We start from the raw sequence: 1,129,029 nt of genomic DNA, 5'->3' as shown, positions 1-1,129,029 counted from the left end.
AGAAATTGGTTTTTGTTCTCAATATGCCACCTCACTCCCAGTCCCAGCTTCCATTCCTTTACTTTAAGAGCAGGTTACAGTAGCAGCAAAAGCATTGTCTTTTTCCTATGCAACAATGCTTGAAAAGTACCAGGTTCATCTTACTTTGTAAGCAGTCATAGCTGAGATGAAGCACCTACAACTGAAGAGGCCACTTTTTGCAGGACGTTTCAAGGTCATCCTTTACACACAAGAATTTTACAGAGCTTAGCTAACATCCCCCCTCCAGGGGAGGAATAGATCCTAAATGGAGATATAATTCTAGAAGCATCCTGTAGCTGGGCAAGGATGGCAACTTGCTTGTATAAAGAGAGTAGATAAGAAATACTGTATTCCACTAAATATTCTAGACAGCCTGAAAAACATAGAACTGTAGATAATGGCAAGTTTTCAAGTAACCTTATACAGTGACAATCAGTGCTTTTCGAAGCATTCCAGATGTATGAAAGAGGCAAGGTGTTCTAATTACTTTTGCAAAGGGAGTGATGGCCTGGTAGGGAAAGGCTGTATGAAGGAAGTATAATGCTTAAAAACCAGGTTGATAGTTTGGAAGACAGGAAAAAGAAAGGGATAAGTACAACAAATATATCCTTGCCGTGGGCAAGCTGGCCCATCATTCCCTGATATGAAGTTCCAAGGATGAGTATATAAAGGGGTCATGGCCCTTTGTCCTTTGTTTACTTGGGGATGCATTCCCGCAGGTGCTAACAAATCGAGATGATTGCTGCATGTCGGATGTCTCCAGATAGAATCTCTTCTGCTCCCGTGTGGAGAAGGTGTGCTAGGTTCTGAGATGCAGCAGTGAATAAGACAGACATGATATCCCTGCTGTCAAGAAACTTATATTCTGTGGGAGAGTGCATGTAAGAAGTGCAGATGGACAGTAAACAAATGAAAATGCATAAACAATGTCAGATAGTGCTCTCTCTCAAGACACAAGCAAGAACATATCAGATAGTGATAGATGTAGTGAAAATCAGACAGGCTTAATTATTGATTTGAAGTGACGGGGGCAGAGACTCCAGATTTGTTTGCCGGAAGTGGCAGAGGTAGAGGAAATGGGGATAGCTATTGGGAAAATAACTAGAACTTTCCAAAGGTCCAAACATCCTCAAGGAGGAGGCTCTTGGTGGGAATGTTTCTTTGGGTGATACTTAAAGAGAGCTCACTGCTAATATACAAGCTGTGTCTCAACAAAGATCCGAGGCTGCTCTGTCCCTATTCATCAAGTGTCTGTGGGTAGGGACCATCTGCTTCATCCACACAGAGAAGGCTTGAGAGCTCTATAGCCAGGACAGCACTTTCCAAACCCCATAGATGGCTGGAACCTATGCTTATTATACTCTGATCTACTCCTAATAGGTATTTATGCCATCTGTACTTTAACTGGGGCCAGTTTATAGAAATTTTAGTGATAAAGTGCAAAATATTTCTCATGTGGCAAGTTCCTTGCCCAAGGGCAGGAGCCTAATGGGATCAACCATAAGCACTGGTACAGTTGGCAGGATTGACATAATGACAAGTTTGGCCATTAAACACAAGATAAAAATACGAGGTCTGACAATGAAGTTCACGAGCTCATCCTAGAAAAAGTGCTACATACCTCATTGATGAATATCACTATGGTCACCTTTGAAGTACTCCCCTTGGGAAGCTATGCACTGACCCCAGCACCTAGTCTACCCTTTAAAGCAATTCTGGAACTTTTTTCTGGAATGGCCATTAGAGCTGTCATCATATTCTTCTTGATGTCCTGAATGTCACTAGAATGTCTTCCTTTCAATATTTCTTTTATCTTTGGGTAAAGAAAGAAGTCATTGGGGGCCAGATCTGGTGAGTAGGGAGGGTGTTCCAATACAGTTATTTGTTTACTGGCTAAAAACTCCCTCACAGATAGTGCGGTGTGAGCTGGTGCATAGTTGTGATGCAAGAGCCATGAATTGTTGGTGAAAAGTTCAAGTCGTCTAACTTTTGCACGCAGCGTTTTCAGCACTTCCAAATAGTAAACTTGGCTAACTGTTTGTCCAGTTGGTACAAATTCATAATGAATAATCCCTCTAATATATATAAAAAAAAAAAAGGTTAGCAACGTTGTTGCAACAAGTTTGCGGACTTAATTGGCAGACCTTCTATATTGAGTGTTGAGTTAGGCATTGTGATAAACACTTTATAAAGTATGTCACATATTTATATATGTCATATTTAATTCTTAAATCAACCTGTAAGATATGTATTATTCTCGTTATAGAAATGAGAGAACTAAGACTCCGAGAGTCTAATTTCAGGTTATACCAATAGTGTTAGTCCAACTGCAACACCTTACGAATCCTCATCCCTTAGGACGTCATTACCATCAAGCCTTTCAAATTTACAGAGGCCTGTAACATCTTTTCCTTTGTATCTTTCGGTGTTTTCTAAGGGTCCTTCCATTGTTCCTTTCCTATTTCCTTCCTTCCTTTCTTTTATTCAACACATGTCATTTTGTATTGGGGAGATGTGTTATTTAAAACACAAACACAACAACAAAACATGTATAAGAACAAGTTTATCTTTTCTAATTTCAAGGTCTTTCCTGTTTGGAAGTTTTTTGTTTGGTTCAGAGGTTGAACAGACAATACAACATTCCTATTTATTGAATTCTTGAGTGCTGAATTTTTCGCATTCAGCACAAAAACCAATATCTCCCTCCTAGTTATTCTATTTCCCTCACAAATTGGCAACTTACTGGGCCATTTGTACATTCTAGGCCATTTGTAAATGTTTTGTTTACCCAGAAAAAAGCCTAAATATAGAAGACTTCCATATGTGTGTATATTGTCCTGATAAATGTGCTCCTTGTTTACATGTATTCTTTTTAGAAGGTCTTTCTGAGGCTTTTACATTTTTATTAGTGTGGAATGTAAACACTGGTCTGTGAAATCTGGGGTAAATGCAGGGTAAAATAATGGTGTGTAACACAATTCTTTAGCCAAAGATGAATTTCCCTATGCTCTATTTCTTTTCCCCACACTGGCTGAGTGGCTGACCCAGACACATACTGGAGCTCAAAGACCTCTAAGAATTCTTGGGTTAGAGGTAAAAGATTTAGAACTCTCCCGTAATTTCTGAAAGTATTAGGAAAATTTCAAAGTATATAATAATAGATGCTAAGAATAGGTAGGATTTGGTAAATTCTACCTATTTATTTATCTATTCATTAATTAATGCACTCATTGATCAAACAATTATGGAATAACTTTTATGTTCCAGATCCGTGTTTGGAGCTGGGAATACAAAAAGCAAGACTCAAGGGGTTCACTGTCTAGTAGGAAGAGATGGACTTGTAATAATTAAGTACAGATAAATGTAACATGTTAATAATATGATAGAAGCAAGTAAATGGAGTAAAGTTCTTACGGTGGGGAAACAAAGGTACATGACTCATAACAATATGCATATGGTAAAAAAGCACTTACAAAGTTTTAAAAATAGACTTTCTTTCAATGCTTCTTCACCACCCTTAAAAAAAATTATTTGTTTTTAGCTGTTTCCCTTCCAGTTTTTTCCCCCAGACACATAACTTTTCAGAAACACCGTCATGGCTGTAATTACATACATTTCCGTGTTCTACATAGCGACCTTTTAAAATGACTTTGTGAGAGTTCATTGAGAAGCTTTGACATAAGCAACTTAACTGTTTCCTCCTATGGCTGCACATTTTGGTTGCTTCTCCTGTTATGCCACATAAGCGATTCTGATATAAAGAACGTTGTGAATATTTTTTCACATTTTAAATTATTATTCAGAAAAATTTCCAAAAGTGGGATTACTGGATAAAATGGCAAATGCATTTTGTGGTTCTTGATTTGTTTATCAAATTTCCAGAAGGGTCTGATCCACTTACAGTGCCATAAGCAATGTTTTGAATGGTTGAGAGTTTCAGTTTTACTACAGCCTCACTAACAAGGGATTATGTTTTTATCCTTAATTTTACCTTAATAGATTGAAATTACACATTAAAAAAATTCTATCATAACTTAATTCTCACCTACATTGCTAAGTCTTACCTTCTGTCATTTCCCTTCTCATTTGGGTCCTTTTCTTTATAATTCCTTTTTCTTCCATTATTTATTCTTTTGCTGCTCTCCCATGATCATGCCTTTATTTATATCTCTGTTATAGTATTTGCCATATTCTGCCTAGTGAACAGTTATTTGCAAAACTGTCTGTGTCTTTCCATTGGCGATGCAGCACCTTTTAGAAGGGATCTATCTTTGTATCTGCCACAGTGCCCACTGCAGTCTTACATAGGGTGAGGCCTGATGTAGGAGGCACTTTACCACATTGTCTCATTTAATTCACACAATAACTTGAAGTACACATGATTTTACACTTTTAGATAAGAAGAAAATAAAACTGAGTCTCAGATCACACCAGGAATAATTGACTGAAATATATTCACAAAAATCAATTCCAGAGTTTCAGATCTACCTACAAATGCTAAAACCATAAAGCTTTTAGTAGAGAACAGAACATGTTTGTGATCACGGAGTAGACAAGTATTTCTTAAAGATGTCATTAAAGGTGTTTGTACTAAAAGCATAAATTATAAATCAGACTACATTAAGAGTAAGAATTTCTATTCCTCAAAAGATACCATTAAGAAAATGAAAAGGTATTCTGTTGAGTAGGAGGAAATATTTGCCATATATATATCCAATAAAGAATTCAAATATATAAAGAACTTTCACAAATCAATAGGAAAAAGACTATCTAATAGAAACATGGACAAAAGACTTGAGCAAACATTTCACAAATCCAAATTTAAATGGCCATTAAGTGTGTAAAAGGTAATAATTGCATTAGTCATCAGAAAAATGCAAAATAAACAATGTGATACCACTATATATCCACCAGAATAGTTAAGTGGAAAAAAAGACAGTAAATACCAATGTTAATGAGGCTGTGGAATAATCAGAACTCATGTACACTGCTGGGGGAATGTAAAGTTGCATACGCATAACCACTTTGGAAAACTGTTTGGAAATAACTATTAGAGTAGAACATATATATTTTTGTATTCACCAGAAGATATGTATTAGAATCTTCATAGAGGTACTATTCTACATAGCCCCAAACTGGAAACTACTCCAATGTTTACCAAAAGTAGAACACATAAATTGTGTTATAGTCACAAAATGGACTACTATAAGCCAATGAGAAGCAACAGTCTACAGCTACATGTAACAACATGGATGGGTCTCACAAACATAATATTGAAGAAGCCCCAGACACAAAAGATATAAAGTATATGATTGCATTTACATAAAGTACATAAACAAGCAAAACTAATCTGTGCTGTTAGAAATCAGAACAGTGGTTACCCATACGGGAGTGAAGTGACAGAGAGAGTGCTCCAGGTGCGATTGGAGAATCATGTTCAGGTTGATTTGGGTGCAGGTTACTGCGAGTATGCTCATCTTGTGAAAACTCATTCAGCTGTACAAATAGAAAGTGCACTTTTCTGTATGTTATATTTCATATAAAGAGATATATTAAAAAAGTAAAAGGTGGTGAAGTATGGGATTCAAATCCAAGACTATCTCATTCTTAAATTCCATGCCCTCCTAACTGTTCCAGGCTATTTTATCATTTAACAAGCAGATCAAAAGTGAATTTGCAATCCATGGCCCTTTGCTTGTGCCCACATTATTGCACTTAGAGTCAAATTGCTGCTCTAAACACTATGTTGCTTGCTTTTAAGTAATAATTTACTTACAGCTTAGTCTCTCGCTGTGAGGTTCTGAGTTCCTCATAAGCAGGAACTATGCCCTAGAAATCTTTATTTTCCCAGTGCTTTGGTCAATGTCTGGCCTAAAACAGATACACATGAATGTAGGAATGAATTATCTGTATCTGTATCTATAGACTGCTTGGGACTCAGCCAAAGAAATTTAGAAAGATACCCTAGCAGGAAAAAGTAAACTTTCTAATATTTTTAGAACCGAACCTGTTGAAACCTTTCTAAAATGACACCACGCTGACTTGTAAGAGTCAATGGCATTCGGGATTCCTGATTTACCATGTGGGAGTATCTTTAGGGGCTGAGAAAATCTAGTTTAAGCAATGTCTTTATAATGTCTAGAAATATAGCGGTTTATCCATACATGATAGACCACACAAATTACAATCAAAATAGTGCGTTTGAGGATTCATTCAGTCAATTATTTCTTGAGTGCTTACTATGTGCCAGGCATTGCTGGCACCACGATGCTGTCAGGCACAGAGGTGAGTAAAATACATGCATGGAACACATACCTAGGAGGGGAAAATAAACAACACATATCATAATTATGTGTATTATTTATTAGAAAGTGATAAATGCCATAGATAAAGAAAAAGCAGAAGATAGTAAGGAGGACCAGAGCTGGTTACAATTTGAAATAGAGTGGTGAGAGAAGGTGTCTTGGAGAAGATGACATTCCAGCAAAGATTTGAGAAGATGGAAAGTTAACCCTTCCAATACCTGGGGGAGTAGCCAATTCAAATGTCCTAGGGAGGGAGGCAGAGGATGCCTGACATGTTCTCGCAACAGAAAGGAGGGGTACGTGGCTGTAGCAGGCTGAAGGAGGAGACGGGCACAGAGGAATGAGGCCAGACCACATGAACCATGGCAAGTTCTTGGACTTTTACTCAGAAGGAAACCCAAAATTAGTGACAGGTTTTGAGCCAAGACTAACATGATCTGACTTCCATTTTACAAGGAATTTGTCTGCTGTTTTAGGAAGAGGTGAGAGAGGTAACGTGTTTCCCTGAAAATAAGACCTAACCGGAAAATAAGCCCTTGCTTGATTTTTCAGGAGGACCTCCCCTGAACATAAGGCCTCATGAGTCTTTTGGATCAAAACTTAATATAAGACCCGCTCTTATTTTCGGGGAAACACGGTAGGAGCAGGGAAAGCAAGTGGGAGGCTATGTGATTCCACTGAGAGATGAAGTCAGTAGAGGCCATGAAAACTAGTTAGATTCTAGATATATTTTGAAGATACAACATACAGGATTTCTGGACAGTTTGGATGTGGTGTGTGAGAGGAAGAGCAAACATCAAAGATGACTTTATGTTTTTTGGCCTGAGGATAGTAAGAAAATATTAATTAATTGGCCACAAGTAGCTCACTAACTTACAAAGGCAGATACATGAAAACGAACTCTGACTTACTCTGAAGGGGCCAGGCAAGTGGTGAGTTCTCCCTACTACTTGCTGACCACTTTTCTGTTTTCATCCACAACCTTTGGCTTATGGCAATCATCTGAGCTTGTGTTGCACAAAATTGATCTCTTGTACAAGTAGAAGAGAGGAATTGCCTCTTATTTCAGGAATATACTTGGAATTTAAAATTGTAGAATTTTAGTGTCCATTCATGTGCATAAATATTTTACCTACCAATGGAAAATCTGTAATTCCACTGAATTTAATCCTAATTGGTCAACTTAACTTGGCAATGGTACGTAAATATAAGTAAAACAGCAACATAAACTCCAAGAAGCCTCTAAATTTAAAAGCTATAGCTAAAATGCATACAGAAGCGTTTTTATTTTGATTTAAATAAATATTCTGAAATATGCTTTGAAATAAAAGCTTTTCTGAGTCCCATATAAGCCCCAGAGAAAAACAAAATATGACATCAATTTATTTTTTAAATGTGTTTTTGCAGAAAATAACACATTTGAGTTTTTTATTATTCTTTTCTATCATTATTGGCAAATGGTAATTCTGTGAGCCTAAAGGCCTAACATTTCTAAATCACACATGTGTCAAAACCATATGCCCTTTTGAGTCAACATTGTTTATTTTGGTGTTTTCACTGTGTCACATGAACTATCTATTAGTAATACATATACGTAAATCAGCTCAGGATGAGCAAGATATAATCTTTCCATCCAAGAAATGAAATGTGTTGTTTCTCAGCAGTCACAAGGCATTCATGTTGGTGTGCTAGAAATTTTTAAAACTTACCAGGATTTACCATCTGCTACTGTTTTTTAAATATACTCCTTTTAGCCATGTTTCCTCTATTAATTGTTCTCTTGCAATATAGTCGTTAACATTCACACTATTTTTCTAATTAGATAGAATCATAAAACTAAACATCTAGTGGAGATTACATGAGCAGTGATTAATTTAAAGAGGTCTCTTCCCCAAATAAATCAACATTTTAGATTGTGCAAAAGAAAACTATTACTAAAGCATTTCTCCAATCATGTCCCTCTCTTGTGCAAAAATTTTAGAGGCTACCATTTTCTGCATCATCCAGTATGGTACCCACTAGGCACATGCAACCTTTTAAATTTAATACATTAATTATTTAATAATAATTAATAATACGATAAAATTAAAACTACAGTTTCTCAGTTGAACTAGTCACACCCTAAGTATTAACGAGCCATGTGTGGCCAGTGGCCATAATGTTGGATAATGCAGACATAGATCATACTCGTATCTGTCATCACAGAAAGTTCTACTGGAAAGTGCTGGTCTGGAAAGTAAATTGCAATTGTTTTTAGCATAGAGTTCCAAGCCCTGTGTAATTTCATTCTAGTTTACCTTACTAGGTATATCTTCCACCATACTGATCACATGCAAACCATGCTTCTTATGCTTTATTTTATTTCTGAGCCTTTGTTTATTTGATTCCCTTAGCTTATAATTAGTTTCCTTTGTTTTACACTAAATGAAATATTTCCATGTCTACAAGGATCCACTTAACTGCATCTTCTTCATAAAGGCCATCTTTATTTAGCTTGAATGGATTTAAGTATTTCCTTCCTTTGTGCTCTCTGAAATTTTTTTTTTCATTTCTAATTCCATAACTTTTTTTTTTGTCCTATGATGTTTTTTTTGTTTTTATTTATTTATTTATTTATTTTTTAAATTTATTGGGGTGACGATTGTTAGTAAAAGTACATAGATTTCAGGTGTGCAACTCTGTATCACATCATCTATAAATTACATTGTGTGTTCACCATCCAGAGTCAGTTCTCCTTCCATCACCACATATTTGATCCCCCTTACCCTCATCTCCCACCCCCCTGAAACATCTTGTATCTCTATTGTACCTTGTACCTTATTTATGTATGTTTGTTTCTATCCTCTGCTTCAGCCCCCAAAATATGTCTTTCTTTATGGTTGTGCCCCTATGCAGCTTATCACAGTGTTATGTACATAAGAAATACTCTAAAATGATGATTTGAGTAATTAATAATAAATGTAAATTTACTTTTGTGGACATTTGTAGCCCCATTGTTTGATGTGTTTTGAATTTGTAAATTTATTTGCTCCATTATTGTTTAGGTTTATCAGTTTCAAACGCCATCTAAATTGACTAGCGTGGATGCGGGTGGGGTGGTTGTGGTACGAAGTGCATCAAATTGTATAATAGATGAAGGTTTCTCTTTCCGTGACTGTAATTCAGTTCTTGAGCATTTCAATTGCCTTCACTAGTATCTCTCACTCCTGTAGCTAGAAAACAGAATGCAATTTAAATCAAACAAACAAATAGAAAGAGTGTCCACTAATCCCTGATAATTGGCGCTAGGTGTCTTTCCACTCATTTGCCTCTGGTCAATGGTTTTGCAGAATCACAATCATCAGGACAGAAAAAGGTTGTTATGATCTTGTTGATGCCTATATAAAAAACTGTTGGCCATTACTACACTTCCATTATTTAAAACAAAACAAAATCTCTTGTTTATTTTTTGAATTATAAACTCCAAACGGATGCCCAGAGGTCGTCATTCCTCTCATCTTCAGAAAATACAGCACAAGACCATGGCATATTCCTTTCAAGGAAATTTTGATTCGTGTTTCACTTGTTTTCCACAACAATCTCATTTGTAATTTTCAGAAATGCGCAGGTATTCTTTGTGAAGACTATTTTATGATAATGAAATGTTGAAAGTCCCAATGTTGGAACTACCTTTGTGGAAGGAGAAGTTTTTGTATGATATACCTCTGTAACCATGAGTACCCACTTTCAAAAGGTGTTTCCTAACATGGCCCTGTGGCTTCATGGAGACAGTCATACGAATATCTTTGGGCTTGATAGTTACCATTTAATAGGAATGGAAAGAGAAAGTGTTCTTATGCTTATCCAGAAGTCAACGTCATTACACTATCTTTAAATTTATCATAAATACCTTTAAACTCATCTCTCTTATGGCTACACCAATGACCTTTTAGCAGGTGACTTCTACATTGGTTTATCTCCAACATTGGTCTCTCTCCTGTGCTCTAATTCTGCCATGAAAATGGGTTGCTAGATATTCATTCTTTCATTTAGCTAACATTTATCGATCACATACTATATGCCAAGCACTGTGATAGTTTCTTAGGAAAAAAAGATACAGCCAGTGTGGCCAAATGCTCATGGTCTCCATAGAGGAAAAGGGTGCTAAACGAAAGATGGCAGTATAAAGAAGGGACATCACAGGCTGTGGGGTCATAACTCCCAGCCTTGTTCCTTACCCAGCCATCGATGCCTGCGAGTTCTTAACCAGTATTAGCCTCGATTTTCTCTTTTATAGGAATAGGAATATTATTCTCTAACTTGTTCAGATATTATGAGGGTTAATTGAGCTGGTAAGTGCATAGTCGAAAACCTAATTCTCCGCCTTCAAATTTCAGTTTATTGCTTGTTGAATTTCTTGTTCTATTGTTTAAGACTCTGATTCTAATTATCCATTGTTCCCTCTTCCGCATTGGAAGTCCAGATGAAACTGATTTGCTTCCTGTTCCTTGGATACATTTGCCTGATGCCTCCTAACTTTTGATCAGGCTCTTCTTTCTGCCTGGAATACCTCCCCAATTTGGCGTGTCTAAATTCTTCCTGCTTCAACGCTCTTGACATGATCTTCTTCATAAAGCTTTCTTCGGTTTCTGCAGCATGAAGGAAGTAACTGCTTCCTATAAAATCCTGTAGCATTTTGTTCAAACTTTGTAATAAATTCCTGTTTTTATCAGACAAGGTACATCAAGCAGTAGAATGAAAATGATAATATTTTTGCATTGAGATATTGTAACTTCAGCAATAATTTGTTTTTGAGCTCGAGAAAGATATGGGGGCACAATTTTACCTCTGAAAAGAAACTAATGGAGTGCGGAACAGGAATGTTCAACTTTCCCCATGTCCAACCCTAGTTTACTCACTATTCCTACTTCCCCACTTTTATTTTCTTCTCACTGTCTTCAGAAAGCTGCTTCTGTGTTTTAAAGTGAATTAAAAATAGTGGTAATGGACCAGATATAAAAACTGGCTGATATAAGTCCTTATAAACAACTTTGGCGTGGATTTTTTAAATTAGTTCAGGTATACAAAACAATGTGATAGTTATACATATACACCCCTCACAAAGTGATAACCGCCCCCGCCCCCGAAGTGGATATTTTTAAACTTTAGTTCTTACCCGGGTTCTTGGTAAATATGAGTTGACTTATTTTTCCTTGAACCATCTCAAAACTCTTGAATGCTTGAAAAGATGTGAATCTCTAGAGCTTCAAGCTGTTTTAATTATTAAAGAAAAAATGACCAATAAATATGTTAACATTTTGTAAGAAATATTTTCCATAGCAGCAATTTAGTACCTATTGTAAATTTTGAGAATACATAATGAATTAAATTATTCATTGCCAAAGTAACCTCACTTTCTGTGTTTGTAAAAATATCAGTAAAGTTCATAGATCTCTGTTAAATGCCGAGGCTCTCTGACAAATAAATATGATTTGATGGTGAACTGTCACCACTTTCATGACAGTCATCAACAACCAGGCACAGACCAGACAGCACTGGGACAAAACTAGTGGGCAGCCCTGTATAGTTTTACATGTCCACTGATAATTCCAATTGTACCTTCCTTCGCAAGAGTGGCCATTAGCTCCCCTTTTTCATTAATATGAATATGTATGAATTATGATGTCCAATATGAATGTAAATATGAATACAGACAAAGGGTTTTAATGAACTCTGTGAGCAACTCTTTCTTATTAATCCTAATTCACAGATATACTTTCAGCTCCATGCAATGAAGCAAGGAACTTTTTTTGTTTGCTTCCTTATACTGTTTCTGCCTTGGTCATTGCTAGAAACTTGAAAATGCTATTTCTTTAGCCTCTCTTTATATTAAATTTCAAAATCTTGCTCATTTTATCTGTCTCTGTCAGCCAAGCTGCAGACTGCATAGCATAAATACTCCCTCTTCTTTTTTTTTTCTTGAGACTGCCACAGACTTTAAGTTTTTTACTTTCCAAATTCTTCAGACTTTTTTATTTTTGTTAAAAGCAAAAGATTTGTGTATTGAATATCTCTGCTACATATTTCCCACGTTCTCTAAGATTTAACATACTGTTTTTCTTGTTTACCCGATCTCTCTATTTAACAAGAAGTCTGAGTTATTTTATTCTATGCAAAGGCCAATATTATTCCACTGACCCATGGGTAACAGTCTACTGATGGCCACTGCCCACTGCTGAATGTCTATATGAGGAATTTCATGTTGGAATACTTGCTCCATGATAATGTCAGAGACTGGTGATATAATTGTATAAACCTGCTTTCTATTTCAACTATATTCATATCCAACAGCTTCATCTTCACCTTCACCTCAGATGTACTGTTTAGTTGCCAGCCTTGGCACCCTCCTGGAAGAGAGAAGGTAGATCTAATAGATGGGTATGACTGGTGCCACTGGGGAGGGTATTTTCTTCTTCTTAAGTGGCACTTACCACTTTCTCACTAGTGGTTAGGAGAACAGACTCTGGTAATAATTTGTTGAGTGGTTAATATGAGCTAAGAGCACTTCCTTCTTCGTGTGCTCTGACTTCCCATGATGGGAAGTTTGAATGTGAGCACAGGGAGAAGGAATCTCATTTCTTTCCTGTGGTACCCTTCTCATTGGAAAAAAAGAATTTGACTTGACAATTACATAACCTCTCTACTATTGCAGCACCACATGGCAACATCAGAAGGATCCTAAGGAGACTGGGAAATCAATTCTAGGTGTGATTATGAACAAAGTATAGAAAAGATTCCACCAATGTCTTTATGGAACTAGGCAAGCTAGTGCCTTAAATGATTCTGGAAACAGTAAGTTCACAGCTGACTTATAATCATTTCCCTTCATGTGATTTGAACTGTGAGTCATCTGTTCCTTTGAAATTGTGGACACACTGGTGTATTTTTAACTTACTATGAGCCACTCTTCTAGAAGAAAACAGAGCAGAAATGCAGTATGCAATTGCCGAGGGGGAAATGGTGTGCAAGGTCTTGAGTGGAGAGCTAAGTCCTGGATCTCTCAGGAGCAGATGAAGGACTCCAGGGCTGAAGTTCCCCAGCGCTGCTTTCCCAATCAAGGAGAAGAAACAAAACTTCCCAGAGTGAGTCATTCCTTGGAGCTCCTGTATCCCTTTGTTTCTGTACTCGCCTCTTTTCTGGACCTTGTTTTATTCACCTTTGCAGGTTCCAAACCAAACACTGATGTTTAAATCATAGTATAATCTACGTACATATTTGTTGAAGCCATCCATCCATGCATTCATTTCTTTATTTAACAATATATATTAAGGACCTATCATGTGTGAGAGCCTGTGCTAGGCATTGGGGATGCAGCAGAGAACAAAACAGACAGCTCCTACCCTGACAGAGCTTAATTTAGTATGTTAAGGGTGGGGGAAGTCAGACTATACATGAAAAATGACATAAATAATTCCAGTTTCAATATTTATAAGTGCACTAAAGGACTAGGGAGTCCTGACCAAACTCTGCTAATTAGCTAGCAATATAACACTTGTGAAATTACATAATCTCCCTAAGTTTCAGTTTTCTCATTCATAAAATAGGAGATGTGTATGAATTAATGTCTAAAGTCCCTTTTAGGCCTGAACTTTATGATTCTCTGCTTGCTTAATGGTAACATATGTTTTGTGTAAAGAGCAACTGATTAAAATTATTCATTGAATAATAACACCAGTAACAATTATCAGAAGGAGTTCATTTTATAAATTTTCAAACTCGATGTGACTATAATGGGAATTCCACCAAACAGAGAAAATTAAAGTAGGGAACCCACTAAACAAAAAAACAGAACAAAACAAGACAAAAACACAGTTACATTAAGAATTAGAGTAAAATGAATGCAATGTCTTGAATCTTACATACCTTGGCATCATTTTGGATAAGTAATAGGCAATGTGAAGTATTAACTGAGGTCTTTTCTAGCTCTAGAAGATTTCAAATAGTGCAGGGGTAACAAAAGAGATAACACCCTTTTGAGAATAAAATTGCTAAATTCTCCAATGCTGAGTTTTAAAAGGGCATAGTTCTTGGCAAGAGACTTCTTGTTTGTTCCCACATGAAGGGGGAAAACTGAATTGATGACCTTTCAGTGAATCACATAAAAGGAACTGGAAGACTGGGAAGAGTAGAGTGTTTTAGGGGTATCTCCTGCTTTCCCAATGGAGGAAGGAAGAGAAGGACTCAAATGATTCTCTTAACTAGAAGCTAAGGAAAGGTAGCTCAAGAAATTCTCTCCTGAAGTTTGTGGTGATAGAACAGACTGACTTCTCAAAAGCCTGGTGGCTGTCTGCTGACTCATGGTTTGTTGAGCTGCCCCAGGGCTATCAAAGTGAGGGAAAGAACACTTGGGAAAGATGATGTGACTGTCGTAAACCCGGTGGCCTGGGAGCAGGAACTTTTTCTGCAAGTTCACTGCTCTCAAGTGATACAGTACATACCTGTGAGCAGATGGCCCTCACCCGTGCCACAAGGTATCCATGAGATGGGGTTGGGGAAGAGACTGTTGGGGACTGTTGCTGCATGAGGCAAAGAGCACATACATTCCAGGGATGTAGCATGATGCTAAATCGGGATTTTCCAACTGAGCAGACCCAGTCTCACAAGGTACCACCAGTGACCGAGGGGAGTTTTAGGGATCTGAGTACTTCATCATTGGGGTCTGCTGGGTCCCCCACTCACTCACTCCAGACTGAGAGAATAGATTGGAAGCCAGATCAATAGTGATAACCACAGAAAGGGGACAACAACTCTGCCACCACCAAAGTGGATGTGTTCATAAAAGGGAACAGTGGCTACATCCAAGAAAGATGAAATCAATCAAGTATCCCTGAGCAGTCAAGGAAGGAAATAGTTGTCTCTTTCTCTTGCCTGAGATGAGGCTTAGTCAGTCAGGGAGAAGGACTGGCCCCTGACCAAGCCATAGGTTTCAGATCATGAATTATACCAGCAGCAGACTTCAGATTCCAGAGGCCTAAAGTCAAACAGCAGCTGAACAAAGGACAGCATTCAAGGACCAGAGGAAGCAGATACCTGATGGCTGAGGACTTCAACACTTCCCTGGCACCTTCTCACCTAGGCCACACTGTACCCTCATCATATGAAGAGAATCAGGGGAAAGCTGTCTGAACGAGACGCTATGTGTTTATGAGAGATTGAATGCTACCTAAGTGGGTTGTTAAATGACTTTGTGATACTAAGCTTTAAAATATATTGGGTCACGTCATTCTTTGTTCCTACTTACCAGTGGATGAGGGGCTCAAGGGAAATCTAGACTAGCTGTAACTAAAATAAAGAATTTACGTTTACTTTGTACACCTGAGTTTTCAAGTCTGGATTCCTAATCATCCTATATGCTATTACTGAGTTAAACAAATAATTAGATCACAAAAAGTCTGAAAAATTAGGTTCTCTTTTAAAAGTAATGCACTGTAGAATTAATGTTATACAAAAAAAACAAAAAACAAAACACACAAAACCATCTATGACTGAAACTATTTTGATATGAAATAGAGCAGCTTCATTTCCCAGCTCTGCCACTATGTAGGCGTGTGGCCTTAGGTGCATTGCTTAATAATATCTCTGCCTCACTTTTTCCATCTTTAGAGAATGTAAGATAATAGTTATCTTGTTGGATTATTATAAGGTTTAGGAGTAACACATGTAGAGTTCAAGTACAGTCTCAGGCACAAAAATGGTGCTAAGCACAGACAGTTATCATTAGTATGATTACTACATGTTGTGACCCTCTTACTTTTTCTATAACAGGGAAAGTCAGAATTACTGGCCCCTGCTTACTATTTGCTTTAGATGAATAAAGCTTAATAAACCTCTTAGCCACAGTCAATTCTCTTACTGCATATTGTAGACACCCTATGCTTACCAAAACACACAATGGGGGTTACATTTTGTTTGTTGTCGACATTACTTTGTAGAGTTCTTTAAAATTCATATATATTTTCTCAATTAATCATAAGAAAATACATGAGAATAAAATGTGAAAATTAACTTTAGAAATCAATGGAAGTCTCGAGACACATTTTTTAGATAACAGAAATGGAGAGTTAACAAATTTTTATATGATCCACGAGTGTAGCCAATTAAGTTATTTTTGGTCCCCAGTTCTTGCCTTTCCAAACTAGTAGGAACCGTTTTGTCCTGAAACATCAGAAAATTACTTCAATTCCCTTTAAAGAGCTAAATAGGCACCTGTCTAGATGGAAAAGGTATGGAGAAAACCTATTTATGAAAATAATCATAGATAACAAAAAGGTATTCTTAAAATAGAATAATTTACTAGTTCTATAAATACATGAGTAGCAAAAGGTACCAAGATTTTCCATCTCTGATAATGTGTTTTTCTTATTTATCCATACAAAGCATTTCTCCAAACCAAAAAGATGTTTACTAACATGAGTTAGAAAAAAATCAATAACAATGTCTCTCAAGTATCCTAATTCAGAATGACATAAAGTATAAAAACATGACTACAACCACTGAGATGAAAATAGAAAAGTTGTAATGCATTCAGATATTTCCTAAATCTAGATATATTTTATTGTTTAAATCAAGCATTTGTGCTTTTTACTGAATTTCTTAGTTCTCATCACTATGTGCAATCAGGTATGCTCACAATTTCAATATTGCCCCAATGTTTCTGCTGTTTGTTATTGCAATCCCCCTGTACTCCTTTTTAGCATGTTGCAACTACAAAAGTCACGCTACTTCTGGATTTTCTGAAATCCTTGCAAATTCAGATATTCTGTGTCTTTGGTCTCTCACCCCCATTCATCTACGAGCACAAAATACCTCCTGCTTATAGGTTCTGTCTCACCTTGTCTTTGTGCCATACTTGGGAAGATTTATATTATCAACATGTTAATCATACAGAAGTCTAATATTAAAATTAACATGAACTCAGAGGCAGCAGAGCAATACATCCCAGTTTTCCTCCTACCTCATTCATTACTACTTTTTGTTACTTTGTTTGGTTCTTCTTCATCTTCCCAACTGTTAATTGTACAAGGTACTAGAACTCAGCGCTTGGATTTTTTTCTGTCTCTATGGACCCAATCCCTTTATGATCTCAGCCAATCTCGTGGCTTTACATGCCATCAATAGGCTTAGTCTTCCCAAATTTATATGCCCAGCCTAGACCTTTCCTCAGACTACAGAAATTCTTGTATACAATTGCTTACTTGGTGATTCCACTGTAAAGTCTAATTGGCACCTCAAATTCCATATTCCAAAATCAACTTCCCGGTCATCCCCCTGTCCTGCTGGTCCTGTGGAAGTCTTCTTTACCTCAGTAATGGCCACTAAATCTGTCCAGTTGCTCAGGCCAGAGGACTTGTGTCATTCTTGACTCTTCTTTTCTTTCATCTCACATCCTGTTGGCAGTGGTTTCAAAACACTCCTAGAATCCAATCACTCACTTCTCTCTACCTTCGCCACTTCCACCAGCATGGTCCAAGTATCATCATTTCTCAGCTGCATTATCGTAATATCCTCCTGACAGGTCTCTCTCTGTTTCCATGCCCTGCTTCCCCTCTATTTTCAACATAGCAGCTAAAGTGATCTTGCTAAAAATTAAGTCCGATCATGTCATCCTTTGCCCATAATCCTCCAATGGCTTCCCTTCACAGTCAGAGAAAAAGTCAAAATTTTACAGTGGCCAAAAATGCCTTATGCAATCTGCCTTTACACACACACACACACACACACACACACACACACACATACCTCACCTCCAAACCAACCCTTCACTCTGACTTTATGACCTCCTACTGTTCACATTCTCCTTTACTGTCTGATGGTCTTCTTTCAAATAGAAAGTAAATTCTGTGAATGCAGGGTCTTTTTTACCCCTGCACTCCCAGAACCCCATAGTAAGCATTCAATATTTATGAAATGAATAGCTGGATGCATATGAACTTTACATGTATTAATTAATTGAAATCTCATAACAACCCTATGAGACAGAGCCTATCATTATCCTTATTTTACAGATAAGGAAATTGAAGCACAAAGTGAATGAGTATCTGGCCCAAGGTGACACAGCTAGGATCCAGTGGAGGAGAGTTTCCAAACCGGGCATCCTAGATCCAGAGTCTGAGATTTTAACAACTTTGCTATGTTGCCTCTCAGAAAAATTTGCCTCAAGGTTCAATAACTTTAAATAACCAGACATCTGGATAATGGTTTTGCTTTGTCCTTTGCCTCTCTGGTTTATTAAATTAGAAGATCTCAGTGAAACTAGCATGTTCCCAAAACCTTGGTATCAGTTTCAACTCAAACTTGTAAGTGGATAAAGTGAAGAGTAACTGTTTCTCCCTCCTTTGGCATATAAAATTAGGATTGGAGTTTTTTGTGTGACATAGGGCACCAAGATGTCGATGGTCTATTTATAATGTTAAAGGACTAGATCTGATTTCTGAGGTTAAAGGACAAGAATTGTGTCTGTAAGACCTTGCACTCTGATTTTCAGTTTGGGAAATATTGTCATAGAGGCCTGATGGGAACAAATTGGACTTGGTTGGGTTTGAGCATCAACTCTGAAATTTGCAAGCATCATGATGCTGTGAGAAGAAACTTGGTTTCCTCATTTGCAAAATGAGGCTTATTATACACATTTTGCCTACAGCATTGCTGTACAGTATGATTACATGTAAGTCACTATTGTCAATAGATAATACATGTGTCAAATGATTTCCCTAACTGCTAGAAAGATTAGAAATGAAATGGAAACAGGTATAAAGTATAGGTTGTCACCCCCATGCCCAAGAATAATTTGTTTCTTCTAATATCTACACAGTAACAACGAACTATCAGAAAAAAAAATTAAGAAACAATTCCATTTACAATAGCATCAAAAACAACAAAGTACTTAGGAATAAATTTAACCAAGGAGGTGAAAGATCTGTACTGAAAACTGTAAGATGCTGATGAAAGAAATCGAAGAGACACAAATAAATGAAAAGATACTATGTTTCATGGATCATAAATTAATTTTTTAAAAAATTCTCACTACCGAAAGCCATCTATAGATTCAATGCAATCTCCATCAAAATTCCAATGACATTTTTCACAGAAATAGAAAAAACATTCCTAAAATTGACATGGAGCCTCAGAAGACCCCAAATAGCCAAAGAAGAACAAAGCTGGAGGCACCACGCTTTCTAAATTCAAACTATATTCCAAAGATATAGTAATCAAAATGGTATTTTACTGGCATAAAAACATACACATAGACCATAAAACAGAATTGAGAGCCCAGAAATAAACCCATACAAATAAGGTCAACTAATATTTGACAAGGTAGCCAATAATATTCAATGAGGGAAAAGATAGTCTGTTCAATAAATGGTTCTGGGATAACTGGATATTAACATGCGAAAGAATGAAACTGCACCCCTTTCTTACACCATACAAAAATTAATTCAAAATAGATTAAAGAACTAAATGTAAAAACTGAAATAATAAAATTCCTAGAAGAGTACATTGGGAAAAATTGCCTTGACATCGGTCTTGGCAATAATATTTTGGATATGACACAAAAAGTACAAGCAACAAAAGCAAAAATCACTAAGTAGGACTACATCAAACTAAAAAGCTTCTGCATGGCAAAACCAACCAACCAATCAACCAAACAAACAAACAAACAAAACAAACAAACAAAACCAATAAAAATAAATGAAAAAACAACACACAGGATGGGAGAAAATATTTGCAAATTATATGTCTAATAAGGGATTAATACCAAAAAATATAAGGCACTCATATAACTCAATAGCAAAAAAAACAAAAACAAAACAACAAAAAAAAACACAACTTATTTAAAAAATGAGTAGAGGACCTGAATAGTCCTTTTTCCAAAGAAGACATTCTAATGGACAACACGGACATGAAATGGTGCTTCACATGACTAATCATCAGGAAACACAAATGAAAACCACAATGAGATATCATGCCACACCTGTTAGAAAGATCAAAAAGACAAGAAATAGCAAGTGTTGGCAAGGATGTAGAGAAAAGGGAACCACTGTATACTGTTGGTGGCAATGTAAATTGGTATAGCCACTATGGCAAACAGTACAGACATTCCTCAAAAAATTAAAAATGGAACGACTATATTATCCAGAAATCCCACTTCTCAGTACATATTTAAAGGAAATGAAATCACTACCTCAAAGAGGTATGTGTATCCCCAAGTTCATTGCAGCATTCTTCACAATAGACAATACATGGAAACAAATGAATAAAGAAAATGTGGTATATTATAATAGAAAAATATTCAGCCATTAAACAGAATGAAGGAGACCACACGAATGAAGCTTAAGGGCCTTATGCTAAATGAAATAAGTCTGACCGAGAAAGACAAATCCTGTATTATTTCATTTATATGTGGAATCTGAAAAAACTGAACTCATAGAAACGGAGAGTAGACTGGTGGCTGCCAGGGGCTGGAGGAGGGAGGAAATGGGTGAATGTGGTCAAAGGGTACAAACTTCCAGTTATAAGATAAATAAGTTCTGAGGATCTAGTGTACAGCATGGTGACTATAATTAACTGTATTGTATACTTGAAAGTTGTTAAGAGAGTAGATCTTAAATGTTCTCATCACAAAATAAAAAGGTAATAATGTGAAGGGATGGATGTGTTAATTAACCTTATTGTGTAATCATTTTGCAATATATACAAGTATTAAATCATCACATTTCATACCTTAAACTTACACATTATATCGCAATAAGGCTGGGAGAAAACAACAATTAAAGTCTTGACTAAATCTACTGGCAAGTTATTTATTTAATTACAAATCCTGTTTGAATTTCTTGCTTAACATACTAAACACAATCATTATTTTTAAACTAATAATATTATCTCTTAATATCTTTGCAGTTGAGTTAGACATTTCCTGAAAATGAGTATTTTTCTCCCCCGTTATGCTACTAAGTCAATGTTTTCAGATGTGATGAATGATGACATATTCTGTTTCATTTAGGAAACCTGCCTCATCCACCTTGCATACCACCCAAGCCTTTATCAGGGGCTGAACCTTAAGGGAGCTGGCAGGTAGCAACAGGCTTCAGGGTGTCCTGGCTTTTTGAGGAGCTACCCCAGGTCCGGTACGGGTGGCAGCCATCCCCTGTTCACAGTGTGGCCTCTTCGATGTGCCTCCATGTTTAACACAGGCAGCAAACAACTGCGGATTACTTTGTAGCTTCTACAGGTAGTCCCCAGCTGGTCACAGGCAGTGGGTGACCTGGACCTGCACTGGAGCCCCTCCCAAGAGGCTCCAGAGCCAACATACTTGGAGGTCGGCTTCAGACCACAGCAGAGCACTGCCCAATTTGCCACACAATTTGGCACACACAAAGGGTGGTCTCAACAGGCACCAGAGCCCACTGGGGCGAATCCCACTTAGTGAGGTAAGCCCCCCACACAGTAACCCATAAACTGTGGATGTGGCCAAACCTCACAGCCAATCAGCCGAAGGGTCAATCCCACCCACTGATGTGCCAATAGCAATCAAGGCTCAACTATAACAGGAGGGCACACAGAGTTTGGCAAAGGAGAATAGTAGTATGAAAAAAGGTTGGAGAATTAGGCAGAGACCAGTTTGTAGACCTTTAAGTCCTTGGTAAAAATTTTAATATAACCTTGAGTGTAATAAGATGCTCTGAAGGGTTTCAAAGAGAGAAGTAAATTGGTATTGAGAGAAGAGAAAAAGCTGAAGAGCAGGTGAGGATTCTTTCAGAATAGGTGACTAAAAAGATGCTCTTTCTATCACAGATGTTAAATACAGAAAGGGAAGTGAACTAGGATTGTGGGGCTTAATAGTGAGTTCAGTTTGGGACATTTAGAGTTTGAATTACTTACAGAACCTCCAAGCCACAAACATTGGTCTAGACTGAGCTTATTAATAGAACTTCAACTGGCAAAGAAGCTGAGTCTTAATTTCCCTCAAGGTCAAAGTTAAATGCATTTCACAAACTATCTTGATAGATTGACTATCAAATGGTAATAAATCTAATAGTCTCTTAATGTAAACTTTAGACAAGGAGGCTATTTAACCATTATTTTATTTTATTTTTTGTCCAGTGGCTTCAATTTATTAACTTAAGTATTTCATTTGACTGAAGTATTTGAGGGAGGAAGGGGAGGAGAGAGAGAGAGAGAAATGCTTGATCATTAAATTAAATTTGTCTAAATCAAGCAGAGTGAGCAGACCATTTCCAACACTGTTACCAGATATAAAAAGAGGGAGGAATGTTAGTTATCCCTTTAAAAAACATGAAAAATATTCATTATTTATGGTAATAAAAATCATATATGCTCTTTTTAGGAAATTAAGAAAAATTTCTTTCCCATCTCTGGCAAATTCCCATTTGTCCTTTAATTCCAAGCTGAAGTTTCTCAGGAAAACATTCCCTGACTAGTCAGGCTGCCCTAGTACACATTGATGTCACCTGTACTTTTTTTCCGAACTTATCACAATGTAATTAATTAATTTATGCAATTATCTATTTAATATCTGCCTTCTCCATGATGCCTAAATTCCGTGAGGGCAGGGATTCTGTCTATGTTATTCCCATCTGTATTCTCAGCTCCTAGCGTATTCCCTAGCACAGAGGAGACACGCTATGAATAACTGTTGAGTGATGAGTAGATAAATGAAAATGGAACATCAGCAATCTCAATACTGAGAGCTAAAAACTGATAACATGAAAAAAAACACTTGCAGTGATCTAAATGTCCATCAATACGGTACTGGCTTGATCCGTGATGGTACAGTGCGGAGTGGAATGAGGGAAAGTTGACTATGTTAAGTGTGTGCGATGTGCACTTTTCAAAAAGTGAATACTATATGTCAGTATAAACTTTTTTTCTGGGTGGATCGATACATGATAAACCAATGAAGATGGTAACCTTTGGGAAGAGCTACTGTAGATGAGGACTGAGGAGAGCTGCACCTTTCATTTTATATTGTACAGAATTATTTCACTCTTTGCATGATATTGTGTTATTTTATGCTTTAAAAAAACATTAACTAGAGTTATCTGGGTGGTGGCATATTGCTATGTTTGTTTTTGTCACAATACGCTTTGATATTAAGCCAAGTACATGTTTTGTTTTGGTTAAAAAAAACTGATAAAATTTTAGATAGTGTCTTTCTTATTTTAGTCTATTTTTTACATGGTTGAGAAAATACTTCACATACAATTTGCTACACTGTCTTTTCGCTTAGTATTATCTAGTTTTTCTTTTATTGATTTTTTAATTTTTCCTTAATATATAAATCCATGATGAAACAGAAAAGTTGAAGTAATAATGAAGAACGGAGAATAAAATTCTTCTAAGACCCCAGTCTTTATTCTGAGATCTCCAGAGGATAACCACAGCTACCACTATAAGTACTTATAGTAGTTTCCTATTGCTGCTATAACAAATGACCACAAACTCAGTGGCTGAAAACAAACAAATTTGTTATCTTACAGCTATGGAGGTCAGAAGCCCCAAATGGGTGGGTAGAGCTGAGTTTCTTTAGAAGGCGCTAGGGGAGAATCCATTTCCTTGCCTTTTCCAGCTTCTAGAAGCTATTCATATTCCCTGGCCGGTGGCCCTTCATCACTCTGACCACGGCTTCTGGTATCACATCTTTTTCTCTTCACTAACCCTCTTGCCCTCCTCCCCTTATAAAAATTCCTCTGATGACATGGGGCCCACACAGATAATTCAATATAATCTTCCTAACTCAAGATCCTTAATTTCATTGGCAAAGTCCCTTTTGTCATGTTAGATAACATGTCCCACAGGTCCTAGGGATTAAGGTATGTACATCTTTGAGGAGTCATTATTCTGCCTACCACAGTATCCTTCCAGCAATTTTCTGAAAAACACACAACTCCTCCATCCTATCTGTACCATTCAGTGTCTTCCTAAGGGAGGTCTTTCAGGACGTCCCACACGTTAATAAACATGGACTAGTCAAAATATGTATTACATGTCCTTGGGACTTCAGAGAATCTCACAAAATGCTCGACGAATAAAAGCAATGTGCAATTGAATAAAAATCAATTAAATAAAATCAATCGCGCTTGTAGGAAATTCTCAGCTCCTGGAGAACTGCTCTATCAATTAACTTCGTGCTAACAGTGGCTTCTTGATTCACAAGGGAGGATTACACTAGTAACGAGATATCGAGTTTTGCATCACTAAAGCATGCAACTGACTTTCTGTCCAGGTCATAATGGCATTTTAGTGACATCACAAGATTTCCCCAAATCAGACTTTGAAGGGCAGTTGCTCTAGTCTTGCATTGAAGCAATGCTATTATGAGTTAGTTCTGAAGCTAATAAGAAGGTCATGAGATGGAAATTGATTACAGCAGAATAACACACTATTATTAAATGGCTCACTGGAAGGAGGGAAGAAAAATATTTGAGGCCAAATTGAACCATTAAGTGGTCCGATATCAAAATCAGTACTAGGAAATGATACAAATACGTCAGAAAGAAAGCCCTTTTGTTTGTCTCAATTGCTTTTTTTCTATTTGTATTTTATTATTATTTAATTTCCTTTTATCAAATTTTATCTTGCCTAAAGAAACATTTTGACTGTTAGATATGAAATGTTTCCATCAAAAACTTGTGGTGCTGATTGTTGTAGCAAACAGACTTGCCTGCAGCAATTAAACTATTTAGTATATATCACATTGCAAACTCTCTTTCAGGGGCCATGCTCTGAACCAGATTGAATTTATCCTTTCCTCTTATTTTATTTTGTGTTGATATTAATCTAGTATTCTCAAAAGTATTTATAATAATTTTATGGAAATTTGTCTTCCAAATGCTCTGGGTAAATATTTAAACCCGACCTCCCTTGTATATGAATCCTAAACCTGCTTCACTTCCTGTGATTCTTAGATTAAAAAAAAAATTGCATTCAGTTGTACAGATATCCAAAAGTAATCCTTGAAATTGTCCTCTCTCCTTCTTCCCAAATATAATCCATCATCATGGTCTGTTGATTGTAGTCTTCAAATCTTTTTTGGTTTTCTCCATTTTTCATAATTTCCACTCTTACCACTCTGGTCCAGCCTACCATTACCTGGACTGTAGCAATCACCTCCCAAATGCTCTACCTGTGGCCATTCTCATTGGAGCCAGCGTGATCTTTACCATTTGGAGGTTTTCCATGACTTGACTCTCAAGGCTTTGAAGGTAGCTGGCACCTGCTTAGCAATGCACTTTCCTGTGGCATCACTCTCTCTTTTCTTTGAACTGCAAGTACAAAGTCAATGAAAAAGTTTCTTTAATAAGCCAACCTCCCTTCCCTTATAGGTTCTTTGCAAGAGCTGATTTCTTTGCCTTTCTTTCCCTCTCCTCCCTCTTTTTCTCTTTAACTCATCAATTGTAGCTCTGTTCATTTCTTCAGGGAAACCTATTCTGGTTTTTCTAATAAAGTTGGGTCCACCACTAGGAACTCTCCTGTTAGGCTTTTCCATTTGCTCAAATGCTTCTATTATTAATGTCTGTCTCTCCTAGACTGTAAGCTCCATGAAGTCAGGGACTTGCTTAGTTTTTACTCTCTCTTCTATTTCCTGTGACTAACACAATGCCTCGTACATAATTAGTGCTTAAGAAATATCCACGGAGTGAATGAAGAACACAATAGCGGAGAAAGGAAGAGAGAGAAAAAGAGAATGAAAAAGGAGATACAGGATTATGTTAGTGGCGAGAGCAACGATAAACATTGATCCAACATTAGAGTTAATAGAATCAATACACATTATTACTTGATTGAAGAACAATAGTGAAAAGAGCATGGATAGACCTTATGGTGTACTCACTGTGAGAGTCAGGCATAAAAACTTTTACTAGAGAAGCCATGGGTGTGTGTGGATGTTGTGATTTTGATCTGATAGTCAAATGCTTGTTTACTCTTTTAGTTGCTAAGTTAAGTCAATTATTGACTTAATGAATAACTGAATTGAGTTCTAGTCCAGATGCTGACTCTGGTTAGCAACTCTTTCTTTTAAATTGAGATAAAATTGACACATAACATTGTATTAATTTTAGTTGTACAATATAACCATTTGATGTACGTATATATTGCAAAATGATTACCATGATTAGTTAACATCCATTACCATACATAGTTGCATTTTTCTTCTTGTGACGAGAACTTTTATGGTCTATTCTCTTAGTAACTTTCAAATACAGTAGGTCCTTGAATAACGCTGTTTTGTTCAACATCGTTTCCTTTTAACGTTGATGAGTAAAAATGATCCATTCCTGGCTGGGGCCACTGTCTGTGTGAAGTTTGCACGTTTTCCCCATGTCTGCGTGGATTTTTTCTGGGGACTCCAGTTTCCTCCCACATCCCAAAGATGTGCATGTGAGGTGAATTGGTGTGTCTATATTGTTCCAGTCTCTGTGTGTGTGTGTTTGCGTGTGTGTGTGCGCGCGCAAGCGCGTGTGTGTACACCCTGTGATGGAAGGCCAGCCTGGCCAGGGTGGATTCCTGTCTAATGCCCTGAGCTGCCAGGAGAGGCTTTCACCACCTGTCACCCTCAGCTGGAATAAGCAGGTTGGAGAATAATGACCTTATTTGTTCTTATTAATGTTTTTTAAATGAATGTAAAGCTCACATTTATTTCAATGTTTAATATTAGAACTGTTTTAAGTCTTTATTTAGAAGTTGGGTGATGTTTTTTCTGACCAGAAACATACTGTAGAAACTTAACTCTCGTTTATATTAATTAGCCTATGATAAAATTGCTTTCCTCATACATTGTTTCTATCAAAGTCACAGTTTCCAAGAATATATCAATGACATTAAGTGAGGACTTACTGTGCAGTAGTCCCCCTTACCTGAGGGGAATTCATTCCAAGACCCCCAGTAGATGCCTGAAACCACCAATAGTACTGAGCCATATATGTTCTATGTTTTTTCCTATACATACATACGAGGTCAGACAACTAAGTTCGCGAACTCATCCTAGAAAAAAATGCTACATACCTCATTGCTGAATATCACTGTGGTCATCTTTGAAGTACAACCCATGGGAAGCTATGCACTGATACCAGCGCCTAGTCCACCCTTCAAAGCAATTTTGTAACTCTTTTTCTGGAATGGCCATCAGAACTGTTGTTGTATTACCCTTGATGTCCTGAATGTCATCAAAATGTCTTCCTTTCAATATTTCCTTTGTCCTCAGGTAAAGAAAGAAGTCACTGAGGGCCAGATCAGGTGAGTAAGGAGGGTGTTCCAATATAGTTATTTGTTTACTGGCTATAAACTCCCTGGCAGACAGTGCCATGTGAGCTGGTGCATTGTCATGATGCAAGAGCCATGAATTGTTGGCGAAAAATTCAGGTCCTCTAACTTTTTCACGCAGCCTTTTTAGCACTTTGAAATAACAAACTTGGTTAACTATTTGTCTAGTTGGTACAAATTCATAATGAATAATCCCTCTGATATCAAAAAAGGTTAGCAACATCGTTGCAACGAGTTTGTGAACTTAATTGTCAGACTTTCTACATACCTATGATAAAGCTTAATTTATAAATTAGGAATAGTAAGAGATTAATAACAAAAAATAAAATAGAGCAATTGTAACAATTGTAATAAATTGTACTGTAATAAAAGTTATGTGAATGTGGTCTCTCTCTCAAAATATCTTATTATACTGTACTCATCTTTCTTCTTGCAATGATGTGGCATGATACAATGCCTATGTGATGAGATGAAGTGAGGTGAATGACAGGTGATGTAGTATTGTGATGTAGTATTAAGCCCTATAAGGGTAATTTGAAAATAAGGACTGCAATACCTGACAGTTGCTCTGATAACCCAGCTGGCTACTAAGTGACTAACAGGCGGGAGCTTACATAGCATGGGTACCCCAGACAAAGGAGTGGTTCACCTCATGTGTGGGATAGTGTAAAACTTTATCAGACTACACAGAATGGTACCCAACTTAAAATTTATGAATTCTTTATTTCTGGAATTTTCCATTTAATATTTTCGGACTGTGGTTAACTGTAGATAACTGAAACTGTGGGTATAAAAGGAGACTACTGTATACAATACAGTATTGTTAACTATAGATGCCATGCTGTACATTACATTACCTTTTAACTGCCTTCACTTCTTTCATCTACCCCTGTGGCACCCCTGCTGCACCCCTCCACCCCCAGCCCCCTACCTCTGGCAACCACCTGTCTGTTCAATATAGCTATGAGTATGGCTAATAATTCTAACAAAATTTTAAACAATGCTATTTCACATATTAAAAGGTCATTATTTCCCATGTGGAGTCGTGTTTAAAACTGCTCAAGCATTCCTACAATTAGTGTGAAGCTGCCTGTATTTCATACTTGAAAATCAGTGGTTCAATGAAGAAAACAAAGAGAGATAGAAATCTACTTCTTTCACATGACAATGAGTATTTATTATAATCCAAGAGCTAATGATAGACTTAATGGAAAAATGCTAAAACCGTTCCTTTTCAAACAAAAATGAAACAAGCAAATCTTCTTGCTATCAACATTAACAATTAGTATTGAGCCATTAAATAAGCTATAAAAAAGAAATACAGTATTAATACTGGAAAGAAACAGACAAGATAATTTGCAGATAATGTTATTGTATAATTAGAAAAACCCATACAATTTGTCAAACCAAAGTTTTAAATAATTTTCATTATTCAAATAATGAAATTATTCTTATTAAAACAATAAAAGGGCAGTTGGATACAAAATATGACCTGCATATCAGCAATAACTGATAAGAATACATAATATTGTAGATTTTTACCTATTTATAATTATTTGTTTATATATTTCCTACATAATGAAAAAAGAAATCCATTAAGAATAAAAAATGTTAAAAATGCTTAGGAAGTAGCTTAATGTAGATATTTCTGACTTAAAGGGTGACTGACAAGTTTAAAAAAGGAACAACAAATAAATGAGAAACTTCTATATTCTGGATGAGAGACTAAATGTGATAAAGATGTCAGCTTCTCTCAGATTTATAAATAGATTTTGTATAATCATATTAAAATCTAAATAGTATTGATTTCTTATAACTTGAAAAAATTATTATAAAATTCAGTCAAAAAATTACCAGGTGAAATCATCAAAAAATTTTGTGAAAGATGAAGTGTACTGAAATGGTTATCCATAATGATCAAATATTAAAACATATTAAAAGCAACAATAATTAAAATAACATGGTACTGACCCCCAAATACACATGTATTTTAATTGAAGAGAACGAAAAGCCCAGAAATACTGTATACTCATAAAAATTTAATAAAAGTTATCGTAAGTCAATGAGTCAAAATAAGTATTATGTAGAAAATTACGTTGGATCATGGAATACCAATTTTGATAAAAGTAGTGGTAGATTGTTATAGGTAGATTGTTATAGCTACCACAAAGTTCTTTCTCCCTGTTTCTACACCCTTGTTGTGTCTCTGTGTATGTACACGCCACAAAGTTTTGGGTGGTTTGTTATGCAGCAATAACTCACATAACATCTTATAGAATATGCTGACATATATTCCAGATCGTTGAAGAGTTAAATGTGAAATTAAAAGAAAATAAAACTTGATCTGAGACCCGAATGAACCCGTGACATGCAGGCACAAGACATTCTGGTAGTGTGCTAACTTGCTTGGTTTCATAAGGAAAAACCTGAAATTTGACTACCTAACATTAAACATTTCTCAAAGTGCAACAGCAAAGGAAATAATAAAATGGAAAGAGAAATAAGAGACTGGGAAAAGCAATAGCATAAAATATGGCATGAATCAATGTCACTTCTTTATAAAGATCTCATTCAAATCCATATGTAAAACAAAGCTATAAACAAAAATTTACATCAGAGAGCAGATGGTTTATGAATACAAGGAAAGACATCAGATCTTCATAGTAATCAAAGAACTAGAAGTATAACAACCTAGAGCTAACTTTGTACCGAGAAATTTAGAGGGGAAAAATGGTGTAAGTTGGCATTAGGGTATGTATTTTGATGGCACTGTAAGTTTGTACACTTTGGAAAGCAACATCTTTGATAGCCACATACTTTTGTATTTTTTAACTCAAAATTCCTATTACAGAAAAATTATCCAAAGAAAATAATTCAACAAAAAATGTCAAAAGCCAAATGCACAAAGATATTCTTTACAATTTTTTTTTATGATAAAACTTAGAAACTCTGTATTGTCCAATCGAGGAGCAATTACTTTGACTGAGGCATCAATAAGAGATGGAATTCCACGTTACCATTAAATGTTAAAATTATGAACATTATGAAGCAGCATCAACACGTTCATGTTATGCTAAACGAAAAGCAGAATTTCAAATTGGACGCATGTGATGAACATGATAGAAGGAATACTCTTGTACTTATGAAATCCTCAGACTGACTGTCTATGGGATGTTTTAGCTACACAACAAAAGAAACAAAAATTTAACTAATTTCTTCAGGTTGATTCTTTTAATAAGCAATAGACCCCAAACCTGTTGCACCACCTACTCATTCTATTTGCAACTGAGCCAATTAATCATGTTTTGTGCCCCAACACTTGCTTTTCCCATCACGCTTCATATATTAAAACATTGGCCAAAAAAAAAAAAGTTAAGCCAAAAAAAAACAACAAAAAACCAAAACATTGGCAGTACTACGCAAAAAAGGAATTAGCTTCGGAAAGTTTATGGGATCACAAGTTTTTCTTCCTCATCTTTCAAAACTTTTTTTCAACGTTATATCTATTTTATAACGCAAAAATTGAAATTTCAGTTAAAGTATCTACGTCCCGTTTATCTTGCCCCAGCTACGGGGAAACTCCAAGTCGGAGGGAGCGCCTACTTGTAAAGGAAGGGGAGACGCTGGCCTCAAGGAGGTGGGGCTGGCGTCGGAAAAAAAAAAAAAAGCAAAAGACGCCGCGCTGCTTTACGGCACTTGCTCCGCCTCCCTAGGTGCGGGAGGCTGAAGCCGGGCAAGATGGTCGCCACGTCCTTCCTCAGCCAGGGTGTGACTGCAGTGGCCGGGTTGTTGCTTTTGTCCTTCGGCAGCTTGGCCACTAGTCAGATCGAGGTAGGAGTCAGGGCCTCTGAGCCAGAGGGCCCTGGGAGGACAGCTTTGATGTGGCCGTGAGCGCCCCAGCAGATGTCTGATACACCGAAGCTGAGGGAAGCCGCCTGCAGTCATCAGCCACTTACTAGGCTGGACTAGGCTGTGGGGACGGGGTCCCAGGGACGCGCTAGGACAGGGTTGGTCTGTTTCAGCCTTTCAGAGCGATTACTTAAAATAATCAAATTCTGGGAGACGGGAGGTGGGGGGGCCTGATCCTTTGCTCCGACTTGTGTGCTGTCCTTCGCTGGTGACATGTGAGCACAGAGTGCACCAGCTACTTTTCCTACTATTAAACTACAACGCTTCCCTTTGATAGGACTCAGATGGATACTGTATTTTATTTTTGGCTCACAGGACGTTCTGGCCTTTTAATAAAGCTTTCACTATTTCCTGAACTCTGATAATACCTCAGTCCAGTTCTAAAGTCTAGATCTGGACTCATTTTCAGATCCAGCATCATTTTCAGGCAGGCATATCGACCTGCTGAAGGGGACCGTATGGTCAGCAGACATCTGAAAATCTGTGTCCCAAGTTTCATCTTCTGTTTACTCCATCTCCTATGGGGTTACTCCTCGGCTAGAAACTTGAAGTTTTTAAAAATAAACTCCTCTCTGTATCGCACATTTTAATCAAAACAAAATTTTATATTTTTAAACTTTCAAGTTGCTTTTACCTCTCCAGTTCCTCTGGCTTAATGCAAGCCTGGTCATTTCTTGCCTAGACTATTGCAATAACTTTGTCTTGTTTCCCCCAGGCTTCCAAACTCCCTCACTTAGATGCTAGATTAGACTTCATAAAATGTAAACCTGATCAGCTTTTTCCTCTGATTGAATCCTTTCAATGCTTTTGCATTGCATACAGAATAAAGTTAACATGATCTGGTTCCTGCCTTCTTTTCCAGTCTTCATTTTGGAGCCCATTCTCTCCACCACTTTAGTACACTGAGTTTAGATCAGTGGACTCCACCCTTTTTGAATATATATCCCCACCAATTTAAAAAGATAATAGAACATGCACTCTATATTCATGAATTACTGCTAATTTACAGACTCCACATAAAGCACATTTTTTAGATAATATAAATATGAGTAGAAGTTCTGTTTTCCTCTTTTATTCTAGTGGATTGTCTTGTATACTTCATTTTGGATACCATTTCTCTTTTTTGTGACTGTTGCTATTCCCTTTCACATTACTATGTCTTATACCTTGTGTTTCTTCTGTCCATTTACTAAGATGCAGTAAAAGCATAACCTTTGTAGAACCTTCCCCTATAGGCCCTGTCCTTTTTCTTTACTGTTGTAATTTGTATGTTAAGATAGAATAGCACTCATCTATTATAATTCACATATATGCTTTGTACTATCTATTATTTCATCATCTTTTACTTAGAGTGCAATAGCTCTCTAACTAGTCTGTCTCAAGTCATTCTTCCTTGCAGTCTGTTCTCTGACCTGCAGCCAGAGTTATGTTTAAAAATGCAAATCTAATCCTGTCATGCATACACACCTTCATATTGCGTTAGAGATAAAGAACACAGTCTTCATTATGACCCATAAACAATGCCCTGCATACTTTGGCCCCTGCATATACCTCCAGTTCTTTCTCTCTTTAAAACTTTTAGTTATGCTGATCATCTTTCAGTTTCTCAAAACCTTTAAGTCCCCATCTGGCAGCTGGGCCCATGTTTCCTTTGTCTAGAATTACTCCTTTTTCTCTTCATCTCTTGGATCCTAACCCAAAGATCACTTCTCTAGGGAAACCTTCCCTAAATCCCCCTCCCACACCAGCTCCCCTCCCCGCAGGTCATTTCCCCTTTTTATACTCTTTCATGATACTCTGTATCTTACCTTTATAGAATGTATAGGTTGTCTTTTTTTTTTTTATCTTTTTAAAAATTTATTGGGGTGACAATTGTTAGTAAAGTTACATAGATTTCAGGTGTACAATTCTGTATTACATCATCTATAAATCCCATTATGTGTTCACCACCCAGAGTCAGTTCTCCTTCCATCACCATATATTTGATCCCCTTTACCCTCATCTCCCACCCCCCAGCCCCCTTACCCTCTGGTAACCACTACACTATTGTCTGTGTCTATGAGTTTTTGTTTCTCATTTGTTTGTCTTGTTCTTTTGTTGTTTTTGGTTTATATACCACTTGTCAGTGAAATCATATGGTTCTCTGCTTTTTCTGTCTGAGTTATTTCGCTTAGCATCATACTCTCAAGATCCATCCATGTTGTCACAAATGTTCCTATATCATCTTTTCTTACCGCCGAATAGTATTCTATTGTGTATATATACCACAACTTCTTTATCCATTCATCTATCGAAGGACATTTTGGTTTCCATGTCTTGGCCACCATAAACAAAGCTGCAATGAACATTGGAGCACACGTGTCTTTATGTATAAATGTTTTCAGATTTTTTGGGTAGATACCCAGGAGAGGGATTGCTGGGTCATATGGTAATTCTATTCGTAATTTTTTGAGGAACCTCCACACTGCCTTCCATAACTGCTGCACCAGTCTGCATTCCCACCAACAGTGTATGAGGGTTCCTTTTTCTCCACAGCCTCTCCAACACTTGTTACATTTGTCTTGTTGATGATAGCCATTCTGACTGGGGTGAGGTGATATCTCATTGTGGTTTTTATTTGCATTTCTGTGATGATTAGTGATGCTGAGTATTTTTTCATATGTCTATTTGCCATTTGTATGTCCTCTTTGGAGAAATGTCTCTTCAGGTCATCTGCCCATTTTTCAATTGGGTTGTTTGTTTTTTCGTAGTTGAGTTTCATGAGTTCCTTGTATATTTTGGATATTAGCCCCTTATCGGAGGCACTGTTTGCAAAACTCCCATTCAGTTGGTTGCTTCTTTATTTTGTTGATGGTTTCTTTTGCTGTGCAGAAGCTTTTAAGTTTCATATAGTCCCATTCGTTTATTTTAGCTTTACTTCCCTTGCCTTTGGAGTCAAATTCATAAAATGCTCTTTGAACCCAAGGTCCATAAGTTTAGTACCTGTGTTTTCTTCTATGCACTTTATTGTTTCAGGTCTTATGCTTAAGTCTTTGATCCATTTTGAATTAATTTTGGTACATGGTGACAGATAGCAGTCCAGTTTCATTCTTTTGCACGTGGCTATCCAATTCTCCCAGCACCATTTATTGAAGAGGCTGTCTTTTCTCCATTGTATGTTTTTTCTTCTTTGTCAAAAATTATCTGTCCATATTTATGTGGTTTTATTTCTGGGTTCTCAATTCTATTCCATTGGTCTATGTGTCTGTTTTTCTGCCAATACCATGCTGTTTTGATTACTGTAGCCCTGTAGTACAAGCTAAAGTAAGGGAGTGTAATACCTCCAGTATTATTCTTTTTTCTTAAGATTGCTTTGGCTATTCGGGGTCTTTTGTGGTTCCAAACAAATCTTTTTTTTTGTTCTATTTCTTTAGAAAATGCCACTGGGATTTTGATGGGGCTTGCATTAAATCTGTATATTGCTTTGAATAATATGGCCATTTTAACTATGTTGATTCTTCCAATCCATGAGCACGGAATGTCTTTCCATTTCTTTGTGTCTTCTTCAATTTCTTTTAAAAATGTCTTATAGTTTTCAGCATATAGGTCTTTCACATCCTTGGTTAAGTTGATTCCTAGGTATTTTATTCTTTTTGCTGCAATTGCAAAAGGAATCGTTTCTTGTATTTCTTTTTCTGAGATTTCATTGTTAGTATATAGGAATGCAATGGACTTTCGTACGTTGATTTTGTAGCCAGCAATTTTACTATATTAATTGATTGTTTCTAATAGCTTTTTGGTGGAGTCTTTAGGGTTTTCTATATATAGCATCATGTCATCTGCAAAGAGTGACAGTTTAACTTCTTCATTCCCAATTTGGATGCCTTTTATTTCTTTCTCTTGCCTGATTGCTCTGGCAAGTTCTTCAACACTATGTTGAAAAGCAGAGGTGATAGGGGACAGCTCTGTCGTGTTCCTGAACGTAGAGCAAAGGGCTTCAGTTTTTCACCATTAATTATGAGATTAGCTGAGGGTTTGTCATATTTGGCCTTTATTATGTTAAGGTATTTTCCTTCTATACCTATTTTATTAAGCGTTTTAATCATAAATGGATGTTGTATCTTGTCAAATGCTTTTTCTACATCAATTGATATACTCATATAATTTTTGTCCTTTATTTTGTTTATGTGACATATCACATTGATGGATTTGCATATGTTGAACCATCCTTGTGCCCCTGGGATGAAACCTACTTGGTCGTGATGAATAATCTTTTTAATGCATTGTTGTATTCGATTTGCTAGAATTTTGTTTAGGATTTTTGCATCTGTATTCATCAGAGATATTGGTCTGTAGTTTTCTTTTTTTGTGTTGTCCTTACCAGGTTTTGGTATCAGGGTAATGTTGGCCTCATAAAATGAGTTACGGAGTACTCTCTCTTCTTCAATTTTTTGGAAGAGTTTGAGCAGGATTGGTATTAGATCCTCTTTGAAGGTTTGGTGGAATTCACTAGTGAAGCCATCTGGTCCAGGACTTTTGCTGTTGGGAAGGTTTTGGATAACTGATTCAATTTCGTTACTGGTGATCAGTCTGTTTAGATTTTCCAGTTCTTCATGGTTCAGCCTAGGAAGGCTATATGTTTCTAGGAACTTGTCCATTTCTTCTAGGTTATTGAATTTGGTGGCATATAGTCCCTCATAGTATTCTTGGATGATCCTTTGTATTTCTGTGGTGTCCGTGATAACTTCCCCTTTTTCATTTCTGATTTTGTTAATTAGTGTCTTCTCTCTTTTTATCTTAGTGAGTCTAGCCAAGGGTTTGTCAATTTTGTTAATCTTTTCAAAGAACCAGCTCTTTGTCACATTTTTTCTATTTTCTTTTTGTTCCCTATTTCATTTAGTTCTCCTCTGATTTTTGTTATTTCCTTTCTTCTGCTGACCTTGGGTTTCATTTGTTCTTCTTTTTCTAGTTCTTTAAGGTATAACATGAGGTTATTTATTTGGGATTTTTCTTGTTTCTTGAGATAGGCCTGTAATGATATAAATTTCCTCTTAAAACTGCTTTTGCTGCATCCCAAAAATTTTGGTAGGATGTATTTTCATTGTCATTTGTTTCTATGTATCTTTTGATCTCTCCTCTAATTTCTTCTTTGACCCAGTAATTCTTTAAAAGTATGTTGTTTAATCTCCATGTATTTGTGTGTTTTCCTGCTTTCTTTTTGCAGTTGATATCCAATTTCAAAGCCTTGTGATCAGAGAGTATGCTTGGTATGATTTCAATCTTCTTAAATTTGCTGAGGCTGATTTTATGTCCCAATATATGGTCCATCCTTGAGAATGTTCCATGTACACTAGAAAAAAATGTATAGTCTGATGTTTTAGGATGAAGTGCTCTATATATGTCAGTTATGTCCATTTCATCTAATGAAGTGCTCTATATATGTCAGTTATGTCTATTTCATTTAATGTGTCGTTTAGGGCTGCTATTTTGTTATTTATTTTCTGTTTGGATGATCTATCCATAGCTGTCAATGAAGTATTTAAGTCCCCTAGTATAATTGTGTTTTGGTCAATTTCTCCCTTTAATTCTGTTAGTAGTTGCTGGGTATATTTCGGTGCTCCCTGATTGGGGGCATAAATATTGATGACTGTTATGTCTTCTTGTTGTATAGTCCCTTTTACCATTATGAAATGTCCATCTTTGTCTCTTGTTACCTTTTTCACCCTGAAGTCTGTTTCATCTGATATCAGTATGACTACACCTGATTTTCTCTGGATACCATTTGCTTGGAGTGTCAATTTCCACCCTTTCACTTTGAGTCTATGCTTGTCCTTGTAGCTGAGATGTGTCTCTTGGAGACAGCATATGGTTGGGTTTAGTTTTATGATCCAATCTGCTACTCTGTGCCTTTTTATTGGTGAGTTCAGTCCATTTACATTTAGGGTGATTATTGATATGTGAGGATTTCCTGTCATTCTCTCTTTAGTTTTCTGGTAAGGCTGTGTCTCCATTGTTTCTTTGCCTTTTTGTTGTTGTCTGTTATTTCTGTGTGGTGGTATTCTATGATGTTTACCTCTGTTTCTTCTTTTAGTACAGTATGTATTTTAGTTCTTGATTTTTTTTGAGTGGTTACCCTTAAGTTTATGTAAAAGAAAGTTTGATATTTAGAATATTCCATTTTCTTCAGCACACTTACTTTCTCCATTCCCATATTCCGGTTCAGGCTTTTACTCTCCCCATTTTTATGTTTTGGTTGCCACAAATTGTCCCTGTTGATGGTGGTCGAATAGCCTCCTTCAGTATTTCTTGTAGTGCAGGTCGTGTATTAGAAAATTCTCTCAGCTTCTGTATGTCTGGAAAGGCCTTTATTCCTCCTTCATATCTAAAGGATATCTTTGCTGGATATATTATTCTTGGCTCATAATTTCTCTCTTTCAATAGTTTGAATATTTGGTTCCACTCCCTCCTGGCTTGTAGAGTTTCTGCTGAAAAATCTGATGATAATCTAATGGGCTTTCCTTTGTAGGTTACCGTCTTCTTTTCCCTGGCTGCCTTGAGGATTCTTTCTTTGTTCTTGATTTTAGACAGCTTCACTACAATGTGCCTTGGAGAAGGCCTGTTGGGATTGGGGTAATTAGGTGTTCTATTTGCTTCTTGGATTCGAGGATCCAGTTCTGTCTACAAGTTTGGGAAGTTCTCATCGACAATTTGTTTGAATATATTTTCTGTTCCCTTCTCTCTTTCTTCTCCTTCTGGTATGTCCATTATTCTTATATTGCTCTTTCTGATGGAGTCAGAAAGTTCTTGTAGAATTCTTTCATTTCTTTTAAGTCTCAAGTCTCTTTCTTCTTCCATCCATGTCATTTCCAAGTTTCTATCTTTGATGTCACTGATTCTTTCCTCTATCTGGTCAACTCTACTACCTAAGCTGGCTATTTCATTCTTAATTTCTTCTATTGAATTCTTAATCTCCAGAAATTCTATTTGGTTCTTTTTTAAAATTTAAGTCTCTTTCGTAAAATGCTCATGTTATTCTTTGATTGTGTTTCTGAGTTCATTAAACTGCCTTTCTGTGTTTTCTTGCATCTCATTGAGTTTTTTCAGAACTGCAATCTTGAATTCTCTGTCATTTAAGTCACATATTTCCAGATCTTTAAGTTCCTTTTCTGGAGTCTTTTCACTTTCTTTCTGAGCTGTCTTGTTGCCTTGGTTATTCATGGCAATTACTGATTTATTATTTCTCTTCCTAGACATCTACAGGAATGGCTTCTGCAACAGTTTGATAGGAAGAGGTCTTTCTTTTGTTTTCCAGTACTTGTTGGTAGAATGTTTTATTTTCTCTCCTACTGCAGGCTTTTTTTTCTCTCTCACACGGTAGTGCTATATTTTCTTTGCACTATACAAGCTTCTCACACAATGGGGGGATTCCATGGGAGACGGGCTTCTCCTCTGTTAATAGTTTGCCTGGGTCACAGGACACTGTCCATGTGGGTATGCGGAGAGCTTTTGAAGTTCCAAAGCTTTTCCTGCACCAGATTCAGAGCCCGTATGTTTCAGCAGTTCTGCTTACTCCTGCAGCGATCCGCCCAGATAGGTGGGGCCAGGGGCGGGGTGAGTTGTGAGAGGTGGACCAGAGCAATGGCGGCAACCACCACCACAGCTGGTCCTGCTTCCACAGTTCCCTCCCCTTTGCCGGAACTAGTTGGGCTGCGAATCTGTGTCTGCGGTCCCCAGTTCTCAGAAGAGCAAATAGTCTGTTCTTTTGATCTGACACTGCTACTGTTCCACTTCTAGCACCAGGCAGGTGGGGGCGGGGTGAGCTCTGGGAGGGTAGAGAGGGGGCAGCTAGTCTCAGTGCCTAAGGTTTCCATTCTCTGCTTGGCAGTGAGGGCTTAAACCATCAATTTCAGCTTTCTTCCCTCAATCTTTTCTCCGAGGTCTCTGCCATGAGTGTTGGGTTCAGCTGTGTTATATGCTGTCCCCTCAGCCCTGTGGGCCATAAATGGAGTCTTAGCAGTCCGAGTTCTTCCCTCTCCCACAGCTGCAGTAGTTCCGGGATGCAGCAAGCTTGGAGCACTGAACCAGGTCTGCGTCCTGTGCCCACGGAGCTCCGTCTCTGCACTTCTCCCTTCTCTCCTGCCCCACTCGCGTGATTTGCCCACCTTTAGGTGAATTCAGTAGTGGGCCTCTTTGTCTTGCCTGTCTGCTGTGCAGGGAGTCCTTTGTGGAGTTATAGTTGTTCAATTAGTTGTAAATTCCAGGGGAGATTTATAGAGTCTCACCTCACGCTGCCATTTTGATGACGTCTCCCTATAGGTTGTCTTTATCTCTTAATGTATGTCTATCAAATTGGATAGTAACCTCTTTGGAGGCAAATCTGATTGTTTGCCCATCATTGTATTCTGAACACTTGGGACAGTGACTGGCGTATGCTACTCAATGAATGTGATGAATAAATGAATGTTACGTTATAGTGTAATATGTGTTCATGCTTGTCTTTATTGAACTCAGGGATTCTTGAGAAAAGGACCTATGTTTTTCAATGATTTTTGTATCACTTGGCACATAAGTGCTCCACTAACTAGTATATACCGTGTTTCCCCGAAAATAAGACCTAGCCTGAAAATCAGCTCTACTGCATCTTTTGGAGCAAAAATTAACATAAGACCCAGTCTTATTTTACTAGGATGAAATCTTTATAATGTAGTATAATGTAATGTAATGTAATATAAATAATATAATATAATATAATACTGGATCTTATATTAATTTTTGCTCCAAAAGACACATTAGAGCTGATTGTCAGGCTAGGTTTTATTTTTGGGGAAACACAGTACACAGAATGAATGAGTAACTTCGCAGAGCCTGTATTATCTAAACAATCACAAAAGAATTTTGCTATCTCAGAGTTTTCACTAAAGTCTTAATGATGTAAGAATTTTGGAGCTGGAAGGGACATTAGAGATTATTGGGTCAACTTTCATTTTTTTACATGAGGAAAGTCAACTCTAAAGAGCTAAATGACTTACGTGAGCCAGTGAAAGATACGATGTGGGCTAAGACCCACATCTCCAAATTCCTAAACCAGTGCTTTATCCACTGTAGCACATTGCTTTTTTTTTTTTTTTTTTTTTTTTTTAGCATCCAGGCAGCTGTTGAGAAAGGTGAAAAAGAAAAAAATGTGTGTGTGTGTGTGTGTGTGTGTGTGTGTGAGACACCCACACAGTTGAGTGAATTTTTTATGTCATTGTCCTTGAAATTTTCTAGCCAGCTGAAAATTAAAACAGCTAACATTTGTTATGCAATTACTAGGTTCCAGTCACCATTTCTACATTCTTTGAGTCAGGTAGCATTACCATTTTATAGATAGGGAAATGGAGGCACGGAGAAGTTAAGCAGCTTTCCTAAGTTTATAACAGCTAGTAAGTAATAGGGCCCAGATATGAATCCAGGCAGCTTGACTGGTCTAGTAATTAACACTGCTTGGGAGCAGTCTGAGGTCATTATGGTTTATATTCATTATTATTTTAATATATAATAAAAATCATGTTCATTAGATATCTGGATGGTATTGGATGCTGAGATTTTTAATGTTCCATGATGGCAAATATAATTCAGACTTAGTTTAACAGATTAGTGAAATGCTAGAGCCTGCGCTTAATCAAATATATTGGTTTGTTGAAATAAAGTAATTGGAAGTGCCCAGTGCAGCATACAAATGAATATTGAATGAAATTTCACCAGGAATGGTATTAATGGTATGTGTAGAATCAAGATATGAAATAAGTTGTTCACAATTTGAAGACTGAATGGAAAACAAGAATCATAATAAGGAAGAGCTGATTGAGATAAAATGTTTAAAAACAAATAGTCCTTCTCTCAAATAACGCCCCTCAACAAAATAAAGCTTTTTATTTGTCCTTCATAAGATCAAATACTGAAATCTTTATAAATTTACATAATGATTACAGCTGTAAAAACTCCATGAATCTTACCTGTCCTTTATCATTCTTTCTTCTGGGAAATGTGGCTTTCTTCTAATCTTTTTGCTATTATTTGACTCATAGGATCAAGCAGAGCAGTTCTTCAGAAGTGGCCACACAAACAACTGGGCTGTTTTGGTAAGTATAGTCTGTAAAGAAATAGTGTGCTGTTCACATTAGATACATGTCTGAGAAATTTTGTGTGAAATCAAATTTTTGAAAATAAAATTTATTTTCTCATATCTTATAATAGAAATTCTTTATTATGATTTGTTGTATTTTAAATTGACCACATTAACTAGTAACATTCTTTGCCTTCAGTATATCTGTGAAGTGGTGATGTGATAATAACTATAAGAACAAACGAGGGGTGCTATCGTTAAAGGAAGCATTTTATAAAATGTAGTTATTTTAATCATCGGGACTAGTAATTGTATTTCTTATTTATAATATTAGTTAATAGATACTCTCTACCTAGACTATTTTATTTTTATTAAATTGTTTTTTCTCTTTACAAAAATGATCATTATAGAAAATTTGAATTATACAGTAAAGCTCAGAAAAAGACAGATTAATTTTATGTTATGTGAATTTCACCTCAATTTAAAAAAAAAAAAAGACAGGAAAAATGTCTTCAAGTCCCACATATTAGAATCAACATTTTGGTGAACGTTCTTCTAACCTTTTCTCTCTTCATATGTATCGCGTTTCTCTGAAAATAAGACCTAGCCGACCATCAGCTCTAATGTGTCTTTTGGAGCAAAAATTAATATAAGATCTGGTTTTATTTTAAGTAATATAAGACCGGGTATAATATAATGAAGTGTAATATAATGCCAAGTCTTATATTAATTTTTGCTCCAAAAGATGCATGAGATCTGGTGGTCCGGCTAGGTCTTATTTTCAGGGTAACACGGTAAGCATAAAGATACATGATTTTATGTAACTGAGATCATATTATACCTGCTATTTTACAATCCCATAGCAGTATATCATCAGGATATCATGAAGAATCTTTTCCTGCTAGTAGATATAGAGATACATAATATTTTCCAAAGGCTGTATGGTTTTCTCTTTTATGAATGTACCATAATCTGCAGCTCATGGGCATTTTAAATTTTTTATTGTTTTAAATAAGGTTGTGTTGGACATCCTTATACATACGTCTTTGTGAACTTGACTGATTTTTCTCTTTAGGATACATTCGTAGGCATAAGGCTATGAAGTCATGGAACATAATTGCCCTCTAGAAATGCTGTACTTCTTTTTCTAATCCCAAGCCAACTGTGTATTATTGATTTTTATCTTCTTGATTGCTGAGCAACAAATTAAATTTTGTTTTAATCTGTATTGTTTTGATTCTTAGTAAGGTTTGCTTATTGACCCATATTTTTCCCTCTGCCTTTTTTGTTGTTGGTGATATGAATTATCTTTATTTGGATTTATAATTTGGCATTTTTAATTCCCCAAATAGAATACATGTAATCAATTTTATTTTTCTTGTGCTTGGAAAGTATTTGGATAATAGTTTCACTGCTGGGGATTCACTTAATAACATCTACATGATTAGAAGTTACAATAAATTTGACTTAATAAAAAAATGGATAAAAGTGTGAATTGGAAAAAAGGATGAGGAAATAAAGAGGCAAGAAAGGGAGCTGGTTTTTTTGAAAAAGGAAGGAAGCAAAGAATGTATAGCATTTCAAAGCCAGTAACTCTTGTTGAAAAGGAAGAAAATTGGAGAGCATGAATTAAAAGAATATAGTGGGAATATAAAGGAAGTGGGTAGAGGAATTCAACTGAAAGTGTAGAACATACAACTATAGTTAGCTTTACTAAGGCCCAAAGAAGATTGTCTGAATGTTTGAGGCCTTGTATATATGTTTGAGGCCTTGTAATATAATACAAGTTTATTGAGAGTAGTTTTATTAAAATATATAATTATCTACAGGTTGCTAGAAGTAAATAAACAGTGATTGTAGTTACTATACATATTTGTATTCAATATAATTTTATAGTGATTAAATAGAACAGTATAACATGGGTTTATGGCTCGTTTTCTTGTTCTGCAGGACAAAACACCTATATGCTACCCCTCCAAAGAGATTTTATGAAGGAATTGAACAAAAGCTGCTCAAAATAAGGAGACAGATTTTTATTGATGATTAAAAGTGGGGAAAGCTATCAGGAGGCAGGCCATGATGTACAAATTTGAGAGGATAACTTGCTCTACAGGAAACTAAAGGCTCTCCTGATTAGTCTTTCTTTGGGAATTCCTAAAACGGAGTCACTAACTGTATGCAGACCACTAATTGCCAAAAGGCTCATTCTTTAGACTAAGAGCCTATTAGCTTATACTACACACACATTAAAGCCTTCCTTCTCCTGGGAAACCTCTAACCGAGCCCTTCTCTAGTCTCAACCTGGGTTTTACATGAGAAATAGAGGTGAAAAAGAACTATTACTGAGCATTTCACAATAACTGTAGTTTTCGTATTCTGTGCAATATTTTACACATTAACTCAGTATGATGAGACTTCAATAAATTGTACTTAAATGGAAAATTATGAAATTTGACCAGGGTCAGGTTGAAAGTACTAAACATGCATTTCTTTCAATTTATGTAATTCAGATTTTAAAACAATATGCTTTTCCCCTCAGTTTGAATTAATTGGTTTTCAGTCTTGACTAGTGACCAGAGGTAAATGAAATGCTCTTTTGCTCTTGTAATATGATTGAGAAAGCTTTTGCTACCAGAGGGAGGTAGGAGGAAAATTGGATTCTATTTTACACTCAGGATCTACTTTGAATAAAACATTTTTGCCTCTATTTAAAAAAAAAAAAAGTTATAAAAATAATTTATATTCATGGTTAAAAAAAGTACGGTGTGGAAGGGCTCCTCTTTGATCCCCATTTTTATTCTCGCTGATCATTGTCATCAGTTTCTTCTGTATCCTTTTAGAAATTTCCAGTGCATGTAATCACATTTGTGTCTACCCCTCCCTGCTTTTAAAAAGACGAATAGATCATACCACATGTTCTTTTACAACTTGCTTTTTTTTTTGTATGTCATTCAGTGAATATGTGATAATTTAAATTGGTATCTCCTCGTCCCTTCTCTTTTTTCCGTCTTTATGTCCTGTCTTGTAAATTGCTGGTGAAAATGAGGGCAGTTTCTTAGGTTTATTCTCATTAAATACTAGAATAGATGACAAAAGCCTTTTGGGGTAGTAAAATGCACGGAATATACTGGTTTTTATTTTGACTAATTTAAATATAAATTACACTATTTCTGCTCAAGTTAGGGAACCTGTAGATTTTCTTTCTTTTTTTTTTAATAGGTAGTGATTTTGTTTGTAGCTTTTTAGTTTTGATTTTTGCTAATACAGGCAATGTTATAATGAAAATCCTTGACTACATGGTTTTGCATACTTATAGGAGCTAAATCAAAAGATAAGTACATTTTCAAACTTGATGTATGTTGCATATTACCTTCTTAGAAGGTTTATATTGATTTACATTCCCATCAATAGGATATGAGGATTAATTTCCCTGTACTCTTGCCAATACTGTGAATTATCAGACTTTTGAATAGTTACCAACTTGATTTGTGTTTTTTAAATTATGGCAGAAGTTGAGCATCTTTAAGAGTTTTATTATGAAATGCTTGGTCTCGTTCTCTGCCCATTTCTCAGAATTCTTTTGTTCATCTTTTATTGTTAGATTTTTTTCAAGTTTTTCATTTCATGTAGGATTTTATGGCATTTTCATATGTGGAGTTTACATTTTTATATAGTCAGAAATTTTAGTTTCATTGGATTCCAGGTTGAAAATTCATTTTAATAAAAAAATCTCGTAGTTCCTTTCTATTTGCAGGGGTAAGAACATTTATGCTATTTTCAAAACTGTCCTTGTACTTACCTATGAGCAGAGGCTTATGGTAGGAGGTAGGGGGTGCTTCGTGTGTAGGTATGCTACCAACTGACCCCACTTCTGTTTTGGAATAGATTCTAGGAGGGTTGACTTCTGAGCTATGATGTTAGATTTTCCTAGTACCTTTGATATCACTTTTAGGAATGTTTCCTTTTCTTTTTTTTAAATGTCATTTTGTGTCACTGTAGAACTTTTATTTTCTATATCAAATACAGAAAAATAATTGCAAAACGTTCTACTAGTGAGGTTGCTTTCTCGTTAAGTGTAAAACTAGTTTGAATTGTTTCTAGTTTTCTGTTCAGTTCAACAGCTTCTTTATAATGCATTCTCTTATGTACATATAAAAGCGTTTTGTAGGTTATGTTTTAGACTCTATTTTACATTTTTCACAACTGAAATTAGGAAGCAGTCCAGAGTGAAAGGAATATTATATAACCCAAGGTAACTAATTTTGTTTTCTATTCTGTGAAGAGATGATTGGCATTGTCTTTGATTTTAAAGAATTTAATCTTTTAGAAACTGGAATGTTATAGAATCACATAAATTGACAATAACTCAGTTGGTTCAATATTTGATTAAATTCCCCAAGGATTTGTTTTCTCTTAAGCTGTATGGTCTTTTTATTTAATACAATCTCTCTCTAGAGAGATTGGTTTATTGACAATTCTTCATGTGCTTTGCTCTTTCTAAGCCTCACTTACAATAGACTCTTTCTTTAGGCATCTCTATATCCTAGCTAAAGAGAAATAATTCTGTAACTTAGTGGCTTATTTTGATTCACAAAAATAATACATTTGTTTTAATACTTTAGGTGTGTACATCCCGATTCTGGTTTAATTATCGACATGTTGCAAATACTCTTTCTGTTTATAGAAGTGTGAAGAGGCTAGGTATTCCTGACAGGTAAGAAGTCTTCATAAAGCTTAACTGTGAACCTCAATGAAAATCATCCTTAGATGATTATTATTATATTTGTATTTTTGTGCTTTTGTAAAGATAAGAAAACCTGATTTGAAGTTTGTTTTATTGTTGTTAGAAGATACCATCATGTATAAAGTAGCCCTTGCTTAAGACCATAATGGCAAATTATATAAAACATCAATCAATACTAAGGTAAAAAGCTTTGATAAAGTATAATTGTTTAGTATCATTTACTTAATCATTAAATGCCGCAGTCTGGGTTTTTAATTGCTGGCAGCTGAAGACTGATTGAAATAGAAAAGCAATGTTTTTTACAAATTTTTATTAAATTTACTGGGGTGACAATAGTTAGTAAAATTGCAGAGGTTTCAATTGTACATTTTTATAATACATCATCTATATGTTGCATTGTGTGTTCACCAGTTGGTATTTTGATATGGATTGCATTAAATCTGTATATTGCTTTGGGTATTATGGCCATTTTACCTATGTTGATTCTTCCAATCCATGAACACGGAATATCTTTCCATTTCTTTGTGTCTTCTTCAATTTCTTTTAATAATGTCTAGTAGTTTTCAGTGCATAGGTCCTTCACATGCTTTGTTAAATTTATTCCTAGGTATTTTATTCTTTTTGTTGAAATTGCAAAAGGAATTTTTTTTTCATTTCTTAGAAACGGAATTTTTGAAAGCATATTGATTAGTATACCACATTGACGGGAAGGCTGTAGCTTTAAATAGTCAGGAACAAGGAAGGTTTCTTTTTTTGAACAAGGAAGAATGTGTAGCAAAGAAGACATTTCTAAAAACCATGGCGTAAATCTAGTCCAGTGACAGTAATGCTGCTGTGAATTGTTGAAGGCTACACTCAGTAACCGCATAGCTGCTACCGTTGCCTTTGGAAGCTTCATGTTGGTACTGCTGCCTGCTGCCCAAATCCAGCCTTTGCTGTCCCAGCTTCTTAGGGAGGTGGGCTCTGCTTCTATGGAGACTCATATAGTGAGATATTTCCCAATTATGTGAGGGAATGTAGGTACCAGGCAGAACCTCCACACCTTCACCCCCAGATACATGTTCTTTATTGGTTTGCTAGATACAATAGATCTGTTTTTGCTACTACCAGAGCAGTTATGGAAGAAACTGCAGTCAGTTTAGTGTTTAGGTTTGATTTATTTAGTCCTATGGTCCACTCTACCTTTGAGCCAGTGCAGAAAGAGCTTTGCAGTGAAACAGATCTTAGTTTGAAATCTGGGGTTAGTGGTGGTTTTGGTTAAGTCACTTGGCCATATGAAGCCTGTTTCCTCAGCTCTTACATGGTGATAATAGTACCTTCTTTGCAGTATTCAGGTACTTCCATTAAAAAGCAAATAGAGATATGTATAAAGTGTTGCAGGAGCAGAAAGGAAGCAGTGAATGACTCAGGAAATGAAATTATATTCCATGTAAAATGGTTATTTTAGCCTGAGAAGCTGACAAGAACTGTAATTTAATTCCTATACTTCAAATGGAAATTAAGACAACTTGATAATATTACCATTTTAAAAAAGTACATTAAGTCTGAGAAAGGATGCTTTGTTCTATCAAGTATAAAGGTATTGTTGTAATTAGCCAGCTATTATAATTTGTCAGTTGGCTCTCCTCAGATAGGTCTATATGGGTTAATCCTTTGATTTTTACCTGTTGTTGCTTCTTTATCCTATGTGCTCCTCCAGGGAGCTACTATATATGGTTTGGCAGTAGTTTTCACCTTGGTAAATGAATCTTTGGTTGATTTATAAAGTTATTATAGTAAATGTTTAAATGGTTTAAGTAAGATCTGGATGGACTTTTTAGAAATAGTATATAACTACAGGATGTGTTTTATAATTAGTAGGTTTGTCCCTAAGTTTCTGAAGAATGTTCTTTAAAAGCTTAGTCTTGTATCAAGTGATTGCCGGTCTACATCTCTGGTTATAAAATCTTTGTTGGGGAATGAATTGAGGGTTTAAACAGTTGGTGATTTAAACCATTGCTATTTAATAAACAGAAATCAAAGAAAAGATTCTATTTGGCTTTTAGCCTAATATGGTGAATACTCTTATTGGTGACTTGTCCCACTTTACTCCTACCTGGAATTAAGTATAAAAATATAATTATAACTAAATTGTTATTCAGAAAGTAAAAAATTATTATGAAATAACAGTTTAGAAACTTAAAATCATTAAGAATAGTTTTCAGTTTTAAAACTTGTATTTAAAAATACTGTTTGAATTGTTTTATACATTGGTCAGTATATTTAATAACAATTATGAGTAGAGCTCTGGTTTCTTAAAAAAATTTGTTTGCTTTTTTAAAGGAACATTTTACTTTTGTCTTGAAATGAAAAGTATTTGCATTTGGTTCTCCCATATGTTTCAGTAAGAAATCAGTCATGTCACAAATCAGTTACTAAAATACATGTCACTGATTATTGCCTTTTTGGAAGTTCACATAAATTCTGTAGATCCTGTTTGAAATGTCACATTAGTTATGTCACTACTGTCACTACTCTTGTTCTGATTTGATTTACCTCTGATATTCTGTCTGTATTTTACATACTCCAACCACACTGCACTATTCTTTCTGCCTGGAATGGTTGTCTATACTTCTAGTTCAGCGCCACCTAAACCTGGCTGTGATTTGGAATCACTTGTGGTGTACACTGAAAATATTGATTTCTCAGTTTCACCTCTGGAGATTCTAATTCACGAGATCTGAAGTGAGGCCCAGACATCAGCTCTATATGTGGTTCTGATGCACAATCAAGTTTAGGAGGCACAAGTTTAACTTTTACCTGATATTCCAAATTTACGTTGTTCTAATACTTCTTCAAACAAGCATTTCCTGATCCGCCTTTTTGCTTCTATAAGTGTCCTGTGTATACTTTGATTATAACATGATTATGCTAATTTACTATGTCTCCCTTATTAGATTATAAACTCCTTGAAGGGAACAAGGATTATATTTTATTTCACTTTGTACTTCCAGCATCTAGCATAGTGCCTGGCACATAGTAGGTGCCTAGTAGGTACTGGATAAATAAACACGTGACTTGGAAATACTTTATCAGGCAAAGCAAACACAAGTTTGTACTTTAAAAGTAAAAGCATTTCTATCGCAGAAATTGTTTTAATCTACTTTTTAACAATATCAATCTGATATAAAAGATATTTTAATAAACAGGTTGCCATAATTTTATAATACTATTTCAAATATTGATTCAGGGAAAAGGGATTTTTATGGTTATGGGGGAAAATAAAAAGACATGCTCCTAAGATCTTCATAAGATCTCCTAAGATTTTCATGTCCTCCAGCCTGACTGTTACCATTTTATATCTGAGTTTTATGTAGGAAACCTGTCTTGTACTTTGTGACCATACTTTCTGTAGCCTTACCCAACCTCAGAGATTTTGTTTTTATTTGCTTGGTTTTAGTTTCCTGAAACATTTTTCTATCTTTAGGAAATTTTCTGCCCTTAAATAATTGTTTTGGACTAAACCCCTGTTTCGCTACCTCCAATATGCTTAATATACTTAGGATGAGGAAGAGAAGAGGCATTAAGCAGGGGTTAGGTTCTAAAGTCAGTACGTGAAGCAAAAATTGAGCCAAAATTATTCTCAAAAGCTTATTAAATAGCACATAAAGTACAATATGGTATTGTCTTACTTAAACTATTTAAATGTTTCCTAATGACTTATAGATCAAACAAAGATTCATTTACCAAGGTGAAAACTGTTGCCAAATCATACATAGTAGCTCCCTGGAGGAGCACATAGGGTATTGAAGCAACAACAGTTAAAAATCAAAGGATTAACCCATATAGACCTATTGGAAGAGAACCAGCTGACAAATTATAATAATTGGCTAATTACAAGAATAATACCTTTATACTTGATGTAACAAATCATCCTTTCTCAGATTTACGTACTTAATGTTTTCTTTGGTGGAGCACTTGATGAAGTGATTTACTTAGGATTAAGGGACGTGTTATATCAAAATACACATATCTTGAATACTCGAATTGTGATGCCCATGCTGTGAGAGGCCCATGGAAATTCAGGCTGACTGAGGGAATGTAGAATCATAGTTCCCATCTCATGTTTACTTTGGGGAATATACATTGAGTATTAGGATAGGTGAGATCTGTCCCTCCTTCTTCTTTTTTTTAATGGTTTACCTCCACTACCAATTGGGTGGATGTGAGTTTTTGTAATGATCCCTGTCCCATAAAGTGTTTCTATAATTAAACACAGCAGCTTTTTTGACTCTTTTTTTTCCTTACTCTGTATTTGCATCATTATGTGAGATTAATATTGCTATTTTAAACTTTTTATTCTTCATCTCCCCTTATTCATAAACTCTAGTGTATGCAAAATAAAATTCAGATCCTTTATGCTGGTACTCAAGGCTTTTGCAGTCTGGTTCCAAATATGATACTCTGATCATTTAATTTCAATTCAGTAAAGTCTTTGTTGTAAGTCCCTATATTGGCCTCTGTCATTGCCTTACACTGGCCCTTCCACCTGCACTTCTTTCATTCCTCCTTGAGGAATGAAACTTTCTAGTTTTCCTATGCCCGGATTAAGTGCATGCATTCCCTAAAGCGTGGTTCTTCTTACATCAATACTATTTTTACTTCTATCATGACACCTTTTTATGTGTATCAGTCTTATTTCTTCAAGGCTGGTTCTGATACTATGTTTGTATTCCCTACAGTGCATCTTTGGTATATTGTGCAGAGCTGAATGAATGAATAAATAATATACTGAAGTCCCCTAGCTAAGTGGAACCTCCTTGGTCTTGGCTAGAAGGGAAATATTTGTGAATACTGCTAATTTATATTCTCTTTAAATCTTGTTTGTCAAACTGCACTGAGCTAAAGGTGCTCTGTACTTGATTTTATAAACTATTCCCTAATTGCTACTCTAGGGATCCATGAGTGGGGATCTTACCAGAAAACTTTATATTCATTTCTTTTTATCAGATAGAAGTCCATAAAAGTCTCGCATAAGACAAATTAACTTTAACTTTATTTATTTTCTAACTTCCTACTATTTAAGTTCCCTTGGGGTGATCTCTTTTTTTGTCCTTTGTCCCTTTTAACTTCTTTCTCAAGTAATAAATATTAGAATTACAAATGTGAATTCTGGTAATTTTTCTATAAATTAAAACAAGAAAAAATTACTAATTGCTTATTGTCATTTTAAAAATTACATTGGTAATATAGCTTTTGACTATTGCTCTTTTATGGTGACGTGGATTCGATGATGTGGAAAAGAGGACATTTTCTAAAGTTGAGCATTAATCAGATATTGGAGGAATTTTCTTGTATACTTTCTTACTAAAATAATGTAGAGAACGGCCTGGTTATTACAGTTCTTTGAAAATGCTTGTGGCTTTTTCTCCATGAGGTCAGCCAAAATGGACCCTAATATCCGGACTCCTCCTTCACCCGCCCCATTACAAACATTCACTATCCAATATAATTCAGGTACTATGTTAGGGATTTTATGAGTTATTTCATGTATTCTTTGAGGCCTTTATGAGAGATTGTATTTTTCCCATTTTACATATTAGAAATGGTTACTCAGCATGGTTAAATGACCTACTTAAGGTCCATTAAAGGTACCATTAAATAATAGAACCAGAAAATACATAGTTGGAATTGATGTCTTTTGATTTTATGGCTGGAGCATTTCTATTATATCAAAGCTTTCTCCTCCCTAAGCAATTAGAACTGTTACTATTTATGTAGTATTTATAATTAGAGAATTCTTTTGATAATGTCTCATTTTATTCTAATAGCAATCAGAGGTTGGTGTAATTATGCACACTGATCATTTAACACCTTATTAAATTCAAAACTGTATATCTACATGTTGAGTGTAGTGCTGGGATGTTATGAAAATAGTTAATTTAATAAATATGAAGAATGCCACTCCTATGATCCCATTTGCTTATTTTTTCCCATAGTTTTTACTATTGTCTAAGTCTTCATTATTTCATGTTTCATGTACTTCATAATGTTTGTAACTGTAATACATGCTCTGTACTTCAGCGGCTTTGTGGCTGTTTATTCCGTCTCTAGTCTCTTTTCCCCTGCAACTCATCCTACACACAGCTGTTAGAATTATCTTTCTCAGACACTGCTTTCATCTTTTCACTCCCACGATTAAGAACCTGTAGTGACTGTGTTGGCTCTCTAAACAACCCAAAATATACTGCTTTGTTAATTTCAACTTACTATGTTCATTTCTTTTTGTTATGACATCTGCTGCACAATACGTAGTCATTCCCATTTCTTTTTCTTTTTATTCTTTTCTTTTTTCTTTTTTTTTTACCATTTATCTTACCTAGAATACTTGGAATATCCTTTGTGCTCTCCTTTTCTACCCATCTATTTATCTTTCTTGTGTGTTATTATGTAGAACTTTGTACAGGGAGGTCACTGATTGAATTTTTAAAACCATTACAATTAATCTATAAAATTTTCTAGATAAATATATATTTAAAATTTTATTTTATTACTTTTTATTTTATGATTTTGCTTTGTTTTTATGAACAAAAGGACTAGTGCTTTGTAAAAAACTTGCCATATATTATCATAGTTATTGTCAAGATAATATTAATTCATGCCTTTGAATGTTCTGATTCTTGTCTCCTGTCACTTCTCAATAATTTTTTCTCACAGACTCCATAAAAATATAAATAATGCTGTTGAATATGGATTCTGTGTATTCTGAACAAGCTGTCATTCTATTCTCACATTGACAGCTGATCAGTCTGCCATTCCACATGATGTTCCTAATCATTTAATACTACGAATTCATTGTATAACAGCTTGACTAGGGAAACATTTAGAATAGTTATGAAGTTGAAATGTGCTCTAAGAAGGAGAATAGTCACCAAGATAAAAAGAGCATTTTGGCTACAGCCATCTTGTTCTTACGTTTAGATAATAAGTAGGACCCATTTGCAAGACTAAGAATATAATGAATGGTTTTATGGAGCAAAGGGGAAATTTCTCTATTGATTTGTACATAAATAGGAAGGTTTGGGGATGTTGAAAAAGCCAGAGGTTATTCCTTCATCAATACCACAATGTCTTCAGTACTGACACTATCCTCATAGCTGGTAACTTGTTTTCCTTGACTTTGTTAATTTTTAGAATCGTCTTGGCTATTCTTGGTTATTGTTCTTCTATATTAAGTTTAGAATCAGCTTGTCAAGTTCCTAAAACCCTGTTGAGATTTTGATTAGCATCACAACGAGCTTTAAATTATCTTAGAGAGAATGGGTTTCTTTATAGTATTAAATCTTTCAATTTATGAATTATATGCAATGCCATTTAATTATGTGTTTAACAGCTTTCGACTGAGTTTTATAATTTTTAATTTTTCTCCATAACATTTTTAGTAGAAGTTTTAGTTTTTCACCAAGGTGATCCTGAATTAAGCAGTTGCTATAACCTACAGAGAATGAGAAATCATCCAGGTCAGAGGAATCCAGAACAGTCACTGAGGAGAAGGGCCACGTTGTCCCTCAAAGTTCTACCTATTGTTACTTAGGGCAGTTCCTGGTTATGCTTGCTTGTGGGTTATACTTAAATTTTACTTCCTACTGCATCATCAGGCCTTCAGTAAATGTGGAAATGGCCTGAGAATGTCACTGCTGGTTTTTTATTTTATTTTTTTACCTTGGACAATTTATAGAATGTCTCTTAGCTTTAGTGCCCTGATCTGTACGATAGGGAAACCACATCTACATGGGGTGAATCTTGTTGGTTTATCAGTCTGGTTGGGAGTAATTCCCAGCTCCCTTTTCCCTTGCATCATTCCACAATCTCTTGAATCAACCTATCATGTTTTCTGATTACTTTGATTGCATTGGTCTAGCATCAAGTGATTTGGCATTAATTTAATGATTCTAAATGCTAGTTTTATTATTACTGTGACAGTCTTAGTCACCATAAAAAGGGTCATAAAAAGGTAGAGAGGTTTGTAAGTTGAGTCATTTTCAGTCATGAGTTGCCTGTGTACAAACTAGATGGGAGTAATAGGCCTATTAGAAGGAAGAGGAGAAAGGAGCAGATGCTTGCAAAATAGCTGAGTCGTGTTAGTGATAAAACACTGGATTACATAACATCCACAAATTTTTATTGTTGAGATATCTAAAATTACTTTTGAGTTCTAGTCTCTGAAAAGCTTTATGCTTGAATTTCCATAAAATTGTGTGCCTTTTTAATATTCATCCTTTTTATTTGAACTAGCTTTAGTGATTCTTTGAAATTAAGAGAGCTTGACTAGAATAAATATTAAGGTGTAGGTAAAGGCTTAACAAAGCTCTTTCCTTTTACAAAAGAATTGATTTTTTGTTCACTTTGTAATTGTTCCCTTGGATATCTGATAAAGGTAGACAACATTACTTATGGCAAAATGTCCCCTTATTGATTAGATAACTGCAAATGGATTGAGATAAATAAATCATACATACTTGAGGAGAAAGCCATACCTTTAGGCTTCTCTGTGATGATTCTTTTAATTAGGCTTGTTCCTTTAGGGACCCTGAAAACCATGTCTACAGTTATTGCATAAGATATTGACTGCAGTGGGGCATGAGACTTCTAAACCAAAGTAGATGTAGGTCTCATTCCCTCATACCTGAGTTGTCTCACCTGAAGGATCAAAGAGAACAGCTTGAGAGCATCACAGACACACATACATATGCTTATGCCATGCTATCAGTTACAGGCTCTTGGACTTGAAAGAGCAAGTCCAAGACAGTTGCGTGTATTGCTGTGTAGATAGTTGTGAGGGTTCTCCCATGAAACAGAAATGCTTAATGCTGCCTATATTAGTTTCCTATTGGTGCTATAACAAATTTAGTGGCTTCAAATAATAGATATTAGCTCTGGAGATCAGAAATCCAAAGTAGTCGTCGGGACTGCATTCCGTCTGAAGGCTCTAGGGAAAAATCAATTTCCTTGCTTTTCCCAGCGTCTAGAGGTGGCCTGCTTTCCTGGGCTCACAGCCCTATTCTTTATTTTGAAAGCCAGCAGCATAGCATCTTCAGTGACTCTTCTGTTGTCACATCTTCTTCCCCTCTGTTTTTGCTGTCACATTGTCTTATCTGACTCTGACCCTCTTGCTTTCCTCTTATAAGGACCCTTGTGTTTACATTGGGCCCACCCAGATAATTGAGGATAATCTCCCCATCTTCAGATGCTTGGTTTAGTCACATCTGCAAAGTCCCTTTTAACTTTTAAAAGTAACACAGTCACAGGTTCTGGGGATTAGGACATGGATGCCTTTGAGGGCCATCTTCAAGCCCACCACACTGTTTTACTGGCGACCATTGTTTGCTGTTCTGTATCCTTCTAATTGAGTTTGATGCCAAGTGTGGTCATCTTTCGAGTTTGTATGTTTAATGGATCCTATTAAGAAGACATCTGGACGTCATAGGAATGGCGGCAGCGGGGCGCACTTTTTGAGTTCTCCTCCGGATCTCATCACAAACGGGACATCTATAACCCATCAGAGGACTCTCTGCTCATCATGCAGAACAGCTAAGAGACTCATGCAAGGATTACTTGAAGGTGGGCAAATTGGGCAAGCAGGGAAAGAGGGAAGGGAACGTAGTCGAGATGTGGCCTGCACCTTCGGCTGTGGAAATGAGGCCCGCATCTGTGGCTGTGGGGACGCGGCCCGCACCTTTGGCTGTGGAAACGCAGCCCGCATCTGGGGCGGTGGAAACACTGTTGGCATCTGCAGCTGCAGAGACGCAGGGGATCTCAGGATGGAACAGAGAAAGTAGGTGGGCTCTTTCCCTGAGTCCCACAGCTGATTTCTCCCGCCGAGGGGGCAGCATATCCAGCATTTGAGGCAATAACCTCAGCTGAGACCTCCAGTTGGGCTCTACCTCAGACAAAGGACACAAACTCCATACCTGGGCCCCTCCCCCTGCTCTTCCAATCCCCGCCCCCCTGCTCTTGCAGAGATTTAAACTGGCCCCTGAACTGAGGAGGAGTGTCAGATTACAGAGGTGCCTTAGTGCTCAGGCTCTGGGAAGACTGGTGTGCAGCTCTAACCCAGGAAAGAGGCTGGGAAGAGTGTGATTTTTGCTGGGCTGGGAGAGTGGATAAGAAAGCAAAACCCTTGTGTATGCTGTATACAAGAGACTCACCTCAGATTAAAAGACACACACAGGCTGAAAGTGAAGGGTTGGAGTAAGATATTTCATGCAAATGGAAATGAGAAAAAAGCTGGAGTTGCAATACTTGTATCTGACAAAATAGACTTTAAAATGAGGAACATATTAAAAGACAAAGATGGGCTTAAAAGACAAAGATGGGCACTATATAATAATAAAGGGATCGATCCGACAAGAGGACATAACCCTAGTAAACATCTATGCACCCAACATAGGAACACCTAAATATATAAAACAGATATTGATTGACATAAAGACAGAGATCAACAGTAACACTATCATAGTAGGGGACTTCAACAAACCTCTGACAGCAAGGAACAGGTCTTCCAGACAGAAAATCAATATGGAAACAACAGCCTTAAATGACACATTGGACCACTTGGATTTAACCGATATTTTCAGAGCATATCACCCCAAAGCTGAAGAATACACGTTCTTCTCAAGCGCACATGGAACATTTTCCCAGGTAGACCATATGTTAGGCCACAAAACAAGTCTTGATAAATTTAAGAAAATTGAAATCATACCAATTGTCTTCTCTGACCACAGTGCTATGAAATTAGAAATGAACTACAGGAAAAAAACTGGAAGACACACCAATTCATGGAGGCTGAATAACATGTTACTAAATAATGAATGGGTCAACCAGGAGATCAAGGAAGAAATCAAAAGATATCTCGAGACAAACAAAAATGAAAACACGATAATCCAAAATCTATGGGATGCCTCGAAAGCAGGCCTAAGAGGGAAATTCATAGCATTGCCGGCCTACCTAAAGAAACAAGAAACATCACTAATCAACAGTTTATCTTCACACTTAAGGGATCTGGAAAAAGAACAACAAAATAAGTCCAAAGGGAGTACAAGGAAGGAGATAATAAAGATCAGAGCAGAAATAAATGAAATAGAAACCAGAAAAACAATACAAAAGATCAATGAATCCAAGAGTTGGTTCTTAGAGAAGATAAACAAAATTGACAAACCTTTAGCCAGACTCATTAAAAAAAAAGACAGAGAGAACCCAAATTAATAAAATCAGAAATGAAAGAGGAGAAGCGACAACAGACACCGCAGAAATACAAAAAATTTTAAGAAATTACAATGAGCAATTATATGCCAACAAATTTGACAATCTGGAAGAAATGGACAATTTTCTAGAGGTGTACAACCTTCCAAGACTAATTCAAGAAGAAACAGGAAACCTGAATAGACTGATTACCACCAGGGAAATTGAATCAGTAATCAACAGTCTCCCAACAAACAAAAGCCCTGGACCAGATGGCTTTACAGGTGAATTTTACAAAACGTTCAAAAAAGAATTATCACCTATTCTCCTCAAGCTCTTCCAAAAAATCCAGAAGGAGGGAAGGCTCTCAAACACTTTTTACGAAGCCACTATCACCCTGATCCCAAAATCAGACAAAGACACCACAAAAACAGAAAACTACAGGCTGATATCTCTAATGAACATAGATGCAAAAATCCTCAACAAAACATTAGCAAATAGAATTCAGCAATACATTAAAAAGATCATACACCATGATCAAGTGGGATTCATCCCTGGTATGCGAGGGTGGTTAAACATCCGCAAATCAATTAATGTGATACACCACATTAACAAAATGAAAAATAAAAATCACATGATCATATCAATAGATGCAGAAAAAGCATTTGATAAAATCCAGCATTTATGATAAAAACGCTTAAGAAAGTGGGAATAGAGGGATCATATCTCAATATAATAAAGGCCATATATGATAAACCCACAGCTAACATCATACTCAATGGGGAAAAGCTAAAACCATTCCCCTTAAGATCAGGAACAAGACAAGGTTGCCCACTTTCTCGACTTCTAGTCAACATAGTGCTGGAAGGTCTAGCCACAGAAATCAGACAAGAAAAAGAAAGAAAAGGCAATCAAATCGGTAAGGAGGAAGTAAAATTGTCCTTATATGCAGATGACATGATACTATATGTAGAGAACCCTAAAGACTCCACCTAGAAACTATTAGAGCTGATAGATGAATTTAGTAAAGTGGCGGGATACAAAATTAATATTCAGTAATCAGTTGCATTTGTATATACCAATAATAAAACATCAGAAGGAGAAATTTTTTTAAAAATCCCATTTACAATTGCTTCAAAGACTAGAAAATACCTGGGAATAAATTTAACCAAAGAAGTAAAAGATCTGTACTCAGAAAATTATAAGACACTGAAGAAAGGAATGAAAGAAGATACAAATAGATGGAAACATATACCATGTTCATGGATAGGAAGAATTAATATAGTTAAAATGTCCATACTGCCTAAGGCAAAATACATATTCAACGCAATTCCTATCAAACTATCAATGATGTTTTTCACAGAAATAGAACATATAATCCTAAAATTTATATGGGACCATAAAAGACCCTGGATAGCCACAGCAATCTTGAGAAATAAGAACAAAGTGGGAGGTATAACAATAGCCGACATCAAATTATACTACAAGGCTACAGTAATCAAAACAGCATGGTACTGGCATAAAAACAGACACATAGATCAATGGAACAGAATAGAGAGTCCAGAAATAAATCCATGCCTATATGGCCATTTAATCTACGACAATGGAAGCAAGAATGTATGGTGGGGTAAAGACAGTCTATTCAATAAATGGTGCTGGGAAACCTGGACAGACACATGCAAAAAAATGAAGCTGGACCACCTCTTTACACCATAGACAAAAATAAATTCAAAATGGCTTAAAGACTTAAATGTAAGATCTGAAACCATAAAATTCCTGGAAGAAAATATAGGAAGAAACTTCACAGACATTACCCAGAGTAAGATTTTTACTGATATATCCCCTCACGCAAGGGACGTAAGAGAAAAAATAAACATGTGGGATTACATCAAACTAAAAAGTTTTTTCATAGCAAAGGAAACCATCAATAAAACAAAAAAGGACCCTACTGAATGGGAAAAGATATTTGCCAATGATAAATCTAATAAGGGGTTAATATTGCAAATTTATAAAAAACTCACTCAACTCAACTCCAAAAAAACAAACAACCCAATTGAAAAATGGGCAGAGGACATGCAGAGACATTTTTCTAAAAAGGACATACAGATAGCAAACAGACATATGAAAAAATGCTCAAACTCACTAATCATTAGAGAAATGCAAATAAAAACCACAATAAGATACCACCTCACCCCAGTCAAAATGGCTATCATCAATAAATCAATAAACAACAAGTGCTGGCGCAGATGTGGAGAAAAGGGAACCCTTGTGCACTGTTGGTGGGATTGCAGATTGGTGCACCCACTATGGAAAACAGTATGGAAGTATCTCAAAAATCTGAAAATGGAACTAGTTTATGATCCAACAATTCCACTCCTAGGTATCTATCTGGAGAAATCCAAAACTCTAATTAAAAAAACTTTATGCACTTCTATGTTTATTGCAGCACTATACACAATAGCCAAGACATGGAAACAACCGAAATGCCCATCGGTAGATGACTGGATTAAGAAACTGTGGTACATTTATACAATGGAGTATTATGCAGCCATAAAGAAGGAAGAAATCTTACCATTTGCAACAACATGGATGGACCTAGAGAACATTATGTTAAGTGAAATAAGTCAGACAGAGAAAGACAAATACCATATGATCTCACTTATATGTGGAATCTAAAGAAAGAATAAGTGAATGAACTAATCAGAAACAGTTTTGGAGACATAGAGGAAAAACTGAGGGTTGCTAGATGGGGGGGTGGGGAAAAGGGGGAAGGTGAGGGGATTAGAAAACAATCAGTAACCACAAGATGCCCACGGGGTTCTGAAAATTAATTTGGGGAATGTAATCAATAATGTTGTGAAGATTTTGTAGGGTATCCGATGGACCCTTGTCTCATTAGGGAGACCACCTCAGGGATGATGTAGATGCCTGATCACTGCATTGTACACCTGAAGCTGAAGCTGAACAATAATGAATGTCAACTACAAGTTTGTACGTATATATGTATGTATATGTACGTACTTACAAGAAGTGGAATACAGCATTTGGAATAGAGACAGTGGAAATGTAATGGCTCTGTGCGATTTCAGAGGGATAGTGGATGGGGGGAGGGGGGTTTACACAGTGTGAGGGATATAAAAGATAAACGCCTAAGTATTACTTTGTCTTGTGCACCTGACACTAATAAAAAAAAAAAAAGAAGAAGAAGCCATCTTGTGGGTGTGGCAGAGAAGTATTTTGAATACTGGAAAAGTGAGAACTCAAGAGGAGTTTGACAAGGGAATAGCCAACAGTGTTAAGTGTAGAAATGTTGTATAAGAGGTGCACTCAGTTTCTTTTGAATCAGGAGAATAGAATTATGATTACAATACTTTGAAGAGTTAATGGGAAGTGAAGAAGGTAGAAAAAGTGACTGGAGGATGTTGACTGAGAAAGAAAAAGGGAGCACAGACTGTGGGGACTTAGAACCAAAACAGATTTTTGATTTTGAGACAGAAGGAATTTAGAACTTGGGGGAAGATATCAAAAGAGAGGAAGAATTAAAAACTGGAAAAGGGAATAAAATTAATTTGAGGGTTCTTGGTATTTGCATTGATTCCTCTACTTAGGACACTGATTTTTTTTCTAAATTAGGTTGAAAAACATTGGGGAAACCAATAAAACGAGGCTGATGTATTTGAGGTCGTATGACTTAGGATAGGTGCCAGGTTGTTTGGAGAAAAAGGAAGGAAGGCAGACAACTGGTGCTGGTTGGGTGGAAAACATTCATTCACTTCCTTCTTTTCTTCCTCCTTTCTTTTCTCCTTTTCTTATTCCCTCCTTCCCTTTTCTAACCAACAAGTATGTATTGAGAGCCTGTGGTGTTTAGAATATGCTTGGCAATTTGTATAATTTCAACTAAAGTGGGATATAGGGATGAGAAAAGGGCAGGGCGGTAAATATAGCCTGAAGTGCTTTAGTGGTAGCAACCTCAAAATAAGTCAGACTCAACTTGACATTTCACCACGGAAGTGGCGATAGTAGTAAGTATTGCTGAGAAAGTTCTGAGGACTTTCAAATGGAGAATTGATAGAAAAAATGTTGTAATTTTGTCATGTTATATCTGACTCTTTCAGGAATATTAAAAGGGTAAGTGAAATTAACATTTGTGAGTCTAATTTTATTGCTTTGGAGAAAAGATACTTCATGGAGTTTTACATTAATAGTTTCAAAGAATTTGACCTGAGCATGAAGGGAGGTTACTCAATTCAGTAAAAATGTCCCTGACATTAAATCCTTATGCTCACCCATTAACTTGTATATAAGACTGTCTCTCTGTCCAAGGCTTCAAATCATGAAATTCAGATGTTATTTTAGAAAGTAAAATCCACATTAAGCAGAACTTAATTTACCTAAACTGTCAGTTTTTCTTACTATACTGGAAGCAAAGGACAATCAAATAAGATTTTATTAAGAAGCTTATAAATTTACAACTATATTTTAGGATTTATTCTGGGCAAATGAAATCTAATTTAATTTCCTATACTTCATCTAATTCTAAATATTTTTATATGTAATAAAAGTAGATATTCAGATGTTAGCTTTGATATACTGATAAAGATTATTGTTTAGTAGATTATATAATATGTATTCAAGAAAGTAGTTTAGATATCATCTTTATTTTTTTGCATTTCATTATTTACTTAGATGTTTAGCTCTTGCACTAGGTTTTTATAAGCTGGTGAAAACTGACAAATTATTTTTCCCACAGAAGTATAACTGCATATTACAAGACCGTATAAATATATGGTCAAACTAATATTAGTACACATAATCATTTGATCAATTACCTAATAAATTATTAAGTATCCAAATATTGAGTTACACAGCTCAAAGAGCATATAAAAATTAGATATCTGATTGTTTACTAGCAAAAACCCACTTCTTTTTTTTTGCAAGGGAGGTTGAGGAGAGAAGGGAAAAAAACACATTTCAAATAAAAATAATAGCTGGTTAACAACATCTAATAGGTATGGGAAAAGAATGAGAATTTCAAAATTTTTATGATTAAGAATTATTTTAGCTACAATAAGAAAGCATCTCTAACTTTAAAAAGTATTTACTAAATTAAAGAGCATATCCTACATTTTCTGCACAAGACAAAGGCAGTGTTTTACTAGTAATATTTAATGGCCCCCTCCCATTCCTTTGAGGCCCTCCTTGTTAAGTTGCACCTAAAAGTACAAAAAATAAATTAACTGTAAAGCACTTTTTTTTTTTGGCCTGGAAACATTAAAGATGTGCTTCTATATAATGTATATTTTCAAAATGGAGGTTTTCTACAACAGCACAAAGTAAGATTTATGGAAAGACATTAATTACTGTACAACTTGGTAAAAAGATCTAACAAAAATCAGTGGTTGTGCAAACCTGATGCATATTGTTATGAATGTGGGAGATACAAACAAGTGAGTAAACAAATAACTACGTAGGCTCTGCTTTCAATGTTTGTAATGACTGAACGAACAAATCACGTAAGATCTAGAGTGTTCATAGTTCCTACGGTTTTAGTTCTGTGATGCTAAAAATACGCAAGTATCATACTGGATATTTTGATACCTAATCTGTTTAAATTTCTTATGCATAGATAAGATTCTCACATGGGATAGATTTAAAGAAGACTTTTAACTCAATACTGCATGATTTCAGTAAAGGTGAACTGGTACAGATGACAAGCAAATTTTAAATACGGAACAGCAAGATTCTTTTGCTACCGTTTTCCCCTGAACATAAGACCTAACTAGAAAATAAGCCCTAGCATGATTTTTCAGAATGACATCCCCAGAACATAGCCCTAATGCGTCTTTTGAAACAAAACTTAATATAAGACCTGGTCTTATTTTCGGGGAAACACGGTAGGTGTCTAAATAGCTTGATCGTAACCCAAAGATAGAGGTTCTGTCAAGCATCTAACCTGGTAAAACTGCTTCTCAGTGTTTCTGGAAGAGCTTCATCAGACTTATTCACCAAGCTAACCTCTTGGCTAATGTGTACAATATATTAGATTATGTCAGAAGTTCCACTTGCAAGACTGTAGCATCAGACACCTCAGTTTTATTGACCATTGAAGTCTTTGCAGCACAGACGCATTTTAGAATGATACTTCTCTAAATACAAGTTACTTGATGTTAAAAGTTCTGTGCTGCTTTTGTCTTATGATCTCGACCACATCTTCATGTTTCATTCCACCTTCTATTAATGCTAAGCAGCACGCATTGGAGCTCTCTCCCCCAAGGCTGCAGCATAATGGATAGAAGTACAACCACCATATTCTTCACAAAACTTGATGTTTTTACAAGACTTAACCAGTCATCAGCAATCTGTTTGGATGGGGGTGCACCTTCATCAAAGGCCAGTCAAGGACACGGATTCCTTCTTTATCCATAATACCAATGCCATATATTGCTTCACATACTCTTACTGTTATAGTTACTGCATACTTAAGTTTCTCAAATGTTTAAAATCTCGTTGGTTGTATTGTGTATGAAAAGAAATACCGTGTGTTTGTATGTGACTGCATGAGTATTGGGTCGTTCATTCAAGCCATGTTAATTTAGTTTCAAAATATTCGGGTTGTGAAAGAATTTTAAAAATTGAATACAGAAGTGATGTAAAGAAACTTGAACGTACTCCACCAGAAATTCTCCGTGCTTTGAGTAATGGGAAATGAAATGAACCTCCTCACCAGAAGCAAATCTTCAACCAGTAATACTGAGCAATAGAAAGGAAGTGCACTAAGGCTTCCCTCATCTAGGTCAGAACTGGAAAATGCTGTGCATGTTTCAATTCAACACTTCTGTGTCCGGGTTAACTGCTCTCATGTGGCTTCTTGGTGGAATACTAATGAATTTCTACAGTTCTCTTGTCCTCATAAAACTCATGCTGTGCTGAGCAGTAATCTTCATTCTCCTCCCGAAACTCCATAAATGTGTGATGACAAAAAGGAATATGTTTATTCATCGAAAATTTGTGGCTTAATCATTCAATGGGTAACACCGTGGCAGCTACACAGGCGGCGATGGCTGTGGCTGTGACAGAGGGTCCGCAGTGGTCATTTGCAGGGTGGAGGGAGTGCAGGTACAGACAAAGACACCAGGCTGGTTGTCGTGCGGGGGACCCTGCTCGCTGCGCCATTTGTCGTGCGGGGCAGCCTGCGGGGTCTCTGGTCCCGCTCCCCACATAAGAATGCAGGACATGGTGAGGCCAAACAGGAACACCCATGGAGCCATAGATAGGGGAGTCATACCACTATACTCTCACTGGCAGCTGGGTTGGAGACACAGGAAGCAAGAGCCACACCGTTCGCAACCTTCGCTGCTCCGCTTGCAGGCTCAGCCACCATCTTCTTGCTAGCCCCCACTTGCTGCTAGCTTAGCCATGGCAGTTATATTAGTTCCCAATGGTTCACTGGTTACAGCTGACGGCCAGCTAGCCACAGCTGATGGCCATTTGATCGCAGTCGATGGCCATTTACTACCTGAGCCAGCACCTTTCTATGTGAGGCCGAGAGCCTGGAAACTGCACTCCTGGCTCTGTCCCCACACTGGTATTGGGTTTTGAAAAAAGAGTTGAAATCAGAATATTCCATTCCCCAAACATTCTTAGTCAGATTTTATTTTAATTAAAAAAAAGGTTTGGGGAAGATTTTTTTAAATGTAGAAACAAACTCTATAGCTCTAAAATTAAATCATTTTTTAAATTTAAAATTTAATATTTACAATGAAGTTTAAGGCATAAATTTCATTGAACCATGAAAAATGGAAATACTAAGATGAGGTTCTTATGAGGAAAAGTGATATCCCTTTAATATTTGCTGACGTGAGTATAGAAATTATTTAAAAATTTTCTTTTGGCTCTGCTCACTGCTTGGGAGTGGAGTGAAAGGCAATGCATTCTATTGTGCCAAAAAATGTAGTAGTAGATGGAAAGTGTGTGGGCTTTGAAATCAAATCTCAGCTCTGCTTACTAGCCATGCAACTTGGGGCAAGAGATGTGGTCTCACTGAATTTCCTTATCTTTCGAATTGAGATAATAAAAGTCTTCACAGCATTGTTTTAATTTAGTGAGAATTAAGTAAGGACTGGAGCACAGCACCTGTCCCACAGCAAACTCAACAAATATTTGTTTCTACCATTCTGTACCCCACCCCATTATCTCTAGCATACTGTGGCTATGTTTTGAATACTAGTAATCATTTCTATGTTAAAAGTTTCTTGCTCAGTACTCTGCCTGTCCTTTTATTTTAAATTTGCTTGTCTTCTAAAATTCTGTGTTCAGTTACGTTATTGCAAGTTCTACAACATTGTTGGACCTATCTTTTCTGCATTTAAACCAGTTTCCTCTTTTATTCTCTAGAAATGTGTAAGTACAGTGGTTAATTCTATAGTCTTACTTTGTTTCCATTTTTCCATAAATTCTAATCTTTTTTTCCCATAATCTTATTGAAACGTGGGATGTAAATTTGATAATTTGTATAAAATATTACAGTTAAGTGCCTGTGCAATTTAATATGGATTGGTTAAATCAAATTCATGTCAATGAACACAATTATATTGCTTTAAAAGTAAGTCGTTGAATTACATTTGAAATTTATTATTATCTTCCGGTTCATTACTCTTTCATTTTTTCTGTGATAGTCTACATTTGATATTTTCCCCCTTTTTGTCCTCGTTTATTTCTATGATCAAATTGAGGAGCATAGGTGGTGGCAAAATACTCTTTACCACCAGTGGTATGTCTCTGTATTTTATCCTTTGCCAAATAGATTTTTAAATTAAGAGGACTGATTTTCTTGCCATTTGGAAATAGAAATGTATCAGAGAATGCATATTAATAGCGTTTGCATATATTTTTCAGGCAAAATGTGTAATCAGGCATTGTGGTCAAATCCTAGGAATCTACTCACAGCATTCTAAAGAGGTTACGTATAGACTGTTAAAATCTTCTACTGGTGCTAAGCATGATTCCAAGATGCTTGTCATAAAAGTAGTTGAGTTGGGGCGACTGACTAAATCTGTACAGATCATTACTGGAAAAAATTAACCAAAGTAATATTTCTGTTAAACATGAGAATATGTGAAAGATTGCACACAGTGATTTCCATTATGATGGACTATATGTGATCTATCAAGATTAAAAAAATTTTATCCTATGTATTTTGACAAAAATAGATTATACTAGATCAGTGGCATTCATTAATGCAGCATTCTTTAGTTTGACTATTTCTGTGAGCCATCCAAAATGTTCAAGAAATACAGTAACTTGTAATTTTGGTAATGCAAAGATTCGAATTCCAAGCCTTGAGACCGGTGTTCTTTAGTAAGTTAATGAACTCGTTAGTGGAAAGTTGAGCAATAGAAAATAGGAAGAAGGAGATGAAAAACTGGTTTACCTAATATTAATTTTAACTCTTACAGGAAAGGGGAAGGCAGTGGGCTGGACATCTCTGCTGGTTGCTCCCTCAGAGAGTAGTTAATATTGGGGAGTGTCTGAAAGCAGAGATGAAGCAGTGGCGACGTAAGTGTAGGCTACAGGTGCAGGTGCAGATGATTGAGAGTGAAAATGGCCACCTTGGTGGTTGAAAAGAGCTGATGAGACAAGGGCCAGCAGTAGGATGTAGTCCCATGCCTTTCTGTAGAAGAGTCAAGGGCTTTGGGGAATTGGAGACTGGCTAGTTAGCCTCTGTATTTCTTTGAAGTTCTGTTCTCTGAGTTTTGCTTTTAAATGGCCACTTAAAATTTTTAGTTACACCTTACTATGTTTAAAGGAGAACTTACATACTTTAGTGCTATATTTCAATTTGAGAGTTTGCTAAGGTTTCTGGATGATTCCATTTAGAATTTCAAGGGCCCGTTTTGTATGTTACGTGCCATAAATATTAAACAGCAATAATGAGTTATGCATTAAATTTAATCATCTGTGTTGATTAAATTATCAATATGAAACAAAAACACACCATTAAATCCTTTCAGATGCCCGTTCACATAGATTCAGCGTAATGCAGAATTGTTAAAATCATATGTTCATGTCAGACAAATTGGGTTTGAATCTAAACTCCACTCCCTACTAGCTGTGTGACCTGGGACATGTTACTTAACTTCTGTGTGCCTTGGTTTAATAACTTGTAAAATAGGGATGGTACTAATGTATATCTCAGAACTAATGTATGAGATAATGCTTGTAATGTGCTTATTTTATTAGTGCAGTGCTTGAGATATATCAAGTGCTTAATAAATGTTAGTTATCATCTTACCACATTAAACCACGTGTAACTTTAAATATGTGAGCCGATAGCTAGGTAGCTCTACCCTCAGGTAACATGTCTGCTGCTGTTGACTTCCTGTCTCTGCAGTGCAATTTTTTGAGTTTTATTTCTAATAATATAAGTACAAAATACCTGACATCATATAGTCTAGTAATGCCAATTGTTTGACATTTGGCAAGTACTGAAAGTAATTCCGAAAATCTTGATGATTTAGCACCTGTGGCTAGCAGATTTGTTCTTATTAGTTTCATAGTGCATTGGTGCGGAGATTTATTCACTTGGAGATCGCTCAAGACATGGAAGAGAAAGAGAAAGAAAAGCCTAAAAGTGAATTAGTCTGGCATGCAGCTAATGATTATATAACAAAATTTGAATTTGCTTGTTTGAACATTGCTGCAGAAGCAATACTCTGTAGAATATCCTGAATAATTTATGTCAGGGGAAAAAAAGTGACTCCTATGAACAGAAAACATGAGATTTAAGAGCCTCAAAGATTCCTGTGATCCTTAGATCTGCTTCAGCTACTGTTCTAGATTGGATGGTGATATTATTGAATATAAGCCTGGTGACCCTAGCTATGGTAGCTAAAGGTGCTCTAAGGCAGTGTTATCTAATTAGTAGCATGACTGTAGAAATGTATAGCAATTTTAAGTGAACAGTTAGAAACTTTTTGACCAATACAGTAATTTATTTAAATTTCATTCAGGGAAAAATTTTTCTTAAGGTAATATCAGTCTATTATAAATGAAAAATTATGCTTTTTGAAATTTCACATTCTAATGGTCTGTGGTGGTAAAAGATTATTCATCTATTCATTCATTTTTTTTTAACCCACTGGTTACTAGTTCCTGATTGGGCCAAGGAAGAATTTCAGGGAGGGGGTTAAAGGTCCTAGCACTCCGAAAGCAGGGCTTACCTGTTCCTTCAATGTTTGGCAAACATGACAATAGGAAAGTATTTATTTTAGGCCGTTGCCCCCCTCCATATGTTTCTTTTTTGACAAGATTTAAATTTACATTTTTATATTTATGATCTTTAAAATCTATATAAGCATGATCAAGGTATTCTATTCAGATCAGATACTAAAGAGTGGTAAGGGAAGGAAATATTAATACTTTCTTTATGTTTGTTTTTTTTATCTAAAAGAAGTTATGCTTCCTGAGTATTATTATATATATTTAAATTAGCAAATACATCTGACTTAGAAATTAGTAGCTATATATGGGTATGTCCTCACATTTCTTTTTTTTCTTTTTTTATTGGAGTGCATGATTTTAAAAATGTGAAAACTACTAAAAATTGTGAAAACTACTTATATAAATAACCACGGTATTGTTTGGATTCAAACCCAGTTTGAACTTCATACAAATTCAGTGCTCACTTTTCTTTTGGCTTTATTTTAAAAGAAGGCCATATTATCATGTGCTTTGTTGTGCGATGTAGGTTTTGCAGGGGCTCGAATAAAGTGTGAAAGTTGAGTCATCACACGTGGTAGTATAGGATTGCCAAACTGTAAGAATATCTAATTCTTATATCGATTGGATATATTTGAGGGATTTTGTCTTAATTTTAATAAGATACAAAGGAAGTTCCCATCATTATTTATAGGGATTACTAGTATGTCTTCAGTGTAGATTGTTTTGGTCTTAATTCCAGAAGTGATCTGATACCCATTCAGGGAAGACGGAAATAACTGTTGTGGTACTAACCTGATATTCAAATGAAAAAGACACTTTAAGGAGTCAGCAAGTTAGATCTCATAATAACTGGTGTTCAAAGAATGTTTATTGGCAAAGGCTTAGTTAAATATAAGATCTGATTATCCTGAATAGTAAACAGAGCCTGGAAGTCATGAATTGCATTTTTTACAACATATTTTTGTGAACAGACTCTCCATATCATCGAATTATATTATGTGTGAATGTCAAAATACAGAAAAAAATGAAGTGTAGAACCAGGCCTGACATTCTTTCTTTCTCCTGTTAAATATGACAGTAGTCATTTAATTTTAGCAAAATAACATCATTGTTCAAATGGAATGAATGTTTTTAGAGTATTATTAGTTTGGTAGTTTTGTTAGAGTTTAATTTATAATTTTATATTTATTTATGGTTTATAAGAACTATAAGCCTAAGGAATTTACTTTCATGTATACATTTAAATATCATTATATGAATAATTTAACAATTGGACCAAATGACAGTTTTTTTTGTTTTGTTTTGTTTTGTTTTTCCCTCCAGAAAACAGTTCTGAACATTTTTTAAGTTTTAGTAACAGTGAATCAGAATATGCGGTTGGACTTCTAAACCTTTGAAATCCAGCCTGTTTCCTGTCTTGTTTTTCATTTATTATCCACAAATACGGTTTTTAATGATATATTGATTATGTTAACAGAGGGTTATAGTACTTATATTGAGGCTCAAAACGGTCTGTAGTAAAACCTGAAGCTAATATAATATTGTATGTCAACTATAATTGAAAAATAAATTTAAAAAATTACCTGTAGGAAAAATGTTGATTCAATTTATAATTTTAAGCTGAAATTACTACTTCTTTATGATATTGACATTGGGTAGATATTGAAATTAATTTCATGGAGTACAATTAACCTTAACCCAAAAACATGACCTAAAGGAGTACCTTTATTATTATATTGAGATTGGGAGGCCATTTTAATAGTGGCTTATAACAGAAAAAAAATATGATTAATAATAACTTACTGGAAGTTAATCATCTTGTTATTAAAAAGAGAAGATATATTTACCATTTTAAGAGGAATAACTTCCACCATTCTGTGAGTATGAATCACAGCTGAAGATCTGATCTTTGAATGTTGGAATGCTTTCAAAATAGAAATCTAGCCAATTTTCAAGAAAAATCACAATGTTTCAGTTTTGAACTTTAATGCATTTGGAACATATGCAGCAGAACATTTTCTTCTTGCTATTTCCTGCCAATCTAATTACATGTGTCACATTAATTTTCCCGTTATGTTTGGGAAGCTCAAGTATATGGTAGAATCAAGAATTGCCTGATTCGTGTTCAACATGTTTTCATACTTAAGTTTTAATGGTAAGATCAAGATAAGAAGTATTTAAGAGAAATTTTGTAATTTTGTCTCAAAGAAAATATATGCAAAAATGAAAATGTTTCATTCACTCAATGAATATTTATTGAATGCCTACTATATGCCAGGCTCTATTACTAAGCCTGAGTGTGACAGTGGTGAACAGGACAGGTAAAGCCCGTGCCCTCAAGAGAGCTTTTATTCTAATGGGGGTGGTGGTGGGAGATGATGGGGATTTCAGATTCATAAATGATCTATAGAAAATAAAACTGGTAATGAGATGAGAGTAGAGTACCTTAGCTGAGATTGGAATGATAGCATTTTAGGGGAGAGAAGTCTAAATTTGGTCCGTAGCCCTAAAGTGGGAAAGGCTTGGCATGTTCTTAGAACCGAAGGAAGACCAGTGTGGAAGGAACATAGTGAATGTGGGTGGCACAGGCTAAAGTTGGAGGTAGAGACCACATTAATTGAGCTTTTTAGACCATGTAAGGAGTTTTGATTTTCCTCTAATTGTAATGGGGAGTCCTTGAAGGGTTTTAAGTGAGAAAGTTTAATGATTTGACTTATTTAAAGAAGATCACCCTGGTGACTCTAAGGAAAGTGAACTGTAAAAAGGCAAGAATGGAAGCAGAAAGCCAGGTAGGGAGCCATTCTAGCATCTAGTCAAGGGAGGGTAGTGGCTGGTCTTAGGGAGATGGAGTGGAGCCAGTGAAGAGTGATTGGCTTAGAGATGTGTTTATGTGGTGCACTGATTGCACTTGCTGATAGAGTGCATGTTTTCATACTTAAGCGTTTGTGATTCTGAAAGTTAAATTCTTTTGACTATAGTTTCATGTGGACTCCAAAGCGCTGATAATGTCAAACACCACTAATTTAAAGAAAATGTTTGTGTAGGACAGTGTAGCTCCTTCAGTTTTCTTTTGCTATGTGGCATAATGTATACTCTGTTGGGAAAAAACATTTTAAGTTAAAAACCCCAAGTTCTGTAGATAAATTCATACCAGATTGCTCTAATTTCTCTACTTTAAAACTTATATCAGGATATAAAAAAATACAATTCTTTTAAATATGTACTCTAATTATTTTGAGTTATTTTTAATTAAGAAAAGAATGAATATAATTGCTACATGATATAAATAAAATGCGTTTGTTTTTAATTTTTTTGGTTTATTAAAATAATATATTTTCTGGAATTTTTTTTTTTATTTTTTAGTCACATTGTTCTGATGCTTGCAGATGATATGGCATGCAACCCTAGGAATCCCAAACCAGCTACAGTGTTTAGTCACAAGAATATGGAACTAAACGTCTATGGAGATGATGTGGAAGTAGATTATAGGAGTTATGAGGTAAATTGTTTAATTTAGCAACATTTTTGAAATGTAGTTATTGTTACTTTTAAGCTTTAAAATAATGGTAGAATAATATAGTCTTACTCTTTTTCTTTAAACTTTGTACATAATTGTTAAGGAAGCCTTGATAGAATTCTGTCTGTGGAGATCATATTAAAGAAACAATGTGAAAGTAAAACTATCACAACATGAACATTTTTTATATATCTATATATACATCTAGGCTAAAACAATTTTATCTTGGTTTGTATAAGAGTATTTTAATGAGGTTTCATGTATCAGCTTTCTTTTACAGTAAATGAATTAGTTGTTTTTCATATTTGATCTAAAATTTCAAATTTCACATTTTTAGTGAATATATTGTGGAAAAATTAAAATGACTAAGAAAATACCCATATTTCTACTACTTTTAATAGGCTTCTAGTGTTTTTATGTATATATGATTAAAAATAAAAAAGTAAATTTGAAAAATAGCATTATACTATATTTTCTTCCTTTGAAACTTCATTTTTTAAATTAGTAGATTTTGAATATGTTTAAAATTTGAAGTCTTCCTTGATGAAGTCTTCCTCGATAATCCTTCTCCTTTTACCAAGCCTACCAAAAGTAAGGCACAATTTCCTGTGTTCCCAGATTTGTTTAGAAGCAATTTTAAAAGCATATCTATCTCGTCCCAGGCTGTAAGGTCCTTGAGGACATGGCCTATATCTTACGTATCTTATATTTAGCAAGTACCTATAGCATTTGAAGGCATTAAAAAAATGTTTGTTCAACGATTAAAAATGTCGGACTTTATACTTTTTTTATAATTTTTTTATACCAAAAATTTTCCTTCCTTGTTAGACAACAAGAAGTCCTATTAAAACACTTAGCATTTTGCTTTCTTCTGGGAAAAATGAAAACCAAACAGCTTACACACACACACACACACACACACACACACACACACACACACACATCCATATACATTTACATACCCACAATCTAGAGAAAAGTTGAACAAGAAACCTAGAGATTTTCTGCTTTTTAAATTTAGATCTGTATGTATAATTTTAAATTAGCATTATACTCTCTGTAACTTTGAATATACTTTCAAAGAATCCCAGAGGTCCAGAAATTCCAGGTTGGGAAATCTGGTTTAAAGTGTTAGGAATTTTTTACATGTTAGATACCTCTGGTGAAATTTAAGTAACAAAATGCATTAAAAAAAAAATCAAAGTACATAATTGGGGGATTATTTATGGCTCTATCCTTATGGTTTTCTTTTTATGATTTATTATAGACCTATCTTTCATGTTTAATCTAGAATTGACTAAGCAGTGGCACAAATTAACTGCAATAGTTATGTATAATAGCTGAATTTATTAACAAGTTTCTACTAGTATATTTTTTTATTTTCCTAAAGAATTGCCTATGAAGACAGATTTACAATTTTTAAGTTTTTGGCAATACTTTGCATGGTATTTAAAGTTTTAAATTTAGAATTTAACTTTTTTTTCTATTATTTGTTAATTTTTAGTTTCTTTTTTTTTAACTGGAAGCAAAAGTACTTTGAAGTATGTATTTAAATATATTTCGAGTTATACTTCTTATGTTTTATTTTCAGTTTAGATTGAGTAATAATACATAGAGAAGGAAGAAGGAATATTTTTGAAAGTAAAAAAAAAAAAATCAGGTTTTCCAAGGTTCTGTTTTATCTGATTTCTCTCTCTCTCTTTTTTTTTTTTTCCAGGTAACTGTAGAGAATTTTTTACGGGTATTAACTGGGAGGATCCCACCTAGTACTCCTCGGTCAAAACGTCTTCTTTCTGATGATAGGAGCAATATTCTTATTTATATGACAGGTAATTTCAGAATTTAGATATTTAATAATAGAATATATTGTTATTCTTTTCAAAAAGAAATTTGCATGGAAAGAAATTTAAACACCTTAGATGATTTTTGGTTAAAATAGTTTATTTGTTACATAGTTCTCTTATCTCATAATACATAACAACTGAAAAGGATATTTGAAAACAGTACGACAATTTGTGCTGTCCTTTAGTTTCTTACCTATATATTTTTTACTATTACCCTGGTAAAGCATATCACCTTTTACTTAGTATCCTGTTATAGCTTGTTGCCTTTGGTTTTGTCTCCTGTTAATCATCCTACTCAGGTATTTTAATAGAGATTGCAAATCTGTCCCTCCCCTGCTTAAAACTTTACAATGGTTTCCCATTGATGGAGTCTCAGTCTTCAGTATGCATAAAGCTTACCTAAATGCAGATACATAAGCTGGTTCCTAAAATTCTGATTTAGTTTTGGTCCGGCGTGGGGCTCATGAAACTGCACTTAAAATATACTTCCCAGATATGAGCTGCAGTAGTCTTTTGTCTATACTTTGAGGACTATTGGAGATAAAGTCCTCCATAATATAGTTATATTATTTATTTAGTTACACTATAGGTAATATGTAATATGTATTATTTATATTATTGCTTCATTTAATTTTAGTTCTTATACTTTTTCTAATTCTCTTCCACGCATTTGTCTCTGCCCTCGATATATTTGCTTAAGCTCTTGCCTTTGCTTATTGATGTCTTCTCAGTTCCCTTGCCTACCTGATTATTCCTTATCTGTTAAGTGTTAGCTCAACAGTCCCTTCCTTCAGTGATTTTTCTTTCTAAGTCTCGGGTGACCTCTGTTTCCAATTGCCTGGTTTGCACCTGTTGTCCCAATGTAATTTTTAATAGGGCCTCTTTTTTCCCTCAGAAGTGTGCTCGTATGTATAATACATTTTCTAATTGCCCTAAGGCTCTTCTCATCTCCTTGGCTGGTGTAAGCTCTCCTCTTTGCACTCATATATTCATCTGTAGTTTCTATCTTAGCATTTAACTTAGTATTTTTTTGTCTGGTATGTATTGACTTCATTAGATTTTGAACTCCCAGATGTCACTGATAATGTGTTTTTCATCTTTTTATCACCAGTGCCCTGTTTTATAGTAGTATTCAGTAAATATGAATGTTGATCAAATGATATTTAAAATTTTTTTCAGGGGACATTGCATTCAATTGATGATGAAACAGGTACAGAATGATTCTTAGATGTCACACAGCAGGACTATTACTGACCCCTACTTAGTGATTTACTTTCATTTATCTATAATGTATATACAGCTTTTAAAATTCAGTCAATTTATAAACTTGATAAATTCAGCAGCGTTAATGAAGTCAAGAAAATTTTCATTTTAGTTTTTTGACAGTTACAAGAAATTTTCAAGCTTTTGTGGCAAATAGAATGAAGTTTTGTAGCTTAGCTTTATTTGATGTACTAAACTAGGGGTTTTACAACTTTTTTTTTCTTCTGATTTTATTGATATGGAAGAAATTCCAGTAGTCTAAGATAGGATTTAATAAACTATGGTCCATGGAAGGGCTGCTTGTTTTGGAAATAAAGTATTATTAGAACACACATGTATCCACTTATTTTGCATATTGTCTATGGCTGCTTTTACACTACAACAGCAGAGTTTAGTAGCTTCAACAGAGACACTATCGTCCACATGCCTAAAGCATTTACTGTATGGCCCTTTACAGAAAAAGTTTGCCAACCCAGAGAAGAGAATAGGAGGGCTGATAATTATGATAATAAAAATGATAATTTTTATTAGGCTTACTATACCTAAGACAATATTCTAAATCGTTGTGTGTAATTCATTTCATCCTCACAGCAACCTGAAGATTTAGGTGCTTATATTCAGAGTTGTCATATATGGTTGTGTGGTTTGTGCACTGCACATAAGTGTATGTGTAGGGAGATTAGTGGGAGCTGAAATCTAGTACATGTTTACACTTACTACGCTGTGTGACCTGCCATAGAGTTGTCTAATGAGAGGGAGAAATATTTTGTTTCCCCCACAAAGACATAGTCACTCACCACTCTTTGAGCTCATAGGACTGCATCTATTCAAAGAGGGGGCACTGAAATAGACAGATTTTTTCCACTTTGCTAACCAGTGGGCGGTACCTTTGAAAACCTGCACTAAGGAGCTACATAAGCTTGCTAAGGATGGCCTTCCTGACACATTTCTCAATAGCCGAAGAAACTGAGGCATAGAAAGATGATTAATTTGTGTATGATAACAGTCATTGAGTGGAAAAGCTGACATTTGAATCCATTTTAGACTGGCTCTATCATGAATTCTAAATGTCACAATTTTCTAGTCAACTCTTCTAGGATGGTTTGATGGTAGTAAAAACATCATTTTTTAAAGTGAGAACTGCACTTCCTAGTAGTACAGCATGCCAAGTAATCCCTGTGACTAGTCCTGCGTACCACGGTACTAGCTAGTGTCTTCAACTCCTTTCTTACCTAAAATGTTTGCCTGGTATTTGAGAAATTTTTATCTATGGAAATTTATTTCTGATGTAATGGAGCCAGTGAGTAAATATAAATGTGATTTTCTAGAATTGAATGATAGAAAAATTCTTAAAGATGTTATATCTACTATATTTTACACAGTCTACCATTATTCATTCTCTTTCTAATTGGCATAATAGAAAATTAAATTTGTTTCCACAGTATTTTTTACTTCAGAGTATAAAATAACATACGATATTAAAAATTGCCTTGAATGAAGTAAATATATCTGGATGCATGCCATTTGCATTATAAAATGTATCTGTCTGATCTTTTTGACTCTTCCTGCAAGGACATGGTGGAAATGGTTTCTTGAAATTTCAAGATTCTGAAGAAATTACCAACATAGAACTTGCAGATGCTTTTGAACAAATGTGGCAGAAAAGACGGTAATTAGCAAATGACTACTTTTCATAAGATATATTAGTACCTAATTTTTCCATGGTTAGTATATTTGTAGATCTTACAGTATGAGATCTTAACTTACTTGAATCATTTCACCCTTTTAGATTTATGTTTGTTATGTCTACTGAATGGAGTTATTTAAAAAAAAACACCTCAGGATTTTAAAGAGCATGAAAAAAGTTAATCTTTTAGGATCATACGTCTTGTTATTTAGCATCCTTTTTGGAGGAATAAGAGTCTCACTAACCACGTTCCCCATTATTTAGGGGGATTGTGAACATATATGTGTTTTCCAACTTGTACCTATTCTTACTTCTTTGCATCTTATGTGGCCCTCCATGCGATAGCAATGCATTATTTATTCTTTGGGGAAAACATGTCGAAATTATGATTAGTATAAAATTTGTAACTTAGCTCACATGAAGGATGATATATTGTTAGTAATCCAATGGTCAGTACCCCTTTAGTTGAAAGTTGTCATATGAACTTAAGTGAATTTAAAATAGCAGAACTGCTTTTTACTTGATTACCTTCAGTAAACACCTGTGCGTTACCTTCTACACATACGGCACAGAGGGGAATATTATGTGTATTCTGCCTTCAAAGCATTTAAAATGTAGTGGAAAGGAGAAATATGTACACAACTATGCTGCAAAATAAACATTATAAAGACTGAGTTATAAGCGTAAGCAGAAAGAATGGAAGTGTTGAGGATGATTTTACTAGTTACTGGTTTTGTGTTATTCATAGCTTACACTTATTGAATACATAGTAGGTGCTGAGCACTGTGCTTTACATGTATTGTCTCATTTAGTTTTTTTCCCCCCTCACTGAATATTTATTTATTTTTAATTACTGTTTTTCCCCGAAAATAAGACCTAGCCGGACAATCAGCTCTAATGGGTCTTTTGGAGCAAAAATTAATATAAGACCCGGTATTATATTTTTTATATCATCATATATCATACCCGATCTTATAGTAAAGTAAGACCGGGTCTTATATTAATTTTTGCTCCAAAAGACGCATTAGAGCTGATTGTCCGGCTAGGTCTCATCTTCGGGGAAACACGGTAGTATTTATTGGGGTGACAATTTTAGTAAAGTTACATAGATTTCAGGTGTATAATTCTGTAATACATTATCTATATATCACATTGTATGTTCACCCATTTAGTTTTAATAACAATTCCATGGGGTAGGTACTTTTATTATTCCCATTTTTAAAAATGAGAAAACTGAGGTAAACCGATTAAGTAACTTGCCAACCTTTACACAGCCAGAAAGTGCCAGCCCTAGGATTCACGACCAAGGGTTCGATCCCAGAGCTTACTCTCTTAATTGTTTTATTGCACTGCCTCTCATAAATGTAGATGTTTCTGATCCTCACGAGCATGCACAGATTTTTCTCTCAGAACAAATGTGTCATGTTACTTATGCATTCCACCACCTGCTTAGATATTGTGGTTCAAGATTACATGCTTTCTTTTCTAGGTGTAATATTAGCTGTTTACCTAGATCCTCTGACAGAAACCTCTGAGAAAGCTTACCTGCTTCCCGCTTTCACTTTTACCAGCTAGGAAGCTCATTCTAAAACAAAGCTTATTATGTTATTTCCCTTTAAAAAAAAGCCTTTGCTGTCTTCCTCAGACTTATAGGATAAGATCCAGACTTTATTATGGGATACTTGACAGATTGACCCCACCTTACCTTTTTGAAACTAATTTCCCTCCATTTCCCCCAAATTACTCTAAATCCTAGCTACACAGTACTATTCCCCCTTTCCCAAACATTTTTACATACTCACATTTAGGTATCTTGGTACAGGCTTTTTCCTTTGCTGGAATGTGCTATTCCTTTCTTTGATAGATAAAACAACACTCACTCACTCTTCGTTGTCCACGTCAGACATCACCTTTTCCTGACCTGCCTTCCTGTATGGTTCTCTTTGTTCCTTTCTCAGTGCTCTTAGAGCACTTTGACTTTGTTAGACTCTAAACTCTATGAGGGCAGAGACTGTTGTATTCCCAGCTTAGTGTCAGGCAGAGTGGAGGGACTCAATAAATGTTTGTAACATGTAACACACAGTGTATGTGTCTGTCTTCCAGTTAGATTTTAAGCTCTTTGGGTATGGTGACTAAGTCATCATAATATAAAATATATATATATATATATATATATTTGTTTTTTCTCTGAATGTACCTCAGTTTCTAGGACAGCATAAGTACCAAATTTGTGTTTGTTGAATTCAATATTCATTTATATTTGGAAGCATGTGGCATAGATAAGGGAGAGGGAAAGAGTTGGGGCAGCCACTTTGTGGCATAACCACCATTCCCTGTTGAGGTGGTTTTTTAGGGCAGGATTATACCTTTAATATTTCTCATGTCAAATTTGTATTGAGAATTCTGAAAAATCTCAGATTTTTAACTAATGAAGTCATTAAGATATGACCTCAACATCTTATTTCATGGAAGTATTGTAAAAATATTCGTCAATGTATGATTCACAGCATGATTCATGTCAAAGATATTACCACTTTTCTTTCAGCTACAATGAGCTACTGTTTATTATTGATACTTGTCAAGGAGCATCCATGTATGAGCGATTTTATTCCCCCAACATAATGGCTTTAGCTAGTAGCCAAGTGGGAGAAGATTCACTCTCGGTAGGTTCACTTTTCCCATTTGTAAACTGCATTGTCTTTGGAACGCGTGGCTATTTCTCAAATCGTTTATATGCTGTGTGCGTATATCTGTTAGACTTTTGTACTGTTAGACTTTTTAACACCTTAGACGGAAATTTTGATTACATTTAAAACATTTGTTACAATGATGCTATTTTTGCTTTGCTTTTTAAAAAAAATATATTGAGATATAATTGACATACAATATTATATTGCTTTCAGGTATATAACATAACGATTTGATATTTGTATATGTTGTGAAATGATCATCACAGTAAGTCTAGCTAATATCTGTCACCATAGTTACAGAATTTTGTTTTTTTGTGATGAAAACTTAAGATCTACTCTTTTAGCAACTTTCAAATATGCAGTGCAGTATTATTAACTGTTGTTGTTATGCTGTACACTATATCCCTGGGACTTATTTATTTTATAACTGGAAGTTTGTATCTTTTGACTCCCTTCATCCATTTGTCCCCACCCCTACTACCTCTGTCAATCACCAATATGTTCTCTGCATCTACAACCTTGGTTTTGGTTTTTATTTTTTCTGTTTTTTGAGTCCACATATAAATGAGATCATACAGTATTTTTCTTTCTCTGTCTGACTTATTTCACTTAGCATAATGCCCACAATGTCCATCTATGTTGTTTCAAATGGCAAGATTTTGTTCTTTTTTATACTTTGCTTTTTCATAGCATCAACCTGATCCTGCAATTGGAGTTCACCTTATGGATAGATACACATTTTATGTCTTGGAATTTTTGGAAGAAATTAATCCAGCTAGTCAAACTAATATGAATGATCTTGTAAGTACATACTTGATTATAGCACATATGTATGCTAATTTTAACTTGATAAATTAAGTCTATTATTACCCGTACTGCTAGGTACTATGTTATAAGTTGAATGGTGGCTCTTTCAAACTGGTTCGAATTTCCCTTTACAGTGGTATCTCTTTACTACAAGAGGCCTAAAGCTTTAGTGCAGTTAACTTGCTATTATTCCTTAGGGTACTTTTCTATTTTCATTCATTTACTCTGTTTTTTTTCCTACCAGAAATGTACTTTTTTTTTGATATTCACATATTGAAATTCTGCCTATTCTTCAGGAGTCAAATCAGATCTCCTCCAGGAAGTCTTCCCAACCAAGTTCTTTCCTGTTAGAATTTACTTTTCAGAACTTTATTTCTCTTTTGTACCGTTTATCATAGTCTGTCTTTTTTTTTTTTTTTTTGAACTTACTAATTGAGTGTCTTTCTCATTTAATGGGACATTCTTGAGGAGAGGGACCTTCTCTAACATATATCTGTGCACCACACAACTTCTAATACAATGTTTTGCCATGGCTTGTTGAATTGAACTCAACTTTTTTTCCTGACATTTCTGCACTGATGGTATCTTTTTAAATAACTCTACTTTGAAGTTGCTGTTGGAAGTAGGCATAATAAAAAGCTTGAAGCAACAATTCCAGATTGGGTAGTTACTGTGCATCGATGACTTTTTTATCCATTCATGTAGACCTTGTGCATTCATTCACAAATATTTCTTGAGTTATTGCTGTGTCAGGCACTGGCTATACCCTAGTGAAAGAGGCAGACACTCTCCCTGCCATCATGGATCTTCAGAATGAAGGCAGGGGTGCTGAGTAGAAAGGTCACCAGACTCTAGCTCTTCAGCCAAGCAGCTTTGCACTGATCTCTTTTATTATACAGAAACCTTTTAGCTACATTTTTTATTTATTAAAGGGTTCTACAGCAAAATTCTGAAAACCACTGCTATAAACTATCAAATCTGATAAAGTAGAACTACTTACTAATTACATTTTTAACATTGTATATTGTTATGCATGTTAAACCTTAATATGAATTTGAATATTAAAACAAAACTTGTGATAATGCTACTTTAACTATAAGAAAATCATAGTCACCTAAATTCCAGTTACTTTACTTTTAAAGTTTATTCCCATTTTTAGATTATATAATGTATATTTTATGTAACGCATAACATCCTGTCTCAAAATTTCGCAATAAATGCACTTCACACTTTAAATGTCTAATGGATTAAAAAAATACCTCTTCTGTTGGAATTATATAGGAAAGACTGAGGAAACTAATTTTGTTTTTATTGCTTATAATTGCTATTTAGTTTCTTTAAGTATAGTTGGTATACAATGTTATATTAGTTTCAGGTTTACAATGTAGTGACTCGACATTTTTATACCTTACAATGTGATCACCCTACTAATTCTATTAATCATCTATCACTGCAATCTTATCACAGTATTATTGATTATATTCCCCTGTATCATTTTTACCCATCCCCCAACACCCTCCCTCCTGGCAACCATTCCTTGGGTCTCTGTTTCTGTGAGTCTTTGTTTATTTTGTTTGTTCATTTGTTTTGTTGTTTAAGATTCTACATGTAAATGAAACCATACAGTATTTGTCTTTTCTCTGTCTGAGTTATTTCACTTATCATAGTACCCTCTAGATCCATCCATGTTGTTGCAAATGGCAAGATTTCATTATTTTTTATTGCCGGGTAATACTTAGTTTTTAATAAACATTCCTCACTAATAATCTCATTTGGTCTGCCCACCTCCATTTTTTAAATTGAACTTTAATTGAATGATGAGATTTTTAGTCTTGTTCAGTAAGAATAATCCATTTCCTTGAAGTTAAATAGTACAATATCTCTAGATATTGTATAATGATACCTATTTTCTGTTGGATTACGTGTTTGTAGTAAAATTTGCTGAGTATCAGATGTATTCAGAATACAATATTAGGTGCTTCAGGAGCAGAAAAATGAGAAGACTTGGTGTTTAGCCCCTTAAAAATTTCATAGACACATCCAATAGTTTAGTGGTTACCAGAGGGTAAGAGGGGTGGGGGGTGGGAGATGAGGGTAAAGGGGATCAACTATATGGTGATGGAAGGAGAACTGACTCTGGGTGGTGAACACACAATGGGATTTATAGATGATGTAATACAGAATTCTATGTAATTTTACTAACAATTGTCACCCCAATAAATTAAAAAAAAAAGTTTATACTGTCATTGGTAATGGTTGAAGAGCACATTTCTAGAGTATCACCTGTTACATGAAGTCTCAGATCCTTCAGGTAATGTTTGTTCCTCTCTGAACATATAACTCTTGCTATGTAGCTTTATTATGCTTTTAATATTGCTCTGTAATTGTGTATAATTGTCATGTTCTCTTGTATCCTTGAGCTTCTTAAATAAGAGGTATAAGCACCATGCTTTATGCAGCTTACTACCCATAGAACTTAATTATATAGGATTACTTGTTTTACTATTTTATATATATATGTATATATATGTATATATATGTATCTATATATCTATATCTATCTATATATATGTGTATATATACACACACACACACACACACACACACACACACACACACACACACACACATATATATATAGTAATTGTAGATGCTCAGTGAATATTTACTGAATGAATGAAGGACAGACATGACTACAATGCACATTTATATGGTTCCTTTAAATACAGTGGAATTAGTGATTGGAATTTTTTTTTTTTAGTATATGTGCTGCCGAAGTGAGCATTTTTTTGGAAGAGGTGGATTTTCAGGTTTGAAAGAAGAGAAGTTTAGCATACTCTAGGAGAATGGAATACCTGCCAAGGCACAGAAGTTGCAATACTTGTCGTTGATAATAAACATATAACCTAGTTTGAGTGGAGATTCTGTAAGTGAAGATTATTGAAAGTCAAGCTGAGTAATTGCAAGACCTGTGAGTCATTATGTTGCCGATCCTAAGGAGATGAGATCGATATGATAAACATTCTTGAAGGGAGGAATGACTTCATAGAAGGTGAAAGTATGATTGTTTTGGTAGCAAAGAAGGACATAATACGTATTCGGTGTTTCTGTAGCTCATTTGACTATGCTTATCTGTTTTGTTTTTGTTTCTGGTAAGAATCACCATCTTTTGTATTTTTTTTTAAATTAAAGTTTATTAGGGTGACAATGGTTGGTAGTTACATAGGTTTCATGTGTGTAATTCTGTAATACATCATCTGTATATGACGTTGTTTGTTCACCACTCAGAGTACGCTTATTTTGCTTTCTTCTGCGGGTACCTAATAAAGCCCACCAAGTTGCTCATACAGGAAGGCCTTCAGTCTATGTAGGACTTCAATCTTATCTTCATTTATTTTATCTTTTACTTTATTTCTGCAACCTTCCATCTGTTTTGTCCTTCCTGTTCGGCATTTTACTTTCTTGAGCTTCCCTCACCCTTTTTCCCGTCTTAATTTATATTCTGAACTCCTCTTTGTATTTCCTTTTATTGCTTTCCTGAACCAGGAAGGCCACTAGTGTGATGTTAGGCAAATGACTTAATCTCTTTGAACCTTAGTTTGAAGTAGAGATAATGATTTTTATAAACCTCAAAGTTATTGGGAAGCTTACATGAGAATATCTACAAATTGCTTAGCACAGTGCGTGGAACACTGTGTTTCATAAAATATAGCTGCTCTGCCCTTCCCCAGCCTTCTCCTGTCATGTTCATGATTACTTATTCAGATGGGCTTGTCTCCGAAGCTGGCCTAGCGCTGTGGGCCCTGGGCCCTCGCCGGTAGTACGCCTGTAATGGTTTTCTTCACATAGCCTGTGCTTCTGCCAAACAAGGTTATTTGCCTTCCACATCTCTGCAGCTGTTCCTTTATTGGGAATGTGCTTATTTCCCATCTGTAATTTGCCGCTTCCTTCAGAAAACAGCTTAAATCCCACTCCCTCTTTTTTTCTTATCCTCAAACTACAAGAAGTTTATCCTTTTCTGAATTAGAACCTGTCACCTTTTTTTCCTACCTTATGTTTATTCATTGCTTACTAGACTTAAAGCCTTAAGGACAGAAACATGTCTTATCAATTTTTGTTTCTTCTGTGGAAGGTAACAGTATGAAGTATATGTCATAGAAACTTTTTATGATTTCTGAGTGAATTCATTTGTATCTGTTTTTGGTTAATTCACCAATGTGGAGTATCGGATAAGATTAACTTAAAAATTACTGTGCGATATGTGTATGAAGTTATGAGTGATGAAGTCATGTTTTCAGACTGCATTCTTTGGAGCACTGGTGTCTGGAGGTGACTTGGGTTTGTTTTCATCATGGATAAATGAAGAAAGTTATTTGATTTATAGAATGGTTTGCATAGATTCACAGCAGAAGAGGAGATCTAGTGGGGAGGCTGTGCTTCAACTGCCTGTTATCCAGAGCAGCTGTGCTTTAATTTTTTTTTTTACATATTTGCTACTATGTAATATTTTATTTGAATTTAAAGTTTGAATGAAGGGTTATGATTGCAAGCTGTTTTAAAACACCCCTCTGGTAGAACACCTACCTGAGACAGATATAGATACAGAAAAAAAGCAATTATTTTGTCATAGTGTTTACGTGTGAGTTGTAGATTTAAGCGTTCAAAATATACTCTGTAGCATATAATTCAAAAAGGTGAGTGTTTTTTCGCACTGTAGCCAGCTTCCCCTTTTACCACCTGTTCTAATGTTCATAGTGCTCAGAATGTCAAGCACTATGATAGCAGTGAGTCTTTTATCTTTAGAATCTGTAGCTTCTTTAGGCTGGGAGACCTTTAATAATACACTACATTCTGCTATATTGTGTTACTGGATTTAATAAAAGGTGTATATATATGTGGGTGTGTGTGTATTTATTATTATGTATTTTTTTCAGTTTCAGGTATGTCCCAAAAGTCTCTGTGTGTCTACTCCTGGACATCGCACGGATCTTTTTCAGAGGGATCCTAAAAATGTCCTGATAACTGATTTCTTCGGAAGTGTACGGAAAGTGGAAATTACAACAGAGACTATTAGTTTGCAACCAGATTTAGGAATCATGGAAAGCAGGTATTCATCTTAAATTATTTGTTTCTTTCCCTTTTTTTTCTGTTTTTTTTTCTTATTCACATTAAATTATTTGAATAGAATACTTTAATCTCACAATCTGTAAACTTTTATGTAACACAATAGTTTTTAAAAGATGAAAGTTGGTGTTTGTAAATAAAATGACATATTTTTACCCAGTCTTCACTTTATGCAGGCCCTGTGTTTTTCAGATTTATGGGTAAAAACTATAAATAGCAGTGAGAAGCTCAGATCCTGATTAGGATTATGTTATAATTCCAAAATACAATGTAGTAGTGTGACTTAAGACTTCTTAAGGACCAAAACTTTCCCCGTTAACTGGCTCTCTCAGAGCCATGCTTTTCTGGGAAGGACGAGTACATAATGGTTCAGAAGATCTTCATGAAAGAGCAAGTATATGAACATTTCAAACGTTAACACTCTCTAATGAGTGTGTATGCTGTCACCTGTTGCAGTAGAAGGTGTTAAATGATGCGACATTGAACAGGGAAGTTGGCAGCTGAGCATTTAGTGTGTAGTAAGGGTCCTTGGAGTCTGTTAGATACAAGGCAGATGAACATAAAAAGGGGAATGAGGGCCAAATGCATAATTCAAACAAGAACACAATGCTTCCATGTTCAGAATTTTTTTTGGCTCCAGCAATCTGATTAGTTCTTTGAGTGCCATGTATTTTGGTTCCTAGAGTCTGGGTGGTTTATGAGTCCAGTTCAGTTACATTTCTGGCATTTACCTAGTGGTGTGTTCTGTTAATCTGGATCAATTTATCTGGGACTATTGTAATTTTGAAGTTATTCTCTATCAACAGGTGCCAGAGTTTAAGATGTTTTGGGGGCTCTTGGTAATTCATTAGGGAAAGGAATGAGAGAGAGAGATATAAGCCAGGTTACCCCCATCTTGGAGAGTGGATTGTGTGTGAGTGAGTGAGCAGTGAGTGTGCATGCATTCAACATGTGTAGGGTGTGTGTGTGTGTGTGTGTGTGTGTGTGTGTAGAGAGAGATTGAGAAAAATTGGCTGATTTTGGGTATGTGAATTTTAGAAATATTTATAATGTTCCATTTTTTTCTCTAAACATTTTTAAAGGCCAAATATCTTTGGTAGGTTTAAATGGTGTCTCAGTAGCCAATTTCTTGAAATATGTAGCTGATATATTTTAATAGGTATGAATCTTTGTTATTTGTGATTGTCTAATGCTATCTGTTGGAAACTCATACTCCAGAGAACTTTTCTGGGTTGGCAAATAGCAACATAAATTACTCTCAATTTTGAAATATTCAAAGATTTGCCATTGATCTTATGAATGTTTTAGAAATAAATTTAGAAACTAGCCCAAAATACATCTCTTATGAAGATTTAAAACTGATATTATTATTATTTCCTATTCTGGATATTCAAGGCCTTGGAGTTTATCTTTTCCAATTTCCTATATCTATTGGCTTAAAAAAATATTTTCTTAAGACAGCAGATGATATTCTGTAGCAGTACCACTTTTATTTGTTATTTAAATACTTCCTTTCAAATTACGTTTGTACAATAGCTAAACTATATCTTAATACTTAGCAACTAAAATTGGAATTGAGTTGCTGTATATCTTTTACCAGATTCATTTTATAATTTGCCTTGAACTTAAGCCTATAATAAGATACACTTGGTTTTAACCATCTGACCATTGCATTAATTTCCTTTGTAGGCAAGAACTATCTTTATACTTCTTCTGTACTTACTTTCTGTTCTCTCCACCTAAGAAAATATTAAATATGTAGTAATTGTACAATAAAAAATGATTTCAGTGAAATTCTGTTTCATTATATATTCTGGAAGAGTGGAATTTTATCTCATAAATTATCTCCATGTATTATTTCAGATGCAAAAATAGTTGGTACTGAAGAGTATTTAATTTATCTTTAGTTGAGGAGAAAATTATTTTAAGCTACAAAGCCAGATGCCAGACCTGTTGAATTAGAGCACCCTCTAGTGTTTACAAATAAAATTTATTTAGAATATTGCTTACAGATAGTTTCATGTTTACTGGTATAGGTTATCCAATTAATTTTGAAGAATTAAGTTCCCAACATGTTCCAGGAATTTTTACATGGATGCTAGAAATATTATCTCATATATAGGTGCTACTTATATGCAAATGTGAATGACAATCATTTTGTTTTGAGAAAAGTATATTCATGAGAGATCAGATATTACAAAAACTTTTATTAAAGAAATTATAGGCTAGAATGTGTATGTAGCTTTTCAGATCTTAGGTTAAAAATATCAGTACAGTCATTGCTGTTAAAATATACTTTTAAGAATATTACTTTCTACCTTTATTAGGTACAAATGATTTGTTCCTAATTTGTTCTGACTAGGAACAAATAAGAAACAATAGAACTGATTTGTTCATACTGTATTTCATATTTTGTGTATTAGAGTATACTAGACTAAAACCAGATATGATGAAGAACTTTAATACATAAAATTGACTGCAGGACTATATGAAATAATTTTTTTATATGTTTTCTGAAACTTAGATATTGAATAAGGTATAGTCATATAGTTAGTAACAACACTATGTTTCTGCATATGTCTTACTAATTGTGTTATTAATTTATCTGTAAGAACAAATGAGGTAAAATAATGACTGATTGTAATAATCTTGGCTTATACAATTTGACTCTAAACTGCTTCATCTAAGTATACATAGATTGACTTTGATAAGTATGCAGACAAGTAAACAGCATGCCCTCCTGAAAGAGTTCGGCTTTCTAGAATCTAATAGTAAGTCCGTGTCATAATTACTTAGATTACCAGTTTTGTGTATTTACTTATAGGGAAAGTAGCATCCAGCTTATAGATATAAAAATATAGGCATGTTTTAGTGTTAAACAAAGTATAGAAGTCTAAATTCTGTAGGCATTGCCCAAGAAAAAATGGAATCCACTTTTTTATAGATGAGTAAACTGAGGCTGAGAAAGGTTAAGAAACCTGCCTAAAGTCACCCATCTAATAAATAATAGAGCCAAGATAATGAATCTAGGAATGCCTCATAGTTCTAAAAATTATAAATTCTTATAGTATGCTTTCATAATTTACTCCGAGTTACTTGTCTTGTTTTCTTTTAAGAGGATGTGAAATATAAAAGATAGTTCAGTGAATTATCACAAACGAACTTCTCATGTAACCACCAGAAAAAGAAATAGAACAATGTTGGTACACTGGAAGCTCCCGCAATCTATGTGCCCCTTCCCAATTTCTTCCCTTTTATTCCCCCTCAAAGTTAACCACTATCCTAACTTTTATGGAATTTAGTTTCTTACTCTTAGGTGATTTTAGTTATGTCACCTAAGCATGTATCCCTAAACATTATGTTTTGATTCTTTTATTAATATTATGTTTTTGGAATTCATGTATGTTGTGTGCAACTGTAGTTTGTTCAATTTTTTTTGTTTTTAAAAATTGAGGTATAATTTATTTACAATAAAATCACCCTTTTAAGTGTATAGTTTTGAGTTTTGACAAATGCATACACTCAGATAATCACCGTGCCTGTGCATCACCACAAGAAATTTCCTTATGCCCCTTTTTATCCAATTCCTCCCCCATATCCCTAGAAACCACTGATCTGTTTTCTGTCCCCGTGGTTGTCATATAGATGGAATCATACATTCCATACATACCCTTTGGAGTCTGGCTTCTTTTACTGTCATAAGGCATTTCATATTTTTACCTGTTGTCACATGTATCAGGAATTCGTTTCTTTTTATTGCTGGGCATGTGATACAGTTTATCCGTTCATCAATTGAAAGATACTTGTTTTTGCCCCCAGTTTTTGGTGATTATGAATAAAGCCACTATAAACATTTACATACAAATATAAGTTTTCATTTCACTTGAGTTAAATACCTAAGAGTAGGTTTGCGGGGTCAACATTGTAGAAGTACATGTTAAATTTGTAAGAAACTTCAAAACCATTTTTATAGTTATTGTTCCATTTTGCATTTCTACAGATAATTGTTCCACATCTTTAATTACTATGCTATTTTAAGTGACATTTAAAAAAATATTTTCCATTTGTTGTTCAAATATAGAAGTACAATTAATTTTTATATTGACTGTAATCTGTGATCTGGGATTTTACTGATTCTGTTGTTGATCAACTCAATCCCAGTCAGGCCTTTTTTTTTTTTTTTTGGTAGAGATAGACGAATTGATTCCCAAATTTATATGGAAATGTAAAGAACCTACTATAGTATTTATTATATCATTGAACATATGAATTCTAGTCTCTATAATGTTTACTAGGAAATTAAATCAAAATTTAAATGTACATAATCAGTAGAAACATCTGTTTTGGAATTGGGCAAAGTAGATTGTGAGAAACATGAAACATTGTGATCAAACTGTTCATTGAAAGTTGCTCATAGTAAATTGATATGATTATGAAACTTTATGAACCAAAGATTTACCAAAATGGTTCAGACGATAGGTTACAGGATTTCTCTCTTACTGTTCTACTTACTACTCTATTTTTCAAAGTGATTTACTCATCAGTATAATTCTGTATCATCTTAAGTATCTTATTTGGCCATTTATTTTATATTGTGATTTATAACTGTTAGTCACTTCAGTTGTTTAGGATTTCATTAAAATCACTTTCAGAACATAAATTAGATGTGATTATTTGATTTATAAAGACACTAAAACCGAAAAATTATCTATTTTCTCGTTTTACATTGAATAAAGTTCTTAGTGTTATAGTTTCAAAATAATATGTTGATTATTTTGGGGCAGTTTTCTAAAAGCAGTTTATTTCACTACCTACAGTTAACAAAAACATCCATTGGTTGGTTTATGACTTTTAAGAAATCAATGTATATAAATATGATAGCAGAATATAGTACTGTATCTCTTTGCATAAGTAAAACCTCTGAGTATAAATTAGTAAATATTATGTTTACCAGTGGTAGTGATTTCCAACTAGCATATATTAATATTTAAAAATGTGTCAAAGCAAAGTTAATTTTAATTTAAATGCTAAACATATAGAACCTAAAATTTTATATTGTGAGAAATCTAAAAATGATACGGAATTATTTAAGAAATACCAGGGATGCCAAAAAAATGTATACACATGACTTGTATTCACATCTTTTGTTACCGGTGTATATTGAGTATTACAATTTTAACAGTTGTTTTCTTTCTTAAAATGTGTATACAATTTTTTTTGGTACCCTCTGTAGAACATTAGAGGTTAAACCATTAGGATGGTTAGGGAATAAAGTTTTGAATTATATGAAAAAGTAGATTATTGGCCTTTAAAGTCATCTTCACTCTTTGATTCTATGTTTTTTTACTCTCTTGGTCTACTTATTAATTGTTATATTATTGCTCTGCTCCACTAAATTAAGCTTTAATATCCTAAATGAGTTAAATTAATTTCATATCTATTATCTGATGTTATAGAGGATGTTATAGCATAATAATCAAAGTCAAAATCTTTGGAATTAGCAGCTGAATTCAGAGCCTCTGCCATTTACCAGCTTTGTAACCTTGGGCAAACTGGGTGACTTCTTTGATTCTCAGTTTCCTCCTCTCTAAAATGGAAATAATAATGGCACTTCCTAAGTTTATTAAGATAATTAATTTTTTTAAAGCTGTTAGTTTTGCCTTAAATAATAATGTTCTCGATAAATGTTCAACATTATCAAGAGAACATAGCATATGTTCTGGTAAAAATTATTGCTAGAATGCTATTTTTAGTATATTTTTGGCTATTTGGAAAAATTATGTATTCTGCTTTTATTAATCTAGTGTCACAAAGTAGTTATTTCATATTGGGAGGTTTCTCATTTGGAGTAGTATTACGAATTGGGAAATTGTGTTTTACCAGAAGATGGCAGTAGAATTACATGTTTGTACATATGGAGCAATCATTTTTGAATGCTGAAGATTGAAGGTAGAATGTAGCACCAAATCATGATATTTGTTTCTTCAGACCGCTGACAGAGAAAAATACTTCTCATATTGAATTGTTTGTCGAAAAAATTATGGTAAAAATTTCTCTTTGTATATAAGTTGTTTTGCTTTAATATACCTTATAATGTGAAACTTTGGTTATAAAATAGGTAAATCTACAAGACCTTTTTGAATTGCTACTCTGCTGGCATAGTTTTAGAAATAGCTTGCATATTATTAAATACTTAATAAAAAATTGAAGGATCATAAAATCTTATGTTTGTGTGAAGATTGTGATTAATTAGTAATAAAGATAAAGTTGTTATTTATAATTTATTAGTGGGGAAACCTTGATTCAATTTTAAAATTGATTTATATATGACTCTTTAGGACTGTAGCTGTTAGGGAAAGCAAAAGGCAGAAGACATTTATATTAATAATATATATCTGTAATCCCATTTCAGCAATTGTCATTTTTCTGTTGAAATCATGGCATGGCTTTGTAACCAGTTTTTAAGTATGCTAAAGGTGAGGTGTTACCGAATTGTCCCTCCCAGTGCTTGAAGGAAACTTGAAGGCCATTTGATATATTAGAAAGTGTGTAGAAGTAAATGGACTTGTGTTCAAATTTTAATTTAGTTTCTTGCTTTATGTTTTCAGGCATATTACTTAATATTGGTGAAACTCAGATATTTTATCTGTAAAAGCTTGATCTACTCTCTACCTTTACAGTTATTGTGAGGATTGGGGGTAATGAGCATACTTTTTCTGTGCATTTTTAAGAGCATGCCATGTAAAACTCAGCCATACTGGTGTCTCTCCTCCAAGGCACATGGTGCTATGGGAGTGGTACTGTCTTTATCTGGTGGACTGTAGCTCTGTTTCTATAGCTTCATTTGCATTTTTGTCAGCTGTGCCACACATTGTCCCTTCTGACAGGAATTACTGTTAGCCTGGCCTTTCCATACTTACCCGTGTAGTTGATTTTTAAAAACTCTGTTTCAGGACTGGATGCTTATTTCATTGTGTTTTGTCTTACTAATGATTATAAGTGTTAGTTCATTATTGTAACCCATCAATCTTTTATGATACTTATTCTGATTTCATAATGTTAGCATTAAAGTATATAGGTTTTATTGTGGGGGTAAAAATGAACCTGGAAAAATGGCAGGGCCATGAGGGCTTTGCGAGCAACATCCTTCACAATTGATACCAATTTGGGGGCACAGCTGTTAAGTGTATTGGAATACTATGGTTTTTCTCAGGGGTAATCAATAATTTGAAATTTCATAACAAATGATTTTTAATAAAGCCAAACTGTACCTAGAACTGCAAGTAAAGTCATTTATGTGACTTTTTATTAAATTGATATAGTAAATATTATTTACACTGCATTTTTCTGATTGTAATAGACAAATTCCTGCAAGATGGCAGGTAATTAAAAATCCTTATTTCAAAATTAATTTTGTCTTAAAAATTAAGGTAAGTCAGGAGGCTGAAATAAATCATGTTTGATTTTGGGCATGTCTTAGTAATATAAATAGTAATTAAATATTTATGTGAGAAAGGGAACATATTATGTTTCTTCATGAAACATTTATTGAATAATTCTATTATTCTCCATCTTTCTCTGTTTGTAATTGATGTATATAAATTCTTGTCATACTCAGTGATATTCTAGACTCCGTACTTTGTTTAATTTGATGAAATTGGCCATATATTAATCTGATAGTACTTTTACTAAGGGAAGCATGCAGATAATATTGTTATGGAATGTCTTTTTTCAGTGAGATTGATCATCCTCATTTTAACTACAATATTAAGAGTCTTTGTTTGTTCTTCTGATAGGATTAGTTTCTAATGTTAATTAATATTTTCTAGTATGATTTCTCAAAAGTGAGTACAAACTAAAATTAATGAAATGCAAAAATTCAAAGGATATGATCTCAGAATACCTGAATTTGTCACATGATAACTAAGTGTGGATTCTGGTTGAGAATTACTTTGTACCACACTGTGAGTAGTGGTGGATCTAGTTTAATTGCTCTGAATGACATTGCCACTCAGAGATTCAAATACTTGGTGAGAAATTTAAACTGGGTTGTATTAAAATTAGTATACCTAATTTTTAAAATGTTTATTTCTTTATACCATATATATATATATATATATATATATATAATATATATATATGTAGTATATATGTTGAGAGATGGAGTAGGAACATAGTATTTTAGGTTTCTATTAGCTGATTTAAAGATTGCATGCTTTTGGACAGTCCTTTGCATTTTTGCTTTAAGCTACCGAGACAGGTAGTAATGAGCTATATGATGAGACATAAATTATGAGTACAGGCAATCTCTGGCTTAGACATACTACCGTCAATTTCTGCTTCTTACAATAGAAGAAGATGTAATTGCTTTAACTGTTTTGTATAAACATGATGTATATATTTAAAATCTTTTATCTAATGGTAGGGAAAACTCTAACAGCCTTTAAAAATAACTGATGCTCATAATGATTTCTCTTTAGTATGCTAAAACACTGTAATATATATCTTCTAAATCATAGAAAATGATTCAACTATATCTTGTATAACTTTAGTGTTCAGGATAGTTTCTTTTTTTCTTTCTAATTCTTTGAAAATTAGGCACAGTAAAACTTTGAGTATCCAGAAATTAGGTAGCTTCTAGTAATAAAGAAGGCATGAAAGTTGCCAATGAGTTGACTCTGAATATGAGAAATCCCATTTTTACTTTAGACGTAAAAACACAACTTGACTTTAATGGCCTTTGGCATTCATAGTTTAAAATTTCATTAGAAGGAAACACTTCTCAATAAAAGACTACCCTATAATATTCAGAATTAGGTGTAACATTTTACTTTTTCCAGAACAAGAAATTTAAATGAGTTAGAGAGGTGGTTTGAAGTTAATAATAAAGAACAGTCAACTGACTTCACTTTTGTAATTGTTGCTGACTGAATTTTTCTGAAAATCTCTTCTATGATAAAATAACTTCGTGCTCTATAAATTATTTAAAAGGTATTTTTAAATACAAAGCTGAGCTACCAAGAAAGTAGTTGTGTGGAGACAAACAATATTGTTTGATAAATGGTATTTCTGGCTGTCTCCAGATTGAAATAGAAGTGGTGACACGCCATTATTCAATAGAAGGGGCTGCACAAGTTCAACTTCCCACAGTTTCTAGATAGTTGCAGCTGGAGTTCCAAACATGCAGCTTCCCTAAGCAGCTGGCAGTAAACTCAGATTCTTTATCTCTCTTTTAAAGGATTATCTGTGGGTGGGATCCCTCTCCTAGAGCCAACCCATGTGGTGTCAGGAGCACCTTAATTCAAGCATGTCTTTACCGGACCCATGTACTTTATCCGCTGCAGGCCCTTTTATCTGTGAGGCAAGAAGGATTTGTAAGAGCCCATGATTAGGAAGCTGCACTTTCCTTAATAATAGGGAAATCTCTTTGAGAAAGACATATAAGGGACTAAAACCCTAGTGGTGAGTAAACATGGAAAGCAAGGCTCTATAAATGATAATTACTAATTTAGAAATCTAGAGTTTTGAAATAGAATGGTTTTGTGTGAGGGTGAGGACAAATGGCTTTAGGTCCATTTGTGGGTAGTTAGGCTTAAGACAATTAGTGTCAGCTTAAAATTGGTTACCCAGATAAATTACCAATAAAGAATAAGTAAAAAATTAGGACATTTTCAAACATACCAAAGCTGAGAGTATTTTGAATCAGTACACTCTTAACTAAACAACATCTAAAGGGATACACTTCCTAAAGAAGGCCGTGGTAGAGAGGTCTGAGTGCAAGGAAGAATGCTGTGCTCATGAATTAGTAAAAATGTGAGTAAGTTTAAGCAAAAACCGGATCTGTTTTATAATTTTGATGATAATAGTGGTGATGAAGATAATTATTTGGGGAAGTAAGATAAAGTACTACTGTATTTAATGACAGTATTATATAAGGAGAGCACATGTTGGTTTTAAAGTATTTTGAGAGTGTTATTTGTTGTGGGGGAGAGTAGTACGTTTTAATAGCTTTAGGCAGTCTGGAAAGTATGCATTTTATATTTTGAGAATGACCATTAAATGAACAGAAGTAGAGGAAATAAGACGAGAAGCAGTACAGGAGAAAAAGTGGAATTAAAAAAAAAATCAATGAGGCAGAAAAGGAGTGAAGGTGAAAAATAGAAGGAAAACAAACCAGGAGAAATAGAAATTACAAAGTAAGGGGAAAGAAATAATTAAATTATGTTGCTTATAACAATGAATTTAAATAAATTAATCTTAGTTTAAAAGAGATCATCATATTAGGATAAACAGAAATCTAACTACAGATAGGAAACATAATGGCATTAAATAGCTAAAAATAAAAGGGTTACCAGGCAACTGCTAACCAAAAGAAAGCTTATGTAGTTACATTAATATTAGAAAAATAGACTTTAGGAAACGGTGTTAGCAAGCATAAATAGGGCAACTAATGGTAAAAGGTTTTACTCACCAGGAAGATAAAGCATGTTGAACTTTCAATTACCTAATAACATAGCGACAATATATTTTTTAAAATTTACGTACTTAAAAAAAGGTAGACAAATTTACCATTTAGGAGATTTCAATATCCCATTATCAGAAATGGGTTGAAAAAAAAAATTCCCCCAAGTGTTTTTAAATTGAAGATATGAACAACATGATTAACAAGCTTGATCTCATATATTCAACAATTAGAGAATAAACATTCTTTTCAAGCCCAAATGTAATACTTTTAAGAATTGATCCCATAGTGGGTCCCGAAAAAGCTGTAAAGTGTTGGAATCTTATGGAACATTTTTTTTCATGATCACAATATAATTGTTACAATCAGTAGCAAAAAAGAATTGTTTAAAATCTATATGTGTGGATATTTTAAATATATTTTGAGTAATTCTTGGAATAAATAAAAGTATTAATGGGAAATTTAAAAATATTTAGAACTGAGTGAGAATGAAAATATTAAACATCAAAATTAGTAGGATACAGTTTCTGATCCTGGGTTGGATGAAATAATTTGCAACAGACTTATGATCCTACAAAGAACAACTAGAAAAACCAGACAAAAATTACATATTTTTAAAGACATGAGAGAAGTACAGAAGCAATAAGGACTGAGAAGCTAAAAATCCAGATTTGGGAAAACTTCAAAGAGATGAGCTCAAAATCTACAGCCACTTTTCCCTGGGTTGTACTGATTTGGGGACTAAGCCAAAGGTGAGAATCTGGGCAGTGGGTCATTTCTTGTTGGTAGAGAAACTGGGACAATATTTGGTGATGTGTGAGGCTAGTGACACAGTTGTCAATCAATCATAAAACCAGTTTCCCTTTCAAGATGTTTCTCAATCACATGACCAGTTTCCCTTTCGAAATATTTGCCAAATTCTGAAGCTGAAGAAAAGCTAACTACTAAAGCAGAAAACTTCTAAAAACCAGAGCTGAATTTACTAGTCTTACAATTCTGAGGAGACAAAGGTCTTCAGGGTGAAGAACGTAGCAGGTGAGAGTTGACAGTCCTGGAGATGGTGGTGAACTGACACTGACAATTTCCAGCTGCTCTTCCCCTTGGGTGTACTTACTGATTCTGGGTGCAGCAAGAGCAGAGATCAGCGAAACAGGCTCCACGGGCCAAATCTGGCCTGCTGCCTGTTTTTGTACATAAAGTTTTATTGGAAAACAGCCATGTTCATTCCTTCATTTATTTACTTAATGTCTATGGCTGCTTTCATGCTGCAATGACAGAGTTGGGTAGTTCTGACAGAGAATGTATGGCAGAAAGTCTGAAAGAGTTACTGTCTGGTTTTTTACAGAAGAAAGTTGTTCACTTCTATGTTAGAGCAATCTGGCCAGAACTTCCGATACAGGGTCGTTAAGGGGGACAGAGCAACCTTTTAATAGTGTTTTTTCTTTTAACTTTTTATTTATTTTAAGTGTGTTTTTCCATCAGCTCCAAGACAAGTAGTTGTTTCAATTTAGTCGTGGAGGGCGCAGCTCACGGTGGCCCATGTGGGGGTCGAATCGGCAACCTTGCTGTTAAGAACACCATACTCTAACCAACTCAGCAACCTTTTAAAGTACAGTTTTAGGTACTTTAGTACCTAAATTGGGGCTTGAATGCCCAATTCTGAAGCTGCACAGAACAATAGGACAAAAATCTAAGCCAGAAAACCATAGTGAAAGTTACTGTGTTGAGGGAACAAAGACCTGCCAGACTTCAATTTAAAACCTTGAAGAGCCTCACCATGAGAATAGGGGCAAATTACAGGTTGAATGAGTCTTACTAAAATTATTAGGCAGTCTTAATTCAACTCAGTCCCTGATTGACTAGAAGTGGTCAGACTACCACTCTCTAAACTACCCAGCAGAGGAAAAGTGTGGATCTTCTTAGATGGAAAATGGTATTCTTAGTAGTTATTTTTTAAATAATAAATATGCAGTGTTCTATACACACAATCAATTAAAAATTACTAGGTACATAAGGGCACTGTGACCATATACAAAGAGAAAAACAGAAGCAGACCTGGAAGTGATCCAGAACTTGGAGTTAGTAGACAAGAACCTTAAAATAAGTATATTTAATATGTTCAAGAAAATAGGAAAAAAATTCTTGAAAGCAGATGAAAAGATAGGGATTTCACAGAGAATATGAATATATATGAAGCAATGAAATGAACATTCTGGAATTGAAAAATATATCTGACATGAAAAACTCAGTGAAATTGGATCACATTGGATAGCATCAAATTGGATACCTCAGAAAACAGGATATTAGATTCAGTAAAATGGTGTGTTTAATAATGTCTTAAACTAGAGGGCAGATTGAAAATAGAGAAGTAATACTTAATGAGATAATGAGAAAAACTAATGAAGTACCAAACCACAGATTCAGCTAAACTATGCTAACCCCAAGCAGGATGAATACAAAGGAAACTACAACTTGGCATGTCTTAGTCAAAATACTGAAAAATCATAGACAAAGGAGAAAAATTTAAATGCCCAGGAGAGAAGAAAAAGCACATTACCTTTAATACTGACATAAATAATGGAAGTCATAAAACAGTAGAATGACATGTTTAAAGTGTTGAAAGAAAACTTCTAACCTATAATTCTATACATAGCAAAAATATCTTTCAAAAATGATGAAACAAAGATGTTTTCAGACAGACAGAGCAGAGAATTTGTTGCCAGTACACTTGAACTAAAGTAAAAATTAAATGATTCTAAAGAGAAACACAAAAATCAGTAAGAAATGAATGGAACCAGAACAGGTAAATATGTCATTTAAGATAATTGAATATTGATTGGACAAAAAATAAAAATAAGAACAATTTCTTGTTGAGTTAAAAAATATTTGTAGAATTAAAGTATATGACAAAAATAGTACAAAAGGCAGAGGGATAAATGGAATTAAAGTGTTATAAAATACTATTCTTATTGGAGAAATGGTAAATTTGATCAGTTTGATTAGATTAACAAGTCAAAATTGGGTGTTCTAATGTCCAAGATAACCACTATAATAATGGTTAATATATGTATAACTATCATGTTAATAGAGAAAAAAGAATTAATAAAATATTTGGTTACTTCAAAAGAAGAAAGGAAAGAAAAAGGGACAGCAAATAGATGGGAAATACAAAATAGATGGTAGTTATAAATCCAGCTATATCAGTTATTAAAGTAAACATAATTGGACCAAATACCTTTTGAAAGTCTCAGGTGGTCATACCAAATTAAAACAAAACCCCAAATTTTGCTGTTTACATGAGAAACCAATAGAAAGGAGTTGACTAAAGTAATGCTTAGAGGAAATTTAGGAGAAAAGTAATTAAAAGAAATAGTAAGCTGTCAAGTAAAAAAAATACTTGCTATTTTTTTCAGTTAAAAAAAAATATGTATGCTCTCCCAACAAAGAGTGGCTTAGATGCTTTCTACCTGTGATGTTTACTGAATTCATGTGGGGTTGACATAGATGAACAGAATTAAAAAAGAAAGCATGCTACGTAACTCATTTGATGTAGACCTAGTTAATTCTGAAACCAAAACTACACAAAGAGAGTATGAAAAAACTACAGAGCCAACCTCACTTATACTCAGAGATGTACAAATCTTAAAATAAAATTCAAATCCAGTAACGTATAAATAAAAATACTTCAAGACCAAAGAGCAGTTTTCTTAAAATTTCAGGAATCATTTAGTATTAGAAAATATATTAATGTATTTTATCATATCGTTACATTAAATAAGAAATATTTTGTGATTGTTTCAGTAAAGCAGAGACGGCATTTAATAATTAAAATTCATCGATCATTAATGATGAAAAAAAGCAACAGGGCTTAGCCAACTAGAAATAAAAGGGAATTGCCTTGACTTAATCCAGGCCATGTATCTAAAGCCAGTAGCAAACATTATGCTTTCAGGTGAATCTTTAGAAGCACCTCAATGAAAGTCAGAAAAGATAACGATGCTTGCTCTAATTCCATCTATTCATCGAAGTCCCAACTAATGCAAGAAGACAAGGGAAGGAATAGGAGGTATGAGAATCAGAAAGAGGCAAACTTTCCCTGTTTTTTTTTTTAACAGACCATGTAACAGAAAAATCTAAGAGAATCTACCATTTAATGATTATTAAACTTAATAAGAATAGAGGAATAGGAGTAGGAAAAGACGTCAGGCTACCCAAAACATAGCAAATGAAAGATTGAAAAAGTTTACTGAAACTATATTAAAATATCATACATAGCAGAAAAAAAAACACAAACAAAGTTAAGAGAAAGTCTGGGTGAAATTATATGCGACATGTATGTCAAAGAATTTCTGTCGAGATTATATAAGTAACTGCACATTGGTTAAAAAAAAGACAATGCAATAGAAAAGTGATCAAAGGAAATATAGTTTGGAAAAAAGGCAACACTCATGTCCAGTGACCATATAAATATGTTTTTAAAGGGAAATGGAAATTAAAACAGTAAGATTCTGTTTCTTGTAGAAAGTTAAGTGGTGATGATGGACAGAAATGGGAACATATTGTTGGTGGCAGTGTAAATTGATACAGCCCCTTTGGATAGCAATTTGCTAGTTTCTAGCAATAGTTAATATGTGCATAAGTTATGATTCAGCAAGTTCACATCTAAATAATTACTCTAGCTCAGGGGTTGACAAGCTTTTTCTGTAAAAGACCATATAGTAAGTATTTTAGCTTTTGTAGGTAACGGTCTTGGTTGCAAATACTTAGTGCAAAAGCAGTCATAGACAATACATTAACAAATGAATTGCTGCGTTAAATACAAGTTTATTTACAGACACTAAAATTGGATTTTATATAACTTTCATTGATCATGCAATATTATTCCCCTTTTGACTAATTTTTTCAGCCATTAGAAAAAAATATGAAAACCAGTCATAGCTCATACGACCTACAGAAACAGATGACAGGCCAGATTTGGCCTATGGGCTTGAGTTTGCCGCTATTGTGTACATGTAGATGAAGCAGACTGGAAAGATATATAATGCAACATTATTTCTAATAATAAATAATTGGAAGCAGATGTCCATCAATATTGGAAGGTCTAAATAAAATGGAACATTTTCGTATTATATACATATAGCTATTAAGATATTGAACTAGAATTGATAATCATATTGACATGCCTGGATCTCAAAAGCATAATATTAAATGAGAAAAGTTAGTGGCTAAATTATGCATAGAATACAATTTATTTGTGACACAGTTTATGGGCATTCAACCTATTTTTCAGGTAGCTACTATGTATGTGAAAGCAAAATAAAATGACTGGAACAATACACATATAACTCTAGTTATGTGTACCTAGGAGAATGTCTCGGACAGGATAAGTGCTCGATAATTTCGACAGGTTTTTCTCTGACCACCTCCCACCACTGTTATTTTAGAATTGCCTTTGACTCTACAAAGATAATTCCTTATGTGTACAAGTTAGCTGGTACTGTGAACTTCTGGAAAGCCTGCCTACAATTTCTACCAGATAAGAGGTTACTTCTAAAGTCCCTCATTGAGAACGAGAGTTTGGTTTTCTGGGATTTTGTTAAAACTGCTTTACTGAGTTGCTTGGGAGGTATTCTTTTTAAACTAGTATGTGCTTTTTTTATACTACACTAAAATCTGAAAGTATAAATACGATGCATTTCAACAGCTGGGCCATAAATTAATGTAACCTTCGTTCTCTGGGGAGTTAACTTTCTGTTCTCTACCTCGAATTATGTCTCTTTGTCCTGGCTTATCATCTTCCTTGTGCTTCTTCAAAGTAGGTAATAGCCAAGGTTATGTCTTAATGTCTTGTCTCACAAGGTTTTAGTTTCATAATTAGAAGAATGGTGATGCTGTGAGTTTAGGAGGGGGGTCTCCTCTCAAGGAAGATGCTGCGTTAGATTGTCGTCTCATTGCTGTAACTAGCTGCACAAAAATAATCTTCAGTGCCTCTTGAAGTTGTAATAGAATTTTGTGTTTGCCTCTGTTGACCAAGAAAATTGAATTATTTTATCCCTTAGAGTGTCTTTAAACTTTCAGGAATGTCACAGGTCTCCAGGTTTGTCAAGGATAGCTTGCACAACAATATGTGTTGTCACTTATATGAATGCTTACGCATTTTTTAAATGGAGTTTAGGAGTGGAAAGTTTTCCATCCTTTTTTTTTTTTTCCCAACAAGATTGAATTAAATTAACTTCATTTTTCTATGTACTTTTAGTTTCAAGTAATTCTTTTGAGCTATCATGTTTTAGAGGTTGCACTAAACTGACTTACTGTTTTTATTTTTGGTATGTTTAGAGAATTTTTTCTTAGTGGTTTTGGATTACCCTACATGATGTGTCTTGAATTATTTAATGATCTTCTTAATTTTTAGTTTGTATTTGGAATAGCACACTGTCACTCGTTTCCTGTTCTTTTTGTTGGGTATATTTTTAATGTTTGAAAAGATGCTTTGGCCTTCTGTACACAGTAAGCTACGTCATTTTATACATGAATAATCTAATCTCAGTAGAATAAAAGTTCACCTGCTTCTGAGTCAGAGATAGCTTATATATGGGTACAATAAGTAATTTTACAGTGTTATTTCAGGAGTGCTGAGATAGCACAGACAAAAAGATTTTTGAGGACACTGGGCATCTATGAAAGTAAAAGAAAACAAGAGATGAGGATTTATCAAGACTAACTTCATAGGATTCAGAATCTTGATAGCAGTATTCTATTTATTTATGCAGAGGATTTGGACAATATTTCAATTGCATTTTGATTTGAGATGGTAGCATCACTTCATTAGATCCAAAATCCTTTCATAGTATAAACAAATTTCATTTATTATTGTTTTCTTCAAAAATACAGTTTTAAAAAAGAGTAAAGTAAAAAAAAGGAATACATATCTTTTCTCATGCAGAAATTACTTCCTTATTAAATAATTTAAGTAGATCTTTTTAGTGAAGGATCTTGAAAAGAGGTAATAAATACACAAAGTCTTTTCTTTTAGGGACTCAAAATGTGAAAGAAATAATAATGAATGGCTTTAAGAAAGAGAACTTTACCATTTTACTACAGAATATTCCAGGTTCCCTTAGGATGACAGCCATATATAAATTGAAATTAGTTTTTGTAGTTTTCTCAGTTTCTGAATTATACTATAAGCATGGACTACTTGATCCGAGCCACGTGAGAATCTGAGAGATTGGGCTTAGAAACTGTAGGTGACCTTAGGTGACAATCTTGGGAAAGTGCTAATTTTGAGAGCATGAAAGGTACCTTGCAAGGCGGGGAGGGGGTTGTTCCTTGGAGGATTGGTAGTGAAGGGAAAGAAAGAAGGAGCTGAAGATAAGAGTCCAAAGGAAATAAGATAAATGGGGGGAAAAAAGTCAAATTTTGCTACCACAAAAAGTACCATTTATTAAAGAAACTACACTCCAGTGTGGCCACAGAGGAGGGTGCTCTTGAACTGAGAAACCTAATAAGCCAACTTTTTCCCCTTCTTCCCCATTACAAGATAATTTGCTGTTGCTGATCCTGGAAAAAAAAAATCTGTAACAGAAAAAGAAGGAAGCATCCACACAAAGTTATGAGGGAGAGAGACTAAAAGGAAAAATAAAAAGAAAGAAGAAAAACCACAAAACAGGAAAACTGAAATATAACACTAATATGAATAACTGTATTAAACAAGCAATTACGTTATGAAACAACACCATAGATCAGACACTCTAAACAATTAAAATGAACAAACAAACAGGAAGATGTATGAAACAGGAGCTGACTGAACTCTAGAAAGAAATTGATGGAAAAAGACAAAAATCATTCAGAAATGAGAAGTTACAAGATACCCAAAGGAAGATATATATTACGAAAAGTTCAGTAAAAGAGAAGGACGAGAAATGAAAAAGTCAAGAAAATGAAACTGAAATTAAGATTAAAGGATCAGAGAAAACATGATAGAGACGATCCAAAACTTGAACTAGAAAAACAAATGGAATATGAACAGAAATAATATTTCAAATTGTAATAAGAAAACTTTTCAGAAATAAAAGGAGGCCTGAATTTCCATAATTTCTTGATAGTGTCCTTTGAAGCACAAAGCCTTTAAATTTTGATGATATTCAGTATATCTGTTTTCCTTCAGCCCTACAGACTTAGACTAGTGTTGTTTACTTATTTGTCAAGATAATTTAAGGTTTTGATTTTTAAAATTTAATCTTTAAATTGATAAATTGATGTGTAATTTACAGAAAAAAAAGATAAAGAAGTTTCAATATATTTGGATCTTATTTTTTTGAGATATAATGTTTATTTGGTATTTTGAAAAAGGATCAATAATTTTTTAAAAACCTTTTTTGTAGTTCTTGTCATTTGGGGAGATTTTATTTTGATTCCTGTTCTGCACTTTACTGTTTTATACTGTAATAAGAATGTATTATGTCAACTCTGCATCTCATTGTAAATGTAGATATTAAAGAAAGTATGTTCCACATAAAATAACCTCTGAGAAAATGATTGCTGTGTTCATTTTATTCATATATTCATTCAGCAAATGTTTATTGAGTCATTATTATATGGTAAACATTGGATATACAGAGAAGACATAGTTTTTGTCTTCCTGGAGGTAAAAAAATGTTCCTAGATGGGTCTAAATAAATTGTTATATTTGAAAGAAGAGTAAACAGGGAATTGGTGGTTGGTCCAAACAGAAAACAGAATGGAGCAAATCATAGTTACAGAGTTGCAGGGCCCATTGGCGCAAGACCGGTAGTAGTTAGAGATGGCTGGACAACAGACTGGTGCATAGAGAAGGAATTGCTAGGGACGAATCTTGAATGTGTTTGGAGCACAGGCTTTGAAGACCTTTAAATACTATGATAAATAGCGCACCCTATGAACAGGATATTCTTAAACATTTTTAAGCCTTAGAGTGAAAGACATAACCTGCGAATACTAAGTGATGTTAGCTAATTTTATACATAGTAATTAAATGCAATCTGAATGCATTTATAGTTATGTCATTGAAAAATTATTATTAGGTGTTTTTTCATAGATTATTGATAAATACTGATTATTTTAAGAACATTAAATACATACTTTCATATATTTTATATTTGGCATATTTAAATATTTGCCATGCTTAAAAATAGTATTTACCTTAGCTTTGTATTTTTTAATTCCTTTTTTTCAGCTATAAGGAAGACCGGATGGATGAGGATCTAATAGAACCCCTGAAATATGCCGAACAACTTCCTGTAGCTCAGATAATACACCAGGTTTGCTGTCTATTTTATTCTTTTGAAAGAAACAAGATTTTTAATCTCTGTAAACTAATTGCTTTTGTTAGAATTTTCAGAATCAATGTGCTGTAGCTGAAAGGCATTCCAGGTCGTTTATCCCCGTTTGGACTCCACCTATTACAGTTGGAAGTCTCATTCAAATCACAATATTATAAGGCTACTTGCTGTGTAGTAGTCGAATTCTGACTTACTCATATATTAAATCCAGGGTAAAATCAGAATTATCTTCTGTGTGTTACTTAACAAGAAGACTTAATTTCAGAAAACTTTCATTTGAACCATTGTACATAGTACTTGTTAGTGACAAGGAAAAAGCTGATAAAATATCATTTGGTGTAATTTTTTGAGTAGCTAAAATGAGAAAACAGCCTTTCCCTACTTCTTCCACCCCACCCCATTATTAACTCTTGTAAAGTGTAATTCTAAATGTCATGTAGGCAGTTTTTTCATTTCCAATTATAATGACTCTTATCATTCATTGTACATAACTATAATCTTAGAGAAGGCAGTGTGGTAAGTATTTAAACTTCGATTTTATACTGTGATTTTGACAGCGTATAAAGTCTGCCCTGCTAGGCCAAAATGAAAGAATTTTAAATAATCTGTTGACAAGAATTATGGCCTTTAGACCTACCAGATTTTTCAGAATCTGTAGATTATGGGAAATATTAAAATTCTTAGAGGTCAGAATTTCTCAGAATTTTAATGAATTATAGTTATTGTTATGAATCTTTCTATATGTCTTTGTCAATCAAAATAATTTTTTTTTTAAAGATTTTGTTGGGGAAGGGGAACAGGACTTTATTGGGGAACAGTGTGTACTTCCAGGCCTTTTTTCCAAGTCAAGTTGTTGTCCTTTCAATCTTAGTTGTGGAGGGTGCCGTTCAGCTTCAAGGTGTTGTCCTTTCAGTCTTAATTGTGGAGGGTGCAGCTCAGCTCCAGGTCCAGTTGCCGTTGCTAGTTACTGGGGGCGCAGCCCACCATCCCTTGCGGGAGTCAAGGAATCGAACTGGCAACTTTGTGGTTGAGAGGATGCACTCCAACTAACAACTGAGCCATCCGGGAGGCAGCTCAGCTCAAGGTTCTGTGTTCAATCTTAGTTGCAGGGGGTGGAGCCCACCATCCCTTGCGGGACTCGAGAAATTGAACTGGCAACCTTGTGGTTGAGAGGACGCGCTCCAACCAACTGAGCCCTGTGGGAGCTCAGCGGCAGCTCAGCTCAAGGTGCCGTGTTCAATCTTAGTTGCAGGGGGCGGAGCCCACCATCCCTTGCGGGACTCAAGGAATTGAACTGGCAACCTTGTGGTTAAGAGCCCACTGACCCATGTGGGAATCAAACCAGCAGCCTTCGGAGTTAGGAGCATGGAACTCTAACCGCCTGAGCCACCGGGCCGGCCCCTCAAAAGAATTTTATTTAGCCGATACAGGTTGATTAGAATAAGTGCCAGTTTACGCTTATTAAAAGAAACAGGCTATTACTTTAAAATGTTGGCTACATAGATCTTTTCATTGACATTAAAATTTAATACTAAAATTCTATGAGAAATTACAAAAAAAAAAATGGTCAGAAATTTGCCCCTTTTGGAAGCTTATCTGTGCTTGGTAATCAGGTCTAGTTTATATGTCAGGAATTCCCTTGTGTTGTCAGAGCCTAAATGACCTAATAGCCTGCAAATGTCACATTTAAAATTCTGTCTTCATGCCTGACTCTCAGCATAAATGAATTAAACAGCAGAGCAGGCAGCAAGTCAATATGTTCTTAACAGTAAGAGTGAGCAATGAAACAGTTTGTGGTTTGTTCAGCATAGGTAAAGAGAATCTGCCCAGAACAGTTCACCTAGAATAAAATCTGAAACAGGAAACCAGAATTAACCTTTAAGATGGTTGACCAGATGAAATGTCAGTCATATTTTTATAGCAGGAACGATCCAATAAACTCCGGTTTATGTAACAGCTGCATTTTGCTATTATACACTATATGAATTCAAAGATGAATATTTTTAACCTTGGTGAAAATTTTTATTATGATATTTTTGGCAGAATAAAAATCGGTATTAATTTAAACACTGAATTATGACCATTATAATTAACATTCTGTAGTACCTGAATTTATAAAATTTTAAGAAATTTGCGGGATAGGCATTTTTTAATTTTTTATTGAATAATATTAATTCTGTTCTCAAGGGGTGATCAGGAAGGTCATTGTTAAACCAGACTCTTATCTGTACCTCTTGTTACTTCCCTTTACTGACAGTGCCATAACTTTGGGACTGTACCGTTGTCTGTCCACAGTGGTCGTTAAGAAACATGAATTATGCTGCTAGAAGTTAGCTAATAAGTGGATTATTTGAATGCAATTTTTTTCCTTAAAAGAATAATAATACATGTGATAAATAGGTTCAGACAATCCCACAAAAGCCTTTTAGTCTGTAATATATCTGAATTACAATATCATTGTAGTACATATTTAACCTCCACTTATAACTATTTTTATACTATGAGTAACTATTTTTCCTCTAACCTTGAATCATGTTTTATCTGTGACTGTTTTGGAGCATGTACCATTTCTATTCGAAATAATGTTATTTATTCACATCTTATATTTCCTATTTGATTGTGTACCTGGATATTCTTGATTTCTTGATACTCCTTTCAGCATCTTGTCTTATGCCATCTATGCATATATCTGAGTGGCTGGATGTGTATCTTTAATGGTATAGAGAGCCAGGAGTACCTCTATTCCTACTACCCAGATGTCAGAAGCCAGTGCCTCTTACTGGTAGCAAAGTTTAGAAGCTGCAGGAGAGGAGGAGCAGGGACAGGGGCTACTTGAGAAATAGAAGCGAGAAGCAGTCATTTGAGTGATTAATTTCTTATGTGTGTTATGCTGCCTTTTATAATCAGAAGCTAGGCAAGATTCTCAGTATTGCCATTTTATATTGCCAAATTATTTACTATTTTTTAGGGGTCCTAGCAAATATGATGGTACATCTAGGAAACCCAAGAGACTCAAGTTACAAATAATAGAATTAATAAATTATATTATTTATTAATAATAATAGAATAATTCTAGAATTATCTCTGGTGAGATAGCCAGATATAAGATAAGTAAAACTGGTAGCTTCTTTGTATTTGCAGTAAGCATACAGAATGGAAATGGGAAAACTTTTCTTTCAAACAGTGAAAAGAACTAAACAATACTTAGGAATAAATTTAACAGATAGCCCATAGGACCTATATAATAAGAATCATGGGAACATACCATGTTTCATAAACAGAAAGACATACCAGATATTCAATGCATAGGGAACTTAATATCATGAAAATATACATTTTCCTAAATTAGCAATTCTAATTAGAATGGAAGCAGGGTTTTTTTGTTGTTGTTGTTTTTTAATAATAGGGGAAAATGACCACATATCCAAATATCCAATAATAGCCAAAGAAAGTATGTAAAAGAGAGATTCCCTTGCCTGACCAGATATCAGAACACAGCTGTAATAATTAGTAAATATGGTATTTAGTAAATATGGGCAAAGGAATAGACCAGTGGATTAATGGATCACAATGGAAGAGTGGATTTCAAATTTTACTTACTATAATTCACAATGAGAAGTACATTTTACATACGTAATGATGCATGATGTATGTGTTGAAAACAGAAATAAAAGTTTCATGATATATTTATCCTCATTGCATATACACACTGATATATTTTTTCTACTTTATATTTTTTAAAATCCTACTAAATTGATTTCAAAAGCAACATAGTCCTGACCTGTGGCTTACAATACATTAGAATAGAGAATCCAGAAAAAAAAATACTGTATTTGGTCAAATATGATCAATTGTTATATTTGATCATATGTGATCAAATTTGATTAAAATCTGATTTAGAAGATATTTCAGTAGGAAAAGGGTTAAACTCCCATTTCATACTATATATGAAGTAAATTTTTTATAGATTAAAGACTTAAAGTAAAATAAGTAAATAAAAATTTTAGAAGAAAACTTTGGCAACTGCATTTATAATTTGGAAGTAGGGAAGAACTTAATGAACACAAAAACCAATAAGATATGGTTAGCTCCATAAAAATGGAATATTTTATATGACACAAGATACAATAATAAAAGACTAATGTTAGAATAAAGATAAAATATTTACAAAGAAAATGACAATAAATTGGTTAATATCTAAAATACACAGAGAACTCTTGGAAGTTTATAAAAGGCAAACAAAACAACTAAGTGGAAAAAAAGACAAAAGAAATGAAAAGCAGTTTAGTGAAAAAACAAATGTAAATAGTCAATAAATGAAAGAAAAGAGCCTTAAACTCAGTAAGGAAGTGCATGTTACAAATTCAGTGAGATTATTTTATACCCATCAAACTGGCAAAAGTAAGAACTACACTTTGGAAAACAGTTTGGCAGTTCCTCAAAAGGTGAAACATATAGATTTCATCTAGGTATATAAACACATGCATTACACTAAAACCTGTACATGAATGATAATATCAGCATTCATAATAGCCAATAATTGGAAACAACCCAAGTGTGCATCAACTCAGGAACGGATAAATAATATATAGTATATCCATCCGGTGGAATATTATTTGGTGATAAAAGGGAATGAAGCACTGATACATGCTACAACATGGATGACCTTGAAAACAGTATGTTAAATAAAAGAAGTCAGTCAAGAAAGACCACATTCATATGAAATGTCCAACACAGACAAAACTATAGAGATAGAAAGTAGATTAGTGGTTGCCTACGACTGAGATGAATGGGGCAATGGGACTGACTTCTAAAGGGCACAGTGTTTCTTTTTTTGGAGTAATAAAAATGTTCTCAACTTAGATAGTGGTGATCATTGCATAGCTCTGTGAATATACTGAAATCATTGAATTGTACACTTTAAAGGGTGAATTTTATGGTATAGGAATTATATCTCAATAAAGATATTTTAAAAATTAAAATGATCTATTTCTGGTAGAGGTGTTAATAAGTTACTTGTATACCTGGTTGGTAGATATCTGAATTATTTTTACCTTTTTAGAATGCCATCTTGCAACATCTCTTCAATATTTAATTTATGTATCTATAGACACACACACACATACATACATACATACATATTATACATACATACATTCACATACACACATTTCAACCCAGTGATTCTACTCATGGGCCTCTAGCATGTACAACTAATATATAAATAGAAGTACTTATATATAAGAATCTGAATACAAGGATATTTCCGTGTATATTAGCCTTATTTGTGACTACAACTAGTTGGAAACAATGTGAATGGCCCTCAGCATAGTTGATATGGTGTGTATGATTTTTTAGAAACCACAATTCAGTAGAGCAAATATGTGTTTTTCAATATTTCATACAATTGGATTTGTTTTCTTGCCAACTAACTTTTTTCCTCTCCTGTTTCTGCCAAATGGTAGAAAATTTAATCAAGTAACTCACACCCAGGATTTTCTCTCTCTCCCACTCCTTCCTAGGATGGTGGAGTCATAGCTTAGGTAATAAGGGATAGTTGAGGTGGCTTCGTAGCACTCAGAGATTCAAGAGTTTCCCTACTGAAATACATTGTTATATTGTATGGTTTTGGATAGGCATCTGCCTCTTCTGGTAATTACTGAACTAGCTGGTGTACAGAGCACACCTGTTAATACTTAACATATCATCTCTCCACATGATTGCACAGCTTGAGCAACATTAGAGGAAGAGAACAGAGTGGGTAATGGGAAAGACTGGCTCCTCATTTTGTTGTCATTCCGTCTCTATTTTCTCCCTCTTCTGTCTGCTGATTTTCTCACTTTTCTTTCTTGCCCCATTCCCCCCATTGCCTTCTGTTTCATTCCTGTAAGCTAAAGTTATGTGAATTCTTCCCAAATGTTGGTGAATTTGTTAGTGTTTTCATTGGAAAGTGAATTAAGTTCAGTGTGTGATACATTGTGGATAAGTATAGGCATCATTGATTATTGAAGGTAGAGGTCTTTGACAAACTGACTAAGAAGGGAAGAGAGTTAAGAGATCTCCAAAGTTCACAAAGAGCTTGTTGACAAACCTATTTATGATACTCAGCTTCCTTCATAGCCAACAATGATAGTGTTGATTAAACATTTCTGATTAGGTATGTAAATTAGAGGATTCATTATATTGACATTTTAGGCAATCTAGTGGTTCTGCAACAAATAGAGTACAAATCATGGGAAAGTATAAAATGCAATTACTAATGTGAGGGGCATTGTTAAATATGAAGTACAACTAATTCTTTTAAGGGTTTGGGGAGTTTGTTAGGATTTAGAATGTAATGAAGAAATAGAAAAATATATACAAAGAAAGTAGTTTGGTTAACCTAGCGTGCTTATGTTGGTAATTTCTCTTTAAAGGTGATTATTTTTTCTTTTCATCTGCTTATTAGGAAGGCAGGTACAGTTACAGGTACAGGCAGGTATTTTACTGAGACACCAGTATCGAGAGAAGTGGATAAGTTTTCCTTATAAGTAATTTTACATTTACTTCGTGTTAATTTTAAAATTAAACCACTTTTTAAAAATAGCTTAAGTTTAGGATTAAGATTTGACATATGTAACTAAACTATAGTACTTTTATGGAAACTTGTTTTTTTTCTTCTTTGTGTAAAGAATTGCATACAGGTGGGTCAGATAACTTTTTTTAAGACAGTAGGTTCATTTCAATGTAATTTGTAAACTTAAAAGGTTGATGAGCACCATGTAGAGTTTATTAAATTATAATATAATGATAACTAGGGATTTAAAAAATAATTAGACACAAAAGTCTTCTAAAAAGAGAAGTTTGTGTGTAGATTGGAATATATATTAAGAATTGTATCAAATAGAGATGTTACCTTCTTTTGAAGTTAAATATTTTAGAAATGTACTGAAGAATGAACAGGTCAGTAATGAATGAATATGTATAATTTAGCTGTTATTAACATAACACTTTTTCTTTGGTCTCATCTAGCTGGGCATGTGTGTTTTTTTTTAAATTTTATGTCAAGCTCTGACAGGTATTAAAATATTTCAACCTGTACTGTTTAGGTATACCAAGTGGCACTGATACAAAAATGTAGGTCTTATGTGCAGAATAGATGTGAGCAGATTAGATAGATTACTTAGCTAGCCTAGAAACCCCAGTATGTATATGGATTATATAAATGATAAAGGTCACCTCACAGATCAGTAGGAAATTAAAGGATTATTCACCAAATGATGCTAGGACAATTGATTAAGTACTTGGGGGCAAAGAATAGATTCTTGCTTTATAATATATAGAAAAAGTAAATTCTAATTGGATTATAGATCAGTGTAAAACATGGAAAATATCAAAACAATTAGAAAAGTATATTGGTAAATATTTGTGTGTAAGGACTTTCTAAGCATGAAAATAGTGGCAGAAACTGCAAAAGAAAACTGATACATTTGAGTTTGTAAAAAATGCAAAACTTATGTACATCAAAATAAAAAGGCAATATCAAAGCGGAATAATATTTTCCTTCCAGAATTAACATCTTTATGTAAAAAGAGCTTTCACAAAATGATAAGGAAAAAAACCCTAACACTCCAATGGAAAGAAGCAAAGAACTTATACAGAGATGCCTTAAAAGTTAAAATAAAAATAAACTTATGAAAACTGATGATAATAAACTGATGCAAACATGTTAATATTCATTAACAATCTAAGAGTAGTTCATTTCAACCACAGAGTATCAATTAAAAACATCTCTTAGATTAGCAAAGATATAAAAACTAGTAATACTCAGTAATGACAAAGCACCCAGACTATTAGAGAGGAATGTAAATTGTACAAATTGAGGACAATACAGTAATTTGTACCAAAATTTGTAAATAAGTTTATGAGCTATTTAAACATGGATGATTGAATGCACATATTCTCTTTCCTGAAAAACCCCACTAAAAGGACAATAAAGACATAACAACATACAAACCCCAAAAGTCAAAGAAAATGGAAGAAGAGAGGATAGCAAATGAGAGGCAACAAAAATTGGAAGAGGAAAAGTAGTTGAACAATGGTAACCAACTTAGAGTGGAAAGGCTGAACCCTGACTTCCATCATGGGGGAGTCCTGTAAGAATGAGCCAGTTTTTACTGAGGAACCCTGGGAAAGCAGGCACCAGGCACCAGGCATTTCAAAGGTTATATGCAAAGAGGGACTCCCAGTGCCTCCTCCTGTTTAATTCTCAGACCACTGTCATTCAGGCTTATACTACCAGGCAGATGATTGGAGAATTCCTCCCTGAAGATATTAGCCTAATAGACAAAATAATGCACATTTTGAAATTTGCAGGATCCCAGGTTAATAGCCAAGTCTCAGTCTGTTCACTCCACTGGGAAGTCCACTGATTGTTAAGTGCTACTAGTACATAAAGATCTTATGATCGGTGCTTTATTTCCTCAATGTTAACTGTGGAGACACAACCAAGGATAATCAGACTTGTAGAGATTGTCTTCATTATGAAAGACAAAGATCAAAATAAGCCAATGGAAAAAGGGAACTTAGCAAATACAGGTAATGCCAGGAACAGAAGAAAACATCATCATCACCACCACCACTACCACCACCACCACCACCACCACCACCAACAACAACCGTCACCACCTCAGAAAGAAATGAGAAAATACCTTTTTTATGAAACAGGATGCTATACAAAAAAAGGAATGTTTAGAAAACAAGAGCTCTTGGGAATTAAAATTAAGAAAATAGAAACAAAAATTTCAGTAGAAAGTTTTGAAAACCAAGTTGAGGAAATTTCTCAAAAGGTGGGACAAAAAAGATAAAGAAAAGGAATATTGGAGAAATGACTTTGTGGAACATTCTAGAGTCTCTCATAATTCTAAAATTGCATCTTATGAGCAGGGGCACTGACAGGCTTTTGTTCTGGATTATTTTGTCAAAGATGTTTGTATAGTGAACAGCCTTGGAAGATAGAGGTAGTGACTCCCTCAGGAACAAAGGGCAGGTTTGCTTGTTGTCCAGTGTAATAAAGATAATGTCTTCTTTTTTCAAGGCAAAGATTGGACAGATTTGTTGCAGCCTCTTATAAAAGATTTGGGATTTCCTAATCTGAGGATTCCCGTCTGGTACATAAACCTAGTCTGTGCATACATCTACCTAGGTCTGCCACTGTATTGTCCTCGTGGTACTTGGGGGGCAAGGAGAACTGGCATAGACATGAAGCTCATGCTGCCATGAGTAATAAAGTTCTTTGTCTCTGACCCAGGAGTCTCCTGTCTTCTGCCAGTATCTATGACACTGTTCCAGGTCAACTTGTTACCTGTGTAAATTTTCAGATCCTTCACAGTTTTAGGCAATAACTGATGAGGTCCAACATTTGACTAATAAAAGTACTAGACTAATAAAAGTACTAGAAAAAGAGGACAGAAAAAAAAGAAGGGGAGGATTTATTAAATAATACCAGAGAAAGTTTCCAGAGCTCAGTGGTTTACTAAATTCTCAATATTTAATTGAGATATTTAATATTTAATATAAATTCTTGTTTCAATATTATGAAACAAATAGATCCCTTACCAAGAAACGTCATTTTGAAATTTTAGAACAGTAAAAAATAAAAAAGAAGACCCCAAAAAATTCCAGAATGAAAAAAAAAAGCCACCATGAAAAGAACAAGAATCAGAATGTCAACACACTTCTCAATAGCAGTACTTAAGCACAGAAGTGATGTGTTTAAAATTGTGTGAGAAAATAATTTCCAGTTTAAGATTCTATTCATTGCTAAATTATCCTTCAAATATTGTGATACAGGAAAGATACACAAAGCCTCAATAAATATTTTTTCCCACTCATTCTTTCTCAAGAAGTTTCTAGAGTTACGATTTATTGAATGAAAGAATAAACCAAGAAACCTGAAAGCGTATTTTCCAGGCACAAGAGATTGATTCATCAAGGTGAGATGCTAGTGAAATTCCCAGATTGATGGTGGAGGGCAGTCTTGGAGGGACAGCTACGTAGAAGCTTAAAGAGGAAAGACTGTTCAGTAATATCTCAATAAAACCAGGGTAAGAAAGTACAAACTCGTGTTTACTTTAAAAATCTTCAACTTACTCAAGTGTTGTATATCAGGCACTACTTTGCCGTGATAGAAATATATTGTCCACTTTTTTTTTCATTGTGTTCTTATCCATGTTCCAGCCTTTCTCTGGATCCCCTATTTCAATTATAAGGTTTCTCGTGAATCCTTTTGTATTTTTATAAGATTAGTAGATTGCAATATGTCTTTTTCTGAATGCATCCCTGCACAGTATACATGATGATGGTACAGTGTAACCTTACTGTTCTCTTTCATTCAGACAAGCTGCTGACAAGATTACTTTAGAGCTATGTATCCATTCAAGATTTAATTTACTGGAGAAAAGTACTAGAGGATGTCCCATCAGGCACTGGTTTAAAACATAGAAGATTATCTTGCAAAATGTAGTTTCATCTATGCTTTTTTTTTTTTTAATCCAAGAGATAATTGTTTTCCAGTATAACCAGTCCATATAGTTTTCTTTGGGGGCACTCTTCGCATTTGAGTGGGACCGTTCTTTCATTGTGCAAGACCGGTCTGTGCATCACAGGATGTTGGGCATCACTGGTGTTACCAAATGATGCCCTCACCTTTTCTGGACTCCTCCCTTCCCCTGGAGGGCCTCCTGTTGAGGACCACTGCAGGTAATTGCTTATAGTGTGTGCCCACAGACCCTTTATGTGTATAGTCCAGTCTCTTAATGTTATAATTGTGACATTTGAAACTAAGTATACAGATGTTCCTAGACTTACAGTGGGGTTAGGTCCTGATAGACCCATCGTAAGTCAAAAATGCATTTCATGCACCTCACCTGCCAAACATCCTCGTAGCTTAGCCCAGCCTATCAGAAACGTGCTCGGAACACTTACATGAGCCTACATTTAAGCAAAATCGTTTTGCTGCTGCCGCCCAGCACCCCAAGAGTATCATACCACATATCAGTACCCTGGGAAAAAGATCAAAATTCCAAATTTGAAATACAGTTTTTACTGAACGCATGTCACCTTTGCACCTATCATAAAGTCGAAAAAATCTCAAGTTGAACTATCGTAATTGAGAATCTCTTCTCACTTTTCCATATTCTGAGATGTTATCTTGGACGCTGCAGTTCTAGCTCTGTCGTGATTTGACATGGATTTGGATACTTTTTCAGTTCTTCTGTCCTTGTTTCTAACTCTTCATCATGTTTCACTGTAGCTATTTTGGCATTTTAATGTTTTCTCTATCCCTCGTGATAGTTAAAGGTTGACTGAAATGTCTATCAAGTAGAAAATCTCTGACACCTTCTTTTTCAAAATGTGCCTATTGAATTACCAATATCTGGAAACTCATCAAAAGGTTGCTGAATCCATATCGCTCTCCTGCCTAGGGACTAAGATTGCTTTAAAATCTTACAGCTCTTTTCGTAATCATAGTATCTTTAAAACTGAAGTCTAGTGAAAAATAATATTACTGTTCATTTATTTTCATTCCAATTATAATGCAAGTAATTAAAATTAAACTACTTAAAAGTCATGTTCTATTCTTTTACTATTAACTGAGATCTGATTTTAAATTTATATAAATTAACCTCCGCTTTCATATTATAAATTATGACAGTTCCTTACAAAAATGCCACTTTTTAGGGAATACATATAACTGTAAAGCTGTTTGAAAATAGTGATCAATATTTCAGTGCTGATATTACATCAACTTCATGTAAGTTTGAAAAATTTTGTTCATCTATAAATTTGTCATCATAGTTTCTGACGTTAAATTTCTATATTGGAAATGAAAAATGTGAGCCTCAGTAGTCATTAACTATTCCAAAATAAAAATAAACACATACTAGTTTTCACCAAATTTTTAAAGATTTAAAAATGAGAACAGTTGATGGTGAAGAGTCAGTGAGGTGGGCACGCTCCGAAATTGCTGATGGGAATACACGTTAAACAACCATTCTTAAGCGTGGATTGTTAGTGTGTGTGTATTCATAAATAATAATAATAATTCTACCTCTAAGATTTCATTCAGAAGCAGGAAGTTGATTAGGATAGAAAGACTTATGTGGAAAACTGATGTTTATTATAGCACTTCTTAGGAAACTGCATGATCCTAATATAATACAGCGAACCCAAGCTTTGCCATTTAATGACTCTCTGGTTTGGGGCAGGTCTCTTAGTCTTTCTTTTGCAAGTCATACGTTGGGAATATGACAGTGACACCGATGGCAACAGTGAGAGCAGTGAAGACAGTGAGAGCTTCATCTGAATAAATCTAATCAGGTCCCTTTCCAATTTTCCACAGCACATGTTCCAAATAGTTGCTACAGTTTCATGCAGCTACCTCACTTCTATCCCCTTTCATGCTCAGCTTATGACTGAGCCTCCTAAGTGTGGAACAAAATGAGGTCATTAAGCAAAAACACCTTCAGTACACCTTCCGTGTACCTTCAAACTAATTTGGATCTTTCTGAGTTTTTATCTTTTCTGTCCATCTCAAAGGAAGAAGCGTGTGAATTGTATCAGAGATAACCTTACTTACATAGTCAGGAACATTGCTTTTCTGTCATCTTGACACTCTCCACTGCTGACTTAGGTATTTTTGTCCTTAAAAAAGTCTTCCTCAATCTTGTTTTCCCTTCTAGCTTCACTCTTTCATCCTTTCTCTCTTGTTTATGTTTTAAAAATAAACCAGCTCCACAGCGGAAAAAAAAACCCAATTAAAACATGAGCAAAGGACTCGAGTAGACATTTCTCCAAAGAAGACATGCAGATGGCCGATACACACATGAAAAGATGCTCAACATCACTCATCACTAGGGAAATGCAAATCAGAAGCACAATGAGATACCTCTTCACATCCACTGGGATGGCTGTTATTAAAAAACAAAGGAACAAAATAATGAGGATGTGAAGGAATTGGAGCCCTTGTGCACTGCTAGTAGAAATGTACAATCGTGCAGCCACTGTGGAAGACAGCGTTGTGGTTCCTCAGAAAATTAGAACAGAATTACTATAGGATCCAGCAATTCCACTTCTGAGTATATACCCAAATAATTCAAAGCAGGGATTCGAACAGATATTTCTACCCCCCGTGTTCACTGCAGCATTATTCACAATAGCAAAATTGTAGAAACAACCCAAATGTCCATCAGTGAATAAATGGATAAACAAAATGTGGCATATACATTCAAGGGAATGTTATTCAGCTTTAAAAAGGAACTCCTGACATGTGCTGGAACCTTAAAGATGCTATGCTAAGTGAAATAAGCCAGACACAAAAGTACAAATATTGTAGGATTCCACCTCGATGGTCTAATTCATAGACGGCAAATAGAATGGTGATTGAAGAGTTGGGTGAGAAAGGCCTACGGAGTTACTGTTTAGTGGGGACAGAATTTCAGCTTGGGAAGATGAAAAATTTCTGGAGATGGATGGTGGTGGTGGATGCACAACACTGTGAATGTACTTAATGCCACTGAACTGTATACTTAAAAATGATTAATAGGGTAAATTTTATTTTATGTATATTTTTACCACAATAAAAAAAGTAAACTAGCTCTCTTCATTTCTTTACTCTCACTTCCCCCCCAATCTACCTTATTCTAGTTTGTATTCCAGCTGTTGCTCTGTAACTGTTTTTGCAAAGTTTACTAAAATTTTTCAATTTTTGCAACATCCTAATTTTTGACTTCTTTGTGGTGCTGAGCTCTGTTAATTCATCTCTCGGAAACCTATTTTTCTTTGCTCATGGACTATCACCGTATACTGGTTTTCCTCCTAGCTCTCTGATCACTTCTTTGAAAATCTTTTGCTGATTTCTTCCTAGACCTATCTTTAGGATTCTGTCTCTTTTACAAAGTCCTATTGAACATGCATTCCCTATTGTTGAATCTGCATAATGGTTTTCAAATGTCACATATGCCAGTGACCCCCAAGTATTCTCATCTTCTTACTGAGTTGAATAACAGTATTTTATTGCCTGTAAAACAGCTCCACCTCTGATCTCCAACACATCATCTAAAGCAGAATTTACCCCTTTCCTAAATGGTTCTTCTATTATGTTTTATATCTGAGTGCTACTATTCCCTCAATAATATTGGTTCAGATTCTTGGACTTTTTTTATTTTTCTCTCTCTCTTCTCTCCTTTTTATTCCTCCTTCTCTCCTTCCCTCTCTTCATCCCTTCCTCCCCCTCTCAAGATATTCATATATAATTGGTTTTTAAATTTTTTTTTATTCTAGCCCTTAAATGTTTCTCACATTTGTCCTTTCATATTTCACAGGTAATCATAATCATTATCAGAAAATAATTAGTACCATTGAAAAAGTTATCGCTCCCATTTTATGCCTGGATAAACTGAGGTTCAGAATTGCCTAAGATCTTCCGTCCTTTAAGTGGCAAAGCCTAGGTCTAATTTCAAAGCCCTACCTCTTAACTGCTATGCTGTAGTTCTTCCTATGAACATTGTAAAGTTTTTATGAAGGAACTTGCCCCCAGGAAATTGGATGAATAAGATATCAACAGATACAATACATATTATGGTTAATTGCAACCATATTTTAGAACTAAATATCAGCAGAGTTAGTTCAATATTCAGCACGTGAGTCTCCATTTATTTAGAGACTGGCTTAAAGTTAGTCACCCTTTTTACAGTTCTAATCCTGATTTCCTTCTCCATCCCAATTGTCCTTGGCTCTCCAATGAGGGATTAAGACAATGTAGAGATCTGAAGAGATAGGGGCAGAAAAGTGATAGGACAGGGTGCCAAAGGTTAGCTTTACTTATTTAAAATTTTACCAATAGTTGACTCACTTGAATCAAGAGAAAAGTTTCCTCTATGTGGTCTCCTAATCTGAAGATCCATACTTAGTTCAGATCATCAACATTAAGGATTTAATAGGCTTTTGTGAATGATTCTGATAATCTGACAACCATTTGTAACATGATTTCAAAAGCATCTTTTCTGATTTCCATAAAACTGATGATAAATAGCGTATTTGGAATATAACTCATTCACTGTTTGCCTGTACTAATTCTTAATCTGCTCTCTACTACTGAGGGCAGCCTAATTGATAGTGATTTGTTGAAAGTTGTAAGATAAATGAGTGTCAGAGAGCCCTGATGATCTCTAACTTGTATGAATGGACCTTGAATACTTGAGAATTAACTACACATGACCAAAATAAACAATCAGTAATTAAAAGCAACTAGACAAATACACATTTCTTTCACAAGTCAAAGTAATTTAGAGTTCATCACATTTAGAAAGCGAATGTCCCTAATGAATATTAGACATTTGACCCTTTGTGTTACTTTGAATATTAAGATCTTGGTAGTAATTAACTTTACTCCCTTTCTATTATAGCTTCATCATCTTAGTTACTTAGACAACAGGCTTCCAGAAAAGTTTTTGGTACTTCTTCATGGAATATACATTATAAAATTTTTCTTTTTATTTTAATATATTTTGTATAAATAGTAAACACTTGTTAAAATATATTTTGTAATGGATTTTCATTTTATTGACAGATACCATGATATACTCATAATGGCAGTTGAGTTTTGGTCTTTTAAAATTCATTGTAATTTTGTAAATGTGCAAAATATAAAGGATGTTTTTATTTTCTGTATTCCATTATATCAACATGTATAACATAGCTTCTGATGTATTTTTAGGTTTTCTAACTATATTTGCTTTAAGGGTTAAGTGTAGACCATAATATTAGCGACATAAGTGTGCTTTGATGGAGGATTATTTTGGTGTTTAAATAAATGTGGACTTTGGGAGTTGACACAAGCAATACTGGAAATGAAGAAATGGCCTCTTTTCCAGATCCTGGAAATGGAAAAGTGATGTGCTCCTTGGCTGGTTCCCTAGCTATATATTTGTACCTACTTTTAAGATCAGAATCTGTAAAAGGAAGAAAAAGCACATTATACAGGGAAGAAAAGTGAACCAGATCATGCATGCCCAATGCATTCTGTGCTTCTGGTAGGAAGGTTTTAATTTACAGTGCAGTAAGATAAGTTTCCATTTTAAAGAAAATAAGTGAGGGCAATACAGTGTTGCTTTTATCAGTTGGCTGTCATTGTTACATGACTATTCTAATAAACTTGACAGCAGTTAAGCCCAGGGATTCACCAAAAGCAGTATTAGAAGTATCATGGGGGAAGAAAAAGAAAACGAAAGCCGAAAGGATCTCTTCTCATACAGATCCAGGACTGGCTGTTTAGATATAGACATATTAAAGTACTTCAGCTTCATGCTATATATTTGGCAGTAGTTAGATACTAACAACAGATCGAAATAGTGCAACTAGGAGTTAATTTGTCATCTAAATTGACCTGAAATCACCTTAATGTGCTTCCCGATAAGAGTTGAAATTATCATTCACTCCAAACGGATATATACATGTTAGAAAAGTCATATTTCATGGTAAAGGAATCAGTATCTTTAGTTGTATTCTTAACATTCAGGATTAACTTTCATTTTATTGTACCAATCACGTTTGGTGGGTAATTAGTGCAATATTTCACTTATAACTTTTAATAACTTTTAGATAAGCACAGATTTCTTTCAAAGATTATTTTTACTTTGATCTACATTCAGATATAGTTATCAGTGTCTCATCAAGGTACTTAATTGTTTGATTTTTGTTTGTGTATCTTTTTTATTTACCATTTTTATCTCCAAGGTTACTAATATTAATACCTTGTGAAAACAGAATAATATCCATGTTACCTAATTTTCATCAATTAAGAGATTCCTAGTTTAAAATATGCCAGTAGACATCTTACTCTTGTGGAATAAACATGCTTCCTTTTAGGTAGTATTATTAAATCTATAACCTTGCTGGAGAGGTGTAATAATTATAAATGGAAATGTTAGCACTAATTAATTTTCTTCCTGCTGAATAGCTGTATCTACTATACCTAAAATTGTTCAAGTTTGCAATAGAGTAGATTTACCTGACATTTTTAACAAATATTTTTAAAGAGTTTTCAGACTTATTATTTTATTTCTTTCCTAGTACATCTCATTTCGCTGTTTCTGTCAAAAATAAAATAGTAATTGTAATAGACTAAACCGTAGCCTGCTGTCTTCAACTAGTATAGACGTAAAAAAGGGCTGTAGCAGAGCGTTGTCATTGATTAAACCACATAGAGGGCCTTTTCCATGGGAAAGATCATTGCAAGTAGAGTATGGGAAAAATAATTGTATAAGATTTGTTTTTGTTGTGCAAATATGTTAAACATTTTTAAATGACTGTCATCACTAAAAGTGACTACTTTTATTAAAATACATTGTCAAATGTGAGATAATTTATTTCAAAAGAAATTTAGTTTATTATCTTTTTAGATACAAGCAGTGGTTTTCAAAAAAATTAATTGGACTGAAATTAACTTGTGTCTCTGAAGAATGGCTTCAGTTAAGCCCAGAGGGGAGGCTTCCTCATTTGTTCTTCAGACTATACATTGCAAGAGAGAAGATGACAATCTTCAGACTTTTAGCTCTTAAAAGCATTGTGATGATTCTCTTGGGAGACCCACAGTAATGAAGTTACAAAAATTCTGCTTAAAAACAAGGAGTTAGAATTAAAATTTTTTTAAACAGGAAAGTAACAAAAGTTCATTATATAATAGTAATTTTTAATGTTTTTCTTAACAATTTACCAATTTAGAAGTAGTTGTATAACTGGAGACAGCAATATTGATTATTGGTATAGTAGTGGGGTTTTTGTTTGTTAGAGTTTTTTTTAGTATAGCATGAAATGCAATTTAAGTGTATTTTTTGGATTTTCAGGTGGAGTAAGTTGTAATGATTAAGTAGTTGACATTTTTCATATCAGAGTGAGAAAATTTTCCTAATGGTTTGAAATGGTAAAATAATGTTAAGTGTATACTGATTTCTCACTGCTTTCCTAGAATCATATTATCTTAATTTTGGGTCTTCTAGACTTTAAAAATCCATCCAATTCTTGCATCTCTTAGATGTCATCCCACCAAAAGGTTGTCCTGTGAGGAAGAGCTTAAGAGAAGTCTAAGTGATGTACAAGTCCTCTCATACCCCTCAGAGCAACTCAGTATTTCCTTGAACTGCTCTTTGGACAATTTTCTTATATCATATTGAAGACAATCTCTCATACTTTCCACTCTTTCATTTTAGTTCTAGCACTAAGGGCTACATAAGACAAGTCTAATCCTGGTTCCATCTCACTGTCATTAGAAATTTGAAAGATTATTACTTTTCTCCTCAGCTTTCTAAAGTTCTGTCTTAAGGAAGACATTATGGTATAGTGGAAAGACCATGGTCTTTGGAATGAGTCGGGACTAGGCTCGAAGAAATTAACAATTTTGTTACCTTGAGCAATTGACTTCTTTTAGTCTAGTTTTTCATATATAAAATGGGGTTAATAATACCTTCAATGAAGTGTTACAAGATAATGTATATAGAACACCAGGCACATTCTTGATACTCGACAAATGTTGGTTCTTGACAAATGTTGACTCTCTTCCTCTTCTTCCTCTCCCCTTCCCACCACCCGCCCCCTCCATATTTAGGAGAATGTATGTAAGAGCACAGTTATTGGGGCAGAGAATGAGTTAAAATAAGGAAATAACAGGAATCAATTAGTTATTGACTAATGGAAGGAAAGAATAGGTCAACATTTAACACCTTTTCCTATATCCATTAAGTTTGTATGAGTCAACCATTGATTCATGTAACTGATTGGTAAAACTGGGTATATACATGGAGAAATTTTTTTTTTAACAAGAACATAACTAGTTGGTATACATATGAGTAAATAATCAGAAAATTTTGTAGTGTGCACCTGTTTCATTCTGTTTATGTCAAAGATACAAATGACAAGCAAACAAGCCGATAAAAGGAATCTATGTACAAAATACCCAATTTCTTATATATATTATATTTCTACTATACAATTTAAATTCATATTTATATTTGTAGCCATGGGATTTACATTGCTTAACTCTGAGATTTCTATAGTATATTTCTGAAGTACTAGTTCTGCAGGATGTTAATAAGATAATAGGTAAAAAAGGGTTTATAGTATAAGTTAGTAAAATGCCTTCGGCAAAAATTGTGTTTCTTTACTGTAGGACTTGTGATTATCTTCAATAAACTATATGCTGTGAAGGTAGTAGAGATTTAAAACATTTTATCTTCTTTTGAATATATGCTTTATTCTTATTTTTTTTTTGTCAATATAAATAATATAAAAACAGACTAAAAATCACTATACAGTTAAGGGAGGAAAATCTTCCTTCTACTCTCTTAGGTTCTGTGTCTGGGCCTGAGAATTAAAATGGCATAAGACAGATTAATAGGAGAAAAACACACGTTTAATATTTTTATGTGCACATGGGAGTCTTCATAAGGCAAATGAAGACCCAAAGGAGTGGTTAAGACTGAGAGCTTATATACCATAATGAAGAAACAGTAAGTTGGTGGAGAAATGACAAGATAAAAGGGCTTCGGCTAGGGGCAGTAAACTGTGGAAAAATGACTAGAAAATATATGGGGGAAACTAATGGAAAATGAGGGTTATTTTAGTAGGTTAGTTTGTATAAGATTCATTTTGGTGTTGAGTCCTAGTCTCTGGTGATAAGAATGTCCTTCTCTTCCTGGTCCAGGGAGGGCACCTATCTCATAGGAAATTTTATGATTTGCTTTTAGGTAAAAAAAGGCAGAGGTCAGAGAGCTCTTCCTATATCTGCTGTTTCTCAAATGTCTTTAGTTCAAAATAATCAATATGCCAAAATGGCGTTGGGGTGGCATATTCTGAACTCATTCAATAGCAACTCTTTAGAGCATGGGTTGGCAAACCATGACCCATGAATTAAATCCAGCCTGCCACCTGTTTTTGCAAATCAAGTTTTATTGGAACATGGCCAAGCCCATTCGTTTACGTATTGTCTAAAGCTAGTTATGTACTACAAAGCAAAGTTGAGGGGCCAGAGTTGAGTACTTGCTACAGCAATTGTATGGCGAGCAAAGCCTAAAATATTTACTATCTAGCTCTTTGCAGAGAAAGGAAAAAAGACCCCTGCTCTAAAACCTTGAAATAATTTCTTTCTTAGTATCATCAATATTTATGAACATGATTAATTTATAAAACTATTACCTATACCTTAATTTTACTGAAGTAGTAAGGATTTGTCTACTTTTCTGTACAAATGTAAATGAGAATTGTCTTTTCCGTGACCTACAAATATAAATACAAAGGAAACCATGTTCATATACATTATTACATTTCCAAGAAAGAATAACCATATTTATAAGCCTCTTAATTCAAATGGCTTGTACATAGTAGGCATTCAGGAACTATTTCCTGAATTTATTATTGATGAAAAATGTAAGAAAAAGAATACAGTACAACGGGATTCTTCTAGCTTTAAAATAAAACAGCATTTCTGAATTTTGAAAGCATCTGTCAACCTATTAGGAAAACATGTTTTATGTACTTCTTGCATGTGTGGGAAGTAGATATATACACATTAAAGATGTAGAAAATGATGAGATAGTATCTTTATATCTGTTATTATGCATTTAAATTCTCCTTTGCTACATGGATTACAAAAAAAGGTAAATCCTAGTTTTTAAGGTAACCATTTATATGTAGACATAAAAATTAGAGTGTCTGTGTGTGGAACTATTTCTTACTTTAAATGATCAAATTTGCATAGGATTGTGCAAAGACCTCTCCCCTGCAGGCAGTGGTGCCTGTCTCTGTGTGCCAGAGTGAAGTGGAGATTGAAGCATTTAAAGATGCATTCATCTGTGCTGTATTTGCTACTTAACCCTTGACGCAGCATCTCTGAGCACGGTGCCTCATACTCCCTTAGCCCCTTCTCTTGCTGATACACCAAAGCTTTCTTCTTCAGTTCTGCCCACAAATCGTAACACCAACTATATCTGATATATGCTCTATAGCTCCTGGGTCTTGTGTTTATTTCAGTTGTCCCATAATATCTGTGAGGTTGACGGAGTTGCTTGGAGCAGGAGAGCTCTGGACGTGTTCCCACAGAGGATTCAGCAGCGTAGTGGCATTATGTAGTGGTTAAGAGCACTGCCTGGGAAATCACACTAACCTCTTCTCAGTCCTAGCAAAACCATTTACTACAGCGTCTAGTTTGTGACTAGTCAGGTCACCCAATCAGTTTTCTCATATTTAAAATAAGATAATAATTATCTCACCATGTTGTGGTAAGGATTAAATTAGATAACGTATATGAAGGTCTTACTGTAGGTGGCACTTTTGGTCAGTAGTCCATAAATGATAACCATGATTATGGGTCGTGGTGGTAGTGTTTGTAACAATTGTTAATTTTTGCCGTCTGTAAAACAGATGGCGAATACTATTAGCTATCTTAAAGGCAACGTGTTAACACATTTAAAAATTTTAAAATAATGCATGGCATAGGATAAACATTTAAAAAGGCATTATTATCTGCAATTTCTGCTTGCCTCTTGGATTCTTCCTTAGGCATTCTTACCAGTACAGATCCCTTTTGCTTTGCACTCGAACTCTAAATCCCTTTCCTCTTTCTAGATTGAGTCTTTCCTGCTTTCCCGATCTATTAGGGATGTGGACTTTTTTGTAGACTACAGAAATATGTGGGGGTTTTTTTGACTCTCTGGTTTAAAATTGGGTAAAATGGTGGTATGTCTTTTTCTGGGAATAAATTATAAAATTTATTGCCGTAAAGTTATCTTTGTATTCTCTTATTATCTTTTGAGTGTCTGTGTAATCTATAGTGATGTTCCCTCTTTCATTTTTCTCACTTTTATAAAGCAAAAAAAATCAATTTTGCCAGTTTATCAATTTTATTGAACTTTGAAAGAAGTGGGTTTTGGTAATTGATGTTTTCTTTTTCCTTTTATTGAATTGCACTCTTATTTTCTTTTTTCTGCTTACTTTGGGTTTCATTTGCTCTTTTTCTAGGTTTTTCTTTTTCAAGTGGAATCTTAGATTACTGATTTTAGAAATTTTTTCTTTTCTAATACAACTATTTCAAGGTATACATATCTCTATAAGTATGTTTTATGTGTATTCCACATATTTTGAAATATATTTTCATTTTCATTCCATTCAGAATATTTTCTAATTTCCCTTGTGATTTCTTCTTGGGTTATTTAGAAATATATTGCTTAATTTCCAAGTATTTGAAGGTTTTGTAAAGTATCCTTTCTGTTACTGAGTTCTAGTTTAATTCCATTGTGTGGAATATTCTTTGTGATTTCAGTCTTTTTAAATGTGTTGAGACTTGTGTTATAGACCACAATTTTGTCTATCATGGTGTACTTGTAAAGAATTTGTATTGTGTTATCATTGGGTGGAATGAAATACATCTCAACTACATCAAATTGGCTAATGTTCAAGTTCTCTATATTCTTTTTACTTATTTATTAATTCTGAGACTGTGCTAAAATACACAAGTATACTTTTTCCTTTCAGTTCAGTGTTTGCTTTGTGTATTTGAAGCTCTAAGTACTACACATTTAGAATTGTCATTTTGATGAATCGATCCCCTTTGTAAGTATGAGAAGTTCCTTTTTATCCTTATAATATTCTTTGTTCTAAAGTCTACTTTGTTCTGAAATTAATGTAGGCTGCCCAGTTTCTTTTTCCATGGTGGTACGTCTTTTTCCATTTGTTTACTTTTAATCCATCTGTGTCTTACATTGAAAGTAGGTTTCTTATAGACAGAATATCATTGAGTTTTATGTTTTTATTCAACCTGACAATCTCTGTGTTATAATTGAAGTGTTAAAATCTTTTCACTTAATGTAATTGTCAGTGTTTGAATTGGATTTAAATCTGCCATATTGCTATTTGTTTTCTATTTGCTCCATGTTTTTAGTTCCTTTTCCTGCCTTCTTTTGTGTTGAATATTTAGTATGTTCCTGTTTTATGTCCACTTTTGGTTTATTAGTGAGTCTACTTTGTTGCTGTACATAAATAGTCTACTTTAAGTAATATTCTATTATTTCATGTATAACTTAGAACTTATAGTGATATATTCCCCATTCCTCCCTTCATTTCTTTGTGCTGTTGTCGTTAGATGTTTTGATTCTACATATATTACAAATCCCACAATACATTAATCATTTTTGCTTTAAACAGTGAATTATAATATCTTGTAAAGAAATTTTAAAATGAGGAAAAATTTTTTATATTTATATACCTATTTACCATTGATCTCTCCTCATTTATTTGTGTAAGTCTGCATTTCTATCTGCTGTAATTTTCATTCTGCCTGAAGTACTTCTCTTAACATTTCTGTGATATGGGTCTGTCATAGGTATACCTTGTAGTATACGTATTTGGTATATACTACCTTGTAGTATAGATCTGCTGTAGGATAGGTGTGTTGAATTCACAAAGCTTTTGTTTTGTTGAGAAATGTTTTATTTCACCTTCATCCTTGAATGATTTTTTTCACTTGGTACATTTTCCCTAGAATTCTAGTTAACAGTTAGTTGTTTTCTATCAGTACTTTAAAGATGTCTTTTCATTGTCTTCTGTCCTACATGGTTTCTGACAGTGCATCTTCAATCATTCATTCTTATCTTTGTTCCTCTCGAGCAGGGATCCACGTACTTTTTGTTAAAGGGCTGGATAGTAAATATTTTATGGGGTTGTGGGTCATCTGTTCTTTGTTGCAACTACTCAACTTTGGTGTAGTGTGAAAGTGGCGATAGACAGTATGTAAATGATTGAGTTGGCTGTGTTCTTGAAAACGTTTATATGTTCAGCCACATATAAAACGTTATGTGGCTGCCTGGTTTGTGCTGTAGTTTGCTGAACAATGGTCTGTAAGAAGAAATCTCTTTTTACCTTACTGCTTTTAAGATAATCTCTATTATTGTTTTTCAGCTTTTTGGTTGTGATATTCCTTTGTATGGTTTTCTCTGTTTCTCTTGTTTGGTGTTGAGCTTTGTGGATTTGGTGGTTTATAGTTTTTATGAAATTTGGAAAAATTTCAGTCATTATCTTTTTAAGATATTTTTCTCTCTCCCTATTTGGGACTCCAGTTGCACAAATGCTCCTGCTTGGTATTGTGCCATAGCTTACTTAGGCTCTGTTTATTCTTTTCCCTGCTCTTTTTCTTTCTGTGCTTCATTTTGAATAATTTCAATTGTCATCTTAATAGTTCTCTGCTAATTCTTCTGTAGAGTCTAATCTGCTGTGTTAATTCCATTCAGTGTATTTTTCATCTCATATATCATCTTTTTTGTCCCTAGAAATCCTACATGGGCTTACTTATATATTCTGTTTCTCTCCTCATATGTTCATGTTTTCCTTTATTTCCAGTATATAATAGCTGTCTTTAGAGCCCTATCTGCTAAGTCCATCATCTCTTTCATTTATGGGTCTCTTTCAATTGATTGATTTTTCTCCTGGCAATGGATCATGTTTTCCTTCTTCTTTCCGTGCCTTTATTTTTTTTTGATTGGGTGCCATGTATTTTAATTTCGTTGATGTTATTGGCTGCTAGATTTTGTATTTTTGCTTTATTCATGTAGCAATTGTTGGATTTTGTTCCAGGATCAGTTTGTTCCCTTTAGGATTCATGTTGTTTTAGGCTAATCCAGAGCAGTTTTTTGTTTTTGAGATACCCCACTATAAACTGCGACCTCATGCTCTGCAAATTATGAGTACTGAGAGTTGTTTGGCCTGTTGCTTTTGGTGTTTTGTTTTGTTTTGTTTTGTTCCTCTACCAGCTTCTTGTTATGCACATATTAGAACTTCGCCAAAGATTCAAGGACACCTGCAGATCTCTGGAGTTCTGTCTTTGTGTAGCTCCCTCCTTTCCAGTAGTCTACCCTGCAAATTCTAGCCTCCTAAACCTTCTGGACTTCTAATCTGTGTCTCCACAATTCAGCCAGACTGTCAGGCTGTTTGGGTCTCCCTCCCTGTGCTGAAGTTTGGAAAGTGCCCCAGGCAATAAGCTTGGCAAGTGAAGGACTCATCTTATTTGTTTCCATTCTTTCAGGGACCAGAAAACTGCTGCAAATTGTCCAATATCTGAAAACCATTGTTTCGTACCTTTTGTATGAGTTTCTAGTTTTCAGAATGGACAGATAATTCCTGTTGCATTAATCTTACATTGGCAGAAGCAGAACTCTGATTACCTCCTAACAGACACAAATAGATACTATTTATAAATTTACCTCTATTATTTATTTGTGGGAACAGTGGGTTATTTCTCTTTGTTAAGAATTAAAAATAGATTCATTTATTTCAAACTTCAAATTGTTTTACATATTTTTAAAAGAATATTTTTTTCACTTCTCACTAGGGATTCTTAAAACAGATTGTGTTATTTGATTGGTGAAATTCTTACTTTTCCCCCTTAAGTCATAAAACCCAGAATATAGACTAGTAAATTAGTATTTAATATTTGTATTTGAATATTTTATATTTCTTATTTTCAAGAGGAAACCAATATATAACTAAGAAAAGTTGATTGTTCTACTGTATTGAAAGCTAATGAGACCTTGATAAGGTTCAGAAATGGATATCACAAACAGACCCAAATGTAGTAGAATGAAACCCATAAATTAACCATAGTGTAAAATATAAATGAAGCATCCTTGCTGCCCCGAGAATAAGAAATTCATTCTTACTGGGGTATGAGAACAGGCTTCACCTGGGGGTGATACTTGAGCAAGTTCTTAGAGAATAAATAGGTACAGAAGAGTACGAGGAATTAGACTAGAATATTTCACTCTTTACTTTTTTAAAAACAGTGAATATCATCATCAGTTATTCTCCCCAAAGAATAGGTATCAGATGTAATGAATTGTTTCATTTCAAATTTTGTTTTTCTATTGCTGTGTAACGAACAAATGTAGTGATTTAAAAGCATTGTTTTATCCCACAGTTTCCGTGACTCAGGAGTCTGGGCTCAGCTTAGCATAGTCCTGTGCTTACGGTCTAACAAGGCTTCAGTCAAGCAAGGTGTCAACTAGACTGCAGTCCCACCTGTGGCACAGGGGTCTCTTGCAAGCTTCCTGGTTAGTGGCAGAATTCAGGTTCTCATGGTTGTAGAACTGACGAGGCCCTCAGCTCCTAGAGGCTGTTTGCCATTCTTTGCCCATGGTCTACTCCACAACATGGCTGTTCGATTTTTCAACACCAATGGCAGAGCATCTCATCTGTTTCTAATGTTTCTGTCTCCGATATCTAGACCCTCTTCTGAAGGACTCACCTGATTAGGTCAGCGCCTCCCTCCAGGATACTCTTCCCTTTTGTTTAACTGAAAGTCAATTGATTAGGGACCTTCATTACATCTTCAAAACCCCTTCATCTTTTCTATATAATGTAACCTAATCATAGCGGTATGTCCCATCATATTCACAAGTTCCGTCCACATTTAAGGGGAACGGATTTTGCAGCGTGTGTCCACCAGGGAGAGAACATCTTGGGGGCGATCTTGTGGAAATCTGCTGACCGCAGTTTGATTTATACTGTTAATATAAATTAATATAATTTAAAGAATACAAATTATATTTTGTAGATAGGATGTACATACGCTGGAAATACTAATATACTATCACTGATTAAACAGTTGAAAATAAACACTTATTTTCTAAAGTAATTATAACTGTAACCTCATTTATAAACTTAAAATATGGTTTAATGGTACTGATAAATATTTTAAGAAAAGAATCCCATTGAAACCTTGGAAATTTTTCATTTGCTTGCCAATAAACATACACAATTATGAAAATCCCAATTTCCTCTTTTTACATAACTTTAATACTTAGATCTGTATTCTATTAACTATTTTAAACTTCTGTGGTGATGTTCTCCTAGCAACATGCAAGGGGAGACTGAATACTGTTCACAGTTGGCAGTGCAGTGTTGCTTAGCTACCTATCTTTTTAATTTGAAATATCAGTCATTTAAATAATATTTAGCTCTTAAGCTTTTAAATGTTTGCTCATGACATATTGCAGTGTTTCGAGCATGCTTTTCACCTTTATATTATAACTGTTATTGTGAAAGTTTAAAAAAAGAGAAGCGTATTTCAAAGCAATCAGTAGAGAACATTAACCACATAAAAATCAGTCATTTTTATCAGAAGTTCTAATATGGACACAAATGAAATGATAAGTTGTACTTTAATATGAACTTACCTCAAATGCAGCTGTACTATAAAATGCAATAATTATGCCAATCTGTTATTTGATTGTAAGTAAAAATCAGTGCAGACTGTCTAAAATATTAGCTATCGTTTTTAAAAAAGCAATATTGTTATACTCCAGGAATATCATTAAATACATACTGAAAAAGCACTTTATTATATTATGTTGCTGTCCTGCTATTCATGTTACTTTTCTTTAAGGAGGATATAGGATATCAAGTACCAAACAGTATTATTTTAGTACTATGTCTCCTAATTTAGAAAAGATGAATATATGAAGATTCTTTTAGGTGGACTATTTTAATACAGCCTTTTCCTGTATATTCCTTTCCTTCCCCTTCAAAAATAGTTAAAAACGTATATGTCCATTATAGAAAACATATTTTCAAAAGCATAGATAAGTGTAGAGAAGAAATTAAAACTACCTCTAATCCTACTTCCCCTAGAGAAACACTATTAAGACTTAAGTATATTTCCTTTTTTAAAATATTGTTACAGAAATAAAGATCATATTTTACACTCAATTTTCATTTTGCTTTTATTTTCTTATTATTTCAGTGTAGGCATCTTTCCAAATCATTAAAATTGTTTGAAAACGTTTTTTATGACTAACGTGGATGTACAATATTTCCCATATTGTTTATATAGATTGTTTCTTGTTATTTTATTATGTAAATAACACCGAGAAGAAAATCTTTGTGTAAAATCTCAGTCAGCATTTCTTAGTTCCTTAATATCGATCCTAGCTAGAAGTGTCAAAGATCCTAGGATTGAAATGAGATGAATATTTTAAAAACCTCTAAACGTATTCATAGATTACTTTATTGAAAAGTAGATCATCCTTCTTAATGTTTACTAGTTTAATTTTTAAAAGAGGAAGAAATAGTAAATATATTATTTTCAGTTTATTTTTATGGTGAAGAAAATTGAACTTTCAAATGTTAATTAACTATTTGTAATTATTTTGTGAAAATTTTCATTTTTCCTGTCCCATTTATTGATAAATCCTTGTTGTCTTTTTGATTTTTGGGGGAGATCTTCATATACTGAATTCATCGCCTTTTCTGTCATATTTTCCCGTTTATTTGCCTTTTAATTTGATTTATACACTTTGCAAAATACAGATCTTTCAAAATGTTTTTAAAAATCTCTCCACCTTTCCTTTCTCATTTTCATTCATTGGACTTTATAAATCTCTTCCTTATGCAGATCCAACATTTTCTCTCATTTTATCTCATTCACTTGTGACTGGGTGTTGGCTCCAGCTCTCAGAGGCTTCTCATTGTCTCAAATCCCAACACGCAGCTGGATACTCACAGAATGACTCTCACTGTCCCTGATGTTTGCTGCTCCCAAACTTGCTACCTCTTTCAATAGGGTTTCCTAAGCGCCAGGGTCCTGTGGGTTCTGTAGTCAACAGAGGAGTTGCAAGTGGAGTTTCCCTCTCCCTTCTCTGCCTCCACCGAGACTGGGGCATCACCCTTTCCCTAGTGCCTGGCTTTTCTCAGCGCTGTGACTTGCTCCATGTGCCACTACCTGGGTGCCATCCCCTCCTGTCCACCAATCCAATGACAGCTTGTTCAAGGGTCAGCTCTCCCAAGTCCTTCCTGAGTAGCTACCCACCTGACAGTCCCCTCAGCTTGCTGGTCCTTGGACTTACGTGTTCTACACTCCACACAAGTTCCCTTGTAAGTGCTTCCCCCCCGACTATCATTAAGATAGCTGCCATTAAGATGTATCCCTAGGTACCATCTTCCAAAAGTAATTGTTTTTCCATGTAATATTTTTACATCTAATTCTAAGTCATGTAAGGTGTATTTCGGTTTATGTGATGGGTGAGTAACAAAACTGATCTTTATTCAAATCCTAAACCATTGTTAGAGCACCCGTAAGAATTTTCTCTTGCCCATCGAATAGTTTTTATTGTATACTAAGTTCTTGGTACTGGGCTGATTGCCTACTTTCTATTCTGTTTCACTGATCTATTTTGCATCAGAAAAACATTGTAGATTAGCTTTATCATGTTCTTTTTGATATTCTGGACAATTTACCCCTCTATATAAAATAATATAAATTGTTTACATCTCATGCTACTGGTATCCCTATTTTATATTTTTTATTGCTATTGTGAATGTAATTTTTTTTAATTCTACTTTCCGACTTGTTTTTATTGGCATATTGGAAGGGTATTGTTGTTATTTTTTCTATAGTTACATCAAATCTGAGCTCTTTATTCTGAATAATTGTAAGTTGATTTTATAGTTTGTTGATATCTAATCATACTATCTGCAAATGATGAAAATTTACTTTTCTTTCCTAAATGTTATGTCGGGATTGCCCGGAAATTCTAGAGTGATATTAACTAATGTTAACCGTGGGTATTCTTGTCACAGATAAAATAAATCATGATTAATGAAGAAGTACGGTCAACTTTCTATTAAAAACAAAATCATTGTTAAAAACAATTCATTTTTAATTATCCTAGATTAGATTAATTGCTTTGCAAATTTAGCATGGCTAAGGTGCTTCAAGATCCTGAGAGATGTTTATTTCTCCAGGAGGTAACGTCTGATTAACTTCAAAAGAAAGGAACTAGACTTCAGATCTAGATTACAGTTGGGAGGGAGGCTAGAGGGAAGCTAACTAAGGCAGTTAGTCTCTAGATTCCTTAGCTGCATTTCCTTGAGAGCAATTCCTGGCATGGTGACAGGTGGAGTCGGTCTGTTTCCAGGAAGACTATAAGAGCTAGAAGTGAGCTTCACCACAGCTCGCTTAAAGTGAGGGGGTGGGTGGCAAGGAACATTTATGAAATTTTTCTCTAGGAGACAATATAGCAGGTATTTTTCCTGGGCAGCTTTATCAGAGTCTAGATGTACATACTGGTCAGGTGCAGCAGGTGATTTTTGAAGTCCCTACTTTGTGATATTTAGCTCAGATGAGTTAATGGGGCTGGATTTCTCATTCTAGCAGGATTAGGGGGGATTATCTTGACAGATGCTCTAACCTCCACCAAATTCATGGTGGGCCAGCATCTGATTAGCTGCCCTTCATGTGGTTCTTATTTATACCATTGTTGCAGAAACCCAATGCTGCAAGTATATAGATGGGAACTTTATTATCTTACGATAATAAAGTTTCAGGGTTTTTCCTTTCACATCGTCATTTCAGTGGATGTATTTCATAGCTTTTGATGCATAACAAACTACTCTAAAACTTAGTGGCTTAAAACATCAATTATTCATTTAGCTTATAATGCTGCAGGTTGGCAATTTAGGCCGAGTTTAACTGAGTAATTCTGTTCTCAGTTCTTGGGAACGTGTTCTGACCTCATGAGTGTATGGTCAACCCTGGGGTTGGTTAGGTGGTTCTACTTCTGGGAATTGGCTGGTTGTTGGCCAAGGGACCTGAATTATTCTTCACATGGTGTCTTTTCCTCCAGAAGTCTTGCTGAGGTTTTTTTCCTCCTGGTGGTAGCAGAGGTCTGAGAGAGACCAGAAACAAGTAAAGCCTCTTGGAACTAGGACACTGTTGCTTGTGTGTGTTCTTTTGGCCAAAAGAAGCCACAAGATCAGCGGATATCAAGGAGTAAGGATATAGATAGGTTCCATCTCTTATTGAGAGCTGCTATAAAGCAATGTCTTGCAAAGGATACAGACAGGGAAGTATGGATAATTGGGGGCATTTGTTGCCATCAACCTACCACAGTTAATGGAGGTGAATGGAGGACTCAGAGATGTGCTTCAGACACTATTGTTTTCGTCAATGTACATTTTTAATTTTGCTATTACAAAATTATGTTACCTAGCTCCCTTATTGTCTCAGTCTGTTGCCTTTTTATCTTGTATTATTTTTCTCTTTCTACCGTTCTTTTATTTTTGGCTTCTTACAAATCTTTTTTCAAGTCCATGCCAAATAAAATTTTTCTAAATTAATCTTTTGGTTCCCTATTAAATCTCATTCAGAGATATGTTCTCTGAATTTCCAGGGTATTTCTTTCTCATATGTGGGAGTGTTTTTGCTCACGGATCTTCTCTTTTTTAGAACACTGTTGGTATTTGCCAACAGCGTGGGGAAGCTCTCACTGTTTACGTAGATGTGAATGCCTTCTCAGCTCTGCATCGGAAGACTAGGTTGTCATTTCCCAGTGACTGGCAGGCAGATCGGCATCAAATGCTGGTTTGCTAAACTAAACCAGGATTATCTGCTACCATGCCACTTATGTTTGGGGGCGCTTTAGAAAGATGAGCCATATGAAAAAATATTTCTTAACATGCACTGCTAAAAGGATTTTTCCTGTATTTTGCTTTCTCTGCAGAGCTTCTCATGTGGCTATTTAAACTTCATAGATGTAGTGAACCATTGTCAGTGCTCATGTAACTTCTGACATGCTTTTTACTGGGAATTGTGTTTAAATGGAGGATGGGAATGAGTTACACTACTCCGGCTACCGCAAAGCCAGCCTTCTAACTACATAAACACTGTTTCTCTTAAACAGCAGGGAGAAAGAGGGAGAGAGCTAAAGTCCCTTTCTCAGCTGACAGAATTACTGTGTTTCACAGAGCAAAGCAATGCTTTGCCTCTTGTGTACTAATTGGAAAAATGGGCCACCGTGAATTTGTTTCTGGGATGCTCAGATAGTGAAATTGCCTGAGATGTCTCATTAGAGGTTAAACTAATTTTAGTAGTGAGAACTGTCATCTTTTTCTGTGCCTTTGCATTTTCCTGAGAAGATGGGAGAGGTTGCACCTGAGGATTCTCCTTGACTGTCATGTTAAGCTAAGACCTCAAACAGTATTTAATTAATAATTCATTTTCCATTTTTTGTTAATCAAAAATGTGTAATGCATATGTAATAAAAATGTAGCAACTGCAAATACCAGTTTGCAATGGCAGAGGTTTGTTGCTTTTGTTAGCTTGTGCAAGTTATGACATCAATAAATATACCATTCCATCATAATTTTGGCGTTATTACATATACTTAGTCCTCCATTATGACTTTCAAAGTTTGCTGTTGGGGAACCAAAGCTCTACCACTTTGCTTTTCTCACTGGTCCTCTCCTGGGCACCAGTGGTGTAAATATGAGGCGCCTCTAGTTGAAGGACCAGGAAGCAATGTTCCCAGAATTCTCTGAGCCCCTCTTTGGAATAACAGATCAAAATAGCTGCCAGAGCCAATGTTTGGGGATGTTTACTTCCAAAGAAGCTATAGTAGTCTTTCTTATCTCTGGCAACTGTTTTTGGCTACTCAGTTTAAGATCTAATGGTAAAATTACAACATCAGGGAATTCATCTCATTGAAAAGAAACTAGAATTTCTACAGCTGCAGAAATATGATTTCTTTTTATTAGTTCGATAAATAGTTTTTGAAATTTATTATTATTTTAATAATCTCTAATGAATCATAGAGCTTAAATGATGTCCACCATTGTTTTTTAACGTGACTTGGTTTAAATACCACCTGGAAGTTACAGTGCTCTTAAACACTTGAAAGTTCACACCTCCTGAACTCTCTTAGCACTGAAATTCATTAAATTGGTTTATGGAACAACTGTTTATATTATAACCTATTCTTCTACAGTTAAGAGCTTACTTTAATGCCAGACTTTGACAATATGTATTTAAGTAGTAACGTGTGTGTGTGTGTGTGTGTGTGTGTGTGTGTGTGTGTGTGTGTTTTCAAATACCATATACCATATATATCAGAGACTCCTGTTTTTTGGGTAAAATCTGAATCTTGTCACCCCAACTCTTACACAGGAATCCCAGGGAACATCTTCAGACTGTTGTATAAAGGATGTGCTTCCACTAATAATGAATAATGGTAATCTTTTCTCAGTTTGTGGAAAACTAACTTTTGGTCTTAAGCTCTTCCAATGCTTTGGCATGAATTATTTACCAATTGTTTGAGTAGTAGAAGATACACAGGACAAAAACTAAGAAGTAGTCAATCATGGTTAATTTACTTGCTTGTTTTTTCCTTGTCACATGCTTGTGATATTTACATTACTTATCTTTAGTAGAACTGTGCTTTATATTAATTATTCTATATTTTCTACTGGAAGTAAGACTTTCACACTGTTGTACCAAGAGCATTGTGACTTCCAAGAGATCTGCCATGTGAAATGGTTTGAGAACCACTGAATTTATCATCTTGCAAGATACTAGAGGGAAAGGACTTTTTTTGTCATCATCATCACACATGATCAGAAGCCACGGCAGACTTCTGAGTAGAAAGGAACATAAGGAAAAATTTGACTTAATATTTTGGGGAGTTTGAGGAGTTTTCTGGAAGGAGTAGTGGAAGGTGAGAGTAGACGTGGGAGTGAAAGTGGAATGTAACCACTGTAAACAATGTTGTCAGTTCAGTTCAGATTAAGCATTTCATTAAAAACTCCTAAAACTCTAGCTTATGATCCAGATGAAAACATTAAGGTGGGATTTCTTTCGTGTTAGTTTGACAAGTTAATTTTGAATTGATGAAAGCTGTACAAATTAAAATAAAGTCAGATTTTTTTTTTTAACATCATTCCTCATAACTGGCAAACACAAATGAAAGTCATCTGAAAAGTACTTTGAGTTTCATATCATCACTTTTCTAGGTAGGAATGAGTAGTTATAGACTACCTTTTCAAAAAATACATCATTGCACTAATTGTGCATTCATTCATTCCTCGGAGATATGAGTTACTGTGCCCCTTTTATAGGTTCAGAAATTCAGAGTGGACAACTGGCGTGGCAGGGAACGTGGGCTTTAAGTATTAAATCTAATGTTTGCCAAGGCACTTGCTTCTAAATACTATGCTCTTTGAATTAATCATACCATACCCTGGTTTTTAAATTATTTAATTTTTTAAATTACAAAAGGAAGGTAAATAATACAATATCTACTATATTTCAGGGAGATTGTGTGTGTGTGTGTGTGTGTGTGTGTATCAAATAAATATATTTGTATATTAGAAAAATGAGTCTAGCACTAATATGGTAAATAGATGGAAAAGAGAGGGTACCTTGGAGGAGACTGTTTCTGTAATCCTGACAAGAAATGATAAGAGCTGGAATTAAGATAGTGGCAATGACAATAGAAAACGTATAAAGAACAGCTATAATGGGGAGAAAACCTATAAGAATTAGTAACCCATTGAAATGAGGTCTGAGAGATGGGGGAACTGAGAATGACCTCCAGGTTTTTCACTTGGGCGACGTGGTGATGGAGAGATGGAGAACAGGGAAGGAAGAGCAGAATCAGGTAGTGAGGGCAGGGATGAGTTGAGTGTAGGCAGTAGTAAAGTGTGTGACGCTTTGGACTATCCAAGTAGAGCTGTCTGTTAATTGTACATGAAAATCGGGTTTAGTGTAGAGTTCCAGATTACGGTTATAAATTTGGGAGTCATAAGCCTATTGACAGAGGTTGAATCTAGAGTGCAGGTGTCACCCAGAGATGTTATAAAGGGAGAGAGGAAATGGCTGAAAGCAGAGCTCTAGAGAACACTAGCATTAATGGAGCAAAGAAGACTAAAAAAGAATGGCTAGAGAAGTGGAGTAAAAAGCTGTCAAAGGAACACTAAAGCTAAGGGAGGAGAGCTTTAGAGGAGAAGGAAAAAGTTGCAGAAAGATCACCTAATTGAAAATCTGGCATTTCTGTACATAACTTCTTCATTTATAAAATTAAAAGAAAATAGAATTTCATGTATCAAAATAGTCTTTGGAATTTTGTTAGTGGGTTTATAATGTATACGTTAGGTAACTATCAGATATTTTAAAGCATTGATAATAAATGTTAAGTGTCTATAGAATGTGGCAGTGAATGTATACTGTTGGCATGGCCCTTACTGAGGAAGTCTGGTTGATTTGACTTGATTTGTTTTATTTTGAGCCTCCCTCCGTCCCTCCTTCCCTTCCTTATTTCCTTCCTTCCCCCCCCCCCCCTCTCTCTCTGGAATGTGGTGAGTTGAGGGTTGAGTGAAGAGCATTAGGGGTCCTGGTTATATAAGGGAAAACCAAGTTATAATGCGTAGATTCATCTAAGAGATTTATGAATTTCTTGCATCTAGTTTACATGATGACTAACACAAATTTTAGAGTACAGTTTCTCTTTAGTCTACTCTAAAATATTCTCTCTATAAAGACAGAGAATCTTGGCTAGTAATTCAGGAAGTAGAACTCATACAGAGATCATAGTCACAGGCCTCCAGTTTCAGGGCCATACCGTAGCCTATGAAATGACAACTAAATGGGGAGGACTAGTCTGCCTTTCCTTGCTGGGCAAAGAACCATACAAGACACTTGGCTGAGAGCTGAGGGGTGGGGATTGGAGAATAGCGTGTAAAATGGACTCAGCCAGATTTTGCCCCTTGGAAGTTTGCAGGGAGATAAGCAATAAGATAAGTGTAATCGTAGATAGGAGCAAAAGTAGAAACAACTACAGATTCAAAGAAAAGAAGATATATCAGCTGGGAGAATCTGCAGGAGATTGCATTTGAGTTAGGGAGCTTTAGATAGGCAGAGTGGAGTGTGGAGCACTGTACCTCAAGGAAATAACATAACCGAAGGCACTGGCCCCTAAACAAGTACTTGTTGAATATGTGAATAAGTGGAATTGGCTAGCTTTTGTTTTCCCACTGATTGACTCAGTATAGTTAATGTAGGTGTGTCTCCTGTGTGCCCGCCGCTGCGCAGGTAGGTGCTGGGAGTATAATAAGATGACCCTCATTGAGCTGTAGGCTAATTGAGATAGATAAGAGCAACTATGTCAATTCAAAAGGAGGACTGTTAGGCTACTGAATAACTTGAATGAAGAGAGCTGGTTGGGTAGTGAAGTCAGGGAAGGCCCCTTTGAGGGAACAAAATGTCGTTTGAAACTGACCTTTGTAAGGATCACTTTGAGATACCTTGTTTGAACTCTTTACCTTCGTTGCTATCCCAGTACATTCAATTTGGCTAAATTACTCCCCCTTAAAACACAATTGTGAAATTTCTATTTTCCATCAGTATTGGCCTTACTACCCATTGTTGAATTATTCACCTATTGTTAAATTTACCATGTCATCCTTGTTTTGCAGAAACCAAAGCCGAAAGATTGGCATCCTCCTGGGGGTTTTATTCTGGGACTGTGGGCACTCATCATCATGGTTTTCTTCAAAACTTATGGAATCAAGCATATGAAGTTCATTTTCTAGATGTGATGGTATATAAAGAAGACTGCATGGAAGACTACCATCTTGGATAAAAATTTATGTCATCATATCTTTTTTAAAAATACAGTGCTCTTGTATGCATTGGCAAAAGTATAAAGAAACTGTAAATTTGATGGACTGTTATTTTATAACTTAAAAATAATTGTTAATGCAAGTGCTAAATGGTACTAGATAGATTTCAGTTTTTCCTTTTGTGTGTTATTTAAAAAGATGGGACAAAGAGACCAGAATATACTCTTTTTGTATATTGTCAGACCTCATTGACTCTTTTTGAAAATAAGAATTTCCCCTTATCCGTCTTTCATTTGGAAAAGAAAAAAATGTGAAGACATTGAATTCTCACTAGAAGAGGTAACTTCTGTTAGTATTTTTGTGTATGTTCTTCCAGTCTTTTTTTCTGTGTACATATTTTTTTCTAAAGTAGAGATTATATACTTATACCATTTTGTAACCTAGCTTTTCATTTTACAATATGTCATCAACCCTTTCTCTCTCCTTGGATATTCTTCAAGAACATGTTGGGAATGTCTGCAGAGTACCCATTTTATGAATGTGCCGGAATTTATTTAACAATTTTCTACTGTCGGACCACTAACTTTGTTCCGAAAATGTTCCTTTGGTTCATTCATTAATGTGTGAAAATTGTACTGTCAGTCACTCAGGGACCATATGGAAAACTCACCCTTATGGCCCTGCCTTCACGATGACTGATGTATCACATAAGTCAATAAATAAGCCCCTTTTCTGAAGGTCCCTGACAAGATGCAAAAGCTCATGTCGCCATCACTGATATTTTAGCTTACCAGCCATCTTTGTACCTTTCTCGTAACTGGAAATACTGTTGAGATTGTGCTTTGCTATCAGCCTCAGTTCTTGTTTTTTCACATACGGGGGCGGGGGGAACCTGAGAGTTGAGTATTCATTGTCCCACAGGATATCTTTTTGTATTTCATCTGTTTTATCCAAGAATTTATGTGTTAATCTTTATTCACTATAAAGACCTGTTGTGTAATTGTAGGTAACATTAAGAAGACAACTCTTCCTCCACAATAAATCTCCTAAAATTCATATACCTTAGGATTTGTTTTCCTTTTAGCACTGAATTATTACCCTTTAATTACATGCCAAATGGTCAGGCTTTTCACAGGCAAAGGATTAACTGTGTTAACTCCCAGGTTAGAACAAATAATACTGAGGCTTTTTGCCAGCTCTGAATCTTCATTTTAATTGATCTTTTTATTGGTGCAGTAGATTAAAGGAAAATTTTTATCTGACTATATGGAGAAGGATCCTTTTGTATCTAGAAAGGGAGAAAAACAAACTTCAATTTGAAGAGCTGGATTACAGGAGTGCTCAGACCAAAAATGATTACCAAAAATGTCACCGTCAAACACTTATACGAGGTCGGAACACCGTGGTGGGGCAGAGCTGCTCAGAGCGGTAGCGGAGATATAACTGTTCTTGATAATTTAGTTTGAATATAATGAAACATACCCTGATGGTAAAGGCTGCTGGAAGGTAAAAGGATTCCTCTTCAGAGGTTGTACAAAGGTGCCCTTCTTAGTTAAAACCAAACTGGGAAAAGCAGTGCTGGATATAATATACAGGATTAATTTTGCCCAGGCAGAGTTTCAAAGGGCAGTTGTATCTCTTTCAGAATATAGTTAAAGCAAAAAGCTTAAAATATGTTAAATGTTTAGCTCAAAACTGCAATCTTCTTACATAAAGTATATTCTCCCTTTAATAATAAGTACATCCACTGCTTATGGTAAGTGGGTAATATTGTAGGTGCAGTTAAATGGCCCAGGCTTTAAATGACAACATAAAAGCACATCCTTAAATATTAGGTTGTTGCAAAATATAATTGTAGTTTTTGCAATTATTTGTAACCTTTTAAACCGCGATTACTTTTATACCAACCTAATATATTCTATTTGCGTCAAAGAGCTGAGCAACAAAAAGGGTTGGATTTTTTTTTTTTTTTTTGTCTTTTTCACAGCATTGTTGTGAGGATCAGATGAGATAATGTTATGACAAAACTTTGGAAATTGTAAATATATGGTGATGTCCTTCAGGGAGGAAAGGAATATAGATAAATGGATTCAAGCAGACATGTCCTGACCTTTTAGGGGAGGGACAGGGTGTAATAATGCCATTCTGCAAAGGTAGCCTGCATGAGAAAAAGAAACCAAGTGATACAGATTTTAAAATTACGAAAGACATTCATTTGCAGTTTATGAAAGGCAAATGTAGTTTGGATGCAAAGCTGATTAAATTGGATCAAGAAAAATTCAAATTAAATACATAAAATAATGCACGCATTTATGTTTTCAATTTTTATATATCCTCAGCTAGTTGAAAATGATAATTCCCACAACAAGCATAACTCAGCCTTTTCTGCTTACCGAGTATTTTCTACCATGGTATACACGGATAACATTTTTTCCATTATGTATGTGGTATTGCAGAATTACAGTTACTGTGGGAATCATAATTTGAATTTTTGACTCATGTGTTTCTATAATCTTTACAACAAATGTTGCATTAGCATAGAACTTTTTTTCATTGGTTTTACCAAAATCAAATCCATCTGTAGCAGATACTGTTTTTACTTGTGAAAGAAATATTTAATAAACATACCACAAGGTATGGCTATAAAATAATGAGGCTAGTATCCATTTTTGCTGTATAGAACCAGCCTCATTACTTCATTGTCACAGCTACCCGAAGGCATTTATCACAAAGGAAGTGTCTCCCTCATCGCTGTTCTGTTGCTGGCTGCCCAATCTGCGTGTGTACCTGCCGTATAAATACGAGTCCTTCAACACATGGGCAGCACACGTTGGTAGTAACCGGTCTTTTTCCTTTTATTTTCTTTTGGTGCACAAAGTTGACCCTTTTGGAAATGAACTACAAAATATTTGGTTTACTTTAACTGTGTGGACCCTTGAATAATGGGATCGATACAGATGAAGGTGTGACCAAAAAAAACAGTTATTAAAAATTCACTTACTTCAAACAAGGAGAGGATGTCATTGTTTCATTTGGGCTGCTTGCAGACACTTCAGAGGAATTTCAGATTTGCCCGAGGAGTACTCAGTCACTGGCTCTTCCAGGTGAGGTTCATGTGATAGGATTCATGTTCACATGACCCTCTTCTGACCGTGGAAGTACCAGCTCTGACTGTGCTGGACTTGCAGGGACAGCTGGCAGGAGTGATGCGGAACACTTTCTTAGTGTTTGTAAGGTTAAATTAGGTTATAAATGTGTCACGCGGGGTGTCCGGTGGGGTCTCTGGTCCCGCTCCCCACACAAGAACGCAGGACATGGCTAGGCCAAAAAGGAACACCCACGGAGCCATAGGTAGGGGAGTCACACCACTATGGTCTCACTGGGTTTACACGACGTGCGACCTGCTGTCTGCTTTGCTGCCAACCGACCGACTCTCCTCCACTCTCCTCCACTCTCCTCCACTCTCCTCTTCTCTCCTCCTCTCTCCTCCTCTCTCCTCAACTTCCCTCCGTAGCCGCAGCAGTTATATTAGTGGCCAATGGCTCAATGGCTACAGCTGACGGCCAACCAGCCACAGCTGATGGCCATTTACTACCTGAGCCAGCACCTTTCCACATGAGGCCGAGAGCCTGGAAACTGCTTTCTGGGGCTCTGTCCCCACAAAATGTAAAGCACATCATATGCCTGGCATATAGGAAAAGGTCATCCTTTTCCTCTGTGCTGGGCAGAACTCTACCTAGCTCTTCTTTCAAACCTCCACTCAGGCCCTGGGATCTCTCTTTAAAGAACATTAGCCTTGGGACTCCTAGACTGTCCTGTTCGCTTCTGTTTTTAGCAGACTTTGTTTTGGGACAACAGTTTCTTTTCACTTTCTTTCAACACTGTCCAACAATTTAAATCACTCTCTTGCCTCTCTTTTCTCTCCCTCTACCTCTACCCCCATTTTAGATAGGTTGAGGCTTTTCTCCGTCTTCCCTTAACCTCTGTTTTGTATTGTCTTCTCTCTCCGTGGCCTGTCCACTTTGTTGGAAACACACCTTTAGTGTGACTTAATGGACAGTCCATCCTCATTGCAGGTCCTGGACGTCTGGATAATAATCCAGTCTGAATTTCTTTATTCCTCCATCACTGTGGGTACTGCACTTCCAGAAGACACTCTCTTCTCTCCCATCCCACATTAGAATTTTTTTAAGTGTCAAGTGATAGAAACTCAACTAGAACAAATTTAGGCCAAGAGTGGAATTTGCTGGAGGGATATTAAGATATCTCACATAACATCATATGCCTGGCATATAGGAAAAGGTCATCCTATATGACCTTCATATAGGAAAGGGTCTGAGCTTCACCAGGGACCGAATGTTATTTGGATTCTCTTCACTGCATGTTTCCTGTATTCCTCCTGGAGATTGGCTTTCTCACATGGCTGGTAACTCCAGAATCTCATTCATATCCTATGCTTCACCACAAGAAGGAGGAATGTTACTCTTTTCCTTTATTTCAAGTTCTAAATGTCTGGTGTAAAACTGATCAACCTTGTTCACGTCAAGGGTTCACCTGGCCAGAGGGTCAAGGTCCTTTCCTGTAAGCACGTAAAGACCTCTGGTGGCATACCCCTGTCTGCTCGGGTCCCTCCAGAGCAGGGAGAGATCACAGGAGCCAGGAAGTCACCCTTACTAATGCTTTCTACTAACTTTGCTGTTCGGTGGGTGTTCATGGAACTGCAGCGTCACCCTGGAGCTGGCTAGAAATGCAGAATGTCAGGCCCCACCTCAGAACTCCTCAACTAGAGTCTGCACTTGAACAAGATCCCCAGGTAACTCACATACACAGGACAATAGGAGAAGGACTCTTCTACTACACTTTCCTAAACAGCTCAATTTATCTTTTAAAAGCAGGTTGCAAAAGATTGCAAATAAATGTAAAACAAGCAGCCATGGGTAGCATGTTTCTAACATTCTAACATGATTCCAGCATTATTACCAACTTTTATTTAGGCCTTTTATGGCTGTGTACCACTCTCATTCCCCCCCACTTCTGAGGCTTTTTCAAAATGATGAATGCTTAAATGGGCATCTAATTAGTATATAGTATCTGCAAGTCTTTGACACTCCTCTCATCAAGAGGTGGAGTCTAAACTCCCCTCCCTTGAATATGAGCTGGCCTTAGTGACTTAATTCTAATAAACAGAATGTGGCAGAATAATACTGCATGATTTCTGAGGTGGCACAAAAGGGTGATGTAGCATCTACCTGGCTCTCTTTTCTCAGGGCACTTGCTCTTGGATGCCAGCCACCATCCCCTGGGGAAGCCCAAGCCACAGGGAGAAGCCATGTATGTGTGTTCTGGCTGACAGCCCCCACTGGAACCTCCAGAGATGGGAAGGAGGGAGCCCCCAGGGGTGTCCTGGCTACAACCCAGGAGATAACCATCTGGTTGATCCCCAGAATGGTGATGGGGTGAGATAATTTTTTGAAAATTGTTATTTTTACCCCACTAAGTTTAGGATGGTTTATTGTACAGGGATAGTTACTAAAATACTATGTGAAACAAGGTGATATATAGATGGTGTATCACAGAATTGTACACTTGAAACCTATGTAACTTTACTAACCATTGTCACCCCAATAAACTTTAATTAAAAAAAAATACTGTGTTAATATGTTACCCAGTCTATTAGGTGCTATGATGGATTCAAAGAAACAGGATTCTTTTTTAAAGAATTACAAATTCTTGAAAGACATACATAAAAAGATGAAACAACTACTAACAGAAAACGTCAAGTGCCATCTACGAACTATAGAATAGGGGTTTTAAAAAGAACTTGTATTTTTGTTTAATTAAATTTATTGGGATAGTTAGTAAAATTACATAGATCTGTAGTGTACAATTCTATAACACGTCATCTATATATCACATCGTGTGCTCATCACACAGAGTCAGTTCTTCCATCACCATACATTTGACTCCCTTTTCCCTCTTCTAACATTTTTAATTGCTAGATAAATATGTCATTAATATTGTATTTACTCTCAGGGGAAGGGGCAGAGAAGACTTCGAGAAGAAAGAGAAATTTTACTGAATGATCAGGTTAGATTTCTCTGGGCTATTTCCTCTCCATTTCTCACTATTGTGCTTTCAAAATTGTAAATTGTTTTCAAGCCTGTCACACCCACTTCGACTTTCCTGTCATCAGAAGAGTTTGCTTTGTGATCTGAAAGTTAATTCGGGAGAAGGTAACCAGCTCAACGTTCTTCTCTACCTCCAACAAAGTGACCTCTTTTCCCCCATCTGTTGTTCCTGCCCCAACCCATTTGGTGTTAGAGATGGAGCTACTGACCCCACCCCTGCTTCTGATTTACTGCTTACTAATAAACTCGCCTCTCTTCCTGTCCTGCAACCTCCATTTGCATAGAAGTGCTTTCTCTTTCATTTTGTAAACCAGTCAAGCTTTCTCATCTTACCAACTCCTTGAAATCCTATGTCCCCTATTAAATGCTAATATACAAATGCCATATAGAGCTTTCTTCTACTTCATTTCCTAGCCTATTCTTTGGAATGAATGGGCAGCATTCACTGACGTGGCTTTCCTGCCTTGTATTCATTTGTGAACCTTATCATCGTGCATCTGGCTACTGCTCTCACTCCTCCCTTGAAACAATTTTCATTACGAGTATCAGTGATCTACTTGCCAAATCCAATGGAATTTTTCTGTATCTTTCTTATCTCCCCTTAATACGTAATGATTGTTGATTACTCCCACTTTTGGAAACGTTTCCTTCTCTGCCTTCATGCACAGCTCTCGTCCCAGGTTTTCTTCCCTAGTCTCCTTTTCATTCTCCTCCAAGTGTTTCTCTTTGACAGCCCACTCCAGTTCTGTCCTCAAACTCATCCCTATCTCTAAATACTGTCACTCTCATCTGTGGTTTTCACCTCTACATCATTGGCAGCCAAATTTCTATATCTCAGTATCTCTTTCAAGTTTCAGAAGCGCCCCTTTTTGCTTGAAAGCCCCATGGGAATCTCAAACTCAGCCTAACTGAACTTACCTTTCATTATCACCTCAGTACCCAGCTCTTCTCTATTTTTTTTCTTATTTTATATTCTGAATTCTCGCTGAATGGGCACAGACTATGAAGAGCTATGTCTCATGTAAATGCTCACCATAGCATTTACTGCAGAGGAGGCTCTTAACAGTCAGGTGGGCAAAATGGCATACTCTGTGGATGTCAGTTAGCCTCTGTTCCCAGCCATCCCAGTGCTCGCTCAATGGATCCATGAAAAATAGTGGTTTTGGCGGCAGGAATGCAGACTACAAGGTCTGACAATTAAGTTCACAAAATTATTGCAATGATGTTGCTAACCTTTTTTCGATATCAGAGGGATTATTCATTATGAATTTGTACCAACTGGATAAGTTGACTATTTGGAAGTGCCAAAAAGGCTGCATGAAAAAGTTACACAACCTGAACTTTTTGCCACCAATTCATGGCTCTTGCGTCATGACAATGCACCAGCTCACACAGCACTGTCTGTGAGGGAGTTTTTAGCTAGTTAACAAATAACTGTATTGGAACACCTTCCCTACTCACCTGATCTGGCCCCCAATGACTTCTTTCTTTACCCGAAGATAAAGGAAATATTGAAAGGAAGACATTTTGATGACATTCAGGACATCAAAGGTAATGCGATGACAGCTCTGATGGCCATTCCAGAAAGAGTTCCAAAATTGCATCAGTGCATAGCTTCCCAAGGGGAGTACTTGGAAAGTGTCCGTTGTGATATTCTGCAGTGAGGTATGTAGCACTTTTTCTAGGATGAATTCGCGAACTTCATTGCCAGATCTCGAATGTCCTGCCCGACAGGTTGGGTTTCTCCTTACCACAGCTGATCTGGCTAGCGTTATTGCTGAGTGCATAGCTTATCAACAGCAGAGACCTACACCAACACTCAGCTACTCCCCAGGGACCAGTCAGCTAACTGGTCGTAGGTTGATTATATTGACTATCATAGAGTGGGTAGAAATTCATTTGCACTGTAATAGACATATTCTGGGTATGGATTTGATTCCCTGCTCTTAAAGCCTCTGCCAGCACTGCCTTCTATGAATTCACAGAAACCCTTACCCACTATCATGGTGTTCTGCACAGCACTGAATCTGGTCATGGAACTCATTTCACAGCGAAGGAAGAGTAGCAACCGTGTTTCCCTGAAAATAAGACCTAGCCGAATCATCAGCTCTAATGCGTCTTTTGGAGCAAAAATTAATGTAAGACCTCTTATTATTATATTATACTATAATATACCCAGACTTATATTATATTAAAATAAGACCTGTTTTTATATTAATTTTTGCTCCATAAGAGGCTTTAGAGCTGATGGTTCAACTAGGTCTTATTTTTGGGGAAACACAGAATGAGCTTAGGCCCACGGAATCAATCAAACTTACCACGTACCCCAGAACCTGGAAGTGGCTAGCCTAACTGAAAATGGAGTGGTTTACAGAAAACTCAGTTATGCCTCCATCGGGGAGACAGCACGCTGAAAAGAGGGAATTCTGTTTGGCAGGATGCAGTATAGGCTTTGAATCAGACCATTAAATAGTGTTATTTCCTCCATAGGCAGAGGGCACAGATCTGGGAATGATGAGTACAAATGGGAGTGGCTCCTCTCAGCATTACATCTAACAACCCACTCTCAGAATCTTCCAGTCCTGGCAACTTTAAGCTTTGCTAGAATGGAGAGGAATGCTTTCGTCAGGGGAACCAGCAGGGGTGCTGTTGGATTTGGGAAAAAAGGTCGCCATGTGGCCATTTGGAGCTCTGTATCCCTGAGCCAACATGCCCAAAAACATGGAGTCACTCTGCTGGCTGGCGTGATTGATGCTAATTATCAAAGGGAAATTGAGTAGCTGCTACATGTTGAAGGCTAGGAGAACCATGTGGCAAGGGGATTCTCGGGGTGTCCCTTACTAGTTCCATGACCAATAGCACAGGTTGATGGAAAGCTATAACAACCCACAGAAGGCAGGATGTCTGAAGGTTTGGGTCACTCCATAGAACTGACCAATTCAGCTTCTGACTGAGCAAGGGACATGTGCAGTAGGTAGAGGGAGCTAGGAAGCCATGTGTGGCCCATGGCCAACTACTGAAATGAGGACTGACAGCTCCGTGTACTTGCTCTTTGTCTGTTATATGTTTCAGTGTGTTTGCTATTTCCCTCTCTCTCTTTCCACTTTATTTTATGCAAGTTGGTGGTGCTTAAGCTTCCCATAAGCCTTTAGGTAAGAAAATATTCAGTGGGACCATGATGGAATTTGAGGAATAAGTAATATAGAAGGCATACTGTAGCAGTTGGGACTGTACAGCTCTTTATTTTGGTGAAGAATGAGAATTTCTTCACTTGTGAGAGGAATAGCAACATCTGATTAGATGGAAATACAGAGTTGTGGCATTGTAGTGCCGGGCTTAAATGTGTCTAGAAGAGTGAATATGGAAGCTGAGTAGCCAAAGGGGTGTACTGTTCCAACTATCAAGTCATTGTCTTTTAGTCCCAAATGCACTCATCACTGATCTGTGATAATGGAGTTGAAGCCTTTTAAGAATTTCTCCTCCATATAGTGCACATGATGTTAAGCTTTGTCAATAGAGGCTGCTGGGAGAACATAGCAGGAAGAAGGAGCTTCTCGTCATGTTTCTGGTGTGGTCCTCTCATATCTCCTGCTGTGTGTGTGTGTGTGTGTGTGTGTGTGTGTGTGTGTGTGTGTGTGTGTATACCTGTCTGCATACACACCAGTGTGCCCGTGTTTTCTGTAGCGACAGTGGCTGGCAGAAGACAGAACCCTTCTGTGGGCAGTTTCCGAGCAGAGGGTTGCCAGCAAAGCACCTCCTTGTGAATGGCTGCCCAGACCACCTGCCTCCAGCAGCCCTGCAGGGCAGTACATATGGAGGACACCTTCCCCCTGAACCCTTCCTTGGGCATCTCCAGCATTGGGTGCTGCTGGCAGGGAACCTCCCTGTGGACAACTTTCCCCACTCCCTTTCAGAGGGCTTCTTAGTGAGTGCTGAGGCACGGCTCCTCCCTGAGGATGGTTTTCCCTAGCATTCCAGAGAGCAGCTTTCCAGCAATTTCCACCAAACCAGTGCCTCATGAACTCCTCTGTCATCCAGTGAGCCCTGCCACACTCTCTCCAACAATGTGGAGACCTCAGCACTGGGAGGGGTGGCTTGTTCCTTGTGTCCGCTGACTCAGCCTGCCGTTCCTCTTTTCTTTAAGAGTTCTTTCTCACTAGCAAATTCCCCCTTACTCTAATTCCTTTTTCAAATTACTACGTGCTGTCTCCTGACTGGACTTTGACTGATTCAATGACCACCATCATTTAAATTGTTCAGAATACGCCTCTGGGTCCAGGGCAAAGTCCTCTTCCCTCCCAGACAGAAGGACAAAGGACTGGAGCCCCTTCTCACCCCCGCCCCTAATTCTGAAAGCTTCCTTAGCAGACTTCCATTGAAGGTTAAGAAATGGAGGGAGTACCACCTCTGACACAGACTGTCCAGAGCTGGCCCAGGCAGTATGTAGACCTGGAAGCCATCCACCAAGATCGTGACGATTTTTAAAATCCCTGGATTCTTACCCTCTGGTAACCACTAAACTATTGTCTATGTCTATGAGTTTTTGTGTCTTCATTTGTTTGTCTTGTTCTTTTGTTGTTTTCAGTTTTATATGGGTAAACAGGGTCAAATATATGGTGATGGAAGGAGAACTGACTGGGTGGTGAACACATAATGTGAGATATAGATGATGTATTACAGAATTGTACACCTGAAATCTATGTAACTTTACTAACAATTGTCACCCCGATAAGTTTTAATTAAAAAAAAAAAATCCCTGGATTCTTCTGGCTTTAGGCAGGTTCTCCTTGTTCCTTGTAACGAGTACAAAGAAATGGAAAGATTCAGGCAACAGGATTTCTTGTGACCCTGCCAAGAATGGAGATGGATCAAAAGAGAAAAAAACCACGTTAGAGGCAGACGGATGTAGGAAATATTCTTGTTTGATGAATTACGAAAGTGCTTACAGATTAAGAAGGCTGAATAGAACAGTGGTTAAGAACATGAGCTTCGTATTTTTGTTGCTTGTCAGCTTGATAACTACACATTATACAAAAGAATGGGATAATTAAAATTACAAATAAGAAAATATGCTTAAAAACCAATAAAACCAAAGGTCAGAGAGAAAAATTAAGGCTGAAATAACGGAAACCAAATAAGGAATAAAAATAATACATTGAACAGGTAAAAAAAAAACCCAGAAGCTCAGAAATTACAAACTATAACTAGGGAATATGAGATAAAAGGATTAAAATTTTAGGTATTAAAATCAGAAGCTTAGAATTTCAAGTATTTAGTTGTGACTAAGCTGAAGTAGAAAAAGGGAACAAAATGTTTTAAAGTGAAAGCAATGGAAGGGAATACTAAATGGAATATGAAGAGTAAGCCAGGTACCTGAAACAATTCATTTTAAAGGAAGATTAAAATAAAGCTGAAACTAGTAAAAGGAATATAACATTCTCTAAGTGCTAAACATTTAGAAAGGGAAACAAATAAATACAGAAGACAAGAGATGAACAATTTATAACAAGAGAAGAGCAAACATTTTTGTAGTTGTTTTTAATAGCAAACTACCTACTTTTTAAAAAGACACCTGAGTTTTGTTATTGTTATTCTCCAGATATTCAAGCAGCCACAAATTCCAGTAGATTATCTCTGTAACTTTGGTTCTCAAGGTCAGGTTCTTTGCAAATCTTGCTTTGGGATTCCTTTAGGCCAAAAGCTAAAGGTAGCAAGCAGTTCAGAATGTTGAGGTTCATGGCTCCTGTGTCTGCATGGCTTTTAATTCAATACCTCACAGACTTGGGCATGGAAGAAGAATGGAAGAAGGATGCACACCCAGCTTGGCCCAGCCCTGTTGTCTGCTTCGGCTCTATGAGCAGTCTTGTGTCTGTGCCCTTCACCCATTGCCTAGAAGCCCAGCCATCTTTCCTCAAATATATTTGCCTGATATAAGGGCTGAGGTGATTTATGGCCCTTTTCCTTCTCTTCACGTTGTTGGCTGCAGCTCAGACAGTCATACTATTTTGGAATACCCTGGTTCCCTGAAAATAAGACCTAGCCGGACAATCTAATGCGTCTTTTGGAGCAAAAATTAATATAAGACCCGGTCTTATTTAACTATAATATAAGTTAATTACTTACTTATAGTAAAATAAGTAAAATAAGTAAAATAAAATATAGTAAAATAAGTAAAAAAAAATATAATTACTTACTTATAGTAAAATAAGACCAGGTCTTTAATATAATGTAATATAATATAATATAATATAATATAATATAATATAATATAATATATATTATAATATGTCTTATATAATATATATATTATAATATATCTTGTATAATATATATATTATATTATATAAGACCCGGTCTTATATTAATTTTTGCTCCAAAAGACGCATGAGAGCTGATTGTCCGGCTAGGTCTTATTTTTGGGGAAACACAGTATCACACTGCTTGAATCCAAGTGGAGGTGCTTGGGAAAGGGAGCGACAGAGAGAAATTATTCAGTAAACACGAAGGGGTTTCTGTCCTGCTCATAACCTAATGGGTGATAAAGGTGTACATAGGTTATGCTGATACATAACAGCTGGACTCAAGGTTCTGTGGGATAGGGAGGAGAGGAATTCTGACTAGAGTGCCCCAGGGAGGCCTCTGGAGCTTATCTGATAATTTAGAAATGTCTTTATTCCATCTTGTTTACTGCAAAGTAACTTAACCATTTGATGGGATAGACCTGTATGAGTTTCATAATAATTGGCTTATTTTTTTTCCTCAACAGTTAGTATCTTCCCTTTTGAAATAAAGCTTTCAGGAATTATTTGGTCTTTGTTGGAAGCTGTCATGTGGGGTCTCAGCTCCCGCTCCCCACACAAGAATGCAGGATATGGTGAGGCCAAAAAGGAACACCCACAGAGCCATAGATAGGGGAGTCAAACCACTATATTCTCGCTGGTGGCTGGGTTGGAGACAAAGAGAGCAAACATCCAGTACCCCAACAAAGGGTCTTGCTGCACCCCAGTCTCGCTGGAGGCTGGGCGAGATACCCGAAGTAGGATCCACACGATCCACAATACGCCGTCTGTTTTTCTGCCTGCAAACCAACCAACCAACCAACCAATGCAGCCACAGCAGTTATATCAGTGGCTAATTGGCTAACTGGTTACAGCTGATGGCCACTTAGCCAAAGCTGATGGCCATCTAGTACCCCAGCCAGCACCTTTCCACATGAGGCTGAGAGCCTAGAAACTGCTCTCTGGGACTCTGTCCCCACAGAAGCCAATTAAATATTAAAATATTTCTCCCTCCTTTGCATAAGTCAACAGAATTGAAAGTTCATTTCACAGGGTTATGAGATACAGAAGCACAGAGCTTTTGCATCAATTCTTCTCCTCTCCATGTGTCGTGCAGGGGATCCTGCCGACTTCGCCATGTGTCATGCAGGGACGGCCTGCAGGGTCTCTGGTCCCGCTCCCACAAGAACACAGGATATGGCTAGGCCAAAAAGGAACACCCACGGAGCCATAGGTAGGGGAGTCACACCACTATACTCTCACTGGCGGCTGGGTTGGAGACACAGGAAACAGGAGCCACACAATTCTCAACCCTCACTGCGCCGCTTGCAGGCTCAGCCACCATCTTCTTGCTAGCTCCCATTTTCTGCTAGCCTAGCCACGGCAGTTATATTAGTGTCCAATGGCTCACCGGTTACAGCTGACGGCCAACTAGCCACAGCTGATGGCCATTTGATCACAGTCGACGGCCATTTACTACCTGAGCCAGCACCTTTCTATGTGAGGCCAAGAGCCTGGAAACTGCTTTCTGGGGCTCTGTCCCCACACCATGCTTAATGCTTCCCCTTTTGGCATGCATTTTACTCTTGCCTGGACTACCATGGTCTTACAAGATTTCGTTTCTCCTATTCATTCTGTTACCAATGCAAAATGAGTCTCCTAAAGTATAGTTGACCCTTTAACAACGTAGGGGTTGGTGGTGCCAACTTCCCATGCAGCCGAAAATCCATGTATAACTTTTGACTCTCCCAAAACTTAACTAGTAATAGCCTACTGTTGACTAGAAGCCTTACTGATAACAAAACCAGTAGATTTTGTATGTTATATGTATTATATACTGTAGTCTTACAATAAAGTAAGCTTCAGAAAAGAAAATGTTATAAAGAAAATCATAAGGAAGAGAAAATACATTTAGTGTATTTATTGAAAAAAAAAATCCATGTACAAGTGGACCTGTGTAGTTCAAACCCATGTTGTTCAAAGGTCAACAGTACTACTTTCGCCTGGAACCTTTCTCTGAATTCTGACTAATTACTAGATTTCCTCCTCATTTCCTAGCCTGTATTCAGAACCCACGGTCTCTGTTATTAGTTCTAGTCTCATCTCTCAGCTCCTCTCCGTGTGTCTTAAAGCTCTGGCTCCATCAGGGGATCTCTGCTGGCTCCAGGCTTCACTCATGCTGCTCCGTGCACCTCAAGTGCTACCCCTGCCCCTTCACAAGTTTTATTTTCCTGTCTCCAAACTGCCTTTCAGGCTCAGAGGAGTAAACGCTTGCCACTGGAAGCCCAGCATCCACTTTCCTACTTTTCCCACTGTTCCTCATATTTTCTTAGGAAAATCAATCCCTTCCACTCTTAACCATGTGGTTTATGGGAGCTTAGCTCTATACACAGCTCCAGGTGTAGGTCCTGACCGGCTTAAACTTACAGCATACCCTGTTCCCCAGCAGGGATGGGAGCATAACCTTATGCCCACATACAAACTCTTCCCCCAAGCTCATGGTGCTTTAGAGAGAATAGGAACTTAGCCCTTCTCTCAGAGGAGGTGTATTTGATCATCTGAATCATGGCCTCAGTGGAATCCACGGTATATTTCTGAAATGAGGTTTCTCCTGCATGAGGGCAAATATTTGGGTCTGTTATAAATAGGTCCGTATGTGTTTAAGTAATACTGTCTTAATTCTAACCGAATTTCAGCTTTTTTCCTCCTCTTTTACCTAAGATTCATTTAGCTTCCAAATCAATATTTTTAATCTTTGAGGGGGGTTTTGATCTCAAAATGAGGTTATGTCCTTTCATTTAAATGCAATTCAAATAGACCAGTAATAGAGAGAATTTCAGAAAACAAAGGTAATCTGTCTTAAGAGGGGTTGTTTGGGATCTGATACACATATCTAGTAGTAGTAACCTAAGGATTCCAAGACAGCACATACACATTTCTCTTTTGGGTACAATACTACGTGTTTTGCTTTCATTTATTTTTTTTTTACATTTAACCTGGCTCTGCGACTCGGTTTTTTGTTTGTTTGTTTGTTTTTTCTTTTTGTTTGTTTGTTTGTTGAAATATTGGGGGAACACTGTGTTTCTCCAGGGTCCATCAGCTCCAAGTCGTTGCCCTTCAATCTAGTTGTGGAGGGCGCAGCTCAGCTCCAAGTCCAGTCGCTATTTTCCATCTTTAGTTGCAGGGGGCACAGCCCACCATCCCATGTGGGAATTGAACCGGCAACCTTGTTGTTGAGAGCTCGCTCTAACCAACTGAGTCATCTGGCTGCCCCTCTGGCAGCTCGTTGTCTTCAATCTAGTTGTGGAGGGCGCAGCTCACTGGCCCATGTGGGAATCGAACCAGCAACCCTGCTGTTCAGAGCTCGTGCTCTAACCAACTGAGCCATCCGGCTGCCCCGCTTTCATTTATTTTTGAAGCAAAGCTCTAACTCTGAAATCTTAGGAAGTTTCTGTATCGTGTGGTTTCATGTCTAGCTCTTAGGAGCACATGCCAGGGTTAGTCACACACAGGGACTTAGTTACCAAACACCCATTAACTGTAGTGGAAACCACACAGCGAAGTCCCCACATGGCACACTGAATAGCTACCTCCTAATGTTCTTTTAATGTACGCTTTCTTGGGTGAATATTTACTGTAGAATATTAAATGTAGGACTCCTCTTTTATGGGCCATTTGAAGTGATGGTTTTGTTTGTGAATTCCTGTATCTTTGCCCATAATGGCTATCTATTGTAATGGCCTCTGCCAAGTGTTCTTGCATTGAAATAACAGACACCATGTATCGTCCAGCTGTGGCCCTGTATTACTGTGGTCTTCAAGAAAGGAGGAAGCTGATGACACAGCTGGAGAGAGAAGAAAAAGGTCTGTAACATAACGAGTATGACTTAGGCTTCAGACACAATCAGATATTGAAATCACTGGGGTTTGTAAACACGGTTTTGTAGTCACCTTTTATATCAGAGTTGATGTTTGATGGCGTTGAGTGGTGTTGAGACTGATAGTTATGCAATAGTGGCAATGTAAGAATTCAATTGCCCGTAACCAGGTCCATCAGCACAATCTATCAGAATCCTAGGCATTTTCTTTAAATGCTGTAATAAAACCACTGCCTAAGTGACAATTTCTTACATTTATTTATCCAATGTTTTAAAAAATATAAACTTACACATTCACATATCCTAGCTACATGTATATTTAAAATATTAATATTTCCCGGTGAAGCCAGAAATTTCAGAATTTGGTTGCTTTTCGCTCTTTTGAGTAGTTGAGAGGGGAAGTTACAAAAAAGAAGGTGCTATCAGAAGGTCTTTTAAAAACGAGCAAACAAACTCTAAAACTTGAAGATAACACAGACATTTGAGATATCATTAGACTAGGTAATACGACTACCTCTTTGCATTTCCCAAGTATGCCTTCTCAATATTCCAGAAAAATGAAAGCGTTAAAGGAGCTACCCACATCTGAACACATAATCTCTTCAAGTGACAGTAAGGGTAGCCTATAAATCAATTATATAAAATTCGCACGCTTTTCATACATTCGTAAAGTATTGTGTATTCAGAGTCCATGCTGCAGAAGAGATTATACTGGAATAAAATTCCCTTTATAAACTATGAGAAAATGAAAAGAACACATTCCAGTATATTGTGGACAGACATTTCAATTGTACTGGCTTTTACCGTCTCAAGCCACAGCACAACAATACCAACTTCGTTTTTGCTACATAAATATGTAGACTGTGCTTGCCTCTCAACAAGCACTCCATATAATTAGTAGTACCAGTTGATGCAAAAGGATGGAATCTTAGTACTAATTAAGGACAGGGGAAAGAAGTGGTAACGTGAGAAAACCTCTTTAATCACAAGCCAGGTCACGTTCTGTAAAACAATTCAGTCTCCATATGTAATATTTGCTGGTGCCTTCAAATTTGGCATTAGAAAAACTAATGCCTCCTAAGCCATGTGTAAAGAAAACAACTGCTGTGTTTTTAAAAGACTATTTTTGAACAGCACTATGTGCTTAAATGAAAATCTTTCATAGCAACTGATCTCGGCTCTGAATAAAATAAGTCCTTCATACTCCTCCAGACCAGGGAATGGCAATGAATATAATGTAAAATTTGCAGGGAGTGGATCTGAATAGTTCATAGGATAAATGAGTCATATGATAGGAAATCTTCTTGTATTCTCTTCTCACAGACTCACAGAAGGGCAGTTTCTTGCTCTTGTAGCCAGGCAACCCCATGGAAGTCCTCTCTCTCTCTCTCTTTCTCTCTCCCTCCCTTCCTCCCTCCCTCCCTCCCTCCCCCACCCCCTCCCCCCCAAGTGCAAGAAGCACCAGAAAAGCAAGGAGTAGATTTCAGCTAATGGGGACCACAGAGAAAGTATGTTTTTTACCACAAGAGGGAGATAGGCCATAGGGGAATATAAAAATCCCCCTAAAAAAGGCTCCTGCTCCTGTGGGAGCCCCATCATTCCAAGTGCGAAGTCCTCAGATGGGTCAAGGAGAGGCTCGATGAGAGAATTTTGGATTTGCAATGAAACTTAAGAGGTCGTCTGGTATAGTGACATCATTTTGCAGAAGAGGAAACTACAGCTTAAATGAAATGACCTACATCAATTATTAGTAAAGAAAACTATCTTTAAGTTGCTCTTGTTAGTATTTTTTTGAATTAATGACACAGTTTTTGGTTTTTGGTTTTGTCATTTGGAGCATTCCTGTCCCTTGGAAAATGTCATAGCTATTCTCGAAGGCTATGGGTTCAAAAAATGCGAGACAACCTTTTCAAGCCAAATACCAATTGCATGCTAGCAGTGAGCATGTGAACACAATAACTCATCAACCCAATTATAGGCATTTTCCAACTATCGTTCAGGATTCAAGACTTAGGATAAATTACCTAAATAAATATAAGGATAAATTACCACATCAGAATCTATAAAAATACTGGCCTAGAGTACACTACAAAACTCTCAATAAATAAATACCGGGCATTTGCTTTATGAAAGTCAGTGGAGATGTGCTCTTTAGAAACCATGTCCATACTTTCAGGCTGCTTTTTTACAAATCACACACACACTGAGTCCCACAGATGACAAAGGGTATACGTCAGGTTAGGATACAACTTGATACAAAAATGTCTGTTGACATGGCATTTCTATAAAGAAATAAAACTAATACTGTTTGTTGAGTTGCTCATGTTTTGGTTTCGAAGGCAAAACTTGAAGAGACCCCAAATGTTTTTAGCCATGGCAGCATCACTGAAATGAGTGTTCAGCTCCAAAGGTAACGCCTTTGGAAAGAGACAACATTCATTAGGATGTATCAGTTCTGGAATTGTTCCTTCTAAGCCAACTGCAATGCTTGTCGTCACATCTTGTAGGCATCTGTACATAGTACTTCTTGAGGAGTGAAGCTGTTTCCTACTACCAGTTCTTTTCCTTTTTTGAGTCCGGTGTCTCAGGAAGTTCAGCGTTCGGGGGTCTGATATGGTGGGTACTTGGGATTTCGGTCTGGCGCTCTCATTCCTCAGAACGCAGGTTTATTCTCAGGATGATTTATAGCAAGTGATTCTGGTTTCCAGTCTGGTTGGAAAAAGTGAATATTGAATGTCCGTGCCCAGTTCTTAAAGACTCGTTTCTCTGTGATAAAGCGGTGATGACTGCCCTTCCGTCCTCGCTCATGGGAGAGGTACATTGTACATTCATCTGGTCCAAAAGGTTCATAATAATGATAAGGTACTGAAGAGTGATTGGGATCCCTGCAGGAGGAAAAATGAGATAACTGATTAAAGCGGAAAAAAAGAAAACTCCTTTGACTGATAAGGTAAGATGTTATCTTTAATAAGCTGATAAGTACAAATAATATTTTCAAGTTAAATGAACTTCAACAAATGTGTTTTTTTTCTTCCTTTCTTTCTGATGTTTAAGCAATAAGCAAGTGGAGAGGTTTTGAGGTTGTGAAATAAATGCAGTGACTGTCATGATCAAACAGAGAGATTAAAAGTGTGCTGTAGGACATTCAGGCTTTTGGGATTCAACAATTGCATATTACCAAGGCCAACTAGGGTTCTTATTTCTACTCTTGCCCCCGTAAAGTCTATTTACCACAAGCAGCGGTATTTACAAAACAGAAGTAGATCATTCTCCTTCCCCATTCCAACTCTCAAGTCCTTCAGACTCCCATATTCTAAGAGCATATAGGCCTGTAGGGTGTTACGTGATCTCACTCCTCTCCAGAGCCTTCTCCTAACTCACTCGGCCTTGTTCGCTATGCTACCCTCCAGCCTTACTGGCTTGTCCGGTTGTCACCCCGTCCAAGCTTGTCCCTACCCTGAGGCCTCTGCACTTGAAGGCAGTCATGTGGTTGGAACACTCGCTCATCAGTTCACTCCTCTTACCTTTGGGAATCTACTCACATGTACCCTCCTCAGAGAGGTTTGAGCTGATGCCTGCCTCCTTTACTCCCTCTCACTTGGATTTATTTTCTTTACAGCATCAAACACTCTCTGAAACTGCTGGTGTTGTTTCTTTCCTTATTGTCTGTTCATGAGGGCAGGCCTTTGTCTCGTTCCTAGTAGGTGCTCAATAAATAATTTTTGACTTTCTGTTGTTGAAAGAAATTTCTATGGAGTCAGCAGCTACACAGCAAGCCTCTCAAGATAATTTCTCCCTCAGGTATGGAAAGTTGATGACCCCAGTTTGATTCCATCCATGAGAGAGAGAAAGAAGTTCGTCGGCATGATGCCACCCGTTTTTGCTTGTTGTTCTAGCCAGATAAGGTTCTCAAATCTAGTCTCTAAATCCAGAAATTCCAAACCCTTAATCTGTGCTGTGTAGCCTGACAGTGCCCCAATTTTCAGTTCTCTCTATCCCTGTCTCCACCTCACATGAGAAACACCGGCTCATTTCTTCAAGGTAGTGTGCCTAGGATTAATGTGTGTGTGTGTACAGGGGCGGTGCCCTTGTTGAAGGGTTACTAAAATAGTTAATATCTAAAACCCAAAGAACCCTGGTGTCAGACCGGTTTCCATTCTAGGCCAGTCCACCGCCCTCTTCTGTCTTGAAGTCTAGATGATAAGCTTAGTTAAGATAGCCCAACAGATAAACCTTCCTACTTTGAGCTATGCTCACTAACAGGCCTTGTGGCAGAGACTGTGCTCTTCTTAGCAATTCTCTTAAAAGGCCCAGGTGTCCTGGCAAACCACCTTTCAGTGCCTGATGTCCTGGGGTCCCCTCTCCAGTAACAAGGGCTCTACGCTAAGTACAGTAACTTGGTTTCCTAAAGATGCCCATCCTGCTAGACACCTATTCGTTTTCTTCAGAGGAGATCAATACATAAATGGCTTTTAGAGTAGCAACTTTACCAGGGTCAGGGATCGAAGTCTTTTATCAAGAGGGGTGTCGAGTTTGTGGCTCTGACAACAATAAACCTTTGAGCTGCTTCTCCTCTAAAGTTAAAGTTCTTCCAGGAAAAGAGATTTATTTTTGTCATGCAGCATTTAAACCTACCTCATCCTGGGTTGGAGGCTGTGCTGAATTAATACTTTGCATCTTTATTATGCCTGTCTCAATTGTATCTCTACGTTCTACAGTGAAACATCAGAAACTGTGCTGCTTAGTTATTATAGATATCACTCATTTAATTACCCCGGAAATTGGAATCCTCTTAACAGTTTAATAGAAGGTGTTTTCAATACAGAAAATGCATGCTAGAAAAAATTTAAGTTGAAACTGACCACTAGAAGAAAAAAATAAAAAGAAATACAAACTTGTGAGACAGATCTCCCCAGTTTCATAGGGGCATAATTTGTGGAACCATGCCAAATTTATGTGACCCTGGTATACTTGGGGTTAAGCTTTTATTCCAGTATGGATCAGGTTTTAAATCTGATTCGTCTAAGTTTTGGATGTATCTTTGGCATCAATCTGACTAAAGAAACAATTAGGTTTCTAAAAATAATCATGACATTGATTTGGCACCTAGGAATACAGAGAAATTGTAAACCAGCTAAAGGATGCTATCGGATCAATTTCCTTATTCAGGATGACCATCTCTTTGAATGAAAACTTATCTGGCTCCATATTGATCACCTAAAGGGAGAATTAAGGTTACATATTCGATAAATTTAATTCCTGATTTCAAAGGTGTCTAAATAAGTGGGGGTTGTTTCCATCCTTTAAAACACCGTCCAAATGGCAGAAACAAGTTTTGTGAGACTGCGAAGGCAGAGCCCCAGCAAATGCAGGTACAGCTCTCTGGCTGTGAGCCCGCCATCAGCCATAATTCACTGTTGCATTCAGAAAGCCCTTCCCCCATTAGGGTCATAATTCCCTAGGTCTTTCCTCAAACCTGATTTTGTAAAAGCTGCCACAGCCTTTTCTTTCTTTACCTGATCCCAGTGAAAGGAACAATAGGTATCAGCAGAATATTAACATCAGGAGGCTACTATTGAAAAGGGAGGACTCTGGCACTAGGTTCTCGTTTTGGGCCAGGGGACGCTGAAGGAGTAAAGGCGAGGGCAGGGGTGGGTATGGTAATCACAGAGCCCGTTACCCAGTGGCTGCAGGCTGTCATCAGCACGCCAACAGCCAGTGTGGGAACAAAGTCTGCAGAATAATGTGAAGAAGGATTTTTTTTCCTTGTGAAGGAGACAGGTGGCTCCGGAGAGTAAAAGAACTAACATTGAGTGCATAGAGGGAGCTTTAATGAAATACCGTTGCCTGTGTTCCACCTCCATTGATTCTGGTTTAATTGACTTGGAGACGGGCCCAAGCATGGGTATTTTAAAAAGTGCCTTAAGTTTGAGTATCAAAATAACTAATGGCAGTGTTGGATTATAAAACCCATAAAATAAAATAAATGAGTCCATGATGGTGTCAATAAGCAACTGAGTAATTAAATGAGGGAGAAGAAACAGCATTTTCTGACAGAAAAATTCCAATTACTAAATCTAGAAAGAACGAAGGAATAGAAAATCACCATGGGAAAAGCACGGTCATTGTCGCAGGCAAGATACACCGATGAATAGAGACCATTAGTGGGGACAAAGATGAGGCAAAATAGGTTATTTGCATACAGGATCTCCCCCAAGATACTTATTAATGACAAAGGGAAAATAGCAACTTTACAATGAATACCTCAACCAAGGGATAAAGGTTAACGTGGCCAGTAATAAGACATTTTGACATCTTGTCCCTCTTGATATGAGATGCTGAGAAGGGCTTATCGCTTCTGTGGTATCCGTTCTAGTAACGCACAGCCTCAATCTAATCATGAGAAAGTATCACAGAAATCCAAAGTGAGCGACATACATCCTACAAAAATGACCCGAATTCTTCAAAAGCATCAAAGTCACGAAAGATAAGGGAAGACTGAGGAACTGTCACAGATTGAAGGCGACTAAGGAGACACCGTAAGTAAATGCAAAGCGATCCTGGATTGGGTCCTGGAGGAGAGAAAGGACAGCAATAAGGAAACTGCTGAAATCTGAATGAAGGCTGTAGTTTAGTTAAGAGTACTGCACTGGTGTTAATTGCTTACTTTTGATATTTGGGCTATAATTATGCAAAATGTTGACATTAGTGGAAGCCGGGTGAAGGGTATACAGGAATGCTCTGAACCATTTTTGCAACTTTGAAGTCTAAAACTGTTTCAAAACAAACAAAAAATTAATATAATAATGTTGAAAAGTTCCTCTTAGGAGATTCTATAATAATATACCGCCAGGTTTCCGATGGCTGATTAAGTTAAATGACCACTAAGGCTTGGTGCTTAACTTACATTATCTCCTTTACTTCCCCATCAGGCATCTGAGGTAAGTATCACCGCTCCATGTGCTAAGTGAGTTATCAGCGCCTGGGGGTGCCTGGCTTTAGGCACACAGCCTCACTTATGGACCATCCAAGCTGTCACACTTGACCCTTTCAGCCCCAAACCCAGTGCTCAGCATTCCATATAGACTAACCTATTTAATCCTCACAGTGCCCCAGTGAGAGAGGTACTGTAATTGCTCTTGTTTTACAGATGACGTAACTGGTGCATAGAGAAACTGAAGAAGTTTCAGGGCCCAGTTTTGGTCCAAAGCTGTCCTCTTAAGGGTGAGGCTCTGTGTCTTGCAAAAACTCCTGTCCCACCATGTGTGTTTCTGTACTAATGGCACCCCAGGTTCGCACTGGGGTTGGCAGCACATGGTTGGCAGCAGCTTTGTCCTTGCTGCCTTTCCCCAAGCATCTATCTATAGAGGTGCCCCATGCTTGGCGGACACTGTGCAGCTGGTCAGGGCATGAAGCAGAGGCCTCATGCTCACTGACAATCCTGCCTACTAATGGTGATGGCAGCAGGAGTTTTTAGTGTCCCATGTTTGAGTCTTCGAGAGCTCAGCTGTGCAACTGGAAAGAAACATCCTAATACCGACCAGAAAGGCAGGATCCTTCCATATCCAGGTATTATCTAGGTTAACCCTGCTCTCTGAGTTTGGAGCTGGACTATCTATAAGAATGATGCCTTTGTCTCTTTCTAGAGCTCTCAGACACTCTCTCTAAACACGCTTCTTTCTATTCTTGGTGTGGTACCTGGCATAGAGTAAGCAGTAGGAAATGTTTGAGGAATAGAGTTGAATCAATAGCTGTCAAGTGTCTACGTTGTTCTGAAATTGGCTTGCATGGGGGGCCTGTGGGAACACTATACAGCATTCAGATGAACATGTTCTTACAGCAGGCTTTCCTAAACATCTGCCTCAGGCCTATGAGACCCGCTGAGCCACCTTTATTCTGCTGCCTGATTTCTTGCTCTTGTGTATTTGGAGCACACTGAGCACCAAGGGCCTACAGCTGTTTATCCTTCACAGGGCAAAGAGCCCATGTGAGTCACCTGAACCCACGCCTTACAGCCCAGGTGCCTCAGGTGGTGCCATAGCCTTTCCTACTATGCCAATGGTACCCACAGGAGGGAGAAGGAAGGTAATGAAAACTCTCGGTGACTGGTCAAATTATGGTAAAGAAAGAAGAAACAATAAGCATCTGGGAAGAAATACAGCAATATATTTTAAGTCTGCTTCATAAATTGTGAACCACGTAGGTGCATTACTACTCCATACCCGTCCTATATAAGCATCTGATTCTACACCGGGCACTGTTGCCAGGTAGGAACTTTCCCTGTTACACTGGCTGCTTTATTAATGTTCACTAGCTAATAATTTTAGCAGAATCAATTCTGATATTCATGATACCTTTGAGATGTCCTTCACATTATGGATGAGATATTAATTTAGTTCCATGACAGTGATCACTCTGAGTCATTACTCGTCTAATTAATACTCAAGACATAATGGGTAACTGAGAGTTGTAAACTTGGTAATGTGTTAAGTATGACCGGAAATAAGATTATTAGATAGAATTTAAATGCTTAGCCCATTATTATTGCAAATAATTTACAACAGAAAATGAGATTAAAAATACTCAGGGTAACTTAGTTTGGAAAGCAATGATAACAGATCTTTCCATTGCAATTTATAATCTTCGTAGAGAGAATGGCTTCCTGTATGGATATGGCAGGATTTAAGGGTCTATTGTCCACATAATAATATATATATTTTGATGCTGTGTAGGATGCAACATGGGATTAATTTTCTCCAGCTTTTTGAACACTGATGAGTCTGGCGATGAAGGCAGGATGGAGATCGATGCCCCTCTTTGACGACCCAGTGCTGGCCCTGGTTGAAAATGAAACACGTGGCCACCACTGACTTCTGAGCATCCTTGAAATCTGAATTTGCCCTTTGCTGCTTTCTCTTTTCATTCACCTGACACTTTTGGTCTTGAGATAAGTTTAGAATCAGTCTCTAAAACACGGCTAAGGAAAGCAAGGCTTTTTAAAATTTATTCACTGAGCCAATCAATACTGAATACATACTTTGTGCCAGACACAGTGTCAAGTGGGAAAGACACAAATGTTGATTGAGACACAACCCTTCCTTTTAAGGAGCCTACAGGCAAGTGACAAATCAATCAGTGAGGTGGGACAGGGGTGGAGGTGGTGGAGCGCCCACGGGGCACAGGTGGCATCTGACTCAGACAGGAGGTCAGAGGAAGTGTGGAGGAGGCCTTGGGCATCTGAAACAGTGAAGTGAAGGGTTAGCAGCTTTAGCTCTTGAGTCTCGCAGATTTTAATTCAAACCCTAGCTCAGCCATTATCTGCCGTACTACCCTGGTCAGCTGCCTCATGTCTTTAAGCTTCCTGTATAAAGTGATGATAATAATAACATTTACCTCATGGGATTATCATAAATGTTCAGTGAAAGGGCACATGCATTCATACTAACTGCAGGGCTGGCAGATGGTCTGTGCAGAAAAAAAAATCAGCCTTTAATATTCATAGTAAAGAACAAGTGGTAACAAGGAAGGGATGGTCATTCCCAGCTGAAGGCAAAGGGGCTGGTATCAGCAGGGTGAGATCCTTTGTAAGGTTCTCAGTGTGGCTAAAATAAGTCTGTGTGAGCAGAAGATGGGTCCTGAAGGGCTTGTGTGCTGCGCGAGGGTGAGTTCACACTGCTTAAAAGCTTTGGGAAGCAACTTAGGGGTTTAAGTGACAGAGTCAGATTTGTGACACTCAGGTGACTGAAGGCAAAGACCCCGTCTCATTTTTCTTTGATTCATTCAAGCCCAACACAAAACTACTTGAATGAATGACTCTCTGATTAATTTAGTAAATGACTTCTTTTGAGGGTACGAATCGTGCTGAAGTTCCAAAATGGTTCATTTACCAAAAAGGCACAGTTGGCGCTCTTTTTGTTTGTAGAAGTATTGCCATGTGACTATCTCTTCATTCCCGTGAGAAACTGGGCACCTGAAGGAAGCCACGGAGAGGGTCGCTCCACTGTGAGCCGCCTCATGGGATATCCTGCAAGCAGCCGGAGGCCACATAAAGCCAGTTCTCCACAGTGAAGAGAAATGGGATCCAGTTCACATAGGAGGCCATGCATGTCCTTCCCTTTCCAGCAACCAGGCCTCCTCACCACTGAGCACCATTCCTTAATGCTCTCTGGACATCTCCTTAAAATGTGCTAATGGGTATCCACACTTGCAGATTTGTGAGTCCCTTCACCTGGTAGACTTATGCATGCTTCACTTACACCAGAGCTGTGCCAGGCACTCCTCATCCATTACTTGGTAGAACTATCATCTAAACCCTAGAGGTAAGGACTGTTGTCACCATCTTACAGATATGGAAGCTCAGGCTGCTGAGACGGTCATTAAGTAATTTACCCAAAGTCACTAAGGCTCAGTGAGGTCAAATAACTTTCTCAAGGTCAACAGCTTCTGAGAGGCAGAAACGGTTCTCTTCACCCACAGCAACCCCCTCTTACCACAGCACTAAAGAGAGAGTAGATGACAGGGCCATTCATTCACTTGATATTTATGGAGCATCTGCTAGAGGCCAGCATGGAAATATCTACTGTCCTTGCACGAGGGCTCCCACAGTGTACCAAACACATAAAAATCTCTGTCCTTGGGGAGTTTACATTCTGGAAGGCTCAACCAGATTGAGCTCTGCAACCTCACAAAAGCTTCCTGTACCACTTTTGGCCCTGTTGCTATCTTACTTCCTTAAGTCCAAGAACTCATGACACATGTACCCTGTTTGGCCCCTTACAGTTCTCAGCTTCTTCCAAATAAAGACAAAGGAGGGAGTGCTGGGCGGTCAGGCTGCCTGACTGGCTCATTTGGGTGTCAGGATTGCCTACCCTGGGCAGAGAGTCCCCTCTTCTCCTGCTTCCCACAATCAGAGCACGCCTCCCGGGGACCTAGGGACCTCCAGCTCTGCTTACTTAGAGAAGACATGGCCCCCCAGCACTTGAGCCCTGGGTGTCCCTGCCTGCTCCTCTGTTGCTGGAGGACAGTCGGCTTGAGCAGCTGGGAGAAGCAGGCAAAAAACAAAACAAAAACTCAAAACAAAATAAGTGGAGGTGGGAATGGTCAGACTAGTGGCTTACAAGTTGCTTTTTCACTATTTGGTGGCAGATACTGTGTGCAAGAGTTATTTGACTCTAAGAGGCTTTGCTGTGTTCATTTTTTTTTTTTTTTTTTTGGTGTGGGTAAGGCTTATTGTGAGCCTGAAGGACACAAAGCTGTGTCATATTCTGTACCAAATTCTTGGTACCTTTCAGGACAAATCTCAAGTACTTTGAATAATGATAATAATAATAATAATTTCATATATCTTACAGTATACTATCAATGTATTAGCAATAATAATGATCTTTTCTGAGCACTAATTGTGTGTTGGTCACTGTATTAGATGCTCTACATCCATGATTTCATGTAACCCTCACCATGACTTGCTTGCTTTTATTTTCTTACCCCCATTTTGCAGATGAAGAAAACAAGGCTCAAGGTCACCCAGTTAGGAACTGGGTGCCTGATGGTTCAGCCAACATGTCCTGGAATAAATATTAAAGGAAATTGAGCTTCAGTCTGTGCTGCTCCTGGTTCTTCCCGTCTCACCCTTCATAAACAGGCATCACGATTTTGCAGAATGCTCTTTCTAGCCTAAGCATCTTCTCCAAATGACACCCAGCACAATTCTCCACTTTCTCTGATAGGACGCTGGGCATAGGGATCCCTTTGAAGAGTTCTTGCTGAAAGTATCTTGTGAGAACAACTATCAAACCTTTTAGTTGGTGGCTGAGGAACAGAAACCCAGAACCAGTGGCAACATGTTTGTATGGTGCATTGACAGTCTCTTAACTTACTTGTTAGTGTCATTCAATAAATTGTTTCCATCCTACATATAAGACGTCTTGATGAACTATTTCTGAGTAAGAGAAATGAGAAGTTAACTTGCCTTTCATTTATTTTCCATAATAAATGGAATATTTCCTTGAACACTCTAAGTCATTAACATTTCAATTTATTCATGTGCTTTCTCTCTGGCATCCTAATGGCAATATTACATAATTATATCTGCCATATAACCATCGACTTTGACAGCACTTTGTATGCCCCTAAGTGCCACTCCCACTGCTTTTGTTAGCCTGTTGGTTTTAGGAGGCAGTTTGCTTTCTTATACCTACTTACTTTTTGCACACAGATTGTTAAACAGGGAAACAAGGCCAGTGAATTAAGTGATGAGGAACTGGGTGAGAATCCAAGCTAACTCTTGACATGTACGAGGCCCTGTTCCAAGCACTTTACATGTATTAACTTATTTAATCCACCCACAACTCTATGAGGCAGAGTCTATTATTATCATCACTTCTATTGTTGACGATGCTGAGACACACAGAGCGTGAGCAGCAAGTTCAGGTCATGCTAGGTTAGTAAGTGGGCAGGCTGGGCTTTGAAGCTGGGCAGTCCGGCTCCAGACTCGACATCCTTCCTTACTATGTTATGTCACCCCTGGGGACAAGTAGTCCAGGCATATATAAAAGGCTTGCTTTGTCCACACCTTTCCTTCTCCTCTGTGACTTGACTCTTACATATAAACTATTACTGCTACCGTGTTGGGCCTTTGGGTTTAAACGGGCGGGAGAAAAGTGGTCAAGTGGTAACAGCATGATTAATCTTTTCTCATCCCCACTTCAAAACTCAAAGTTGTAGATTTTGCCTAAAGACCCAATGGCCTTTGAGAAATTGTTCGGTTTAAAACACATGGAGCAAGCATAAATTATTTTGTTTTTAATTTTTATTGGGGAATGTTGGGGAATAGTGTGTTTCTCCAGGGACCATCAGGCTCAAGTCGTTGTCCTTCAATCTAGTTGTGAAGGGCGCAGCTCAGCTCCAAGTCCAGTCACCGTTTTTAGTTGCAGGGGGCGCAGCCCACCATCCCATGCGGGAATTGAACCTGCAGCCTTGTTGTTGAGAGCTCGCTCTAACCAACTGAGCCATCTGGCCGCCCCTCCAGCAGCTCATTGTCTTCAATCTAGTTGTGGAGGGTGCAGCTCACTGGCCCATGTGGGAATCGAACCAGCAACCCTGCTGTTCAGAGCTCGCGCTCTAACCAACTGAGCCATCTAGCCGCCTGCAAGCATAAATTTTAATGAGCAAGTTTAAAATACCCCTCCACCCCAGGTTTTACCATTTGAAGGCCAGGACTGAAGCCATGTGTGGGCCAGCAGGCATTCCTGAACATAAGGCACTCTCTGAATTTATAGGTATCATGACTTTAAATTACAGGTGAGTTTTCAGTCGGGCTTCCCAAATCAGTACATTTGTGAGTTCACACGAAACTCTGCCGGGGCACATGCTAGGAGGTGACTTAAAGTAGCAATGGAGATGTGTATCTTCCCTTTAAAGAGATACATCAAAATAATTATGCTCGTGTTTTGGCCTTAGAAGCAAAAACCGAGGCTGCTGATGTGGTGGGAGAAAGAGCCTCAAAGGAATATTTTAATTTTTGCAAACAGGCATTACAGTCAAAGAAATTACCCTCTTTAATACATTAAAAATTACCACACTCCTTTCAAATGAGAATAAAACTAATATTTCTTAATGCTTGTTCATCATTAATATTATGCCAATTATTGCATTACTTTTGGTTGATAAATATTCAGAGGATAAATAAAGCCCACAAGATGGATTACTTCTCCAGCAGTACAGACAAAATTTTCAATATTTTATAGCACATAATTAAATACTGTTTGTTGTTTCCAGAACCAGAACTTGGGACATGTTAATTAATTGCTTCAAGAAGACAGACGTGTTTTGTGGTTGATATTTGGAATCAGATATTTATAAACCCTGCACAACACTACTGATGAATTACATTTGTAGAATAAATCGTACCTGCAGAAGTCTGGGGGTACCATGCCATAAACATCGATCCTGTCACAGAGCTCCAGCGCAATCGTCATCGTGAACCAGCCAGTGCTGAGCCAAGTATTGGAGATCTTCCTGGAAGGAACAATAATTAAGTCTGCAAGCGAGTAAAATAAATCATTATACCACTACCATCATAAATGCTTTCTGGAGCAAGGCTGATTGTAACCCCTCCCCTCACCCCCATTTGGTAAATAGATGGAACTTCACCAGATAGATATCTCTTACCAATAGCACCACCGTATTGCATGGTACAATGACAAATGATGTTGATGCGCCACCATGATGGATCTGTGACACTAAAGGATGCTCAAGGGACTTCTACATCATCAAAAATGATGATCAATGTTCAGTGTTTAAGTGCATATTACCACAACTCAATTTCTTGTAAGATGATAATCTCCTTGGGTCAACTCCTTATTAACCAGAATACTTCACTAACTAGAAGTATTCCTTGTCCCCCAAGCAAGGTGGATACTAAAGAGCTTATTAAATATGAATAAACACAGATGTGTCTGACTATGTATCAGTTGAACCATCATCGATCAAATGATCTTAGGCTGAAAGCTTGCCTTCCACTAAACTAAAACCAACATCTTGATTGAATGTCTTGCCTCAGGAGTATAGTAAGTCCTCACTTAACGTTGTTGATAGGTTCTTGGAAACTGCCACTTCAAGCAAAACGGCTTATATATAACAAAACCAATTTTACCATAGGCTAATTAATATAAACAAGAGTTAAGTCCCTGAGGCATACTTCTGGTAATAAAAATATCACCAAACTTTTAAATAAAGACCCAAAACATTTCTAATATTAAACATTAAAATAAATGTGAGCTATACATACATTTAAGAAAGATTAATAAAAAGTAAGATTATTTTCTAACCCATTTAGTCCAGTTCAGAATAACAAGTGGCCGGAGCCTATCCTGGCAGCTCAGGGCACAAGGCAGGACGAACCCTGGACAGCACGTCCTTCTATTGCAGGGACACTCACACGTACTGAGACTGGGACCATCGAGACACACCAATTCACCTCAGGTGCACATTTTTGGGATGTGGGAGGAAACTGGGGTACCTGGAGAAAACCCACGCAGACACGGGGAGAATGTGCAAACTCCAACAGACAGTAGTCCCAGCTGGGAATCAATGTTTTTTCCTCCTCAACATTATAAAAAGGTGATGTTGAACAAAATGATGTGATTTGAAGACCTGCTTACATTCATTTGAGAAGGGGCTAATGACCACAGGAAAAGGACCACAGGAATGCTGATTTTAAATGAGCATTGGCTTTATTTTACCTCAGAACATTTAGAGCCCTCTGAAAAATTTTATTAGAAGACCAAAAATCGACAAAATTTAAAGACTGAATCTGTGCATGCCAACATTTATAAGTGTGCCCATTCAAACATCAGTGTTAAGCTCCAACCACATGACAAGCCTGGGGAGAACTGTGGAGATACATCATTAAGGTCTAACTTGACTCTGTGAGAATGACTGTCTACCAAGCTATGCTGCTGTGGATATCAATTCAATTCTTTGGGGTAAAGTGCTTTTACTTTTTTTTTTTTTTTTTGTTTTGTTTTGTTTTTTTCTCCCCCAGTGCTTCCAGATGCCTCATTAGCCAGTTTCAAACACCTATCCCCAAGGTCAGACCATCTGACTCTGCCCAGACATGGCACCATATGTGATGTGAATGACAGGACTGCAGAAAAGCTACCCTGCTTGCACTGTGTAGCACCCTTCTTTGAGAAGGAAGCATTTTTGTTAAGCAGTTTGCACTATTTCCATTTCACATAAGGAACAACAACAACAACAATAAAGGCATTTTAAGAAGCCCTTTGTTTTGTCAAGAACCTGAGAGGAATAAGTGATTTAGTCATTCTTGAGTTCATAGTTTTACTCATTTTTGTTTTCCATTCCATTGTATCCTGACCCAGTAATAGCTCAGAAAGTACATATAAAAGTTCCTAAAGATGGGAATACCATGGGTTTGTATCTTAACAGTTTCTATCACTAACCAGCTGAATGACGTGAGGCAGGTTTTTAACTGGTCTTTGAGCCTTGATTTCTTACCTATAAAGTAGGCTTGGGAAGCTCCATCTTCCTGGGCTTCTTTGAGAACTAAACGAGAGAACACCATAGAGAGTGTCTAGTCTGGGGTGCTGATACATGAAGACCCCTTCTTCCTCTCTTGGTTGCTAGGTTGGAGCAAATGAAGTCAATAATTCAGCCATTCCTCTCAGGGCTTTTTAGGACCCACAAAGAGTCTGACATCCTTTCAACACTCTGCTACTGGCTCTTGTGTAGGAGCCATCCTCAGTAGTCAGGGAAGTAATTACAAACCTCTGGAACCTCCAGCCTATATAGGTAGTAACCACCTCCTTTTCCTCTCACGGGGGCTACATATTCATAAGAACTTTGGAAATGCAGGAGGTGGGATGGAGCAGAAATGACTGAATGGGGAAGGGGAAGGGAAAGAAGTGCCTTGCCTCAAATTAGAGTCTGTCTTTACCTATGTGACTGTGACAAAGCAATGGCCAGTTCCAGACTTTAAACAGAGTGAGTGAATAATTGGGTATTGGTTGTATGTAGAGCCCAGGAAGCGAATGACAGCTCACTTACATCCTCAGGTTCCTGACCTGGGAACCACACCTGTGTCCCTCCCTATGCTTTTAGAGTTGCCTGGTTGGAACACTCCAAGAAAAACACCAAGAGGACTTTTCCCAGTAGCAGAAACTCCCCCATGATTTTGGCTTTTTTGTGTGTGATGTAGGAGAGATCACATGCCATAGCCTGAAATACAGAAGGATGTGGCGCTACAGAAAAAAGGTTTCATGGGTAAAAATGAGAACACAAAGCGGAGGACTAAAGAAACTAAAGTGAAGAGTTCTTTAAGTGCCACTTAAAATTCCCCCGACTTTCTAAATAATAGCCTTTTGACATCATATGCTATAGACATGCAACTGCTTTGTGCTGTCTTTCTTAAAAAGATTTTGAATTCTTTTTCCAACAAAGGCATATCCACTGTTTTTATACTTAATCAACTATAATAAAGGAATATGAAGAGCTGTCATGTGCTTATTAGGGAAAATTATCAGATATTCTTTTATATGATGAAGTAACACACTGAGCTGATAATTCTATAGTGCACACTAAATTACAATTAAAGGCCTTTCTGCTCCACCAGAATCTCATTTATAATCTCTATGGAAATATTCTTCCTGCAGTTATTTCATTTATGCTTCTTTTATCTGATTACTATAATATTGGTTCTGAATCATATTTTCCTAATGTACCCTTATTCAATTATAAAGTTATTTTCAAGTACAGTTACTTTCTAATGTCAAAGAACACCACTTGGCCATCTATGTCATTTGTCACGCTTCTTAATTGCAGATTGTTCCTGAGCCATTTTTTCCCCCTCCACTTTTAAGCAGGGTGAAACTTCTATAAATCAGAACCTATTGAATTATCCTATTTCTTCAAAATAGTAGTCTGAAATGAATGTCCTGATCATGAAATGTACAAAATTAGATATTCCACCCTTTGTGTATCTCCGATGCATGCTACATTTTAGTTGGGTTTTGAGAAAAGCACACATAGAGGAAATACTGCTGGATCCTAAAGAAGAGCTGTTTCTACTTGGTTCTTTTAGCTTGGAGTGGGTTGCAGGTTATGAATATGGACACTTGACAATATTGAGTCAATACAATATTAGCTTCTTTAAAGTAGTTTTCTAGAGGTAAGAGGCACAAAGACTCTGGAAGTGACAATGTACTCTGGCACTCTACAAATCCACAAGTGTGATTCCCCTGTATAGGGACACTCATAGATGGATGTCTGCACATGAGAGGCCCAGTAGCCAATCCACAAAGATTTGGTTCCCTCCTTATCAGCTGGGCTCACCAAAGGGACAGACCTATTAAACAAAGGGTATCCACTGGTCAGAATTTAATGAATTTAGTGAGTGGGATATGTCTTGATGTGAGATTGTTTCCTAAAGTTCTCAGTGAACAAAGGGTGGAACGACTAGTCTCCAAGCTTCCAACTTAAAATAATTTCTTAAGACGATCCAGGGGAATGGGTAATTATTCTAAATAGCTAACACTGCACCAGTGTTTCAGGAACACTTAAAAATTTAGCAAACAACCATTTAACTAAAAAGAGAGAAGTATTTTCTATTAAAGAGAGTGTTTCTACTTATTTTGAGTTTTCTAACCAGTCAAAGATGAAACTGTAAATAACTCCCTTATTCTTCTTCTCTTATAAAAGGCTCTCTTGGTTAAATAACTCATTCAAATGAGTGACAGTCTCTCTTATTTGTGGGTTTTAAAAGGCAATAAATGACTGGATTTTGTGGCAGCTTGTGATGAAGACCAGGATCCCCTGTGTGATCTGCTGGCTGGACTGACCATGGGGTCCCCTGGGCCTCCAGGGAAGGATGCCACAACAGCCAGCTCCCCCTTTCCTCTCTTTACCAGATGCCATGTCCACTTTTGCCTGGACCATAAGGTTTCCAGGATTTTTTTTTTAAAAAAAAGCTCTTGCAAGCAAAGAATTTGGAGACACTGGGCTTTGATCGTTTCTTTAAGACTGCATTCTCCAATAATGAGCTGCTTAAACTTGCCAAACAATGGATTTAGTGCTTTGTGTTCTTTATTTTAATTATCATATCTCTTTAGTTTTTAGATAAGAAATCGACCCACCGACAGTTGTTTTAAGGGAAGGAGGTAAATTACATCATTAAATGTATATTAACTATAAAAGTACACATTTTAGAATTAAGGAAACAAGGAAATTTAATTATTAGATCAGTCCTATGAAGCCTGGTCACTAGGCCTTTTCGTGTGACGTCACGGAAAGGTTAGATAACATGTCCAAGGCCACACAACTAGTGAGGGAAAGGGTCAGAATTCCAACCTAGAGCTGTGTATTTGGATCACACTGCACTGCCCCTTTTGATATCTATATTCGGCCAATTCATGAGCCTGCATCTCTGCTTCATCTTAGGCCACTCCCCTCCACCCTCCTAACTGCAGCCATGGGTGACCTTTCTCCAACCCACTGCACATTCTCCCACCTTTGATCCCTTGTACCCATAAGGAAGTTTCTCTCTCCCCTTCCCACGTTCTTTTGAACCTGAATAAATACTCATTGGCTTAGGTCTCAGATTAAACACACATTTTTGAGAAAGCCTTTCCCTCATTCCCTCATCAACTAGACCAGTGCTTTTCAAAGTATTTCACCCTCTACTGAGAAATACATTTTACATCATGGTTGAGCATACATACACATGTGCATTATTTGTGTGTACGTGTGTGTGTGTGTGTGTGTGTGTGTGTGGCTTTCATTGCATTTTCTCAAGTGTATAATTCACTGGTTTTTACTATACTCACAGGGTTGTACAATCATCAACACTGTCTAATTCCAGAACATTTTCAGCACCTCAGAAAGAACCATATATACATCTCCAAAACAAATATTATTTCGTGAGACGATACTTAGCCATACTATGGGGAATGAATACTGATATTCTCTGTTCTATTCCATTCAGTTCCATTCTATTCCATTCCATCCATTACATTAAAACAAACAAACAAACAATCTTGCAATGACCCACCATGTTGGTTTCGTGTCGCATTACTGACTTGTAATGAAGTTTGGCAAACTTGCGCTAGACTATGGCAGGTTTCCCATCCTGCATGTCATGGCACCACTTTCTTCCCCTCGCTTGATGCTCAGCACACTGGGGCCACTACTTGGCGAATGTTCGCCCACCCGGTAAGCTTTATATTCTCAATCTGTCTGGTTTCTGACTGTATCCCTGGTGCCTGGCACAGTGAAGTAGTAGGTACTCAGTAAATATCAGTTGGCCGAATAGATGTTTGCCTTTGAAAGGGAGAGATGAACTCACGTATGTATTTTTGGTTAGTGCTCACACAAGTGACATAAAATGTAATACAGTTATTACCTTTCCCTTATTACCAGTGGAAGCCAGCAGCTGTGGAGCCTCTTCCTCCCAACTAGGGACCTGGCCCTGAATTATCCATATAGTTGTTTCAGTGCTGCATTTCACTCTGCCTTATATGTTCCGCTTGAGCAGCCCAGTTTCCAGGAGGTATGACAGATGAGCTCTGTCAATGGCATGAGTAGTGGGGCCAAAACAAAACCCCCTTGGCAAAAGCTTGGCTTTTGGTGACTCAGCCAGCCGGGACATGACGTCACCCGCCCCTGTGCCCCTGCCACCCCGCGTCTCTGTACCTGTCTTTGCCAGTCTCCTGCTTGAAGAGCTCATCGAACTGCAGCATCTTGTGGCGCGTGATCATGAAGGCCTTGAGCCGCGGCAGCACCTGGCTCAGGAGCTGCAGGTTGTTGTACACCTGGCCCTTGCCGTCACGCCGCATGTAGCTGCTGGGGCCCCAGAAGATGAACACGGTGCCCTGGCTCACGTTGAGCAGGTCGTGGCGGTTGCGGAGGATCCTCTGAATGCTGGAATGTGCGATGACCCTCAGGCTGGTGCGATTGCCCACGTCGCGCCCGTAGCCACGCGTGGGGGCGTCGTTCATGCGGATGACGCACTCGGTCTGGTCAATCTGGGGGCCTTGCTGGCTGCGCAGCAGGTGACCGGAGCTCGTCACCAGGGCACAGTCCCTGCAGTGCATTCTCAGGGGCTGAAAGGCAGGGGGAGAAGGACGCCGTCAGCGGCAACCGTCCCTTGGCACCAGCCGGTCACTTCCCTGCTTCAGAAGGCTGCACATCTCCCGTTTCCTCCTTCCTATGCCAGATTATATTCCTTCTGCGGTTACCTTATCAACATTCTCTTCCAAATTGGTGACAGGGAGCATTGCACAAGAGGGAAAGAGAGCTAGCCTTGACCTGTCAAATACTGGCTCTGGGCTTTGCTGATGGTAAATAACCAAATCATCACTCAATCCAGCAAGGTTTCTGTTACCTCCATTTTACAGACAGGGATACTCAGGCTTAGAGGTATTAAGAAATGCCCAAGGATGCAGAACTAGCAAATAATGAAGTCATGCTTCCAAGCCCAGGCCTTTCTGAATCCAAAGTCAACCCCCAGTAGGAGAAAAGACGACACTACAAATTGCTGTGACGCTAGCTTTCATGCTCTTAATTCACCATATTGAAAGTTGAGCATTTATCAGTATTCTTGGATGCTATACAAATAGGATTCTCCTAAATAAACGTAATCTAAGAACCACATGGGAAAAGACACGCAAACTGTAACCCTTCAGATGCTATACTTTTGAAATGGCAATCAGGCAGCTTTTCCCATTTTAAGGGGAAAGGGAGAGAGATTGAGTTAGTCCATCATTTAAAATGTAAAGAAACCTTCGCGCTCAGAGCCATAGACTTCATCCAGTGATCACACACGTGCCCTGTAGAAGCCCTGGCCTTGTATTGCCCACCAGGGATAACTGCTATGAAAGCGCTCATTTCAGCACCCTGAACCAATGATTTGCTTTCTGAACACCTTCGTGCTAACAAATTAAGCACTCCCCTGTTCATGTATAATGAGGAACATCTCTGAGTTGCTGTTTGACGATAATGCAATTAGGGCCTGAGGGCAAGGCCAGCAAGTGCACAAGAAAATGACAATCAAGAATGTTATGAAGGAGAGTTGCATTGTTAGATTTTCCCCAGAGCCTCTGCCCTCTTTCCCTGTTTAACTTTGAACAGGACACACGGGCTCCCTACCCAGTCTCAGGAAATCAGATTCAATTTAATGCCGCATATATTCAGTTTTATATTTACTCTGGGAGTTTCCTGAGCCATCGCTCTGTCATCTTCCCTCACTGCACAATGGCCAAGGGGTGGGGATGGCTCACAGGATGGGTCCAGCCTTGTCTCCACCATGTATTTAGTCATGGGACTGTGGCAAGCCACTAACCTCCCCAAGTCTCAGTTGTCTCATATTTAACTGATAAGTAATGCCCATTCTACCTTGGTAAAACTAAACTACACACAGTTTTAGATGGAGCCAATTGAAATTGCCACTATTTGACCTGCCAGAATAGCAACTGCAGGGGGTTGAACCAAATCCTTACCCTAGGACCTGGCATGGTGATCTTTCAATAAATGAGAGCGGCCATTGGGATTATGAGTCAGAGCACGTTGTCGGTACTCACCAAATCAGTACTGATCCCTTTGGGTTGATAATTGTACATGGGCTTATGAAACGGAGATCCTTCCATTGCACACTTTCATCATTCATTTAACATCTAATTATTCTTAGGTGACAGGAACTATGCTGGGTAGTAAGAAGGCAAATGGAATGGAAAAACAGAACTCCCCACAGTTTATACAGTTGCTCCATGAGAAATCTCTACTTATGGAGAAGCCCACTGGAAAGTTCCTACAAAGATGACAGGGGTATCTGCAAATAGCATGTTACTCAACGATGATTAGGGTCAGGCGACCCAGGGTCTACAGAAAACTTTATCACAAATCAGGTACTTAATCTTCTCACTTGTAAAACAACGAGAGTACCAGCTAGATATTTGTGGCCAGATGACATTCATTCGGTCACTCATTTAAAGGACATTTCTCCAGCACTTAATACACCCCTGAGGTACTTGTAACTCAGTACACTTGCTTAATATGGCCACTTTGTAAGATTTCATTCCACTGCACCCTAAGTCCACGGGAACCTGCTTTTTCTCAACCAACTCACCTAATAGTACCATCCTGAATTTTCCAGTTTGATTTATAATTTCAAGACATTGCGGTCAGTGTTACTGGGGAAAACATTCTGAAGAAAGGTCCCAGCATCTCTTTCCCCCGTAATTAATTATTCTGCTGCAATTCTCAGAGCACAGGCTGGTTGATAGGTGAAACATGTGTCACCTTCCGGAGATTCCAAGGCCTTGTGTCTCTTTCTCCTGTGCCCGTGTCAGTCCAGCTGAAGAGCCTTTCAAGGAAGGCCAAGGCTCCTGACAGTGCCATACTGACCCTCTGTAATACTGGGTACCACTAGAACACACTGAGGTCTCCCCAGTTCCAGAAAGCCCTCCCTCACGATGCCTGCCCATCTGCCTTAGCTTCGAGGTATTCATTACCTCAGGCACCAACGCCCACTCTTTGAGTTGTGCAGATGCACCAAACAATGCAAAAAAGACTGAAGCCTGAATTATGCCTTAAGTGTCTTTTGGTAAGTGGTGCCAATAAAATAACAATAGCTGTTTTAAACAGAATGTGACATTTCCCGCAGCTGACAAGAGCATGTACCAAAAGCTGAATCACTTCCAAAGGAGGAAATGAAGTCTGGTGTCTGCATTTGGAGGGACTAATGATGTCTTGGGAGGCAGAATGATTACAAATTACACAAACTGTGACCGTTTCTTGGGATGTGTGACAGGCCTCTGAGAAAGCCACAATCTTTCTCATCACATGCAATTATAATCCTCAGTATTTTAACGATATGGGTGGAAATACTCATGCCTTGGTGAGTTGAGATTCCTTGCAGCATGTACGTGTTCCTCCCTTGAGCAATCAGCTGCTGGGTTGAATCACTCAGTGAAGTACGGGAAGATGAACTTTCCCGCTAGGCGGCCTGGGAGATAAAACTCCTAAGAGGACACAAGAGGGGAGGCGGCTGCCGGTGAACTCACTGCCACAAAGACCTCTCTAGCTTCTTCCTCACAGTATTCAGCTTTCTTGATTCCTGGGGACATTTTCCTTAAAGCTCCATTTGGTGAGATGTTTCATCCTTTGGTAGGAAACATGGGCACCCATATTAGATCACTCCAATCTCGGTAATCTTTCTTGCTTCTGCACTCATAAAAAGCACTCAGTTAATACTAAATAGATAGATGAATCAATACATGAGTGAATGAAACCCAACCTCCTGCCTTCTCTGTCCTCTGAGAAAGCCTTCCTCCTGAGACAGAGAAAGAAGAAATAATGTGGTGCCTTAACCAATAACTTTCCTGCAGACCCCAGCCCTTTGTACTAATGCCATGTATGGAGAGAAGAAGGGGGGAGTGCACCGTGGAAGCCTCTGTCTGCAGAGAAAGAAGCTTCGGCCATTTGCTTCAGGGCAGCCACTCGGCTCAGGGAGCCATAATGGCCAGAGCCTAGGGCACTGCTTGGAATTAATGGCTGGCTGGGAAAATGGCCCAGGACACAGTAAGGGCCATTAAGCCCAGCCAGTTATTAATCCCCAGTAAGAGCTTGATGCCAAGGTCATTAAGAGCTATTGTGAGGTGAATAATGCCCAGGAAAATCTACAGCACACATAGGAGTTACTCATTCTCCAGGAGTTACTCATTCTCCAGGCCGCTGATGCTCAGAGCTGCAGGCCAGACCCTAAGAGCATGAGACACAGGAGCCTGTGGGAGGCAGGGGGGCTGGTTCTCTAAAGGGAGCATACACACGGAGCTTACAATTTTATTTTTGTTGTCACTTTTGTTTTATGATAGTGTGTAAGCAATTGTCATTATCCCAGTACCTAGGATGGTGTCTGCAACTTAGTGGGGGCTCATAAATATTTCAGAATGTTCTAAAAGGCGTGAATGAGTCTCTTCTTCCACCATCCCCCCAAAAAACACCCCAAAATCAGGGAATAGGGGAGCATGACAACTTTCATCACAACTTATTCCTTTGGGCTGTGGTGACAGGAGCAATCCCTGCTTGAGAAAACACGCTTGGGGACTCAAAGTCTTATTTCTGTCACAGCCCACAGAGCAAGAGCAGAAGGAATTCTCCCTGTAACTCAGCTGATGCCTCCGGAGCCTTTCTTAAGAGAACAGATCAGGCGAAGTCAAATTAAACTTGACACCTAAAACATGCAGTGATGTCCTTGCAAACATTTGCAGGATGGCAATCTCCGGCTTCACTTTTCAAAATTCTGATTTATTTGGCAGAGGGAAAGGTACCTCAGAGCATAATGTCCATTAGTTCAGTAATGAGACCAGTTTTGCTCTGGGAGTTGCCTGTTGGTCTGGAGCAAACATAAGATATATTAAATGGCTGCAGGTGTTTAAAAAATCTCTGTACTTTCCAAATATGATGTTTTCTTGTAATTACTGAGCTTATATTAGCTGTCAGTCTTGGTTCACATTGACACTGGGTATAAGCCATTCTGATCATTTAATATGATTCACTAGAAAAAATGTTACTCTTCTAAGTAGCTCCTCTCCTTCTTTTTTTTTTCTTTTTCTTTTTCTTTTTTTTTTTTTAATTGGGGAACAGTGTGTGTCTCCAGGGCCCATCAGTTCCAAGTCATTGTCCTTCAATCTAGTTGTGGAGGGTACAACTCAGCTCCAAGTCCAGTCGCCGTTTTCAATCTTAGTTGCAGGGGGCGCAGCCCACCATCCCATGTGAGAATTGAACCTAGCCACATGGGATGTGGCTAACCAACTGAGCCATCCGGCCACCCCTCCAGCAGCTCGGCCACAGCTCGTTGTCTTCAATCTAGTTGTGGAGGGCGCAGCTCACTGGCCCCTGTGGGAATCGAACCAGTAACCCTGCTGTTAAGAGCTCGCGCTCTAATGAACTGAGCCATCCGGCCACTCCGCTCCTCTCCCTCTTATTTAACGACGAGCCCACGCACCAGACTTCACTGCCAAGAAGTCCTTCTCTCTCCATGCAATGCCACCTTCCATGATTTCCATCTAATGGCTGATAAGTACAAAAGTGCTCCATGGGCAGAAGGCAGTACGGGGCAGTGTTTAAAACACAGCCTTTGGTGCCACTGGCTTTGAACCTGCTTCTTCCATCCCTTAGGTGGATAATTCGAGGCCATGTGATTTAGCTCTTCTGAGCCCCAGTTCTTCCATCTGTCATCTGAATATTGTAAAGCCAATCTCAAAAGGAAGGTTTGCCATCTCAATTAATGGCACACCTTCCACCCAGCTGCTCAAGACAAAATTCAAGGATCATTCTTGATACCTCCCTTTTTCTACCTCCTACCAATCATACAATCCTATTGGATCTATCCTACTATATATATCCCACATGCTATCACTTTTCACCATCACATCCTTGCTGCCTCCACCTTCATCTAAGCCACCATCACCTTTCTTTTGTTCTTGCTGCAAACTCTTTACTTTCTTCATTCTCTCCCTCCTGTCTCCACCAAGCTCCTGGGGTGTCCTTTAATATACAAATCAGATCATGTCACTCACCTGCAAAAATCCCCCAGTGGCTCCCTATTGCACTGGGAATAAGAAACTAAAGACTCCGAATCAAACTCTTCACCATGGTCCTCAACACCTGCTGTTTCTATCCTTTTCTCTCTCTCCAGCATCACCTTGTACAGAACTCTGCATGATTACACTGCCATTTCTCCACTGCCTGCTGTGTGATGTGATTTACACTAGTTATTCTCCCACCCAGGCCACTCTTCTCCTGATCTTTGCATGACTGCTTCTTCACATTTTTCAGGTGTTACCTTCAGACTACCACTTAGGCCTTCCCTGACCCCTTAATCTACACCACCCTTCTTTTCCATTTTTGTCACTCTCTCCATCATCCATATTTATTTTTTAAACTCATGCATCACTACCTAAGTTAACTTTAATTATGGCTGTGTGTTTACATGTTTATTGTCTTCCCCCTTTACCAGAATGTAAGCTCTATGAAAGGAGAGGCTTTGTTTTATTCACATGGTGTCTTCAGCACCAAGGACAGTGCCTAGCACAGCGAAGGAATGCAACAAATATTTTTCAATAAATGATGAATGATAAGGCATGGAGAACTCTCCACAGGGTTCAGCACATCAAGAGGATGAAAGAGATGTGCTTGTTGTATTTAAATATCACTATTCTACTAGTAACCAGTTCCTGATCTTTTCTGTCTGGGTAACTAGGTTGGTATTTTCTAAAGCGCAGTATTTGAATCTCCTGCCTATGTCATAACCACTTTCAGGATAGGTAACCTTCAAAGAGAGGCCCAGGAAATCTCATTAATTTTCTTTTTACTTGTTTAATTGCATTCTATTTTTCCAATATATTTTTAACAACTTTATTGATATATAATTTACATTCCCTAAAATTCAACCATTTTAAATGTAAATTCAATGATTTTCAGTGTATTTACAGAGTTGAGTAACCACCACCACAATCTAATTTTGGAACGTTTCCATCATCTTGAAAGGAAACCTCATGCCCATTTATAGCTACTCTCTATTCTCATGCCCAGCCCTAGGCAACCTCTAATATACTTTTTGTCTCTACAGATTGGCCTTTTCTGGACATTTCACATGAATGGAATCATACAGTCTTTTGTGTCTGACTTTTCATTTAGCATAATAATTCTGAGGTTCATTTATGTGGTAGCATGTCTCAGCACTTCGTTCCTTTTTATTGCTATAATATCCCATTGTATGAATACACCCCATTTTGTTTATCCATTCACCAGTTTTAATGGAAATGTAAGTTTTTTCCATTTTGTGGTTACTATGAATAATGGCATTATTTAAAAAATATTCTCATACAAATATTTATGTGGACATGTGCTTTCATTTCTCTTGGGTAGATACCTAGGAGTGGAATTATTGGATCATATAACGACTTTATGTTTAATACAAATAAATTGTCAAACTGCTTTCCAGAGTGGCAACACCATTTTACACTCCCACCTGCAATGTATAAGGATTTCGAATTCTCTACATCCTTGTCAGCACTTATTATTGTCTCTCTATTTGATTATTACCATTCTATTGGTTGAAAGGAAGTATCTCATTGCGCTTTTAATTTTTCATGTTCCTAATGACTAATGATGTTGAGCATCTTTCCATGAGCTTATCTATGCCATTAGTTTTCAGGTTTCTAATTCCATCTGTTATATCTCACCTCCATACCAAATAAATCACCCCAAAGGTAGGTGATCCTGTCAAACTCTTAGTCAACATTCTGTTGATTTCTGCAGGAGTCTGGTACATGCAGGACCCACTGGCTACAGGAGCATGGGTGGTCTGCACGTACAGAGAATGGAGAGAAAGAGGAGCCATTTAATCAACACCTTTAAGTTAGGAGAGGTAAATCCAAAGTAAGATAAGGTGAGTGATGGTTGGGGCATATTTTTATATTTAAATCAGATTTTCTAAATTTGGTTTACCGTATGATCCAGGAATCCTACTTTTAAATATCTATCTGAAGGAAATGAAATCAGTATTTTGGAGAGGTATCTGAACTCCCATGATAATTGTAGTATTTCCTACAATACAAAAGATATGGAAACAATCTAAGTGCCCATTGATGGGTGAATGGATAAAGAAAAAATTATATATATAAGTTTAAATATATATATATATATAAAATAATATTCAGCCATAAAAAAGAGGGAAATTCTGCAATTTATAACAAGCTAGATGACTCGAGGACATTATGCTAAGTGAAATAAGCCAGCAAGAAAAAGAAAAATACTGTATGATCTCACTTACATGTGGAATCTAAAAAAAAAAAAGTCAAACTCATAGAAAGAGAGAGTAGAATGGTCGATGCCAGGACCGGGGGTGGGGGAAATGGGCAGATGTTTGTCAGAGGGTACAGACCATGATTTGTAAGATAAATAAGGTTTGGGGATCTAATGTACAGCTTGGTGACTACAGTTAATAATACAGTATTGTATACTTGAAATTCGCTAAGATAGTGGATGCGTTCTACACCCAGTAATAATGTGAGGTGGTAAGTATGTTAATTAACTTGATTGTGGTAATCAGTTCACAATGTTTATGTATATCAAGTCATCACATTATACACTTTAAATATATGCGATATTAATTATTAATTATACCTCAATAAAGCTGGAAAAGACGTAAACAGATTTTGATAATTAAAGTTATTCTCATAGAAAATTCTCTTTACCTAGTTATATATATTGAAATCAGTTTCATGGAATTATGGAATAGCATTACTGGCAGAAATCTCAGAGATTATCTCTGCCAATAAGTCTAAGAGTATGGTTCTCAGACCAGCAGCCACAAGAAAGTCTAGGAACTTGCTAGAAATGCAAACTCTCGGGCTCCACCCTAGACCTATTGAATCCCATGTTCTGAGGTGGGTCCCAGAAATCTGTGTTTTAACAAGTCCTTCAGGTGATATTAATGAGAACCCCTGGACCAGGCCAGTACCCTCCTTTTACAAAGGAAGAAGCTGAAACTCAGGAGGTTATGTGATTTACTAAGCTTACATGCTAAGGGCAGTACATGGAATAAACCCCAGGTCTCCTCACTCCTAAACACCTAAGAAAACCCACCTATGTCCATAGACTGTTCAAAGTCACTGGGGTCTCACCAAAAGGGAATCGTGAATTAATAGTGCCCTTAAGATGGAATTTACAAATGAAAGTGGTATAGTGGAGACAGATGAAGAAGAAGGAACATTCTACCCTCAGCAAGGCTGCCTGCCTCTGCACCACTTGCCTGCTGATTTGGAATAGCTGTAGAGCATCGAAACCCCCTGTTACAGGGAAGACACTGAATGCCTCTGGGCATGGCTGAGGGCTGCTCTTCCCTCACAAGTTGGGCTACCAGAGGTGTGGCCAGTCAGAACTCTCCTGACTGGGTTGAATTGTGTCCTCCCTGAAAAGATACGTTGAAGTCCTAAACCCAAGCACCTGTGAATGTGACCTTATTTGGGAGAAGACTTTTGCAGATATAATTAAGATGTAAATCAAGATGAGGTTGTACTGGATTAACATGGGCCCTAAATCCAATCACTGGTGTCCTTATAAACCGAGATTCAGACACAGAGAAACACAGGGAGAGTGCCGTGTGATGATGGAAGCAGAGATTAAAGTGATGTATGTACTGGCCAAGCAACACTGAGATTGCGGGCAACCACCAGACACTGGAAGATGCAAGGTAGGATTCTCCCTTAGCACTTACACAGCGAGCAGGGCCCTGCCAAAACCTTGATTTCAGACTTCTAGCCTCCAGAACTATAAGAGAATAAATTTTTGTTGTTTTAAGACACCCAGTTTGTGGGAATTTGTTCTGGCAGATCTGGGGAATGAATACACTGCCACCCACAGGTCTTCACTTTCCTCCTCCAACCCTCCCACCAGAGCCTCCACCAACCAATGCTTTTCCCTTGTCTCCCAGCTTCGCCCTTGCAGTTTATTCTCTGCACAGCTGCAGAGTGAGATTTTTTAAAGCATAAAGCACGCCATTCCCCTACCCTCCTTGAAGAATAAAATCCAAATTCTTTACCTGGTTGCCTGCTGCATGACCCTCAACTCATTCCATGTTCCATTCTCCAGCCCCTTTCACCACTGATCTCCTTTCTGCCCCTGGGAGAGACCAGGTGTTCCTTCTTTTGTTTCTGGCTTTTGCTTCCCCAGTTATTCACGTGTTTGGACCATTCTCATCTCTCGGGTCTCACATTAAAAGCCTTCTCCTCCAGGAGGCCCTCCCTGACTGCCCTCATCGAAACGGGCCTATGCCACTTATTATAAAAAAGATATCAACCACTAATAACACTGACAAAATGCTCCACGAATGAGCCAGGCACTGTTTGAAGCACAATATGGACGTCATCTAACTTAATCCTAAAAACAGCCTTAAGAGGCAGGTTCTAGCAGTTCCCTTATTTTATCAGATGGGGAAGCTGAGGCACAAATTAATCACCTGTCACGATGCTGTTTATTTCCTTCATACCACAATCTCTAATGATTTACATTTTAAAAGATTTCTTTATTGTCTGTCCCTACCACTAAAATATGAGTGTCATTGGGAGAGGGATCATAATGCATGCATGGCATACAGTAGGTGCTCAAGAGATAAAGAACTCTCTTAATGCCTCACTGCTTTGCTTTTGTGGCAAGCAGTAGATGATTTTTCTCTGTCCAAAGGGGGAGTGGATGAGTTGTCAGTGAGACATGCTGGTTTCTAGAGCCCATTTCTTCTCTGAAATGTTAGTACAATGGTTGATGTTATACACTGGCTCACCTTCCAGCCTTTCAAATAACTCCCTGATGTGATTTCTTGCAAAGGTCACTCTTATGCAGCAATTACCTCTTCTAGTTGGAGATTGGATATAACACCCCCCTGTGCTCATTAAAACAAACAAAAAGATGCATTTTCATTAGAGGGAGGTAGTATTTCATGCTGCCAGACAGGCTTAATTCCATAAAACTGGCTTCTGTTACATTTGAAAGGGCACTAAAATAAACACAGCATGGCCCAAATCTGGGAAGATAACTGAAAATCAATGGACAAAGGCAAGAGAATTATGAGAACTGGGAAGTTCTAAATAGAGCGAATTATATGGGAGGAAAAAAGCTAAGATTTCAGTTAACCAAACGAGAAAGAAAACTAAACTGAACAGAATATTAAATTGATAGTGTTAAAGTGGAAAAAGCACTGTCATGGGAGTCAGACTTGGGTTCATATCTCAGTTCAGTCATTTATTGGTAGGTACTTCCCTATTCTCAGCCTCAGTTGTCTCATCTGTAAAGTGGCCATGATAGACACTCAGTAAATAGTAACAATTACTACTATCATGGCTTAATTATTACAGATACAAAAAGAACCCTCTTGAAGAACTTGCTACCCCTCTTTCCTCATGTTCAGTCACTCACTGAGCCTGCTAACTCAACCTCCTTTTTCTCATTTCTGTCTGTCTGTGCATTGCTCCCCTCTGACTCATCCTTGGTTCAACCTTCCGTCTTCACCCAGTTACTGCCATGCCTCATAACCAGTCCTCTCATATCCATTCATACCAGGCAGAATGGCCTTTCTAAAATGCACATCTAGTTAGGACATGCTTTTGTTTATTATCCCTAAAAGTGGCCCTGTGTTGCTCTGAGGATGAGATGCTTTCAAGTTCTGATTCCTTGCCAAGTCCTTCTTTATGAAACACCCCCTCATGGCTCTCTACACTCCAGTCACACTGACTTTATTTGACTCCGTAGCTCCTTGTGGTGTCAAGAGGCACTATTCATCAGACTTGGCCTCAGGGCCTTTTACATGCTTTCCCTGGAACTTGAGTTTCCTCAATTGTAAACCAGAACAATAATACCTACTTTGCAGAGTTACTTTGTGAGATAATAACATTCAAAGTTTCCCTTCCCTGTCTGCTTTCTCCATCTATGACTTTTGTAACTCCACCGCTCATTCAAAGCCTCATTTCCTGAGAGTACCTTCCCTGAACTCCGAGACTAGCTTTGCATCCTGTTTCTCCCTATTCTCATCCTATCTGCAATCACTGATTCAGTGTCTCTCTTCCTCACAAAAATGGCAAGGTTCTTAAGAACTGGGTTCATGTCTGTGTTTGGTTCAGGTCACCAAAATATCCCTAGGATATAATATATAGAAGATGCTCACGAACTATTTGCTGTACAAGTAACTAAATTAGTTCATGCAGGTAAAGGGACCATTCCAAAACCATAGCCTTTCCCAGGCTTTCTGTTTGAGTTTCCATTTCCATTTGATATACCCAGGTATAGACCAAGAGACAAACTCATCCAAAATAGAATATTCAATTTGGTGCAAATACTCATTCTTCTCATAGAAGACTGAGTAGTACAAACTAAACTGATTACACGGAAACCTTATTTCTGTTCACTTTATTATGTAAGTGTAAAGGAAGTTCCCAAATGAGCCATTATCTGAGATTCTGGACACTGACTACTGCCAAGTAGCAAATAACCAGATTGTGTCAGTGTTGACATTTTGGGCCAAGCTGATGGTTTGTTTATTGAACTGCCTACTTTAGGGGCTCTGAGAATAGAAGAATGACCATCAGCAGCCTAGATAACAACTCAGCACCCCAGCTGGACATACATGAGTAAACAAAATCATAATTTTTTTACTTTGCCAAGCTCAGTAAACACCATTGTGATGAGCTACCAGTGAGGCAGCCATTAGCTAACTAAATAAAGCAGGAGGCTAAGAACCAGATTATCGATGCGAGCACAGTCTCCTCATTTGCTGACCACTGATGGACATGGGCCATGATGTACAGACTGGGGAGGTACTTTGCCACCTGCTTAAATTTTCTAAACATGATGTATCCTCTGGGCTGCAGAGTGACTTACTTTGTATTAGTGAAAAATAGCCTTCTTTTTCTTCTTTCCCCATTTCATTTTCTCAACACATATTATTAAGTACCTACTCTCTGTGTAATGAAACCTCTTGGGTAGGCTGCCTAGTATACAACTGCCTTCGCTCCACCGGCTATACCCAGATTCAGAGAGGGGCTCTAAAATGCAAGGAAGCTGCCTCCTAGCAAGAAGAGACAGGTGTCCCAGCTCCTTTAAGAAGCCTGAGAGTGAATGAAGGCAGATAGAATTGATAGCTTCAGGGTTTAGAAAGGGTTTTGTTTTTGTTTTTGTTTTTTAGAAACTGGGCAGATTTTCACCCAATATTTTTTTCTTGATACTCCTCTTTTGGCTTTATTCATTTATATTAGATTTTTCTTTAGATCATACCCAACCGCATTAGTAGATCCATAACTCCTTAGAGACATTCAGGATCCTGATTCATGCCTTCAGCCATCCACTCCATGGAAATGTCTCTCATATTCTGACTCTTCCTCCTTTGGATCTTGGGTTCCAACTCCCTGGAGTCCTGTGGGTTGTTTTTATTTCTACTGAGGGTGCCAATAAAAACCAAGTTTCATATATGACAAAATGACAATAATAATGGCTACCAATTTTTACAGAAAACCTTTTTATATTATTATTAATATCTTAGTTAACCTAAAGTAAAGCGATAAGGTCTATATTACAAGCTTGGTTTATATTTGAGGAAAGAGAGGTTCAAAGTTAAATCACTCAAGGTCATAAAGTTTCTAAAGGTCATAAAGGTTAAATCACTCAAGGTCACAGAGGCACAGTCTATGTTGAATCCTACTCCCAAGTGTGAGCATGCTCTATCCACCATAAGAGGCACAACACAGTTGAGTGGAAGGATTGCAAAGAAGATTGAAGAGGTAAAGAGGAAAAAAGAAAGCTTACAGAGGGGAGGGACTAGTAGAAAACAAAAATGGCAGGAAAACATAGAAAGCATTGGAAAATACAGAAATTAGAGACATCGAGATGACTCAATGACTGTAAAAATTCTTCAGAGGCCAGAAAAGTGAAAGAGAAAATTTTGCAGAACAGCCTGGAATTCTGGAGGCAGTAAGTGCAGGAACAAACATTTCCACACCACTGGAAGGCCATCGGTATACAACACACTGAATTATAATACATGACATTCATAATGGGGATCCTAAGTCATCAAGAAAAGCTTAAATTAAGTTAAGCTTTGTTCACTTAGGTAGGGAAGTATAAAATCAATTTGGAACCTTCAAAAAAAATTTAGACAAATACGAGTTGGTGCTAAAAGGGACTATGCTTTTATGTTATTTTAAGCCTCATTTGCTCATAAAATTCATTCCTCGACCATGCTTCAAAATGAGGTGCTTGATTACTTTGAAAAGTTATTGCTGAAGGGTAAATAAGCGTTGCTTTCCTCACTTAAGTGTTGATAGACTTTCCACCGAAATTCATGCTTCCCTTCCATAGTCATAGATGGAAGTGGCTGCTCAGAGATTATGTTTCTCATCCCTAGGCCTTTTGGGGGAGCCATGTGCCTCCCAGTAGAATTGGAGCAGAGGTCACTGCAGAATTTAAGAAGCAGGTCCCTTGTCCACTCTCCTTCCCTTTCGGATGCCTTGATATACGTGGTGCAATGAACTTGGAAGCCATGTGTCAACTACGGCACAGCAAAAATGGAAGGAGACCAAGTCCCTGAGTCATTGCTTGGATGAGACATAGGAGGAACTCTCACTTTTTTGACTCTGAGCAAGAACCATTATACATTTTTTTGGATCTGTTTATGAAGCAGAAGGTATAACTGTAATTATTATATTAAGCAGCCAGGAAATTTCCTTTTTTGTTCACTTATTTCAGTAAGTGGCCAGAGTGCAGGAATCATGTTTTCCTTCTAAAGTACAGTTCTGATCATATCAGTCCTGCTCAAAGATCTTCCATAACTCCCTATGAACTACAGAGGGAAAGCTACTAAAAATGACCCTTCCTATCTTACTTTTTTACTGATACATTTTGAGAACCCTAACCTCCCCCAAACTAGACAACCACTCATTTACCCAAATGTGCCAAGTCCTTGTCTTTGCCCAATGAGAAACACTCCTTCTGGAACGCACTCCCAGGCTCACCCAACTCCAGTTACTGAAAACCAACCCACCTTTCAAAGTCCTCTGTAAAGGTCATTTGATCAAAAGAGTTGTGCTTAATTTCATTGCTGGGGTTTAAATTGCATCACTTACCAGCTATTTATCTTGGGCGAGTTACTTAACTTCCCTGTGCCTTAGTTTTCTCATCTATAAAATAATGGCAATGAGAGAACCTACCTCATTAAGATTGTGAGGGTTCAATGAGTTGAACACACAAAGGAACCTCAATCTGCTCTCTGCCCTCCACATATGCCACTTCATACTACAAATTATTCCTTCACCAATCTTGACCATTCTTGTGTCACGAACTTGGGAGGCAGAATGATTTTTCATCTCTGTGTTCCACGCTGTCCCACAAAGTGGCTTAAATACAGAAGATGTATTTGTTGGTTGAATGAATTAATATATGAATTTCTAAAGCTGCAGGAATTGGGTTTCATCTTTGCATTTATTCATGATTTGCTCATAAGACTATGATTTTTACCTCCAGCTTGAATTATAATCAGAAAATGACAAGGCTTTTCAAAAATATCCTGAAGTTCTGAAGAGGCTCTGATCATTTTTCTGACCTTTAATGACAATGTCCACCCCTTGAGCATGGGGATCTAGTTTACTAAGAAGTTTTGTTTCAGCTTTGTAGACATGAGACTGAGTGAGTTGCGCTGGCCAGGTGTCATGCAGGCGGCCTGCGGGGTCTCTGCTCCCGCTCCCCACATAAGAACGCAGGATGTGGTGAGGCCAAAACGGAACACCCATGGAGCCATAGGTAGGGCAGTCATACCACTGTAGTCTCACTGGAGGCTGGGTTCACACGACGTGTGACCTGCTGTCCGCTTTTCTGCCAACTGACCGACTCTCCTCGACTCCCCTCGGCTCCCCTCAACTCCACTCCGCAGCACAGCCACGGCAGTTATATTAATGGCCAATGGCTCAAGGGTTATAGCTGACGGTCGTCTACTACCGTCAGCACCCTTCCACGTGAGGCCGAGAGCCTGGAAACTGCTCTCTGGGGCTCTGTCCCCACACCAGGTTGAGCAGAGGTAGACACTCTCGTCTTTTGTGCTTATTCCTGGCCATGCCTGAGGTGTCTGAGATACCCAGGATTTGTCTGGAGAGGCTATAGGAGGGTTAAATAATTTGAGGCTAGAAGGACTAAATATCCTTCAAAGCTGACAGTGCAGGAGGCCAGGGCAGGGGTCACTGAAGGAAGGCTTGGTAAATATAGAGCCTGACAAACTGTATTCCCCACTGATCTGGTCTGGCTCATTTTCAGCTGCACTCACGGCTGACATGGTGTTTGTTTTAAAAATAAGACTTAGGAGGAATGCCTGGACTATAAATCAGTCTTCAAATGTAGGAAGACATGTCTATATAGAAATTATTAGTTTTTAAAACTATTAAGCAGTGAAACTCTGCCATTCCTTAACTGGTATCTATCTTGGATTAAATTATTCTACTTCCTAATGAGTGTTTCCAGTTGGATGGCACACCCTCAGCACATCTTGCACTGACCTCATCTTCAGTCTCCCTCTTCTGCCACTCTTCCTCTCCTGTAGTGACAGCTCTAGCCGCACCCAGCTACCCAAGCTCAAAACCTGAAAGTCATACTAAACCCCTTCCTTTCCTTCTCTATCTCAGCCAAGAAGGCATTAAGGCTTGTTACCCTTCATCCGCAAATTCTCTCAACTCTGTTCACGTCTCTCCATTCCTACTCTAAACACCTCAGTTTAGCCCTCCACCATCTCTCACCTGAATTACTGCGACTCTTTACAACTGTGGTTTATTTGTCAGGGACCCTTCCTAGACTACAAATACCCGGGAGGTATTGTCTTATCCAGGGAGCTTAGCTCAGTATCTGACACAGAATAAACGCTCAATAAGTGGTCACTCATCTTCAGCTCATGCTTCCAGACATTGGAAGAAGCCAATGGGAAACTGAAGTATAGGAGACGGGGTCATAAACCCCACATACAAGTATGAAGAAATCTGAATACATTTCAATCCATCTTCAGTATAAAGGACTTATTTTTATTGTAAGTGATTAGAGGTCAGGGAATATATCTTTTAGGTTTAATTACATGACAGAACTGTGAAAGGCCCCGTAAGCACTGGGCAGCGGGAGCTGGCACCCTTTTACTCTCCTTCATGTCGTTAACTCTCATTAGCCTTCTGTCTTTGGAGCGGAGGTGAAAGAACTCTTTGTCAGCACCACTCCTCCTCAATTCCTTCCATCACCCGGGAGAACATTCACATTGGAGCAAAAGGTTCTAGGGCAGCTGACGACCCAAACCACTGTATTCCTCCTGGGACCTCTGCCTGCCTTGCTTTTGATCAATTTAGGGGCGGCCTGTGGGGTGAGGGCCAGACTCCAAGAGTGTGTGTTGTAGCATTTCATTCATTCATTCATTCACTCATTCAAAACTCTATTTCTTAGTACTTCACTATGTTCTGAGTGCTGTTCTACCTGCTAAGGATTCAAGAGTGAGCTAATCAGACAATTCTACCAACATGAAGGCTACTATAAACTGAAGAGATGGAGAGTAAACTGATAAAGAAGTAAAGCACATGGAGTGGTTGACACCTGCTGTCCCCTCTGCTGACTTTGGAGAGCCCTGGCCATTATACTGCTCCTTGGCACATTTGTCCTGCCCTGGAGAGTCACTAATGTAAGCCCTCTGAACCCCTCCCAATGACACTTCTGCAAGTCCATTCCAAGGCTGGAATTAGGCCTCTGAGATGAATCAGTCCCAGCTCCACACAAAGACAGTGCAGCGAGGATGCATGCATGTGCCTTTTAGAAAGCAATTTTACATGCAATCGGCCATGCTGTGCCCTTATACGGAGACAGCAGGTTGGCCAGAAGGAGGAGGAAATTAACACAAGAGAAGCTGAGGTTGATCCAAAGGGCCCATGGGGTCTGAGCACAAAGGTCCCCTCCCTTGGCTAAGAGGCCGGGAGTCTTTCCTTAATAACATTTCCCAGGGCGCTTTCCCCCACAAAAATGGCAACAAACAGGCCAAAGGTGGCATGACATTTACATGAAAGAAAGAACAGCCCTGGGAAGTGAAGGAACTTGCCCAAGGTCACATAGGACCTCAGTGCCAACAAGGGGACTAGAATTCTAGTTGAAACGTCCAGCCTAGTTCCCTTCCCATGATGCAATGCTGCCTCTTCATGGAAAGTCTGGGAGATAATATTCTTTCCTGACCATAGTTTGGACAAGTGCAGGCATCCTTATGGAAATGAGCTCCGTGATAGAAGACTAAGCTCATCTGCCTGTATTTACGTGTTTACTATTTAACATCCACTGAGGGGAGTTAGGCCTCTGAGCCAGGACGTCTTGGCAGGTGGAGGCTGTGCAGTTGGAAAGGAGGAGACCTGCCTTTGCGGGGAGGGGCAGCAAGAGGGAGGGAGGCTTTAGGTGGGACAGTGATCTTGACACAAAGGGTAGAGCGGGAACTGGGTGACCATGATAATCGTGTGTCCCCCTCTAACACTCTCTTCCTTGCATCACCTCCATTTGACACACCCATTCCTCACCCTGCCACTTCCTCAGCACATCACCGCCTGCCTCCTGGTCACCCCAGGATCTCATGTGACTACAGAAGAACCCTATGTTCTAGACCTTTCTTAACCACATGTCGTAATCAAAATCTGTCTAGTACAGGACACATTGTTTTATCCAAGACTATTCCGGGCACTCAGAGAAAGCTAATCCTCACAATGTAAATCGTGTCCAGGTATAAGAATGCTTTCATTGTAATCGATTTGATTCCTTCAGCCAAAGGAGTGACTGTGGTGGAATATCAGGCATTTTAGTGTCCTTGGAGTGGGACAGGGACAGGTGTGTGTGTGTGTGTGAGAGAGAGAGAGAGAGAGAGAGAGAGAGAGAGAGAGAGAGAGAGACAAAGAGAGAGAGAGAGAGAGAGAGAGGAAAAAAGAGGGGTTTCAGAATTGATGGGGTTTTTCCGCACCTTTTAATGCCTGTGATATTTACGCCTAGGATAAACAGAATTCATAGGGGGAGGGCTGGGGACCAGGGGTAGATCCAAGAGAAGTTAGAAGGGGCAGAGAGCCCGTGAGATGACATGATCTGTGTTCAGGTGACATGGAAAGGTGGGTCACAGCAGATAGAGTTGGGGAGTAGGAAGCTTTTCTGGCTCACTGTACTGGGCCGCCAGGGATCTGCTGCTCCTTGGACTGTGATGGTTGGTCCTTGTTTGCCCCATCACATCAGGCTCGGAGGCTGCTAAACTGCTGTCTGTGTGACACCTCCTTCTGTCTGCGAGGACCATGGATTTTAAAGACAAAGATCATACCCTGTCCTGGTCTCCACAGGCAGGTCTACTGCCCCATTTTTTTCTCTGCAGAGTTTCTGGGCCTCATGTCTCAACATCTTTTCTGCAATTCCCAGTATCAGTCTGTCACTGAGACCTCCGATGGCCTCTCAGAGGTGCGGTGCTCTCCCAACGCACGTTGATGCACTTGCCATTCGATGCCTCTGAGGGCACAGTCTTCTCAGCTCGCCCCTGAGAGGACACTACTTCCTGTCCTTGACCTTCCATGCCTCCCACAATGTTCTGCACCAGAACTGAGGCTCTGACAGTTTGGGGGCATTGACATGAATCAATTGACTCATCCATTCAACAAGTGTTTCCTGAGTGTCACCTCTCGCCAGGGACCATGTTAGGTACTGGGAATTCAATGGAAAGGAAAACAGTCACCATGTCTGCCTTCGTGAAACATACGGCTTAGTGGGGAAGACAGATGTTAATCCAACAATTGTGATTATGAACTGTCATAAGTGCTAGTAAGGAAAGCACAGGGTGTTAGGAGAATATTTCTGGTGGGGAGCTGACCCCATCTGGTGTGCGGTGTCAGAATCATGACGTGCTCCCCCAAGCCCCAAGTGCACAGGATCCCAGCAGGCCTCTCCTCCAATGGCTTGGGCTGCACTGTAGCTCGTTGCCTGGGCTCACTCTGAACTCTCACCGTGCCAGTGACTCTATCCCAGTGGGCTGTCTTCAGCCAGCATTAGCACAGGACACCCACCTATGGTACCCAATTCCTTCCCCTTTTACAAACTGCCCTAAGCTCTTCTTGTTTTCTCTGCAATGGCCCAGTTCAGCCATACCACCTCGCTCAGCCTCCCACCTCTCTGTCTCTGTTGTGTAAACACATAATAAAAAGTGCAGCAGGTACAGAAAGAAATTTGAACCCTAAATTCTAACTTTGAAGGCTCTTGCCTCCCTCCTAGCCATGATTTCTGAGCCTGCCCCTGATTTCAGGTCTGCTTTTATGAAGTTTCCTCCTAGATCTATTTCATCTCACAATTTAGAATGGCTGTGGATTCCAATACTGGATGCTGTTATGTCAACACAAACCTCTGGCTCCTTTTCATGCCTCTCAGTGTTGGAAGGGCTTAAATGGCATTTGTCAGCACAGAGGCTCTGCCTGGTTCTGGTGGCCCCTGACAAATATTCCTTGATCAAACTCTGGCCAGGCTCCTCAGAGGCTTCTCTATGAGGCTCACGAAACTTGCCTACAAAGACTTGAATAAATTACTGACATAGCTCAAGGCTGCATCCTAAGATGACCCTGGCTCCCCTTAAAGGGCCTGCCAGGGAACACTCAAGGCTGCCAAAAGAATGTACTCTTTGTTTCTACCAACACCTGAAGATAGGCCCCTGGCCTCTCAGCCTCCATGCGGGGATAGGAGCCTGACTTCAATAGGTTAACAAACCCAGATGGGTTTCACAGGCACCCCTCTCCATCCTTCTCGATTTTTATAATTTTTCACTTCCCTGACTCTGCTGAGCCCTGTCTCACTCCCTTTCCTATGCCTTCAATCTCTCTTTAAAACTCCCAATTACCTCTGTGCAAATTGAAGTTGAGTTCAGTTCACATTGGTCTCTTTTCCTCATTCTTCTCTATCGAACCAGTATATTACTGATTAAAATCCATCTTTATCTCTTTAACTAGTGTCCGACTTTGTTTATCTTTGACACCCTGAAATTGAGACCAAGCTACTGTCACCTTGCGCAGAGCTGCACCGAGAAATGTGCAGGGCACTTTTAGTTAGTTAGCCAGAAAAATGAGTTTCTGTTATGTAAGGATAAACTTCCAGCATATTCATTTGCTAAGGCTGCCATAATAAAATATCACGGGCTGGGTGTTTTGAGAACAGAAACTTATTTTCTCACCGCTCTGGAGGCTACAAGTGTAAGGTCAAAGTGTCAGAAGGTTTGGTTTCTCCTGCGGTGTCTCTCCTTGATTTGCAGTGGCCGCCTTCTCGCTGTGTCCTCACCTGGCTGCCTCTTGCTATCTATTGTCTGTGTCCTGATACCTTCTTATAAGGAGGTCAGTCATATTGGATTAAGGCCCACCCTAAAGACCTCATTTTAACTTAATTACCTTTTCAAAGGCCCTATCTTCAATTAGAGTTATAGTCTGAGGTAATGGGGTTAAGACTTCAACATACAAGTTGAGGGGAGGACACAATTCTGCCCACAACACCCAAATGTTCTCAGAATTATTTATTCATAAAGAACACAGATGTTAGAGGAAGAAAAATAGAAAGATTCTGAGCTATCATATCTTCTAAAAGTGCCAATCCAGAGGAGGTGTCCCATTTTCAGATGTGAGAACAACATTGGGAGCGAAATATAACTCTCTAAAAAGCTAGGTTTTTGCATGTTCATTTCCCCCAATACATATAACTGGGTCTGAATTTTTCAGTTAAAAATATCAAACAACTACAATTTTCATAAGTTTGTTTTACTGGTCTACAGTGTGACCATACTGAGGTCAAAGAGACAGAAGCCTCCTTCTTTGAGTTCCATGTAAACTAGTTCACAAATCATGAATCTAGCTTGTGTTGCTTAAAAGCTTTGAGTCCACTAAATACGTCTATTTTCTGGGTGCAAGCATTTGTTTGAAGAACACACTGGATCTACTACTGTTGAAAGCAAATACTGCACTGCATTGGCTTCCTTGGCCTGCATGTTTTAGGGGTACACGCTTCATACGAGGAATCAAAACTTTTCAGAAAACCCTGTCTTGGGTCTGGAAAAATAAAATGTCAACCGAAGCATATGTCAAACAGAGAGGTAGGTAACATGCTGTGTCTGTAAATCTCTCAGGAGCTCAGTTTTCCTAGGAAAGTTGCAGTTATATTACGAAGCAAGGCATCTGCTTCAGTGCGGTATTTGTAACCACCTTCATTTTCTGTTTCTATGGAATTAATGGCAGGTGAAAGTTTTCATTAGAGTAATTAAAATAGCACTCTCTTTAGAAGAGAGAAATGCTGCATGCTGGGCTTCTAGAAACTGGCCATGTCCCAGACAGCGCTAAGCTAAAAATTCAGACCCAGTATTTGTTTGGCTTGGAAAAAAAGAAAAAATCAGAAAAGCAAAAAGACAAACAGGGGCATGGCACAGACTGCTGAATGGCATGACAGCATCTATGTATGAAAGGCATTTCTGTTCTTATTAGGAGGTCTGATTACACAGGTCTCAAATTTCCCCTTAAGCCTCCTGAGAGGAGTGTGAGGTGCAACCTAGTAAATTGTCAGCACACATGAAGCTAAGATTTAGAGAGTGGTTTCCACTGTGCCTCCTATAAAATGTGTCCCACGAGGAAGATTAGTATCAATCACAGGCTTATTGGAGAGGGAGATGGGAGCCAATGATAACCTGGCACTATCAACTAGAGTAATGGTCTAAGAAGAAAAAGCAATCAAAGAAGAGAAAGGAATATCACGAAAGAAAGGGAGAAGTAGAAAATCAGAGTGCAATGTATCATATTGATGAACAGGCGCTGTTATCCAGGACAAAGGCTCCTGTGAACAGTGCATGTTCCCAAACAATGGATAGTGCTCGGCTTAAGGAGAGTGTGAGGCGACTTCAGCATCACATCTAGTATCACTCTGGGCACTGAGCACCAACAAGTGATGAAGTCATTACTACTCAGGAATCTTGCCTGTCCTACCGTGTTTCCCCGAAAATAAGATCTAGCCAGACTATCAGCTCTAATGTGTCTTTTGCAGCAAAAATTAATATAAGACCCGGTCTTATTTTACTATAAAATAAGTCTTATAGTAAAATAAGACCGGGTCTTATATAACGTAATATAAGATTGGGTCTTATTTTACTATAAGACTGGGTCAATATAATACAATATAACATAATTTAATATAATATACCGGTTCTTATATTAATTTTTTTGCTCCAAAAGATGCATTGGAGCTGATGGTCCGGCTAGTTCTTATTTTCAGGAAAACACGGTACTTGAGAATCATTTGCTAATTTCAGAGAATTCTAAGGGAAACTGCCATTCTAGTTTCACAGATAACTTCATTTTGGAAAAGAAAAAAGCAACATTCTCCAGCCCGAGCCCATTTGGTTAGTTGGATGCCGGTAGACTTACTTGAGCTGTTATTCCTCACGATGTGAGTGGACTAGCAAGGGGTGGTGGAAAGGTCTGACTATTTTTAAAAAGGCTGGTTGACTACTTTTTTGAAAGACTGATTTGAAGGTTCTCATCTCTTAGAATTCTTTGACACTCCTCTCATCAAGAGATGCAGTTTATTCCCCTATGGGCTGATCTACTGCCTCACCTCCAGGGAATGGAATGCATTGGAAAGTGTCACTGGGCGACTCCAGAGCTAGATTAGAAATGGTGACATGGCTGCTGCCTGGCTCCCTGTTTTGGGATGAAGGACACTGGAACCCAGTGGTCAGGCTGTGAGGAAGTCCAGGTAACACGAAGAGGCCATTTATAAGTGTCTGACTACCGGCTCCCACTGAGGTCTCAGCCCCAAGACATGTGAGAGTCTTTAATGATTCCAGCCCCAGACGCTGACTGCGACTGTATAAATCATCTGAGAGACCTCAACGGAGATCTGCCCAACTGGATCTACCCGAAAATACGACCTAGCCAGACCATCCATCAGCTCTAATGTGTCTTTTGCAGCAAAAATTAATATAAGGCCCAGTATTATATTATGTTATATTATACCTGGTCTTATTTTAATATTTTATACTAATATTTTATATTTAATATTTCATGTTAAAATTTTATATTAAAATAAGACCGGGTCTTATATTAATTTTTGCTCCAAAAGACGCATTAGAGCTGTTGGTCTGGCTAGGTCTCATTTCCGGAGAAACATGGTACTTACCCCTCAGAACTGAGATAGTAATAAACATTCCTAGGGTTAACACCAAGTTTGGGGTAGTTTGTTCCTGATGCATCTGGTAAGAGGCATGGCATAACCCCATTGTCCCCTCTCTCCCAAACGATAGGACTACAGTGTGAAAGAAGTCGAAAATTCTTTGGGACTGCCTCATGAGAGCAACACCATAGCATTGCAACCACATTCGAGGCACTTTAAAAATGCCAACTAAACATGAGAATCCCCCTCCCACACACACTTGTCATCTTTACATGGATCATAAGGTGACGCCCCAAGTGGTAAAAGCATCCCCAATTTGCAGTTCAGAGTTATTGCTGAAGCCTTTGCTCAATATTATCAGTACAATGAAAGTTTCCTTCATCAGCAAAATAATGCAGGTACTTGGCTCACTTCTTTCCATTGTTTTGACAGTATAAATGCAATCCGTGGGGCTTTCATGGAGAATGCGATCTGGGTCTGTTCCTTAAACTGTTGTGTTTGCCCCATGGCGTGATGTCTGTGGTCTGATTTCAAGGCCTGTTAGTTTTCAGGCCAGTGTCAAGTATAAGACAGGAATCCGAGGAGGGAAAATGAAACATGAGATACACCTACATTCCCATAATTACCAGCAAGATGGCAACGTGAGAAGCGCATTTTTAAAAATGCGTGCCATGGCTACAGGCACATCTAAAGTGGGTTTTCTAGCAACAGGAACGAACCTCCTGAACACTGCAATGAAACTGGGCAAGAACCGTCAGCAAGCCTTCTGCCACTCATATCACCATGAACAAAGGACTCAGGCATGTTTTCCATCAAGTGGGCTCATTAGAAAGTCTGTGCCGAAGTCCCTGCAGGCCGGGTTTCAGAATGAACGTGGACCGGAGAATGGAGATGGTGCTCCAGACAGTGTGGGTGGCTTTCTGCTGGGATTGTCTGCACGCACTGCTCTCACTTTTCTGCTCCCTGTTAGAGACACAGCCACCTCGGGGAGACCTCCTGCGGGTGTGAGCATCGCATGACACTGTATGAAGAGCACAACAGCAAAAGCAGACCTGGCGGGGCCGGTCCTCACTGCCCTGCAGGGCTTTCTCCTGCCACCCAATGTCACCTCTGCTCTGAGGCACTTTGGTGGTGACAACAAAGCTCGCTGTCCCTACTGCTTCACTCAGGGGCCACGAAGAGGACTCCTTCTCCTTTCACGCAGTCCCGTGTAGAGAAAGGGCGTGTTTACCGATGTTTCGTGCCTCTGAGAAGTGGGGAACATTTTGAAACTTCTGCCTCTAACAAATTCCATTTGGGCAGATCCAGGTGTATTCTCCCCTGCCGTGTCATCCAGAGGATGTCATTTCTTTACCATGGAGCAGTTTAAACTGAGATGGCATTGTTTTCCTTCCCAGAAGCTCAAGGGATCTGCCGCGGTTTCATTTCTTCCCAGGGGTTTCAAGGAATCGATGGGTCCAGCTGGTAGAGCCCAAGGGCTGGGTAGAGGGCCCCTCCCCCTTGCCCCCCCAGTCCTGTGACAGCCTCTGGCTCCCTGGGGAAAGGTCAAGTTCATCTATTATGTGATTTCCTTGCTTTCCTTACCTCATAATCACCTCTTTCCATACTGCTGAGCTTTACAAAATCCCAGGTAGGAAACCCGTTCAATAATATACAGTAAAAGATCGCTTTTTCTTCTAGTAATAAAGGATACAAACCAGGGGTTTCAATGTTGCAAAATCAGGAGCTTTCTAATTTAAGAATACAAGAGAAACATGCAAAAACCAAATTGTCACTTCCCTTGAAAACTTAGAGGATCTGGGTAACGGGGTCCCTGTTCCTTCATGATCTCAATCACGTGAACCTGCCACGTAGAGGGCATTGGTCATGTGCCTTTGGCATTCACCAGGCCAGCCGCACACATTTACAACTCCTTCCTGGCTCCTGGAAGCATCTGTACTTGCACCTCCTAAAACTATACCAACTGGACAGCTACCAGCTCTGTTCTCCAGTGGACAGAAAATCACACTGTCTGTCATTTTAATACCTGGTGGAAACAACCCCTATTCTACTTCACTGACATTCTGATGTGGAAGGAAATAGAAATTGGTGTCATGTACTTGAAGAAAGGCTCTCTCACTACAAGTGCTCCCATCCTTTACTGCGTGGGAGGGAGTGGACAGTCCACTCCCAAGTCCACACGACTTGGACAAGGTTTGCTCCCCTCGTGCTCACCGACCCTGAACTATTACAAGACCTAGTCTCCTTTTTTTTGAATGAGCCTACCCAGACTTGTAGCACATAATGTCACGTTCGTGTCACTGCGAATCCTCCTTCCTTTTGAATTGCTTGTGTCAGTCGGAACAAGAGGTCTTAACACTGAGGCTTACCGCATTGTTTTTGAAACCACTATGAGTATGCTACTTTCCCTCAACTAAAAAAGAAACATTTGAGAAGTTGTTGAATATCCTAATTTCAGTGCAATTCCACCCCCTTTTGTGGATGAAGGGCAGTTTTAAAGGCTTGAGAATGGTGTTATGTTCCCCAAGATGAAACATTTAGAAGAGAGATAATAATTTAAAGAGAGAAATCCCAGTGAGTTTCTTTGAGTAAAAAGATGGACATACAAAGAAGTCAAAGAGAGTGTTAAATACTGCTGTAAAAAAAAACTGGACAGGAAGTCTGGCCTGAAATCTTAGCTTCTTCCCGGAAACAGCAGCAGTGACCCTGATCAAATCAAAGAGTGTTTTTTTTCTTTTTTGGCGGGGTGGGGTGGTGGGGGAGAATGTTTGCACCAGCAATCACCGTTGTTTACTTTGAGGAAGAAGCATTACTTCTGCTGTAGCCACTCTAAGAGGTACTTACTGGTGACCAAAAGTCAATCTTCCTCCTGTAGAGGAGGAGGAGGAGGGAAAAGAGGAGGAGGGAGGGGGAGGAAGGGGAGAGAGAGGGGGAGGAGGAAGGGGAGGGAGAGGAGAAGGAGGGGAGAAGGGGCAAGAGGGGGAGGTGCGTGAGGGGGAGGAAGAGGAGGTGGGGGAGGAGGAGAGGGGGGAAGGAGGAGGAAAGGGGAGGCGGGAGGAGGACAGGGAGAAGGAGGAAGGGCAGGAGGATGGGACCAGTGGCCTGGCTCTATGGAGGCGGCCAACTTACGGGATGGTGCCTGAACTGGCCCCGGAGGCTCTCCACACCACCTCTCCCTTTTTCCATCTTGCATTGTAAACTCTAGACATTTGCCTGTTAAGCTTTGTCTTGCCTCTGGGGCTTTGCATATGCTGTTCCCTCTGCCTGAGAAGTCCTTTCAACCTGGCTCACGGTGCTCGTCCTTGAGGCCTTATGCCATTTCCTCAGGAAAGACTTTGCTAGACTCTCCCCATGATTAAAGTAGGTGCCCCTCTTCCATACTCCCCAAACACTTTAGTGATGTCCACATCCTATCATTTTGCTTGCTTGCTGGTGTGTCTCTCTCCCTAGACGGCGAACTCCTTGAGGGTACAAATAGTAAGCACATAGCACATAGTGAATGCTCAATAAATTTTTGTTGAGTGAACAAGAGAATAAAGGATATGTACATGCATGAGAAAATTGCTAAATTGAAATCTGTTGATTGAGGAAATGTGGGTTAGGGAAAAAAGTATCTCGCTATGGACATCTGGAACGGAAACGCAGCTTTGTCCTTACGTAGCTACATGATGTTAGGGAGGTCACTCAAATTTCCAAATCTTCATTTCCTGTGCTGTAAAATAGAGATTGAAAAATTCTACCCTTTTCACTTTACGAATTATTGTGAGAAAAATGTGACTGGTTATGTATACGGCCATGTCTCTCAGGAAATTCCATTCTGGCTATTTCTTGGTGGCTGATATCCAGATCCTAGAGGCCTCCTCTGCCTAAGGAGCCAACAGGTCCCATGGCATAAGGAAGGAGATGAGATGGTTTGGGGGTGCAGTGGGCGTGAGGAAGCATCTATATAAATGTGACCCACTGGCCCACCCAGTAAGGCTCGACCAACCTGCGCCAGCAGTGTGCTTTAGAGGCTGCCCGTCAACGTATTCAAGAATACATTCCATTTTATAACATCTTCTGAGAGGGCAGTGGTTAAAGTCACAAATTTCATTGCTTGGATCCATCCAGGCCTGTTTTTTTTTTGGGAAAAAAGCTGCCTCCCTATATCCTTTATTCATAACTCTCAGAAAAGCTGCACTAAATCTGCCATTGCCTCCTGCTAATTGTCTGTAAATCATCCATGTGTGAAGTTCCACATGCCTGTCCACAGGCTTAATGCTGAAGGGCCCCACACATTCCGAGGCCCTGATGGGGAATCCTGTCATTTGGCTGATGGAATGGTCATAGATGCGGAAGTAAGCGATGCATAATGGATCGTGGGATTTAAAAACCAACCTTCATATCCGAGCTGCCTGACAACGTTAGGGGATTAGATGGCTGCAGCCGCATCAGTTATGAAATAGAAGATACTCTCCCCTCCCCTTGCATCTCAGGAGGTGGTCAACATTTTATATTGGTTTCCTCTGTAAGAGCAAAATACCTGCTTTTATCGATCAGTCTAGGATCTAAGTAACTGGAAGAGAGAGGGAAAGCTGGTCCCAAGAATGACGGGCAATGATCCTTTACTTACGACTTTATCCACAATTTGGCCTGACAATTGATGGGAAATGAAGTATGATCAATTTCAGCTGAGTGTACATTGTTTCCCATTGACTGACCTGCCAAATCTTGATTGAATAATTAGTTAAAGTTCAGTCTGGGCAGCCATATTGCACAGCCTTCTCCAAAATAAGTTCTAATGGCATCCCAGAAAGGTCAGCCTGCTGCCAGGAGCTTCGACATTAATTGTTTACCCTTTCACTTAAGGTGTCAATGTAAATAACGGTAATAGTCCCTAAGATGAATGGCAGGTAGGGGTGGGGCTGTGAGGCAAGTCACTTAGAGAAATACAATGTAGCATCAGGATTTAGGGATGGCTTCTCACAGAAGAAGATGTATCTAAATGCAAATAGAAGCCCAGGAGAAAACGAGTCACATCGCTGATTTAAAAAGGACACTGCTCAGTGATGAATTAAGGCAATCAGCTACAGCTGGGCGAGAAAGTTGCTGGTAAATGCAATTATGTAAAAAGCAAATAACAATACCCCTCCCTACCCCCTCCACACACAAAACCAACACCAAAAACCAAAAAGCACCTAGCCTCATGCCTAGAACATAGCGACTGCTCAAGAAATATTAGTGACTTTCCTCCTGGGCAATTGTGATTTCATAAAAGGGGCTGAATAGATTTTAATATCGTCCATTGTCCAGGTGGTATTAATATGAACTTATGCACAGAATCCCAGAAGAGGCTACAGAAACAGTGAGTCTGACTTCCTACTGAGAAACAGAGCCGGACTTGGGGTTCTTGAGGCTCTAGGACTGGGTTCCCACACTCCATCAAAGAATACAAAGGAATTGGGTGACCAGCTGGCTGGTTCTCACCAATGCACCTGCAGGATTGTGGGGCTGCCTTTGCCCTGTGTTCTCCTGGGCACACACTGCTCCTTCTGTCTGGGAGGCTCTCCACATCAGCTGGCACAAATCTTTCATGCCATAATGCAAGTCTTCCTTTAGAGGGCTTTCTTGGACTTGACTTTCCCACTCCTAAGAGGTCTTAACTGCTCGTGCCTCCTAGATACTACAGTAAGCCTCAAATACGTCTATGGAAATACCTCATGAAGCTGGTGCTGGTTTTCTCGTCTGTCTCTACCACTCAACTGTGAGATTCTTGGGGAAAATGACTATTTTGTCTGTTTCTATATCCCCTTCCACCATATCCCTTTCGGTATCCCCTAAGGTACAGACTGATTTGTCAAAAGCACTTAATAAATGTTTAAATGAATCCTAAGATGTATTAGAAACCTCTCCTACTTTATCCATAATTGTCATGCGGGACGGCCTGTGGGGTCTCTGGTCCTGCCCCTCACATAAGAACGTAGGATGTGGTGAGGCCAAAAAGGAACACCCACGGTGCCATAGATAGGGGAGTCATACCACTATATTCTCGCTGGCGCCTGGGTTCGAGACACAGGAAGGAGGCACTAGCCACACTATCCGCAACCCGCCATTCACTTGTCTCTGCCAAACAATCTCACTTGCTAACAATCCACTTCTTTGCAATCTGCAATCCACACTCCGCTGCTTGCTAGCTTAGCCCCATCTTCTTGCTAGCCCCCCATTTTCTGCTAGCGTAGCCACAGCAGTTATATTAGTGGCCAATGGCTCACTGGTTACAGCTGGCGGCCAACTAGCCACAGCTGATGGCCATCCAATCACAGTCGATGGCCATTTACTGCCTGAGCCAGCACCTTTCTATGTGAGGCCAAGAGCCTGGAAACTGCACTCCTGGCTCTGTCCTTACAATAATCTGGAATTTTAACTAAATCATCTAAGCCAGCTTATTACAAAATTCCGTCACTTGGCTCACAGTGGCCAAGGTCTCACCAACCAAGAGGAGGCCCATTCAATCAATTAGGACTTGTCCTTTTAGCCTTCCTGTCAGAACAGGAGGGTTTCCATGAAACAGAAAATGTAACAAGGCTTTTAATCAAAAATTCAAATTATTTTATCACATTTCGTACTCTGCCACTGTCACTAGTTTTAACTGGCATTCAGAAGCAAGACCTCCTCCCATTACCGGGATGAGTGAAACCTAGGAACTGCTTCAAATCGATGCTTTTCCTTTCATTTCCAGAGCAAGCACTGATCCAGAGCTCTATGCTTTCCATACCCACCTTGACTACTAGTTGCTGGCATTCTGAAAAGTCTATTATTTCTATAGGTCTTGACATTAATCAGCTGAGTATGCTCCCAGCCATAAATAGATGGTCTATGTTTATCTAAGGCTCAAAAAACTCCTAAACATTACTTCCTCGGAGGTGGCCTCTTTCTTTCCCTTCCCACAGATTTTTCTCTCTCTCTACTGCCTGGTGATACAATTCTCTCTAGTCAAATTCCCAAAAGCTTCTGATCACTTTGATCAGTGCAGGATGGTTAGTTAAAAGTCTCACACACCAGAATCACCAGGTCTGGGGTGAATTTCAGCTTCACTACTCGCCAGCTATGGGACCTTGGGAAAATCACTTAGCTTCTCTCATCTGTAAAATGATAAGAATTCCACCTCTCTCAAAAAAAAAAGTGAAGATTAATGGTGAAAACGCCTACAAAGCACTTGGAACACTATCTTGTATGTGATCAGCTGTCCTTACATACACAGTCAACATGTTATCATTATAGTACAAAATAAAAATACAATATAAAGATACTATATACAAAATAATTACATTATGTACTATATATACAAAATATAAAAATAGATTTTATATATAAAATGAAAATAAAATATTATATGTGAAATAAGAATAAAACAAATTCAACTACTAGTCTGAGGTACAACTATATAAACTACCAATGAGGCTTGCTCTCGGGGACAGTTATTCCCAAACTTTAGAATCATTTAGGGTATTTGGTAAAATCCAAAAATAACTAGGCTATATCCCTGGAGAATAATGGTTACTGTCTAATGGTTTTTCTGTCCCCTGATAGTGAATTTGTACTGTTCCTCCAGGGATTAACATGGTGCTGCTTCCAGAGATAATGCTCTAGCATCCCTAAAGTTCCACTCCTGTTTGAATGCGTGGGTGACCTTGCACAGGCCAGACGGATCAAGACACATAGAACAGAAATGTTTCTACGTCTCTTAATTCTGTCTGAGGAGTCAATGTTTCCCATCATAAAAGTTCTCATTGCGCTAATCATTGTTGTCCTGCTGAGTGCCACTCATAAGTTACTGCTTCGGTCATGGAGGACCTTGGGGAAAAGCCAGAGCTTATTCCCAGCAAGGAATCACCTACCACTCAGAACGTGCTCGGGTGTCCTGTGCCTTGATTTAAAGAGGCCAACAGCAGTAACTTCAGACTTCAAGGAAAATCATCAAGGGCTCCTGCTTGCACTGAAACATCAGGAGTGAAGAAATTTCTGCCTCTTGAGGGTCCTCAATAGCTAAGTGACATGTGGATTTCTTTGGGAAGATAGAGGCAGCTCAAGTTGCCTTTCACAAGTCATTTTCAGGAGAACTGGTGGATTGAATCAAGTTGTCCCCAGGTTGCAGTTGCTTTTAGAAATAGTGTAAGAATTTCCATTTCCAAACTCATGAGAATATGATCTTTGACATACTTAAAGATGGGAGTGGACAGGTGTCCAGTCCCAAATGCCCAGGTGTCCTGGAGCCACAGGTTCAGATAACTGTCACATACTGGGTTCCTGGGGTGGTGACCGTGGGCCACACAGTCAGATGGATGGTGTCTCAGGCTGAGGGAGAGAGTTCCAAGGAAGGAGGGAAACACTGCCCAGAGCACAGCTGCCAAAGACCGCTTGTTGGAGGTGTGAAGTCCAATGGTTTCAATTGTCTCTGGCAAGGTTAATTATTTTACATCACAGACTATCTCTCCAATGAGTGCTGAATAAATATTTATTGAGCACTGACTGTGCACCAGGCCCTGGACTTGCGCCTAAATAAGACAGACACATTGGAACGCCACATCTATAGTGCTGTCACTTCACGGATGGTCACTGGTAAAAACGCCCAAGGACTTTGCTTCAAGGTCTCTCAGAGCAAACATTGTAATGCTGTCCATGTGGTTATTGCCAACAGGCTGACAACCCTTTCAATTCAGTTTTTCTAGTTCCACTCTAGAAATTAGAAAGAACAGCACATGGGAAGGGATCAAAGTCACTCCATTAAACACAAGTATTTTACTATTTTTCCATAAAAGAGGAAATGGACAATTTGTCCTCACCTCAGAAAATATTCTAAAACTAGTAAGAAACTTGAAGTCACCTCAATTTCCACCGTGATAGAATTATGATTTCCTTCAGAGGAAAAAAAAGATCACCCTATATAACAAGGTAGGAGGTGAGACAAAAAGTGAGGAGAGAAATACAGCCCCAGAGAGAAATAAACCCAGGTAGGTAGATCAGCTTCCTGTCACCTGGGGGAGGACAGGAAGATAGTATTTTCCTCACACTGCATTACAGTTAATGTTGATCATAAAATTGATCTGAAAAGTTTGCCTTTCACTCTCATTCATTTCCTCTCTGGATCCCTCTCCTACCTCTAATTTCTTTATCTCCCTGCTCTCACCAGCCCAATGACATGTAATCCCTCTGGCTACCAGGAGGTATCACCTGACCTTCTCCTTAGTGTCTCATGTCTATGGTGAAATTGACATGTTCCAGAAAATGCGAGTAGCATGGTTCCTATACCCATGATCCAAAATTTTCTCTCCCTCTCCTCTTACTTTATAAAACTTCTGTTCCCATCCATCAAAGTCAACTCCCAGCCAATCTCACACTGGGACTAGCTGCTATTATACTTTCCACTAGGTCCAAATTGGAAAACATGAGATTGAATAAGTTCACATTTTGGTAATGGGCTCTTCTAGAAAGTCTGGTGGAACACTACCCAGGGGATATTTTGGGGGGTTTCTTTCGAGCAACCCTAAAATCATTTCAGGCAAGGTGCTAGTGTATGAAGTGCTAGTTTGTGATAGTTGGGGAAAGACTGATTTTGGGTTGCTTCTGTGGCAACTCCAAGTCATAGAAAAATTGCTCAAAAAGTGGGCAATAGCCTAAATAGGAATCCCTGACTTGTGATGGATAAACAGCAACATTTAATTTCATAAATGTCTTTGTCTCATTTTGAAATATTGCTAGGGTGGTGCACAGAATATTACCTCCCCTGTAGCTGAGATTCTGTACCAAGAGCTAGCAACTCCCTGTGGTGATAAAAGTTTTATTTATTGAGATAGCAGTCTTTAGCTAATGTTTTAACCAAGTACTTACTAAGGTACTGTGCTAAGATTCCCTATATGCATTCTCTTAAAATTTCCAAATTTCATGGTGTAGATAGTGTTATTATCCCATTTTATAGATAAATAAACTGTGACTCAGAGAGGTTAAGTTATTTGCCCCAGGTCAACACTAATAACTGACACATCTGTCTGACTCTAAAGTACATGCTTTGAGTCTTGCCACATGCGATCTCCTAATTCTCTCCTATTGTGATGTCTGATTACACAGAAATATAAAGCTTGGCTGCCACCCAAAAGAAGCTCTTGTTCATGTAGTGAGTTTTAGTTGGCACAGGTACTTAGTGCTGAATTTCCCAGCATCTCTGAACCACTGACTGGGCGTCCAGCTGATCTCATCTGCAGGTGCTGAAAGACACTTGTAGTCTACAAAAGTCCACTTTTCCAGCAAAGTAGTGTCATTTTAAAAATAGAGAATTCCACTTTACTCCCACAGGACTAAACACACACAACAATAAAAAAAGAAAGAAGTGTCCAAAGAAAATATCTGTCTTAGACATCCATCAGTATTTAACTGTATGTGACTCTTCAGTGCCCTCTGAGCTGTAAAGTTCAGCTGCCCTCCCTCAGGCAGTAGTGGTACCAAAAGTTTTCGCCACAAAACTCTGCAGAAAGCATAAAGGAGGTGAGAAACAAATCCATCAGTCTTGTTAAAAATTGTAAGTTAAAAGTCAATTCTCAAGTTCTTACAGAGCTTTACATCTGCCTTCAGGCATTCAAATATCTGGAAGTTTTTAACTAAGCAAACTACTTTTTTATATTCAAATATTCATAAAAGGTACAGAAAATGGGAAATGAAGAATATTCTCCAGGTTTTTTTTTTTTTTTTTTAAAAAAAACAACTTCCTGGATATGTGTGGGGATCCAAACACATTTATTCTCACTTCCCAAGCCTTTTCACCTACCGTAGAATGTAAGTCCTGAGAGAATAGGAACCAGAAGTATTTTGTTGATGGCTTTGTCCCCAAGGCCTAGAAGACTTCCAGACACAAGTTGATGCAAAATAAGCATTTGTTAAACGAATGAATGAACACACAAATGGAGATCATTTTAGAGCAGCTGGGGCATGTGGTTCTTGAGGCCTGAATGCAACTTCAGAGTCTATTATGTTTTACTTACTCATTTATGATGGCAGGAGAAGATTTCAGATAACCCAGAGTGCATCAGGAAATTGAATCAAGCAGGTAAACTGTGGTGGCGTGATAACAGTAATGGTATCAGCTCTTGTTCTGCTTTTCGATAGTCACACCCTTTGGTAGTGTCCTCTGCACGGACTCTGGGTTTGGCCAGGTGACTTGCTTTGGCCAGTGGGACAAGCATACATAAAGTAAGCAAGGACTTGAAAAGTGTTTGTGCATTGGGGCTGGCCCTCTTGTTATTCTTGGAACCCTGCCATCCTGTGACCAGGCTTGGGCTAGACTACTGGACATTGAGAGATTCTCGGACCCGCCACTTCATTGCCCCAGCCAACAAGACAACCACAACGCATATGACAGAGGCCATAGGGGCCAGCTAGCACTCAGCTGACCATAAAAACATGAACTAGATCAACAGAGATCAGATAAACCCATTCCAGTCCAGACGCGCCAACCAGTAGAATTGTGAGCCGAATGAATGAATATTGTTTTAAGCTATTAATTTTGGGGGCGGTTTGTTTTGCAGGAATATGTAATTGATAAGTCAGTGTTTGAAAATTATCTGATCATAGGACCACCTGCAGTGTTGGTTAAAAACTGTACATTCCTACATTGTTGCAGTTCCTCAAAAAATTAAAGTTACCATGTGATCCAGAAATTCCATTTCTAGATACACACTCAAAAGAATTGAAAGCAGAGACTTGAACAGATATTTGTATCAGAGTCAATAAGAGCATTGTTTTCAATAGCCAAAAAGTCGAAACACCCAAATATCTATTGGCGGATGAATGGATAAACAAAGTATGGTACCTATGTACAATGGAATATATTCAGCTTTAAAAAGGAATGACATTCTAATATGTTACAACGTGAATGAGCCTTGAAAACATGCTCAGTGAAACACTCCAGATACACAAGGACAAATATTGTACGATAGTATGATTCCATTTACGTGAGGCACCTAGAACAGTTCACTTCATGGAGACGGGAAGAACAGTGATTATCAGGGGCTGCGGAAAGGGAGAAGGAGTTATTGTTTAATGGCTACAGAGTTTCAAAAGAGTTCTGGATATGGATAGTCGTGCTGGTTGCACAGCAATGTAGATGTCCTTAATGCCACTGAATTGTGCGTTAAAAAGGGACTAAAATGATGAATTTCATGTTACACAAATTTTACCACAATAATGAAAACAATCCCCTACGCATTCCTGAACCCATCTCACACCTACTAAATCACCATCTCCAGGGCAGGGGCAGGTTTGTACGAGACCATCCCATCTCCCAACTTGTCTTAGTGTATAATTCAAAAGAACATACTTAACACACTGGATCAGAATTAAAGTCTCCTCCTCTTTACGAGCCAGGTCAATCTCTGGAAAAGTCACAAGACATTGGCTTTGTTTGAAGGATTAAGTTCAATCTCTAAATCCTTCATTATTATGGAAATACACCAGATTTCAGATAAAACGCAAGGGAAATCCCTTACTATCCTAGAGCGGAAAACTGGCAAAGCTGCTTGTGTTCCATTTGTTTAAGGATCAAGGGGAAATACCACATTGAATCCAAAAGCTAATTCTCACCTTTTTATTTTCCTATAATATTGGAACAAGAATAAATTGAATTCCTCTGTCTGAAAAGAGGCAGCTGTGTGTTTACTTCCCTTTCATAGTCACTAGATCTAAGTAATAATGAAAAAATACTGCATGAGAATACTTCTAAAATATTTTTCATTCCAGATATGAAAACACTGCTACTTTTCTTTAAGAGATGGACCATTATTTGCTCAAGATAGAATTTCCAAATAGTATCCTCAGGTAGATAATGCACATGGCGGACACTATTCCGTATTCTGCAGTGTATAATTACAAAAGAGGGTTTCATCTTCAAAAATTTCACACATATTAGTCACAGAACTTTTAATGCTTCTGGATTTTTGATGGATTACTCAGTGATAGTTCAAAGTCTCTGGAGAATTTTAAAACTCAACTTTAAAACTTTAAGTTCTAATAATGGGAAAAACCCAATATGCAAGTGGTATGTAAAGGAAACGAGATTTTCTTTTGCTGTGACTAATGCTCTTCACTCTACTCAGCACAAAACAATACATCTTGTCCATAGTTCTTGCAGATCATCATTAGATCTGAAATAAGAATATACTTGGTTCAATTATATAGTGCAATTGTCCTAAACATTTCTTTCCTTTAAAATGTTGTTTAGTGTTTCAGATAAAACATAAGGGAAATCCTTTATTGTACCTATGCTAGGTACAACCCAAGATTGTTAGTTTCAAATGTAACCTGTGTTATAGGTATCTAATTTTATTTCTTGAGTACAAAATGAAAGAAAAGATTGAATCTTGATATCGTACTCACCACAGTATTCAAGGAGTGATAATTTGGTTGTCTGGATCCTATTTAAGAAGGATCAACTAATGAAAGTCATAGAAAAGCTTCAATCTATATGGCAGGGTCTTCCACCATTTCTTGAAACCAGGAATTGTTGCCTGCACAAAACCACACACATTTTGTGTAGCTTCTACATGTGAGAACTAATCCTTTATCGCTTAGTAGTAACTTCCTTAGTTGCTACTTATGAGGTTATTTTTCTCTTTTTGTTTCAAATTCATCTATTGTGAAACAAACAAAAACATAATTTTTTTGTTGTTGCAATTTGCACTGTGCAGGAGTTCTCTTCACCCCTCTCTACTTAACCCAGCACACTCAACCTGCGAGTGAGATAACCCATCAGCCACCTATTCTCTGGAGGCTCATGTGACATTCTTGAAAGTGACCCTTCTGGGAACTCTTCTTGTTAAAATATAACACATCCTAGTGCAAATCTTGGAAGATTACTTTCCCGTCATCTCTGACGATCTCACCTGCTCAAATGTTATAATATGATTTCCATCTCACACCTTTGCAGGTTCATTTCTCACACGGAATTCTGCAGAGACATGAACACTGGAAAATGGAAAAAACAAAAATGCACTTGCTACCCATATTTTCCAGAGCAATTCCTTGACGATGCCATCCTGCTTCCAACTGTACATGCTGAAAGAAGTTCCATAGTTGATTCATAAATTTAACACTTCTGGCCTCAACTCTGCAAATATGTACTATCATGAGGGTCCCTAACACATGTGCAGAGTGGTTAAAATCTTGTTTGAAACCTGAAGCAATCGTCATTAATGTATGTAGCCTGCCACCAAGCCTTGCTTTTCCTCCCATTTAACCTGCAGGCAGGGTAGGGTTTCAACTACAAAAAAATCAACAATATAAATTGAAAATTTGCGTGTTCAAGACACTATGCTAGCATTTGATTCTGAGTGTTTTTGAGGGCAAGGACTGCATCTCATTCAGGTTTGCCCCCTGAAAGCTTTGTGCAATGTCTGGTGCTGAGTAGTCACAAACACTGGAATTGAGTGAGGCATGAGACGTGGTCACGGCCTCCCAGGCTCAGAGTCTATGCACTCTGATAGAGGAGACCCCCTAATGTAGGAGAGGCCACCTGGTATGGGGAACACCCACTGGCCTGGCTTGGGCTTAGAAGACAGGGGTTCAAAGCCTGGTTTTGCCAGGAGTTAGCTGTGCAACTGTGTGCAAGTTGCTTAACCTCTCAAGTCTCAGTCTTATCTGTAAATAGGGTAGGGGCAACCATGCTTGTCACCTTTATGATAGTGACATATTTGTGAAAGCTTTTTGTAAATGATAACAGTACCTACTTACAGCACTGTAACATGATTGAGCTGCATTTACTAAGAGCAGAACTTTCAAAGATAGTGAAATCTAGTGGCCTCTCTCTTCTATTCACTCATTCATTTAATACATACTTACTCTATTCCTTCTGGGTTTACTGCTAGTTACTGAGAATGAAATGGAGAACCAGAAATGACATGGAGGCGACATGACACGACAGTCATATAGTCAATAAACACACATAGAAATGTCAAATGGTGGTGGTGGCGAGCCGTACATACAGGAATTTAACTCTAGGAGAGAGAGAAAGCAGATAAAAGAAGGGGAGGAAGCAGAGAAGGAGAAATAGTAATTTGAAAATTACTGGCAGGTAACTTGGTGGCAGGTAACTTGGCCATCAGCCAGTTTGAGGTAGCGTCTCTGAATCTGCTCTTTCCTTACTCCCTTCTAGTTCCCCCTGCCTCTTAATGCCATGTTGAAGGGGAATCTTAGTATTTAAAGATACTAACTTTTATGTAACTTAGATGTAAATGTAAGCTGACTACAATGGTGGGCGATTTACAAATTGGTGAGTAATTCTGACCACATGTGATTTTCTCCTTCAGGCTGGCTTTAGAACCAACCTCAGTTTTGAGGTGCACTAAAATGTTTGGGGTTTGAGCTGGGCTAGACAGGAAATGAGACTTCTTAGGCCTCTTCTCCAGGCATAAGCCCATATTTCTAGAGTTTGGTTGAAAGGCTAACAAAAAATAAAATGGGACTTTCCTGCCTTTGGCTGATTATTGTCCTGTGTGTGTTTTCCTCTTGACATTGCAAGAAATGACTGCTGTTGTCTGGGACAGAACGGGGATATTCCTGAATCTCCTCCCATCGGTGGTCCATAAAAAGCATCTCAGTATCATTAAAATCTCTAAAATTTAATGTACAAGTTACCCAACATGGCAGTTTTAAGTGTGTGCTCATGGTTTTTAATACATGTTATTCACGTTCTTTTTCTCTTTCATTAAAATGAGAAAAGGTGAACAGCTCATTCAACAGAAGACCGCAATACAAATAGCTTTGAGAAACTTTGGGAAATCTGTTACCTACCCCGGGTCACGTCATTCTGAATTTAGTTGTGAATGTTTTAGTCACAGAAAAATTCTCACCTTACACAGTAAAACAAAGTCGTTTTGGAAAGAGAGCCAATGACCAAATTAATTCTTTTAGGGAGCTGTCCGATTTGATTAAGTTGTTGTACCACATTTTAAAACTCATTAACAGGAGCTATCAAGCCACTTTGTAAGTGATTTTTTCCTAATGTCTTTACATTTCTTGTCCTAAAAGGCTTTTGGTGTCAATCAAAGTAGATGACAATGCTAAATCACTGGCTTCATAACATAATTCAACAGTGGGTGAATTCAGCTGTCTCTGTGAAATATGACCTTGCGAGAGTGGGTGATTTGCCTGTTGCCTTCTTTGATAAGAAAAATGTATTTATAATGACATTGTGGTTGCACGTATTTTTCACAGTGTGTGTTAGTTTATAACAACTTTAACATAAAAGAAATTCCCTCCAATATTAGGCAAAAAAGGGAAAACCTTTAGAAACAAATCCTTTTCAACCAAAGCTTCCTCAAATAGATTCTATGTCAGGAGACTCCAGTGGAGAGAGATTCACAATTGAAAAAAGAAGGAATATAGCTTTACGGGTTGAGATTAGTGAAAGAAAGAGGACACAGTCAGATAAACCTGTGCAAAGGAGGTGAACAATGAACACTTCCCAGACCTGAAAGCTAAACATAACCCAGGAGAGAATTAACTGCTCAGGTACCAGGTGGAAAGCTTGGCAAAGTAAAGCTTTGCAAATTTCTCCAACAATAACGATTTCCTTAAACAGAAATCTCAGGGACTCACCATTGTAGGGAAAGTTATTATTTCCAGTCATATAGGAAAAGTATAAATAGAAATTAAACTCCCATGTGTCCAAAGGATAGTGCAGCAGTATTCCATATTTCTCTCAAAATTCATTAGAGAAAGCTTCAGTGAAGCATAACACTGAGACATAAGAGAGACGGTACTGTTTAATGAGTACTAAGGATGTGCAATAAATTAGGTTAATAAAGTGTTCATTAATTTAACAAACATTGATTGAGCCCTTGCTATTAATATTTTCCAAATTTTGCGACAAAGAAAAACTACAATATAGTCCAAGCCTTTGAGGCTGGTGAAGTAGCTGAGTAAACAGAAATGTAGAAATGTAATTACTGTGCAGCACAGAGATAGACAAAATACTACAAAGTTACAGAGGAAGCAGCAACTAACAGTAGAGAGTTCACAGAGGCATCATGGGGGGGGGGTGATATTTCAGGTGTTTCTTCAAGTATGAGGAGGAACTCCCCAAAGAGAGGGGTGCATGGCACACAGAAAACGTTTTAGGGAACTGTGAAAGGTTGCTGTTCCCATTTCCAAGTGGATGGATGGGTAAGGAGGGAGAGATGAGGCTAAAAAGGCAAGCTGATTTCCAAGCTAAGGAGATGGGACTTTATCCTACAGATAAGAGGCAGCAAATTGGAAGGGAGCTCAGAGGCCATAGGATAACGAGGGAGGGCATGCCTTGCCTAAAAGTATGCAAATCCAAATGTAAAGTATACTGTTGGGCAAACACACGGGAACCATTTGTGGGCCCAGCAAACAAGGGAGAGCTAGTGACAGTCTTTATTTTATTATTTAAAAAAGAGGGTGATGAGACCCGAATTGCACTTTGGAAAGGTAACTGGCTGCAATGAAGAGAAAGAATTGGCAGTGGGGAATATCTGGAGACAGGAAGGACCCTTAGAAGGCTCTGCAGTGTTCTAGGAAAAAGATGATGAGCGTCTGTCAGGTGGTAGCAGCAGGGATAGAGGAGGGAGAGTTAGGAGGGAGAGCTGAAAGACAGGCATTCAGTCATTCACTCAGGATACAGTCATTTCAATGCCAGGCACTGGAGATACAGTTTGGAGTCTCATTAGAAAAGATGTGTTAACTAACATCAAAGAGCTGAATAAAGAGAAAGAGAAGAACTGGGATTCAGGATAAAATGGTAATAAAAGCTTGATGATATTCAGATTATGCTCAGTGGGTGTGTGTTTAAACAATTCTATGCCTTGCTTTTAAGTCTAGATATTTGCTCATTTGCACATAATGATATGAAACTGTACTGAGCCCTAATATTCACCTTTTAATTGACATGAGGCCTTAAATTTATGTTTTCTTTCGAATACTCTTCTATTTTCTTTCTGCAAGCCAACAATCTTCACATGTTTGCTATAGAAAAAGTCCCTTTTGAGTTGTGTTTTATCAATTGGTGGATCCACAGAGTACTGTTTATCTGCTGTCCGCCCCTCCAGAGCCCCCTTCCGCTTTCCTCCCCTGTGCCCTGAGAGACTGATCTTTATGGATTATCAATGGCCTCTATTTGCCATCTGGCTTTTAATTGGGTTTGGCCAATGAGAGTCACTGCAGGAGCTGGGGAGTGAGAGGAAAAAGGTTGGAATTTTCTCTTCATATGCAGTCTACATGCCTCTACTGAAGGCCACAGTTCTTTCAGAAAGCGCCCCCTGTGGGTTCCTGTTCCATTCCCATTCTTGGCCCCTTCAGGCCTAGAGATGGTCAAAAGCTCCCTGCCACTTATAACCCCTCAAGATCCTGCACTACTGCTTGACTGTTCTCCTCAAACTATGGTCGAGGGTTCATAGTCCCACAGAATTAATTAGTAGTTGCTTTATTAAATTCTCAAATCACCCAGTTTAAGCGTGCTGTCTGCTTTGCTGCCAGGAACAGGCCAGTTCATAAAACAATTTGTCATTTATCAGTGATCCGTTTTTCCATTGAGTCCTAGCATAAATGAGGAGTATATCTAAGAAGATCAGGTGGGAGAGGAAGCAGGAATAAATCTGGGAAGGCACCAACCGGTTGTCTTCTTTTAGAGTCTGTTTATCTGCACAGAGCCTTGGCAGCCCCAACACCAAGATTACTCCTGTGGGGTACTTCTACTCAACCACTTCGAAATGAGCACCAGAGATAGCAGAAGGCTGAGAAGGTCCATATTCCACCTTGATGGAATGGACAGATTGGGGGATGAAATCGCATGTGTCTGAATTTAAAGGTAACTGCTGTTTGAGTTCATCCTCAGAAGCATCAATTCTATGGCGGAGAAGTTTCATAAATCAGGTTTCCGTACGATGAACAATGCCTGCAGTTGCAAAGAAGATGTTCTTGTACTATTTTTGACCACTGTACAAAGAAACTAATGTGTCAGGAGAAGGAATCTTCAAAACTATAATAGAATATCCTTTTGGTAGAGTCTGGGGATGGGGTAGAAACTCACAGCATATACGTGTAATAATGCAGCCTTCCACCTTCTCTACCTGCAAACTTCCCTAAAGCAAATGAAGACTGGAAAAGTCAAAACAAAAACTCAGTTTTTAATAAAACTTCAAGACCGATTCTAATACATTTTTTAATATTTTCTAAAAGCAACTGAGTTCTCCTGGGAGGAAGTAGAAAGGGGCTGAAGGAAGAGCACAAGATCTCAGTGGTAGGAGCCCAACCCTGACAGACCTCAGGAAATGCCACAAAAAAAAACACTTACTGAAAGTGAGAGGTATACTTTGAGAGGCAGAAGCTGAACCCTTTGCTGGCAAAAATATGTGCAGGAACAGGTCAGTTTCTACCCCCAATAGAACCATAGGGAGTTCAATGAAAAAGAGGAAGCAAGGCCAAATGAAGGTTCAGACAGACAAGGCACAGTTTTAGGACGCATGGTATCTTTGAGGAAGCTCTAAGAAGAGAACCTTCGCACTGTGAAGCTGTGCTAAGCCTGGACTGCTTCCAGGAAACTCTTAATAACATTCCTGGTCTAGGGAAACAAAAATCATTTAGTGATGAATAATAAAAAATACACGACCACATAATTAATACAAAGGTACTCTAAGACAAAAGCAAAAAGGAGCAAAATTTTTGAACAGAATTCATCCTCTGGTAAAATAGTACCACAGGGAAGATGAAAATCGTGAACAAATGTTTTGTCATGAATTTGGAGGGAATAATAATAATAAAAAACACACAACCCAAAACACTCTAAAATGAAGCAATCACGTGAATGAAAGAAGATAAATAATACAGAAACGGAAGAACTCAGGGAAAATATGGTAGAATAGTAGTAAGAGATACATACAAACTGGCAGAATTTAGGAAAGGTGTACAAGAAGAAAATAGAAGAATTAAAGAAATGAAAGCAAAAAGCAGCACAAGAGTGAATAGATACTATGGAAAACATAGTAGATTCATAAAGGATTGGAATGAGTAAGTTGATGCAATGAAATAGAAACGCAGAAAGACCCAGAAGGACCAATGACACATAGCCCAGTAATGTTACTGGGCTTAGGATAAAAAATCTTTTGGGCAGACAGGTGAAAAGATCAAGCCGATTTTATAGAAAGAAAAAAAAAATCAAGCTATCACATTTTAAAACAGCCTCATATTTTTATATAACACTGAATATCAGAGACAGTATCTGTAAGATTCTCAAAGAAAGAAAGTTTAAGATAAGGATTGTACATATGTACAAGCTCTTTACAAACAACAACTTTAGGGTGCAAAACTGGAAAGATATTATTTTGCTGATCCCTTTTTTGGCAACTAATAAAGGACAAATTGAGTCAATCAAGAAGTTTGGGGAAAAGATTGAAGGAGACTGAATATATTTAACAATACCACCAAAACTAGGACAAATGTGGGTGAGAGTGGCACATATATTACAATTGCAAAATTGGAAAGAGAAGAGGGAAAGAAATCAGAAAGAAGAATAAATGTGTTTACTGTCTCATGCAACAGTTGCAGGTCAAAGGATTTAATTTAAAGTTGACAAATTAAGAAATAAAAACCTGAACATACTTAACTATATCAAGGCAAATATCAAGAAATATAATACTGACTAAAATCAACATCCTGGAGGAAAGATGAGAGGATAAAAGAAGATGAAATACACTAAATATTCAACTGTTCACAGTTATAACTAATTAAGAATAGACAATCACGAAATAGAAGACTAAGAGTAATTTATAATTAAAGGCAACTATAGAAAAAAACCCCCAAAAACCTTCCAATAAGAGCACATACACACACAGAAACTTCACAAAGAAGATGAAGTGATCATAAAGTGAACAATTTCATTTAAAAAAATTAGTAAGTATACATAAGATAAAGTGACAGAACTAACAAAATATATCTAAGTGGGCCAAAATTGCCTATGAAAATGAATTTCAGATGTGATGTTTAGTATACAAGAAATAATACATTTAAAATAAAGTGATTCAGAAAAGTGAAAAAAAATCAAAGACTAGACAGAAGTGCATCAGGTAAAATGTAAACAAAAGGAAAGCAGGAGTTTTGATCTTAGTAGAACTTAGTAAACAATATTTAACCTAACATTTATATAGCACTTACTGGATACCAAGTATTATTTTAAGTGCTTTATGTATATTAACTTACATAATCCTCCCCCAAAAGCAATGAGATAGGTACAATCATTGTGCCCATTTTTTTTTAGATGAAGAAACTGGGGCACAAAGACATATAGCTAGTTTAAGTGTGAAAGTCAGAATTTAAGCCTAGCCAATCCAGAATTTGTGATCTTAGTGACAATATTTCATGCTTACCCAGGCACAAATGCATTGAATGAGAAAATAAGAATGTTAAAGGATACAAATTCACAATGCTTTTATAAACTGTATATGCACCAAAAAAAAAGTAGTGTCAAGATTGACAGAGTAAAACCTAAAATGGATATTTGCCAGGAGAAATAAGCAGAACTGTAGGAAGGGGGACTTTAAATTTTTAATAGCTATACTGAGATATAATTCATATATCATACATTTCCCCCACTTCAAGTTTACAACTCAATGGCTTTTAGTATATTGACAGAGTTGTGCATCCATCACCACATTTCACTACCCCCAAAAGAAACTCTGTACCCATTAGCCATCACTGTGTAGATCTACGTATTATTTTTCTTTCTTTTTTAAAAAACACTAAATTTTTTCATAAAAATTGTATGTATTTAAGGTGTACAACATGATGATTTGATATTCATATACATAGTGAAATGATTACTACAGTCAAGCTAATTAAAATAACTTCTCACAGTTATTATTTTTATATGTGATATGAGCACCGGAAATCTACTCTCTTAGCATATTTCCAATATTCAATCCAATATTATTAACTATAGTCACCATGGGGCATATCACATTAGATCTTCAGATTTACTCATCCTACTACACAATTCCAACTTTGTACCCTTTGACCAACATCTCCCCATTTTCCCTACCCTCTCAGTCCCTGGTAACCACGATTCTACTCTCCATTTCTATGCGTTCAATGTTTTCTTTTCTTTTCTTTTTTTAGATTCCACATATAAATGAGATCATATATATCATATTTTCTTTATCCATTCATCCATCCATTGACACTCTTAGGTTGATTCCATGTCTTGCCTATTATAAATAATACTGCAATAAACATGAGAATGCAGATATCTCTTTGAGATACTGATTTCATTCCATTTGGATATAAACCCAGAAGTAGGATTGCTGGATCATGTGGCAATTCTATTTTTAAGTTTTTGAGGAACTTCCATACTGTTTTCCACAATGGCTGTACCAATTTACATTCCCACCAACAGTGTACAAGGGTTCCCTTTTGACATCCTCACCAATACTTGTATTCCTTTGTCTTTGACAATAAGTCATTCCAACAGGTGTGAGATGATATCTCCTTGTGGTTTTGATTTGCCTTTCCTTGATGATTAATGATGTTGAGCATCTAATCATGTACCTATTGGCCATTTGTATGTCTTATTTTGAGAAATGTCTATTCAGGTCCTTTGTCCATGTTTTAAATGGGTTATTTGTTTTCTTGCTATTGAGTTGTTTGAGTTTCTTATATATTTTGAATATTAACCCTTTATCAGATGTATGGTTTATAAATGTTTTCTCTCATTGTATAGGTTGTCTCTTCACTCTGATTGTTTTCTTGCTGTTCAGAAGCTTTGTAGTTTGATGGAATCCCATCTGTCTATTTTTGCTTTTGTTTCCTACACTTTTGGGGTCATATCAAAAAAAAAAAAATGACTGCCTAGATCAATATCAAGAAGATTTTTCTCTATGTTTTTTTCTAATAGTTTTACAGTTTTGGGTCTTACACTTAAGTCTTTAAAGAACAGTTAACTGGATAGTGATCCTAACACTTTAAGAGCATAGACAAAGAAGGATAATCTCCAATTTATTATTATGTAATCAATAATGAAACAATAAAAGCATGAGAAAACTATAGACATCTCATTTCTGAATAGTGATGCAAAAATCTTAAATAAATGATTAACAAGTAATTAAAAAAACTTTTCATAATCCAATACACACATATGGAAAAAACTGCATTAACTATAAATAGAAAGCTCCATAAATTATTATAAAGCACATTCCTATGCAAATACTACCTAGGTCAAGAATTCAAACATAGCCAGCTCCCTAGCAGCCCCTCAGGTAACTTTGCCCAATCATCCTTTTCTCTCCTTTAAAGGTAACTATTATCCTAACTTGTATGATAATCACTTACTTATTTTTCTTTACATGTTTATCACCTAAGTATGCATTTTTAAATGCTATAGTTTAGTTTTACCCACTTTTGAACTTTCTGTTAATAAAATCATCCAGTATATATATTTTTTGTGTCTGGCTTTTTTTGGGTGGGGGCGGAGGAAGGACACAATGTTGCTTTTGTGAGATTTATTCACCTTGGCCCATATATTTGTAATGTTTAACTTCCATCAGTATACAATATTTCATTCATGAAAGACCCCAATTTGTTTATTATTCTGTTGATGAACTTGTACATTATTTCCAATTTTTGAATGCTATAAATAATGTTGCTGTAAACTTTCTTGCCCTGCAGCATCAAAAATCATTATGACCAAGTGAAATTTATCTCAGGAATGCAAAGATGGTTCAATATTGTGAAATATATAGATAAAATTATCATTTTAATGGGTCCAAAGGGAAATTAATATGAAAATCTCTATAGATACAGAAAAATATTTGGAAGATCCAAATCCATTCTTGATACTCAACAAAACAGTAATCAATGCGGAGTTGCTTAACATGAGATAATGTAGCTATCTCTGTCCCAAAGACCATGTCATCCTTAATGGAGAAACACTAGCAATATCTCCACAGGCAAAGGATACCACGTATTAACATTATCATTTAACAATGTAACAGGTTTATAATCTCATAAAATTACTATGAGAAAAAATGAGAGGTATAAAAATTGAAAAGGTAAGAATAAGATTTTATATATTAAAAACTATATTAGCAATAAAGAAACTCAGTAATGTATTAGCTTATAAAACTAATACACAGAAATCAATAGCCCTCATAAGGACTCTTGTTTACAACAGCAACAAAAATAATAAAATACTTATGAATAAATTTACCAAGAAAACTTGCAGGCTTCTACTAGGGAGGAAAAGCCTCTAAAACAGGCATAAAGAATATGCAACAAGACAAACAATTGAACAGGCATATTACATGTTTTGATATGAAGATTCAAAATCATAAAGATGTCAGTTTTTCCTAATTTATAATTTAACGGAAATCTAATAAAAACACCAACATTTTTTTACCCACTATAACCAGGTAAGCTGATTTTCAACCTTATAAACTAGAATCATCAAGAAACAAAAAAGAGGGGTGAACTAGCTTTACTAAAAATTAAAATGTTCTCTAAAGCTTCAGTGATTAATACGGCCTGGTTTTGGTGCATAACAAGGCAAACGAATTAATGCCATCAGCACATAAAACACTAGAGAAAATTACTAGACAGTTTCAGTCATGACCATAGTTGTTGTAAAAATCCTGAATAAAATATTAGCAAACTGAATCTAGCAAGACATACACACACACACACACACACACACACACACACACACACACCACCCCCACCACCCATGATCAAGTGGGGCTTATTTTAGGAGTACAAGGTTGCTGTAACATTTCAAAGATTAATAAATATAATTTACCTTATTAACAGTATAAAAAAGAAAAATCAATGATATGATTATCTCAGTAGATCAACATGCATCCATGATCAAACACAAGGGCATAAAATAACATAAGTTATTACTTTATATTCTGTAGCTCAGAAGCCGACATAGGTATCATTGGGCTAAAACTGAGGAGTTGGCAGGGCTGTGTTCCATCTTGGATGCTCTAAAAAGAATCAATTTCCTGGTCTTTTCTAGCTTCTAGAGACTACATACATCATTTGGCTCATGGTCCCTGACCTTCAGAAACAGCAATGTTGCATCTCCTTTACCATATTTTTGTAGTCACATCTCCCTTTGACTCTGACTTCAGCTGGGAAAGGTTCTCCCCTTTTAAGGACTCGTATGATTAGGTTGGGTTCACCTGGGTAATATAGGATAATTTCCCCATCTCAAGGTCTCTAACCTTAATCACACCTGTAAAGTCCCTTTGGGTAAAGGAATTCTAAGGTAACCTATTCACAGGTTCTGTGGAGTAGGATACCTATTAGGACATCTTTGTGGGCTTTTACTCTGCCTACCACATAGGTAAATGTGGAAATGGAGAGAAAAGGACATACAGTATTCATTTGCCTTTGAGAAGCAGTCTAAATGCCTCCAGTAGCTTCTACCTACCTACTGAATCAGGTGGCCCACCCATTCTTCAATGTGATAATCATCTAAACTAGGCCATCCTGTAATTAAGACACCCCACTCTTCAATTCAGGCCTGTCCTAAATTTGTTCCTTAGTCTTCATCTTGCTTATGATGCTACTTATTATCTCTTCTCAAGGTCAAAGACCTTCAGACCAACTCACGTCTTTGGGTATGCACAATTCCATGGTGGTTTTGTAGCCGGAACCATACATGCTCTAACAGTAATGGTTGTAAATGCACAACATTTGATTAGCCAGAGCACTAACTGTATGATCGTAGTCTATTATCAATAAATCATTGGCTGGTCATGTTAAAATTGATTTATCTTCTAGCTGGAAAAAAAATGTGTTACTATTTGAGCCTTTAGCCACATTATTTAATGTGATAAGTAATTAGACAAGTTCTAGTTAATGGGAAATATCGCTCTACTTTGGTAAAGTAACGTAAGGAATTCTAAGGTAAGTAACCTATTTGTAGTCCTACCTTAGTTCCTCCGGAGCTCTGTTCCCAGTCATCCTACCAACTCTCTTCTTCTCTATTCTTACCAGATCTTCTAAAAATGTCTCTAACAATCCTATGCACAAATTAGACATAGAATGGAAGAAATATATTTCAAGAACTATGTTTAAAGAAACTAATTCCATCGCTATTACCCATATGAAGTATAACATAAACAATTCTATATAAAAAGTCAATGTTCAGCTATTCCTTCAAAGCCCGTGGTAAATAGTAAGAGATTATAAATCTCACTTCACTTTTGGAGTCAATAGAATGCACTAGTGAGCAGAAAACAGCAGCCATATTTTGTTTCTTTTAACTAAGAAAAAAGAAATTGATTAAAATGCAAGGTGAATATGTAGTATTTTCATTTAAAAGACCAAATTAACACCATCTCTGTGCTGTATTCTTTATTTTTTATACTTTTCTTACAATAAACATGCATACGTGTTTGTATCTGTGTGTGTGTGAGAGAGACAGAGAGACAGAGAGAGAATTTATTCACAGATATAAGAATGCTTTATCCTTAGATATCAATTTCAATACGCAACATTATCATATGCCTTTAGGTCCTTTAGTTGCTATTGATTTAAAAAAACCACTTAATAAATTTGCTTTGAATTTTCTGGACCTCCACTTTCGGATCTGCATTGCATAAACAGATCTTTGTTGAAATGAAAGTAGGCGACATTATCACACACAAAGATTAAGCTTCGGATCTATAATTACATCTCCTTTAAGTCCTCTTGACTTTCCAGTGTAAGTCTCTAAACTTCCTGGGGGCTGCTAGACATTTGATCTGAGATCACCCAGGCTGCCCTTCCCCGGCTCTTCTCTTCACTGTATCTTTAAACTCCTTGAGGCAGTGATGTGACTAGAAATGAACATGGCGCTTTCAGAAACAACCAGAAAGTAGCTCTGAATTTTTTATCACATTTTCTTCAATCTTCTTCCTCAATCTTTTCTCTTAGTTATTCCATCTGACTCTCAGGCTATGAATGTGTTCAGTTGTTTCATCATTATTTTCAGAGATTACCAGATAATGGTTGTTTTTAACCAGCTGACTGTCAATCTGATTAAATGATTGTTCAGTACTGTATTTGTTTCATTTTGAACAGTAATCCCTCACCATTTGCTTTACATTGATTCATTGATTCATTCATTCATGTGTCTAACAAAAATTTTATTTAGCACTTCCCGGGAACAGCCTTTGTTCTAGGCACTTTGTTCTAGGATTCAATGGTGGCAAAAATAAACCTTGTTCCTACATTCATGGAAGTTATAGTCTGGCGGAGGATGAGAACATTGTTCATGAAATGATCTTGCAAAAAATGTAAAATTGTAACTGCAAGAATTACTCTAGAAGTACAAGTTACTATTAGAATGTGTGATGGGACATTCAAGGAAGACTTCTCTGAAGAAGAGATATTTGACCTGAGATGTAAGAGCTGTATAAGCATTGGCTAAGGGAAGAGACAGGATAAACATACTCAAGGCAGCAGGAAAAGCCAGGGAACGGGAACAGTATATGCAAACATCCTCTGGTGGAAAGAAGCATGAAATGTTCAAGAAACTGAAATGAGGCCAGTGTGGTGGGTGCACAGAGAGCAAGGAATTTGGGATGGCAGAGGATGGCGGAGAAGGTATGGGGCAGACAGTGTAGGATCTTATGGGCCAAAGGAAGGTGACATCACTCAATTTTTATTTCCCCCCGTCTTATTTATTTATTTATTTATTTATTTATTTATTTATTTATTTATTTATTTCCCAGGGACATGTGTGTGCTATGAATAACAACTGTAAATAGGATAACTCACAGAACTTTAAGAAAGTATGACGACCTTTCAAATTTGCCATATGGAGATTCTTAATCGAATTCATAATCTAATCCCTCCAAAAGTGCTTTACAGGCAATGCCCAGGCAACTACTTGGGTGGCTGCTGTTGGATATAATACATAATTTAACATATATTTAAATATGTAGTATATATAATATATATTATATTAATATGTAACACATTAATATAATATATAATATATTAATGTAATATATTAATATAACATACAATATTACAATATATAACATATATTTGAAAGGGCGGTATGGATGGTCTTGCTTTTTTACCACTACTTGAGCAAAATCGAGAAGACTTATCATGTTACCGAGTTGGCTTCAGAGAGGCTGCACAGCATACAAGTGCTCCTATACTCATTTCTGTTCAGGTGCCTTTCTTTTCTTATCAGTCTCCAAAGAAAAATAAACTGTTTTTGATGGAACACATTTGTGATCTCAAGGTAGAGGCTTTCAAAGGTGATAGAACAGTCCCTGAGAACTTAGTTCGGGCAAGGCTCCAGAGGGGTGCCCTGGGAGAGAAGAAAGCAGGAGTTGCTCATGAGAAGATTAAATCTTAATGAAGAATTGGGGACATAAATATGTGACTAAGACTGTGACAATCCACAAAGCTGTTCTGAGAACTCTGATGAGCAGCCAATTTTGAAGGGCAGTTGGTCCTCAGAAAACTCAGCAGAAATGAGAGCCCCGAGTGCCAAGAGCCTGGCACTCCACTTCTGTAAGAAATGGACAAGCAAGCCTTCCACGGCTCCTATCTATTTTGTGTTTCAAAAAGCATCAACTACATTTGGACAAGGCCCTAGCTTGCCCTTCATTTTGCTAAGCATTTGTCCATTTCTAAGCAAAGTAGGCCATGATTCCTTACGGTCTACTGTGCCCAAAGGCCTGAACAGAAGGGGTAGATAAGCAAGCCAAAAGCAGGGAATGCTTATGGAAGAACGAAACAGTTAAACATAAAAAACAAACCACACACAAAAAAAGAGAAAAATATGGACAGTATATTATGCTACCATGATAGATTTTAAAATGCAAAATATGTAATTGTATTCATATTAAAACCCCAAGAAAATAAGAATAATGTATTCAGGCTTTAAGTTTCTATACATTGACTAAATAAGGATCTCTCCACATGTGTCCTCCAAGACCTATAGTGATCAACATGGAGAGTAAATAAACCCACCGTAGCCCCTGTCTCCAGCATAACTATAAGACAGAGAACACTACAAATATAAATTTGCACAATGGAAGGGCAGTAAAAATCTGGAATCTGCAGAGCCAGCACTGAAGTCGTCGTTGGAGCTGAGAGCCAGGTGGTGAATGCTTGGGAAAGAGGAGAGGCTGCAGGACCTAGAACTGGCACAAGTGCTGGGGACACAACAGGAAAGGACTTGGCAGTCCACACGTCCCCAGGTGGCAGTTTCAGAAGGGTACCTTTTCTAGGAGAGGAGAGGAGCCTAGGTGGTGGGGCAGGAAAAGGAAGCAAGTGTTTGAGATGAAGGGTCCTTCAGAAAAGGAGAAGACATCCTCCACCACACACACACACACACACACACACACACACACACACACACACCCCATCATCATCATCATTTTAAAGAATGCACACTTCACTATATCAACACAAGACGGTGCTCTTAAACCAAAAAACTGTGAGCTTCCCAAAAGCCTTGCCCCTGTCATACAGAATCACCTGTTATTGCTCGTCTAGGAAAATACAAGATATTTCAAAGGGAAAGCAGCAGACAGGCTTCCCAAAAAGTCACCCTAAAACCTTGGTAAATGAGAATCAAAATACTTCAGTGACTGAAAAGTCTTTACTCTCAAAAACTGTAAAGCAGAAGAAAACTGTAACACAACGCCTAACCCAATTAAATATCCATTAAAAAGCACGAATATATATTTAGACAATACCTCAATGTAATAGGTAAAGGGGTTTAAAATTACCAACTTGCAGCTATAAAATGAAAAAAGTCATGGGGACGTAATGTACAACCTGGTGACGATAGTCAACAATCCTGTATTGTATACTTGAAAGTTGCTAAGAGAGCAGATCTTAAAAGATCTCATCACAAGAAAAAATTTTGTAACACTGTATGGTGATGGATGTTAACTAGACTTATTGTGCGTGTATCTGTGTGTATATATATCTAATCATTATGTTGTATACCTGAAACTAATATGATGTTTTATGTCACTTATATTTAAATAAAAAATACTAACGCATGTGAGCCAAGAAATAGAAATGCTCAGATGCACCCAAGCCCCTGCCTCAGCCTTATACTACCCAGGCAGCAGACACTGGGGCTGGTTGCTTAGTAAGTCAGAAGAGACTTAGCAGGAAACCAATTAAAAAAAAAAAGATCTAACATTGACTTTGGTGAATTATTCTGATGAAAATACAGAAAGTCAAGTAGGAAAGCAGAAGGACATTAACAGCTTTGGATGTTTATTTAATGTGGATTTATGGACTTGATGACAAAAAAACATTGATTAACAATAACTTACTTCCAAACAAAACCCAATGTGTATACTTGAACATAAAATTGGTCAACACCTGAGCAGTCATCTCATTGCCCAGGTTTCAGGATTCTAGCTCCCTAAGTACTTTTTCATAATTTAGTCCACTTCACAAAAGGGCACAATGAACAGGGAGTATGGTAGAAATGTTATTAAAAAATATAAATATATACAGGATCTGACCTAGTGACTGGCACATTGATTGCTAAATTTATCTGAATCTCTATGTAAATGGTCACCGATTGTTAGAGTAGGAGAGGATCCTTAAAGTATATTCAACTCAACTTAACATACAAACTGGACATGACAATATGTAACGTAAATGACAGGTAGTCAGGCCCTCAGATGAGGTCTCCAACCTCTACCTGTGTCACCTGATCTTACACAAATCTGTAATTAAAAAAAAAAAAATGTAGCTACCACTTAGCAACCTCTGTGTGCTAGGAACTGTGCTGGGTTTTTGGTTTGTCAGTTTGAATCATAGTGCCTGCTTCTTTCCCTTTATGCCAGTTATCACAAATGTAATACCATTTTACCAATGTGTCCTTTTGTTCACTGTCCAGCTCTCTACTGGACCATAAGTTCTTTGAGGACCAAGAATATGATGACTTTCCTCATACTGTATCCCCAATCCCTTCTACAAAGCCTGGAACTCATCAAGGACTATTTAAATTAATGAACACAGGTTTTGATTCCTCTCCCCATTTTAACACTATAGGAAACTGAAGGTCAATGGTGTGTTTCCTCAAAGCTGGTAAATGTCAGAACCAAAGTTCAGACCTAGCTTTATTTAGCCACAGAGGCTATGATTGTCCTACCAAGCTTCCTGGTCACCCAATTAACTTGAAGGAAACCTATTAATTAATCAATTTCAAATTAATAGCACGAGTTACATTCAATTCCTGCTCCCTTTCCCCAAAGCTAATAAAGTGTGAGTTTCAAATCGGAATTTTAATTTTCTGCAAGATGGTGCTAATACCACCTCTGGGCCCTGATGCTCTTATAATGTTTTACAATATATATTTCAGTGTTTACACACACTTACCATCTTTAATTATCCCTATGACTTATTTCCACCTTCCTAATCAAAACCATACAGCACAGTTTAAACCAACAGTGTATTGGAGCTAGCCTACACTGGCTCCCAGAACCGATGGTAAAATTTTCAGGGAGTTTATGAGCTGGATGTTAAGCACAGCCTCCATTAAAAATTAAATTTACAATGAGAAATTATATGAGAAACAAAGAAAATATCAATGGAAAAAGGATAGTTTTTTTTTTTTTTAAATAAACGGTACTGGAACAACTGGACATCCATGAGCCAAAAAATGAACCTTGACTTAAAACCTCATACCATATAAAAAATTAATTCAAAATAGATCATGGATTTAAACATAAAATGTAAAACTTTAAAACTTTTATAAGATAACATAGGAGAAAATCTTCAAGATTTAAACCTATGTGAGGTGTTCCTAGACGCTAAAGCCATGATCCATAAAAGGAAACACTGATACATTAAGCTTCATCAAAATTTAAAATTTTTATGCTACCAAAGACCCTTTTAAGAGGATGAAAAGACAAGTTATAGACTGGGAGAAGAAACTTTCAAACCACATATCTGACAAAGTTCTTATTCTAGAAAGTATAAAGAACTCTTAAAACTCAACAGCAAAGAAACAAACAATCCAATTAGTAAATGGGAGTTAGATATAAAGAGACATTTCACCAAAGAGATGATATGGGTGACAAATAAGCACATGAAAAGATATCCACTGTCATTTCCCATTAAGTAATGCAAATTAAAATCACAGATATCAGTATTCAACTATTAGCTAAATAAAAAATAGTAACAATACATAATGCTGGCAAGGATGCAGAGAAGCTTGATCTCTCATACACGCTGGTGAGATAGTAAAATGAGCAGACACCTTGGATAATAATTTGGAAGTTTCTTGCACTTATCATATGACCCAACAATCATACTGTTGGGCACTTTTCCCAGAAAAGTGAAAAATTACATTCACACAAAAGCCTACACATTAATGTTTATGGTAGCTCTGTCCAAAATATGTCACAAAAATCTGGAATGACCTAAATATGCATCAGTGGGTGAATGGTTAAACAAACTGGGACATCCACAGAATGGAACACTCCTCAGTAAGAACAAGGAACGATACACACAATGTGCAAAAACTTTAGGGAATTACGTTTAGTAAAAAAGGTCAGTCTCATGAGTTTACATGCTGTATGGTTATATATTTATAACATTCTGGAAATAAAACTATAGAAATGGAGAACAGATTAATGGTTATCAGGGAACAAGGGGGGAGTGGTGACAATATAAAGAGAAAGCTCAACAGAGTTTCTTTGTTGTGACTGGACATTTCTGTATCCTGAACGTGCTGTTGGTTACACAAATCTATACATGGGATAAAACTGCACACTACACTCACAGACACACACACACACACACACACACACACACACCACAAATGAGTGTATATAAAAATGGTTATAATTGATTAAAGTCTGCAAGCTAGCAGTGTCACACCAGTCTCAATTACCTGTTTGTGATATTGTACTACAGTTACATAAGACATCAGTGCTGGGGAAATTGGGTGAAGGGTATGTGGAACTTTGTACTGTTTTTGCAACTTCTTACATGTTTATAATTATTTCAAAATAAAAGTATACAAAACAAAACCAGAAAAAACAAATACTCAAAACTCATCATTTCCTAATCGTTCTACTACATTTTATTATCAATCATTTCACGAGGTTACTTACATTATTTATATGTTGGATATATTAGTTTGCTCAGGCTGCCATAATAAAATACCACAGGCTAAGTGGCTTAGACAGCAGACATTTATTTCTCCTAGTTCTGGAGGCTGGGAAGTCCAAGATCAAGGTGCTGGCTGATTTGGTCCCTGGTAAGAGCTCTTTTCCTGGCTTGTAGGTGACAGTCATCTAGCTGTGGCTGTGTCCTCACATGGTGGAAAGGGAGTAAGCTTTGGTCAGTTTTCTTTTAAGGACACTAATACAATCATGGGGGGCTTATCCTCACAACCTTATTTAAACCTAATTATCTTCCAAAGGCTCCACCTCCCAATACCATCACGTTGGGGATTAGGGCTTCAACATATGAACTTTAAGGGGATACATAAGCAATCAGTCCACACCAGTGGAAACATTACATAAGGTCTGCTACCGTGGCTCTCTTCTCCACTCTGCACTCAGTGGTATCTCGTTCGTAGCTGGAAACCAGTCAAATGGGAGTATTTCTGTTACAGAAATAAGCAAACTCTACAAGTCAGAATTTGGTTTATTATACTGTTGATTGTTAAGAAAATAATGGAAAAATGTTAATATTATAGATTAACTTTGAAAGTGTGTCATGTCTGTAGCCATTATATCATGAATAGCATAAAATTGAAAAATAGTCTTTTATTATTTGAAAATTATTGTTTTATTCAGCAGAGAAGTCACTCATGTTATTGAAGAGTGAGTAAATTGCAAACATAGGTCTTTTTTGTTTGACTTTCATCTTATTCATACTAAAAATATCAACCACATTCATGGTGGAACTACACTCATTCATTCATTGCAACCATAGGTTGGCTACAGACACAAGAATTTTGCAAAAATCAATGAAAGCATACTGCGAGAACCAATAGGCCGTATGGAATTTACAACAGAGTATTGTGTATTTTATCATTATTTGTAAATTGTGTGCTACCTTTATATTAGTAAAATCAAGAATAAACTTCAGCATGTCTAAATGAATATTTTTAAAGAGAGCCAGTGTTTAAACATTTACCAGGACAGCACTGGTTTAAACCCAGTCTTCTCTTTTGGTTTTTACTTCAGTGGAGACAAATCACTCAAAGTGGTGATGAGGATTATCGTGTGGTAACAGGCTTTCTTACCTTTTGCAGATGCCCTGCTTCTGGGAGACTGATTTGACCCATAATAACTTCAGAATCGTGGATATATAGAGTCAACGACCTGTTACAACTGTAAAGCCCATTGACTTTCCAAGAAAATGCTCCAACTTCTCCCATGAAAAGAAGCTCACAATGGGCTGGGTCGGTTCCACTTTGGTTTTACTTTAGACACCAAGTTTTTAAGTTTTCTAATGGCTTTTTCTTTTTTCCTTCTTTTCTTTTTTTTGGTATAACAAAATCCAAAAGCAAAATTTCTTTATAGCAGGCAGTTAATGAGATTAGTCACATTGGGTCTTTACTTACCAAATGTTTTACCCTCATTGTCCCTTTGTTGTGGCCATGAACTAGTCAGAGATCAAACTTTCCAACTGATTATATCTTACATAGAGCTAAGGTATAGAGCTAAGAATATACATAGAGCTAAGGTATATAAAATGATTAGCACAGTGTCTGGCTAATGTTGACTGCTCAGTAAATGGATTCTGCATAATACATAGGATACACATTTAATATAAATACGTGGCATAAAGTGTGACCGATAATGGAACTACATTATCATATTACTATTCTTGATACCATATTCAGGTTCTCGTAAGTATGTCTCTGAATTCTCTAGCACAGCATGGTGTAAGAGCATGGGCCTGTGAGTCAGGAATCAGAAGATACAAGTTTGCATTTCAGTTGTGCCTACTCTTCATGATCTTGGGTTAGTCAACCTCTCTGAGCTTCAGTTCCCACATCTGCAAAGTATGTGTGAACATGGAGAGAAGGCTGAGCCTCTCTGAAGCTCCAGCAGTCAATAATTCCACAATGCTATGTGACAAGTCCCCTTGGGTTGAGCTGGGCTCCCAGTGACAGGCAGCACTTTACCTTTTATGACGTCCTCTGTCTAAACCCATGGACTCTCTCAGCAGTGGGCTAAGTCCCCTTTGGCAAGGCTGTCTCAGTGATGTATTAGTGGGTGCAAAGACACCCAGACATTCATTCCACTTTGTGACTTTACTAGCTAGAGAAGGATTATTTGCTTCTACAGTTTGTGACCATAGTGAGCACGTGGAAGCTGTACCGGTAGGAAAATAAAATCAATGCCAAAGAATTCCAGAGGTGATATGTCTAATGGTTTTCTCTTGGCAAGGCTCTGTGGGAGGGCTGCCTCTAGAGTTGATCAACTTGATGACACTACTTCAATATATCCGCCCTGCAGACCCTGTATGACACAGGGCTGGTGACTTCAATTACAGAGGCAGGAGCACAGATGTCCAAAATAACAGGGTGTCACAGCTGGGAGAAGCTTGTCTAGTCCAAGCATTCGATTTTACATATGAGGAAACGAGCACAGAGGGGCAAAAGACTCCTCCAAGGTTACAGAGCTACTTAACGGAAGACGTGGGTCTAGGAAGGACACTTCCTGGAGTTCTGGCTCACCACTTCTGCTCCCACTCCAGCCCCACCCACCCCGGGCAAGGAACATCTCTGATGGCAAAAGTCAGCCCAATCAGGCAATGTTCAGATCATTGTCCTCTCCTTTCCCCCACAATTCTCAAAAAAAGTCTGATAGACTGTCGAAGAGAGTAGAAGTTGGCTTTGGGAAAACCTAATTCCAATTCTCTGAACTTCCAGGAGAATAGCAAATATGTTGTCTTTAGTACATGTGCCACACCATTCTAAATGAGATTATTCAGGAGCAGTAAGAAATTGATGCTTCAGAGGCCCTTTTCTTTTTAAGGCTTAGCACAGACTCAGTGACACACCTCAGGGCACGGGTTACAAAGAACAAGGGTCCTGTTCTCAGGAATGTATCTGCCCACATTCAGAAGGCAGCAGCTGGGCTGCGAGCTCCTCGAGAGCCTTTGGATCAAGCTGGGACACGCCTAGCACTTGAAAGACATTCAAAATGTTGGTTGGATGAGTCCAGAAAGTGTCACTCATGCTGATGACCATAGGGTTACAGAATATCCCGCAGACTATGAAATAGCTCCGTAATAGCTGCCCTTTAAGAAACGAAGATAAGGTTGATACTGAGTAGCGTAAGCTTAAGGTAGTTTAAGGTTCTTGATATGTTTTTGGAGTAAGGAAATTAGACATATAATGTATCATACTCACTACAGTGGGAGTAGTTATATGGGAGGAAGGGAAGTAGAGTGAGAAGTATATCTTATTTATAGTCTTACATATTTCAATAGTTCTCTTTCAATCTTTAAGGAAATGACGTGCAGAGTGACCTGCAGTATCTAACACTGAAATATGGTATAATACGATTCTGGAATTCCATGCTCCTGGGGAGGGTTTTGAGAGCTAATGCTCTCATTCCATCTTTCTCTCCTTTCTGTCTTTGGAGGGACTTTGGTTCTGAGGAGAGAACACAGGGAGCTGACTGCTACGGTGGAATGAGCTTAAGGGAGTTAGAAAGTCTCTCATGGCAGAGACAGTGTAAGTCCCAGTTCATCTCTTTTGGTGGCCTCACACTGCCCGACTTCCCTTGCATGAGTTTGGGATAAGTAGCTGACTTATGATCAAATGAAATGTGGGAGGAAGTGTCATGAGGTACTTCTACCTTTCAGACACTTGGAGCAAACTTTTAATTCTCTCTTTTCTTGACAGAGCAACCTTGCAGGCTACAAGATGGAAGAGGGTCGTCTGATTCACTTTGCACTTTGAAGTGAGTGCAAAATAAATCCTTCAGTGTGTTAAACAATTTTCTCTTTGGGTTTTTCGTTGTTGCTGTTGTGACTGAAGCATAGCCTACCTACCCTGACTTTTGTTCAGATTTATCAAGCCTGTTTCAACTGAAGATGACACAGGGTGGGGGGTGGGGTGCAGAAACCAGGACAGGAAACTTCTGTAGGATTAAAAATTGTGCATTTTTTGGGAGATCCTCTCCTGTTCTCTTGCTTAGGAATAAGGATGTATTGGCACAGGAGAGAGAGATTTGAGAATGTATACACATGCCCAAATTTACTCTTCTGCTTGAACACATTTTCAAAGTCCTACTTTTCCCTAATTGTTCCTTTTTCGTTTCAATGTGTACTGAAAAAAAAAAAACCTTTTCAGATACTATTTTTGAGAGAATTAAGTATGTCAGATGGCTTTTGAATGTTTTATAACTTTTAAACAATCATGATCTAATTTAAACTTTAACAACCTATCATTTGAAGTTATTTAGTTCGAAGAGCTTAATTTCTACTTACTTCCTGCTATATGATAGAGAAAACTTAGTATTATAAAATGCTACAAGATATTCCTTTTAGCCAAAATTATTTATATTATCATCAACTTAGATAAATAGGATATATTCGTTCTAAACTTTGGTTAATGTTTAATAATAATAAAAAAGCAAATTCATGAATTCTGGACCTGGTTGCATTTTAGTTTTCAAAGTTAATCTTGCTAATAAATAAATTATTGTTATGAATTTGAATTGTTGGCCATGAAGATTAAAAGCATGGATGACTGAGTAAATAAAAATGTGTATGAGTTTGGATAGGTATGTTTTATAAGCCTAATATTTCACAAGAGGGAACCAGACTCAGCTAGTACTTCCACATACTAAAATTATACAATTCATATCTACTTAAATTAATTTGGTAATCTGGTAGGATGCCAACCTATCCATTCAGGGCTAAGCAAACCCATTTGAAAACAGGTAAGTTACATGTACAGAAAACATATATGTGCTTATTCTTTTATACATAGATGCATCATTAAATTTAGACACAAAAACATAAATCCAAAATGATTTAAACTCCTAGGTAAAGTCATTTAATGCATTAAAACTAAACACTTTAAACCTTTTATCATCTACAAACCATTCTGGCCCACTCTTGCAAAAAAGCTCACAAGGCAATTTGGGTTGGAGGCATTTTTCTTCTCTGACTTTTCCAAATACAGCTTTGTATTAGCATGTTCAATAAAGCAAGTAACACCTTCCACTTGATTGTTTGAAACCATTCTTGACCCTCATTTCATTCCAGTTGGAGGTAATTACTTGCTGCTAATGCAAAGTGCTAAAGACAGCCTTAAATTGTGTTGAATTATTATGTAGATTGGGAATCAGCCCTTGTTTCTTCTCTTAAAACAGCACCATAATTCTAATCACTACTTTGTCAAATTCAAAAGTCAACCAATTTTTCTGAGTGAAAACTTCTTACTTAAATAAGATATTAGTCCTGGACCTGCTGGAAGAAATGGGTGAGTTGCCTTGAGAATGAGGTCAGGAATGAATAAATCAAAAATGGTGGAAGTGAAATATGTATATTCAGGACCTTATATACATCAGAAGTGAGGAACGTAGCTTTTACTCTCTTTTTTCATATTTTGTGCACTGAAAATACAAGCTTTTGTTTAGGCAATCAAAAGAGCAACTCCAAAATTTAGCTACAATCACTGGATAATTTTGTTTTATCTGTGTCTAGATGGAAACTCTGAACATTATCTCCTTTAAATTCAAGTCAATCATTTCTGTACACTAAAAACCCATATCTGGATTAATAGTATTTACGATAAAATGGAGCAGGGTTTTTCTCTTAGCCTCATTCCTGGAATCAATAAAAACAACAGTAAAAGACTATTTTTTTTCTGTGAATACCTAAATGACTTCACAACCATTATTCCACCCAGAGGAAAAAATATTCTTGTATCACAGTGAAGGGGAGAGAATGCATGGCTTCTATTAAGACTAATGGAGTTTGGGATGCAAAGTTCAGTGCTCAGGGAGGAAATTAGTTGCCACAGGCCTGGAGAACTGGAGGGAAATTTACTAATTAGTCTTCCTAAACCAAGGAACTTACTGTTTTATTTCCACTCCTTCATGAGAAAGTAAAGCACAGGGTCCTCACATATCCAGGAAAGGGTAAATGAAATATTTTCCGAAAATTTTAAAAAATGGCAAATATATTAATATAAGCTTAAATACTATATGGGGCTGTGTGTTAGTTATTTTTTCACAAACTTAGAAAATTTCAATCTGCAAATGCAGAAACATCATACTTGAAAAATTGGAAACAGTGGGGGATAATTTATAACCTTTGTTCATCCCAGGAGAACATGCCCCAAGCACATTTTCTCCTACATTTCCACTACTTTCCATTTTCTAACATTATGCTGCTGGTCTAATCAAAACACTACTTTGACACAGCCTTTTTAATCTTCTTTTTTTTTGTCCTCAAAAATCACCTCGGGCATCACAGATCCATTTTATTGGAAACCATAATCAATCTTGTGCGTAAAGAACAACTCAGCATTAAGCCCAGGCCCTCTGGACACCTTTTATCAGGTTAAGTTAGATGAGTCCTAACGTCTTAGAATGGCAGATGGGACTCAGGCCAGTAAGGCCCTTACTACCATGCATGGTCCACCCCGAAGCCATTTTACCCAGTGACTCTGGCCTTGCCCTGGCTTTTTACTGAGTCAGGAGAGAATTCAGAGTCAGTCCCAATTTCCCAGGAGAACCACTCTGCGCTGGGCCCAAGCTACCAAGCATCCCCAAGGCAGCCATGGCAGTCTCTTTTGAGCTTCTAGGCCTTTTCTATTTCAAAAGATAGTCAAATATTCACCCAAGTTGCTTTTACTCAATTTGCTGAGCTTCAAATGTAAGGAAAACATGATTTTTCTTCAGAAGAATTCTGAGGAGAAAAAGCTAGAACTACAGATCCAAAACAAATGTTGGAGAAGAAAAACTGATGGTGCTGGTGGGGGAAGCAGAGAGCAGTTTCCGTAGAAGAGCAACGCCACTAGGCTGGGTGCTAGTAGCATCGCGAGCTCTATCTCATTGTAATCAAGGAAGCTGTTTTATAAGCAATGCACTAGCTTATTTCAACAAATGAATTATTTTGGAAGGATAGTTCTTCAGATTGCAATTTCCTCATTCACTCATTTGCTTATCAACAAATATATATTGAATACCAAGTATATAACAGACTGTGCAAGGCCCGGGGATACTACAATGAGCAAATGGACAAAATTTCCTGCCTTCATGTGGCTCACATTCTTGGGGATAGGCATGGGGTGCAGAATAAATAACGAGGGGAATAAGAAGGGAGATAGAGAGGGGACAATCTAATGTATGCTCGGTGCCCTAAATACCCTTTCATACTCATCGCCCTTGGGCCTGTGATTGAACAAAAATTCTTTACCAAACAGAACTTCCTCTTTTTCATGCTGGATCATAATGAATATTACACTTCTTAGCTCCAGACCATCTTGACCTGTAAACCAGTAGCTGTGGAAGTGATACAATAGCCATCTATTTCTCTCTTTTAAAAAATGAGAGCAACTCCAAAGGAATTGCTGCCAGCATCCTCAGACAGAACCAGGACACCTCTACCTTAAGATTTCTGGCACTGTATATTAGGGGAAGCACTTCTGCGTCTACCAGGATGAAAACTATTGCCTCGGGCGGCCTTAGGGTAAGAAAAGCAGCATTAGGGACACATGGGCCTCCTCTCTTTTGATCCGCCTCCTCTCGGACTCATGCTCCTCAGCACAAGACCACTAAAGAAATTACCTGCTGGGCACGCACAACTCTGTTGCACCCTGCGCGTACAAACCCACATCCTACTTTCGCCAAAGAATGCAATATTCAGGGACTGTTGTACTCCAAAGAAATCTCATGCCATTTGAAATGTGTATGACTAAATCTTTAGGGTAGATATAAGAGAGTTTATAGAACTTATGATGGCTCGTATTAGCCTTTTAGAGGGTCAACAGATTGCTCTGTATCTGTGACAAATCCAGTGCAAATTGGCTGTTCTCGATTTTGAGATGAGTGGTGTTTTGACTTAGGCTGGGGAGAGGTACTCCAGCTGTCCGTGGAGGTGGAGAGTAAGAGGAGATGTCTGCCTAACTCATCATCCCATATTCCCAGAAGCCTTGTGGATGCCCTCATCAATTTCAGAACTCTCTTTTGGGAGTCCAGGTTGCTTGGACTTGGGCTGGAAGACAGAAGTGTCTGAGAGTAAACCAATGAAGTTAGATTCAGAAGGGAACTCAGACAACACCAAGTCCAGAGTCTGCCAAGATCCAGATCTGCCACTGTGCGGAGAGTTCCAGGAGGGCACCACCATGTCCCCTTTGTGCATCTGAGCACTCTGTGCCTAAAACAGTGCCTGGCATAGACAGGGCTTGACAAACACCTCCACAAACCAAATGAAGGAATGCACAAATGTGTGAATGTTAGTAGGCATCCCTCCATTTACTCCCAGTCACTGATATCAGGGAAATCCACTGCTCCAATTATTTTGGAGAGGTATCTGGTGGGTGCAGCTTGACTAGTTCATCTACCCTTCACTGGACTTCCCAACCTAAAACAACATTGACCTGTATCATGTGACAGACGCCTGTGAATCAATGGTAAAGGAAAAATGAATGCTAACTTAAGTAAATAACAAGAATAGTTGAAAACAATTTAAGAAATATTGCTTGCTAAAGTGGCTGGCTCTGAAATCCAAATTGTTCTTATACTACAAGTTAGAATAAAATGGCAAATTTTGGGCATTCTTCCTTCAGATACACAAGAAAGGGAAAACTGGAAGCATGTGTGAGAAAACAAGCAATCTCTTCAGAGGTAAAGCACTGTACAGATGTTAATACTTCCTCCAGAATCTCGGTGTCAGGCCTCTGCATACTTCCATCTCGCTCATTCGAGTTACGACCATGCCTGTCTCATAGGCCCGTCCATTTCTTCACACACATAACTAGTGTTCTTCAGAACTCACTCTGTGACATGCCCCATCCAACACTTCTCATTCAAGGAGCCCTGGATTTGCACTTGGCAAATGTATTAGTTTCCTGGGGCTGCCCTAACAAATTAACTACCAACTTGATGGCTTAAAACAAGAGAAATTTATTCTCTCATAGTTCTGGAGGCTAAAAGCCTGAAATCACCTTATCAGCCGGGCAGCGCTCTGTCCAGACTCTAGGGAGAGAATCATGTCTTGCTTCTTCCAGCTTCCGGTGGCTCCAGGCATTCTTGGTTTGTGGCTGCATCACTTCCATCTCGGCCTCTGTCTTCACCTGGTCTTCTGCTGTTCTCTGCCTGTGTCTTCTCCTCTTCTGTATCTTATAAAGACACCTGTCATTGGATTTTGGGCTCATCCATGTAATTCAGCATGTTCTCATCTCAAAATCCTTAGTTACATCTGCAATAATCCTTTTTCCTAATAAGGTCACAGTCACAGATTCCAGATGAGGAAGTGGACATATCTTTTTGGCAGCCACCGTTCAACCCACTATGGCAAGTAAAGATAGCAACTAGTTCTTTGCATTCAAATGGTGGGGAGTAAGCAGAACTCTGTGCATTACTTCACATGAAAAGTCAATGATGACAATGCCTATTACGTGGACAATGATGTGAACTTCTCAGCATGGGAAATTACATGATACAAAGATAAATCCAGGTTCCCTTTAGCAGGAGTCGCTGACTAACTTTCCGGAATGCTCCCTGTTCAGTGCAAACAGTTGAGCACAGCACTGGATATTTAAGAATGCACAAAGATATTGTTTAAGAGGCCTGTGTGATAATAAACTACAAAACGTCTGACCCATTACTCAAGCTTACAGAGTTGTCATTCCTGACATCTGGACACAACAGCCACATTGTCTATATATTGTCTCCCTCCGCTACTTAACTAGAGCTGTGCCCCGTAAGTGACAACTTTTATTTAGTACCCACAATTAAAATGCTAATTTTTTGAGGCTGCAAACAAAAGTTTTCATTGCATCTGTATGAGCATAACTAAGCCACGGCCATCCAGTGAAACCATCCAGTGAAGTCAGTCCTACCATGTTTGTGTTTGAGTTTTATTTTCATTATGAACCTGGAAAGACAGGTGGCAGAAAAGTGAGGAGCCAGAGAAGGCAAAATTGGTATAATCCAAAGCTTGTAACTAAGCTTGGCGTGAAAGGAAAGATGTTTGCAATCTGCCATTGTGGCGTGGATGGTACCTACCATCATTGTCATTGGATACAAGATGAAATGGTTAGAAGAGAGGCAGTGTGGGGTATAGCAGACATTTTCCAGCTGGGGCAGAGACCAGATTTGAGTTCCCAGTTTTACCACTCACTATGTGACTTGGGCAAGTGATGTTACTTCTCCAATCTCAAGTTTCATCATCCTGAGGGAGCCAGATCACATCATTTCTCAGGTCCCTTCCATTTCACACATGCTTGAAATAGTCTGCCATAAAAATGCAGACATTTGTGTGTGTGTGCGCGTGCACACGTGCGCATGCTAACTTTTATTACTGATATGTACAAGCACCACATTGGTGCTCCATTATGTCAGTCTTATTTACTTAGGAAGGCCTCAGGGCCTAATAATCATAATAACACCACCAACAACTAGCATCTATTGCGCACTCATTTCATGCCAGGTAATACACTAATGGCAGGACCCATTACTCAAACCCAGAAATCCGTCTTCTCTAACATCTGGTCACTATAGCGACATCTTCTGTATCTCGTCTCCAACTTCTACTTAAATTAGAGCTGTGCCCAGTAATAAAATTTTTAATGTAATATTCATAATTAAAATGATAATTTTGTTAAATGTCTCAAATACAAGTTTTAATGAAACTATACAGGCGTAACTAAACTACAACAACCCAGTGAAGCCAGCTATAAAAATCTTACGATTTCTGAGTTTTACACATAAATGATAAAATAATCATCCCAACTACCATATGAAGGAGGTACTCTGATTATTCCCATTTTATAGAAAAGGAAATTGAGGCCCGGAAAGGTTAATTAACTTATCCAAACTCATTCAGCTAGTAGGTGGCAGTCATCACTCAAATCTTGGAGTCTTACATTCCCTGGAACATAAGATCCATGAAGGTAGTAACCACATCTGTCTTGTTTGCTTTTGTCTCTCTGGTACCTAATATAGTGCCTGGCGTATAGCAGGTGATCAGTAAATACTTGTTGAATGAACGAATGAAGCTCTAATCATATCCCTTACTCTTAACCACTATGTTGTATACATGACGTAATCAACCCTCCCAGTGGTCTTACAAATGGTGACAAGGGAGACCCCACAAGTGAGCATAGGTAGCTTAGCATAATTCCCTCTTTCCACTCCTGGGAAACCAACAGAAAGCAGTTCACATTTCGTTGAACATGGGCCTCTCCTTCTGCACAAAGGATAATGGAGCTGTGGGGTATTTGTGTCAGGGATGCCAGTGTGAATAAGCCTGTTTCCCTTGGCCTTTGTGAGAGAAATGACATTCCCATTGACAGTGAGTCCTGATTTTGCTTGGGGAAAGCTGGCTGGCTGATCAGTTGTGTGAGGGACCACGTCTTGTGGGAGCTAGGATTAGTTTTCATCACGCCTCTGTCTTTTGACCACAAATAAGGTTGTTTTGCTCTCCTATCACCAGAACCGGCTCCTTGTTAATGCGTTTCTGACCCTACAGAAGAGAAATGAGAAGGGAGATGGCATGAGTGTCCCAACGGCACTCAACCTGCTAACACTAATGCCGAGCAGGGCAATCCATCCCATTAGAGTTGACAGAGCATCCCTGAGACAAAAAGGATGCCGCAGCTGCAGCCATAAGTGCCCCGAGTGCAGTCATCTCCAGAACACTAGTGTGCAAAGGAGGCCTCCTGGAGGAAAGATTTGCTGCAAATTGAAAACATTTAGCTCTGTAGACTCCAAGAGGGTTGATTGTTTAGTAAATATTTCATTGAGAACATTAGCTGTGGAATTTGGATGCTTAAGTAATGCAGATAATTAAATGTAAATAATTAAAATTAATAATGTTTGAAATGCCAAACATAATGAGACAGGCAATATATCAGTAATGCAGGGAGTCCACTTACCCTGAATATCTGCTCACTACCTCCCAGGCTGTGTCATAGCAGAAATGGCCTGCATCAACTCCTAGTGTTCGAGGGAGTCAACCCTTCATTCCAGCTTGGCAAAAAGCACTGTCATCAGATGTCTCCTGGTAGAAACTACCGTAGGTCAGGTATTTTTACAGAGGAACAACAGTGATCAGTTACTGGGGTTGTGTTAAGGGGTTGGAGGCAGGGAAGATTCTGTGAATATAGTACCAGAAATCACGCTTCCGGTCAGAAGGAGATAGAGATGACACAAAGATGAATTCACATTTGTTTTGTGAATTATGGAATGGAAATAAGCTCTCTAGTGTTTTCTCTTGATCTTGTTCTCTCATCTTCAATCATTTCCCTTTTTCGTCCTAGCAGCTACTTCTCTTCGGTCTGAAAATAATACGTTCAAGTATTCTCTGTGCGACCTCCTCTCCCTGGTGTGGCAGCCTGGCTCTGCCCCATCACACTGTGCAAAACCTGTTCTTAGCAAAGTTATCTATGCTGGACTACTGGATAAATCCCGTGATCTCTTAGGACCTCTTCCACAGCATCTTATACATGTGATTCTATTTTTCTGAAACCTAAAAGACTTTCTTAATCCCACTTCCCTTTAAAACTGGATATGAGGCCTCTTTCTTCTAAATCCTAAATGACATAGGAATTCAAACAATAATTGTTTCAATAAGGTATATTACATGGGCCTTGGTTTCAGCTCTAAAATTTTCTCCAGTTGCTCTGTCTACCTCGCTGATGATGAGGTTTTACCATGTTTCCCCAAAAATAAGACCTAGCCGGACAAGCAGCTCTAATGCGTCTTTTGGAGCAAAAATTAATTTAAGACCTGGTCTTATTTTACTATAAGACCAGATATAATATAATGTAATGTAATATAATACCAGGTCTTGTATTAATTTTTGCTCCAAAAGACGCATTAGAGCTGATTGTCTGGCTACGTATTATTTTGGGGGAAACACAGTAGTTCCTGGTCTGCCCTTAAATGTGAGCTCTTGCCCTATGTTCTTTTGTTCTCTACTCAAGGGCCTGCAAATCAAAATCCAATAGAGACAAGGCAAGAATCATAAATTTATGATATAGATGGGAGAGCAGGGGGTGTAAGACAATAGGAAGTGGTGGAGCCTGTGGCAAATGGATATTGAATACCCTAGTCCTACCGGTATTCAAATGGGAATATAGTCAGTTTGATCTCTTGGGGGGCCTTACTGAGAGCAATGAATTATAAGCATAAATATTATTCGTCAGGTAGATCAGAGGAGAAAAAAAATGCACGTTTCTTTTTTGTGCCTCTCTGGTCACGATGGGACTGGCATCAGGATCCGGTAGACGTTCATGATGGTTTTCCTATCATCTTAATGTCTTGCACCAACAAGTAACAACAGCTGAGCAAAGGTGCACCAGCCAGCTGAATGCATCCATTCCCTGTTCTTCCTTCAAGTTTGCACGTACTTGGTATTGGAAGTGCCTCTTGGATGTTTGCTTAATGCATTTTGCTCTTTCCTCTACAACAAAGCAGACTCAACCCTTCCTGACCCCACCTTCCATCAAGCTATAAATCATTTTCTTTTTAAAAAATTTTATTGGGACTCTAACATGATTTTGTGTTGATAATTTAATAAGATTATTGTGATTTTTGTTAATGTTCTGGCTACAAATATATGGGTTTTGAGTGATCCGCCTCATTCCTACTTCCCCCATAAGTCTTTTAGTGCATGCTTTTGCAAAACTTAGGTCTTTCAGGAAAAAAGCTGGGTAGTCAAACATCAAAAATAACAATCAAAAAGAAATGACAAGCCAAAAACAAAAACCACTTGCAGGGCCAGTTTAGGACCTCTGTTCTGCAGCCCTTCCTGGAATGATCCCAGACCCATATTCTCTAGCCCAGACCACCCTCCTGAGAGGTAGATGAAATTTAATTATCTACAAAACATCTCAATGTGGCATCTCCAAGGAATGGGCCCAAAACGAGACTCTTACAGCTACCCTTTCCATACCACCACCACCACCACCACACACACACACACACACACACACACACACACACACACACACACACAGGCACGCACACACACACAGGCATGCACGCACGCCCTGTTTCTCATCCTGTGTCCTAATTTGAATTTTGACTTCAGAGTCAATTTTGTGTCTCTACTCTCTCACCTCCCACCTTCAGTGGGTCACAAAATCCTGTTGATTCTCACTCTGAATAGTAGCTTTTACAACTGACCTTTCTGCATTTAATTCTGTTGTCATATCCCTCATCGAAGACCTCATCTTTTGACTGAAGAAATCCCCCAACCTTGAACTGTTTCTCCGACATAATTTTTTCTTTATGCCAATGTATCTTGCACAGTGAGGTTTCAGAGAGACTTGAGAAATAGACAGTAAGGTGAATGGATGAGAGATGAAATTGGCTGTTCTCCAACTTCTATTGTGGTCAGAATCAGCCTTAGCTCTCCAGAGGGAATGAGTTATGTGGACAAATGTTATTGGTCAGCTAGATCAGAGGAGAAAAATAGTCAGACCATGCGGGGAATCATTTAAATTCATTCTATCTGATGACTATCAATAGTGGATGAGCTGACTTTCTAAGCATCTGACATTTAGAAGTTGATTGGTAGATACTTACTGAATGAAGGATGGAACACACTTCGCTGGTGCTTTAGGAACCTGGGAACTCCCTGCCAGCTTCGCCCATACCACTCTGATTTCGGATTCTGTCTCAAAATCCTTCCATCAACAAAGAGAAAGGAGGAGCTATCTGGTATTTAGTCAGAAGATGTTTATTCTCCTTTCCGGGAAAATAAACACAATATTGAATTTGGGGGATCTCTGTTTCTTGGAGGTGCCAGGGAACTGATGATGGAGTATGGAATGACTTTGTAAACATAAGGGAACACTCTCTTTTCTAGTCCTTTGCCTTTTCCTTTAGTTGTACCTTCTGATTCTACTTAAAGGAAACTCAATCTGAAAGTGTTCAAGCTTTAATTATTCTTATAAATAAGTTATAAATTATTGTCTACTTCTATGATTTGCAAATCTCCATTTTACATGGTTATCTAGAGCAAATTTATCTACTTCAAATTCATTCAGTGACTTCCAATTACCTGACTGGTTAAGAATAAGCTCCTCACCTGGCATTTAAGATTTCATAGTAGGGCCTGTCCACCTGTCCATCTTCAGCCGTCAGTTCACTACGTAAAAATTGGCCTGAGCCTGCTCAGTCCTACACTGCTTTCCAAACATCTCCTATTTATGCCCTTCTCCTGCTTTGGCTTAGTTTTTTCCCGTCTATCTGGAATGTCTTCAACTTTGGTTTCTCCCATCATCCTTTTAGGCCCAGATGAATTATTTCCTCCTTCAAGACTTTCCTGATCCCCCTTCCCTTTAAAACTGGATGTAAGATCTCTTTCTTCTAAATTCTAAATTACATAGGAATTCAAACGATAAGTATATCAATAAGGTATATGACATGGACCTTCTAATACCTTGATTATTGTGTTAGTTTGCCTACAGGTCTTTTTTAGAAGTTTATTTATTATCTGTTAATTTTTTGACACTGACTATAATGTCTTAATCAATTCTGCATCTCTTGGGACAATCAAATGTCATCTCCAATTCTTGGGCACGGTGCTCCATCTCCTTTTCCAGTTTCTTTTCTATAGTACAATTATATATTGGATCGCTTCAGAGTTCCATCCTGACTTCTTCTAACTCATGTGTTTTTTATGTTGGCTATTTCCATGGCTTTAAATAATATTTGTCTACTAACAACTTTCAAATGTGTACCTTCAGTTATAATTTTACATTTGGACTTGAAACCCATAGAGCTGAGAGCCCACTCAGATATCTCAGACTGAACATGTACAATTGAATTCTTGAACTTCTCTAAATCTGGGAAGGAGAAGAAAAAAAGAGAAATTATAACAAAGAGGAAAATACTCCCTATTTAAAAAGAGAAAGACTTTACTAATGGTCCTAGAATTGCACACTCCTACAGGGATCATGGAATCTTCCAGTCCATGTCCTCTTTTGTAGGTAAAAACCCACATCTTCTGGTACAAAGTTCACTGTTCTTTCCCTTGCGTCACCACAAAACCTCTGCCATGGACCTTAGAAAAACCTTTAGTATCTACAATTCATTATCAGTAGTGCAATAATTAATGCAACTTCAAAAGAAAAGTGATTATAAACTGAAAATAAATTTCCCAGATTTATTCCATTTGGGCAACCTCACAAATACTATTTTAATTACTTTATAATAATGTTCCCTAAATTAAGGGTTGACCTCACAAAAGAAACTGCTCCACAGAAAGGATTCCTTCTCTCTCAGACTTCAATAGCACATGAACATAATGTCTCAAAGAAAGAACATCCTTCAATGGAACTTGCCCATGAACTTTTCTCCAAGGGGAAAGGCTCATTCACAAGAAGAAATGAGCCATCATTTTTGGAGCATACCTTTCCCTTACTGTATTTTAGATTATGAACAACCAAATAAACTGAAAGTTTGGTTTCTACTTCAATCTCAAGATAGATCTGTTGCTTCAAATAAAAGACAATGAATCACACATTTGCTTTAAGATCTGTGTAGCAAGAAAATAAAGTGATAGACATAGTTGTATTTATAGCAAAAAGAAATAATACCTTAATTATATAATGAGCTTCAAATGAATGTAAAAATACTAAGGCCCCTGGAAAATAGTCAAAGAACAAGGGACAAAAAGAAATAATACAATGAGCAGACAAATATATGCAAAATTTTCAACCGATCTAGAGGTGTCTTTATTGCCTGTTATTTTGCCTTGGAAAAATTCAGAATTTTTTTTCTTTATCTCTGCAGAAGATAACCTTTCTGCTGCTCTAGAGGAAAGCTCAGAGTGCTTGGAGAGTCAGACAGGAGCGAATTCCTGGTTCTTGGCCATACTAATAAATGACTGCTCATAGTCTCAACTTCATTTGGTGAGAAATTGGCACAATACCTTAAAGAGTTATTGGCAATTCTACCTGAGATGTCATACACAGGGTCTGGCACAGAATCCATACCTATTAAGTGTAAGCTCACAAGCGCAGAATTTAATTTTGTCCATGGCTCTACTCTCAGGGGCTGGCTAGAAAGTGTCTGGACTTTTCAGGCATTTAATAACAATAATTCTTGAATTAGATTACATCAAAATGATTTGAATTACCACCCGGTTATAGGTCTTTTATACAAACCCCAAATGTATGACTATAAAGGTTAGAGACAAAAGTCTTTAGCTTTGTATTAACTTTACAATTGAATTATTTACCACCTGGGCAATTTCCCCTTACAAAAAACAAAACAAAACAAAACCCAATTAACCAGGGAATTTAAATCATAATAACCAACTAACGCAAAACCAATTTCATTCCCAAATTATTAACATTACTTCTAATTATTTAGTACTTCACACTAGAATTCATTTGCCAACCTTCACCTTTATATATACATATTTATTTAATTCAACAAGAGTATGCAATGCTATATTCACTGAATATTGCCACTAGTGATCATTCGTGCCTAAACAATAACTCCTGAACAGAGCTCCCTGTTTTATGGGTCGTTAGTGAAATTTTGAAAAAATGAATTCTGTGTAAGAGATGACATTAAAAAGGGAAAAACCCATAATATGAGTTTTCCCCCTATCTGGACTGGTATTAGTTTCCTTTTATTAATCTAAGCAATAAAATCACTCTGACATACTACTGTTATTCATTATTTATTTCCCACATATTTCCAGAAAAGGATTTATAGTAGTGCCTTTTAGCATGCTGCGAGTGTCTTCAATAGGTGGTTCCCTGGAAGCAACTGTAACATTGAATATATACAGCTAGTCAGGATAACATCCTATAGAAACAATTATTCCTGTGACAAATAAATCAAAGTGTTTTACTACGTGCCCACATACTTATTATGCTGAAGGGATTTCTATTAAATCCACAATTAAGCAAAGTAAAATCTGACTTAGGAAACAACTGATAGCAGAATGAAATGAAAGTTATTAGTTTAATTTGTGACTACTGTATATAACCTTCAACTATTACCTACAAATTCATGATATAATTGATTAGCTCAAAATTGAAAAAAAAAATGACTGAAGACCCCCAGAGCCTCTCTAAAGGGGGTTATCTTTCTTTCCTTTTTAATTTTTTTCCTTCAGGATTGTTTCAGAAGAACTGACTAGCAAAGGCTTCCCTTTATTTAGCCTGTTAATAACTACCAAGGTATACACAGTATTCCCTGGGCTTTCACCATCTTCAGAATTTAGCATGCAGGCCTATTCTCAACTCAATTACCTGGATATAAAGCAGAAACTTTGCAGCTGTCACAAAATACCTATACCATTTTAGAAAGCATTGCTATCAATAACCAAAAATGGGAATTTTATCGCAGACAATATGTGCAATTGTACCTCACTGACAAAACCGTTGCAGAACCCGGGTGATAATATTATTATAGTAATTACCATATGTCTTACATCAAATGCAACTCCACTTTTATTATCATTCAAGTTTTCTAGAAGAAGATAGGAGGGAGCTGTCACAGTTAGACAGATAGCATGTCCTCTATTCAGCTGCCAGCTCCCTTCTGGAAAACAGGCTTTCCATTCTACTAAAGGAAATACAATTATAACTCCATTTGCATTGGCAACAAGAGAAGCCCCACGTTAATTACAGGTAAGGTTCTGTTTACATTCCCTAGGGCTAGCCACTGCCAGATTCCATTTCTGAGGTGAAAAGAGCTGCTGGAGTTTGAACTAAATCCACATTTTTTATTCTACTCTTGAAACTCTGTGTGGCCAAAGGGAGCCTGTCACTCAAAGACCTTTCAAACGTAACCTCAGAAACCTCCATTTTCCAGAGTCTGAATGTAGTTAAAGTAAGTTCAGAACTCAAAGCCTAAACAAAAGGAAAGAAAGATGATGGTTTGAGGCTATGCATATGAAGATTGGGAAAAGAGGGGGTGGCAATATGCTTATTATTAGTGTTATACAATCAATTGAGTAACTATACAAGATAGAGTAATAACCACAGAAAGCCCAAACCAATACACTAAGAGGACTATTTACTGACAAGAGACTGCACTTTTAAAAAGAATTATTTTCCTCATCTGTAAGGCTCCCTGGCCTCTTCCTTTCTGGCTTATGAGGCTTTTTTTTTTTTGGCTGAGGAAAGGATGGACTGGATGTATTATCCTTAGCTGATGTCAGGGATGCATCTCCTGAGTTCACAGAAGAAAGTTATTTCTCCCGATTTAGATTCAGTTTTCAAAAATATGGACACAGCAGGTCTTAAGCCATTTATGTTCTTGCCCAGGTAATCATAGACTGTTTAGCTGTCTGATCGCCACCTGATAATCTTTTGAATTCTGTGTATTCTAGATGTCTAAAGCCAGCATTATCCATTATATCTTCATATTTCACTGTGCTCAAACTTCTCACTTACCACTATCTGATGTATCCTTTTTTTACATGTTTTATTGTTTATTTTCAGTTCACTGTCCCTCTCCGCCCCATCACATGTGCATAAGAATGCTAGCTCCCTGAAAGCAGGGGTCCTTATTTGGAGCCTAGAATAGCATCACACCTGTAACAGGTACTTAATCCTTATGTTAAATGAAATAATAAACTCCTATAATAATTTCAGAAGCTCTGAATGCTGGCTTTGGCAGTAGCATAGCCATTGCCGGAGCTCCATCTATGCACAGATGATCTAAATATGGAGGATGTTTTATTTATAAACTATTTTATTTATAGACTATTTCTCTAGGAGCAAAATTTTAAGACTCAATTTAAGAAAAAAAAGGAAACAATTCCAGTTTTATGGTCTTAGATTCTCTTAAGAAAAAACCAGTTACCTCTGAAGGGTTGAAATGCATGCACAGTGTCCAGAAGAAATAGTCATAGAGAAAAATGAGGGATGACTTTGACCTGGTTTCACTTAATCAGGGGTAAAAATAGGTATGGACTGAAGACAGTTCCAATGGGAAGGAGGAAGTGAAGTAGTATCACCTCTTCCAGCTAGGAAGACGAACATGCCACCCGGGCCAAGGACATGTCCTACAAATGCAATGCCTTACTTTCAACCTGAAGACCTAATTTTTTTCTTTGGTGATTACACTAAATTAAAAAACAAAACAAAAGTCTAGTTTGTCTGCCAAGAGACATGAGAATAGTTCATAGTGAAAGAGAAACAGCCTTGGCAAGAGCCTTAGAGTCTGGGATGGAAGGCATTTTCCAAGTGCATTCTACTGTAGACAGACCAAAATCCCTTCACCTTCAACTCCAAGGGAGATTTATTTCATCATGATCCTACTTTCAGCTTTGGTGAGATCCTCAGCTGCTCTTAGAAACTCAGCTCTGCTCCGCAAGACTATTATTTGTGTTGAGTGAATTTCCCCCCTGATTTCCATCAGCAGTTGTAACCCATTTATCCACGTCCCTAAAGCCCCTACTCAACCTTACCCCACTTATTTTCAGCAGATAGAAAAACTGAAGTCATATAAATTCCGTGACTTCTCACCCCACACCTATGAATGTTTCTCCTTCCACACATAGGCTAATTTCTTTCCTTCTTGCATGAGAGAAAGTTGTTCTTCCCCATATAAGGCTAACTCTTCATGCTGTCCACTCCACTCCTGTCCTCTTATGAACACTGGAATTTGCTTTAACAATGATGCCCTTCCTTTCCCATAACTGAGAACCTATCTTCTAGTAACTCTTCATGGCCAACAGACATAAGAGTCTCTTCCATCATTTAAGAAAAAGTCTTTCCTTGATTCAATGTTCCTCTTTAGTTGTCACTTAAATGAGTCTTTTCCTCTCCTCCCTCATTGTAAGCTATCCAGTGGGTCATTGACATCCAACGTCAATCCCACCTCACTAAAGTTGACAATCACTTCCTATTTCCTAAATCCAATTAACTCAAGTTTCATTTTACTTTTTTTTTTTTTTTTTTTTTTTTTGGTACTCTCTTCATTTTGAAACTCTTGGCATCTCTGACACCACTCTCCTAAATCTCTGCTTACCTTCCTGCCTTGGTTTTCCTTTTGCCAATTCTTCTTCTTTACGTCCCTTAATTGTTGTTTCTCTCCTGGGCTTTGTCCTTAGTCTTGTTTACCTTCTACAGATAATGAAATGATTTAAGCCATGTCAGTACCTCCAATTACCATCTGGAAGATGCTAATGATTTGAAAAAAAATCTCTCTCTGGTCCGTATCTCTCTTTGAAACCCTGGATACACGAGTCTGATACATTCCCAACCACAGAATTATGTCAAACCAACATACGAGAAACTTCATCATCATCTACCAACTGAAAGTCTATTACATGTAAACTTCAAAATTCTATAAAATATTGTAAATATGACAACTGATTTATTACTAAATATCAACACACCTAAATCCCTCAGCCAGGTTTGCTAAGATGGCAGAAACTACAAAGATGAAGAAAAGGAATGAGTTCCAATAATTGCAAAGAATATATCTCGCTTTACTTACAAGATGTGCTTAGAGGTTAAAAATTCACATAAGTCAAAGTATCAGCGCATTAGTTATCTATTGCTGAATAACAATATTACTACAAATGAGCAGCTTAAAATAACACATTTATTGTCACAGTTTCTATGAGGCAGGAGTCTGAGCAGGACTTTGCTGGACCGTCGGCTTAGGATCTGACAAGGCGGCAATCAAGGTGTTGGCAGGGGTTATGGTCTCATCAGAGGCTCAACTGGTGGAGGATCCACTTTTACACTCAATCTGGTTGTTGGCAGAACTTAGATGGTAAGATTGCTTTCATGCAATTGAATTCATCAGATATCACCTGGTGCTAGAGCCCAAGCTAGGCACCAAGCCCTGAGGATATACAGGCCTGAATTTTGTCCTTAAGATGCACACAGGGAGACAGATACTTTAACAACATAGTATGGGTATAGACAGGGCACAGAACCCTAACACCCTTGGGAGGGCAAGGGGTGGAGATAAGGGTGTGGGGATGGCAAGAGGTTTGCTACTCAAGAACCCAGGCGATAACTTCTGAGGTTGGGTATAAGTAGACATGCACATTTCCAAAATAAGACACCTTTCACACGTATAGCTATCCAATTATGCACTTGGCCCTTACTAGGTAGGGTAGACTTACCCTTCTGATTTAGTTAGGTGAAATGCCAAGCAAAACTCTCAATGGTTCAAAACAACTCGAAAACCTAGGTAAGGCAATGGAACGAATGTGCTGTATTTATTGCTATGAAATTGGAAAAAAATGCCCCAACTGAATTACAGTATATTAAGGACTTGATGTGACACAGTTGATATGGCACAAATATTCACAAGCATTTCCTTTTATTAAATGTCACACTTCCAAAAGCATAATTTTGGTGCAGCACACTGTAATGAATATGGCTATAATACATCACATTACGTTAAAAATCAATGAAGGATGAAAATACAAGTACAGTACTAAAACAATTCAGATTAGGATAAAGCTGTCGACCTTTATGTTCTATTTCCTGGTTTTAGTGAAGAAAAGAGAGAGAGAAACAACAGAGTTGATAGTAAAATGTGAGACTATATTTCACCCTCTTTGGCGCTAGAAGTCCCACAGTATAAATTGTTGAATAGCAGCCAAGTAATACGAGGTCTATCTGGGGGCTCTTTTCCAACTGTGTGCTCCCAGATTTTACCCATCAAGTTTCATTTTCCTCCAATAAATCACACATTGAAAAGATCACCATTTTCCACTTTGAACCCCAAATTAGGCCTACAACATATGGTTAATCTTCAGGAAAGCAGCATTAATGCTGGCATACACAATTATCCCGGAATCACAAATAAATGGCTTTAACAGATTTACAAACAACCTTTATGGATAAACTCATCAATCAAATTTAAATGCTTGAATAATGCAATCATATCACTTATTAGACAACCCTAAAGAAAATGGACACATTTTATTGTTACCAGAGTAACAAAATATGATGGACAGCACGAGGGACACTACAGTTAAGGGAAAAAAGACCTCATGTGCCATCAAAACAAATGGGACAAGTGCAAAGAAAACAATTTGAAGCTCAGTAAAAATCATAAGTCTACTAAAACTCATAAATTTAAAGTGCTACTCTCCGCTATTTATTTTTCCTTGGGACTATTTTTTTTCTTAAATGCATCTTATTTTTTTTTTTTAAGGTATAACAATTGGGCTTTTGCTAAATCCTTGTCCCTTTCCCAATAGTGATAAAAGAAACATAGTCTCACGTCACTTTCAATTTGTCCTGTTAATAAAATTTTGAAGATCACAGCTACTTTATTTTTCCATCAGCTTATCACCTCACTACCCTCCCATACAGCATTATTTATAGTAGTGAGAAACTGGAACAATATGAACACATCCAACAGTAAAGAAACAGATATATGACGGTACAATCCTAAAATGTATTTTATACATTCATTAAACTATTTTATGAGAATTTTTTGTAATAAGGGAAAGTAAAGGCTAAACAATGTTAAAAGGTTAAAAGCCAGATATAAAATTATGTTCCAGGTGTTATGTGAGTGTATTAAAATGTATACCCAATTTTAAAACTTCATAAACAAAAGACAATGACAAATTGGGAAATATTTACAATACACGATAGACATGAAGCATGTATTTATAATATAAAACTTTACAAAGCAATTAAAAATAAGACAGAAATCCCAATTTGAAAATGGGTGGGTCACAAAAGAAATAACATGGTCAATAAATATATGAAAAGATGTTTGACTGTCCTATTAATTAAAAACTACTAGTAAAAATAACATCATTTTTACCTAATGAATGGAGTAAATATTTTATTTTCTCCTAGCAAATTAGGAAATATTAGTAATACTGATAAGGGTATGAGAAATCCACCATCCTTATACATTAATATGAGCATAAATTCTCATAAACTTTCTTTTGGCAATCCTAAAACAGATATCAAAATTCACCCAGTAATTCCTCTTCTAGAAATTGGTCTCAACTAGCTATTAAATGAAGTACAAGAATACACATACAAACAGCTTCACTGAAGCATTATTTTGGATAACAGAAAACTAGAAACAACCTGCACATCTATAAATAAGGAATTGGCTGCATAATTTCTAAAACATCCATCCATTTAGAAGAATTATCTGCATCCATTAAAAACATCTTTCCTGAAATGGAAATGAATAAAAAAAGCCAGATGCAGGGCATGATACAAAGAATGACCCGTTACATAAATTACAGTGATGATTACGGGTGCGGGTGTGAATAGAAAGGACTGAGTATTCACTGGTATATTAACAAAGGTTGCCTCTATGCGATGGGATACATTTTTTTCTATATTGCTTGAATTTTCTAAATAAACATGCTACTTTAATTTTAGGAAAAATATTTACACCCAAAGATAAAAGTGATTATCAATCGATAGCAGGGTTATTCTCCTTTAGAGCTTTTGATCTTTTCTAAGTTTTCTATTACTTGCTTTCTTTCCATAACAAGAAAACAAAAAAAAAAGAAAGAAAGAAAAGAGCCATGGAGTTGTTGGTGCCTACTTCCCCAGATCCTACCAGGCAGGCTCATGTGCTCAGTTTTCCCACAAATGGGTCAGCTGCAGGGGGAGATGCAGAGCTGTCAGGGTTCTGCTGACCTGGCCCTGTTTCAGTAGCCAGGTGGCCCACAACAGCTGCATGTAGGTTGGAAGTCCTGGTTTGGGCATTGCCGGCTTATGAATTAAAATGTGTCAGTCCCAGCATCTCTTCTAGAGAGTTTTATCCCTAGCTATCTTTTAAAACATTGTCTCTCTAAAGTTCACAAAAACAACCCATGCGGAGTTTTTTGAAATGGCAATTTGTATCTCCCACAGGTAAAGGAATAGAAGAAATGAGAACATTTATTACTGAAACTCCAGGAAAAAAACCCATATTTTTATCTCTGGGTTTTTATTTTTATATTTGTTTTCAAAACATACATGGGGGAAAGTTTGTGCACTTAATTGTCCGACCTTTGTGTAACTAATGATGGACTGTATCACGTAGGACGCACAGACCTCCTTATTGATTTTCTTCTTTAGGTAACACATATTTGGCTTGTCACTAGAACGGAGGCTTTAAACCTTTTGAATGCATCTCCATGAGAGGCTCTGTCACTTGAAATTTTAAAGCCAATGACAAACTGTTGTAATTCTGAATTAATGTGAGTACAGTATTGACGGAAGCCAGAAAAAATGGACTCTGGTCTGTTCAGCCCTATGGTCTTCAATTATAAGTTACTCTGATGACAAAGATAAACATGTCTTTGAATTGGCAAATTCACATAGATTGCTGGAATCTTTAATGAAATCAGGCTAACCAGAATTACTTAACTCTTTTCAGTTTCAAAAATGGGGGGAACAAGTCTAATTTCTACTCATGGGTCTGTACTGGTCAGAAATGTTTGGACCCAAAAGACCACATATTTCTTAACCCTTCAAAGTCTCTTGGAAACTTTTGGTTCCCTTAGCTGAAATTGCCCTTGGTCTGAAACTCCGGCTGTTTCAGCTAATAGAGCTGTGGATGTTCCAGTCATGGTTGAACACCAGGGTAGGGTAGAAAGGAACTTTGGTATGTATGTGACAGCACGTGAGGAAGCTAAAAAAAACAGGTTTGAACTAGTCCATCGGTAAAGTTGACATTGCAGAGAAAAGGAGACATGTGAAAATTTTGGTTATAAACATTTTAGGAAACGAATATCGTATCAACTACTCTGCTATCCTCCATAAAGTCCAATAAACTGGTCAAAACAAATTTTGATCTCAATAATATGTATGGACACATGCAACCAATCAACAAATACTTGTGTCCCCACATAAAAGTAACTTTGGTTGAAGTATCAAGACCTACGAGATGGGCCTGTCATCAAGAAATGTGATTTGAATGAACTTCTATAAGTAGAAACAATGTCCCTAGATACTTAGACAGTAGGGTTTTGGCAACGGAGCACCCTTCCATATTCTGCCTTTCACTTCTCACAGTTGGAAGTGGAGTGGAAGGGTTAAGTGGAGTATAAAAGCCATGCCACTGAAGAGACCCTACTTGGGAGGCTTTGAAGATACGATTTCTTTTATCTGGAAGAAAAGGTCTTTAATTCAGGACTCAAGTCATCCACACTTACATAGTTACACACACACACACACACACACACACACACACTCATCTATACTTACACATTTACACACACACACACACACACACACACACACAGCAGAAATCTCTCTCTCTCTTACTCTTTGGTGTCACAGCAATGCTGATTTTCCCCTACCCAGCTCTAATGTTCATTTTGATTCCATCATGCTGTGTTTATTTGACCATGTTTTCAACAGGACGTTCGTTTGATGCATTTGCAAAGCCCAGGAGTACAGCATGCAGTATCTTTTCATTGGAATGGCGCATTAATTTTTGAAGTGTTGAGCTGATACATTATAGTGTTTGTGAATATCTGCATGGTATTTACTACATGTGATGTGGGGAGGTCATATCTTGGGATCATGATTTTCCAAACACACTTAATTGTGTCAATAGTTCTGCTGCAAATCCATAAAATCTAACCTCTGTGGGGCTGGTAATAGAACTGGATAATCCTTTTATGCGTTTCTAATTGACAAACAAATGTTTTCCACACGAGCTGTTCCAAATCCTATCCTATGGCTACAGGTCTCCAATCTCCATTCCCTCGTTCATTTTTTCATTATTTTAGTATTATTCAACTTTAAAAAATAAACTTTATATTTTGAAATAATTGTAGATTTGCATAGTTATATGAAATCACACAAAAAGATCTTTTATGTCTTTTATCTAATATCCCCAAATTGTAACATTTTACAAAACTATAGTACAATATCGCAACCAAAGGATTGACATTGATACAGTCAACGTCCAAAACATTTGTTGGACCACAAGGATTCCTCATGTTGCCCTTTTCTAGCCACACTGACTTCCCTTCCCCTCTTCCCTATCTCTTCTCCTTTACCTCCTGGAAGTCACTAACCTCCATTTTTAAAATTTTGTCATTTCAAGAATGTTACATAAATGGAATATTCCGGTAGGCTACCTTTGAAGATTGACTTTTTTCACCCGGCATAATTTCCTGTAGATTCCCTACAAGTTGTTGTATCAACAGTTTGTTCTCTTTATTGCTGAGTAGTATCCCACGGCATGGATATACCACCGTTTGTTTATCTATTCACCTGTTGAAGCACATCTGGATTGTTTCCAATAGTTGGCTATTACGAATAAAGCTGCTATGGACCTTTCTGACAGATTTTTGTGTAAACATAAGTTTTCATTTCACGGGATACATTACCAAGAGTTTTATTGCTGGGTGATAGAACCAGCTTTACGAGGAATTGGTAACCTCTTTGCTGTGGCAAACACAGCGAAGTGACTCTATCATTTTACATCCCTACTGGCACTGAGCCAGTCACTTGGTTTCTCTGTATCTTTGCTGACATTTGGTCTGTCACTAATTTTCATTACATCATCTGGCAGGTGTCACTAATTTTCATTACATCATCTGGCAGGTATGCAGTGATATCTCATTGTGGCTTTCGTTTGCATATAGCTAATGAATAATAATGTTAAACATCTTGTTTTTTTCTTATTTGCCACATGTATATCTTCTTCAGTAAAATGTCTGTTCACGTTTTTACCCATTTCCTAAGTGAAGAGTTTGTTTTTCTGTTTTAGTGCTGAATTTTGAGAATTCTTTATATATTCTAGATACTAATTCTTTGTTGGATATGTGGTTTGCAAATAGTCTTCCAAATCATATCTTATTTTCTTTTTCTTATCACAGGGCCTTTGTTGAGCAAAAGTTTTAAATTTTGATGAGAAACAATTTATCAGTTTTTGCTTTTATGGATCATGCTTTTGTCAAGTCTAAGAAGTCTGCCTAGTCCTAGATCTTGAAGATTTTCGTCAAACGATCTGTTCTAGAAGTTTTAAAAGTTTTACATTTTACTTCAAGTCGATGCATTTTGAGTTACTGATTTATAATGTGTGAAGGTTAAGTCAAAGTTCACTTCTTTTGTCTATGGATGTCCAATTGCTCCGGCACCATCTGTTGAAAATACTACCCTCTTCCTTTGAATAGCTTTTACAACTTTGTCAAAAATGAGTTAGGCATTATTTGTGAGGGTCAATTTCTGAGTTCTCTATTCTATTCCAGTGATCTCTGTGCCTATTCCTCCAGCAATACCATACCGTCTTGTTTACTGTAACTAAATAGTTGGCTTCAATATCAGTAGAGTGATTACTTTCACTTTATTCTTCTTTTTCAAGACAACTTCAGCTATTCTAGGGCCTATATAAATCCATATAAATTTTAGAATAAGTTTGTCTATGGCTACAACAAACCTTGCTTGGATTTGACAGGAATTACATTAAATCTACAGATCAATTTGGGGAAAGTTGACATCTTTACTATGTTGAGTCTTCCAATCTACGAATACAGTATTTCTTTCTATTTATTTAGGTCTTCCTTGATTTCTTTTGCCAATATTTTATGGTTTTCAGCATACGGAGTCTGCACGTTTTTGTTAACTCTATACTATTTCATTTACTTTGGAGTGACTATAAATGGTTTGGAGTTTTTAATTTCTATTTCTACATGTTCACTGTGAGCATACACGAGTAGAAATGCAACTGATTTTTACACGTTAATCTTCTATCCTGTGGCCACACTGAATTCACTTATTAGTTCTAGAAGTTGTTTTGTAGATTCTTTGTAATTTCCTATTACTTAGCCAAAGAATCGTGTCATCTGCAAATAGAGATAGTCGTATTTCTTCCTTTCCAATACATATGCTTTTAAAATGTCTTTTGCTTGCCTTATTTCAGTGGCTAGAGCTTCCAGTACAATGCTTCACAAGAGTGGTGCCAAACACCTTTTCCTTGTTCCCCGTCTTAGGGAAAAAACATTCAGTCTTTCACTGTTATATATGATGTTAGCTATAAGTTTTTTGTAGCTATCTTTATTAAGTTAAGTTGCCCTCTATTTTCAGTTTGCAGAGAGCCTTGATAGTGAATGGATTTTGTCAGATGCTTTTCTGTGCCAATTGATATGCTCGTGTCTTTCTCTTTTACCTTGTTGATATGGTAGATTACATTGTTGATTTTCAAATGGTGAATTAATTTTACACACCTTAAGATTTCCTTTTCTGGAGCTTTTAAATTACAAATTCAATTTCATTAATGGTTATAGGGCTATTCAGGTTGAGGCTTTGTAGTTTATGGTTTTCAAAGGTCTGCTTCCTTTTTTTGAACTTGTTGAATTTATGAATGTAAAGTTGCTCATAGTATTCCATTAGTATCATTTTAATGGATGCAGAATTTATAGTGATACCCCTATTTTATTATGATATTGGTAATTTATCTTTTCTCTTTATATCTTCGTCAGTCATGCTGGAGATTTATCAATGTTATTGACTTTTTTTTGAAGAAGAAGAAGAACCATTTTTTTGTTTCACTGACTTTCTCAGTTGTTTTCTTTTTTCAACTTCTCATGTTTCTCTATACTGAAGATCAAGTCTCCAAGATACGAAAAGAAGAACTCTTGTTCTCTCTTAATTTTCTTTTGACTTCTTGGTGTCCTTGACCTCCCTCCTTGTTTCCTTTATTTCTTCTGTGTCAGAGGAAGTCTTATTTTTTTCTTTCTCCTTTCAAAGGCTAAGCACCCTCTCCCCAGTTTTGTTTCAGTTTTCTCCTCTGGGGTCATACCATATTCAGTAACTTTGTTTTCTTTTTCATCTTCAAGCCTCTCCTTACTCTGGACGTTTGTTCCCACCTGCATTCCACTGTAAATAAAGTTCCTCAGGCACAATTCACACTAAACAATTGCTTCCCTTCACCATCAAACTTCTCAAGCAGGTAGTGTACATTGTCTGCCACTAGCGCTTGGTTTTCCATTTGTTCTGGCTGCTCCCTATCCTTGTGACTTCACCTTAACCATGTCTCACTTTGCTTCTGATTCTGCTTGTTGGCTTTGACTCCTCCTAACCTCACACTGAATGACAGTTTTTACTGCCCTACACAACTCTGCCTCTCTATTCTTCTTTCCACCTATGTCTTCTGTTTTCTTGTGGCTTCTGCCTACTGCTGCCTGGGTGTCTGTGGATTTTGACATCACTGTTATCCATGTTTCTGCATTCAAACTCTTTAAGACAGTATCTGATTGGTTAACCAGTCACTCTCCAGTACAAATTGCCTGATTGGCCACATCTATTTTGTAAGATTAGCTTGTAGGCTGACTTTGGGCTAGCCGCTGTTCCCTGATCCGATCAGCTGTGACCAGCACTGCAAAGTAGTGTGGGTACAAAGCATGGCAACTATGCACGAGAAACTTGTCAGAAAGAGCTGGGGATCGGGGTCTATGAAGCCCTCAGAGTAAACCAGAATTTAAAATTCCAGATTGGGTATATTTGTGTTGTTTTGGGGTTGTGGCCATTTTTAGTAAAAGAGATAAGTGGACTGTTCAATGGATGACATTATATCTGAACTGTCAGGTTTTTAAATGAAGCCTAAATATCAGTACTTTTAAAGTTCTTCAAAGTTTCTATGGCACATGAGCCTGAAATTCACCAAAGACGATCAGTCATATGGCTGTTTTCCTTTTCGATGTCAAAGAATAATGACAGTGATTCATAGATAGTCACTGAATATACAGCCACTGAGATTTTTAAATTTCTAAGTTTTGTTATTTCTTTGTAGAAGGCAAGATTAAAAAAATTCACCAAGTGACGTCATAGGAATGGCGGCAGCAGGGCGCACTATCTGAGTTCTCCTCCAGATCTTGTTGCAAACGGGAACTATAACCCATCGAGGAAATTTTCGCTCACCACACAATATTGTGGAGAGATTCGTGGATTGCTTGAAGCTAAGAAATTCTTGGGGGTAAGCTAACTGGACGGAGCAAGGAGAGGAGGAGGAGAAGCGGCGTGGGAGCGCCCGGCCGGCAGCGGCGGGAGAGCCCAGCCCCCAGCGGAGCCTCAGCTGGCGGGGGCGAAAACCGAAAACCACGGAGCCGGGCAAGCACGGGATCCCAGGCGGAGCGGAGAGCGCAGAGACCGGGGGTAGGCCCTTTCCCTGCGTCCCACGGCTGATTTCTCCCGCAGGGAAGGCGGCGCGCCCTGCGGTGGACGGGGGGCGCAGTCTCCATACCTGGGCCCCTCCCCCCCTGCTCTCCCAATCCTACCCCGCCCTTCCAGAGACTGGGACTGGAAACCGCGGTGCAGCCCCGCTGTGCCGGGCGCGCAGAGCGCAGAGACCGGGAGGCGGGCGCTTTCCCTGCGTCCCGCGGCTGATTTCTCCCGCCGGGAAGGCGGCGCGCCCTGCGGCGGACGGGGGGCGCAGTCTCCATACCTGGGCCCCTCCCCCCGCCCTGCCCTCCCAATCCTACCCCGCCCTTCCAGAGGCTGGGACTGGAAACCGTGGTGCAGCCCTGCTGTGCCGGGCGCGCAGAGCGCAGAGACCGGGAGGCGGGCGCTTTCCCTGCGTCCCGCGGCTGATTTCTCCCGCCGGGAAGGCGGCGCGCCCTGCGGCGGACGGAGGGCGCAGTCTCCATACCTGGGCCCCTCCCCCCCCCGCCCTGCCCTCCCAATCTTACCCCGCCCTTCCAGAGACTTAAACCGGCCCCTGAACTGAGAAGTGGTATCTAACGCTCACGCTTTGGGAAGCCTGACGGGCAGCCCTGACCCAGGCAGACTGGGCAGTGTGCGTGATTTTGGCTGCGCTAGGAGAGAAGAGACGCCTCCACCCCCAGCCACCACCTTTTCTGGCCTGCGGGAAGAGGGCGACGCACGGCTGGGCTGGGAGAGTGAAGACCCCTCCATCTCCAGCCCCCACCCTTCCTGGCTTGCCTAGGGTGGGGTGGGTGCAGCGGCCGAGACACACCCGGAGATCAGCAGTGAGGCAGGCGCAGCTCTGGGCTTTCAGCAGATCAGAAATCTTCTGCCCGCACTCACACACACACACTGAAGAGGTGCCTTAAGACTCAAGAGTTTTGGTCACATATCTGGTGGTGCCACTCTCAGTGTGCATTTGTGCAGGCAAGGGCAGAAACTGCACTGATATTGTAAAAACTATCATCCAGACCCCTCAGGCCCACGCTTTTAAGTCTGCAGTCCCAAAGTCTCTCTGGGCACCAGGTGACCGGCTCTGCCTGCGCAATAAGCAGGGGGCTCCTTGGTACAGCAGAGAACAACCTGGACATTGCTTGGTGGGCTTAGGCCGAGACTGTCGCTGCTTTTTGTATTGCTTTGTTTTGTCTTGTTTTGCTTTGTCTTTATATCTTTGATATCTTTGCCTCTGTCGAGTGGGGTTATCAGGTGGTTTTTGCATGTGAACGTATTTGATATTTTTCTTTGTTGTTGTTGTTGTTGTTGTGCTTGGTGATTTGCTTTGTTCTGAAACTGCCCTGCCAGGGCCCAGCTTGTGAGGCACGGTCAGCAGATCAGAAATCTCCCGCCCGCACCCATACACACACACTGAAGGAGTGCCCTAGGACTCACGAGCTCTGGACAAAGGACTGGTGGTGCTCCTCTCGGTGTGCATACGTGCGGACAAGGGCAGAAGCTGCACTGACTTTGTGGAGACTATCATCCAGACCCCTCAGGCCCACGCTTTTAAGTCTGCAGTCCCAAAGTCTCTCTGAGCACCAGGTGAACGGCTCTGCCTGCGCAATAAGCAGGGGGCTCTTTGGTACAGCAGAGGACAACCTGGTCATTGCTTGATGGGCTCAGGCCGAGACGGTCGCTGCTTTTTGTTTTGCTTTGTTTTGCTTTGCTTGGTTTTGTTTTGCTTTATCTTGTATCTTTGATATCTTTGCCTGTGTTGAGCGGGGGTTATCGGCTGTTTTTTTTTTTTTTTTTTCTTTTCTTCTTCTTTGCTGTTGTCGTTGCTGCTGTGCTTGGTGATTTGCCTTGTTCTGGGACTTCCCTGCCGGGGCCCAGCTTGGGTGGCACGGGACTCGGCATATCTGGGGGCCAACTCCAGACCAAATCGGAGTGCAGCCGGGGTTGACCTACAGGTCACATACCTAGAGGGGGTTCTCGGCAGGCTCTGGAGCCCATAGAGGCCAAATCACATTGGGGTGGTCAACCCTCACGCAGCAGAGTGCCCTGCGGGGGCAGAGCCAAGTCTCACGGCAGGTCAGCCCAGGAGTTGACCCCACCTGCTCATTAGCGGGAAGCAATTAAAGATCTTCTTGAACGGGACAGTGTACACAACACAAGACTCACCTTTGGAGCACACGCAGAGGAGGACGACGTGGTGCGAGTCAAATATAAAGGACACATACTACACAAGATAACCTAGCAAGAACTAAGAACTCTAGGGGATCTACCTAATATATCAAAATAAACACAGTCAGCCAGAATGGGGAAACAAAGATACACGTCCCAAATAAAAGAACAGAAGAAGCTTCCACAACTGGAACCAAATGAAGCAGACGTAACCAACCTCTCAGAGACTGAGTTCAGAACACTGGTGATAAGAATGTTTAAGGAGCTTAGAGAAGACATAAAGAAGGATGTAGAAATCATAACAAACGAGCTTAGAGAAAACATAAAGAAGGATGTAGAAATCATAACGAAAAACCAGTTGGAACTAAAGAACACAATTACCGAAATTAAGAACTCACTTGAAGGAATTACCAGCAGGCTAGATGAAGCAGAGGATCGAATCAGCGACTTAGAAGACAAGGTAGCAGAGATCACCCAAACGGAACAACAAAAAGAAAAAAGAATAAAAAACAATGAAGATGGCCTAAGAGACCTCTGGGATAACATCAAGCGCAACAACATGCGCATCATAGGAATACCAGAAGGTGAAGAGAGCAAGCAAGGGATTGAGAACATATTTGAAGTAATAATGTCTGAAAACTTCCCCAACCTGATGAAGGAAACCAACATACAAGTCCAGGAAGTGCAGAGAGTTCCAACCAGGATTAACCCAAACAGGTCCACACCAAGACACATTATAGTTAAAATGGCAAAGCTTAAAGACAAAGAGAGAATCCTAAAAGCAGCAAGAGAAAGACGGAGGGTTACATACAAGGGAACTCCCATAAGACTATCAAATGATTTTTCTACAGAAACATTGAAGGCCAGGAGGGAGTGGCAGGAGATACTTAAAGTGATGGAAAACAAAGGCCTACAACCTAGATTGCTTTATCCAGCAAGGCTATCATTTAAAGTTGATGGAGAGATAAAGAGCTTTCCAGAAAAAAATAAGCTAAAGGAATTTATTACCACCAAGCCAGCATTGCAAGAAATACTAAAAGGTCTTCTGTAAATAGGAGAAAGATCAAAACAACCTAACTACAAATTTAAAAATGGCAATATCTATGTACCTATCAATAATCACTTTAAATGTAAATGGATTAAATGCTCCAATCAAAAGACATAGGGTGGCTGACTGGATAAGACAGCAAGACCCTTGTATATGCTGTATACAAGAGACTCACCTCAGAACAAAAGACACACACAGGCTGAAAGTGAAGGGTTGGAGTAAGATATTTCATGCAAATGGAAACGAGAAAAAAGCTGGAGTTGCAATACTTATTTCTGACAAAATAGACTTTAAAATGAAGAACATACTAAAAGATAAAGATGGGCACTATATAATAATAAAGGGATCGATCCGACAAGAGGACATAACCCTAGTAAACATCTATGCACCCAACATAGGAGCACCTAAATATATAAAACAGGTACTGACTGACATAAAGGCAGAGATCAACAGTAACACTATTATAGTCGGGGACTTCAACACACCTCTGACCACAAGGGACAGGTCTTCCAGACAGAAAATCAATATGGAAACAACAGCCTTAAATGATACATTGGACCACTTGGATTTAATCGATATTTTCAGAACATTTCACCCCAATGCTGCAAAATACACCTTCTTCTCAAGCGCACATGGAACATTTTCCAAGATAGATCATATGTTAGGCCACAAAACAAGTCTTGATAAATTTAAGAAAATTGAAATCATACCAATTGTCTTCTCTGATCACAATGCTATGAAATTAGAAATGAACTACAGGAAAAAAACGGGAAGACACACCAATTCATGGAGGCTGAATAACTTATTACTAAATAATGAATGGGTCAAGCAGGAGATCAAGGAAGAAATCAAAAGATATTTCGAGATAAATGAAAATGAAAACACGACGACCCAAAATCTTTGGGATGCCGCGAAAGCAGTCCTAAGAGGGAAATTCATAGCTTTGCAGGCCTACCTAAAGAAACAAGAAACATCACTAATCAACAGTTTATCTTCACATTTAAGGGATCTGGAAAAAGAACAGCAAAATAAGCCCAAAGGGAACACAAGGAAGGAGATAATAAAGATCAGAGCAGAATTAAATGAAATAGAAACCAGAAAAACAATACAAAAGATCAATGAATCCAAGAGTTGGTTCTTAGAGAAGATAAACAAAATCGACAAACCATTAGCCAGACTCATTAAAAAAAAGAGAGAGAGGACCCAAATTAATAAAATCAGAAACGAAAGAGGAGAAGTGACAACGGACACTGCAGAAATACAAAGAGTTTTAAGAAGTTACTATGAGCAACTATATGCCAACAAATTTGACAATTTGGAAGAAATGGACAATTTTCTAGAGGCGTACAACCTTCCAAGGCTAACTCAAGAAGAAACAGAAAACCTGAATAGACTGATTACCACCACGGAAATTGAATCAGTAATCAACAGTCTCCCAACAAACAAAAGCCCTGGACCAGATGGCTTTACAGGTGAATTTTACAAAGCGTTCAAAAAAGAATTATCACCAATTCTCCTCAAGCTCTTCCAAAAAATCCAGAAGGAGGGAAGACTCCCAAACACTTTTTACGAAGCCACTATCACCCTGATCCCAAAATTAGACAAAGACACCACAAAAAAAGAAAACTACAGGCCGATATCTTTAATGAACATAGATGCAAAAATCCTCAACAAAATATTAGCAAACAGAATTCAGCAATACATTAAAAAGATCATTCACCACGATCAAGTGGGATTCATTCCTGGTATGCAGGGGTGGTTCAACATCCGCAAATCTATTAATGTGATACACCACATTAACAAAATGAAAAATAAAAATCACATGATCATATCAATAGATGCAGAAAAAGCATTTGATAAAATTCAACAGCCATTTATGATAAAAACCCTTAAGAAAGTGGGAATAGAGGGATCTTATCTCAACATAATAAAGGCCATATATGACAAACCCACAGCTAACATCATACTCAATGGGGAAAAGCTAAAACCATTCCCCCTAAGATCAGGAACAAGGCAAGGATGCCCATTATCTCCGCTTCTATTCAACATAGTTCTGGAAGTTCTTGCCACAGCAATTAGACAAGAAAAAGAAATAAAAGGCATCCAGATTGGTAAGGAGGAAGTAAAGTTATCATTGTATGCAGATGATATGATACTATATATAGAGAACCCTAAAGACTCCACCAAGAAGCTATTAGAGCTGATAGATGAATTTAGTAAAGTGGCAGGATACAAAATTAATATTCAGAAATCAGTTGCATTTGTATATACCAATAATAAAACATCAGAAGGAGAAATTAAAAAAACAATCCCATTTACAATCGCTCCAAAGACTATAAAATACCTGGGAATAAATTTAACCAAAGAAGTAAAAGATCTATACTCAGAAAATTATAAGACACTGATGAAAGGAATGAAGGAAGATATAAATAGATGGAAACACATATCATGTTCATGGATAGGAAGAATTAATATAATTAAAATGTCCATACTGCCTAAGGCAATATACATATTCAATGCAATTCCTATCAAACTGCCAACGTCGTTTTTCACAGAAATAGAACATATAATCCTAAAATTTATATGGGACCATAAAAGACCCCGAATAGCAAAGGCAATCTTGAGAAATAAGAACAAAGTGGGAGGTATAACAATACCTGACTTCAAATTATACTACAAGGCTACAGTAATCAAAACAGCATGGTACTGGCATAAAAACAGACACATAGATCAATGGAACAGAATAGAGAGTCCAGAAATAAATCCACGCCTATATGGCCATTTAATCTACGATAATGGAAGCAAGAATGTACGATGGAGTAATGACAGTCTATTCAATAAATGGTGCTGGGAAACCTGGACAGACACATGCAAAAAAATGAAGTTGGACCACCTCCTTACACCATATACAAAAATAAATTCAAAATGGCTTAAAGACTTAAATGTAAGGTCTGAAACCATAAAATACCTAGAAGAAAATATAGGAAGAAACTTCTCAGACATTACCCGGAGTAAGATTTTTACTGATATACACCCTCGCGCGAGGGAACTAAGAGAAAGAATAAACATGTGGGATTATATCAAACTAAAAAGTTTTTTCACAGCAAAGGAAACCATCAATAAAACAAGAAGGGATCCTACTGAATGGGAAAAGATATTTGCCAGTGATATATCTGATAAGGGATTAATATCACAAATCTATGGAAAACTTACTCAACCCAACTCCAAAAAAACAAACGATCCAATTAAAAAATGGGCAGAGGACTTGAAGAGACATTTTTCTGAAAAGGACATACAGATGGCAAACAGACATATGAAGAAATGCTCAACCTCACTAACCATCAGAGAAATGCAAATAAAAACCACAATGAGATACCACCTCACCCCAGTCAGAATGGCTATCATCAATAAATCAACAAACAACAAGTGCTGGCGCGGATGTGGAGAAAAGGGAACGCTTGTGCACTGTTGGTGGGATTGCAGACTGGTGCAGCCGCTATGGAAAACAGTATGGAGGTATCTCAAAATTCTGAAAATGGAACTACCTTATGATCCAGTAATTCCACTCCTAGGTATCTATCCGGAGAAATCCAGAACTTCAATTCAAAAATCTCTATGCACTCCTATGTTTATTGCAGCACTATACACAATAGCTAAGACATGGAAACAACCAAAATGCCCATCGGTAGATGATTGGATTAAGAAACTGTGGTACATTTATACAATGGAGTATTATGCAGCCATAAGGAAGAAAGAAATCTTACCATTTGCAACAACATGGATGGATCTAGAGAACATTATGTTAAGTGAAATAAGTCAGACAGAGAAAGATAAGTTCCATATGATCTCACTTATTTGCGGATTCTAAAGAAAAGAATAAGTGAATGAACTAATCAGAAACTGGGAGACAATGAGGAAAAACTGAGGGTTGCTAGATGGGCGGGGGGAGTGGGGGGTGGGGGGGAGGGTGAGGGGATTGGAGGGCAGTCGGTGACCACAGGATGGCCACGGGGTTTGAAAATTAATCTGGGGAACGTAATTTGGTGGTTACCAGAGCGTAAGGGGGTTGGGGGGTGGGGGATGAGGGTGAGGGGGATCAAATGTACGGTGATGGAAGGGGAGCTGTCTCTGGGTGGTGAACACACAGTGTGATTTATGGATGATGTGATTCAGAATTGCACAACTGAAATCTATGTAATTCTACTAACAATTGTCACCCCAATAAATTAAAAAAAAAAAAAAAAAAAAAAAAAAAAAAAAAATTCACCAATACTTCAAAAGGTCAGATATATAGAGCTGACTCGAGAAGTTACTCTAAGATACTTGATTCTCCTTTCCTGGACATGACATGCATACAGTTTCCTTTTTCTTTTTGTTTTTCTAATTTACATGTGAAAAACAGTCATCACCAGAACGATGAATACAGCATGTCAAAACACGATACAGAAAATTATTTTTCACTGCCGTATTTTTCCACAAATATTTCCATCTCCAAGCTTCAGAACCGCTTTCCACCTTATTTAACACCATATTTATGATGTTTTCTCTGATTTTTATTAGCAGTCCTCAGTGAAACTCATTATGGCTCTTTTCTATTATTTCTTGCACAATGCTAAAAAAATTCATCTTTAACACTACAGTTCTCATTCTCACTCTAGCTTCAACTCTTTGATTACAAAGTTATTTTAGGGTAACGGTATTCTGAGTTTGCCAAATAATGAAAAAAAGCTTGGAACTCTGTTTTTTTTGTTTTTTTTTTTTAAAGTAACTAAGAGCTCTTGGCTTCATCTTTGGGAATTTAGCTTAGTTTGGCCCCTGTTTACTCAGTGCACTGGGATGGTTTCTGTTTACTGTTAGGCACCGGGATGTTAAGATGATAAATACAGGTTCTAAAATCAAAGACTTTATAGCCTAGCAGATGATACAGCTGGCTGTAAGGTTCATTTATACTCAATGTGACTACTGATAAATTTCCTCTGGATGACATAAGAAAAGCACCTTGTCCTCTTGTGGGGACAGAGAGAGGGTGTCAGAGAAAACGTTTCAGACAAGATGACTGAGCTATGCCTTGAAAAATTAACAGAAACTCATTAAAGGGAGAAGATGAGGATTTGTGAGATGCGGGGTGGGGTGTTGTCTAGGAGTGGAAATAAATCTTGTGAACAATTGGTGCATGGGAAAAAACAAGCTGTTTAGTACCGGAGAATAGTATGGCTGGCTGGGAGTACAGGAATGGAGAGGTAAGCAGGGTGAGATGGGATGGCCTGTCCAAGCCATGCTTACTGAGCTTTCACTCAATCCCCAGGGCACAGAGGTAGCTCAGAAGCTATATGAATTGGGAGTGCTGTGGTCATACTTATTCTTTAGAAGTTCTACTCTGTTAGCTGCATGGAAGATGAATTTGAAGTGGTGAAACCAGAAGGCAAACCAGTTCAGAAAGTTCTGTACTCAATTATTGAAGAGAAAGGTAATGAAGGCCTGAGAGCCAAGGCATAGGTAAAAGGAGTAGAGAGGTATTTACCTGAGGAAACAAAAAGGTAGGATTGTAATGCTATTTTACAATACCCTAATGACAGTCCAGTAAACCCAACTTAGAATACAAAGAAATGGACAGGAAAATAAGAAGGGAGCAGAATAGAACCCTTATGATTCTTCAGTTATAGAGGCCACTTCATATCAATAAACCTCATTTTACATCTATGTGTGTAATAGATACAGTTTACTTAACACAGTTATTTGTGTTGCTCTCTATGGTCCAAAGTACCAAACTTTCAACAAAGCTAAAGCAGTGAGAAGGACAAGCAGTGTCCAGCGAATGGCATGGGTCTCATTTTTCTCACTTCCTCTCCAACCCTGATTCTGTGGTAAAAGTGACCCCATATTTAGAAATGTCTTATTGAGATCTTTTCTTTTCCTCATTTTTCAAACTTTATCAGAAGCCAGAAAAGAGATTTCAGGCGTACCATCCACTTAACTCTTATCTATGTCTCTATCTTTTTAAACAAGATGATGATTTCTATACAACTGATTTAATGTCTTTTTAAAAATAAGTTTTCATATGTTACCTGGATAATACATTATCTACTAAAGCATAAGAAACCAAAATTTTAAATTATTTATAAACCCACTAATCAGAGGCAACAAGAATGAGTGTGTGTATGTGTGTGTGTGTGTGTGTCTGTGTGGTGCACTCGCGTGTGTGTAGGTTGGCAGTTTAATTAAATCATACTGTACATATTTGTTAGTGATCTTAGCTCAATAATAGATCATAAACAAATTAGAAGACATCTGATTCTACTGTTACTACTTAGCCAAATTTGTCCTAGCTTGATTTTTAGTAATGTTCAATGTTAGAAGCAAGTCAGTTTTTGTCTATCACAAATTTTACTCTATGCATTTCTTTAGATTTTTTAAGCTTTGTTTTGTGTTGATTGTTTATACCAATAGAATTAATTATAAATTAAAGGGAAAAAAAATCCCTCTTTCTTTCTATGTATATGCAAAGAGCAATGGTAAAGCACATGCATAATGTCTTGGCTATAGGCAGGGTCAAATCGTGAAGTCAAATTTCCTTTTCCAAATCAAAACTTGTATAGTTGAAGGAAGTAGAACTCAGTGCCTTGCCCACCTGACTTTCCACTCACCCTGAAGAGGTTCCTGAGGAGACTCCACAATTAATCTATGAGGAATCAATTCTAGAGAAGTACAGCAGCAATTCTATTTAGGATTAAAGATACTGTTTTTTAGTTTGTTCATTATAATTATTTATCAATGTACTTTATTAATATCCAGACTAAATTTTAGTGGCATTCAACACAACAAAGTTTAATTTACAGGGAAACTATGCTAACATTTTAGTTTAACCAAACATAAGGAAAAACTTATTATTTGGATCATGAAGCTGTAGCCAATGTAACATTAAGGTATAATCCCAAATGAAAGTAAAATACCTAAAAGGAATGACAAAGCCTCACATTTTACATTGACAAACATAATCCTATTTTTTACAAAGTCAATAACATACCAGCTAGATTTTAACTGGAGCATTAAAAGAGATATATGGAAAAGTTTCTTCAAGCCTTGGTTTCTCTTTCTGAGCACTGAAGATTGCTTCAAAACCCCATCCTTTAATAATTTCAGTCATTTTCCAGTGGTTACCAAAATCTTGCTGTTTAAAGAAACTTTGCTTTTTCCATTCAGTGAAAAATAAAAATTTAGATCAAGATCAAAACTGGAACACAAAATTTCTGAATCATGAAGTTTTTAGTTCCAGCCCCTAAGCCCCAGCGTATGACATTTGAATATTGCATAAAGAGGTTTTTGTTTTTTTTGAAAGGCGATAAAGAGATAACGAAAAGATTGGGAGTCTCTCTGGCAACACATGACTGTTCTGAAGATGCTGAACAAAGAATAGGCTGTTAGAGACAACATGAAGCATCTTTGTGAGGCAGCTGAGTCACTTCTCTCCTTGATGTGTCATCTGTCCCAGCCTCCCTGAAATCTGTGTTGCAGAATCACTTACTTAGAACACAGGTATGCTATAAGAAACTTTGTTTTCAATCTAAATTTGGATTCTCTTCTTGGTTCAAAGGCAAAAGATACTTTTGTCTTAAAAACCAGGAATGCAGACAATCAATGGGAGATCTACTCTACATGAATGCTTGAGAGAAAATTTTAATGTAAATAACTAGATCAAACTTGCCTTTACTTTGGTAGAAAACATGATGTCTGTTCACTTTCCAAATTCTCAAATACACAAAATGATTCTCATTGCCTCCAAGGAATTTTTATAAACATGTTAAAATCTCAACTAACATCTGTACCAGCCTCAAGACTTGCCTGAATGTGCTTATTTGCTTACTTGCTGGTTCCTCAACTTCTAATAGCAAAGGCAATTCTTTACTTAAAAATGAATGGAACTCAAAGGACTCTGTTTCTCGGTGCACAGGGAATCTTATAGCTAATGGGGTTAGCTTTTTTAAAGCCTGGTTTTAATCATCTAGGATTCCAATGGGTGCTGAATTTGAATTATGCTATTTTGTGTGTTTTTTTTGCCCTTGACTACTTATTTAAATATACTATTTACCTAATGTAATCAGAGAAACAAATTTTATAGTCACAGGGATTCCGAAAGGCACATAAATCACCATTATCTTTATTTTTGTCTACATCAACATAAACGTCTTTAATTTTTATAGATATAGCTGTCAATATTGATAACACACATGCAAGTCTAGGTATTAAATGCACCTTCGAAGTTATTAATACATTGATAACAAGCTGTAGGAAAGATGTCTTTAGGAGCATATGATCCTCAGTGTCTTATACTTTAAAGTTAATATTGAAACTTTCTTCATAAATATTTCACCAGGTATCAAACTGGTTATTTAAAACTAAGATGCCCAAATCTCTCTGCTGTAAGCACAGGCAAAAACAAAATTTATCTATGTCTAAATAAAAATGTTTGGTTGACTTCTTTGGGCAACCAATTTAGACAGCTAAAATGCTCTCCCCTGAAATTACTATATTTACTTAGCTTTTTCCCCCCAAAGATTAAAAAAAAAATTACACATCTTTAACCATTGCAATTGTGATATTGCATATCACCACCCACATGTTCCATGATTGCATATATTTACCAAATTATATAATAGGATGCAATTACAATAATTATAGAGGAATAAGCAACAATTGTAAAAATTACAAATTCCCACTAAAATAACACTAAATGATATGAAAATAATGTGATAAACCAATACAAGGAAATAATTTAAAGATAAATAAAATAATACTTCACAAACAACCCAGCAAAATGCCTCAGTCTTAGCAAATGGAAACATGTTATGCTGGGAAATTTGAGGCTTAAGGTTTAAGGGTCAAGTTTTTTTTTCCTTTAAATTTATTTCCCAGTCCTATAATGTGAATGTTTAAAATCCTGACTTTCCTAAACACATTATGACTAGAGAACCTTTATCCTTGGCGGTTTCTTACTGGGATTTCAAAGAAAAGAGGAAGAATAAATAGTAAAGACTAAGAAATAAAATACAAATAAAAATAAGAAAGACCAAATAAGTAATAAAGACTAAAATAATAAAACATGAACATACAACAGACAACTGTGGAATTTTAGTTAGGAAAAAGCAAGTCCTGTTATGATTTTCTTGTCTTTTTTTTTTTTTTTTATAAGCTGTCTGCAAGTGTACATCTCATTTTCAAGGATTTAGAGTCTGAGAATATTGCTTGTGCAATTCATTTTCCTTTTGAAAAGAATATTCATAAGACAAATCATGCAACTGATACAGTTGAGAGCTCTATAAATTGTCCTATAGTGTATTTTATTAATATTTGCATCCTAACATCTCACTTTGTTTTCGTTTCTGACAAATATCCTTAACATAAAAATTGGGAAGTTTGCTTCTTTGGCTTCCTTTGTAAAGATGTTATTAGATCTGAGATCGTGTCTTGCCAGCCTATGACAGTGAAAAATTTGCATTCTGACATACTGGCAGTCTTCACAAAAGAGCTTAGATTTATCTTTCAATCTAGCTTGTACGTAATTTCTGTATGTTCCAGGCACTCTTCACATTATATTTTATGTAATATTTCACAACAACCCTGCAAGATGATCTTCTATACTAGTCAAATCTCCATTTTCAAACTGAGGCTTTGAATGCTTAAGTACAGTGATAGGTGCCAGAGATAGAAAGTAGTTAAGTCAAGATTGAATTCTGGCCTGTCTTAAGCGTTTATATAAACACTTGGGGATTGCTGATACTGCCCTAGATACAAAACTGAGAGGAGAGAAAGATGAATACAACATGGTGACTGCCCTTGAGGCACTTAATGTTTTACAGGTTACAGAGACACAAACATGAACAATTTCAATATAAAATGGAAAATGCTGAGAGGCCTCAAGAGTTTTTACTACGGAACAGTCTTCTTAAGGCAGTATTAGATAGATGCCTCATGCGTTTTACATTATGACAGCATGGCTTTAATAAACACAGTGGTGATGATTTAAAGAAGAGAGAAACCTGATTCTTTAAGAAATGAAATGAACGTGTAATTTCAGACAATAAATATTTTTAGAGCACCAGAGACTTGCAAAACATTATAAATTCATTGATTCACTGATTAAATGATTAATGGAATGATCTATTTATTCATTCATTCAGAAATGATCAGTAAGCATTTGCTCAGGGCTAGGCTCTGCCACTGGCTTCAAGGATGCAAGGATGAACAAGTCAGACAAGAATCCTGCCATTACAGAGCTTACGGACTTTCAAACCAGCCCCACAGAGTATGTTGGGGGCCACATAAAGGGGAGGGGAAGGTGCTATGGCAGCACACAGGAAACCTCTAACCCAGATGTTCGGGAGGAGATAAGGTCTCAAATGAGATCAGAAAGTCCAGGCAAAGAGAAGGGATCAAATTCCAGTGATCCAGAGGCACTCTGTAGTGTAAACGCCTTAAGAAGAAGGAGAACATGGCAAAAGTCAGAACCTGAGCTTTTAGTTGGCTTGGAGTCATGGTTGTGACGGGAAAATGATGAGATATGAATAATAGGTAGTATCATCAGAAGAGAAAAATTCCCTTGCATTAAAATAGGGTTTTAGGTTAATCACGAGTATGCGAAAGGAACCGTTCTACAGGATCTGCAGATGGTCTTGCATGCTGGAAATACCTTGTGTGTTACCCTAATAGAAATATAATGCACTGAATTAAGGTTTTTAGTGTTCCTAGTTAATATGATATATGAACGTAACAACAAAATACAAAGGAAGGGACCAGGACCACCTTGGAACTAAAACTAAGGTGAGCTGAGGGTATCCACTTAGCTGGAATCCACTACATAAAGCAGAGTCAGAGGCCAAGTTCAAATATCTGTCCTGATGGTCCCAATTAGGACATCTCTCTTCCCACGCATAGCAAGGAGCAAACCCTCATTGAATAAAGCACATCGTAACCAAGAACAGGGTACAGTAAAGTTGCTTCTTAGGAGCAGCGGAAGGATTGGAGTTCAGGACAAAGAGTAAGATCATCTGGCAAAGCATTTGGATGGTAAATAAAGGGGGCTGCACAGAGCCTGTGATATAAGAAAGTGTGGAGAAGTGGTTTCTCTCACCAGTATACTTGCAGCTAGTGAAAAGCAACTAAATGTCTTGTTACCATCACCCCACGGAAAGGACCTTGTCTTAGACTTGGTTGCTTTTATGAGTTGGTCTGTGCTACTAGCAAATCCGACATCCTGCTGCCTCAGTTGATCTTTCTGTCCCTTGCTACCACCAAAGATAGTTGATTATTCTCAGAGACAAAAGGGATGGGTAGGTCACAGAGACGAGAGTAGTAAGCACAGTCAAGATCATAACTGACTCCTATAAGCCACATTAAGGATTTTATTCTAAGAACAACAAAAACCCAATGAACGGGTAGAAAATACATAAGAGTTGAGTTTCAGAAAAATTCCTCTGGTGGTAATGGAATAACGAGGGCAAAAGAATGGGCGACCACAGCAAGACTGGTTGGGATAATGTTGAGGGAGTCAGTGAAGGAATGATGGTGTCCTCTTCTAAATGGGCAAGAGTGGGGACGCAGAAAATGCTTGGCTTCAAAATATATACCATGTTTCGCCGAAAATAAGACCTCGCCAGACAATCAGCTCTAATGCGTTTTGTGGAGCAAAAATTAATATAAGACCTTGTATTATATTATAAAGACTCGGTCTTATATTATAGTAAAATAAGACTAGGTCTTATATTAATTTTTGCTCCAAAAGAAGCATTAGAGCTGTTTGTCCGGCTAGGTCTTATTTTTGGGGAAACAGGGTATGAGAAGTGATTGATTGATGTGTGTAGCATTTGAGATGGTAGAATCCAGGGATGGTTCTTAAACGTATGATTTTGGAACCGGTTTAATCAATGAATAACAGAAAATAGAAATAGGAAACACTACTAAAGGCCCAATTCTGGGGGGGATGGGAGCAGGAGAAGTTTGAGATGATGAGTGTTTTTTTGAATGTGTTGAATTAGGGTAACTTTGGGGCATTCAAGGTAATGTATCTAGTAAAAAAGTCTAGTACAAAAAATCAAGTAAAAAAATGTATCTAAAAAATTGGATGTACAGATCTGCAGCTCAGGAGGGAGACCTGGGGTAGAAAAACAGACAGACGTCTTGCATTAATCTGCACACTTCTAAGCAAAAAGAGGCAAGCTTAACTTCCAAACACATACACCTTACTGCTGTAGAGAACTTTCTGTTTATACTCCATCTTATCAATCAGAAGTATCTCCCTAAGATTTTTGTCATGCCTGTACTCAACAATCAAACACTCATGGGAGAAGTACTATCTTTAATGACAGCATTCCTTTAAAATTCAACACTTTAAGTGGCATTAATTCTCTTTCCCATCATGTTCTGTACAAGAATAACTGTCTGATCAGGAAGTTCAAAAGTTCAGATATTATTTAAACTGCATTTCTCAATTTAAATTCTTACTTCGCCTTTTGCACAGTCATGAACAACCCCATTAGGGTTTTGCCACCACGGAGCAAGTGACTCCTGAGAAGTGCTGCCCTCAAAAACCAGTGTGAGAAACCTTAATGAGAGTGGCTTTACTCTGGAAGCTCTTGGAAAGCCCACTTTGGTGAGGGAGTGTGTCACTTTTCTTGTCATATTCTCCATCTCCAAAGGGCTTTTAACTTGGCTATATTACAGCCCAGTAGAGAGGAATTTTGGCAGGCAATTTTTTCTTTACACTCGCATGGAATTTTGTGTCACTAGGTAATAGCTTAAATATCATTTGCGGCTGTTTGGTTAGGAAAAAGAGAAAGAAAGGACTCATTATGGCTCTTCCTCCCTTAAAATGATGAATACATTTAAGACAAGAGCATTTTGCTTCCTTTCAAGCAGTTAGGTCACGATAACTTTCAGTATGCTTATGAGAATAATAAGGTAGTTCTGCCACACTACAAATGTGCTTTTCTCCATCTTACCACCAGGTAAAACTCACTGTGCTCTAAAGAAAGATTACAGTAAATGAAAGAGGCGAACGTATCACTCACCTCTCACATACATCAAACAAACTGAAACATGCCCTAGTACATTTATTGGGAAGATTTTCTTGATAATCCACATACAAACACAATTTTGCAAAATCAAATTTGCAAAAAAATCACATCAATTTGCAAAAAAAGTGACTTAAGAAATGAAGGTTTTATTCTATGAGAAACAACATTTCAATGCAGAATAGAAGGTTTGTCCCTGGAAAAGTGTTTTTATTCATTATCAAAGCACAGAACTCAAAGGAAGATCCCTTCCTCCAATCCGTTTGAAGAAAAATTAACAATTACATTTCTTGATGAAAGAATGAGCATGATTTCTAATTTGGACACAAGCCCACTGTAGAGAAATACTGTGCCTGCTCCATCTGCCCCCTGCTCCCATTTACACCATCTATCTCTGTGTAAATCTGGCAGGAAGGAAGTCAGAGCAGCCTGACTAATGAGGCAAGGGACGACCACCACCTCTGCTAACCTGACATGAGGAAAAACTGCTGGACTGATTGGATCAAGACAATAAAATGAAATGGCTAAGCTGAAAGGGGCCTGTATATTTCTTCCATGCTCAGGAAATCCCCCCAAATTCTGATTCCTGCAAGTGATTATCCCTCTACTCCAGCCTTGGGGGAAATCGCTACCCCTGCACATGAGATTACCAAGCAAAGATGAATAAATAATAAGCGGACAGCTCAATGGATTTTCACAAAGTGAACACACCCATGCAACCAGCAGCCAGACCAAGAAATAGAACATTATCAGCACCCCAGAAGCCCTTGCTCTGCTTTCAGTCACAGACTCCCCCTTCCCGCCAAGGATAAACATGGTCTCCTTAAAGCACAGATGCAGCCTATTTTTGAACTTTATTTAAATGGAATCATATAGTTTGCATCTTCATGAATGGCTCTTTTCATTCAATGTTAGGCTTGTGAGATTCATCCATATTGTGTGCTTTTGTAGTTTATCCATTCTTGCTGCCGTACGGTATTCCATTTGGGATATACCACAATTAATTTGCTCAAATACGGATGGGTATTGGGATTATCATAAATTACATTGCTTTGAACATTCTTGAACACCAAATAGCTGTGAATTTGAATTGCTTGCTTCTTTTCTTCCCCACCAAGACTCTAATATAACCCTCCTTTTGTAAAGACCAGCTCTCTTAATGACTTCAATGACATGTGTAGCAAACTTGCTCTTTTTACCATGTGGCATTTATTCCTCCTTCTAGGAAAATTACCCTCTGCCTATTTATAACTCATGTATTTGGGTGGGACTCTTCTCCTGGAATAGGCAAGGAGCATATGGTCCCAGCCCAAGCCAATCAGAGAACGGCATTCCTGTTTTATTTTTATAACAGCTTTATAATTCACATGCTATACACATTTATCTGTCTCTATTGCACCATTCAATGGTTTTTAGTATATTTAAAGATATGTGAGACCATCACCATAATCCATTTTAGAACATTTTCATCACCTCAAAAAGAAATCCCATGTCACTTAGCTATCACCCTCCTGACTCTGTTTCATTTAGTGGATTCCAGTTAAGTGGATACCCTTAGCTCACCTTAGTTTTAGTCCAAAGATGGTCCCAGTCCCCTTCTTTATATTTCATTGTTATTTGCATATATCATATTAAATAGGGACACTAAAAACCTTAATTTTGTGCATTATATTAGGGTAACACATGAGGTATTTCCAGCATGCGAGACCATCTGCAGAGCCTGTGGAAGGGTTCCTTTCACATACTCATGATTAACCTAAAACCGTATTTTAATGCAAGAGAATATTTTCTTCTGATGATACTGCCTATTACTCATATGTCACCATTTTCCCTTCACACCCATAGCTCCAAGCAAACTAAACGCTCAGGTTCTGATTTTTCTCATGTTCTCTTTCTTCCCAAGGTCTTTAGAGTACATAATGACAACGAAGAAGGAACAAGGTAATCTCAAAGCATCATCTACAATTTTCTGCGTATGTGAAGATAACATTCTCTGACCCTGAGAGATGTTCTGCAGAGGAATTCAGGGGAGAAGGGATACATTCTGATTTTTCCATTGTACAATTTAGCTGGAAAATAAACATGTGTAACATGTCTCAATTAGAAATAGGTTATTGCATTTTATATGGCCACCTCATGAACATACTGAAGAGAAAGTAAAAATCAACTATATATTAAAGTGATAAAGCAAAATTTAATTTGATACACTATGAAAGTTCCTAAAAGAATAAATATGATTTAACTTGCTACACTAGGCAAAAGATCAGGAAAATGTTAGCCAGTTCAGAAGACCAATGCAATGGAGTTTCTCTGCAAGTAGCAAATCCATTTATAGCCAGCACAGAACATTTCTCATTCAATAGGTCTTATATTCCCAAAGTATCCCGTTCTCTTGTTTCTTGTTATTTCTCAGCAGTTTCTGAATGTACCATAATTTATCCTCATGTTTCCCAGATACAGTGTTTGATGACTTGTAATAAAAGAACTAAAATGATACTGTAGTCGACTATAAGAACATATATCATCACAGCCTGGCCTGAATTCTCCCACATAAAAAAACTAGGTTTTATCTGTACTTACAACGAGGAACACTGCCCTACTGTAAAACGAAGTATGCTAAGTGAAATAAGTCAGACAGAAAAAGCCGAGAAGCATATGATTTCACTGATATGTCGGATATAAAACTGAAAGCAGCAAAAGAACAAGGCAAACAAATGAAAAACCAAAAACTCATAGTCACAGACTCTAGTCTAGTGGTTACCAGAGGGTAAGGAGGGAGGCGGGTGGTAGATGTGGGTAAAAGGGATCAAATATATGGTGATGGAAGGAGAACTGACTCTGGGTGGTGAACGCACAATATGATATATAGATGACGTATTACAGAATTGTGCACCTGAAATCTATGTAACTTTACCAACAACTGCCACCCCAATAAACTTTAATTAAAAAAAAAAAAGTAAACACAGTCCTGGGATGAGGCAATGTCTGTGCTGCCCCCTTGTGGCAGATGCTGAGAGGACCTAGGTAGGTGTTGGCAGCAGGAGCAACCAGGCTCCTTTCAACCCTAACTGGGAAAGCTCCTAAAAGGTTGACCAGTACTCTGTGATATACAGTAAGACCTTTAGTTCTACCAAAAGGGCATTGAGAACTAAGGAAGTAAGATGTATCATATGAATATACAATTCTTTATGTCCTTGAAGTATTTCATCGCCCTGTTGTTGACGTGTATAAATATACCAATTACTTATTTTCCTCAGAAGAGGATCTTGGAATTAATGTACCAAGAACACTTATTGCAACCATTCCATTTTCTCAACCCCTATGTTCTAAAGCAAAACATTTTCTCATTCAAGACTACCGAGGAACATTACAAAACATTTATTTGAGAACTACACTGACATCTAATGAGGCTAATAATGTGCCAACTACAAACATCATGTTATTTTCTAATACCAATGTTCTGAGCAAATATTAATCCATAAGCTGTTCACAATTCATTATCTGAATTCATTATGTATTCAGATAATTCTCAATAAACCAGTGTTATAAAACTAAGGGAAATATTCATTAGTAATAAATGTATCCAAATGTGATTTTTTTAATCGCTAAAGAAACAAGAAACATATATTTAAGAAAAATTATTCCTACTTGCAAAGCCTAAAAAATGAAGTATTTGAAATGATAATTACTTTTATCAGTTGGTTCACTTTTGAAATTAGACTGATCACTTTCTCATTTTCATTTTGTTGATCGTCAGCATGTTCAACTGCTTTGACTAGGTATTAAGGAAATTTATTAAAATTCAAGAAAAAACACAAATAATTGGCTTCTCCTTATGGCAGTTTTAATAAACATTTTCTTTTGCAAAAATACATTCTAATTCTGGGCTAACACCAACTATTTCTTTGATAAATAAACATTCCCACTATATTGTGACCTACAAAATCTTCCATAATCGTAGTGAGGAATAAATATAAAATGCTGGGTATTATTATGATTGTGGTGCACACACCGAACAATAATCACATAATTTCACAAATACTTATCCCATTCCAACCCACTTTTATCACATATCTACCACCTGCAAAGTATTTAGTAGCATTTTGTTTTATTTATTTGATGACTGAGGTTTTTTTAAAAAATTGAGATAAAATTGACATATAACACTAGGTAAGTTTAAATTAAGTGTACATGTTTACTTGATACATTTATGTATTGTAATATGATTACCATTGTAACATTTGCTAACATCTCCACCACATCACATAGTTGTAATTTCTTTTTTGTGGTGACAACATTTTAGATCTCTTAGCATCTTTGAAGTATATAATGCGTTATTGTTGAGTATAATCATAACGTGGTATGTTAGATCTCCAGAACTACATCTAGCTGCAAGTTTGTGTCCTTTGACCAACATTTCCTCAATTCCCTCACCCTCTGCCCCTGGTAATGACCATTCTTCTCTGTTTCTACGAGTTCAGCTTTTTTAGAGTTCAAATATAAGTGATATCGTACAGTATTTGTCTTTCTCTGTCTGATCTACCTCATTTAGCCTAGTGCCCTCAAGCTTCATCCACATTGTTACAAATGGCAAGATTTCCTTCTTTCTCATGGCTAATATTCCATTATATATATACACACACACACACACACATATATATATATATATTTATATATGTGTATGTTGTGTATAAAATATATATTGTACATCTGTTTTATATATATATATATATATATATATATATATATATATATATATATATACACACATATATATGTCTTTTTTATTCATTCATCTGCTGATGGACACTTAGGTTGTGTACATATCTTGGCTGTTGTGAATAATGCAGCAATGAACATAGGAGTGCAGCTATCTTTTTTATGTCCTGTCGTCATTTCCTTTGGATATATACCCTGAAATGGGATTGCTGGATCATATGGTAGTTCTATTTTTAATATTTTGAGAAATCTCTATAATGTTTATCACAGTGGCTGAACCGATTTACATTCCCACCAACAGTATACAAGGGTTCCCTTTTCTCCACATCCTTGCTGACACTTGTGATTTCTTGTCTTGTTGATAATGACCATTCTAACAGGTGTGAGGTGATATCTCATTGTGGCTTTGATTTGAATTTCCCTGATGATTAGTGATGTTGAGCATCTTTTCATGTACCTATTGGTCATTTGTATGTCCTCTTTGGAAAAATGTTTGTTCAGGTCCTCTTCCTATTTTTAAATTGGATTTTTTGTTGTTGTTGCTATAAGCTGTATGAGTTTTTTATATATTTTGGATATTAACTTTTTATCAGATATATGGTTTGAAAAGATTTCTCCCATTCTACTGGTTTTCTTTTCAGTTTGTTGATTTGTTTTATTGTTGTGCAGATTCTTTTTAGTTTGATATAGTCCCACTTGTTGATTTTTGCTTTTGTTGCTTGTGTTATATCCAAAAAATTGTTGCCAAGACCAACATCAAGAATATTTTTCTCTGTTTTCTCTAAGGAACTTTATGGTTTCAGGTCTTATGTTTAAATCTTTAATAAATTTTGAGTTCATTTTTGTGAGTGGTGTAAACTAGGGGTCCAATTTCATTTTTCCGCCTGTGGTTATCCAGTTTTTCCAACATCATTTATTGAAGAGACTATCCTTCCCCTAGCAAGTATTTTGGTCCCTTGTCAAATATTAGTTGACTGTATACTTGTACTCATATGTAGGGGTTTATTTCTGGACTGTATTCTATTTCATTGGTCTATGCGTCTATGTTTATACCAGTGCCACATTGTTTTGATTATTATAGCTTGGTAATATAGTTTGAAGTCAGGAACTGTGATGCCTCCAGTTTTGTTTTCTCAGGATTGCTTTGGCTGTTCTGGATCTTATGATTCCACATAAATTTTAGGATTTTCCTACTTTTGTGAAAAATGCCATTGGAATTTTGATAGGAATTGCACAGAATCTTTAGATAGCTTTGGCTTATATGGCTATTTGAACAATATTAATTCTTCTGATCCATGAATACTAGATATATTTCCATTTGTGTGTACCTTCTTCAATTTCTTTCATCAAAGCCTTATAGTTTTCATTGTACAGACCTTTCACTTCCTTAAATTTATTCCTAAGTATTTTAATATTTTTGATGCTACTGTGATGTGACTGGTTTCTTTATTTTTTTTCAGATATTTCTTTGTTAGTGTACAGAAACACAACAGACTTAATATGTTGGTTTTTATGTCCTGCAACTTAACTGAATCTGTTGATTAAATACAACATTTTAAAGAGTTTGGATTAACTATTGGAACATCATCATTCACTCATGAATCACATTGCTTAGAAATAACATTGTGAAAGGTAAGGGTTTTTTTTTTTCATTTTCAGTATGGCCTTAATCACTGAATGACAAGTGACAGCAGGGTGTCCCCAAAGTCCCTAAGAAAGGTGCATTGGGCACAGCTGGATAAAAGTTTCTTTGCCTCAAGTCCCCCCTGCCTCTTGTGTGCTCCAAACTGCCATGTCACCGGATATCACTACCTGCACTTGGTTGATTTTGTATAACCCACAGGAAACGCCTTAGGATCCCAAACACTGCTGCCACAGGAGTGGTAGCCAGGTGGGGATTCTGTGCTCTGTGCCCGGGACAGTTTGACAGAAGGTCAGTTATTTGGAGACCTCATTCAGGTGGCTCCAAAGTGGATTCAAAGCAAACTTCAAAAAGTTTTATGATGATTCAGTTTTTGATTCAGCTTCTAGGAAGGTCAAGGGGAAATCTTTGGGGATACGACAGATTTTAGAAACACGAGTATTACAAAAAATGATAGTTTCTCACATAGAACTTTCCATGACAGCATTGTCTTGAACCTATTTCAAAGGTGAGGAAAAAATGTAAAAGCATACCATCTATGACTGATTGAAAATGTTTACATTGTGTGTCATGGACACATTTTAGGGTTAAAGAAAACCTTAATATGACTAGCATTTTCTATTAATGGCTAAAAATTCCTGAGTGCTTCCTATATACTGGGTATTTATTGCACTAAAGGAGTAACATTTACTATCTTATTATATTACTAAATCCTCCCAATAATCCAATGAGTTAGATACTGTTACTCCTCACATTATATAGAGGGAACTGAGGCTCAAAAACAACTAAGTGACAGACAATGAATGGGAGATGCAAGATTGAAATCCAGTCTCTTTTGTCTCTCAAGATGGTGCCCTTAAGCATTATGCTGTAATTTTCTTTTTCTGGTGGCTCTGCTTTCCTTTAGCTCATCTCTCCTTGCCTTTACACTACTTTATGTCTCAATGTGCCATTTTGAGATTTCATCTTTATTTGGTATGAGGGTTGGAATCCAAGACAGTCCATCCATCTGTCTGTCTGTCCATCCCTCCTGCCCTCCTTTCCTTCGTCTTTCCTTCTCTATTAACAAACTTTTACTAAATACTCTATGCTAAGCTGTTTCCTGAGTGCTAGATCTTCAAAGCTCACACAATCCTTAAGGATAAGACCTACATTTTTTCATTGTGTTATTCCCTTTGTTTGTCAAGACTACAAGTATAAATTAAAAATGAATACATTAATGATATTTAGAACAAAATCCTGGTCTCTAGTAATCTATGCTTGGGACTACAGCCATGGATCTGGACCTTCCAGCAAATGATACTTATTGGTGAGAATAAACAAGTTATGGTGGATGAGGAATGTGTTGATTCAGGAAGCAGCTAGAGCCACCCACTCATTGCATATTTCATCCTCCTCCCTTTCTTTGCACAACTGAACAGATTGAGGTGCAAAAACTTAAAATGAGAGGTTGAATTATGTGTGCTCTGGTTACCATGTGTACGTTATGTTGGTTCATTTGTTTGTTGCTTAAGGGATTCCAGATATAGGCAAGTTGATTTTTTGTTGTCTTTCCTAAATTTCCTCTGTATCAATTTTAAGTGACGCTGCTACTTTAAAAAAATATGTAATTGTGTGCTATTGCTTAAAGGTCTTCTGTTTCCCACCTCAGACATTCAATGTTTTATTTAAGATTGAGATTAATTTGAGTGAAATATTTAAAACACATTCCGATGTCTCTAGAATTGAAGGGAAAGTTGAAAATGCTTTTTCTGTATTCATAAAGATGAGTAAAAGAAACCACATTTATCTTCACTGCTTACAAGTAATGGTGACTGCCTTCCAGGGTAAATGGAAAATCACTGTGACTAAATAAAACAAAATTCCTAAACATGGCTTTCTCTACTTAAGATTACCTCCTCGTTTGGCTGCTTAATGCAAAATGCAATCTTTTGCAACAACAGTAAGAAGCAAAGAAGCCCTAAATAACAATAGCAGCAATAAAAGAGGCACAATCTTTTTCTCTGTCCATAGTAGCACTCTCATGGGAGTACTTTAATTTGAGACTGTCATGTCAGAGTTGTGAAATCAAGCTTCCTACAAGTGTGAGCTCTGAGAGACCTGTGAAATTTTACAACTTTTAAACTACTTACTCAACCGGGTACAAAGCAGGACCTATTCTTAGTCTATATAAACCAAACAAAGTCTTAGCTGTACAGGCATCTTCACAGGACCTTTTGAAATAAAAGATCATGGTTCTTTTCCATGACAATTTATAATCATTGTCCAATGTCAGTCTTAAGCACATAAGAATACGTGATTCCTGGTATGGTTAGGGACTACATGTTTAAAATAATTGATGGGATAGACTTGAGAGTCCACAAATAAACCTTTATATTTGTGGTCAATTTATTTTTGATAGGGGTGACAGGGCAATTGAATGGGGGAAAGAATAATCTTTTCTTGCAGAATAAAGGGTACTGAGAGAACCAGATATCCACATTTAAGAGATGAAGTTGGACCTCTATGTTCCATTATATACACAATTAATACAAATTGGACCACAAACCTAAATGTAAAAGATAAAACTAGAAAACTCTTAGGAAAAACCGTAGAAGCAAATCTTCATGATCTTTGATTAGGCAATGGTTTCTTAAATATGACACCAAAAACACAAATAATGAAAAAAAATAGACAGGTTAGTATCATCAACATAAAAAATTATGTCTCATTAAGTTAATGCAAATGAAAAACACAATGAGATACTACTTTGCACCTACTAGCATGGCTATAACAAAAAAAAGAAAGACGACAACAAATGTTGGCAAAGATGCGGATAAATTTGAACCCTCATAAATCACTGGTGGGACTGTAAAGTGGTACAATCTCTTTGAAAAACCATCTGGCAGTTTCTCAAAAGGTTAAACTTCAGATTATCATATGACCCAGCAATTCTACTCCTAGGTGAAATATACCCAGAAAAGATGAAAACGTGTTCACACAAAAGCTTGTACTCAAATGTTCATTATTCATTATTTTTAATGTTCCAAAATGGGAAAACCCCAAATATCAATCAACTGATGAATAAACAAAATGTGATGTATTCAGACAGGGAATATTAGACAATAAAGAAGTTCTGATACATGAATGAAGCTTTAAAAATTATGCTAAGTGAAAGAGGCCAGTCATAGAAGGCTAAATATTGAATGATTTCATTTATATGAAATATCCAAAATAGATAATCCATAGAGATAGAAAATAGATTGCGGTTTCCAGACACAGGTGGAGAGAAGAATGAGAAGGAACTGCTAATGAGTACGGGGTTTCTTTTAAGAGTGATGAAAATGTTCTCAAATTAGATTGTTGTGAAGATGGAACAACTAACTCTGTGAATATGCTAAAAACCAATGAATTATATACTTTAAAAGGGTGAATTATATGTGAATAAAACATAAAAATCTAATCAGGTCAAAAAGCATTTATTGAACATTTGCTTTATTGTCTACTTTTTCTAGCTCTAAGTTAGAGTTCTGTTGTATCCCCCAATATACTTAGCTAAAAGTTCAGAAATAAAACCTTTGTCACACAAGAATTTTTTGACGGCCAAATTGAAAGCATCTAAGGAATATCAGCTAGGCAAGGAATCAGAAAGCCCATTCACCAATCTATTCCTACTGAAAAAGTGATCTGTATGTGTACTCCAGCCAAGTGAGATAAAGGAAAATTCACACACTAAGAAGAAAGCTGGAGTAAAAACAAAAGGGAATCTTCCCTTATCTGATTGATAGGCTGATTGATTGATTTAATTTTTCTACAGCTTCATTCCCCACCCTCACTCCCTTCCCCTTGGCCACCATTAGCTTGTTCTCTGTATCTATGAAGTCTGTTTCTATTTTGTTTTGTTTATTCATTTATTTTGTTTTTTTCTTAGATTCCACATATAAATGAGATCATACCTTATTTGTCTTTCTCTGTCTCACTTATTTCACTTAGCATAATATCCTCTAGATCCATCCATGCTTTCACAAATAGGAAGACCTCATTCTTTTTTATGGCTAAGTAATATTTCATTTTGTGTGTGCGTGTGTGTATGTATATATATATATAATACTCATATATATGAGTATATAATACATATATATAATATAATCATAGACATATGATAACATATATATATATAGATATATATATATATACACACACATATATATGACATGTATATATCTCATTTTTTAAATCCATTCATCTATTTATGGACATCTAGGCTGCTCTCAACTTGGCTATTACTAGCAATGCTGCAATGAACTTAGAAGTGCATATATCTTTTCAAATTAGTGTCTTTGTTTCCTTCAGATAAGTATCCAGACGTGGAATTGCTGGATTCCATTATATGATTTAAATCCAAAGTCAGAAATCAAATTATGGATTGCATTTTCTTGTGGGTTCTTTGGTTTGAGGGTAAGGTTGCCCTTAAGTTCTTCCTCAGTTGTTCCACTTAAAATTTTCATTTCACAGTGGAATACTATTCTGTCATAAGAAAACATGAAATAGTGCCATTTGCGACAACATGGATGGATCGTGACATTATTATGCTAAGTGAAATAAATCAAACAGAAAAAAGTTGAGAACCAGGACTTCACTGATATGTGGGATATAAAACTGAAGGCAACAAAGGAACAAGACAAACAAATAAACAAAAACTCATAGACACAGACAATATTTCAGTGGTTACCAGAGGGTAAGGGGGGAAGAGTGTGGGAGAAGAGTGTAAACAAGGTTAAATATATGGTATTGTGAGGAGAACTGACTCTGGGTGGTGAACACACAATGTGATCTATTACAAACTTATATACTTGAAATCTAGTAATTTACTAACCATTGTCACCCCAATAAACTTTAATTAAAAAAAAATTCATTTCATTCACAGGACTAGATCTTTTATTATTACTTTTAACTTTATGCTTCAGATGAAATCTCTTGCTATGTTTGATAATCATTTAAATTACTGATACTGTTCTATTCCAACACTTGCTAAAAATGGCTATTTTTAAATATGGTTGGGAAACTGTGCTAAAAGAATTACTAAATGAAAATATTTTTGTCTTCCACAAATAGAACTCTGCATAATGGAGATCTTTATTGTTAAAAATATACAGATTAGTTATATTTTTAAAACTTATATTGGATGACATGAGAATTGAGATTTTTATTTGGAAAGACTTGATATTATTTGTTGTCACCCTTTCTATATGATCCTCCACTTTCTCACTTTTGAATATCTTTTAATTATGCTTATATTCATACATATGGTGTGATATCTATGTAAAAATAATGTTCATAGAATAAAGACCTTAAGAAAACATTCCAAAAATTTTACAATGATTAGGCTAAGTTTAGGTTATAAAATTCCTAGAGATTTTTATTTTGTTCTTCTACTTTTCTGTATTTCTAAAATAACCATAAAACCATCTGTATATAAATTTAAAATAATATTTTAAAGTTTGCTATGGATACAAGCACTTCAGATAAAATTCCTTCAAAAGCTGGATAAAATGTTTCAAAAATTTTTCAAGACAATTAACAATAAAATAAGGGAAATACACAGTGGTTGAAAAGAGAATAAATATAGCATGTTGAGATTTCAACATCCATGTCAAAAGTCAGGAGTCACATTGAGCCTGAGCAAGTAAGGGAGACCTTGAAAAGCCAATAACCCTGAAGGAGAGAATAAACTAGAAAAAGAAAATCTACATAGCACAAGGAAAGTATGAGAAAACTTGTCAATTTTGTCCTTTGCTCTGGGTAAAGGATTAAAAAGTCTTGAGAATTCATAAAAATCATAAAAATGTGGTTTACATTCACACAATTGGCATGTATACAGAGGTCAAGCTTATTTTAGAGTGGTAGTTCTTGGATGATACGGCCCCCAGAAGCTTAGCAGAAACAAATGCAAGCTTTCTTTGGAAGAATGCATTTTTAACAGAGCTCTATGGATTTCTGCAAACATAGTTCAGATGAACGTGGAGTCATGATAAACACCTATACAAACACAAGCAATACACATAAATGAATAAGTTGCTTTGAATAAAATCAGAACCCCCTCTCCCACCGTACTTAGACCTCCAATGTTTTAAGATACTGGAGTTATCAGATACAGAAATGAAATGTGTGTAAGGAAGAAGACCCTATAATATAATAAAAGATCAGAACAATTTGGGGAAAAACATCTAAAAATGACTTGGGAAAAAATACTTGGTGAATGAATTAAGTAACTTATTAGACATAGATGAATAGAGAATTAGCAAACTGAAAAATCAGAAGAAACTACCCAGAACGCAGCAGTTAGACAAATAATAAAACATGATGAAGAGATAGAATAAGGGAAAGACAATGTATTTAAAGAGATAATGGTTTAGATTAACTAAAAAGTAGTGACAATTTGCCTGATGCCAAACAGCTCAGTATCAACAACGAGAAGGAGAAAACACAAGAATTAAGTCTTCAAAATATTGAGAAAGAAAATAATTGGTGATCTTGAATGGTATTCTCTTTCAAGAATGTAGACAAAATAAAGATATTTTCAGGTAAACTGAAACTGTGTTTACCACCAACAAAACTTCATCAGCAGAACTAAAAAATTTATTTCAGGAAGAATAATAATGGAAATCAAAGTTATAAGAAGGAATGATGAGCAAAGGAATTGGTAATATGCAGGTAAATCTATATAAACATCGACTATCTGAAACAACAATAATAATGCTAATATCCAATTTGTTGGTCTTTTTTTAAAAAAATAACTAAAATACTTCAATAGAGGAATCATTTAAAATTAGTGTTAGGGTTGACTGGAGTTAAGGTATTCTAAGGACCTTGAATTATCTAGAAGGAGGGTAAAGATATTAATGAACTTAAGACTTTGGTAAGTGTATGCATGTTAAAAATTCAAGAATGATATTAAAAGAATAGAAATCAAGAGTATAATTTCCATGCCAGTATAGGTTAAAAAAATGGAAAAAGGGTGACCAAAAAAAAAAGAAAGAAAGGAAGAAAACAAAAAACCAAAAACTTCACAAAACTACACCAATCCAGAGAAGGGGGAAAAGGAGTGGGGGGAAAAAGCATAGCATAAGAGATAAGTACAAAGCCAATGTTTAAATGAGAAAAACAAACAAACATAAAACCCTCCAATATATCAGTAATGTATAGCAAAAATCACAATAAATATAAATGAACTAAACTTAACACTTAAAAGACAACAATTGGAAGTTTAGATTGAAAATAAATTCCAGTTATATGCTATTCATTTGGACAAACACATTATTACCTATAATGTCAGATGAGAAGCCCCCTGACCTGGGCCTTATGCCTCAGAGTCATGCCACTCAAACTATAGTTCCTGGACTGTAGCAGCTGCATCACAACGTGCCTGTTAGAAATGCAGATTCTCAGACCCCAACTCAGTCCTAAAGAGTCAGGATCTGCATTTTAGTAAGATCTTTAGGTGACCCATATGCACATTAATGTTTGAGAAGCACGGCTTAAAGGGCACAACATATCACCAACAACACACAAATTACGCTGAAGACCATAAGAGTACCTCCGTCATTCTGTCACAACATCAGTCATTATTGTCACCATCCATTCTTGTGTCTAACACCATCCAGGCCCCAGAAAAAGTGCTTCCCCACATTCCTCGTCCTCTGTCCTTGAAACAAAAGGCTACTGTGTTCAAATGCCATGGAGATCTGTGGGCTGTGCTACTGTTAAGGTAGAGCTGGTCACTGCTTCAGACTGTGTATGGCTAAAAGTGAGTAGAACGAGAAGAATTTTAGATTGTGACAAATTAGAACATATGAAAAGGAACCTGGGGGCCGAGGGGAGCTGAAAAAATAAATAGAAAATCTTCAAAGAGGTAGTCTGCTTATATTTTTTTAAAAACTGGAGATAATTCAAGTGGGTAGACTTCTGTCAAGCATTAGCCACAGTAAAATTTTCAAGCACAATATTACACTTTTTAATTGAATGATTTAATTATTGACCAGACAATAAAATGACCAAGAATATTATTTTGATCACATCCGTAACTGTCATAGATCAAATGAAATCTTTGAAATGTGAAAGTCTTTCCTAAATGAAGACATAATTATTGATTAAAGCAGTTGGGATGTTTGTGGGCCTTCATTTGTACTCTTGTCTCAGACATAGCAAATGTTAGAGGCAGGCCTGGACATACATCAGAGGTAAGTACACTGAAAGACTGAAAATTATAGGATGGAAAAAGATATAAAAGGCAAATCCTAAAGAAAATCTTAATGGCTATTTTTATATTAGCAAAATGGAAACCAAACAGACTTAAAACCATATCACTTTTTTTTGAAAACACAACACGCTTACATTTAGGTTTTAAAAAAATAAAGACTGCCATGCAAACATTTGGCAGAAGTAAATCAAAATTATATCATTATTTACATCAAAGCAGTAGATTATGGGAACATTTTCCCTCTCCTATTTTTCAAAATGTTTAGTTTTAAGCAAAGAAATATAATTAGTGCAATTAATGGCTTCTTGTCTCCTTTTTTATTTTTCACTTTTATTTTTATTTTTTGCATGGAAGTGGGAACAGCTAGGGGTAGGGTGGCATGCACAGACTTGAGGTGAGGGAGCTAAAAACTCAGGTGCTGTCATGGGGATGGAAAAGAAGGGATAAAGGAGGGTAGTACTTCAAAAAATGAATGAGAACGCCAATCTTTATCACTGTATTATTCCCAATGGCCAGAAAGTGGAAACTATGCAAGTGTCCATTAAAATATGAGTGGACAAACAAAATCCATACAACAGACTATTTCTCAACCAAAAAAGGAACAAACTCCTGATACATTCCAAAACACGGGTAAACCTTGAAAACATTGTGAAACAAATTGAACATAAAATGAAAACTACTGAATGACTCCACTTACATGAACTATCGAGAATAGGCAAATTCATAGAGACAGAAAGTGTAATAGACATTACCAGGCGCTGGAGGGATTTGGGAGTTATTACTTAGTGGTTATTGAGTCTCTGTTTGGGGTGATGAAAAATTTTGGATATAAATGGTGGTGATGGTTGACAACACTGTGAATATTGTTAATGCACTGAATTGTATACTTAAAATGTCAAATTTTATGTTACGCATGTGTCACCACAATAAAAACATTTTAAACAATGGATGGAAAGGATTCAGCGATGCTTCAAGTTGGAGGATAATAAAGAAGAGAGCTCAGGTGGCAAAACAAAGGACTGATTTGATAAAGAGCTTGTTGGCAAAGACCTTGTGTTCTCAGACTCATTCCTTTACTTGGAAGCTGCCACCCGAGATATATAAAATATACCCTCTGCCAGTTGGCCGTCATGGGAGAGGCAGGCCCTGATGTCTCTAATGACAGAATTATTCTACTCGTGGACTGGAAGAATAACGGCAGTTCTGAGATTATGCCAAAAATCAAGAAGTAACAGCTAGCACATATTTGAAAAATGTAAGAAATAAAGAGTAGCTCAGAAACATCATTGAGTAGCAATAGAAAAAGAAAAGTTGAGAAGAATGGTCATAGAATTCAGTAAGTTGTAGGTTAAAAGAAGATAAAATGTTTTATAAAACAAGATGAACAAGAAATGCAGAGAATGATGCTAGTTAAGAAGGTGACAATTATTTAAAATTTCTTTTTTGGAAAGACAGTTATGTCAAAGTAAACCTGTACTACTGTGTTTCCCCGAAAAATAAGACCTAACAGGAAAATAAGCCCTAGCATGGTTTTTCAGGATGACATCCCCTGAAGAGAAGCCCTCATGCGTCTTTTGGAGCAAAACTTAATATAAGACCTGGTCTTATATTCGGGGAAACACGGTATATATGGACAGGGAATTAAATCACAGAGTGGAAGCCCGGAAAATAAAGGCAGATGTGAGGCATATATGTGGAAAGGGACAGCTCAGTGACTATGAAGATAGAGACCATCTCCAACTGTGCCGTGGAAGCCGCCAGCGACGCCCCCAAAGCAGCTACCGATGTGTTGGAAGAAATTTAGAGCAAAGTGACAAGAAGGATTAGGGGACAATTAGGAATGATTTTTTTAAAAAAACTAATAAATCCTGGAATACATTCTGTAGCTGAGCAAACAGCAGGGGAATGAAAGGTAGGGATGGAAGCACACAATTTTAACAGTCACAATTAAAAAGCGCTGGAGGGTTGTAAATAGAGAAAGAAAGGCATTTTTAAGCTAGTGGAGGGATGTGGTTAGTATGCATCTTCAGGATGAATAAGTGGGGAGTTCAGCATAGTTATCAAGACACATTTCCTATTTTTTCCAACTCTAATTGGACTATAGGTCCCTCACTGAGTATCTAACCGTATTGCTCATGTCTTTATACCACAGATCACATCTGATTGATAAAACAATATACACGTGGACCCCGCAGAGTCAACATATATGAATAAAAAAACGGGAAGGAAGTACATTGAAATATCACACAGACACACACCTGTTATGTATGAAAAAATCTGTAAGGAAATACATTAAATTATCAGCAGTAATTCTATTTGGGTAGTAGGTTTATGAATAATTATTTATTTTTTGTTCTACCTTGTGCCATTTTGAGATCACTACTACGCATTTACAACTGCATAGGAGTTAAGTTTGTTTTCAGAAAGAGCACCCTAGCTCTCTCTGCTCCCTTCTCTTTTTCAACATGGTATAGGGAGGCTAATGCGGAGGAAATTTTTTCCAGATAAAGGGATTCCATGATCTCAAATATAGTCGACAGGCATAGTTTGCATAAAATAATACTGAGTTTTGGCATTCATAGGTTGGCAGAACACCCTGGAAGATACATAAAGTAAGGTCTGGCCCTTTCCCATACTTCAAAGCTGCTGAAGGCTGAGACACCATCAGGCTGCTCCTTGGGCCCATTAAGAATGGTCCTACCCTTGTCCCATTTGGGAGACCTCCTCAGGGAGGTCTGATCACTGCACTGTACACCTGAAGCTGAAGCTGAACAATAATGAATGTCAACTATAATTATATATATATGTATGTATATATGTATGTATAAACTTACAAGAAGCGGAGTACAGCATTAGGAACAGAGACAGTGGAAATGTAATGGCTCTGTGTGATGTCAGAGGGATAATGGATGGGGGAGGGGGGTTCACAAACTGTGAGGGATATAAGGATAAACGTCTAAGTACTACTTTGTCTTGTGCACCTGAAACTAATAAAAAAAAAACAAAAAAAAGAACGGTCCTTTACTTGGCATATCAGGCAGTACGGAGATTCATAACTACCTGGATCACCTGAGCCCTGAGCCTATTCATCTTCCAGGAGCAGTATGGTGCTCATTCCAGGAAAAAAAAAAAAAAAAGAACTTATTTTTGACTAAGTGATTCCTTTGTTCCTTGATGTCCTGTTCTGTTGTCAAACAACACCTCAAGTTACATCTAAATGTAATAATGTCAAATAACTGACTCCTTTGTTGATACTTCACAGTTCATGATACGCCACCCTTACTTGGCTTTCTAGAACCCAGTCAGCATTTCATGTCGGCATGGCCAGGTACCTCCTCTGATAACAAGGAAGGAGCAACGGATGTTATATCTCACTCTGGTCCTTATTCTTCATCTAGGGTCCAATTATTTCATCTTTACATTTCACCACTGCAGGCTGATTTAGTTGGGATATCCTATTCTCTACAACAGCTTTCTCTGACGTTTATTTCTGAGCTCTGGGATTAAAAACCCATCACATTTCAAACTGAGCCAAAAACCACGCAGAGTCATTAGTAAGAGTAATGGCATAATTCTCCAAGGGATTAGTGACAGCTAGAGCATCAAGGCAAAGCTTCCTCCAGTCTGGCCTGTGCATCGGTGGTGGGGAACACATACAAATTCCTACAGTCCCCTTTCCCTTTCCCATGTTCTGGAATACAAGCAGAATGTTATCATTTCTTGCACTTTGTTCAAAACTTGAAACTAGCGGAATAAAAATGAAATGAACCAGTTTTACGATTTGCAGTACAGAGTGGAAGCAGATATCACTTCTGGTAATTCGAGACAACTTGGAAATCCCTGACAGCAAAGCAGCCTCGAGGGTGTGACATTGCCAAGTAACCCCAAATATGGGCCTCATAAAACCAGAGTTCATTCAGATATATATTTTTTTGCTCCCAATCAAATACATGAATCAGAAATCAGACTGTCTCTTGATAAATTCACGTTAAAATTTCACATTACTTTGTGGCCAGTTTCCTTTTGATACAAGAGAAACAGGAACTTTTCTTAGAAGTGAACAAACTTAAGTGATTTAAAAGAATGATAACTGTTCTCTCTGTAACTTTGGGGAATGAAAGGAGAGGAAACCACTCTCCACCCCATACTTCCAACAGATCTATACCTGGTAAGATTTATTATGCAACAAAGTCTCCTTTAACAAGGTTGTTCTAGAATAAAGTCTCCCCCCGTAGAACTGTTACATAATAGTCTCTTCCAACACATTCATTTCACATCCCACTCACTGGCTCTGCTTCAGGTGGCGGGTTTAATTCCTGCCATAACTAGAGTCTCCACCAACAGCTTGCTTCAGCCTTAACCATAACTCCATTATTTTGCTCGTCAGTATGTGGTATTAAGATGCACAGTGAGGTTCAAAATTAGACAAAGTTGGACTGCCATCTGGGTTCCTCCTCAAACTCTCTTCGTTAACTACTGAGAGGCAATCTTGAGCCACAAACCTTCTGCTGCTTGCGAGCTGCATCCAGACTATCTGCGCCAACACATTGGGTGGGAAACGTTAGGTCACTTATCCTCTGGCCACCAGCATCACTTCTCAATCAACAGTCTGCCAACCGGTCCCTCTTCCTATAACGAGGGGCTGCTCTGACCTGCCACACAGAAGCCACAACGATCCACTGAACTACACATCTGATGGAGTCCTTCCTCTAATTTACTCTTTAAAGACTTCCCCAAAGCTTCCAGGATAAAACCCAATCTCCGTAGCATGTAAATATTTCTATCTAATCCTGCACTGTAATTTTATGTGTTTTATCTGCCTATTTCATAGATGTAAGTTTTGGGAATCAGGGATCACACTCTATTCATTGTTGCCTCCAAGGCCTGGAATACAATGGCAAATACATGGTTGACACAGAATATTACTTGTTAAATGAGGGAATGAATGAATCTAGTTTAAGCTCCTTTTCTACAGGTTAACTCAGGTCGAGTAGCATGACTGGCAAAAACTCACCAGTAAAAACCTTGAGCATGGTTCCCTGCCTCCCATGACACCATACTGTCCTCAAATATGGGGATTCCTATATCTCAACACCTGGTCCACTACTCTGGAGAGGTTGGCAAATGTTACTCTGTATTTAAAGGGGAACCAGAAATTAAAGATGCGTATGTCACATACATGAAGTTCTCCTGTTCTTATCATTTGTGTCGTTGCTATGTTTAGAAAGTCTGTTAGCCAGACTTGTTCAATTCTCTTCCTATTATATATAATTACAACAGGACTCTGCCCACCCAACATTCAACAAAGATTTATTGAGTTTTGACATGTATAAGATATAGTTTTAAGTTCTGGAGGTACCAGGGTGTGTAAGTTATGTTCCCAGCCTCAGGAAAGTACAGTGTAGTCGGGGAGACAAGCATATGGACAAATAATCACAATATTGTATGATTAGAGGCATGTGTAAGACACAGAGAATATTTTAGCACTTATAAAGGTATAGTAACTGTAACATGTATTTTCTCCAGTGTGATTTTCCTGTGGGTAGGGACTAGGTCTTTCCTCTCATTTTCTCCTTTGTGTCTAACACATACCGTATTATAGTAGGTACTCAGTCAATATGTGATTGACTAACTGATACACGGCTAGCATGTGGGATCTATGCTGCATAGGGGCTGCATCTGGGAAAACTTTAGAAAGGAGATGCTTGAGCTAGATCTTAATGAATGATTAGTTCTCTAGCTAGTAGATAAAAGGAGAAAGGGCATTGCTTAATGGAGGTAAGTGTAAAAGAGCAAGATATGTTCCCAGGGTGTGTGGAGCCTACGCAGAGGGGAGCTGTGAGAGGTTAGGTTGGAGAAGCAGGCCAGACAGACGCTGTGGGACTTTGGGAGCCTTCCTATGGAGTCTGAACTTGATCCTCTAGGCAATGGGAAGCCATTGGAGGCCTGGAAGGAACATGAGCAGATCTGTAAATTAGAAACGCAAAAATGGAGTTCAGTCAGCAGAGAGGTCCCATATGTGCAATTAATTTCCAGAATATGCTTCCTTGTAAAAAAATGTTTTAACTCTGCATTTCAGTCTGTCAGAGAGTACCCTCAGAGCCTGAGAGGTTCCCAGGATCACTACAGAGATCTTCTTAGCCATTAAAAAAATATGTAATAAAAAATTTTCCTTTTCATTCTGTGCGACAACTGTCAAGGTGACTTCCCTACCATAGGTAAAATGGTTTCTTATTTGCCGAAAGTAATCCTATCTGACAAAGTAGTACATCTCAGAATTCAGGAGGAGTCAATCGTTACTGGCAGAAGGGCAGTTCTTCCAATCCTGGGTTAACTAAGTCTCCTTATGATGTTTTCTTTCCCACTGTGGAGAATTCCGCTAAATGAGTGGTCTGGTCATGACATTTTCTACAAATAATTGAACATGACAGTCTTCTTTTGGCTTGGTTTACTTTTTAAAGGCAAGATTCATTCCGATTTGCAAATTGTTCCATTCACATGGGTACCAGACATTTCATGCAGCCTTTAGAATATCCATTGCTAAGTCAGTGACTGGTGGAAGGGCTTCTTAACTATCCAGAGGCACAGTCTCATATTCATTTCAGAATAATAAGGTGTTTAAATATTTATTTCTTCCCAATAACTGGGTAGTCCTAGGTTTTTCATTTTAATAAATTCTGTCCAAATAATGTCGAGTCACTTCTTAGAATATACTGGCACTGAATTTCCCTTATGGCAATGATATTCACATCAGAGACCCACATTTTAGCCCCAGCTCTGCCACTAACCCAAGACTTTGGGCAAATCACACGACCACCCGTGCATGCCTTTTGATAATTTTTGTTTTCCTTTTAGCTTTAAAATTCTGAGCATGTTTTAAGAGATCTGATAAGTATAAGAACGTAGAAATGAAACAGTTACAGAACTGTAAATTGTGGCAGGAGAAATAGTTCTTTATGATATGTAGCTATTCCTTTTCAGGAACTCCAAATGGTCAGAAACTCTTCTTTAGAAGAAATTTAAGATCTTTGTATAGATATACTCATTTATTCAACAAGAATTTATTGAAGATCCATTATATTAAACGCTGACACTACAATGACAAAAAAGAGAAAAAAAATATCCCCAGCCTCCAAGAGCTGATTGTCAAGCGGGGAAAGCAGACAATTTTAGACAAGAAATAACAATAAACCAGAGTAAGTATTATCATGGGATCCTGGCTATGAAGACAAAAATATACAGCTCAGATCTAACCTGGGCTACAAGTCAGGAAAGGTTTCCCTGTGGACATGTTGTCTAAACTGAGAAAATACATGCCTGTGATTTTTATTTGGGAAACCATATTGAACAGAGCAAGCAATAAAAATATTTATTTGTCCCAGGCCCAGACAGAGTTTAAGACTAAAAGAGCATGTGGAGAATAATCTGAGTACATCTCATAAATGTCCCCACCCCCAAGTTTTATTAATCATTTGATCATAAATTTACAGACTCCCATGCTGATTCTTCTCTTGAATCAGGTTCCCAAGGCATGAGTAATGACAATATTATTATTTAAGATATAATCATTCCTTTGCTTTCAAAAGAGCCTTCACAACTAACTTACTCAAAGAGTATATAAAAGGTGTATAGGAGGTTTTCAGAATGATTTGTTGATTAATAATGGGTTTTAATTTTTCAGTCTTTTCTCATCTTTAATCTCCCTTTATTCCAGTGTTCACAGGACAGGCATTATGCTGTGCTGCCACGAGACCCTAGAGGTTATAAAAAGTCCCCTCGAAAACAGGTGTCATTGTTCCAGGAGAGATCTGATTGCAAATATTCTGTCTCATAGCCAACACAATTATATTCAAATTCATCATGCCACAAGTATGAGATTTGGTTTGGAAAATAGAGTCACCATATGTTACAAACACAATTGAACAGGATAAGAGGGTTATAGCTCCCTTCAAGAGCCCAGGAGAGCCTATCGAATGCCAAAGAAAAATCATAAAGAGGTTGAATAATTTGATTTAACATCAATCCACTTTGAAGTTGCAAAGTTGCTTTGATATCCAAGTTGTTTACAAATTATTCATAGGATGTCATATACTGTATAATATATATACAAACACATATGCATTAAAAAGGGCTAATAAGTAACGGAATTTTAGTCTGAAAGTTTTATAACTTCTAATAATAGTATTGAACTCATTTTATAGTTGAGAAAGATCACAGAAATTGCCTCCTTTTTAGTGTCAGTGCCTTGATTTATTGATTCCTGGTTTCATATTATTATTCAGAACTGGCTTTATTATTTAACCTTTCTTCCTTCTTTGTCTTCTCTTTTCAATTCGATCAAAGTTTCTTTGAAGGAAGGGCCTGTGTTCTTCATCCCAAATACCTAATTTTGCAACTATTAGGCCTTTAATGAATATTTACTAAGGGCTATGATTAGTTCAAAAACCCAGAAACAAGTTAGCTACAGGACTACACGTTACGATGATTAAAAATGTTTCAAATGATGATTTTCAAAATTTAATGTGCACAAGAATCATAAAGAAGCATGTTGAAATGTAAATTCCCAAACTTCATTCCCTAAGAGTTTTATGTTTTAAATAATTTTTTCCTCTTCCTTCCCCATTATTATTATTGTTATTAAATCAAATTTAGGAAAGATGATATATACCAGGGTCTTGGGACTACACTGATGTTTCCTATAGAGAAAGGACTTGACATAAAGTGAGGTAGCTCTATCCTTCTTGGCACCCTCCTCCCCAACCCCACTCCCTACTTTCTTCTTTCCTTCAATAAATTCCTACTGTGTGCCCACTAAGTGCCAAATACTGATCTAGGGCCTGGGGTTAAACTGTGCAACAAGATGTACAAATGCTTTGCTATCACAGTGCTTAGATTCTACTGGGAGGGAGAGCAGACAATAGACAAGTAAATTTTAAGACTATTTCAGATATTAAGTATTATAGGGAAAACAAAACAGGCTGATATAGTAGAGAATAACTGTTGAGGAGGGCGACGCCAGAATATGACATCTAACCTAAGGACTCAATGACCAGAAGAAACAAATCATGTGAATGTTCTAGGGCGAGAGCTTTTCAGGGAGAGGGAACAGCAAGTGTAAAGGTCCTGAAGCAGAATGAGTATTCAAGGATCAGCAAGAAGATCAGAATGCCTGGAACTTGAAAGCAAGCCAGGTCAGACTCATCCAGCTGGTATGGTCTGGGCTTTGGCATGAAAGTATCTTGGGATTCTTCCTGTGGGAAGCTGGATGAATATTTCTGGCTCTCACAGAATTAAAAAAGGTTATGTATTTTAATAAATGTTAAAGGAACACATTATTGCAACTCCTCACCCATGAAAAATAGTTCATTTCATGATTCCTTTTGGTTGATGCTTTGTGATAACAAGGTTTCATTGTCACTGGCAGATTATATTTTAAAATACCTGAGTACTGACAATTAGCTCACTTTGAAATTGTTTGAGATCCAAATTATTTATAATTTATTGGATGACTCAAATGACATAAATAAGGTCTAATAAATGATGTAAACTTGTATTTGAAAATTTATATGCTTTTCTAAAGGAAGAATACTTATAATTTCAAACTAAGTTACATGGCATGTGCTTTTTTCCCCCCTGGTTTTCAATTATTTTCAACTCTTGCATTGATTTGTCTTATCACTCCAGCTGGACATCTACCAATTAATAGTAATAGTACTATTACCTCTAAGAAGTTTTGTTTTGCCTGAATAACTGAGGGCTTAAAGGAGGAAAGTAGCAAGGACAGCATGTTACAGGTATGTGTAAAATCCATTTCTGGGGGCTACTACTGAAGCGAGGAGATAGCAGCTCAGCTTTAGACCCCATTGATCACTGCTCCTTCATAAGCCATCTCAGAAAAGGGCAGTGTAGGTGACAAGTGGGCCTTCTGTGATAAGAGATCCTGTCCACTGGAAATGAAAATCGACTCAGTTTCATTTTACAGAGTCCACCAGATGGCAAATGACTTTATCTACCCAGACCAGATCCGGACTGGAACTAGAATGGTGTTCCATGCACCCCTTCCAGTCTGCTGGGAGACTTGGAGCTTTCCTCTGAGGGTTGCTTGATAGAGTGTATGTGTGTGCTTCAGTTTGGTTATATATTATGTTGCAGTTTTAAATGCAGATGGTTCCCAAAGCCTTGGAAATTGGCTTCTTTGCTTGTGTCTGGCCGACTGGGTTAGAAATCAACGGCTTGCAAAAACAGGAACCAGGAAAGTTATGGCAAAATACAGATATAGTAGCTATAATGGTAGACGTGTAACAAGATGGAAATGAACACATTTATAGGGAAAGGTCTGGGGGGAAGAGGTTGGGAATGAAGAGAAAGAATCTAAAATGAAATGCCTTCATTATTACATAAAACTCCAAGTAGCCTTCACTTCCTCCTACTGGAATTACAATTCCAGCACACATTGTCTATGAGAGAGGAAGTAGGCAATATGACCATGGAAAGTGATATTTTAAGCTTCAACACATATTGCTCGTCACTGACTTGACTTGAAGCATGTCTTTCAACAAAGGCACACAGTGATTTAATCTCAACAGTAATTTAGTCTGCAGCTATATGAGACAAGACTATCATTGCAGACAGGCTGTAATTTGTGAAATTCAGGTGCTGGGGTTTAAAATCACCCATTGAATTTAATCTTGGAGTTAAAAATGTTAATCCTATCACATAACTGAACAGAAACACTACATATTTATCTGACTTTGGGACCTCTGACCATGGAGATGAGAACATTTTCCTATAATGCTCTCTAGATTCTGTAAATCAACGGCAAATCAAAGTCTGTTGGAATTCTGATTCAATATGCAGCAGCATATGGCTTGGTGGTCATCATATTCAGCACATCCTATAGTTTTTCTAAGGCCTGATATGAGAGTGAAAAAAACAAACAAACAAAAAAAGCAATCAGAGAATCATTTGGCAACATAACAAGAATAGAAAAGCTTTCATTTTTTACCCTTCCGGATGTTAATTGAAAAAAAAAAAAATCCTAGCACTATTCTAACAAATTTCTGCCTAAGCAAGACTATAGGAAGATCCCAAATTTACCTGATTAAACAGCACCTTTTGAAGAGGACACAAACATTTTGCACATGCACTTTCAGATAGACATCAGAAATGGAACCTTGCCTAATTTCTAGGCAGCTAAATAGTAACAGTAACGGAGTCAGTGATTGCATTTTGAACAGAAGTTTACATTTAGTTCAATGGGACAAGTGGGATCATGCCCAGAGAGAAGGAGTAGATTTTAAGATTTGTATTTGTTCCTTTGCTTGCAGTGGTGTAACCCCTGTTGAACCCTTTGGGTAGGGAATTTTGTGAGCTATTGGTTTTCTATGAAAGAATTTCATTGGTATTAATTATCTGTAAAAATTTTCCTGGTCACATTTATAATTCTCTCTGATAACTATTCCAAGGACATTTACACGTACTTATCATTCATATAACACTTCAGTTTATACAACCCTTTTACTAGATTATCTCACTTTCTCATGTAGACTTTGAACATTCCTTCCAAAAAAGAGCTGTTCTTCATTTCAATTAAATAAGGCTCTGATACACTGAAAATGGAATCCTGCATATTTCTGTGAATAAACAGTGAAAACAAACATGAGGGCATCATGTTTTGCCTTAGGCTATCAATATTCTTAGCTGGTGTCTGTCCAGCAAGAAAGCACAAGCAGGAAAGTATTACTAGGATTATCTTCCCAAAGGCCCATGAAGCTTTCAGCAAATTTACCTTTTGACATCCCTATTAATCAAAGATTCACAAGGGCTAGGTAGCCATTTCCCCTAAACAATAGCCATGAAAATCCACTGAGTTCAATATATCCGTCATATACCAGTTACACATAAACACCACATCCATCCACAGAGGCCACTGCCTAAACTTTCCTAGAACTCCAGCTCTTACCAGTTGCTCACACATGCAGATAGAAAGTATGTAATCAATCAACAACTTAGAAAAGTGAAGCAGTAATTGCAAAACTGATGGCCCTTTCTACTTTTGACTTTTAGTCTACCACCAGTCCCTTTCCCTGAAATCAACTTCCTAATGAAATCTCTCCCTCCTTTCTGCTTCTCTGAATTCTTCCCTGTGCATGGTGACCTTTTCAAAGAAACTTCCCTTGATACTTCCAGGACAGTGACCTTGCTCATCTCTCCCCAACAGTACTGTTTGTGTCTTGCATTTTCTATACATTTATACCTATCTGTCTGTTCATCTATCGGTCGGTCTATCTATCTATCCATTAATTTACATTTCATGATATGTTTTTCCCCCCACAGGTATTCCAAGATCCCTAAAGGCTGTGTTCTGCCTTAAATTCTTTTGTACCCTCCAAAACCCTTAGCATTACGCATTGTACAAATTGAGTGGAAATATTTTGATTGCCTCTTTAAAAGAAAGTTTGACTTGTTCATTCAGAGTAAGAGCAATCTTTTCCCACAAAAAGGAGCACTTGCTAAATATTACTTTGGTTCACAACCATAAAATCTAGTAATAAGAAAAGCAGAATAGTTTGGTGGTTTTTAGAAATCCTCTGACTTTATAGAGCAGACAGAGTTGAACTGCGTTTTAATAAAAATATATAGAGGCTTCAAATAATGGGGAATACATTTAAACTGTATTAAAATATCTTTTCAGAACAAGGAAACTTGATTAGGATTCTCTCCGAGCGGCTCCACACACTGAAACCAGATTCATTATTCCAGGGAAAGGAAGCTCAATTTTTAAAAATTCATCTTATTAATTACTAGCCAAGCCATGCAGAGGCTTCCCGGAAGACACAGGAAAACAGGCTCTCAGCGATAAGTTTCAAGCCAATGGAAGATGAGTTTGTGCCTCAAGCCTTCCTCGCTTGCCTGGGCACCGCTCCCCAGGGCTGTGGCAATTCTGCCCAGAGAAATCCCAAGCACAGATCAAAGGGTAACATTTGAGCCTGAGCAGCGGCCGCGGACTGGCTGCTACTCACCCCTGGGTCCGCGGTCCGAGGAACGCTCGGGCTAGTATTCGCGCCATCCCGAGTCTCGTCCCACAAGGGTGCGACTTTGTGGCCAAACCCAAGGGAACCCAGCACCCACCCGCAGCTGCAATTTTAGGGATCAGAGTGTTTTAGTACCAGGGCCCGTTCCTGTTAGGGAATTAAGCTTTGGGGTCCACTCATCCCATCTCCATTCCCAGAAAAACTTTGCATCCTTTTCCAAATAGGAATTCATACCAAATAGGAACGATCCCACCCCCTCAGCAGGTCCACTCCCCCTTCCAGCCTCCGAATGGCACCTACTCACGGTGCCTCACAGTCCCGGGAAGGGGACAGGTTCAGCTGTGCGGGATCCCCAGGCTGGGTAGCGTGCGGGTTGGCGAGCCAGCTGTCACCTTGTGGTCCGCCACGCCAAGATATCCGTCCAGCGGCCGCGGTCCTACGGGGGCCCCGGGGCGCGACGCGGAGCTGCTCTCCGCAGATGGCTGCGCGCTGCCGGTCGCCTGCTGCTGGTGCTGGTGCTGCGGCTGCTGCTGCTGCGGGGGACGCTCCTTCTGGCTGCTGAGGCTGCTGTACAAGAGCAACAAGCTGGTGCACATGGTGGTGAGCGCTAAACACACTGCCAGACCATGGCGCTGCGGGCGGGCGGGAGAGAGCAGAGGAGAGCCGCTGAGAGCCGAACCCGGAGGAGCGCGCCCGGTGGGGACACCGGCAAGACCGTCAGACAGGCAGGGGTGTGTGTGTGTGTGGGGGGGGGGTCCTGCGGCGAGTGGTCCGGGTCCAAGACCCGCCGTGCGCAGCCTGGGCAAAGGCGGCACCGTCCCCGTGCGTACGGCAGGGGATGCTCCCGGCGCGTAGCTGCTCTCGGCCAACGCTACCTCCCAGATCTTTCGGCAGAGGGCAGGTGGTGCACCGCGCCGGGCTACCGGAGGGAGAGCGCTCGGGAGACGCGAAGAGGGGTGGGCTCTCCCTTTGAGGAGGGGGCCCTCTCCTCAACTCGGGTGCTGGAATCTCTAGCCCTTACACTCTGTCCTTTGGGACCCGTGGGGCTTTACCTCCACGATCCTTACAAGTTTGAAATCCAACAAGGAAACCAAGAAAGTCTGAAAAGGTCCCCCCTCCTCGCCCTCTTAGTTTTTGCCAGGCGGTTGCTTTTAGGCATCCACTATCCTCTCAGCAATGCTCCCACCCCGTCCTCCGCTTCTACAGCTTTCTGCTGTCTCCTCGGACCTCCTGCTGGAGATCCAAGAGGCAACCCGAATTCCCATCCCGGCTCTGGGATTCCTAGCCAGGCAGAACCGGGGAACAGGGAGGAGACGCGGAGCAGGTGGAAAGTTATCCCTTTGTAACAGGCGACCGCACGGCGCAGGGTTAGGCGCCCTGGGAGCTCTCCCGAGCGCCCCAGGGACGCTGCGCCTGGGGGTTCTCGCCTCTGCCCAGAGGAGTTACAACAAATGACTCACCATCAGGGTCTTCATTTTGGGCACCTCTTTTGTGCGGAATCCTTAGGCACACGCGTACGGAGCCACTTTTTCTTGGAGGGTTTCCATGGTGGTTGATGGGGCACGGGAGGCTCTGATATTAGCCTGGCGGCCACTCGCAGCTGAGTGGGCAAGGGAGCCGCGGGACCCAGGAAGCGCCGCTGTTGCAGAGATTAGAGACAGAATTAAAACTGAACCGGACCCTCTTAGTCGCTCAGCAATCTACACAACTGCCGCCTGCCGCCGCCTGCTGGGTCCTAAAGACCTCTGTATCGCTCTTTCCCGCCCCCAAATAATATTCTTTTCAGCCTAGTGGAATTTCTGGGGCGAGAGTTAACCATGCCAGTGTACTCACCTCTTGGGCCGAGGGCTTATTTATCTTTTATGAAGTTACAAATAATAAGAGAGAGAAAGGGGGGGGGGGGAGAGAGAGAGAGAGAGAGAGAGAGAGAGAGAGAGAGAGAGAGAGAGAGAGACACGAGAACCCAACCCGATGCTGAACACGATACCCATTTGAAAATTCAAAAACTAAATTTTCTGTTTTATGACCTTGGTAAAAACAAGTCAACGACCTAAATTTCAATAGCCTTATTTATAGATTTTGCATTTATGTTCATAGCATGAAGAAATCTGTCACAAAATAAAATTTCTGAAAAATATTTGTTATTTAGTTTTCCAATTGTAAGCTTTCTAATATTCTCTTCCCTCTTAACTTTTTAAATCCAGTTATTCTCATGTAATCGTTATATCATAATTTTCACCTAAATTATTTAATTCAGTATCTGTTTTAGATATTAGTTTATATTGTTATCAGAACTTTGAGGTTCTTAGTCTTCATCTAAATGATTTTTAAAGTATAAAAACGTCCAGCATATCATATCCACATGATTAACTGTACCTGTAGATTCTTCCTAATATTAATGAAAAATTTCTGGCTCCTAGAGATAAAACTGCTTACTACTTATTTTATAAGACTCTTAAGGCCTTTGATGCTCTCCTTGGGTTGGTCTATTGCACTGACAGTACACAATTTCACATTGAGAACTTTGATTAAAAATTTAAAAAGTTATTTATGTTGGGAAATTCACACCGACAGCCTGTTTAAAAGAGGCTGCCCCCATTCTTCCACCCCCACCCCCGCGTTGAATTACAAATGGCATTTGTTAAATGTCTAATTTAGCTAAAAACATATTTCTTGTAAAATTGCTCAGTGAGAATAGTTGTCTTAATATATTACGTGACACCTCACCTGTAGCAGTGTAATGTTAAAGATTACATTAAGATGGAAATGATCAGCAGGCCAACTGAACCATAGGCATAATAAAAGCTTTCTCAAGGCCAAAAAAGGCATTACAATCCTTTTTTAATCTTCACTAATCCATTGCTGGACTGATGATACAACAGGAACTATTTTTAACTTACAAGACATCCTTCCATGGTTAATATTAAGAAAGTTAAAATGATTGCTGCAACAGTGACTATCAATGCAATGTGTTTGGGGAAATGCAAGAAACACACGGGATTTAGCCTTCCAAGGAAAAACAAAAAATTCCAAACACTGTCCAACATTGCCAGCCTTGAAGCTATTTATTCAATTTGTGCTTTAGGCTTGAAGAGTACCAGTTGTTAGTTAAGGTAGGAAAAGCAGCAGCCAGAGGAGAATCTTATCAGGTCTTGGCAATTCTTTATTGTACGGTTGCACTTGACACTCAAATTAGTGAAACAAAGGACCGACTTGATGAATCATTGCAAGCAGATTATCTGTGTTTCTCCAGGGCTCCTTCTGAGATGCTGCTAGACTCAGCTCCTGCATTTTTCAGGATCATTCCCCTTCCATCTAGCAAGTTGCCCAGTGACCGATAAAATACTTCTAATATATTTTGCCATGCCAAACAGAGCCATCATATTTATGATTTAAGCTCATGGCAGCACATTGGACATCTGTTACACAGTATGTCTGACCAAATTCATTAAGCTTATGCTTTTTTTCCCCTCCTGGGATAGCAGTTAGCTAGTTGTTAAATCTACTTATGAAATGGCCAGGGTAAATTTAAAACTGTAATTCTGAACTTGATTTGAATAATTTCAAGGTCTCTGGCCTTCAAATATTTGATTAGATTGATGCGATGGTTTTAGGCTGTCGGGACTGAGAGCCAAATGCATAAGGTAGGGTGGGGGAAGGGCAGATAAAACAAGTAACAAAAGTTAAAATCCTTGTGCTGTTCAATTAAATGATCATTTAATGATCACCTGGTGGTTCTATAGTCAGGAATGCAGAGATGAATAGGACACAGAGCCTCTTCTCTAAGAGCCCACCATCTCGAATGTGTATGTGAAGTGTGTGACACAAGTCTGGAAGTAGACAAAGAGTACTAGAGATTCAACATATATTTATCAAGTTCCTACCATATTAAGCACTTACTCTAGTGAGCACCTACTGTGTGTCAATAATTAGGGATACCTGATTGAATAGATCACATGCTGGCCGGAAGGAACCCAAAATCTATTCCCGGATAAGTGCTATAAACTTTTATGTTACGCAGATCTAGGAAACAATAAAAATACTGGATTTATTTTTCAACTTCTGAGTGCTCGCTTATTTCAGATCTGATATTTTAAGGGTATCCACCTATGTTTGTGTAACTTTATGCACACCTTTAAGTTAATAATTTGAATAGCCAGAAAGAGCGTAACATAGTCAGCATTCACAGACACTTGATTGACTTGGAGGCAAGTAGACAAGTCAATAAAGCTTTTTTAGTTCATCTAACTTGTCCAGTTCAATACAAAGTGAGTCAGGGAATCACAATTTGTTTCTCAAAATCCAGGTAGCTGAGATGGATTTCTCACCATTTAAAATTTTGCCACATTTCTGCCTCTGGTGCCATCACATCCAATCAAATAGATTTCTACTTAAAAAAAAAAAAAAAGAAATTGAGTGCTCCACAATGTAGGTTATATGATAAACTGAAGGTAAGAATTTATGAAACAAGGCATGTCATAGGATGAGGAGGGAAGAAATGGAATCTGAATCTCAGAGGGAATGTCAGCCTGTGCACACAGCCACAAAGGCACCGCAAAGCTACCAAAGAAGGCAGAAAGACAAACTATCAGAAATCCAGGAGTCTCACCCATGATTCTTAAGTGACCTCTCCATTCAGAAATGCATGTTTCAAACATTTCAAAGATGGATGAAAAGCAGAAAACAGCATAATGTAAAGTGCATTTGAGATACAACTGCTTTTCTCCTAATGATCTTAAAGAACAAAAAGGATTCTCCTATATGCAACAAAAACAAAAAGGCTTATTAATAAGTAGCAGAAAGTCCTGGAACAAATTTGATACTTTACCATTGGTGTTTCACAGTTTACAGAGATCTCTTTACGCCACAGACTGTGCCTTACTGGTAGGCTAGTTGGTTGAGAATAAGTTTCTGGAGTCAGACTGCCAGGATCCAGATTCTGACTTTACCACCTACCAGCTCTGTGACCTTGGGTAAGTTACTTAGTGTGCCCTAGTTTCCTCATCTGTAAAATAGCAATCAGAAGAACACCGACCTCAAAACACTGGTGTGAAAGTTAAATGAGATATTACAAGTGAAGTGTTAAGGAGGAGTACTAACATATTCTTAACTATTTTAATAATATTTTATGATTGTGATTAATAAACTGGGTTTGAAAGCCAAAGACCAGGGTTTGACTTGTGCAACCAAGACCTGCATGACCTTGAGCAAGGTCCTTAAAAAACATTAAGCAATTAAGCAGACTCTTAACTTGCCTCTAAAATACATACAACAAAATCTATCCCACAAATTGTTAGAGGGCTTACTAGGATATTGTTTGTGACTGTTTTGTATACTATAAAGCCCTGCAATAGCTAAGATAATGGTAACTCATTCATTCATCCAACAAGTAGCAATTGGGCAACTACTGTGTGCCAGGCACTGGTCTAGGCCCTCGGGGTGTGCTCAAGACACACGAGGACTCTGTCTGCCCCATGAGGCTTATATTCGAATAGGGCAACAAACCATTATAATAGAATGTCAGGCACTAGGGAAAACACAGGGTAAAGCAGTTAGAGATTGGGATGGAGGTGTAAGTGCTGTTTTAGCTAGGACAGTAACATTTGAGCAGAGATTTAAATAATGTGAAGGAGTGAGCCCTGAGACTATCTGCAGGAAGGGAATTCCAGGTGAAGAGAACAGCATGTGCAAAGACCATGGGTAAGAGCTTGACTGGAATATTGAAGAGAAAGCAGAGGTTAGTGTGGCTGGAATGGAAGGAGTGAGAAGAAGAGTGGTAGGGGAGGAAAGCAGAGAGGTAGTCCAGGGCCAGATCATTTAAGCCCTTGTAAGCCATGAAAATGACAGTGTAAAGGAAACCAATTGGAGTTTAAAGCATTGGAAGGACATGGATCCTTAATGTTTTGAAAAGATCCCTGGCTGCTGTGCTGAGAATAGCTTTTTGGGGAGCAAGAGTGGAAGCAAGGAGACCCCTTAGGAAGTTATTACCGTAGTGTAGGTGGAAGGCGGTCACAGTGCTTTTAGGAGAAGTGATTGGTTCCAGGATTTGCTGATTGTTGGGTGTGAGATATGAGGAAAAGAAAGGAGGCAAACAAACACAAGCCTTTTGCACTGGACAGCTGCGGGAATGGAGCTGCTATCTGGGGTCTGAGAATGGAGAATTTGGATTTAAAAATATTCAGTGCGAGATGTCACAGTCGGTTTCAATTCAGATATGATGTTGCGCTTAGAGACATGAACTGGGCATCATAATTCATAAAAGGATGAGATCACCTAGGCTGAGCCAGGACACAGAAGAAAAGAGGTCACAGGCCTGAGCCCTGGGGACTACAAATTTCAGATGCCGAGAATCAGAAGCATCATTATAATAACGATAACACTGAAAAACATGAAATGGCTCTCCGAACTTGATTTGATTTAGGTGGCTGATTATTGTCCTTTTGAATGGATTTTCCATTCCAAGACAGTAAGTCATTTATGTCCTCAAAGCACTTTTCAAATTATATTATTGTACCAAGCATATTCATCTTTATGTATTTATTGTTCATCCTTCCTTCTAGATCATCAATTTTCTAGAACTGGAACTATGTCCTCTTACTGATTATACCATACAAGCCCGGCACATAACTGAGGGTAATAACATTAATCACTAACATTTATCTAGTCCTATTATATGCCAGCATTAGTCTAAGAGTTTTACTTGTATTAGCTCCTTTAGTGCTCATGCAACCCATGAGGTAGGTAACTATTACTGTCACCGTTTCACAAATGAATGAACTGAGGCACTGAAAGCCACGTGTCAAAGTCATCCAGATAGTAAGTGGTAGCTTTGGGCTAAATAAATACCGGTTAAAACAAATAAATATTTGTTAAAGAATGAATGAATAGAAGCTTTGAAAGAGCTCCCACAACCAAGTCTTTCTTTTCTTTTCTTTCAAATTAAAGTTTATTGGGGTGACAACTGTTACTAAAGTTACATGGGTTTCAGGTGTACAATTCTGTAATACGTCATCTATATATCACATTGTGTGTTCACCACCCAGAGTCAGTTCTCTTTCCGTCACCATATATTTGACCCCGTTTACCCTCTTCTACAACCCCCCTCCAGTTCTTCTACTGAACTCTAAATTGGTCTGATGATAAGAATATAGCTTATATCCAATCTTTAGCGAATACAACCGAAAGCAGTTCTTTATTTTGTGATATACTTTTTTGTTATTTTTATTTTTTCAAGATGTATTTTACATACAGTAAGATACACAATTTAAGTGTACAATTTGATCAGTTTTGACAAAATTATACACCTATCAACCAGTACCGCTATCAAGATATAGATCATTTCCATCATCCCAGAGAATACCTTCATGCTTCCTTTCACTCATACTAACGCCCACCCAACAAGCAAACAGGAAAATATTGTTTGATTTTTATTGGTATAGATTAGGTTTGCCTATTCTAGAACTTAACATAGATGAAAATATGTAGTATATGCATTTAGTCTGATTTCGTTCATTTAGCATATTTTGAGGTGCATCTATCATGTTGTTGAGTGTATTAAGTTTGTTCCTTTTGATTGCCAAATACTATTCTGTTATGTAAAAAAGACACAGTTGTTTTTATCTATTCTCCTGTTAATGAACATTTGGGGCTCTTACAAATAAAGTTACTAAGAATATACTTGTCTTTTTGTTGATGTATGGTTTCATTTTTCTTGAATGAATACCTAGAAGTGGAATGATTAAATCACGTGATAGGTGTATAGTAGACTTTGGAAGAATTGCCAAACTATTTTCCATAATGGTTGAGCCATTTTTTATTCTCACCAGCAATGAATGAGAGTCCCAGCTGTTCCACATTCTTGTCAGTACTTGGGGTGGCCCGTCTTTTTAAGGTCTCTTTGCTTTTGTACACTTTTCAAGATAAAGTTAGAAATCCTTGGTTAGCACCCAGGATCCTTCCTGACTATTTGCCCACTATTCCTTTTTTTTTCCCCCCTGAGGTGAGTCCAGGAACCTGAAACTTTATCAAGTGCTTCAGAATTTCATGTGTTTTATTTTTATTTTTAAAAATTGAGATATAACGGACATATAACCCATCAGTTTCAGGTGTACAACATAACGATTCAATATTTGAATATATTGGGAAATGATCCCCACAATAAGTATAGTTAACACCTATCACCACACATCATCAGAAATGGGTGAAGGGAGTCAAAAGGTACAAACTTCCAGTTATAAAATAATAAAGTCATAGGGCTGTAATGTACAGCCTGCTGACTAGTTGATAATACTATATTGCATATTTGAAAGTTGATAAGAGAGAAGATCTTAAAAGTCCTTGCCACCATTCCCCTTTAATCGCATCTCCTGACTCTCCATACAGGAATGCTTCAAACTGGCCATAAAAACTATTCTCTGGATTTACAGTATTTATGGTCAGTTAGATGAGTCTTTCAAAAAAACCCCTCTATATCCTACTCCTTCTTCACTCTCCTGCCTTGTCCACCAGCATGCCCCCTTTCTGAACCTGCAGTTGGACAGTGAGTCCCCTCCTCTATGCTTCCATGACTCAGATAAAAACACAAGCTTAGAATCACACAGACCAGATTTGTCCCAGCCTCTGACACTTAACTCTCCTGTGACTGAGAGTAAGCCATTGATTGCTCTTCTTGGTTTCCTCATTTGTAACAGGCAGAGAGTAAAACCTTTCTAGCAGAATGATTGTGTGGACAAAATCTACTAATGTATGTAAAGTGTTCACCACCATTCTGATTATACAGATGGATCAAGCACAAGGTATGTTTTTTTCATAGGACACTACTTGTTCAGCATAAAGGGAGACACATTCATCCTTAAATGTTTATTGATCTTATAATAAAAATAATAATCAAGATGAATTGTGTGCCTGCCATCACACATTATGCTAATTATAGGCAGTGGCTTATCTGTAATGATGCCATTCCCCTTTTACCAACAAGGAAACTGACATAGAGATGTGAAGCCATTTGCCCAAGGTCATATGGCTAGACAGTGTCAGAACCAAGATTTGACCAGGTCGGTTTGACTGAAATCTCCACATTCCAACTCCACTGTTTTCTAAATTCTCTGACTCTAGGCCAAGGCTGCCACTAGATTCTAGAGATGGAAAGAGGCATAAGTCACAGCCCTCACTACAGAGGACAACCCATGAACAGATAATTATAACCCAATATGCTAAATGTAGAAGTTGAGTAATAAACAAAGAATCAGAAGGGACACAGAAGGACATAGGGCTATGTGAGAGTGGTTCAGATATGATTTCTAGCAAATGCTCAGTTGGTTTTAAAAGATCATTAGAAACAGGCTAGAAGAAGGCCAGTGTCCCCAAACAGAGAACAACAGAGTAAACAAAGGCATGGAAGCATGGAACCTCATGGTATGTGTTGAGAACAGATAAGGAGTTTGTGGATGAGGCAGGGAGTTGTCAGAATCCCGGTGGTTCTGTACAGTTGTGCAGGTTGTTCAATGCACAAGAATGCACATTAAATGGGCGTCATACATCATCAACATAGCAAATCTGTATATTTATTTTGTTAATTTTTTGGAAGTGACCAGCAAGCATCTTGAGCTACAAATTTCAGAATGTTACAACAATTTTCCATTAGATAGAAGCAAAGTATTATAAGTAACAGAAGCCTTTTAAAATTTACACAATAGTGCTTTTTGGGCTGGGAGTGGTCTGGTCAGAACTACTTTCTAGGTGGATGTCTCTTGGAGACAGCCGGAAGGATGGATTTGTGGGGCAAATGTCTGGAACCAGAGTGAGCAATTAGGAGAGTGTTGTGAAAATCCAGGTGAAAGATAAAAGCTTCAGCTAGAGCAGTGTTGGTCGGATGGATTCTAGAAATTCTTAGGCAGGTAATATGTTATAATGGCTAGGTAGATCAAATCCTAACTATGCAGAACAGAATTTATAAAGACAAAGCAGTAATTTTTCCATGCAAAATAGTGTAAATAATTCTGACCACATTTCAAAATGATATAGAATAATAAAAACAATAAATGGCCTAAATCTTGACTTAGTTGGGGTTCTCTTATATCCTGGGATAAGGATCCATGTGTATTTGTTTGGCAGGTGAAGAAAACCCAGTTGAAGGAAGTAGGGAAGTGACACAGGAGGGGGAGGCAGCCAATAAATGGTGCATTATAAGGCAAGTTATTACTATAGACAACTGGGGCTCAGTCCTGCTGAGAAAATTCTAGCAGCTGGTGTATAACTCAAGCCTCGGTCCGAGGACTGAGGGAGTACCGCTACTCATTTGGTTGAGGGCTGCTCTGGGTGTGGGGCGGTGGGCATTGATTCTTTGGCATGCACCACCTGCCGCACAGGTGGCGAAGCAGGTGGGCTCTGGAGGCACGAACAATCCCTCAGGCAGAGACTCACAGGTGCTGGAGCTTTAAGTCTGCTGTTTGCATTAAAGTGGCAAAGGCAGGGTACCTATAGCATCTGCCACACATGGAAATTGCTCTTTAGAGTTTTCAAAGGGTTCAAATTTCTTTTGAACCTCCCAATAACCTTGTGAGGTTTCCAACTAAGGCTGAGCATCTCTCACTCATGGCCAGTTCCTCCTGTGTCCACAGCTGCTATTATTCCAAAGAGACACATCTCTTGTCAAGGGCCTTCCCCTTTTCCTCACTAATGATTTGTTTAGATGTCTGTCTCCTGATGTAGATTGTGAGCAGCTGAATTTGGAAAGTTTGTATTACTATTCACCTTTGTTTTCCCAGAGCCTCGGAAACAGTAAGTGTTTAGTGAGTGTGATTGAATGGATGGATGAATGATTTTTATCGTCACTCTTTGAACTTTGTTAAAATAGGGACTGAGAGAGCTAACACGACCTATACAAAGTCACATAACCAGTTAGTAGAGACAGGACTTGAACTCAGCTTTTCCACCTTCCTCTCAAAAAATCTTGTTGCCACAACACAGTTCAGCAAGGGTGAACATAGCAAATCTTTGTTGGTGATCCATAAACCCCCAGACTTATGAAGAATGGAGTATATGAGGGCAGGCGAAAAGCTATGAAGGCAGACCAGGAAACTTCAGTAGAGTGATCTTTTCACATTAGGAATTGATTTTTGTTTTGTTATTTCTCATATCTCAAAGTAAAATGGGGAAAGATAAATGCCAGTGGACACTGTGACCCTTTAAAAGACAGCAAGAATTTCCTCCAAATATGAAAGATAAGGGGCCATCCCCGCAGGACCCAACATAGCAATCTGAAAGCTGAGTGAGGACGTGCTGTGAAGCTCCCTGTACTCCTGGCTAACCCAGGAAGTTAAGGGTGTTGCTGGGCCTCCATGGACAAAGGCAGGCTCATTAGTCTTTAAAAGCAGCATCCAACATAAGGGGTAGCAGCTGCAAGGGGGGAAATCAGTTCAAGAGTTTTCAAAATGAATTTAAATGTGCATTCTTGAGTGTCCTTGCAATATTTCTGCCAATGTAAAAGGCATGATTGATCTATACGCAACTTTCTGCTTTTCCTCCCACGAAAATTTATGTCATTCTCTTGTCTTCTTACTTTTGTTTGGAAATGTTGCATATGCCATTCAAAATAGCTGGTTTTATTTAAGCAACATTGAAATATTAAACTTTTAAGAAGTCAACACTTTAAAAAGTCAACTTGAACATTGCCTCCTCATCGAAAGACCTAAATTTGTGATCTTCAAACTTCTTTTTATCTGTAGAACCTCTGAGTGAACTTAGGGGTACAGGCTCCACTGTTAACTAGATTTGTGTTTGAATCCCAGCTCTGCCTTTTGTAGACTGTGCCCTTGAACTAGATACTAAATCTCTCTAAGCCCCAGTTGTCTCATCCATGCCAGGGAGACGATAATACTGCCCTCCTCAGAGGGGCCACTGTAAGGATTAAGTGAGATAATGATGAGGGTACCTAATGTGCACATAGCATTTTCTATCTTAATTCTCATCACAACCCTCTCAGTCATGTATATTACGCTTCTTTTACAGATAAGGAAACTGAGGCATGGTTGCCCAAGATCACATAATTACTAAATGATAGTGTCAATATTTGGACCCTTGCACACCATGAACTTAAAAAAAAATTCTGTCAATTATTATTGTTGTTAAAATAAAATTACTTGGCGGCTCACTCTATGAATTAAAATTGGAGCTGTTCCCATGTACAAATGGGAAGCCCAGATCTCTTCCTCTTCCCTGAGGTGGCCATTGGAGGCTCCTTCTTGGAAAACAAGCATCACTTGGACACCAAGGGCCTTCCTAACGCTGGTAGAGGAAAACAAACAATAAAAGATGAAAACAAGCTGATGGATCCCCATACATGTTCAGTTTTGTTGTGCCTTATATATCCTATTGGATGTTTCAGAAGTGAAAAACTTCTTCTAAGTCATTCCTTAGCTAAACAGCTGCATCTACTAAGATGACAGACAACAGCCATGACAGCAGGTTTTGGGGGGCATGTTTTTATGAGATCCAAACATGGGTATGTCAGCGGCACAACCAGATGACTCTGCATGAAGATTTTTACTTGAATAACAACTTAAACTGTTTGAAAAATATTCATTCGTTAATTCATTCATTCATTCTTCAAGTATTGATAGACTACAAAGTATGTATCAGACATGGTTGTAGTATTTTAAGGATTGCTAGTTGGGCTTAAGATACTGACGAAGAAACCCGGATATACATGCTTACACCTCCTCCCCCTAAGTCATTTCACCTGGCTTTGGGCTGCCGTGGCCTCCGGCTGCCCATTCTCTCCTGTGTGGGGTCTGGATGACCATTTCTTTGTTGCACCATCTCCACCCACACACTGACATCTTTTCCCACATATACTTATATGTGTTGTAATGATTCTACCTTCCCTTCCTGCAGAGGTATGAATTTCTTCTCTATTTTCAGAAAGCTCTTCTCCTTTTGGTTTAGGCCTGCTCTATTTTATTCTCTATTTTCAGACCCTTCCTTTTTCTTCTTTCCAACCAGGGCTAACTACTCATGTGAATTTACTTCCCTTTGCAAGTAGGAGAGAAGGCTGGGATCTCCTTCCATATGATGTCTCTGAAGGGACAGGGCTGCCACAGCACCTTATATGCAAGGTTATCATGAGGCTAAATCTCTGTAATTAACTTAACACTTAGCACATAGTAGGCCTTCAGTTACACGTGATTTCTCCTCTAAGAACACGATAGCTAAAATTATATACTGTGAGATCATTTACAAATTATGCATTGTTATATATCAAGGGCTTAAATATATGGAGGTTATTTCTTCCTTTTGTAAGTTATCATCAAATAGAATTTATGAACCCTTAGATTCATAGTGTTGAGATGAATAGTATAAAATTGAGGCAATAAAGCTCCATTTCATACTTTTGCTCAGAACTTCTTTGTACCTCATAATAATATTTTGCTGTTATAAAACTTATTTTCACCTTGGATATTTGCTACTATGGTTGGCATTTTTTCATGCTTACATTAGTGATATGTAGCAATGAGTTGAGTTTTAATTTCCCATATATAAATTTGATGCCTGGATTTATATATGTCATAGTGGAAAGGCTAATTGAAAAGTGGTGAGATTTGAATCTAAGTGACTTGATATGCAGTGGCTTTTAGGACTAATTAATTAATTAAATGCTTCATCTATCAAGCATTTATTGAGAACCTATGTTGTGACACTCCGTATGCTAGGTGCTAGTAATACAAGAATGAAAGAGCTTCTCAGGAAGTTCATAGGCAATCGGTAGAGAGAGTTCCATAAAGAATTGCAGTGTGTTGTGTGGAAAGTGCAATAACAGCGGCACGTGCAAGGTATGGTGGTAGCAAACTAGCAAGAGCAATCAACACACAACATTTTAAAGTATTGATTTTATTATTATTTAGGTATGATGAGGCCAACAGATCAGAAGACGAGTGCTGTTGAAAGACAGTTTGTTATACTCAGAGATCCCAAGAGGAGGGGGCATGCTATGCCATAGGGGGCCACATGGGAAAGCACTAGGGTTGGTCAGGAGGTGAGAGGAGGTGGCATGTGGGCAACAGCCTTTCTTGTGGTTGAGCAAGGTGAGCTAAGCAAGTTTAGGATTGGATAGTTGAATAATTTCAGTGGGCTCTGGAGCATACGGGCTGTCCTTAGTTTTCTAATACCTTGTGGTGGAATAATTAGGGCAGGTGGATAAGAGCTGATAGAGAAGGCTTGGGATCTGGATTGCTTAGTTTGCATATAAAAAGCATGCTCCTAAACTAGTTGTTTGCTATCTCTAGGAATTGACTAACCCTCAGAGGGGCAGTCCCTCCAGAGTCAGCAAGGCCCCATATATCAAAGCGCCCAAATACGTATACAAAAAAAAAAAAAAAAAATTAATACAACCATTTGGGGCTAGGGCAGCCAGGAGAGCAGGCCTAAACCAAAAGGAGAAGAGCTTTCTGGCCAGAAGTTTCAGCTTATGCAAATGTCCAGGGACATGGAATAACATGTTTGTATCTCAATATATTTGGAGTTTGGAGTGAGGATGCAACATGAGCAGTAGTTCTGGCGAGGGCGGAGGGCGGGGGGTGGTGGGAAGGGGTCGGTTTGGACAGCAGCCAGTTCATGAAGTTTACCTGGCTAAAGAATTTGGACTTTATTTGAAAGGTAGTGAGGAATAACTAAAGGGTTTTACACAGGAGGTGACAAGTGATTTCAGCTTACTTCTGTTCGGTGGAAATCTATGCTACTAAATCTATGCTACTTAAAAATTAATGAGGTTTCACATTTCTTCTTGTAAGATAAACAACATGATATGTTTAGTATTTTCAATGGTTATGTAAGGAATGTTTACTCTTTCTCTCTTATGGGTTATAAATCCTTGCTGTTCTTTCAACACCCCAGAAGGCAGGGAGTATAGCAGAGAGTACAGACAGAGTGATACGGCAGTAATTGGAGCCCCAATTGTCCTGGTTATTCCATTGGTTGAGTTACTTAATTTCTCTAAAGAGACTCAGTGGTTAAGATCAGCCAGTGGATCCGGACAGTGGGTGTGAATCCTGTCTCTGCCACTTACTGTGTGCCCTTGGCAAGTTATTTAACTTCTGCCTCAGTTTCCTCACATGTAAAATGGAAATAATAAAAATCCCTATATCATAGAATTGATAAAAAGGATTTGAATTTGGTTTCCCCACCCATGATGCCTCTGTCAGCACCAATTCTGTGTAAGCCAATGCCTCATCCAGTGTTATGATAGTATATGCAACACGGGAGCAAAGGATAAACATCATAGCAGAAAAAATGGATGATGCTTGTGCAAGTTACTGTCCCTCAACCCCCAGAAGCAGCTACACTTGGACAGTGGAGGAATGAAATATTGAAGACTATTTTCTTGGCTGAAGCCCACATCCTATAAAGTTAGTGCTATCCTATAGATTGCTATAAATCAGAGGTCGACAGGTGTCCTACTCCTCTCTATGACCAAGATACAGACATCTGGGAATGAATAACTAGAGGGGAGTAGTGTGTTGCATTAATACATCTAATGTTTCCTGGCAACATATGTGCTTTCTGTCCTTGTGACTCTCGGTTCTATTTCGACCAAGAGATACAATAATTGTTCCCAATAAATTGGAAGCTGCCAATACTGCTTCTTTCAGGTTCTTCACACCACTAGGAACCACCCCAAAAGAGATTGTATTTCAGCTGGACCGGTTGATCCTGACTAGCAAGGTAAAATAGGGTTGCTGCTACACAGTGAGAGTAGGGGGAAGGATGGAAACAGTAGTTGCCACATAGAATCTTGATGGGAGACTGTCACAACCCCACATAGGCAGATTTGCCAAGGGCTCAAATCCCTCAAGAATGAAAGTCTGCATCAATGAACTGGGCAAAGAACCCCAACAAATGAGTTTGTGATTCAAAGCAAAGGAACACAGAGTGCGTAGCCAAACTGTATTCTAAGGAGATGATGATAGATGGATGAGTGGATAGATCGAGGATAGATGGATAGATAGATGAATGGATGGGTGGATGGATGGATTTAAGGACACATGCACACATACATATATACATACATACTTACATGTGTATGGACATACATAGTAAAACCTCACTATAACATGATAATTGGAGTCTAAATCTTAAAAAAGGGTTTGTGTTCAGATGAGTTTGGTGAAAAACAATATTTAGAATTGGTCTTTCAGTTTCTATGTAAAAGGAAAGGAAATGTTCTCAATTATTAGTTATGTAGGAAATAGACCAAATATTATAGACTATTTCCTATACACAGAACTAGGAAGATCCCAAACAATTACAAGGCAGTCACTCTAATTTAACCTTTCTCCTAGCACCTCTCAAGAAGACAAGATGGAGGTCTTCTCAAGACAAGATGGATGGAGGACAGGAGTCAATCAAATTCACAGTATATTGCAGTGGCCTTTTCTTCCTCTTGTGAGGGAATGTGAGTACAGTTTTGGTTTGATATAGTTTCATTATTTTACCTGATAAATGTGTTGCTTGGGTCAAGTCTTAAAGATTATAGAGGTAAATTTTGTTAAATAGTTTTGTTGCTGCCCATAATCCATTTTTTCCAGTTCTTTTGGGTAAAATTACCTGTCTTCCATTCATGGCACTTAAACGACACTCTCAGTCAAGGATTTCTGCCCTTCTTAGCCAATGAATGAGTTCATGACCCAGCTCACATGTACTAGGCAAATTGGACTTTCCCTCCCTGGACTTGAGAGCTTGAGCAGTGATGCAAAGGTGGAAACCAAATCTGGTTGAATTGGACTCATCCCCATGGTGGCAGCACCTGTGATAGCTACTTCCACGAGAATTTCCAGAGCTGTCCTTGTTCTCATCCTTTCTGAATCTGATCCTTCTAATATTCCTTCCATCTTGTGAATCACCCTATATCCTTCCAACAAATTCATTTTGTCCTGTGTAAATCAGAGACTTGGAATCTAATAGCCCTAACTAAGTCAGAATAGAGAAACTTTTAAAGCAGGTAGGAAGGGGGAAGATAGTTACTCTTGACATAAGGAAGATGTCGGCAAAGTGATGAAGGTCGCAAACAACATGTTGTCTGGGTAACTTCACATAGCTCAGAACAAAGAGTCAGTACAAAACTAATCCAGAAGGGGTTTTTATCCTTGCCCATTAATTCTCAATATGTGGGCTATGAATCTCTAGGGTACTGTATAATCCAAAAAACAAAGTCTATAACAATCCATATATAAGCAAACCTCATCTGCAGATTGAATGAAAGTTCGTGGAATTACTGTTTGTGATATTTTGTGGAAAAAAAACAAAACTAAAATGTGAAAGCTCTTACCACTGAAATGGTAGGGAACAACTGGCCTAAGCCAGCAGTTCTCAGCTATAGAGTGGTTAACACTTGTCTATTGTAGTGTAATTTTATACTAATATTAGTTAAAATATCAAGGTTTGTAGGTGCTGTTTTTCTTTTATAAATTAAAGCAAATTCAAGGCTGTTCTTTCTATACATGCATCTTATCTATTTGCATCTTGCTTTGTTTTCTTGAATAGGAGAGAACAGAGTGGAATTTTAACTGTTGCGCTAAGAAATATACAAATCATCATCTATTTTGTCTCAGTCACAGAGCATGGTGAACCACTTTTACTGATGTAACATTGATAATTATAGAGGTATTGCATTGTTGCAGAGTTTGTGAGTTGTAGTACCATCATTAATTCCTTTTTATCTTTTATTTTACCTATGGGAACATTTATTATTTATTTTGAAAAAAGGTTAAACTCACACAAAAGTTAACAGACTACAAAAAAAAATCCTATATTCCCTTTATCCAGATTTCTCAATTGCTAACATTTCCTACATTTACTCAATCTCCTCTTATCCCTCATTCATATATGTACCAACCTGTGGTATTCTTGCAAAAAATGCATGCCTGAGCTGGTCATGAGGAAATTGGATGGACCCAGACTGTGCATTTAATTGTCTTTTCACTTTAGTCTCCTTCAATCTGGAATACTTCTTCCATATTTCTCTTTCACACCCATGATAGTTTTAAACAGTGCAGGACTTTCATTCCATAGGACCGCATTGCTTAATACATGAACCATATATATATTTAAAATTTTTCTAGTAGACACATTAGTAAAAAGAACCAGGTGAAATTAAGAGTAATAATACACTTATTTAATCCATTGTATTCATGATGTTATTTTATAATATAATCAGTATAAAATTATATACATATATATATTTTTTTCCCATACAAAATCTTTGAAATTCAGTGTATAAACAACATATCTAAATTAGGACTAGTCACATCCCAAGTGGTCAATCATACTGTATATATATATATATATATATATATATATATATATATATATACACACACACGTATGGCCAAGTGGCTATCATACTGGCCAGTGCAGTGTTAGCATGCCCTACAATCTGGGCCCACTTGGTGCTTCCTCTAACCACGCTTACCACACATTCTTTGTGGGAATGAAGCTGTGCTCTTTGCGGTTTATCTCATCAGAAGGCACACAATGTTGGCCTGACTCATCACTGCTAATGGTACCTTGGTCGCTGGGTCATGATGGTATCTTCCATGTTTCTCTACTGCAAAGTTATCCTTGTTCCTTTTGTAATTGGTATTTATCCTGTTCCTCATCAAACCATCACCTATCAGCCTTTATTTCTAAGACAACTTCTGCCTAAATCAATGACCAGTATATTGATTGCCAGATGGTGTTTTCTATTATTAGTTGGCTTTCTATTGTAAAGAAGAATGTTTCCATCTTTCCTTTTGTTCATTCATCTCAGTGTGGACTAATAGATATTTATTTTATTCAGTAATAGATTTGAATCTGTTACTATCAGTATTTACTTTGTTGTTTATAATGTCTCAGATTTGACCAATGGAAGTCTCTTCAAGTTGGCTTCTCTATCCCTTTAAAGTATCTTTGTCATTCTTTGAGGATTCCTTAAATTCTGGTCAATATTCCAGGCTCATCTTGTATTTTACCTATATCACCCTTGGAATTAGCTATTTTATCAAGGATCCCTGGTTCCTTCTAATATAGGATGGTATCCTCTAATGTAAAATTTTGGTGTGTGATGTGATTATTTATATTAGATCACTAGACACATACATACACACATATATATACATGTGTATATATATATATATATGTAAATATATATATATATATCTCCCATGAGTTTACACAGATATCTCCAATTCCAATACAACACCTACAGTTCTTTTTTATCATCCCTTTTCTATAGTTTAAATCCTTTCTCTGACAATGAGAAACCTGGCTTCTATTATTTTGAATACATTTATTTATTTGTTCAATCCTGCTGCATGTCACCAACTTTAGATCATGCCAGCTGTCTCTTTGGTGCTCAGCCCCTTCCTTCTCACCCCTGCCTCCCTGGCTCCTAACCCTGCAGCCACCTCCCTGGCCTTGCTGTCTTTCAGCCCCACCCCTTCTTTACTTCCAGCCATGCTTCTCTCTGTCTCCAAGGGAAAGGAAGAGAAGGGGAGGAGAGGCAAAAGGAAGAAGAAATACTTCTTTTTTTTAAATTAAGAAGTTAAACATAAGCTTTCAGGAGCATTGCAGATTAGATATTTTGAAAAGCTCTTTCATTGACAAACACCCAGTTAATAGCTAAATTAAATCAAACAACAACAACAACAAAGCTTCAAATACATTACTAAACATGCAAAAAAATACCCTGTTTCCCTGAAAATAAGACCCAGCCGGACAATTAGCACTAATGCGTCTTTTGGAGCAAAAGTTAATATAAGACCCAGTATTATATTATATCATATCATATTATATCATATCATATCATATCGTATCATATTATATCATATTATACTGGGTATTATATTATGTATTATATTATATTATACCCGGTCTTATATTATAGTAAAATAAGACCGGGTCTTATATTCATTTTTGCTCCAAAAGACACATTAGAGCTGATTGTCCAGCTAGGTCTTATTTTCAGAGAAACATGGTAAAAGAAAATTTTAAAGGCCAGTAACAGTCAGCAACATAATAAATAAAATTAAATGAAAATGAGAGTAATTAGAGCTGAAAGCAGAATGGTAAGTGAACACAGAAAGCTGGGCTGTCCTGGGTGAGGATGGGGAGGGAAATGCAGTTCCTAGTAAAATAGAGCTTTGAGGACTAATGTCCCATACAAGGAGTGCTAAGTCTGAGGCCTGTGTAATGTAGGCAGATGAACAGGTCATCTTGTACTCGTTTCAGACACTATAAGGTGCCACGCCCTCATAGAGAAGGGAAACTAGAAATTGACAGTGAAACTGGCCCATCTCTGCCCACTGGAAAAACAAAAGTATCTTCTGAGAAAAATTTGCTATGGTAAACCTACTCTCCTGTGGTGTATGGGGTTTACATTTATACTACCTCTGTGGCCAGGCAAATATCAAGCTGAGAGATTAAATTAAATTTGTGCTGGCATCTGAAGCTTTTGCAAATTTAAAGACAGAGAAAGTCATCTTAAACTTAGGCTACTTAAATTTCCCCAGATTAAGTTCAGGCAAATATGAGATCATGATTAAAAAAACAAACAAACTTACCAAACATATGAGAAAACAAGCCACTGTGTTTGGAAATCAGCAGAAATAACCAATCAAAGACATGGACTCAATAAACTACTATAGATATTTGGATTATCTGATATAGAATAGAACGTATCTATATGTGAAATATCAAACAAATGAAAATCAAAAAGCAAAGAACAAGAGCCTGTGAAAACAATCAGAAATATTTAGAAAGAAAATACATAATCGTTGAAATTATAAATAGCTCCAAAGCATCCAGAACTCTCACACACCACTGGGAGGAGTGTAGATTGGTACAAATACTTGGGAAAACTGGTTATGTCTATTAAAAGTAAATGCATAAAAAACCCTGTCAACCCAGCAATCCCACTTCTAAATACAGACCCAGTAGAACTGTGGGTGTATATGCCCCAAAAACATATCCTGGAATGGTCATAGCAGCACTATCTGCAATAGTCCCTACCTGAAAACTACCCACATGGCCATCAACAACACATTCTAATGATAAAAAAAAAAAATGTCATGGTATATTCATACAGTAGAAAACTATATAACGATGAGAATGAATAAACTACAGCTACACACAACAACAGGTATGAATCTCACAAACATATTGTGTGAAAGAAGTATGACCAAAAAAAAAGAGAATATATTTATAATTCCATTTAGATATAGTTCAAAAATAGATAAACCTAATTTATGCTACAGAACTCAAGATAATACAGTAGCTACCTTCGGTGGGGTTTAGTGACTGAAAGGAAGTGTAAGGGGTTTTAGGGTGGTTGGTAACGTGAAGGTTTTTGATCTGGGTGCTTGTTATACAAACGTGTTCCATTTGTAAAACTTAACATGTTGTTGTACATTTAGGATATGTAAGTGTAGTCTTCTTAATGTACATTATACTTTAATAAAAAGTTTGAATATACAAATAATTTTAGCTTAAGTGATAGTGAGTAGTACATCAACATTTGTTCATTCATTCAACAAATACGTGTGCTGTTCTTGTGGTTACTGGGGATATAGAGGTAAACAAGAAGGATCTTGCCCTTAACGAGCTTATATTTTCCTAGTGGGGAGAGAAAAATAAATTTAAAAACAATATAAAAACAAGAAGTACATTATAAAATCTCATGAAGTGATAAATGCAATGAAAAAGAAATTAAGAAAATGCAATGAAGAGCATAAAGGAATAGAAAACGTTGACCAGGGGCCAGCCTAGAAGTCCTCCCTAAGGAGGTTGCAACAGAGCAGAAGCTGGAAGAAGTGAGAGCAAACCATGTGAAGATTTGGGAGGATACCAAGGCGCTGAAGTAGAAAGAGCTTTAAGGTTCTGGTAGGAAAAGTAAAAAATCCCTGTAAAAATAAAGATCGGCAGACTTTAGCTATTTTTTGTTTTCCTTATGAAACGAGATGTTTAGCTGGTTACATGTTCATAAGAGTCCTCTGACAAGTATTTGTGTTAGTGTTTGCTATGCTTCTTTATAAAATGTGGGGAGTAGGGTTTTGTCAGTAATGGGTGAGTTCCTGCATCTAAATGACATTTGTCTTGTGTGTTGCAGTAGGGAAGCCATTGAGAGCCACTGTCCTTGGCCATGAGAAGTCACTAAAGGGAATTAAGAAGGGGAGTGACATGATGAGACTTGTATTTTAAAAAGATTATTCTAGCCACAACATGGATGAAAGAGAAACATAGCCTGAGAATGTGTGACATAAGGTGAGTTCATGAGGGAGAACCATTTTAGAATTGACATCACAGAGCAAAAACAGACAACAACCTAAAGTAGTATAAGTAAAAGTACACTGCAAATGTAGCTTGTAGGTTAAGCTGTTAGAGGTGTCTTTCCATCAGACTATGACCTGCTACGTAATGAGAGAGTGTGCTGACGAATCTAGGCTCCCGACTTAGTTTTTATTTAGTTAGGCGTGTTTTCACTGAACACACATAAATACTCATGGAAATCTTGTCATTTTTTTAAACTTTTATTTGAATTGCTCTTGAGATCCAAGGCAATTTAGTAATTCATTTCCAAAAAGTCTTAGAAATGTCGAATACAATGTTAGTTGGCACCCTTGTAACTGTATCCCCTGCATCAAGCAAGAAAATATGTTGCTGAATTATTTAGATAATTCGTTAAGAAGACAGACCCTTCTTAACCATCTATTGTTTCTCTTCTTTATTCTAAAATGACATGTGACCAGAAAAGAAAGATTCCACAACCCCCTTCCTATTCTCATAGTGTCTTCCCATGAGCAGGTTCCTGCAGAATGAAAGGGAAAATAAACCCCACCTTCTGCATCACCCTTCCCGCTGCCAACACTGGCTTTTCATCTACAGTAATGCAGTGAGAAAGAAATGCCTATTACCCTTGAATGACAGTGATACTGACTTCTCTCCACTAAATCCAGTTGGCCAGGTACACAAAAAAATTTTCATTTCTATGTGGACATCAGCTCTGAACCTCTTCGTAAACCTACCAAGGAAACTCACAGGTGCTGTTGTAGTCACTTCACATATAAAGAGAAAGCACTATTTTATCCCACCAGATTAATTAAGAAGAACTTGTTGAGGCCTTATACATGTATTTGTCAGGCTTTTTAAGGAACTGACTCATCCAGATTACCTTTGATATTTGGATTTATTGCAAGGAAGCACAGGACAGTGGATCATCATATTTTCAGTCTGCGAAAGAGACAACTACCTGCCTCCCAGTATTTTTTTTCTCCTTTCTGTAGTTATAAAGCCCACACTCAACCCCACTAACTTTTAACAGGGCATATAGTTAGAGGTAACCCAGCCAAAGGCAACATTTCCCAGCTCCCCTTGCAGCTCTGTATGGTCATATGACCGAGTTCTCTCAGAAGACGATGAATAGAAGGGAAGTGTGTAACTTTCATGCCACTTTTTTAAAGCAACTTGGCTTGCCTTCCACATGTTCTCTTTCTGCTTTCCCACAGGCTAGAAATGGGCACTGTGCTGCAGAGATAGCTTTGATTACATGACCAGGACCACTCCCAAGGGGATGGCAGAACCCCTATAGTTCAGAAGGCAGGGAGTTTGACGTGTATTGTTTCCCATAAAGTTGATTTAACTGTGGATCCACACTCTAGCATGACATAATACATTCAACAATATAAAAAGTATGAATCATTGCCAGGCTTCCAAAGCATTTTTTTTTGCAATACATTGAGAAGCATCAGTAATATCTTCCTGAAGGCTCCTGATTTTCCCACTCCTTCATTTCAGAGGGGAAGCCACTGTCAAAATACTCAGCCAGGGCTGTCCTAACACACAGGTAGACAAGGTGGTGATGATAGAAGAGTCCACTGCTTAAAAAATATTTCTTAACCTATTGCTAATGTCTGAAATTCTTCATTAGAAATTCATCCCTTGGTTTAAGGGAATGTTTTCTGACCCAAAATGAAAATATCTCTGGAATGTCAATAACTATGAGGTTTTATTCACTTGCAAGCTAACAAGTTAGGTTGCCACAGTTTCATGGGTGCTGGCAGGATATACGAGACCCCTGGGTCAGAGACAAAGGACTTTTGTTACCGAGGGCTTAGCAGGCTGCATCAGTTGCATATCCACAATGGCTCAGCTTGCCCCCTAGTCCCACAGGGGACCTAGGTGATGTGCACACAGTAGGTTTGCATCACAGCTGAAAGATAAGTTTGCATTTATCATTAAAAGGGTATTGCTGGTAAACCTCTGCTCAAACTTGGGATAATGTCTGGAGGGAAATATTATCTTTATCACCCTGCATCAGGAAACAAATATGCTTTCTGTCCTGGAGGGAGATACTATGTTTATTTTCAAAGACTGTTATAGAAACATTCTCAAAATAGTCTAGAACAAAAGTTGTTACAAGACATGCCGAAACACCATGATGAATTGTCAACCAACATATGACAGAAAGAATATTAAGCCCTTAACACTTTACACACATGACCAAGTATATCTAAGGACACTCTCTAAAGCTGGCCATCTGAAGTGGGTCCCCAACCAAAGAAAGGCAAGAGCGATAGGTAGCTTCCAGAGTCCCAGCAGTCTGGTACTCATGAGTGACAGATCTGGATAAAATACTCAACTAGAAACCGTGGAAGAGGAATAAAGATGTCTCCTTCACGTACTTAACTTAGTTCCCTTGGCACTTTCTGCCTAGAACACTATTACTTCCTCCTTTACAAATATAATTCTTTTGCCTTTTCCTTCAAGGCTCTGCTGAGGCATCTGTTCTTCTGCAAAACCTGCCCTGAGTGCTTGTCTCCAACTGAGATAGGTATCTTACCCCTGTGCTCCCATAGCGCCCCATGCTTACTTTCCTCTGCAATAGCATTTATTGCACTACATCAAAACTTTATTCATGATGACATTTCCTTTAATCAATTGTAACTTCTTGAGGATCAATATTGCATATAGCTCTGTCTCTCTGGTTTGCAATAAATGTTTGAAGAACTGAACTCAATTGGGAAGAATGTCAGTACCTAGATTTGACCTTACATCTTCACTTTTAAAAAATTCAATGTAAATTCTATACCAGATTATAATTTCCTGCAGGCTTTTGAATTCTTTGATAATTCCCTAAGAGTGACAGTTTATAATAGGAGGAAAACAAATTAGATTAGATCCTCTGTTTTGGTAGTTACAAAGACTAAGTGAGTAAGAAGTCACTCAAGGTTAGATAATTGTTCTGGCCTCTAAGAAGTCTACTACATAATTCAATCATGGAAGCAGAATTATTTTATAGTTGTGTGTTACTCAAGGTATAAGCTAAACTGCTGTAACAAAGATATCCCAAAATATACTAACAAAATAAAATGGAAGTTTATCTTTCATGTGATAATCCAGAGTTATATGGATATATGTTCCAGGGTGAGTAGGCAGTTCTGTTGCAAAGACCAAGGTTCTTTTTAGTTTATCAATTAAAGTTATGTTTACATCTCATATCTTACTGTCTGGGGTCTGGAAGCTGTCAGTTTCTCTGGTATTGCAAGACCATACATTTCTAGACTCTCTACCCACTTAATTTCTGCTTGAAAGTGCCCATTTTTTTTCCTGAAGTATTACTTGTCTTGTAATATTGCCAAACACAGCAAATAATGGCAAACAGAAAATTAAATTTCAGTTTTCCTTCCTCTCCCTCTAAAGATGCCTGCCTAATAGACACATGATCTGCCTCCCACGTTACCTCAGGAGATGGTTTCACTACATATATTACATGGATCTCCATCAGTCCAATTTCAGATAGCACCCTTACCAACATTTCACTGCTGCACCAAAGTCACACATTATAGTTTTTGTTTGTTTTTGCTTTGTTATTTGGTGACAGCTTAGCCAGGGTGAGGTAATATGGTGGACTGTATTCTCCTTCCCGATTATTTGCTGCCACTCCCTATGCAGGGATTATAGTGCTCTGCCCCACTGTAGTAAGGCTTGGCCATGTGACTTGCTCTAAGCAATGAAATGGGAACAAAAATGTTGTGTGCCACTTCTGCACAGGAGGTTTAAAAGTCGTCATGTGGTTCCACCAGCTTGAAATGCCTCTGCCATGAGAACAACAGCACACCAAAGAAGGATGCTTCTTCACCCTCAATTCCAGAATTAAGACCCATGAAGCAGAGACACAGTCGATACATAACAACATCTAATAGTGTTCTGTGCCACTAATATTTTGTGGTTGTTTTCTTTGACAAGATAATTTAGTGAAAGGTAACTGAAACAGCTCGACCATACTGCAGTAATAAAGAAATCCAAAAGTTTTAGTGGCTTAACATAAAAAAGTTTAATTCTCTCATTCAGGGTGGGGTGGTAGTAGCTCCATTTTCTTTGGGATGCAGCCTCCTTTTAGACTTTGCTAAATAAATTGTCATGAACAACCATGACTTTGATCTAATGTGATCAATTTCTCTTTGTACCACATAGAACAAAATCCACTGGGATGGAACTTCATAAAAAGTCTGAATATTTATTTTTATTTTCTTGTACTACAGATCCTCTTAGCTTCTTTATATGGTTTGACTCTTGCCATTTTGAGATTTGTTTTGATCTTAGATGAACCATGTTTTTAAGCATTAAAGAGGGATTAATTTGGGTAGTTCCAAAATGACTTCCATTCTATTTTCCAAATTCAATACTCTTTTGAACTTATTCCAGAAACTGCAAAGTGGTGGTGCTGGTCTCATGATATAGAGAGCTATTTAGGCCTGTGTAATCTTTGTGTGAGACTCAGTATTCCACCTCCTTGTTCTCAATCTCAAACCTCACATAGAATTTCTAAATGTACCAAAGTGACCTGCTTATTTCTCTCTTACCTAAAGATGGTGATTAAAATTAACTCAGTGATGAAGCTCTAAATACCTTTGAACAGATTTCAGCTGCTCAGTCTATCTTTGATTAGGGTATGTTCACTTAGGTGCTCCAACTCTTTTAAAAACTCTTCAGTAAATTTCCAAGCCTCTTGTCTAACACAACTGACCGATTGCCTTTCCAACTCCCAGCCCTAAAGGAGTCTAAAATCATTTCTCTGACATTCTCATCGACTAATTGGACTTTGATTGGTGTCAGCTGCTGCCAACTGTGATAAAACTGTTTTCAGTAAGCCTTGACATTCTGGAGGTGACATTAGGTCACTGCCTCACACTTACAAACAGGAGAGTTTTAGAATTGAGAGGGGAGTTGATGCTATGTATAGTCTTTCATTCAACAAACCTAAATTAAGAACTGACTTCGTGCCAAGTATAGTGGAATGGGGTAAAAACTTACTCCCTCCTCCAAATTCCCACTGTGAAGAGCAAGTTAATGTAATTGGAAAGGATGATGAGTCCAGGGAAGTGCTGTCCAGCTTTGAAATTGCTGTGTGGGGAGGAAGAACCCATGTGTGGGTAAAGATGAGGAGACACAGTAGAAGTCCGTAACAACCCCTAACACAGCCTGCAGGGGCATGCGAGGTGACAGGTGTGTGTGTGTGTGTGTGTGTGTGTGTGTGTGACCTTGAAGGAAGTACTAGCTAGCATCCCCACTATGAGGGGGAAACTAGCCCCCTCATAGTACTCATTAAGGATTCCTAATTGGCTCAGATGATGAGTTAAGTTGTACAGGCTCCTAATAAAGGCAATTGTGACCATTGGAGAGGGGAAGGAGGAGTGCCAGTTAACTTTCTGGCTGCCAACACATGCACGAAAAAGAATCAGTGACACAGGGATGAGGTTTCCTAACGTGACTGCCCCAGGTCCCAGCTTCCTCCAGTTTTGCCAGGGGCAGGTAGACTTCTAATATCATAAACTAAAATTACTGTAAATCTAAATTTTCTTCTTTTCTATTTGTCTTGATACTGAAATATTTCATCAGGGACCTATATTCTCTGTGGCAGAATCTGCCTGAATGCTCAGTGCTGGGCAAACACAGCTGTCCCTCTGCAGAATGGGCAAATGGAGGAAAATCACTGGATATAGGAGAAGTAGTAGCAGCAGCTGAAAAGACGGCAGGCACGCTAATAAATCAGCCAAATGTTGCCCTTAAAGTCACGGGAAAAAGGAGAACTATCAGATAATATCTCACTTGTATTTTCAGTAAGAGTATATTATATTAATGATGCGAAAACAGGCAGTCTTGAAAGGGAAGAGCCTGAAAGCCAGAAATATTTCTTGGAAATGAAAAACATGAACTCTGAGAAAGAGAGATCCAAGATGGAGGAGTAGTTAAAGAGTGTGTCTGCTTCCTTCTGTGAACACATTAAAATTACAACTAAATTATGGGACAATCAACCTGGAGGACCATCTGAAGTCTGGTTCAACAGAAGTTTTATAACTAAGGATATAATAAAGAAGCCACATCGAGACTGGTAGGAGGGTTAGAGATGCAAAATGGTCTCCAGACCTCTGTGTGGCAGTTGAAAACTGGGAGGGATATCCTGGCTATGGAGGTTCCCCCTGAAGAAGCAAGGGAACCCAGCTCCACCTCCCCAGCCTAGAGTACTGGTGCTGGGAAGAGGAGCCCCCATATATGGCTGTGAAAAACAGTGGGGATTCCAACCATCTGTGTGAGACGGAAGGTTACGGGGAAACTCAGCCGTCCTCTTAAATGGCCTGAGAACTTACTCAATCCACAGGTACTCACCTTGGGCTTCAGTGGAGAGACAGTGACTCAGGGTGCATTGGAGGCATACGGGGAGCAGCCTAAGGTGTGTGGTTTCAAGGAGAGGGCTGGAAGACAGTCAGCATTTTTCCTGTGGTGGAGGTCCACCTCTTGTGCAGCCTGGCAGGCAGACGCCATTTTTCCTGGGTTGAGTCCACCCCCACATGGCTAAATCTGAATCTGATTGGCTTGGTGAGCTCCACTGCTCCACCCTGCCTACTCACTGAGTTCCTGCCCCACCCAACTCGCTTGACACCAGAGGCACTTTCTCTGAGAGCAGCCAGCCCCACCGGCATTGTACTCTTTCTTGAAAATCTATTGGAGTCTGCAGAGCCCAGGTGGGCAGCATCTGGCCTCAGTTTGCTATGAGAATTTTGCTGAGTAGCTCCAGGCTCAGCACGGGCACCAAACCAGAGTCTACATTAACCTGTTGACCACAAATCTTCCCACTCTAGTGACTCACTGAGACTTGCCTCACTCAACTCATGTACCACACAAGGCTTTATCAGGGGTTGAATGTTAAGGGAGCTGGCAGGTGGCAGCAGGTCTCAGGGTGTCCTCGGTTTTTGAGGAGGTACCACAGGCCTGGTACTGGTGGCAGCCATCCTCAGTTTACAATGTGGCATCTCCCATGTGCCCTAGGATTAGCAAAGTCAGCAAACAACTTTGGATCACTTTGTAACTCCTACCAGGTAGTCCCCAGCTGGTCACAGGCAATGGGTGTCCTGGATCTAAACCAGAGTCCCTCCTAAGAGGCCTCAGAATGAACACACTTGGAGAAGAGCTTCAGACCACAGCAGAACACCACCCAATTAACCCACCAAGGGGAACATCCAAAGGGTGGTCTCAATAATCACTAGAGCCCACTGGGGCAAATCCCAGTCAGTGGGGTAAGCCCCCCACACAGCAGCCTGTGAGCTGTGGGCATGGCCAAACACCACAGCCAATCAGCCTGAGGATCAATCCTAACCACTAACATACCAACAGCAATCAAATCTCAACTATAACAGGAGGGTACACACAACTCACACAAGGGACACTCCTGGAGCATCTGGAGCAGGTGACTAGGGAGACTGTGCCAGGATCTCACAGGGCACCTAGTACATAAGGCCACCTGGGCAAGACTGGGAGACATAGCAGATCTACCTAATATGTAGAAAGAAACACAGAGAGGCAGCCAAAATGAGGAAACAAAGAAATATGTCCTAAATAAAAGAACAGGAGAAAACTCCAGAAACAGAACTAAACAAAATGAAGGCGTGCTACTTACCAGATAGAGTTCAAAACAATGGTTATAAGAATACTCAAGGAACTTAGTGAGAACTTCAACAAAGAGATTGCAAGCATAAAAAAGGGCATAGAAACCATAAAAAATAACCATTCAAAAATGAAGAATACAATAACTGAAATGGAGAATGCACTAGAAGGAATCACCAGCAGACTAGATGAAGCAGAGGACTCATTTACTCTGAGTTCCAGTGCTGACAAAGACAAAGTAGCAGAAAACACCCAGTCAGAACAGGTAAATAAATAAATAAAATAAATAAATAAATAAATAAATAAAAGATGAGGATAGTTTAAGAGACCTCTGGGACAACATCAAGTATGACAACGTTTGTATCATAGGGGTATGAGAAGAAGAGAGACAATTAACTAGAAGTGGGATTACTGGGTTCTTCTTTGTCACTTGTTATAGCTTTTGTTTTGAAGTCTATTTTGTCTGATATATGTATTGCTATCACAGCTTGTTTGTTTCCATTTTCATAAAATATCTTTTTGCCATCTCGTTATTTTCAGTCTGTGTATGTCTTTTGATCTGAAGTGATCTTTGTAGGCAGCATATGTAAAGGTCTTGTTTTCTTATCCATTCAGCCACCCTGTCTTTTGATTTAATTCAAGCATTTAATTCATTTACATTTAAAGTAATTTTTGATAGATATGTAATCATTGCCATTTTATCTTTCTTCCTTCTTTCCTTCCTTCCTTCCTTCTTTTTTTCTTTCCTTCCTTCCTTCCTTCCTTCCTTCCTTCCTTCCTTCCTTCCTTCCTTCCTTCCTTCCTTCCTTCTTTCCTTTCTTTCTTTTTTCTTTCTTTTGTCTTAGGTACCTCTAAAATTCCTTGTAATACTGTTTTGGTGGTGAGGAATACTGATTTGGTGGTGAGCTTTCTCTTGTCTAGGAAGCTCTTTATTTGTCCCTTGATTCTAAATTATAGCTTTTCTGGGTAGAGTAATTTTGGTTGTAGGCCCTTGCTTTCATCACATAGAATATTTGTGCCAATACCTTCCGCAAACTTTCTGTTGTGAAATTAGCTGATAGTCTTATGAGAGATGCCTTGTAGGTAAGTAATTGCTTTTCTCTTGCTGATTTTAAGATTCTCTTTGTCTTTAACCTTTGCCATTCTAATTATAATGTATCTTGGTGTGGGCCTGCTTGGGTTCATCTTGTTTGGGACTCTCTGCACTTCCTGGGCTTCTATGTCTATTTCCTTTGCCAGGTTAGGGAAGTTTTCAGTCATTATTTCTTCAAATAGGTTTTCAATTCCTTTGTTCTCTCTCTTCCCCTTCTGGTACCCGTATAATGTGAATGTTGGTATGCTTGATGTTGTCCCAGAAGTCCATAAATTCTCCTCCTTTTTTTAGATTTTTTTTTTTCTGTTCTGATTGGGTGTTTTCTGTTACCTTATCTTCTGATTTGATCTTTTGTTTCATCTAATCTACTGATAGTTCCCTGTAACACATGCTTCATTTCAGTTATTGTAGTCTTTATTTCCAACTGGTTCTTTTTTATGTTTTCTATCCCCATGTTTATGTTTCCTATCTCTTTGTTAAAGTTCTCCCTAAGATCATTGAGCATCCTTATAACCAGTGTTTGGAACTCTACATTTGGTAGATTGCTTGTCACCATTTTGTTTAGTTGTTTTTCTGAAGCTTTGTTCTGTTCATTTACTTGGGACATCTTACTTTGTCTCTCCATTTTGGCTGCCGCCATGTGTTTGTTTCTATGAAGAACACACACAGTGCCCTTCATAGTCTAGTCTTTGTAGAGTGGCCTTATGCTTTTCCGTCTTCATAGAGTGGCCTTATGCAGTAGGTGTCCTGTGGAACCCAGTTGTGTATTCTTCGTGGTCTCCAGAGCCAAGTGCTCCAGGTGTGACCCTTATGTGGGTTGTGTGTGCCCTCCTGTTGCAGTTGAGGCTTGATTGCTGTTTGCATGTCAGTGGGAGGGATTGACCCTCAGGCTGATTGGTTATGAGGACTGGCTGTGACTACAGTGGAGGAGCTGTTGTTCTGCGGCTGGCCCTACAAAGCAGGGTTTGCTTTAGCAGGGCTCTCATGCCTCCCCGATGTGTCTTTTGGGTGTATTATCCTTGGGGGTGGCCAGATGATACTCCAGCCCAGGCCAAAGCTAGCCACTGGGCATGCCAGCTCTGGGGCCTCCTGGTAGGGGACCTGCTGCAGGCCAAGTTCAGCTGAAGGCTGTGCCCTGCCCAGGGCCACCAGAATGAGCCACAAAGCAATCCAGAGATGGCCACTGGACTTGGAAGTGCCTTGAGATTCCAAGCTGTGAACCAGGGCCAGCTGTCACTAGTGCCAGGCCTAGGGTTACTCATTCAGAGGTACAGTACATGCTGAAGCCAGATGCTGCTTCTTTTGGTTTTGTGAATCTTTGAGAGATGTTAGGAAAGTCTGCAGCATGAGCCAAGGCAGGCTGTTTATATAGAAAAGCCAACTACTGGGTATGCCCAGAAGTAGGGTGGGGTGTGGTCTCAGGATATCATTAGAGTGGGGCAGACAAAAGGTGATAGTCAGTCTTCTGGAGACTCAGATATGGCATCTGCCTGCTGCTGTATGCAGAGAGGGGAAGAGCTCAACAAAGAAACAATGGCTTCTGCCAGCTCCTCCATCCCGGAGAATGCTGCCCCTGCAGCCCTCACCATGAAACTAGACAATTCAGTTTATCTCTGTATGTCCATGGCACCTTTTGAGCTGCTGTCCCAGCACTGGAGCTCAGAGAGAGTGAGTCTATCGTGAGTAAATTTGTACACAGTCCCTTTAAGAGGAGTGCCTGGGAGGGCAGCTGTCATCTGTCTCACTCACCTACAATCTCTGCCAATTTTTCTCAGCCAGAAGTTATGGGACTTCTCTCCCTGGCATTGGAACCCTGGACTGAGGAGGTGCGGGGACCTCTCGCTTTTCTGAGGTGGACCGCCACAGCTGACATATCCCTCCTGATTCTTAATGGCACATGCAGGTGTTGCACCAGCCCATTCTGTGTTGCTGCCCCTTCTACCAGTCTCGAGGTGGCTTCTTTTGTATGTCCTTTGTTGTAGGGCTTTGGTTCAGCTAGACTTCAGGTGATTCTAAATAACGGTTGTTCTGTGGTTCAGTTGTGATTGATGTGGTCCTCAGAGGAAGTGAGCCCAGTGTTTACTTACTTCACCATCTTGACTGGAAATATCAAAAGAAAAATATTTTTAAGTGGAAGAAAAACTTGGATTTTAGAGTTAAAATAATTAAAATGACTAGATACATCAGGGCAAAGTTTTTTAATTCAATGATTTCTCATTGCAACAAAAGAGATTTATTATAGAGGAAAATAATCTAGTTGACATCAGAATTCTTCTCTTTAAAATAAACACTGGCGGAAACCAATGGGATATTGTCCATATAATTTCATGGGGCAAAATATTGTGTTCTCAGAATTGTAACCCCAGCCACATTAGCTTTCATATGGGAAGACAGAGGAAAAACAATCTCCAATGCACAAGGCTTCAGAAAGCATACTGTTAGTGTACCTTCCTTGAAAAATTATTGAATAAGTGCTCCAGTGAACCAAGAAATTAATCATAAGAAAGAATTTAGAAATCAGGAAGATTTCTAAAAGAAAATATAGTAAAAGATGGAACCAATGAAATAGCATTAAATTTAGATTACTATTGCTAATGTAGTTATGAAATTTACTGCAAATGTCAAAAATAAAGGGAAAGAGAAGATACACAGTATCAAAATGTTTTAAAAAGATTGAAATCTAAAATCCTAGACCATTTCAACAAAACCTGGGTGGCAAAGAGGAAGGGGGTGAAATTTTACCTTTTTCAGGATAGAGTATACTATTTCAAGCTTGATATTGATAGAAATATATATCTTCACATACATTTTCAAAAAGTTTTAAAGATGAACACCAATTTGTTGGAAACATTTTTTTTTAGCAGTTGAAATCCTTTCCTTTCTCCATACACACACCCACACACATGAATATAAAAGGTATCAGTGAAGACTGCTCTGGTTGAGACAGAGACGCAAATCCAGAGCTCTAACCTTTCACCCATGTGAGGCCTCTGAGTCCATGTAACAAAATTCTGGTGCTCATAGAACAAAATTTGAAAACCACTGAACTAGTAGAATGAAATGAATGACACTTGCATTTCATGTGAATGGCGAGACATGAGATGATCTCCTCTGACTGAGGTGGCTGGGCAGGCCTGTGGCTGCTGGAGTTCCACAGCCTTTGACTTGGAGCTGCATCATCCAGGGCTTCTTGAAGGGTGGAGAGGTCTCATAGTGTTCCCCTTAGTCCACACAGGCTGGCATTTTGTCATCCCTCATTTGTACTCTGTTCCACCATGCTGTGTAGACTGCAGGCAAGGAAGTACTCATACCATTTGGATATATCTTTTCAGCAGCCAATGTTACTAAGATATTGTCAGGGGAATACTGCACTGGCTCCAGGTGAGGTTAGTCCAGTGTGGGAGCTTCTGGGTTTTCCTATGCAGCTCCCTGTTTTCCTATGTATGGGAAACTTTTGTCCATTTGTGGCAGAGTACCCTTTTTAGTGACAATTTAGCTAGCTTCAGGATGGCCTCTCCAAGAATGTATGCTCATTCTGAAACTTAGAACATTATATATATAGATATAGATATAGATATATATTAGCTTGGTGCAAAAGTAATTGCAGTTTTTGCAATTGTTTTTAATCTTTTAACTGCAGTTACCTTTGCACCAACCTAATATATATATGTATGTGTATATATATATATATATGTGTGTGTATGTATATATATAAATATATATATGTATTTCAAAATTATATGTATATAATTTTGAAATACTTTCAATGGATTCAAAATCCATTCACATCATCACAAGAAATGTCAGTATTATATTAATAGGTAAAAAGAAAAGGAAGAGCTTTTGGTTCCTTTAAATATTATTTAAGTGTGTACATTTTTGAATAATTATAAAAATGCTTTACATTTTTTTTATCACCAACCTGTGCAAAGTTTCTCATTGATGGTACCTATAAAGAATTTGAAAATACCCTCATGACAAATTTTTCATTAGGAATTTTGTGTAGTTATTTCAAGCATAAAAACTAATATAAATAAGAGTGGGAGCAAACTCAAAGTTTTTATTAAAGCTTGAGAATATTTTATTTGAAAGCTTTATACAAATTCAATAATTAATGTGTTCCTCAATTTTACTTTTTTACTGTTTTACATTTTAATCATAACTTTAGAATACAAATACATTTTTCACCAACTTCTATATAGATGCCCTCATATTTCTTCCAGTTTACTGAGTGTGCAACAAAAGTGTTATTTTCCATGTGTGGGCCGTAATGTAAAAGAGATCGGAAAACATTGTATTAGGGAAACAAACATACAGAGAAAATTTGATCAATTACAAAAATAAAGGGAGAATAACAGAAACTCATCTGAAGATTAGCCAACAGCTATTAAGTGAGGCGGAGAATTATAAAACAACATGCATGGTTTATTTTACTTTTACAAAATAAAAATACTCCTAGTGGATATCCATGGCTGTCTGGCCAGCTAAGCGATTCCTATCTTCACGTTACTGTCCCTCTTCAACTCAAATATGGGTTACAGTGGAAGCAGCCATGTTTATATAACATAAGCATGCCCCTCTCCTTGGCAGGTTGGATCAGGATGGGTTCTTTACAAAATCTTGATTCCCTTCCCAGAGAGGTTTGGGATTATGACCTAGAGGGTCCAGGATCAGATTGGCTGCTCACTTGAATAGAGGAGATTTAAAATAACGAGATGTTCGTACTTGCCGTTTTCTGCCACAGGATGAGGAAACAGAGATGACGGATGGGGGGAAGAGGTTTTCTCAATCCCCCTGCAGTGTTTTACTGTGTTTCTAAGACCTGGTTTCATTCCTTTCTGTGAATTCTGGGAGATATCCTACTATCCTTATTGAAAATTGCCCTTTTTTGCATTAATTTCTTCAATTAAGTTTCTTTTGCTCACATCCACTGAGTACATCACCTACATGTTAATTTATAGGGAAAGACAAAAGGCAAGGACATCTGCCTTAAAACATTAGTAGAGCTTAACTCTGGATGGCTGGTAGACTGTGGGTGAATTTTACTTTGTTTTTATCAAAATTTTTTCAAGAAACCTGTATTACTCTTATAATAAGAAAACAAACTGAAGAATATATTTATTTAGGGGATAAGAAATTGTGTCATAATTTTTAAGTCTAATTTTTATATTTAAGCTCATAATTTTTAGTGTTATTATACATGACATAAAATGGAAGACTTGACAAATAATTCTTAAAAGTCTGGCCTATATAAAATAAAAATCCAGGATATACTCTTTAAATACATATAAAAGTAATTATATTTTTAATTTGCTTGCTAAGGGAGGAACTTACAAACTTTTTATTGGTGTGTAAGTCGCACTTCGTTTAGGGAAATATTTTACATAGAGAAGGATATTTGCCCTCAATTAAAAAAAAAAATTCAGGTCAAGTGAGCCATCGGAAAGCTAATAGATTCCCAATCCTGACCCTCATAGTGGTCTTCCACAACTCTGAAATGTCTGTAACATTAACTAAGTGAGATTTCAATGAAATTTAACCAATATTGTCCTACAGGGATTGGGGAAGACGAGGAGGCATATTTGATTTTGGAAGCTGCTGCCTGGTTAGTGGATTAATAGGACACACATGTTTATAATGAAGCACAAGAAGGAAAAAAGGGTGGAAAGTCTCTAACTCCAGATTGCTTTCAAAATGTCAGAAAAACTGAGCCATCAAAACTCTAGATTTAAATTTAAGATTTTAAGGGGGCGTGAGTGAGAACATCCTTCTGAATTGTCTCTTTTGAAAGAAAGTAAAAACACCCAACACATTAATAATTTGGCAAAATTGGCCACCTGACTCAAAAGACTTAAACCCTGAAATAACTCATCTTGAAGACTGTATGCCTTTTATGCTCAGCACAGATGGGTTCACCTTTGTGAATTTCAGCTCTTATTTTATGTTGTTTTTAAGATGAGAAGTGGAAGGTTGACATTTCCTGAGCATTTTCACTGGCAAGTCTTGAGCAGAAATAATCACTAGCATGATTTGTCTGGTGACAGTACAATGGGGTAAAATGAATGATGATGGCCCTTGACATCTGTACTTTGTGTTAGAAAGAAAAAGAGTTTGCTTTGGTAGAGAGAAGAGATCTTTGATTAAAATAAAAAGCTATTGGTAGGCATTGTTCACATGTGTGGATAACTCTGTTTTCCTCCTCGATACTTAGCCCTAAAGTTTGCTTAGATCTTGTTTTTGAGTGTCACAGACCTCGGCCAGTACCAAACGGAAGGATGCAGTGGCTTTGAATTGGAGTGTCAGTGCTTTCTGAGCCCAATCAAAAATCATTTAGGGCTGACACTAATTCATTTCTCAGGTTGCCTCATCTGGGTGGGTCCAGGCTTTGGATTCACGTGACCTAGTTTGAATCGTGGTTCCTAGATGTGAGACTTTGAAAAGTAACTTAATTTCACTGAATATTGGTTTTCTTTTTTGTAGAACGGGCTAACAATACTCATTTCCCAGGTAGTTGTGGAGATTAAATATGATGAAAATATCTGTTGCATTCCCTGACATAATACACGCTCTTGCAAAATATGCGTATTTCTGTCCTTTATCTCTACTATACCTAGAGGTTTAATTTCAGCTCTACCTTGTCGGCCTTGAAAAACTTCTACTACATAGCCTCCTTTTCTTTTATTGCACGTACATTCACATTTCTTCAGAACCACTTAGATATTTGAAGATTTTCTAGAATATTCTTCCTGGGATTTATTCCTTTGCCCAAAGACTGAAATGTCATTAGTTGTTAGGATCTGGGGATTCTCAGGTCAGTACTTGGAGATACGATTTGCCTCTGAGACTTAAACTATCACAAAGTGCGGATTGGTTGTCTTTGCCTCATATGTTTATTGTGAGAACTCAATGAGATGTCTGAAGCCCTTAGCATGATGCCCAAGGATGGTTATGAGAGTGATGTTGACTGTTCGATAGTCCTGAGTGTGCAAACCAGAATAATAACTTATAAGTGTTAATTATGTTGTAGATTCTTTTCCAACCAAGGATTAGAGTATTGCTATAGGAGAGAGATTGCAAATTGGGTTTCACTCCCTTGCCCACATATTATCTGGAATGCTGGTTTAAGAAGGATTCTGAAGTTGCATCTTAGTTAGCTCAGTGGGAAAAAGTGCCATGACCATTAGAGATGTCAGCTGTGAGAGCAAACGGGAGAGGTGACATTTATTTAGCATTCTTCTTCTAGGTTTGTTTTTCTTTCTTTCTTTCTTTTTTTTCCTTCCTTCCTTCTTTCCTTCTTTCCTTCCTTCCTTCCTTCCTTCCTTCCTTCCTCTTCTTTCCTGCTTAGGTGGAGCAAAAGATTCCTTGATTCATCTATTTTTACTATTCTCAATATTCTAGTTTAAAACAAATCAGTAACAAAAAATTGGAGTAGAAGAAAATCATGAAAACTATACTCAAACTCTTCCATGTTAGTTACCCAAAAGTCATTACCAATTTTAGAGTTATTAACCCATAAAAAATTGAAGTAAAAATAATGACGCTAAAGTAATAGTAATTAAAAAGCAAGCATAGCACCTGATCAATCAAGACAACACTAATTATTTTCTAATAACAAGCTATCTTCCCATACACAGTAGAAATTTTAACTACGTGTGCATGTCCATGCAGGAGAAGGTTTCTAGTGGTTCCAAGCCTGGAAGAGTGATCAGACTTAATAGAATCATAAATTAGAGGCTTCTATAAATTCTGGTTACATGCTAATTTTAGTTTAACATGACATAGATTATTAATGGCCCCCAGTATTCCTGAATGGACACTGGACATAATTTTTATATATTCATAGGTTTGTTAAGTGAGACACTAAATGGTGTAACACCGAGGACACTGGCTGGCACATAGCACAAGCATGCAAAATATTAGTTTTTAATTAGTTCATGCAATTTTAGGAATTCTATTGAGATGTTACTAACTCCTTAAACTCTTTTCTATCTTTTTATGTGAGCCCGATTATACCACTTGAATGTACTTCCTTTCATTTAAGGTTGTGATCCATATGTCTTTTTTTAACTAAAGTTTATTGGGGTGTCTATTGTTAGTAAAGTTACATAGATTTCAGATGTACAATTCTATAATCCATCATCTCTATATATCACAAATTGTGTTCACCACCCAGCGTCTGTTCTCCTTCCATCACCACATATTTGATCCCCTTTACCCTCATCTACCACGCGCCTCCCCCTCTACCCACTGGTAAACACTAAACAATTGTCTGTGTCTATGAGTTTTTGCTTCTTTGTTTGTTTGTCTTGTTGCTTTGTTGCTTTCAGTGTTATATTCCACATATCAGTGAAATCATATGGTTCTCGACTTTTTCTGTCTGACTTTTTGCTCCGATGTTCATTGCAGCTTTATTTACGGTGGCCAAGACATGGAAACAACCAAAGTGCCCTTTGACAGATGACTGGATAAAGAAAATGTGATATATGGAATACTATTCTGCCATAAGAAAAGTGATCCATATTTTTAAAAAAGCATATTGCCTTGGGAACAATGATATGTTATTTCTTTATGTGCTTAGCATATGTATAAGTGTCTTAAATGAGCTAGACACCATGGAATGTTCCGTGTGGGAGAGGGAGTCACTAAAACGAATATCATGATCCTTGACTCCAAGGAACTCTCAGGTTTTTGAGGATGTGTGTGTCTTCTTGAATTAATCTGATAACTTCTGTGATCCGGACCACCCTACCTTTCCAAATGAACTTCCTATCACAGTATGTTATGCTGTGTCCACATTGAACCACCATGTTTCCTAAGCAATCTTTATGCTTTCCTAACTCTGTGTCTTGCCACATTCTATTCTTTCGAACTTGGAAAGATTCCCATCCTCACTTTTAGAAGAAATAGGTCAACTGTAGTGTTACCTGTGAAATCTTCTTTTATTATCACAGTCGGAAAGCAAGGCTCCCTTTTTTAAATAGCTGTAGAAGTATATATCTTGGTGAATGAATCAAAGTGTGGTTGAGTAAATAAGTTTGTGTCTTACTATAGTCATGGAGCATGGGTAAAAGCATGTCTTAGGCACACTGGGTGAGTGCAGGTAAGGTGGCAAGAGATTCTGAAAGCAAGCATCAGAAGCTTGGCGCTTAATTCATACATACAACAAAGCATATTACTTACTGGAATATTTAAGGGCATCAGCAATGGAATAAAATCTCAGCTCTATCACTATATTATGAGCTCAAGCAAGTTACTCAGTTTTCTCATCTGTAAAGTGGAGATAACAATATACTTATATCACACGGGCATGAATATTAAATTAGATAATAACTATTAAGCTCCTAACCTGATAGTAACTTGGCACGTGGTAGGAATTCAATACATGTTGGTTTTTATTTTCATTTGCTATTTTGTGAGCGTCTCAAGACTAGACTCTGTTCTAGCCTTGAATCTAGCTCTTTAGATCCATCTTTCTTGGCAGATAAACATTTTAATTTCTTATGCAAATATAAAACTCAGATCATCAGGATACTATTTGGATTATCAGGAAATGTAGTTTGTGGAATTTACATTATGTGTTTCAGATAAGCCAGTTCTTCCGGGGATGCAGTCCCTATTCCACTCTCTTTCAAGTTCATATCTACTGTACTTGACGGTCGTCTCTCTTGTTAGTTGCAATAGTTAAAACCAATTAAAATGCAATTGATAACTGATAATTCTAGTTGGCTTGTGGCAGAGGTGTTTGGAGATGAGCCGCCTGTCAGGCCTGCCCGGTTGGCAGAATAAGCTGGAAACCCGTTTAAATGTTCTTTGAAAACAACTGAAATGCTTTTCTCTGAATATCACCAATAAAGCACAAGAAGCATACCAAAGAGCATCTTCGTGTGGTGCTATTTACAGCAAATTTCCCTGATCAAGGACAAATACACCGTTTATGTTACATTTTATGTGTATAAATGTGTTAAGTAATGTGTGCCATCCACTTTAAGAGGAAATTTTGATAATGTAATTTGGAAGGAAAAGTACAGATAAGAAAATTAGAGCCTTATTTTCTGCAACAGCACAAAGGATGGGAAACACAGCGTTTGAGGTCAATCAGAGGTTCTTTCAAATGACTTTTCATGAGGTACTTCAGCTACACCTCATTTGTGGTTTCACAGTTTCCAAGTGGTAGGTTGGCTGAATCCCTCACAAAATAGAACTGAAAACTATTTGAATCAGTGATGAAACATGACAGAAGAAACACTGTGAGGGAAAGGAGCTAGAGAAAGAAATGGCATTTGTGAAAGCATAGCTGGAGTGGTTGTATAGTACCCTGTTTTTTTCAGGAAGAGTCCCAGTTTACACCTGTGTTCAGGCATTTTATCTACTCATCACCCTTTTCCACTCTCAGTGTCTCACTTTTTGCAATAAATTATGTATCCACTGGAGTTAAAACTGAAATGCTAAATTTCACTCTCATAAGCTAGAAAAAAGTAATATGGACCAAAGCTGCCACTGACTGTGGAAATTCCAATTTGTCTAATAAGGATTTAGAAGGAAAGGCAAGAGACTGCATGCAGAAAAGCCTAAGAGCATTCACTTGGTTATGGAGATAATAAAGATGATACATCTTGGGCTGGCAATATAATCAAGTGTATTATTACCAATGCAAATTTGGTCCTCTGGAGGTTGATAATTCTTTTGCCTGGGATGTCTTTCTGCTCACCTTGTGGCAGAAATGTTGCCTCACTTTTCAAGGTAGTTGAAGTAAGAGAATATAGACAAAAGGCATGGCTGCTTATGAGATAAAAATTTTATTCAACGAGGTGGGCTAGAGGGAGATATAGTCAAAGGGGTGATTCTAGTCCAAGGGCTGGTGTTGTTGCTCTGGAAGAAGTCTCTCCCTTCTCAGAAGGCAGATCTTACCCATGCAATCATCTTCTCAGGTCCCTGCATATCCACCTAGGAGAGGCCAACTGCTACCTGCGACAGCAAAGTTTACCTATCTCTCCCTTTGGCAGCATGTAAACTAACAATGGAACGAGTCCAAGAATATTAGCATAGCTCCTGTGCAAGAAGGTCATTGAAATATTCTAATTTTTGGAAGCCAAGTGGTATGACTTTTATCCAACATTGTACTGGAGGCTCTAGTCATTGGAGTAAGGCAAGAAGAAGAAATAAAAGTTGACATGATTGGGAAGAAATAAACAAAACTGATTATTCAGAGATGACATGAAAATTGTCCAAGTAGAAGACTTCATTTACATACATGTATACACACACACACACTAAGAGAATTCAATAAGATTATCAGATATGAGATCAATTTTTTAACTCAATTGCATAGTCAGTCATACTATAGCAACCAATAATTATAAAGTGTTAATTTTAAATAAAATTTTAAAATAGCAGCCAAAAATATAATCTGAGGAATAAATTTAACAAATGATGTCTAAGTATTTTATGTAGAAAAGTACAGAATTTTACTGAGAGACATTAAAGAAGACCTAAATAAATGGAGATATAACCTGTTCCTAGATAAGAAGATCAGGTCTCCCATAATTGGTCTATTAAAATGGTAATTGAATTATTGATGAAACTTGATAGATAGCATTGAACATGTATATGAAAGAGGAAAGGGCAAACAAACAGCCAAGAAAAGCTTAAAAAAAGAAAGTGTTGGGGAACTTGACCTACCACCTATAAAGATTTGTCATAAAGCCTTATGTTAGCTTGATGTATGAGTACATAAAGAGATCACCTAAACAAATCCAGTAACAAATCCACCCATATATAGGAGCCTGACATATACAGAGCTCGCCTTGCAAACCAAGGGGGTGGGAAATGGACTATGCAATTGGTGGTGTTAGGACAACTGGCTATCCCTGTGGAAACAGGTAAAATTGGGTCTCTGCCTCATATTCTAAACAAATCTATTTCAGGTGAATTAAAAGTTTAAATATGAAAATAAATCTTTGCAATTTCTAAAAAAGAATATAGGATAAAATCTTTACTTCACATAGGTATCTAATTTTAAACAAATGATTCACACAAAATATAAACCATAAATGAAAAAGTAATAAATTTGACCATATTAACAAACATTGAACGTTTTTCAGAAGACAGGTAAATAAAAAGAAAACTGTAAAGGAAAATGACTAAAAGACATGAAAAAGACATTTCACAGAACAAGAAATGTTAATGCTAATAACTACATGAAAAAAAAAATTCAACGTAATTCATGACCCGAGAAATCCAGATTAAAACTACAATAAATTTGTTCCTTACACCTATCAGACTGGCAAAGTTGGACAATACTAGTCTTGATGAGAGTGTGAGACTCATAGACCTTGTGAGAGTGTAAATCAGTATTACCACTTTGGTAAATTATTTGCCATTATTTTTTAAGTTTGAAAAACTATAATATCACCACGCAATTTCATTCTTAGGTATATAATGTAGAGAAATTCTTGCTCATGTGCATAATGTATAAAAATATTCATACTGTGTTTATACAAATGTCCATTGATAGGAGAATGGATCAATAAGTTGCATATTATACAGTAGTGAAGATGATTGAATGCAACTCTGCTTCAACATGAATGGAATCAAAAACATAATGTGGAGTGAAGAAAGCAAATCACAAAAGAATGTAAAGAACGTGGCTTCACTTAATAAGATTCAAATGTACAAAGATGAGTAGCACATATTTCTAGGTTACATGCTCATGTTATAAAATGATTTTTAAAACCCAAAATCTTTGGTGGGGAGGGAAGGAAATAAAATTAAAAAAAAAATTAATGGGGAAGAATATCAGGGGCTTTGCCAGAATTAGGAATTTTTTATTTATTAAGCTGGCTCTGGGCACATAGACATTCTCTTAAGCATTCTTTATACCTTAGCCATTCACTAGACATACTTTTATGAATGCACACAATATTTTGTGATAAATAAATTTTTTAAAAGTTTCCAGCTGGCCAGAAATTCTCATTAACTGAGGCAGAGCAGTCCAATTATTTCCTTATTTACATCTGGATTTACACTTTTAACTTTAGCTCATCCCTGAACAAATTCACTAAACATGGTCTAGTGATCAGATTAGCAGCCCTCCATAATGTTTTAGCCAATCCCAACCTCAGCGTATGCTTAATACAATTTTAATGACCTAGAACAACATATTTAGTCATCTAGTAGAGGCAGTTTCCCCATTAGCAATTGCATCAGAAATCCCCCAGTATGTAATTTCTATTAGTGGCTTTATTATAAAGTTCCATCGCTGCCTGGTGGGGGCTATACCAGGAGTCAGATTTGATGATCCCGACAAATGTCACTTCCTTTGTGAAGCCTTTTCCAATGCTTGAAGGCAGCATTTGTTACTCTCATCTGCTCCCCCCAATAGCATTTCTTTGCTTGCAAAACGGAGAGTGCTGACTTATACCTGCTAGGTTGCCACGAGGAATAAAAGAGAGAATGCATTTAGAGCTCACAGGAAGCACTCAGCAAATATTAGCTATTCTTATAATTTGTGTTTGTTTTTGTATTTGTATTTACATTCTTGTTCTTCTTCTTCTTCTTATGCTTTTATTGGAATGCCTGGCACAGTGTGACAAGCATCAGCTAATTAGGTATACAGTGGGACATTGGTTTTCGAACGTAATCCACAAGTTCTGAAACGTTCGAAAACAGCCGACTGCTAGGCCTCATGTCAGCGGAAGCCGTGTGACATGTTCGACTTCTGAGTCATGTTCGAAAACCGAAGCATTTACTTCTGGGTTTACAGCATTCATAAATCAAAATGTTAGTCAACGGGGACGTTTGAAAACTGAGGTACCACTGTAATTCTATCTCCCTCCATAGTCTACAAATCCACTGAGGCTGGGAAGTGTCTTCTGATCTATGTGTCCCTGGTGTGTAGTCAGCACTCAATACAAATTTCTTGAATTTAGTTAAAATAGAATTATTTTTTATGCTTTCAAATTCTTTTAAAAGATTTCCAGACTTATTCCTGGTCCCAGTTCCTGGAAAGCCCCTGTAATCTGTGTCCCAACTCTGTGCCTAGGGGATGCCAGTGGTATTTGCACTGGTCTCTTGCTGGCTGCACTAAACAGTTTGGTGGGATGATAGCAGAGCTCTCATCAACGCTTCCTGAGGAAAATGAGAAATCACTACCGATGGTTGGGCAGTTTGCTATTCTGGTAAAAAAAAAAAAAAAATCTTAAAATGCTATTGATTACTTCCTGGCTTGGTCAGAAAATGTAGGAACCAAACATGAACAAAACCCTCTTTTCCTAAGTTAATTTGACTCCTTGAAAATATCTATTTAGGAAGAAGGCAGAGAACTCAGCATTATTGGTCATACGGCTATAATATTGTTTTCTTAGGAGAATATAATTTGCTGCTGAATATGATCCAATGAACATTTAGAGCTGGGGCCTGATTCACTGGCTGTAGACATCGCTATTCCATATGGATCAAGCTGAGAATCAAGTGAGAGCTGATACGCTGCATGGCAGGGTGAGGACCAAAGAATATATATTTAAGACATACAATTAGTCTATTTCTCCCAAGGCATTGCATTTTAATCTTGATCTGTAACTAATTCTTGTTGTATAGTCATATGTTAAAAGTGTTTAAGAATTTCTCAGTTTGATAGGCAAAATTGTGTGATATGATGTGTAATACACATCAGTATGAAATTTTATTGGGAATTTTATTAGTTTAATTAATAAGCATATAAAATGTATTTGGTTAGAGGATTTATAAAGCTATAATTATGTGGTTACATATGCTTAGGAATAATTTGTGTTATATTACTAGAAATATAATGTACTTAAATCAGTGGGTTTGGGGGAACAGATTTTTAGATAGTGAGCTATTTGAAGGCGCTGTCAAGATGGAGAGGAGGAGGGTGTGAGAATGTACGTAATGGTGAGAACCAAGGGTAGCAACCAGAGTCTCACTAAATGGGGCAGAAATCTTAAAGAATGGACTCTGCAAGCATCATTCTTGGTGGTCTAGGTACTGAGTCCCTCCTTATCGCAAGATACTAGGATGAGCAAAAATCTTTGCAAAGGAAATAAGCAGTCGTTGAGGAGGAGCACAAGATAGTCTACTCAGTTGGCCCTTGGAGTAGGGTTTGGAGTGAAGGAATAGTTGGAGTAAATGGGAAAGTGTGAGACCAAATGCAGAACGGTTTTCATAATAAATAAAAGAGATGTACCAGGCTTTCATCCTCAAAAGCCCAGGATGCACTGCTCTTACCATTTAGTCCATTACAGTGGCCATAATATGGGTCAATAAACCAAGGTTCAGAAACCCATGTTAACACTCTGGTACCGTCTCACTAGTGGCAGGGAAGGAAACCCTAGAAGCAGCAGGTACAAAGCCCACATAATAAAAAGAGGGAGACTTTGGAGTCAGGCAGGGCTTTCTTTGAAGTCCAATCTCTGCCCCTCACAGGACATGAGATCTTTTATTAGTTACTTAATATTTATGAGCCCAATTCCTATTTTTCATAAAATGGATTTGAATAGGTTCTTTTTAAGTATGGTACATTTGCAGGTGCTTCAAGTTCTCCTTTACTAACAAACACTTATTTATTTTTTAAAGATTTTTGGGGAAGGGGAAACAGGACTTTATTGAGGAACAGTGTGTATGTCCAGGCCTTTTTTCCAAGTCAAGTTGTTATCCTTTCAATCTTAGTTGTGGAGGGCGCAGCTCAGCTCCAGGTCCAGTTGCCATTTCTAATTGCAGGGGGCACAGCCCACCGTCCCTTGCAGGAGTCGAACCAGCAACCTTGTGGTTGAGAGCCCATGCTCCAACCAACTGAGCCATCCTGGAGCTCAGCGGCAGCTCAGCTCAAGGTGCTGTGTTCAATCTTAGTTGCAGGGGGCGCTGCCCACCATCCCTTGCGGGACTCAAGGAGTTGAACTGGCAACCTTGTGGTTGAGAGCCTACTGGCCCATGTGGGAATCGAACCGGCAGCCTTCGGAGTTAGGAGCATGGAGCTCTAACTGCCTGAGCCACCAGGCCGGCCCAACAAACACTTATTGAGTGTAACTCTAGTCAGGCCCTCCTAGAATCTGCGAAAGAAAGATGAATGAGACACTGTTTTGTTGTTTTCTTCTTCAAGGAACTTACTATCTGCTTGCAAAAACAGGTAAACAAGTGTGGTAACCATTTTACAAGGAATAGAAGAAACTGCTAGATGCCTTCTAGTATCTATCTCTTCTTCTTTCATACAAATAAGAAGCCCAAATTGTGTTGGAAACATGGCCCTTCAGCTAAATACTATTTACCAAATTCCACTTCACAGGTAGGTGTGTCCTTGCAATTAAGTTATAGCCAATGGGAGACAAATAGAAGTTCTGTGTTCAACATCTAGGCTGTTTCCTAAAGGTAAAAGGATATTCCTTTGTTGCTTCCTTTTCTTTTTCTGCTATCTGGAATGTGGTAGCTAGAGTCCGAGCAGCCAGTTTGGACCTGAAGTGAAAGTCATGCAGGCAGAGAATGCAGCAACAAAAGCAGATTTACCACTATGCCTAGCCTTGGTGACCATGAGGCCAGCGTCTAGCTTTGGGCTTCTTACCTTAAAATTTCATTTACATGAGAGAAAAATAAGCATAATTTTTGTTTAAGCCATTGTTCTTTAGAGTTTTCAACAACTGTAGCCTAACAATTGAATTGCAATAGGATACAGTGAGGGACACAGAAAAGGGACTGGTGACCTTTTAATGTGGGGACTGGGAAGGGCTTCCCAGAGGAGGTGATAGTAAGCAGGTTGAGGTGAATGAGTAGGGGGGCTGCCCCCTGACATGGTGGTGCTTCCTGTGCCCAGATGTCAGGAGTTTGATATTGTATCTATGGGTACTGTTGTAATTACCTAGACAAGCTTGGTTTTGAAGGAGGGTTTGAGAGCTCTTATATAAATTTATCTATCATTTCCCAAATAAGAGAGGGCTGGAGATTTTCATTGAGAGGCTGAAATAGCTGGATTGGTATTTTTTTAATTTGCTCATTTGTGTGTGTGTGTGTGTGTGTGTGTGTGTGTGTGTGTATGTATGTGTGTGCGAGCGCACATGCTATAATGTTTTGGAAATGCTGATAACTGTTTTCCTCCTCATATTTCCTCATATCCCTTCACCTTCTTCCCATGTTTGACCAACTAAGTCTGTGTTCACTGGCTCAGAAGAAGAAAGTGGCTAGCTACGTAGCGCAGAGAAAAGGGAATTGTTGTCCTGGCTTTTGAATTTGAAAAGCACAGCCTCTGAGAAGATTCTCAAACTTTCCAATGAAGACTGGAAAAGTTTTCTGTCACTAAAGAGAGGAGACAGTCAGACAAGAACTGATGAATCTCTAAGAAAGAAGATCTGTGTGTCCTGTTCTCTGGGCCCAGTCCCTGGCTAATGTCCATGGGCCTACTGGAAAGCCCAGATGAGTCTATGGGATCGAAAACAGAGAACCTCTGAGCCTTCTTCTACAGAGTCCAGGGTAAGTGACAAGACTCCAGAAGAGAAATGCCTGTGTTGTGTCCAGGTAGAATGGACCTTAGATACTCAATTCTCCTGAATCCTAGTGTGGAGTAGGAGCTGCAAAAGGATTCCTGTGTGCCCATGAGTGGTTCAGAAGGACTGGAGAGAAGGAGCCACAAAATCCAAAGAAGTCTGGAGGAGTAGGAAGGATGACTCAGAGGCAACCAGAGAGGATATTTCTGTGGGTGTTGGCATGGAAAGATGACGGTGAGGATGTGTGCCCACCCTCCTTGGTACTGTGTAAGGCCTCAGACCTTAGGTGTCATGGATGACTCCACCACAGAAAAATGGAACTGAGTCACACACTGCTAATTGGGTGAAGAGCAGCTTACATCAGTTATAGAAACACAAAGAAAATGATTATTCTTGGAGACCTGAGAATGAGGACAGAGGTTAGGATCTATTGCACATTTGTTCATTTATTCAGCGGTAATTTACTCAGTGCCTGTGGAGAGGCTGGCACTCTTCTAGGCATCTGGGACACTGCAGTGAACAAAACAAATGAAATTCCTGCCTTGGTATAGCTTACTAGTTAGGGAGACAGACAATATATAGAAAACATACAAATGTTGTTGCATTAATAAGTCAGTTTGTGATAAAATCTAGGTAGGATCTTATCACAAACGCAGGGTAAAGAATAACTTAGCTATACTAGGAGGTGAATGTTCTTACATTCATGATGAATCTGAATAGGACCCCTTGAAATTAGGATCTTGTTGTGTGTCATATTGATATTGTGTAACTGATGAAAACCCACAATCATTGATCACTTTTGAGGTGGGGTTGCCAGAAATGATGATGAAGTACTGTTTATTAGACCTTCCAAAGATCAAGGCCAAAATTGAAGCCCACTACCAGATTTTGGCTAAACCCCAGGACTTCAATGCAAGCCTCATATATTCCCTCTTTAACCCTTCATCCACTCCATTGCATAAATATCTGTATTGTTTATACATGAGCGTACTGACCCTCAGAGAAAGTTAGTGAATTGGTCCAAGGTTACCTCAGGATTCAGACCTAGGACTGAATTCAAGACCCTCTCTCTGACTAAACTGGGTAAAATACTCCAGCAGGCTTCGAGAGGCATGCCTGGACTATCTCTAGCTTTGCAGCCAATTTAGGGGTTTCAAACAGAAGGACAGGCCTGAGAAATCCTCTGGCAACCCAGAGGACCCTTTCTTGGCCAGGTAAGTCTCAGACATAGTACTGCCATTAGGGATAGAGGGTCTAGTAGGGGCAGAAATGTTTTTCAGTGAGACACAGAAGTCTAGATTATTCTGCAGCAAACCTCTATGTATTACATTTATCTGTTATCAGTCCATGGACCATGGCAGAGAATAAATTGCAGTTGTAAACCAGAGGATTAGAAAGTATGAAGGCACCTTGGGGATTATCCTAATCTATGAATTTCCTCAATAGGATTTCTGACTTGGAAATATCTCACTTCCTTTTCTCCCCGTCATCTCTTGTTTTAATAAAGAAATTCTAATCTGACTGAGCAAAATGCCTGTGTTCTAAAAGGTTTTTCTTTTCCAGAGGTGAGCAAAGGGTAATGACCAGATACTAGCCCTGGGTTTTCTGAAAGGGATATCAAAGAGCAAAACTCCAGGTTTTTTGTCTAAATTCCAGTGTACCCACTGATATTGGTAAAAGAAGAAAATTGGGGTTGATTCCATCGTAGTGGTGGCCATGGACCTCAATTTCATGGCCTTCCTCAATATAGATATTAACAATTTGGTAAAGTTATTGGCCAATTGACTCACAGAATAAGCATTCATAAAAGAATTCAACCTGAACAATGAGCTGTTTTATGCCTAGTACATGTAGGCTCACCTGTATGAATTTACTGTTCTTATTTAATATCCTCTTTAAGATGAAAAATGATGTCTGCTCAGTGTTAATAACATCTTTTGATGTGTTCCTGTGGATTGAATGGCAGTCGCTCCTGTCTTAGGCAGAGATTGAAAACTTTATCTTGAATGTCTGGCACTGGTGATGGTGTCCTTTGCGCATGTTAGCACCAGAGTACATACTGATCAAACTGCGTTGCCATAGGCACTGCGACTTTGTGGGTTCACCAGGCAAGTATATCCTCTTTCAGAGAGCCTTTGTCACTTGCCATCAAGCTAGTGTAAAAGAAACTGCTAACTAATACATATTTCAATCTACAGGTTAGTTCTTGTGGTACACTCCATCACAAGGCATAGTTTGCTTTTTCATTATTCTATATCTTACTGTCTCTTTGAGTCTTAAAATCCTATCATCAGGAAAAATGATAGATTTATGGAGACACTCTGGGTATGAAATTATTCCAAGTTCCCTTAGCGATCCCGAGAGTGAAGGGAAAAATTCTATGGAAATACTTCAGGAAATATGAGGAGCACAAGATATTGATCTTAACTGGTGCTCATTTCTTGTCTAGAAAATCAGGGACAGTCTGAAAATATCTTCTATCCCTATTATGCCAAAAGTCCATAATTTCTCCCCTGCTTTTAGGAACAGATTCTTAGAAAAGTCTTCCTATTCAGGCGCACAGCATGTTATTTCTCATTATTTTCTATATAAGATAATGTAAATTGGGCAGAAAATAATATTGGATTAGGACTCAGGAAGCAGATTATCTCTTTGGTCAAAGAAAGCTGTATGGCTTTAAGTAAATCATTTAACTGCCCTTAATCTTAGTTCATTCACTTATAAAATGAATGCACTGCGTTACAGCCTAGGATTATTTTTTGTCTTAAGAACTGTAGGTTTTGTAGGCCATTGGGATTTTGTAACATGTAATAAGTTATAAAAACAATAATATATAATTATTTTGACTTCTTTCTAAGGTCAGATTCCTTTAAATAGACAAAGAGTTAAGCCATGGCATGGGGTACTTATGTTGGGGAGTGGGGATGGAATACTAGGTAAACCAATGTCTTCACACTGGTATTCATGGACTCCTAGAGGCCATAATGTATTTTTAGAGTTTTCAAATTCCTGTCGGAGAAACACTGGTGTACATACACCAAGCCAAGCAGAACCTAGAATTGGAAGTGGATGGGTGGGAAGTTTGGTGTAGGAGGGTGTATCAGTCAGGGCCTTGGCAATAAATAGAAGGTCATTTAAACTGAATAATTTGAGGAGACTTTAGTATTTACAACATTGCACGAAGTAAAGGAAAACCATAAAGGGAAATATAGTGCCCAGACACAATTAATACCCCTATGTTAGCAAGAGTGGAAGAAGTAATTCCCAGAATAGAAACAGAAAAGAAGCTGTGACCTTCAGCTGAGAGACACAGCCAACCCATGCCCTTTTTCCCCTCTCCATTCTCCTGTGAGGCTCTGCATTCACTGAAATCCACCAAGGCAAGGGAGGCTGCTGACGTAGCCAGCCAGGTCTGCCTCAAGAGGGCAGAGAACAAGAGGGCAAAGCAGGCAGATGGATCCGTAAAAGCAAAAGGAAGATATCCAGCACAGGGGGATAAAGAAAAAGAGAAGGTTAAATCCTTTTAAAAGGGTAGCTCAGATGTTCAGCATCCCTATATTGAAGGTAAGCTTTGCTTAATGTGATTATTTCATTAAGTCCTGTAAACTAACACAAGCTGCATTTCTTCTCTCCTTGCACCAAATGTATCTCATTGCACACATGAGAAGCTCAATAAATATGTGTTGATGTGATGGGATGGATACTTATTAATGCTTTAAATTAGGAGATAAAATCTAGAGGAATGGTATAGTTCCTCAAAATTCACACTTTCCCCTACAAATTGAAAAAAGAGGGAAAAAATAATCTAGATTTGGGGTTGGGAGGAAATGAAATATAAAACAAAAGATGCCAAGACTTTATTGTAATTATTAGCTATTATTAATGATGCCAATGCCATTTCAAGGTTGCTCTTTTATCTGGTCTTTAAAACAACAAATATATGGTGATGGAAGGAGAACTGACTCTGGGTGGTGAACACACAATGGGATTTATAGATGATGTAATACAGAATTGTACACCTGAAATCTATGTAACTTTACTAACAATTGTCACCCAATAAACTTTAATTTAAAAAAACCAAAACTTTGAGGTGCTTCCCCCCCACACTTTAGTGAGGAAGATAATGAGGCCCTAGGAGGTTGAGCAATTTGCCCAAGGTCACACTGTTAAGGAATAGAGCTGATTTCAATGTTGATTCCACCACACTGCTCATTACTTTAAAAAGACTTAATGCAGAATTCCCTGAGGGAGGATGCTAGACTACTAATTTATTCATATCCTACCTTTTCTTTTTGTAAGTGGAAAATATGACAATTTTATTTGCAATCTAATAGACTATTTTTTTTCTTTTTTGTTTTTTTTTTTAGAATTGAATTTAAATGATATCATCGACCACCTAGCCAGATGACGTATGGCTTCAGGAACCAAAATGAAAAGAGTTAAAGCAATTAAACATATACTTTATTTCTCTTTTGCATTTTTAACTGAACCAGAATGCAGTGCACTCACCAACACCTGTTTATTTGCAAAATACTATATTTAACTTGTTATTTATTTGAGCAAGTTGCATGTCAAATTCAGATTCTGCAGAAAGATTATTTAGGAGAAAAAAGTCAAATTTCTTGTTCACCCATCTAATTTCCTTTTGACCTCAGAGAATTTCCCAACACTAAAGAAACTACTAGGTACGGAGATGAAGAGAATCCTGCTGCTATCAGGTGGTTTTCTTTCTCTTTATGTATTTTTATGATATCTATTTCGCAATTACTAAATGGTGGTCTCAGGGATATACATCTGTCATGCCTAATTAGGAACAATAAATGGATCCTCAGCAAATATATCATTAAAAATGAGATTTCCAAGTAATAGAAAAATATTATACCCAAGCTATAATGGCAAGTACCTTACAAAAATATCACAGAGAATTAGGGGGAAAATGAATAATATACTATATTATCCCAATTTTAATTAGACTCAGAATGTTAACATGAGAAGATAGCTCAGAGAGAAAGTGGCTGGGAGGTAGAGAACTAAACATCCATTTAAATAAATTTGCTTCATTTAATATGAAGTATCACTAGAAAGTTGGGATAATTATTGTCATTTTACGTATAAGGAAATGGGCTCAGAGAAGCTTTGCAATTTGCTCAGTATCACAGAGCTAGGAAATCAGTTGCCCAAACTCACACAATGAGTCAGTGACATTTATAAGACCAGAAGCCAGATTTTCTGACTCATAGCTCAGTGCCCTTCCAACTCACTATGATGCCTCCAAGCACGGTGGACGCGGACCCTGAGAAAAAAAGCCTGAAGCTTTGACTGTTTTTTATTCTCCTAGTATTTCTTCCACATCCTTACAACATCATATATATGAACATTTATTAATATTTATGTTTAATGTAATCCATTGAACATGTAGCAAGAAAGAAGAGCTAAGGAGATATCCACATCTATTCTCTCTTTCTTATTACAATTAACTTACATTTCTTATCAAGGATTGTAGTGGTTTAGCAAATACTGTATAAAGCCATGAATCTGAATGGGTATCCTTGGATTTGGGAGCTCGAAGATTTGTTAGAGATGATGTTATCTTTCCTCCTACATTACCATATGGATATTAAGTCCCAGAGGGCATCAAAGACTGATCCAAAGTTATCCATTTTATACCCTGTTTCCCCCAAAATAAGACCTAGCTGGAAAATCATCTCTAATGCATCTTTTAGAGCAAGAATTAATATAAGACCCAGTCTTATTTTACTATAAGACCGGTTCTTTAATATAATATAACATAACATAACATAACATAACATAGCATAACATAACATAACACAACACAATACCCAGTCTTATTTCCTATAATATAAGACCGGGTATAATATAATATAATATAATATAATATAATATAATATAATATAATGTAATAATATAATACCCGGTCTTATATTAATTTTTGTCCCAAAAGACCCATTAGAGCTGATTGTCTGGCTAGGTCTTATTTTCGGGGAAACACTGTATCAAGTTTTAGAACCCAGGTCTTCTGATCTCCAGGAAAGTGTGTTATACCCTCACTCAGTTTGTTCCAGAAACAACAACAACAACAAGATATAAAAGTAAATAACCCTAATGCATGGTCTGCTGAAGCAACCAGCCTCAAGAAAAACAAAACAAAAAAAGAGCCCTATTGATAACTAGATAGAAAACACAAATGATATTCAAGAAGGAAAAATCAGATTAGCCTCAAAGTTAGGTGATATTAGAGCAATATCTTTAGTGGTCTGAGAGGAGAGAATAAAGGGTAAACCACTATTTGTTTCAAGCCAAGTTGTTTATTAACAAAAACAAGAGAAATATATTCTCAAACATTTGAGCTATAGATGATGAAGAAATCAAGCCAACCATGAGAATCAAAGGAAGAGCTCTGGCATTAGAAAGCCATAGCAAGAAAGAAGAGACTAATAAATTATGAGAATTATGGTTGCAGACCAAAATGTTGTTATACTTGACAAAGTGAAGTAAGAATACAATTGACAAACTCCCAGATGTCAGTTGGTAGGGTTCTGGAGAGGAAGGAGGAGAGATATATGTGCACTAATGTCTTCAACTTTCATATTGGAGACTTTTGTGCATTTTCTACAGTTACGAATGTAACACCAGAAGAACTAAATGCAGATCAGAAATGAAAATTTACGAAACAAATTAAAACCAAAATGCAGACCATCTAGCAAAAGATCGAAAAGATGGATAATTGTATGATGAAAACTTGGATAATTTTATGATGTCATTTATATAAAACTCAATGCATATAAAATATTCATACGCTTCCATTCTAGCACACACACATTACCTGTTCATAATAATGACACATGGTTTGAAATGGGAAGGTAAGGACAGAACTATAACTTTTTACCTTTGGCATTTTTAAGTTTTATTCAATTTATTGGGGCAACATTGGTTAGTAAAATTATACAGGTTTCAAGTGTACATTCAGAGTGAAGTCAAAGCATGTTTATAGTGCATAAGTATTAGTTTTATAATCTAGCAAACATGATTACATACTTTAAAAATTAAACAAATACCTAAAATACGAACCAGCAATAGAGATTACCTTAAAATCATTGGAGATTTAGAACGAAAAAAAAATACCGGGACATATGAATTACAACCTACCATCTATGATTGACTATTAAAATGCTGTCACCTCAACGTCCCAAACAATGAAGTCGTACATTAGAATACCAAGTTCGGGTTCACTGCTGCTGCCACCACAGCCTTTGGACACTTTGAAAGTCACTAGCTCTTTCCTAGCCTCGGCTGGGTCAACACACAAGGTCCTGTTACGTTGTGTGAGAACTCAAACTTCATATTCAATACAAGTGTTTGGGGCCATCTAGTACATGGCAAATTATCTTGATAAAAATTAGAACGTTCATTATCCCACAACTTACCATTCTTTCTTTCTTTTAGGAAAGTGGAATATGAGAGTACGTTAGGAAGAGAATCTAACAAAAAGCAGGTAGTTAATTTCACACATTTTAGAAAGAATTCTATTATATGTGACATTTAATCTCACCAAGAACAGTTTTCAAGCTCCCTTTCGGTTTTTTTCTTGGTATATGACCTTGAAACTCACACTACATATATTTGAACACACTTTTTGTTTCTATTACTTTGAATATTTGAAAACAAATTGTTTTTAGAGTACTTTAATGATGCATTGCATTTAAGCCTCCATGAAAATTTTAAGCCAGGAATACTGAATGACAAGTAACTTATTTTTTTTTTGTAATTAAAAAACCTAATTCTTTATGAAATGCTATTTTTCTCTAAGACAATTTACTGAGAATATTCATGAACTACTCTTTGATGATATTGTTGTGTTATCGATGATTTAAAAAATTTTAATATACATTCTACCTGTCCAAAATGTGTTTTGGTATGTCTATTTGATTGAGGGTGTGCATGCGTGCGTGTGTGTGTGTGTGTGTGTTAGCAGTTGTAATAATTTGGGCCTGAAAAAACTTAGCAAAGATGACCCTCGTACCCTTACCATTTTATGTCCTCAGGCTACTGAAACCACATTAGAGTCAAGAAGGCAAGAATTTACATGAGGATATAGAGCTTAGAAATAGTTCTGTGGTGGACCTTATCTAATCAGCCTCTTTGGGGTTCAATCAATTATTCAAAAAATATTTATTAAGAACCTAATATATGTCAGGCAAAACTAGGCACTGGGGATACAACAGAGAACAAAGTTATAATTTCAATGTTTTAAATAAGTTTTGCAGGTTGGTTTCACCAGGAAGCAGACTCGAGCTGGAGACTTATTAGCTTGTATTCTTGGGTTTAACATGTGGGGAAGGAAAGGACAAGCAAAAGAATTAGATAGAGGGAGTGTGAGCTGCACTATAATCTCAATGGATTGTAATCATTTTTGCTCGCGACCCAAATCCCTCTTCCTTAGAACTCCTTGTTCCTGAGATTCCTATCTTTCCCCCTTCCCATCCTACGCTACCAAGCTAAGCTATTTGCCCATGTGTCCACTTATACTCTTAACTTACACACTTCTCTTTTGACACAAATTGGGTGGAGCAGTAACTTGCCCAAAGCTCTACTCATAGGGAGGATTGCCACTCATTACTGTCTGTTAGGGACACCTCTGAGTGAGGTAGTATTGCTGCCATCATTCATTTTCAACTTTCACTCGTATATCAAACTGACCAACCCAAAAACCAATCTTGGGAGGTCTTTTCCTCATCCATTAGGGAGTCCTAAGGGATCTCCCAGGGGGCACTAGGTGTTGAAGTGCAAGTGAAGGAGAAGTGCTGACACAAAACAGTGGTGGGTGAAAAGTGGACTTGTCCTACCTCCGCTGGAAGCTTGTTGGTGCACTCCAGAATTGCCTGTGCTCAGTCCTGGCTGTACCACTTCTAATTTAAAATAGACGGCTGCTGGGCCCATCCAATTTTATGACTTGGTGAGTCTGACAGAATTCAGGTCATGATGGACAGTTCTGGTCATATGGTCATTTGATGCCCTATGGTCTGTCTCTTCTTAAAAGCCCTAGGGCAATACTGCAAATATATATTCTGTCTGTTCAAGTGAGTGCAACTATATATGATCCTCTTTTCTGATAGGGATGGAAAAGAATTCATTTGCCAGATAAATAGCTTCATAGCATGTATCTGAGGTTGTGTTAATCTGCTCTAGCATAGGAAACACATAGCAGCTTTAATGGGGGCTCCCACTTTTTTTTGACAATAGCATGCTGTCATCCTCCAGGATCCATCCATTTCATTATGGGACCCAGACTTATGAATTCCATGCTGTTATGATGGGAATCACCCTTCGTTCCTCATTTAGGTCTAATAGTGGCACTAACTCCTGCCATTCTTCCTGAGATGTGACATTATTTTGTAACATTGACTTCCCATGTTAGCTTAGAGTGTAAAGCCATTTCAGAGGCTTCCACTTGGCCTTCTTCACTATCATAGCTCTTGCCTCACAGGCCAAGCTCTCTCTGTGTCAGTTATGCCAACTACTAGGTGTCTTCAGACTAATTATACATTTGGGAACTTGGGAAATAAATACTGGGTAGGTCCATGGACTCAGTGGGCCCACTGTGACCTAAACCTAGTCTAAGGTACATTTATTGCCTGGATTTTCTATGTCTTCATATGAATGGGAAACTATGATGCCACCCTGAGTCTCCAGGTGTCAATGTCAACTCAGACCCTGTGCCAAGGGTTCTCTCAATATTTGGGTAATCTCCTTTCTTCACTGTACAGCAACACAGGAAGCTGTAGGTCACTTTGGGGGAATTGTTATTATGTACTCTTGTATGACACTAGAAGGCTCTTCTTCCTGGGGCCTGCCCTCTCTTTTAGTCAATGGATCTAGGTCTGAAACCTAGACTAGGCTCAAGCCTGGAAACTAGGCAAGGGATTGTGAGTTTATATTGGGGTGACTATCTTCTTCGATTCTCATCTTTGTGAGGTATTATTTAATTTATCTTTGATATTTTTTTGATTATATGTGTTGACTGGTATGATATTTTAACTGAGTCTTGGAGAAAGAAAAGAAGCAAGTTTCAAGTTCAATGAGTCATTTGCAATGCTACGCTCTTCTGCATGCCACATAACCGAGGTCTACTGCTTTGATTTTCTAAACAGCTCATAAAACACCCAACTTCCTTCCAGTTCCCCTGCAAGTTCTTGCATTGAGAACATCATGCTTTCTTGCCCTAATTACTGCATATGCAACCTACCCACTGCCATGGCCAACTGTCATGGTCTTTCTCCATTCCAGCCTCCATAAAAGGACACAAATTTGATCATGTTATTGCCCTCCCTAAAATCTGACAGTAGCTTCTCTTTTCCTTCAGTATAAAACTCAAGCTTTCTGGCATGGAAATACTAGATATTCCGACCTTGGATCCAACCCAGTCTTTCTAGACTCCCTCCCAAAGTGCCTTGTGTACATCTGTCTTCTAGCCACTGAGTTGCTTGCAGTTCCCGTGCTGTCTCATGCCCACACCTCCCTCCATTCCATGTATGGTTGTCTTTCCTGGAACACATGATCACTTCCCCTGAAGCATAGGACAGGCCTGATGCTGTGAGGATTGTGCCTGACTTACTTCCTCACAATCTTTCCTTGAGAATTGTCAGCTGTACCCCGCCTAATGGCACCTTTCTATGTCACATTTGCTGTCTTCCATCGAATGAAGTGGTTTTATTTATTTACTTTTCTCTTGCACGCATCTTAAAACACTCTTGGTCAGGTTCTTGAGTCTTCTTGCAAATATATATTTTCCCAGATTTGTGATACGTATTTTATATCTTGCTAGAAGTGGCATCCAACAGCTAAATCCGATTCATCTAACATGCTGTCTAGAGCTATTTGACTTGATGTGCTCCTTTCTCTTACAAAGAGAAAAATTTTATTGTGGGAAGGAGTTAAATTTTCGTGTACACTTCCAAATCCTCCTATTTTCTAGCTAGAACTTTCAACTCCCCAGGGATATAATCCAGGTTTCTTTTGATTGCATCATTGGCTTCCGGGGTCTTCTCATTACATTCAGTATTTATTCATTCATTCAAGCATCATGTTTTGAACACCTTAGTGGTTCGGAGCACAGCTATGAAATCAAATATATGTTGGTTCCATCCCATTCCACGACTTACCAACTCTTGGGCAAGTTATCTACACTCTCTGAACACCAGTGTCTATCTGGAAAGTGGGAATCAAAAGTCATTCTTGTTACAATGATAATAATAAAAACAATATTTATCCATTTACTGAGTAAATATTTTGTGCCAACTTACGCTAAATGTGTTGCATATCTTGTCACTAATTTTCAGTTATTCTGCAAGTGGGTATTCTAAACCCCTGTTTTACATATGAGGAGGCTGAGGCGCTGAGATTCAGGGATTTTTCTAAGATTATTTAGCAAAAGAGTGGTGGTTTAGGTCTAGGTCTGAGTTACTCCAAATCGTGAACTTTGAGGTGGTGCTTTGGCAACTGAAAGAGAATTTATCACTTAATACACGTCTCCCTTCTTTGGTGTTAGAAGTGATGCTACTTTCAAATTTTCACTCCGTACAGTCACATATACTTATTATAGTTCTAGTGGGATTATTTTCCTTACTTTCATTTTGTTAAATTTGTTGAACTTGCCAATAGTCCAGGCTAGTTTTTGATAGCATTATCATTATATCTGTATATAAAGTAGTACATACTTACTGGAAAAAAAAAAGTTTTAAAAAAAGTGTAGGGATGGAAATAAAGAATACACTAATTCTCACCTTGCAGGTCATTATTAATGTTTGATTTTTATTTCTTTCTCCACATTTGTAATATTTTTTACTGCTCAACTCCTGGATAATTTATCTTGTCTTGTCTGGGAGCCCATCATCCCAGCAATATAAAGCAACATATAAGGCATTCTGTCTTTTCGTCTTAATTTGATTACCTGCTGATCAGTTTGCATTTTTAACACCCATAATCTCTCACCACCTAGAGAGAAAATAAAATAAAATTCTTACCTTGAAGGCAAATACTGTAATTCCCTTGAGGTCATTAGACTCTTGGAACTCCCCTCTCCTCCTAAAAATGCCTGCTTTATTGGAGCCCTGGTTATATAAATATCACTGGCTATAGATATAAATTTTAAGCTTGCTTGTTAGTCTTCTCAATCTTTATGATCTCTTTGCCCATCTTCTAAAATATTAGTAGTAACTTGAACTGAAGCCAGTTGAATTGCCAGACACTACTGATTTCAGGAAAAACAGCTACTTATAGACCTTAAGCTCATGAAGATATGTACATCCTTAATATGTAAGGAACTTGCATAAATCTTTTCTAAAAATGAGCACAGGCCAATAGAAAAATGGGTATGTAAACATTTTAATAAAAGAAGAAATATAAACAACACATAAAATATTCTAATTGACTTCCATTAGTAATTAAAAAAATATAAAGTAAGACTATTATTACTTATTGGAATATTAAATAATTTTTAAATCGTTAATACTCGAAGCTGATGAATATATGGTGAAATGAACTTATGTGGGCAGTGGAAAGCAATTTGGAAAAATGTATGAAAATCTTATTCTTCAGATCCTTTGATGCAAAAATCTCCCCTTCAGAATCTAGTCTAAGGAAATCATGATATATACAAACAAAAATTTAGCAACAAAAATGTTCATTATAGTATTATACAAGAAAAGGGACAAAAAGAAAATATCTTCAATTAGAAATAGGGCTAAGTAAAACGTGTATCTTTATAATGAAATGCTATGTTGGCTAGTAAAATTATGTTTATGAAGAATTTATAATGACATGGTAAGATGATAATACTATAATACCTTATAAAGAGAATACAAAATCATATATTTAGATTGTTAACAGCTGTGTGAAAATAGTAACATAAACTACTGGAAGTAAATATGTCTGATCAAAAATGAGCAGTGGTTATTTCAGGGTGGCGGCGGCATTGTTGGCTGAGTTTTAATTGATTTCTTTCTACTTCTTACATTAGCCTTTCTTTCAAATCCTCAATAGCAAAATAATGTTATTATTTTAAAAAAACCAATATACCAGAGCATTATTCATACTATTTATCACTGTGCATGAGTTAGTTTGGTCATGTTGAGTAGGTTGGAAAAACTGTCCTGATTTTGTTTCCTGTCTGTCCTCATTTGAAATAAAGGTCTGGAGTAGATAGTCATCAGTAAGCCATGACATTTGTTTTAATGATGTCATTTTATTTCATTGTATTTATTTTTTTATTACTTTTAGGTGTATAAAACAACATAGTGATTGGACATTTACACACCTCACAAAGTGATAACTTCAACAAGTGATAACTTTAACCCATCTGACACTGTACATAGTTATTATAATACCATTCACTATATTCTCTATGCTGTACTTTACATCCCAGGACTATATATTTTAATATATATATATGTAATTTATGACCATATAATTTAAAATACATTTAATATATATATTAAATGTATATATTATATACTATATTTAATATATAGTAATATAAATATTAAATGTATTTTAAATTATAATTGACATTAAATATTTTCTTATATTAGTTTCAGGTGTACAGCATAGTGGTTAGGCATTTACATAATTTATGAAGGGATCCCCCAATAAATCTAGTACCCATCTGACACTATACATAGCTTTTATAATAGCATTGACTATGAAGTCTGACACATACTCGAACTTGCCACCATATGCTTACATTGGTAGCACTGTGCAAACAGCTCGGTAAGGTTTCGTAACCTTGGTATATCAGTGTCTCACAGCTGTGTTCGTGTTGACATTTGGTGGTGTATTGCTGAGTGGTGTTCATTATTTTTGTTGCGTGTTTTTGTGTGCCGTCACAAGAATGTCTGAGCTTAAATTAGAGCAACAAACAAACATTAAATTTCTTGTTAAACTTTGCAAGAGTGGAAGTGAAATCAGGGCCATGTTAGTCCAAGTTTATGGGGATAATGCCATGAAGAAAACGGCAGTGTACAAATGGATTAAATGTTTTTCTGAGAGGAAAGAATGTATCACTGATGAAGAGAGGTCAGGACAGTCAGTAATGAGCAGAACTGATGAAAACATTGCAAAAGTTCATTGAATTGTGCATCAAAATCATCAGCTGACTATGAGGTGCATAGCAGACCAAGTAAAAATCAATAGAGAAACAGAAAATTTTAACTGAAAATCTTGGCATGAGCAAGGTGTGCGGAAAAATGGTCCCGAAGGAGCTCACCGATGAACAAAAGCAAAGGGAGTTTTTTAGCCAGTAAACAAATAACTGTATTGGAACACCCTCCCTACTCACCCGATCTGGCCCCCAATGACTTTTCTTTACCCAAAGATAAAGGAAATATTGAAAGGAAGACATTTGGATGACATTCAGGACATCAAGGGTAAGAAGACAACAGCTCTGATGGCCATTCCAGAAAGAGTTCCAAAACTGCTTTGAAGGGTGGGTGGTCTAGGCACTGGCATTGGTGCATAGCTTCCCAAGGGGAGTACTTCAAAGGCGACCATAGTGATATTCAGCAATGAGGTATGGAGCACTTTTTCTAGGATGAGTTTGCGAACTTAATCGTCAGACCTCCTATGTTCCCCATACTGTGTTTCACGTTCCCATGACTATTTTGTAACTACCAATTTGTGCTTCCTAATCCAGTCACCTTTCTCACCCATCCCTCAGCCCCCCTCTCATCTAGCAACCATCTGTTTGTTCTCTGTATCTATGAGTCTATTTCTGTTTTGTTTATTTATTCTGTTCTTTAGCTTCCACATGACATTTATAGTCCTCAGAGTTCCTGTTCTTCCTGCTCTTAAAATGTTCCCTAAGTCCCAGTCTGCTTTTGTTATTTCCCTCAGGACTGGGGTCCTCTCGAGACCCTAAGAACTACGTGCTTTCCCTCTTTCAACTCTGCTAAGTAGAAGGAACAGATCATGTGTCCACCTGGAAGCTACCAACTCCCAGCTACAAATCAAAGTAATTGGCTGGCGTGGGTCAGAAATACAGGGAGGGCACATTCCTCAGAGATAAGAAATGATGAGTTCGCTTCATCTGTACCCATCTTCCTCCCTTTTGTTCTTTGTCTCTAGCATTACATCCTTGATGACTTATGAGTTTCTAAGATGGGGAGAGTTGAATAAAGTCTTAGTTTTATCTGGTTCAGATCAGAGGACTATATTTATTATAGAAATATTCAAGAGACATTAATAATCAAGATGAATTGTGCTTCTGAGTGGTTGTTATCACAAGGCACCTAACAAAATACTAAATTGCTGAGACTGCCAACCAAACCAAAATGCAAGGGATGCCGACATTGTGTTGCTGTCCAAACAGGGTATGCTAGATATTTCCCTTTATCATTTGGTATTTTATATTGATGGTGGGCAGCATCACTGCCCTTTGTCATTCTCCCAGCCTAGATGATAATGATAAAAATACCCAACACCCAGTAATATTTCTTACAAAGTGTTCTCACATACACAGTCTCATTTAAAAGAGGAATTCAGCATGGTGAAATGGAAAGAATTCAGGCTTTGGATTCAGACAGTCCCACCTTTGCCACTTACTGCTTGTGGAACCTGTCTGCAAATTTGGAACTACTACTTTGCAGTTTTGATATGAATATTATCAGTTACATATGCAACTACCTGGTTTGTTCATTCTTTTACTCACTACTCCAAAGTCACTGTGCTTGTTCAATCTCAGTAATCAAAGAAATATAAATTAAAACAATATGTAATAGATAGAGAACCAAATCAGATATTGTTCCTCTTTATGTAGAACTTATGGTCTAGTGGGTTTGAACAAGCATTAATCAAATAATAACAAATAAATTAGAATTGCCAGTGTGACGAATACGATAAAGGATAGTTTCATGATCCGAGTCAAGTAGAAAGTTGGACTACAGCTGAAATCTGAAGGATATGTAAGAGTTCCCCAGGGAAATTATGTAATTTATGAAGGGATCCCCCTGATAAATCTAGTAACCATCTGACACTGTACATAGTTTTTACATTATTGACTATATTCCCCGTACTGTACTTCACATCCCTGTGACTACTTTGTAACTACCAATTTGTCCTTCCTAATCCCTTCACCTTTCTCACCCAGCCCCTCAACACCCCTCCCATTTAGCAACCATCTGTTTGTTCTCAGTATCTACGAGTCTATTTGTGTTTTGCTTGTTCATTTATTCTGTTCTTTAGATTCCACATGATATTTATAGTCTTCAGAGCTTCTGCTCCTCCTGCTCTTAAAATGGGGAGCATCCTGGAAGAGGAATTGGCACGTGCAATGGCTGGGGCGTGTGACAAATAGGCAGGACAGAGAACAAGGGACAGAATGACAAATGTGCTTAGAAAGGTACACAAAGGCCAGACTGTGCAGAGATGTCTGAATGAATTAATGAGTGTGTTAATCCACAATATTTTGTGTTGAAAATTATATAAACTAGATTAAGGAGGACCCAGAGACTTTGCAGTTAGATCAATTAAGAGACTCCTTTAGTAGTTCAGAAGAGAGATGCTAGTAGCTTTGGCCAGGACTGTGATAGTGGAAATGGGGAAAAACAGATGCAATTCAGAGGTATATACGTAGGTGGCAGAACAGAACTTGATTATGGAGTGAATGTGAGTGGACCATCTACAAAGCCTACTAAATTTCCAGATTGCATAACCCCAAACCATGAAAACAAGGCTGAATGGCAAATATCAGGAGTTCCTTCTCTGAACATGTGGAACATGGGGTATCTTTGAGATGTCCAAAAGGAGGGTTAAGTAGGTAGCTGTCACACAGTCAGCTTTTAATAAAACGGTGTGTTATCATTCATCATACTATGTACACATTTTATATTCATCACAGTATAGAAAGCTGCCTATACACTGTCCCCTAGGATAGTACTTCCTATACCGGTCAAGGTCTTTAGTTATAAACAACTGAATCCACTCTAGCTACTTGTAGCAGGATAGTATTTATTGAAGAAAACTGGTTAAGTGAAAAAAATCTGTGAGAGAGCCAGTGGATGAGCTTTGGATACCACATAGCCATGACCAACACAGCCAGGTGGCAACACAATCGGGACAAATACCCAGCCATACCCTTAGACTGTTTGGCACCTATTAAGCTTAAGGACAGGACCCCAGAAATCTGGCAGGACCAGGAGAACAGACATCTCTGTTAACTGCTTGCCAGAAAAGCTGACATGAGTATTGATATGCCACCATGCATTGCTCACTTCTGCATCCCAAATTTGGGAGGCTTTGCATGATGGGTGTAAACTGGATAATATGCTAGCATCCTAGCTGCAAGCAAATCTAGGAATCAAAATCTAGGAATCCAGTTCAGGAAAGCAAGTTAGAAAAGGGCTGACTGGCTTTTGAGTGAACCAACTTATAGTATCGCTTCCTTTTCCATGAATTTCTTTTTCATTAAGTATCATTAAACTTATAAGCAATGGCATGCTTCAGCCTAACATAGCGCAGCTATCCCTCATACAAGCAAATCGTGCTCGCCCTCCCTTCAAGAGATGAAAAGTGGTGGATAGGAGCAGAGGAAGCTTCTTGCCTATCAAATATCCATTTTTCTCTTCTTCTTTTTTAAGCCTGATTTTGTCTGGGCTGGTAACAGACACGTTGACAAAACAAAACAAAACAAAACAAAACAACGTATCTCAGGCTCTCTTGCAGAGAGGTTTGGCCATGTGACACATTTCTGAGTAGTGAAATGTGAGTAAAAGTTGTTGGGTGGAATTCTGGCAAAATGTTTTCTAAGGGGTGGGGACAGATGCTGACATGTTCCATTTTTGCCTTAGAGCTTCCTTTTTCTTCCTGCCTGGAATGTGAAGGTACTGGCAGATGCCTTAGTGGCCATCTTGTAACCACCCCATGAGGGAAAAGCCCAGAAGCCTCTGCCCCAGCCCTGGGTTGCTCTTCCAAGCTTCCTCATGTGTGAGAGGAGAGTCGGCTCCTAGCTTTTTATAAGCCTTTATTCTCTGGATTTTTCTATTATAAGCAACCAAACCCAAATTTCTAACCAAGAAGTCTTCTAATTGGGCTCTCATATTCCTTTCTGCCCTTTCAAATCCTCCACCAACAGTTGGTGTTCCTACACCAACAGACAAATGATCTTTTAAAATGAATATGATTACATAATTCTCCTTTTGAAAACCTTTCAATGACTTCCCTTTACTCGCAGATGTAATTCAGCAATCTCTAGCTTGACCAATAAGTCACACCATGGTCTGGCCTCAGCCTATCTCTCCAGTCCCATCTCAAGAGACTTACCTCCTCCTTCACCAGGCTCTGGACACTCCAACTTTCCTGTCAAAAGGCATTCTCAAATATCCACCCTTGGCAGAATGGTCTCCCTTTGTCCTCACCTCCTATACATTCATTAGGTCTTAACTTTAAATATCCCTTTCCCACAGTAGGCCTGTGGGGGAAAAAAAAAACTCAAAATGAGCAAATATGACTCGTTTACTTCTCTGACCCCATAATTTAAAGTAAGCCTCCCCTGTTAATCTCTTTTGCTGCTCCATGTTCTTTTTTCCCTTGTAGCTCTTATCTCAGATCATATTTACTTATTTTTTTGCTTTGTTTCTGTGATTAGATCATAAACTCCATAAAGGCAAGACCTTTATCTTCATGGTTGGTACTTTGAGTACAGATCCTTGCACACAGTAAATGTTTAATAAATATTGGTTGAAAGTTAAATGAATTAATAAATCAGACTCTGCCAACAGCAGACATGTTTGAGCAATCAAATCTTATGTGTACTCATAGACAGAGTCAAATCGAGTTATAGGATTTTATTGTGATAAAGGACTTTAGTTATCAATAGCCAAACACAAAACTGGAAAAGATCATGGAAATTAAACAAATTTTTCAAGGATCACAGCACCCCCTTACCCAGAAACCTAAAAAGTTCTAGAATTAGATAACTCACTTGTTGAGCAACTTTTACTCTTTGTCATTTAACAAACATTAACTAAGCATTTACTATATGCCAGGAACTATGATAGAAAGGAGGTATTAGAGATGAAAGACCTATCTTACCCTCAAAGAGTACATATGCAGATTGATGTGGAGACAAATGTTTCTGTAGAAGTAAGGGTAACTTCCTCTGAGACCACAAAGTTGGGGCACCTGGCCCAGCCAAGCAGTGTTAGAGAAGGCTTCAAGGAAAAGATGACATGTGTGTGTGTCTTGAAGATAAATAGGAGTCTACAGGCTGATGGGCACGGAGGTAAGTATTTCAGCTGGCAGGAACATATATGAAGACATGGAAATTGAAAGAGAAAAGCCAGAGCAAGGTGAGGCATTTATGAGAGATTCAGTCCACTCTTGACATTCCCTGGGGACTCGGCTCAGCCATCACAGTGCTGAGGATCTCTCTAGATCTGGTTTGCCAGACTTCTCCCTATTATGGTTTATACCCGGCTGTTTTATGATTGCTCATTTACTTCTCTATCCCTCACACTAGACTGCACATAGAGGTATGTAATGAATATGTGCTAAATGGACATTTCAATTTGGGCAAGGCATGCGCAAGTGAGTGATGTGACTGGAATTTTATTTTTGATAGATTACCACGGTCTTGGGCACTGGGGGAGGGCTGATTTAGAAGTGTTAAAAATGAAGGCAGGGCAAGGGCTAGAAGGGTATTGGAATAGAGAAACAGATTTACAGATCTGTCTTACAGTTAAAGTAAAACCTCACATGGTAAACACCTTACAAATAATTATCATTAAAAAAGAAAGAAAAAAAAACTTGAAATGAGCAAATATGACCCACCTCTATCCCATACTTCTTATATAATGTCAATCCAACTCATAAGGCCTTTAGTATGATTTTATAGTTTAATAAGTAACATGGCTCTCTTACGGTTCACCTTTGAGTCCTAGTCTATCTCCCATCTTTCTCTCCTCTTCATGAGCAAATTTCTAGATAAAAAGTCATCTGATTTCTAACCTCAGCCATTTCTCAAACAATGGCAAATGTGCTTTCACTACTTTTCTAAAAATTCTCACATTGTCTGAATAGTTTGTTATATTGATAGCTCTTGGGCTTTTAATATGTGTTTTTTCTCTTCCCGCTCCCAGCCTCATCCACACTCAACAGTTGACCTAATATACCAAGCTGCATTTTAAATGTTAAAATTCTCTTCCTTACTTTTCCCAGTCGACCTAGAAAAATGTTAGCGTCACTCACCTCCCAAGCTTCAAGTATAACCAGTGCATCTGACTTTCAAATCAATATTCCCTAGCCTCCATGTCTTCAAATGAATGTATCATAGACACCTCAAACTCAATATTCCCAAATGTGAATGCAGCATTTCCCTCCTCATCATAAAGCCTTTTCCTTCTCCCATATTCTTTATCTCAGTTAAGGAAGTCATCATAAACTCAACTAACGAAGGTATAAACCTCAGAGTAGTTCTTGACTCGTCTTTCCCTGTTTCAGACACTCCCCAAAATCCAATTAATCACCAATTCTGATTAATTCTATCTGTACAATAAAAGTTTTACATTGTGGTATAATGAGCAGAATTGTCTAAAAAAGACACTGGAAGCTCACCCTCATTGTTTGAACAAAGAGCTAGCTGGAGCTAGGGATTCTTCTTCTCTCAGGTCCACTTCCCATGTGTCAAGAGGTTTCCTTCCTCCAGTTAGGTCACCTGTTTCATTTTATGAGCTCAAGCTTTCTAGGTTCTGAAGAGTTAGAATTCCTTGTCAATTCCCAAATTGCTGGCACCGCAAATTCAGACAGTCTCGTACTAGGCAGACTATGTATTCCTCCAGTCGCAAGGCTTGTTTTCTCAAGCTTGTCCTGTACAGAGAGTAATCCATGGCTGAGTCGGGGGCATATTTCCATTGGAACATAGATCCAAAATTCACGTCCGTGAGAGCTGCAGCTCCAGCATGCCCCTCTGTGGAATACTGTGAAGATCCAGACACCCCCACCTTTTCTTGACTTCTTGATCCAGCTTAGAAGTTATCCTCTTCCCCCATAACCCTTGCCATGTTCCTTTGTACAAGATATCCCAAACTATTGTGCGTAACTGGAAATAAGTCACAGGGATCCACTTGGCATGTCACAGGTCCTCTCCATCCTAAAGCAGTATCTTTTGTTGAAATCCTCATTATCTCTCCACTAGATTATTACTTCCTCACTGAACTCCTGCTTGAGGTCTTGCCCCTTTTTATTCTAGCCTTCACACACTGTCTGAGGGTACATTTAAAGTGAAAATTTGATCACCTACTCCCTTTTTAAAATCTCTCAGTAGCAACGTAGGATCTATAACTGTGTTTTTGTTTTAAAGTAAAAGTTTTCTTTTAGACTCGTGCTGACTTAAATTATTTCTTATAATATTAAAATCTACAGATGCATAAGACTAGGTATGACAACTTTTCCTCAGAGATAATGTACAAATCTAAATCCATAAATAAATATATATAATTAAATATAAATAAAACTATAAAATAATGAAATTCTAATGAACAATATTAATGTGAAAGATAAATAGTAGAAAGATAAAGTAAAATCTTTCTATGTTTTATCTTTAATGTCTTTCTGTATCTTAAATTTAAAAGTAGAAAGAAGGGAATGCTGTTTCCTTAAGGATATTGTCCATAAGGGTATTAAGTAGCATCACAGTTTTCGTTAGTATTTTAGGATAGTCACACCACCTACTTATCCTAATTCTGTCTGTGGAATGATCATCAATTGCCAGTTGTAAGGAGCTGACCCTTGATCCCTATGGGGCTATCTTGGTAACTTGAAGATAAGGTTATCATTATGGCATATTTCAATCTGCATTAAATGATTACCCAATCCAATTATTACTGGACTTATGCATTAGAAAATAATATTTGGTGTTAGTTTTTATGTCTTGTAGGTGAAAAAATATTCATGTCTCTAGCATAGAGCCAGAAAAAGATGTCAGCAAATGCTGGAAGTGACTCATTCAGACCATTTTGAAACGACCATAAATCAAGTTTGCTCTCATTGTTTCCATTTTGTCTGAATTTGGAAGAAAACCTATTCAAACTACAGCAAATATCCTTTGTACAATGCCCCATAATGTTATTTGGACTTTATTTGACATAAACAAAGCATTTACTTAATAAATCTCTCTGATCATTTGTTATAAACCAGAAACCCTTAAAGGGGAAATCACTCTCCTGTGCAATGTTGTTTTCATGATCTCACATCAGTCTCAGTTTATTGTCTAACTTAAGAAACAAATGTTATATTCTAGAAAAACATGTTGTATTTCAATTATCAATGAGAAACATTTTTTTTCATAATAACTGGTAAAATAATTCAACATGGATATAATGAATTTAGTGTAGGACTACGTATTGTCATTTTGCCACTATATAGATGTAACACATATAAGTAAAATCAAATACACTTACTAACATGTTAAAAGTTGAAAACAGTCACTTTAGGTTAGTGACCACAACACTGCATAGAGTCATTTCTTTTAAAATAAGACAGACATTTCTTTAAATGAGGCATATAATTAATCTCTAATGTACAATGGTCCTACCATTCTTGTGTTTTAGCCAGCATGATCATTTATTTGCAAAATGGAATCTATTGAGTATGTAACTCCTACCTTGGATCTAAGCTGACAATGTATAGGCAAACAAATATGGTGGTAATCCAAATGATCCAGAATATATCTGTATTCATTTTAGGGATTTTGTTTGTTTTGTTTTGCTTAGATTCTCATGAAATGAGAAAAGAAAGGTTTTCTGGGAAAGCTTTCGCATCTGAAGAGTGTGCCCTCACTTCTACCCCCAAGGGTCCATGGACTCCAGTTTCAGGAATACTGGCCTATAGGATCAGACCAAATTCCTTAAAGGAGTGTTCATTCCATTTTAGTGCCATCTTAACTGTTCAGCAGACCTCCCCTCTTCTCCTATCATATACTCTTTCAGCACAGGAATTGCTTCTTTCCCTAAGCATTCCACGAATGTCAATGTCTTGGTAGCTGCACACCTTTTCTTCCTTCTGCCTAGAATGCCCTCTTCACATTACTAGTCTAACAAACTCCCACTCTTCCCTCAAGATTCTTTGTGACCCAGTTGAAGTGTCAGCTCCTTGGCAAAGGCTTTCCAAACTCCCTAGGGCCCAGATAGTTGTTTCTTGTCCTATGCTTCCCTTAGCACTATTTAAACAAACAAACAAACAAATACTTCATTGTAGGACTTGCCACTGCAATGAGCTCTTTTTGAGACCCTCACTAAGTCCTTTATTTCTTTCTATAAGCAATGGGGAGCAGAATCATCACTTCTGATGATAAGCAATACTACAAAATTTTTGCAAGACAAACACAGATGATAAGAGTAAATGACAGGAAAGACGGGTTAATGTCAAACAATAAAGAAGGCTGGGATAAAGAGATCCAAGACTCTTCCAAACACAAGGAAAGAGCATACAATTTGAAGTTATAAGCCTTGAGTTTAATTTTCCATTCTGGAAAACTACCTGCCAGTATCAGTCAGTGGGAAACTGATTAAGTGTGTGTTAGACAATGTCACAGTATCTTTTATATATTTTACCTTTTCTGTACTCTGTATTTTGTTTCTTTGTGCTATGTTCTGCACAATATCTTCTGTTCTATCTTCCGTTCACCAATTCTATCTCCAGCTGGGTTTAACATGGTTTAAATACAACTTTGTTTTTAATTTGTTATTGTAATTTAAGTTCTAGAAGTTCTAGTTGGTTCTTATTCAAGTCTTCTATATAACTTTTTATAGTTTCTTATTATTTATAGATATTTTATAGTATGCTTTTAATTTTTTGTAAGACATAGTGAGCAAAATGTGTTACTTTATTGACTATGTCTGATAATTCAACCATATCAAGTCTTTGAGAGTAGAGAAGATACTCATGTTGACTCATGTCTCCATGCTCTCTGGTTATATTTATGTACTTGACATTATATTTTTTAAAAATTGGAGGCCTAAGATAATGATACTTTTCTGGGGCTAGAGTTGATATTCATCTCGGACAACATTAATCAAAGATGAAGCTTTGAGATTCCCTGAACCCTCTGGTTGCCATTAACATAGGCCGAGAGTTCAGCAACAGTTGGTTTATTTCTGGTTCACTCTTGAAACTATACCCCTTTGGAGTCTCACCTTGATGTGGAAGGGTTGCTGTACTCACTAGATCTGGAGATTTATTTCCCCCACCACTCTGTTTTCAAGGTCACCAGGACCAGAACTGTGTCTTCCAAATAGACAAGTGTACTCAGGGCAAAAGCAGCTTTAAGTGCTGGGTTTAATTCACTGGATCCTCAGCTCTTAGACTGTGGCTGAGTCATTCTTGGGTTCTTGTTAGTTCTTAGGTGCTTTTAAGAAGATGGGATATATATATATATATATATATATATATATATATATATATACAGACAGACTCACTTATTACAGACTCACTTACTAGTATATATGTATATATATACATATATATATATACATATATATATATATGTTTCTTTCTTTTGTTGTCTTCAGTCTTGGTTGATTAAAATGATCTAGATTGCCATCATTAGAAGAAGTTTCTAGGTAGTGGCCTCACTACAAAATTCTGAGCCATAAGTTTGATTACTCCCAGCACACAGAACAGTACAAGGCATGCAGCTGGCGCTCAACAAATGTTTGCTGTTAAAAGAATCTGTAGAACAAGGATAGCAACATCTAACTTAAATAAAAATGATTAAGAAAAAATGAGATAACCACACGTAAAAAAAAAATTCAAGGTGATGTTGGATGGGTCCAGAGAGGTGTAGTGACATGTTGAAGGTCCCAAAGCCAAGTGGGGAAGAGGCAGAAATGGAAATTAGAATCCTGATTCCCACCCAGGGTTCTATGAGAAGTAATGTTCCAACGAATACCGTGTTTGTGGTCTTAGAAAGGCAAATTTTTCTGGGAGTGTTGGAGCTCAATGCTAATGGCTTCCTGTCAGGACAAAACTGTTTCAGTGCAACATGTCTGCTTTCTAGGATCTCTCTGGTTGCACATAAATTGACTGTCTCAACTCACAGTCTGCATTGCATGCAATTCAGTGAAGCGACAAACCAAACAAATGGAGCATGTATAGCACTGTTACAAAGGCAAAAATGGACAAGAGCCTGGGAGAAAGGCAGCTTTCCCTGGCCACTGATTCTGCCTTAAATTGAACCTAGATCTGTGTTGAATCTGGCTGGGATTACCTAGTGGAATATGATAACAGGTTGTGGTAGTTTGAACTTTTAATCCATCCATCTTGTGCTTCACTCATTAAGCATAGCCAACATCCATTTAGTTTAGCTCACCTCAAAATGCTTGTACTGAGGGAAATGACACATGCCCTGTGCTGGGGGGCCAGCCAGGAGTTAGGAATATTCGTAGACATACACAGCCTTCCTTCAAGAGGCTATAATAATTTAGAGGGCGTAGAGAGACACAGGAGCACAGTAATTATATCCCAAATCATTTCATTATTGGTGTCCCCGAAGAATTACTTGTTTGGGATCAGAGTGTGGGAGCATTTCTGCAGGCAATTTTCTCCAACAGTTTTGGTCATAGATTACATGTTAGAGCCTCAGTCCAATGAAAGTTAACACCAGAGTAGACACTGATTTCTGTATTAGGTTGAAGCTGGACTCAAATGGCAGTGACTACAGACTCACTTACTCGTATTTCTAAGAGCACAGGTGTTTCCTTCAGTAGTGTGTCCTGCAATTGTGAGTCCATTCCATTTCCTTGGACCTGAATTTCTCCAACTGCCAGAAGGGAGTGTTTCTTAGTTGAAAATTCAGCCCTAAAGAGAAGCTGGAGACCATTCAAATCTTCTTGAGAAATCTGTTTCTCACCAAATTATTCATTCACTTTTACAATTCAAAAGCTGGGATAAGTTTCAGGGAAAAAGAAAAGAAGAAGAAATCTGATCAGATAAGCTTTCATGCTTCCTAGCTTTGGGGTACTAATTCACTCTGAACTGATTCAGCTTTCACCATCTAATATTTCCACACATCTCTAAAGGGTATAAAGAATAGACGGTTCTTTAATTTACTGGTTAGGTAATGACGGTGTGTGTGTGTGTGTGTATGTGTGTGTGTGTGTGTGTGTGTGTGTGTGTGTGTGTGTGTTCAGGCTTATGGGAAAGACAGTGGGAATAAAACATTACCTTGAATAATATAGTGCATGTCCAAAGTAGATCTGGCATTGACACTGAGCAGGATGAATTTTCTGCACTGTATTTGATATAAATGGGAAAAGGGAAGGAGGGGGATGGTGCTGTGTCAGCATATGGATTGCAAATGCAATAAAAATGGTATCTGAAACTAAGAAGGGGAAATAGGAAACAGTTTAAAATACTCTGAGTAGAAAAAGGGAAAGTAGGTATAGTTGTTTAAATGGAGGAAAATAAAATGTGAATCAGAAAAGGAAGGGAGGGAGTGGGAAGGGAAGGATAAAAAAAGGAGACAGAGAGAGAAAGGGGGGCAAGAAATATAGTATAGAAATTAATTGTAGAAGCCTTTGGTCCATTTCTTAAAACAATGAAAAAGTAAAGATCAGGCTCTTTGAGAACACTTCCCCCTGCCTTTATTCTTAAAGCTTTTCCTTCTATGTCCATACTCTTCATTTACTCTGTCACCCAGTCCCTTCTATTATAGGATATTCAGTTTTCCTGTCAAGAAGGGAAGTTATAACTTACTCCAATTGAAATGTTAAAATGAATTTCTGTTTTATAGAGAACGTGGTGAAAATCAATTGCTGATAGTAGAAATGTGAGAACCATAGTAGAGACAATTTTTAGAATGAGGAAACTTCAGACACAGCTCCCAAGTAATCAAGGATGATCCCACATCAACGGCCAGGTCTAAACAGGACAGAAAAAAAGGTTCAGAGAAGTGGAGAGAAATACTAAGAGAGAGGCTATCAGAAGTAGGTACAAGTGCTAAAATATTCACTTATGGAAGGACATTTTTCAGAAAGTCAAGAGGTTAGTCTTGAGCTACTATTGTAATGATCAGATCTGGCGAGAAAGAAAACAGGTACCCATTACCCATTAGGTGCCAACTCTTTCAAAACAGATAGTTTTAATTCTAACAATAGCCATATGAGGTACCTTCCACTGTACCCATTTTACAAATGAGAAATCAAGGCCTGGAAAGATTTAAAAATTTGCTTAAAGTAAAACTAACATCTAATTGCTACTGATATTAATAAAAAAAGGAAAAATTTTAAAAAAACCACTTATCAGTTATTGAGAGCTTACTAGGTGCCAGGCACTGAGTAGAGCACTTTGCAAGTATTATCCAGTTTAATCTTCATAACGAGCTTTTCAAACAGGTATTAATGAACCCAAATTACAGAAGGAAAGACCACACAACCAGTAAGTGGCAAAGAATGGACTTAACACTGGTCTGTCTGATTCCAGACCCCACGTGTTTTTGTCATCGTGGGCTCCTACACTGCTGTCCTCACCGAATGCTTCCACAGTCGGGGTGCTTTCCTTGCAGTCACTAATTCCCAGGCTTCAACTCTTTATAGTGTACTCCTAGACTTCCTTTAACTCTTTACTCAATGCCTCTAAACCTTGACCTTGACCCGCCCAAATAAAGGAAGAGTAAGACACGCTTTGCTGTGGGCACTATTCTGTATACATCAAATCTTTAAAACAACTCTGGAAAGTACCCATTATTATCTCTATTTTGTAGGTGAGGAAACTGAGGCTCAGCTAACTTGCCCAAGGTCACAGAGGTAAAAAAAAAAAAAAAAAAAAAAAGATGTAGCTGGAATTTTCAACTAAATCTGTCTATCTCTAGGGACTGTGTCCCTCCACTTCCCTGTAGAGCCCCTGCAATGTATTCTGGGGAGGTAATCTCAAGCTCACAGTGGGACAGCGGATTAAAGTTCTGAATAAAGTGCTTTCTAATCATTTTACTGTCAGAGGGCCTCCACTTTACTTAGTACCAACTCCATTTTTGTTTCCAGTGTGAAAGAAAGCCTTTGCAAAATAGAACAAGTGCTTTCATTCCAGAGAAAGCCCTAGAAATAAAATAAAAAAAAATTCAAAAGAAAAGCAATGGGGGAGATAGCTAATACTACTAGTTTCATTCTCATAAGGGGAAAAAAAAAAGAGACATTTTAGAAAAGATCTATTGTGTGAACTTGAAAACAAGAAGTAGGGTCAGAAGTGCTGCAGTGGCAGGTCCAGGCAGGAAGTAGCCACTAGAATAATAGCCTTGATTGCAGCCAGTGTTCATTTGGCTCGTGGGCCTGAAATGAGCAAACAAGATTGAGCATTAACCGTCAGTTCGCACATGAAGGTTTTTTGTAATATGAAAAAGTTATTTAATTTTCCTTTCACGTTGTTCTTTTGAATCATCACATTAATAAAATTGCTTTCAGTGGAAATACCAGCAGCAAAAAATGTAAAATACTAATAGCAAGAATTTTTTAAAAATGTCCACAAGAAGTTGCTAGGAAATTGACACCTGACTGCCGGGCAAGATTTACAGCTTTGCTCTTTACCACGGACCAGAGATGATTCTAATTATGGACAATGTAAAAGTTTCTGGATGCATCATGCTGAAGATAGGAAGATAGTGATACCTACCTCACAGGACTATTAGAAAAACTATATGATTTAATATTTGTTATAATAATGTCTGGTACCTATGGAAACACAATAAACTTTTGCTATTATAATTATTCTCCACAGCTGTATCCCCAGTATATAGCTAGTATAGTGCTTACATAGAATATATTTTTTTTTTTACGAATGAATGGATAAGTAAGTGAAACAAAAATTTAATTCATTTTCCTCCTGAAAGAAATGGGTTTTTTTGCTAAATGAAAAAGTCCAAATATGCCAATTCCAAACTACCTACATTTTGTTCCAAATGCTAGAACAAAGTCAACATTAGGATAAATGCCCAAAGTGGTACAGTGATATTTTTTGTTCACATACCCACACTTCTAATGATTCTAGTAATATACGTACTTCTGTTTCATGATTGCTTCAAGGCAATCATACCCGTGAAAAGGCAATTCACATCCACTCTTGAAAGTATCTGGTTTTTGCTGAACCTGTTTTGGCTTTAACTCCAAACGGAATCAAGGTGGACCCACTGGGAATTCTGTAGAACAAAGAGCTTCCCTGTTTAGCACTTCCCTTTGAAGCCAGTTCATTATGCCTATTGTGAATTTTAATGTCTTTATTCTTTTTGCCTTTTCCTCTTTCCTTGAAGTTACATTCCAAAACACCTGTTATGGAGGATACATCTGACCGAGGAACAAACGATTCTTCTCTGACAGTAGCATAGATGGCTGAGTTGAGACCGGGGTTTACTCAGGAAAGTGGCACCATCATTTAACAATTCATGTAATTTGAGATGAAGCTGACAAATTGGAACATTTTATTTCTTTGCTCTTTCAGGATGGGCCCTAACAGCCCCAAATTTATTTCTTTGCTCTTTCAGGATGGGCCCTAACAGCCCCAAATAACCTTAAAACTCTTTGTCAGGTGATTTTGTGTTGGATGAACATTTTAAAAGAATTTTCTCTTCACCTACATTGAGTCATTCTGAGGAGATGAAACCATGTCGTCCAGAGGTTCTGCCTGATATTCGTAACCTCTCTGGATTATAAATAATATAAACATTCTTGGGTACCTGTGGCACCAACGTCACCTCCATTGTGTATATTCTGGAATGTGACTTCTTGATTTTTTGCAAGGGTGTTGTCAAATAGCCTGTGACAGGAAAGTGTTTTGAAGGGTAAGACCTAATAATAATGAAATAATAACAAAACAATAAAGAAAATCATGAATAGTGTGTAAATATATAGGCCCAGGCACAACCTCAAGTCCCTCTTGCGTGAGAATAGGATTCACTTTAATATTTTAATTATTGTTAATGTAGTATTTGGCTTTCTTTATTACCTTACATGATTGATGTTAAACTTTAAATGTGCCCTTTATTAATTTTTTTGAATGAACTTTTTATTTGGAAATAATTATAGACTCACATGCAGTTATAAGAAATAATATAGAGAGACCCTGTGTATCCTTGACCAGTTTCCCCCAATGAGCAACTATTAAAACTATAGTACAATATCATAACCAGGCTATGGATAGTGACAGTCAAGACACAGGTCCACTACAAAGCTCCACCACGTGTCACTTCCTGTCATAGCTTCACCTACTTCTCTCTCTCCGCTTTATCTCTAACCCCTGGCAATCACTAATCTGTTCTCCATTTCTATAATTTTTTTATTTCAAAAAAACATTGTATGACTAGAATCGTATCCTTTATTTTTATCTTTAGGAGAAAGAACACTATGGCTAAGGATGGGCGCATAAAAGTTAAAAATTAAGGTACTGGCCTGGTGCTGCTCCTAACTAATGCTGCGACCCAGGAAAGTCATCTAACTCATCTGTCAAATGAGTTACATCTGATCTCAAAGGTGCCCTCCAATTCAAAACTGGTATGATTCCGTGACTGAGACGCTATCACATCTGAACTGAAACCATAGGGGGCAGAGCTGAGGCTTTGGCAATGAGGAGGGTCACTCTCCAGGCTCCTGTCTGAGGATGTTCCCAGCGATGTTCTCATCCTTTCTAGTAGAGGGTCACTGGGTACTCTACTGCCATGTAAAATCTCTCTTCTTTTGCAGTTACAGGAAGCAGTAGATATTCAGGGATTGTTCTCCCTGCCCTTTCAGTAAGTGAGGTTAGAGAGGCTTAGGGAAATGCACCTAAATAGGAAGAGCATAAAACCCTTATTTGAAACTCGACCTCCTATTATTCTCCCCGAATCCTACGGCAAAGACACTGGGGTGAACCACCATATAGGGACACCCCTTGTAATGAGGAGTCCACAGGCCAGCAGACTTCCGGGCCGAAACTGATGGGATGATAGGCTGTTTGACTGCTTTTGATCCAAAAGCAAGTTGTGACAGTGTCAGGGCTGGCTTCCCAATGTCCAACCGATGCAGTCGCACAGGCGCCCATGGCCAGAAGTGGTTTGTCTGTTGTCACTGTCCTGAATTTCTTTAATAATGTATCTTTTAAGTTAAATTTTGTAAGTCAAGTCCAAGGGGATAATAGAGTAGGTGTGTGAACTGAGGTATAGGCAATATGCAAGTTCACTGCTGTTCTTTGCCACTTCATTTGCATATAGCCTTTCCATTGCTCCATGAGCACAGATACACAATGTGTGGGAGCTCAGTGAAACACAAAGCCAGAATGAGGTAACTGCGGTACATCTACAAGTGAGTAAACAGGGTAATGACGGCCCCAAGGGACTGTTTTCTATTCTAAGCAGAACCTGCTTTGAATGGAGACAGGCAATGTCATCTAAGAAACATAAATGGAAACTTATCATATCCTTTCTCACTTGTGCTGCTTCCCTGAAACTTATGTTGAACATGATGACAAAAAGGGAAGATTCCTGTAATTCCTATTCCTTTGGGTCCTTAATTACTCATCAGTAAGTCAAACGTGGAATGTGCATGTACCGAGAAGTAAAAGTAAAAGCAGTTGAGTTAGTTTTGTGCAGTGTTCCCACTGTTCTAGTGAGAATGAACTACTTGTGTGTGTGTGTGTGTGTGTGTGTGTGTGTGTGTGTATGAATATATATGTATGTGTGTGTGTGTATAATATATATATATGAATAATTAAAAGTGGAATAGGACATAGGCTTAGAGAAGAAGCTGGAGTAGGGCCCCCACCTAAGGGAAACACAGGGAGGGGTAAGGAGTCAGCAACAAAAGGTCACTGACCCCCAGTGCAATGGGGCCTCACAGAAGCTGGACCAATCCTGCAGACCATCCACCAGCATTCTGGGAGGCATCATCCATCATCTGAGCTAGGAACCCACATTAACTCTTCATGATGTCCTTAATGCCTGGTGGGGTCCTGTTAGTAACACCTGTCATTACTAGGTTATTCACTTCTAACACCAGAAGAAGTGAGGCTTTGCTGAGCACCATATGAACTATCCTGAGTGGACAGTCTTCATTTTTCAATCCCTCTAGGATACTCACAGCCTCCTTAATCCAATGATGAAATTATGTGATGTTTATAGGCATGTTGGCAGTGTGGAAGGGAAGAAGGGTGGGTTGCATAGTGGAGAAACCCATCCCAGGTATGTAGGGAATGCATCGCTGTCTTACTTTGCTTGAATCTGAAGCTCTGTCTCCTTATAGTCTGAATGCTTTGGGCCTGCTTTCTATGTTTTGCCACCCCAATTATGCTACTGTGTAGGAGACACTGTTTTGAACTTTTTTGGTAGAAAACTAGCTTTCTGATTTTCTCTTTTTTTGGCAGAAATACGGCTCCAAGCATTAATATTAGATCTTCACCTCTGGTTGCAATAATCAAGAGGATACTCCCAACTTTCAGTACCAATACTGATAATCTCGATAGCTCATTCAACTCAGTTTAATCGATTTCACCAAGAATGTGTTGAATGCCAACTTGAAATCAAGCACTGTGCTACTCGTACTTACTCGTGACACAAAGTTGAATAAGACGTGGTTATTGATGCTCATGGTCTGGATACAGCTTAGTTCTCTGTAACTCCTTAAACATGATGCTGTTCGTTTAACATAAGCCTGTTGCCAGTATGCGGCAACTGGTAGACATAGAAACATTTCAATAAATAAGTCTGGCTTTTCTTCTTTCTTGGCTGCAAACTATTACTGACTCATTCAATAGTGACTAACGTGGCCCTTAAAAAGATTAAAAAAGGTATTTAAATGGTGGTTCTGCCTAGTCTAGTTATTTTGATAGTTCTCGTCTTTGTCATTTAAACTTCTCAGTCCTGCAACCCTTCCCCACTCCCATGACTACGTCAGTGTCCTACCTCCCTGTCTCCAGGATAGGCTCCTGTGTGCTCCCAAAGCTGAATTCTTATTGGTTCAGTTGTTCTCGTTTAGCTCTTCAAGACAGATGCTTGAGGGTGGCTGAGTCAGTAGCTGGAGCCTGTCCAGCTCCATTTGTCTTGTGCTAATAGTTTAGAAGGTTTTGTTTCTCCTTCTGGAATTAAAAAATGGAAATGTATCTGTTGAGTGGGATGGAAAGGTAGCAGGTAGGCGAGGCTGGAAGAATGGAACTGCGTGCATCATTCTCAACCTGTTAGGCTAAGAAATTCATTCCTTTCTCTTTTGTTCTTTGTTCCCCACCATCTGCCAAGCTATATTAGACAGGTCTTTGGTTACAAGTCACAGGAACTAATTTGACCTCACTTAAGTAAAGGGGACATTTATTTTAAGGAACATAGATTTTGCACAGAACCCAAGGACAGGTGGCCCTCAGGAAGGATATGGAAAGAGTACCTGGAAAGTCTTTGGCTCTCTCCATTGTTTATCCCTTCTCTCTCTCTCTCTTTCTCTCAACCCTCTTTTTAGTTTTTTTGTCCAACACGTGCAATGTGCCCACCTCATAGCAGTCAAATTCAGAAGTTATATTTGCATTCAGTTGCAGAGACTGACTAGACTTCTCAGTCCCTGTTGCACATCTGCATCTGATTGGTAAGTTTTGATCTTGTAATTATCCCTGGCCAATCAACAATGAGGAGAAGGATGGGGACACATAGTATAAACTTTATAGAAAGAGCCACTTCTGTGGACCAGGAAACAGTTCCCAAATAAAGGGAGATAATTGGAATACAGGCAGACTGGCTATGTGCCCTTATCTCCAGAGATGTTCTATATTATATTTTATTCCTCTCTAGATCTTTCCAGTTCATTATTTATATGTTTTTCCCACTCCCACAAGGAAGATGTGATCACTGTAATTCTTCAAGGCTACCCACCTAATATAGGCCAGAGTAATATGGTGGCAGGCACTGCAACTCCAGTGGGTATCAATCTCCACATATTAACGTCTTGGTCTCTAAATTCTCAAATAGTGGGTTTGCCATTAAAGATGCAGAGACCTGTTAATGTCTGAGTGTTTCTGCCTAATTAACTGTTGAGTATCCAATGACAAGAAGAAAGAAGCAATAGCTCTTTGGATTTCTGGGGCCCTCAATTCTTCTACTCACCAAGAAAGGGGAATGAAATATTTGGAAGGTCAGAGTACTTGAGTTAAAGCCATGACTCTGCTTATCATCCATACAATAATGTGATCATAACCTTGTTTTCCTTATCTGCACCTCAGTTGTCTCATCTCCATATATCACAATAATGTCCACCTCATTCATTAATTCAGGGACTCGTTAGATGCCTATTATGTGCCAAGCATTGTGCTAGGTTTGTGATACAGAGGTTCTTACCTCATATATTTTACAACTTGAAGACTTACGTTAAGGAGAAAAAATGTTTAATTCTCATAAAATATATATTTTATAAGTATTCACAAAATATTTTAGACATAAAATGAACTGTAAAGAATAATGGCGTGAACGCTTGTGTATTCATGATCAACTTAAGAAACAAAATATTCCCATGATACAAGGAGTGATCAAAAACTATGGTGAATGTTTAAATAAAAAATATATTACAGTAAAAGATACATTGCCATTAATCCCCCTCAAAGTACTCCCTCTTGCTTCAAACACACTTATCCCATCATTCTTGCCACTTTCTGAAGCAGTTCTGGAAGTTCTCTTTCATGAGTGTCTTTAGTAGCACTGTTGTCCTTAATTGATTCAAACGTTTACCTTTCATGGTCATTTTGACTTTGGAGAAGAACCAGAAGTCTCATGGTGCCATACCCCATGAATAAAGTGGATGAGAACACACCATAATATTTTTATTTGACAGAAATTGCTGTACCAGAAGCAATGGGTGACATGGAGCCTTTCTGTTCTGATCAGGAGAAATGGTGAATGCTGCTGCTGAGTACCATCCAATGGAAAGGCAGGGCTCTTCGATACTGGAAGCGGCCCATTGAGCCTTAGTAACAGTGTGTGTGACAAGTTTCAACTTGTTTGGTACAGTCAGTCAGGTGTGAGCTACGGTTGAGAGAAGGTGTGTTTTAAAGTGTGCTATAAATCATCCTCCACCATGACAACACTCGGTGTCACAATCACTTGGGGCAATTTCTGTCAAATGAAAACATTACTGTTGTGTGCTCATCCACCTTATTCATTGGATCTGGCACCATGCAGCTTCTGGCTCTTTCCCAAAGTCAAAATGATTTAGGACATCGAGGCAGCCATGACAGCAAAACTAAAACAAGAAAGAGAACTTCCCCAACTGCTTCAGAAAGTGGCAAGAATGATGGGATAAGTGTGTTCAAAGAGACAGGGAGTACTCTGAGGGGGATTAATGGCAAGGTGTCTTTTACTAATAAATTTTTTTAAACATTCATGGTATTGTTTGATCACACCTCATACTTAAAGTTTCTGTTAACTCATTCTTCACATATCCTTTTTCCCCGGAAGTAACCATTTGCCTTAATTTAGCATTTATCATTATTATTCATTTCTTTATATATTTATGCTATGGATTGAATTGTGTCCCCCTAAATTTGTGTAAGTTCTAACCCCCAGTATCTGTGAATGTGAGCTTATTTTGGAAATAAGGTCTTTGCAAATTATCAAATTAAGAATAGATCATCAAGGTGGGCCCTAATCCAATATAACTGGATCCTTGTAAAAAGGGGAAATTTGGGGACAGAGACATATGCCACACAGGAAGAACGCCACGTGAAGATGATGGCAGAGATCAGGATGATGCATCTAGAAGCCAAGAAATACTAAAGATTGCCTGCAAACTGCCAGAAGCTAGGAGAGAGGCGTGGAACAGACTCTCTCTCACAGCTCTCAGAAGGAACTAACTTGGCTGATACCTTGATCTTAGATTTATTTCCTTTAGTAGTGTGAGACAAATTGCTGTTGTTTAAGCCATCCAATTTGTGGTACTCTGTTACAGCAGCTGGAGCAAACTAGTACAATTTAGTATATGTTCCCTAAACAAGTTATAATTTTGTTTAGATATTTTAAAACTTTATATAAATTTTATCATGCTGCAGGTGGTCTCCTATGACTGGAATTTTTCTCTTAGAATTATGTTTATGAGATTTATCCATTAGTATGTGTAGCTTTAATATCTTCATTTCTATTGTTGCATAAGGGTCGATTTTATGAATATACTTTAGTAAATACAATTTAATTATCCATTTTCCTGATGATATACATTACAAACAACATTGCTTGGTACATTTTCAGCAGTATCTCCTTGCACACATGTTAATGGTTTCTCTGGGACTTATACCTAGGAGTTAAATTTCTGTGTTATTACATATTGTGTGGATTTTCACTCCCACTAGCAGTGGTAAAAAATTCATGTTGCCTCACAACCTCACTACATACAATATCATCTGACAATAAATCTTTTCCAATCTGGTTCATGTACCTAGAGCAGATAATTAAAATTACAAAGGTTTCAATGAACGAGTAAATACAGGGTGCTATGGGAATGCATAACAGAGGTCCAAACTAACTTGGGTGGTGTGGTAGCAAAGGCTCCCTAAGGAAGTTTTCACCTCACCTGAGATGTGAGCCAGGTGAAGGAAGAGTGGGAAGGGTGTCGGGGTAAAGGGAGCAGCTTGATCAAAAGTGTAAAAGTGAGAAGAATACAACACAGTTGAGTCAGGGGCCAGAGAATGCAATGCACTAGTGGTAATATAGCCCTTCTACGATACATCAGGTGGGGGCAGCAATAAACAATATCTTTTTGAGCTCAATTATGACTACTATTGACTCTAAGGCTAGGATATACGCTTTGAAGACTGAATGAAGAAATATTCTTTTCTCAGTATGGATTTAAACCAGAGTTAATAAACAAACAAACAAACAAACAAACTGGGACCAATGGGATGACTTAAATCCTCCAATGTATTTTACTTGGATGTCACAGTAAATTTTATAATTTTCATAGTCTGTGTCTTTAGTATTTGTCATGATTAATTTTATATGTCACTTGACCGGCCATGGGGTTGTCCAGATTAAACGTAATTTCTGGGAGTGTCTCTGAGGGTGTATCTGGTTGACATTAGCATTTGGATTAATGGACTCAGTAAAGTAAATTGCCCTCCTCAGTGTGGGTGGGCATCATCCAATTCACTGATGACCTGTATAGGACAAAAGGCAGAAGGAGGAGAAATTCACCACTCTTTGCTTCCTTCCTTCCAGCTTGAGCTGGGACACCTCATCTCATCTTCTCCAGTCCTTGGACTGGGATTTATACCATTGGCAACCCTGTGCCCATGCCTTTCAACTTGGACTGAATTACACCACTGACTTTTGGGTTCCAGCTTGCAGATGGAAGATTGTGGAAATTTTCAGCCTCCATAAACATGTAAACTAATTCCTCATAATAAATTTACATATATATACATATATGTACATATAAGTATATATACTTATTAATTTTATATACACACATATATATGTGGAAATATATATTACACAAATATGTGGAAATATATATATATATATTTATATCCTACTGGTTCTGTTTCTCTGGAGAACATTGACTAATGCAACATGGAATAGTATTAAATGAATTAAGTCATCAACCTTCTCTACTGTCTTATACTCATGTGTCTCCTAGATTTCTGAAGTGACTTAAATTTGAGATAACTAGCTAAGACTTTACTGGTGTGGTGTGTGTGTGTGTGTGTGTGTGTGTGTGTGTAGGGAGTGGAAGGGACAAAAAACCCACTCAAGGGTTACGTGCCTAAATACATTATAAAAGGCTATAGCTGAAGTCACGACTACAGCTCTAGCAGTGAGCTACAGGAAAGAATCCTGAATTGGAGGATCCAGGACCACCCTTGCCTCCAGGACTGGAACCACATTTCTCCCCTGGTAAGTTGAGAAGCCTCTGAAGGCTGATAGCATCACTGCCCATGTAGTTTATACATATGGCTGCTTCTCAAGACTGCTGAAATCCAATTTGGAATATGGTGTATGGGGGGAGGATCTGGGAATCGGATGGGGTGGAATTTTCCTGGTGAAGGTAGAGATTATATGATGCCAAATTCCACTTCTGGGTATTTATCCAAAGAACTAATTTGAAAAGACATATGCCACCCTATGTTCATTGCAGCATGATTTACAATAGCCAAGATATGGAAGCAACCTAGGTGTCCATTGATAGATGATGGAAAAAAAAAAGATGTCACACACACCACACACACACACACACAGAATGGCGTATTACACAGCAATAGAATATGAAATCTTGCCGACAACATGGATGGACCCCAGAGGGTATTATGCGAAGTGAAATAAATCTACTGTGAGCCTTTATTAAGGTCTTTGGCAGAGGAGCTTGTGACCTATGAAGGCAAGGACCCCTGGTAAATAGTGGGGAAACTACCCATGAGGGTAGTTCCTTCTGAGGCTCAAGAAAGTCCATGTTAGTAGATTCCCCTGTTCCTTTGTAGACTTGTAACCCCTTTTTGAATTGCCCTAACCTTTCCGTTAAATTTTCAATCTGTCTGATGCAGCATGGTGGACTGAATCTGGGAAAACTGAATCTGTATATTTATGTGTACTGAATCTCAGGCAATTGAGAGGCCATGTAGTAGGGAAAGGGGGGCTGTTCTAATTCTTTTATTAGGCTCTGCCAGAAAAGGGCCTCACACCCATCACTATGCTACAACTCTGACTTACAATGTCAGTGGTGGTTCAGGAAAGAGGCCCGTGGGGAATCCTGGAAGGACAGGGAAGAAATAGGATGTTAGAAAAAAAGATTTGAAAAACAATAAAACCGAATGCTATAGGTTAGTTTCACATTAGTTCTCAGCCACAGCTGCAAATTAGAATTACGTGGGAGCTTAAGAGAAATCCTGGTGCCATGCTGCAGCCCAGACCTATTATAAATCAGAATCTCTGGGGAAGGAAGATCCAGGCATCAGTATTTTTAAAGAAAACTACCAAGGTAATAGCAGTGTTCAGCCAAGATGGAGAACACTGAGTTCTCAATGTTCAGAGGATACTGCCCTCTGAAAGGGATCAGAGGGGCCATGGGACACCGGTCTTAACTTTAGTCTCAATGACAAAAGATAGTGCATTTGAATAGAAACTCACTATCTCAGGGCTTTTACACTTTTCTTAACTGATTTATTAGTGGAAACAACAAAAAACGGATGGTATTGGGGTGAGAAAGAGAAATGCTGTTAGAAATAAAATGCTTTGATTTTTTTTTTTTTTGCTTGTGAAAATTTGGCAAAATACCACAAACTTGACCAGAATAAAGTTGGATTCCCACCATATTTTATCTCTTGTAGCAATTCTAATTCCTAGCATCAAAATGCCCTCTTGCACCACCCCCTGGTTCATAGATCCCTAAGAGTTTCCGTATTCTGTCTCAGAAATTCATTCTTCTTTGAATTTACAATGTGCTTTCACTCTGAGGGCATTTAGAAGGAATTGCTTAAAAAAAGCCCTGCAGGGAGCCTGTCGTAATGATGCAGCTTTAAAGAATACCCCAGATCTCTTGTGGGGGATCACTAACTACCCTCCTGTGTTTCTGTTTCTTTCCTGATCTTCGGGCTTTCTTCAGTCCTTCGCTTTGGTTTTCAAGGCAGAATTTACGATATGTTGCTGACCGGAGAACAATTGAATATTATCCAACAGTCTTGTTGGGTTTCAATTTCTCACCAGGAGAGCCAAGTAATATTTTCCCACAGTTTTCCCCAATATGTTCATTTTTATTGTGTTCCATGTCCCAAAGATGAAATGGAGAGGGGAGTATGTCCTTGGTAAGCAGGTCACAAGTGCAGATGTTTCTGCTCCTTTTTCTAAATGGGGAGGCAGAAACTCTAGTTGTGTTTGTGTGTGTATGTATGTGTGTGTCTGTGTATGTGTGAGTGTGTGTTGTTCTTGAATCCTTTGGGGTATGGGAATAGGGAGGGCAATCGATCATCTTCTATGGCTTCAAATAATGGCCAAATGGGAGCTCGGGCTTATTTTACTGGCACTGTTTGCTTGAGTTTCATGACACTCACATAGCTTTGGTATCTCAATCTCTGATCATACGCTTCAGCTAATCATTTCACCCGTAATCTGTTGTTTCATGTGGATAAGGGCCTGTGTTTGGAATTTAGAGGATATAATAGAAAGTCCCACAAACTAGCTTTCAAAGCCTCATTTTTAACTGGAAGATGCCAATTGTCTTTTATTACTAGATCACATTGCCTTTTACGTGAACTCAGTTGAGTGGGTTTTCTTAAAAAAAAAAAAAAAAAAAGACTTCGTGTTCTTCCCCTATCTGTTTTCAAATGTTTTATTCAATATTTGTTTCTCATCAAAATTCAGGTATCAACTTCCCACATCTTCACATACCTGAGTCTAGTTTGCTTTCCAATTAAATGCTCCTGGTGGCTGTCTTATTCCTCTCTGCACTACAACTGTTCATTTTTTTCCCTTTCCACATCTGGCTTTAAAAAGATTTCCACAGGTTTTTGTCATGCTTAGCATATTTTTCTTTCAGCTCTGAATGAATATGGTGTCTCTACAGTGTCTGATATGGGTCTCCGGGCTAAATCAATAATGAGCCTGTGGAGACAAATAGGCCAGCAGTTGTTCTAGCCAGGCCAAGGAGGCGAGCAAAATGCCAATTGCGGACCCAGTGGTGAACCAGCTGTGGAGAGCAGAGGCAGCACTGGATTAATAAAATCACAGGGCTCAGCTTGCACCGGGAACTGTAAGCAGCTTTGGGAAAGACATATGGCAAAATCAAGCCAAAGTTAATCGCAAAGTCAGGCATCCAATAAAGCAGCATCTGCTTGAAAAGGAAAGCGCCTCAGCCCCTGCACAGTGACTTCTCTCGTGCTCCCGTCAAGCAGGGGAATGTGCAGAGTGGGATTAGCAGGGCCAACGAGCCTCGAGCCCGGCGCTGCGGCTGGGGCCCCCAGTCTTGCTGAGTGCTTGCCCAAGGCAGCCAGCTGTGGAGCTGATCACCGGCAGCCAAAGTGCAGCCCCCGTGCTCACCCCCACGCTTTCCTTCCCACTCATAAAACAGCTGCCACTATGCTCCACTGTTTACCACCAGTTCTTCCTGCACTGCCCGTTTATCAGCAATAGTCTGCGCACTCACGTGCATGACCTCATTTAAAGAGCTTTGGCCGAATGTCAGCATTCTGGCTTCCCCTCCTCCTTTTGGCCCCTTGATTCTGAATCTGTGCTAATTGCCACGAAAAGCTCCAATGGTCCAGGATGGTAACATTCCTACTCTTCTCCCAAAGGGACAAGAAGAGGCCAGACGGTTATGGGCTATCCTAGGCTTGCTGCTTTGCCTGGAATTTGTTTTCACTGTGGTGATGGACAATGGCCACGGCGTTACCCTCGGGCTGCTTGTCTTGCTGAAAATCTGACTGCGTTTTCTGAGGGGTATTTCATGGAATAATAGTGGTGTAAATGAATGTCACTTAAGAAAATAGATTCCCAAGTCACCTCAATTTGAGAAACAAATCGAGTTTTATAAAGGTTTCCTATCATACATAGTTTCTTTATTGTAATTGAGAGCCTCAATACTTTCAAGATGCTGATGTGCCTCACGGATGTGGATAGTGTATGGAGTTGGCAAACTTGCCCATGTTTTTTAGCCTTAGAACTATTTTATGTAAGAGTATTTGTTATGGGTTGAATTGTATCTCCCACCCCCTGATTCAAATATTGAAGCCCTGTTCTAGTTCAAATGCTGTAACGAGGAATACCATAGACTGGATGGTTAAACAAGATTTATTTCTCACAGTTCTAGAAGCTGGGAATCCAAGATCAGGGCACTGGCAGATATGGTGTCTGGTGGGGTCCTTCTTCCTACTTCGTAGACAGTCATCTTTGCACTGTGTCCTCACCATGGTTCAAATCTCTTTTATATGAGCACCGATCCCATTCATGAAGTTTCCACTATCATGACCTAATCACGTCCCAAAGGCCCCACCTCCAAATACCACCACACTGGAGATTAGGTTTCAACCTATGAATTTTGGAAGGACACAAACTCTAGCAACCTCAGAATGTGACCTAATTTGGAAACAGGGCTACTGCAGATGTAATTAGTTTAAGATGAGGTCACACTGGAGTAGGCTGGAACCCTAATCCAATATGACTGGTCTTTAAAAAGGGGAAAATTTGGACACAGAGACAGACATACACACAGGGAGAATTCCATGTGATTATCGGAGTTGTGCAGCCACAAGCCAACAAACTACCAGACGCTAAGAAAAAGGCCGGGAACAAATTTTCCCCTAGTGCCTTCAGAGCAAGCGTGGTGCCCTGATGACACCTCCGTCTCAGACTCCTGGCCTCCAGAATTGTGAGAGAATAAATATCTGCTGTCTAAACCACTCAGTTTGTGGTACCATCGTATGGTAGCCCAGGAAACTAACATAATATATAGGCAAATACTGTTTTGAAGAACTTACTTTGAGAAATGCTGTTTAACAGACATCCCAGAATAATTACAGTAGCCTCAGAATATATTTGCAGAAGTCTAAAATTTTAAAAAGTGTAAAGTTCAATTTAATAGTTTCTTTATATATGTGGGTAGAGCTAGTCCTGACTACAGTGATGTTATTTCATATTTAAACGAAGTCTTGCGTCCACTACATGAGATATTTTGTAAAGCAAATGGACACGCTGCCCGCTTACATGTCCAAAGGCTCAAATTATAAAAACTAGTTTCACTACTCAAGCTGATGTAATCTTTCTGCCTTGCCTGAATAACTGCTGCACCCTTTAATTAGATGGGTTGGCAAAAGTGTCCCAGGAGTTACATGAGCTGTCTTTATTGTATTCCTTTATCCTGCTTGCTGGAATTAAAATGGAAGGTCCTACAATTCGTGGCTGCACTTAAGCCAGTAGTGCAGCTATTTTATTGAGGAAATTCCCAAGTGTGTCTAGTGATAGCCAAATTTGGGGGTTTCGTGGACCAATACGTTTCAAAAATTAACTTGGGGACTGACCTAGGTTTGTAACCTTTTTGTTAAGTCAAGTCAGGATATTAAAACAACGGCAAATGACAAAATGAAAAAGAATTAACAACCATCGTGTGCCAGTGATATCTTTTGAACTTAATTTTGCCAAGTAACAATATTAAAACAACAACTAAACATACCAAAAAATAAATAAAAAAACAACATCTATAACAGCCATGTACTAGTGATACTATTTATAAAGAAAGGCTATTTCCCAAACCAAGAAGGTAGAAAGAACAAAACATCATGATGTTACTAGTGGGTTATAGGTTTTGAGCTCTGTGCCAGGCATATTTTAAATGCATGAACTCAGTCTCTCTCTCTCTCTCCCTCTCTCTCTCTCTGTCTCTCACACACACACACACACACACACACACACATACACACAAGGTTGAAACTACTACCTTCATTTTATAAGTGGGTTTAAAAGCTGCCTGTGTCACCCTGTGGTAGGTGGTGGAGCTGGGAGTTGAATCCCCAAGGCTGGCACTAGAGTATGTGATGTTGTGATCTTGAATATGGTATGATCTTGCATCTCTAACAATTCTTTCCAAAAAACAAACCTCAGCAAATTGAGTGTGTGTGGATGTTTTTATTCTATTTTTCCCCACATTGATGCAGTCCAGTGATAACATTGTCACAGAACAATCTTGACTGGCATTTGGGGAGCCCTAGACGGCTGCTGAAGGCTGTGTACTAGTAGGGGACCCAGAATGGAAATAACTGTGCTGTTTATGGAGGGAATTCCTAAGGTAGATAGGGCAAATGGCACATTTTTCTTTAATCAGTCATCTATGTTTTGTGGTAGGGCTTGAGCAATCTTATAAAAGGTGAGTACAAATCAATCATTTCAGCTGACATTTAAACAATACTCCAGGGTGGCAGAAAGTTAATGTATCAAATGTCATTAAAGGTTTAAAACAACCAAACCAAAACTAATATACCTTAAACTTAAATCTGGGTTGTGATTCAGTGCTGAGGTTGGGGGTTGTGTGTGTGTGATATGATTTGGATTCCATAGTTGAGATGCACGTGAAAACAGATGCCATAAGCCACTCAAAAGGGAAGAGCATCAAGTACATAAATGGCTTTCTCCACCTGGAAATTACCACACACATGCAACCTTTACAAGTGAAAACCTTCACAGTGTAGCATGACTTAGTAAAAGGGGCACATGCTTTGGGAGCAGATAAACACAGGTTCAAATCCTAGCTCCTATTCTTCCTTGCTGTGTGATCTTGGAAAAGTCACTTAACCCTCCTGAGCTTATTTCATTTGTAAAACAGGAACAATAAAACCTACCTTACAGTTTTTAAATGAGGATTAGGCTAATTCATGTTCAATGGTTAGCATTATTACTGACCCAAAGAGAATTTTATTTTAAAACAAATACTTATACAGTGTTCATATTGCCAGACCCTGTTCTAAGTGATGTATACATATTCATAATAATCCTGTGAGGGTAGGTATTATTATGATTTCCATTTTACAGTCAAGAAGAATGAGGCAGAGAGAGGTTAAAGAACTTGCCTGAGGTTACAGAGCTGATAAGCATCATGAGAGTGGTGCAAACACAGGGTGTCTGGTGCCAGAGACAACACTTAGTCTCTATTCTGTAACATCCTGATAACTTACATTGACATACTTCCAGTTTTAAGTATTTATCAGTCAATCATATTTGAAAGATGTGCTTTCCCCGAACTTCAGAAACAAAGAAATAGAGGGATATGGACAGATTGTGTATGGATTTAATAAACTGTAAATATACACTGCTAAATGCACATATATTGTATAGTGTGGATTTTCTTGTCACTTGCTTTGCACTGGGGGGTTGGCACTAGCCTGTGGTCTCATCCCTTCCCGTTTACCCTCTGGCCTGACTCACCTCCCTCAGCCCCCCAAGGTTCTCATTGGATACAGGGGTTCTCAAACTCATGGACTTCCTGCCTTTGTCAATGTCTTCAGTGTGGGCTGTCACTCCCCCAACCCCTTTTCTGATTCCCGGCCATTTTCTCTCTGGATCTTCTTTCCCATCTTGCTCAGGCTGCCATTTGTACGCAGTCCTCTTACTGTCGTCAGCACAGAAATTTGCCTCCTCATTCTCAAGAAACAGAGGCCAGTGCACACGTGCTCCTAAGCTCCTCTTGTCCCCATTACAATGACACACACACAGTAATATGCAGAGGTCCTTCCTCCCCTCCAAAAGCTTCACTGCACTCGTGTTCCTGATCTCATTCTCTCATCTATGGGGCCTTTCTTTGGTCTTGAGTCTCCCTCTTTTTCTCCTGCATTTTCTTTTTTGTCATATTTCTCCATCTGAAGACAAATATGGTCTCAACCCTGCAATAGCATCAGGCTCCTGCCCTTTCTCCTTTCCTTCTTTGACACACGTCTTGAAAGAGTTTGTACTAGCTATCTCTCCTTTCTCTTGTGCAATCCACTCTTCAACTCCTGCAGCCTATTTGGCTTCTTTCCACAACACTTGATTGAATTGCTCCCCTGGTGGTTATCAATGATTTGTTAATTGTTGACTCCAATAGCATCTTCTTAGTCATCGCACTTGACCTCTCAGCAAGACCCTGCATGGTTTGGCCCAAGGCCAACTCTCTTGCCTCATTTCCTGTTGCCACATCCCCTTTACTCACCACACCACAGCTATACTGGCCTTCCTACTGTACTACAAATAAGCAAGCAATGTTATTTTATGGCCTTTGCATTTGCTGATGCCTTTCCTTCTAGAACATTATTCTCCCAGATATCTGAATGGCTCTCTTCCCCTTTACATTTGGATCTCTGTGTAAATAAAAGCCATCCCTGAACAGTGTTATCTGAAATGACATCCCCTTCCCTTATCATTTCCAATCCCTTTATCTGCTTCAGATATTTTCATAAAATGTATCAGTACCTACCTGTTCCTCATCTGTCTCCCCTAAAATATAGTTCCATGAGGGCAGGGATTATAACTTTTTCTGCAGGTATATTTTCAGCACCTGTAGTAGTGCCTGGCCTATAGTAAATATTCTACCAATGTTGGGTCAAATGAATAAATTTAAATGTCCCTCCTTTCTCAGCTTATGTGGCATCACACTTTCTGGTTCTATTGTCTTCCTGACCATTCCTTCTTGCACTTGCCACTTGATCGTCTTCATTGACCTTTGACATTAGAGTTTTGTCCTTGGTTCTTTTTCTTCACTGCTGTATATCTTGCTGTTGGGCAATCTCATTCATTTTGGTGACTTTGGCACTTACTTACATGGTAATGTCTCCGAGGTCTTTATCTCTTGGACCTTTCTACCAAGAGGCAATTTCATATTTCCAACAGCCTCCTGTATACCTCCACCCAGAGATCCCTCCATCTTAATGTGGTCAAATAGAGGGCTCCTTATCCTTCCTTCAGATGTCTTTATTCCCTGTCTCAACTAGCGGTATTGCCATCCACCACATTGTCTAAGCCAAAAACTTGCTACCTTTTCCTTCCACATCCAGGTTGTGGTGTGTTGACTTCAGAAGAAGTCCATTTCGTCTGCCATGCTTCAGGCCAGGCCCTCATCATCTCTTGCCTAGACTATTCCAGTCGTGTACTGTATTGTCTTCCTGCCTCCAACTTCTCCTACCGCCAATCCAATATATCTGTATAAACTGCTGCCACAACTATTTTTCTCAAATGGAAATTTGATCATCATTTTCCTCCTTCAAGACTCTTAGTGGATACCCATTGCCTTGGGATTAAAATCCAAACGTCCTAGTATGACCCACAGTCTGTCATGATTGGTCCTGAGGAACTTTGAATCAGCTTTGAGAAGAACAAGGATTTAATGTGAGTTGTAGGATGGGAGCACCTTTCTTCTCAGACAGCAAGAAGAGTACCCAGGTGTTGGTGTGTCTCATACCACAGCCAAGTGCAGGTGGGACAGGAACAGCCAAGGGCTCCTCAGTGTAAGGTGGGGATGGGGTGGAATAATTAAGCTGAGGAGCAAATCCCACACCAGGCCCACTGGCAAAATGTCCTTCTTGCCAAAGACATGGAACTTTTTCTGAGGAAGATTAATGAAATTAATGAATATCTTTTTGAAGTGTACTTACTTCATAGGTAATAATGATAATATTGATCATTTACTATATATTAGCATTATTTAAACACTATATATTAATTCATTTAATCATTAGGTAGATAATAGTATCTACCTCATTTTACAGATGAAGAAACTGAGGAGTAGAGAGTTGCATAATTCTCTAAAGTTCTTACGGATAGAGGTAAAACTGGGATTCAAGTTCAGGTAAAGTGACTTCAGTATTAGTAATGAAGTCAGGGGGCCTGCTGGTCTCATTGATAAGGAGATAAAATTGGAATTTGGGAATCCATCTTTCCTCCTTTTTTCTCTGGGGCTCTCAATGACTGGGGTAGAGAGAGTGCCATGAATAACTGAGGCAGAAACATACAGAAAGGGGTTTTATGAAGAGAAGTTTAGTTTTCTTGAACAATCATTTGGGTTATTGAGCAGAGATATGAAGGGGTGATGTGGAGAAGAAAAGATGGGGGTGGGGAGAGAGAGAGAGAATGAGAGAATGAGACGCCTTTGTGGCCTTCCTGTGAGGCACTTAGAGTCTGGAAAATCAGCATTTCATCAAAGGATGCAGCTCAATTGATTAAAATGTGCGCTTTCATTCCTTCCTTCCTGGCCTCTGCTATCCCTCCAACAAGCCACAAGTCACTGCATCTTTCAGAGCATTTGTTCAGCTACAAGTGGACAGACAGAGTAGGCCAAAAGAAGGACTGATTTAACTCCCTTTTGTGCCATTTTGGTGAAGAAGGGGCTAAAGGTATTGGTCTCTTAAATGAATAAAATTGGATCCTGGAGAGACCAGTAATCAAGAAGTCACCTCAGATGATCCCACGATCCAGAGGTAATAGGTCTCAACTTATTGCCACAGGTTGGTGTCCTAGGACAAAGCAAGGACCTGTCACAACCAGAGACACATGCTACAGCCACCTCAAAAGGCTCATTGCTGACTCATCAACTAGAACCTCTCTGTAACCAGAAGAAGTGTCTGTCAGTGTGCTCTTCTGTCTCAAATGACCTTCCTTTCCCCACCCTTTCCCTCCTATTCTTGTCACTCCCTTCAGTTCCTTCCCTGTGGTGGAGGTCTTACAGGTCTCAAAGGATGTACAGATTTCTATTATCATATAAGGCACATTAACTTACCATTTTCTCACTAAACTGTGAGCTCCTTTAAGAGTGCACTTTGAATTCTATTCTTGGTATTCCCAGCAAGAAGCACGGAGCACATGTTAGGTGCTTAATAAATGTTTGATGAATACATAAATGAATGAATACCTGTAAAACATTTAATGGTGCTGCAGCTGTTGCTGCTGTCACTCCTCATGCATCTCAGTGGATTTTTTTTTTTTTTTTTTTTTTTTTGCATTGACACGCTGCTCCCACTGAGAAGTAAACAACCCCATTTCCCCTTGGGAGATTCCAAGGGTATCATTTGTTACATGGCACTTCGTATAGCATGCAAATAATCCTCTATTCATTGTCCTTTCTGTTTCTTAATTTTAAACAGGGAGCCTGCTTTGTATTTGAATCTTCCTCTGATGGAAAACATACATGAAAGAGACTTTAATTCTTGATAATGATTATGGAAAATTTCACAGAAGGATTTACTGTATGCTGACTACTGTGCTGGACACTTTCAACACATTTTCTCATTTAATTCCTAGAGTAATAATCTCCATTTGAAATGAAAATACAGAGGCTTAGAGAGGTTGAGTGACTTGCGCAAGACCATCTTACTAATAAGTGGAGAAGTCAGAATTAAAAACTAGATTCATCTGAATGCAAAAATCCATGCAGGGAGGAGCCATGATGAGATTCAAGTGTCAGAAGTCCCTTCTGACTGCTGCATGGAGGATGGTTCTGAGGGCAACAGGTCCAGAGCTGGAGAGGCAGGTATGAGTACATGGCTTGATTCTTGCGAGACATGATTAGCACTGCAGCTGGGGTGATAGTCACAAGGATAGAGAGAAGTAGACAGATTGAGAACATATTTAGGATGTAAAATTTGAGGAATATTGTAATGGCTTAGATGTAGGAAGTTAGGCAGCGGAAACCTTGCTGGTGACGTTCTAGTTCCTAGTTGGTTGTCTGGGCGTGTGGAGGCATCATTCACTGAGTAGGAAACATTAGAATAGCAACAGGGATTGGTGAGAAGATAATATCATTTAGTTGGGGGGGGGTGTGTTTGTTATGTATTAGGGGGTACCAAGTAGACTTCTAGTAGACATTTATATATATAAATCTGAAATTCAGAGGGAATGCCTTTGCACTGTGTGTTCATTTGATTTAAAGTTCCTTTTAGTTACCAAAAGTGTCCCACTTAATGGTCAGAGGAAATCAAGGGAGTGTCTATTAGTGAATCAGAGCCCCTTAAGGAAACCTGTTCCATATTATCCTGTTAAATGCTTGGGTGAGATTTTCCCCTTTATTGTATTTTTCCATTGCCTGAAATTATTCTGCATTCTTAAATTTATTATATTGAATATTGCTCATTGTCAGGAAACAAATAACTGATTGTGTCACTTCTGCATTTACATCTCAAACTTCTTTTGGCTGTCAGATGAACTAGCCACCCCTAAGAGTTATCTCCAACTGTCTCTTTGAAAATACATGTTATAATGATATCTATTTTTCTTTCACACCATCATCTAATTTAGAAGAATTACTATTTTTCCTTTTAATTAAGCATTTGGCCCTTCAATATAGTCTTATTGATAATCCTGGGCACAAATGAAAAATACCACAATTAGATAAATCCTAGCAGTCCCAGCTCAGACTATCTCATCAAAGAGACTGCAAAATGCTGTAAGATAAAAGGGAATACAGGATGGTAGCAAGTGATAAAAAGCATTATCTCACTGCACAAAGGAAAGAGGACATGCAAGCCCCAAATGGGCTGATTTTAGATCCCCCCCACCTTAAACTGTGTGTCCAGTATAGCTTGTTTGATTAGTAGACTGTTGCAATGAATTTTGACCTCCCAGCCTCTGAAGACTCTTCGTGTTTGTGAACCACTCCCCACCCTATCACATTATAAAGAGCTGAATCTGACTTGAGAAATTGAAAACATCACAATTGTTTTCCCATATCCTTGAATTTATGGCATAGGAACATTACCAAGCCCCTGGCGATGAGAGCCATTCCAGGCTTGCAGCTGGATGCTGGTGACATGGAGAGACATGTGTGGACTCCACTCTGATAAGAGTGGCAGTAGCACCGTCGTTTTCAGAGACTGCAGAATGTGGTTCTGGGGCCAGAATGCTGTGTTCACTGTCCAAGGGTGGGTAGTACAGGTTGTGGAATCTGAGTCCAACTCTTGTGGCAGTTGTGTCATCATCAGACCAGCTCTATGCTATGTGGTTTTGTACACTGGTTTTGTCTGTGACGACTTTGTGCCTGGCCCTCCTAGAGATTTTTGTAAACTACCCCAAACCCTTTTATTAAATCCATTTTTTTTGCTCAGTTAGCCAGGGCTACTGTCTGTTGCTTTCAACTGATGGATGCATCCAAATCTATGTGATACACTAAATTTTAAGGATTTCCAACATTCTGTCCTTCTTTAGCTTCTGTCTTGGAATGTCTTTAGAATAGATTTCACTTTGCCTTGTATTGTAGTTACATTTTTTTAAAAATCAGATTTTTGAGAACAGAGACTATATCTTATTCATCTTTGTATGCTTCTGCTAATTCCTCATCCCAAATGCCTTGCACATTGTAAAGACTATTTATAAAATTGACTTGAGCAGGCTGTAAATACACCAGAACTTTATAGCTGAAAGAAAACAGCATGAGCTAAGCCCACTCATAACAGTGGAATATGGAACTCTGAAACAAACCCTGGGGAAAACAGTCAAAGGGTGTCATCCTCTCACAGTCAAGACTTAGGCAGTGAGGGGCTCCCTATAAGGCTTTGCCTGTCAATAGGCCCAGGCCACTGGTCAGTGACAGCCAGAGCAGTGACAATAATCCCTCTTTCTAAGAATCTCTCATCAGAGTCTATTCACTGAGCAATAAAAGTCTACTGGGTGAGTAGCTGTCTGGTGAGTTATTGTAGTGGACCTAATGCAACTCCTCTTTTCAGCAGGGTGGAGAAAAGCTTCTTTCCCCATGGGGAAAAAATAGTAGTCCCTAGAATCACCAGCATGTGCTCTATATTATCGTCTTTATTTTTCAGGATCTCACTCTCCTTTTACAGGTACGAAAGAAAACCCTTTGTGAGCTTGCATCCATTTCTTGCATACACATGACTACTGCCTAATATTTTCATAACGCCATTAGACACACACATAATATGGTACCTGCAGTCACACTTCACTGCCATTTGGCAGGAGCCTAGTGTGCAAACCTTTACTAAGTTGCGCTCATCAAACCTGAAATTGACCATAATCTAGTTCATTTTAGCTTGAAAGTGAATTAAACTCCTTTTACCCCGTATGTGTGAAGTTAATTATTGGTGTTATCATATATTTGCTTTACGGTTTCAGTTGTGGTCTTGATCCCTTCCCTACACTCTGGTCTTAAGAGACACGTGAATTCCAATTCTCCTCCTCCCCTTACCTATAGAGCATGACTTACCAAAGGGAATTATATGTGTCTAATACACTTACGCTATACTCTAAAGAGGATACCCCTTCTTTGGGTGGAGAGAGGTCCTTCAAAGGATTCTCAGAGTAGAATAACTTCTAAGCCACACAATCACATTTATCCTAAAACACTAATGTACAACATGATGACTATAGCTAACAATGGAGAATGATATACAGGAAAGTTATTAAGAAAACACATCCTAAGAGTTCACCTCACAAGTAGAAATCTTTTTTCCTTTTTTCTTTTCTTCTTTCTTTTCTTTCAATTGTATCTATATGAGAAGATGGAGGTCAGCTGCACTTATTGAAATCATTTCACAAACATGTAAATCAAATCATCATGCTGTAAGCTTTAAACTTATGCAGGGGTGTATGTTAATTATTTCTCAATAAAAGTGGAAAAAATTCATATTCATTAACGACAGAAAAGTAACAGGTGAATTTGTTAAATATTTAAGTGGCAAGTGATGCATTCAGGAAAAACATATATATAAGCCTTTATTTTCCAAAAGTACAGCTAATGTTTCATGTGATACGAAAATCACGCCTTCTTCCTCGCTCCTACCGCTTTCATCTATTGCTCACCACTGCTCTTGCTCATGTGATGTAAATTCACAAAACCGTCATGAAATGTTGATCCCCTCAATCTACAGATTCAGCAGCTCCAGTCCTGCACTAGCTGTACCATAATGCAAAAGAATACATTATTTCAATGAATTAAATAAATTGTACATGCTCATGCTAAATAAAACCAAGAAAACAAAAAAATTTCTAGCCCCTCTCTCCCTTACTGTCCAGATATGAAGTGTGAATTTGCCTATAGTTAGGGTCTTCATCACCTTCAGTGATGAAGAGTACGATATATAGTGTAGTAATTAAAGTTATAACTTCTGGTATCACCCGTCCGGGGATCAAATCCCAGCTCTTTCATTAATGGTTTTGCACTATTAAAATAACCATACCTCGACTCTGCATTTATAAAATGAGCATAATAACATACCTCAGTGTTGTTATAATGGAAAAGTTAATTTTTACATGTGGAGACTTACAGCATGGTTTTTAATAAGAGTTCAATAAATGTTAGCTATCATTATCATCCAATTTTCCTTTTATTTATCTCATTTGAAACTACAAAGACAAGGCCATTCCTTAGGTCTTCTAAAACTACAAACACTGGAATTCAAAAGGAACCAAAAAGGAATCACAGCATTTCAAACATTTTAGACATAGATATCAGATGTTCTCATTATCTACTTCAGAAGGACTCCATCACCCAAGGTCTCACAATATCTAGGGATTTCAAGCCCAGTAAGGCCCCTATTTTGAATAGCCATAGGACTACCTGGAAGACAGTTTGCTTTTCTCTGATGTAAGATTCTATTAATTTGGAGGACACACACAAGTACAAAACTTTAGTCTACAAGGAAGCAGTATGTAGAAACAGATAAAATTAGACTGTTATTCAAAATAATTCTTAAGAAGTAAAATACATATATAAGGGAATGAATTAAATGTTTATATAACTGGAATTAAATGTTTATATAGGTAACTAACACTTTATTTTCTTAGATCTTACTGGAGTGATTTGACAATCTTAGATTTTCTCTTGTCTTGCCAACCAACACTGTATTAGTCAATTCTCCTAGTAGCTTTTTGAGGGATTTGGGGGAGTGGTTTGCTAACATAATCCTCTACAACATTAACATTTAATAATACTATGGTTATGATGTGATGAATACACAAAGCCTTTTAGAAATCTACAAAGGACTTCTTCTTTATTTCAGTTTCATTTTAAAGTAGTAAAAATTATTCATGTCTTATGGAGTTTCTTGAGGATTAAGAAATGTGCATCAAGCACAATGACTGGGATAGAGTATACTCAGAAAAATGTATTTCCCACCCCTCTTTCCTAGACACACATGTATTCCCCCTTTCCCAGCAGGCCATTGCAATTCATGCAGAAGAATAAGAGCATCAGTAACGTGAAGTGAGTTTAGTGCCCCCCAATTTCTTAAAGCCAATTATCAACTGGAAATAAATATTTCTTTGAAAAAAATGTTGCATTCCTTTTTTAACTAACACTTTAATCTTAAGAATTTATTAATCTGGTCATTTAGGTCTCAGGTTAAATGTTACCTCCTAAGAGAGGCTTTCTTTAACCATGCCAACTAAAGAGTCTCTTCCCCCAGTCACTCTCTCCCCTTATCCTTCCTATTTTCTTCATAGTTTGTACTTTTTTTTCATTGTCTCCCTCTCTCACCCTAGAATGTACATTCCATGAGGGTGTATGATATCTCGTTTAATATTGAATCTCTGTGTACCAGAGCCATGCCTGGTACATAGGTTTCTCAGTAAAACTACATTTGTTTGATTGAATAAATAAATAAATGAAGGCCTTGAAAAAGAAGTTTGATTTTATTCTGAATGCATAATAAGGGAAGTCAAAGAATTTTGTGCAGCAGAGGTATATGACCAGATTTACGTATTAGAAAGACACGCTGGTGGCATTGCGTACTTACCATTAGCAACCAGGAAAGCAAATTTATTTTTTTAACTTAAATTGAGAATTCTAGCAAATGTCATTTAGGACAAAGAAAGCCATGAGACTGAAAGAAATTGGAGATTAGAAGAAGAAGAAGAAAAATAAAGGAATGAAGGAAAAGAGAAAGGAAGGAAAGAAGAAAGGAAGGGAAGGAGGGAGGGAGAGAGGGAGGGAGGGAGGGAAGGAGGGAGGGAGGAAGGAAAAGAGAAAACATAAAAAGAAAAATTTTGTGTAAACAACTAACTGCCTAGGAATATAAACTCCAGACATCTGAACAGGTACATCTCAGTGACAGGGAGAGAACTGGGGAAGCAGCGAAACTTAAACAGACTAAAATAATTCCCTGGTAAGAGCTTTGGGTTATGAAATGCTCTACCTCTAGAGATTAATTTGAGCCCTTACAGTGTTATTTTCAGAGCTGTGCTACCATCTTTCACCTAACGTTTTCATGAAATTTTGTACTGATACATGGACTCAGTGATCCCGGAAGTTGCCTGTAACTGGGGAATTCTATTTAGCCCTCCTGGGTTGTATATACACACAGAGAAAGCTGCTGGTGGGACTGGGGGTGGGGCTGCTGCTGATCCGAGGTGACTTTCTCTCTCTGTTTCAATATAGTAACGATGGCTCTCCACCACAGCAAAGAGAAGCAGGGCCTCTTAGAATGCTGGATTCAATTCCAGAATCTCAGGTGGTGAAAAGAAGAGGTCACATAATTAACTCGGAGTTAATGGAAGGAGAGCAATGTCATGAGTCACACCAAACAGTAGATCTTTATAAAATTGCATATAAAACTGAGCTTTAGAATGCACTGGATGACTTCTTCAGCAGAGGATTTACGTCTTATTTGCTTTGCTTAAGCTAATAGTAAAATTAGTTTGTATTCTATTTGCATTTGAAAGACATTTGGCAGCAGGTAGATTGGTTGGAAGGAGAGTGGGAGGAAAGGAAAGAAATGTAAAGGAGGAGAAAAGCAACTGGAAAGTGTGCTGGCTGGCAGGGAATCTCAGACTAGGGCAAAAACTTGCCACATGGACCTGCATGGTGCAAAACCTTTCTGTGCACAATGAGGAATGAACTATGTAATCAACTGATATAATTAAAAGCACAAGGCCAATAAAATCAGTATGTAATAAATATTCGTTGAATGAATGAAAAGAATTTTTCTCTGATTTTGAAGTAATGACTCCTTATTCCATTGGAAATCGGCAAAAGGTTTATTCAATGCTCTTTAATTTTTACTAAGTGCTGTCTTGGTATGAAGATACAGAGATCCTCTTCCTTTTTTATTTTCTTTTCTCATCAGACTGACCTCTGGGAGATTTGAAAAAGGTTATTAGGTCTTGGTTACATAACTAGCTGTTGCAACTAGAACTTAATACTTCTTTTTGAACTTCAGTACCAGTACTATTTTTGAAAAGCAATGTGTGATTGGCTTTTAGGTATATGGTTTTTAAAAGGCTAGAGAATTAGCCACTTTTGTCTGAGATCTCCAGCTCTTCAATCTCTGGCCACTTTGGATGGTCAGTACAACATGCATATAACTGGTTACTCCTGATGAAACTCAAAGCCCAAACTCTGCGTGCCCTGCTACTTCTGACTAGGGTCAGGGTTTCTCTTAGCTGGGCCTACCAGAGGGGCGGTGCTATGGCCAGCTCTCCAGGATAGCCTGAGGTATGGGACACTCAACCAGTTCACTCTGCTGCCCTCATACTAGTTGGGCCCCCCGCCCAAAGAATCCATCCAGATCTCAGAGGATCTGTGGTTATTAGAACAAGTGGTGAGCAATTGGAATCCTTAATTCCTTCATTGGTAGGGATCCTCCATTATGTTTTTCACTGGATCTCAGTAGAACCAAGACATTAAAGCTTGTTTGTGTTCATATCCAGATATTGTGAATCTATAACTCCATGTGAAAACGCTAGTCTTGGAGAAAATGAGTTTTGCATCTTCATCATCGGACTACATAGACATCTGTTCTGAAATACTGTGTCTCTCTCTAATGTCTCATATACATCTGCTGTATGGATGTATACAAACTCCGTGTGTCATGGCAGTAGAATATCACACAAAGAGAGTGAAGGCAAACAGGGAACAATTCTGACCAGGCACCATCCAACCACCTAGGGATGTCTACACTATTCTTAAAATTGTCCTCTAGCAGCTATAGCAATAGAAAATTTTAAAACTCAGTTAAGAACACTTATTGTCATAGATTATTCTTATTTATTGCTTCCAAATCACTAACACAATCCAGAAAGAAAACCAAAATCCAGAATGCTCTATGACATTTGTCAATGCTCTTTTATGTCAAAGAATGCTGGTTGGTGTCCCTCATTGCTAATAAAACAAGGGCTACATATATATTGCTAATTGCTTTTGGCTGCATATAACAGAAATTTGACCTCAGTGGTTTAACAGAATAGGGTTTTATTTTTCTTGCATACTAAAGTTTGGAGGTAGACAGCCTAGTGCTGTAGATTGGCTCTATGATGCCATCAAGGACTCAGGCTTCGCCTACTTTTCTGCTGTGACATTGTACTGCTTAACTTTTTTGTCTGGGCATCACATCCAATTCCAGGAAGAAACAGGGATGGCGTGGTACACAGGAGGGTATCTAAAGGGCAAAAGAAATATGCCAGCTGAGTCTGTCCCTTTTTATTAGGAAAACAATAATTTTCCTAAAACCTTAACTGAGTAGATTTCTGCTTCCATATTTTTTATCAGAACAGGACGAAATAGCCATTAGCAGCAAAAGCAGTAGGAAAATTTGAGAATTTTTTTTTTCCTGTTTCAGACAAATTCAGGGTTTTATCGGTAAGAAATATGGGGAACATTTTATCAGTAGATATATTGGTTAGACAACTTGTGTTTGCCTCAAGCTATAGCATGAGAAATAATTTGTTTCTAAATTCATTAAAATTTTTTGATACTCTAAAATAATTCATCAGAGAGGCTATTCTAAGCTTTTAATATATGAAGCAAACAGATAACCAGATTCTGATAAACTTTTGGTGGAGCAGTGATTGATGTGGAAATTAGATCTAATCTCAAAGGCCTTATTTATTTTTCTCCTTTACTAGGCAGTGACTGGTGAGTGAGATCCGGTGACTGGTGGAGAAGGCAGTAGGGGAGTGCAGGGCATATATTTTTCATCTTCACTGCTTTTGCCCCCAAGCATCAACTGCATCACATCTATGAAGTGCTTAAAAGAACACGTTTAATGAGTGAATGCATGAGTAGGTCCAGGATTTGGCACCATCACCAATGGGTTATGGGGTCTTAAGATGTGACTTGACCATTTCATGTCTGCTTTTTCCCGTCTCTGATGTGGTGATGTTACATGTACAAAATGTGCCTCATGGGTCTGTAGAGAGGTCAAATAAGATAACGTGGTAAACATTTCTTAAGCAGTGTAGGTATTTACACTGTTAAGTGCTTTCAGTTCTATTGTTCCTCTTTGCCTAGTCCTGCTAATCACAACAGCTCTGCCCCTCACCTGTGACCGAGTGAGGCACTACACCTACTTTTGACAGATTAAGAAACTATGGCTAGCATAGTTTGTAACTGATCTAAGCTCAGATGAATTATAAGTGGCAAAGCTTGAGGTCTGGGCTTGAAAAAAATAGTACGCAATAAGCCTTCTTTATTTACAACCTGCTTTTTCCCCCGAAAAGGATTTGAGAAAGTGGGGGATTGTTGTTTCTTTAATCTGGTTACTCTGAAAATACATACATTCAGTAGCTTACAGATAGCTTAATAGGTAAGGTACCATTTGAGCTACTGAAGAAAAGATTGACAGCGCTCATGAGGCATTTCTAAGGATATAGAACAAAAGGAGTTGAAGCGCAATAAAATTAGGCTAAGTATTGTTAAAATAGTGAGAGTTTCAAAACTCTAAAATGGGCTAATAAGGGTTTTTTTCTCTAGGGGTTTTTAAAAATAAGACAGATTCTCATCTGTGGGAGGTGGTTTAAATGCGGCACACTAGGAACAGACCATGTGGTCTGCCTCCTTAAGTGTGCCTTTGAGCTTTATAATCTTTAAACTCTTAGAATTCATTATCACTTCTGCTTATTTACTTCAAAATAACAACTGACGCTGCAATTTACAAAGTGCTTTCACACATAGGCCCTCATTTAATTCTCACAACAACCTTCTAATATATTATGCATATTTTCCAGAAGTAAATAACAAAACTGAAATTTGAACCAAGTTCTTAATCTAAATTCAATGCTCTTTTCTGAACATCTCATCTACTTCTCACTCCCATGTGGTCATGCTGTGGTTGAAGAACTGGTGAATTCTGCTTCAAACTGTCTTTTGCTTCAAACCTGCTGTTTCTCCTACAGTCCTGGTCTTGGTTGATGAAACCACTTTTTACCCAGTTGCATTAGCCAGAGACCTACCGTGTTTCCTCGAAAATAACACCTAGCCGGACCATCAGCTCTAATGCATCTTTTGGAACAAAAATTAATATAAGACCAGGTATAGTATAATATAATATAATACCTAATATAATATAATATAATATAATATAATATAATATAATATAAATATACCGGGTCTTATATTAATTTTTGCTCCAAAAGATGCATTAGAGCTGATTATGGTCTGGCTAGGTCTTATTTTCGGGGAAACACAGTCGGAGTCAAACTAGACTATTTACTCTTTTTTTCCCCCATGTCTGCTCAATCATCAAGTACTGTCAATTTTTTAGCTCCTAAGAATACAATATTTCAAAAAATTGCCTTCTCTACCCCATCACTGCCTTTTCAGATTTATGTCTTCACCACCATTTATTTGGATTAGGAAAACAATTTTCTTTCTATACGTTCTCCTTTTATCATTGCTTCCTTAACTCCAACCTGGGACCAAAGGGAAGAGCTTCAAGAAGGAAAGTAAAATAAGGATATTCCCATGGAAATGCCTGGCCCGAAACCCTTCAACAGTTCCCTGTCTTCTACTCAGTGCTTCCTAGATTTAAACCATTTTCATAGTCTTTTCATATTGTCACTGTCGTCTTATACCACTGAAGGTGATCCTCGGTGTACTGCGGAAAAGACTACATTGATACCCAGTATATTCAATATAGGAGGAGCCATATCATGTGTCCTTTCTAACCTTCCAAAGAGTTGTGAGAGACGGTTCAGTTGCCCAAGGTCTGAAACATTCCTGCCAGAACACTGGGCCTGAATATCCTGCCTGGGTCCAGGAAGAATGATCACTGGAATAGTCACTATTTTAGTCCATCCAAGACAGTAATATCCATGAAATCATGAGTTTGATGCGCTAGCTATGTTTTACCCAAATATACATTAAAGTACATATACAACTAATAACATTTTTTAAAGTTTGTTTGTGTATTACCTAAAATCATGTCATTATACCTGTGGTAAACCTAGCATATTGTTGGAAACTTCTCAGTATGACATAAAGACTCTTTATAATTTGGCCTCTATCTCATTCTGTAACCTCATCTGCAGGGTGATAGTAGGGTTGCCTTATAAATTATCACCAAAACCAGGATATTTTTTAGGAATTTTCACACTCAACTTAGTTGGAAAACCAGGTTTGGAACTGCCATTCAGGAAAATCTGGGTGTATGCTTACCTTATTCATCTGCTCAATCTCTAATTCCTACTTTATACAGTGGAGCAATACTTAAGTATTTTCAGGTTTTTTGTATCGACTATTTGATTTCAGTCCTCTGAGTTTTTGTATGTTCTGTTCCTTTAGCCTGAAAACCCTTTCTTACTTTTCTTCTGATACCTCACTTCCAGCTCTGGTTTCTTCACGAAGTCTTGCCAGACTCCAGACTGGACAAAATAACAGTTAGTAGTATTTCCCGAGAATTCTAAACCTATCTTTATCTCTTTTTTATATTAAGGCACTCTCCAGAGCAGGCACCCTCTCTTACTGATTTTGTTCCCTACAGCATGTACATATATGTTCATGGCATACGTAAGTGACATCTATATGACTTACTATGACCAACCCAGTTCAGGAATCCATGCTGTTCTGTAGATAAGACCAAAGTTAACCTGAGCCTGACTGATGATGCTAGCACCACCTTAAAGTATTAGTCTGGAAACAATCATTTGTCTTCCCTCTCTTTTGTATATTTCAGTCCATCCAAGGCAATAATATCCATGAAATCATGAGTTTGATCACAGCTTCACCTGTGGTGCAGAAGCAGAATATCATGGTGCTTAAGATATTGCTTAGAGATTAGACAGAACTGGTTTAGATTCCTACTTGGCACTTACTAGCTTTGTGACCTTTGGCAAATTATTCAACTTTCATAAAACTCAGTTTCCTTGTCTGTAAAATCTGGATAATAAAACCTTCCTCATGGGAATGTTATGATGATTAAGTATATCTAAATGGATGACTGCTGTGCCTGGTGTGCAGTGTGTGCTTGATAAATGTTTTAGAAAAGAGCCATGGGTGGACACGGTGAGATTATAAAGAAAGTAATATCTTTCTTCTGCTGGCTTATTAAGGAACTTTGAATTTTCAAGGCCACTTGGCTAGAAAGAGTCCAGGCAAGAAGTACCATCCACAGGGCTCTGAAGACACATAGAATAAATGCAGAGAATTAAGACTTTACTTCTACGTACACCTAGCACATATTTCTTGATGTACAGAAACGAAGTGTTTTGAAAACATTTATTAGAAAGATATATGTACCCCTATGTTCATTGCAGCATTATTCATGGTGGCCAAGACATGGAAACAACAAAAGGGTCCTTCAATAGATGATTGGATAAAGAAGACGTAGTACATATATACAATGGAATATTACTCTGGCATAAGATAAGATGAAATACTGCCATTTGTGACAACATGGATGGATCATGAGATTATCATGCGAAGTGAAGTAAGTCAGACAGAAAAAATCAAGAAGCATATGACTTCACTTCTATGTGGGATATAAAACTGAAAGCAACAAAGGAACAAGACAAACAAACCAAAACTCATATATATAGACAACAGTTTAGTGGTTACCAGGGGATAAGGAGGGAGAGGAAGTGGTAGAAAAGGGTAAAGATGGTCAAATATACAGTGATGAAAGAACTGACTCTGAGTGGTGAACACATAATGTAATATACAGATGATGTATTATACAAATGTACACTTGAAACCTATTTAATTTTACTAAACAATGTCATCCCAATAAAGTTAATTAAAAAATTTAAAATTTAAAAATGTTTAAAAAGCAAACAAAGATTTAATAAAAAAGGTTTCTTTAAAAATTTTCAAAAAAAAAAGACTGATGTTTTTCTCCCATAATAGGCACTGAGATCATCAGCTGCTTGAGTTCTATTTGGAACTCTTGATGCCACATCTGTGTACCAAAAAAAGTAGGTTTTTAAGTCCCTAATGCCATCTCCTCAAGCCCCATGCACAACTTGGTTGATTAATAAATCATGCAATAATTAATTAATTGGTTAACCTGAGAGTTATTGCATGCCTATTGCATAATAGTTGCTTGTCTATGTTCCCATTGTGTGTTAGACATTGTAATATGTACCAGAGATAAAATGATGTAAAGTATGTGGTGTTGGGAGTTTTAGTGAGTCAGACAAAGTTTTAATTACATAAGCTCCTTAAATGTGGAGGTCAGGTCCCTCACAAAGCTGTGCCTAGGTGCTCAGGGAGCATAGGGGAGTGGTATTTAACCTCTCATGGGGGCTGGGAATGGCATGCCAGGAAAGGCTTCTGTTCTGTTTCATAAAGTTTTTATTCAATGGGGATTACTTGACATGGATGATCTGATCATTCAATAATAAATGTCACAGGGCAAGAGTAAGGGTCTTTTTCATTGGGTCCTCTTATCTTACAATTTTAATGAGGCTGTGGGAGTATTAGGCAATTGCTACACAGCCCTTCTCTCTGCAACACACTCCTCCCCCAGTCTTTGGTCCTTAACTCAGGGAATGGAGAGAATTGGGTACAGCAGGCAGGGAGGTAATTTAATTAGGTGATTTCTGCAATGCTAGAAAAAAAAATACTTGTAGGAACCAATGAAATGGAAGAAATCTGAGCCATTAAGAGGCAACAGGAGGCAGAGAGAGTTAAGTTCTGATGACGCCAAGGTTTCAGCCTGGGTGACCTGATGATGGTGAATAGTATTAAGAGTTAGGGAGTCACAGAAGGAAGAGGAGAAAGCTACAATGGGAGCTTAACCTATTTTTTTATACAACATAATTTTTAGCAAGAACTAGTCTTTCTGACTATAAATGGAAATTGCCTTCTACCCAGTGTTTTCACATTTCGTTCAGGTTCCAAACAAAATGAATTCTGTCAAGCATGTCCTAGTACTACCTAAACACACTTGGTACAGAGTAAATTTAAACAATGATTAGAAAGACAGTACAATTCCAATCTGTGCACAGCTCCAGTCAAGCTCTGTCAATTGTTAGCTAATGACTTCCAACAATTCATCAGTCAGTTTTTTGTCTCTACAGACATGTGTTTAAAAAATGACAAAGACTGAAAGGGAACCAACATGGCAGGGTAGATAAACACTCTGCCGGCATCCTTCCCTGAACACATTAAAATTACAACTAAATTATAGAACAATCAACATGGAGAACCATCTGAAGCCTAGCCAAACAGAAGTCCTATAACTGAAAATATAAAGAAGCCACGTTGAGATTGATAGGAGGGGCAGAGACTCAAAACAAGCCCAAACCTCCGGGTGGCAGATGAGAATCAGGAGGGATATCTTGGCCACTGAGGTTCCCGCAGGAGGAGCGAGGGACCCCAGTCCCCCACACCAGGCTCCCCAGGCCAGAGTACTGGTGCTGGGAAGAGAAGCCCCCACAACATCTGGCTATGAAAAACATTGGGGATTGTGACCATTCAGGTGGGATAGAAGGCTGTGGGAAACCTGTCGTCCTCTTAAAAGGCCAGTGCACAGACTCACTCGCTCACAGGCACTCACCTTGGGCTCCAGGGTGACTTGAGGTGACTTGAGGGTCCTCAAAGACGTGGGGGCGGGGGCAGATTGAGCTGTGTGGCTGCAGGGGAAGGACTGGAGGATAGCCAGCATTTTCCCTGTAGAGATACTCCTCTTGTGCAGCTAGCAGGCAGGCGCCATCTTTTCTATGTTGAGCCCGCCTCCACAGGCCAAATTTGAATTTGATTGGACTGGTGAGCTCCACTGCTCCTCCCTGCTGACTCAGCTGGGACCTTGCCCCATTCAAATCACAAACGGCCTCAGGCACTTACTCCCTGAGCAGCAGCCCCTCCCATGTTGCCTCTTTCTTGGAAAACTATCAATGTTCATGGGCTGCAGGTGGATGGCAACTGGCCTTGCTCTTCTCTGAGACTTTTGATTTTTTGTTCCAAGCTCAGCACTGGCTCCAAATGAGTGTCTACATTAACTTGGTGACTACAACACTTCCCACTCTAGTGACCCCCTGAGACTGCCTCACCCAACTTACATACCTCACAAGGCTTTATCAGTGGCTGAACCTTAACGGAGACAGCAAGTGGCAGCAAGCCTTGGGGTGTCCTGGATTTTTGTGGAGTTACTCCAGGCCCAGTACTAGTGGCAGCTGTCCTCGGTTTACAGCATGGCCTTTCCCACACTCCTCCAGATTTAGTACAGGGAGTGAACAACCTTGGATCACTTTGTAGGCTACCAGGTGGCCCCTGGCCAGTCATAAGCAGTGGCTGACCTGGGATTACACCAGAGCCTCTACCAAGAGGCCCCAGAACCAACATACTTGGAGGTTGGCTTCAGACCACAGTAGAGCACTGTGCAATTAGCCCCACAAGCGGCACACATTCAAAGGGTAGTCTCACCAGGCAGCACAGCCTATTGGGATGAATCCCACACAGTGCAGTAAGCCTCCTGCACAGTAGCCCATAGGGTGTGGACATGGCCAAACCCCACAACAAGTCAGCCTGAGGATCAGTCCTACCCACTGATGTGTAAATAGCAATCAAGGCTCAACTATAACAGGAGAGCACACACAACTCACACTAGGGACACTCCTGGAGTACATCGCTTACGTGACAGTGAGACTGTGCCACTGGTCCCCACAGAGCACAGGCTACATGAGGCCACCAGGACAAGACTGGGAGACATAGCAGATCTACCTAATACATAGGAACAAACAGAGAGGCAGCCAAAATGTGGAAAGAAAGAAATGCATCCCAAATGAAAGAACAGGAGAAAAATCTGGGGGGGGGGGGGGAACAACTAAACAAAATAGAGGCAAGTGACTTACCAAAGACAGAATTCAAAAAAATGGTTACAAGGAGGAAAAAGAAACTTATTGAGAACTTCAAGAAAGAGATAGCAAGCATAAAAAAGCACATAGAAACTATAAAAAGAACCAGTCAGAAGTGAAGAATATAATAACTGAAATGAAGAATGCACTAGAAGGAATCACCAGCAGACTAGATGGAGCAGAGGATCAAATCAGCAATTTGGAAAACAAGGTAGAAGAAAACACCCAATTGGAACAGCAGAAAGAAAAAAAGAATCCCCCAAAAAATGAGGATAGTTTAAGAGACCTGTGGAATAGCATCAAATGTAACACCATTTGCATCATAGAGGTACCAGAAAGGGAAGAGAGAAAGCAAGAGATTGAGAACCTATTTGACGAAATAATGACTGAAGACTTTCCTAACCTGGAGAAGAAAATAGACATACAGGTTCAGGAAGCGCAGAGAGTCCTAAACAAGATGAACCTAAACAGGCCCACACCAAGACACATTATAATTAGAATAGCAAAGCTTAAAGACAAAGACAGTATCCTAAAAGCATCAAGAGAAAGACAACTAGTAACTTGTAAGGGAGCCCCAGAAGATTGTCAGCTGATTTCTCAACAGAAACTTTGCAAGCCAGAAGGGATTGGTACAAAATATTCAACATGAAGAAAAAGAAGGAGCTACAGCCAAGATTGCTCTACCCAACAAAGCTATCATTAGAATCGAAGGACAGATAAAGAGCTTCCCAGACAAGAAAAAGCTACAAGAGTTCATCAGCACCAAACCAATATTATAAGGAATGTTAGAGGGACCTCTTTTTTAAGATGGAAAAAAAAATCAAAATTATGAATAAAATGGCAATAGCTACATATCTATCAACAATTACTTTCAAAGTAAATGGATTAAATGATCCAATCAAAAGACAAAGGAGAGCTGAATAGATAAGAAAAAAAAACCCTTACATATGCTGCCTACAAAAGACTCATTTCAGATTGAAAGACACACACAGGTGGAAAGTAAAGGGATGGAAAAAGATATGTCATGAAAAATAAAAACAAACAAACAAAAAAAAAGGCAAAAAAACTGTGATAGCAATACTTATACCAGACAAAATAGACTTTAAAGCAAAGGCTATAATGATAGAGAAAGAAGGACCCAGTAATCCCACTTCTGGGTATTTATTTGAAGAAACCCAAAAAGACTACTTTGAGGTGATCATCCATATATTCATTGCAGCATTGTTTACAATGGCGAAAATGTGGAGGCAGCCTGGGTGTTTATTGATGAATAAAGAATGGGTTCTTGTTATCTGCGGTGGCATGGATGGACCTAGAGTATATTGTGTTGAGAGAAATGTCAGACAGAGAAAGACAGATGCCGTGTGATATTACTTATATGTGGGATCTATAGAACAAAATTAACAAACAAAACAGAAACAAACTCATAGATACAGAAGACATTTTGATGGTTGCCAGATGGGTGGGATGTTGGGAGTGTGGGTGAAAAAAGGGGAAGGGATTAAGAAGTACAAATGGTTGTTACAAAGTAGTTATGGGGATGCAGGTATAGCATAAGGAATATAGTCAATGATATGATAATAACTATGTATGGTGTCAGATGGGTACTAGATTTGTTGGGTTGATAGATGAGTGGGGGTTGGGGAGCAGGATGAAATAAGTGAAGGGATTAAGAAGTACAAATTTGTAGTTACAAAATAGTTAAAAGGACGTAAAGTAAAGCATAGAAAATATAGTCAATAATATGGTAACAACTATGCATAGTGCTAGGTGGATGCTAGACTACTCAGGGGGATCGCTTCTGAAATTACATAAATGTCTAACCACTATGCTGTACACCTGAAATTAATATAAAATAATATTGACTGTCAACTATAATTGATACATTTTAAAAGTGGGGGAAGGCAAATAGGAGATCCAAATTCCAGGTATAAAACAAATAAGTCATGGGGATGTAATGTACAGCATAATGAATATAGTCAGTTATATTGTGATAGCATGGTACGGTATAAGATGGTTGCTGGACTTGTCATGGTGATCACTTCTTTACGTATATAGAAGTGAATGTTGAATAACTATGGTGTACCCCTGAACTAATATAATATTGTTTGTTAGCTATGTTTTTAATAAAAATCTTTTTTAAAATGACAAAAATTAAAACTGTTGTGGCTGCTAAAATGTTTGGCCTGCTATCCTTGACCATCTTGGTGGAATATGCATCCTTGAAACGTTTTGTTTTTGTTTGTTTTTTAAAACTCCAGTGTCAGTTATGTAAAATAAACCTTGTCACATTGGTTTACAGTGCAAAGATCGAGTCTAATAAAACTCTTCCAGTTTGGGATAATTAGTCAAATGTCTGAATTGTGGGTTCTTTTAAAATATTTATAAACATTACTATGGTCACTCTGTGTTGTGTCAGAAATCATGCCAAACAACGTGTTGCTGGACAGCTACCCTGCCCTAACACACATATTAAAATATATATGTGTGTGTGTGTGTGTGTGTGTGTGTGTGTGTGTATTTGTAGCTATTGAAGCGAAGTATCAGCATAAGCATTTAGATGATCACAAAGCTTGTATGAAAATGGGTGCTTCTAATATATTTGAGAGCTTTGTTTCTATGACACAGCCAAACATCCTCCTTAAAATCTTGTTTATACATTTCGTTGTTCTGGAAGCACATCACTTTCATCTTTATTAAGGACAAAAATTAAATTGCAGGTCATTTCTCAATTTAATTTTATTGATTTCATCTTCAACAAATACCTATTGAGAATTTGCTTTACATTCAGTCCTGTGCTGTCTAAGAGATAAAGCATGAACTCCCAAGTTCCTGACTTCATGGAGCTTTCATTTATTTTGGCGGGTGGGATGGTGAGATAGAAGATTTATTGTAAGTACACATTTTTATAGCACTAAGTACCACACACACACCAATAAGGAGTTGCAAGAGGGAGTGCCTACGGGAAGGAGGGCTACTGCAGATAGAGTGTCAGGGAACATCTCTGTGTTTATGTTATTTGATGTAAAATCACAATGATGACAGGAAGACAGTCAAACTAATAAGTGGGAGTAAGAGGACTCCAGGCATAGGGGAGAGCAGTGCAAAGAACTTGAAACATAATAGAAAATTATGTGTTCACGGAACAGAAAGGGAGCTTGTGTGGCTAGAATATATTAAGAGAGAGAGAGACTGAGAGAGAGAGACAGAGAAATAGATGAGGTCAGCAGGAGATTAAACCTTCCCTAATGCATTTACAATAGAAAGACAGTGGTGGGTGATGTGATTTAATGTAAGCTTTGAGATCACTTAGCTGTAGTGTGGAGCGTGGATGTTGGAAAACAAAACGGAAACAGGAAAACAATTAGGAGATGATACATTCGTCTAAGCAAGAGCTAACTGAAGCTTTAAAAGTTGGAGACGGCGAGAAGTGGTTATGTTGACAGTTGGGTTGACTTTACTTGCTAAAGGACTAAATGACGGATATAATAAAAAGAGAAAAATTGAAGATGGTAATTTCAGGGTTTTAGTTTGAATAACTTCCTGAATGGTGGTGCCATTTACTGAGATGGGGAAGACTGAGAAAATAACAAGTTTGGGATACGTATAAAAATCAAGAGCTCAGTTTAAGACATTAAGTTTGAGGTAGCTTTTTAGATATCCAAATAGAGATGTCTCACAGTTTGTCATAAATGTATGTCTGTAGCTCATAGCAGGATTAAGGACTGGAGATGTAGATTTGGAAATCACGAGGATAATGAAATGGTGGGAGCGGGCAGTAGATTCACTACCCAAATAGGGGCAAAGGAGAGCTGGATTTGAAAGATCAGAGTAAGAGAGCTAGAAGAGAACAAGGAGTGTTTAGAGGGTAGGATGAATTGAGAAGTTGTATTTGTTACTGATGAAAATGATGGCGAAATTAGGACATGGGAATGAGATGCTGAAGTGGAGGGTGAAGGGAATAGTGATTGGTCCTCCTGGGGATGTTTAAGTCACTTAGAATGACTACAGAAACCTAGAGTGAATACTGGGCGAGGATCAAGGACAAAGGGCAGTGTGAGGACAGGGGAGTGGGAAAGAAGCTCTGACTGAGGAGCCCAGGGAGAGCCACCTGAAGGCAGATGGAAGGAGTCCGGCTCACAGGTGAGGCAGGACAGTGGCAGGAGGACAGATGGGAGGCACATTTGCAGTGTAGGGGAGGCAGCATAAACAGTGTCACAGCAGTGCCAAAAAGCAAGGCATTCCAGGAAGGGAAGAAAGTATCAAAAACAAAGTGCTCCCAAACTCAGAAAACTTCAAATAAGTGACAATGGACTTAACGAGGCCTTATTGCACTAAGCTGTTGCTGAGATGATCACTTACTCCCTTGGCAAACAAATTAAAGCTGAAGTGGCACAAATGTTGAAGGATAAAGAATTTGAGTCACGTGGCTTCTTGGTACTTCATTGACACGTTTGTAGAAATAATCTTACATTTCCCATCTGCTTTTCAATTTCACTTCATGAATCTGGATCGTTTGTTTACAGATCCACTTCCTTTTTCCCACAGGCAGAGTTGTGCTTAATTATACTGAACATGAGTAGAAAACATGTGATTGTGATTCTAACTTCAGCCGTAAGATTGTTCATTTTGTTATCGTACACAACACTTTTAAGTAAGACTATGGGAATGAGACATTACAGGGAACTTTCAGAAATTGTGAAGCTCACAAGACCATGCATCATTTTCTTTGCTCATGTCCACATGGAAACCCTTTTGGTGCGAGAATCACCAGGATCACACTGTGTCAGGCACGCTTAGGTCGACAGGGTAGATTTCTAGGTGCCTGTGAGAGGAGATCTTCCTCTCCTCTGTGTAGATTTCCTTCTCCTTTTTTTGCGTTCAATTGATCATAACGGCTGCAGTAAAACCCACTTCACCTTAATAAAAGCAAATCAGAGCATCTCATTCTCTATATTCCAATCTCACTTGTGCAAGTGCTGATTATTGATCTAAAAATATGCTATGCCATAGCCTGGTCATGCTTAGCTTCATTTCTCGCATTCAAGTTTCAGTAACAGCCACCATGGCCTGCAATGGAATTGCCCTAGCACAACGATATGATGGCCGTCAGGTTAGAAAATCTATCTTGGGTCAACAATTTGTCATAATGAAAATTTCAGAGGCCCAAGTGTGTTCACTGAATTGTTAGCAACTCATGCTTTTCTCCCTGATATATCATATGCATCGGACTTGCTGACTCTCATCGATAAATTCAATTTCTTCAGAATAGCTGATAATTATCCTATTGAACAACTGATTTTGCATAACCACATAACCGAAGCTGATTTGACTGTCATTGATGAGAAAAAGAAACTGACAGTGGTTGCCGCTGAATGCCATGTGCCCCTAAAGAACTGGTTAAAGGAAGCAAAGATCAAAAGCATCTAATTCTTTTTTTTTCCCAGATGAGCCATTTTGCCAGCTCCTTATTGTGAAGTGAGAAGTAAATATCTTGGAAATGACAGCAAAATGATACCAAGGTCATGGTTGTCTTCACTTTCCCTTTCTGATTTCCATCCTCTTCAAATCACAGTTTACAGGTTGGTAGTCATTTTGCCAAGAGCAAGAACCCCAGAGCTGTTCTGAGATGGAAACATCCAGCTGTGTGGTCTGCCTCTTACTATATTATAAACAATAAATCCTGTAATAGTCCATTCTATTCAATAGGGGTTTATGGAGTGTCCACGCATCTCAAGCTTTCTTCCAGGGGCTGCAGTTTTGTGTGATTTGTATGCACCTTTTTTCCGTTTGTGTTTGAAAGTGCCACGGGGGTGTTTCTAGGGTAAGCATTTCATTATCAGCTAGATTTCTACTCAACTCCATGGCTCTCATGGTGTGTTATTGTGTCACTTATGCTGTCACACAAACCACAGACTGAAGGGAACAACTTAGTTGAGATTCCAGGTGCCATAACCTGCAAATGGAGGAGGTGTTACTCGACTATATGCAGGGCTGGGCTAGCCCTCCATTTACACTGCTGGGCAAACTCAGTAAAAATATCAGGGAGTAAGATCTTGCCTGCTAATCCCATGCAAATGCATAATAATTGAAGAACATTTAGAAATTGTAGACATTACACAAGAGAAGAAAAGATAAAACTATTCATAATAACCTAGAGATAACCATTGTTACTATTTTTGCTACTTTTATATTTGCTTTGTACACACACATACTCACACTCATAAAAATGTAGATGTACTATTTCTTAGACTATTTTTTCCCATTAAAAAGATACTGTGACTATCCATAGATTTACTCCACTTTTTCTTTTTTATTAAATTTTAAATAAAGCACCTATTATGTGCCAGGCACTGTTCTGGGCATGAAGATTTGTGATAAAAGAGGCAAATTCCAGATTTCATAGAGGACTCATTTTAGTGGGTGTGTAAAGAGAACAGAAAATATAGAAATAAACAAGAAAATATAATGGAATTATAACAGGCTGATGTGACAGATGGAACTTGGGGGGGATGCTTTTATTTGAATAGGCAGAGGTAGCCTCCTTCAGAAAATGATGTTAAAGGGTGAATTGAATGACAAAAGGACCTGGCCATGGGAAGAGTTCAGGAAGAGCATAGAGAGATCAATTAGTGCAAGGACTTAAAGAGGGACCCAGTTGGCAGGCTGTAGGGACAAAGCGAAGAAGGCCCTTGTAGCTGGAGTCAATGAGGGAGGGGAAGATGAACATGACAGAGGATAGAGAGAGAGGCTGGGACCAGCTCTTTTCTACACAGTTTTTTTGTTTGTTCGGTTGGTTTTTTTATAATGTATGATCAAAGTCATTGAAGGGTTTTAAACAAGGGAGTGACATGAGTGATGGATTTCTATTAGAAAACAAAACAACAACAGCAATGACAACAACAACAAAATACACGCTCTAGCTGCTGCGTAAGAATGGATTGCAGGGGTGGAGACTGTAACTAGGGTCATTATAATGGTTCCAAGGAAAGGTGATAATGGATTGAACCAGACAGTTCAAGCCATTACCCTAGAAAAAGTTTATTCATATCATCTAGAGGTATTAAGTTATTCCAAAGATAAGTGATATATGGTCACAATCTAGCAGTAGGCTCTTGGGAAGAAGAAAACACATGTGAATCTTTGGATCTTTTTTCAGGGATGAGAAAACTCTATCCTTGAGTGCCACCAGCAGGGTTGATGTCAGAAAAAGAGAAGGTGAGATGACAAGTGAGCAGAAAACAAGAAAGAGAAAGAAAGGAAAGTAAGTGCCAAGGGAAGAAATTAGAAAAACAGGGATCAAGTGGTTGTGAGTGGTAATGCCATTCAAAATTTCTACTCACAGACCTCGTGACAAAAATCACCTACCTCCTCCAGTATTGCGTCATTAGTAAAATTAGTTAATTGATAGGAAATTATAAAGAAGGATGGAATCTAGTGGGTTATTCACAGTTACGAGGACTCTATTGTTTGAATTGTGGTGGAATCTCATTAAAATATGAAAATAAGCAGCCCAGGGTCTCAGGCAGGAGCAGATGTGTAGAGTAATAAGATGTCATCTCAAAATCACTTTCCTGATCATTATACATAAAGGCCTTGATCTAGCCTGTCTTTCATGCACTTAATTCCGAATTGAAGCCAATTACAAGTAGGGAAACTTACTTTCATGCTTTCTTATAGTTTATTTTCACATCCATTCTTCTAATCACTGCCTTTATCTGTTCTATTCTCATATGTTTTGTTGGCTAGTATCCATCTCCAGAGTGTGTGTGTGGGGGAAGGGGGAGAGAGAGAGAGAGATTTAGAATCTAAATAACTTCCTCTTCACTCAAATTGTCTTTTAAGTGAGCGATGTGTGCAACTCTTGTTTTGCCTGAAATATCTGGGCAGTAATTGGGAAGGTTCTATATTCACAGAACAATTGCTCAGTGTAAGGAAAAGCAGGAGTTATGGAAAGAGCAGGCACTTTGGGCCAGATTGATAATGATTTGAATCCTGGGTCTGACATTCTGCTCTGTGACCTTGTCAATTTATGTAACCTCACATAGGGACTTGGTTTTGTCATCTGCAGAATAGAGGCAGGATTACCTATTTTACAGAGCCGTTGTGAAGAATAGATATGATCATTGTGAAAAGTTCCTTACCACCCAACAAAGTCATTTCTTCTCTCCATTGCTATGCATCTATTGGGTTATACAACCACTTTAGCACTCCTTCCCTGAAGCCAGTTTCTACGTGGATGCCTCTACATATGTATAGACCAAAACATTTTATTGCCTTTCTCTTGGTTGTTACTTGTCCTCCTGTCCACTAGATCCTGTTGCCACTCTTTGGTGGATGAAGCTTTCAGATTTTAAGCTGTCAGCTCATTGGGCCACAGTTTGGATCTGTCAACTTGGTTCCAGGCCATGTAGTATGTAAATAATGACACCTCTTAAAATATTTTTAATCCTTCATCTTGATGGATGCTTTTGTGTTTCATATTTGTCCTTTGAGGAAAGAGAAGGAAACTAATAGCTCCTCTGGGTGACAGGGTAATTACACACAAAGGACAACATTAGAACCGAGAACTATGCTAAGATGTCTTGCTCAGAGACAGAGTTGTTCAAAATCCCAATCCTATTCCTAGTGGTGCTAAGAGAAGGTAGGTGCACCTTTAATTACACTTAAACACTGGATCATCAGGGAAGTGCAACGCTTTTGCTGACTTAGCCAGTTTCAAAATTTCTCAGAAATGGAGTCAGGAGAAAATGCCTTGGCCTCAGCAGCAGGCTAAGCAAAGCCAGTTTGATCGGCATTTGAAGATGAACTCATGCACCATATGCCCAGGAAGTCACTTAGCTAGAGGAGGATATTTGGTTCATGGTATTGGTTCTGTTTTGTTTCTTCTTAGTGTAATCTGATTTCAGTGAAATGATTTTTAGCCTGCTCCACAGTTGCTAAGAAGCAGGTTGGGTGTAAAACACCCCACAATAAGGATCCATCCAGCTTAACCTGATAAAGTATTGTAATGTAATAATGGGTCACATTTATTGAGTACTTAGTATACACCAAGCACTTCACATGCATGAATTCTCTCAACAACCCTGTGAGGGAGGCAGTCTTTGTTTCTCCATTATATAGATAAGTAAACTGATGCACCAAATGATTAAATAACTTCTCCAAGCTTTCGTAGGGGCTGACTTGAAATTGAACCTCGGCAGACTAACCCCAAAGCCTGTGCCATTAGCCACAATGTCATGTTGCCTAGCAAAGACTCACACAGTGGAAGCCCAATAGATTCCGAGTCAGGAGATATGGGCTTGAGTGCTGCCATGTGTTTGCTGTGTGCCCCCAGGCAAATCCCTTACATCCTGCAATGTTTAGTTATAAAGATGATAATATTGCTTTCCCAATCTCAGAGGACAGATAACTCTATAATTTATTAAGGATATATTATATTCCACATGTTTTATATACAGTTTAAATATTCCTTTCAAGTACCTGAAAGGTAGGAAAAATTGTCCCCAGTGTGTAGCTAGAATTTTTAAATAACATGCCCAAGACCTGTTGGATCCAAAGCTATCTGGATGTAAAGTCTACACTTTTTCTAGGGTGCGCAAATTTCAAGTATAAAGCCAAATAAAAGACCCTGAAACTGAGAGGGTCACACTAGTCTGACCCACTTGACCAGCCCACCAGCTGTTCTGTCTCTGTCTCACCATTGCCATTCCTTCTCCTTGCCTCTTCTTTTATGCCATTTAGTGATTACTTACTACATGCCAGCAACTATGCGATGTGATGTCCCTCCTTTAGTTATCACAATAACTCTATAAAGTAGGATCTTAGGGCTCTTTTCTAGGTTGTTTTCTTGTGAATATGGAAAGGAAAGAACAACTACAGCAAGAAGTAACATTTTATTGAACACTTACTATGTGCCAGGCAGTATCCTAAGAATTTTATGTAGGTATTTCTATTCTTCTCTTTTCATGGATGAGAAAATGGAGGCACAGGGAGATTAATGCCAAGCCCAAGTCAGGCAGTCTGACTCCGGATTCAACAGTGTTAGCCACATTTCATTCTCACTGTGCCTCTTCGAGGTAGATCATTTCATTCTCTTTTGCCGATGAAGAAACTGAAGCTCAGAGAAATTGACTTAGGACACACATCTATTATGTTTCAGAGCTGTGATTCAAACTGAGTTTCCCTGATTTCTAAAGGCCATAATTTTTATATGTGTACCATGTCGTTTCACTTACTTGTCTTTCAGTCACTGAGGCCTGTATTACTTCCAGAATTTCGGCTTGAAAGGCACTCTGAGACTCTGAAGCCACATGTAAGTAAATCCTCTGGATGTGGACCTAAAAGCCAGATGACGTTCCTTTGCCTTTGACACCACCATCAACTCTCTAATTTTGGAGACAAAGGAAGCTGAAGGATACAGCAGTCCAGTGGGTCTCAGGCTGAGAGTAAGCAGTGTGATGCTTATGGTCCCTTAGACCTGCGGTTATGCCTTAAATGAGACCTGATAACCAGTGAGTGTGTGACAGGTGCTATAGCACATCCCTAAACAGAACTTTGCTTGCTGCTTAGGATGAGTTGCCTCATCCTATGATGCCTCAAACAAAATAACTTTCCAAATCAGTCATGTACCCCAAAAGAAAGAGGCAATGATTTTGTTTAGCTCACAGTTCTATTGATAATTTGGATAGGATTCAGCTTGGTGGTCTTCTGGTCTGCGTGGGGCTTGCTCATTTTACGTGGTCCCTTCAAACGTCCAGGGCCACATCTGGGAGGGCTGGAGCCACTGCAAAGCAGCTTTAGCACTGGACCCAGCGATAAGGACAAGACCTTTGAGCCTGTCTTCCATGAAGCCACCAGATAAGTCAGGACAAATAATTTCAAGTCTTTGTAAGTGAGTTACCTCTGCTCCCTCTGGAATGGGGAATGAGGACTGTTATTTTCAGGGCTTCTGCTGAGCTGAGAAGCAGGGGATGGAACTGGGGTCACTTAAAATGCCCAAAGTCCTCTGTTCTTACTGAGAATCAGCCATTTTTCTTTAATAAGTGTTATCTAGATTGCTGCAAGTCTTTCGTTGATTTCCAGATTTCTGAAAAAGTTGATTCCGAATGTTTGTGCCCGATTTTCATTGCTTTCATGGAAGGATGGAATTTGGATTTCTTGACTCTGACATTTTTGCTGATGTAAGTCGTCTAATTGATTTTTCTCTTGCTGAAGAGTTGTGTTTTCCTGATTCTTCCTATGCTTCATAATTTTCTATTAAAGCTTAGACATTGTGAATTTTATAATAGTGCTGGATTTTGCTGTATTTCTTTTAACGTTGTTGGGTTTTGTTCTGGGATGTAGTTAAATTAGTTAGGATAAGTTTGACTTTTCCAAGGCTTACTTGTAAGCTTTGTGAAGGCGGGTCCAGAGCAGTCTTTAATCAGGGGCTAATTTGGCTGCCCTGTTAGTGTAGTACCCTCTGAGGCCTCTACCTAGTGCCCTGTGTATTAGGTGGGGTTTCCACTCTGGCTGGTTGGAACAGAGACTATTCCCAACCCTGTGGGAGCTCCAAGGATTATTTCCATCTACACCCTTCCAGTGCCTCTTCTCCAGATTTGGACTTTTTTTTTCTCACGCATGTGCAGATCTAACAATAATTTGAGGGGACCCTTCGGTAGATCTCTAGAGTTGTGTCTTTGTGTCGCTCCCTCAGCTTTCCATAGTCTGTCCCACAAATTCTTGCCATTTGCCATCTCTGAATCATGAAATGTGTCTCCTCGGTTGAGCAAATCTGTTGAGATATTTGGCTTCTCACTCCCTCTCCTGCACTAAGACTTGGAAACTCACTGCAGTCACTATACTGGGAAGATTGTAGGACTCACCTTATTCTTGTTTTTAACTTTCAGGCAGCACTGTGCTATGCTGCCTGTTGTGCAATGACTGAAACCAATGTTTCATCGTTTTTATCTGGTTCACAAGTTGTTTATAGTAGGATTGTTAATCCAGGCCCTGACCCTCCATCATGGCCAGAAGTTAAAGCATTCATAATAACACCATAATTAGCATAGATGTAAACAGCTCTTCATCTTACTGGTCCTTTGGTCACTTTTGGTCACATTTGGTCTTTTGGTCATTTATTCTTATATTCCATGCTTTCTTTCTGCTTGGATTTATTTTTATTTGGCAGAAGTATATCCTGGCAGAAAGATTCTTGGGTGGTATACCTTCTGAACTTTTGTATGTCTAGAACGTTATTCCTTCATTTGTTGGTCTGGCAAACAAATCTATGTTCAAAATAGACATAGCTTAAAGACATTGCTTTATTGTTTTCCATAATCCAGTGTTTCATACACGATTTCTAATACCAATTGGTTGGTAGTCTGTTTTTATCTTTTTACAGGCACTTACAATTTTCTGTTTTTTGTTGTTTTTTTTTTAGAATTCAGAAATATATGCTTCATGGAACAAGACTCAATTGCTGTGATGGGAGGAGAATGCAGGAAAATATTTTTTAAATCTAGCATTATGGAAAGAAAAAAATACCTGTGGAAAATGTGTTTCCCTCAAAGATCTCTATGAATCCCACATAGTCTATCTCTGATGCCTCAGGCCTGTTTTTGTCCCCAGTATTCCTGTCTGCGGCCTCCTTCATACTTTGAACTTCCTCATCCACTTTGCCAATGGCTCTTGCCTACTTTTTTTTATTTAACCATAATTGGTATACAATATTATATTAGATATATTAGTTTCAGGTGTACAATATCGTGATTCAACATTTTTATACCTTACAGTGTGATCATCCCACTAATTCTAGTAATCATCTCTCACCATGCAAACTATCACAGCATTATTGACTATATTTTGGCCTACTTTTGTAGGATGCTTTGTGAACCAGGCTTGTGTTACTTCCTTAGTTAACAGCAATTGTTGCTGTGCATAGAAACATAATCTGAAAGTTTTATTCTCCTTATAAAAAATTAAGTCTGAGAGTTATATGCTATAACATATAGGCTTTTACAGTTCAGTGTACAACTGTTCTACAATTAGATATATCAACTTTGCAGCTAGTTCTAAAGGACAAATGGTTCGAGTAGAAACCCAAGTTCCAATATAGTGATGACATATATTTACTGGTAAATGTTATTGCCTAGGAAAATTAATTCGAGGTTTAAATAGGCACAAACAATGATATTAGAGGTGATAACGTGTTAAAGGGTGCATTGCAATGCCCATTTTCATTTTGTGAATTGTTTTCAGATTACATAATGTCATTAAAATTGAAGGCAGCCTATGGAAGGACACTGCCATTGACTAAAAGCAGCTGAAACAGCTTTGCCTTTGTGTGTGTGTTTTTATCTTCCTAGTCTGCTGTTATACAACATAGAAATGGCTATTCCCTTCCCAAACATTCAGCAAAAAAGAGGAAAATAAGATAGGATATAATCTGGGGTAGATGCTTTTTGTAAGAATATGGTTTCTAAAATGCAAGTTTTAATATCATTCTACTCTAAATATTCTGACAGATGTTTGATAGATACCAGGAAGATAAAAAGAGAGTAAGTTACTTCCTCTTGGGATTTCACATTGTGTACAATGAAGTATTCATTTAAATATTTGATCAACAGTATTTGTTGGTATTCCTCTCTATGGCTGTAGAACAAACTATTTTCAGTGCCAAGTATGTATCTTTATAGCTGAAATTAATTTATTGTTTATTAGGGGTTTTGTTTCCTTAGGGGCTCTGGACAAGTTGTGGAGTTCAAGTGTACACTCTGGAAGGGGAAAAAATACTGAAAGTTGTTGGAAGAATAAAATAAAAGAAGAAAATATGTGAGAATACACATTTAGGAGTTAACCTTAGAAAACAGGCTAAAATTGTCTCCAAATTTCTGGTGTCAATTTTCACGTCTTCTCTAAGCTCTTCCAGCAGATATGTGGACTCCCCTATGGGGTGTTTTGGATGGACCCAGGAATAGTGGGTTGATGTCACTGGAATGCTGGTAGATGGGGCTCCCACTGGAACAAAGAAGCTAAGGCCTGGGATTACTCGATGCATAACTGTTCTGGCCGCTAATATTCTTGTGCTTCAAAATGAGGATGGCAGAAAGTGACAGTGGCAGGATGTTAGTTTAAGTCCTCCCCTGCCCATGTTGAAATACTGGTAGAAAAGAAGAGCTCTTTTGAAAAGGAATGCTTTAAAAACATTTTTGTAAAGGTTAAAATAGAAACAGTATATGCTGAAGGTACAGAAAGAAGGTAAATTTCCAAGATTTAGACAGAAGAAAAAAGTGTTATCCAAAGTAGAAAGTCCACTTGGGAATTAAGATCTTGAAAATATCTTGGGCAAGGCAGGAATCCTATACAACACGGATGCCTTGTAACAAATGCCTGGTTATAGCCAGTATGAGCTCCTGCCACAGTAGAAACAGCATGTGGTAGAGATGAAGAGAGCCTGCACGGTTTTGGTCCAAATCCAAATTGTTGTGGCGATCAATCAAGTTGGTGAAGAAACTTTGGACAGGCTGGATTCAAGGGAGTTTTAATTTTTCGAAGAGGGAGAAAAGCAATTTGAAAAATTTCCATCTTGAGAGAAAGAATTTAGGATAGCAGAAATAATTACTCCCACAAATGCCACTGGTTACATTCAAATGGGCACTTTTGGACATTGCTGGTGACAATTATAAACTTGCATGATCCTCTTGAAAGCAATATGGCAACACAAGCAAGAACTGTAGAGATAGTCATAGCCCTTAAGCCAGGAATTTCACCCTGGGGAATATGTTCTAAGGAAATAATTCCACAGAAGCAAAATATCTATCTACCTCGTACATGCAAGAAAATGTTCATTATAACAAGTTTATAATAGCAACTACAAAAATGTTTTTGAGAAACAAGTATATGTATAAAACCGCTGTGAAATCGTTTAGTGAATTATAGAACATTAAATCCACTGAACATTATTCAGCCATTAAAATTATAATTATGAAGACCATGAATAACAAGGAAAAATATTTATACTATGGCGTTTAAAAAAAGTGGAATTACTATGTATATTAGCATTACAGCTGTTTAAACGTTTGTGAGAGAAAGGAAATGTGCAGAACTTACTATAGTTATTGTAGTTTGGTGGACTCATGGATAATTTATTCCCTTTTAAAAATTGTGTTTAATAAATGATAAATATATTTTAATAGAATGCAGTGGAAACAGAACTGGTCAAGGGGATAAAAACAGTAAATAATAGAGTAAAACTGGAAAGAAGAATATATAAGGCAATGCTATGTGATGCCTGTGGAAACTTTGTTGTCTTAGTTTAGCAGAGGAAAATCACTGTAAGTATGTGTAATATAAATTACTTTTTATAAAAAAAGTGTTATACAGGTGATGGAAGTTCAGTGAAGCTGTTTTAAACCTTGGTGTGAAGTGTACAGTCTTCTTTCCACGACTATCAATTACAGAGATAGAGTGTAAGCAGAACTGACAAAACCACTAGCTTGTTAAAAATGGATTTGCTAACAACTTAGTACCATCCCCAGTGACTACCACCATAATCCACTTCCACCAAAACTTACCTCCATGTGTTTACTATATACAATTAAATATGTAATGTATATATGTATCTGTGTATCTGTTTGTGTGTCTCTGTGTGTTTACTTTTACCTTTTAAAAATTATGGGCTCTTTTCTATATACAGAAAAATGTACAAAACCTACAAATTCAGTTTACCAATAACTATGAATTGAACACTGTAGAACTACCATTTAGATTAGGAACTGGAATGTTACTAATACCTTAGAGGCTCCCAATCATGGCCCCTTCTGTCACCCAGGATGGTAGCCATGATCAGATGCATGACCCTGATTTTCTGGAATAATCATTTCCTGATTTTGCTTGCTTTTTCTATGGGACCCAGGTGTACAGAATTGTATTAGCCATAATTCTTGGTTCATGGCACACTGTTATAATTGATCAACAATGGACTATTTTCATTCCATTTCATAACAATATGATGAAAATTATGACTTCATCACCTCATCCAAGAACTAAGATGTTACCACTTACTTATAGCTTCCTAAGTATTCCTCAACTATTTAATTGCACTGTCTCCTTCCCGGTGGTAGGCAGGATCCCATATTGTGTATTAATCATTTCTTGCTCTTTTTAGAAATAGTTTTAATATCTGCATCTCTATCTGCAGACAATATGTTTAATTTTATCTGGTTTTGAGTTTACGTGGGTTGAATTATACCACATAGATTCTTCAATGACTTGATTCTTTCACTAAAATTATGTTTGTAAGATTCATCCCTGTTCATGTGTCTATCTCTAGTTTGTTTATTTTCACTTCTAAATAGTATGTGATTGCATAAACATACTGTAATTTATTTATTCAATTTAATGTTGATAGACATTTGTATTTCCAGTTTTTAAAATTTATGAACAGTACTGCTATGAACAATTTTGAATACTTCTCTGGATGCACACATACAGGAGTTTCTTTAGGTTTATTCTAGAGGTACATTAAATGTACCTTTCAGCAGGTTATTGAAATTAATATTCAACCAAAGCTGAGGCCAAACATAAATGCCATTCCAATAGAATAAATTCTATTTTGTAAGAATAAAATCTAAAAATTTCCATAAAAATGTAGTTATTATAATTTAAATATTAAACTTTTTAGTGATCACATTTTAAACACTTGAAATGGTATACTAATTTCTCAATGCTGTTGATTGTATCAGTTTTGTTGATGATACTATAGCCAGCATATTTCATTTTTATACTAGACATTTACTTTGAATTAAGGTCAGTTGACAAACAAGGTATCATTTCACCCGGTCTGTCAGTATAGGAGCAAGCTCTCCGACAGGAATATTGGCACCAGTTGTTATCACGCATTCCTTTATTTCTAATGGTAAAGGCCTACTGTAAAGACATGGCTTCACTTTGACTCATGAACTTAAATACTTGGTCGATGGTAATGATGCAATTTTATTGAACTAAACTGAAGCTTTGGGTATTGCTTGAAGAAGATTGTGTCTGACTCTTTTCTGAAGTAGATTTAAGGTCAATGTCCTCACATATGTTTTTTATTTAAAATATTTTTGCCTTTAATTTTTCCTATACCCATCAAATTGATAAAAATAAAGTTTCTAAACCTTGAGTTTAGAGATAAGTCAATGCAGCAATGTGATTAGCAATTTTTTAAAAAAAGTGATATGGAAATTCCCATCTGCATCTCAGCTTTCACTGCATGCACAATTTCAGATTCTTATTTTGAGAAGAATGATTGAAGAATTTTTTCAGCAAGTGTCAAGTAAGAAATACTTGCATGCATTTTCAAGACACATGAGTTTGGATTCTTCTTCAGCAGTTATAGGAAATAAATTAGTTCACTGTGTTCTAGCGCATCCTGCTTTATTGATATTGTTCACTGCAGTGTATAGTATTGAAGTTCTTGTTTCTATTATTAACACATAGGAGCCTCTTTTCTGAGTTTTAAAAAACATCTTGTGTAAGTATAATACAAGAGTGTTTCAAAATCTCTTGTGTGGTGTGTAGGTTGACTTTAGTGGGAGAAGAAAAATGGAAGAGGTCCAACATTATTCCATTTATCACCAGTAATTCTGGAACATTAATGTTGAAGATTGAACACACTACTGGAGGGTGTGAGCAAAATGTCATATGTGCACGATTGCTAAACTACTTGTAGCTATATGGTTTTGTTATTAGTGACAATTGCATTACACTTATGTTCATTAATGTCTTCCTGGAGTTAAGCAATATGATTAGCAAAACTCATGCAATGGACATACATAGAACATTATGTCCAACAACTACAAGAAACACATTCTATTTAAACACATGCCAAATTTGAACATTTTCTGGTTAGTATAGCAAATCTCAACAAGCATCTAAGGATGGGAATCATATAGACACATCTTTTGACCACAATGCAATTAACCTAGTAGTGAATAATTTTAAAATTATATATTTTGAAATTTAAAATACACATTTATAAACTAAATCAATGAATCAAAAAAGAAATTATACTGCAAATTAAAAAACATTTTGAACTGATAAAAATGAGAAGCCACATACAAACATTGAGGAATTTAACAAAAATCAGAGGGAAATATATAGCCATATTGCATAAAAATGCTTACATTTGAAAAGAAGGAAAACAACAACAAAAATCAACAAGCTGGTCATCTAAATTAGAATTGGAAAACAACAGTGAATAAGTTCAAAGAACCAAAAAGAAATAGATAAATAAATATATAAACAGGTAGGTAGTAATTAATGAATACAATTAAAATGTACAACATAAGTTGTCCTTTGAAAAGACTAATATAATTGACAAACCTGTGGGTGAGTGATGCAAAAAGAAAAAATGACACAGACTATCTTTAGAATGTAAAAGTGTAGAAGCTACAGACATTAAAGACAATAAAATATTAATTTACAGGCTGTTTAATGAAAATAAATAAAAAATGCATATAAAATAGCATGTATTCTATTAAAATATAAGGTACAATATAAAAATATAAATAGATTATGTTCTATAACATATTATATTCACTATTCCAACTTCAAAAAAGAAACAGAAAACCTTATAAAAGTATAAACATTAAAGAAATTTTACTAGTAGTCAAAATTTTTCCCACATAGTAATGTCAAGGACCAGATGGTTTCACTGGCAAGTTTCACAAAGCATTCAAAGAAAAGGTACTTCCAAACCTCAGCAAGTGATTCAAGAAGTATGGAAAAGAAGGAATGCTCCCAAACTCACTTTATGAGACTAGATTAATCTTGATACTAAGAACTGAAAAGAATTATTTAAAAAGGAAAAAGACAGGTCACTTATAAACATAGAAGCAAAAACTCTAAAGAAAATATTAAATTGAATCCAACAATGTACAAGAATGATAATAATGCATTATGGCCATTGGGTTTAATCCAGGAATTCAAGATTGATTTACATTAGACAAGTTAATGAGCATAATTTTCACATCAACAGATGAAAGGGAAATATATGATTAGCTCCATAAATGCAGATAAACTGCTTGACAAAACTTAACATCTATTTATGATTAAAACTCTAAGCAAACTAAGGAAATTTCCTACCTCATAGAAGTATTTATGACAATTTTTACTAAACTGCATATTTAAAGTAAAATGTTGAAAGCTTTCCCTTTGAAACCACTAAAACACAATAGGTTCATCTCCCCTTCTTTTAGTATTTGTTGGAGATCCCAGCCAGCACAATAAGGCAGGAAAAATAAATTGAAGTATTATAAAGAAAATCAGCTGTCATTTATTCAACTATGATCATGACTATTATTAAAATTCATATTATTTAATGTTGAGTCTAGAGTTGTTTTATCAGTTGTTAAGACACATCATTATTGAGAGAGAGAGATCCAAGATGGCGGAGTAGATAAGCACTGTGCCTACTTCCTTCCATAAACAATTAAAATTACAACTAAGTTATAAAAAAAAATCAACCTGGAGAACCATCAAAAGTCTGGCTGAACGACAGCTTTACAACTAAGGATATAAAGAAGAAGCTGTGTTGAGACTGGTAGGAGGGGTGGAGACCCAAAACCTCCATGTGGCGGTTGAGAACTGGGAGGGATATCTCAGCCATGGAGGTTCCCCTGAGAGGAATGAGAAACCCCAGCCCCACACTGACCTCCCCAGCCAGAATGCTGGTGCCAGGAAGAGAAGCCCCCACAACATCTGGCTGTGAAAAACAGTGAGGATTCCAATAATCTGGGTAGGACAGAAGACTATGGGAAACCCAGCTGTCCTCTTAAAGGCCTGTGCACAGATTCACTGGTTCACAAGCACTCACCTTGATCTCCAGTGGAGGGACAGTGACTCGGGTGTCTTGGAGGCATTTGGGGGGCAGATTGAGGTGTGTGGCCTCAGGGGGAGGATTGGAGGACAGTTGCCATTTTTCCTGTGTGGGGTCCTTCTCCTGTACAGCTATAAGGTGGGAGCCATGTTTTCTGGGTTGAGCTCACCCCCAAATCTGAATCTGATTAGCCTGGTGAGCTCCAATGCTCCACCCTGCTGACTCACTGAGACTACACCCCACCCAGCCTCCCCAACACCACAGGCACTTTCTCCAAGAGCAGCCAGCTCTGCTGGCATTGAACTCTTTCTCAAAAAGTTACCAAAGTCTGCAGAACTCATGCAGGCAACTAGCCTTGGTGTGATCTGAGACTTTTGCTGAGTAGTTACAGGCTTAGCACCCACACAAAACTAAAATCTATATTAACCTGGTGACCACGTCTTCCCACTCTAGTGACTCCCTAAGACCCTGCCTCACTCAAATCGTGTACCACATGAGGCTTTATCAGTGGCTGAACCTTGAGGGAGCAGGCAGGTGATAGCAGGCCTCCGGGTGTCCTGGCTTTATTTGGAGCTAAGCCAGGCCCAGTACTGGTGTCGGCCATCCTCAATTTGCAGCATGGCCTCTCTCATGTGCTGCCAACTTTAGCATAACTTTGTAGCTTCTACAAGGTAGTCCCTGGTCAGTCACAGGCAGTGGGTGACATGGGACTGCACCGCAGCCCCTCCCGAGATGTCCCAGAATGAACACACTTGGAGTTGGCTTCTGGCCACAGCAGAGCACTGACCAATTAGCCCCACAACGGGTGGCACATCCAGAGGGTGGGCTCAACAGATACCAGAGCCTGCTGGGGCAAATCCCACTCAGTGGGGTAAGCTCCCTCCACCTCACACACAGCAGCCTATAAGATGTGGATGTGGCCAAACTCCACAGCCAATCAGCCTGAGGGTCTATCTCACCTACTGATGTTCCAATAGCAATCGAGGCTCAACTATAATAGGAGGACCCACACAAGAGACACTCCTGGAGTGCCTGAAGGAGATGACAAGGGAGACTGTGCCACCTACTACATGAGGCCATCAGGTCAAGACTGGGAGACATAGTAGATCTACCTAATACATAGAAACAAACATGGAGGCAGTCAAAATGAGGAAACAAAAAAATGTGTCTCAAATGAAAGAAAAGGAGAAAAATCGAGAGAAAAAACTAAACAAAATGGAGGCTAGCAGCCTACCAGATACACAGCCCAAAACAATCGTTATATGGATCCTCAAGGAACTTATTGAAAATTTCAACAAAGAGATAACAAGTATAAAAAAGCACATAGAAACCATAAAGAAGAACCAGTCAGAAGTGAAGAATAAAATAACTGAAATGAAGAATGTACTAGAAGGAATCACCAGCAGACTACATAAAGCAGAGGATTGAATCAGCAATTTGGAGACAAAGCACCAGAAAACACCCAAACAGAACAGCAAAATGAAATAAGAACCCCGCAAAATGACGACAGTTTAAGAGATCTCTGGGACAACATCAAGCATAACAACATTTGCATCATAGGAGTACCAGAAGGAGAAGAGAGAAAGCAAGGGATTGAGAACCTATTTGAAGAAATAATGACTGAAAACTTTCCTAACCTGGAGAAGGAAATAGACATACAGGTTCAGGAAGTGCAGAGAGTCCCAAACAGACCCACACCAAGATACATTATAATTAGAATAGCAAAGGTTAAAGACAAAGGGAGAATCCTAAAAGCATCAAGAGAAAGGCACTAGTAACTTATAAGGGAGACCCCATAAGATTGTCAGCTGATTTCTCAACAGAAACTTTGCAGGCCATAAGGGATTGGCATGAAACATTCAATGTGGTGAAAAGTAAAGACCTACAGACAAGATTGCTCTACCCAATAAAGCTATCATTAGAATCGAAGGACAGATAAAGAGCTTCCCAGACAAGAAAAAGCTAAAGGAGTTCATCAGCACCAAACCAGTATTATAAGAAATATTAGAGGGACCTCTTTAAGAAGGAAAAAACAAAATCAAAATCTTTAATAAAATGGCTATAGCTACATGTCTATCAACAATTGCTTTCAATGTAAATGAATTAAATGCTATGATAAAAAAACAGGGTAGCTGAATGGATAAGAAAACAAAACCCTTACATATGATGGCTACAAGAGACTCACTTCAGATCAAAAGAAACACACAGATGGAAAGTAAAGGGATAGAAAAATTTATTTCATGAAAATGGAAATGAAACAAAACAAAACAAAACAAAAAACAAGAAAAAGTGGTGCAGCAATACTTATACCAGACAAACTAGACTTTAAAACAAAGGCTCTACCAAGTGACAAAGAAGGACCCAGTAATCCCACTTCTGGATGTTTATCTGAAGAAACCCAAATGTTACTTGGAAGGGACCTGTACATCCATATGTTCATTGCAGCATTATTTACAATGGCCAAGATGTGGAGGCAGCTTGGGTGTCTGTCGATAAAAGAATAAATAAAGAGGAGGTGGTACATATATACAATGAAATATTGCTTGGCCATAGAAGTGAATGGGTTCTTGTCATCTGGGTGGCATGGATGGTCCTGGAGGGTATTGTCCTGAGTGGAGTGTGTCAAACAGAGAAAGACAGATGCAATGTGATTTCCCTTATAAGTGGAATCTAAAGAACAAAATAAAAGAGAAACAAACTCAGATACAGAGAACATATTGATGGTGCCCAGATGGGAGGGGTGTGTTGGAGGTGAGTGAAAAAGGGGAAGAGATTAAGAAGTAGAAATTGGTTGTTACACAGTAATTATAGGGATGTAGGGTATGTAGCACAAGGAATATAGTCAATAATATTGTAATAACTATGTAGGGTGCCAGATGGGTACTAGATTTGTTGGGATCATAGATGGGAGGTGGTTTGGGGGCCAGGGTGAAAAAAGTGAAGGGATTAAGAAGTACAAACTGGTAGTTTCAAAATAAACATGGGGATGTAAAATAAAGCACAGGGAACATAGTCAATAATATGGTAATAACTACGTATAGTGCCAGGTGGGTACTAGACCACTCAGGGGGATCACTTATTAAATTATATAAATGTTCAACCACTATGCTGTACACCTGAAATTAATATAAAATAATATTGAATGTCAACTATATTGTAAAATTTAAAATGGGGGGGGGGAAGATGAAGATGAATAAGAGGTCCAAATTCCAGGTTAAAAAACAAATAAGTCATGGGATGTAATGTACAACCTAAGGAATATAGTCAGTAATATAGTGATACTGTGGTACTGTGCCCGATGGTTGCTGGACTTACCATGGAGATCTCTTCTTTAGGTGTATAAATGAGGAATAACTACAGTGTACACCTGAAATTAATAAAGCATTGTATGTTTGCATTGTATGTAATTGTATGTAATAAAAATCTTAAAATGAAATAAAAAGACATCATTATTTTCTACTAAGAAAAAAAATGATGACAATTAAATTCTGACACTGCCTTAACGATAGTGCTGCATACTGCTTGAATTAGTCTTTATTTGTACAGAGTGATTTGTCAGTTTCTCCAGTTTTTCCAGAGTTCAGGGAAGTTCTGCCCTAACTTTTATTGCTTGCTGTGTGGTAGATAATTATTTTGCACTCCTTACAGTAACAAACTGTAAGACATCTTTATCTACTTACGGACTTTTTCCTTTATTTTCTTTCTGTATAGCACTCGGTTATTGTTTTGCAAGTCAATATGATATTTTGATTATTCATCCCCTAATGAATATTTACTACATTAATATCTAATGTGAGCTCTGATGCTCTGTTTCTGTGCCTTTTTGTGCATTCAATAACTTTTCTTTCTAAAACAATAATAGTGTAATTATTTTAAATATATTTTAATTTCAGTTACACTCAGAACATGTAGTACTTACCATATACACTTGAATTCGATTGAAGTAATAACAATAGATATGACCAAGTTCACTCATTCCCTGGTGATGATGACTGCTACCTAGAAAACAATGATTATAAATTAGATTTTAAGATTCATTTCAATTTCAGAGATGTTAAAATGTATAAAAAATACACTTTGGAATCACTTAAATGTAAAACAGTTTAGCAGATTTGAGGGACACAAGATCAATATAGAAGACAGATTGCATTGCTTTACCAGCAATAGACAGAGCTTCCAATTAGTTGAGTTGGAGCTGCTGAGTTTTTGCCTTACTTAGGATAACGTAAGATGGAGGACAGTGCAATACAAGAAAAATTTCCCCCATTTCCCTATTCCTCTTCCACTCTAGGTGCTTTTCCACCCCCTTTCTTTCCCAACATACATACTGGCAGCCAACTACCTTCTGTTTCTCCAGGGGTTCCTCATATTCTTTTTGCAATGTTTTGGCATCATGAATCTTTCTATGGTTTCTGGACCTCTCCAGTGTTGGTCTTGTAGAACGGAATCACATCTAGGTAAGTTTTCCATCTAATTCATTTTAGACTTTTCTAAATGTCCAAATCTCTCATATTTCACATATGTGTATTTTTTTTCTTTTAAGAAACAAGGTTATGAAAGGAGTTTAAGCCATTATTTTTCTATAGAACAGGAAAAAAAATCACCATATTAACCCTTTCTCTGTTTTACCATTTGTAATCTTCATATGTATATATCTGAAATAAGTACTTTTTACCTAACCTTCTCACTTAGAATAGTTCATTTAAATGAGCACAGTTTGTTATTAGAGCTAACTCTCAGTGATCTGATAAAAGCTTTTGAATATATTAAGTACTGAAAATGATGGATCTTGCATGTATTTTCTTCAGTTGTGTCAATCCTTTGTGACATCCCAAATCAAAAGAAAATTTGAACAGAAAAGACAACCTTTTCTTTAACTACTTTATACTCAATTATTTCAAAAAACTTCCAAAAGTTGATCAGCCAATTTTATCTTGCACTAAATTAATTCTAATGATAGTCACTTTATGATTGGCAAATTTTATACAACATCTATTTTTGGTAGCTGACCATTTTCTAAAGCAAGGAACCACCGAAAGATTACCTATCTAATGAGACAAGTAAGAAACATGTTTTCAGACATAAAGATGCTTATCTTTTTACTTCCTCTCCAATTATTTCTGCAACCATTCTCCCTGGGTGACGCCTTTGACTTCATCAGGTAATATGCCTCTTTTTGTTAATCACACAATATGGCTTTCTTATCGACATTCCCTATGCTGTGCTCTTTCTTTTTCCATCTTGGCCATTGTGTTGTGAGTAAATGAGCAAAATAAGATACATTTACTGTATTGCTTTGGAGAAAGTGATTGTCAAAATAATACCATTCTACTCCATATATCTCTTCCCCAAGTGACACAGCTGACTGCTTTATTGACAACAACAAATGTTCAGTTTTGGGCTTGTTGCAAAGCCAATATAGCCAGGGAAGAGAAAAAGAAGTGTCATTTTTTTTTTCTTCAGCAATCAAATCATATCTAAAGTCTTACTAAAAATATATATATTACTGATATATAAAAGACAATAAAAGCTGGACATTTTGATAGCGTTTTTTTTGGGATGGATACAACTATGTTAAATATGTTAAATCTATTTTTTCTTTATAGAAAGTTATTGGGACTAATAAACTATAAACCACTCTCAGGTTAGTTTTACTGTTATTTCCTTTGGTCAATTTTGTGAGCAGGCTTATTGTGGAGGAAAACTGACAATGGAAGAATTTTGTCCTGGATATTCATTTTGCCCTGTAACTTTTGGCAAGTTATTTCCAATATGTTTGCCTAGGAAGGTGGCAGCATTCTCAAGAGTTATTTAACATTTGCTGCTTCATGAATACATTTAAGTTCCTTTCACTATTTATAGCAGTATTTCCTCTATAACAATGTCATATAGAAGTTAAGAGTACGGCCTCTGGATTCAGTTATCAACTATAACTGTGCAAGTTACTTAAACTATTTGAGTCTCAGTATCCTTATCTGTAAAGTGGGAATAATAAATGTACTCACTTCACAGGGATTAAATGAGAAAATATATATAACCATGTAGTACAGGGACAGGACAACAGTAAATGCTCAAAAAAAGGTTAGCTATTATTGTTAATTAACATCAGGGCAAATGAGCAGAAGAAGTGACTGTATGGAAAAAAACGGTTATGGTGTAAGGAGTATAACTTGATTTATATCACATGATACCTTGACCATGTTATTAAAAGGGCTTCTATTGTTCTTACCAGAAACAAATTCTACTCTAAATCGTAGAAGATTCCCAAAAGAACAAAGACCTGAAATGAGTAAGACTACATTACAATGCTAACCCATTGGTGGTAAAAATTATTTTTCAGCTTCAGAAGGAAATAAAAGCTAATGTAATAAATGGAAGTGACATAAAATAACCTGGAAAGTAATGATTAACTGATGAATAGATGATTAGAAAACTCTTTAAAAATGAAATGTGATCTAGATCAAAGCTTTTGGCTAAGATTTGAGTACTTGAAAAATACTAACTGTCTTACACAAGATCTTTCAGCCCTATACGGAGATCCCAAAACAAACAGACATACAAACAAACCAAACCAATCATGAGATGCTCAACTGTACACAGTGAGCGAGTTAAAATCTCTTACCATTTGCCTAGCCATCTTCATCTGTATAATCTCCTACAGTAATACAGTCTACTGTATCAGACAGAATAGGTAAACCCAGACCCAAAGATGTGACAAATCCAGAAATGTCAACCAATAATGGGAAGGCATTGGCTGTAATACCAGGAGCATCGCAGATCGGAGGTTAACAATCCCATAACCTTGGACTGATGTATCTTAGATTTGATGAAAAAGCCCCACAAATTTAACATGATAAAGATAAATCAGAGCTCTTGAAAAAACCATTAAGTCTTAAGTGTTAATTTCCTTAGTGAAATCTTCACTTTATCTCCTTGAATCATATATGAATCATGACATTAAAGTGAGAAAGCAGTGCTCAGAGACATTAAGGGCTCAGCTTTATGTCTCCCAGCCTAGGTCAGGTCCTTAAACTTCTAGTAAAATCTACCAATTTGTAAGAGCCTATTTAGAAGATCTAAAAAAGGGAAGAGAAACTTGGAGGGGGAGGGTATCTGAACAAATGAAAAATGAAGACATATTTCATGGGGATCTTATTGACTGTTAGAAATACTTTGAACAACAGCCATGGCCACTGGGGTGCTGTAATGACATGCCCCATTATAAAGTGTAACACTAAGTAAACGTAGGAGTGGAAATTTAACAATTGAACATTTAATGGCTGCAATTATGGCAAAAGAATAATGAACCTATTAGACAGGAGAACTGGCAATTACTCTACAGCTTATTGGAATACAGCTGTGAAAAAGTAATACAGCAGAATACTTAAGAATGGTTATTAAAAGAGGATAATGCATTCTGTTTACACTGACAGAAGCAATTTTTCTTTTGAAATGAAATGGGGCTTTTTGGCTATCAGACATATAAACTCAGATATGATGAATCCTACTATTTAAAGGTAATGCATTTTCAGATATGCTTCTCTAGCTGTAAATGATGTCTCCACTAAGACCATAAGGATGAGATTTTTTTTGGGTGGAAGAAATGGAAGAAGATGTCAAAATGGACTTATAAACACTAAATAAATCACCTAGAAAAAAGTAGGCTAAATTTTAAATGATCCAAATAGCTGCAATAAATGAAACAGCTACAAGTTCAAAGATGAGCGTTGTCAAAAGAAGGTGTTCAGAACAATCACATGATCTATGAAATCATCATTTTGGTGTCCAGGAGTGATGGATGTATCCCATTAAATTTTCAAATGTGTGCACTTCTAAGTACAATTTATATGGCTTTCTCCATTTCCACATATACCCTTCCAAATGTAGTTATCAGAACCCTGGGAGTCAGCCAAACACCAGGCGGGCTGAAAACAATAATCTAGACAAAGGGTCAGGCACTGAAGCACAGTTGAAGTGTAAGAAAAGTGTGCTACTTAAGTGCATTTGACACAATGGACAGAGGGGTTGGCCCCTCAATTCCTAGACACCCACCCAGAGACTGGTTTTGGAAAGGAAGGTACATTCTTGCAAGAAGGTATCATTTCTGACCATTTTCAAGGTAGATTAGTGGAAGATAAAACAGAAGTTTAAACTTCAAGGAATGCTGGGAATTCAGAGATCCTTGGGGAAGTCCTCTGGTCCATCCCACTGCTCTATAGCAGGACCACATTCAAGCTGTTCAAAACAGACAGAGAGAATCCCCCACTTGGCCTTTCACTGAGGAAGACTTGGTCTATAAGATAATGAGAACAATTGCATACCTCCCTCTGGTTGGGAAAGTCTGCTTGGAACTCAAGCTTGGGTCCCTTTTTCTATTCCTCTCCTATAATTTTATAGGACAGGATTGAAGCATGGTGATCAGGACTTGAACCTCAATTGCCCTGCAAAACTGTGGACAGAAGCCCCTCCCACCTCAGTATGCATTTTGCAACAATCCTGTCACACGCCTGGAGCTTCAAGCCAGCTGTGCTCAGTATGCCTTAGGTAACAAGCTAATGTGGCAAGCGTATATTCTGTCTGGTCTAGAACCATTTTGATGTCTAATACATACATGTAAAAAGAACAAAGGAAATTATCTTTTGACCCAGAAAGGAGTTGCTTTGGGCAGGGAATGATTGTGAGGTTATAAAACAACAACATATTTTTATAGTTTTAGGGTCACAGATCTGTTTTGAGGATCTAATGGAATCTGTAGACAACCAATCCAGAAAAGTGCATATACATACATGTTTTACATGAAATTTCAGGGCTATAAACCTAGTAGGAAGTTTGTATTCCCAGATTAGGTTTACATATAAGAAATGGCCACTCTCAACTTTTGCAGTCCCTTATGCAGGTAAAGTTTGTGCAACTGCCAGTTCTCAAATTTCGATTTAATGAGGCCACTGACAGTGGTGAAATAAAATCCATGTAATTTAAAAGAATAATTATAGCTAAATGGTTTTCCCATATTCCTACCAAGGCAGATTCTAACTGGTTTGGGTTTTACCCTCTCTTTCTTCCCATGTTTATTTATGGTACAGGAGCAATGGAGAACAAATGTCTAGTGTATAGAAAAAAAAAGAGGATTTTTAGATGACCAGCTCCTATTTAATGAAAGCTGACTATCAGTCTTGAGATAGGGAAGAGATGAAAGATTAGAGGATGGTTTTGTTCATATTTTTCCATCAACTCTGTCCTCGCCTCCGAACCAAACTTTTCCCCTCCAAGTTCAAGATGATGGGAAGGAATGAGAGAACCTCTTCCGTCAGAGGGGCCAATAAAAATTAAAATGTGGGATTTCCACAGTGTACTGCAGTGTCTCACTGGCTCTGACCTAATTTTAGTAGCTGCCCTCCTCTCCCCACACACCTTGACCCTTTATTCATGTTTCTCCTTGAACTTTGGATTTGGTCTCAAAATCAAAATAATGCTTACTATATCTACTTTCGACTTGGTTTGCTCTTAGATTTTGTTCCCTCAAAACACTTGAGTGAACTCCCTTTTTTGGTTTGCCCAACTGGTCTTCACTTCTCAGACTTTGAAACCCAGTGAGAGGGCCCGAAAGTGGCCCTGATCTTGTGCTTCCTGAAACACTGTGCTCTATCCCTGTGAGTACAGGCAATGGAAGAAAGGGAGAGATGGTAGGAGGAAGGGAAGGAGAGGAGGGCACTTGGTTGAGATGTACATAAAAGTCCTCATATTTAAACATCTGGCATGTGGCTTCTGATCACACAGACAGGCTTGAAAGAGGTTAGAGAAACAGGTTAGAAAGAGCATTCTTTCTACAATTTTAGGCTTGTGCACCATTTCAGATCATAATGCCTATTGTGCAGTGAAATTTTTCTTTAAAAATATCATAATTATCTTATGAATAGCACAGTTATATTGTTTCATGTGTGTATTAGAAGTGTCAGTTTGTTAAATAAAAATATTTAATATATGTATCCTGATTTGTCATTATTTTCATATACTTGAACCTTAAAAAAAAAAAAAAACTTTTTGAAAAGGGAAAATATCTTAGACCTCTTTCTATTTCTGAAATATCCCAGACTTCTATATATTTCCGAGAAGCCCTGGGGAATGGAAGGTGAGGAGAAGGAAGGGGAAAGAAAAACTGGAAAAGAGAAAATAAAAAGAGGACAGGATTTCCAGTTTAGATGCAGAGGAGATTTAATCTATTTTTCCTCATGATCCCTTTGCTATGCCCCCCAACTCTCCCCACAAAGACTGAAATGTTCTTACCCTTTTGCTTTTTTTTGACGAATTTCGTACTGATGAATATATGCAAATTAAAATGTGTAGAGGACATATGCGGCTTCCATGAGAATATCCTAAAGGTTTTCATTAGATGCTAAAATACAAAGTGCCAAAATGTCCTGATTCTGTGACTTCACACAATAGAGTCTCCCTAAATATTTGTTATATTGAATTGAAGTGAGTGAATTTTGAGAGTGGTGCATTTTCAAGTTCCTTTCCAAATGTCTGTAGCAAATCAATGAATAGATCTGCCTATAGACATCCCCATGGATCATTTGGGTACTACATTGGCTTCCATTCACTCATAATTTATCTGGTCGACCCTCTGCATTGTATGCACAAAAGATCATTTGTTATTTGAAAGATATGTATTTCTAACCCAGCTTTATCTGGGTTACACAGCTGTGTGATCTTGAGTAAGTCACTTGACCCTTCTGAGCTCTGTTTCCATCTCTGAAAATAAGAGCATTACACTGTGACAGTATGAGAGATGTTTTCCAGATCTAAATGTTTGTGATTCTGTGATTTTAATTATTTTTCTATATGATGCTGTTTATGCTATATGACACAAAATCTCATTCCCACATAGTTTCTTGTCTGAGTAGAGTGTATCAACATTTCTAAAGTAAATAAATACTTTAATCTATGTATACAACTATGAAGCCCTTGTTTTTCTGAATACATCAGCAACTTATTTTCACTTGGCATTGTCAACACAGGGGTAACGGAAACTTGGTCTGAGGTACCATTGAAGAAATAAGGCTTATGATTTTTAAAGAATTTATGCAAATTTCTCAACAGAACTCAGTCCCTTCCTAGAGTGCCATGATGAGATTTTTAAAAGTCTGACACCAGCCCTAGCCTACCTTTGGAGATTATGATTACATGTTTAGACACATTTTAGCATAGCACAGTGGGAGCTGGTTGAAAGCAACAACCAACTGTGCCTTCTTGCACTAGAATTTCCAGCCATACAGTAATGGTATGAGCTGTTTTCTTTAGGAAGTGCATTTTGCTGATTATAAAATACAGAAGTAAAGCTGAAGTCTGGCGAACAAGGAGCTCAGAAAGATGATTAATAAGAAAGAGGAAAGTGTGCTGCAACAATATGTCTTTAGGAATGTGTACTCCCTGTAGCTAATATCTGAGGCAAATATTTTGGATTTCCAATTGACTTATAAGTGCAGCTATCAATAGAATGATAGTAGTATAATTCTTAGAGAATGCATATGTTCTTAAAGAATAAACATAGCTCTTCACTAATAAGCTGTGAAGCTTTGTTGGTTATTGACAGAAATATTTTAAAAAACAGCAAGGAAAAATTTTCAGAAGATACTCTTTCAGCTAAGGACACTCTAGGTAAACTGTGTTTTATAGAAAAGAGCACAGAAACTTGTTTTATTATTATGCAGCATCATCTTTTCAATATTTTCTTTGATAGCATTCAGTGTTCTTGGTGAAGAAAGTAGCTGTTTACATCCAATATAAACTTTTCTTGGCTTCCTTCATGATTAGCAGACTTTGAGAAAATAACCCATTTCTTCTATAAATACAATATAAAAATTCCTGCACTAGGGAATAGCTCTACCCTCTCAAATCTAACAAATTGATGCAATTTGGTTTTTTTTCTCATTTATTCTCTCTATAGTATAACTCTGCATATATCACTGCTGGTGTACTAATAATATTTAATGATAATTATGTTAGCAACATTAATAAAGTATTTTAATTCTCTTTCCCAATTAAATCAATTCCCTTGTGCTAAAAAGAAATCATTAGTAATTCCATGTTGACTCACAAAAATTTCCAATTATTTTAATATTAAATTTCAGACTTTCACAGAGATATGGTAACTTTTTGTGACTGTATGGCATTTTTGTGATCAGTCATAAGGAAAGGCAGAGCAAGTTCTGAGGTGTTAGAAGAGGATGAGAATTTCAACAAGAGCCTTCTTCAGTAAAATACAAATAGGACTGAGATTATACTTTTCCCTTTAGTTTCTTTTCTAATATTTTCATAAACCCTGTTCATCTTTTACCATTCTTTTAATATCCAGACTCTGGTCTGGAAAAGAGAAAGAACATCTGTGGAAAAGACACATGCAACTCTTTCCTGCCTCAGCTTAGAAGGGGTGCATACTTCTTTTAATTTTCTACCAGTAGAAATTAGTCACATTTGTGCACTTAGATACATGAGGACAAAATAATACAGTGAAGCACATGGATATTTGTTGCGTACCAACACTCTCAGCCATATTTTAAGAAAAATTAGAATTATTTACATTGGGAAGGGAGAAAAACAAAATTCAAAGTGTAGCGCAGTCAACACAGATGAAATAGACATGGTATTTGTAAGCTGCATATTAATTCCCAGAAAACATAAGATACTTATGCTAACAGGACTTAGAAATTTTACTCACACTATACACAGATACATATTTTATCTATTAGCTATTCACTCTTTTTTACAAGCTGCCACCCGCTGGGTAATGGAAAAGAAAAGAAACTAGATTTTAGTTCAACTGAGTGATACAACACCATAGAAGCCTTATCTAATACTGTCATTATCAATATTTCATTGGTGATTTGAAAAAGCTTAGTAAGGCAGGACATCATAAAAATAGATTTGTAAATACATTAAGGATTTTAACTTAAAACATAAACACATGTTGCTTGGCCTAGCTTTTAATATAAATGCAGATCTTTGTTTGTGTATGGATGTATTGATTAAAGTGCACTTTATCTTTCTTGCATGAACTATATCCACTATGTGTTTTCTATAATTTTCACCTTCAATTTTCTTAAAAAGGAGCAAATTTCCAACTTTCTCTATCTTTTAAATTTGTCTCTCCCACACCTAATTTGAAAGTCATTTTTTAAAATGACTTTTTTTTACCAAGGTTTTCTACGACATTCATATTCATTTTTTTCTTTTCTGGTAACATGCATCAAATAAAAATACATATGTCTGCAATTAAAAAAATAGACCTACTACTCAGCTTTAGAAATAGAATATTACTTGTGCAGTAGAAGACCCACTCTGTTCCCCTCAACACACTACCCATTCTTCTCCTACTTCTGAGGTAAATTGTATCTTGAATTTTATCTTAATCATTTCCTTTTCTTCTTTTATAGTTTTACTAGATATTCCTAAAAATATATATTGTTTTATTTTGCTGTTTTCTGCATTTTATATACATATAATCATACAGCATATCAATGATTTTGCTTAATTCAAAATTATTCTTTTGGAAACCATCTATGTTAATGTATATTTCTGTTCTCCCCTTATTTTAACTATTATATATTATTCCATATTTTGAATGTCACAGAATTTATCCATTCTACTGTTGATGGAGAGTGGGTCTCTAGGTTTTGCTACTATCGACGTTTGTGTAATATGTAAATAAAAGGAGGACTGTACCATGATCATGGATAAGAGAACTCAATATCATAAAGTTGCCTGTTTTTCACAGAGGGAAATTAGAGAAAGTTTCCCTATGAGATATATTTTTTTTTAATTTATTGGGGTGACAATTGTTAATAAAATTACATAGACTTCAGGTGTACAATTCTGTATTACATCATCTATAAATCCCATTGTGTGTTCACCACCCAGAGTCAGTTCTCCTTCCATCAACATATATTTGATCCCCCTTACCCTCATCTCCCACCCCCCAGGCCCTTTACCCTCTGGTAACCACTAAACTATTGTCTGTGTCTATGAGTTTTTGTTTCTCATTTGTTTGTCTTGTTCTTTTGTTGTTTTTGGTTTATATACCACATATCAGTGAAATCATATGGTTCTCTGCTTTTTCTGTCTGACTTATTTCGCTTAGCGTTATACTCTCAAGATCCATCCATGTTGTCACAAATGTTCCTGTATCGTCTTTTCTTACCACCGAATAGTATTCCATTGTGTATATATACCACAACTTCTTTATCCATTCATCTATCGAAGGACATTTTGGTTGTCCTACGACATATTTTTAAAAATTATAAAGCTACAGCAATTATCACCTTTGTATTTGCTCAGGGGTAGATAAATAACCCAATAGAATAATAAGAGCCTAGAAATAACCTCATTTACTATGGAAACATGATATATGAGAAAAATGGCACTGCAGATTAGTGTGGCAATGACAGATTATTTAATAAAAGGCACTGGGACAACTGGTTCTTCTGGAACAAAAAAAAAAAAAAGAAAAGAAAAAAGAAAAGAAATTGGACCTTGATCTCATTCCAGAAACAAAAATTGATTCCAGATAGTTTAAATACTTAAATGTGAAAGAAAAGTCCTAAAGCTTTTAAAACAATATACAAGAATTCCTTTGTGACCTTGAGATAGCAAGGATTTCTTAAACAAGACATACAAACTCAATTTACAAACTAAAACATGACACATTTTGTTACATAGAAGTCCAAATACACAACTTTGAATACATAACACATTTTGTCACATATATATATGTGTGTGTTATTATATATATATTCTATATATACATATTCTTTGAAATTTTATATATATATATATATATATATATATATATATATATATATATATAAAAGACAATGAAGAGAAGCATGAAAATCCAAAAGCTGGCAAAAAGATTCTTACTATATTTATATAATAATGAATTGTTAACAGTATCCCAAATAAATGGTAGGAAAATATCAAGTGTTGATGACCATGTGGCCCAATGAGAACTCTCATATATAGCTGGTGGGATTGTACATTGGTACAGCCTGTTTGGAAAACTATTTGATGTTACATAGTGAATTTGAATATTCCCATTACCTATCACCCAGTATTTCTACTCCTAGATGTAGCCAAAGGAAATTTTGTATATGTATATAAGCATTTAAGGTTATAAATTCTCCTCTAAGTAATGCATTAACTGCATATCACAAGTTTTGATAAATAATGTTTAAAAAAATTGTTCAGTCACAAATATTTCTGAATTGCCACTGGGATTTTTTTTCATCCATGAGTTGTTTTGAAATATGATTTTAAATTTCCAAACATTTATGATATTTTAGTTTTTTGTTATTAATTTCTATTATCTGCATTGTGATAAATTATGATGGTATCAATTCTTTGAAATTTAATGAGGCTCTCTTTATGGGTCTAGCACATCATTGATTTTCATGAATATTCCATGTGTGCCTTGAGAAGAATGTGTCTCCCGGAGTTTTGGGGTACAATGTTATTACTAGTCCTTAATCATTCATTGTGCTATTTAAATTTCATCTATATTTATTCACTTTTGACGCTTTGTCTATCAATTATTGAGAATATTATGTTTAAGAACCCCATTATGATAGTGGATTATTAGTATCCAATTTTATTTTAATGATAGAATTTCAAATATACTGTTGAGTAAGCAGATGGATATATGAATCTGGAGTTCAGAGGGGTGGTCCAGTGTGGAAATGCCTATCTAGAAATTCTTACATATAGATGATTTTTCAGGCCAAGAGACTGGATGAGATCACAAAGTGTGAAAACAGGGGGAAAAAGACATAGAAGTCTGAAGACTAAGCCATGAGACATGCCAGGGTTTATAGGCTAGGGAGATGGGGAGGAACAGAACAAAAAGACCAAAGAAGAAAGAGGAGAAGGAGGTGGAGGAAGAGAAGAAGCAGAAGCAGAAACAAAAGAAGACGACGAAGAAAAAGAAGAAGGAGGAGGAGGAAGAGGAGAAGGAGGAGGAGGAGGAGGAAGAGGAGGAGGAGGAGGAGGAAGAAAAAGATAAACTCAGAGAGAATACTATCCTGAAAACGAAATGAAGAAAGTTTTCCAAGGAGTAGAGACATTAACTATGTCAAATGTTGCTGAATGGTCAAGTAAGATGAGGACTAAGAATTGAACAACAAACCTAAATTCTCTTGTAGCCATACATCTCAATCTACAGGAACAGAAATCTGTGTATGGGAGGTGCCATTCACACAGCTATGTATTACTAGTTGCCAGCATTCAGGGTGCTGGGGTCCTATCTTTGCCATCAAGGAGCCAAGGGGAAGGGAAGTCTGATAAGATCACTTAGGCTCTTCCTCTCTGCTAACCTCGCTGGCCATCTACTTTTACTTTGATGGGGCTGCCCCCTCTGTGGTTTGCACAGCCTCCTCCAGATGTCTGTAAAAAGAGTGAGGCAAGAGTCCTTGATCCCTCAGAGTTCTGGTTCATAATCCAAAACCCTTCCGCTACCTGCCAGGATGAAGCTCACAATAGTCTCTCACAGCCAACTACCCAGCCCCCTTCCTCCTGATGGACTCCTGCCTGCTCTTCCGTGTGGTCAGAAGGGCTGGGTCTTTTTGCTTTCCCTATACTGTATTTTTTTTACTCCTTTTCTAGCCTCAATGGCAAAACAGATGTATTCTTCTCTACAGTGGCGGAGAAGTACATGTGAAATATGAACTAAAGATGTTTGGAAAACGGTTTAATGTTGATAATTAATAATCTACCATGTTTGGCCTGTAAGAAAGGTGAGTTCTCCATTTCACTCTTCCCTCCCACACAAGTTCATATGCACACACAAACTGACTGTTGACTCTGGCTTGGAGGAGAATGGCTACAATAGACTGTCCTTTAAGGGGAGATTAAACCCTAACTATTGAATTAAGTCATCATCTAATCAGAAGCTTTGGGAATATCCAGCATAAAAAGTCCTCAGTTCTAACCATCCACATAAAGAACTCAATATAACACAACCAGCATAAGGTGAGGTAAGGGAAGTGCTGCCCATAGATGTGGTTAAGAGAGTCCCCTGTCCTGTATCCTGCACTTTAGGGGACCCGACGGTGGCACTTCCTCTGTCCATGGCCCTCCTAACTGGGGTAGAAGTGGCAGTGGCAAAGGAACATGACCACCAGGAATTGCATCTCTCCCCACCCTGACTTTTAGACCACATTCTGGGTACCCATAATCCATGGCTCAAAGTCCATTACTAAGGTTTATGCAGAATTCTTCCCTGAATCTGTTCTCCCAAGAGTGGACCATATCTCAAATGAACATCCCTCTAGGCCCTGGGTTTGGCCAGTGGGTGGTTGTTTGTGGTGGTGGTATGGGGCTTTGATGGAGCTTGACAAGTGGAGAGAAGTTCCAGATATGTTATAATACCCCACAGTGTGGGAAGAGTGGGCAGTGGGCTATTTCATGCAGGGTCTCTGATCCCACTCCCCGCACAAGAACGCAGGATATGGTCAGGCCAAAAAGGAACACCAATGGAGCCATAGATAGGGGGTTCATACCACTGTATTCTCGCTGGTGGCTGGGTTGGAGATAGAGGAAGCAAACATCTGCCAGTACCCCAACGAGGGGCCTTCCTCCACCCCAGTGTCGCTGGCAGCTGGGCGACACACAGGAAGTAGGATCAACATGATCTATGGTCCGCAGTCTGCTTTTCTGCCAACCAACCAACCAATCCCCTAGCCTAGCCACGGCAGTTTTATTAGTGGCCAATGGCTAACTGGCCACAGCTGATGGCCAACTAGTCACAGCTGATGGCTATCTACTTCCAGAGCCAGCACTTTTCCATGGGAGGTGGAGAGCCTGGAAACTGCTCTCCTGGCTCTGTCCCCACAGGCTATTAGTGAGATTTCCCCAAACCACCACATTCTACAATGGAACTTGCAAGATACTAAAAACTCTTCAGTTCAAAACTCATCTTCCAGGTTATTATGAAGGTATATTTGTCAAGGCAGGATGACAAAACAGTTTTCATTTAACATTTTGTTAGATTTATTTGTAAATCGTAAATATTTAAACATATTGTATGTCTTGCTCTGGGTCCTATAAATGTTAAAGATGGAATGCAGGGGGTAGAAGGACTCTATTAAGGCTGGTGTGTGTATAAAATAATGTCATAAAACAATGCATGTTTATGTAAAATAAAAATCATAAAAGCAAATGCTTTAGGTATCTAAAGGCATCTTGCTGCATTTCTTCCCAGCACAAGGCCCTAGCAACACCCTAACTGCCATATTCACAAGGTGCCCCTGTAAATCAGGCTGACTTCCTCACTTCTCTCTAATCCCCCTCCAAATAAAAAACCACTTTCCTCCCCAGGCTGTGTGCCTTACCACCCTCTTGTATTTCTCTTGTGTTGCTGAGCTGAATTGTGTTATCTCACCAGCTTCCTTCTGCTCTGCATTTAGTAAAATCCTACTTGTCTTTCCAGGCCTAACACAAAGCCCAACCGTGGTGATTTCTGATTATCTGTTTGTTTCTGTCTCTCCCAGCAGCATTGAGTCCCTGAGGTCAGGGAGCATATCTGATTTATCTTTGTTTCTCCAGGTCTCCTCCAGAATACTCCAGATAGAGGCATTCACTTAATGTCTTTAGGATAAATAAATAAATTCTCTGATTCTTATAGCATATGTATCTAACATGATGGCTTTAGTCCTGGAAGATATATTGAATATATCAGCAGGAAGGCTGTTTCCCCTCTGTATAGTCTGTCTTACCAACTGATTTAAAATTCTAAAAGTGGTACTGTGTGAATCTTTCTATGAATCTTTCAGAGTAAATAGCATAGTTAAAGATCATAGTTGGTTTCTAATAATACCGTGTTAAGTTGATTGGAAATGAAAGGATGTGAAGAAAATTATTTAGGATCAAAACGGAGATGGTACTTCTAAAATGAAGGTAAAGAATATCCTGTGTCCACAGATGTATTTTGGTAACGGGGACGGGAGATAACAACTAAAGATTAGAAATTATCTCAAGATCCTGCAGAGAAAATTCTATTTCTATTTTTTCTTTCCTATTACTGTCCTTATTTTTAGGATTCAAAGTGATCTCTGAGGTGATCTCCACTATCACTACACTCTTCCTTCTCAGCACAGGCTGTCATACTGCTTGACAGTTGCATATTTCTATCTAGTTTATACAACTTGCAAATATCTTCCTAATATCTTCTTGTCTAGAAAAAATATCTTCTTGTCTAGAAAAAATAATGCTGGCAGTTTTAACTCTGTGTCATCCCAGAGACCAAGAATAGAGCTTTAAAAAACCCTCCTACCAATTCATATTAGTCTTTGGAATAATTTTTTCTGAACATTAGCACAGTGGTGAATTAATTTCATTATGACTTTAAGTTTTTTTTTTAAAAAAACGTAATCACAGATAATACAGTTTGGATGGCTGAAAAGAGTCAGCATTAAGCCAAAACCTACACTATGATTAGGCAATATGTCAGGACAACACCTTTCCTCACAATTCAAGTCAAATGAAAATGAAGAATAGAGAGTGAGGTGGCTCCTAAAACAAGGAAATCCTCCGCAGCCATGCCCCTTTCACATTAGTGGGGAGGGCCAGAGATGGAGCCTGAAGCAAAGCAGAAACAGACATAGTGAAAAGCAGACCTGGCTGCAAGAATAAGCAATTGGATTTGCATGCATTTCAAGTTCAAGAGAAATCCTGCAAATTCCGCTTACTAAAACTTTGGGCAACTTAACCTCTCTGAGCCTTGATTTCTTCATGTTTTATTAAATGATATGTGAAACTAGAACCAATGGGCAATATTTGGGGATAGCAGTAGATCACAATAGGTTACAGCAAATAGGCTCAATATTGAATGAAATTTAATAAGGAAATATAAAGTTCTATTCTATGATTAACAAAATACAACATCATCAAACACACAAATGCAGTAGTAATGACACACACAGAGAAATTGTAAAAGGAAAAAAATATACTAATTTTTAACTGTCAAACACAAAAAATCTTGCAGAGAAATGACTTATGAATTAAGTCTTGGAGGGCAAATTTGAATTCCCAGGAAAAGATTTTTGGCAATATACGGATTCAACATTCTTATTACTCCAGAGGGTTCAATGGGTAGAAATATTAGAGAAGACTTTAGATCATTGGAACATATGTCTAACCACCAGAATAAACAAGAATGAAGTAGGCTGTTTCTGGGACTAGTGAACTTCCCGTTCCTGGAAGTAGTCAAGCAAAACCTTCACTGAAGGCAGTATAGCATAATGGGTAAGCACACATTCTGGAGACAGATTGCCTGTGTTCAAATCCCAGCTCTGCCTCTTACAAACTATGCTTTTTTTTGTGCTTCAGTGTAAAATGATGATAAAAGCAATTCCTGCATAATATGGTTGTTGTGAGGATTAAATAATTAACAAATGTAAAGCACATTAGTGCTATGTAAGTTTTAGACATTTTTTAGTGGTGATATTTTTTGGAGGGGATGTTGTAGAAGGAATTCATGCTTTGGATGAGTTTGGTTGGATAATAAATAATAGATCTGCTTCTTCTGAGATCCTATGTTTCTATATTTCCTTCCTTTGAGGAATTAAAATTGCCAATCAATTCAGCACTGGCTGAGGCATTTTTGAAAAGCAAAACAAAACAACAAAAACCCACACTTCTCAAAAAAATATTTTTCGACCATCCTTTTTCGGATAGTAATGAATAGCTTATTTGAATAATTATTCTTATGATCATTTTTTGATCCCCCCCCCAAAAAAAGAAAATAGCTCCCCACAAACCAGCACTTGGGTACCCAGCAGCAGTCTATCGGTGGCAAGGAGAGGGAGATGGGAATCAAAATTAAATTAATTTCAGAAGAAACCAGTCTATAAAACGACTTTAGTATGATGTATACAAAATGAAGGATGATTGCTTTTGATGATGGTGAATATATCCCTTTGCTTTGAATATTTTTGAATATTGAGCTTTGTCAGGGGACAAGATGGCAGCCCTAATGGGTGTGCCCACCTTTAGGCAATGCAATGATTCCCTATGCAAACAACTTCCTCACTATTCCCACTACCTTAGTCTTCCCTGTCTCCATTCCATTTGTGTACTACTGCCCGAGTGTTCCTCCTGAAATACCAATTCGTCTCTGCCTTACACCTCTCAAGGGGTTCCCACATGTCTACTGTATGCCAAGTAAATTCTTTGTCTAATGACTCATCATCAACCATGGTGAATTCGCGATACCTTACACCTGTTTTCCAAATGAGGCAGGGGACCATCCATGATGTTTGTTAAAATGTAGCTCCCTGGGCTCCACCCATATACACTAAATCAGTCTCTGCAGCTGGACCCAGAGGTTAAGAAACTCAACCCAACTATTCCGTCCACATTTAGTCTGACTGCCATGACGGGGGTGGGGTGGGGGGGTGGGGTGGTCTTTTTTCATTGAGATTTAAATGGAATGATGTTGGACCTCAGCCCTCACATCTAAATTCCTATCAACAACAGCAGTAAGCACTTAACAAAGCCCTGATTGAGGCCAATAACCAAAGACAGCTTAGTCCTTTTCTCTAGCACTGTGTCTTCCAGCTGAACTGGACATATAATTCACAGCAGCAAACCTGAAACTGCAGTTTTTGACAGATTAATTCCATAACAAAAATCAATCATGGCACTTGTTGCTGGCATACATAATATTTTGAGTTTTCTGCCTAGCACCACTGAGAAGCAGACCTCCTTGACCTTGACGATATTAAACAAATGCTCTGATACATTAATGTAATCAGCTGATCATCCAGAGCTGCATAATGGTGATCAGCACTGAGCTCTTCTTTCCTTCGGCACCTCCTAACTCAACCAAACTGCCATCCTTGTTAGCAGAAAGAATGTCTCTTCTAGCTGAAAATAGTACTTATAGCAACGTTCTGAGAAGGTTTTATTTTCTGACTGGTCACTTCAGGCAATATGTCAGCTGATTTGCCTGCTTGCTAGCTTTTCCCTGAGCAAATATCTGCTAGCCAAGAGGAAAAAAGGAAAAAAAGAAAAAAGAAAAAAAACAAAAAACTCACACTGGAAATCCCAGTTTGACCATAGATAAAATTCTCTCTTCTTCAGAAAATACCCTTGTTCATAATGAGGGCTAAAGAGGCTAAACAGGAAAAGAAACATGGACAGGCAGCTGGCTGAGCACATCACGTATATAATGAGCAAACTGCAAAGGTTGGAGTCATGGGGTGTGAGATGGATGAAGTGGAGAGAAGAAAAATGACTTTAAAATTAGAGAAGTGGAGGGACTGGATTATACAGTGAGAACTGTGTCTGGGGCAGAAGAACCATCTGGAAAAGGACTGTTGACTCTTCCATTGGATTGCTCACCACAGTATACTCAACATGGGAGAATTTTTGCGGTCGATGTCATCTGAGAGACAAAGCTTCTAAGTAGCCTACAGTGAACTTTACTGGAAGTATTTTCCCAGAAACCAGGACTACGCTTGCTGATTTGCCCCCAGATAAAACAAGTGATATTTGGGCTGCTCAGGAAGGAGACATGATGTGGCCACCATCCCCAGCAACCAATGCCTATACAGAAGCCTTGTGTCTCCTGTCTGTCCAGAAGCACTGGTACATGAACATTTCAGTTAGACAAAGACGGCGAAGGGACACACCCGGACTTAGAGACGTACACGCCAATGGAGATGTCTCATTTTCAAAGCTCTTAATTTACCATTTTATAAAACGATCCTATGGCAAAAGGAAAAGTGCTAATTAATCATTTTATTATCTGACTGATATAACAAAGCACAAAGTGACAGTAAAAAAAAAAAAAAACCCCAGCATTGTAAAACATCTGTTCCATTCTAATGCTGAGAACTTCACTGCTTAGCTCAACAGCTGCAGATGTTTTTAAAAATTGAAATAGAGGAATCTTCAAATAGCATGTTATAGAAATACCTCCAGGGAATAAACTCCAGGTAAAGTTTACTCTTCAAACCTGTACATAGAATTTACTGTTCTTAGAAATAATAGTGGACCCTCTGTACAAAGGAAATCATGTTCAAGTTGGCAGTGATTTAAGGAATGCAAGGAAATTATACTGGAATTAAACATGTATTGTCTCGCTCATGCTCAAGGCTTTCCAAATTGTCTTACTAACAAGTATTTAAAATACCAAGACCAGGGATTGGGCAATGGTGAAATGTCTGCTCTTATACCAGTCATCTACAAATTGTGGATTGCTGATGTCATAGCTGTCCCTAGAGTTGTTTGAACAGGCAATGAGATCTGGGAATTGAAGAGAGACCCCATTTGTAGCCTATTCCATGAATACTGTGGAAAACCAGTAGGCACATAGGACTATGCATTTATCCTAAAAATGTGCGGCCCAAAGATAGATCACTCAGAAACACTTAAAAAAATAAAAGCATTCAGCTTAACTATATTTATTATAAAATTAATAGAGGATTAGGATTGAAACACAGAAAATATGGATAATCATAAAGAAGAAATAAAAACTATTTATAATCTTATCCCAGGGAGAGTTAACTGGTAAAATGCCTGGTACATAGTAGGTACTTCAGAAAAATTTGTTAAATCAATGTTTCCTTTCAGTCTTTTTATATGCAAATATATAGTTTAAACAAAAATTGGGTCATATAGTACCTACTCTTCTGAAACCCGATTTTAGCATTAGATTGTAAATAGCTTTCCAAGTCATTAAAAATTCGAACAGTTTACATGACTGCTTAGTATTACATTTTGGGACACATCTGGAATAAGTTAGATAGCATTTAATAACATATTCTCATTCTTTCATCCAGCCAATAAATATTTTTTGAACACTTACTATGTGCAAGACTCTATTCTAGACACTTGGGTTTCATTAGGAAACAGACAAAATTCTTGCTTTTAAAGAACTTAAATCGTAGTTGGGGGAGAGAGACCACAAATTAAGCATAATAACTAAATGTTTGAAGATGAAAAGCACAGTGGAAGAGAAATAAGTTGGATTACGGGCATAGAGCATATCAGGGAAGTAGGGAAGAGTAATAGTCGTTTTAAAAGATGAAATTTAAATAAAGTCTTGAAGAAAGAAGGATTTAGTCACATAAGTATTTAGGGGAAAGTGTTTCTGGCAAAAGGAACATCCAATGCAGAGACCCTAAAGTTTGAATATAATTGGAACAGCAAGATGGCTGGAGCATGTACAGTAGAAAGAGAGTAGTAGGAAATGGTCAGAGAAGCAAAGAGAAAAGACCAAGAGTTTTGGCTTTTTTTCTGAGGGAAATGGGGAAACCCTGGAGTGTTTTGAGCAGAGGAGTGACACAGTTTCCACAGGATCTGTCTGAGTGCTCTGTCAAGAATAGAATGCATAAAACAAAGGTGGGAGAGGAGATCAGTTAGGAGGCTACTGCAGTGAAGCAAGCAACAGTGATGGTGGCTCAAACCACGGTAGGGCAGCGAAGGCAGGAAGCAGTTCAACTGTAGATGGATTTTGAAGGCAGTGCTAATGGTATATGTTGATGGATGGGATGTAGTATGCAAGTCAAAGAGACATGTGAAAAGTAACTCAAGGTGTTTAGGCTGAGCACCTGCAAGGGTAGAGTTGCCTGGTATTAAGATGAGAAGACTATGGGTGGAACAGATTTTAGGAGGCAGAAATCAGGATTCACTTGTGCACATATTAAGTTTGAGGTGTCTATTCAACTTCCAAGTGGAGATATTGAGAATGCAGTTGGATTTAAAGCTTTGCATTCAGGGAGAGCCCAGGAAATATAAGTCTGGGCTGGATATATACTTTTGGGAGTCATGGACATAGAGATAGCATTATAGTTGATGGATTGGATGAGATCATGTAAGTATAGTGTGGAAAAAAAGGAAATAAAATCTAATGTGCTGAGGCATTCCAACATTACTAGCTCACCAAGAGGAGATGACAAACTAGGAAAAGAGACTGACCGGAGCAAACAGTGAGCTGGAAGGAAAACCAAGTGTGTGGGTCCTAGAAACCAGGTAAAGCAAGTGTATTAAGGAGAACGGTGTGATTAACTAGGTCAACTGCTGCTGACAGGTTCACTGCTACTAGTCAAGATAGTGCTTTGTGTGACGTAGAAAAAGGCACCCTCTCTGGGGAGACGTGCCCCTGCAAACCCGCAGCTCAGCCAAGTGCAGTGTGAACGAGATTTCACCACCTGCCCCCATCCCCTTTTCCAGGCATCTTGTGCAGACACAACCTGCACAACTGTACCTGGTCACCCTCACTGCTGATGGGTAAGATAAAGGACCAAGAATGGATCACTGAATAAAGCAACATGGATGCCATGCACGACCCTGACAGGAGGAGTTTCGGAGGAGTAGTGGCACCAAAACATGAATGTGAAAGGTTGAAGAGCGAATGAGAGCAGAGGAATTGGACACCGTGAATATAGACAGCTCTTTGGAGGACACTTGTGGCGAAGAGGAGCAGAGAAGTCAGGCAGTAGCTGGTGGGGGCGATGGGGTCAAGAGAAAGGGAAGAAATAGCAGTATATTTGTGTACTAGTGGGATGTGTGCAAAGCACAGCATCATCCTCTATTGCCTCGACAACTGCAGCGGCCTTCTCACTGTTTTCTTACATTCACCCTTGCATTCCATATATCTTTTTTCCAAATATCCCCTGAGAGGGGCCCCCTTAAATCATAAACCAAATAATGTCATGCTTTCTTCCCATCACACTTAAAATAAAATCCAAAGGACTTACCATGGCCTGTACAATCCTGCCTGGCTAAACTCTCCTCCCATATTTCCTACCACTCATTCTCTCAAATATGCAACTCCAGCCACACTCGCCTCCTGTGTTGCTTCCTCCAACACGCCAAACATTCTCCTAGGTGGGCTTTGCACATGCTGTTCCTTCTACCTGGAACTGTCCCCCTATTTTTGTATTCCTTACTTCTGTACCTCACTCGGGTTTCTACCCAAACATCACTTCCTCCGTCCTTTACTGACCACCTCAGAATCTCCTTGTCACTCTCTATTCCTTTGCTGTGCTCTTTTTCTTTTTACAGCACTAATTTGTATATAACTTTATTTAATTCCTTATTGCTGTCTATCTCTGCTCCAGAAAGCAAGTTCCATGAAGATCGGAACTTTGTCTCATTACCCCGAGCTGGTAAAACCATGTTTGCCTCATAGTGGGTACTCAGTGAGTATATTTTAAATGAATAATTGAAAGAACACAATTAACACTATGAGCACATTAATGCTTTTTAACATATTGGCAGTAAAATGTCATTAGTTTGAGTTCTGTTAGCCTTTACAGATGAGTAGAGAGGCGCTTCAGTGTGTATTCTTCTTTTCAGCATACACATGTGCCCTGAAGATATTCTAGCAAAGAACTTTTGATTCAATCTAATCATATGTGTAGGAGTTTAATTTAATGGGAAAACTTTGGTAAAAAAATCAGAGATGTCCTCTGTTGTGGTGGGAAAGACACTAGATATGCCTCAGAAGGCGTGGATTCAAGTCTCTGCTCTGCTACTTGTCAGTGCTGTGTGACTTTCTGTTAAGTCACTATATCTTTCTATGCCTTGGGTCCCTCTTTAAATTTGTGAGAAACAATTCCTCATATGCTTCCATCACCTCATTGCTTGAGGGCCACGTGAGATATTTGGAATAGTGGTAAACAAGGACACATAAATATTTTCTCTGGATGAAAAGAAAGAGTTTGAAGCTAACCTATGGGGGCGGAGGAGAGAACAGAGAGTTCTGCTGCAGCATACATACCATCTGGCTCTTTAAAATGTGTCCCTCAGGAAGAAAAATGAGATTGTTGTGGAGACTGTACTAAGGAATCATTTCAAAAGTGATATTTTCCAACTCTAATAAGTCTGTGATCAAACAACCAGTTTCTGGGGCAAAGGTCACTACTTTCACGAACTGACCTGGAAACATGTACCATATATTTAATGTCAGTGGTGTGCAAGCATAGCAGTTTCTGCCTGTGAAGAATAGAAAACAAAATCATGGAGTGTAAGCAACTAGACACCCCCATTTAGCTGGGAACTGAAAGAGAAACATGCCTTCAGACCTCCCAGATGTTCCACCTGGTAAATGCCAGCCGGCCAGTCCCTGGAGTGACCAGAGGTGGTGTGTTAAATACATTTGTGTGTGTTCGTTGCAAGAACAGAGGAGCTGCCTGAAAGGATGTGCAAGCCAGGAACATCCTGGTAGGGGAGTAGGGAGAGCTCACAGCTCTCTTTTATTTTCTCTCTCTCCGGGCGGCATTTTCTTGCTGCTCTTACCTGCTCCAGTCTCCTCTCCCATCATCACCTTCCTCAGCTTACTCATGTTTCTGTTCCCTAAACCTACGTCATTCTGTTTGCAGTGGCCCAGATAAAATGCCTCTTAGTTTCCCATTTCCATGTATTTACAGAGAAATCTTACCCAAACATTTGGAGCCTGGCCACTATAAATCATGTGTTACCGGTCTCTATTTTGGACTGCCCTTGAGAGAGATGCCCACCCCTGGATGACAGTGATAGCCAGAGTGAGGTCAGGCAGTGCAGGACATGGCTGGGCCCACTGACAGAGACCGTGTGCTTGGGCAGATTCCCTGAGAAGAGGTTGGGTGGCATAAACATTGTAGAAGATATTTTGCTGAGGTGAGAGCATGTTGTGTGTGTGGGTTACCCCCATAATCTCTTCAAAAATCACCGTTTATTCAAAAAGTACAAGTTTATTACTCAAAGAGACTGGTTCAGCAGGTCACCAAATCTCTCACTTGAAATTATTAATTTTCAAGGCTAACAAACTGGTTTCTAGTGTGCCAAAAAAAGGCCTAGACACTAAGTCGCATTAAGTTGTGAGAGCTGTTTCACTCTACACACTTTCACTACAGGAGGCTTAGGCTGCCCAATGTATAACCCCCACAGTATGGCTATACAACCTGGAATTCTACTACACAACACCCTTTCTCTGATACTCACCCACCCAACTCTGCTTCAGTTCTCCAATAGGCTCTTCTTAGTTTCTAGCAATGAGACCTGGACATCAGACCATGACCTCATATCCCTAGCAACACGCTTTTGGCAGTACAAACTCAAGGAAGCATTCAATACAACTGAGGAAATGCGACAAGCTTTACACGTGCCAGATTGAAAATAGCGGCTTCATTGACCAGGTGGAGGAGATCAGGGCTCTCTGCTCGAACCGTCAATGCTTCTGATACCATTATTCTGGCAAATAAATTTTTGTGTCATTGGCGTAAAGATGGAAACTGAAAACTGCTCTTTCTCTTGACACATGGCTACCAGCATTGCCTAAGTCTGCAACTGGTCCCTAGGGCTTGGACAATTATGTGGCCTCCTAAGGGATTTTCTCTGAATGAGAGTGGTCTGAGAACTCTAATATCAGCTTCATCTCAGAATGTAAAGTACAGTGAAGCTCTTATGCCCATCCCACGTCCTACCTCCCCTGCCCCCATTACAGCCAGAGAGCTGAGTCCTTTGGGACTCTCTTGAAATGGGGGCTCCAATGGCTTTCTTTATCATGCCCAGGACTAGCCCAGTTGCCATTTATTAGAAAGAATAATGAGGAGCTCTGGCTGTGCTCAATAAATGGGGACAAGTGTGTAAGGCCGCTATGACTCCCCTTCAGTCCTAAATTTCTGGGCTGGTTCAGGGAGGCATTCACAGAGATAGACTTCTAGTGGGCAGACAGTCTTCCCATGTTTGAAAGCGCCATCAGTGAAAGATGGAGTTTCACACCTCACACAGGCAACTAAGCAAGTTTTACATATACATAGACCGGTTAGCCTTTCTGGCTAACTTTTAAAAGGGGGACTATTGACCTAGACTCTAGATATTTAGGGGCTAAAAAGGTTCCACCTCTCTTTCCATATTGAACCACCCTCTGTTTGTCTATAGTATGTATTATGGGGAGGAGGGATTGGAAGAGAGAATTAATAGCAGGAATTGCTCTAGAGTGTTGACCTGGGCCTATATTTACTTCTCAGACAAGGGGCAATGGCAAAAGAACACACACATCTTTGCAGGGAGGTTGGTACTGGGGGTTCTGAGATTGGGCTGCCATGTACAGTTGGGCAGTTTGGCACTGCAAAAAGGACCTGGCCTAAATGAACTGTGGAAATATTAAATAAGATACCCAGGTAAGTGACAACTCCTAGCAGAGTGCCTGAAAAAAACAGTAGGCCATCAGTAAATAGTTATTGAATGCATGTAAGACAGAATCCAAATCCAACTTTCCATTCTGAGGCCAATGTGGTTTCTAGTGGGACAGTCTACTTTCATTTTAAAGGTCTCTCATTAAAAGGAGCACAGAGAGAAAAGGCATTCTTCATTTGACATGTGATGTCTGAAACAGAAATGCAATGTTTTGATATTGAATAATCACATCAGAGCAATGGTGGTATGAAGATGGCTGGGACTTAGTCATTCTGACCACCTCCCTTGTCATGAATAAAGAGCAGACCACAGTCAGTCTGGAATTCTCTTTGTGATTGGCAATGGAATACTAAGTGAATCTAAAATTAGTTTCAGTGAATACTAGAGGAAAGAATCCCACTTAGATGATTGTGTTGCCGTGAACATGATATACGAACCAACGTGTCGTCTCCTCTCTGAGAAGAGCAGCATGATCAGATAGGGATACACAGGGATTCAGACCTGAGTGGGACCATTCCTGAGAATCATCAGGAAAGCTAATCCAAGATTGGGGAACTATCACTATGAAAGGCACCCTGCCACTGTTTAGAACTAGACATAAAGTTAAATAACCTATCCAGGCATGAACCAGCATAAAAGAACTCGTCCACTAGTAAGGCAGTCCCATAGCTTGGGTGGAGACAGCACTGTAAGAGCACTCCACTTACTATGTAAGAGGGGGAAAATGACTCAATAAATGGCTTGGATTTAAAAATCTGAGAAATTCCACTTAATATATAAAAGGGGAAAAATGACTTAACAAGGGTCTTAGATTTAAAAATCTGAGAAATTCCGCCCCCCCCCCTTTCTTTCCCAGTGAAATCTGTAAACTCCACAAAATTTCTTACCCACTATAACTGTGTTAATCAAGTTTTCTCTAACACAACTCTTGGTGCAAGAAATGGAGTCATTGTGCCCAGTGTAAACCTTATAAAATAACTTCTCCCTGGATTGCTGTAGTAACCATCTCTTTCCTCATCATCCCATTAAACAACAGGACAAATTTTACTTATTTTTTTATGAATACAAGCAAATACTTTGCTACATGCTCATCTTCTGACCTGCCTGTGGGTGCTGGAAATTGAGGTGGGGAAAACTCTGGCCGAGGGAATGTAGGTGGGCAGGGCACGGGGTGTCAGAGACGTGGCTGGGATGTATGTTTCTGTGTCCTGGGCCAGAACTGATTCATCAAACCGTGTGGTTTGCAAGAGGCCATCACACCTTTAAAGTGAATGTTTGTCCTTGAGGGTGAGGGAAGGGTTCACTCCTATTCCACTTCTCATTTCATCTTCCTTTTGCTCTGGTATCACATAACCAACAGTAGCCAGTACATGGGTGGGGACTGGGAGCCAGAGATGCACCATCCACTGTAGGCCGCTATCCATGAAGGAACTCATCACAGAGGGCCAGTGGTCTGGCCCAGACTGGAATCGGGAGATTTTCAACTTCTCAGGCCTCAGCATTCCTCTTTTTCAAAATGGAGAAATTGGTCTAAAACGTAAAATGATCCTCAAGGTCTTTCTAGCTCTGCAGAAACTTATTGAGCCTGGAGTATGATTTCAATTATTCTGTTCACGTTGTCCCATCACCAGCACATCACCTCTGGTTTCCCCTTGGATATATTTATTGTATTAAAGCCCCCCCCCCCGCCAAGTTTTAGCAACTTAAAATGGAATAAGCGTTGTTCCACATTTGAGTGGTGTCTGTGTCATACAAAAGCACTCAGTTCTCTCAAAAGAATAGGATGTAAAATAATTCCTTAATTCATTTAGATTGTGGCTGTACGTGGGAGCTGTGAAGAGGGTGAACAGAGATAGAGGATGAGAAGTGTTATAAAAAATTCTTAATTTAAGCAGAAAAAAAAATGTTTCTGGGAGGGGTCTTAGGTAATAAGATTGTCACTTTTTTAGCAGTTTAGTAAATTTCATAAAATGTGGACTCCACAATGATGATTCAATAGCCCGGTTCAGGTAGTCTTCTTTGGTAAATGAACGTGGGGGCTGGGTGATGACTAGATTCCCCATGGAACCAGGCAGAAGTACCCCTATTAACCCCACAGCTTGTGGGCCATGAATTGTCAACCATGTCCCAGGTTAATAGGTCACATGGAAAAAATATCTTAGTTAGAGCCAGTTGCATAGTCTAAACAACAAATACTGCAGCGCAGAGATCACCCTGGGGCTTAAGTTCAGTGAATAGAATACCAATCTATAGAACCTTACAAATCTGGAGAAAATTACCTTCAGCTGCATGAAAAGCATGATAAATTTCAAGAAATGCCATTCTTATTTTTAGAATTCAATGACTAACAACCTACTTAACCTTGAGATTCTGATATTACAGGAGCCACAATGTGGTCCAGCACTGGCATTTATAATGGTAAATCTGCTTTGTCAGAGAAAAATTTATGTGAGGGCTATTATGTTATTCTGACATTAAGATTAAAAAAGAAAAATATATGTAGGTGGGTAAGCAAGCCAGCTTTGTATTTTGATCTGAGAGAGATTGAAAGACATTTTCTATGGCAAAGAATTTTTCTCAGTTCCTTTTGTTTGAAAAAATTTTCTTCCTCCTACACTTCTGAAGGCTATTTTGGGTGCTGATTATAAGTTTAAGAAAACTTGTAGTGCCATGGTTTTTACTTGATAAGACTGACTTCTGCAATCTTCTTTTCCCCCTTTGGTTTTGGCTTCTGAGACACGGGTATCACCTCTCAGCTTAGGTTTTACAAACTTTTAAAATAAAGCTTTGTGTTGGAAATACAAGAAGGCATGCCACCTCCAGCTGAGAGTGAGTGGGTCTCTGGCCTTGCCCAGGATGGCAGTACAAATTTAGAACTCACAATTGGAGTCAGTGTTGGGAGTGCCCTCACATAGTACGGAGACCATCAACAAAGGTATTAGAGTTGGAAATTACTTAGTCGAGCCTGTGGTAACTTGGACTTTTAGGCTGTTACAATCAGTAGGTGCTTATACCTCTTCTTCTCCTGCCCATAAATGAGGGACACAAAAACTGGCACCACATCTACTACACACATGGAATTCCTTGTGAATTTTCCCCGGTGCTTTAAAAATACATCTTCTCTCCCATTCTAGCTTTTCCCAGGTCCTCAATATCAGAGCAAAGAAATCAGAAAGAAATCAGGGTCATTTCTAAGTACAGAAAATGTGAATATCCAGGAGGATAAAGGAGACCAAAAGGGAAAGAGTGTAGACACAAGCAGACAGTGGAAAAAACCAGACTTAAGCACAGGCTGGCTTAAAGCATGAGGAAGTGGAACATTTAGACATGAAAATGGAAAGAAATCTCTAATAGAATTCTTATATTAGAGACAGTCTTTAGATGCACAGCCCATGTTTTTGGTGAAAATTGCATTACATCATCATTACGCCCCAGAACTCTTACCAGAAATCTTTAGGACATTAATCACTGCTTTTACATAATTGCCACTTATTTAATCTTTTGTTGTTTTGGTGGTGGTAAGACATATATAATATAAAGTATGACATTTTAATCATTCTTAAGGTACAATTCAATTCAGTGGCATTAATTATATGCACAATGGTGTATAACAATCACCACTGTCTATTTCCAAATCTTTTTCATCATCCTAAACAGACTCTCTGTAACTATTAAGCAATAACTCACCATCCTCTCTCCTCCCGGACTCCAGTCCCTGGTAACCTCTAATCTACTTTCTGTCTCTGTGAATTTGCCTATTCTGGACATTTCATGTAAGTAAAATTATACAGTATCTGCTAGGGTTTCACTAGTTGGTGAGTTTGGGAGAAGGAGGAGGGCAGGCATGACTTGGCACTTCCTGTTTCTCTTTGGGAGCTGGCTGCCGTCAGGAAGTACACAATCTACTCTGTTCCTCTGAGTTCATAGTTTTGCAGGGGCCCAATGGAAGAGTAAGAGCCTTTAGTATTCAGAGCAGCACACGATTCCTTGTGACTTTAATCTTTGAACTTCAGTTACTCCTTGGGCATTTCATAAGGGAAGATGGCTTACCTTCAAATATGCCACCGTTTTTCTTGTTGCTGGAGAGTCTTTATGTTGTCATGTAATCTCATTGCAGAACTGCGGATGAGCTAAATAAGACATTGTGACTGGACATGATTTAGGTTGGGAAACTAAGTGGCAGAGTGAATGTTTAGCCTTGAGTATAGAATGATCTTGTCCGGTCCTATCCTGTACTGTTCTAACTTCAGAGTCTTCTGGGGACAAAATCTAAATTGCCCACCAGTGGTTAGTAAAGGGTGATTTCTTTCCTCGAGGGAATAACCACATCTTTGATCATGTTCAGGTTAGGGAATATCTGGGGGAGAAACTCATTTCTCCAGCTTCGTGTTTCCAAATGAAACAACCTCAACTAATCGATGCATTTGGAAACATTATTGAGTTCACAAGGTTCAATTCCTTCCTCTCTCTGGGATCTTTGGAAAGACTTTGTGCTGACAGAAAGTATAAATGAGGCTCTGCTCTGCCCTTCCAGGGGAAGCCTATGGCTCTTCCGCACTTCCAATGATTGCAGATGGGTAAGTCTGTTTAAATCAGGGCAAAGTAGTACTAGGCCCACTTGGCCCGTACACTTAAGTCACCAGGTTCCATTATCCGCTTTCATCAATAATCTGCCTGACTTTTTAGGTCTCTCTTTATTGATTTTGAACTTGGGTGGAGAAGGGAGAGGGGTATTAAGTATTAACCCTATCAAACCCTTCCACATGCAAGTCGGGAGGCTCTTCTTCACTCCGTTAGTTCATGCTGTATCATATGCTGCACAAATGAGGGTACCAATGCAACACCCTGTGTGGCTGACTCTGTCCCGGATGCAGCCCTCCAGAGGGAAGCAGGCCAGGCTGGTGTTGTCATCGACTGCGGAAGGGCTTGAGTACTGCATTTGCTTTCCAATCGGATTATTAGGAAAACTGATTTTTTAAGTGATATCCCGATAAATTCCAATGTTTTACATAATTCATTTCCCCATATTGTCTCAGATAAGGAAACACAATTCAGCAACAGAAAAAATAAGTAAAAAGTTCTGTCGTCCCAATTTTTACTTGCATCTCCCGAAAGGATCTAATTCAAAATACGGATCTTATTCAAAAATCATGTTTGTCCCTGCACAATTTTTTACAACTCAGTTGCTTCCTGAGCCTTGTCCTCAAAACTTTCTGGAATCTCCTCACTACTATCCTAACTGCTTTTTTGTTTTCTTTTCCCTGACCCATTCTTGTTTCTTTACATAAAAATTGACTCAATTTTTTCCTACCCTATCTTATTCTCCAGAAAAGTGAGACACGGGTGTCAATATGAAATACTTAATATCCAAGGGTAGCTTTTGAGCATAGAAAATAATTGGTTTTATTTATAGTGACCTGAGTTTTAAATTAACTTTAATTTATTAAAATCAGTCATAATTTTAAAACCTGATTTTCTTTAAGTTAAGCCTTTCAGTTTAACTATAAAGTCTTAGTAATCTATTTATGAATTTAGTAATTTTGGCATGAAATAAAATAATTTATTAATGTCCATTAACTCAAGTTAACAGACTAAACTCTCTCTAACTATTGTCAGTTGGACCACCCCACCCTTCATTACCTGCCCTTCAAAAATTGAACCCTTGAAATATCTTTTTCCTTGCTCTCTGGCATGATGTTAAGCTTTGTTAGTGGTAGGTGCTAAGAGACACTACAGCAGGAAGTGGCTTTTCTTCCTGGTTCCAATGCGTTCCTCTTAGAAGACTCCTGCAACATGTACAGCTTCTCCAAATGCTCCATCTACTATGGTGTGAGTGGCTTCTCCAGAGTCTAGAGATTTCAGTGCAGATGGCTTGTCTACCTCCCGACTCCTGCAGTGTGGGCAGTTTCTCCAGCACCTGCCACCTGCAGTATACAGCAGTTAGTAGCACTTGGCAGCCAGCAGCTTTCCCCAGCACCCCTTTAAAAGGTTTTGTAGCAGCATGCTTCTGGCAAGACACTCCATAAACAGCTTTCTCTGGCATCTTAGTGAATGGATTTTTGGAAAGTTCCAGAGGGTGAGTTTCCAGAAAGTTCCACCAACACAAGAGACTTAGAGACTTCTTTGCCATCCAATGAGCTTTCTCCAGGAAGGTCTGGATTTCAACACTGGGTAGACCTCTTTCTGTGTGCTCTATCTCACCATAAAGGTAAAACTACTTATATCTGATATTCCTATATTGTTTATAGTTCTCTTCACTTGTTACTAGACAATCCCTTATTAGTCCAACCCCTTGTTATAAGTAATAACTCTTTATATTAAACTTTCCCTATGATAATTGCTGTATGACTTCTATTTCTGTCTCTTGATGGGACCCTGACTGATACATCCCCTTTAAACAAGCAGTCCATTTATAGACCTAATTTATTAAACATGCTTAGGCTTTTAAACTTCACATATGTACTTAATACATATAACTTCCTCATTAGTCATTTGAAATGTCTAAAAGGGAATATTTAAAATCCTAACAAGCAAAATCTTCCCAAATATTTCAGTAATCCTTATCCATCTAATACGTTAAACTTATAAGTATAGGAAATTTCAAATTCACAGGAGCATTCTGATTGGTTTACAGTCAAATTCTTATAGAGATTTCCGTTTAAATCATAAATCCAAAATCAATTACTGATTTAAATTTGGCATCAGAAGGCTAATCTTTCAGAGTCAATATGGCAAGGTATCTTAAACAGTGTACTCAATTTAAGTAAAGAATATGGATTAGCTCAAATTTAACACAACAGTATTTAAGCTATAGATTTGAGTTGCTTATTCATTTCTGTATTTATTTCCAAACTTTCCCAGGGTTGAAAAGATACCCAGTTTCATGCAGGGTGGCATGAGGGGTCTCTGGTCCTGCTCCCCACACAAGAACAGAGGACATGGTGAGGTTAAAAAGGAAACCCCGCGGAGCCATAGGTAGGGAAGTCATACCACTGTGGTCTCACTGGAGGCTGGGTTTACACGACGTGCGGCCTGCTGTCCGCTTTGCTGCCAACCGACCGACTCTCCTCCACTCTCTACTCTCCTCGACTTCCCTCCGTAACTGCGGCAGTTATGTTAGTGGCCAATGGCTCAATGGTTACAGCTGACGGCCAACCAGCCACAGCTGATGGCCATCTACTACCTGAGCCAGCACCTTTCCACATGAGGCTGAGAGCCTGGAAACTGCTCTCTGGGGCTCTGTCCCCACACCCAGCTATGGGACAGGATTTTCTCTGGTTAGGTAAGGTTACTGGGTCGGTAATTCACACTCATGTTACACTCACCATCTTGAACAAGCTACCATAATGGTGTTACTTATTGGTCAAGATTTTGAGACTACAGGGGAGATATAGGAAATATATTCATTCAAGCCATTCTTTCCGAGGCATACATGGATATGTTCAGTCTTTTTAAAAAAATTAGTCTCTATGTCAATAGAGGACTCAAAGGTCACACCTTTCCTAATTCTTTCATGTGATTTGGGTAATAGGAATCCTCTATTTTCATTCAGGTTAAGACCTGAACTTCTTTAGCAGCTGGTCAAAGTTTTGAAGTCATTTCAATGCCATTTGACTAGATAGTGGAATTCGACTCATATTTTTTTCTGGTTCTTGGGGCATCAATTCTAAAGAACTGTTAATGACACCTTGAAGCTGAAACAGAAAGCTGGAATCCTTCCAGCTGAGAAAAACTTAGTGGGAGTGTGAGGTAAGGTAGAGTGTGTGAAAACGTTTTCTTCCATTTCCACCACATTTGTGATTCTGAAACCAGGGTGTGGGACACAGTGAACGGCTAGACATACTAAGTGAAAACTGAGGGCTCAGATTTGGTCATTACTGCCTTTGAAGCTACCTAATCTGTTCTCTGGACTTGGTTTCCTAGGTCACACTAATCTTGGGGGAAATTAAAAGATTCTGTATTTGGCTTGGAGCACCTCAGATATGTTACTAGTACTCCAAACCTGGCCTCAGCCTTTCCCACAGGCTTGGAGTAACTTACGCTCTTTACTTTTTAAAACTGCCATTTATTGAGTATTCTATTTTCCAGGCTCTGTGATAGATAATTACATTATGGAAATTGTCTCACTTAACTCTCATCGTGACACAGGTATTTTTCACCATAATTTTTATAGACGAAGAAACTCTATATATGTACGTATGCATCTACCTACCTCTCTCTTTCTCTATGACTGTCTCTCTCTCTCTCTCTCTCTTTCACACACACACACACACACACACACACACACACACACACACACACAATGCCTACATTGTGTCAGGTACTCTGCTAGGTGCTAGGGTTTGAATAGTAAGCAAACAGCGGTCCCTGCCCTCTTGGAGTTTACAGTCAAATTTGTGGAGGGGTAAAAATATTTTATATATATATACAGCCCATATATATATAATATTTTTATATTACATATTGACCAAGGACTAGGGGGAAAGGAAGGCTTCCCTGAGGAGGGCATATTTTAACTCAATCCCAGTATGTTTGACAGCAAAGCCCTTTAAAACCCCAATTCGTTGAGAACTGTTGAAAGCATGTGACTCTTAGGTTCCAACAGACCTGGATTCAAATCCCCGCTCCATTTTTTACTATCTGTGTAACTATCTGTATTTTACTATCTGTATCTAAGTTTCAGTTTCCAAATTTATAAATGGCCAATAATGATAATGATGATGGACACCTCACAAGATAAGGATTACATGAGATTATATATGTAAGCATTTAGCACAGCGTCTGGCGTCTAGATTTTAGTTTCTTTTCTGTTCTTCTTGCCCTTGTCCAATTTTTGTCCTTCATCTTCATCAAGCAGCCTTAATTCTGATTCCTAAGGGCCTGGTCATTCATTTCAAAGGCCCCTTCCTTTTGGAAAAAGCATATGACCTGCATGCAAATAAGATTCCTAGAGGCATGTTCTCATACCCAAACTCTCTAAAGTGGATATGCAGATAAAGTGCCCGCCTCGCAAACAAAAGATTCATTCCGTATGAGAAAAAAAAACCACATAATGAGCCGAAGATTAAAAACAACCAACCAGCCAAACAAACAGAAAAGCTTAGCTTCTACAGTATCCTTGCCAGTTCGCCAACTTTTTCTGAGCCCTGATTCCACGAGTGCTGCCTTTCTGAGGGACATTAGAGCCCTCTGCTCATTGTCATTGGTTATGTAGCTCCCTCTGCTTGCTGTGCAGGTCATGGCAACCTTGCTGAGCCTGCTAGCCCAGGCGGGACGCAATTACTGCTACAGCCATTGGGATATTTTGTGTGAGAGAATGCCCTGTTACAGAACACACAGAGGGAAGCAAACACTGATTATTTAATTTGCATTATTTTCCCATGAATCTAAAGAAACTCTCTTCTGCAAGGAGCACAGAGACAAAATGATTAAGACAGAACAGTCAAAATAGAATAAAATAAACCCAGTTGCTTAAAAAAGGGGAGGGGGAATCTCAAGAAAGCAGAAGCAGTAATAAAAAAAATGTTATTTAAATAATACTATATCTCTCCTGCCTTATCATTCTGATTACATTCAACTAATCTACAAAATTGAAAGGTAATGAGCAGTATTTCCTTAAAGCACATTAAATAATAGTGTCAAAATGCAAATTTATTCATTAAGTATAGATGAGTGTGTTAAATATTCATGAGTTGTTGCTCATAGTATATAATTAATCCCATGGTTTTTCTGTCCAAAGCATTGAGAAGATAAAGGGTTGTACCACCACTGTTATAGGTGATACAATTCCCCAAAATACCCCTCACCGCAAAGGTCACTCACCTAGCAGACCCCAAACTGGACCTTCATTTTATCCATACATTATGTTGCATTTTAATAGGAATATGGCTATCTGATGACACAAGATTTATTTTCCCAGCTCCTGCTTCCTTACAATCTCGGTGGGAAATAAATATTTCAGGCTTGAAAAAGCTCTTCGTTGTCCTGAATATACTAGATTCTCTTTTGTTTTTGGTTTTGACCTTGGGCAAAAGGAAGCATTTTATAAAAGTCCCCTTGTTATGCAGAAAATGTCATGTTTCTACCTCCTTCTCTGCTTGTTTTCTTTTCTCTCTCTCTCTCTCTCTCTCTCTTTTTTAGAACAACTCTTTCATTTGGGGTGAAGCACCTTGGTTTTAGAATCTCTTGAAAATACAGCCCATTTTTGCTACATGGCCCATCTTATCTAGGGCCATATGGAATTTGAAAATCATTTCTCTCCTTTATAGGCTAATATATTTTTATAGTTCTGAAAAGTTAAAGGCATCCACTCATAGTATTCCTTATTTACTTTCTAGGTTACTTGCATCACTGTTTACTTTGAGTCACAAATATTGTTGTTGATTTCTAGGGAAACTCACAAGTGCAAAGTAGCAAATGAAAAAAATTCAGATTTTCAGCAGAAGTCAAAGAAGCTGTAAATGTTATTCCTCCTCTTATATCTCAGCTTATTAATAAACTTTTTGATGTTTGGAAGTTTTAAAGCCAGGAACCAGGTTCTTCCAATTCTGTGATTTGGAATGAATTAGACACACATGATGACTTTTCTGTAAAATTCTATAAATATATCTTTATGTCTCTGTGTAGATTGGGTTCTTGTTGTCAATTCTTTTCTCTCCATAAGTTATAATTTTACAACCCTACCTTTTGCCATGTAATTTTTGCAATACATCCCCCAAGAGTGGCCGAAGTATATCTCTCTGCTCCTTTGATATGGGACTTAGACACAGCTTGTTTTGTCCAATGAAATGTTGGCAGAAGTGAAAATGGGCCAGATCAAAGCCAAGACTTTAAAAGGCATCATGTGCTTACACTCATTCTCTTATTCATCTGTCATTCACCATGAGAAGAACATGCCGCAGGGAGCTGTTAATCCAGGGGTTATGAAAAGAAATATGGAGCTGACCTGATTCCAGCCCTCAGGCTGAAGCCAAGCTCAGCCTACATCAGCTGAATTTCAGAAAAACTCTAGCCTACCTGCAGACCTGTAAGGTGAACACAGATATTTTAAAAGGGTATTGGGTTTTGAAATGTGTGGGTTTATTGCGGTAAATATACACAACATAAAATTTACCATTTTAACCGTTTTTATGTGTACGATACTGTCATTAAGAACATTCACATTGTTGAGCAACCATCACCACCGTCCATCTCCAGAACTTGAGCATCTTCCCCAACTGACACTCTGTATCTGTTAAACAGTTACTCCCCATTTCCTGCTCCTGCCAGCCACTGGAAACTACCATTCTACTTCCTTTCTCTATGAATTTGACTACTCTAAGTACCTCATACAAGAGGATTCATACATTGTTTGACCTCTTATAGTTGGCTTGTTTCACTTAGCAGACTGTCTTCAAGATTGATCCATCTTGTAGGATGTGTCAAAATGTCCTTCCTTTTTAAGGCTGAACAATATTCCATTGTATGTATGCACCACATTTTGATTATCAATTTGTCTTTTAATGGACACTTGGATTGTTTCCAACTTTTGACTGTTGTGAATAATGCTTCTACGAACATGAGTGTAGAAAACTCTACTTGAGTCCCTTCTTCCTTTGTTCATTTCCTTTTTGGTATGTACCCAGTAGTGGAATTTCTGGATCATATGATAATTCTATGTTTAATTTTTTGAGGAATCTCCAGACTGTTTCCCAAAGCGGTCATACCATTTTACATTCCCACTAGTAAATGCACAAGAGTTCCAATTTTTCCACATCCTCATCAAAATGTATTACTTTTTTTCTTTCTTCCTTTTCTTTCTTTCTTTCTTTCTTTCTTTCTTTCTTTCTTTCTTTCTTTCTTTCTTTCTTTCTTTCTTTCTTTCTTTCTTTCTCTCTTTCTCTCTTTCTCTCTTTCTCTCTTTCTCTCTTTCTCTCTTTCTCTCTTTCTCTCTTTCTCTCTTTCTCTCTTTCTCTCTTTCTCTCTTTCTCTCTTTCTCTCTTTCTCTCTTTCTCTCTTTCTCTCTTTCTCTCTTTCTCTCTTTCTTTCTTTCCAGTAGTCATCCTACTGAATGTAAAATGGTATTTCACTTTGATTTTGATTTGCATTTCCCTGCTGCATTTCCCTAATGACCAGTGAGGTTGAGTATCTTCTCAGGTACTTATTGGCCATTTGCATGTATATCTTCTTGAAGAAATGTCTATTCAAGTGTTTTGTAATGCGGCAATAACTGTTTAATACAATATATATTAACACCAGAAAATATGCATAAAAATGGCATAGTAGTTGTTACTTGTAGAAATTCCATTAAGTTTTGTTTTTTCTTTTATATTTATTTATATTATTTAAATATTTTTTACAATGATTATATATTTTTGTTTTTTGTTTTGGCTTCTTCAAAACATTATAATTTTAGTTCTTACATTTAAGTATATGATTAATAAAAAGGAAAAAAAGGAACCACAGAATAGGAGAAAACATTTGCAAACTGTACATCCGACAATGGTCCTGCATCTAGAACATATAAAAACTCCCACAACTTAGTCATAAGTATACACACAAAAAATAGTTAATGACCCAAATATTTGAATAGATATTGCATCAGATAAAATATATGAATGGTTAGTAAAAACATAAAATGATGATCAACATCATTCATCATCAGGGATTTTTGCAAATCAAAACCCACAATGAGATACCACCACACACACAACAGAGTGGTTATAACCAACGATACAGACAATATCAAATGTCAGAGAAGATGAGGAAATACCAGAACCCTTATTCATTTTTGGTCAGAATGCAAACTGAAGCAGCCACCTGCGAGACAATTGGCAGTTCTCCAGATAAGTAAACACAAACTCACTATATTCCTTCAGAATTCCACTCCTAGAAGCTTCCCCAAGAGGAATTAAATCGCATGTCCACACATTGAGTTGTGTGTGAATGTTCATAGCCCCACCAATCATCCCAGCCCTAAATTAAAAAAAGAAATCCAAATGTCCATCAACTGATCATGAGCAACAAAATATGGTTTGTTCATGCAAAGCAATACTACTTTGTAATAGATAGAAACAGAGTATTGTTACATAATACAGCACGAGTGACTACCCAGAATATTTGCTAAGGAAAAGAAAACAGACACAAAAGACTACATATCACATGACAATTTATATGAAATGTCCAGAAAAGGCAAATCTATAGATGCAGAACATGGATCACTGGTTGTCTGGGACTGGGCATGAGAGCAGAAATTGACATCAAACTGACAATGGAGATACTTGATGGAAATGTTCTAAAACTAGACTGTGGTGATACACAACTTGTTAATTTACTAAAACTCAGTGAACTATACACTTAAAATGAGTGAATTTTATAGTATACAAATAATATCTAAATCCAGTTGTCAAAAATAACCAGAAAATGTAGAGGTATTGAGGTACAGTAAAACAAGTTTGACAATACATTGATAATGTTGAAGTTTGGTGATGGGTGATGCGGATATTATCCAATTCCTTCTACTTTGTGTATATTTTTCACAGTACGAAATTTTTATAAAGATTGTTCTATGTGCTGTGTAGGATAAAAGAAAACTACAATAAAACAAGGCCGGTTTTGCTCTCAGGTAAATGACAATTTCATAGAAAAGATGAGACAGATGCAAAAATGACTCTAGGACAAGGTATAGAAGCCTAGAAAGGAGTTGGAAAACTGGAGAGTGAATGAAAACAGGCTTCATGGTGGAGACAACATTTGAGTTACGTCGTGGTTAGAGGATAGCTCAGCTGCCAGCCTGGGCTTGGTGTGACGTAAGCGAGGGAGCAATGTGAAGGCACAAGTGAGGGCTGCAGAGTAAATATTAATTGCGTAGTGTGATGTTTAGAGATACTGAGAGAGATTATGCATTCACTCTCTATGTATTTCCGTTTGCATTTTAAAATATTTTCCCACTTTAGTGAGGTATAATTGACAAATAAAAATGTATTAAGGTACACAATGTGATGAGTCGATATGCCTATACACTGTGACATGATTACAATCAAGTAATCAACACATGCATTACCTCGTATAGTTACTTTTCATTTTATCTATTTGTTTTGTGTGTGTGTGTGTGTGTGTGTGTGTGTGTGCTGAGAACACTTGAGATTTACTCTCTTAGAAAATTTCATTCATTCACCATGTATTTCTTTTTTCTCCCAGCTTTATTTAGGTGTAATTGAAAAATAATAACTATATGTACTTAAGATATGCAACCTGATGTTTTGATATATGTATGCATTTTGAAATGATTACCGTAATCATGTTAATTAACATATTCATCAGCTCACATAGCTATTTGTATGTGCACGTGTGTGGTGAGAATACTTAAGATCTACTCTCTTAGCAAATTTCAAGTATACAGTACATTATTATTAACAGTAGACATCATGTTGTACCTTAGGGCTTTGGAACACATTCATTTTATAACTGAAAGTGTGCACCTTTTGACCAATATTTCCTCATTTTACCCATCTCCATCCCCTCATAGCCACTCTTATACTCTCTGTTTCCAGGAGTTTTACCTTTTAAGATTCCATATATAAGTGAGATCATGCAATATTTGTCTTTTTGTGTCTGACCTATTTCACCTAGCATAATGTCCTTTATGTTCATCCTTGTTGTCACAAATGGCAGGACTTCCTTCTTTTTAAGGCTCAAAAATATTCCTTATTCCTTTGTATATATATTTCACATTCTTTTTATCCATTCATCCATGAAGGGACACTTACATTGACTCCACATCCTGCTATTGTGAATAATGCAAATACCTTTTTAGGATAGTGATTTTACTCCTTCTGGATCTATATCCAGAAGCAGGATTACTACTGTAGTAGCTCTACTTTTCATTTGTTTTCAGGAAACACCATGCTATCTCTCATAACGGCTATACCAATTACCAATTTACATTCCCACCAACAGTGCATACGGGTTCCCCTTCATCCACATCCTCACCAACACCTGTCATCTTTTGACGTTTTGAAAATACCATCCCAGCAGGTATGGGGTAACATCTCATGATGGTTTTGATTTGTACTTTCACGACAATCAGTGATGCCAAGCACCCCTTCATATACCTATTGACCATTTGTGTGTCTTTGAAAACAAATGCCTATTCAGGTCTTTTGCCCATTTTTTAATTGGGTTATTTTTTACTTCAGTTACATAAATTTCCTACACATCCCAGATACTAACTTCCCATCAAATATATGGTTTGCAAATACAACTCAACCCGGACCCCACATACACTCTATAGGTTGCCTCTTCATTTTGTCAACTGTTTCCTTTGCTGTGCAGAAACTTTTTAGTTTGATGTAGTCCACTTATTTATTTTAGCTTTTGTTACCTGTGTTTTTGGTGTCATATCCAAAAATATTATTGCTAAAACTAATGTCATAGAGTTTTCCCTTATGTTTTCTTCTCTGAGTTTTATGTATCAGTCTTATGTTTAAGTCTTTAATCCATTTTGAGTGATTTTTGTATATGATGTAATATAAGTCTCCAACTTCGTTTTTTCCATGTGGTTATCCAGTTTTCCCAACATCATTTATTGGAGACACTATTCTTTCTCACCTGTGTATTCTTGGGGCCTTTGTTAAATGTTAGTTGACTGGATATATGTGTCATTTTTATAATCAAAGAAAACAATAAATTTATATTCATGTAAACTGATTAATTAATTACCTAGACCAGAGATGCCAAACACATGGTTCTAAGTCTATATTTGGGATCATAGTCATTGTTGGAATGGCTCAAATTGAAATTTTAAAAATAAAGACATATCATAAATAATTTATAAACAAGGAAATTTCATAAGTTTCTGGTTTCTCTGGAGAAAACTTATGAAGAAGCTCTAGCAACACAGGGCCTACCTACCGTCATGGCAATATTAAGGCAGGGCTGAAACTGGCTGCTGACCTGTCTTCTCCCCCACCCACATCATATATCATGGTAGCTCCATTTGAATTTGTGACTGCTGGGCAAAACAGTGACATGTGGGAGCTTGGAACATTTAAATTCCTCAAGTCCCCAAATTCCATGTGTGGCAATATGGCATAATGGGAAGTGTCTAAGATTTGAAGTCAGAGAAAGCTGAGGTCAAATCATACCTCTATCTTGGTCTCTTGATGACGTTCCTTAGATATTTCAACTCCTCAAAGTCTCTGCTCTCTTATTTGTAAAATTGGGTTCCCCATATTACTCAGTTATTGTGAGGATTACATGAGGTAATATATACAAAAACGCCAAGATGAGGGCCTGGTAAAAGGGACCCTCTATATATATGAGTTACCTTACCTTTCCTCTGTCCCTGACTTTCCAAGTTTAAGAGGACAACAACAACAGCAGCAGCAGTGGTAATTTTCATCTTTTGAGTGCTTATTAAATGCTAAATACTACATTAAGTACTTTACAATTACTCTCCCTGGATCTGTCATTTCCAGTAATGCCTGTGGTACCCTTGCTTTGCCTATTCATGTGGCTATGTCTCTGTCTCCTTCAAATTTTTGCTTCAACGTCACTTTCTCAGTGAGACCTATTCTGAGCATACTTTTAACTATTCATTCTCTCTATGTTTCATTTTGAAAAGCTTCTACTGCTATGTCTTCAAGTTCACTAGTTTTTTTCTTCCTTAATCATCTGATGTTATTTTAATCCAGTGTATTTTTAATCCCATACATTGCAATTTTCATGTCTAGAAATTTGATGAGTCTTTTATATACCTTTTCATGTCGTCTTTGAACATATGGACAACAGCTGTAATAATTGTTTTACTATCTTTGTCTGCTAATTCTAACATCTGTGTCAACTCTGGATTTGCTTTGCTTGATTTTTTCTTCATATTTTCTCTGCTTTTTTACTTTCCTAGTACTTTTTTATTGAATGCCACATATGATAAATTTTATTTTGTTGGGAAATGGACATGTTTGTATTCCTATAAATATTCGTGAACTTTAAGACATGGCTATATTACTAGGATTCATTTTAATCCTTTCAGATCTTGCTCTTAAGGTTTTTTATGGATGACGAGAGTGGTATTAAGGCTAATTATTCCTCACTATTCTGTCAATAACTTTCTAAGTAGTCTACTCAATGCTGTATAAATCATGAGATTTTCCATTTTTGCTAATGAGAATAGGAACTATCCATGATCATTTGTGAACTCTGGTAATTGTTTCTCTATTTCTTCTAGGTAGTCAATTACCTGGTCTCAAATCCATGTCCTGACACCCATCTGAAGACTGTAGGGGGATCTTCTGCAAATCTTTGAAGTTCTTTCTCTACATCTTTCTCATTTCTCGTACTCTATCCTGCCAACTCTGGTCACCTTGGTTTCCTTAGAATCCCAGTTTCCTTTTCTCTACTCAAAGTACCCACCAGACTACTTGGGTTCCCCTTCCTTGAGACATGGCCTGGAAACTCTTTCAAGTAGTATGCTGGGGCAATTATAAAACTTGCCTCATTGTTTTCCCATTTCTCAGAGATTATTGTTCTTTCTTGCTTAATGTTCAGTATTTAGAAAACCAGGATTTTGTATACTTAATTTACTTTTGGGGTTGTTTCAGGCAAAAAGGTAAATCCAGAGTTTCCATGTTATGGTCAGAAAAGGAAGTCTTTAATTTTTTTCTTTAATTATCATACATATATTCTTATGTATATATCACAAGAAAGGTCAGAGTGCTTGATTTTATTTTTGTCATTTATTGAATTGGAAAAGCCACTTTTAGCATGTGTGCTGGCCAACAGTGTTTGATTTTTTGATAATAAATTTAAGAATTTGAAACCAGAAACCACATGAAAACATGGAACTAAGCATCTTCTCTATAAATAGCATACCATCAGCAACAAAAAGTAAACAAAAGAAAGCTTTTGTTTTCCCTGTGAGTGTCTGGAGGTGGAGAGGGCAGGAAAACATCTGGACATAATTGGAATTACCAGAAAGCAGGACCACTGACAGGCAAGCTGAATTTTAGGGCATCTTTTATCATTGTCAGTCAAATTATTAATGAGACAAAATAATACTCTGCATAAGGCATTAGAATAAGATAGTGTCATTGTGAAGGACATCTCTTTGATGTGTTATAATAGATGGAAATGAATAGTGACTGCATTTAGTCTTCTCTCCAGAGTTGGGAGATCGTAGATGTCCAGAGTGATAAACAAAAGGCTTCACTAAGCAAGGGTATCTGCATTTGCGTGGTCTTTGATGGGGAAGTTGATGTTGGGTTGCTTGAAATAACATAGTATAGATTACAAAATGGTCTGAGGACTGTGGCACCTGGAATTTCCTCAAGTAGCTGGGTGTGGTGATGAGGGTGAGAAAACAGGTCAGAAGGGCCATCTGTCTGCCTCATTATCACTAGGTGATCCTGGGATATTTCTGGTAGTTTTAAAGTGACCCCAGATTATTTGCTCATCTTCAACCTGACACATAATCCCACAGGTTTATATCTTGGATTCTGTTTTCATAATGCAAATTGTAGTGGATAATGTCAGCTATCACCAAAATAAAGACTTTAATCTGAATAATACAATTTGGTTGTATTTCTTGGATCTAATTGACCAGGTAATTTTTTTTTTGGTTTCTTCATATCATATTTATATATGATATGTAGTGGAGGTAATAATAATAGCATTAGCAGACAAAACTTATTTGGCTCATGATAAGTCAAGTTCTTTATATGCATCAACTCATTTAATTATGTCAATCACTTAGGAATTAGATTTGTTAGCATTTGTAGAGAGGCTTAGAAAGATTAAGTAACTTGCCCAAAGTCTTACCTTTTATGAATAGTGAATCTGAAAAGCCTTAGATTCCTCATCTGACCTCATGGTTATCTATTGTATTCCCTTGAGTTGTTGATAGTGCTAAATGAGATAATGTGTGAAAACATCTTGGCTACAGTGCCTAGCACAGAGTAAGCACCCAATGCATTATAGACAGGGACTGTCTTCATTATCATTTGTGTATAACTCAAGGCCACACACTTAGTAAATTGGAGCCAGGAGTTGAAAATCATGTGTTCTGATTCCAGAGCTTAAGCTTTTAATCACTGATCTCCTACCTTTTATTTAAAAAGTATTATAATCCTGGAGTGACCTCAGGTTCAGTGCTGGGGCCAAAACTAAAATTACATTAATCTGGTGAACACCACTCGCCCCACCTCGGTGACTCCCTGAGACCCTGCCCTGCCCAACTCATATAGCACCATGGGAGGCACTTTCAGCACCCATGCAACCCACCCTACCCTGTACACTGAAGGAGGCTTTTTCAGCAACAAACAGCCAACCTCAGCTTGTGCGCTACTTGAAGCAATCTCAGTGGTGGGAAATCAGTCCCAACCTGGGCTGCAGTCTTTCTTGGACAAGTCTCGGGGATCTGCCAGCCTGAGGCTGGTGGCAGCTGGCCTTGGTGAGCTCTGGGCTTTTTGCAGAGTGGCCCCAGGCTCCACAATGGAGCTAAACCTGAATATGCATTAACTTGGTGAACACTCGCAAAATCCTGGTGACTACCTGGGACACTGCCTCACTCAACTCACCTTCCGACAGAGCCTCTTTTAGCAGCTGAGCGTTATGGGCAATCGGCAGGTGGTGTTAGTCCTCACAGTGACCTGAGAATTTTGCTAAGCTGCGTTAGGCCCAGTACTGGCCGTGGTGTCACCTGGCCACCTGGCCTTTGTTCTCACCGTGGCCTCTCCCACATGCCTCCAGGTCCAATACAGGCAGTGACAAAACAACAGATAGCTTTGTACCTCCTATCAGGTAGTTCCTGGCCTTCAAAAGCAGTGGCCGGAGCCCATCCCAAGAGGCCCCAGAACCAACACAATGGGAGGCCAGCTTTAGACCACAATAGAGTACTACGCCATTAGTCCCACAAGCAGCAAACCCAAAGTGTGGTTTCAACATACACATGAAACCCTCAGGGGTGAAACCTCCTCTGTAAGGTCAGCCCCCACACAGCAGCTCTTACACTGTGGGCATGAGCAATCCTCACAGCCAGTGAGCCTGAGAGTCAATTCCACCCACTGACGATTCAAAAGCCATCAAGGCTCAACTACAAGAAGAGGGCACACACAACCCATACAAAGGACACTCCTGCAGCACACAGAGCAAGTGATCAGGGAGCCTGCATCATTGGGACATGAAGGACACCTACTACATTACAAAATCTGGAAAAGACTGAGAGACATAGAAAATTTACCTAATACATAGAAGTAAATACAGAGAGGCAGCCAAAATGACGGAAAAAAGAAACATGTCCCAAATGAAAGAAGAGGAGAAAATGCTAGGAAAAAAACTAAATGAAATGGAGACAAACATCTTACAAGAGACAGAGTTCAAAACACTGGTTATTAGGATACTCAAGCAACTTAGTGAGGATTTTAAAAAAGAGTTAAGCATAAAAAAGGACATAGAAACCATAAAAAAGAACCAGTCAGAAATAAAGAACACAATAACTGAAATGAAGAATTCACTAGAAGGAATCAATAGCTGATTAGATAAAGCAGAGGATCAAATCAGTGATTTGGTAGACAAGGTAACAGAAAACCCCAATTAGAATAATGATAAAAAGTAAATTAAAATAAATGAAGATAGTTTAAGAGGCCTCTGGGACTACATCAAGTGTAACATCTGTATCATAGGAGTACTGGAAAGAGAAGAGTGAAGCAAGGAATTGAAAACCTATTTGAAGAAATAATGACTGAAAACTTTCCTAATCTTGTAAAGGAAATAGACATACAAGCCCAGGAAGCACAGAGAATCCCAAATAAGATGAACCTAAATAGGCCCACACAAAGACACATCATAATTAAAATGCCAAAGGTTAAAAACAAAGAGAGAATCTTAAAAGCAGCAAAAGAAAGGCAGTTAGTTACCTACAAGGGAACTTTCATAAGATTGTCAGCTGATTTCTCAACAGAAAATTTGCAGGCCAGAAGGGATTGGCACGAAATATTCATAGTGATGAAAAACAAGGACCTACAACCAAGACTGCTCTACCCAGCAAAGCTATCATTTAGAATCAAAGGAGAGATAAAGAACTTCCCAGACAAGAAAAAGCTAAAGGTGTTCATCAACATCAAACCAGTATTACAAGAAATGTAAGAGGGACTTCTTTAAGATGAAAAAAAATTTTAAAAATATGAATAATAAAATGGCAATAACTACATAGCTATCAACAACTACTTTCAAAGTAAATGGATTAAATGTTCCAATGAAAAGATAGGATGGCTGAATGGATAAGGAAACAAGACTCTTAACATGTTACCTACAAGAGACTCACTTCAGATCAAAAGACACACAGACTGAAAGTAAAAAGATAAAAAAAGATATTTCATGAAAATGGATATAAAAAAAGTTGGAGTATCAATACTTATATTAGAGAAAATAGATTTTAAAACAAAGACTATAATAAAAGATAAAAAAGACATTACATAATTATAAAGGCATCGATCCAACAAGAGGATATAACCCTAGTAAATATCTATGCACCCAATATAGAAGCACCTAAATATATAAAGTAAGCATTGACCAATGTAAAAGGAGAGATTGACAGTAATACAGTCATTGTAGGGGATTTTAACACTCCATTGACACCATGAACAGATCTTCCAGACAGAAAATCAACAAGGAAACAGTGACCTTAAATGACACTCTTGACCAGATGGATTTAATTGATATTTTTAGAACATTCCACCCTAAAGCAGAGGAATATACATTCTTTTCAAGTCCACATGGAACGTTTTCCAAGATGCTATTGAAAAGTTATTGTGATAAATGAATATAGACTCAGAAAAGTGAGCCAGCTGAACTACATCAAAGTTTTAAAATAATGTCAGAAAAGTCAGACACAGAAATTCTGAAAACCTTTAACTCCCCAGGATTTATTCATTCTACACGAAATCTGTGTTCTGCTACTGACACTTTGATCCAACATCCTCGTATTGTCAGAGTTCAGAAGCCTTACGGCCTCAAAGTGCTCTTCTGATTTTGATCCAAAACCATCGTCAGGTTTTGATCTATTGCAGAAAAGAGGTCTAATCTCTAGAGTCCAGCAGCAGCTATGGCACCAGAAGAACCATAAATGCATAGACCAAAGGCCCAGTGAGCGGCAAACGACTGATAAATATGTTGCTGAAAATGTCTGTCCACTTCTTTCTTCCCTTTCTTCGATTATATACCATAACAATATTTATTCCTTCTAGTCTGGTCTTTTGAATTACAGTTTTTGTTATTTATTAAATAAATAGTTTTGTGTTTACCATGGGTTAAATACCATGCAAATACAAGGACGGGGGCGGGGATGGAGAGGGGGTGCAGATAGGGACATGAAAAGTATTAAATAGACTCTTTGCCCACAAAATAAGGGAGACAGGTGTGTGTGTGTGTGTGTGTGTATGTGGTGATATATATGATGAAGAAAGCAGACAGCCTAGACAGAATAAAATCAGAGTCAGCTTCCAAATTCCATGTTAAGGACTTACTATGAAAAGTATATATTTATTGAATGAACAAATGGATTTCAAGAAAATTGGTGAACTGTAGGTTCTGATTGCTGCAGAAACTGCTTAGGTCTGAGGTGCTTACAGCTTAATTCACAGGAAGATGGTAAATTAAGTTCACAGGATTTGGCAAAAGTTATTTCGGAATAAAAGCACCTCTGAAATTTTGCCTATTTTCGTCAATGTGAAAGGGGATTCTAAGATTACAACAGACAGGAGTGTTTGGGAACTCACATTCTCTAAAACAGAAGTTTTAATTTAAGTTGGTCAGTCCAGAAAAATGTGGGCATGGGTTATCTATAGTCAGAGTCCTGAAAATCTGAGCCAGGAGAGAGTCTAACTGCTTTAGATTGAATAATTTGCTTTAGATTGAATAATCCAGTCGAATGGATTATTTTGGTATGGTAGATCCACAGATACAATACCTGACTTACCCCAGGGCAGGCTCAACCAAATCCTTCATTTCACCAGGGGAGAATGACAATGGTAAATATTTATTTTTCAACTCATTAGTGAGATGGTTCTAACAATATTTAATAGCTAGCCAAACTGGGGAACATAACATTTGATAATTAACACTTAACATTTAATTAAATTAACCTTTATTTGTCCAGTAGTTATTTATTGAATTCATACACATTACTAGATTCTTGGGGGATCATAAATGAAAGATACCATCTAGAATAGTTTTTTAGAATAGTGTGACTGCTATTTACAGAAAACCTCCAAATAATAAGTATTATAGGACTAGTATATTGCCTATTTCTAGTTAATTTCCACTACCCATGTTGCTACGATCCAATTTAGCTTTCATGTTCCCAGACTAGAAGGGACAAAAGATGGGTATCAGATATCTAGCTCTGAAAGAACTTCAATTATTATTATTTTAGTTTACATACAAAATTCACTTTTTTGTGTACCATTTTGAGTTTTAATGCATATATAGATTTGTGTAACCACAAATAGGATACAGAACAATTCTATCAGCTCCCAGAATTCCATCATGGTCAACTCCCTCTTTTCAGTCAACTCTCTCTTCAAATGCAACCCCTGGCAACCACTGACCTATCCCTATAGTTTTGCTTTCTATAGAATGTCATATGAATGGAATCATACAATATGTAACTTTTTAGTTTTGGCTTTTTTTACACGGCACAATGAATGTAAAATTCACACATATTGGTCGAACACATCTTTCTGTTGCTCTGAAGATATGTTTTAGATAAAACATTTAAATCAGTGGTCTTTGAATAAAGCAGATTATCCTCTATTATGTGGGTGGACCTCATCCAATCAGTGGAAGGACTTAAGGAAAAGGACTGACCTCCCCTAGAACTCTGACTAATACACTGTCCAATTCTTTTGCCCATTTTTATATCAAGTTGTTTGGTTTATCATTATTGAATTTTGAGACGTCTTTATATATCTTTATGGATTGAATGTTTGTGTCCCCAAATTCATATGTTAAAGTACTAACCCAATCTGGTGGTATTAGGAGGTGGAGCCTTTGGGAAGTAATTAGATTTGGATGAGATCATAAAGGTGGGGGTCTCCCTGATTAGATTAGTGCCTAATCTAATAGATCAGTGCCTAATCTAATTTAGGAAGAAACCAGGAAACACTCTTTATTTCTCCCTTTACCTTTCTTCCTCTACCATGTGAGGCCATAGCAAGAAGACAGTAATCTGCAAACCAGAGGGGATCCTCATCAAGAACTGAATTGGCTGGTACCTTTATTTTGGATTCCAGCCTTCAGAACTCTGAGAAATAAATGTCTGTTGTGTAAGTCAAACAATTTATGCTATTTTGTTATAGCAGCCCTAGTCAACTTAAATGATTCTAAATAAAAATCCTTTGTTATCTATGTGATATTCAAATATTTTTCCCAAGCTGTGGCTCATTTTCTTTAAATTCTCTTAAGAGTTTCTTTCTCATAGCAAAAATTTTCAGTATTTATGAAATAGAGTCTTTCAACTGTGTGTGTGTGTGTGTGTGTGTGTGTGTGTGTGTGTATGTGTATTGGACCTTTGGTGTTATATATAAGAACAATGTGCTCAACCTAATATCATGAAAATTTTCTCCTAAGAGTTTTATTGGTTTAAGTTTATGATACATTTTGAATTAAATTTTGTTTTGGTTTGAGAAATAGATCTAGGTTCTTTGTTTTGTTTTACATAGTGATGTCCAATGGTTCCAGCACCATTTGTTGAAGTGACTATCCTTTATTTTCCTTTATTAAGTTATCTTTCTACCTTTGACAAAATTCATTTGAATATATTTGTATGGGTTCATTTTTACAATTTTGTTCTGTCTTTTAAAATAATTTTGGTTATTTTAATTCCATTGTCTTTCCATGAAATGTTAGAATCAGCTGGTCTACATCTACAAAAAATATTGCTGGAATTTTTAATTTATGTTTCTTTAAATATATAAATGTTCTCAAAAGGATAGTTTGGAACAAAGATCACCCAGTGCCTTGCTTGCAAGACATACAGGAATGTGAAACTCATGAAAAACTGTCTCCCCAAAATGTATAGCTAAGTATTTCTCTCTTATTTTTATAGCTATTGTAAATTTGTAAATGATCTTTTTTAAGTTTCCAGTTGTTCATTGTCAATATATATAAGTACAATTGGGTTTTGTATATTAACCTTTCCTGCAATGTTGCTAAAATCCCTAATTAATGTTAGAAAGGTTTTTTTGGTTTTGTTTTATTTGTTTGTTCATAGATTTGTTGGGATTTTCTATGTAAACAATCCTGTCAACTAGGAATAGGGAAAGTTTTATTTACATCTTATCTTTTTATGTCTTTTTCTTGGCTAGTATTACCAGTACAATGACAAATACGAATGGCGAAAGCAGACATTTTTTTCCTGTTACCTAACATAGGAGAATAGCATCCAGTCTTCAACCACTCAATGTGATGTTAGGTTGTAGTCTTTTGTACATAGATGCCATTTTTCATACACAGATTAAAGGATCCCTTTCTCACCACTTTCCCGTCTTTGATTTCTCCCACATACTCTCACTCTCAGAGGCACCATTTTCTGGTGCTCTGTCTACCAGGCCTTTAACCTCCATGGTTCCCCTGCATTTTCCCCAACTGAGTCCAACTTGAAGGACAGAATTCAGAGAAAAGGGCCTTTAGTACCACTCCTGCTACCATCACTGATGTAGGGAAGTACCTTTATTACTATAGCTCCATCCTGCTACAGCCTCTCTCCCTCTGGTTAGGGATAAAATTTTTCATGGGGATATTTTGTCCATGTATGATATATTTTTCTAGGGTTGGAGCTACCTAGAGTGTAATCTGGTACATATAAGAGGGAAAAAACAAACAGGGAATTCAGTGCTATATGGGATGTTTTTCAAATTTTTCCCCCAGTCTGACTGCTATTCTTTACTTTGCAGAGTTCTCAGATTGTTCCTTTATGTGTTTTGACTAGGCATTTTTCGCTGTAATCAGCGTGAGAAAGGGTAAATTATGCTCACTCCTTAAATGGAATCAAAAGTCTGTCAGCTATTTCTTAAGACATTTCTAACCTCAAGTTTACACAACATCCAGGCTTACAGTTTACATGTCATTAACCAGAACTTAATAATATGACCATACCTACCTGGAAAGTCCATGACCACATTCTGAGCCAAAAAGTGGAGGTTCTGACACCACAGGAGAATGGAAAAATAGATATTAGGGAAAATCTAGCATTTTCTGCACCACTTTCCTTATCTTCAAAAATCAGAAGGTCTAACAGGTGAGATAGCCAGGTAAACCACATGTTACATTATTATATTGTAAGTGCTATAAGGAGATTTGTCTGCGTGAGCATAGTTTCCACGCTGAAGTCTCTAGAATCTAAGACACACTGAGAATAGTCATGTAAGTCCAAAACCTTTGTAATATTTTGAAAAACTTCACAGAAGTCATGTGTATACCTTTGATTAGTTTCTAAAAGTTAGCAAAGCATTACACTCTTTCATTTGGTTGGATTTCTGTCATCTCAAATAGTAATTTTAGTTTCCTCATCCTGATTAAAAATTTAGAATAGATGAAAATTTCTCAGTTATTAAAAATGTAAAACAAATTATTTTTTACTTAATAAGTGCAATATAGTAGACAATGTCTTTCAAAACATGGAGTCTTTATGTTGCTGGCAGGTTTTACTAGTCTAGATTTTTTTTTTTTTTTTTTTTTTTGGTCAGTAAATAACAAAATAGCAAAAGTCCAATTCAGTCTTTAGAGTTTGTCTGAAACTAAAGAGAAAAGGGGGTATTGGCTCATGTAATAGGAAAGCCACACTGGAATAGGAATCATTCATGATTTTTTGAGGGTTCAAAAGTATCACTAACCATCTAGCTTTTTATCTCTCCACTTCTAAGTAGCATGGACATTTTTGCCATTGAAGGGAAGATAGCTATTCGTCAGATAGGCTGTTAACGTACATTTGTAGCAACATCACTGGGAAGAGTCAGTCTCTTTCTCCCAGGATCTATACATCAATTATAGAAAAGAGACCTGACTGTCCTTGCTGTTGACAGATTCCCATTTCAAACCAGTCACCATGGCCAAGATGATATGGTACAAGGTTTGGCCCATCCTAGGTTACAGGCCTACTTATATGAGCATAGCTTGTTACTGGATCAAGAGACAGGGGAAAGAAAAGAATGTATGTCGGGAAAAGAAAAATAACAGCTATCCAAAATTAATGTGGCATGCAATAAAAGAACTAATATTACACCTGAGGTAATTTTTTTCTTTTGGTTGGGTGTCTTATTTTTTCTTCAATTCCATACCTATATTATCCACCAAGTTTTTCCTTTGAGAAAGATTACAATCAGAGAAGTTTCTAAAAATATTACTTAAAGTATATTCTAAACTTGAGTTTCTTCTTTCTACCCAGAGTTCTGAATTGTCACTTTGTGTCCCCATGTCAGGAATATTTTCTATCATTAGAGCCAAAAAGGAAATCTCAACTTCATTTTAGCCATAGGTGGTATAGATCTGAAAGTTCTTTATTTTAGTTTTTCTCTACCCCTTTGCCACATTCCAGCTGTGACATAGATAACCTAGCACCAGGCTTGAGTATTAATTTGAAGTATTATAGTTTCTTACTTTAAAAAATGTCCCAAACTATTTCACTTAAACTTTTTAACTGTTTCAGTATTTGTTAAATACATTACAAATGAATAACCTGATGAATATCACTCATTCAGAATATCAAATATCAAGATATTTTTTGTCTTTTATTTTTGAGAACTTGCAATTTCTCCCTCTATCTGCTTAACATTTTTGATGCATGTTTTACCCTAATTTTAAAATGTGATTTCAGCTTTTCTTTTTTTCTAGCCTATGGCTCATGAATTTCTGGAACGGAGTATTTCTGACTTCATACCAATTTTAAAAACTTGAATGCATTTCTCACTGTTTTGTCCTTTTCCCATCATCTCAGAACTTATCCAGTGCTAATGTGTCTGGAATTCTCAATCCCAATGTGTGTGTCCCCTTTTGGGAAGCCAAATCATTGATAACACATATCTAACAATAATTCTTAGAAAAAGATTTTATTCCCTTATCTTTTGACAATGACTGAATTAACACTCCTTCATTCATACCAACTCATTCTGTTATGCTTCGTTTTGCCAATATGACCTCCACTCTAAATACGTAATATTTTTTCTCCATTCGTTTGTACATTTGTAAACAGGATAACTTCTTACAGTCTTTTTTTCCCCTTTGATTTTGGTTTTCCTTGAAAAGGCAACGTCATGGGTTTATTCCTTGCTGGATTCATTCTCTCAAACTTTATACCAGATTTATTACAACTTTGTCAATTTTTTCCATGATCAATCTTGACATAGAAAAATATAAAAGGTTTGCTAATTAACATCAGAATAGAAAATTGAGGCATCATTAGTTTGTGTCTCCTTTTGACTATTTAGAATTTACATAACTTCCCTCAGATTTGTGTGTCACTTTTATGTGAAAACTTTTTTACCTCTACTAGATAGAGACGGAGAGGCAGGTAATTTATGGGGACCCACAATGATCCTGCCTTTTGGTATTCATGGCTTTGTGTAATCCCCTTCCCTTGAGGAACTTGCTTCTAACCACTAGAATACCTCCCTGTTGAGGTGGATACTATATTCATGATTAGATTACATGAGATTTTAACTTTCATCTGGCTAACAGACTCTTTCCTTTGGTGACTTTGATGAAGCAAGCTGCTGTGTTGTGAGCTGCCTCATGGAGAGGCCCACATGGCAAGGAACCAAGAGCAGCCTCCAGCTTACAGCCAATAAGGAACTGATTGTAGTCAACAACCACAGAAGCTTAGAAGTGGATCCTTCCCCAGCTACGTTTTCAGATGAGATGTCAGCTCTGGTTGACACCTTGATTGCAGCTTTGTGAAAGACGGTAAGAAGAGGACCCAGATAAGTCATGCTTGTATTCCTCCCCCACAGAAATTGTGCTAATATAATAAATGTGTGTTTTATAAAGCAATTGAGTGTGGAAATTTGTGACACAGCAATACATAACATAGAAATGATCTTTGTACTTTTAAGATATTCTGTACATATTTCTGTCATAGCACTTATCTTATCCTATTCTCTATTTTACAGATGACTCCCAAATTTATATCCTTAGACTAGATCGCTCTCCTGACCTTCATATGTAAAACTTCACTTCAATGTCCTAGACAGACCTCAAACTGGCCATGTCTGAAACTTAATTTATCTCCAATTCCTTCTTCTACTGTATTTCCTATTATAAATAATAGCGTCAATGTCTACCCAATTGTTCAAGCTCAAAACTTGTGAATTATCTTTGTGATCCCTCTCTGTGATCCTTTTAAACAGCAAGTTACACTCCTTTGTTTAAAACCTTTCTACACTTTTCATACATTGCTCTTACAATAAAGTTTAAATTCCTTCTGACAGCCAGTAAGACTCATGTGATTTGACTGCTGATTAAATTGCTTGTTTCTCTCTTACCACAACCTTGTACCGCTCACCCCTGTGGTTTTCCTCTAAGCAGTCATAGTAAACTTTTTTTTGGATTCTTGAACTTGTCAGGCTTTCTATCGTCATCATAACTTCCTGCATTATATTGTTTCTTGCCCATGTTTATATTCTTCATACCTCCTTTGCTCAATCTGCTTTCACTCAACTTTCTTATCTCAGGTTAAATTTACTTTCACCAGGAAGTCTGCCTTGATAATCCCTTTGCCCAAACTCTTGTCTGTGTTATGATCGCCTCTGTCATTGTCTCCAAAACACCTACATATTTCCTATCTCAGCATTTATCCCATTCTTTATGAATGCCTGTTAACTTGTCTGTATCTTTCATTATACTGTAAACTCCATAAAGGCAGGAAATATGTTGAATTTTTTTCACCAATGAGTCTCTTGTGTTTAGTATTCAGTTTTAATTTATATTTTCTGTTTATTGTGATGTTGAGCATCTTTTTATGTGCTTATTGGACATTTTGTATATTTTTCTTCATGAAGCATACATTCAAATTGTTTGCCCATTTTAAATTAAGATGTTTGGTCTTTTTATTATTGAGCTATAAGAATTCTTTATATATTCAGGATACAGGTCCTTTGTCAGCTATGTGTGTTGCAAATATTTTCTCCTGTCTGTGGCTTGTAATTTATTTTCTTAATAGTGTCCTTGAAAAAGAGTTTTGCTTTTTGTATCCCAGGAAATCTTTGTCTAACCCAAAGTCATGAAGAGTTTATACTTTGTATTATTCTAAAAATTTGTATTGTTTTATCTCTTACAATGAGATTAACCATCCATTTCAGGTTAATTTTTCTGTATGCTGTGAGGTAAGAACTGAGATCCATTTTTTTTTCCCATATAGACGTCTAATTGTTTCAGCACCATATGTTGAAAAGACTATTCTTTTTCTATAAATTATTTTGGCATCTCTATGAAAATCAATTGACCAAATATATGTAGATCTCTTTCTGAACTAAATTACCATAGCTCATGAGATCATCTGGGTAGCCTTTCTGGCTGGATATATAATGTAAAACAAGAACCATTAGGAAAGAATATAAGATTTCAACAGTGGTTGAGAAGAGACATGGAAGAGTATTAATATACCATCTTCCAACTAGATATCTCCTTTCTCTTTACCCTTATTGTCCAACCAGAGTAACTTACCTACCACACAGGACAGTAATTTTTCCTGGAATAGGTCACTTCCAGGAAGACATAAGTAGGTTATATAGGTCATCAAAGCCACTTAATCACATAAAAGAGTGTGACTCCTCTATTAGATTTTCTTTGGAAGTTGTAGACAACAGGTTAAAAGTCGGGACAGGTGTATATTATGATTTTTGCTTTCCCAGTCTGTTTCTTAGTCTCGCTTAAGTCTCCAATTAGATGCATGTAACTATCATTACATTAGAAAATTTTCATTCCAGCTCAGTATATAAGTATAGATGAAACTGTCATAAGAAAAAGCATAATCAGGGTAATTCACATTCATGGTAACTCCTAAAGCTGAGAGTGAATGCATATCAAGAATAATAACACAAGACTAATTGATCTACATGGGTAAAAGGGATAAAACAGACCCATATTTACACCTACAATTAGTTCCACATCCTATGCTATTTGAATTCACAGCTAACTTTAAATGTCTTTGGAAGGTACTGTTTGTTCAGTGAACACATTTCACAATAGTACCATAGTCTTGACCAAACCCTGGTGTCCCCTGGCAGATTCCAGTTAAGACAGAAAGTTATTAGCATTTCACTGTTCCACGGACATTTTCATTTAATTTTTCAGAAATAACCCCTACATTTTTCAAATGAACATTGCTTTTCTTCTACAAGACGCTGCTGTCAGGAAGCCTCATCTTATGTTGGATGAAAGCATCTTTACGTCTTGGTGGCTCTCTCCTGTTTAGCCATTTCTATAATACATTGCTAATAGAACCTTGAGATGAACTTCCTGAGACCTACCACATGCTGTGTGTTTCTGAGAATTTGAATCACCCTATATTTGAACACTACTTGAACATATAATGTAATGTCAATTTTTATATTTGAATCATTATTTCCTTATACTTCTTATACTTCTATATAACACATGACATTTTTATTTGCATTATTCTTGTGGCCATTACTTTGTTCTGGGTCACCTTGTATTTATTTGGAATTTTGATTTATTTATCTAACTCTGGTAAACTCCATAAAGAAAGGAAGATACCATGAATTTGGTTACATTCAATGTTTATTTGTTGAAATAATATTTTTGTATAGATATTAATAAAAACCAGGACTACTTTCATGGTTATATACTAATCATATTATCAAGGCTTTCACTTCAGTTACATTGCCAGGAACACAATTAAGCTCATGGCCTATCCAATTCTCAGTAAGGAGAAGACAGTTTTGACAGCATGGGATGATTAAAATGCTTAATGTTCAATTAGCCTTCTTGGATTAAGTCTAGTAAAGGAAAAGGCAGGTAATTTAAAGTTGCATTATGGAGACTATTATTTTACAAAAACCTTAAGAGGGCAATTTGAAAGGGGTATTGATTGTTCAAAACTTAAAATATCCTAGGCATCATTTCGAAACTACAAAGACTAGATAAAAGGATTATAAATATACTGAAAGTGAGAGGTACAGACTAGAAAACTGAAAAATGCAGCAAAATTCAATATGAAGAATTTATTTAATCTAGAAGAAATAGGAAAAGGTGGACAATATAAATGACTTCTAAATCTACAGTGACATCCATTATCATAAATTACCAACATGAGGAATGCTATAATACTAAATGTAATTTTCTTGAGTCATTACATTTCAAAGACATAATGCAATAGCAAGTATATAAAAATATGGTATATAAAATGTGAACTAATTTCCCCACTGAAACAAAGGAAGTTATATCTCCTTGTGAAGCCTTATGAGAATAAAGTCACTGATAGATGGTGGTAGAGTAGGGGCTCCTGGTGGTGGTGGTAAGTGTGTACATACCAGCAATGGAATGTACCCCCAGAATTTGGGAACCAATTCTGAATGTGAATTTGGTGAGATTTGCCATCAACAGAAATAACTTGTTTTAAGAGCTGGCATCTGAATATGCTGCTGCTAAGGCCAGGGGCTCCCAAATTTCAACCATTCTAGGCATCTGTTTTTTCAGAGTTTCAGTATCAAATCTTGCTTTCCCACATAGAGTTGCATCTCATTTCACAGGACGTTTGCTTTGCAGGGGACCTGGGGGACCACTGAGTCCAACATTCTATCTAAGTGCATGAAACACTGAACAAGTGGGTGGTCTGACCTATCTGGAACCATATCACACAAATTAACTTATTGTAAAAACGTATATTCTAATTTTGGACTCTTCTGAACGCCCTTTTGAGATACAATCTAAAATTTCATCCATTGGCTCTAGTTCCATCCAATGGAGCCACAGAGTTTAAAACTAATTTTGTATCTGAATTAATGCCTTTTAAATGTTTGAATTTAGTTCTCCCTAACACATTCTATCAAGCTAGCTAAATGTTTCTAATCCCTGGTGCAAAAGACTTCCAGTTCCTTCATGATTGTGGTTGCTCCTAACCTGTTCCCTTCCTTTTGAATGAATTCTCATTTGCTTGTATCTTTAAAGTACTGTGACTCCCACTGAAATAAAAAATAGACAAAATATTGGAAATGCTAATTCATAAAAGAAGTAATATAAATTGCCAATAAATATGAGAAAAATGTTTAATTTCTGTAGTCATAAGTTAAATGCTAATTAAAGCAAAATAACGTTTTTAGCATATGTAAAATTGGCAAAGATAGAAAAAATAACAAAATTTTTGGCAAGGATGCAGGGAAGCAGGCACCACTGTATGTTGATATGATGAAAGTGAAATATCAGGGAAGTGTTCAACAATGTATAACCAAATCTCTCTATCATACGAGCATAGAGAAAAGTGACAATGTGGGAAACGTTAAATAGATTATGGCACGCTGAAGCTATTGAAAATGTTTTATGATAAGTTAGTAACATTAGGAAAATGCTTGCAATTTCTTACTAAGGAGAAAAAGCAGGTTATAAAATAGCATTATATATATATATTATATATATAATATATATATATATTATATATATATATTATATATATATTATATATATAGTTTTATTAATATCTTTAGAAAAGTACTGGATGAATACTGGCCAGTGTAATAATGGGTATCATACCTTTCTGGCTTTTCATTTGGAAAAGTCAAAAACTTTTCCAATGTTTTTGACAATGGACATATATCCTGTGTGTCTAATCAGAAATTGAGGAAAAACAAGTTTTAAAAATGCTTCCAGAAGAGGTCTCATCAGTCCTGAACTTTGCTTCTTATTCTTAAACTCTTTTATGCATCTTACGTCATAATGACTGTTTAAATTGCTATGTCTCATATTAGAGTGTCCTACAACCTCCAAATGTTTTATAAGCACTGCTGTTAAGTCACGCTCCTGTCTTTGGTGAACTTAAGTGCCCAGCTTTACATTCGCTCCTGTCAAATTTCGTTTGGTTTCATTGAACTCAAGTTGTACTGTGGAACGCTTCCCCCCCTTTTTCTATTGTTTCGTAGCAGTGAACAGCCTCTCATAGCTCTGCGTGATCCACAGATCCATTTGCATGACGTGAATGTCCTCATCCAATATTAATGTCCTTTGATCCATCCAAGATTGTAGAGTACACCTGTTTTACTAGAGATGAAACTCATTATAATCAGCAGCATCAAAAGAGGTGTTGGACAAGCCATTTTAATGTGAAATAAAACTGCCACTGAAGATGGAAGACTATTTTGAGTAAATTTCACTGTATGTATTATACTTCTGGGAAAATTTAAGCATATGGAAGAAAATTATTTTGGAAGATTATCTGGATTTTTCAGTAATTTTGTAAGCATAGAAAATTATCTGTTTGAAAAGTTTTACCAATGATAGATGCAAGAACTCTTAACAATGCATGGTGTAAGATGCTGCTGGTAGACACTCAATACATATTTGTGTTATTCAAAAATTTTAGCCATGGGTTTAAGGATAATGAGAACCTTAATTTAATACTGTAAAGCAATGTAAGGTATTCTTATTAACAGTTACAACTCCTAAAAAAAAAAAAATTCAAACCTATGTCATTTTATCAACCAAGTGCTATATTTTCCTGTTCTTAAAAGGAATTTCACATTGATCTGGAAGAAGGTAAACATTGGCAGATTCCCTTCTCTAATTGTTTTGCTTTTAGAGTCTCAACTAATCTCTCTCCATGGACAAATTAAGAAGATTTATATGCTAACATGCAAAGCATTTAACACCAAGACACAAATAGTTTCCTATCAGGTGAGAAAGAACTTTAAGATGTGAAATCTATTAACAATAAGAGAAAAGGATTTCTAGATATCTTAAAGAAAATAATGTCAAAAACTTGAAAGTATTGGGAAGGGAAGAAAAATGTTCAGAGCTGAAGAGAAATAAAGCATGAAGGGCCTTTCTCTATAGGAATATGCCCTGTGATATTTTGGTGATGGACAACTCTTTTTATGGCGTATTAGGACCTTTTTGCTTGAGCAAGTTCATATGCTAATGTGAACAGAGAAAGGATAAGGGGTACAAGAAAGATATTTGTAATTTTAAGATATGAGAACCAGCAGTTTCTTTTTCTTTTCTTTTTTTTTTTTACTTTAGAAAACCGTCGCAGCCATTGCCTAGACTTGACAATCAAAGGAAAGTTGAAAGTGACATTTTGAAAGTAAATAAGCACACAAACAATGGGTTGATCAGAATTGAGGATAGATCTATCTTACTTTAAGCAAAGATCAATAAGACATTAAAAATCATATTACTTCTACTGTTGGTAGAATTAAGTCATTTCAAAGTGTTTATAGAAATCATACCTCTCTTCTTGGCATAATAGGATGTAGAACAATATTTTGTTCCCTAGTTTATTTTGTTTGAGTTGTGGGGACAGACATCCACGTAAAGATAAAATGCTTTGTGTTCCTAATAAGGATTATCAACATAAACAAATCATCAAAAAAGTTGCACAACACTGAATGAATTTTTAAAGACTATATGCCATCATGACTAAGAATAATATAACAGAGACTACTACACGTTCATCAAACCCTGTTCCTTTTCCACTTCCTTCAACAACATTGCCAACTCACTACCAGGCCATGTGATTGAGCCTGGTCAATGGAATGTGGATAGAATGGCGCACACTGCTTTGGCCGTGCCCATAAAAACTCTCCAGCACAGGGTCACCCATACTGTTTCCCCATTAGCAGGTCAAAGAGAGAAGACTCCGAGGAAGCAGAGGAGGGCAGAGCCAGTCGATCAGAGGTGCCTGCTCTATGAGTCATCCTTAGAAACAAGGTGTTTGGAGAGGAGCATCTACAAAGAACTCATGTTTTAGAGAGAAACCAACCTGATTCTGTTAAGCCAATGAAATTTTGGAGTTGGGTATATCTATTAGCCTGCCCCCACTAAATATTGATTCTGGGTCAAATTGCCTGGGTTAAAAATTTCAGCCCATTACTAGCTGTGCAACCTTGGGCAAACTACTTAAATTCTCTGTGATTCGGTTTCCTTGTTTGTGGAATGGGGACAGTACCATTGCATACCTCAGAGAGTATTTGAGAGGATGGAATGAGGCATAAAGCCCTTTAATAAACCTGGTATACAAGTATAAGTTACTATTTTATTCCTAAATATACCCTCATTTTAAGATCATATCTAAATAGGGATCTCTTATAGTTTGGTAGAGTGCTGTAAGCTGATTTGTAAAATGAGAAACTATTCACTTATGATGTTCAACTGAAAGAGTGCTGAGCTTTCTAGAAAGAAAATAAGGGAGAAAAGGAGGACTAGTAAGAAGAAAGAAGGGAAGTAATGAAGGAAGGAGAGAGGAAAAAACGAAGGCTTTCCTTCGTTCACCATTTGAAGAACAGTTCACCATTTTAAGCAGTTTATGTACTAACTGAACTTTGCTAACAAATCTGACACAGCAAGAAAATAAATATTCCTCAGCACCAGACAGTTACTGTGGACAGCATTTACTCTTGTCATTGTCTGCAGTAGTTTCCTAGACATCTTTCTGCCTTGGATATCGAGTATATTGAATCCACCCCCTACCCTGCTGCCCCTGCTGCTCCACTTTTTTCCCCGACTCAATGACAAATACTCTCTGGCTTTGTTTACATTTCCTCAGTTGTCTTGTAAAGGTGAACCAAACTAAAATATACCAGTAGCCCTTTGCCACTTAGTAAGCTTTCTTCTAAGGCATGGTACCTATAAATAAAGTAATATGATGCCAGAAAAAAACAACTCACCGAACACACAACTGTGCATTTACAGTCTGTTCTATAAATAAATGAAGATTACAGGTTTTTAAAGTGAATGAGAGACTATAGCAAAAATTGTCTGAACTCAGAAAAATGAGTGAAGCATAAAATATACTGTATATAATAGAAATGCGTATTTACTCAGTAGCAATGACAACAAAGTTAAACACGAGGAAATTAGTATTTTATGGTTTCGGTTAAAAGGAACCATGAAATGCCCTGGTTTTGGTCCCTTTGGAGTTTCTTAGATGAAACTGCTCCTTTTACAGGCAAATATATGAATTTAGCAGTTGGCTATTTATTCACCAAGATATTCTTCACTTCTATGAAAGCAAGCTTCTATTTTTCTGAAGTCCCCAAAACATGGACAAAAGAAGACATATCTGTGCTGAAAGAGGAGTTGTTACTCCCTAAACAACTTGTGCCTACTCTAAAAAGAAAAAAAAAAGGTAGAGAACTTTAAAAAAAAGGAAATGAGGTTTTCTGCAATGTTACAATGCCCAAGGACAGTTCTGATTTGATGCTTTAGCAATTTACATGGAATTTTACTCTAGTGGTTTCTCTAAGGTTTAGCAAAAACAAGCAACAGAACAATATACTCTCTCTGAGCCACAGGAAACATTTTCAGAGCCTAGCACACATAGTTTCAAAAATTTCCTCTTCTAACAGTATCATATAAGTGGACTGTGAAGAAAAAACCCTTTCAACCTTACATGGTAATTGAGTCTAGTGGGTATTTGTGGCTTTGGTTTACCTTCCAGAGGACTATGTGGGCTCAATGATCATGTGCAGTGCAGAGATGAGTGTAAAACCAAAGGGTAACATTTCACCAGCCAGTTCACATGGATGATTTCACTATCCCAGGCAGCTGAACTGGTTAAAGAATACAGATACTTAGGCTCTGGGGATAATTCAACAGCAAGGCCTGCCAGTTACACCACGCAACCTCTGTACTCTGCAGCTCTTAGTAGTATCAATGGTTTCATCTTCCTCAAAAACAACAACAAAACCTAAGAAACTCACTTTTACATTGCTTAAAGTAGTGCTCAAATTACACGATAATGGAACATGTCCAAGTCTTAGCAACAAACATAAATAATAAATATTGCCAAGTACTAGTATAGTTATATGAATATTTCTACATTTCAGTGTGGGGATTTCTCTGATCATTAGTATCAACATTAATTGGAAACCTTGGCTTCTAGGAATAGACTCTTCCAGCATAGTCACTTATACATTTTTCCAGCTACTATTCTGTGCAAGAAAGAAAAAAAAAAAGAAGTATTGAAAAAAGAGAGAAAAAACATGAGTCTCAGTACTGTCATTAGTCTGTTCTACAGCCATGGACAAGTCATTTGACCTCTGTCACACAGGGTGTCATGTGGGGTCTTAGCTCCTGCTCTCCTCACAAGAACACAGGATATGGTGAGGCCAAAAAGGAACACGAACCGAGTCATGGATAGGGGAGTCATACCACTACATTCTCACTGGCGGCTGCGTTGGAGACACAGGAAACAGGAGCCACATGATCCACAATCTGCTATCCGCTTCTCTGCCAACCCACCAACACCCCTTGCTAACTGCAATCCACCATGCTAACTGCAATCCGCCGTGCTAACAGCAATCCCTGCTTGACAGCCACCATTTGCTGCTAATGTAGCCACTGCTGTTATATTAGTGGCGAATGGTTCACTGGTTACAGCTGACGGCCAACTAGCCACAGCTGATGGCCATCCGATCACAGTTGATGGCCATTTACTACCCGAGCCAGCACCTTTCCACGTGAGGCCCAGAGCCTGGAAACTGCACTCCTGGCTCTGTCCCCACACATAGTTCAACTTTTTCAACTCCAAGGTTCAGGGGTTGTATTGGCTGGTTTCTGAAGCCTTTTAAGCTCCAAAAATCTAGATTACTTACAAAGTCTAGTACTGGCTCCTTCAGTCATTAGATCTATGTGTACTATTAAAATGATGAGGTCTTGCCTTTTAAGAATGCAGTTAAGGGACAGAAAGATGCAAGATATGAAGTAGATAGACAGTGTGCCTGTGAACACATTAAAATTACAACTAAATTATAGAACACTCAACCTGGAGAACCATCTGAAGTCTAGCCAAACAGAAGTGTTATAACTAAAAACATACAGAAGTAGACATATCGAGACTGGTAGCAGGGGCAGAGATGCAGAATGGGCCACTAACCTCTGTGTGGCCACTGAGAATCAGGAAAAAAATCTTGGAGCGAGGGACCCCTGTCCCACACCATATGCTCCAGCCCAGAGTACTGGTGCTAGGAATAGGAGCCCCCTATTCCTACAACATCTGGCTGTGAAAAACAGCGGGGATTCCAACCATCCAGGTGGGATAGAAGGCTGTGGGAAATCGAGCCATCCTCTTAAATAGCCCATGTACAGATTCACTCACTCACAGGCACTCACCTTGGACTCCAGTAGAGGGAGGATGACTGGGGAGGGGGGCTGTCGAAGGTATATGGGGGCAGACTGAGGTGTATGGCTTGTAGCGAGGGCTAGAAGAGACAGTTGGCATTTTCTCTGTGAGGGGTCCTTCTCCTGTGCAGCCAGCAGGTGGGTACCATATTTCCTATGTTGAGATCACCCCCAAAGGCCAAATCTGAATCAGAATTGGGAGTCTGCTGCTCCACCCTGCTGACTCCCTCCCTCCCACCCAACTCCCCCAACACCAGAGGCGCTTACTCCAAGAACAGCCAGCCACGTTTGCATTGCATTCTTTCTTGGATAACTTTTGGAATCTGGCTGATCCCAGGCAGGTAGTGACTGGCCTCAGGGTGCTCTGAGACTTTTGCTGAGTAGTTCCAAGCTCAACACTGGAACCAAACCAGAACTTACACTAACCAGGTGATCACAACTCTTTCCACCCTAGTGATCCCTGAGACCTTGCCTCACCCACTTGCGTACACATGAGGCTCTATCAGCGGCTCAATTTTAAGGGAGCTGAAAGGTGGCAGCAGGCCTTGGGATGTCCTGGCTTTTGGGGGAACTATCCCAGGCCTAGTACTTGGAGCAGATGTGCAGATGTCCCAGGTTTCAAGTGTGGCGTCTCCCACTCACCTCCAGGTTTAACAAAGGCAGTGAACAACTGCAGATCCCTTTGTAGCTCCTACCATGTAGCCTCTGGCCAGTCACAGTCAGTGAGTGACCTGAGCCTGCACCAGAACCTATCCCAAGTAGCCCCAGTTCCAATATACTTTGAGGTTCACTTCAGACCAAAGCAGAGTACCACCCAATTAGCACCATAAGTAGCACACAGTCTCAACAGGCATCAGAGCCCTCTGGGATGAATCCCACTCAGTGGGGTAAGCCCCTTGCATAGCAGCTCATGAGCTATGGATATGGGCAAACTCCACAGCCAATCAGCCTGAGGGTCAATCCCATCCACTGAGGTGCCAATTGCAGTCAAGGCTCAACTATAACAGGAGGGCACAACACAACCCACACAAGGGATACTCTTGGAGCCCCCAGCACAGGTGACCAGGGAGAGTGTCACTGGGCCGCACAGGACACCTACTATATAAGGCCAACCAGCCAAAACTGGGAGATATAGCAGATCTACCTAATGCATAGAAACAAACACAGCAATGCAGCCAAAATGAGGAAACAAAGAAATGCATCCCAAATGAAGAAAAGGAGAAAACACCAAAAAACAAAACAAAACAAAAAAAACCAAAAACAAAATAACAAAAAATGAACCAAAAAACCAACAGAAAAACAAAAACCGAAATGGAGGCAAGCAACCTACCAGAGACAGGGTTCAAAACAATGACTATAAGGATGCTCAAGGATCTCAGTGAGAACTTCAACAAAGAGATAGCAAGCATAAAAAAAGGACATAGGAACCATAAAAAAGAACGAGTCAGAAGTGAAGAGTACAATAACTGAAATGAAGAATACACTAGAAGGACTCACCAGCAGATTAGATGAAGCAGAGGATCAAATAAGCGATTTGGAAGACTAGGTAGCAGAAAACACCCAATGGAACAGCAAAAAGAAAAAAGAATCCAAAAGAAAAAATGAGGATAGTTTAACAGACCTCTGGGACAATATCAGGCCTACCAGTTGCATCATAGCAGTACCAGAAGGAGAAGAGAGAAAGCAAGGGATTGAGCACCTATGTGAAGAAATAATGACTGAAAATTTTCCTAACCTGGTGAAGGAAATGGGCATCTAATTCCAGGAACTGCGGAGTCCCAAACAGGATGAACCCAAACAGGCCCAAACAAAACACATTATAATTAGAAAGGCAAAGGTTAAATACAAAGAGAATCCCAAAAGCAGCAAGAGAAAGTCAACTAATAACTCCAAGGGAGCTCCTGTAGAACTGTCAGCTGATTTCTCAACAAAAACTTTGCAGGCTAGAAGGGATTGGCACAAAATACTCAATGTGATGAAAAGCAGGGACCTAGAAGCAAGACTACTCTCCCCAGCAAGGCTATCATTTAAATTTGAAGGACAGATAAAGAGCTTCCCAGACAAGAAAAAGCTAAAGGAGTTCATCACCACCAAACCATTATTACAGGGAACACTAGAGGAACTTCTTTAAGACAGGGAAAAAAAAGAAAAAAGCAAAGTTATGAATAATAAGATGGCAATAGCTACATATCTATCAACAATTACTTCCAATGTAAATGGATTAAATGCTCCAATCAAAAGACACAGGAGGGCTGAATGGATAAGAAAAGAAAACCCTTACAAATGCTGCCTGCAAAAGACTCAAATCACTTCAGATTGAAAGACACATATAGCCCAAAAGTAAAGGGATGGAAATAGTTATTTCATAAAAATGGAAACAAACAAAAAAAATCTGTGGTAGCAATACTTATACCACACAACATAGACTTTAAAGCAAAGGTTATAACAAGAGACAATGAAGTACCCAGAAATCCCACTTCAGGGTTTTTATCCAAAGAAACCCAAAACGCTACTTCAAGGGTACCTGTGGATATATATGTTCATTGCAGCATTGTTTACAATGGCGAAGATATGGAGGCAGCCTGGGTGTCTGTAGATAGAAGAATGAATAAAGAGGAGGTGGTACATGTATACAATGGAATATTGCTCGGTTAGGGAAGCGAATGGTTTCTCACCATATTCGGCAGCATCGATGGACTTGGAGGGTATTGTACTGAGTGGAGTGTGTCAGACAGAGAAAACCAGATGCAGTGTGATTTTACTTATGTGTGGAATCTAAAGAACAAAATTAACAAACAAAACGCAACAAACTCATAGAGAAAACATTTTGATGGTTGCCAGATGGGATGGGGGTTGGAGGTGTGGGTAATAAAGGGAGAAGGAACTAAGAAGTACAAATTGGTTATTACAAAGTAGTTATGGAAATGTAGGGTATAGCATAAGGAATATAGTCAATAATATTGTAATAACTATGTATGGTGTCAGATGGGTACTAGATTTGTTGGGGCGATAGATGAGAGGGAATTGGGGGGCTGGGTGAAAAAGATGAAGGGATTACGAAGTACAAATTAGTAGTTACAAAGCCACCATGGGGATGTAAAGCATAGGGAATATAGTCAATAATACGGTAATAACTATGTATAGGGCCAGGTGGGTACTGGACTAGCCAGGGGATCACTTCTTAAATTATATAAAAGTCTAACTACTATGTTGTACTCCTGAAATTAATATAAAATAATACAGAATGTCAACCGTAATTGAAAAACTAAAAGAAAAGGGGGGGAAGGTGAAGGGGAATAAGAGGTCCAAATTTCCAGGTGTCCAACAAGTAAGTCACGTGTTGTAATATACAGCATAGGGAATATAGTCAATAATATTGTGATAGCATGGTACGGTGTCAGATGGTTGCTGGACTTACCATGGCAGTCACTTCTCTAAGTATATAAATGTTGAATAACTATATTGTACACCTGAAACTAACATAATATTGTATGTTAGCTATATTTTATTAAAAATCTTAAAGAAATAAAAATAAAAATAAATAAAAACACAGTTAAAGGGAAAGTTGTTTTTCCCCTTACAACCCTAGGACAATAAATCATCTATTGTGCTAAGACATGTCAACAACTGACACTGGCAACATAGTTTCATCTTTGCATTTGACATGCCACATTAAGCCACCCGATAGGTATGTTGTTAAAAAGAAAGAAAGCTACCTTGTTATATTTCTTGCTTACTAAACTTAAACTGAGCTTATAATTAACATCCAATTAACACCACCAAGTGAAGTACTTTATAGTTGTCTTTTTTCTAAAGAAATAATGAGTGATTCTCTTTTGATGGCTTTTTACTTCTGGAAAGGTCAGCAAAGTCCCCCAATTCAGACTTTTGCTCCTATATCAGCTGCTTCATTGAAAATCCTCAAATAGCAATCTACTTATACTATTTTATTTTTTCACAATGGTCACAGTTCTCTAGCGATAAAATAGAAATCATGCAAAAATCTGAGTTTGCTTACGCTAAAAACAGGCTTATTTGAATAGGGGGACCAATTTTCATTCATGTCAGTGTGAATGAAGCTTGATTCAATGTTTTTCAATGTGGCTTCAGCTGAGCTGCAATCGGCAGAGCCTCTGGTACAGACTTCTATACTCACAGGTCTGATCTGTGACAACCGTGGCATCTAATTGTGTTCTCAGTTCTAGATTTAGCAGCTTCTCTAGCTTTATTCTTCTGGCCAGCCATTGAAAATAATTTTATGAATTCTTACCAATGAATTGATTAAATATGGATTTTTGCTTTCTTTTTTCTTTTTTACACCAGGATTCAAAATGTAACCCAACAAATTTCAGATGAAGTCTGAAGTAGGTGTTTTGTGACTCATACACACCAGTGAAAAATATAGGATTGCATGTATGCCTTTACACACACACACACATACACACACACACAAACACACACACAAATGGACTTTATGTACATATAAACAAACGTTCCTCCATGTTGGTTTTTCTTTGACAGGTTTGATAACAATATAAAGACATATATTCTAAAAGGTTTCTTATTCATATTATCATCATAACAATATAAATCATTACTACTTATCACTAGGCTAACTTAGAAAGGATTCAAGCGTTCATTTTAAAACCCTTTTTAAATTCCCTTGCTTTTTTCTAGGATTCTGCGGAATTAAAAATAATATGTATTATTTTTAGCTTGCATGTTTTTATGCTCATCTCAGCAAATTGTGGCCATTTTCCATAGTCCATTTGCCTAGAGACTTGGGTGGTATTGAAATCGTTTTTATTTTTTTACAGATGTTAATTAACTTCTGAGATACAAACACATCAATGATAAGTGAGTTCAGTTAGACTTTCAAGTGTTTTGATGCTGGATGAATTTTCTTTTAGTCCACAAGAATCTGTGGAATTGACTAGAAATTTGCATGACAAAGTACTCTCTTGAATTTCTCCTTTACCCATTATTTTCTCTATCAGTAAATCTTGGATTTCTCCTCAACATGGGAGAAACTAGACTTTGTATTCCACTAGAATTGGGAAGCTGAGGTTAAAGAACAGCAGGAAATGGAAGCAGAGAACATTAAGACTGCGGAGAAAAATAAGTCATGCGATTCTATCAAAATGTTGATTACATGGGAAATCATCCAATTAGATCTTCAAATTGGGAATAATGTGTTTTTTCTTTCCAACTATTAGGGGAAAAGAAGAGACAACAACAATAAAGTGTATAGAGTTGGGGTTCAGTTAAGGAAAAAAGGCAAGGGAGGGGAGGGAAGGGAAAGGAAGCCTTGCTCACCCTTCCAGAAGAAACACTGCCTACTCTACACACACCCATTGCCATAGGTGAGGGAAACAGGACACTGAAAAACTCCCCTTCACCACAGAAAGCACAGTGAGGCAGGAGAGCAAGGAAGTTTTCAAATGTTTCTCATTAGTAAGGTTAAAACAAATGGAGTTGGCCCTCCATTTACCAGAAAACTAAACAAATTATGTCATTCCCTGAAGCATTCTGGTAATCAATGACTCCTTTTTATTTAAAAATGGAACTTTCATATCACAATGGGGGTGGGGGTTGACAGTCTGTATTACAATTTTAACATTTGTACCTGTTTATTTTTCTTGGAGTGGGCATTTCTATCCATCATTAGCTTGAAATAACTAACACACATAGAACTAAAAATCATATAAGGAAACAACAAAAGAATAACAAACAATAACAGTTTCAACAATGGAAGTGGCACTTGGTCATTTTTAAGGATCTGAGTACTAGAGTATCAAAATGGCAGAAGAGAGCAAGAAAGAGGCTTTTGCCCAAGATGGCACATTTTAATTATAACTAATCATGGGACTTAGCATTGGTAAAGACCTGCAAAGTGCTCCTGAGGTGAAATGCATCATTAGTTCTGGCCTCCAAAACATTCTGTAAATTAAGCCTGGCTTTTGTCTTTTGAATCATTTGCAAGGATGTTTTTGGTCTCTCAGCAAATCAACCCTCTGATATTTAATGAGCAATAAATATATGAAGAACAGAATCATCTCAAGACCGGGACAAAAAACTATATTTCTCTGCTCTCATTCCCTCCAATTGTCCCTGCTTCCTCATCTTTTCCACCCAAACAGTCATTCAAAAAAGAAAATTACCTATGTTCTTAGTCTATGGCCAAGACCATCCTTGTGACACTTTTTGCATAATTCTGATATAATATATTGTATTTGGCATTGAAATCAATTGGTTACTAGTCTATATAAATGCTATTCTATAAAAATATTAGCAAGGGAGAACAATATGTCAGAGCAATTGACAAATTATAGATTATCTGCTAAGGAGATGTCAGAATATCTAGGCAATAGACAGTTGGGGTGGTCACGGGCATCTCACGGGACAGCATATGTGAAAGGACTCTAAATGACTGAGCACTTTGGACATTAAGGTCATTATTGTCGTTATTATGATATAACAACTGATACACAGTGGGGAACATAAACCCCACGAAGGCAAAAGCTCTGGTCAGATTTAATATAAGGAATCATTTCCTCTCCATGTCTAACAGTTGGCACTTGGCAATGAAAATGTAATGTGTGGAGAGACACACCTTGGGCCTATAAAATAGAAATTTGAATATACAAATATATATTATGAAGTATGGTAGGATACAAAATGACGTAAAAATATGCTTTGCGTTCCCTGTTCCATGAATTTAAAAAGCATATAATTTTGTGTTGTTGGATGTTGAAGCAAAGTTGGTAAACCCTTTTGGTTATGTTTAAGGAATTTTTTTCACAGTATATGTTATTACAGTGTTGAAATAGTACGTGGTAAATGATCTTCTTAGATAGGATTCAAACAAAAATAACTCAACATTAAAAGGTTATTCTAATAACATGTTTAGTTATATTGTTTAGTGAGACTGGAGTGTTGAGAATGGAAATTCATCAAGATTTGCTACTTGGCCCATTTTAAATTAAGTGTTTGAGATAATCAAGTTATCCTGTAGGTAGGATGTCCATGATATTTAAATTATTAATTAGGAAATGGCTTGAACCTTTAGCTGCAGGAAGTACTGTAGGAAGAGATTCCTTCCTTGCCTTCAGGCTAACTAGTAACTGTGGTAAGATATGTGTACCCCGATAGTATTTCTTAGGTAATCAAACATTCTTCAAGATGGCAGAGCTGCTCAGTTTCAAGAGACCATAGAATATTGACTTAGAATCTTGCCTCATGAGGCCAAATCCCATGGCTTTTGCAAGTTACTCACGATTCAAGAATTCTGGGCAGCTCTCTTGAAGAATAATCTTCTCATTTCTTAGGTCATTGCTGTCATGTGACTGGCCTTCACTTCAATTCCAGTTAAATTATAAAGTGCGATATGTAATGTTGAACCTTCAGGAAGAACATAATGAGCACAACCACCCTCCATGGAATCCCAAGTACAAATTACTGGCAGTCACCATTCATATCTGAGGATGTACAGAAACTTGATCATCATTGTTGTTGCCTTTATCATCATCACCACCTTCATCATAGCATCATTAGTATCGCAGTTGCAGTGTCACGATCATGTCAAGTGGTGTGGCAAGGTCAGAGAAACCAATATCAAGACACTGTCCAGTTTGGGTGTGTAAATGTTATCCTGTGTTTCTTGGCCCATTTAGCAAACACTTTCTTTTCTGTGATAAACCTATGCCCTCCATATGGGGCATGTTCATGAAGAAAATATTCATCACACTCATCTCTTCCTTGTTCATAGTAATGGTAGGGGACTTTTCTATACCCTTCTGTCCTAGAAAAGAAAAAAGGAAAGGAGAGAAAGATTGAGATGAAGAATGAAGCATTCATTGACAAGAATCCATTATGTGCCCAGTAAATACATTTACTTGCAAACCTATGCATGATTCTTGTGCATGGACTCAGTTAAAACTATTTTGTATAAAAGCTTTTAGGAAGATGTAGCAGGTCCTTAGTGCTTTAATAAATCAAATAAAATTTATATGTACTGCCAATTACACTCAAACATATAGCCATCCTTTGAAGGAGGAAATGGTGCATAATGGAAGTAAACTTTGGATAGTCTGATGCTCTTGAAGAGCTTGAAGAAACTTTGTGATATGTGCTTTGTCTGTGCTCTAATATGCTTATACCGTGTTTCCCCCAAAATAAGACCTAGGCGTACAATCAGCTCTAATGCGTCTTTTGGAGCAAAAATTAATATAAGACCGGGTTTTATAGTAAAATAAGACCCGGTCTTATATAATATAATATAATATAATATAATATAATATAATATAATATAATATAATATAAAGACCAGGTCTTATATTAATTTTTGCTCCAAGAGATGCATTAGAGCTGATTGTCCAGCTAGGTCTTATTTTTGGGGAAACACGATAGTTAGGGTAGAAATATTTGATCATGAAGATTGTGGCTTAATTGCCATTTTGACAATATGATTCAAATACTCTCTGGATTATATTGTGCCAATTGTTGGTAGGGAAATGTATTTCACTACCTTGAGGAAGCGTGGAAGGTTTGCTTTATTATCTAATTAGAAACTATCCCACCAGTGGGGATAAATGTGGGTAACGATACCCATTTTAAATAAGGATCTGGCAAATTACTCACTTATTTCCAGGAATTCTTGTTAAGCTATCAGCTTCTCTGAAGCTATAGGACATTTTGTCCTTCATGATCAAATATAACCATTGACTAGATAGCCAAGCCATTAGAGCAGCAGAAATGACAAACTCACTTTGCAAATTAAATAACCACTCAAATTGTTCTGTATTTCTAAGCCACAAGTCCCTGGCCTGTCACTGATTAAGGGGAAAATGTATTTTCTGACATTTGACATTAGCCTGTGGTAAACATTTTTCTTTTTATCACCCCTAAAAGTCATAACTTGATGCACTGACAATAAAATGTCATGTCAGCAAAGAACACCAGGAAATAATTGTTGCTGTATCTGTTTCTCAGATTTATGGTATTAAAATGAATTGTGATATTTTGACAAGATATCAGAATTGGAGATGCATAAAAATAATTTCCTGTGATCTTACTTGCAGTAGGTGTCATTTATCATCCCGTAGACGTGAATGCCATAACAGGCATCCATGGCCAGAATGAAGGTAAACCACCCAGTGCTGAGATAAGAGCCAGACTGGACTCTGTGAGGGGAACAAAAACAACAAACAAAACAGAACAACACAGAAGACATACACAGAGCAACAATAAAGTGTGGTGAGAAACAAGCAGCTTTTTATCAAAAACATAGCACTTGTTATCAGGGAAAAAAAAGCTTTAAGAAACTTGACAATCTGTCAAAGATTCACCCTTATTTTGAGTTATCTCTGAATAATTTATAGGCATGCTCTCATTCTTACTACCTTAAGCCTAGAAGCTATCTTATATGGTAGAGAAGCCATATGGCAAATATCTGAAGTCAAATAATCCTGTCCCTTCAGGTGAAAAATAATTTATCTGATTTTCTGTATGACATAAATTAGTGCTGTATATCAGAAGACAGGTTTTCTAAAAGATGCTTGGAGCCCTGATAGGAACTGAGTGATAACAGTGTTATCTGCTATTCTGGACATCTCACTTTCTCGCAGGTTTGTTGGTCTATGAAAGGATCTGAAAAGTTTTCCTTTGCTGCTTTCCAGGCATGATGAGACAAGACTTTTCCTTTGTAAGGCCCCGCTTATTAATCTTTTCAACATGTTTTTATTGAACACCTACTATATGCCTACCATTATTATAGATACTGGGGATATAGCAGTTATCAAAAACATCCAAAGATTTCGTCTTCATGGGGGCCAGGGAATTGGATTTGGAGACGGCTATATTGTAAAAGTCGGCCACAGAAGGCATTTTCGATCATGGAAGCAAAGATATGACAAAAAGAGGGATGAGGGAATGGGAAAGAGCCATGTGGACCACATTGGGAAAGACAACCTTGTGTGTAGTCCTTTGACCCACTCTTCATCACATAAGAATGGGTTTTGGGCCTGGAACACTTCCTTACTAAATGATAAGGAATTCTCAGAACCTACGCTGGACTTGTGTGGGACTTGTGTGGGAATTTTCTTCCCTGTTTCGTTCTGTTTAAGTATTTGTGTCAAATGGTACCTGGCCAAACTCACTGCTGTATCTGTCCCCCATAAAGAGGGGAGGAACCCTTCATTTTGTGGCAGAGAGTTGCATGCAGGCCAATGGGCCTGCATTAGCTGGTGAGAAGAACCCACAGGCCATGGGGGACCAACGTCCACTCTTAAAATGGATCTTGCTCTGTTTCTTCTCTATGTGAATAAAGTGTTGTTCCATCTACTGTTTGACTGTGTTGTGTTTTCCTTGGCAACTTCAATACTAAGATGCAGTGGGCAGAAGTGTTTGGACTTCTTCTCCTGGTGATATGTCACAGATGCCACTTGCTCAAGAGACAATATGAGAGAAAAGTTTCAAGAAATGAAAACACTAAGGGCAAAATCACAGATATGTAAGTGTGCCTCGTATATTTAATGATGAAATGGGAAAAGTAGTAACTGAAGGGTGAGTGTGACAGATGTAGTTAGATGTAGTGCTGATTGGAGGGGTCTGTCAAGTTCCAATTGGTTCAAGAGAATGTTTGATGAAAAGGCCCGATTTCCATATTTGTCTTTAGCCAAGGTGAGCTAATCCATCCAGAATAGATGCCTATCTCCTGAAATCTCTCCCCATAGGGGCATTTGGGTCACCCGAGATTGTTTGGCATTTATGTAACACCTCTTCTAAAAAAGACTAAATTTAATGCCTTCCATCAAGACTTCTTTGCACATTGGAGCACAGCCAGCTCTTCTCCTATGGACTGCCACTTAGAGACCGATAAGCACTCTCTGGGTACTGCACTCTAGCCAGGAATTGTTCCCCACTGAAGTCCAATACTGTTGATGCAGTTCTCCAGTACCAAGCCATCAATGTGCTATAATTAGACCCTGAATTCTTCAACTCTTTTTTTTTTTTAAAACAGGCATTGCTTAATATCAAATTACTTACAAGATGCAAGCCTTTCAGGAGCAAACCAAACTCACAGTGGGGCTTGATAAACGGATTGTTTAACCTTTATTTTCATTGACTTTGGATGATTTGCAAGGAGAGACAATGCAGTCCACATATGAGGTATGACGAAACAATACAATGAATGTTTAAATGAAAAAAAATATTACAATAAAGGACATATTGCCATTAATCTCTCTCAAAATACTCCCCCTTGCTTCGATCACACTTATCCCATCATTCTTGCCACTTTCTGAAGCAGTTCTGGAAGTCCTCTTTCATGAGTGTCTATAGTTGCGCTGTCATGGCTGCCTCAATGTCCTGAATTATTTTGACTTTGGGGAAAAGCCAGAGTCGCATGAGGCCAAATGTGGTGAATAAGGTGGATGAGGATACACCATAATGTTTTTATGTGACAGAAATTGCCCTATACCAGAAGTGATGTGTGACACGGAGCATTGTCATAATGGAAGATAATTTATGGCACACTTTAAAATACACCTTCTCTCAACCATAGCTCACACGCAGCTGACCGCACTGAACAAGTCGAAACTTGTCACACACTGTTACTAAGGTTCGACATGCTGCTTCCTGTATTGAAGATCCCTGCCTTTCCATTGGATGGCACTGGGCAGCAGCATTCACTGTATCTTTTGATCATAACAGAAAGGCTCCATGTCACCCATCATTTCTGGTATATGGCAATTTTTGTCAAATAAAACATTATGGTGTGTCCTCGTCTACCTTATTCACCGGATCCAGCACCGTGTGACTTCTGGCTCTTCCCCAAAGTCAAAATGACCATGAAAGTAAATGTTTTGAATGGATTCAGGACATCGAGGCAGCCACAACAGTACACCTAAAGACACTCACAGAAGAGGACTTCCAGAACTGCTTCAGAAAGTGGCGAGAACGATGAGATAAGTGTGTTCTAAGTGAGGGGGAGTATTTTAAGGGGGATTAATGGCAATGTATTTTTTACTGTAATAATTTTTTTTTTAAATCTAAACATTCACTGTATTTTTAAAATCACACCTCGTATATGCTTTATCTGTTTGTTGGTCACTGAATTTGAAATGCCACTATGTAAGTACTCTCCTTTGTATCTCCTGGCATGTCTTCTACATGGAAAATGTTCCAGAAACAAGATCACAATGAGTTACGTGCACTTTCCTCTGTAATAGGAATAGTAGTAGCAGCATAAGGTAGGACTGGATGCCAAATGGGTGGGAAGCTGAAATACACTAAAGGGCAACTTTGCTTATTACACAGCTGAACCTGCATTCAACCCTGCGTTCCGGAATCTGAGGAGCAGCAGCAATGACGGGAACTGCTTACAGCATCATCTGCTTCAAGCACCATTTCCTTATTTGAAAATTGGGAGCGATCAGAAAAGGCAAGAGTCTTGACAAAAAGCTCCCAAACTGAACCTAGAAACTTGTTTGTGTACTGAATTTTTCTGATTATTATTCCTACTGAATTGTAACCCACTTCCCCCCTCTGCTTGACTTCCAATACTATTTTTTCTACCTTTCTATTTTCTCTATACTTCTTCATCACTAGATTGACCAAGCACTCATAGGGATCACTAAAAACTATAGCATTGGTTTGTACATTATTAGAAATCCAGGTTTCACTTATTCACCCATTTATTTATTTTTTTCAACAAGCATTTATTGGGATCTTATTCTGTGCCACTGACTAGGCTAGAAGCTGGTAATGAATATTTTCTTAAAGAGCATGGTCTAGTGCGGGAGGCACACCTGTTAAACAAGTAATCACAATATAGTACAACGAAACACAAGTCCATGTGTTTCTAAGTCAGTACCGAGTGCAGTGCAGAATCAAGGGTAAGGACACCTGGTTTCATATTCCAGCTCTGCCATTACCTCAATGTGAGGCTTTGGACAACTTACTCATCCTCTTTGGATCATCTCCGTTTCTTTGTCTCGAAGTAAGGAGGTTGAACTAGGTCATATCTAAGGTTTCTTCAGATTTTGAAATCAAATGATTCTGTGATTGTTACCCTCAATAATCCATCTGTTTTAACCTTTAACCATTCGACAGTACCATGCTCCAAGCATGTTAGATGTGTTATTAAAAAACACACGAATCAGTCACATCACATCTAAAGCCCACTTGTATGATGTGCATGCCACTAATATCTGGAATGAGCATTTTTATATATAGTTTTTACCTTGCAATGGCTATAGTCACTAAATTGTTGGAGGGAGAAGCTCTGTGTTTCCCTCCTTCACACTTCTGCTCATGGAAGGTGCTAAAATGGTAATCCAACACCAATGACACAACGGAACCAAAGTTTTAGGATAAAGCTTACTTTGAGCGTGAGAAAAAAATAAGTCTAAATTAGATAAAATTAGTTTTCTTCTTATGTGTTTTCTAGGAGTCAGTCTGTCCATGGAGTTGTTAAGGATCAAGATAACATTATAGCTCCAAGACAAAAAGGGGATCGTTTATGCAACGTATGGACCATGACTCTGAAAACGAGCTCTCCTGGCTCATTCTGGTCCACGACAGATAGTCATTTCTGAGAGTTCAACAGCAAGCTTTCAGAGCAAACCCTCAAATGATAAATATAGTTATCCAAGGGGTTCCTATGTATATCTATCTTCTTTTTACCAGAGGAAAAGAGGGTCAGGAATTTCAGAGTTTGGCATCTGGTCAAGGATCTTTCCATCTCACCACATAAAAACAAAACAAACAAACAAAAGAACCGCACATATTTCTGATACTTGATTACATGTGAGCCTAACCTAATTTATGTTGTTTCTGGGTAGACAGATCATAATAATTAGCCCAAAAGCTCTTCAGGCAAGCTGTGTTGCATGCGATTCAGCCTGGGGAGGCTCATACTGCCCAAGTGCCCTGTCCTACAAACAGCACTTAATTAGACAGTTGCATTTTTCTTTCCCTAGTGCCTCTGATATATTTGGGACGTGAAATCATGTGAGGTTTTCTACCCACAGTACATGCTGGGGCTAGTAAAGTGGTTTCTTCTGAAATTATTTGGAGCAAATATCCATGTAATGATGGTTGCGGTGGAATAATGGTAACTATTAGATTAATCCAGGAATTCTTCCAAATAAATGCCCTGGTGATCTGGGTTCCTCAGGGAATTCACTGGCCTGGATGTTGCTGGCTCTGGGAATTCTTGTAGATGCACCATTCTCAAACTCTCCTGTGGGGTGGGCATACTAGAAATTATACACAAGTAGACCTTTTGAGGTTCAATAAAAACAACAACAAAAAGACTTGGGCTCCTGTACGTGAAATTGTTTATGCTTTTTAGCTTGAAGAGACCAAGTGATAACTATTAGATGCCTTAAAAAATTCCAAAAGGGTCTCCTCTGGGGCCAAATATTGTCTAGCAATTTGTCACTCATGCATGCGGCACTAACTATGTACCAGCTGGCCATCAGCCATGGCATTTTTTCTACCTTCCACATTTGGGGATCGATAAAAACAATTATTGTCACCTACAAATAAACAATCAAGAGTCCCATGGGGATGATAAGAAAATTTAAGTCCTTAATTCGGTACAATAGAAAAGCTTAAATTAATGCAGCAGAATAATGAGCCATGCAGTTGAAAATAAAGGCAGGAGTGTAAGAGAAGCTATCAATCATTTATTTCCACCGGCCAAGTTTTGCATCCCACTGCTCCTCGGTAATCAAGATACTTACCGCTTGGAAACTACTTAAATTTACTTGCTCATCTCTTGGAAAAATGATGCTGTCAACACCTTGATGTAGCACATGCTTGAAGGCATATCATTTAAAATATACTCTTTCATCCAGTTGATTACCAATAAAATATAAGCTACCTTGCCCCTTGATGTATATACCCCTGTTCCTTGGTGCCTAAAGGCCATGACATGTCCACAGAGATTCACTCTCTGGCAAGCTGTCCTTATTTATACCAATTTCAACATTTCTGGCTATCAGCACCCTTCATTTGCCTGCATCCTTGCTTCTGAGCATGCTCTGCCATCTTCTCATTTCTGGAAACATACTGTGAAGCATATTTCTCCTATTTCCTGGGAAGCAGAAATTTCTACAAGTGACATTTCGCTTTTGGATAATTTCAGAGGAGGAATGAGGATGATTATTCTTCAAAAGAAACCTGAATTACATTGAATTTACTATCTATCTATTCACAGGATGCTGTGCAAATTATTGAACACCATTAACTCAATGACCTGGGTTCAGAACTCAAGAAGCTTACACTTTGATAGGCAAAATAATAGCATTTTCTCTATATCAGGGTTTCTCAATCTCGGCACTACTGACACTTCAGATGAGATAATCTTTGTCCTGGGGGCGGGGGGCTGTTCTATGCAGTAAGTTCCCTTTCACATTTCTCCAGATTCCCTTGTTCCAAGCTCACCTGTTCCCTAAGAGGGCAGTAGATTTCTTGATACCCCAGTGCCTACTCTTGGCTTAGGGTAGTTTGCCTTGATGAAGTCCCTAACCCTAAAAATGCAGGTTCTCCTTATCTACATTTTTCACTCTACCCACTCACTCTCCCACTGGCTTTCCTGATCCAGTCAAGTATCTTGCTTCTTTCTCCTTTACAAGTCTATATGAAGCCATTCAGGTTTGGCCAATACTGAATCATTAACATATATTTTAACACAACCCTAGGAATCAACAAGTTTACTTGGCCTAAAATCAAAGGGCAAGTCCTGGCCTGAAATGAAAAAAGATAAAAAAAAAAAAAGGTGTCAGGTGGGAATAAGAATGAGGAGTCTAGTAGCCTTCGTCTCTATGAGTGTCTCCTCTTCATGGAATTGTTCCTTTGGATCAAACTTTGCAGACTAATTCTACTGTCTCTTCCTCATTTCTCCCATGAATGGATGAAAACAAGGCCGGGAGCACTTTGAGCTAACATTTCAAAGGCATGATAACCACTTATCAAAGTCCAAAGGGAATGAAGACCTTCCCAATAATGGAAGTTTATTGGCCAGCACAATATTGGCAGCACTTTCTGAAATCTGCTATACTTAGGAGTAAAAGGGAATTAAAAAAAATAAAAGATAATCAATGTTTCATGTCATCAATATACTCTACTGGCAGGATAAATAAAAATAGCAAAGTAAGTTCCACATACCCTCCTAAGGAAGAAGGGAATACATGACAGAATACAGATTATTCAATTAAAAACATTTGTTCCCCATTTTTTTCCAAAAGCACATGGATAATGAAAGAATACATTTAAACAAAGAGACTGGGTAAGAAACAGCTGATGATTATCAGGAGCATCTTGGGATTCAATCTAATATTGTGAACCAGTCTAATGGAAACAAAGCTCAAAGTGTGGAAACAATTTCAGCTGTCCCCAAGTCATATATTTTTGTATATGATTTGATTGTTGGGAGCTATGGAAATACTCTGGAGTTTTGCCCATTATATTAGCACTGTATATTTGTACTATCTATCAATAGGACATGACCAGCAAATCTTTAGGCAAAAACAGCTTTCTGCAAATCAGGCAGCGTGATTCTCCATCTTGGCCTGAATCATTTGAAAATGGACGTAAAGTTTTTAAATGGATCAAAACATCATACCGTAGATGGTGCTTCTTAAAAGGCTGTGCTATAATAAATGAAAGGGATCCAGGCCTGGAACATAACAATAAAATAGACCATGGATAAGTGGAGAAAGCAGTAAATCTTAGCAGAAGACTGTATTATCATCCCAAGCAGCTAATGAGAAATGCCTGCCCTAATCAGTAGGCTCTTGGACTGTGAATATAACAAATAGTTTTCCTGCCATAGAATCAACAGGATTCCGACTAGTGATGAATGCAATGAAATCGTACATAAGGAGCATGACTGTGTTCTTTTCAAAATGTACATTTAAAAGTAAAATGCTACAGCTCCCAAAGGTATGATTTATGGCTGCTGTAGAAAGAGAAGATACCAGTCACAAAAATTACTTTGTTCATTCATCTCAGAAATTAAAAGGTTATTTCACTCTTGCCCTTGGGCTTTGAAGTCCCTTCAATTGGAAATGTTGATTTCTGAGATTTTATTCACTTTCTTAAATGAACAATGTAACCTCAGGAATGGCAGGGATGCATGAGAGGGAGGTCTTTGGACCACGTCATTGAGGCAGAACGCGTTCCTTAACCATCCAGTATTGACGGACTTGTACCCTCTCCAAATTCATATGTTTAAGCCCTTAATCCCCACTGTGAGGGTGATCAGAGATGGGGTCTTTGGAAGGTACTTAGCTTTATGTGATGTCATGAGAGTGGGGTCCTCATGAAGGGATTAGCGATCTTCTAAGAAGAGAAAGAGATACTAGAGCTCTCTCTTCCCACCATGTGAGGACACAGCGAGAAGTCAACAAGCCAAGGAAGAGAGTTCTCACTAGAAACCAACCACACTGGCACCCTGATCCCAGACTTCCAGCTTCCAGAATTGTGAGAAACAAATATATGTTATTAAGCCACCCAGTCTATGGTATTTTGTTACGGCAGCCTGAACAGACTAAGACGATGGTTGTCTTTCAAGGCCCTCCGCCCATAAACCTAAACTTTCTTCTGTGTTTTCTAGAACTTCTCTTCCTGAACTCTCTCAGTTAGTGATGTGGGTCCATTTGCTGCTCCTTAAACAAATCTTGTGCATGTCAGCCTCTGTCTTTTGTACTCTCTTGTGTAGACTTTTCATCGTATGGAAGTGCTTTCCCCCATATCCTCTCCAGTTTCTAATCTTATTAAGCTTCCATTTTGTTTCCTCTCATTCATTTAAGAAAAGGTTATTGAGTGCCCTGTAAGTCTGAGGCCCTGTGTTAGGTACTGGAAATACCAAGTTGCTCTTGATCGCAACTCAGGTTCATGTAGGGAACACAGACTCAGTAACTGCTTTCAGAAATAGGACTATAAAGGAGGTAATTCCCCTGCAAATGTTACGGGAATACTGAGGAAAGAGCAACAGGCACCGCTGGAGGGAACTGGGGAAGGTAATTCCTTCCCCAATAGGCAGTAAGAGTTGAGCTGTGGATTAAGGCTAAAGAAAAACAACAGGCAGAAAGAGGAGGAGTAGAGCAATGCAGGCAGAGGGAATGGCTATGCAGTTGTACTGAAGTATAAAAATAATAGGAATACAGAATAGTTCTGGTCTGCTCTCTAATCTGAAATGAACCTCAAAGCATCATCATTGTTTATTTCCATAACAGATTATGGGTTAGTTAGAGACAGGATGCATACGTAACACTGATTTATTTTCCTTCCGTACATTATGTTTTGAAATATTAGAGATATCTTGATGTTCTATGTAGCTAGTTTTTTTAGATGATGGGAATTTATGGATCTGGAGAAGAATATGGAGGGGAAAATTGGCAGAATTATGTTTTTATTTCTCATTAAATTCCTCATTAATTCAAAGCTGAGCAAAATATACACAAATATGACGAAGAATAAAAACAATTGAAAAATGTGTGATGCTAATGGATGCACCGAATAGTGTTCATCTGTGTTGTAAAGGACGTTGTAAGTCATGAGCAAACTCATCCAATTTCCATTACCACCAAGCCAGCTTCCTCAACACATACCTGGAGGCTCTCAACCTGTTCTATTTAAAAGGGAAACAGTTTCTACAAAACCATGCAATTTACTGAGTTTTTTGTTTAATGGAAACGAAAATGGATACCATTGCTGCTTTCAAGGCGTGAACCCTTTGAAATACCTTTCAGGTCTGGAAACGCTGAGCTAAATGACCTCTAAAGCAACATCTCCTCTACCTTATGGAGTTTCCAGAAGGAATGACACTATATCCCTTAACACCCAGTGCCTACCCTAAGTAATTCTGTCGTCTTGCCTGGGTCTCTATTTTGTTTTGTTTTTTTACATGGCCCATAATTCTGAAGACATAAGGTATTATGGACAACCTGTGTGGGTTTTAGTTTCAGACTGTTCGAGCTACCATAGACGCCCTTGTCTTAATGGCCATAAATTTTTCTTTCAACTCTCCTGTGCTAGATTGTATTCTTCGTTGCCTAGCATCACATGGCTTGCTCATGGGTGCAGCAACTTTCCTGCCTCATTGATTCTGAGCTTGGCCAAGTAACTTGCTTCAACTGCTAGAACTGAATCAGTAGGAGTGACTATTCTAACAGCTCCCAGTAGAAACTTTAAGAAGCATCACTTCTCCCCTCCATCATGAGAACAACACATCCCAGGTAGGGGGTGCTCCTTCAGCCTGGGTCCTGGGATGAGGAAACCCATGCAGCAGATATGAGTACAAAGCGGAGCCAGTCCAGGTAAGCATAGCACAGCTACAGCTGATCACAGACCTGCAAGTAGGAAATAATGTTCCTGTAAGCCATTGCATTTTGGGGTTGTTAGATTGCAAAAAGTTCAGTAAATAAATTTTTTTTTGATTAATAATAACTGCTATTATTTATGGAGCATTTATATGTACTAGATATTGTGCCAAGAGCTATGCTTGGCATATCTCATACAATCCTCACAACAACTTCATCCTATGAGGAGGATTATACAAATGAAGGTACACAGAGGTATAAAGAACTTGTCCAAGGACAGTCTGCCATCAGAGAACTCAAGTTCTTAACTAAGTTCTTTCTCGGTCATCATCATTCTCAGTATTGTCCAAAGCACCACATGTCTGATAGAGCTGCCATCAATGACCTCGATTTTTCTCCTGGTTCTGTCTAGGAAACTTTAACTTTCTAGGAAATTTTCTTTTGGGGCCACTTTTTTTTTTTTTTTTTGATGGCAGAATAAGAGGATCGGCCTAGGTAGGTTTAGGATCTTTCATCACCAAAGTTCTGTGATTGCAGTTACAGTAACATAGTCCATGTTAAAGAGATTATAAATGTACAGCTGTACTTTTAGCACAGACTTAACTATCACGATTTTATATAGTTAACATTTATAACTTCACGACTCAAAACGCTTTGTAGAATTTCAGCCAAAGTATGTTAAAATAATAGTTTTATGTCACTGATATGGACATATGCATTGACTTTAAAAGACAGAGGATAAGGTCTGAAATAAAGATCAAGTCCCTGGATCCACTCCGTTCCCCAGGCACGGCTTTCTTACAGCCCTTGGGTTCTATAACCTTTTAATATATTCTCCTCTTTGGCTTATGTTAGCTGAAGGAGGTGTTTGTTCCTTGCAACCAAAGATTTGAAGTTGTATTGGTTGACCTCTCAGATCTCTCCCAAGAAAATGAGTCTATTAAATACTCCAGGTATTTAAGGACTTTGCTTCTCACTAATCTTTAACTCTTATTAACTAACAATCACTGCTTGATCTGATCCTAGTTTTATACATAGGCTTTTAGAAGTTGCTTCTTTCTAACTCACCCTTCAAGTTATCTTGAAATCATGTCCTTCCTAAATTGAAGTGGACCTAAGTATTCTGAATGCTAATCACCTTTCTTTACCTAAGGCATAGGTGCTTGTTCCCCAGCTAACCTGATAAAGGTAATTAATGGAAAGTTTTGGCTTTCTCTCCCAGTTCTCTTATCAGCTATTCCCTCTCCATATACTTTCTTTAAGACTGAAGAAAAGAAAAAAAAAGAAAAAAAGAAACAAGGAAAGATTGTAATCAGGTGGGAGTATATCTAAGTAGATAAGACTTTTTCCTGACACTTTACCTTTTTAAGAAGAGACATGAAATGACTCATATTTCCATAACTTTTTGACTTAATTGAAACTTGAGTTAAACCAAGTTCTTTTCCTTTAGAAATAGTTCTAGCACAGAATCAGAATCAAACTTGCCTCTGACAAAAAGTGCTTCTTGAGCCTGTTTCTATTTTACAATGAAAATTTACATTTAAAAGTAACTCTTAAACAAGTAAGTGTTAACAAGGTTTTAAGACACAGATTTATGATGGTTTCACCTCACTGAAGGAGATTGGGTATCCAAGCTTGTTGCTAAGATCTCTAGTACTACTGGGATCATCATTAAACCAGCCTCAGCCAGAACCTGAGCAATCAACCTTGCAGAAAAATAAAATCAACAACAACAACAACAAAACACAAAGTAGCTCTGACCTTCTTCTGGTTAAGAAAGACTAATTTTGCTGTCACTTCTTACCTATTGAAATCTATTATTGCTTTTCTGAGTTACATGGCTCAATAAGTTCAGAAATAAATTATTTTGGGGAGGATATTTATTTTTAATAGGAAAAGTAAAGCTATACCCCCATTTCCCACATCTATTAAAATTATTTTGTCTGGCTTACTAAAAAAGGATAATTCAATTAGAAAAGATCAAATGCAACAACTGACGTAAGGGTCTTCAGGCACTGAGAATTTTAGTCTCAAACTTAGAGGAGGCTTATTTGTTATTTTTCCAATAGGTTGACATTCATTGACTACTTTATGCATGATGACTTTGCTAAATGATAGGCTATCATCTCTGTAGGCATCAAAGCAGTCACTGATCTAGTTCCTCTTCTCCCACCCCAGCAAAATTCCTAAAAGAGGAGTCTGTCGGCTTCAGCAGAACACCTGAAGTTGGATGACCTGGTGATGGAATCTTCCTTGAAACAATCATAACTAATGGGGTCTCATATTAAACAAGCTGTTTGCCCACTAGTGTGGAATGTTATTCCAATTTATTTTTGCCCAGAGAGAAAACTCCATTTTTCTCTCTATTCTTGAGATTGCATGGGGTTTGAGAGATGAAAATTCTTCCCTTGAAGTCTGTCCAGATTTTCCAATTGAAATAGGTTCTTTGCTTAGTGAAGTGAAGAATTTCTTTCATGGAGGTGGTGTCTTTCTCATAGCATTGCTACACAGCGCAGCTGGAAATCTATGGGAAAAGGACCTATGTGTTTGTTGCGTACAGTAAATCTGGACCTGGAAAGAAGTCCTTCTGTGCACACCCTCCCCATACCAGCAATTCTCCTGTCCCAGAACCACCAGAAACTAGTACAATGAGGGCACCTCTTCCTCTTTTAGCAATAATTTATTCTGCCTGCATCAAGAAAAAAAAATCAGATATTCAAAAATGTAAAGAAGGGAGATTAATTCCAGCACTTTAATTTAAGGATCATTTCTCTGATCAGATAGAAGATAATGGCCATGATTCCTTTCTTCCAATCAGAAGAGTTACCTTCTTTGGTGTGTGTGCTCCATACGTGCTTTATTTGCTTAATCTCAAAATGTCTATTACGGATAATTCTTAGACCACACAGCAGCAATAAAAAATGAAGGCTCCCCAAACACCAAGCAACTCTTCGACCCCCACCTTTGCCTGCTCTGTCTCCTGGTGCCCTGCTATCTCACAGGGGACTCTGTTGGGGACAAGTGTATGGAGATGCTCTCAGTGGCCTTGAAGGCAGAGGGTGACAAGGCCTGAGCTAGGAATGGTTTATTAAGTTTTGCACCTGCCGCAGAAGAGATAACTTTTATGTGTCTTTGGAATTCTTCAAGCCCAGCAATTTTGTTGAACCAGAGTAGTCAAAATGCCATAAAGAGGGAACTAGAACACAGAGCTAAAGCAATATATCCTGGAAAATGCGAGGAGGAGATATAGAATAGAATTTAGGAAATGTCTTTTATTTGACAACATCTGATTGAAATGTGAGAATGTTCTTATCTCCACAGATTTTCCTACATTGCAACAGTCACAGAATATCAGAAATCTCCACACCAAGCTATAAAAATGAGAAGGACACAGGAAAAGAGTTAAGGAGATCCTCCACCCAGCATATTTGCTCTCACCAGTTGGTGATAACACTTTATGCCCATATTTCTGACTAAGGGGGCTGCAAAGAAGTGACTGGAAGAGCTACTGAACTCTGAAAGTTGTTGGATAGCAACAGCAGAATTACTCCTGTTTGGGGAGCCCACTTATTGGATTCTCTCTATTCTTCTTCCTTTCCCCTTACATCGGCTTGGTCTTAAGTGTCCATAATCATGCCAAGAGGATGAAGAAAACTACATATTTGCTTTTTGTAGAGACATAAAATTCTGTGAAAGCTTCACACCAAAATAAGAAAGTAAGCTGAAGGTAGCTGCCTCAGGAACTGGACAAGGGGAACTGGTGTGTGATGCTGACCAGTTGGGTTCTTACCGGCTTCCTCCCCATCACTGCAGCACCCTTGTGCTCCTAGACCTGAATATTCCAGACTCCTCTACGATTTTTCCACTCCAGAAAAACCCTTTACTGTCATCAGAGCCCAAAATCTCTTAAATGTCTCGAGTCCACAATCCAATTCCTTCTCCCAGGGGCATTCTTTCTTCTTCTTTTAGCCGCCAATGTCACAATACACTGGCCCGCCTCCAACCGCTGGAGCCCTGGCCTCCACTTTCCTGTCATAGCCCTGATCCCACTCTCCCAAGAGGCATTGTTTCCACTCCTCTCCTTCCTTTCCTAAGCTCCATTTCCCACCACTGCTACTGAAAATGGGATCTGATTTTATTGTCTTGGGGGTACAGTTTGGGTATTAATATTTATTAAAAAAAATTTCCTAGTTGACTATACTGTAATGTGTGCAACCAGGGTTGAAAATCAGTAGTTAGGCTTCAGGATTCTATTAGAAGTTGTGTTCTACTTCATTATGAATTAAATTAGTTTTTGAGGATTGGCTTGAGAATCTAACCACTATGAATTTTTTTTGCTTTAGGAAAATGTGTCCCAATTTATAAATAGCTGACTTGCAAACTGGAAATTTGCCGGTGAAGGGATGCTGGTTGGCAAAGAAGTCCCATCTTAGGTAACTATGTCTAGCACATAGTAGGCACTCAATTTGTCCAACTTAGTTGAATAATTTTTGGAATGTAGGCTGTTCCTAAGTAGGAAATTGCCAACATTTTTCATCAAGGAATTTTAAACTGTTTGCCAACGTTTTCTAATTGATTCTGTGACAGAGAGACTTACTGATATGTCTAGGTAGACCACATGTCAAGGATACAACCCAACTCACCACTCAAAATTCAGTAAGCCTCACATACACCCATTGTAGCCATTTACCTCCAGAATCAGGTCACCCCTTGCCTTATTGAGCTATTAATACCATGTATAAGTTAAAGGTATACAATGTGATTAGATATACATATATATTGCAAAATGATTGTCACAGTAAAGTTAGTTAACATCTCCATCCCTTCACATTATTACAGTTAGTGTGTATGTGTGTGCTGATAACATTTAAGACTGACTCTCTTAAAACTCCGCAAGTATATAATGCAGTATTGTTAATATAGTCACCATGTTGTGCATTAGATCCCCAGAACTTATTTATCTTACAGCTGGGAAAGAATTAGGTTTTAAACTCCCTTTTTTCAGTCAGTTGACCATAGCTCAGCCAGAATTCTGATTTTATCTATGAAGATTGAAATATGCTCTGTATTTTTTATAAATAACAAATAGTAGCAAAGGGCTGGCAGCAGACGATGTGCCAAAGAAAAGGGAATAAACAAAGATGGGGCTTCAAAACATGGGAAAAATATGTTTTTGTAATTTATTATATCCACAATAGCTATATCAACTTCAAGAGGAGTATTCACGGTTAAGTCTCTGAAACCATGAGGTGAAATATCATTTTAGCTAAATTAATTTTAGTATTTTGAATTTCACGGCAAAGCAAACTCTCAGAAAATTGAGTGCCATTTGTACCTTTCTAAAGTTATAAAGCACATACTTAATTGGATCTCATGGCAATTAATGTCTTAGGTCATTCTACAAACACAAGCAAACCTTTTTCCTCCCTAGTTTCCAGTTTCAAAATCAACAAAAACCAGAAAGTACAAGTTGCATAGCAGCCTCTTACAGGAAAATTTCCCTTGTCTTCCTGTCAGCACAAAGCTCTTTCAATTATGTCCAGTCTCAGAAGTGCCATTTTATTTATCAGATGGCCACTTTCCAGTTTTTAAATGGTTTTGGACCTGTCGCTTTGTGCACCCCTGACTCACAAGAGCCTTGCCATTCACCTTGGGCTGGGCTGTAGCAATCCTACACGACTAGCATGCTGTCGACAAGGCTGCTGTACATATTCAGGATGGTGCTTGGTCCATGCGTTAGTGAGAAGGCTTTGTACAACCCAAGCTTGCAAATTGCAAAGCCAAGCTGCTGATGTGTACCTGGTTAGAAGAACAACTACGTGCTCACAACTGTGGTGTGGTGAATACTGTTTCCTTCCAGTCACGGTTTAGGAATTCAAGGCAGCCAAGGCCTATGTTACAGAGTAGGAGTCTCCAGCTCCTAAATTATTTTATTTTATTAACATTTTTTGGATGGCGGCACCATCATTCTCCAGGATATGTGTGTCATCCTTGACCTTGTTCTCTTCCTCACCCTTCATGTCCCGTTAGTTACTGAGTTGTGTTAGTTCTTTCTTCATGTTGTCTCTGATGTTTCATTCTTTGCATCCCACTACTACTTAAAAAACCCGGGAAATAGGATGGCTTCAGCGTAGGCCTCAGATTAGTATACCTACCCAGTGTGGTACCTCTGTGAAATCTACATTCACCTTTAACAAAAGGTGATGAAGTGGTGGCTGAGTTGGTAGCAACGGTGACAGGAACTCAGCCCCGGACAGCCAGCATCAACACCCAAGATGTCCCTTCACAATCTTGGCTTGTTCTTTAACATATAGGAAGTAGGGAAGGGGGTACATTTTTTTAAAAAAGAAAAATACTCAAGTATTGCTATGGAGAAAGATATGTTTTCCCATCTCCCTAACCAATATTTTTCTCTAGTCACAGGTGACTTTATTGTGGAAACAGCCCCTATGTATTTCCCAGTGAGGTGTTGGAACTGAAAAAGCGCAAGCTAGGTTAGACACAAAATCAATAGTTTTTGATTCAGTCTGAGCGTTTCACTGTGGCACTTCCCCTCATCATCTCTTTCAAGAATGCAGTGTAACAGAAAATCAGATTTTTCTCTAATCACGGTAAGGAATAATTCTTAGCTTTGTTAGAATCAAAGAGTTTCAAAGAACTCTCTGTTGGTTAAAATATTACAGCCATTCAAATCCTGATTTCAGATTACAACATACCACCAAAATCTTCTTTTGATTATTTTTTCCATTGTATGTCACTGTAGAAGCAGGAGTATTTAATAAGCATGTTAAACATAGGTCTGGCACTATTAAGTCAAAGGAAATTTGGGTGGATGAATGGATGAATTAGTTCCTCCCAACAATTCACCTAGACAAACATGCTTCTTTGAAGAGAGGGGTAGAATATGGTAGGGAGGGAACCATTTTTCTATTGATAGCTGTTATTTTCCCTAACATACATGTTTCCTTTTTGGCATTCATCACATTACAGAGAATAACCCAGGGACTTGTAATCTTAGCAGTTTCTTTGTATCTTTAAAGAAATACATCAGGATTTGGTTAAAGAACAGTATCATGTGCAATTTGTATTTCAGACAAAGGCACATTATTTTTGTTTGTAGGCTACCCAGCATGTGAATTCATGCTACAGATAGAAAAAACTGGTAATTTATTAGCTTATTTAGAAAAAAAAATATTTTGAACATTAAGTTCCCTTTAATATGTTGCACTATCTGAGACCCTTATTACAAGTTGAGAATATTGGGATAAAGGGAGAGGAAATTTAAAGTTTCAACGTTAAGAAATACATGAACTAAAGAAGGATAAAAAAATATTTAGCACCTAAAGAGTTATTACATATATTATATACGCATGTATTATATTATATATATATTATATATGGCATAGATTATATATATTATATCATATATTATATAATATATAATTATATAAATTATGTAAAAATATAAATGATAGAAATCATAATTATAAAATATTTTATATAATATAATATATGTATATAATATATGTAATATATATATTTAAAAACCTTGACAAAAAGGATTTATTTTTCTCCATTTAATTTATGCCCCATGTTTTAGGAGCACATCAATTGCAAAAATCGGGGGAAGGCAGCACATGCACTTATGCGAATACACCAAGTACAGCAAAGAGCCTGCTATGATCCTGGACCTGCACAGCTAAGGTATTTTGCTGTTTTAATGTTGCGTAATCCCTGTATTAGAAAAGAAAGCATATAAACATCTTTGTTTGTGTTTATGCCCAAGTCCTTAGAAGATCCGTGAAATATTTTGTGTACAATAAAATGACAATTCTCTGAATAAAGAGTTTTGCAGAGTGGAGAGGAATTGATTTCAAAAGTGGCCTTAACATCTCATATCTCTCCTTACAGGCTGTAAGCGTCCAACCTCTTCACAACACTGCTTCAAAGAAAGTGTTTTAAAAATAGGATCAATACTCCTCGACCCTCTTCTTGGGTTTCTGGCCCCCACTTGGCTCTGATGTCTCCCTCCCTGCAGGCCTTCATTTTTGTCACCTCACTTTGTTCCCAGCATCAGGGTCAACACGCGCAGAGAGAAGTTTGATTTTCCTGTCTGGGATTCTATCATTTCTCGCTCCCCTGACCCGACTTTGATGTGCCCCTGTTCTGGGGTGAACTGGAACAACAAGAGCAAGGCGTTATTTCTTCTAAGCAGAATAGGCTGTCTGAACCGTTAACCTTTTGGAGCAAAGAGCTATCACGTTTACTCCCAATGAGGAAACATGGAGGTACTTGAAGTCTCATCAGTAAAGAAAACACACGTAACTGGAGATTCAATTACAAGCTCACTGACAGCAAGGTAGAACCCGTGTTCGGGTTCACTCTCTTTTGGCTATTTTTATAGAAAATATTTCAAATTAAGAACATAAAATCCTACGATAATTCCCACGCTGCATAACTTGTTCCAGATCCCAGAAAAATATGGACTATCTCCCAAGTTCATACTACCAATTCAGTATTACACTGATACTGAAATCCAGGAAGAGCCAAAAAGAGGTAGGGACAGTATGACAAAAAATGACAGTATGATCTCATTGATAATTACAGACTCAAAATCCTCAATCAAAACCCAACTAACCGATTTTAGCAGTAAAACCCATGCTCTATGACCATGTAGGTTCTATTCTAGGAGGGCAAGAATGGCTTAATATAAAGAAAGCTATTAATATGGCAATTCTTAAGTGTGTCAGATTGCACCCTAAGCCAGTGGGATGCTAATAGGTATTACATGAGGGAAGTGAGGACAGCTAATGCTTGGAAATGGTGGATTTAATGAAGTGAGCTGATTTTCTCTCTTTTTTCCCCCCAGTTTTATTGAAATATAATTGACATATAGCACTGTATATGTTTAAGATGTACAGAATGACTTGACTTACATATTCTATGAAATGATCACCACAAAATGTTTAGTTAACATCCACCATTTCATATAGATACAAAAAAATTAAAAAGTGGTGTTTTCTTGTGATAAGGACTTCTGGGATGTAATATGGATGTATATATATATACGTGTGTTTGTGTGTGTGTGTGTGTGTGTGTATATATATATACACACACACACATATATGTATATATACATTTTTAAAAAATTTAAACTAAATTTCTTGACAGCTGGATTTTTCATCTTTCATATGATAATGAACTTATAGATCTCTAAGAAGAGAATATGCTATGCCAAATTCCCCTAAGTCATTTGACCAGATAATAATTTCTTAGCCTAGCTCATTTTTTTTTTTTTAATGGACTGACCTGTAGAAAAAGTATTTTCTGGGAAACGTTTTTGGTAGCTCCGATATTAATTTAATTATTGCTTCAGTCATTCAAAGAAGAAAGAATTTCATTTCTTCAACACGCCAGAAAGAATTTGATAAAAATCAAAATTCACTCCAAATAAAATTATTTTAACCTATGACTACAGGAAAATCTCCTTAACATAATAAAAAACACCTCTCTTAAACTAAGGGCCAGCATCATAAGCAATGGTAAAATGCTACATGGTATGTATCACTAAAATTAGGAACAAGAAAAATGTTTATGCTGGTTACTTTTTGTCTTTAACATTATTCTGGAAAGTTTTGTGAATGGACTAAGACATGAAATGTTAACAATGAGAAGAAAGAGATTTTTTAAAATCTACATGAAATGTTTAAAATTGTAGAAGAAGCTAAAAACTATTAGAATAAGAGAGTTTAACAAAATGATGGAGGAATGTATACATATATATAATAATTAAAAACTAGCAGCTTTCTCTTATAACCAGAACCAATAGCAAAAATACAAAAAATACTAAAGAACAATCTTAATAAAAATTTGTGGAACTTTCAAGACTAGATTACCAATTTTACTAACTGAGAAGACTAAAGCTGCAAATATGTCCATTCTCCCCAAATTATGTAAGTCTGAATCCAATTCTGATCAAAGTTTCATTGGTGCAAAAATAATCACAGAGGTAAAATGCATTGACAAAGTGGGGGAAAAACATTGGTAACACATATGGGTTTCAAAGGGTTAATGTTTTTATATAAAAACTGTTCTTTAAAAATGATCGTAAAAGGCAAACACTGAGGAAAATGGGCACAGGTGCAGGCACACACACATTTCCAGCTCAGAGACTTTGGCCTTCTCTCTGGCAAATGCTCCTTTTCAGGAAGGTCTCCTCTGACCACCCTGTATGAGTATTAAGTGTGCCCCACTGCCAACCCCCGCTCACCCCTAGTCCTCTCACCCAGCTTCATTTTTCTCCACAGCATTCATCATTATGCGGACATAGTAGAGATTTGTTTATTTGTTGTCTTTCTTCTCCCTTTTATTCCTATAAAGTCCACAAGTGTCATTTGTTTGGTTAATCTGTTTTCCCAGGATTTAGAGTAATAATCGTCATCTAGTAGGGGCTCAATAAATACTTGCTGGCTGAATGCATAAATACCATTTAGTCTCCTTTACTTATTCTAAGTATTTCTTAAATACTTTGGACATTTTGACACACTTAATTTTGAGTGACTATCTTTTTTATTCATATCAGTGTATTTATGCCCTAGATTCATGTATTTAGGATTACCTCATTGGCTTAGGATGGACTTGCCATTTTGTAATGCAATTGTACGTAATTCATATAAAAAAGTGCACTAAAGCTTTGGGTAAAGTCATATTTTAATAGGAATCTGTCATAGGTCTATGAAAATTCCCATTTGTGTTGACTGATTGGCTCATCTGAGTGTATCAGAGGATTCTTATAATGGGAGTAGTTTAAGAGAAATTGTCACTTAGACGCCAAAGATAATTAGGCAAATGCTGTGCTTGGTTGGGGCTGTCATGGGACCACATAAAGTACAAGACTGCAGAGTTAAAATCAGAGCTGTAGGTCGTGCAGTGTAGGTTGTCCCTTATGCAAGGACACAGGGCCAGGAGGCAGGCTGGGGCCGTGGGACCTGAAATCAGCCTTTATTCTGCTTGCCAACACTTATGCCTTGGTTCTGGCTGCATCAGCCCAGAGAAAACGATGTCTTTCAGTAATCCCTCACCCACAGGGGGCATCTTTTTCTATTGTACTAAAGGCTAGTGAGATAATAGCATTGGGCCTGATCATAATGACGACTTACTTAGTAAATTAACCACTAGTTCAGAAGACAGAGGAAAAAAGAAAATCATCAGAGATTCCACAGCTGGAACATTTGTTGTCGGTGAAGGGAAAAAAAAAGAATGGTTGTAGGGAGAGCCACTACTAACTAGCAGTTAGGAGAGCAAAATGCCTCATTTTAATAAATCTCAATACAATAAATAAAACATTTTTATTCTTTTAACAAAGAGATCAAAGTGAGAACAATCCTGGAAGCCTGACCTTAAAAAAGACTCTGAATAAGTTTATGCCCCAAATTAATTTCAGTAAGATTGACCATAAAAGATGTTTAACAACAGAAGTACCATCTATTGTTCATTTCATGAATTCATACATGTGGTGAGATTCTTCCAAGTGCCATCAGGTTATGAAAAATATAAGCAGGGCAAAGTATAGATGAGGAGACAGTACAACGTGTTAGGTGCTACAATGAAGGTCCAGATTTTTTTGTACTTAGAAAAGGAAGTGATTGTCTTTTATTGGGAATGTTGGAGAAGGTGCTCCATAGAAGGTGGTATTCCTGGGTATTGAAGTATGAATAGGAGTTTATCGGAAGAGGGACAGAGCATTCCTGACAGAGGGAACAGTATATTATAAAAGATAGAGAATTTGTCTTTTACATTCAGGGGATGATGAGGCGTTTAATATCACCACAAAGTAAAATGCATGTGATGGAGTGGCAGGAAATGAGACTAAAGAGGCAGATGTTGAAGTCTTGGACTGTAAAAAAGCCTTCTTTGATAAGTTTGTGTTTGCACTGTAACTTTCTTTTTTCTTTTTCTTTTTTTTTTTTTTAAAGATTTTATTGGGGAAGGGGAACAGGACTTTATTGGGGAACAGTGTGTACTTCCAGGCCTTTTTTCCAAGTCAAGTAGTTGTCCTTTCAATCTTAGTTGTGGAGGGTGCCGTTCAGCTTCAAGTTGTTGTCCTTTCAGTCTCAGTTGTGGAGGGCGCAGCTCAGCTCCAGGTCCAGTTGCTGTTTTGTAGTTACAGGGGGCACAGCACACCATCCCTTGCGGGAGTCGAACTGGCAACCTGTGGTTGAGAGGACGCGCTCCAACCAACTTAGCCCTCCGGGAGGCAGCTCAGCTCAAGGTGCCGTGTTCAATGTTAGCTGCAGGGGGCAGAGCCCACCATCCCTGGCGGGACTCAAGGAGTTGAACCGGCAACCTTGTGGTTGAGAGCGCACTAGCCCATGTGGGAATCGAACCGGCAGCCTTGACAGTTAGGAGCATGGAGCTCTAACCACCTGAGCCACCAGGCCGGCCTTGCACTGTATCTTTTAAGTTATGGAGAGCCAGCAGTTTTTTGTTAGGAAATAACATGATTTGATTTTTTTATGATAATAAGTCTATGTGGATTATGAACTGCATCTGGGAACTATTGGTGATAGAATGACAAAGTACGTCTAGTTGAGACGTAGTGAAGATGGATACTAAAGTGTGAAAAAGGATTAGTGAGAAGAGAGGCCAGAGCTGAGGAGTATTCCTGAAGAATAGGAAAATGGGTGCAATAAGCTGCACCAAAGAATCAAACTGAAGTTATTTCTAATTTGAAAACTACTCGTAGATGAAATGATGACACTGTAATGGAAATGGAGAATCCAGAGGCCAAGTTTTTTAGGGCATCAGGTAACAGTTTCGTTTGGATGTGTTAAATTTGAGATGCCCCTGGGACCCCAGCTTAGGAAGTTGCAAGATGAGTTTAGAATACGAATTTGGACAAGTCAGGTCTGAATAGAGAGATCTTGAAATGATCAGATTATCGATTGTAGGAGAGAAATTGAGATCAAGGAGAAAAGAGGAACGAGATTGGGTCTTTAAGGAACTCCAACATTTGATGTGTCAGCAGAGGGAAAGGGGTCAAAGAAAGAGATGGAGAAGATACTGTCAGAGATGTCATTTGATGCATGATTCTTTGAAACTTTGATAGAGATTACACTTATATTCTCTTTCCTTCTCTCATAGAGAATATTTAAATTATGCATACTGTTCTCTTCATTAATTTTTTTAATAGAAAAAAACTAATCTAGCAGCCAGATTAGGTGCTCACTTGTAAATTTCTAAGAGTGGGTATAGTATCCAGCATTTCCAGAACACATTTGTTTATAGAACCCTTAACATCTGATGATTTGTAGAATATATCCTGGGGAATATTATGCTACATACTTTCAGTAATCTTGTGTTATGTACAGAAGTTAAATTGACAGGTTCATTATAATAAAGTACTTCTTACCTATTAAAAATGAAACACTGAATTGATCTGTTCTGTAATTCAAATATTCAACCATTCTTTCAAAGAACTGTTACTTTGCAAGGCCCAGCAAATTCTTCATGTTCAGAGTGAAAGTCACAAAGATTTATACATTTGAACCAAATGTGTATGTCTATAGACTAACACCAAGTTTTCTTCTATATGTTTGACTTTTCAATTTCCATTTAATTTTTGACCAAATTTACATTCGTTATAATTCTGAAGCATTTCATACATACAAAGGATAAGAGATAATGTGTTCATAGATCCATGGAATAATAAACCCATAGAGCTTAAAAAAATAGAGTATTATTAATTCAGACCCTTTGCTACAATCCTATCTCCCCAGCAGGAGTAACTTATTTTAATTTTAGGATTTATTACTCCATTTTGTTTTTCAGTATAGTTCTACTATACTTGTTTGTGTCCATGAACAAGTTATTATTTGGTTTTATGAATTTTCAATTTTATATAAATGGCATTATTTTGTATGTATTCTTCTGTGAGTTGTCTTTTTCATTCAATATTTTGTGAGATTCATCTCTGTTAATGCTCGTGGCTGTAGTTCATTCATTTATTTTTTTACTACCATAATAAAACCCATTTTTAAATACATTACAGTTTACATAACCATTCATTTGTCAGTGGATATTTGAGATGTTTCCAGTTTTCTTTTTCCTCTTGCAAACATTATACATTCTAGCAAACATTCACACACCTGTACTAGTGTTTCTCTAGAGAACTATCTCGGGGTAGAATTTTTAGTAGAAAGGTAAATAAATGTTCAACTACCAGATAATTCCAAATTGTTTTCCAAGGGGCTGGGACCAATTTATACTCCTATCAATAGCATATTAGAGCTCCTGCTGCTCTTCGTCCTCAATAATACTATATATTCCAGACCTTAATATTTTTGCCAATCTGGTGGGTGTAAAATGGTATTTAATTTTGGTTTGAGTTTGCATTGCCCTAATTACTAATGAGGTTGAGAATATTTTCACATGTTTATGAGCTATTCATGTTTCTTCATCTCTGAAATGCCTGTTTAGATTATTGCTTATTTTTTCCCAATGGGTTGTTTATCCTTTTCTTAATGATTTTTTTTAGGAATCGTTTATGTTACTCCCATCTGTATGTGTTATAAGTATCTTCTCCCATTGTAGCTTATCTTTTCCTTTATTTCTTTAAACCTTTTTAACTTAAACTTACAAAAATTTTAAAAATAAAAATCAATACATTAACTAATACATAAAATAAGACTAAGCAAATGCATCAATCTTTCCCTTTACAGTTTGTGCTTCAGGATCTGTTTTTAAGAAATCCATTCCTAACTGGATATCACATTTAATATTCTTTTAAAAGTACATTTTCTTTGCTTGCCTTACAACTTAAAATCACAAACCTATTATTATACTAACTTAGCGTTCTTATTACTAACAACTTAAAAACAAAATGGTTCAGGAGGTCTCAAGTATGCTTCTGTGCCACCTGCTATCCCCCTCCCTGGTCTCTACTCACTCATAATCCTCTCCTACATACACACACACACACACACACACACACACACACACACACACACACGTCTCTCTTCTCTGCCCACATTTATCTCCAGTTCTGCCTCGCCACAGAAGTGGTTTCCAATTGTAACTCAAGTGAACTAGCAGCATCAGATTTTCACACTTAAGCTTTGTTCTTATTGCGCTTGCTAAATACAATCCTTAACTAAGCTGTCTGTAGTTAGGGCTATCTTTCATTTTTCTCCATTCCTTTTTTTCTTGTTTTTTATTTCTTTCACTAGTAGCATTGACTTGTATTCATTCATGCTAAACCACTTAAAATTGTATTCTTTTGTACTTAAATGTTCATTAATGTAAATGGCTGAACAAATTCATTCCAAAGAATATGCAATATGCCAATATAGCCTCATGACAAATTGCACACCAAAACAGTACTTTATTTTGTAAATTTTGACCCATTATTACTCCCATGTTACATATTTTTCAACAGCCAAGTGTACATTTGACAGCTTTTTTTCTCTTTCTAGAAGCTCTATTAACATCCTCCCTCAACACGGTGATCTCACCTCTTACTTTACAAAGCAACTAGAGACTATTTAAAAGTCTCCGAAATTTCTCCTTCACTGTCTTCACTACCTCCTCTGAACTTTTCTGAATTTGGTATCGGTTTTCATTCCCTTGAGCAGAAGAGAGATATCTCCGACAGGGATCCAATGTTTGGATCTTGCCCGCACCAACTTGTAGTTAGACTTCCTCTTACTGCTTTGAAATCTCTCCTTGCTTGGCTTTCTCATAGATTACTAATAGTGTTCTCATCACTCCCTCAACTGTCTTGCAGCCACTCATGTGCTAATCTCTATTCCCACTCCATTTCTTCCTTTTCCAGTGCAAACTGGCTTCTCCCATTCAGTCTCTAGTTCATGGACTCCAAATGGTTTTTCTTAGGATACTTAGGTTTGACTCCTGGCTTGGCCACTGACTGGTTGTTCCCTGCTTAGAAGAAAGACAAGGAATCTGTCTCAGTCACAGTATCCTTGTAAATGGGAATAATGATTCCTACCTCAATTAGGTTGTAGTGAGGATTAAATAAAACATAGTATTTGAAATTGAGCTTCACGCTAGCAGTTCTATGTGTAAATTCTTTCTTCATCTTTTAATTTAATTGCTTCTTCTTTAATCTCCTCTTTCAACTTTGAAAAATAAATTCCTATTGCTTCTAGAGCTAATGATTGCAATACTTTTGCTCCATAATTATCTCTTTTAACCAAAACCCAAAGTCTTAATTCCTTTATTTATTGAAAATAACTATACATTTACCTCAATTACCTTACTCATTTCATTTTATTCTTATTATTTAACTAATTACATTTTAGTGAATACTAGAAAATGAAAAGCAAAAAAGAACTGAAATGAGTGAATTTTAATTCACTGTTTTCCTGAAAGAGGTATTTTAGGCAGTATCTTGGCCTCAAGACCTTTTGTCCATTTTATAGATGACCATTTCCAGGAAATTTTTCATTGAAATAGGATTTGGAAAAATACGTTAGCTAAATGGCTCCTGAAATAGTGTTCTGATCTAATTATTAAAGCCAATCCATATTCATAAATTGAAAGCTGGCAAAAAAATGTTGCTTTGATGCTTTTATTCTATAATAATCTTGACATGCTTTAAAACGTACCAGACAGACATCTTCAAAACACAGCACAGTGTTCTCTCAGTAGAGTGAAATTAGCCACAGAGCTGAAATAGGTTTACATACTGGATGAGGCAGTGACTGGCATACACTCAGACCCAGGGCATTTTGGAGGGAAAGGGGGCACAGAAAAATGGGCAGTGGGTCCTGTCTTATCAGTCTTTATAGCCCTAGCTCCCAGCAGAATGTATGTGCTCAGAGTGGATACTCAGAGAAGGTTGGACTAGATAATGAGGGTAAAGTGGAAATACGACTCTTCATTTGAGAGAGGAGAAGGCAAACCCATTTCTAGTGTGTACCTTTAAAATAACCTTTGTTCTAAAATAGATTTTTAATTCCTATTTCTCTCTTCCCACTAGATTAGTTTTCCAGCTGCAGAGAATAAACACAGCACATAGGCTATCAAAGCATGTGCATTGAAAATTGTGTATTAGTGATCATAATCTCAGTGGTGTGCATTACCCAAAATAATAAAACATGATGAAGAATGGAAGTATTTTTCAATATTTTCTACACAACAGTTCTTTCATCTCACACACACACACACACTCACACACAATCAGCTAAAAAATGGGAGTAATAATCAAACAACCTATTTAATTCATCATTCCTTGGATATCCCAGGTAATCCATGTATCTGGATTTAATTATACTTGACTTTTCATATGTAGACATAGCACTTAGCTCTTCTTCACCATGAAATGTTTACTCTATAATAGTTCCTTTACAATAAACTAATACTCTAAAACTGAAAAAATTATGAACTCTTATATAAACATTTCCATTATGTTATGTATAAGAGAATAAGCAAAAATGACTTATTTTAATTTGAAGAGCTAATGAAAAATAAATGAGAAGTATTAATGGTGTTTCTTTTATCAAATTTGTGGAAATCAACAATCTTGAAAACATCTGTGGAAAAAATAAAGCAATGCAACGAACCTACACCCATGAAAAAAATAAAAGCAAATGATACCAATAAAGGTAGACTACTTTCGAAAAATATTTCAGTACTTGTAAGTTTCAAGTGTTTTTACTTTACATGAAAAACACAGAACTGTAGGGATAATTAGTTAGCTATATTTAGATTTCACATATTTTTGTCAGAAATTTGTTGGTTTGTTTATTTATTTGTATTGAATAGGAACTGGAGCTTTCTGAAGAAAATTGTACTCTGCTTTACTCGGGACATCAGTTCTACCCATCTTCAACAGCTTAAGCTGAGCGAAGTGTCATGTCCACCTCCCGAGTGAAGCTCTGATCATTTTGAATCTTGTCCTTCAAAGTTTAAAACCAGGCATATTTTCTCTCCTTATTGGTATATGTTAGGGAGTCCTTTTGCTCATTGAAAATATGAAGGGAAAGGTAAACAATCTCCCTCATGACCTCCTACCACAAATGATGTCCACCCAGAATGGTCAGAAGGAGCACAGCCAGCTGCAGTATCTGTACTCAGTGACTAGCCCATTCTTCACACGGTACAGAGTTGAACAGTCTTCGAACCTAAGGCACCTGCTTTGCATGGGGAACAGTTTTATCAGCAGCTGTCTCCCCACGCTTCTCAAACCATGCTTGACCACTCCCGAGTTCATGTAGAGTGGGTCTGAATTTCAGAACACAAAATTGAATGTATAAGGCATATAACTTTCTTAATTTGTGTTTTGAATTTCTATTCAGGTTTATACGGTGAAAGTGAGGTAAAACGGTGTGTGTGTGTGTGTGTGTGTGTGTGTGTGTGTGTCCATGTTCTCTGCATGGGAGAACCTTTTGTTACTAGGTGGTTATAGCTTCCCACGAGAAAGGGCAGGAAACTCACCATCATCATCACCACAACCCAGCAAATGGTAAGCAAGCAACTTATATTCATTGAATAAATAAATAGAAGATGAATCAAAATAAACGATTAGTCAAATGTAAACACCTAGATTTCTTCATTAGACCTTCTCCCCACTCATAGATAGTTCTGGGTAGGGGTGTCTTTAGCAGGCCTCCTACTCTGATCAAATGGAAAACTAAGCAGAACACAGACAACAGTTTAATGGTTACCAGAGGATACGTAGGGAGGGGCTGGTAGAAGAAGGAAAAGGGGGTCAAATATATGGTGATGGAAAGAGAACTGACTCTGGGTGGTGAACACACAATGTGATATATAGATGATGTATTATAAAAATGTATGCTTGAAACCTGTATCATTTTACTAACCAATGTCACCCCAATAAATTTAATAAAAATAATAAGAAGAAACACTGCCTAGCATCTCTTTGCATTATGCGTTCAGCTCAAACTAAATGATAGATTTTCTTTATTTTATTAATGTCCCCAGAAATCCTTTAGGCTAGTAAATCTCTCTGAAAATGCAGCAGTAGCTAACAAGAAGGGGTAAAAAAAAGAAACCCTTTAAGCCATCTCTTAAAATGAACTCAGGGATAATTATAAGCTCACAAGTATAAACATATTCAATCAAAATTGGATTTAGGACTAAAGAGACTGAGTAACAGCATCCCATACATCTCTGTGTGTGCAGCCCTGGCCTGTGGCTAGCCAAGCATACAATCCATTGATAGCAACAGATAGCAACATAACACATGTCCTGACGTGTTCCCAGGGGAACGTCCTGGGCTAATGTTATTTCAATTTTGTTATGATTTCATGGAACTAATTATTCACTTGTTAGCCATCCATCCCTACTTTAGTATATGTTGCCTTGTTTTCTAAAATCAATGCTAGGCTAAATTATTTAAATAAAAAATGTGATATTTGCCATATAATCTTATAAATATCAGTAACAATACAAGTACAGATATGTCTATATTGAATTTCTTGGAATTTTAAGTCGGTGTTTGTCCAAGAAGAGTTTTTTCAGTTAATGCTACAGAGTACTTGATGTCTTTTTACAGATTTATGATCACCTGCTCAACCTACGACATTTATTGAGCAACTACTATGTGCTAGGAATTGTGCTAAAAGCTGAGGCTACCTCACATCAACAGCACATGTTTTCTCTCTCAGAGAATGACAATTTAACTGGAGAGACAGACATTGAACACATAATTATAATTTCATGTGATAAGTAAAGTAAAAAAGGCATAAGCTGTTAAGGAGGGAGTAATTAATTCTGCTTGGGTGGCAAACAGGAAACAAAAGTTAAAGCAGGAGGTCCTTGACGAATTTTCCAGGAGTCCTCTAGGCCTCATGTTAATAAACAAGACCCAAATTTCATGAGCTTATCTGAATTAAAAGATAAACTGTATTTTCCAATGCAGTGGTTCTCAGCTTTGGTTATGGATTAGAATCACCTGGGAAACTCTGACAAAATGGGGATGAGGGGACTACACAAATTATAATTCAGAATCCCTGGTGGGGGTGGGTAAGAGATGGAATAGAACTATATATGTGTGTGTGTGTGTGTGTGTGTGTGTGTGATATATATATATATATATATATATATATATATATATCCTTCATTCATATATATATATATATATATATATATATATATGAATGGGAAATATATATATATATATATATATATATATCTCCTTGAAAGGAAAATGTAATAATAATACAAATGGTTAAAATCCACAACTTTACCTAACTGCAGTCAATATAAAAATTCTGTGGCCTACTATATATAAATTATGTTTAACGATAGTTACTGGGCATTGAGAATTACAAATCAGTGTGTGAACCTGAAGACTTTTATATGCTGAACGCTTTGGGGTTATAAGTACTTGAAATGATTCCTGTCTCAATTAAACTATTCTGAGTGTTTTCTGAACATTTTAAGTGTGTGACAGATTAAGCATAGAATATATCACCAATCAAAAGTCTCTCCTTTTTTGAAAAACAGAGGTACTCTAAATAAAATAGGGGTAAAAATTAGTTACTAATAAATAACATAAATATTGGTTCATTAATAGTGACAAATAAAAAACATTAATGTAAGATGCTAATAATAAGGGAAAACTGGATGTGAGTTGTGTGGGAATTCTACTACAATCTTTGCAATACGTAGCAAATCTAAAACTGTTCAAAATTTGTAAAGTTCCTTTTAAAAAAGTCTCTCCATTTTGTTTTATAGCTGAAATACAACCTTCAATGCCAACTTTCTCCTTCTGCATGAGAATTTGATTTTCAGTTAGCTTTCTAGCTTTCTTCCCCTCTAACCTAATAAGATAGAAAAACATCTGTGTTAGTAGGCCAATATTGCTTATGATAAAAATGACACCTAGTTGATAAATTGCACCTGAGCTGGGAGAACCATAAAAACCTGATGGAAAATATAGCTTTAGTCTTACTTCAGGGTGTGGAGTCTTTTAAATTGCATGACCCTTGTGGGAGTCTTGGAAGCTATGCCTTTGGTGTTATAGAAGATACTGGCTCCCGTGAAGCGTGAGGCTTCTAATACCGGTAGGTTTCACACATGCCTGGCATGAGGCTCATTTTCTTACTCTTGAGCTGTCATCCAGATGCCAAGAAAATAGCTTCTGGATGGCTGTATGTATTCTGCAAGGTGTGCTCCAAAGAAGAGAGTTGATACTGCCTTGCTGGCAGGCTGTATTTCTTCTCCTAGAGTTTTCTGAGTGACCAAACTGCCAAGAGTGGCCTATAGGAGACCTAGGAGTCTGTTAGAGAAACAGTGCCTGAAGGATATTGAATACCTATATCGTTACTTCCTTAGAGAAGCTGTAGACAGATGAGAAATGGTGTACTATATTTTCTTTCATACATACAAACATACTTTCATACATTTGAGTAGTCACATACGAGTAAATCAATTCAAGGATCAAAGGTAGCATAGGAACTTGTTTATGCTGATTGTGTGGATAATAGTTAATTCAAAGATGATCAAAGAAAAGAGATAAAGGACACAAAGGAGTGCCTTATCTATCTAACTTGTCTATCTATCTATCTATCTACCTATCCATCATATATCTATCTATCATCTATCTTATCTATCTATCCATTCATCTATTTATTACTATTGAGGTTTTCCTTTATGAGATGACAATATCAGAAAATAGTTAAGAATAATTTAAAGAAAAAACTAGACAAATACAAAATTCGAGTTGTAGATTTTTAACAGACTTCTCTCAATAATTAATTGATAGAATAGGCATATGAAAAAATCAGTTAGGATACGGAAGATTTGAACAACACTGTAAATATACTTCACCTAATCCTTATTTCCATTATGCTACTATAATATGCACTTCCAATGTATAAGCAACATTCACCAGAATAGACTGTATAGCTGGTCCATGAAGCAAGACTCAACAAATTACAAAGGATTGAAATCATGCAGATGGTTGCTGACCACAATAAAATGCAACTAGAAATCAGTAACAAAAAGATAAGAGCAAATCCCCCAAAGATTTTGAAGCTGAACAACACTCTTTTAAATAATCCATGGGTAAAAAAAGAAACCATAGTGGAAATTAGAAAATATTTTGAACTAAATGATGTTGAAAACACACCATATGAAAATTGGAAGATACAATGAAAACATTGTTTCAAGGGAAATGTGTAGCTGTAAGTCTACATACTAGAAAAGAAGGTAAAAAATGAATGATAATAACTTCTATCTGAAGAAAGTAGAAAACCAGCAAATTAATAAATTAATTAATAAACAGGATCAGGAACCTATAATGTACAAATTTATACCAATAAATTTGACATCATAGAATTGACCTATCCCTAAAAATAATAATAATTTATTAAGAGTATAATCTGCTAACACAGGTCTTCTGAAAAACTAGAGGTAGCAAGAGAGTATTAGAGATCTTTGGCAGTTTTAAACATCCTAAAAGTCAAGAAAGATATTGAGGGACAAATATGTTTCTTTCTAAGAGGGCAACACCTTTAAAGAGTTGCGTACTTGTGGTATGTTCTTCTTTTTTGTTTATCTGTAAACAGTATTGCAAATGGAAATCGAGGGTATCTTATTTGTAATACTGACTGATGGGACTGCTAGCCCTCTAATTGAAAACAAATTAGTTCTGGATGTGCTGTAATAGCTTTATTATTTTTTAATAGCTTCAGTTTTATATTAGTATTTTTACGTTCTCTACATTTATCAGAAAAATATATTTATTTCCAAGAGCCACAGCTAAAATCACGTGGCCATATAACTGGATTTTAGCAGCCACTAGAAATTATCCCCCAGGCCACGTCCAGAGCCAATCCAGAAGCGCCCTGTGGAGGAAGTGCAGGGAGCAGAGACGCATGGGGGCTTTCTTCCACCCCAGGTTCTTGTTTACGCTAATTGTGATAGGTTCTGTGTGAATCTGGGTCATTCTTAGAGATTCCACAGAGGAGTGGATGGCTTGTCCCAAATGAGTAAGTCCATCTCTGTTGCCTACGCTGCACAAACAACCTACCACATCAGCACGCACATCATGTTGTGCTGAAACCATGTGTTTACAGGCCTTTGTTTCCCACCAGACTGCTGTGTGAGTGCCTTGGGAACAGACTGGGTTCTATTTATCTTTGATTTTCCAAAAAGTATTACAACTAGTAAGCAGTGGAAGGGAAATAAACTTTTGGGGAAGTAGAGCAAACAGTCTCAGATAAAGAGTCTGGGAGGCGATTTTAAAGCTCTGGACAGGGTTTGGTACATTCTCCACCAAAGAAAGAAAATATAAAAGTAGTTTAGAAAGAGGATTGATCGAATATCTTTCATTCTGCCAAATTCAATTTCTTAGTATTATGTCCTATTCAAGGCCATCAGAGCCTTCTGGGTCTCTTTTCTATCTTGGACACATGTTTATTTTCCAAATGTTCCCCATGCCAAGATTCTGTTATCTAGTGTGGGCACTCAGAACTCTAGGTAGGTGCTAATAACTTTGTCGCTATTAAGGATACCAAATTAAAAATTAACAATGCAATCACATAAAATTCCAGCGATAGCATCTCAATTATTCTGCAAATCAACAGTTCTTTACAGAGTCTTTCTTTGCTTCTACACTGCCTTTTGTCTGATAAGCACTTGCCAACATAGACATCATACTAATTACTATTTGTTATACAAAGGGCAGGACAACTGATAAATGATTCATTGATTATTTTCTTTCAGAAATAATTCTTCCTTTCTTGTCCTTAAGTTACATTTGGATAATAAATGCAGGCTTTAAGTGCTTTCCCAAGGAGTTATTTAGAAGAAATCATATCAATAGTTTTAATTCTCAGCAACTTAGCAATTGTGAGTGGATACCCATTAAGAAAAAAAAAATAGCACAAAACAGATATTTTGTGTTCTTTGTGGGTGGAAATGAATGATCCTTTTAAAAGTAGTTCTGTTCTATAAAATGTTCTTTTGCTCCTCTGGAAGATTCTTGAATCCCCACCATTCCAAGTTGTATAAGGTACAACATCCTCTCCTCTTTATCCCCAGATGGGTGTGCCAGGAGGACAAGATATCTCTTAGCATGTATATCAGTTTTCCTGTCCTTAAAAGGTCAACACATAATAGCTAATTTGCCCAAGGACAATGTCTGAGCAACAGCAGGAATTTGGGCAGAGTGGGATGTGAGCCAGTGCACAAGTTCTTCAGTGACCAGGAAGGAGTTACCAGGAGGTCTGAGATGAAGAAGGCTGGAGGGTGACAGGGCAAGAGTCAGGGCTCCAAGGTTCTCTTTGATGTCTTCTCTTCCCTAGGTAAGTGAGTAAGTAAGTTTATGATCCCCCAGATCTAAACAAGAGGCTTAGTGCTCTCTCCATGGGGATATTGCCCCTACGTGTACATCATGCTTCTCATATACACCATGCCCCAAATTGATCTTTGTGTATTTTCTCAACCTTTTCCCCATTTCTGTATCACCGTCTCACTTACTGGCATTAGCAGTCATGTAGTCCACACATTTCCTCATCATCTCCACCTCTTTGTTCTCCCTCAACTCCACACATTACTACCAGATTTTACTTCATTATATTTCTCAAATTCATTCTCTCTCTCTTCCTTCACTCAGAACATCATCCTCTCTTTCCTGGACAACTATAATCACTTCTGGACTGGTCACTTTGCCTTCTGTCTTCTCCCCCACTTATCCATCTCCCAAACTGCTGCCACAGTGATTTTTCTATAATGTAAATCGGATTATGTCATTCCCTTGGCTTAAAATACTTAATTGCTTTCCACCATCTAGACCAGAGAATAAAATCTAGTATTTTTCACCTTGCATGAAAAACATCTTCACTGTATTACCCCAGCTTCCATTTCTGGCCTCATTTCTGTAATTTGACTCTCTACTTGCATGGTACATTTGAACTATTCAGAAGAACTTGTACAACTCCTTACTGTGCCATTTGTAAACTAAGCAGGTATTTTTGGTTTAGACTCTAGGTGCCACGTACTTTCCTAGGTCCATAGATGTGGCACCGTTGCACATGCTCTTCTGGAATGCCTGTCGTAGCCTTCCTTTAAAATTCCATTTAGACATCACCTCCTCTGTGCAGTCTTCACTGACTCTTCCAGGTAGAGGCAGCCAGGCCATTTTCTATGACCACATAGAATGGCACATTATAAATATGTGCTTCGGTATCTCTTTTCCTCACTAAACTCTAAGAATGCAGTCCTTGAAGACAGGCTGTGCCTCATTCATCTCTGTATCCTTAGTGTTTAAGGTAGTGCATGGCATAATATAGGTGCCTGGTAAATGTTTTCTGAGTGAACAGCAGTAGGTGCTAATCACGTGTGCCCAGGAGAAATCTATTTCATGCACAACATTTACAAAATATAGGCACATCACCAGAGGACCCCTACACACACACGCACACATACACACACACACACACACACACACCTACTGTCAAAGTAATTCCCCACATTTCTGGATCAAAAATTGTTTTGCTAAAAAAAACCCAAACAAATAAATATAACTGGAAGAAAGGTTAACAATTGTTGTCTCAGGGTGGTGGGCTTCCAGGGGCAACCTGGGCATATGTTCTCATTGCCTAAAATGTCTACCCCACCCCCCTCCACACACACACATTCACACATACACTCCCTGCCTAGTTAACGCTTACAAATCCTTCATATCTCAACTCATTTATATTTCTTCAAAAAATCTTTCCCGATCCTCCTGTCGCCCCAGATTAAGTGAAGCCCCCTGTCATTTATTCTTATATCATCAGATATCTTCCTTTTGTAGCCATTATCCAAACTTACAATTATATTTATTTGTGTAATTATTTGATTAATTTCTATTTTCCTTCCAAACCTTCCAAGGACAGCCTCCATTATGCTCAAAACATAGTTGTTGAATAATAAACAAATGATCTAATTTAATCTTCATAACAATTATCCAAGGTAAACACTGTTATCATCTACATTTTCTAGAGAAAAGAGACACTGAATACAATTAAATAACCTGTCCAAGATCCACAGTCAGGGTTGAAATCCTGGGATAGCTACTGGGTTTCTGCCCACTGGCTTCCTTATCACAGAGAATTAATCTAGAGCTATTTTAAAACTTTAAATAAATGATCTCAGCTTTCTTATTCACTGTTGAATGCCTAAGAAAATTATTAATTTTAAACATGAGTTAAAAAATTATGAGTGGATCCACAGAGGGTTTGTCTCTTTTGATCTTTCAGCTCTGATTTGAAATAAGTCAGTGTGAACAGTATTGTCAAAATCTCTGCCATAAAGATCCATGTAGGTTCCTGGAATCTGACAATAGAAAAGGTAAACTTATTTTCTCCTCTAATATATGGTTCTTGTATAATTCCCAGTGTGAGTTTGAAATAATTAAAACAGTAATCAGATATTTGCACTTTAGTGAAACTTACCTAACAACTGGGTATTGAAAAATTTATTGTTGCATCATTTTATAGCCTTCTTAAAAATCCTAATCCTATTCCTCTTACAGAATGGATATATTCTTTCCTATTAAAAGACACTGAAAAGTAATGACAGATGAAAAGTGGTCACATTGAGTAGTTGCACAAAACCTCAATAAAGTATGAGTCTCGAATACACAGAGTTCTATGGACCTCAGTTGATGGGGAGTAGAAACAGACGCACATCTTGAATACAGACATACCACATGGGTTCTCCTATTCTCTGCTATTACTCAAGCAGCCATGCAGTTAGGACTGGAGCTCTGAGGAGTCAGCTCCCCTACCTGACATGCGGCATCATGCTAATGCTAAATTTCAGACATGAATTATTTTAATGGCCCATTTTATAAGCTACTGTCTGAGTTCTCACAAAAAATACAAATTTGATCCTCTAACCTCTTAATAAAATCTCTCTCCAGGTTTTGTCATTCAGAAGGGGATAGTGGAAAGCAAGTCAGGACACATTTGTCCTGTGGACCAGGAAAATTCCTTTACACCAGGGCAATGGGCAGGTCTTCTGAAATGGACTATAAGTCAGGAAGCACAGGATATAGGGAAAATTCAGTTCAGAGCTGTTTTTCTCACCTGGAAAAGTACAGAATTCTTGCAAGCTTCTGTTGAAGTGTTTGATTATCATGTGAAATAATTTAGCCCTAAAGAAAAATCCCCAGAATAACGAACGAGGAGATATTTACAAATAACATGCAATATTAGAGATGAAACCAGTACTTTGTTGTTATGGAATGTCTTGGTGCATTATTCACACATTTTTTTTAATTCATAACTATGTAGATACAAATCTGCTTAAATATATTAACTTTACTGTTCTAACGGAGTCATATCACCATGTGGAGTGTATCAGTCAGGATCGAGGCAAGAAACAGAAACTACTGTCTAGGTACTTCAAATAGAGAAAATTTAATACTGGAATTGGCTACATACCATGATGGAAGACCTGAAAAGCCAGTCATGGGAACATAGGCAACAGCAGGAAGCCACCACCCCTAGGAAGTGGTGTTTCCAGAAACCAATACACTCGGGCTGGAACAAGTACCACTGTAGAGACCGCCTAGCAGAAGCTGGGAAGAGATGTCCAGTGAGAGTGAAGCCAGAGGAGACATAGCTTCTGTTACAAATGACTGTCAAAAACAGAGGGAAAAATACCTTGATTTCTCTCTCCTCTCATCCTTCAGTCTTCTGCCTATACTCCCTGCTGGCCAAAACATCAGGAAGCTTTAAAACGGTGTTTCCTGTGATTGATAGTAAAGCAGAGGGAGGCAGGGAAATAGACTTAAGGACAAACAGGCAGATGGTTAGCCAGCACACCTGTGCTGCCCTCCAGCATCAGATCCTTGGCAAATAGCAAGCACAGTTTTGTGCTATAAGCCCTGCAATTCAGCTGATGTTTCCTTCCTTCCTTCCTTCCTTCCTTCCTTCCTTCCTTTATTTTAAATATATATTTCTTAATGACTTTTACTGACCTATATCTTGTGTCCTGTGCAACAACACATAGATGCTGGAGTTTGCTGTGGAAGAAAAGCAGAGATCAGAAGAGAATGTACCATCAGAGGAGACCAGTGGTGAAGGCATTATACACTTTATTTGGATATGGCTCCACTTAAAGGAAAATCTGGTGGAAGTCTTTATCTATTTATTTATTTATTTATTTATTTATTTATTTATTTGTTTGTTTATTTATTTTAAGGTATGTTTCTTTTGACAGGCAGTACACTAAGTATTCATGACTATTGAGCATTTCCTCGGTCCATCATTCAGTTTTAGGATGGGTTTAGAATCATGCAGAATACAAAGAGTGATTGACTCTAGGCTGAGATCTGTTCTAGCAAGGAGCAGAGTGCCCATGGGTTAAAAAGGGAAAAGGAGCAAAGCATGTTCTATATACCCATCATCCCCGCTTCCTATCTCCATCCACTCTTGGCACACGCCAGGCTCGCCCGGTTTAGCTGGTCCGCTGCCTCATGTTCCCTGAGGCTCAGATAGACCCTCACTGATGGATGCTTTCAGTGAGCTCGCGCTGCCTCAGACAGCAGTGGGATCTGTTCACACCTTTGGATTCCATGAGTCTGCCTCTTGCCAATCCCAGCTTCCAGGCTTTGCCACCCACATGCCATCTCTCTTGTCCCACTGGAACTCATTAGACCTGAATCTCACTGCCCGAGGGCCAGACCCTCTTTATAGCTTTCGTTTATCAAGAGCCCACTATGTGCCTGGAAGTGGACAAAACACCTTGCCTGGATCATTTCATTTAATCCTCATGGCAACGCCCAGTTTACAGATGAAAAGACAGATTCAGAGATTAAATAATTTGCCCAAGGTTTTCCAAACAGTAAGTTATAGAAGTTGGATTTGAACTGGCTTCTGTGTCCAAGAATCTACAGTAGTCCCTTCTTACCTGTGGTTTCACTTTCCTACAGTCAACCATGGTCCAAAAACATTAAATGGAAAACTCCAGAAATAAAGAATTCATAAGTTTTAATTTCACACTGTTCTTAGTAGTGTGATAAAATCTTGCTCTGTCCTTCTTTGCCCTGTCTGGGATGTAAATCACTCCTCTGTCCCGTGTATCCACACTGTGTACTCTACCTGCCCGTTAGTCACTTAGCAGCCCTTTCGGTTATCAGGTCAACTGTGGTGGTACTGCAGTGCTTGTGCTAAAGTGATCTTAATTTTCTTTAATGCCACATTCACATAACTTCCATTACAGTCTATTGTTATGATAATTGTTCTATTTTATTATTAGTTATTGTTGTTAATCTCTTACTGTGCCTAATTTATAAATTAAACTTTATCATAGCTACATACGCATGGGAAAAAACAGTGCACTCATATACATAGGGTTTGGTACTATCTGCGGTTTCAGGCATCAACTGGGGGTCTGGGAATGTATCCCCTGAGAATAAGGGGGGACTACAGTACTCCATGACACTGTCTCAGACAGCCCAGGGTGAATACAGAGCCGCAGTACTGTAGGTGGCTCCTCATTTATACCAGGCTCATTTATACCAGGCTCTCAGTATCTAGAGAACTTTGCTCTTTAACCAGGCATCTCAAAGCCACAGTCACACCTCTGCGCGTGTGCGTGCGCGCGTGTGCACACACACAGAGACAACTGGATGGGCACTTGTGCCTTCTGGGACACTCGGCTGTCCAGCAACAGTGTACCTGCTCACCATGCACTGCCCAGGACTCGTGCAACATGCTCTCCCAGGCCCTGGGCTCCGAGTTAACCTTCTAGCTCACAGAGTGAATCAGTGTCAGGTAATCAAACACATTTCTTTCCTTGTCTCTTCTCATTTATGGGGCTGTATCTACTTCCTACAGCTTATTTTGTACTACTTATCAAGACTAATATAAAATCATTCTAATAATAATCCACCCAAACTAGATTTCAAATCTGGTGCCTGCTGGAATATAACAAAGATCCTTTCATTTCCATTTTAAAGCATTGCAGCATCCAACCAACTGACTGCAAACTGACATACATGCTAACCTAAAGTTTATAGATCAGCAGTTAAATGCAGAAATTCTATTTGTTTTCACACCTGGGGTTTATGCCAGTCATTTTAAGTAAAACCAAAAATCCTATACATCAATAGGAAAAGTACCACGGAAAGATCATTTTTAAAAGCATCCTCTTATCTACCATTACACAAGGGCCAAGAAGGCAGTAGTTTCTAATTATCATGTAGATACTTTTTATTCCTGTTCATTGACTTTGACAAAGTTAGTAAATAGTAACAGATAATAGGTACATTTTGAAGAAATATTAAAATACTGATTAATGTAACATTCAGAAATTAAAATCCCTCCATTAAAGAGAGACAAAAATTAAAATGCCTTTGGTTCTTAATGAAACTGCATCAGGCTTATATAAATCTAAATTCCTTTCCTTAACCTGAGCTTAAAATAATGACAGGGCTTTACAAATCCTAGCAATGAACACAATCATTTATTACCAGAACGAGTGATAATAGGGAGTAGCAGGGAGATATCACATATTGGGAAGTGTCTAAAAGTTTAGCAAGCCAATATTTCTTTTTCACGACACAAAGATAAAACAGTCGTAAAACTGAGAGTTCTTTTCATTCACTTGGAAGAAAAGGGCAGGTGGGTGTTCTGGTTAAACAGATTGCATTCTCCTTTACATTCCTATAGGAATGTAAAAGAGAATGAACAAACACAAGAGGTAATATTCACTTCACAGTGCAAGAAGGTACATGGATTTAAAGTCCATCACAGTAATTAAATTTCAGTGTTGACACAGTACATCTCAACATTCAGAGTTCTAAATATAGTTTATACAGTGCCTGTGAGCAAAATGCAATGCACATGAATATTTATCTCTGTAGTGACAATTCTGCTGCCACATGCTCGGAAAAGGATGGCTGAGATTAGGACAGACCAGAACAGAATCCACACAATTTGATGATGATAATTTCAAATAGTTGAAGTGATCTTGTAGCCTTATCTGAGGCAGTAAAATGTTTTTGGTTGCAGAATGAATGAAATCTAATTAGAAGCCAAATATTTGAAATGGATTGAAGTGGAATCGGTCAGTTGATTTATGGAGAATGGGGGTGGGGGTCAGTGCGTTCCAGACCCCTGACTGCTCAATGCCATCGTAGACTCAGATGCACAACGTAAAACTACTATTTTAACTCATGAATAAATAAAATAAAAATCCATTTGGTATTTGATTGGTTTCAAGGTACTGTAGTGGTTTTAAGGTGCAAACAGATGGTAGAGAGCTATGTATGTCAAAGGAAGGGCTTATGGAATTGGCTGATTATGATAGGGAAGAAGTAATAAGATTAGAAGAAGTTAATGTTATTTACTTTCTGCCACTGTTCAGGAAGATAGCACCTTCTTTCATATTATTCTCAGGCCTTCAACTGTGGGCCAGGTCCTAGCATGGGCTGTGCATCCACTCTGTGTATGCCTCTATCTCTAGTCTGTCCAGCTCTGCCCTCAGACATGGTATCTGCATTCAGAGTCTCCCTTTGCTGGCAGTGGCTGGGACTGCAAGACTGGAAGTGCTGTTCTTCCTTTTATGCCTAATACGTTTCTCCAGCATTAGCTCAGGTTTACTGAAGCATATTCACAGTTTATCAGTTAGCTTAAGTTAAGCATGCTATGGTAACAAATTATTCCAAGTCCTTAGTGTCTTATAACCCCTTATTTCTTGGTACTATTACATTACCATAATGGGTTGGCCAGATGTCTACTTCACTCTGGGACCCAGGCTAATGGAACCCTCTTATTTGGGACATGGCTGGCTTTGTAACAGAGAAAAGGCCATTTGGCAGTATATTCTATAGGGTTTCTGAAAACTTTCTGTTGAAAGTGGCACACGTCAGTTCTGCTCACATGTCATTGGCCAAATGAATCAACTGGCCAAATTTGACATCAAAGAAGGGAGATGTATTATCTTTCCGTAGGGCAGGGCCCATAGGAAAGAGTGGCAATATTTTAGACAGTCTACTACAGCCAGCTAATTGTTCAGTCTCTCCCTCTTCCCAACCATTGAGAAAGCTCAACTCAACAATCTCAGCTTTGTTTCTCTTGTCATATAATTTTAATGGCAGATACCATATTTCTCTAGAGTTGACATGATCCATGCCAATTTCCACTGAGAGCCAAAGCTAGGATTTCTTGTATGTTCCTCTTCTAGAGCTTGTTTTTCCCTTTAGGATTGCCCACTAAATAATTTCATGCCTGAGGCCACTGTTAGATTTTTAAGATATTTGGAAAGCAGATATCTAGCATGTTTTGAACAAAAGGATTCCTCTCACTCAGCGCTGCTGACTTTCTCAGAAAGACCTTTTTATAGACTCCTATAATTATGAAATCATAGCTTTAAAAAATATTTTCGATACAGATTAAGAGTGATAGACATGCTTCGTATCAAGAGGAATTGGGCTTTGTATCATTGATGTTTATTAATGGATTCCTGGATTGATTGACACATAACATATTCATTCATTCATTTGTTTAGCATATACTGTGAACCACGCAAGAACTGTGCCAGATCAAGTCCTGTGCTTACAGAGTTTACAAATATAGCCTAATGAAGGAAGGATAGCTGACATCACAAATGGCATATTCAACATCTGATATAATCCTAACTGCTACACTAATTCCAGCTCTACCATTTACTGACTATGAGACCGACCTAGCTTCTATAGTCCACTCCAAACCAAGATAGAGAGAATATAAGTAACTACCTTATAGGTTTGTTGTCAAGATTTCCTGAGATAATAAAAAACACTTAATTGTGCCTGGGGCATAGCAAGTGCCCAATAAATATTAATCATGGGCCTCATCGCAACCATGACCAGCTTAAATGTTAAAGAAGAGAATGTGGTTTGCAGAATTTCATCTGAAATAGATTTGGAGGACTTCATTGAAGAAGCTTACTATGGGTCAACAATGTAATGTAGCTATTTAAAAAGCTAAATCCAATTCAAGTAATGGATGACAAATGTCATAGTGTAGCAAAATTAATTCTACTTCAGTCTTCCCTGATCAAAACTCACCTAGAATATAGAAATATGCTTTTTGGTGGGGAGCATGTACATCTGAAAATGGAGTACCAACTCTATCTGCATCACAAAGGGTCCTAAGAACATCATCTCTATGAAGATGAGCACTTAGCATTATTGTTAAATCACTCTTCCATTTTTGCCAAATCACTAGAAGTTATGAAAAGCTCTAGCTTTACTTTCTCCTAGGAGTTTTAGTCATTTCTATAGGGATGCTTTATATTGCCCTTCAGAGTGTCAAAAGGACTTAACACCAATCTCTAATTTCCTGCTGATCTTTACCATCTGTTACCTTGACCTTTTCATCAAAGGCCTCTCAAGCTGCTGAAAACCCTGCAGGTTAACACCCAGTATGATACTCTTCCTGTTTCTTTGCCTCAGTCTCAGCACTACCACTTGCATACATTTGCTCTGCCAGTATGGTTTGAAGCAGTTCACCAGAACACAAGTAGCTATGGCAAAAGACACATTGCCGAATGCTTTCAACCCAGTGTGGTGCAGTGGAGTGTTCACTGGCTGAGAATATTTGCCATATGGGTCCCAAATGTTTGCTGCCTGAGAGCATATAGAACAGTCTACCACACCGGCTCTCACTGGCTCAGTGTATGCAGGCAATCTGAGGATCTGAACAATTATGTATTAATAATAAGCCCTAATGATTTATTCTATAAATGCATATATTTTTCTTTTGGGAAACAATTTAATACATAAGTCGTATTGTAACGACTGAGCCAGCAATAGGCAGTATTAAATGGAACACATGTTCCAATTTAGCAGCACTTTAAGAAGGATAAAGATAAACCATTGTTTGCTTGGAAGATAACCAGGTGGTCCAGGATGTAGGAAACCTGGTTAGAGCAACTAGGAATGTGAGCATCCAAAAGAAAACACAGTTCACTTGAAAGCTACTTTCAAGCAAAAAGGGAAGCTGACTTGCTCTGTCCTGTTCCAAAGGGCAGAACGAGGACCAAAACCTGGAATTTATAACAAAGCATATTTTTGTCTAGCTTGAGAAATGATTTTCTATTTCTTGTCCATAAAAGGAATAGTTTATATTCTGTGATAACGAGCTCTATATCACTAGAGGTAGTAACTAGGATGACCATTTGTTAGACACTATATATGAATTCATTAACAGGGTAGTGTAGTGGTTTACGAACAATGGCCACAAATGGACAATTTGACAAATTGACTTTCCTTCCATAGACAGGTGGGGGTCTATATGTCCCCTCTCCTTGAATCTGGGTGGGCTTATAATTGCTTTAATTAATTAAGGATGGTAGCAGAGACACTATGTGACTTCCAAAGCAAGGTCATAAAAGTCTCAACAACATCTGCCTTGTTTTCTTGGAATGCTGACTTTTGAGAGGTTCTCCCTCAGAACCTAGCCACCATGCTGTGAGAAATCCAAGCCATGTAGAAAGATCACATGTGTGAAGAAAATTTCCAATTCAATTTAAACTTCCATTTATATCAACTTTGTCACTTAAAAAATTAGAAATAAATTAAGTTCTACTAAAATTTAATATTCTACTTGACAATGAATGAATTTTCATGCATCCATATGCCAAAGAGTCCACATACTAATCATTCTTTTTCAGCATATTGTGACATATTTTGACTTAGGTGGTTTATACATTTATTATATTATTTGTTTTGTCTTATTAATTAGCCCTCTTAAAATGGCGATTCCTGCAAAAAAAGCCACCACTGACGGAAAAAAAATACTAACAATGAAAACACACGCACATAACAAGAAACCAAGAAACTGGCAGAGCTGGCAATTTCCCCTCCCACGTCAAGCTTCTGATCAGAATGAACAATTCAGAAGTTATCCAGGAGCTTATAGGAAATACAGACTTATATCTACTGTATTAGTGACCCTCACCCTAAGAGTTGTGTCTTGGTATATTAGTGATAAAAGCACATGTGTGTACATTTGTAAATAGTAAATATAAAGAGAAGTTTGAAAAATATGAAATTGCCAGTATTCAAATATTCTTGACCTACAAAATGTCAATTTTACATGGTTCAAACTAATTTACTGAGATTCAATGCTCAAAAATAATTTATCTTTAGAGTGAGTGCAATAAAAAAGTGAATGTAGTCTACTGGCTTGGGGAACAAGACCTGTGGTAAGAATGGATTTAGTAAGTGCACAGGAAACTATTTACCACTGCTCTCCAACTGTGTGCCTCTCGTGTATATGTGAGCACTGACACATGACATATTACAAAGCTATTGCTTTCCTTGTCTGGGGAATAAATAATTTTATTACAACACATGGACCCTTTCCAATTAGAGTGGCTCTTAGCACCCGGATATATTGTGAAGCACTGACTTGAATGACAATGATTATTCTTTGCCTGACTCCATTCTGCAGTGATCTATCTAGAAAATCAACATTCCTTAGGAAGAAACAAGGCTTTAAAAAGAATGATCTTTATGGGAGCTGGTAGTTATAGAGAATTTTAGTGCCAATAAAAAGAAGATGAGGATTACTTGTTCCTTTGAGGCCGTGAGGTAATTAAAAAACAATATTTAATGCCTTTTAGAACACCTATTTCAATGAAACCTTAGCACTAAACAATTCAGGGAAATCAGAACAGATAAATCACCTACACAGATCAGAAGAAATGGATAAAGCAACCATAATTCTATGCCACCTCCACCCCTTTCAGATTCACTAAATTATTTCAACCTCTTGGCACAGAATCCTAACACTCCAAAGCATGTGTCTTGCTCTGGTTCTTGTAAAAATTAGTGTTTGAAAGTCTGCACAGGAATGCTTTTCCATACAAGGGATGGTTTTCTGTTGAAGCCCTCCCCGGAAATAGCTCAGGAAATACACTCTTATCCTGCTCATGCAATATCAACTCTCTCTTATCAGCTCATGTTGTGCTCAGTTTCATAGCACAAAATCTAAAACTGGATTTATTCCTAACATTAAAAGACGATCGTGGGTTTGTTTTTTCCAAAGAACAACGACTTTGTTCTTTCAGTCATTGATTCATTCAACAAGTATTCCAGTGGCTACCATGTGACAGAGACCACCAAAAAATTAGAATTCCAAACTCCAAGTGAATTTGGTTCTCGAATATAAGATGAACATGTGAGAATAAGACAGGTTGTTGAAAATTAATGTGTACTGGCGTTTTTGTGTATCTGACTAATTTACATTTAAAATCTAGCTCTCTGAGAAGCTATCCCAAAGTTCAAATCATATGATGGAACACTTGGAATAAGCAAGAGACAGAAAAGGTAGGCTGAATAAAAGGGAGATGGAGCAGCCCATTTTCAAAGTCTCTGGGATACAATGTCACAAACAGAGGTAAGAGTGGGCATGAATGTGTCCAAGAAACTCAGCCAACTTTGAGAGGCTTTTCCTGGCCAAATAAAATTGTTCCTGGGACAATTTAAGCATCACCAATGATAATAACTACAATGGATTAAAACACTTCAATAGATTTTAAATTCATATGTTCTTATGATATTAAAAAATAATTCCCGTGCTTCCCCGAAAATAAGACCTAGCCGGACCACCAGCTCTAATGTGTCTTTTGGAGCCAAAATTAATAAGACCCGGTATTATATTATATTATATTATATTATATTATATTATATTATATTATATTATATGACCCAGTCGTATAGTAAAATAAGACCGGGTCTTATATTAATTTTTGCTCCAAAAGATGCATTCGAGCTGACGGTCTGACTAGGTCTTATTTTTAGGGAAACATGGTATTGGGTACTGAAGGAGAATGCCAGTGAGCTAAGTCATTATTTTGTAAACTATAAATAAAAAAATCAAGACTTTACCTTCTCTTTTCTATACTAGCAGTCTGACTGTTAGTATAGAAACATTACATCTAATAAATGAAGAATGCATGAGAAAATAAGAATATCATTTTGTATTCTCTAATGAATTAATGAATCTAGGCATTGAACACCAATGATAATATGTCCAAAAGAGACAACTAGATATTCTGTGTTTTCTATTAAGTAGACAATCAGATATATATTCATCTTATCAAAAAAAATCAAATCTGAATGTGACGAAATCTCTAGATCCAACTTCTAATGCGACGAAACAAAAGGACCAAAGAGCGTATTAAACTATACTATGAGGATGCAATCAACAAAAGCTAGACTGTGAGAAGCTACAGGACTAACAGCCAAGTATCTTCAACAAATGAACTGCAAGGAAAATAACAGATGGAGGGGAGCACCTATTTTTAAACTCCTAATGGGAGCACCTATTTTTAAAGTCTTAAAGACACAGCAATCAATTGCAATATATAGACTTTATTTAGATCCTGATTTTTTTAAGTATAAATATTTATGCCACTTATGAGATTATTGGAGATGTTAACACTGACTGGATATTTAATGATATGAAAAAGGATGATTTTTTCTTTTTTAGTGTGATATTGGTATTCTGGTCATATATAAAAACAGTTTTTATCCTTTAGAAGCACATAATGAAATATTTAGAAATGGAATAATATAAATAATGTGATCTTGGATTTGCCTCAAAATAATACAGAGGGTGGGGTTGGGGAAATGTGGGGCAGAGTTGACCAATAAGTTGATGAATATGTGGAGGTTTATTATACTACTCTGTTTATGTTTGTGTATGTTTGGACTTCTTCACAATAAATATCAAAAAGAGAAAAAAATTAGTGGACATATAAACTCATATACCCCACAGACCAGCAGGAACTGGATAATTTAAGCTGTTTCAGGTTTTCCAAGTAAGTTGTCATACATCTAGTGGTCTGGCTTTCTCAGAGCCAAAGTTGTATCAATGTGGAAGCATATGAATATATGTAAACATGATAGGAAGAAAAAGGAACTCTCCCTCTTGGTGTATTTGCATAGAATATAAGTATGTCCACACACACACAAATGTGTGTATGCATAGATATTCCCAGCTGCATCATTTTGATAGTCTCCTTGACACTATTTTTAGCCTTATCTGAGAAGGCTGCGATCACACTGAAAACCAATCTATATTTCAATTCGCAGAAAAACACATTACAGATTATATACCAGACAAATGACCTTGGTGGCATGGGTAGATAACGTATATAAAGTGTGCCCAAGTGAATGAGCATGCAGACACTGTGTCTCAAAGATTAAAAAAATTCTACACTACCAAGTGTTGGGTCTAGGTAGATTTCAGTCTGGAGAACATGCACTAGATCTAGGAATTCACACTTCAGAGCAGCTCCAAGTTTCCTGGCTAATCTTTAAAACTGAATCCATAGAGAATCTTCTCCAAAGCAACAAATCAAGCAATAAAAATATGGTTCACCTACATCACCTACCAAAGGTCAAAGCAGCCATCTTAATTCCACACGGTGAAAAGCTAACACGTAAAACAAATGAAATTAAAATAAAACAACACAAGCAAACAAAACCTTCAACTTCTTGAAAAGTAACAGATTATTATATAATGGCCTCTTGAGTCTGATTGTTCACCACAACTATTTGTTTATACAACATAGAAACCCCTAAGGGCCCCTGCTTTATTAGAACAAATTAGCATGTTTCAAGAAAGTAGTGGATTATTGCAGATGAAAGTGTTTTACCAACAGGGGTTTTATGGTTGGCAAATGTGATTATATATCCATTAGCATCGTCAAGCCAAACAAACAAACATGTGTCATGTACCTCCTGGAAACACCTCAATGTGGATATTCTAATTTCCACCATTTCAAAACAACAAAAGGATTTTTATCCAAGCATAGCCAAAGATAATTTAAAAAAACAAAAAAACAAAAAACAAACAACTGAGTAGTAAACTAGGGCAAATTATTTCTGTAACTTAAATAATTATCAAATCCCCATCTGCTTTCTAAGGCTAAATGACAAAAAGAAGCGTCTGTCATTTTTTGAAACATGGCAAATGTTGACCATCTACTTAATTAGTCTACTGTTTTCACCCACTAAACATATTGAAATTTTATAGAAGAGAAACTTGGGAATAGTGGTAAATAGCCTCTTTTTCCATCTACACAGAATTAAGGTCATTAGAAAATCAGAGCTGCCTTCCCAGCACTGCGTGCTCTGTGAATACAGTTCTGCGGTTCTCTGTCACGGCACTGAGGCTATTTCCATTACCCCCAATGTGAGTAACATGTCTATGGGGAGGAGAGGACTATAGCAAAAGCCAGGCAGTGAGAAACTATAGGACGAACAGCCAAGTGTCTTCAACTAATGAACTGCAAGGAAAAGAAGAGAAGGAGGGGAGCACCTATATTTTAAAGTCTTTGGTGCTTTGAGGGTGTCACTGAAATATTACCCCACTTTACCACAGCTTTATTTTTGACAAGTACTGGTATGCTAGCAGTGAACTTGAAGCAACAGCTGGAGGAAGACATGCCCAGTGTTCAAGCTCTATGGGAAATGAATGTTTTTGTGAGATGATTTATGAATGATATTATACCTATGAAATTTTAATGCTTTAATTTTGGCCCACATGGCATGAATTAGTGAGCCAAGATACCATCAGGCCCGGTTTGCACAAGAGCAATTTCCACTAAAAGATGAAGAGGCCATAGCTCTTGCTAAAGGTTACCTTCCCAGCAGAAGGATGCAGGGGCAATGGAAACCTAGCGTGGCCTTTTCTCAAAACAATTTCCTTGGAGGAATCATAAAGACCTTTATTCCACAGTCTTGTAATCAGAATAATGGGAAGATGAACACGTTTCGCTGGAATAAGATTCAATGAGGACAAATTAGATAACACAAAACAGATTAGAAAAGAGAGAAAACCTTTAAAAATATTTACATAGCACAATTTCTCCTCCTTTTTTTGGTCATGATATCTGGATAATTTTGCATCAAGTCAACAAAGGAAGAAAACTTTGCATAAAGCCACAATTTTGGTCTGTGAACCATAGAAATAAAAATTTGTTTTGTTTTCTTTCTTTTTTCTCCCTTCCTTCCACTCTTCATTCCTCTCTTCCTCCTTCCCTCCCTCCCTCCCTTCCTTCTTTCTCTCCTGCCTTCCTTTCTTTGGGGGGTAGTGGTGGTGTTGGTGTTGGTGGTGACAGGTGCTGTTTGATCAATCAACACTGCATGTGCACCTCTGTACTAGACATCAAGGGCGTGGAGAAGTAATATCAGAACCAGTTTTGGTCACACAGTCTGAGGTGGGGGGTGAATACCTGTTATAGGACAATCTGTCAAAGAGGATGATGATTATATTGTATTATGTCACAGACTAAATAGTTCAGGGAGAAGGGAAATCAAGGACATCTACAGTGATCTGGAAAGGGCTCCATGAAGAAGAGATGAAGAGTTAAGACTCGAATGGGATATGGAAGAGGATAGAATTTTGAGAGCTAATGGGGAGAGGCACTCCTCACAGAGAGTAAGAGATCCTACTGGATCAGTAATGAAACTCCTAGCTTCCAGATGAGGAGTGTGTATGGTAGTTTCAGAAAAATATACATTGTATTATATCACGTATATATCACATTTTATACACACACAGACACACACACACACACACAGAAGTGGGGGCGCTAAAAGAAATTAGTTACACTTGCAAATCTACTCCTTCAGCTATGAAAGCCCTGGTGGAAATGGTTAATCAGGCTCCAGAGCTTATCCTTCTGGCATTTCTTCTAACATGTCATCTGTACATTCCAGCGTTATATACAACTTTTATGAAACTCAGTCTACAAGACAAGCTCTAAGGAAGGTGTGAGTGATGTTTCTTTTGTAAGCCAGAGACATTTGCACAGCTTGCGTCTTGGGAGGCTAATATATCAGCTTTCTTGGGGTGTTATTACCTGTTTGTGTCTAGCTTCCACAGCACTAGACTGCAGATTCCTTGGTTTAACTGCAACCAGGGAAAAGCTGTCATTAATTATGGACTGGGAGCAAACAATTAACTTTGCAGGTAGCAATTCAAATGAGAGCCAGATTTCTTTTTGGACATTGTGTGATATCTAAACTTTGGTTTATTAAGAGATACAAAACCACTGCATTTTCCATAGTGTCTACTGATTCCATTAAGTTCTATCCCTTGGTCTTTGCCTGTGTTGCTGTAAGAATAAAAGCACCATCATGAAGAAAAATATCCATTGCTGAATAGCTAATGATCCTGTTCTCCATTGCATCTGACAGTCTGTATGGGAGAAGCAGAGAAATTCTTCAAGCGAGTTGCCGAAGGTTTCCCTAGTTGGCCTTGACTATACTGGCCACATGTTCTCTAGTCAGAGAAACCGTCCTCCCCCCCAAACCTTCTGTTCCTTGTCTCAGACTAACGATGATATATGGGGTGCTATGTTCCTCCTAATTATGAAAATTGCTTTCCATTGGTTCCAAGGTTTTTTATTTGATATCTTCTCAGATTCTTGGCTAGCCTCTATGCCTTGGAGTCCTTAAGTGAAATTAGATCCTAGAGCCCTCATACGGGGTCTGACATATACCTTTTAATGAGAAGCTCTTATTTAACAAAAAAAGGAAAGTTGATGTTTCAAAGAAAAGATGTCATTTATTTACCGTGTAGTCCACCAAACAAAGACTTGAGGTCTGAAGAAAAGTTCCCGGATTCTGGTGCACGAACACCATCATTGGTGAGCACGTCATTGCTCACCTCCTTTTCCCCAGTGTCTCCTTCACCACTCCCATATGTAGTTACCATCAAACCTCTGTCCTCAATATCTTCTAAGCCAGGCCACTCCAATCCACCCACACTCTACTACTTTATTTTAGGCTCTCATGATTTCTCACTGAGCTTATAGCACATAGGCAGCAATCCATTCTTAGTCCCACCTACCCTTGCTTTAGCCTTATTCCCATTTATTTCTATACACTGTAGTCCAAATGATTGCTCTGAAGTGCATACCTGCTATTATTCGTTTCCTTCAAACCCTTCAGTGGCTCTCTGCTACCGTCAGATGATGCACGAGTCTTTTCTCAACAATGTCTTCTAAGGAACTCTGACTTGTTCTCAGGAACATATCTCATAGACAGATGTATTTCATATCCTGTGCAGTTCTCTATTTGATTTTCTCCATGAGCTCTTTTGGGGGATGGGAGGATGTTCTGTCTGATGGGTCTATGAATCCTCAGCACAATGAAAGTGTCTGACACAGCATAGGTTCTCAATATACGTTAGGTGAATGAATCAATAATACAATTAATGAATAGTCTGTCTTCCTCTGACTGACCACAAAGGGCATAAGAAGACATGACTAGTTTTCAGGTGCTACTGAAAATCACAAGATGGAGAGAAAACTCACTTGTTTTATTTTTAAAATGAAACTGTTAGTGTGACTTCAATGGAGGTTGGAAAGGAACCTAAGAATTATTATCTTTCCATTGGTAATTATAGTGGATTTCCATTTCCTCTGTACACAAAGATAAACTTGTGTTATGGCTTAAACAGAGATTTCATCAGTGGCTTCTCCATGATAGCATACCCTGCATGTTAGAGTCTCTTCATAGCTATCAAAATAGGCTAATAGGTTATTTCAAACTGCAATTTCACATTCAGAGTCTATTAAAATAACTCAGCTATTTAGATACCCTTGACCAAAGAAGAATTCAGAGAGAGCTTAGAATATCAACTTCTGTGCCTTAGCATATGGCTTGAGGCAGGCCACACACGGATCAGTGAGGGAGGAAGATACCACGCCTCCAGCTAGCTAAATTCCATAAAATCAGCCTTGCTAAAGCAGGAGTGACAGATGTGAACGCCAGATCACCTCACCCCTAGTCCTTCCATATACCGATTGTGTTTTCTTATCCACTCTACTATCTTCTTCATTGGTTTAATGGAAGATAGTTTAGCATCTTAGACACTTTCAGGGTTCTTCCTGGCTGGTTGACCTCTGAAGTTTGGGAAAGAAATAAGCTCATGCCTCAACTCCGCTGCCTGAGCCAGTTCCTGAGATTTGCATACTGCTTTCTTTCTTTTTTTTTTTTTTAATTAAAGTTTACTGGGGGTGACAATGGTTAGTAAAATTACATAGGTTTCAGGTGTACAATTCTATAATACATCATCTGTATATCATATTGTGTGTTCACCATCCATACTATTTTCAACAGAAGGATCCAAAAGCTACAACTACTCAACAGAGGGATCTACAAGTTGTGGATTTCAGCTTCATATAAGGATGATTATTTTTAAAATTGGAGCTACTGGCTAGAGAAATGGGCTGCCTCAGGAAGCAGAGAGCTTCCTGTACCTAGAGACTTCAAAAAGAAGTGGATAATTATTGTTTAATATGATGGGAAGAGGATTCAGCCATGGGAAGCAGGAATGTAGAGTATGTAGGAATGGAGAGGGCAGACAACATGATATTCATGTCTCTTTCATCTCTGAGATTCTATGAGCCTAATAGATTTGACTCAAGTGATAATAAATTTTACCTATGTGCAGACTTAAATAATTGTCAAAAGGCTGTAAAATATCATGTAGAAGTAAAACGGATATGACTGTCTCATTTTTATGTAATCCACTATTTTAGACACACAGGTTACATAAAAATTCCTGATCATGAATTTAACACATCATCACTCAGAACTATGCCAAATACCAAGTCCTGTAAATGCTTATTTTGAACAGTTTGGCTACAGATTATTTGTTGGATTTTCAAGTTTTGCACTGGGTTTTTCTACCTCTTTCTTTCTATTTTCCATAGATTATAACCACTACAAATGCATTTTTGCATTATTGATTGCAGTATTTTTAGTATTTAAAACAGTGCTTTGTATATAGTAGGTGTTTCATTGATATTTATTAAATGATGAGCATTTTACCAACAAGATTGGACAAAAATAAAAGATAAAGGTATCTGTCTAGAACATATGTTTTTCTTGGATCCTTCTCTACTGCCCCTGCCACCCACCCATTCCTACTCATAATTGCTCTAAAAGTATTCAAAGAACATGACCAGACCATTCATTACTTCTAGAACTATAAGACCAGAGGATAAATATAAAATGTTAACAGTATTTATACCTAATGGGAAAATTATGAATGTTTTTTCCTTTATGCTTTTTCATTTTTAATAATTTTCCTATCAGGAAGTTTTACTACCAGTATGACACGAAAATAAAAGGAGAGGGAAAGGGAAGAAGATGTCACGTTGGCCATACCTTCATATAAATCTGGCTAATACCTCTATAAACTTGGAGTCCAGGGGATGTTTTTCTTTTTTCTCTGTGTAGGTGAAGCATAAGCAATATAACCTAGGTCACACAGTCACACAAAGACCTGGGCAGAGAACAACCTGAACATTCGACGCCGTGGAGCAGGGGAGGCTCCAGTCTTGAGGGGGGCCCTACTGTGCAATTCAGACACAGAGCCCTCTTTCCTTGGAAATCAGAATACTGCCTCTGAGTGTGAAAATATATGTGATGTCTTTCTCTTTCTGACTTATTTCAACATTTTGGATATATTACATTAGAGTAAATATATTATTAAACTATCAGTAAATAAACAAACAAATGTAATGGATGCTGCTGCATGCCATGATTTGTAGTGTGGAAGGAGGAGGCAGTGACACAATGACCTGGCAGACACTTTATATTGCCTTTGACATTTCAACAAGTAACTAGATGCTTGTGAGAGTACCTGAAAGGCAGTTTCACTCCCAGGACTAGTAATTACTTTAAAAAAGTGCCCGTAGGAATCATGAGATGCCTTCCGTGAACCCTAGATGAGACCTGGTCGAGTGACTTCTGAGGTTTGTTCAGCATTGCCTTCAGCCAGAAGTACAACTAAAATGATGAAGCCTATTTCCCCATGACTCCCCTGGCAACACACTTCTAGTCTAGCCATATCGATCACTGAGAAAAGATTATTCACTTCTACAAAACTTAGTTAACTTTCTGGGTTACGGTCTGAGATCAGCAAAACTTCTCTTAATTGACAGGACAAGCATTTTCATTTTCTTCTCTAGTGAGTTTGAGGCACTAAGTCACTACCCAGAATTGTTCAAAAATGGTATCTTCTTGTCTCTTTGCCAAGCTGCGAGACTAACAATAATTTTGACAAGCTCAAAAATTCCTTAGCTGCCTACTGCCGGCAACAAATTTCCTTCATCAACTAATTCACTAATGTGGGCCTTCTTGAGAACTCAGCTAATTTGTAAGAGCAGGTGGCTCATTCCATAAGTGTTCAATAAAGATTCACACATGATTACACATACAGCATTGCCTTAAAAACAAATGAAGAAATGTGCGCATTTATGGAGAACCTAAAGAGACAGACTAGAGATTATTCAGTAGCTAACCATATGCATCTGGTGGTCTGGAAAACTATTTCAAGAACTGGTGGAGGAGAGGAGTAGAGGCAGGTGACATAAGGCTACAAAGTCCTTGTCACATGGACAATTAACTATTCTTGGGAAACTACCAGGAGGTGATGGAGATGAAAACAAAAAAATAAAAAACTGCTAATCACATCCTCAGTCTTATTTTTTCTTTATTCTTATGTTTACCTGGATTTGAGTTCATTCACTCACGTAACAATTTTTGAGCATTTAATAGCACTTACTGTGTGTCAGGCACTGTTTCAGTCACCAGCAAGTCACATATCTTCTTTTATTATAAAAATAGAAAAAGACATGTTACGTGGCCAAGAAAATACCATTATCTTGTTTTAAAAATAAATGGCATGCTCAGATATTACTGGAATAGGTAAGAAAAAAATAGTTCACATATAAAATTGTAAAGCCAATCAATCCACCAGTTGCTTGAACATAAATAACAAAAAAGAACAAAAAAGAATTGCAGCAACAATTCTGGCTGATGTTTATGTTGGATTTTAAAGGATTATTTTCCAATGAGATAGATACAACTTACTTAGTACAAATACCTAACAAAAGAACAACAGAAAATACAAAGTGAGGTTATCATTATTTTGATTAAAACAGCAATAACTTCTGCTAAGAGAGTTACGACAAAGGAACATTGGCACTTTCTCCTCTTTCACTTAGTAAAAGAATTAAGAAAACCCAGGTGGATGTTGAATAAGTCATTACCTTACAAACCATCACAACTAAATAGTACAAAGCATAGTGAGTGTCACACTGGTTTTGAATTAAGACACATATAAAAAGGTGATAAGGAATTCAGTCACTGTTTATATATGGTAGACAAATATACAAATTCACTCAGGCCTACTAGGAATTCTTTTCTTATGTAAAATTCTAGCTATCCTTTTCTATTCTTTTATCCAGGAAAAAGAAATATTTGCATTTCTAAGATAGTAAATACTTCTAGTGCTTTGAAGGTTTAAAATAGAGGTTAATGGAGGTAAAGAATTCAACATAGTTCCCTAACAAAATATGGTTTTCTGAAAGAAAGAGGATCCAGTTCTCTTTGGCTATGAAAATCCTTCAACTGGTACTAGGATTACTGGCTTTTATAAATGTCTAAGTCACCTCTTTTAAAAATAGGTATAGAGGCAGCCCACAGTTGTTTTGGTCCAAGTGATTGGGGGGGAGGGGCTCAGTCATTTATTCACTTTCATTAATTTGTCCATTTATTCTAAAAACCTGTATTGAATGTCTAACAAGCACTAGGTATCACGATAAGTCCATGGCATATGAGGGCAAACAGAATGTACCTGTAATGACTACAATGCAGTTTAGTAAGTGCCAAGAGAAGGGTAGGTATGTGAACTGGAAAGGAGCTCTAAACCAGATTTTCTAGGAAAGGTGATGATAGATCTAATGTTTGAAGAATAAGTAGGAGATAGCTACAAAAAAAGGGGGTGGGGTGGGATATAAGAAGTTACCCCAGGGCAAAGCAAAGGTACAGAGTGGTGAAAAACAAAAAACATACTGTACTTGTGAAAATAGAAGAAGTTTGGTATAACTGTAGAGATGAGAGGGAGCCGTGTAGGTAGGCAATATGTTCAGGATGGATTCAAGAAAAGTCTCACCTGCTAAACCAGTGTCTGGAATTAGTGGGTATACAACAAGAAAAATGAATGAAAAAGAGTGAGGATAGTTTAAGGGACTTATGGGACAGGATAAGCAGACAAATATACACATTATGGTGTGATGTATAATGTATATATTAGGAGAAGGGAAAGAGAAAGGAACAGAAAGCTCATTCAAATAATTGTTAAAAATTTCCCAAATCTGGGAAGAAAATAGACATTCAGATCCAGGAATCTAAAAGGAACATAAAAATGATGAACTTAAACAAATTCACATCAGGACACATTATCATCAAATGGTCAAAAGTCAAAGACAAAGATAATTTTGAAAGCCGCAAGAGAAAATTGACTTATCATAGACAAGGGAACACCCTACCCTGTAAGACCATCAGCAGAGTTTTCAGCAAAAGCCTTGCATGGTAGATGGGTACATGATGATGTATTCAAAGTGCTAAAAGGGGGGAAAAAGCCCTTCTACCATGAATACTATAGCTGGCAAAACCATCCTTCAAAAATAAAGAAGAGATAAAGATTTTCCTAGACACATAAAAGCTGAGGAAGTTCATCACTACTAGACCTGACTGATAAGAAATGCTAAAGGGAAATCTTCAAGTGAAAATAAAAAGATGCTAAAGAGTAACGGGATAGCATAAGAAGGTTATGAAACTTACCGGTAAAGGTAAATGTGTAAACAAATACAGAATACTGTATTACTGTAATGGATAAATTAATTTTTAATTCTAGTGTAAAAGACAAAAGTATTAAAAATAACTGTAAATTATGTTACTAGACATACAATATAAATAGATATAAAAAATGATATCAATAACAAAATGTGGAGGGGGAGAGGTGAAAGTGTAGTGTTTTTATATACAAGTAAATTTGAGTTGTTATCAACTTAAAACAGATTGCTATAACTATTAATATATGACATTTTATGTAAGTGTCATGGTAACCACAAAGAAAATACCTATAGAAATTACACAATTGAAATAGTGGGTGTGATGGTTAATTTTATATGTCAACTTGACTGGGCTAAGAGATGCTCAGATAGTCATTAAACATAATTTCTGGGTATGTCTGTGAGGGTGTGTCTGGAAGGGATCAGCATTTGAATTGGACTGAGTAAGGCAAATGGTCCTCCCCAATGTGGGTGGGCATTATCCAATCCACTGAGGGATGGAATAGAACAAAAAGGTAGAGGAAGGTTGAATTTACTCTCTGCCTGACAGTTCAAGCTGGGACATCAATCTTATTCTTTCTCAGCACTCTTGGTTCTTAGGCCTTCAGACCCATTTTGGAATCTACACCATTGATTCTCCAGGTCTTAGCCTTCAAACTATACCACCAGTTTTCTTGTGTCCTCAGCATGCAGATGATGCAGATGGCAGATTGTGAGGCTTTTCAGCCTCCGTAATTGTGTGAGCCAATACCTTATGACAAATATATACGTATATATGGAGAGAGAGCCAAAAAAATGTATACACATTTTAAGAAAGTAAAAAACTGTATTAAAATTGTAATACTCAATATACACCAATAACAAAAGATGTATAAAAAAAGTATACACATGACTTGTATTCATCTTTTGTGATTGGTATATATATATACTGTGTTTCCCCGAAAATAAGACCTAGCTGGACAATCAGCTCTAATGCGTCTTTTGGAGCAAAAATTAATATAAGACCCGGTATTACATTACATTGTATATAATGTATACAATACACATATATTGTATTGTATTATATTATATTACAAGCATATTATACATATTATACTAAAATAAGACCAGGTCTTATACTAATTTTTGCTACAAAAGATGGATTAGAGCTGACTGTCCGGCTAGGTCTTATTTTTGGGGAAACACGGTATATACATACATACATATATATATGGGAGGTATATATATATATTTATATATATATGAGGTATATATATATGAGGTATATATATGAGATATATATAGGAGAATATATATAATTTTTCATATAATTCTCATATATATGAGAATAAATATATATATATGTATATATACATATTTTTTCTTTCTCCTATCAGTTCTTCAGTTCTGTTTCTCTGGAAGAACCTTGGCTAATACAGTGGGGGAACCATTGAGAGATTTTAATCAGGGGTATGATTTGATTGGATTTGTATTTTAGAGGAGACCATACCAGAAGTAGAGATAATAATTCAGAAGATGTTTTAATAATTCAGTGGAGAGATGTCAATTAAAACGCTGTGGAAGTGGGGAGAAGTGTACAGATATGAGGTAAAATAGAATAAGTTCTGGTGTAACATTGAATGTGGAAGACAAGAAAAAAGAATCTTAGGTAATTAAGATTCTGGCTTTCATTGCTCATCTTTTAGGAAAATATGTATAGGTCAAGGAGCAATTTTGGGAGAAAAGAGAATGTGGTGTTTTGGACAGTTTTGAGTTTTAGTTGCCTACAAAGGTATTGAATTACCTACTACTAGTAGATAACTGATATCTGGGTGTGGATCTCAGCAGGCATAGGCTGAGAATATGAACATATAAATGGCACCTGAAGCCATGGGTATGGGTGGAGTCACCTAATGATTACACATAGAACGCAAAGAAGAGAACAAAGAAAAAAGTCCTGGAAAGAATGATATTTCTGGATTAAGAAGAAAATCCAAAGAAGGAGATGAGAAACGAACAACCAGAGTGGTATCCCCGTAGGCAAGAGAGCATTTTGATAAAGAGAAACGTGTCAAATGCCCCAGAAAGATAAATAAAAACAAAGAAAATGTCTATATACTTTGGCAGCATAGAATATTATTGCTAAGTTTATTAGTGTGGCAGCATGAAAAAACAGCTGTATGAGTTAGAGAAGTAAGTGAAAATTTAGGGAGAGAGAGATACTAAAAATACACACTTCTTTGAAGTAGCTTAATATGACGTATGGAAGAGTTTTATCACAGTAAACTGAGGAAAATATGGGATTGAGAATATTAAAAATAAGAAAAAATGGATTAAAGTAAGCAGCTGCATGAATGAAAATCAACAGTTCAGAGAAATAATTAAAGGGAAGGAAGGAAGGGAAGGAGGGAGGGGGAAGGAGGGAGGGGGAAGGAGAAAGGCAAAATAAGGACTCTAGGTCTGAGACCAGGGGATCCAAAGCACAGATGAAAATTGCCTATTACTATACAAACATTTTTAATAATATTTCATAAAGTTTTGTATTTTATAAAAATATTTATAAAGACATTTCATAAAGGCTTACATTTCATATTGATTTAAGATGGATATTATTAGCTCAACCAACCTGAGTGTACACTGCTCAAAAATGACTGAATTAACTATCTAAATTAGATCCATCACTTCCATAGTTCAAAGCATGGCCCAACCCTTCTTTAACCTTGCTGCTTCATTACCAAAAATGGATTGCCTTTATATCTAGCCTCAGAAAATGATTGGTGTTTCAGACTACCCAGACATAGATGAAACACTAAGTCACTTGATTCTTGAACAGAACATGTTAGAAACTGATTTCCTTAATTTTATGAACATCAAATCCAAAAACACGAAAGTTTCATGGCTAAAAAACACCTCTGATGCTAATAGTACAAGTGATAAAATATGGGTCTAATCAAAATGACTCAGTATTGAATATTAAGCCCCACAGCACCCAATTACTCAGTGCTGTTTCTGGTGAGAAATATAATATTTGGGGGGAATAGCCTAACCTGTAACCATAAATAATACACAAGGTGAAACGAAGTAGGAAGAAGTTCCCTCAATGCTGTCCTTTTGTATTCTTAACTGTAGTTTTATTAGGAGAGTATTTATTTGGGTTTTTAATTTTTTTTCAAGCAATCAGGTTCAGACTGCAGTTCTCCTAAAGTTGACTTGCTAATAAAGTTGCATTTGCAACTCATATTAACATGATTTTATTTTGAATGTGTCATTTTGATTTGCCTAGGAGTCTTGTTTTGATTTGCCGGGGCTAATTTTGCAGCAGAACAAACACAGAATTTTCTTCAGTTGTCTCAGCTCTCACAAGGTTAATTTGGCAGCCCCTGTACTGGGTTAAATAAGTGACTTGTCATGTTTCTATTAATTTATTTTTATCAGGCTGAAATTCATTTCAGGCTGGAATACTTCCTCTTCCTCGCATATACTGAATTCGTTTTGTACCCATACAACAAAATATATCTTGGAAGGAAAACGTAACTTGAAAATAGAGAAACAGGTCATTTTAAAATTATTTTTTATTGTATTGTTTTTGTTGCCTTCACTTCAAATAAGTATATGTTTGGGCAGCAGAGACAGTAGTATATGGCTCTTCATTCATTTCTCTAGAGAATGGTTTATCAACTGCTGAAAAAGGAGTTGCTTTATTCTGCAAAATGCATATCAGATCCTTTGACAAGCAGTACTCATTAAGTCTCATTTTGAGCGCTGGGATGCTTCCACAGACAAGCCATCCCCTGGGGCAGTTTAACCATTTATTTTTCTCAATTTCCCTCTAGGTTTCCAGCTACAACAGAACAAAATAAATTAAATTAACAAAATCCATTTGGAAAATGAATCTTTTGTAATGGGTTCCAGGAAACGTTTAGTGCAGGAATGAATACTACTGGCATTTCCACTCACACCCAAGATGACTTTGCTTTGATACATGAGCAGAAACACACTTGGCAAACAGGGGATTTGAGGCAAGGGCTCATTAATGCACCTGCACGCTAAGTAATGTACAGTGTGTCAGTGTTTTCACTGTGCCTTTCCACCACCTCCTCTCCGTAGTGGAGATTGTCAGTCTGCTGTGGTTTGGTTGGGTAAAAACTGCCAGTGTAAGTAGGGAATGGTTGTGTGTGTCGAAGTAGGTGTTAATCCATGCATTGGTTCAATGTAGGGAGATCCTGTAGAGATTCCAAATGACAACATGACTGCACAGGGCTTACGGACAACTCTCAGGCTGGGATAGAGATGGTCTCCCAAGAGAGTGCTAGGAAGAAAGCACACACTCCAACGGAAGTAAGCTTGGGCACAAACCTTCCATAATATTTCTGTAGCTAGGCTTTGGTATGTTAAAACAATGGGAAACTTGACATAAATCAGTTCAATTACTGGGGAAAATGAGTGGTTATCCTGGAAGGAGTACTACAGTTAGAAAAGGGCAGGGTTCGAATCATGCCTCTACCCTGTACTTGTCTGACCTTGGGCAAGCCGCTGAATCTTTCTGAGCTTTACAAGTAACACCGCCACAGCAGCGCTTATAGAATGGAATGATATAATACATAAGCCACCCCCTGGTGCCCACAGTGAGTTACCCAGGCATTCTGCCAGGCACTGGGGATATAAAATAGTAAGATGTGAGTCCTGTCTTGAAGTTAAAAGTATGTTTTCCTTTTCTTTAATTTATGAGGCTCCTTCTCCCATTGTCATAGACCTCAAGAAGCAATAATCTTATTTTTACAATACAGATGCAACTACTGAAGCACAGAGATATGCAATTATTTGTTTAGGTCAAATAAAACATATTCAATAGAGAGCCGCTGGCCCTGATATCCAATTGACAGTTTCCAGCTTAGGAAGGCAGGTCTTCCCTTATCATATTCCACAAACTGATTACAAATTTACACACCCACCCTGGACAGGATGGTTTCAAGATAAATAACCGAAATACACCCAGAAAAGACACTGTACCTTCTTAGGACTGCAATATAAGCATCCATTACAGATATCTATTTGCCTTAAGTACGAGTTTGATTTGATTTGGGTTGTTCAAAGGATATCTGAAATATCAAAGGAATTAAAACTGCAATATTATTAAGTACCTTCACATTTGGATATTATTGCATCTGGTGGAGTGTCTGCCTAGTGGTGCAGCTTTAAAATGTTTTATTGTGTAAACAAAAGAAAGAAATGGCATTTTATAACATTGGTTTGTTACTTTTAGTACATCATTGGAAACAGCCTTTCATTTTGCTTGAGTTTTTCTAGTAAAATGTCATAAGTAAATAACAATTGGTACTCTCCTTGTTTCTTTGATTATTGTTCTCTTGTTGGTACCTCACTTTGCCAGTCATATCAAAAGTAAGGTCTTGATTGCTCTCATGAATATGCATAATTATAAAGTCCACACCAGCTTGCATAGTATATTAAATCTGGAATTGAAATTCCAAACAGATGTATTGTGGTACTGTGAAACATCGAAAACATGAATTAGAGGGTCTCACAGCTTTACAAAACATATTTAATTTGATCCAATCACCCCCTGAAAACTGTACAAAGTATCTCTTTTTCTCTCCACATTTATAATAGAGAAATATTAATATCGTTTCCCCCTCTCTCCTTCCTTTTCCTCCCTTTTTTTCCTCCCATTTTTATTAACCACATAGAGATTATGTACTTTACCTGACAGTTTCTAAGTGCTATCAGAATAACAAATTGTCATTTAGAGCAGTAATTGAAATAAAATAAAAATACAACATTGTTCAAAATAGAAACTTTCAAAAGGAAATCCGAAAAAAAAAATATCCTCTTAATAGTCTTACGGCAGAGATAATAATTTTGAATTATGTGAATGTGCTTTATCCTTTGGCATCCTCTTGTGCACAACCCACACTGTTCCAGAGGCATCCATTTGCCCCAGGAAGGATTAGGATTGTTGGGGCAGGATTGCAAAGGGAAAGAAAGTTAGTTGCTATACAGCGTTGGATATCCAGATCTTTGCACAGGCAGCAAGACAATAGTTTTGAACAACGGGTTCTATTGAAAATGAAAAGGATTTTCTCAGCTCTGTTAGCATCCATTAACACATTAAGAACTGGGCCTCAAGCACAAATCAAGCATATTGGTGTTTTTTCTATAATGTAGAGGATACCCTCTCTGTCATTTCAGCTGAGCTGTGAGGCTTAGTGTCCCAGGAACAAGGATATGACTTAGAGGGAGCCCGTTCAAGAGAGAAAGAGGAAATGCAAGGGCCTCCTCTTTCTCTGAGGAATTTGTCAGTGGGAAGAAACAGGGAGAGAGTGGTAGGGAAAGAGACGGGAAAACCTGGGTCCTGATGTCTCCTAGGGGAGGGGCGATGGTTGCACTCTGGGGGGGGAGACTGCAGAGGTGGCTGCACTAAAGTAAAATGGTCTGTTTAGCTCTCCAGAATCTTCCTCAACTCATGTGTGCTGTAGAGGGCATCTAGAGGCTCCCTCCTGTACTCTGGATGACAACAGAAGGAGGATGGCATGTGTGCTAAGTTTTAAAGGGGGTGTGCCCTCCGTTAGAGTCATTTTGTTCCCAGCATGGCAAGGCCCCAGAAAGTTAACCCACTGAGAGCACAGAAAAAAGCCCAGTCCCCATCAATAAGATCAGAGAGGCCTTCTTCCCCGGGATACCAAGACCAAGGGACCCCCTCTACTCACATACACCCAGACACCACACCTTTGGGAACTGAAAGCAGGAAAGGAAGAATTCTGAAAAGGCCAAGTATTTTCTTGGAAAGAAGTATTTTAAATAGAAAGAGAAAGAATAAACACACAGTCAAGTTCAAGTTTTATACTAACCAGGGAGAAGATGAAAACTCATGAAGATTAGGTCAGTTTCAGAAAAAATAAAGATGCCACATTTACGTTGCCTATTTGAATCTGGTATGTTACTTTGTGGTCTCACCAGTGGATTTACCATTAATTTGGCATTTAATCCAAATCCGGCCTTGCTGTTAAGGCTGAAGTCATTTGCTGTAGTATTATTTTGAATTAAATACTCTGCAATGGGTGGATCCAAGTGGTATGAGGCTTAAACCCTATGTGATTGGGGGGAATGAGTAGTGTCTTTAAAAAAAAAAAAATTACAAGTACAAATTAGGTACAGAAGTAAATACTTAGAGTGAAAAAAAAATCATAACAAATTATGGGAGACCTGAAGATTAAGTGTCCTTTCTTCTCATCTTTTTACCTCCCACAGGGTGGGGCGGGGGGTTGGGGGATATAAGTGAGAGGCCCTGATGCTCAGTCTTCATTAGCTTCATGTTAACTCTCTGGTACTCGGCTTATCCCAACAGGTTGTCTTGTTTTCTACAAGAACCTATGCTGTAAGATTAAGTCTATAGTCTAATTAGAGGCAAACTAGCAGACCAGAAGAGAATAGCCTACTTTCTTTCTATGATTGTCCTTTGGGGAGAAAAGGAATGTGGTCAAGTTCATCGCATGCTCACTGCCATACCTTTTGTCTGCTTCTCTTCCCTGGACATGGGATGCTGAATGGATCCTTCTTGCACAAAATGGGAGAAAGTACTACTACGCTCAACTCCTGCTGAAGGTATTGGGAACATTTACTGTTAGCCAAAGTATATAGAGGGACAGAAAGAAGAAAAAACATTGCTGAGTGCTCTCATGGAAGCTGTGCTAGGAACCTCTCGATGGCCTTTATTTCTCTATGGAGAAAAATTTTTGCTTCATTTTTTCATAACAAAATCAAACAAAACATATTGAACAATTACAGAGCACAGTTTTTTCCATTGGGTAAATGAAATAAGACAATACACGTGAAGTGCTTGGTAACTTGACCACACTAAATAAATGTAAAATATTTTTATTATAGTTATTATTATTATTTCTACTATTTTGGGGCATGAAAGTTAAATTGGCTACTAAATAGCCTAGCTTTGTCATTAAGGTGTTGCTGAGACTTGGAAATCCTAGTATTATCTGTCTTTGGGGAATCCCATAGAAAATCCTATGGGTAAAAAGAGAAACATTTTAAAGAAAGTTCTGGAAACAATCAGCGGGGCTTCTGAGATACCTCCTGATTCTCCAGACAAAAAGTGACGTCAGACACCTGCCTCTCCAAGTTTGTCCCTTTGTCAGCATATGGAAAGTGATGCAGATTGTAAAGTAGATGGACCAACAAAGATTTAATTTCATCTCTGGCTCCAGGCCTAACATCCCTTCCTCCCTTTCCGCAGGTCTCCTGCCTGCTGGTTCAGTGAGAGCGTTGCCAAACAAGACTGAAAATGGATAGATTTCCCATTTTGATACAGCTACGTCGCCCATTGTGTTTTTCTTTAGTAGCGTGAGTTAAATATTTAATAGAATCTTAAGAGAAAAATTCTGTCCGGGTAATGCAAACATATTGTTCAGTTGCATGAAAGGGTCACATCTTGGTTAAGCTGAATGTCAGCAGTAGCGATAGGAGTTTCTCAGTATTCTAGAAAGATGCCATTAATAAAGACCACCCTCGCATCGGGGCTGCTATGCCTTTTATGCACAGCCCAAAGGGATTTATGGCGAGAGAGCCAGGCCAACACCATGCGGGGTTTGTGACCTCTTCCTCCGCACATCTGATTAGCAGTCTTGTTTTTCAAAAACAGAATTCTAATTTGAGAATTAATCTCGCTGACCTTTATTGTACAAACATTTATACTTTCTATAATCCACAACAGATCCTGATCATTTACCAAACAAAGTTTTCTGAAGTTATTATAGCAACATGCCTGTTTTGACAAGGCAGAATTAAAGACAGTGGGTAAATGTTGTGGACAAGCAAAATCTGTCTCTCAACAATTAAGTTAATTAAAATGATTTCTCAGCTAGGCCAACTGGAAGATAGGAGATGATGGAAAGAGGTTTCAGCTCTGGGTGATTTTAAGTATAGTGAAGGCTACCACCCATCAGGGATGATGCTGGGAGACCTGCATAGTTACCTCCTTATAATCCTGCGTGGGTTCCTGCTACACCATCCCCATTGCTGCTGTCAGTTCAAGGCCTGCTTTTCACTTCCTCAGATTACATTAACATTTTCTGTGCTTGTTTCCTCATCGAGAATTCCAGCCTCTAACATTCACATTTCTACAGTCACACAATAATCTTCCCTTTTTCCTTTTTAACAGCTTTGCTGTGACATAACTTACATATCATATTATCCATTCATTAGTTCAGTTCAGTGTTTTTTAGTATATTCACTGAGTTGTGTATCATTAGCATAATCTAATTTTAGAACATTTTTTATCAGCCTAAAAAGAAACCCGGTGCCCCTTAGCAGTCACTCCTCATACCTGCCTCAGCCCCAGGAAACAACGAATCAATCTACTTTCTGTCTCTATTGTGTTGCATATTCTGGACATTTCGTATGTGTGGAATTATATAATATTTGACCTTTTGTAACTGGCTTCTTTCACTTAGCATGTTTTCAGTGTTCACCCAAGTTGTGGCATTTATCAGTATTTTTTATTGCCAAATAATATTCTGTATTCTATGGTGTATAGAATATATATATTTCTTTGAGCCCATAGGATGGATGGATGGATATATATATCTATATCTATCTATATATCTATATATCTACACACACATATATATGTATATGTGTATATACATATATATGTATATGTGTGGGTAGATATATATATATATATATATATATATCACATTTTTTATCCATTCATCACTTGATGAGCATTTGGGTTGTTTCCACTTTTTGGCTATTGTGAATAATGCTGCTATGAATATTCATGTACAAGTTTTTGTGTGAACATATGTTTCCATTATCTTAGAGTGAAATTACTGGATCACATACAACTGTATCTTTAACATTTTGAGGAAGTATCAGACTGTTTTCCAGAACAGCTGCACTATTGTGCATCCCCAGCAGCAATGTGTGAGAGTTCCAGTTTCTCCATCTTCGCCAACAATTATTATCTATCTTTTTGATAGCAGTCATCTTAGTGGGTGTGAGTGGTATCACATTGTAGGTTTGATTTTCATTTCTCTGATGCCTAATAATGTTGAACACCTTTTCACAGGCCATTGACCATTCATATATTTTCTTTGGAGAAATGTCTATTCAAATTCTTTGCTCACTTTTTGAGTTATTTGTCTGTTATTGAGTTATGAGAATTCTTTATGTATTCTAGATACAAGTCCTTTATCAAAGACTTTGCAAATATTTTCTCTTATTTTATGGGTTGTCTTTTCACTTTCTTGAAAGTGTTCTTTCAAGCACAAAAATTTAATATTTTGATGAAGTCTAATTTATCTATTTTGTTGTTGTTGTTTATGCTTCTTGTGTTGAATGTAAGAAATCATCATCTAATCCAAGATCTGAAAATTTACTCTTGTTTTCTTCTAGGAGTTTTATAGTTTTATTTCCTACATTTAAGTCTATAATACACTTCATTAATTTTTGTGTATTGTGTGAGGTAAGGGGTCCAACTTTGTTCTTTTTATATGTGGGTACACAGGTCTCCTAACACCATTTGTTGAAATGGTAATCTTTCTTATACAGAAATCTAAAGGTTTCATTTTACTTTACTCTCACCTTCTTTGGATCTGATTAAAATGTCATCTCCAGCAGACCTTTAATGACCATTTTGCTTTGTTCAGTCAGCACTTGTCACTTACTGTGATTTCCACATTGATTTTTTCATATGAGGTCGGACAATTAAGTTCACAAACTCATCCTAGAAAAAGTGCTACATACCTAATTGTTGAATATCACTATGGTCACCTTCGAAGTACTCCCCTTGGGAAGCTATGCACCGATGACAGTGCCTAGTCCACCCTTCAAAGCAATTTTAGAACTCTTTTTCTGGAATGGCCATCAGAGCTGTCATCATATTACCCTTGATGTCCTGAAGATCATCAAAATGTCTCCTTTCAATATTTTCTTTATCTTTAGGTAAAGAAAGAAGTCACTGGGGGACAGATCAGGTGAGTAGGGAGGGTGTTCCAGTACAGTTATTTGTTTACTGGCTAAAAGTTCCCTCACAACAGTGCCAGGTGAGCTGGTGCATTGTCGTGATGCAAGAGCCATGAATTGTTGGCGAAAAGTTCAGGTCATTTTCATCTAACTTTTTCACGCAGCCTTTTCAGCACTTCCAAATAGTAAACTCGGTTAACTGTTTGTCCAGTTGGTACAAATTCATAATGAATTATCCCTCTGATATCAAAAGAAGGTTAACAACATCGTTGCAACAAGTTCGCAAACTTAATTGTCAGACCTCACAGGCACTCATTAGAATCACAGACTTAGGTGTATGAGCAGGAAGAAGCTGTTAAGGGAAGCAGTTGTCCTGCAACCCCATTGTTTTACAGTCCATACAAATGTGGTCCAGAAGAAGTGGAATTCAATTCCAAGTGCTTTCCTACTTTGTATTTGTTGAGATTTTTTTTTTTAATGATTTCAAGTAATTCCTCATGTATTTATTTTATCTGCCTGATTGGATTATAATCTTGAAGTTATGGAGTAATTTCATCTCATGTGAATTTCCTGTGCTTGTTAATAATAATATGTATGCTTATACTAATGAGCTAACATTTCTAGTGTCTTTCTGATTTCTCTTCTTATATTATTCAAGGAAGCTTTTATTTTTAAGGGCATTATGTTATTTTATAAAAGGCCATAGTCAACTAGTGTATTTCCATTTTACAGAAGAGAAAGGATTTAACCTGCTAAAGGAGATGTTTAGGTAACCTTGGCCAAATTACTCAACTTTTCCGAACCTCAGTTCCTAACTGTAAAATGACAGAATACTTAATGTATATGCTTTTCATGAGTATTAAATAAATTAATGCTTATTAAATGTTTAAGGAGTGCTTGCATGTGGTATCTGCTCAGGAAACATTAGTTCCTTTTATCATCATTGTCATTATGCTTATTGGAAGTCTTTCTGGCCTGGAATTAGTCCAGTAGGCCAAAAATTTTTACACAGTTGGAATGTATTTTTGCTTTTGAGCATCATAGTAACTTTTCATTTGCCTGTTTGAATTAATATAGATTCTCAGATAGCTTTCATTTAATAAGTAAAAATGATTAGAAAACTACATGTAACAAAAGTTCAAGGTACTAATTTCCAACTGCCCCTGCATCTAGCCATGTGTCTAAGGTAACTGGCTTTATTAATCAAGTAAACTTTCTGACTCCAGCCTTTAAAGAAGGCAGAGCCTGCATCCCAGAGCACACAGCCTCCATCAAGCAATAACATGCCCCAAGTGAAGTGTCCTCATTAGTTAAGTTCTTCCATCAGTTTTCAAGTTGTTGAAGTTTTGTTTTGAAGCTGAGTAAAGCTGGCTTAATTGGCTTTTTTCCCCTGTAGCAGAAGTTTTGGTGGAAGATGTATATCTTGAAATCTAATTACATATCTTAACTGTAACCCGAGAAACTTAAAATTCACAGATGCACTTTGTCTGTCAAATATGGAGACAGTTGGCAAATGCAGGCCATAAAGGTGGAGATTTAGTACCCAACTGCATGAATTGTTGCTGCTTTCCTATGTTTATTACTTCACAGTTAATCAAGGAGATAACTCCTAGGAGTTCAGTATCTTTCTTCCTTTGTTCTATATGATGAAGAGGGAAAGAAAACAGAATATTTTCTTTGTAGCACATTTCCAATTGGAATAAGGTATTTGGTTCACAAAGCCTTGAATGAAAAACTAACATTAAATATTTTAATCAATTTCTGAAATCTTTTTTAAAGCCAACAGACTAGGGAATCACATTATTGTTACTATATGTATACAGTTCTTTTGGTATAGTAACTTTTCCATAATTGAATGAATGTGTGTATATAATTTGGACAGATATTCAGAAACAGGACTGTTCAACATCCATCAAAACCATATTTCTACACTGACCTGGCATTTTGTCACCAAGAGCAATTATACTGAAATAATTTTATAATATGGAAGATAGAATTATTAAACAGAACAATCTCTTTGCTGACATCAGAACAAAAGGTTTTACAAGTATATGTCTCAAAAATGATGCAGTTACCAAAGATGAATAAAAACAGAGAACAAACAAAAGTGGCTCCAAAAGAGTAAGAGCAGATGCATTTTCCATCACCAGCCATCATTAGTGCTTCTAGGAAAACTAGCCCTTCCAGTTCACAAGCAATACCCAGTTACCTGAAGCAGTTAAGAGTGTTTCCTCAATGATTCTGGATACAGGTGTCACCAGGGTTTTAGACAAATGGCGAGCATGATTCACTTACTCAGCAAATAAGGTAATTATGGCACTGGACCAACTCACCCTAGAAGTCCTTGTCTAGTAGACAGTCCTTCTGTCCTTTTATTTCATGGTCCAAAATAAGGAGAGCTAATACTTACACCCTCCTCATTTCCCACTATTCATATCTTTTGCTACTATTATACAAGTTTCATTTTTAAAAACGTAGACATGCCAAAAAATGAAAGAAATAAAGAAAAAATGAACTAAACATACCAAGATATAAAAACAACAACTTATGTGAAGTCAAATCAAAATAACAATTGCTTAAGAAACTTAAGGTTTCTTGTCCTTTAGGAAAAGTCCCAGGTTATTCTTTGAAACACCAGAGAGTATTATCTTAGGAAGGAAATGATGTTTCAACATTAGAAAATCTATTAATACACTACACAATACAACAAAGTAAAGAATAAACAGTCTATGATAAACTCAATACATGCCAAAAAATATTTAATGAAATTTAACACTCATTTTTGTTTAAACTTTTAGTAAATTAGAAATAACAGGGAACTTCCTAAATTTGATAATTATCTATCAAAAATCTATAGCAAAGATCAAACTTAACAATGAAACTTAACAATGTTACCATTAGAGTCAGAATAAGACAAGGATGCCTGCTATCACTACTCCTCTTTAATGCTGTTAGGAGGTCTCAGTTGACACAATAAGACAAGAAAAATAAAATGAGGTACATATTGGAAAGATAGAAAAAACTGTATTTTTATATAATGGTCAGTCTGTTTATATAAATAACCTATGAGAATCTGCAGACCATTAGAATTAGTACTTGGTCAGCAAGGTGACTAGATGCAGGATCAACATAAAAATAATAATAGGATTTCTACACAGCAGTAATAACTCATTCAAGTATAATAATATAAAGAGTACCTCATTTACAATAACAACAAATTAAAATGTAGCTAAGAATAGATCTAACAAATATATGTCAATCTTTATGGAATAAATTACAAACTTACTTCCTGATTGTAAAACAATTGAATAGACAAAGAGATATACTAAAATTTACGGATAAGAAGACTCAAATTAATGTATCAATGCAATGGCATTTGAATTTTCAACGGGCTTTTTTCATGAGACATTATAAGCCTATCTTGAAATTCATTTGAAAGAGCAAAAGGCCAATAGTGGTGAAGACCATTGTGAAGAAGAAGAAAAGTGTAGAGGTGGCCTAACCTATCAGATATCATAATTAGTAATCATAATACTGATACTACAACTAAAAGTAATAGCATCTAACCAGGCAAAAACTTTTCATTCATTATGAATTTGGTACAATTATTGTCACCATTTTACAGATTAGAAAGAAACTGGGGCACAAAGAGATAGAGGGTCTATTTAAAAGTACCATGGCTAGTCAATGGCAGAGTTAGATTTCAAACCCAAGCAGTGTGGCTCCTGAGCCCCTGCACCTAACCCTATGGATAATTTCTTGGAAGTTATGGTGATACACAAAGTATCATATTGGCACAGGGATAGAAAAACAGACCACTGAAACATAATATGGAACTCAGAAAATGATCCATGCATAAATGAAAACTTGATATCAATTACTGATACCAAATAAATGGAACATTCACTAATGCAACTGAGATTACTAGTTATCCATGTGGAAAAAAATAAAATAAAACTAGATCTCTTTATGTTACATAAAACTAATTCTAGCTAGACTAATTGCGGAAAGCAAAAATCTTTAAAGTATTTACAAGAAAATATAAGAGGATATTTTTAAGATTTTAGAAATAGGGGATTTCTTATCTAACACATAAAAAACCCAAACCACAAAGTCATAGATTGATAAATTTTACTCAATTAAAATTTAATACTCCTATTCACAAAGCAACATTATAAACAACAGGAATAGTCAACAGGAAAAGACATTTGCAATGTGTGTTAACGAGAAAGAATTGCTACCCAGAATATATAAAGAACTTTACATATCAATAAGAAAAAAACAGCTCCCTGTCCCCCTAAAAAGGGCAATGGATATGAATATGCGATTTTCATAAAAGGAAACCTGATTGGCCAACATACCTACAAAAGAGCTTCAACTTTCCCATTGTCAGGGAGATACAAAATAAAACAATGTGATACCATTTCACACCAACAGATTGACAAAAATCAGTGTGATACCCAGTATTAAATACAGAAACAGTTTCTCTCCTCCACTGCTAGTGGGAGTTTCAATTGGTACAACATTTTGTAGGGCACTTTGGCAAAATCAAAGAAAACTGAAGAAATATATCTCCTTCACCCTGCAACTTTATTTCTTGGTTATATACCTTAGACTGAGAAACTCTCACACATGTGATGAAGAAATGTGAAGAAGAATGTTAATTGTGTATAGCATTATTTGTACTAGGAAAAGATTGTCAACAATCAATCAAAATGCTTACCAAGAAAAAAATGGATAATTAAATTGTGACATATTTATACAATGAAACACTACAGAGTCACATGCAAAAATATGGTTAAATAGCAATAACAAGATAGATGAGAAAGATTAGAGAATAATACTTTTTTACTTATGCAATTTGTATAGTAATTATACAAAATATAATATTTATATACAACTTGAAAGCATGCAAAATATAGGTAACAATACAGATTACCATAGTATAAGTATGAATATAGATAGCCATAGTATAAATATAGATAACCATATAGGCATGAATATAATTATAGTATAAAATAGATATGAACATAGAATATAGATAACCATAGTATAAAAACACATAGTCCACTAGTGAACCCAAATTCAGAATAGTGGTTACCTCTTGTGAGAGGAAGGCAAGAGCAGGAATATGGACCCAGGGAAAGGGACACAGGGATTTCATGTGTATTTGGGATGCTTTGTTTCTTAAATTCAACAACGTCAATAGACCTCAAGGGCCTCCAGCAAAAATCCGCAAATTTGATATAGCTGGGTGGTGGGTATTTGAATGTTCATTATTTTACTTCATCTATACACCTTTACATATGAAATAGTTTTCAATAAATAAGAAGGAGCTGTGTGCAAGTCAGATTTTGATAGCCAGAATTCTATTTTCCCAGGAGGTTGTGATTATATAATAATTTCAGGGGTAGCCTCTTTTCTGGCAGCTAACCAGCCTGTGAAGTAAGCAATATTTATTAAGTGTCTGTCATTCGTCAGGCTCAGAGCTAGGTTCTGGTGATACAGTGGTGAGCGAGCCAGCCATGAGTGTGTATATATTCCTGTGGGATTATACATGTATATCTACAAACCATGATAAATGCCATAAAGAGAAGAAGTAGAGAACCATGACAGAGAATAACTGGGGTGGGGTGAGGGAGTATGAGTGGCACACATACCATGGCAGACACTGAGGTCTGGCTCCCTGAAAGTCATTCATCCCCCTCATCCCCCTTTTCCCTTGCTCTCCTCTCCTCTAGAGGTTGGAAAGCTAATCACGATTTTCTAGACTCTCTTACATGTGACACAGTTCTAACTAATTAGATATAGTTAGGAGTCTCTGGGGATGGTGGCCCTTCCTAAATAAAAAACTCCTCCATGCTTTTCTGCCTGAGGCACACTTGTGATACTGGGGGTAAAAGAGACTTCTTGAAATGATGAAGATGGAAGCCAATTGCTGGGGGTGGAGGGTGGGGCAGAGGCTCCTGGGTTCTTGATGACATAGCTGGGCTATGATACCAGCCTCGGACACTTTACTCTGAACACCTTTTTAGCAGGTTATTAATATCTACTGCCTTGGGCTGCTATTAATAAGATTTCCTCTAATTTATAGTCCCAATCATTCCAAACAGATACCTTCTAGAAGAGGTCACATTTAAGTTGAGAGGACAGGAACAAGAAAGAGTCAGCCCTGCAGAAAGCAGGAATGGGTCAAGGAAGTGGGAGGGTAAGTGAAACTAGCAGAGGAAGGAACAGTGTTTTCAGAGGGCCGCCAAGTGTGAGGACCTCAGGGAAGCCTAGTGAGGCTGGAGCTGGATAAAGATAGTGCGAAGTGTGAAGCTGCTTTGCAACTGGCTGGAATCTGAGTACTTGACTCTCTTCCTCAGGTTCCAGGTTAAGAATAGTGTAGTTAATGATCATTAAACAATGATGAATGCAATAGCACCCCAGGGTAGTTGTTGCTTTCAGAGACTCCTTCTATAAAACAAAGAATTAGCCCCGAATCCATCTACTTGAATGTTTGTGTGTTTGATCTTTTAAAAGTGAAGTTCACCAAGTTTACCTTTAGTCCCGAGGGACAGCTTTCTCTATCCCTTCCTCCATTGCCTAGAAAGGGAAAAATTAGCATCATACCAATCCCCTTGACATAAAGTGAATTGCAATGATAGGATTACGGAGCCTAGCCCACTGTGTTTTAGGCATCCCCCATGCTACAAAGGTTTCTATTTTGTTTTGTATTTATCTGAATGGGAAAAGGCAACTTCATTGTTGAAATGAGTTTTGAGTTGAACAATACATCAAAAATCTAGTTCCTTTAATCCTGTCCTCACTGGACACTAAGAAAAGGGTTGGCTGATTTTCTAATGTACTTCCTATCGGTCTATTTCCAGAACCCTGTACTCTTTTGGCAAACGAAGGTTACTTTATAGGGTAGTACTTCCTGAGCACCTGAGTAGGCAGAGTACCTATTCAGGCTTGAAGCCCATGGCTTGGAAGAACATGTCCATTTTCATCTGAAAAGTCTTAATTTGATGAGTTTTCTACAAGTTTCCACTTGGCTATTTTAGAATAGACCTGGATATTTATTATTAGTTTCTGAACCTCTCCTTCCTCTTTCCCTTAGCTTTCTGCAGCTAAACTGCAGCCATCTAATCCTTTTAATCTTTTATCCATGTCCTTTCCTCGGGCTTCTGAATTCATTCATTCTTGTTGCTATTCTCTGTACTCCTTCCAAATTGCTGGAGCTTCCCCAGTAATGAGGTGGTGGGGACGCAATGTGTGGTGCCAGGTGCTGCTCAGTTAGAAATGTCCACAGAGGAACTGTTATTCTGCGCCCTCCTGCACAGGCAGCCTCAACCTGGACTTCCCTTTCATCCTGCCAGAATGCCTGGCTGGCCTGAATTTAATTTGCAGACCACTGTGCCCCCTGGGCCTACTTTGGCATCACTGAGCTCTGGCATCTGCTTCCCAGAGAACAGCTCTGTGTTTGGATTCTCTTCCCCCAGGTGTATTCACTGCCTTGCCTTTTTCAAATGCTCACAAAGTTATTATTCCCAGCCTACATACCTCCAGTCTCAAAGGTCGTTTGCATTTTATTTCTGTTGCCTGAGCTGCTCACAACACTTTCCAAATTGGAATCATTAGTGGATTCCAAAAATGAGCAGCTTCTTTCTTTTTGCCATCCAGGTCATGAATAAGAATGCTTAAATAAGAGTCAGACCCACAGTTGCAAAAACAGCATATTAGGCGGCACGTATGCTTAATCCTCCTTCATTAGTAATCCATCCACCTGCAGAACCACTCAGAACCTTCTGAGTTTACAGGAGTTTTTCAGCCAATTTAAAACCCATACACTCAACTTTCCAAATATTTATTGAGAATTATGCTAGGTACTGTGAGAAATTCCAAATCACGTAAGACACAACCAGTGCCCTTCAAAGGGCTTCTATCACTGTAGAGTTTACGTGACCTTCAACATTTAATAATAGAAGCACCTTAAATGGACCAAGCACCGTTAGATACTGAGGATTCAAGTAGGAAAAATACAAGTATAGAGTCCCACTGAGTTTCCATTATAGCAGCTAATGGCACATAATTAAAACACAACGCAAAAACAATTATGAAGTGCACACCTGCGATGCCAATATCTCAGCCTCAGTTACTTCATCTACAAAATGGCACTAAACTTCTAAGTTGTTTGTAAGGTTTACATAAGATGAGGTATGGACCACACTTAGTTCAGTCCATGACACAAAGTCTAAAGGATGTTATTATTAATCATCGTCATTACAAGTGAATAACAAAATGGTGATTATCGTTAGAAGTAGTTACTACTATTATCTCCCACATTCTATGTGATGGATCAAGGTGGTCTGGAACATTGTGACAGGATCATTCAGAAACCTTTACGAAATCCACTAGAAAAGAATTCTGTGACGGATGCCAATGCTAGAGACGGGTGGGAGAAGGAGACAGCCGCGCCGCACATAATAATTGACCCTGATGCACACAAATAACTACTCTACAATTCGCAATGTAGTCAGTCCTCTGACTTGGGAATGTCACAGTGCACGTAGGAGGTAACTGACTTTGTATTTCAGGATGGGGGGAACCGATGTCATATCGTAGGATCTTGTATTACTCTGCTTCAGTCCTGGACTACTCTGCTCCAGAACTCCCAGATGTGCTTTTAAGCTTGGACAGACAAAGAGGTCAGGTGAAGCTGGGAGTGGATAAGAACTTCTGCTACCAAAATGAGGTCATTCCTGCCCAAGAGAGTGACAAACTCTAGGGCAGTAGTTTGCAACTGCTGCTCTAGGACAAAGTTTCCACTGGTCTGCAGCAAAATGAAAAGGATAAGAACAATGGAGAGAAGATATGGTGCAACTGAATGTCCTTAATTTAAAGGACTGATATTTTGTTCTTTCTATTTTGTGGGTATTAAAATGTTCATCCCTTTTATAGAAAGATGCGCTGAATATTTCTCCCCTTGTGTTGGCCTCAGAATGTTCTAAGTTCCATAATACTCATTTCTGTGAAATCTTATCTACTCCCAGAACTTTAATACCATTGATAGGCTGATATTTCCTAAATCTATATCTAGTAGCAAAATACTCTTCTAAGCTTCTGATTTGTATATCTGCCTGCCTTGGATACCTCACAGGAATCTTAAATTTAACATGCACAAAAAAGGACTCTTGATTCTCCCTTCCTGCCCCAACCTGTCCTTCTCCTGGTCTTTCCATTTCGGTAAACGGCATATTAAATGGCAAGTTGCTCAAGCCAGGAGTATAGGAGTCATCCTGGATACGTCTGTCTTCCTCCCCCATCCCCTTATCGATCAGTGAGTGTCAGCGATTCCAATTTCAAAATATTCTTCAAATCCAACCACTTCCTATCACCATGGCCATCACAGTCATAGCTACACCCCTGAAATTCTGCCCAACCGATCTCACTCCTTCCACTCGTGCTTCCCTCCAATCCATTCTCCAATAGCATCCAGGAGAAACTTTTAGAAACATAAATCTTGTTTGAAATTCTTTAATTACTTTCTATTTTTCTTAGCATCAAGTTAAAAATCCTTACTATGGCCTGTACAGTCTGAGACCTCTTAAGTTCTAGCATCAGTTTTAAAGAGGAAGTGTTCCCTCACCCTCTCTGTCCACACAAAATTGTTACATGCTCTCAGAGGACCATGTTTAATCCTTCATAACACCGATCTCAATGTGAATCTTCTATATATTGTGTAATTGATTAATAACTGTCTACCCACCAGACTATATGATACCGGAGGGCAAGGATTGTATGTACCTTGTTTTTCAGTGCATGCCCAGGACATACTTTAGTAGCCACAGATAGTATGTGCTCAATACATATTCACAAATTAACAAAGGAGTGAAAAGGAAAAAAAAACAAAAACATCTTTACTTGGTAAAATAAAAAGGTGACCACCCTTTCTAGGAATTTAATTAAGAAGAATTCCCCCCCAACTACCCAGGTCTCTAAAATCCAAAGTTCTGAGAATTACTATTCTGTGGTTGAAACAGATGCTTCAGCGTGGGCGTCTGAATATTACAATGGCTTATGCAAATGGCCTTTGAAATCTTCTGGAGGTGCCAGTAGGGACGATCTAATGTTGAACTGGCTCTCCCCTCCGTGGGATGGAGCAGTTTCTTTGGTCTCATTCTGGTTTGAGGCTCTGGATCTCTTAAGCAAGGACCAAAAGATAAAAAGAGTAAAAAAAAAAAAAACCATGGTACCCATTTCAAGTTTAAGCTTTGCATTTTAGAAGAATTTGTTTGTATACTTTATCTGATGTACTGATAATGTCTAAAGATAGAAAAATATATTTATTTATAGTAAAACCTTGTCCATATGCCAATTGGCTATACAGTATCCCAATTCATAACATGTGTAGTATAAATTTAAAAAGCAAGATTCTAAGCCAGCCAATCAGATTTACATTCTCAGTGGCAGCTTGTGTTATAGCACTTGGATTGTTCTAGCAAATAATTTATTGAGATTCAGATGCTCTAATTCCTGATCTTCCCTGAGGGAGTGGCTGTCAGGTACTCTTGTCCAAAAACAAGGCAGTTGAAACTGGACTGTAGGCTCCCACACTTGTCCAGTGATCTCCAAAAAATATGAAGTTGCTTTTGTCTTTGTCAAAATTACATATGAATGGGGTATTTGTTATCTGTATTGTAATTAAAAACTCAAAAGAAATTCTGAAATCATTATCAACTTTTTCAGGCATGAGTTGTTCTACTGAAAAGCAAGCTATTTATAGCTTAGCCTGTTACCAGCATTAAGAAGATGGCTAAATTCAAAATGGACCCAAGGAAAGGATAGGATTTGGACCAAGGTGGAAAGGAGGGCAACAGCAAGGTGTAGATAGTGACATTACCTGGTAGGCAGCAACTCCTCTCATTCTAGCACTTGTGTGTGTAACTGTAATTCTCCAATTAGATGGCACGATTTCATGAGCATGGAGGACCACTGTCCCTAATGAGTCTTTTCAAAATGAGCAAACAGGAGTTAGCTTATCATTATTGCTCTCGTTTATATTGTGCCTATCCACTAGATGAATATTATTGGAAAAAAATTAATTACATTCCAGTGGGTGCCATGAATGTAAGCATGTTTGGTTCTTAAGGAAACGATTACCCTAAGTGGCTGATCATATGAATTGACTACTGAGAGGAGCCATCAGTGATTAGAGTGAAGTAAGTGTGTGCGCATAGCACACGTGTACAAGGAAACTCATCATTTTACAGCCATATAGCTGGGGCTGGATGAGAGAGCAGCCCCAGACTCTGCCTGGAGCCAGTTAAGGCAGTTTCTTAAATCAGAGCATGAATTATTAATAGTAATAATTCAGGAGCAACCTCCATGTACTGAGAACTTACTATGTACTAGCAATGAGGCGAAATCCTTTAAAGTCATGATCACACTTAATCCTCACAACAATTCCATGAGCTATGTCCCACAGTTTGTAAATGGTAATCAGGTAGCAAATCAGATTCGGCAGAGCTCAGAGCCTCTGGGGCATTTTTATTATGACCCCAGTTATACTCTCAGTTTGGGCAGAGCTAGTACCTCTGGGGTCCAGGCATCTAGGTATGATACTGAGCCCAAGGGGCTCCTGTGGGTATTGCTTTCTTCCATTCATTTGGAGATTGGTTAGACATAATGTAAAACGCTATATTATTATTACTATTATTATTATTTATTTTAGGAAAAAATGGCTTAGTCTTTGCTTCCATGATTGTAACATTAACTGGTAAACAGCAATTTGCAAAAGAGTAGTGCTGATTTAAAATTTCCTAACTTTCTATTACGACAGAAGGCGTAAATAGTACTTGTAATCTAACTAAAAACTTCTAAAGAACTGAGGTAAGAATACTGGAATATACTACATCAGAAGCAGCAGCGCCCTTCTTTACAGAGCTGCCTGTAGCATTCCTCTGTCAGGTGTGATGATGGGGATACCTCAGAATATCGTCACTGTACTAATTATTATTCCAACCTCATGATTTTTATGCCGCAGGCTTCACTTCACTTTATGAAAAAGTGTGTGACTAGAACAGAGGGTGCATATGGATGGAGTGTGGGAAGAAAGGTTAAAGAGAAGGGTGAGGTCTAAACCGCAAAGCCCCTGAAAGCCAGGCTGTCCATCTAAAAGGTAACGCTCCTGAAAAGGCGGGGCCAGTAGCTGGGTATCACATATGTATAGCTTTGAATGAAATAGTTTATAGTGTCCTTGCATGCAGACAATCAATGGATATTTTAAGGGGAAGACAGTGTGTATGTGGGCACCGCTGGAGAAAACCTTATGCCTGGAGGTGGGAAAGGAGCAGCACAGAAGCGAGGACTTGGAAGGGGAATGTTTTAAAGGTTGGTGGGAGAGCAGGTGTGAGAAGGATGGTGAGGAACTTCTGAAGATGATTTCACCTGCCAAGTCACTGTGCTTGGTTCGTAGGGAATGACAAACACTAACGACCTTTGTCCTGAAGCCATGAAGCATGACCTCCTTCGCCTCCTTCACTCCCCCATGATGCACTTTCTTCAGTCCATCCAACCTGCAGTTTCAGAGGCTTAAGATTTTAAGTCCTTTCTGCTTCAAGTCACCCTTTCCTATAAATTCCATCCCCTCCTCCTCCCTCTGCCTTTGGGAACATTCTACATCCATTTTTTTCTTGTTGTTTAGTCATATATTTCTACCTTTCCCTACTATTTGTTCCTCCTCTTCTGCCTCTCACCTTACTTAGACTTCTCCATTCTTACAATGCCCTGGTCTTGGTCCTGCATTTCCTCTAGTTGCCATCCTATTCCTTTCCCTCCCATCCAAAATTCTCTGCAAAGACAGACTTTGTTCCCACTCTCCCCAGATTCACTTCCCAACTGATTGCAGTTGCGTTGCTGCTGCCACCCTGCAGTGAGACCGCTCCGATAAAGGCACCTAAAGTCACGGTTTCCTAAATTTAAAGGATTCTTTTTATTACTTACACTGTACTTTATGGCTTTGGTTTCCCTTTTGATCCCACCACTCTCCTGAACCTCTATTTCTCTGGCCTCTGTGACATGACACTGAATTGGGTCCCTTCATACCATGTCACTGTCCCTTCTAGGTGTTTTTCTTGGCTTTCTCCTTGGCCCACCCTCTACACGCTGGCATTCAGGCTTCTGTTTTTGCCTCTCTTCTCTGAGAGTTTTAACCACCACTTATATGCTTATGACTTATAAGTCTGAATTTCCTACCCAGATCTGTTGTTCACAATTCTGGGCCATATATCTAACTGCCTCCTGGACACTTTCATGCAAATGTCTGATAGAAACCTTAAGATAAACATGGACAAAAGAAGTGAACATGTATCTTATGATTCTTATTCAGTATTCTGTATATAAATTGTACTAAAAATCAACCTAATCAGTCAGACTATAAACTTGAGGGTCATTCTCACCAACTCTCATAACATTATTCACTATACATTGCTTTTCTTCACTATTTTTCAGATTTGCCCCTCTGTTCTATCCAACTCTCACCGACTCTATCTTTCTTTCACCTGGACTACAGAAACACCCTCCTTGCTGTTCTACCTGACCCTTAAATCCACCCTCCATATTCCTCCAGAGTGAACACATTATGCCTTGTCATCACGGGGTTTCCATAGCTAGCAGGATAAAATCTGAATATTTAACATAATGAACAGACCTTCTGTAATCTGACCTCTGGAGACTTGTCTTTTGCTAGTCCCTGCTTGAAATTTTAAACTCTAATCATACTGATCCCTTTACTGACTCAGAATATACCATGCTATTTTTTCCTCAAGGCTATATTCATACCACCTTTTCCCCCTGGGACTCCCTTCCTCTCCTCTTCCTCCTCTCACCTACCCTTCCTCTCACCTCCCTGACTCCTAAAACTTAATCAGGAATCCCTTTCTATGCTCCCAAGCACCAAACATATCTCTGTCATTGCACTTATTACGGCAATACGTTGACATTCTCTATTTGTAAGTCTGTTTCCCCAACATAATCATACGTTCTTAAGGGAAAAGTTCAGCATTATTATTTCTCTGAAACTCTGATGCCTAAAGCAGTTCCTGGTACACAGTAGGCACGCCTCTGTTTTTTTCTTGTTTGTTTGTTTTTTTGTTTTGTTTTAGTTTCAGGTGTACAAAACAATGTAATAGAGATTTACACCTCTCACAAAGAGATGACCCCTTCCCCCAAGGCTCCCCTGATTTTCAATGAATGCAATAGTAACAAACAAATATGTGTATAGGACCTTAGATTATTTAGATTGCCTCCCCATATCTTATCTTCTTTCCTTTCCATCGCAATCCTTCCTGGCTATTCAAAATGCATATTTTATTTCAGTTTATACCACATGAAACTTTATACCACAGGCAACTTTAGCTGACAGCTACCTGAGAAACACAACACAGAAAGACGTTATCAGAATACAGCCCATCTTTACTTTAATAGGAAATTATGGTATTGCCCCAAATTAAATGCATGAGCAAAGCAAAACAAACAAAACCACACAAAAAAACCAAGGTTTTTTTTTTTAACCCCATTCATCATGTAAGTCTTACAGTTTACTCCAGTGTCTCTGAGCTCTAAAAATAATGATTCATTTTCCTGTGTTGTTGCTGCTAATTGAACATTTTGTCTACCTATTTCTCCAATCTTTTGAGTAGAAGTTTTAATCCTTCCTTGGACCCCAAATTTCTAGTCCATATGGAGTCCCTAGTTCTCATTTTGTATTTTCATCTGAATTTTTTTTTAACTTTAGGTGGCAGATAAATTACAAATTGGATTTTGTATGTAAAAACATTAAACTGAAATGATGTTTGATTAAGACTTCTTTTGCCCAGTAGAATAGAATAAAATAGTTATCAAATGCCATTTTTGCTCATAAAACCAATATAGTTAAGTTATAAAACCTGTAGCCCATTACCAATGGCATTTTCTGTTTTTTTTTCTTTAAGACAAATAGCTTTACCTCTTGACCTAGAGAAAAAAAAAGCCTTATAGCAACACACAAGCTCATGCTTTAAATGATGTTCAGAATTTTAATAATGGTTTATCCAATATTTGAACTTACTTCCCTAAAGATAAGAGAAAGCAAATTAGACTATTTAGTTACTACATCCCTACTAAAGGGAAAAATATAATCTGCATAAGATATTAATACACTCATATTTTGTTTCCATTTCCATTTCTTAGTGAAAACTCTATAGAAGAAACAGGTGCTTTTTTTTTTTTGATAACAAATATAGAACTTGGGATTCTGGTCCTAATATCTTTATTGGCTGCTGATCCTGAAGGACAATATTTCTTTGTTTCACTTTACAAAAGCCATGAAAATTAGAGCCCTCCTATTACCAGAAAGACAACAGCTTTGTTGTCTTTTTTTTTTTTTAGCTTGGGCCTAAAAAAAAATTCAGACTGTTGTCTGATGATTATTGTCTCATGAAGGAAAACTATGCATTTCAGCAGTGATACTAGAATTCATGGGGCTTTGCTTGCACGTCAGCATGAAGAACAGACTTTCAAATGCCAGACAAGAGCTTGTCACAGAGGCTAGTAGATTTTCTTAACTTTATAAAAATAATAGTAAATACTTATGCGGCACTTATTATGTCCAGACTCTTCTAAGCACTTTACAGATAGTGCTCATTTTGTCCTCTCAATTATTCTGGGAAGCTAAGATTAGAACTCATAGGATACACTCTCATTTCTACTCAGTACTACCTCTTCCATGCTCTACTGCCTTGACTATGATTACTCCATACTCCATGGAGATAATTTTATATTGAAGACATTCTTATTTTCTGTTGAAACTTGTTAGTGGAGTCACAGAAACTTAGCAAATTAAAGTGGACAAAGATCTAAGATATCACTCAGTTTAACCAAGACCTAAAGAAGCTAACTGATATGCCACATGTCACACACCTAGTTGGTGGCAGATTAAAAAGCAGAACTAGTGTCTGGACCCCTGTAATACCCTACTCTTCCGTATTCCTTTTCTTATGTGAAAGGTGAGACACCCATTTGCTTTAAACATATTTCCCAATCACCTACAACACGTCCGGCACCATTTTAGACATTAAAGATAGAGTTAGGAACTACCTTCTTGGAGTCATGCTATTTAGTTCACTAAATAGAAAGGATGTATTGAACACTGATTATGCTCCAAGTTCCAAAGGTCTGCAAATGTGGGGATGGGTGAAGTGGGGGAGGGAAGAGTACAAGAGATGGTCCCTGATCTCCAAGGAGATACGTAAAAAATAAAGGGAAAATATGAAACTCTCATAGGAAAATACAGAACAGCCTATAATTAAGAGCCCATTTGTATGCTAAGTGAATACTACTCATTTTAGAGAAGGGAAGATCCAGAGAGTAGGAGGAATCTGGGTGTGTATATTATAAAGAGTGTAGAGGTACAGGTGATGGTTGCCTACTGTGGAGTATGCAGCATCCAGATTTAGAGACATGGATACATGTCTAAATGATAAAGTAAGAAACAGATGAAATTTAACATTTGTCATTTGTCTAAATCCAAACACATGCACATATAACAATAATTATTTGGCAAAGATGTATGCGATAACAAGATGCACATAGAACAAAACAGAATGCCTGTCTATGCAGAGAGTGGAAAGGGAATAGGCATAAACACAATACATGCATTAATTAATGGATGGATTTAAAAATAAGATTAGGGCCTTCACAGACCAAGGATGAAAATGTGTCATCGCTTGATTACATCAACTTTTAGCCATCAAGTCCAAGAAAACACTCAAGGTGGCTGGGGATAGCCACAATGGAGCTTTGTAGTATGTATTGACTATATTCATGTTGAGAGAAGCATGAAAAGCTGATATGGGTGAGAGGAAGTTATGAAAGGGAAGAGACCATTATGCGAGAGAGGAAGGTGCATGTGGAGGGAATAGAGGAAATATGGGGAAATATATGGCTCGGGTCTCTTAGGGGAACCCTCAGAAGTCAGGCAGAGGCCTGAGAGCTGATGTGATAGAAAACATGGACTGAAGGGGGTTTCCTCAGCAGGTGAGTGAGGCAGAGAAAGAGGAGACAAAGGAAGGGGAGCCTGCCAGCATCCCTGGGAAGAAAGACCCAGATGGTGAAGCATCCAGGAATTCAAGTTGTGAACATTCAAATACGTATGGATGAGGATCGGAATTATTTGTGTCCATGGGAAAGAAGGGGAGGTGAAGAACAGACACAGACTATGAGGAAAAACCACAAAAATGCCACAGGGATGTATTAGTTTGGCTCTTTGTGTAGAACATTTTTGAAAATTTGTTTCAGGGTAGCTGTGGTTCCTGAAAACAGTTAAGTGGGTCACTGCTTAGCTTTCTTTAGTGGTAGATTAATTAGCCAGCTGTAAGTCCCGGATCTCTATTTTTAAATAACGACTTGCAAGAATCTCCGAAGACAAGAACTCGCCACTGGCATACAGCATATTCCGGCAGCTGCAAGTTATTATGCCCAGTGGAAATTAAATATCTTTCAGGGAAATCTTGCAAGATCTTGTGACAAATATGAAATTAACCCCTGTCACCTCTATGCCCAACTCATTTTTTTACTCGCCTGCCATCCTAATAAGCAGAGTCTCTGGGGTTCTGAAATGACAGCAGAATTGGCAATATTTTAAAAAAGCATTATTCGTCTATGAGCATTAGTGGAACATAAGAGCCTTTGTCCCTGGTTGAGCCAGAAGGTCTCGAAATCAAACATGGATAAACACACACAATAGGCCCCTCCTATAAAACTATTACCCCGTGGTCAGATGGAGATACTCATTATTCCAGGGATGTAAACAAACGAATAAGCTATTTTATTTATTTTACACATTTTGTTTCCTCTACTTGATACCCTCTAACCCCCACTTCTCTTTCCTTCTGACTAAATGTGTCCTCATTCTGGTTTTTTATTACTTATTTCTTTTTTACAAGCTCCAAGTTTCAGATAACATGTAACTTTTTACTTTCCCTTTCCACTGCCTACTTTTTATGTTAGGTTTGGGTTCTTGTAGCTTGTAGGAGATATAAAACAGGACTTTCCCAGTCAGAGTGAAAACAGAAGAAAGGACAAAAATAATAAGAGATGGCTATCAGTAACCCTGACAAACCTGCATTAGGAAGGGTCCTGAGGTCTGCAACAGCATTGTGGATTTAGGTGCCATATGTAAATGTGTGTTTAATAAAATGGTAGTCATTTCACTGGCCATAATCATAAAGGGAAGGATTTGATTTGTTTGGCCATTTTCAATAAGGGCAGAAGTCAGACATGGTTTGGCAGTAAACCTGTACCTGCGTGGGTGAAAATGGAATCCTTGTTTCCCAAGTTACTGTAAAGACTCCATAACAAATCCCTGACTTCCCACTTCAGCACCAACAATTGAATCCAGGAAAGAAAAAGAAGTAATGCCTCCATAGAGATAGTACAATTTTGAGTCAGATGCAAAGTAAAGGTGACGTTATCACAGCACCCCTGCTTGGAGAGGCCCATCACTCCAGCCCACTGCCGTGGAGCTGGGCTCTGCTGATCCCTGATCACTCCCTGCCTTGACCCCCCAGGCCTTCCCTTAACTTTCCACATGCTCCAGGCCTTCTCTGTGAGAACAGGGAGGGCTGCAAACCCAATGCTGCGAGGCAGCACTGCTTTTGTCCTTCATCTGTATCCAGACATGGCTGCATCTTGGGCCTTCACCTTGACCTTTTGACCTCCCATGTCAAGAAGTTAATGTAGTTCCTGCCTCCAGCTAATGGTTCCCAACATCACCGGGAGTCTATCTTATCAATGATGTGAACTTCAGCCTTTGGTATAAAGGTCATTATTGTGTTATGCACCTGGAATCACATTGGAATGAGGCACATCACATTCTCTCACAGTCAATGAGGGGGAAAAAAAGCACACAAAACGGAAATTACTCCTAAAATGACCTTGGTAGATTTCTACAGCTGGCTAAGCAGAGCCTGTTTCTATACATCAAGAAACTGATGTGGTAGCTTTGTCATACAAGCAGGCGGCCCAATTCCATGTTAGCAAACATGCTATTATGAAACATATGGCCTACGTCCATTAAGAGCGTGCAGAGTTGATGAACTCTCAGTGTAGGACCCGTGATGTTTACTCATTCACTGCCACTCTGCCCCAGGCTGCTTCCAAACATGTCAGAAAAATAACATGTCAACCTATATTTGCATTCAGAAGTCATTCCCTATTTACACATGCTAATAAAAATAAAAGCTTGGTTTTTAAGAAAGGGGCGAGATCCATAATCAATTTTCTGGGAGGCCCAAGTGTTTGACATGCTCTGCATACGTTGCATCCACTGGAATAGCAACTTGGAAAACATGGGTAGGCTGGCTCTGTGGCTTCTGACCCCTTGCTAGGTAAACAGCAGCTGAGAGCAGACAGCTCCTCAGGAGAGCCAGGGCTGCCTGCAGATCACTCACTTCCTCCACTTAAATGACTTGCTTTAGATTGTTTCTTAGTGGCTGAGCAAATATTTGATGCACCAGTGAATGAATTAGCTCTGTGTATAGCCATGACCGGATGGTGCCCTAAAACTTCTCTGTCCCTTTCATTAATAACTGGCTCCCTCTCCAAGTTCCTCAGCCATGCTCTCTTTACTAGCATATAGCATTTGGGGTCATTAAATAGATCATGAAGCTCTGGCTCTGAAAATCACTGGTAATGAGATTTTCATGAACAAGTCACTGAAACTCTCAGAGCCTCAATTCCCTTATCCATAAAATGGGTGAATTATAACATTTGTCTTGTAAAGACTCTAAGTTTCAAGAGACAGAAAACCAATTCAATCTATTTTAAGAGCAACGCAAAAAATATGTTCATTGGCTCACATGGCTGGAAGGGCTATTATGGGCTATCTGACCAAATCAAAGGATGAAGACCGTGGCCTCAAATGCTAGGATCTAGACTCAAAGCCAACAGAACTCCCTTCCTTCTCTGTCTCACAGCTCAGCTCAGCTCTGCTCGGCTTCATTCTCTCCTACTGCAGTCATACCTTCCTCACTTGGAATGAACTTAGTCACTTTCAACCTTAATTTCGCATTCTTCTCACATCATGAACCCAGAGGCAAAGCTGTTTGTTCTTCATTTTCAAATCAAATCCTTCGTTAGTATGCTAGAGGAGGCCTCAGGTTGGCCATGCTGATTCACATGTTTACCCTGGAATGAGACATCTATGATTGACCAGGCATGGGGTCATGCCCACCCCTGTATCACGGGTGAAATGTAGGGACTAGAGTGAATTACCAGAAGGGGGATCAAATCCTTGCCCAGCAACTCAAGCAAGAATAAAAGGTACTACTCTACTAAGCTATCTCAGCAAGTCGTTGTGAGGATCCAGGCACACAGCAAGTGCTGAACAATTGTAGGTTAATGTTATAAGTAAACGGGCTCCCAAATGTCATGTCTAAGTCCTAGCAAAATAACTACCAATTCAATTTATTATTTCTCTATCCAAAGGTAGAACCTGCTTAAGCCAGTATTAGTGACAATTACGATAAGCGCTGACGTGTTAAGGAGAAATTACTGCATGTCAGGCACTGCTTTTCTGAGCACGTTAGATGTATGAATTATGAAATAGATAATATTATTGTTCCAAGTTTTTACATTAATGAACCAATGCAAAGAGAGGTGAACCAATTTGCCCAAAAGTCACTTAACTATCAGTAGAGTGAGGGTTTGGACCCAGGCAGGCTGGGCCAGAGTTTATACTCACTACTACGAGGCCTCAATATTTCCTGTGCTAGAAGTATGGGGTGTCAGTTGAAAGGCAACTAACATTTTGCAATATGCTCTGTAGCTTTTCCTTAATGCAGTGAAAACTCCACAAGATTGGAAATTGTGTCTATCTTATGCACAGTTGCATAAATATGCCACTTTTAAGGTCTACATGACTGATATGAGAAAAGTAGTGATAATTAGGATTGGGCTAGACTTTGATTTGAGTGCCTGAATATCATTCAAATAATGCTTTTGAAAATGAATGTGTACATCCATTTTTCTGAAATTCAGAAAAGATGCATAATATTCAGGTGCCTAATAACTTGGCTGCTAGTTAATCATGCTTGACACTTATATAGCACTTCACCTTTTAAAATCATTTTAGAATATGTTAGTTCATTAATCCCTGACAACATCCATGTGACACAGGGAAGGTTCCTTAACCAGTTTCTGATCTCCTTACCATCTGGTATCTAAATACTTGGTGGACTTGGGAAGGAAAAAAAGAATTGGATAAACCAAGTGAAGAAACACAGGCAGTCAAGAATAACAGACTTGTGAGCAGTGAATGTGAAAGGAACATCCACTGACTTTATAGAGGTTTGCCCTTGACACATAATTTTACAATATACACTATTCATATAATAATAATATTCACTTCTGATTAGTTAAAATGTAAGAAAACAGCAATCAACCTGCATCTTCAATTTCAAATGCCTGTACATCAATCACTCGATATTACCAGTGGTCATGTCCAGTGATTAAGATGTGCTTCTAGCTGCAAATTTTCATGATATTTCCATGCTTATATTCCAAGTTCTGTTGTCCACCCCAATTTCTATTTTTCTCAGAAAGGGCCTGCCTAACGTTAACATCTAGTATGATTTTGAAATATTCAGTATAGAGTCCTTCATGTTCTCTTGCCATTTGGTTAACCGTTGCTGCAAGGATAAGATGTGACGCTAAGCTAATCCCACCAGTCATCTGAACAAAGATACTCTTGGCCATTGTTTTTTCACTCATTTACTGGGACTACCCCTGCTTCTTCTCAGGCATGGATGCTAATCACCACTGACAAGTCAAAAAATGTAGAGAGAATGATACCTGAACAAGATAATAGGGCTAAAAACACCATTCTATGTTGCTTTGGAGCCACAATCAACACTTTCAAAATCAATGAGAAGACATCTATTAATGCAATGGCATAAAAAAGCAGACCAAATCCAGGTCTGCATACAGAACATATTTCTAGTTAGTAAAGAATCATCTTATTTGTAGCATCCGCTAAAAAAAGCATTAGCTTTCTCAAGGTATTGAGAATTAAAGGGATGGCAGTACAGGGCAAAACTTCTAAGCTCAAATTCTAGAATCAGTAACACCTGAGTTTAAATCGGTTGAACTGATTACTTACTGTGACCTTAGGCAAGTTGCTCAATCTCTCTGAGTATCAGATTCCACAGGATGATGCCAGAACCTATCTCATAGATTTGTTATAAATTAAATAACATATTAACAGATTTAACACATTGCCAGGGATACAGTGAATGCTTAGAAAATAATATTATTAACCGTCTGCAGATTTCTCTGATATTCTTACATTCAATTTCGAGGTATGATATTGAGGCTTCTCTAAAATGATAAACCCAGGAATTCTAGATAATGATTGCCTATGAAAGAAAAAATATGTTGTAGACTCAGTAGATCTAAGCTGGAGGAGTAGAGAAACACTGTGCTTGCTTCCTTCCATGAAAACATTAATATTACAACTAATTTATAGTACACTCAACCCAGCGAACCATCTGAAGTCTAGCTGTACAATAGTTTTATAACTAAGGCTATAAAAAAGAAGCCACGTGAAGATGGAGGGGCAGAGACGTGAAATGGGATAACCCCAAACTTCCATGTGGTGGCTGAAAACCAGAGGAATATTGCAGCCATGGAGGTTCGCCTGAGAGGAGTGAGGGACCACAGCCACAAACCAGTCTCCCCAGCACAGAGTACTGGTGCCAGGAAGAGGAGTCCCCACAACATCTGGCTGTGAAAAACAGTGGGGTTTCCAACCATCCTGGTGGGACAGAAGGTGGTGGGAAACCCAGACAACCATTTAAAGGACCCGCACACAGACTCTTTAACTCACAGGCACTCACCTTGGGCTCTGACACAGGGACAGTAACTTGGGGGATGTTGGAGAAATACAGGGAGCAGACTGAGGTGTGTGGCTTTGTAGGGAGGTCTGGAGGACAATCACCATTTTTCCTGTGTGGGGTCCTTCTCCTGTGTGGACGGTAGGTGGGTACCAAGCTTCCTGTGTTGACCGTGCCCACACAGGCCAAATCTGAATCTGATTGGCCTGGTGAGCTACGCTCGCTCCACAGAACTGACTCACAGGAACCACACCTCACCCAATCTGCCCAACACCAGAGGCATTTTCTCCCTGAGCAGTCAGCCCTGCCCAAATGACACTCTTTCTTGGAAAACTATCAGAGTCCCTGGGTACCAGGTAGGCAGCGACTGACCTCAATGTGTTCTGAGACTTTTGCTGAGTAGGTCCACGTTCAGCACTGGCACCAACCAGAGTCTACATTAACCTGGTGACCACAACTCCTCCCATTCTGGTGACTCTGAGACCTTGCCTCATGCAACTTGTATACAGCATGAGGCTTTATCGGTGGCTGAATCTTAAGGGAACTGCAGATGGCAACAGGCCTTGGGGTGTCCTGGCATTTTATGGAGCTATCCCAGGACGGGTACTGGTGGCAGATGTCCTCAACTTCAGTGTGGCTTCTCCCACCTGCCTGAAGGTTTAGCACAGGCAGCAAATAACTGTGGATTGCTCTGTAGCTCATACCAGATAGTCCCTAGCTGCTCACAGGCGATCTGGGCCTGTACCAGAGCCCCTCCCAAGCGACCCCAGAATCAACATACCGGGAGGTGGGCTTCAGAACACAATAAAGCGCTGCCCAATTAGCCCAACAAGTGGCACACTCAAAGGGTGATCTCAAAAGGCACCAGAGCCCTCTGAGGTGAATATCACCCAGTGGGATAAGCCCCCCCACCCCTGCCCAACAGCATGTAAGCTGTGGATGTGGCCAAATCCCATAGCCAATCAGCATGAGGGTCAATTCCACCCACTGATGTGCCAATAACAATAAAGACTCAACTATAATAGGAAGGCACACACAACCCACACAAAGGACACTCCAGGAGCCCCTGGAGAAGGTGACCAGGGAGACTATGCCACTGGGCCCCGTAAGACACATACTACATAAGGCCACTTGGTAAGACTGGGAGACATAGCAGATTTACCTAATATGTAGAAACAGAGAGGCAGCCAAAATGAGGAAACAAAGAAAAACATCCTAAATGAAAGAACAGGAGAAAACTCAAAAACAAAACAAAACAAAACCTAAATGGAGGCAAGCAAGCAAGCAACCTACCAGAGACAGAGTTCAAAATAATTGTTGTAAGTATGCTCAAGGAATTTAGTGTGAACTTCAACAAAGAGAAAGCAAGCATAAAAACAACATAGAAACCATAAAAAACAACCAGTCAGAAGTGAAAAATACAATAACTGAAAGGAAGAATGCACTAGAAGGAATCACTAGCAGACTGGATAAAGCAGAGGATCAAATGAGCAATTGTAAGACAAAGTAGCAGAAAACACCTAATAGGAACAGCAAAAAGAAAAAAAGAATCCAAAAAGAAAAAGAAAAATGAGGATAGTTTAAGAGACCTCTGGGACAACAAGAAGTATAACAACATTCACATCATAGTGGTACCAGGATAAGTGAGAAAGCAACGGACTGAGAACCTATTTGAAGAAATGACTGATACTTTTTCTAACCTGGTGAAAAAAATAGACATACAAATCCAGGAAGTGCAGAGATTCCCTAACGAGATGAACCCAAGCAGGCCCATACCAAGACACATTATAATCAGAATGGCAAAGGTTAAAGACAAAGAGAGAATTGTAAAAGCATCAAGAGGAAGGCAAGTAGTAACTTATGAGGGAGCCCCCATAAGATTGTCAGCTGATTTCTCTCAACAGAAACTTTGCAAACCAGAAGGAATTGGCACAAAATATTTAATGTGATGTAAAGTAAGGACCTACAACCAAGATTGCTCCACCCAGCAAGGCTGTAATTAGAATCGAAGGACAGATAAAGTGCTTCCTAGACAAGAAAAAGCTAAAGGAGTTCATAACCCCCAAACCAGTATTACAAGGAATGTTAGAGGGTTTCCTTTAAGATGAAAAAAATAAAATAAAAATTATGAATAATAAAATATCAATAGTTACATATCTATCAACAATTATTTTCAATATAAATGAATTAAATGCAGCAACCAAAAGACATAGTAGGGCTAAGAAAACAAATGTCTTACATATGCTGCCTACAAGAGACTCACTTTGGATAGAAAGACACACATTGAGGGAAAGTAAAAAGATAGAAAAAGATATTTCATGAAAATGGAAACAACAGCAAAAACAAGAAACAAAAAATGATCAGGTAGCAAACTTATACCAGACAAAATAGACTTTAAAACAAGGGCTATAACAAGAGACAAAGAAGGACCCAGTAATCCCACTTCTGGGTATTTATCTGAAGAAACCCAAATGCTACTTTGAGGGGACATATTCATGTATATGTTCATTGCAGTATTGTTTACAATGGCCATTGTGGAGGCAGCCTAGGTATCCATCGATGGAAGAATGGAAAAAGAGGAGGTGGTGCATATATACAATGGAACATTGCTCGGCCATGGAAGGGAATGGGTTCTTGTCATCTGTGGTGGCATGGATGGACCTGGGGGGGTATTGTGCTGAGTGGAGTGTAAGATAGAAAAAGACAGATGCAATGGGATTTCGCTTATATGTGAAATCTAAAAAACAAAATAAACAAATGAAACAGAAACAAACTCATAGATATAGAGCACATATTAATGGTTTCCATATGGGAGGTGGGTTGGAGGTGAGTGAAAAAGGGGAAGGGATTAAGAAGTACAAATTGGTTGTTACACAGTAATCATGGGGATGCAGGGTATAGCATAAGGAACATAGTCAATAATATGGTAATAACTATGTATGATGTCATATTGATACTAGATTTATTGGGGGTGATTCATGGGATAGGGTGAAAGAGATGAAGGGATTAAGAAATACAAACAGGTAGTTATGTAATAACCATTGGGATGTAAAGTAAAGCACAGGGAGTATAATCAATAATATGGTAACATCCATGTATAGTGTCAGGTGCATACTAGACTATTCAGGGGAATCATTTCTTAAATTATACAAATGTCTAACCACTATGCTGTATACCTGAAATTAATATAAAATAATATCGAATGTCAACTCTAATTGAAAAATTTTAAAAGGGGGAAAAGGTGAAGGTGAATTAGAGTTCCAAATTTCCAGTTATAAAACCAGTAAGTCATGGGGATGTAATGTACAGCATGGGTAATATAGTCAATAATATTTTGATAGCGTGGTATAATGTCAGATGGTTGCTGGATTTATCATGGTGATCACTTCTTTAGGTATATGAATGTTGAATAACTATGGTGTACACCTGAAAGTAATATATGTTAGCTACATTTTAATAAAAATCTTTTAAAAAATAAATAGATTATAAAGAAAACACTAATGGAAAAGTAGCAGGAGAATTTGCATCATAAACCTTCTAATTGTACATTAAAACTTTAATATTTAAAAAAAAGAAAAAATATGTTGTGATTTATGTTAACACATAATAATCTTTATCTACCCAGGCTAGAAACAGAAATGCTCTAAATCAACCAAATGGTCAGATACTTGCCAGCAGAGTTAGCAGAGTAATATGCAATGATGACTCTTGGCAAAGTCAGGGAATAGAGGATCTATCATGAGCCTGTGTTTTGCCGCTTGTGCCCTCTTCTTTCTTCTAGAGATGTTATCCTTACCCTATTTTATTTGGGGCAATTGAGGCCCTTCAACATGCCTTGGCCATCCCGACAACTAAATGACCTCTTTACCTACTGATGAGTACAACTCTGGCAGCTTAAGACTCTCAAGGTTACTGAAGGTAGCTTTTGTCCATTTCCTACAATCACATTATTAACCGGGAAGATTTTTCAGTTCCTTTCCCTCTCTTCAAACAGCTACAAAGACAATCCATGATGAAGGGAGCTGACAGTCTCTGATTTCCCGTTAGCATGGGACCAGGCAAGGATGTTGGGGGTTGGGGGAGGTGTTATCAAGTTCATGGGTTAATTTGCACTGGTGCAGGGAAATTTCAGCAGACCTTTCTAGAATCAATCCACTGGGGGAAAATATAGAAGCAAGCATTCAAACCATGGTGCTCAAGCAGAATGAACACTTATTTCACAGACACAATTACAACTGCCAGGGGAGAAAATTTTTCCCCAAACTATTTAATCTCTGAAATGGGCAATAAGCTTGTCAGCCTCTTGGGCATTTCAACCTTGGTGCAATGTTTCATAGCAAATCTTCCCATGCCCAATACTCATCAGATTCAAGTGCCTCCATTCTTTCACAATAAAAGTCTTTTAAGTCTCTGAAGATCAGGCAAGCTTTGTGAGTACAATATATGCTCCTCTCTGTCACCAGTGCAAAACCTGGGGATGTGCTAGAGAAAGGAGCCTTGAAAAATGAGGACATTCATCTTGCAAGTGTTTGAGATACTATTTCTAAGGTAATCTCCCCAACAAATCAGGGAGTCGAATTCAATTCAAGTCCAATTCATGCTTGTCTTCCAGAATGTCTAGTAAATCCTCAAAAACATGAACTGTGTACTTGTTTTGTGTCTCACTTTCTACCCATCATCCTCTCAGCCCCTTGAATTCATTATGGCTACGGGAAGTATTAAGATTAAGACTAGAATTAGCAGTCAGAGAATTGGCTGGAACTCACCATTCTTTTCCTATCATGTCTATTAATGATGGCAACATCAAAAACAATAAGGTTTAATTAGGAACTAAAGTGTCTACAGCAATTAAATATGAAGGAAGTATTCAAAAACACAGCAGGAAGGATCATATTTTTAAAGCATTTAAATTGCAAATGATGTTATTGATAGAACTTTTAAAAGAGATTTTGTGTTTGGGAAGAAAAAAGAAGTCTAAAGTGAAGTGTTGACTCCATAGCATTTATAGACAAATAAATATTTAAGATGGATCAGTTTGCAACCATGAACAGATGCTTTAGGAAATACATAAAGCTAATGAGAGCTGTCCTTAATTTCTACCTCACTGAGTCAATGAGAATAAAAAAACAAACAAGGAAAAAAAACAACTTAAAGGATTCCAGAATAATGACACAACTCATTAGTGTTAAGGCCACTTCAAATTAAAGGATTCATCTTCAGTTACTGAGAGAAAAAAATTATTAATGAGCCTCATGCATAAATACTTGGAAAAGGCTGTAGCTCACTCTGCAAAAATTACCCGAAATTGTAAAACAGCACTTTAGGTTTCTGAGGCCAGATTCTAAACAACCTTGCCTCACTTTGGCTCCATAGTCCACTGCTTGATAAACAGTGCTGGGAATGGAAGCTGTGCACCTACTACTGCACTGAAAAGAGCTGGGAGTGTTATGCACCATAGGGACAAGGTAAATAAAGGCTGGGAAGTTCTATCATCAGGGAAAGACAGGCAAAGGAAGACGGAAGATAAAGAGGGGAGATTCCTCTAAGTTTATGCTAAGTACAATACTGGCAACTTCAGAAAACAATGTAAAGATGGAGAAAGGTCAGGCGTCTCTTTCTGAGTGCTCTTTCTGAGTGCTCTGAAGTACCGCAGACCTACTGAATTTGTCATTGGTTTTGGTATTTGCTGTTTAGCTGGAAACTTGACAATTTTCTTCCATATTTAACTCTATCACATAGAGGCCCACTCCAGAGAGGTGTCCATTTGAAGCCTCGGATAATAAGAGCCTGGTGTTTGAAGGAACTGTGCCAAGTAAGTTGTTTCGTTCCTTGCAAACAAATTTTATAAGTAATAGTCTCATGGAAAATGAAATGCTCAGGTGCAAAGTCAAAGGAGAAGTCCGGAACGTGAAGACTAGATGTTTGTGAAGTTTGTAGATAGAGGAGCTACCAGTTATGAAAAAGACATTAGAGTAAGGTTCTTGGGACAGATTTGGAATACTGCCATAACAACTGGTTATTTGTTCATGGGATGACCTATACCTGTAACTCATTTCTGAGTTAGGGAGCAGAAGCTGATCTTTTGGAAATGCCTTTCCAATGGCCAGGAATTGTGTTGATTTTGTTTTCTAGTACGATTATATTTCTTCCCACCCTGTGTTTAAATTACAAAGGAACAGAAGCATGGCATTCTCAGTTGAAGTTCTTCAAGTTGACAGTGTTATAGTCTGATCTATTTTTATTTACTTTTAAACATAAATTTAAAGCCAGAGTTCATAGATGCTTTCACAACAAGCTGGAGGCCTATGGGAAATGTTCCCTGGACCCTGTTTATCTAAAGTTTGGCCTCCTCATTATGATCAATTAATATTTCAGAGAGTTAGTTTTTTCCTGAGATTGGAATAGATGTCACTTTCAGAAAATCGTTTACATTGTCACTTATGTTCTTTTCAGTGCCCTGTTTAGGACTAAAAAATGCATTGATGATTTCATAATGAGAGTATATTATGTAGAAATGAAAATATAATACTTGAAAAGTATGACTTTGTGTGTTAGGTAGTATTGTAATATTCTCTTCAATTTCTTTTTTCACGTATTTTTGTTTTCTTTTCTAAAGGGAAATATAGGTGTTAGGAGAGAACAGAAATATATATTAGGAATTTAAAAAATATATTTCTTGAAGTATTATAAAATCTAAAGGGACCAGATGATTAAAGTTCTTCATTTTTAAAGAATTCTCTTTGAGAAATCCCAGAAGCTGGAGAAATACTGTTTTTATTATTGTTTTTTAAGTTCTATTTAAGAGCATAGACTATTCCAGGTTCTGTCAAGAAACAACATATTTGTTTTTATTTTTCTAATATTCTATACAATATTTTGGATTTTTAAAAGCAGTACTATTCATAATGTGAAAGACACCAATAAAGTTATTGACCACAAATATTGTGAGGTCATTTATTCATTTATTTCACAATTCATTTAAAAAGTAAATCATGAGAACCTATTGTATGTGATTATAATACATACGCTACGTATTGTGGCAAGCATGAATATGAATAATATATGTCTTTACCTTTAAGACATTTATAACATAGAAGTAGAGAGAGACATAATCAGATATTATAATATACGGCAGAAGGTTCAAAATGTATGGGATTTCTAATTTGAGATGGCTTACTGAAGGTACATGTTAACTCGTCTTACCTCTCAAATTAGTACTGATACGAACTTATGACAAATCTTTGTAAAGGCCATGGTAGGACAGGAAAAATGGACATCCTAATGGCAGAGCAGAATACTGATAGGAATTTGGGAAGACATAAATAAGATAAGAACAGATTGACAGGCATTTCTGTTCCATGGAGATTAGTTTTTGGTAGAACAATTCATCTGCTGAGAAGAATTATTTTAAAGAAAAGCAAAATAAACATTAAAATCCTGTGTTTAAAGATATATACAGCTGCAGAAACAATGAGGACTAGTGAGGGGAGACTCTTGAATTTTCAAGACTCTTGAATGATCTTCACTTGCATTTTTCCTGGAAGCTTGTGCTGATTCTTGCCTGGGTAGGCTGGGAATCTGGGCTTTCACCAGGCAGAGGGCCACAGTTGACAGAGAAACAAGTGTGTAATTTGGCACTTAGATAAGATGGAGTCATAAAATTGTATACTTGATTAGCCTCAAGACAGAAATGATTCTCCCTTAAAATAAGTGCCAAGCTCTGAAGGTATACAGGAAAAAAGGCTAAACAGTTAAGCAAAAAACTCTGAGAAGTGAAGTGAAAAATTCTGTACTCTCCTGGTGCTGAGAGTCAATGGTCCTAGTAAACACAGTAAGCTCTTAATTGCAAGCAATGGAGGCCTCTGGACTAAAGACAAAGAAAACCAGTGATAGACTGAGTTTTAGTTTAATAAAAACCTCAATCCAGCCTAAAATTGGCTTACTCCTAAATGATTTACAATAGCATCTTATTCTATCTATCTAGCAGAGAAAAGAATAATCCTTTTCCAGTGCAAGATCACAATACTTGGGGTCTCTTTAATATTTATATTCAGTGCTCTTCATGTACTAAAATCATTCTAGGTGTGGTAAGAGACAGGGTCGTGTGTCCAAAAACCAAGACAGAGAAAAAAAAAAAGGCAACAGAAAGAGATTCTCAGGTGATAGAGATATTGGTGTTATAAGGACTATAGTATTACTACGTAATTACTATGAATGAGAAAAGAAAACTGATAGCGATGAAAAGATGAAATGGAGATTTTTATCAGGTATTTAGAATCTGAATCTGTCCTGTTTATATATTATATATACATTGTATATAATCATATATATATGATATATATATAATCATATATATATGATATATATATATATATATATGATTCATTATAGACATTTATCCTCACACAACCATGAAAATTGGTTAAAATTCACTATGCAGTGGGTGTTTGTGGTTTATACTGGAGCTTCATGCCTAAAAGTTTAAGCATTTGGGAAGGAAGTTAGATATAAAATTCAGCACAGTGAGAATAAACTGGAATCCAAAAGAAGGAGCTACAACACATGTAATGAGGATGGACTAAAACCCATGTCAGTCTCTCACTCCTTCTAAATTTGATGGCAATTGTCATGCACAAGAAATTCTTAACTTTTACCACACAATTGAGCATACATTTGGCTGAGAATTCAGAGAAGCTGAAATAGGAGGAGAAACTGAAGAACTAGCTGTTACCCAAAACCAATGAGATGAACCAACAGATCAGTGACAACGTGTATGAGATGCAATAGCATGACCTTCCAAGTGTAAATCATTATGGTTACTGCCTCAATTCTACCTTCCAAATGTCACATACTGTCTTTTCAGGCCCCATTGAATTCAAACAAGTATGGAAGAGAATTCTTAGAAGTGTAATTTAGCCTAACTTTGCTGACACAATACAAAGCCACCAAAGAACCTATATGAACAATTATGTGGAGGTTCCAGAAATTAAAAGTGTTCTATCATATAATAGGATGTAAATTAATGCATATAACACCAAACTGGACAGAACTGAGGATTAAATTAGTGAACTTGAAGTTAGAAAATGGAAAAGATCAAAATGGAAGCACAGAGAGATAGAAGAATGGGTGGGGGGCAAGAATAGAGGAAAAGAGAAATAGTACAAAACATATATGTAACTGATACATCACAAAGAGGAAAGAATTAGAAAGAAACAGTATTTTAAGAAGTAATGTCAAAAAAATTTAAACTAAAGTAAAACATCAATTCACATGTTCAAAATGCTCAGCAAACTATAAGCAGAATAAATATTTTTAAAAATCATTAAGGCACATGATAGAAAACATGATTTAAAAAGGGATTACTTAGGTACAGCACAGAAAAATGGATTTTAAAAAAGAGATAAGTAAATCTTAGCAGCAATCAGAAGAAAAAAGACAATCATCAAAGGAACAATAAAAAAACTGATGACTTCTCAATAGAAATCGTGTAAGCCAGAGACAATGGAATGATATCTTAAAAGTGTTCAAAATAACTGTCAACCTAGCATTCCGCAACTAGTGAAAATGTACCTCACAAATAAAGAGGAAATAAAAACACGTACAGAAAAATAAAATAAAATAAAACAATTCATTGTCAGTGGGATTGCACTACAGTAAATATTAAAGGAAGTTCTTCAGGCAAAAGGAATATAATCATAGAGCAAAATACAAAAATGGAAGAAGAAATTAGGAACAACACAAAGATAAATATGTAGGCAAATCAACAATGGTACAAATCAACAATGGTTATGTCTGGGGAATTTTAAATATATGTAGAATTAAAATGCATGATAACAATAACACAAAATGCATAATCAAGTTAAAATGTTCTAAGGTTCTACCATTATTATGGAATAGGTAAAAAAATGATCATTTGTATTAGGCTGTAATAAGTCATGAATATTTTGATCTCTTAAACATTAAAAATGTGTTTAAAATGTAAAACTAATAAGACAATACAAAAATTGGACAAAAATCACCTGTTTAATCCCAAAGAAGGCACAAAAACAAAAAACATAAAAAAAAAGCAAGAAAAACTACCATATGGGCCAATAGTAAACAAATAATATGATAATAGATATAACCCAAATATGTAAGTAAGTACATTAATTATAAGTGGACAAAATAGTTCAGTAAAAGATTAATATTTTCAGGCTAGGTTTAAAAAAATTATGTGTGCTTCTAACAGTAAGCTAGTGCCACATACCACATAAATACTAACAAAGAAAACTGGTATAGGTATACGGATATCAGTCCAAACAACTTTAAGGTGAAAAGGATTACTAGAGATAAACGAGTGCATATCATAATAAGGTACCAGTCCACCAGAAAGGTATCATAATTATAAATCTAAATGCATCCAATATAAAAAGAAATAAATATACATCTAAATGCATCCAATATAGCAGATCCCCAGAATCTCTAAGATATGCAGAGAAAAAAGAGAGCCACCAAAATAAGTGTAATTTTCCAGAAAAACCCCAACTAACCACAATATTAGAAATAGTAACAAAGGCCGGAAGTAGTAGACTGTGAGTGGTCAGTCAGGTAATTTTTATCAGTGTGTGTGTGCGTGTGTGTATGTGTTTGTACCATACCAATCCATTGCTCTTATAACAGCCAACTCCAATGTTTGCATATAGGATTAAGCTTTAAGTATAGTTTTATAAAGTGGGGACTCTGAGAAGTACTTCTGGTAACTTCTGGTCTCCTGTGCCAAAATGAGAAGTTTTGAACTATCTTTACAGAGGAGCCCATCTAGTTATTCTCTTTACAGAGGAGTCCATCAAGTTGTGCATCTCTCTGTTTTGCCTAGTCCCTGAAACCATGGCTCTTGTTATTAGAGCCTGTATTTGCTGCTAGGTCAATAGGGATTTTTCATTTGTGCTAAGTAAATAAGATGTCACCATGAATATTTTTCAATCAAGATCCTTGGATACAAATATAAGCAAACATGCATGAATCACTAAACATTTAAGGGAAACTACAGCATGAAAAAAGAGTACTGAGTCAGCAAACAGAAGAAACCACTAAGGAAACCGAAGTTAACAAAGGACACGAGAAAAAAAAAGTGTATATACATATATACACACACATGTACACCCACATATATGCACACACACATACATATATGTGTATATATACGTACATATATACTATTTAAAAAATCTCAAATATTAAAAAAAATATATTATCTATTGAAAAAGCAACTGGCTGCTATGAAAAATAAATAAGCAGAGTACTTGGAAATTAGAAATATAATTACCATAAACTTAATAAATCAGCAGAACAGTTCAAAATTGAATGATGAACTGGAAGATCAAAACAAGGGGTTTTCCTACAAAATAGAACAAAGACAAAGGGTTGAAGAGTATGAAAGAAAAGACGACTCATGGGGAATGAAAGCCCATACTGAGTATGAATAAAGATTAATGAAACAACCAGATGTATCTGCATGACAGCAGAGCTGCACTAATACAATAGTCATTAGCTACATATGGCTATTTAAATTTAAATTAATTAAAAAGCAATTAAGTAAAAAATTCAGTTAATCAATCTACTACCCATATTTCAAAAGCTCAATATCACATGTGACAGGGGGCTACTACTTTGGACGGGGCAGTCAATAAAGATTACTTACAAAGGAACAACTAACTGATGTCATTCTCTTCATCAGAAAAATTTGGATGCACAAATTCTAATTTCTGAGAGAATGTAGATTTTTTTTCAACCGAGAATTTTATATTTAAATTCTCTTGCAAATGTGAAAACTGAGTTGACATTTCCAGACACAAGTTCTCAGAATATATTATCCCATAGATTCTTTTTGGAGGGACTACTTGAGGATATACTCCAGAAAAAAAAAAAAGAATCTAAAAAAGGGTGAGGATGTGAGATAATAAAAGATGGTTAATAATTTAAACAAAAAGCCAGTCGATGGGTCTAACAGTTGGTAATAAAGCTGTGACATTTATGGCAATTTCCAGGAATAACTTCTAGGAAAGTGTTCTTAAAAAACAAACTGAATATATAATTGCTGATCATTTCAACAAAACCTAGGAACATGGAAGGAAGTAAAGTGAAAAGGTACTAAGGGGTTTAGTTCAGGAGAGGTGGTTTTGAAAATTATTTAATGTCAACATGGAATTGGAAACTGTAAGTTTCCACAGAGTATTTAAACATATACTATATGAAAAATAAATGGAATGCAAAATTACTAAAGAAGGAATGAAGAAAACCCAAATAAAACCAACTTAATACAGAAGAGAAAAAAGAAACTGAATATAAAAGACTAAAATATAAAAGACTAAATATTTCAGTTATTGTAATAAATGTGAATTAATTAAAGTATCTTATTAAAATAGAAGCCATATAGAGCACATACAATAATTTTAGCTATATGCTATTTATTAAAGTCAAACCTATATTAAAATAGCACAGAATGGTTGAACATAGTTTCACTAATATATCAAGCAAGGCCCCAGCAATTGTAGATATATGTGAGTTTAAGATGAAAAAAATTTAAATGATTATGTGCTTAACAACATAACTTCAAACATATAATGTAAACTTGTTAAAATTATATAAGGAGAAATAAATTTACAATTATATTTTGACATTAAAAGTATATCTCTCTCAAAAATCAGTGACATGAACTACTCAGAAATAAATAAGAATAGAGATTATTTGATATTCAAAATTAGCCTGTATTTTTAAATATCAAGATCCTTGTATACAAATATGAGTGAACATGCATGAATCACAAACCGTAAAACACAAAGCTAGATCTTTATATCCAATAAACAAAAATGGCTTATTTTAATATCCATTGAACATTTATAAAAACTGACTATATAAGGCCACAAAAATGTCACACATTTTGAAAAACAGAAATTACAGTCTTGAATTTCTAGCTAAACAAAGTAGAAAAACAAGCACCTCTTCTTGCAAAACAAAGAAAGACAACAAGAAGATAACTGCCCAATTTAAATGTAAAGAAAAAACCCTTACTTTTAGTAAGAGGAAATCAAAATTAAAATCTAAATCTGTCTAGAAGTGAATAGAAGTGAATACATATCAAAATGGGCTAACATAAAAATAAAACTTAATGGAAAAATTGTAGCCTTAAAAACAAGAGCAAAAAAAAAAAAAAAGAATCAACTTAATGATACAACAAACAACAAAGGAAAGAAAAGACTAATAAAGGAAGAAATGAACAAAAAAATAGAAAATAAACAGCAATAAATGAAGGCAAACTTTTAAAAAATAGGCTTGATTAATCACAGCAAAAACTGATTCTTTGCAAAAATAAACAAAATGTACAAAAAAACTTGATGTCTAAAGAAAAAGTATATGAGATAAGTTAGCTAAAAATAAAAAATAATTAACCTTTTATATGCCAAAAATGAAACATTAAGAGCATACTTAAAAAGTTATAGTCACTGGGGGGTCCGGATGGCTCAGTTGTTAGAGCGCGAACTCTCAGCAACAAGGTTGCTGGTTCAATTCCCACATAGGATGGTGGGCTGCGCCCTCCACAACTAGATTGAAGGACAACTACTCGGAGCTGATGGGCCCTGGAGAAACACACTGTTCCCAAATATTCCCCAATAAAATTTATTTAAGAAAAAGTTATAGTCACTAAAACAATAAAACCATAAAACACATGGACATAAATCTACCAAAAATGTACAAATAAGACATAAAAGTAGACTTGAATAAATAAAACCATATATCACATTCTTGGTGGGAAGCATTCATATATTAAATGTGTCAATTCTCCCAATATAAATCTACAAAGTTAAAAGTTCAATCAAAATCCCATGATTATGAATCAACTTAAACAGATTATCTTTTAGTTTATATGGAACAATAAAACGATTAAGAATCTCAAAGAAACTTTAAAATTAAACCATATTTAGGATCTGTCTCAGAAGATATCATATTTTAAAATAAAATGATAAAAAAACAGAAAAAATAAAGGAAAGCACTGATTTTATTACATATATGTATATTGAAACTTCTATATTGAAAAAGCTATAATAAGCAAAGTTAAAAGATAACTAAGAGAAAATACCTAAGACATATAATATGCAATGGTTTACTATTCATTTTATACAGAGTACTTTTTAAAAAATTATAGACAAATAAGCCAAAAGAAATATGAACAAAGGATCATTCACAAGAAAAGAAATACACATGGCTAAGAAACTTATTCAACATTCATCAATCTCACTAATATACGAAAATAAAAATTAAAATAAGATAATATATTTGCCCATTAGATTGAGAATGTGAAAAAGATTGATAGTATTTTTGCCCATGTGGTGAAAAGAACAAGCTCAGATACTATCCAAGCACAACTCTTTTTGAAGCTGTCAGTATGTAGCTATCAAAACATAAAATGCACATACTCCCTGACCTAGTAACCTCGCTTCTAGGAATCACTCCTAGCAAAAATCTTCCATTTATAGAAAACTCATATGTAACAATAGCAAAAGTCATATATAGTAATAGCATATATAGTAACAGCAAAAAAAGCAGAGAGGGTTTTTTTTTCAGTTGGCCCATTATAGAAACCCAACTCAAATAGTTTAAGCAAAAACCAAAAAATCGAAAGAAAAAACCATATAAAAGCAAAGAATAAGAGAAAGTACATATATATGTGTGTGTGTGTGGTATGTGTAGACATAAAGATTTTCTATGACATATTATTAGATAACACTTAAAAAATAACTCAGTAGCAGAATAATGCTAAGAGTAGAATTCCATGTAATAATAAGAAGCAGAAAGAACAATGACCACTGAAGTACAGGGTGTGTGTGTGTATGTATATGAATAGAAAAAGGGCTACAACCTTAATAGAGGTTATCTGTGGGAAGCAAGGTTTGAAGGAGAAATAAAGGCAATCTTTCACAGTTTCAAATTTCTATTTTTCATATTATTAAACTTCTCCCCTACATAACCACAATATTCAAATATGAGGTTTTCCATGTGGAAAACAATCATTTAAGAAGAAGAAATGTTATGGTAGCACAAAGGTAGAAGAGACTAATGCCAGGGAATAATTCTGAATTTGGATCCTAAGATACAGACAGCCCTTGCCCTTTAGGAGGTTAAGTGAGATAAACATTTCTCAGATCGCCATGACAAACGCATAGAGGTCTGTAGGAGAAGTAAAAGCAAATTGTAGAAGTTAGGAGAGAGCTATTATTTCAAATACCTTACCTAATAATTCATTTTGTTCTACCACTTAATGTTGAGAGGGAAATTCAATTCATTTGAAATCATTTATTCATATTCCTAAACTGAACAGCTTATTGATTTTGATATTCATTTTCACTTCATTCAAGAGGCTTTCAATGTGGAGCCCTTTCCATTTTTAAGTGTCCTCAAATCACCCACAATTGTACTGCCACTTTTTGAATGTCAAAAAGGCACAGCCACAATTAAAGGGAGATGCTTTCCTGCTTAGTTTAGTTGGATTTAACAAAAATTGGCTGAATGGCATTTATGTGCCAAGGGCTGGAGATGGGAGGATGAAAATTCTATGTCCTTTCTTTGAAGAATCTTCAAATCTACTGGGGAGAACAGAGGCATAAATGCTGGAGTTGTGCTAGGGCACTGAGGGAAAAAAAAGGGAGGAGTACTGTACACAGGTGGGGATGGTGGGGACTGGCAAAGAAATTCTGAGCGGGAGCAGGCATTTAAGATGAAACTTGAACAGCAGGATTCACCTGGGGAATGGAGGTGTGGAGGGCAGGTCCAAGGGCGTGAAACAGCACAGCTGTCTGCAGAGAGATGGAATCCACATTTCAGGATTGTAAATAGTAAGGGTGAGGAAAGAGGGTGGAGGCGAGGTCAAAGAGGTGGACTGGAGGTCAGATTCTTGAAGGCTTTGAATGGAAAGTTAAAGAAGTCATGTTTTATTCTGGGCAGGATTTGAAAGATTTGAAGTGCAGAGTTAGATTTACTTTAAAAATAGCTCACTTTGGTGTAGGATAAGAGAAGAGGACAGGGACACCAGTTGGGAAAGAGTGGCAAAAAAAATATAATGTTCTGAAGTAGAGAGTGGTAACAGCAGGTAGGAGAAGTGGAGATGTGTTTGCGAAACATCTACCATGTTTCCCCGAAAATAAGACCTAGCCGGACCATCAGCTCTACTGTGTCTTTTGGAGCAAACATTAATGTAAGACCCGGTATTATATTATATTATATTATATTATATTATATTATATTATATTATATTATATTATATTATACTATATTATATTATACTATATTATATTATGACCTGGTCTTATATTATATTAAAATAAAACTGGGTCTTATATTAATTTTTTCCCTAAAAGACGCATTAGAGCTGATGGTCTGGCTCGGTCTTATTTTCGGGAAAACACGGTAGGATGTCAATTAACCAGACTTAAATTGCGAGGATTAAATGAGTTTATGTACCATACAAAGACCTCAGACCAGCGGGTGGCAGACAGCACACAACGTGTAACTAGTATTGTTATTCTTGGATCCACTCTCTCTTCTGTTCCTTTAATCTTTGTGCTCCAGCTTCTTGGCCCACCCTTCCTCTAGTGTCCCTCTCTCTGATGCCACGGCTCACTCTTTTGTTCCCATTGTAACACATTCTGACATTATATGTGCTCTCTCTGGCTGCAGGTTGCTAGACTGTAAGGTCTGTCTCATCTGTATTGTCTTCCCAAGTACCCAGCATACTACCTTGCACAAGGCCCTCAAGGTATTTTTGGTGACAGGTAGAAATCGAAGCCCATAATATCTTTCACATACTATTTTTAGCTCAAAATCATGCCTCCAAATGTAAATAAATTAAATTCAATAAGAATACTCATTCTAAACTTTCTGCCCAGAGCTCCTTGTATGAAATCGGTTAAAATCATGTCCTACAAATTTATGCTGTGAACTCTTATTCTAACTCTTATTCTATGCCAATTAAGCCTTTGACTTTATTGTCAGCAGATGACACTTCGGGACAGCCCACCAAATTTTAACTGTGCCCTAAGAAGTCAGGTCCAGCCCTCACAAAACAAACACAACCTCCACCAAGTTCAGGTTGATATTCCAAGGGTTGAGAAATTCCTTCTTCCCTGAGGTAGGTAGACTAATGGCCCCATAAAGATGTCCATATCCTAATTCCTGAAACTTGTGAATATGTTACCTTACATAACAAAGGAAATTATGCCATTGTAATTAAATTAAAGATTTTGAGATGGAGAGATTACCCTGGATTATTCAGGCCCAGTGTAATCACAAAGATCCTTATAAGAGAAAAAAGGAGACAGGAGAGTCAGAAAAGTAGATGTGACAATGGAAGCAGAGGTCAGTGTGATGTAGGACCATGAGCTGAGAAAGGTGGACAGCCTTGCATTCTCTGCTGGAACAGGAAAGGAAACATTCTCCTTAGAAGTTCCACAAGGAACGCAGCCCCGCCTACCTATTTTTGACTTCTAACTTCAAAACTGTAAGAAAATAAATTTGTGTTGCTTTAAGCCACTAAGTCTACGGTAATTTGTTACAGCAGCATTGGGAAACTCATATATCCCTAACTCAAATCTCATTGGTACAAATAACTTCCAGTTTATTTCCTTTGATGTAGTTCCAACATCTCAAGAATTGTTCTTACATTTTCTTTTTTCTTTTAATTGCGGTTTTTGCAATTTTTAACCTTTTAAACCACAATTACTTTTTTTTTTTTTTTAAAGGAGGGTGCATTTCACAGAGGCCCGTGTGGGGAACGAATCGGCATCACCTTGGCATTAGTAGCACCATGCTCTAACCAACTGAGCTAACCAGCCACCCCACTCTTACATTTTCAAGTAGAAGAGTAAGCACAGCTTCTGATTCTTTTTATGATTCTAACCAAGATATTGCTGTAACATTGGCCCAAACAACTCAATACTATAAATTTCCATCTGTTTTTAATATGAAAGTGAACTTGACCCAAGCTAGTTCTCTGAATTCCTGCCAATATTTTTGGAACCATTTTTTAAAATACAAATTGGATAGCAAGTATACTCATTCCTTTTATCTTCCATTTTGTGTACTTCTTTGTTTGCCTTGTGTTTAGTTAGACTGCAGAGAGTGATAAAAGATACTTCCTTAGACCACCAGCATTGAAATAATTTCATATTAACAAAATCTATATCAACAACTAAAGAATAACTCTGTTCATCTTTCCAGAATAAATGACCTCCCATTCCTAATTCTTGATGAGCTTAAAAATGATAAGATGCTCAATCCTTAACTCTTACACTAGAAGCATCTCAGACCTAGAAAATTCTGTCTTACTCAGTAAGATATTTATTCTAAATGTATATTGTCCTTACTAACTTGACACCCGATGTTCACCATCTGTTTTATCCTGGCAATATCAGTATATTTTTATACGACAAAAGAAAAAACACAAAACTTTCTTACTGGTTCTTAAATGAGAAATACGTTCAGTGTTTCAGATATCACCTGGAAATATTCAACTTCTCATTAATGTAAGAATGACACTGTGTTCTGGATCTGTAAAATTTCAGAGCTTAGAATGAAAGCGAACAATGGGGTATGCACTGTCTGATGTTCACCTGGGAATCTGGAGTCCAGTTCAGCGCCTGGCAGGTGCCTGCTATGAAGTCCTCTTCCCTTCCTTCCTACCCTTCCTAAAGCCTCTTCTAGATGCCTTTCTCAGGAATACACGCAGTAGTGGCAGAAGTGTGGATATCATGCTTCAGCAATACTGGGGCCCAGGTGACAAATTTCAAACCTGAGGCAATCTTCCTAAGTCTTTCTGCAGAGACTCTAGAGCAGGGGTATCCAAACTGCGGCCCATGGGCCAACTGGGGCTCGTGATCCATTTTTTATTGGCCCGCAGCAAATTCCAAAAATATGTTTAGTTTACTTAAATAAACCAGGTGAGGCAATACGTACTTCATCTCGAGTGAGTGGCCCAGCTGTTTGTGTATTTTACCGAATATGGCCCTTGGTGAAAAACATTGAAAAAAGTTTGGACACCCCTGCTCTAGAGGTTGTTCTGTCCACAGACATTAGAGTGTGGAGACTTTTCTGCCATTGCTACTCCACTGTGCTGGGCCAAATCTCTAGTTTACTAATCAGGATAAAGAAGTGAAAAGAGTCAATAAGCCCACAAAAATGTTCTCAGAATCATTCGCTATCAGGAAAACCCAAATCAAAACCATAGTGAGATACTAGGATGGCTGTAATAAAAAAGACAAATAATAACAAGTATTGGTGAGAATGTGGAGAAATTGGAACCCTCGTACACTGCTGGCTGGAACGTAAAATGATGCTGCTGCTTTGAAAAGCAGTTTAGCACTTGCTCAAAAGTCTACATATAAAGTTTCCCTATGACCCAGCAATTCCACTCTTAGGCATATGCCTAAAAGAAATGAAAACTCACATCCACAGAAAAACTTGTATATAAATGTTCATAGCAGCATTATTCATAATAGTCAAAAAGGAGAAACAACCCGAATGTCCATTAGCTGATGAACGGATAAATAAAATGTGGTGTAGTCATATAATAGCATATCATTTATTCATAAAAAGGAATGAAATAATGATATTTGCCACAACATGGATAAACCTTGAAAATATTATGCTAAATAAATAAGTCAGTCTCAAAAAGCCACATATTATGACTCCATTGATATGGAATATCCAAAATAGACAAATCTGTAGAAGAGAAAGTTGATCAGTGTTTTCCTAAGGCTAGCAGAGCCTGGAAGTCTGAGGGGTGACAGCTAAGGGGTGTGGGATTTCATTCTTCGGTGACTAAAATGTGCTAAAATTGATTGCAGCAATGATTATACAACTCCAGATATAGTACTGGATGCCACTAAACTGTACCCTTTAAATGAGCAAACTATATGGCATGTGAATTATATATTAATGAAACTGCTTGTTTTTAAAAAGAAAGAAGTGGAATGAATGAATATTTCTAACCACGTTATTTCCTGAGCTGTGTCACTGGTTGCTTAACCCATGTATTCCTCCAGCCTTACCTCCTCTTTACTTGGGACTGACAAGATCAAAACCAGCAGCATCTCGGAGAGGCACAATGCTGGACTGGCCAGAATTTTTTGTGCAGTTTCATTTGTGAAATAATGACTAGCAGGGGCATTTGCTTAATCCTGCTTGCTTCTTCCAGAAAACTACTGTCAGAACCCAGTCACGTGCCATTTTTCATTATTTCCAAAGGGATGTTCACCTTAAATAATTTTTTCTGTTTTCTTCCACTCACACTCCAAGGCTCCACTCCACTATGTCAATATTCACATATATTTCCTTCTGCTGACTTCTAGTCATTTCTCCAAAGCCTGCTCGCCACAGAGTGGTAACAGCTGATTGCCTTTAACAAAATCTGATCCAAGCCCCGCTAGCCTGGTCTCCAGCCTCCTCTTTTCATGAGCTAAGCCACCTCGTTGGACCTGAAACCTCCATTATCAGTCTCTACTTTGGAATAAGACACTGAAGACCTCCTTGAGTTCTAAATGTGCCTTGGAAAGAAAAGCATATTGATAAACTCCCACGTGTGTCCCACAATATAGAGTCAAACACAATAGTTGCTCAACAATGTTTTGTAAAGAATGAGTTGGGAAGGGCATGTGGCACATTGTAGAATGGTTTTCCTATGCTGGGAACCTCAGTACTGGGGAGACCCACAGAGCCATGGAAAGCCTCAGGGCGATGGCAATCTGTTTACATGGGTAACCGAAAGGGAGAACAGAACCATTAAATGAAAGAAGATGAGGTTTTAGTATAAAAGATTTTTCACTTAATTCACAGTTTTTCTTGGGATGGGCCCAGACTCCTTCCTTCCTGGGACAAAAGTCCTTCTTTATTCCATCACAATGTAGTATCACTCTATTTCTATTGAGTCTTTGTTGTCATATTTCAGTGGTAGTGGCAGTGAATGCTCTCTCCCCTTAGGTATAAATCAGCTAATAAAGATTTGCAAGAACCCCAAGATCCAACAGGGTGCAGGGTCCTACCTAATGCAAGCAGAAGACCAGCCTGATCTCAGAGGCTCCATTTCTAAGAGCCTCAGCAACTCTGGAGTTTATTAGCACACGATGTGTCCAACAAAACCCATGTTTCACACACATTATTAAATAAAGATTCTGTCTCAAGGTAGGGGCTGACCATATTTCATTTTTCCCTCTTCTGTTAAATAAGGAGGTTTCCCTCAGTGGCTGTTGACAAGTGCAGTCAAATCAACACTGTGCCTGGTTCTGAAATAAGTGGCACCACTTTCTCCCATGTACGTGCTGCCCCACAAGTCTTTTTAAAAACTATTGCTGATTGTTAAGATTAGCAAAGTTGAAAGATTCATGATAGTGCTGCCTACCTAAGACCCTCCATTCCGCACTCTATTTTGGGTGTTTTTAATATATTAGGTTGGTGCGAAAGTAATTTTTGCAATTATTTTTAACCCTTTAAACCGCAATTACTTTTGCACCAACCTAATACAATGCTGCATTTAAAGCAATGTACAGCCAGAAGGACAAACTCTGCTTCTCCAGGGACGTAGAGGTGATTCTCCTTCTAAACTTATTGACATCCTTGCCTCTTTGGAAATAAAATTATCCCATTAGGCTGTCTGAGTCTTGTCTTTTTGGGCCCCAGTCTAGGTTGAACTTGGATCTATTTATAAAGTGAAGAACAACCACTCCCTGTCGTGTCAATAATTGATGATGTAGGACAAGCTCTAGTTTGATTATATGTCTAAATGTATCTGACATATTACCCTGAGTTTTCCAATAATAGTTTTGGCTGCCCATTTCTTGCCTCAGTATGCTAATCAGCACATCTCTGCTGTAAACAATAATGCTTCTACCAGGTACCAGAAAAAATTTAGCACATTACCTGATAGAGAATTGTTTTCTGTTTAGTAGGATGATGACACCCACCCCCTCGCTGGCTATGTGAAGTTTGATCTATGCAATTACAAGATGGGAGAGAAGGACTAGAAGCTTCTGAGCTCTCTATCATTGAACAAGGCCACACCTGAAGTATGCTAGAAGAAAAAAAAGACAGTGGGCGTGATCCTATTAAAATGCTTCCATATTTCAGAACACCATTCTACAGTCTAAGTGTTTTAAAAATATCAATACTAAAATAATAGATACTAATCATTTAGAGAAGCTCAAGTCACAAATAATATAACTTCAGCAATAGTAAAATCTCATTGAATATGATCATATGATCTATTATGCCACTGGACCACAAGTTACATTCAGTTCATTTAAATCTAACATGCCATAGAGTGAAGGTCCCAAATGCCATGGGGTTACCCTTTAACACAGCTTCTAAATGTTATTCTTTAAGCATCCATTCTGGGGTTTCCTATCTTATCTGTATGTTTGACGTGCATTTGTATTTCTCTATATTTTTAAATACAGATTACTTTCCTGTAATATAAATGCATAATTCTTTATACTAAATATCGAAGCTACATTAAACATTCATTCATTTTTCCCTCCTGACATTTATTCAATACGTCAGAGAGCTGAATTGTGGCACTCCAAAAATACATCCATCCAGAAACTCAGAATGTGATCTGATATGGAGTAAAAGGTCTTTGCAGACGTGACTAAGGTGCCATTGGATGGCTTTTCCTTTGGCAAATTTTGCTTGCTGATAGTGTTTGGTGGGCCAGTTATTCTTTCTGCCCCATTTCCTTGAATTCTTCTGCTGCCTTCATTTAATTTAGTATATAGAGCTTAAAGTTTACTTAACTCTTAGATTCTGTTTCATGTTATCTGATCTAAAACTATATTTTAAACTATATCTACACTGGGATACTGATTCAAATGTTTTAGCTGAAAATGTGTATTTTTTCACATATCCGTATAATATTTCTATATTCTGTCATACACAATAGAAATATCACAATATTGTCCACTCAGTATCTTTTTAATATATTAAATTTTGTCTTCTTGTGTTATGGTGGAAAGAACACCACTTTGTGATAAAACAGACTTAGGTTTGGAGATATTATAGTCTTGGGGCAAGTTAGCTAATCTCTACTAGCTTCAGTTTCTTCTGTTCAATGGTGTTATGGATGGAATTGTGCCTCCTACAATTTGTACGTTGAATAACCTTTCGTATCTCAGAAGTGACCTTATTTAGAGGTAGGATCTTTACAGGGGTAATCAAGTTAAAATGAAGTAATTAGAGTGGGCCCTAACTCAATATAACTAGTGTACTTATAAAAGGGGGGACATTTGGACAGAGATACACATAGAAGAAGGACAATGTGAAGAGACATTGGAAAAACAGCCACCTACAAGCCAAGGAGCAAGACCTGAAATTGCCACTTCACTCACAGTCTTCAGAAAGGAATAAACCCTGCCAACACCTTGATTTTGAACTCCTAGCCTCCAGAACTATGATACAATAAATTTCTATTGTTTAAGTCACCTACTTTGTGGTACGTTGTGGGGCAACCCTAGGAAACTGATACAAATGACAACAATAATACTTTCCTCAGAAGATTATTTAAGAGGAATGAATAATGGAGCAGATATTATCGGTCCCTTTCCTGAAAACCATCACTTTTTCTTACTTGCTAACAGAGCTCCAACTTTTATTTTGGTATCAGGAAGAGATCCCTTGATCTCAAAAACGTGGATGCAGTCTCAAAAATGATCTCAAAAATGTGGTTGGGTGAACATGTGACACAGCATTGGCCAACGAGATGTGAAGGAAACTGCTGGGGGTTCTGAGCAAGATGGTTTTTCCTGATCAGAGAGTCACAAGTCGAGAAATACTTCCAGGCTTGGAAGTGAATTCTGGGAGAATGTGATGCTGCACACTGCAACAGCTTTCTCAGACTCTGGGAACAATGGGGCGGCCAAAGTATCACAGAGATGTTGAACTGATCCACAGCTCTAAATTTATTGATTGACTGAATCAATTCCAGTAACTGCTTTATCCAGACTGGTTGTTATATGAGAAAAAAATTCTATTGTTTAGGTTCTCTTTGCCAGGGATTCTTGTACCAAACTGAAGCAACAAACTGCCTGTTTCATAGTGTGTACTTATCAAACACTGGCTCCCTTTTCTCTCCGCTTTCATGTTGAAGCTTTTGTATCTTTGTTCCTCTTTCTTGCCTTTGAGGCTTATTCATTTAGGCTGCCTTGATATCCTGCTTCTCTACCTTTGGTTTCATTAAAATTTGGAAAAACTGCATTTAGCTTTATTATCAAGCATGTTTTGTTCTTTTCCTTCTCCTTTACTCATCTCTTAAAATTTGCTTCCTTCAGTCTGTTTTCCCCAAACTGATCTCCTTTCCTGCTGTTACAGCTCAAGAAAATGATTTACTCTTCCCTGCTGTTTGTCTCTGTGACTTGGAGTATAATCGCCTGGGATAAGGACCTTGCCTTTTGAATCATCTACCTTGTAAAGCATCCTGCATACATTCAGGGATTTACAAATTACAGATGGAGCATGACCAGGGCTTTGGTGAGTGCCGACAGTAGAGAATGGATGGGAAAGAGGCTAGAGTCTTTGAACAGGCTCTGTCCTTTTCCACCAGGAGATCAGTGGTTTAATTTGGCACAAGGTAATAGCAAGCAAAACTCCAAATGAGAAATTGCTTGTAGAAAGAGGCAAAGGGGAGAGAAGAAAAGGAAAGGAGTGCATTTAAAACTAATTTCCATTTAATACATTCTGTCAACACTGGGACAAGGGTAAAAAAAGACAAAAAAAAGTGTCTTCCTCCTCCTCCTGGGATCTTCCCCCGACCACACTAGGAGTAATCACTATGTATTATTCCAGAAAAAGTTTATGAATGTTTGGTCACCTACAAACACTATAGATAATATTTACTGGTATACAGCCTTTTTATTCAGTACAAATGGTTCACTATAAATATGATTCTGCAACTTGTTCTTTTACTTCAAACTACATATTGGATATTTTTCCACATCTATATAAATTCCATAAATGCCTGAGTAAAAGGTGAAGTTACTTTCCCCCAATTGTCTTTCAGAAAAGAAGGATAACTATCTCTAGGTCCTTGCAAAGTCTCTCAGATTATGAGAAGCTTTCCTCGTGGCTTAATTTTGAACAAAAGATTGTTGTTTGGGAAAGACACAGTAGCCTGAAACCACCTCAGTCAATAGTTCGGGATGCTTGCTGAGGTTACCTGTTAGAATTGATTAAAAGGGGGCAAAGAAGTTTATCACAGCATAGTCTTGTGTTTACTGCTGGTGGTAAGAATCTGATCTCCATTTTGAGATTGTGTAAAGAAACCTTTCAAAGATCATTGAATAAGCAACAAAGTAGTAATTTTGTGAAACCCTACATACACTCCGACAGAATGAATGATAATAAAAAATATTTCTTGATGTTATGCATGGTACTGTGATTTGGGATAAAATTTCTAGTGAAAGCATCTTGTGTGGGCCAACAAATGCTGCATGTCAAGTAACAGATGGAAATAAGTTAACGTATGCTGAAAAATATGTGTGGATGACTTAGAGAGGAGATTCAGTTTGTTAAACTGCTGTTAAATTACATGTGAAATATTTAAAAAATACTAATTCATGCAATGCAAAAAATGGAAATATTTCCAAGCAATATATTATATGTGATCTTATATATGAACGAGTAACTAGATTAATAAATACAAGTAGACATTTGATAATTCCATTTATAATTCTAAAATCATATACACTTAAGTTGGCCAAAGTCTTTTAAAAAATCTCTACATTTAGAGTATGAGATTGATTTATATTCTAGACAACTTTTTATGAGAATACTATGGAAGATCTACCCCATTCTTAAGGGCTGCTAAGTATTCCATAATAGAGGTGCACCATGGTTTATCTGGCCAGTTGTCAATTGATGGCCACTTATATTTTATGTTCTGTAATTACAAACATAGTTGTGATTAAATTCTACAGCTGCATCTTCATGCACTCTTGCAAGTATGTCTACTGAATGAATTCCTCCAAGTATAAATTCTGGGTCAATTTATATTATAGTTAAATGGAATTTTCTATTCTTTCTTTATTTTCTCTTTTGCTTACCAAGAGGGAGGTCTTATTAGTGTACTGCACTTGAGTTACACTACAAGGGGTAGTCAAAATAAGCAAGGAAGATGTTTTACTATCTTACATATTTTCACTCTGAAGTCCTTAAGACCCATTCCCCTCCAGTAAAGCCCAGGACACAATAGGACCCCACCAGGAAAAGACCTAATAAAACTGAGAACCTGGGAGTGGCAAATCTGGGAGAAGACCAGAAAGATCAAAAGACCTGTTAGGAAGAGAAAACCATGGAAAGAGGTGGTGAGAGAGGGTATGGAAAAGGAAGTTAGAGCAGAGGCTCCCTGACTTTGAGTTGGCTTCTGTAGTTTGTTAAGTGACCCGATGGACAGAGCAAACACATCCTCTGGGCTTCATGTACACTTTATTTCTAGTAATGAGATTTTATTTTCACACTCTACCAGATACTATGAGCATTACTAAGAGGTTATAGTAAATATTGCCAAATTGCCCTCCAGAAAAGCTGTTTCAAATTATACTCCCACCAAGAGTTTTCCCATATATCCTCACCAATGTTCCGCATCATCAAACTTTTTAATTATTGTCAATTAGTGAAAAATGATATCTCATTTTAATTATTGTCAATTAGTGAAAAATGGTATCTCAGTGGTATTTCTTTAATTACATATAAGTTTAATCATCTTTTCATGGCCTTGTACCAATTATACTTGCATATCTTCTTCTTTGCCAATTTGTTTTTGGTTATTTATATATTTTTATTGATATATAAAGAGCTTGTCATATATTAAGGAAATTAACCTTTTGTCTGTCAAGTAGGGCAAATTACTCCTCAATTTGTTATTTATCTTTTCATGTTGTTTAATTAATAAATTAATTACTACTGCTATGCAAAAGATTTATATTTTTATGTAATCAAATTTATCAACTGCTTTTCTTAGATGTTCTGTTGTGAAGTGCTGTTAAATTTTAAGCCCAGCTGGTTAATGTATCAGAACACAGAAAATCAGTCAGTCTCATTTTAGCCACTTACCAGCCAAGTGACCTTGGACAAATCACTTAAACTTCAATAAATTTCTTCCTCTACTGAGAGCAAACTATCTTCTGTCTCCCTCTTTTGCTTTCTGCTGTCTTGAGAGTTGAATGAGGTAAAGTTTATCAATAGTTCTTGATCCTACACAGTCTACATGAATGGTAAAGTAGTTTAGATCCACAAATGGACAATAAATGTCAAAGTATTTTTAGAAGATGAAGTCCTTGAAAATAAAACCTTGAATTAGGAAAAAATCATGCAGATTTGTGGGATTGACTAAAAAGACTTCCAGCAAGGACAAAAGAGATTTTGTGAAAGCCTCTTTCTCCTGTTGGTCAAGACTCCCACTGAAGATCCCAGAAACTGTAGTTTATCAAATCATCTTAAGGACCCTCACATTCAGAAAGTTCTTCCATGCATCTTGTCAGTGCCGTGTTTCCCCGAAAATAAGACCTAATTGGAAAATAAGCGCTAGCATGATTTTTCAGGATGACATCCCCGCAACATAAGCCCTAATGCACCTTTGGGAGCAAACCTTAATATAAGACCCAGTCTTATTTTTGGGGAAACACGGTAGTGGAGATCAGTGGTTAGGAAAAAATCCTAATCACTCATGGTTTCTCTCCTAAGGGTTCTAACCAATTGAGGATAGAAAGAACAAGCCAGTTGGTTGTCACAATAAAGCATCAGCTTTATTGATGATAACCAGCACTGGGAAATGTGGAAGGACCTCCTATCACCTTCTGCAGGGACCATAAGCCTCTGACTTGGCCAACAGATGCAAACAGAAATATAGTAACCAAGAGGGCAGAGCCTTAGCTGGGCTGCTAGAAGCAGCTCCTGTGTGGCCTGTTTCTGGGTGAAATCACAGAGGCAATGCCCTCAGAGCAGCACAGACTGGTATATAAGGGGCCAGAGAGAGGTCAGCCATAAGGAGGCCTGAGTGGGCTTGAGCTGTGGTCTCGCCCTTGACCAACATGGTCAAAGACATTCAGGCTCTCCATGTTCTCCTCTTTCAGATATGGCCTTCCCTTGGGGTAAGTGAGGGCACTTAGAGAGAAGAAAAAAGTGTCATTCTTTTCAATATTGCCCGCGTAGAGGTGTTGAATGGAACTCCCTTCACTTCCACTGGAAACATGAAGAAGGAGAGAGAGAGAACTGGATTTACCTCCTAAGAATACAGCTTTGATGCTGATGGTTTGGGCTGAACCTACCAACACTTACTGGGCACTTTTAAGCAAGTTTCTTAAACTATCTGAGACCTAGCTACCTCCTCTCTAAAATGGGACCTGAATACTTACCTGCTTAGGTAGGTGAGAGAATTAAAGAGAGAATACATGTCAGGCACTTAGAGTAACTGGAGAGAAACTTGAACTCAATAAATGTTGGTTTTCTTTCTATATCCCCCTAAATCTTTTCTAAAGACCAAGCTTAGTTTTGTTCCATACTTCAATGAAAGTGAATAGTCACAGATCAACCTTCCATCAATGATTTGACTTCATGTTTTTGAAGCTAAATAATATCACTTATTTTGTCCTCTTCCACCTGGGCCCAATTTCCCAGCCCCAGACTTTACCATGCCTCTTTTCAGAACCATCCTCTACCCTCTTCATTTCTCTTAATTTGTGGAACAACAGATTAGACGGTGTGCTCCGCTCCCCAAGACCAAGAGGATCCAACAGGCATAAGTACAATAGACTTTCTTCCCCTATGCTCCACTGTCTACCCACCCCACCTCCCTCCTCTAACTCCACCCCAGCCAAAAACAAAACTGCCCGCAGTTACGCCTCACTCCCAGCCAAGAACTGGAGAGCTCCTTTCCTTGGATTCATGTGGTGTCAGTGACTCCTCATTTCCCACTATTCCAGATATTATAGCTCCCCCTCCCTCAGAGAATCCCAAATTAGGGATATTAACACTCATGACGAGGTCTCTTGAAGAAAGCAGATACATCTGGCACCTTTGGCAAGGTTCCAAATTACATAATTGTTAAAAACAAATCCTCATAAATTAATTAAAAATATAAGAAGGAATACCAAACTTTTTGGGTTCTTCAACCATCTGGAGAAGACAGACAGCAGAATGGCTCCAGCACTGGAGAAAACTCTCACCCGGGGCCACAAAGCAGTCAGCCTTAGAGGGCAGTGACTTCAGAATGCAGACATATGGAGAGGTCATTTGTTTCTCATTTACCCAACAGATAAGAATATGGAAATAGTCTCAGTCCATTTGTTTGATGGGCCTCCTAAGCCAGAAATAAACAAATCGATACAATTAGTTTTGGCTCATCATCATTAAGGAAACTTCATGCTGGGACACAATTTAATTACACCTCTTGCTCCACAAGAAACCTCTTGAGATGGGTGGCTTCTCTTGAGGTTGTAGCAAAGCTGCAGTGGGTGGGGAGGCTCAGAGGTGGTGTCTGTATGACTCCTTGAGAATACTGTGCACATGGATGGCATAGCAAGGACAGTCTAGGATGGTTTTAACTGCTCCTGCTACCAGTTCTTGGAAATTCATTTGAGCAAATCTGCAAGGTCTATGATGAGTTCAGAAATACATCGATGCTAACAAATGGAAACAATGAATACAAACTCAAATGAGGTTGTCTAATTGAGGACTGAAATCAAACCAGAAGCCAGAAAGCCTGGGGTGGGTCCTCCGTGCCCCTTTGTAATAGTGACAGAGTTCCAGGACTGCCTTTTGCCTCAGCTTTTCCACCTCTGTCTCTGGCATAATATGACTAACAAGCAGCTAATACTCTGTAAATGAGAACTTGAGACCTTAACATTGTTCATGGACTTTTGGACCACTCTTTGGGCCACGGTTGGTGCTCAGTGGACTTACAGTCAGGTGGATTGTTTCATATGAACAGAGGAATCATTTCACATCTTACCACTTCCTTCCCTCATCTCCAAGTATAACTCATCTTTAAACCAAATCTGAAGAGATGATTGTCCAAATGGAGTAACAGCAATTTTCTTTTGGAAGTGATCTTGGAAAAATCAGTGCTGCCAACATCCTAAGTTTCAAATTAGGAAACTAAGGCCCCGTGTAGTTAATTTGCCTAGCTTACCCAGCCTGATGAAGGCCATTGGTACTTGAATCTAAAACTCTATTGGAGTATTCCGTTTGCTATACCAGCCTAACGAGTCCATCATTCCATAGTTCTCTGTTAAGGAAGACTCGCAAATAATAAAATCTTTTGAAAGTTTAATTTGTTATTTCAACTTGTAGTTTTTTTCCACTGGATTCCACAGAAGACCATCCACGGAGAAAAATGATTTGTAGAAGATTATCCAGCTTTTCATTTATAGGAGCCATTAATCAATTAAATACATATTTTTGGAGTTGACTTTGTATCTCCTTTTTCTCAAAGTAAGTGAAATATATTTTGATCTTAGAATCTGCATTTAAACATATGGAAGGATTGTAGAACTGTACATTACAACTTGAAGGTGAGTTACCTAGGAGAGCCTCCTGATCTCTATCAGACTATGATGTGAGAAATAACGTTATGTTTTACTAAACTAGCAAAATTTAGGCATTGATTGCTATTGGACTTAGCATTACTCTCTCTGACTGTCACATCAGACTTTTTACACCATTATTTAAGATTTCAAAGGCAGCCATAACATACCTTTCAAACACAGTAAGAAATCCTCCCTTAAGCGTCTAATTCATATGCAACAATATTATGATACAGATTCTGTTATTTTCAGCAATCTTCTCTAATAATAGTAAAATTAACTCTATTAGTCTATTTTCTAATAATAGTAAAAAATTCTCTTAATGAGTATTGTGTGTGTACCTGGTGCACACATAGTATACACTCTGTGATGGTCAACTTGACTGGGACACAATGTGCCCAGAGATTTGGTGAAACGTTATTCTGAATGTTTCTGTGAGGGCATTTCTGGATGAGATTGGAATTTTAATTGACAGACTAAGTAGAGCAGATTGCCCTCCTCAATTGGGTGTGCTTCATCCAATCAGTTGAAGACCTGAATAGAAACAAACAAACAAAAAGACTGATCCTCCATGAGCAAGAGGAAACTCCTTCTGCCTGACTGCTTTAAGCTGAGACATTTTTCCATTCTTTTGGATTCAGTATCAGCTCTTCTTGGTTCGTGATTCGACAGGCCTGTGGACTGTAACTATACCATCAGCTCACTTGGGTCTTCAGTTTGCTACCTACAGATTTTGGGGTTCATCAGCCTCCATAATCATGTAAGCCAATTATACATATAATCTTATTCGTTCTGTTTCTCTGGAGAACTCTGACTAACACACACTTGTATTATATACAAGTGTATAACTTGAATGTTTGTAAATTAACAAATGGATTAGAAAACAATTCAAGAGCCTTAAGGGACTTGATAAGACCTACATTTTCTCCAAGAAAGAAAAGCAAATTTACCTAAAAACAGAATAATCTCAGTAGAATGTGCAAAATAAGATTGCTAGATATTTAAGGCGGTGTGGATTTTAGAAAGCATAGGATAAGGAAAAGACACCATGTAGCACTCAAAATGGATAAGAAACATATTAGGAAAGTGCCACCAAGCATGTGTTTAGAAATCCTGTAACCAAGATTGAGTCAAGGTTATAATAAGACACCAAGAAATTTTGATAGATATTCTACTATTCAAAAACTTCATAGAGTTGCAGAGATTTACAGACATATGGACATAGCAAAACCCAACTAAGAGTCTGGGAAGAGACGATAAAGGACTCTAATGAGAAAAGGGAACAAATCTGGAGGTGTGGGACACCTACAAGTACCTGCTCATATTCTCTGAGGAAATGGCCCTGAACATATACAACATTTTCAGATTGTGGAGGTTCCTGACAAGTTAATTGCTATCAATTTGAAAAAAATTCTGACTGGCTGAACCCAACAACTCTTCTTCTTAAATACACATGCTGAAATGACAAAGTGAGACAAATAAATTGATACATGTTAAAAATGTTTTGAAATAAGACTAAACTATACAATAAAAATATAGAAATCAAGCCTAATGTTTGCACTGTATTTTATTCTGAATTGCTGAAAACATAAAAGCAGAGAGACCGCCATTCCCTTTGGACAGTCCAGGAAGGCTCACATTCTAAAAAACTAGACGATTTCCAAATAACTGAGTACGTTTTAGAAATAGTTAATCAAAATCAGGAATCGGTACTTTGAGATCACAATGCAAAATTGGGAGCAAAAGGATTACAATTGTAGTTTTGTGTCTTTCTTTCGTACTAAGATCACATTTCTATTTCTGAAATGTATCCCCTAAATTCCCTTGCTTAACAAATCCCACTCCAGAAGTTATTGTGCAGTGTCATTCCCTCATCAGTTTCTCTAGGCTTTGTGTGCCAGTAAGCCGTGTATTTCAAACTTTGCCAACTCTACACAGCAGCATCTACCTGTCCAGCCACTTGAAAACCCTCCAGCACAAGTAGTTTTGTAACAGATATTCTTTACTTCCAAAGACAGCATTCAATTTTGAAGGGTTGAATGATACAAGCAATTGAAAAACAAATTGAAAATTGAACTTGATAGGGAGTAAAATGATATATAAAAGTGGGCCTAGTGGGGATTTCTGGTGAAGATGGTGGAGAATGCAAATTCTGTGCTCACTTCCTCTCAGGAGCACATCAATTACAACTACACCACATAACAACCATTATTGAGAATCATCTTTAGTCCAGCTGAACGGAAGCCCTACAACTACAGATATACTCATACAGAAGGAGCCACCTTGAGACTGGTAAGAGGGGTAGAGATATGGAACAGGGTGGTCCCACACCCACATGTGACCATTAAAAATAGGAAGGGATATCTCGGCTTTGGAAGTACGCCCCTGAGAAGTGAAGGGTTCCAGTCCTCCCCGCCTAGCGTTTCAGTGCTGGGGATAAAGTCCCCATAATTTCTGGCTGTGAAAAGCAGCACAGATTGTAGCTGAGTAAGATGGAAGGCTGCTGCATTCCCAGGCACTCCTCTTAAAGGGCCCATGCATGGACTTACTCATTGATGGATTCACACATTCTGAGCTCCAGCACTGTGGCAGGAACTTGAAAGGTGCCAGGGACATATGGGGAAGAACTGAATTATCTAGCTTCAGGGTGAGGACTGGAGGGAGAGCTTTCTCCCAGATGGAGGAGCTGATGTAGGCCATTGTTTCTTTGTTGAGCCCTCTCCCTCTCTGTGTGCAGATGCAGGCAGACACCACTCTGAGTCTCCATCAAACTGTCTACCACCTTTTGTCTGCCCCACCCTAGTGATCCCCTGACACCACGCCCTACTCAACTTTTGGGCACACCCAAGCTGCTTCCAGTGGCTTTTCCCTATAAACTGCCTGCCTTGGCTCAAGCTACAGACTTCTAAAATCTCTCAAAGGTTCACAAAATCCAAACAAGCAGCACTTGGCTTCAGCATATCCCGTACTTCTAGCTGAGCAACCCGACACTAGCGATAGCAAGCCTTGGTTCACAGCTTGGTCTCTCAAGACACCTCCAAGCATGGGTGGTGCTCATCTCTAAATTGTGTTGTTGCTTATGCCAGGTGGCCCTGGGCAGGACACAGACTGTGGCTGAACTTGGTCTGCAGTGGGTCCCCTCACAGGAGACCCTGGGGCTGGCCCAGTGACCAGCTTTGCCCTGGGTGGGATATCACCAAGTGACCTTGGTGATTAGCCAAAGGTCAGAATGGGCAGGTACCAGAACCCCCCTAAAGTGAACCCTACTTTGTATAGTCAGCCCCTGTACAATAGCTCCTCCACTGTAGTCATAGCCAGTCTTCACAACGATTCAACCTGAGGGTTAATCCCTCTTACTAACGTGAAAATAACAATCAAGTCTCAACTACAACAGGAGGGCACACGCAATCCACACAAGGGACACACCTAGAACACCCAGCTCTGGTGACCAGAGAGACTGTACTACTGGTTACCACAGGACACCTACTACATAAGGTCACTCTAAGACCAGGAGGCAAAGCAGCCCTACCTAATACATAGAAACAAACACAGGGTTGCAGGCAAAATCGGGAGACAAAGAAACATTTCCCAAATAAAAGAACATAACAAAGCTCTAGAAAAAGAACTAAACAAAATGGAGACAAGCAATCTACCAGATGTAGAATTCCAAACACTGGTTATAAGAATGCTCAGTGGTCTCAGGGAGAACTTCAACAGAGAGATAAGACACATAAAAATGGAGATAGAAGACATAAAAAAGAACCAGTCAGAAATAAAGAATACAATAACCGAAATAAAGAATACATTAGAGGAAATCAAGAGTAGATTAGATGAAGCAGAGGATCAAATCAGTGATTTAGAAGATAAGGTAGCAGAAAACACCCAATCAGAACAGCGAAAAGAAAACTGAATCCAAAAAAATAAGGACAGTTTAAGGGGCCTCTGGGACAACATCAAGCGTACCAACATTTGCAGTATAGGGGTACCAGTAGGAGAAGAGAGAGAGCAAGTAATTGAAAACCTATTTGAAGAAATAATGATGGAAAACTTCCCTAACCTGGCCCAGGAAGTGCACAGAGTCCCAAACAAGATAAATCCAAAGAGGCTCACACTAAGACATATCATAATTAAAATGGCAAAGATTAAAGACAAAAAGAGAATCTTAAACACAGCAAAAGAAAGGTAGTTAGTTACCTACATGGGAGCTTTCAGACGACTGTCATGGGATGTAGGGTATAGCATAGAAATATAGTCAATATATTGTAATAACTATGTGTGGTGTCAGATGGGTACAAGATTTATTGGGGTGATGATAGATGGGAGGAGAGTTGGGGGACAGGGTAAAAAACATGAAGGCATTAAGAAGTACAAACTGGTAGTTACAAAATAATCACAAGGATGTAAACTAAAACATAGGGAATATAGCCAATAATATGGCAATAACTATGTATAGTGCCAGGTGGATACCAGACTGACTATTCAGAGGGATCACTTTATAAACTATATAAATGTCTAACCACTATGCTATATACTTGAAATTAATATAAAATAATATTGAATGTCAACTGCAATTGAAAAAATTAAAAAGGGGGAGAAAGCGAAGTGGAATAAGTTCAAATCTCCAGGTACAAAACAAATAAGTCATGGGGATGTAATGTACAGCATAGGAAATATAGTCAATAATATTGTGATAGCGTGGTATGATGTCAGATGGTTGTTGTATTTATCATGGTGATCACTTCTTTAGGTATATGAATGTTGAATAACTATGACGTACGCCTGAAACTAATATAACATCATACGTTAGCTATATTTTAATAAAAATCTTAAAAAATAATAAAACAGTGGGCCTAATGGTGTTTTAAAAATAAGTCAACAAAAGTAAGAAGATGTCAACTCTCTGTTTCATACCCCGCCACCACCTACCCCTGACAGGACCTGCTTTCAGAGTGAAATACGTTTACAGAATTAGAAACAACTTAGACTGCGCCAACCCCAGGACACCAGGGAATGACCATTCCTTTCAGGAGAGTCAGCTAGTTGGTAGAACACGTGATAAAATATGGCTTGCAAATGACATTACCCTATAAAAGATCTGAAGTATTTAAAATCTTCTCAAACTCTTGTTGCTATTAGTCTGACTTATTTATTTAACTCCTCAATGTGGTTTATACTGCACACCGGGCAGTCCTATACCATGGTTTACTTCTGTGCCCAAGTTAGGTTTGTACATCTACTGCCTTGCATCCCCAGGTGTTGTTACAGCCTGAAGGGTGGTTTGGTTTCCCTAGACACCTCACATGGCATAGGTCAAATTCATTGTTGGTGATAACCTACTGCTAATCAGTTTTCTTTCAAGCATGGGAAAATTCCATTTAGCTTGTATTATGAAATAATCACATATTTAGTATTCAATAATAGATGGTGTTTTTTTCTTTTTAATTTGTACTATGCTTATATTTTTAGGTCTACAAGCCTATTTTTCTCTATTAAACCTACTTATTCTAAAGCATCATTAAACCTACTATTTTATTTTACTTACCGTTATGTTGTGTTTTTTTTTTAATTTTATATAAGGATCTCTTGGTAATTCTGTAGGCCTATAGGATGCAAATCAGATTATTTCTGTTCATTAACTCACTAGGCCTCCAGTTCATTCTCAGTAGGGCAATGAGTTAACTCATTGCAGAGAAAGAACAAAGGTCATGGAATAAGAAAACCTAACCATCCACAGTGCAGATTACTTAATTTACCTGAACCTTAGTTTGCTTATCTGTCAAATAGGAATAATAATATATGCTGCAAATGTCATGGAATAGTTGTGTACATGAATTTGTATATTCATATCAGGATGTTAAATTGGAAGTTTTGACTGAATACCCATAGATATTAGCTCTCATAGATATTAGATATCAAAGTGATTTATGAGACAGATCAACCTGTAGGATTTGAAAAGGAGAGTACTAAATCCAATTGCATGGTCTTAAGTCAGACACACAGAATATAAGAGATTTGAAAGAGGAAAGAATTTGAGGGGGTATTTCTTTAGCAAGAGTTATGCTGTGAGGTCTCTTCCCCAAAGAAGTGCTTGCCCCTTTACATCCAATAAAGTGAAATAGACATTGACAGGACCTCTTGGAAATTTGGTAACTCTCCCCAGCAGCTGGGAAGATATAGTGAACTGCCATCTAACTTCCAGTTCAACAATGGCCTGAGAAGTGTCTCTCTGAGTTTCTTGGGACAAAAGTTGTATGAGTGTATGACTTAGACTAGACATAGGCCACATAAGCAGGGGAACTAGCATGAGGTAGTGTTAGCTCCATTCTGTTCAATATCACCTTTGATGTAGGAAAACTCATCAAATAAAAGTTGGAGGTGAGCTCCCCACCTCTCATTCCTCAGGATCATGGAAAGGCTAAGGAACCCATCAGAGGAAAATTCATCATCACCTATATCAAAAGAACTGTATAGTTGAGGTTCCCAGCACTGAGGTTGGGAGAGGGATTCTAAAAACCCCATGAAAGTGTTTCATGAAAGAGTTTTAATATAGGCCAGGTTCAGAGGCCATAAGGCCACCATACAGCAGAACTGGCCACGTACAAGTTTGACTTTCCTCCTTAATGCTTGAAATGGTCCCACTCCAAATGGTCCATAAATAGCAGCTAGCCTGTGCAGAAAGTAGCAAGAAAGGAAAAGAAATGAAATGTACCACATTTCTAGGCTGTAGCCCCACTGGGAGAAGAATCAATTTTGAATGAAGCTGGAAGGTTTGACTATTACATGGGACTTGACATTCAAAATACCGAATTGTGACATGATTCTGTTACTTAAAGTGAACAGAATAGTTTTTATTACTTAAGAGGTATCAGGGAAGCCATGGGAACACACAAATTTTCATCCAAGAGCAGAGGAAAAACTAAATGTTTTAAAGAGAGAGGTGACAAAATAATTTTATCATTATATCCCTCAAGTTATTTGCATCCAACATACTTGAAATATACATACACACAGAGACACACACAATACAAATACATATACTATATAAAGTTATGTTAAAAATAAAGTGTCTACAGAGACCACAACATAAAATTGGTGGTCAACCCATCATGTGCAGATTTTCACTAAAAAGTTCCCGGATCCTAGAATTTAATCCCCATGTTGGGAACGCAAGAGGGTCTGGAGTGTGATGCAAGGGAGAGCAAGGTTAAGGAATTTCATCAGAAAGCTCTTGCTTTACCGAATCTCCACCTTCCCACTTCTACCCCAAATCTGGTGAGGGGATCTTCAAGACGATCACTGGGAGATCTGTGGGCTGTGTTTCCTGGTCAGAAGATGGAGAAGACCAATGTCTAATTAACTCCTGACTAAGCCGCCTACCCTCCCAGAGCCTGTCAGGGCAGGGGTGTGAAAGTTCCCATGGAGCAGATGTGGGTCATATAGGAGAGAGAGGAAATGTGGGATTTTCTTCTGTTGTCCCTAAGAAGTCTGCCTAGACGGCTAAAACTGGGATGTATACCTTCTAGCTCTTAAGGACTGAAAGAACAGCCACAAGAGACCGTCTAAACTAGAATAGAGAAACCTGCTTAGGGTATGCATCCTCAGAAGAAGGGGTCCACTAGGGAACCTCTGAGGGGTCCATGAATACTTCCTTAACTAGGCAGATCAGCTTGAACCGTCTGCCAGGATCGGAGAACCAACTGCCAAGTGAGAACTAGTGAGGATACCTCCTTAACTTTCCTCCCTGTAAGGTGAGCAAAGAGGTGATCAATGGATAGAGAAAGAGCCTAAGACCACGGTGCCCTCCCTGACTGCAGAGCTCCACCTGGCGGAGGGGAAAAGACTTAACTCAAATTCAGAGATTTGATTATTCCATGGAACTGGAAATCACAGTTACTGACTGGAGACTGCCGGTGAGTTCAAGGCATCCTAAAACTGTTTTATCCATGAGTGAGCAGAGGAATTGTAGCGCCTACTAGAATCTTCATCCAGAAGCAGAGAAAGAGAATCCCTCTCCAAAAACCATTTAAAGGGATGGTAGAAAACGAAAGTTGTATTTTGATTGTATAATTGGACAATTATATACTCTAATGCCTAGAATAGCTCTGGCACTTAGTAGGTACTCAATACAATTTATTGAATAAATAATAAATAAGATGCTAGTTTCATACACACACACATCTGAAACTCTGGAAACTATAAAGCTTGCTATGGTAATACTTCCAAATAAGTACTTTATAATAATAGTAATTAATGGTAGTATTCAATTACCTGTAATCTTGATAAGTAACGTTTTCAGTGGAAAGCATTCATTCATTCATCCATCCATTCACTCACTAATTTAGACAACAAATGTTGACTAAACAACTACTTTATTCCAGGTACCATGATGGGTACTGGAGATGTAAAGATGATACAACTCCTATCTTCACAAATCTCACTGTTCGAAGGGGTAAGACAGATAAGCAAATAAACAATTGCTTTCAGAAAGCCTGCATTTTTGATTGTGGAGGAAGAGAAAGAAGAAAGATGATCACAAAAAGTCCATAAATGGGGTTTTCCCTGGGCTTGCTGAGTTCTGGACAGCCAGCAGCCAGCACAAAGGAGAGCACAGGCTTGGGAAATATCAGTACAGGAAAGGACAAGACTGGGCCAAGGATGCCAAATGGGAATTTTGCTCTCTTCACAAATTTGTGCAGCACTGGTTTTGGAAGTGGAAGCCAGGTTGTGTTACAGAATCATGGACAATTGACAGAGGCGAGAATGGGCTAGAATAGATGATTGGGGTGTGTGTCGGGGGAGGGGGGTTTGAAGGGCCAGAATAACCTGTAAATTATCTTACACTGCCATGCATTCATTCATGGAGATATTCATTCAACAAATATTTATTAAATGTTGTCTCTAAGCCAGCTGGTATTGACTCTGGGATGGGTTCTGGAGAACTGTCCATTCGAAGTCCACCTTGGTCTTCCTGCTCCTTAGTTACACCTTTCTGCCATGGCTTCTGTTCTACTCCTCTCTTAGAAAAGACAGTAGTATAATTAAGCAGCTATTAAGAACAGAGGTTTGGAATGAACCCTATCTGGATTTTGTCTGGGTGACTCCAGTCAAGTTATTCAATTTCTCTGAATCTCAGCTTCCTCCTGGGTAAAAATGCTATAGGAAAAGTACCTCCTTGGACGGTTGTCGAGTGGATTAAACAAAACAATGCATGTGAAAAAACTGGCATGTTTCCTTGAACATAGGAAGCCCTGGATAAAGGTTACTTATTCATCATTATTGTTCTCTTCTTTTCCTTGCTTTATTTCCTGGAAAGTTGGGCACTTTACCACCACATATTCTGTGGTGTTTAAAATATTCCTACTTTGTGAAACCATTTAATATTGGTATGTGGAATATCTCCTCTTTTTTTCTCCTCTTAATCAGTGTTACTGTTAACAACTTAGAAGAAACACAGTGATTATAACTCCAAAAAGATCGAAATCTCAGGGGCTCATAACCTTTCAGAAAATGAAAGATCTCTTAGGCTGAAATTCTGAATGCTGGCTCTTACTACAAAGGGGTGTGTGTGTGTGCGTGTGTGTGTGTGTGTGTGTGTGTGTGTGTAAAAAAAATTGATAAAATTCTCTTTGGCACATTTCTGAGTCACTGGAGCATGAAAAAAGGTGCTTCTCATCCCTAGAAAAAATTCTAGGTGCCTTTTTCAGTGCATGAATATCTCAATAAGCAGCTTGATTTTAAAATGTCAAACTTGCCACAGAACTTGTTTCTTGGGTAGGACAAATGCCTTTGATTTGTTTGAAGAAATTTGATTTGGAAATAGCCAAGTGATTAGTTGTTGAGACTAAGGCTTTGAAGTCACAGAGTATGGATTTCTATTATAGGCCCTTGTGGATCTCTAGACATTTGCATGTAAAATATTTCTAGAACTTTTGCATATGCTTAAATAGTAAAATAAGCATGCTTAATGCATTTATATGATCCCATCTGTCACATATACAATACACTTTAAAATGAGAAATATCTTGTTGTTTAACCTTAATCAAATATGAGAATGAACACACAGTAACGATGAATTGTGATTGGTGAAGTCCTAAATGCACAGTTGTATTTAATTCTGTACATTGTGCATTTGGGATACTGTTAAATAATAGCTCTTATGAGATCTCCATTTGAAAGAGACTCAGAAATGTAGAGCTGAACCAAAGAGAGTCAAGAATCATTCAAGCATAAAAATAGAAGTCTAAAAAAGGCCTTGAAAGGTTAAAATATCCAATCTTTAACTAAAGTTACAGACTTGCATGATGTTAGGTCTAGGGGAAACCTAAGGAGATCACCTATTCTAAACCATTCATTTTACAAAATCCAAAAATTGGGGTCCAAATTAAAATCTTAATTGTGCTTTTTTGTTAAAACCTTAATTGTGATATTTTTCCTTCAGATTTTCAGAAGAGAAAATTCTACAACTTCCTCTGGCAACATATTCTCGTGCTTAATCATCAGGAAATGGCAACTACCTTAATTTCCTCCAATTAGGCCAATTTTCTTGATGTGTGTGTATTTAAATTAACAGTATACCATACATCTCTGTTAGTGACTAATGCTAGAACATGACACTATGACACAATGTTAGAAATTGGACATAATTAATCCAGAGATGAGAAAACTCACAGGAAACCTACCCAGAGTTCGTCAATTGATTCACAGTTACACTATGATGAGGATCAGGAGGCTGAGAGTGAGGGTTTGGAGTAGATGTTCTAAATTCTGTCCCTTAAAAACTGTGGAGTTGGCCAAATTATTTATTTTTTTCTAAGTCTCTATTTCTTCATGGTCCATAGCAATGAATCCTAATAGAATAATGGTAAAAGAAAAAGGACTCAGAAGAGTGTCTAACCCATTTAAATACTCAATAGATAGTGTTTTATTTGTGGTTGATATTATTGTTATATATCATATTTGCAGGGCAATAGAAAAGAATAGCGATTACCTGTTATTATCACCTCTATCACACTAACAAACATGTTCATTAGAGACAACTAAAGCTGATTACTGAAGGATCTTTTTCTTCTTTTTCCTGGGAGATCATTAAGTGTAATAGCAGCTAGAGGTACTATATATCCCTTGCAAGGGAATGAATTAGGTGACAGTTTTGTATCTTTCAAACCCACAATTTCCTAACTTTAGTCTAGCCAACATTATTTTTGAATTCCAACTTATTTTCTTGTTTCATAAAGCGTTTATTCGTGTTTACACTTGGAAGAAATTAAGAGAAGACATAGAAAGCCCCAATCTCAAGATCCAGTTATAAGAAATACATATTATTTTAACCTCTTTTCAGAAATGCAGAAGATAGGCTTCAAGTCAAGATGGCAGAGTAAGTAAACACTGTGCTTACCTCCTCCAGACCACATCAAAATTACAAAGAATCTACAGAAGAACCATCATTGATAACCACCTGAAGTCTAGCTGAACAGAAGTCCTATAACTAAGGATATACAGAAGAAGCCACCTGGAGATAGTAGGAGAGATGGAAACCCAGAACAGGCTAGTCCCACATCCACGTGTGGTGGTTAAAAATCCAGGGGGATATTTTGGCTATGGAGGTTCCCCCTGAGGAGTGAGGGGTTCCAGTCCCACACAAGCCTCTCTAGCTTGAGTTTCCAGTGCTGGGTAGAGGGTCCCAATAACTTCTGGCTGTGAAAACAGTAGAGCTTGTGGCTGAGTGAGACAGAGGGTGGCTGAAGACCTGGGGACTCCTTTTAAAGGGTCCATGCACAGACATAGTCGTTGACAGACTCACTCACTCTAAACTCTAGCTCCTCCACTATGGTCATAGCCAGCCCTCACAACCAATCAGTCTGAGAGTCAGTCATTCCCACTGATGTGCCAACAGCAATCCAGGCTCAACTACAACAGGAGGGCACACACAACCCACACAAGGAACACACCTGGAGCACCACACCATGCTCAGGTGACCGAAGAGATTGTACCACTGGGCCCCACAGGACACATACTACATAACACAACTCTACAAAGACCAGGAGACATAGCAGCCCTACCTAATAAATAGAAACACACATAGGGAGGCAACTAAAATGGGGAGACAAAACAAAAAACAAACAAAAAAAACATATCCCAAATGAAAGAACAAAAACAAAACTCCAGAAAAAGAACTAAACAAAATTAAGACAAGACAAGCAATCTACCAGATGCAGAGTTCAAAACACTGGCTACAACGATACTTAATGACCTCAGGGAGAACCTTAACAAAGAGAGAAAACATAAAAATGGAGATAGAAAAACGTAAAAAAAGAACTACTCAGAAATGAAGAATACAATACCTAAAATCAAGAATACATTAGAGGGAATCAAGAGTAGATTAGATGAAACAGAGGATCAAATCAGTGATTTGGATGATAAGATAGCAGAAAACACCCAACCAGAACAGCAAAAAGAAAAAGAGTCCAAAAAAATGAGGACAGTTTAAGCATATTGATACTATGCAGAGGGTATTACAAATTAATGAACTAGAGGAGGAGTTACAGTCACAAATCTGTCTATAGAGAAGACAGTCAACCAGAAAATAAAATCTACAGCCATATGACTAGAAAAAATAATTGTACTGGGTGTATCTCTAATAGAGAACAGGAAAACATGTCATTTTCTGTTATGGTTAATAAAAGCTCATTCTCTGTTTAAATGGGTTAGAGACATTGGGTCTATGAGGTCGGCCAATTAAGTTCGTGAACTCATCCTAGAAAAAGAGCTACACACCTCATTGCTAAATGTCACTATGGTCACCTTTGAAGTACTCCCCTGGGGAAGCTATGCACCAATGCCAGTCCCTAGTCCACCCTTCAAAGCAATTGTAGAACTGTTTTTCTGGAATGGCCATCAGAGCTTTTGTTATATTATACTTGATACCCTGAATGTCATCAAAATGTCTTTCTTTCAATATTTCCTTTATCTTCCGGTAAAAAAAAAAGTCATTGGGGGGCAGATCAGGTGAGTAGGGAGGCTGTTCCAATACAGTTATTTGTTTACTGGCTAAAAACTCACTCACAGAAAGTGCCATGTGAGCTGGTGCATTGTTGTGATACAAGAGCCATGAACTGTTGGTGAAAAGTTCAGGTCTTCTAACTTTTTCACAGTCTTTTCAACATTTCCAAATAGTAAACTTGGTTAACTGTTTGTTCAGATGGTACAGATTCATAATGAATAATCCCTCTGATATCAAAAGAGGTCAGCAATATCATTTCCACAAATTCACAAACTTAACTGTCAGACCTTGTATGTGTCAAGGAAGCTGACCTCACCGAGGAATTGAAATCTCCCTAAAAATTATCTACATTAGATCAATCAGAACAGAAAAGCCAGGATACAGCAAACATAGGACAAGCATTGTTTCAGCCTGGGAGTCAAAAGAATGTTCTCAGAAAATAAACCAGAGAGGACTCCAGAAAACAGAAAAGGATGTTTGCAAAAGCTCAAAACCAGTAGTCTCCATTTAGTAAAGCAACTTCCCTGCCCTAATTAAAATGATCTTTGACTGCTATGATATGTTAAAGATGACACCTATAAAGTGAGTGTGTCAGCCCTAGGCCTACAGGCTAAGACTTAAAGATCATAATGTAGGCCAAAGGGAAATTATCCCAAGACCAGGCCAATAGAGTAGAATCACATGAGGTTAGGAGATGAAACACATGTCTACACACATTTTCAAGACTTAGAGGAAGGTAGGAATGAAAGAACATTATCCACAGTAAGAAACAGGGCCTCTGGCAGAAGTAGCTCACATCTCTCTTTTCACCACTCTTCCCTGTCTGCACTTCCAAAGAGGACTGTGGTACGGATTAGTCTGGTTTAAAGATGTTTTCCTTGGTCACAGGTCCACAGGTTTCAGCATGCTGAACAAAAGTGACCAAAGGCAGGGCTCACAGAATATGTTGCATTAAAAGATAAGAATGTAGTCTGCTCTCGGCATGTCCAGGGATAAATATTTTGGGGTACTTTACACATTTTAAAATTATGTTTTCCTTTTTGTCTCTTTGCAGTCAATGGAAAATAGAAAGGGAGGCAAGACACCAGGGCAAAGAGGGGAAAAAAGACACTCTACCCATGTCTCCAGGGAAGCATCTTGGGACATAAGTTAGAAAAGATCAAAACAATCCTAGGTCATGACTTCCAGGAGAACATTTCTCTCCTGGGTCCACAGAGAGACAGGCACTATAACAGGTGTGGGGTCTGAAAGAGACACTAACACTGGTGAGGATTTCCTCCCCAGTGGGTGACCGGAAAATGTCATACAAACCCCTTATTGTGGAGGGATAGCCAAGCTACTTGTACACAACACACATAGATCTGAGGGGGGCCAACAGTCTGTGGCTGCCCAGCTGTTCATTTTCATAAAGGGCAACACAATTTCCAGTTTAGGATTTTAATGGCAGTTTATGCCTGATGCTATAAAGCCTTGTATCTAAACTGTTTCTCTGAGGAAGAGAAAGAAATTTGTGCAAAGCACAAGGAAATTATTGTTCAGGACTAATGTGCTGAATGGTATATACTCCTCAAAGTCAGACCTACCTAACCTCGTTGCATTCAATGAAAATGGTCCTGTCCCATCAAGGAAAGCGATCAATGGTCTTATTTTAAGCCCAGCATATGTGTGAATCAGAATCAGCATCACTTACACATTATTTACTTAATGTATTTTCTCATTCTCTTTTCTTCAACACTTATTGGCTTTAGTATCCTCGTAATAAACAATACAAATTTACACTAGACAGGGCTCTGAAAATTATAGCTAATGGTCGAGTTCAACCAGTGGCCTTTCTTTTATATAAGCTAAGAATGGTGCATACATTTTAAAAGGGTTGTAAAAACTCAAAAATAAGAATATGAGATAGAGCTTATATGTGACCTGCAAGGCGAAAATATTTACTATCTAGTCCTTCACAGAAAAAGTTTGCTGAATCCCGCATTAGAACATTGTTTATTTTCTTACATTCAAAATTATGAATGACGAAATAAGAAGGGACCACCATGTCAATTTTGGTTTGCTTTAAGATTTACAAAGATTCTGTGAAACAACAGAATTTGTCCCCAGAAGGGAAATTGTGACACTTTTAAATTATAAAATGACCCACTGTTATATATTACATTAAACATTTGTTACATTTAAACCATTGACTAACATGCACTCAGACCTCATTTCCTTATGTTGTAAATATTCCTGAAAAATCATCTCACTGATAGGCCAAATATACGAAAGCCCCAAATTCCCACTGATTCCAACGACTATAGTTACGGTTTATTGTGCTCTTTCCTTCCAGATTAAATGCTTCACGTACTATATCACATTGACTCTTTAAAACAACCCTATGAGGTAGACAGTATTCTCCCCATTTTACCGCTGAGATAATTGAGGCTCAGAGGGGTTAATGGCGTGTTTGAGGCCATAAGGTTAGTTAATAAGTGATGGGACAAGGATTTGAACTCAATTCTAGCTGACCGCAGATCCCGAGCATGTACTCTTTACCCTCCATTGTAGGATCACTACACTATACTTGTCTCCCTCAGAAGACAGACAGTCTATTTTATTTTTCACTCTTTTTACAAATATCACACAACGTGGTGAGTGGGAAGGCGTAACTGCCTGCTAGGTGAAACCTCACCACCTCGGCATGCTCAGCTTCCTCCCTATGCACACACAGACCTCAGCCATCCTGCTCAGAACACAAAATACCCTTTTTGAAGGTTTAAGAATCCACAGAAGGAAAACGTCTCATGTCCTTCCTTGCATTGTGATTTAAAAAGCCGAGGTTAGGGTTTCTTATTTCCATTTGGGCCTATTTCAAGGGAGAACCTTGCAAAAGTGACCATTTTAGTTGAGTGTGTATGTTGTGCTCCTTATTTTAACTTAAGCAGTGCAGGCTTCCACGGGGTGAAACTAAAATAATATGCAATCCCACGGATTCCACCTTTGCCTTTTTCTCTCCGAGTGTGTCCTCTCCCTTCCTTTCTTTCTCCCCTCTACCTTCGCTTGATATCTCCACCTTTGCTACTAAATACAGGATAAAGGAGTTAGGAAATACCCTGTAGACTGGAACAAAAGGGTAAGTGAGCTGGCTGCATCTTTTTGTTTGAAACCTCTAACAGCTCCAGCCTCAGTTTGGCCCTTAGCTTCGGGCCCGTGTCTCCAGCGGCTCAGGGAGCGTTTTTACATAGAAGTCGAGCTGCCGTATCAAAAACTAACTGTAAACTGGATTTACCTTCCTCAAGAATCCAGTTCTTTACCTAGGCATATTGCTGTCCGCAACATTATTTCCCAGACAGAGCTTCGTAATAATCTTTTATTTCGCTTTCTTCTTTGTCCCCCTCCCCATCCAATCACCAGGTCATACTGAACCCTGTCACCTACTTTTCTCCCACATTTTCTCCTATCTCTCTTCCGCACTTGTCAGCTCATCCCCTGACACCTGGATTATGTCCAAGCTCTTTTAATTTGTTTACCTGCCTTGAGATTCTTCCCCTTCAATCTTATTGCAGCATAATAAAGCTCTCAAAATACAGAGGCTTAAAGTGACAACCACCATTTGTTGACCTGCTCCTAATTCTGGGTAGGGTAGGGTGCAGGGGCAATGGTTGTTCTCTACTCCACATGCACTGGCTGAAGCTTGGGGCTCCAGGAATTAAGTGGGTGTTACTGACATGTCTGGGAATTCTGCTGGGGTGGCTGAATAGGCTGGGGCTGCCTGGATCTATCTCTTCCTACGTTCTTTCATTCCCCAGTGACTCTTGTCTACCTGGCCTCTCTCTGCAGCAGGCCAGGGGACTCAGTAACTCAGGATTCTACGAGGGCAAACATCAAAACTGCGATGTTTCTTAAGACTGAGGTACAAAAGTCACATTGTGACACTTTTGCCTCATCCTGTTCAAAGCAATTCACAAGTCAAGTTCAGATTCAAGGGGAGGGGACAGAATCCAATTCTTCACAGGAAAAGCGATAAAATAACATTGCAAAAGGACATGTAGGATAAGACTTTTTCTGTGTGACCACCACAAGAAGATAAAATCCTTATTGTAGCACTTATGTTTCAATATTAATGAAGTCCAGTCTACTCAAAAATAGAATAGTCAGTATTATAAAAGGTGAATTTCCATCAATAAGTATATTCAAAAACAGATTGGGTAGTATAGAGATAGGGTCTAATCCAACCCTAAAAGTCTGCCTTTCGAACAGCATTGCAAATTTGTGAGAAAGAGAATTCAATAAATCAAGAAAAGTATGAATACAAGTCTGACAATTAAGTTTGCGAACTTGTTGCAACGATGTTGCTCACCTTTTTTGATAACAGAGGGATTATTCATTATGAATTTCTACCAAATGGACAAACAGGTAACCGAGTTTACTATTTAGAAGTGCTGAAAAGGCTGCATGAAAAAGTTAGACGACCTGAACTTTTCACCAACAATTCATCATGGCCCTTGCATCATGACAATGCACCAGCTCACACAGCACTGTATTGGAACAGTTTTTGGCCAGTAAACAAATAACTGTATTGGAACACCCTCTCTATTCACCTGATCTGGCCCCCAATGATTTCTTTCTTTACCCAAAGGTAAAGGAAATATTGAAAGGAAGACATTTTGATGACCTTCAGAGCATCCCGGGTAATATGACCATAGCTCTGGTGGGCATTCCAGAAAAAGAGTTCCAAAATTGCTTTGAAGGGTCGACAGGAGCTGGCGCTGGTGCATAGCTTCCCCAGGGGAGTAGTTCGAAGGTGACTGTAGTGATATTCAGCAATGAGATATGTAGCACTTTTTCTATGATGAGTTCATGAACCTAATTGTTGAACCTTGTATAATCAATCATTTAGTTGTGGTAAAGAATCATTTCAAACTCTAACTTCACACTGTAGACCACAAAATTTTTGAAATGGTTCCCCTTAGACTTGTCATTGCCTGGAAGCAAACACCAGTATAAAAGCACATGCATGCTGCCGTACTATGTGCAGAGGGAGATTTGAGAGAAAACACGGACCTACTCTCTTAGGCTTTAAATGTTAGTGCTCGATACATGCGCAAACTGGAGGAACGTTTGTTTGTTTATGAGGTATATGCTGACTGCCTTTACGGATCCCACTTTCAATGAGCTTATGAATTATTGGGGACCAAAGACTAGAACACATAATACAAAGTAGAAAAATATTTAAACACTTAGAACAGCAATAAGCATACGAGGATAGTAAGGACTCGATAAATATTTGTTAAATAAACAGTACATGCTATCACATAGGTTTATGCTAAGTGCAGCAAACATTACAATAAGGAACTCAGGGGAGATATGAAGATAGAGATGCAGACTACCACGATAGGCATGGAGAAAGATGTTCCAGGGCAAAGCCACAGAGGCAGGAAAACCCAACAGATATGTGATCCGTTGCTTTGCTAGGATTGGGACATAAATAGGATGGGAGGACAGGATTATAATTTTGACTTAAGAAGGTGCATTGGCAATGGGATAGTAACAAAGATCGAAGGGTTGAGATTCTGAGAAGGAAGACACTTGTCATGTTTGTCTTTGTATCAACCACCTGCATAAAGCTTGGCTATCAGGAAGAACAGTGAATATCTGTCATCGGCTAACAGCATTGAGTCTCGGCTTTTGGTAAAAGCACCTGAGCAAAATCACCCCTGCCCCACACTCAGCCCAGTTTATGTGGAGTTGATCCTAGCTCCATGGGAGAACAGGTGACCCTGGCAGGGCCATGGCCTCAGTGATGGATTCTTGAGATGGACATGTGACCTAACTTGCAGTAAACAGATCAGGCTTCGAGGTTTTGTCCAAACTCTTGGGGAAGAAAGCCATTGACTTCTTCTTTTCTTATTGGATTTGGGTAAGCATGACAGAAAAACCTGTTTGAAAATACAGACAACATGGGAGAAAGCGTATTTCATGTTTGTGATACAATAACTTCCTTACTTGCTTAAGCCCTTTAGAGCTGGAATTTTCTTCTAACTTGCCAATGAAAAGGATCCTGACTGATACAATAAGAACTTTATTTAATGATTAAATATAAGAATTGTGTGAGTGGTATTATAGACAAAAAATGGAATAGATCTACTGTGAGAAGAGACTAGTCTTTGGTTAGCCAATCCACTATATCATTTCTCATCCCTAGATGTCTACAGTCAACTAGTTTCACTTGAAATCTCTTTCATCCATGATCTATGATTCATTTGCATCCAACAATATTATGATCTATGTTTCTATTGAGTCAATGAGAGAGAATCACAGTACTAGGCACACAGCAGCGACACAATAAATCCTCTTTGATTGATTGGTCGCTGAACCCAGGCTTTAGAGAGAAAACAAGTAATGAAGGATCCTGTTTTTGTTTTGTTTTTTAAGTATAGTTTCACTGCAAGTAAAATGTGATTAGTACTGTAAATGCCATGCAATTGGCCCAGGTAACCTCCACTAGGCAAATGCTAGAGAAGAAAGGCATTTTTTTTTTCTTATATTTGTGCTCACCTGAACCAATGGCTCCATCAAAAAAAAAAAAATCATATACCTGTCAGAACATTTCAAACTTTTTTCATTCTTGGTGCTTACTCCACACTGGTCACAGCCACTCAGTATTCCCATGGTGGCATTACATTACCAAGGCTTTGGCTGTTCTGAAATAAAGTAATTGCTCTCCTCTACCTTACCTATCATTAAATTGGTGGGCTCTATACATCATTTATAAGCATCCTGGTGTGATTTATTGTGAATCTCTCTGGCTCACTCAAGTCACATTTGATCAACATACTGAGAAACAAGTGTTCCAGCCACAAAACAAAAATTTTGTAAGAAGAGAAGTGATTTGAAACATGTTCCGGATTCCACTTACATTCATATCCTTAACTGGATTAGCTGCTAGGGATATGTCTCTTTGTGAATTATTTGATAAATTTGTGACTCTTTACCCCAGGGTTCTGAATTAAATTCATTCAATATTTACTGAGCACCTATGCTGTGCAAGACACTGTGCTAAGTCCTGGGGCAATCTGATGCTTTGTACTATTAGATGTCATCCTTCACATCCATAAGAAAGTAACAAAAATGTAAATGATAAAGCCATGAAGGAGGAAATAGGAGGTGTGTTGTAGTAGAGTAGCAATAAATAGGGGGGAAAAAAGTCTTTCAACAAGACTCTTTTGCTAGAGAAAAAAATCATTTTGGGTTCAGCCCCAGGTTAAATCATTGCAACACATACCCAGAGGAATGTCAAAGAAACAGATGCAATAATTGTCTTCCACATAAATGACATTCTTTTACTGCCTAGCTAATATTGTTCTAATAATCAATAGGTTACCTTTGTGTCAGGCTTTCTTTTTCATACTACGAAGGTAGACAAAACATATACAGTTGTCAGGGGAAGACAGTTACTTTTCTCATACCAGAGTACCTTCCTTCCGTTCTCCCTCCCTCCCTTCCTTTATCTTCCCTCCTCCTTTTCTCTATTTCATAAACATTTACTCAAAACCATTAAAAAGCTAAGGAAAAATTTCCAGTTTTTCTATTGTCAAATTACATTGGTTAGAAACCCCTCCTAATGATTTCTGGCCCATCACACTCTGGACCTGGAATTCCCTAGTCTCTGGACCTCAAATGAGAGGAGTCCAGATGCTCACGTATGACAAGCACAGACAAAACTGTTAGGTAAAACGAATGAGTGACGATCAGGAACAGAACTATAATTAAACTCCTCATTTATCAGTACTTTTAGAGGGGTGAGTGAAGGTAGTAGCCTTGAGTGTTTACAGCATTTTATTAACTGCAGGGCTGGGATAATCAGTGATGAGAAGTTGGCAAATTTGGGGCTAATCACCCACAATATATTCACAACTTTTAACATTGTCCTTTAGCAGTGTGTTCTATTTAGTAAGACTCAAGGCTAAAGGAATTTTTGTTTCTTACTGTATGAAACCAGAAGGCTAACGTCGGTTTCAAACAGTGTGCCTCAAATAGCTATTTAAATCACAGGCACTACAGTGTTTTGGGGTAAAAGCTTTATCTAGTGGCTAACCAGTACTTAAGTGATGGTCTTTGCTGCTTGCCACTTTCATTTTTTCAGGATTTTATGAACCCAAGATCTTTTGCAAATGGGCAGACTGAGCTAAACCCATCCTCAGTCACTCTGTTCACTACTGTAGAATTGAAAGGAAGGAGGATGGAATGAGGGAAAAGAGGGCCAGAAGGAAAGAAGAGAAAAAGGGAAGGAGGAAGAGAGGAAGGAAGAATTGATTGATTGCGGTATATATAATTTTAGCAACAACAACAACAACAAAAAACTCAGAAAAAAAAGAGCTTGCATATACATAAATATTAATATTTGGCATTTCAATGTGAGCTACTTTAAAGTTACATAAAAAGCTAATGACCTTATCTGAACACCGCTGAAGACTTTTAGTCAATTGATGCAATCAAAATTGCATTTTATTTTATTTCACTTTATTCCAATTCATGTTACCTCTTTCCAAAATTATTTCAGGCATCAGTTCAATCATTACATTTGAGTGCCTGTATTAAATTCAATTTAAGAAACAATTTTTACAAACAACTGCCTCCTGATTAAAGGAGAGAAGAAAAAAAACAACTGGAGAATATGGACATGAATAGAGAATCAGTTGCCTGCTATCTCAATGTTCAGATGACCACTATTGACAAATTTACATCTTTTAAATTTCTTTTTTCTTATGAGTGAGAGTGTAAAAATTAGAGTTATGTTCTATGCCTAGTTTTATATCTCACTTTTTCCACATAACTTTATTGTAGATTTTACTCATATGAATATATATTTTTCTACTTTACTTTCAATGCCCATTTAGTACTCCTACGACCTGCTTTATTTAACCAATCCTCTATTGTTGGGTATTTAGGTTATTTCCAATAGGCCTTTATCCATGGATGTATTTAGGTCTGATTCAAGCCAGGCAGGGATATTTTCATATTCTTTTTCTGTCCTTTGTTCTTTGGGAAAGAGCGCCTGCCACAAAGTTTGTTTATCCCACTCAAATAAGGACTTTCAGTCCATGGCCACCAGCTACACTCTTGCAACGTGTTAAAGAAAATGACTTCTGTCTAAATTATCTGAAGAGATCTTTGTACTCCAGGCACCAACATTAAAACCCCCGAAAAAACAAGAATAGGAGGTTTCATCCTTACAGAAAGATGTCTAGCTCTTTTGTTTATATGTTTGGTTTCATTTTTACTTAAATTTAATCATTTAAATGTTAATTTTCCAAATCCTTGACATTTTCAGGCCTCAGCGGTTTACATTTGAACAACTACAATATTCTCAGCAAAGTTTTGAAAAACAAACAAACAAACAAAAAAACCTTTCCATTCATATTCATCTTTATAGTCAAGTAGCTTTTAGATCTTAATTATCAAATGCAAAACAACATGCAAAACTAAAATAAGATTTAAGGGCTCAATCTGATCACATTTTACCAAATTCCACTTTTTATACGTATCCAATAATTTTATATTCTCATAATCAGACTTTTTTCACTGAGCCCTGCATAATAAAATTTCACATGCTACCAATTAGACATCATGTGTATAAACCCACATAGATGTCCACTAACATAAAACATTCTGCAATGAACATCTTAGCTTTTAAAAATTCTTCTAAATGATTTCCTTAGGCTAAATTCCCAGAAGTATAAATGTAGTATCAAAGGATATTGATCCTTTTATGTATTGCCAAAATGCTTTACAAAGCAATTACATTGTTATCAATAGGACATGAGTCCAGCAGTTTCACAAATATTGTACCAGCAGAGATTATTACACTTTAAAATTGATTTATAATTTGACAGACATAAAGTGATAACTGTTCATAGCTTTGAATCTACGTATTTCTATGGATTGTTCTCACAAGAACCCCGGGGAGCTATGTTCAAAACTCTCCCCAGTACTGTATATGAAATGGTAGTCACAATAAACAGATACATAAATAAAATGGGTCACTCCAGAGCAATTTCAGCTCATTGAGACATCGCTCCTCTTCTGCAAAACAAATGATCTAGGGAGTTTATACAAGTTTGCATCTTCCCACAGCTGAGACTATGTCATCATCACAATGATTTAACCCAACTATTAGAAACTGAATGTCCGTTTTTCTGGAGACTAACTATATTCAACGTAGATTTATTTGATATTAGGGCCATTATAAACCATGACAGGGAGAAATGTTTGTTATGACACAATTTATTTTTTATATGATCATCCTTTATACCAAGAGTCATAAAACATTTTACAGTGATATATAAGCTAATGGTCCTTGTAGAATGCTGATTTTTCAATGTTTATTTAACTTGTGATGAAAAATTGGTTGTTTTATTTTCTGGCAGGTAACAGCCGACTTTCCAACAACTATATTAAAGAAAATAATCCCAGAGGTTAAGAAAGACCACAGATCTGGAACATTATGATTTTCGTTTCCCAAATGCCATGCACAGAACAGGAGAAATGCAACTTTGTGGCAGAAACAGAGAAGGAGAGGAAAAGAATTAAGAAAAAACAACAAGGATCCTCACCAACAGGGGAAATCTGTCAACCAAGTAATATTTTTTCTTAAAGAAATGAAAAACACTCTCCTGTCTTTTCCCAGTAAGTGTGCAACTCCTCAGCTTCTCTCTGTGGATGGCTGATATGACATTTCAATGATAAAGTAAGACAATTTGAAGTTCACCATATCAAATACAACAATGGCTCCCCAAGGAACAAGAAAGAAAAATCAATGGCTGTACTGTTGGATGCTTTAGGCCTGTGGTATTATTTTCATAAATTAAATTTATAACCGGCTAGCTTGCTTTCTTTGGCTTTTTCATTGAAGTCAAAACATCATAACTCCCCATCAAGATGATACTGACAGTTTTCAGATAGACTTCTTGGTTCTCTCTCTTTCTCTCTCTTTCTCTCTCTCTCTCTCTCTCTCTCTCTCTCTCTCTTTGTAGCCCCAGTCCCTTATCTTAGTGCAGAAACTCCAGGAAATACTTGCTTCCAAGGGAATAAAGAGTAGGTACAGTTCTTCTCAAACCACATAGAAATGACGGAGCTGGTCAGTGGTAAAGCCTTTTATTCTCCAAGGACACAAGTTCAAACTCAGGAATCAGGAGAAAAATCTCACGGGGCTGTAGGGCAAATGGCTCAATATCTAAAGTGCAGAAAATTCAACGTTTGATTGTTATTCACTTGAGAGTTCCCCAGGTCCTTTGCTAATACACGGTTCATTTATTCTTCCTCATTCTCCCTCAGATTTCATGCTCTCTACTCTTTTACTACCGAAAGGGAAGGAGATTAATCCCAATCCCAATCAGATTTTGTTTTTTACACAATTTATATAATGCCAGATTTTTAAAAAAAGTTTTTGAAGCTTTGAAAAGATCAAACGTGATGATAAATGCAATGTTGGTGGCAAAAACAAAGAGGCTCTTGGGAGATGAAACAGTAAAAATAACTCTTCTGAGTTTGATGGGGCTGAGTTCAATTCTCAGCTCTGAAACTAGTTATGCAATCCTGGATAAGTCACTTACCTTCTTTAATTCCTGGCCTCTCCGTCTATAAAATGGAATTAAGAGCTACATTATAGAGTAATTGCAATGACTAGATGAGATGATAATTTAATGATTCTACTATGCTGTCTGTTCAATACAATGCCTGGCATACAGCAAGCAATGAATAATTGGTTCCCGATTCTGCTGCTGCTCTTGCTGGGGGTTTAAATTATTATCTCATCCTTCTTCATTGTTCCCTGAAAACAGATGGCAATGCTCAAATGGGACCCATGAAGTGAGGGCTGGTGGCAAATTTGTTAGCAACGTGGTGAGTTCTTACTCTTCTGCAGGCCTGTTCCTCCCAGGATATTTTACCACAAAGCCTAGTGAACAAGGTAATTAACAGTAAGGGCTATGACTGTTTCATGGGTCATGATCAACCTCACCTAAAATAACAAACATTTATTGAGCTTTTCAAGTATCCATTGGATGGAGATAAAACATATTTGCAGGAACCAGAGGTTGTGGTTTTAAATACCTAATAAGACGGCTTCTTGGAAACATATATAAATATGAACAAGTCTTTTGAAATTGTTTCAACCACGTACATTGAAAAATTAGCTAAGGCATAAGTCAGGAGAACTGAAAGATCTTAAAGGAAAAGGTTTAAAGTGGTGCTCAAAGTAACCAATGCTGAAAGAATGCTTTAGAAAGATGTGAGTAGGGTGTAGAGAAGCCACAGTGGTGAGTGCTATAATCCAAGCCTGGGACCAGTGGGGGGTGGGAGGGACAAGAGAAGGGGGCGTGGTTACTGGAACACCTAGAGCCAGCCTGGCATGACCTTGCAAGGAAGGATCTGGGAGAATACATCCTTCAATCCCACTCTCCTCCCTCCTTCTGAACTCCTGATAGTGCTTTCACTGTCTAAACCCAATCAAAGGCCAGCAAGCAAGAGAGCCCTTTGCTGCAGTCTATGTAGGTCAACCTCCCAGAGCAGAGAGCAAGGCGAAGGATGGTGAGTGGGCCGGAAAGGGCCCATGGGAGAGTCTTCAGTCTACCCACTGACCCAGGCAAGTTAAATCAACGCCTAAGGGGGGACTCTCCCAGAACAGATGACCCTTTACAGCAGGTTTGCATCCTGCTCACTTTTGTAACCCTACTGTCCAACAATTGTCTAGCTCTGAGTAAGCACTCAACAAATACTTGTTTCGGGAAGAGCAGTATTGTTTCACTTCACTTCAGTATTAGATATTTTTAAGAAGAACGTTTTCAATTTGCCACTAAACTGATCAAAAGCTTGTCTCTGCGGAGTCAAAGAAAAATATGAAAATACACAAAGTGGCAAAAGCTTGGCATGTGAACTCAGAACTGTCTTATCTCCAATGAGCTGTGCAAGGCAGCTCTGCACATGAATGAATTCCACAGCAAATTTTGGCTCTCTCACAGCAAGTTAAAGTTTAAATCCTCTATTAACGCTATTGACTGATGTAAACCCAGCGCCCACAATTTACCTAAAGCAGCAGTGCTCTTAGATTAACATTTGGAGAAGCAAATTTAAAGAAGAGGACAAAAATGAAGCAATCTGCGAATTTCAAAGTTAAGCTTCCACTATCAAATTTTTTTTTAACTTTCTGTTTTTTCCTATTACAATTCTCTGCAGTATTTTTAATTTTGGTTCAGACAATGTTAAAAGAATTGTACTGAGATTAAACTTCCTAAACATTGGCCATAATTTTTACAAAAGCTGACCAAACATAAAACTTTAGGACCTGTCTAAGCAGGACAAGTGACGTCTGACCACAAGTTCCACATTGGAATATCATTTAAGACAGAGTATTTCAAACACTAAGCAATATACTTCACAGAGCAATCTAATATACACACTCAGATTATGTACTGGGTCACAATATAAAATGTTTTTCTTAGTGCACACAGTGTCCAAACATCTTGCAATACACCGCCTTAAATGCCAACGTGGGCATTTGCCCTGCTTAAAATATGTCTTAATATGTGATATTTAATCAGTGCTATTGATATATATGTATCCTCTATTTACCCATCCATCTGAAACAATTACTGTGTCTTACTATTACTGTATCTTTCTACGTGCCATGCATGCTAAATTGTACTCTTTTCTAGTTTGTTTATTTCTTTTTTAAAAAAATGCTGACTGCCACCCACTTAATTAATTTCAAGACTCACTAATGGGTAGACACTTACAGTTTTAAAAGGCTTGATTTGGCTTAGCTCATATATAAGTGTCAGTTGTGGAAAATAAGAAAGCGCATGGCAGCCTAAAAAAGAAATGACGGGGACAGAAGAAACTAAAGAGAAAAATAATGGGGTAATTTATCCAGGGAGCTATGGAGATGGCTGGGCCCATTTTATATTAAGAGTTGGGAGGCAGAGTTTTGTATGAAAGGAGAGAAGGTTAGCACTCCCCTTGACAAGGATGGAAGACGCCCGTGGGCCTAACGATATGCATATGGTTAAGGCATGGTTAAGGCATGCCACCTACTTCTCGGCTTCTAACCATTGTTTCTGGAAAGACTCTCCAAACCCCCTCATCACCTAGAAAGATCAAGAATGCATTGGAGACATCATGTACAGAGGAAGTGAAGGAGATAAGGAAGAGGCTCTTTCTTCCACCAGGAAAAGCAACAGAGGAAAATAGCATGGGTCAGATATCAGGAACAAGCTAACATCCTTCAAAATGATTTTAATGGAAAAGTGATGCAGCTGAGAATTGAAGCCTTGAAGAAGTGCCAGAAGGCCAATGACCTGAAATTATCACTGTACTTACAGCACAATTTTGAGCCAAACCAAGCATTTTTTAATCTTCCTGGGTCCCAAGGTATTATGGACACTACAACTACGGAAGGAGCAAAGACAGGCAAACATGAATCTGATGTGTGAATCCTGGGATCAAAGACCTACACAGAACAGCAAGGAACTAAGAGAAGGCAGTTCGAAGATGTAGGAGGCAGGCTCTTTTTCCTTAGGTCACTCACTGCCAGATGAATCTCTGGAAGATTAGAAGACTTTCACTCCATCTGCTTGGACAGATTTAAAGACTAGACATAGCCCCTTGTGAAAATTAAAATCTCTCAAACCTGAAAAAAATCAACAACAACAACAACAACAAAAAACGAGTTGGGATTGAGAGCAGGAAACTACCTATTAATTCACTTACACGCATACACATTTATTTTTTTCCCCATTAATTCAACCATTCCTTCCACAAACTTTGAGTTCCTACTCTTTGTTGTATCCTGAAGATAGAAAGATATATGACACAGCACCTATGTTCTCCAGAAGTTAACAATCTGGGAAGATGGAGAGAAGTATGCGGATAATTACTACATGGATGATAACAGGGTGCTGAGGAAACAGGCGGCCATGTGGTCAGTCTGACTGAGACAACCATGGACACTGTCCAGAGGACGCCATGCTAAAGACATGCTAGCTACCTCAACAACCTACGCAGCCTGCCTTTTCAAAGCTGCCATCATGGTAATCTAGGTCTAAATCCTTAGTCTGTCTTTTACTGCCTAAGTGGCCTTGAACAACCTTCTGAGCCTCAGTCTTTCCATCTGTAAAATGAAAAGCTAATAACACCCACCTGGTGGGTTTGTGGTAAGGCTTAAACATGATGATGTATAATAAGGAGCTTAGCACAGCACCAGGAGTCCAACACATACTGATGGCTAGAATCATTATCACTGTCAACATCCATACCATCATTCTGTTTCCTCCCTCAATGCTGGTGGCAAAATCTCCCTTTCAAAATGGCATCCTGAATGATTAGACTTTTTGAGGGAGTCCCCCTGAACTCATAACAAGCATGACAGATGCCCGTGCTGACACAGAGGTTTTAGAGAAGAAGGAAGTGGAATAAAAACTCCAGCATGAAGCACCTTGCTCTAGAGTGTTTTTTCCTGAAGTTTTAATACTGTTATCTGAAGTGTTTAATCATATAATTTTAAATATTTTGATGCTTTTGAGACTTAAGGGCACAGGGTATAATTACTTTGAGATGAAATGTAAAATAAGGAATGAAGAGCTATCAAACTCCAAAGTCTGCCATGGGCAACCACCAGGGGAGAAACTACTTAAATATAAAACACAGCTTATTAAAGTTGTATGAAGATTCAAATGATAACTGATCACTGATCACTATGTGTTTTGCATAGAGGATTCTATAGGGGATATGAACTACCAGCAGATTTGGAATATCATAAAGAACAATTTTATAGGTGAGAAGAAAAAAGCAGAATCAGATTAAATAAAACAATGACCAATCTTGACTGCCAGGATTTAATTTCCTAAATTGGATATTTTTGTCCTCTGATCTTACTTCAATAAATAAAACATTTAAATGAAATGATCACAAACATTACTCCTATTCACCTGACTTAAACTCACAGAAGCCTAACTCAATCACAGTAAAATCTGCTACCATTCCTTCTTTTTCTTACCCATTTACCCAAAATGCCCAAACAATGAGACATTCTGATTCCCACCTTGTCACTGGATCTAAAAGGGAATTCATCCACATTATCAGGCTGAATGTTTCCATTGAGAATAACTTCGGTGATGTGAAGAAAAGTAAATGCTCTTTAAGAGACTCCATCGCTCTGTATTAAATCAAATAAATGAAAGACAACAGGATGCTGGTTTGGGTTATAACATTGTTACTGCTTAGAGCCATTGCTAATGCAAATGAAGAATAATGAACTTAGGCCAATTTAGCAACTGTCTTTGATGGCAATGCTGACTCCTGGCTACCCACAGTGATGAAACTTCAGATGCAATAGTGAAACTTGGTTCTGTAGTGTCTCATTTATTTGTTTCTTGACAGATGGAGCCAGAGGACCAATGATCAAAGGGGAAAGACATGAGAAGGGACTTCTTAGTGAAATAGTGCACAATTCACTTAGCAAAATTTATTCTTGAGACTTTTACAAGATGTATGATTTCTAATAAAATGACCAACCAGTAGTTTCCAATTTGTCTCAAGGTTTATGCTTAAGACATCATGTCACAATGAACAACCCAATTTAAAAATGGTCAAATGATATGTCTCCAAAGACAATATATAAATGGCCAACAAGCATATGAAAAGATGTTCAATTTCATTAGTCATTATAGAAATGTAAACCAACACCACAGTGAGATGTCACCTCACGTGGATTAGGTGGCTATTTAAAAAAATAGAAGAAAACTGGCAAGTGTTGGCAAGGATATAGAAAAGTTGGGACTCCCATGTATTGCTAGTAGGAATGTAAAATGGTAGTCACTGCAGAAAACAATTTAGTGGTTCTTAAATAAGATAAACATAAACTCATATGACCCAGCAATTCCAATCCTAGGAATATACTGAATGTACAAAAGAACTGAAAACTTGTGTTCAAATAAAGACTTGTACTAGACTGTTCATAGCAGCACTATTCACAATAGCCAAAAGGTGGAAACAACTCAAATGTCCATCAACTGATGAATAGATAAACAAAATCTGGTGTGTCCATACAATCAACTATTATTCAGTCATATGAAGGAACGAAGTACTGATACATGCCAAAACATCAATGAACCTTGAACTCATCATGCTAACTGAAAGAAACCAGACACAAAAGGCCACAAAATTGCATGATTCCATTTACATGATATATCCAAAATAACTAAATTCATAGACAGAAAGCAGACTAATGAGTGATTGCCAGGGACTGGGGAAGGGAGAATGGAAAGTAACTACTTAATAGGTATGGCTTTTCCTTTTAGGTGATGAAAATAGTCTGAAATTAGATAGTAGCGATACTTGCATATTGTAAATGTACTAAAAACCATGAATTGTACACTTTAAAACGTGAAAATGGCAAATTTTATGTTACATGTATTTTCACACACACACACACACACACACACACACACACACACACACACACACACACCATGGAAGGTTCTGTATAGAATTGAGGGATGTGCTTCAGCATAGTAACATGTTTGAGAGGGGTCTAGAGGCTTTGCTTCAAAAGTGCTTCTGAAGCATGAACATCGTTTTCACTTGGATTGGATATTTACTTAGGAGTAAGGATTGATGGAGACTGAGGAAGGGAAAAAATTATGGAAACTATCCCATAGCACTGACAATGTTAAAACACCTATTAGAAGTAGACGGTTTTTCCATTTTAAAATAATCAATATGGGATATAGCATTCCTTTTAGTGGACACACAGAAAATGAAATAGACTTTGTGTATTCAACAAAGTTCACATTCTGTTATCTGTATTGATTTAAATGAGCATACCCTATAATATCTGCTCCCAATGTCGTCACTTTTCTCCCCTGCAATATGGAAACACTGCTAATTTTCTTCTCTACTCCCCTGGAAATTTTTATTGTTTTGCATAGCAACAGGGAGCAAGCATGTTTACATACTTGTAATAAGCTACTCCCCTCAGCAGCCTACAATCAATTCCATTCTATCCCCATATTTCTCTATCTGTGTTAATTTCTCAGCCCATCTTGAATCTAAATTTAAAAACAAGGAAGTAGAAGGAACAAAATTTCTCAGAAATGATGGTTGAGAGTTTATTTCTATACAACTTAAGCAGAAACATGTGCACTCCCAGGGATATTTACTGACATGTTAGGAGGTATATAAATCCCAGAAATAATACAGTATATCTTCCTGAATTGTCAGTTTCATACCATGATAAGGGATTTAACAACATTATATTTCTATTAAAACAGATACACTATGGAGCAAGATGCAAGATTCACGTGTATTTTTAAGATTATACAAGACTCAAAAGAAATTTCTCACTAGCTTCCAGACTCTGAAGGCGCAAGTTTGTTCTCCACTGCTTTTAGGAATACATAAAAGCACGTTGTAAACTGTAGCTGACCATACTGAATCTGCAGCAATGGGCATACTTCTGGAAAAGTATGAGGGTTCCTTCCAATGCCACACCGAGAAGTCAGTCTTGTTAAAGAATTGTATTGTGCTTTACAGTTAGATCACAAAGTGTTTTTACATATATAATTCATTCAATCCTTATGATGTCCCTGTGAGGCTGGCATTTTATAGAGAAAAGTAAGGAAGCTCTGAAAATTTAAGTGATTTTTATTTATAGGGATAGTAACAGCCAGACTAAGACTCCAAGTTACTCTAAAAGGCAAACCAAAATACTGGGCTAAAGAGGGATGAAGTGTTGGTTCAAAGTCAGTACTTGGAGAATAGTCCTGCAACTCTGATACTCTCTGAGAAAGAGTAATGAAATTGACAGAACAGTGGGCACAATGGAAAGTGTGCATGAAACCCTGTAGCTGAAACCCCAAAAGCTGCACACTGAATGGCAATACCCTCAGCATCCGAGCAGCCAAGGTTATGTCCCCAGCAGATTGTGATGTTTCTTGGAGAAATAAAATGTGTCCCTAGAGTCAAGCCTGCATATATACTAAATTAGGAGTCCTCCAAAAAGCTGGCTCAGAGAGACCAAGCTACAGTGAATACAAACCTTCCACCCAACACATAGCTGTCAGCTAGCCTTTATTCTTAAATGTAAATCAGCAGCAGAAATTGCCATAAATTGGGAAAAGCTTCCAAAGTGAAAGCCAAAAATCAGAACAAACAGACAACAAGGAAATGGTAAAAAAATAATATGCATACATAATATGTGCAGGAAACAGAAGAAAATGTAATAGCATGATGTAAATAAGAAAAGATATTTTACCTAGAAAATAAGGACAAATTCTCATAAAACAGAAGCACTCTGAGAATGCAAAAGAACTCTTGAAACTAAAAAATTTAATAGCTGAATATTAAAAACCTGATGATTGGAATTTAAGTAAATCTGCCAGAAAGAAGAATAAAAGAACAAAGAGATGAATGTTGAAAACGAAAAAAAAAACACCATAAAACTCAGAACAAATCCATATCTAATATAAAACTAAGAGAAGTTCCAAAACAGAACTGAAGAAACTAGATAGGAAGAAATTATCAAAGAAATAATTCCAGAAAATTCCTCATCGCATATAAACAAACAGGAGTCTCCATATTCAAATTGCTCACTAAAGCCTAGCACCATTTGTTTAAAAGCACCCACACATAAGCCTGTCACATTGAAATAGCATTAATCCAGAGATGAAGAAAATTTCTTAATATTTCTAATGAGAAAAAAAATCAGGTCAGGCACAAAGGAGCAAAAAAATCAAAAGTATAAGACTTCCCAACTAGGAAATGATGTAAAAATTTCTTCAAAATTCTTGGGGAAAAGATTTCCCAGCTAATTATATACTAAATCAAATTATCAATACAGCATGAGGGTAGAATAAAGTGTCTTCCAGACAAAAATGCAAAAAACTTATCTTTCTTATCCACCCTTTCTTAGGAAGCTTCTAGAAGATGTAATCCAGCAAAATGAGGCCATTAACCAAGAAATAGGAAGACAAGGATTCAGGAACCACAAGTCTAACAAATGTGATGCAGGGGTCCTGTAATAACAATATAAGAGGCTTGGAGGGCATCCTGTCCAGAAATGACAATATATCTGAATATTAAGGGAAAAGAAATTCACGTGCACATGGCAGTGTTAATGGACTGTTTAGAAAACTGTGAGAGTAAAAATACAAGGCAACTAGCATCACTCAAAAAAAAGTTTTTTCAAGAAAAGAAACAGCATACTTCTTGGCTTTGAATAATGTTTACCCAGTTTTAAACACTGATCTTTTGCATTAACTAAAATATGGGATGACGTTATATTGGAAGAATGGGAAAATAATGGTGTGGGGATATGAGAGAGATAAATTCTCAACTGCCATCATAGGAATTTCATAGAAGATGTCTAAAATTGTGACACCGGAGAAGTATATGTATGTTATTTAGAAACATGGATATAAATAGCATCATCTAAAGGGGTGGGAAATAATTGCCCCTAGAAGTAAGAATGAGGAGTGGGGGTGATGGTGGTTGTGGTGCTGGTGGTGGTGAATGGGCTGCTATCTTTAAACAGGTTTTTAAGTATGTGCATGTGTTATTTTCATAAAAAGTTAATTTATAAAAGAACGTGTTATCAAATAATAGCAAATTAAAGAAATTTTGATATAACCAATATAACATGCTACCCAGCCCTCAAATATCCTATTATAACATATCTGTATCCAAAAGACAGAATGTTCATGATATATTGTTGGAAAGGAGCAAAAGAGGAGCAAACAAAAGCAGGTTACATTTTTGTAAAATACACACACACACACACACGCAGGCACGCATAATGTGACTACCAAAAAAAATGGTCCTTACCCTCAGACAACGTTCAGTCCAGTTTGGAGCATAATATAAGGTGATAATTTTAGTGTAATATGTTTGTCAATAAGACATGGAGTTCTCAAACTCAAGCATGCCTCAGAATCACCTGGAAGGATGGTTTCAACAACGATTGCAGGGCTCCATGTCAGAGTTTCTGATTGACAGGTGTGGGGTGAGGCCCAAGAATTTACATGCTTCTAGGTGATACTGATGCTGCTGGTCCAGGACTCCATTATTAATACCACTGAGATGGTGACATGCAGAGTTCTCTGACACTTGGCTCAGCATGGGCATCAGGGAAGGCTTCCTGGAGGAGATGCTCTCAAGTCACATCCTAAATGGTTCTCAGTAGTCTCTGAAGTTTTCACCAAAGTGGAAAACCATTTTCAACTGCTGACAAAGCTTAATGGAAATTCTGGCTGTATCAACGATAAGGTTCTATATACTAACCACAATCATCACATTTCCTTGCTTTGGGCTAGATAGAGTTCTCTAGCCAGTACTGGTTTATCGGCGGCTCTGCTTAGCATTTTTACATGCCTTTGATTAACAAAAAGAAGAAATTAAAAAGGTATTACTTAAGAATTGCGGTTTGATGACAAAAATCTTCTGAGTTTGACTGAGAGGGATTAGAGTAAGTTTGGGGTCCTTATCATGAGAGGAAGAGAGTCCTGATTCAGTCTATTCACAGAGACACAAGACTTGTCAGCTGGTTAAGAAGAGAGCCAGCACTAGTCCCTGTAGTGACTCTGCTCACTGTCAGATGCTGTTCCCCAGCTCATTTCTCCAGAGAAGAGGGAACAGTGGAAACGCAGAAGGACTAACATTAGTGACTCCCGACCAGAGCCCTGACCCTATGCCATGCATGTGGTACTCCCTGCAAGGTAAGTGCACCCCGAGGTGTTTAGGATGGTAAAGACTCATCAGAAAAACTAATCTCTGCTTCCATGCCAGCCAGTTAGTTTATCCTCATTGATTTCTCACGTTTTTCTTTTTCCCTAAGGACAAAAGTAAAGGGACTTATGATGTAAAATCGAGATAGTATAAACGGCATCACACAGCAAGTCATTTACTGAGCACCGACTACGTTGAAGCCACTGTGGTGAGTATTACCAAGGACAGAGAGACAACTCAGTCATCTCCAGATAATATGAGCATTTGCCCATGAACAAGCAGGTCGTTGGGGGAAATGTCACCACCTGTACTCAAAGTGCCTCAATGGAGCCTGAACGATGAAATATCTTTGATTTAGGAATCCGCAGCCTGAGTTCTGATGGCTGTCTGTTGCTTACTAGCTGTATGACCACGGACGAGTCCCCCTTTCCTTATCTGTAATCGGAAAGAACTTCTGTCCTCACTTCACAGCGTGGACATAGAAATCCAATGGCATCAAAACCGACAAAATACTTTGAAAAATAAAGTTGTATGCAAATGTATGATAACATTGTTGCCATTTTTATCTACCAGGGATTTTCAAAATTGTCATTTTCAAGACCAGAATGATTTACGAGGCTCTATATGAACTGGTTCCTGAAAACTTCTCGAGTTTCATTACAGCGTTTTGTAAGTTTGCCTCTCTCTGACTGGGCTGTGTGCCTAGCATAGTGAAGGGCCCAGAAGTGGTATTGGGTAAAAATTATTAAATAAATGGGTAAACAAAGGGTGGAGAAGTGGTGTAGGAAAATTGAGAAATACATTGAGAGCAAACATGGACTTTTCTTTCCTCCAGCCTCAGAAAAATGGATAGGTTGAGACTCTTCTATTATCCTTTCATCTAACTGTAAGAGTCTACAATTTGATCCAATTTTAGAGAGATGAGTGCTAAAGAAGGAATGCCAGGCCAGTAGCCATCAGTTGACTCACTAGAAAAGGGAAAACTCTGTATGTGGAAATGATGAAGCCTATAATTGGCCAAGTCTATCATAAATTAAAAGCTAACCTTCCCTTTCCAGAAAGGTGGCAACTTCTTTGCTTCTGATACTGTGAGATGCAGGAAGTCAATTCCAGTTACCTTAAACAGTGTTCTCTACTATTCTAATAAAACGACTCTAATGAAAATTTGTGTGGAGAAAAAATTGGAAACAGTATTTTCTATACTTTCACAGTTATTAAGATGCCAAATTGCAACCGTTACAGAGTCTCCTAGAAACAGCGTAAATGGTATTTACGTGAAATACAACTCTCTTGCCATCTATCCTGGGTGAGAGCCTGACCTCTTTGTCATGCATAAGACAACATCATAAGACTACTTTCTATCATACTATCATCAATTTCATATCATTTTCTTTCAAAATCTATAAAGTAATTTTTATAGAGCATCAGACCATGATTTAAAATTTTGACAAGGCCAAGAACGCTAAACCACAGTCTCCCTCACACTTCGGACAAAGCTATTGGAAATAGAAAGGAAGATCCTTTTTGGTGTAGGGATTCTTGGGGGTGGGGTAGAGAAGGGAATGATGCTTGGGAATTACAGAGGGCCATGAGTTTCTTGCCCTGGTGAGCTCTTCTAAGAAGTCCTGCCTTGTATTCTGCAACAGAATCTCGCAGACAGGAGATACAGCCCTCCCAGTTCTAGGCTGAATGAACAGAGCCTTTATTCTCTAAGGCCAAAGTGGATCACACTGCCGTAACCTCCCCCAGAAATCATTTGAATTAACAATGACAGGTCTGCCCTTTGGCTTTGGTTTGGCCAAGACACTTGGATTTTATAATTAAAAAGTATACCAGTACCTGTATGTGAAAGCTTATAAAATGAACATTAGACTGACCAATCTAAATTTGGGGAGCAAATAAAAATTAACATAATATATTTTTTAAAAAAGTATATCAGTAACTGCTGGAATAAAGCTACATTGGTGCTCTCAAGACTTCAGCAATGGAGACTTCAGGGAAGAGCAAGCTTGAGTAATCATAATTGTGACATTATAATTGTCAGGGAGAGATCACAGAAGGAAGTTACAGGAAGCCAGTGATTTAAAGAGAAAAGGGAAAAGATCTTAAACACAGTAGGAGCTCATCAGTCCTACATGTGAAAAAAATGAGAACTGAATTCCCCAGGAGTCTGATGAAAGAGGAATAGCCAAGTTGTTTGCGCTCAATTTTTTGAGTCTTAAATTTCACTAAAGAAATATATATTTGGAGTAGAGGTCATGTTCTGTTGGTGAAAGTCAAAAGAGGGGCCCTAAAAGGGACAGTGCCAAGATGTCCACTAAGTCAGGTGGTATGAGAATAATATCAGGCTGGGTGCAAGTCAGCGTCCGCACCAGATAATAGATCTGTTGTTGGGAACAGATGGAATAAGAATGTGTTCTTGGTTGATTGAGCAAAAAGAAGTACCTAATCTTTTTTTTTTTTTTCCCTAGTTTCCATGATGGTGCCCTAAATCCTGAAATGAATTATATCATAACATGTACAGATTGCCTCTTGGACGTTCGTGGAGTAAAAGCAATCCAGTCAACTCTGAACAAGTCATGCCAATGAAAGCAAAGTGATATGGATACTCCAAAAGAGAGCAAAATCAGAAAATCACTTATTTTGGGTTATAGAATATGCTGTATTATTTGGGAGGTAGCAGATTTACCTTGTTTGTGTTTGTGTTTTGCTCGTGGAAATGTGAAAATTGGTGTGTAGCCTCCTAAATGTGAAATGTGTAGCCTCCTCTAAGCGCACAACAACTGGTGTGGAGACAATCAGGGAGGAGGAATAAATCAGCTTGGGACAGAGTTTTTCTGTAGATACATTCCGGGTGGCAAACTTTAGAGCTAACTAATCATGAGATCGTAAAGGGAAATGGGCAGCAACTCATTTTATGGAGGGAAAACTATAACTGATGCTACCCCATCTAACCCAGGACACACAATTAGAGGTCCCAACCCCTTAACTATGAGGCTGAGGTTCTTCCCACTAGGTCACATGACTTGCTCAATTAGTACTTAATTGGAGTGGACTGGAAGGACAGAAATGCAGCGACAAAAGGCACTAATAAATTGAAGAGTGAGAGATCATGAAAGGGATGTTTAGAGAAATTAAAATGCTCTGAAGATTGAGACTGACATCCAGGAGAGCTCACCCTCCCAAGGTGTATTCTTAGTGACATGGGCCAAAGAAAGAACCATATTTGATGAAGGATCATGGTATTAGTCTCAATGTGAAATTGTTTAGTTTTGAGTGCTCTCCGTATAGGGCATTTATATCTGGATTCAAATCTGGATTCAAATCCTCCCTTGCGCACATTTTCCCCCCTATACTTCCTTGTCCTGCTAGCTTAAGCAAGTAACATACTTTTTCTGAGGCTCAGTTTCCTCCCTTGTACAATAAAGATAATAATTGTACCTGCCTCGTAGGGTTACTGAGATGATCATGAGGACACAGCATATAGTAAGGGTTCAACAAATGATACATATGCCTTTGTTCAACCTTTAGGTGGAGCAAATCTATACTTTTTCATATTTCCTTAAGGATTGTGTCCATATTACTTTTTGTTTCTCTTCCTACTCAGTAGCTCTTGGAAAAAAAAAAAATATATCTTTTATCTTATTTTCTCTGCCTCGCTACTGCCAGACAGAGACTCTCATGATAAAAAACAAGTTTAAAACTTCCATTTACTTTAAATAGTGAGTCATAAAATTAATCAATTATAGTATATGAGGCTATAATGTTCCTGGGTGGTTTGAAGGTAAAAATCTTAAACAGAATTTGATGAAGAGCCATAAGATTTTATCAAATACATTTCTGTTTTCTAGAAAAGGGAAAGGCTACACCTGTAGTTGGTATTTTGCCCTTGGTATAGTCTCTGCTTTCAAATCCTAGTTCTTGTTTGTTACCTTCCCAAAGATAGCATGTCCTCATCTTGGCTCCATCGTCTCTAACTTGGGCTGTTGTCATAACCAGTTAGTAACCCTAACTGGGTTCCTTGTCTGTACCTCTTTTACAAAACATCTTTCTGTTTTGCTTTTTGCCACAAAGTTCACTTTTTGAAAACATAAACATCAAAGTCAGATATTCTTGATCTGGCATACAGCACTCTTTCTGATTTGGTGTCTAACTACATCTGTGGGACGTCTCCTCAGTATTTCCCATTAAAAGAAAGTTCTAGCCACACAGAACTCCTCTAGCACACTTCATACTTCCATGTCTTTGTTCCAACTTAGGCTGTTACCTCCGCCTGGGAAGTCCTTTCTTACCTTTCCTCCTAAAAAGTCCAGAATATCCTTTGTGAAACCAATCACATTTATATTCTATTAAGCACATACTGGTATCAGCAATTGTTCTTAAAGCTTACAACACATAAACTAATTCAATTGTTACTAAATGCTATGAGTTGGTATTGGTACCTCTATTTATAGAAAAGTGAGATAGATAGAGGTTAAGTAATGTGTCTCAATCACACTACTGGTATGTAGATGCTACCTCTGATCAGTCAGAATTAATTTTGGCTTCTTTTCCAGTATAGGATCGTGTTTACAATGCCACTGTGATGCTTGTTACAGTCTGATGTGTTATAAGCTCCCTTTTGCATTTCCCTTTGACATCTCAGTGTCCATCACTATGCTCTACCTGTGGCTGGAACTTAACTAATGGTTACTAACTGCATGGATGCAAATAAGAAATATACAACTCTCTACAGATTTCTCTAACTCCATGTATGCGATCAGGTCTTTAGTTGGTTGAAAAAATGGGTTTAGTGGCAATTGAATAGAAATGAGTGTTGGTAGGTGAGAGAACATAAAAGACTTTCAGAGATGGTATACTTTTGTAAAAGCACATTTTTCAACCTAAAGCAATAACCAAGTGCTTTAAACACTCCTAAATCCTAAGGAGTTACTGACACATATAAGAGGAAATTGAAAACATAAAGTATAGCTTTTCAAAGCTCCAAACCTTTTTAAACAAACTTCCTTTTTTTCATGTCTATACATTAGGTTTTATTTTAAGCTATACATACATATTAGGAAGAGTGAAGAGTCTCTTGAAACAGCTTAGTTTAGTTTTGACCGTAACTCTTTTGCAAAGACTCTTTACTATACCATTTCCCCGCTGTCATGGGAAAACCAATAATATTTGACATTTCATGCCCTCCCTTGGAGATTACTTACCCTGACCAACAGTTTAGGTGAAGAGTTACTATGGAAGAGTTACTAAGTTACTATGGAAAACCTTCCGACATTTCCCGAAACATCTCAATATCCACTTCAGCCTTCAAGAAAGATAAGTAGCAATGAGCAACTGGGTTCTTATTTCAAAGAAGAAAAAGAATTATGAGACTTTAAGCTCATAGTATCACCACTTTTCTGATTTCCAAGTTAGTATTTTTTGAACACAGTGTTCCGGACACAAAAAGAATAAAACTGCCCCTTGTTTAAAAGAAAGCTCATATTGTAGCTGATCAAGAAGACATTTACTCAAATAGCTACTCCATTCTACAATCTGACCAGTATTCAGGAAGTATGAGAGCCCAGGGAAAAGAAGGAACCACGCTGCCTCGCTGTAGGCATAGCAGGGAGGGTTCACCAAGGAGGTACCACTTGTGAGGCTCGAGGACGCCCCTCATTTGGCCCAGTGGAGAGATATGGAAGAGGAAAGATGGGAACCAGAATTATAGGGAGAATAAAAAGCATTTATGAACTTTTGGTTTTCTCTCTTTATGGCAAGAAGGGAAGCTTAAAATGTTGCTTTGTTGGAGCATAGGATACTTAATGATATAAAAGGAGGAGTGAGGGAGGAAGAGAGAGAATAAAAAAATTTTGCCCTACTTCATCTGAGGAAGGCAGGGGTTGTAGCTGTGAATCTCAAACAAGAATGTTAAGAAGAAGAAAAGCAGAGGTCTACAGGAATTAAATGCCATTAAATGATTTATTAGAAAGTCAGAATATGTTGTTTCATAGCATCTCATTAAATGACGTTAGGATTACTTAAGGAAAATCATAAGGTATTCCTAAATGGACCACAAGTCATCAGTATTTGCAAAATTAGTATTAAGACTTGGTTCATAAATTAGGAAGGTAAATTATCATAAGCAAAATTTAGTTTAGATTAAAACTTTGCCCCACTTAGAATATTCAGGTCTTTTTATTTTGACATGAATTTTTAAAATAAGTGCTTATTGAGAACTAATTATTTACCAAGCAAATTCTTAGAATTCATTTTAAGAAATTGAGAAAACACAAAATGAAAGTAAATGAATCATTCTTATTATTAGTGTAAATTTATATGTATTTTTTTCTGTAATAAGCAATTCAGCAAGTTATTTTTTTAAAAAAAGACTTCATTGGACACTAAGAGTAAATTAATGATACATTTATCAGTGAACAAATTCACATTAGAAAGCAAAAAAAACACATCTGACTGTGAGAGCAACCAGACAATAGAAAATCTTACTGAACAGGGTTGCCGAGTGGCAATAAAATGAAACCTAACAGAGCTATTCAAGTTGAGAATCCTATACTCCAGAGGAAGGGCTATGAATCAGTTTTTTGAGAGACCTAGAAAGCTGTACCTAAGAAATCAACTTCTAAGGACATGGTCCTCTCTTCTATTAGGTGGGGCTCTTGCTGTCACCCTTGGACTTGAGTTTATAAAGTATATTTCCTTTGAGGATGTGAAGACTTGACGAAAAAATTAAACAAAGGAATCAAGAAGGTGTCGATCATTTTGTGACACTGCACTATTGCTATGGACACGTAGTCACAAGTATTACGGGTAAAAAGGAGTTGTAAGAACCCTGGATTGATAATAGCAAGAGTAGGTCAGCTAAGTGCAGATCAAAATTTATCCACACCGAACCTTTGGTCAGAGCAAGGGTCCACGTTTCATCACGCCTCCTGGTTGGGGAGTGGAGATAAAAGTTGTAGAATATACAATGATTCGGTTCCTAAAAATGGTGCTGCCATAATCAATAGTTGGGTCAGTTTTCAAAATGGGGAAAATTACCAAAATTAAAAGAAAATCCTCAAATATGCAGCAAATGATCTTAGACAAAATAAACTTGGGTTGTGTGTAGTGTCTCTATGTCTCAATACCCTTATCTGTGTGTTTGTGGAGGGGGAGTAATATTTTTCCTCCTGAAGATATTATAAGGATTAAATGAGACCATATAAGAAACATAATTGGCACAGTGCCTGGTACAAAGCCCAGTTTTCATTAAATGTTTTAAAACAAAAAGTCTCACGTTTATATACCCACTCTGTTTTTGGTAAAGGGCTTCCACCACCCCCATCTCCCAATATTTAAGGCATTAAATAATGGCTGATGCACCACAAACAAGTAAAACAGAAATGTTGACCTAGATTTCTTAAGAATTACATAGTCCTCATTACATAAAAAAATGTGACTCAGGATAGTTCAATAATAACACTGGTTAATTCATTCTAAAAGAAAGCAACATCCCTATAGGCTTAAATTTACAACTCATAGTCTTAATGACCTAAATGTGATATTGTGATGGACTTCCAGGTCCTTCATGAGTTACTGTCATCTTCAATCAATTGTCCTTTAATCTAGTTTGGAACTCAGTCTTATTTGATTATTAGCAGTCTGAGCATCAGCGAGTTTAGAAAATTGCATGTTGACATACAGAAAATTTATACTTTTTACAGACAAATGCTATAATGCAAGAGATGGATTACAAATTTCCTTCAAAGAAGATTTAAAAACAAAGAGAGTGATTTTAGTTTTCACTCTAAAATTTGAGAAATTTTAGAAGGAATAGGTCTGTTGTCAATTGATAATCTATGATTTGTAGATACTTAATCATCAATGGTAAATAATTTACCAATACAACCACGAATATATTGAAACTAATAGTTTGACATTACACTGAAATACTGACTAGAATCCTGTGGGAACTGTTTTTTCAGGAAGAAAAAAACATGAATTTTAGTTGATTTATAGTTAAGGGAAAGTATTATTATTCAGGAAAAGTATTACCAGGGTCTCAGCACAACGCACTTTCCATTTTCAGCCCAGCATTCAGCACAATCATTATCTATGATCTACCAAACACGGGGATGTCAAACCTCTAAAACTTCCTTTAGCTTTTACTCTAGCAACAGAATAAAAATGGTCCTTATTTCTGAAAGAAGAGATACTAGATTTTTCTCACTGTTTGCCAAATGCATACATTTCATAAATCTGCTTTCCATAATATATAATCACTTGTTTTCTCATATATAAGCTAAAACAGTAACACTTATAATATCTTTCATTTTATATATATTTTCAAATTGTTTATAGATTCATAGTCTTGGTATTCTCAATCAACTTTCTGATACATATGTTTGTATATATATATATATATGTATGTATGTATATATTAATATGCCTAACCTATTTTTGAATATTGAATATATGAATTATTAACTCAACTTTACACATAAGGAAAATGAGATATTGAGAAACTAAGTGACTAAGAGCACTAAATATGAATTACCAAAATATAAAATGGCAATAAAAAGTTATTTTCCAGTGACAGCTCATATATGCAGTTGTACATATTTATCAACCAACTTCAGTGAATTTAATACAAAGACAATTTTGTTCACATGACAATAAAAACTGGTTTATTATAACTTTAACTTCTCTCTCTACTGCATCCTGTAAATAGCTACCTCTTCTAACGTACTCTTTTAATAAGCTTGCTTTACATTTATTTGTACACGTCTGCATCTCTCACTAGAAGAAGTGCTTTAAAAGCTTTAAATTTCCATGTTCCTCATTGTTGCAGGGTTTTTAGTACATAATAGATGTTCAACAAATGCTTGTTGCATAAATAAATAAAATGCTGATCTGTTGTACTTTGTGTGTTGATTCCTTGGGATAGAAGCTTATGTTTTGTTAACAGCTGGAAACACCAAAGTGCTTAGAACCTTACAGTTTATAGTCCCAAAATACCATGCCTCTGTTTATGTGTATACAATGAGTGGCAACAATTTCATGGGCAGGCAACAATGAGCCTGCTCTCTGGTCAAAGTTTATTACCTCTGTCTCTGAGTCCTGCCACCTTAGTTTCTGGGTGGCCTGCCAAGGTTTGCTGTTTGAGGTTGTCTGTGAGGAGTGAGCAAGCATCAACACTGGTCATACAACTCAAACCAGTGTGCAGTAATCAATAAAAGCAACCAACAAGAATGCCAAAATAAATGAATGAATAAATAGATAAAATGAAAATTAAAAATGAACCTCTGTAATCGCACTAGGATGCTATCATAATGAATAAGCCTCATCACATCTCACCCTTATCTCCTGTCATCAGCAGCTTCCAAAACTGCAGCCTTAAAATAAAGTTGGTGTCTCATTGGACTTTAAATTGCTACTCTGCAGCTTATTTTATTTTTGTTTAATCAAATAAACAAGAGGGTTTTTCCATGGGGGACAAAAACTGTCATATTGGACTAAGGGTGCTGCTTTTCATAAGGCTGTTGGTGCTATTTCCTCTGTTTCTTCCATTTAGGAACAACTGGCAGCAAGAGCCCAGCCTTGGGGATTCAACAGAAGTGCCCCTTGACTTGCAGGTTTGTGGGCGCTTGCTAACCATTGGATCACTTCCACAGTCCCCGTGGACTGCTCTCCATCTCCAGCTCAGCCAGCCATTGTAGTCATGCTTGGTGGTGAAGACAGACAAGCAAAAGGAGGTCGGATGGAGAGCTAGAAGCAAGGTCTAAAGACAGTGTCGTGCGAGGCGGACTGTGGGGTCTCTGCTCCCCCTCCCCACATAAGAAGGCAAGATATGGCTAGGCCAAAAAGGAACACTCACGGAGCCATAGGTAGGGAAGTCATTCAACTGTAGTCTCACTGGAGGCTGGATTCACACAACCTGCAACCTGCCATCCACTTCTCTGCCTGCCAACCAACCAACTGACCAACCAACGCAGCCGCAGCAGTTATATCAGTAGCCAATTGGCTAATCGGTTACAGCTGATGGCCAACCGATCACAGTTGATGGTCATTTACCACCCGAGCCAGCACCTCCCCACGCGAGGCCGAGAGCCTGGAAACTGCTCTCTGGGACTCTGTCCCCACAGCCAGGCACTCATTATTTTTCCTTGCCAAAATGGAAATAGTTTCATTGCTATTTCATTCTATTTATAGATATTTGTAGATGTGTACCCTGAAGCAATTTCAGAAAATACAGAATAGTATAGTGAAGAAAATAGAAATTAGGCATAACCTCACCACCCACTCTGCTAACTATTCTTTTGGACCTTAAGACATATTGCATACCCAATTTACAAAATGCAACAGAAAGAAATTCCTGGAGTAAGAGGGAGGATAATCTCTTTCTTTTTCTCTCATAGGATTAAAAAGAAAATTAAGAAAAAATGAAATCAAAAGAAGCAGAAAACCTAAAAAGAATGACAGCATTACCAGAAATCTAGAAGATACACAGGACAGAGAACACTTTTAAAGGAATAATGAAAAGACAGTAATCACATCAGCCTGTTTTAAAACACCATGATATGGAAAGGCATACACGTAAGTAGCAGAAGACAGAGATCTGAGCAAAAACAAAGAGAGATACAGAGGCAACAGAGTGCGCAGGTACCAGGAGGAGAGAGAGAGAAAGAGCAGAAGGCAGCAGGGGTGGCACAGGGTGAAAAGCAACATAAGAACGAAGACTCCCCCCCCCATTTCACTTATGAAGATCACTTGTGTAAGTGTGTGAACTGCTCAATTTCTTTGTTTTATTTTCATTAAACAATAAAATATTTTAGATGGTACAAATGAAAGAGAGACTTCCAGATATGTTCAGTGTCTCTAACTCAGAAAATCTAAATCACTCAGCACTATAAAAGAAAAAAAAAATCAATAAAGGCAACCTAGCTACATGTTTCAACCAGATGTTTTTGTGTATAAAATATAACATTCCAAAAAGAAGTCAGTTTTTTATCCTATTCCCATGTCCTATTTCATTGGCAGTTTCTTCCACATAGAAGAGAACCCCTGTGCAAGAAATTTCTGGGAAAAGCTGATTGATGGAGAAGTGTGTGTGTGTGTGTGTGTGTGTGTGTGTGTGTGTGAAAGAGAGAGAGAGAGAGAGAGAGAGAGAGAGAGAGAGAGAGAGAGAGAGACAAAGAGAGAGAGAGACAAAGAGAGAGAGAGAGATTGGAGAAGATAATTTGTGATGCATTTGCCTCTATGAAATGAAGAGCAACAAAAAATCAAGTGGATTTGTCCTGAATTTTATTTTTTTAACTAAAACACAATTTTCATTTTATTTGGAACTATTTAACTCTTCTGATTTTAAAGTTGAGGTTCTTCATTCATTTTAGAGTGGAGGAAATAAAGCCTTGAGACTGTAGGAACTAACTTGTCCAAGCTTATCTAGTTACTTAGTGAGAAAGCTGAGCAAGCATATTCAGTGTTCACCTGCTTTTGTTTCTGGGGTTTGCTAAGTGGCATCAGCTACAGATGATGCAGCACCTGCTCTTTCAGAAAGTAAGTTAAGGGCCCTTCCAAGATGGAAGATTGAGACAGCTGCCCTCAGCAGGAGACGGGGCTGCCAGGGCTGTGATGCTCATCCCTTTGTGTCTGTCCTCTCCCGTAAACTCTCAGCTAAGAGGATACTTCCTCTAGAAGGAGGCCTTTGAATTTAGAGCAGAGGGGATTGTGCTTCATTCTGCCAAGAGGTTTTACAACATTCCTATAAGAAAGAAGCTCAGAAAACATTACTTTTAAGTATGAAATCAGCTCCAGGCAGATTCCAGTAGTTGCAAAAAGGCCTTTGAGTATTGTCTCCAAGTGCTTACAAAATTGACATTCTCATCAACAAATATTTGTTGAGGACCTAAGACATACAGAGTACTCTGCACAGAGACATGTAAGACAGCTGTGAGGGGCTTCCAGTCTTGCTGATCTTGTTGGTCAGCCAGAACCATACATAAAGAATAAGAAACAGTCAAAGCAGCTTGTACAAAGTGCAAGGTACAGGGCAAGAAAATAAATGCCTGAGGAAGTATAGGAAGGAGAGATAAACAGGGCTGTTAGAGACAGCTGCGCGAAAGGGTTACTCCTTGAGCTCTGCCTTAACAGATTTATATGACAGGAATACAAAAGGTAGGGCCTTTCAGCTGAGGAAACAGGGCCAGCAAAGATACAACGTTCAGAGTGTTGGGTTGGGGAGGGGGCGGAAATGAGCAGATTCATTGGGGTAGGCTACAGACTATTTGTAAAGACGAGTTGGGTGCTCGCTTCGGCAGCACATATACTAAAATTGGAACGATACAGAGAAGATTAGCATGGCCCCTGCGCAAGGATGACATGCAAATTCGTGAAGCATTCCATATTTAAAAAAAAAAAAAAGATGAGTTGGTGACAAACTTAGAGAGGAAGTTGGGCAAAATTCTCAGGACAAGAATGTCAGGTGAAAGACACTACAGATGATGAGGAGCCCCATTGAAGATTTGTGGGTAGGTGAATGAGATGCAAAAGTGATTTTGGATGATTAATCTGGTAGAAGTATAAAATGTGAATTGAAGGACAAAAGGTAGGAAGCAGAATAGATGAACAAAATTTTAATAGTGTAGACACGAGATGATGAGATCCTTAAAATAGAAATAAAGCATATAATCATTTAATCAGTATTATGAAGCACGAGATGGTAGTCTTAATAACACAATGACAGTTTGGTTTGGAAAGATGAGCCAAGTTTTAGACAGATTGTTTCACATAGAAAATGTCTAATAGCTGATCTAGTTTCAGAGACCGGTGTTTAGAAGTGATATCAAAGATGGAGATAATATGTAATAGTGATGGTTGATACTATAGGAGTGAACGAATCCTCTCAAAGAGGGAATGTTTTATTTACACTTAACATAAAAGGGGAACAGAAGAAAAATAAAGGCCAGTGTCATATCTTCTTGGAAGTATAGTAGTAAATGACCAAGTCTGCCAAATTCTATCTGGATTTCCTCGAACAGTCTTTGCTTTCTGATGACTCAAGCCTGAGGATAGTAGCCAAGGGTCTGGAAGGAATCCCATAGTCCTAGTCCATTATTCTGAAAGTGAAACCTGAGCAGTTGGAAATCCCGGTGATTTGACCATTGCCTTCCAGACCTCAAGCATGTCAAACCTCTATTCTGGAGAACATGTTGATTACATATTGAGGACCCATATGCTGTTTTCAATATGATACATGTAATGACGTTTTTCAAGGAGGGAAAAAAATCTGAATAATTACCTAAATCATTAAAATATCAGTGCAGGAAAAGTGACAGCTGGGAATTATTGTCAGTATTATAATATGGATGCAAAATAATTCATAAAAACTAATACTTATTAATGCTTACTACATGCCAGGCTCTAGCTATGAAATGTATTAATATTATTTAGTTTAATTATTTAAAAAGTACAGAAGGCAGATATTATTTTAACCTTACTTTACACTTGGGGAAACTGAGGCACAGAGCGTTTTTACACTTGGTCTAAATCACACAGATAGGATGTAGGTTACAGTGATGGGCTATAATCTGTGGCAAAGAACCAGCACCTACTCCCATCCATTATTATAACCCAAATCTGGATGACCTCCTTCTAACTTGGAAGTTTACCATAACAAGTCTATAGCTATAGACAAAACACAGATGAGTCAAACACACACACACAACATTTGTGAGAGGGGAAGGGCTAACGGGTACTTTAACTATATCAATGAAACCATCCAAGAACCCGTTTTTTAATAAAGCTACCCATGGTAAGAACTCACATTTCCAGTTCATTTACCAACAGGCCTGAAATTGCTATTTCTGATAGGACCGATGGTTACATTTCAAATCTCATAATAGAGATGGATCTCGGCCTCACTAATGTCTCCACATGCAGTGTTTTAAGGAAAATATAGTCCGTTTACAAGAAGTGCAGAAATGTTGTTAAACTTAATTAGATGTAATTGTCACGCTTTCATTAGCTATTAACATTATGTAAAGATAAACTAATGCATAATGAGTTCTTTCATTGTCACATAATTTTAATTTTAATGATTACATTATGACCATTATAATACAGTGCATATTTTCAATTTTCCCATTACTGGGTAATTATTTATAAGGTTTTCTATTACAATCTGTCCATAGAGACCATGTTATTAATGCCTTCATTTTCCTATAATGATGACCACAGTGTGGAAATCAATATGATAGCCACAGGGAGAATTACAAAATAACACGGAAAGAACAACAAAACTACAACCATGAAGTCAGTTTATTCAACACATGCCTGAGGACATTTCAAGATGGAGAGAAATAACATATTTATATTCTTATGAGAAGTTCTAGTTTTTAAAGTTTCTTCAAGTATATTTTGCCTCATTTTTGTGGCCTTTAGTCTCTGAGTCTTTCCTGAAACAGTTTCCATCATATGAAATATTCAAAAGCCTAACCTTTGAAAAATGTCTTAAACAGTTTTCACCATTCGGGGAATTAAATTAACATCCCACAAAGCTATTTCTAGGAAATTTTTTTGAATTGTTCAATCTCAAGGTTGTACGTCAGAAAGTAAAATTCTGATGAGCTGTATGATTCACCCTCAAAGATGATGGAGAGTGGGGGATATTTATTAGAACCAAGACAAAGGGTGATATGCTGGGACCGCTGTTATGGGTCCTGAAAACTGATCACAGTAACAATAACATCTACTGAGCTTTTGCTTTGAACCACTACCTCTGAGAACTTGCAGATTCCATTATTATTATTATTATTATTATTATTATTATTATTATTATTATTATTATTATATTTTGAAGACTGAGACTATTTGGTGGACTTGGAAAGATGTCCAGAAGGATGAAAAGAGATTGAGAAATGCAGCCTACTAAACACCCAACTGTAGCTGGTTGTGACCTGATTGTGACCCACTGGGACTTGAGACCTGATATGGAGGCATCACAAATCCTTCAGGGCTTCCTGTAGCCCTCTGAAATCATATATGTCTCCCCCAACTGCACCAGGACTGTCTCAATTATCTTTGAATCCCTACCACCTTGCACTCTACAAGGTTTGTAGAAGAAATTAATAAACTAGTTAGATTTAACCCCCAAGTTTCAAAGTAGTGCATAGCTTGTATTATCTAACTTAATGGTAACTGTAAACATATTTTAACATGGCCCAGTGTTGCTTTCTGATAAAAGTTGTTGGCCAAAGTTCAATAATTATGTATTCATATAATTTGGTGATAAGATTTGGATGTTTGTGTTTTTGTTTCTTTCCATTTAAATTGAAGAGAATCGAGAGTCCTGGCACATAATAGGTGACTGGTCCTCAAACAGTGCTATGTGTAAGACACTCCTGGGGAACTAATTGATGTGCAGAACCCTAGGTTACATTCCTACAGATTCTGAATCCACAGAGCTGAGAGGTTGTTTTTATCAAGACTCTCTGGAAGATTCTATAACAGGTGGTCCACGAAATACATTTGAGAAACACTGCAGCTGGTGTTCAGTTCAATGACGGGGAAGCCATATGGACCAGAAAAGCAAACATGGCACTTATCTTGGATGAAGAAGACCCCGGGATCAAAGTTTTAGTACAATAAGAGGTGTGACTTTGGGAAAATCTAAATCTACTCTGGTCTTAGCTTTTCTCACTCATGAGATGTGTGTTGGGCTCATTTTAGATTTTCCTCACTGAGATCACTGTAAAAGGGTCCATGAAGTCCGACAACAGGGATTCTTGAGCCATATGTGAAATTTCAAAAAGTCAAATAGGAATAATTTATTTATCCAATATCCAAAAGTGTTATTGACACGTCCACTTTTTTAGCTCCTGGCTAGAACTATATCTGATTTTTGATGAATTTATCAGAATTTTTGATGCAGCTATATTTGCTCAGATTTACAAAGATAGAGAAATGAATACTACTTAACAAATGTAGGTTTGTGTTTGTTTTCGTAGATCACATCTTTCAAAGCAGAAAGCCCACAAGGGTAAAACTGCATAAAGGAATATTGATAAGAAAAACGTTGAGACACAATGGGATTCAGATTCTTTAGGTCCAACCCTAAGAGTTCTTGACCAATGTTGCTTCTTAAATTAAGAAACTAACAATTTCAAACAGCCTCAAGTCATCCACCTGAGGAGCTATTCAAAGGGGCAGAGAGGCAGCACTGGGTGAAACGCAGTCCTGCTCTCCTGACACTTACAGTTTAGTGGGGAAGACAGAAGACAGAAGATATATAATGCATCAGTCCTTGACAAGTGACATCAAGGACAGGAGTTTGATAAGCAGTTTGGGGGGCAGGGCAGGTGAGGGTGTTGCTAAAGAAATGTTCTCTCATAAGGCAAAATTTGAATCTAGACCTAAAGAAAATGAGGGGAAAAAAATCATATAGCTATCTGGGGGGACTCAAGACATATTGAGTTCTAGAATATACATTATCTTCTATATTATCATAAACCTTACGTAAGCAAATATATTTATGAGCTCATATGGTGGGCACCGCAGGCTTGTAGAAAAGAAATCCTGGTCATAATTTCTTAACAGGACTTGTGGAGATGACAGGTGAGATCTCTAGTCCACTGATTATCTGACAGAGAGGTAAAGCCTGGACTTTGGCACAATACTTATCTTTGCTGCTTTAAGAACACATCTTGGTTTGCTGCACATCCTTATGGTCAAGATATTTTTAGTTCACTCTGGGACTTTTTTGTCTTGTCAGGGTTTCTCAGATGCTTTCATTTCATACCTACTGACAGCCTGATGAGCATGCTTTATAAATATTAAAAATAGGGTGGTGAGACCAATGCAAAGAACCTGCCAACACATGCCAGGACCTCCGATGAGTTCCCAATAAAACTAGAGAATATGTTTCAAATATCCGTGGATCCCCCACATCTAGGACGATGTCTGACACCTGGTTAGCACCCAGGGAATATGTGCTCAAAGACTGAATGAAATGTTTATAAGAAACTTGAATAATGCTCCACTTCTGTGCTGCCTATCTCAAACTAAAATAAAAGCTCTGCCTAAATAGAGTAGCTTGGTGTGTGTATGTAGATGAGGACGTGTGGGTGTATGTTAGTAAACAGGATGTTTTCTATACTTTATGAGAAAGCATGGCAGCTGCTCCCTGAGCTCCTAATAGAGAAAGCTGCTAGTTTTACATCCTTGAGAGCCCCTATTTGCATAGATCGTATATAGAAGACAGACATTAGAAATGGAAATGGTATATGATCACCAAATCTCACTTGTGCTAGAAAGTTCTGCCTGTGGTTTGTGATTTTTGGAAATGTGGATGTGCTGACAACAAAATTAACTTCTCCAAAGAACTGAGAATTGCCTACTCTCATCATCCCTCTCACTATAATTTACATGACTTGACGAAATTAGACTGTTATTTTCATTGGGGTGATCTGCAAAATCATGAAATGATGTGTATTTTGGGAACGCCTAATTAACTCTCGTTAGTTCCACTGAGGTTTAGCTACTAACATAAGCATTGCAAATATCATGGAGGTGTTCACATCTAGTTTTAGTAACTACAAAGTGATACTCAAAAGACTTGAAAGAAAAATTTCTTTAGAAATCAGGCAATAATGAGGATTCAAATCAAATGGGGAGCCTGTGGGATAGAATCAGATATACACAGATTTGCCAAAATTTGCCTTGAAGCAAATAGCAAGGAATACTTTTATAGTTGAAACCAATATTAAAAATCAAACAGCAGAATTATAGACATATACACACAAAGTCCATCCCTAGTCACAGTTTTTATCGCAAACATTAACTAATATTGATCAAGCTGTTTGTCAAAAAAGTTCACTTTAACATATAATCAGCATCTGAAGTGAGAGCCATGTTTCCCAGACAATTGTCAGCACCTTGTGTCATACTTATAAATAATGGGCTGCTCCTACTGAGTACCATCTGCTTAATATAGAAAAAATCTTCATCTTAGTTAGGAAATTATTATTATTTAGTATTTACTGAACACCCACAATGTGCTTGGCAGCAAAAACACCAGAAACATGTTCCCTGCCCACCAAGAATCCACCTGCTAAGTAAAATATGATGAACCAGTTAAGCAATCATTCCTGTTTTTAGCATATTTTATTTAATTCTTTCCAGGTGACAGAGTTGCCAATGGTTCACTCTTTGGAATGGTGAGCTATCAGATGAGTTATGAGTGAAGTAAAGATAAAAAGGAGATAAAGGGCGAATTAATTATGATCACCATGAAACACAAGTGAAATTTGCTCCATTGATGGAAGAAAATTTAATGCACTCCTAAGTAAACCTAACTGTATTTGTTATGGGACTAACAGGTTAGGACTATACAATATATTAGAAATCTAGAATGTATACGGGGGAAGTCACCTTGAAAGAGCAACCATTCTTTGCTTGCATTTATCATCAAAGCTTTTACGCCTCCACAATGATACAACTTGGCTGTGGGATACTCATTTCATCACAAGGATATTAACATCTTAGTTAATAAAGATTTAATGGTCAAAGACCTACTATCAACTACAAGAATTAAGACAGATTGACAACCTCTCCCAGAAGCCTTCTACTATATCCCCTTCTCTTTTTCCCACACTTCAATCAACAAAAAAAATCAAGAAAACTGGAAATGTTTAATATTGCAGCTGTGTAGAGAGGCATTCTTGGGAAGAATAAATGAACTATTCACATCAAGAGAACTGTTACATATATGCCTGTAATAGTACCTTTGCATGAATTACCTAGCACTAACTTCAATTACACTTTTAGTGAAAACTATAAATGTTTAAAAATGTGTTTTTGCTCCAAGACTTGAATATCTTAAGTATGTTAATTATTATTTTTTCCCAGATCCTGAATTCTAACCCATTCTCCATTTCACATGGGAAAAGTTTCCCCCTCACGTTGCCGGTATCTCATTATTTCAGGTTTTGTTTTGTTTTGTTTTGTTTACACCATTCATTAAATTATATGCTTTCCTCATTCTGCTTTCTTCATAAGGAAAACATAAAATGAATGAAAAAGAATGTGATGACTTTGGTCATAATGTTACTTTTTGTTCCAAAGTTATATTGTTTTTCACAAATCAGCAATACCAACTGCCCCAGTTATCCATTGGGAATATGGTGATTCAGAGAATGGAATATTATCCAGTATCTTAATTTTATGCATATACTTCCTAGATTACCACCTCATCAAGATAATTCAGGCAAAAAAGAAATTACGTATTAGTGGAGGTAATGGTGTGATGATGGCAATTGTCAAACAGTGCCAATATGAACTTTAAACGAATATAATTTGAAAGAAACACATGACAGAGGGATAATGACTAACTCATATATTGTCAGGATAATAAATACCTAATGAGCAAAATTGTAAAGCAAATAGTAGGTTGAACATACACCCAAATGTTGATTCTTGACTCATAGTCAGAGAACAGAATGATTTGTCTCTCTTTCTAGAATGATAAAGCATCACTTTCTCATAAGCTAATGAGCAGCACCATCTGGCATGGTTATAAAGGAGCAGGTCTTAAGAAAGTGAAGAATAAAATGACAGAACTAGAGTAGGATTTTTGTAGGAGGTTAAAAGATTCTTCATCATTAAAAAATAATCATAATAAAAATAATTTTAGATGTTCACATAACACTACACCCATAGTATAAAGATGATAGGGCCAAATGTTTTCAAAACAATTAAATATGTTTCCTGATACCTTCAAATCTTTCTCTACCACAGTGGTTCTCAAAGCATAGTCTCAGGACCAGCAGCAACAGCATTACCTGGGAATTAGTTAGAAATGCAGTCTCTAAGGCCTAGACCCAGAACCAATGCAGAAACTCTGGGAATGGGCCCAGCAAGTTGTGCTTTAAATAACCCTCCAGGTGATTCTGATGTGGGCTCATATTTGGGAACCACTGCTCTACCAAACCATCTAAGAATCAGATTTTTGCTGTTTCTGCTGGGTAGCAAAGAAATTAGTAATTTGGCCAATTCTGTTTTAACAATTGGTCTATGTGCTAATGAATAAAAATCAGTCAGACCAGGTCCTTGAGTGACCTGATGATGTCTTTGAATAAGAGCGCTGTCGTGCTAGTATCCTTTTGTAGAACAACAGCAGAACAAGTTGCCTTAAACTCCTACCTTAACTGCATGGTTTCTGAACATATGTATATTCTTCTTTTTAAGCTACTTTGGTGGACCCCCTGAGACAAGTTTTGCAGCTTTGCCTGAATCCTTTGTTTAATTTTTTTCCATCTCTTAGTCATTAATTCAGCAAATATTAAATATCTACTATATGCCACGCACTATGTATATCAGTGACAAAAACTGACAATGAACCCTGCCCTTAAGGAACGTATATCCTTGTGGAGGAGATAGACAAAAAATAACAAGTGATAAAATCAATAAGCATATTATACAGAATGTCAGAAGGTAAACAATGCTACGGTGGGAAAATAGAACAATAGAACAAGGTAAGGACAATTGGGAATGCTGGTTATGAGAAGTGGGGGTTTCAGTATTAGGTAATATCATGGTAGACTCATTGATTGGATGACAAATGAGCAAAGGTTTGAAGGAGATGATGGAGTGGACCATGTGACATATGGGGAGGAAATGTGATCCAGCAGAAAATAAAGGCCTGCAGGAGGGAGCATTTCCAGAGCGTGAGAGATACAACTAGGAAGTCTGTGTGTCTGGAGCAGCTTGAGCTTGAGAGAAATTTAATAATGAAGGTCAGAGAGGAAACAGAGGGCCAGATCACTCTGGGTGTCATTATAAGTCATTGTAAAAACTCATGCTTTTACTTTAAGGGAAACAAGTGTTTTGAGTAGAAGAGTGACATAATCTGAATGATATCAAAAGACTTTCATTAATTTTCTTTGAAGTCTACGTACAATTTCATCAACCACTTATGTAGTGTGTTAGAAGACACTACTACCATTTTTTTTTTCTTTATGTCCATTATGAAGTTCCATAAAAGTATTTTCACTAAGGAAAGTCACTTTCTTTGTTAACAAAGAAGTGTTTTCTGGGAGACAGTTAGAAGACAGAGTTGGGTAATAACCAGCTCTCCTTTAGTTGGATCTTGTTTTCTGCCTTCTGTTGTGGTCGCTGTATTTGCTTCTTAAGGCTCAAGAGTATAACCTTGGATTTGGGTGCTCAGGTTTGTTTTTTCACTAGGTGACTGACAGCTAAAAGAATTGTGAGTGAAGTCTTAGAACCTGATTTGCCACTGAAGTGAAACTAAAATGGAAACCTGTATTTGAGGAATGGCTCTGTCAGTGACATTAAAAACCCAGTGCCCAGTCATAAAATCCCTACAGAAGGTAATAGATTTGCCAACCTTTCAGTAAGTTAGAGCGAGAGGTGATCTCTCTGAGTGGAACTGTGGAAACTTTTCCATCAAAACCCAATCCTAGAACTTGCCTCATTTGGTGTTACTGTGACCGCTAGTGCTAAAGAAAAGTGTTCTGAAATTCACAAGTATCTCAATGAATGGCAAAGGGACTTATAGACTTCAAACAAATAAACAAACAAACAAAAAACTGTAGGTATTATTTACTTTAGTCATTTATTCATTTATTTACTCATTCATCCATCAAGTGTTTTCTGAATACCTATTAGAGTCAAACGTTATATTAGGCTGATGCAAAAGTAATTGCGGTTTAAAAGGTTAAAAATAATTGCAAAAACCGCAATTACTTTTACACCAACCTAATATTAGGTTCTGGGGAAACAAATATGTAAGAGCTGGCATTGCCTCAAAGAATTTATGGACTACCTGAAGAGACTAGACATAAATGGCAATAAGGCCTGGTAGAGACTACCGATTTCTATTAAAAAAAAGTCCAAACATTATGGATTTTCAGAGAAGGAAATATGAGCTCTAATTAGAGATATTACAAAAGGTTTCGTGGAAGAGGTAACATTTGATTTGGTCCTAAAGGATGCATTTGTGTGCATGGTGATAGGGAGAAGTGCAATTCAGGCAGGGGCGCAATCCCTGCAAAGGCACAGAGACAGGGCTCTATTAGTAGTCACCTACGTGGCAGGCAAAGGGCCAAACTAGAGCAGCAGTAGTAGTCCTGATAGAAGAAAGAAAATGACTCATTGCTGAGGTCATTTCAAGGAAATCTGAAATATCTATAGGCCATTTAGCTGAAAGAAGTAAAGTGTGCAAAACACATTTGCTTGGTGTATTGTTGGCAAACCACCACTATGTTAGGTCTGACAATAAAATGGATATGGGCACAGCCCCTGTCCTTAAGAAGTGTATTATTCAATGAGAGAGATGAACAAATAAACACAATAAGGTCAGATCGATCAGTCCTTTGTTGAATTCTTAAGGACTTCTGGGCCCTATCCTTAAGTGGCCGTGAACAAGGCATAGTTACAACATTGGGACTCAACTACAAGCAGACTACCAAGACTATTTGGGAAACATTTGTTCTTTACTTATGGAATTCTCTGGTGCCAGGAACAGTGAAATGTTGCCTGTCCCTTCATTCAAAGCAATCCAAAATAGAGCAATTCAAAGTGTCCTCTGTAGGTTAGCAGCATTTTCCTGAACTTGGAACTTGTTCAAAAATGCAAATTCGCAGGCTCCACCCCAAATCAATTGTATCGGGTTGCAGTATGCACATTAAAGTCTGAAAACTGCTGTAGTATAAAAAGAAAGATATAGTATAAGATGAAAAGTTTCAGAACAACCAACGCTGTCTTAGAAGTCAAGGCATACAAGAATTAAGGAAAAAAGAAAGAAATTACATGTGTCCTTGCCATCCTTCTATTATTAAAATAGATTCTTCCCTCTTTTTTACTGAATTTCTAATTTCCAGCACATGTGTATTGTAGAGGAGGCCTAATGTAGGTAGGTCACTGGATGCCATCATGAATAATGGGAAAAAGGAAGTCCCTTGTTTCTCAATGCTTGTTAGTGTTTTTCACACAGCCCTGGATGCCTTATTACACTTTTTAACTCAGGAGTCCTATGGGTCTGCCTATGACTGCTATGTGAACTTGTTGTTCCTGCCAAATACATCAGCTGAGTGGGAACTTTAATTCATTTTAACAGAAGTGTGTCAACGTTGCTCTTGAAAAAGTGCTGAGATGCTATATTTGCAAAGAATGGTCCTTTAAAAAAAAAATGCTGTTTTTAATATTGTGTCCTGTTTTTCAATCCAAGAAACTGTGTACTTTGCCTATTTTCTCTTGGTCCAGGTTTTCCTGGGGTTAGTACCTATTATTCTGAGTTAGAAAGAACTAGACATCTTTGTTTTCAGAGTCCAAGTAGAATTATAAAATTTCTTTGGGTGAACTTCGCAAGTTTCTGTGCCTTGTGGTTGACTCAGGCCAGCCCAGTTTTTTTGTTGTGTCCCTCTCCCTTGCTACACTGAATTGGTTAAGACAGCTTGCCAGCCATGTCCCCAACAGAGGGGACAAAGAGAGTTCCCAAATTTTTAGGGGAGAGGCTTGAAATATCTTCCCTTCTACCGTAGAAACTACCAAAGGTTTGCCAACCTAAGGTATGTGAGCTAATTTAATCCCTAAATTTGATCACATAATAGCACAAGAAAGTCAAAATGGCCAAGCTAGCATAGCAAAACCTGGGCTGCATTTAGACCCCACACCAGATGACAGCACTGTCTCCAGCAGAAGGCAGTGAGAAAGGACACATCAGTGATTTCTTTTTCTCCCCTTACGATTCAGTAGGAATGGATGGAACATGCAGGCAAGATCAGCCAGGTAACCGTCTTCATATTTATAAGTTTCCCATTTTGATAATGTTTTCTGAAAGTGACTTTTGTGTATCCTTTTTCCTTAATGATCCTCAAAAGCAACTCTCTCCCTTCTCATCTTCTGCAACTGAGGTAGAAACATCTTGAAACATTGATCTATTTATTTGCTGCTAGCTTTCATTACTTTCCTCCAACCCTGAAGGCAGAGCCACATTGGTGCCAGCTAATTAAGACCTATTTAGGGCAGCTCACGGCCCTTTATCAGCCCTGAATTAGCTTTGCACTTTTAATGGGGACTATAGCTTTCTCAATTATTACTTAATTAAATAATGTGCATACGTTTGCCAACGTATTTCTAAAGCGGGATGCAAACTGCAACTACCTACCTTTCCACAGGTAAGCAGAATATCTCACACTGGCTCTCTGTTGCTTCTCCAGGAAAGTTAACATTTGTTTTGCATCTGTACATGGCCAGACACATAATCACATTCTTTAAATGTTGACTGTGGCTTCATATAATACTGTCAGCCCTATAGCACCTCTAGGGTATTTCAGTCTTAAGATGCATTAATGCAAATGTGTAAATGTCAGCAAGCTAATATTATTTATGCATACCAATCATTCACAGGGGAAAAAGAGTTCCATTTTGTCCCAGATTTTGAATACAAGACTTTTAATTACAAAGGTTTCTGGTTTGTTCAAAGTTGTTTCCCAGAAAAAATATTTGGTAAGTGAAAATATAAAGGTGACCACTGTGCAAAGGACCTAGAATTCCAAAGAAAACTGGGCCCCAGAAGATCAAGAAAGAAAGGACCAGCAGCCTTGTCTTTCTGTTCTCCCAGCCTTTCCAATAAGGTCACCCTTTCTAATTAACTAGCCAAATAATTTTAGTCAGTAACTGATAAGAAAGCAAATTAAATTTCATTTGGATTGAAAAAATATTCCAATATGCTTAAGAGTTGGTCTAAACTCACTCTAAGAAATTTAACAGTACAAATATTTCTTTTACTCTTTCCTGTTTTGCCAAAGAGGAATCTCTTAAGACAAACATAAAAACCACTGGAAAAATTAAAACACCCAACTTAAACAAGGGCGGGGCTTATATTTTTTAAGAAAGGACACGACAATTTGAAAAAGCAAGCTGAGAGGCAAATTTTTCTTGGAGAAACTCAATTTAATCATTTACCTATCATGAATCACTTTAACTAAGGATACAATTTTTTAAAAATTCTATAAATTATGCATCATAATGGTGACATAACCTCTCCATTAAAAACTTGAAGAAAATGAGCACTTGCTAAACACTTACTGGAAATTCAGGCAAATCAAAATAGATGACAATGAATGTTAAATTAAATGGACATCCCTATTGACTTCCTCCCTCAAGCCTGCAATGATGTATATACCATTTAATTTATTTACTTAGGAGAAAAATATTTACAACCTTTGTTAGGATATAACCAACACACACTTTGTGAGCATGAACTCGCATGAACGCTTGCCATTAATATGTCGTGTTTAATGCAAAATCATCTTAAAATATTTACAGTAATAATATTGCTGGTTATGCTGTTATTCTAAGATTGTTGTCTGTAGGCTGTGGGATAAAGCAGATGAGTAATTACACTGGTGTCTCTAGGACCTATGATTGTCAACATTGCAGAAATAATAACCAGATGTAAGATTTATGGGGACAAAATAAAAAACTGGTAGCCCTGGTTTCAGTTTGAACTCATAATGATTTTATCTTTAAACAATATATACAGCACATGTATATAAAGAACAAAGTATATAAAGTATATAAAGAACATACAATATATGCTCTTTATACGCTATCTCTGTCCAATGAAAAGACTAAGAAACAAAGACCAACCCAGTAGCAATGAGTACCTGCAGTACCAAGATTATACTCTCCTAAGTACTAAAAGACCCTAAGTTCTTTGGAAAAATGTATGAATCCAGGTTTGCATCAGATTATGTACAAGAAGAGCTTGCAACATCATATAATACCAGGAAGCAAAGAAGCTACCCAGAACATAAGAAACATCATTTTAATGAACTGAAATATTTCAAATATGTTTAAGTATACAAATCAGTATGTAAATATTGATAATAATAAACTTACTGGTCACTTTTGGATGATGCTAGGGAACCAATGTTTTAAAACTGATGAAGAGAAAGGATCGGTACTCTCTATTTCATGGTAACCCAGTGGTTAATGAGGGCAAGTTTATCTTTATAAAGTACATCAGCAAACAAATGAAAAAGAAATGATGAAACATCACCATTTTGTAACCTCTAATGAATTATTGGATCTAGACAATGATCATTAACAACCGCTAACATATAAAAAGAGAAAACTAGACAGTATTCCAGTATTCCTCCTGATAGAGGTACCACTTAATGGTCTTGGTAAAAAAAACAAAACAAAAACAAACAAACAACCTGAACCCAATAAAGCCTCAATATAGAAATAAGAAATATCAATGTTGAAGAAATATCGTGGGGGTACAATGAGCAAAATCTAGATTGAAGAAAGCTCTATAGGGAAAATGACTAGATTTTTTTTTTCTAATTATCGAGTGAGATAGAGGGATAGAAGAAACTACAGGTTACGAGAAATATAGGTGACATATCAATTCATTGTAATGTATAGACCTCATGCTAATTCTTACTTGAAAAACATGTATGGACCTTAATGGTAACACTGCTTCAAATTAACTATTAAAAATGTTGATGAGATTATTGGAGAAATTTGAAAACAGACTAAATATATAATGTTATTATGGAAGTATTGCTGACTTTTATGTAGGACAATTGCATTGTGTGTTTTTTTAAATAAAAGTTTATTGGTGTTTATTTTTAAGAATGTTTCTCTTTTACAGATACGTGCTAAAATATTTATGAATGAAAAATATAATGTCTGGCCTTTGATTTAAGATAATCCTTGGACAGGTAAAAAGTGTGTAGGGGTATAGATGAAACAAGATTGGCCATGAGTTAACAGTCATTCAATCTGAGCAGTTGGTATGCAAAGGCTCATTACACCATTAATCTCTCTATTTTATGTTTGGCATTTTCCTTCATAAAAAGTTTAAAAATATCCTTATTTGAAATTTGGCAGTGAACATCAGGTCACTACACGAAATCCTTAAACAATAATATCTGCACAACTAAACTTGGGATATAGATTTAAATCATAGTAGAGATAGCAGTTTTGAGGTCATTTTGGTCAACCTTTGTCATCCAACTAGATTTTACCAAAACCATCTATCCTGATCATTTCTTAAACACAAGCATAATTGTCTTCTTTGGTCTGGTTGCAATCGTCAGTGAAGCAACCAAACAGGATTAGACTCACTGAAGAAAACAGCAATAATGCACCAAAAAATTATTTTGACTTTTTTCTCCATACATTATTTTGGTAACTCTACCAATTGAATAATACCTGCAAATTAATTTTACAAAGTAAGCTTTTCCTCACTGCATTCAAAAAGCTTTCCTCATCATAGCCAGTAGGGAAATGTATCTCCTAAGGCTATTCTCTCCGAGTTTTTGTTGCACAATCCACACATGTGTAACAGGGCTGTCTCACTGAAGCTCACAGCAAAAGCCAACATGATATAAACACGTAGAAACATAGGGCATGATAAGTTCTTCTCTGATATCCTAAAATGGTTCTAGGGCTTATAGTATGACTGGGGGATGCCCCAAGGGCTAACTGTGACTAGTGAAAAGCCAAATATATCTAATTAATTGCATTGCTCTGAGCTAGTGAGAGACCAGAAATTTCCAAAGCCCCTTGAGGATGATCATATTTATACAGAATGGGGCTACATGTGAGAGCATTTCTTTGACGCATATACCTACTCCTTTTATCTCTACTGCCTGTCTCTTTGGACAGCTTATGCTACACTGACTCAAATCTGACCATTGAGATTCTTCTTGGTAACTCTAACAGTAAAAGGAGACAGTATTATGACGATTTATATCTTGCATTTTGTTGTATTTCACTAGATGCTGTACATTTTTGGTGCTCAGAAGTAGAAAACACTAAATTCAACCTACCTTGCCAATAGGAGATACGATTTTAAAATAATCATCATTAAAATTATGCCCAGAAATATCAGAAACTTCTCCCCTATAAGCACATACCCTAATATAGGTACAAGTTTAGATTTGATAATACTGAAGACTGAAAGATATACATTTTGAGGAATAACAATGTTAATATTGGAATTATAGCCAATGCTCAACTTAACCATGATAACGTGAATAAGCAAAATTCACTGATAATTTAAAACTTTAGCAATTACTTTTAATATTTTCTTTTAGCAGTTCTTTATTAGAATTAGATACGTGAACTAAGATGTGCTGATTGATAATTCCACTTCTCTCTCATATACTGACTGACTGGTTCGCTTTCTAAAGAGGGAGAAAAAATGGCAGGCAATAGAGTTATATGGGAGATGAGGGAAATGAAGAGGAAGTAGGAGAAGTAAGGAGTAGGAAAAGAATGAAGCAAGCAGGCCTCAAGAAAAGGAAGTGGAAAGGGTAGTTTATAGAACGTGCAGAAAAAAATGGATGCGATGAAAAATGGACACAGATTTTTGGATAACTTAGGGAATGGTATTCATACCTTATTTTCCTTCATGAATCCACTGTTAGTGGTTTTAAGTAACGCACAATTTCAATGTGGTATTCTGCTGAACATGTTAGATACCAGGTTATTGGTGTTCGTGCTCATAGGATCTATTTGCATGCAAGAAGCTATGTAACCTAATTAGAGAATCAATAGCCTGTTGTGTTTTGTGGTCTCAGGTAAATTTTTGCCATAACTTCCAAAGACATTTACTCCTAATGTTCCTTGACATTTTTGTTTTGATACAGAAATACACAAACTTCCTCTTTGGGCTAAAATCCAATTTAATCAATAGCAAATTAAACTAAATAAGAACAAATCTAAAGCTATTCTGGGGAAGCATCCAGTGTTTCTTGGAGCCTCAAGCCAATCAAAATGGAGAGAAAGGAAGGTAATGTAGGTGGAATACATGGGGCCTAACTGCTGGCTCATCAAGTAATTATAATAGTCAAAAACATGTAACAATCAGTTTGAAAAATAACTGTTCATTTGATAGCTGACAAAAAGACTCAGCAAAGATTTAGCATAAAGGACAATAAGGGTGCTTCTCAGGGGACTCACCTGTCTTTCCCGGTTTCCTTCTTAAAAACTCCATCACAGTAACTCATGCGCTTCTCTGTAGTGACATAAATTTGGGCATTTGGATAGATGTCAACCGTCTTTTTCAACATGTTGTACACGATGCCATTGCCATCTTTCCTCATATTGCGGAAAGGGCCCCAAATAACATAAATAGTAGTGTTTGCTTCCTTGAAAAAATAATCAGGGTTTTTCAGCAAAAGAGGAACGCTGGTATGGGACACAACTCGAATCATTGTCATGCGGCCAACATCTTCTTCGTATCCCTTGGTGGGGGCATTGTTCATTCTCCAAATGCAGGAGGACTGATCTATCTCATTCCCAACCTTCTGGCCGACCATCTGACCTGAGTTTGACACTATGGCACAAAGGTCACAGTCGAGTTGCAAAGGCTGAAAAACAGAAACAAGGGGGGGGAGAGAAATATGTAAATTAGTAAGCTTCATTTATACAAATAAGTTTCTCTAGGGAAACAGAAAGTTCAGATAGGTATGTATAAGTGGGAAATGTGGAAATATATATATATATCTCTTAATCCTGCAGTGGTTGCCACAGGTTATCAAGCTAGGGGCATGATTTCATTTAAAAAGTGAATACAGATTGTTAAGAAATAATTTTAATTTCTATCCCCTTGTGTTGCTTTAAAATTAAATAGGAAACTAGTCATTTGTTTTCCACTCTAAATGACTTTTCATTCAAAACCATAACTTTAAATGAAATAAGGCAAATCAAAAAGAGCTGACTCCTTTAATAAGGATGATGTCTAAGAAATGGGAGGGGGGGAGGCAAAAAGAATATATCCAGGCATCAATTCTGTGTTTTATTTACGTGTATGAGTGGTAATGTAGCAATTGATAAAAATATGAAAAAGTCAGCAAATAGCAAAGTTCTGAAAAAGATGTTCAGAACCCAGAACTACTTATGACAAGCCTCAGGCTAGCAAAAAATATTACAAAGACCTTAAAAACTTCCTTTGTGTTCCCTCATGTTGGCTGGCCTTGCATGTATATAGAGGTCTCTAGAGCTACCCTTTTTTTAACCAATGAGGCAACACAGACTCAAAGAAGTCAAGCACCACCTTTTAGGACTTGCACATGATAGGTTCAAGTTGCAGTGGTAGATGCAAATCTAGATCTTCTTACTCTAAATTCACTGCTCTTTCCATTGTTCCCTGATTCTCTCCTCCAACGCTATATAAATCCCCTTTGCCCTTTCCCTCCCACATGAAGAAGTCACCCTGTCTTTTAAAACAGAGATAAAAAAAAAAAAAGCAATGTGCTTTGTTGATACACATCTTTCTCATCTCTCTTCAATGGATTCTCCATTTTGCATCTGATATTTGAGCCTGAATTTTTATTGTGTGTATTGGTCAGTGGCCCTTCTCACACTGGATATTAATGTCACACTTTCATTTACTGTTTAATTTTGTCTGTCTACTAGACAGTAAACTCTGTAAGAGTGGAGTCAATGTCTGTCTTCTTCGTTTTAACACCACTCCACAGAAGTCCCTAAAATATTTTAGGAAATAAATATATAGTGGCTAAGTTAGAAAATGAAAGCAATTGAATCAAAGTAGTTTATCAGGAGCTTAAACACTGAACTTAATATTAAGGAAGAAATGGGCGTTTCCAATTCATCTAGAATTAATTTAGATAAAAAGAGAAAAGCAAAGCAGAAGAACCACATCACCATGCCTATAGGTTCAATCTAGGTGGGTAAATTGATAGGCAAAGTGCCTCAGGCCAGTCACTAGGATAATTATCACACAACTGTAAGAGATAATCTTTCCTATCAATGGTCAGGATTCAGCGTAGTTATTGAGCAACAACTATGTGCCAGGCACTGCTCTAGGGGTTGGGGATTCAGCTGTGAAAATTTTAGACAAATATCCCTTCTCTCATAGAGCTTATATTCAACTTGGCAGAGAAACGCAATGAACAAATCCACATAGTGTATAATATGTTAGATGAAGAAAAGTGCTAATTAGAGAAAATTAAAGCAAGGAAGAGGGTTAGAGTGTGTGTGTGTGTGTGAGTGTGTGTGCGCGTGCACACATTGGAGTGAACAGAAAAGGCCTGGCTGACAGGTGGGGGGTGGGGGGGTGATATTTGAGGAAAGACCTGAATGAAGAGAGCTGGCTAAGGAGATATTTAGTGGAAAACTACTCCTGCAAAGGAAAAGCAAAAGCCAACGCCAACACCCCAAGGTAGGAGAGGAACAATAGAGAGAGCAATGTGGTCTGGCAGAGCACTGAAGCAGGCGAGTGGGTACTGGGGCCAGAGAGATGACCGGGAGACATCACATGGGGTCTTTTACTTAGGAGCCATTGGAGGTCTCTGGGCAAAGGAGTGACTGATCAGAGTTCTATTTTAACCAGCTTTGGCTGCTCTGTGGGAAACTGACACAAAGAAGACAAGGATGGGAACTGAGAGAGCTTGCTACTGTCAGTTATAGCAAGAGAAGATGGTGGCTTAGATGAGCTTGAGTGGCAGAGGAGGCAGCAAGAAGCAGATCACATGTTGGATATATTGGAAGGAAGAGTTTACTGAGTTGACCAGGAAGTAGATGGAATGTGGGATGGGAAAGAAAGAAGAGTTAAGGTAACTTCCAATTTTCGTCTCAGCAACTGGAAGACGGGAGCTGTCTTTAACTGAGAAAGAGAAAGCTTCAGGAGGAGCAGAATCAGGAAAGGTGGACAGGAGCTCATTCCCAGACCTGTTAGATGTGAATTGCCTTGAACAGAGACTCCTGCAGCGAAGGTTATAACAAAACGACTCAAACTGCTTTTAAAAACTGTTTTTCCTGATTGTTAAAATAATAAGGGTTTATTATGGAAAAGTTGAAAAAACAGAATAGATAATTGAATAAAGACACTTCATATTTCCTCCACTCAAAAACCACTACAATATTTTACTGTTTTTTCCTCCTTCTAGATATATTATTATAGATAGGTTGAGAAATACCATTTATATAATTTGGCAACCATTATTTTTCATTTAATTTCACATCATTAAGCTTTCCCATGTCAGTAAATAGTCCTTAGGGATATTTGTAATACCTGCACAACATTCCATTATACAATGTATCTATTTCCCTACTGATTGGCATCAGTTATTATCTGATTTTTTTTCTATTATAAAAAACTGCTTTGATAAACTTGTACTTCCCATTGTATTTTGGATGCTAAGAGTTATGCATTAATTGAACTTTACTTCTTTGATTTAGTTTTCATTGAGCACCAATGAAATACGCTAGACAAAAGCATCTATTTATTTGAGATGTCAAAATTAAGAATTTTGAAAAAACTTGACTTGGAGGTCCCACAATGGTCCATTTTTGAGGTCTCTTAAAACAGCTCTCCAAGGGACTGTCCATCACTCTTGCCACAGTAAGATTTCTGAACTAAGGTAGACAGCAGATGGTCCAGGCGCCAGGTTACAATAAGTCACTCAAGGTAGCTGAGTGTATTAGGACACTTAAAAACGGGGTCTGAAGGTTGATGCCATAGTGAAGACTTCACCAATGGCCAATGGAGGCACAAGGAGATGCCTCTTGGGATCAGCCATTCATGTAAGACCTTTCTCAAGCATCTAGGTGCTGACAGTCTTTTGGGGTGATAAGGAAGAACACAATATTCTTTCTATGAGGCGATTTGCAGCAGGGCCTGACATCCATTACACTCAGCTGAGTCTTCCAAACTCACTTAGAGTCATGCAAATCAATGCCTGATTTAAATTGTGTGTGTCATATGGCACACTCCAACTTATCACCAAGATGCATATGGTGTGGGGAAGTTCCATTCAATTTACTGTTCCAAGAAGTTGCTTCACTGTATAATAAAAGCATTTTTTTTGGGGGGGGTACAGACTCCACCAATTTTTAAAAATCAAAAAGAAAGAAAGAAACATATATTTTTAAAAAGCCTTAGATGCACTCTAATCTACAAAATGCAGCAATTTGCATTGTATTTCCCAGCCATGAGAGTGAATTAGCTGGTTCTGCTGTAACAAGGCTTAATTTAACTAATAAGAATCAGCATACTGGTTTCACTTGACAATTGCAACCCCTGAAAGTGATCAATTGAGACATCACAATCTGTTTCATGACAACTATCAGGATGCCACAGCTGTGCAGATTATGAGGTCAGCAGCTGACTAACAACTTGAGGGCAAACACTGGAACAACAGCCTCTTGTTTAAGTAACAAATATGTTATTGGGCTGAGTGTTATGAATGCAATGGCGTTGGGGGTAGACAATGATTTTTAAAGTGTACCTTTCTTTTATACTATTCACTTGGTCATGTTGTCACCATGGCCAGAGTCTTAGGACACTCCCACATGTCCCCCTACCTCTTGGTCACAGTCCTGACTAGCTGACTTCCTGAATGATGTAGCAGGAGATATGGCTGCATATGGTGTCTGCTCTATTTACCACTTTGATGCAGGAACCATCCTTACATTATGATAGGAGTTCAGCGCTGGATGAGTGAAACATTCTTTATCATAATTGAAGCTTCAGGTAACACAAAGTGCTTGCTAAGGCTCAAGGGACTCATTTATATATTTGAAGGCACCTGCAAACTACAGTAAGCTATGATAAAAAGAAAGAAAGAAATACCTTGTCACAAATGGACGGTTTGACCCAAGAGCTGCTCTTATCTGGTTATCTCGGCTCCTTTTATTAGCTTTATCACTGCATCTTAGTGATCTCAACTTTCTTTGTTAAAATGTACTGCCGTTTCTTGAACTCATTTATACTATTTGATTTACAGCACTTACTTGAAATTTTTTTCCATATGCCTCCACTTGTTCAGTTCTCTCAGTGAGCAGTTTCTTTCTGGATTGAGGCCCTGGATTTTCCAAGACATTCGGAAAAATTTATCAGGTTCCACTTTATCAAGCTCTCTCTTTATTCTGAATTCTTTTTAGTTGACTTGTCCCTATTTTTTATTTTTTTCATTTTTTTCCCATTACAAACAAACTTGACCTCTTCATCTTTTTCTCTTGTACACTCAAAACTTCAGCAAGCCAAATACTTGGTTGGGCTTGGGCTGTGTCTGTAAACTGAGATCACTACAAATAGTATACAGCCACCCTGTCAGGACAACTATGTCCCTGTTAAAAAGAAAGCCCAGGTCAAACACTTCTTTTTATTTGAAGTCTAAAATATTGATTTTTTTTTTATTGGGTATTTTCTCCCTTTGCAAAAGTATAGTAACTCTATACCTGTATATCTGGTTATAAACACTTAGCTTGGGGAAAGTTATGTCACGCAGGGTCTCTGGTCTCGCTCCCCACACAAGAATGCAGGATATGGTGAGGCCAAAAAAGAACAACAAAGGATCCATGGATAAGGGAGTCATACCACTACACGTATTCGGCGGCTGGGTTGGAGACGCAGGAAGCAGGAGCTGCAATCTGCTGTCTGCTTCTCTGCCAACCAACCAATGTAGCCACGGCAGTTATATCAGTGGCTAATGGCTAACCGGTAACAGCTGATGACCAACTAGTCACAGCTGATGGCCTTCTACTACCCGAGCCCGCACCATCCCACGTGAGGCCGAGAGCCTGGAAACTGATCTCTGGGACCCTGTCCCCACAGTTAATAATTTGGTGACATCTACTAAATAACCAAGTGAGTTTTACTCAATACCTATTCTATGTAAGGCACTGTGCTGGGTAAAATAATTTGAGAATTCTAATCAGGGTGAACTTCAACCTCAGGATGATCAACTCGAGTCAATGCATATACTATTTTGAAGACAGAGGGATGGGCTTGAAAAAGAAGTCCTTTCTCTGCCAAAATGAATCTTGACATTTGCCTCCTTACAAGAAAAAAGGACTTGATTCCTATTTGTGCCACATGGGAGGATTAGAGAGGAAGGGAAGCAGCAGTATGACAGAGATGTGAAAGTATAGTGAATTATATTTATTGATATAAACATGATTGAACACCTATTATGGGCCAGTCATCCTACCCAGAACTTTATTACAGTATGCCATAATAAATTCTCAAAATAAATTCTTTGAAAATTTGTTTTTATTTCCCATTATAGAGTCGAGGAAGTTGAGAAGAACATGAACATGACATCCAATGGATACTAGATATCGTTCAGGTTAAAAAGAGGAGTATGTTATCTATCTATATCTATAGCTATCTACATCTATCTATATCTATTTATCTATATCTATATGTATATCTATATCATCTATATTTATATCTGTATCTATCTACATCTATCTATATCTATATCTATATCTATGTCTATATCTATATCATCTATATCGATATCTACTGTGTCCCCGAAAATAAAACTGGGTCTTATACTGTATTTCCCTGAAAATAAGACTGGGTCTTATATTAATTTTGATGCAAAAGATGCATTAGGGCATATTTTCAGGGGATGTCTTATTTTTTCATGTACAACAATCTACATTTCTTCAAATACAGTCATGTCATCTTCTTCTGGAACATCATCATAACATACAAAATGCGTCTGTCTGGCTGACGATCTTAACTGGGGCTTATTTTTGGGGTAGGGCTTATTTTCGGGGAAACACAGTACATTTATATCTATATCGATATCATCTATTAAATGCAAATTTTATTAAGGATTTCAAATTACATATTTCAAATTTCTAGAATGGAACAAAATCATTTTGGAACCAGAGAGATGGCATAGATGAACACTGATATCCCTTGAAAGTCCAACTTTATTAAGAGAACAATTCTTCTGCAAACCACATCACCTTTATATAACAAGATGATACAGTATCTACTCCTTAATTTTGGCAGTAGATATCATGTTTCCCCAAAAATAAGACCTAGCTGGACAATCAGGTTTAATGCCTCTTTAGGAGAAAAATTAATATAAGACCTGTTTTTTTAACTTTACTGTAAGACCCGGTCTTTAATATAATATAATATAACATAACATAACGTAACGTAGGGTCTTATATTAATTTTTGCTTCAAAAGATGCGTTAAAGCTGATTGTCTGCCTAGGTCTTATTTTCGGGGAAACACAGTATTTCCTAAAGGAATGAAAAAAAAGAGTAGTGGTTTTGCTACTTTAAGTTCATTAAAAATGGAATTCTATCTTTATATTAAAAAAATTTCTTTTTAATTTTGGCTGTATTCAAATGAGCTATGGGTATCAAAAAAAAGTATATCAGCACAGAATCTCTAATCAAAGGAACCAAAATCATTTTGAAAATGAAGAGGAAAAACATAAGGTGATTTCATGGCATTTTTTTCCCTATAAACTATAGCAATTGATTATGGATTTCCAGTAGTTAATTAAAATCTCATAAGCAGAATGGATAGGACTATAGAAATAACAAAATGTGTGCATATTCCAAGACCTTAATATAAAATTTTTAAAATGGAAGCTCTATTACCTCTAAAAATGAACCTAATTTAATTTTATTAAATACAGATACTCTAAGTTGTCCTCTAATTACAATCCAATTAGTCCCCTCTCACTGTCAAAGCTTTTAAGTTCACCACAAAAAAATTAATGGTAATTAACTTGAGGTATTTTAAACGTGGCTCTACGGTCTCAAATTTAACGGCATTTCCCCCCCTATAAATGGTCTTACATCTACTTAGTCCCATGATCTCTACAATATGGTCATAACTAACATACCTAAAAACAATCCCTGAAACATTTGAAATAGTTGGTTATCCACCTACTTTTATTCAAATAGGATCCACACAAAGAGTGTCGCCTGACCAGAACCAGAATAAAGTACTTAACTTTTGTTTTCCAGTTTATTTATCAAACCCTGGTATGAATAAAATGCTGAATATCATACTTATGTTATGGTTCAAATAGTTTCAAATTGTTAATCTTTTAATAAGGTTGAAAAACATTTCATAAAATTAATAACATACTTATAGTTCAAGTAATAAGAACTGGAATTACCCATAGAAGCCTGAGGCCCTCCCCAATTCTAACCAAAGGAAATAAAATTTAACTTTTTAATCTTTCTTTTTTAAAAAAAACAATACATCATTTAAGATTTTTCTCTCTCTTTCTCTCTCTCTCTCTTTTTCGCTCTCTTTTTATTTTCTTACTGTGTTTCCCCAAAAATAAGACCTAGCCAGACTATTAGCTCTAATGTGTCTTTTAGAGCAAAAATTAATATATGTATTATATATAACATAATATAATATAATCCTGGGTCTTATATTATATTACAATAAGACTGGGTCTTATATTAATTTTTGCTCAAAGATGCATTAGAGCTGATGGTCCAGCTAGGTCTTATTTTCGGGGAAACACGGTATTAGGAGATACAGTACAACTTTTCTTCAAGATGGTAAACTGGGTACAATACTTAATTCAAGCTACATAGGAGTCTGCTTCTACCTGAATTAGTACAAAATTAAGACATTATCTTGTGAGAACTAAAATTATATTTGACATTTTTATTATAGGCTGTAACAACAAAAACAAGCAAACAAACAACAAAAAACTTGAAATAGGCTTTTCAAATGAGGAAAATTCATCCTTTCCAAGGAAGCAGAAGGTAGACCCTACTACAAAGCAAAGATGCTTAATTAATGGAGGGTAAATTTAAAAGGACAGTTAAAATAGCGGAGTATGTTATCTTTGATGAAATGTACTCACAGCATTATTAAGAAGTGGGAAATATTAAAGAAATATTTATTATTATTTTGCACTATTCCTAATATACATATAGACAAACACCTCAAATCTCACCAAGTATTATATTAAAATTATTTGTATTAAATTATAAATTAATGCTTTTAAACATGCTAGTGGCCAAGAACTTCACCAAAATAGGACAAACTTTCGAAGTTAATGAAAGGCTTCTCAGGAATGTTAGGGTTTGCATGTGAGTGGAATTTACCTCTCCTTTCTGGCAATAGTATTAATACATTGTAAGAAATTATGTATACATTTTTGTCTTAATATTTTCAGTTTGTAATATGGCTGAAATTTCAATCTAAGATAACCTAATCATGAACAGTTTTATTAGCTTTAAAATGGTCCTACACATCTTACTCAATTTGCTTTTCAAATTTTTTAAAACAACAGCAGCGAGTTGTGTTTCTTTATGAAGCATTAAATGATTACAGTCCATGTCTGAAAAAAAAAAAAATGGCCATGGCAGATGATGTTTCCATAAGTGGGTCTCCATGGTTAAAGGGAATACCACCCCCGTGTATGAAAACCTACTTAAGGTAAATTCACTTTAGAAACCCACAATGGCTGCTTTCAGGTCCATGGGACTCAAAATTACCTCAAGACTGTCAAGCACCTCTCTAAGTCATGAACTGTTTATGAAGACTCCAGGGCACTGGCTGACTGGGAAGCTATGTATGCGCATATTATAGGTCATCTTACAGCTATGCCAATTTTTCTTTTTCTTTTACTATTCAGCATTAGTATTTGGCATAAACATGAATTGTTTGCAAAAATGCTTACGAATGTAAGCACAAGAGAATCAAAATGTCCTATATTCTCTGATAATATGGGGGCTGGCGTGAGGAAGATGTGTCTATTCTTGTCTCTTTTTAAGAGACTGTGATGTTTTAATACTTAGCTTTATTTTCCTGTGTTTAAATATTATTTATGTACATTCAAGTAAACTATTTTCCATGACATGCCCAACTGACCCTTGTTCTGCTTTAAAAAAAAAAAAAAGAAAAAAAAGACCAAAACTAACAGGTCATTCACTATGATGTCAGTCTATTCACCTTTCGTTGAGCCACAGTCACTTTTCTCTTCAAATTAATACACATACAGTTAAAGAACTCTTCTGTTTCTCTGCTCTAAATTTACACACACACACACACACACACGCACACGGTTACTCTCATTCTGCGGATGAGATAGCTCACTGTCCTCTCCACTTTTTTCATCCTACTCTTTACCAACCACTCTGGAAAATTCCTCTCCTCTCTTCTACGGGCAAGAATCTGACAAATTGCCCTATCCTTTCTGAATGATATATTGGGACAACTGCAAAGCACTTTACATTTTAATCAGTAAGAAGAATGAAATATTTAACCTTTACTTTTTACACTGTGAATAAGCTTATAGACAATAGAATAGATAATTAAAATCTGTGAATTAAAACTCGCAAAACAGTGTGGTTTCCCTAGCAAAGAGAAATGGCCATATACGAAAGGTCACCTGTCAACTAGTTCTAGTTATTAAATCTCTGCATTTATCACTAAGGTGGCTTTACAGAAAACGAAGGTCAAGACATTAAATTATGAAACAGTCAGGATTAGAAAAGGTCACTAAAAACTCAAGTAAAATTTAACCAAACCTGTTAATTCGACACCCTGGAAGCAAGCAGGAAGAGCCAGAGATGAAACTCAACACTGGATACTGGTAATCTATCTCCACACTTTAGTCCCACACTGAAAACGAATTTCTATTTGTACTGAAGTCTAAAATAAAACTTGCTCATCCCAAATCAAAAAAGGAGCTCCGATAAATATTTCAGAACAAAAATCATGTTTGAATCAAACCAGCTTAAATTATTAAAAACATTGTTTTATACTACCCTAAATGGTTGTTTACGTTTCAACCATAAGAATGCAATTTAAAACACTGGAGATGGAGTACTTTTGGCATCTAAAAGGCTTTACAGGACAATTAACAACTCACCACTCACTAATTTTCTACTTTAATGTAGAAACAAATGAGATCTTTGCTTTTCATCATCCAATTTGGATGAATTTGAACAAAACAGGTTGAGCAAAGCTCCAGAGACACACTCTTCAGTTTGCTGCCGTTTATTCCTCTACTCTTCCTGAATGTCTTTAGAGTTTTAGTTTTAGAGGTTTCAACATGTATAATGATGCCATTGGGGAATAAATTTTGCCTTTATTCTCCTTGATGTTCGTTTGAGGTCTTTCAAGTGAAAGGTACAAAAGAGGCATTAACAATCTGGCATTGTTTTTATTGCTTGACAAAGAAAAAAATGTATTTTAATTTTTCCCCGTGTTTCAGGAATGATTAAGCAAGCTGTTTTCATCTATACCGAGTCACTTTCAGCAGACCTCTAACTGTGAGCAAAGCATTGTGAAGACTGTTCTAGAGAGAAACCAACACAGTTCAACCAAGCCATCCTATAAATGTACTTCTTTGCCCCTCCACAAACCAGCATCTTTCAGCTTTCAAAAAAGTGCGGCTTTCAAAAGCAATGTGTATAAATCACACACTATGAGTAACAGCACATGAAAAGGCAGATTTGATAACCCACAGTTTGGCTCTGACTCTCTGTGAATTTGGAATATAGCATTTACCTTGATTCCTACCTGGTGGCATTATACCCAAGCATAAAACTTAATATGGTGATGCATAAAAATGTTAACGTCAAGAAATAATTCTAAAAGAGGCAACATAAAGCTATGTTTCTCAGTTGCCATAGATGATGTGTTCTCTTTATTGGGAAGTTCCTTGAGAGAAATGGATCTGTATAATCATGTAAGCATGCCTCAATAAAGCACCTTGCTTTCTCTGGACTGGAAGGCAAAACATAACTTTTCTGAAACCAAGATAGTTTTCTCCTGTGGACTAGAATAACAGAAGTCATTCATATTTCACTATCATTATTGAGCCATAATAAAATTTGACTAATTTTGTCTGCTGGATTATTTTTCTCTCTTTTCAGGAAGATGAGCTCGGGACCCAGTGCTAACATATCATCCAGGTGTGTCACACAAAGAAAGAGAGAAAACTGATTCATGCTATGGGGTTAGTGTATTAACATGTCACTCAGCTAGGGGCATGATTCTCAACTGATTGCACATACAATGACCAAGAGACCTTTATAAAAGTATAATGGCTAGACTCCACCCTTGACCAAATGAGTCAGATAACTCTTGAGGAAGTCACCTCCATATACGTTTTTTTGTTTTGTTTTGTTTTGTTTCTTAAGTTCCACACGTGATTACAATGGGCATCTATGTTTGAGAAACATTGTCCTAGAGGAATTAGCAGTAATAAAAGAGGAGATCATAAAGCCTGATTAAAAGGATGAAAAACAATGGTATATTTGGACCTTTGGGGGGCCTAAGTGGGTACGATGCTGGGATAGTAAATCCTTCCAGTTACCCCTCAAATACTACTACATTGGTGAACTGCACTTACTCATTACAGGGGCCCAGAACAGGCTGCCCCCAAATATCCCACAATGGCATATTGATTATTTCAAATTAAAATCACTTGACAAGCAGCAGGATGAGGAGTAGCTCTCAGACCCTCCCATCTCGCTAAATGCAGGAAATAAATCTCCCTGTGAAAGGTGGCCTTCCTGCTGTAAACTTGCTAAGGAGCAATCAGATTAGGAAAGACTCAGCCTTATCCCAGAGATTGAGAATCCAGAGTTGAGAAGCCTATATAAACAATCCCTTGTTAATTTTATTAATTTACCTCCCTAAGCTAGCATTCTACTTAAATTCCTTACTATGTACCCCCGAACTTATGCTCCCTTGTCTTGGCAGATACCCAAATTTATTGTCTCTGTATGTAAAAGATATATAAATGGAATGCCACTCTTCTCACAGAGACTTATTCTTTCAATTCTCATGTACACATAATAAAACAGGTTTTTATTCCTGTTATTCTTCCATGTGCCAATTTTATTAGTAGGCCAGCCCTAAGAACTCATTAAGGGTAGAAAGGGGAATATCTTCTCATCAACAACATGAAATTAGCCCTGGAAGTCAGAGGTTATAAAGAGTAAATGGAGATGATATTAGAAGTTTGCATGTAGTACCAAGCATGATAACTTTTATTCCCCACAAAATCATTATTAATTACATAACATTAGAGATCTTCTTTATGTTCTGGCTAGAATTTGCTTTGGAAGCAAAGAAAATCACGTTACCTTATGAATTCTCTTATTTGTCATGTGGAATTTCTGCCATCATAAAAGGGTAGAGGTAAATTGAAAATTTGCTGACATTCATTCGATGCAGTTGTTTTTCTTTGTTTTGTTTTGTTTCTAATCTTGTTTTATTTTTAGACTTGAGGATGCTTTAGTGGGTCTGTAGTTGGTGGAAATGGAGTGATTGTGAATACAAGAACACGTCCCACTAATGGAGTGAGAACCCAGGGAAGAGAGAAGTCAATAATTTAAGAGTATGGTTGGATAGGTAGCTTTTGAAAAGGTACAGACAGGTCTTCCTCTGACATAGCAAAAGAATTAAGAAACAGATGACCTTAAAAGAGAGAATTACAATTACAGTTCACTCCAGATTCCCTTTCATTTCTATAAAGCAAGTAAGGGTTAATTGTTGAGAGATGGGAGATACTTAGAGGTAGAATTAATAGACTTCAGGAGAGGGATTAAATTTTGAGAAAGAAAATACTGTGAGCAAAAATCAAGAGGATTGCCTGTTATGCCTCAGCTGGAATTTAGAAATTATAGATTTTTGATGAACCTACTACAAGGTTATGAATTCTTTCTAGTACTGTTCAAGAACATGGAGGCAGAGCTGAAGAAAGAGGTCAGCCAGCTTAATCGAGGGCTGGAGATTGTGCTAAGTGGTATTCTGAAAGTTCAAAGTTGAGAAATAATTATGAGCACTAGGAACAAGGATTCTAAGCTGAAAGTGGAAGAAAACTGTGGTAACATGAGCAAATGGTAGAGATAAGGAAGCATGAATGTCTTAGTGGGCTTATATCCATTTTTTGGAGGCTAGGAGAAATGTGTTTGCATTTTATGTCCTCAGACTATGCTTTTTTCCAAAATAAGGAGAAAAATGTAGCTTATGTAGGCTTTCAATTAAGACTCTATGATTCAAGTTGGGACACTTCAAGAAAGAAGATGTACTATAAGTCATTCCTTCTAGTTTGAAAATGCAAAACCAAAATACAGATGATATTCAGAATTATTATTGTTAAAAAGTACCAGCATGAGAATGTCTGCTTCAAAAAAATCAACTTACAAATGCAGAGCAACCTTTCCATGGAAGATAACTAAAAGAGTTGGAAGCAATTTAAGACCATCCAAGAACTAACAAGATAATGAGGAATTGCCATTCTGGAAAAGTCTGGAACTCGGGGAGGTATACCAGCACTAAGGGATGCTCTTGCCCTGCAGGCATTTGTGGCTCTGGAAGCAGTGAAGCTTTGCTTCTGGCAGCCTCTTGGGCCTAGGAGGACAAAAATCAGAGTATAGAGTCCCCAACGAGTAAATCAACATTTACCTTGGACTAGGACTTGCAAGATAGAGTCTAAAAGTAAGTACGAAAGAAACCAATTTGCAAAATCTGTTATCCTTTTTTATGTCAGTTGGTTGGCTCTGGAAATCTCAATTTTGAAAATTGCTTTATCTAGTCCTAAACTTCTAATGATCTTAGACACCTGCAGAAAACAAAGAGAAATCTTCTCAGGGGGGAGATAAAATTATTCTAAGCCTCAAAGTATTGCTACAAATATATTTCCAAATACAATGCCAAACATACAATCTAAAAACCCAGACATATAAAGGAATAAGACACCATTAGAGGAAACCAACAGAAACAGTGGCATAGGAACTGTACATAAGAAATTGCAGGGCACAGACCAAAACAATTATGTTTACTATGTTCAAGGAAATAAAAGCAACCTGAAATTATTGGCAGGGAAATGGAAACTATAAAAACTGATGAAGTGTATGTGAAAAAGAACCATTTTAGAAATTCTGGAAATGATAACTATAATACATGAAATGAAGAACTCAATGAATGTATTTAACAGCAAATTAGACAAAGCTAAAGAGGATTAGTGAACTAGAAGATAGACGCAAATGTTCAGATGAAACAAGATTTTAAAAAGTAGAATAAGAAACAGGAAATACAATGCCATTGCCTAATAAATTCATTTGAAATATCAGAGTAGAAAAGAGGTAGAATGGACAGAAGACAATGGTTGAGAATTTCCCAGAACGTATGAGAATCCATAAATTCAAAAGGCTCAGCTGGTGACTCACTGGCAAAATAAAAAAAAAATAAATCCACATCAAAACATTATCGTAGTGAAACTTCATAAAAACAAAGAGGACATTATACAATTAAAAACTACTATAAAATACCGGTAGCATAAACAGTTGGCCCTTGAACAACACAGATTTGAACTGTATGGGTCCACTTATATGTGGATTTTTTTCAATAAATATACAGTTGGCATCCATGGATTCAACTAACCACTAATTGAAAACAGTACTTTCATTGGTGGTTGGGAATCCATATATGACAAGGTAGACTTAAGTTATAGGTGGATTTTCAACTGAGGGGTGTTGGCGCCCCATCCTCCATACTGTTAAAAGGTCAACTGTAATTTGAGAGGAGGCAAATAGAGTTAAAATATTTTGAAGTTCTTATATTGTCATGGAAAGAGAATAAATGTGCCAAATAACATAATATTTCATAAGTTAGGATGCCAGCTGGTATTTGTAAGGCAGTAGTTCTCAAACTTTTGGTCTTGTCCCATTTACATTTTTAAAATTATTGAGGACTACAAATATCTCTTGTTCATGTGAGTTGAAAATACATCAATATTTACCATATTAGAAACTGAAAATGAGAAAATTTAAAAATATCCATTAATTAATTTAAAAATAATAATATGCCCATTTCATGTTCAAATGAATAAGACTTTTTATAAAAAAGTAACCTTTTCCCCACAAAACAGTGAAAAAAATATGGCATTAATTATAATACATTTTTACAAAATCTCTAATTGGAGATAGCTGGATTTTTATATCTGTTTCTGCTTTCAATCTCTTGCAACATGTTGTTTTGATTGAAGTACGTGAAGAAAATCCAGCTTCACACTGCTATGTAATAGGAAAAGAAAGACAATTGTGTATATTTTCCTTTGAATTTATACCAAAATTTGACTTGTGGAAATTTTTTAAAGTTTATTTGCAATATGAATTCCGAAACCATATCAATAAAATTTTCTACTGTTACATTAGAATCCAGTGGTTTATCTTGTACTTTGCATGGATCTTTAACTCATGTATGATTTTGTAACATCACACATTGATCTTTTGAAAACTATTTGTTGAGTATGATTTTGTAACATCACACATTGATCATTTGAAAAATATTTGTCAAGTGAGTTATGCAGATATTCAAAATATTGGAAGTGTGGATTATATAATATATTTTAAACACATTCATTGATGTTACCACTGATCTGATCAGAAAAGCCTTTAAGTTTTGGGAAAGGAAGCTGCTGGTGACAAAAACAGGTTTTCCAAAATGTAATTTTGACTCGAAAGCTCAATTTTTGTCATCAGTAAAATATGGTGTCTGTTATTTTCTTTAAGTGACAGGCTTACTTTATTTATTTTCAAGAAAATGTCTGCCAAATACTGAAACAATCAATATTCATAGTTTGGCTGTTGGCTGTTATTTCCAGTAAAAATGGTGTTCAATGACCTTGGAACTCATGAAATTTTTCAAACTAAAACAGTTGGGGAGAAAAAAAATATAATTTGCAACATTAACAGTAAACTCATACGATCATCTCAAAAGTAAATATGATCATATGATCATCTCAGTAGATACAGAAAAATTTGATAAAATTCAACATCAACAAATGATTAAAACCTCTTAATTAAGAAAAAGTAACATGGAGCTTCCTTAATCTGACAAAATGTTTTTAAAAAACAAAAATTCTATAGCAAACATTGTAGTACTTCACACTTAATGGTAAAATGTTGGAAACTGTCTCTTTGAAACTGGGAATAAAACAATGATTTTCATTGTCACCACCATATGAAATGCACTGAAATCCTAGCCAGTGCAGCAAGGCGAGAAAAAAAACAAAAGATATAAGGGTTGGAAAAGAAGAAACAAAAATATAATTATTCACAAATGACATGAACGTATAAAATAATCCACATATAATTTGTTATAATTTTTACTAGAGTTAGTAGTATTGTTAGATACAAATCAGAATACAAATCAATTGTATTTTGATGTATCAGCAACAATGGAAATTTAAGTATATCATTTAAAATTGCATCAAAATATAAAACATCTGGGAATATGTTTAATAAAAGATGTGCAAGACCTCTGTGGAGAAAATAAAACTTTATTGGTAAATATTAAAAAAAATTTCTACATAAATGGAGAGATAAGATGTACATGGAACAGAAAACTTAATGATGTAAAGATGTAAACTATCCTCAAATTAAGCTATAAATTTAAAGTACTCTCAATCAAAATCCCAAAATACCATACAATTTCTTTTGTGGAACTTTATAAGCTGATTCTAACATTTATACAAAAAAGCAAAGAACCAAGAAAGCTAGACTCATGATGAAAAACACAGTGGTACTGGCACAAGGGCAGACAACCGACCCATGAAACATAATAAAGAACCCAGTAATTAGTGACGAAAGTGCCAAGCAGAGTACCGGAGGAAAAAAATTAGGTCTTTAAAAAAGTGAAGCTGGAACAACTGGATAATCTCATGGAAAAAAGTAAACCTAGACCCTTACTTATACACAAAAATCCGTTTCAGGTGAATTGAAAAACCTGTATGTAAAAGATGTAACAGTAAGCTTTACAAAGAAAATATAGGAGAAAACTTTCATAACATCAGATTAGGAAAATTTTTTCTTAAATGAGATATAAAAGCACTAACAATAAAGAAAAATATTGATGTTATTTTAAATTGAAGAATGGCAAGAGAATGCTACCCAGCATGGAAAACAAATGAAAAACATGGGTGAATATTAAAACCATTATGTTGAGCAAAAGCCAGATACAAAAGAAAACATAGTAGAAGATTCTACTTACATAACACTCTTTATAAACTAAGAGTAGGATAATTTGTTAACATGATAAGGAGTATCATTCTGAAACCAAAACCAAGATCACAGTTACCAGTGCCCTATTGGAGTGGCAATGATGTATTGCACTGCAAGATGATAGTTAAATATTCTTCAAAAACAGTGTTCTATGGACAAATATGTTAGGAAAAATCCCATTCATTCTCCACATTTTAGGGATTGCCAATGAATACTAAATCCTAAAGGCTATGAAAAGTTATTCACTTATGTCTGTCTCATTTTGTTTAATTCAGAGTTCCAGAAAATTATTTGGAAATTTCACTCTCCCTTTTAAATTTTTTTTTGGAGGAAACTGATTAACATCTTATGGGATAATGGCTTGGAACATAGTCTGGAACTTTGCACTAGATATAGTCTTTTTAGGACTAGGAATAAGACGTGAATACCCACTGATTCCATTATTAGTTCACTGTTGTTCTTGAAGTTCTACTCAATGTAATAATGGGCGCCCAAAGGTGGAGTGGAGGGAGGTATTAATACTGGAACACAGGAGGAAAAAGTCATCATTATTTGCAGATGATATGATAGCCTTTCTTGCAAACACAACAAACCATACAAGAACGATTAAAACTAACGGAAGAATTTAAAAATTGTAGCCAGCTGCAACGTGAATATACAAAATTACCAACAGTACCTCAACAAAAAATGGAACTACAATAGAAAAAAGTCTAATGTAGACTAGCAACCAAAATGCAAAATACCTAGGGGAAAAAAAAAACTGAACAAGAAATTTGTGAACGCTTTGAGAAAAATGTGTACCTTATATAAGAATGAACTGAAATACGTTGTCAGTCCAGGTATTACATTTATAAATGTATTTTTTTTAAGAAAAAAAAATATTTGAATTTCTACATCTACACTAGCTGCTTGCTGAAGTTTACTTAAGGTCTAAGATCTTGTAATCTACTATTGGACAAGCTAAACCATTTGAATTATAGGAATTTGATATTAAGATTTAAATATACAGTAATATTTATACTTGGCTTTGGAGTCTTTCATTTATTGCTATGGTAATTATAGTTTGAAAGCCTTTTCATGTTTGAATAATTATTTTTAAAGTATTTTAAATCTTCTTTCAGATATCATGGGTTATTGACCCAGTAAATGAAATTACCGAGCTCACAGTATTTTAATGCTTTAATGAAGTGGCTTTCTAAAATGCGCAGTCCCTGTGACCATGTAAAGCATAGCAATTAGCTAAAACTGATAATTACCACCCTTCCAGTAACCAATAACCAAGAGTGCAAAACTAGACAAACTAAAGACCCCATTCAGGCCTCAGAAGACCAAAAGACAACAATAAATAAATAATCATTCACAGAATGAATGAACCAAAATGCTTTATTAAAAACTATGGTGCATTTTGGCCTCGGTTTTAAGAGTAGATTTCAGACTTTCTCACTGTCTTCTCCAAAATCGATTTAACTGGACTTTAGAACTCTCAGTTGGGTCATTTTAATAAAGACCACTTTGGGCATCTCTTAATCACTGAACATTGTAGCTGAAAAATAAATAAATAAATAAATAAATAAATAAATAAATAAGGCCCTTAAGTCAAACCACATCGATTGCCATAAAATGTTAAAGCATAGCCTATCAAAAATATAAACAAATTTTTATTTTTGTTTCATTTACAAAATAAGATTACTGACAGGCCATGAAGAGAATGGGTTTCCTTCTTCTCTTAAAGAAGGTAATCTGAACTTTGCGAGAGCCCTGGCCTGTGATGCAGCTGAGACACGGACCCTCATCAGAATTTTCCTGCCTCACACCTGAGCTCAGATTTATAGCCATGTATCTGAAACATAGGGCAGGCTTAACAAGCTAATGAATTATGTATGAATATATTATTGACTGATCTGTCCATAAAAATAAATAACCTTTTGGTACCATATAATTCATTTGGAGGGTAAAGCAGGGATTGGGAACTGTGAAAAGGCAAATAATTTTTGCCTTTTCTACATTTGCCTAGTTCTACTTTTTAGAAAAACATCTTTTGTACGTAACTACTGTAAACAAACAAGTGTTAATTTTAGGCAAAGCATAAATAGGTAACACTTCAAAAAACGGGACTTGTTCCAACTGTTTACTTATTGTTACAGGAGACCGGAAGTTTATCATACCATGGCCATATTGTTTTGGTGACAAAAACATAAATTTGCCCATAAAGCATATTTTCCAATATGGATTAAACAATAAAGACATAATTTAAAATAAAAGCTATTAATACCATGACACTGGAAGATTAATAAACTTTTGTATATTAAAAATATGTACTTGTATAGAGTAATTTCAATATCACCAATCTTCAACATTTCATCATTTTCTATTTCCATCTCATCTGAAAGAACTTAATGTGTTTTGAGAAAATTATAATAGGACCAGTTTCTGGCAGCATAGTATAATAGAATACAAATAAGCATTGGTTTGTCATCAGTCTTGCATTTAAATCTCCCTCTGTCACTTCTAGCTATGTGCTTTTGCATAGATCTCTCAACTTTCTTGACTCTATTTTCTTAACTTCAACAAATCACTTATTAGTTGCCCACGAGCAAGCTCTGCCTTTGGCTCATGGCAAATGTTGAGTGAAATTAAACATACCCCACAGAGCGTTAACAGGCAATGTCAATTTAGCTGATGATGGCTTGGGGATACGCAAGAAGAAGGCTCTCAGCTACAGGGTCTTCATTTCTGCCAAGTGACATACCCTAGACTCTTTATTTCTCTCCATTTCTTTACCAAGCAGTATATTTCTCCTGGTTCCTCCAACCTTATATCCTGGCAAGTATCACTCACTCCGCCCCTTAAAGACTCTAGTTACCAGGATCCACCCCTCTTAAGGGTTAGTAGAAATGTATCAATGACAAATAATATTATGAATAAATAAAAGCACACATTTTACAAGAGGAAATAAAGCCTTTTTATTTCCTGCATTGTATCATATGAGGATTCATTTCAGGACTTGAAAAATTATTGTTCTGGCTTTAGCTCTTTGTTATTTTTCTTAGAAGATGTGAAGATGTTAGTAATACAGTTAAACATGTTTCAGAAGCATCAGATTCCTGCTAACCTTCATATTTTTTTCCACACTATTCTGCTTGGTAGAAAAATGCTACTTAGAATACATCAGGAGGCAAAATGTCAGATGCAGCTTAAGAATACACAGAGCAAAGGCTTCCGTGTAGGTTGGATCATGAATGCAGAGTACGAATTGCGAATAAAAACCATTCCTCCATCTCATGATGAGAATAATTTCTCAGATCTAAGTTCTCCCACTGCCCCACAGAGGAAGTCTAAATAACAATCGTGATCCTTTCTTAAGACTGCAGTGCAAGCTTCAAAAGATGACTGAGGCCAGAAAAATTCGGCTAATGGTTATCTGTCTCCTCTGACAGTAAGACAGTTCCAAATCAAACACAGCATTGGCCTTTGTTTCTTAGAAACAAAAGAATAGATTACACTAAAAATTGTTAAAAGAAAGTTAATTTCAAAATAGATTACCTGGAACACTGTTCTACAAAAACGAAGTGCTATTGGTAGTCTTTTTTGGAAAACTAGGAAGGTGTTATGCATAGTATGGATAATCACAGGTGGCAGTAAAGTATATAATGTATGCAAAGGGGAATGGTTCCAGGCTGATATTTTTCCTCTGGAAAACTTTGTAATACTTGCACATTAATAATGGCCCATTATCTAGAAATAAAAGCTACTAAGTCCAAACACCATAGGACTTGCAATTATGTTTTGAATGTATTCTTGCAATTATCCAGCTACAAGTTAAACGCGGTGTAGCCTGTGGCTTCCCAAGCTGAGTTTTGACTTTTATTTCTAAGCAATTGACCGGTGCTCTGGTTTTTAACTGCAACATTAGATCGATCAACAAAAATATCCTGGATGAATGAAATGACATTGCCACCAGACTCTGAGTCCCAACTCTCAAGCTGGAAGTATAACCTCTAATTTACTCTAGTCCAAGACTGATTAGACCCATTATTTAATGAAGTCTCTCTTGGTTGTCTGTCTATCAAATTATTCGTATTCATGGAAAGAAAGTGATAAGCCAAAATGCTAATTATCCATTTTTCTAAACTGAAAAGTCCATGCTAAGAATAACAATGAGTTATTAAAATAGCACTTTTCATCTGACATAATACATCTTAACAAGCTCCTGAAATCCAGGGATTTTCATTGCTGGACATCTTATCTAATGAAAAGAAAGATGTTTAGTTTCTATCTACTATTGGGCAACAGCTTTTGAATATGAATGCTGTTCGAAATAATGAGATAAGATGGGGAAATTTAGTCTTTAAAAGCAGATTTGAAAAAAAACAAAACCCTACATTTAATACATTGATTTATATCATCATTTGTCCAAGTACTTGGGTGTAAAATAGTGGTTCTCAACTAGAAGTGATTTTGTCCCTTGGGGACATTTGGCACTGTCTGGAGACATTTTGGTTGTTACAGTTGAGTGGGTATTACTGGCATTTAGTGGTTAGAAGAAAAGGACGGTGCTAAAGATTCTTCAATGAACAGCAAAGCCCCCCGTAGCAAGGAATTATCAAGCCCCAAATGTCAACAGTGCTGAGGTTGAGAAACTCAGGTTTAAAAGAAATCAAGAAATTCTAATTAATTAGGCAATAGGTCTATGAAATTAGGCTACATAAGTGCTATAAATTTAACCTTTTCTGTGTTCCAAGTTTTACTGACTTTTTTCACAAAAGTCTAACTTCTTAGAACAATACTAGTTGTACTAAATGTAGGTTAAGTTCTAATTTCATAGGATCCCACATGAATATCTTAGACTTGTGCCAGATTAAGTAGTAATTTTTCCCTCTGATTAAAACTGGACGTAGAAAACTATGTACCAAAGGAACAATAGGAAAGAATAGAAAAAAAAAAAATCCAGGGTAAATAAGAAGATGAAAGTGATTCAAGTCAATTCTGATATTATGGGTCCAAAATATAGAATCCTGCAAAAATTTTGTTAGCCAATGAATTTGTCTTCAATTTATCTTATCAGCGTTACGTACCCACACAACCCACATCCATGCATACATAACCACCCAATTGGAAAAGATCTGTTCCCTGTCACACACTCACAACACCTTTCACACAGAGGCTTTTCACACACAGGGACTGCCTCAGCTCAAGAGCTCAAAAGCCTGTCACTGCGACACAATGACATGAATCACTTAAAAATATTAATAGACATTTTGAAAATTGGGAGTAAAGTGATTTGGGGAGCATGAATAAGACACCATTTAGTTTTCTGTATGAAACTGTAGTATTAAACTTCCAATGCAAATCCTTAGTTATTTTGAAACCAGAGAACAACGTGCAGGTTCAACCTCTTCCAGTCTTCCTAGAGGAAAAGTCAAGAGAAAACAGTTTATTTTATAGACAGGTTTCTGTTTCCTTGGCACACACACTCCTGGCATGAGAGATCGGGGAGGAGCACAGCGGTTCGGGGTTGGCAATCTCTAAGCACTTCAGGTCCCAGCAGCCAGGCTCCTCTGCGGCCTGCCAAAGCCACAAAGCAACACTTAGTTTTCGAAGCCAAAAACCCTGGGGAGGAAACCATCCTCTGTGAATAACTCAATATATGTTCCATTAGCTAAAAGGTTGATTACCAGTAGCAGAATCTTTAACAAACCTTAGCAAAGTTTTGGAATTTTAAAGACACTGGTGTTACAGAAGTTTGATAGTCAATAAAATATCAGTACTGTAGATGCCAGAGAGGGCAGGTGTCTCTACTAGTTAACTCCTAAGTCCCTCTCGTTGTCTCAGGTTTAGTTTAATAAATCCCTTTCAAAAGTAAAACACAAACAAACAGACAAAACCCTTGGAGAGTGAAGATAATAATAGAGGAAGATAGTAGTAGAAAGAATTGTGAACATTTATTTATATGAAGCAACTTATCTAAAATTCATGTATACCCAATGAAGAAATATCTGCTAGTAAATGAGGTGACTTCACCAAAACAAGAAACAGAAATAAAAGTACAATGAAACCAACATAAATAATAAATCACTTCTATAAATAAATGAGCACAGGGAAATCTATCAACACCCATTAAAACAAGAAGCATACACATAACTAAGTGTGTGTGTAAAGGCTGGATGAAAGGTCAGTATGGTAGAATGATGGGAAGTGTTAGCAGATCATTGACAGGGCAGAAATCAAATTTCAAGCTGCTTTAAACTGCTGGCTATTATGAAAAATTAAATTATATGTATTTTTAATAAATGGTACCAAAAAGCTAGGCTGAGTATATAAACAGTATTTTGTAAAAGCAGAATACTAAATGCATTGGGATGTTTGACACTTGAGTGTTATTTTCTCGAAGTATGACCATTTTTTTTCATTTCCTCCTTGACAGATAAATTGTTCCCAATATAAAATCTTTCAGAAGAAAGTCATTAAAATGTTGATATGTGTCATATTCTCTTAATGGAAAACTTTTTTTGAGAAGATGAACTAAAATTGATCTCAAAGTTTAAATTTAATGACGTGTGTCGAAGACACACAGTTACCAATTAAAAACATATGTGTGGTAATTAACTCAACATAAACACAGAGATTGTAAGCTCTGGCATCCACTTCTCAGATTCTCAGAGGGCATAGAGGTCTGTAAAAGTAACTGAATCAAAACACTAACTACACAAAGCAAGACACTGCCCTCGGGCATCTCTTGGGAGAAAAAACTTTGAGGAGACTGCTTTGTTAACTTCTGTTACCCCCAAATCAATAAGGTTTCCACTGCATGAAGAAGAAACTCCAAAGCTTTCATGTGGCTACAGGCACCCTGAAATCTGGCCCTTTCAGTCACAATCAGGCAGTAAACTTAATTTCTTTAAGTTTTATGACCACACCATGTTCATTTTTTGCAGGGACCTTCTCATCATGCAGAATGCAGCTTAAATGTCACCTTCTCAAAGAATTCTTTTCTTGACCACCCACTCACGCTCAAGATAAGTTCTCCCCATTAGGCCCATTCGTAGCACACAGTGCTATACCCTCAGAGACACTTATAATTTTAATTGTGTACTTATTAATCCATACACTCATTTATTTTTAGTCTCTCCCATTAGTCCATAAGCTTCTTGGAGGATGAGTACATGTACATTCCACTTGCCACTATATCAATAACACTAACAAGTTGACTGGCCAAAAGCAGATGTTAACAAATATTTTTGATTGCATAAAAGTAGATTCAGATGCAGGGTAAATATCACATGGTTAAAAGGCTTAACTGTGATGTTTACTGATAGAGTGGTTTTAGCACCATTACCCAACATCAATGTTAAATAGGGTCCTACTTTATTTGCACTGAATCTTATATTTTTCAGAGTGTAAGTCTTAAAATTTTTTAACTTCAGTGAATTCTGAGGACTCTCCAAGAACGTGGAGACCTCTGGTACCAATGGAACATAAAGTTTACCAACTTACTAATGAACTAGGAAACTGCATAGAATATACTCAGTGTAATCAAGGCCTAAACCACAAAAATATGTTGACGTATACATGAGCACATGTGTGTCCATGTATCAAAACACCTATAAGCAGATTCCTAGTCGGGAGCCCTGCTGGACAAACTGTCTGATACAGACAAGTAAGGATTTAGCCCCTGAATTCTTTCTTCTGAAATTTTCAAAAATTGTGCTCTTAACCTACATTTCAATTTAACATCCAAGAGGCCTAATGTGAAATTTCAGAAAAAGTACCATATTGAGTTAGATGGACTGAATCTAAAACATACTTGGATTTGTAATAAAAAGGTTATGAAAGCTGGAGAAGCCAGGATCACAGGATTTGTCTTGTTTAAGCAGGTCAGTCCAAAAGGGTACAACATGAAAATGGAAGAGGGATTTGAAAGCAAGGGAAATAAAGGATAAAAATGCAGTAGAATTACTCATCCACATACAAGATTATAAAATCATGTTAAATTGAGAAGAGAAAAATTTTAGGTGTTATTGGAAAAATGTACAAGGTGTAACTTTCAACTACAATTTTAATGATTATTTAATAATTTGATGGTAAGTTTTACAAAAGCAAGGAAATGTTTTTGTTCCCTGTGTAACTCTGGCATCCAGAATAGTATCTGATATCTAGTAAGCAATCAGTAAATACTTGTTGACTAAATAATAACAATAGTAGCAAATTCTATTAACACAATATCAAATATTGTGTTAAACAGCTCATAGATAACATACCAATTAACCATCACATCAAATATGGGAAGAAGGTTTATCATTAGCATTTTATCAGGAGTTAACAAAATCCAAACAATTTCTCCAGGATCCGTGAGCAGAGCCGACATTCCCTCCAGGAGTAGTTGACTACCGAGGCTACTTTCCTAACCACCACACTATACAGGCTCCTTGGACATGCAGAACGCTATGGACGAGAAATGTGACCACAATTAAAAGGATGTGCAGTAAAAAATAAAACAAAAAAACGAAAATCTGAATGTCAGATGAACTACAGAGTGAGAGAATGGGGCCTATTTCTGTGCAATCAGTTTACTGAAGCTGCAAGTACAGTGCCATAGGATATTATGGAGGTACCTAAAGGCAGGGAAAGGGAGTCCAGGAGAAACAGATAACAAATAAATAAAGAGCTTATTCCTTTCCATAGTAACAACTAGACCTCTAGCCGCAACACTGCCAGTGCTGTCAGAAGGATCTTACAGAAATGAGGCAGACCCTGTTTTTCAAAAGAGTAATAATGAAAAAATAAAGACCTGTGGTGCTTTTCCTCTCTTGGCCCTGCTTATAAATTCATAGCACAGCATGGAGGTTATTAAAATCCCATATGTGAGAACCACACAGAGCACAAAGAGATATGAATTGGCGTTCCATGGAGATAATGCTATCTAATGGGCAAAACAAGTAGTAGGTTTTCATTTGTATTCTGAGTACATTTGAAAAGGGCTCAGCATCCAACTACTGCGCATGGACAGCTGACCATTCAAAGATGTTTCTCCTCTTCCTTCCTACGGATTATAAGTGGGTTATAAAGAGTAGGGTTGTTATCTGCCCAAGTCTGGATATTCCCATGACATCTTTTCTTTGCTTTCAACTGTTTGAAATAGAGTGGATTAAAAGCTTCTCCAGCTGCCTTGGCACAGAAAGGAAGCAGAGCAAACCTCCCCCTGCATCCCACATAGCATCACGCAGGCCCAGAGTCCAAAGGAGATTGTGCTTTCTGGTCCAGAGTCCACCAAAGACCTGCCGATGGCCCAGCACAGGCTGGCTTATACTTCATGGCTGTTGAGTTGGTTTGTTCATGAGTTTCTTGTTTTTGTTTTATTTTTTGGTCACAAAAGGCTGCTGAATGTCCTATGAAGGAAAATCCAATACAACAAATAGTAGCAAATGCTATTCTATATGATCAGGCAATGAAAGTGGAAAATAGCATCTCAGATCAAAAAGTCAAAATTATAAGAATATCCTATGACCTTAATCAACAGGAAACCTTATATCTGAGATTTCCTAAGTAACTTAGTGCTAGAATTTAATTAGAACAGAATAATAGCTATTTTTAATTCATTTACTCCAAGATCCAACCTTCAAAAGCAGGTAAATTCGTGGTAAACACCTGGACAAAGGTATGGGCAGAAAACACTACTTAAAGGAGCCAGGGCCTTTAAAATCCAACTAGAATACAAAGTAATTCAAGCAATCAAAACCCAAACGCATCTAAACAGAATCGAAACCAAAAATATGGAAAAAGGGATAACAAAGGTAAAATGCTAGGGATTTCTGAGTTGGAACATCACCCATTCATTCAGCAAATATGTGATGAGCATCCATCTGTACTGTTCCATACCCTGGGAAATTCCACAGGAAGACAAAGTGCTTGTCCTCAGGCAGCTTACACTCAGTGCTGAGATAGAAAGTAGAACACCTCCTGCAGTCCTGCAGTCACCTTAGTTAAAGAAAATCAAATAGCTTGGCTGTTGACCTAAATTTTCATCAAGGAAACCATGAGTGTCAATGTAAAAACTCATTACTGCTTTGGTGCCTTGAAATGAGCAACAAACTTGGGTGAGATAAACATCTCCAGCCTGGAAGGTAGAGAACCAGAAAAAGCCCACCTAAGAGCAAGAAGGATGCAGTAGGATGTAAGGCCATTCTGGGGAGAGGTTGAAGCTAGCATGACTTCGAGTGTGGGAGAGTGAAAATGTTGGGTCCAGTAGGACGGGGCATCCTTAAACGAAAGTTCAATGTCAAACCTTCAGGTTTCTTAAGAACCTCTATGACCTATGTCAACCATCAAACTAAAACCATCTCATCTGAAAAAAATGAGATATTTTTGTGCATCTTGTTTATGATCATTTACAGTAATACCTCTTCCAGGAATCCCTTCCATATGGTTGATGAATACTCTCTCACTGGTTTTCTGGAGATAAGAATGTAGACAGAGCAGGAAAAAAATAAAAATTTCAAGGCTACCACTGAGGAGGTTTAGGTTCTAGGTTGATTTCTAACACCAATAGTTACGAGATTGTTAAGCAAATCATTTTATCTCTCCATGTTATTAGCTCATAAACCAATTGCAGATAATAGCACCTACCCTGTCTAAGCTCTCAGGGTTGTAAGGAGAATAAAAACAAAATGGGTCTTTAGAAATAAGGAAGGGACACATACAGTTTTGGAAAGTTTACAGCTAATTTTCACAATTCAGTTCAGCCTGGTTTGATCTTCTTGGCTGAGAGAAATTAAAAAAAAAAAAAAAACAAGCACCCATAATAATGGTAATTGCTATGATTTACTTAATACATGTCCCAGGCAAATATCTCATTTAATCCGTACAACAACCCTGTGAAGTTTCTATGATTATCACCTGCATATTACAAATGAGGAAGCTGAGGTCCCGAGAAATTAAATGTTTTGTGAAAATTCACAAATCTGGTAAATCAAACTCAACTCCATCTGACTCCAAAGCTTACAACTTAAACCACCATCCTATTCCAGTTCTTATTCAGCTCTCAAGATTCACTTGAGTTCAAATCAGTATAATTCAATTCAATTCAATCCACAAGATTTTTTTTAATGTGTGTGTGTATGTGTGTGTGTGTGTGTGTGTGTGTTTTCAGAGTTCAAGCAGCTTACACATTTGCAGAGAATTACACACAAACACACACACACGCACATATCCCCTTGCTAAAGTTCCCAACTTACTTAGTCATGAATGAAGAACACAGTGGAAACAAGGTGAATGCACAGGCACGGACTGATGTCACATGTCTTGGCACTCACCATTTGGTTCCTTAGCACAGTGCTAAGCTGTTCTTGACACTTCAGGGTTGTAGGGTCTTGCCAGAATTGAGAAAACAAATTCTTCCTATCTTATTCTTAACACTTACACTAATTTATGCAGCTCTATTTAAGTTTCAAGTTCATGAGCAAAACTTGTCATGAGCATAAGCTCATCCTCATCTATAGAGAAAACAGAGTCAGTTACCAAAATATCTTTGCCTCCAGCTTTCCAGAAATCCCATCTTCCTGATTGCTCAGTACAGTTCTAGGTATTAGAGGGATTTAAAACAAATATAAGGAATGGTTCAATTCCCCTAAGGTAATTTTAGTAACAACCACAAACATTTATAGAGTGCTGACTTTTGTGCCAGACACAATTTTAAGTAATTACTGATGCATTTAATTCTCCAAACAGCACTATGACTTAGGGATTAACGTTACCTTGATTTTACAGTCAGAAAACTAAGACACAAAGAGTTTAAGTGTTTTGTCCAAATGTTAAACTGGAATTTGAATCAAGTGGTCTGTCTCCAGGGTTATGTCTTTAACCACTCCATCATGTTGTCTCACATTCCCTACATGATGAGGGAGGAAAAAAGGGATCTCAGACAATTAACTAGTACTATTAGCCAATGTATTTATTTCCATAATAAACAATAGACAAGATGCCAATGGAGTTTTTGAGTTTACTAGGTGGAAGAAGTTTCGTGGAACACAGAACTGGAACCCAAGAAAATTCCCTGTTGGTAATGTTTGCCCACCTTTTTCACCCAGAAAGCACTTCTGCATTTTTTTTATCTTGAGGTGTGTTTTATTTTAGCACATTTTTAATGAGATACAACATGTACATGGTAAGAAAACAAAATCATTATCCTGACTAGCATCATTATAGTTTAATTTTACCTATTTCAGAATTTATAACTGGAATCACATTGTGCACATTCTGTGTGTCTAGCTTTGTTTGCTCATCATTACATATGCGAGAGTCATCCACTTTGTCGTGTATAAAAGTAGTTCATTCATTATTCCATTATATGAATATAGAACATATAATTTTTTCCATTGCACTGTTGATAGATAAAGTCTTATTTTCAATTTCATGAACATTATTGTATGTTTCCTTTCCTGCCAAGTATACCCATTTGTATTAGGTATCCAGGAATGGAATTCCTGGGGCATAGGACATGGATATATTTTTATCTTTTTGTTATTGATATATAACCTAATTTTACTGTGATGAGAGGAAATATTACATGTGATTTCAAGTCACTGAATTTTTGAAGACTTACTTTACTGACTAGTATGTAATCAATTTGATTAAATGTTTCATGTTTAATTGAAAAGAATGTGTATTCTGCAGTTTTGGGGGGCAGAGTTATAGATAGGTCATGTAGGTCATTCATTAACTGTTATTCAAATCTATTATATCCTTACTCATACTTTTGTCTGCTAATGCTAACAATTAAAGAGGGAGAGCTCTATTAAAATCTTCAACTGTGATTGTCAGATTGTCCATTTCTCTTCTTAGTTTTGTCAGCTTTTTCTTTAACATTTTGTGGTATTAAGTGCATATCTTTTAAGATTATTGAATATTCTGTCAAATTGTACATATTATCATTATTGATATCGTTTCTTTTAATTTTATTATTACTTCCTTCTTTAAAATCTATAATGTCTCTTATCAATACAGCTACATGAGCTTGCTTTTGATTAGTGTTTACATAGTATATCTTTTTCCATTATTTTATTTTCAACCTTTCTGTGTCCTGATATTTGAGCATGCAGGTAGCATAAAATTATTTTTACATAGTTGAGCAATATGTCTTTTAATGGGAATATTTAGACCTATATTTAATATAACTAGGGATATATCTGGAGTTAAATCTACCATGTTCTTGTTTGTTTTCCATTTCCATTTGTTCTGTGCTCCCATATTTTTCTTGTCTTTTAAAAATTAATCCAGAATTGTTTTAATTTTCTACTTCTTTTCTTTTAGTATGTGACTTCTACATTCTGTGTCATTCTTTTTGGTTATTACCCTAGAAATTACATTACTTATCCTTGATTTATTAAAGTACAATATAATTTATTAAATTTACCAATTCCAAGCCATTGCAAGGATCTTACAACACTTTAACACTTTACCCTGCTCCTGCACTTTTGACTATTATTGTCATGGATTTTAATTTCACTAGACATTATTTTTGCTTTGCACAATGTTCACCTATATTTATCTCCATATGAACCCTTTTTCTTGTTCTTCATTCCTTCTCTCATTTCTATACTTCCATTTAGGATCATTTCCTTTTGCTTGAACAGCTCCCTTCAGTATTTTAGTATGAGTCTGCTGTCAACAAATTCTGTTTTGGTATTCCACAAATATATTTATTTCATCTTTACTTTGAAGGGTATTTTTACTTGGTATAGAATTAGGTTCACAGCCTAATTATTATTATTATTTTTTTTTTCCCCCAGCACTTTCAAGATGCCATTCCATTGACTTCTAGATTCTACCATTTTGGTTGAAAAGACAGCTCCAGTCTTACTATTGTTCCTTTGAAGGATTTTTTTTTTCCTGGTAGCCCTCAAGATTTTTTTCTTTGTCTTAGAGTTTCAGCAGCTTCATTCTGTTGTGCTTAGATATGGTTTTATTTGTGTTTATGCTGCTTAGAGTTCATGGAGCTTTATTAAGTTGTACCTTTAGATCTTTACCAATTTTACAAAATCCTTAGCCAATCAAATTTCAAATATTACTTCTGCCACATTCTTTCTCTCCCTGACTTCTGGGACTCCAAGTATACATATGTTATTCCAATGTTTCTCCAACTATATGTGACAATTTTTTTTTTTGTTATAATCCTTTGTAGACTAATTCTGGCATAAAATACATTAAAGATTTTGTGGCAAAGTCAACTGCTATAGATATTCATAAGTATCCTATCGTTATTTACTTATTTTGTCAGGGACCTGTACTAAAAGTGGTCTCAGAATCATACTTCGAGAAACACCATGTTAGATTTTTTCACTGGGTCTCTATAATATAAACCGTGACAATTGGTTGTTGTTTTTTGTAATGTAGAGTTAGGCTTTGATTGGCGAGTCATCCACTTCAGTGATGTCTATTTACAATAATCACATTGCCTGCCATCAAATAAAGAGCCAGACTATCCCTCCCTTGAAGTTTTTTTATTTAAAAATTTTTGGTTGATTTAGATAACTGAGCCTTTGGCCACCTCTTTTTTCTTTTCTTCCCGCCTTTAATTCTCACTCTTATGCTTTAAATTCACCAATAAAGAGTGAACCCAGGAAACCCTATGCCCTACCCTCAACCCCAACAAAAGCAGAACCTCAGGTCCACTCTTTTCTGCTTGCAACCTCACTGTGTGGTCCCAGGTGTGCTGCAGACCCTCCATTACCTGTGAGAAATCTGATGTCTTTCAAAGTGTCCTGATGGTTATTGCTAAGGGTGTCTTGCAATTGTAATAAGAATCACAAGAGCTACAACATTGGTTCCAAAAAGGGAACCCAGGCCCAAGTGAGTGCCTTCAGGCATTTCTAGCCAATAATATCACTGTTAATAGACTGAGCCCAGTACTGAATTGTCTCATACATCTGTTATGGTCTTTTCTTTAACTTTCATCCTATTACTTCCTGTGCTTCTATCAGTTGTGTTTAAATAACATCCTCAACTTTAATAAGCTTCTCTTCTACTCTGTGTAATGTGCTATTAAACATATCTCTTGCATTCCTAATTTACGTTTCTCAATTCTAGGATTTCCATCTGACCCTTGTCTATAGATTCCGGTTGTGAAATAATCAATTTGTACAACTATCTTCTAAAATGTATTAAACATAGTTGTTTTAAAATCTAATAGTCTCAGTATATCAATAACCTGTAGTTTATTTCTATTTTCTCTTGAAATTCAGATATTTGGTCCTGTTTCCTGACACACCTGGTAATTTTCTATTGACTATTGTACGTTTTACATAAGAAAATGTATAAGGTCTGGATGGTATCTTCCAAAGTTGAGGAGTTTTTCTTCGCAAAGATAGAACATAGATACATTATCTTGATCCAGTAGCGAATGCTCTATTTCCAGTTTGCCCTTGTTATCAGAGTTTAGTCTCATTTGAGAATTTGCCATTTTTCACCAGGGCCCTTCCTCTTTCAGGGACGCTGAACCAAAATTCTGCCTCTTCAATTCTATGGGATTGCTGAAATCCCTGCTTAGACTTTCAGCCTCTTTATTGTTGCATTCTTCTTGGATTTCGTGTGCACAGGGTACAAGTCCACAAATGCCTCAGGGAAAGTTGCACGCAGAATGCTGGCTCAGATATTTCTGCTTCCCTTTTCTCTCGGATCTTAGTCCTTCATATCATGGCTGTCTTAGTACTGTGTTTCCCCGAAAATAAGACCTAGCCGGAAAATCAGCTCTAACGCGTCTTTTAGAGCAAAAATTAATATAAGACCCAGTCTTATATTATACGATATGAGACTCGGTCTTATATTATAGTAAAAGACTGGGTCTTATATTAATTTTTGCTCTAAAAGACGCGTTAGAGCTGATTGTCTAGCTAGGTCTTATTTTCGGGGAAACAGGGTATTCCTGAACATGAATTTTTGTCTCCCAATTCCATTGAAGCTCCTGTAAGATCTAGGCTACTACTTTCTGCTTGGCCTCTATACCCCTTTTATGTATTGCAAATCCATCACAGAAATAAACCACAAAGAAGGTCCTGCTCACCTCAATGCATTTCCTTTTCTCAGTTGTCTTGACATCTCAAATTCTATCCCTTTTAGATTCACTCTGATGTATTCAGTGGTACTTTATCCTGTTTCTTAGTGGGAAAGTTAGTTTGATACCAGCTACTCCGTCATGTCTGCAAGCAGTGTGCTCTTGTCAGGATTAAATAATGCATAAAAAATAGCTAACAACTAAATAATGGTAACTATTTAATAAATATTCACTACTATTATTTTTCCTACATATTAGCTAACTTTTAGCTATTCCTGTAATATTTTTAATTTCGTTGTGGTTTTAACTTACCCTGATGAGTAATACAGTTGAGTATATTTTTACTTACTTATCATACATTTCATTATCCTTCTTTGTAAAATGCCTGTTCAATTTTCTTGCCCATTTCAAGAACACTTCTTGAAAAGTCCCTTTCTGCCTTTCTTCTCTCAGGAGGCTTTCCTTCACTCCACCCCAAGTGTCTAATCTGACACATTCCTTGCTCCCTCACCTCCTCTCATTTATTTTGCTTAATATTGAATGAGGTGGCCTAGCTATCATACTTTTCTTCTTATCTCTTTGCTTCTTCCAATACTCAGTTTCTCCCCAACAAAGGAGAGCCTGGGATGCAACCAGCGGAATCCTTCCCCTTCTTCTCTTGCTGTTGCTCTCTACCATCTTCCTGTTACTGCATCGCCAAAAACCTGGGAAACTTCCCTTTAGAAGCATCTTGTAAGTTCTACGAGTTTTTTGTTTTGTTTTTTAATTTCCTTTTCCTGAATGTACTACTCCCCTATGCCATGTTGGGCACCTGGCACAGACTGAATTCTACAGATGGGCTAGGAAGGGAAGGACACACACAAGAGGCCACTCTAAGGTCTCGAATGTCAAATTTGACCATTTGCCAGGAGAAGCCTGTTTTTCTGGGAGATGAGCCACATATTACAAAAAGAATGAGCTGCCTACCAGCTCTCCTAATCCTCCTCCAGGGCAGGCTCATTTCTCAATAACCTCAAACCAAAAGCCATTATTAGATTCTCTGTCTTTCTCCACCATGGAAAACTACTTGGCCACAGTTTGACAGGCACAGATGGTACCACCAGCTGCAAGTTTTTTCAGTTCTTCTTTACTCTAAACTGCCCTTGGTCTTAGTCTCTTTGTAGTTCACGCAGTAGAATGGGAGATGGGTCCAAACTTCTATTCTGGGAATAAAATTCATGGTGGGAGATTTGGTAAGGTCTGGTGAAGGGTGAGATGAAGTTAGGGATATTGGCAAGATGTGCAGGAAAAAAGCCCTAGAAAGAAAATGTATGGATAGTCAAAATGAATTAGAAATTGTTTAAGCAAAGAATCAAGACCCATGAAAGGAAGAGGAGCAAGGAAAGGAAAATATTCTTAGTAACCTAAAATTATGATTCTGATTGGGTAAAGTACCGTCTAACGGACCTGGACAATCTTTAATACCACAAAAACACTAAAACTGCAACTCTAAGAGTCATTTACTCTATTCTGGGTCATGTATAAAATAAATAAATACCATGAATTCCCTGCAAGAGAAACTATCCAACGATCTGTCAACAAGGATGCATGGAAGGCTGGAAAAGAATGATCATGTAACCTTATTGCTAGGGACAATGCTACCAGTTTTGACATCTTCCCCTCAACCTCCTAAAGTAAGAACCTATGACTCCTTACACAACTTTTTTTTTTTTTTTTTACTCTTTGTTTTTCTTATCCAACTACTACCAAATACCAACACTATCAATCTAAGGGTAGGGAAATGAGCCAAAAGGCCTGTGGTAAGATGCTTTTACCCCAAATTTGGTTAAATGATGAAATCTGGCCTTAGTGGAAAAAAGTGGAAGGAAGACGCTATCCATGGAGTAGAAAGAGTGAGCAGTACCAAAAGGTATGCCTGGGGCCACTATCTTTTCATCCTGAGGAACGGCACCATGTCATTGTACACCTGCAACCCTTGGACACAAGTAGTCACTCAGGGGAAAATTCGTTACATAAAGCAATGATTTGTTTGAGTTTTTGCCATGTGCTAAGAATCTGACATACGTTTTCTCAGGAAATCTTCACAACAATTCTATGAGGTTGGTTCCTCTTATTATTAACTTCCTCTTATAGTCGAGCCTTAGAAAATTTAAGGAATGAAACAAGTTCCCCCAGGTGGTAAGTGGCAGGTCTATAAAAACCCAAGGCCAGGATATTCTACAACGTGGCTCTCTCCACTACATGCTTCAGAGGTCTTGGACAAGCTCCTCGTTTTCAATTTTTCAGGCATGACTTGAAACATTTGATTCAGTGTTTTCTTCCTGTTCAAGATTTCTTGGAGCTATTTCTTCTGACAAGCTCTGATCTTCACTTTTCTCCCCATCGACAGTCTGACTGTACTCAGATGAGTTTTTGTTAGTTTCATTTGTTTGAGGTGAGTGTGAATGGGGATGTAATATTGTGATTTATCAGAAATATGTATTTGGTCTTCCTCCAGAGTTCCCGAGGCACAGCCCCCCAAACTCTTGGAACTTCCTACTTATTGAGAGTGACAAAGGCAGCTCTTGTTATGTTAATGAGGTGACTTTTAGATCTCACCTATGGATGGGGGCTGGTTTCCAGGAGAACCAACCATGTGGTTAGAGGGCTGGAACTTTCAGACCTCTGGAGAGACGAGAGAGAGTGGAGATTGAATCAACCCCCAGTGGCTAATGATTTAATCAACCACGACTACTATGTAATGCAGCCTCTATAAAAAAACCGAAAGGATAGGGTTTGGAGAGCTTCTGGGTTGGTGATATTCAGGGAGTGGCACACCACTTTCTGTGAGAGCTCCGTGCTGTTTCCCCATATCCGGCCCTATGCATCTTTTCCATCTGGCTATTTATGAATTATATCTTTTTCTAATAATCCAGTAATCTAATATGTAAAAAGTTCTCCTGAGTTCTGTGAGCCACTCTAGCAAATTAATCCAACCCAACTAGGAGATCATGGGAAGTTATAACCAGTTGGACAGAAGTAATAACAGCCTAGACTTGTGATTAGCATCTAAAGTCCCAGGAACGGGGTCATGGGAACCTCCAATCTAGAGCCAGCAGGTCAAGCACAGGAACTAACCTGGACTTGTGACTGATGTCTGAAAAGCAGATATGGGGATAGTCTTGTAGGACTGAACGCTTAACCTATGGAATGTGATGCTATCTTCAAATAGATAGTGTCTGAATTGAGTTGAATTCTTGGATACCCAGGAGGTGTCGAAGAATTGCTTGGCGCTGTGTGGGAAGCCCCCCACCCCACCCCCACATTGGAATTGGTACCACAACCAATTTAGTGGGGAAGGTGTTTTGGTTTGCCAGTTTTATTTTATTTTTTATATTAACTTGTACATAATAAAAAGTAATCCAAATGTTAAAAAGGAACATAATACTAGTAGACTTTGTTAATTTATATATGTATACCGCAGTACCTAGAGCAACCACTAAGAAAACTATACAATGTGATATACGTACTCAAAAACATTGTAAATAAATAAATATGGAATCCCAAACTATGTTCAAGGAACTCTCAGGAAAATAAGAAAACAAAAACAGAGGGATGAGAAATGGAGGAAATAAACAGAAAACAAATAATAAAATGGCAGACTTAAGCCCTAACAGATCAATAATTCCCTCACATGTAAATGGTCTAGAAACACCAACTAAAAGTCAGAGATGTTTGCACAGTGCATAAAACCACAATCCAACAATATGTTATCTACAAGAATGGATACATATAACTATTTGGATAAATCTCAAGGGAATCAGGCTGAGTTTAAAAAGCCAATCTCAAAAAGTTGAATATATATGATTCCATTTATACGACATTCTTGAAATGACAAAATTATAGAGAACTGATTAGTGGTTGCCAGGGGTACGGTGGGAGAGAAAAGGAGGGAAGTGGATATGGCTATGAAAGGATAGCATAAGAGAGAGACCCTTATGACGAAACTGTTCTTTATCTTGACTATGGTATTGATCATGCAAACTTACTCATGTGATAAAACTGCATAGAACCAACACACACACACACATACACGTGTAAATAAAACCAGTGATATGAATAAGCTCGGTGGATTATATCACTGTCAACTTTCTGGTTGTAATATTAAACTATAGTTCTCCCAATGCAAGATGCTGCCTTTGGAGGAAACTGGGTGAAGGGTATATAGAACCTCTATTATTTCTTACAACTGATATGAATCTACAATTATCTCAAAATAAATTTGTTTGCTTGTTTGTTTTTAAATGGAGGAAGAAATATACAGAGAAGGAAGCCTCCCTTCTACTTACGTCTCCCAAACCTTCCCACTGTCTTACCCAGGAGTAAGCACTGTGGCTATTTTCTTACATATCCATCTACAGATAACCTATAGTCTTCCCACATGTAAATATGTGTGTATGCACACACACATATAGAGATATGTCTTTTTTTTTTTTTTACAAATTTTAACACCATACACACTTTTTCACCACATTGCTTTATCAATTTATCTTTGAGCTTTCAGTAGCGACAGAGATGCTTGTTTTAATAGCTGCACAGTGTTTCATTCTATGAATAATGCCTCATGTATTTAATCCATCCTTTCTTCACAGAAAAACATGATCCAACAAAAAACAGAAATTTAGTTTATTTCCAAGTTGTTTCTTTTTATAAACAATGCTCCAGGGTGAACCAGTGATCACTGAAATGATCTTTTTCCTAATCATTTCTAACCACCCATACCCCATACGCATACCTTGCAAAAACAAGCCTTGTTTCTGGGCTCCTGGGATCCAGGCCTAGACCTTCCAATCACTTCACAGTGTGCTACACTGTGAACTTAGCAAATGATGACCAGATGCTTGTTTATCTTCGTAACCATGCCCTTGGCTTTACATCACTCAGCTTCTCATTGCTAGTTTACTCTAAGGCTGATAACTTTTCCTTAGGAAAAGTGAACTTACTTACAATTTTCTGCAGACACTTTTCTTCTTTATGAACATGTTCCCTCTCAATTCTTTCCCTATATCTAGAATAGCCTCTCTTCTTTATCCACCGCCTGCCATCTCTTCCATGAGCTGTCCTCCTTGAATGAGAAAATAATTTTCCTTACAACCCCATTTTGACAAGCAGCTCAATAAATAGTATAGTTACCCTTTCTCCTTGAGTACAATGGGGATAAGGTGCTCTGATATGGCTTGCAGGTATATAAACATACATAAATAGCATGGTATTTACCCTAAGGAGAAGCAGGCACTCATATTTGGACATCAGATGAGCCCTTTCCCTTTTCTCTTCATATACCACTGAGACAGCATAGAGACTTGGGCCGGGGCCAAAGGAATGCCAGGCAGCCGGGAGGAAGGCCCATAAGCTGACCACAAGAATGCCACCACTGCATCACCCCTTTCACAAAAATGCAGAAATAGCTGATTATCATCTCCCTTCTAACTGTTTACTTCCATACAGATATGGAAACCACGATTCGCATGCTCAGTTGATGAAGGTTTGACCGCTACAGGATGGACCTTCCTGGGGTGGCGATAACGAGCAGTTCGCCCTCTTGCCCCACAGCGCAGGCAGGCGCGAACATGTACCAGGCAACTAACTGGTACAGAAGGCCTGCCGCTTTGAAAAAGCTCAGCTTTCCCCACAAGCCCGCTTTGTCCCCGGCTTATGAAAGCAGCCAAACAAAGCCAGCCCCCTGTCAGTTCTAAGGACCTTCCTTTCCTCTGTGCTGTCTCCCTTGTGCTCAAGCATAAGCTTAATAAAATTTGTCTGAAAAATTTTCTGGGATTTCCTTTCAATTGCTATCTTGTGGAACCCCAGAACCCGAACACCAGCTGAACGCCAGCTGTTAATAACCCCTCCCATCATCTCTGTGAAATTTGCAATCTCGCAAACAGACACTTGAAACAGAATGGCAGGTTCAGATTCATGAATTTTGGTATGAAAACCAAAAAAGAGAACAAGAAAAGCTGGCCACTTTCCAATGCCTCTTGCACAAAACCACAACCAAAAGCATTGTTTAGTTAGTTTGTTTTCACAACCACAGTCATAACTCAGTTTGTGCACTGGTAGATTAGCTTATTTCTGCCAATGGGTCAACAAAGAAAGTGCTGATTGAACTGAGTGTGTGTGTGTGTGTGCACGCGCGCGCGCGTCATTGTTAGTGTCAATTATGGTGCCACAGGTAAATGACGGACCATGACAGATCTACAGCTGCTTTAATACTGTTTCCATGTAATTTTTAAATGTGTCTCCAATGTCTCGTAAGTATTCCATACAGGTTTGTTGGGTGAATTTGAATGAATAAAGGATAAATTCCTGTTCATGTGAATGGTTTTCCATAGAGCAGCTGTGTCTACACGTCAGATGTCTATTTCATTAGTGTTGCATGTGCCTGTGATTATGAAAGTTTAATAAAAGTTAGGTGATGCAGCTTTCCCTCTTTGGGTAAATATTCTGTAGCCCTTGCAATATTCCATTATGTGCAAGCTCTGCCTTATCCCTAACCATTATTACACTGCGCTGCAGGGCTATTTTAACGTCTGATCTATTCCACCAGGTGAAGCAAACAAATTAGACAGAGCACCACAGCTGCTTGATATAGGATGTCCTCATGATTTTGCTCTCTTTTTTAATACACCCAAGCATCCCATTAATTTTTTTCAACAGCTGCTGCACATTGAGCAGACTTCTTAATTAGCTAATGTTTGGAAAGCCCTTTGAAGATAAAAAGCCCAATGTAAGTGCTAAGTGTTATTATTACCTTGACAAAAGAGTTCTTTTTTACCTTGGCTCACTACAAAATGTGTGAGCTTTCCTTCTCTCCAACTACTGGTGATAGTCAAACCATAGGCTACATAAATCACCGGAGAAAGGTCTGAGAAATTCAGCAGTGGCCCCTGAACCACAGGCAATTGAGCACCCTGGAGCGTTCCTTCATTTCAATGTAATCTTCTCTAGAGACCAGAAAAAAGAATACTGCTGATGGAAATGGGAAGGAAACACATTTTTCAGGCTCTAGAATGCTTTGGGGGAAATGAAAACACTTAACAAGACCCTCTTTCTTGAAAGGGCTTTTGGTAGTCAAACCTACATTTGTTTGTCTTAGCTTGATTTTGGAAAACAAAGCAACATTTAGCTATCACAGATTGCGTCTTTGCAAACAGATACCCATGGCCTAGACACAAAAAATGATTTGCCTGTAACAAATAAATGCATGAGCCGCCTTCTCCCCCTCCTATTACCAGGAGGCAGGATACTAAAGAAAATCCACTAAAACAAATAGCAAAAGGCAAAGAAAGCCTCCATAGTTCAGGGTTCACACCTTAGCCCCAGCCCACACACACTCCCCTTTGCTTGTCAACAACACTACCCTCCAAGGATATGTAAGATGCAGCTCCTGTCCTTGAGAGGCTTCCATTTTACTGTTAATAAAACAACAGTAGTAACTTCCAATGGCACCTAGTTACCGAGCCCCATGCTCTGTACCTTACGTATATTATTGTATTTACTCCCCACAACAACCCTGAAAGGTAGTTCTTATTATTATCTCCATCTTACAGGTGAGAAACAGGCCCAGTCATTTCAAATGACATACCCTCGGCTATCAAGAAGGTAGTGGAGTCATAACTTGAGCCCAGGTTTGCCTGGCCACAAATCTGAGCTCTTTCAGCGAACAATAGCACTTCAAAGTCCTACTCATTAGAGCTGAGAGAGTGGTACAACATTAAGTACGGGATCTTTCCTGTTACAGTGTTTTATTATTACAGTGAGGTAGAGGAGGCAAAGAGCCTGTCTGGCTGGTATGATCAGGGAAGTCACTGGGAAAATGACTTTTATCGCTTTTGTGAAGAGGTAGCTTTGCTACATCCAACAAAGTATGAGAACTGACACTCTTAGATCACCAACTCACAGAGGAGCATTTGATATTATTCATATTTCAGAAAGTATTCAAGAGATAGGAGGTGAAGATAATGGAAGAAGATGAACTGAAAGAACGAATACCCATGCTGTGAAAATTAGCTCCGGCCTTCAGTGCTAATTAAATTTTAAAAGGTTTAAGTAAGTAAATTACTCATATTTATTTCAAATAAAATATGTTATTACTAGTTTTTCCTAATGGCACTGAAGTTTCATATCTGAATACGTGGAAAGATAGGACAGTGGTGGCATTAACTGAGAGAGAAGGAACTTAGAGGAAAAGGACTTGGGAATGGAAGAAATGATAAATCTACCAAAACATCTAAAATTGTAATTTTTTCCATTAATACCCCCAAACTGTAAGGCAAGGACTACGCAAGCAGCTTTAGTATTGTCTGCTAAGGCAGAGCTCTTAACCAACCTGCTTCTCATCACTTGAAAGCTGTTGTCTCTGCTTCCTGGAACCAAAGTACCCTTATGGAAAAAGAACACAGTCTCACAAGCCAAGGTCAAAACACTTTTTTGGTGTTCTCCCTAAATGATACTAGGAGTAGAAAATACTATCTGTTACTACACACCTCCATGGCTGAAACACTTTTGAAGGTAGAAACACACATGAACTTCATAGCAATCTCTTGGAACTGAGGACAATTCATAGCTCCCTACTGCAAAGCAGGAGCAGACGTAGTGAAATGTTCAGTAAAATGCTTGTTTGTTATTAATATATTAGATAAATTATTCAAGAGCTTCATCCTTGTGAGCCCTGTAATTACTGCCTAGTGACTGAGTTTGTTGACCTACAAAATGTACATCAAAGACTAAATCTGCATTTCATACAAGATTCCTTCCAGGCTCTAGAAACTGGGTGGCCAAGTTGCGGATTTGAAGCTCAAAATATTGTCACTAGGAAGTTATAATGGAGGAGAGATAAAGGGATGCAGAAATCAGAGAAAAAGAATCTTGGATACACCACCTCCAACAAGTGACATAAAAATTCTCCAGAATTTGACCCAATCATTCTTTCCAAATAGATTTTCCATTACTACCTTCCTGGTCTCCAAGCTTCCTCTAACCTGAAACACTTGCTTTTCCCTCTCCTGTGTATCACATGTTTCCCACAGGCACTAATTACTTCCTACTTTCCCGTTTTTCTAGAATGCCTTTCTACTGTAAGTCCCCATTTCCAAATCATTCCCCTTGCTCAATGTCCATAGATATTTCACTTCCTCAGGGAAGCCTTTCTCTCGGGGAGAAGTTAAATAGTATTTATGCTTCATTCCTCATTTGGAAACAACTACTTTCCTCTGAATAGTGACGCTGTTAAAAGGGTATACTTTGGTAATGACTTTATTATCCTAGAATCTCCTTGAGAGTAAGATTCGTATCTGTTTTATCTTAGATCCTTTTTGGCTCTCCGTCCAGTACTTTCAAAAGCCATACATGCTAAATAAATATTTATCTAATAAAAATTCACTTAACATTCCTCACATTTGTTATTACTTATAGCTAGATACTGTTCTAAGTGCTGGTGATACGCTACGAACAAAGTGGACTAGCATTTGTGACCTAAAATATGGGACAGATAATAAACAAAAAAAGTAAGTTGGAAAGAATAGAGGATTACAAGTGTAAAGAGAAAAATGAAGAAGAAAGATAAAATAGGTCAGGGTGGTTGAAAATTTAGATTGGTTGGATGGATGGATGATTGCGTGGGTAGATGTGTGATGGATGGATGGCTGCCTAGGTAAATGGATTATGTTACACAGGAAAACACTGACTTGATCAGTGGGGGGAAAAACTTTCCCAAAACATTTTCTGTTCTCTCTATAAATAAGTTTCTGGAGTCAAAATTGATGATTCACTTCATTCACAATAATTTTAGAAAAATAAAGAACAGAGAATCTGATTTCTCAGTTTATTGCTAGATCAACTTCAGGTGCTCCCAAACAAGTCATTTTTGATGACCTTGTAAAAAATATTTTAATGTCTATGAGTTTATGAAGAAACAGTTTCTTTGGGTCAGAAAGAGCACGGTTTAGTCTGGGCATACTTCTATAAAAAAAAATAATCTTTCCAAATCAAAATTAACCATTGAAGATTAAAATATGAAAAGACAAACGTTTGGAAGGAAAACTATATTTACATTGAAAAGTGTCCAAGTTATGCTTATGCTAATTTAATCAACTCTGGAATGAAGGCGGTTTTCATATATCCTCAGACCCACATTGGCCAGTTCTTGTGTCACAAGGAAGCTGATTATTACTAATTTATTAATTTTTATTTGCAACATAGACTGGTGAGAATCAATTCATGTGTTATCATTCTAGAGATGAAGTGAGAACCTAGTCAAACAGGGTGGCCACATTTCTCATGCCTGTTTTCTGCCACATCGTCACTGGGAAAAACAGCAACAGGCATTATATTCTCTTCATTATATCACAAATGTATTTCAGTTTTAGAGAAAACATCTATTTGTGTCTAAAACTCTACTTCAGACTCAGTGAAAAGCATTTAATGAATAAGAACATCTTTTCAGTGTTCCAAGCTAGCTCTTTGAAAAGAGAAAGCAGCATAGCCATTCAAGGTCGTTTTCATTTCCCTCATGATTTTCAAGAATCACAATATTCTGGATTTGGAATTCTCTACTTCAGTGTAGAGGTAGCACTGCTTAATATCTAATGTGGTCTCTGAACATTTCCACTCCAGACTCGGCCTCTCCTGTAAGTCATTCACTCTTACCTGTTTCCTGCCCCATCTTCATTCTTATTGCTTGACAGTCTAAGAGAGAAGTGGGTAGAATGGAGCCTGTATATGCTACAGGAAGAGGGCATGGAGAGCGATAGGGGGCAGGGGATGAGTGATCACAACATCAGTGAAATGGTTTAATGTATCGACAGCAGATTGTCCAAGTTCAACTCCCAGCTCCACAATTACTAGCTGTGTGACTTTGGGCAATGTAGCTAATTTCTCTGTGCTGTAGTTGTTTTTCTTTGGTAAAATAAAGATCCTGCAATAAAATTGTCATGAAGGTTAAATGAGGTACTATCTGTAAGTAGCTTATAGATAGCAAATGCCCGCTGCATTATGAGCTCCATGGAAGTATTTGCTATTTGTTGTTCTTCCTGCAAGTGGAAGAAGAAAAAAAGAAATTCTTCTGTGAGCAAAGTGCCAGCTTGCTCTGGGTAGAATTCAAAGTGATATTTAGGTATGTTGAAAAATTGGGGGGCTGGCCACCTGAAGTGTGTACCTATAAGGGATAGAGGGGATTCCTGGAAAATAATTCTTCCCAAGAGCTGAGCCCCACAATTTGGACCCAGTAACAAAGACTTGGGGTTGGTGGAGGGAAGGTTACTCTGATTACATCTGATGTGACTCCAGACTAGTTTTACAAGTCAAGTAGATTTATTTGGTTCTAGGGAGATAATGAGGTATAGTAAAAAAGGAATGAGATGTTTTACTAAAAATTCTGTGAAACACTGGAGAACAGCCAGCATGGTGCTGGGAGCCCCTCTAAAAAGAGTTTAAGCCACTGAGAGACACAGAGGTGCCAGCCTCCACTTCAGCAGAGCAGCAGCTGGGGAGGATGGGCGGAGGACAAGCATTTTAGTGGTCACAAACTGCCCCAAATGGCATTTAGCTAAAGAAGTGTTAAAATTATTGATTTTCACAGCCCTCTGAATGCTCCTGAAACCAAGATATAATTAAACTTTTGCTTTGTTACAATATGGTTACACAAAAGGGTGACATGGCTCATAAACTATGACGCCATAGATAAATTTCACCTGCTAGACTTAGGATTCTAACAAACTCAGGGAAGGGATAAATAATTTCATTCATTAAGTATCAAGCAAATATTTATGAAGCCCCTCCTCTGTCCCAGACACTGTGTGTTAGGTGCAAAGGATAAAAGGGGAGAAAAAGCAAGCAGGTTTCCGCCCTCACGGAGCTCACAGTCTGGAGGAGACTAGAGTGGAGAGAGAAGTCTCCAGGCAATCAGAAATCAGCCAGTGCTCTAGATGGGAAAGTATGCAGTGCTGTGGGAGCACGTGAGTGGCATACAACCTGGATTTCCCACATCAGTGAGGACTTCTTCCTTGAAGGAGTGACCTCTTTGCTGAGAGCTGAAGAATAACTAAAATCTAGCCAGGCAGAGAGAGGGAGGAAGCATTCCAAGCCACAGCAGTAGTATGTGGGAGGGTCCAGACACCGTGCCTTAGAGAACCGTTGTAGTCAGAAAAACACAGCCCGCCGCGGGTCACTGCTTTTGTTTGCAAATCAATTTTTATTGGAACATAGCCACGTTCATGCATTTGCATACTGTCCATAGCTGGTATCATGCTACCATGGCAGAGTTTAATTGTGACAGAGACTGAATGATCTGCAAACCTTAAAATATTTATTATTAGGAACTTTACTGAAAAATGTTTGCCGACCCCTGAACTGGATCACAGAGAGCAACTGGCGCAGTGGTGAGCATTGTCCCAGGGAATCTCTTGGTGTTGGATTGGACAGTAGTACACAGCAAAATGGAACGAGTCAACAGGCACACTTTTCTGTGCACTTTACAAAAGTCCAACACTCAGCATTCACCCCTGTGACACTATGAAAGGAAGAGGTCAAAACTGTGTTTCTAGATTATAGCCTCAAATTTCCAGCAACATGCAGAATAAACACAGTTATCTGACAGGCTATGTGACCAACCTTCCTAAAGGAAATGCTGAATGGTATGTGTATGAGTGGGGGTGGGGTGGAGGGTGGGGAGTACCCAGTCTGGCCACATCATCAGTTCTAGATTGAAATCACAGGTGACATTCATCCAGTTCAGAGAGCTAACTATAATATATAAGCAGAGGAGGACCTTTTCTTTGGGGTTTTCTAATGACAACAAAAGCTTCACTGAACTTCGCTCCATTCAAAACTTATTCCATGCTTCTGCCTGGAACCGTCTCCCCTACCCTCCTATAATCTTACTATCCTTTGTTCTTAGTTACATTTATTTCCTTTGCCCATGAGGATTGGGATAAATATCCCCACTCCCTGTTCCTATAAGTCTCTGTACTTAGCACACAGTACTCTTTCTTGCCTGCTATGGCCTCCATTCCTGTAAGATCCGTGACAGCAAAACTGTGTTCTTTTCACCGTTTTTTAAGTCAGTGTCTGAGACATGTATGGGTCCTCAATATACATTTAGTTAATGTGTAAATGTAAAGGAAAAACTAATAATGACTGGATTACTACTATGGACTGACAATTTTATATATAGTTGACTCTTTAGTTAACAAGCATAATTTTATGAATAATGAGTCATATGTTCCTGATGTCAACCCCCATATCCTTCACACTAAGGAATTAGCCAGGTATCACTGAGAGAATATTCTCTTTTCTGGTGTAGTTTATATCTTGTTCTACCTTTCTTTGTCTAGATTTCACATTCCCACTGATTCTCTGTCTCAGAGTCCTATACTATCATTTTCTAATACTGATCTGCTAGAATAGTCACTTTCTTATGTCAGAATTTTTAATACTTACTATAAAAACTTCTTGATCTCATATAACAGAGGTTTAATTAACTATATTTTTATGGAGTTTTGTTTATTTCAATTTTCCCTGCAAAATGCTGGCTTCCAAATATTATGCATAGCAATAACACTATTTATCAGCTATAGTCTTCAGCACTTATATTTTCTGCCAGACCAGGGAGGTGAAGAGGGGCAGTTTTTCCACAGAAGGAAACATGATCTCTTGATTGATTTCATGTTATCAGGGCACCTGGATGTTTGCTGGATGGAAACTTTCTGTTTAATAATTTTATATTCACAATCACATAGAAGAATCTAAGCCAAATAGGGAAGGACCTAGAAAATCTCAGTGAAGTAAGATGTTCAAAATGGGAGAAAGATCATGATTCATGGCAGTCATTTTGCAACCTTTATCCTTATATTTATTCTTATTTTTATCATTTACCTCTTTTGGTAAGTAGATAATCAATGAGGATAAAACCACACAGGTGATGTTTCGACAAATTCAGGAATCAACTAGAATTGACTATGCACAGTTTTTGCACTTAAGAACTACTTTTAAATGTCTAACAATATAAACAGTAGAAAATTCATGTTAGAAACTAAATTTAAAGTCAGGGATAAAGGATTTTGGAGGGGATCAATCAGGTTAGGATTTTAAAAGAAGATCATGGACTTGAATTCACAAATTTCTTGCCTTCTTTGAAAGAAAAAAAAAGTTTCATTACACAAATTTAAACTGGGTTAAAAACTGAGTATTTCATGCATAGATTGATTTATAAAGAAAACATGGCATAAAGGTAAGGAATTCTGATATGGATAATGAATCAGCTTAGAGAAAAAGAATTCAAGAAGTTAATTCTGAAAATAAAGAAACAACGCGATGTGAAAAGAGAAACGAGAGGGACTCAGTGTAAAGCAGTAAGACAATAGTTTTTTTCTGATGCTGGCAATTCTGTAATCTCATACCTAACATTATGTTTTACCAGGGACTGTGGATAATATAAGAACTTGAGAGAAAAGGAGTGAAAATAGATTATATTTACAGATGCATACATCCAAGCAGTTGACACAAAAATGATAACCGTGAATTAAACTAATGAACCTATTCTTCAGAAAATTAGAGAGAGTGTAAATGGCTCTGTTAGTTTATCAATTTCAGAACATGGACAAATGAAGAGACTATGCTTATCATTATCTTAAAATAATTCTAGGACCTATTTTTACATACATACTCAAAGCTCTTGAGAACTCTTCTTTGAAAAGATCTTAATTATGTGGATGACACATTTTCACTGGCACAAACCTCTGAGCCACAGACTCTTAGGCCCTGGAATTATTTAAGATATCACAGAAGATTGTACTCACTATAGTGTTAAAAAAAATAATAGCTTTATCTTCGGTAACTGTGGAAAGGAATTTAATTTTTAAAACGTTTTTTAAAGGGATGGGTTTGTCATAATAATTCTTTCCAAAGTCTCTTTGATTCCTCAGGAGTTCAAGAGTCATTCATTACCAAATCTATCCACTTCTCTGCCAAAACATCCAACAACTGTTTTTAGAGTTTTAAATATTCCTCACACTGAGGTTTACAATATTGTTCTCCCCAAAGAAGTAATGATGCCATTATTGTCAGAAAATCGCAACCTAGAATAAGGAGGCTGAAGTGACAAATATTTTTGAGAAATTTTCAGATGTGTTCAAGTAGTCTTCCTTGGTTTTTAGAGGGAAAATTAAAAACAGACCTGATCTAAGAACTTTATATGTTCAAATATACTTAGTTTAAAAATATGATAATAGCCAAGAGGTGGAAACAATCCGTATGTCCATTGACAGATGAACAGATAAACAAAATGTGGTATGTGCAGACACTGGAATATTATTCGGGCTTATAAAGGAAAGAAATCCTGTTCCATGCTACAACATAGATGAACATGGAAGACATTACGTTAAGTGAAATAAGCCAGTCACAAAAAACCAATACTGTATGATTCCACTTATATGAGATATCTAAAGTAGTCAAATTCATAGAAACAGAAGGAATGGTGGTTACCAGAGGCTGGGGGAGGGGGCGAGTGGGAAGTTGTTGTTTAGCTGATATGGAGTTTCAGTTTTGCAAAACGAAAAAGTTCTGAGATCTGTTGCACAGTAGTGTGAATGTACGTAACACTACTGAACTGTAAATGCAAAAATGGTTAAAATGGCAAATTTTGTGTTATATATTTTTACCATAATAATAATAAAAAAAAACCCTCAGGTATATTTCTGACTTATTTACATTTAATTCACTCATTTGAAGAGAAATCAGAGGGCCATAAAACCCTTGCCATGAGTCCTTTAATTAGCCTCTAGCTCTTTTTTCTTAGACACAAAAATCTCCTGTTTTGACAGGATTAAATGAACAGAGGTACATGAAAGGAAAGGTTTAAATTTTCCTTGAAACTGAGATGCTGACTCCCAGAAGACCAATGAGGTTCTAAACCTGAAATGTACACTTGACGATCACTATTAATAACTAAGATATACCATCAGGCAAATTCCCCAACCTACTTATTATGTATGAACACATGCAATTATGCCTTTGCAAAACACACATACCATACACTGCAGAGCATGGAATCAAATTAATGTCTAATATAATCAAGCATGGATAATTGATAACAGGAATATTGATTAGCTACCAGAAATATTTCATCTCAACACTTTGTATTTTTATTATTAAGCAAGGAAATAGACAAGTATATTTATTACGAAGCTATTGAAAGAAATAGCTGGCATAGAGAATATTTGAAATCAGGCCCAAACTTGTCCATTCTCAACAGAGTAGCAGTTATTAACTTATAGAACTTAGTGTTAGGCTATAGGTACTGGCAAATTGAAAAAGCAGAGTCTTTGCTCTTAGAGATCTTATTTAAAAAAATGAGGAAGATAGCTAGGTCTCTAATAATTAGAATACAAAGAGAATAATATGAGAGCTATAAACAAAGGCCTATAGGAATGCAAAAGAGAGAAAAAAATAGCCTGAAGTCATAGTCTTCTGGTCATTTAGACCCTGCTTAAAGATTCAGAGGTAAAAATCTACCTTCCAAGAGTATCCATTACATTTTGGGGAGTTCTGGCTGGTTAAAAATTCTTTCTTAGGTAGAATTAAATTAAGCATGCAATTATTTGGAGGAGTAACATATTAAGCCTCTCCTCTTTCATCTTCATGGTAAATCTTATTAGTAGTAATTAATTAATTAATTTAAACATTCATCAAAGTGGCTGTGGAAAATCCAGTGGAGCTGATTTGGCATTTGTATATTAGAATCTGGAAGACTGGAGAGAAGCCTTAGATAAAGATGTTTGGGAGTCATCAACCAATAATTGGGACTTGAAATCCTCCATCAATTCTCATGCCTTTCTTCTTTTCTCTCAACAATTCAAATCCAATCATTCACTTATCTTCGTTGATTCTACTTTCAAATTAGGTCTCTAATCTTTCCCACAGTCACTAGCATCTCTTATATTAATAGCCCCACACTGTCTGCCCATATCTAGTTTTGCACACTTCCAAACCATTCTCTAGAATGAAGCCAGATTTATGTTTATTACATTCGTTAGCTAGGTCTGCTGTAACCAAGTACCCAAAACTGAGTGATGTACACAACATACATTTATTGTCTTTCAGTTCTAGAGGTTGGAAGTCTGAAATCAGGGTGGTGATTTTAAGGTGAGATCAAGCCACTCTCCCTCTGGAGGAGCTAGAGAAGGATCTGTTGAGAGTGTCTCTCCTAACTTCTGGTAGTTCCTTGGCTTGTGGCAGCGTAATGCCAACCTTCGCATGGTGTTCTCCCTGTGTGCATGTCTATCCTTTCACATGGCATTTTTAAAAAGAGAGACACTAGTCCTAGTGGAGTAGGGGCCCGTTCTACTTCAATATGACCTCATCTTAACTAATTACATCTGCAATAACATTATTTTCAAATAAGGTCACATTTGGAAGAAGTGGGTTTAGAACTTTAATATATGAATGGGAGGTGGAGGGACACTATTCAAATCACAGCACGTAAAATGTAAATATGATCCTCTCCTCTTCAAATGATCAGCTCCTCACTGCCTCCAGGATAAAATCCAAAATGTCTTAACAAACTAAATTCTTCATCACCTGGCCCCTAGGGTCTTTTGTTGTATCTCTTGCAACTCTACTTCTCCCATCCCCCTCCCAGATATCACCAATAATAAACGTAAAATTATAATAGCAATATGTGTCTTCATTACATGGTGCTATAAGAGTCCAACAGCATAGCTGACCTAATCAGGGAGATCAGAAGATGTTTCCTCAATGAAGGGATGATTGAGCTGAGAAGTGAAATATCTGAAGGGTAGGTAGGTGAAGAACAGGGAGAAGAGCCTTCCAGATAGAGGGAAGAGTTTGCCCTTTATGCTTAAAGAATGGAGTGAAGGAACGTGAGGGGAGCATAATGGGAGAAGAGGCTGGAGAGGCGGGAGGGCCAGATGAAACAGAGCCCTGTTGGCCACATTCATGAGTTTGGGGGGAAAAACAAGTAACTACTGAGACTCTTATCCAGGGAAATAAGGTTAAAAAAAAAAAAATCTGTATTTCAAAAAAAATCTCCCTGGTGGCTGTAGAGTACCACAGAAAACAGAGTGTAAGAGGCAAATGTAGATGTGAGAAGCCCAGTTAGAGGCTATTGGGGGAGTCCAGGCGAAAGATGATGGTGTCCTCTTGCTTGGAAATAGTCTATCAGTAATTGAATCCTAGATATATATTAGGAGGTAAAAACTGAGAGCTTGTATGTGGACTGGATACGAGGAATAGAGAAGGAGGGGAAGTCAGAGTTGAGTTCTAGAATTGTGGCTTGGGCACCTGGGAGGCCTACAGGGCAATTCATTAAAATTGGAAAGAGTGGAAAAGGTTCATGAGTTCTGCTTTTACGTGCTGGGTCTGGGGAGCCTCGGAGGTATCTTGAAGGAAATGCTGAGTGGGCAGTTGGGGGTTCAGAAGCCTCGTCTGAGGTGGATATATAATTTAATGAATCGCCAGCATGAAGATTGTAATTGAAGCCACAAACACCAATAAGGCAGAATTGAGAAAAGAGTGTCTAAAACTGAGGTTGGATTCCAACTTTAAAGACTAAAGAGGAGAAAAGCCAGCAAAAGAGATGAAAAAGATCATTGCATATCATCGGCAAGGAGGGGAGAAATGTAAAAAAAAAAAAAAAAAAAAGTGGTCAACACTGATGAATATTGTCAGAAGTTCAGTTAAGAAAAAGACTGGGGGGAAGAAAAGAAGAAAAAAGTAGAGGGAGAAGGGGGAGGAGTAAGAAGAGGACCAAAGAAGAGGAAGGAGGAAAAGATGAAGACTGAAAAAGCTTGCCTATTATTACTTTTCTCTTCCCCAAACTCATGTTTTTTACCTTTTAGGGAAAATTTCACATTTTTCCATTTCCAGAACGTTCATCTGGAGGCATTGTAGTACGACAATATTTTTCTTGAATATACCACTGAGCACTTCTGTTAATCATTCCCTCATCTCTGCTGGACACTTACTGGGCGTGGGGAAGGGGAAAAGATCATTCAGAGCAGAAGCTTACTTTCAAAGAGCTTTAAGTCTAATAGAAATATGGAGGCACACTCATGAATTAAGTAAATGTAATCCAAGTGTCCAAAACAAGAGTTTGTTATTACTATTCAGAAGAGGAAGCCATTATTTGTATTTTTATTAAGTTTTATAGAAAAGGAAACATTTGAGCTGAGTGCAGAAGGGTGGGTAGAATTTATACACTGAAGAGATGGTGGAGAAAGATCTTCCAGCTAGAAAACAAACAAACAAACAAATAAACAAAGGCAGCAAGGAAGGAAATCAGAAGACTGGTGTTGGGGAGTGTGAAGAGAAGCACTAGGAATTAAGGTTGGAAAACGAGTTGTTGGAAGGCCATGAATATTAGGATAAAGATTTTAGACTCCTTTGTAGTGGCAGTAAGGGTTCACTAAATATTATTCATGATGCCCACTTGTGTCTCACTCTGGCCACTGGAAGTCCCATCTTGTATCCTTTGAGTTATCTATGTGGTCATTTTCTTTGGATCAACCTTAGCACTTCCTCTCAAACACAATTCCTCCCTTCCTCCCTTCCTTCCTTCTTTCATTTATTGTCAGTACAATTCCTTTATTTAGATTTCAATAAAGTTTCACCAAAAGTACAGACAAGATAGGGATCACTCAGAAAGAGGGACCATAGCTTAGTGGCTATTGTAATAGTCTTTGTTGAATTTCGCTCAGGCATAGATTATTACTCTGGTTTGGCATCAGGACTAGGAGATTGTTCATAGAATTAGAATGCCTTTTGCTGTGTTCTTTAGTTCATGATACTCCTTTAAGTTTTAATTAACTTTCATTATCATCTCCATCACCTACTTTATATCTATACCTTCCTTGTCCACTCCAGCTTTCCCTATTTCTTTCATTTTACTTACTTATGTTATTTTTTGGCTCTCTCCTGTTTCCCAGTAAAATGTAAGCTCCGTGAGGAGTGCTTTTTGTTTCTTTTCTCTATTGTTCACTGCAATATCTCCAGAGCTTAAAAAAGGTGTTGGCCTGAAGCTGAAGCTGAACAATAATGAATGTCAACTACAATTATATATATATATATATATATATATATATATATATATATATATATATATATATATATATATTTACGAGAAGTGGAGTACAGCATTAGGAATAGAGACAGTGGAAATGTAATGGCTGTGTGCGATGTCAGAGGGATAGTGGATGGGGGGAGGGGTTGTCACTGTGTGAGGGATATAAATGATAAAAGTCTAACTACTACACTGTTTTGTGCACCTGAAACTAATATAAAAATGTTTCATAAAAATCACAAATTTAAAAAAAAAGTGTTGGCACATGGCACATGGCACATGGCAGGCACTCAGTGTTATCAAATGCATTACTTAATTGTTTTGCCCTTTATATCTGGATCCCATCAAAATAATTCTAAACAGATCACCTTGCTTCTTAGAAGATAACAGACAACAAGAGTCCAGTAATAAAGTTGAGGAAGGGTAGACTTAAGAAATATCCAGGATGTGGAATCCAAAGAATTTGACAATTCAATAAATGTTTGAAAAAAGGGGAGAAGAGAAAATCAAAGATGATTCAGGTTTTCAGATTGACTGAGAAGGAAAAGTAGGACCTATTGATAAGAGTAGAACCAGGAATACTAGCAAAGGAGCAGGTTTGCAGACTAATCTCATGTTCTAGAAACGGATCAACAGTGTAATTATCATCTCACATAAACTATCACTTTGCTCCATAATATGTTATTTTGAACAAGCAGAGAAATGTGATAAACCTTGCATTCCAAATAACCTTCTTTAAGCCAACAGCATACTCTTACGAGACAATACCATATGGGAAGGCGAGACAGAGAGGCAGAACAAAGAAAGTCTGACTTTGATAGATTAAACCCTTGACTTGATAAATGGTTCATGCAGATCAGTAACGGGAAATCCTACGTGCCAACACAAAGAGCCAAAAATAATCTTGTAGTTTAAAAGAATAAATGAATGATACGGCACTCTGAGTTTGGAAAAGCCTCAGCTGTGATCATGAAATATGTATCAAGAACATGGGCTCTCTGGGTGATATTTCCTCTCTGCCTGTGGTGTAAGATATTTTTTTCTGTTACAGAGTAGGCCAAATTCAGATTCTACATTTTATAATTCTTCTGGCGTAAATTGTTGCAAGCCAAGTGAAATCCAGAATACTCATTTTCTTGGTTGGTGGACAAGGTGGCAGTCTATAAAAGGAAATGAGCCAGCGGCTCATCCTTTTTATCACAAAAGGAAATCACAATGCATATCTCACAGTGGAAGAGAAAAAGATCACCTATCAGAAAAAGGACTGAAAATACACTGTGCTGGAAATTTTCTTTGGAATATGTATAATTTTTATTTTATTTATTTCAAATGGATATATATATATATATATATATATATATATATATATATATATCTCCAATTAGAAAAGAAATAAATAAGTTTTTTTTAAAAGACTGATCACTGATCCAAACATGCTTGACAATAAGTTCATGGGTCATTTATTAAGAAATTCTGACAGCACGGTATCCCTACTGAAAGAAGAAACTAATCAGGGGGATTTTTTTGTATCAACCCAAATCATTCTGAGTGTCAGCAAAAAAGAATCCACATGATCATTTTGGAAACAACCAAAGCATAGGCAATTCTAATCACCCGGATGAGATGCTAAATATATTACATTAAATTCATGTATACTTCTTAAATTCTGTTTTAGTCAATAAAGTCAGCCTCTTCATCCAAAAATCATTTCAATGATTTAATATTTACCTCTTAAGTTTTTCTTTGTCTCAAGAACAGTCGACAAAAGCAGTTTTCTTTTCTTTTGCTCTGCTTTGTTCTAAAGGACCATAATAATGATAATAATAAAAAGAAAAACAGCAGAAAGCAAGGGGTAAATGACCAACCTGATGGGTCCGGATAAATGTAGATTTGTCAGTACTGGCTACACTCCCCAAACCAATATTCATAGAAGTTCTAGAGCAAGCCTGGCAAAGCATAACTAATCATTTGAAAGGAAATAAAAAAGAAGCCTCTCCCCTACATACCCATCGCACAGGCACACACCACACCAAATTCCATAAAATTTCCCATACATAAAACCTGATTTGATTTTAAAACCAACCAACCAACCAAACCAACCAATAAATCAACAAAAACTTCTAAATACAGCACACCCTCAGCATTAATGATTTAAGATTCATCATTTGGATCTATGCGAATCAAGCCAAATGTCCATTACATAAAATATACACACAAATATCTATTGTAGGACAGGTGCTATTCTAGCTATTGAGGATGTGTTGTAAATGGAACAATAAGGTTCCTTCTTTCATGGAACTGACAAGACAGAAGTAGGAGGCCAACAAGAAAGAACCAGCCATACTGGTTCTAAGAGAAACTCTAAGACCACTGTACACAGACAGGTGGCAGCTCAGCAGGTAGGCAGGATGACTGAGGTCTCAGGGCCCCGACTGGAACTGACAGGACCTACAAGCAGCTTGGGATGGTCACACTGGCTTGGTACTCACTGAGGCAGCTCTGCGAGTCTGCAGCAGTGACAGCAGCAGGAGCAGGGCAGCGACTGGAATGAAGAAGAGGGCGGATGCTTGGCAAGACTCATGTTTCAGTGGTGCTTCCAAGCCACGGCCCCTATCACAGTGGGAGATGCCATCCAGACCTTGGTGCTGTTTAAAGTGAGCCTGGGAACAAGGCGAACCTGGCAGAGCTATACAAGTACAAGAAGGGTGCCTCCACCCCAGGATGCCCCAAGATCCACCTGGTGGGGCTTGTGAAGGCTCAGGGGGTCCCAGTCCATGTCTAAGTGCCAGTGTCTTTGTGACTGGGGAGGAGGTATGGGCCCACAATAGGAAAGACAAAGTCCAGCTCCTGGCTGACCCATGGGGGCCTTCGGGAAGGAGACAGATTTATTAGTAGATAAATCTTTGGTGCCAGTCTTTGGAGATTAGTGACTCCAGAGGTTCTCCACGGTGACAGACGAGGGTGAGGGGAAGGCTCTGAAAGTGAAGCGCAAAGGTACAGGCCTCACCGATAACCTGGCCCAAGCATCATCTTGCAGCTCTGAGGCCCACACCCAGCGGCCCTCTTTCAGCCTCTTTTTGTCTCAGCTGCCCAGCCCCAAATTAGATGGGGCCACCCAATTACAACCTTGACCATAATCTGCAATAATCATCCAATTTAAACCAAGTAAGCAAACAAACCAAAACTGGACCTGGAAACATAATAGTTACTATAGGAGAGGGACAGACATTCGTCATAGTGCCAGAAGGGAAGTTCCCTTTGAGGAAGTAACAACTAAGCTGAGATTGTTCAGACAAGAACGGCCAGCCACATGAAGACCAGAGCCTGAAAAATGTCGGAGTAGAGAAAACAGCAAGCAAGTCTATGGCAGAAACATGTGCAGCACATTCTGGGAGTAAAAGGAGGCCAGTGTGGCTAGAGGGGAGAGGTGGGCGGGGTTCCTTATTGGATAGGATACGAAGCTTGGTGTTTCTTCTGACTACAATGAAAGGTCAATAGAGATTTTAAGGAGAGGACTCAAATAATCTGATTTATATTTTTAAGAGCAGCTCTGTGGTGAAAGTTGGTTCGGTCCTGGATTAGAGAGTAACAGGGAAAATCACAAGAAATGGACAGGTTTGGAGATAAAAGTAAATGGCATACTGATGGGCAGGATGTGGAGGAAAGCAGGAAGATAAATCTCCAGGATGCCTTTTAGGGTTTTGGCTTGTGAAACTGAGTAGATGGCTGTGCCATTTACTAAGATGGGGAGGAATAGGTAAAAAAAAAAAAAGTGTGAAGAAACAGCTCTCTTTGGAACGTGCACCTAATTGAGATAACTATTGTACAGCCACATGGAAATGTGAATGGGATATACAAGTTAGGAATTCACAGAAGGCGTCAGGGCTGGAGGTATATAAAGTTATACAAGAGGATTTCAAGCAATGGAATTGGAGATGGTCACCTGAGGAAAAAATAGAGAAGAAAAGAGAACCCAGTCTCAAGCTTTTTACACTTCCATAACCAGAAGTTAGAAGAGGTGGAAAAGCGATCAAACAAGTCTGACAACAGCCAATGAAGTAGAGGCAAAACCACAGAGCGCTTCCCTGTCATCTCACTCAGTCCGATGAGGCTGGTACATTTATGCTATGAGAAGATGTCAGTTAGATCAGATGCTGAGAGGTGAAGTCAGCCAAGGACACAGGCCGAACAGCTGTGCTGACACACCGATGTCATGAATAATGTCAACAAGAACATTTCAATATGGAAAAAAATAACCTATCGTTTAAACAGACACTACTATTTCTCAAATCATAAAACACCTGAATAACTATTAAGTCAAAAAAGGAAATAATAAATTGCAGTATTCAAACAGCTTTATTTTACAATGGTGTTTCTCAACCTTTTTTTTAGTATTACCCCTCTAAGAAGTCTGTTTAAGCAATTTTTTCCTAATTGCACTCCCACCCCCACGAAACTTCAATACCACAGACAGTCTGGGCATTATCTATGTACTGTGGCCCTTTGGATGACCACAAACCTCCTCAGAATCAATTTTCAACCTCCTGTGGATGCAAGGTCTTTCTGGTTGAGAATGCACACATTATAATTATAGGCTGCTGTTAAAGTTGTTTTTAGGGGAAATTGTACAATTCACTCATCATTAGCATGACCACATAATTTATTATCCAACTGACATGTATTTGAGAGGAAAGCGGGTATTGCTGGTTATTGTATTGGAATAATTGGCATATATCAAAATAAATGTCCCAGGCAAACTGGGATGTGTGATCCTCCTACTCACCATGAACTCTGGGGGGAAAAAATTATAAAGACAAAATTGTCAATAAATGAATTCTGAAATGGACAAACAAACAAATCTAAGAGCTGATCAGGAAAATGAATAAAATGGGCAAAAATGGAAAACCTAACAAAGACAGAAAAAGAAATCACAAAGCAAATTAGAAGCTATAAAAATAATATAAAAACAAAGATATTGCTGAGTTAAAATGTGTCATAGAACACTACATGCAGTTTCTACCAAGAAATTTAAAAATCTAGATAAAAGGGAATTTTCTGGGAATGTATGAATGTTTAAATGGACTGAAGAAGGATTTAAAAACAGTATAGATATTCATGAAAGAAATTAAAAATGTTATCAATGAAATATTTCCAAAACAAAATTTAGGCCATACATTCCTTTGGAAAAAAATTTTGGAGAATCTTCAAAAAACACATAACAATATGCTACATAATCTGTTCCCAAGCTGAACAAAAAGATAGAAAGTTATCCAATTCATTCTATAAAGCTAGTAGAAACCTCGACATGTTACATAATGCTAAAACTGGATAGTTAATACACAAAAAAGAAATCTCACCTATGAATATAGACATGCACATCCAAAAGAAATACTAGCAAACTAATATATTATCACAAATTGATTAGTATGTACGATCCAGGACAAAATCTGCCTTACCTCTCAATGTTAACTTACACTCTGAACTTTCATACTACTTAGTTTATCACTTTTCTTAGTCACATGAGCAAGGAATTAGAGAAGAATATAACACTGCAAATCCTTATAACTATAAACGTGAAAAATGTGTCAGAAAATTGAGATGTGGTGTTTAAAATAGTGTGATCATATATCAGAATAATAATGCTTAGGAAAGCTCGAGTAACCTAGTGTTTGCTTCACAACTGTCAGCCCCTATATTAGCATAAGTACTAAAAGACTTTGTGACACTAATATTTCATTTTTAGATGAGATAAAACAATACTTTTAGTCCATTATCATAATTTTAATCCATGTCTCAGAGTTGGTATAATAGAAAGCTTATCTAAGAAGCTGGAAATTTTGTTTATTTTCAACCTGCCCTGGTTTAAAAATCTAAGATATGATTACCACATTTATCCATCTTATTGATGATTCTTTATTAGACTATTAATTGCATTTGAGCTGAAGAAATCTGATTCAAACTAATGCTTTTAAAATGTATCACTCGAAGAACATTCTCTTGTTTTTTTCTTAATCTTATTAACTCTGAGTTGTTATACCTTTAAAAAATTGCAGTCTTGTGAGGGACATGTAAACATTCAATACATTAATCAACTTCAAACTTGTTCAACTTTCTGCGCTTTGAAATGGACTAGTTTTTTTCCTTCAAATTTTTATTTTGAAAAAAATTTAAGTCAACAGAAAAGTTACATCAATAAGAAAATGGACATGTGTATTCTGCACCTAGATTCAGCAGTTGTTAACATCATGTCACATTTATTTTTCTTTCTTCCTTCCTTCCTTTCTTTCTTTCCTTTTCTTTCTTTCTTTCTTTCTTTCTTTCTTTCTTTCTTTCTTTCTTTCTTTCTTTCTTTCTTTCTTTCTTTCTTTCTTCTTTCTTTCTTTCTTCTTTCTTCTTTCATTTTATCTATCTATCTACCTATCTATCACCTATTTATCTATATTTCTACACATACATGTTTAGCTAAACTATCTATATAAACCAATATACATGGTCCTTCAGCATGTATATTGTACATATGATACTACCTTATGTAAGCACAATATAATTACCAAATTCAGGAAATTTAATAGTGAAACAATATTATTTTCTAATATACAGTCCACTTTTAAATTTTGGTAATCAACATTATAATATAAATCCTGCTTATTGACTTTAAACTTTTATAATCAAGCTCTGTATAAAACTTGGAAACTTCAAATATAATTATAGAACAGAACATTAGTAACCTTGATGACATAAAAGAAGAGAGAAAGGAAGGAAGCTAATATTCTCATCTTGGTGGACAGACAAGAAAGGCTCCCTACAGGTGATAAAACAAAAAATAGAAGTCTTAGAATTTAAAGTTAAAAAGAAAACTAACAGAAGAAGCAAAATACTAACATTACCCTTAAACTTTGGGAAGGGAAGGATTAATAAAGGTAGGGAGAAGGAATGAGCTAAATCCCCCTTCTTCATAGAGATGACTCAATAAATAATGGCTAACGTTAAAAAATCAAGGAAAGATAAAATAAGCAAATAAGGCAGGATGGTTCTACCTCAAAATAATCTAGTTGCCTTCTGTGCATTTCCCTTCAGAACTTTTGTCTCATTTGTAACCGAAGAGCTATTTTCCTCCTTCCACACTTATCCCCAGTCCATACGACAGGCGGAAACAAAGATTCAAAGAGCCAAACTAGGGAGTGTGCAGGCCTTTTCTTCTTGAAGAGGCTGAATACAACTGTACGTGGAGAAAAGTGTGAGAGAAGGAAAGGAGTGACACAGTGAAAAGGAAGACATCCTGGAGGAACAGAAAGGAAACCGGTTCCCACAGAAGTCTGGAAAGCAGTCAAAAGGACTTCAGAAGATGAGCTGTCTTTGTGGCTCCCCCATGCCAATTCATCCCCCTGGACAATGGGTCTCTCATTCAACAATTGTGGACACTTAGAAGACCCCCACCTAAAAGAGGGTAAGAGGGAGCCCTGCCCCTGACCAAGGTGAATCTAGACCGACCCAGCAGGGAATATCCCTAAGAGAGTATAGTGGTAGAAGCATCTCCATTGGTACCTACGTTATTTAATGCTATATAGGCTACTGGCAGATAAAACAAACTTTTTAAAAAATCATCAAGGCTCTAGAAAATATGACAGAAGAACAGAAGCCACATGGGATATTGCTGCTTTTTATTTCAATTCTTCTGCACTATTTTATTCTTTACTATGTACATGTGTTACTTTTGTAAGCTTTCTAAAGAGAAAATTAAAACTAATGGCTTTCATTACCCAATACCTACTTTGAATCAAGCACTATGTTAGGTGCTTTAAATATATTCTCTACTTACTCTCAAAGAAAAATTAAGTATTGTATATGTAAAGTTAGAGGCTCAATATTGATTTAATGAATAGATTACTCAATGAATGTATAGTGTATGTCCATAGCTATACTTGAATAAATTAACAAATGTTGCATGAAGTGTTTCAAAAGATTTCAGAACTCCAATGTTGTCCACTAACCACCTCATCACATATATGATCAATCTGCCTGGATTGCAAAAAAGTAGCATCAGCTTTTCCAAAGTTCTTGTTTTTCAGGAAAGAAAAAAAAAAGAAACATTTATCATATAATGATAATTTCAATCTCTGTAGCCTCACTCTTTCTTGGAAGTTCTCAGTCTCCAGTGGTTTGGAGGAGAGGAAGTTTCTTCCTGGCATGGAAAACCTGAAATTAGAGTGAATAAATGGAGACTTGGCATAGTACTTCTGAAAACTTGCCAACCTCTGCTTAGCTGCCTTTTCCACATCAACTCTCATGTGCAAACGAAATCAGAATACAATAGTTCCTGGGAAAGATACTTCCACATTCTGAAATGCACAAAAATCACAGGTGGTATCTCACACTAAATTAGACTTTTAGGGTAAATCAGTAGGGTCAGAAAGTACACAAGATAATAAAACTACAGACTAGACAGTCAGTGCTAAATAGTAAGTTATCCCTGTCTAACACAGTGTAAAAAGTTAGAAAGCAAATAACAGAGGCCATTTTTCAAATGCATTCAGCCTGGGTTGTTTTAATTTGTAAGGTACTCTAAGAATAAAATATTCTTCATGGTAAACACTTTTTTTCAGAGCTTCTAGTTGGTAGGCTTCTAGGAAAAACAGGGAGAGAGTTGTTTTATTATACAATTACTGCCACGGTTTGCAGAGAGAATATTAAAATTAAACATTGCCAATAGATTTGTCAAGTTCCATTTTCTTTACTAAGTTCCTACTGGAAATCAAGCCCAAGTCATAATAACTAGTATTTGTTAAACACCATGTATTTGTTAGACACCATGCTAAGCATTTTATAATTGTTACTTCATTTGCTCTTTAAAATACCTTCTAAGATAAGAGGCATTTGGTTTGTGCAAAAGTAATTGCAGTTTTTGCAATAATTTTTAACCTTTTAAATCATAATTACTTTTGCACCAACCTAATACTAATATGGCTCCATTTGTTAATATGGTTAAGTGACTTGTCCAAGATTACTGTATTAGTCCAGGTTCTCCCAGACTAATACAGAAACAGAGACAATAAAATGGATGGATAGATGATAGATAGATAGATAGATAGATAGATAGATAGATAGATAGATAGATAGATAGATATTGATCTATCTATCTAGATCTAGATAGGTATAGATATATAGAGAGATTTATTACAAGGAATTGGTTCACGCACATGATTATCTTGGCTGAGAAGTTCAAGATGCACAGTCAGTAAGCTAGAGACCCAGGAGAGCAGATGGTATAAGCTACAGTCTCAGTCTATGTCCGAAGGCAGCAGAAGACCAATGTTCCAGCACAACGATAGACAGGTCAAGAGAAAGAATTCTTATCCAGCCTTTTATTCTATTCAGGCCTTCAGCAGATTGGATGAGGCCCACCAACATAGGGGAAGGCAGTCTGTTTTACTCAGTTTATTGATTCAAATGTTTAATCTCAGCCAGAAACACCCTTACAGACACACCCAGAATAGTGTTTAATTATCTGGGCATCTCATAACCCAGTCAAATTCACACAAAATTAACCATCACTATCACAGAGCTAATAAGTGGCAGAGCAAGACCTTGAACCCAGGCAGCCTGACTCTAGAGCTCTGGTTCCTAACCACTATGATATACCCTTTCTCATATCTGGTAAGCAAAAGAACAGCTAACCTTATTATAAGTAGTTGGTCTCATCAGGGCTAGCTGCATAGGAACTAGATAGCTGGTATGGTTCAGCAGGATTTAAATAGCGCAGATACCACCAATTCCTTGCTAGGAGACCATATTATACTACATCATATTCTCATTCTATTCTATTCCGTATATATATATATATATATATATATATATACATATATATATACATATATATGTATATATATATATACACACACACACACACACATATTTCCATATATATATTTCCATATATATATATAATATTTTAAGTTAAAAACATAATTATTCTTATACAGATATTTAAGGGATATGTGTCAACATTATATTAAAGGAACCAGAAAGACAACAAAGCTGATTCAAAAGAGAATATAAAAAACTGACATATTGGTAGTACATAGGTGGGCAGGTGGATGGATGGATAGATGGGAAAAAAGATTTCTGAAATAACATTTCTAAGATATATATCCCAAAATGCTTAATGGTTTAAAAAGCAGTAAAACACTAACATTTAGGGGTTATTTTCTCTGATGTTAGAAATCATTTACTTGTCTATTGGACAGTAGTGATTTTCATCTTCTTAGTTTTCTACATGTTAGGATCAACTTTATAGAGGCTTCACTGAATCAATGGCAAATGTTAAGCTAAACAAAATTAGCTTAAATTTGGGGGGCTTGTTAAGCAATGCTCCAGGATGACAGTGAAAGGTTATGAAGTCATTTTTTGGCCTCATTTCCAATTTTCAGATGCTCTTTCCTAAAACAATAACTTATGAACAGATAACATTTCAATCAAAACTTTCTCTGCATATATGTGGTAAATAAAATCCACATAGTGATTATAATAGTGATTATGATAATAGTAATTTCTTGAGAGCTTACTGAACTCTCACCATGAACCAGGTACTGTGATAATCTTCCCTGTGGGACAGGTGCCCTGACAGTATGGAAATTCTCTGGGAAACCACTTAGCACAGCGGTTAAGAACATTGGCCCTGGACACTGGCAAATGTCTATCTGAAGATGGCTTTACCGCCACCTATCTATGTCCTTAGAGAATTTACTTAGCTTAATTTTTCTCTTTTGTACAACGGGTAATGAAAATGAGCATCCACCTCCTGGAGCTGTTGTGACGATGCAGCACCCGTGAATCTACTACAAATCAAGAAGAAAGCTAACATGGTCCCTGTACTCAATAGTTCAGAGTCAAAAAAAAACAACTGACACAAAATAATAGTATGTGCCAGGTGGTGATAAGTAGTATAAAGAAAATTAAAGCAAGGTGAGGAGGATGGGTAGCAGGAGAAAGAAATGGCGGTGGGGAGCTGACATTTTATACGGGGTTGTCACAGGGAACTTCTGCTTAAGAAGTGATGAAAGAAGAGCCCCAAAGGAAGCAGGGAGAAAGTCGTGAGGTCCTAGGAGATGACAATTCTAGGCAAAATCGGAGCCAGTGCAAAGGCCCTGAGGCAGTACAAGTAGTTTGATCAAGAATAGCAAGGAAGCCAATGTGGATAGAATGAAGGGAACAAGGGAGAGAGTGGGAGCAAATACTTTCAGGGACGAGAGCAGAAAGTAGATCATACTGAGAGGTGGGGGTGGGGAGCAGATCCCATAAGGATATTGGTTTTTACTCTGAGTAAAATGAGACCCATTTGAAGAATTCTGAGCATAGAAATGACAGGATTTGCCTTCAACTGAAAGGAACATGCAGAGAAGATAATCTATGTAAAATTTTTAGCATAGTTTTTAATAAATGCTACTGTGTTATTGTTTTTATCATTAGAAATGTTACTCCAAGGTACAGATAGTACCATACTAGTCTTTTCACAGACCTTGCTGTTAACATCTTCTCTCTGGGTATAAGACATGACAACATTTAACTGGCTTATTTACCCACTGCCTTTATTCTGTTTTGCTCTTTCATTCTTTCTTTTATCTCCTTTCTTCTCCTCTTTCCCCTTCACTCTCTACACTCTATCCTCTCTCTACGCTTCTGATGTCTAGCCATGTTTTCTCCGTTCTTCTGTCCTACAGTAGTCCCTCTCATCCGCAGTTACACTTTCCTCGGTTTCAGTTACCTGCAACCAAGTGCAGTCTGAAAATATTAAGTGAACAATTCCCGAAATAAACAATTCATAAGTTTTAAATTGTGTGCTATTCTGAGCAGCGTGATGAAATCTCATGCTGTCCCCCTCCATCCTACCCAGGATGGGAATAGACCCTTTGTCCTGTGTATCCACACTACATACACTACCCACTTGCCACCTAGTAGCCGTCTCGGTTATCGGTTGGACTGTCGTGGTGTCACAGTGCTTGTGCTACTACAACCCTTACTTAATATTATGCCACAATGCCTACGTCATGCACCTCACTTCATCTCATCATGTAGGCATTATATCATCTCACATCGTCACAAGAAGTGTAACTACAGCACAATAGGAAATTTTGAGAGAGAGACCATATTCACAGAACTTTTATTACAGTATATCATTATCATTGTTCTATTTGTTCTATTTTATGAGTTACTGTTGTTTATCTCCAACTGTGCCTATAAATTAAACTTTAACATAGGTACGTATGTATAGGGAAAAGCATCCTATATATAGGGTTTTGGTACTATCTGCAGTTTCTGACATCTCCTGGGGGTCTGGGAATGGATCCTATGTGGATAAGGGGAACCGTAATTTATTCTTTTGCTTTTACTCTGAGGAAAAGGGATTCAAACAGACTTTTTTGAGATCAGTCAGCAAGCACTGAAATGGGATAGGTAAGGCGGCATGCAGTGACAGTCTCCTCTTCACTGCCTATGGAGGCGGCTGAGCCCAGGCCCGGGGGATGGTGTCTCTGCTTGCTTCACCCACTCTTACCCGCACACAGTAAGGAGGACTGGCCTGCTCCTGCCACAGCGGCAGTCAGCTAGGAGGCAGCATGAATTGGTTGCAGACTTAGCAGCTGTTCCCTTGCTTGTAAACCAAAGGAAAGGATCCTGAGGGCCTAGAATGACAGCCAGGTAGGATTGGATGGAGCATGAAGAAAGGCTAGAGCTGGGTTCAATGTGTGACTGAGAAAGGCACGACTAAAGGGACCCAACAAGGAAGGGGATAAACATTAGACACTACGTTCCCCTACTTCACAATGTTCATAGCTCTCGCCTTCACTGAGCGCATGGAGGAAAAGCAAGATGGGGATGAACAAGAGAATATTTACTCAACCTTGGTGATGCACCAGCATGGGACTCATTTTTTACATGCATGTTCTCATTTCAATCTCACAACAACCCTGTAAAGTAGGGCTGGTTATTCCAGGTCTGGCAGCTTTCAAACTGCTTTATCTTCCTTTCATGCCATACTCCTTTCAGGGACAAAACACATAGCTCAGTGTAGTGAAAATGGTATTCACTGAACACCTAGTTGCTCTGTCCAGCACAGGAGACACAGTCGTCATGAATAAAATGGACAAAATGCAGGTTCTCACAGAGCTCACATTCTGGTGGGGGAGACAGACAATAAGCCAGATAAATAAGCAAACGAGAGAGTATGTCAGATATCGGTAATAGCTAGGGAGAAAAACTAATGCAGGGAAAGGGAATACGAAATGCAGGAGACAGGGGCTGGGTGGGAAGGGGGACCAGGGAAAGTCTCCTTAGAAGCATAAGGGTGACAGGCTCTTCTTAGACCTGTGACTCTATAAATCAAAATTCCCCTTTGTAAATACAGGCTTTCCCATCTTCCCAGAATAGCTAGCATGAAAATTGTTTCCATTTCTGGTCTGTAACAATGCACTTGGCTCCTTTTCATCCCCCAGTCTCAGATGAAGTCTCTGGAAGGCCATCCCTGGCTACTCAAAGTTGTTTCCCTCATCCTTTACCTGCCAGTCATAACTCTCTAGCATGACAGCCTGTCTGTCTCTTTCTTAACGTTTTTTTGTGGGTTGTTTTTTGATAATTTGTAATTTAATTGCATATTTGTGTATTTGTGTTTTTGTGTGTTTCCCCCACCACTTATATTAAGATTTCTGGGAGGCCCAGGATGAGATCTTGTCTCACACCTGCCCCATGTCCAATGCACCACAGGACTTGACACTGAGCAAGCACCCCAACTCTTTAATGAATAAATGAATGAATACGATATGCCACTTGAAGCAATTCTCACAGATGGTTTTAATTCTTCTGCAAAAATTTGCTGTACAATTACTTTTCACTGGCACTCTTATGCAAGGGAAGCCCGCTATTCCATGGCATGAACACGCTACCAAGGCTTTCAGAAAATAAAAGGGAATGAATATCAAAGAGCTTCAAAGATAGAAGGATGTGTTTGGTCCTCATTTCTCCTCTATACTCTGTAGGGTTTGGCTTTAGATGTTGAGGAGAAGAAAGAAGTAAGTCTGGAATTTGTTCTGACCTTGAGGATGGGGAAGCTGCCTGCATATCAGTGGTTGACAGGCCATGGTGTCTCGGAGATTTTCTAGCTGGTCATCCTGGCTGTACGCCTGGTTTCTGCCTGGCGTGGACTCCTTTCTCAAGCTTTCGAGGACACAGATTCAGCTCCCACAGAACTGGGCGCACACACTGATCTTGCCTTCTTTTTATTTTCACTACTCCTGAGTTGGAGCTGCTCCTCTTGCTCAGCTTTGCTTTACCTTTCCTCTTCCAGTCCTTCCAGACGGCAGCACAAATATATCCAAATACAGATTTTATAAAAACTGAAAGAGTGAAAGGGCTGAAGATGTTCACTTTACCTTTGTGACTATGTCTCTAAAAAGAGAAAGCGTCCCCACTCAGATGATAAAGCACACACATTAATCTCTCAGTTCTGAAGCTATTTCATTTATCTGTCAAAAAGCAGGGAAAGACAGCTTACAGAAACTCATTTAGGAAAAAAAAAATCTAACAGGATAATCAAATTAATGACTGAAATGCCTTTCAGCTACAAGTGGATTATTCAGCATAAAAAAAGATGTAATACACACACATCATCTGTGACCTTGCCTTGGTCCTTATGAGATTAGAGATACAAAATGCATGGGGAAAAAAACCACCCTCAAACCAAAGATGTTAAAGGATGGGCACACAGGCCAGCTCTAGATGCTGAGAACCTTCTGGGCGCCTCATACCCTGAGACTCCTCCAATTTCCTACCTACCACCAGAGGCACAGAAAAGTCTTACTCCCAAACACAAAGCCATGTGCAACATTTCAGCATTTTAATTTTCTCAGCCTTTTATAAAAAACAGACCATTTCATCACCTGCCTTGCAAAAGAAGAAGTGTTTGGATTATATTTCAACATAGTTAAAATGGCCATATTACCTAAAGCAATATACAGATTTAATGCAATCCCCATCAAAATCCCAATGGCATTTTTTTCAAGAAATAGAACCAAAAAATCCTCCGATTTACATGCAACCACAAAAGACCCCGAATAGACAAAACAATCCTAGGAGAAAAGAACAACGCTGGAGGTATCACGCTCCCTGACTTCACCTGGTACCACAGAGCCACAATAATCAAAACAGTATGGTACTGGCAGAAAAACAGACACGCAGACCAAATATTTCAATTTCCTTCTTTAGAAGAACTTGATTCCTCCTGGAAATCAAATCTGGCAAGTCTGAGCTGTCACAGTCTATCCTAAGGGCTTCTTTCTAGGCCCTGGCTGGCCAGGCAGGGGCCAAGGTCTGTAAATTCCTCTATGATTTCTCTCCCAGGATGGCATGCACCCTTGTAAGAAACAAGTTGCGTGCTCTAAGTCCCATCCGGCTTGTGGGCCTCCTGCACCACAGAGGTATAAGGCGTCAGGCTGGCCACAGAGCAGTGATTTCCCGTCCATCTGAGCCATCGTGACCATCCCACAAAGGTTTGTCCATCTGAACATCACACATAGAATCACCATCAGCTCCAAGCTGGGAAAAGACTCCTATTTCTGGGCCTCTGTGCACAAATTCCAGGGCTCTGGGCCAACAGATGTTCCTCTTCAAAAAATAAAGGTGACCCTCTGGGTCACTTGGCAGCCCTACAGATATACTCTAAGGGACCACAGCAATGATAATAACTTATGTTTGCCAAGTGCTTGAAAGTTAACCAAGGGGTTTCATGTATGTTGCCCGGAATTCTCACAACAGCCCTGTGCGGTAATTACTATGATTACCCACAATGCCCCCCTCCCTGTACTTTAAGTCCCTAAGGCTCCTAGCTTCTTTCCTTTCCCGTTGCTATGAACGTTCTTCCTTCAGATAGCTACATGATTTTCTCCTTCACTTCTCTAAACACCTCCTAGGAAATAGCCATGGACTCCAGCTCCCTTACTTGCTTTAATTTTCCTCCACAGCACTTATCACTTATACACCATTTATACATCTACACATTTTTTTGTTGTTTATTGGTCTTCTGTAACTATATTAGACTAAAGCTTGGTCTGTGTTTTTCACTGCTGTATCCCAAGTATAGTGCCTGACACATAATAGGCAGTTAATAAATCACTGTGGCATGAATGAATGATTGAGGCCCATTTTACAGGGGGACATCGAGAAGAAAAACATCTGACTCAATATGTTAGTTCCCTATGGCTGTAACAACAAGTCACCACACACTTAGTACTTTAAAGTGACACGGACTCATGACCTTGCCGTTACGGAGGGCAGCAGCCCACAGCGGTTCTCACTGGGCTACAATGGAAGTATCGGCAGGACTTTGTTCCTTCTGGAGGCTCTAGAGGAGACTCTGTTTCCTTGCCTTTTCCAGCTTCTAGAGGTAGGGAGGCCTGTATTCCTTGGCTCATAGTCCCTTCTTCCAACTTTACTTCATTTTCAAAACGAGATGCATAACATCTCTAAATCTCTGACTCTTAACTCTCCTATCTCCGTCTTTCACTTAAAAGGACGCTAGTGATCACATTGGGCCCACTTGGATATTCCAGTGTGATCGCCTCATTGCAAGATCCTTGACTTACTTAATCACATCTGCAAGTCCCCTGCATCATGTAAGGTAATGTATTCATAGGTTCCAAGACATCTGTGGGGGCCATTATCCTGCCTCACACACTCAAGGTCACTCAATTAGCAAATTGCAGAGCTGAGACTGTAGAGCAGGTTAGCCCTTCCAAACTGCACTTCCATCACTGTGATGGCTGATTCATCACAAAGAAGAGAAGGCAAAGGTGAGAATGATACTGATAACAGCATCACTACCAATGACAGACAGGTGGCAGTGGCCTGGGAACCGTTCCAGCCTCTTCTACTGCACGCTCCTCTTGATTCCACCCTAGGTGGATGTCCTGGCAGATAATCCTAGATGACTTCCATTCCCATAGACCTAATTTCTTAATCTGTTGACAAACAGGATAGGGACTTGGTCCTAATTGTTTGGGTCAGAGTCACAGGCAGGAGTGCTCTCCCGTAGTTTCTCAACCTCAGCACTGTTGATACTTTGGGCCAGATAATTCTTTGTTGGGGTGAGAGTGAGAACTATCTTGTGCATTGTAGGATATTTAGCATCAGTTTCATCCCTGGCCTCTGCCTACCCCACCTCCTTCCCAGTTACAACAACCAAAATGTCTCCAGCTATTCATTAATGGCCCGTGGTGGGTAGGGGGGTGGCATAAAATTACCCCAGTTAAGAACCACTGGACTAGAGGAAACAGACCTAAGTGTCACCACCCCAGTGCAGGGGGGCAGGGAAGTCAAGCTTCTGGAGGTGTCACGTGTCCAAGAATCTGGAATTACAGGTGTTTTTGTCTTTACCTGCACTTCAGCTCATCACTCACAATACAGCATTCTGGCTGCAATATATTTGGCTGCCCTAAGCAAAAAGTGCTTCCCCATAATGCTGGCAAAACATAATTAACCAAATGACAATGGCTTTCACATACACATTGATTCCTGCAATTTCAAGCCTCCATTACTAGATAAATCAACAGCAAAATTCTATTTATCAGCAAAAGCCTCCTCTCCTGGCAGACTTTTTGTTAAATGTATTAATCCTAAAAGAGTACTACTTTCCCTCAGCTTTACAAAGCAGTCCACCCATAAAAATGTTAATAGCCACAGCATCATTTCAGTATGCTGCTCCTCCATTAGTCAGACGGCTCCCCCGTGCAGGGCAGCTGTGGGCTTTTCTGACTGTACGGTGCAATGTAGTAAGTAGTTACTCCTTGGAGGACCAGGTGGTCCAAAGACTGCCAGGAGAAAGCCTTGCGGTGCTTGTGCAACTGCAAATTCCTTGTCTGGACATGTACCATTTCACACAGCCTTTTGGAAAAGTCACTCCAGGCCAGAAAAGACAGGATGATAAATATCACCCCATCCACAGGTCCTATTCAATGTGACCAAGTTATACTACAAAACCACAGAGGAAGTGGCACAGCCTCTGAGTCTCTCATATGCCCCTAACATTCTCCCCAGGCTCGAGTATCGTTTAGGTCAGGGCTTCTCCAACATGAAAGTAAACCTTCTGCAGATCTTGTTAAAATACAGACTTTGATGTAGTAGGCCTGGGCTGGGCCCCGGATTCCACATTTCTAGCCCAAACCCAAGTGATGGTGGCCCTCAGGCCACGCTTCAGGTATCAAGGACTAAACCACCTGCCTTTAAACACTTCACCCTTTAGACAGCTCAAAAGGGCTCCATTCCAAGAAGAAAACAGCCCTGATCAGAAGCCACTGGTGCACTGGTTCTCTCCCACACACAAAGACAACTTTGTTTGCTGCCTCAGTTACTCTGGATTCCAAACCCAGTGGGAGAGATAATTTCCCAACTTATTTCTGTACCACTATAATTGCACAGTAGCTCCTGCCATTTATTAGCATGCACATCTGGCAGCCCTGTTGCCTCCAGGCCAGCAGGCTGCAGACTCCAGAGTCCTGCAGAGCCCGGGCGAGCATCCAGTTGCTGACACAGCAGCCAGAGGGTGCTTGGGGACTGAGGGAATTACTATGCTCCAAATCCAAGGGAGTTCAGCCTGGCCTCTGCTTCAGCAACAGGAGGGACAGATCTGTGTGAAAGGGAGTCTGGAGATCAGAGACTGGCCTCTGTGTGGACCTGTCATCCCTCCAGCTGTGAGCAGATTTGAATAATTGGGGCTGAGAGGCAAATGCAGATGTCCTCTTTGGCCTGTGAAGTGAGCCCCGCAAGTCTCCACTCTGGCAGCACATTAGCTCATCTGGAAGAAGGCCTGGCTACTTGCTAATGCAGCTGCTGTTCACAAACACTTAGCAGACAGAGGGGAAGGGGGAATAACTAAGGAATCCATTTAGCACGGCGGGGTGGACTGGGGTGGGGTGGGTTTCTGCTTAGAATCAGGAGATGGCGTTCCACAATCAGCTCTCTCCCTTGCCTTTGATGAGCAAGTCACTTACCTTTCCCCAGCCTCCTATTTTTCTCATTAGGCCCGGGGTGCAGGGCAGTGCAGTGGCTCGAGTCAGGCATGAAGCAGGGGTTAGAATACTGGAGATGTCATCACAGCCCTCACCACTCACTGGCTGTTTTCTTTTGAACAAATCACTTAAGCTTGTAGTGACTTAGTTTCCTCACCTATATAAGGGGGTTATTATCCCAGTGGTGATCTCACACATTTCTAATGGAGATGAAATACGACTGTGTTGTAAACTGCTCAGTGTGCGCAGGTCCATGGTAGACTGTATCCTGATGAACAGGAGCCTCGTTTATACCACAAAGACACACGCCTGTTGTCCTGGGAGATCTCTAAACGACTGCCTTGGGATTCACTTACACAGTAAATGTAAGGGCATCCCATGATGATTATTCGCGGAAAAACAGGAACTATTCTGTGCCGTGCAATGCTAAGAAATACAATACTAAGAGACATATTTTGGGTCAAAGTTCTATTATTGCAACACATAATTGAAATGATGCCCACCCCACCAAAAAGAAAAATTTAAGATAACTGAGCTCTACCTTGCGTCCCTCATGTCAATGCAGTCTGCCCTGTGTTCTTCTTGGTGAGCTAATGGCACTCTGAGAAAATCCACAGTGTGGAACTGCAGCTTCCTCCCAGCCTGCTCAGCCTGCCCTTGCATTTTAATCTTTTCCTCGTGTCAGGCAGGCTTTCAGAGTGTGACCCTGCCCTCCAGACTTGCTTATTATCCTTCTCAAAAATAGGAATCCTTATTAAAATCCATGCAGCCTGTTCAGTTGTGGTACTGCTGGCTGAGCCCAAACTGGAAAAATTGAAAATAGCAAGAGGAAAACAATTTGACATGGCTCTTTTGGATCAATAAAATTAATAATTTTTTCCAGAAAAAATTATTCTTATTCTAGCGTGGTTAGAGATATGTGGTCAGTCAATCAAGCCTGATGCAATATGTGTTTTTTATATTATAAGAGATATTGATTTGATTTAAAAAAACATTCCCTGATCATCTACTATGTGCTAGGCCATGTATGCTCATTAGAAAACATAAATTGGAAAAGGGAGGTGATAAAAGCCTCAAGTAATTACGCGCTTGGTCTTTACCTGCAGGCAGACTTCAGGTAGAGTTCTCCACACAATCTTTTGATGCAAGCAGGTGCAGACATTTTATCAAATAGTAAAAAATAGAGAGTGTTCTGGAACAAACTAATAAAACCAGTAGAGGATTAAATGGTATCAACTCAAGCATTTTGAAAGACTTGGAATAATACTATGAAGATGTGTGACTCCTGGCTGTGCATTAGAACCACTTCTGAAGCTTTCTAAAAATACCTGTGATACTGTGACCCAGCCTAACCTCTAAAAAGTCTAGACTCTCAAAGTATGGTCTCAAGACCAGAAGCATCCGCATTAACTGGGAACATGTTACCAATGCAGACTTTTGAACTGACCTCACATTTACTGAATCTGATTGGGGCCCAGCAATTGGTGTTTTGCCTAATCCTTTGGGTGAATCTGATACATGTCAAAAGTTGAACATTGCTTCTCTAAATTATACTTCCTAGGGACGCAGGTGTGCTTACAGAAGAAGTTAATTTCTCATTGGATTATTGCATACTATTGTGGTTCCCACAAAAGCAAAACATAAATGAAGAATTCTCAGGGGGATAATTAACATAATCGTGGAGATAGAATCACATTCCTATGAGTTCAAACTAAAGATATACAGTTAAATAGCAAGTTCAGAAAATCATAAATGGTATGGATTAGACATACATGGATTTGATTGGCCAATGTCAGACAATCATAAAGCAGTAACAACAAAAAGAAGCTTCAAAGAAGAAATCTTTAGAATAAGTAAAAGCAAGGATTGCCTTGTCCACTGCAAAATAAACACATGTAATTTTACAGAAGAAAACATCTTTGAAGGTAAGGGATAGTATCTTACTAAATTTATTCATCAAGAGTCAGTAATGCTTAATGGTTCTAGCCTCAGACTTTAGATCAGAGTGCTTGGGTTCTTTACCTAGTAGCTCTCTGATCTTGGGCAAGTTAACCTCTGTGCCTCTGTATTCTAATTTATAAAATGGGAAATTAGCACCTACCACAGAACGATGTTGTAACAAATGTGTTCATATGTGTAAAATGCCAGTAAGCACTTGATAAGTGTTACCTACCATAATCATTATCATATCTTTTTTGCATCTCCTACTGCATCTGGCCCATCATTCAAGTATTTGTTGACCTAAATTGAAAGATATTTATAAAGCCTTAGGAATTTTATGATACATATAAAGAGTGGAAGTAAACATAGATAAACAAGGATAGCTGGATTCACTGGGGAATGAAGAAGAAGATAATGCTTTTCATTAACGTTGATTAATAAAAATTTTTAAATAAAGGTTGAAATAAATTAATGGATATCGAATCCACAATTGACAATTATGGAAAATTAATGATATTTGAACTGAATTATAGAGATAAAAATAGAATCTTAAGATCAAAAGTATCTTGGCAAGCACCTATTCCAAACCAATATAAAAATATATATTTAATAACATCCCTGTGAGTCTTGGTATGAATATTTTCAGTCATTGAGAACTCATTATTTGACAAGATAGCACATTCTAGTTTTGAAGAGTTTTAATGAACAGAAAGTTATTACTTATATTGAGCTCAAATCTGCCTTCATACCTTTTAATCATTGGACACCTTTCCTGTGATTTTATGAAATACAAATCTTGCTGAGTAGTCCCACCCATTGAGTATATCATAATTGAGGAGAGTCACATCTCTGGACAAACGAATCTGTTTTTCTGTTAAGACTGAAATAAATACTACACTGAATTTCACACATTGTAAAATATTTTTGGATGCGGTTCTCTCTGTGTAAAGGTACCACTAGTGGCAGGAAGGAAAATGGAAGGGACTTGAGGTATGAAGAGGATCCCACCTTTAAGGAGCCTACATTTATATAGAGCAAGTCAGCTCTGCACACAAGTAATAGAAAGAAATGGTTACAGGTGCTTTAACAGAAATAGATAGAGGCTACACAAGCACACCGATAAAAAGAAGGTAATCATCAAAGGCCTGGAAGGTGTGTAGTTAACCAGGTAAATGAGGGGCAGGCATTTGAAAATTCAGAAAGGAATAAAACATATTGCTATTTTGGAATTCAAAGTTATGCAGCATGGCAAAAGCACTGGGCACCACAGAGAGTGGGTGCAGTGAGAGATTAGCGGACAGACGGACAGACGTCAGAGTCTGTAGACTGAATGGTCTGAAGAACAGTACATGGATTGACTCATCACACAGGTTCTAACCTTGTAACTACTTTCTCCACTACCTCAAAGAATGCCACTATCTCTGAAACACTTAGCACAGCCTACACCTGGTGAAAACGTGACTCATCATGGCCTTATCTCCTTCCCAAGAAGTGGTATTAACTGTGTCCTACACAAGGCAACTTAGAGCTCACTGAAGTTAAATACCTATCTCAGTCTGAACACTATGGGGACCAAGATGGGAAAATTAATCTCACAATTTGCCGAGTCCCAACTTTTCCTAATGTTTTCGTGTCTCTTTCACGAATTAGAAAATGAGAAAAAGGAAATGACTAGATAAAGAAAGTGCACCACAACTCATGGCTCCAGTGAAGAGGAATTGATGGGATGCAGGCTCCAGTTGTCAGCAGATTAGTGATGAAAATCCCAGAAGAGCATTCTCGCAGGCTCAGCTCCCACAAGATGTCTGAACAAAATGCCGTCTTCCCCATGGGGATCCCCAGTGTCGTTAACCAGGGTATGCTCCATTAGAAGCACTGAGTTGGTGAGAGATACACTGCCCACATTAACACACTGCCACAGAATTAACACAGCGTAAGGAAAATTGTGAGTGCAAGGGAACTTATAACACGAATGACTCTAACAAATCTGAGCTGATTAACAAGATGCCTCCAACTAAAATCCTTGTGATCCAACCAACCTTCCAGGAAACTTCGAGAAAGCATACTTGAAGGAAAAAAATCCAGGACATACTCGTGTTCTAGGCAGGTTTCTTCATAAAAAGAGTGGAATGATCAGAAAAGACACAATACACTGACCAGTATGGTGGTTATTGGCTAGTAATTCTTAAGTAACCACTCTTTTTAGTAAATACATGTCTACATTTACATTTATTCCCCATAAAAGGAGTCTTGACATTTTTTTTCAAACGAAGACCCGTCTGGGACAGATGACTCATCAGAGCAAACCCTGCCCTAATCAGTTGGTGGTAGTGGGGACAATAATGTGGTGGGATATTTTCATGCTAGGGCTATTACTGCAATGGGAACCTGCAAGCAATTGGTGAAACACATGATTGGTCAGATGAGGAATTGATGGAAATTTATCCAGTTTTTAAATAGATAAATTGCGGTACACCGGAAATGAAGGTCTGGACAAAAAGTAAGGCATTCACATTTGAACAGGAAAGGCAGAGCAAAGGTTCTACTCAATCATTACATAGAGAGTTGAAGGATTAAGGAAGAATTTGTATGGTTGCATATCCACTGAGTGACTACAAATCAGAACACATCTGGATATAGCTCTCTGGGCATTTGGTGGCCTGATTAATTTTCCATTAAACATAGAATAAACTTCTCATTAAGCTTAGAAAACATCCACCCATTTCTCAGTCCAGTATTCCACTGCTCATTAACAAGCGATCTTTCTTTATGACAACAGTCTGTGCCATTGTTCATCTCCCCCCACATTGGGTGAAACCAATGCAAATTCTCAGTGAGTAAACATTCAATGGCCATCTTATTCAAAAGGAGTGGACAACAGTCTTACATCATTATCCTGATATCATCTGTTGGTACTCAGCATCCATTTTTACCTTCTGTGATCTTTCTTACCCCATCCCATCTAGCAAGGTCTGAAAAACTAACTACACTTCCCAAACTTCCTTTCTGCCAATGGAATATTCCCCTGAAATGTTTGAAGTGCAGAAAAAGATGGAGCTCAATCTTCCTATAGCAATGGTGGCTGAAAGGTGGTTTCTGGCAATTGTGTTTTTGCAGCATTTTCACTTATTAGACTCTGGATTTGTGATATGAAAAGAACTGACAGTCCCGGTAGCTTCCTGCACTTACTAGACCCTGAATAAGTTACTTAACTTCTGCTTCTCTTGGATTACTCATTTGTAAATAGGAGGATAATAATGGTACCTACCGTACAGAGCTGTATTGAAGACTAAGTGATTATCTGGCAAGGAGGTGTTCAGTGCTGCTGCATCTGCTTCTGCTTCTGGTGCATATAAATAACTTAGAAGAAGCCTGACAAGGAGAAGTGCTCAGTAAGGGTTAGCTAAGATGATAATGATAATGAGACCAAAAGGATATATTGGCAAAGGAAATAATTTGATGATAGAAGAGAGGACAGGTATGTGGCACATAACAAATTACTTAAACTCTCTATGCTCCACTTGTTGAACGTTTACAATTTAAAATGGAGGATATAATCAAGTTCACAAGAATATTTATTAAATGGGATAATATATCCATAAACTTTTTAAAGCATAAAGAATTATACCAGTGTTTAGTATTATTAGCTGCCACTAAAAAGTGCTAAAAAAAAGGTTCATTGGAAGGAGCTTTGACTTCTAAGGAGCTCAGGCAAACCACCAAGGAGGAAATGGCCTTTGGACTGCGCTTTGAGAAATGGGTAGATTTTTCTACATACAGAGATGGCAGAGAGAAGTTTGTCAGTTTGAATTAAGGCATGAAGGTGAAAAACTGAAGGGCCAAGATAGAATATATTATTTTTCTTCTAACATCTTTTTCTAGCAGTAATACTACCATAAGTTTTGAGACACTGTTAAGAGAAGGAATCCTAAGTAGAATCTCCTGATTGGCTTTCTGCATACTTAACATCACTTACAGAGTAAACTAGTTATGGGCGCAGGATGCACTGAAAAGAGAAAGCTCCTGGGCATGATTATGTAGCCTGCAGAATTTAAGATGCATTCTTCTATGTTGAAAGCAAAAAAGAAAACTTCCGACTAGCAGGAAAATGTCAAGGTGGCTCAGATGGTGAATATTATTCTGTTGCCATGATTCTTGTGTTTTTGTCAGCATAAGAATTTCTAACACAGGTACACCACTCACTGAAGGGCTGAATGACCTCATATTAGGAGACTCCATTCCCAAGCTCTAAGTGGGGATAATAACAACAGGCTGAGAGTGGGTTATTTAATGAAAAGGAGAATTATAATGATGATGCCAGTTTCGAGAACAAATAAGCAAACTGACCACTGACCCATGAATGAATAAATGAATGAATGAAGAAATACATAAATAAATAATAAATTCTTGAGATGACCACGGCAATTGGAGTCAGATCACATTCGTGCGTCTCCCACAGATATCAAAGACAAATCTGCCTCTTTGAAGTCCATGTTTAAGAAAGGAACGCAAGAGATATTTGACACAGAGCTTTAAAACTTTGCTTCACTTTTATCCTCAGTGGATTTCTGACAAACAATGTAAATTTGCACCTAATTTAAAATCAAGAGAATATCTTACCATACCCCATTAGTTCTTAAATTTGGGGAAGTCAACATTTTCCTTCTGAAAGGCTGTGCTGAACACATCATGTCTGGAACCTCATATTATTTCAGGAATACCGGGTCAAAAGGCCCTGCAGCCAGGGATGAAACACAGTTATCAACCGTACTGCCTTTGAAACGAGGCTTAAGTAACTCATAAGGCAGCTCTGTATCTTTTGAAAAATGTAAAGAGAGAAAAATGAGGTCAATTCATCAGCAAGATAGCAAGAATGGTAGTGCTGTGGTTATTACGCCTATCAGTACAATAAACAGTCAGGGAGAGGCTCACTGTTGCTCTCAGCCCAGATGCGGGCTGCAACAACATAATCAATTTCAAGCAGCTCATACCAGTAAGTAAAATCTCAACTCATATCCGTCATCCAACACAACAAAAGCAGTTAAGATTAAGTCACATTCGAGAGATACAGGCAGTTGAAACCTGAGCAAAGGAAGCAGGGCCAATATGGAGAATAACATGTCAACACATGAGATGCTCTTTTTCTGAACCTGAGCATATGATCAGAACTTGGGGTTCTGCAGTCCGGATTTCAAGACCCATCCCTGCCACTTTGAACAAGTGTGACTTGGAGTGAGTAGTATTACCTGTTGTAGTCTCAATTTCCTCATCTAAAATAGGAAAAAATAATTTTACATAACCCATAGCGTATCTGTGAGAAATTTTCAAGTTCAATGATTCATTAAAAGTCTTATACACTGCTTTGGTTAATTTTATGTGTCAATTTAGCTGGGATATAATGCCCAGTTATTTTGTTAAACACTACTCTGGATGTGTCTGTGAACTTGTTTTCTGGATGCAATTAATATTTAATTTCAGACCTTCAGTAAAAGCAGCTTATTTTTCGTCATGTGGGTGGGCCTCATCTAACCATTTGAAGGCTTAATAGAACAAAAAGAAACCTCCCTCAAGCGAAAAGGAATTTTGACAGCAGACTGCCTTTGGATTCAAATGGCAACTCTTTGAGTCTCAAGCACACCAGCCCATCATATTTTGGACTCTTCAAGACTCTACAATCACATGAGCCAATCCCTTCAAAAGAAATCTCTCTCTCTCTCTCTCTACACACACACACACACACACACACACACACACATCTTGCCGGTACTGCTTCTCTGGAGAAACCTAACTGATACATAAACCATGAAAAACAAATTAATTGTCAAATATAGTTCAAAACAGAAAAGCACCATCTTGATAAGTTTCAAAAGAAAAAATCATAGTTATTTCAAAAGATGCCAACCATCCATTTGATAAAATTCAACACATACAGATACAATTCTTGAAAATCATTTTAAAAGCAATTGGATTCTTCCTTAATATAGTAAAGAAAACCAAGTTAGGTCAACTCTATACTGAGGGATCAAACATAAGTAGCACTCTTTTTAAAAAAGTCTTTAGAAGTTGTTGTTCACAATTGTTGGATAAGCTCTAGTTAATTCAATAAATATTGAAAAAAAAAGTAAGAAAAAGATCACTTTTATTTATTTCTTTTTAAGGAGGGAGCAGCTCACAGTGGCCCATGTGGAGATCGAACCAGCAACCTTCGTGTTATTAGCACCCCACTCTAACCAACTGAGTTAACTGGCTGCCCTAAAAAAGATCGTTTAAAAAATTACGTTTATACACTGAAATAATCCAAAGGAAACTTCTGAAACTTAACTAGAACTCATAAAAGAGTTCAGTACAGCAAACAAATGCAAGACAAATAAGTAAAATTAATAATATTTCTGAATACCAAAAATAAACAGCTATAAGTATGATTTTAAAAGCTAGCACTGAGGATAAGAAAATTAAACAGTTCAGCAAAGATTTCTTGAGCTCCTATGGGGCTCCACAAGTACTTTGCTTAAAATGTATGTACATGCAGTTTTTCAACAAATTACTTAAAAATTGTTTTTATAGATAATATATTCTTACCTAATAGAAAGAGCAATTGTTATAAAACTATCTGTTTTCGTCAAGTTAACATAGTGTAATTCCAATAAATATTTGCTAGCATGGGTAGATAAATTTATTTTTGGCAAATATTCATTCTCTCCACACTCACCTCCATAGGAGGAGTACATTTTCCACTCTGATTTTGGACTTGGCCATAGGACTTACCTTGGATTCATGGTGGGTGAAGTGTATATTCCTGCCCTTTTATTTTGTGCTTGGCTCTGTGACTTATTGTTGGTCAGTGGGTTGTTAGCAGATGTGGAGACAGCAGAAGTTTGCAGTGTGCTTTCAAAGTTGAGCTCAATCTCTTACACTTTTGCCTTCACCGTGAGAAGAATGTGGTCTAGTGGTCATCAGTGAAGAAAGACACATGAAGCTGGGTCCAACTTACAGCTTTGGAGCCAAACCCAGCTGAGTCCGCTGGATGAGCCATATACCAGGTGACCCACAGAAGACTGAGCAAGAATAAATGATTGTTGTTTAAGCCACTGAATTTGGGTGACTTGATACACAGCAATGCTATGCAAATAGTTGTCTGATATGCATACAAGTCACGTTTGACTTCTGCAATTACAAGAAGTGCTTAAAGTGGTTTCCATCAGCGTAATTTTAATACAGTTTTTTTCCTTTCTTAAAATGTGTATACATTTTTGACACCCTCTGTATGTATGCATGTATATATGTATACACACACACACACACACACACACACACACACAGTGTGATCAAAAGATATGGTGAATATTTAAATAAAAAAATTTATTACAGCAAAAGACACATTGCCATTAATCCCTCTCAAAATACTCCCTCTTGCTTCAAACACACTTATTCCATCGTTCTTGTCACTTTCTGAAGCAGTTCTGGAAGTCCTCTTTCATGAGTGTCTTTACTTCATCCTCCATCATGACAATGCTCCATGTCACACATTGCTTCTGGTACAACAATTTCTATCAAATAAAAACATTATACTGTGTCCTCATCCACCTTATTCACTGGATCTGGCACCCTGGGACCTCTGGCTCTTCCCCAAAGTCAAAATGACCATGAAAATGTTTTGAATGGATTGAGGACATTGAGGCAGCCACACAGCGTAACAAAAGACATTCATGTTTATTTAAACATTTACCGTATCTTTTGATCACCATATATATATATATGTATATATATATATATACATATATATATATATATATGTATATATATATATATACACACACACACAATTATGTATATGAAATAGGCTTCCCAAAACAAAGGGAAGGAAAGGATTAATGAATAAATAGTATACCATGTTTCTCCAAAAATAAGACCGGGTCTTATATTAAGGTTTGCTCCAAAAGACACATTAGGGCTTCTGTTCAGGGGATGTCACCCTGAAAAATCATGCTAGGGCTTATTTTCCGGTTAGGTCTTATTTTCAGGAAAACATGGTAATGATATATATAATAATTAGCAATGTAAAAAATATACACAAACTTTTATATATACTACAATTACAAGTTCATAAATATGTCTGCATATAGAGAAAGACTAAATAGGAAACAAATGCATAATAGGATATTTAAATGAAAATATTTCAGTCACAAGGGTTTGGGGAGAAGCAACAAAAAGACAGAAAGAACATAACATAGGTACACAGTACTTCTACATACTAACACTAGGGGTAAATTTATCAAAATGCTTCCGTTAGCATTTGCCCACGTCTGTCATATATAAGAAATGTGGAAGAGGTGTGTGTGTGTGTGTGTGTGTGTGTGTGTGTGTGTGTGTGTAACAGGCATTTTTTGAGAAAGAAAGTAGTCTCCTTCTTTAGCCCCAAGTTTTACAAGTCCTTTCATAGCAGAGATGTGATTTCACTACATAAGTGGTAGCTGTTACTACAAGAGGTAGTATGCGTGGTGGTTAAGAGCAGGGACTCTGGAGTCAAGTACAAATCTCAGCAACTCCACTTAAAGACAATGTAAACTTGGACAAATTATTTAACCTTGCTGTGTCTCTGTTTCCTCATATTCAAAATGGATTGATAAAAATACCTACTTATTAGTGTTAGGAGGTTTAAATAAATTAATATGTGAAAAGCATTGAGAACAGTGCCTGGCACATCGTAAGCACTCTGTGTGTTGGCTCACTGTCATCGTCATCATCATCATTGTCATCATCATCATCGTTACTGTTGTTATTTTTACCAACTTCTGAGGACATGATGAAACCATCATTCTGTGAGCTTTGGGAAAGATACCTAAAGGTTAGCTAATAGTCCTCAATCCAATAAATATTATTAAACGTTATTAGAAAGAGTCATTGGCGACATACAAGATTGTACGGAACCACCAAAAAGTTATTAACTTTGTACCTTTCCTTCCTAGAAATTCCATAAATAAGTTACATTGCCAAAAAGTGGGTTGGTTGCATGACAATGGAAGAAACTTTGGTAGCACATGAGTACAGCTGAGAGAAATTTAAACGCTCACACTGACTTCCACATGTGTTCTTGGGGGAATCTTGGAAGGACTTGCATTTCTTAAGATTTTTTGAGCACAAGGCAGGAATTACTTCTAAAATACTCAATTTTTCCCCAAAAGTATTTATTGTATTCAGTATAAAAAATTAAAACAATGATGTATTCACAAAGCATTTGTCTTATACATTCCTTCCCTATGGAGCTAGAATGGTATATATTTCAAATTATTTTGAACCACTTTATTCTGTGGTCTTCCCTATCTCAGTTAATGGCAATTCCAACCTTCCAGATACACAGGTTGAAAAAACCTAAAGGTATTTTTAAAAATAAACTTTTTATTTTAGGACAGATTTTGACTGATAAAAATATTGAGAGGACAATACAGATAGTTCCCACATATCCCACATCCAGTTTCCTTTATTACCAAAATCTTATGTTTGTATATTTGTTATAACTAAACTTTTTATTTTAGGACAGATTTTGACTGATAAAAATATTGAGAGGACAATACAGATAGTTCCCACATATCCCACATCCAGTTTCCTTTATTACCAAAATCTTATGTTTGTATATTTGTTATAACTAATGAAGCATTATTGGTAAATTATTATTATTAACTAAAGTCCATACCTCATTAATATTTCTTTAGTTTTGACCTAATGTCCTTTTTCTGTTCCAAGATACCATCCAGGATATCACCTTATAGGTAGTAGTCATATTTCCTTAGGATCCTCTGGGCTGTGGCAGTTTCTCAGACTTTCTTTGTTTTTGATGACCTTGACAGGTTTGAGGACTACTGGTCAAGTGTTTTGTAGCATGTACCTCAATTTTGAATTGTCTACTAATTTGTATACGCATTTATTTAAACCTCATAACACCACCAATAAGTAGGTATTTTTACCATCCCAGTTTGAAGATGAGGTGTTTTTCTCATGATTAGACAGGGGTTATGGGTTTGGGGGAAGAAGACTACAGAGGCAAAGTGCCATTTTCATCAAATCATATGAAGGGTACATATACCAACCTGATTTATCGCTATTGAGGTTGACCTTGATGATATGGCTGAGGTAGTGTTTGCCAGGTTTCTCCACTGTAAAATTATTATTTTTTCCTCTTTTCATGTTGTACTCTTTGGGAGGAAATCACTTTAAGCAACCCACACTTAAGGAGTGGGAAAGTACTCACTTTTAAAAGTACTCCAAACAATATAGTCATCTTGACATTCTAAATTCTTTTTTTTTTAAACAATGGAAACAGCTCTAGAGTGTTTCACAGATAGATATTGCTTAAAAAATAAAGTACTTAATTCTAGTAATTTTTTTAGTAATAAACATACTCATTGTAGAAAAACTGGAAAACATGTTTAAGAAAAAGGTCACCTAGTATTAACCACCTACATCCTGAGCTATTGTCTCCAAACCTTCTTTCTATGTCTACATTTCTATGTCTACATTTAAAGATTTGAAGTAATACTCTACATGTACTTACTACTCTATCTCGCTTATTACCATTTAACACAATGAAAAATTGTTCTGTACATTTAGACAAAAAGTGTTTTCTTCTTCACAATTCTGGAGTCACACATAGTGCCTAGCATATAATAGTTTCAACAAATGTGATCCAATGAGCTGTCTGACTTGAACTGACAAAACCTTCATGAAACCTCTTAATGGAACTTGCAGATCAAGGCAATTTTAGTCTCTTCCTTCACTCACAGGAAAACTAAAGTCATCGGCATCGAGTCACCACCGATCTGGGGGGGGGGGGTCTTAGAAAATTAGTTGAATCAGTAAAATAGTATGTAGTTTGTAAGGAATAAAAGAGACAATGACACGTGTAGTTCATAAGCACACAGGTTCATGATCCCCATTCCAAATCCTCTGAACCAGTTACATTTTGGAATTCAGAATTCTTCAACTGAGGAGGACGGCAGAGCAAATGTGCAGTATATTATGAAACACCACCACAACTGGGTATAGGGAAACACACAGTAATCAAACAGTATTTTTTTTTATAACGAAGAATGTAAATAATCAAAGTAAATAGATCTTTTCCTTGTGTTTCGTAATTTTTCATGGTGCATTTTAAGAATTCCTTGTGTCTGGGTTGTGGAACACCCTCCAGAGGGATTTCAGTTCTTTTAGCCTCAATTTATCACTAGCTGGGGACCAAATTTATTTCTCGGCTTGCAGAGTTCCTAGGAAATGCAAATATTAAAATTCGAACTGACCACTAATGTACAGGTCTAGTATTTCTAATTTCCAGGGATAATTTTTTGTCATCCAAAGACCAAAGATATAATACATAAGCTCCTTGTCTGTTCTCGGTGCCAGTGTTCATGGTTTCTTTCCTAGCCTACCCTTTCACTCAAGACCCATGTTTAGGTCTATTGTGGTGGGGGTAAGTATTGAGGGTATCTCATTTTCCACCTTTGCTGAACCCAGGCCTCGCCTTCTGTCCTATAGGGTTGAAATTACCCATCCCCTCAATTATTAATACTGATAAACTCCCAGGAAACCACACCATCAACTTTCATACCTACCTCTCTTTGGATACCTTCTCAGTTTATGGTGCCTGAAAATTTTCCTTCTTTCTGGCAAGGCTAGCTGGACATTAAATAATATACAGGGTGCCAAACAAATGTAAATACATTTTAACAAAGGAAAATTGTATCAAAATTGTAATACTCAATATATACCAATAACAAAAAGCGAATACAAGTCACGTTTGACTTTTGCAATTACAAGAAAGTGGTTACCATCAGCATCTAGACACTTCTTTTTTTTTTTTTAAAAAAAAAGATTTTATTGGGGAAGAAGAACAGGACTTTATTGGGGAACAGTGTGTGCTTCCAGGTCTTTTTTTTTTTTCCCAAGTCAAGTTGTTGTCCTTTCAATCTTAGTTCAGCTTCAAGTTGTTGTCCTTTCAGTCTTAGTTGTGGAGGGCGCAGCTCAGCTCCAGGTCCAGTTGCCATTGCTAGTTGCAGGGGGCACAGCCCACCATCCCTTGCAGGAGTCGAACCGCCAACCTTGTGGTTGAGAGGACGTGCTCTAACCAACTGAGCCATCTGGGAGCTCAGTGGCAGCTCAGCTCAAGGTGCCATGTTCAATCTTTAGTTGCAGGGGGCACTGCCCACCATCCCTTGGATGGTATTTGAGGAATTGAACTGGCAACCTTGTGGTTGAGAGCCCACTGGCCAATGTGGGAATCGAACAGGCAGCCTTTGGAGTCAGGAGCACAGAGCTCTAACCGCCTGGGCCACCGGGCCAGCCCAGACACTTTTGATTATGGCAAACTACTGCTTGAGCAACACTGACCAAAGTGTCCACTTGTATATAGTTTTGGGGCACCCCTGGTACATACTATTTTATCCAGCAGGTCCTGGTGTTACAGCAGAATTGTCAGGTTATCTTAGACCACTATACTGCCAGACCAAAACTCTTAATTTCATTTTCCTTTTAAATCAATAATATATTTATTAAAACTTAAAACATTCCTATAAACCAGATTACTTAACTAATCAGGTATACCATTTCTCAAGCCTTCTGGGATAACATTTGATATAGGAGCTGTATAGCTAATTTTGAGATAAAAATTCTTTAATGAATTTTTCTTTCATAAGTAAGCCTCTATAAGTCTACTCTGGAAAATGAGAAATCACAATTTGATTCCATCTATTTAGTGACAAATTGTCTTCCATATATTGAACACAATTGTTTAATTGAAATTACTTGAATATTCACTATTTTGAACAGCCATAGAATGAATCTGTTATGCTGAAAGATCAATGCCTTGTAGGTGGTATTTTTCCAGCCTACTTGTAACCAAGTCTGTCGCGTTCTCTTCCTTGGTGAATTCCATTTTTAATTTTTCTTCAAAGTGGGATTCATTGTTGATCCTTAGCACATTGTCTGGAACAGAGTAAGTATTTACTAAATATTTGGTGATTGACTTGTATTCATGGTTAATACTAACTGCCACTTATGAATTTTTCCTTCCTTCCTTCCTTCCTTCTTTCCTTCCTTCCTTCCTTCTTTCCTTCCTTCCTTCCTTCCTTCCTTCCTTCCTTCCTTCCTTCCTTCCTTCCGTCCTAGTTACTCTGTCAGACTATTTAGCTGGAACTTGAGAAAAGTTGAACAAAAACTCTTAGCACTGGGAGGCCTCTAGTTCTGTCATCTTTTTCAACTCTCAAATCAGGGTGCTCTTTCATGGGTGCTCTGTTTTGTTTTACTTTGTCACAGATAAGGTAACTTGATATTTGAACTTCTAATAGTCACCTTTCAAATGTGTTAACATGACAGTTGACAAATAGGCATTTTTCTACCTAAGGTTCTGTAAAGAATAAAATCTCCTTATATCTTCCTGGGGAACCAATCACTACATTGAAAACTGTGATCATTGATGTTTTATCAATAACAAATGTAATTTGTAAAGCAAAAATCAATCTGTCTTGACTGGTGATACCTCATAGCATTAGGGAAGATTTCTTCTGAATAATTATAATACGAAGTATGTGATTTATCAGTTGAGTAAGACTAGAAATTGAGTAAGTTATCAGTCTTGTCCAGCCATTTTCTAGCTTTATGACCTCGAAAAATTGTGACCTTTACTTTCCTCCTTCAAAAGATAAGCTAGTTTCCTAAACATGTGTCCCTCAGCAGGAAGAAATACAGCATGCATCTCTGTGGATACCTGAGCTTACTGATGGACTGATATCTTCTCATGCTCGTCCTCCCAGCAGTTTTTAAATCTGAGTTTGGAAAGATATGGAGTGTTATCAAAAAATACGGTGAAGGCTACTGCCGAGTGCCATCCAAAGGAAAGGCAGGGAGTGGCATGACAAACTTTAGTAACAGTGTGTGAAAAGTTTCAACTTGTTCAATGCAGTCAGTCAGATGTGAGCTGCGGTTGAGAGGTGTGTTTTAAAGTGTACCATAAATTATGACAATGTTCCATGTCACACATTGCTTCTGGTATACTACAATTTCCTTAAAATAAAAACATTATGGTGTGCCCTCATACACCTTATTTACCAATATGGCACTGTGCAACTTCTGGCTCAAAATGACCATGAAAGATAAATGTATTGAATTTGAATGGATTCAGGATATTGAGGCAGCCATGACAGCGCAACTAGAGACTCTCATAAAAGAGGACTTCCAGAACTGCTTCAGAAAGTGGAAAGAATGATAGGATAAGTGTGTTTAAAGTAAGGGGGAGAATTTTGAGAGTGATTAATGGCAATGTAATATATATATATTTTTAATTTAAACATTCACTGTACTTTTTTATCACACCTCGTAGCTGCTCTCACCCTCCAGGCAGCACCTTGTTTAAAGATGAGTTTTAGAATGTTTGGTTGTTGCTGTTATAAAGTAACTATACTGTATAACGTATATATATCAGCTAGGACTGTTTTGGTTGCAAGTGACCAAAGCATAGTTCAAAGCAGCAGAAATGAAAAAGAAGGATTTATTCGCTTATATACCCAAACCATAAGGGAAGTGTAGACTGGCTTCAATAATGGCTGGTCTCAGCACTAGAGAAATTGTCCAGGCCCTCACTTTAGTTCTGCAGCTGGTTTCTGCCTCTCTCAATGTCTTGGTCTCATACTTTCCAGGGAACACAGCCACTGACACCCAGATAATCACATCTCAACACTCTACCATCAAAGAAAAGAGGGTCTTTCCCACAGCATTAACCAGAAGAACAACAAAATCTGAGAAGGGTTCAGAATGGCTCATCTTCAGCTATATGTCCGTCTCTTGACCAATCACTTGATTGGCCATTCACTAGCCTGAATTTTCTGCCTATCCCTGTGGTCAGAAGGGAAGACACTGTTTTGTAATAAAGGGGCAGTGGAGAGTAGGCAAGCACAAAAGGCACTATATATACCTAACTGACTAAATGTATATGCACAGAGGGGGCCAAAAAAATGTACACACATTTTAAGAAAGGAAAAAAACTATTAAAATTGTAATACTCAATGTATACCAATAATAAAAGACGGATACAAGTCATATTTGACTTCTGCAATTACAATAGGTGTTCAAAGTGGTTACCATCAGCGTAATTTTTCCTTTCTTAGAATGTGTATATATTTTCTGGCACTGTGTGTGTGTGTGTGTGTGTGTGTATACATATGTATATGTATATATATATATATATATATATATACACACACACACACACACACCAGTTTATTATGTAACATAGGATATATGTATATAGTCTATGTATTTTGTATTTAACAATATATAAATAGTTCTGGGAGCATGTATATATTACATGGATGTATGTATTTTCTGCATATTTCTACATATTGGTTCATGAATATGGATGGATATACATATTATATGTATTACTGTCTTGAAACTATTTGTCTGGTTTTCCCTTTCCATTCACATTTCAAGTTCATAATTACCTAATGAATGCATTTTCTATCCTCTAACCCCCAGAGTAACTTGCATCCCAGCCAGATTGGCCTACTTATTGCCACCACATGGTTCTGATTTCCTTTTCTGGAAAGAGAGAGGATCACGCAGGCCTGCAGCAGTGCCTCAGGAGACCCTTGGGCATGGGGTGCCACGTCCATGTCAGGGCTACACAGAGGGCAGCATTATAAGTGACCACCTATGTAGTTTTGGGGGCAGCAGGACCAAGGTAAGAGCACTCCAAGAATGAATAACCAGTCAAAGTGAGGAGCACAGAGATTAGAACAAAAGGTAATGAAACCTGAGAGAGGTAAGAAATGGACCAACAGAGTGAGGCGGTGGTGATTACCCGTGCAGACAGGAGCTTATTGTGACTTCTGGTGTAGTGCCCTTGGCCTACTAGGAGCAAAGGTAAATTAACAGTGTCCATTCTGAACTTCTGCTTTCGCTCTTTTCCCCAAAGGGTAGCAGAATGTACCACCCTAACATGTGCCTCTTTGGCATGTGGATTCTTCTGAGCTGATTAATTTAAGAAGCTTCTGACTGACCCAGGGGGTGTTTAAAAACAAAGTAGAAGCCCTCCTTTTCTAAGGGAAATTGACATTAGAAAGAGGGCCTGTACCAGGAAGAGAGCTATTATTACCAGAGATAACTTTTCTTTTCAGTTATAGTTTACGTTCAATATTATATTAGTTTCAGGTGTACAGCATAGTGATTAGACATCTATATAACTTACAAAATGATCCCCTTGATAACTTTTGTAACTGCCAGTTAGTCCTTCGTAATCCCTTCATTTTTTTCACCCAGCTCCCTAACCCCCACCCATTTGGCAACCATCAGTTTGTGCTCTGTATCTATGAGTTTGTTTCTGTTTCATTTGTTCATTTATTTTGTTTTTTAGATTCTGCATATAAGTGAGATCATAAGATATTTATCTTTCTCTGTCTGACTTATTTCACTTTGCATAATACTCTTTAAATCCATCCATGTTGCTGCAAGCAAACCAACAAAACAAAAAGACAATCTACTGAATGGGAGAAGATATTCACCAGTGATACATTTGATAAGGGGTTAATATCCAAAATATATAAAGAACTCATACAACTTAACACCAAAAAAACAAATAATCCAATTTAAAAATTGGCAGAGAATCCAAATAGACATTTATCGAAAGAAGACATAGAGATCACCAACGGAAAAATGCTCAACATTCCTAATCATCAGAGAAAAGCAAATTAAAACCACAATGAGATATCAGTTCACACCTGTCAGAATGGTTACCATCAATAAATCCACAAACAATAACTATTGGCGAGGACGTGGAGAAAAAGGAACGCTCATGCATTTTTGGTGGGATTGCAAATTGGTGCAGCCACTATGGAAAACAGTATGGCGTTTCCTCAAAAAATTAAAACTAGAACTCCATATGACCCAGCAATCCCACTCTGGGTATTTATCCAAAGAAATCCAAAACACTTATTTGAAAAGATATATTCATCCCTATGTTCACTGCAGCATTATTTACAATAGCCAAGATACGGAAGTAACTGAAGTGTACATCGATAGACAATTGGATAAAGATGTGGTACATACATACAAGGGCATATTACTCAGCCATAAAAAAATAATGAAAACTTGCCATTTGTGACAACAGAGATAACTTTTTTCATCTGAGAAAATTATCTGCAGGGCAGGGCCAACATTTGTTTACCAAACAGCTGTTCTTATCTTCCTATGAATTGCCTTTTCCCCTCTGAAGCCCAGGACTCTGATCCTTTTCCTTAGCTCAACTGTCTGGCTGCATTTTGAGTCTCTTATCTTTGTAGGGTTCCCATACAAGATCAAATTTATTTTTCTCCTGGTAATCTGTTTTATGTCAATTTAATTATTAGGCCAGCCAAAGACCTAGAAGAATGGAAGAAGGGAAACCTCTCCTACATCCCCAACTCTGTTGTTTCTTCTCTCTCTATCTCATCCAAATCCTTCTACACACATCTCACCTCTCTCACAAAAACTTTTTGGAATTGTTTGAACCCCCAGTGATATCCGTCCCTCCCATTTGGTAGTAGAGTATAAATTGCATTGAGATATGGCCATTGTTTGGGAGTAGCTATTTTACAACCAGAATGACAAATATAATCTCTTCTCCACTCAGCAAATATATGCCTTCATACTTAGGAAAAAGACAAATTATCTTCAAAATGATTAATCCAGTATGCACATGCCAAATAAGTAATCTTTATTATATGTTAATTTAGCTGTTTCCTTTCCTATAACAATTTAACAGTTGAAATTTCTTCTGCTTTACAATCATACAAATGTGAATACTCAGATTTTAATTAACAATTAAATTGATTAGTTTTAAACTTCTGGAACATATATTTGCATATAATTGTTCTCAATATACTTATGCAAAATCCAAAGCCTATATTCCCAAATATAGAAAACCCATTCATGTCAGCTTTAGTTACATGTGGACATTTATTCAAATGTGTGGAACGTGTGCTTTTATTGCCAAGAAAGTCAGCTCTGTTCCTTAATTGTAGCTATAACCACAATTTGGGAAATTCTATTGCAACATCAATATGTCATGCACATCTTTAATTAGGCTAGCACGGCCTGTCTATCACAGCAACTGATCCTAAGTATTCTTATTTAGTCTACTTGAGGCATTAAAATGTTCTCATTTTTTAAAGAGGCCTGTTTTGGCCTCATTAAATTGGTAAGCAAATCAATATGCAGCCCTACAACTTGATTGCTATGTTCTAGAAACCTTGTGCTTCTTCAATTAGCACATCTTTAGGCACCATTTAAAAGTCGCTCTTCTCCAAATATGAGAAAACCTCTGCAGCTCTAGCATGTTAAGGTTCTCTTACCAGAGCTGAGAGAGATATCTATCACCCCCACGGATGACCAGAAAGATCTGGACGTGGCATTCTATTGATTGTCAGAGCTTGATTCTCTTATCTACTGGCTAATGTAAATGAGTGGCAGGTTACTTGCTCTGAGCAAGTGTCTTCACACCAGGTCATCCAACAAAACACAAACATGCAAACACACAAACAACACAGCATGACTGATTCCATGGTCTGGAAACTACAGACAGAATCTAGCCTGAAGTTCTCTTTCTCCTTTTTTCTCAAAATCTGCCATGATCACAACAGGGAGAAACAATGATTATGTTGAACAAAGCCCTGTGGTACCTTAGTAGTTAACACCTTCTCTATTTGCTGTCATTAATTCATTTAAAATGAATATTAAAATTTACATTAAGGAAAAAGCAGAGTTCACAGGATATTGTCAAGCATTGACATCTGTGGGGGTTTTTTTCCAAACACATATATAGATTATGCTTTTTACTATGTCCAAAGTCATTTGATAATATTATAACTGCCCTAATTATATAGATGAGGTCCCCGCAAATTCAGTCCTGTTTAAATGGAGGGTTGTATCCCTAACACAGTAATCACTTGGCATGGCATGTCTGAGCAGCTAGTGGGTCAGGAAATTAAACGGGGTGGGCAGCAAGGGAAGTATAGACCCTTGCTCCAGATCCAGTTGAAGCTTCCTGATCCAGTTGAAGGATCAGCCAATAAAACCATCATCAAAAATGATCATGTTTGCAGATACGCTAGGTCTGGAAATTACTGCTGGCATGTCTACGTGTTTTTAAAAAAAAATCTTGAAATTACGGTGGTTTCTAGAAAGCACACACTTTCTTCTGAGAACTTCTGAGAAAACCTCAAGGATGAACATCTTAAAATAGACAACTTGACTCAGCTCGACCAAGGCTATTGACCTTTCTCCAGATTAGAAGAGCATGAATAGGGACACAGGAGTGTGTGGCTGCCTCTGAAACAAGGTTTGAAGGTCACTATTAGAGCTATTGGCCCCAGAACATCAAATATACCACCTATTATTTCAGCTATGTCATTTTGGCTCTTGAAGCTTTTTTTCTCCTGCGTCTTATTTAATGTAGCTCTCTCTGGGAAGGATCACACCTGAAGTCATTATTTAGTGAAGACCAATGCACAAAGCATTTGGGAGTAAGAGTGGAGCTCAGATACTGGGGAGGTAGGGACGGGGGAAGCGGGGGTGGAATTGTGAGAAGGAAAGATGAAATCAATGAGGGAGGTAGAGAGCCCCCCAGTTTTGCTTTCCTGTCAATTTAGCCTAGAACTGTTTGAGTTTGGAGGAAAATCTTTCATTCTCTCTGGGTGTGATGCTGTTTTTCAACTTCCAGGCAAAATTTTCTGCTCATCACCTGCACTCACGTTACAATATGGAGCCTCTCTTTCTATCATACACAGACTAGAACAATGTTACCCGCATATCTGCTAGTCTTCACATAAAATGAAGTTGCCTATTTCAAATATTTCTAGTTTATTTCAAATAGCTTAATGTCTCATCGCTTCTGTTTCATTATTTCTTGCTGTTAAATTAAATGAAATGCTTTTTTCCTGGTCAATAAATATCCTACTGTGCTCAGAATATATTTTGAATTTTTTATTATAAAACAGACATGCAGAAAAGTACATACAACATAAATGTATACTTAAAACAATATTTAGAATGTGAACTTCCTTGTAACTTCCAACTGGATCGAGAGATAAGATATTGTTGAGATCCCAGAAACCCACACTGATCACAAACCACACATTTTTTTCTCAGAGGTAAACTGCTCTTCTCACTTACATGTTAAAAATTCCCTTACTTTTTTTTTCTTTTTAGTTTTATTTCCTATGTATGTCCCTAAGCAACATTGTTTATTTTTGCCTCTCTTTGTGATCTATTAATAGAATCACATTGTGCATATTCTTTTATTCTTGCATCTTTTGCTTAAAATTATGTTTGTGTAAGATTCACCCATATCATAACATATAGCTGAAGTGTCTTCATTTTTATGGCTGCATGGTATTTCAGTGTATGTAGCACAGTTTGTGTTTGTTGTTTTGTTTGTTTGTTTTAAGATAACCAAGATATGGAGGCATCCTGGGCCTCCATCAATGGATGAATAGATAAAGAAAAGTTGGTACATACATACACTGGAATATTAGTCAGCCATAAAAAATGAAATCATGCCATCTGCAGCATCATGGATGGATATTATGCTGCGTGGAGTGAGTCAGACAAAGACAAATGCCATATGATTTCACTCATATGTGGAATCTGAAAAACAAAATTAACGAACAAAGAAAACAGAAGCAGACTCATAAATACAGAGAACAGTTTGACAGTTGCCAGATGGGAAGGGGTTTGGGGGAATGGGTGACGAAAGGGAAGGGATCAAGAAGTACAAATTGGGTTTGACACACAAATGGTGGTATGAGGGGTGCTTCTTGAAATCTCCTCTGGAAGTTACAACAGATTGAACAGCTATACTTCAACAAAGGACTCCCAGCACATCACACAAGTATGCCTGGAGACTCGCACTGTGCATCACCTAAAGGTGAGCAAATTTGGCTAGCGAGGGGAGGGAAGAGGGAAGTGCAAAGACGCAGGCCACAGGCCTCAGGGCCCCGGATGTAGACCAGAGCTACAGCCTTGGGAGAGGGAAGAATTTGGGCTCGACGTGTATCCCTTGTGACCCACAGTCTTGTCTGAGGGATCAGCATATAAAATGGCTAAATCCAGCATTCAAGGCCTATGTAACACAGTTTTCATCCATTCTCCTACTGATAGATATTTGGGTTGCTTCCAGGTACTAATGATTGTGAACAATGTTGCCATACATGCTGCCCGTGCCTCCTACTCCACGAGTGTCTCTAAGTGAATATATCGATCCCCAGAGATGTTGGAGCATGGGGTATGGAGTATGTAGATCTCCAACTTGACTCGATAACAGGAAGCTATGTTTTCCAAAGTGGTTCTTTCAATTTTTACTCCCTCTACCAGCGTATAAGAGTTCCTACGGTTCCACCTCCTTAGCAACACTTGGGATTGTCATATTCCTAATTTTTTGCCAATCTGGTGTTTAGTGTGTAGTGACACCTCCATGTGATTTTCTTTTTCTTTTCTCATTGTGGTTTTAAGTTACAAAACCCTGATTTTTAATGAGATTGGGAATGCCTTTGTAAGTTTATTGCCCTGAGTCCAGATTCTTTAAAATTTAAATTAAAAGCCTGGTATGCTGGACTTTGGTATTTTGGTGTCATTCATACTGAGCACTTCAAATCATAACTGATAAGTATAGAGTGAGTAAGAGACTCACTTACTGAACATTAGTTTGGAACTGGGCACCTCATGCACTTTGTCTTCTTTAATCCCCATAATTACTTTGCCAGCTGATGTCGTTGTCCCCATTTTTAAGTGTACCTCCAAAGCCTAAAAACTCTTTCCAGTAATCATGTTTCCTCCCAAGAAATAACCTCTGCAGGATCAAAGTAATGATCAATATCCTGTGGTAAAGCCATTGCACTCAAAACTATACCTAAAGAATATCAAAGATAGCCTAGTTAATATGACTAATTCAATAACTGCCTCCCAAGTTAGTTTTTCCCTTCACATTACAAAACCCAATCCATTAATATTTAAACAAATGAAAGGGTCCTTGATTTTTTGGTGGGATTTCTCTCATGAGAGTAATTGTGAAACACTTCAGTCGCATGTTTCACTTTCTGCCTGTGACAGGCACTTGTGAAATGATTTACATGATCCAATAATGCTATAGAATATTAAATGACAGTCAGAAATAAAAGTCATGAAACATAAGAGTGAGACAAACTGTTCTCTTAGACAATCTTTATATAGGTAATCAATTTATTAGGATACGCAACAAATTCAAGCCATGGATACTTTTAAAAAAACTTAATTTAAAACCAATTAAAGGATAAACATCAAGCAAGCCTCCTGAGAATTTATGTGTTATTAATGGTGCCTTTTTTCTTTTTAAATATAAAGGTCTAATAAAAAGCCTGTAAATCCTGCAGATACAGAAACCATTTTCAAAGAATCAAATTAACCAGAAGCAATGACTCAGGTATGATATTGCCTACACAAGGTGATGAACCAAGCCAGTTCTCAACATCCCTCCCTAGATGCTAAGAATAACTCTCAGAACAGGAGTAACATTCAGTGCATAACTCTCCTCTCAAGTATTCTTTACAAAATGACCTTTCAGTGGGATTTGATCCAAAACTCTTCTCAGTGAGGTAGACAAACTGGTGATCTATACCTTTGTCACCAAAAACTTCAAGCAGGCTTGGACTTTGCATCTATGAATATTAACCTCACATGCATCCCACTCCATAGAAATAGTGAAAACAATTTTATGAACAACTTTCATATACTCCACACATTTTGTGAGGTTCATTATTTTTTCCTTCACTCCATGATACAAATCTTTTCTTGCAAAAGTGCTAGCTTAAGTGTACACTTTCTAGTCATCAATGTACCGCCAGCCTCTTCTGTACCACCAATTTAGAGGTTCAGTGATTATAGGATTTAAATGATTTTAACCCCTTTCAATTTGAACACTCTTTAAATCCCATTATCTCTGCAGCCACTGAGAATTTTAAAGTCAGCTTGGCCATTTTTCAGCTCCACATCTAAGGATTATGTGTTTTAAAGAGTATGAATGCTTTTCTGCCATTCTACAAAGAGCTGTCCCCACCCAGCTGACCTCCAGTAAATAAAGCCAGCCAGTTCTCTAGCTGATAACTGCTGATCAGAGTTAATAAATGGGAAGATACGCATGTTATGCCACAAGCCACCAGGAAAACAGGCAATTGCTTCCTCAACTCCACAGGAAGCCAGTGAATCAGAAGATTTGATGCAGGAGGGGCAGCAGACTTGAGACATGTATCAGTAAAATTCTAAGAATGAGAAAGCAGAAAAATGCCAGGGACCCAAAAGAGCTCACTGGGGCAGAGAGAGGAAGTTCAGTGATAGGAAGCCGTCTAGCTCCTAAAGAAAAGCTGTTACCATGGATACCCTTGAATCCCTCTGAGGTCTTACCTCTTGCGTCCTCACATTTATGTATCCATAGTGAGTTCGAAGGGGCCGCCTGTATGTGTAGGAGAATGGTATCCATTTTGCACCAGGTTGTCCAAAGCAGTTTAGTAGCAGTGGAAAATTCACTTCATTTACAAGGCGTACAACCAGCAGGAAGAGAAACGCTGCTATGAAGCTCACTGCAATCACGGACTTTCTCTACAAAACATTCAAAAAAAAAAAGAAAGAAAGAAAGAAAAGAAGAAGAATGAATGAATGACTTTCAACCAAAAGCAGTCACGGAGGGAGGTTTCTTTATTCCTCTCCCTTTTTTCTTCCCCAAAAGTGTCAAAGGACTCTGTCATTTAGTATATTTGTACCTGGAGACAGAAAATAATGCTTTGGGGATCAGGCTGCCTTAGTGTGCTGAGCCTCTGAGGGCAAGCAAGCAGAGCAGCTTTCCTTGGATTACCTTTCCATTTCATTCCTACCCTTCCTTACCTCCCTATCTTCCTTGGCAATTCCTATTCAGTTTTCCAAACTCAAAACACATTCTCAACTATAGAAAGCCTTTCCTAACTGCGCAATTCCCACCCCACTGTCATCTCTTCACCCCCAACCTACCTACCCTACTAGAAGTAAAAAAAAAACCACCACTCCCATATCTTGAAGGCAATTCTATTGTTGTACATTTTCCATTGTATAATTGTTTATATGACTTTTATTCCATGTAATTGTGAATTCCTGGAGAATTGGGATGTACTGTGTCACATTGACCTCTGTACTCCAGGTCCTTGACACAGTCTTTTCTGTAGTATAGGCACCCAATAAACACTTGAGTGAATAAACGAATGTGTGGATTTCTTGCATTCTTGTCGAAGTCTCATTTTCAAGCATTGTTCTGTGTCTTTATCTAGTACCCTCTACATGCAGGACACTTTGTCTGTGCTATAGAATATGCAAAAGTAAGATTCAAAAAGCTAATAATAAGAGTAGGAAGAAAATCCATGCCAAGAGCATAAGAACATCCCCCTAAATGTGTTGCTGTGGAACAAGAGCAGGAACAACTGCATCTAACTGGGGTGGAGAAAGCAGAGATGTATTTGAGACTGAGTTTGACAAAATGTATGAGTTTTAATCAGTACAGATGTGTAAGCAGAGATTTCTAGGTGAAAGGAACAGAGCAAAGAGGCAAGAAAACATGGGGTTATTCATAGCCACATAGCTCTTTGTCTTACTGGGGCATGGAAAAAAAGAAAAAGCTGGAAACACAAATAATAAGTTTATAGACTGCTGAGATACCAAGCTCAGAAGTCTACTGAGTTTTCTAAGTGACAGAAAACCAAAGAAAGCTTTTGCTTGTTAGTTTCTTTGTTTAATATTTTAAAGGTGACTGTTATAAGTTATAATGAAACATCAGTGTTTAAGATGCTAGGAGCAGGGAAAACTATAGATAGGCAGCAACTAGTTAGGAGGGAATTCCAATTGGATAAAATAGAGGTAATGAGGGATGAAACCTAGAGCAGTGGCAGAGGGAATTTAAAAAAGTGGGAAAAGACATGAGAAACTCAATTTTGGTGCAAGGTAGAGAACTTGGCTACTGATTGGGTAGAAGTCAAAGACAGAAAATTCAGAGATCCCTGATATTTTTAGTTTAAGTAGCTGCAATAATACTGGTCATATCAGGGGAAACCAGAGTGGTCAGAGCAAGCACTGCTTTAAGAGAGCAAGAAGATAAAGCCATTAGATAAAGTCCTAGTTGTCACAGACTGGTGGGTCATCTGGATAGAGCTGCCAAGGAGTCAAGTGGAAGGTGAAATCTAGAGCAGAAGGCAGACATCAGAAACAAGTCTGCCTTGAACTCCAGGATGAAGACACAATGAAATGTTTCTCCATGAAGTTGGGTTTGGCCTCTGATTCTTCTTCAAACTTAACGGAAGACAAATAACTTTATGGGAATGACTGAATGTTGTTGTGTTTTCAGCTTACCACTTCCTGATGTAATTAGCTTCCTTTTGCTCTTCACCAAATGTCCCAAAAGGAGAAAAGAAACCCAAAACCGGCCCCTGAATCCTCCCTGGGCCCACGGTTTCAGTCTCTGAAAGAGCAGCAGAATAAGTCCCCTAAAATCAGAGACACCCAAAATCTTTGCTCTTACTCAGCCCCTTTCATGTGTCAAAGCCCATCCCTCTGTCTAGCCAGCCCTGAAAGTCCCTGAGTTTTGCCGACTCAAAACCCCTTGTCTCACCACTAACTACCACAGCATTACCTCATTTAACCTTCTAATCATGAAAAACCGTTTTAATTTGCTCCTCTGTGGAATCATTATGTCCACAACATTGCAATGTGTCAAGGTAACAGCTTAAATGAGGTGATGGATCTTACAAGTTTAAGAACATAGACCAGAACAGATGGCTAAATAAAAGCAAAGAGGCCAGTCACCCATTAAGTAAACAGGTAAAAACCTTTTTATCACCAACTGATAGCTTGTTGCAAAAGAGTAGCTTGCTTTGAAGGAGACCCAGATGGCATTTGTGTCTTTGTCTATTCCAGAGTCCAGCATGGCTCTCTGGTTCTCTTGGTTGCCGCAATGCCCTGCATGGCTGGGGCCTTGGTGACAAAGATAGAGATAGCCTTTCTGAAATATCTGATCACACATAGCAACACATACATAATGAATACATGAAAAGAAAATAAATCAATTATTTTGAGAGAAACTTCAAAATGGTGTAGTTGCAAAAGCCTGCTCCCTAGTAATCCATGTCTGCCTCCCATGTTCTACCAAATGGAAAGAAGTAATGAGCACAGAGAGGATGAGGTGAGCAAATGGGGAGTTGAAAGCCTGACTCTGACTCCTCTGTGCTAGACCTGGAATCATATTCTACAGTGGGCAGAGGTGTTCCTTTTATAGTTCAGGCTTCCAGCCTAATTTCTGCTGTGTTGCCTGGACCTGATTCTTTGCCTTTCTTCATGCTTCCATATACCTGTTTAACATGAAAGCACTCTCAAAGTGCTGATATAAATATCACCCTGCAATATCACTAGAAAAAGTATAATTTCAAGCACATTCTGTGCTCCAGGCGGCAAGGACAACAGGATTTGACATGAATGTGCATTTTTCTAGTAGTCACTTCCGCCAGATCATGAACTTGAGCTTTAGCAATTAAAACAAAAACCATGGATGAGGCTTTTCGAAGTTTACACACACCAGTATGCAGTGAGTGTGTGTGTGTGTGTGTGTGTGTGTGTGTGTGTGTGTGTGATGTGGGAGTTGGGGAAGTAACAAAATACTGATATGCATAGCATAGGAAAGTATTTACTCTTTCAAGTCACAATTGCTCATGAAATCCATACTCTGTAAAGTTTTGGTGAGGTGCTGAAAAACAGAAATAAAACCAAAAACACACACCATGCTTCCAAAGATTCACAAATGGCAAGTAAACAGAAAAGTGTAATACCCCACATCAGATAAGGTAATAGAGGACTGCTCAGCAGTCCAGAGGAAGTGTGTGTGTGGGGGGGGGTCCTGTGATGGACAATTTAGGGAGTGCTTGCCTGAGGAGGTGGTATACAAATGGAGTCATGAAGAATGAGGAGCGAGAAAGTGGAGATGGGAAGGGCATTCCAAGCAGAGGGAACACCATGGCACAGAAGTTCGAAAGGTCTTAATTTGGTCAGAAACCTACAAGTCATTTGGTAAAAGAATACGTAGACTCTATGTAGTGGGATATGATGCTAGGGAAATACAGGTTCAAATCATAAAACAAAAAATAATAAGCCAAATACATTAATTCAGATGCAATTATCTGTTCTATCTATCTTACATTAGGATAATGAAAGGATAAATGTATGAAAGTGCCATGTTTTATAATTCTGACATATTCAGCACTTTCCAACCATGTGACAATATATCAATTACTTCATTTTATCTGAAATTGCCATTTAACACATCACAACGCCCTGCTTCCAATTGTTTGACTTAAGTTGATTCCATCAGTGGCTTGTTTTAGTAACTGTTTTGAGTCCATCAATACTCAGCAAATTTCAAGATGCTACCTGTTTAGACATGTGTTCTATGTCTAACAATTTGTTTATGGAAATGATCGCTGTTGCCTTTCTTGACGAAATCAGAGCATCCCCTAGATTCAACAACCAACAGTCAGGTAAGCAAAACACAACAGTAAGGACGTGTTACGTTTATAATGTAGAAGATTCAGTTCAACAAACTTCTATAGTGCACGAAACTGACACACATTTAATAAGTCATTCCCCTATCAGAATCATGAGCATTCAGTGACACAATGGGTAGAAATTGCAGAGCACAATTCCAGGCACATGGTGAGCACTCAAAAACCAGAAGATGTTACTATTATGATATAACTACTAATTATCAGAGCCTCGGTGGACCTTAGTCAGCTGGTGAGGACTGGCCAGCCCATGTAAATGTACGATAAGAACTCATCGATATTTTTTCTCAAATATTCCAAGCAGCTGCAAACCCTTGAACTACTCAGTGCAACTTATCCGTACAAGCTCTCAGAGAATGTCACTGTGCCCAAATAGATCTGATGAATTGCTTTTGGGAAAGCTTTCTCCTTCTTTGTTCTTCATTTTAGACAAGTCTGAAGGGGCCTTTAACAACTGAGACATTTAGAATTTAGTCCCCTCTGTGTTGCAAAAATATGCATCGAAAATGTGGCATTCCAGTTGCTTGATCTTTAGAGTTGGAATATCATTTATTAGACTTACAGCAGAAATACTTATTTCAAAACAAAACCCACAGAGAATTCATGATTTAGGGAGAAAACAAGTGCAGAAATTTTGACCTAGCGCATTTGGAAGCTATATTTACATTTACATGTTTTTATTTTTTCTACCACAGAGTTAGTTAGTGTTTAACCACAGAATAAAGTCTTAACCTAAAAAAGTAGTTTTTTACCAGGGTAAAATGGTGTACACTTTTGTCCATATACTTTCATTTATTGAATAATAAATATAAAATACAATGTCAATTGTGTTCTTTATATCAGTGCTCAACCACCTGACACACTGATGAGTCCTTACGCATTGCCTATTTGTGATCTTATCAAATACAAATTCTTCTCTCATGTAAAAATTGTGTTATCAGTGTAATTCTACCTTGTGCCATTGGCCAAGCCCAAATCTGGTTCTCCCTAAATGCAATAAAGCTTCTTTCCATTTGTACAAGGATAAATTGGCAAAGCTCAGAGTATATAAATGAAATCTTCATTTGTTTTGTTTTAGCTATTGATGGACCCTGCTTATTGAACTATACTAAACTCTGCAGAAAACCTCACTCATTTGCTTGGGGGAATAAGAATAAAAGGGTAATAAAAAGGTAGACGTTCCTAGATCAGTGGAGTCCAGATAAGAGCAGCATAGGTGGTGACAGAATTATTGAGGTCATCCAGAAAGGAGTAGGGAACTTTGAACAAGGTCAACATGGGAGAATAAGCAGCATTTCAGAACCCATGAGGCTGGTGAAGAAAATACAATAAGATAAACAAAATAGATTTTGAGACTAGGCTTTGAAGAGGGCAGAAGGAGTGGAGCTAGAGAAGCAAGAATGGATCTGATTATAGAAGGTCTTGTATATCCCACCAAAGAGTCTGAACTTACACTGTAGAATCCAAAGAAGTGCTTAAGCATGGGCTATACAGGATCAGACTTGACTTTGGAAAGCTTACTCTGGAAGCGGTCTGGTCAGTGAAGGCGGGAGGTGGAAAAGATCATTTCCAGAAAGACAATGGCAAGAGCAACAATGGAGCATTTCATCAGATATCACTAGTGGGCATTACATTGTTAATATGAAAATTGCAGTTATTACTTTCAGAGATTAGCTTTTCTTCCAGTGGTGGCACTACTAGGAATAGTCCAGATACAGTGTATGTATGAATAATCATCATAGTCTTAACAGAAGATATTTGAGTGTTATCAGTTGGAAAAATACTTCTGTCATCCCCATTTTCCAGACCCACCCCCCCCTCAAAAAAAATAGAGATGTAAAGAGATTGAGTAACTTGCCCAAGTTCACAGAGCAAGGAAATAGTAAATACAGGTACTGACCTCAGGTATTCTGACTCTGAAAACTGTGTTCCAGTGACTGAATTAACTAAGTTGCTAATTGTTACTCATCCCAATGGGAACGCTCTTATAAAACTGGTTCATAAATTTTAAAAACCGGTACTAGCCCTAACTAGATTTTGTAATATAACACATTTTGTCAATAAACAAAACACTTAATTCATATGGAAAATTAAGAGGCTGATCTGAAGCATGGTGATGATATTTGCTTCAAAATCAGTAATTTGTTGGCAAATTTCATTCATTTTGCCTAAATCTGGCTTTATTCCTAGTAGTAAAAAGACATCTACAGGGTATCATTGGTTGGCACTCAGCGAAAATAATGCAGTTATTCTTCCACCTCTGCTAGAAAACGTTAGGTGCCCTTTCTTAATCATAGTGTGGAGCCTTATTGCAGTTTGTAGGAACTCACGTGGCATGTCTTCCTTTCTCAGCTCCCAATTCCATGATCCTTTTAATCAATGAAGGTGCAACTAGTCAGCAAAATGTTGATGGTTTTGTTAAAAAAAAATAGTTAAAGTAGTAGAACACCATCAATATGGTGACCAATGTAAAGAATTTGGAGCCCACATCATGCCACTTTCATATGGGTATAATCCAGCAAGAATTTACAAGTCCAACAAACAAAAACTGAGGCAAGAGTTCTTGGGAGTACAGCTATCATAAATTATGCTGTGCAAAAAGCTAGTCCTAGGGAAAAATTACAGGTACCCAAAGTTTCCTCAGGGATGTTTGTTCCCAAAGGAGACTTCCTACAGCTGCAAACACTATAAAGAAGTTCAAGTTAACATGAGTTTGTCAGATGACCTAAGAGGTCCCACTGAACATTCCAACACTTATTTTGAAACTAATGAAAAATGTCAATGAGTTTTTAATCAGCCTGCATATTTTTTCTTATTTCGTTTGAGGAGGGGATTAGGTTTCCTGGCCAGATTTGACTTTCAAACTACTACAATATCAAATAAAAACGATATGGCTATATTCACTGAGTTTGTTTCATTTTATAAAATTATATAAAACCAGTTATATCTCATTCTGTCTCTTCATCTTTATAGAATTGCTTTAGTATATGTCCTTTCACATAGCAGAAAGAAATCAAAGTTCTTCAGAAACACAAGATTGATATTGGGTATGCAGCATGAAGGACCCAGAAAGCTGTCTCTCAGTGTGGCTGTGCACATACACACAGAAAAATGTCATCAAAATGGCTGGTTCTCATGATGACAACATTAGATATTGGGGCAGATGGTCCTAAAGATTTTTGTGGGTTTTTTTGTTGTTGTTTTATTAAATCTTTTTACTACAGGAAAAAATACGTACCATTCCACTTCTTGGCCTCTTCCCGTGACACCTAGCATGATGTTGAGGGAAGAGAGGTGCTAACTAATCAGGGACAGTGAAGGTCCTGAGGTAATCAGACCAGATGCTTTTATTGTATTCTCAGCCACCTTAGCATCTTCGTTGGCCTGAGTTGGTTTCTGCCAACATCTGCTGGGCATCTTGCCCTCTTAAAGAGGTGAGTTTATGTCTTAAAATCCAATTCTTACTTGTGAGGTGTTCAGAAAAGTGAAGTGGAGCATACGGATAAATTCTGGTCATTTGAGAGTCATAAAGGAAGGATTGACAATGATAAGGAGGATGATCATGACATCAAGTGGGACCTCTTATTTTTCTGTGAATCTACATGGCCTTATGTTGAACAGAATTCATCTTGTTAAGCACATTCACATATATCACCTCACCTGATTTTCCCTCTCACCTGTGAATTAAGAAGGAAAGATTGGGTACTTGAAAGTCTCACCTTTCATCTCTCTTTTCATGCCCTCCATGTTTCAGGCTGGGCTTCTCACCATTTCCCAAAGCCCCTTGGCTATCCAGTTTTTATGACTTTGTCCAGGCTGCTACTCACTCGCACCCTGTTATTTTCTACCATCCCCACCTCCACAAGTTCAGATATAACTCAGCTCAAATGGTGTTTCCTCCCTAAAGCCCTCTCTTCCTACCTTGCTTCCAGTTCATGGATGGGGATGCGGTGGAAAGGGTGGGTGGAGAAGGAAGATGGAGGAAAGAAGTAAGGAGAAGGAGGGAGGAAAAGAAGGATTCCCCTATAAATTTGTCTTTAAAATTTTTCTTGAGGATGTGAACAAAGGCTGAGAAACGTCTCTCCCACAAGCAGCATCAAACACAGTGTCTTGAATTTAGAAGATATTCGGTAAATACTTGTGGAAGAAATGAAAAAATAAAGGAAAGAAAGAAGAAAGGATGGAGGAATTAAAAGTCATTCTCTTCTAAATATACATGATGTGGTAAAGTATCCAAAAAGTTTCAGATTAGGATCATTTTCTGTAAGAGGAAAAACACACAAATTATTTTCCCTTTTCCTCTTAATTCACCTCACTTGGAGATATCTATGTAGATATGACGTGGGTGTGTTGGGGTGTGGGGGAGGAGGAGTTGGATGGGGAATATAAAGTGAAGTGAGAAGAATTGGAGCATTTGTTGAACTGGAATTTTCACTGAGAATTGCTTTGAAGTTCCTGGTAAAACGTGCAGACTTCAGTGGTAGCAAAACTGCTTAAAGCAACATCGTTTCTATGGCATATAAAACAACTTATAAGAATTCATATTGTTTAGAAAACCAACTCTTGTCTCAGGATAACACTTAAAGCTAGAATCCCACATCAGAGGATGAAAAGTGGATAACAAAAGAACACTCTGTCCTTCTCACAAAGACAATGGCTCATTGTCGAGGGGCGGGACTTGCAACAGTGCTGCGTGCTCGGCAAGTTTCAGGTACTGTGCCAAGTACTTTACAGGAATGAAAACGTATCCCACCAGCGGCCTATCTGTAGACTGAGGGTGGTCAAGGTTCACTCAATGAGTCAATATATGTAAACCTGGGCACATTCTTAACCTCTTTGTGCCTCTGTTTTCTTACCTGGAAGTGGGGAAACAAGAGTATCTACACAGTACGACTGTTAAAGGTTTCAATGAGTTACTACATATAAAGAGCCTTAAAGCACTGCCTGGCAAAGGGACTGTCCTCAGTACATGTTAAATTTATTGTTACAATATTTCGTCAAATCTAAGATATCATCAATTTTTAGTCGCACAGTTATTCCAAACACGGTAAGAAAGAAAAAACAAGACGGGGAGTCTAATAGGAGACCTCTGCAAAGAGCTAGGACACCAAAATGCTGCTCTCCCTCAAAGTTAGAATATTCCAGAAATAAAGACTGCATTCAGAAAGGTACAACAAGAAGAAAAAGAAAATAATATCTCCTGAGAATATGAACCATATGCAGGTATTCAAGCAGGTTTTTGTTGCCACGCAGCAGCCAACCCTGTCTTCTCGTACCTGCCCCTAAAGAAAGGAGAGTCTGTGAGATGCATCCTTTCAGGGACTTTGCTTCATCTTTGTGCTTGCACCTTATGTCTCCCTGTTTGGCCTCAAAAGATGGCTGGCTAGTCAATGACGGGTAAGATTCCCCAAGGGGGTGGGTGGGAGGGGACCCAAGACAGACACAGCCGTGTGGGGACCATCTGGGGAACTCCCAGGGTCGATAGAGGTGGGCACAGCCCCCAACCTTCCCCCAACTAAGGAGAATCTCTGCCTCTGTGGCTGCATTCCTTTCCACATCCTGCAGGGGAAGTGATTCAAGGATGTGCTCTCCATCTATTCATATGCATAAAGGTTTTGTCCCTTGGGGAAGTACTTATCCTGAGACTTATGGTTCTGGCCCGATTTGGGGCCCAGTCCTTGAGGCTAGAGTCCCTTGGCCCCGCTTGCACTCTATTCTTGGTTGCTGTCTTTCTTAACCCTCGCCGACCTCCTTGCTCCTCACAACTCTTGGGCGGGACGCGACAGGTTTTGGTATAAGTACACACTACCAGTGCGAGTCAAGAAAAATCTCAGTAATTCAAATTAAAGTAGTCTCAGATTGGCAGTATCCCCCCCCCGGTAACCATCTGAAATAATGCAAATCCAATCTGGAAGAATTTAACTTTCTTCCAGGATGATAGCCACTGCAAAGTAGTATTGAGTATAAGACACACCTCACTTTCAGGTATGTGAAAAAAATTGGAAAACAATTTAAAATCAATGAAATATGGTGGTATGTCATCATCGTCATCATCATCATCTTAGGGAACAAAGAGATTATATCAGGCATGGGGCCTGAACTACTTTCATCTATCTCTCAACTTGTATCCTAAACACAAGTCCATCAAGGAAGGATGACAGAGTCCTGGAGTTGCCCAGGACATTGGAATTCACTAACGTGAAAACCCTTTGGGGTTTTATCTTCTTTTCAAAATTTCACGAGTTAAAAGCAAAAACAAACAAACAAAAAAGCACAACTCCCTCATTTTTTAACATGGTGAGACTACCCTGCACAGGCATACATATTGCACCCTATCCCCGTGGCCAGATATCAACTGTGGCACCTCCCAGCATCTCTCTAAGGAATACAGACTGTCCTCTTGTAGGTCAAACTTGAACCTTGGCAGAGGAATGTATACATATTAAACAGTCTTTTGCTGAACAGAAACAGAGTTTTGCCAGAGCACAGGTCTCATGGTGATAATAAATAGCATTGTGTCAAGAACACTTGAATTTCTAAGTAAGACAGTTTTCCTATCAATTCTGGATTTAATATTGCATTGAAAGTAATTTTAATCATTCATGCAACATAAAGCATATGAGTTTATTACTTATAGTCACCTGTGTTAGAATAGCAAAGGCAGAAAGATCTCCACTCTTAAGCAGAAGCCTAGAAGTGCATGAACGAGGCTTGTACTGTTATCAGCGAGTCTTTAAAATACTTTTTATCATAACCAGATCAGTCAAAGCCATTTTTCTAAGAGCCTACTAGCCACCTCCATGTGGATGTCCCAGAGGCAACTCAAATGTAATAGTGCAAATGTAAACCAATGATACCCTCCCTCCTAGTCCTGTCTTCCTCACCGACACTGTCCTTCTGACTAGTTACCACTAAAGTTACTCTGGAGCCCCAATAATTAAAATCCCAGCTCTACTTAGTAGCTACATTAAGACACTGGGCATCTTAATATTCTTTGTCCCTGTTCCTCATCATAGAGTCATTATGAAAATGGAATAATGAGATAATACGCAAAAGATCTAGCTTAGTGCCCAGCACATAGTAGGTAGGTTATCAGAGATCATTAATTTCCTTCTTATCTCCACATATCAGGTCCTTTGCACAGTTATTCTTCTTTCATGGAATGCCTTCTTCTTCCCTTTCTCTGTCAGGAAAATTGCTGCTTGTTCTTCAAGACCAAGTCCAAATGTCATCTCTTCAATAAAATAGTCCTGACCTGCCAGGAAGGTTTTAGGGCACTTTGTTCTGAAGCAAACGTCACATCACATGATAATTATTTGATTATCAATCAACCTTCATTCATCCAAATTCACACAGAGCACACCATGCCCCCCACCAGTCTCCCCAGACAGACATTGCTAATCAGCCACAGCACCATTACCGCCTGAATCAGGATGCAACTTTAGAATCCTTTCAACCAATACTCCAGGCAGTAGTGATAGTAATCGTTGTGATCTGGTATATTACCTACCTAGCACAAAACAGGTAGCAGCTGGAGGCCAGGGGCTATGCCCTGATAAGTCTATAAATCCACATGGACCACAGGGAAGACTTATCCTCTTTAGGCCTCAATTTCCTCATCTGTAAGATGGAATGTTTTTAGGATTCCAGCTGCCTTTCAGATCTAAGACTCTATATTGATGACCTAGGGACCCTGATTAGCCAGAGCTGGTATGACTACAAAGAAGGCTTGTAGCCCTGCTCTGTACATGGTTCCCACTCTGGGTCCAGGCCCATTTCTTATCCCAGAGTCAGGCATGCCTCAGACACTCACAAATTGAGCCGGGTGTCTACAGACTTGAAATAGAAGTGGGCTGAGAATTCGTGATCTTTCAACTTGGTAGAGAGCAGCTGCCACTTACCAAAACCTACCTGATTACAGCTATTTTGTACCTGCTGAGAAAAACTTTGCAGCAAAAGAGATTATTTCCTTTTTAACCCTTGTCTCAAAGGAAGCATCCATATGTTTTCCACCAGTTATACAGAATGTTATACAGGATCAGTTTCACTCTCCCATAGGTATATGGACACTGGTGGGTTTACACACCTAGCCAATCCACTTCCACCAAGCCCTGGCACTTACAATAAGACTTTCAAATGTCCACTGAGTAGCTTATTGAAGTCCTGGAATAAAAGCAGAGAGTCTGAAATTTTTCATTTCTATGCATATTTCTCAAAATAACAAAAATCTGTTTTTGTATCATATATGTGATGCATAAAGATGAAGATTTCTCTGGAGAATATTTACTCGTTCTATGAGCCAAATATTCAGATTTAACCAGTAAATGGTATCATAAAAATATACACAAAGGTAGTTTCAGGGGAAGAATTACCAATAAATAGTTTGGGGGAAAAAACAAAAGCCATTTCCCCCAATATTAGAAACAGATTCTGTTGATGTAAAAGTAAACTTATGCTGAATCTTAACATTTCAACTAAAATCTCTGCTCTGGTGCCCAAACCCCAGCCTGGGTATTCTTTTGCAAAATTAGGTCCCAATGATTGAACTTTCACAACCTCTAAAAGCCTCACCCTATGAGACACTGTACCTCCCCTGCATGTCTCTTTTCATTGTTGCAATGACTGGCTTAATATCTCTTTCCCGACTAGTCTGGGAGCTCTTGAAAAGTAGAAGCTCTATCTGTCTTGTTCACCAATGCTTCCCCATTGGCAAAAGCAGCCAAGCCAGAAGGAAGCTTCATGTACACAAACCTCAAAAACAAATGAGTAATCTGGGAACAGTTTTGGAACCCTGAGCGAGCGCTGTATGGTTCATCTCCTTTAAATGCATATCCATCGGCCTAGCCCAGCAACAAGGCAAGGTCCACACCCTCATTTATTCTCAAGCACCTAACCACCAATTCATAAAAGGATGCTTAGAAACCCTCTTGACTTAAAAAAAAAAAAATTGCTGAATTTGTGAGGTAATTTTCCAAAGCACGAAGTTGGTCCATAGTCCTAGCATATTTTGACCTTTTCCTTGTATTTTGTTATTTTTAGGCAATATTTTGCAAATAGGGCTTTGCTCCTGATTTTAAAAAGCCTTTTCTTCCTGAGCAAAATAGATGAGCAGTTCAGCAAGACAGGGCAGCTTTTATCTGCAAAAAAAATCTGCTTTTCAGCAGAGCAGACAATACGAGCAAAACGGAGGCAAACACATACAATATTTCCTAAATGTGAATTGTGATTCTTTTCTCCTGTGGGATGTGCAAGTGGCAAGATAGTTTATTCCCATGTGGCACTGATAGCAGGTCCTGAATACTTCTGAATATATCACTTTTATTGCCTTTTATAGTGAATTACTGTGAAAGAAAAAATACTTTTGTGAGAATTCAAAATCAAAATACTTTAGGAGCTTTTAGAATCCACCTTCAGGACATAAAGAAAAGCTTAAGAAAACAAATATTTCTGTACTGCTAAGGGATACCAGATACTACTCCCACTGAGAAAGGGCTCCTTCACAGAAAGGAAGACATTATCAAATATTTATGCTGACTTTCAGGGGAAAACGGTAAGTGTTCTATTTGGGGTTCAGGGCTCTGAGCCCTGTCCCCGTTGCTTTAGAACTTGCCAAGTAATGGACAAAATTTGCCCCAGGGTGCTTTGGCGTATAACATTTCAGCACTGCATGCTCCTTCTGGGACTTGGTTTAAGATACTTCCTAATGGTATGTTTTACCAGGAACCTCACTTCTTCATTGTCCATCAATCATGAAGATTCTTGTTCAATATAGATCATGTCTTGATTTTTCAGATAAATTTTTAGTAGGGTTCTCATTTTTTCCATGCAGTCAAGAACTCCACAAACCAAAATAAGTTGTTTCAACCACTTTAATTTCAGGCTTGTCATTTTCTATTTAGGTGAGAGAAAGTCATCTGTGTGATCAGATAAAGTCCAAGTGGCTTACTATGATATAAAACTCCCTCTATGATCTGACCTCTAACTATTTGCCCAGCTTATCTCTCAGCCTCCCAGAGCTTATACTCCATACTTTAACTGTAGTAGGTGTCTCATGATTCTTGGAAGGCTCCATGCTTTTTTGATGGCTTCATACATTTATACAGTTCCTTCTGCCAAAATTTCAGTTCAGGAAAAAAAAAATCTGTCTTCAGATTTGTCTTGTAAAAACTTCACCCTCTCTCAGATAGTTTCCCGAGCCTTTCTACTGTCTCATCAGGAAATCAGTACCTAGATCCTTGTGGAGTCCATAGCCAGATAGATATATGTGGATAGACAGACAGACAGATACACAGATACATAAATACATAGATAGATGTAAAAGTCATGTTTTAATTCTACTCTCTTTAACTGTGTACCTAATATATGTGTGGAATTGTGCTAGACCCTTTACATGCATTTCCTGTAATATTTACAACTGCCATCCATGTAAATACTCTTATCCCCCATTTTACAGTTGAGGAAACTATTAGTCAACAAGGACAAATGATTTGCCTGGAATAACAGTTAATTAAGTAGTGATATCAAGATTCAAACAAACTGTCTAAAGAGCTAGCGATCTTTCCATTATACCTCAAGGATCACTTATCTCATGACCCTGTATTTATTTAGTTATATATCTGTCTACTCAAATAAATTATAATGCCTTGAAGGAAATGACCACATCTTGTACCCCTAGATGTGTCTGGGAATGAGTCTGGGAAACTCATTCTGTGGCACATAGTAAGTGCTCAAGAAATGTTGACCAATCAATACATTAAATGAATACAATAATTTGCCTCGGGGTTTTCAGTTGAAAAAAGAAACAGTATTGTTAAGTAGAAATGGAGATGCTTGTATATCTCTTGATGTTCTGTTTTAATCACTGTCAAGGGGCAATGTAGTCAAAATAAAAAATGATTTGGAAACAGGGAGATGATATTCTAAACTCAGGGCTACATTGGATACAGTAGTTTCTACCTACAGAGTTCTAAACTGTAAAATGGAGATTATAAGAACCTCTTCCTCACAGATTTATGAAGTTTAACTCTGATGAAACCTATAAAAAGCCCTTCCTTCATAAACACCGAAGTTCCACACAAATGTTGACCAATCATTTCTCTTTCTCATTAGGGTTGACATTCTATAAGGGCAGGAACTATGTCTGTTTTTGTCGACACGACATCAACCTAGAATAATATCTCATACAGGTGGTGTTCAACAAACATTTATTGAATACACATTCATGGTTCATTGTTTACTAAAATACTATCGTGGACATTTTGGGTTTGTAAGATAAAGCATGGTCAGGAAATGGAAAGTGAAAGCAAAGAGAGAAATGAATTTTCTACATATGAAAAGCAACAGGGATTTTCAGGTTGAAAACTGACAATACAAGGAGAAGAGGATAATAAAAGAATTTTAGGGAAGTTCCTAGCAAACCAAGACCTCCGTGGGGTGACCAAAAGACATTTCCTTAAAAAGAAAAGAGAACACTTGAACTTTTACCATCTAGTGATAGTATAGTTCTCAAAGCATTTAGTGCATGAAAATGTATTTTCTACCTTACACACACACACACACACACACACACACACACACACACACACACACTAAGAAACTGGCTTTGAATTGCAGGTTTTATTCTCTTTCCTCTCATTCCTGCTCTCTGCAGCCTACCTTAGAGAACTAACTGTGAACATTAAAGAAACTTGGGTTTGCTCCTAAACAAGTAAACTTTACCTCTATAAACTCCTAATGTGGAAAATGAGTATGGTAACCTACCACACTCCTCATAGTAACAGTGAGGACTGAAAAAAGTAATATACCGGTACATTATATATCAGGCACATAGTGAGTGATCAGTAAATGTCTATTCCATTCCCCATTCCCTACCATCTCTCTGTCAGTCCTGCATCATGGGATACAATTTGTAACTATTGAGATTCAGTTCAGCAGAAGTGGGGATACACATAGACACACACACACATACACACACACTCAAACACCTTACCTTTCACCAAATGCAGTAGTACTGAATGAACCCCAAAGATTAATATACTTGGTAAAACATTCTGAGAGTTTTTAACTACAAAGACCTATGCTAGTAACAACTTGAAATACAACCTTTGGGTCTCTTTAGTTTGAAAAATCTTCAAGAAGCTCTTTGATATCAAAGAACATACCTATTTTCAGTAGCTTTAAACTATAATTACTCAGGCTCCCTGGTGGGAAACAAAAATAAACTCTCATGAAGAAAAAGAAAACATCCCAGTAAAGGCTTCCAGAGGAAAAAAGTCTCTCACTGGTTTGCAAAAACGCTTAACAGAGCTCTTCCTCTTCATAACATGCAATGTGGAAGCTGCCAGGAAGGACTGAATTATAACAAGAAAAAACAAGGACAGAATCACAGTGCCCACAACCAGGTCAGTTTGGGCAAGTTGAACATCTTTCCTTCCTCATCACAAATTATGGAAATTTGACTTATTTTACCTTCCAACAGGTGAACAAAATGTATAAAATAAATAGAGTCTTCCCAGGATATTTCATTTTCCTAGATTAATAGACAAGTGCATTAACTTCACATAAATTATATGCCTAAATACACCAACTAACAACATGCGACCACATACCCATCACTCTGCTTCCCTTAAGTGGGTTGAACTTGACCTTCAAAGCCCTTGAAATGTAAAAAAACTTACTCTTTTCTGACATTTATGAGTGTCTTTTCTGCTTGACTGCCTTTTACCGCTTGGAAATAATAGTGAAAACATTGTAGACGAAACCTGCTATAAACACTGACAAATAACAGGAAAGGCAGACAGTTTTATTCCGGGCAGGTTAAAGCTAATCTAATCAAATCTAATTCTCTCTCTTTCTGTAAGCCTACCACTATGTTCAATTTATTTTTTGATTAGAAGTGCAATATGATAGTCCTTGGTTGGACTGCAGTTAAACAATACTGAGACTTACATTTTCTCTACAAACAGTTCTGATGAAACAACAGATTTTGAAGGTTTTTCTTTTTTTTTTAAAGATAGTATCAGATTAAAGTTAAGTTCTGGTTCTAAAGGAAAATTTTTCTTAGTGTTTTTTAACTTTGATCATTTGTAGATTGGCAGTATTCTAACCAATAATAAAATGCACCTAAGAGAAAAGTGTTCTTTGGTCCTGGGTTTCAGAGATCTGAGAAAAACAGGTCTTTGGAAATGGCAGTAAAAATATTATATTACATGTATTTAAATACTGAATAATAAGGACAATGAGACTTGTGCTGACAAATAGTTAGCATCAGTCAGCAAGGTGCAAAAAGCTATTTTTTTGCCATTGAATAAATGTACAGTTCCCTCATCAAAAATAGAGTTCCCTTGAGGCAGCCACTTAGCTCAGTTGGTTAGAGCATGGTGCTCTTAACAACAAGGTTGAGGGTTCAATCCCCGCATGGGCCACTGTGAGCTGCACCCTCCACAACTAGATGGAAACAACTACTTGACTTGCAGCTGATGGGTCTTGGAAAAACATACAAAAAAATAGAGTCCCCTTAATACAAAGCAAGGCTACATCCTCCACAAATAGTTGTGCAGGACCACAGTTTGCCTTTATGTGAAAAGTTTTTATTTACCAATAAATCATCCTATTTCTCCTGTTCTTTAATTATGCTGTAAAGCAAATGCATCATCACCTACACACACACATACACACACACACACACACACACACACACACACCTCCTTCACATATATATACAAACACATGCTGACTTCCCCCTACAATGTACCAGTTGTTAGGCAACACCAACGTACGATGATTTAAAGTTTCATATTTAGAGATAGAAAGAATTTTATCATGGTCTTAGAGGAAGAAGGAGGAAAAGATCACCACTTTGGTATAACCTGCAAATTAACAATGGCATACAACATTCAAATAAAAGACTAGAAATCTTCCACAGTATGTTGGGATTGCAACAGGACATTTAAAGTTTCTTTTATTAAACTTGAGAATGAAATTAAGAATGATATCTGCAGAAGATAGTTTCATGGTTACTTACAAATATTCTTATCATATGATCCAGCAGTCATGCTCCTCGGTATTTACTCAAAGAGGCTGAGAACTTATGTCCACACAAAACCTGCACATGGATGTTTATTGCGGCTATATTCATAATTGGGAAAACTCGGGAGCAACCAAGATGTCCTTCAGTAGGTGAATGGATAAATAAATTGTGGTCCATTCAGACAATGAAATATTCAGTGCTAAAAAGAAATGAGCTATCAAGTCATAAAAATACATAGAGGAACCTTAAATGCATACTACCAAATAAAAGAAGCCAATCTGAAAAGACTACATACTGTATGATGCCAACTATATAACATTCTGGAAAAGGCAAACCAGTGAAGACAGTAAAAATATCGGTCCCTGCCAGTAGTTAGGGGCAGGTGGAAGGGATAAATGGGAGAAGAATAGAGGATTTTTAGGGCAGTGAAATCACTCTGTATGATACAATAATGGTGGATATATATCATTATAAATTTGTCCAAACCCATAGAATGTACACCACCAAGAGAGAAACCTAATGTAGACGATGGACTCTATGTGGTGAAGATGTGTCAGTGTAGGTTCATCAGTTGTAACAAATGCACCATCCTGGTGAGTGATGTCAACAGTGAGGGAGGATATACATGTGTGGAGCCAGGGAGTGTATGTCTCTGTTCCTTCCACTCAATTTTGCTATGAACTTAAAACTGCTGTAAAAAAAGTTAAATGTATGTTTAAAAAAAAAAAAGAGTGACAGTTGTGATGAAGATGAAAGGACACCTGTCTTGGGTGCCACTTGGCTTCGGTTCTAGTCTGGGTTTTTCTACTACCCAGCCGTGTGGCCATGGGCTCTTTGGGACTTAGTTTCCTTATATGCAAAATTGGTAGAGAGGATGAACAGATTTAATATTTTCTAAAGTCACTTCTAGCACCATGTGGAAATTTGTGTAGGTCTAATGATCACACAAAAGGGGGAAATAAGAGATTAGTGCCACACTAGGAGGAAAAGAGGACCCTAGCGGCATCTCCCAAAGCATCCAGTTTTCTGTTACCAATTTGGCTGATCAAATCTGCAAAGATATAACATGATGGCAACAACATTGGTAGCAAAAATTGGCATTTAAAAAACTCTCAATAATGTAGAAAGATGGGTAAAAACCAATATGATTAAATTTTACAATGATAAATGAGGCAGGTCACAAATTCAGTTTAGAAAAATAAAAGGCCATTGCTCCAATAAAAGATGGTTGGAAATGTTTCCTTGATATTAGTTGAAGGAAAAAAGACCTTAGGTTTTAGCTGACCAGGAAGTTTCAAAATGATTGACAGAGATGCTAAAGAAAAGAAATAATTGAGGCAACTAGGGATTAATCTGGAGCAGAGAAAACTTGAGGAGTAATTAAGCACCAAAACCATCACATGGAAGAAAGAGTTGGTATATTCTTTTCTGAGCAGAAGATAGAACTAGGTCTACCAAGTGGAAGTTCAGGGAGGTGGATTTTGACGTCTTAAAATTATAACTTTCGTTTCATACATCAGAAAGTATTTCCAGGTTGTTTACTATGGCCCAGGCATAATCTAGATGTGGGGCTACAGAGACAGGAACAGACTCATGGTCAGGGAGCTCCTGGTCCAGTAACAAACAGGCTGCTTTGAAAGGAAGTGGACACTCCAAAGGAAAACGTAGTCATGCAAAGGCTTCCTGATAACTTTTGAAGGGAAATCTTGTATTGGGTGATTTGTTAGGTTAAACATCTTTTTTTTTTTAAGTGTCCCTCAATGGATGAATAAAGAAGATCACACACACACACACACACACACACACACACACACACACCGGAATATGATTCAGCCATGTGAAAGAAGGAAATTCTGTCATTTGTGACAACATGGATAAATCTAGAAGACACTATGCTAAGGGAAATAAGTCAGACAGAGAAAGACAAACACTGTATGATCTCACGTATACGTGGAATCTAAAAACAAGAAAAGAAAAGGTCAAACTAAGAAACAAAGAGTAAAACGGTAGTTCCCCGGGGCTGGAGGGTAAGTGAAATGGGGAGATGATGGTCAAAGAATATAAGCTTTCAGTTATAAGATGAATAAGTTCTGGGGATCTAATGTACAGCACAGTGACTATAATTAGTAATACAGGATTGTATACTTGAAATTTGCTAAGAAAATAGATCTTAAGTGTTCTTACCACACACACAAAATTATAACTAGGTGGTGATGGATTTTTTAATTAACCTAACTGTGGTAATCATTTCATGTATAGATATGGCAAATCACGTTGTATACTTTAAACACATACAATTTTATTTGTCAACTATACCTCAATAAAGCTGGGGGGTGGGAGGAGTTCTTTTCAACTTTTACTCCGGGCTACTTACTACTGGTCCAAGATGTAGCAGGGCATTTTCTTTAAAAATCACATTAAATAAGCCAACCTTACTTAATGGTACGTATACACCAAGTTTCAAGGCTTCAGTCACAGGCAGTACTTTAATGAAAAGAGAACTCTTGGTCACCAGTTCATTCATTCTTTCAACAAACATTTCATAAGGGTGTCCTCATACCTGCTCTGTGGAGGGCTGCCCTGGTGGTGTCAAAACTCACTGGTTTTTCATGAGCATTCCTCAGCACCCAGGTCTGTCAGTGCCTATCTCCCACCATTATGAAGCCACCATTACTAACGAAACCATTTTAAATTGGGGCTGAGAATGCTTTAACTTCCCAAGAGATGGGGCACCAATAACTGCCCATTTTCAAGGTTGCCGTCGGAATATTAAGTTCCTGAGAAGGTTCACTACTCATCTAGTTCCGGCATTGTTTTATGACAGGCTACAATGAATACAAATCCCAAGAATTATCGTGGAGGCTTCTCAAAACAGTACTGTAAGATTTCCTCAGTGAGGTTGCTAAGACTTGTGGCTATAAATCTCCCCCAATAACACTGCTTTATTCAATTTAAGGCTGTAAACCCAGAGAGACTGATGAGATGAGTTGTCCACTAGTCAAGAGGAGAACACAAGATCTATCGTATCTTATTTCATCTTCTGGTTTAATCATTATAAGTGTTATGTAATGTGACATTCACACATTATTGAAGACATTCAAGGAACAAATTGCATATCACTAATTAGCAGATCATTTTTCATTTTCACTTCTTGCAGACTCTAAAATTAATGATGCCCTCCCTTTTCTATTAAATCTTTTTTTTAAGTTATATTAAATAAGAAATTGAACACAGGAACAATAAGTATTTCGTGGGTTGTTTTTTCTTTTTCAGTTTCCGTGCTCTTCCCTCAAGCTAATGAACCCCAGCAGTGTTGGGGGGTGGGGGGGAATGGGAGGGGAAGGCTTAAGGAGCAGCAAGTTATTGTGTTTCAGTTTGTTACATCTTTGACAAGCAACCTGCTCCTTCAGGATCCAAAATGTTCTTTTCCCACTTGATTCTTTCATGTCTGTTATTCCTCTTTAACTTGGTGGTTGCAGCACACTTGGATGCTATTTCCAATCTGCTAATTGGGTCCAGGGGAGTGTCCGGATGGACTGGGGCAGTGAAGCCATGATGAACTCACCAGGTTCCGTGCTCTCTGCCAGGATCTGTTCCAGCTGGCATTCTGTCAGGGCTACAGGGGTGCCACCTCGGCTGGGGCAGCTGTTAGAGGAGGCAATCTGGCCCTGGGCACTGCAGTCTCAATCTCCTGGGGAAGAAAGGGATGGTGCAACGATTCTAATCCATAGCTCCTCCAATGATGTATTGGGGGATTTTAATTAAGAAACTTTTTAAATATGCCATTGTAAAATATTGAAATCTCATCAAAAAGAAGCTCGGGGTTCTCTGAAATATAAGTTTTTTAGTAGGCCTCAGGAACCCTTTTTATTTTAAAGTAAGATGGTCAATTAGGACATCCATCTCTTCCTTTCCTGCTCGAAACAAGCCAGTCTCCATAGGTTATGATTCTCCAACTTCTTTAATACAGTACCTTCTTCCTTCGTAATTTACGTGTTACTTCATCCTGACATTCTCAGCCAGAGCTTTCAAATTTCAGCCATGGATAAATAAAACTGCCTGCTTTGGCACAACGGCATGGTAAATAGGTCAGGTCAGGCATTCTGTGCAATCTCCTCCAACCCCATTTTATTCACACACAGCTGTCCACCTCCTGAAAGCCACCTTCCTTCAGGGAACACTCAGCAGCTGATCTATTATCGAAAGTGAGAAAAGCAGCAGCAGTGTTTGGGGTAGGTGTGTTTGTGGCAATGTCACTACAATCATGTGCCCTAGAACAATGTTTTGGTCAACAATGGACCACATATAGTCCCATACGATTATAATGGAACGGAATTTCCAGGAAGAAATTGAAGGATACGTGGTGCAGGGGGATTTTTTTTTTCTCTCTAATAGGAACAATATCTGTGGGGCTTGGTAATAGATTCCCTCTCACTTACCTCCCAGTCAGCCACTGACCTGTTTTAGCACAAAGAAGTCTGTCCCCACAGTGCTACATATTCGGGAAGGATACAGCCCTCTCAGATCTAGTTTGATGGTCTTCAGAGTACATTGCTAAAAATTCTTTGTTGAGGGCCTATGATTCTGTACAAGGACACGGGTTCACAGGAGCGACCTTAAAGTGCCACTGCCACTTTAGTAAAAGATTTCATTGGTAGTGTGGAGCCAGCCTGTCCCTGTACTTCGGAAATATTTTCGAGTTACGATGATGTAAAGCATAGTTATGCTATATTTCTTCCACCAATTCAATGTCAGCGAGAGACAGATGTGCCAGACAGGGTTAATGGAACCAAAAACAAATTTCCAAAGTCAAAATACTGAGTCCTGAGGTCCACACCCTCTCCATGTTAAACATCCTCTTTTTTTCATGAATACCAACCACAAAGTTCCTTAAACCTGACAACTGCTCCAACATTCAACAGCCAAAACCACATCGCCTTGGCAATCCCCTACAATCCTTATGTCTTCATCTTGATTCCTTATTCCTGCTGATCCTCAGGCTACCTTTGTCTCCCTCCACACAATCAGTATAACGGTGATCTGTGCCTCACCTAGCCAGTTCCTCCTCGATATTTCCAATCAGCCCAGCTCACGTCCCAATTCATGAGGAAGCCCTGACAGCTTCGATGTTCTATTTTTATCTCCGTCAGAAGGAAGCGGGGAGAGGGCTTGTGGGACAGCATTTAGAAAGTCCACAGCAGTGTACAGTCATGTCCTAGCCTGCACATTCACTCCCCGCTCACTCACCAGAGCAACTTCCTGTCCTGCCAACTCCATTTGCGGTAAGTGCCCTATACAGGTGTATCACATTTTATCTTTCACACCATATTTTCACTGTACCTTTTCTATGTCTAGCTATGTTTAGATCCCAAATGCTTATCATTGTGTCACAATTGCCTACAGTATCTAGTACAGTAACATGCTACACAGGTTTGTGGCCTGGGAGAAACAGACTACACCATACCGCCTAGGTGTGTAGTGGGCTATCCCATCTAGGTTTGTGTAAATGCACTCTAATGTTCACACAACAATGAAATCACCTAAGAACACATTTCTTAGGACGTATCCCAACCATTAAACTACACATAACTATATTAGAAAATAGGTTACCAAACGCAAATATTCCAGTTCTGGGAGAACGTGAGGTAGCTGTGGAATGAGAGGGGAAGAAAACCCATCAAACTTAGATTTGGAACAAAAAGACCTCGGTTCTGGTCCTGGGCCTGCTACTCACTGCCTCTGTGGGCCTAGGTTTCCTTTGCTGTGAAGTAATATGTGTTTCAAAGAGCTGGAAAAAAAACGGAAATAACGTAAGTATTAACTAGAAGGTGAGAGGACTAAATAAATAATGGGATAGTCATTCCATGGGAATGCAGCAATTTAGAACGCATGATTTAAACTAATCGTTCTTTATTAATATGGACCAAGTACGGCTTAGCATCGTACCTGAATTAACATATTTAATCATCAAAACAGATGGAAATCTGAAGCCCAGAGAAGTTAAGCACTGACCAGAGCTTCCTCTCAGAGAAAATGTGCCCCAAAATGCCTGAGAAAAAATATCTTGCCTCACAGAGAGAGAGATCAATAGAGTTTATCCTGAATGAATCTATCACCTTTCCAACGTGTTCGTAGCAAATAGAGGTTGAGATTAAAGGTAACACACCAGAGTGTAACATAAGGTCCTGTAAACATGGGCTTCAAAAACACAAGTGGAAGGAAAAAACAAACCTGTTTTTATTGGCATTCAGGGCACTTAAAAATATAGCTTCTTGAACAAGATGAGAACAAATAGCATGTTTTCCCGAAAATAAGACCTAGCTGGATCATCAGCTCTAATACGTCTTTTGGAGCAAAACTTAATGTAAGACCCGGTATTATATTATATTATATTATATTATATTATATTATATCATATCATATTATATTATATCATATTATACTGGGTATTATATTATGTATTATATTATATTATACCTGGTCTTATATTATAGTAAAATAAGAACGGGTCTTATATTAATTTTTGCTCCAAAAGACTCATTAGAGCTGATTGTCTGGCTACGTCTTATTTTCAGGGAAATACAGTAGTGACTGATGGGTTGGCATGTTTGGAGGACTGGAGTCTGACATGGTTTGCCGTTTCGAATGTACATATTAAAACAACTATATAGAAGTTTGGGGGAAAGCATTATTTTGGTCACTCTGAAAGCAGAAATTGGCCCACAGGACTTAATATTAAAACATTATCATTGGACATAAGGTTGCAAACGATAAAATAATCAACTTTCAGCTCTGAGTTTCCACAGTGATTTCACACCTTCCTTTTCTCCAAAGTTTCCAGACAACAGTCATAGCTTAGGCCCACAGACTAAAAAGGTTACAGGCAAAAATCCTGGTAAGCAGAAGCGACAGTCCCATCAGTTGAATAATGAGCCAATATCCTCCCAGCAGAGAGCTGGAGATGTGATTTCCCGTGCTAGTTCCGAGGAGGGCAGTGGAATGCAGGCAATAAGAGCAGCAGCTCCCAAGGCAGGTTCATTGCTAATCCCAGCTGTGCTGCTCACAAGTCGAGTGGCCTTGGGTAAGTTACTTAACAACTCTGTGCCTCGGTTTCTTCATCTGTAAAATGGGGCTGATGACAGTATTCCCACCTTAAAGCTTGTAGTTACAATTAAATGTGGCATGCTTAGAAGAGTGTTAGCTATGCTACTGTTTATAAAAGTGCAATCACTTTTTAATTATATTATAAAAAGTGCGTATCATCAGGAAAAAAGAAACTAGTAGATACTCTTTATCTCAGTATAATGTGCAAGAAGAGCAAATGCACCCAAAGCACTCACTTCTAACAGTGCTTAAACTCCTTGGGCACCATTGTGTACATGTCATACAAGACAGTCATAAAGCAGGCTTGCTTTTATAATGCCTGTGATTCCGGCTAGAGATGATGGAGTCACTCTCTAATTAACCTGCTGCTACCAGATGATCCTAAATAAACTATTCACTCTCTAAATAGATGGGCTTCTCACACCTACTAAAATGATTCCAAAGTAACTGCTGTTAGCTTAGGGGGAGGGGTGAGGCCCCAGTTTAATGTGACCATATAACTCCAGGTGCGATGGGATTTATGCACCATCCCATACTCCACTGGTGTCAACCAACAGCAGGAAAATAACCTACAACTGACAAGAAAACAAACATAAATTATACTTTCAATTGCCCTTATTCTCTTAACTGAGCAAATTACCTCCATAACGATGCTGGGCGGCGGCTATGGCCGAATTTATAAACAAACACACGCTGTGATTATTTGTGCAAAAGAAGAAATTACTTCACGCTAAAAACACTTTTCACAACCAAGGACAGAGGAGCAGCTTCTCCTCAAAGCAGGTATGTTTTCCAAAGTACCCAGTGCCTATTGCCTCCCCTCTGGCCCTGAAAGGTGGGAAGACTGGGCTTGTCTGGATTAATACCTTTTCTCTCTCGCTCTCTCTCTTTTTTTTTTCGTATTGATTTTTTCCTACAACCATCTGGCAAGATTCGAAGACCAGAAGTCAGAGCAGACTGAAGTATTATTACCCTTTTTCATGTAAATTATTTCATTTTACTGGGATTTCTTGTAGGATATTTAACACAGTGTATAGCTTGCTGGGTCTTTTATAAACAATCTCCAACCCTATTTTCCAGAGACAATAAAAGGGAAGTGGAACTGTGTGGCTTTCAGTTAAACGACAAGGTCTTCGTCTTCCAGTTGTCCCACTTTCCCAGCACAGTCACAATCAACACAGTAGTCCTAGGGCTCAGGCCGGGCACTTCGGAGCCCCAACCCAATCTTGATTTTGCAATTCCCAGCTGCTTTGGCTTAAGCATGGCCATGAGGTTGGTGGCTTTGTAGCAATGGCCAAGAAAGACACCTATTGGAGGCAGGGAATAATGAACTAATTCACTGCATCTGATTCCACCTGCAAAAAGGAGGACTGTAGCCCAAAGTTAAGGCCAGAGACAGACACACCCTTCCTCTTGGGACGTCCATGTATCCAGGAGCATGGGAACAAAGGAGAGAGGCCTGACTTTATCTTCTCCCTCACCTGATTCTCCATGGCTAGGAATCTGGGAATATGGGAGAGGCCGTAACTCTTCAGACACCTCTGCTTCTAGGAGGCTGAAAAAAATCAGACTAAGCTGATGGCTGCCCCCTTCGAAGAGAACGCTCCCTGAGATACCTTTGTCAGTCTCTCTCGCTCATTCTCTCTCTCTCAGGCTGTGTGTATGTGTGTGCGTGTGTGTGTGCGTGTGTGTGTGCGTGTGTGTGCGTGTGTGTTTGTGCGTGTGTGTGCGTGTGTGTGTGCGCGTGTGTGTGTGCGTGTGTGTGTGCGTGTGCGTGTGTGTGTGTGCGTGTGTGTGCGTGTGTGTATGTGTGTGCGTGTGTGTGTGCGTGTGTGTGTCTGTTTCACTTTCTGGGTATAAGTTCTTTATCTCCCTCTCTCTGTCTCTATCTTTCACTCTACGTGTATCTTCCTGTCACTCTCTCTCTCTCTGTTCTGTCTCTGTCTGCCTCTGTGACTCTCTGCTAGTCTGTTTGTGCCTCTCTCACGGTTGTTCATTCAGTCAGGGCTGCAAAAATTATGCATTATTATTATTATGACTTTTATGAGCCCTAGGCAATTTTATCTTCAGGGGCTCCTTCCTCATTTAAAAGAAATAGATAGATGGATAGTAGATAGATAGATATTCTACGACAGCATTGGCATAGAACCAAATATAATACAGGATGGATCCATTACTATATACCCATTGCTATCATATTCAGGTTGTTGGTCCTGATTCAAAAAATCAAAACATTTTTATGGACCCCTAAGATTATCACGGGCCTGTGCCACTGTGCCTTGTTGTCTCTCTCTCTCTCTCTCTCTCTCTCTCTCTCTCTCTCTCTCTCTCTCTCTCCATACACAGCTGTGCGAGCGCGCATGCACACACACACACACACACACACACACACACATCACACTCTTCCCACCAGGGGACTGGCTGTGGTTTCTTAGCCTAAAAAGTGTAGTCTGGATCGTCTAGTCTACTTCTGCAGTAAGCTTTGGGGCTCATGTTTTGCTGTCCCTGCACATTCTTTTACTTCTCATAGGTTAAGGTGGTAACATTTGTCTTGTCCTTATGCTGCAGTGTTAAGATCTATGCTTCTGGTAAGGGCTTCAGGATAGAAATAAGTTAAATGTGTGTTTCTGCACACTTTAGTTCTAGGTGAAGCACAAGGGGTTCTCCACACGGCCAGGTCTAGTCCACGAGACATTTGCCTTGGGGACGCAGCTAAAGCTCTGGGCAGGACTCAGATGTTCCTCTCCTTGCCCTGTTTCCTGCTTCTCCTACTGGGAGAACTAGATGAATGAAGGCAGCAGGATATGTGGCCTTCCATCTCTCTTTCCACGAACATGTACTGGTACCCTATTGTGACAGGACTAACACCTGCCACCATCTCTCTAAGGATGCCTTGTAATCTCACACATAAGAAAGCTTTATTTGTCTGCTTGGAGATCTAGCAGGACAATGACACATGACGTGGGTCAAAAGCAACTGGATTTGATCACCTTGGCCTATGAAAACTGAGAAACCTTATGTGAAAATCTTTAATGATCATTTGTCTCCAAACCAACCATCATCCACCTTCTATGCCCAAGAGACAGTTTTCAGGTTTGATTTTTGGTTCTTTAACTTGTTTCTATAATAGTCCTAATTAAAAAGTATCCCCCCAAAAAATATTCCTAAGCTTTTTGCTATCTCCTTGGGAAACAGAATAAAATGAAATTGATTTTCTTCTTTATCAGCAAAACTTATAAACTGAAGGCACAAATCCCAGGAAGTCAGCACGTTAAGTTTACCTTAATGCTCCTAATTGGACCAAGAAAAAAAAAAAAAGCCCTTTTTTGCTTGTTAACATTTTAAAAAACAACTAAATCCTTCCTGTTTCAATCATACTCTCCCACCTATTTTGGTTGACCCAGCAAAATAGAAAATATTTCCAATGTGCTCTTTTTAAAAGATTTCTCACCTTTGATGGTATTATTTGACCATTTCTGGCCCCAAACCCTTCCTTTTTTTTCAGTTTTTGCTTACAACAATGTCCTCATCCTATTTGCTTGTATTTGCTAATGGATATCCTTCTCCGATCCTTTGCTGTTACCTACACACATTTACCCTCTAATTTCCTTCTGGTCTCAGAGACCTGTCAACAATTCACCTTACCTAAGACTAGAGGGGAAAAAATGAAAATTATAAATCTAATAATGGTACTACTTTAAAGCATAAATTTCTGCCCTTTCAATATCCTATGCCTACCTAATTCAGTTCTCTGACACTTCCACTGGCTTGAACCACTCACGAAATTCTCATCTTCCAACAAGCAAGGACACAGAAAGGATAAATGACAAAGAGATCAGGTTCCTAATAACATATTCATGAAGGTTCCCTTTTGCACGGTCACATGAAGTCTGTAAGTTAGGCTCAACATGTGAACTTTCCGATTGAAATCCCAACATCTGAAGAAAAGACGCAACCTCTTTATTTATGAGATAACTGATGACACTCATTCTGAGAGGTTCACGTCGGAGGGCACAAACAAAAGAATTGCAATGAACGCAAGAAGGCTGATGCCTGCATTTCTACTTCCTTCCTTCTCCCCATTGAAGAAATATAGGAAACACAGAAAGAATAGAGCTTTGTTGAACAGGAAAAAAATCTGACCGTATAAAATTATGACGAGATGCGGAGAGTTAACATTTCAAACCTATACATATAGCAAAAAAATCAAAAGGGGCAAGACATGGAGAAGGACAGTTGTACTAGCTAAGCCAGATTTTCCTTTCATTCTTGATTTCTAAGAGATAGGGTAGGTCCCGATTGTTTGTGCCTTCCCTAAGTTGATGGGACAAAGGACAGTGAATGGACCTCACTCAATAAGCTCTACCCCAAACTGCCTGAATGTGTTTAAGTATAAGGGATATAGTATCATATATATATGAAAAACTTGTTATTCATTCAGCTGGTAAAATATTGCATCAAACTCAGTGTGAGTTAGAAAAAAGAAAATGGAGTGTCGTCTTTTCAAGGAAGAAAGAAGTTGTCAATACTATGTAACATCAGCAAATGAGAACATCATGGAAAAAAATAAAGCTATTACCTAGCTCTGTGGTCTTACTACAGTGTCCTGGGGTGCTCTGGGGTACCGTGGAGGCTCAGGGATCGCTGCGGGGGAGGGGGAATGGGCAAGAGGGGAACCCAGGGAGGGAAGTGCCACTTCTGCCGGGTTCATGTGGTGGGTCCTCCATAAGACACTGTTACGACATTGATTCTGGTGCTCGAAATTACTTTGAAAATATAGGTAATTCCTCTGACCAAAGAAAACCAAAATAAAGCTTTCCCTGGGAAGTAAGAATTTGTGCCATTTAAAAGGATTTTTTTCTAGATGTCATTGTAGCACTGTTGATAAAGCTAAAAACTGGAAATAACCTAAATATCCAATAATCAAGTGTAGGCATATGCTTAGTATAGCATTTTCTGCAATACTAAAAAATGATATTGTAGTTTTAAACATTTTGACATTAGAAAATGTTCATAATAAACTTGAAAGGTAGTATATAGATAACAAAAGATTAAGTATGGCATAATCTATTTTTATAATTCATATGTATTTATTATGTATGAAATTATATATAAACATAAATACACATACAGACATGACTATGTATATATGTCTGTAAGACTCTTGCTCCCTCCTCCCTTCCCCTTCTCCTGAAATCCATCACAAAAGTTTAATATAACCAGTCTCTCAAGACAGCACAAAAGGAAGGAAAGGAACTAAACAAATGAAGCCAGGCAGAAGTAAAGATGAAAAACTTTTCTAATATAATTTTAGTCTCTTCACACAAAGTGATTATATATTGTTTCTAATCACGTCAGGTGACAGGAGGACATGGATTTTGGACTCAGCAAGACTGAGTTGCATTCTTTTCCAAGCACCCTACTTTCTTTCTGCATTAACACTTTCCTATCTTTTCCATCACTATCTGAAGATATGTCTGCTTCTTTGGTGGCATCAATTAAGGGAACAGGGTCGAAATGTCCACCACAGCACCTGACACTTAGTATGTCCTCAATATAGGTATGTCCCTTCCTCTCTTTCCTTACTGTCAATTGTGCCTAAAAATATACTAATGGTCAACGAATGAATCTAGGCCACATGAATTAACATTTTCCTTGAAAACTCCTAAACAGGCAGCATAATTGAGTAGCAAAGTGAGGTTTGGGGCCTTACCAAAGACCAAACATTTGAAAATGAGAACAAGATGCTGAATAAACCCAAACCACAGCCAGTTTGTAGTCATTACTCTCTGGATCCGGCTCCAGAGTTCTGGTTAAACAGAAAGGTGCTGTCTGTTGGCCAGGTTTTGCTCTCCAACACGTTTCCCAGGGATCTTGGCCCCACTTGAACTCCCATCTGTGTGCCTTTGAACACTGTGCATGCTCTGTGCAGATGAGGAGTGCAGGCCACTGCTGGAGTAGCTGGCACAGACTCCCCAGCAGGCCACAGGCATCCCTGTCTGGCCAGATTCACTACTGAAAAGCGGCTGGGGCTGCAATCCGACGCTTCCCTCAGACTAGCACCGAAGAGAATGTGTTTTACAGCATTCATTCACCCTTTTACAACATTAACACAGAAAACAAACTCCTAATAAAGTGTGCTTCGTTTCATCTTGTATTTTCCTAAGGCCTCTAAGAGAAACAAATGTACAGACTAAAGAGAAAAATCTATATTGATTTCTCAGCAATATCTCAGGGTAATAATATCTTCAATTAAAAAGCAAAGAAGCTCACATTAAGGTGTCTTTACATAAATATCAGTTAGTAGCTCTGCCCTGTGGCAAATCCATGTGGCTTTGGGGAGGTTATTAAACCTCTCTATGCTTCAGTTTCCCTATCTGTAAAATGGGGTAATAACGGTAAGTATTCAAAGGGTTATTATGATATTAAAGAGTGAAATTTCTAAAATGCTTAGGACTGTACATGGCACAAAGTAAGCATTGATTAGTTTTTGATTGATACATACATACATATATACATACTGTTGGGCCCAAGAAATAGACTTAGATGAGAAGGAAGGAATAGTCAGTGAGCATCTATTCTGTGTTAGGTGATTTCACATATTATCTCCTCTGTCTCTATGACCAACTTGTAAATGGGTATTATTGATCCCATTTTACAGAAAAGAAAGCAGGCTCAAATAGAATAAAATGACTTGCCCAAATTTACATAGCTAGCAAGTCTGTGAGCTGGGATTTGAACAGAGGTTGACTTGAGTCCAAATCTTTGTACCATACTATGCACATAATATTAATAACGGTGATGACAGCTACCCCTTATTTCATTCTTAATTCCACGCCCATTATTGCACTTAATTATTATAAGAATCCTTTGTGATAGTGCATAGGACCAGCCCCTGCCACTAACCATAATGCATCCAAATCAATTTTCTGCCTCTGGTGGCAACAATAAGGGTCTTTCCAACAGAAGGTCATGGTCCTGGCCCCAGACTAAAACAGTTATGTAGTTAGCTCCCAAAATGGCAAGTTAGGGATTCATTTACCAAAAATAATAAATGCTGAACAATTTTAATAGAATTAATAATTTAATATAAAGATTAATATAATCCATCAATCAAAACTGGAAAGGATGTAATAGCTCTAGGATGAAAACAGGTATTTGAGAACACCAGTCTCCAATATTTCTTTACTCCATTAGCAATATATTTTAAAGAACATATCCTCAGTTTACTCACACAAAAAGGAGACATATACAACTGATGAAATAAAACAAATATAAAGAAGTGTTCTGAAAAAGTTTTCCAAGTTTCTATTTGGCATCAGTGACTCAGAACGTAACAAATGGTAGGGAGGAGGAAGGGAGAGATGGAAGAGAGGAAAGAAAGAGAAATGGAAGAAAAAGGAGACGTGCAGAGGGAGGAACAGAAAAGGGAATGCCAGGTGAAAGAAGGATGGGGGTGCGGAAGAGAAGAGGTGAGGGAGAGGCAAGAAAGAGAGGAAGGGAGACAGAAAAAAAATTCATTGAGCACCCACTCCCTCAAAAAGCCTTCACGGTAGGAAAGCATTTAGAACTCCTCCGGTTAAATAACCTATGTTTCTACTGTGTTTCTAAAACTACATCTATGAAGAGGATCTCTATTAAGTTTTGGAAACTTTTTTCCTAAGTCTTCATATTTTATTTTTGGACTCTGAGGACACCCCAGAGAGGCTCCCAAGGTAAGCATGCCTGGTGCAGGAGTTACAGTTGTGTTCTGGCTCAAAAAAGGAGGGAGACTGCTGGAGGCAGTGGCCTCTGTGGACTCCACTTCTGCCTCGGACAGCCGCTGGCACACATTATTCAGAGCAACACAGCTGAACCCAGCACTCTCAAGTGCTGTTCTCACTACTTGCCACTGACAAGTCATCAAGAACACCAGTCATCTCTTCCCCACAAGGTACCTCTTTCCTGTTTCTTCTGTAACAATACCCCCAGAGCTCCGGAGCCCTGTTGGATAGTGTGGGTTGATTGATAACAACCGTGTCTTCCAGCAGAAGATTCCACCCGTGAGGATCACAGATGGCGAGATGACTTGTGGTAATTTTCTCACAGAAGAACACTAGGCTAAGGCATCCATGCCATATTCAGCAGAGAATCTTTTCTAGTCGAATCCACAGAGGAGACTTTTCACAGCCATAAGCTTTTACTTGAGTTGTTATCAGAGTTTTCCATCACTGACTGTTTAAGAAAATATTAAAAAGCTCCACACAGACTTCTGCTTTACAATTTCAGTTCCCCAGCCTGGTTATGTGCATTGGAATGCAGTCTAGGGGAATGATGCTGGTGATGTCTGCTGTCTGCTACCTGCTCCCTCAGGTCTGCAAAAACTCTTCTCTTGGGAGCAGTTGGCCTCCTCAGCCACCAGGAGTGACAAGAGGTGCAGGGTAAAGTGCTATCAAACCTCTGCTGACTTTGGGAGGATGGAGTGTGGAAAGAGTTGGGCTACAGAATGGGTTCTCCATTCTGGTCATTGTACTCAGGGCTTAGAAAATTCTGAACATTCTTTTTGCCCAAGGGAAAGCACAGCGTGATGAATAAAACCACGTTGGAGTGGAAACCCACCTAATTTTAAAACCTGGCTTTGCCATAAACACATTAGCTCTGTGACTTTGAGTAAATTAATTGGCTCCTTTAAACCTTGGTTTCCTTGTTATTGAAATAGGAAAAATAATGCCTACCTTGAAAGGTGAGGTTTGATAAGATCATGTTGTGTGGCAGGCAAATTTACTAAAACTCCTTAGAAATTGTATTGTTCTCTTTATGTTTTCCTTCCTTCTCCTTCAAGTAGGTAGGAAAACTCTGTCATTCTTTACCTCAAGGTTTGGGCTGGTCAAAAAGTAAAGGTGACCAGATATCAAAGGCTCTTCTTGTCTTAAGTAGATACCAAAGTCCATTACCAAAACAATGCCCAGAAATAGAGAAAATGTGATATTGAAAGATACCATTTATAGTAGCAACTAATGACACAAAGACCTAAATAAGTAAAGATATGGATAAAGTCATAGATGAAAGACTCACTGTTATAAAAGTATAAAGACATCACTTCTCCCATAAATCTGTAAGTTTAATGTAATTCAATAAAAATATTGGAAATTTCCAAGCGAATTACAAAATTTATGCTGAAGAGCAAAGAGCCCAGAATGGCCAAGACATTCTTGAAGAACAAGGTACAGGGAGGGGTTAGAAGGTGGAAAGAGACTTCCCTAATCATAAAGGTGACTCCCTTATTATAAAGGTGAAGGAGTCAATGACAGTGTGGTGCTGACACAAAGACAGACAAACAGAGCAATGGCACACAACAAAGAGCCCAGAAATGAATCATGCATATACGGAAACTTGATAGACAACAGAGATGTCACTGTGGATCACTGGGAAAAAATAAACAGTGCTGAGAAAATTAATAGCCATATTCAGAAAGTAAATGGAAGAGGACTCCCTCCTTCGTGCCAGGTCAATGAAAAACATTGTGTGTGTGCACGTGTGTCTGTGTGTGTGTAAAATGAAGTTGAAGTAGGAAATAATTTTTATAATAAGACAACAAACTATAAAGCATAAGGAATAGTTTGATAGGTTTAACCATCTTACCTTTTTCAAATTTGTTAAAGACATTATTTTAAAAATAAAAACAAAGTGAAAATATAAATTGCAAATTGGGAGAAGGTATTGCAACATAAATAACTGGCACTGGATTAGCAAGGAGAATATGTAGGAACTTCTACAAATCAATTTAGAAGAGAAAAACAATCCAAAAGCAAAATGGGCAAAAGACATGAACAGATATTTCACAAAAGATGAAATAAAAACACCAATAAACAAATAAAAATCTTCTCAATCTATTTGTCAAAAAAGCAAATTGAACCACAAAATACAATTTGCATAGGCCAATTTGACAACTATTTAAAATTCTGAGAAAATCAAGTATTGGAAAAGATGTGGAACAATAGGATTTCTTATATTCTACTCATCCTGAAAATTTGTTTACTCTATTTTAGAAAATAATTTTGCATTATCTAGTAATGTTAAAAATTGTGCATGCTCTCATTCAGCAACGTCATTATTAAATATATATGCACATTTGGGGACCCCTTCCACTCAGGCACCAGAATGCATGCAGATATTTGGCAGCTTTATTCATGATCGCCTCAAACTGAAACCACCCTAAAGGTCCATCAATAGGAGACAAATGAATAAACTGTGGTTTAATTACACAACAGAATGCTATATCACAGTGAAAATGAATAAATAGATTCATTCATCAACATAGACAAATCTCATAAACCATGTGGAATGAAGAAAAAGCAAGTTGCAGAAGAATACACATAAATGATGATATCATTAACATAAAATTCAAAATCACACAACACTAAACAATATATTGTTTAGGAAGATATCATATGTGGTTAAACTATATAGAAAAGCAAGATATTAATAAACACAAAGACACCATACCTCTGGCTGTGAGGCAGAGCGAGGGAAGCCTGGAAGGGGCCTCCAAGAACTGGTAATACTCTCTTTCTACACTGGGTGGCAGCTCCATGGATTTGCCGTATATCATTCTTTTTCTTTTTCATTAACATTTTTTTTTATTAGTTTCAGGTACACAAAACAATGTAATAGTTAGACATTTATCATTTATATCCCTCACACAGTGACAACCCTCCTCCCCCCACCCACTACCCGTATGACATCGCACACAGCCATTGCATTTCCACTGTATCTATTCCTAGTGCTGGGTGGTACATTTATACAATGGAGTATTACGCAGCCATAAAGAAGAATGAAATCTTACCATTTGCAACAATATGGATGGACCTAGAGAACATTATGTTAAGTAAAATAAGTCAGACAGAGAAAGGAAAATACCATATGATCTCACTTACATGTGGAATCTAAAGAAAAGAATAAATGAATGAACTAATCAGAAACAGTCTCAGAGACATAGAGGAAAAACTGAGGGTTGCTAGATAGGAGGAGGGGTGGGGATAAGGGGGAAGGTGAGGGGATTAGAAAGCACAGTCGGTAACCACAAGATGGCCACGGGGATACGAAAGTCATTTTGGGGACTGTAATCAATAATGTTGTAAAGATTTTGTAGGGTATCCGATGGACACTTGTCTAATTAGGGAGACCACCTCAGGGATGATGTAGATGCCTGATCACTGCACTGTACACCTGAAGCTGAAGCTGAACAATAATGAATGCCAACTACAATTTTATATATATACGGTTCTTGTAACTATATATAATTATATATAGTTATATATAGATATATATAGTATATATATATTATTAACTATATATGTATGTATATATAGTTACAAGAACCGTATATTATTCTTGATATATCTTATATGTTTTATATATATATATATTCTTTTACATGTATAAAATATTTCAGAATAATTTTAATGAAATTGTGGGATCTGATGAAGGCCAATAAGATGTTAAGAGAGGATTGATGGAAGTTATTCTGAGAAAAAAGTGTCTTCAGAGTCTGAGAACGTACCCAAAGCCAGCTGTCCCTCTCTCCTTCTAGAAGATGTGGTATGTAACTATAATGCCTGGAATGACTTTAGCCATGTTCCCCCAGCAAAGGAGTAGATCCTAGAACCAACATCATATCACAGTCAATACACTATAGAAGGATGAAACTGGCACCTTGATGACACTGTTAAACGGCTGAATCAAACCAATCCTGAAGTGTTCACTACCTGTGGACCATTCAGATGTATGTCAGCAAATCCCCTTGCTTCAAATACATAAATACTGGAGGAGGTAATTTTCTCAAATACTAAGAACAGCATCAATTAAGAAGAAAATAAAACAGGAAAATCTAATGCTAGATGTACTCAAGAAGAGGAAGGAAAGAGACTTTGTGGGTAGAGAGAGTCAATGGGGGTAAAAAGAGATTATACCCCAATTTCCAGCAGTGAAGACTCAAGTATTGTCCAGGAAAGACATCAGCATGGTTTCTACACACTATGAGACAAGAGGCAACTGGTTAAGTTGAACAAGGACCAGAACTTTGGCATAAGGCTAATGCGGGGGAACAGAGTCCCAAAAAAGGCCAAGGTTATGCTTGCTGCCACCCGGGAAGAATGGGGACTTTAAAAACAAAATTTAATATTTCCAAAAATAAAAAGCACTATTTCTTGCCTATTTGGAGACCAAGGTTCCAATCTGCCACACTGGCAAAGCCCCAACACAGACTATTGCAAAGTAAGATTTAGAATACACTAGTCTCTATGAAGAAAGGTTTCATGTTCATACAGGTTTAGGAAATGTTGTATGCTATAATGTATTCTTATTGACTCTCAATGCACCTTAGAATATTCAAGTCCTGCAATGAACCTTTTCTTCAGTGCATCTGAGCAATGAACTTCTCGTAGAGAAGCATGTATCACAAGCTGAGAAACTGGAATTATATGAAAAACATTTTGGAAAACGTTGTCTCCATGTGGAATAGAAGGTGAGCCTCTCTGTCTTCAGGGATGCTGCACCATTCTCCTCTCACTCAGTATATAAAGCAGAACTCTAGGTTTCATTTATTGCGGTCTGAGAGAATGACATTTTTCCATCTCCTAGTGAGAAACAATGGCCTTCTGCCAGGTTTGAATTCACCACAAGATAAAGTTTGACATTCCTCAAATTTGAGTGCTTCTGCTGTCACTGTAACAAACTGTTGGTGAAAATCTCTACCAGCAACTGTCAAATCACACGAACTTTTCAAGTAAACAGTAAAAGAGCAGGTGGGGAAAGCATCCCCTTTTCTACCCTCACCCCCTTAAAATGCCGATGTTTGTATTTACTGCTTCCTTCAGAAATCAGAAACCAGACAGAGAGGACTAGGACTAGTATTTTTAAAATAATATCAGAATAATATTAGAATCTAATAACAGCTGACTACAGAATTCCAGACATTCTTTTATTGTTTGAAGAAGTTTGAGCTGCAGAAATAGTATCAATGCATGTTTATCTACTTAAGGTTCTTGAACTGCTTACATGTGGATTCTTGATGTGAAATGATTGAGTAATGGGAGAAGAGGCTGATCGGAGATAAGGTTGAGTAAAGTGAATTATTGGAGGTTGGGAGAAGCTGGGAACAATTCATGAAAGACTGCCCCATGCTTGCTCCAGGCCACTGGTTTCTAAAAGATTTCACCACTGGGTCCTCCAACTTCACTTTGCACAGCAGGTGTGTTTTTAAAAGGCTGTGAGTAAATTAGAATCTTTATAAAAATTTTAAAACTTTAATACGAGGTGGAATAGGTTCAGGGGGTACTATTAAGTTGGAAAATTAGGATAAAATTGCATATGCTACATACATGTAGATATGTGTATATACTATAAGTACACACATATATAATCTAGTCACAGTTTGAAGTTTTTCATTATTGAGTGATGACAACCAGGTAAAATTCCCTCTTACTAAGAGTATGTTTTACAAACTTAAAAAGGAAAATACTGAAATGTTAACTGTGTCTGACTTTGGATTATGGCCGGGTTTTTTTCTAACTTTTAGTTTTATGTGTACTCCAAAGCTTCTGTGATCAATGGAACTCTAACCTCTGAACCATATAACATGTTCCCACTGAAGGAAGCAGTGAGGTACCAATGGCTTTGGAAATGACCCGGTATTTTTAACAATGGCTCTCCATGGTATATAAAGCAGAAGAGTGGTACAATGACTATGTGTGGGGGGAGGTAACCTTCCAGGAACGGCATTCCACTTATCAATATTGGTAGGTCTTCAGTGGATATTTAGATTGTTTTAAATTGTTCCCTGATGTAAATAAGGCTGTGATATAGCTTTTGCTCCAATTTTGCTTTTTCCTTTTTTAAGATAAAGTCCCAAAGGTAAGATTAATGGATCAATGAATATTAATATCTTAAGGCTCTCAATGCATGTTGCATGATCGCTTCATGAGGCTCCAATCCTGATTCTGCCTCTAACGACCTTGGACAAAGTCAATGAACTTCCTAGGACCTGGGATCTCTCATCTGTAAAATGAAGGTCTTGACTATTAGCGGATGCAGTTTGGAAGTTCACAAGCCAATTGCGCCAATATATTTAATTCGGTTCACATGGGGTTTTAATTTTTCTTTTAACGTAATAGGGCATAGCATTCTGTTTCTAAAAGCCCTTACTATCATGAAGCTAGTTTCACTCACTTAGGTTCCCTACCTGGCCTCAGAAGACACCTAAATGATCCCTAAAGTCCCTTTCTATTTTATAAATGTATCCAGTCCATCAGAAATCCACATTAACTATACCTTCAAAATACACTGGAATCGGACCACTTCTCACCACCTGTATTGCCACCACCCTGCTCCAAGCCCCAGGCGTCTCTCACCAACATTATTGCAGTGGCCTCCTAATAGGTCTCCGTGCTTCCACCCTGGCTCCTCTGTACATGCAGAGTAGTCTTATTAAAGCTTAAGTAAAGTCGTCACTCAAATGTCACCTAATCAAGAACACGGACTCTGACCACAATGTTTTAAACAGCAATACTTCTTCCCACGCTCGTGACCAACGCTACCTGGCTCTATTTCACACACAGAATTGTCCCCTTCTCACGTACCATGTAAAGTACTTCTATGTTGTAAATTTTGCTTTGTTTTTGTCTGTTTTGTCCCACTAGAGAATAAGATCACTGAGGACACGCATTTTTATGTGTTTTGCTTAGTGGTTGCCATAGCCACAGTGCCTAGAAGTGAGGGGGTGGGTACTCAATAAATAATTGTGAATAATCATGAATTTATATTTATATTCTTAAGTGCCCACTCAGCCCCCCTAGAATATTTGACTGCCATATTCAGCCTGTACAACACTGGTTTGCACTGTCTCCTTTAAAGTTGATTTGGTAGCTCCCCAGCTATAATAGGATTGACTATCCTTCCATTGCTCTCTCAGTGTAAGGCCACGCATAATTGGTCGGCTGCCAAGTGCCATTTGCTGATCAGCAAAAGCCGTCCCTCTCTTAGAATAAGTTCTTATGGCTCTAAGAAGTAACATCAGTTAAGTGTCCTTTCAAAATTGAGATAGGATCCTGCCTTCTGACTGCTCATGTCATGGCAAATCACTTTACACCTACTCTACAGCATGGAAAATTCTGAGCAAGGAAGGAAGTCGCTGGCCAAAGCAATGAGGGTTGGGGGAGATTTTTCACATTATAAGTAGATCAGTTCTTCATTAAAGACAGGCCACAAAGACATGAGTTCAAACAGGAGGGAGACTTCTTTACCACAGCCATCAAGTAAGGGATCGATATGAGAACAAATTTATAAAACAAACAAGGCAGCCAGTCCCAAAAAAGCAGGCTTGGCAATGCTCATATGAAACAGGTCAAAGTTATAGGATAGAATCCATGTTCTTTGAGCCCATCATCCCTCAGGGCCATTCAGGTCTATTTGCTGAATTCGAACATGCTGACAATAAGATCTTTAGTTTCTCAAGAGTAATACATTCTCTTTCAAAGACTAGGAAAGGTCAACAATGCCCTGCCCCCCGCCACACACACACACACACACACACACACACACACACACACACACACACACAAAACCTGAGCTGCTTGCAGTGGCTTTTGGATAAATCTCTTTCAAGTGCAGATGGAATGAAGACATGTTCCTTCACAAAGGCTACCACTTTCACCCAGAGGGACTACCAGCTCCTCCTGCACCTGGAGCTCCTGGCCCTTCCAGCCCTTCTCTTCCTCTCCCCACCTTTCATTAGCTGAAGGTGTGGCTGAGGTCTGGTCATAGACTTTTCAATTTCACAGACCCACACAATCTAGAAATAAAGAACAGTTCTAAGGTTGCTAACTTTTTACTATGTCAAGCAAATGCACTCCTAAAAAGACATCCTCAGCAAGACATTTTGACACAGGAAATAGTAGGTACATAAGCTCAACATAAGTTTAATAATTTTAACTTATGAAATGCTTGGGGTTTTTTTTGTTTTCTTTTGTTTTTTTCTCATAGTATGAGCTACAGGTCACAGAAATTTTCTCAGGAACCAGCATCTGGGGAGCTCTGATGTTAGTGTCCCTGAATCCCGTATCTGGAATGATAAAACCTGAGAGTGATTGACATTGGGGAGTGTGGTTATGACTCTGACTTAATACTTTACATAAGAGCAAAAGAGAGGAACAAGACCTCGCTGGGTTCCAGGCACCCATACATTTGGGGTCCCACTAAGTCACAGCACTCTAAGAGAAGTTAAGAGTCTGGGAGAGAAGACAGCTCGTTAGCAAGGTCCTGAATTTTGGAGGATGTATTCACAGTGGATATGACACAGGCCAGTGTTGTTACAGAACGAAGCAACCAGCTTTCCGTTTTCTATTCCTTTCAGAATCCTCCAACGGCTTTTGCTGATCAGCAAATGGCACTTGGCAGCCGACCAATTATGCGTGGCCTTACACTGAGAGAGCAATGGAAGGATAGTCAATCCTATTATAGCTGGGGAGCTACCAAATCAACTTTAAAGGAGACAGTGCAAACCAGTGTTGTACAGGCTGAATATGGCAGTCAAATATTCTAGGGGGGCTGAGTGGGCACTTAAGAATATGTACAATCTCTCTCTCTCTCTCTCTCTCTCTCTCTCTCATACACACACACACACACACACACACACACACACACACACACACACACTCTTAGCTACCTATGTTTAAAGATTGTGAAGTTTACTTAAGATTCAGGATTTCTGACTTCTCTTGAAAAATCTAAAAATTTGGCAACAGTGAGCCCTCATTCCAGTGTGGCTACCAGTGCCTAGAGCTGTGCAGACAGGCCCTGCGGTCTTCCCTGGGCTGAGTCATTTTATTACCTGCCTGAAGGCTGCAAGCATCTGTGATGACTCCCTGGCTTAGTGTGTGGAAGGATATTTATACTCTGCCTAATCCTTAAAAGGATTGAAAGAGGCCCAGGAGAGAGAGGCAACAAGGAGAAGGGGCAGAGAGGACAAGACACAATGGGATGAAGCCAGGAATAGGGTCCTGAGCCTACAGTGCCTGCTGCACAACTCTATACACTTAGCTGGAGATCGGCTGCAGATTTGGTTCCAGCTTCTTCACACAGCTAACTGAAACTTAGAATCTGAGACCAAAACAAAGTTAATTTTTCTCCCTTTAATGAAAAATACTCTTTCTATAGTAACAACATTAAATCCCATGAAGCAATTAAACATGAGACAGCAATACAAGGCAACATAAAGAGCCAAAATGTGTGGTATTGGTCACAAAGTCATCTAGGTGGTCCCTGGAGGGAGAGGGGTCTGACAAAGGAGTCCACAGTTGGGCCTTGGAAGGTGTGTGTGTCACAGTTAGGCAGAGCACATCACAGGAAGTATAAAATGAAAACACAATCACATCCAAACAACAGGAGAAAAGAGTGTCCGATTCATTCAGCCATCAGGTAATGCCCTTAGTTTCCAGCAGCTCTACTTTTATACTTGAAATATTTTCTTTATTTTGCGCTGGTGTCAAACTATGGGAAACACTAAGCTAGTTAAAAATGAAATTCCATATGACCCAGCAATACGTCTCCTGGATATCTACCCAAAAACTCTGAAAACATTTATCTGTAAAGATATATGTGCTCCAATGTTCATTGCAGCTTTGTTTACAGTGGCCAAGACATGGAAATAACCAAAGTGTCCTTTGATAGATGAATGGATAAAGAAATTGTGATATATATACACAATGGAATACTATTCTGCCATAAGAAAAGATGAAATAGTGCCATCTGCGACAACATGGATGGATCTTGAGATTATAATGCTGAGCAAAATAAGTCTGACAGAAAAAGTTGAGAACCATGATTTCACTGATATGTGGTACATAAAACTGAAAACAACAAAAAAACAAGACAATCAAATGAAGAAACAAAAACTCATCAACACAGACAATAGTTCAGTGGTTACCAGAGGGTAAGGGGGAAAGGGGGCGGTAGATGAAGGTAAAGGGGATCAATTATATGGTGATGGAAGGAGAACTGACTCTGGGTGGTAAACACAGTGTGATATACAGATGATGTATTACAGAATTGTACACCTGAAATCTGTGTAATTTTACTAACAATTATCACCCCAGTAAACTTTAATTAAAAAAATGAAATGCCTCTTAGAGTTTAGTGCGTAAGTACCTCCACTTTGTGACTTTGGGACCCAATTTATTTCTCTCTCTTCAAATCAGAACACTCATGCATGGTTTTATTGACATGTTTGGTGAGAGGGGCTGAAGGGAAGGCTGAGGGCCACCAGGCTGGGTCAGCAAGGAAAGGGTCCTGCTCAGCGCACTAGTCACCATCCTCTTGGCTCTGGCACCCCAGAGCAATGTATTGCTTTTGCTTTCTCTCTCTCTTAAACCTGCATCAAGCATCATCAAGACAAATTCTGGCAACTATTCGACAATCCCACCATCATTTCTACATGTCTCTGATATAGAGTTTTGTGTGGCCTGAGTGAAATTAATGGCAAATCCATTTGGCAAAAGCAAAACAAATCATGAATTAGCAAACAGCACCACGACCACTTCTCAGTTTATTAGTGGAGAAAGATATATTTCGTGCATTTTCTTCAGTTCAATATCTCATCTGTATCAAAATGAGGAACCATGAGCTCATCACATCAATAATGGAATTTCAAGCAGCCATGGGGATACGATTACAATTTTCTTCCCTACATAAATGGAGATCTACAGTGAGTTCTACAGGGAATGGACACTTTCCAGACAAATCAATTAAAAATTATAAAGCATTTTGGTCACTGAGTCAGATGGACATGAGAACATCACGTACGTCCTTCTCTCCTCTCTATACTGCAGAAGGTAGAAAGTTGAAATCATTTTTCATGAGATATTGACTACATCCTCATATCAAAGCAGCCACAGTCATTACAGAGTCTGCCAGTATTTCTGTAAGAAACCCTATCTGGGGAGGATTTAGAGAATATTGGCTGCTTTCGATTCACAAAGAGCTGATTTTAAAGCCAGGGTCTCAGTTGCCATGAACTCATTTAATTTGCATATCACATATAGTCAGAGCAAAGCCATTTCTTGCGCCTCTGACTGTTAGCAATTTTACAGATGTGATAATTAAGAAATAGTTTACTTTCTTTAGAAAATACGTATTTTCTTTTTAAACCTGAGAATTATGAGGATCAGATGCATACTCAGCCTCAAAATGGACATATTTTCCTTCAGAATTTTTATCTTATTTTCAGTTGGGCTCTGGAGAAAAGGTAGTAAAAGTACAGTGAGGAGAATGTAGGTGTTCTTCTCTGGTACAGAGAAGCAAAGAGGCAAACCGAGAGGGGAAATTACAGGGAGGAATGCGGTTCTGCCTTTTCTGGCTTGGGTAGCAGCAGGACAGAGCTTGGACAGGATGGGAAGGCAGGCAACAGAGCAGGCGAGATAGTAATAGCAAGAGCTAAGTGACACAGACTAGTAACCAAGTCCACAGAGGTTAGTATGAGCTGGAAGGATGAGACAGATAGTTCCATGGATCCATCAAGCAAGGGGTTGGGATCAAGAGATTGGGCCTTGAGGACACATAATCTGAAGAAGATAACTGGGCACAATGGGGCAAGGACCTGATTCGAAGAGGTTGGGATGTAGAAAAAAGATCTTAACACAGGTACTATCTGACACTCTTCCATGGGAGTCCTGGGCTGGAAGGAGACTTGGGATTTTCTGGAGAGACTTGGGTCTCAGCCCAGGTTGGGAAGCTGGCTGGAACAGAAGGATTCAGCTGGAATTGCTGGCTCCCAGCTCAGTTCTCTCACCATACACCATGGTGTCTCTCAGTGAGATCTGAGTATGGCCCTCCATGGGGGCACAGCACAAAGAAAATGCTTCCTGGGCCATTTGTGACTGGTCCGACAGCGCAGCTGAGTCTGAGATTGTGGGTGGTCACAGGAGCTACCACGTGGCTAGAGAGATAAAGGAGATGAGAGGGCAGAGTGTTCCTAGCATTCCAAGTTCTTTCTGCCCTCTGTGGGACAGAAGGAAGCAGAGTTAGTGGCTGGGATACTCACGTGGCGGCCAGAAGCTCAGATAGGTGGCCAGAATGAAGACAGATCAAGGAGATGAGAACTGGAGATGGCACCTACTGAGCCAGTTGTTAGCTAAGGCCCTAAAAGCAACGCAGTCTCGTCCTCTAGGCTTTGGAAGGTCTTGCCTTCAGAGGCAGGAGGCCAAATCGACTGTCCTAGGAGCCTACGCTCCACATCTGATGATAAAAACAATCTGGTCTTAGCCAGGAATGCATATTCTGGTCCCAACAAAGCAGAGGCTTCAGGCTCTACATCCTCTGAGACAATGTCTTTCAAGACTCAAAATCTGGAGTGAATGCAGAAGTTCCGACAGTGGGGACTTGAAAGGATCTACACATGTACTTGATATAGAGCCATCCTGACGCTGAGGAAGAGCTGTCCAGGGAAATAGAGCCCCGGGCTCCAAGGAAAGGGAAGTGTTTATCTAGAGCTCTGCTTCCATGCCTGCCTTGTCTGTCATTGTGTTCCCCACACCTAGGAGAGGGTTTGCTGGAGAGAAGGTGCCCGATAACATATGGTGAAAGAATAAATGAATTCCACAACATCCAATTTTCTACTACTAGCTATTTGCAGTAAGTTAAGTGATCCCTGAAAGTTACAATTTCTTCTCTGAAAAATTGAGGGAATTTGACCATAACCCAGAAAAGTTTGAAGAACTCATTATACAGCCCATTTGCTTAGAACCTCAAGCCTGTTTTTCCAACTCTGATCATCAGACCATCTACCTGTGACACTGTGGGTTCCTGGGCTCTAACCGGACCAACTGCACCAGAATCTTTGAAGTGGAACAGCTGTGAGTGCAAGAATCTGAAGCTTTCATAAGCACTGCAGGTAATACTGAGCACATGATAATTTATCGAAAAATAGTCTATTCTAGGCCGGAGGCTTGAGAGTTCATACACACTTTTATTTAATCCTTATAATTACCTCATGAGGCAAGTATTATCTTCCTCATTTTATAGATAAGGAAACCGACTTGAACAAGATCACACAGCCAGTAAGTCGCTAAGCCAGGATCCATCCCAGGTCCATATCCAAAACCCTCTGTCTGCTCTTACACACTGGAATGAGCTCAATGAATATCAGCCATAGAAACAATAATAAATGGAATGTTCTGTGTCCATTTGCAGCCTTATTTTACTTTAATTTTGATGACATGCTTGTGGTAAAGAAATGGGAGGAAATACATTTCTTGACACATTTTCATAGGCTATCAATGTGAGGAGCAGAAGAAGCAGGAAAAACATAGGAGAAGGGAAATAGTAACATGGAGAAGCTATGCAATGTTTGTGCACTGAAGTGAAATGTTACAATTGAATTTCGTAGTCTTGATTTAAAATAGTTATTATGCTACACCAGGCTTAGAGTACGACACTGTACCGCTATCACCATCCCGCATAAACACTGTGACCTGCCTACAAGTAAACTTGATGGCCAATGCAGCCATCATTCATCTCAAAAAATTGTGGCAAAAAAAAAAAAAAAAGAAAAGAAAGGCTCACTGAAAGCTGCCACATCAATTTTTAATTGTGCTTACTCTAGCCAAAAAGGTTTCTGTTTGTTTGTTTGTTTGTTTTTTCCAAAGCAGCTGTCAAAGTAAAATATCACCTACATAAGCATCGCTGGAGCAAAATGGCACTGAATTTTATCTTTTGCATGTGTAAATGGTCTCTTGATGTTCCTGAAAGAGCTAACTGGCCTCAGAATGAGGAATAGGTAACTTATTTTTTGTAATCCAGAGGGATAAAGGCCACTCCTTAAATGCACCACTGTGTTATCAAGGAAAACACAACTTGAAGTAATATAATCTACTAGAAAAAGCACTAGAGTTACAGTCGAGAGCCGTGAGGCATGGTGTAATCAATAATCAGTCTGGTGTTGTTAGGGCCAAAAAAGACTTCCTCTTGTTTTAACCACCTTACACAATATCTACCACTATTATTTCACAGGATGGATCTATTAATGATAGCTTTATTAATTCAATAAGTATGAACTAGCTTTGAACACCAAGGTTGTTCTTCTAATGCAATGAATTAGGAAGGATCACACCTGAACAAGCTCAGGTTCAGGTTTGGATTCTAGGAGCTCCTGGCTCTCTTCCCCACCTCCTCCTGAGCCACTCCACTGTAAGCTATTCCACATACCACCTCGAAGGACGGATTTAAGTAAGTGATTCCTGCAAAGTACTTTAAGCAACGGACAGAAAGAGACATTTGAAGCACAAATTATTATTTTTATAGAAGATATTACAAGAGTAGGACAGCAGTTACTATAATTACCATTCAGTGAAGAATCTCCTTAAGTGCATATGGCAGACGTGCTTGGTGACCCAAAGTCTTTTCATGGGTCTTAAAAGTTTAAAACTAATAACACCTATCTAGTTACTGAAGATAATTTGATGGTTATAATATATATAGATAGATAGCTTCATTATAACAAATGAATTCAGTGCCGTATGAAGAAAAATTGAAGCTACTACTATTATGCTGATGTAGCTGCCTAGAGCGAGCCCCGACTCCCTCCTGACACATTCTCTGCTTGTTCTAATAGAATTTCAGACGATTACTTAAGTAAATTTCCTCATCTGTTAAATGAGGGGGACAGAAATAATCGCTGTGGTTCCTTCCAGCTCCATGAGTATACAATGGTTTCTGTATGTTATACAAAATAACAATGGTATTGCAATGGTATGCCATTGGGAGATGCCACTCAGGCATAAAAGCTAATCAACAGATAAAAGATTAAAAAAGACTACTTTCCAGTCCCACAAGAAGGGTGGCCCTGACTTTGGTTTAATTAGTGATGCTAACACATCAACAGAAAGAATATGTCAACTGCCAGGGAGATGTAATGCTCACAAGGGCAAAATGTGTTTACCCAGCAGTAATCAAATGAATGAGACACCGGAGCTGAGAAATCTAAGCCAATTCCATCACCAGAAAGGTAACTGCTATTGTGAGGTATGAATATTTTGTCACTTTCTCAGAGCTTCAGTATTCCATGCCTATATGATCTCCTTTCTTTGTTGACTCCGTGCTCACTGCGCTATCTTCTGATGAACAACACAGTTTCCCAGTAACCTCAATGATAGAATGAAGATGGAAGATAGAAGAGATGACGTGACAAGGGGAGTCACATGAAGAGATGACGTGACAAGACAGAGAGTCCTTAAAATAAGGATTTAAGATTTGATTCACCTATGAGAAGGCTATTGCATAAGTTTCCTCTGGTATAAGTCATCATAATATCAGATCAGTCGTGAGAATATCAACATATAATATTTATTGAGATCTTGCTATGTTCCAAGCACAACTGTGCTTTACACACATGGGCCCATTTAATCAACATAGCATCTTACAAGGAAGATCCCATGCTAATTTGAGGACACTGAAGCTGAGAGAGATTAAGTAACTTACCCAAGGATGCACAGTTAAAAGTGACAAACTTGAAGGATCACATCTGATCCTTCTGGATCACATCTGAACAAGATCAGGTTCGGGTTTGGATTTGGATCCATAACCTGTGTATTGTTCTTCCAGTTTAGTTTCATGAGGCACAGACTCAACTGGGTGACCTGAAGATAACCATTTTCAATACTTGGATCTGGAACATGGTGGGTCAGTCAAATGCTGTTCCTGAGAACCCTCACCAGAGGTACCCTTAGCCAATATCCTTGTAGATATGACCTTCAGATGATCATATAACCCTGTGAGCTTCTGATAAAAAGAAATGCTTCCTCATCTGTGACATGACAGACATCACTCTGAGAGCTTGGGGAATACCACCTGTTCATATTCCCTAAAGTTTTAAAAGAGAAATAGGAAATGTTTGGGTGGACCTTTCCAATCTCCAGGGAAAGACAATATCCTGAAGGCTGATGAACCATGCTCCCTGCTCCCTCCTGGAGGAAGGTCCACTTCTGGATGAAGGCACTCCTGGTTGAAGGTCTAATTACTATAGTTTTAAGTCCTACCACAGTGTTTTCCACGTTTGCTAATTTGATTCTCCTACCATCTCTCTCATCCCAAATTTTGTTACCTCGTGCCTAATGATGGCCATAGCCTCTTATCTTGTTTCCTCAATTCCAGCTTTTTACCATCTCTACCACATTCTACACAAAGTAGTCAGATCAGTCTCTTGAATATTACTGTCATTTTACCCCAACTCAGTTAATCCCGATTGATTACAAGTTGATTGCTTAGATGATCCAACTATTAACATCAAAGGATGGGCATCAAATTTGACAAAACCATACTCTCCTCTTTAACGCCCTGTATTTCCATTTTTTATTACCATAAATACTATGGTAAATGTTCCCATATCTTCACAAATACAAATTTTCATATAAATTGAGCTCAATAATACATACTTATAAGCAGCATGGCATGGAATTAGCATGCTGGCTCTGGTGTTAGGTAGAGCTGGGTTACAGTTGTCCTGGTCCCACCAACCAGGACAAATCTAGTATATCTCAGTAAGTCTTAGTTTCCCCAAGTATGAGATAGGGAAAATGAGGGTATATTCCTCACAAGATTGCTGTGATGATTAGGGAATAGTTGGTAAAGGGTGCTAGACACATTTTCCTGGCACACAGTAAGTACTCAATAAATGCTAGCTATTGTCATATCATCATTATTACAGCAATATGGCTTGGTGGTTAAGAGCTCAGAGACTGGAGTCATAAACATATAACTTGGGAAAATAAAAATTGTGAGGCAAGGTCTCTATAAATTTCATCCTGTCTCCTTTCCATATGAAAAACATTTCCTTGGTAAAACTATTTTAACCATTGAAGGCTCTCCATCCCAGTCACTCTTGAAATGTGGTTCAGCAATTGTTAGAATAAAGATATAAGAAAGAAGAGTCAAATATTGCCCAGAACAGTAGTTAAATTTTCAAACCTCTTTGATCAACACATATTTATTGAGTCTCTATTATGTGCCAGGCCAAAGATGAATGAGACAGTTCTGCGCTCAGAGAACTCACCTCCCAGTTCAAGTTAGAGGACGTTTTTGCTGGGTAGTGGCGAGATGGCTGTTCCATTGTGTAGCACCTGCTCCATGCCTGCCTCTGTGCTAAGCTCTCTACACACAATTCCATTGGTCCTCTGGGTTATTTCTTGAGAGTAGCACTATTTTTCTCATTTTTCAAATCAAGAAACTGAGACTTAGAGAGGTTTAGTGGCTTGTCCAAGGTCACACAGCAGGTGAGTGGTAGGGCCAGAACTTGGACCAGGGTCTAGCTGACTCTCCCACTGGCCTTGTGTTTCCTGCTTGTCCAAACATTGCCAATACTCAATTGGTTTCACATAGCAGCTGAGATGCAGACAACAGCAGCTTTCCAATGGGAAATGTACCTAATTGGCAAAAAATGTGGAATAACCTGAATGCCCATCAATAAAACAATGATTCAATAAATTATGGCATATCCAAACCATACTATGCAGCCATTAAAAGACAGACACATATGTGTTAACCTGAATGGATATTCGTGGCATATTGTTAATGTAAAAAAAAAAAAAGAAAGAATGCTAAATTCAAAAATGAGTCCCAGGGGAATAAAAGAGTCTGTACCTAATTTTCTTTACGCCTGCCCTGATTTATCTGCAAACTAAAATGTCCTTTCAACAGAAACTGTACACCATGAAACATACATGAAGAAATATAGAAAAGTGGCTAAGAGCATAAGCTTTGCAGTCAGACAGATCTGGGTTCATATCTCATCTTTGTGACTTGCTACCTGTGATCTTAGGTAAGTTACTTATCTCTAAACCTCAGTTGCCTCACAATGATGATACCACTATCCCACTTCCTGGGGATGCTGTCCTGATTGAATGAGATAATGTAAAGAAAGTACTGTGCACAGTATCTGGCACATAGCAAGTGCCCAATAACTGTTGATTATAACTTTAACTATTATCTAATTGCCTTAGAGATCAGCCTTTGCTAAAAACAGAAATTCTTCTGCAGACTGACATTTAAAAGGCCACCACCACAAAGAATATGCTAAGGCTTCCAGGAAGGTACTTGCAAAAGCGTGGGCTGATGAATAAATGACATTTGATTTTCTGTTCCATCTTTCCTTTTCAACATTTTCTAATTAGGCAGCCACATGGTACTCTCTAGCTGCTTGGCTTCCCTCCCACATTTTAAAACCAGGACTATTTCAAATGGAAAGCATGGTCCCCATGCTTCCGGCTGGCCACGATCACAGATCACCTACGGGTCTCTGTGTTCTAAGGCCCTGAATCAGGTAATTAGCTCAATGAACACAGTCAGTTATCCTCATGTTTCAGCTGGAAAAAGAAAGAAGGAAGCAAAATGAGAGCAAGAGAATGAGAAAGGACAGACAGATCAGTCTCCTTTCACCCTCTGGAGTGCTGCTGTGGGTTCTAGAGCAACCATATGAACGAAGGAGAAACTTTTTAATTTTGCAAAGAGGTTTCTCGATTTTTGGGCAACTCAGCTGCTTTGAAAACCAGAGCAAATAAATACAAGCATATCAACAGTAAAAATGCTACTGCCCAAATTTAATTTAATTCAGCTTCAGAGTGTGTGTACTCAATACTAGCATTTATGTAATAATAGAGAGAGGTGTTACTGTCAGTACTATATAGGTCACGGGAAATATTTCCCTTGCAATTTCTCCACTGTAATCTATAGAATGCTGGTTGCTTTAAAACTATTTAACAGGAGACATTGGTTTTGACTTATGAGCTTATTCAAGACAGAAGGGCTTAATTTTTATTAGAGAAGGGTGTTGGTAATGGTCATGGTGGTGATAACAGCCAGCATTTATTGAGCCCTGACTTGGTGCCAAGTACTACACTGAATGCTTTACCCAACAACACATGTGATACCATGTTTCCCTGAAAATAAGACCAGGTCTTATATTACGTTTTGCTCCAAAAGACGTGTTAGGGCTTATTTTCAGGGGATGTCATCCTGATAAATCATGCTAGGGCTTATTTTCCAGTTAGGTCTTATTTTGGGGGACACACGGTGGTATTATCACATGAAACACACTCGAAGGGGTTAAGGAACCGTTTTCAGGTAGCAATGAGCCAGGATTTGGATCCAGGAAGTCTCTGGTCCGAGCCCATGCTCTTACCACTACCTCACCTTCAATTTAGGTCTCTGAAGTCCTTACCCCTTACTGTCTCTAGCATGTAATTTCTTCTGCTATTTCAAATTTCCATTGCTGCAGCTGCTTCTGATTGTTTTGTAAGGAAATGGTAACCTAGAGCATTTCATTCTAATGCTTCTCACCTACATATTTAATTTTTCCATCTTCTAAAAGAAATCGTGGCCGTTTCAGCTGAGCATCACAATTCTTTATTCTTTCAGAACATGCATTCATCTTCTATTTTCCTGAATGAGGTTTTGTTTATACCATATAAGATAGGAAAACAGGATTGAAACGCAAGGAGAATATAAATCTTCTCATAGAAATAAGACACTCCCATCACATTTGAAATAGTTTAGAGTGTTTTGATACCCTCTCTTCACTAGAAAATTTTGGAGTAAGTAAATTTTGAGGCTCACAGTTATGTCCAAAACAACTTGCCGGTTTTTCTAGGTCTGCTGTATAAGCTGATGATTTCTAGTTCTTCAATCTCATTATGAATCCTGTAGTATATAGTGTCTGAACCCTTCATTTGGGTTCATTGTGTGTTCTTATTGCCAAATTTTTATTTCCAGCCAGATTTGTAAGCCCCTTGTGGGCAGACGCCACATCTTATAATACCATGCACTCCTAGCCCTCCTATACCGTTTCTCCAAAAATAAGACCTAACGAGAAAATAAGCCCTAGCATGATTTTTCAGGAGGACAAACCCTGAACATTAGCCCTAACGTGTCTTTTGGAGCAAACCTTAATATAAGACCCAGTCTTATTTTCGGTGACACATGGTAGTATCTTATATATAGCGGGCACTCAACATATGTTTAATTAAGTCAGAGATCATTTATTTTTTTAAGCAAACTCCAAACCTCTGAAAAGTTGGCACTCTACTCTGCCTTGCTTCATTCCAGGGAAGCCTTCAAACGATAAGAAAATGGATTTCCCTCCCGAGCAACCTCAAGGCCTGATGGCTCTGGAATAATCATCTGGATATAAACCCATCAATCCTAAAGGTGTCCATTTCATCAAAAAGCTAAAGAAGTAAGGACCTGAAGAAGCAATATTTGATGAGACTATTTGGCCTTCTAATTTAAAGATTATGTAATTTTGTGAGGAGCTACACTGTATTTTTTAAACTGAATTGTGTCATACCTAGAAAGTGCTTAATAAACATTTACTAAAAGAATGTCTTCTTTCAAAAAAATTGAACTTAACACCTCATCTTACTTTACAAATGAATTTCACTATAAAAGTTGGAGATAGGTTTATGACGAAAAACACTTTAGTTCACATCTGAATCATTTTAATTAAGAACCAATTCTACTTTGAGAACATGTCAGTTTATACCAGAGGATTTAAACATGAAAAAGCCACTGCAATAACGCTTATTGTCTTTAGGTGGGACACAAAAGCTTAAAGGTCACAGCAGTTTTTAGAATCATGAGAGGGGCCTGGACACCCTTGTCTGAGTCAGAGGGAAGCCAAGTGGGCAGGGCTGCCAGTCAGAGCAGCTCCACATTCACGAGCTTTACAGAGTGGGATTCTGCATAAGATTCAATGCAATGAAAGGAAAGGCACCCAAGAGTACAAAGATACTGGACAGAAAATAAAATAACATTAGGCTTCTATCATACCCCTTTCTTCCACTATCATTCAGCAGAAAACCTGTCATTCTTTCTCAGCTTATATCTGCTGTGAATCTTGGCCCATTTTAGAAGCTCCCGGCTTTTATTAATGAACAGTGGGTGTATGGCAAAAGTACAGGGACAGAGCATGAGCAGAGACTCAAGTGGGGCGAGGAAAGAGCTAAAGGGGGAGAGAGTTACTGGCATGCACGTGGCAGTATGGGGAGCTACTACTGCTGAAGAGTACAGCTGAAGACACTGGAAAATTCCTTCACCTAATCAGGTGCTACCCAAAGCAGTGCTTTTCAAACCTGACTATGGTTCAAAATCGCCTATGGGTGTTGTTGAAAATATAGATGCCTGGATTCCACCCAGATTTACTAAATCATAATCTCCAGGAGTGGGGACGGACCCAGGCCGTCGTGTATTTAACAAGTCCCTCCGAATTATTCTTCTGATGGACATATAGGCTTCAGAACCTCCATTATAAGCCGCGTCGGTGTCACGGTGTAAATTCTTGGCAATGTATTTCCTATGAAATGAATTTCTTTAAATTAAGAAATACCAAGACATTTTCGTTGGTGATAATAAAACCATACTCATGCAATATAGGTATTAAAATAACTTCTAACATCGAAGATAATTAACTGTCACTTTTAAAAATAGGGGGGTTGAAACCATATGCTCCAAAACCTTCTTTACAAACATGACATTATGATGCAATGCCTCCCTCCATAGTTCTATACTTGCAACAGATGAGAAAATTCTCTCTCTCATTCATAATAACTAGCTGCTTTTGACAACTGTCAGATTTTCTCCTGGCTAAAATTTGGAGATTCATCAAAACCAATTGCCAGCCAGACATCTGGTTTTGCAAGATTCTTTAGAAATATAATCAGTAGCCCTGAATATGGACAGGCTATTCAGAGTATTGTGAATGCCTCAGATTACTCTGATTTTAACTTTTGTAACTGGGATATGTTTCCCACTTCTGTGAAATCACTATTCAGTGAGTCCTGTTTATAACTTACACAGCACTTGTTTCCTCAAGTCTCCTGGAGATTTAAAAAAAGAAAGAAAAAATCCCAAGTAGTTTTATGTTTCCAGAATTTCATGATGTACTCCAAACTATTTCATTGGCGATATCTGCTGCCACCCTGTGAACCCATAATAAAACATAATAAATATCAGAAGAGGAGACATTTTAAAATCTTACTTCTAACACACACACACACACACACACCCCTCTAACCTACCCATATGTAATCTCCAAATTCTAATTTTTTAAAAATTGGCTTATATTTTACTTTTTACTTTAAAGCTTTTATTTGGGGAGGGGAACAGGACTTTTTACTTTAAAGCTTTTCTTTGGGGAGGGGAACAGGACTTTATTGGGAAACAGTCAAGTTGTTGTCCTTTCAATCTTAGTTGTGGAGGGTGCCATTCAGCTTCAAGTTGTTGCCCTTTTGGTCTTAGTTGTGGAGGGCGCAACTCAGCTCCAGGTCCAGTTGCCATTGCTAGTTGCAGGGGGCACAGACCACCATCCCTTGTGGGAGTCGAACCGGCAACCTTGTGGTTGAGAGGACGCACTCCAACCAACTGAGCCATCTGGGAGCTCAGCGGCAGCTCAGTTCAAGGTGCCATGTTCAATGTTAGTTGCAGGGGGCTGAGCCCACCATCCCTTGCAGGACTCGAGGAATTGAACTGGCAACCTTGTGGTTGAGAGCCCACTGGCCCATGTGGGATTCGAACCGGCAGCCTGCAGAGTTAGGAGCACGGAGCTCTAATCGCCTGAGCCACGGGGCCAGCCCTATACTTTACTTTTGGTTGATATAATTTAAACTCATGAAAGCAGTACGATGCCACTTATGAAACCAGTTTAACATGCACCTACCTGGTTGGAAAGCAACTTATTTAGGAACTTTTCTTTCTTTCCATTGCTACTCTTTGTACCCATAATGGGGGTCTTTTTCTGCCTCATATATTATTTATTTTATTTCATTTTTTATTATAATTAAGGAATAGTCCAAATATCTGGCCTTCTCTTACATGGAGATTGTCTTTTGAAATTACTACAATTTTAAAAAGTGAATAGACTTGCAATCTATTCAAAAATGGCTGTTCCAAAGAAATAGAATTGGAGATAGTAGGGGAAGACCATTACCTTTTTCTTTTCTTTTTTAAATTACAAAGGTAATTTAACACTTGTTACAACAAGTCAAATGTACATAAAGTAGACAGGTATTTTTAAACTATTTTGAAGTACTGTAATTTTTACCTTTAAAATATTAGTTTCAATTTTGCCAAGTTTTATATGGTAAGTACCTATATTTTTACCAGACGAGTTAAATAAGTTAGACTTGGGAACCCTTTATAGCTATTGCTAACTGCACTTTACCATGGAGTGTTTTGTTTTTTTTAATTCGTTAATTCTATTTTGCCCTATGCTTTGTTTCTTCCATTTCTTTTCTAGAAGTTCTCAGAGAAGTAAATGTATTTGATTTCTATTTTATTTTCCTTATGTCTTTATTTTCCTTTATATATATTACCTTTGCTTTTAAAAAAAATTACTGTTGTCAGAACATTTAACATGAGATCTCCCGGTCGTGATGTTTTAAGTGTACAATACGGTAGGAACAATGCTGTGCAGCAGATTTCTTGAACTTAATCATCTTGTGTAACTGAAACATTGTACCCATGAACATCAGTTCCTCGTTTCCCCCTCCCTGTGATAGCCTTTTGCTATCGTCATTCTTTTCTTTCAACCGTTTTAGTTTCCAATTATAGTTCTGGTGTACATATCTTTTCCTGCCATGTCAGAGAAAAAGAGCAAGTCTTTAGCATAAATACACTCAGCTGGCTAGCGTAGGAACGAGTCTTTTAACCAGAAGTTGCAAAATCAAATTCGTTCAGGGAGCAGGAGGTAATAAAGCAGTGCCTAAGTATGAGACATTAAGGAACAGTGGAGACTATAGCAAACTTCATTGGAAAGCCACTGAATTGCAGTTGAATTTAAATTTGTACCAACCTAACAGTATACATACAGGAGTCAGATTCAGCATTACAAGGTCAGTTTGCAACCTTTGCACGATTTCATATAAATCCCATTTTATCTTTCCCCAGACAGGAAATTCAATGGACTCTGTCTTATTTGCACCAATGGAAAAGTACTACAGCATAGATAAAACAAAAGAGCAGATAATCCAAAATCTACATACAGATGACTTCAGTGTGCACTGCTTTTCCTACAAAATTTATCATTTAACTATAATTTGTTCAAGCTAACCCTGCATTAAAATACTCTGTATTCCTCCCAAGCCCAAACAACTCAGTGGGCATAAGGGGAGAGAAGGGTGATGAAACTGACCCAAGTGATGAAAAATCGACACAAGGATGTAGTCAACATCATAGGGCAAGTACAGCTTAATGCAACATGCAGGATAGTCTGAAGGCTAGAAATTCACAAGCAGATTGTGGCAATAACGAGACTCCCAGTGACTCTGGGACAGTCAATTTAGTCCTTGCAGACGGTGGAACCTGGTAAAATAAAAGCCAACTATAATCTCTCCCCTACTATTTTGCCATTGTGAGGAAGGAATTATTTTTCACTGAAACAGCTTTTGAAATTTTATCCAATGTAAACTCTGTCCACTGCTTACCAAAAATGGAAACAACACAAGAGGAGAATAACTGTCATCGTCTCCTATCAGAAAAGAGAGAGTTCTAACAAACTGAGCAGGATAGAAAAATTAAAAACTCTGCATGGGACAGCTTCGCCATGCTGAGGAAGGGTGAGTCACTAATTCCACAGCAGCTTCCTTAATTGCAGCTAAGCACACCAATATCCAGCTTTAACACTCATTTTCTTCTTAGAGCATTAGAGTGCTATTCTCCTCTGATCCACTTATGCCTAGAAATAGTAACCATCCTTAAAACAGAAAAATCACGTCCTAGATGGTGTATTTTTAGCATCTCTATAGTATTTTATGATTTCTAGGTTTTGTATGACCATTTGCATGATTCCTTCCATCTGCAAAAGCACAGAAATAAAGTCATTTGCCAAGGCCACAGAGAAAATTAACAGAATGAGAATCCAAACGTATCACCCCTTCCAGACCATTACTTCATTCACAAAGGGCTTCTACCTCATTTACCACCATTTCCCTCTTAACTGCTGATTGGCCACGGAGGACGGGCTCTGAGAATCCTTTGAAGGATCCCAAGATCTGTGCTACACACACTGTCTTTCCACAGACTTCTCCCTGGAAGACAGAAGTCACTGCACAGGGAATTGACTGTATCCCAACAACTCATGCCATTTGCTAGAACACTGGAAACTACGAAAGTCAGAATTCTCTGCAAAGTGGGGGCCTGGTCTAAACGGTGCCTGGTCTGCCTGCCTTACAGAGTTTTCAGCCAAGCTTATAAGTAACTATATGTCACCATGGTGATCAGGGTTAATGTAATTGCATCAGTAATTTTCCATGGAGGGTATGCTCTAATTAAGCCCATCTTAAATAAGAAACAGTGAAAGAGTTCTGTAATTTGACCAAATTTGAGGTACGTCCTAGCAGTGTCACGCAATGTACTAAGAAGTTTGATGTTTCACAACATTTTTGAAACCTGGTGTGTTGATATAATCAATCTCTTTCTGTCATGCTCTCAAAAAAGCTTTGATTCTGTGTCAGTTCAGGTTCATGTGAAGCTTTAATAGTGAAAGGCTTCACATTTTAAATGAGCTCCTCTATCTTCCTGCAAGCCAAAAGACATCAATGACAGTATTTGTTGTCCAGGACTTCGGGGAACTCAACGAACACTCATTTCTACTCCTTCTTCTGAAAGGAAATCGGGCATATTCTTTGTTACCAACTTACCGATGGAAGAACAATGCCGAAGAAAATTTAGTTGGAAATAATTCTAAACATAGGAACCCAAGACTCTTGGGATTTTTTTAAAGACAAAATTATACTTTATATGTCTTTCAGATTTTCAGCCTTGGGGGGTGTGTGTGTGTGTGTGTGTGTGTGTGTGTGTGTGTGTGTGTTTACTTTTGTTGCACATGAAAATACTGACTGATAATATTCCAGTACAGTGAGGGCACTCCCAATACTATAAAGTAAGCAGCACAATGTATTAATGGTAAAATTCTATTTTATATCTTCCCTTTCTCTACTTGCCCCCACTAGCATTCTACCATCAGAAAGACAATCTAATCGATTGGATCATGACAGTAGATAGTGATTTAATTTGTGATACACAGCAATAAGGTAGACTTCATCAGCAGTCTTTGATCCATGAGAGATTGCCTTATGATCCTCCAGTCTACAAACCTCATTTAAATTGAATGCTATCACAGAGCCGCTTACCAATTAAATCAAGATGTCATAATATTACAGAAAAGAGATTCTTAAATGCAGTAACAGCATTTCTCAACTGTGTTTACAGCCTTGGACATTGCTATTTCAATACTCCCAAGGATACAAATTCTAGAAAGAATTTCACTTTGCACAATTTCAGTTCACTGGCTTTAACTGCACTTCTCTCTCAGCATCAGTAGTATTCAGGAATGAAAGTCGGGCTCCCGGTCTGAGAATTAAGAAAAGGATTGTGGTCAAAGCAAGTTAGTCCAATGTATTAGAAATATTACCTATATTTTTTCCAGACCAGTTAAATAACACATGCATACCCTTTCAGACATACATATGAAGTAGCTCCTATTTGACAACCACATGCAAGGACTTGGCTAAGCACAGCACACATATATCCTAGTTATTCCTACAGACCCCTTGAGGGGAGTGTTTACTTCATATCACAGTGACAGGCACTGAGGTGCAGCGAGTTAGGCAGATGACCAGGAAGAAAACCCATAAGCCTCAATTCAGATCCCTTCTGACTCTAAAACCGTGTTCACCTTACTACCCTGCAGTGCCACCCGTCTCACAAGCATCTCTATGGGACTACGAGCAGCAGTTACAGAAGCCATTGCACCATGTACAGGACCAGATGAGCCACTCCAGCCTTGGCCCTTGGCCCTCCCCAGCCAATTTAGCATCACTAAATACATCACCTTGCATTTGCTGATGTTTTTTGCCCCACCCCCGTAACTCTCCCCATCATACAAAAAGAAAAGGGGGGCACATGAAAAGCACTTAAAACATACCGTGGACTAATTTGAAATGTGAACATGTTTGCCTTTACATGAGTGAGGAGACTAGTTTTAATCATATTTGGGTCAGTAAATTCATTCATTAGGACCTTTATCAAGCATCTCTTCTGAGTGAGGCATTATGCTAGGTATTCAGACAACACAGTTTCTACTTATCTAGGAGCTGACAGCTGTATAAGGGAAGTTTGGGGATAGAGATTGAGAAAGGGAAAAAGAAGAGCAAGAGATTAGAGAATACATTCGAGGGACCAAGAGTAGGAGATTGGAGGAAGAGAGAAACTTGTAAACAATCACGGAAATATAAGAACTATATCCTAAGTCTATGCAAGATCCCATGGCTCTCAAGGAAGACTTTCTAGAGTTCACTTTGGGTAGGGGAACTTAGAGGGTGAGTAAAAGTTCACCAAGCAGAGAAGAAAGAGAAAGAACACTCCAGGCAGAAGAGACCACGATGTGATGATCAGAAAACAGAGAGGAATGTAGAGCTATGAGAAATAAGACTAGAAAGGAAGGTAGAGACAAGAATTAATTAACAGGTCTACACAAGCTGCACAGAATTTAAACATCATTCTCCAGGCTGTGGGAGTCACTGAAGATGTGTGGACAAAGGACTGGCAGGATGGGTTTCGTGGTTTCGAAAAATAATTTTGTCAGAAATGTACACATAAGGTTAGAAGAGAAATTGGGTGTGGAGTAGCTTTATGTTGCACTATTCAGGAAAGAGATAACCAAAATCTGAACGAAAACAGTAGGACTATAAAGGAAGGTACACAAACAGACTAGAACTGGTGATACGGAGGTGACAATAGAAGAATCTGGTAATTAGGGTAGGTGGTCTTGCCATGACCAAAGGAATAGAACAGGTTGATGAGGGTAAAAGAGGTGAGAAAGAAGGGAGAAAAAAAGTTCAATTTTAGATGTGTGAAACTTGCACTGCCAAGATTTTTATGTAAAAATTTGTGATAGGCATGTGGAAATTCAAGGTGGAGCTCTGAAGAAAGGTCAAGGCTGTAAACACAGATTTAGAATTTCATCAAATTTGAAAACTAGTAGGTTACTGGTCTCTGAGAGAACGATTTGAGAAGAGGAGTTGACTAAGGCCAGAATACACAAAGTTGAAAGTAGATGCAAAGTATCTTACATTGTTAGCGAAATATTCCTGACCCTTTCATATGTGTATTTTCTATTCCTTCCAATGATTAGAAGTTCATTAGATAGGCACCATGACAGACTTTCCTTGTGTGCCTCACAGCCATGTTGCAGGCACTAATAAACACTTGCTGAACTGAAGAATTATGGTTGAGAGCAGTTACATAAGGAGACCTTTGTCCAGACAGCCCTTGAAAGTGTTCTTGGAAGCTCCTGAGATTATGGACAATTGGTCATTCTCTCTCACCTCTGCAAATGAAATTCAGGTTTTCTCCTGGCCGAAGGCCTCTGCTTATTTTCCATGGATTAACGCTTCCAAGTGAGCAGAAATTGACTTGCCAAGTAGTCTAATTCACTTGGCTGGTGTGTCTCACTTAAAAAGCCATTAACAAGTCTGACTAGAGAGGTGAGAAATGTCCAATTAAGGCAATTGCTGCAGTGTCCAAATGCCTAGCAGCTGTGCCCTGTTCACACCACCAGCCTGCTATGAAAATAAGACTTGAACCATTCTTTGATACCACAGACCAAACTTTGTCTGGAAGCCATTGAAGCCTGACAAAGGGAAGGTAGAAATGATAAACCATCATGTTCTGTATATCTCTGTTTTTTAAAGCCCAGAAACTTTTGTGAATTAGGCAATGATTGCTTAGATGTGACACTCAAAGCACAAGCAATAAGATTAAAAATAAAGTGAACTTCATCAAGATAAAACATTTTGTGCTTCAAAGGATACCTTTAAGAAAGTGAAAAGCTAATCTATAGAATGGGAGAAAATACTTGCAAATCATATATCTGATAAGGGTCTTGTATACAGAATATATAAAGGACTCTTACAACTCAATAAAAATACAACTCAATAAAAAACAACTCAATAAAAAGAGAACAGAATATATAGAGGACTCTTACAACTCAATAAAAAATGAGCAAAGGATTCAAATAAACCTTTCTTCAAAGAAGATATTAACAAATGGATACAAATGGATAATAAATACATGAATAGGTACTCAACATTATTAATCACCAGAGAAATGCAAATCAAAATCATGAGATACCATTTCACACTCACCAAGTTAGCTAAAATCCAAAAGATGGGCAATAACAAGTACTGGCAAGGATGTGGAGAAACTGTGTCCCTCCAATATTTCTGGTAGGATTGTAGAATGATGCAGCCACTTATGAAAACAGTTCAGCAGTTCAACATATAGTTACCACATGAGCAACACTTCCACTCGTAGGTATATACCCAAAAGATGTTCACGCAAAAACCTGTACACAAATGTTCATAGCAATGTTATTCATAATAGCCAAAAAGTGAATACAACAAATGAATGGATAAACAAAAGGTGATAAGTTCATAGAATGGAATATATTTGGCAATAAAAAGAAGGAAGTATTGACACAGGCTACAATATGATGTGTCTCAAAAATATTATGCTAAGTGAAAGAAGCCAGACACAAAATGCTTCATACTGCATGGTTTCTTTTATAGAAAATGTTCAGAATAGGTAAATCAGCAGAGACAAGAAGTAGATTAGTAGTTTGCCGGGCCTGAGAGAAGAAAGGATAGGAAATGACTTTAATAAGTACTGTTTTTTGAGGGGGTTGAATTAATGAAGAAATTAGGTAGTGAGGATGCCTATACAACTCTTTGAGCATACTAAAAACCACTGAATTGTACATTATAAAAGAGTAGATTTTATGGTAAGTGAATTATATATCAAAAAAAACTATTTATTATTTTTGGAAGGGAGGGAGGGAGAGAGGGAAAGAGGAAGAGAAAGAAAGGAAAAACAGAGAGAGAGAGAGAGAGAGAGAGAGAGAGAGAGAGAGAGAGAGAGAGAGAGAGAGAAAGAGAGAAAGAGAGAAAGAAAGAAAAAGAAAGAGAGAGAAAGAAAGAAAACTTGTAACCATATACATCTCTCAGGGTCACCCCCTCAAGTGAGAACATAAACAGTTTCTATCCAGGAAGCAAGAAAGGAACAATGGCCTCTAGAGTGTCTTGAGGGCCATATTAATACAAAACAACTCAGTGTTTCCAGACCAAATTTATTAGAGGTGCATCTCAGCGTCTTCTGGTTTCCTAGTGGCCACAAATGGGACATTTTCTCCGTATTCCTAATGTGTCACACTCTCTCCAGCTTTGCTTTTGTGAACAAATAAAGGAGAAGGATGGAAGAGAGAAGGGGAAAAGCAGAGAATGGGGGAGAAAAGGAGAAGGGAAAGAAAGAAAGAGGGTAGAGGGGAAGAGAGGACAAGACAAAGGAGGAAACAAGCATGTGGCTCCAAGAGAGCAGGATAGGAAATCACCTGCTTTGTGTAGACAGTCCAAATTATAGATCGTCAGCCAAAAAAAACAAAGAAAAAGAAAACGCTTCTGGGTTTAGGATAATGGGCATTCAGTTCCACCCCCCTCTTTTAAAAATCAAGGGGCAGTGATTTGATTAAAGAAAAGCATTAGCGAAGCAAAAGTCTTTAAATAGGGATTGCTAGACTTGAAACCCATTTCCGTAATTCCAAGGAAACTAATTGTTTCCAGCTTCCTTAGTAAGATCCAGAGAGAGGTTAGCTGTTATAACTGCATACTTAGGGAGATAATAACATTAAAAAGGCTGTAAAGGAGAGCAAAAAGTCTCAGCTTTGATATTGCTAATACATTTTAGAAGCGTTTTTAAAAGAAGAAACAAAATAATATTTAGCGTAATAAGAAAATTCAATGCCAGTGGGTGATTGTGAAAGCCACTTTTGGATGAAAGGAAAAGGTGGGAGAATAACAAGGGCAACCATTTGGTGAACAACTTTTGTGCACCAGGCACTGTACATGTAAACTCTTTAATCCCCATAATAGTCCTTCAAGATAAGAACCATCATCTCCATTTAAACAACACTGGCTTCCCAATTCCCACTACCCAGGTCCCATATTCAGAGGTATTGGAGGATGTCTGCTTATACTAAATAGTAACACTTCAATGTTTAGAGCAGCTCTGTCCAATAGAAATGTAATGTGAGTCACATATGTAATCTTAAATTTTCTAGTAATCACATTAAAAAATGAAAGAAAGGGAGTTAATTTTAGTAATATATTTTGAAACCAATATATCCCAAATATTATTTCAACATGTTATCAACATTAAAATTTTTGAGCCGTTTGACATTCTTGTTTTTCTATTTTTGTACCAAGTCTGTGAAATCTAGTGCATATTTTACAATTATAAAGTATCTCAATTCAGACTAGCCATATTCCAAGTATTCAATAGCAACATACAGCTCGGGGCTACAATTTTGGACAGTGAAACTCTGTAGGACTCTACAGATTTAAAATTATGACATGCATCATCCTAATTAATATGCACAATAAGTCTGTGACATATTTTGCAGGTAAATAATCTGAGACCCAAGAAGTTAAATGGTCCAACAAAGTCACATAGACTATCATAATTTTTCTTCAATAAGAAGGAAAAGGGTTGAATAAGTAAATAAAAAGATCAGGTAACGGTTAGGTGCAAACCAAGTCTCAAACCCAGTTCTTTTTTTAGGTTCAGTGCTCTTTCTAAAGTACTTTACAGTTTGGTGTTTTCCAGCTATTTCAGTCAAACTTGGAAATATAAGGGGGAAAAACGAGTATTAAGGTTGGCATAATTGCCAACAACAAAAACACCCAAAATTAAATGGCTGAAAGCCAACAATTTATTTCCAAATGTTCCATTTCAGTGTGTGTGTGTGTGTGTGTGTGTGCGCGCGTGCGTGCGTGCATGTGTGTGTGTGTGTGTGTGTGTGTGTGTGTCAGTAGTGGTGGTAAAGAGTTTACCATTCTTAAAAGTTAAAGTTATTCAGGGACTTAGGCTGAGGGCAACTCAGCTGACTGATTTCCAAGGTCACTCTGGACAGCCCCATCCTAGTTGTCTAGAAGGGAAAGACTAGCACAGAAGAGGACTTACAGAAAGTTAATGGCCAACCCTGGAAGTGGTACATATCACTTCATATCATTTCACTGGTGAACAGTAAGTCAGGTGGTCACACTTAACTATAAAGAAGGCTGGAAAATAGAGAGAAGATGGTCAAACAAAGGAAGAACAGGAGAACAAATCTGGGTAGTCAGTCAGTAGTTAGTGCTCAACATGGCTCTCTAGACACTATTCTGCCAGGAACTGAGACTGAATGCTGGCAAAGAGTAGAGTTAGGAACTGTGTATAGGTCTAAAAGAGGAGGAGAGGTTAGCATTTTTAAGCACCTTTTACGTAAAACACCATGCTAAATATTTACGTAAGATCTCTCAATTAATCTGCACAAAAATCCAATGAGGTGGGTATCATGTTCCCAATTTTCCAAATAAAAAACTACAACTAGTCAAGGTTAAATAAGTTTCCCAAGGCCAAACACCTAGCAGTTGTTGGAGAGAGTGCGCTCACAATCTAAAGTTCTTTTCAGTATATCATACCACCACCAATAAAGAACTAACAGTGAAATAAAACTTAGCTGCCATTTATGGAATGCCTGGATTACAAGGCACTATGCGATGTATGATACATATTATTTTATTTAATCTCCCCAGGAAACCTAAAGACGGAAATTTATTTCATGATCTACGTTTAAAAAAACACAGACCCAGAGAGATTCAGTAACTTTCACAAGATCATGTAGCTAAGCTAGTAATGGTTCCAGTATTTGAACCCACGTCTGACTCCAAACAGTTGACCCTTGAACAACATGGGTCTGAACTGCACAGGTCCACTTAGACACTGGTTTTTTTGTGTTTGTTTTTTTTTCTCTCAATATAATCTGCACTCTGTATTCCTGTGTCTCATATCTGCAGATTCAACCTATGACAGACTGAAAAACAGTATCTTTATATTTTCAACTGCAGTTTCCCAACCACAATCGAAAATACTATTTTCCATTCCAGGTTAGTTGAATCCATAGATGCAAATGTCTGACTGTATAGTTAAAAGTTACATGCAAAAATAAACTTAAATAAAATAAAAAAGAATTATGAATAAGTAGCCTGTATTGAGTTAAGGTTAAAAAAAATATACACATAAGACCAACTGACAGACTGATCATAAAAGTCTAACCAGGAAAGACTCTTGACTAAACTGTTTTTCCAAGAACACAGAAACTTTAAACAGATCTGCATTTCCTTAAAAAAAACCACAAAAGTTATATATGGATTTTCAACTGCGTGGGGTTGATGCCCCTAACCCCTATGTTGTTCAAGGATCAACTGTATACTGTCTCCAGAATTAATTTATCAATGGCCACCTTAACACTAGAAAACGGCAGAAATGAGGCAGAGGATAAAACCTTGTCCCTGGGAGGTAGAAATAAAGCAAAGGTAGATAAAAATAAGAAAAATCCAGAAGAAAAAAATGAAGATGCTGATAGAGGAACCTTCCATTAGCACAGTGCCTTATCGGCATCTCACCTCAGCCCTGCATCAGATTTTGTAACAAGTTGTGGATGGAAGTTGATGTTTCCTTCTAGGGGAATTCAAGCCACCTGTTTCCACATGCTCTCCTTCTCCCTCTTGAAAGAAGAATATTGCTATTGACAGGTCAAGTTCAAGGATGTTGATTGGGGCCACATATTTGGAAACTGGGAAGTCAGAAAGAACAGCATCATTGAGGCAAAATTCCTCTTCTTCTATGTGTTCTCTCCATGTGACCAGGGTGATGATAAGGCTGGATCATTCCCTTCAGATTTTTCCTTCCATGGTGCCAACCTGAGAACCCCAGAAGATAGCTGGTGGCTCAGGCCAGCTCTGCCAACACCCTTGGGGATGAGTCTCCTCACTCTTGTACTTACTTCTTGCTTATGGGGCCTTATATTTTCTTAAACAGTAAAAATCCCAAATATCTGAGTGGGAAGGTAAATCTGGTTATCTATACTAACCCAGATTGAGAAAGACTTTAAATGCTTTGATAAAAAATATAGACACAAAAAAAAAATCCCTAGACTTGTCAGTATGTGTAAAATTCAGTCTTGTGCACCTGCTATTTCCTGCCCTTAGAAAACATCCTGTCTTAAACCTATTTCAACTCTTCCACTTGAAAAAAATCCTACCCATCCTTTATAGTTGAACTTCAATGTCATCACTTTAATTAAAGCCTCTTTCCTCACCTCTGCATAGTTGTTTCCTTTCCCCTCTGAGCTCTGAAATCTTTGTTTATCGTCTACAAAGGCAATAGCATTGGGTTACAATTAGCTGTGGCTGCGTCATCCATCTCCTTGGCTAAGTTGTTGAGCTCCTGGATAGAGAATGCCTCTGCATGTCCAATGCCCAGCACCGGGCCTGGGAGGGGACAGACCTTCAACAAATATCTGTGGATGAACCAAGAAATGAAAGCTCCAAAATGCCCCAAGATGGCCTGCTTTGTCTTTGATGTTTCACGAGGCTCCGCTTCTCCTGGCGGAAGGTTGACTCATGCTGTGGGCATCCTCTTGTGCATTTTTCATTTGCGATAATGGCTTCTTCTTATCATGCATTTTATTGATCTGTCTGAGGGCTGAAATTTATTATTTATTAGATTTCTGTAATAGCTTTGCTCCAAAGAGCACAGTGTGATATTGTAGAGAGCTCCAAAGCAACAGCAAAGAAGACAAGAATAACAGAAGCAGAGTGTGGAAAATGGAGAGAAAGGGTGGAAGACGCAAGCTAAGAATGGCAAAGGAAGTCCATCACCCTCAGAAGAGTAGCAGTCAGGCCAGGGTCCTGAGAGCCAGTCCTGGTCTCAGCCCAGCCCCCATCCATATCCATGCTTGTGTGACAGCCAGGCGAGAAAAATAGTACAGGAAAGCACTTCGAAAAGTTAAAAGCATGCTACAAATGAAAAGTGATATTATTCCATTATCATTAATCAACATCAACATAATTCATCCAATAGCAGGAAGTGTTTCGTAGTCAGACAAGTAAGGAGGAAATTTTGAATATCTATCTTCCCCTACTAGACTATACACTCTTCCAAAGAAAGGACCATACCATATTCATTTGTGCACATGGCACAAGACCAAGTATTCCCAAAATAAATAAAACATATTTATTTTGTTAGGAGTCGTGGTGAGTGATTGGGTATTAAATGTCCTCTAAATTACATCCCTCCAGAATCTGACCACAGCTCTCTGAAGACAGGAGAAAAGTTGTATGGGTTTGGAGATTCCTAACACAGTTTGGGGGACTCTGTTCACTGAATGTTACCTAAATCAGGAACCTGTCACTATTAAAAAAAAAAAAAAAAAAATATATATATATATATATATACACACACACATATATGATCAAAATCACTACTTTATATGTTTAATTAACATTATTTATGCAACAGCTGAGCTTCCTATCTAAAAAATTATGGCAGAAACTTGATTATGCAAACTCAATACATTATACGGAAAATTGCATTTACATACAAAAACAAGTAAGGAGTTATAAATTTTTGAAATATCTTCCATTATTCAAAGTGTTGCACAACCAGGTTGAGATTACAGTCTTGTTTACAATCATAAACAAGTTGTGAGGCTTCAATCACATCAAAATCATTTCACCTCTCAAAGCGTCAGTTTACCCGTTTGTAAACTGGGGATACTGGAGAAAAAGGACGTACTTTGAAGATTTCTATGAGGATTAGAAGGAAGTAAAACAGTATACTGCCACATAGTAGGTCCTCAAATAGTGATGATTATTTATATGGTCATTCTTTAAGATGTTTATTTACTAATAATAATTAAAGCAAACCCTCACATAGCACATTATATAGTCATTTAATCCACACAAAACCTTACAAGGTGGTGCTATGGCTTGAACTGTGTTCCCCCCAAAATTCATATTAAAATTCTGAACTCCAGTACTTGAGAATGTGACCTTATTTGGAAATAAGGTCATTGAGGAAGTGTTAGCTAAATTAAGATGAGGTCATGGGCCGCTAATTCAATATAATTTGTGTCCTTACAAAAAGGGACAATTTGGATATAGACAAGCACACAGGGATAACAGCATGTGAAGATGGAGGCAGAGATTGGGAACACTCAAGATTGCCAGCCCTCAGAAGGAACCACCCTACTAACACTTTGATCTAGGCCTTCTAGCCTCTAGACCTGGATGTAATACAATAAGTTTCTGTTTGTTAAGCTACCTACTTTGTAGCATTTTGTTACAGCAGCCCCAGCAAACTAATATAGGTGGGTAGTCTTATGATCCCCATTTTATAGATGAGGAAACTGAGGTATGGGAATTTATTTACTATATCAAGTGAGAGACAACTATTTACTTATTGTTCTAAGAAAATAACCTTGGCTTTCACAGGCATCCATGTTTGGATACTGAAAATGTGAGGGGACGGGTAATCATTCTTCTCTTTTGGACAATGGCTCTGAACAGCTCTTGCTTTTCTCCCGAGAGCCAGAGACCATCACCTGAGGGACTGAGTCTTGGCATCCCCTGCAGAGTGCCCAAGCGTCAGGGCCTGCTACCTCAGGTTTAACCACTAGCATCTCCGTGGAGAAGCTGAAGCCCACTCTTCTGACCAGGTGTCAGCCAGGCATTTGGAGCGGGGATAGGAAGGGAGGGACGTAGGGTGTTAGCATCTGATTGTCTAAATAGGACCCCGAGGGCCCTCGAGGGTGCTCTCCTGAAGGGCGCTTTTAAATGTAAATTCAATTGATTTGCTATTATTCCTTATATTCCTCATCTTCTGTGGGCCCTCTGGGAAAAAGAGAAAGGAATCCACTCTTTCCTGATAAATTGATCCTAGAAACCCTGGTTAAAAAGCCGAGACTGGCTATTCAATTCTTTCAAAGCAACAACCTTTCAAAGCAACAACAAAGTGTTTCTCATGGTTGCCTCTGTTTACTATAAAATGTGTTTTGAAGATTGAATGTTATTGGAATTGCTACACAGAGACACTCAGGTGTAGAGCCTAGTTTATAGAATAACAGCAGGAGATTCTAGTCAAGAGGGTCAGATGAAGATAGGTAGCATACAGGCTTCAGTTAGAGACAGGCGTCTGCCTTCCTGCTATGATATGTGTGGGTCTGCAAAGCACATGCTTCCAAATTACTTCCCACCGGCCTAGGAGAGACCCTGAAATTCCACTGGGAAAGAGCCAGGCCTTTGGGTAATTCCTCAGCATGGCATTAAAATGCAAATACCCATTCCTGAAATCCAGCAGCTGAAATTTCCCTGGAGCACTCCAGGGCTAACAATGAAACCAAGGAGGTGGGGTCGCAGATGCTTAAAAGGGAAACAGAGCAGTTTGGGAGGGTGCAGGCAGCCACAAGGGGAGGATATAGAGGGATTTGGAAGTAAGGAAAGCGGAAAAGCATCTGGAGGGAAGTGGGAGGTCAGATAGCTATTTCCCAACCCTCAGAACAAGCAACAAGAAGGCAGTATGGTGGAGGGAGTCAAATCACATGCTTTGGCACCACACAGACCTGGGTTGGAGTAAGACTCTCCCACCTAATCATTTTGTGTTCTTGGGCAAATATTTAAGCTCTCAACTTACATTTTCACATCTATTTAATAAAAATAATAACACCAGATGGCAGTACTTCTTAGACTTTTAAAACATTACTGCCCCTCCCAAAGGAGACTTTTTAGACGCATTTTTTCCTACTTACTCCCCCATCAAATTTTAATACCACAGATATACTGTATATTTGTGTACATATTGTATGAATATCTGTGCTTTACACATAAACAAAGACTACTGGCTCCCAAGAATTATTTTTGCCCTTGGTGAAGGTATTACCCTGCTATCACATGAATGTTTGTATTCCCCCCACCCCAATTTCATATGTTGAATCCCTACTTTGACGGGATTTGGAGGTGGGGCATTTGGAAGATAATTAGGGAGTGTGAGTGGAGCCCTAATGATGGGATTCGTGTCCTTATAAGAAGAAGACGAGAACTGGCCCTTTTCCTCTGTGCTCTCAGCCATGTGAGGACACTTAGGAAGAGGGTACTCACCAGACACCACATCTTGGACTTCCCTGCCCCCGAAACTGTGAGAAATAAATGTTTGCTGTTTAAACCACCCAGTCTGTGGTCATTTGGTATGGCAGCCCAAGCTGCCCAAGACGTGCCCCATTGATGACGCATGCCATATACGGTTGTTGTTAAAGACTGAATGAAATAGTGTAGATGAAGTTCTCAGCATGACGCCTGGAAGCAGGAGTACTATTCAAAACATTTAACAATAGATTCCACCCTGGTACTAACCCATCAAGCACGGGCACTGCTTAGGACAGAGAAATACCCTAAACAACTGGTCATCCACACCAGTGCATACCTTGTCATAGATTAAACGACAGGTCACAGTTCTTCACTCTCCTGTACACTCACACCTTGCCTTGATCTTACGGTTGGCAGACTCGTTTTCCCACTCCTTGCTTTTGGTCTTGCTTGTGTGCTTGCTTTAACCAATGGATGTTAAATCATACCCAACTAAAATTCTTAAGTCTTATGTATAATATTGCTGCTAATCCACATCTCACGCATACTACAGCTATCTACGACAAGTGATCAAACACTATGGTAAATATTTAAATTAAAAAAAAATGATTGCAGTAAAAGACACATCGCCATTAACCCCCCTCAAGTTACTCCCCCTCGCTGCAAACACGCTTATCTCATCATTCTCGCCATTTTCTGAAGCAGTCCTAAAAGTCCTTTTTCATGAGTGTCTTCAGTTGCACTGTCATGGCTGCCTCGATGTCCTGAATCAATTCAAAACATTCACCTTTCATGGTCATTTTGACTTTGAGGAAGAGCCAGAAGTCACATGGTGCCACATCTGGTGAATAATGTGGATGAGGACACACCATAATGTTTTTATTTGACAGAAATTGCCATACCAGAAGCGATATGTGACACGGAAGCTTTCCATTGTGAACACAAAATACAGTGAATGCTGCTTCCAAGTGCCATCCAATGGAAAGGCAGGGATCTTCAATAAGGGAAGTGGCACGTCGAACCTTAGTAACAATGTGTGACAAGTTTCAACTTGTTCACTGCATTCAGTTGGGTATGAGCTACGGTTGTGAGGTGTGTTTTAAAGTGTGCTACAAATCATCCTTCATCATGACAACGTTCTGTGTCACACATCTCTTCTGGTATATGGCAATTTCTGTCAACTAAAAACATTACGGTCCGTTCTCATCCACCTTATTCACCAGATCTGACACCGTTGGACTTCTGGCTCTTCCCCAAAGTCAAAATGATTCAGGACACCGAGGCAGCCACGATAGCATAACTAAAGATACTCATGAAAGAGGACTTCCAGAACTGCTTCAGAAAGTGGCAAGAATGATGGGATAAGTGTGTTCAAGGCAAGGGAATATTTTGAGGGAGATTAGTGGTAATGTGTCTTTTATAGTAATAATATATATATATATATTTTTAAACATTCACCATACTGTTTGATAACACCTTGTATACAAGTGAATTTTTGGACTCAAAAGTAGGTCTTTATTTACAACACACTTAATTTTAATCATATTTGATAGCACCAAATCTAACTAAACTGGACTCTTTCAGTTCTAACATTGTATGAATTAGTAGACACTAGTAGTGGTTTCAGTTACCATACTTTCAATATGTATATTATTATTTTTGGAAAGGAATTTGGGAGGAAATGAAAGAAGGAAGGAACCAAGAGGGACGGGTTTAGTATAGCAGCAGAAAACATGAACTGAACATTTACTATAAAGTAAGCACAACTCCAGTCCCTTTAGAGACTTTTTGATCCTATAACAATACGATGAGGGAGGCACTGCTAGTGTGCCAGTACATCAGATGTTTGGTGGGGTTAATTAAGTACAGGGTTCAAAATCACACAATTCCTGGGTGGTAAAACCAGGAAGTGTTCTGACTCCAAAGCCCAGGCCTGTAAGTTCCTATAGCAGACAGACTCTGTATTTCATGCTGCTGGGTAGCTCATCTCTATTTGGCTAGTTCCTGTAAACCCCTCAGGCCTTGCATTAATACTCAAGTCAAGAGTTCATCATCGCTCAACCATGGGTCTTATCTGGTTGCTTCCTCCAAGACACAGGTTACTTCAATGGAGGATGGACAACAGTCACCCAGCACTGGGAAGCAGGGACTTGTTGGTGGGGATGGAGGGAACTGTCGGGTAATTTATTCACAGTTCAACTACAGCCCTTCTACCTAGGGAAGTGGGATCTGAGCAGGAAACAAAGAGGACCATAGATAAAGAGCCCCACGGGTCTGATGAACTACCCAGAGAAATCCCTTCTAGGAGAGTCATTTGGGAAAAGGGTCCTTTCTCCCAGATTACTGGGACACAGGTTTGTTCCTAGCTGAGTGGAAGGTCCATTCATGGCCCCTCATGCCGAGTCCATTCATGCCCCTCAGGCATTGACCTTTGCTCAGATCCACCTTGCTCAACAGCACCCTGTGCCCATGGAGCGGGGTGAATGGACTCTCTGCAGATCACCTAGTACCACTCCCATCACCACTAGGTTAAGCTCTGCTGACAACACAGAAATAAGCTCGGAGAAATAAGCCCCACCTGCTGGGGTCTGAATGTTTGTGTTCCTCCAAAATTCCTATGTTGTAATCCTAATGCCCAATATGATGGTATTAGAAGGTGGACCTTTTGGGAGGTAATTTGATTCTGAGAGCAGAGCCCTCATGAATGCAATTGCCTTTATAGAAGAAGTTCCAGAGAGATTCCTTGCCCTTTCCACTACAGGAGAATACAACAAGAAAGCACTGGGTATGAATCAGGAAGATGGCCTCACCAGACTTCCCAGTCTCCAAATTGTGAAAAATAAATTTTTGTTGTTTCTAAGCCACTCAGTCTGTGGCATTTTGTTATAGCAGCCCTAACAGACTAAGAAACTACCAAACGATAGATAAATACTGTCAACTTTGGAAAAGCAGGCTTCCGTGAACTGTGTTAGTCATAGATAGTCTCTTTCCGGTGTTGCTGGTTACTGATGCTGCTCTCTGTCCAGTGTAGACCACTATAGATTAAACAATTCTGAGCATGCTTTTTCGTAAAGTACTACACTGTACTCTATTCAAGAGCTGGATTCTGCTACCAGACTTCCCGAGATTAAATACTGCATGATTTCACTTATATGAGGTCTGTAGAGTAACCAAAATCATAGAAACAGAAAGTAGACTGGTCGTTGCCAGGACCTGATGGGAAAAGGAAATAAGGAGTTGTTGTTTAATGAGTTCCGGCTTTCAGTTTTGCAAGATAAAAAAAAGTTCTGAAGATTGGCTGGATAGCAATATGAACATACTCGTACTTAATACCATTGAACTCTATACTTACAAATGGTTAAGATGGTAAATTTATGTTATGTGTATTTTAAAACAATTAATAATAATAATAATAATTTTAAAACAACCGTTTTCTTGGCTCACAATTCCATGGAACAGCAGTTTGGGCTGGGCCTTGCCTACAGTCATCAGGTTGCTCAGTTCAACCTGGGATGTTCGACATGGCCTCTGTGATGGTTAATTTTATGTGTTGACTTCACTGGGCCATGGAGTGTCTAGATATTTGGTAAACATTATTCTGGGTGTTTCTGCATGAGATTAACATTTGAATAGGCAGGCCTAGTAAAGCAGATTGTACTCCCCAATGTGGGTGGGTCTCATCCAATCCATTGAAGGCCTAAATAAAACAAAAAGGCTGAGTAAGAGAGAATTTGCTCTGACTGTATTTGAACTGGGACATCAGTCTTCTACTACCTGTGGACTAAGACTTGGACTAGAAGTTTACACCACTGGCTCCCCTATTTCTCAGAGCTTTGAACTCAGACTGGAACTGTACCATAGCTCTCCTGGGTGTCCAGCTTGCCAACTGCAGATCTTGGGACTTCTTAGCCTCCATAATTGTATGAGCCAATTCTTTGTAATAAGTACCTTTATAAATCTAAATCTAGATATATGCTATTGGCTCTGTTTCTCTTGAGAACCCAGACTAATATAGCCTCACTCACATATCAAGAGGTTGGTGGAGCTCTTGGTTAGACCTTCCACGTGGTTTTTCACCCTAGCCCTGTGTTCCAAGACGATAAGAGAGCAAGCAGTCGGGCCTGTGGAGGCTCTGGCTTACAAGTTGCAAAACATCAATTCCACCATAGTTATTGGTCAAAGAAAGTCACAAAGATATCCTAGATTCAAAGAATACGAAAATCAACTCTCCTTGTGGAGTGAAGTGAGACGGAATGGACATCAAATTTGCATTGCAAACAGGCATGCATAAGAGATGAGGTAATTAATTATTACAGTGGTCATCACAAAGCAACTATCACTTAAGGGAACTGGAGTAAAGCACTAAAGACAGTGCCAAGCATTGAGTAAGCACTCAATAAAGGGCGATTAATTGTTTTTTTTTTTTGGGGGGGGTGGAGTGTTGTTGTTATTATTAGTACAATTATTTGAATTCCAGAAATGTTTGCCAACTGACAAACCGTGGTTGATTCTGATATCTTTCTAATGTATTTCTCCTGATGAGCAAAAGTCATCAGTTACGAATAGCATGTATATCTCACAGTATTTATATATCTACATTTATAAGATATATATATATATATATATAAAATGTATCTAGATTAAGTATAGATATAGAGAACTTTATATATATATAAAGGTTTTTTAAAAAGGCAAGCCCAAAACTAAAATACGAAATTTAATAATGCTAATCTCATACATTTTCTATAACCTGATATAATCAGTAGATTTACCTAATCATAAATGCATAAAATTAAATTATTTCAAAAACTTACTGGACTCTAGTATATTACCATAGGATGCTAAGAGCTTAACTAATAAAATAAAAGCTAATTTGAAAATAATGTAGATCTTTCACCATGAACAATGTTTAAGTATTTTTGTATCCTTCTTTTCTATCATCTTATTAAAGTCCCATAATTACAATTTTTAAATATAGCAATAACAGGGTGAACATAGATAATGAACTCAATGCAGAAGAAACCAAATATAATAAGAAAATAAGGTGTGCTGTGGTTTCAAACTGTTCTTCGGCAATTGTTTCAACTTTTCATCTTAATACTCATATGTATTCCTTAAGGTTTGAGGAGAGGTCATTGTTGAAATGTCATTGAATTTTCATTAGAAAAAGGAATAACTTGACTTTTGATTCTTAGTCCTGTTATACTGGATCCTATTATCAGTAAGAACAAGGGTAGGAGGAAATTGGAGCTTCTAAGCCAACTCTATACGTCAGTACTAGCCCTTTGGTGACCCAGTAAGCTCAGATCTCCTATTTCCAAATCTTTTGAGGATAATATTTGAAAAGGTTTTCCTTTATACTTTAACATTTTAAAAAGCCATTGGCCATTGATCTCTGTCACAAAGAAGCCCTCTGCTCCTCCCTATTCGATGCCATGAGAAACGGGTATACGGTCAGAGGGCAATACCTAATGCACGCACTGACATTTAGTAATGTGCTTTACTGCTCTGCCCTTTCCACACATGGAATGGCAACTGAGGGCCATGGCCCATCTGTCTCAGGCCAGCCACAGGCCCCTCCAGAGCGAGGAGATGCCAATGCTCCCAAACGAGCAATACCCACGTGGAATCACCCACCAACAGAGATTACAAAGTGTTCCTGGATAATATTCCCTGCCCAACGAGGCCCTGTGCAAATACCTGAAGACCAACCAAATGAGAATGAGCACAGGCTATTTATTCGGAGGTTACTATAGCAAGGGAGTCAGCCACAGTCGTTTGTGTTTTGGCAGAGACTCAGGCAGGCCAAAGAGTGGGAGAGCTTCACAGCGGAAAGAAAGGGAAGACTTCAGATAGGCCCTGATTGGAGTTCTGTAGGCATGGGGAAGCTGGAGGCAGGCTGTCTGGAAATGAGACATCCTATAGGAGTGGTGAGGGGAGCATATTTGGCTTTCTCTGATTAGTCCTAAATTGAAAGTGGGAACAAGAATTAGGGAAGTTGGCAGTCATTCTTCAAGTCCTGGCCATGCGGGGCTGAGTATTGTATATTGCTGCTAAAATGCATTCCAGTAAGTGGGATTTAATTACTGATTATAGGTATGACATAACGACACATTTAAATTTAAATTTAATTTAAAATAAAAGTTGTTTAACTTCTTGGATTGTTACTAGAGATAGCAATCTGAATTCCAAAAGTCTAACTTATAGCAGGTGGGCTGCTTGGGTTATTTATCATAGGTAATGCGGTGGGAGGGGGGTGTGGGGAGATAACCTGGGCAAGTTTCTGCAGGTGATGGGTCAATGTTCTATTTTTATGTATGGCTTGGCACATTGTTGGTATATGTATTCATCCTTTCAGCCCTAAATGAAACCAGAGCAGGTGCAGTGGGCATTAGCCTGGTGAGTCCAGTTTGAATCTGATAAAGGCTCTCTGAAGGCAGCTCCCTTCCCCAAACTGCCTTATTCTCTGCTCAGATGTCTATCAACATTTGTCATTGGAAAATGAGGATCCACACACAGGGCTCTCTGCCTGACCAGTGTGAGATCCTCCAGGCAGAAACCATTGTTCAAGTTGCTTCATTTCAAACTTGCAAACTAACATACAGCAAACCATTTGAATCTAAATTTACCCTCAGCTCAATGTAAAAGGGTTACACATTTTGTTTTCTTACAAGAGGGAGCTCATCTCATTTACAGAGATAACATTTTTCCTGGAAGTAAACCAAGTAGGATGTCTGAGGAATCAATAATTAAAAAATAATTTGCAAGACTGACATAATCGTTCCTCTAGAGTTCTGAGACCCACTGCCTACAGGGTTTTAAAATGTGCTGCTACGGTTTGACCCAAAGCACAGCATAGGAAAGGAAATGGGGTGAATTAAGCTGGACATAAAGTAGAGCAGAAATGAACTGAAAGAAGGCTTCACATGCATTTGCTCCGAACTGACTTCTCTTTCCGAGGTTACCAGGCTACCTAATGAATTATCCTGGTTAATACTGTGTTTAAGGAAAATAACTGGATTTGTGCCATAAACTTCTCAGGTTAATTTAAGAGTGAAGATGTTAGAGTGAGTGTGTGTGAAAAAGCTCCATTTTATCAAAGAACTTGTTCTTAGAAGAATCATGACTTGATTTCATAGTATTATTGAAACCACAAGGCTTTGCTTAAAATTTGGCTCCTAAACTATAATGTTCTTAAAAATTCTTAAGCAGTAGGCAAACCTCTGTGTAATGATCTATTTCCAATGTTTCAATAGGAAAATTCATCCTCCTCTAAAGCAACTGTACTTTGCTACAATAGGAATCTTTCTGTCTTGACATCCTAACCTCAATTCTCCCGGGCCTGGGCCTGAAGCTTAATTGTAGTTCATTGATGTTTACCTCCTGATGTACACTTTGCTAAAAAGTAATGAAATTAGATGTTTCTCCAATGAGTACTTGCAGGTTTTAGATATTTTTTCCCACTGAAGACAGATTCTAGAAACTACATTCCTTACAAGGAGCTCAGCACAATATTTTCCAAGGTTTCTGTATAGTCACAGCTGCAAATCTCTTGCAGCACTCAATATATACATGGTCACATGACAGCAAACAATAATAGAAATACCTTAGCTACTTAGTAGATGCTGATTATTACTGTAATTGAATTTTTTAAAAAAAGAGTAACAAAGAAAAGAAGTTTAGGGATCTTCTTCCCTAGAGATTTTAAAAATATAGGTCAGAAACTCACCCAGTTAGGGTGACCAACTAAATTGCTGCTAAAATATATTCTAGTAAGTGGGATTTAAATACTGATAATGTGTATGACACAATGACACACTTACATTTATATAGAACAAAAATTCTAAATATCCTCTACAATTTTAATTCATTTTGCAAATATTTACTAAGTGCTGTCTCTGGGCTAGGTACCAAGGGATGAAGATATGAAGTGGTGATGAAGATACAAAGATGGGTAAGTACCATCCCTCCCTTCAGGACTTCACTGGCTCGTGATAAATTATTTGTTTAAATAAACAAATAGTTTTAATTTTATGCGATAAGTGCTATGAGAATAATTGATCTTGAAATTCTCAGGCATCCCAAATGGGAAGGCAATTCATTCTTCTGGGAAGAACCAGAGAAGGGTGATACTCAGCCCTGGCACTGTCATCATACCGGTCAGCATCCAATTTGATTGATCAGGGTCATAGCATTCCTGAATGTAGAGCAGGGAAGGAAATAAAGAAGGGCATTCCAGGGTACAGAATTAAGAGAAAATAGGGATACGCTTCCTGAATTTACCTCTCAGTTTGCACCACCAACTGACATTTCCAGTTGCATCTGGTTTTGACTTCTACTGTCAACTCAAATCACTTTGGGAACAACAAAAATAAAAACACACCTGTATTTCTGCATGACGAAGAACTCTCTCTCTTTTTTTTAGTCACAAAAGTCAGTTAAACCCAACCCAGGAACTGGAATTAGTCTCTGGTCTTCCCAGTTGTTGGGATCCCAGTAAAATTCCATTTGCCAACACTAACAAGGTACTTAATAATTATTTGTAATAAAATAATTGTAATTATTGATAAAAAAAATATGGTCATTATTTTTAATTGAATGCAACCCTCTGGAAGAAAAAAGAAGTCATTCCAATGAGACCAAGAGAAGCTACCTAGGCTCCCTCGAGAGTAAATTCCTACACTAGAGATGTCAGTTCTTGGGTTGGCAGTAAGTGTTGGGCCAAACATTAATCACATGTGTACTTCAAGAAACAAAACAAAGTGGATTCGCTTTTTCAGAAGAAACACACAGTATTAAGTCAAATTTCAATATTTTTCACCTTCTACTATCTGCCAGACAAGAAGAAAACCCAGAATGTGGTGTTTTATACCCACAGCCTGAGTGCAATTGATTTACTTTCATTGGAATCATTCATCTATCAGAGCTGAAAACATAAATGTCAAAGCAACCATAATATATTTGCGCCAATAAAGCCATCGGTTATGCTTTCATACCCCATAGAGAGAGAAGACTTTATTAACCTTCATGAGGATTAAATACAAAAATAACATTAAAGGAAAATACTTGGGAGTATTAGGGGTGACTGGCCTATGGGAGGTAGAATAGGGTAGAAGGCAGCAAGTAAGTAATAACTGGGGCCCTAAGATGAGTACAGGATGAGAAAGTGCCTCTTAAAATAAAATGGCTCCTTTCAACGCTTAAATCTTTGGTTCCCATGCAATGCACATTGCCCTCACATCCAAATTTGTCATCATTTTCTCTCCATTGTGCAATTCATAGATGCATGCAACTTATTAGTAAACTATTTACCCCACTTTTCAAAAGCTATTATCTAAGGAATATCATTTCCTTACAAAATGAGAGAGCATTAACTAAGCTCTCTAAATCCAATGAAGCATACGGCAATTTAGAAACTGCCTCCAGAATAAACAGTGACATAGGCAATGCTACCTTTGGTGGCCTTAAGTGCCACCAGTGGGGGAAGGAGGGTTTTTGTTTTTTTTTTCCCTTCTTAAATGAGTCTGTTTATCACCTCATGTCTATACCAGCTCTCTTTGTTGCCTCTATCAATGGCTAATCTCAGGAAAGGAACTTCTGACAGTCTTACTCAGACTAATACACACATCTCTTAAAAACCATAATACATTCTTCACAGGGGACCAAGCCTTAAAGCTAAAGTAAAGAGTTTCTAATTAGGAAATTTTTGGCATCCACAAACAGACATGGGACTAGGGAGGGGTTGTTCTTTGGATGGAAGGCATAAGATTCCAGTATCAGATTAAATCCCATTTCAGCAAATTAAGAGGCCCTTTCAAGTCTTCAGGCATAGTGGCTTTTGATCAGATATACTTTAAAATAAGGAAGACTTTGCCTCAAAGATTAGGAGGTAGGTGCTGTGTTTCTCAGTAGACAGAAACTGAGAAGAAGGCTTCAGAAGAACATCACAAGTATCATATTGGTCACTGCTCGATACAAATTCTTGATGTACAAATCAGGGAGCAGCCATCTGCTGAGGTATCTGGCTCCCTATGCTATGAGGCCAGGTAGATACCTAGGCAGCCTGGACATCCAGATAAGCCATGCTGACCCTCCTGCGTTCTCTGCTGTCCTCCAATGCCCACAATGTCAGCTCAATCTCCAGGACACCACAACTCCAGACTAGAACTCTCTTTTTCATAAGGGATTCACATACCTTCTAAAGTCAGTTGATGAGAAAATAGTGCATTTTCATAGGAGACAAAGGCTATCGTGTCACAGAGAACTTTTTATCAGGCTGATGTGGGGGATACTTTGTATCCACCTAGGCTCTTTGTGCCCTTGGAGATTTACTGAGAAGCTTATAAGTACCAAAATCAATCTCCAGCACCAGAAATCCTTTGTTTCATAAACTTAGAGAAATCCATTATAACCTGCTGTGTTGAACAGAGAATCGATGTACTATTATTTACTATAGGAGACTGAGATACCTCATCCAGAGGACCGGCAACTTGATGTGCAGATTTCATAAACCATTCATGTGCAGGAAGACGACGCTGACTCCAGCACCAGGGCTCTGTAAGTTTATCTTAACTCCATCTAAGGAAAGAATGTGTCCTTTCTCCTTTTGTCCATTTGTTCCACAAATATTTAATAAGCATTTACTTTGGGCCAGCATTGTCCTCCAGGATGGGGATACATAGATGCACAGATCTATTTCTTGTCCTCAGATTTACTGGGGAAATGTGATGAGTATTATAAAGGAGGTAAAAAGACGAGAGAACAACAGTTAGTTCCTGACCAAGGAAATAAAATCCCTTCAGAGACCATAGCCCTAGAACAAAACCTTGAAAGTAAAATGGAAGTTCACCAGATATAGCCAAGAATGAGGAAAGGACATTACAAGCAGAATGACCATCAGGCTCAAAGGCAGGGAGATATGGAAGAACAGTACTCAGAAAAGTTCAATGTCAATGTGAGGGGAACAGCATCTGATGGCTGGAGATTGCATGTAAACTAAACAGGTGTGTTTCTTATTAAAGAGTTAGAATATTCTACAGTGAGTCAAAGATGCCTTGGACCCATTGACTAAAATTCTAGATCTTCTACACATAAAATTTTGCATACAGATTCAGGGAGGTCACCAATTTCCTGACTGTAATTTGTGGACCCATATTTAAGAATTCCTAAAGCTAGAGAGGTTTTAGCCAGAAAGTTGAATCAAATTCTTTTGGGGAAAAAAAAATTATGCTGGCATCAACAAGCAGGACAGAGTGGAAAGGTGAATTAGTAGAGTCAGGAGGATACAGAGCTGTCACAATTTTCCAGAAAACACTACTTTCTGGTTCTTAATAACTGGAAGACAGATTTGTTGCAATATTCCTGAAAATGTCATTACAAAGGGTCTTAACTGTATTGGTCAACTGCAAGATAGTAACATAGATTTATTTATACAAGCTTTGGCCTGGACTGGATACTTCCAAAAGCACATGTCAAAGGTCTAATTGTTAACACTTACAGAAAGTGCTGGAGTCAAAAATAAAAGAAAAACACATGGATAAATAGAAAATTTCAGAATCCTTCTCTTCAAGAGGGTGGCCACGCAGCAACAGAGCAATCATTCCCCTATTCATCACTCACATTAAGGGAACAAAAATGTAAGTTCATTCTTTCAACACAAAGCTTACACCAAGAGCTGGATAATAAAATTTTGCAGGGAGTGTAAAATAGTCGTGATATTCCTTGAGTCAAAGTATTTCTATCTTAATAACTCCTATAACAATAATCTTCCCACGTAAGTTAACTTAAGTGACAAATCTGTCATTCATCACAGGGGACAAAGAAACAAAGCTTATCTTCCCAGAGTTTACATTGAAGTCTGACAAGAAATGCATATCATACTTTATTGTATTGAACTGCTGAGCAAATGAAATTAAAGAAAAGAGGCAGGCAAAATCAGGGTAACAGATCCTTCTTGCTGAATCATTTAGGTAAGGGACTATGACTTGGAACGATGGATGGAAGATGACCTGACGACATAAGACAAAATATATTCCCACAGAGCCCTGGGGGAGGGAAGTTATGAAGCCCAGAAAGCGGCTAGAGCTGGGTGAGAGCCACAGTTGGTCCCACAGTATTTTAATCTATCTAATTGCAAATGGCTGCCATAGGTATACCCATATCTACGTCATGATGGTGGCACATGACAATAAAAGCTTCATTACAAATTATTAAATAATCCGTCCCAGGGCACCTGGTTGGAACTAGAACCCAGTCCCCAAGTCCAGTGTTCTTTGCACCATAAAACATAATTTTACGCTGCAATCTGACTTGAATTTTTAAGGTTTCTCAAATCAAATTATGCTCTACAACTATAATCCATAAGCCTATAAAATTTATTTTCACTGGGGGCCCCAGAACCAACAGAGATTCTTGCTATTTACTCTTCTCTCTCACACCCATCACTTCTATCCTCCCACTAGAAGCAGACCTGGAACCTTCGATTTGGAAGGTCTTCCTGCCTCATCACCAGTAGGATCCTTGGTCCAGCTGTACCAATCTGCACCAATCATGCCAAAGCCAACCTGGACATTGGGTGGGAATAAAATGCTCAATATGTTTCTGCTTCAACGAAGGGCAGGCAACTGCCTATGTGGCAGGTGCTACCTTTGGACATGCACCTGTCAAAATCGGGATGGTGTTCATCAGGTAACCTTCTCAACATTTTTGAAACTGCAAAAGTCACAATCAGAAACAAGCTGAAGTTCTTGCTCTTGTACATAAATATCTCGGAGAAGAAGAAGACCCCAATAACATCATGGCTTACTCTCAGCTCCAGGAGTCTGCATGAGCTATTTCCTTGGTCCAAACCCCTTATCACATCCCAACGGCTTCAGGTTAATTATCACGGTGCCTTCAGGATCTGGCTTTAATCCTACTTCTTCCCAGAGGAAATCCTTCCCACCTCCCTAAAGCCAGAGTAACGTCATCCTATTATGTGTTCCCACAGTGTTTTCCCATAAATCATAATAATCTGATTACTTGTTTATTACACATCCCTCAGTAGATTATAAGATCCATAAAAGGCCGAGTAACCCCCATTACCTGGTATATAGTAGGCACTCAAGTATCAACTAAATCGAATGCATGACCCAATTAATCGTACTTGCAGGCATGAGATACCTCAAAAGCGAACCAAACTGGTACTTCTACTCCATGTAAAATGTATGTATTTAAAGAACGACTATAAAGAATAAGAATTTACTCATGTAATATGCATATCCTCAATCCTAATTTTTTTTTCTGTCTCTAATGTCTCCCCCAAAATTCAAAATTAAGATAGAAAATTCTTCAAGAAATTAATCTATAATCATATTACTCAGTTTCAGGGCAAAAAAAAAATTGAAAAGTTCTATCTTGTCCTCTAACTTCTGACAAAATTTACCAGACTATTAAGTAAGCTCTTATGAAATGTGAACCAAACAAATTCCCCAAGAAATTAAGAGAAAATTATCACAAAAAGCAATTGGGAAAAAAAATGCTTCTACTCTAGCCAAGTTTGCTATTATAGATTTTCAAGCCAAAACAGTGTTTACATATAACAAGAATAAGCCTCATCTTCATTCACTGATAGACATATTCTCTATAACAACCATCATGAGTAACAAGAACGACGCAGGGTCAGGACTCTCAGCAACTGGAGAAACCAGATCGAGATCCAGAGGCACTCTCCGGATTTCTGGAAATCCAACTGTCCAATCCCAACTTGCTTAACACAAGAACTATAACTGGTTAGAGGAGGAAAAACCTATGTGTCCAATGGGTCATTTTTTACTATGGAATTTTATTCAGTTACAGACAAAAATTGTGCATTATCAAACTATGCCACTTTATGTCATCTGACACATTCGCCATATCCAATCCAACAGTTACCTCATGCCACTTACAGCATGCACTTAGCAACATGTGATCACAGCCCAGCCTCCCTCTCACTCTTCAGGACTCCCTGTCACAGGAAAACCCCAACATAGTGTTTCTAGAGAGAACTTATTCTGTGCACGGGGGTGGGGGGTGGGGAAGGCTGCCCTAGGAGACCCACTTGGCCCCCAACACCTGTTTAGCTGCTGAGACAGCCCAAGAGAAAGCATCAGGAAGAGATCTCATCTCTCTGCGCCCAGAGATTTGCATCTGAGCCTGCTCTGCATTTGCCACAGGGTTACATGGGAACTTGAAAACATTTCATGAGTTCTCAGTACTTTGGGCTTCACCGGGCTTTCTGGGGTAATGAAAAGAACAAGGTCCCAAACTTAAGGAGAGGGCTAGGACATAGGTAAGAAGACAGAAGGAAGGAAACAGATTATTCAGTCTTAGACACCTGAAAGCACAACAGGATCAGCCATATACTGTGTGAAACACTCACCATGTTATCATTTGCCAGGAACCAAACTGCAAATGTGAAAGAACTCATCTCATTGAATCATCCCAAGCAACTTACACAGTAGGAATTAGTGTCTCCGTTTTCCAAAGGAGGACTCAATTCTCAGAAAGTTCAAATCACAAAACTAGTTTCAATTCCTTTATTTATTTATTTACTATGTGATCTTGGACAATGTATCATATAAGATCTCAAGGCACAGTTTCCTTAGCCATAAAATGAAAACAATAAAATTATCTACATCATAGAACTGTTGTTAAGGATTGAATGCATGCAGATCCTTTAGTGACTGAAATGGTCAGCGACTAATAAATATAAGTAGCAGAAGTATTAATTATTACCTATATTGAAAACGATAATAACATGATAATGGAAGTAGTGATAACAAATACAGCAATATAACTATAAAATGCAAGGCTAGGATTCAAATATATGTTATTCTGATTGTAAAGCCTTTGCTCTTAATTCTTACATCTGCAATACAGTATTTACCTAATAAGAATCAAGATACATGAATGTATAGACGAAGAGAAGGAAGAGAGGAAGGAGATGGGGAAAGCAAAAGTAAATAAATATTTGATAAATACTGATATATATGATTATATTTTATATATCGAATTTTTTCTGCAAAAAATGGTGGTCAGTTTTTCTTTATCTCGAATAAATAATATGCACATGTGTATTCATTCTTTATGTCAGGTGTTTATGGAATATATTGTTTTCCTAACCACAGTACCTCCAGCACCAAACACAGAATCTGACATGCAAAAGGTAATCAACAAACATTTGTTGACAGAGTTTCCTCTCAATGGACATTTTGATGACAATATAGGTACAACTATTCAAGCCTCCGAGGTCTCTGAACGGGACAGGAGGCCTCCTCTCTCTGGAAAGGCTGCAGTGCTGTTCTGGCTAAAGATGGCCTCCTGGGCCAGGTCAGGCAGTCAGAACCCTATCCAGCCCCAACCTTAGGTCTCTTCAAATTTATGTGTGCAAAGTGAGGACTTCAAGTTACAAGGAAGCTAAGAAGCAGTCACCCTGGATGTCAATGAAGAGGCACTATTTACGCTAAGAATGAAAACTTGAGAAGTTCTACTGCATGTAGGAACAAAGATTTTGCTGGATATAGGACAATAATTTAACCTATCTCACCATGATAGAGATATAATATTTGATTCACAAAGCTTTTTCGACCTCCTTCTGGACTATGATTAAAAGAAAAATCTACTTCTAAAAATGAAAGGGATTTAGGATCACAATTTAATTTCTTCTTCTCCTTGAGAAAAACATCCAAGAACAAAAAACAAAGTAACTGAGGATTTCTTAAAATTGTTCATAAAGAAAGTTTATTTAAAAAGCAGAGAGATTTTTAAGTTTTTCCACAAGGAGGTAAAGGGTACTATTGTGATTTCAAAACTTATATGTTAAAAGACCTTTAAATTGATAGATTTAATCGTGTATGAAATTAAAATGAGGTGTTATCTTAAAAGGCTGAATTTATTTTTGTACAACTCAAGCATTTTAATATATGCCCAAGGCTGACTGTTTATCAGAGTTGGCATTTTTAAAATAACAAGAGATGAAGCTAATACTTTTTTCCTAACAAGATTTGTAATTTATGTAGCAGGAACAACTTAATGGGCTGGTGATTTGTCCTCCTGCATCTGTAATTGATGACAAAGCACTAATTTTTACATATCAAAGAAATGAAACCTAGGCTTCCTGTGCATTATTGACCTTTCTTGTACCCAAAGCGGTTCGGAAGAAACAAATTACACTGCAGCAAACTCTTGCATTTCCTTTCCACATTGGATTTCATTCAATGGTTGCCTGAAATCTGTTAAGCAGTGAATAAAATTTTGTTTTTAGAAGATGCTGTTACCATTTGATGTGGCGGGAGAAAAAAAAAAAGAAAAACAGCTTGAAAGTGGCCATTCTACCCATATATTGTTAAATTTATCCTTCAAAAATGCAGACTAGGTGGCCTCCTTCTCAGGAAGTTTATCCAGGCTGGAGCAGAAAATTTTGAGATACAGTTCTTGAGATTCCATAGAACTACATTAGCCTGGAGATTTATTCAACAGCAGATATTTCTTGAGCGCCTCTGAAAGTCCAGCAAGCACTATTCTGGCACTAAGGATATGTCAGGACACACTTCAGACAAACGTCCTGCACCGTGTGAGGCTTGCAATCTATTACAGGAGGACATACATGTGTGCGTGTGTGCATGTGTGAGTGTGTGTGTGTGTGTGTGTGTGTGTGTGTGTGTGTGTGTGAGAGAGAGAGAGAGAGAGAGAGAGAGAGAGAGAGAGAGAGAGAGAGAGAGATTTCCGATGGTTGTAGAGAAAAAGAAAGAAAGGGGATTAAGTGTTAAGTGAGAAGTGGTAATATAAGTAAAAACCTGAGGGAGGTGAGAATCAATTATGCAGGTATTTGAAGAAAACATCGTTTAGAAAGAAGCAAGAGCAACTGCAAAGACCCTGAGATGGAGAAAGTGCTGGGCTGAGGGGATTGGGGGTGGGAGCTCAAAGAACAGTAATGAGACAAGCTTGGCTAAGTCAGGGGAAGAGACAGCAGGAGGTGAAGCCAGAAATGAAGAAAATTTTCTGGTAGTTAACCAACCCATCAACTAGCCTGTCCACATCCCTGTAAATCCACAATAAAATTTGTGAGGTCTCTACATCTCCAGAGCCTGGCAATCCCACCATCTCCAGAAAGCGCTACTGTCAGCAAGCACTTTTCTAGAAACATCCACGGAAGCTCCCACTTGGTGGATCCCTGTCTACCCTCTTGAGTGCCAAACAGAGGAACAGCATCTAGCTTCCTGAGACAGACCAAGCAAGCAATGTCCAAAACTGTTTACTGCTTCCTATGACTCTCTAAGCAAATGTCTTTGTTTCCTTCAAATTTCCCCTCAGAACGTTACAACTGCCAGTCCACGCACTGTCCTGACACTTCCCTGAATAGATTCCAAGCCTGAGAAGGGCATGCAGAACATTCGCGCAGCATGCATGTTTTCTTGCAAGTAACATTTATAGACTGTGTAAATACAAAGTAAACAGAGCAAGGTAGGACGTCCCTCAATGTAGACCAGTGGTTTCTCAAACTTACCTAATATAAGGATCACCAGGGGGTAGGAGGGTAGTGGGGGAGGGAAGGGACAGATCCCAGTGTCCAACCTGCATCCCGCACGAGTTAAATCAGAATCTCTGTCCATCACCCAGTTATCAGCATTTTTAACTTCCCAGGAATTCAAATGTGCAAATCTGGGTGTCTTATTCCTATTGCTAAAACCTCTAGCAGCCACATCACGTGGTGCATGACACTAATTGTTTTCTTTAAGTCCCCAAGTTTGTTGCACAGTGTTGTTAAGCCACATATCACCTGTCTACTACTGTTGCCATTTTTCTTTGAATCAAATATAAGTCTTTAGAGTTAGCCTATCTTTTCAGTCTACTATGCTCTCTCAGAATTTTGATTCTTACTCCAGCTTTGGTCATCCACAAATTCAGTCAATATATCCTTATTGATGTTAGAGGTATAAATATTGGCTAGGTCAGAATAAAGCCTCATCCCATAAAATTTTACTAGACACCTCCTTCCAGGTTATGTTCATGCTAAACTTTTATGTTGCCATATTTGATACTCACAACAACCCTGTGATGTGGATATTATTATGTCTAACCTGAAAAAGAGGAGTGATTCAAGGGAAGAGAAATGACTGCCTGGGATCACACAGGTTAAGAGAGAGAGCCAAGAACTGAAGTTCGGTCTATATATAATTCCAAGTTTCATGCTCTCTTCATTAGCTGCTACTCAGGGTTAGTTAACTAATTATCAACTCACCCATCTGTCTTATTACCCTGCAATTATTGTTCCAAAGATAACATGAGAATTGGAACTAACTACATCAATCTTATTTTTCTAATAGTCATTCAACCGATATTTATTGAACACCTTCTATGCCACAAGCACTGAAAATACTGAGAACCCTGCAATGAAACTAGATCAAAAGAAAATAGATCAAAAAACTCCTTCTTTCATGAAGCTTAGGTTGTTATGCCTATCATAGAAGGAAATGAAATGAATCTGTCATAACTTAACTTGGGAATCCTTGATAGCTCCTAATTATCACCACTTCCTTTTATGAGTACTCAGAAATTATCCTTTTGTGATATGTTCCAGAACGTGTTCCAGAATTTACATTGCAACAACCTTAAAAACATCTCATGTGCTTTAAAAAAAAACACAACAAAACAAAACAAAACAAAAAAACCCAGCACCATGCTGTTAAAAAAAAATTTAACCAAGTAAATTTTAAAATCGTATTGGCTTTATTCAGTGATTTATGAACTGGGCAGCATCCAATCCAGCAGATAGAAAGGAGCCCCAAAGAACTATACAAGGCAAATGATTTTATAGGCAGAAGGGAACAGACACAAGGAAGTTGAGCAAGGCAAAGAAAGCAGATTGGATATTGCAAGGTTACTTTCTTTTAGGGGATGGCAGGGGGTTTTCAGGCAGATTACCTACCTAATACTGATCAGGTGATTGGTGATGGACTGGTTTAAGATTCCATTTCTGGGAGAGCTAAAACTCTAAGTCTTGGTTTGGTGATGTAGGGCTTAACATAAGTGACTCCATTTGGGGCCCATTGTTTTACTTTGAACAGTGCTTTTAAACATACAAGAAGTGATAAAATCTGGAAACTTTGTTGCATCACAAAAAGATAAAAATATCAAAATTAGCTCTCTAGACCAATGCTATCTAATCAAATTTGCAACAATGATGGAAATGTTCTATAGCTGTGCTATCGAGTATAGTAACCACTCACTAGCCATTGTACACATGAAATGTGGCTGGGACTGAGAAAATAAATTGTTAATCAGTTTAAATTTAAATAGTCACATAGGATTAGTGGCTGCCCTATTAGGCCACACAGTTCTAGAGGAATCCAATTATCAAATGACTACCTCTCAAAAGGGGCATGAGGACATATAAACTCATTCTTTATGGTTACTGGTCTTTGCTTTTTCTTGGGTTTCTTACAAAACAATCCCGAGAGACAAGTAGTCCATTAATACAGTCATAAAAAGTAAGCGTTCACTTACAACCTAAAACAAATTAGGTACCATTTCCCCAAACTGAGGCCTGGCCGGACCATCAGCTCTAATGTGCCTTGTGGAGCAAAAGTTAATGTAAGACCTGGGCTTACATTATATTAAAATAAGACCAGGTATATATTATATTATATTATATTATATTATATTATATTATATTATATTATAATATATTATATTATATTATATTATATTATATTATATTATATTATATTATATTATATTATATTATAATATATTATATTATATTACATTACATTACATTACATTACATTACATTATATTATATTATATTATATTATATTATATTATATTATATTATATTATATTAAAGACCCGGTCTTATATCATACTAAAATAAGACCAGGTCTTATATTAATTTTTGCTCCAAAACACGCATTAGAGCTGATTGTCCGGCTAGGTCTTATTTTCGGGGAAACACGGTAGCGGTCATCGTGAAACTCATGTGCTTTCTCTCCAAACACATCTCGTTTGTGGGGTTTTCACAGTTAAGAACATGTGCCTGAATTGGTGCCTGCCTTCCCTTATTCAGATAGTGGTGGCCACCAGAGGTACATGTTCTCATCTGCTGGGTTATGTTCAAGAAAAGCAGATTCCTAAATAGATTTCAGAGGCAGAATAAACACGTGGCACTATTCATCTCTCTAAAAGATTGTGTGTTTATGTGTTGTTTTAATGCACATGTGACCTCACAATATCTCTGACAAATGCTCCATTGACCAGTGTCTTAGCACCGGTCCCTGTGATTCTACCAGGAATAAGTGAGCAAAAGGCATATGTTTTTAATAGGACAGAAACTGGCATAGGTACATTGAGTGGCAACATTCATTACTTTCAGGTCAAATACTTTCCAGCATAATACTGAGAAATGAATCCAAGGTAAAGCTACATTATAATTAACACAAGATACTGTAACATATAACTTCAAAATCAAATTCTGGTGGCTTAAAACACAATGAAGATTTATTCCTTGCTCAAGTCAAATAACAGTCCATGTGGGGTGATGGAGAGGGAACCTCTGTGTCATACAGTGTTTCAGGGACCGAGCATGTTTCTATCTTACGTCTCCACCAGATTTTTCACTGCATCCTTTGCATCCAGACATTGAATAAGGGAAGAGAGAAAAGGTGGAGGATCACACAGGAAGATTTTTAAGACCCAGGCTTTGAAGTGCTGAATGTCATTCCCACCAAACCCCACTGGCCAGAATTCAACCCCATGGCCCTGCCCAACAACAAGTGAGAGTGAGACATGCAATTTCAGCTATGTGTCCTGGAGGAAAAAGAACAGGGCTTCAGTGGGCGCATAGCATTGTCTCTGCCACTGCCATTTGAATTTGAATTATTTAGAATAGAGTCCAGCCTGAATTAATGGAAGTCGCTCATTTGCTTATTCAGTTATTCATTTCAAGTATAAGCAGTAGATTTAACTATTTTACCAAACATTTCACCACAGAACAAGTCAGACTTTACTATACAAGCCTCAGTTATTTTCCTTCTCCCTTCCTGTATATTAGACCCATCAGTGGTACCCACAGATACTATCTAGTCCAGCAAGTTACCCACAGATACTATCTAGTCCAGCAAGTTACTGATCAAATAGTGGCAACAGAAAACTCACAACCAAAAAAATGTGTCCCTTATTTCACTAGACAGATAAACTTCTATATAACAACTCTGAAATATTTCATGATTAATCCCCCCAAGATTTGTATTTTTTATCATGCTCCTGCATTTCAAAATGGTCTGAAAAAAACACCCTCTTCTCATGGAAATAATTTTTACCCCAGAAAAAAAAAAAATCTAATTGTTGAATTTCTTCAATATTGCATGGTCGATGTGAAAATAAGTCGTGATGTTCCCTAAATATTTGGAGGTTCAGGTGAATAGTCAAATCTTCCTCCTCATTATTATCACAATTGACCACTAATATTACCTACAAAGCAGGTGCTTTTTTTCCTGGGAAACTAAGGCCTCAATCTCCTCTTCATGATCTAACACCCGGGAATCTAAACTCCACAGGAGGTTTCATTTCAAGTGATCAAAAAAGAGAAGCTGCCAAAATAAGGCTCTTGATTAAAAATCAACATGATTACTGCAAGCACAGGCTGGGGGCCCCAGCCTGCTGAGCCCTTCGAGAACACTGCTCACGGGACAAATATGGTCCAGAAAGCACCAATTTAATTTTAACAAAATGAGATTGGCTAGAAGCATTTCACTATATTTAACATAGGGGAGCAATTTCCAAAATGAGGCTTAGATTTGGGGATATAACAATTAGGATGCCATGTGAGGGGCCAGATCCAAAGTATAGTTATTGTAAATGGAGTGTTTTTCTGAGGTTGGAAATGAAGTCTTTCACAGGGCTGCATGAGCCCAAATGGACAGAAAAGCTATTACTGAAATGTTGATGTTTTAATATCTACTGGATATGTTTAAACGAGAAAGTCTAGCAAGTGTGTGTTATTATGGACTGAATTGTGTCTCCCCAAATTCATTTGTTGAAGTCCTAATCTCCACTGTGACTGTATTTCGAAATGGTGCCTTTAATTAAGGTTAAATGAGGTCATAACGGTGATTCCCTAATCCAATAGGACCCTGTCCTTAGAAGAAAAGGAAGAGACTCCAGGATGTACACGCAAAGAAGAGGCCAAGTGAAGAAACAGGGAGAAGGCGGCTATCTGCAAGCCAAAGAGAGTTCTCATGAGAAACAAACCCTGCTGGCCTACTGATCTTAGCCTTCTAGTCTCCAGAATTGCTGGAAATCAACTTCTGTCGTTTAAGTCACCCAGTCTGTGGTATTTTGTTATGGCAGCCCTGATGGACTAATGCAAGAATAAATATAAAAAGCCTGACATCACGTTAGCACAGGTTCCCAGGTGAACAGGTAACAAATTCATTTCAATATAGACAAAGTCCAAGTCATAGACCTCAGAACAAAGGGCGCCATCAGGAAACATTTGTACTATCCCTTCAGCACACTAGTCAGAGGAAGGGTGTTTATGATTCATATGATGAAAAAACCTAAGGTACATGTAGCTCTCAGGTATAACTGAAGCACAGCAAAAACTACCAACTCACTACATTGTTTACTTCCAGAAAATGCAGTCCCAGTTGCACATGGGGCTACTCTGGGCATTGCATGAACTAGGTAGAAGACAGCGCTGGCTTGTGGGAGCCCGTGGGGACAAGGTTATCTTAACATGCGTAGCTGGGCTGCTTGAATATAACTTAGGGGCAGCCATTCTCTAGGGAGAGTCGGACTCGGCAGGATGTTCCAGTGGCCACACAGGCTGTAATCAGCTCTGTAGCTCTCACTGCAAGTTCCCTAAGTAAAGAATAAACTGAGGGAACATAATAAATCATCCTGGGCATGTAAAATGCTAGCAAATGCCAAGCAGTTCTTTAACAGCTTTTAAACTGTTTGTTTTGGCCTCTCATGACTTCCTTTATCTTGAGAAACTTTAAGATTCCAGGTGAATAAGCAGAGTTTGGTTCTCCACAAGAATCACCACCCATCTTCTTCCATCGTCTTCCCTAAAGAGATCTAGCTACGTTAAAGCAGACTGGCTGCTAGTCTACATGACACCTTTGCATGTGTTAGGGAAAGGTTCCTCCCATGGGGATACAGCCAAGAACCAGGTGCAAGGCTTGGCAAGGGAAGTTCAGGCTGGCAGTCAGCCCCCACTTGGCCTCTTGGTCCAGCACGCTTGAGCAGGATGCAATCCGTACAACATATGAGATGTGCTGATACAAAAGACAGAGTTTGGGAAGCCTCGTGAGCCACTGTGCTCACGACAGTAAAACGTCCGTGCTTTTATCACAGCACAAGCTCAAGGGCTGTGAAGAAGCACTAAGTGCCCCAGACACGGGGTAAAAGCAGCCCTTATAATGGGCACAGCGTCACGGACCTACTCTCCAGGCACTGCTACTTCGCAATTTACCAAGTGAACGTTAGAGTAGCAGCCTGGCAAATTCTTTAAAAAAATCTTTGAAAATAGCAGAATCAAATCATAAAATGCCCAAGAAAGCTCCAGCACATAATGAGCCACTAGACACAAAAGCTTTGAGGAGCACAAAAGATAAATTCATCTTTAAAGATGAAGCACAGAAGGTTTCTGGAGAGCAAAGAAACTCCAAACTGGGCCAGGAAGCAGAAGAACACCAAAGAGAGACAGAAAGAGACACTCCATAAAAGTCCTTATCAGCACTAATTGTCTCCAGAGAAACACTGTGTTTCCCCGAAAATAAGACCAGGTCTCATAGTAACTTTTGCTCCAAAAGACACATTAGGGCTTATGTTCAGGGGATGTCTGTCATCCTGAAAAATCATGCTAGGGCTTCTTTTCCGGTTAGGTCATATTTTCAAGGAAACAGAGTATGTATGTGTTGGGGGAGGGAGGATGCTTATAGAATACAGGAAAATACACTGAAAAAGAACATTAAGGTGAAAAACATTTATGATGTTTATTAGTCCAAGCACAATGTGACTATAAAATGGCAGGGGCAGATGTTAAAAAAAAAAATAAAGTAAACCAACAATTACTTCAGAACCTCCATCAGCATAATGGAAAGAGAATCCTGCTACATATAACAGGGGTACTCGGATCCCAGCCAAGGACAAGACTAAGAGACCGATGCAATGACACAGCCTACCTTTCTCAATGTACGGATGATGAACTTGTACTTGGGCCCACACTCAGTCATTGAGTTTAGTCCCTTCCAGGCCCCTCTCAGAAAGTTAGACCGAAAGCCCTCACATTTTATCCAGAGCAGCAATCCCCCTATAAGAGTCAGACTCTGGGAGGCAGAGGCACATGCTGTGAGACTGTTCTGCTTTCAGTAGGTTGTGACCTACTAGACTCTCATTCTTTCGTAGACTAATCCTACAGCCCAGTACCGTAATCATGAGCTTTTGCTGTGCAAGCCGGCATGACATAATAATGGCTAAATTTGTACACTAGCTGCTATGGTTTGTGTTCCACCCCCACGTAACCCCCGCAAATTCATACATTGAAATCCCAAACTCTAAAGATGATGGTATCAGGAGGTGGGGCCTTTGGGAGGTGCTTAAATTATGAGGGTGGAGCCCTCATGAATGGGATTAGTGTTCTTATAAGAGAGTCTCCAAAGAGATCCCTTCTCCTTCCGCCATGTGAGGACACAGTGAGAAGTCTGTGACCTGGAAGAAGGCCTTCATTCAACCATTCTTGTACCCTGATCTTGGACTTTTAGACTTCGGAACTGTGACAAATACACTTCTGTTGTTTACAAGCTATCTAATCTATGGTATTTTGTTATATCAGCCTAAAAAGCCTAACACAGCACCTTATCATTCACAAAGCACTTTGATGTAGAAATCATTTTCTTAATGACCTCAGGATAGACTGCAAGTTACAGCACCATTCCAATAGCCGCCCAGATCTCTCTAGGAAGACAAGGTCAGCCCACAGGAGGATGGACCCAGAGAAATATTCCCAGCAGGACTTGGGATAGGATAAGGGCTGCCTGAGTGGAGAGTTCTGGAGCCCTTGGGCCCTATGGTGTAGAGGGAGTGGTGAGGCTTCTGGGCAAACCTTCTCCTTGGCCCTAAGGAGCCCTTGCTCCATTTATGGAAGGAGCTGAAACTGAGCAAGAGTTTAAGCAGTTCCCGCTGAAGCACAGGAGCAGGGCTCAGGGCCTGGCTCCTCTTGCCCAGGACTAAGGACAAGACAGCTTTTTCATGAAGCAGGTTCCAAGGTCATTTTATATGTTAGGTGCATTTAAGGTGAAAATTTAACAAGCCGGTAAAGAATATGGACTGTGGAAAATCAACATTGGAGAGAAGATAAATTTAGTATCCATTCTTCAGCATCAATTTGAAAAGGGGACAGGTAACTGTAAGGCGTACCATACATTCTCTCAAATGGTGCTAAACCCCATATGCACAGGAGCAGAGACAGCAAAGAGCCAGGTGGCGCAGCCCCAGGCTTGGTGGGTCAGGTAGGAAGGCAGGCGAGCCAGGTACCGCAGAGAGAAGCACGGGCTCTGGAGCAAGACTGCTAGAGTTAAAATCCTACCTTATTACTCACTGGCCAGCTATGCAATTGGAGTTCCTAATTTGTAAAATGGGGCTAAACATCTACCTCACTGAATTGTTAAGAAAGTTAAATGATATTAATGGTGTAAAATACTCACCACAGTGACTCAATAAATATAAGTTGTTGTTACTAGTTACTACTACAATAAGAGAAAGATATAAGAACCAGAAATCAAAAATATTGGATTGACAACTCCCTCCTAATACATGATGGCAGCCACCTGAGGCTTCCTTCTTTCTTTGGGAATTCTTTCTTTGGGAAGAAATGTCAAAGGAATGAAAAATAAACAACACATTACTTCCTCAAGTGAAGCAAGCTTGACTCCATGCTATATTGTCTAATGCATCTAATTTAGGGGAATGAAAAGTACTAAATCTGTCATATAAAGAAAGACAAGTTAACCTGAGCAAGGTGAATAGAGTAATTATTTAAGTATGCTTTTAGTGGACTGACAGAAACATCTTCACTGTTATGATTTGTTCATCACCATTACCACCTACTGAACGCCTTCTAAGTCCAGTACTTTGCTAACTGTGAGCATCAGTGCCACTCCTTACATACCTCTGAAAGGTACATGTATTTAGCTTTTCTCAGAAATATTAAGTCACCTGCCTAAAGCCCTGCAACTGGAAAGTGGCAGGATCAGGATGATTCAAATCCAGAAATAACTCCAATGACCATTCTCCTACCACTCCCACAGCCCTCCGCAGCCTGGAGGAAAATGAAAAGCCAGCAGCCCTCAGCTGTCTCAGACAGACAACAGATGAGGCATGATTATACCCATCCTGAAAGGTGGTGTTCCTGTCTGTGTTGCTCCTCTCATTTCCAAGGATCCTTTCACCGAGGCTTCATAGAACTTCATCACATAAGACCTCGTTGGATTATTTTATGGTCTCATTTTTCTGTTTCTTGATATGTAAGCTACTGGCATCCAAAAACCATGTCTCATTTTATTATATTTTCTCAGTAGCTAGCACCAAGTCATAACATGAAAGAAGCTCAAGAAACATATTTGAATAAGTGAATGATGTTGTAAAGAGAGAAGTAATGTAAGAACCAAATTGGAAGAATATAATGGTGTTGGTTATGGTGAGAAACATCAGGCAACTTCATTCAATTCTAAGATGGAAAATAATACTGACATTTGCTGTTTGGGGATCCATGGTCTAATCTCCTTTAATGTCCCTAGTGCTTAATCTGTCAGTCACTACACACAGATTTAGTACTTACTGCCAGGTATTCATTCTCAATTCTTTGAAGCATAAAATCAGCAGCATTGAAGAATATAGCTGTGGAAATGCTTTTGGTTTCTTTGTGAGAAAAAAATATATGCACTTTCATTATTTCTCAATCCCATTGTAGATTTCCCTTCTCCTTGACAACATAAAAGTAGCAGCAAGGGTCCCATTAATAAATGCACACTAACTTTCCCTCAGAGGATGCCAGATGGGACCAAACAAGACGCTCTGCTGAAAAGGGGCTCTTTTGATGTGTCCACCTGACATCACCAGGATCTCTCACTCTCCCCATCCTTGCTATCACAGCTACGACTCTTTTGGCTCTGCACTCACTTTTCATAGAGCATGATGACTTGGGGACTGACCTGTCCTTTGGGGAACCATGAGCCGGGAGAGAGGTACATAGGGCCTTGTAGTGGACTGTCCACTATTAGGAAGGCACGTGGGAGACTGTGGACCACGGAGTGTATAGCGGGCCATTTCCTCTAAAGCGGTAATTCTCTGCGGTGTTGACATGATGGAGCTCTTCACTCAGGTAGAATACCATCGAAAATCTGACATAACACTTTATAAATAATTACATAAGTGCTTTGGACCAATCAGATGTAAGCTGGCCAGGTCTTGCCTCAGCACACATTTAATGAGGGCTGATTCTCTGCCAAGCATTGTGCTAGGGGATTGGGAATATAAAGACAAGGGAGAGATCTTTCCTGTTGTCAAGGGCCCCACAGCCCAGGAAACAAATGATGTGAGTAACAGCAGTAGTGGGAAAGTTGTAGAACTGCTAACATTTATTGAGGGCTCACTATGTGGCCAGCAGTGTCCTAAGTGCATTTATATATTCTGATTCATCTAAGTCTTCATAAACACCCTATGAGGTAAGGTACTATTATTATATAAGATTCCAAGGCTGTTGGTACTCTGATGGAATAGTACGGAAATCCAGAGAAATGTCCCATACCATCTCTCACCCATCTTCTCAAGAGACGACCAGCAGTGGTTACCAAAGGGCTCAAAGATTATGGGAATAAGACTTAAATTGAGAAAGTTCCATCAAGTAAATCTTCCCACACCCCATAGAAAAATACTGTCATTGCCTGATTTTAGCATTAAGACACATGTCCTGAGATATGGAATATTCTGAATAGTGCAGGTTTGAGAAACGTGCTCCTGGATATCAACGTCAACAACTCTTCCACAAATACCTCTCCTCCCACCTCCACAGTGAAATAAAATGGACTCCTTCCACCATCAGAGCCCTCCCCACAGCACCCAGCTCCACACTACTCACTTCTAGAAACCCTAGGCTTGCTTAGAGACCAGGTTAAATGGGCAGTTCTCAATTCCAATCCTTCCGCTTTAGAATTTAGAGTAATCCTAGCAGGTAAGATGACCAAGTTTTAACCTATAATGTAGAATACCTGGTGAAAACATATGCTGGAAATAAGGATTTCGAAGAATTTCTACACTTGGAAAACACAATTTCCATCTGAATCAACACGCTAAATATAAATCATTTTCATTTATCATTAAATATTTACTATTTATATTCCCTTATCACTCCTCGTCTTTTATTCATTTTTTAACACTCAATCATGGACTTTCTTGTACTTCTCAATGGTTTTACTTATAAGTCATTTTTTCCCCTCATTTGACTCTAATCCTCTGGAAGGTAAGGTGTATACTATTGGTTTTAAATCCTCAATGTGCATTAAATCCTCAATCACCTGGAGAGCCTATAAAACTTACCAACCCAGCCCAATCCTCAGAGTTTTTATTTACTTAATATTGGATAGCTTTTGAGCTCCCCAGGGCTTTGATCCAGTTCTCATACATGGCTGCACATTGGAATCACTTGGGGAGCTTTACAAACTAGTGTTGCATAGGTACACGTCCAGACGCTTGGATTTAATTGATCTGAGCGCTTCTTCATTGATCTGAGAGCCACCTCCATTGATCTAAGTGTAGCTTACGTTGACCTGAGTTTCACCTGGGTCTCAAGATTTTTCTAAAGAGCTCCAAGTGACTCTACTTTCAAACCAAGGCTGAGAACAACCGTACATTTCTTTGGCATGTACGCTCAGACCTAGCCCAATATTTGCACATGGTTTACTGTCATTAAGTTTACTTCAACATGCAATAAAAATTCTCATTTAAAAAATATCCTAAACTCTGATTCTACAACTTCCCATAAATTAATCTGAACCAATAAAGTTTAATTATATGTTAAAAATTACCACACTTGGATACCTATGAAGCTGCAGACCTGCTTATCTCAGGAAGTATTTCCTTCCTTGACAGGCAATTTCTTCATAATTAAGATGAAATGAAGAACATTCACATCTCCATATTTAACACCAACAACCCAAAGGCCACATCAATTTATACCTAATAAATTAATACTTCGAAAATGCAATGCACTCAGGCCACATACAGATGAGTTGCCTGCATTTTTTAAGTCTATAAGCAGATTTTTCACTGAAAAATAAATTGATCTAAATATCTAAGACTGACAGGTTGCATTAGCATAAAATAGGCAGCGTCCAATTGCAGACACTTCGCCCTTTACTCCCCTCTTTTGATGTTGTTTAAGTATCACCTTTACTACCCTTTCCAGCAACTCAACACACATCCATCAGCCACTACGGCAGCGTTTCATGAGAGCCATAACTGGAAGAAGCTGGGGGAGAGGACATGGGGTAGAGGTGGGGCGGTGGGGCGCTCTTCCCTCTCCTTTGAGGCACAGCTTTATAAAAGCAAAACCTAGGGCTTCACCCACATCTGTATCCCTTCCAAGACCTTGCAGAGGCCTTACACAAAAAAGGTTCATAATAAATACTTGTATTGCATTTCTTTAAAGCCTTGGTGCTCACTGTATATGTATGTGCACACACACACACACACACACACACACACACCCTCCTTATATGACTCTTAGAAACATCAGTGGCTTTCCCCCTGTTCTCTGGGTAAAGAACATTGCCTCTGAGTTCAAATCAAAGTCAAAAGTGTGTGCATGGCTTTGTCTCTGTGTGTCATCCTTCTATTGTAGCCAGAAAATGCCCCTGATTTGTCGTCTATGTCCTTCACGGTTATCTCTGCCATCTAGTCACTTTACCCAGAAGGTCTGCTGAGTCAGTTAATTACCTTTCTTTAATGGGGATACCGTCATTTTACCAAGTCAATGCTCCCAGAGCTTGGGTTAAATTTTACTAAGGCATTTGTCAATATATTTTGCACATGCTAAGTGCTGTGTACAGAGGGTTTACTAGTAATTATGAACTGGAAATTGCCACTCTACATCCAAGAACAGATTCTTGCCCCTTTTTATGTCTTCCCATTAGAATTCGAAATGACACTACTCAAAGCACTTTGTTACCTCCTCTCTGCTGAGGCCTATGATTCCCTACCCCCCTTTTACCTTTCATCCCCCTCTTACCCTTTTCATTTAGTTGCTCCACAGAAATATAGTTTATTCTTTTTTGAACAGCTATTTTCTCCCTACATCCTGGCTTCCTAAGCAAAGAAACCACTACTTTTTTCTACACACAAGAGAACTATAAACAATTGTCATCAGTGCTAACCAGCCATACAACCACCTATAAATTCAGTTTCCATCTCAGTGATGAATTCTCTTTTGCTTTCATGTTCTCAGTCTGAACATAAGGATTTAGTATCTGGGTCTTTTTTTTTTTCCTTTTTCTTTTCTTTTTTGCACACTGACATATATTCCAAGGCCACTCTAGCAGGGGTTGAATAAGAGAAGCCTAAAAATTCAAGTATGGATGAAATTTCTGTGGCACTTTCCATGGTCCTGATAATTTCTGGGCCTCAAAATATTTGTTTTCATTAATGGATAACAGCAACCAACATTGTCTGAGTACTTACTGTGTGCCAGCCAGTACTGAGCATCTTACAGGTATGAGTTCCTCATCTTAACCACCTTATGTATTATTAACCCTATTTTAAAACACGCCATCAATTTTCACCCAGACTAGTGATATCATCTCCTTTCCTGTCTGCCCACATTCATGTTCACAACACTGAAGCCAAATGATAATGTGATTTGTCTTATAACACTAAATAGATCACATCACTGTCTCCCTCTCCACTCTATTTCTTTCCCTCTCTCTCTCTTTAGAAACATTAATGCTTTTCCACTGCCCTTTAAATAAAGGACAAAATCCTTAAGATGGCTCTGCACTGGACCTACCTCCCTCCAACTTCATCGCATAACCCCATCTCCCTAGTTTTCAGTACTAGAGCGAAAATGCTCCCTCCTCAAAGACTCTATCTGAAAAACCACCTCTCAGTCTCATTCCTTCTTCACCTACTTATTCCCAACTCTTCCATCATCTCAAGAGTTACTCATTCAGGGAAGCCTTGCCTGACCTCCCAAAGGTCATATGTTCTTTCATAGCACCAGGCCCCTCTCTTGTGTAGCACAGTTGGCACAGTTAGAATTTGACAACTTTGAGTGATGTCTACTGGTACAAGATAAACTGGTGGCCCTCAAAGTGTGGTTCTAGGACCCGCAGTGTCTACATCATCTGGGAACTCTCTAGAAATGCAAATTCTGATCCCCCACCACAGAGCTACTAAGTCAGGAATCTGAGGGTGGGGTGCAATTATCTGTGTTAATAAGCTCTACAGGTGATTCTGATCCATGCTAAAACTGTAGAAGCAATGCTGACTATAAGATCTAAGAGGTATTTTTTGGATCATCATGGTATTCTACCATATCTGATGAATGAATGAATGAATATGACAAACCTAAGACTCTGAAAGGTTAAATAACTTGTCCAAAATCAAAGATCTGGCTAGTAACAAAATCAGGAATTATGACTCTTTATCACCATGTTTGCAAACATTTTTCTTTTTAATGTTCCAAAGAAAAACAAAGAAATACTACTCGCTTATACACCTGGCTCAGATTCTCAGATTTCCCTTCCTCTGATACATTTTTCCATATATGAACCACGTATATGAACACTTATAACAGGATGTTACTTATGAGATGCACAGTAAGCGTACCTAAGAGATCCTAGAAACCTTACTTTGGGATTCTAAAAGTCACATCCAGCATTGACTAAAGTGAGATTGTAAAAGTCACTATAAAAGGTTTTCCTTAAATGAACATAGCTGACATGTAGAAAATAACACATGCTACATAAAGAACAATACGATGTTTCTAAATAATTTGGAAATTACACAGTACTGGAAGTGGACATTTGTAATTTTCACTTATCTAAAGCATGTATATGTGACACATAAAATTTTCCAATTTATTAGAGTTAGAAGTCAAGTGTCAATTTTCCTTATACCTTTACACACACACACACACACACACACACACACGCACACTGTTCTAACAACCTAATTAGTAGCTAATAAAAGCTTAGATAAGCATAACTGTTGATCTCTCATATCTCATTATAATGATTTCAAATCACAAATAAGTAACTTTAAGTTTTCATTTTATAGTAATAAAAATGCATATAAAATTAAATTACATTCTAATGTGATCACTTTAAAAAATTCTAAGGTAAATAAGTGACAGTTTCCTCTCCTGCTCTTTCAACCCTTCCTTCCCAAAAGTAATCACTTTTAACCCTTTGGGGGCTATTTATCACAATATTTTTCTATACATGCAGAGATATCTCAATCTCTACATACAAATGCATGTATGTATGTGTCCTGCATACAAATATTACATATTTGTAAATAGTTTTTTTTTAACATTTTTTAAAACTTTTATTTTATTTTTTATTTATTTTAAGTGTGTTTTTCCAGGACCCATCAGCTCCAAGTCAAGTAGTTGTTTCAATCTAGTTGTGGAGGGCGCAGCTCCCATTGGCCCATGCAGGGATCAAACCGGCAACCCTGGTGTTACAAGCATCGCTCTCTAACCAACTGAGCTAACTGGCCACCACCACAGGCAGTTTTGAATAAAAAAGGGACATATTAGATCATTAGGATACATTTTGGTTTTGCATTACTATCCTATGGACAAAGGAACTTTATGAGGATATTTATCATTAATAATCTTCAAATGTCCAAGATGCAAAAGCAGTCTTTTTCCCAATCATTAAAAACATTGGGTCACTAAAGAGCCTTAGTTAGGCTGGGATCTCAAAGAATTTGTTTCAAGGGACAAAGAGGAATAGAACCAGAAAAAGAGAAACATGGTCTCTTGGGAAAAGAATTGGAAGTGAACTTCCATCCCAAGGGCTCTATGGTCACTACTTCGTACTCTCTTTTCCTTGTCCACAAAACAAACTTTGAAAGGCTTGGATTCCTAGACCTGGAACAAACCATCACTTATACACACACACACACACACACACACACACACACACACACACTTTTCCTTTAAGAATCTAGTTTCACACTTGTGTGCGTTGTTCCATTTCCTATGCTTATTACTGTATTTCTCAGAAAATATCAATAATATTTAAACCAAAGACTAGCTCAACTTAAAGCCATCAAATAATACTCAAGTCATAAAAGAGCTTGTTTTAAGTATATAAACAAAGCATGGTAACAACCATCCAATCAGAAAATAGAAATCTAAGCAATGTTGCCCATTTCATTGCTCTCTTATGCAGGAAACAATGACGTGGTTGATTTATTAAAAGGATACAGAGGTCTGTGAGAGACCCCAAAGTCATGGGTGAGCTGGATCTTGGAATTTACTGGAACAAGAGACTGAGATGCTCCAGGGAAGCCTGGGAGTCCTTCCTCTCTGTTGCTTGTCTCTGCTTTTCTCTCTTCATTCTCTTCATTCTTCTATTCTCGAAGACTTGCCTTCTCAATTTCCCTATTTACATAACAGAAAATGGCCCCACCCAAAAGACACACTGGGAATCAGGTATAACCAATTAGAGAGTCCCAGATGCAGGGGCTTATCAGCCCCTTGGTACAGAAATCCAATCCTGCTCTAATCAGTCACTGCTAAAAAGTTGTGTACACAAAAAACGGTTTCTCCCATAGTCACCACGTGGATTGCTGGGCAACTGGAATTACTAGAAAAGGGTACACTGCACTAAGTTTGGGAGATAACCCACTACAAATTTAGTGCAATTTTTATTTTGTTCAGTCACAGTTTTCCATTTGAATACCTAAACAAGCTCTCAGTTAATTAAGAGTCTTAACACTCCCCATTGTGATGGCTATAAATCTCAACTTCCCAACTCCTTCACAGCAAACGGGACACATAAATTAGAAAAACGGAGATTGCCAGACAGAAAATGTAAAGCTTCTGAGGGTTTTATTTCTAATATGAGCTACCAAGTGCATTCCATATTAAGTGGAAAAAGTTATGAAGCATCTTATTTTAATTAATAGAGCATTAAAACTATTGCTGATTTTGAACCATGAAATCCAAGTATACAACACAGAATTTCCTTCAAGATGAATTACCATATGGCCGCAGGACCCCATTCTGAAATAGTCATGATAAATCACAGCCATTTAGTATGCACTAGATCTTAGTTTCATGTAAATAATACATTAGTACCTTCAAGGGTCAGTATCTGGAGCACACACCACTCAAGAAAAAAATCATACGATACTGTATAACACTGATCTTGGAGACTTAGTTACATGGCATCATAACCCTTCAGTGATAGCTACACAATCTCTAAATTAAAGTTATTATTTTTTCATCAAAACTGGCTTTTACCAAACAGAAACACAGTTCTGCTACTCATCAATTCAAAGAGGATTTTCTTTAAGGAAGTGTCAAGTGATTTCTGGCTGGGGAATTTCATCTCCATTACAAAGCCCTCTACATAGATCAGCAGTCTGGGCTAAAGTCAGTCCTACAGAGGCACAGCATCTGCCTTCACCTAGATGTTATGAGTCAGAGATTCTCCTTGGGTTGTATCAGGGGTAAATGTGGTAATCTCCATAACCAGTCACATCCTTCTGTCTCCCGGGGGGGTTCCAATCACTGTAGAATGACCCTAAGGAGCATGTGGAATCACATGAGGCTTAACTCCATTGAAGGAAAGAAAGGACTTTGAGCCATGGATGCAAAGTTTGCTCCTCTTCACAGAGCTAAGCTCTTCTAACCTTCCCTGGCACCTCCACATTCTGGCTTTCCTCCTTTACATTTCTCCCTTTATCAGCCCTTTCTACTCTTGACAGGACCTGTCCTTAGTTCCCTGCTCTGTACACTCAATGGATTCTCCCTTAGCTTCATCCAGAGTTTCAACTTTCATCTAGTTACTGATTGGCTCACATCTGTCTCCTAAGTTCCAGGACCAAAACTCCACTTACAGATGAAAATCTCCACTTGGCTATCACAATGCACCTCAAATTTCATGCATCTAAATCCAAGTGATTATCTCCTGATCCTCCTAAATAACTCTGTTCCTTCTCCTGTACTCCCTTCATCCGTGAATAGCCCCACCATCTTTTGCAGGGCCCGAGCCAGAAACTTTGAGTCAGCCTTGATTTCTCTCTTTCCTTCTCTGTTCACATGCAGTTAGTCACCAGAGCCTGTCAATTCTATCACCTAAATATATCTCAAATCCATATACTTCTCTCCATCCCTATGGTCACTACCTTAGATCACATGGCTGGTATTTTCCACCCAAACTGCTGCAACAATATCCTAACAGGTGTCCATGTTTCCAGTCTCACCAAATCCCCATCATTCCCCACATTGTTACCATAGGGATTGTCCAAGTGTAAATCTGTTCATATCACGGACATGAATAAAACTCTGTAACTACCCTGCTCTGCTCTTAATATAAAGGCAAAACTCAGTAACAGTGGTTCTCAATGGAGGCAATTTTGCATCTCCCCCCCTCCACCTCCAAGGGACACTGACAATGTCTGGAGATATTTTTGGTTGTCACAATTGGGAGAGGGTGGATTGCCATTGTTATCTGGGACAGAGACCGGGGTTGCTGCTAAACATCCTATAACATCCAGGAGAGCCCTGACCCCCACCCCAAAGAAGAATTATCTGGCCCAAAATGTCAATAGTGCTGAGATTGAGAAACCCAAAAGGCATAGAAGTCTCCAAGTAATCTTTCTATCTTTTCGTGATTTCCTACCTTTTACACTGCCCCCCACCCCAACCCCATAACCTAACCTAAACGAGCCAGTCAAATTAAACTTCTCAAAGACATTGTGTGCTCGTTTTCCTCTAGGTCTCCCTACGTGGTATTTATGCAGCCTGCAATTTCTTTCACACAATTTGCCTCCTTTCTTTACGTGACTAATTCAGTCTCCCTTGAGGTTTCAGCTCCGATAGCACCAACCCTGGGAAACTTCCCTGCCCCTCATGGATTGAGGTGCCCCCTCCACTCAATCAACTCTCCGTCCTCCCCTATTTTATAGTTGCCTATTGACTTATTAGCGACCCAGACTTGTTCATGCCTGTATTATCTTTGTTTGGTTCTCAGCCTCTAGCACAAAGCCTTGCACACATTTGGCACTCTCATATTTGTTCATTGAATGGACAATTTGAAATCAACATCACTGGTAATCATCAAACTTCCAACATTCTTCATGTAGCACTACTTCATCAGTGGCCTTAAAATTAGCAGTCTCAGCTATACTCCTAAGCCCTGAAAAAAAGGAAGTCATGGCAAGTTCAGGAAAGTGGCACAGATGCCCTGGTGACATTAGTCAGTGTGCTTAGAGCAGTTGAAAATTATGCTGGAGAGTAAAAATGTTGGCAATCTAGTGAATTTTTGGAAACCAGGCATCTGGCTTTAATGGCAATTAGGTGCAGGAGTACATTTTTTTTAAAAAGTAAATACTGAATCAGGTTATTGTTCAGAGAAAAAAAAACAAAACACCCAAACATGAGGGAAATTTTCAGTTCTTAGGCAAAGTTAAATGAAAAAGGGAGAGAAAGTAGACATCCCTTTCCATCCAAGGATCTCAAATAAAAGACATTGGCTTGCTGAGTAGCTGGGAAAGAAAAGGACTCTGAGTGAATTCCTCTGATTCAGAGCTTCAGGGAGTGTTGCCACCCAGAAGAGCTGTATCAGTATCGCCCAGGAACTCGTTAGAAATACGGATTCACGGCCCCATATCAGACCTCTGCAATCAGAAACTCCAGAGGCGGGGCCCAGCGATTTGTATTTTAACAAGACCTGCCGTGTATTCTGCCACCTGCTGAAATTTGGGAACAGTTCCCTAACTCATCCTATAACTAGAGCAAAACAACATTTTCACCATAAAACTTACATAGGTCCTACAATGTGCCAGACCCTGTTCTAAAGCGATTCATACATTAGTTCATACAATAATACTATTACATTCCCACTATACAGAAGAGGAAACACACAGACGGTATTATTCTGTCACAACAAATTACAGAAAGTCTGATTTTCCTTGAAGAGATACCCCGCAATCTGAGCTTCTGAGCCTTAAGACTCTTTGCTAAATCTTTTCTTACCAACTTCATTTAAGGGTTGCCCTGTTCCCCACTCCCATGCTCATTTCGGCGTCTCTAATCCTTGAACTTTATACTCAAACCAAGTGCATACCTGTTCCTGGCTTCCCTATAGAACTCATCCCGCAACATGACCCCTCCAGCCCAGCAGTTCTCCAAGTGCAGTCCCCAGATCTTGGGAGACAGAAGTAGTCCCTGCAACCCTAAGGAGGACAACAAGGGGAAAACCGGTTTTGTAATTATACTAGGATGTATTTGTCTTTTTCACTTTCGTGGCATTAGCACCAAAGAAGCCTTGGCATGAATTAAGGCTGGGGCACCAAACTGTACTCGTAGTCATTGAGGTCCTCAAGGCCAGGCACTCAGAAGAAAATAAATAGGGGTTTCAATTAAGAGTCTTCTTAATGGAATAACAAAAATTATGAATTTTATTAAACCTTGAGTACACATCCTTTTCATAGTTTACACGATGAAAGAGGAAAATGTATAAAGCACTTCTGCATATGTAATTACAATGGCTGTCACAAGGAAAACAGCTCATGCAACTGTTTGATTTACAAGCTCAACTAGTTACTTTTTTCATTGAACACAAATTTTACTTGAAAGGAAAAACTGACAAAGTATGATTATTTAGACTTGGCCATTTAGCAGATATTTTCTTGAAAACAAATGAAGTAATCCTATCACTTCAAGAAAACAACTGACAACATTTGATGTCAATGATAAAAATCTAGTTTTCAAATGAAAATGAGGACTTTATAAAACTTGTGTCTGCCACCAGGAACTTGACAGCTTGCCAGTACTTGAAGACTTTTGTGATGAGACATTTGAGTGGTGGAATTTAATTTTTGGCTACTGTGTAATGAAATATGAAATCTTTCAACATTTGAAAGATCTAGGTAACTCAGTGAACTGATATTTCCAAATGACCAACTCAAGATGTTACAAAATCATGCATGGGTAAAAAATCCATTCAAAGTGCAAGCTAGACCAATGGATTTTAACATAACATAATTTGAAAAGTTCATTGATTCGGTTTAAGATTTCACATTGCAACTAACCTTTAAGAACCTACCACTTACAGTTTTGCTGTCGTAACACAGCAGAATGTCTACAATTATCTGAAAAGACTAATTACTTTTACCTTATCCAACACATATCTGTGTAAGGCTGAATTTTCTTCATCTATTCAATCAACACAACATATTACAACAGATTGGATGAAAGGCAGATGTGAGAATTTAGCTGTTTTCTATTAAGACACAGATTAGAGATATTTGCAAAAAACATTAATATTACCATTCTCACTAATTTTTTTTAATTTTGGAAAATATAATTATTTCTTATAAATATACATTATTTGCTGTAACATGCAACAAGTTTATTACTTTTAAATATATTTTTTAAATCTTCCCAGGTTTAATTTCTAATAAAATAAATATCAATGATATAACTCACATAAACAAAAGCTTTCTGAGGTACTAAAAACTTGAAGGTAAAGGAGTCCTGACACACAATGTTTAAGAGTCACTATATTGACCCATAAAAACCTCATCGTTGCATAAAGTTCCTTAAAAATCCTACTCAGTACATCAGATTACTTCTCTTCCAAAAGTCTTTCCTGGTTTACACCAAACCAAATTTATTCATTTTTTATTCTGTAGTTCCTCACTGTACAAGCAACATAATTCAGATCTTTATACGTTTATAAGCCCAGTTTGTACACAAGACCAATGACTCTGACTGGTTAGTTCAGTTACTAGTGCAACTCTGGGAAAGCTCCTTGCTCGAAGCCTCACTGTTCTCATTTGTAAAACAGAGATAACTATAGTTCCTGCTTCATTAGGGTTGTTGGGAGGATGTATGTACCACCCCCCAAATTCATATGTTGAAACCCTAAACCCCAGTGTGGCTGCACTTGGAGTAAAGAATTAAAGTTAAATGAGGTCATAAAGGTGAGGCCCTGATCCAATGGTTTTAGGGCCCTTATAGGAAGAGCCACCAGAGAGCTATTTTTCTCTCTGCCATATGAGTATACAGCAAGAAGGTGGCTGTCTGCAAACCAGGAAGAGGGCCCTAACTAGAAACCAAATCAGCCAGACCTTATCTTGAACTTCTAACCTCCAGAAGGATGAGAAAATACATTTCTGTTGTTTAAACCACCCAATCTATGATATATTATTATGGCAGCCTGAGCAGACTAAGACAAAGGATTTATAAGATAAGATGGCTAAATCATTTAGCACAGTTTCTAGGATATAGTAAGCACAATAAATATTCTCTGCTATTGTTATTATTCATTCAACAAATATTTATTTAGTATTTACTACAGTTACCAAGGCTCCTGCCATCATGGAGCTTATAGTCTGGGGTAGGGTGGGGGCTGAGGAGGGAAATCAAATGTACATTCTTTAATTAAATGTTGTGTAGAAAGTCAAGCGTTAAGAGAAGACAGAAAAGGCAGACCTACTGTACACTGGAAGGGAAGTAGACATTAAGGAAGGTATCTTGGAGAAAGTAACATTTATACTTTCTCCAAAGGATGAGAAGTCTTCCTAGTCTAGACTCCTGAAGAAAAGGGGCCATGTCTTTCCTTTGTCGACCCGGCACAGAGTGGAAGAATCTGCTACTTTCTTCATTAGATTTTTTAAAAATCTAAGTTAAGCTATACTCAGAAGCACAAAGACTTGTTTCTAGTTTCCATGTGACACTTCTAAGCTTAATGTTTATTCTGGCTTTTATATGAATGTCCTAAGCTTAATGTTTACGGAGAATTACTAAGAGAAGCAGAAATGCCTTCTGGGGAAATTGAAAAATGACCTTTACAGGGGAAAAAGCAGGAGATAAAAGGATCAATAAACAAAAGTCCCCAGTTCCCCAAATCACCTGACTAATGTTACTATCAGAAAGAATTTAATTCATAAGGTCAGACTCTTCAGAGAAGTAAAGAGCAGTAGGTGAGAACAAGGAGACAGGGGAGTATATGAAAGCAGATTCCGGTGTCACTGTTAAGTGATTTTTCCTGATCAAAGAGCAAAAGTAGTGAAAGGCTTTGAAACAATGATCTGCAGTGCTAAGAAGTACATAGCCACGAATATGCCAGTTAAGACAGCATATTTTAACCAACTGAACTGAAAAACAAAATCTCTTCTTACCAAACACAGGCTGCAGAAACAAGAAGCCCAACGGAAGCAGCTATGACTTCCTGTTGGCAGAAACAATGAAAGGGACCTCTGAAGTTGAAGTTGAGATAAAATATTCAAGTATGTCTCTCTTTAACTTTTCCTCCAGCATTCCCATGGATGTTCTGTGAGAGATAGGCTCTTTAAAAATTATTTTTCCAAGTTGAATAGAGTGATCATGACATGTAAATAGTCTAGTGGAAGAAACCTCTAGCTGGGAGCCAGCAGAGCCTGGTACCAATCTCAGTTCATGACTACGGGCAAGATTTGTCATGTATCTGTGCCCAAGATTATCCATCTCTCACGTGAGGATAACAGCTTTTGGAAAAAAAAATAGCTCATATATAAAGGCGCTTTGACTTTTTAAAAATAAGAAAGTATTAATATAGCCAATGCAGTTCCACATTTTAGACAGCATTAGTTTCTTGAATTATATAGTGCTTAGCACTGGAATTTAATATACAGAGATCTAGGATAACTCTTCCATTATAGAGATATAGAAAGTGTTTTGAATTGTCCAAAAGAGTGGCCAAAGCAAGCTGTAATTCAGGTCTCCTTATTCTTACCTACTATTTTCCTTCGTCAGTGTGTGTTTCCAAGGTCCTCTGTACTTTTCCTTGAGTAAAGAGGCCTGCCCCTTTACTCTCAGAATATGACCTTACTTTTATCATCAGTGAAAGCAAGCCACTGATTTCAACTACAGTCATATGTCAAATAATGATATTTCAGTCGATGACAGATTGCATATATGATGGTGGTCCCATAAGATTATAATAGAGTTGAAAAATTCCTATCACTAGTGATGCTGTAGCCATCCCTTCCGTGTAGCAAAATGCTTTACTCCCATGTTTGTAATGATTCTGGTGTAAACAAACCTACTGTGCTGCCCGTCAAATGAATATAAAGCGATAGCACATACAATTATGTACAGTACATTATACATGATAATAAATGACTATGGTATTGGTTTGTTTATATATTATACTACACATTTTATCATTATGTTAAGTGTACTCTTTCTACTTATAAAAAAAGGGTGCTGTAAAACGGTATGATGTGTTATGCCGGCAGCTGCCTCCTACATCTCACGTTTACTGCATCCCTTGATTACATCATCTTCTCTTGTGCTGGATTTGATCTTCTGTTGTTTTGTACAGTAACATGCTGTATAGGCTTAGAGCCTAGGAGCAATAGGCTATACCATGCAGCCTAGGGGTGTAATATAGGCTGTACCATCTAGGTTTATGTAAGTGCACTCTATGATGTTTGCACTTACAGAAACCTAGATGGTACAGCCTATATTACAGGATCAAATCCCCTAACGATACATTTCTCATCATCTATCCTGGTCATTAAATGGCATATCACTGCATTCTCAATTTTCCCACTTCCCTCCTTAACCCTTTCTCAACATACAAGCTACTTTATATGCACTTCCTCCCTTTCCTCCCTCCCACCAATCTCAAAAGCACAAGTGTCACTCACCCAATGGAACTTAATCTCCCACCGGTGCTTACCTCTCAGCCCCTCCTGCTTTGCTTACATCTCAGCCCCTCCTGCTTTGCTTACATCTCAGCCCTTCCTGCTTCGTAGGGACCTCAACCACTTCTCTCCTTCCTCTTTAACTTCTTATTCTCAAAAGTCTCCTTCTCTACAAGCGTATACATAATGCCCAAGGCTTGTCCAAATTAAAAAAAAAAAAAAATGCCACGACCTCTAGTTAGCACTTTCTTCCCACCCATGTCCCTTTCTGCACAGCCAAGCTTCTTGAAAGGATAGTACATACCAGTGGTTCTCAAATGTTAATGTGCAAACAGATCAACCAAGGAGCATAGTAAAATACAGATTCTGTTTCTGGAAGACTGGGGAATGGCCAGAGATTCTGAATTTCTCACAAGTTCCCAGGTGATCCAGAAGCTGCTGGTCTACAGACTACACTTTTAGAAGTAAGTTTCTATGCTCAAATTTCACTGCTGCTATTTCTGCTACTACAACCAACATCCATTTTTTAATGGGCTTCTTGGGATGGGAAACTGCCTGACTCCATTCACTTATGTCCTTTGAGTAAGAGGACCTTTCTTCTATGGCTTCAAATACATACAGCACCCTTATTTCATGTTTTTTAATTTGATTCAACATCCTTATTTAATCATTTTATATATACACCCATAAGAACAACGGCAAATGGCAGATCCGTCTCAGGGTTTGTACTGGATTGCTAACAAGCCTTCTCTCATGAAGAGGGGGCCTTTGTGTATAAACAAATTGCTGAATAGCAAATAAAGTTTTTTAACAAATGATGGCACCATTATTTTACAAATCTAATCAACAAGAGAGGGTCAAATTACTGAAGCCCTTGAGGACCACAGGCAAGAAATATTTGGGCACATTCTAGCTGAAATGTGTAAGAAATTACTCTACTAAACAAATTTATTTGTGTTTGCGGAGTTTTTTATGTTGTTTGTTTGCTTGGTTTGTCTTGTTGTATGTTGCAATATATTGTAAGCCAAATCCTTCCAACAGCTGGGCATATGTCCCAAAGCTTGCAAAGAAGGAAAGAGCAACCATTTCAAAGGAGCAAGAAGTCACTACATAGAACACCAAGCTGAAAGCTGAAAGCTTGGTGTTCTGTGTAGTGTTGAAGTAGGTATATTTTTCTGTGAGTCCCCAAATGATGTAGGGGACTTTTGAGTAAGTGAGTGCCAGGATCGCTTCTCATGAGACCAAAGAATGGAAACACGGACCCAGGAGAGGCAGAGTTTTAAAAAGAAGAGAGTTTATTGAAAGCAAAGGGTCAGAGCTCCCAAGTGGGAGGGGGTCCCAGAATAGGGGTACCCAGCGTGGGGCAAAAGCTCCTATTCTTATATCTTCTCTTGTCCGTTTGAAGAAGAGAACTGTTTGAAGAAGGGAACTGGTGCCTTCTAATGAAATTCGTCTACCAGGTTTGTTCTGCTTGCCCATCCTAAAGGAATTAGCAAAAAGAAACCCCACTCTTATCTATCAGATCTGCTCCACTCATCAGGCCAAAAGGAATTTTATGATTAACCTCAAGGCATTGTTACATTACGTCCTGGAGCAAGGAGTGATTTCATAACCTGGAGTTTTAGGATATGGCTGTCTTTGTTTATTCCACTAGGGCCCTCCCTGTCTACCTAACGACATGCTAACTAACCTGTCTCAGTTTTCTAATGAGTTTTCATTGCTCAGTGAAAAATCTTTCCTTCAAGTCTCTGAGCCTGACTCTCAACCTACTCTACCTACTCTACTCTCTAATCAATTAGCACAAACGGCAGATAATACAGTCCTGGAGTCCCAGCACTATCACAGAACACTCCTGGACAAATTACCATAAATTACTACATTGGTGAAATGTCATGGGTATCATATACTACAGTACTTTTATTGCATTAATTACCAATTAGGCACAATGTGTTGTTTCAAAACAAGGATTAAGCTCTACTGCAAAAGTCAGAAGGTTCTCATAAAGAAAAGAGCATCTAGCAGATGAACTTTGCTTTATCTGCCATAACGAGCTCTCAGAATTCACATTCTACTGTAATCCAATGACAAGAAACTCATGCCTCCAGCCAGGCTCGGGGCTGGGTCCTCACATCGTCAGTCCCCATTTAATAGCCCTCAAGGGTCCCTCAAGCCTCCAAGATGATGCTCAAACTCCTTAGTTTGGACCACAAGGTCCTTGGCAAGCTGTAGTGGCACCTGGTCTCCACCTATCTCCACAGCACAGCCCTTTTACCTCCACTTGCACTACTGTACTTCCCTCAAAAGCCTTTCTCTCCCCGACCTCCACATGGGGCGGAGGTAGGGGCAAATCGAATTGGAAATTAAGCTAGCACTCTCATTTATAAGTAAGGAATTCTAAACTTTAGACTATTTTTTGTTGTTGGATTTACTCTGTAGTGGCCTCTGATCTAGTAATAATTTTACACACTGCTCATCATAAGGTGTATTTGTCTCAGATTAAAAAATTCTAAATTCGCTAATCACAATGATCATTGTTTCTCCATATTTCACTCCACTGTCTGTCATCTTGTCAGCTTCAGCCCAGATCAAAGAGGGGACACCAAGAAGCCCAGAATGACTGATATGAAAATGAATACAAAGGAAGTTGAAAGGTCCTATGTGCCCATGGCTGGTCTCTGGGGTCCTGGAAGCTATGGACTTATCACAGGGTGGTGGTGATAGATATAGGCCAAGGATATGTCACATTACTGTAAGAAAAGAATTTAAGAGCTTACTTGCATGAAGATGGGCACACAAAGTGCATTCTCCCCCTAGAGGAACAAATTCCTCTCTATAAGCATAGAGCCTACCAGGGCCAGGATTACCCCTTAAGGAGGCTCCCATTCCCACTCCCCTATGGGGAGAGGAGGTAAGGATTACACCCTCTGGGTCCTATTCAACAACTCTGGGAAGATTCACTCCGGACCTGCTGCCTACCAGAAGCAGTACCTGCTAAGACACCCAGATGGTCTGAGTGTTTAAAAGACTAGACAAATAGAAAATCAATTTCCCACACACAACAATCTCTTAGCAGGTCTCACAATTCTCATCCTATATAAGCGAATTCCTTCCTATTCCCAAATGCACTGTAATAATCACTTTTGCCCTTTCTTACAAAATACATACAGATTATTTCTAAATCTACTGCTGCTATCTACTCATAAATTGTTAATTACTACTCAATTCTAAAATCAAATTAGATCCCCAGTTCCACATTCCCCAAGAGCTATGTCTCAGAGTGATTTTAAGGCAAAAGTGTATATATAACAAAACCCTAAGGTATAGATCTCTATTATCAGAAGCTCAGAAGATGTAGGTCAGCATAGAGCCTTGAGGCAACCCCTGGGATAGACCCAGTGACAGGAAATTAGCCGCTGTAGACCTGTAGACAGTGCTAGGAGAGGGTCTCTGTGAACACACGGCTGCTTGCCACTCTTTTCTGCGAGGAAAGATGTGTGTGCGGGTATGTGTATGTGTAGGGTGGGGAAACTGAGTGAGGACAGAAAGTCTTCAATCAGCATAGCTCAAATGCCTAAGCAGTGTGTCGGCATGTTGACATCATGACGCTGTGTGGCTGCCCCCTGCCTTTCAGCAGGATGACAAAGCACCCCAGAGCACTCTGGAATAAGTACATACTTGGTTGTCTTTTGTAGTAAACATGGCTGCCTGAAATCACTGGTTTATACCATGTCCAAGGATATTTTTAGTCATCAGTAGGTCAACCTATTAAAAAATACTTAGATCCAGTGATTAATTTATCTGGACATTGCAAATTTATTGAATCTATCCGGTCAGTTCACTGGAATGCACATTCATACTGACAGTAAAATATACATATATATCATAGCTTAACCTTTACTTTATGCCCAGGCCTCACAATGGAATACCAAGTAAGCAATTATAGAACTACAGGATGTAAAACAACCAGAGTATTTTGGCTGAAGAAGCTGTGACTCTGAAGTGCAGTACATTCATCCATTGTGTGTTATTATGAAGGCAATAATTTGTTTCAGCGCCATTTAGAATACACTGCTATTCTTCCAAAAAGCATCCAAAACATAGAGAAGAAGATCAGAAGGAAAACTAATTTCTTAGGAACTGGTACTGGAACTAAAACTTTAACAATAGCAGGAGGTTAAAATGGCACATTTTAAGTTTGAAGAAAAAAAAAAATTCAGCCTTGAGGAAGTGGGAGGGATGGAGGGCAGGGATGAGTATGCAGTTGCCTTGGAAACTAAATGCGATATTATTGTAGCAATAAGCCTCAGGAATCATTGTTTAGAAGGCGAAAATACTGCTCATCTGCTTAGAACTGGACAAGGGTAATTTAGAACCTAAATAATTGTGATCTCCACGAGAATCCCTGGAGAACTCTAAAGACGGCTGTAGAGTGGAGGTGCTGTGTAAAAGCTCATAAATCTACAGAGGAACACAAGAAAGGCCCCCCGCCAGGCTGCAGAACGCAGACGACCACGGGAATGAGTTACAGGTACAATTTCCAGGGCAGTGATCTAAATAGGCACCTTGCACCAGGCAACTCACTCTCCAGCGCGTCTCAATCTTTTCTCATGGCCGTGAGATTCCACCACAATCCCACGCAGGCAGGTTTGTGGGGAGACTGAGCTTCACTCCTCATCGCAGCTCTACCTCTTCCTTCCTCTCTGAGCTTGGACACGCCACTAGCCTCACTGAGCCTCCCCTGGAAAAAGAGAGGAAATACCACTTTCTTCTCAGCGTTACTATGTGAATCAAATGAATGAGGAAATGCCCCAAAACATTGCCTGGCACATAGTAGAGAACTCATATATGTAATGATCTTTCTCTGCCCAGTGCTCAGTGGGTTTATTTTGACCTGTCTGCTTCTTTCCACCACAGAAAATCCCATATGGACCAAGAACTAGATTTCACATGAGAATCCATGGCGGGAGGTCTTTATAGAGAAACTCATAAGGTGTGGCATCTGGTCAAGTCAGAATAGGGGTATGTGGGCACTTTCTGCCATTCAGACACTTAGAAATCAATCCTGAAGGTGACACAGGGGTGGTGGGTGGCAGAGGATCCTGTGTGGGTGAGGAGCTGAGTAGAATCTGGATTGACAGCATATAAGAGTACTCCTCCATGGGGGCAGGGACCATGCCTGGTCTATCTAACTTTATGCCCCTAGTGCCAATGCAATACCTGGAAGATAGAATATGCTCCATAAGGCATTTGTGGAATGAATGCTAAGGGCAGCAGGGTGTGCCAGGCGCTTGTGGGCAAAGTCATCCAGTAGTCAGGAGACTGGAGGAGAGTTCAGAGTGAGAGCACAAATGAAAACCATGGACAAAGCAAAAAATGTTTCCCTCCATGACACGGTCATACATGTAATTAACAAATATTCGTTGAGCACCCACTATGTTCCAGGCACTGTTGTAAGTGCTTTGGAGCAAAACAGACAAAGAAAAGGCCTCCTGTCCTACAGCCTGCATTCTAATGATACTCAGTTAGGTTACACTAAAATGATGTGTCTCTCCCACTCCTCTGTGAGCTTTTTCATGCCAAGACCTGTGTCTTAGCTATCTCTGATTCCTCACTGCTGGCCACAGTGCTTGTGCTGCCACAGGAAGGGTGGGCACTGTAGATATTTTTTGAGCTGAATTCAAAGTCAGGCATCAAGAGAAGCAGAAGCACAGAAGAGCATTGGCTTGGATTAGAATGCACTGCCGTCCTAGATTTCAGTCTCAGCTCTACCACTAACTAGCCTGGTGTCCACCTGTTTTTGATCCTGTTTCCTCATCTGCAAAGTGCAGATAATGGTAGTACATCGCTCATGGGATTGTGGTAAAGGTTAAAAGACATGCTGCCTTTAAAGTACTTAATACGGGGGAGGGCACTCAGGGGTCAGGAAATGACAGCCGCTGCTCTCAGACCACGGTCATGGTAACGATGGTTATTGTTCATCTTCAGGGACAGGAGCTTGGCCATACTCAGCTGGAGAGCGTTCTGAGTAGAGAACTGAAGCACATCTTCACCTGCAAAACTCTTAACTCCAAATAAGACCATTTCATACGTAAGAACTCTCCCCCACTGATAACCATGTCTAAAGGAGCCCCACCCCCCAGGCCAACTGTGGGGACAGAGCCAGGAGTGCAGTTTCCAGGGTCTGGACCTCAAGTGGAAAGGTGCTCACTCGGGTAGTAAATGGCCATCAACTGTGATTGGATGGCCATCAGCTGTGGCTAGTTGCCCGTCAGCTGTAACCAGTGAGCCAATGGCCACTAATATAACTGCTGGGGCTACGCTAGCAGCAAATGGGGGCTAGCTAGGGCAGATTATGGATTTCGGATTGCGGAGAGGCAGATGCCGCCAGCGAGAATATAGTGGTATGATTCCCCTACCTATGGCTCCGTGGGTGTTCCTTTTTGGTCTCACCATATCCTGTGTTCTTATATGGGGAGCAGGACCAGAGACCCCACATGACACCCTGCATGACACCAACACAACCTATTTTGTGCGACAAATTAGCCATAATTACTTCCCTAGAGTGAGCCCTGATTTCCAGCCCAATTCTAAATAGCATCAGGTTGCACTGATGGTCCTCATTAGTTGGTTTGCTCCCAGTGACCATTCTGAAAAGGTCAAAACTCGACTTTGTCCCTCTAAGTTTAGTCCTGGGCAAACTCGAAAGCTAGAACCCTCTGGGAAGGCCATACATTTCTTAACTCAATTCTGGTGACTTCGGTAAGCTAACTTATCTGTAATGAAGCAGAAACTATTCTCTCAGAGAAATACTCCTGTGGAGATGCTTTGGTTCACATAAAGGATGATGATACACACAGGTAAATGATCGAAAATGAGTTAAAGGAAGAAAATTATGGAAGAATATATAAATAGTTATTAAAATGGGTTACATGGATGAGCTCAGAGTGGAAAGGGAGAGATGTTTCAAGGAGAAACAAGAAGGACTAAACACACAAACCCATAGGTATAATTTTATATGGATGCATTCATAGGACCGTATATTGATGTATATGTATGTATATTACAATGAACGGAGGTTTCAATAACATACACAACATATTCAATAAAATATATATGTACATATAGTCATTACTTGTCTCCACCCTCCCAAAACATATAACATAAGTGTATATACATATATATAAAATGATATATATGAAGTATATATGTATATATAGTTATTGTCTCTACGCACTTCCCCCCAAAAAAGCCATTTCTGAAATTTAGTACAGGAGTCAACAGAAATAACAACAAAAAGGACAATAAGGCTTGACCTTTTTTTAAAATAAATGTAATAATATATTAGTGAACAAACAAACTGGAGAAATAAAGCTTAAAATAAGTCATACAGAAGTTTCTCCAGACAAGTATAAAATAGTCGAGCTACACCAATACAGCTAAATTCTCCTAAATTCTCCAATGTAACTAAGTCTCCTAAATTCTCATTATATTACCACAAGATTGACATAACTACTACTTCATTGTCATTCCTTTCTATTCTTCTCCATGATCATATATTGAACAGAGCTCCAAATAGATGACATTAGAACTGCATTACACATGACAGCATCTGTAATAGCCCTCATGTCTAGCCTTAGACACCTATAACATAAATATAGACTCCATTTCTCAAATGACAATTTTGCTCATAGGAAAATAAGAGGCAAGTCAAAATTCAAATGACTGCAGTTGTTTTAGATAATTCATTGGTTGTAAAAACTAATGAGAAGTAAAAAAAAAAATTACGAGGCTATTACAACTCTCTCATTAAAATGAAAATCTGTTATAACTTTATGCTCTTCAAACACCATACCAGACTGAAGCATCAAGTAATATATCACGTGTTCTCTTCCTAAAAAATTACTTTGTTTATGTGGAGTGATAACCTTACTTATTAATTTTCAGAAATACTTGCCTACTTATCCTTTTAGACTAGAATCATCTCCAATTCTACATGACCATCAAAGTTTATTTCTAATCAGCAATTCATTTGAGTAACTTAAATGAAAATAATTACCCAAAAGGCCAGAGGATATTTTACACACACACACACACACACACACACACACACACACACTCTCAAACACTTCAAGAGCAACAGGGTAAACTGAAAGCAGATAATAATTTCTCTAAAAAGAAAAAAAACTCTTATGAAGTCATCCTTATGAACAGTTTTATGAATAGCACTGAAGAATTTAGCACATGTATGAGAAATAATCAGCAACAAGACTCAATCAGCCAAATACTAGTTTCATGCTGCAGAAAAGAGTATGTCTAGACTCATTCACAAAAATGGCACCGTTGTTACTTTTCTGTTCTCTACTAAGAGTAGCTGTTCAATGCACAGAGGACATTCTGCATTTGGGTGCTGATTGGACAAATAATTGCCGATAATCAGATGGCATGATTTATCTTTTGAAAAAACATGGAGCAATTCTAAGGAACGCCAATAATGTAAGTGCTAACCATTGTTTGCCATTTCAGTCTTCAAACCCAGGATACAAAGAAAACAAATAGGCAGAGTGAGTTTGATACTGGACTCTCAATTTCTATCAGTAGGATTTCCCTAATAACATAGGGTGATACTTAACTATATCCTAACAGAGATTCACTGACCCTTGCAGGTATAAGAAACAAGCATTCTGATTCGAATTTCTGAGTGTTCATGCCTGTCATAGCACTAAAATAATCATGCAAATCTGCCTCCAGCTGGTCTCTGATTTGCATTCATCTTTTTCTGTTTGAAATGATTTATACATACTTGTAAATTCTAAATTCTAATGTTAACATTCAGTCTTCAAAGAACAGACACTTACAATATTTGAGCTAAATTTATAAAATTAATAGCTAGCAATTATTAACATTACAAGTGTGTAGATGACACCAAACATGGTTAATAAGCAAACTATCTGCATGTGTGTTCTTCACAGAACTGAGCTCTCACCATATATTTTTGGCTAATGTAAAAAAAAAAAAAAAAAAAAAAAAAAGCTGGCTACCATGGATATTACCCTCTTAACATATAGAAAATAAGAACACATAAAACACAAAATATTGCATGTTGATTAAACATAAAAAGACAAGAAATGAATCTTCACCAAACCTATGTAATTGAAAAAACAGAACACTCTCCATTCTGTAGTTGTATTTAATTTTAATCACTTGCTTAAGAACAGTGGGGAAATTTACACTGTGAAAGTCCTTATTTATGCAACTATCATTCAAGCAAAAACCAAGGACAAATAAGCAGGTAGCCCACACTCTTTTAGGAGGAGAGACCAAAACTTCTCGTTCAGACATCACACAGGATTAGAGCCAGTTCCTGGATTCCACTGTCATTGAAATCCAACCCATGCCCGAATTAGTTGAGTCTCAAATCAAAGCCCCATCAATACTAACAAAAACAATAATAATAGCCAGGATATTTGTAGTGCAAACTTGATCTAATCCCTTTGTTAGGAAACTGAAGCATTAGTTCTATTCTGCAAAAGAACCCCATGAAATAGAAGTTATATTCATTTTTAAAAGGAGGAAAACTTGAACTGAATGTCATACAACTAATGAGTGATAACGCTGAATTAAAAATTCAGGTCTACTAATAATACATTCATTCAAGAAATACTTCTGAGCACCTATTATGTGCTGGCTATTGTTCCAGAGACAGGAGATCTGCAGTGAACAAAATATAGGCCCTGACCTCACAGAGCTTTATTAAAGTGCTTATTGCCACACAATAATAAACAAACAAAATAAAATAAGCAGAATGATAGGTGATGAAATGTGCTATTAAGAAAAAAAAAGTAGGATAAGAGTAAAACAGAATGTGAAATGAATGGAGGGGTTCCATTTTTATGTAAACTGATCCAGAACTGACTCTCTAACAAGGCAAAAATTGGTCAGACTTGAAGGAAAGTGAAGGAACCATATAAAAATCTCATTAAAAAATGCTTCAGGCAGAGGAAACAAGGACAGTGGCTCAGAGGCAGAATCGTGCATGGCCAAATGAGAAACAGCAAGGAGGAAATTATGGCCAGAGCAAATAAGTCAGAAATGAGTTGAGAGATTGAGGTGGTGGAAACCACATCACGGAGGGCCACATAGGACGCTAAAAAGTCTTTGGCTTTGACTCTGAGAAAGTAGATTTCTGAGCAAAGAAGAGAGGGATCTGAGTTAAATATTAAAAGATCATTAAGATTCTGTGTTGAGAAAAGACTCAAGAAAAAAGGGCAGAAGCTGTGAGACCAGTTAGGAGACAGTGGCAATGATCCAGGCAACAGGTGATAGTGGCTTGGACCGGATGTTAACAATACAGATGGTGAGCATAGATGGCTTCTTCATATATTTGAAAGGATTCCCTACTTAATTGTGGGGTGTGAAATACAGAAAGGAGTTTAGAATGACTCCAAGGATTTTGACCCTAGCAAATGGAAGGGCATGGAAAGTGGAGGTCCTGGCACCAAGAGAAAGCAGACAGGTGTCGTTAAAAGGCTAACTTGTAAGCCCGCTGAGCCAAGGCAGAAAATGGACAGCAGAACCAGAAGAGATCCCTGAAGGGGCAAAACCACCTCACAAAGAGTTGACACACAGGGATGAAATAGCCAAAAGTGGCCGAAGGTGGCAGTAGGAGACAGGACACAAGGAAATGACCAGCCACCAAAGGCCACTGGGTGAGGGCTAACTCTGCATTGCTCACTCTGCGTGCTCTTCCCTCTGGTCACTCTTGGAATCTAAGAATGGTCTCTGGCCTCCCCTTCAGACAGCACAGGTCTGTTTTGAACAGGTTTACATATTCTTCTTCCTCAGATATTTTAAAAAAGGGTTCCAAAGCTCATTCTCCTTCTTTCTCTCTGTCATGTTCCCTCTGTCCTACTACTCTCTCTGTCATTTTAATTAAAACTACTAACCTCAACCAGTAGTTTTCAAATGAAATCAGGGAATTTCTTAAAAATACAGATTCCTGGGCTTGCATCAGATATCCTAAATAGGAAATCTATAGGGACTAAAGGCATTCAGTCAGGTTTGAAATCCACCTCTACCGAGGTTTTTCAATAAACATCAAGGACACTTAAGACTTGTATCTTGAACATGGTCTTGTTTCCTTTCTTTCCATACCATGAGAGCCCCTCAGATGGTCCAGTATCTGCTGTTTTTCCTTTTTATTTTGATGGACTCAACGGCAAAATACTTCCCCAAGAAATTACTCACACCCTTGAGTCTAGTAAAGCCCTGTTATATCCATCTCCAAACTCCACTACAAAACCTTTATTTCTAAAATGACTTTCCTCAGTGGGAAGGCCAGATGTTTTTCCTCTTCTTTACATTCTTTCTTCCCCGGCGTTGAATACTTTAATGAACGTTTCATCTTCCTGCGTTTGTGCCTTGAGGCAGAGCCTATGAAGGGCACAGAGTTCAGAATCATGGCCTCACTGCACTCCACAGGTTTAACATGAAATAATCCTGACAATTCAAACTGAAGACCAAAAGCCCACTCAGACTGCCAGCAACGTGGGGTCAGTTTGTGCAAGGCTTTCTCGGCCGAGTCTGTGATTTTCTTTTTATTCTCCTACTGTTACACTGGTAGATGACTATTCCTGCTCCCTTCTGTCCAGGGAGGGGACATATTCTGTGAGAAAATTGCTCCGTCACTCAAGAGTGATGAAATCTGTGGAGCAACACTGAGGTAGAAGTGATTACTGAAGGCCCGTTAGGAGACGTCAACAGAGACCCTATATTAACCATGATTCCCTCTGTACGCAATGATCTGATAGAAAAAGGAACGAAGAATTTCAGCTGCGCTGGTATCTTAGGGATTCATCTGACAGCTTATTTATTAAATGCATTTTAATATTAATTCTCCTCTGCCCCATAGCTGACCTTCAAAAAAAAATTACTGAGTCTCAAAATCACAAAGCACAATGGCTGAGGGAAAGCCACGGATGGAAAGAAAAATGCACTTAAACTCGTTTTTCTTCTGTGCAGTTACATACAAGATTGGTTTCATTTAAATCCTACGTTAGGTAGCTGGTTTTTTTTTTTTTCATGTAGAGCCTAAAACACAGATAAATTAAAACCCAGTTAATCAATTAATTGAGATCGAAACTATTTTTCTCTCTGCACATTTAGAAGAATGAAAATCACAGGAATGCACAATAATAAGAAATTTTAAGCTCCTTCTGAAACATGTACTGGTCCAAAACACATTCTGTTTTCCCTAGTGCTATCAAATGAGAAGTGCATGCAGAATAATCACCCTCAAAAAGCAATATACACACAATGATATTTAATCTATATCTACTAAGTCAAAATGTGGATCAAAAAGTTCTCCAAAAGAGGCTCCCATTTACCTCTTTTATAAAATTGTGGTAAAAAATATATAACATAAAATTTACCATCTTAACCATTTTTAAGTATACAGCTCAGTGACTGTTAAGTACATTCATGTTGTTGTGCAGGTGTCACCACCATCCATCTCCGGAACTCTTTTCATCTCATAAAACTGAAACTCTGTACGCATTAAACAATCACTCCCCTCTATTTAATCAGAAAATTATACTCTTAATCAGAAAATTATACTAAACAGAACTCCTCATTCTTGAAATCTTTTGTCTGAGGTTTCATTCTTACACAGAGTAAAATTAGAACTCTATTTTGGGGGGATTTAACTCGTGTTTATACACAGTTTATACGTTATGCTCAGGAAAGATGTGCTATTTGATTCCAGAAAGTCATGTTTAATGCTCAAGTGTCTACATGCTAATGCTGAATGTCTGGTCCTCCAAATATTCATGTGTTGAAATCTAATCTAACCCCCATGTGATGCTGGAGCCCTCATGAATTGGAATAAGACCCTTCTAAAAAGAGGCCAAAGATCTAGCTCACCCTCTTTCCACTATGTGAGGATACAATAAGAAGTAGGCAGTCTGCGCATTGGAAGAAGGTGTCCTCACCAGAGGCTGACCACACTGGCACCCTAGACTTCCAGCCTCCAGGACTGTGAGGAATACATTTCTGTTACTTATAAGCCCCCTGGTCTATGGTACTTTGCTATAGCAGCCTAGATAGACTAAGACAATGGATGACCAATCAATACAGTTAGCCTAAGTTCAATTGGAAGTCAAAGACATCTTTCTTTACTCCCTCTGAATCAGTTTACACCATTACCATGTTTCCCTGAAATTAAGACCTAGGCGAACAATCAGCTCTAGTGCATCTTTTGGAGCAAAAATTAATATAAGACCCAGTCTTATTTTACTATAAGATCGGGTATTATATAATGTAATGTAATGTAATATAATACCGGGTCTTACATTAATTATCGCTCCAAAAGACGCATTACAGCTGATTGTCTGGCTAGGTCTTATTTTCGGGGAAACACGGTAATTAGGATTAGAGAGGTTTTCACAAGGATCTGGGAGAGGATTACCCATAAAACCGCATTTTAATCTCTTTAAAGCATTAGGAAGAATGACTACTAGGACTCCATCAAAAGCACAGCGCTTATGACTTCCCAGAAATGAGCATCTTGTAAGTCAAAGGAAGCCTTTTCGGTGCAATACTGAGCAGGTACAATACTGAGACAGGCTGGTTGTTGGGCCTTAGTCATCACTTAGCAGCAAGGCTGTAGGAGGGCGTGCTTGCTCTCTGGAGCATTTGCAGGTCCAGCATAAGATGAAACTCTGTGTCAGTCTTTCTTGTTCTGAGTCATTAGTTCCAGGGTGGGAAGGCATTAGGAAACTTTTCAAGCCACAAACCACATATCTTAGGGAGATGGCTAATTAAAACTCACCCTAAACTGTGATAGAATTAACAGACATTAAATAATCATTATTTATAATTAGAGAATCAAGTTACCCAAGAGAAAAAAACAAGGTACAGCGCAGATTGCCTTGGTTAATGTTTAAATTGGAAAAATAAAAGGATAAGTAGTTCCCCAAATGACCAATAACTTATGTTTCCAAAGTTAGTAACTTAGGAAGTATTTTTTTCTGGAGATGCAATATTCAAATTATGATTGGGATCTTCCTTCTTAAAAGAGCAAAAGTGATTTAATCCACGGGTCACCGAAGTGTAGGACAATCTGAGTTCTGGAATAGTGGCCAAAGGATAATGCAGCTTACAGAGGAAAAAGAAATTTTTGTCCTTCTTTTCAAGGCAAAGCATAAACCTCTGAGAATATTTTTTTTTTTTAAGTCTTTGCTTTCTTGGTTTCTTCTTTTCTATACCTCTTTCCCATCTTCTAGTACTGTTCTGACAAGGCCCAGGATTCTCTCATACTACCTTAATTTCACTCCTCTCCTAACTGGGTCCCCATCCTGGCCAGGCCAACCCCAAAGTCCTATCCCTCAGGGCAGCTGCCACAAGGGATTCAAAGCAAATGGATCAAACCAAGATACTTCATATTATCTGTTTTTTTTCTTTTCCCTAAAATGTTAGCATTGCAATATTTAGCTCTTAAAAAGTAAAAAAAAAAAAAAAAAAAAAAAAAAAATGCAAATAAACCATGAAAGTATATTCTCATCTGATGGGTTAAAAATGTTAAAAAATAATGAGACTATCCCGTGGGACAGCATACAGAAAAATAAGCACTCCCAAAACACTCCAAGGCAGTGTAAATTGCTTACACCCTCTCTGGAGTGTACTCTGGATATACATGTAGAAAGTCTTAAAAAAAAAATGTAACATTGACACAGTGAAAACACCGCTAAGAACTATACACGAATGAAATACAAAGGAAGTAATCAAAATGTGCACAAAGATGAATGTGCATAAAGATGTTTAAGATGTCACTTTTTACAACAGAGAAGAATCAATAATTTACTGATTAACTTTAATGTCCAATTAGAACAGATTCTTAAGTAAATAATGAGACGTCCATGCAACGAAATACACGAATACTATTAAGTGGTACGTCACAGAAACTTATTTATTTATACAGAAAGAAAACACTTCATAATCTACTGCTAGGAAAAAGAAAATAGACTAGAAAACACATGCAATATATTATATATTATATACAGTTTTATAATTTTATGTTTATATATGTAATTATATATAAATTATATTATATAAATATAAATATAAATATAAAATAAATAGAAAATTATATATTTATATAAAATTACATATAATGTATATGTATATATGTAAAAATAAATTAGAAAGACATTCACAAAAATGTAAACAGGGGTTAGCTCTGGTTTTCTTTTTCTTTGTGCTTGTCTCTGATTTTTAGGATTTGTATACTAATCATAAAATTAACTAGAACATTCTATAATTACTTAGGAAAATTTTGTTTTAATATTTAATGCAGAACACTAAAAATAACATCAGTAGGTCTATTAGAGACATGCAAAGAGGGGGTGAGAGGTAGAAGTTCTCAGTTGCAAATACAGAGAATTTGAAAGTAGGAGATTGTAGTCTGTCTGTCTCTATATGATATTATTATTTGGAATAACACTCTCTGAAACACACAGACACACACACGCACACTCCCCTCAGTGAATACCTGTTGGGCTAAGAACAAACGAATGAAATACTTAGTCCTTGAAAAATACATTCCTACCAATATTCAGTTCCACTATTATACTTTCCCCAAAATATTTAACTGTTCCCTTTACTGTTAGAAATACTGTACTATATCCTGATGCCTTTAGAACACTCAAAAGCATGTAAATTATTCCTGGGGAATGTTTAAAAATTCATATTATTTACTCCTGAGAGACCATGAAAACATCTTTTCAGATTGCACCAGACTATTCTACTGTGAATTGGGGATTTTAATTTCTAAGATGCAATAGCAATGCTTTGTGCTCAGATCAATAAAAGGAAATGAGCTATTGTGGTTTGTCTGCCTTTTACCAGACCTCCTCCAATACTTATTTACCATCCTGAGTCTATCAAAACTCCATTTGTAAATTAAACTAGCTTGTCTGATACAGAAACAAAGCTAAAACGTTGTAGCTTCTAACTTGAGCAACTTGCAAAGTTTGTCTTGGGTCATGGGACTGGTTTTATAGTGTATAGCTACCTTTTAACTGTTAAGGCAACATCATGTAAATACCCGATGAACTGCATACATTATCTCGAATTTTCACAATACTAACAAGTAAAAGTTACTGTATTTCATCAAATCTTAAACTCTCACTGAATGTAAGACACACTATTATTTTATGTACCACCAAGAATGAAAAAAAAAAAAACACTGCCAATTGAATTATCACGTCATTTATTTTAAGACACACCCAAGTTTCAGAAACGCTAAATGTTAATATGTGAAGAAAGGTAAATGAGTCTTGTAGTCTCATTTAATTTTGAATGAACTACATGAACTATAGCAGTAAACTCATTTTCATTCATGAAAACTGAGGCTCAAAAGAGTAAATTGTCTAACGTCACATGCATAGCAAATGGCAGGGTCAGGGTTCAAGCCACCCGTTATGATCCAAAATGCACACCTTCCCAACTTTAACAAGTGGCCTAGGGTCCACTATAAATTACTAGATAGATTACTTATTTCAAACATCAAGCATTACATATTTGTTGATCATTACAGACTCAGCATTATGTTCAGCCCTCAGGAGACCCAGGTCTCCTGATATATTAAATCAGAACTCTTCCCTCAAGGAACTTTCAATCATCTTTCTTGGTAACATAAGAAAGACACATAAACTTTAGGGACAATTTTTTAAAGCATATAATTAAGTGTTGAAACATGTAGACTAAAATGTTAGTTAGAGGTTTTTAAAGTAGAATGGAATCAATTCTGAAGTAGTTAAAGAAAGCTTCATAAAAAGGGGGAAAATGACACTGAAGGAAAGAGTCTCAGTTTTGAGTTTGGATTCAGTAGCCTGAGATGGAATCTAGAATAATAACAACTGTCATTTATTGAGCACCTACTAGGCTCATCCTGGACTTCTCTCAGCTCTTCAGAATGTGCCACATGCTCTCCTGCCTCTGAGTTTAAACATACGCTATTCCCCCAGTCTGGATGACTCTTTGCCGGCTCTGGTTACCTTCTCTGTCCTCACACTGACCTTCAACAACCATGTCCTCTACAAAGACTTAAATGATCCCCAGACCCAGCTGGGTTTCCTGGCTAAATGCTCCCACAACACTTATTTTTCTCTTAATACTCTGTACCTCTGAATTATTTGTAATTATTTACTGGAAAGTTTATAACTGTTATAGTTATACAGTTGACCCTTGAACAACATGGGGATGAGAGGCACTGACCACCCACACACACACATATAGTTCAAAATCTGTGTATAAGTTTTGACTCCCCAAAAATTTAACTACTGTTGGCCCTTCACATCTGTGGATTTCAAACTGTGGATCAAAAATACTGTTTTTGACCCACAGTTAGTTGAATCCGCAGATGTGGAATCCGTGGATACAAAGGGCCAACTGTATCTACTGGGGAAAAAAAATCTGTGTATAAGTGGACTTGCACAGTTCAAATCTGGGTTGTTCAAAGATCAACTATACATCAGTTAGACCTGGCTGTTCCATGACAGCAGGAACTTTCCAGTTTTCTTACCACTTTACCTCCAACATTCACACAATAGAAGCTCAATAAGTTGACTCACAGGTATCTTGACTCAGTTTTCACAAGCTTTATTTCATTTAATCCTTCCTACATTGTAAGATAGGAGCCATTATTTCATCCATTTTACCAAGGGAAGAAACTGAGGCTTGAAGAGGTCAATTAACTTGCCCAGGTCCCACAACATAGAAGTCCGTCTCCCGCCAGATGTGCCTGACACCAAAACACCAAAGAATATTGTTAACCATGAGGCCATGAAACCTCCTGCTCATAAGCAAAAGCATGGAGGCAGGAATAAAGTGGCATTTCATGGGACAGAGAGAGTCATCCGGCTATCACTGATAATGCATGTGCGACAGATTCAAATGAAGCATTTACTGAGAACCTGCCATATGCCAGGCAGGGGGTTCAGCATCTTTCATATGGGTTATTTTATTCTCAGAATCACCCAATGGGTTTGGGTGATTAACTCTACAATGGAGAAACAGCCTGAGAAAGGTTAAGTAACATGCCCACCCACACAACTGGTGAGCAGCAAAGTCAGTGTGCTAAGCTATAAGTTGGACAAAGATGTACCCACAAGGAAATTGAGAGGACTTAGGAGCACACTTTTGGAAGATTGCTTAAATTATGGCCCTGTTCCCCAAGCTGACTGTCTTTGGCCAGTTGACATTGACAAATATCAATTTCCACAACTTTTTCTGAACAACTCTGATCTTTAGTGCAGGGTTTTTGACGAAAGTCTGCTAATATTTACCTGAAACGCTAATGGACACCGCTATCATTAAATAGCATTTCACAAAGGCAAATCAGTGGAAATGCAGGGACTCTGCATTAGGTGCTATGCTAACCTGCCATCGGCACAGACTGTGTCCAAATCAAGAGGTGGCCCTTCAAGGCAAATTATGTGGCTCATTGCTGGGGCAAGCCAGAGTTGGAAGAGCCAAATTACAGATCAGCTCCTCAGTAAAATTGAATTTGACACCTCTTTCCTCTGGAGATTGGGAATTATCTTCCCAACATGCACTTTATAACATCGCTGTCAGCCCATCTGCTATATAAATTTAGATCTCAATACAGTATGTAAAGCGTCTTTCTGCTGTGGTCATTAGCAGAGAGAAAAACCTCCAAAGGTCCCATCATTAAATGAAAACCCACTGCATCTGTTCCACCCTCCAGGGAACCTGTCATTTGTTCTGCACTCCTGGGGAAGGACTGAGGAGAGGGAACGGGAAGCAAGCATGGAAGCCGTGAAACGGAGGGTAAGGAGACCTGGGTCCTGGCCCCCTACTCTGCTGCTACTAGCTATGTGACCTGTGGTCCAACTGAAAATTTTCAGGGTTGCAAAGAATCTTTAAGGTCTGTTAGTTGAGACCCTTTACCAATGTTTGAATCCCTTTAATAGTATCACTGCTGAGTCCTGATTTGGTTTACACTTTACACTCAAGTGACAGAGAAATCATTACTTTCATTCCCTCTCCAGTGCTCTGTAACTTCTGAGAACCTTGGAGAATGCATCGTAACCCAAGCACTGGAGACTGGAGAGAACCCAAGGTCTGTAAGGCAACTAACTCTTAACAATACTGGAGAGCAGGAAGAGGTCATTCGCCCATCTCTACGGAAAGACATCAATTCCTGAGGTTAAGTGGTCATGTAAGGTTGCAAACTATCAAAAGTAAAAGAGGAGTCCTTGACATAAGTGGCTTCCCTGTAGAGCAAAAAGACAAATCTAAAAACATTGAAATTGTGAATCCAAATATCGAAAAGAGAGTCATTAATATCAGGGGGTCCCAAAATGGCATCAGAAAGTCATTAAGGAAGTCAGACTTAGGTATTTCCACACCCAGATGAGGTTTAGACTTTTGAACTTTCGTGCTTGCCATAGCACATTCTGAAACTTGTCCCCTCCTTGTTTCCATGACAATGGCTACCTCAGTTTCATCACCCAGACTTGACCAATCCTATTCGGATTAACTATCACACCATGTTAAGTAGCCAATAGGAAAAGTTTCCTTTGTTCCAGCTTGTGGTTTTTGCTTTTATGAGCTCCAGCTTTCTTTGTCTTCCCCTGAGCACATTTCAAGCCTTCCCCTGAATCTGTGTCTACCAGATTTGAATCCTTGAAGACCCCAAATAAACTTTTAAGTTTTTTAAAGCCTCAGATCTTTATTGGTTGACAAAACTATGTTTTGTGCATGCAAGGTTTGGTCATAGAAAATATATATATATATTTAAAGTATATTGCCTACACATAACAAATAAAATAGATTATGTAGCAAGGCTACTCTAATTGTGGTTGTGGACTGGTGAAGGTCCACAAATTGTTATCAGGCTGAAGGAAATAGGAGCTTGCACTATATACATGAATCAACTTTTTCACTAAGCATACGGTTTTCTTGAGTTGGCTTTGTGTTGGTGTTGGTGTGTGTGTGTGTGTGTGTGTGTGTGTGTGTAGACTTTCTCAATGAAGCAAGCAGTGCACTGATTGACATTCTGGTGCAAACCCCTTATCTTGGCCCAAAGGGTAATAAACCGTTCACAGACTGGTGACTTGGTGTTAGAGAGTAATAAGGGCCAACCCCAGAAACTGCAGTAGCGGACATAGATGAACCTGCTCTCCAGCAGTGCCCCTGTATGCCAAGGGCCCCTCTCTCTGGGTTTCAAATTCTTAGGCTAGAGAAGTTAATTGGCCTGACTCGATCAGTTGCTGTGGCTGGAGAGAAGATCTACCCTGTACAGACATTCCACCACTGCTAAAAAGGGGAATTGCTCAGTAAGCCAGCAAGACATCATGAAGGGGTCTACTGTGTTCCCACTTTACAGGTGAAGGCTCTAACTTGACAACTCATGTTTGCCCAAGGTCTTGTCATTGGTGGAGACAGGTGTCAACCCAAGTCTCTGATATTAAAGCAAGAACTGTGAAACTCCCTGCTCACTGCCTATTTCCCAAGAAAATGGGCCCAGGAAATATTTTCATTAAGTTGTGAAAAACAAACAAGGATCATTCTCTGTAACCACCAGAGGCCCTCTGCTGGGTGGTTATGAACCAGCCTCTGCAACCACACAACAAAGATTTCAATCCTGCCTCCTCCACTTACATGCTCTGACTTCAAACAAGCTGCTTAACTTCTTTGGGTCTCTTTATGGGTTATTGTGAGGATTAAGTGAGTTAATATATGTAAAGGACTTTAAACCAGGCATGGAGCAAAACACCAGAATTGCAAACACAGGACTGATGAACAATTAAGTTGGAAGAATCACACTAACTGATTTCAAAACTTATAATAAAGCTGCAGTAATCAAAACAGCACAGTACTGTAAAAGAAGGGACATATATACAGATCAATGAAGTAGAACAGAGAACACAAACTGATCACACAATCAAGTAACCTTTGACAAGGGAGTAAAGGCAATTCAGTGGAAAAAGGAGGCTTTTCAACAACTGGTGCTGGAACAATTGAATATCCATATGCAAAAGAAAACACAAACAAACAAAAAAGAAGTTAAACACAGATCTTACATCTTTCATAAAAATTACTCAAAATGGATCATGGACCCAAATGTAAAATACAAAACAGTAAAACTTTTAGTAGAGAATAAAGGACAAAATCTAGATGACCTTGGGTTTGGAGATGAGTTTTTAGAGACAACATCAAAAGCACGATCTAAGTTGGACTTTATTAAAATTAAAAACTTCTGCCTGCTGAAGACACTGCTAAAAGAATGAAAAGAAAAGCCACAGAAGTTTGCAGATATTTGCAAATATATATCTGATAAAGGACTTGTATCCAAAGAACTCATGAAACTCAACAATAAGAAAGTCTAATTAAAAATGGACAAAAGCCCAACCTGCATGCAAGTGTTATAGCAGCTTTATTCTTAATTGCTAAAATTCAGAAGCAACCAAGATGTCTTTAAACAGCTGTCTTCCAAATTGGCTGTACCATTTTGCCAAGATCTAAGCAGAAATTTCATCAAAGACATATAGATGGCAAATAAGTATATGAAAAAATGTTTATTTAACACCATTTGTCATCGGGGAATTACAAAATAAAACAACAATGAGATACTACTACATACCTATTAGAATGGCTAAAATCCAAGAAAAGTGGACAGTGCCAATTGCTACTAAAGAAACAGAACAATAGGTACTCTCATTCTTTGCTGGTAGCAATGTAAAATGGTACAGCCAACTTGGAAGACAGTTGGCAATATTTTACAAAGCTAAGTCTAGTCTCAGCATACAATCCAGCAATCACACTCCTAGGTATTTACTCAATTGATTGAGAACTATGTCCGCGTAAAAACCTGCATGCAAATATTACAGCAGTTTTATTTTGAATTGCAACCAAGATGTCCTTAAATAGGTGAGTGAATAAACAAACTGGGGTATATCTATACAGTGAAATATTATTCAATTATAAAAAGAAATGAGCTAAAGGGAAAAAAATGAAAAATAACAAAAAATAAAAGGAAACGAGCTATCAAGTAAAAAAAAAACACCATGAATATATTTTAAGTGCACACTGCTAAGTGAAAGAAACCAATCTTAAAGATGACATACTGTGTTATTCCAACTATATGCCATTCTGGAAAAGAAACAGTTAAAAAATCAGTGATTGTCAGGGATTAGGGGAGGGTTAAATAAGTGAATAGGTGAAGCACAGAGAATTTTTAGGGTGGTGCAGCATTTCTCTTGGACACTGTAACGGTGGACACCATGCATTTGTCAAAGCCCAGTGGAATTGATTGCACAAAAAATGAAACTTAACATACATAAACTTTTAAAAATATCACTTCAAAGGTCAGGGGAATCTCAGGACGAAACGCAGAATGTGACCAAATAATCTACAAATGTATGAAACAACCTCACTAAAGGGGCTGGAGAAAAAAGTTGCTACCAAAGTAGCTTTGGAAATGAGTAGAGTTTGTAAAACTAAAGGCAAAATTAACTATACATAAGCAGTGTGCTCTTGTTGATAAGCAATTTTCCATGGGGTATGGTTTAACAATTTTGATATTGCTATACATGTGTGCTGAAGTTGAACAATTATGGGACTGCATGGTAGATGGTGGGAGCCAAGTTTATCAGTGTTGAAAAGAAAGTTACAGATAAACAAGGAAGGAGGCTATATGATCTATGTGGTAATAGATTACAGTTAGTGATGTTAGTATGAACTCACGTTTAATATAGATACAGGTTGTTACATATAGAGTTGACCCTTGAACAACACAGAGGTTAGGGGCAATGCCCCCCATCCAGTTAAAAATCCACATATAACTTTTGACTTCCCAAAAATTTAGTTGTCCCTTGGTAACCATAGGAGATTGGGTCCAGGATTCCCACAAATACTAAAATCCATGGCTGCTCAAGGCCTCTACATGAAATGGTATAGATCAATGCATAAAGGCAACCCTCTGTATCTGCACACTCCCAACCAAGGATCAAAACAGTATAGGTATTTATGGAAAAAATCCATGTATAAGTGGACCTGTGCAGTTCAAACTTGTGCGGTGCAAGGATCCATTGTAGATATATTTATGGAATAGTATACACACATACATTTCCCTGCTCTATCAGCCAAGAGAGCCTATAAAGAACAGTACCCCTGTAGCAAAAAGCACAGCTAGAGCCCAGATTGTGTTTTCTAATATTATTCTCCAATAAAAGGAATCAGGGAAGGAGATCCAAGATGGCGGAGTAGATAACCGCTGTTCTTGCCTCATCCTGTGAAGACATCAAAATTGCAACTAAATTATAGAACAATTAACAGGAATAACCATCTAAGGTCTAGCTGAACAAGAAGTTTTATAACTAAGCATATAAAGAAGAAGCCACATCGAGACTGGTGGGCAGGGCAGAAAAGTAAAAAACAGGCTGGCCATATACCCACACGTGGCAGTTGAAAATCAGGAGCGATATCTCGGCCACATAGGTTGCCCATGAAGGAGCAAGGGACCCTAGCCTTATACAAGGCTCCTGAGCCTGGAGTACTTGTGCCAAGGAGAGGAGCCTCCACAACTTCTGGCTATGAAACACACTGGGGATTCCAACCATCTGGGTGAGACAGAAGGCTGCAGGAAATCCAGATATCCTCTTATAAACGGCCCACACAGGCACTCACCCTGGGATTCAGTGAAGGGATGGTGACTCTGGGGGCATCCAAGACATAGGAGGAGAGATCGAGTTGTATAACTTCAGGGCAAGGACAGTCTGCATGTTCCTTATGTGGGGCCCTCCTACCGTGCAGCCAACAGGCAGGTGCCATCTTTCTTGTGTTGAGCCCATCCCCACAGATCAAATCAGAATCTGATTGGCCTAGTAAGCTACACTGCTCGACCCTTCTGACTCAATGAGACCCTGCCTCATCCAACTCACATACTGCAGGAGGCTTTATCAGTGGCTAAACCTACAGAAGCCAGCAGGTGGCAGCAGGCCTCAGAGTGCTCTGGCTTTTTGAGGAGCTACCCCAGGCCCATTACTGGTGGCAGCCATCCTCGGTTCACAGAATGGCCTCTCCTACATGCTTCCAGGTACAGCACAGGCAGCAAACCAACCATGGATTGCTTTGTAGCTCTTATCAGGTAGCTACCAGCCAGTCACAGGCAGTGGCTAACCTGGGCCTGCAATGGAGCCCCTCCCAAGAGGCCCCAGATTGAGTATATTTGGAAGTTGGCTTCAGATGACAGCAGAGCACCACCCAATTAGCCCCACAAGTGGCACACACAAAAGGTGGGCTCAACAGGCACCAGAACCTATTGGGGTGAATCCCACTTAGTGAGATAATTAAGCCCCCACTCCTCCGCACAGTAGCCCATAAGCTGTGGATGTGGCCAAACACCACAGCCAATCAGCCTGAGGGTTGAGCCAATCACCACCCGCTTATGTGCCAACAGCAATCAAGGCTCAACTATAACAGGAGGGCACACACAACCCACACAAGGGACACTCCTGGAGCACGTGGAGCAGGTGACCAGAAGACTGCCACTGGGCCCCACAGGGCATCTGGTACATAAAGGTACCAGGCCAAGACTGGGAGACATAACAGATCTACCGAATAATAGAAATAAACACAGGGAGGCAGCCAAAATGAGGAAACAATGAAATATGTGGTAAATGAAAGAACAGGAGAAAACTCCAGAAAAAGAACTAAACAAAATGGAGACAAGCACCTACCAAAGACAGAGTTCAAACAGTGGCGGTGATGGAAGGAGAACTGACTCTGGGTGGTGAACACACAATGTAATTTATAGATGATGTGATATAGAATTGCACACCTGAAATCTATGTAATTTTAATAACAATTGTCACCCCAATAAATTTAAATAAAATAAAAAAAAACAAACAACAGTGGTTATATGAATGCTCAAGGAACTAAGCGAAAACTTCAACAAAGAAATAGCAAGCATAATAAAGAACATAGAAAACCATAAAAAAAAGGTAGTCAGAAGTGAAGAATACAATAACTGAAATAAAGAATGTACTAGAAGGAATCACAAACAAAACAAACAAACAAAACAGAACAAACTAGTAGATACAGAGAACATTTTGATGGTTGCCAGATGGGAGAGGGGTTAAGGGGGTGCGTGAAAAAGGGGGAGGGATTAAGAAGTACAAATTGGTTTTTACAAAGTAGTCATGGGGATGTTGCATATAGCATAAGGATTATTGTCAATAATACTGTAATAACTATGTATGGTGTCAGATGGGTACTAGATTTATTGGGGTGATAAATGGGAGGAGGTTTCGAGGACAGTATGTAAAATGTGAAGAGGTTAAGAAGTACAAATTGGTAGTTACAAAATAGTCATGTCAATGTAAAGTAAAGCATAGGGAACATAGTCAATAATGTGGTATAGCTTGAATAGTGCCAGGTGGGTACTAGACTATGCAGGGGGATCACTTCTTAAATTATATAAATGTCTAACCATATGTTGTACACCTGAAATTAATATAAACTAATATGGAATGTCAACTGTAATTGAAAAATTTTAAAAAGTGGGGAAAATGAAGGGGAATAAGAGGCTCAAATCTCCAGGTATAAAACAAATAAGTCATGGATATGTAATGTACAGCATGGGAAATATAGTCAATAACATTGTGATAGCGTGGTAAGGTGTCAGATGGTTGCTGGACTTATCACGGTGATCACTTCTTTAGATATATAAATGTTGAATAACTATTGAGTATACCTGAAACTAATATAATATTGTAGTTAGCTATATTTTAATAAAAATCATTTAAAAAGGGGGGGGTGGGGACCAGAGCTCCTTGAAGAAATAACTGATTCCAGGACTAGGGCAAGAGACGCACAAGATGAGCAGTCACATTGATGTGGGGAGGAGGAGGGGCCCAAGAGCTAACTGAAAGAGCTCCCAGTGGCAAAGCTGAAACAATCTGAGCAACAAAACAACCAAAGCAGAAATAAACACGAGCTCATACTGACATAAATAAATAACTGAATACATACGTCCGTGAAGGAAAAGAGACAAATTCCCTGTGCAGAAGAATCCCAAAGAATCTGTGTAACTTCTCTGCCCTCAAGAAAGTGGAGCATAGCTCCCCACTCCTTAAATATGACTTCCTTCCAAGACCACAGTATGTCACTTCCTTCCAAGAACACAGTATGGAAACAGACAGTAGTAACTTTATAGAGGAGAAACCTGCCAAACACTACTTCAGCTAGCAGATAAAGGTCAACTTTAACCATGTGAAGTCATGTTGATAGTATGTATATACCATATGATATGATATGATACGATATGATAATGATATGATATGATGACAATGGCATGTTATCACTATGGCTTTCTCTCAGAAATCCACAACCCCACCTAATCATGAGGAAACCTCAGACAAATTCCAACATTGAGACCTTCTACAAAACACCTAAACCTGTTCTCCTCCAACTTGTCAAGGTCATCAAAAACAAGGAAAGTCTGAGAAACTGCCACAGCCCAGAGGCTCTTAGGAAAACACGACACTAACATAATGTGCTATCCTGGATGAGACCCTGGAACAGAAAAAAAGGACATTAAGTCAAAACTCAGGAAATCTGCATAAAATATGGACTTTAACAATAATAATGTTATCAATATTGGTTCACTATTTGTAGCAATTGTTTTATACTAAGATTAATAATAGGGGAAACTGGTTATAGGGTATGTGGGAATTCTATTATGTTCATGGTTTTTCTGTACATCTAAAACCCAAAAGTTTATTGTAACAAATAAACAAACAATAACCATGCCTGGCATGCCTTATATAATTATTAGCTAGCAATGATGGTGGTGGCAATATTCATTGATCCAGGGGAAACACAGATTTGCTAAATGAGTCCTTGTATTCTTCCTATGCAAATTTAAGTTCACAGTCCCAGGAAATAAGCTGTCACTGTGCTAGTCCCCAAGCAACAACCACGCCCAAATTCTGTATCCCCAACAGGAATAGCACCACCAGTAGCTTTATGAATTACCACTGGTGACCTTCTAAGGAGGAGGCAATCCCCCATTAACAAATAAAGGAGCAGTCACCTCACATATCCCCAAGGCAATGATCCCCCCCCAAAAAAAACATGGGTGGGAAAGTAAGATTTTAATAAAGAAATGCTTTGCAATCAGAAGGAACTTCTGACCAACGGTCAAGGAACTGACCCCACACCGTGGCCTGCCAGATGACCTAGAAACTGCAGAAATCAGAATGGTGATTTCGTTAAACAGTAGCTATATCTGATGTATTGAGTGGCTTGTCTTTCCCTTGCTTGAAGTCTTAAATCCTCTCTAAATGGAAAAGCTCCTGTCTGACTGACCCACACCAACCACGGGCACTCTTCAGCGCCCCCCTCATATAAGCAGGATCAACATCGCAGATTGAATCCTCGTCTCATGCCCAACCTCAACACGACTGCTGCAGCCACATTTAAAACAAGTGGGCAAAGGAGAAGAGCAGTAGTACAGTACTTCAAAGATGGATGCTGCTCCTTGTAAGTGGAAAAAAGTCCCAGGGTTACAATCACATTTCATTAATGAAACACAAACAATCAGGGACTGTACTTAATTTACAACAGTAGTTTCCAGATACAATCTTCCCCATGCCTAGCTGGGCCGGAGAGTGTCGTTACAGTTCATAACACACATTGAGAGTGGAAGCTGAGACACAAAGTAGCATCCTAACTGCATGCAGTGAGTTTCTGGGGACTTCAACTAAGAAACCACCAGTTTTTCCCGGGTAGTATTGCTTTAACAGTAACGAGAGTGCCCTCTCGTGGAAGAGACAGAGCCCTGCAGGCAGGGTGTAAACCTGTGCCCAACATCTCCTGAGCCAGTCAGGGCGGGTTGGGTTCATATAATCAGTTCCTGCTCTCGATTTTCTCCTTTTCATAATCTTGGTGGTGTTCCAAGAGAATTGTCCACCCACGTAGCACAAGAAAATTCCTGAGGGACATGCATAGCCACATTTTCAGGTAGACTGGGCCAGGTCTGGGTCACTTCTCTCCTTATCAGCATCTCCCTGGGTTTACAGCTCATTCTGAACATTGAAAATGCCACCCTGATTGCAGACCACAGAGCTGACATGTCCACACCATGAACAAAGAGCAAGCCAGTAGGAAAGGTCTTAAAGAACAAATAGAAAAAGTTGACCATTTCCAAGGGACCCGCCTTTCGACAAACACGAAAAAGCAAAGATTTTCTTTCATATGTTACCCACACCTTTTTCTCATACTCAGCAGCCTAAAGTATCCTCAGAAAGAGGAAAATGAGAAGTGTAGGGGTTCAGAGTCATTGAACTGATAGAGAATATGGCTGTCTCCATCTAAGTCACCTCAATAGAAGGCAAAGGAAGTCACTCAAAGAAAACCATGTTTATTGTTTTAAACAAAATACAGGTTTTGTTTCAAAGTCAGCAACACAGGACAAGCTACAGCAACAACAAAACACAGAAAGGTCTAACTTGAGGAAGTAAAAAGTGAACTCCCTTGTCTGGACTCATTTCTTGTTTTCCTGAAGTGAAGGAAGACTATACCTAACTGAAATCCCCTCCCCGCAAATGGGTTTCTTTGCTGGATGTTGCTATTCCATCTAATTTACATGCACAGGCAAGTGAGGCCCTGAGCTGAGAGCATCACCAGAGGGTGGTCTGTCTCCCCATGAGCTCACTAGTCAGCCCATAGGTATATGGGGACCCTGGAGAAGAAGCAATGGTGTGTCTGGCTTACTGAGGTTATTCTGGTGGCAAAAGGGAAAGGACAAGGGGGGAGAACACTATGGGCAGGCAACTTCCTATGACATGCACAGGCAACAGCCACAAGAAAATATATCACCAATAGTATTCAAAGGAATGCAATCAAAGCAAAAATGTTATCTCATTTTCAGATTGGCAAAATGAAAAAGAATGATACACATGGATTACTGAAGAAGATCTACGGGAAGAGACACCACAATCATTAAGAAGGGGAGTATAAAAATGGTTTCCCAATTTCTGGAGACCAGATACGTGCAACACCTTGAAAAAAGTACATATGTTAAGACCCAGCAATTCCCTTCTGAGAATTCTAAAAGCAGTTGTACAAGCTTTTCCAATATAAAGGTCACTCTCAAACATTTATGAATGACCACATATTGGGACTTACACTATTGACTTCAGAAAAATAAGACAATGAAGATACAATTCAATAGCGAAAATGCACCCAAGAATTAGGGAAAATGTTGATGAAACCTCTGGACCTCTTCATTTTTCTAGTGGATATTCTTTTTGGCTAGTCCATGATTGGAAATCTCTGACCAAAACTCAGAATAATTTGTCCTGTTTCTAGTTATTTTCACGAATTCAGAAACATACACAAGCACTTTCCGTGTTTCCCCGAAAGTAAGACCTAGCCGGACAATCAGCTCTAATGTGTCTTTTGGAGCAAAAATTAATCTAAGATGCAGTCTTATTTTACTATAAGACCAGGTATGATACAATATAATATAATGTAATGTAATGTAATGTAATGTAATGTAATATAATATAATATGATATGACATGACATAATACCGGATCTTATATTAATTTTTGCTACAAAAGATGCATTAGAGCTGATTGTCCGGCTAGGTCTTATTTTCAGGGAAACAGGGTTATGTCTGATGTAAACTGTTTCAATCCGCTGGTGTCTTTTGTTTCTGCCAGAGGCTGCAGTCAGCATCCTTAGTATGTGTCCTCCTTGGCACAGGCTGGTTGAAGCCTCAAGCTCAGCCTTGAGAATCACACAGCTATGTCTCAACGTTACCAAAGGCTTATGGGCATTTCAGAGTCTAAGAAAGAGCCCATCTTCACCTACCACAGTGCTTTATAAACAATCCTGACCCTTTCAGCCAGAGGAGCTCCACAAATGTGTGATACGGTCAAGTTCCAAACCTCATCACACCTGGGGGGACAGGCTTAGAAGCTGCTTTGCTGTGATAAATATTTCCTCCATGTCTTAAATAACCTGGACGGTAATTAGCCATTGTGAAGGCAATGGCTGTCGGGCTCTTCTAGCAAGGATCAGCCGTGTCCTTGGAAAAGCAAAAAGCTAGAAGCCCAAGTAAACACTTAAGACATGACAAACGACAAAAAGACATGAATAATAAATACCTTCAAAAATATGATCTTCCTAGGAGACTTTATTTACACACTCAGCCATTTTTTGCTCATTCTCTGGTTCTCAAAGAAGATTTAATCCCTGTGACAATTTTTCACTCAGAAAAAGAATAACAAATCCACGGTGGGAAGGGAAATATTATTCCATTCATCATGTGCAGTATGCCTCATAAATCATTACAAATTTAAATTTCTGCCTTAAGTAGCCAAGTGGAGAGAGCACTAGAACCAGAGTCAGGAAACCTGGATTCTTGTGACCTTGAACCTCAACAACTGGACCCAGTTCAAGCAGCACTGCTTTCCGTGGCAGGTTGGAAGAAATTGGTACTATCCACAGAAAACCTTAGCTCACAAAGGGAAAGACATAAGGGAGAATATGATAAAACTTCATGGAAATTCCCGGATAGATGATGTGAATGATCAAAAGGAAAACTGCAGTCAGGGGGGAACAGTCTGCCTAGATGGAAAAGCCACGAAACCTCTCCACTCATGGATTTCCATAGACAAAAGAAGTGCTCGCCTGATTCATCACTGAGGGCCTTACTTGGACACCTTTCAAGAAGAGAGTAGCAGGAACAAAAGAGACACGGTAAACAAGGAAAGTTGAGGTCAACCTGAAAGAACTGTGCCTTTCACAGCAAAGCATTCAGTGTAAAAGCCAGCCCACCAGGGCGGTGACTGGTAAAGATGCCCTTATAAGAAACACAAAGAGGCTCTAAAATGGGGACAGAAAATGAGATCTTCAGTGCTGGAAAATCTTACCAATAATCCAGCTCAGTCTCCGCATCCTGCCCAGGAGGAAGTGGAATGTAGAAATGTGCAGGCTTTACCTGCGTCGTACTGAAGAAGCCCCCTTTCTCCTAAGCAGAGCTCTTTCTGGCATGTTGCTGGACAGCATACATTGAGGTCATCCTTGTGCTCCAGGGAAGGTCGCTGTGTTTAAGAACCTCACCATATCTTCCAGGAAATGTCACCCAACGTACCAAGCAACTCCTAAAGGACCCCCTTTGCTGACAAATCCGCTTATAGACCAATGGAAATGCCAGACTCCCAAGGAATATACTCCTGTGTTCTAGAGAGTAACCTTCATACATGAGCTTTTTCTTTTAAATGTCTGAATATGGCAGACTGAGACCAGTCATGATTTGCTCCTCACATAAATTAGTTGAGTGGCTTCTAAAGGCAAAACCCCACATATTTGTCTTTGAAACAAAAGTGATCTGACCAGTGTGTGTCAGGCACACAAGGATAAAAAGATTCAGGCCGTAGACCCTCACATGCCAGAAGAGCAGAGAGCAGAGACCACACGCAATATCTTGGGTCTTTAGAAAGTGATCACCAGCCGTCACACACTGCACTCAAAGTTTTACGTGAATTCTCTGATCTGATTCTTGCCACAACACTGTGAGGCAGGCATTGTTATGCCAATTTCACAGATGAAGAGACTGAGGCTTAGAAAAGTAAACTGACTCAGGTTACACAATTAGTAAGTGGGAGAATCTGGGAATTAAAGTCTGCCTGGTTCCAAGCGTTTGCTACCCTCCCTCCCAGATAAATATATATTTTTATTCATCTGGTTAATCCCTACTTTGGAACAGAACAATTTTAAGGTGGTGATGTATGAATACATGGAAAAGCTCTATTAGAAATGGTCTGGGGGGATTAGGGAGGGTTGATGAGAGAGAGGACAAGTTATGGCTTTGCTGCTTCTGAGCCCCCTGGGGACAGGAGACATGTTGTGGAAGAGAAAGAATGACATTATTTTTGTGGCTTGGTGGAAAGACAGCATCAGCAACCTTAAAACACTCATGGGACCGGGCACTGCCCAAGACAATGTACTTGGCTAAGAAGAGCACCGCCATTTCCCAGCATTTGTTCATAGTACATTGTAGGAGTATCTGAATTCTCTCTGAGGGAAGGGAGGGCAAGAAAATAACAAAGAGAGAAAAAAAAATGTATTAGGAGAAAATTTTTAAATAGATTTCCCCTAAGTTGGGAAACCTGTTTGCTCAAAGGGGGGGAAAAAGAATGAAATGTGGAACATGAAACCCAAAAAGACAATAAACTCGAGCCCCTCACAACCCTCCCGTCTCTCAGTTCTTAGACCATTCTCTCCGACTGTGATGACCAGTTGACATTTTTTTGCAAAACAAGCTTTGTTCCATACCAAAGAAATGCCTTTTAGGAGAAAAAGAAAAGAAAGAAAAGAAAGAAAGAAAAACAGTAAGGAAAGAAGGAAACTTTGGGGAAATAAAAATTCCCATCAACAGCCTCTTGAGGACAGCGAGCATTCATGTCTAGGGCTCGAGTGACGATGCGGAAGCCTAATGCACTGCCGCAGTCCCCTTTGTGTGGCCTCAGACACAATGGGGCTTACTTTCCTGGAAGCACAAGGATGGGTTTGTTCCACTCACTTCTAAATTTACTGGGCATACTCCACAGTGATGTGAGAGACAAACAGGAATATCCCATGATCCTTTTTCAACTTAAAAGTAAGTTCACTACAACAAAGCAGAATGTACTCACAGATAAGGCAGGTATATGAGCAACAATAGTCCAAAGAGAGGGATGCCCGCAATCAGGGAAATCTTGTGATTAGAAAATACTTTGGAAGAAATGGTCCTGAGAGAGTCAGGCTCTGAAGGGTGGAGAGAGAAGATGGCAGATCTGAGGGCTGAAAAAGGAGAGAACAAACAAGGAAGGAGCAGAGAGAGAGTCAACACTGAGCACAGTCAGGAGATCAAACTGAGAATGCTGTCATTCATTCAACCTGTATTTGAAACACTTACTGAGCACCTGTTATACTTGCTAGACATTGTTGCAAGTGCTCCGCATACAGCGTGAACAACACAAACATCCCAGTCTCACGGACTGGCATGGTAGTGGAGGGAAGACAGACAATAAGCAAATCAATAAGCAAATGGCATGGTGTATTTGGAGGTATGAGGACTATAAAGAAAAACCAAGCACAGAGGAGAATGGTGAATGCTGAGAAAAGGGGGAAGTGTGGTTGGAAGTTGTTGGTCCCAGAACACAGGTGGTCTTGAATATCAGGTGAAGCACTTGAACCTGAGGTCAGCAGGGAACTTTTCTGAGAAATGCTGTAAAAAGCTTGGCAGTAAAAGTCAGTGATCAGGTGAAGTTAGCTCTTGGTGAGGTGTAAATTCGGTATGATTTTGAGGACACTACATTTCCAGGCGTCACATGGGATCCTTAGACAAAGCTAGGCTAGAGAGAGGCGTGTAGGAGAGACACCCAAGTAGGGGTCAGAAAGTACATGCCACTTGAACACTGGTTTTGCTAGCTACTTCCCAAGAGGGCTCTCCCAGGGGGAAAGAGAATGGGGAATGAGGCACACAACAACCCAACGCTCAACTGGCAAGCATATTAAAGGTCCTGGCTGGTCCTGTGATTAAACCAACACACAGAACCATGTTTAATTCTGTCTAAATCAGCATTTCACACTCTTTCCCGACCAATTAATTGTTCTTAGGGGTCGAGAAGGAGGCAGAATACCTATTAAAACCTGGCAGGACAACTTTGTGAAATGCGGATCAAGAGGGAAAGTAATACAACCCTGTAAATTTTAAGAAGGAGATGGATTTGCGAAGGAGAGAGAAGCAGGTGAATGACAGGCCCTGGCAACCACTTGATTGGGAGTGGACGGAAGTGCAGGGGAGCAGGCGAAGGGAAGGAGCCATCAAAGTCAGAGCGGACAGGAGGATGCTGAGATGCCACTGACAGAATCCTCCAGAACATCTCAATCGAAGTTGAGCCACCTTCTGGAAAGCGCAATGAATGCTAACTCACTTCTGAAAGCCTCCCATCTGACAGCAATGAAAACAAGGAATTAAGAAAGGGATAATCTTCCTTTATAAAAAGAAAGAAGTTACGGCGTTAGACAGGCAGATCCTAGATCCCCTCTGCAATCAATCCTGAAGGGATGGATGGAGAAGGATAGTTGAATTTTGAAGAAGAAAAGGAGAAAAGCGTTGTTTTAGAATTAAACCTTGTTTAATCAGGCTAGGAATGTAAAGAACATCTTAAATCATTAATCCTGAAAAGCATGTCTTGTCCACTCACACAGACATGTATAATTCAAGCATCTCTTTCTTTGGCTGCTTAGGCAGATTGTCTATATTCATTAAACTGCCTTACATCTTGAGATGACAATAAGTTTTGAAAAGTAACGACCTAGGAAGCCATTTATGTTATTTGCCAGTTGTCTTAGAAGACCAGTGCAGATTAGCAATGTCACCTCCTAATCAGTGAACAAAGTTATAAATTAATCACTTGTAAATCCACAATGGAAAAAAAACAAAACAACAGACTAATATAAATTTCTTTTCTGAGGCCACTATTCAGGAAAAGCCAATGAGAAAGCAGAAGATGATTTACACGTTAAAATTTTAACACCCCTATTAAACTGTCATGTGAAATTCATATTTATCTAATTTTTCAACGCATAAACTTTACTCTCTAGCTCATAAATGTCATCAATTCTGTGATGTCGTTACAAACAGCATTAATGCAGATATACGAGGTGTGATCAAAAACTACAGTGAATATTTAACTTAAAAAAAGTTAATTACAGTAAAAGAAAACATTGCCATCAACCCCCCTCAAAAACCCCCCTCAAATACTCCCCCCTTGCTTCAACATGCTTATCCCATCGTTTTGGCCACTTTTTGAAGCAGTTCTGAAAGTCTTCTTTCGTGAGTGTCTTTAGTTGCACTGTCGTAGCTGCCTTGATGTCCTGAATCAATTCAAAATGTTTACCTTTCATGATTATTTTGACTTTGGGGAAGAGCCCAAAGTCTGACCGTGCCAGATCCGGTGAATAGGGTGGATGAGGACATATACCCTAATGTTTCATTTGACAGAATTGCAGTATACCAGAAGTGGTGTGTGACAGGGAGAGCCATGATGGAGGATGATTTACAGCACACTTTAAAACACACCTTCTCTCAACCATAGCTCACACCTGACTGACTGCAACCGAACCAGGTGAAATTTGTCACACACTGTTCCTGAGGTTCAATGCACCACTTCCCGTATTGAAGAGCCCTGCCTTACTGTGGGATGGCACTTGGCAGCAACATTCACTTTATTTTTTTTATCATACCTCGTCTTATCTATTTAAACAGCTATGCAGTCCTGAATCAGGAGTGAGTTTATGTCACTAATTATTACCACAATTTAAAAAGAACAACACGCCTGAGTAGTATTTTGACCTAGAGGTATTCAGCAGACGGGTGCTTCTCAAACAGCAATGTGGGGAACTTGTTAAGCTGCAGATTCTGATTCAGTAGGTCGGAAGGGGGTGCGGGCTGGGATTCCACATTTCTAACAAACTCCCAGTGAGCCCACGCTGCTGGTACATACCCACCTCTTCGAGTAGCAAGGCAATAGACTATCTTCCGGGACTGAGGCTCAAAGGAGGCAGCATGGTTTGATTAACTGAGCTGGGTGAAAGCAACTGAGTTTTCCTCTCGTTTTGTTTTTGTTTTGCTTTTGTTTATTTTCTTGGTATGCGTGGTGATTCCTGCTGGACTTTCTGGAAAAGCAGTGCGACCCTTGTGTCTGGGAAGACTTGGAGAGCTCAGGTTCTAAAATTACATGTGCAAAATGCAGAAGAACAAATACAAAAGAGAAACATGAAATTGTAAAAACAGTGGAGTGTCGGTGCAAGGCTGTCTACTCTGAGCTGCTAAGAATAATAAAGAGGGGGATTCTTAGCTTAGTCTGGGTTGAGGTTCAGGATTGGATTTTTATAAATACCCCCGCTGATTCTCATGACCACACAAGTTCTAGGCAAGCTCCTGCAAGATAAGCATACTTCTCATTTTGCAATAAAGGAATTGGAAACTCGGAAGATGCCCAAGGCCACCACCCAACTCATAACAGAGCTACGATTCAAACCCAAGAGTTCTTCTAATAGCAATAAAGGAGCTCTTTCCTCTAAATTATACAACTTGCCAAGGAGATGCAAAAACCATTGTTGGTAGCCGATGTTTGAGAAAAATCATCCATGTCAAATTTTCAAGACATAAAGATTTCAGGAACTACAGACGAGTTTGCTTAACAAACTTGAGGTGGGGAAGGGAAAGGAGTGTCGTACTTATTAAAAGAAGTGGCCAGGCTCACTGTCCAGTGTGGCCCCAAATTACTAGGGGCCAAGCTCTGTGGATGTGAAAACAAGATATAGTCCCGGACCACAGGTGGTTCACATCTGTTTTCTTAATTAATCCTTTGGAAATAAGTCATGGTTTGCTTATGACATTTCATCTTCTGATTATTCCTTCCTCCTCCCCTTTCCTTGGCCTCTGAGCAGACATTAGTGACTTCCTCTCCCCATCCGCTCATTCTGTGCCCGGGAGCCTGCTGTGATCGTAGCGAAGTGGGGAAAACAGGGGGTTCTGGAGTTGTAAAAACCAGGTTCACTTACACAGCACTTCCATGGGGTGGACACTGTTCTGAGCACATTAGTGGTGTCAATCATTTAGTTGTCACAGCACCTGTGTGATGTGGCATTCCACCGTTTCACAGATGAGGAGGCTGAGGCCCAGAAAGGCTAGTGACGTGCCTCAGGTCAGCCAGCTAGGAAGTGGTCAAGCAGGCTCAAAACCCGGGCAGTCTCACGAGCCCACTCTCCTCACCACAACTCCAAACGACCTCTCAAAGTGAACGCCTCAGTGACCCCACAGGCCTCGTCACACATCAGATTCACAGCCTTTGTGTTCAGCGCGTGTTTGGCGCCTGCGACCTTAGGGTAATGCTCCCACCTGCCTCAGTCAGAAAGACAGTGTTTTATATCTTCTCAAACAAAAGCTTGATACTGCTATTCAGTCACAATTTTTCTCCCCAAAAGTTCTTTTCTCAACATGGGAATGAGGCAAAGCGTAACTTATTGAATTGTTTGAAAAATGTTTATGGATGCTCCAACATAAAGAAGCAAGGGGGAAAAAATAAAGCCATAGTGGTTGGTATTATAGTCCAAAGGAACTGCTCCATTTATTTATTTTTCACATGTTTTAAGTCCTCTTCCTGGATATAACATTTTATCTGAGGAGAAAGGAGTGTTGTAAGCCTATTATACTGCCATGTCCTCAGCACCTCCATTTCAAATATGCACACAGACACACAGACACACACACACACACACACACACACACACACACAGTGACTTGGTAAGACGTCCAGATTGGGTTCTGGGCAAGTGGCTCTGTGATCACCTAACAAGGCTTTGACAAGTGTGCTGACGGGACTGTCACACAAAGGGAGAGAAACTGCATTTTCTATAAGCACTGTGAAAACCCTCCTCTTTTTTAAGGACAGAAGACAAGCCAGTGCTAAGGAGATTGCTTTTTAAAATACATCTACAGTGAGTTTTAAACCCTTTCCTGCAAAGATCCATTTCATTACGTGCAAAAATAGGCTCCTTCCTAACACCCAGAAAGCCTACCATAAGGGTCAACAGGGTTAAGTTCAATTTTCCTAAAGATTTGTTTAAAAAACAAAACAAAACAAAACAAAAAAAACCTATGGCACTAGCTTAGACTAATTTCCTTGTGATAAGAAAGTAATCCCTAAAAAAAAGAAAAAAGTAATCCTTCCTTCGTGCTCTCCCCACTCTGGCGGCAGACCAGCATTTTCAAATAGAACAAAGCAGAAGAAATACACGACACGGTGTACCCAGACCTAATCCTCCAGGAGAACTGACCCGAGGTGGCCCGCGGCAATGTGGCCCCGAAACAGATGCGAAATTTTGAAGAAAGAGAGCTGGGTATTCAGGACAGTGAAGTGTGGCCTCTGCCAGCAGGATCTGCCCATCACACTCACCAGACAGCCACAGCTGGCTGCTCCCTCACTGCTGGAAAAGGCCTGAAAAATAGTTCTTCAATGAGTTTAGGAAGACTACTACAAGTTCTCTGATAAGGTATTTAAGATCTTTTACCGTTTTCACTCCCATCTTACTTATCTCCTTGTGGCGGAGATGGCTAACCATCTCCCCTTGTTGGTCTTGGAAGCAGATCCTACCACCCCACCCAGCTGTAGGCTACATTATCGATCACCCCTTCTTGCATCTTAATTCTAGGTGCTGCCATGTGACTCAGAGTGCCACATGGAAACTCATGCCTCATCATAAAAAGGAGGCTGACTTCCTTCCCCCACGGGGGCCTGGCTAAGTGCTGGCAGTGGCAAGTCAGCCATGACCATGTGGAGAGGATGGTCAAACCCCTAGGAGATGGCGGGGCACCAAAGAGGCTTGTGTTCCTAGAAGACGTTTTGGAACAGAGCCAACTAAGTACCCTTTCCAGGTACCCAGCTACATCTATACCAGCTTGTGAAACAGAAACAAACTTGTATGTGACTTAAACTACTGTTTTTTCAAATCCCTTTGTTCCAGTATCTTAGCTACTTCCTTAACGAACTCACTCATCCTGAACTCCTGTCCCAACGAAGGTGGAATTTCTCTGCCTTTCCTAATCGTCCCCTTCCATCTTCATTTCCTTGCTTTTGGGTTCCTGCCATTTCCCAGGTGTCCTCTTCCTGGAGAAATATATTCATTCTCCAAGGCCAAGGAGCCCTCCTTCCTCCCCTCTGAAGAATCCTTCTCTAACATATCCCTCTTTCGCAGAGATTCAGTTGCCTTTTTAATCTGAAACTTTGACATTTGATCAGGTACTGACTGGAATAGACGCTGTCTCTTGGGCATACTCCTCCATACCTTCATGGGAGGGGCCGCACTCATGTATTGAAAGACACTGCACTGCCCCTCCCGTGAAGACATGAAGGAATATATCCTTAAAGCATGGTTACTGTGAAGAGAATGAAGCAAATGCTAAAATACCTAGCATAATGAAGATGTTCGAACAATTTTCCTGGTTCCTTTCATTTCCAGACAGGAGGGGCTGTCTGTGTTATTTATTCCCCCAAAAACTTTGTTATAGAACTGGGCATATAACAGGTACTTTAATACATGCTTTAAATTGCAAAAAGCTCCAAGTGTTTTTTTTAGGCGCTTTTTGCAACAAGCAAACATGCTGCTGACCATGGGCATGAAAGGCAAGCTTTAGTCTTTCATATTAAAAAACAAACAACAAACAAAAAACACCTCATGCTGTCTTTTGTTGGATATTAACTCCCCTCCTCTGACCTGGACGCCCTGGGTGTTCAAATGACTTGAGCACAAGCCTCCCAGGCCCATGGAGGACCTAGGACGTGCACTGTGCCTCCAGGGGTGCGTTGGAAGGAATATTACTATACTCTCTCAGTGGCTGGGGCCACCTCTCAGCCTGTCTTGAGGCAGATGCACATCCATACTCACTTCTTCCCTGGGTTACAAACAAGAGGAACTCTCTCTCTCTAATCCAGGAATGGGACAACTCTTAGAATTTGTCTCCACTGCAGAAATCCCTGGCTCCACAAGGTGTCTCAGTACAGCACTATAAAGTAGACTATGCTGGCCAATAAAGATGTGCTTTAGGCTGCCACACAGGCGACTGGCAAGCTCCCCGGTGCCAGCTCAGTAGACGGAGCTGCAAGGGACATCCCAGCAGGGGGCCCTGACACCAACTCTCCAAGCTACAAAAACATGCTCTCCATCCATCCTTGCTTTCACCCAGGTTAACTCAGTCAATAATTATTTCAAAGAAAAATGTATTGAGTACCTGCGAGAGGTGAGTTCCAGGATATACAATAAGAAACAAGGCAAATACTTGAGGATTTTTAAAGTTCTGTAAGAGAGACAGAAATAAACAGGCAATTTCAATATAATCTGATATAAACACTATGCTAAAGGGAGTACAAGGATCTCTGGGAGTGGCTAGAGATGAGGATAGAAAGGTAAACGAGGGATTACCTGTTCCCCAGGGACAGCGGGGATGGACGTAACCCCCATCAGACTCCAGGTAGGTGTTGAAGCCACCCCTTTTTTTGCCCCTTACCTAGCAAAAGAAAAGCTTTCCTTCCTTCAGCAGCACTAGAACAGAGGTCAACAGTAAAAGGACCCTGAAACGCCCATACTGTTGCTGAATTACCCTGCAGATGCCAAACAGGAAGAATGCAAAACTTATCGCTGCTCAAAAGATCTGGATATCTACTTCCACAGAGCGTCAGATTAATCCCTTTCACCATCACAATCAATAAGGGCTGAGACAAGAGACAGGCAGGGGAAGCATTTGCTTCTGCAGTCAGAAAACCAAAATTAGACTAATTATATTGTTCAAGAGCCGAGATTTCATGGTGAGAGGCACCATATGAATAAACCAATGATTGGCAGATACATCTAACATGAGCATTGAGCAAAGCAGTGAGGAAGTAAGAGGTTCTCGTGTTCTGGGATGGCGATTGATCTTATTCGTCCTCAAGACAGGTGGGGATTTAGAGCTTATTCACATGTTATTTCCACCCTACTTTGCTATGTCACTGGGAAAGAGACGTGCATGGAATTCAGAGCTAACATCTTAGAGATCATCGACTGAGTTCCTCATTTTTCAGGTGAAGAATCTGCAGTTCAGAAAAGGTAACTGTCTTCCCTGCTGGTTAGTGATAAAACCAGAATTAGCACTCAGGCCCTGAACTCTCAGGCAAGGGATTGTCCCACTAATCTACTTTGAGCCTAGAAACCTGTCACTAAACAAAGGCTTATTTGGGAAAGAGTATGATTTTTTTAGAGACCTTTTTCCTTTAATAACTCTCTCTCTGAGAATCTGTGTCACCAAAACATGGCTATCAGGACAAAAGCTGTAGCTGTAGAAAAGCTTTCAGCCTGGCTTTCTGTAGGGATGAAGGCCAAGGATCAAATCTGCAAAACGAAGCCACAGTCACCAAATAAGTGTTTCTTCCAAGAAAACAGTATATGTACTTGTGTGTTTATATGTGTGTCTACATGTTTTTATGTGTATATGTGTATGTGAGGGTGCTGTATATGTACACGTGTCTGAGAGTTGTGTGTGTGTGTGTGTGTGTGTGTATGAGAAACATTCTTGCCTGTGGTTTTGTGCGTATATGTCTCGTCCATTAAGGCTGCTGTAACAGAATACCATAGACTGGGTAGCATATAAACAATGAGAATTTATATTTTACAATTCTGGAGGCTGGGAAGTCCAAGATGAAAGTGCCAGCAGATTCACTGTCTGGTGAGACCGCTTCCTAGCTCTTCACTGATGGCTGTCCTCTCACTGTGTCCTCACGTGGTGGAAAGGACAAAGGAGCTCTCTGGGTCTCTTTTATAAAGACACTAATCCCATCCTGGAGAGCTCCACCCTCATGGCCTGACCCCTTCCCAAAGGCTCCATCTCCAAATATCCTCACATTGGGGCTTAGGATTGAACATAAGCTTCCTCGGGGCAATAGTGAATTCAGACCCACAAGCAGCTGACAGCAAAGGAAGCATATTCAAATAGACAGACATGTCCTGCTGGACCAGACAAGCCTTTTAGCTTTGGGAAAGGGATTGCATCCCTTCAACGGATTTCCAGCCCAGAGAATCAGCATCTTGAAACCCATGGTAACCGACAATTTCCTTTGTGGGGGCATGGCCACAACTTAATGAGAAAGGAAGCCAGTAATGCTTTTCCTTAAATTCTGAAGATTACACATAAAGGATGATTAAATAAAATCTTCTGAGCTGATGGAGGAAGAGGGGAGGGAGATTCTGCTCCACTGGAAATTTCTACTTAGAACAAAATGTCCTGAATTTTTCATTGCATTTACTTGGGTCCTATCTCTACCTTTTGTGCTTTTCACCATCATCACTTAAATGGTGGTTAGGGTCATTACCAGAATTTGATGAGAACTACCATTTCTGAGACCCATAGATTTGTAGACATCAGAGGAAAAAAATCTCAACAAACGGTTAATGACAACGACTTCGATTCCAAATCACCTTCGCCAAAGGAGTGAAAAGAAAGAAAATGATTTCTCAAATATTTCAAACCTTTTCTATGCAAAAATAAGTTTCCTGGAATTGGCATGCACAAAAATGTCACATAATTTTGGGGTGAGATGCCTCCCCAACTCTGATGCTTAACCAACTGTGAAAGCTATCTATTACCAGACACCTTCTGAGGCTTGCTTATCTAAAAAGAGTCTTTTACACATTCTCTCTCTCTCTGTGTCTCTCTTTCTGTCTGTCTCTCTCTCTCTGTCTCTCTGTCTCACCACCCCTTGGGGATTTTTGTTTTTCCTCCTGTGAAAAACAAGTATGATAGAATTAGCTTAGGGATCTCTGCATGGAATCACAGAAGACACCACTTAATGAGATTAAAATTGAGTTTGTCAAAGATGACTGGATGATATATTATAGACTGCAAATTTAGCACTAATTTGAAAACCCTCACACATTAGCAAGTCCTATAAATGCATTTATTTGTAAGCCATACATCAAGGAACAAGGAGTCTATTGACAACAAAGCTATTTTGGAGAAAGTTTGCCTCCTGACAGAAATAAATGCATCTCAAACAGCTATTGACCAGGTTCCTGGCATTTAGTAAACCTTTGAATTTGGATTCTGGAAGTGCATTTGTAAATGGCCTGTAGCCTTCTCTTTTTATTAGCTATTTACAATGAAGGGTATAAACTTTAAAAATAAAGCAACTGTATTAAAAATTCTGCCATGAGCCTATCAGGGATGGGTGATGCTGCATCCCAGGCCTCTGCAGCAGATTCCAGAAGACTGCACGTGAGCAAGCACGAAAGACCTGACCTCACACGGGTCCCCATCCCGAGCAGAGGTCTTTAATAGAGCCAGAGCAGAAAAGCCTGGTGTGTACAATTGGTGAATCACAGATGCAGGGGTGCAACTCAGATGGAGCCAAGTCTTTCAAGAGCACTGCTGTGGAGCTCTTTCTCCACACACAGCTGGGGACACATGTGACAGCTGGAATTGATCATGCATTCCCAAGACTAGAGCAGAGCCTCATAGGTGCCGGGTAGGAAAGCTGTTGCCTTCCTACCTTAGGTCTGTGTGCTGGGTTGGGCCTGGAAGACAGAGCTCCCTTGCTGAAAGGAGGAATTCTGTCTCAGGTATCAGGTAGCCCTCACCTGATGTTCAGTCACAATGCGGTACAATTAGATAGGATATTGGCAGCCATTAAAATGCACAGTCAAAAGAATATAGGTTTCTGACATCAACCCCAAATCAGATGAATTTTGACTCTGGCCCTTTTCAGCTATATGATCTGTAAAATTTTCTGAGCCTCCATTTCCTCAGTTGAAAAATAGGGGTAATGTCCACCTCACCAGTGTGCCGCAGTAAATGAGCTACTTTAAACACCCAATTCCTTTCTGTCATATTAGTAGATACTCAATATTGGTTCATTTTTAAAACAACTCATGTGGCAACATAGCAAATACTTATATATTAAGTTTAAAAAAACAAAACATTCACACCAACACAACTGTGCAATTGAGCAAACCAATATATAAAATAGAGTAGGAAGAAATGTACTAGAATTTTAGCCATTCTTCCTTTGCATGGAGGTAAGGTTATGAGTAAATTTTTTTCTCCTTTTCCAAATTTCCTTTTAAGAAGAAAATATTACTTCTATAATGGCAAAATTTTAGTGTTAGAAAAAGTAGTTCTTAAAACTCTAAATTCTTGGGACAGTTTGTCTGAAGATGGGTGGTTTTTATGATATGGTTATGGACGAGAGCCATTCTCAGGGCAGCCAGTGAAACACTATCACAGCAGGAGTCTAGTTACAAGTCCTTGTGGTCAGGGGGATACCAACAGGAGTCAATGGAATATTTCAGAGAAGGTTAAATAGAAGTCATTGTCACTGGCTGCACCCACTAATAAAGAGGAAGCACAGCAGCTACTGGGCCTCTTCAGATGCTGGAGACAGCATGTACGCCACCAGAGTATCCTCTGGCAGCCACCTTCCAATAGGAGCCCTTCTCAACAACAAGCACTGGAAGCTGCCATAGCCCAGCTACTGTCCTAGGGATTGTTAGAGCTTATTAGCCCTTTGGAATCACAGGTGTCCTCAACTTCCAGGCATGCTGACTGGTGCCTATGGCAGCAGGGAACCATACTGGCGTGCACTAACCTCTTGGATTCTGGACATGCAAGCTGCCTGAAACTGCCTCCCAATGTACATCTTTTGAATGGCAGCTTCTCACTGCTCTTGGGTTCTGGTGGAGATGGAATGTCTCACCATTGAAGCACCTTATGTGACCCTGAGGCCTGAGGTGACTATCCTTACCTGAGTCCTACCATTCTACTAATAAAATTGGACAAGCTGAGTAGAGTTCCATCATCAAATGGAAATGGTATATCCAAGATTAAGAGAGTCTGGGACCCCAAGGGGCCAGCGGACTCCATGAGTAGGTGGACACCCTGCCAGAGGGAACAGAGCACCCCATAAGGAATTCCCTGGCCCCTCCTCTAGCCACCTAAATCCACCATTAGAAGAGGTTCTGGCTGAAGGCATGGACTCAGCCATGGTTTACTGATAGTTATATAAAATTAAAAGCTGATGGAGCCCAATCGGCTGCCGTGGCCATCCACCACATGGATGGCTACCTCTTAAAGGGAACCGGAAGAAGACACTCTGCCCAATAGGCTGAACTGCATGTGGTGGCGATGGCTGGGGTGGTGTGCAAGCCACCCCACTTAACACACATTGCTCCATCTTTACTAATCCCTGGGCCATGGCAGATGGTCTAGCTATTTGCTCATGAAACTAGCAACTAAATGACTGGACTACGAAGGGACCCCATGTGGGAACAAGGACTGTGGTAACAGCTTGCCACATGGAATAGGCAACTCTCTGTCACTCATGTGGATGCTCACAGCAAGAGCTTTTCAACAACACAAATGAGTACATCAAAATTACAACTAAACTGGTCAAATATATGGTGATGGAAGGAGAACTTACTCTGGGTGGTGAGCATACAATTTGATATATAGATGATGCTATAGAAATATACACTTGAAACCTATGTAATTTTACTAATCCCAATAAATTTAATTTCAAAAAAATAAATAACTTCAAAAAAATTTACAACTAACCGACAAAATAACCATCATTGAGAATTGCCTAATATCTAGCTGAACCAAAGCCCTATAACTAATGACATACAGAAGAAGCCACCTTGAGACTGGCAGAGATGCAGAATGGGCTGGTCCACACCTGCATGTAACCATTAAAATTATCGAGGGATATATTGGCTGCAGAAGTCCCCCCTGAGGAGTGAAAGGTCCCAGTCCCACACCAGGCTCCCCAGCTCTGGGTCCCATGGCTTGGGAGAGAAGTCCCCATAACCTCTGACTGTGAAAACCAGCAGAGATTATGGCTGAGTGACATGGAAGGTGGCTGCACCTCCAGGCACTGCTCTTAAACGGCCTGCACATGGACTTACTGACAGACTCACTACTCTGAACTTCAGCACTGAGATAGCAGCTCGAAAGTCACCAGGGACATACAGGGGGAAATGAGCTGTCTGGCTTCAAGGCAAATGCTGATGGGGCAGCATTTTCCCTCCCAGGACAGAGGAGCTGGCAGAAGCCATTGTTTTTAGATTGAGACATGGACATGGACAGAACCATATCTGAGTCTCCATCAATCTGACTAACACTGTTTGTTTGCCCCACCCTGGTGATTCCCTGAGACCCCATCCCACCCAACTTTAGGACCCACCAAAGCCACTTCCAGGCTTTTATGTACAAACGGCCTATCTTGGTTCATGCTGCAGACTTTCCTAAAATCTCTCAAAGAGTCACAAAACGCAGACAAGCAGCATCTGGCTTCAGTGAATCCCATACCTCTGGCTGAGCAGCCCTAAACCTGGCACTAGCCACAGCTGGCCTTATTTCACGCCTGGGCCTCTCAAGGCATCTCCAGTCCCAGAGCGGGAGGCAGCCATTTGCAGATGGCTTTGTGGTTAATGCCAGGTGGCCCCAGGCAGGGCACAGGCTGCAGCTGAAATTGGCCTGCAGTGGGGCCACTCCATGGAGGTCCAAGGGCTGGCATGCCCAGTGGCCAGCATCAGACAAAGCTGGAGCATCACCCAGTCACCTGCAAGAATAACACAGCAAAGAGCACACAGGGCAGACACTAGAGCCCTGCTAAAGCAAACCCTGCTCTGTAGGGTCAGCCCCTGCACAACAGCTCGTCCACTGTAGTCATGGCCACTCCTTACAACAATCAGCCTGAGGGTCAATCCCTCCTACTGATGTACAAACAGTAACCAAGGCTCAACTACAACAGGAAGGCACACACAAACTACACAAGGGACATACCTGAAGCACCCAGTTCAGGTGACCAGAGAGACAGTGCAACTGGGCCTCACAGGACACCTGCTACATAAGACAACTCTGCTAAGACCAGGAGGCAAAGCAGCCCTACCTAATACATAGAAACAAATACAGGGAGGCATCCAAAATGGGGAGACAACAAAACATATCCCAAGTAAAAGAACAGAACAAAGCTCCAGTAAAAAAGTAAACAAAATGGAGACAAGTAATCTACAAGATGCAGAGTTCAAAACACTGGTTATGAGGATGCTTAATGATCTCAGGGAGAACTTCAACAAAGAGATGGGAAACATAAACATGGAGATAGAAAACATAAAAAAGAACCAGTCAGCAATAAAGAATATAATAATGGAAATGAAGAATACATTACAGGGAATCAATAGTAGCTTGGATGAAGCAGAGGATCATATCAGCAATTTAGAAGATAACAGAAAACACACAATCAGAACAGCAAACAGAAAAATGAACCCAAAAAAATGAGGATAATTTATGGGGCCTATGAGACAACATCAAGTATACCAACATTGGTATCATAGGGGCACCAGAAGGAGAAGAGAGAAAGCAAGAAATTGAAAACCTATTTGGAGAAATAATGATGGAAATTTTCCCTAACCTGGCAAAAGAAATAGACATACAAGCACAGAGAGTCCCAAACAAGATCAACGCAAAGAAGCCCACACCAAGACATATCATAATTAAAATGGGAAAGGTTAGACAAAGAGAGAATCTTTAAAGCAGCAAGAGAAAAGCAGTTAGTTACCTACAAGGGAGCTCCCATAAATCTCTCAGCTGATTGCTCAACAGAAACTTTGTAGGCCAGAAGGGATTAGCAGCAAATATTCAAAGTGATGAAAAACAAGAACGTACAACCAATATTACTCTACCCAGCAAAGCTATCATTTAGAATCGAAGGACAGATAAACAGCTTCCGAGACAAGAAAAAGCTAAAGGAGTTCATTGCCAGCAAACAAGCATTACAAGGAATCTTAGAGGGACTTCTTTAAGACAACAAAAAAAAAAAAGATAAAAAATATGAATAATAAAATGGCAATAACTACATATCTGTCAACAATTACTTTAAATGTAAATAGAGTCAAAAGATAGGGTGCCTGAATGAATAAGAAAACAAGACCCTTACATATGTTGCCTATAAGAGACTCACTTTAGATCAAAATACACACGCAGACTAAAAGTAAAGGGATGGCAAAGCTATTTCATGAAAATGGAAGGAAAAGAAAAAGAAAAAAAAAAAAAGCTGGGGTAGCAATATTTATACCAGACAAAACAGACTTTAAAACAAAGGCTATAACAAGAGATAAAGAAGGACCCAGTAATCCCACTTCAGGGTATTTATCCAACAAAACCCAAATGCTCCTTTGAGGGCACATGCACATCCATATGTTCATTGCAGCATTATTTACAATGACCAAGATGTGGAGGCAGCCTGGGTGTCCATCAATAGAAGAATGGATAAAGAGGAGGTGGGACATATATACAATGGATATTGCTCGGCCATGGAAGGGAATGGGTTCTTGTCAACTGGGGCAGCATGGATGGACCTGGAGTAGGTATTATGCTGAGAGGAGTATGTCAGACAAAGAAAGACAGATGCAGTGTGATTTCACTTATATGTGGAATCTAAAGAACAAAGTAAACAAACTCACAGGTACAGAGCACATTTTGATGGTTGCCAGATTGGAGGGAGGTTGGGGGAGGTAGGTAAAAAGGGGAAGGGATTAAGAAGTACAGATTGGTTGTTAGACAGTAGTCATGGCAATGTAGGGTATAGCATAAGGAATATAGTTAATAATATTATAATAACTATGTATGGTGTCAGATAAAACTGCAGCTTTATCAGGGTGGTAGATGGAGGGGGGTTGGGTGGCAGGGTGAAAAAAAACACAAGTGAAATTCCTGAGCCCGTAGAGTCTGTGCACAATAGGCTTCAACAGCCTCCTGCTGGGTGCATCGGAGAACCAGTCATGGAAGCCCACCTCAAATGCAGGAACGGGCCATATCCAGGGAGATTAATCCTCAAAGATGCACAAGCTCAGGATACAATGCAACTTTGCCATTCCTGCCAAGAAGGCCAAGCAGTTGCCTCACAGCCCTTGATACCTACTGTGGATATGGAACTGCCATCCCCATAGGACATCCACATGCCAGTACCACAATAGTCACACAGGAGAAAAATCTCTGCCACGTCTTTGGGTACCCTACCAGACTCCAATCAGATCAGGGCACTTCCTTTACAGCACAAGCCACACAACAATGGGCACAGTTTTATGACACATGCTGGACCTTCCAGGCTCCAAACCACCCACAAGTTAAAAGAGCCACTGAATGATGGAATGGAAGCTACTACAACAATTAAAGGACCATAAAAAATGGTTATTAGTGGGACAGTCTCCTTGCCTCACTAGAGCGGTTAGGACACTGAGGGGGACAAAGAGAGAGGTCAGTGCCACACACACACACACACACACACACACACACACACTCCAGAGAAAGGGACACATGGCACTGCGACATATGTTGGGGAATAGAGAGCTTGAATGGGGTGGAGGACCCAGCAGTTGTTTGATAGGCTATACCTGAGGAATCCCAGCTCAGTACATCCAAACACACTTTTTCATTTTTCATTCTGGAATGTTCTGCCCAAGGATGGTTTGTGGTCCACTCAGCAGTAGTGCCGACACAGGTACTCGACCTCCCACTCTAACTTGGGAGTTATGCTGCCCAAGATGCTTAGCTCCTCTGGGACCCCACGGGTAAGGAGGAAGGGATCACAGAATGTCATAATACCAGAATTCCTGATAGTATCAGGAACGCCCAATTCCCCTGTACAAGTGGGTGAGGTTATAGGACATGCAAAATTTGTAAAAGATGTAACCTCATTGCCTGGATTGAATACTGGGGCTGAAAGGATTGTGTGAAACAAGGACAATGTGTTCCTGCAGAGGTAGTGGCCGTGAATTAGGACAGACAGGCTGAATGGCGATCCCTGGACACACCACACCTCAAGTGACAGGACAGGAACATCTCCCACTTCATGAGGTAGGAGGCCATGTGTGGCTGGTGGGGACACTGACCTCTCTCTTCTGCCCACAGGACACATGGTAATGCCTGGATTGACAACAGTCTCATCAAAACCAGAATTCCTGTAGTAATGAGAGATGACCTAAAACAACGCTGGATCTGCCACCCAAGACTGACACTCCTTTTGCCTCAGACCCCCATCTTGGCAGCCTGCCCAATACATAATGACACAGGACTTCCTTAGGCCACCAATAGACCTGCCAGCTTAATGACCCACTAATACAAGTTTAGATGCAGGATCATTCCAGTGTCCTCTGTTTAATGTCACCTATAACGATATTGGAAAGGATCCCCACATGGGGTTAGGCCAAAGCCCCCCACTGGCATTTTGGGAAGAGGCAAATGTATAATTTTTCTCTTCAAGCCACAGCTGGAACAACAGGCAGAGACAAGGTATAACTGGATTAGTCAATGATATAATCACCATACCCTGGTGGGGACCACTGTGCTCCCCTCGGATAAGTGTGTGTGGAACTCAAAGGGAGATGGAATGCCTTTCCCTTGGAGAAGAATCTTGCTGCCTTGGGGTCCTAGGACCTACTGTTCATGTAGATGACCACTTGGCAGGTCGGCGTGTTCCTGCTCTGCTGGCCTACTGCAGGGTGGCAGGTGACACCATACCCAAGGGGCATGCTGACAACTGGTTCCACGCAACTCTCCAAATTTTAATACCAGGATAGCATACTGGCTCTATAAAAGTGATATGCAAACTCTCGCTAACCGTGGCAGAAATGGCCAACTCCACCATCCAGGCAATTCAGGACCAACAACACTCACTGAGGGTGGGAATGGATAACTGGGTCACCCTTGATTACCAGCAACAGAATAGGGCAGAGTCTGTGTAACAGGCAACACCTCTTGCTGTGTGTACATCAACAATTCAGGGAAGGTGAAGAAAGAGCTGGAGAAAATCCACATTCAAGTGGAATGGTCATCATCTGTATACCCACAGTCCCTGTTATACTCATTCTTTGACCTTTGCAGCTGGCTAAACCCCAACACCTTGGGCTCCTATCTGAGAGCCACATTCCAGGAGGTCTGATCATCCTCCTTGGAAGGTCCTGTTAGTGGCCCTGACCATGTACTGCCTCAGTACTGTGAGGCTGGAATCACCAACAGACCACATCAGACATCCTCCGCTTACATATTCAGGGTAGCCATTGGTCCAACTGGGTATGATGTGCTTTGCTTGTTTTTCCTGGTACTCCACTGAGGGTTGGGGTAGACTGTTGGGTAAGCAGCCATCACATGACATGTCACCGCTCCCAGGATTGCCAATGAATGCTCTGGGCCTGGAGCACTTCCTTATTTAGAGTCCAGATGCCAAGCTGCCACTTGGCCCCAGATTCTTTTTACTTATAAGGAGTAATTGTTTCCTGTTCTGGGTAGGCAGTAAACTTCCTTGTATTGCTTAAGCATCTGTGTTATATGGCACCTGGCCAGCCCCACTAGTATATCTGCTCCCTGTCTTCTCCTCGGAGAGAGAATGGGATCTTTGCTTGCAGACAAGTGTATGCAGTCCATTCCCGGGTCAGCTACCAGGAAGAACCAGCTGGCCATGGGAGATGGGTACACACTAGACGCTGATCTTGCTGCTTCACTTCTGAGTAAAACGCTGTTCCAGCCAGCACTTCATGTGCTGAGACCTCCTTGGGGACTAAGAGCCCATAGGAGCTGCAGGAGGCTGACGTCTGTGGGCTCCTCATTCTGGTGGTTGGCATTGTTATGCTCTGAGCCATCCTCCATGCGGTGGGAATCCACACATGGATATTCCCGCTTGACACATAACATAATGCCAGGTAGCAATAACCACTACTGTGTAAATATAAAACAGGATAAGGAAAAAGAGAGACATGGGCAGAACCACAGAAGATGAAGTTGGGTTATATAGAGACTTGAAGATGATATAAGAACGGTAGATGTGTTCTAATGTGAGGAACACAGTGAGAGGGTGGGCACACGGTCACCTCCGTGTGTGGATAGCCTCCAGGGACACATTCCCCAGCTCCTGGCACCAAGGAGAGACTGCCTCCCTGAGCGGAAGGCAGTCAGCCCTTTCATCTGTGTGCCATCTCAGAAGACAGACGTCACCGATACATTACCCAGTGCCCTTGCAGAATTTTTATTCCAAATTTTTGATACTACTGAAAATAACGATAATACCTTCTTTGGCATGATGGTGGAAAATAAATGAGACAATCCATGTAAAATATTGACCACAGTGTACGCCATAAGCACATAATGTTTATTATTTCATCATACAGGAAAATAGAAGAATAGAAAAGCCCATTTAACACACAAAGTTTATTATAAATAAAGACAGAGCCTGGACTTTATTTCCATTTCAAATTTGCAATAAAGTCTACACTTGGAGTAATATAGTTCTTGCCATACTCACTTTAGCTACTGCCTTAGACAGTTCAAGCTGTTATCACAAGAATACCACAGACTGAGTGGTTTAAACAAACATTTAGTTCTCACAGTTCAAGAAGTTGGGAAGTCCAAGATCAAGGTGCTGCGAATGTGTTGTATGACTTGTAGACGCCCACCTTCTCGATGTATCCTCAAATGGCCCCGAGAGACAGAGACACAATAGAGACAAAGAAACAGAAACACAAAGACAGAGACAGAGAGAGACAAAGAAATGGAGATAAAGAAACAGAAATACAGAGAGAGAAATGCAGATGGAAGTAAGCTCTTTCTTGTCTCTCCTTGTAAGGGTACTAATCGCAGCATAAAGGCTCCACCCTCCTGATCTACTTACTTCCCAAAGGCCCCATCTCCAAATACCGGCATATTAGGGATTTAGGGGTTCAACATATTAATTTGGAGGGGACATAAACATGCAGTCATAACAGTTACCATGTACCCCTGCACCACCATCTGTTATAAGAGGAGGAAATTCATGCATTTCAACAGATGCAGATCCAGTATCATTCTGCTGTCAATAAAATATGAGTCATGGCCTGAGGCCCCCAGGTGACTTTTCATGTTGATTAAAAGCCTCAAGCCCCAGGTGCAGTCAGTTGTCCCCATAGCGAGCTGTTTGGACCCATCCATGCTGCTTGGGTTTCTGCGACCCCAGCTTCTGCATTTATACATCCACCCACATCTTTGAGGACATGCACTTCACATAGTGTATCTCAGTGAGCACACAAAAATCTTAAAGACGATTACAGAAATCTATTTCCTACTTCAAAACTTCTCTTTAAAAGCATCACTGCAGAACTGAGAAACTTTGAATTTTATTGTAATCATTTTCTTCTGTGCCTCATAACAGGGTTTTGGAAGTAGAGGATCTAATTTACTGAAGGTTACCTGCCTCCTGGACTCATGAAGGACGAGAGAAGACATTTATCAAAGATCCTGGCTGGAATTGTTTAGAACTACCATTTGAATGTCCCTTAGGTGCTAGGCACTTAACATGAACCTTCTTTTTCAATTCTTAACGTAACATGGCAAGGTAGATATTATTATCCCGTATTACAGACAAGTTAATGGAAATACAGAGCGGTGACATCATTTGCTCAGAACAAAGGTGGAGCTGGGTCTTGGATTCATGTTTCTGACTCCAAGGCCCATACTCCTGCTTTTGTTAGATGCCACTTACCCGCGCTCCAGTCAGAGAACAATATCCTTCATGAGAATAAAGAGATGTTCACTTGACTTAGAATGAAAAAAAAAAAAGTACTTTATCATGGAATGTATTCACTGTGTCTGTAAGAGACATTCATTACTCAGCAAAGGGAGGAAAAGGCAAGAAAGACATTTCCCTTCAGGGCATCACTTACCAAGTTTCATGGTTAGTAATTAATTCCATGTGAAACAGGGGCCTAAGGTTAATGAGTGAGTGAGAAAAAGAGGGAAAGAAATGTAGGGGAGAAGCATAAAAAGGCACTAAAGAGATGGAAGGACATGGGAAGGAAAAGTATTAAGAAAACAGAAGACTTTTTGTGTTCTGTTTCTCTTGAAATATTAGAAGTAACTTCCTTATCAGCAAGACTCTTGAGACAGGCCTCTGAAAACATCTTTCAAGGCAAAGAAATGAGGCCCTATATACTATTGGGGGGTGGTTTATATTAACTTAAGTCTTGCAAATCCAGTAAGATTTCCAGACAGAATCCCAGGGGACCTCATTGTCTCCAACACCAGCAGGAAGATTTACACTAACTGAATATGGCATCTCAGCAGGGCCGGCTCAATTGGCTCCATCTATCTAAATAGGATTCTGACATAGAAACTGGGAATAAAAGTAGGAGATTGGTGTGGTCAGTGTCAGTAAATATCTTAGCATGGACACAAGTGGTATATCCTGAACAGTATTTAACAATGCATCAGGATGAAGTAGAGCTCAGTGTCAAAGAGAAGGCAGAGAAGCAAAAAGGTATCATCCCGAGATCTGCAAAAGCTGAGAAGATGCCAGAAGCAGTCAATAAGATTTTGAACCCAACTACAAAACAGTCTGCTGTCTGCTGATGGAAAACACATGCCTTGTCGGATAGAGAAACTCGCTTCTGATCTTCCGAGTGTATTCTAGGTACTGAAATAAGTTGACAAAGGATGCTTTATGGCTCTTTCCAGACGGACCACAGAGCTTTGTGTTTCAAGTTGAAAGGGGTTCAATGTGCATCTGAGTCCCAAACCACCATTCATATTCTAATCACAAGCTGTCAGTGTTTCATCATTCCACTGTATCTGTAGTACCTAAACATTTTCAAATCCTCAGTTCCTACCAAAGTCATGAACCACTTGGTGGGATGCAGTGCAGACACAGGGCACACACAGCCCAGAAGCACAGTGAGATGCCACCTGTGTCTTCCAGCAGATGCGGCGGCTCGGGGGAAGTAAGCAGATCGGGCTGAACACTAAATGGGTATATCATTTACAGCATACTTCTAAATCACACCTTCAAGAAGACACGGAATACACCATCCAGTGAGAAACAAAACCCATTTCACATGTTTCCCATTGCCAGTGTAACTCTCAGTCTGACACTTGGCCACTGTTCCTTACAATTCTCCGAAAGTTAAATATGTCCTTCCAGGAGTTCCAGGTAAACGTTGCACAGACATATGGATTTTGTCTCGTGAACATTTTGATGATAAGGTGTTGCAAATTTGCCTTTGGGTCTTGAGAAGTCCAGGTAAGAGCAGGTCAGGTAAATAAAAGCCCCAGATACACACACACACACACACACATACATACACACACATACTTCATTTGCATCATTAAATTCGAACTCTTTACCTCACCGGATCTTTCACCAGTATGTGCCAGTTCAGCCATAGTACTGGCGGGTAAATGTCACCAGGACTCTGCACCTCCCTGTGATTCAGGAACTAAACAGTGACTAGCAGTGGAAGTTCATCACCAGGCCAGCCACACTGATGGACACAGTGTTCTCAGTGGCCGTGCTCTTACCCCACCCCCAAGCAAGGAGTCAAGAGGATGTGAGTCCTACTTCCACTTCCTGCCCAATGTTATAACTACCTTTGAAGAGCTGAATTAGTTGTTCATTTACATCACAAAGATTACTGAAGTTCTTTCAGGGTTAGACATTGTGAACGTCCTTGTGATGCACGTGGACAAGAAGGATGCACGTGGACAAGAAGCACGTGGATCAGATTCTCTGATCTCCTGGATTCACAGAATAAAGGACAGGGAGAGACAATCAAACTAGCAAGCACAGCCCAGCGTCAATGTCAGACAGAGGTAGAGGAAGCCTGGAGCACTACGAGAACACCTAAGCTAAACTGAGAAAGAGGTAGGGCTGTCTGGTAAGGTATAAATGGAGTCCGGTTTGGTTAGTGAATAGGGAGCCGGGGCTGGTGGGGAGAAGAGAGATGAAGCTGAAGAACTGGCAGAAGCCAGAAAACATGGGTCCTCATAGGCCAGGTAAAGAATATGCACTTGATCCTAAGACCAAGGATCTTTGTGTTCTAGAAAGATCACATTGGATGAACTGAAGAGCATGGCTTAGAGGAGAGCAACTATAGACGCAATGAGAAAGGAAGTGGGGCAACTGAGTCAGACACAGATGAAGAAATGATGGTGTCCTGAGCTAGGACAGTAGCAGAGAACTGAGTACATTCAAAAGGATTTAGAAGCAGAATAGACAGGGCCTGGATACTGACTAGATGTGGGGGATGCAAGAGAGAGGCATCGAGGATGTTATTGCCTGGGTACCTGATTGGAGAAGAGAATGGATATTAGTACCATTCCGTAAGATTTGAAGATAAAACAAGCCAAAAAAGTATGGGAGGAGGATGAGTCTGAGTCCCATAGAGGATATGCTGAGCTTTGAGGTATCTGCCAGGCAACACAGTGCAGTCATCCAGGAGGAAAGCTGAGTTAACAATGTCATGACAAGGGCTGAGGCAGAAGATATAAATTTGGGGGCCATCAGTCTAAGGATGGTCAATGAAGCCATAAGCATGGATGGGATCATCCAAGAAGAGTGTAAAGTGAGAAGGGGAGGGGAGAGAAGGGAAGGAAGAGGGCTGAGGTCAGAACCGTGAGATCACTCATATTTAGGGCTGGCCCATGGAGACTCCCATGCTGAGAAGTCCCAGAGAAAAGCCACAGGAGGATGAGGATGAGGCAAAGCGCCAATCAGCAGCCTACACAGTCTCAGTGCCTAAAACCTGAACAGGATCTGATTAGTGGGCCCAGGACCACAAAGGCAGGGGTGAGGCGGGCAGGGGAAATCCTGGAGGGAACAAGTAAACTCACTTGACCTTCAGCTCTGAGAATGGATTACAGCAGCTAGAACTTGCTGGCTACTTCCTCATCAAATAAGTTAAGAGGGACTGTCCCAGAAAAATATAATGCAAGCCACAAATGTAAGCCACATTTATAATTTTAAATGTTCTAGTAGTTACATTAAAAATATAAAAATGCACAGGTGAAATTAAATGTAATATTATATTTTATCTAATCTAGCACATCAAAATATTACCATTCACTAAATAATCAATATAAAAAATTATTAATGAGATATTTTACATTTTTGGCATTAAGTCTTTGAAATCTGGTGAGGGTCTTACTCTCACAGCACCTCTCTCGCAGACTGGCCACATTTCAAGTGCTCAGTAGCCTCATGTAGCTGGTGGCTACAGTATGGACAATGCAGGTTTACAGTTTGTATACACACACTTTACCTTTCCCCAAATTTTATTGCAACAAATTAAAATCCTGAAGATGTATTTGACCAACAGGAGCCCTCTGAAAGGTCTAGGTAGCAAACAAGATATCAGATGAAGGAAAACTGGGACAATTAGGGATTTTTTTTTTTTTTTAACACTGTCACAAAAGCAAAAGAAGTTAGGGACAGGCTGACCTCAGGCTCATTGCTGAACAGAACAGCAGATGACAGCTGCTGTGAAATGGAGATCAGAGCTAGCTCCCTGTTAGGAATAAATCAATACAGCTTTTTAATACACAGTAGGTGGAGTGCTGCATGTCACCATGCAGGGATATGCTACATTATGCAAGGTCAGGCTGGGGAGAATTGCAATTTGCAATTTGTGGACACAGGCCCCTTCCTGGCCCAGTCAATGCCATCTAAAAAGATTTCTATCTAGAACTTCTCAAAAATCTGTTAGTCATCTTTTCACATCACCTTGAAAGGCTGTGTGTGATTTCCTCATCATGGGGACGTTAACAGGACATGGCTTTCCAGCTCTCTACCTCCATCTCATCAGCAGCGTGCCGGGCTCCCCAAGGAGGAAGCGCAGACGGGAGATGAATCAAATTGCCCAGCTCAGGATTACCTGGCACTCCAGTAATCATAGTCAGGAGCCCAGCTCAATTTTTCTGGCCTCACTTCAGCTTTTGAGACCTCACAACTGCATCTAAAACCACGAACATTCTTTTTCTCTTCAGATAACCCCAAAAGTTGTCAGTTAGAAACTCTCACCCGTGAGAGAGAAAAATGGTGAAATGTTGACGTAAACCTAGGAAATGGAAGCAGTCTTCTGTCTACCCCTCCAGCCTTACTTCCCACAGGTCCTTGCCCTTTCACCTACTATTTTATAATATAATACCACACAGCTGGCACGCACACACACACACACACACACACACACACACACACACACACACACAGAGGAGAGGCAGAGTAGTGGCTCTGTAGTTGAACGACCAGGCTTTGAGACAAATCCAAATCCCATTGCTGACTTTTGCGGTCTGTGTGGCCTTGGGCTAATGACGTGAACTCTGTGAGTGAGATTCCTGGTCTGCAAGATGGGGAGAAAAATTGTGCCAACCTCACAGAGATGTGTGAGGATTAAAATGAGTTAATGTATTAAACTAAGCATATTAAAAATTAAAATGAGTGGAGCTGGGCCTAAAACACGCTAAGAAGTATGTAAGTGATTGCTATCATTATTATACCACTGTTGGCTGTTCAATAAATGGTAGCTATTATTATTATTATTAAAATCCCTATTCCTTCCTTCAAAGCTTACCTCAGCTGTTACCTCATTCTGCTGGCTTTTCCTGCCAATGCCACTCTCCCGGCCCACTACATGCCACACATAAAAGCTCACTCACACACGCAGATTTGAGTCCCTCCCTGGGCAGCTGGTGTTTCCCACTCTTCCCATTCTTAACTCCATGGTACTGTATATACCGTGTTTCCCTGAAAAGAAGACCCAGCCGGATGATCAGCTCTCATGCGTCTTTTGGAGCAAAAATTAATATAAGACTCGGTCTTATGTTCCAGTAAAAGAAGATCGGGTCTTATATTAATTTTTGCTCCAAAAGACGCATGAGAGCTAATTGTCCGTCTAGGTCTTATTTTCAGGGAAACGTGGTATTAACTATCTGCTTATGTGTTTATCACGTTCCCTACAGCGCTGCTTCTTAAATATTAATGCGCAGATGAGTCAATCATCTGTGGATCTTGTTGATTCAGGAGATCTGGGATGGGGCCTGAGCTTCTGCATTTCAAGTTATGCCGATACAGCTGCTGGACCACACGCCAAGCAGCACTGATGTAGACCACAGACAGGCTCCTCCAGAGCAAGGACGGGAGCAGTTTGCTCTCGGTGTTGCCACGCCTCATCTCAGTCCGTGGCTCATAGCGGATGCTCAGCAAATTCAGGCTGAACAGACTGAAAACGATACTGTCCATCCCGAGAGCTCAGCGCCTCCTTTGTAGCTCACCCACACATCCTGAATGTGCGAGGAGCTTTGGGGTCAAGTGACTATTCCCAAGCATAATCACCCCCATGTTAAACTCATCAGAAAAGCTGTGCTTAGTCACAGAGCAACTCAGGGGTGAGAAAACAGTATAGCCCAGAGTCACCGTCTCTAATGAGAGGGCAACAAAATGTGTGTACATACTTACAAGTGGAGTGGAGGAGGCTCTCAAGGAGACACTCGGTTCACCCTGAGAAATGCTCTGTAAACAGCTCAGTGCTTCCCCACCACCTGTCGGCCTAGCCACCTCCCACCTCCCACAGACACAGGTGACCTATGCTGACTGATATTTGGGAAGGTGGCAGGAAAACAAAGACTTTGTTGATGTTACAAAATCATACCTTTCTTGAACTGCCTATGGAGAGGAAGTATGGGAGAGAAGAAAGCATACCTCACCCAGCTCCAGAAGATCTGGATGTAATGTCCAGCTTTCATTTACATAGTATTAAGTTCTTATTATGTGCAAGGCACCATTCCAGGTTCTGAGAAAATGCAAAATTCTCTGCCCTCGTGGAACTACCCTCTCAACAGAGGAAGGCAGATGATACACTTACAAGCTACACACACACACACACACACACACACACACACACACACACACACACAATGTATTGTCAAGAATGCTAAATGGGAAAATGGGAAAATGAAGCAGGACAAAAGGACAGAGAGTGTGAGGATGGGCAGGGTGACATGGGAGGTGATTCTCAGGAGGCAAAATTTAAGCAGAGATAGGAAAGAAGGGAGGGAGGAAGCCATGCACAGATATCTGAGGGAGGAATGTTCCAGGCATATTTAAGCAGGATGGCATGGTTGAAGCAGAGTGAAGTAGACAGAAGAGAGGAGGTCAGAAACGCAAGGCCAAGGTAGGGCCCATACCCATGGAAGAAGATTTGAATATTATTTTCTGAGTAAGATACAAACCGTCTGGGGGGTGGGGGGCTCATGCGCAGAGGAGTGGTGTGAGCTACCCTCCATTTTAAAAGCCACTCTGGTTGCTGTGTGGAGAACAGTCAGTGGGGAAGTAATGGTGGATGCAGGGAGATGGGAGGTTTAGGTGTCAATGGCCCGGGTGAGGGAAGGTGTGAGCAAAGGGGTGATGACAGAGATCCCAGTCGGACTTTCAGATGGGATGGATGAAAGAACAGAGGCGACGCCTTGGTTTTGGCCCTAGAACTTGGTGTGGTAAGCAGAGTAATGGCCCCTAAAAGTATCCATATGCTAATATCCTAATATCCAAACCTGTGAACATGTTATCTTCCACAGCAAAAGGGGTGTGCAGATGGGATTAAGATAAGAATCCTCAAATGGAGAGATTATCCTGGATTATCTGATTATCCTATAATCGCAAGGATCCTTATAAAAGAAAGATGGAGGCAGAAGGCTCAAAGTCAGAAAACGAGATGTGATGATGAAAGCAGAGGACACAGTGATGCAGGGCCAGGAATCATGGACTATGAGTAGCTTCTAGAAGCTGGAAAAGGCAAGGAAAGGAATTCGCCCCTACGGCCTCACAAAGAGCGCAGCCCTGTCCACCCATTTTAGACTTCTGAGCTCCAGAACTGTGGGGTAATAACATTTGTATTGCTTTAAGTTGGTGGTAATTTGTTACACGAGCAATAGGAAACTAATATACCTGAGTTCACTGTGATGCCTTTTTTTGAAACAGAGAGCACTGGAAAAGAAGCAGGAATCAGGAGCTTGGTTACATCATGCTGGATTTGAGGTACCCACGATTTATCCAAGTGGAGATACCAAGAAAGTAGATGACAACCGAACCTGCAGCTCAGAGGGAGCTTGGAACTTCATGTGACCTTGAGCAAGTCCCTTAATTTCTCTGAGCTTCAGTGTCTTCTGTAAAATAGAAGTTATATCATCTTTTTAGCAACCTCAAGGATCAAAGGAGACATCACATGCAAAGTGCTCAAAGTGTGCCACTAATATAAGGCGTTTGTTATTCCTATTCATTGGCCTTTAATCCAAAGGAAATGGGAATCACTTTTACAGACTTCTTTAAGTCTTCTGTCTCCACAAAACTCATCAGATCCCATCAAGTTCCATAGGATGCAGAGAGCAGCACATGGAGCAATAAATGGCCACAGTTCTCAAAGTGACACCATCAGCCAGGACATTCCCAATTAATAGAGCTGTAAGAAAAAGTCTGCCCTTGGCACTCTCTCCCCAAATCCAACGATGCCACACTACCTGTGACTGGCCCATGTCCATCAGCTGAGTGATAGGGATATGTATTTTATTTCCTGATAAATGATTACTGACTTTTAAATAGTCGTAGAGACCAATCAGAGAAGTCCAAGCTCCCACCGAATGAGGATCCATCCGTTCACTCATTGCATAACCATTTGCTGGACACTGGCTGAAGCCAGGCCCTCTTCTGGGATCACTAGGTGAAGTGGAATGCAGGCAGGCTGATGCTCACAGAACCTACTGCTTCTGCAACCTCTCATCCACCCTGGGAGGGAGGCGTTAGCTCTTCGCCAGGCTCTGGAGTCCTGCGGGCCCACCAATTATGGGTGCCCTTCGCCAATCCCAAACCTACACGAGTCTCAGTTTCTTCATCTATAACATAGAGATTATAATTCCTGTAAAGCATCTAGCATAGTACTTGGTACTCATCAAGGGCCCAATAAGAGGCTGCCTTAATTGCTATAGGTACTGTTGTTCAAACATCACCTAAAATTGTTTTAATAAACAGCCTAGAATATGTCTCCCTGAAATATCCAGTATGATAGAGTGACTGAAATTCCCCCCCACGCTCCTGACAGTCTTAAAATATTTGAAGGCAGGTTTTATTACCTCTCTTCATCTTTCTTCCAGGGAAAATATATCCAATTCCTTTATCATCCCTCACAGAACCCAACTCCAAGAACGCCTTCCCACCCTCAGTGCTTGTTCTCACGTGTATTATGTTTGACTTCAGCCCTTTTAAAATATGGCCCTCAATGGAATACAGTGGTCTGACCAATATCAAGTATAACAGAGCTATGACAGAGTAAATATCTTGCATTAAAGGACTTAACAATCATTGTTTCCATTATTCACGAGCAGCAATGCCAAAGATCGGTGACATGTTCTAGTGTGAAGTTTCCCGAAAGTACAAATTTGGGTCTTCCAGGCGATACAGCTCGTGTTTGGGAGCAGCTATTGAGGTCCCAGGGCCCAGCCCCTGCCTGGCACTAAAAGATTCCCTCCTTGAGCTTAGTTGCAGTAATGCCTGTGACGTGATGACAAACTCAGGTTCCTTGTGAAAACTTGCCATCAAGCAAGAGAAGATAGTTTAGTAAAATTGTATTCACATACAAGGCTTTGCACGAGAAACATATGATTCCTAGTAGGATATATGATTTAGGATAAACAAGGATCCATATAAACATTTCCATATTCACAAGACTGGAAGGTTTCGATGGCCTCTAACTGTATCTTTCACAAATGTCATGTAGCCTCTATAAACATACCAATGTAAATAAAGAATGCTCTAGATCTTCTGCACATAAAATAGGCAGCACAGTGGATGCAGAAATGAATAAAGAGACAGGTCCTTGAGTTCCACACCCAGTTCTGTAAGGCACTGCCTGACCTTGTGAAATTGCCACTCTTGTGGTTAGATTAAGTCAGGATTCTTAACCTACAGTCCAGAAACAGGTAGGTCAGGGCAGATGTTTACCCATTGAAGTTTTCAGGATATGAATATGTACATTTTAGGGTAAAAATTCCATAGCATTTATCAAATCCTAGGCATTGTGGTAACTGCTATACATAACAACATCCATAATAATTGCTAATACGTAAAAACTTACCATGTGCCTCATAACTATTATTTTTACTGAATCATAATATTCCCATGCAATAGGTACTATTATTGTCCTATTTTATTGATAAGAAAGTTGAAATTTAGAAAGGTCAGGTAACTGACTTGAAGTCACCCAGCGTGTGACCAGCTGAGGTGGATTTCCACACAGGTCTGAGTTCATAGGGCCTGTTCTTTTCCACTAGACTACACTGCCTCCCAATCAGCTCAATAACTAGGTAACTGGACTAGTTGGTTATCACACTACAGTGTGGAATTGTCTTTAATTTGCCTATTTTAAGGCTAGCATTCTCTCAATTCTCAGCCACTAGTGGTTGGCAGAGACTTCATTCAAATTAGCAGGCCCAGAGTCCAGACCAGCATGTGTGACCCTGCCATAAGCAAAATTGCTCACTCCAATAGCTGGTAATGCAACAAAGACAGAATAAGGAAAACGCAGTTGGCCATGCCTATAAATAAGCCACATTTTTTATTTATGCTAATACTGTTGCTGTTTGTATCTCGTTCAAAAAGAAAAAAAGAACTGAGTGAGCAGTAAAGACTCAGATGAGAGAATGTTACATGTAAAATTTTATTTCTTATTAAGTTTTTACATACAAATCCATAAATTGTCTTGTTAAAGTGTTTCTGCTTGCACAGCAAAAAGTTCCTTGGATTACATTTTCATTCTTGGGAAATGTTAGATAAACTTAATTTCTCCTATTCCTTTGTATCCTCAAACTGAACTAGAAGATAATTGACTTTTCATGAATTAACATGTTTTGAGGCCCATTTACAATCAGACAATGGCCTAAAGCAGCATTATATGTCTATAAAGATGTGTACACACAGAAAAATAAGTTTACAATAGTAACGAAAACTAACTCTGGCTACTTTAAACAAAAAGTAGGGAGAGGACTTTTTTAGACGAATACTATTATATTATGGAATCCAAGGCTAAGATACATGCTTCAAAGGTCTAGAATCAGGGTCAGGAGCGTAAAAAAGACTCAGGAATATGTTCTTCCTCTCTGATTTCACATTAAATTATCTTTGTGGATTTGCTTCATCCCTCCATGTCGGCACTTCAGACCACTTGACAGGACATAGCCTCCAATATCTCTTCACTTTGCAGATCCTGTGTTTCAGCCACCAGGAGAGAAACTAACTTCTCTTTCTCAGTTCTCATTCCAATACCCCAAATAAGAAAGACCCCTGGATCATTCACCTGTGGCTGAGACACAGAGTAGCCAAATGCAACATGGCTCTCTCCATAATAACCATGGAGATAGAGTAATAGGGAAACAATTTCCAGAACAGGAAGGGATCTAAAGGAGTGGTAGTCAAGCTACAGGCCAGTAAAATAATGTGGCCTCTATACATCCTTTCTGAGGTAGACACTTAAGTGGGCAGAAAATTCCTAGCTCATAAAAAGTCCAAACTCCTCACTCAGTGTGGCGAGGATACCTCATGATCCGGCCCCTGACCTCTATTCCATCCTCTCCAGGACACACTCGCCTTTCTGCTCTGAGCTCATCATTGCATTTTCTTCTCGTCTCTACAATTGTAGAAGCTCCTTCTCACTTCAAGACCTTTCCTAATAAAGCTACCTGTCCTCTCTATCCCTCCCATCTTGCCACACCCCCCCTCAGTCTATCTTCTACTTAGATTTTCTCATGATACCGATACCAGACCAGAGTCCTGATCATGATTGCAATTAAAGGGCTGTGTAGCTTTTCAGTTGATGTTCTTTCTTTCCTATCATACTATAAACTTAATGAGGGCAGAGCCTGACTCTCCTATTCAATTCTAATTTCATAGCGCCTAGTACATACAGTGCCCTGCAATAATAAAGACTCAAAAAATATTGAATGCAGATTTTTGAGTGAACAGAAAGAACAAGTGAACCAAGCCAAATCCTAAACTTTCAAATTTAATGGTCTCCAAAAGGTAGGAGTGGCCTAAAATCAAATAAAGTATTTCTTACACCTCATTTTCCGACTCGGAACACTTACATAGACAGGAACCAATTGGCAGGTGATGGCTGGCAAGGACAACCCCAAAGGCATAAGGGATGCTTTGTTACACCAAGGCAACCCTGAAAACAAAGTCAAACTGTGGTCCACCAAGAAGTAGGATTTCTGCACTCAAAGAAGCCAAGCATACGCTCCCGTCCCCAATGCTGTTCTAAAAACGGGTTATTAGCCACTCATCTGAAAACCAGAAATCTCAAAACATCAAAGTTCTTTTCAACCTAAAATCAAAAGATACGTTACCAAAACAATCATTGTTTAAGACCCACAGCCCCTGTTAAATGTAAATGATTCCTTCTGTGGTTTTAATATAAAGTGTGGCTTTGGAATACTGTTGGCATGTAGTAAATTTAAATTCTTTCCCTTTTAACTGACGTTTAAAAAAAAAATACAACTACCCCAAATCAGTCATGAATCACTGGGGGCACGGGGTAGCAACCCAGTTTACTTAGAGACATACTGAAATATACTGACGTGCAGAAAATATACGAAAACCAAGCCTATGCTCCAAGGGCCAAGTTTCCACCATGAAGTGCCTGGAAACATAATATATCTAATGAGTGATCCTATAGCAGCAGTCTCATTTGTTTTTTTCCTTGAAAAAACAGAACCCAATTCTAAAGGGTACAGAAAAAAAATATGAATTGTGGCATTATTTAAGTGAAGGCCCAAACCTGCTGTATCAATTATCTGCTATTGTGGGAATGGACTCTCCTCGATCTCAGCACACTTAGGACTCTCTTTAGGATAATCTCTTCTACCAATCAGGCTCTTAAAGCCAAGAAAAGAAACCTGCCCCTATATGCACTCCTCAATCTGTTCTGTTCTTTGCTAGTTCGTTCTCTTCTTCAGCTGCACAAATATTGTCTCTTAAAGGTAATATAAAGTACTTAATTATACACTCTCCATTTTAGTGAGAGTTGTATTTTGTAATGAGGATAAAAATATGTTCATTGCAGAACCTATAAAACAAGAGAAAATAAGAAAGGAGAAAATAAGCGACTCTTATTTCATGGCTCAGGGGTTTCGTTTACGCTACTCTGGGCCTGGCACAGGGCAAACAGTTCCTGTTCTAAGAAAGTAATTGATAACCAACCACACAAGTAACGAATTCCAATTTGATAAGTGCTACAAAGAAAAAGTACAGGATAGGAATAGTATGCTATGAAAACTATAATGGGACCCCTTACTCTAATTAACATTTTAGTGCCTATGCTTCCTACATTTTTTCAGAGCAATTGTTAAATATGCGTACATTTTATCCACCTGGAATTGGATAGTGCATACTTTCGAAGATAGGCATTTCATTTGTCATCTCCAAAGCTAAGTTCCACAGACAAAGGAGTTGTTTGTCTCAGAATTTCCCTCAGAAATCCCAGGAAACAAGGAGTGGGCAAGAGAGCTGGCCACAGATGAAACCAAGTAATTATGTTTCCCAGATCTCTCTAAAGTAGTCATATAACCTCTGGCCAAAAGGGGGCCATTGTTGAGAATTGGATGAGGTCACCACATCATCTCAAAGGTACAATTAAAAGTATATAAAAACACATTCCAGGTTCTTCTTCTTCTTACTTCCAGGGTCTTGCACGTTTGTTAAAACTGCTCATCCACCATTATTTCATCAGAGTTCTGGGTTTGCAGGTAAGACCCCATAACAAAGTCATGTGGGAGCTCCTCTATCTGATCTGCCTTTTAAGTTCTAGATAAGATTGGCTTCAACTCCATGCCCGATAGAAATATAATTATCTCACCAAGGTATCTGCAAATTTCTAGGTGAAGCTATGTTCTCAAGGTCAAACTCTACCTACAGGATTTTATTTCTATATCTGCTATCTCTGTTCCACTCCACATTAATCTAGACACAAAATTTCAAAACTTATCTCCATTTTCACAAAATAATAGACTCAAAAACCATTTGAGAATGAAATTAGAGTTACTAAAGATTAGTAGGTCACAAAAACTAAGTAGCAGACAGCAAACTAAATTAAAATCTCATATTAGACATTACAGTTCCTAATACCTCTAGGGTTTTCTTATTGGCCTTTTAGAACGTGTGGCAACCAGTCTTCTGCCATCTTTCCAGATTCTCTCTCTCTTCCTTCTCTTGTCTCTACTCCTCTATTTTTTTCTCCACCTCTGTCCAGGGCTAAACAAAATACAAATTCCTTTTACTTTCTCATATTCAAAAGATTAACCATCTCTATTTGTGGTTTAGGCCCCCATACACTACTGCTTTCAGTGTTTTACCATCTACTCCAAATGACTTTTGATAGTATTTTCCTCAATAAAGGCAGTTCCCTCCCTAAAGGAAAGTCTGATATCACCTACTAAAATTATAACACTTTCTCCTTTTTATATTAGGCTTGTAGGGACCAAACACTGTGACGAGGCAGCCTTATTACTCCAAAACCATCCACTGGTGGACACCTACAACCTGCCTACACAACCTGTTCCTTCAGGACTCAGCTTTAAGTCTTTAGACTCTCAGGTCTATAAGGGCCTTCAGAAATAATTCAATATAATCTTTTCATCGTATAACAGTGCAGTGAGCAGACTTTCCCAAATCCGTCATGAAAATTGGTGGTAAGCATGCATTCTGCCAAGCCCTCATCTCTCCCAAGACAGTATTATTTATAAGGCTTACTCATACGCACTTCTGAGTTTAGAGTCATAGTCTTAATCCAGGCAATTCAAAAATGGCAAAGCACAAATATTTCAAGTTTATTTTTGGAATGTATTTAGGCACTGTTTTCTACCTCCTTTATGAAGGAGGCAAAGTCTTCTAATTCACAATATGTGGTATCATTCAAATTCCCCTGGAAGTATCAATATCTAGGATTACATGCACATTAAGGTGTATAAGGTATACCGTGTTTCCCCAAAACTAAGACCGAGTCTTATATTAAGTTTTGCTCCAAAAGATGCATCGGGGGATGTCCTCCTGAAAAATCATGCTAGGGCTTATTTTCCAGTTAGGTCTTATTTTCAGGGAAATACGGTAGGTAACTGAGATCAGATTTTTGGGGCAAGATTCCAGGGGAGGAGAGGATATGAAGAATATGAAGTTATTAAAAGTGTGAAAAGAAATTATAATTAGCCCCTTGGTGTAGAAGAAAGGTAGAGAAAGAGGACAGAGTATGGCCAGTCCTATTGGTTTCATTCCAGATACACTCAAGCAAATAAATTAATCTTCAATGATAATTCTCAGCTCACTCCCTAATCTTCTCATAATCTGTCTCATAATTTAAAAAATAAATGTGTAATTTAATACATTTTCAAATACTTTCAAATGGCTGTTTTTTGTGTGTTTTTTTGTTTTGTTTTGTTATTCATTCCAGTGGAAATTTACCTTAATAATTTGTTAGCAGAGGAAACCATAGAAGTAAGAGTAATGTGATCCCTTTCTAAACCTGTGTTTGAAAGAACACACTCCCAGCCTTATTCTCAGCTAGGCTTTGCTTAACCTTCTCAGTTAGTTCCTGCATGTCGGGAGAAATTTCCCATCTCAGTTTTCAGGGAAAAATGACTTCACCCAAAGTGTGCCTGAAAGCCCAGGCTCTGCACGGTGCCCTGGCAAACAGGCAGTGCCAGGAGCAAACAATGCCGATGCAGCTTCAGTCTCTCCCTGCTTAGCCTGAGATGGGTTCCGCCAGGCCAGAGAGGAATCTGGGTTCTCCAAATTGCTACTGCAAGACAGTCAGGCACCAAGGGGGACACACTGCCCGGTGGGCAGGAGCCACCAAAGACCTCAGAAAAGGTGACGGCAGGACTTGGCTTCTTCTCCTTTGAACAGAACATTTCAGAATAACTTATAGAAAGCTCATAGATAATGAACCACTTTGACCAGTTATGTCACAGCTCTTAATAACAAATGATAAATTATCAGCCCTTGGATTTCATGCCCTTCCAACCTCAGCTCAGCTTACAGGAGGCTTTGGTTTTCTACATGGAAACACAATGCCACTCTACTTCAAGAATTCTCCTGTTACTCTTAACAGGAAGGGAGCAATGAGAATAAAAACCAGAAAGAAAGTCAGCAAAAAATTTCATTCACTCTTGTAATCGGCCAGCTTCCGTTAACGTCGATGAAAGTCACACATATCAAGACGACAACATAAACCATAACAGCAAATGAGGTCTAGCTACCATTGTTCTCTTCCTGGATTCTAGGACTTCAACTTATGTATGATTCCCCCCAGAAACACCAAAGCTGCACCAGCCCTGTCAGAGAACTGTAAAGCATCTAATTAAATAATACGAAAACAGAGTCAATGAAACCCCTCATAATATAGCAGCTTTCTGACTAGCTGTCATACTGAGATTTTCTTTCTCCTCCTTCCTGGGATCTTTATTTCAAAGAATTTAAATTCCCTATAAAATATTTCAGAGACCCTACATACAAAGACTCAGAAGGCTGACTGGGTGAAGATGGCACCTTTGCTTAGGACCATTTTGATCCTGAGTAATTCTGTATAGTTACTTTGTTTCTTTTTTTAACCATGTTGTAAAGTTTCAGTGAGGAACAAAAAGAATGTGGCTAAACACTGTTCCATCCATGAATCTGGGTTACATTTCTGTCTCTGTTAATAATGGAGAAGGCTTTGATTTGGAGATTAACAATGCGATTAAACAAAAAAGGTGGTGCATCACAGAGCTGGGGTTCCTAGACAGCAGTCCTTAGATGAGTTTTAAAGAGTCCATCAGTCCCCTCAATTGCATGCAAAATTATGTTTTCTGTAGATTTTTATGAAAAAAGAGTCCATTGCTTTCAATAAAAGGGTTGGCAATTCAGTAAAATTTAGGAACTTTGAGAAGTGCAGGCCAGTAACTGTTTACGGAAGGAAGGAAGGAAGGAAGGAAGGAAGGAAGGAAGGAAGGAAGGAAGGAAGGAAGGAAGGAAAGGAAGTCATGGAGAACAGCTTCAGACCACTTCCAGTCCTGACCTTCCATGATCAAATTCTCCTTTGGAAGCACTTTTTAAAAGAAGGTGGAAAGAAAACTGGAGATACTGGGCCATTATCACCATCTAAGAGACAGTTTCAGACTATTTCACTGTCCTGCCACCCGGCTCTTTTATCAAACATCACTCCTCATAATTCTCAAGTCAGAGAGCCCAAAGAGATAACTGAAATCAGACTTTTGAAAATCACTTCAAGTATTAGGGATCTGTAGCCTCGATGCCAGGAGATGTAAATGTCTCCAGACAGAATGCCAGAATGTGAGCTCCGAGGATAGAAGAAAGGTATACTGAACAAATGGAGAAATACAGTCCATTGGGGTGCAGAAAGAAGGTACGGGGGGGCGGGGGACAGCCTAGACCTGCCATAGAAGTTTCCATTCTTCTCCACATTGCATCTTCCTGTGAGCCTGTACATATAGGCTGCCCACTGACAGGACTATATTTGAACATGATGTGGGCTGGGGAGGGGGCAATAGGAAAGACAGGTCAGTCACAAAAAGATGCATACTGATTAATAAGGAAAACAGTGGGAACAGGAACAAGCAGAAAGAAGCCTCTGCCTACCAAGAATAATAAGAAAACAAGGATCATAGTACTTATAAAGATATTTTCAAGGCAAGGAGATAATCACGGTATCAAGAGAAAGTAGTATGGTGGGTAAGAATACATTCTCTAGTGTCAGACCAATCTGGGATTCAGTGCTGGCTGTACCTACTAAGATTGTGTGACCTGGGCAAATTACTGAACCCCTCAAAGCCACATTCTCTCCTCCGTGCAATGAGGCTAAACATAGGAGAGATAGCATTGGATTGTTGATTATTGTGAGATTAAAATGAGAACACATTTAAAAAATAATGTGTTTGATTAATACTTAATTAGCAGTAGCTGTCTTTATTCTCATCAACCATTGCACTCATGGGATTAGTCCGAGAAGTAAGCCAGGAAAGGGGGGGTCAGGCCCACCTGTACTTGAAGAAGTACACGCACGACAGCTGCAAACCAGCAATGAAAATTGCCTCCCTGACCGATTAAACCCTCCCCAGTTGTGGAAGACCTGAAGGAGGCCTGTGTTTCTTTCTGTGAACTCATGACAAGGGCGCATACGATAATTATTCTTGGAAGAGAAAACCAGAAGTTAATAGCTCAGGAAGATAGCAAGGAATTGGCTTTGGGCTCTTTAGAATGTGCAAATCTTGGACAGAGGGAAAGAGGTATGTGTGTCCCCGTTTCAGAGTGAATGCTGCCATGTACCCATTGCGCATGACACTGGCAGTGCGGCTGGGGGAAGAAGTGCCACGGTTTTGTTTATTCATGCGCGTTCGGAAACTAATTTCAGTCCCTACTCTTTGTGCCAGGTTCCTGCGGTTCTTCATGAGTCCACTATCTTCCATCCGGACACTAACGTCACTCTTATTTGAATTATGGACTTTTCCATGGGCTTCCTTTCAAAAAGGGGGCAAGTGGGGAGTCTTTTGCTGCTGTTGCTCGGCCTCACCCTACCAAGTGACATGACTACATCAGCTCATGAGGATCTTGGCTGCCCCATCTGATTCCTGCACAGAGCCCTGCAGGCCATCAACAGAATCAGCTGGAGGGCACAGTCAACCCCAACACAAGGCACACCACTGAGGTCACAGCACAGACCCAGAGTCACTCACCGGGCTCAGCGTCTGCATCTGAGAGTAGGAAGGGAAATAGCAAGGACTTTCTTTCCAAGGTCATTTGATGGACTTAGCAAAACTCTGCTCTCCCTGCTCTCATCAACATTGTTCAGGTCATTTTTTAAGGGCTGAGGGCTGGAGAGGAAACCAAGATCTGCTCTGACAGACAATGATCTGTTAATAAGTACAATATATACAACAGTACGAATATCGATAATAGCAGCAGCTAACACTCATGAAGCATCCACTGTGTGACAAACCCTGTGGCTAAACACTTCACATAAGTCAGCTGAGCCCTTACAGTCCCCAAACAAAGTAGGTACCATTATTATATTTTCAGATGGGGAAAGTGAGGGTTAGAGATGTCACATCACTGGGTGAACCAGAAAGTGACTCATAGCAGACAGGCATACAGAGAAGACCTATGATATCACACATCTAAAATCATGCCATGGCATCTCAAGAGGTTACAGCCCTCAAGAAAGTGGACAACACTGCTTTCTGTCAGGTAGCTTTGCCTTAATAGTTAAACTTTGCTTATGCAATTAATAATGGGGCGGTTCCATCTCTATCAGTGCAAAACCCAAATTACAGAAAATGTACACAAAGCAATTACATCAGTTAGGATAAATTCAAATGCATGAAACAGGAAACTCAACTTAAACTGGCTTAGATAACAAAATAAATGTATTAGTTCATATAACAAAAAGGTACTGCAGTAGGACAGACTTTAGGATGGTTTGATCAGTGCTCCAGCCCAGTCTCTCTGTACTTCTTTCACCTCTGCCCTCTTCCTTATGTCTGCTTCATCCTTAGGCTGGCTTCCCTCATGGGAGCAAAATAGCTCCAGCAGCTCCAGAATGGTGGGTAGCCCAGACCATTCTGAGCTAGAGAAATTTTCTCTTCCTCGAGCCATCAAACAATAAATAGTCCTGGGCTTCACAATGACGCATGTCCAAGGCTGAACTCATCAACGTAGACAGGAAAAATGCTTTGCATTAAATGAGGCCTGGCTGAGGTCTGTCCACCACTCCATATGGACGATGGTTTTCCAAAGATAGGTGCATGCTAATCAGGGCCTACCCCTCCTAAACTAAGTGGCTGCTAGGGAATGAGGTATAAGATAGTTCCCAAAATAATTATCTAGGTGTTATTAGGAAAAGAGGAGGTGGATGCTAAGAAAGCAACAAACAAATGTCTACCACAGCAACTGTATTACTTTGCTAACCAAAAGTGTACCAAGCAGAGAACACTTGAAGGATCTGCAATCATAAACACATTAGAATAATTTGCATGTAATTTTGTATGCAGAGAGGTGGTAAAATGCTTAGGGGGAAAGTTTATTTACTTAAATAGATTCAACACTCCTTTTGTTCATTTGATTCTTTTGCTTAACCATTGCCACCTTCAAAATTAGCACCAGGGTAGAGTTTCAGCCAAACCCTCCATCAGGTTGGTGACAAATTCCAAATTAGCAAGACATATCTGCATTAGCAACATTTTCCTGATCGAATTCTCCCCACTCAATTTGAATTTTCATCAGACATGTTTTCCCACGAGTGAACTCTCTGGCATCACTGTGAACTCAAGTTGTCCTACAGCGAGACACTAGAGCAGAATGGTTAAGGTCACAGGCAGTGGGAAGACTGGGCTTAGTATGAGCTCTTTCTTATTACCTTGGAAATCCCAGACAAACGATTTGACTTCTAAATTTCCTCACCTGTAAGTGAAGATTATAACAGTATTTATCTCATAAAGTGGGGATTAAATGAAACAGTATACCTAAAGCACATAGTACACATCCTGGAACACAGCAAATGTGCAACCCACATTAGCTCTTTTATTAATAAGAATTTAAATTAAAGCTCATGTGAGTGCTCGGAGCCATGTTTTAATCTTAGAAATAAATTGACTAATTAAAAGAAAAAAAATTCCAATCTGAATTCATCATCATCATAACAAAACAGTGATACATGATGTATTGACTGCTTACTCTGCTCAAGGCACTGGGCTAGGTCTTTTACATATATGAATTCTAAGAGACAAGGATTATTGTTGCTATTTGACAGAAAAGGAAGTTAAGGCTCAAAGAGGTGAAGAGACTTGCCTAACGCCACAGAGCTAGAACTCACCAGAGCAGACACCAAAACACAGATCAGTCTGACTCCAATGCTCATACTCTTTCCGAGTTACCTGACAATTCCATTTTCTCTAGCACGTGAAGAATCGCCTTTCATAAAATAAAGCTAATCTTCCCAGTTAAAAAAAAAAGAGAGAAAGAAAATTGTTTAAAATGGTAAAACAATAATTTTAGGAAATGTAATAGCCAGATGATAATAGCACTAGCAATCCAGGATGTATTTTACGGGGCTATTAATATATGCCTTGAGTGGTCAAAGCCTTCACCACTCACTTGAGGCAAGTAGTAATGGCCAATAAAACTTGCCTCTTCGTGTCTTAATGCCATGTTATATCATCACCCTTGTAATGAAATGCTTTTAAACTTCAGTGTTATCAGAAAAGGAAAAGTGATGGTTAAACAAGCTAGCAAAGTGAGAAGGAAGTGTAGAAATGTGGAAAGAGCCCTGAGCTAGGACGTTGGTCTGACTCTGCCATGCACCTGTGTGACCTTCAGCAAACCTCAACTCTCAGGCTCCTGGTCTCCTCATCTATAAACTGGGTTCATTATGACAGGTTAAGAACTCATCTAGCTCCAAACCGTCTATGGTTCCACAGAGAATTTCCTTCCTTCAACAATAGCTCATGGAGTACAAACCAGCTTTACCTTGGGCCAGGGGCTAAGGCCACGGTGATAACCAAGGTAGAAGCTGCACTTCAGAAGTGAAAGGATGGCTAGGGGTTGCAATACAGCCCTGCTTTGTAACTTTCTCAGCTTAGATGTCATGAAAATATCCAAGTAAATGTAATAAAACTTTGATAATGCTTGAATTTGGGTGATGGTGTGTGGGGCAAAGGTTCTTTGTACTCTTCTCTCTCTACTTTTGTGACGTTTGGAATTTTTCATCATAAAAATTTAAGATAGAGAGATGAGAAAAGCGTCAGGGAGACTTCTGCTTCTGATAATATAACCCACTAAGTATGTTAAATAAGCCTTCCCATCAAAGACAAGGAGAAAAAATAGACAAAATATGTATTAAATGCTTAAAAACATCCAAAGCCAACAAAATGGAGGGTCAGGGTGGGGAGAAGAATCAAGTGAGGACGAAGGGAAGGCAGTCTAGATAGCATTTCGGATCCGTTGCCCTCTATGGATGCTTTGAGGAACTAGGGGAAGAGCGATTTGTGTTCAGGGTCTGCTGAGGATGGGGTTAGTGTCTCCAAAGCGGCACCCACGCAGCAAGAACAGGAAGCTAGCTGGCCCTTGCAGAAAACCATGGCTTATCTGCAAATCATCTTAATCTCTGAAACTGAAATAAGGTGCTGCTAGAAAGCTAACGCTCCAAGGGCTTGCCGAAGCAAATGTAAATCCATTCTAGAGCTGGATAACATTGACTTCAAATGTTATCTGTAAACAACTGTGCAAATATTATGTCTCATACACAGGTAAAAATAACAAGCACATGAGGAGAAGATATAAGTAAAAACCAGCAGAAATAACAGAAATAGAAATAGACCCACAGGGCTCCAGATTTGTAATCCCCTGAAATAGACTTTGTTAAGAGTTTTACTACTATGTGTAAGAAGATAAAAGTACAAGGTTGAGAAATTCAGCCTAGAATGGCTCCGTGGGCTGAATTAGTGCTCCCCCCAGTAAAAAAAAAGACAGGTCCCTGTTTGAATCTCTGGGACCCATGAATATCACCCTATGTGGCAAAGGAGTGAATCTTGCCTTACATGGTAAAAGATCTGACTAAATTATGGGTGCTGAAAGGAGGAGTCTATCCTGAATTATCCATGTGAGCCCTAATGCAAGCACGAGTATCCTCAGAAGAGAGTAACAAAGGGAGTCTTAAGACAGGCACAGAAGACAAGGTAAATGCGAATTGGAGCAGAGAGAGATGTTGTCACAAAACGAGGAAACCTGACAGCCACTAGAAGGGGAAGCTGCAAGGAAGGGATTGTTCCCCAGAGCCTCCAAAAACAGTGTGGACCTAAGGACACCTTAATGTCATCAGACTTACAGAATCCAGAATTGTGAAAATACATTTCTATTGTTTTAGGCCGTCTAGTTTTTAGTAATTTAGGAAATTACTACAAATACCCTAGGAAATAAAAATAAATGGAAAACTGAAAAAGAGAGAGAGAGAGAGAGAACCAAATGGAACGTTTAGACCTAAAAATATATTAACTAAAATTAATAACTTAATGAATGAATTTAACTCTAGAAGAACAGATACAACTAAAGCAGAAATTAGAAGTCAGAACAACTAGAATGAAGCACAGAAACATGAAAGAATGGAAAATACAGGGCAAAACACATTATAGGATATAGTGAGAAGTTAATTAAGCCCAAGTGATTAATAAAGTAAATATAAGTAATTATAGCCCAAGGAGGAGAGGAAAGTGAATGGAGCAAAGCAATATGTGACAAGACAATAGCTAAGAACTTCTCAAAACTGAAAAATGATATCGCGTTTCCCCGAAAATAAGACCTCGCTGGACCATCAGCTCTAATGCATCTTTTGGAGGAAAAATTAATATAAGACTCAGTATTATATTATATTATACCCGGTATTATATTACATTATATTATATATTATACCCAGTCTTATATTAAAATAAGACTGGATCTTACATTAATTTTTGCTCCAAAAGACACATTAGAGCTGATGGTCCAGCTAGGTCTTATTTTCCCGGAAACACGGTATTTGGCCTTAAAAGGAACTAAGGTAAGTAGTTCTAGAAACCCCAAGCAGGATAAGTAAAAAGAAAACTTCATCTAGGCATGTTATAAAACTGATGAAAACCACAAAGCGAAAAAGTTAAAATCAGCCAAAGGAAAAAAATGTACAAAAATTGGAGTTTCATCTAACTTTCATCTAACAGAAAAGGGAAGCCAGAAGTAAGAGAATATCTTTAAAGTGTTGAAAGAACATAATTGACAGCCTAGAATTCTATTGCCAAAGAAAATATTCTTAAGAATGATGGTGAAATAAAGACATTTCAGAAAAACAAAAACTGATAGAATTTGTCACTAGCAGACATACGATAAAGGAAACGTTAAAGGGTATTTGTTCTTCAGGCAAAAAGAAAGTGCTCCCAGATGGAAGACCATGATACAAGAATAAACGAGGAGCAAAGAAAAGAATAAATACATTAGTAAATCAAAATAAATAATGGTTGAGTAAAGCAATAATAATATCTTGGGCATTTGAAATGTACAAGGTAAAATACAAAACAATAATGATATAAGTCAAGAGAGACATAAATGGCATTAAAGTGTTCTGAGGCCTAAATCAAGAATGCATACTAAAATCTCCAATATAACCATCAAAATGACAATAAAAGAATGTAAAACTCCCAAGCTAATAAAGAGAAAAAGTGTAATGGTAAGAAAAACAGAAAAAGAACTCAATTCAAAAGAAGGGAGGAAAATTAGGAACATAGAACAAACAGGACTAAAAGAAAGCACTTAATATGATAGTAAATTTCAAACCAATTATGTGTGTGATCACATTAAAAGTAAATGAACTAAATGTTCCAATTAAAAGATGAAAGTTGTCAAACCCAGCAACATGCTGCACACGAGAGACAAATCTACAACATAAGGATATAGAAATGTGGGCACTGGAAAGACTTTAACAAAAAGATATACTAGGCAAATATTACTAACCAAAAGAAAGCTGGTATGGCTTTACTAATACTAAACAAAGTACACTTTATGGTTATTAGGTGTATGGAGGTCACTTTGTAATATCAAAAGGTTCAATTCACCAGGAAGATATAACAACTCCAAATTTCTATGTATTTAATAACACAGTACTAAAATATGTAAAGGTTAAATTGAGAGAAGTATAAGTCTACACAACCATAGTATGGAATTTAAAAACACCACTCTCAGAAACCTATAGGACAAAAAAGACAAAAGAAATCAGTAAGACTATGGAAATTTTAAAGAGCATAAACAGCAAACTTAAGCAAATAAACAACTAGAGAATACACATTATTTTCAAGCACAGAGGAAACATGTACAAAAATGGGCCATATGCTAAGAAACCAAACAAGTCTCAATACATTTTTGAGTACTGAAATTAGAATATGTTGTTTGCTCACAGTGCAATGAAGCTAAAAATCAACAACAAATTGACAGAAAATCCCCAGTAGAAATTAGAAAATACTCTTAACTGAATAATAAAATTATTTCATATATAATTGTGGGATGCAACAAAATAATACTTAAAGGGAAATTTATTATTTAAAAACACATACTACAATAGGACTAAAGCTGAAAATCAGTGAATTAAGCATCCCATTTCAAGAAATTATCTTTAAAAATCAACAAATTTAAACCTAAGAAAGTAGAAGAAAAGGAATGGACAAAAATAAGACCAGAAATAAGTGAAGAAAAACAAACATACAATACAGAGGATCAACCCAGGTAAATGTTGAAAAGAATAGTAAAATTGATGATCCCTTGGAATGACTGATCAGGAAAAACCAATGTCAGAATTTAACAAAGGGGACATCTCTACAGATCATCCAGATATTAAATATATAAGAAGATATTGTGAACAAATTTATGCCAATAACCTTGAAAATTTAGATGACAGAGGCAAAGTTCGAGAAAACATCTCACCAAAACAGACACACAAAAATTTAAAAATCTGAAAATCTGAAGTCTTAAGCTATTGAAAATAATTACAATGTATTCAAAACCTTACCACAAAGAAAACACCAGATCCTAAAAGCTTCACCAAAGAACTCTACCAGAAACTTAAAGAAGTAATGCTGATCATAGTCAAACATCTCCAGAGAATAGAAAAAGAGAAAACATTTCCTAATCACTTTAAGCATAACCTTGATAACCAAAACCTGAGAAGGACTCTGTAAGAAAGGAAAAATGCAGGTCCATTTCACTCATGAACACAGAGGTAAAAATAATAATAATAATAATAAAATAAAAGGCCTAAACAAAATATTAGCAAACCAAATATAGCAATATATATATAATTACTCCATCTTGACTTAGGCTTATTCCAGAAACACAGGTTGTTTAACATTATTTTTTAAATGTTATTCACGACATTAACAGAATTAAGGAGAAACTACCTATAATCATATTAATATACACAAGAATACCTTTGATAAAATTCAATATCCATTGATGATAAAAAAGTCTTTGCAAAGTAGAAATAGAAGAAAAATTCCTTAAAATGTATCTTTAAAATTACTACTAACCTAACACATATTGATGAAACGTTGGTAGCTTCCTCTTTGGAATCAACACCTTATTAAAGGTTCTAGACAGTACAATCAGGTAAGAAAAAGACATAAAAAATGAAATAATTAGAAAAGAAGAAATAAAAGTGGCATTTTTAGCAGATATGATTGAGAATGTAGAAATCCAAAAAAAGTTTTTACAGATAAATGACAACAGGGAGTTTGGCAAGACTGCTGGATAAATAAACAAAGAAAATCACAATAAGCAAACACATGAATTGCATGTTTATATACCAGATATAAACAAAATAAAAAATTGAAAGGTAACTTACATAACATATAAAAAGTACTTAAGGATATCTACAAATAAGTCTAAGAATAATTCTTTAAAAGATATGAAAGATCTCTATGTAGAAAACAAACTACTGATGAGAGAATTTAAAGGCAATAATACTTGGAGCTATATACCACATTCATAGATTGGAAGATTTAATCTGTAAAAATATTAGTTCTTCCCAAACAGATCTAGAGTTAATGATGTCTTTAAAAAAGAGAAAAAAACATTACCAAAGTATAAGATACATACGAGTACAATCAAATACACACATTTTTAAGTTATGGCTTGAGGACCTTTATAATCACCACCCCAGTCAGTACCCATATACCCCTATGAAATTCACCACCCTAATCTCCTCCACCCTCTACTCCAGTCAACCACTGATTTGATATTTATCACTACAGAGTAGTTGTGGTTGTCATAAAACTTCTTATAAATGGAATTGCACAGCATGTATTCTTTTGTGTCTGGCTTCTTTTGCTCAACATAATGTTTTTGAGATTCATTCATGGTGTGGGGTGTATCAATAGTTCATTCCTTTTCATTGCTTAGTAGTTTTACATTGTATACAAATTCTGGTTCTTTCCAGTTTGGAGCAATTATGAATAAAGCACTATAAATATTAATGTTTAACTCTTTGTGGACGTATGTTTTCATTTATCTTGGATAAATACCTAGGAGTGAATTTCTGGGGATTCAATGCAGTCTTTAAAACAACAAATAAAATTCCAGTTTTTGTGAAATTGATGAGCTAATTCTAAAATTCAAAAGGAAATATAAAGAGCTAGAATAGCCTTAAAGAGGAGCAACAGGGTGGAAAAGATTGTTCTACTGGAAATAAAGACTTAATAAAAAACGTATAAAAACACTACAGTGTGGTGTTGGTGTAAAAATAGTCAAACAAATCCATGGGATTTAACAAAATTGAAACAGACCCAAACATATATGAACACTTGGTGTATGACAAACAAGCTTCTGCCAAGAAGAGTACAAGGACAATCTATTTATGAATAGTGCCGGGAAAACTGGATACAATAAAGGAGAGAGGAAAAATTTATACTTTATTTCACATCACACAGAAAAATCTAAATACTTGTTAGATATAAATTCAAAAAGCAGAATAATAGAGTTTCTAGAGTGAATATATTACAAAGTTCTGACAATTAAGTTTGCAAACTCATCCTAGAAAAAGTGCTACATACCTCATTACTGAATATCACTATGGTCACCTTTAAAGTACTCCCCTTGGGAAGTTATGCACTGAAACCAGTGCCTAGTCCACCCTTCAAAGCAATTTTGGAACTCTTTCTGGAATGGCCATCAGAGCTATCGTCATATTACCCTTGATGTCTTGAATGTCATCCAAATGTCTTCCTTTCAATATTTCCTTTACCTTCGGGTAAAGAAAGAAGTCATTGGGGGCCAGATCAGGTGAGTAGGGAGGATGTTCCAATACAGTTATTTGTTTACTGGCTAAAAACTCCCTCACAGACACTGCTGTGTGAACTGGGGCATTGCCCTGATACAAGAGCCATGAATTGTTGACAAGAAATTCAGGTTGTCTAATTTTTCCATGCAGCCTTTTCAGCACTCCCAAATAGTAAACGTGGTTAACTGTTTGTCCAGTTGGCACAAATTCATAATGAATAATCCCTCTGATATCAAAAAAAGGTTAGCAACATCGTTGCAACACGTTCTGGAAATTAATTCTCAGACCTCATATTTTAGAGAAATCAGGGTGGTAAAAGACTTCTTGAGAAATTTTAAAAACCATTAACTATAAAATAATAGTAAAGTAGGCTGTATTAAAATTGTTTTTTCCATCAGAAGACATCAGTAAAAGAATGAAAAGGTAAGCCAAAAAGTGGGAGAAGATCTCTGCAACACATAGTATAATATATTAGTATATAGAACACATATATGAAAAATTCCTATCAATAAAAAAGGAAAAAGACAGCAACCCAATTTTAAAAAATGGAAAAAAAGACTAGAATAGGTAGTAATACACAAGAGGATATTCAAATAACCAATAAACATCTGAACAGATACATACTCAAATTCATTCTTACTCATGAAAATGCAATTTAAAAACACAAAGATGTACCATGTAACACCTACCAAAATGGCCAAAATTAAAAACCTGACAATACCAATTGTTATCAAGGATATAGAGCAACAGAAACTCTGATACACTTCTATTTGGACAGTAATTTGAAACAACCACTTTGGAAAACAGTTTGGTATTATCTACTACCAGGAAAAATAGTGAAAGACTGTGAATAGGGAAGAAAGAAAGAATAGTGAGTATCCAGTCTCAAGAACCCTTCCATGTTATCATGCCTTTCGTTGTCTTTGAGCTATTCTACAACTATTTAAATTGTAGAAAACTGATAATAATACAAATAGTTCTTGTCCATAGACGTGCAAATTAATTGTGTCTGGTGGGATGCAATAGATTATTGTCTTGTGGATAGACTCATTCTGCATCTGCCCATAAATTCATTTCCTATATATGTGTGTGTCTTTCTAGTCTTCTTTGAACAGTTGTAACATCTTATTGGTTCCCTCATTAATTAATGAGTTAAATGAAATCTTTGACACATGTTCATTTTATACTTTTATGACAGTAATGACTTTACTTTTTTTTTTTTAATTATCCTTTAACTCCACTAAAGCTGGAGATAAAGGTCCTATGCTCCAGCAATTCCACTCCTAGGTATACAACCAACAGAAATGTATACCTATGTGCTCAAGAGACATGTACAAGAATGTTCATAACATCAATATGTGAAACAGCTAAAAACCACAAACACTCTAAATATTCATCAATGGTTAAGATGATAAACTGTGGTATATTCAGATAATAAAATACAGCAGGTAAAATAAATGAACGACAGCTATACATCACAACAGGGATGAATCTCAAAAACAACGCTAGTAAAAAAAAAAAGAACATAAAACAATACTTTACTCTATGGCTCCATCTATATGAAATTGCAAAAACTAAACCCCAGTGTCTAGCAATATACTCAGGTGACAAAACTTCTAGCAGTAATTTCTTTGCTTTTCTTTATAAAGTCAAGACAGTGGTGTCCTTGTGGGTAGTGACAGAGATGAGGACTGGGAAAAAGTAGGAGTGCTTCTGGGACACCTGCAATGTTCTGTCTTTATCTTTGTATCAGTAATTACCACAGACATATTCTCTTTATGACAAATCACTGGGCTATTTAATTGTTGCATGTGCTTTTCTCAATGTGCATTATCTTTCACAGTAAAGAAAACGTTTTTAAAATGACTTTAGGGAGTGAAAGACTCAATAGCCAAAAGCTACAGTATTCACTGTATTGTCCAACAAGCAAGTTTTCCACATTAATATTCCAAGTCATTAAAGAAATGGCCTTCAGAGACTATTTTCTAATCCCTCAAAGCAGTAAAATAAATGCAATAAGCTGCTGAAAAGACAAGAAGCCTGACAGTCCGGCGCCAGGACTGTTTTGGTTTATTGTTTTTTTTCCTTAAGAGGCTTGCCAGGTTCACAAACTGAGTATTTTCAGCCAGAATTTATAGTTTAATCTTTATCCTGCTCCTCCAAAAACAGAATACTAACTTCTAGTCAAAAGGAATTAACACGTGCATCTACCTCATTTCAAGAGAACATTGTTTCTTTCCTCTTCCCCCATCACTTGATACACTTCCCCACTCATCAGTTGCAGTGACAACTCCTTTGTCATTGGCATAGGTAAACGTTGCCTAGGTAACCAAACCCTCCACCAGTAGCACCAGCTCCTCCAATCTCTGTCTGGGCTGAGTTCACCAGGCAGAGTTGGCACCATCCCCAACACGTGAGGAGATGAAAAGTTACAAAATTCAACAAATGCCTCTGGGCTGCTGGTGTTGTAATTCATTTGTCAGAGTGTTCGAGGGGCATGTCTGAGGGCCCTATAGCAAAGGCTGCACCAGGTTTACAAGACATCCAATTTCATTCAGCCTTGAGGGAAGACACGGATTGAAGATGCGGGGGTAGGGGAGGAAGGAAGACTGAGAGGAGAGGAAGGAAACTGTATACACCCCGTCTTATGCTCTTTGCCCCACTCCTCTAACACTCGACACTGGAATATTAACTCCTTCCTTTTCTGGAATAAAAATAATAATAGTCATCATTTACTGAACACTTTCTCTGTGCCAAGCACTTTACATCAAATATCTCATTACATCTTCTTCACAATATTCCTTACAAGTAGGCAGCTTTGTCTTCATTTTCTTGGAGGAAACTGAAACTCAGACAGATCAAGTGATATGTCAAAGATCACACCTCATGAGAAGCCTGCCTGGAGAAAACTATCATCCTCCCCACCTCCCATTCTGGCAATGCATTACGCAATCTTCCTAAAAAGTACCTAATTAATCACAGTCTGCTTAGACCTCCCCAACTTTGAAATGATATATAAAGTTGCCAGAATGGTGCAAAAAAAATAAATAAATAAAAGTAAAGTCATAAATAAAATTTCTTACACTAGATTCAATTTAAACAACAAACTTTTTTGTTATACAAAGTATGTAGTCTTACTTCATATTGTCTCTGACAAGAAAGAGCGGAGGAGATATGATTAAGCCCAGTTTAGACACAGGGAAACAAAGGTTCAAAATGGTTGGTGGCCTGCCCCCACATGCCAGGGCTGTAAATGATAGCGTGAGGACCCCCACTGACTCGAGTTTCCATTCATGTCATGGACTGACAGATGATCATTGAGTGTGCACATCATGTCACTCTAACAGGCACATGTGTGAGCAGGGACCACATTAGGATATTTACAACTTATGGAGAAGCTCTCAGTAAATGTTAACTATTCTCATCATCATCCCTGATACTTTGGGCTATACATCTGCACACAAAGGTCATCAGTATTTGGTCCCCACTTACCTCCCCAAAATCATCTCCCACACTTCAGCTGGGCCCAAAACTTGCAGTTTGCCCTGACCAGGATCCTCCTCACCTCCACGCTTTTGTTCTCACTGCTCCCTCTGTTTAGGACACTCTTTCTCACCTCTCCACCTAGATAATCCCCGAGGTTCCTGGACTCCTTTTAACATAGTCAGCTGCTTTCCTAGGGCTCCTGGGGCCGATGCCTGCGCCTGTCAGAGCCCTGGAGGTCCTGTGGTGACTGCACTTCGCCCTTACTCCTTCCACCTCTGAGCTCTGGTGCCTTGCTGGCCTCTGCCTCTTCACAGAAAGTCCGCAGGCAATGCTGAGACAGAACTCAGATAGTCTCCGGTTCTAGTCATACGCCGTGGAGGCACGATTTTTTGCCAGTGTGATGGAAATCGCCTCCTCTCTTTCTGTATGTCCCTTTACAGCAATCCATGAAAGGCTAAAAAGCAGCTTCTCATAAAACAGTCCATAAAACTGTATGTGGTAATTAAGTGTCACCAATCCACAGAGAACCAAATGCAGATAAACAGGGCTGAGGATCTGCCTTCCTTTCATATGCATTGGAGTTTTGTCTTTTTTTCCCCCCCGTAAAGTTGTACAAAACAAATATGTTACAGGACTTCTACTTTATTCTCATTTATTTTTAGGCTATGATTTCTCAGTATGGCAAGGATGTGTAATTCTTGCCACATCTTCAGGTCTTTCCTACTGCTCTCCTGCAACCCTAGTTAGGAAATTGTATATGTCAGACCCTTGGCCCAACAAGCAAAGCTCAAATCCAAAGAATTCAACAAAATAAGTCCAACCACTTGTCTCTAAAGACAGACCCAAAGAAAAAGAAGGTGGAGGAACCTTACTGTAAGAATATGGGATACGGGAAGCCAAAGAATGTAAATGAAAGCATGTAAGTAAGCTTAAGGCCAGGCAGTCTAGGTTTGAATCCTGACTCCATCACTCACCACTGAGTGACCTTGGACAACTCACCTAGGCAGAACCAGCCACATAATTGGCAAGACCCCGTGCAAAATAAAAATGCGGGGCTCCTTACTCAAAATTATGAAGAATTTTTAGACGGCAACTGCAGAACATTAAATCAAGTGTGGGGCCCTTTTAAGCATGGGATCCTGACATCACACATGTCACATGCCATGAAGCCATCCCTTTATCTGGCCAGTCTGCATCTCAGTTTCCTCCTCTATGAAAAGAACACAATAATAATACCCATCCTGCAGGGTTGTTTTGAGAATCAGATGAGAAAGTCCCATAAAAAAATGCTTATAGGAACACCTGGTACATAACAAAAAATGTTAGCTTTTGCCATTATCTGTTTTTGTTGAAGTCAAATTATGAAATAATAATTAAAGCATTAATACTCAATTTCAAAATAATTCTTTTTTTTTTTTTTTTTACTAAGGGATTAGCCACAAGGGCCTTTGAATAGCAAACTTCCTTATTTAACTCCTGCTGAGTTTACAAGAGACTGATGCCTATGCTACTTAATTAAATAATCTATCAGGCAAAACAAAGTATATCTCTAATTGGAGAAATGACCCCAAGACAGAAAGATCTGCTTCAGATAAAATGGCCGGAGAGTCATTTTTATTTAAGGTCTATAGGAAAGGCGATCCCTTTCTCTATTCCTACCTACCATTCTGACCTGTCTATAGGATAGTGCTTTTTTTTTTTATTTTTTATTTTTTTAGTTTCAGGTGCACAAAACAATGTAATAGTTAGACATTTATCATTTATATCCCTCACACAGTGATAACTCCTCTTCCCCCCTAGGATAGTCTTAAGTCTACGATAGGGCTGGGGTTAAGAGCATGGATTTTGGAGTCCGTCAGAACTGAGCTGGACTCCCTGGCCTTAGATCCAGTAACGTTTTGATTTTCTAAACCCTTAACTTCTAAAGCACTTAACTTCTCTAAGCCTGCATTTCCTCGTTAACAATACAAACTCACATGGGACTTACAAAAGAGTCACAGAGTTTTTGAAGCTTTATACATACACGTATATGTGTTCAGCGTGAGGTTTGGAGCCTAGTACCGCTTATTATACAGCTGCCTCAAGGGCAATAATATGGAACCACACCCCAAGTCAGGAATGAGAAACAGCTGGCATTGAATGGGCAATTGGCCAGAAGTACCTCACACCCCCAACTTATGATTTAAGATTATAAACATTAACTGTTCATCCCTATCAGAAAGAACCTGAGCTGTGCTTTGGATGATCTGACGGCTGCTAAACTTAGGAGTGTCCTGACTAAATGAAAATGTCAACACCTGTGTTATCAGCTGTATTTACCAGGAATATTTTATTTTTATTAGCACTTTCCAACAGAGTGATATATTTGCTTATCCAAATTTTGCAGATTTTACAGATGACACTCATTAAAGTGTGGTCACACAGACTGTGGTCTAGGTCAAAACAAGATCCCAACCCAGTCCCTTGACTTCAAGGAACATGTTCCTTAAACGTGACTGACTGCACCACGCACAGGGAGAGAAATGGCATTGCCATGTTTTAAAGTACACAGCCTCCTCATAGAAATTCTGCCGGCGCAATTATTAAGGCTGTCGTCATTGGAACAAGTGATTTCCAAACACAAAGGACAATGACCAGAGTCAATCAAGGACTGACAGTTCTAAAATGTCAATAATACAGCAGGGTATTCTATCCCTATCCTCAGCTCCCTCGGCTCAGTGGCTCCCCTACACTTAGTCTTGGGCTTCAAATGTCTCCACGGTGTTCCATTATCTAAAATGTTGCAAAGGGATTCTTTGGACAGGTCAAGTTTAAACTACTTAGGCTACCTAATTTCCCACCAGCCCCCTCAGTGCAGCCTAAGCTCCAGCCCTACAGAACAACCACCGTTCCCCACAAATGCCCTGTTTCAGGTCCAGGGCCAGAAAAGATCTTAGAGTAGCTAGAACAGAGGCAGTAAGGCTGAGTGCCTGCCTGTGAAGACTGGAGAGGGAGGTAGGAGAAGGTCTCATGCAGGTCAGTGGAGTCATGATAAAAAAAAAAAAATTATAATTTATTCCAAACGAAAGGGAAGTCATTGTCCAGTTAGGCAAGGAAATGAGATCATCTTATATGTATTTTTAACTGAGACACAATTAATATATAACATTATATTAGTTTCAGGGGTATAACACAATGATTCAACATTTATATATATTGTGAAATGATCACAGTAAGTCTAAAATCCATTACCACACAGTTACGTTTTTTTTCTTGTGATGATGAGAACTTTTAGAACTCTCAGCAACTTTCAAATATGCAATACAGTATAATTCACTATAGTCATCATGCTGTATATTGTATCCCCATGACTTATTTATTGATAACTGGAATTTTCTACCTTTTAACCCCCATCACCGTTTTGCTCCCTCTCAAACCCCACCTCCAGCCTCTGGCAACTACCAGTCTGTTCTCTGCATGTATGAGGGTTTGTTTTTGGGTTTGGGATTTTTTAGATTCCACAGATGAGATCATATAATATTTGTCTCTTTCTGAATTTTTCCCTTAGCATAATGCCCTCAAGTGGAAGTGGTAGGATTTCCTTCTTTTTATGGCTGAATAAGATTCCATTATGTACACATACACATTTCCTTTATCTAGTCATTCGTCGATAGACGTTTTGGTCATTTCCACATATTCGCTATTGTAAATAATGCTGCAGTGAACATGGGGGTACAGACATCTTTTGCTTTGGTGTTTTCATTTTCTTTGGATAAATATCCAGAAACAGAATTGTTGAGTCATATAGTTGTTCTATTTTTAATTTTTTAAGGAACCTCTATACTGTTCCCGTAGTGACCACATTAATTTACATTCCCACCAAAAATGCACATGGGTTCCCTTTCCTCCACATCCTTGCCAACATGTGATTTCTTTTTGATGATAGCCATTCTAACAGCTGTGAGGTAGTATCTCACTGTGTTTTGATTTGCATTTCCCTGATGATGTGTGATGTCGAGTACCTTTTGTGTGCCTCTTAGCCATCTGTACGTCCTCTTTGGAAAAATTTCTATTCAGAGCCTCTGCCCATTTTTTAATTGGATAGTGGTTTGTTTGTTTGTTTGTTTGTTTGTTTGAGGGGGATTTGCTATTGAGTTGTACCAGTTCTTTATATGTTTTTGGACATAAACCCCTTATCAGACATATGATTTGCAAATATTTTCTTCCAGAATATGACCAGTTATGCAAGGGAATGGGGTAAGATAACAGAGTGGTAAAAGAAAAGCAAGGCATTTTGAGTCCGACAGATTTGAATTTAGTCCTCTGGCTCCACTACCTACTTTGAGAGAATTATTTAACTTCCCTGAGCCTGTTTCTCCATCTGAAAAAATGGGAATCTATCCACCTCAAACAGATGCTATAAAGTTTCACCCACAATATGTAAGATGATTAGCTCAGTGCCTGCCACACAGTAGGTGCTCAAAGACAGTCAGTATATAATGACCCATAGAGCAGAACCACCTAGAATCCTCCTTAAGAACAAAACTATCAACTGAATATAAAAGCCAGCTCTACCAAACAGAGTGTAGAGTCTGCAATGTGTCACCTAAATGACCAAAGAGATAATGTCCAAATTTAAGATTCCCATCATTAAATGGAAAGTTGAACAATCTGACCAACTAACAACTTATTTGTATAAAATGTTTAGTTTCATGTTATCATTGGCTCATCCCCATTTGATAGATAAAACCTCAAACTCTGCCATAAACAAGCACACTTACATCTCTGGCACATTTTAATGTCCAGTGTTCTATTTGAAAGTCTGTCTGCTTATACAATTCACTGTAGCAAAATCATAAGTGGGACAAGTAATTTCCAAATACAAAGGACAATGACCAGAGTCAATTCAAGGATTCTAAGTACTCTAAATGACAATACAACGCCAGAACGTTCTTCTCTCTGACTGAATACCTCCAGTGCACTTAATAATCTGTTTAATTCCCCTCAGTGTTTCCCCACTTCCAGAGGATAAAGTTCACACTCCTGTTTGGCTGGACCTATATGATCCCTCATGATCTGACTCCTAGTGTATCATCTCCTCCAGCTCCCCAAACCAGTGCAGGGACAGCCACCCACAACTTTCCACTATTGCCCCAAATAACCTGTTGCTTCATGCCACCATGTCTTTCGCACATACTATTCTATTTGTCTGAAATTCATTTGTTCAATCATTCTTTTGTTGATTGCACAACGCTGGATGCTAGGTACACAGTGATGAACAAAATAATCATAATCCCTGCCTTTTGAGTCTTTTCACTGTAAACAAACAAATATGCATGTATTCATATATTAAGAAAGTGCTGTGCATGCAATAAACAGTGAAGCAGAATAGGGAATATCAGGAAGAGCTATACTTCATTGGATTAATCAGCAAACGCCTGTCCATGGCAATACATTTTAATTTGAGGCCTAAAAGGTGGGAAGAAATAACCTCAGAAAGTACTTGGCGGCGAAGTATTGCAGGCAGTCCCAAGGCTTAAAAGCAGAAAGGAGCTTGACCTGGTTCATGAACTTGATGGAACAGAAACGAGCAAGGGACCAAAGAACAGGAGATGATTTCTCAGGAATAAGCAGGAGCAAGATCATGAGAAGTGTCAGTCATGGAAACAAGTTCAGATTTTTGTCCCAAGTGAAATGGAAAGATACCAAAAGGTTTAGACAGGGAATTGCCATAATCTCACTTACTTTTTAAAAGATCGCTCTGCTGCCCACTGGAGTTATCTAGGCGACAAGCAATAACGGGGAGAGCAGGGAGAGCAGTGAAGAGGGAAAACCTCCTGGCATTCCCTACCCCGCAAAATGAACAGCTCATGCTCAAGTACAAACACCATCTCCACCAGGAAATTCATTTCATCAGGTCTGATGACCCAAGAGGCTCTTCCTAAGTGTACCCTGATTCAAAATTCTTCAAAGGCATAAAGAAAAGAAACCCTCAAAGAATTTTTTTTTTTTATTCAGTTTATCTCAAGTCAAAAATCAAGCCACCTTTTTTTACTCACAAGCTCAGGGAAGTGGGTTGATTTCATATCGGAATGGATTTCTATAATCCTAAGTGACTGCCATTGCCTGCACTGGGAGGTAAATCACCAAAGTGGCAAAAAAAAAACACACACAGGGTTTGTGGCCATGCACACGTTTGTTGCATACACAGAAGTCAGAGCCAAACTGCCAGGATTCAAATCTCACCACTGCTAAAAATGGTTTTGTGACCCTAACCACTCTGTGCCTGTTTCCTTATTTGGAAAATAGGAATTAAATAAGTTAACAAGAGTAAAGTGCGGAAAATAGTGCTTAGGCCTTACTGCATACGGTACATGTTAGCTAATAACAATAATTATAAAAATAATATGGTCCCACGAATTTTCTACTCACTAGCCATGGACCTTGGGCAAAGACCTTAAGTTTTCTCTAAGCCTCCGAGTTTCCTCACAGGTAAAACAGATATGATAATAATAGTGTTTTTTCTAATAGGATTATTGATGAAAGGAATTCACGTGTATGCCTTAGATACAGTACCTGCCATAAAGAGTGCCAGAAAATGTTTACGGATGTTAGTTTATCATTAAAGTTAGAATTATTATGGGCAAGTTAGAAATAGGTTTATTTATGTACAGGAATATATTCTATTATGTTTATTTTACTTCAGCTAAACTCCTGGATTCAAACCCTACCCCTCCTTTAATAGTTGTATGACCTTAGGGAGGTCACTTAGCCTCTCAAAGCTTCAATTTCCTCATCTCCATATATATGGGAATTTATAATAGTATCTACTTTATGAGCTGGTAAGGATTGAATGAGATAATGCAAAAAGGTGAAGCCCCAATACAGAATCTATAAGCACTCAATAAATGTAAGCTATTGTTACCATTAATATTATTATTCAGACAGACCCTAATCTCCCTTAATAAGGAATTACGTCTTCGGCGTCCCTTTTCTCTCCACTCCTTCTACCCCCCTCACACCCACAGTAGTTGGATTCTCTCTGTGTTTGATAATAAATACCCTCTTCATAAGTCTCTATTTGCTGAAGTGAAGAGGGAGAAAGGCTAAACACAGACCCCGTTGACCCATACAAATCTAGAAGAATATATAGTGAATTTCAATCGTTCTAATACAGAAATTTAGAGTGGTATATGATTTGCTTGTCATTTCTTTAAATAAGGTTTTAATATCCAGGGTCAAAGATGAGTAAGTGAAAAATAAACCTTACTTTACCAACAAGTTAGAAGTCACATGCAGAAATCTTGGCTCAGCTCAAGCTATCCACCAGACTGCTAGGGTTAAACAGCATGGCAGAATTAAAGAAACATTAAACCAGCCAAGGAACAAATAATTAAGTGATACAAACCAGGGTAGGAGAGAGAGATTCTCTTACTCCCAACTGAAAGAATGAGAGCAAAAATAAATAAGGCAGCAGGCATAAGGTGGCAGTGGTTCAGGTAGATGCTGTTTCTGGGAAATAAATTTTCTCCTAGAAAAGGGAGAAAGAAAGGACGACATGGTTGAGAAGGTCAGCAATAAAAGAGTAAACACAGGCAGCTGTAAAGTCAGCCTCGAAGCAAAGGTTGGGGGATGACATCCATGAGCTGTCATGAAGACCATGCCAGTGGTTTTATACCAGGCATAGAAATGAGTCACATTTCCCAGAGAAGAATTCCTAATGGAATGGCTTATATTTGGGGAGTCTACAAGAGGGCACTCTGTCCTTGGTAATAGAGTTCTATAAGGCTTCTGTTCTACAGGGCTGAGATTAAGGTTCTTCACACACCCTAGGTAACGATCCCTATCACACCTGTACTGGGGGCGGGGCCCAGAGGCCAGAGATGAAAGGGAGAAATCAGAAAAATGGTTGAACAAGAAATACAGGCATGAAAATAGAGAGCCAGGAAAACGTAAAAGGGACAATTTTAGAGAAGTATTTTCTTCTTTATGCTAATATGTGCCTATAAGAAAAGATTAAATTAGCGGTTTCCAATCTTTTTTATTACTTATTAATATCCCAACAAGGCGATGAATCATCAACATGACAAAGAAAAAAAGCTATCTTCTTTCACCAGTCTTCTCTCTCCCCATTCCTAATCCTTAAATAATGACTTTTTAAATATGAGACTGCCTAAGCCAATAATTAAAATAGTGAACTCTGGCACTAACACATTAACTTTCGTGACCCAAGTCAGTATGATTTGAGAAGCTGTTTCTTCTACCCCCAGGTCTCCTTGTGAGCCAGTAGAAAACCGGGGGGCCACAGAGCAATGAACGGTTTCACATACTATGGGCAGGAACCAAATTCCTGGTTTATAAATCATCATCAACTCATTTGGAAACTGATTTGAAAGAAACGGAGTTTCCAGAAATGCATGAGGGAGGCCACTCATGAGGGGTCCATCAGCCCCACCTGGGCGGGAGGCACATGCATTTCAACACTCGTGGTGGCCTGAGCCCCATGACATCAGAAAGCTTGGGGTTCCATGAGAACAATGGAGGCAGAAGTCAAACCATCACAATGCTTAAAGATCTGATTAGAACGCACCTGACGTAAATTTCTAAATGGACTTCAAGTTTCAGACAGTTCTGTTGGGGAGTGCATGAGTTTGGAGCCTTCCCTAACACAGAAACTATTTATGGAGCCGGATCTCCTTTGGCAGGGCTACCCAGCGTGTGCCCCACAGATGGACATCAGCCTCACTGGGGAGCTTGCCAGAAATGCAAATGCGTGGGCCCCACCCCAGACCTAGAGAATCATAAACTCTGGGGGTGGGGTTTTGCAATCTCTGGTGTCACAAGCCCCTGGGGAGTGGGGGTGGGGGTCCTGGGGCAGTTCAAGTTGAGTAGCACTGTAGTCAGTGTATCTGTTAGATGCAACAGACTTAGGGATTGCTTTGTAGTCTGAATTCCATGGTTTTGGGGAGTTCCTTATCCTTCCTAAGCTTCAGTCTCCCATTCCACATAGAGTGCTTGTCTCCCTGCTGAGTAAATATCCCTGATAATCACAGTGTGAGGTCCCAGGGCTAGTGCTGGCCACACATGGGAGAGCCAGCACTGCCCCTGCTCCTGGCTCTCACAGTCCACTGGAGGAACTTGACAGTCTAGCAGAGGGGTTGGCTCACTTCATCTGGAAAGAGACAGATAGTAAATATTTAAGGCTTTGAGGGCCGTACAGTCCACAGGTCCACTTCTCAACTCTGTCACTGTGCCCCAAAAGCAGACATAGACACTAGGAAATGAATAAGCATGGCTATGTTTCAATAAAACCTTATTTATGGACACTGATCTTTGAATTTCATACATTTTCACACATCATGAAATCTTATTCTTTTGATTTTTTTTAACCATTTAATAATGCCCATCCTGAGATCTTATTGTGAGATAATAAATACCTGTAAAATATCTGGCAAGCTGTCTGCCAAAGAGAAGACACTCAGCAAATGGCACCTACTATCATTATTATAATAAAATGTTCATCTCATGAAAAAAAAATGTTAACACTGTATGATCCAGGAAGATAGATAGAGCAGGGCAGGAATACAGTGCAGAAGTGTAGGCAAAACAGAGCTAGCTGCAGGTTTACAACCTGATTTGCTCTATGTATCACTGGACATACATCTATTAGCATATCTCTGAATTTATATACACCCAAATAAGCAGCGAAAAAATAAGCAAACTGTACAAAGGAACTCCAATCACCTTACTCTCTTGACTTAAAAGAAGACATGTGGTTTATTCTGGATGTCTAAATTGCTGCCATATGTGACCGCCCTCCTGGAGCAAAGGAATGACTCAAATAAAAGTGTATAAAGTCTGTCTCTGACCTCAATGCCTCCAGGAGTTCACACTACCACACTGAGACCAAAGCAGCACTCCCTAAGAATTCACAGCTGCTCGACATCTGGGGGGCCAATCTGGCACAGGATATGGAAAAACCTGGGACTCCATCTTGAAAGTTGATGAAAGTTCAAGGGCTCATCAAAGGCTCCAGCGTGTCCGTGGGTCCAGCAGTCATTACTTGCTCGTCATTTGCTTTCCTTTGGCTGCCAAGAGTCTGACCAATAGGGGTGTCTTCCCTTCCATCCCCTACCCAGTAAGCCATCCTTTCTCCTTCGCCCTTACACAGTTTCCATTGTCTCCAAGTGTATCAGTCCTTTCTGACGCTGAGGATGAATACCTGAACAAACAGTTCCGTAGCCACTACCTACATGTGGCCGTTGAGCACTTGAAACATGGCTGGTGTGACTGAGGAACCACATTTTTTAAATTTCATTTTATTTTATTTACACTTAAAAACCGATACTCGATTCAACTCTTGGAAAACTTTTTAAGCATCCTTGGAGCAACTTGGACAGGAGAACTTTTTTCGACTATAAATTTTATAAAATCCAAATAAAGACCACGGATTTCTGATGAAAATTTAGCATCCAAGTTGAGAAAGGCTGTCATGGCAAAATACATACCCTGTACCAGGTTTCGAAGACTTATGAAAAAAAAAGAATGTAAATATCTCATTAATCATTTTTATATGGATTTCATGTTGAAATGAAAATGTTTTGGATATATGGGGTTAAACAAAATATATTACACTAAATTTTTCCTATGGGGTTAAACAAAATATATTACACTAAATTTTTCCTCTTTCTTTTCGCTTTTTTTTATTTTTTAACTGTGGCTCTTACAAAATATAAAATTGCATAAGTGGCCTGGCGTTACAGGCAGCACTGCCACAACCCAATGAATAACGGTATTATTGTCATCCCTTATATTATCACAAAGCCAGAATCAGACTCAGAGTCAATCCAGCTCTGACCTCTGTACCCACAGTCTTCTTCCTGCTCTTGCCCCAGAGAACAGCCCTTCTTTCCTGGTTACCATGTTCCCCGATTGATAAGGAAAACCCTTCACAAATAGAGACTTTCACTTCTCTTCCTTTAGAAACCAGGGCATTGTTGGGGCCAAGAACACTAAACAACGATACCAGGAACGGCGGCCCTGCTCTCTGCAGGTATGTATCCCACTTGATCAAGGAGGGAAATCGTCCCAGGACAGATATTTTGTTCATTCCAGTCCTAAAATCTAAGAGGAGCTCCATGTATATATTTTAATTTCACATCACGACTAATTTCCAACGCAGAACATATACATTTTATTACCAGTTCCCTTGTGATCATGGGTTTCTCAGAGCAAGTCACAAATACAGTTTTCATAACTGACCAAAGATGCTTTCCCTTTGTGCCCGATAAATGCTCAGCTAATAAATTCACTAGGAAACAAAATAGCCTTTGAAATTAGAGAGAAGTCCTTTTCAGAAAAGGATTTTGCATGCAAGAGTTTTGAAATCTGAGAAATATATTAAACTAGGATTGAATGAATGAGGGTACATATTTGTATTTACTGTGTATATGCAGAGACACACTTTTTTTTTTTTTTTTTTACACAAACTCTAGAATGACTCAAACACAAGGATCTCTCTTTTCCTGGCCCCTGAGAAATCTCTTTAGGAGCTAACTTTCCTGTACTCGCCCAAGTACCAGATGTTGTGAGCTCCAACCTCTCCACATCATACAGGAAATGAGAGGCAGGCCTGGAGATGCGGGGTATTGGGCAAAGGGTCCCTCAGAGTGTCACCTACCCTGATGCGGCTATTTATTGAGGCCTCTTAGTGACTTTAAATCAGTTTAAAATCAGAACCAGAGCCTACTCTCAATCCTTCAGCTGAGGAAGAGAGAAAATGTAGTGAAAGTGCAGATAATCCCTTCACCTCATTTGAGCCATTTCCTAGAACTACCTTTCTGATAATAAACCTTGACAGAGCTGCTAAAAAGGAGAGGAATTAACCAATTTGGGGTTTAGCTCCTCTCCCTTTTCGTACTCTGGTGGAGGTGCTAATTGACAGCAAAATGCATGCAAGGTATACCTCAGAACGGGCAGGGAGAGACAGGATCTGGGTAATCCATAAACTGAATAATGAGCCTTTTAACAACCAGGAGCTAACTGCAGCTTTCTGTAGTGGGATCCTGGTAGTACTTGTAAATCTACTCTCTCCAAGTAGAATAAGGCCTTCCTCCACTTTTCCCCAAAGCCGGGAAACAGAAAAGAACTCATCCAACTCCCAGCCCTCAGAAACAAGTATGTGTTAAATTCTCACAAACAGATAAGCATTTTCCTCCTGGGGAACAGATTTAATAACTTTCCCCAGTCATTTACTGGAAAACTTCAGAGGCTCCCTCTGAACCCTTCTTTCTCCCACCAGTCCCCAAGATAGATTCCTGGATTCAAGCTGTTATCTAATTATTAATAACACTAATAATAATTTTGCCATATGTGTGTACAGTGCATTCTGCTTTAAAAGTACATGTGTGAGCATTATCTCTTTTGAACTGCAACACCACTGAAATGGGGATCCAGCTAGGGGAGCCTGAAGCTTATACAACTTGTAGGTCTCTTTAAGAAAATGAATATAAAATTATAAATACAAAAATACCAAGGCCTCTTCCCAGAGCCTTGGAGGGGCCCTGAAGCTTGACCTAGGGTAAATCCAACTCTATACCACCCTTCTCCTGCACTTCCACCCCCAAAGGCACATGTGTGTTTTTCTGGCAAGAGGGATGGGGTCATGTGACTTACCCAGGGTCAAAGGGCTATTCAGTGTTAGAGACAGAATTAGAACCTTCTTATCTTCCCAGTCTCTGTGGCACCTCTATTTCCTCCAGTTCCTCTGTCACAAAGGAAACTTTGAGGAAGGGACAAATAAAAACAACACAGCTAAAAGTAATCCCGGGGCCGGCCTGGTGGCTCAGGCAGTTGGAGCTCCGTGCTCCTAACTCCGAAGGCTGCTGGTTCGATTTCCACGTGGGCCTGTGGGCTCTCAACCACAAGGTTGCCAGTTCAACTCCTCCAGTCCCGCAAGGGACGGTGGGCTGCGCCCCCTGCAACTAACAACAGCAACTGGACCTGGAGCTGAGCTGCCCCCCGCCACAACTAAGACTAAAAGGACAACAACTTGAAGCTGAACAGCACCCTCCACAACTTGACTTGGAAAAAAAGTCCTGGAAGTACACACTGTTCCCCAATAAAGTCCTGTTCCCCTTCCCCAATAAAATCTTAAAAAAAAAAAAAAAAAAAAGTAATCCCCACCAGGCAGGTGTTAGGAAGCTGTCTAGATTGAGTATCGCCTGTATAGATGGTAAAATAAATTCAAAGCCCCTACAATCACTTAATTGGCACTGAAGGTAAAAGACGCACTGCACAACCACACAGAACTGGGGTAAACCTCACCTTCACCACTTGCTAACCTCAGGACCTGAGACAAGTTAGTTAGCTTCTCTGAATCTATAAAAGTTTACATGCAATGACGCATGTAAAGCACCTAGGACCCAGCCTGAACACTCTAGGTGTTCAGTAAGTAGTAACTATTATAGTTTCTGCTGTTATCAATTCATCCAAAGAGAAGTGCTTTTACACAAGCAACCCATTCCCTTAAAGGAAGTTGCAAAAACATCTGCTCAGGCACCATAATACTGAAAATTAGACCAGGCAGCTACTGATATTTCAGCATTCCTTGGGCAGCAGGAAGAAATGTCAAAACAGATTCATTAGACAGAGTGCCTTGTCTGTTCGATTTGCTGGGGTTATCATAGAGTTTTAGATTTATAACCTTTGTACTGTGAAGTCTCGGTGGCTTTCCCATCTCAGTGAAGCCATATTACTTTCAAATGCTTTGAGACCTCATAGTTTGACAACCACAAATGGTGGTTGTGAGTGTTGTTTTCTTTGTTTTGTTTTCTGCTTTTACTTTTTTTGTTTTCTTTCACTTGCGGAACCAAAATGGTCACAACAAAAGATGAGGCATTCTTATACTTTCCTTCTTTCTTCCTTCCAGTCCAGTTCTCTCCTCCCCCTCCATCCAGATTTCAAATTAGCTCCAGATTTTATTTGAGAAGCAGTAAGAGATCTACAAGACAACAAACTGAGAAGGAACCTCAGAAGAAAAGTAACTAATAAATGTTAATCTACTTGTTATATGTTAGAGTGAAAAATCCATGCTACAAGTACATTCATGTAGAATTCAGCCGTTTACAGAGGACAGGTTACACCCATGTCCATAACTCGCATCTCAGAAAAAATTAATAACAACATTTATACAGTCAACAAACATTTAGTCAATACTTCACTGACAGTCAGGCTAGTTCTTATCGATACCAAGTTAAATTAAGACAAGGCCTTTCTTGCCCCTAAGACTGAACTGGGTAACCACCAACAACCCCACCCATAGATTGCCATACTACTCGGTATAACTTTCAAAATACTTTGCATACCTGGAATTACTAGTTTAATTATTTGCCTCCCCATTGAGTCTGTAATCTTACTTAGGGCAAGAACAGTATTCATTTACAGATACTTAGTAAACACTAGCTGATCATCGACCAACTGAAGGCCCTGCCCTTTATGAGTTATAGTCAAACAAAAGAGTTAGCATGTAAACAGCTAACTGACAGTACAGGGTAATACCTGCTGCTACAGAGATAAGAACTACAACCATGGGAGCACACAGAAAGTCTGCTGAAGCAGGGGAAGGCTTGACTGCAGATGTGACACTGAAATGGGAGTTGAAGGATAAGCAGAACTTCTGTCAGTGGAGGAAAAGTGATAGGGAATTCCCTGCAGAGAAAACTGCCTGTACAACAATAGCTAATAGCTAGTAATTATCAAGGACTTATTATATGCCAGTACAGAAATCAGCTCATTATTCCTCATAACCTTAAGAAGTGGGCAGTATTTTTGTTCCCATTTCACAGATGAGGAAACTGAGGCTGAGAGATCTCACTGCTGGAACACACTAGTCTGACATCAGAGCCCAGGCTCTCAATCCCTATGCTATGCTACAAAGGCACAGAACCATGAAAGGAGGTGCTACACGTACAGACTTTAGGATAAGTTTAGATAAGTGTCTGGAGCATAGGTAAGGGAGTAGTATAGCGGGTGGTGAGGCCAGATATGTGGACAGGGCTGGATTCTGAAGGAACGTGAATACCACGCTAAACAGTTGGGTTTACCCACAAGGTCTGGGAAGCCAAGACAAGCCTTTAAGCGTGCAAATGGCACGATCAGCACTGCATTTGATCATCACTGCACAATTCTCTGAGAAAGATGTGGAAGATGGGCAAGATTGTGACGAACCTGAAGGAAAGGAGACTTTTTCAAAAGACTAAATACTAGGTTCTGGACAAGACAGAGGGCGTAAGCATAGAAAGCAATGGGCAGATTTGAGAGATTTTCCTGAAATAGAATTGATGTAATATGATGAAGGACTGTGTCTGGGTCAGGGGGAATAAATGAGAAGACATCAAGTTCATAATTTGATGTCAACATTCATCCAATTTTCCATCAACTAAATGTTATACACGCACAAGTATCTGATAGAGAAGATAACAGTAGCTTAGTCATACACCTACTGTGTTACTGTCTACCTGCTTCATGTTCCTAAGTCTCATCATCCTGGCAAAACCGTAGTCTTCTCCAGAAATGACTCAAGAGTGTCTTGTGTCCACATGTCTATTCAATGTCCACTTCAGTGCCAGATACAAAGGAAAACTGAATACAACTCACCAAATATTTATTAAATATTAAATGTTTACAAGATACTGTGCTCAAAAAGTACCTGCTGATCGAAAAATCACAGAAGAATCACAGAAGAAATTGTGAATGGATTTCATTATACAAAATTTTAAAGTATCTGTGATTTACAAAAGAAAGAAAACAAAAACTAACATAAATTTAAAAGTTTTACTTCACTAGTAATCAAATAAATACAAATTAAATATTTTCTTGTCTATCAAATTTCAAAAACATTTAAAACACCCCATGGAAGGAGACTGGTCCTTGACTTAACTGTTCACCGGGGCACAGTTACCCAGGAGAGCTTCCTAACCAGGAGCATGGCAAGAAATGAACCTACTAGGACTTTGTTTTTTTCTGCAGTATAACTAGCCTATTCTTTCTAATATGCACATATTCTTATCTAACGCCTAGAGTATCCTACTGAGGAATGTATGATCATCTCCATTTTAGAAACTGGGGCAGTGAAATCAAGAAACTTGCTTGTGATTCTACAATTAGTTAGTGGTGGAGCCATAAGTAAAATCCACATAGTTCTGACTTCAAAGCCCATGCAATGTGGAGCAAGTATGAAATCCACAATCAAATGATTATTGAGGTAATCTTCATTCTGTTATGAGAGCCAGCTCTGTGCATAGGCAGGATGGGCCCCCACCATGTACAATACCTTGAAGAGACAGTTCTATAGGCCCCCAAAGACCACCATTAGCTACCATAGCATGGGCTTCTCTTCTAAGTTAGTCAGAGATTCCCACTATCAAGGTCATTACTGGTAGCAATAATGAGACTTTAATCAACTCCTCTGTCTCTCAGTTTTTTCATGTGTAAAAATGGATAATAAAATCTACCTCAAAAATCTCTTGTGAAGATTCGTTTTCACCCATAGAATAAAGCTGACACTGTCTCAAAAGTTATCTTTCTAAAGCACAAGCTCCATCACAGTCAGTACTGTTTGGTCTTTAAAACCCAGATCCAATATGTTAAGTGGGAAGCCTGTCTTGATTACCCAATGAGAGTGTTCGTTGCTCTCTTCCTCCATGCTTCTATTGCGCCTTCCATAGACACTATATCATTCTTCACATTGTAACAAACATTCATTTACTTTTCTCTTACCATACCATAAGCCACTCAAGAATGGAATCAATTGCTTATATATCTTGGGAAGCCAACACCAAATCCAGGACCAGCAAATGGTGGAAAATGTTTCATTAAAAAGAAAGTCCATCATTTTATCCTCATAACACCCTGTAAGGCAATTATGATAATTATCTGCATTCTACAACTCGAACAAATTGAGTTTCCAAGTTGCTGTGATTGTCGAAAATCATAACAAGGAGACAAAGCTTACATTGAATCCAGTTCTCCAGACTCTCTACTCCACCATGCATGGCCTTTCAAAGACAACAAGGGGAAAAGGTCCACCATAGACCATAGAGCACCTAGACCATCATTGCATACAGGTGCTTTGTTTCTCAAAGGTGGTAAGGACTCTGAATGGTTATTAAGACATCTTAGAAAGCTATCACCTGGGAAAGTACAAGGAATACCATTAAAGTATAAGGAACATTGGCAGATCTGGGTCTAAATACCAGCTTACTCTGTCCTTAGCCCTGTTGCCTGGGCAAATCTCTTAAACTCTGGAGACTCATCTTCCTCATCTGTAAAATGGGATTTTAAACAATGATACTCACCTTGCAGGGTCCGATGCAAAAATAAGTGAGTTATATGAAATGGGCTAAGGATATAGTACAGATTAATTAAACTGCAGTTATTATATGTCAGAAAAATGGCACATATTAAATGTCTGTGCCACAAGGTATTTTTCATACCCTCTCTTATTTCATCCCCACAGCAACCCTGTGGAGTAGCTGCTATTTCTTTGATCTTACATTGAGGAAACTGAGACTCAGAGAAGTTTAAGCAATTTGTCCAAGGTCATACAAGTAGCAATTAGCAGAGCCTGAATTCAGACTAAGGTCTCTCTGAGTCCAGAGCCTTTGCTCTTTGCAGATTACTCAGATGAGTTTCAGTGAAGGAAAAAAAAGAAGGATTCAGATATGCCCTACATATCTGAGGTCAGTGTGAGATCCTGGAAAGGAAAGATGGGATCAGATTCGTGTGTAGCTTGGGACGTGTATTAAATATATTAGAAACATGTACAAGATAAAGCAGGGGAGAAACCAAAAGGAAAGGAGACGGCCAACAATAAATACCATGCTCCTGAACCTCCCTTTCAGCTAATGACACAAGAAATAGTAAAAATGATTTATGTCCATATTTCAGTCCTGCTGTTAAGTCTCCAAGGTAAAAACACCATATTGTAATAATGATGTATTATTTGCTCTTGAATATGTTCAAGAAAATGTTCTGAAACCAAACAGGAAGCTCGAAAAGTCACAGGAAATATCCGAGCTCCTTTACTCTAAGAAATGGAAACAAACTCTACTACGTTAGTCTTTTATTTGAGTCATTAATACCAAGGCAGGTTGGGAGAAGATTCAAGTAATTAGTAGAAAAGTAGATAGCTTCAGATCGGCCTACAGAGAAACAACTACTATTTCACAATAACACAACAACAAAAAATTGTTTTCTGGTGTTTTCCTTTGTCACACACACAGCTCCCCCAAGCTTGGAACATGTAGGCCTTTGCATTCTCCAATCAAGGCCCAGGAAACCTTCATTCTGTGAATGTTTTTGATTCATGCATTTAGGAGTCAAGTTAGGCAGGAGTAGAAACAGCAGTGCAGAAAAACGAAAAAACAAAACAAACAAACGCTATCCCTGTGGGATGAAAAGTTCTCAAGTGAGGCAGTCACACCAAGTCCTCCCACCTGATGCCACAAGGCTGAACCCAGAAAGATGCTCAGTCCAAGCTAAGAACCCAGACCTGGAGAAAGAAAACTCAACAAAGAAGGGGTAGCTGTGCGGAGTCTGATAGAAAGTAAAATCATTTTGTTTGTTCAAATTTATGAGCAAAAGGAGAGTCCGAGATTCTCTAATAAATTCACCCACCTGTGAACTTTTCCAAAGTAGAGCTAATGGCACACAGAGCTGGCTGATCTCTTAGAAAACTCATTCCTAAGGGACTACCCGTAAACTCAGAAGTTTCTGTCTTCACATTATCAAATGCTCAGTAGAATCCCCTCTGCTCACTCTCACCCCCATTCAAAATGCTATACCCCTCACCACCTATAGCCTATACCCAGCCATTCATCCTTTCTCTGTGGCCCCTGAAAGGCCTCAGGGAACAGAGACGCAGGACCCGCGGGAGCACCCCTCCCCTCCCTGCCATCCCCATTATTCGGCACACAGCCCTGCTCTCCCCTGGAGCCAACAGTCTGCAGCTCCTTCAATGCAGGCGCGAGCAGACAGGAATGGTGGGAAGAGAGGCTGTGCCAGCTGCATGTTTCGGAATCTCCCTCCATATGCATTTGCCAAAGGAACAAAAAGAAAATCAGTGCCAAGAAAAGACAACTGAGATGAGGATGCGGTGGGACCACGGCTGACTCCGTGCCTCTTAGCAGCAAGAGGCTGGCCAACCACGCGTCCGAGCCACAGATCCTAGTCGTTACCTTCAGGATGCAGGCCATGACGCTCCGCCGGCTCTCCTGCCACCGAGCAGCGGGCGCGCCTAGGTCACAGGCAGTCCGGGCGACAGGCTGGAGGCTGGTACCGCTGCAGGACCGCTCCAGCACACATTCCCGCAGATCCAAATAAGGGGACCGCGGTGCAAGCTGCACGGACACAGGCCCCGCCCCCAGGCCTCGGCCCCGCCCCCGGTCCAGTCCACTGGCTGGCAGCCCGCGAGGCCCCGCCCCCAGGTCACGTGCTGTCCCAGGCGCCGGCGGCCACCCTTAGTACTTGCTACTTTTTCTTTCCTCTTTTTTTTTTTTCTGTAAATGATCTGTCGTTCAACCTATACAAAGCCTGCTCAGCAGCAGGCAGGGATCTGGGTCTCGCTGTGGAGAGAGAGCAGTCTTTTCTTCTCGATTCCGTCTCCTCTAACATCAAGAGAACTCCTTGCAGACATTTCACACTTTTTAAAAAGTTAAATGGGCTTGGAATCACCCCTCTACAGGCATCATCAAAGGATTCTTCAGAAGGTGCAAACGAAATTCTCCCTGAGCTGTCTAAGGATAAAGTCTTTACTGTGCTTAAAAACTGTAATGGGCTTCTCTAAAATTAATAATTTTCCATTTATAAGGGAACACACATACCTATTAAGGAAAGATGCTATGAAACTTGCGTTACGTGTATTTTCTGTCTGTACACACATGCACATATACATATATATGTGTGTATAAATGTACATGTATAAAATGCATTGCTCTTTCACGCTTTAAGCTTGTGTACATATATAGTAAATAGAATATATGCATGTATTTGAACATATAGTATATTCTCATATATATTAATTATATATGTATATAAAGTGTGGGGAGTGGGGGCACATGCATAGACAGGACTTTGTTCTTCCTTGCTACAAGTTCAGAATTTGAATGAACTTTGCTGCAACAAGGTTAGATCTAAACTTTCCTGTTATGGCTGGAAATCCAGACAGGCCATGTTTTCACATCCAACCTGAATTCCCTGATGCTAAAACAAAGGGTGATACACAGCTCTCCCTAACCGGCAGGTGGTGTGTATATGGTATGTATATGTTTTGGGTCCTCTCTGTCCCTCAGCAGGCCATCTCTGAGTGAAAATCAACAAGGAAAGCCCAATTCCCAAGGAAGAACCAGCTAAGAGAAGCAGAGTTATAACTATAAGGAAAATAATGTCACATACATAGCAGAACTTGGGAGAGAACCTTCTGTGTATATACACAGATTTCTACCACTTAGTCTTTCAGAGAAATCTTAATACCAGGCCCAAAATGTTTACCCAACAGAGGTTTCACTTGCTAAAAACCCTGTCTAGTCTACCTACGTGGAGTCAGGAAAAGCACTGTGGGCTGTGGGTGGCTATGACGTCATGAAATTGGCTTATAAACCACAAGGCAGAAACCGGGCTTTCAAGAATTTGGTGTTTTCTTGATGAGAACATTTAAAATCACAAGAGCAGGAGAAATCACAGGAAAAGGGTTGCAAAAGCTGAGGACGCACTGCCTGCTCCCAAAGGAAGCCTCTCTTTTCAGTCATCCTGAAGGAACACACTCTGCTCTCCACGCCTTCCCCAAGCCCCTCCATCCACTTCGGAGATCTATTAATTTTCAATAAGAACTCCTTGATCAGGACTGTATATTTTAAACCGCTGCTTTAGCTCATGGTCTTTTGTGGAACAAGAAAGTTTAATATTTCATTCATTTATTAATTCAACAAAACTTAATTGAGCTACTACTAGAAGAATACATCTTTTTTGAGCTACCTCTAACAGGAGGAAAAAGCCTTTACTGAGGTGAGGTACTACAGGACCTGTCAGGAATGAAAGAATGGTTTTCATGGTCTCTAACATCGTCTCAGGTTCAGTCTGGTGAGAAAAATAGGAGATACATGATAATATAACATAATAGGGTCTTTAACCAAATGGAAGCAAAGCTCTAAGGAAAGAGGGACTGGGCCTGACAGAGTGGCAGGTGGGAAGGCAGGGGTGGACAAAGCACATCAATCTGTCTCCAGAAAGTGTGCAGGTCTGTGAGACAACACAGAGACTTTAGTGAACAAACCTGGCTGAGTACTTCCTTTTTGGGTGACCTTGATCAAGTTTCTTAACCTCTCTTGAATCCTGAGCTTAAATAATAGTATCCATCCCTGTGAGGACTAAATGAGATAATGCTTATAAACCCACTCACCTCAATTCCTGGCACTATGAACACTCTCAAAATGGCAGCTCTTTATCTAAAGAACAAAACCTTCGACTAAAGCTAGCTTGTGGGAGAGGATGAACAGAGCGATTGCCATTCACCTTGGATGTCTCAGAAAGATGAACATTAATGAGGCAAACGCTTAGCATCTTGTGACTTGGGTGAGGGCTTTACTGACCCATCAGTCTTGGGTATGGCTCTCTCAATTAAATTCCCAACCACCTATGTTCACACTTCCCAAAATGTTATTGTTTTATTAGCATCTACAAGTTGTGTCTAAATATACAAGCTATGCCTAAATAGAAATAGAAGCACATTTCTAACAACCTATACACAAAATCAAAAGATTCTAGAATAAGTCTGGACCAGAAGTTTTACAAAAATCAATATTAATAGTCATTGTTTCAGATGGATTTCAGATGGATAGCAGTTGGATGGGAAAAGACAGTTGAACAGGAAAAAAAAAAAAAAATACATGTTCCGAACCTATTAGAGGATGAAGACACAGCCAGATGTGTGGAAGCATGAGTGGGTTGGGAGCGGGGCAGGGGAGAAGGATATAGCCAGAATTTTTTTTTGTTTTACAACTGGCCAAACTACAGAAGCTTAGTCTAGCCCATAGATGTAGCATAATTTTCCAAGTGTCAAGTTATGTGACTTAAAGCCAAAAGTCTGTTTCCAAAAATAATAACAAAATGGAGGTACCTTGCAATTAAATACAATATCCCATTTGATCGTCATAAGATGTTTGTGGATGTTGGCATCCCCAGTTGGTGAGTGGGGGAACAGGGGTTTGTACCTGGTAGTTTGAGTTCTGGGTCTGCCATCTTAACTGCTACGCTGAGCTGGCCAGTATGTTAGGAGCCTAATTGCTATCATTTGGCACCATTCAGATTTAGCCTGTCATCTTAGGTTTGGTAGTCAGACAACCTAGGGCAGGTATGTATCCGCCTTAGGACACATACTAGATAAAAACCTAGAGTAAGTACGTATGTATTTGGAAAACAGATGCACTCTGAGTGTAGAGTATAGGTCCACTCACTCGACACAGGGCCTGCCAGCCCTTGTTTCCCTTCATGGAGAGATCCTTGTGGGCTGGCACTATCCCTGCATCAGCCTCCCTAAGGCTCTTCTGGGCTCCATTTGGTCCATCTTCCCTCTCCGCACAGGCTTTTCTCCAATGAGATCTCAAGATGCCTGAAGACTGAGACCTCATGAGTTATGACAAGTCATGGGCTGAAATGTCCTTTTTAAATTCGGTTTTGCTTCATTGTAAACAGCCCCATTACCAAGTAATTCTCAGAGTTATAACATACAGTTTCCTAATAGAAACAGAATTAAAATGCAGACTCCCATAACTTTTCCAATTTTATACTGCACACACATTAATTTAATATATTTATATTCAACACAGAGTCATTTATTAAGGTTTTAATTAGATCTCAGTTTTTCCCATCTAAAGATTTAAAATGGATTCTAGATATCATAAAACTCTTCTTGTTGTCCACTATATAAATTATACTTCCATAGAAGACTGTGACTGGAAAATCCGTTATACAACGTTATGGGAAAGTCATCTTTTTTACATTCTGTGCCAGAATGGGAAATGAATTTTTTCGTCTAGAAATTATTGCACTGTTAAAATTTTGACCTAGAGACTTTTTTATACCCTAAAGCATGTATCTATCTTTCCATGTCCATGTGTGTGTCTGTATCTCTAACTGTGTCCAAGTACGTCTGTGGCTGTGCCCTTTTAAGTGAATGTTTACGAAAACATATTGACATGTGGGGTTAAGCTTCATTTCCCTCTATTTGGATAGTAGATCAATCCAAAATGTCATCCATTTTGCATTCTCAAAACTTGAGCTTACTGCTTTCTCAAAGCTTTACAAGTTCTAATCCAGAATTCATCATCATTCCTGACAATACTGATACTTATCTGGGATGAATTCCAAGACAAGTTATGAATGATTTAAAATTGCATTTTAAAAATATTATATATTTTCCCATTCTCCCTTCACTACGTCTCAGCTCTACCCTTACTATTGGAAGTTCCCATTTTTTCTTAACAGAATTTTTTTTTTCTTTAAATGAACCAAAAAGGAAGAAAACTAAGATATCTATGTTTAATTAAAAGAGAAAAAAATGTGAAGTTAATATTCTTTACCTAATTTTCATTACCTGGAAGAATGTAGGTTTTAACCGGATATGGTTTTCTTAAAGAATTCCCCAAGACTTTTTAAAAACATAATCAATTGAAAGTAAATATGGATGGAAGCACTGGCATATTGTTTAAATTTGTTTTGTTTTGGATTTCTCCAAGACTAATTGAGTCTGATATTTCCTAACCACGTTTCCCAGAGTATTTCTTCTTATTGTGAGGTTCTAACCACGTGTGTTTCTCTACACTTGTCTTAAATTTCACCTCTGAGGCTTGGTAACATGTTGCCTTAAAATAGTAGAGTGGAAATTTGAAATTCATCCATGGAGGATCTGATGGGAACACCCACAGACGAAGGTTCAAACACTTGGTCTCTTTCTGAAGTTTCTTTTGCCTCAGCTATTTTTTCTCTAATGATCTGGTCCTCACAAACCCTCTGGAAAGAGCTAGGACTTCTTGCTGGTTCTTTGCATCAACACAAACCCTCATTTTTTGTATGTATGTCCAAACTGTTGTAGGAAAGGTAGAAGAAAAACAAGGTCATGCAGTCCAAAGAAGAAAGGTCCAAGGAGGAGTCATGTACATACACTCTTAGAGAAATCCCCAAACACAAGGTATTGTTGTGTGTCTGACAACATGATAATCTGTGAGAGCTGCTCACAGCACACCTGTGTGACGTTAGGATGGACAACATGAGAGAGTGAAGGGGCATGTCTCATACAGAAAACCCATTCATTATTTTCAAAAGCAAATATTTGATGTGTTGATTTAACAAACATTTGCAAGCCCAGGTGACATGTTTAGGAATCAGAGACAGTTGTGAATTGGCTTCCTCCTATATTCAGAACCTTCAATGGCTCTTTATCTCCAAAGCTTGGTATAGTTATAGGCCTGCCAACATTCCTTTCCACCATTTTTGCTCATTATTCTCATTATTGCTCATTATTCTCTTATACCAGCAGTTGGCAAACTTTGTCAGTGAAGGTCTAGATAGTAAATATTTTACACTTTGCGGACCATTTGGCCTGTGTCACAACTACTCAACTCTGCCATTGTAGTACAGGCACAGCCATAGATGTAAACAAGTGGCTGTGTTCCAATAAAACCTTATTTATGAACACTGAAGTTTAAATTTCATATAATTTTCAGTGTTATGAAATATTCTTCTTCTTTGATCCTTTTTTTAACCATGTAAAAATTTACAATCCATTCTTGGTTCTATAGGTCTGCAAGCCAGATTTGGCCCAACAGTGTTTTGCTAACCTTTCTTGGCCTTTACACTCTTCATTCTACCAGATTTCACCATCCTTCAAGCCCAGATCAAGTTCAATTTGGCCCTTGATGCTTTTTAGAACCATCTTAGTCTATTACAGTTTCCCCTATTTGACATCCAGCAATTACTATTCCCAAAATTCTTTGCCAATTAATCACATTGTATCCGGTGGCATTTCTTCTAGCATTAACTTGTCCTACTACCTAAATCTTTATGTTGCCTTTTATTTTTGGCCTTACTTCCTGAATAGATCACGAACTTCCTGGCTTAATTTTTTGTTTTCATCGTTCACCTCTCTTTGCCCCAAGCAAAGAAATACAACTCTGAAGAGGTAACTTGAAATGCCAGGTGAGAAAGTATCAGGAAGCACAAATTTATAGACTTGAAAATCAGATTGTCCTACCAATTTGGACACCACGCAAAGACTTTGAGAAGAGAATTTTACATGTATTATTAATCCCTCCACCACATAGGATATTCACAGATCATATAAGGCATGCATCAGATCACCTTAGTCTTTTTTATTTTTTAGTCACAGAGTGACTACTTGATTTAGATGGATTTTGCAGTCCATGTTTAATGACAAGAGTGACCTGTAATTACCCTTGTGGGTGTTCTCAGTTGATTGAGAAATCAGTGATGCTTTTATTCTAAGTGGAAGCTGCCGTATTTTCATCATGATTTTTTAAAAAATCACTATGTACAGTACTTTTTAATCAGTCATGGTACATTATGTTTATCTGATATTTATTTTCATTAAAAATGACTCACTGACTTTTGGTATGATTGTTTTTCAGTTCATTCCATTTTATTTTATCTTTATTTGCATTAAAATGAAATGAAAAGGATATTATAAATAATCCATTTTGTCTAGTAGATAAAGAGACATGGATTATCAAAGGCATCAAATATATAAATAACTGAGTTTGCAATTTTTACTGTCACCTTTGTAATTAAGAAATAATAAGAAGTTACATACTAAAATAATGGCATTTTCCAAATAGGATTGGTCTTCCCTTGTAAGTGGTGAATTCAGCAGCACTTAGGACAAGCACTGCATAATTTGAACACAAGAAAAATGTAATTTCCTTCATCTTCCATCAGCTTACATTTTAAATGAGTTACAGCTTGCTCCATTTTTGAATTGTAATTAGAATTTGCCATTCAAAACTAAGTGAATAATAGTAAACCACCTCTCTCACAATAAACTGTCCTCTCTATATTTTCAACAAAAGTATGTCCATTAGCACAGCTGTTGAATGAACCCCAAATTTAAAAAAAAAAAAAAAAAAGACTACATTCGTCTACCGGGGGTGTCCAAACTGTGGCCCGCGGGCCAACTGTGGTCTGAAATCCATTTTTTATTGGCCCGCAGCAAATTCCAAAAATGCATTTAGTTTACTTAAATAAACCGGGTGAGGCGATACGTACTCCACCTCGAGTGAGTGGCCCGGCTGTTTGTGTATTTTACCGCATATGGCTCTTGGTGAAAAACGTTGAAAAAAGTTTGGACACCCCTAGAACATTCAAAAATGTTTAGCACCTATGTCCTGCTCTTTTCTTTGATCTGTTTTTCTTGTTTTTTTTCCACTATTTTTGGTATTTCTATTGCCACATTTTACCTCTTCCTTCTTTCACAACATCCTTTACCCCTTTACCCCTGGGAAAGCTTTTCAGTTTAAATTTAACAAAAAAAATTAAAGACCAAGGGAGATATGTTACCTTGATAAAGTACAAGTTTGGCTCAAGTATTTGTCTGAATAAAATGCAAATACTCAAAGCGATTGACAAGATTTTGAAGGGCTTGAAATTTTACCCTATATGCAAACTAAGAAGTAATCTGCACATTTATATGGCTGTTGGCTAAAGCCCAAGACCCTGGGGCCAGAGATATAGGACTACTTATTACTCACAGCAATTTCTCACAGGCAGAATACCAGCATTTGCATCCATTCCGTAAGCCCTGATTCCCTCAACATAACTTGAAGAAAACTACACACCTGAACCCACTGTGTGTTGCAGTTAGTTGAAGAACCCTGAGTTTAGGGAACTCAAATCTTTCATAATGGGCAATAAGCACGCTGGCCTTTTGCTCCTGAGGGAAATGTTCTCTCTCTCTTCTAAGACTGTTAGCTACACAAACATCCTTGAAAAGATAATCCACAACAAAGTTATGCTCTACCTCCATTCGCAAGATATATAGAAATTTCAGTGACCAATTGAGAATTGTGCCCTACTAGTAATCATTATGCATGTCATTATGGATTTTGACTGCACCTATTTTCAACAAATTTAGGCAACTGGAAAAACGTGAGGCATTCAGTAGTGTTCTTTGCATGACTGTGAACTGCCTCAAATAATTTTTTAGTAAGCAGAATTTGTAAAAATAATGATAATAAATAATTTTAAAGTATACACAAGTTCAAAATATTTATTATTTCTCCTACAGTCCCAGATATCATATTCCCTCAAGACATTCTATGCTTTAAAATAAAATAGTTACCCAATGACTTCAAAAATACCTTTTATTTCATTTTCTTTCTGTTTTCTTCTGCTGGCACACTCCTACACATAAACACACACACACACACACACACACACACACACACACACACACACACACACTCCTATTTTTCTCTTGGCCAGAAATTACATAAAATATTACTAAAGTTTTAGCTATGTAGAGAATGGTGACTGAATTACTGACGAATAACTGATGCTCTGTTGAATATTCAAGGTGCTCATATAACCAACTAGGTTTTTTTCCCCTATCTAAATTACACTTTTTTTTTTCTTCTTATTTTTAGCAAACCCAGATACTCACTTGCCAAGCCCAGGAAGGAATTAGAGAAAGTATTATAGGAGGGCCCTCTACTTGCGGAATTGCTCTATTTTTTAATGACATGAAACATTTAACACAGACCAACCTGGCTACTGCACAGATGTTAATAATGTCTTAAGTGGGCATCTGAATTAACCCTCTGTTTTCAGGCAAGATAGTGCTGACTTAATCCGCCTCAGAAAGAAGAAGACCCACTCACTGTATTTGAAAACAAAATTTTACAAACTTCTCCAGGAACCCTCAGCTCCAGGACTTCTAATTTTCCAAAATCCGCCTTTATGTGAAACCTAACATTTCCCTTGCAACAAATTAAATCTCTTTCATTACACACAGGTCTGATCTCCTAGTCTCTTTCTGGTCCCACAGTACACGTGGATTTCCCACACTCTCAGGCGTCCATGTGTGTCTGCGTATTCAGTGCCCTGGACCCATCAGTGTGTGTCTGGCACTGAGCCTCTGATGAAAGACATAAAATAAACACTTTCCATTTCCTTTCAATGGCAAACTTCCTCCTCTTGTCAGACATCTCTTGTCTGCAGCCCGGGAATGGGAGTGACGTCACTAAACTTGTAATGTGTGGAGTGCTCTGGGGTCAGCTGAAGGGTAATTTCTAGAAAACATGCCTATTCAGAAAACAAACCAGTGTTGGCACTGAGCAGAAGCACTTAGCAAAATGATGCATTTGGGATGGCATGTCCGCAGGGGACAGGGTGCCAGTGACTTCATGCCCCAACCCAGCCATGGTAACAGTCAGTGCACTAGTGTGCTTCGGGAGCACCTCAAGTGGCTTCTTTATGGATTCGAAATAGCAAACTAATGAGATTTAGCCAACGATTCATCTTGAATGAAACTGAAGACCTGTTGTCAAATGGGCTACTTCTGAAGTCCTACAGTTTCTTTTAGTTCTGCACCTCTGAGTGAACACGCCCAGGTACAATTTTTGTTCAGGATGCTTTAAGGCTAAACCTAAGCTGACCCTAGCAATAGGCAATGCTCTTTCTCCTAATCCAAACTGTGTGTGTGTGTGTGTGTGTGTGTGTGTGTGTGTGTGTTTTGGAGGAGGCAGGTAAGAACAATATGTGGAAGAATAAAAACACAAACACAAAATCTTTCTGAAGCCATCCACAGAGTCTAAGCATGAGATAAGATATGAGGATAATCTACTAAATGTCCTTATCCAACTCTAAGCGATATTTTATCCCACCTTCCACCTCCCAAACGCCCCACCCCCACACACACACTTTTCTTTCCACGTCTGCATTTTTTTTCACATGTCATTTCTTTACCTGGATGGTCTTCCCTTCTCTTCAGCAGTCAAAATTCAATTCATCTGTAAATGCCTAATTCAAAAGCTGTATGTGATATGCTGACCACCCTAACAGGAAACATTTATTCAACAAATTCATTCCAGTGCCTACTGTATGCAAGGTGTTAGACACGGAGTTCTGAACAAAGCACACACGGTTCCTGGTCCTACAGCACTTGCAGCATTCAATTCCTCTCCCAAACTCCTAAGACCATTATTATTACTATGACTCATTTGGTAGGTGGGATATTCTTTGTGTTGAGCTTTGTTGATGGATCTCTTTGATTGGCCTGTTTAGAGATATTGCCATTCCTAGAGACCCTGAGAAGGATGTCAGGCCACAGAGCACATCTCCAAACACAGCAAAACTTAATTACCTCAACAGTGCGGGTAGAGCAAAATAAGTAAAACTGTGGTTTCAGTAAAACAAATGAAGAATTATATAGAAAACCCTTTTGCCTCAATTCGTATGGTTGGAAAATGTTTCTGAATGTGCTTGTCTACTTTACAAGAGCAAGATTGCAAACAGAATTAATATTTCTTCAAAAGCTGATATTTTCCAGTGTCATTTTTAGCTATAATAGCTTTTCCTAAGTAGAACTATAGATGGAGGTGGGCTAGGAAATTGGACAGAGTATATACTATGAGGCTGACCAGCAGCCACAAATCAACGAAAGGCCCGAAAGGGGGAGTGGGAATGAACAAAGACACTTACACAAATGTTGATGATGCGATCGATCGGTCTCCAGTGATGCTGAAGCACCGGCTTTATTCACCTTCACTACTTATATACCCTAAGAGTACGTGCACAACTACTAGTCAGCAAACAGTGGAATGCATTACATCATTGAACGTAAATTTTTAACTTTAACATTGACACTACAAATCACTAAAAACTCCCCAAACCAATTATCCCATAACAGAGCCTATCAATTATCCTGATAGCCATCAGTGATCTGTTTCCGAGAAACTGGCCATTCTCACCACCTTCCTCAGCAACTTGTAAACATCCACCAGTTGCAGGCAAAGATAACAACTGAGCCAGTTTGCAAGGCTTCAGAATAACAAGAAATTATGGCTCCCCACATCTCCCCCTTTTTTATTTTATTGAAGCAAAATCCATATTACAGGAGATATAAGGTGACGGCGCCTGTCTTAGGCACCCCGGGACCGTCTCATCAATTAACCCGTCTTTGGAACTTGTATTTTTTATTACAAGCCCTGTCTTAGGTGTTGAAGGACCTCCCAGGATTTACCCGTCATTGGCTAACCCGTCCCAATACATACAAGGGGGAGAGAGAGACTTAAGGCCTTGTCTTAAGCTCAAGCTGATGGATGTCAGCTCGCAAGTCTAACATCCTGCTGATGAAACATTTAATGAGGATGGGGAGTAGGCACAGAATCACACAGACACAGATGCCTAGTGTAAGAAACATCATAACAGAATGGGTAATATGAGGCATAGATGGCATAGCATTTCTAAGAGCATCAATAAACTCAGAAGCAGCCTGGGCTGCATCAAATTTCAAGGGTTCAGCTTCTCTCATACTTTGAATTTCATCATGAAGCCGAAACATATCTAAAGACACATTAACATCATGCCAAATTTCTTGAAGATGTGAACGAACCCGACTCCAATTATATTGACTATTATTATATCTTTTAGGAGTAACACATATCCAATGATATTCAGAATGACATTTCAAATGAGATTTAACCTTTATGCTTTGAATGACATCTCCCATATACTGAACTCCTACAAAATGTACATTAATATTTCCAATCAAAAGTGTATATGGGGAAGGAACACAAGCAGATATATTAACAGATTTCTTAGACCAGTCTCTAGTCCCGTCTTGTAAATCAGTCACCTGACTGCAGGGAGTGCCTGATTTACAAAACTTTCCAAATGTTGTTTCATGTGTCCATCAGAAGGCAATCCTAGGGCGTGAGTGTCATTGACATAGACTGGAATCTCAGGACCATCCCATACAGCAGGGTGGAGGATTGGTGGATCAGGTACATAGGCCCAATACGTCTGGTCTTCTTCTGTATTGCTGAGGGTCATCAATGTCATCAGCAGGTAGAGGGTCCACATGTCGCACCAATCGTTCTGGCAGCCACCGAGGGCCTTCTGTATTCTGTGGAAAAACACAAACATGCCCTCGGCCCCATATGAGGACTGGATCTGGGCCTTGCCAAGAGCCCGTAAGTGGGTCTTTCCATTTGACCAAAGCCTGAGTGGCAGTGGAAGGATGCCAAAAGCGCTCCGCAGCACTCTTACCATGGGCATCCAAGGTCAAAAAATTTTTAATAAAGAGAGAATGAGACAGGTAATTATGGGGCGTCAGGGGATATAACTCCCCCTTTTTTATTTTTTGTAAATTGACTTTTAATGTGTCATGAGTGCGTTCAACAATCCCTTGTCCTTGGGGATTGTAAGGAATGCCAGTAACATGATTGATAGAGAATTGCTGGCAAAATAAAAAGAATTTTTTGCTGAATGGCTTTCTCAACCTTAGAGAGAGCCTTTCGTGCAGGCTCAGTAAGAGACCTGGGGGAGGTCGGATCAGAATCTCCTTTTAAAATTTCAAACAGTGGTTTAAGATCTCCAGTAGTTAATCCCAAAGAAGGGCGCAGCCAATTAATATCTCTCAACAACTTTTGAAAATTATTAAGAGATTTAAGATGATCTTTTTTAAGCTCTATTTTTTGTGGAGTGAAATACTGAGCAAACAACTGAAATCCCAAGTAAGAATAAGGCTCACTTCTCTGTACTTTTTCGGGTGCAATAATAAGATCTGAGGCCAGAAGGTTTTCTTTCATATTCACAAAGCAAGCTAACAACACCCCTTCCTTCTTACAGGCCAACAAAATGTCATCCATATAATGAATGATGTAAACAGAAGGAAACTGTTTTCTGGTGTTATCAATTGCTTTACTAACAAACTTTTGACACAAGTTGGGGCTATTTGTCATGTCTTGGGGAAAGACTCGCCACTGATATCTTTTTATAGGCTAGTTTTATTTACTTTTTTAAAATCTTGTAACAATCTCTATTTTCCTGATTTTTTCTTAATTACAAAAATGGGTGAATTTCAGGGTGAAGTAGATTTAATTATATGGCCTTTATCAAACTGTTTTTGTACTAAAAGGTTAACAAGGAGGCCGGGAATCAAACCCAGGGCTCCTGTGTGGCAGGCGAGAATTTTATCACTGAGCCACCAAAGCTTTACTAGACAAAGCATCTAAAATTGTCATTGTAAAAGAGGCAATGGGACCATACTGTGTAAGTTTTTTCTAATTTTTTTACTTGCTTTTACTGAAAAGGTCTCCTTTCTCTAAACACATTTTTTGTCTGGTCAAGCCTGTTAAAGACAGGATATACTCTAAATTGTTTTAAAGACTCTGTCTGCTTATGAGTCTCTTTGCAAGCCAATTGAAGAGGGGAGCGTACAACAGAATCTGATCCTGGCTTAACATATCCTGGCGGGGGGGGTCTTTACCCCGAGGATCCCACTGATTTCTTAAAGAAATCTGGGGACCCAGAGGACAATTTTCTTTACTCACAGCAACTTTAAGCTCTACTAATTGTCTCTGAATCATCTTTATCTGTTCTGCGAGTGTAAACATAGGATCTGCAAGCCGTCTGCTCTCTTGAGCTGCAGCCACCACTAAATCTTTCTGATCTTGAGGGTCTAAATCTTCCCAGTGTTTATCTGGAGGTTTTTGGCTAACAGGCTCTTTATTATGTTTAGCAAGTCCCTCTGCATATCTGACTTCTTCCCCCTCCTCTTTTTTCTCCGGAGAGGCGGCAGATGGAAGAGTTTTCTCAGCATAATCAGCCTCCTCCCTTTCTCCCAGCTCTTCCAGTGAAGCGGCAAACGGAAGGGTTTCTTCATTCCCTGCCTGTTTTACTCTTTCTAACTTACAGCCTTCCCTTTTAAGATCTAAGCAATCTCTAATTAAAGTCCACAATCCAAATGTTTCTACAGGGACCCGCTGAGGTCCTTGGACACTATAATAGCCTTGTAATCGTTCTCCAACCTTTTCCCAAGTCTCCAGGCTGATGGTTCCTTCATCTGGGAACCACGGGCAAACTTCTTTTACAAATTCTAAGAATTTATCTAATTGCTCTTTGCTCACCCTGCTGCCACGGGCGGCAAGAACTTTTTTGAGGCCTTTAACATACAGGTCCTTGCTGCTGGCAAGACCCATTTTTTCTAACGGTCCTAGCTGATAGCGAGACCTACTTCTTTCCAAACGGTCCTTGCTGATAGCGTGACCTACTTCTTTTCAAACGGTCCTTGCTGATAGCGTGACCTATTTCTCTTTTCCCAACTCGGCCCTTCTTTCACACAAATAATTCAATCAGATGCCCGTCTGGCCGTGCCCCTTATGGGACCAAATCTGTTGTGGCTAAGGCGTGACGGTATAATTCCCCGACCAGGCAGAACCGAAGTTCTGATCGCCGTTATGCCATATGACAGAACCGGAACCTCAGATTAGGGCCCAAACAAGCTCCGTAACACGAAGTCGTGGAGCTATCACTCACTCACACACTCATTCGACCGAGGGGATAGTGCCCTACTCACCGTACCATCAGCGCTCTTTAACCGAGCTGGGCCCAAGCTGTACGGTGTTCCTCACTGAATCCCCCGTTTTCGAGCCCCACGTTGGGCGCCAAATGAGGCTGACCAGCAGCCACAAATCAACGAAAGGCCCGAAAGGGGGAGTGGGAATGAACAAAGACACTTACACAAATGTTGATGATGCGATCGATCGGTCTCCAGTGATGCTGAAGCACCGGCTTTATTCACCTTCACTACTTATATACCCTAAGAGTACGTGCACAACTACTAGTCAGCAAACAGTGGAATGCATTACATCATTGAACGTAAATTTTTAACTTTAACATTGACACTACAAATCACTAAAAACTCCCCAAACCAATTATCCCATAACAGAGCCTATCAATTATCCTGATAGCCATCAGTGATCTGTTTCCGAGAAACTGGCCATTCTCACCACCTTCCTCAGCAACTTGTAAACATCCACCAGTTGCAGGCAAAGATAACAACTGAGCCAGTTTGCAAGGCTTCAGAATAACAAGAAATTATGGCTCCCCACAATACTAATCTAAAATTATGCTCAGGAACTCAGTTAAAAAACTGCTCTTATTGGTCACCTTCTTAGCATCGTTTCTTTTTCATCAAACAAAAGTACAAGGGGAAAAATCCCATTATTTGAAGGTTCCAGTTAATTGGGTTCCCATGTAACTTAATCCCATAGTCGTCAGTCTATTGGGCTACAGCTGGGCACACGTCATCTACGGCAAGATGCTCTTGGATCATCTTCCTGTGTTGTGGTGGATCCTCTCTCGTGGCATTCAATCAGTAACTGCAAATTACCCATATTTCAAACAAATGGCATTTAACAATTTAATAAAGGATTCTGTCAACATGAGAGTTAACAACATAATCAAATCAATAATCTATCAAAGAAATACAATTATAACTACGTTATATACGGTTAGGACTCTGTTTCCATACACCTCCTGCTTGGGGAAGTCATAGGCTGCTTCTGGGAAGGGGCTGTCTTTCTTTCTTTGATTTCCTCTGAAAGGCTTAGTATGATACAAGACATGTAATCAAGACTGGATTGAAAATAGTAGGGAATCCCTTTCCTCAATATATAATTCAACATTGAAAACCTCCTAAAATACAAATTATATGTTAAAAAAAAAAAAATGCCAAACAAAGCTCTACCTTGATTATTGAAAATGCTTCTTATAGAAGTTCCGGGCAAAATGGTGGAGTAGGTAAATGCTGTGCTTACCTCCTCTCATGACCACATCAATTACAACTAAACTACAAAACAACCATCATTGCGAATTGCCTGAAATCTTGCTGAACTGAAGCCCTACAACTAAGGATGTGCAGAAGAAGCCACCTCAAGACTGGTAGGAAGGGCAGAGACGCAGAATTGGCTGGCCCCACACCTGCATATGACCATTAAAAATCGTCAGGGATATCTCAGCTGCCAAGATTTCCCCCCACTAAATAGCAAGGCATCCCAGTGCCACACCAGACTCCTCAGTCCACTGTTCCAGTGCCAGGGAGAGAAGTAACCACAATTTCTGGTTGTAAAAACCAGCAGACATTGTGGCTGAGTAAGATGGAAGGTGGCTGGAGTCCCAGACACTCATCTTAAAGGGACCGTGCATGGACTTACCGATGGAATTCACTGGCTCTGAGCTTCAGTGCTGGGGCAGCAGCTGGAGAGGTGACAGGGACATACAGGACTGACTTGTCTGCCTTCACGGTGAGGGCTGAAAGGACAGCTTTCTCCTGGATGGGGAAGCTGGTGGAAGCCATTATTTCTTTGTTGACCCCTCCCCCTTCCTTGCGTGCAGACGCAGGCAGACGTCATATCTTGGTCTTCCTCAGGCCGGCTAACATCATTCATTTCCCACACCCTGGTGATTCTGAAACCCCACCCACCCAACTTTCCAGCATACCCAGCCATTTCCAGTGGCTTTTTCATACAAACCACCTGCCTTAGCTCATGCTGCAGACTTTCCTAGGTTCTCTCAAAGATTCACAAAATCCAAACGAGCAGCCTCTTGCTTCAGTGTGTCCCATATCTCTGGCTTGGTGGCCCTAAGCCTGGTGCTAGAGGCAGCCAGCCTTGGTTCACAGCTTGGCCTCTTGAGGCACTTCTAAGCACAGCATGGTGGTGGCCATCTGTGGATTGCTTCATGGTTCCTGCTGGGTTGGCCCCTGATAGGGCTGAACTTGACCTGCAGCAGGTCTTCTCTCACGTGGCCGTAGGGCTGGTGCACCCAGTGTCCAGTTTGAAACAAGCTGGAGCATCACCCAGACACCTCCAAGGACGACACACCTAAGCAGTGGGTTGGGCAGGCACCAGAGCCCTGCTGAGGCAGATCTTGCTCTGTAGGTTCAGTCCTTGCACAACTCTTCCACTGTAGTCATGGCCAATCCTCACAACCAGTGAACCCAAGGGTCAATACCTCCCGTTCACAGGCAAACAGCAACCAAGGCTCAACTACACCAGCAGAGCACACAACAACCCACACAAGGGACACACCTGAAATGCGTGGCTCAGGTGACCAGGAAGACTGCACCACTGACCCCACCTACTACATAAGGCCACTCTACTAAGACCTGGAGACATGGCAGCCCTGCCTAATACATAGAAACAAACACAGGGAGGCAGCCAAAATGGGAAGACAAAGAAACATGTCCCAAATAAAAGAACAGAACAAAGCTCTAGAAAAAGAATTAAACAAAATGGAGACAAACAGTCTACTAGATACAGAGTTCAAAACACTGGTTATACGAATGCTTAATGATCTCAGGGAGAACTTCAACAAAGAGATACGAAACATAAAAATGGAAATAGAAAACATAAAAAAGAACCAGTCATAAATAAAGAATACAATAATGGAAATAAAGAATACATTAGAGGGAATCAACAATAGATTGGATGAAGCAGAGGATCATATCAGTGATTTAGAAGATAAGGTAGCAGAAAATACCCAATCAGAACAGCAAAAAGAAAAAAAGAATATAAAAAATGAGGAGAGTTTAAGGGGCCTTTGGGGCAACATCAAGCATACCAACATTTGCATTATAGGGGTACCAGAAGGAAAAGAGAGAAAGCAAGGAATTGAAAACCTATCTGAAGAAATAATGACAGAAAACTTCCCTAACCTGGTGGAGGAAATAGACATAAAAGCCCAGGAAGCAGAGAGAGTCCCAAACAAAGAGACCCACACCAAAACACATCATAATTAAAATACCAAAGGTTAAAGACAAAAAGAGAATCTGAAAAGCAGCAAGAGAAAAGCAGTTAGTTACCTACAAGAGAGCTCACATACGAGTAAGACTGTTAGCTGATTTCTCAACAGAAATTTGCAGACTATAAGGCAGGAAGTATTCAAAGCAATGAAAAACAAGGATCTACAACCATGATCACTCTACCCAGCAAAGCAAAAGCAATCATTTAGAATTGAAGGACAGATAAAGAGCTTCCCAATAAAGAAAAAGCTAAAGGAGTTCATCACCATCAAACCAGAAATACAAGGAATCTTAGAGGTACTTCCTTAAGATGAAATATATATATATAAATATATATAAATAAAATGGCAAATAACTACATACCTATTAACAATTATTTTCAATGTAAATGAATTAAATGCTCCAATCAAAAGATAGGATAGCTGAATGAATAAGAAAACAAGATCCTTATATATGTTGCTTATAAGAGACTCACATCAGATTGAAAGACCCACTGACTGAAAGTAATGGAAAAATATATTTCATGAAAATGGAAACAAACAAACAAAAAAATCTGGGGTAGCAGCACTTATGCCAGACAAAATAGACTTTAAAACACAGACTATAACGAGACAAAGAAGGACCTACTAATTCCACTTTTGGATACTTATCCGAAGAAACTCAAATGCTACTTTGAGAGGATGTGCTCCTCATCCATGTGTCCATTGCAGCATTGTTGACAATGGCCAAGATATGAAGGCAACCTAGGTGTCCCTGTATGGATGAATGAATAAAGAAGAGGTGGTACATGTATGCAATGGAATATTACTCGGCTGTAAAAAAAGAATGAAATCTTGCCATCTGTGACAACATGAATGGACCTAGAGGGTATTGTGCTGAGTGTAATAAGTCAGACAGTGAAAGACAAATGTCATATGATTTCACTTATAAGTGGAATCTAAAGAACAAAATAACAAACAAACAAAACAGAAACGGACTTATAGATACAGAGAACATTTTTATGGTTGTCAGATGGGAGGGGTTTTGGGAGTGAGTGACAAAGGGGAAGGGATTAAGAAGTACCAATTGGTTGTTACACAGTAGTCATTGGAATGTGGGTTGTAGCATAAGGAATATAGTCAATAATGTCGTAATAACTATGTATGGTGTCAGATGGGTATTAGATTTGTTGGGGTGATAGATGGGAGAGGGTTTGGGGGCAGGGTGAAAAAGGTGAAGAAATTAAGAAATACAAATTGGTGGTTATAAAATAGTCATGGGGATATAAAGTAAAGCATAGGGAATATAATCAATAATATGGTAATAACTATGTATAGTGCCAGGTGGGTGTTAGACTAGTCAGGGGGATCACTTCGTAAATTATATAAATGTCTAACCACTATGCCGTACACCTGAAACTAATATAAAATAATATTGTCAACTGTAACTGAAAAAAGAAATAATTTTTAAAAAGAAACAAAAATACTTTATATATATATAAAATGCTTTATATATATATATATATATATATATATATATATACACATATATATATGGAAAGAGAGGGAGAGAGAGAGAAAGAGAGCGAGAATACACACACACACACACACACAAAATCAACTCCTTGCTCACCCCAAACTGTTTCTTTTTTGGTGCCCCTACTTAGTTGATGCTTTTAGAATACGTACAGTTTGCCTACTGGGTAATCCAGCATTGCATATTTGGGAAAAATAAACACAACAAAAGGCATTTTATATGCATAAGAGACCTGCACAGAGTCTCAACAATTGGTTCTGACCACTAGGTAACTTCTTGTAAAGCATCAATAGTATCATTAAGGTATCAATATAGTATTATGTACCCACACCAGAGCACTTGCCCTAGAAAATAAGATTTCTTGGATGATGTGATTTTCATCACTAAGATACTTGGAAACAACAAGCCCTCTTACTATCTTGTCCAAGTCAATGAAATTCCTAGAAGTTGAAAAATTATCACAATCTATATCATTTTACTGTTGCATGAATGTACTTAGAATTGAAGATGCCTAAGAAAGAAAAAAAAGCAACTAAGAATCCATTGTCATAAAATTTACTTCAGCTGCCAGAGGAGAATAGTTTCAATTCCATTTTCATATCCAAAGTATTCATGTGTATTATAGCTCCCCTCAAGCCGACATAACTCGTTTACCAGCAAATTTCAAAGTTAGAGTGAACTTTTTACAGCACTCGCATTGCAACTCCTGGTTCTAAAAACCTGTATCACTATTTGTCATATTTTTTAAAGCAAATATCTCCTATCCAAATTCTGATGCATCATCTAAACTGTTTCTCATTGTGTCTGTGTGCAAATACACTGAGTTTAAAAGCAAATATGATTTTGAAAGACATTGTGTTGCTCTAACAAAGGGAACATTGTCCATTTTCCCTGACAACCTCTCTCTAATTAAAGAGGCCCTGGTGCCCTGCAGAATGCCAGGCTCCTTAAATACCCTCCTCCCACCCACTGTTTTCACTGAACAAACAGTGGAGGAAATAATTTGTAGCTTACTGAGGTCTCCTTCCTAGAAGAAAATTTAATAATGTCCCAGAAGGGAGACGAAGCAACATTTCCCGATGCGACATACACTTCTTAGAAAATACCACTGGCTGGGAGATTTGGTTAGAAAAAGGACTTTTACCACCGGCTCTGAGTTAACCATGTGTAGTCAGTCTCGTTTTTGTTTTCGTTTTTGTATTTTTAACAGTCACCTTTCATTTATTTTATGCACACTGATAAGCCATCTTCTTTGACATTCTATTTTCCAAAACCTGGCTCTGCAAAAACACTAAAGCTGAGAGATCATTTCATGACTAGAAATGGCAATGTCGATTTCCTTACTTTCTAAATATCATCTTAAGATGTACATTTTGCACCAACAACCAAAGATGATGTGCTGTTGTGCATCAACCTGTGTCCATTCTGCAGTCACGATGTTCCGCATTAGTGATGACAAAGGGAAGTGTTTCTCTATTTTTCTAAGTCTTTGTTTAGTCAAGCTCATGCCTACAGCACTTGGTACATGCACACGTACATACACCTCGATGAAAAGAATGCAATATAATATCTAACACACCACCACACTGTTTCTAGTAGTTTCTTTCCATTTCTTTATGTGAACTGTTTATTCAATTAGAGATAAATCATACATACTCTAAGTTATGGCAAAAGTAACAGCAATAGCAATAATCTATATTCATGCTTTCAAAGTTCCAAAGTAGCTCATTTCTAGTCTCCCATTTGACCTTCACAGCAAGCCTGTGCATCAAACAGCTGGTTAACGTTAAGGGGTGATGCAAAGTCCAAATGTCATGCTCTAAACTAGAGATTGGCAATATTTTTCTGTAAAGGGCCAGATAGTAAATATTTTAGGCTTTGTGGGCCATATGGTTTCTGTCACTACTAATCAACTCTAAAACCATAGTGCAAAAGGAACCATAGACAACATACTATTGATGAATGAATGTGACTGTATTCCAATAAAACTTTATTTGCAAAAACAGGCAGTGGGCTAGATTTGTCCGGTAGACTATAATTTGCCAACTTCTGCTCTAAATTACTATGTTTTAAAGTCCGGAGAAGGCAGAAGTCGCAAGACAATTTATAGGTTAAAAATATCATTGGTCTTCAAGGGAGGGATTACAGCTTGAGCTATCAAAGCAAGGCTTTATGGAAAAGGAAGCACTCCAGTAGTAGGGCCTGAATGATTGGTCAGCTCTACATATAGGCACATGTAGGCATAGAGGGTTGGGTATTTCATGTGAAAAGAGCAATATGAGCAAAACCCTACCGACAGGAAATGGACTGGGGTATGTACAGGGAGAAGAGGTAGTTCAGTTCGACCGAGGCACAGATATGTACAATGACCAGTGAGATAGAAAAGGTGGGATTTTCCGTAGAAAAAAATATTGAGATAAAGATAAAACCTCATTCCATAAAAATCTGGAAACCATTATATGGTTTGTGAATAGAGCGGTGGCATGAGATCGGAAATAACTATTCATTTTTCCTGTGATGACCAGAGACATTTGCGCCAGAGGTGTTGAGAATTGATCTGGGTTCTAAATAGTGAGGATGTATTTCCAGTGCAATAACTGGAAATAGTGAACTGATCTGACATGGAAGGACCCCAATGGAAGATGGATGTAAAAGACTATACCCACTAAACTAAGATAATTACAAGAGCAATTATAATTGTAAGATAATTATAAGAGCAATCTACCTATACCATGAGTGGGAAAGTCAAGTGTCAGAATCAAAATCCCACGGCTTTGTGGTAGATTCAAATTATCTGTCAGTGATCAGTTAGTCAGGGGTTTAGGTTGAGCTTGGCTGGATGGTCCTTCTGCTCCACTGGAGGCTGGGGTCATTCACTGCCCTTCATTCAGCTGGTGACTAAACGGGGCTGAGTGAGGCTGAAGGGTCCAGCGTCACTCCATTCGCATGTTTGATGGCTTCGGTGTTCCTCCACTCATTCTCTGCCTCTGTATGTAGAGAGCATGGGCTTCTTCATAGCGTAGTGATCTCGAGGTAGTCAGATTCTAACATGATGACTCACCACCAAGAAGAAACATTCCAAATGGTGAAGGTGGAAAACTGGGACTCTCTTAAGGCCCAGTCTTGGAACTCACACGATATCATTTCTGCCAACGCTCCTCTCACGGGCAGCCCAGAATCAAGGAAAGGAAAATAAACTCCACCTCTTGATGGGAGAGTGGGAAGATCACACTGTAAAAGAGCTTGCAGAAGGGGAGATATTGTTTTAGCATTCTTGAGAAACATAATCTACCATAGAAGTTTAACACAAAATTTAGGCCAGAACCAATGAAACCTCCAGGGACCTCACAGAGGAAAAATCAAAACCACTTCCATAACCCAGGCCTTAAGGGACTCACATGGAAAACAAACCAGGCTGAAAATGAACTTGCGATCGAAAATTACAAACCACATAGGAAAACAGGATGTAGGCATAGCAGAGAATTGCTCATTGTGACCTGAGATAATGAAAGAAAATGAAAGCGACTTAGAATAAACACATTTAAAAGGTGCAAAGAGCTCAAGTTAGAAACAGAAAACATAAAGCAAGAACTGAACAGTGTAAAAAATAAATAGGTATGTTTGAAGAGTATTAAATTGAAATTTTAGTGGTGAAAAATATATTCTTTGAAATAAAAACCCTTAATACGTAAAAAAAGAACTCATAAAAAGGAAGGTAGATCTATGGAAATTATTCCAGTACAAGTATAGCAGAAAAAGCTATAAGTATTAAAAATATGAAATATGAAAGGAATATTAAGAAATTAGAAAGTCAAAATAAGAAAGTCGAACACATATCTAATAGGAATACCAGGAGGAAAGACTGGAGGGAAAGAAGAACTGATATCCAAAGAGATAATGGCTGAGAACTTTCCAGAATTTAAGAAAGAAATCATTAGATTTGTGGATTGTACCAAATCTCAAGCAGGAGAGATAAAAAACAAATTCACAACTATACATGTCTTAGTGAAAGAAAATTCACATCGAAAAGCTATTGGAGGAGGAAAACAAGACACATTAGCAATTGAAAAGATTGAGGTCTCTGCAGCAAAAATAGGTAGATAATAGAATATTTAAATTGTGAGGGAAAATGACTATCAACCTTGAAATCTGTGTGGTACTAAACTATATCAAGGCAAGAAAGGTCATGTGATGAAGGACAGAAACCATCAGATCAGATTTTTTATTTTTTTGTTATTCAACTTTATTGCAACATCATTTCATGTACAATAAAGTGCATCCATTTTAAGAGTGTAGTTTGATGAGCTTTGACAAGTAAATACAACCTTGTAACTACAACCACAATCAAGGTACAGAACATTTCCCTCACCAGGAAAGGTTTCCTTGTGCCCCATCTCAGTCAATTCCTCCACCCCACATTTGTCCCCTAGCAACCATCAATCTGTTTTCTGTCACTATACATTAAATTTATTGTTTTCCCTAGAGTTCTGTTCATGGAATTATACTGCATGTAATCTTTGTCTCTGCCTTCTTTCACTTAGCTTCATGTTTTGAAATTCCATCCATGTCATGTATCTCACTAGTTCATTCCTTTTTATTGCTTCATAATATTCCATTCGAAAGAAAATTGATGCTTCAACATGAATGTCCAACAAAAGAAAATTTAAGTCAGAATGTACTATTAGGCTTAAAGAGGGATTTACATATGGATAAGACACAAATTACACCAAGAGAGCAAAATAAGTGTAAATGTCCATGCTTCTCAACAAAATATCCACAAAGCATTTAAAGTAAAAAACGACAAAATTACAAGGAGCTCTTTAAAAATTCAACATCATAATATAATGAAAAAAAACAAAAAAAAACTTCTCAGAAATGGATAAATGAAGCAGTCAAGGGTCAGTACATAGAAGATTGGGGCGGTAAGGTGTTGAAATTTACAATAAGATGGTCTGTGGGGACTACCCTGAGAAGTCAGCCATTAGTTGAAAGGCCTCTCCCCTCTTACATGCCACACAGCAAAGCATGATCACCTAGCTCCACTCTAAGGGGAGCTGACGTGAAGGGGTTAACTCTATTAACTGTGTTGTAGGACATTGGTGAGCATGCCTCTGGGGAAGATTTTAAAACAGAAGTGGGATGCTTTTTCCTTTTCCATAAAATAAAGACCAAAATTACGACAGTAAGAAATAACATTAACTGAGCACTCAGCATGTATTGGGCAATATGCTAAACACCGTGTGTGCATTAGCTCTTTTGTTTCTTGTATCAACCTTTCAGTTCACAGAAGGGGAAACTGAGACTCCACGTGATGGCTAGTGAATAGCAACATCAGGACTCGAATTTGTGTCTAACTTTAGAATAAACACTTAACAATCACTACCAGACCATATTGTGTCAATCCCAAACCAAGAGTTCACAATCTCCCACCGTTATTTGTCTTTTTCTGACAGCATAGAGCATTCCTGACAGGAGTCCTTACTAAACCGCAGGGTAGTTCATTCTTATTCAAGCTGTGGAACAAAGACTCAGCTGGATTGCTTCTCACGTAAAACATTCCATCTGCAGAGAAGCAAGACAGGCTTTTTCTTTTTTTTAAACAGTCTACCTGGGGCTGGCCATGGGCTGGAAGTGAGAGGCAGCAGGGTGCCCCACGGCCCTGGCTGACAAACTTTGGAGATCAGAGCTGGGGAAAGACATGCAGATACAACACATCAAAGCAGTGAAGAGCGGCCTGAAAACGGGCGGCTCAGGGTAGACCCAGCTCCCTGCTGCAAGTGGGACGATGAAGTGGTACTTAGGTAGCCACTGTCTGATTGCCTGTAACCATAATAGCCCATGCTCTGCACTGCATTTGCTTGGATCTTTGCTTCCTGTGACCTCAATTCTTATCTCACCCCTAGGTCATCTTGAAAAAAAAAAATGTTCTTAAGGTAAGAAACACTTGAGGTCTCACGGATTTTAGAAAGCTGTAAAAATGAGAACCTAAATGAATCCCACATGTTTATATGCTACCTAAACTTAGGTTTATGAAACTGACCTTTTTCATAATATGAATTATGTGTTACACAAAAGAAGAGAAAAGAATAACTCATTAGTATTCTGCAGAGAACTTGTGGGTTTCTGCAGAAAGACTGTAAGATAAACCCAAATAAAAAACCCTAAAAGATAAACATTAGCTTTTGCCAAACAGTGTATATGTTGGCCACCTTGTATGAGGTCTGGCATGTGGTTGGTGAGAAATACATGCTTAATGACAACAATGAATAATTATGACACATCAGAGGGCTTACAGCAAAACTATCTGTTGAATGAAGTGAAATGAGTGCTATGATATGTTTACATGAGCAAAATTAAGGGACAGATAAGCACTTGCTCAGTGAATTTAATCAGTCTGGATCATCAACTGCCTAGGTTCATATCCCCATTCTTCGGTGTGACCTTGGGCATATTACTCCACTTCTCTGTGTCTCAGTCTTCTCCTCTGTGAAATGGGAACTATTAGATTATCTCCTCCTAGAGTAGCTATGACAATTACATTATATTATTAATGTAAGCACATGGCACAGTGCCTAGCATGCAGTGAGCATGTGGCTTGGTTATTATCTCTTTAGGCCATTTCCTCTATTGTTTTACCTTTGGGAATAAAATGTAACCATAAAAACTTCAAAGAAACTTTTTTAACTACAGGGTTCTAAGCATTTAAAATCCAAGACTCCACACCGAAGCAGGCTTTTTCACCATGGTTAATATGATGGTTAGTGTGGCCCAGAGTTACATAACCACTGAACTTTTGTTCTTCCTTCTCTTCACAAAACACACTTGTCCTTAACGAAAACAGAAAACTGGTCTCCTAATTAACATTTTCAGAAATATGGTTCTAGTAGTCACCATTTTTAGTCAAAATAGATAAGTATACAAGAAATGTTCCCATAGGCAGTGGGCTAAAAACAGCTTTGGCTTCTGTATTAGAAGGACTAGAGAGTAGGTTTTTATGAGGGAGAAATCTGTGTTCACGGCCACTGTAGTTCAGGTGCTTGGCGTATGCTATGAACTCAATAAGAGAATACGTATGAGAGTGCCAACTTGATTTTTCTCTGTGATACCAACTTGTCTTCTCCAACTTCATCCTTCAAAGGCCATGAGGTATAGTGGAAAGAGCCTACATCGAACAGAACTGGATTCAAATCCCCAATCTTATTACTAGACTGTGATCTTCAGCGAGACAGTCTTTCTAAATTAAGGGACAGTTTTCCATCTGTAAATGGGGCAACCTTTGTAGGATTGTGGTAAGAACTGGAGACAAAAAAAGTAAAAATTTCCTGGACTTAATAAAACTCAATACGGTACTTATTCTTACATAGATTTCTCTCTGGATTTATCATCTATGGAGTCACCTAAAGTTTAGTTGATTTTGTTTAAGTCAGTCAGTACTTCTTATTTCTTACATTTTTCCTTCTTTGTATGTGAATGCAGAATAGTGTAGTGTAATGAGTTTACTACATTCTGGAAACGGACAGATCTGGTTTCAAAACTATCTCTGACACATAGGAAGAAGGTTTACTCCAAGGAAGGCAGAGAGAAAAAAGATCCTGATCTGTCATTCACTAGCTCAGTGACCTTAGGCAAGTAAGGACTTAATGTCTCTACACCTCAATTTCTTAAATAGAGATAAAAATAATAATAACCCTAACCCATAGGATTAAATAATGGCTCAGTTAGAGCTTTGTTTTATCTGATCACCTCCCACAGAGAATCAAGTGTAGTAAGCATCTAGAAAGTAATCAATAATTCATTGACTAATGAATAAATGAAGGAGAAGGAAGGAAAACAGAAAGAGGGAAGGAAAAAGGGAGGAAAGAAAGAGGGAGGGAGGGAGATAGAAAGGAATAGAGGAAGGAAGGAATGGAGAGAAGGAAGGAAGAAGAAAGGAAAGAGAAAGAGAGAAGGGAAAAAGAGAAAAGGATGGAGGAAAAAATGTACCCCACAGATATTTCAGGACAGAAGCACCTTACATTGAGCTTTTGCTTTTAATACATAGGGTAGTGAAATCTTGAAGGCAAATCCTGAAGGAAGCCATTTGTAAAAGTTAGTGCAACTTATATGCCTGTCATCTCATCCTTCCCAGACCTCATTAAGCACCTAGAATACCTTGGAAAAGCATCAAATACCAAATCATGAAAAACGGGAGAAAAAATTCCCAAGGCAAAAGAATTGTTTTATATCTTTCCAAGCATCCATCCCTTCAGACTGAAATATTTCATGCAAAGCATATTTCATGTAATCCAAATAATTAACTGAAACAAATATTAAACAAGTAACAGAAAGTAACAAGTAACAAGTCTCTTCTGATTTCGTTGCCATTGTTCTAAACCTTCAATAAGACATAAACATTCTTGTATGCAAATTGGCAGCAAAATTAAGAATGCATTACCAGTTTTCTTAGAATTATTTGGAAGAAAATACTATTTGAGATTTTTTTTTTAATCATAGGGCAAAACATGCAGTTAGCATTGTTTGTTCTTTAATAAAAATAGCAGGAAATAAAGCTATTGAAATCAAACCTTTTTTATATGAAGGAAACATCCAAAATGCAATGTAAATAGTCTATTTTGAGCAGTCACAGTTTTCATTTTTCCTTAAATGTATCAGACATAGATTTCACAGCTCATAATTAATTCCCAGTATCCACATCACCATTAATTTTTAATCAAAGCCAAGCTGCTGTGAGTGTTACCGCTGTTTCACCAAGGCTAGGAAGGGGCTGTTTCCAGGCTCAGAAACCTTATTTGTTCTGCATAACAGAGACCAATTTCTAAAAGGATGTCCAGATGCACCCTGTTTTCCCAGCTAATGACCTACAGGTGATGAGAACCAAACTCTGTGTTTTGACTTAAAAAAAAAAAAATCTAGTTTCACAGATATTTACACCTTTACACAGACTAGGGATCTGGGGTTTTATATTCTTGGTGGTGTTAGATTTAGAAAGTGTATATTATTGCAAAGTATTTCCTCTATATGTAGGAAGGGAATTCACAATCAATTTACCATCCTTATGCTCATAAATGTATGTTTATAGGAGACCCCAGGTAGTATGGTAACACTGCGCCAGGAAGCAAATGTGATATAAGTTCACAGAACTTTTCTGGCATAAAATCATCAGACGAGGAAATTATTTCAACGTGGGTTTAGGAAGGCCCCAGGCAAGCTATTCTCCAATTCAACATCAAACAACACAAGGCAAAACCAGACGACTAATACTCAATTTCAAACCAGGTAAATATGCTAAGTAAAAACAAATACTATCAACTTAACAGAAACCCCACTGCAAGGAAATTCCTTTTTCTTAGGTTTAATACTTCTGCATAAAAGACATAACTTGGTTATTTCAAACTATATATCAAATTAATTTATTTTTGGAAATAATGCTATGTTTATAAAAACATAATAAAATGTCTAATAAAAAAAGGATAAGTAAGTCTGGCTAACCCAACCAAATATTTTTAAAAAGCCAAACTGTTTTAACATATTTTATGAGATTTATATACATATACACAGACATACCTCTTAAAGATATGCATCCTTCAAAATATTTGTAAAATATATAAAGATATACTGTATATATTTTATATATACCTTATATACCTTAAAGATATATACCTTAAATATCATACATATGTTTTTAAAATAAACATTTTAAACAGCTTAAAACATTTTTAAACAGCTTAGTTTTTATACACACACACAAATATTTTTTCTGGATAAAAGAATTAGTGGTATTAGTCATCATTTACATTTTTTATTATGCTCTGTATTTTCCAAATTCATAAGATGAACATATATTGTTTTTATAATTTAAAAAAAATAAATATTTTCAGCCTTAAAAATGTTAAGCTTATTAACTTCCTTATGTGCCAAATTTGAGATGTGCTATAAAATAAAGGAATCTGGTTCCCAAATTAGCTACATAAGGAAAATTAGTTTCCTCATTTAATCATACCTCCCATTACCAAACCCTCCAAAATGTAGTAGTAAATATTCAATAAATGACTTACAAGTGCTTATACAATGAACACACCTTTCCAGTGACTCCAGGAGGAGATCTAGCTGGGCAATGTTAGCCCAATGAAAACAGCATGGATGAGATTTAATGTGGACCATGCCATGGAATTACATGGTTCTAAATTAAGTTAGAATTCAATGCAGCTTCAATGTAACTGAAACTTTTTAAATAGCATTGATTGCAAAGCCATGAAAATTCAGGGTTTATTAAATGAAATGCACAATTCTTACCTGTCACTCTCAATAGCCCCCTAACACTATTAGCTCCCTACCGTTTCAGATAACTGAGTCACTCTATGCATGGATGTGTAAGCCATTAGATACGGGATCATTGTAAGGGGGGTGGGGGTGGGAGATGAGGGTAAGGGGGATCAAATATATGGTGATGGAAGGAGAACTGACTCCGGGTGGTGAACACACAATGGGATTTATAGATGATGTAATACAGAATTGTACACCTGAAATCTATGTAATTTTACTAACAATTGTCACCCCAATAAATTAAAAAGAAAAAACATCATCTCTACTATCTTGCCATGATGCCTGAATTTCAAGACTTTTAGCCAGAACACTAACACAAGAAAGCAAAGAACAAGGATACTTTAACAGTTGGAAATAAAGGTAGATGAATTCCTAGATTAAGTGAACAAAGTTAACAAACACAGAGAAGTGGGAAAGGAGGGCATATGTCCGGATAGATGGAGTAGTTCCTAAGTGTAGGGGAAAGTGGGGCACATTTAGAAAGATATGCTGTGGAAGACTCTAACAGTGAGTCTAAGGTGACAGATTTTCATTATAGAGGATAACAACTCATTGAAGATTTCTGACCAGAGGATAACATGATCAAAGCAATATTTTAAGTAGAGGATGGATCAGAGCAGAAGAGACTAAAGGTAAGAAGACCCAAAAATGCCAGTTAGTGGTTCAGGAAAGATGTGATTAGGGCATTAACAAAGGTGTAGGTAGAGGGAGTGGAGAGAAGAGAAGCTGGTGGGTGTAGATCAAAGGTAAAGGAGGATTCAGATATGACTTCAGGAAACAAGAAGGTCAAGGAAAGATTTTAGTGAGAAAAGGGATACCTGCATATGCTTTAGGTTATGGGAAAGGAGTTGGTGAAAAGGACGAGATTGAACCAAAGCATGGGGGAATAAGAGGACTGAGAAAAAAGAAAAAATAAATTACAATTTCTGAACATTTACTATATGTGAGACCAAGGTTAGATGGTGTAAATAAATATCAACTCTCTAGAAACAAAATCTGTATCTTTTTCACCGTGGTATTTCCAGTCTTTCACACTTAGTAGGCACTCAGAACCTGTTTGTTGAATGAATGACACAGAAGAAGGAGGAAGGAGTAGCCTTGATAAAAGTACACTTTCTCAGAGGCAGAAGGAGTGAATGAAAGGAGTGCCAAAGGATGGGGAAGCAAACCCTGATGGCTCAGCATAATGAAAGTCAAGGTCATTTGTTTAGATAAAGGACAATGATGTGGGTTGTGGGAGTGTTTTGATTAAGACTCAAAGAATGCAAAAGGGTTTCAACAGCTATTGTAAATAGTGAAATAAGGCTTCTTCTAGACTTGAAATGTCCAAATAGCAGTGAGGGACTAGCGAATGTGAACATGACCCTGTCGGTCCCCATTTTCTTACTTCCATTCCCAAAACAAGGATTAAAAGTAGAGAAAGCCAGATACAGATCATTCAGCTCTTCTGACCCTGTATAATCCCGGTGAATAACATCATCATGGATTTATCACATCGTTTTGAGTTATTTGTTGGTTTGAATCTGTCCCAATACACATATATCTTTTCAAAGATAGGACCTATAGCTGATGCATATCGAGTCCCTAATGTGGTACCCAGACGTCATCGGTACTCAGTTAAAATTGGTGGAACTGTGACCCATGGACTGCACACCAGCCAATGGGAACAATGGAAGTTCAATTGCATTGAACTTGCTGCTGGGATAGCAGACAGCATATCATCCTGAAGCACATGTTAGATAATGTAGGAAATGAAACAGAATGAAGTAAGTAGATTTTAAGAATAGAAAAGGGAGTTGGCTGCAAGGAACATAAGGGCAGGGTAAGAGTGTCTTTAAAAAAATAAGGACATTTAATTAATCACATAACAAGAAGAACAGAAGCAGGGCAGTTCCAGGGTTGGTGCAGTGGCTCACATAGTCTAGGACCCACCATTTTCCATGTTTTTTGCTCAGATTTCAGCACATCACCAGCATTCATTCTTTTGGGTCGCAAAATAGCTACAGCAGTTGCAGGCATTCTATTCAGATGTAACAAGCTCTGACAAAGAAAGAAGAGAGGTATTTTTTGTGTTACTAAGGAAAACCTGTCTAGAGCTCAGGTGCAGAGCTCAAGTGCCATTGGTCACATGAGGGTGATACATCTCTGCCTTAGCAGCGGCATGGGCTGGGAAAGCTTGGGCATCTCCAGGTGATGTATTGGGGGAAATCTGCTCTTCCAAGAGGGAAAAAGAAGTGGTGGTATGGACAGGGGAAATATATTTTCTTATTGTTTAATCTCATCAGAGTGAGGTTTTCCATTACTTGCAGCCTGAAGTAACCCAACTAGTAAAGTGGAAAAGGCAGGAAAACCTAGGTAGGTCTGTCTGTACCACATCTGGCTACCGACACTACAGTCTAGATCTCAACCACAATGCCACATGAGAAGTAAGATAATGGCCAACTGATTTGATGCGCTTAATTGTCAATACCCCACCCAACTGTTCCCTCCAGGCTGTACCAGGGAACGAAGACCAGCCAGTTAGCTGAGGGTCTGAGCTTTCAGGCCCTTTCCTCTCAGGTCTGGATCTTGCTCCATCTCTTTCACTGGCTTTTCCTCTTTGCCGTCTCACTCTTCCCATTTCCTTCCTCATGTTTCCTGTTATCACCTATACCCAAGTCAGGCTTTAGTTTGGAGAAACCTAAAATAAAATTGTCAAGTAATGACAAAAATAATTAAGAGAAATAAAGCAGAGGGATCTGGTAGAAAGGAAGACAGCAAACCATTTCTTCATGTCCTTGGAGAAAATTTGAGGTTTTGATGTCAGTAGGCTACGGTGAGGGAAAAAAAAAGGCATGGGATTGTATTTTATTCAATCCATTCAGCCAATATATATTGAATACTTATTCTATGCCATACATTGTACTAAGCTCTGGGAATACAATAGTGAGCAAAATTGATAGTCTCTGGCTTTTTGGAGCTTGCAGTTCTGTCTGAAAGACAGACATTGATAAAATAATCACACAAATAATAATCATACAAATAAAAATATAACTGCCACAAAGGAGAGGTAGGTGGTGTGCAGTTTAAAAGAGAAGTTATTGAAAGATGCAGTGGGACAATGAGCCCAAAATAACAGGAGATAAAGATGATTTTAATTACTTTGCAAGGGGAAGAGTATTCACATAGTATAACCTGCCTGCTAGAGTACTGTCTAGTGCATCAAACATGTACATATCTAGTACATTAGACATATATTAAAAGAAAAACAATAAATTATAATAAACCAGCCAGATAATCTGATTAGACCCCCATGTTTGCTTATCTGTCGTATGTAAGTACTAAGGAGCTTCTTCCCCATATAGCTAGAAAATACTACAATGAATGGGGACTCTAAAATCTTCTACATTGAAAGTGGGACTCTAGTCCTCACATGGCTGGGAAAATTGTCAGCACTACCATCCAGGAGAAAAATGAGATTTTTATTTTGGGTTTTTTTTTAATGTATAAAAAAATTTCAGACAAAAAATCTGAAATTTATAAAATTTCAGACAAAAAATCTATAAAAAACAATATAGTGCAGACTCATATACTCATTCAACTTAAGAAGTAAAATATTTCTAATATAATTTAAAGTTTAAAGTACCATATGTCTCTCCATCCAATCACATTCCCTTTCCTAATGCCCAGACATAACAATTATTCTACATATGAGTATCATCACCATGAGTGTTTTTAATATTTACTATCTAAATGTATGTATCCTTAAAGAATAGTCTCATTTTATATGCCTCTATGCTTTATATTAATACAATCGTATTGTATATATTCTTCTGCAACCTGCTCTATCTGTTCATTGCTATATATGTATGATCCATTTATGTAAATGTATGTAGATCTTGTTTATTTTCACTGCTGTATAATATATGCGTTCATTCTCCAGCTGATGAAAATCTAACATGTTTCAATTTAAATCATTCTATCCACAAGCATGGTATATTTCTCCTCTTAAAATAAGTTCTTCAAACTTGCTTCAAAAACATTCTATGGATTTTTGCTTGATGTCACAGAATGAACACTCAACTGCTATGTCAAAAACCTAGTACTGAAATTCTATATGCTTAATGTGTTACATATGTGTGAATATTTGGTCCGAGTATAATGGGAATGGATCTGTGGAGTACATCTCTAAAATGATCTTCTCTATAACATCTTCAAATACTTTTTTCTTTGCTACCACTGAAATTACAATAGCACGCAAGCATGATTACTCTGTAGACTCAAGAAAGGAAATGTTAGAAGACTTCATTCCTATGTGGATATAAAGACATGTCAGGAAAGGCTATCGTTATTTGAACTCATGATGTATCTTTCTTCTAAAAGTACTTTAAAACTATATAATTAAATTTATCCTGAAAGCACTCTTGAGAATTCAGTAAGTGACACTGAAGTTTGTTGGATCACCCCAGATCACTCAGACTAGCTTAGATTCTTGCTCAAAATGGCATATACTCAACTTAGCTGTCTCATACAGCTTTCATCTTTGATAGAATAGTTAAAGCCTACATTATTTTAAATGCTGGCACTAGAAAAGCGATTTCAGCAACTGAATCAACCAAGGTTCCAAATCCCCTTGGACAGTTTTATCAGTTATGGTCCATTTGGCTGGCAGTAAAGGGAACACAATGGTGTAACAACAGGGAAATTTATTACCTCATAAAGAAAAAAGGCTAGAGGTAGTTAGTTGATTCAGTGCTTATCATTGCCCTCAAAGACCCAGGTTCTTTCCAACTCTGCTGTGCCTTTCTCAGTATCAGCATTATTCTCAGGCTGGTAGCAAAATGGCTGCCGCTGTTCCAGGCATCACATCCAGATAGGACACTGAGAGGAATAGAGAAATACACCTTCTTATAACTGTCTCTCAGAAATGTTCCTCAGAACCCCTCTCCCACCCTCACCCAGTAGACTTTGCTTCTAGATGCACTGGTCAGAGCTGAGTCACATGGTCACCACTGAACCAAATATTATCAAAGGAAATGAGATTGATATTTCAGCCAATCAGGCCCCACCCCTAGAGCTCAGTTTGGGCTCTATAAACCCACATGACTTCATGGGGTCTCCTGATATATGATTACATGGAGGAGGAGGAGATACCCAAACAAAATCAAGTTCTGATAGAAAGGGAGAAGAGGAAAAGAATCCCAGGTAGGCATCCAACAGTGTCCATCAGAGTTAGTTCTCGTCACCACCACCCCCACTGATACACTCAGGATAGATTTCAAATGCCAAGGAGGTGAATTACAGCTGTGCTTTAGCCACATGAAAGATTTTTACAAGTTCCAGATCCAACCCCCAAAAAACTACCGGACCTCAAGCTCTTAAATCCTGTAGACTCTGAGTCGCAGCCGCTATGGTCTAAATGTTTGTGTCACCGCACTCTTCCTATGTTGAAAACCTAATGTGATGATATAAGGAGATTGGGTATTTGGGAGGTGATTAGTGCCCTCATAAAAGAGGTCCAAGAGAACTCCATAGGCTCTTCACCATGTGAGGACATAGTGAGAAGGCACCATCCATGTAGGTCCTCACCAGCCCCTGGATCTGCAAGCACCTTGATCTTGGAACCCCAGCCTTAAGAACTGTGAGAAATAAATTTTAGTTGTTTATAAGCCACACAGTCTCTGGTATTATGTTATAGCAGCCCAAACAGACTAAGACAACAGCTTTAATCAGCAAATGTGGTCATCAATATTTGGGTATTCATGGTCTAAAATAAAGATGAATCTGGGCCTGGTTATTAGAGTAACACTAAGAATGACTGTTTACAGTGTATCTGCAATCTGATTTGGGGACTTAAGTACATTAAAATCTAATGGGAAATGGCAGACTAATATTCAATAGTTGCTTGAGGAACTGTCTAATGTTCAATGCAAATTTTAAAGTATACGGAATTAAATTAAATTACTATAAAAACTCCCCCTCATTTCCCTTCTCCTTATCCCTCAAGTATGAACTGCTCAGTTTCCAGACCTACTTAGAAAAAAATAAATCATATTTCAAGCAGACATTTTTAGATTAACTTGAACATTAGCTATCTTCTTTTGAGTGAAAGCCATCTATTTGCCAAATGCCATAAATAGAACACATCCAGACACTATGCAAGAAACTTTCTTGATCTGACACTGCATATGTGCTTTTTTTCAAATTCCCATGTTCTTAAAAATAAGTGTATTTTAAAATGCTACCAATCTACCTGAAGATGTGAGTCTAATTTAGACAGAAATTTAAAAGTCTGCCTCCATTTGAGTGAGGAAACTGTCAAAAAAAAAAAAAGAAGGCATTCAGAAAACCTAATGGTGAAGTTCTAGACAGGTACACTGTAAAACCTCTTCAACTGCTTCTAGTGCCAGATTTAGATGCTTGTTAACTAAACTATTAACTCAGTTCTTTAAATTATAAGGAACCTCCAAAATTGCAAATGTTATCCAATAAAAGGAAACTTCTGATGCTTATGTGAGTTTTACACCAATTTCTTCTAAGCCTGTGATAAGCCTCAGATAGAGGCAGCATGCTATCACACTCTTTTCCAGGTTGCAAGAATTCTTCGAAATTTATTTGAAAATATATATGGTCTCCTCACTGTGCTATACCACCAGATCAAAGATAGTTCTGCTTTCATTTAAACTTAAACATGCATTTCTTTCAAATAAAATTTTCTCTCTTTGTAAGAATTCAGAAGTATTTTTGACATGTGCAGGAAGAGGTATCATTGGACTTCAAGAAATGAAGCCCACAGATTTCATCAGCGAACATGAAAATTGTCTGCTTGAAAGCTGTTAGATTGCTTTCTTCTCGAATATTTGGAGAAGTGACTCCTGGTAAGGGAAAGTGCAGCGAAGTTACTAGATTAGGCTCCAGTATATTAAAGGACAATGTTAATTCCCCAAAGCCTGGAATGTGATTGAAAGCCATTTTACAGGTTAATTCCTATGATTCCGTTTGCATTCAACCATTGTTTCTGCATTTTTCTTCCACTACCTCCATTTCCAAAACTAAATCCTGTGCCATCAATAGCAGACAATGGTAAGATAAAGTATACCATAGGGACCTTCACGACAGTTGCCTATGGAAGGGAAAAGCTGGCATACAAGGCATTTAAAGAGATGAGAAAGAAATCATGAGGCAGAGAGGTTGCTGAAATCTGGAATCTCTTCTCTCTCTGTTTTCCACAGCTGTCATTCATGTTTTCATTTTTTATTATCTTCCCCCGCCTCTTTTTTTCCCTCCTCTTCTTTCCCCTTCCTCAGTTTCTAAAACAGAAATACATTTAAGACAAAGAACCACGCCATACAGTTAAAAGAAAAGATGATAAAGTATCTATCACAGGGTTTGCAGTCTGTTCTCCCCTCACCCCACACGCACATCGCCCATGTCCTAAGAAAGCCCTTCTTGGCAGAGAACCTGTTTCTCCCTTCCCATCCCCGTCCCCACCAACTCTGAGAAAGGAGAAGAGCTGTCTATGGGTTGTTAGATTTCATATGTACAGATCAGAGTAGTTGTGAGAACTGGAAAAAGTACAGGATTAAAGATGATATTGAAAGGGAGGAGGAGGCCATGGAAGTCAAGAGTCCTCTCTGGCTGGACTTGGCAGTCAATTTGAGGTTGAGAGTTGAGTGCAAGTGACACAGAGGGGGTCTGGGGGCAAGGGAGATTTACAAGCTCTGTGAGCCCTGGAACCTTGTCCACTCAAGAAGCATGCCTGACACATAGGAGATATTTAGTAACTATTATTGAATTAATTAAGAACCAGAGGAATGATGAACAAATTAAGCATGGAAGTCAGTGACAAATTAGACCTCATTGTGTATTTTTCTAAGCGTCTCCAGTAAAGGTTTGAATTGCTTTTCATTATTTTTGCTTGATGGATTGGAGTTTTCTTTGTGTGAAACTCCTTGCCCTGGTTTTTATTTCAGTTATATACACACGTTGTCATCCAGTTTCGTGAGGCTGATGTCATTACAGTAAACTGCAGAGCTCGGGTTAGAACTAGGTTTGTGACTGTTGTAGATAAGCATCTCAATGACAGGATCAATTTGTAAAAACATCTCCCCAAGAAAACCACGTAATTCTTACCGCTGTAACATATTACTTTAGAGGGGTGATAGTGCTAAATTCTGTTTTCACAGGTGAGCAATGGGATGAAGGTCAAAATGGGTGACATGTATTTATACTTTCAAGAATAGTGGTTGAACATCTGCTGGGTGCCAGACATCTTGCTGGTGCAACATAGCATAAGGAAATGTGGTTAGAGCATAAAAAAAAAACAAAAAAAAAAACCCAGAAATTATGATTTAAATTAAGGGCATGGTAAATGCATGTCTATCCTTATGAAAATGTTAAGGCAAAAATTATATAAGGAAATCCCCTTATAAAATTAGGGACAAGGTGGCTGGAGCTTTTTATTCATTAGCTCACTGAAGTCTCCCAGTATGAGGGTCATGCAACCCTCTTTCTGGGAATGCTAAATCTTTTCTTCTTAGGAACTTCTCTCTCTTTGACTCGACACGTGGAGGATGTAATGAGAACTGCATGTGCTAGGACCCCATTCTTTTGGCCACAGTTGATGAGTCTAAAGAAGAACACGTATCCCATATCAGGCAGGGATGCAACTGGAAGCTTTGTTTCCCACAAAGTAGAGTTAGTCTAAAAAAAAATTGTGTGTGAGAGAACATTTAAGTTCTACTCCCTTCGCAAATCTCTGTTATACAATAAAGTGTTGTCAACTATAGTCACCATGTTATACATTAGGTGCTCAAACCTTATTCATCTTTTAACTGGATGTACCCTTTTGTACCCTTTTGTCAGCCTCTCCCTATTTCTCCCATCTGGTTCCTAGCAATCACTTTTCTACTTCCTGTTTCTGTGAATTTGGCTTTTCCTTCCTTTCTTTCCTTCCTTCATTCCTTCCTACCTTCCTCCCTTTCTTTCTTTTTAGATTCGATAGATAAGTGACACCATGTAGTATTCGTCTTTCTCTGTCTAGCTTATTTCACCTAGAAAATGCCCTCCATACATGGAAAATGCCCTCCATACATCAATGTTGTTGCAAATGATAGGATTTGCCTCTTTTTTTAAAGGCTGAATAATATTCCACTGTATACATACATATACTACATTTTTTCTTCATCCATGCATTCATTCATGGATACTCAGGCTTTTTCGATACCTTAGCTACTGTGAACAATGCTGCAATGAACATGGAAGTGCAGCTATCTCGTCAAGATAATAATTTTGTTTCCTTTGGGTATGTACCCAGAAATGTGATTTATATGGTAGTTCTATTTTTAACTTCTTGAGGAACCTCTACACTCTTTTTCCTAGTGGCTGTACCAGTTTACATTTCCAGCAACAGAGAACAACAGTTCCCTTTTCGCCACATCCTCGCCAGCATTTGTTCTCTGCTGTACGAAGAGAAAAGGCAAGAGATGGGGAGAAAAAGAATCCCTGGTTCAGTGTGCCTGAGCTCAGAGCCCCACTGCTTTCTCCTGTAGACAACTGAGCCAATAGTTTCCCGTCGTAGACTAAACTCGCTTGAGTTGAACTTTTTGTCATAGCAACCAAAATATTTCTAACAATATGCTGAATCAATTTTAAAAGGTTTATATAAATCAGCAAGGAACTTAACGAAACCAAAAGGTTATTTTGTGAATCTTACCGAAACAGGCTTTAGAAACCAAAGACTCTGGTTAAAATCCCAAGTTTACTGCTCACTAGTTTAGTAACCTTGGGTTACTGCCTTTCCACTGTTGCTTCAACACCACCTGGAAAAAGCTATAGTGAGATATAAATCGCACGGTCATTCTGAGGATCAAATAACACTGTGTACATTAAACACTGTAAGTGTAGTCCATTCCATGTGACGAAGCAGAAGTAGAGGAACCAAGAGTTATAGATATACTGGTGCTATCCTGGAAGAATGCAGCCTGGAGTTTTAAGGGCATTGCTCAGTCAGAGGAAGAAAAAATTATGGCTGTGTTAAGTGAGCTCACAGAAATTATTCAGAGCAAAGTCAGCAGAATTTTTTTTATAACAAGATACTGCAGATAAAAGACCTGATAGAGCACATAGATTATCTCCGTATAGAGTTAGTGAGAAATTATTTGGTGGCATGAGAAAGACAGTGAAAGAAATAACACTTCTAGAAGCAATTAACCCTTCTCTGAAAATTCCTGGGCTTCTCCAGTGGCCGCAGCATGTAAACTGGAAGCCTTGATTAGACTCTGTGTAGATTACCAATGTCTACACATAGCCAACAACTAGAGAAGTTGCATCATTAGATCACTGGGGAACTTTACAAATAATCTTAACTACTGATTTATGCAAAGGATTCTGGCAAATTGTCTTAGAAGAATGATCTGGTGCTAAAACTGCATTTGTAATTCTTGGTTGTAACGATCTACTTTTCAAAATTTGCTAAGTGGTTCAGCCATTTGCAGTAGCTATACAGGCATCGTCACAATGTGTAACTAAAGTGTAAAAGATCGCTGGGACATCTCAAATTATTGACAATTGAAAACTGTAAGACTGATCTTAAATGAAACCTTAAAATGACAACTCTTAACTCCCAGAAGTCAAATGCTCCACAGAAGATGGAAAATGAACAAGTAGATCTTTCTCTCACTGCTCATTGCCTGAAACAAAAAGACACCTTCAAAGGCTGGAAAGCATCTATAACCAAACTGCAGTTGTCACCTTTTGTGTGACACTTTCCCTGAGCCTCCACCGCTGCTCTCATCTCCCAGGCATGAAGTCATTTCCTGCATGGAGCTCCTATAGCACATTATTCAACACCTACTAGCATGACCCTTATGTTGTATCACAGCCACTGAAATACGTGTTTGTTTCCCACTCATGACTTCAGGTGAAGTCCTAAACCTTATTTATTCTCGTTCCTTGAGACCTAGGACTCAATAAACAATTGCTGAATATTGGATTTTCCTCCTACAGGACAAATACCTATTCCTTCTGAGAAGTTGACTGTTGAGCCCTGAGTAATTACAAAAGAGTTCCATTTTCATGAACTACCTTCAGAGAACTATCTTTGTCTTCACATATGTCACTGTTGAAGATACCCAATAAGAAGTCAGTGAAGGTTTTAAGATAATTGAGCCCCTCCTGCTATATAGAAGTCAAATTATTTAACTTAAAAAAGGTGAGCCAGTTGAGGTGACAGCCATGGAGGATGGCCCAGGGTGAGGAAAAGACAGCTTGACTGAGGCAAAGTGGAATGTGTCTCACCAAGGCCGTTGGTTATGGAGATGGGGCAGGGCCATAGATTACCACACGTCTGCATTATTGCACTAGGACACTTACCTGATTTAACTCAGCATAGGGAATGGGAATTGTTTATGCAGATCCTATAGTGTTAAGACATTTTTGCAAAACTGAAATTTCTAGATTGTTCTTGAAGGTTCCAGATGTTTCACTATCCTTCAGAGTGTCAAGCACTCCATTAGATAAAGGTTTGAGGTCAGGTTTTCTTTTAAGGTCACAGTAAGATAAAACTGCAATCTGCTTTTGAAGAATTAACAAAAGAAAAAGATTTGCCTTCTATTCTGAAGGACTATTTAGCAATCACAAAGCTTTGATAAAATCAGGATTATCAGAACAGTGGTTCCTAGAGAAACATCAGAATGATCTGAGCCTTACTCCACATCTTTGGAATCAGAATCCTACTTTGAAAGAAGCAGCAGGTGGGGCCTGGGGTTTGAAATCACTCTTCTAAATTAACATTGTACTGGTTTCTTGTTTGGAAAATGTGCAAAAAAAAAACCCCCCAAAAAAAGAAAACTTAAAAAAGAGGCTTGAAGAGCTAATTTCTGTATGTTTTAGGGAACAAGTCTCTAACTTTGGCATCATTTTTGACCCTGATAATGCATATTCCCAGGACCAGCCCAGCCTCAAAAAACTGCATTTTAACAAACCTCTGACATGATCCTGGTCTTATACCACCATTTTAAAAACGTTTCGTATAGACTCATTTTAAAAAGAAGGATGTGGGTCTTGTTAAGCAAAATGCTTAGAAGAATACAGGAGTTGAAGCAATAATATTGAATATATGCAGTATGGTTTCATGTGCTACTTTGTTTCCCTGAAAATAATACCTAGCCGGACAATCAGCTCTAATATGTCTTTTGGAACAAAAATTAATATAATACACAGTATTATATTATATTATATCATGTCATATCATATTATATAAGACCGGGTCTTATAGTAAAATAAGACTGGGTCTTATATTAATTTTTGCTCCAAAAGACGTATTAGAGCTGATGGTCCGGCTAGGTCTTATTTTCAGGGAAACACGGTACCTGTTGATTTACTGATGATGACAAGAAATGTGTCATTCTAGTCAGTCAAATTATCTGTCAGCTATTCACCTTGTGTTCTAGAGTTATGTAACCATGGCTGAAGTACCGCTTTTGGCCTATGAGCTAGTTTCGGGATAAAAAATTAGAAAGTTGTGCCATGTCAGAAAAATTTAGGGGATAATAGGCAGTGCCATTTCTTCACTGACACTCTTCTATTAAATAAAGTAGGTAATTTAATTTGTATGGATATACATGCTTTCCAAGGGACTTGAAGATATTTTAAATTTCCATTTTTAAAGTGGCCCATAAATACTTACTACATCCTAAATGGGTCTTCATGCCCAAAGGTTGCTCACCTCTGGTGAATCTATACTGGACACTGGACACCAAAGGGTCGACAAAGCACAACTACCGCATGCTTACGATATCGCAGGAACTGTAAGAGGTTCTGCACATGTCATTTCATTTCATCTTCATACCAATCTGCTGAATTATAAAATAACATATATATATGTGTATATATATATATATATATATATATATATATATACACACACACAAATAATATCCCTATTTTACGTATAAGAAAAATGAGACAGCGACATTGAGAAACTTGACCACAGTCATGTGGCCAGTAAGTGCTGGAATCAAGATTTGAACTCAGATCTATCAGACTCCAGACTCGTGTGTGTCAAGAACTAAACGTATATCCAGACCTGGCTGGTTCTCTTCAATGGACTAAGAACAGGGAAACAATTATATTTTAATGTATGGTTAAGTTTAAACTACGAAACAGGAAAATGCTGCTTCCCTTCTGCATGGGGAGAGAGTATGAAAGAGCAATTTTCTTCTCTCTGGTTTTAATCTGTGATAGCAACAGTGCTTAGTGGGCAGCAGGTCAGAAGGGCTTTCAAAGTGTGGCCTTCCATCCAAGCACCACCCACTGTGGGCCTTTCCAGAGACCATCATGTGCTTGTCTAATGGACAAGCTCCAACAGAAGTAAAGGGGATCCTTATTTAATTTTTAGTATATTGATCCAACTAGTTTTCTGTAATAACGATTAGGAACAGATCAAATCATCGGCGGGTAACATGGACCTTACAGGTTGAGGAGAGGTGGACATTTGTGACAGTCTCCCAGGCAACCATTGCAAGGCCCTTAACTCTAAGTAAGCGATAGGCAACCCGATGCCATCTCCTGGCACAGCCAGTAACATTTAGACTGTGAAAGCAGAGGACGGGTCAGTTATGAATACAAAGCACTAACTGGCTACGGCACTACCAGAACATAGCCAGAAACTAGAAAACAAAGACAAAACACTTCTGAAAAGGCCAGAGGCTTTCACTTAGATCTTACTGACTCCTATTTTATACACAATTTTAATAAAGTTGGTAATGAGTCATCAGTGGAGAAGATGCTAGTGGCAAGCACATTCATAGTCCCAACAGCAGCCTATAACTCTGCAGAGGAAATTGGGTTTTAATCTATTTTTAAAAATCAAAAAATTGAAAGTTACCACAGGATGAAAACAAAGTGGGTAAGGGTTCAAAGGCCTGTGGTCATAAGGACATCATAGTACTACAGCCCATTAGTTTCTATCGTATTACCAATGGACATATTAGTCATGAGTCTACAAGAAAATTGTTTAATAATATGCCACCTACTGTTTCAAAGGCAGGGAAAGACAATCATTTGAGAAAGAGGCAAGGGTAAGAGGGAGACTTTCTATTTTACGTTTTAATCTTTGAACCGTATTGTGTTAGTCTGCTCAGGCAGCCATACAGAACGCTTAAGCAAAAGAAACTTATTTTCACACAGTTCTGGAGGCTGGAAGTCCAAGATCAAGGTGCTAGCAGGATTGGTTTCTGGTGAGAACTCTCTTGCTGACTTGCAGATGGCTGCCCTCTAGTTGTGTCTTCACCTGGCCTTTCCTTTGTGTGCGTATCTTTTCCTCTTCTTACAAAGACATCTGTCCTGTTGGATAAGGGCACCAGCCTTATAATCTCATTTAACCTTTATCACCTCCTCAAAGGCCCTACCTATGGTCACACTGGGGATTAGAGCTTCAACATACGGTTTTGGAGGGGGAGGGACACAATTCAGTCCATAACACATGTGAATAAAATACGTATTTAAAAAATAAAATAAAATAAAATTTAAAATAAAAAATCAAATATTACCTGCCATCTCCCCTTCCCCAATTACTTGAGCAGCTACTATGTGCTAAGTATGTGGTAATATTCTGGAAGAAGATGAATCACAATACAGGGAACTCACAATACAGCAGAAAAAGGACACCCAAACGTTTGGATACTTAATTTAATTTCCAGGAAAAGCCATAGTCATTTTCTGATGAGGTGTCTAAGATATTGCTGCATACAACTATATCAAATATTTTCCTCTTTCCATCTTTGTTCTCTTCTTCTCTTCTTTTTGTCCCTCTCAGTTCTTCCTCTCCTCTTATTGCTTGCTTATATTTTCAGGGACTTTTTTTTATAAAGATCATTCATTTGATTGTCCCTAATTAGAGTCTTTCATTTAAAAAGTAGCCTGGAGACAATTGGAAGTTTCAATTCAGTATTGCTCACTTAAGAGAATTTGGGGTTCAATAAAAATTCTGCATTTACCTCACTCTCTTGCTTAGGGTGGAAGGTAATAGGGATTTTGGGTTCCAGTTGGGACTTGTTTTCACTTCTTTTCTATTATTATTATTATTATTATTAATAATAATAATAATTAATTTTTCATTAGCTGGCTAAATCTTTAGCCCACTCTTACCTATACAAATATATCCAATAAGGTATGATTTTGTACACGCATTATTCTAGAAAAAGACCTGAGTGATGTCATTCTGATTTAACTCTTCATCATAAAGACAAAAGCAAGGAATCAAGGCAACTGGTAATGACTCTGAAGCCAGTAGTTTCCAAGGGCCCTGTTCCTGACTACACAATTGATCACTTGTCATTCTAATGAGATTCTAATTCCTTGGCAGTGGAGGGCAGTTGTTGAATAGGCCTAGCCACCTCAAGGAAATGTTTAAAAGGAATATTTTTTCATCGTTTGAATTGTGAGTCAAGGTTCCTGCTTTAAATTTATTTTGCCAGACATCTAAAGTACGTCAGGGAGGGTGTAATCTCTGTTTTGCTACAATAAGACAGCCGGTGCACGAGACAACCTGGAATGTGTTATAAATATCCTATAATCTGCTGAAAGTACTGAAGCACAGGCTTTATATCAGGTTTTTCTTCTTCTTCTTCTTTAAACCTCCTGACATTTTTCATATCAAGATTCGACAGCATGCCTGTAGCTCAGCTGCCTATTTATACTACAAGACCGAGAAAACATTTTACTGCTATAGATAACTTTCTAGAAAGTTAGACCTCTACTTAAGGTAGAAAGTTCAAGATATGCCTGCATAAAATTGTCTGTTAAACAGTCACAGTGGAAATGACAGTTACTGAGGGGCAGACAAGGTTGAAATGGGGAGCAGATGCCATCCAATGGCCTTTGAAGTAAATGTTATAATCGGGACGTTGAAATTAATGGCCATAAAATTGACTTGAGCAAGTCTCAGGCCGATGACCGGCTGCCGCGCCAACACACCTCCATGCTGGTCTGCTCCACCCTTCCGATCCTAATGACAGCTCTCACGAGATTTTCAATAATGTCAAAATGTCCTATGCCAATGGGGAGTTCACTGGGATGAAAATAGTCACAAATTAATGTCCTACGCCCCATCTGCACTCTGGCCTCATAATGTTCCCAATCTCTTTACATTTCTGACTGTCTGGCAGAAAGATAAGCTCACCTTTTAAAATAGCCCAATAAACACAATATTCTTGAAAGCTTAACTTTAGTGGTGTGAAAATTTTTGTGGTTTGAAGGATATTTCAGCCAGAGATGCTTATCTTGCAAAATTCCTATGGTTCTCACACACACACTGTGCTGGATACCTCAAGTTTACTGCAGTGGGGGCAGCTGTCCATGTCAACATTGAAATGCTTATTTTGCTACTTTACTATTGCAAGGATAGCATGTGTCTCATCTTAATAGATGGCAGGGGAGGCAGGTGGCATCTTAGAATTGCAGAGCTAAGAGGTCATCTATCTAGTGATTCCAAATCACAGCGTCTCAGCTGGTTCCAGGCTGGCTGCAAAGAGCTTGTTAAAAACACAATGTCATAGGTCCAACTCCTGGGAGACCCTGAGGTGGGCCTAGGAACCTGGAGTTTTTACAGCTCCCTAGGAGATGAGGATGTGCAGGCAGGATTGGGAACCATTGCTGTAAATCCAATCCTTCGTTCCAATAGAGACAATTCTGTTCTATCACCATGTATTCTTCCAAATTACACCCTAAAAGTTCGTGAGCTTATGGGCAATAGAGGCATACCACTGAAAACACATGCAATTTGATACCCAGAGCATTCACAAAAATAGTGACAATGCAAAAACACGAGCATGGTTTCTTAAAGGTTAAATCCTCAAAAAAGTAACTGCAATATAGTAAATACAAGGCTTAAACTTTAAAAAAAAAAAGGTGAAGTTAGTTTGATGGGGAAAAATATCACAAAGATTGGGAAGAACTGTACAACAAGCACTGCTAAGTTGGAATACATCGTCAAAATGAGCCAAAAAGAAGCTGGAGTGCATTCACGTCAGATACTGCACCGCTCCATGGCTTTCTATGTTCAGCAGTGTTAGGGCACTTTGCCACCATTGCTTGGTGGCGCAAAGCATCAAAGGGCTGATGAGAGTCACGAATGAACAACACAAGGCCTATGTCAGACTGACATCATTCCGCTAGTGGCCAACTGAGTATGAGCTAAGTCACATTTAGAAATACGTGTCATGGCAGCACCGGCCATCTTTTAGGCTACATTTCTACCAAGTGTTTATTCTGCTTTTACTTGAACACTTCTGCCTGGGGCAGTTTACTCCATTTCTGAAGAGCTCTAAAATTAAAACCTCTTCTGTGTGTTGAGCTAAAATTTGTCTTTCTGTCGTGCCCACTCATTTATCCAAGTCTAATTTATCTTCCACATCACAGAGCTTTTCAGATATTTGGAAATGGTGATCTTAATTCCCCTTCACCTTCTCTTTACCAGGCTAACTATCCCCGTTTTTCACATGTTCTTCATATAGCAGTGCTTGGAGTTCTCTGACCACTCAGGCTACCCCCTTGAAAATGTTCAGGGTCTTGAGGTCCAGAGTTAACCATAATACTCCAGATTTGGCTGGTCAATGGAGGAGACATAAGTGAGACTATTAGCTCATTTGAGCTTGACACTGTATGTCTATGGATGTGGAGTAAGCTGAATAGCTTTTGCTGGTCAGATCACATCACTGGCTGATATTGTACTTGCCCTTACCCTGAGTACCCTGTACCCCTCAGGACCATACACTTGCCCTTGGCCACGGGAACCTTACACAAGGCCTCTGTGCTGCCTGACTGTGGGCTGAGGCGTTCTGTCTGGCCTCATCTTTCCAGGTACCTCTTCACCCCTCCCTCAGCAGCAGCTATTTTGATTCTGGATTTTCAGGCGAAAAATTATTCTTATCACATCCAATTTTAGACAAGTTATCTGATTTGGGGCAGATATGTCTCTGGAAATACCCACATCTTCCTCACATCCAGGAAGGATGATGCCCCTGCACTGAACTTACACCTCCAAATTACTTCCTACTAGGCCCTGGGGTTCCCATTCTGTCCACAAAAGGAACATGGGTAACCTAAAAGCCCTAAGCATGGGTTTAGCATGAACTTCTGTTAAATGATTTCTCCCTAGGCAGATTTATGCAGGCGGTTTTTAGTACATAAATTTAACTAATACATTTACCCCTGTAAAATTTATGCTGTTAGATTTGTCTATCATGTTGGGGTGCCTGTGATTCTGTACCATTATCCGACATAGTCATTACACCCCTAAATCTGTACCACTTGCCGATATGATTTGCATGGCAGCAATAGTCTTTTCCAAGGCATTAATAAAATTGTTGAAGTGTGAAGACCAATGACAAATCCTTATAGATATGTTCCTAGAAACCTCTATCTATGTGACACTGATCCATTAAACCATACTCTTGGGAATTGTGCTTTAATAAGTTATGAGCCTATATGTCCCTGACTCCAAAATAAACGTACAATTACATAAATTACATTAAAAACAAAGGCCATGGAAAAACAAGGAAAGCCTGAGAAACTGTCACAGACCAGAGGAGACTGAAGAAACATGATAACTAAATGCAGCAAGGTATCCTGAATAGGGACCCTTGGACAGAAAACAGACATTTAGTGTAAACACTGGTGAAATCCAAATAAAGTCCATATGTTACTTAATAGCATTCTGCCAATGTTCATTTCTTAGTTTGGATAAATGTCCCATGGTTATGTGATATGTTAACATGAGAAGCTGGGTGAACGGTATATGGGAATTTTCTGCACTATCTTGCAGCTATTCTGTAAATCAAAAATCATTTCAAAAATAAAAAAGTTTTAAAAGTTTACAGTAAAAGTTTTTTGGAAAAGGCGATAAATCCTCAAAACTTATTACTTCCTAATTTTACTACATTCTGTTACTATCTACGGTCTTGAAATTAGTTGCTTCTATGGTGTCTATGTGACTGCATTGCTTTTTTTTTTTTTTCCCCCAAAGAGCTAGTTGTTAAGCACTTACCAGCATACCATTCTTCTAGCCTTCCTTACTAATTAGAAAAATGGTAATAGTCGTCTCATGCCCCGGACCATGGACACCATTCTTTTCTTAATTGATTACTATGGAAGAATCTGATCCTCTTGGAAACAAAATGATTGCATGATGATGCAGCTTAGATCTCAGCCTAGGTCTACACTGTCTGTGAGTCTGAATTCTTTCTGAAGCAATCAGCGTTTTCTGAAATGTGTAGTAACTTGAGGAGCATTTTAAATACTAATATCAGAAGAATCATTTTCTTCTAATAGTCCAAAATAAAAATGGATTCCCCTATTGTGCAAAAATGTTATACGTACCATTAACCATCTCCCTGGAAACAATCACTCAAGGCTTTATCACCTAACCTCCTGTCCTGTATGCACTGGGTCACAATCCTACCTACCTAATCTCCATATGGTCCGGATGACACTTTCCTTGTTGACAACAGAGTTAACAGGATATACCCTGCAAATGCTTTCCTGAAATCAGATACGTTATATTTATGTTTATAGCAGTCCCTTGACTAACGAGCCTAGTTACCCCCTTTAAAAGAATTAGGCTGATATGATGCCAATTTTTTTCTTGGAAAACTGCATACTTCTATACCACCTCCCTCTAGAAAGTATGTGAGATGACTCCCCTGTTTATTAGTTTAATTGCAAACTGTCTGAGACTGAGACAAATGTAAGAGAACTGCAGGAAATTGCTTCCTAATTGTGAGACTCCCACACTATGTTCAGGAAAATATAACCACAAGCCTTGCTTAAGAACGGCTTCTATTTACCTGCATTTTAAGTGAAAGCAAGTAATTAAGAAATTTTATATCTGGTAGACTTCTAATACGCAGATTTCCATTATCCTTAACCACATAGTGTGAGCTGACTTTTCTTTTCTTAATGAATCCTGAAATGTGGACGTGGCCATGCATTAATCCAACCATGGCTGAGCAGAGCTGAGCCCCATGAAGACAGGACTCAAAGGTCCTCCTCCCTTGATACACAGATTAATATGTGCAGGATGTAGATTCTACGATCAAAGAATTGAAAAGGACAAGAAAAACCACATTTCTCTCTAGCCTAGCCCAGTGGAATAGACATTATTTACATTTTTAATGTAAGTGTGTTCTACTGACAGAGCGGAAAATGTCACAAATTCGAGGGTAATTTGAAGAGTGGATTTTACAAATGATAATAGATGCTACTTATTGCGCCAAACACTCAAGTATGTACTTTAAGTGAATTACTTCATTTAAAATCATGAGGGTAATTATCCCTTTTTCATAGATGAGGAAACTGATATTCAGAGATGTAAACTTGTCCTAGGGTGGTGAGTAGTCAAGCTGGGATTTGAACCCAGGACTCTTGGTGCTAAAGTCTTCATTCTGTCTCTATGCCTCTCTTTGGATCTGTATTCATCTGAACAATAAAAGAACAATTTTTCTGTAGCGAGAGCCATATGAAGTAGTTCTCACATCCCATTAGTAAAATCTTTCTAGAACACACCTCAATACATGAACAGGTATAGATTCATAAAGTATGTACTTGTGGTGCTGCAATAGCACAATACATACATTACAAAAAAAATACAAAAGTAGGAAAATTATAAAATGCAATAAAAATTTTAATATATTCTAATATTTTCTTCTCCTAACCCAAAGGGTCATCTCGTATACCCTTGCAATCTATGCACCCTCGCTCAAATAGAGGTGCTCTTTGCCAAATTTCATTAATTATACATACGCTGTCTTGGTAAAATTCTTAAGCATAACCAGCACTACTATTTTTACACGTGGGTTTATTATTCCTAATATAATTAATTTCAGGCAACACCGGCGACTTTTCAACTCCAGGTGACATGAAAGGAGCATAACTCTTGGAGAGGGTCAAAGGGTAAGAGCCAAGCCGACCTCCAATCCTGTCCCATGCCTGTGACATGGCCTGTCCCCTCACAACAGCTTCCACTGTCGTATTGCACTATCTGTGCAGGAGTTCGAGTAGCATCACTAACCAACAGGGCACCCTGGAGATTAACAAAAGGTTATAAATCACAGTGTTCCTGGTGGCAATAAAAGGGGTTCATTAATATTTTGTCACTCAAATTCATTCATTCACTGTTAGTTTTGTGGACTAACGGTGGAGTTTTGACTAAATGACTGAACTGTGGAGAGTTCAGGCAAAACCTAAAGGATTTTGCAAGTGAAAATTTTGCTTTTCACGATGATCATTTATACTGTTGCTAGGATGCTCTGTTTAGTGAGAACATAACGCAGATTGTGCTTTCCCACCTTAAATTCCCAGCCCAAGGAGGGAGAGCTTTCCAGAAGAATAAGCATACTATTGTGGCATAATTCATCATGGAATAAGGGTACAGTTGGGGCAACTACATTACAGAGGGAACCCTGGATGAATGACTGTCCAGTTAAATATTCCTTTGTCACCTTACTTTAGTGGTTATCAAATTGTATTCAGTAGAAAAGAATGGTGTCTGCCTTGGAGTTGAGGGGTGGAGAGGAAGAAAAGAAGGAGACCAGTAGGGGGTGCTCTGGGCCCCCTTCTCTAATCAGAGCAATTCTCTTCTGATCTGCTTTCTATACTCTGGATGCTTAGAGGATTCAATTTAAACAAAAGGGTGTGTTTTTTTAAAAAAGTTAACCAGTGCCCAAGAATATGTTGAAAATTTGAAAATTTATCTTTACAAGTAAAATATAAAAGTTTCCTGACAACTATTTTTTAAAAGTTGGGGCAAGAATGTAAGGCAAAAATTAGATTTGATGAAATTCCAATGGCAAAAAAATAATGTGAAAAAATTCAGCAAATGAATAATCTTATAGTTTCTACATAAGCTCCAAGTTGAGATACAGCATACTTGGGTCAAAGTTAGGATTTCCAACTGAATCCCTGCTGAGGCGACCTCAATGACAAAGTCACTCAGCCTGGTTCACTTCTGAGAGTCTTTATTCAGTCGTATCTGTTGGATTGATGAGGGATATGCTGAGGTTTCGAACTTCGAATCACCGATTATCAATCTTGGTGGGTGCTTCCGGAGCAAAATCAAGATAGATGAACCGCCTAGCGCGTGGGTGGGGGTAACGGGAATTGATAAGAATTAAAACACACTGGAAGAGCCAGTGTGTCCTTGCTCTGAAGGATTTTTCTGCAAAACATATTGGTAGAGAAGTGTCACTTTCGGTGTAGTGTAACATTTGAGCCTGTCAGTGCTGACAGTCTGCTCAACGCGGGCCTTGTTACCAGTTTGCTATAGGAAAGACAAGGAACGTGCACTCTCAGGGAGCTGTAACAAACCCGTGATTACAAGCACAGACAGACTGCCACACTCTTGGAGAACCAGAGATTGCTTTGCCCTGACTCACTCAGTCTTCCAAATATTTCTAGTGCCTATGATCCAGAGGAAAATCCTTACTTACTTGGTCAACTCAGACCCAGCTGATCCTATGGCAAAATCATCCACACTAGGAAATATATCTTCTGCCAGGCAAGTCCACTGCCAGCTCATCACCAACCCCAAACCTTTGCCCTTTATAAAAATCTTGCTGCTGAATGTCTCTATTCTATCCGGGTCATCTTCATTCTTCAAGAAGTAAATCAGCTCCCTGCCCTTTAAACAGCTCTGCTTTTAGTAATTATTCTCCAAATTCATTCATTCATTCAACAAATATTTATTGAGCACCTACTATGTGTTGGTCACTGTTATAGGTGCTATGGGTACAACAGTGAGCAAGACACACAAGTCCCCACTTTTATTGAGCTTAAAATCCTATTGGAGAAGACCAGAGTGACAAAAAATTGTGTGTGTGTGTTTATTTATACTTATATGACTCCAAGAAATGGTGCTATATATAGTGCTATATATAATATAAAGCAGGATAAGGGAATGTCTAACATTTACAGTCTGTGACTTTCACTTTTGATACAACATGTTGTATTCTGATTTAACTTTTAATCTGTGACCATTTCCTAAGAGTCTTAAAGGAAAGATGTACTATCGTTGTCTCCTCCACAATGCTTCGCTCAGACCTTGCAATAGATGTTCCATAAATTGTTGAATTTCCTCAATAAAATCCACTTGCTGACATCATGGGGAAGGATTATGACGTGATGCTGGCTAATAGACTGGCTCCGGGCCCACCTAAGGACAAGATGCTTTGGGAATGGTACACAACTGTCATAATAACTGAAGCTAATTTAAGTCACAGATAGTTTGTTTTGAAATATGCATAGATACCATCTTGCAATATTTACTGTTATACTGTGATGGTTCTTAAGTATAACATTCCTACTTTCTCCATTTTCTGGAACCGTCTTGAAACCATATATTTTTATTCTTTTCAAAATGAAGTTTGTAGTGATTTAATTACATTGATAGCTTTTTAATTTACACACATTTTAGAATTTTCATATAAGCAAATCCACAAATCATAGGGAAAAAAATAACACTGAGTGAAACAGCATCTGTAGGTGCTCCTTTTCTATAACGCCTTCCATTTTCTTACTTAACCAAAATGTAAAAGGCACATCCTTTGTGTGATTCCTTGTTCTACAACTATGTTTTACAGTAAGTCAGTCTAGTAAATATTTCTGAGTATCCACAGCCATAGTACTGCTCTGGGTAAAGGATTAGAAATACAAGTAAGGATGAAACTCTGCTAACCTTGGAAGGTGGTGACCAGCAAGACACTTAATGGACTAAATTTCTTATCAGTCCCTTTCATTCCTTTCTACCTCATTGTGATTCAGAAAGCAGAACGCCTTTCTACAGTGACCTTCATCTTGTGGTCGTGGTAAACAGAATGTGTGTTCTGGAGACAGACAAATGGAGATTCAAATCCTAATTCTGCCACTCTCTCACCAGGTGACCTGGTCAAGGTGCTCCATCTCCCTAAATCTCAGTGTCCTCATTGTTAAATGGGCATAATGATAATTACCTCTTAAAGTTGTGGTGAGGATTGAATGAGATAAGAGGCATATTAAATACCTTGTGCGTAAGAAGCTCTCCATCGATTGCCACTGTTTTTATCATTACTCCTCACTTGCAATCACTTTCTGCTAAGCATCGAAAGAGAAATATAAACAAGATAACTTCCATGACTTCAAGAAACTCATATTCTAGATTGGGAGAGAGAAACATCAGCAGATAATTCCAGCTAATGAATGAATAGCAAGTAATGGGTGCAATGATGGAGAAATATGCAGGGTAGTGTGGGAGCTTGGAGGAAGAGTATCTGACTCAGGGTGGGAGAAGGCTTCTGAACGACTATCACCTAGGAGGTCTTAAAGGATAAATGGAAGTTCAGCAATGGGAAGAATGGAAGGGTAGTCCCAGTACAGGGAACAGCACCAGTAAAAGCATGGCCGCAAGACATAACAGTGCGTGCAGGGAGCTCTCAGTCATTCAGTGTTGCTCGAGGCAGAGAGAGGTGAATGTGGAGAGAGGAGGCTGGAGAGATAAGCAGGAAGCAGCTCGTGGAGGGGGCGCATGGATGTATGTCATGGTAAGGATCTTGAACTTCACCCTGTAGAAAACTGATAAAAAATGCAACGAGAGCATTTTGATAAATAATTCACACAGTCATATTTGAATAAAATATATTACACTGGTGGCTATGTAGAGAAGAGACTGGATGAAGGTGTTAGGAAGTAGAGAGACACTTACATAAGATCCTGAGCTAGGGCATGTTGTAGAAAAAAATTCAAGAATCCAGAGGTAATTGGGTAGGGCTTGATGCAGGAAGGAAGGAGTCAAGGAGAACTCACAGGGTTCTACCTAGGTGGTTGAAATGGAATGAATTTAGAAGGTCAGGGAAATTGAGAGTCTCCAATAAGGGTTAATTCATCTATCCTCCAGTGTCCTGAAATACCCTACAATTATGACAGGGATTGCGGTGGAGAATAATAGTGAAAGCTAGAGACTTCTGTGAATTAGTCAGAATGACATTCTGGCTCCAGAACCAACAGTCACTAATCCACTTGGCACAGCTTAGTGGTGTCAATCTCCCAAAAGAACTCTGAGTTTTACACAAGGGTAGATGCATGTTTGGGTGAAGTGGCAGTGGGATGCCTGGGGAACAGTAATGCATAATGCAACCCTCCACCTATGGTGTGCACCCTGTGGGAGAGTAGCAGCCAAGACCTAAGGGAAAGCAGCATGCTGTGAAAAGAGCTTAAGGATTATGGGGTTTGTTAGTAGTGGCACAAGATGTTCCCTCACCCCTAGACCTATCAATTCTCACACTACCTTCTGTGGTGCCAATATTAAGTGCTCTCTAATTTATTATCCCTTCCCCTCTTAACAGAGCAGGCTATTAACTATTTTGACCTCTGCAGCCACATGCTCCTCTTCACCGATGCAGTGATCAATGCCCATGATAGATCTTTTTCCTGAGAAGTTTCAAGCACCTCAGAACTCATCACGGCGAATGAGCAATTTAAACTGTTTGCTCCTTGGAGCCTCGATGTGGTTGACATAGCAAGTGTCATGGGTCTGTGGTCACGACTGATTATCCAGAAGGAGCCAGGTGTGCTGGCACCCTCAGGGATACACAGTACTGCTATTTGAAATTACTTAACAGTTGCCTGAAGCGGGGGTTACTCCATGCATCTGACCTCCTTTCACCAAACAAGACCAAACAATCCATTTTTACTGAGGATGTATGTGAATGTTCTGATTTGGCTAATAAAATATTTAGCGGGAGAGACACTTGTAGATAATAACGAGAGGTTACTGATGGGAGAGTTCGTCACACTTTGAATATATGCAGATTCAAAACCAGGAAGACACATCTGTAAAAAGCAGTTTTCTTTATTTTCTTAGGGCTGAAAAATGCTGCCCTTTTTCTGGTCTTCTAACAGGTCAATACTAACCAACATGTCTATGGAAACATGTTACTTGAATCTAGAGGTTACTGAACGCACCAGTGGTACAGGAACTAAAACTAGATTCAGGGTGCTTATTAAACCCTACCATCACCTATACTAGAGGAGCGAATGCATTCACAGTAACACTTTTGAGACAACTCTTTCCAGATAGCACATGAAAAGACAGAGACAAACCCCAAGTTTGGCTGTAGGCTTATCATTCTCAAAAACGAACTCACCATGGTGCTCATTCCTTCTCTCTACCTTCTGTCTCCGTACGTGGTGTTTTAGGAAAATAAAGAATTAACTCTAGATACAAAACAAGAGATCCCTCTGACATGTATTCCGGCATCTGTGAACCTCCCAGGTGGTGAAATTATTTTCACAAAGAGTGGCTTTACCAACCTATTTATGGTACGGCCATGTGAAATTGCAGGAGCAAAGAGATTGCTTGCTTTTTAGGAAGGCTGGGTTGGCTCAGAATACACTTTCCTTGGGTATGTTTTCTGGCTGCTGTCTGGGAATCAATTTTAGGTCAAAAGGTAGGAAATGGAGAAAATCTTATATAACAGCAGTTTCAAGACACAGTCTCTTCTTGGTAGAAAAATAAGAGAAAGGACACTGAAAGCTTATTTAAACAGAAAAACTCAAATTGGGTTCTGTGAACAAGGATTTGACAAAACCTGTGCTAAGCACATTTGCAAACAGGACAAAACTGCTTTCCTTTTTGCTTTTCAAATGTTCCCAGGACCCCTGGTGCCTGAACCCAAGTTTGTGAATGCTCATAACCAATGGAGGATATGTTGACATTTACATTTTATCACATTTGCAAGATTAATTTTGTTTGAGTTTTTTTTTTCAACTGCAGTGTGCGTTGTAAAGAATTTTATAGCTTCCCAGAATTATCATGGTTTTTACAATCTGTAGTGATGTCTAGAGTCTACAGATTCAACATGAACTTTAGCAACCTACAAACCCATTCAGAACTAAGCGCCCATGGCCTTTCAATGTGGGTGTAGAGAAGTGACAAGGAACCAGTGTTCCCACCTTGGCCCGCTAACCATGGCAGAGTTGGAGACGGTAAGTTAACTGGAGATGTTACGTTATAGAATGAAGCATCGGTTTGTTTCCTCTACCTCTCTAGTGTTAAATTTATTTATTATTTTTGATGTTGTAGTCCCACCTTTTAAACCATAAAGGACTGATTGGCCTTTATCTTATTTAATTTTAATTAAACCCAATAACATTTATTAGCTATCTTCTGCATGTTGAGCAAAGTACAAGGTACAAAGCACATGCTAATGACTTAGACCAAAATAATACACGGCTATGATGATCCATAGGACACTGGTAGTGCATGAGAAAGAAACGATGTCTATGGTATTAAAATTAGAACGCCAAGTTATATTTTAGTTCTAAAAAAAATGTTTATGTATGTGTAAGAAAAATAATACGTACAACTTTATAGTTGTTCTCATGATTATGCACGTTCAACCTTTAAGAAATAGTGTCCTGTGCTGGAGAACACCAACGAGTCCTGTCAGAGATCCCCTGCTGCTGGATGCAGGATCTCCACACTTAGGAAGAGGTGGCATTCGCCATCATCTATTCTAAACTGGCGACTGGCTGGTCTCTGTATGCCAGTGATCTTCAAATTTTCTTGCTCACGTGTCCCCTAACATAAGTATGAAAAACTAGATATCCCTTTATATATTCTTAGACCATTATCTAAAGTGTTTCAATTAGTTTAAACAGTTGCAAAGACATAATTTCCAGTGTATTGTACATATTCACATAAGTAACAAGTGTATTTATAAGTATCAAGAGTTTCATTACGTTTGTAAATAAATTAAATGGAATCTAAATACGATAGTGTTGGATACCCACCATCATCTATTTAGAAGATATATGAACACACTATTTATTGGACATTTTACACACTACTTTTTCTCCTTGTGAAGTTTTTCCATTCCACTTTCCTCACATCATTTTATCCTAATGTAATATTATGCTATGCTTGAAAACATATTATTGATCATTTAGAAATATATTTCTAAACTAAAATTTATAAAACAATTCCTTTTGTAAATACGAAGCTCTTAAATTATTTTTCTGAATTATGTTATTCCTAAAATTATTGGTTGTACATGGTTGATTAAAGCATTATAACTATGTTTCCAATTTTGAAAAGTAAGCATGGATGAATATTATTTAATTCTAAAATGAAACATTGGTTCAATCCTATTTATCTCTTAATGCATTTAAGTGCTGAGGAATCATTTGATGGAAATAGATGGAGTTCTGTTATAACAGTTTCACTCGATTTTTAATCTCCTTGAGTTAGGTGCCAAAAATCACATGGTGATCTACCATCAAAATTATTTTTTCATGACCTTTCATCTGACATTTCAAAGGGGCCCTCTTCAATTTTGTGGATAACAAGGAATTGGAAATAGTCTGACTTGTAAAAGTGTAGGTTATTAAGGCATTAGAGTGGTTCACGTTTTAGTTTATTGGGGATTTACCAAGTGATCATCGATTATTAACTAAACTCATTATAGTGTTAGAGCCAACTTGTTTGTGGGTTTAAAATTAGGTGTACCTGGAACTTTTATATTTTAGGCTTTTTATCCCTTGCCAGAGAACAAAGACTTATATCTTCTTGCCAAACTTTCATTTATTAAAACATATTAACACTACTTTACAAGGATATGGCAAACAGAGAAACAGACACTTGATATTCATTTATAGAGATAGATTACTATTTCCATTTCATAGTTGAAGGCTAAGCTCATAACTCTAACTCTGACAGAACTGGAACAGTGTGTCACTATCTGAGAGGGAGACACTGATCCTGTGTAAGTAAAGATGGTTTTCTAAAGTCCAGTGCATTACATGCCTTTGAGGAGCGTTTTATTCTACACTTGGAAATTAACATCAAGAAGTAGTAAGGACTTGGCTTAACAGTGAATATGGGTGTAGTCATGATTGTTGCTAATTATATTCTTTACAATAGAGTCCACACATATCCTAGTTCAATTAATCTATATTGTATAAGGAGATTCTAGAAAAAAAATTGCAGAAAAAATGTTGAAGTATGGAAGTGAGTAGGAGACTTGCTCCCAAGTCAAAATGGAAGGGAGGGAGGGAAAAAGGGAGGGAGGGAAAAAAATACAGATTTATAATATCCAATTATGTTTTCGTAGAATGTCATGAAATTATTTCCCCTACGGTTCTAAACAAATGTTTAAGAAGTATTTGTTTTCACTTTCATGAAGTTGCAGTGTTAATCTGTTGAAAGTAAATGTGGACATTTGTACTTCCCCCTCTTTGAAATCATTCAAAATAGTCAACGAAATAAAAGCACTCACTTGCTCTTTTTTCATTATTGAAAATCGTGAACATGTCAAGAAGATATGCTTCATAATCAATTAGTATTCCCCTGCATCTTTATTACCAATCTTAACTATCTGAATAGAAATTGGTTTGGTGTGTGTATGTCAGGGTGCAGTCAAGAAAACAAAAACCACAGGAGGCATTTCAACATGAGATTTACTGCAGGGAATTGGTTTCCCAGACGGTGGGAGGCTGAATGGTCTAAAGGGGTCACCAAGATAACTCTGATACAGAACAGCAGGAGCAGCTGCTATCCAGAGAAGAGGTTGGAATTATCAGAGCCCAGAAGCTCAGAGAAAGAGTCTCGCAGAGCTGGGGATCAGACCTCTGAGAGGAGCATGACCCAGCTGTTGCTACTGTTCTGAAAACATGCCCGGAGGCTGGTTCAGAAAGTGCCAAAAGAGACCGGAGAGCAGAACCAATTGCTGCTGCCACCATGTTTCGCCGAAAATAAGACCTAGCTGGACCATCAGCTCTAATGCATCTTTTGGAGCAAAAATTAATATAAGACCCGGTCTTATATAATATTATATTATATTAACAGATATTATATTATAGTAAAATAAGACCGGGTCTTATATTAATTTTTGCTCCAAAAGACGCATTAGAGCTGATGGTCCAGCTAGGTCTTATTTTCGGCGAAACACAGTAGATGAAGGCCAATGCTGCATACAGGGAGAAATAACAAGAAAATAGGGAGGAGCAAGTCCCTTCATCTATCATTGCAGTCTCCCTCTGCTGTTCCTATTGGCAGACCCTTTCAGTAAGCCAGCTGGCAAAAGAGAGCTTACAGAGTCCCAGCCTGGCCCCACAGAGTAGTACAGAGAAGCAGAGATGTGCAGCTGAGAAACATGTGCAGCTGAGAGGTAATACCTTCAAAACTGGCTCAGCCTAAGGCTGAGTGAGCACTGAGCTTGTCACCTGGACGATAGTAGCCACCTCTCCGACTAGAAGGTGGGCACTGGTGTTTGCTTTTTCCCCACTCTTGCATCCCAGTGCCTGGAACAGAGTCCAACACATAGTAGGTGCTTAATAAATATTTGTTGAATCAATAAATGAATGAACAGAATTGCAAAGCCCAGAATATTAACTTTTTATTACCCCTACAACATCCACTGCCTTTCAGGGGGAATAATCCAAAGAGAATCTCTTTCCATTTTATAAGTTTGCCCTGAGGTGGTCGTGGCAGCCTATTTTATTAATGTCTCCCATGTTACTAGAGGGAACCAGAAAGCACTGATAAAACATCGGCGGTGACTAATGACTTCCAGTCTGCCTACTTTCGCAACATAGGACAAAATTTTACCTGATGACCAAGTTGACATAAACTCTTACACAGAGACAAGTCCAGGTTTCATTTTGTGCTAAACTAGAACTACAAATAAAAAGAAATGATAATTGTGACAAGAATCTCAGGAATGTTTCAGATGTGTGTTTTTTCCCCCCAAAGAGACTAATCACTTTCTACTAAAACTTATACAAACTTTAATGACCTCAGAGCCAAATAACAAGTTGTAAATGAGTCCTGGACTTCTAAAGCCCATGGATTCACACCTTGCTCTTGAGAATAGTCGCTCTGTCTGCCCTGAGCCATACACCATAGCACCACAGGAAGTCTTTGCTCTTCAAAGCCTGGAGACATCAACTCCATTCTCATTTGCATTTTTTAAAAAAACGAAAGATGAAAAGGAAGCTTTTCAGATAAAAAATGAAACTGAATAATTCCACACGATCCTATCATAATCCATGGGGGTACACCCATTCTAGACACAAGCAGGTAGGCATTTAAGCTTTTTTTTCCATCAGCCCTGATGGACTTAAATAACCTTTCTCAGTGGTGTCAGATACATGGCAGAATACCAAGCCCCATGCTGGCTATAGCAATAAGCTGGTCACAAACACCTCAGGCCGCCTTTCACCCAGCACAGAAGTTTCAAGCTACATTACTTTTAGCAGCTGGGGGTTTGTGTTCCACAAGGCTGAGTGGAACTCAGTAGAACTTCTTTGGAAACTTGTGCCTGGCCTCAAGACCACAACAGGTGTCTCTCACATCACTTTGAAATTCCAGGCCATGTAATGATGTTGCAGATTCATGTGACTCTTAATGGCAAAAGTTGAGCATTAACATGGTTTTGGTTTTGAATGTTCACTGATTCATTGTCTTTTCTGGAAGGGAAAGTTGTTTTTCCCCTGATGCTCAGTTTGGAGGTGGATGAAGGAAGAAGTGTCGCCCTCTCCTCTCACTTGTAGGGTTGTCTAATTATATTCCCTTTCCGATTCAGGCAAATGAGATGCTAGGTTATTTTACATCAGTCACACTCACCTACAGTGGATTTTATAAGTTATGGTAGTAAAGCCAGAGTGTCACTTGGAGAAATGAAGTGTTGGCATCTGGGTTGTAAAAGTTTAGGCAGAGGTGGTTTTTGTGCCCTATTAAGTTTTGTTAGACCAACATATGGCTTTAAACAGGTGGGTGTCTCCTCCTTTGGGCCCCCTCTGTGGGGAAGGTCTCAAGGCACACCATTTGGAACTGGTTGCCAAAGCAAAGTTGACTTGTTAGATCACAATGGGTAATGGGTATCTGGAGCTACTGAGCCAAGCTATTTTATCATTAGTCTCCATTCCCACAACACACGCCCTGTCTCTTTTGTCATTTCTTTCTTCTCATTGGTCTATGGCTGATTCTTTTTTTTACCCCTTTTGTTCTCCTCTGTCTGAATTTTTGCTGTTTCATACTTAACCCCATTAATGTTATCAGGATTTAAAAGGTTGTGGACCCCCAAATTAAGAACAATCTTTAAATTGTGGTCTGGTTTTCTATATACCTCCAATGCTGGTAATTACAGGTGATAAAGGAATTCTACAATGGTTTAATTTATCCAACTCATGGCATTGATGCTAATATCTCTTTTAGACAGAGTTGTAATTTTACTACCAAGATCACTTTCCTTTAGAAAAGCAGTTCTCAAAAGGGCAGCCTAAGGATTCGTGCAGATCACTGAAACACTTTCAGGGAGTCTGTGAGGTTAGCATTTTAAAAATGATAATACTAAGATGTTACTGGCTAATATCCTTGTTCTCTTACAAGAGTACAGTAGAGTTTTCCAGAGGCTACTAATCTGTGATATTGCAATACCTGTGGTAGATTGAATGCAGAAGTAGATATGAGAATCCAGCTGTCTTCTCCAAATGACATTAATTTACAGTACAGCCACTACGGAAAATAGCGTGGAGGGGCCTCAAAAAATTAAGCATAGAATTATCATAAGACCCAGCAATCCCTCTCCTGGGCATCTATCCAAAAAATCTGAAAACATCCATCCATAAAGATATATGTACTCCTATGTTCATTGCAGCTTTATTTACGGTGGCCAAGACATGAAAACAACCAAAGCGTCCTTCGATACATGACTGGATAAAGAAAATGTGGTATATATACACAATGGAATACTATTCTGCTATAAGAAGAGATGAAATAGTGCCATTTGCGACACATGGATGGACCTTGAGATTATTATGCTAAGTGAAATAAGTCAGAAAAAGTCGAGAACCATATGATTTGACTCATATGTGGGACATCAAACTGAAAGCAACAAAGAAACAAGACAAAGAAACAAAAACTCATAGAGACAGACAACAGTTTAGTAGTTACCAGAGAGTAAGGGGGGAGGGGGTGTAGAATAGAGTAAAGGGGGTCAAATATATGGTGATGGGAGGAGAACTGACTCTGGGTGGTGAACACACGATGTGACATATAAATGATGTATTATAGAAATGCACACTTGAAACCTATGCAATTTTACTAACCATTTTCATCCAATAAGTTTAATTTAAAAAAATTTACAAAAATATAAAGCAAACTTTACATTTTATATCATTATACTTTTTGTTGTTGAGAAAATAGTTTTCACACAATAGGTTATTTCTATTAGAATGTGATGAGTTTACTAGGTTTAAATTTCTTATTATTGTTCTTAAATGAAAATATTTACCAATAGAGCTAATCCACGTTAACAAACAAAGAAACAGAAAAGCTCTTTGGGGTCCTTGAAAATTTTTAAGAGTACAAATAGTTTGGAGACCAAAAAGTTTGAAAACCTCTGTGTTAGATTATAACCTGAGCAGACAAGTGTCAGTCTTGATTTTAGAGTAATTCACATAAAGTGCAGACTTTGTGGGAGAGTTTTGATAGGTCAAAATAAATCCTGATAGTTTGAACTCCAAACTGTATTGGGAATCTAACCACAGCTCACCACCCTCATCACCTACTAGAGATATTTTCTCCAAATGTGTTTTATTATATCCATTTGTACCCTACTATAATTCATTCTGGATAGTGCACCCAGGACCTTTAAAAATGCATATCTGATCATGTCTCCCCCTTGCCCAACCTTCCATTGTCTTTCCATCACACCCAGAGTTAACCTTTGCAGGCCTACCAGATCCCACATGATCAGTTCTGCCAATCTCAACCTCTTCTCCAACTACACCTTGCTGGTCACGTTGGCCTTCTTGGGGTTCCTGGGCCTTTGTTCCTGGGCCTGTATTGTTCTTGTTGCAGGGCCTTTGCCCACGTTGTTGATTCTGCTTGAAGTGCTCCTCTCTCAGATACTGAATGGCTTTATTTACTTCTTTGTCATCTCCTCCAAGTTCCCTTAAAACCGTGCCTCATTCTCATCCCACCCCATTCTCTGTATCCCCTTATCCTTCTTTATTTCCTTGTTAGAATTTCAGTGCCGGACATTATAGTATATATTCTTTGTATATTTTACTCCCACTAGTAAAACCTCCACTTTGTGTTACTTATCACAATATACCCAGTGCCTAGAGCAGAACATAGAACAGAGTACATGTCAGTAAATATCTGTTGGATAATTGAGATCTAAATACTCCACAGCTATGTATTAACTCAACATGTGATATGGACTTAGCTCTTTTCCAGATACCAGGATATGGAGATTAATAAAACACAGCCCAGAGCCAATGTGACAAATCAGAATGACCTTGATCTTAGAAGAGAGACACAGGTAAGCTCTACAGGAAAGAAGCACAAAAAAGGAAATGATTCATTAAAACTGGGAGACTTAAGGAAAGCTTCATGATGGAGAGCGTAACTGAAAATGTCTAGCAACACTGATTTCAACTTTATCTTGTTTAAGCTTTGCATAATATTCTTTTCATTTTGCTGTAGTCCTAGCCACAACCATTCAAGTCTTTTGTCTTAAAACCGCAAATCTTTTGGTTCATTCCTACCACCAAAAATCAGCTGTTTCAAAAGGCAACAGAAGTAAAGTAAGGGAGCTTATTTTTACCAAGAATAAGGAGGAGGTAAAGGAGGAAGAGAAGGAGGGAGGATGAAGAGGAGAAAAAAGAACAGGATGAGCACTGCCTACTCTGGCCCCCTGCTATTAAGGTTTCCAGGCCTTTGGCTCCAGGCACTTGGCCCAGATGGTTTTTACCTATAAACAAACAAAAAGTGACTACATTTCACATGCTCTGATCTGGTGTCAGGAAGACCAACTAGATCCAATCGATATCTTATAAAAATTGCATAAAAAGCATCAGATCAATGTGTTGTGAAAATTCCCATGAACATAAAAGAAACGAAAGTTAAATGTCAATGCACATTGTTCACCTCCACATGTTGTTAGAATGAGAACCAATAATTTGAAAGATTAACGAAGAGAAGAACCTGCAGCCAGAGAGAGAACAGGTGAGGGGTGGAGTGGAGATCTCTTCTCAATTGAGAGAGAAGAGAACACAAAGAGTATAGCCTTTATTGAGATTTTCTAGTGTTTGAGAATAGAAGTTTTTGCAAAAATAGCCTCAGATATCACATAAATCCATGCCACTCTGAATATTAGATGGCGTTTGGTATCATTCACCTCAGAACAGAGGCGAAGTGAATCTAATGTCTCAACGGTATTCCACAATGGAGAGGTTTCACTGACTCCCCTTGCCCCAGTTTGTACAGATTTTCCATACTGCATCCAATCTCCTCAAGGCAATCACAGCCTTGATCTTCATTTCCAAGCCTTGTTGAACAGGACATTTTAAAACTAGTAATATGTCATTGGACCTCATACACCACTATCTCTACCACAGTCCCATCCCATAGGGTCTGGTTCCTGGAATATAAATCCCACCACATCAGAAATTAATTATAACCAAATGTTTCTTGCGAGTTGAATACTAGATCATGTTTAAACACTAGGTGACTCATCCAATAGGTACTGCTGTTCTCTCTGAAATCTCACATATTGCAACGTAAAAGTTTTGTTCACTGAGGGGCCATCCCTCGATTGTTGGACTCGCCAGGGAGACCCACAATTTTTCTTGGTCTTTGCCCAAAGGTCTGACAAAATAATGGGTACACCAGGACGCTTTCAACAGCAAGCTTCAGCCATTTAACTCAAACTGAAAACAAAAGGGATGTGTATCAGTCCATATTAGGAGAAGTTCAAAAATAAGTGATGTTTCAGCATTGGATTATCCAGGAACCACAATGATGTCATCAAGGACCCAGGTTCTTGTTTACGTCTCCACTTTCCTGTCTGCAGAGTTAGCTTCGTCCTAAGGCTGGTTCCCCTTGTGGACACAGGATGGCTGGTGATAGAAATCAGTATCCTATGTTGTTTTATTCACATGCAGCAGAAGAGTCATTTCCAGAAGCTGTCTCAAGTGTAAAACATTCTTTTCCAGAAGCCTCTGGAAAATTCTTTATCCAGTGTCAATGCCGTGAATTGGCTTCAGACTACCTAACCCTGAACCTATAACTGGTGGAAATGAGGGTGAGCTCACCCTGACTAGAGGTCAGCTCCTCAACCCTCATGGCTGAAGTACAATGGGGAGAGTAGCATTGGGGTGACAACCACAGTGTCCACAACAGACTAAGAGGTCTTTTGTCTTACAACAGTTCACAGCTATATAGTAACTTCTTTTATAGTCTTGGCTATCTAACTAACTGTAATTCTCTCTGGCTCTGCAAAGCAAAACAACTTTTGACTGGTGAGCACTCATGGTCCAAATCTGTAAAATACCCCTTCCAGCTTATTTGTTTTATTTGTAGCTGTTTGTCTGGATTCATCATTTTGTCATTCACAAAACCCCCTTGTGAAGATATTCTCTAGTCTTGTCTCAGAAAAGAGAGGCCATATTTTCATTCAACCCTAAGGCTGTGTGAAAGAAAGCATTAATTAATGCATGGATGTTGGCCAACTCCTGAAGTGGACCCTGACAGGTGGGAGTGTTGATTCTTCAACCTTCCAGCTGAGGAATCTTCATAGACTGGGGAACATCTGGAGGTGTCAGGAAGTAACTACAGGGGGTTAACACACTTTACTTGCACTTTATTTGATGCTGAAACTGCAGTCATTTTCTTCTGTCACAGGCATGGTTTAAAAAAATGGTAACTCACAATCCATGTTATCCCATTTGTATAGATGTGCACTTCAATAGATGATTTGCCATGTGGATCCATTTAGTTCATCCAAATACTTGAAAGCCCCTGAAGGTACTGAGGAAGAGTTGGACCCCAAAGCATCTCCTGAGATAGCCTAGAAGTATCCTGAGGAATCCTCTGATGAGGCTGAGCTCTCCTTAAGGGGGCTGCCATTCCAAGCACACTTGGGCACCGCCTGGGTGCACACAGATGTTTCCAACAGAAATAAACAAATCCCACACAATTCTCAATGACTTCAGGTCATAAAGAAGACTTCCTCCATGTCTGCTGGAATGCTCCACTTAGGCCTTTGTTGCTCTCTCCTTTTGGTAAAGAATGACCAATTCTTTCTGATCCATATGAACAACCCTCACTCTCACATGGACAGGGAATTTTATAGAAGCTGTTTGTTCTCCTAGTGTCCCTCTTCTAATGCTCGGGACAAGTAGTTTCAATTTCAGTGAAATTTCCCTCTTAAGCTTGCACATTATCAGCATCCTCTTTCACCCAGAAAAAGGGAGAAAATGTTTACTTATATTCCTGGCCATGGCTTTGTCATGAAAAAAAGCTCTTTACAGACATTTTATTCTCATAGGTCTTCACAATACAGATTTTAGAAGGTTTCTTTGTGGACATTTTTTGATCCAAATATTTGTTCAAGACACTGTGAACATCTCATGTGACTGAGTAGCAGACTGTTATTAAACATCAACTGAATTGGCAACGTGAACATCTTTGTGAGATTGCATGTACAGTAATTGGAAATTTCAGGGTCCTGGGTAAGCCAGGATAGAGCCCCAGGGAAGATCCTAAATGATGGCTTTGTACTATATAAAGCTGCAAACTGAAAGAAGTCAAGAAATATTTGCTTGTCATCCAGACCTCCTTCAAAGTTTAACAGGCCAAATTCCATAGAATGCAGCTGCTTGCTTATTTCAAGTTCAAAGCTAATTAATAAAAACAGGAAGAAAAAAAAAAGCCACAAAGCCTTCTCAAGATCTAATTAGGAGTTGTTGAGATTTTTTTTTAGGTGGATGCCACTATCCAAGATGATGGCAGTCATTCAGGATCATTCTATTTGCTTGCAAATTAGTTAAATATGAGATAACCAAAGTTTCTGCACCATCAGCTGAAGTTACCACTTGCAAAACTTAGCCAAAGGAGGATTAAAAGACATGTGCATAAGAGTTGGGATATTTTCCAAGAAGATAGCAAATTCCAAAGACAGGAGCATCACTCAGCGTCTTTGCCCAGCATCAGTTTTATCTGTTGGTGACAGATGTCTGAGTTGGCTTGAAATTGGACAAGCCAGTGTTGTCCAAACTGACTTTGAAAACAGACAACACACTGGGTATATCTTGTTACTAAACACAACCTACCTCCTGTTATCAACCAATCTGAAATATCCCTCCATAATAAAAATTTTAAGATTAGAAGTCTGCCTCTAAATTTGCTATTGGAGCCAAATCTCACCCTTTTACCTGCTTCCCACTAGAACTCTAAGAAAACTTCTGGATATAGTCACATCTTCCTCTGTAACTCAGGGTATTTCGTACCTTCTGAAGACCCTGGGCAGTTTACACACTGGTTAGGGGCACGGAGGAGAGAGCCAACTATAAAGCCCAGCTTCTCTACACAATAGCTATAAGAGCTAGAGAAATTACTTAACCTCTCTATTCCTCAGTTTCTTCATCTGTGAAATGGGAATAATACTACCAATCTCAGAGGGCTGTTGTGAGAATTAAAGTAATTTATACATACATGTAAAGTGCGTAGGATAATGCTTAGCATTTAAAATCAATAAATAATAATAATTATATATATATTCAACAATTCCCATATATATGAAAGACATATTTCAACAATATATAAAAGCTAAATAAAATTAAACAAATTTTATAACAAACAATATGTAAAAATAATAAAAAGCTAAATAAAATTACCATATTCCCTAAAATCACTTGAAAAATTAAGGTATGTTTCAAGCGCTAGAAAATGGATAGAAAAGTAATATACACATGGATTATAAAAGGGATCCCAATGTACAAAGCATATACACCTGAAAAAAAGTCTGATCTAGAACTTATATGCTAGTAGCAGTAAATTTACAAAGAATGTATAAGTAAGAAGAGTTCTTTTTTTAATGTTCTACATCTATCCAATGAAGGGTGAACTGATACTTCCTTTAAAAAAATTTTTTTCAGTATTGAGCACAATTATTAAACTAATTTTATTGACCTCATAACTTAAATAATAGGTACTCAGACAACATTTATCGTTAATAATTATGAGAGTGAGGTTTCTACCAAAAACAAAATAAAACTTCGTTACTAATAACTAACGTTGATTAGGTCTTTACAAAGCACTTCCCACATTTTAATTTGATATAGCCTCACTACTGCTGTATGAGGAGAATAGCACATTTTTTTCTTTTTCTTAGAATAGAAAACCATCTAGGATGGTTGAATGACTTGCCGGAGGTTACATAGCTTGTAAGTAGTAAAGATGACCTTCAATTCAAGTTCACTTTCTCTACACTCTAGAGAAGAAGCTAAGTATGCTCCCAACAACTAAAGTCCGATGGTTATAATTGTTTGCTGAATGTTGGGTCGTGATGACATACATGAAGGCAGGTGAAGCTAGAGCTCCCCCCGCCTCCCAAGACAGTTACCCAATACTTTGTTTTCCCTGTTTCTTCAAAGTTACTAGTGCAGCAGTCTCAATATCAGATCAAAGCAATGCTCAGGGGAGATACACCTATGTGGGCTAAGTCGTTCTTTCCTATACTTCTTTCTGGTCACTACTATACAACGTTGTCTTGTGTGAGTCTGTGGTTATTAAAAACAACAGTAACCAGTATGATTACACATTTTATTTACCAGCCTTAACTCAAAATTACTTTGGACTATTTTTTAAATTACTTTGGACTATTTCATTTCAGAGTAAAAAACTGCTACAAATCAAGGATATTCAATATAGAGGGAAATTCCCAAAAAGGGGTCTAGAAAATTTTGATCAAAGGAACATCGCTAAAATAAGAGCTGAGTTCTGCTTCTGCCTTGTATGCAAAGAACCACCAGAGAATCACTCCCACCCTAATAGTGAGCTGAAGTGGCAGGGCAACAAAGCTGCCTAAATTCCAAATAGAGAAAAGTCCATTCCAGGAGGATGAGACACACACATTGGCTGACCTGTGGCAGAGCATGGGAGAAACAGTCATTGTCCACCATGCAACTAGGTAAGAAGAAATCAAAATTTTAACAAGTTATTGAAAACCAAGTATGGGCTAGGGTGACAGGAAAGAACTCCCAGGAGTCCTTGATACAAGAGGAGTTGGTACTTCTGGCAGACTCATCTTCCCGAACCACAAGGAAGAACAGGGGTAGATGGGACACTGGAGAGAGTAGGCTTCAGCAGTGCAGGTGTGCAGAAGGGGACTGGACCCCTGTGAAGGCAAAATAATCTAATCTGGATCCCTCTCCAGATCCCTTCTCCCACAAGGAACAACAGCCTTAACACACTGAGGAGGACAGCAAACCCTGTTGCCCTCCAACGCACATGTAAATTACCCACTGCTGGTGGAGAAAGATAAAAGAAAAAAAAAAAAAAAGCTTCCACCCCTAGAGAAGAAGCAGGAAGAGCTCCAAGACGACAATCCCTCAGCTACACTATTAAAGTCTTCCACCACTGGGAGAAAGGCAGGGACTCTTCCACCCAGGATATACCATGAATACCAGATAGCTTGGCTGCCAAGAAAAAAGGGGCAGAAGCATTCAAATAGCACCACTCCAGAAGCCCAGGCACACAAGACCTAACTGGGACTGAGCCTAGACAGGACAAGAAAGTAGTGCAAACAGGGAAGCCAGTTAGGAAGTTATTGCAGCAATCCAGAGATGAGACAATGATGATGGCTTGAAGCAAGATTATAGTAGTGCTAATGGTGAGAAATCGGTAAATTTTGGACCAGTTTGGAAGGTACAGCTCATATTTCTTAATGACTTGGATGTGAGGTAGGAGTCGGTGCCACAAATCTGCTTTGTCTTGGACAATCCCGCTTAAAGCCTGTTGTCTGGGAGTACTTGGTAACAGCACTTCCTTTCATTCTGACAATATCCTGATTGTACCATAAATTATATGGACTACATAAGTTTGAAAGACAGAGAGGAGTGACAGATGCCTCCAAGTGTTTGGGCTGAGCAACTGAAAGGATGAAGTTCCCCTGAGATGGGGAAAGTCTTCAGGCGGTACAGTTTTGGGAAGGATGGTCAGGAGCTCAGTTTGGCATGTGTTGAATTTAAGATATCCATTCATGAGACATCCAAGTGGAGATATCAAGTAGGCAATTTGCTGTTCAAGTCTTTAGTCTGAGTGGAAAACTGTGCTGGACAAATAAATTTAGGAGTCATCAACATATAGTTGTTTCTTAAAGCAACTAGACTGAATGAGATCACCACAGGTGTGAATGTATATAGAGAAGAAAATAGGATGATGGGTTGAGGCCTCGACTACTCCAACTCAGTAAAGGAGACTTAGAAGGCTCAACTACTAAGGTAAGAAAGAAAATGAGAGAACGTCATGTTCTGGAAACCAAATGTAGAAAGTCTTTTTTTTTAGTGTTACATACTTCTCATTTTATAGTAGGTCATGTTGACCTTCCTCCAAATTAAGCTGTTAGTGAGATTTACAAAATTTGTAAGTATCTGGAAGAAGTGTTCACCTAATTATATAAAGTCAGAGATGCACTAAGAGATAACATGATGCTTCCTGGGTGTGAAGATATGGGGTTTAGTCCAAATTCTGATGGTAATTTGCTCTGTAACTTCAAGTGGATCATAGTTTAGTTGTATTTCAGTTCCCTCATTGGCCAAGATTTTTTATTCCTCTGACTCGTTCAACAAGTATTTGTTGAGTGCCTACTATATGTCATGCCCAAATGGGATCAATTCCATATCACCTAAATATTAGGACATATTGATAATATAAGTGCTTTGGAAAATATACTATGTAAATATGCTACACGTTATATACGATTTTGCTGACTATTCTTTTCCAAAGACGATTAAAATCTAAGGTATGCTATAATCATGCCCTTTAGGTGCCTTTGATGCAGTCCTATTCAGAATCAGAAGAAAGACCCGGGACCTTCTCTCAACAAGTACTCATCTGTTTTCACATGTTGCGTGTCCACTGGGTGCCAAGTCCTGTACTAGCTCTGGGAATACAAAGATGAATAAGACAATCCTTGCCCTCAAGTAGCTCATAATCTAACAGAAAGACATTCAAGGTTTTCAACAAATATATACATTACAATAGGCTTTCCTAAGATTTTTCTCAGTAATTTCTCTCAACAAAGCAATGGCAGGATCTAGTTAAGAAACCACAGATGGTAAAGCTCTTCATTGTCATTGACAAATTTAAAATAGTTTAATTGCATACTCAAGAAGGAAACTGTCTACTTCCCATCAATCTAGAATAATTTAAAACATTTAAGTTTAAAAAATAAAAATCCTTTAAAAACCTCCTGGAAACAAATTGATTCCCTTACAACAACTATTATTTTAAGTGTTTCTTGACTGAAGGGTGAATCACCACGTCCAGGCAAATAATGCAGAAGAAAGTTGGAAATAAAGTGACAACAAAATTAAGGTATTAAAGCTCCAAAGATTGACTTCCTGACAACTATTTCTAGGAGAATTCACCCCTCTAAGATAGAGCCAAAAATACTACCTTAGAATTTTCATAGGGATTATCTGAAATTCTGCAGACTAGCACTTTCTGCAGTTTGGCCCTCTTTGGTAGCAAATCAATTATTTTGCTGATAGACAATAAGATTCCATCAAAACTGACAACCTCAAGAATGGGAAAGAAAGTGAATAAAAGTTCCCTGGGGGGGAGCGGGGGAGGGGGAATGCATCTTTTCATTGTCTTACTTATCAGCAATTCCTTTGTTATTGAAAAGGAAGATCTCATTAAAATTGAAAAGAGACAAATGTTTGCCTTTCCAAGAGCAAAGGCAAAAGTGTATGAAGTAAGTTTGGGGGGAAAAGAATTAAAACTAAAAGTTCAAAATGAAAAAGAAAAATGACTGCAAAAATATTCAGCTGAATTAAAAACTACACCATTTTTATATTAACCAAAGGGCATATTTTCAGAATTTTTCTATAAAGATAATGACACTTACTATCTTAAAAGAAAGAGATTGTTATTTCTCCAGAACAATAAAATCTCTGTTTCAACAACCACAGAGAGGTTAGTCATGTTTATGACTGTGGCCTTTAAGATAAACAATTTGATGGACTTATTCAAATAAAAATTTATTTAGAGAGATTTCTGATCAAGATGGCAGTGTAGGTAAATGCTGTGTTTCCCTCCTCCCACGACCATATCAAAATTACAACTAAACTACAGAACAACCATCATTGAGTAGGACTAACTTAACAGAAGTTCTACAACTAAGGACATACAGAAGAAGCCACCTCAACACTGGTAGGAGAAACAGAGACAGAGAATGGGCTGGTCCCTCACCTATGTATGGCAGTTAAAAATTGGGAGGGATGTCTCAGCTGCAGAGATCCCCCTTGAGGAGCAAGGGGTCCCAAACCTACACCAGGCTCCCCAGCCCAAGGTTCCAATCCAGGAAGAGAAGTCCTCATAACTTCTGGCTGTGAAAACCAGCAGAGATTGTGGCTGAGTGAGACAAAGGGCTGCTGGAATCCCAGGCATTTCTCTTAAAGGGCCCGAAAATGGACTTACTGACAGACTTACTCACTCTGAGCTCCAGTGCTATGGCAGCAGCTCGAAAGGTGCCAGGGACATACAGGAAGGAACTGAAAACTCTGGCTTCAGAGTGAGAACTGGAGGGAAAGATTTCTCCAGACAGAAGTGCTGTCAGAAGCCATTGTTCTTTTGTTGAGCCCTTTTCACTCCCAGCATGCAGACTTAGGTGGGCATCACATCTGAGTCTCCATCCACCTGGCTGACATCATTAGCCCTGCCCTGGTGATTCCCTGAGAGCCTGCCCCATACAATTTGTGTGGTTCCACCCAAGCTGCTTTCCATACAAATAGTCTGTTTTAGCTGATGCTGCAGACTTTCCTAAAATCTCTCAAAGTTTCACAAAACCCAAATAAGCAGCAGCTGGCCTTGGCATGCCTCATACCATGTGATCAGCAGCCCCAAGACCAGCACTCAGTACATGGCCTCAGTACATGGCTTGGCCTCTCCCAGGCACCTCTAAGCCCAGCACAGGTGTCCACCATCTGTGGATTGTTTTGTGGCTCATGCCCAGTGGCCCCGAGAAGGGCACAAGCTGCAGCTGAACTTGGCCTCTGCTGGGGCCCTTCCTAGAAGGCCCCAGGGCCGACATACCCAGTGGCTGCCTTTGAACTGAGCCAGAGTACCACCCAGCTGCCTCCGTGTGTGACACACCAAAGGGTATACTGGGTAGACACCAGAGATCTGCTAAAGTGAATCCTACTCCATAGGGTCAGCCCCTGTACAACAACTCCTCCACTGTAGTCACAGCCAGTCCTCACAACCAATCAGCCCAACGGTCAATACTTCCCACTGAAATGCAAACAGCAACCAAGGCTCAACAGCAACAGGAGGACACACACAAACCACCTGAGGGACACATATAGAGGACCAGGCTCAGGTGACTAGGGAGATTGCACCACTGGGTTCCACAGGGTACCTACTGCGTAAGTCTACTCTACTAAGATCAGGAGTCATAGCAGCCCCCAGGAGTCATTAGCCTACTTAATACATAGAAACAAACACAGGAAGGCAGCCAAAATGGGGAGACAAAGAAACATGTCCCAAATGAAAGAACAAAACAAAGCCCCAAGAAAAAGAACTAAACAAAATGGAGACAAACAATCTACCAGCCACGGAATTCTAAACACTGGTTATAAGGTTGCTCAATGAACTTAGGGGAAGACTATATGAACTCAGTGAGAACTTCAACAAAGAGACAGAAAACATAAAAATGGAGATTGAAAAGATAAGAAAGAACCAGTCCAAAATGAAGAATACAATAACTGAAAGAAAGAATACATTAGAGGAAACCAAAGGCAGACTAGATGAAGCAGATGATTGAATCAGCAACTTAAAAGTTAAGGTAGCAGAAAATACCCAATGAGAACAGCAAAAAGGAAAAAGAATCCAAAAAATGAGAAAAGTTTAAGGGGCCTCTGGGACAATATCAAGTGTACCAACATTCTCATCATTGGGGTATCACAGAAGAGAGAGAGCAAGTAATTGAAAACCTATTTGAAGAAATAATGATGGAAAACTTCCCTAACCTGGCAAAGGAAACAGATATATAAGCCCAGGAAGTACAGAGAGTCCCAAACAAGATGAACCCAAAGAGGCCCACACCAAGACACATCATAATTAAAATGCCAAAGGTTAAAGACAAAGAGAATCTTAAAAGCAGCAAGAGAAAAGAGATTAGTAACCTACAAGGGAACTCCTATAAGACTGTCAGCCTATTTCTCAATCTTTGCAGGCCAGAAGGGATTGGCAGGAAACATTCAAAGTGATGAAAAACAAAGACGTGCAACCGAGATTACTCTACCCAGCAAAGGAATCATTTAGAATTGAAGGGCAGATGAAGAGCAACCCAGACTAGAAAAAGCTAAAGGAGTTCACCACCACCAAACCAGAAGTACAAGAAACATTAGAGAGACTTCTTTATAAAGAATAAGAAAAAAATATGAATAATAAAATGGCAATAATTACAAATCTATCGATAATTACTTAAAATGTAAATGTATTAAGTGATCCAATCAAAAGATATGGTGGCTGAATGGATTAGAAAACAAGACCTTTACATATGCTGCCTACAAGATACTCACCTCAGATCAAAGGCACACACAAACTGAAAGGAAAGGGATGGAAAAGATATTTCATGAAACTAGAAACAAACAAAAAAGCTGGGGTAGCAATGCTTATACCAGAAAAAATAGACTTTAAAACAAGAGACAAAGAAGGACCCAGTAATCCTACTTCTGGGTATTTATCTGAAGAAACCTAAAATGCTACTTCAAAGGTACATGTGCATCCATATGTTTAGGGCAGCATTGTTTACAATGGCCACAATATGACGGCAACCTGGGTGTCCATCAATGGATAAATAGATAAAGAAGAGGTGGCACATATATGCAATGGAATATTACTTAGCCATAAAGTAGAATGAAATCTTGCCATCTGCAACAACATGGATGGATCTAGAGGATATTTTGCTGTGTAGAGTAAGTCAGACGGAGAAAGACAAATGCTATACACATTTCACTTATATGTGGATTCTAAAGAACAAAATAAACAAACAAATGAAATGGAAATAAACTCATAGATATAGAGAACATTTTGATGGTTGCCAGATGGGAGGGGGGCTGGAGGGATAAGTGAAAAAGGGAAGGGGATTAAGAAATACAAATTGGTAGTTACTAAGTAGTCATGGGGATGTAAAGTATAACACAAGAAATATAGCCAATAATCTTGTAATACTGTATGGTGTCAGATAGATACTGGATTTATTGGGATGATCACTTCATAAGTTATATAAATGTCTAATCACTATGTTGTACACCTGAATGTCACTGTAATTACATGTACACATTACATGTATGTACACATGTCAACTGTAATTGAAAAATAAAACAATTATTAAAAAAATATTAAAAAACCCTAACCAGTAATAAAAAAAAAATCTGATTAGAAAAACATTTCTTCTGACTCTACATTTCCCATCCGCACTCTTACCATTATAGTTTGTTAAATTGGTGGTTGCTTGGTTTTCAACCAGTTTCTCTCATCTGTTAGACTGAGGGTGTTGATTTAATATGTGTTTAAGAAGAAAGATTGCATAATTACTTTAAAAAATCCAATACATTTCATATTTAAACAATGACACTCCAAATTGATTCATAAGGCCAACCTATATAATTTTCAAATATGTGAGTAGACCTCAAAGAATGAGATTGCTTTTTCCTTGATAGGCATAATTGTAGATCAGGTCTCCATTAAGACCATTTTTCACCCTTTTTGAAAATTTTAAATGACACCCTAATAATAGCTAACTTCCAAACATAAAACATTAGTGCGGATACTAGCCAAATAAAATGTATAGTTAATGTATCACAGAAAATGATAACACTTTGCACTTCCCATGCCCCCTTTAGCCAAACAGCAATTTAAAAATATATTACAAAAGTAGGTAGTCTTTATCTCCCACATCTAGCATTATTACTGTAATAGGCAATGTGATAAAAATGCTTGAGAACCAAAGAAAATGCTATCCTTGACTTAAAGCACATTTGCTATGGCTCAGAACCCTGTGAAGTATTCCAGGAAATATCTACCCATGCCAGTGTATGTGGCCAATACGACAGCGAAGAGAATGAAATTTCAGGGATGCCAGAATGCCCATCTGCTGTGTCTCCCCCACCAGGCTCTTGTGACGCCAAAGATTCCTCTCCACAATGCCCCTGTTCTAAAGTAAAATATAAAATCTGGCAGGAATAAGTCAAGAGGTTATTAGCACAAGCTAGTGTGTGTGACTAGGTGTTAATAGCTGTCTCTTTGGAAAGAAAATGATACATACACCACAGTAGAATTTTTGTGAAGGTCAAAATAATTAGTACACTAAAAGTATTTAGAACAGTGCCTGCAGGTTCTATATAACAAATACATTACATACATACATACAAATGTTACAGTAAGAGTTATGAATACAGAATAGAAAGTTGCTCTATGGTCCATAGAATATGAATAAGGAAGAAACTCAAAGCACTGTGAAGCTCTCTCTTCTCCCCAGTGAGACAAGGGGAAAGGTTTAAATGTGCTATAGGTCATGAAGAGCTTAGGAAAGAATAAATTACATCTTTAGATTCTAAGTACAATCATGACCATGATTGTACTTCTAGCCCTCTCTGTCCTATAGCTGTTAACATTTGCAGATGTCACCTGAAGCTTTTGTACAAGTGACAATTTCCATAAAAATACCTTATCTAAAAAGTGTCAAATCCATGAGAATACTATTTCCAGACATTATTAGAGAGGGATGTTTCACGGGGTAGCCCAAGTTATATCTGTACTCACCAGTACCCTCTCAGGGGCGGCTGCCATACATACGATGCAGACAGAGAACGCATCATACAGAATCTATGCGGAAGCAAAACAGCAAAGCCATTCAAGACTTTCCCAGGTTAAAAATGACAGACCGCCATCTGGACAAAAGAAGGCATTTCTACTCTCTTCATTTTGCAATAATTAAAATATTTTGAATGCATTAGTGTATGAAGTCTTTTATATAGTGAGCCAGGCCTGAATCTTCTGGATGAACTTTTAAAACATATGAAAAAAAAATTCTTCAGTGAATAATCAGTTCCGGGCAACTCTGTACACAAAACATTTTAAATGCAGGTCAAAAACACAATACTCAGCATAATTTCCTATCAGGAAACTCTTCTCAATGGCATTATGACATGAAATCTGCTTCTGGTGAGGTTTTGTATCCTAATATGAATGCATTTAGGGCAAAAGAAAAGACTAATGCATACACGATTTCATGGCTTCATTTAGCACAAATGTTATTTCAATGTGGGTCTTCTCATAGAAGCAAGCTGAAGGCGAACTTTGGCCAGCTTAGCAGAATAAATAGCAAGGACTTCAGCAATACTACACATTTTGGGGTTTTTTTGGAGATATAATTGACATATAACATTAGATTAGTTTCAGGTGTATAACATGATTTGCTATTTGCATATATTGTGAAATGATCACCATGGTAAGTCTGTCACCACACATAGTTACAAAATGTTTTTCTTGTGACAGGGACTTTTAAGATCTACTCTCTTAATAACTTTCAAATATACAATACAGTAATATTAACTATAGTCATCATGCTGCTCATTATATCCTCAGGACTTATTATTTTATAATTGGGAGTTTGTACCTTTTGACCACTTTCAAACATTTTGCCCACCCTTTGGCCCCCACTTCTGGCAACCACCAATATGCTCTGTGTATTTATGAGTTCATTTTTTTTTCTTTCTTTCTTTTCTTTCTTTTTTTTTTTTTTTTTTTTTTAGATTCCACATATAAGTGAGATCACACAGTATTTGTCTTTCTTCGTCTGACTTATTTCACTTCGCACAGTACTCTCATGGTCTATCTATGTTGTCACAATGGCAGAATCTCATTCTTTTCAAACAGGTTACATCTTGATTACACTGCAATACTGAAAATCCAAGAATGGCCAAAGATTGGGCAGCCTTCAAAATAATCCATTTGGTCATGTTCCCCAAAACATTAGAAGACCAGCTGATATTATACCTCCTAACCTGGAGGCCTCTTTAGTTTATAAAGACTGCCATACCCTGACTTTTGACTTTTTTCCAAGCCCCTTTTCATCTACTAACATAAGATTTTGCAGCAAAAGACCTTGCTTAAAATTAGTGCATTAGAAGGAAAAAAAAAAAACACCAAAAAAACGGGCTTGAGACAAGTGTCCTAATGACATAAATAATAAAATGTAATTCTGAAAGTTGCCTAAGAAAAGTGTACCTCTTAATTAAAAATAAATAAATACAAATAAAACCCATAGACACAAGCAACAGTTTAGGGGTTACCAGAGGGTAAGGGGGAGGGAGGTGGTAGATGAGATGAAAAGGGATCAAATATATGGTGATGGAAGAACTGACTCTGGGTGGTGAGCACACTATGTGATATATAGATGATGTAATACAGAATTGTACACCTGAAGCCTATGTAACTTTACTAACAATTGTCACCCCAATAAACTTTAATTAAAAAAAATAATAATTGTACCTCTTAATATAACTATACCGATATTTCTTATACTTGTGGCCCACCCCTCAAAAAGAAATTTCAGAGACTAATAAGAACATTATTATCTGAACTAAAGCCACAATAAATCATATTCAGGGGCTACAAAATCCCAACTGGTAATTAATAAAAGTAAATTTCCAGAGGGTCACCTTGTTCCAAGCAGAGACACACTTTTGAAAGAAATGAAAAGGGAGAATTACTGAAAGAAAGGAAATCAAATCAGTCTGGTCAGTGTGTCAGGTCAAATTACATAAAAAGGGATGTAATAGTTTCCATCCCCAGTTACATCTCTAATTATATAAACAGGATAAATGGGGAAAGGTGAGGGAGTGGAGTGGCCCTTTCCTTCTGTTCAACTTCAAATCCAGTTCCTAACTCCTAAGCATATGCAGATCACACTGGATTATTTTGGCACTTTTATCTTTCTGTCTACTATCACTGTCTCTGTGTGTGTGTGTGTCTTCTCTTCTCTCTCTCTCTCTCTCTCTCTCTCTCTCTCTCTCTCCATCACAAATATGGTCTGAATTAGTCAGAATTAAATTGTCTAGTGATTCTCGGGCAGTCTGTATCAGATACAGATTTCGGTAAGGAAATCAGCTACAAATGGAAGTTTGGGGAACTGGGAATTAATTTAAAAGGATCATGACCATTAATTCTGAGGCAGTATGATTTTTCAAATGCAAAACTGACCAGGAACTGCCCCCGCTCCCCCATCAGGTTAAGTTTGAGTTTCTTCACTTCCCCACCCCTTTTATACACAGCCCTTCTCCAAGTGAAATATGGGATTGTTTCTTTGCCAAGTCACAGTCTGGTGTCACATATGAGTATATGAAGTGTGATCATACATTAGCAGAATGAACTTTTAATTAAAAATATCAGTCCTAAGTTGGCTCAGAAGTGTTTCTAGAGAGCGTTTCCTCCCAATCACAGTGAAGGTCTGTGTAGTTGTGCCATTGCTCCATATATTTCTGGAAGTCCTTCATGGTTGCAGCATATCAATATCTTTAGTTTGACTGATGGTGTATTAAATTTTTGAAATCCGTTCAAAGCCATTTAGAGTTAAATTTAGTGATTGAAATTGGGTATTATTTGAGGTCAAAATGAAATGTGACTATATAAAGTTCTAGTCAAGACATGTTATTTATCTCCTACTCCTTTCAATGTCTAATACTCTACCTAGCACATGCTCAAGAAATGCTAATAGGGAATGGGTAATAAATTTCATTGCATAATTCATAAACTAGTTCTGAAGTCCATTCTAAGAACTTTAAAATAACCACAGAATCTCTCTAGGTGTCTACTTTGAGTGAAATACCACTAATTTTATGTGTGTAAATTCTAATGGTTTAAAAATCTCCGTATTTTATAGACAAATTATGAATATGTATCCATGATTGGGTCTGGCCATTTCCAATAATTTGATTTATCTAGCCTAACTTCTGTTCAGACATCCTGGTACGCCTTTTGATTGAAACAAACTACCCATTTTGGTCTAGAGCAGTGGTTGGCAAATTTTTTCTGTAAAGGACTAGACAGCAAATATTTTAGACTTTGTGGGTCAAGCAGAAAAATTGAGAATATTATGTATTATTGAGAAATTCAAAATATAATGGTAATAACAATAATAATAGAGTATAATTTTTTATAATACATATCTGCTAATGACAAGAATGAAATTCTTTTTTGAGGGTAAGATTTCACTTAATTGGGTTATAGTTAATGCTTGCTATTATTAAATCAATTATAAATGTTCATTTGTAAAAACCATTCTTAGTGGGTGTGCAACACAAAACACTCATTGTGCTGGATTTGGCTCAGGGGCCAGTAGGCCAGCCTTTGGCCCATTGATTGTGGTGAGTCACCATTAATTACAGGGGTTGACCTAGGTCTCCAAGGAGCAGAGGAACCTGCTATGGTCTGAATGTTTGTGCCCCCTCAATATTTATATGTTGAAGTCCTAATCCCAGAAAGTGATTTAGTAGCTGGGGCCTTTGGGGGATGACTAGATCATGAGGGTGGAGCCCTCGAGAATGAGATTAGTGCTCTTATAAAAGAGACCCCAGAGCTCCCTAGCCCCTTTTGCTGTGTGAGGATACAAGAAAAAGCTTGTGACCTGCAAGAGCGGCCTCACTAATCACCCTGTTCTTGGACTTCCAGCCTCTAGAACCGTGAGATATACATTTCTGCTGCTTATAAGCCCCCTAGTCTGTGGTATTTTGTTATAGCTGCTGAACGGACTAAGATAAACCAGTCTGCGTTTAGTCTCAGTAAGGGCAAGAACCATTTCCCTGGAACTCCAGTACCATTGACTGGTTTCCAGGTACAGAGGGAACAGAGGGAGGTTAAGACATCTAGGAAGGGACTGGTTCTGAATACTGTCGTCACATTTACCATACTTCTTTGATTGAAAAACACGTTTCTTCACATTTTAATATCTCTGAAACCAGGTTGGGCCTTATGCTCAATGATTTAATTTAATTAGCAAAATTTTTTTTTCTTTCTTAGTGAAAATAAAACAATGGGGAGACATAATCAGTGGCATTTTAGCTTCTATGAAATATGGTAATATTTCTCATTCAAAACTGCAATTCAGCTCCCCCTAGATGGACTCTCTTCATCCCTGTCTAACTCCTGTCTTGTTAAAGCTTATGTCCTGCTTTCTTTGCTACAGAAATGGCCCTTTTGGAAATGTTTCCAGTGAAGGCTTTGGACAACACGGATTACATGGTAGTTGGGTGTGATAGAACCTTGTTTAAGGTGGACTTTGTTATAAAATTAGAGTTTACCTTTAAAATAAAAAGTTTATTTTTAAAATTCCTTTCTTTTCCAAATGATAAGAGGGAGACAATTCTTGAAGGTTAGCACATCCAGCACACAACCTTTCTCTTCTGGATTAGCTTCCCTGGAGGGGGAAAGCCAGCTTGCCTGCCAAATTGGCGCAAAGCCCAGTTCCCTTGACAACTGCCTCTCCAAATCTGCTGCTTGGCGCCACCTCGTGGCCGCATCAAGAGGGCACAACAAATAAGAAACTAGCCGAAGAAAGTTTCAAGGATCTGTAAAAATTGGAATTGTAATGAATAGGAAGTCAGGTTCAGACAGATGAGGCATTATAACACATGGATTTGCCCTACCACGTGGACTATGAAGGCCATATATGAGTGAACATAATGTAACACAGCTGATTTTTAAAAGAAAACAAAAATGTTACTGCGGATAGGGCATCAAATAGAACACAGATGTCCTTGGTATTAATTCTAGCTTTGCCACTAACCAGCAGATTGTCTGTTATGTGACAGGCACTTTATTAGGTACCTGAGCCTAGCATTGTGCCAAATGCTCTACATGCATTATTTCATTCATACTAACCTATGTGGTAGACATGAAAAATTTCATTAGGAAACTAACCTCAAAGCAGTTAAATAACTTGCCCAATGCCACACAGCTGATAAGTGAAGAAATTGAAATACAAAATTTTACTTGGTATCAGACCTGCTACACAGTGGCCATCCGATATTTTTTTAATGAAGAAAACTCTTATCTGCATGGTGCTAGCATCGCCACCCATAAACAACCAGTACATATAGTGCCATTGCTCCCACGCCCTAAAACAAGTTAGCCCGTGGCTTAGGATGCCTGCTACTCCTTTCTATTACCTGCGCAATATTCCGCAGCATTGGAGGCGGAACTCAGGAGGTTTGACACCATAGATGACCTAATCCTCTTAGTCAAGGGGCATGAAAGCAGAAGGCAAGAGAAAAGGAAGCAGGAGAAATCCTCACCAGTGGTCTGATCAAGGGCTAAAATCCTTGCTGTTGGGAGTGCAAGTGTTTTTTTCAGAGGCAAGCCTATCCTGAAGCTGTTATAAAAGTTTGCTACCAGTCTTCTTTTTGTGATCTCCTGGCCTCCCCCAAAATCAAACGATTTCCCGGTAAAAGTCAGCCTTCTCAGAGATATTTCTCCCACTCCATGGCTGTGTGAACCCTCCATCTTTGAGCAAATGCCAAGAATTGCATCACAGCACTGCAGCAACAGTCTCGCTATTCCTGCAGCCCTCCCAGCCATCACTCTCCCCAGCACCACTCACAGAATGGACTGGAGCCAGAGATGAATCACAAACATAAGGAAAGAAAACTGTATAAACATATGGAGGAAATAAAGCTCTCCTGGAAAGTGGCAGAATTTATTTTCACTCTCCAGGAGCTGTCCTCCAGACTTGCAAACCTCCACCTTCTTGAAAAAGCATCTGGAAGTTCAGAATTACTTTCATCTGGCAAACTCATGAACTGTGACTCTAATATTTTATATCTATTTTCTTTTAAGACTTTTGAGAGCACTACAGGAAGAGCATTTTCTCTCAACTTTTACCATCTTCACTCTTGAGAGGTTTAGGATTAGTTTAGGCAGACTTACGAGGAAAAAATAATAATAATTTGAATCCCAGGAGAGCTTTGGAGTAAATGAGATCATGTCTATGAAAATTATGTGCAACCTGAAAGGTACTGTGCATGTGTCAGGGTTCAGTTAGGAAAGCAGTTTTATATTATGAAAATAAAGGACTTAGTTGAGGAATTAGGCTTTTTGTGAAGTATGAGAGGAGCTGGGGAAGTAAAGGTCAGGAAAAGAAGACAAAAGAATCAGCGAGTCGGGCAGCCGGATGGCTCAGTTGGTTAGAGCCCGAGCTCTCAACAAGGTTGCCAATTCCTGCATGGGGTGGTGGGCTGCACCCCCTGCAACTAAAGATTGAAAATGGCAACTGAACTTGGAGCTGAGCTGTGTCCTCCACAACTAGATTAAAGGACAAAGATTTGGAGCTGATGGACCCTGGAGAAACACACTGTTCCCCAATATTCCCCAATAAAAAATTTAAAAAAAAATCAGAGAGTCATTAACCAATAGACCTAAAGCTCTGGCATAGATATGTAAGTTATTCTACCCTCTCTTAGCCTTGGTATCTTCACCTGTAATTGTAAGGAACGGAGTCTCTACAACCTGACTGCCTGTGTTCAAATTCTAGATCTGCCATTTACTAGCAGAATAGTTCTGGGCAAGTTACTTGGCTTCTCTGTATCTCATCTCTTTTGTAAAAATAAGGATAATAACAGCACCTCGCTGCTCGGGTTGCTGTGAGGATTAAGTAAGATGATACTTAGAACAGTTGCTGGAACATGTAAGCATTCAATAAATGCAGCAATCTTTACCATCAACAGGAACATGGTGAGAACTGAGTTGTACGAGGTGTGATCAAAAGATATGGTGAATGATTAGATTTTAAAAATTTATTACAGTAAAAGACACATCGCCATTAATGCCCCTCAAAATACTCCCCCTCATTTCAAGCACACCTATGCCATCGTTCTTGCCACTTTGTGAAGCAGTTCTGGAAGTCCTCTTTCATGAGTGTCTTTATTTTATCCTCCATCATGACTATGCTCCATTGCTTCTGGTATGGCAATTTCTGTCAAATAAAAATATTACGGTGTGTCCTCATCCACCTATATTCACTGGATCTGGCACTGTGAAACTTCTGGATCTTCCCCAAAGTCAAAATAAACATGAAAGGAAAACATTTTGAATCTTTTCAGGACAAAGAGGCTGCCACGACAGTACAACTAAAGACACTCATGAAAGAGGACTTCCAGAACGGCTTCACAAAATGGCAAGAATGATGGGATAAGTGTGTTCGAAGCAAGCTGGAGTACTTTGACGGGGGCTAATGGCAATGTGTCTTTTACTGTAAAAAAATTTTTTTTTATTTAAACATTCATTGTCTTTTTTATTTTATTTTACTTTTTTTAATTTTTTTTTTTTTTAATCACACTTCGTATTGAAGCAGCTAGCTCATGACCTGGAACATATTAAGCTCTCAGTAAACACTAGCTATGTGCTCAATGATTTAGAATTTTGAGTCAGAGACATTGTAAGGACCATGTGGGGAAAGTTTGGGGACTGAAAATGCCAGGACATGTTAGAGACAAGTAGTATGGTGGAGGATAGGTTCTAAGGGACCTGATGGAAACTATGACTGAGAGACATGTCAAGTCTAAAGCAGGAAACACCTGATAATCATAAAAACAATAAAGAGATCAAATATATGGTGATGGCAGGAGAACTGATTCCGGGTGGTGAACACACAATGGGATTTATAGATGATGTAATACAGAATTGTACACCTGAAATCTATGTAATTTTACTAACAATTGTCACCCCAATAAATTAAAAAATAAAATAAAAAATAAAGAGCTACAGTATGCCCTTGAGACTGATACAATGAAAGATGTGCTTTTTAAAGCTTATCTGGCATAGCTTTTATAGACTAGAATAGGAGGATGGGGCAGGGAATCATACCTACAGGGAGAAAGTCTAATTAGAAAGTTCTTGCAAAACACTAAGGCAAGCAGCAATGAGGACTTGGGTTATGACAGTCAAGATGGAAATAAAGATATGGAGTAAAGATATGTCACATGGTAGAGGTGACAGACCATTGAAATTATTAGATATTGGATATAATGAAGAGGAGGGATCAAAGGTAATTTTTAGCTTAAATATGTCGTAAATAAAAAGTAGCCATTAGCAGAAGATGATGTTTCAGCAAGTACAAATGAACTACAGATGACTATGGGTGGTCTAGAGCTCAGAAGAAATGCCAATGCTGAAGATAATGATCTGAGCTTCATCTGGTGAGAGATATGAGAGTGGAAGACAACATGCCCTCATTGCCTGTCTCACTTTGGAATGTGGGAGGAAAAAAAATCAAGAAATAAAAATCAAAAGAAAGGGGGGAAGGGAAGGGAAGTGAAAAAACGAAGGGAAGAAGGAAGGGAGGAAAGAAGGAAAGAAGGAAGAGAAAAAACTAAATATAGTATTAGCAATTTTTTTAACAATGTATGTACGCATGTTAAAAAGATAAACAGATATAGATAGATAGAACATCATGATCAATTAAGATTTATTCAAGGAATTGAAAGATGGTTTAACAATAGATAATCTATTAGTATAACTTACCATAATATCAATTTAAATTAGAAAAAAACAAATGGCCATTTCAATAAATGTAGTAAAAAACATTTGATAGAATTCAACATCCATTTGTAAAAAAAGCAAACAAGGAATAGAAGAGAAATTCTTAACATTGACTGATAAAGAATATCCACCAATCTCTAGAGCAAACATTATATTCACTGACATATCATAAGAAGCATTCCTTTTAAAAATCACAAACTGGACAAAAATACCACCTACCATTATTTCTATTCAGTATTTCACTAGAGATCTAAGCCAGTACAGCACAACAAGAAAGAGAAATAAAATGACTGTATAGTAAGAAATAAAACACATTATTCTCAGACAATGTGGTCCATAGAAAAATTATTTAAAATTCACAAATCATTAATAATTGTAGAACCAAACTAAAATAGAATCACTTATGTCAGGGACAAAATGGAGCTGGTCAACACAGACACATAAAGGAGAGCAAAACCTAACGTCATCTAATAGGAATTTACAACTCTTCTCAGAGATCAGCATAGATGCCAGTCAATCTCCAAATGCCAAGTCTATTCACACCATCTCTAGACTTCCTTATTCCTCTGACTCAGAGACCCTGATAGAAATAAGAAAGAAGACCACTAGGCAACCAATTAGCTGAAAATGCCAAATAATTTCTGTCTTTATTCCATAAAAATCCCTTAGTCTGTGAGCAACTTGACCTCATTGCTTCCACAACCTTGAGTTTCCTGGCTTGCATGTTGCGCCCCTTACAATCAACTCATCCTTCTGCTTTGTTTCATTAAGTATGCAGAGTTTGCTTTTTTGACATAACTCATAATAAATTTTCCTGCAAATTTGCAGAATAATATCAGTACATATAAATCAACTGTATTTCTAAATACCATTAACTGATAAATGTACTTTTTAAAAGATGCTATTTATAACAGCGGAAAAATATATATGATTATATCATATGTATCATATGCACATATAACATTTCATATGATATATATTTATTTATATGATAATATGGAATAAATCCAAACTAAAGATGCAGAGATCTTTATGGAGAATTTTTTTAAAATATTAAAGTATAGATATCCCAAGAGAGATACACAATGTTCATCGATAAAAAGACTCAATATTATAAAGATGTCAAATTTCCTAAAAGTTATTAATCCCATGTTATTTCAACTAAGAATCCAGAAGTTTTCATGGATTTGACAATATGATTTTAAATGTATATGGGAGAACAAAAGAAGAAAAATGAATATGAAAATTTTGAAGAAGAAATACAAGATTGAGGGATTTAATGTCCTCAATTTACTGTCCTACTTAATAACAATGTTTATTATCCAGCTGTAGTAACTAGGACAGTGTGATATTGGCCAGAGATAAACAAAAGATTAATGGACCAAAACAGAGCCCCTAGCAAGTGACCTGTGCACATCTAGAGACATAATATAGGATGTAGATCATATCATAGGTCATTAGGTAAGGATAAACTATTAAAAAATAAGTCATGAGAGAACAACTAATCTTTCCATATGGAGAAAAAGGAAAGTACGCCACTACCGCACACTATAAACAAAAATACATTCTAGGTGATTAAGAACTTAAAATTGAAAAAGTAAACTTAAAGAAAAATGTGAATACATTGACCATAGATATTTGTGATTTTCACACAAAACATAAAAGTCACAACCATGAAGGAAAATATTAATACATTCAAATATATTAAAAATTGCTATTTCAGTTAATTACATACCATAACAATGAAAAGACTACGCAACTATAGCTGTAAAGCATATAACTATAAAGTGTGGTGCTCATAATAGTATAATATAAAAGACATACAAACTGATAAGGAAAAAGACAAACAACTCAAATAAAAAAATGCACAAATGATATGAACAGGCATTTCTTAGAAAGGGAAACTCAGTGACCAGTAACACTATAAAAAGCAGCTCACATGTGAACAGATGTTGAGCAACTGGAGCTCAAAGCCACTTTAGGTGATCTATAAGTAAACAGGACCCCTGAAGAGCCACTACTATTTCTATCAGACTTGAATGTGGGCTAATGCTTCCCCCAGAGATTTCACTCCTAGGTGTGGACCTCAAAGGGCACAGCATTGCCTCCTGGGGTCATTGGAAATTTGTCAGCTGTCACCTGATTGCAAATTGCTACATCTACCTCCAATCATAAAGATAGGAGAAAATACGCAATTTTATCTTGAAAAACACGAATGCACATTGTTATATCCATTTAGCTATAGAAAAGGGTGAGATTTCTTTCTGTCTTTTTAATCTCCTGGCTGATTGCCTATGATTGTACATCACATTCTGGTTTACTGCTTATTCGATAATAAACCTGTTTTCTTTTTAAAAAGCAGCTCAAACTCACTAGTATTCAGAGAAATGCAAATTGAAATCATAAGACACCGTTATTTACCCATCCAAAAAAAAAAAAAAAAAGATCATGGAGCAACTGTAACTTTCAGACACTGCTGGTGGAACTATAAATTGGTACACCCACTTTGGAAAACAGTTTGCCATTGTCTAGTAAATTTGAAGAAGCACATCTCTACACTCCAGCAACCCCCTCCTTAGTTACGCATATATACCCAAAAGAAACCCTTGCATGTGTGCACCAGAATGCATATGTCCAAATGTTCATAGCAGTACTGTTTTTAACAACCAAGGCTTGGAAAACACCCAAATGTATTTCAAGAGGAAAAGAGGCAAACTTCAGCTTCCTGCAAAAATATGAATGAGTCTCGCAAACATAATGGTGTAGTAAAAACTTCACCTTACCCAAATTGATGTCTGCCCTGTGCCCTTGACTAGTAGGTGTCGATCTCCAGGCATTTGGAATCTCACACCTGATAGGAGTTCTTTGTTTTCCTGGGGGGCCTTGGCCACCAGATAATCTGACAGTGTGATGTATGGTAGGGGTTTTGGACCACACAGTACCCACTTTACCTTTGGAGGGGCTGCAGACTAGAGGCCAGCTAGATGGGCAGCCCACCACGGAGTCCCAGTAAAAACTCCGGACAGCAACACGTGGGTGAGCTTTCCAGGTTGGCAGTACTCCATGCATATCACCACACATTGTTGCTAGGGAAGTAACACAGTCCATAACTGTACGGGAGATGACTGGCAGCTCCAAGTATGGCAGTTCCCTAGGCTCTACAGTATGCAGTTTTTCCCTTGGCTGATTTTAATCTGTATCCTTTTCTTATAATAGCCATAAATGTGAGTACAACAGCTTTCAATGAATTCAGTGAATCTTGTAGTGAATTATCAAATGTGAGAGGTCACTTGTCCCCTTCTACCATGTGAAGACACAGGAAGTGGGTCTCACCAGTTACCACATCTGCCAACACCCTGATCTTGAACTTTCCAGCTTCCAGAACTATGAGGAACAAATTTCTGTCATTTATATGCCCCCTAGTTTATGGTATTCTGTAGCTGAATGGACTAAGACATTCCCTTTTTGTTTCGTTTTGTTCATAAGGAAGGAGGAGACTTGTAAGCTGTTGGTAAAGGGGGAGACATTAAAGGTTGGAAAGAAAAAAATATATAATTTCATTGGCATTCTTTGGGAATACTTACTGTCTTTTCTCAAATATATTCTGAGAAGACAACGTACAGTTGTTGCAAGTGATTTAGTTTCATTGTCAAGGTCCTAAGTTATAAAAAAATTCATTTGTAAGTTTAGAAATTTGAATGCATTTTTATATGAGACACATTACAAAGGATGGTTAATTTTCCATTCAAATCTCTTTAACCCATACCGATAAACAGTAGGCTAAAACGCTGTGAATTTACCTTATTCCCTTTCGATATTACCTTATTCTGAGCAGCTGACAAAATAGTCATAAGACAAAATTAGGAAAAAAAGATTTTAAAACTTTTTATTTTACTCTGGTGCTAGAGTAAAAACAAGGATAAAGTTTATTTGTACCCACTGTTGTTCATAGAGCCTGAGCACCTTCTGTGAAAAAACACTTGAACCCTGTCTACAGCTGCAGCAAGTCTAGGGCCCAGCGTGGGGGTGGGGAGCGGGGCTGGGAGGAGGCAATGAGGGCAAGTGGTCCCTTGGAGGGAATGACTCCTTTGGGAAGGCATCTGGCTTGGCATGTAATGCAGTAATGGGGCGGGACGGTCTGAGTGCAGCACGGCCCCTGGCCAGCCCACTGCCTGCATGGGACGATTGTTGGTACGTGAACTGAAAGAACTTTTCACAAAACCCTATAGCATTCCTGGATCTAAGAGACTCTGTCCCTGGCCCCCACCCCATCACACACACATTCACAAACACTCACACTCACAACAATCACATCACAGAGGACAGAAGCTGCCTCCCTTACTGCACTTAAGACTAACCATAACCAGGGACGGGATGGAAGACCTGGATCTGTGCTCCATGTCAGCGCTGGGGCAGCTCCCGGGGACAGTGGCTCATAAAGTTATCCCAGTGACCTGGAGGTGGCTCCAGCAGCAAGTAGGACTACCCAATAGCATCCATTTCACAGGTTCCCATGTAGTACATGACTTCTATGCTCATAAAAGGCACAGAATTGTGTGCAAAGAAAAACAGGGCAGCAAGAATCCTACGGAGTCAGATGATACCATTGAATAGCTAATGAGAACGGGCTGATTTGATCGATTTATCCCACCTGTAGCTGGCCTAGAATGGTTACTCGAGCACATATATTACCTGATTTTAAACTTAAATTGTCCCTGTGCTTATATTATGTACACAAATAATATATTGCCTTGGTCATTAAAAGTCAGTCAGTATTCTGGATTTAGATGGAACAGAATACTATCTAGAACAAATATATATGTTTATTTCAATCAAATGTTTTTATCAGCTGTAAAATTCCTTTGTGATTTCAGAGGCCAAATCCCATCCTCTTAAAAACCACAGGCAGAGTCTGCCAAACAAGGGGAACAGGACTGATATTGGGGAACCCCTGGCCCCAGCGGCAAGCAGGTGTCTTTCCAGTTCTACTTCTTGTTCTAGGTTCCTACAACCCATCCTTTGACTCATCTCCTGAACTCTCACTTCTTTTTCAGCAACTACCTCTCTCTGTCCCATTTCTGTCCACAGGTCTTCCCTGCCGACCTTCACTGAAGGGTCCCCCTGGCTCCTCCCTTTCCACAGCCATTTTCCTTCAGCAGCTGCTGCTTAGCTGTCTTCTTCCCTAGTGTGCACAACACCTATAGGCTCCCATGACTGGGGCCGTGCTCTAGACTAGGTGATCAATAAAAGTCATACCAATAGATCACAATATCTCTGTTGTCCCCAAGACTAATTTTGACCATTTTCCTTCATGCCCTTAGAAATCCCAAGAGGTCCCTGAAATTATACAAATCAGTGTCAAACTCTAATGTCTATATGGTCCAGTAGGAAACATAAATGACTGAATCCAGTGGGTAGGGAGGCACTAGGACATGGTGGGGAACTGAAGCAAACTAGAAAGCACAGCCCCATCTCAAGAAGGTACAGCCAAAACTCAGCTTGAACCAGTTGTTGCCATGTGAGAACAAACAAGGGGCCACTCATTTCAGATCCTTTGACTTTTTTCAAAAATCTGTCCCTCTTCCCTTTTTTTATGGTGGCAACTTATTTAACATTAAAATATATATACTTATGAACTAACACCATGAGAGATGAAAGAAATGCATCCGTGTCCCCGGTTTGTGATGTGTGACATGTTGGTTAATAATAGAAGTGTCGACACTTGTTGGCCTGTGAATCTGTGATGAATGGCAGCAGTCAGATAATGACCGTGGGCCACCTCACGACTCTGCAGCTTCCATCACATTGTCATGGGCCGCACAAACAGAGAAAAGAATTCTAGATAAAAGCTACACAGTAGTATTTGCATCTCTCCTCCTAGTTAGGTAGAAAAGGAAAGAGAAGAAGAGTCAATGATGTATTTTAGGGACACCTTAATAAGGTCACATAACCATGAGCTGGATTCTGGTTTCAAAGTAACAGGCAGCCCCAGAGAAGCTAAATTCAAGTCTCTGGACCCAGGGAGTTTTCGTGGATCTCCAAACCCTTTGGGGAGGGAGGCTTCAAAGTGAAGACACTATGAGCTGGAGCCTAGCCTTTGATATTTTAGCAATTAAGGTACTCGAAGAGTGAGACTTACCTAAGTGTGACAGGAGCGATATACTTTACTTCTCATATGGACCAGTGACCATGTGCCTTTCCCAAATGATTCTGATCAGATTTATACCCACTGAAACCTGTCCTCATGACCTTAATTCACCACCTCCCATGCAGTGTGCTGAGGCTCAGGTTATATGAATACACTTGCTAAAATGCTAATCCTCTGAGCTCCAGCTGGAGCCCCTGTGCCCGTCACAACAGCCTATTCTGTCTATACTAATGCAATATAAAATTAGTTTTTACACGCCACAATGAAGAAAAGATTAGAAAGCGTGGCTAACAAATCTGTCTGCAGGGTTCTTTATAGATGGGTTTGCCTTGGAGGTGGCCTTGACCTCTGTCCGGGATGTGCTGCTCAGATCTAACCCTCCAGGACTGAAACACTCCCAGCTGCTGGGAGTGTTGGCAGCTAACAGCTCTCAGCTGAGTCCTTTAGTGGGGCTCAGCCTCTGTTGAAGTGAACCACCTGGCTCAAAGCCACTGCTCTCCTGGAGGACAGCCTGCCAGCAATGGCTGTTCAATGAGGGGGGTGGGAATGAAGTCCTGGCTCCCTGTCCCCAATTCTAATCAAGTTGGACGCGTCATCCCAGCCCCAGAGCTCCTATGAGTTCAACACAAATCTGTTTCAATTCATCGGTTTCATTTCCCTTTCTCTCCAGTCTTGTCTCCTCTTCCCACATGTGCTGATCAGCACAGTGAACGAGCCTCCTGCCTGCAAACCTCCATCTCAGAATCAACCCCCCAGAAACGACCTGTGACAACCTCTGAGCCAACATCTCTTTCACGTAAAACTCATCTCCTCTGGAAACATGTAGAAACTAAGCATAGTTTGCCATCTCAGATGAATCTCATTTCAATGTCCATTTCCCACATCGGTTATTAAGTTCTTAATTCCTTCTAAGTCCTTTTTTTTCATGAAGGTCACAAGGTCTGTCTGATTTCACTAGACTGGACTTTTGCAGTAAGGTTTAGGAAACAAATTGCACACAGTGGGAAAGAGAAGGAGGTCCACGAGATGTAAAGTAAAACCTTCCTTTCTAACTAACATCCTCCCTCCATCCCAGGCCAACTGCAAACATCAGATGTTGCTGTCCAGGGGTGGACACCAGATTAGATTGTCCATGCTAATATCCTTACTTAGACAATAACAATAACCATTACTACTACCAAACATATGTGCGTATGTCATAAACTCCACACTAAAAGTTTTTTTGATATATTATCTTTATCAACTTTATATTAACTTTTCCAACAAGCCCAGAGAGGAAAGCATCATTACCTTTTGCATAAATGAATCAAGTGAGAAGAGTCCACCTGCCCCCAAACCATACCTTTCTGCAGCAGGGACTAAATGCAGGATCTTTCAAAGCCTAATCATGTTCTCTGCAGCAAGTCTCCCAACCCTCTGTTTATCCCAGCTCACCAGTGCGTAGTTCACTTTGGAGGGAAAGCTCCATGAGGGCAGGGGTATTGTTTGTTCTCTGTCACGTACCAGTGCCCACAGCAGTGGTTGGCATAGGGCAGGTGTCCATTTAGTTGTCTGTTTGAAGAAATAAGTAAATGAATGAGGTCCAGTGACACAATCCTGCCAGAGTGGACTCAAGCATCAAAGAAATTCTGAGGAATATGTCTGAACTCATTTGTTTTTGAGCAAGCAGCTGCTTCTAGCCCTTACGGTGTATGGGCAATTAAAAAAAGGATTCCCCCTTCTCAAGACACTTATATCCACCTTCAGAAAATTGTCCTACTATATAGATTTGTTAGAACAAGAAACTTGACTGCCATCTGCCTCCAGATAATAACTGCCCAGGTCTACGACGTCTGTGATGTGGGTGATGCCCTCTTCAGTTTGGTGCTTTGTGCACCAGAAAATCTGCAGCGCCATGTGTGTCTACTCTGCCTGGGACTAGCCAAGCCTAGTTTATGCTTTTGTCTAACGAGGTACTGGAGTCAGAGAGATCTTATGTTCTGACAGTTGGACTCTAACCCACATTTGTTTTTAATTCCTCACTCAGCTACCTTTTGTCAACTGCAAGATAATGGTCAAAGTCTCAGAAAATGTGCTGGCTGATAGTTTCGGCATTACCTGGGCTCCCCACTCTGTCTGGCTAATGTTTTTAGAGAGCTCTCTTATCACTCTTTGATGGAGAGCTATTTTCAAGAGCCTTACAATTTCCTGACATTCTTCTTGTTCAAGACAGATTCTCTTGAGAGAGTACAATATCTTAAGTACTTTAAAAACACTAGGAGGGCCATCGCCTCCCGATGAATCAGGCTTTCTTTCTCAGCAGTAATCTTCCCCTCTGACCTACTTTTTATAGCCTGTTTTAATTTTACTCCCTTTGTTCCAGACAGACGAAACAACTGGTCTGGAAAAGGTCACATTCAGCATGCCAAAATAATATACAGCTCTATATTGCCAAAGAAAAGAAAGGCAAATTTCTAGATAACATTAACCAATCTACCCTATGCGGTTCTGGAGGAAGAGACACTAGAAATATGAAATCATAAATAGTCTTTGACCAGGGATGCCCAGATGCCAATATACAAACCAACTGAGTCATTTTATTTTATGTATAGTTCTTTACAAAGGCCAGGAGGGGGGGGAAAAAGAGAATGTAATGGGCCATCTTGCTGTTATAAAATGTAATAAAGCCAAAACACATCTGACATGAACCAAAACTCTAGTTGGCCTAATTCCCAAGATACTGACATGTATACAATTTGGGTGTATAAATACTAGAAGATCACAATAAACAAATATCAACTTTACTTGATTATTGATTCAGCCCACTCTCTACAGCAACCACACTAAATCTTAACACCCCAGGCAGACCTAACTTTTTCTCACATTTGAGAACCCACTGCATTTTGTTTGTTCTTCTGTTAGATTATTTAATATGTTGTATGGAATTTTCAGCTCAGCCACTCATCTTTTCCCCATTTGATTGCAGTTCCTTGAGGCAAGAAACACATCTTGCACATTTTTGTATTCCCAATGACAGTATAAGGCCTGGCACATCATGGGAGTCCACAGTGCTTTGTGGGAGTCAGTTGAATGTATGTTGCTATGGACTGAATTTTTTGTCCCCCCAAAACCCACATGTTTAAGACTTAATTGCCATTGTGATGGTATGTGAGGTGGGACCTTTGAGAGGTAATTCGACTTAGATGAGGTCATGATAGTGGCTCCCCATGATGGGATTGGTGCCCTTATAAAGGAATAAAGAGATCAGAGCTCTCTTTCTCCACTATGTGAGGATACATCAAGAAGGCAGCCATCTGAAAACCGGGAAGAGTGTCCTCGCCAGAACCCAACCATGCTGGCACCCTTATCTTGGACTTCCATCATCCAGAACTGTGAGAAATAAATGTTTCTGGTTTAAACCACCCTGTCTGTTGTATTCTTGCTATAGCAGCCTGAGCGAAAACATATGCTTTTCTATTGGTGCTGAGGAATTAAACATCATTCTTTATTTTGCTTCTGGATAGGAAAGGAAAAGGTGTCATTATCAGCATCCAGAAGGCTCAAAGGACAATGCCCACAACAGATTGCTTCCCACCCCCACAACAGTGTTGTTAATACATTGATTTTCTTTCATTTCTCCTGAATTTCTCCTGAATTCACATATTTCTCAGAAATCTTTGTGTATTGTCCTATAATGTACGATGACTCAAGCAATGAAATGCAGGTGCCAAGAGGGAGTCTGTGACCCTCACAATACTGGACATGAAGCAAATGAACAGAATTTTCTCGACTACTACATTGAGAAGATGTGTAATGATGCTGCACAGCAAATGCCATGGTGCTACACAAATGGAGACTCTCAGCAAGAGACCCTGCCACCAAGGAACATGTAAAATCCTTCTCTGTCATCCCAGCACACTCAAGGATAATCCAGCAAAGGGATCGCAGACCCCACTGCAGCTAATACCTATTATGCAAAAAGGATGCAGTTTCCAGAACATTCCCATACAGAACACTGTGGTCAGGAAGGTAACAAACAACACAGCTAACATTTGAGAGTATTTACTATATTCCAGGCACCTTGCTAGGGATTTGACAAGCATCCGTTCTTGGAGACATCCAGAGAAGGGGGCACTCTTAAAATCTCCAATTTACAGATAAGGAAACTGAAGTTTATTAAACAGGTTCCTAATTTATCTAAGGTCTCATGGTAAACAAGAAGCAAAGTCAGCACTGAACCCTAGTCTGTCTGCTGGAACTCTGTCCTTGGAGCAAGTGCACAAGCAGAAATTAAGTGGGGGTTAATAATAATACCAGTGTATTTGGGTTCTCTCCTTCTGACTATGTGGATCGATTACATAACTCTATCCGTTTAAGTTAGTCTTGATCTACTTTGGCTATGAAATGATATAACACACTTCATGGCAGAAACACTTCAGATCCAGAGTGCAATTCTCCACTTGTCCCGCTACAGCAAAGCCTGAAGCCCCACGTTGAGATGGCAGCATCCTCCAATGCCCACTTCAAGTCTGGGGCTAGGGATGATAATGGAGAAGGAAGGCCAAGGGCCCTTCTAGGGAGCCAAGCCAAGGGCTGTGGAGGTCCATGGACTGGGAGACTTTCCTTAGGATCAGAATGGAGCTCAATCTAGGAATATTCTCCACCTCCAAGGGAAGAAATCATCACATGCCAGTGAGTTTTCAGAATGCTCCAGACCAGTGATAGCTACACGTTACCCATTCTTACGCTTATAGAATGTGAACGTTTATTGAAGTTACCCTGTCCCTCTTCTATTATGAGGGTAAGGGGTAGGGAAAGATGACTTGTCTTTTCAGTTCACAGTGTTTCATGGGGATGTAGGGTCCCTCTGCAGGATGATATGGTGTGAATATTTGTATCCCCTCAAAGTTCATATGTTGAAATCCTAACCCCCAAGTTGATGGGATTAGAAGGTGGGGACTTTCAGAAGTGACTAGGTAATGAGGATAAAGCCTTCATGAATGGAATTAGGGCCTTTATAAAAGAGGCCCAAGAAAGTTCCCTTACCTCTTCCTCCCCGTGAGGATACTGTGAAAAGATTCTGTCTACAAACCAGGAAATCTACCCTTAGCAGATACCACATCTGCTGGTGTCTTGATCTTGGACTTCCCAGCCTCCAGAATGGTGAGAAATAAATGTCCATTGCTTATGTACTACTTAATCTCTGGTATTTTCTTAATAGCAGTGAATGGACTAAGACAGCAGAGGGCAGGGAGCATACTCTGCATGTAGGGAGAAAAAGAGAACCTACTAATTGGTTATCAGATTTTGGTAGGCATTACAGGTACTCCCCCACATTTCTCTTCTCCTTTCCTTCTGGGAATACTAGAGGATTGTGCCTCCTTGTCTCTTGAGGTTAGAATAGCAAATGGCTTGCTTTGGCCAATGCAATGTGAACAGAAATGACGCATTACTACTGGGCAGATGCATTTCAAATCCAGGGCATGATCCTCCATGCTTATTTCCCCTGCACAGCAAAGACTGAAAGCTTGTGTTGAACTAGCAATGTAGTAAGATGATGAAATTTCCACCAACCTGGGCCCCTGGATCACTGTTGATGAACATTGTCTCCTGAAGACACAAGTGAGACGTACAATATCAGAGAGAAAAAAAGCTTTGTTGTTTTAAACACAGAGTTTGGAGGTTGTTTGTTACCATACTATAACCTAACCTATCTTGATAGTACCCTAAAACTCAGCATTAAAAGAGACCTGAAATTAGACGTTAATATCCCAGCTCAGACTGCACTGTACAGGAGGAGAGCAGTGAAAGACACGTAGCAGAGAGCCTAAAATGAACCTGAACTCTTTGTTAGCCAAACTGATCAGCACCAGCTCCTTAATGAAGAAGAGATGAACTAGACCCTATAGAGTTTATTGTAAATGGACGTATGTAGTTAAAGATATACAGCTTATGGAGCCAGTCATTGCCCCTCCCGTCCCCCGCCAAATAAACAACTTTATTCAACTTCAAAAAGAACTGAGTTAAAAATCCCCAGAGAGGACAACCGGATAAGGAACACCTGGAAAAGCAATATTAATCATAACGTGGTTTGCAAGTACTTTGCATCAGTATCACTAGGGTCATTTTTAAACTTCCAAATCCCTAGGCCCTACCACTGAAATCACCGCTTTAGCAAATTCTGTTTTAAAGAGCCTTATTTCTGTCTTGGTATGCTACATAATAGACTTTGACTTTTCCTAGAGTCACCTAACTCCCAACCCAGTAATCCCACAATCCCTTTAAGTCAATAAATGTTTAAGACCATGAATAGTTCCTTAGGAGTTAATGCCCCAAACCATCCCTAAAAAGTGCATTATAATCATCTAGTCTTTGAGCAGGCATTCCTGGTGGATATAGAGTAAGAAAAACCTATACTTTCCAATGAAATCAATATTTGAAATGTCTTTTGGTATTATTGTTAAGAATATTAAGCACCAACCATGTTCTTAATTGGAAGCATTATGCAGGGTGGTAGGTATACAAAGAGGATGGTCTCATTCTCTCAAGGAATTCCATAGGTACATAAACAAACAAACAGAGTCGATTCTCATTATTTTCCATTGTTTTCTTCTATAAAGTTACTGGATGGAGGGAGGCAGAAAGCCGTCAGAGAGGAAGTAATGCTTAAGAAAATACTTGTAAATGAACAGGAATTTGACCCATAGGTAAACAAGAAGAGGGTAGTCCAGACACAGGAATATGTATGTGGGAAGAATATAAAACCCAACAGGCTGGCAGGAGACAATCCTGAAAGGCCTTTATTCCATGCGAAGGAGATTTTACCCTCTGCAAACAGCAGCAAATGCTATCCTGGTCAATTGAGTAGACACGTCCAGTTTGTGTTTCCCTTCTATTTGTCACATTGCGATCCCACTGTCAAGTACCAGAAAAATGTGACTGTTTTCAGAATAGCGATTGTTTGCCCTATCCTTTTGGTAATTTCTCCTACTTAAATTTCATTCCCTAAGCATGGCTTGCTTGAAAGCTGCACATTATGATTCATTCACTGACTAAATTTCACATTTAGGAGATGATGTTTTGGCAATGTTTTGATTAGATGAGAAACCAAGACGTGGAACATGACATGACTCAATATGTGTCTAATTCTCAGATAAAACAGGTCAGAGTGGCTATGATGTCTACCACATATCAGTAGTGTGCTTTTGACTAAGCAGTAGACAATACCATCAAGGAGTGAGTTTCTGTTTATCTGGAGGAAAACAATTCAAAGAGTAAACCAATTCAATTCAAACCAATTCAAAGACTGAACAGGTCAACCCACCTGCCAACTGAGTGGAATTTGCATTACTGAAGGGAGGCTTGTGGTAGTTGTTGGCTTTGTTTTAAGTGCCTGGAGCCCTTTTCTACATTGCTAGCCTTACACAGTGTTCAGGCAGGCCTATCTTTCATTCACCAAATGGAATTGCCAGAGTCTCTCAGGTGACCAGCTGCGGTCACTAGACAGCAGTTCAGACAGTCAGACCACTATCATCCATCACCTCTTATTACTATAATCCCTTAATTGCTCTTCCTTATGGTAGTCTTGTTTTCCCTCCCATTTATTCTCCACATTCCTGCCGGAGTGACCTTTTTAAAGTGGTGAAGCCAACACATCATTCTTCCACTTGAAAATCTTCAAAGACTCTCCTTAACATGGTTTCAAAGCCCAACTTGATCAGGTTTCCCATAACCCTCTCATGCCTCACACCCTCACGCTCAGTGCTTGGGCTATACAGGCCTACTGAACATTTGCCTTCCAAACTACGATTTGTCCTGCATCAGGGCCTTTGCACATGCTACTCCCTCAGTCTAGAACTCCCTCAGCCTCTCCATTCCCCACCACAAATTCCTACTTATTTATTGTGTCACACCTTAGATGTTACCTCTTCCTGAAAGCTTTCTCTGACCACTCCATCACTCTCTCTGTCCCAGTGGGGCTCCCATCATTCCCTGTATTTTTCCTAACAAAACACAGATCAACCTGTATAATCCCTTCCTCTTTACTTGACTATCTTCCCCTCTTAGACTGAATGCTTCACCAAAGCAGGAACTGTGTCCTATTCTTCCTTGTATTTAAAAAGCCAACACAGTGCCAACATTGTGTTAATAAACAATCATTGAATGTTTAAGTAAACAAATAGTACTGGCTTCTTCCTTTGAGGAGACAAGACATAGGATTTAGAACCTGGGAAAATGGATGTGAGTTCCAGTTCCACCAGCTACTGGTGTGTGATCACGAGCAGGTCACTTATTCTTTCTGAGAGCCAATTCTTATCTGCAGAAAGCGCAAGACAATAACACCTACTTCACAAAATTATAGTCATGGTTGATTAAAACGTGCATAAAGAGGTACTGTAAACTGATTTCTTAAACACGTGTTAGTTATTACATATATAGGTAGTTATTACATATATAGAAAATATACATTTTTATTGTTCAGAGGGTTAATTTTTTTTTTAAAACCACTGATTTCATTTAAAAAGAGAGTTCACAATTTGGTGCCTTGAGTGCAATTTTATCCTATAAATGAAAATCATTGTACTGTGACTACATTAGGATATAATGCAGCAAGAAATTGGAAATGTTAAAAAAAAAAAAAGGCTAAATAGAGGGAAGCTGTTGCCAATTTTAAACTTCCAGAAATCACTGGAAAAAAAAATACACTAGGCAAAAATTAGAAAAATAAAAACTTCTATCCAGTATAATATAAAAGAACGATGGCTCATGATAACTTTATTTGCTGACACTAAAACAATAATTTATAGCCAACCCATTTTCTGTGTGGTCAAGTGGAACACTGGACATTGCAGATGATCCCTGTATACGATGGACGTTCTACTTTTCAGCTCATTCAACCATAAAGAGTTTTCAACTCACTTCTCTATAGACCCTACACAGAAAGCTTTGTGGGCAATAGCTCAGCTTTAGTAAATGATCAGAAGAGCTAATGGACAGTCATGCTTATCTGAAAACTGATATAGAGTATTATTCACTGTTGGCTTTCAGACCATTTCCAAACAATTCTTTTTTAATTTTTAGATCAGCAATCATTTTTAAAGGTAGAAGAACTAGATGGTTTATCAACATATGACCTACCATTGAACTCCAGTATGGAAAAACCAAGTTGTTCAAATAAAACAGAGACCTATTTGAACCAATTCCTGCCCCCAGACTTCAACTGTAAACAAAACTCATGTCAGCAGGTTGAATTTTTCAGTGGCTGTTTTTACTAAATTGAAAAGATAAAGGCCGTCAGTCTAGAAAATATTTCCCCAATTGTTTCCTCTGAGCTCTGATAATGAGGTGGGCAGGCCCTCAGCTCCCCAATTGTTTTTATATTTATCTCTGCATATCCATGCTGTTTCATCTCTCCTTGTCTATTTGCCCTGTGCTCTCAGAAGAGAAATCATCCATCTTTCTCTAAAGCCTACCCTCTCCTGTAAGTTTTGTCCTACTTTGTCTCTCTATATGTATTAGGGAAGAAAAAAAGAGAATCAATAAACGTACTGATTAACTGACCTGGATCCCACACTATACCTCCCTCTGTATCTTCAGTAACTACATTCGTCCTAGGTTTCCCTACCTTAAAAATATGCCCCAGGTTACCCTACCTTAAAAATAAACAAAAAGCGCCACTCATCCAATTCATTTCAATAAATACTTAGTTAGAACTGAGATGTGTTCAAAGAACTATGTGGCACCGTGGGGAACACAAAAGAAAGAAGATCGTCTCTTCTGCAAAGGTCTTTCTGGTCTGGCCCAGGAGATGAGATACACACACAGTGAGACTGGCTCGCAGAGTCTGGCTTCACTGCAGACCTGGGCAAGCTGCTCACTCCCCCACCAAGCCTGCTTCCTTCTCTGTAAAACAGAAGGAAGGATGGTGCAAACCTCAGGCGATTACTGTGGTCAAGGATGTATTAATGATGTAAAGCATTTGGTGCAGCTTGGCTCAAAGTAAGTGTCAGATAAATGTTTTTTTAAAATAATAAATTGAATACATATCATATGGTAGAAAACCGCTTATCCCTACACTTATCTGACTTGCCAAATTAAATAGATGCTCAAAAATTATTTATAATACATACTAAATATCATGGGGAGTCATGGAAAGATTTTTAAGCAGGAATCTCACATGATACAATTTATATTAAAAATAAAAATAAAAGCTAACAAGATGAGTAATATCATTGTTTTTCAGAAAACCTATCTATCTATGTATCTATCATCTATCTATCTATCTATCTATCTATCTATCTATCTATCTATCTATCTATCATCTATCATCTGTGTTTGCATGAATCCAGTCCAAGAGTCATACTCAGTCCTCCTCTCTACTTGGGCCACTGGAGTGCCTTATTGTTTTCCTTTGCCGTTTATCAGGACTCAGATGCAGCTGCTAGGGCACCTTAAATGGTCAAAGGTCTGAAAATGGAAGAATCGTGCTGGTTTCTGTGGTTTGGGGAGGGTGCTATAGCAGCAGAAAGGCTGTCAGTCCCCATATTTCATCGCTGCATCCAATCTCCTCCCATTTGTTCCTTCTCTGGATTAGAGAGACCTCAGTCCACCTCTTTAGTTACTCCTCAACTTCTTGGGGGCCAGGGAAATTGTGTATCGTGTTATCAACTGCCCCGTGTGACTGACCCAGAGCAAAACTCCTCCTGTACCAGCTCTCTCCAACAGGCTCATGCTCACCTACGCCCAGCTGCTACTTGGCTCAGAAATGGAAAGATTGGAGTTGGGAATAGAGGGAAATAAGGCCACATGGGAGCCATCGTCTTCCCAGAATCCCCTCTGTGTGTGTAGGCAAATGTTTAATGTTTTATGTTTCTATGTGAGTGTGGTAACATGGGTGTGTTTTTACTAACACTCATTGCATGCTTAGGCATACTGGGATGAATAGTTCCCCAATTCATGTCCATCTGGAACCTATGAAAGTGACCTTATTGGGAAATAGGGTTTTTGCAGATATGATTCCTTAAATTAAGATGAGGTGATACTGAATGAAGGTAGGCCTAAATCCAATGACGGGTGTCTGTATAAGAAGTCCATGTGAAGACACAGAAGGCAACACGTAATGACAGACTGATGGGTCTACAAGCCAAGGAAGGTTAAGGACTGCCAGCAACTCCCAGGTGCTAACAGGTATGCTAAGGGGCGTGGCCCTGCTGACACCTTCATTTCTGACTTTTAGCCTCCAAAACGGAGAAGATAAATTCCTGTCGTTTGAAGCCACCCAGTGTGTAGTGATTTGTTACAGCAGCCCTAGGAAACTCACACTCTAGGTTTCAGGGTGCAGAGTAAAGAATTTTAAGCTTATTATATCATTTAATTCTCACATCAATTCTATGGCAATGCTATTATTACTGTTGTTCTTGTTGTATAGACCAAGGCATGAAGCATTTAAGCCTCTTTCCAACAGTCAAGCCACCAGTAAGTGACAGAGCCTGGACTCAAACCTAAGTAGGCTGCTTCTTAATCCCTGCTCTTCCGGTGCCTTAGGAACTTAAACACACTTCACATGGTTATTACTACAGGAAATACCTGCCAAATACAGCTTGCTGCTATGGTTGTGAGGACGTGACTCACTAGCACGAGAGCATCTTGAGGAAGCACTTTTCCACACCAGTGGGAGGGAGGCCAGAGTGTGCGTGGTCAGGACGGCGAGCCGGCCACTCCTTTACTGCTGAGTGTGAGACACTGAAAGGGAGAGCGACCAGCATCTAACGATGCTCCTGGTGTGACTACTGCCCTTCGCAGGACACATTCCTTTTGATGCGTGTGTTCATTGGTTCTATTAGACTGAAATGTTTTCTTTTATAACTGGGATGCAGTGGTTACTTGGAAAAGTTAGAAAAACTATATTGTGTGGCACAGCTTCTGAGATAATGCTGTCAGTAAGATGGGTCCTCGTCTTCCCGGCTCCCATAACACCCTATGTCTGTTGCAGCTATTGCATCTCCTTCACTGTGTTATTCTTTTCTGTGTATCTGTCTGTGTCCCTTACAGGACGGTAAGTTCCTTGAGGGGGTCAGGGCTATGTATTACTCATGAATCTATCACCAGCCCACGCAAACACAGCTATTCATTGTATACTATCTTGTACTCTTTCATAGTTGCTTCTTTGAAGGATGGATCATTTCCTCAATTAAACCATATACCTTAAACGAAGGAGAATTTTGATTAAGCTGAGCTCAGATGAAGTAAGGGGCATGAATTGCCCAGGGGGAAACAGGAGGCATTGTGAGTGGAGGCAATAGCATTGATACGCTGTACAGAGACAGGACCAAGAAAGCCCTAGTACGAATCAGGTAAGGGTGATTAGCATGGTGATTAGTGTGTCTGGAACTGAGAGCCTATCTTAGGTAGAAAATGAGAAAAGAGCAAGGCTGCCCCCAATGTCTAAGAAAGTAGAGAAGGAGCCTATTTCCTGAAGCAACTCCGGGAAGATTCCTCTGATTGCAGTAAATCCTACTGATGCCTAAACATTAATGCTTGTTAAATTATAAAGCTTAGTCAATTATAAACGGCATTATTAGAAAGAGCACAATAATTCGTATAAGTCATTGTATCTCAATGTCTATGAGTTTATCACATCCTTTGTTAAGAACACAGAAAATGAAGATGAAAGAACATGAGGATCTTGGATGGAAGATAGGAAACCCAGTGGCAGAAGAAGAATAAAAACATGTATACACCTAATTTCACAGTTTTGCCTGGAGTCTTGCCCTAGAAATGAGGCTGGGAGTATGCGCGTCAAAGTCTTTAAAGACCATTTATTCCCTCTGAGACTGTATTTTATTTACACATGGGAAACCTGGTTTATTACATCATCAAAGCTCCCTTTACCAACGTTTCCCCACACCCTAGGAAAAGAAGGAGGCAAATACCCACTGCCCGAATCACTAAAAAGGGATAAATATTTTATTGCTATCACAGAATAGAGTAAGGAAATATACTTAAATGATTGCTACTTTATCTCAACTGCTTTTGATGTTACACTAGATTAACTAGGAGGCCTTTTAAAATGGCACTTCAAGGACAAACAAGTTCAGATCTGATTATTATTTCTTTGGACAATACTTATTAAAAACTGGAAAGACAGAGACACTGTCGATTTCTCATTTTGGTTGACCTTGCTGTTTTTCTAATGACATCAGCAGAAATAAGGTATATCTCTGCCAAGGTAATATTATTTTTGCAAGAGGATATGTTGGAGAAATTAACTATCTAGTGGTTTACAATTTTTTATCTTTTATCACACAACCAAGGAAAAAAATAGAGGATAATATTGGTCTAATATATCTTTATTTAAAGTCCATTCTGGCATTTTCACTCTCAAGTTTTCTAAAAAGACAAAAGTTTATGGTAACAAACTAATAATAGTCCTTTTAATAATAATACTAGTATAACTACTAACACAAACAATATTAGCTATAATGAGTCTATGTGCCAAGCACAGTGATACGTTTATATTCATTTAAAAACTTAATTCTCACAAAAACACAGTTCTGTTCAAATTCCAAACCTTGTTCTCTCTTTTAAACACTATGCTTTCATCAGTCAGATGGGTTAGAGCAGAGACTCTGCCATTTAGAGCTGTTTGTGACAAAAAGTGACATCACCTCTCTCTTTTTCCTCATCTAAAAAACCAGGTAAGTCATAGAGCTTACTACAGAGGTGTGACGGTTCATTTTATGTGTCAACTTGTCTGAGCTACAGGGTGTCCAGATATTTGGTCACATATTATTCTGGGTGTGTCTGGCTGAGGGCGTTTTTGGATAAAATTAACATTTGAATTGATAGACTGAGTAAAGCAGATTGTCTTCCCTGAGATGGGTGGGTCTCGTCTAACAACCTGAAGGCCTGATAGACCAAAAAGACTGAACTTGCCCTGAGTCAGAGAGAATTCCTCCTGCCTAACTGCCTTCAAACTGAGATACTGGCTTTTTTCCATTTCTCTGGAAAACCCCGACTAATACAATAGGGTAGTAGGTAGAAATGAGGCAATGAAATAAAGTATTTACTGAGTACAGGGCCTAGCACATCGTAGCACAAACTACTACACAACTGCTTCTCTCATAATAGTCATAACACATAAAATGTCTTAGCTTTTTTGTGAAGTGACAATATCCCAGGATGTTCTCTTGGACTCAAAATACAGAATGAATATGATACTATTGATCATTCTTGCTTATCATTCATTTCATGTGCCTTTGTTGGTTGAATTATTCGTTTTAAAGAAACTACAGATTGGGTTATTTTAAGATCTATCTTGGGTTAGTTATTAAATCAATGCCATCAAAGTTGGTTTATTACAGTGTCAGGAATTTAGAGGCCAACTACCTCTTTTTTTCCTTGACTTTTCTCATATATAGATATTTTAGGTACTTCATCTTTTAAAGCTGTATTTTTCTGAAAGAGAGTCTCTGAGAAAAATAGAAGTTCAATAAATAAGCTATTCAATCAATACAGTGATACTAACCTATATCATATGAGAGACAGAATTACCGTCTCTAAAATTGTCTTGTGAAAGGTGTGCATACAGAGCACACAAAGAGAACATGACATCGGTTGTTCTACATGACCTCTTCCTAAAATTAATGCCTTATGTAAAAATAGGAAAGTAGATATAGGGGCCCTCACAGAGCAGTGAACAAATTGGACAGGGTAAATGTCCTTCTGAACTT

The 1,129,029-nt window shown here is 38.2% G+C and overlaps 3 protein-coding genes, 1 non-coding gene and 2 pseudogenes across 6 annotated transcripts; 4 read left to right on the top strand and 2 right to left on the bottom strand.

Moving 5' to 3' along the window:
* The first annotated feature begins 31,353 nt into the window (after positions 1-31,353).
* On the top strand, positions 31,354-143,062 carry PIGK (phosphatidylinositol glycan anchor biosynthesis class K). The gene is made up of 11 exons (XM_033115575.1): positions 31,354-31,478; positions 41,603-41,656; positions 46,263-46,354; positions 72,188-72,323; positions 74,059-74,170; positions 77,021-77,117; positions 79,681-79,798; positions 80,516-80,626; positions 85,567-85,739; positions 105,433-105,517; positions 141,860-143,062. Exons 1-11 carry the CDS (start codon positions 31,386-31,388, stop codon positions 141,974-141,976), a joined length of 1,188 nt encoding a protein of 395 aa, XP_032971466.1. The 5' UTR covers positions 31,354-31,385; the 3' UTR covers positions 141,977-143,062.
* Positions 143,063-159,735: 16,673 nt separating this feature from the next.
* ST6GALNAC5 (ST6 N-acetylgalactosaminide alpha-2,6-sialyltransferase 5) lies at positions 159,736-312,446 on the bottom strand. Of its 2 annotated transcripts, XM_033113248.1 has the most exons (5): positions 312,194-312,446; positions 311,126-311,365; positions 178,495-178,904; positions 172,198-172,305; positions 160,070-161,174 (listed from the first exon to the last, which is right to left on the bottom strand). In XM_033113248.1, exons 1-5 carry the CDS (start codon positions 312,206-312,208, stop codon positions 160,943-160,945), a joined length of 1,005 nt encoding a protein of 334 aa, XP_032969139.1. In that variant the 5' UTR covers positions 312,209-312,446; the 3' UTR covers positions 160,070-160,942. The 2 variants fall into 2 exon arrangements, with proteins under 2 accessions (XP_032969140.1, XP_032969139.1); XM_033113249.1 differs by lacking the exon at positions 178,495-178,904 and having other exon boundaries at positions 159,736-161,174.
* A 135,037-nt stretch (positions 312,447-447,483) lies between these two features.
* ST6GALNAC3 (ST6 N-acetylgalactosaminide alpha-2,6-sialyltransferase 3) lies at positions 447,484-1,022,237 on the bottom strand. 2 transcript variants are annotated; one of them, XM_033113213.1, is made up of 5 exons: positions 1,022,071-1,022,237; positions 805,686-805,880; positions 707,268-707,677; positions 521,134-521,241; positions 516,968-519,860 (listed from the first exon to the last, which is right to left on the bottom strand). In XM_033113213.1, the coding sequence occupies exons 1-5, from the start codon at positions 1,022,086-1,022,088 to the stop codon at positions 519,674-519,676; spliced, it is 918 nt and encodes a 305-aa protein (XP_032969104.1). In that variant the 5' UTR covers positions 1,022,089-1,022,237; the 3' UTR covers positions 516,968-519,673. The 2 variants fall into 2 exon arrangements, with proteins under 2 accessions (XP_032969105.1, XP_032969104.1); XM_033113214.1 differs by lacking the exons at positions 516,968-519,860; positions 521,134-521,241 and adding an exon at positions 447,484-447,562.
* On the top strand, positions 670,492-670,627 carry LOC117027884 (uncharacterized; annotated as a pseudogene).
* On the top strand, positions 690,571-690,677 carry LOC117027907 (U6 spliceosomal RNA). Its single transcript, XR_004424022.1, has one exon. It is a non-coding gene; the product is annotated as a U6 spliceosomal RNA (small nuclear RNA).
* Positions 763,824-764,375, top strand: LOC117026706 (peroxiredoxin-5, mitochondrial-like; annotated as a pseudogene).
* Positions 1,022,238-1,129,029: the final 106,792 nt, after the last annotated feature.

The sequence above is a fragment of the Rhinolophus ferrumequinum genome, chromosome 9 (assembly GCF_004115265.2).
Source record: "Rhinolophus ferrumequinum isolate MPI-CBG mRhiFer1 chromosome 9, mRhiFer1_v1.p, whole genome shotgun sequence".
Classification (NCBI taxonomy): domain Eukaryota; kingdom Metazoa; phylum Chordata; class Mammalia; order Chiroptera; family Rhinolophidae; genus Rhinolophus; species Rhinolophus ferrumequinum.
This window is presented reverse-complemented; position numbering and strand designations above follow the sequence as displayed.

Coding starts and splice junctions, on each gene's coding strand:
- PIGK (XM_033115575.1), top strand. CDS start 31,386: ATGGTCGCCACGTCCTTCCTCAGCCAGGGTGTGACTGCAGTGGCCGGG. Junction 85,740..105,432: donor TTAGGAATCATGGAAAGCAG/GTATTCATCTTA, acceptor CCTTTTTTTCAG/CTATAAGGAAGACCGGATGG. Junction 105,518..141,859: donor TAGCTCAGATAATACACCAG/GTTTGCTGTCTA, acceptor CTTGTTTTGCAG/AAACCAAAGCCGAAAGATTG.
- ST6GALNAC3 (XM_033113213.1), bottom strand. Junction 707,678..805,685: donor TAAATGTGAGGACGCAAGAG/GTAAGACCTCAG, acceptor TCTGTTTTTCAG/CCTTTGCAACTCGACTGTGA. Junction 519,861..521,133: donor ATAAATGACACCTACTGCAA/GTAAGATCACAG, acceptor TTTCTTTTCTAG/GACAGAAGGGTATAGAAAAG.
- ST6GALNAC5 (XM_033113248.1), bottom strand. Junction 178,905..311,125: donor TTGGCGTGGCGGACCACAAG/GTGACAGCTGGC, acceptor CCTGCCTTTCAG/CCCCTGAGAATGCACTGCAG. Junction 172,306..178,494: donor CAGGAGACTGGCAAAGACAG/GTACAGAGACGC, acceptor TGTTCCTTCCAG/GAAGATCTCCAATACTTGGC.